Genomic DNA, 1,153,433 nt, shown 5'->3' with positions numbered 1-1,153,433 from the left:
AATGAAAAGTTATGTATGAAAAATTAAAAATAATCGAAAAATGTATACATTTCTGGTTAATTAAGGATTTGTTGGGTAGTTATAGTCTTATAAAAACATTTTATGTTATGTTTTAGTTGTGCACAATTTGGTCCTTTTTGGCATGGAATGGCCGTTTTGCTATGCAACTTGCATGAGCTGTATTGTAAGGCAAAATATCCATCTCTCAAGGTAGGGTTTTTAAAGTTTTGTACGTTGCATCCTAAATGGTGCGTTTTAGCTGGAAGTTCTGGAACCCATTCAGTCTGATGTGTGCACTATACACCAAAATGTTTAATTACTTCTTCACTGTCTTGGTGTAGGTGAAAAGTTTTGTTCACTTATTTTGTATCTTGTATTAGACATTTTAAATCCTGCCTGTATGCTAAGACAATGTGAGCAATCTCCTTCTCCAGATACTCTAAAGCAGCATCTATATCATACTTTAGACTGTGATCCAGATGATGTGAATGATCAACAGTGGGTCAGTACAGACCGAACACAATTACAAGCCCTTACCTCAAGTGTAGAAGACTTTATGGAAATTTTAGTATAAAAAATGGAACTCCTCATACCCTATTCCTATACAACAAAGAAACAATCGGACTACCTCAAGCATCTGAAAGAGAAAATAAGTGAAAGAGAAGTTATAGCTTTATTAGATTTCAGTGAAAAATTTTCCTTCGTTATCCAAAATGAAGCACAAGGATACCATTGGACCAATTGTCAATGAACAGTTTATCCAGTAGTCATTTACTACAAAAATTCAGACAATGCTAATTTGAAAACAAGCAGTCATTGTTTTTTGTCAAATGATTTGGATCATGATGTTTCCATGGTGTATAAAACACAGTCAGAAATAGTCACATATGTTAAAAGACACCTGCCTCATGTAAAACACATACATTATTTCAGTGATGGTTGCCCTGCTCTGTACAAGAACTGCAAGAATATCCTCAATTTGTGCCACCACACACAAGATTTTCAGCTCACAGCTTCTTGGTCATTCTTTGCCACAAGCCATGGCAAATCATCTTGCGATGGAATTGGGGGAACTGTTAAGCGACTGACATCAAAAGCTAGTCTTCAACGACCATTCCAAGACCAAATTACATCAGTGTCTAAGATGTTTACCTACTGCAATGAACACATAACAGGTATTATCTTTCATTACATTGACAAGAATGATGTGGATGACGTTCGTTCGACTCTACAACAACGGTATACTATGGCAAAGACAATCCCAGGCACAAGAGGGTTTCACAATGCTTCACCAATATCCCAGTATGAAATAGGAATGAAGAAAACAAGTCAGGATAATGCATATTCCTTAGTTTTTAATTTCGCTACAGCAGCTAGCAAAGACCCTGGTGGTACAATATCAAAACTGTATACTGGTTGCTATGTGTCTTGTGTGTATGACAAAAAATGGTTCGTTGGTGTTGTAAACAACATTGATAGGTCAGAAGAAGGTGCTCAAGTATATATATATATATACATATATGTATATATATATATGCACATATACATATATGTATATATGTATATATATATACATATATATGTATATATATGTGTATATATATGTATATATGTGTGTGTGTGCGCGCGCACGTGTGTGTGTGTGTGTGTGTGTGCCCATTAAGTGTTATTTTGAAATTTAATCTTAAACAGGAAAAGAAAATTCTAAGTTATAAACCAAGATGCCTATAGACAGGTTTGTAGTCTCTCTTTAAGAAATTACGATCCTCCGTCCTTCTCCTGTTTTAAGGGAAAAATCTAAATTAATTTGTCTGGCCTCTCGTTGCTCTCTGATGGTATATTTACTTAGTTTTTTTTTGTTCACACACTTCTAGTTCTTAATCAGCTACTTGGGCAATTATATTTTATATTGTAGCATGAGAGTCGGTTACAATATTTTATTCCTTTAAGAATGGGGATGTAACAGTTTGCAAGGAAATGTTCCTGCAAACCCTCAGCATAGACAGAGCTTCTGTTCATCGGGCGTTGCAGAAAATGGCAAGTGGTATCATTCTTGATAAAAGAGGACGTCACACTCCAAGTAACAAACTTTCTGCAGACCGCATCAAGCATGTTGAAGACCACATTTCCTCTTTTCCAGCATATTCTAGTCACTATTTTCGTCAAGATAATCCTAATAAAAAAATTATTGAACCACAACCTAAATTTAAGTATTATGTATTGCTCTACAAAGAAAAAATGCAACAGATTGACGAGAGCAACCAAAATGTTGATAGTATTGTCAGTCAATCAATGTACGAAAAGATTTTTTATTCAAAGTTTAATCTAGGATTTAAGCCACCCCATAAAGATACTTGTAAGCTGTGTGGCACCCTGGCAGTAAAAATCAGAGCTACTGAAGCAGAACCAGACAGCGAAACGAAAGTTGCTTTCCTGTCTTCCCTGAAATCTGACACTGAACTGCACCACAGGAGGGTGGAGATAGCACATGCAACAATGGTAAATGACAAGAAGGCTGCATTAGAAGGTAAATGTTGTGTGTTAACATTTGATTTGCAGAAGACTATAATGTTACCAAAGGTTCCAACAGGGGTAATGTATTACAAACGTCAATTGTCTTGTTATAATTTAGGAATACATAACTGTGCGACATCTAAAGGGACAATGCATCTGTGGCATGAGGGTGTTGCTGGTCGAGATTTAGATGAAATTGGATCTTGTTTGCTCAAATATCTGAGTAAATTACCTTCAATGGAAAGGCTTGTATTTTGGTCAGACTCGTGCGGAGGACAAAATCGAAACATTAAATTAGTAGTCATTTTGAGGCGCTTAGTGTCTGACCCCTCATGTCCAATTAAGGAAGTTACTCAGAATTTTGCCATCCCAGGACACAGCTATTTACCCAACGATAGTGATTTTGGTCACATCGAGAAGAAAATGATGAAGCAGCAACATATCTTCACTCTTGATGAGGTAAAGAATATCATTGAAACCTGCAGAGTCAAAAAGAAAGCATTTGATGTGATGATGATGAAAACCTCTAATTTTTCAGTTCGGACAAAATAACACGCGAGATAATGAATCGTAAACAACATGATGGTAAAAAAGTCTCATGGTTGAACATACGAGTTTTGCGTGTTTCAAGAGAGAAACCTTTCGTCATGGAGTATAAATACAGCCACAATGAGGATATCGAGTTTGAAGAAGTCAGTTTTGCTAAACATTCGAAAGGCATTCAAACACCATTGCACAAATTGGTACTCAAACAGATGCAGCCAAAGCATATCAAATATGTGAAAAAGAAGGACAAGAGTCCATGCTGCCATTTGTTCCCCCAGTCTACCGCACATTTTACCATGGCATCTTAGTGCCTACTACTACACAGACAGCTTCACCAGTGATTACTACCACACAGTACGCCACTAGAGAAATATCAACTCAAGAGAAGGAACCAAACGAGCCTAACACGATAAACTCTTAACAAAGCTGCGCTGAAGACCTCAGCATTCCCACAGAGAGAGAAGACAGTGAAGAGTACTGGGATAGTGAACAGTTTGAAGAAAATGCAGATGATGATCCCACATGGGAGAAAATCTAATTGTTTTATCCGAGCAATATATTTTTAGTCTTTTTTTCTAAATTTTTGAAGGTCTTTTTATGGTAGTATTATATTTTACTACAGACTTATCTGAGTACAGAATTCTCACACAGAGAGAAGAGACACTTCAGTGATTATTTGGGAAGTGAGGAATGTAAAGAAAACACGTAAGGTGATCCCATTTTACAGAAAAACTAGCCATTATCTTTTACATATTGTAGAATATTTTTGTGCTTATGATTTTAAATCCAACAGCTGTCTGTGTCATTGTATTGAACTAATATTAATACAATCTAGTCAGCTGAACCAAGTTTTTGAAACAACTTCAATCTAGTTTAGTTTGCTTCGTATGCCATATGGAACTAAGTTATTTATTTTGTACCATTGTATTTGATAAAAAAAAAGTTATGTAAACAAATTCTAAAATGCAGGGTTTGTGTCTAAATTAAAACATAATTTTCCCAACATTTAAGAATTTATACTTGGTTCACTATGGCATCAGACCCTTCCAAATATCATCAAATACTTGGGGTCTTTGAGGATGAAATCATCAGCAGATTACGTAGCTTCTTACGTAATTAAGTTCAAGTTTTAAAAGTTATTATGGGTATGGCTATCAAATTAGGTTACAGATTATTTAGTTTCGTCTTCAACTGTTAATGGAAATTGAAGAATTCGACGAACAATTGAGGAGAATGACCAAACTCAGTAATATGTGGCACCAGGGTATAATAACGTTGAAGGCCTCCTCGAATGGACTCTTGGTCTGCGTAGGTCAGAAATTACGACTGCTAACAGTTGGAACGTCTTTCCTTCAGGACTTGCAGTTTCTGGGTCGACTCACGTTGGTGCGATAGGACCTGATGTTCTCTGCGTCAGCAATATTATCGATTCCAGCTACTTCGTAGAAGTCTGACAGTTGAAGGACATACTTCCTTCGAGTAGGCAGACTAGCATAGAATCTTCTGAGTTTCTTGTGTCAATAAGCTATTCGCTGCTGTACAGAAACTAATAGCTTTGGTAATTTCTATTGAAGTTGGCGACTACCTCTTCTCATAACGTAGTAGTACACTTATAGACAGCCATTCCGTTGAGTTAGGAATGTGTCAGTAATTCTTCTTAACAAATGTAACTTGCAGAAATAATAATATCTGTCAATACAGATATTTGTCCAATATTAATAATGAGGCTTCCACCACTTTCTAATATTCTTCATATGTAATTAATGGCTTGTCCAGCACATTCACATCATTCCTGAGTAATACTATTTCAAACCTATAGACCAGGGTCGATAATTTTTGAAACCAAAAAAAAATAATAGTAGGATGAAATCCATTGGAAAAGGAAGAGAATATGACAAAAATGAAAGGAAAAATAATTTACGGGCGATCTGAGGTCGGGAAGTGGTTAAAACTGTTTATCTCAATTTCAGGCAAAACTACAAGTCCTATGGAAAAAAGTTTAACGGCAAAATTGTACGTAACAAAAAGATCTAAAACTTTTGTATTTACAGTTTTTTCACATAACCTCAAAATTAATGTGAAAAATTCAAATAACCAAGTTTTTGGTTTTTTTTATTTTTATCTTTTACAAAAAAAAAATTTTCACAAAATTTGGGAAACCATACCTTTTTATGTCCCAAACACACTGTAATTTTATTGATTTAAAATATTTATCTTTTCACCTTATTCTGACTTAATATCGAAAAAGCACCTTAATTTTGGTTATTTTCAATTAAAAATTCTTCCCTAGAATTATTAGCTTTTTAAAAAACTCGGGGGGGGGGGGGGGGTTGTTTGTTGAAATCTCTATTTTCTGATGGTCTAAAAATATACATATTACTATGGTAAATGTTCTCAGAAAATGCAAAGAAACAAAAAAAAAACTCGAATCTGAAAAAAAATTTTTTAATCATTATGTATAATTTTTAGCTATTTATTAAAATTTACACTTTAAATACTCGAAAAACGTAATATTCTATGTTACATTGATAAACAAAAAAATTGCATCGACAATAATTTGAGAAAGTTGTAGAATCTTCTTTAAATTAGGTAGATGCGTATATGCCTTTGTATTGCTATTTTAAGATAACTTATATACCTGGGTGACCTACAGAAAATTTTAGCCCATCAAAACGGTATTTCCTAAAGAAGTGGGGAAGGGACTAGGAGGGTCTGGGCCTTACTACCTGTTATTTCGTAGCAGCTGTAAAAACCGTTAGCCAGTATTTGAGATACAGAGCAGTGAACAACATCGTTCATAAAAATACACGTGCAGGCTGAGTTATTTTAAGAGAATTGTGACAAATTTACTTTAAAAGAAACTTTTGGAATCTACATAGCAAGGTAAATATATCTGTATTTTTTATCTCTTTCAATCAGCTCTAAAATAAAAATAGTAATATTTTCTTTCATAAATTGTATGTTTAACGTAACATAACCTAAAAAATCTAAATCAAATAATATTTTAGTACAAGATTAAAAAATAATAATTTCATTTATTTTGCACAAACAAATTTAGTTATACTCATGATAAAACTTTAAAGGCATTATTAATTTGATTTTATCTTTTCAGATTATCAGTATGGATGAATCTGTTTGTATAATCTGCAATAAGGCATATGATAAGCAAGTGTATGAAATAAAAAAAGCAGCTTTGAATCGTTTAGTGGGGTCTAGCAAGAAAAGAATCGACAATAAATACAAAAAATTTGAGACTTTGACATCAGCATTTATTCATCGAACTTGTCAAAGTCAATATAATGATGTGACTGCAATAGCTACATTCTGTAGTTCAAGACATAGAAAATCAAAGGAAGTAAAAGAAATGAATAAAGATGCTCTTAGATTTAATTTTCAATCTCATTGCTTTCTCAGTGGTGGGTTTTTCGGTAATATTTCAAAAGAAAAAATTTCATCTGTTCAAAGTAATGATACAAGAGATAATATATTACATACAGAATATTCAAAAACAAAACACATTAAATGATTTCGATAAAAACATTTCAGCTCATTTGCGAAATTTTCTGATTTAGTCGCAGTAAAAGCGCATTATCACGCTGCTTGTATGTCTACTTTTTATAACAAAAGAACTGAAAGAAAAAGGGGTTGCTCAGCATTTGAAAACACTAAGAATTTTATTAATTAGCTTATTAATTATACCCAGACTACTCAACTATTAAGAAAAAATTGAAAGAGCATTTTCAGAATGATATCGGGTGTCATTTAATTAAAAGAGACATGATAATTTTATACAAAAATGGTACTGCAAGTAAGAAACTCCCAAAGACTGGTTTAGTTTCTTTGCATTTACTGAGAACATTTACCATAGTAATGTATATTTTTTTACACCATCAAAAAGTAGAGATTTCGACAAACAAAAATCCCACCGACGTTTTTAAAAAAGCTGATATTTTGACGGGACGATTTTTGATTTAAAATTAGGGTGCTTTTTCGATATTAAGTCAAAATAAGGTGAAAAAATAAATATTTTAAATCAAAAAAATTACAGTGTGTTTGGGACATAAAAAGGTATGTTTTCACCAAATTTCATGAAAAAAATTTTTGTTTGTAAAAGATAAAAATAAAAAACCAAAAACTTAGTTATTTCAATTTTTCACATAAATTTTGAGGTTATGTGAAAAATGTGTAAATACAAAAGTTTTAGATCTTTTTATTACCCACAACTTTGCCATTTTACCTTTTTTTTTCCATAGGACTTGTAGTTTTACCAGAAATCGAGATAAACCGTTTTTTACCCTTTAAAACTCACCCCCTTCCACTTCCCGACCTCAGATCGCCAATAAATTATTTTTCCTTTCATTTTTGTTATATTCTCTTCCTTTTCCAATGGGTTTCATCCTAGCATATTTTTTTTTCACTTTTTACCATTTTCAAAGGTTTCAGCCCTGGTCTACTAATTTGATATTTGTTCTTTCTTTTTTTTTTTAACAATCAATAATCCAGGGCAAAGACAAGAGAAAATAACTATAGCATATTACATTAACCGAATCATAGAGAAAAACATGTCAAATTGAATGTAAGGCAAGGAAAGGCAAAGAATAAATAAAATAATAAGAGTTAAATTGTAACATTGATACTTCTATGAAAGAGCAAATATTTTCCTTTATAGTAAGAAGAAAAAATTTACCTAATAAAATTCAAAGGTTATAAGAGTTGACTTTTTTAATTGACTTCTTTTCCTCTAATATTTTTCTTCTAAACTTTTCCTTTGAAAATTGAATCCTTCAAGTACTACGAATTTCATGTTACTTGAGGATTTGAGGATTTCATTTGCACATCCCTGCTTAAAACCAATTCTAATTTTTAATAATGTACAAAAAGAATTTGCAAAAGCCCATCCTGGACCATAGGCGTGAAAATTTTTACACCCCCATTCAAATATAAATTTATGAGCCACCATCCAAAAATTAATGTGTCGACTCCCAAGCTATGACTAAAACATTAATTCAACCAATAAAAAGACACTTATAAATAGTGAAAACGGACCATGATCCTTTGCGACTTCCATACAATACTACCTTTTCAAAGAGGCACATCATGAGTCCTTGTTCCCATGCTATTCCATTACTACTATGCTGCTGTAATTTAAATAAACATTGCATCAGATGGCTTCCAGAAAAATAATATGATAAAATACAGGAATACACATTATAACTAAAAACAAGCAAAGAATACGTAAAAAGAAGCTTTATACCAAATTAAATGAAGTAAATTTTCAGAAATTCTTAAAAACATGAAATAATGTAAAATATAACCATTAAAACACCTTTCTAAACAGCCAATCTTTCTTAAGTGTTATTATAACAATAAACCTAACCACTTATTTAGTTCAATCATAAAGGATATGTTTATATGTTAGGATGATAAGGCCTGTGGTGCTACAAACTTGTCACCCAAAACCAGTCACTGCCCTCTGTCTCAGATTTTTGTCCAATATCTATTCGTCCAGTTCTGTCCAAGGTGCAGGTGCACATGGTACTTAAGTCAAATGACAGCTTATCTAATTGGAAATCACCTGTTGGACAAATACAAGTGCGGGTTTAGAAATCTTCATAGTACAAATACTTGTTATGTAAATAGTGTAATGGGGGAGGTAGAAGTCTTTTAAAAGAAATAACAAACATTGAAAAGTAGAGGACAGAATTTGTTCAACTTTTAATTCAGTGTTTGAAAGTCAGCAGCTAACAACTCCACTTTATTACTGGATGAGTAAAGCATAAATCAATTACAACTATCACAAATTTGTACCTGTATCAATAGAGCATTTCTTGGCCTAACTAGTGAGAGAAATGCATTTAACTAAACTTCAATGACAATAAGTTTCTTCAAACTTTACAGGATGCTTCTGGTGGGAGAAGAACCAACCTAAAGGCTAAAAACACTTCTTAATACCTTAACACTAAAGTCTATAAAAATAAACTCATGTCATTATTTTAAAAATCATTTAATTTACCAGAATTGAGTCTTCCCTTTACAACTTCTTCCCTTACCATCCAGTCTAAATCTTTAAGAGTAATTCACAAATAAAGCTTGTAACTTATTAGAGAGTTACAATCTTATTCATTAGACATTAGTACTAGTACATTAATTATCACTCAACAGACAAACTTCTCTTCCCATGAGGTAAGTTTAACTTACTCTTTTTCTGATGCTCGACTCTGAAGATGGACGGCAAACGACCAAGCCCCAAGAGAGCCACTTACAATTACATCTCGCGACTTCTTCTCCCAATTTCCGAAACGTTACCTCAGGTGCCACTGCCCGCCAAATTAACCTTATTAACTTAAACTTTACCTCTTAAACTTTAACTTATTCAACAACGAAGCTTTAACTTTAACTATTACCAAACTTTTAATACAGCTTCAGCACAAAAATTTGACATCTCCCTCAGTAGGGACTGACTCGTTGCCATTGGGGGCCACGACCGCTCTAGTGAACCTCCAACAATGGCAAACCGCCACTTAAAAACCCTCTGCCAAACTTTCCAGAATGTTTCAGCCCCGCCTTACCCAACTTTTCAAACCAGGGCTAGCTAAGCAGACCCCGTTTCGCCAGCGATGCGAAGGAGCAGTGCTCCCTGGTTTTGCCACAGATGTTATCCAACCATATGTTGGCGAAAATTAGATTCGTTCTCTAGATCCTCTTCAAGATGTAAACCCTCTAAGGGTATACTTGAAGAAATTAATTCTTGTAGATTCTTTAATTCAGAAAGTATTATGTTCTTCCTTTATCCTAATAAGTGTTGGGTTTTTCTTGGGTTTTAACTTTTTCTTCTATTCTAATAATATATATACGGTATAAATAAATAATAATAATTTTAATGAATTCTTTATTTTTCTTCTTAGGAGTGAAATATAGGACTCCTCAATTCATAACATAACATAAAATAAAATAAAATATATATTTGTTTATATAGTTATAGATATGAATATGAATATGATTAAATAATTATGATTATACATAATAATAATAATAATCTTAATAACTTCGAAAACTCCAAAGTTCCTCTTCTAAATTCCTCTTATTCTTAATCCTCTTCAGATTCATCTTCGCAATCATCTTCGATTTCATGTCCTTCTTGTAGTTCAAGGTTTCGAAAGTTCAAGATTCCTCTTCTAAATTTCTCTTCTTCTAAATCCTCTTCGGATTCATCTTCGCTATCTTCTTCGGTTACGTATCCATCTTGTAGGGCACAATCGTCACTTTGATTTTGTTGTTCTTCTTGAGAATTTCTCGTGGCAATCCAACTATCAAAAGTTTCTAATCGTTGTCCAATCATTTTTATATATTTCTTCCAAATTTGGAACACTTCTTTATCTTTAACTATGGTTCCAAGATCGCTATAGTTACTTCTTTGTGGCTTACTTCTTGTTGAAATTGCTCTCTTAAATCTTCTATTTTGCCACATTCGCGTAGTACATGTTCTGGAGTATCTTCTGTTCCACAGGTTACACAAAAGGGAGAGTCCACAAGATGGAATTGATGTAATTTGGCTTTAAAGTTTCCGTGACCGGTTAAGTATTGTGAACTGTAGTAATCTGTAGAGATCCATTTATATTTCATTCTTTCTCTGACTGATGCTAAAATATTATAAGTATATCTTCCTTTATCGCTGCGGTCCCATCTATCTTGCCATTTCACTAATTGTTCTTCATGAATTTGCTTCTTTTTATTAGGTGATAGTTCATTATTTCTTCGTGCCAGAGCTGAGCTAGCTCTTTCAATAATCTGCAGATCTATTGGTAGAACACCTGCTGTAATCTGAAGCGCATCTAAAGACGTTGTTCTATATGATCTTGTTACTGTCAATAACACTGTGCGTTGGGATGAGTTTAAGTACCATTGAACAATAGATAACTGTACAAGTTCAAACCATGTACTGGCAGCAAAAGTAACAATGTTGACATACACTCCTTTATAAATAATAAGGAGAGTTCTTGCATTTAGTCCCCAATTAGCAGGTGCCATGCTGCGTAATTTATGAAACAGTGAAGCTGCTTTGATGGATGTTCTTTTAACATGTTCTTGATATGAGTTTCTTGTAGAAATCTATACACCCAAATATTTGAGTGTAGATACTGTTTTAACCGGTCTGCCACAGAATCTTATGGTGGGGGATCGATTTATACTCAAGTGTCCTTTGAGGATAATAGCTTCCATCTTTTCTACAGAGATTTCTAATTTTGCAGTGTCAGCCCATTTCTTTATTTGTCTTAATGCTTGTTCAGTTTTATTTTGTAATTCGTACCTGGAGGGTGCAGGAACTAAAAGAAATCCATCGTCTGCATATCCAAAAATTTTACTATTTTCTGGTAAGTCAAGTCTGAGCATGTCATCAAATATTACATTCCATAGAACTGGGCCCAAAACATAACCTTGCGGACATCCAAGAGTGAGTGTCTTTTGTTGTTTAATATGGCCAGTATAGCATACGCACGTTCTGTTCTCAAAGTAGTTTAGTATAACTTGGTAAATATTGATTGATACTTGTAGTGTTTTCAAACGCCATAATATTTGGGGCCACCAGGCGTGATCAAAGGCTCCAGATATATCTATAGTTACCCCAATTACATATTCTTCTTCATAGCTTCCCACTTGAGACTTCATATCACATATTGCTAGTTAAGTGCTGTATCCTTTTCGGAAAGCATATAGTTTATGATGAATGCCATTAACCTTCTCCAAGTGAGCAATGAGTCTCCTGTTAAGCAGTCTTTCAAACACCTTTCTTAATATAGGTAAAATAGTAAGTGGTCTATATGAGGCTGTTTTTCCAGGATCCTTCCCTTTTCCTTTATATAGAATTTTTAGAAGTCCATGTTTCCAGATATCAGGGAATTTGCCTTTTTTCAAACAGGAGTTGTATATACCCAGAAGAATGTATTTCATTCTGGGATAGACTCTCCATAAAATTTCCACAGTTATATCATCTATACCAGGTGCTTTTTTGGGTTTTAGGTTTTTAACAGTATTGTCCAGTTCCTTTATATTAAATTCGTCTTCTGTATCTGAATCTGGTGGTTCATTCATAACTGATCTCTTGAGTCTGTGTAAAGGTGTATCTATCTCTTGGTCTTCATCTGGAAGTAAGCCGTTCAGTAAAGTTTTTAAATTTTCTTCAATTGAATTAGCTGGTTTACCATCAATAGTTAGACCAGGTGTTTCAATTGGAGATTTCAGCTTATTCACACAAATTTTATTAACTAATCCCCATGGATCTTGGTTTCCTTTATTAGAGACAAATTTCTTCCATGATGTTTTCTTCTTATGTTTTATCATCATTTTGTAGTTTCTTCTTTTAGCTCTGAATTGATTTAGCAAAATTATTTTGTGGAAGGGAGAGTTGCTGTTCTTTAACATATTTTTAGTTTTCTTGATTTCTTTTCGACACTTCTCCAGATCCTGATCCCACCAGGAAAAGCCTTTTAACATTTCTTGTTTGCTTTTCCATGTGCTTTTCACATAAATTCTTGATTATGTTGGTGACACTTACGGCTTGAATGTTTACATCTTCTGGTACATTTTCATTAAATTTGTCACATACCTTCTTTAAGTAATCATCAAATCTGCTCCAATTCGTATTTTTGTGCAGATACCTTGTACGAATAGGGACTAGTTGTATCTGGCTTTTGCCATGACATAACTGGAAAATGTTCAAATGATGATCGCTAATGCTCTCATCGAGTACCTTCCAATTTTCAAGTACCTCAATTAGACGCCGATCAGATAGAGTAATGTCAATATTAGATTCTGTATTTGTGGCTGGTGATAGGTATGTACCCATTTCACCAGCAGTATTTATTACTGCTAAATCATTTTCAATTATGAATGCATTGACTATTTCACCTTTATTGTCATTTTCAGTACTGTGCCACAGGGTAGATTTGGCATTGACGTCGGCACAAATTATTTTCCGTTGATTGCCAATAATATCAGTTATTGATGTTATTTTGTTTACATGTTCTTGAACATCATCAGAGAATTGAAAATATGAAGAAATTAAATATATCTTGTAAATTCCAATGTCAATCAAGACACACACGTGGTGTTCACTTGAAAGATCAGGTAAGAACATACTAGTATATCTTTCGTTTCTCTTCCATATAGCTGCTTTGGGTTTGTCACCTTTATAGTAAAGTTGTCCTTGAATGCCAATAATTTCTCCTCTTAAAGAGTATGGCTCTTGAATTAGAACGATGTCTAAATCATATTTTGTGGCTAATTCCGTAATTTCACTTGTTGCAGCTGCCGATCCTTGTAGGTTAATCTGACCAAATTTGATCTTATTTTCAATATCCATAATCCGTTCTATTAATTACTCTTCCCAGAGCTTTCTTATAGCAGGGACAATCTATACTATCCACTCTCTGATCAATATTCAGCTTTTCTCTTTTGCAGTTCAAACATTAATTCCCATGCATTGCCTGCTGACATTCCGTGTACTTATGGCCCTCTTGGGCGCAAATAGAGTAGGCAAGCTTTCCATTACACTTAATTGCTATGTGGCCATACATTTGGCATTTATAACACCTAGTTACAGAGAAATAGTCTTTTACTCTTGATGACGAAAATCCAATGAACAATGATTGTCTTCTTATTATTAAATTCCTCATTTTGGGTGTACATTCTATAACAAGATGAACAGTGTACTTATTTTCCTTTTTACCTATTCTGGTGCGTAACTTCACTGCTTCAATAAATTCCTCTTTGGATACATCATCCACAAAATTCTGCATATATATATTCTCGATTATGTCTTCATTATCATATTCTCGAGGAACGTCATAAACTATTAATTTAGGTCCTCTTTTAACTGGTTTTTCAAATCTTAGATCCATTCCTTGTAGTTGTTCATTTTCAGTTATCTTTTTAATGGTATCCACATCATCTGATTCAATTACCAGACCACCTTTTGAAATTTTCTTGACACTTTTCATGTGCAATTTTGATTGGACAGGGTCTAGTTTGTTGAATAGTTTGTTGGTTTTGCCACAGTGAGACCCATGAAAGTCCACAGACGGCCACACCAGGGGTGGAGCTATGGATGTGTTGTTTGCACAGCAAGTGCCCACGCTCATCGCCGTGACCCCATTACCGAGTTGCGCTACGTGAGGCTGCAGCACCCACACAGTCAAACCATGGAATAACTCAAGTTTAAATTACGCAATACTGAAAATGATGAAACATGATATCATAATTGATAATGTTCAATGAGAAATTGAAAAACATGTTAAACTGCTCATGTTACTAGATTTAAAAAATCTTTTGACAATATTGGTTACAATATTTTCGGTACCAAACTAAAATATAGTTTAAATTTCTCCCAGAAACCTGTCCAACACGTATCGGTGTGTTACCTGGCATTTCATTGTAAGCCTTGTAAGCTCAGGTGTTCCACAGGGTTCTGTACTGGCCCCCTTGTGTTTTCCTTACACATTAATGATCTTCCTTTATCCAGCCAAAACGGTGAACACCACTTACATGCCGATGGGCGATGATACATGTTTGCATGTTCTTTCCACCTCCTCATTCAATTAATGGTATATGTAAGTTGAAAATGGATATTAATGTTATCCTTTATCCTACAGATATGGTATAGTATCCTATGGTATCCTACAGGTCATATGTCACAGGCAAACGTTATGCTGTCAGTTATAAATTTGCTTAGCATTTGTGATAAAATCTTAGATAAACAAAACTTCTATATTTTTTCAACTGTTAAAAAATTAGGTCTTAGACTTACTGATTCAATAAACTGGTCTCAGCAAAAAATATTTATCAGGAGAAAGGCATCTAGAACGTTGCATAACCTAAAACGTCTGAAAACGCGAATGCAGATCCGTGTTAAAAATATTTAGTTCAATCTCTTGTAAACACAATTTTTTATTTCTGTGATCCAGTTTAATGTGATTTAACTGAGGAGCAATGGTCATGTCCCACCATATTAGTATAGTTTTTCTTGGCTAAAACTTTACAAATGAAAACAATTTCAGAACATTTTATTGCTTCAGAAAATGTTAAGGACACAGTCCCCAACCCATCTTGCGGACAAGTTTCAATACCTCAGTTCTCAACATAGTATACACACACATTCTAAGAAAAATTGTTGTTACTTCTTTGTTTTGATATGGTATGAGAATTTGCCTACTCGAGTTAGTGCAATTAACTGGCACCATCATATTTAAGGAACATTGACCCTGCAGAGACTCTGTACTCAGGGCGTGACCTTTTCCATGTGGAGGCATGACACATATCCCCATAATGCAATTACCTTGGTGTACCAGAACCTGCCCCAATCTCAGTGTCTCACATGCCAGTCTCACAGTAAGAAATTAACAAGTAAACAAATGCAGAAAAAAGCACATGATATTCGGTACTGAAATTTACTACAAGCCAATGCATCACATGGCTCTCATAGAATTTAATATAAAAAAGTAAAGTTTTTAAAAGCCTAACGGCACAAACTGGTTTACGTGATGTTCAGAGCCACCTCGTGGATGGATACAATCTTTGTGTTAGTGACCGAACTACAGCTAGCGAGTTTACTATTTAAATTAAATAAGCAGTTGAGCCCCTGAGTTAAGCTACAAGGATAGATAAAAAAAATTTTAGGATAAATAAAACAATTGGGATGATGAAGATCACTGGACAGCACGTCCAACGCCAAGTTAAACTGACCGTAAGGTCACTGAGATTCGTGCCATTAACATATAATGATAAAAACACACTTGTACTCCTAATATTATTACATTGTTATTTAAGCCTAGGAAACATGTACTGAATTTGTATATTAATATTACTGTTCAAAAATTATTCATTACTTGTGCAGCCTTCCACAATTTCAGGTCCATTTCTGTAGTGAACAAAATTTAAATCAAATAAACATGTAGAATGTTTACGAGATATTGGAATACAATACTACGTAATTAATGTTAACAAAGGAAACAAGAATATAATTCTACTGTGCCCTCTTGCGGTAGTTAATGGGATTAGTGGCGCACTATTCAAAATACACTTCACATGCAAATTGATGACGGAAGTTTTGAATGATGGGGGTTGGCGAGTGGAGAGACATAACACAGAAGCAGATGCAAAAGTTTTTTCTGTGGCTACTTAACATACATGGAAGCCAAACTGGCTTCTTAATTCTTATTCAATATTTAAGAAAATATTATTTAGGTAATAACTAAACTCCCATATGCTCAAGTGTAGCTGTATTATCAGTGATGTTCGGGTTATTATGCGTGAATATTGACGTCGGCCGGGGCTTCGCCCCGAGCCTGGACAGGCTCCGCTCCCTTCCTCACTTTTCCCTCCCGGCATTTCACCGCGAACGTGTGTTTGTTTTGAATTGCGCGCCAGGACCTCCCTCCTGAGGGCGCTGTAGAAGCAGTGCGACGGCCCCTAATTATGTACCTAATTAATTATTGTAACCTTTTATTTTCTAGTCCCAGTGTTTTTATGTTCAAGCCAACGTGCTCTTTTACTTAATTTAATAATATACAGTGAAACCTCGTTAATAAAATACCGGTTATTTCAAAGTTCGCGTTTATTCGAACACTTTTAATTCCCCTTCAGACTGGGATAGCATATTTAATGTCAATCAATACGGTTAATACGAAATATTCGTTATTATGTATTACGAAGTAATCTCACGTCCGCTCACGTAGTGTACTATTGTTTTATTATCGGATAAACCGAATGAAATTTTAGAACAAGAATCGCACACTTTAATCACGTGCACGCAGCTTCACTATAATTCTGTTAACGGCAAATAATTTGTACGATAAATGGTCTACAGTCAAACCTCCATCTATCGAACTCGCATGTATTGATTGTCCGTGTTTATCGTATACTTTCTACGGTCCCGGCAAAATTACCATACAACTAAGGTTAAAAAAGTCCGCTTGTACCGATGTTCGACTTATCGTTTTGTCCGCATTGATCGTACAAAATATGTGGTCCCGTCACTATAAATTATAATAGATGATCGTTTAACCATAAAGATTTTGCAGAAATAACCATTTCTTAGAAAGAAACCGTCATAAAAACAGTAACGATAGTATACAGTAGTAAAAATAAACTTAAATCTGCAGCCAAGTAATGGAGCACGTAAATATGAAGAAAAGACAAATGAACAACAACTTACGAAGAAATTGGATGATGTACCATAACTACAGTACAATCCCAATTGTTATCCTAAGATAATTACCATAAAAAGAACTAAAGATTCTTTGTCGATACCATAATTACTACAGAAGCACGATAGCTACCACATTTCCACTACAGTTACCGTAACAACCGAGATGTATATTTACAGTGACGGTAATGTATTTATTTATGACATATTAAAAATAAAGAACATTATTGAAAAATAGGATGTTAAATTTTTATATGTACGTTTGGCACATGTTGCGAAGAAATAATGCGTTCTGAAAAAATGCAGTACTACTACGAAAAGCGAAAAGGGTAATCGTGGATTTTTAGGTTATGGCAGTCTCTCTCGTTTTTCAGTAATATCGGCCGAAAATTAACAAGCGTATCGGAAGTCGGCAGAAATGCCGATTCAACTAAATATTGGCAAAATCGGCTTCTTCAGTACAGCTATACATTTGATGACATGAGTAAACATATTTCAGACTTCAGGATATTGAAAAAGACTTTAATTTCCATGTAGATTTATTGTGCGTATGTTTTTTTTTTGCAAGTGTAAATTGAATTCAGTCAAATACTTCCATTTTTATTTATTTTTCAACTGATTTAACTTTAATGACAAGTAACTGATATATTTCTGACACTAAATTTAAGGTTGAAATATTTTTTAAAAATTCTTAGAGTGAAGTCCACTTCAGCATTAATTGTCTTGGAAAATGTTCTGGCTGCTAGTGATGTAGACACTGATGTCTTGTCTTCCTTTGACAAACTTTGCAGTGCAGTAAATGACATTTATACAACTAAAAAACTGCAGAAAAAAATCAATGAATTTTTCAAGCCTCTTTAATTCTCTATTTGACTAATTTTCGATTAAAAAATCAATACTTGATTTTGTTGATTATTATTAATGTGAGCATATGCACCTGTTAATACAAACCTCGTTAATACAAAAAGGCCAAATTTTAGGTCCCTTCAGGTTTGTTTTAAAGAGGTTTCACTGTATTCTAGTTTTACAGACGTTGCACGGACCGGAACTTGACCTCAGTTGTGAGTCTTTTAAGTCTCACGTTAAATAATTACAGAAGTGTTAATGGTTTTTAATTAAGAGTATTGTGTTTTGAAATTAAATTATGTGTCTTGTAATTATCTTCACTTTCGCTGGGGCACGAGATCATTAATTAACGTAACGGTTTTTGTACGGCGGAAGTGCGCCATTGCGAGGATAGCGTCGCCAGTTCTTCTTCAACAGCCATCGAGAGTAGACGCGTCAGCACCCCGGGGGCCGCAATCTTTGTGCATCTGATCAAGTATTTCTGTTTTATAATTTATTCCTAAATTATTTCAATCTCTAGCCCTCGGGGCCGCTCTCGGTCGGTGGGACGTTTAATTAAATATTTATATAACTCATTACGAGCTTCTTTGTCGCAGTCCACAGGAGACTCAGAGCGCATGGCCACATGGTTGACCCATGCTTTACCTAAGCTGATCCGTGCCCAGGCCTTTTACTGTTTTAATGGAGAACGTGTAGGGAGGCGTGAGTTATGTTATTAAACCTAAATTTTAACTGAGTCGTAAGTTATATTTTACGTAATGAGAATCCAACCTTTGTACGAGTGTGGCGTGCCCAACGCCTAGAGCGGGCCAGGTTTGGTGTAGATCGACATAAGCGAATCAATAGGACTGGTAACTCGTCCCACATGGGTCACGTCACGCCCTGAGAGAGAGGATCAGCCGGGGTGCACGTGCCCTTCCACGTGGTGGCGCCCATATAAACATCTTTCCCCGTGAAGCAGTGGAGAAGATAGCCCTCAATTGGCTCCCAAGAGCGTGGGGCGAGTTACATCTTCCGCGAACGTGTGAGTTAGGCGGTTGTGCAGCAGGAACTGCGCCATCAGTAAACAACGTGACCGGCCGACCACGTGCGCATCTGGGAAGCCCGACTCGAGCGATCACGTGGCCACATACCAGACAGTGGACAGTGCGGGTTGTTTATATATATATATTTTTTATTTTTTTTTGTGCGAAGCCGTGTTTGTGTGTGGGTCACCATCCGCAACGCGTAACAAGAGGAAGAGGCAGTTCATCAGCCTCAACCACGCGCACCTCATGACGGGAAAATCCGGCTTGGACACTTATCCGGGCGCGATACAAGCAGGTACGTTGTTAGAGTTAAACACCATGTACTGTATTTAGTGTTCTCGACCACGCCAGACTGGCGGGACGGCAGGAGCCTCGTGGGTGGACATGTGCGTGTGCTTGGGGCAGTACGAGGGGTCATGTGATCAGGAACAGGCAGTGAGGGAGGAGTACTACAGTCCGGAACAAGAGAAGTACACGGCAGCGGGATGTAACGGGAAATCGCGGGCAGGCGGCTGGTGTCAGAACTGTAGAGCGTTCAAGCATGCAACTTGCTTAGATAAGGTCGAGGTGATGTCATTACGGGACGGGTGGTACACGTGCCAGTGGTGCCACCACGTGAGACAGACGGCGCAGCACATCGGCGGGCCGACGGGTCGCACTTTTGACCTGCCACGAGCGAAGCTAACACCCGTGGGACATGTAGAACTTCCTGAGTTTGCCGGGGGAACTAGCGACGACCCGCTGTTATTTCTAAGCACGTGTCAGGGACGACTGGACCAGTACGGGGTACAAGAAGACGAGTGGGCAGACGGCGCGGGCAACGTGCTCAAGGGGGACGCGAGGACGTGGTGGTAGATCGTGCACGAGTATGACATGTCGTGGACGGAGTTTTCGAGGCGATTCGAGGCGCGGTTTGCAGACGTGAAGGCCGAGATGAGGGTGCGAGCTGAACTCTGCTGCCTCGCACACGGCCCGATGGAAACTGCGGAGGCGTTCGTGGTGAAGATGGTGCGCCTGTACAAGCGGCTGTTTCCTGGGGGCGAGCCTGCGGAAATGTTGGGGCACATTGTCGAGCTGATGCGCCCAGTGATCCGCCCACACCTACGAGCGATGACGTGGCAGCCTGCGGAAGGATTTATACAGCACGCACGTGCGGTGGAAATAGATCTGCGAGCCGTGGGAACGACCAGAACCAACCAGTCGTCACCTACCACCCCAAGGACCACTACATCAGCAGACGCCAGGGCGTTGATGCCCTACGTCACGCCCAATCGTGACGACAACACGGGACGCAACGGGGTCGGCCAGGGCGGCCACCCTCCACCAACGCGTCGGACACGCGCCATCGGTGACGGACGGCCACCTCAGTGCCACACGTGCCCGTCAGGCACGCTCCACTGGCACGAGGACTGCCCAGTACGAAACAGATACCGGCCCGACTTCACAGGACAACAGCAGTCGGGAAACGGGCGGCAGGGGGTGGCGAGCGGAGACAGCTTCCCTCCCCCGCACCACAGACAAAACACAGATTGATGACAACTGGGCCACTCCTGGGCCACATGGGCGCGGCGGAAGCAGACCTACTACGGATTCCGGTGGTCGCCAGCGGGCACGCGGTCCACGCGCTTGTTGACACCGCCGCCAGCTACAACTGCGTCACAGCACGAGTGGTCGACCACTCCAGGTTCGAGCCCCGACCGGGCCGACTGTAGCTGGCTACTTCCGGAGACGCTTGCCACACCCAGGGCGTCGCGACGCTGGACGTGTACGTGCAGGACCAGCTGTCAACCACAACTGCCGTGGTGGTGGAGCATCTGCGGGACGACGTCATCTTGGGTCTCCCGTGGCTTGCCGAGCAGCACGCCTTCATCGACGTCCGAGCCGGGTGCGTGCACGTTGGCACCCAGGGACGCCGGACGTGCTACGGACTGGGGCAGCCTATACCACCCGATGTAAACAAGGTCAGTCTCGACGAGTTTCAGCACGGAGTTCCCCCGGAGTTCCGTGCCTCCATCCAGTAGGCCATTGATCAACAGTGCAGTGTGTTTTCATCCGCGGATCCGTTAAAACGTACCACCATAACTGAGCATGCCATTCTTACCTATCCTCACGAGCCAATGTTTATCCCGCCCGGTAGCTACGGCCACACAGGTAGACAAACAATCCTAGATCAGGTCTAGGACATGCTTCAAGATGGGATAAGAGAGCCAAGCGAAAGCCCCTATAATTTTAAAGTTGTGCTAGCGGAAAAAAATGACGGGAAATTACGTTTTTGCGTAAATTTCAAACCCATCAACAAAGTCACTGTCAATGCCCCGCCCCCACTACTGAACATAGCGGATACTCTCGCAAGGCTGGGTAACGCCAAAATTTTCTCATCCCTTGATCTTACAGCCGGATATTGGCAGGAGGCAATCAAGCCAGGAGACAGATCGAAAACCGCATTCACTGCTCTAGACGGACGCAGGTTCCAATTTTGTGCTATGCCCTTCGGCTTGCAGGACGCACCCGCAACTTTCCAGGGAATGATGACGCGAGTCTTAGACAATTACTCCGGTAAATTTGCAGCAGGCTACTTGGACGACATAATCGTGTGGTCACAGACGTGGGAGTAGCACGCACACCATCTTGCGTTAGTTCTAGAGCGCCTAGCGAGTCACGGCCTCACGTGCAACAGGGAGAAATGCCATCTAGGGACTACGGAGATAGATTTTCTAGGCTTAGTCATCAACGCGGAGGAGAACAGGCCGACGGAGAAACAGCTGAGCGTCATTGTAAACCAAGAGCCGCCGCGCACACGTAAACAGCTACAGAAATTCCTCGGCCTAGCCAACTGGCTCAGAGCATTTATCCCGGAGTTTTCCATTGTTGCTGCCCCACTGACAGAACAGCTGTCCCCTAAGCGACCGTTCAGGTGGACCACCGAGACCCAAGGGGCCTTTGACGAGTTGAAACGCCGGTTCCAGGACTGCCATCTACTGGCGCGCCTAGACCCACACAAACCTCTCATCGTGCAGACAGACGCCAGCCAGGAGGGGATAGGCGCGATCTTACTACAACTCAGGGAGGAGGGTGAGACGCGAGTCATTGAGTACGCGAGCGCTAAGTTTGGGGACGTAGAACCGCGATACAGCGTTAACGAACGGGAGTGTCTGGGTGTCGTCTGGGCCCTTAGACGCTACCGTCCGCACTTAGAAGGCCAGCGGTTCGTGCTACGAACAGACAGTCAGTGTTTGAAGTGGCTAGCCACAATGCAGGGACGTAGATCGAAGTTGACGCGTTGGGCCATGCTGTTACAAGCTTTAGACTTTACAGTTGAACACGTGCCTGGTAAACAGAACGAGCTGGCGGACGAGTTGTCCCGCAATCCGGACGACACCGTCACGGCACGCGATGACGCGGAGTGGGAGGAGCTGCTACCGCCATCTAGCGCCTGCCCGACTAACCACGCACGGACGCCCACGTTACACGCGGCCGTCTGCGCTATCGGCCAGGACACAGCACCCACACTACCGCCGGGCGCGGAGTTGGACGACCTTGACGCCTATGTGCGAGCAGTGCAGATCACAGATGCCGCGACACAGGCACTTGTATGTCGTTGCGGGGAGTCTAACTGCGAGGGGTACCGGACGGTAGACGGACAGCTACAAGCATGACCTAAGGGAACGGAAGGCCCGTGGCGGACGTTTGCACCAACCACCACACGCCGAGAAGTGTTCGAGATGATGCACGTCAACAGACTCGCCGGTCATCCGGGCGCACACCAAACACGACACGACATCCGGGAACTGTTTTACTGGCCAGGGGTCAACCAGTTCGTGCGGGAAAACGTGCGGAGATGCAGGCACTGCCAGCGACGCAAGTTGCGCCGTACGAACGGGACAGCACAACAAATACCCAGACAGCCGACGGAGCCCTCTCACACAGTAGTGCTCGACTTGATGAGACCGTATCCACAATCACCGCGAGGGAAAAAATTCTTACTGGTCGTAACGGATTGTTTCACTCGCTGGGTAGAGGTGTACCCCCTCTCGAACGCCCGTGCCGGCACTATTGCGCGGATCTTGGAGGCGGAGTTTTTCCCTAGGTGGGGATACCCCCGGGTAATCCTGACGGATAACGCTTCACAATTCGTCGGACGTCAGTGGACAGAGCTGGGCAGGAAATGGCGGACAATACTACACACTAAACCCGTGAACCACCCCCGCGCCAATCCAACGGAGCAAAGAAATCAGGAGATTAAGGTGCAGCTACGCCTCCGTCTCTCTGACGACCACTCTCAGTGGGACACTCACATCCCCGACATCTTGTACTGCATCAGACGACGGGTGAACGCAACGACGGGCGAGACACCAGCCACTATGTTGCAAGGGCGGAATCTCACCCTCCCAGGGGAGTATCACGTGCGGAAAGAGCAAGGGACGGGACACGAAGAAGCGGAAACATCCGAGCGCAGGATGAGACGACTGGCTGAGACGCGTGACGCAACGCGGCGCAATCAGGCGGTGTATCAGGCACAGCGCACACCAGAGACCACGCGCCCGCCACCGGACTTGAACCCAGGACAGCTAGTCTATGCGCAACTACACCCACTCTCCGCGGGACAAAGTAATTACTGTGCAGGACTCGCGCCGAGATGGATCGGCCCCGTGCCTGTCCTCAGAACGGGCCCTACAAGCATTGCCATACGGTTGCCCTTGGGACGAGCCGCCAGATACCACCGCGACGACATCAGAATAGCGCACGAGGCGGGAGAGGGAGAGGCGGAGTCGCTGATGAGTGAGCCAGTCCCTTTCACTCCACCCCAGGGGGGAGGGGCGAGAGGGCCGGTCACGTCAACACCGGCGGAGACGGACGCGCAGGAACCAGCAGAATCCAGGAGCCCAGAAACGGTACTGCATGTGCAATCAAGACGGCTGTTCGAGGATTCGACAGATGCAGATGCACCTTTCCACGGATTCGACGCAGATTCGGCGAAGTACGCAGACGAACCCGGACCACTCACATGGGAACCAGGAGACGTTGAGGAGAGATCCCGATCACCGGAAGAGCCTCTATGGCCCCTTCACTATTCCCTGGAGGAATCCACGTTTACCATGACGGTGGACGAACCGGCGGAAGACGAACCAGAGCGAACGGAACAGACAGCCATAGCAATGAAAATACCCACGCCAGCGCCGCGCTACGGACTCTGACCCCGCCAGCCCGCCAAGCAGGCCAGCTGTTGTGTGATAGAGTTGCAGAACAGGGGTGACCAAAGCCACTGCGCGCGGAAGGAAGCGTCGCCATGCCAGGCTAATTAAAGGGGGAGGGGGGCAATTGACGTCGGCCGGGGCTTCGCCCTTAGCCTGGACAGGCTCCGCTCCCTTCCTCACTTTTCCCCCCCGGCATTTCACCGCGAACGTGTGTTTGTTTTGAATTGCGCGCCAGGACCTCCCTCCTGAGGGCGCTGTAGAAGCAGTGCGACGGCCCCTAATTATGTACCTAATTAATTATTGTAACCTTTTATTTTTAGCCCCAGTGTTTTTATGTTCAAGCCAACATGCTCTTTTACTTAATTTAATAATATATTCTAGTTTTACAGACGTTGCACGGACCGGAACTTGACCTCAGTTGTGATTCTTTTAAGTCTCACGTTAAATAATTACAGAAGTGTTAATGGTTTTAACTAAGAGTATTGTGTTTTGTAATTAAATGATGTGTTTTGTAATTATCTTCACTTTCGCTGGGGCACGAGATCATTAATTAACGTAACGGTTTTTGTACGGCGGAAGTGCGCCATTGCGAGGGTAGCGTCGCCAGTTCCTCTTGAACAGCCATTGAGAGTAGACGCGTCAGCACCCCGGGGGCCGCAATCTTTGTGCATCTGATCAAGTATTTCTGTTTTATAATTTATTCCTAAATTATTTCAATCTCTAGCCCTCGGGGCCGCTCTCGGTCGGTGGGACGTTTAATTAAATATTTATATAACTCATTACGAGCTTCTTTGTCGCAGTCCACAGGAGACTCAGAGCGCATGGCCACATGGTTGGCCCATGCTTTACCTAAGCTGATCCGTGCCCAGGCCTTTTACTGTTTTAATGGAGAACGTGTAGGGAGGCGTGTTATGTTATTAAACCTAAATTTTAACTGAGTCGTAAGTTATATTTTACGTAATGAGAATCCAACCTTTGTACGAGTGTGGCGTGCCCGACGTCTAGAGCGGGCCAGGTTTGGTGTAGATCGACATAAGCGAATCAATAGGACTGGTAACTCGTCCCACATGGGTCACGTCACGCCCTGAGAGAGAGGATCAGCCGGGGTCCACGTGCACTTCCACGTGGTGGCGCCCATATAAACATCTTTCCCCGTGAAGCAGTGGAGAAGATAGCCCTCAATATGTGTAAACTATTATTAGATATTTATTTTTTTTTTAGGATAATAACCCAAACATTTTATAGAATGTTCTAAAGATAACATGTTGTTAATAGCGAATAAATGTTTATTTATATTATATTCTTTATATATCAATTTTTTCTCTTCATGTATCTAGTCTCTAAAAATGTAAATTTTTAAAAAAAAAATTTTTAAACTTATATGTAAAATCATGTTTAGTATTTTATATGTATAATTTTTTTTCTATTTCCATACTTGCTAGTAGTTTGTTTATTACATTGTATTATATTGTACTGTATTGTACTTGTGCATGTCATAATTTTCTTTGCTACAGATTTTATTAACATTAACTTTGTTGACTATATTTTGTTTTATTATCACTTTACATGTAGTTTGTAAAAAATTTATGCATTTAAGTTAAACACAAAAATATGTAAGCTGTCACATAAAATAAGTAAATTCAATAAAATACTACCAAATAGCTAGCCAGCTCTTAAATACATTAGGGTTTGTGGTCTGTTAACAATTTAATGTGTTCTTCCAATAACTAATCTCTGAATTTCTGCAACGACCACACATTTGCAAGTGCTTCTCGCTCATTCACAGTATTTTCTTCACCAGTCTCGACGCACTGGGCTAATCTATACCCCAAAGCTTACTTTTATGCATCAGTGTATAAAAGGATTTCTTTTCCCTGAACATGTTCATTTAAAAACAAGCTCTTGAGTGCCTGAAACATAATTTCATGGTCTTCTACCCATATCCATTTTTGATTCTTCTTTAACAAATGGAATAATGGTAGAGCGATTTGAGTCACCTTATTACAATAATACCTGTAAAACCCAACGATGCCAGAAAACTTGTAAACGTTTAACATTCTTAGGACATCATAAATTTTGTATGACCTTCAGTTTGTCAGGGGAGCTCTTTATTCCATAAGGAGTCCATATGTGTCCTAATCAAGGTAGTTCTTCCAAACAGAAAATAGATTTTCTTAACTTTACCTTCATTCCTGCCTGATATAACGTACTCAGTACTATATGAATATGCATGAGGTGTTCTTCATAGCTATTTGAGGTTATAGGGATGTCGTTGACATACACTCTTGCAAAATTTCGGCATTTGGGCCCTAGTGTCACGATTATTGATACTTAGTGTTACTTACGTACACATAGCTTGTACTGGCGGTAATAAATCAACCGTGGTTTCTTCGTACAAAAATTCCCTTTTGCTATTTTTAATCATTAAAATACATAAAAAAAATTTATAGCTCACGCAGCTATAAGCCGGAACAATAAGATCAGTTTCTGTTCTCTGAACTGACCCCTTTTCTGGATAAAGGCGGGCTAAAGTCCGGTGTGATGAGACTGTAACCCCATATAGTTTGACTTTGAGTTATTTTCGGGTACTATAAATTCCTAGGACAGGGTATTAACCCATACACCATATTACCGACCACATGATTAATAATGTAAATAATTTGTATTAATCTCATTGATTGTTTCTTCTGGATTGTTAACAGTAATAAGCTGATGGCAAGAGCAGCTCTGGTACTTGAAGAATTATTCAAGCTATTCATAAGGACAAGAGAACATGCGGAATGATATCGGTTCTTTAGTGGGCCATTTACATTACACACTTCAGTGAAAAAAATTGCTTGCTTCCTTAAAACTCATTCTAAGTATAAAAACTACCTTCTTTTTAGTCCTCAGGGGGGCAACAGCAACATAATATCTCTCGACTCCCAATTAATTTAAACTTCATTCAGAAATTTAAGAAATGGTTACTATGATTTAGACAAATAAAACAATTATTGTCTCCTTCACGTTGCCTTCTGCAGTATGGAACAAATAGTAATTATGTATTTGGAATTTATGATAACTTTGGAAATAATAAAGTTCATGGTTGTAGCACGGGAGCTCCTACAACATGAATTTTCAGGCTATGCCCTTCCTTAACTACACCTCTTTCTTCTAGCAATATGATAGAGCTATTAGTATTGTTACGAATGCGAGAGAACAGACCGTGGTGCACACCAGGTTCGGAGCTGGTTGGCGGCCCTGCCAGGCTACAGGCGTCATGCGCATATCACGTGGCCAGCACTGACGTAAGACATGCCACGCGTGCCTGGCCAGATTACAAGGGTCACCGCTACCCCCTCCCCCCTCCGAACCCCCCGCATCGTCCTGCCTCGGTGTCGTTAGCTATAGCTGAGCGACCTTGGGAATTCCACGGGCCATCCTGTGAGCTAATGACGCCCTTCTCGACTGTTTGGGTGTCGGGTCAGCCCAGAATGATGCGGCTCGTCATCGGCCCCTCTCGTCACTTCGAGAAGGACGCCCCTAGGTACTTAAGCCACGACGCCGGCTTCCGCGACAGTTCCGAGCGGATTCCGAGCGAAGGGAAGTGCGACAGTGCCGAAGAGGGTAAGAGACCCACCCTCCCCCCGAGAGTGACGCGACGCAGAGTTTGACTGGGCAATGAAGTTTGGCGTCAGAGTTTGGCGACAGGTGCCGCGCGAGTCCTGCAAAGAGTCCCACGACTGTGAGTGCCGCAAGTGCGGTGAGAGTTTGGCGACGGAGTTTTGGTGACTAAGTCCCGCGACAGTGAGTGCCGTGAGGAGTGCGAACTGCGGAACTTGCAAACATTGAGTGACTTGATAAACATTTATAAGTGTTAGTGATTTGTGTTTAGTGTAAATATTAGTAATCAATAAAACTGTAAGAAATCTTAATTTGGCTATCCATTACGAACCCAGTTCTCCCCACATTAATAAATTGTAACAGTATGTAGACTATCTTCAGCTCTTAACTGGAAATGAAAATTCTGCAGTATTTTTATTGGGTATACAACTATTTTGCCCAATAATTTTAAGTATGGTTACGGCATCGCATCATTGAGTATATATATAGCAACTTCTGGTATGTTAACACGTCTGAAATATAAGTAAAGAAGCGTATTGTATAAAAAACATTGGAGACACGTAATATTTCCTGGTAAATATTATTATTAACGAATATTGTTTCCAACCTCTTGGCTTTCAGCTGGCAGTAGGCAGTAGAGCATTACCAACCATGTCTTCAACCATACATAGGATGCAAAAACATTCTAACAAAAACATAATTTTAAGCTGGTTTGTTCTAAGTTTAATTAACAAAAGCAAGATAAATGAAAAGGTACAGGAATCCTTTTGCAGATACATGTTTAGTTTTAAAATTATATTTTAATTTAATAACTAATTAAAATTCTGGCTTGGCTAAATTTAATTACAAGGTATGCAACAAGAAAAATGATTTTATTACAGTTAGGTTCACTAAAAGCGTGAAGAACCATAAATAAATTATTATTTGACAGCAATCAAATACACCTAACATATTTTGTTTGATTTAAACTTTTTTAATAGTTTCTTCAATGCATAAAACACACTAGCAATCCAAAATAGATTAAAAGTCTTAAATACAGGATAATTATAAAGTACGTGAAACATTTCAAAAATCGGTACAGTGAAATGGATAAGAATTATGTAACAAACTATATACCACGTGAAAGAAAAACTCTCAAATTTTTTTTTCATTAGTTATAAATGTTCTATGTGTCCACCTTACGTTACACGACACACATCTAATCGATAGACCAATTCTGCCCATACCCGACTCAGAATATCAGGAGTGATGGTAAGAGCAGCTGATACGATGCGGTGTCTCAATTCATCACGGTTCTGTGGTAGAGGTGGAACATAAACACTATCCTTGATGTATACCCAGAAGAAAAAAAAGCAAGGTGTCAAGTCCGGTGATCGTGGTGGCCACAGGAGTAGCACTTGGTTGGTGGCCGCCCCACTGCCCATCCAGCTATGTGGCAACGTCTCATTCAGATAATCTCGTACCACATTGTGGTAATGAGGATGAGCACCATCTTGTTGGAAGATGAAGTCCCTGCTATCAGCTTCAAGTTGTGGCATAAGCCACAATTGCAGCATGTCGAGGTAGGTGATACCAGTGACAGTTCTCTCAGCAGCGAAGAAGAAGGGGCCATAAACTGTCTTGTTCGACATGGCACAGAACACGTTAACTTTTGGCGAATCTCGGACGTGTTCGAGAGTTGCATGTGGATTCTCTGTCCCCCATATGCGTGTGTTGTGTCGGTTGACTCTTCCTGAGAGCTGAAAAGTGGCTTCGTCACTGAAGATTAATTTGCATGCAAAGTCATCGTTTTCAAGACGGTTCTGCACGGCAATGCAGAACTGCAGTCGGAGAAATTTGTCATCGAGGCTGATGGCTTGCTGAAGCTGCAATTTGTACGGCTTCACTCTTAATCGCTTACGAAGAATTTTCCACACTGTTGGCAGAGGGATGTTCAATTATGCACTAGCCCGATAAGTTGACTTCTAGGGACTCCGCACCATCACGTCCTGTACACAATCCAATGTCTGTTGTGATACGCCTGGCCGACCCGATCGTTTTGCGTCGCACAAACAGCCGTCTTCCTCGAATTTATTGTACCACTTCATTATGATATTGTAAACCGGTTGTGTTTTGTTAAACTTGCCACGGAAAGCTCTTTGGACACTCGCTACCGATTCGCTACGGGTGTATTCAAGCACACAAAAGGATTTCTCTGCCTTGTTCGCAGCCATTTTCAGCAACTACATGCACTAGCGCCCCTATCGGTTGTTTTTTAAAATAGCTTTTTGGCGCTACATTCAAAAAAACTTTGAGAATTGTTCTTTCACGCGGTATATAATTTGTTACGTTATTCTTTTCCATTTCACTGTACCGATTTTATGAAATTTATCACGGACTTTATAATTATCCTGTATAGAATTCCACAGTTGGGCATATACTGTAATCCCACACCCATTGAGCGGTTCGTGTACAGATTTTTCTGTGTGTCTTCCGGCTATCTTGGCTACCAAGATGAATTACTATACTGCCAGCGTTTTTAGTTCAGAGTTTATCAATAGTCGGTTTTAATTTTAGTACAGTATTTGCTGTTTTCTGGCAGGTTACATTTCACATGTCGTGTTCCCATTTAAACTATATTGACATTCTAAAATCTGGCAAAACTGCTAATCCGGCATGGCTGTGGTCCTGTCCATGCCGCATTGAAGAGTTTTCTCTGTATTATAAAGTGAAATATACCACGTTCCAATAACAACATATACACACATATCACTACCGTGTTGCCATTTTCTCACATTTCAAGAATTGCTAATCTTGTTGGGACACGCTCGCTACAGGTAAAAATTGTAACTATATGCATTCAGCAATGTGCCAATCTTAGTGTTGATAGATTCTTGGAAAATGTGACACATAAGTTTGGTGAAAAAAAATCCCAGAATGTTTTTTAACAGATATTTAATATTTACATAAACAAGCATCAGGCCAAGGAAGAGCTCTTAGGAGAAAATATTCCTTTCCCTTTTCCCCCCCACCAATGCCTTCATTTTGTCCATCCCTGATCCACAGCACTTATACAACCATAGAATTACCTTATTTCATTATAAAGAAATTTGTGTAAAAAATTATAACAATGCAAATTAAAATTGATAGTACATACATTTACTAGCTAATAATGACTACATGTAAGGGTTGTATTATAACTAATCCGAATTGATAAAACTCAGTGTTTTCATAAAATTTGAAAAAAATTGCAATAAAGTTGCTATCATCGCTGGTAATACTACACATGCTGCAGCGTGATAGGTTTATTTACACTACACTAATTTTTTTTTCATTTTGCTAGTAGAGATAACCTGGCTGTGGCAGTGATGCAAAGGTTTCTCTCAAGATCTATCAATCCCCACACAAAGACAATACCAACTGCAGATAATCATGTGCAGCATGTTCAAAATGCATAGCCGCATAAACACTAAATAAGTCAAGCACGGCTCTGCTTTCTGCGTTAGCAACATCTACCTACAAATATTTACATCTAAATTAATTTTTTTTTAATACCTTTACGAGGGCTATGAAAAATAACTTTGTGCATACCTCGAAAAATATATTTTGCTTCAATCGATGATGAAAACGAGATTTGTTTAAGATAGATACATTGAATATGACAGTGTGCTGCGAAAATTTTCTTAAAACACATGTCACTAACGAATTTATTTTACGTTTAATAAAAAAATTTCCTACTTTCTTCCAACAAGCCAATGAAAATGGACTTTACGTACGTAGCTTGCTAAAAAGTAGGCGTAATTCCTTGTTTGTGTTATCATTTGGCCATAATAAGAAGTTATATATGCCCTACTATGGTATTATTTTGTTCAAGAGTTATCTAGTTAATGAAATAACTTCATATTTTATTAATAAAAAATATTAATTTGCCATAAGAGGCATTTTTAAAAGTTATACCACGCAATTATAGCAAAAATACCTTAATGCAAGTTTAAATGCTTTATTAGACCTACATACTACATGTATAGTGGAGTATTCATGAGTTTGGATTATTCGCTGCATAGCTTCCCTCAAATCAATAAGTGCAGATAATCAAGTGTTTATTGCAGTCTTTTATTTAAAATTAGCTAATATTGTCACGGTCTGAAAATTTCTTTACTTTTTTTTTTAATTTATTTTACTTTTGTATCTCGTCTGGTTAACGTGTTGGTGTACGTGCGCATTTCCAGGCTCGGCCGGTTGATTTCGACACACGGGTAGCGGAATATAGGTTGCTGCGATGGTAGTTTGCAGGCACCGCGGGCTTTTGCGAGGCTGCGTGGTTTGCTAATTCTCGCGGGTCGCTGGCCAGGGCCCGCCGAGAGGTTGCAACACGCCGTTCCAGAAAAACCTGCTGTGTAGCGTCGGTTTTGTTTTCGTCTGTCATTTTCGGCTTCGTGTACTCGTTTCGAGGACTCTGTCCTGATTAGTGTTGCCATCTCGCGTCCGAGTTTGGAAACGTGGGCAGAAACAAGCGAGCAGCACGAGAGAGTAAAGGGGGGGGGGGGGGGGGAAATCTCCGTGCCTGCGCAGTAGGAATTGTCTACCTCACGTTTATTGTTTTCCTTGCAGGAGGGGGGACAGCCATTTTTCCCGTGGCTAAGTTTTTCCCGGCGTTCATGTTTTCGGTGTGACCTCGTTCGGGAGGTAAAACTCTCGTCCAGGGAGGGACCGGGGCTTTTTTCGCCTGCGGGACCTCTCTGGACGGGTGATCCACGTTGGTACGGAGCCGTATCACTGCGACGAAGAGAGGGTAAGTGATTGGCAATGATGGATCGTGAGACGGAACTTCAGGCTGGGCGATCTCCGTCCAGCACTTAATAATTTAAAATGTAGTTTGAACGGTATTTTCTATAACTAGGTAATTAGAGAATCGATGTCTTGTTGAAGGCACATATGTATTGGTTCGGGCGTAGTTAATTCCTCAGCGAAGCCGCGGCAAAGGGAGAGCGGTCATGTTGTATTTATGTTGTTTTCCGGCTGACATCACGTTAATGTTTATTTAATGTATTTATTTATTTATTTGTATTTGTAACATTAATTTTTGTTAAATAATAAATCTGTGTCTGGATTGTTTAATTATGTCTTCTTTCAGTTCGTGAGACTTTCCCTACACTACCTGTATAGGTAGCAGACTAGGTCTCGGGTACCTCATGCTAGTGCTCTACCATTTCTTGTTTTTCTACCCCCTTAGTCATAATCATGTTTTTAGGTGGTAATTTACTGGAGGCCCGGCTGAGCTATGCCACAATATTTTAAATTGCTATATATGTAGAAATGTTTTTCATTTCAGGTCACATAAAATTCAAAGCCACCTTAAATTCAAGATAATATAACATTCAAGGTCTTCCATCCTGTTATCTGTTTGGGATTAATAAACATCAATATAGCCCATTTGAATGGAAGTAGTTTTTAATTGCGGGAAGGGAAGTGCAGCTAAAGCTAAACTAACCTTCTCGGAGGCATCGCGGACAGTGAGCACGAAGGTGGAGAAGACCGGCCGCGGCTGCTTGGCGCAAGAAGGCCAGCTTTCCACTGTGGCTCCCATGGGCAGGCAGAACAGAGGCACGGGCGGTGGGAAGGGGAAGTCTGCATGGTCGTGGTGGGGGTAGCGTGCCAGGATTCCTGCGCACACCATGCCATGTCACGAGGCAGAGGCCTGAATCAACACCTGCCTGGCATCAATATCAATACAACTAAATACTATTTTTTAATTATTTATAAATTGACAAAGATAGATTTAGTAAAATAGTGATAGTGAAAGAAACAATTACACATTTCAGGGGACACAAAGACAAAAAAAAACAATTTAGGAGAGAAATAATTACAGGGAAACTTTAAATTTATTTAATTCACTTCATTTTTGTGTTTATTTTTTTACTCCAAATAAAACACTTTTTTAGAGCAAAAATTTTATTTTATGATGGGAAGATACTATAATCATTGAAGTAGTGCCTGGATAACATCAAATAACTTATTTACAAAACACCAATTTTGCTTCACATGCAAGTAGCTTGCTTAGGAACAATGCAAATGTCATTTACACTTAGGGATCTTATGCATATTTTTTTTCTTATATTACGTAAACATTTTGCTAGTATAACAATGAAGATAAAACCACTCGCCAAAAATAAAAACTTTTTTTGGGGAGTAGCCAGGAATCATTTCATGAGACCTGCATGCTTCCAATGTTCCAACATTTATTTCCAATCTTACTTTTGAAGTCAAATACAATGTGATTGCTGCTTAAAATTATCAATCCCATCATTCAAGAAAAGTCATACTTACATCCCAGGTTCAATGCAATAACATGTGCTCCTTCGTCTCTGCTGACTGACAACTGAGCAGCATATGTCTCCATAAAGCACATAAGAAGACTGATTCTTTCCATACTTATATTTCTCTGCACATGGCCTACACTGTGACTGGGACCGAGGGAGAACATCTGTAGGAGTCACAGGAGAGGGGGCAAGCAGGGAGAGGTAAAAGCACAGTCAATGGCTCACAGGTTTTCCACTTCAGGTTAATCAACACAAGAAATTCTCACTAGCCAAGCTATCATGTATACAAGAAAAATTTTTAAATCTTTACAATATTCAAAACAATTTCCTTAAAACATGGATTTGAAATTATTATTAAGTTTGTCATCACCTTTCCACAATAACGACTGCTTTCACAGTAAGGGTTCGACCCAGCCCCCTAACCACCCAGGATGTACGCACATAAATAGGACCACAGGAACAGAATGGTGAGATCACTTTCCAACCCCCTAGCAATCCCAGGATACATGCACATGATAGAGAAAACATGACCTGAGTGGTTAGATCACTTTCCGACCCCCTGGCCTCCCGAAAATATGCGCACATGATCAGTACGTACAGAAAGTGAGTGGTGACTTCATTTTCTGAACCCTGGCCTCCCTGGGTCATTCGCCCATATTTGGGACCACAAAACAGATTGGTGAGATCACTAGCCGAGCCCCTGGTCTCCCAGGTATCTATGCCAATGATAGGGACCACAGAAACGGAATAGTGTAGGGAAATATTCTCAAAGATTTTGTGATACAAGTAATTTAATTTTGTAATAACATGTTAATCAACAAATGTCTTAGTCTATGCCTATATGATTTTCTCTTAGCCACATTAACATTTTATGTTTGTAATTGCCAGTTATTATTTGCATTTGGAATTTTTTGTTTCTATATTTCCACCAGCTAAATTCTATTTGTCAAACAAATGTTTATCAAGTGTACGAAATGAACTTGGTTCTTTAAGAACGTTTTAGTATGTATTCGACCACCATCTAGGATAGATGTGCGTGGGGATAGTCTGGAGTTGACCCAGAACTAAAGTCATTTGTATTCATGTATTGAAAGAAGAATTATTATTCAAATTGCCAAATTGAAGATTGGCTTACATTGATGATGTGATCTGATGCGTAATAATGACTACGCCTAAACATTGATATAGATGGTATGTACAGAATTAAGTGGTTTTTGTAAAAAATTTTATTAATTAGTTTGAATATAGTAGTATCCAATTTTCAGCATGCCTTTGTAAGCTAAATAATATTTCTAGATTCAATGATTTCTATCTAAAACTTTTTTGTTGCTATTACCTCATTCAATAAGTTTATGTTACTATTTTAGAAATAAACCTAGCGCATACAAATTAAGATAATGTCATACAGATTGCTTTTCAATTTTTACTAGCTGAGGTAACATTAACTTTATTAAATCACAAATTCAATTTGTTAAAATATTGTGCTATAATTGTTATACAAATATCTACATCATGATTACGTTAGCCAGTTTTAAAGAAATTTGATAGTAGTATTCAGGTTGCGAGAAACTCAAATGTCATTGATGACATTGATAGTATAATCGATTTCCTAGTTTGTTGAATTTAATTACAGGAAATAAACGAAATTATAGATGATACTAACTTCCATAGCAGTTTATTTAAAACATAACTTTTAGTATAACTTTAACTGTAAATTGTGTTGATGTCATACTTAAATTATAGCACTTGTGCTTATTGATAATATAAAGAAACAGAACACGTCTTATTGAGATAGTAATTAAAGTTAACATATAAAAATTAAATAACCATACAGGAGAAATGATTGCCTCATATGTGGGACAATAAAATTGTAAAAATAATAAACTTTCCATTATTATGAAATCACTTTTTGAAACCCTGGCCTCCCCGTAAACTACGCTATAGGATGAGACCAGATAAACTGAACAGTGAGATCACTTTCCGGACCATGGCTTTCCTGGGATATACGCCTATTATCAAGACCATAAAAACTAAGTGGTGTGATCACTTATTGACCATTCTGGTAACCCTGGGATATCTGCCCATGATAGGGATCATAGGAACTAAGTAGTATAATCGCTCTCCGATCCACTGGCCACTCCGGGATATTATACGCTCAATATAGGCACACACAAAACAGAGTGGTGAGATCACTTTTCTATCCACCGGCCACCCCAGGATCTACGCTCATGATAGGAACCACAGGAACTGAGTGGTGTGATCACATTTCCGTTCCCCCCGACCACCCTGGGATCTACACTCTTGATAGGGACCACAGGAACTGAGTGGTGATAAATCTCCAGTTAAGTGAATTTTTATGTTAGGTTTGTAATGTGCTTTGTTTTGTCATTTGTTCTTAAAGTACTGTGCCGAAAGGATGCCAGAGGTGACGGTTTTTAAAAAAACCTATTATGTGTTTGTAAGCGCAGATTCATTTGACATATAGGTGTCAGGCCCATGCTTTTATTAGTTTTAACCGGTTTTTATAGTTTTTCTTTCAGACTTTTAACTAGAATTTGTTGGCCTTACACATGCGATGTAGACCCAGATGGTTGATGGGTCCACTGGGAATTATTTCCCGTGTATCTTCGTACCAAGACAATGGAGTCGCTAGACATTATTTTGTGAAGGCACAGAACTGTTAGTATCAATTAGCAAAAGTGAGTGTTTTTTGTCGGACCTATTGTGTAAAGATCATGTCATATGTTTGTCACCAAGAGAAGAAAAAAAATCAAAATTAATTTCAGAAATTTTTATTAGATTGTTATCGTTAACAGTTTCAAGTCATTTAAGAGCTAAACAGAATTTTACACCCTACGACCTGCAACATTTGTCGAGAGGTTCTTCAATTGTTTAGCCAGGCACGACTATGATTTGTTACAACTTCCAATCTCAAATCAGGCTTCAGAGTGCTTACGTGTTCAGTCTGGTCTAGCTTTTATCACTCAAATGCAAAATAAAAATGTCATAAAGAACTGTGAATGTGAGTTTAAAAAAAAAAAATTTACTAAATGAAAAAAGAGAAAAAATTTAAATATACAATACAAAAAATAAATAATAATAAGTATAAAAAAAGCAAATGTTTAAGTAGCACTGAAACCTTGAGACACTGACCTTAGGTTGTTGTTTCACAGCACCAGTTGGTGGCATAACTGACATCAGTGTTCAGTGATCAACACAATCATGGCACAACACTGAATTGTCAGAGGCCAACGAGCAAGTGCCGGAACTTGCAGGATTTGTAAGATATATCTAATTGAAATTATTTCTTTGTTGAACATGACCCATCTATGTGTAAAATCTTAAATAACTTTTATCTCTATCAAAAATCTGTTATATATAATTGCTGTGACTGATTGAAAATAAAAACTTGCTAGAAAATAAAAACATGACTACTGAACCAAAGTTTACAAAAAGTAAAAGCTTGATTTATTAGCTAATTTAAAAAGTCATAGCTGGGCTAGATTTAGTTTTTTAACTTTGATCCATTTAAAATTATATAAGAACCATTTGGTATCATACAGAAGTTAAGTAAAATCAGTGAATGTGAAAAGAAATTATACTGAACAACAATAAATTAATGCACAGAATTTGTAAAACTAACAACAGCTGGGTTAATTTTTACTTATAAAAATGTAATCATAATACTGGCTTTGCCTCAGCCATTGAATCAACGTCGCGTAGCCTTGAGGACCTGTCAAGCCCCCAGACACTTGCTACAGAATCAAGTCCTGCAGTTCTGTGGGAGGGCGAGGAAATACTGATCACTATAACGTAACAGTTATCTCAATGCATTAATAGAACCACACTTGCATTCAAGAGAAAATTAACATTTTAACCTGCAAAGTTATACACACAAAAACTTAAAATGTCTGAAAGTTGTACAGTTTTGGCAAGCTGGGCGTGTTTGTGGCCAACTTGGCCTCAACCAGGAAAAACAAGCATGCAATTACAGTAAGCCACAGTAATATTTAACAAATCCTCTGGATTTTTTATTTACCTGGCTTGTAAGAAATTAAATTGGCTCGGTTCATGGATTTCTTGTAACAAATGAAAACATCGGATCCAACCTGAAAATAAAATAAAACATGTACTTTTTTATATTGTCACACATTTCATTTAAATTTAATTTCCATTAAAGTACAAAGAGAGTAAATCCCCTCAACTGTCTGAAAACAGCAATGTAATGTATAACACAATAAACTTTTTTTAAGTGCTAAAGCAATTGGCTGTTGTAAAAAAAAATAGGTACATGTAATTTAACTTTTTGTTTCAGTCACTCTCAGTGAAGATAGTGAAAAATTTAACATTAAAATGGTTAAAGAGGTTTTTTGTGTCAGGTTTTGGTGTTGTGCCGTAAATCTTAAATAATTGGCACAAATTTATTTTTCACCTAAAGTCCCTAACATAAACTTTGTTAGCCCATTGTTCATCCTGATCAAATCTTTCCTACTAGAGTCCCTCTACGTTTTCCCAGCTCCGCAACCGAGAGCCTGGTGTGGTTTCACCAGCAAAGTATAAGACATCGTTTTTCTTCCTGCCTCAGGCCATGAACGTGACAAGTAACAGTGTCCGGCTTCGTGACAGAGAGTGCTTTTCTCAGCGTCCTTCCAGGGCAACCCTCTTCTCAGAGCTCAGCTTAGGTTAGCAGCTCCAGACATGCCCCATTCTAATGTTCCAGGGCTGCCGTGCACATATCGGCACCCGCCCTACATCATTTCTCACGAGCTAGCAAATCTCCCAGGAACTTCACTGAGAGCTTTGACAGGGCTTTAACCTCGGCTCTCGGCGAGCCAAAATCAAGAACATCTCACTTGTTGCCGAAAGGTCCACCTTCGCCATCTCGTGGCAAAGATGCCAACTACTTTACTTTAGTTCAGCGAGAAGCGAAGCCCCTAGCAGCCGCCACCACACCTTTCTCCATTTTCCTTTTAACCCGACAGAGCACAAACCAGTTAATCCCATAAGGGCCAGGCTTACACTAGTCCCTCTTGCGGGAATTTTGTGAACTAACCCTGAGTCTTTCACCTGTGCCTCGATGGAGCGCGCTGCTTTCAGTGCGCTACAAGTTACCTTCGATGTGCCTTAAGTAAGGCTACTGGCCACCTTTGTTATTTATTTATTTCGGTCGGCAGAGCGATCTCTTGACCGCCACCTCCAGCCAATCAGAGGCCAGTTCCCCCACTTCCTCGGCCTCCGGGCCCCTAGCACGAGTTATAATTATATGCAGCCCAAAGGGACGAATGATTCATCCTTCTGCCGTCACCATGGTTGTTTCTTTCCGGTGCTTCTCACCCACAACCCCTTTCGCGCAGCAGTCTCGCAGCGACCTACTTAAGGGATGTAGTCCCAGGGAGTCCGGGAGTGATCCCTAGATTATTTATTTTCTAGATTGATATTCGCATTGGTTCTGATTACTCATGCGTGGCTCCCGCCAACGCTAGTGCATTGCCAGAGGGAGTGATTTTCATCATTCTACCCCCAGAATGGTAAATGGGAAATTCTACTCCTCTTTGCCTATAGCTGACTTTCTACTTAACTTTTGCCCTGATTTCATGATACCTGTTTCTTGTCACCTTTATTTATATTCTCGACTACTGGACCTCCTTTTTCATTTGGTTCCAGTGGAGTCCAAAATATGGTCCAAGAGATTGTCCGAGAGATTGTCCGAGATATGGTCCAAGAGTTCGGGTTTTTCTCTGTCCAAATCCATCACCAAATTCAGCTAAATTTACATGCTTCCTTCTTGAATGGACATGAATTCCATGCGTCTCTCCAGCCGGCTAACCTTTGAGCCATCACCTCTTCTCCTTGCTTCTAGTCACTGCCAGTGAACAGTCAACGATATCAGATACTCTTAAATCTGACATAGTTACCTAAATTATACATAGTCCCAGACTGGTTGGGCTAACAAATGTTTAACCATAAACTTTCCTAGTTAAATTATTTATGTTAGTTTTTTTGTGAAAACTTGATTATGACATGTCTTGTTTGGTCAAAGGAAAATGTTAAATTTGTATTTCAGGTACAATTAATAATATATTTGTAATCGATAAGTTTTGACAGCCGGGGCCCCAGTAACTCCTCTCTGTGTAATTTTGTGTTTCTTCAAACAATCAAAAGAAAATAATAAAAACTATAATTAACAATATAAAGTGTAAGCTTTAAGCAAACCTCTTCATTTTTAATTTCTTCAAATATAATCCATTTTCTACTTAATCTTGTGAGAAGTAAGTTTCCATTTTTTAATGTTTTTTCCCTTGTGTACCTCTGAGTATACTGTAGTGTCTTTCGCCCACTCAAAGCAGCTTACAGGGCTTTTATAACCAAATTAAGATAAAGCTCTCTTTAACTACACAAGGGCAGTAGGTAACAGTGAGAATAATTTCATTTTTTATGAATACTAAACCATTATTAGAATGCAAAAAAATTACCCTTAAAATATTTGTTGTAAGAATGTACGTAATTACTTAATCAAGGAATAAAAACTTAATCAAAATATTTTGCTTCATCACTTCACTTCATGTAACTATGTAATTATATTTTGTTGATGAAAGTTTGTACTAAGTACATTTAAGTTAGTAAAATTATAACAAAAATAAAGTGAAATTTTTAGTTTCATACAAAAAATACATTAAATGGAGGAGTAATGCCCATTTTGAAACTTTTTTACATGGAAGTAAGGTACTGAATTAATTCAAAACTGATTCAAATTAATTGGTACACAACATTGTTACCAAAACTAGGTAGAGAAAAAGCAACTATAGTTTCACGTAATTTACAGCTTTGCACTAATAAAGTTCAGTGACAAATTTTTATTTATATAATATACTAGCTGCCCGACCCGGCTTCGCACGGCTATACTAATGGAAAAAAATTAAGCCAAATCTCCCATTTACAGTAATGGTAAATAACAAAAAAATTCAGTGAAAATTTATTACAATGCTGTATAATGTACCGGCGAGAAAATGAATAGCACCGATGGTTTCCCGACTCGTGCACGCAACGTACAACTGATGTAACCGTACTTCGCTACGGCAGTCTACAGGCAGATCACTCTTGCACCGCTCATTATTCATGCCCCTCCTTGTGAGTACGCCACTGCCGCGCAATGCCCGTTGCCATGGAGACGCGTCTACATCACAAAATGAGTAACTATGCTAAATTTAAAGTCAATCGGATGTATAGTTTTATAGATCTCGTGATGAGTGAGTCAGTGAGTGGTATTTCGCTTAATAAACTTCTAGTGCCTGCGGCATTGTCAACACACACTTCGTACGTGTACTGCATGTTGTATCTAACCCCCTCCAAAGCATTTGATTCTAAATTGGACTTTTAGTAAGGATCCCTAATGTTATTGATAATACAAAATAGCCTATAGCCTTCCTCGATAAATGTACTATCCAACACTGAAAGAATTTTTCAAATCGGACCAGTGGTTCCTGAGATTAGCGCGTTCAAACAAACAAATAAACAAACAAACTCTTCAGCTTTATAATATTAGTATAGATAGTAAGAGGAAAATGTTGTTACATTGATTTATGTTTTCAGCTTGCCATACTGCTGAAACAACACTGTAATGCCACAGAAAAGTTCGCGAACTCTGTTGGTTGAACTGCCAATTCCAGGAAGTTGCATTTCTTGTAGTCATGGTGTTTGAGGAGTAGAGCACTAACATCCCATCAAGTCAAACCAGGTTCGAGTCCCGGTGGGTTAACAAGTGAAATGTGGCAGACGGTGTATCGGTGGATATCCTGTGAATGCTCCTGTTTCCCAGCCATGCATTCTGTTAATGCTCCATGCTCACCTCACTATTCCTCATTGCCTCTAAGACTGATGTAAATAACACCATCACTTTATAGTGTAATGTCACAGAATCTCACTTCCAAAACTTTATAAGCATATTTGGACAAAAAGATGCGGAACTATAACATTTTCCTTAATTCACAAATGGTAAATGTAGTATAGATGGATTAGCGAGTGGGTTTTCCGAGGTTGGCGAGACTGAGTCTGAGAAGATGGTGGACAAGCGCAGTACATGACATTGGTGACGAGGTGGTTTTTTTAATAAGTTCATGGTTTCTCGGAAGAATGGCATCGTTTATACGTATGGACGAGTTCGAGGAACGTTCAGATACTATAGGGACGTATTTGAAGAGGTTACGGCACTACTTTGACGCAAATTCGGTGCCAGAGAGGAAACAGGTGGCGGTGTTGTTGTCTGTGATCGGGAAGACGACGTTCGGGGTTTTGTGTGATTTCGTGTCTCCAAGTGAACCGGGAGATAAGTCGTTCGTACAGCTGGAAGAAATATTGAAAACTCATTATAGCCCAAAGACGCTCGTGATTGCAGAACGGTTCAAATTCCATGGGCATATTCAAAAAGGAAATGAATCGATATCCGAGTTATCAGTAGCCATTAAGCCCTTAGCACAAATATGCAATTTTGGCACGTTTTTGCCGGAGGCTTTGCGGCACCAATTTTTTAGCGGCCTGCGCAGTTCAAATATCCAACAAAAGTTAATTGAAGCGGAATACACGTTGGACCAGGCCTATGCATTGGCAACGACACTAGAGCAAGCGGAAAAACAACAGCAACCGTTCCAGCTCCCTCAAAGTCACAATAACAATTCCGGGCCTCAGGCATAGTTGGAAGGAGTATATATTTTTATGTATAAAGTGCGGGTGCAACAAAAACATCAGCTGGGGACGGGAGCATTTGGAGCTAGTGTTGGTCAACGGAAATGCTATCGGTGTGGTAGTAGGGAGCATATAGCGGTAGCATGCCCATACTCAAAATACAAGTGCCACACCTGTTCAAAGGTAGGACATTTGGCTAAGAAATGTCGCAAGCAGAAGGTGGCAGCAGTGTGGGGGGTGGCAAAACAAGACTCAAGGGTACCCGTTGAAGGGAACAGAGGGGGTGATGGCCATAGCAATTAAGTGGTGGAGTTGTTTAACGTACAGCACCCTGAGGGGGTGGCTTCAGTGGGGTACCAGGTACTGGTTAGGGTGGAGGGTAAACCACTGGTGATGCAAGTGGATACCGGATCGGCAGTAACATTGGTGTCAAATGAAACGTACTTAACAAACTGGCAAAACTTGCAGTTAAGTAAATCAAAGGTCAAGCTGCGGACATATTTTGGGAATGACCTACCAGTGAAAGGGGGGGGGGGCTAAAGTGGAAGTTGAATATAAGGAACAGTGGAGCCGACTTCAGCTATTAGTGGTGGACTCAGGTCAGCAGCGGCTTCCATCACTATTGGGAAGGGATTGGCTCGGTCATATTCAGTTGGATGGAACGGTATTTGTGCAGTGAGTGTTAGCCAGAGACATCTGGGGCGGGTACAGGAGGAAGTGCTGAGGGGGCTGCTGGATAATTATGCGGGAATATTTAGTGGGGCGTTTGGAGAAATTAAAAATTTTGTGGCTAATTTTACACTCAAAGAGGGGACCTCACCAGTTTTCCTCAAGGCAAGGACTGTACCATTTGCACTTCGAGACAAGGTGCACAAGGAGCTGCAGAATTTGGAGAAACAGCACATATTGGACAAAGTGGAATACAGCAGCTGGGCAAGCCCACTGGTCATTGTCCCAAAGGCGAACGGCGAGTTAAGAGTTTGTGCAGATTTTAAGGGGACGGTGAACTCTAGAATTGAACTAACACGCCAGCCACTCCCAGGCATTGATGATGTGTTTGCATCCGTAGCTGATGGTAGGGTGTTTAGTGTACTGGATCTATCTAATGCAACCAGCAGTTGGTCGTGGGGAAGGAATCAAAGGAATTGGTTAGGCCTGTGCGAATATTCGAATTTTCGAATATCAAAACGAATAGTTTATTATTCATATTCAATTAGATTTCAAATACTAACACTTCAAAAAAACGAATATCCAGTCATTTACGAAAAAGGCTCAGCAGGATAACTGAAACCGGGAAACATTTCGGGATCACAGAGGTTTCTCTCGTTGGGCGGGGGCAAAAGTTCCGCGGGATTTTCGTAATGTTTTAGAGTTATGTTTGTGGAGTTATTCCACTACATCTGGCCACGTAAAGCCTGTTTGAACACAGTAATTCGGAGCGATAACTAACATATTTTATGTAGAAGAATGTCGTCAGGTCATTTAAAATAGATTTGAACTGTCAGCAAACTGATAAAGATAAATACGTGTCTGTAAAATTCATACAACCGGGGTGTTATAGGTGACAGTTTTCAGATTAGAGGGTGAAACATGGTTTGTCGGCACTGTAATTTCGTTCCCAACCTGACGGCGAAGAGAAAGAAAATTGTACAGACCATGTGGAAAACATCTGGCTGCATACTCACAGCAAAGACTCCAAAAACCTAGCATGCTACGTCAATGTTTTTCAATAGGATAATAAACAGTAAACGACCGGATGCAGGCGGCCACCCCCCCCCCCCCTTCAAACCCTTCCCACACTTCCCAAATTCCTCGCGTAGTGACAGCTAAGGCAATTATCCTGTCCCGCCAAGTTACACTAGGAGGTTGTTTATTAAAGTTCATTTTTTTTTTTCAGATCCTTTTTTACTCCCATGAGAATGAATTAATTCCCAGCCCGAATTACAGGAAATGAAATTCCATTCCCACACAGCATATTTATGAAGTGTAGTTGCTGTACACATACAGTACCTTGTGAGTGTGTCTTATAGTAACATTGACTATTGAGATTTTATCATTTGTGCAATAGTAAGGTGGCATACATAGCCATTACTTATAAGTACTTGCGCAGTGAACATCAGAATGGCTGATGTTCCAACAGTGGGACGATCTGTGATTTGAAAATTTTTTGACAAGTCGCAAACAAGTAAACAAGAAACAATTTGCAAACGATGCAAGAAACGTTTCAAAACTCCAAAGGGTATGTATTAAATAGTTATATCATAGTCATTAACGTGAAACATCCATCACCTTTGCATGAAATTACCTAGATGATTTTTTTTAACAGTCCTTGAATATGATAAAGGATTACATTGCTATCACATGGATAGGTTAGCACATCTGTGATTGGAAAGTGTAGATTTTAAGTATTGTTTTTTTGTGCTAAAGTGTGCTTATGTAGATAATAACAGAACTGCACCCTTTCTTAACCTAATAAAAATCTCACACCTTATTTCAGTCTGCAACTTTTAATATTTTTAAAATTAAGCACCACAATTTTAAACACACTCAAGACACTTATAATGATGTAAATGGATATTTCATGAAAATGGCAGATGTCTAGATTCATAGCATTAAAAAAATTTTAAACATTCAAGAATTCAAAACTTTTTTTTTTGCTTGAAAAAAATTATAGATCTGATCTTGATATGCTTAAGTGAAATAAATTTTTAAAAAAATTGGATTTATGACGATTGCAATATTTATCTTAGTTAAAATAATGCAGTTTTTTTTTTTAATTTTAATTTCTATGTAATAAAATTTTAAAAAAATTCTAATAAGTATTTTTATACTGTATAAATACATTTTCCACTTTTTCAGGGACAACTACTACCATGATTAACTAGTTGCAGCTACATTATGATGAATATTCGGATTATCAATCACAAGTCAAGAAACCTAAGGTTACAAGGACACAGATGGAGACTTCTGCAGGTTCATCACACACACAGTCAACAATTTCCAGCTTCATTCAGCCAACCAAGTGGGAGCCTTCAAACCCTAATACAAAAAAACTAACTGACAGGGTAGCACATTTCATTCTAAAAGGTATGCATCCCTTTGCCATTGTAGATGAACCAGGATTTAGGGCAATGATGGAGGAAGCACAACCCAAATACACTGTTCCAAGCCGTACAACCTTCTCACGCAGTATTGTTCCAAATTTGTACCAAAAATGCAAATGTAAAATGCAGGAAACATTGGCTAATGATATATCCAAGATATTCAGTCAATGTCATTCACAACAGATTCTTGGACATCAAGAGCCTCAGATTCTTATCTGTCTCTCACTTGCCATTATGCAGACACACATTTTAATTACAGGTCTCACTGCCTAAAAGTCAGTAAACTGAGTGGTGCTCATACAGCACTTTCCATAAAAGCTTCTATTGTTGAAATTCTGGAGAAATGGGACATATTAAGTGAAGGAAACACTATCCCACTGTTTATTGTCTCAGACAATGCTCGTAACTTTAGAGCTGCACTTGAAGCAATAAATTGCAAATCATTAACGAGTTTTGCACATACTTTGCAGCTGGCAATTGGAGATGCCAAGAAGGAAACAGAAGGACTTCAAAATATGTGCCAGAAAGCAAGGTCCATAGTGGGGTACTTCTCACGAAGCACTTCAGCAAGAGATAGGCTTCATGAAAAGCAAAAGAGATTAGGGGAACCTGTTCTTGAATTAATTCAAGATATTGAAACACGGTGGAATTCGGAACGTGACATGCTGGCCAGACTTATTTTGGTTAAAGAATCAGTTGGGGCAGCTCTACAAGGAACTAATTTGGACTCATTCACTCAGAATGAATGGAATCTCTGCAAGGCTGTTGTTGATGTTTTGGAACCTCTTGCAGAAGCTACTAAAGAGGTCAGTTCAAATAGTTTCCCTACTAGTTCGCTAATTTTTCCCATTCTCTTCTGTATGGAGAAGATGCTAGCAAATTATACTTCTGATGAAGAGCAAGCAGTAACTCATGCCAAGAACTTACTTAAAAGCTTGCGATCACGTTTCATGGTGTACCAAGATTGTGAAGTAAATGTGTTTTCTATGATGGTAGATCCACGGTTCAAAGATTCACTAATTGAGGATGAAAAAAAAAATATGGGTTGAAAATTTGTGCAGGGAGGTATGTAAGCTGTGTAAGCTGAACACAGTAGCTGAAACTATAACTGAGACAAGTGAGGCTACAAGTGAAATGCCTATTAAGAAGTCATCTCTGTGGGCCTACGTGAAACCTTCAACAGCAGCTCAGTCTACTCTTGCAACCTACGAAGAAACTATCCAAGGAGAAGTAAACGAATATCTGGCAGCACCCTTAATCCCAAAGAATGAAAATCCGAAACATAGCTGTGGTAGCAAGAAAGTACTTGCCTATACCTGCCAAACAAGTGTGCAGTGAGTGACTTTTCTCAACAGATGGCAACATTGTGACGTGTAGAAGAGAGAGTCTACTCCCTGAAAATGTAGAGCAGCTTGTGTTTCTCCACAAAAATTTTAATTAGCTAATATGTAGTGATGTGACAAGACTTTTTTTAATACGAACTAATTATAAAATTGGAGAACCTTAAAATTTTAAGTACTATCAGTTTTTGATTCTACATACATTGTATCAGTAAATACAGTCAAACCTTTCCGAAACGACCCCTCACGGTTTCCAGGAATAGGGTCATAATAGAGGGGGGGGGGGGGGGGTCTTAATAGATGTTTTCCCAAATTTTCAGTAGATTTCAACCCCCCCCCCCCCCCCCCTCTACCAAACCGCTACTCGCTACGAAACCAGATGTACAATGGCAGGATGCTGTCACTCACAATGCTAGATGGCTTTGCTTTAAACCCACTTCAACCTTCATGACAAATCCGTCTCCCCACAGGCCACCTCTAAAGAAAATATGTCAAAGACAGTTTATTTTTACTGGTTAGTTTACATGTACGTTTTCTGCTTGCCGTAGTTAAATACACTAGAACCCCGGATTTAACGAAGCAGTGATTTTACGAATAAATTCTCGGGAAACGTCAAAAAATTTGACATGACCAAAATGTGAAAATCAGAAAAAAACTAAAAAAAAAAAAAAAAAAAAAAAATGAAATGAAAGAACATTAAAATCTGTTAATTTTAACAGACAGCGTATTTTTGTGTCGGCTTTAATACTTCCAATAATGTTCATGTAAGAATTACAAAAAAATAATGGGAGGACATTTCCTTTAAAAATATGGCAGCGGTAGTTTCCGCAACGCGAGTGGACGCACACTAAGCTCGCCCGGCTGGCTGGCGGCAGCGGCTTCATGACGCATGAGCTCACCCCTCCCTCCCCTCGGTAACATTCTTTAATGCTAGCTCATCCCTCCCAGACACACAAACCATCTAGTGTCCTCCCTTATAACACCCCAACTTTGCTCTCCTTTGAAAAACCTTCAGTGAGAAAATGCTCTTTTCACCCTCCCTTCTCCCGTAAAATTTGGCTATTATGAATGGGATACTAAAGCGGTGAGGGAGGGGTAAGATCGTTGTAAATATTTTCGGATCCCTCCCTCCCCACCAAACACGCCCAAAAAAAAGTATGTCAAAATATGTCACTTTTCACACCAAATTCGCATTCAGTCATCTCTGGCAAGAAATTTACAAGCTTTCAAACTTAAATATAAATGTATTTTAATAGCAAGGGTCCTATGAAAAGGAATATACCGAATAAAATCAAGCTACTGTCACCAAACAAAGCATAAAACGGCCCAATGCGTGGTCACTTCGTTATTGCTCGCGCAAGAGGCAAGACGTGGAATGTTAGAAGAAAAATAAATGCGGGGGAGACAGACGGCAGCCAGTGTTTTTCCTGCTTGGGGAAGAAGTGGCGTAGCCTTTTTTTTTTTTTTTTATGCTGGGTGAAGCGACCTTTTTCTGTCAACCCACGGGAAAAGATAATTGCTTGAGCTGTCAAAATAAACATCGCTGCGGCAGTTAAAACAACTCGAGGCGGGCGTGCATCCAGTCGGTCGCTGTGTATATCTACTCGAAAAACATAACATCTCAATTCATAGCACGATTCCTTATAACCTACACGTATTGCTGGATGTTTTCAGCCTGATACAAGTTCTTTAGCCACGTTTTGAATGAAAACAACTGGCAGGCCAGTGTTGTGCCCTGTTTTGCGGACACATAAAGCTTTTATCAATTTGCTGACAGTTTTAATAAATTTTTACTCTCCTCGTAAAAATGAAGCAGATAACGTGATTGTTAACAAGTACAAGCAGCGTCCGAGATCAGCCGCAGCGCACGGTACGGGGAGAGGGTGAGCAAGGGCGAGCGAGCGGCCGACTACCATGTTCACACGCTGTGGCCGGAGGGTTTTTCCTGCGTTGTATTAGTTCACAAATTCAAGCCAGAAAATATACCAAATCGGTCTTCAAAAACTAAGCAAACATTGTCAACCGATAGTAATCAAAATCAAGAGAAATCCAGCTGGTAGCTTTGCCTTAACTGCGTAACACACTAGACACTCGCAAAAAGCTAAACGTAAAAATGTTACCACAAAAACCTTTATCTGCACCCTGCCGGCAAAGGGACATGGAATGGGGGTTTCAAGGGCTGACAGCGGTCAACAGGAAGTGGTATCTATTTTTAGATATGCGCTGCCTTCGGCAGTACAGCACTGGGCAAGAGAAACGCAGTAACACGCTACTCACCACAAGAAACTTATTTTCTGTCCGATTTTCTTCGAATTTTCAGCAATTTTTTCACGGTTCCTCGAAATCGGGTTGTAATAGAGAGGTGGTCGCAATAAATGGGGTCGCAACAAAAAGGTTTTACTGTATGTACCTGTTATCATATAGTAATGTGATGTGATATAACATGTTTTATGGGATTTAAATTCTCATTCCAATTTTTCGAACTCAATATTCGTATTCGAGAATAATTTGGTATTCGTATTCAAATTCGATTCGAACTAAAAAACTGATATTCGCACAGGCTTAGAATTGGTGACAGTGAACACCCATAGGGGCCTGTATAGATATCGTAGGATGCCATTCGGCTTGTCGAGTGCTCCTGGTATATTTCAAGCGGTGATAGAGCATATGTTACAGGGTATTCCAGGAGTGGTGGCGTATCTCGATGACATTCTGATTACGGGGGGTTCAGTGGAGGAGGGGTTGGAGCGACTAGAAGCAGTGTTGGCGAGGTTGCAAGAACAGGTTGTACAGGTTAAGAAACAAAAATGCCATTTCTTGAAGGAAGAAGTTCAATTTTTGGGGTATGTTATAAGTAGGGAAGGTATTTGGCCGGCGGATGATCTACAAGAGGCAATTCAAAAGGCACTGGTACCTACCACGGTGACACAGTTGAAGGCATATTTAGGCTTAATCAATTTCTATGCCAAATTTGTCCAGGGAATGTCAGGCAAGCTGAAACCGCTGTACAATTTATTGGCAGAAGGAGCAGCATGAACATGGGATGCCAACTGTCAACAAATTTTTGAGGAAAGTAAGGAATGGATACTTCAGGCTCCAGTGTTAGTGCCCTTTGACCCACAGAAACCACTAATTGTAGCTAGTGATGCCTCACAACATGGAGTTGGTGCAGTATTGTCGCACAGGATGCCAGATGGCACAGAACGGCCCATTTGCTTTGCGTCATAAACCCTGTCCAAGGCGGAGCAGGGTTATTGCCAATTGCAGAAGGAGGCTTTGAGCATCATCTTTGCAGAACAGAAGTTCCACAAATACTTATATGGTCACAATTTCACGCTGTATACAGATCATCGCCCGTTGACTAAGATTTTTGGACCAAAGTAGGCAGTTTCATCTTTGGCCGCAGCCCGGTTACAGAGGTGGGCTCTTCTCCTGACGACCTATAACTATTCAATAGAATACAAAAAAGGAGAAGACATGGGTAATGCCGACGCTTTGTCAAGATTACCACTGGCCTACGAGCAGTCAGTGGAACAAACAGTTTTCCTGGTGCAACGGGACATCCCAATCAAAGCGGAGGAGATCGCGAAGGAAACGGAAAAGGATGAAGTCTTGAAAAGGGTAAAATCTATACCATGTATGGATGGCCACAGCATACGGGGGAGGCAAGTATGAAACCTTAAGTCACCAGAAGGGAAGAGTTAGCGATAGAAGATAATTGTATTATGTGGGCGGATAGGGTTGTGGTTCCACAATGTGCCAGAAACTAGGAATTTCGACACTTTTTTTTAAATTTGTTATTATAATTTTAAATTATTTTGGAAATTTTATTTTTATTATAATTTGGTTACTAAAGGGGTGATTTACACTTTGTTAGGCTGGTGTACGCCACGTAGTTAAACTTTGCGGCAGTGGACCGAAGCACCTTTCTCAGGGACCTATCTGATATTTTGCTAGTCTAATGAGGACGTTTGCAGCCCGGTTGAAATTTCTCTCGCCTGCAGTCACGTTCCAGGTTTGTAACATTACTTCCCTTCATGACTAAAATCGCATAGAGCAGCTTCTGGCCTGCAAGCTGCTACTTCTCAAAGACCCACTGAGAGAAGCGAGTCTCGGCACGTACGAGTCTCCCGTGGACCTCCGTTCCCAGCCATCTCTGCGCTTTTCTGTCCACCCTCCCCTCTCTCTCTACCCCCCTGGTTCGCAGAACTTAACGCAAGATCATTGCCCTGTGGTGAACCCCGCCAAGGCGGTGGCCTACTCCAAGGACATTCTCCCTTGTCCTACAGGAACACCCACGATATCTAGCGGCAGAAACTGTAATGTCTTCTCTTGGCGCCAGCTCGTGGAGCTGACGCCCGCGATACCTGGGGGCGATCTTGCTAACTCTCCCCTTTATGTCCCTTTTAGGCCACCAGAGTGGACCACCAGCTACACCATTAGGCCCTATGCTTCCTCCTCGCGGCCTGTAATAGTCGATTGTATGTTGTTCTCTGTGCCTGCCGGTAGAGACCACAGCAGTCGCTCTTCGGCGCGAACAACTGAAGCCGTGCTTACGACCATTTCGGGCACCTCCGGATATGTTCGGTCCAAAGCCAAATCTTCCCCCTCCTTTTCCCTTAGGGCCGAATGCCCGTTTTAATTAGGAGCTGTGTCCGCCATCGCCGGCACTTAGTACTCTGACCTCTGCTACTTACCACGTCTTCTCGGCGTCTTCTGCGCTAAGAGGCTTTTCGGCAACGACGTACTCGTTCAAATCAAGAATGCAGTCATCTGTCTTAAGGGATGTGATCACAGCTAAAAATTTCAGTAGCCAGTCAGCAGGAACATTTAGAACTAGTCTTATTAATTTTTTTTATTTCACTTATCAATGATTTTGGTCGCGTCATCCGCGCTCTTCTCGGTCCACGCCATTTGGATGTCGGCGCGAGACATCTCCTGAGCCCTGGAGCTACACCCTGTTTGGTGAGTGACTTTGATCTTTTTCCTCCCCGAATTCCCATTTGTTGGCCTTCGCGCCGACTGTGTTTGACTGTCTGGAAGCAGGTCTAATTCGTTTGGAATTTGGCTTGTGTTTCAGACAGGGTCCAACAGTTGGGTGCCGAAATTACTCCCATCATGTTGTGCAGGACCTCCAGCTGCTTTTCCCCCTAAGAAGAGCTTTCCTCCCGGCCCGACGTCATCCTTTGAAGACCCGGGTGATATTAAAAATATATTTTCCCCTTATATATAATTAACTAAATTAATTAAATGCATACCAGCGAACAGTGCCTTAAGAACTTAATCGACGAGAATATGTAAAATCAATGAGACTGTTATTTATGTAATTGTCGCAAGAATCTAATAGGTGGAATATTTCAATTTTTTTGTTCTGTGATGATGTTTAATTAATATAAATTGTTTTAAATATTTTCGGGGCGGCCCCTTATTTTTCTTACTTGTTAATATCTTATTGCAATGCCAAAACAAAACCTATTTAAATAAACCAGGGAACCTATAGACCAAGCTACTTATGAAGTGTTTATTTATTTTTCATATTCCTTAATCCATTTAAACGATCCACTAGCTCCCAAGTTGCTTGTGTGTGTAGGGAGTATAAATTTGTCTTGTTCACCACCTCATGCCCCCTCTGGTAACACTTGTATTTTTTTTCTCTATAATTTTGCCCAGCTGTTTCCTAGGTTTTTATTAGTAAATTAAAATGATATAATATTGAGGCACCAGGGGCGTTTCAACAAGTATTGAGAGAAACAGTGTTGCAGATGTTGCACGAGGGTCATCCGGGAGTAGTGCGGATGAAGATGCTGGCTAGGAGTTATGTTTGGTGGCCAGGTATGGATAACGAGATTGAGGATACAGTAAAGAAATGCACAGCCTGCCAACTAACTAGGCATAGCATACCACAGAAGTCTTGCGTGCCGTGGCCGGAAACTTGTAGAGTGGGGGAACGAGTGCATGTGGACTTTGCTGAAAGGGAGGGAAAAAGGTTGTTGATCTTGGTTGATGCCTATTCTAAGTGGGTGGAAGTATGGCCAATGCAGAGCACGGTGGCAGAAAAAAACGATTGAAAAGTTGCGAAAGGCTTTTGCAGCATATGGCTTGCTGGAAAGCCTGGTGGCGGATAATGGGCCTCAGTTTCGCTCGGAGGAATTTCAGCAGTTTTGCAAGGCAAATGCCATCAACCTGCAGTTGACACCACCGTTCCACCCCCAATCCAATGCAGCAGCGGAGAGAACAGTGCAGTCAGTAAAAACAGCCCTTCTGAAGCAAGCAGTGGAGAATGGTCTAACGGGAGGGACACACTCCCTGCAAAATACATTGGATAAGTGGTTGTTTGCATATCGCAACACACCCCACACCACAACGGGGAAGACCCCAGCGGAAATGTTCTTAAAAAGGAAGCCTCATACACAATTGTTGTTGGTGAAACCAAACTTGCCGGAATATCATAAAAAGCCAAGAAGTCCGAGAGGAGGGCCAGGACTCAGGTTTAGTGTACACGATCAGGTGTGGGTAAAGTGCGTCAGAGGAGAACAGACTCGGTGGATACTGGGAAGGATTGTAGAGGTGGTGAGCATGGTTACATATAGAGTCAAAGTAGGGGAAATAATAAGATTTTGCCATCAGGATCACTTAAGGAGGAGTCACTTGCAAGAGTAGATACAATTCCGAAGCCGGAAGGGGGCAGCAGGGGCAGTGAGTGGTACTGGACCGAGGAAAATCCAGGGGGAGGAGACATCGGAAGTGGGGGCAGCATCTCCGCCAGGGGGACCAACAACAACGAAAGCAGCAGCAGCAGAAGGAGAAGTGGAGAACCGGATAGAAGATGGACCAAGCGAAGCTCCGAGCATAGTAGAAGATAGTGAAGGGGAAGAGTTTAGGGGCTTCTGTGAGAAATGGCAGTTTTACCCACCCTGAAATTATTGGCACAAAGGTGCAGTGGGAGGGTGAGGCGCCCCCCTAAACAGTGGCAACAATGGTAGGGGAGGTGCTGAAGTGAGCAGAAGTGATAAACAGAGTGGTTGTGGGGAGGGGGGGAGAACTAATTTAGTAGGGAGGAGTGTAGTATAGATGGATTAGCGAGTGGGTTTTCCGAGGTTGTTGTAAATGTGAAAAAAAATATATTACAAAAGGATAAATTAGTTTACACGGGTACAAAAAAAAATTTCATATTTGGGCATCTCTCTCCAGGGTTAGGGATTGGGGGTGGGAGGGGTTTCCATTTTCTTCACTTCTTGCTTCATCCTCTCTCTGCCACAAGGCTTACACAACAATCAGTACAACGTGCATGATTTATGGAGCTATTTACAATGTATCTTGCACCAAATCCAGTCTGCTTTGTCTTTGGTCTGAAGTCATTTTCCCAGCATTAGCTGCAATCATTGCTATCGATATCAATTTCACTTGGGTGTTTAATGTTTTTAGGATTATCCAGATCACTTGTCCTCCACCAATTAATATTCCTTTGATTGACTTTTCTTTTGACACTTTCTGATGTTGAGTTTTCTTCCAGTTTTATTTTATTTTATTTTATTTTTAATGTTCTGCACATAGAATGTGTTCTGATGAAGCCAAAACAGTTCCTCTTGTTATGTGAAAATGTAACAGTTGGTACTGGGCTAACATCATGTAGATATTTTATAGCAGTATGGCTTGAGTTATTTCCAGGAATTGAAGAAAATGATATTGGTGCTCTGGTATTACATGTGGATGCAATGGTAAGAGAGTGGGTTGAAGAATGGAGTGTGGCTACTGAAAAAAAAATTGTCAGTTGAAAGTGGTATAATAGTTGCTGATGGAAAATCAGATGCATCAGATGTTGCATAAAAATGTTCTGGAATGATATCTGGATTGAGAGGCAATATTCCTGTTGCCTTAAATCCTGCAACTGCATTACCAACTGACACTGCCTTCTCCCAGGCTTGCCAATGAGATGTCCATCCTGACTGATATCTGGTAGTATTTCTGGCCTTGTGATGCTGCATCAAGAATTCAGCCTCGCTGTTGTAACACTTTCATTGGAGCAAACAATACACAATTCAATGACTTAGGAGCCTGTGTATTGTGTCTGGACAAATAAATTATTATCACACGATTCTTCTCAACAGTTCTAACATCTCGAATGCACTGTAATGTGAAGTGTGGCCATCCAGGATTTAAATATTCTTACCAACAGATTGTGATGGTAGAAAATGTGCCTCAAACCATTTGAGAAACAGATTTACTTTGATGTAAGATGACTTGGGATTCATGTAAACCTCTGATCTATTAAGGAGTCCAACTGTGGTCATTCTTCTTTTTGACCCCTTGGTGGTAAAAATACTCCTTCAGCATTACAGCAAGGGACTACAGTGATGTTTTCCTCTCTCACTAGGAATTACCACAAGAATATCTTTAATACCTTTCTATGTCAAAATTTTTCCTAGTTTGTTAGTCAACAGGATACCACCTTCATCCATGTTTAAATTAGATGTTTTGTGGTTTGTCCATTCTATTTTCTTCCTTCAGTACTTCTTTCAGAAGCTTAAAAAATGCTTCTGCTTTTTGATAATCATTCCTTGCACCTTGGCTACAGACAGTCCTGCTTTTCGAATAGATATCTCGAGATGTATGAAAACAGATGTGGCATATTTCTCATTAGCAACGTGTGACATGTATCCCGAAGACTACGAACAACTGCCACTGAAATTGTTTCTAGTATTTTCAACTATGGATTTTCTCTAAAATTAGAGTCAAAACACAATCTTTGAAAGAACCAAAACAATTGTTACTTCAAAATTACATTCACCTCTCTCACTTATGGTGTGTAATTTATGGAGACTTAAAGAATTTATACAGAGTGCCAGAAATACTTAAATTCCACTTACATAAATCCATTTTAATATATATTGTTGTGTGTAATAATAGTTATAATAACTAAAGTTAGTAATTTATCTAATTATAATATTAGACTCATTGATTACGCTTACATAGTACAAACTCCGGAATTGCCAACACATTTTCCATATAGAGGCGGCCCTGGTGACTTATGAGACATACTCAAAACCAATGACGTGAGACACTCTCTGGACCTCACGTCGCACGGTGAACTAGATAGTGACCACAATCCGGGTTTGTGAGAACTGATTCTCCATACCCACCCCAGACACAGACACTCCCGATGCTACATTAAAACCACCGACTGGAAGAGTACAAACTTCTACTGGAAGACATCACCTTCCTCATCGTAGACCTACTGACCCCAGACGATGTCAACGAAACCGTGGGATGCTTCCCGACTACTATACTTGACGCAGCCCGGAGTGCAACCACTGACGCCGCCCCCAAGGATCGCCTCGGAGCTGACCACCCGGAGGTGCCCTTACTCATAGCCCATAAGAATGCCACACGCCATGTATATCAGAACACATGCGCAACAGACACAAAACAGTTATATAATAATTTGAAGTCTCTGCTGTGCCAGCTCACCCAATGAATCCGAATACGAGAATGGGAAAACCATATCAAACACGCCGGCCATACGAGCGAAAGCGTCTGGCTGGTACACATCGTTTGTCCTAAAATCGTATGTCCTAAACATTTATCCTAATTTGTTTGTCCTAAAAATTAGGACAAACGACATTAGGACAAATGACATTAGGACAAACAACTTTAGGACAAACACCTTTTAGGACAAACGACGGTTCCAGTATCGATAAATCCTTACTCTGAGTTTAAGGACAAACGACTTTAGGACAAACGACATTAGGACAAACTACATTAGGACAAACGACATTAGGACAAACGATATTAGGACAAACAACATTAGGATAAACGACTTTAGGACAAATGACAAGAAACCACTTTAGGACAAATGACATTAGGACAAACGACTTTAGGAATAACGACTTTAGGACAAACGACTTTTAGGACAAATCATTTTAGGACAAACAACATTATGAAAAACCAAGTTAGGACAAATGACTTTAGGACAAAAAACTTTGAGTCAAACTATTTTATTTGAAAACCACAGAGCATATGAGAACTTACAGTAAAAAAAAAGTTTGAAAAAATAATGTTATATACTGAGGAAATACTTTACATTCTATGTAAAAAAAATTCAGCGTTTACGATTGTTACACTTTTTAGACATCTAGGAATGGACGACTACGGTTTCAACGACCTAAATCTGTTTTTGTTTTTTTTTTCCCTTTTGCTATAAGGTGAATTACCTTACATCGTTTGATTCAAATCCGCTACGCATCGTGTCTGAACGTAAATTTGTACGAAAATAACCAATTTAGATTTGTAGCTTTTAGAAAGGCAATATTGTCTTTGAGACAAAGATGCATGCCATTAAATATTAAAATGTATTTTAAAGTAAAAATATAGGATATTATTTTTTTTTTAAATCTTACTGTGAGTGTGGCACTTGAGGTTCATTTTTTATCACAGTAGCAACCGTCATTAAGTGTACTCTTATTCTATAAACCACGCGAACGTTACATACTCGCTTCTATCTCATGCACTTGTTCACTTGTCTAGTTTCAGTTCATTTATGAAGTTGCAATGAAAGAAAATCTGTCAGAATAAAAACCGTCATAGATATTCATGTTTTGTGCTATGTCACTATTAAATAATCAACGAAACACATTAACTTGGATAGCTGAAAGTGGCTTGCAAAGTACTGTAACATGAAAATTATAGTTATAACTAGAGACCGGAAAAATTCGCGAATTCATTTCACGATAGTCTAAAATACAAATAGTTATACCTCAGTGCCGCCTCTGCTATTGGCTCACAACTCACCTGGATGACTTTGGGCCAATGAGAAACACCCGACCAAAGCTTTATTGAATCACAGGCTGCTACAATGGGACGTCTCACAAGACAGCAGCCAATCCTAGAGGTCATTGAACCCGCAAATGTTTCCGGTCCCTAGTTATAACACATTTAATATTTTCTTTAGTAATTTTTTTGTGTTTCGTGTTGAACAAATATTAAAATTTGCAATAGCAAATTTTTGTATACGTCTATTCTTAGGAGCGTACGTAACAATATTTCCGGGGGAAATGTGTATGCCCTCGGCAAAAGTCACTTTTAATTTTTTTTCCAGACTAAATTAAATACTTTATTCACAAATATTTTTAAATTGAAATCATTATGAAAATATATTTTAATATCAAGCCGTGAAATTATTTACCAGGCAATATAATAAATAACTTTTATACAGGTATACTACTGAAGTATACAAATTAAACAACATTTTCTAAAGCTCTATCATGTTTTGATAATGTCTTCATTAATGAAACTTTATTAGTTAATACCGTCACTAAAAAACAATTGTTTGCAATATCACGGTAGTATTTTATTTTTAAAGGTATGATTTGATTTATTTAGGTAGGCTACCTGAATTTAATTATAAATTAAAAATCTCATTTTAAGGAATTTAAATACTAAAGAATATTATTAATCAGTTTAAATAATATCATTTTATTCATAAGTATGTAACTTATTTTAAGGTTTAAAATAAAGCTACAGTTTTAGTTTGAAAATTCTTTATCAGCAATTGTCATAGAATAATTATAGGTTTGGAGACCAGGCGTTACAAAAGACTCACTTAAAATGTGCGCCTCACCACGCGATTCGTTATCTTTCGACATCTTCTAAGTTTCAGGGCTGCCAGCCACCAGGTAGGTAAAAATTAGGGTGTTTTAGGGCCCTCAGACATAAAATTAGGGAACTTTTAGGGACTACTGAATTGAAATTACAGACTTTCGAAAACAAATGGTTCACAGAGAAAATTTTCTAGATAGGCTATATATTGCTAATTACTTTGTAAAATGGTCACCCTTCTCCCCAGTAAACAAGAATACTGTGTAAATTAATAAAAATAAGTTTCCACAATTTAATATGGAGGTTGATTTAACTTTCTGATATTGAAAATAAATAATGCATGTCACTAAAAACTAAGGACATTAAAAAATTAAATTTTTGGTTTACGTAATATTTTTGCTTACACCATTCCCTTTTCCACCAATGTATTTTCAATGATAGTTTTTTTTACATTTTGTTTTAATATTTTTTATCTTACAGAAATAGCTCACAAATAAATGTCAAATGAAGATGAATAAAATTTGATTAAGGTCCTTTAAAAACAAGGAAATTGGAGTTTCCCGATTTCATAAACGAGTGGAATTCAAGATCAGATGTTCCCCATTAATGTTACCACAGACAATGGTGAAAGAGTGAAATGGTCACAGCTGTGTGGTCTTAAGGTCACCAAAGGAACACAGGAAATTGAGATTTGGTCATCTAGTGTGCATAAAGAACCGACGACTTAAATTATAACAATTCTGAAACGAAGGAAAATCATGCCTGAAGTTGGACGGGCTTACCATTATCAGATGCCAATTACAAAGATTTGCAAACTTTATGCAGGAAAATGATAATTCCACCAGAATTCCACCAAGAATACCTACAAATGCAGCATGATTCAAATGCACAAGACTGTCTTCCTGAGACTGACACAGAAGATGAAGTTGACTAATTTTGCCAGTTTTTTATTGTACTCTTTGGTGTTAATTTTTGTTAATTTGATGATTTAAAATACTGATAAATTAAACTCCACAGAACACAATAATATAATCTCTTGGATTAGTTGATGATAAAAACATTAAAAACCAATGGACATATTAAGATGGTCCCAACAAACCTACTCGTGTGATTTGTAATAAGGACCCATGTGACATATTTTTATGAAACTTTTGGTGTAACTCAATTCATATAATTTTCATTAGAAAGATGTCTCTGTTACATCTATATGCCCAATTTACATATTATTGCCATAAATAATTAAAATACAGTGATACATTACAGTGTGCTCATTTTGTTTTTCTGCTCGCCTGAAAATTTTATGATTTGTAGGTTAGCCCCTTCTTACAAATGACTGATGATATTGACATTAAAAAGAAAAACATTGAAGCTTTATCTAATATTAAATTCTCACAAATAAATAATTGTGAAACAAAGATGAAATACATTTTAACAATACAATATTTGGATTGAAAAAAAAAAAACATTTGAATGTGAACCAAATGCTGCACATTTTCCGATCTTTATTTAAATTAACCCAAATTCAGTTCTCTGCCAACTTTTAATCTTTTAAGTTAGAACAAACAATTTTTTTTTTACAAACAATGTGATTGAAAAATTAGATGATAGTTCTTGATTACAATTGTCATTTTTCCTCGTTCTACTTCTTCTGAAAAAAGTCTGTCATTAAAATACTTTTAGTTTTCTTCTGCAAACTATTTTGTAAATCATCAGCTTTTCTTTTGTGTGCAGATGCTTCCTTCTCCACCTTTGCAAGGTGGGCAGAAAAGTACCCACCTATCTGCTCATTAAAGAATCCCATGTGTAAGAGACTTTAGTAAAAGATGTGTGGCAGTTTAGATAGTAGATAGTCAACATTTATTGCAGTACATACATATTTCATTAATGGCATCCTCCTCCCCTTCAGCCATCCTTACCTCGCCACATGTTTTATTATACATTTTTGTTTCAAAAACTTCAATTAAAAAGCGACTTTTAGGGACTTGAATAAAATTAGAGGACTTTTAGGGACAAGCAGAAAAAAAGGGACTTTTAGGGAATTCTAGGGACCGCTGGCAGCCCTGAAGTTTATACTGAAACAGATAATTTAACTATTTTCACATGTGTCGCTGTGTGTAAGACAGGGGCAAACTTGGCGAGCATGAGTTGGTAAAGCGTAAAGGTTGATTGTACCTTTGCTAGACGTTTTTTCTGGAAACATAACGAAGTAGTTTTTGAGTCTTAGTTATTGAGGTTGAAATCATAATATAAGTACCTTTCTATTCACTCCCTTTCCTTCCTCTATCAAAACAGTCCTCACATGAGTAACAAGTAATACCCTTCTCTCAGTGAACATGCATGTTGTCACAAATAATCACTCTTGTGGGGTTAGTTTATTATAGAAAAATTGTTTTCTTATTACATTTAAGAATGATTATTTAACATCATTCAGATTTAATTACATATATGAAATATGTTTTTATTATGATACAGAAAAACTCTATTGTTCGTAATAAAAGATTTTTTCATAAAAAAATTATGCTTCGTCGTAAACAAAGTAAGAATTTTTATTTATATTTTCCCGAAAAAGCAGCAATTGAACAAATATAAACGAGCGAGAACGAACACACACACACACACTCTCTCTCTCTCACTATGTATATATATGAATGTATAGTATGTGTGTATATTGACACATACACATATAAGTACCTATATAGCGAGAACGGGGCAAACAGCTCAGAACGACAAAATGAAAACGGCGACTGAACACAATATCGAAGAACATGAGGACAGCTTAACGAATACAACAAACGTAATTCATAATAGGCTTTTTTCGCTGAAATTTCACAAATGTATGTTGAGTACAATACATTCGCCAAATTTTTAGCGTTTAAGGTTAATATCCTTAGTTTTGCAGCGACCAGGAAAATTATTTCTCTTATTAATAGGATTATAAGTAAAAAAAAGTTATGTACATAATATTGTATATAAATATTTAAATTTTGAAAAAAAATTATAATATCTTTTTTTTTTGAAAAAATTTTTTATAGTAAATTCTTACTTAAAAAATTTTAAAACTAAATATATGGTATTTATTAGCACTGTACAAGGCTATTACTTCGCACACAATGTAAATTAAGTATCCTGAATAATTCTATGTGACTTCAATGTTTACATAAAGTAAATAATTTAAATAATGTGAGTTTTAAAATCTTGAATAAACGAATGTCCTATGAGTTTAGCATTTCGCAGAAAGATGACAGCCACACATTTCTACTGTAAGTTTAGAGTTCAATACTAGATGCCACAACTATCGCAGAGGAATTCTGGCAAGTAGTATACAAATGGGCATCCAGAGACAGGCTTCAGGCTGTGGTACCTGGTGCCGACTGCCATCTTGGATTGTGAAGTCACGGCGGCCATCTTGGATGGTCGTGACCTTGACCTTTGACCTTGACCTTGGAAGCCATATTGTATTCGCCATCTTTGATCCGCCATCTTTAAATCGAGCGCCCCACTCATTATGATGAAATTATCGTCATGACCACCATTATGATCTTTCTGTTCTTCTGGAGGCCGCCATCTTGGATACCGTTGACTTTGTTTCTGCTGTTTGTTCATAGACAGCGCCAGCGTCACTCTGAATCATCACATAAGGTCGATGTTCCATTACCTACCATAGCTATTATGGTCCTTATCGACATATTAAATTTAAATTTTTATACAAAATACATTGGAAGCACTGTGATTCAAACCATTGCAGCTCTGATCTCTAGGTTGGAAAACATACGCCTTTAACCGCACGGCCATCGAGTCATTTACCAGACCGAGAATTAAGGTATATATAAAAATAAAATGCATATTCAGACTTGTAATTTTTTTTTAAATTGAAGTAATAATAGCACCACCTGTTCGAGACAGAACCACCATCATGCATTAAGATGTAACTGTTGCAATTATCGTTATGGTCACCATCTTGAAAATACGTAATTTTTATGTTAGAAAAACGTGAAAAATTTTAAAAATCATTAAAAAATTAATCAATCAAATTAAATAATAAAAATCTTAAAAAACACAGTTGCACTTTTCGCTGCGGTCGCCATCTTGAAAATCCGTAATTTTAATTCTAGAGATTTGAGAAAAATTCCAAAATTCATTAAAAAATTTACTTAGTAGAATACTGATTGATTAGTTCGATTCCTGTCCTTAGTTCGAAACTGGTAAGAGCAAAAAAACAAATCCTTCCTCCACAAAAGCCACCTACAGACTGATCTACCGCCACTAATACAAAGGTATATATATCGTCAGCTGGTATGACATGTCTGCCATCTTTTCTTCATCCGCTGGAGACCACCATCTAATTTTTCATCTGCTAGAGTGTGCTGATACAATTTTAGTATAATTTTCTGTTCACAATACCTTTGTCCTCAACTGTTCGCATTGAACTTTGACCTTTCCCTTGAACTTTGAACTTTAACTTTGACCTTGACCTTGAAATTTGACCTTGACCTTGAAATTTGACTTTTACCTTGATGACCATCATGGATCCGGCATTTTGCGTTCAGTACATGCTACCAGGAGCTACCACCTGCTTGACGTCATTGCCACCATCTTGTTTTTGTCTGCTGTAGGACGCCATCTTGTGCGTGTACTCGTCTTATAGAGTACATTACCATCATACTTGTCTAAGTTTTACCCGCTAGAGTGCAGTTATCATTTATTATTACTGAGGTGCCTGCCATCTGATCTTGAAATTTGGGCGCCATCTTGGAATCGTGTAAATATTTAGCTAGAAATTCGGGAGAAAATACAAAATTCATCAAAAAATTCACTCATTAAAGTAATAATTGATTATATCAATTCCTGTTCTTGGAGCGATCCTTGGATGATGCAAAAAAATTAATTTTATGTAAAAAATAATTATTATAATAAATTATGATCAAAGTCCTAAAATAGACTTAAAATCATCTAATACCATCATCCTTTAAAACATTACGATTGCCATCTTAGATATTTGTATTTATTGACTTATTAGTTTAGGAAAAATTCCAAAATTCACCGAAAAAAACACACATTATTTTACATATTAAATCGAAACTTGCTTCGATCTATGGACGAAGCTGTAAATAAAATTAATTTAAATACCAGAAAAGTGTCAGGTTCGAGGAATAAAACCCCGCAAGTTATTTTACAAACACAATATTTATTACATAATTTCTACCTACTACAGGATCACTTGCGAAAGCCAGCAATCTTATAAACATTTAGCCCTGCATAGATGTGAAACGACTAATTCTTTGCTCCAACAGCTCTAACAGCTCCAACAGCTCCAACAGCTCCAACTGCTCCAAATGCTCCAAATTCTCCAACAGCTCCAACAGCTTCAAAGGCTCCAAATGCTCCAAATGCTCCAAATGCTCCAAATGCTCCAAATGCTCCAAATGCTCCAACAGCTCCAAATGCTTCAAATGCTCCAACAGCTCAAAATGCTCCAACATCAAATGCTCCAAAAGCTCCATCAGCTCCAAAGGGTCCAAATGCTCCAACAGCTCCAAATGCTCCAAATGCTCCAACAGCTCCAACAGCTCCAAATACACCAACAGCTCCAAATGCTCCAAATGCTCCAACTGATTTCAATTACTTTTTTTATCGAACTTGACATGATTACATGCATGACTTTATTAGTATACATTTTGGATGTCAGTGGTGACTTTTTTACACCTTTAAGTTATAAGTTTTATTTAGAAATGAGCTTCGAATAAATGATAAAATACATTTTGAAAAAAATATTAATTTTTCTTTAAGTTTATACACATGCATTTAATTGAAACCATTATTTTATGTAGCCAGCTTCCCTCAGTTCTTCAAGTATGAAGGATATTTCTTTGATGCTCGAATAGTTTCCTGCACAAAGCGAACCATGTAGAAGTCTTAGCCTGTCAAACAATATGTTAGGATCTTCCTATGAGGTATAATCAATCTCTTCTGCTACATTCATCTTCCTTGTATGTTTATAATAAATATTATTATCCCTGGTGTCATCTGTTTCAACACCAACCACAAGGTCACTTTTGTCATCGAACCAGTGATTATCACAAGCTTGATTAGGATAATTTATTTTATTACGTCGTTTCCATTGTTTTTATCTCAAGCCACCATCACTGTCTTCGCTCTTGACCGCTTTAGGTGCTTCAGCACAGTACTCAATCATGTCAATATCACAAGCTTGATCAGGATAATTTATTTTATTATGACGTTTCCACCGTTTTGGTCTCAGGCCACCATCACAGTCTTCGATCTTGACCGCTTTAGGTGCGTCAGCACAGTACTCGATCATTACAGCCTTAGATATGTCAGCACAGTCATCGATCATGTCAGCCTCATATGTGTCACCACAATCTTCAATCATGTCGGCTTCAGATGTTTCATCACAGTCTTCGGTCTTGTCAGCTTCATATTTCAAATTTTATGGAGACGACTAGATATTGGTGAAAATATCTTTTCATTTCTAATGAGGTTGCTACTTTCTTCGTTTGTTTTTAATTTTAAATTATTGTCTTGTTCTCTATCAGTGTTTTTAGCATTAGCTTTTTTACATTCTTCATAATCATTATTGTCGTCTAATATTCTTCCTTCGTTCCTCTTCCATCCACGATGTTGGACCACAGTCTTCGTTATCTTTATTCATCTTAGTTGTACAGTTCTTGCAATGTCTATCCAAGTTATATCTTCTACCAAAGGCTTTATGACATTGACTGCAATTAAATGGTTTTTGACAAGGAACCAAACTACACTCGCTTCTCTCATGTCGTTTAGTATTCTTTCTCAATGTAAACACCTTGCTGCAGTATCTACAGTGATGTCGGTTTGATACAGCTACAGGCAACGAACCAGGGTACATGTTAGCTTCTGCGACTACTGGCAGATGCAAACTTAGAGTTCTAAATTAAAACCATTACTTAAATAGAATTTTTTAAATATTTCGTCAGCGAGAGTTAAGTTATCTCATGCAAAAGAAATGGTTGTAAGTAGTTATGCTTTTCAACAATAGATGACGCCACGTATTGCTTGCAGGTAAATAATATTTATTTATTTTATGCGGGATGCAGGATGCTCACTGACAATCGCAAAAGAAGGATGGCTTCGCTAGACTCCAAGGAGAAGGAAGTTTGTTCATTCATTTAGTGTTTCTCAGATTTATCAGTTCATATTATCATTTGACTGATTAATGATTTTTTTTAATTTCAACCTGATAAAAATATTGCAAGTGGTGATTTAGTAGCAGAAATTCACTAATTAAATTTAACCTTGAATAAAATGACATGTCTCATTAAGAGTAAAGCTCCTTCATGGAGAGATCGGTTTCTCAAAAATAACCAGAAGCACTTGGAGAAACCACATGAATGATCGCAAGCACACGGAAAAAACCATTAAAATATTGACAAGAATAATCAGGAGCACACGGAAAAAACCATTGTAATTTTGACATGGATAATCGGGAGCACACGGAGAAAACCAACACACATTTTCTTTGATAAATTACAAAACAAAGTAAAAAAATTAAACACAAATTACAAAGCAAACAAAAACTGATTCTGCTAGCTTGTGAACTTCTCATTGTTGAGCAAAGATAGAGTTCTAGTCCAAGCCAGAATCAGTTTTTGTATGTTTTGTAATTATTGTTTAATTTTTTTATTTTTTTTTTTGTAATTTATCAAAGAAAATGTGTGGTGGTTTTCTCCTTGTGCTCCCGATTATCCATGTCAATATTATGATGGTTTTCTCCGTGTGCTCCTAATTATTCTTGTCAATATTTTGATGGTTTTTTCCGTGTGCTTGCGATCATTCATGTGGTTTCTCCAAGTGCTTCTGGTTATTTTTGAGAAACCGATCTCTCCATGAAGGAGTTTTACTCTTAATGAGACATGTCATTTTATTCAAAGTTAAATTTAGTTAGTAAATTTCTGCTACTAAATCACCACTTGCAAAAATTTTTATCAGGTGGAATTTAAAAAAATCATTATTCAGTCAAATAATAATATGCCCTGAGAAATCTGAGAAACACTAACTGGATGAACAAACTTCCTTCTCCTTGGAGTCTAGCGAAGCCATCCTTCTTTTGCGATCGTTAGTGAGCATCCTGCATCCCGCATAAAAGAAATAAATATTATTTACCTGCAAGCAACATGTGGTGTCATCTGTTGTTGAAAAGCATAACTACTTACAACCAGTACTTGTGCATAAGATAACTTAACTCTAGCTGACGAAATATTTAAAAAATTCTATTTAAGTAATGGTTTTAATTTAAAACTCTTAGTTTGCATCTGCCATTAGTCGCAGAAGCTAACATATACCCTGGTTCGTTGCCTGTAGCTGTATCAAACCGACATCACTGCAGATACTGCAGCAAGGTGTTTACATTGAGAAAGAATGCTAAACGACATGAGAGAAGCGAGTGTAGTTTGGTTCCTTGTCAAAAACCATTTAATTGCAGTCAGTGTCATAAATCCTTTGGTAGAAGATATAACTTGGATAGACATTGCAAGAACTGTACAACTAAGATGAATAAAGATAACAAAGACTGTGGTCCAACATCGTGGATGGAAGAGGAACGAAGGCAGAATATTAGACGACAATAATGATTATGAAGAATGTAAAAAAGCTAATGCTAAAAACACTGATAGAGATCAAGACAATAATTTAAAATTAAAAACAAACAAAGTAAGTAGCAACCTCATTAGAAATGAAAATATATTTACACCAATATCTAATCGTCTCCATGAAAATGTGAAAGATGGAGAACCACCTGAAGCTGACAAGACTGAAGACTGTGATGAAATATCTGAAGCTGACATGATTGAAGATTGTGGTGACACATCTGAGGCTGACATGATCGATGACTGTGCTGACATATCTAAGGCTGACATGATTGAGTACTGTGCTGAAGCACCTAAAGCGGTCAAGATCGAAGACTGTGATGGTGGCTTGAGACCAAAACAATGGAAACGACGTAATAAAATAAATTATCCTGATCAACCTTTGTGATGCTGACATGATTGAGTACGGATAAAAGAATCGGATACCATATGGCCGCCGGGGTCAAGGTCAAGGACAAAGATCAAGGTCACGACCATCCAAGATGGCCGCCGTGACTTCACAATCCAAGATGGCGGTCGGCACCAGGCACCATGGCCTGAAGCCTGTCCCTGGATGCCCATTTGTATACTACTTGCCAGAATTCCTCTGCGAAGGTTGTGTCATCTAGTATTGAACTCTAAACTCACCGTAGAAATTTGTGCCTGTCATCTATCGGCGAAATGATAAACTCATAGCACATTCGTTTATTCAAGATTTTAAAAATCACATTATTTAAATTATTTACTTTATGTAAACATTGAAGTCACATAGAATTATTAAGGATAGTTAATTTACGTTGTGTGCGAAGTAATAGCCTTGTACAGTGATACTAAATACCCAATATTTAGTTTTAAAATTTTTTAAGTAAGAATTTATATAAAATAATTTTTCAAAAAAAAAATATATAATTTTTTCAAAATTCAAAGCTTTATTAACAATATTATGTACATAACATTTTTTACTTATAATACTATTAATAAAAGAAATAATTTTCCTGGTCGCTGCAAAACTAAGGATATTAGCCTTAATCGCTAAAAATTTGGCAAATGTATAACTCAACATACATTTGTGAAATTTCAGCGAAAAAAGCCTACACTATTATGAATTGCGGTTGTTGTATTCGTTAAGCTGTCCTCATGTTTTTCGATATTGTGTTCAGTCGCCGTTTTCATTTCGTCATTCTGAGCTGTTTGCCCCGTTCTCGCTACATAGGTAGTTATGTGTGTATATGTCAATATACACACATACCTATACATTCATATATATACATAGTGAGAGAGAGAGTGTGTGTGTGTGTGTGTTCGTTCTCGCTCGTTTATATTTGTTCAATTGCTGCTTTTTCGGGAAAATATAAATAAAAATTCTTACTTTGTTTACGACGAAGCATAATTTTTTTATGAAAAAATCTTTTATTACGAACAATAGAGTTTTTCTGTATCATAATAAAAACATATTTCATATATGTAATTAAATCTGAATGATGTTAAATAATCATTCTTAAATGTAATAAGAAAACAATTTTTCTATAATAAACTAACCCCACAAGAGTGATTATTTGTGACAACATGCATGTTCACTGAGAGAAGGGTATTACTTGTTACTCATGTGAGGACTGTTTTGATAGAGGAAGGAAAGGGAGTGAATAGAAAGGTTCTTATATTATGATTTCAACCTCAATAACTAAGACTCAAACACTACTTCGTTATGTTTCCAGAAAAAACGTCTAGCAAGAGGTACAATCAACCTTTACGCTTTACCAACTCATGCTCGCCAAGTTTGCCCCTGTCTTACACACAGCGACGCATGTGAAAATAGTTAAATTATCTGTTTCAGTATAAACTTAGAAGATGTCGAAAGATTACGAATCGCGTGTTGAGGCGCACGTTTTAAGTGAGTCTTTTGTAATGCCTGGTCTCCAAACCTATAATTATTCTATGATAATTGCTGATAAAGAATTTTCAAACTAAAACTGTAGCTTTATTTTAAACCTTAAAATAAGTTACATACTTATGAATAAAATGATATTATTTAAACTGATTAATAATATTCTTTAGTATTTAAATTTCTTAAAAATGAGATTTTTAATTTATTATTAAATTCAGGTAGCCTACCTAAATAAATCAAATCATACATTTAAAAATAAAATACTACCGTGATATTGCAAACAATTTTTTTTAGAGATGGTATTAACTAATAAAGTTTCATTAATGAAGGCATTATCAAAACAAGATAGAGCTTTCGAAAATGTTGTTTAATTTGTATACTTCAGTAGTATACCCGTATAAAAGTTATTTATTATATTGCCTAGTAAATAATATCACGGCTTGATATTAAAATATATTTTCATAATGATTTCAATTTAAAAATATTTGTGAATAAAGTATTTAATTTAGTCTGGAAAAAAAACTAAAAGGACTTTTGCGGAGGGCATACACAGGTGAGGATTTGAGATGATAATCCCCCTTCCCCTGGAAATATTGTTATTTACGCTCCTAAGAATAGACGTATACAAAAATTTGTTATTGCAAATTTTAATATTGGTTCAACCCGGAACATAAAAAAATTACTATAGAAAATATTAAATGTGTTACAACTAGGGACCGGAAAAATTCGCGGGTTCAATGACCTCTAGGATTGGCTGCTGTCTTGTGAGACATCCCATTGTAGCAGCCTGTGATTCGATAAAGCTTTGGTCGGGTGTTTCTCATTGGCCCAGAGTCATCCAGGTGAGTTGTGAGCCAATAGCAGAGACGGCACTGATGTATAACCATTTGTATTTTAGACTATCGCGAAATGAATTCGCGAATTTTTCCGGTCTCTAGTTATAACTATAATTTTCATGTTACAGTACTTTGCAAGCCACTTTCAGCTATCCAAGTTGATGTGTTTCGTTGATTAGTTAATAGTGACATAGCACAGAACATGAATATCTATGACGGTTTTTATTCTGACAAATTTCTTTCATTGCAACTTCATAAGTGAACTGAAACTAGACAAGTGAACAAGGGCATGAGATAGAAGCGAGTATGTAACGTTCGCGTGGTTTATAGAAAAAGAGTACACTTAATGAAGGTTGCTACTGTGATAAAAAATGAACCTCAAGTGCCACACTCACAGTAAGATTTAAAAAAAAATAATATCCTATATTTTTACTTTAAAATACATTTAAACATTTAATGGCATGCATCTTTGTCTCAAAGACAATATTGCCTTTCTAAAAGCTACAAATCTAAATTGGTTATTTTCGTACAAATTTACGTTCAGACACGATGTGTAGCGGATTTTAATCAAACCATGTAAGGAAATTCACCTTATAGCAAAAGGGAAAAAAAACAAAAACAGATTTAGGTCTTTGAAACCGTAGTCGCCCATTTCTAGATGTCTAAAAATTGTAACGATCGTAAACGCTGAATTTCTTTACTTAGAATGTAAAGTATTTCCCCAGTATATAACATTATTTTTTCAAACGTTTTTTTTTTTACTGTAAGTTCTCACATGCTCTGTGGTTTTCAAATAAAATCGTTTGACTCAAAGTTTTTTGTCCTAAAGTCATTTGTCCTAACTTGGTTTTTCATAATGTCGTTTGTCCTAAAATCATTTGTCCTAAAAGTTGTTTGTCCTAAAGTCGTTATTCCTAAAGTTGTTTGTCCTAAAGTCGTTATTCCTAAAGTCGTTTGTCCTAATGTCGTTTGTCCTAAAGTCATTTGTCCTAATGTCGTTTGTCTTAATGTCGTTTGTCCTAAAGTCGTTTGTCCTAAAACTCAGAGTAAAAATATTTTGAAGCTATTCCTTCGTTTGTCCTAAAATTTGTTTGTCCTAAAGTCATTTGTCTTAACGTCGTTTGTCCTAAAGTCGTTTATCCTAATTTTTAGAACAAACAAAATTAGGATCAACGCTTTAGGACAAACGATTTTAGGACAAATGCCGCACCCCCAGTCTGGCAACTGGCCCATACTTTGAACGAAGACACCTCCTCCCGCAAACTTACACCAGCCATCCAAGGACTCTGGGGCATGGCTTAATCCCCAGAGGACAAGGCAGAAGCCATAGTTGAGACTTTTAACCACAGTTCTCACCAAATGACAGGCCACAAGACGACAACTTTACCGATGACACGGACAGCTGGTGAGAGTGCGTTCGCACCCTGGTCATGCCCCCCCTCCATTCCAAGAACAGGTCACCACAGCCGAGGTGCAACACACTCTTCGCAAACTTCCAGCACACAAAGCCCCAGAAAAAGATAGCATATTTAAGTGCTCTCCAACTATGACATTGTCTTCGGCGAAGACTTACATTTTCATCTTTGACTTTGATTTCAACTGAAATATGGTCTTTGCACCCCCCCTATTGAACATTGTATCTAGCTATATGTTTCCCTGCTCTATAAAGTATCCTAAATTAGTTTTGAAATTTTAAAATAAATGATACCAAATATGTACGTACTTTCAAAAAATATCTTCCTATAACTAACTACTTCTTAGCATTTGGGTGGAGACTTGGTCCAAGATATGATGCTTAGTCTGACATTTCTGCATGCCTGGTGCAGCCAACTTAAAGGGCAATAAACAATTGAAGACCTGATTTTCTGCCACTGTATTCATGTATGGCCATTCACAGCTGAGCTGTGATTGGTCCCTGTGGGTGGCTGTGATTGGAGGATGGTCTGGCCAATCAGAATGACTGTGTCTACTTCTTGGATTATGACCGTACATGATTATAGCGAAACAAATAATACCAGTTATTAATTTACCTGTACTCAAATTCTCTGTTAATGTTTTGGTTTTTTTTATTTATATGGCTTCTCTTTAATTAGTGGCTGCAGTTGTAAGTATTCACAATGTTTTGGGCTTAGTCAAAAGTGAGGAAAATAAGCACTGCGATAAAGCGAAAAATATTAGTGAGTGCCGAGGATTACAAACAGTGATACTAAATCTGGAGATTATATAATTTTAAGAAACCTAAAAAATCATTTCCAATGTTGCACTAGCTGAAATAAAAATCTTATGATACTTACTCACTATTTTGTCTATGGAAGTTGGTAGTGTATATAGAACGATGTAGAAATTTAAAGCCTCGCATTACATGGTTTGCCAAGCCAGAAAGCTTCTAAAAGAAAAGGAAATTTTATCAACTTCAGTTCAAAGGTCTGGCAAAAGCCTCTCAACTGAGACAGTAAAAACTGTAAGGGGCTTTTATGAAGGGGATGAAGTCAGCAGGGCTATGCCTGGAATGAAAGACTGTATTTATTGAAAGATTGTAATGAACAAAAGATTCACTGCCCAGATGCTTGATACTCTGTAATCTAAAGGATGCATACTATCTATTCAAAGAAAAATTCCCAGACCTTAAAGTTGGCCTTTCAAAATTTGCAGAGTTATGGCAAACAACTGCACCATAGCTGGTCAGAATGGTACACATTCTGTATGTATGTGTACCACATCATAACCTAACACTGATGATTGAAAACTCCAGAAACCTTCACTTATAAATGGAGAAATAAAAACCTACAAGCACTGTCTGACAAAGGTGATGTGCAGTCCAGGAACTATTGACTGTTATTTGGGTGAATGTGCATGCTACCCTGGAACTGCAGTTCTCAAACAGTGACTGGAAAATCATTTGAGTAGAACATAACTGAAACAGTCACTTATTGACAATGGATTTCTGTAGATATGTGCAACTTGGAAACTATACAAAATAACTGCCTCAGAGTTTGTTGATTCATTTCGTGATATGTTTCAGTTTCACTACATCATGATTTCATTGCAAAGCAACAAAATTGATTCATGAATTACATAAAGAATTTTTCAGATTCAGTTTTCATTGTGATTTGCGACTTCTCACAGCATTACTTATTTGTGGTCCAGGATGAAGCCCGGGATATAGATGGACAAATGACAGAGAACTGTAAATCCATTTGTGAGGTGGAATCAACCACCTGAGCTTTGTCATGATTTCTGACTGTCTGGAACATAACACAGTTGCTGTCTACCTGTTTCAGAAGAAACTATTAAACATCTTGAAGCAGAGTTTAAAGAGAACTCACACAAAGATATTCTATTTTTCAGATGGGTTTGGTGCACAATATAAAAACAAGAACCACTTTCTGAACTTGTACCATCAGCAACAGCACATGGGAAAGGGCTATGTGATGGGATTAGAGGCACTGTCAAGAGATTGGCAGCACATGCAAGTCTTCAAAAGCCATACGAAGACCAAATAACAACCCCAAGAAAAGTGTTTGATTGGGCAAAGGAAAACAATTTGGGTATTAAACTTTTCTACAAAAGAAAAATACATTGCAACAGAAAAATTTTTGACAAATAGGTTCAGCTTTCAGTATCATTCCTGGTACCATGAAACTAAATAATTTCATACCAGTAGAGAGTAATATGTAAGTTTTAGGAAAATCTTTTTCTTTTACTGAAACCTGGGTTCTGTGGCATCTAAAGACGTACTGGTTCTAAGTGAGATATATGGTTACGTATTAGCAGTTTACAGCGACAGATGGTGGCTGGCTTATATTTTGGCAAAAGACAAAAAGGCAGATGAAGTCAAAATGACATGTTTACACCCTGCAGGACCACCTCCATCTTTGTTTTATCACACAGCCTCTGATATTCTCTGGATTTCATCAGCAGACATCCTTTGCAAGGTTCACCCAGTCACTCCAACAGGCCGAACATACAATCTTTCTGACAATGAAGCACAGATATCTACTCAAAATTTTATCAATTCAAGGTGCAATGAAGGCACTTCAATATAGAATTCCAGGTTGGCGTACTTTAAAAATTTATGGAAGTGCTACACATTAGAATTGGTTAGCAGCCTAATATATAGTATAAGTATAAACTCTTATAAATGTACATGGTGGCCACTCACAGTCACCAAAAATAATCCCTGATTTTTCCCTGATTTCCCTGATTAAAAATTCAAAATTTCCCTGATATTTACAATTATAAAAAAAAACATACTTTTGATGAAATAATATATTATAGAAAGAGATTACTCACATTTTAGCACCCTGCTGTATTTTCTTCATTATATACATACGGAAGTTCCTTAAATAACATAATACATTTTAAATATGTCACTTTACATTATAGCATCCCTTTCAATGACCTGCAGTCTCTGCTTTGTTTTATGTCTCTTCACAAATAACAAATAAAAATTAATTAAATACACACTAGCATATCTTGTTACAAATTGCAGCAATTTCAAATGCACACTACCGTTTTAATTTATGATAATGATAAATGATAATGATAATGATAAAGCAAACAAGCAAATTGTCAATAAACCAAAATGTTTTCTCCGCAATACATGTATCACAGGAGCATCCTGTTGGAGAAATGAATTTACTTGGTTGAAAACAGGAAGTGAACTGCTAAGAAAATAATAAAGTTTCGTAAGTGGATCCTGCATTAGAGATTTTACATTTTCATACTGTGAAGTTGAAGACTCTTTTCAGGATCACTACAAAATAATATATTTTGTGCTTCCCATTGTTCCAGCACTCTGTCAACTGAATCTAGGAGAGAGAGCCAACGAGTGCTAACATATTTCAAGATTTTGTCTGACTTTGCCCCACATACCACTTGATACACTTTGAGATGATTCTGGCATTTTGAACTTTTTTCCAAGTAATAGAAAATATTAACCAAAAATGTCTCAATACTAATTGTTAGCTGTGCACTGGCTTTTTTTAGCAGCTAGATAAATGAGGTGACATGAGCAGCCTTGCACAACAATAGCAGGATGTTTTTCTTTAAAAAATGCTACCACACCTTTGTTTGTGCCAGTCATAGTATTGGCATTGTCACATGCAAACGCTACACAATTTTTCCAAGAAATTCCAAAACGTTCAAATTCCTTATTCAGCACAGAGAAAATACCATATCATGTGTTGTCTGTACTCTCAACAAGGGATAACAGTACCGTGCAAATTTTACCTTGTGTTTGATTTAAAAATGAAACAACTAATGGATAAATCTTCACTGCATTACTTTCAGTACTCCCATCAGTAGCTAAAGCAAATGGTCCACTTACTAAAGATTCAACAATTTCACTTTTAGTTTCACCAGCCATATACTCCACTAAGGCAGTTGTTTTTGTTCTCGCACAGCTGTATTTCTGTGCAATTTTTGAGTCCGGAAACATAGCTCTATACAAATTACACTAATGATCGGCTACTGCTATAGGTAAATTGTGTTCTACCAGAAAACTTGTAAACAATAACTCTGCGTTTGTTACTTTCGTTTCTTCAGATGTAGCGAAAAATGACAATATAGATTTATTGCTCGTCACGGCTTTAAAATGTTCTGCATGTTTCTTTGATTCAATATGCCGTCTACAGTCATCCCTTCCAACATGTGCAATCGAAAAGTCACACGTGCATACATTACAAAACGTGTGGTGTTCTGATACATTTTAAAATGACAAGCATGGCCATTCTTTTGAATAGTTTGGTCAAAAGTTCTGAAGAATATCGTTCTCTTTGTTTGCCCCAGATACACATTGTTCTGTCACACGCTTCATTTCTACAACCGGTACTAAAGAACACAACACTATTAAACAATATAAAAAGGTTTCACGTCTGTAGACACGACAAAAACACATTGATGAAAAAAATGGCTTTCAAGAAAGTAATTAAAACAACACAGGTTAGCCAAAGTACCGTACAAAAATTATCGTGATGTAAGTAGCTAACAAACGATAAGTCCGAGAATATGTACTAGTTGCATCGATAATTTCCGTTCAACGTGATTTCCCTGATAAATCCCGGTTTCCCGGTTTTCCCGGTGAGTGGCCACCCTGATGTATTTGTATGTAATTACTTGAAACATCAATATATGTACTTAAAAGTAGGGATGGGACGATTCCAATATATCAATTCTCGATACCCAATTCTCGATTCTCTATCGATTCTCGATTCCCTATCGATTCTCGATTCCTATATCGAGCAACTGATAGGAGATTTTTTTTAACATACAGAGAATTTCACTTGAATTCTGAATTAAAGAGGTTTATTTAAAGCCACACACATTTAGCAAATACTTGGAAGTTAAACAGCTTTCAGAAAAAATTCAACACTTATACAAATTGTAGAAACTGTTTTAAACTTTTAATTTATGTACATATAAAAGAAAGATATTGTAGTTCACTTTTTAACAATTAGACATCACTAGTTTTAGATCATACAAAAATTAACCCAGAGGATGAAAATTAATGTATTAAAAAAACATAAGGCCTACTCAAAACTCAACACAATGTCACTTCTGTGAACAAAACAATTTACAAGTTTTTGTTTAGAAAAACAAGCCTTCGCACAGTTTCAGGGTCTAATCGATGACGCTTTTGGTCAACTATCAGGCCAGCAGTACTGAAAAGTCTCTCAGAATACACTGTGGATGGTGGTATGCTAAGGTACTTTTTTGCCAGTTTTTTAATGTTAGGGAATTTGTAATTTTCCTTCCAGTACTTGAAAATGTCTGCAGTGGGAGGAAGAATTGGTTCCTGAAGGTAAGTGTTTATTTCATCCTTCACAGAGGTTTCCTTTGATTCACACTTGGCATCATTCATGATGTTGTTGTAAAATGCCCACATTCCATGACTCGCTGCTGGTGCTGCTGTTTGCTTTGTTTGGACATTGGGTAACTCAGGCTCTGAGCAGTTGGTTTTTGTTGCTTCTTCAATTAAGTAATTTTGTGCCACTTCAACACACTTTTGGTTAACAAACACATGGCATTTTAGTCGAGGATCAAGAAGTGTTGCTGCTGCAAACAAAATTTCTTGCTCCACTTCTGCATACCTTAAGTTCAATGAAGAAATTAGATCATTTTTCATACCCAGAATTCCTGAGCCATTGGGTGCTGGCTTTTGTAGCTCTCTACGTGTGCTGTTAACAATCGGTATTACCTCTGATGCAGTCACAGTTGCAGAACTAACAGCAAGTGTAGCATGGTTGAAAATGCTCAGTAAGTCAGACACATGGGCAAGTAAATTCCATTCTGCAGTCGAAAGTTCTGCAGGCAAATTGAGCTTCGTTGCAGCTAGGGTGACTGCCTGCTTTTGCTCAAGTAGACGTTGCAGCATGTGTAATGTAGAATTCCATCGGGTGGGTTCGTCTTGGATGACTTTATGCTGTTTTACACTCAGAACAGACTGAGCATTTTTCAGTTCCTTGCATGCTTTACTTGAGTGTTTAAAATGACCAACAATGCGGCAGCATTTTGCTGTCAAACTAGTTACATTCTTGTTGTTAAGTAACCCATCTTTAACAACAAGCTGAAATGTATGCGCTAAGCAAGAGAGATGTTGAAACTGTGATGTCTCTAGGGCACTTACGATGTTCCTACCATTGTCTCTCACAATGCAAACAACCTTTTCACTCAGATTCCACTCTTGAAGAGTTTCTGTGATAAAAGTGCAAATGTTCGACCCTGTGTGTGAGAATTCAATAAATGGAATTACCTCGATACAAAGATGTTGCAGAACAAAATTTCTGTCGACAAAGTGCACCGTCAGACTCATATAATCGTCGTTATTAGTTGAAGTCCACATGTCTGTTGTAAGGCTCACATACTCTGCATCTGCCAGCTGTAGTTTAACACTTTCTGTGCACTCATTGTACATCTCTGGTATCACTTTCTTCGAAAAATGTTTCCTACTGGGCATTGCATACCTTGGCTCCATGAATTTCACAAATTAAGTAAACCCTCTGTCCTCGACAATACTAAAAGGCTGCTTATCTAGGCACATCATTCTTCCAATATGTCTAGTTATTGATTTAGCTTTTGAGTCACCTGGTTTGAAAGGTGAGGTTTGAGTTATAAATTCTTTGAGTGTTGGTTGGACAAGGGATTTCTTGGCTATTGGTTTTGGTTTCGGTTTCAGCATTTGGCACTGTTTGAAACTGCTTAGAATGTCTGTGGGATTAGGTGAGCTAGGATCATCAGGTTCAAGTATTGTACAAGCAGATGACTGGGGTATTGACAAAGTAGTGCTGCTGCTTTTGCTAGGAGATGAACAAGGCTGATGACTGACTGGAATCAAAGGTGATGAAAACAATGAACCACTGTTGCAGGGCAAGGAAGTTGATTTCTCTGCATGAGCTGGTAAGTCCAAGCCCCTATTTGCTGAATCAAGTTTTCTCTTCTTGGTATTTTCAATAAACGCGGTATGTTTCCCAAGATGTTTTTTCATGTTTGTTGTTGTTTTTGAAGAACCACCTCGCGAAATTTTCGTACTACAAATTTGGCAAATTGCATAATTGTTGTCGTTTGGATCAATAAAAAAATGCTCCCAGACTTCACTTGACATGATCGTAATTAAAAAAACGTAGTAAACACTCGGAAGTATACAATGTTTTTAAAGCATTTTAAAAGCACAGTACAAATACTTCCAGATATACAACAATTTCGAAGTGAAGTCGCTGCAATCAATATAACTTACTTACCTAGTAGGCACGTGTTTACGTTTTGCCGATGCTGCTTTCCTTAGTTGATTCGGCGGCCACGTGCTAGCTATCTAATCTTACTGATTCGGTAAAACTGAACGCGCCAGCGACCATTTGTGATAAAATGAAAGCGCCCGTTTTTTTTTTCTCGTAGCAAATTGTTATATCGTGCCATACAGCACGGCAGCAAGCTGTAGCAGTGTATTTAATCCATGGATATATACTCTATGGCTACTACATCTATGGTATCTCGTGATGTTATGTTGCTATCCTAAGCCACGCCTAATATATATTTAAAGCCGGCAGTAATAAGTGTAACTATTAACAGTCGGGGCAATTATAAGTATATAATCATTTAAAATGTTTAAAGGTATGGTACATTTGTACGTTACGTTACGCAGTTGTATTATGTTATTGGTGCGAGTCCTCGGCGTTTATATTTTCGTTGCGGCGAGGATACAATAAATTTTTATATTCCTTTTTATTACCATTAATTACCGTGGAATAAAAAAAAAAGAGGTTACTGTATGTAAATCAAAACAATATGTAGTTAAAATTACGGGTATATATTTGTTAGTAAACAGACGTGTATAGCTGATTTATGAACAGTAGTAATGGGCAAAAATCTTCACTAAACTTCCGAATGTTTAAAATTTTCAGGGAAAATTATTTTAGAAAGCATATTATGCTGGTTTTGGCATTTTTATTCCAGTACCACATATGTTTTGTATGTTTGTAGTTAAATTTGGACGCAAAGATTAGGTTAGGTAATCGAAAATGCAAATAATCAACGTTTTTCCCCGATTCTCGATTCTCGATTAATTTCACAGAATCGATGGGTATCGGGGTATCGAAGAATCGAATTTCCCATCCCTACTTAAAAGTGATCAAAAGTAAATAATTGAACACAAATTGGTACTTTAAATACCTGCTCTTAACGTATACCAAAGATTGATTTTTCATATATTTTGAAACAATAATGATCCCAAAATGATTTTTAAAAGGTAAAATAAGAAAGGCACAACCAATATATTAAGAATATTTTAAAAAAAATTTAAATTGTCACTTTTTGAAAAAACCAAATTTGGAATTTTCCATCACATTTTGAATTTTTTAATGAAGTAACCCCTATCAATTTTTATGTCATATGAAAGCACATTAAAAGAGCTTAAAAATAGGACCAATTTGAGCTTTCTAATATGAACTGTTTCCGAATGAAAAATATTTTAGTAGATCAGAAACATATACAATTAGGGTATTATTGTATATATAGTAAAAAAATAAAAAAAAATAAAAAAAACACTCGATCAAAAATCTAAAAAAAAAAAAATAATAATAATAATTTACTTCATGTATGTAAGCTATAAACCAAAAATATTTCAAATATAAGAGGGTCAGGTAGAATGTGTGTGCTGATTTAACATGGAAATTACTCTATATTTTTATTTTTTACTTCATTGTATTTAAGATAATATTTTTTTTTATATTATTTCCTCATTGGGAAAAAATTGCAAGAAGGACAACATAAAGTATAAATTGAACAAAGTTCTCCATGTTAGATAAATTATAGTTATATTTTCCTGATACTGATGTTAATCAGCATTTAAATCCGAGCACCTTGGATTTTTGTATCAGAACGAAGCCTTTATATATGACGTCGTCCGGGCCTGCGGCCCCTTTGAGCCCGATACGACACCGCCCAACCACCATCTCTATTCAAACCTCCCGCTCGTGCGTGCGTGTGTGCGTGTGTGTCTAGCCCGGCAAGAGGGCGCTTAGAAGCAGTGCGGCGACCCCCTAAATTGCTACATTTAATATTAATTGTAAACCTTTTTGTTTGTTTTCATTCGCCTTTGCCCCAGTGCTGTGCAATCTATTTGTGTTTCTTTAATTTAAATATGTTACTTGAAATAACCACAGACGTTGCCCGGGCGGACCCGAACAGGCACGGACTTGGACGAGGGTAGGAATGTTTTTATATAAATTATCATTAAATAAGTAACTATTAACAAACTTTAAACTATCAGTAATTTTTATATATTTTTTAATGTTGATCTGTAATTTGCTTAACTTTCGCCGGGGCACGGAATCGTAGGATATAGTAACGGTAATTGTGTTGGCGCGAAGGGCGCCATGTTGCCACCTGCGAGCGAGGAGCTCAGCCCAGTCCATCTTCATCACTGACCGAGAGCAGACGCGCCAGCACCCCGGGGACCTCAACCTTTGTTCATCACTGACCAAGTAATTTCTGTATCGTTAATTCTTTTTAAATCGCTTTCGTTCGTCATCCTCGGGGCAGCTCTCGGTCAGCGGGCTGTTTAATTAATTAATTGTCTCAGTCGAGTTTTCAGCAATCGTGTAATAAGTAAATTTTGTAGCATGGCCACGTGTGTGGACCATGCCTTCACCTAAGTCGATTCGTGCCTCAGGCTTTTTCTACCGTGAAACGTGTAACGGACGTGGAGGTAACGTGTTAGTGAAATTAAATCTGGGAATGAATATAAATTGAGTATTTTTATTTAACCACGTGGTGAGTGACTTAGCCTAGGAGTGTGGCGTGCCCGACGCCTAGAGCGGGCCAGGTCTGGATAGGTAGGGTAGAAAGGGCTGGTAACTCGTCCCCACTTGGGCCACGTAACGCCCTGAGAGAGAGACTCCGCCGGGTCCACGTGCCCTTCCACGTGGTGGCGCCCATACTTAACATCTTAAAATCACCGGGAACGTGCGCGCAGCCCTCATATATATATATATATATATATATATATATATATATATATATATATATATATATATATATATATATATATATATATATATATATATATATTTAAATTTGATTATTAAAATAATCATATTTGCTTGTAAATAATAAATATTACCTTACATTGTATGCAAACACTTATGTACCTACACATTAACACAAGCATAAGCCTGATTGATATTTTGGAAATTAACTAAATAAAACTTGCACCTGAAGATTTTATTTATCATTTAAACTAGAATATCCCAGCCTGTTGAAACATTAACACTGTCTTGTTAAGAGTGGCATGTTTGGCTTATTTGCAATGATGCAACTGATTTTTAAGTAAATTATTTCATGTATCTGGCCTACTGAGCTATTATTCTAACTTAGCCAAGTAACATATAGGATTTACAGTCATTTTGACAGACTCAATGGCAGTATTCACAAAGCCCTTTGTCAATCATTAACAATCCCAACATATTATCACAAGACAGTTTCATTTCTATAGTAAAAGGCTCATTACTTTTCATTAAAAGATGTATGTAATACAAACTGTCTTTAAGAAATGTTTTCATCAGGTGGCTACAAATGGTTCAAATGTGGCACGCATGAACTGCGTTACACATCACCCGCATAGGGTACGCTGCACTCACCATGCCCTTGTTTAGGTTCTTGTTGATCATGCAGAAAGCGTGTGGTGGCATCTCGCCCTTGTTGGTGAGGATGACACAGATGTCTGTCACCACCAGCTCGTTGCACGGCATGCTGAGGCTAGCACGGCGATATGTCACAAATATCTTGGCAGCAGAGTTGTTGATGTTGGCGACCCTGCCTTCCGGAGTGGTGTGCACACACTCTGCATCTGCCATGATGCGCTCCTTGCCTTCGTACATGACTCTGCAAATGCATCACACACCATCACACATGCCCAGCAGTGTTATTAGATCTTCTAAGATTCACCAACTGTTTTCAAATAGAAAAACCAAACCAAATACTTTGGCTGGAAAAAACAGCCACGAAAAGATATCAATTCATAAAAACCCTATACAGCGAACCACTTTATTACAGAAAACTTAAGAAAATGTTTGCTAATTCTCTGTCCAAAATGTATTGAACACAAGGCATTTTCACCTCTATAATTCAACCAATCAGGAGTCAAAGTCTGACTCTCTTTTCTTACTTTTGCAACTCATACACAGAGATTTTCTTTCAGTGAGCTACTTTTCTATATTTAAATTACATTATAACAATAACAATAATAGAAGACCGTAATTGATATGACTATTGAAGAACTGCACTGTTTTTTCAGACCACCATGTAACTAACACCATCTATATCTTAATCTTGAGTTTGGTGTTTAGTATAAGTTGTTTGATTAGTTAAAAAACAGATGGTTGGGCATTGTTGATGTGTTCATGTTTTAAATTCTTTTTTGTATAGTTTTTAACAGATGTCAATATTTTAAGTAAAAATCTCATTAATTATGATTATTTTATCAATGCAATAGAACAGACTATGATCTTCAACAGTTTTTAACTCCACATAAAGTGAACTTTAATTTTTTATAATGGATATAGAGTATGTAGGTAAGTATGTAGATAAATACATGGGCTACTTTGCTAAATGAAACTTTAATATGTTTTAAAAATTAAATGTGAAAATATTATTTTCTTACTTTCTTTAAGTAATTGGCATTATTCTGTTTATATAAATATTGTCAAAATTAATACATATATACACATACACACACACATGCACTCACACACACACGTGCACACACACACACATTATATATATATATATATATATATATATATATATATAGAGAGAGAGAGAGAGAGAGAGAGAGAATTTATACACAATCCTTTATGTTTCAAGTATGTGTATAACCACAATCATGTTGGAATCTCAATGGGATTCTATGTTTTACAATGACATTAAATTATTGGAGCATAGGACATATATTTACAGTATATTATAAAAAAAACTAAACATTTTTTTGACACCTTGTTGTCTTTAATCATGCATTTGTTCCAACTTTATTAAAAATTTAATGAATTTTTTTAATCAAGTTGGGGAAAGGATTAGGGATGTCCTATTTTCTATTAGTAAGACTCTCTGTTCAATAATTCAATAAAAACCCTTTGCTAATATTTTTGTGTAGACTGATGTCAACTTTTATCATGTGTAATTGGAGGTCTGACAGTCTACGTCACCACAGATGTGAAAGGACTATGTCTAGTGCATGAGTGTACCTCCAGTCTGACATGGTGGGTGGGACAGGCTTCCGACTGCTTCAGACTGCTTCAGACTGCTTCAGCTAGTTGCAGGCAGCTGCAGGGGCAAGCTTTTCTACAATTTAGTTCAAATAAGACTGACCTTTTTTCCAGTTATGTGACTGTTTACCTGATACTGTCACAGCTGTTTTCCATTCTTAAACGGTGTTCTTGGGATGTGGGAAGATTCATACATGATAGGTGGCCAAGATGAGGTATGCAGTAATGTAATTAGTATTTTAAGAGTGTATGGAAGTGTTAATATGTTCCTATTTTATTCTCTTATGTCATTATTAAGTATTTTCCATTATAAGTTATTATAGAAATACTTAGGTAATAATATGGCTGGCTTAAAATAAAAAGATCACTACCTGCGAAGAGGGCTCTTTGGAATTGTGAAAGCGAACTCTATAGACTATGGCCTCTTTGGCGTGTGAGGTCAGAGAGAAGGGAAGCAAATTAGCAGATGGCAGGAAAGGGAGGAGTGTGTTGACGGGACCGCGAGAAGTAAGAACTTCAGGAGACAGTATGGGTGACGATGTGGGTAGCAGTAAGACTATGGTGAGTTCAGCTCTTGGGAGAAGATATACATGGGTGTGTTGCATAACTGCAAAACTAAAAGGGGTATAGTGACATATCCAGAATTGTTGTGGGTGCAGCTCCGAATGACTGAGCCAAAGTCCTTCGGGTGAGGTAGCGAATAAGCACTGCCTTGTTGGGAACACAACTGTAACCTAACTCGCAGCCCGTATTCCAGAACGTGTACAAAACGAATCCCAGCAAAGAAACAAATCGGCCACCGTTTTAATAACTGTGTCCTGCGCGAGACTATAAATTGGTTTCAATGCATTCTAGCGGACGTTTCACAACCATCTATGCAATTTTTACAGGCAAAAATACTAGAGATGGCAACACCATTGCACAAAAGAAAATAATCACATTTATAGTTTTCTCAAGTACTTTCAAATGTGAATTTATTTCTTGTAATTACCATTAAAGTGTACAGAATGTATTCCAGGATAGTTTCTCTATCATAAAATTTCCTTTGGCACACCTACACGCTTGGTTCGTCCCCCAATGATCACAAAAAAGACTCTATACTAGTTAATAGCTCCAGACGCGTGTCTGTCATTAATGAAAAAAAAGTGAGGTCTGCACATGCATGGAATTTGGGCAACAGATCGGCGACAGATAGAACACCAAAATAAGTTCCCTAAAAATATGGTACTGGCTGGGTCCTATCGTGGAGTACTGAGTAACATAGCACTGCGCAGGTTCATGAAGTGTAACAATCGCCATTCCCAAGAATCGAGTGACCAGCCATTATCCTACAAGGACTTCCAGGCTGTGATGGCAGCTTTCAAGGCCTGGTAATATGACCATTGCCCCGAACCAGGTAAGTGTGCAACAAACTTAACTGGTGAGGAATTGTAGAGCTAGTTATGACCCCCTCAAAAAACTAGTGCTGATGATAGCAAACTACTCTCTTAAACCGGTGGCAGAGACCAGTAAATTGAAGCCAAGAGAATATGTATAAATTACGAGTGAAAGAAGTACCAAAATGAGTTAGACACTCATATTTTCCAGCACGAGGACTTTAAATTAAGAATTAGCCCTAGCTAGCCATAAACTATACAATCTGTACTCTATAAGAGATTTAATAATTGTGTTGGTTAAGATTGTTCATTTATGAAATACTGTTTCCTACCTGTTTTTAATTTAAAATAAAAGTATTCAGATATTTCTTTGTGTTTTGTTAATGACTAATGTGTTCACCCTCGATAATCCCAAAGAAAAGCAATTTTAAGATATTTGTTTGATAACGCTAGTATGGGATCGTCCATTAATCACGTGAGGCTCGAAAGGATGGAGGGGGGAGGGGGGAGGGAAAATTCACAAAATATCACGTGGGGGAGGGGGGGTGTAGAGAGATATCACATGTATTTATTTTTTTGCCCGATTTCTACTAAACCGAAAAGCGACGTGTGACCTTGACTCGCAGTAGCCAGGCAACAATATCCCCGCCCGCCGCAACATGAACCACCAGGCTCGGCTTGCCAGTCGCCAGTAAGACTGTGATTTTGGCGCCAAATACATGCGTAAATCACATATAAGCCTTTCCTTTATTACTTTTATGCCAGTGAGAATAAACCTGCAACCTTAATGTGTGTCTGGACATTTTTATCACTGTGCTTAATTTTCCAGTATTAAATGAGATTATATCTATATTTAAAGATAATATTCTGAAATTTTTAAAAATATTTTGTACCAAAAAAATACACGTGATTTATTGGGGGGGTGGGGGGGGGGGGGTAGTCTAAAACCTCACCACAAATCACTAGGGGGGAGGGGGGGTTAAAAGTTTGCTAAAAAAACATCACGTGATTAATGGACGACCCCTATGTGGTTGTTCTGGAATAGGAACGCCCATATTAGAGGGGTGGACAGTTTACTATTTAAAGGGCTTCCAATACTATTTGAAAATAATAAATGGTTACCAACATGTGTAAATAAGCCAAACTCATACAATTGCCTCCAGCACCCTGATTCCTGATGGGAATGATATTGCCAAGTCATCAGAGAAGCTGTAAATTAAACACTATAGCTCAAAATGATAAATTTTAGTAAAACAATGCCAAAATCTTTCAGTATTGCGGAACATGTAATTTCAATACAATATTAATTGTGGAAAATCAATGAAAATAAGTAATAAGAAACTATTCAAATTAAATTATATTCATTCATGTAATCTATAAACTAAGTGAATAAAAGAGCAGGAAATTAGGTGTTGCAGAACCAACCATTTTTATTTGGACTATTAAATAAACATATACAAACTTACTGCTATCAAAGAATAATTTAAAAAAAGTTAATATGGAAGTACTTCATAAATTTAACTTTTTTAAATTCACTTTAGACAACTAAATAACCCAGAAGGAGGGTACTTGCTCTAACCCATCACCCATCAACCTATCTGAACTTACTGGGGCAACAGAATAAAGTGAAATCAAACCTTTAAAGTTACTTTCAAATTGTATCAAAAATAGAATTTACTACGAGAAACTGTATATTACGAACTTATTGAAACTATCATATTCTAATGCTGGCAGAGAGAGAAAAAAATGCAGTGGCTGTTACAAACTATGTAACATCTTAAAAAAAATTTCACATCTCCAGACACTCATCCAAAAATAAAAACTATTTTGTAAGTACAGGACTCTATGACGTGTTGATGGTCCTCTGCACCCTATCAGACTACAACATAAACATTCCTCTCTCTCAACATCCAACAATCTATTCCAACGACCTACCCCTTTAACTACTAACAAAGGATTTTACTTAACTCTCCATCGGCTAGATGGGCAAAATTACGCAGAGTACTCTTGAACACTTCACTCAGTGTTCACACCATTAACCAGACAGCAAGTTCCTGATCCTGCACGAATACTGCAAATGTGCACATGACCCGGGGCCCACCAGCCAAGCACTGCCCAGATCGCCAGCGAGTCCAATAGCTCGCTCCCCGCATCCCACTCATCGCCCAGATGCCCTAGAGAGGACTGCCTACTCAGAGCCAAGCGCACAGACAGCTACCAGATAGAAACCACCCTCCTGGCCACAACGATTTCTCGAGCGAGCGGAAGTCAGAAAATTCTATTCCGCCATCTGTCACATGTCACAGCTGTTCATTCCAGCTGCCCGTGATTAAAATCAAGCCGGTAAAAACAAGACAATATCTCCCGCACCTAACTTATTCATTATAAGAAAAAAGCTAAGACAAAAAGTAAATTTCAAACTACAAATACAAACGTAAATAAAATCATAAGCATCTTAAGAAATAACCACACCTTAAAATGTTGTACCGAGACATCATTTACATTATTTCGTGTATTCACTAATTTTGTACTAAAGTGAATCCTCTTTATAAAGTACTTGAAGGAACAAAAAAAATGAACATTCCCTATAATGTGGTACAATATGGAGAGGTTTATTCAAATTGTTGATTTGTTATAAATGATCAGTTTATATAGATTTCAAACATGCAAAATGCTAAAAACATTTAGTATTTTGCTAAGAAAATAAAATAAACTAGGACAGTAATATATAAATGAGTAGCCAATCATATTAAAAAACACCAACATGTTTAGAAGATTCAGTACAATAAAAATATGAGAGATAACAACCTATAAATTATAATACGGTGTGATATTTGAAAATATTGCATTGTATTATGCGGACAAACATAAAATTAAAAAAAAACTTTTGCAACATACACAAGCATTAATTTCTTCAAGTACACAAAGCAGAATTCTAATAGCATCAACTACAATCACAAAACATTACCTAAAATACCCCACAAGAGGTCTCATCAGCTGCTAGAAGCAGGGCATTATGTCTCATCAGCTGCTAGAAGCAGGGCATTATGTCTCACAGAGGTCTCATCAGTTGCAAGGAGCAGGTCTTTTTTGCCTTCTCAGGTGTAGAGAGAGAGTTGCCTTAGAATGTGGCTTTTGGTTTTGTAACTTCTGATTGTAAGTAGTTATTAGAAGTTTTGACAACTTAGGCTTCACCACAGAGTAACATGTGCATAAGTCTAGATCTTTCTGGAACCTCGATACAACATGGGAACATAAACGGAAAAAGAACGCCAATACAAGTGGGCATTATAATATTTTCCCTTTCAAAATGATTTCCAAACCTATCTTCTAAAAGACAAAAACCTTTTGGTTACTTATTTGGAACCATCTGTTCAAGAACAAGAAATTACTGACCATACCTCTAATGAACTAACTCAATTTATGTCAAGTCAAAGAGACTACACTCAGAACCAAATTAATTTTATATGCCTGTTTCAGGTTTCTGTTCTGGAATAATACTATAACAGAATTAATAATTATATATATATATATATATATAAATATAATATGCTTATTACTGACTAAGAGTGACTCTATAATGCTATATGAATTAAGTTTTTATGCACTAACACTTAAGATTTTCATTGCTCTTTACTAACCAGTTCCTCCTAGTATTGCTGCTGAATCTGTGGTGCTAAAATAATATGCATAGGGCATAGCGTCATATTTTGACAAGGCCGATATTTTGAGGTGGGTCTGCTCCAACATTTCCTTGATTTTTATTTAATAGTTTATTTGTTTGCTGCTTATTAATTTTGGCAATATTATTTTTAATTATTTTTCACGCCCTTCAGACTTCTTGTACCTGGACAATTGGTGCGTACCATAATTACAGTAGAACGTTGTGTTTTGGTTGCCGGCCGCAATGAGGCGCTGTCGTTGACCTGGTGTTGTGCTGCACCAGCCACCTCATTTACGGGTATGATTACCAAATGTTTGATGAATACTAAAATTGTTTTGACCACAACCACCCATTTTGTGTCCATCCATCAACGATGTTATGTGCATTTACGACACACCAATGTGTATGGTCAATTTTGGCAATAAATAAACCTTGTTCAGTGGTTAAGACATTTTTTGGGTGTAGCTATACACCACTGACCCATGAAACTGTGTCTATTAGACTCGCATGTGAAGTGGAGTAAGTTTGAACAGGGACTAAATGTACCGGACTTTTGTTAAAATTTATAGGTCAGGCACATTTCTCAAGTGTTGGAAGTTTTAACAAGCACTTCAAACTCCTGTTAACAACTTTAAATTTCAAGGAAGTTAAGTCAACACTTACATTATTTTGAACCATGCTACTAGTAGTCATCAGGCTGGTAATTTTTAATTAACTGAATTTTGCACCTGTGATCTAGCAATCTGATGATGACCTATAGTTTACTTCTGCTGGAGGTTTTTTCAAGCAGGCATCCACCTCCACGATTGGCAGTAATTCACAATAGAATTCAGTGTATTTTTTCACGAAAACACAAGCTGCATGAATTTTATTGAGAACTCATTTAAGTTAAACTTTTAACTATATTTTTTTAAATTATATTGCTTGGACATAAACTTGCTTGTTGAGAAGAACCTTGTTCTATTTTGCGCAGTTATGCAATTTAGTGTAATAAATAGGCCTGTGCGAATATTCGAATTTTCGAATATCAAAACGAATAGTTTATTATTCGTATTCGATTCGATTTCGAATACTAACACTACAAAAAACCAAATATTCAGTCATTTACGAAAAAGGCTCAGCGAGATCACTACATCTGGCCACGTAAAGCCCGTTTGAACACAGTAATTCGGAGCGATAACTAACGTATTATATGTAGAAGAATGTCGTCAGGTCGTTTAAAATAGATTTGAACTGTCAGCATACTGATAAAGATAAATACGTGTCTGTAAAATCCATACAACCGGGACGTTATAGGTGACAGTTTTCAGATTAGAGGGTGAAACATGGTTTGTCGGCACTGTAATTTCGTTCCGAACGTGACGGCGAAGAGAAAGAAAATTGTACAGACCATGTGGAAAACATCTGGCCGCATACTCACAGCAAAGACTCCAAAAGCCTAACCTGCTACTTAAATGTTTTTCAATAGGATAATACACAGTAAACGACCGGATGCAGGCGACAAACACCCCCCCCCCCCCCCCATCCCCCACCCATTCATACCCTTCCCTCCCTTCCCAAATTCCTCGCGTAGTGACAGCTAGGGAATTATCCTTTTCCGTGCGTCAAAAAAAAAAAAACTCTTGCCAAGAACTTACTTAAAAGCTTGCGATCACGTTACATGGTGTACCAAGATTGTGAAGTAAATGTGTTTTCTATGATGGTAGATCCACGGTGCAAAGATTCACTAATTGAGGATGAAAATTTTAAAAAAATATGGGTAGAAAATTTGTGCAGGGAGGTATGTAAGCTGTGTAAGCTGCACACAGTAGCTGAAACTATAACTGAGACAAGTGAGGCTACAAGTGAAATGCCTATTAAGAAGTCATCTCTGTGGACCTACGTGAAACCTTCAACAGCAGCTCAGTCTACTCTTGCAAGCTACGAAGAAACTATCCAAGGAGAAGTAAACGAATATCTGGCAGCACCCTTAATCCCAAAGAATGAAAATCCGAAACATAGCTGTGGTAGCAAGAAAGTACTTGCCTATACCTGCCACACAAGTGTGCAGTGAGAGACTTTTCTCAACAGCTGGCAACATTGTGACGTGTAAAAAAGAGAGTCTACTCCCCGAAAATGTAGAGGAGCTTGTGTTTCTCCACAAAAATTTAAATTAGCTAATATGTAGTGATGTGACAAGACTCTTTTTAATACGAACTAATTATAAAATTGGAGAACCTTAAAATTTTAAGTACTGTCAGTTTTTTGATTCTACATACATTGTATCAGTAAATATGTACCTGTTATCATATTGTAATGTGATGTGATATAACATGTTTTATGGGATTTCAATTCTCATTCCAATTATTCGAACTCAATATTCGTATTCGAGAATAATTTAGTATTCGTATTCAAATTTGATTCGAACTAAAAAACTGATATTCGCACAGGCTTAATAATAAACTATCTTTTTGCAGACTTTAAATGATAATCATTATTTAAATATACATATTGTTACGAACATTAGCAAGGCTGCGTCACCGCAGGTGCACGCCGTAACAATAATTATATTTGCGTATAGCATTTGGCATATTGTAATACCCAATTATGTATTCAAATTTTGTTGCTACATTTACTGGTAGTGTGGTGCACCACAGAATTTAAGACTAACTATAAATTTGCTATTTTAAGCACGTGTAAAGGCATAATTGTGAATCTAATATCCCTTTTAAAGCTTTTAGTGAATAATCATTTTTATTCACTTGAGCTGCTTTTACTTCAACATCCTGCCATCTTACAAGTTTGTTGCTCTGTGTCTGTCATGTTTAACTGAAGCACTGCATCTGATATTATTTAAAATACTAGCTGACCCGGCGAACTTCGTACCGCCTTAGCGTAGCAATGATGCACTACTTTATTTTGTATAGCTGACCTATCTTAGGTATGAGTACCTATTCAATTTGAATCACTATAATTGAAAAGGACCTTACTAATTTAATTAAATAAAAAACAAAATATATATTGTCAAAATAGTGTTTATTCCATAGGATTCAATAATTCCACTAATGTTTTTACAAATTGCTATTGAACAACTTGGCATTTTTAAGTAAACAATGAGCTCAATACCACGCGCGCTCTATAAATCAACTAATAGTCTCTGTACCCCTCACTGCTTCTCTCTACTCTAATGCTTTTTGATAAACTATATTTTTAGTTTTATGTTCTGGCGCGTAAATAAATAATGTTGATGGTTTTCCGACACGGGAACAGGCGACATATAATTGGCCATGTGAAAAACATGGATTTTCTAGGTTGATGCCACATACACTTAGCGACTGCCCTTGCGATTTATTTATTGACATTGCAAATGCAAGCCGCACTGGAAACTGTAAACGCTTAAAGCTGAATGTCATAAGGTTACTTTAAAAATATTTATATTGTACAAAGTGTTGGGTTAGTTTGGAAATAATTTTATATATGGTGGTTCAGTATTCTTAAATTTTCTAATTTTCCGTTAAATTTTATCTTTCATAAGAACCTTCTCGTGACAATAACAAACACAACAAAAAAAAATTAGTGAAATCGGTTCAGTCATTTACACGTGATGGCGTGACCAAGGGAAATAGGAATTCATTATTCTTAAATTTTCTAATTTTCCGCACAATTTTCTTAATTTTTTCTTTCATAAGAACCTTCTCCTGACCATAGGAAACACAACAAAAAAAAATTAGTGAAATCGGTCCAGCCGTTCACGCGTGATGCCGTGACCAAGGAAAACGGGTTTCATTTTTATATATATAGATTTAAGGACATCTCAAGTTTTAGTTTTTTTTAGTGATAAAGAAAAAAATTTAATTTTTAAAAATAGTTTGTATATTAAATTAAAGAATTTGTTATATTCATAATTTTTCAACGTGTGTCTTAACTGCCATAAAAATAACGTATGCTATTACAATAAACAAGGCGCAAAGCCAGTCATTCATATTATGTTGGCATCATATCTTCACACGGCCAACTGTATGTGGCTTTGTCAAGATCAAGAACTGCAAGTCAAGTGAAGGTGTATATTAAATTGAATCCACAGCGAAGAAAATTATTAAATGACCAGAGACAATTAACATGCAATGTAGTTTTTCAAGAGGTTCTTTAATAAAAACAATTTTTTGTCAAATATTTTTTTCTCATTTCATATATATATATATATATATATATATATATATATATATATATATATATATATATATATATATATATATATGAAATAATTTTCATTTGTACGATATTAAAAGAAGTTGAATTTTGGATAAATATTTTGTGTACATTTACCCTTTAACTGCTATGTACTTGGCTGATACAGCAAACTCCTCAGTGCTGGCATATTTTAAACAAATTCTGAAAATAACAAAAGATTCCAAATACATCAGAATTACACTAAATTTTGGTTTTGGTTGTTTGTATTCTCTTCTTGACGTGTTTACACTTCATTTATACTTCACTGTAATTTTTTTTTTACAGATCAATAGTTTTGCAGTGTGTGGTAGTCACTGAAACATGGCACAACACAAAATGCATCCTCGCACAAATCACACATGTAACGAGATTCTCATCTCTTATTGCCTGTTCTTTTGGTGTTGCTGCAGTCATGGCAGTGCCTCTCTGTAGCTGGAACGAGGGATGGAAATTGTCTCTGTGTGAGTCACAATGGTGTGTCAGAGTTGGAAGTTATTCCGTGGCTCTGTGGAGAGGTTTTCATTTCTTGATATTTATTCAGCAATTTCTGTACCACGTGCAACTGAAAATAAGCTAAATGAACATGTTTTCCAGTTTTAGTCATACACAAAGCATGTGCATTCAGGAGAATCATGTCAACTATATGAAATAATTTTTGTACCACTTTACAGTTTTTTTGACATGACGTCTAATAAATCGATGAATGCCGGCTGCACGCACAAAAAAGGGTCCTGTAATGCACATTGTCCCACTACGATGTGTCCCATGACGCTTATTGCATACTTGCGCCGCAACTATCTATCTTCCACTCGATTGGAACAACCATTGATCTGTCTTTTCAATCATTTTTTCGTCATTTCAATCATTAATATTTGTAATTTAACGATCGTCCACCGATTTTCAGCACAATCGGTACGGTTATTTAAAAGTAATGTTGAATTTTCAGATACGTTTTTGACGTGACGTCTAATAAATCGATGAACGCCGACTGCACGCACGAAAAAGTGTCCCGTTGCGCACATTGTCCCATTACGCTCATTGTACGCTTGCACCACATCTATCTCTCTTCCACTCGATTGGAACAACCATCGATTTGACTTTTTCGAGGCACATTAAACTTGAAACACTCCCATTCGGTTCCTACTTTTCCTATCATCGTCCTATCCGTAACATATTAACACAGATTGGAAGAAGATAAATAGCAAACATGTATAAAAGTTATAGTTAAAATAATCTCTTCGTTTAAGTAATAAACATATTTGAATTAATGAGTGCAAATAAAAGTAAATTTATCAATTAAATTTCATTTCACTCCTTCTTTGTATGCATACAAAATAGTGATAATTCAATAAAAATGATTCTAATTTATTCATAAAAATATGCAATCATTTCATCAATGTTTTGTTATGACGTTGTCACGTTAAACTATCATCCGTAAACCGACTTTACAGACAACCAATTGTTTTTGTACGAATAATGGTGTTTTACAGTTACACATAATAATTCAAATTACACCCGGGATCTTTTGCACAATATTTTAAAAAATAATGTAACACATTATAAATAATTTTGGTGTATTTGGGATGCGTATTTGCTATAAAATCGTATTATAAAAACGAAATAATATTATTCCCCTATGGTGCTGTCATCTATGGTGACGGACGCGAACCAAACGAATCACGCTATCCATCCGCTTCCGTGGCAACCAGGCACTCGTTAATACATATTTTCCTTTGTTTATTGCGAGGGGCATTATTATTAATGAATTATAAATAAAATTTCGTGCCCGGGGCCAAAATTGCATATCATTTTGAGCACTGGAAGACATAAAAACGTAAAATATTCTCAACGAATTTTAATCTCGGGTCCAGCGCACCACGAGCTTCTGGGTTGGAGATTAAAATCGAAATTCTTTCTTAAACTTACTAATACTTATTTTATTAACTGCAAGGGCATTTTTATTAAATTCTATGTTTAATTTCACGACTAACAAACTTCTTCGTTAAATGTGTAATTGCGAAAAGGCGTAAAACATTCTCGACGATCTTGAAGTTAAATAGCAAACATGTATAAAAGTTAAAACTAAAATAATCTGTTCGTTAAAGTAATAAAAATATTTGAATTAATGAGTGCAAATAAAAGTAAATTTATCAATTAAATTGTAGATTTCATTTCACTTCTTCTTTGTATCCATACAAAATAGTGATAATTCAATAAAAATGATTCAATTTTATTCATAAAAGTATGCAATCATTTCATCAATGTTTTGTTATGATGTTGTCACGTTAAACTATCGTCCGTAAACCGACTTTACAGACAACCAATTTTTTTTTTTCACATGCTAATAACTGAGTAACATGTACGTTTTATCCACTGCTCCCAAATTCACATTGTAATCATTCACACAAGAAAGCTTTACAACTTGTTTGGCTGTTTTGTGGTGAGTTTTTCCATTTTCTGTCATACTGTCATCATGCATTGTTATAAGCATGTAGACATCACGCCTTTCATGTCACTTCAGTGCTGTCACTGTGTCTGCTGTGTGTTTAGCTAAATTTCCCCCTTGGTCAGTTTTTTTTAAAGATTTGCATTCCTTTTCTTATTATTTTGTACAGTGCCGCATGCATTTGTTTCATTTTCATGCAAAAAAAAACAATAATAAAGGACTTGTGTACCAATTCTCAACAAAGAGAGAGCCTTTGGTGAGATATGGTGACATGTGATGCCAGCAGTACTACATCAAAATCATGAACAAAATGTTTGCACCACCTTGATGCCACACATACAAAGTTTTGATTTTCTTAACACATTAATTTACATTTTATACACTTTCATCATCACTATTTCTTTTTTCACCTTCCGAATCGCTTTCTTCACTTTCTAAACTTGAAATATTCTGTCCTAACTCATTGAAGCAATTTATAACTCTATTAGGCTGCAAAATATCCGCATGTATTTTTGTTACCAATCTGTATTGTCACCACTACAGTCTATCATTCACTCCTAGTCAAAATAATTTTTCCACTCAGCGGGCACAATGTCAACAAAAGTTACTCATGGTGCTCTTCATTGGTGAAAAAGTGAACAAACAAAATATTGCAAAGAGAAGAGTATAGATAGCACTAATGTATACAATTTAAAGTTTACTAGACAGCCGCAGGAGAAAATATTTTAGCAAGCAGGCTAGCTGTGTGCACATTGTCAACAAAAAAAAAAAGCTTTTTTAGGGATATATTTTAAGAAAGTGAATTAACAGAATGTTGTGAAAGAGAAATTTAGTTAGCTTTAGCATTTAGCTTTACCTCTCTGGCACCTGGGGTGAAAGAAACGAATTCAAGTTAAATTTACAGCCGCAGCAGCGTCACAATGACTGAGTTCGAGGTATCTCGACCATCACAATGTGTGCATGTAAAGTTAACTCGATCATAGCAGTTAAAGGGTTGAAAATTAAAGTGTTTGTTATATTAATTAGACCTATACATGCCAGTGCGTTTGCATCTACTTCATCCCAGATGCCTGGAGAAGCATCATTACCGTCTTCCCATACATTCAATTCCCAAGGAGTGGATAGATTCATATTAAAATGATAGAGAATTGAGAACAGAAAAAATTTTTTTTTTTTTAAATCTTTACCAACTCCCACTATAATGTAATTTACCTCACGGAAACTTGGTTCAACCATTCCAGTATAAATTTTCATTATTTGATAGACCAATGTCTCATATTCAGAAATGACAGGAATGCTCTACTTGCAATGAAGAAAAGAGGGTGGAGTTTTGACAGCTGTTTTAATGAAGATAAATCTACATCGTTCAAGCAATATATATGACTACCCTGGTATCAAAGCTGTATGGCTAAGAATTAAAACTTCAACTATTAATTTTCCAACTCTCAGTAATATCTAATGCATACTTTGGTTATTTTGAGACTTTAGAAGACAATCATGTCACCTGTCAAGAAGACTTGGTGATTTAAACATTCCAGATTGGTTTTATAATCAAAAGCAAGGCTCAACATCTACTCAATTTTACATTTAGGATATATACACACACACATATACAAATACATATATGCATATATATATATACACACACACACACATACACAAATGCGTGCATGCATACAAACACACGTGCACGCAGTCACTAACGCTGTCCTGCTATTTCAATCCATCCAAGGCCTTTGATACTGTTAATCATTCTTTACTACTTGAAAAGTTATCTAGTTTTGGTTTAAGTGACAATTACATTGATTGGTTCTCCAGCAATCTTAAAACTACATGTTTTTAGTAATTCACAAATAACGTAACCCTCTTTATTTAGTTCTGGTGTTCCGCAGGGAGGTACATTGTCACCTCTACTCTTCAATATCTTTATCAACAATATCACTCATGTCCTTAATCAGTACTCTTTGCTGACAATATTAAAATTTATAAGAAAGTTACCCCACCTGACTGCTTAATAATCCAAAATGACATTAATAAATCAGTAATTGGTGAAAATAAATTTGGCTACACTTAATAATAAAAAAAAACTAAGATAATATGTTTTACTAGGAAATACGTACTGCTCAGTTGAATCCTTACTAATATTATAAATGCGAAAGTAACTCTGTCTGTCTGTCTGTCTGTTTGTCTGTTTGTTTGTTACCTTTTCCCGGCTGAACGGCTGAACGGATCGTATTGAAATTTGGCAAGGAGATAGATTATATCCTGGGGATGGACATAGGCTATCTTTTGTCTAAAAAAATAAATTTTAAACGGGTTAAAAAAATATATCTTAATTTTATGTAATGTGTGTCATAGATATACAAACTGTTAGTGTCATTCCTCTATGTCTGCCGAGCAATAGCTTTCAAGCCATTACGTTACGTTTTGCTATTGTAAGGAACTAAGTAGAGAGTAAGAAAAAAATAAAGATCTTGACAGTTTGTAGTCTCGCCATATTTGTTTCAATTTTCAATACCGTTTTTGTATATTACAATTTAAATTGCAGAAAAAAATCATGTTTCATATACACATAAATAGTGAGTGTGTGTCATTTCTCTATGTCCACGAGGTCTCGCCGCGTCAATTTTGGCTTGATTAAATAAACAGCTTTTATCGTTGAATGATTTCATGATTTATTCCATGAAAATCTGCTCTCATAAAAAAGTTAGTTTTATAGACATTCAATAGGTGTCTCTCTCTCTCTGAAGATCAATCTATGAATCGTTACAAATTTATTTCCTTTATTTTTTAGTTTGATTTGATACAATATGATTTCACTAAAAATCAATTTCTACCCCTTCCTATTTTCATTTCCACATTACGAAGTTTCACTTCTTCCACGTGGAGGAACTCCACGCAATATTTTTGCATGCAATTAAAAACTATTTTTTAATGATGCCAAAGAAGTATAACTTCTCATGCGCGTACCTAAGTACACGCACCCATTTTTTTTATTTAATTTATTCTATATATATTTTTTCTCCCTACCTAGGGCACTCATAATTCTTTTAAATTTCACATGTATGTTTTCAATGTCATTCGAGTGGTACAATTTTTTTTTTGTCAAACTGGTCATTATTTATACTTTGTTTCATTTTGGAAACATACGTATTTTAAGTATTATGACAAATAAAAAAAATTGTTTCACTAACATTCTTAGGTTTTTATTGTGTGGATATTTTAAAGTTTAATATTATGTAGGTACATAAATTCTTAAACTTATAAATAATTTCTTCAAAATTTATTCATAGGATGGTAGGGCCTACTAATATTTTCTATTTGTCAATATTGTAATTTTTTTACAGTACCTACTTATTTGCAAGGAGTTTGGTTTAGTGTTTATAATTTATCTGCTGAGCGTCAAGAGTCTTAGGGCTGCTGAGACCGAAGACCAGAAATATTTATCAATTATGTAATATACTGTTGAAAATTTTGAATTTTACTATTTCAGGAAAGTTTATATTTTTATTAATTAGAATAGTTACGTGTAATTGCAATCTTCCTTTATTTCATATTAAACATTATGTTTGGTTGAGTGTGAGATAATTTTATTTATGTAAGTTTTAATTTCATTTAATTTTTTATATATATATTCTTACCTACCTACTTCTATTAAATTTCAGGCGGATGTTAACATTGTCATTCCAGTTGTATAATATTTTGTCAAATTAGTTGTTATTTATACTTTTTGTTGCATTTTGGACTATGTTTTTTTTTTTACTTAATTCAAAGATTTGTGGTGTGTACAGGGAGTGATATCTCTATTAATTTCTATACTCCTTTGGATAAGCGGAATATTGCCACCACAGTTTTACATATAAACAAATCCTACAAATGTTTTAAACATTATAATAAATAAAAAATAGTTTCACAAACATCCTTAGTTCTTTTTTTTTTTTTTTTGGTGTGTATAGTTTGAAGTTTAATATTATGTATGTACGTAAATTCTTAAACATAGATTTATTTATTAATTTATTTAGATAATTATTTATAGGTAGGTAATAAGCTTTCTATTTGTCAATATTGTTATTATGGTAGATAGGAGTACAGTAAATGCCTATATTCTTATATTCGTTTATATCTCTTTCGATTTGGAGTGTTTCCGTGCCATTCGGGGTCCTCAACATCAACCCCCCCCCCCCCCCCCCCCAGGTGGTTAAAGCCACAAAATTTCGAAAGTTTAAAAAATTTAAAAAAATCTATCTCTTTCGATTTTAAGTGCTTTCGAGCCATTCAGGGTCCTCGAACCCCCCCCCCCCCCCTTCAGGGAACAAAGCACCAAAATTTCGACAATTTCAGGAATTTCAAATATCTATTCTTTCGAGATGGAGTGTTCCAAACCATTCGAGGTCCTGAACATCCACTTTCCGCAAAAGTGAAAGCCCCAAAATTTCGAAATATAAGAATATATATAATTGGATGTTGGCATGTATGACGTCGATAAACTCTTACACCGTTTGACCGATCGCCATGAAAGTTGGCACATCGAAGTGTTTTTATCATGAAGAAGGTTTTTATGCTATCCATTATTTTTGTAACTCGCCGCTAGATGGCGCTGTAGCGCATCAACTTCTAAACCTTTCAACCGATCGCCATGGGTAAACAGAAAATCATAGGTCACAGTTTGCTGTAACTCGCGGACAATATATCACCCGGTGTTCAGCCCGGACAAAGCCGGGTACTGCAGCTAGTATGACTATAAATTGGAAAACACTTTAAACTTCAAAAACTCCTTTATAAATTATCTTGGTATCATCTTAGATGCTTAATTATATTTTCATAAGAATGTAGATTATTTTACTCCAGTTCCCCGAAGAACCCTTGCCTTAATCAAATACATCAGCTTTAAAGCAACTAATTCAGATTACATTCTTTCTCTCTATTTGGCAATAATCAGAACTAAATTAGAATACTGCTCAAATATTTGCAAAAACATCAAGATATCTGATGGTAAAAAAATAGAAAGCACTCAAAATTAGGGTTTGGCTGATACCACTTTTCACCGATTCCACCGATAGCAATTCTTATGGGCCGATACTGCCGATACTCGATGCTGATACTAACCAAAGAAATGTTTGTGTTATGAAAGGATATTTTACTTATAAAGTATTTTTCAATTTTATATGGCCACCATCTAGAATTCTAATAACATGTGAGCCATGTTGGATTTGAGTTCACAGTTATTTTTATTCTGATATCATGTCCGCCATTTTGTTTCAATATGCTGGAAGCCGCTATCTTGTATGATGACACATCCACAAACTTGTTTCTTTTTCTGTTTCTATGGAGGCCGCCATCTTTGATACCGACATCATTTTTTCATATTTGAAAATCCGTAATAGTAATGCTAGAGATTCGGGAAAAATCTCAAAATTCATTAAATAAATAACTTACTAATATACTGATCGATTATATCGATTCCTGTCCTTCGTTCGAATCCCTGGTTGATGCAAAACATTTAACTTTATATAAAAAATAATAATTTCAAAAATCAGGATCAAAATCCTAAAAGAGGCTTAAAATCAACTACTACCGTCATTCTATAAGCCATTACGACTACCATCTTGGATATTTGTATTTAATGACCCTTAAATTTATAAAAAAATCAATCAGTAATCTAACTATAAAATCGATACTTGGTTCAATCCCTGGGTGATACAAAACATTTTTATTTTTAAAAAATTACCACAAAAGTGACAGGTTTGAGGAAATAAAAACACAGCACGCTCATTTAAAAAACAAATAATTTTATTACATAAATTCTACACTACAACAAGTACAAATTAAAACACAGACAAATTACTAAAGTCTTGCTCAACCTAAACAGACTCTGTACGAGATTTATTTCCGCATTTAATCTTGTGCTGTTCAAGACACTGTATAGCTGTGAATCCTGTTTTACGCGGTCGATTAGCGAAATACTTAAAACACATCATACACACACAAATCCTATGTTGATGTTTTGTAACCTGAGGTCTCACAAGTCGGGAGAAGTTTTTGATGTATCACTAGCGTGCAGCACATCTTCCATTTGTCACAAGCTACAAATCGAAATGATTTTTTTCTTTCTTGTTTGGTTACCCGAATCGGACACACTTTACTATCCGCATTTAGCCCATACACATTAACTGAAACTTCAGGGTTATTTTTCCCAAAAAATTTTATCCAATTTAATGGTGGCGGATAGTACAGACCATCAAAGTTGTACTTATTCTCCAAAGCATAACATCTCTTATCAACACGGTTTTGATGACTTCCCTCGAGAAATCTTGCCAAAATACTCCATTTAAAACAAAACTGATCCTTCAAGTTTTGGCAATTGACTACTGCCCTTTTGATGACTATTGTCTGAGGTAAAGCAATAAATGAGGATGTCTGATGGTATGGAAGCATACTAGCACTTGATTCTTTTCCTAAGCAAATAATCTTGTGACTATCCAGACTGTTACAACATGAAAAAAACCTTATCGCATTTGTCGCACTTATATGTCTCTCGAGAGATTGTCAGAGACCTACTGCAGGTTATTGATGTGCCACAGTATTTGCACTGACGCGATGATCGCTCTTCATTAAATGAAGTATTCAATGTTGCTAGCGAAACTTCAGCTGATGATGGAACAGCACGTATCGTTGTCTCCTCTGCAGTCGGTATCGGGATCTCCACAGCTGTTGGCACCACAGCCGTTGAGCTCTCTGCTGTCGTGGTCTCCTCTGCAGCCGGTATCGGGATCTCCATCATCATCGTTGCTGCCATCGAGGTCCCCGCTGCTGACGGTAAACAGTCTATCCCGGTCGACATTGGAGCAGTAACTAAATCTCGCGAAACTTACTGAAGAGAGCTGGTCTGTACTGCACAGCGGCCAGAGGTGGACTGAGGGTCCAGTCGTCTGAACCTCGCTTATATACCCGCGGTCTACTGGAATACTACATTAGTCAAACAAATTGTCTGTATTTAAAATTAATTTTTTTTATTAGGTACCTAAAAATTATAGAAATAAAAACACACAAGTTCAAGTTTTACACATTTATTTATAAAAATTACACAAATACAAATAAGGTTAAGGAATCAAGCATTTTCGCAAGCAAAGTCATTAATGATGCATGAACTGCCTCGTCGACTCCGGTTCCAACTGGTTCGCAGGTCACGGGATCAGGAACAGGTTTCCAGCTGGTCATCTTTTGCGACGTCGTCACCTCCGGAGACAAGAATCGAACTCGCATGTTCCGACCTCCGTATCCTTGGAAACTACTAGACGAAAAAAGTAAACAGTCTAATTAATGGTTATGTAAATATTATCACGGACTAGAGTGGGACAAAGGAAAAATTCCGTACCAACAAGTGAAAAACACTATTGAAGATTCATTATTTCAAAACGAAATAATTTACGTTGCTGGACCTGAACAGAAGAAATGGCTGAGCAAGATGTGTGATGCGTCAGTTGAAATTGCAGACCTACAGACCGACTACAGGTGTCCTTCCCTGCGCAAGCTTAGTGCAAATATGAAGTGCAGCCACGCGACAAGTTTGAACTAAGGGTGTGCGGGATCCCGACGCTTCAGGAAAAAATTCGGGAAAATAGGCTTCCCGAAATGCCGGGCGGTAATCTTATTACTCCCGAATTTTTCGGGATATTGTTTAAAAATTTACAAATGTTTACTAATCATGTGAAAATGTTTTCTATCAATTCAAACTGTTTTTACAACAATATTTTTTATTGATTCGTACATTTTTGAAGGGTTTCCGTACTATTTAAACGCAAAACATCTTTTAAACGTATGCCGATCGTAGCGACAGCTGTGGTGTGCAGTGAATTATGATAATCGTTTACACATATCTAATTGGAATATAAAAAACGTACATGGAGTACCATAAATATTGTATGCGTTCATAAATATATTTCTTCAAGGGTACGAATTTGCAAGATACGTGAATAATCAGTTATATAACGTTATTGCCATCACCATCGAATATTTAACCTAAAACCTCTGTGTGTCCTTAGACACAAACAAAACACATGCGCAATCCAACCTTTTCGCCAAAGATATAAGAAATACTAGACTTGCATTTGTAGCATTGCAAAATGGGTCATAAGAATATTAAGAATAAATTTGAGGTGAAGGATATTTTTTTTTTGTTGATATAGAAAACAGTTCAGATATGTTAAGAATTGTTATTAATTACTTTGGTTAAATTTCATGGAAAGCCTTAAAATACTTATTTCCTTGAGATACTTAATTATTAATTTGAGGGTTAACTCTAGTTCATAATAATTAATGTTGACATTTGATAATTAATGTCAGTAATTAAAGCAATATAGATTATAATTTTACAGGACATCATTTTTAAACGAAAGTTTTTATATGAATTTCAACTTTGTTTACTAAATTTTTAACATTGTATTTGAATTTTTTGGGTAATTTTATATTCTATTGGATATTGCTAGTGTAATATTTTGAGAATGGTCTGGAAGGTACAGAAGGAAGAGCGGACAGGCGCGACACTCTGGCGCCAGAAAGCTATTTTTCACTTTGTAAATGCGTGTTTGGGATTTACGCGTCACGTTGTACGCACAGCTGTAGCGACCGTCTGGAAGGGTCTCTGGAGGCTACCACTAGCCAGCCAATCAGGGCAAGCCCTGGCGTCAAGTGATGTGCCCGCACGAATTTCCTTATATGGTCATGTTTTGGAATTATGTACGCTGATTGGTCAGGTGGCCCACGGGGTTGCCTCCCTTGTTTTCACCTTTACAAGGGAAGGTAATCTCGTCGACCAAGTCACTTGTTGCTCGATCGTCGCCGAACTCGGTCGCGTCGTAGGTAAGTCACGAAACAAATGAAAAATTATTAAGGGACAATTTAACGCCTAGGGGCTGGGGCCAGGCCGTAATTTTTTAAACTAAGTTCATTTTTTTCGGACAAATGTATTAGAAATTTAGGCCCTAGGCGTCGGCATCGGCCCGACTTCGTGTGATTTCGGTCCGCGATCAACGGTACCTTGAGTTAGGTAATTAACCAAGGGACATTACTAAGTTTTCTTTTTTTCTTCTTTGGCGAGTGACAAGACTCCTCGACCATCAACGGCAAGATGTATGGTGCTGTGGTATGTATTTGGACCTCATCCTATCTAAATTCAAAGACGTCGTTAAAATTTGTATAAGAAAAGACAAAAAATGTGCAAGTAACGAAGTTTTTCTAACTAAATTCTTTTGTAAAATTGTGTATTGAGGCCAAGTAACAATGAGAAAAAACATTTTTTTTTAAGAAATAAACAAAGATAATTTAACAAACTCTTTTATTTCCAAATAAAGCAGAACCATAGTAATGAAAACTTCCTCAAGAACATTGTTTGTTTTGTATTGTTACGTTTCTATGTGTGGTTAGCCGGGCAAAAACATACAACGTAACACATTTCATAACAAAGCGTAACCGTTCTCATTACTTTATAGCAGTGGCGATGTAGAGAACTGTATTGGCACTTTGAAAAATATGAAATCACGTAGTTTTACACCACTGCTCACGAGTATCTAAACATCTATGATTTTGCTTTGGGAGAAAAAAATAGTTGTTTACCGTTTAGTTTGGCGGGCTTTGTCGGCTGACGTTACGTTATTAAGGCTTGTGCAAAGTATCTGTTCCTATTTTCGAAGCCGTTGTATATTAAAACAAACTAGCAGCCTACAAATAATGGAGGTCGCAACCGATCAGCTTGTTACTTGTAAACCTAAAAGTGTTTGGAAGTATTTTGAACGTCTGACAGACAGTAAGGCCGGGTTTATAGAAAACGCAAGAACGCAGGACACGACAACCGTAAGAAATTCACAGTCGTTTATAAAAAACGCAAGGACGCCGGCCATCGCCAACATCAAAAAATAAAATTTCAGGAATAAGTCATGATTATTTTTAAAATCTTTGTTGTACTTATCGTACAGGCAGGGAAAATTATGGATAAGCTAAACAAGAAATTCATCAGCTTCCTCCATTGAGCTGTATTCACTAGAAGAATGCCAGCCCAAAACATAAACAAACACAAGCGTAACGATTAATTACAATCGCAGAGCCTTCTATATGCATTATTTACATGACAGTTTCAGTTTCCACATACTAAACAACCAGTATAGAAGGCCGAAACGCAAGGAGAAAACGCAAGAAGTAGAAAGTTGAACAACTTCTGCATTGCGTTCTTGCGTTATTGCGTATCTTGCGTTTTTTATAAACGTGCTGGTAGAAGAGTTAAGGTTGAACTTTTACCGTAGTTGCGTTTCTTGCGTTTCTGCGTTCTTGCGTTTTCTATAAACCCGGCCTAAATCCCTGGCAAAGTGTCTCTTGTGTGAAAATTTTTTGAGATGCGAGCATGGTAGCACGTCTGGATTACTAAGACATCTCAATAAACATCCCTCTATAAAAAAATTGAGGATGCTAAAAAATATGAAGTCGCCGCTGAAAAAAGGGCAAGTGAAGCAGACAAAAGAAATAGCAAGCAATTGCAAGAAATTTAGGCCCTAGGCGTCGGCATCGTGTGATTTCGGTCCGCGATCAACGGTACCTTGAGTTAGGTAATTAACCAAGGGATATTACTAAGTTTTCTTTTTTTCTTCTTTGGCGAGTGACAAGACTCCTCGACCATCAACGGCAAGATGTATGGTGCTGTGGTATGTATTTGGACCTCATCCTATCTAAATTCAAAGACGTCGTTAAAATTTGTATAAGAAAAGACAAAAAATGTGCAAGTAACGAAGTTTTTCTAACTAAATTCTTTTGTAAAATTGTGTATTGAGGCCATGTAACAATGAGAAAAAACAATTTTTTTTAAGAAATAAACAAAGATAATTTAACAAACTCTTTTATTTCCAAATAAATTAGAACCATAGTAATGAAAAATTCCTCAAGAACATTGTTTGTTTTGTATTGTTACGTTTCTATGTGTGGTTAGCCGGGCAAAAACATACAACGTAACAACATGGCTGCCCAGCCGTGGGGCACGAATTTAGACACTGCCTGATGATAAAATAAACATTCGGAAAAACAGTAAAAACTTATCAAGTAAAAGCCAATCATGGCTAAATTAACTGTGGTAATACCTTTTGGAACATCGGCAAAATTATAACTTGTGAACGAGTGATTCGAGAGTGGATCGTGTGATCTTCGCGTCGTACTTGTAAACATCAACAAACGAAAACGAGCGTGAGAAGCCAGCATTCACCATATAAGAACATCGCGGGACATCGTGGGAAAGGAATGCGACGAGAACTACATTTTAGGACATCATAGAACAGCGCTTCACAGAACATCGTGGGACACGAGTCCAGCAACATAGATCATCTCGGTACTTCGCGGGACAACGAGGGATGAATCGCCGGAAACAGCAAGTCTAAATTGGACAGAAACTTACATTCTTATGGTCTAAATTTTGTATTCGTGGTTATCATTGTTTAAAGTTTTTTTTTTAAATGTGTTTTTAAAGGGTTGTTTACGTTTTCTGGTAATTTATAATAGTAAAAACAAAAGAAAAATGAGTACAGACAGTCAGGATGACCTTGCGGGTTTTCCTGAAACTTCAGGAATGTCCGATCCTAATTTGAATATAGAGTTAGTGCTGGAGCAGTCGGAAAACATGGAACAGCCTGCAAATGGTAGTCCAGTAGAGGTTATGGGGGGGTCAGGTATGTCTAATCAAATGTTAGAAAAATTAATGATAATGATGGATAACATGTCACAAGGGATGCATAACATGTCACAAGGTCAGACTGAATTCAGACATATAATGGAACAAAAATTAGATGCCATTACACAGAAAATTGTACAAGTAAGACAAGAAATAACCAATACATTTGAGAACCGATTTGATGCACTTAGGAATGACCTTAATGAACAGATCTCATCTTGTATCGGCAAAGTAAACAATTGTGAAGTGCAGATGGAGGAGGCACAGTCTAGGTTAAACACATGTGAAAAAACAGTGAATCAAGTTCAGGAAAATTTGATGCAAACAGGTAAAACAGTTCAGGAGCATAGTAAAAAATTTTCTGAGTTGGTACAACATGGTGAGGGTGTACAAAACAGAATTGTCGAAAATCAAGATGGTGTCACAGATTCACAGTTGAAAGTGGTTCAGGAAGTTAAGAGGAATTTTGAAGCTAATGTTGAAGGGACGTTTACAGAAAGTTCAAAGGAGGGTGGCCAGTTGGAGAATTTTAGGTATGATGTGGGTAGAGAATGTTTACAGGAAATCGAGGAAGGGCTGAGTAAGATTAGAGCGGATGGACAGGATAGCATTGGAGGTTCAGTTTTGACTGTAAATGAAGTGAACACTTTTGGAGGGACAGTGCCTAAATTGTTTGGTGATGACCGAGGGGTCACTCCGATACAATTTGTAACCAAATGTGAGAAAATAGTTAGCTATTTTAGTGGCTCAGATAAGCAACAGGTAGAATTGTTTATCACTAAATTGGATGTGGATGGTGTTGTATTGCAATGGACAATACATAAGAAGAATGAATGGAAAACATTTAAAAAAAAAAATTTTTTTTATATATTTGCCAGTTGTGTATGTATTTTTTTTAGAATAATTCAATGAAACATTATTATGAACAATCAGCTGTGCAATGTTTAAAGTATGTTTATGTTGATTTTGTAAACAAATTAAGGTCATCAAGAATTTTATCATGTTGGAATAGTGAACTATAATGAACATTTTGCATATTTTTGAAAGATTAGTAGAGGAAAAGCTGAGTAATATTAGAGGGAATGGACAGGGTAACATTAGAAGTTGTTTCTTTGGGATGAAATATAGGAAAATTTTGTGTCAACAGTTTTGAAGTGATAGTGTTGTCAAGTTTTTATTAGTGCAAATATGAAGAGTGGAGATATTGGTGGATTTGTGGGTCAAAGTAGTTGTTCCAGGGGATTTGAGGAGTTTTTCCATAAGCAGCAGAGAATTATGGTAACTGGTTTTTAAAGGATTTTAAAGGAAATAATTTGTTTGGAGGTTATTTGTCGTCGTCGTTGAGGTTGGAAGTTTTTATCGTCGTTAAGGTGGTCATGGAGACGTAATTCCTGGAGTTGAAGATTTGTTGTCGTCGTCGAGGTTTCTGCCGAGGTGTAAGTTTTTGAAGATGTTAAAGTTTTTGTGTTTATTAATCGTCGTTGAGGTAGTCATGGAGACGTAATTCCTGGAGTTTAAGTAAGTTATTCAGAGTTTTTTGCTGTTATTGAGGATTCTTCGTTGACCAGGGGGTGTCTGCTTGAAGCTTGTAGAGAAACCAGTTTCAAAGTTATTTGTATTTTGCACTGATGAGAGGGAGATAACCGTTTGTGAAGAGTTGTTGACACTTTGTAGTAAGAGAGATGTTTTCAAATTTTTGGCTTTTTGACAAGGAATTAATATTGCAATATTTAAGAAACAGTTTTTTGAATTTATATATAAACAAGTGTTTTATATTACTTATGATGCATCAGGTGAGGCAGTTGGTGCTATGCTCTTCCAAACGAGTTTCAAGGAAGGGGATGAAGTCTTAATTGCTTCACACAAGTTGTCATCCCTTATAGATGGTAAGATATCCAAGTTTTTCAAATTGTATGATGGGCCATATGAAATAAAGGCTGTGGTAGGCCACAATGTTTACAGAGTAAATGATGCTAATTGGCACGTCTCTTTACTCAGACCGTGGAAAATTAATTAAGTGTAAAATAAAAAGGGTAAATTTTAAGCAAGTTGAGTATGTACTTTTTTAGTGTGAGTCAATGAAACAATGTGGACAAACAGATGTACAAGGTTTGATTATTGTGTAAAGTATGTTTATGTTGATATTGTAAACAAATTAATGTCATCAAGAATTTTATCATGTTGGACTAAAGTGAACTATAGTGAACATTTTGCATATTTTTTAAATGACAAATGAACATGAAATTCCAATGAAATGTTTTGTTTGTTTAATGTTGTCTCATGGGAAGACGTTAACTGAAATTTATTATGAGTTATGTTTTCGGAAAATGATAAAAGTTTGAAAATGTTTGATATTTTAAATTAAAATGCTACACATATTGGTAATGCTAAATATTTGTTTTGAATTAAATAACAGGGTGTCAATATCCTATATTAAAGGTATGAAATGTAATACTAAAAGTTAATGCATAACAGTCGTCGAGTTTTGAAGCTGCAGAAGCAGTTGTGTGTTCATGATGGCCGGAGTTTAGGTGAATTTTTTTGTATTGCCCCTGAATAATCAGCAGATATTTTTTTTGTGTAGTGTGGTTTGTGAGGCAGTTGGGGGGCCAGGAGGTTAATTTTAAATATGTTTCCGGCATGGAGTCCGATGTTTTTTTTTTGCAAGGGTGAGTCCCTTCTCCTTGGTCGCTCCCACCCCTCATCAATGTTAATATATGTGCTGCTGTTGCTGAAAGGGGAGGTATGATTTGAAACCTGAGGAAGGACATTAGTTCATGTAATTGGTTTTTCAAGAATATAAACATACGACTGTGTCATAATGAATTGTTTGTCATGCCATGAATGTAGAATTGTCAACTTGTTGTTTGTGGAAATTTAAGTGAGGAATGCAACACTTACAGTTTGATGCTCTATAATCAAGTGTTGTGTTTTTTTGTTAAAGATTGATGTGCCACTTTAATTTGGTATGGAGAATTTAAATAATTTTTTGTAAGTAATTTTTCAATGTTTGGGTTATAATTTTGTAAATTTGTTTTAAGGATTTATAATATGAAAAGTCATGGTTTGCTATTATTGTGTCAAGATTTGCATTTCTAATGTTGATGTTAATTTGTTACATTTGTTTACACTTTTGTTATGGTATGTTATTTCTTTTGTTTCAACAATTTACACTTTTGTACTTTTTGACTTAATTTTGCAAATTCAATCAAAAAGTAGGGGGGTTATGTAGCATTGCAAAATGGGTCATAAGAATATTAAGAATAAATTTGAGGTTGAAGCGCCCGCCGCGCTTCTGTGACGTCATCTCCGTGCCGCAGCCTTCCTTTCCTTCTCCCCTCTTAACCCCTCTCCGCCTCAAGGTGCCAATTTCCCCTTCCCTTTCTTTCCCCCTAGCCTCTCCTCAATTGTAGCGACTGCAACGCCATCTAGCGAATAGTATAAATGAGCGCGTATAACTTTTAATTGTCTATTTCGTGGGTCTCTCTTGGTGGAAGCAGGTCGTATCTGGCCCGGTCGAGGGGCAGCTCGTCTAGGTAAAATTCTTCAGGAGACGGAGTTAGTGTGTGCACACGATGGCCGTGCGAGTAACGTAAATATTAAATATGCTTGCCAGCCTTGATTTTCATGTAGCCATCCCTTTTGACTTTGACCTTCATTTAATTTATTTTTCTTTGTGCTGGAAGCATTTGCTTACTCCCTCCTGCATGTGGTTTTGATTTTAGTTGCTGCGCGACTTGCATTGTCGGCAGTGGACTCTTAACTTGTTTCAACGGCATCCAGACCACGCTTTGATTGCTTTTGGTTTAGAAGTAAGCACGTTAAGTGCCCGATGCCGCCCTTGTATTTGTTTTTTCATAAGAGCTTTCAGCTCCGTATGACGTAATTTTACGCATCGTTTTGCCTCGATTTTGCCCTCTTTCTTTTCCTCCCAGCTGTACCCCCGACCGGAGCCATTTGGTTAAGGCATACCCCCCGTGATCTAGCATATTTTTTGTTTGAGCACTTCTCTGTATTACGCTTACCTAGCCTTGGCAGTGAATGTCATCATGACGAGACCCACTGAAAATTGTAGCTGTAACAAACCATGTAACCGATCCCTCGCTTCACTCTTGGGCTTGCATTTCTGTCCGCGGGACTACGCTCTCTATGAGTAATAGATATTTAATATGTTTTTTTTTGAGGAGTGCACAATTAACGTTATATTAGGTGTTGGTTTATTTTGTAGTACATAATTCCTTGCCCCTACACGTGTTTGGACCGCTCGTATAGTCTGTATGTATATTGAGTCAGTTCCTAAAGTTGTTAACAGCAACGTACGTCTTGTGAATCACGTGTGTAATGACATAATGTTCACTATGATTTTGGTCTTCGCTCGCCTCCGGGCCGTAACGTAATGCGTACGCACGTATACTTGAATATTGGTTTCTCTCCTCTCTTATAGTGTGTGGTAACTGAGTCATAATTTCGCACAGAACATGAGAAAATGTCTATCCCCATTGTCAGAGGCGACTGTTTTATACTGCATGATCCAGGGCATGCCTAGGAAATTCAACTTGTAACGGAGAGAGAGAAAGAATATTAACTTGTTGCTTGTTGCTTGTTGTTTCGTACGACTGTAAGAGATACGCAGTAGTAGTTTGTTTGTTGAATCAGAGTACATTGGGCACAAGGTTCAGCCTAGTTTTTTCCATAAGTAAGGACTCAGTAAAGACATAAGGAGTGAAAATCATTGTGAAGGGAATAAACTATGCTAATTGTATTTGCTACGCACATGCCTCTAGCTGGCATCGAATCCGTTGACAGTGTATGTATATGTGTTAAGTTTGCGAAATTATAACGTTGTTGAGTGCGACTCATGTTCTTTATTTGTATTTATGATTTATCACTTTCTGCTTAACTGTCTTTTCTAGCAAAGACCCCACACACGATTTTCTTGTGCCCCCATACACTTCGCTTGCATGAGTAGGATAATCAGTAGGAGTGTTTGGTGGCGCATGGATGCACCCTGGTGGTATGCTTAACTGGATACCCCCACGCTGCAAGGTGAAAGATATTTTTTTTTGTTGATATAGAAAACAGTTCAGATATGTTAAGAATTGTTATTAATTACTTTGGTTAAATTTCATGGAAAGCCTTAAAATACTTATTTCCTTGAGATACTTAATTATTAATTTGAGGGTTAACTCTAGTTCATAATAATTAATGTTGACATTTGATAATTAATGTCAGTAATTAAAGCAATATAGATTATAATTTTACAGGACATCATTTTTAAACGAAAGTTTTTATATGAATTTCAACTTTGTTTACTAAATTTTTAACATTGTATTTGAATTTTTTGGGTAATTTTATATTCTATTGGATATTGCTAGTGTAATATTTTGAGAATGGTCTGGAAGGTACAGAAGGAAGAGCGGACAGGCGCGACACTCTGGCGCCAGAAAGCTATTTTTCACTTTGTAAATGCGTGTTTGGGATTTACGCGTCAAGTTGTACGCACAGCTGTAGCGACCATCTGGAAGGGTCTCTGGAGGCTACCACTAGCCAGCCAATCAGGGCAAGCCCTGGCGTCAAGTGATGTGCCCGCACGAATTTCCTTATATGGTCATGTTTTGGAATTATGTACGCTGATTGGTCAGGTGGCCCACGGGGTTGCCTCCCTTGTTTTCACCTTTACAAGGGAAGGTAATCTCGTCGACCAAGTCACTTGTTGCTCGATCGTCGCCGAACTCGGTCGCGTCGTCGGCAAGTCACGAAACAAATGAAAAATTATTAAGGGACAATTTAACGTCTAGGGGCTGGGGCCAGGCCGTAATTTTTTAAACTAAGTTCATTTTTTTCGGACAAATGTATTAGAAATTTAGGCCCTAGGCGTTGGCATCGGCCCGACTTCGTGTGATTTCGGTCCGCGATCAACGGTACCTTGAGTTAGGTAATTAACCAAGGGATATTACTAAGTTTTCTTTTTTTCTTCTTTGGCGAGTGACAAGACTCCTCGACCATCAACGGCAAGATGTATGGTGCTGTGATATGTATTTGGACCTCATCCTATCTAAATTCAAAGACGTCGTTAAAATTTGTATAAGAAAAGACAAAAAATGTGCAAGTAACGAAGTTTTTCTAACTAAATTCTTTTGTAAAATTGTGTATTGAGGCCATGTAACAATGAGAAAAAACATTTTTTTTTAAGAAATAAACAAAGATACTTTAACAAACTCTTTTATTTCCAAATAAAGCAGAACCATAGTAATGAAAACTTCCTCCAGAACATTGTTTGTTTTGTATTGTTACGTTTCTATGTGTGGTTAGCCGAGCAAAAACATACAACGTAACACATTTCATAACAAAGCGTAACCGTTCTCATTACTTGATAGCAGTGGCGATGTAGAGAACTGTATTGGCACTTTGAAAAATATGAAATCACGTAGTTTTACACCACTGCTCACGAGTATCTAAACATCTATGATTTTGCTTTGGGAGAAAAAAATAGTTGTTTACCGTTTAGTTTGGCGGGCTTTGTCGGCTGACGTTACGTTATTAAGGCTTGTGCAAAGTATCTGTTCCTATTTTCGAAGCCGTTGTATATTAAAACAAACTAGCAGCCTACAAATAATGGAGGTCGCAACCGATCAGCTTGTTACTTGTAAACCTAAAAGTGTTTGGAAGTATTTTGAACGTCTGACAGACAGTAAGGCCGGGTTTATAGAAAACGCAAGAACGCAGGACACGACAACCGTAAGAAATTCACAGTCGTTTATAAAAAACGCAAGGACGCCGGCCATCGCCAACATCAAAAAATAAAATTTCAGGAATAAGTCATGATTATTTTTAAAATCTTTGTTGTACTTATCGTACAGGCAGGGAAAATTATGGATAAGCTAAACAAGAAATTCATCAGCTTCCTCCATTGAGCTGTATTCACTAGAAGAATGCCAGCCCAAAACATAAACAAACACAAGCGTAACGATTAATTACAATCGCAGAGCCTTCTATATGCATTATTTACATGACAGTTTCAGTTTCCACATACTAAACAACCAGTATAGAAGGCCGAAACGCAAGGAGAAAACGCAAGAAGTAGAAAGTTGAACAACTTCTGCATTGCGTTCTTGCGTTATTGCGTGTCTTGCGTTTTTTATAAACGTGCTGGTAGAAGAGTTAAGGTTGAACTTTTACCGTAGTTGCGTTTCTTGCGTTTCTGCGTTCTTGCGTTTTCTATAAACCCGGCCTAAATCCCTGGCAAAGTTTCTCTTGTGTGAAAATTTTTTGAGATGCGAGCATGGTAGCACGTCTGGATTACTAAGACATCTCAATAAACATCCCTCTATAAAAAAAATTGAGGATGCTAAAAAATTTGAAGTCGCCGCTGAAAAAAGGGCAAGTGAAGCAGACAAAAGAAATAGCAAGCAATTGCAAGAAATTTAGGCCCTAGGCGTCGGCATCGTGTGATTTCGGTCCGCGATCAACGGTACCTTGAGTTAGGTAATTAACCAAGGGATATTACTAAGTTTTCTTTTTTTCTTCTTTGGCGAGTGACAAGACTCCTCGACCATCAACGGCAAGATGTATGGTGCTGTGGTATGTATTTGGACCTCATCCTATCTAAATTCAAAGACGTCGTTAAAATTTGTATAAGAAAAGACAAAAAATGTGCAAGTAACGAAGTTTTTCTAACTAAATTCTTTTGTAAAATTGTGTATTGAGGCCATGTAACAATGAGAAAAAACAATTTTTTTTAAGAAATAAACAAAGATAATTTAACAAACTCTTTTATTTCCAAATAAAGCAGAACCATAGTAATGAAAAATTCCTCAAAAACATTGTTTGTTTTGTATTGTTACGTTTCTATGTGTGGTTAGCCGGGCAAAAACATACAACGTAACAACATGGCTGCCCAGCCGTGGGGCACGAATTTAGACACTGCCTGATGATAAAATAAACATTCGGAAAAACAGTAAAAACTTATCAAGTAAAAGCCAATCATGGCTAAATTAACTGTGGTAATACCTTTTGGAACATCGGCAAAATTATAACTTGTGAACGAGTGATTCGAGAGTGGATCGTGTGATCTTCGCGTCGTACTTGTAAACATCAACAAACGAAAACGAGCGTGAGAAGCCAGCATTCACCATATAAGAACATCGCGGGACATCGTGGGAAAGGAATGCGACGAGAACTACATTTTAGGACATCATAGAACAGCGCTTCACAGAACATCGTGGGACACGAGTCCAGCAACATAGATCATCTCGGTACTTCGCGGGACAACGAGGGATGAATCGCCGGAAACAGCAAGTCTAAATTGGACAGAAACTTACATTCTTATGGTCTAAATTTTGTATTCGTGGTTATCATTGTTTAAAGTTTTTTTTTTAAATGTGTTTTTAAAGGGTTGTTTACGTTTTCTGGTAATTTATAATAGTAAAAACAAAAGAAAAATGAGTACAGACAGTCAGGATGACCTTGCGGGTTTTCCTGAAACTTCAGGAATGTCCGATCCTAATTTGAATATAGAGTTAGTGCTGGAGCAGTCGGAAAACATGGAACAGCCTGCAAATGGTAGTCCAGTAGAGGTTATGGGGGGGTCAGGTATGTCTAATCAAATGTTAGAAAAATTAATGATAATGATGGATAACATGTCACAAGGGATGCATAACATGTCACAAGGTCAGACTGAATTCAGACATATAATGGAACAAAAATTAGATGCCATTACACAGAAAATTGTACAAGTAAGACAAGAAATAACCAATACATTTGAGAACCGATTTGATGCACTTAGGAATGACCTTAATGAACAGATCTCATCTTGTATCGGCAAAGTAAACAATTGTGAAGTGCAGATGGAGGAGGCACAGTCTAGGTTAAACACATGTGAAAAAACAGTGAATCAAGTTCAGGAAAATTTGATGCAAACAGGTAAAACAGTTCAGGAGCATAGTAAAAAATTTTCTGAGTTGGTACAACATGGTGAGGGTGTACAAAACAGAATTGTCGAAAATCAAGATGGTGTCACAGATTCACAGTTGAAAGTGGTTCAGGAAGTTAAGAGGAATTTTGAAGCTAATGTTGAAGGGACGTTTACAGAAAGTTCAAAGGAGGGTGGCCAGTTGGAGAATTTTAGGTATGATGTGGGTAGAGAATGTTTACAGGAAATCGAGGAAGGGCTGAGTAAGATTAGAGCGGATGGACAGGATAGCATTGGAGGTTCAGTTTTGACTGTAAATGAAGTGAACACTTTTGGAGGGACAGTGCCTAAATTGTTTGGTGATGACCGAGGGGTCACTCCGATACAATTTGTAACCAAATGTGAGAAAATAGTTAGCTATTTTAGTGGCTCAGATAAGCAACAGGTAGAATTGTTTATCACTAAATTGGATGTGGATGGTGTTGTATTGCAATGGACAATACATAAGAAGAATGAATGGAAAACATTTAAAAAAAAAATTTTTTTTATATATTTGCCAGTTGTGTATGTATTTTTTTTAGAATAATTCAATGAAACATTATTATGAACAATCAGCTGTGCAATGTTTAAAGTATGTTTATGTTGATTTTGTAAACAAATTAAGGTCATCAAGAATTTTATCATGTTGGAATAGTGAACTATAATGAACATTTTGCATATTTTTGAAAGATTAGTAGAGGAAAAGCTGAGTAATATTAGAGGGAATGGACAGGGTAACATTAGAAGTTGTTTCTTTGGGATGAAATATAGGAAAATTTTGTGTCAACAGTTTTGAAGTGATAGTGTTGTCAAGTTTTTATTAGTGCAAATATGAAGAGTGGAGATATTGGTGGATTTGTGGGTCAAAGTAGTTGTTCCAGGGGATTTGAGGAGTTTTTCCATAAGCAGCAGAGAATTATGGTAACTGGTTTTTAAAGGATTTTAAAGGAAATAATTTGTTTGGAGGTTATTTGTCGTCGTCGTTGAGGTTGGAAGTTTTTATCGTCGTTAAGGTGGTCATGGAGACGTAATTCCTGGAGTTGAAGATTTGTTGTCGTCGTCGAGGTTTCTGCCGAGGTGTAAGTTTTTGAAGATGTTAAAGTTTTTGTGTTTATTAATCGTCGTTGAGGTAGTCATGGAGACGTAATTCCTGGAGTTTAAGTAAGTTATTCAGAGTTTTTTGCTGTTATTGAGGATTCTTCGTTGACCAGGGGGTGTCTGCTTGAAGCTTGTAGAGGAACCAGTTTCAAAGTTATTTGTATTTTGCACTGATGAGAGGGAGATAACCGTTTGTGAAGAGTTGTTGACACTTTGTAGTAAGAGAGATGTTTTCAAATTTTTGGCTTTTTGACAAGGAATTAATATTGCAATATTTAAGAAACAGTTTTTTGAATTTATATATAAACAAGTGTTTTATATTACTTATGATGCATCAGGTGAGGCAGTTGGTGCTATGCTCTTCCAAACGAGTTTCAAGGAAGGGGATGAAGTCTTAATTGCTTCACACAAGTTGTCATCCCTTATAGATGGTAAGATATCCAAGTTTTTCAAATTGTATGATGGGCCATATGAAATAAAGGCTGTGGTAGGCCACAATGTTTACAGAGTAAATGATGCTAATTGGCACGTCTCTTTACTCAGACCGTGGAAAATTAATTAAGTGTAAAATAAAAAGGGTAAATTTTAAGCAAGTTGAGTATGTACTTTTTTAGTGTGAGTCAATGAAACAATGTGGACAAACAGATGTACAAGGTTTGATTATTGTGTAAAGTATGTTTATGTTGATATTGTAAACAAATTAATGTCATCAAGAATTTTATCATGTTGGACTAAAGTGAACTATAGTGAACATTTTGCATATTTTTTAAATGACAAATGAACATGAAATTCCAATGAAATGTTTTGTTTGTTTAATGTTGTCTCATGGGAAGACGTTAACTGAAATTTATTATGAGTTATGTTTTCGGAAAATGATAAAAGTTTGAAAATGTTTGATATTTTAAATTAAAATGCTACACATATTGGTAATGCTAAATATTTGTTTTGAATTAAATAACAGGGTGTCAATATCCTATATTAAAGGTATGAAATGTAATACTAAAAGTTAATGCATAACAGTCGTCGAGTTTTGAAGCTGCAGAAGCAGTTGTGTGTTCATGATGGCCAGAGTTTAGGTGAATTTTTTTGTATTGCCCCTGAATAATCAGCAGATATTTTTTTTGTGTAGTGTGGTTTGTGAGGCAGTTGGGGGGCCAGGAGGTTAATTTTAAATATGTTTCCGGCATGGAGTCCGATGTTTTTTTTTTGCAAGGGTGAGTCCCTTCTCCTTGGTCGCTCCCACCCCTCATCAATGTTAATATATGTGCTGCTGTTGCTGAAAGGGGAGGTATGATTTGAAACCTGAGGAAGGACATTAGTTCATGTAATTGGTTTTTCAAGAATATAAACATACGACTGTGTCATAATGAATTGTTTGTCATGCCATGAATGTAGAATTGTCAACTTGTTGTTTGTGGAAATTTAAGTGAGGAATGCAACACTTACAGTTTGATGCTCTATAATCAAGTGTTGTGTTTTTTTGTTAAAGATTGATGTGCCACTTTAATTTGGTATGGAGAATTTAAATAATTTTTTGTAAGTAATTTTTCAATGTTTGGGTTATAATTTTGTAAATTTGTTTTAAGGATTTATAATATGAAAAGTCATGGTTTGCTATTATTGTGTCAAGATTTGCATTTCTAATGTTGATGTTAATTTGTTACATTTGTTTACACTTTTGTTATGGTATGTTATTTCTTTTGTTTCAACAATTTACACTTTTGTACTTTTTGACTTAATTTTGCAAATTCAATCAAAAAGTAGGGGGGGTTATGTAGCATTGCAAAATGGGTCATAAGAATATTAAGAATAAATTTGAGGTGAAAGATATTTTTTTTTGTTGATATAGAAAACAGTTCAGATATGTTAAGAATTGTTATTAATTACTTTGGTTAAATTTCATGGAAAGCCTTAAAATACTTATTTCCTTGAGATACTTAATTATTAATTTGAGGGTTAACTCTAGTTCATAATAATTAATGTTGACATTTGATAATTAATGTCAGTAATTAAAGCAATATAGATTATAATTTTACAGGACATCATTTTTAAACGAAAGTTTTTATATGAATTTCAACTTTGTTTACTAAATTTTTAACATTGTATTTGAATTTTTTGGGTAATTTTATATTCTATTGGATATTGCTAGTGTAATATTTTGAGAATGGTCTGGAAGGTACAGAAGGAAGAGCGGACAGGCGCGACACTCTGGCGCCAGAAAGCTATTTTTCACTTTGTAAATGCGTGTTTGGGATTTACGCGTCACGTTGTACGCACAGCTGTAGCGACCGTCTGGAAGGGTCTCTGGAGGCTACCACTAGCCAGCCAATCAGGGCAAGCCCTGGCGTCAAGTGATGTGCCCGCACGAATTTCCTTATATGGTCATGTTTTGGAATTATGTACGCTGATTGGTCAGGTGGCCCACGGGGTTGCCTCCCTTGTTTTCACCTTTACAAGGGAAGGTAATCTCGTCGACCAAGTCACTTGTTGCTCGATCGTCGCCGAACTCGGTCGCGTCGTCGGCAAGTCACGAAACAAATGAAAAATTATTAAGGGACAATTTAACGTCTAGGGGCTGGGGCCAGGCCGTAATTTTTTAAACTAAGTTCATTTTTTTCGGACAAATGTATTAGAAATTTAGGCCCTAGGCGTCGGCATCGGCCCGACTTCGTGTGATTTCGGTCCGCGATCAACGGTACCTTGAGTTAGGTAATTAACCAAGGGACATTACTAAGTTTTCTTTTTTTCTTCTTTGGCGAGTGACAAGACTCCTCGACCATCAACGGCAAGATGTATGGTGCTGTGATATGTATTTGGACCTCATCCTATCTAAATTCAAAGACGTCGTTAAAATTTGTATAAGAAAAGACAAAAAATGTGCAAGTAACGAAGTTTTTCTAACTAAATTCTTTTGTAAAATTGTGTATTGAGGCCATGTAACAATGAGAAAAAACATTTTTTTTAAGAAATAAACAAAGATAATTTAACAAACTCTTTTATTTCCAAATAAAGCAGAACCATAGTAATGAAAACTTCCTCAAGAACATTGTTTGTTTTGTATTGTTACGTTTCTATGTGTGGTTAGCCGGGCAAAAACATACAACGTAACACATTTCATAACAAAGCGTAACCGTTCTCATTACTTGATAGCAGTGGCGATGTAGAGAACTGTATTGGCACTTTGAAAAATATGAAATCACGTAGTTTTACACCACTGCTCACGAGTATCTAAACATCTATGATTTTGCTTTGGGAGAAAAAAATAGTTGTTTACCGTTTAGTTTGGCGGGCTTTGTCGGCTGACGTTACGTTATTAAGGCTTGTGCAAAGTATCTGTTCCTATTTTCGAAGCCGTTGTATATTAAAACAAACTAGCAGCCTACAAATAATGGAGGTCGCAACCGATCAGCTTGTTACTTGTAAACCTAAAAGTGTTTGGAAGTATTTTGAACGTCTGACAGACAGTAAGGCCGGGTTTATAGAAAACGCAAGAACGCAGGACACGACAACCGTAAGAAATTCACAGTCGTTTATAAAAAACGCAAGGACGCCGGCCATCGCCAACATCAAAAAATAAAATTTCAGGAATAAGTCATGATTATTTTTAAAATCTTTGTTGTACTTATCGTACAGGCAGGGAAAATTATGGATAAGCTAAACAAGAAATTCATCAGCTTCCTCCATTGAGCTGTATTCACTAGAAGAATGCCAGCCCAAAACATAAACAAACACAAGCGTAACGATTAATTACAATCGCAGAGCCTTCTATATGCATTATTTACATGACAGTTTCAGTTTCCACATACTAAACAACCAGTATAGAAGGCCGAAACGCAAGGAGAAAACGCAAGAAGTAGAAAGTTGAACAACTTCTGCATTGCGTTCTTGCGTTATTGCGTGTCTTGCGTTTTTTATAAACGTGCTGGTAGAAGAGTTAAGGTTGAACTTTTACCGTAGTTGCGTTTCTTGCGTTTCTGCGTTCTTGCGTTTTCTATAAACCCGGCCTAAATCCCTGGCAAAGTTTCTCTTGTGTGAAAATTTTTTGAGATGCGAGCATGGTAGCACGTCTGGATTACTAAGACATCTCAATAAACATCCCTCTATAAAAAAATTGAGGATGCTAAAAAATATGAAGTCGCCGCTGAAAAAAGGGCAAGTAAAGCAGACAAAAGAAATAGCAAGCAATTGCAAGAAATGTTTAAATGGCCATCTCATATAAGAATTAAAAATTTGCTTTTTTTTTATTTTCCCGATCCCGTCCCGTTTCCCGTGGGAATAATTTATTTTTCCCGAAAATTTCCCGCAGTACAAAAACCTTTTCCCGCACACCCTAGTTTGAACGTGTCTGTGCCTGTACAAACTCGCAGTTAATGCAGAAATGGCACAAATAGTGTTAGTAGGAGCCTGCATATATAAATGGCGTGCATCCGTACGTGCCTTCAGTTGACGTTCGACCTGCAAGATGATGTTTACTTTTCATCCTGCTAACGTGTACGTGAGCATACGACCTAGCTTCACCAGTGTCGAGTACAGCTACTGGGATGCCGGGTATCTACGTACATATACAGAAACCTGTAATGGCGGCGCTCAGCATTGGCGGTTTGCGCACTTTCCTGTGTCCTACGAACTGACTCAGCAGCTATTAGATTGTTGCGAACCTGGAAACTGTGCCGTCTATCACATGAGACCGCACACAACCCTTCCTGCTAGCATCGCTGAAGTAGTCGCCTCGTCTGCACGTGCAACACTAAACATGAGCGTATTGCAACCTGTTGCGACCTGTGATGCTTCTACGCCGACGTCCAAACGGCGTGCGTCTCGTCGTCGAAGTTCAGGCAGTGAATCTGTCCCAACTAGCACTGCAGTAAAGCCAAGACGCAGACGTGGTCACAGACGTCACAGACGTCACCGACCATGTCTTGTCGGAGTTGTCGACGTCGCAGAAAATGACCAGCTGGAAACCTATGTTCCTGATCCCGTGGCCTGCGAACCAGTTGGAACCGGAGTCAACGAACCAGTTGGAACCGGAGTCGACGAGGCAATTCGTGCATCATTAAAGACTTTGCTTGCGAAAATGCTTGATTCCTTAACCTAATTTGTATTTGTGTAATTTTTATAAATAAATGTGTAAAACTTGAACTTGTGTGTTTTTATTTCTATAATTTTTAGGTACCTAATAAAAAAAATTCATTTTAAATACAGACAATTTGTTTGACTAATGTAGTATTCCAGTAGACCGCGGGTATATAAGCGAGGTTCAGACGACTGGACCCTCAGTTCACCTCTGGCCGCTGTGCAGTACGGACCGACTCTCTTCAGTAAGTTTCGCGAGATTTAGTTACTGCTCCAATGTCGACCGGGATAGACTGTTTACCGTCAGCAGCGGGGACCTCGATGGCAGCAACGATGATGATGGAGATCCCGATACCGGCTGCAGAGGAGACCACGACAGCAGAGAGCTCAACGGCTGCGGTGTCAACAGCTGTGGAGATCCCGATACCAACTGCAGAGGAGACAACGATACGTGCTGTTCCATCGTCAGCTGAAGTTTCGCTAGCAACATTGAATACTTCAATTAATGAAGAGCGATCATCGCGTCAGTGCAAATACTGTGGCACATCAATAACCTGCAGTAGGTCTCTGACAATCTCTCGAGAGACATATAAGTGCGACAAATGCGATAAGGTTTTTTCATGTTGTAACAGTCTGGATAGTCACAAGATTATGTGCTTAGGAAAAGAATCAAGTGCTAGTATGCTTCCATACCATCAGACATCCTCATTTATTGCTTTACCTGAGACAATAGTCAACAAAAGGGCAGTAGTCAATTGCCAAAACTTGAAGGATCAGTTTTGTTTTAAATGGAGTATTTTGGCAAGATTTCTCGAGGGAAGTCATCAAAACCGTGTTGATAAGAGATGTTATGCTTTGGAGAATAAGTACAACTTTGATGGTCTGTACTATCCGCCACCATTAAATCGGATAAAATGTTTTGAGAAAAATAACCCTGAAGTTTCAGTTAATGTGTATGGGCTAAATGTGGATAGTAAAGTGTGTTCGATTCGGGTAACCAAACAAGAAAGAAAAAATCATTTCAATTTGTTGCTAGTGCCAAATGAAAGCGGTGCTGCACACTACTGCTACATCAAAAACTTCTCCCGACTTGTGAGACCTCAGGTTACAAAACATCAACATTGGATTTATGTGTGTATGATGTGTTTTAAGTATTTCGCTAATCGACCGCGTAAACAGGACTCACAGCTATACAGTGTCTTGAACAGCACAAGATTAAATGCGGAAATAAATCTCGTACAGAGTCTGTTTAGGTTCAGCAAGACTTTAGTAATTTGTCTGCGTTTTATTTTGTACTTGTTGTAGTGTAGAATTTATGTAATAAAATTATTTGTTTTTTAAATGAGCGTGCTGTGTTTTTATTTCCTCAAACCTGTCACTTTTGTGGTAATTTTTTAAAAATAAGATGTTTTATTAATCACCCAGGGATTGAACCAAGTATCGATTCTATAGTTAGATTACTGATTGATTTTTTTATAAATTTAAGGGTCATTAAATACAAATATCCAAGATGGTAGTCGTAATGGCTTATAGAATGACGGTAGTAGTTGATTTTAAGCCTCTTTTAGGATTTTGATCCTGATTTTTTAAATTATTATTTTTTATATAAAGTTAAATGTTTTGCATCAACCAGGGATTCGAACGGACAGGAATCGATATAATCGATCAGTATATTAGTAAGTTATTTATTTAATGAATTTTGAGATTTTTCCCGAATCTCTAGCATTAAAATTACGTATTTTCAAATTGGCGGACATGACGTCATACTAGGTGACGATATATACTTTGACATAAGTGGTGGGGGTCAGTCTGCCAGCAGCCACAGTGAGGAAAGGATCGGACGCCATTTTAATTTTTTTGCCCTCACCGGGTTCGAACCGAGGACTCCGAGCTCAATGCCTTTTTTTTTTTAATTTTTTATTAATATTTCTTAATTGAATTTTATTTTAATTTTAGAATTGTTTTCATTAAAATCGGATAATAAATAAATATTTTCAAGATGGCGGGCGTAACGGAAATTGCAATGGTGAAGTCATGATTATAAATGGCTGCCATGGCATCCTACTTTTTTAGGTCATGACCTCGGCGGCTTAAAGCGGCTAGCTCTTAGGACTTTTAAGCCGCTTTTAGGAATTTGGGTTCTTTCTAAGGCAAAATGACTTTTGAGGATTTTCAAAATCCTAATTTTTGAATTGTGGAATTTTTTGAGATTTTTTAGCTGGATTTTTTCCCAAAAAAAAAAATTTGGCAATTTTTGAGGGTTTTTGGGCAAATTTTAGCAAATTTTGACAAGTTTTGAAGGTCAAATACAAGGCAAGGTCAAATGTCAAGGTCACACACATCCAAGATGTCCGCCGTGACGTCACAATCCAATATGGCGGTCGGCACCACAGCCTGAATCCTGTGCCCGGATGCCCATTCCTATACTACTGGCAATGAATATTTTTATATTTATTTATTTAGTTTTTGTTCAGTGGATCCCATATGGAGTTAAGGGCTCCAGGATATAGAACAAGTCAAGTCAATTTTATACAGATAGAACATATATACATACTGCATAAGTACAATTATTAAACATTATACAGTACATTGGTACATAAGAAATGGTATAAATTCAAGATTTGAACATTTATACATTTATAGTATGCACGTCTCTATGGTTCTCGGGCTCCATTGTATTTTTAAAACAATCACGACTGGTTTTCTTTAAAACAGTAGCGCTGTGGGAAGGAAACTTAGGGTAATAGTGCATAAATTACAAAATTAGGCAATTATTTTAAAAATTTGTTTTCACTTACAAAAAAAAAACAGTTGCGTGAAATACTATTCCTTAGTGATTTTTTTCTAACAAAAACAATATAACACAGTTTAAGAATTTGGACCGAGCTATCGGCACGAATTATTGGCCAATATTTTACAGATGCTGCCAATGCCGATACTCTGAATATCGGCCGATACTTAAGAATCGGAATCTGCATCGGCCCAGCCCTACTCAAAATAAAATAATCTAACTAATTAACCTAAAGAAATTTCCTCAGCCTTACTTGAAATCCCCTTTCAGACCGCAAAGTTTAACAACACTTACTCTTTGTTTATAATTGCTATATCATTGATATTACTGGTCTGAGGGTTCCTCAATTTAATAGTAGTCTACTTTCAACCTTATCTACAGTCCACAACAACAATGACCTTATTTACAAACTAATCTTGAACTACAATAAAATTAATATGAATTTTACTAATTAAGAAATTTAAGAATTTGACGACAGCTGACAGTCCATCCTGGTCCTAGGCCCGCTGTTGCCCAAAGCTGTCTGGTCCTGGCATGAGTGTAACAAAGTGCTTTGAGTGGTGCTTCGAGCGGTAAGCGCACCTAACGCGGCGGCTGGTGTGACGAATGACCCGGACCGCGTACTGTACTGTCTCCCACGCATCTCGTGCGTCCCCCTCCCCTGCTTCTCGTGCGTCCCCCTCCCCTGCTTCTCGCACGCCGTGTGCCGGTGCGTGGGAGTCAGTCGTAGCTCGCCTGTCATCCGCGCTGCTCCGCGCTTCGCCGCTAGCGACTTGTGAGTGGTTCGCCGTTTAGCAGCCAGTGCCTTAACGACGTAGACAGAACTACGGACATACACAGACCGAATTAAGTGGTGTCTCGAGCGGCCGACAGCTCAAGGGGTCGCTGTTGTCCTGGCACCCTGTTGTAAGCCACAAGGTGAGAACCCGTTCACTCCCTGAGTTTTAGGCTGGCCGGTGGTCTCGTCACGACAGGGAATCACTAGCAACAGGGGTCAGAGAGCCAGGTGTCGTCAACTTTTTTAAATTTAACCATTTATATTTAGCTAATTATTACCCATAGATTAATGTTAGGTGATAAATCATCTTAAAACCTTTGTAACAGTTCGTTACTTACAAAAATAAAAAGATTTAAAGCGTTGATTGTAGTTTTTGTTTTATTCTTTCAAACTAGGATGCACAGACGAATCCAAACACTTTCAATCCTTCGCTCACTCATTCCCGTCGTACATTCGCCTGTCGAGAAATGTTCGCAGCCCGGGCGATGAAAATTAATAAACAAAAATAACTTTGATTAAGTCTTTCAACAACCTTTTGCAGGAAATATCCTAAATATGTGCGGCCTCAAACACGGCCGCACCTAGCGAAAAACCGCGAACCGCCGAAACGCGGCCTCGCCTGGCAGCGATCGCCCGACAACTACTGATGAACTCATGACACGTCTCCTCCACGCAGGGAGTAGACGTCACATGACCTCACCGACCAATCACACGCACTCTTCATTCACGCTTACAGATACAAGTCAATCAGAGTACAAATTACAATACATGAAAAAACCTTGTACCCACAGAACTCAGGGCTTCCCTTGATCTGTCTCTTTTCAATTTCACATCAAAATCGGGGACTCCCATTCTCGTTCTCTCTCCCACACCGTGAGACAGCAGTTATCACTCAGTTCCCACGCAGTGGGGAATTACCGTCTTTATCTCGGTTGGCGGGGAAGCACTGTTTCTTTCTCACTTGCACTTATAGGCCTCTTATGCCTCTCTCTTTCTACACATCACCCCAGACACCATCCCTTTTTCTAGACATAATGTAAAATCGGCATTCTAATAAAACGTAATATACAATTATAATACCATATTCCAATTTAAATCAATAGAGAAAACTCATTACACATAACATTAAGTAAATCTAAATAGCAAAATACAGTTAAAAGGATGACAGAAGAAACATTATTATTAAATAATTATAAATTCAGAATAAAAAATAATGGCAACCTAACCCATCTTTAGTAACAATATTATTAATTGAAAAGGCATGTATACTGCAATGCTACACCTTTATAATAATTTCACTCACTATGTACTATCCTTTGTTTCCTAAATGTAAACTATAGGTTCAAAAATTATGTAAGTAATAACAAAAATTTTTACTTGTCCTTTGTATTTTCTGTCATTATATTTACATAATATGTTATTTTCAAAACATACATTTAACTACATTATATTCAATGTAAATTTTATGTTATTTCAAGTTGTTATTAATGTTTTATTGAAATTGTGATTGCTTATGTATCCTACTTTTTTTGTTTTTAGTGTTTGCTTGTGTCTACTGTAGTCACTGCAAGTATGTGGTATGCTTGCCTTGTGTGTGTTGGCCAACTGTAGAAGCACCCACATGTAGCAATACTTTTCTTCAGGTTGAGCTTGTCTGCTCTTGGTGCCAAAGGAGTGAAGTGTCCAAATAATTTAGCAACTGCATTGTCTTGTGTCTGTATGTGTCATGCCCACCACAAAAGTCTATCAACTGTTGGTGGGCAGGTGACAAGTATAAATAAATAAAATTAATTAATTGTCTGCACGCAATGTTGTACTATTTTGTACTTTCAACATGAATAAAATTTATAACTTTCTGCCTTCAGCCACCAAACATACTTGTGTTGTAGAGTCAGTCAACATACATACTTATAGTTTAAATAAAATACTTAAAGAGTAACAAAATAAATCATTCAATTTGAAATAATTTTGAAGATAAAATAATTAATACTGTTGTGGTGGGACATTTATGATAGAGGGGGGGCAAATTAATTGACTAGAGTTTATTAATTACTCATGTTCACAATATTTTGAAGGGTAAAAGACCTCTGTCACGAAACTATTATTTATGGTACCAATTTAATAAGTTTAATTGTACTTTGGAGCATTTAATTAAGTTTTAACTTTTTTTGTTGTTTATGCTCCATACAATATTTCACTTTATATTAATGTCATGTAAATTCGTGGTGTGTTAAAATTGTGCTGTTATACTAGCCAACCAATAGGAAGTCTTGTTTATTTTAAGCAGAAAATGAGAAAAAATAATTTTAAGCTATTATGTATATGAATTATTTTGGGCAGTGAACATTAAAAATTGTATCATTCAGAGTATAGTACAAGTTGTTATTGTCAAGGTACATGAAAATAAAAGGAATTGGATTCTTATATGCATTCCGTTTTCAAAGAGGAAAAAAAAGCCCTTTGTCATGGAAAGACAATAGCTGGACTTTGGTTTGGAGCTTTCAGTTAGAACAGAACACGAAGACGTACAAAGTTTTGACGAGCATTAAGTATAATTAAATATTTCCTGGAGAATAGCTAGCTGACTCAAGATTAATACTTTATTTATAATTAGAAGTACCAGGAATATTGAAAGACATTAAATTAAGAAAGAAGCCAGATATAATACAACAAATTATAATCTGCAAATGAACATCACGGTGTTCTTATACTACAGAATTTAGTTGTTATAGAAGATTAACTGGTAATACTATTTTGATACCAGTGACTGAAGGAAGAATACATCAGAGACATCTAAGAATTGACACTGTAGTATTACTATCCCAAAACAACTTGAAAGAAATGTCTTAAATATATAAAATGTGATTTCTTATTTATGTATCATTGACGAATGTGCCTTCCATTCAATGGGTCATCAACAAATTACCAATATAATAATAAACAAATTTACATTTCAACTGGATGGAGTTCACCTTAGGATTATAATGATACTAACTGTTGCCCGATTCAATCAATAAAATATTATTCATATGTTAATCTCAAATATTTACTTAGTAAAAAAATTAAATTCAATAGTAAATATATGTGTATGCTCAGGCTTAACTCAATGCTTGAAAAGCGGGACCTCTGAGTTTAAAGTACTTAAGTTAAAGAATACATATAAATTAAACAGTGTGCGAAGCAAAATGTAAAACGCTAATCTCATCAAGTTAAATAGTTAATTATATCACTTGGCCACAATTAGTATTAAAATGATTGTGTTCAAACAAGATGTAAAAAAAAATACGATGGCATGGGTTTAACTAACATGGCATTATCTTAGGTTCACATCCGGACAATAGTGCAATATGATGTTTGCAAAAAAAAAAAAGACAGTACCTTTTAAAAGATTGTGATATTTACCAAAAATACTTGATGTTCCTTATCGAAGACTCGACTTATCGGACAGATACGCGCAGAAATTAAAACACGTTACGAGCCACGATCATACTCTTGGTCCTGGGGTTCAGATGGTAGCTCAGTGAAATGTTCCAACGATGGATTCAACTGCAGGTAAATTTCAGGAATAATCAGGCGAAGTCGCTTCCTTTCTTCCTTCCTTCTTTACTTCAGTACATGGAGTGGACTCGTTCTTAAATGATGTACTGGACGTCTTGAAGTTAAAGATCTATTTATAAGTCACATAGCTAATCTTGGCTGTATAGCTGTGTCTCATTTAATGCACAAGTAGAATAGTCTTTTATCTCAATATTTACCATAAACCACAGTATTGAAGTAAATGTCAGGCTTCTTTTGCATAATCACATGTCAATTCACGTTTTATTAGGATTATTACAATCCATGAATAAGTATGTTAAAATTACTTATTGATTATCATAGATTTATTCAGTAAAGTTTCATAGAATGTACATCAAATTGTTCAGTCATCTTTTGATTATTTTTATTACAATATTCACCACCATCTAATTATAGTTCAGATCTCAAGGATGGATTCTTACTGAAACCTTTTTCTTGTTTATTCCACACCAAACATAAGTAATCAAAATTATAGTTCTTGTACTGCCGGGGGTTATCAGAGTGTTAGAGAGACGTTAAATAAGAAGGGTGCCACCATGTCTAGGGGTCACTGACATGGATGAGACTCTTAACTCTGGGCGTGACGTCGCCCATGTGGGGACATGACTCGACCCCCGTGCACTGCCTACAGAATAATTGACCTGGGCCCGCTCTCAGCGACGGGCATGCTATGTAGTAATGTTGTGGGCTCTTATGGCGTCCCACACGCCAACCTGGAGTGCACACGTGGTTAAACGAAAAGAGACAAGTTCGATAACGCTGTGATTTATTGCAGACTACACGGAACAATTCTCATTTGAGCGCGTTACAGAAAGAACTTAGAATATGGTAACACTGTTTAAAGCCATGCGGCGCAATCGGTTTACGGGCTGTCCGGCCACCACGTGGTCGGACGTTACGTTCGTGGTGATTTCTGAATTCCTTACGGATTACAAGGTAGTTAATGAAACAGCCGACCCCCAAGGTAGGCTCCGAGGATAGCGAAGACGATTAAGAAGAATTACAAAGAACAGAATTACCGGGTCAGTATAGTGAAGTTCAAGTCCTCGGAGTGCAGAGCGCGTCCTACCTCGGGTGGTGATGCGAAGGGACTGGGGCGAGCGATGGCCTGCGGGGTGGCAGGACAATGGCGTTGAGCGCCAAGATGGATAGTATCGTTATTCTGAATCGTATTGCGCCGTGGCATATTTAATAAAACCAATTAAGTCACAAACACCCTTTTACATTTTACCCTGGCGGTTCATGAACAGCAACCATGTAATAATTAAGTTAAACAAGAAAGAATTAAATAAAGTTACAGTAACTGGATGGCCTTCTGCAAGTCTGAGCCTGTAACGCCCCTTTAGCATTTCTGCCGAAAGGAAAACAAATGAAATAAAGTATTATGCCCTGAAACTTACATACACAACACTAGGGATAATTAAATAAATACAATAATAGTAATAATTAAATATAAATTAGGAGGGAACGAGGCACTGGCTCAACTCTGCCTCTTGCCGGGCGTTCACACACGCACACAAGCACACACGCATACGTCGGCCGCCGGAGATTCAAATGGACGGGACGGAAGAAAGAGGGGTAGGAGGATGGTAACATATCGGGCTCTAGGGGGCGTAGCCCCGGTCGACATCAGTTCCTACCATTAACTGTTTTCTTTGCATTGAATAGATAACTATCCCTAATTTCATGCTATAGTCTTGAATCAGATATATAACACAATTTTCATTTTTCATAGAGAACACATTCATATATAGTCTTTACTAACAAGCATGATTGTTTTTTAAATTTTGCTGTTAAAATATTTAACATCTATTGGAAACTATGAATATTCGTCGAAGGATCGTCATCGCATAGAGGTGCCACCCAAGGTTTCTGGAACGTGTGATGCAGTGTGACGTGTGACGTGTGAGGCACCAGGTGCGAGTGACAAGAGTGCAGGCAGAATCCCGGAGCTTCCATCACCGACTCGAGTAGAGGTCGACCGCACTACAATGCATCTGCGAGGGCACCGGTCCGAGTAATAGTATCAGCATGGATGTAGAGTGTGTGAATTTTATGTTGAACTACCACACGACCACTTCATCCTCCATATAACCCATAAACAATTAGCATCAAAGAGAATATTACCTGAAACATCATAACTTGTAATTACTTGACAGAAATAATTGTTTAGGAGAGAAATCTTGTTTTACCTACACACACTATTAAGGATTCAAATGGTTGCACTAGAAAATAACATATGTAACGTTGCAAGACCCCTGCCCTCCTAGCTAAATATTTATTCTTTTTTAAACTATTTTTATGCATGTAAATATTTCTTTAAAAGTCTTTCTAATGATATTTTACCGTTTTTATGTGTTTAAGGGTTGATATTTCACTTGCTATGTATTTTAAGAAGGTATTTTGTATTTTAATAGACATTTTAAAGCATAACTATTTTTTATGTAATTATTCACAAAGAAGTCGCTGTACTAGATTTTTGCCTGTTTAGGCCTACATTTTCAGGTTTTTCACAATAAGTTGAATTTTGTCAATTAATTTGTATTATGATTGCTGTTCTTAATTTTAATTAACGTGTTGCAATATAATTATAGATCACGGGACTGTCTGGGCTGGGGTGATGTGTAGAAAGAGAGGCATAAGAGACATGTAAGTGTGAATGAGAAAGAAACAGTGCTTCCCCGCCAACAGAGATAAAAGCTGGGATTCCCCACTGCGTGGGAACTGAGTGATAACTGCTGTCTCACGGTGTGGGAGAGCGAACGAGAATGGGAATCCCCAATTTTGATGCGAAATTGAAAAGAGACAGATCAAGGGAAGCCCCGAAGTTATGTGTGTACAGGGTTTTTTCATGTATTGTAATTTGTACTCCTATTGGCTTGTATCTGTAAGTGTGAATGAAGCGTGCGTGTGATTGGTCGGTGAGGTCATGTGACTTTTCCTCCCTGCGTAGAGGAGACAGTGGCAAGACTTCACCAGTCGTCTGCCGATTGCTGCACCAGTAGGTCGCGTTCGGTGGCTTCTCGCCAAATTATGGAGAAGTTATTGAAGAGATAATTTAACGTTGGTGGTCAGAGCCATGCCGAGTATTAAGCTAACCTAATTTTTTTTTATATTTCATTCGGACATAAATTAGAAATTGCGGCCACCTTCGTCGGCGTTTTGGCTCGTGGCGAAATTCGTTATCGCTGGGTGCGGTCATGTTTAAGGCCGCACTAATTTCATGTGCTTGCAGTAAAATGTTACTGAAGGACGTTAGTTTTCTCTAATTCACATCGCGCAAGCTGCGAGCATTTTTCGACAGGCCGATGTACGTCTGGAATGAGTGAGCAAATTAGTTTGGATTTGTCTGTGCAATATTCTATTTGAAAAATAAAAACAACAAAAATTACAATCGGCGTTGAACATCTTTTTATTTTTGTATATAACGAACCGTTATACATAATACCGTATTTACTCGTGTATAGCGCGCCCTCGTGTATAGCGCGCACCACGATTTTTGCAACAAATTCCAAAGAAAAAAAAAATTGAAATTTTTTTTCCCATAAATAAATTTTACTAACATTTTGTGGTACCTGATTATTTAAATTGATGTGTGGTGATGCGTCAGGAAAATACTTAAACTCTGCTGTGTAGACGGAAGATAATGAAGCGCTGTATCGTCACAACTGGTACGTGGGCGGGAGGAAGGGAGGCAGGCAGGAATGTGACACGGACTAGATGACTCACCGGTAGCAGCTGCGACGAAGCGAAGGAAGTGGTAGGGGGGGACTGGTGTCAACATTTTCTCTCTCTCTCTCTCTCTCTCTCTCTCTCTCTTTTATTTTACTAGCTGTAGAGGGGGAGGTCTAAAAATAAACAAGAGACCTGCGTGCTTGCGCGCGCACGTGTGTGTGTGTGTGTATGTGTGTGTGAGAGAGAGAGAGAGACCAGGTTGTGTGCGTGCGTGTGTGTGTGAAAGAGAGGCCTTGTTGCTTGTGCGTATGTGTGGGGGCTGGCCAGAAACGTCACCCGTCACCCGGCAGTTAACGACTTCCATTCCTCCCTCTTTCCCCCCCCCCCCAAATTTTTTTTTTCCGTGTATAGCGCGCATCCTTATTTTTTTCCTTTACTTGAGGGGAAAAAAGGGCGCGCTATACACGAGTATATGAGCTATAATATGTGCAGTATCTTTTCATATTGGTCTGATTCTTATCCTTTGTCATAACCTTGTTTAATTGTTCATGTATATCACCCAGTGGTCCAGCTCTACCCAATTCTGAGACCTGTTTGGACATTCACAGTAATTATCATTAAATCAAATAAACTATTACGTTCAGTTACACAAACTTCATTTGAAACTCACTGGATGAGTTGCAGTAAGTACCAATATCAGTTTAAGCTGCTTGATAGTGAACAACCTTTCAGAACCAAAGTAGTAAATTCACACTATTATATTGATACTGTAATTGTAAAAACAAATCAGATAAATATATTATTTGATATTTTGTAACACACTGCTTTAAAACACTATGTTAGCAGATATTTTCCCAGTACACATTAAAAGAGGTTCAGCTTATTTGGTATTTAACTTTAAAACAAACAAGGTTTCTGTCAACCACAAATGAATAAATGTAGCAAAATTTTAGTGCACAACTTTCATGGAACTATTAAAGTTAGTAACACATGCATATGTGAGTACAGCACACCAAATTATTAGTTAAATTGCAAAAATTTAAATGACTGTCAATAAAACTGGCAGCAGTTTAATAAGTCCACTATTTACTGAACACAATGATGCTCGGCTCGACAATGGCTCTCTCTACTGCTCCTCTCCTACCACGCACCTGTCCCAGCACACTACTTCGCACTACTCACTTGTCCGCTGTGCCATAACACTGTCCCCGATGCTCAGATCTTCAGACACTATACCTGTCACTTGTCATTTGCTATCGCTCCCAAAGGGGTCACTTACACTCTGATTCGCAAGTGTCGCCACAGGTATCTCTGTCAACAATGGCCCAGCCCAATATATGCCTGCCAGTGTTACCCATTGAAAGGTATTGTAGCCTTCACAAGTGTTATAGCTGCAAGCACAAAAGTGTCTTAGTTATGCCACTTAACAAGAAAAGTGCTCTCAGAACTCTCTGAATGCTCCAGAAAATGAGGCGGCTCACATCCGTGGGTCAAGCTCTCCACACAGTAAGGCGACCCGGACTCTGCGGGTAAGAACTCTCCAGACCATAAGGCAGCCTGGACTCTGCAGATCAAAACGCTCCCCACAGCAAGGCAACCCAGACTCTGCAGGTAATAGCTCTCCAGACAGTAAGGCGGGCCGGAAGGCCACAAGTCAGAACGCTCCAGGGAGTAAGGCAGCCCAAACTCCGCGGGTAAGAACACTCCAGACAATAAGGGGACCCGTACTCAGCGGGTCAGAACACTCCCTCTACTAAGGCAGCCCGGACTCCACGGGTAAGATAGAGGCCCACTAAAAGGGAGTCCACGTAGCATATAAGAGGAGGGGTGAAGACAGGATGGGCACTACGTGCTTCGTTCCCACTCCAGGAGGCGGGGCGCTTCCTATGAGTCCTGCATGCTGGCGCGACTGGCTGGCAGGCCGGTCTCGTCTCCAGCAGCCTTCAACAATACTAAATTTATAGTATAGTAATATCTCTCAAGAGAAGTTTTTTTTAATATTTAATACATTTTTTATAATATTAAGACCACTGATAATGTTTGTTGATACTGCTTATTATTAAATGGCTATAAAGAATTTTTCCCACAGTTTTCAACTCTTGATATACAATTAATATTAAGTGCTGCTAGAAAGAATTTTATAATTAAATGGTTAGTGATGTAGTTACTGTATTAACCAAAATATGTTAACTCCTAAGATAAAACAAAACAGTTGCAAGCATTCACAGTGCTGATGATGTCTGTTACCCGATATCCACAAGTGGTGGCTTGTCTCTGCCACGCCTGTAGCAAATGTACACGTCGGGACTACGCAGGCTGCCATGGTTCAAGTCGGCGAGGAACCCTGTAACCAAGCACCACCATCAGCACTGTAGTACGAGCCACTGTACTGGCCACACTGCACACAGCAACTGACTCACTCACAAGTCATTAGTTTCAGACACAGCACAACCATTAGCATTAACTTGTCATAGACCATCAATGCTACTCTATATAAGAATGCTTAACGGGATACAAGAGCCAGTCCTGTCAGTCGTTATCCGGTAGAGCGCGCGGGTGGCGCGAATATGCAGCGCTCGGCTGCGGCGAGGCTTACTCCGCGCGCGGGGTTGCCAAGTCGTCAGTCGCGCGCTGGCCGCTGTCTCAGTGCCTTGGTTATCTGCCTCCCTGCCACCCGATATGTTTCCTCGCGACCAGACACCAGCTCCGCCGGGATCCACGGCCTTCACATGCTGTGCGCGTGCTATTTTACATACCTTTTCAATTAAACAGTTGTCAACTACAATTTCTTCGCTGAAACAATTTATTTATTTGGGATTTATTTACTATTTGAAGAGTGGCTTATAGCGAGAGATTCTGATGTATAATCTCGGCCCGGGTATGATTTTATGGTCTAATTTCGAGCATAAACCGAAAACAATAAAAAAATAATTCCCAGTCTTATAACTCTAATCAATTAAAAAACCTTTCACTCGATAAGAAATAACTTTTTTTTTTAATTGTACTAAATACTTTAATAATGTAATGTCTTAAATACTTCCTGAAATGTACAGGAACAAACATTATACAAAATTTAATGCTGTATTAAACAATGCTACTCTGGCCAGAGTTTTTTTGTGTAATTTTACAGAGAGTTCACAAAGATAGTTTTTATGTATGTACATTAATGATACCGTTGAAAGACACCATTAAAAAATTTATACAATATGTGTACTATTTAAATAAATATATTAATTACATATAATTTAGCATAACATTAAAGATTGAAATGAACATGTTGACATACGTTTTTAAACAGAGAAATTATAGTCTTTCAAGCACTTTCACTGCTACGATACACATAATATTACTTTAGTAAAAGAGGTGTCTATATAAATTTATAATAAGTTCGAATTTAATCTACAAATAAACATAAAATATGTGTTTGATTACCCAAATTTAAAAAAAAAAATTGTATTGCTTTTACAATCAAAATATTGTCATAATATTATATACACTGTTATATTAGGACTATGTCAAAAACAGAAGAAAACATGCATAACATTTAAAAAACCAAAACTGAAGTAATCTGTTTTATGTTTTTCTTTAGTGATTTTTGAGCTTCTTTTACAAAGTCAGGCTCTCGCTCATTTAGTCGTCGGGTATTTAATGGATCTGCTATCTCTGGAAGTAAGCAATCCGCAAAAAACTGTTGTAGCTTTGACAGCATGAGTTTTTCCCAAATTTCTTTGTCGAACAAAATTCTTTCAACATGGAAATCATTTTTCGTATGAACTACAAAGTCGTAATAATTTCTACTGCAGACGCCAAGTTGACCTTGAATCTGGTAAAAAAAAAAAAAATGTGGGTTTTCCTTAGACGCAAATCTCCAAGTTTTTCTTCGATAAACATTTTTTTTTTTTAATATCGTCCCCAGCTGAAAATAAGCATTTAACTTCCAGCAAACCATCGTCTGCCAATAGTACATCTGGAGATATTCCGAGAAATGAAAAGCTTGGGTGTACAAAAAAAAAGCCACAATCTTCGACTTCGACATTTTTTAGTTTGGAATACATATTCTTAGCCACATTTTCGTTAACTCGTCCAAACTGAACGGCTTTGGAATTTATCTCCCTGTGATACAAAATTTATTTTACTAGACAGTGACAGGATGTATGTGTTCTTTTTACCACAAAACCAAAACTATATGCTGTAAGTCTGTTCATAGAAGCATCCCTCCATTTAGTGTTCTCGTGTTGACCAACAGTACTTCCTTCTTTCCAACTCATGAATATTTTTTAATGTTGTTGCATCCCGATTCAGGTTTTCGAGGATAAACTTCATCTTTGTATCAAGTTCTTCAGAACTCAACACGTCTTCAGGACACAAAATGTCTTCAGCACTTGGACCATAATCCAAATCAGGACCAGGAGTGTTGTTTGGTCGTCTCTTTTTATTTGGAGGGCCATGTTCATACTGGACACAGCTAATTTTTAAATCTGTTTGGAAGTATTTTCCTGGGCTTCGACCAAATTTGTTTTTCCATGGGATGAAGTGCCACCTAGGACCTCTGACATGGGCCAGTCCAGCTCCCATACAACGAGCGCGATAAGAGCCTCTTTTAGCAAAGTTTACCCGTTTCCCATCTGAAAACTTAGCTAACATACTCATATATCGCTCAACCTGATTTTTAGTTTTGTTAAGTACGAGTATATCAGATTCCATTACCATAGGATCAAGAGCCTTTTCAATAGCTTCCATAATCCCCGACTCTTTCACAAATGTCACAAAATTTTCATTGGTATTTTTTTCTTTTTCAGTATTCTACACGGCAGTTTTCGTGACAACCGAATACATGGTGAGGACCATTTTTTATGTCAAGTTTCAATCGAACGATAGATGTACCAACAAGAGTTGTTCCAGCAATTTCGATTGCTTTTCTAGCGCCGCGCCGGATTTTAATCTTACTATTCTTGATTCAAGCAAACGACGCGCAGATGGTTGAAATGACATATTTCTGGAAAATTTGTGAAAATGTTTTTTTACAATGTGGTTTGCACACTCAATTTTTATGACTTCCCTTCCGTAAGGAACTCGCTGCTTTATTCTAGAGTAAACACTGAATCTCCGTCACCAAAGTAAGTATTTTTACAAGTGCTGCTCAACACTCCCGTAGAACCCTTCTACTATTATAGTTTGTTCCATTACAGTGCTTCAACCACTATATTTTTTAAAGAAAAGATGTTCATTCACCTTTTTGTCTTTGAGTCTTGCAAATTCGCATGCGAAGCAATACTTCCTTTTCACTCCCAGGTACAAGAGTTGGTTTGTTTCGGCTCTGATAATGCAATTCGTCAAAAGAAAAAAAAAGTTAATATGCACATTTTGACTGGATGTTATAAGTACTGAAATATTTTATTTTATGAAAACAAGACTATAGAGTAAGCATTGGTGTAAACAGGAAGATAACACACCACTCCACTTAAATTGAAACTATGTCAGTTAGTCCTCTTATTCCAGCCGCCGTCCCCTACGACACTAATATGTGGTGTATCATTTTCTACGTTCCCTATGGCAATAGCTAGTTTTTTATTCCATTCTCTATCATTTTCTTGGAAAGTTTTCTTTGCCGAAACTAAATTTTAAAAAAACCATCGTAGTAGTAGCGTTAAGAAAACTTATGCAAATCACATGTACACATATTTCACTACACAAATCTTATCACATTATAGGGTTGTGCGAATAGTGTATTTTGGTGGTCGAAAATTTTGAATCGAACAGGAATTTTTTTTAATTTATTGCGAATAATTTCAAGGTTGAAAAATTATCTTACATGTTCACTTAGATAGATACATAACAATACAGAACACATGTAGTGAAAATAGTAATACTATATTAACTTTTGCAGACAAAGTGAAAATTGTACCATGTTTATTAACCTATTGAAGCAATGTAAACATCATTAATATGCACATTTCTCAGATATAAATATTAAAAAGTGCAGTGTTGTACTTTTTAAAATTAAAATTAAAATCCAAATTCCATGCCCGCAATGAATAACGGAGGGGTGGGGGGTTGGGGGGGGGGGGGGGGTTGAGAATTTGAAAAATTTGAAGGAAGTAGGCTGGAAAATAACTTGTTGCACTCATGGGTGCCGCGTGTTGAGATCCTCTTCAAGAGAACTATACTACCAGCCAGCTTGTGTTAGCTACCCAAGGTCGACGGCCCACTGTTGAGATTCAGCGCTTCGTTTCGTGTTGTCACTGGGCGTCCTCACACGTACATACCCACACCACTTGAGGCAGACATTCCTCCAGCTGCCCGAAAGTAGCGGCAATCTCCTGATAGTTCTGTAGATCTCTTTCCAGGAGTGTCAAGTGAAGACTGACATTTCACGAATGTGGTAGCACGGTCGTGGGTGGCAAGTGCTAAGAGATGGTGTTATCATCTTGTAACGCGTATATTTATAAATGTGTTTGTATGTAAATCTGTTTAGCTTCGCTATTTAAAACGTGTTTATCTTAAAACGTTCATTGGTTACCAAAAAGTAATCAGTAAGTAGAAACCAGAGTCTAACTGTAACTGCCATTTTTACTTCCACGTATTATTATCATAACAAAAAATGCAACCGTTTTTGCGGAGCGTCACAATACGACTGGGCACATAGCGGCGGTGAGGACTGTCATACACACAGTGTGTGAGGTAACATTGCGTGAAATATACCCTGCATTATTTGAATGCTGATATTGTTCCCGTAGATGCTAGCTGCCAGACGAACGGTAACGTGTCACGGCTTGTTTTGGTATCAATTCAGGTCCTACATGTACTTGTAGGTTATCAGTGTTTTTTCATAAGACAGCCATCTATTAAGGGAAATAAATAGTTAGATATAATAGTGTATTATTTTCGTGCTAGAGAAGGTTGAATACGGATTCAAGAAAAAAAAATGTTTTTATTAGGTTAGATCGGGGATGGTCAAAACTAGTCCAAATGACAATAACGATGCTTTTACCTGGAATCGTGAAGTGTCGTATGATTAAGAGTCTACTGTATATCGGCAAATAAGCAATGATGACTATAATATCTTATGAAAAAAGAGAAGTTTGGCTTCACCTGAGTAACAACCATCAACTACAGTTGTGCCTGTAAATATTAGCAATTTTAATCTTTGATATTCGACTTCCGAATGTGAATAGTTCATAAATAACTGCGCAACTATTCGTGTTTACGAATATCCGCACACCCCAATACATTTTCCATTTTTTTGTGACTAATATTGGTATACTAAAATTAAATTAAATACTCATTTTTAGGCAACTAATAAGATTTTCAAACTGTTGTCTCATTGCTATGTGGATTCATTCAATGTAGCTTCCTAAGTAAAAACAAAATAATGCCTGATAAAGGGATTTATCTTTAAGTTACATTCAGAAAGTCGTCTAAAAATTTACAATTATTCTTTCTCCTCCGAAGAACAGAACAACTTAAAATGTTATGTAATAATACAATGGTAATGTACCTACCGGCTGCTTAATCTACTGAGCCTTTTATTTAATGTAAACCTTAGCATGCAAGTATGAAATCTATTATGAAACTTTTCGCACAGCGAATCTAAGTTGTTCCAAAATATGTAAAATATATTTAACCTATCGAAGGTACAAGTTTCAAGTTTCCACTTTTGGTTCACATTGTCTTGAACTCCAACAAAAAAGGAGGGGGGGGGGGGGGGAAGAGAGAAACTATCTCCAAATTTTTGCTATCTCAGAGCTAGTGCACTGAGATTCTCAGGGTAGACGAATTAAGTAAAAATTATTTACGGAGTAACGAATGGTGCTAAGAAATTAAGTTTGCCGCTGAATAGGGGTTGAATTCCCCAACGTAGCCATGTTAATTTTTTAAGTCTTACACATAGGAACTGAAATAATATATATTGAATTGTAAGGCACAATATTTTTTATAAGCAGCAATTAATTTAAAAGTTGGCTAATTGTAACTAACAATTTGGCTTGGACAGTATAATACTCACGTGAATGAAAACAATACAACGGAATTGAGAACCTCCTTTTTTTAAGTCGGTTGAAAATTAACTTGTTTTCATGCTTACCAAATCTAGTTTTCTACGTAGAATTGTTTGTTTACTCTTACTTTTAAGCTGAGGATTTTTTGCCTAACTTATATTTACATAAAAATAAACGCATTTCTTGAATCAGGATAGTTTAGTTTGCAAAGCGTCACTTGATTACATTTCAAATTGAAAAAATTGGAAGTTTTTGTAAAGCACATAATGGCACAAAATAGTTTTTGCCCAAACAAACTTTACAGTAAATGGAAGAAATAATTAAAACTATAAAAAATTTGGGTGCACCTTCTCTTCAAACCTTTCGCTCGTCGCAGCACATCCATGCATCTCTCAATTGATAGCACTGTTCTTAGCTTTCTTCTCGTCGTTGACACAGTACTCCGCACCATTCAGATTATTTACTGGCACGGAGGAGGTGGGGTCAGATTCCGTTAGCCGAGGATGGGTCCGAAGTAATGGCAACAGGGCAGCCGGCTGCACGCTCCCGCGCGCAAGACAGGCGCAAGTGAACCTACTCGCGGCCAGAAAAAATAGCTGAAAATGCAAAATACGAAATATTTTTTGTTCTAATAAAGTTAGCAGTATGCCACCGCTTACTTTTTTTATCTTTACTTTAAAAGGAAAAATTCTGCAGACTCTAAATATTTGTATATCTTACAGCCTGTTTTTTTGACCACTTTTTCGGTTTTCCTTAATTTTAAAAACGTAAAATAAAATACTTATCAATATTTTTTCTACAATATTAATCTGACAGATGATTTATGTTGTAAAACTGCAGCAAACAAGCCAAGTACGAAATTTTTATTTGAAAATTGTAGAAGATGTAGAAAACACTTTTTAACCTACAATTCCTTATCAAGTCGCTGGACCAGGGACGGCCTTAATCATCTGAAGCCTATGGCAGATTTGTAGAAAAAAATCATAATTTTTTACTAACACATTACTATAAGTAAGTTTAATTCTGATTATGATTAGGATGGAAACAACAAAATAGTATGACATATGGGGGAGTTTAACAAACAATAAATTTCTGCTACTAAATGTGCTGGTTTTCACTCTGTCTGACATGTTTGCTGTGCCTAAATAGGAGAACCGTTATTCATGGTGATTACCTGCTCCAGGCAATATGTTTTCATTTCTAACATAGTCTACGCATATTAGCTCAATAAAATGCTTGAGCTTGCAAAAGGTCCGGTAGTTCTGATTTTTTATATGTGGTTACACCCAACTCCCTTATATGAAAGAAAAGTTTTTGACGTCAACACACCAGTGCTTTCACCGCCATATTGACAAAACCAGTAAAAATTGGATGAAACTACAGAAATGTTCATTCTTTCCATTATGTACAGGATTAAATTATCTATTATATGAATCCTTACAACACTTTTTAGCTCAAATTACTGTGGAGTTAAAAAGTCAGGAATGATGGGTAAGTTTTATAAACATGATGGTTTATCACAAATCGAGTGAAACAACACTATTTATTGAAGTTTATTTTTATACTTACTACATAAAATTAGAGGGATTACAAATGATGGATGTCATTGAAGGGTTTTAAAAACATTTTAACTTTCCTTTACTGAAGACTGCCGATGTGGTATCACAGCTAACAGCATTAAGGAATAGGACGTGTTCAACAACTGTGAGTATAAAGCTTTTGTTCTAACACAAAACTTCAGGTGATCTACTGCTCCCACTTTTTATAGAACAGACACTGTGTGGAGCTGTGGCTGTCAGAACCACCAACGTATTAATGTCTTCTTCAATAATAATATTCACAATTAGGAAGTCTGCATCTTCAGAAGCCTGCTTTGTTACCATTTATGACCTTTCGAAATCTACCATCAGCATGAAATGAAAGGAAACTTGTTCCTTTCATTTCCCAACATTGGCACTGATGGAGTCATTTTTCATCAAAAATTATATCAGCAAAGGTATTAGTTTCCACACACTTAGCTCTTTATATACTTTATGTGCCTCTTTGGTGAACAAGGGGATAACTGTCAAACATGCGTATGGCTTGTATGAACTCCCATGATGTTTTTGCACATACTGGACATACTTTTTGAAAATGATTGAAGAAGAGTCCCAAATATCCCACTGAACTGCTACCTGAACTAGTTGATGTCCAGCTGAAAGCGAACTTGAAGAATGGAGTAGAAGAAAGATTTCATACCTTTCTGCACATCACCTTTATACAACAGTGATAGTGGAAATAGAGCAAGTTCGTACTCTCAGTATTTTTGAATCTTTGCACCTGATGGCATAGTTATAACCATTCTGTGTAATAACAGAAGATGATCAATAGCCTCTTCACCTTCAATTATTTTTATACAGTTAGTCATAACAACATCCTTACGTTTCAAATGGACATTTTCGAAATCTTCACCACTTATCCTTGAAATTCCTTTACTTCCTATTTGAAAGGTTATATTGCAATTAACTGGTTCATTCCCAATCATTCCACTGGTTGACATGATATTGGTAATGTTCGGAAAGGGATAATGCAAAGAAAACAAGTCAATGAGGTTTTGGGCATCTTGGTTGTGTCTGTTGATGCTGCGGAGGTTCTCATTCCATGTGTTCTGATGTTGCTGACATACTTCCAAAGTATTTTTCAATCTCTTCACAAAAAATTCTGTAAAAAACCAAAACCAAGCATCCAGGATTCCATGTTGTCGAGCCAAGCCTGGTGGAGGAGAAGCTCATGCACCACAGCACACACTGTGATTTTTACCTTTTCTACACCCTCTCTATTGTATTTTACATGTTTAAGCATAAAATTTACAAACCATATACAGATAAATAAAGATAATTTAATCTTCTACAAAAAGGAAAGTGCAAAAATTTCTGTAGTTTCAATAGATAATAAAATATTTGAGGAAAACTAAAAATCTCCCAATTTTCGAAGGTTTTGTCAAAATGGTAGCAAATGCACATGCGCACTAAGGTCGAAAACTTGGCTATAATATAATAGAATTAGATAAAACAACACACACAAAAAATAAGAGCTACAGGACCGTTTGCTGCTATGCCTTAATTATCAAGTATGTGTTATAATCTACTGTCAATTGATTTTCATGCAACTGGTACTGAAATAAAAAAAAATAATTAATTAACAAATAAACAAATAAAGTAGTGGTGTGGTCGTCATCCGTAATGAGCTATTCCATGTGATAAAAATTGTCACTTTATGCTCTAAATCTACCAATTGCATGACCAGGTTAGGGTCCTAAATAGTTTTGAGATTCTCAGTTATAATGTATGCATTTATGCATTTATGAATTCACATGCAGCCCTGTTACATTACCATAAATTCACACTCTAAAAAAACCAAAATCTAAATCCTTAAGGCCATGTCTCAAAGGCAATGTGGATTTTTTGTAGTTTTCTTATCATTACCGGTACTATTGTTTGGTAGATTTGAAGTTTATTTAGTTTTGAAGTTATTATGTTTCAGACCTGAAATCTGATGCATGAGCTGCGGACATCACCCTTTCGTGCACACAACAACCAGTTGTAACTGAGGATCTAGACCCTTCCTGTTGCACCCACGTGTTCTTTACATTGTTATTCTGTGTTCAAATACCTGATAATGTTTTCAGTGGCAGCATGCTAATTAAGATAAACAAGTGCTGCATATATTATCTGCTGCTTTCAAGATTAAGGTAAGTACACCAGTAGTCATCAATTCATTATTCTAAAAAGCATTTAAAAAAAAAATAATGTGCTTAACTAAACTTGTTAGTGTATTACGGCTTCTTATATGATTGTATTTAAACTCAAACTTTCCACAACAATGATAACAAACACTTTTAAATAAAGACAAATTATTTTAACAGAGCTCTAATTTTGAAAAAGTGTTATTTTCAGCCAATAATTATCCTGCCAATTTTTGTATTTCCCAGTGGTTACCACATCTTTGTGCCATTAAGTCGTTATGCGCGATTTCAGGACCTACAGATTGCTATCATGGATTTGTAGTTATAATTTAGTACCATTTCAGTTTGAAACTGTATTTGAAATAATAACTAAAATTTTAAAGGGTTATTTCACTAACAAATTTATTTAATATAAATATATAAAACATAAAAAAAATTATTTACATTTATACTACACTAGCTGACCCGACCGACATTGTTCTGTTCAAACGTTGTAAATTCGAAAATTTACAGGAAATTTCCCTGAATCTAATTGCAGCACCATCTGCCGGGCCGAACTAAAATAAAAATAAATTATTTTTGAATGTTCGATAACGCGATCACAGCGCTTCCTACCGGATCCAAAGTAAAACATTCAAAGTTCAACAACATTAATTAAATAAATAAATAAAAAAATTATTTATCGGATTGAATTGTGATTCTAAACCATTCTTGAATCCACCTGAACACACACTTTAAAGCGGACCCAACCGACGTCCTGTTTAAACTTTGTAAATCCAAAAATTATAATTTTTTTAAACAAACTATAAACTAAAAATTTAAAATTCAATTTTAAATATACTTTAAACTATAAATTTTATGTTATAATTTATTTTATAAACTTATATTTTTATTTTCAAAGAGGCTTTCAATACGTCATAAGTTGCATAGAATAAAATGAGAACTGACAATTTAAAATTGTAGGTTAAGTTGATTAGTATTGAAAAATCATGTAAAATACTCACTTTAATACTGCACCTCACAAATTTGCACAATGTATATTTTTAATTACACTTTAAAATGTTATTTCAATAAATAATAATATAATATTCTCAATAATCAATTATATTTTAATTTTAATGTATTAACAAAACTAAGCTACGACGCAAGTAACCGAGATGCGAAAAAGCAACAAAATGAAAAAAATCATAGAATCCATCCAAAGATTAACAACAACACATAGATAAATACACCACACACATATATATACTGTGAACCTAAACCATCCAAAGATCAACAAAAATTTATAAAAAATGGGTGCGCGTACTTATGTATGCACGTGAGAAGGTATACTTCTTTGGTATCATTAAAAAATAGTTTTTAACTGCATGCAAATAATTAATTACAATAAAATAATTAAGGGCTGGAAAAAGATAGTCAACACAGTCAATAAAGTTCCGTTTAAATTAGAAAAATTAAAAAAATAAAATTTAGAGAATTAATATATAACATATTTTGTACTAAATATTATAAGATTCTTAATTTTAAATATTTATTATTGATTATTTAATATTTTAAAAGAAAATAAATAAATTTAATAATAAATTCAAAAATTGAATTTCAGTTTATTCATTTTTTAAATATTTATTATTTTCTTAATTTAATATTCACTTTACATTTTTATCAAAAAGTTTTCATTAAATTTGTTCATTTATTTTTATAAATATTTATTATTTAAATTGTTTAATAATAAATATAAAAAATTAATATTTTAATTTGATGTTTGATTTTAATTTTTATCACAAATTTTTTTATTAAATGTTGTATTAAATTTATTTCTTTATTTTGTAAATATTAAATAACCAATAATAAATATTTAACAATAATAATTTAATAATATTTAGTGTTAATTATAATATTTTAATTTATATCAATAAATAATACTTACGGATAGCTAACCTTAATTATATTGGAGCACTTGAAAAAGTATATAAACACAATTTTTTTACTAATATTTACAAATAGTAAATAATATTAATCAAAATATTCAATTTAAATCACTACTGATACTGAATATAATTTATTAGCACATTTATAATTCGCACTTGTATGAAACTAAAACACGTGTTGTGAATGTAGAAACTATAAACATGTGGATAAATATTATAAATATGAAAACAGTGATCAGAGGCGACGAGAGTGCCAACATGCACAACTAATAGAGGTTGTATTTCTATTTTGTTGGTAGCTTTTTTTCGAGACTTAATGAGAGGTTTAGCAGGCAGCTTCAACCTGTTAATTTTGTGTTACATTGATGCGCGCACATCTTAAAATTTCACTCTCATCATTTTTTTCATAATGTGCCTAAAGAAGTATAACTTCGAAAAAAGTAAAAAAAAAATACCTACCGCCGAGTTTTGAACCATAGCCCTTCAGCATATTGACCACGCAGTATAACCACTGCTCTGACAGAAGGTTATGAGGAAAATGTGTATTATATTTGATGTAATACCAAAATAATGTGGTTTTTTTTAAACCTTGGAATTTACTCTTTACTAAGTATGACTATTTTAGTTTACCGAAATAAATTCCATGGTAATTTCACTATCATAAAGATTCATTTGGCACACCAATACGTGAGGTATGTCCCTGTCCCCTAATGTGGGTTTATGTTCATACACGTGGGTCCGCCATCTTCCTTTGAAAATGCCGTTACATGGTGCACGCACAGCTTCAACTTGTTAATTTTGTGTTACAGTGATGGGGGCGCATCTTAAAATTTCACTCTCATAATTTTTTCATAACGCGCCTAAAGAAGTATAACTTCAATAAAAAATTAACTAAATAAACATTTTCCAACGGACTGAATTGTGAATCTAAACAATTCTCGAATCCACTGGAACACACACAAAAAATTTCATCAAAATCGGTCCAGCTGTTTAGGAGTCAGTCACATACACACGGACAGAAGAATTATATACATATATAAAGATATGCACAACTTACCTATACACTGATACAGTCACAATAAATAAAGCTGAAACAAACATACATTGTGCCAACTCTTGCATACGAAGGGCCAACCAAAAAAACTGGATTTTTGTCATAAAAAATTTATTTATTCTCTTTTTTTTTTTTACAAAATTCCTTCAGTAACCTTTAAAGTATTCTCCATTAAATGCAATGCACTTGTTAAGTCTTTTTTCCCACTGTTTGAAGCACCTCTGGAACTCTTCAACTTTGATATCCTCCAGTGCCCTATGCAAAGCTGTTCTTACCGCCTCCATATAATTAAAAACGCTTCCCTGTTTGATTTTTCTTCATTCTCGGGAACAGGAAAAAGTCGCACGGGGCTATGTCTAATGAATACGGAGGTTGGGGAACGACAGGCCACCCCTGAGAGACCAAATAGCGGTTCACTCAAGGCTGCGTGTGCTGGGGCATTGTCCTGATGAAGGAACCAGTCACCTGATCGCCAAAGTTCCGGGCATTTCCTCCGCACATCCTCTCGCAAACTTCTTAAAACTTCCAGAGGGAACAAATTCCCGGTGCACAATTCCACGAACATCAAAAAAGACAATGATATTGTCTTTATATTCAACATCACTTGTCTTGCTTTTTTTTGTCTGAGGAAGTTGGGAGTCTTCCACTAGCTTGACGCTTGCTTGATTTTTCGGCCATACCCGTAACACCAACTCTCATAACCGGTAATGACTTTGGTCAAAAAATTTGGTTCATTTTCAACATCATTTTTCCAGTCCTAACTCAAATTCAATCAAATATATTTTTTTTCTTTTTGAGAAGGTGAGGAACAAATTTAGCAGCAACACGTTTCTTTTGCAAATCCTGTCAAAATCGGCTGGCACGAGCTCCAACTCACTCTGTCTCTTGCGAAATTTCGTCGATTGTAAAATGACGATCCTCCATTTTTTTGGTGGATTTTTTCAACGTTTTCATCATTTCGAGATGTTGAAGAGCGCCCAGAATGAGCATGGTCTTCAACACTCATCTCACCACGTTTAAAGTGCCCAAACCACTTGAAAACTTGTGTGCGCCTCATAGCATCCTCCTTGAAAGCCTGTTGAAGCATTTGGTAAGCTTCTGTTGCCAATTTTTCAAGCAGGAAACCAAATTTCAACACACTCTTTATTCTTTTAAATCAGCCGTAATGACTTCGCAAACGGAACACGAGAACAGTAAGCAAAAAACAATACTACAATAAAATGTTAACCTAAAAACTGATGCTGTCTGAGCAGCTGTTAAGTGAAGGTATCTAGTAACCCCATCTAGCAGGAGAACTCTCTACTACATCAAAGAATGGCAGCGTGCTCTCAGTCCAATTTTCTTTGGGTCCCCCCTTCTATGCCATTGGAAAATAAATGTTAACACTGCAATATTAAGGAGATTATTACATAACATATGTGAAACACTAGAAAAACATTAAACAACTATTTTACAATACATCAACATTCCTGAAAGTGTGACAATTTGTACTTATTAATGATTGTGTAATATACAGCAGAAAATAAAATCCAAACTATTTAAAAACTATTCTTAATGAATATACAATGAAACAAGGAAATGTACAACTTAAGTTCTTATTCTTAAAAATTAGGTAACAACTATTTAAAAAAAATTATTAAGCTGTGTAAGTTATCATAACTAGTTTACTGAACTTAACACCAACAGGTCCATTAAAACTGTAGTTGATCATGGCACCTAGCTAGTTCATACTTCGATGAGGAAGAAATCCATTGATCTGTGACCAAGTTACCTTTATCTTATCAAGTTATCTTTAGTCAAAAATACATTTTTTCTCTCGTCATAAGCTTGCATGCCCATTATTTTGACTTAATTACCTTTGTTAAGTTCTCTTGCAATATGTTTTTACTTGCGGGTCCGACATCACACCATGTTATTGCTGGCCCGCACGCTGCTGTGTTGCCAGATGTACGTCTGCCTTGCACACCGCATTGATGCCAGTTGTAGGTGTGGCCATAACACCCCTCCCCACTAGAATGTAACTTAACTTCCACTGATCACTGGTACCAGAGCGGACGTCGAGATATACGCCCACAACTGGTAACTGTAGATCTTGTAGACTGCATGGGCTGTGGTTGGTGGGGAACTTGGTCAGGTGAACCACCTCTCCGGAGAGGTAAAGCTGCTGGGCACGACGCTTCCGGAAAGCCCAGAAATGGAGAGTCTGGTGCTGAGCAGGCCGTACGGGTAGCAGCATCATGAAGGGGAGGTGAAGCTGCTGGTGATGAGCTAGCCACTCTTGCAGATGTAGCACAGTCATTTTCTTGGTTGGATGGTACAGGTGACAGTGTTGACGTTGTAGCACCAGTTTCTTCCTGTGTATCAGGTGAATGTGTCTGATGCCTGTTTTGATGTATGTTACCCAAGGGATAAGCCGGATAAGTCACCCCCAACGTTGATGCAGCATGACTATGTCCTGACATGTGAGCACTACATCCCTCAGAACTTCTCTGGAATAATGGTAATACAGATGGAGGTGCACCTGTATCGACCATCCTCGTGGAAAGGTCATCAACGTCATCTCCAGGTTCTTCAGCAAATCGTCGACGTACATAGTCAGCGGAAACGTTCATGGCCAGCAACCCAGAGTCTAGTCGAATGTCATAGGCTCGAGCTCCAGAATGACCATGTACTATACCTGGTACCCAACTAGATTTGCTTGAACTATGCTTCATCATCCATACCAGTTCCCCGACTTGGAGTGAGGGCAATGTCACCGGTGTTGGTGCGTCAAACTCGGATGCAGGGTGTAGTTGAGTAAGATGCGTACGAAATGCTCTACCCATGGCTTCCGCAGGGGTTCTACCCGTGGACGATGAGGGGCGTGTTCGCATAGCCCATACAGCGCGAGCCACTCGTGCATGGATATCTACATCCTCAAACTTCAGCAGTAACTTCTTGACTGTTTGTACTGTGCGTTCCGCTAGCCCATTTGAAGAAGGGTGCCACGGCAGGGTACACAGGTGGCGTATGCTATTTCTGCGAAGGAAGTCATTGAAGGCATCGGATGTAAACTGCCGTCCATTATCCGTTACGATGACCACTGGTTTGCCAAAATCAGCCAGAATGTAGCGTGTGTTTGTAATAAGAACCGAAGCAGTCAAACTTGACACCACTTTGACTATTGGCCATTTCGAAAATGCATCAATTGCAATGAGCAGGTAATGTCCCAGGAATGGTCCTGCATAGTCAAAATGCACTCGTTCCCAAGCGAATGTTGCACGGGGCCATGGAGATACAACTGATCTTGGAGGTGCATTAGCTACTGATTGACAGGCTTGGCAAAGTTTCACCTTGTACTGAATGTCTGTGTCGATATTGTGCCACCAGACAATACTTTGGGCAATGGCCTTGCTGCAGTTTTCGCCCGGGTGTGTGGAATGAATCAATTTCAATACTGTCTCTTGCAGTGCCGATGGAATCACGACCCTGTCATGCCATAAGATGCAATTAGATTGTAGCGATAGCGCTGACTTTTTGACGAAATATGGGCGCAAGCTGTCTTGTACCTTGTCTGGCCAACCGTGATGCATGTATCGTTTGACATGCCGTAGAATATCATAATTCTCTGTAGCTTTTGCGATATCTCGTGGAGATAAGAGATGTAGGTCCCTAGCCTCCAGGAGGTGCACGCCAACTGGTTCAGGGCACAAATCATCTGCAGATGTAGGCTGAGGCCAAGGTTATTAGAGAGAGGTTGCCTCGATCGCTTGCGCATCGTTCTGCGCATCGCATCACTTGCAGCCCCGGCTCGGCTTGCCAGCCCGTCCGCTCCTATCAGTTACTTAGATTACAAGCACATCTGCTCGTAATAATGTGTCAAACTACAGCGTAATTCAGGGGGAGTTATTGTTGTGAGGAGTTTAATTGAGAGTGCGTGTGTTATAAAATGTTGGTGTTGCTTATATCATAAGTGCACGGGTGCTTCGTTAATTATAACTAGCAGGCAAAACGTTAAGAACACGAATTTAAAGTGAATTTTTTTTATTAGGCTAAACGCTGTTAACAAGTTGTATTTAAACATAAAATGCCAGGTACGCGGTGTACAGTGGCTGTGTGTACAAATAGTTTGTAAAAACAAAATCTTTACCTGAAACAAATCATATAAAATATCATCGATTCCCATGTGATGATCATCTGTTGAAAGTGTGGGTTCAGAAATGCCGACGTGATGGTGAGTGGAATCCAAAAACAACTTACATATGTTCAGATCACTTTACAGATGATGATTACGAGCGCGACTTGAAAGCTGAGTTGTTAAATGCATGCGCTAAAAGACGTCTTAAACAAAATGCTCTACCTTCATTAAAACTTGGAATTACAACACCTGTAGAAACATTGGAAAGTCGTGTGCGCCGAGAAGACCGAGTTAAATGCAGGGAAAACAAAAAAAAAAAAATTGTTTTGTAAATTAATCGTAGATTCAAATGAAAATGTAAGTGAGGAATAAACCTGTTCTTGTAGTCAGTTAAAGCATTCAAAGTCTTGTTCTAACAATGACTCGGTTGAAATGCTTAGGAAGTAAATCCAAATTCTTAAAGAAAATTTGTTTCTTGCCGAAAGAAAGTCAGTTTTAAATTTGGAAGTCATGAAAAAACTCAAAAAAGAAAACGTAAATCATAAAAACAAACAAAAAAACGTTCTTCGTTAGAGTTCCGCATGCGGAATATTCTTTCAAGTGTTTTTTTTTTTTTTTTTTTTTTTTTTTTCAAAAAATCAAAGTGACATTACTTTTGTTGAAAAAAAGAGTAAACTGGACCAATGAGGAAATAGCTCTCGCTTTCACTTTGCGTAATTTCAGTAAGCGATGTTATTTATTTTTAAAACAGAAACTTAACTTCCCATTACCTGGACTTTCAACTCTTCAACGATGGGCATCTTCATTTGACATGAGAAAAGGTATCCTAGTAAACATGTTTGAATTTTTGAATGTAGCACGTTCTTCGTTGCTAGACTTCGAACGCATTGTTGTTCTTTCATTTGACGAAGTAAAAGTGAAGAAAACGCTCCAGTATGATGCAAAACAGGATGAAACGATTACACGAAAAACTGCTCTATTCATGTTAGAAATTTATTTTTAAATCTAACTTCAGTTTATTTATATTGTAAACATTCCCAAAACGTTTTAATGAGCTATGGCTACTTTTATTAAACACTAAGAAATTGATATGCAATTATTTTAAACATTATAATCTTGCTGAGAAATAAATACAAATAAACCATTTTGTTTACTAGTTACATGTTAATTATATTAATTTTTAAAAATTCATGGATTCATCATTGATATTTTGAAAAGTTTTACTGTCACTTAAAAATATGTTGAAATAATAATTCATCCTTGTTTTCAGTCACAGCATTTTGTCATTTGAAAAGCATATCAAAACGATTATAATTAACAGTAATCAACAAAGCATAAATGAAATACTATAAGTATTGCGTATCAGACATGTGAAACGAGCCGAGCTGATAAGAGAAAGCCGTCAGTCAGCGGGTGCAGTATTACGGCTGGGAACGGCGGGGCTGCAGATGACGTCAGAGCGGAGTGTCGAGCTGTCTACATTGTTCTTATGGGATCGAGACAACCTCTCTCTACTAACCTTGGGCTGAGGCAACCTACTCAAGCAGTCAGCATGACCAACAGATTTTCCAGGTTGGTGGCGTAGCTGATAATCGAATGAACTTAAGATCAGAGTCCATCGTAACATTCTCGGCGACAAATGCAAGGGGGTTGGTTTGTCTGGAGAAAATATGCCAAGCAGAGGCTTGTGATCAGTTACGATCGTAAACGGTCGAAAGGCCAAATACGGAGTAAATTTCTTAACAGCAAAAATAATGGCAAGACTCTCGCGATCAAGTTGTGAATAAGCTCGCTCTGTGACTGATAGGGTTCGCGATGCGTAGGCAATAGGTACTTCTGTAACTTTACCTAGCAGATCATCGCTTTGTATGATGTGTGCAAGAACCGCACCAACCCCTACAGGTGAAGCATCAGCTGTAACGACCAAAGGTAAATTAGGATTGTAATGGCACAATACCTCAGGACTGATTAACATGTCTTTCACAGTTTGAAGTGCAGTTTGGTGCTTTGCAGTCCATACCCATGTAGCCTTTGAATCGAGCAAGCGGTGTAATGGTTCCAAAATTGTGGCCTTGTCTCTGAAGAATCTGCCGTAGAATGAAATCAGTCCCAGTAGGGATTGAAGTTCTTGTTTTGTGCGTGGTACAGGGGCATTTGTAATAGCATCCGTCTTTTCAGCCGTAGGATAAATTCCCTCTGCATTAACCCTGAACCCAAGGACTTCAATCAATGAAGCTTGCCATACACATTTCTCAGCATTGACTTTTAACCCAGCGTCACCCAGAATTTGCAGAACGTGGATGAGCCGGAGGCGGTATTCCGCTAGTGTCGCTCCTTTCACATATATGTTATCCTGGTATGCAATAACTCCTTTGACAGGTCCCAGTAAGCCGTCAACAACTCTTTGGAACGCGGCTGAAGCCACCTTGATACCAAAAGGTAAGCATGTCACCCTGTGCAGGCCCCGAACCGTATTGACGATCAATGCGTGTGATGTCTCTTCAGTCACTGGAATCTGGGTGTAAGCTTCTTCTAAATCAATAGTGCCATAGAGTACACCACCTGACAACTCCGACAACACTTGATCCACTGTGGGGGAGCGATAGGTATCAGCAGACAGAGCACGATTAACAGTGCCTTTGTAATCCGCGCATAGTCGTAGCGAACCATTGCGCTTTAAGACTGGCACAATAGCAGTTGCCCAGGATCCAGCGTGTGTTATGGGAATCCATATCCCCCTCCTAACGTTCGCCTCAATGCTGTCTTCCATCCTAGTTGAGAGTGAGAAGACGACGGAACGAGCGCGCTGATAAACAGGAGGAACAGTAGGGTCTAAATCTAGATGCAGTGGTGGCCCTTTATAGCAACCTGTCCCAATACCTGACACAGCAGGAAGCTTCATGACTGTTTGCAAAAACGTCTCATCTGACATAGTGGAATAGGGTGTATCTAGAGACAGAAAATGTACACCCTGAATGGAAATACCTAGGGCATCAAACCAGTTACGACCCAGAAGATTCGTTCCAACACCATCAACAACCAGCACAGGCAGCATTACTGTAATATCCTTGTGCCGAACTTGTGCTTGGAACACACCAACCAGAGTCAGGGATTGAGATGCTCATGTGTGCAACTCAATTGGTGCCTGATGCAAAACAGGTTGGTCGACCTGATTGGCACAGTATGTATTAAAGGTAGACACATTCATGAGTGTTCGTGAACACCCTGAATCAACCTCAAAGTGCACCATGAAGTTATCAATCAGTATCTGCATGACGTAAGGTTTCTTTTTTAGAGCTGGGGATGAATCAGCCAACAAAAACAAGCCCTCAGATTGCGGCAATGACCCGCCTGCAGTAAAATGGCGTGGTAAACCCGCCTGTGGTAGGGCGTCTGCTGCAGTGTGACTGCGTGGAGTGTGCTACCAACTGTAATAAAATTTGTGTGGTCTTCCTCCACCATATGTGACACAGCTTTCTCCTTTTGCTTGCAAGCTGTTGCAACATGCCCAACCTTATTACATTTCTGACATTTCAATTTGTCTCTGGGAAGCGAGCAAGTTCTAGCAGTATGTCCCTTTTCTGCACATCGGAAACAAGTTACATTCTTGCTAGGCGTAAAACTAACAGAAGGGGAACCAAATTTGAAATGATTGGTTCCAGTGGTATTAAGTTTGTGAACCTCGTCCATGCCGGAGTTCCTAACCTCTAAAACATTGGCTTCGGAACGTTCTACCATTTGCACTATTTCTAAAGCCTTAATGCTAGTTAGCTCTGTCTCGGAGAACAACTTTGCCTGTACGTCGGCATTGCGCAGGCCACAAACAAATTGGTACAACACCATGGTCGTAGCATTGCCGGTGAAATTACAGGGCGATGCTAGACGCTTTAATTCGGACATGTACACGACGGCTGTCTCACCTGGCATCTGACGTCTGTTGACAAATTTGTTGTAACACACCATCGGGTTTACCTTAGGCCTAATGTTACAGCTCAAAATCTCGATGAGCTCGACAAATGTACAGCCACGCAGAGTTTTCGGCGCCGCCCAGTCCTTTAAGTCGCGAATGGTGTGATCGTCCAGCATCTCAATTAGCAATCCTCATTTTTGGTCATCAGTCACTTGCCCTTTGGAATCCAGCCAAAACTGAAAACGCTCTAGATGCTCAGCCCAGGCTTCTGGGCAAGCATGGTTGTACTTGGTAAATGATGACGCCATGTTGAACGCGATAGCACTTTCACTGAATGTAAATTAAGCACTTGTAGAAAAACACGTTTCCAGCACACGAATCTTTACTTCACGCATCCTCGTCGCCATTGTTAAATTCTCTTGCAATATGTTTTTACTCGCGGGACCGACATCACACCATGTTGTTACTGGCCAGGCCGCTGCTGTGTTGCCAGATGTACGTCTGCCTTGCACACCGCATTGATGCCAGTTGTAGGTGTGGCCATAACAACCTTCAATGTCTTGGAAGATGCATACTAATCTGTTTTTTGTTGCGCTCCTTTTCCCAACAATAAATATCACAAATACAAAAGATCCTTGTCGCAAATTCTCATCAGTTACCTCCTCCTACTCCAAACAATCTTCTTTTCATGTTCCTCACTCATCACTGGAAGATTTCATAGGAACAATTTTGTCCTCCGATGATGATGATGATAATGCTGAAGCTGAAGAATTTTCACCCACCTTCCTCTTTTTGGCATTCTGTTTTTTTTTTTTGTCCTCCATCCTCTTTCTCAGTCTTTCTGCTGCCCATTCTTCATTTTGCTAGTAAAAGTCAATTTTTGCCTTCTCTTTCTTGGTACAATTATCTTGCCAAGCACTCGAACAAGCAACAGAGGGAATTTTCCCTTTCTGTGCACGTTTCTTTAACTTGGGCTTCTGAGAAGGCCAAAACCATGCTCTCTTGAAAGAAGAGAAAATGGACTTTCTGTGGGCAAAGCATTAAGACCGTTCGATGTTGATGGAATGGGATCAGGATAAATTGATAAAAAGTATCCTTAATGACTGTGTGCACTTCTTAAACAGCAGTTGGAGTAGATTATTTTTCAGATACTTTTTTGAATTTGTATGGAGTGTGGTTCCTCACATTGGGCAGTTGACCTGATTTCGACCTTGTCAAAGATTTCATGTCTCCAATATTTAAACATTGTCATGTCCTTGTCATCTCCCTGCCATAGATCTCCTGATTCTTTGAAAAGCTTCAATTTCTCATTCCCACAAATTTTTTCCAAATGCCCAACAATCTCAGAACTACAAACATTACTCTCTGAGTCTTGGGTGAAGATAAGGAGAGTGCTGTTTTGGTGTGCAAGGGGTACTGGAGGGCCAGAAATGAACTTGTTCCTATACACGGCTGAAGGATTCCATAGGAAAATTACACTGTTTATACAATGATGATGCAAAAATTTTAGGGATACAACTTTCTTGATTGCAGTTTCCAGCAATTTGGCAAAATCATTCTTCTTCTTTAGTGTTTGCTACATGCTGCAATCCCCACTCATGAACAGCATTTTTCCATCCTCTTTTAAGTAGCTTGAAAACTCCAACGAACATTGGTTGTGGTATGTGGGTGGAATTTGATAATAATGCCACTAAAACTATCCCATGTTATTTGCAGAATGTGCTGCTGTTCAATGTGAGATGTCACGAATGGCCATTGATGAAGAGTATTGAGTCATGTTCGTCAAAAACTCATAAAAAACTTCACTGGTCATCCAACAAATTGGTAACTTGCCAGCTAACTCCCCACTCGGAAGGTATTCTTGCCTCAATATCTTGTGGAAGTCTTTCATATTTTAAGCACAACAGTTCACCAACTGCAGTTCCAGTCAATAAGACAGTAACACATTCCTTCTCATCAGAGTTAATTTGCTGGAAAATGTTTTCGTCTCATTTTTTTGCCAGAACTTTGTTGCCCTTAGGGCTGAAGAAAAAAGCAAACTCATTTACATTAAAAATTCTTTTTTGGATCAGACAGAACATGTCCAGATTGTTTTCCTCCAAATACTTGTACACTTATCCAAACCATGCTGAGATCCGTCCCTGCGAGACAGCAACACAACTGGAGTCAAATTCTGTGCAGTTATCAATTTTAAAGCTGGATTCCTTTTAAGGAAAGATGTGCACCATTTCCTACCTGGTCGCCCATCTTTAAAAGGAAAAGGCCTCTCCAACTACTACTCTGCAAATCATCCATAGTAACCAGGAGTCCTGCTTCTTGAGCCAAGATTGGGTCCCATTTTTTTTCTGACAGGTGTCATCCCTTTTACTTTATCAGAAAGGGTGTTCCTCGGAACACAATGTCTTTTTAAAGCTTCTTCCATCTGGTGGGGCTCAAATTTCAATATGCCTCCTCTAAGTATGGCACTGCCACACCAAGTGTTAAGTATTAACAGATTTGAGGCGGCGGTCGTGTCGTCCGGCTGTCAGACGAATTGCGCGCGTTGCACCATAGAGCTTCACTCATTCAGATAAGTGCTTCCCTTTTCCCCCTCCTTTCCTGGCTTCATCTCTGAATAGCTCCCCTCCCCTTCCATGCCTGCGGACCGAATTACAATAGTCGTGTTCAGGAATTGTGGCCAGCACCGGATCTCTTCTTTTCAGGTCACTGAAGGTGCAACATGCTACCAGCTAGTACCGGGCTTAGGTTTTTAGTAGCAGGGCAAGGGCGGCACGTCTATGTAAGTACATCAGCGGATATAATGTGTTTGGCTTGTGTTAAAATTATACCTTTCAGCATCGCCCTTGAAAATTTTTCTGGCAATCAGGGTTTTAGATATCATGTTTACTTTCCGTTTTAAATCAGACTTATCTAGATTTGTATAACGTCGTCTTGATATTTTGCATTTGCTTTAGAATTGGTAAGATTTGATGGTGCTTTAGTTAGGTATGTGTCAGACCACGGTTTGGCAAAGTGTTACACCTTCAGGTGGTATAAGACACACTTTGTTGACTTTAATTTGGTAGGTGCATCAGGATTTATGACTTTGCACGTAACTGAATTCTGCGTGCTGTAGCATTTTAGATGGTGACACCACTTGCACCATTTTACTTTAAGAATTGGGTTTGCGGGATCAATGGAGTCCATGCCACACGAGACGGGTGCATGCCACTTATAATTAGGCTTGCCATAACTTCTCCGAGCCAAACCGGGACAGCGGATTGACCCGGGGGGGGGGGGGGGGGGGGGGGGGGTACAGCCCCTGGGAAAAATAATGTTACAAATTAAACCTTGAAATTCCCATAAAGATAAACACATTTTTCGGACAAATTTTTTGTATTATGTTTCACATTAAAATTATTGACATTAAATTAGTATTCATACGTTAATAAAACAAAAAAAAAAGTTATTTCCCCATTCCAAACAGTTCAGACAGACTTGAAAGTAATTCTTTTAACATGCACTTTTTACTTCTAAATAGTTCATAAAAGTCTGAGCAATAGGGATGCAAATTTACTTTGCGTGTCAAAAAAAAAATCCCTGTCGTCTCCCCAAAGCGTTGTTCACTAATGAAAATTTTTCTTTCTACAATAATTGCTGATGTACCTGGCAAACAAAACATATATTCTAAAACCCTGCCAAGATTTGGAAAGTTGACCCCTTGAACAGAGAAGTGATTAAAGAGCTGCGTATATTGGCTGGTAGTTCTGTTCAACCTGTTTCCATTTTTTTAATACAATTTTTTTGTTGTTACTTACCGCTGACCGGGACACGGACAAAACCGGCCTGGACACCGGGACAACAGCTTCAAACCGGGACTGTCCCGGTCAAACCGGGACGTATGGCAAGCCTACTTATAATCATAGAGAAGGGTCATTTTGTCCCTGTTATGTACTTTCTACAGAGAAGTTTGTTTTTGTCGTAACAAAGCGGTTTGTACGTGGAGCATGAGCATGTTCAGGCATTCTAGATTATTGTGTGAAAACCCTTCATGTTGTTTATGCTTGTCATTGGTTTAGTGGACACTGTTACTTACCACTCTGAAAAGCGTGAGTCTTGTTTTTTTAAATATTTCTGGTCTTTACTAAATTTTTGTGGATAGTAGACCGCTTACAAATATTGCTTCGAGGCACTAGCTGTCTCAGTAATGTTTATTCATATTGGGCCAGATGAGCTAAAGGACATAATCTTGCACGTAGCACTTTTTTAAAGTTTGCACAATATCATTTTTGTATGTGCTTGTAATTTAGAATAAATGTCTGTATTCTTTTTTCTGCATTGGTTAAAGGCATAATTAAAACCATATAATGAGGCCGCTATGTTTTGTGTGATGCTACTTAATCTTGAATGTTTTGTAATCAGGAATTTTGCATGTAAACTGGCTACCAGTCTGAAGTCATGATAATGTACGTAGTAGACATGACAAGGTGTCTAGTTTAATTGTAATCTAGCTTATAATCAAGCTTATAATCAAGGGTAAAGCACTGTTATTTGTCTGTCATAACAAAACAGTCCATTCTGTGTATGAAAGATTGATAGTTGAATCCTATGATGAAATGAGAAAAAAAAAATTGGTTGTCTGTAAAGTCGGTTTACGGACTATAGTTTAACGTGACGTCATAACAAAACATTGATGAAATTATTGATCCAGAAGAAAAGGAAATATCATATTCGGCCTGAGACTGAGCCGTAATAGGTTTTTGCAACCAAACCATTTAGGCATTAAAAATATTATATTCTTTGAGGAAGAATTTTTTTTTTAATTTTTCTATCTTTTGTATGATAAAATCTACCTCTGCATACTTTTATGAATAAAATTGAATCAATTTTATTGAATTATCACTATTTTGTATGAATACAAAGAAGGAGTGAAATGAAATGTACGTACATTTTAATTAATAAATTTATTTTTATTTGCATTCATCAATTCAAAATTACTTTTGAAGTGTCGGGCGCGTCGTATTTATTTTTACAAGTACAAAAAAAAATTTTACTTCGGCCGGGATTCAAACCGATAACCTTTGGATTGGATGTCAGCCATGCTAACCGCACGGCCACGAGGCCATATTGAAAATAGTTGTTTCAGATGTTATAAATTAATATTATTCCACGCACAATATTTGTTTAAATTTCTTTTAACTAGCATATTCTCTGTTGGACTCGAAATATTTAGACGCTCGTAGGCTCATAACTATAATACGGTGTGTGATTTAGTTGATCAAATAATAACTCATGACAAATAATTACCAATGTCAAACTAAAGCGTGAAAAGTAGCATACAAGCAATAAATATTTAGTTACACAGCTAAAACAATACTCATACAACACTGTTTAAATATACTGATTTACACTAGTAATTAAAATAATAGTACTTGTAAGAACACCATTTCCTTGCGAATATACTCCCGTGGCACGGTGCACAACAATAACCTCGAACCAGTATGCCACCACGTGCTCGCCGAGTTCTCTGTACCGTCCGCAACATACCAGAGAGATGCCACGCATGCGTAAATACATCCATAGTGGGACATCCGTAGTGGGACATCCATAGTGGGACAATTTTTCGTGCGTGCAGCCAGCGTTCATTGATTTATTAGACGTCACGTCAAAAAGAAAGCCCCTATTTACGATTTTCATTTTGAAACGCTTTGTAATCCTTAGAGTTGACAGGTCCGACTTCTAGGAACCGAAAGTTGTGTTTGAAATACAGAGCATGAACGGGACACATGGATTTAGGCCGAGGCCTACCTCTGATGTGTTTTGCAGGTCACAAGGAGCATGGGCTTGCTAATTTTGAAACGTCAGGTGTGAGTGCATTGTAGGCACGCTCTAAAATGCTGCCTCAGATTTGATATCAATTTAAAAAATGCTTAAATACTTTGACACCATACTAAGTTTATATTTAAAAATAGTAATATTTTTTGTAAAATAAAAATAGTCCAACAATAATACTTAACCATAATTATATACAGGGTGTATAAAAATTCATGTTACAATGCTTGAGGGTAGAAAGCTCTTATTATTTGCAACCATTTTTGACAATAAACATGTTGCCGGAAACGCGTAGTTAAGCCCCTGTAGCCCCAGAAAGAGTCAGCGTAGGCAACCCGTTGGGCTTTGTGCGAGACAGACGATGCTGTGGTGAATTACGTGTTTACGATGCCAGCAGCGCTCGAGAGGACTGTACGATGTCGAATGCTGACCCCTGCCCGTTTTTACTTCCGTTCGTGGCGCCCTCACCTCTTTTCTTTCGTTTGTGCCGTGCCATAGCACTGCGCAGCGTGACATCGCAGTGTCGCAGTGTGTTTTGATACAAGCAAACTCGTGGTGTCATTTCTTTCGCTGTGGTTCTGAAAAGGGCGACGTTTTAGTGGAACTCAATGGAGTACACGTTTAGTGAGTACACGGACATGCTGCTTGTTTACAGGGAAGCTAGACAAAATGGACGAGCAGCCTATCGTCTGTACGAAGAACGATATCCGGGTCGTAGGATTCCAGCTCACACCATGTTTGCAAGACTTACTCAGCGAATGCGTGATACTGGTACATGTGCCGTCACAAGACCAAATGCTGGTGCTCCACGCAGGGTTCGTACTCCCAGTTTTGAAGATGTACTTCAGAGATTTGAGGAGAGTCCGGATACAAGCACAAGGGCAGAAGGTTCCGATATGGACGCTGACAAAATGGCTGTTTGGCGAGTTCTTCATGAGCAACTCTTGTACCTGTACCACCTTCAAAAAGTGCAACACATGGGTCCAGCGGACTATCCTCTTCGCATGACCTTTTCTCCTTCGTACATTCGAAGAGAATTGAGGAACCCCGAGTTAGCGGTTTTATTCAGCGATGAAGCCAAGTTCACTCAAGACGCTATCCTCAATTCGCACAACAGTCATGTTTGGAATGATGTCAATCCGCATGCAACGTGTGTTACAGCTCGCCTGGAATGTTTTTCAGTTAATGTGTGGGCCGGTATTGTTGACGGCGTACTCATCGGGCCTTTTTTTTCCTTCCGCCACGACTTACCGGCGCCGGATACCTCCACTTCCTTCAGAACAAACTACCAGTTCTTCTTGAAGAGGTTCCATTGCATGTCCGACGTGTGATGTGGTACCAACATGACGGGGCACCACCTCATTTTTTCCTGCAAGTGCGAGACTTTTTAAACCAAACATTTTCAAACCGATGGATTGGACGAGCAGGCCCTGTCGCATGGCCGCCAAGGTCACCGGACCTAATCCCGTTAGATTTCTTTCTATGGGGTTATGTAAAAAGGCTTATCTACGCTACGCCAGTAGAAACGGTAGAAGCGCTTACACAGCGAATCATTGAAGCGTTCGAAATCATAAGGTCGACTCCACACATGCTCCAGCGTATCCGTGAAAACATGATTCGCCGTTGCCACCTCTGTGTCGCTCAAGGTGGGCGTGTTTTTGAGCCGTTGCTTTAGGCTGTCACGTTGTTAAAACGTATGCAACAATTTCAATGTTGTGAAACAAAGCCAAAGCTGTGATTGATTTCAAAGTGAAATTAAAATCTGTGCCACGATTAAAAAGGTTATATCTCTACTCGAACGCCCACACATCCACAACATAACACTCTACAATGGGTTGCCTACGCTGACTCTTTCTGGGGCTACAGGGGCTTAACTACAAGTTTCCGGCAACATGTTTATTGGCAAAAATGGTTGCAAATAATAAGAGCTTTCTACCCTCAAGCGTTGTAACATGAATTTTGATACATCCTGTATAATAACATCAGGGAAGAAAAATAGGCTAATGATTTTAAGTTTTCAAGCAGTGCTAATACAATTAATGATTGATAAGATTATATTGTAACGGCCGAAAATACTGTAGGATACCAGGGAAAGCTTTTTTTGTTTTTTAATAGCTAGCCAGACGATCAGCAGACCTGCCAACATTCAAATTTAAAAAATCATGAGGTCCTCGATAAAAATTTTCAGGCCCATAAATACAGATTAGATATAAAAAACAACAAATGGGAATCTTTAAATTTAAGTGACATACCTGTACATATGTTACATGGTCTCTGCTTCAAAATTTATTTAAACAAATTATAGGTTGCAGATTTAATTTAGTTGAACATAATTTAACGCTGTTGTGTAGTGATCATGCAGGGCCGCAACTATAAAAGATGTAAAATAACATTCTGCTCGTGTAACACTATTATCACTGTTCACAGCCAAATTATTTTTTTTATTGGAAGCAATACACTTCATGTGTTAGTTGTGTTTTTTTGTAGCGACATGTTTCACAATGTCTCCTCTTCAACTATGCGAGATAGAAAAATCAGCACGGCACACGCTACAAAACGCAAAATTGCTTTCTTTACGTGACTCGAGTAATGATGGAAACTCGTTACTGTAAGCTTTCGTAAAACTTGTTTTGTAACTTTTACAAACAAAATCTTGGGGCCCCGAAAAATCATGAGGAAACACTATTTTGGCGTGAGGGCGTGAGATGGACCTTAAAATCGTGAGCCTCACACCAAAATCGTGAGAGTTGGCAGGTCTGGATCAGGAACAACGGGACACGATGAGGAAATGACAAACGCAGCAGGAAACATTGAAGGACAGGTGAAGCGGGAGTTGGGGGAGTGTTTGCTAACGCAAGCATAACACAGCCGCGGAAACAAACAGGGGGATTGCCGCGCGCTCAGCGGGCGCGACCTTGATCACAGCGCAGCGAAACTCGGTCATAGGCACAGGGAAGGAGGGGGAGTGTGTAATGACGTCAGAAGCGGCGCCGAAGCGGAACTGTTTATGTTTTGAAAAACACACGCAAACAGGGTCATGTCAGGCTTCTTAAACGGGGAGATTTTATTCGAGAAGTCAGAGTCACAGAGTCAGTTGGAAGCCACGCTACTCCGCCTCCGAGACGACGATTGGTGAGTGATCAGCCACAATGCGACGATGGTTGAACACTAGACAGCAGCACACGGCCGTATGCCCATGTAGCTGGTAATATTCGATATCTCTCTCTCTCATTTCAAAAACTAAGAATATGCATTTCAACAATAACTCGGTAGAAATTATGAATAATAAATTAATTTAAACCGTCACGTAACTTGGGAGAAATTAGTCTGCAACAGTTGGTAACTGCACAAACCAGTAAGAGACAAATGAGGTCAAGAATAAGCTCTAGGAAATGGCCGACAGCACGGTTTATTTATTAACGACAGTATCCCTGATAGGCACGACTATAGTTCAGTAATTATGTGTAATTTATGTGTGATAAATAGAATGTTATAAATTGTAATTATAAAGACACAGAAAGTGTGTGTATATGTGTTGAATAACTTGTTAGTTAAAACTGCGGAAATAAACCTGTTCTTGTGGAAACGTTCACCCTTAACCTCTTTATTTAAAATGTTTTGCAAATAGGGACTCGTCACCCTACCTTAAGGATAATTAAGGAAAAACACGAGTGGTGGAACCGCCCCCAGAACCTGATACTCATGACAGGGCCGTCACGATTTCAGGAACACAGACGATCCCGGTAGATTCACTTCCATTCCCTTTCCCCATCATCCTTCACGATTCATTTCATTATCATCATTTCACGTACATATTCCCTTCATTTCCATCTTTACGGTCGACACAGATAAGTGTGAGTCGACGGCCGTAACAATATAGTACATGTTAAATCAAATGTTCCAGCATTCATGGTTCTGTACCAGTGGTCATCACCTGTGAAGACTACTGGTCCTGATGACTGGTTGGAAGTTTTACAAACATAGTTAACACATCATAGTGTAATATACCTTTTAGCAATTGCTGATTTCCCATTTCAAAAATAACTGACATGTATCAGTGTTTGTCAGGCATGATGAAAATTGGTGATTTATAGTATTAAGTGATCCAGTACTCATCAAACACATTTTTTTGTAACGTTGCACTTCATCATTAAACTTAATGTTCTAGATATTATGTTAAACACCTTGCAAAATCATATGAACACAAACATTGCCCTGAAAGAAACATGAACACAATTAATTTAAAAAAAAGGATTTCTTATCTTCTAAACAAAAACCAGCAGAAGTATATTTTTCACTTCTTAGAATATGGTACATGACTTCTTAGATGCAGGAATTCCCCGTTTGTAATCTGGTGGGTTCCCATAACCTTAATGTCGACAAAACCAAATCACTTTTGCTATAAACTTTAATATGTTTGACTCACGAGAATTTGCTTGAAATTTATATAAAATTTTATTTTATAATAGCCAATGTGCAGAATGTGTTGCAATGTCTATTTATATATATATTTTTTTGTTATTTGAATTGTACACCTACAGGCATACAATATAAAATTCTATTTATTTATGCTGTTTAAGAACATTAATGATAATTTATATATCTTAATTCAAATGTTGTTAATAAATTATGTTACTCTGTGAAAGATACCTCTTTCCAAAGTTATGTCTTGTCCATGGACATGAAAATTTATGATTTGTTTGGATTTAATGCAGATAGGAGTAACTAAGGTTGATATTGTCAACTTAAAATGTTCTAAAAATATAGTTTTTGTAAAAAAAAATGAAGTATTGAAAAGTTTGAGAATATTACTGATACGACTGATGTTTAACAGTCATCTAACCAAAATAATATGTATAATTATTTAAATGTTAAAGCAATATTGATTTAACATTACAGTTTTATGTAATTGTGATAAACTGACGAGAGATTCTGTGAGTTACTCTGTTAATTTGAATTCCTTCACCTACAATTCATTGATATAAAATTAAGTAGTGAACAGATAGAAATGTCAAACTATTTGATACACAAATTTAAATTTAGTTCTACATCCTGTTTGATGAGATTGTCATGATTAGTCCAAAATTATAACTAAATATTTATATTCATTAAATTCTACCAAAACTCAGTAGTCTCAAGTGCAGACTGAGTGAGATGTAGCCAGGTATACAAAATAACAATTGATATACATATCTCTGGATCATATTTACGGTTGAATAAGATTTCCTGGAAACAAATTAAAAGTTTGATTAAGAATGACAGCACGACTTACACCAATCCCTCACTTAGCACCACTAATGCGTTCCTAAAAAGTTTGTGTTATCCAAAATCGTGTTTTCCGAAGCATTAGTTTCCATAAATAGATAGGTTAATTTACTTAATGTGCTCGAAAATGTGTAGACAAATATTCTTTACATAATATAAATGTATAGAATAACACTCAATGATAAAAATGTCATATCATTTATATTTATAAGCCTACCATTGAATCGTTTGTATGACAAAAACACCGTGTTACAGAAGATAGTTATCGTCAGTCGGTTGACTTGCTGGCCCGGGCGTAACCTTCAACTCTCATTTTGCATACCTTTCCGAGAACTTTCCAAACCATCCTTTACTGGCAGTGAAATCAATATTATTGTCCAAATATTTACATTTTAATTTTTCAAAAATTAAAGTGCTTATTTGTGTATCTTCACTTGGTTCACATCAATCCTGTCAGACTTGTGATTTTTTTTTTCATTGCATCATTTATTTAACATTTTCTATGTGAATCATCTGTTCATTTTTGTTATGTTATCTAATGTCAAATATATTCCCGCTAGTACAACCAACAGCATGAGTCTTATACAAACGTTCCTTATATTGTACGATTGTGTGCACAGTTGACTTGCTTAAAACAAAAGTGCAAACAACATAAGTGTGGCCTTCATTACATTCTGCACGCCATAATACTTCTAGTTTTGCCTCAAATACTTGAACATGATGCATTATGCTCTCACTTGGAAGCCGTGATTCCACTATGATTCCAACTGCAGGTGCTTTCGCACATAGTTACGATCAGACGAATGGGCAGATGATGCTTTGTGTTGTTTGCATGTGAGTTCCCTGCCACTGGCTAGACTGAAGTTCATCACAGCCTGCTCTGTAGCCGGACCACAACGGTATGGCACGGCGGCATACAAGTGGGAGTAAAAACATTTGATTTTTACACTCCATAGCCGCAACTTAACTTGCCATAGTTGATGTTTGTACAACAGCCCATAGTGTAGTCAAACCTGTGCATGCATCTCTTGTATAGCTAACTGTATGCCATGGAACATTTGTTTTTTACCGAGTTGAAGCAGACTTTGCGGCATCATGCCTGAGTTTTTTTGGCCTGTGGCAATTTTGTGCTCACTGAAATTTACAGACGTGCTATTCAAGACTGGGGCAATAAAATTAACATCATGCTAATTGAATTCACTCAATCTGAAGACGTGCTAAGTGAGGGACTGGTGTACTTGAATTATCGTAGATATTGATGTCAAGTGCATGTGTCTCCTGAACCATTTAAGTATTTACCAGTATTTGTTCTAGTTAGGGCCGGTTTTATGACCCCCGGCTAAATCTTCAGGTTAGATAGCCCTCAGGTTAGGCTAGCCTCCGGTTAACGAACGAGGGGTGTATTATGACCCATACTTAGCCTGTGGTTGGCTAACCGGAACCTGACGAAGCGTGTGGTATAATAATGGGTGTGTTGGTAATGAAATAAACCAGTATTTGGTAACTTTTGTTGCGAGACAGTTTTTTTTCTGGTAGAATGTTAGTCAGCTGTTTGCTTGTTTTGTGAATCGTAATGTTTACAGCTGCAGTAAAGAAATATGCCGCAAACTTTATCTTGCAACAGATGTAATTAAATTAACCAAAAACTACTTCGATGTCAAACCTGCTTTGTATTAAACCATAAAATTACAATTTAAGATTCAAAACCGAGTGTTTTAAACTTTACTCTTGTATTTAAACTCATGATTTTGTTAGGTTATATATTAAGCCAAAACTAACGAAGTAATTCTATACAAACAAATAAATAGGGATAAGGCATTTTTGCTATAGAACACTTATTTCTTTCATACATTTATTTCATAATCATATAATATAGACCCTGTTTCGGGAAAATACTTGTAGATTTTCATTTCACTGGTATAGGTTTCATTTTTGTACTAATAGTTTCTTATCACGTATCCAAATTAATCCGATCCTGATGGAATTAGTTTGTGGTGTAGGATGCTTGCTGTTTTAATTTAGTAGGTCGAGAGATCCTAGACACTGGTGAAATAATTATGATTGTAAAATGTATACGAAAGAAATACATTTTTACAAGACCTGACATAATTTGTTTGCATCGTGATATGTTAGGTATATTGTGTTATGTACAGGATTTTTCAACATTCTAAATTAAAACAGTAAGTATAATGTAAAACAAGACCAACATATAAAGGGTCATGCCTATAGGATCAAGGGACAAACTTGGATACGGGAAACTGAATAATTCCAGTGCTGTTTTCGTTTTGCACTTGCGTGGCAGGTAGATAATAAGTACCTAAAGGTTTGTAAGATAGGGAAGGGATAATTGGGTAACATTTATTTTCACATTCAATTGTATTCATTGAATTAAAACCACGTCTGAAGTCTTATGAAGTGCATTTCATTCCCGGCATATGTCCACTGTATTACGAATAAAAATTCACAGATACAACTTCCACGAAAACACACATTTTATAGGTAATAATAACCCTCGTTTTGCAATTTTAAAATGCACTTATTTACACATATTCATAAGCAGGAACATTTAAGTTTATATACATTGCATACGTTTATGTACTTCGTGATCAATTAAAGTCAAATAATATACAACTCGACGAGAATCGAAAAGCGTGACTACACTTATATGTAATTTTTAATAAAACTTTGACGAATACGGCGAAGCATTTTATATTTAGTAATAAATTATTCCATCACATCCTGCAAATATTCAATAGAATTCCTCAAATAGTCATCATCACTATCAACAACTAACCTCGCCTGATACATCGCCATTTTATTTTCTGTCGCTTAGCCTCCGGTTAAGCAGCTAGCGGCCGGTTCATCCACCCGCTAGGTTAGCCGGTACTTTAACTGGAAGGTAGACGTTAAATGGGAGTCATAAAACCGAAATAAGAGCTAGCCTGCGGTTAAATTTTAGCCGGAAGTTTAGTCGGGGGTCATAAAACCGGCCCTTAATAGTGTATTGGGTACATTTTATGAGTGTTATTGTTCTATATTAGGGTTGATAATATGTAATTCTGATTATCCCCATAGTGTAACTGACGAAATATCTTGGTAAATAAGAGTATTTTAAACCATTAACATTACATTGTTCTATTTCCTTGAGTGTTAACAGAGTAATTCAAAGATTTATCTTATAAGTTATTATCTAGTTTTTGCTAGTGCTAATCTAAATCCGGAAATATCAACGTATTCATTTAAATTGATTTGTGGAGATATGAATATCTTAGTGTAGTATTACTACGTATGCAAATTCAACATTGCAGAGTTTTTTAATACCAAGGTGAGTCGATATGCGTACAATGCACTGTAGTTTTAAGTAGGTACACACATATGAAGCATTTCTCTATTCTCCTCTCCAATTCATTATGTCCCATCTATCACTTTTATATATATATATATATATATATATATATATATATATATATATATATATATATATATATATATATATATCATCTATCTCTCTGTCTCATTCTCTACTAGCTGCAGTACCCAGCGTTGCCCGGGCTGAACACAGGGTGAAGGGGAACTGTTTAGAGATCAGATGTAGTTAGTAATTGTCTTCTTAATTTGAATGTCAAGTGTGCAAAATAATTTATATCACTTTCAGATCCCGACAGACATTGTTCTGCCAGTGTATAGTTATTTGCCTGGTCTGTGTGTAATCTAGACTCTATAAAGCAATATAGAAAAAAAAAACTGACAAATAAAGGATTTCTAATATTGAAAAGATTCCATTATCTAGCTAATGATCGGCATGCATTGCAATGCCTCATTCAGTTTTTTTTTTGAAATATGTTTGAAGTAGTTACACATATACAAATAATCTATCCATATCTCTAAATATATATTTAACTCTATCTACATCTATAGTCCTTTATATATATGTATGATGTATCTCTCTATCTGTATTTATCTCTTTATATCTACATATATACCTCACACTATCTCTATGTATTCTATATGAGGGTACTGATTGCTTCGTTGTTAATATCACACGGGTGTTTTTTACTTGTATGGGAAAATTAAGAATGATAAGGCATCTAGTGCGTGGCAACTTCTAGCACCTGCGGCATCGTCAACACACACTTCGTACGTGTACTGCATGTTCTATCTAACCCCCTCCAACACATTTGATTCTAAATTGGACTTTTAGTAAGGATCCCTAATGTTATTGATAATATAATATAGCCTATAGCCTTCCTCTATAAATGTACTATCCAACATTGAAAGAATTTTTCTAATCGGACCAGTGGTTCCTGAGATTAGCGTGTTCAAACAAACAAACTCTTCAGGTTTATAATATTAGTATAGATATGTTTCTCTATCTCCATCTATCTCTGTGTCTTTCTATCTTTGTCTTTTTCTATTTTTCTGTCTCTGTCTATTTCCATTTATTTTTATCTCTCTTCATCTCTCTGCATCACTCAATATGTCTAGCTCTCTTTTATATATTTAATTCAATTCAATTGTCATGTGTGCTCACTCATACAAGAAAACACACGAACTGCCGCTAAACTGTATGAAATAAAAACACATGCTGAAACAACTTGCGTGCCACCTATTGTGTGTATCACACATGCACTGAAATGTCGCTGTTTGTATTTGAATCATTTCAATTCTGTGAATTGTTGCTGTTTCTACTTGATTCATTTCAATTTTATAATGTGTGCACACTCATACACTGAAAACACATGAACTGCCGCTACTCTATATGAAATACACACTTTGTTTAAATGATTCGCACACCTCAAATAGTAAAATTTTTGTACTAACTCAGAAACCTTTGCAGATATGCGCATAACAACTCACCAAAGTTTAATTGGAATCGGATAAATGGTATAGGAACGCATACGGGAGAAACAACCTTTAATTTATGTGTGTATATATATGTGTGTATGCATATATTTGTTCTTAAAACATCTACAATTTTTTTTTGCTACCTAATTGCTAACCAGTTGACTTCAACTTCAGAACGACACCCACTCCATAGACAAATACCTCCATGGATACGACCCGCGTGCCATTATTATTATTCGGGCTATAGAACAGAGGAACTGTCATAAAATGATTCCTGGTAATTATCCGATATGACTCGCACTCCACTATTTTATGTTATCTCACCTAAACAATAACCTTTCTCATGTTTTAAAGGTCAAGTGTGCAAAATTTCATTGAGATTGGATGACCGATGCATTAAGAATGAAATGGCAAATTATAATCAAAATATTTTTTTGTTTCAAAGGTCAAGTGTGCAAGTTTCATCACAATCGGATGAATAGTTTAGAAAGGGACAAACAAACACTCAATTTATATATATATATATATACATATACATATATGGTTTTGAAGACTGCTGGTGCGATGATGACTACCGGTATACTTACCTTATATGTACCAGAAATTTTCATGTATAAATATGACTGTGATAAAAGATATATTTTAGACACAAAATGTAGAAACATAGTAGCTTTTTTAAACAGACACCACTCAAAACTACTAAGCTGTTTTAAATTGTATAAAGGCTAGTAAAGCTCCGTCGATGTTTGGTGTTTGCGGAGCTCCGCCAAGAACAGCTGCCTTGGCTAATATTCATCGACAGGGTGTCCACCAATATTTACAAAATATTTTCCAGTACATAACAAAAAATTCCAGTACATTTTCCAGTACATTCAAAAATATCAAATTAATTTCTAGTTACTTCTCAATTTTGAAAATAGCATAAATATAGATGCCTCAATTTAATTTTCTTAAAACCACGAAGAACGTAGACTTGATTCATAGTTTAATTACACATAATAAAAATAACATACAAAATATAGTCCATTTAATGTATATAAATGGAATACTTTTAAAAATACTGCAGAGCAAACTTACCCTTTAGAGTAGTAGCAAGTTAAACTGTTTCAGTACAAGTGTCTATGTATTTCTCTTGAAAACCTTGCTAATACTGAGTACACTATGTATCACTTATAAACAATGTCCTCAATGACACCCACGCCATTCAACATTCTGGAAATTACAACTATGCCACAAGCAATTGTTCAATAAAAGTTAACCAATGTACGTTCTTGATTATTGTAATCAGTAAACCAATTTTGGGATTTGTGTTTCAAAATTTGTTTAGTGAATTAAAATATGCCTACGCCTATAATACATAATTTAAGCAAGTATTATTGCAAACCAAATTCAGATTCTATAAATTTATTTTACAAGAACACTGCATTGCATCACTTATTAATCCAAATCGATTTCTAACTGCTGCTTAAATTTTTCAACATATTTATTTTTGCTGAAATTTCATTAAGTGCCTTTTCCTTCTCTTCAATTAGTTTTCTTTTCTTTATTTCCAGTTGTCTTATTTCCAAAGCCATTCATTTTCTTTTATCTTGCTTTTGCTCTTCTGAGTCTTTCTCCTGTCGCTGTTTTTCCAGGGCTTCTTTGTATTTACCATTGGCATTTCTCATTGCAAACACAACAGACTTTGTTATTTCAATATTGTCCAAGCCTCCCTTCACAGTTACAGAATCATGAATCATTCGCTGTGCCACCAGTGACTGTTCCTTTAAGTTTTCCACCAAACATTCCCTGTTAACTGAAAAACCCCTTTCTAGATTTGAGTTGCCATGTGACATGATGAGAATGAGTTTAACAAAGTTTTCCAGATTTCTGTATTCTACCTTGTGCTCAAGGACTTCCATCCAAAATTTATCTAAACGTATATCACTTCTTGAGTAGTGAATCATTTGATATTTGACGCTTTCTCTAGAGCACAAGTCAGTATACTCACGTTGTATTTTATCTGCTACATTGCCTTCCATTACATTCCTTGAAACAAGGGTTTCAAGAGTTTGTCGTAGCCTTGTATTTCCTTTATCTGAAGCAGAAATATGCGGACTAAGGCAAGAAACAGATTCTGTAAAAGAATACTTTAATGGTGACCTCTCCATACATTTCTGGATAAATAACTTCAGGAATGTTCTGCAGTCACTTTTGAAGACAAGAATATCTTTTTCAGTAGCACCCTTACATTTCTTTAGAGCTGACCTCGTCGCAAAACCAACATCAATGTCTTTAGAAAGCATTAGAGTTTCCTTTTTTCCAATGTCAATCTTCAGAAAATTTGAGCTCATTACTTCAGCTCTGACTATTCTTGTCATGATATTCCGTACAAGATCAGACAGTGTTTCAAACAAGAATGGCACCATTGGACTGTCCGTCTGAAACTCTCTCAAGAAGGGCTCGACCTCTTTGGACAGACTGAAAAAAAGTCAGTTTGGCCAATAATAACCTATCTTTGAGACTACTAACAACAGTTTTGAAACTATTGCATTTGGGTTCCATTGGAGTGCCTTCAACTGTTTTTACATATTTTTCTATGCAAGGAAGAACCTGCAAGGCTCTTGATACAACAATGTCATTTTCAAGCCACCTTACATTGCAGAACTTCAATGGGAAAACAGAGCTTCCTGTAACCTGAATGTAATCTCCTTGCCTAGCAGGGGAATCTTTGAACAAATAATACAAAGCTCTAAGAAATTCATTTAGATTCCATTCAGTTCCCTTGAGCCCTACCTTAAATGCATTGTGCAACGTGTGCAACCCACACGATCCAATATCAAGCAACTTGGGTCCATCAACCTCACAGGACGAGAGTTCACTGTTCAATATTTTTTGAAGTTTCAAATTAACATTCGGTCCATCCATAGACAACTGCATAATTTTATTCAGTGGTATGCCTATCAGTGCCTCTTTAATGCCTTGAAGGAGACATTCAGATGTAGAATGCTTCAAAAAAACAGATGTCAAGTACCTGGTACATACAGTATTGGTGTTACAATCCCAAAACCGTACAGCTACATCCATCTGCTGGCTCTGTGCTACTTTGTTTAGGGATTCATCAAAACCTAAAGTAATCTTACTACATGTTTTCAACAGACCTTCTAGCTCATTCTTGAAGTATGGTGCTAGGCCATAAACAATTGAATATGCCATTTTAGTCCGGTGGAGTTGTATGCTATTGGCAATTTCACATGTTGGGAACATTTTCTTAAAGAGGCTGCAATTTCTTTCTGCTGAGCGTAAGGATGAGTGGTTTAGCACCGTGGATAAACACCAATAAGCCTCTGCCTTTGTAACACTGTCTTTAGTTAGCATTCTTTTCAGACCACTACCTTCAACTGTGTGTAAATGTGATTGTTATATGTCAGGTGATTGGAATGGTGACGATTCAGATTTTTTGTTTACTGGCATGCTTAGTATGCTCACTGACTCACCAACTGACGTTTCTTGTCCAATGCTTATTTTACACGTATCTTGACTGGATGCATATGTAGACACAACTGATGAATCAAGTGCAAATGACATAGAGGCATGTATAGCAGACGTAGAAGCGGTTGAAACAGATGTTGAAGCAGTAGATGCAGAAGCAGGTAAAGCAGATGTTGAAGCAGCAGATGTGAAATCAGGTACAACAGATGTTGATGCAAATGAATACATCAATGGTGGCGTTGAGTTCTGAACTTTATTCTTGACAAATGGTCCTTTCCTTTGCTATGAGAAATCACCGCACTCCTACCCATACTGTCTATAGCAAAATGTTTGTTGCATACTTTGCATTTAGCTCTATACAAGTCGGTTGTAACAAGGGTTAGCCAAGTGAATTCTTGCTCCCACTTACTATTATATTTTATTTTGCCTCGTTGCGAACGCATTATGATTTATAGGAATTACAGACACTGGCGTCTATGTTGAAATGACACTAGTAAACTTGGCCTACATGACCAATACTAGACAAAAGTATCGAACATAACACAATGTGAACATCACTTACGCAGCATACGAGAAGCGTCACATAAAAATAAATAAATATTACATTAATCACAACAAAGAAAATCACACTTTTTGTGGACTACACGTCTCTTTTGCAAATCTGTAATTCTAGTTAATTACCGCGCTGCGAAAAATACTGTCATAACCCATCTCTCAGGGCGCACTTAGTAGTATCAACACCTTTGTCTAGAGAATGTTAACAAAGAGTCCGAGGTTATCCCACGAAGAGTAACATTTCAACTGAAACAATTTAAACAGTGATCCGAGAGAAATATTGTGTTCTCTTTGAAAAATGTCCGTAAAACAGTAACACTACGACCTATCCACCAAATCAACTTGCCAACGAACTGCGGTAACTTTTACCGCCTTTTGTTTCTCGCACCAAGAAACGACAATTCTCGTACTACACGCCATAAAATTCGTTCCCGTACAGATTACCACCCAAAGCTACCGGTTTAGAAGTGCCACTATTCTCTTACGTCCTAAAATATTGGTACAACACAGTAGCATCTAGCATTCCACCGAGCCGAGACATAACGAGCGTTTCCGAACATGGGCTTGGCTATCACAACGACGTTATCGTCTATCGTTTCGAATTCCCGGATGGAAACTTTCATTTCCCGCACATTCCCGTATATTCCAGTATGATAAAAAATCCCCGTACATTTCCCGTACTTTCCCGTCTAGGGACATTCCATGTCAGATCAACACACTTTGAATTAAAATTTTACCTCACCATTTTAGAACTTCTTCAAATTTTGTATAGTGGTAGTATGTACTAAGAATAAGAAAAATATTAAATTTTAATTTTTTATCTCTAACGGTTTCCAAAATACAGCTATGTAAAGTTTTCAAAAAAGCGCTCAAAAACGCTGGACGAGCGTTTTTGAAATTGCTCTAGAAGCTGTTCTAATTAAGCTAGAAAGGTGGGAGTGGTGTCATTTTACTCCATTTTTAATGGGCTTTCTTATGAAATATAACACACCATAGGTTGTCATAAAAAAAATTTTCTAAACTTAAAATCAAAATTTTGATTTTGAATAAAACAAAAAGTGCATCCCAAAAAATTTTGAAAAAATTCTTAAAAGTAGGTTGTAATTATGGGAAGCATGTGTCAAAATTTCAAAATGGGCATGCAATGGGTTCAATAGGTAAAAAATATTTGAAATGAGAGTTGATTTCTAAAATCAGTACGGTTTATGTAGTGTATGGTAGTATTAATTGTTTGTACATGAACAAATACGCATTCCATTTACTTACTGAGTACAAATTCACTTGTTACTTGACATTGCCTGAGTTATTTTTAGTGTCTCTTCAGCTGTAAGTGTATAAATCCTTCCAGTAGGAGTTGTAGGATCAACTTTGCAGAGGACGTCCGTTACTGATATCCACAACACATCAGGCTTCCTTGGATATGAAAATGAAGCTGCCGGTCCAGGAGGGTGTAAAAATGTTACTTTTAATTCATCATCTTCTTCCTTCTTCTCCAAAACATAAGCAACCCACCACTTTTCATCATACACTGCCGTTATGTAGCCATTTACATCACTTATTTGCAATTTATCTGGTGATTTTTGAACAGCTACAGTGTCTTCAGTTTGACTTTCCGAAAAAACTTTAACTCTTAGTTTTGAGAGACTCAATGGTTCAGGTATAAAACAGTGGAATTTTTGAGTACCCTTAATAGTAATAGCCTGGTTGAAACGCTCCTCGAGAAACTTTTCAGATTCAATATGATCTTCTTGGGTTGAAAAGGTAAAATGTATTCCATTGATATTTTGTTTTGCCCATTCATAAAGTTGAATGGCTGTCAGGATTTGACTGTCATATGGCCGCTGTAGACTAGCTTTAGCGGCTAGTCTCTTGACCGTGCCACCAATCCCATCACAAGGGCCCTTTCCATGAGCCGTAGCTGAGAAATGCCATTCAGCTTCAACATCAAAATCCTCTTTATGGTAGCACAAGTTTATGAAGTTTTTTTTGTTTTTATATTGCCCAGCACACCCGTCAGAGTAATAGAAAATCTTCTTTGGTAATGCCTGGAAATGTTTTGTCAAGAATTCAATAAGTTTCTTTTGAAACGTATAAACAGACACGGTATTGTGCTCCAAGCAATCTGATACCACAACAAAACTGACATGTTTGAGTTTGTCTTCACTTTTGTAATAAATTACAAAAGGGTGAAGAGTTACATGTTCATTAGCCCAGTGGTAGCTCTGAGCCTCGTCTTGTACCACAATTGTGTAGTTTTCGGAAAAGTCTAGGTTTATCACAAACTCTGATTCATTTAAATTTTCTTTTTTATCATTGATGAAAGCAGACTGCATTTTAGCAATAAAATCATGTTTTATTAGAGATGAAAGTTTTTCCAAAAAGAAAGTGATAAAGTCTTCTGAAGATTTGTTTAAAGTCTCAAGAGTGCAACGATCTACAGACACCCATTGACGAAAGGTGACATTTTCTATCAAATTTTCTTCAAAGGCATCTTCAAGAATTGTTTGTATAGGTGTAACCCCAGGACAATCGGCACATTCACCCATGACACATGTTATTGCTGGTGGATTGCATTGCATTTTGACCATACACTGCTTGTACGACTTCAATTCACCATTAGAGTTCCTAATCGGGCATTTTCTATAATCAACTTCACATTTTGGTGGATAGTACATACGCACACTGCATGCGTGCCACTTTTGCCTGCTAAAATACATTGTTTTGGTCTTAGTTCAGCAAATTTAGAGAATCCTACTTTAATGTGGGGGGATTTCTCCTTGAACAGAGTATAAGCTTCCTTCAGATTACACAAGATAAGACGTTTTGATATTTTGGTTTTATTTCCATTTGCCTCAACAACTGATACACAATCTTTTATGCCGGGCATTGCTCTGCTGATTTCATCATTTAGATAAAAGGAATGAATAGTATTTACAACATCTTCTGAGAGCGTCTTACCAGGCTTGGGATTGGGAGTCTCTAATATACCTTTCTCTTTTAAAATTTTTTTTGCTTGTCTTACCATATAGTTTGGCGCATTAAATTCCCTCATAATCTTCCTTATCCCCCAACCCTCTGGGAGGCAAGTAAGTATCATTAATTTCTTAACACGATTGTTTGAAACGGAAAATTGATCTTTGAGGTTTTGTAAAACTGATTGGTCAAGATCGTCCTCTTGACTGGACGATGATGGATCTGCTGCTACAAAAAGTTTTTGTTTCATTGCAGAGTGAATTTTTCTTGCTTTGGTTGTTGCATACTGCTTGGATTGGATTTTCCTTTTGTCAATAGGAGACTCTTCTAGCTCCAAAAGAGAAGTATTCATTTGATCTACTATTATTTTCGAAATAGAAAAGTTAGGGTCCCTGTCTGAATCCGAACTGGACATTTCATCATTCAATGCCACTAAGCAAGGCTTAGCTGAAGGGCCAGGTTGATTGGCATTTAAGTTTGTCTTCAAAGCTGTAATTTCTTTCCTACATTTATTGCAAATTTTAGCTTCCTTTGGAATTTCAGGATATAAACTGCACATCCATGATGTGACATTTCTTACTGTCTTTTTATCCCTGACTGTATGATTTTCTTTTTTTAAGGGATTAAAACATTGTAATCTAATAAACACAACTTTTTTCTCCATTTTTTAAAGTCTAAAATTTAAAATTGATTAAAACCGTTTTGCAATTTACAAGTTTCAACAAAAAATTGTCTTTAAATAATAATTAATTGAATAAAAATATTGACATGTATAATGTACATTACATAACTGTATTATCATTAGTACTCACTACTGTCACACATTACTAGTAGTTACACTCACTAATACTTTATCACATCACTGTTCTCAGCATAACTACTGATTCTACTGACAAGAGCACCAGACTCAGACGAACTGCTATGTGAGCTATTCTTGTGAGGTGCAGGTCTCAACTTGTCAGCAAAGCTTGCCCCCTCCCCCCTCAGGCCCCCTCCTTCCTGCCTGCTGGAGCAGATTGATTACAGTCTGAATGTTAGTCTTAAAACTTTCTAGCTTATTCTTTACTGTTTTTTAAAAATTACTTGAATGATACCTACATATTTTAAAATCCACTTATATAAAGACATTAACTAATAAACAGTCACCTCAATAATAAATTAATATCAATACGAACTTTCCCGAAGGTACACGATGTTGTTGTCGGGATAAATACGACCATACTGGACCATACCATCATGGCGACCCTCGATTATCGCTACATTGCAGCGTAAACAAAGTTTATTAATTTTTAAACTAATTCTAGTTTCCAGTTTACAGTTTTCATGTAGTTATTTTTCAAGAAGAGACTCTGCAAACTGTGCGAAGTGAAAGAAAACTTCTGAAACGTTTTATTATAATCATAACCATAGCCATAACTACCAACACCTATGTTTGTGTGTTTGTGTAGATTTATTATAGATAGTAAAATTATTAGCATTACTGATGTTGGTAAAATAGAACATAGTAAAATATCTTTACCAAATTAAAATTCCCAAAATCTCACCTTTTTGCAGATAATATTTAACCATGAAGCCATAATCTGCCCATTTTGAAATTTTAACTTATGCTTACCATTAATATAGCCTACTTGTAGGAATTTTTTCAAAATTTTTTGGGACGCACTTTTTGATATATTCAAAATCAAAATTTTGATTTTGAGTTTAGAAAAAAAACTTTATTACAACCTATGGTGTGTTATATGTCAAAAGAAAGCCCATAAAAAATGGAGTAAAATGACACCACTCCCACCTTTCTAGCTTAATTAGAACAGGTTCTAGAGCAATTTGAAAAACGCTCATCCAGCGTTTTTGGGCGCTTTTTTGAAAACTTTAAATAGCTGTATTTTGGAAACCGTTTGAGATAAAAAATTAAAATTAAATATTTTTCTTATTTTTAGTACCTACTACCACTATACAAAATTTGAGGAGATTCCAAAGTGGTCATGTAAAATGGGTGTGTTGATTTGACATGGAATGACCCTCTGGTGGACACCCTGATCGATTATCCTGCACGATGTCTGGACTGACTCAAACCACACTACCAGAGGCACGTATGACAAGTGGTTGAGATACCATTACGTACCTGTGGGGGTGGACTCTATGATGGTATAGCCGGGTGGAGGCTCCTCCCCCAGACCTCGGAAGATGACGGTGACGTCCGTGATGGGGGCCTGGTTGTGCGAGATCTTTAGATGGACTCCATCACGGGTGAAGTCGTCCAGTAGCTCCGCTTGTTCCGGCAGGCCGGCCACCACGAAGTAGTCGGCCACTCGTCGCTCGTCCATCTTCTTCACATTACCTGCCAATTGACCATAACCACCGAGCTCGACACCCACACTTCACTGCAACCTCTCGTCGTTCAATTCCAAGTGGAATAACAAACTATATTGCATTGATATTCATACTTGTACCACGTACCTTGTTCAATACCAGGTACACGGCATCACTTTATGGAGTAATATTTACAAATTAAAAAATATAGGGTAATTATAAAGTCAGTGATACATTTCATAAAATCGGTACAGCGAAATGAAAAAGAATAACGTAACAAATTATATACCGCGTGAAAGAACAACTCTCAAAGTTTTTTTGAATGTAGCGCCAAAAAGATATTTTAAAAAACAACCGACAGGGGCGCTAGTGCATGTAGTTGCTGAAAATGGCTGTGAACCAGGCAGAGAAAGCCTTTTGTGTGCTTGAATACGCCCATAGCGAATCGGTAGTGTGTGTCCAAAGAGCTTTCCGTGGCAAGTTTAACAAAACACCACCAGTTTACAATAGCATAATGAAGTGGTACCTACAAGAAATACGAGGAAGACGGCTGTTTGTGCGACGCAAAACGGTCGGGTCGGCCAGGCGTGTCACAACAGACAGTGGATTGTGTACGGGACATGATGGTGCGGAGTCCCAAGAAGTCAACTTAACGGGCTAGTGCAGAATTGAACATCCCTCAGCCAACAGTGTGGAAAATTCTTCGTAAGCGATTAAGAGTGAAGCCGTACAAATTGCAGCTTCTGCAAGCCATCAGTCACGATGAAAAATTGCTCCGACTGCAGTTCTGCATTGCCATGCAGAACCGTCTTGAAGACGATGACTTTGCAAGCAAATTAATCTTCAGTGAAGAAGCCACTTTTCATCTCTCAGGATGAGTCAACCGACACAACACACGCATATGGGGGACAGAGAATCCACATTCAACTCTCGAACACGTCCGAAATTCGCCAAAAGTTAACGTGTTCTGTGCCATGTCGAACAAGACAGTTTATGGCCCCTTCTTCTTCGCTGCTGAGAGAACTGTCACTGGTATCACCTACCTCGACATGCTGCAATTTTGGCTTATGCCACAACTTGAAGCTGATAGCAGGGACTTCATCTTCCAACAAGATGGTGCTCATCCTCATTACCACAATGTGGTACGAGATTATCTGAATAAGACGTTGCCACATAGCTGGATGGGCAGTGGGGCGGCCACCAACCAAGTGCTACTCCTGTGGCCACCACGATCACCGGACTTGACACCTTGCGATTTTTTCTTGTGGGGATACATCAAGGATAGTGTTTATGTTCCACCTCTACCACAGAACCTTGACGAATTGAGACACCGCATCATAGCAGCTGCTCTTACCATCACTCCTAATATTCTGGGTCGGGTATGGGCAGCATTGGACTATTGATTAGATATGTGTCGTGTGACGCAAAGTGGACACATGGAACATTTATAACTAGTGAAAAAAAAACTTTGAGAGTTTTTTTTCATTTGGTATATAATTTGTTACATAATTCTTAGCCATTTCACTGTACCGATCTTTTGAAATGTTTCATGGACTTTATTATTACACTGTACTTACTCTACATACAGTGAAATCCATTTATAATGACATTGAAGGGAATTGACAAACACGTCATAATAAGCGGACGTTATACAAAGCGTTTTGTGAATAAAAAAACATTTTTTAGGTGAATACTTATGTATTTTAATAGAGAAACTTAGCATATAAACACGTGTACAAACATGATACATATATGTAAATATTTTTCATTTTTAAATTAAGAAATCTGTAATTTTTGCCTGCTTTTGTTTTTTTTGTTTTTTTTTTTTTATTGTAATAACAGTCTCTAATACTATTGTGTATAGAAGACATCACCAAGGTCAAATTTCTATCATTTTGAATATTGCTATGAACAAATCGTGATAATAATTCTGCAGCCTTAAATGCCTCTTCTGCGGTAGGTAATGGTGCTTCCTCGACTTCCTCTTCCCTTTCCCCATCACTTTCCAGGTGTTCCCTAGCATTAGTGTTCTGTACGATATTTTCATCGGTGGGTTCTTCGGATATGAGAAGAGCACTATCGACGTCAACATAATCTTCCCACATTTCCGGTGCTGCGAAAGAATCTGAATTTAGGTTTCGTGGCAACAAAGATAAAGGGACGTCGTCTTCTTCATCAAATTCATGTTTTGTTGTTTAAACAGGTAAACCGTCGTGGTTTCCAATGAATCCAGCATGTTTGAAACAGTTGTGAATGGTACTTTGTGACATTTTATTCCAGGCATCATTAATCATCAGAATTGCATCTAGCACCGTTATTTTCGTAGAAGAATTGTTTTCATTAGCATCAAGACAATTAATCATTTTGAGCAGCAGGTTTTTTCTAAAATTAGTTTCGAGTGATCATATTATTCCCTGATCCATTGGCTGTAGTACTGATGTTGTATTCGGCGGAAGGAAAGCAAGTGTTATAGACTTTAAATCAGTAACTTTTGGATAAGCCGGGCAATTATCAAACAGCAATAAAATCTTTTTCTTCTTCTTCATCAAATCACGATCCCAATTTCGAAGCCATTTTTCAAAAAGCTCTGACGTCATCCAAGCTCTAAGATTGTTAGCATAATCGACAGGTAACGATTTGACACTGCTAAAACATCTTGGTTTTTGTGACTTTCCAATAACGAGCAATTTCTTTTTATCTGTGCCACTCATATTTGCTGCTACCATGACAGTTATTCTGTCTTTCGACAACTTGCCTCCACTACAATTCTCACCTTTAAATTTCAAAGTTTTGTCCGGTATTAATTTGTAAAACAGTCCAGTTTCATCAGCATTAAAAAACTCATCATCAGAAAATTGTCTTTGTAGATTCGGCCTCACAGACGTCAACCAGTTTGTTGTTGAATTTTGATCAACGGACGAAGATTCACAGACAATTTTTCCCGCCACAATGATATGTCAAACTTTAAAACGAATGATCCAGCTTGCAGAACAATTGAAGTCGAGAATACCAAAACGCGTGGCAAAAATATTTGCCTTTACCTGTAGCATAGGGCCGCTGACAGGTATTCCCTTGTTTCTCGTGATTTTAAACCACTGAATTAATGCTTGATCAACATTTTCTTGTCGTGATTTTTGAAGCCTCTTAGGTTTCAAAACATTTATTTGAACAATTGCTTAATCCGGTTCTTGTTTTTGAAAATCATTGAGATTGTCGAATGACCCACGCCAAATTCCTTTGCGAGAGAAGTGTTTGATACTCCATTTTTTAATCTGCATATAATTGCACCTTTCTCCTCAATCGTAAATGCTTTACGGCGTTGAGATGACATTTTTTCCACAGGCTATCACAAACAACAATGCGTGAACTTCAACTGTCAATTACTCACTGAGGTTCAAAACAAAAACGAGCCACGTGTCACGTCATCGGGAATTAACGAACATTGCCAAAGGTGTAAGGAATCATGTCGGTCATTATAACCGGACATAATTTATTATTAATGGGTCATAATAAGCGACATGTCACTGTAAGCAAAGTCATTATATCCAACTTATTTACAAAGAATTTTATATGAAAACCAAATTTTGTTGTGTTATTACGTCATAATAGGCGGTTCGTCAATATATGCGGAGTCATAATAAACGGATTCTACTGTATATACACTTAACTGCCCTTAAACAAATGTTCAAAAAAAATTTTTAACTGATTTTCACTTTGCAGTCATAAGGTTTTAAAAACCAAAACATTAATAAAATATGTAGTGTTTTTAAAAAATTCATCCATTTTAATTTATTTACCATGAAGTACATAAAGGTAAAAAAAGAAGTGAACGAGTCTTCCAGTACTTGCCAGTGATATGCAAAAAAAATAACCTCAGTAATGAGGAAATTCATGTTTTCATGCTGCTAATAAAGTTATAATATGAAACTGGGGTACCAAATTAAAAGTATAATTCTTAGAAATAATGCTGAGCGTGATCAATTATACAAAAAATATTAATTTTAGGAAGAAACATGAACAATGTTTCCCCTTTTAAAACCTATCTATAACTCTGTCTAACAGGATGGTTCTATTGATTTATCAGGACTAGTTGAACAACACAAACGCATCGCATATAAATGCCACAATGCTGAACATGTGATATTTTCACCTAGACCGGAATTATCATCGCCGCATTGTTGAGGTTATATTTCTTAAGGCACATTGAGAGTGAAATTTTAGTATGCACCAGAAATGCAATTAGATAAGCATTACACGCTAAAAATTTTACAAGTTGAAAGTCCAATGTGCATGCATGCAGAAACTGCTATAGCCATGAGTCGAAGTCATAAAGATGGTGGACCCACGTGTGGCAACAGGCATCCATGCATTTTTCACGAATATTGGGGATGTACTAAATTCATTGGTGTGCCAAAGTAAACTAAATGGTAGTAAACTATCCTGGAATACATTTTATGAACTTGAATAGTCATAAAAAAAATACCAACAATTTATTAGCCAGGATAAATGTGTTGGGACGAAAATGGTGTCAAAACAATTTTAATTTTGTTTGCTCGCATTATGAACGTGGTGCGATCTTTTAGGATTTTTCAAACTAAAAGTTGCAGTCCTATCAATCCCGGCTTTGGACTTGAATTTCGACAAGGAATTTTATAATACTGCCAAGTTTGTTAAAATTCATTAAACCATTAATACTTTTAAATTTCTTCAGACGTTAGAAGTTATATTTATATGGCATTACTAACATATTAACCTGAAACATTTCTAAACGCATATTTTAACACTAAGTATATGTTAGTAATTTTTTTTTGCTCTACCGACTGAAATTAGTCTGTAAACACTTTCTACAAACAAACCTTAACCCTATTGAGCTGAATTGACATTATTTTTATATCACTAGTTAGGTTTAGGCACCTAAGGCTTTAATTTAATATACACAAAATATTCAATAAAAAGTCAATTTTTTTTTAATATTGTGCAAATTTAAATTACTTCTGATATATACACACACACAAAATGATATAAAAATATTTGACAAAAAAAAGTGTTTTTAATGAAGAACATCTTGAAAAACTATATTCCATGTGAATTCTCTATTTATCATATACTTACAATAGGTAACACACAAACTTTTTCCCACTTAGCATACTTTTGTACTATTTTGAATTGTTCTGAAGTTTTAAATTATTTCAAATATTTTTATTACACTTAAAACTTTTAATTTAATACTTTCCCATTCTTTCCCGTGAGTTTCCATAATTTTTCGTTCATGCTTTATCATACTTTTTCATATATTCCAATAGTTTTATATATAAGTTCCATACTTATTCATACTTTTTTTCTTCACTGGTAAAAATAGTTGTGCATGCAAATCCATTGTTCCAGCTGTTTTACATCTGGTTGTGTTACATTTCCTCCATGCCTAATTGATAAGCAGACATCTTGGTATGGAGAAAACATTCCAGAAGATTGCCTCTCATTGGGCTTGGCTGACCCTGCAGGAAGCCATACTTAATTCTAGTTCAAGCCAGCATTGCCAAATTTCTAAGCCTCCACAGTGTGCTAAAATAGGCAAGTATGGCACAGATCTGCCTGCTGCCCCCTGGCATGTTCTCCACATTAACATTTTCGGTCCCTTGAATGCATTATAGTGGTAGTAGACATATTCACTAAATTTGTAATTTTTTTGCCACTTTGCGACATGAAAGCCCTTACTATTACTAGTCTTACTAGAGCGTTGCGAGAACAGGTAATCAGTCTGAGCGAGTGAATAAGGTAATTAAGAGAATTCCGATCTCTTTGTACCATTCGGATCAGTCACTCTGGGATGGTGAGCTTGAGTTCATCAATATTGTGCTTAACCTCACCGTGCAATCCACGATGGGTTTACCTCCATCTGTCCCCTTCCTGGGTCAAGAACTCACCCACCACCTGTTGAATATGTGGGGCCTGCCTCCCTTAGATTTGTCACTTGGTGAAGACTTTCTGGACTGCAAGGATGTGATGGAGCTACAACGCACCCATGAGAGACCATGAGTTCGCCATCGATCAAGTTGTTCTTTGCAGGAACTACATTCATTCCACCTTCTTTGAATGAGAATGTTAACTCAAAGTTTATCTTCCCGTATTGTGTCACCTTTAATATATTTTTTTTAAGTTTTTAGGGTCCAACACGATCCTCTTAAATAATTCTGAGTACCGCTGTAAATTTTAAAAGACAATCTGTCGTAAATGAAAAAAATTATTTTGTCAGTGTAAGTACCTAATGTGTTTTAGTCGAGCTGTTTGTTTGATGCTTGCCCCCTGATTTTTTTCAGTTGTTTGTGTTTCTACTACCTTCCCCCTCCGACATGAAGCATCCGAGGACTGAAGGGCTCCAGTCATCTTTGCTGAGCACTGTTTGTATAGCCACCTGCAGATCTACTGCTGTTCAAGCGACGCTAGCCGGCACCATGGACAGGACCTGGCCTCAGAGCCGCTTTGTTGTCGCTCCTGTCTGCTGCTAGGGCTGCCAGTGTTCTTCTGGCAAGAGACCGCTACGCCAGCACAGGTTGCTTCCGACGAACAGACATTCCACCTGGACATTGTTTGCTTCGTCATCAAGCTAGTCCAGTTCCAAGTCCACTTCCCATTGCCAACCTTTTTTGCTGTTGGCTCTGAGGAGACGCCGTCAGCCGTGAGACGTCTTTCCTTCCATCCTGGTTGAAGAAGAGTGCTACCGTACAGCAGTTCTTACGGATTTGCAGATAGCCCGGTTGTCCGGTTGAAACAAGGCCTCGCATCTGTAACTAAACCACCAGCTACACCAACCAGGTTGCAGTGTGAGTAGGAGCGCCTCACAGACGCGTGATTTGCTGATGTTCCTGACAAGCGGAGATGATGTTCGGTTTGTTACTGCTGGAATATTTTTGGAAGCTATTTGCTCAATTGTCGCTGCCTGTAGTGACTTTGCCCACGAGAACTACTAATGTGCCTGTCAGAGATTTTACCTCCTCATGAACTGTTTTTGGTATAAATTTCTCCGATATTCAGCATTAAAGCAAATTTGACTAAGGTGTGTTTTAGTTATCATCTCCAGTATAAATTCTTTTTCTCAACCTATCTCTTTGGACTGGCTGAGTAGAACTGTGTTGTCGACATCTCTGTGTCTTTATTGAAGAGAGAGTCTAGGGCACAGGAGTTGCAACAGGCGTCAAAGAACAGAAGACATCAAGAAGTATCCTCGGTGGCGCATTGTTTTCTTTTATTTCCCCTTCTCCCACTCATCTCCACACATCACTCGTTCCCGCTCTGACTTGTACCCTCTGGTTTTCTGAGGCTTTGCATGTGTGCAACTGGTGATCTTAAATTGCTTACACGAGGCTGAAATCCCAGACTCTGTCTTTATATAGACAGACCCCAATCAGTAATAACTAGTTTGGTGCCGCACCGGACATGTCCCAGCTAAGTCATGACAAAATGTTAATTTGTTCTAGCAAGTTCATGTCAGGTATATGGTAGTAATATCAAGTAATGTAACTTGTGACGTTGTTTACGTCTAGGCCAATTTCATGTTTCAACTCACCATCTTCAAAATATTAGTTCTTATTAGCTGTTTTTTTTTTTGCCCTTTTAACCAGCAATTTGTGTAGTTTGTGTTTTATGTGATTTTCCATCATAACCTCAACGCGCCACCTGACATGCAGTGGCGTAGCGTGGGTGGGGCGGAGGGGGCGCCCCGCCCCGGGCGGCAGCCCGCGGGGGCGGGTCGCCGGTGAAGCGGGTTGAGATCTGATCTATGATTCATTCATTACATGTGTCAGACACACTATAATGTTCCATTTTTAACTAAAATTTTGCGCACCAACTATTTTTTAATATTTATTTAAAAGAAAAACTGCAAAATCACTGACAGAGCTCTTTATAACGTTTGTTTGTTTACATACGAACGGCAACATCGCATCACGCCGCGCCGCCCGGCGCGCGCGAGCCGAGTTGAGCGGCACTCCTTATTATGTTAATTACTCATACAAAATCTTCTGTTTCACGCGTCGGCCCGTGTCAATGCCTCTATTTCGCACTCATTTAATTTAGTACTACGCATTGTACTGTAAAGTTTGACCTTAACCCAGGGAAAACCAAACAACTTCCGCAAACCGGGACACAGTAAAACTCCTATATTGCCCCGTACCGCGAGCGCAGGTAAACCCAAAAATATATTAAAACCCAAACTAATAGCAGGCTTAAAAAATACTAATAAGGTTGCGAACAGTGAGAGGAGGCAGCAAGTTAAAAATACGCAAAATTTTATATGACAACATTTAATAAATAAATATATATATATATATATATATATATATATATATATATATATATATATACATATATATTATATATATATATATCATAAAATCGTTTCAACACAAATCGGCGCATCCATCATAAAATACATACCCTATTACTACTTATAAAAAAATAGTTATATAATAATACTAAAAAAATACTTTAACAATGCCCCCAAAAAATTATAATTTGATCATATACTTCAGAGCTCCGAAAATTAAATATAATTACCAAAAAGGCAATAAAAATATATAAGAACATATTAATACAAGTACAAATATAGATACGCACCGGGCGTATCACCGCTGTAAACACCAATTAACATAGGCGAAATCTAGCAAAAAATTGACACACCTTAACATGCAAATAAATATACCAAACATTTAGCAAATTACAAATTATGGGTTTACAAGCCCTTCTCAGTTAAGTCATTTTCTAACGGTCGACGCCTTTTTTCTTCTAGGTCTGGCAGGGATTGGGTGAAACACGCTGAACGTAAAATCCGAGTTTCAGTTTTATTAGTCCGTTAATTTAAATCCCAAAAATCCACAAATTATAGTTTCGCACCAGGGGTCAAAGGGGTCAACGGGGCAGTGGCACGGCTGGCACTTACTTGCTTTTTGACGTCGTGATGTCCGGTCACTAAATACACTCGTTTGCTCACGAGTGTTTTTAATGGCAAACCCTTGCCATTATACGTTACCGTAGCTGCAGGTAATTGTACGGATCTGACGAATCCTTCGCCATACCGTCTTGGAGTTTATTTCGGCGCACATAATTCATCCTTGGAAAATCCTCGCGATATTCACACACGCCTCACCAACCACTCGCGTTCATCGTAACAAAGCGTTCTAAATTATATAAATGAACCCCGTTCATATTCAAAAAGGAACACTCGTATACAGTTACTTCGATGTGGAACCATCACCATGGCCAACCCGCGTTTTACTTCACGTGCGCGCCCGCCTGGGCCTACCAGGCGACTCCGCTCGCCCGTCTCACCTGACGTCACACAATCAGCTGTTCTGCTCGCGCGCCGTCTAGCACAGCGATTACCAACATATTCGGTAGTGTCCTCGAACTTTCCAGACCAATTTAATAACTTAAAATCTTAAACTTAAAAATAATAAGACTAAACAAGAATTACAAATTTCTTTTTTAAAACAACATATAACAAACTTAAATCCAAAATAACTCGTATTACCAGGGCATCCGAAAGATTAATAAAATACATTAACCATTTCTGCCAACATAAACATTATCAAAGGTAGCAGCTGTAGCACAAATGCTACAGTACTGATCTTTGTTTGTTTTAGTGCATCGTGAAGTACCGTTACGCAATCACGCTTTACTCGTATGTTTGTTTCGCGAGAGTTTCGGATACGGAATGAAAGTCATTTTGATTGTGTTTCGATCTTTTAAATACTGTTGAATCTTCCAAAACTAAACATTTAGAACTTTATCCAATCTTTGAACTAGTGTTTTAAAATGAATAGAGTCAAAGAAAGCGGTGCGGAATTCAGCAAAAAAAAAAAAGGCTAGGAAAGAAGCAGATGCGAAGAAGTCTCAAGGTGCATTACTGAAATATTTTAGTTCCAGTTCTGGTTCGAAAGCCACGTTAACGTCTTCGGTGGCATCCTGCAGCAGCGGAAGTGATTCCAGTGTAAGTAGGTATATGATTCCTCCATCTATAATCATGCATGGCCTAGAATTACTACAGTTATTTATTATTATTTATTTATTTATTTATTGTTTACAAAAGTTACAATATTTCTTACATTAGTCTCGCAAAACCTATTCACCTAGGTTTATCTGCGAGTACGGAGTCACACTCGTTCATTAAATCTTATTTTATAATACACTTAAAATTGCTCTAATAGCTGTTTGAACATTGATTATTGTTTAAAAAGTATGGAGTATATTAACATAAATTACATTGAGTTAAGGTACATCTTTTTAAGTATACGACTGATTCTGTCCTGCTACTTGAATTTAAAACTTCAATAGGGGATGTTTTGTAAATCTAGTAGTAGTCTAGGAATATTTTTTGTTTTGTTTTTGGATAACTTGATTATTTGTGGTACCTGTCATACAAAGAAAACATAATTTTTCATTTAGCTCAAAAATGGCGCCAACGATTTTTCTCAAATTTCTCGTCATTTTATCTTTTAATAACATCTATAACATGGCTTACTCAGTCAATTTTTACCGGGAAAATCTAAAAAAGGTAGCTACAATACAAAATCAATTTTGTTTGTAAATTTTCCTATAAGCCCGGCAAACCGCGCCGTCACCAAAACCACTTTTGTTTTGTGATAGATAAAATACTTATTTGAAATTCGAACGTGTCCTCCGGCCAATATTCATGGGAATACATAACTTATTTTACAGGTACAAGAAGAAGACGTACCTGCCGTCGCAGTTGGAAGTAGTTCTGGTCCCACCACAGAGCAGGGTCAAGACGAAGTCGACTCATCAAAAGTACCTCAAGCATCTAGTCATAAGCCTGCAGAAAAAGTGAATGTTGCCAAAGAAGACATAATTGAAATCGTGCCTTCTGCTCCTGGCGAAATCAAAAATGTGAATCTCGACGATGTAGGTTGCTGGCCTTCTCCTATGACCAAGGAAGTAAGAACGCTTCTAGTACGTTGCGGATCTGACTCAGTACAGCACATCGATTCCAAATTTGCCGATGTTGTTCGCTCAGGGACTTCAACGAAAGGCGGTACCCGAAAACTAACCAAAGAGTGGTTCTACAAACCATTATATAACGGCGAAAAGGTTCTCCGAACATGGATGGTGTACTCGCCTTTGAAGAAATCCTTGTATTGTTTTTCTTGCAAGCTGTTTGGCAATTCCGGCTCTAACTTCGCATCTGAAGAAGGATTCAACAAATGGTGGAAGCTAAATCCAAGAATAGGAGACCATGAAAATAGCCTGGGCCATGGACAGATCTTCTTGAAATGGAAGGAGTTGGAAGTTCGCCTGAACTGTAAAGCAACCATCGATCAGAAACAACAAGAAGTTTTCGAAAGTGAGAAGAAGAAGTGGAGGGATGTACTGTACATATTGCTGAATATTATCCAGTTCTTAGCCAAACAGAATCTGGCCTTCAGAGGACATCGAGAAGACATTCGAGGAGATGATAGTGGCAATCGCGGGAACTTTCTGGAGTTAGTGCACCTCCTAGCTAAATACGACCCTCTTCTAATGGAACACCTGACAAAGATAAAGAAAGCTGGGAGCAAGAGTCTCAGTTTCGTATCTATCTCCAGAAACCCAGAATGAATTTATAAACTTACTGGGACAGCAAGTTCGATCCACCATCATCTGTCGTATTCAAGAAGCTAAATATTATTGCGTAATCTTCAACAGTACACCAGACATCTCCCACAATGACCAAATGAGCCAAGTTCTGCGATACGTACATATCGAAGGAGAAAAAGTCGCCGTGGTAGAATCTTTCATTGACTTCTTCGAACCAAAAGGAAAAAAAATGCAGAAGATCTCAGCAACGATATAATCGCGAAGATAACATCAGACGGACTGGACATACAGAATCTGAGAGGACAGGCTTATGACAATGCTGCAACAATGTCAGGGATCCACAATGGAGTTCAAGCCCGGATTAAAGCACTGAATCCAAAAGGTATATTCGTTGCATGCACAAACCACTCACTAAACTTGGCTGGGGTACACGCTGCTTCTGAATCAGTGGATTCCGTGACGTTTTTTGGAACTCTGGAGAAGCTGTTTGCCTTCTTTTCCGCATCAACTGTTCGATGGAACGCTTTGGTTGCCGTCACAGGTCAAGCAGTAAAACGAGTCACTGAAACGCGCTGGAGTGCTAGACATGTAGCTGTCAAGATGCTTAAAAATAAGTTTGAGGTAGTTCTTGAGGTACTGGAACAATTAACAGATTCATCTCAAACTTCCGAAACAAGATCGGGAGCCAGTCTTCTCCTGACAGCCATGCAGTCATTTAACTTCCTAACTTTTCTTGGCTTTTGGGCTGCAGTGCTACCTGAAGTAGATGACGCACAGATTTACCTGCAGCAACGAGGACTAAGTGTGGATAAGTGTGCTCAGAAACTCTGCGCTTTGAAAACCCTCTTAGTGGAAAGTAGAGACCGTTTCGTGCAAGAAGCAATTGACTTTGCTAAGACTCTCTGCCAAAAACTCTGAATCGAACTCAAAACGAGAAGAATTCGCAGGAAAAAACGCATGCATGGCGATGAATCTTCTGAAGATGCAGCTTTGTCTCACGAACAGGAAATCCGTCGAGAGATTATCGCATCATTCGACAAGATCATTCAAGAAATGACGACTCGATTCCAGCAAACTCAAGAAATATCGGACAAGTTCGGATTTTTGATGCCAGCGAAACTTTTGGACAGCAAGTTCGAGTGTGATATTTCCCATGTATTAGAAGACATCGACAAGGACGAGTTTCAGATGGAGCGGAAGCGTCTTCAGCAGTTTGTTGTTGTTGCCTGTTCTGAATCAGAGGAAGATATAAGTGGTAAATGACCACTGGAGCTCCTCCAGTTCATTAAAAAACTGAATCTCGGAATTTCGGTTCCAAATATAGTCATCTTGATTCGTATATATTTGACTTTGGCGATTAGTGTTGCAAGTTGTGAGAGAAGTTTTTCGAAGTTGAAGCTAATAAAAAATTACCTCAGATTTACTATGAGCTTCGCTAGACTATCAAACCTGGCTATATTGTCGATTGAACAAGAATTGGCTGCTAATATTGATTTTGACAAAGTTATTTCTGACTTCGCTGCTCATAAGGCCCGTAGAATCCGCTAGTAAAACCGCTCATCCTATTTTAACTTCAATAAAAGGTACCTCATTGCATGTGAAATTTAATTTTAATTAAGCACCTATAGAATGGGGGCGGCAAAATGCGTCTCCCGCCCCAGGCGCCGAGATGGCACGCTACGCCACTGCTGACATGACACCTCATTCATTCGTAAAGGGTTTTTCCCAGTAAGGATATCACTCCCTTTGTGCCTTGACAATCTTAAAGTAATTGTTTGAGGTCACATTTTGTTTTCTTGAACTTGTCGCGGTGGAGCTCATTGAAAATGCAGCCAAGTGTTATCAATCCCTTGAGCCGCAAGCGTGCCACCATATATTTTTTGTAATGTATTAACGTTTTTTATTCGGAGTTAAACATAAATTTGTAACCCCTTTTTTGAATTTGGTCATCAACCACTTTTGTGTACCTGATCAACTTTCAGTAATGTAATTTATATTTTGGTAAAGGTTTTTAACACACTTAATGCTAAGTTGTGACATTTTTTACAATGTTTGTTACATGCGAGGTCATATATTTATATTAAATTTATATTTTGATGTTTTCGCAAACAACCTTGACACACATGTTTTTCTGCACTGGTCACACTTTCCCTGCTTCTCTGTATAAGTACAGGGTTACCTGTTATTTTTTCCCTCGTGCTTTTCTGCTGTGTTTTTTACAGAGTTTGAAGCAGGCAGTTCACAATATGATTCAAATTATCAATTATTCATGTGCAGTTGAAATAATGAGGAGAGTGTGGGTGTGAAATGAAGTACATAGATTAATTCATTTTTTGACATATTCGTACTGATTGTGCAATGAGCTCAGATTGTACTTGAAAGTCGCAGTGATCCACAATACTTTAAAAACATATGCTGCAATCAACATGTTTGCAAAAACAAATAACAAACTAACTAGACTATGTTACATATATCTTCGACAGGAAAACTCTACTTTTAACTGGAAGGCCTATTTGCAAACATGTGGTTACTACATAAATCCAAGCTACTACATAGTTTGCATTCTTGTAGGCTTTAAAACGATACAGATAGGCTAGTTCTGACAGTCATGGAAACAAACATATTGGATTTGATCAGACTGAAATTACTATCATTCTATTATTTCACCGAACACACTACAACCACTGTTTTAGGATCACATTAACAAGTAGGTATTGTTTGTAGCTAAGGCAAAAACAAAACCATCTCTCAAGGAAGACTCATTAAAGGCCTGCCACAATTGCGCAGTCGAGTCTGTCTGGTGCATCGGAGCTGATACTGCAGATGACATTTTATTGGATCACGTGACCTATGATGTATGGTACAATCGCATCGTGGAGCCGATCTGTCTGACCAGAGCTGGCAAACTAGAACTTCTAACTTCCGAAAGCTCTAACAGCCCAATTTTCATTTGATGTCATGAACAATACTGGCCAATGAGAAGCATAATGAGTACAACAGAAAAATTGCACCAAAATAATTATAGGCTATGTTAGGAAATAATATAAGTTTTTAATATTTCTTCCTGCGCACCATATTTATGTATTTTTTTTTTAACTTTCCATTAGGTTGGTTTTAAATGGAAAACTTAGTAGGTACTCAAAAATACAAATTAAAAAAAGTATTGGTTTGAAAATAATATTTGCATATTGTCAACATTCAATTTTTAATGAATGTATTGAATTTCCATTAATATACATTTACATTTAATTCTATCTTTTATAAAGCTTTCAAATACAGCCTAGATGACTATCAATAGCAATCTACTATGCTGCCCTCTATGTATGAACATGTGAACCAGATGCATCAGACAAGTGTATCAGAGAGCATGGTCAGACATCATCAGGCAGATGAAGCAGATATGTTTACGCGAATGTGGCAAGGCTCTAATGCTTGCTCCGATAATGTGCTAAGGGAATGCACTTCTCTACAATGACAGCCACCGACAAAGTCTTAAGTAGTAACAAGTGCTGCAGGGTGATTCGCAAATATTTTAGAATGCTAGCAGTGAATCTTTGATAGAAGGTAATTCTGAAGGAAAGCCAATTTTCTAAAAAAATTATAATACAAATTCCAAAATCATTTATTTTACTTCTTGATGTGTTTTTCAATTATATCATGTGTAGATGGCTGCTTAGCTACCGTACCTACATTTAAAAAAAAAAAAGCCTACTACAAAATAGTAAGGAAGGTGAAAGTTCCTAATCAAATATCCCTTTCATGATGGCATGATCATATATGCATTTCTCCTGCAGTACATGATGCTTGCAGTTTTAATTAATGTAAAAAGATACTAGCCAAACAAAATCTGCAATATTACAATACACACAAATTTTCAGATCTTGTGGAAATATTTTATTTTGTTTTCAACGTACAATCATAATTAATTGTTATATATAAAGTTTGTATTATGTCTAGGATCTTTCGATGTACTCAATTAAAACAGAGCGCATTATGTACCTACCACACGATCAATGTATACAGGATCATGCCATCAGGATCAAGTGATAAAGTTGAATATATAATCCTCGTTAAAATTGTAAATAACTGGTAAACTACACTAAGTACCACAATCTCCTCTTAGAGGATGGCAGTAAAGCATGTCATCAAAAAAGAAAAAAGCATTTTGTAATTTGTTTTTCCGAGAAAAGTGGCTCTCCTTCAGATAACCGGACAGAGGTCATGTATTGCTGCACTTGCTAAAACTATCCAATCATAAATGAAAACACTACAAGAATAAAACAATACACAAACACAAAGTTGTTATCCATAGGTACAGAACTTATAAATTTAAAACACTTAAGTATTTCATGTATTTCATGTCTATAAAAATCAACACCAACTACTCTACTTTTAAGACCCTCGAATATTTGGTAAACAAAGCTCAATAATAAATGTAAGCCTATAACCTCTAACAAAGGGCTAAACCACTTACCTCCAACAAATAACAACACACAAAGTCAAAAAATTAATTTTGTGATAAAACTTCGCTAAATTTCATAATTTAAAAATATATGCTACAAGCTGAAGTTCGTGCAACTTCTTTTAAGCTTCAACTCTTCGTGTCAGCACACGCATCGAGAATGTGGGACCTCAAAAGTAACTATAAAAAAATTAATCCAAAATAGAAATCAATAACCGTCTGTAAGCCTACACTGCTAATAATTACAGGTTATGTCGATGTAGATTAAATTAAATAAACAAATCCAAATGTCATGATACTGAACTACAAACCACACCTCATTTGCTCCCTTATTTGTTTTTGTAAACATTGTAACCTGCGTTTTTTTTTTCTTCTTCTTCTTCTATAAGATATGTCAAAATTACGGGGAAAAGAATAATTTTATATTAAGTACTGAAGGAGATAAAGTAAATAAAGTCAATCTACAAATATGAAATAGTTTATAAGAATTTTTATGCGCAGATCTTATTGTAAACTATTACAGATTTTGGTGAATTACTGAGATCGGTATAGGCCCCTTTCCGTTACTTACAAACTATCCTGGCCAAATCAATTAAGAATACCAGTATTTTTTTTTTTTTTTTCAGTTTCACAATCTGGCCACAAGGTTTATCGGTAACATTTTTTCTTGAAAGGTTGCTGCATGGGGATGGTGTTCTCTATTTTCGCCAGCCGCGTGCAACCTTGGGAATCCTTCAAGGCACAAACACTTCTCAACACGCCAAAAAAATTTCCTTCGTGTAAGGCTGGGTTCACAATTGAAAAAATAACAGTAACAGTATGTCGGGTGCATAGGATATGAACGCCATGTTTCCTAACCTAACGATTCACAATAGCAGAATGTTGGTCCTGTGAATGGGAGCGAGGTCGTGCGCATAGGAGTGAAATGAATATATTTTATTTCGGTCGCGAACGCATGGCACAACAGCCAATGAGAGAAGAGCAGGGTTTTTTTTGGCGGGACTAGAAATAAGTTTATATTTATTAACCATATTGTGGTAAGAAAATGCCGAGATAATAAAAGCATTATCGTTATTTTGAAAGTTAATATGTTTATTTACTAACACTTGTAACGTGCTGCTGCGCTCAATATGAAATCTCGTCTAAAGAACAAATATAGATTGGCCGTGGAAGCGCCAGGAAGAAACAGTACTAAACACATTACCCATAGGGGCACAGCGCACTCACAACCAAATTTATGATTAACCTCCTTAAAACTTGGTAAGGTTAATGTGGATCGTGATCAAGGATAAGAAAATAATAAGATCTGGTTTGGTTTACATTGGCATTTACTTAATGATTTCGTTGCTGTTAATTCTACTTTACAAACCTTATTCCACTGAAGATGACCCATGGCATTACAGCCGAAACAAAATACCAAGAAAATAGTTGACCTTATTTGCTATACTTAATACATTAAATCTTGTTAAACAATAAACCAAATGGGAGGCCCCGGGGCGAGATATTATAATAAGTAACCATGGTTATATTCGACTGAATTTAAGGTCATTTGGTTTCTTAACTTTACAGGCCATTGAATATTGAGCGCGCAGGCTCTTCATAAGACAAATTATAAAAAAAATTACATTTACTCGTTAAATGAATAAAAGTGTCCTGAAACTGGTTGTTCAGAATTATAAATTATTTTAGGGTTTTTTTCCACTCAGGGAAAAATATGTTGAAAGCTGGAACTCTTGAGAAATTCTCCGATTGCAGGAGGCGATGAATTTCGGTGAACTAACTCATGAACTGCATGGGAGTTGAATTTGGAGCGGAATCTCTCATCCTAGTTCTTGATCCCCGCCTGCAACCAGTATTCCCATCAAATTAGGTTGGTTAACAGGCGGCTGATGTTGGGCGAAGTTAAGCCCGCGAGAAACGGAAAAGAAAAAGTGTGTGTGGGGCGACGAAATAACTTACCTAAGCTGCGGGGTGGAGTAGATCAGGTCGGTCCCTGGAGATGGCCAGGTGATGCGCGACGCGGAAGATTGCTGTCGCCATGAAGAATAATAAGTAAAGACAAAAAAAAAACTATTTCAAAAAATAAACTATTTCGGGCAGCAAAAAAAATTAAAATTGAGTGCTAAGGCACATGGCCTTGTCGATAACCAACTTCATGCTTTAGAGAAAGCCGTTCACGACTTTTCAGAAGCGCGTTGTCTCGGGCTGCGAAGAGAGATACGCCCTTACCGCGTGCTGCCTGCCGAATCTTTTTGAAATGGCGTCGGGGCGCCTAATTAAAGTAAGCAACTGCCCCCAGCCAAAGGGGGTGGTGGTGATTGCCCGAAGGTGTCCGGAGATGCCCGAAGGGGCGAAGCAGACTGCAACCTGTTCGCTGCGCTCTCACGCGAGTCGTAGGCGAACTAAAATCGCAATCGCACTGCGACTGCTGCCAAGGTCGATTGTGACAAGCTGTCTCTTATGGGAGGGATGAGTATTGCACTCTGGTGGCCAAGACGAGAACCTGTCTGGAGGGTCACAGAAACGTCCGCTAGAGTGCAGTGGGCGCGCTCGCGACCAGTGCTCAGAGCAAGGTTAGGGATTTTTCCCGCCGCTAGACTTCGCTGAGGGCTCCGTTTGACAAGTGGGAATATCCTTGGGGAGAGAAGGTCTCCGCCCGGAGTTCACTGGGGGTCGTTGCTCCGGGTTGTACTTCCCGTGAAGCCACCGGTGGGTGATGAGGGAAGGGGGGTTTAAATTTGCTAAGTCGCCTGGGAAAGGCGTCATGTGGACTGTCTCGAGGCGTCGCCGCTGGCTGTAACTTGGTCCAGAGGCGTGCTTGCAAAACCCTTACGTATGCTTGCCTCCGAGAAATGAAAGTTGCTAGCAGTGGGGTTGGGGTAGCGTTCGCTGACGCGAAAGTCGTTCCGTTACATAGGGAAGGCGTGACGCTAACCGCGGCCGGGATGCTGTGATCGCAAAACGTCAGCAAACAGTATCTGTTTGAAGCCTGCGAACAAGCGCAGGTGCACTGGGTTGCACAAGATTACTTCGGAGTGTACAGTAATGGAAACAAAATTTAATAAAATAAAAATTACAAATTTATTATTTGGTTTTCTTCTTTAAAAATTAAAAATTAAATTTAAATTCGTACATTTGTGCCTGAAAGTGGCACTGAAACGGCACACACTGCTAACATATGTCGCATAGTTAGCGAAATTTCATTGGCTGAAATTTAACAGTAAGAATTCAATTGTGAACCGATTTCGCAGTTCGCACAGGTCGTGGCTTGCTATGCACTCGCTTAATTTTTTTAATTGTGAACCCAGCCTTACTTGGGTGCCCAAACAGGTTCAAAGATTACGATATCAAAATTTGCAAAAAGAAAACGCAATGGTGTGCTTTCAGGATCTTAAAGAATATTGTGATCAGTTTGATTTAGTATACTCGACTTCGTTAAACACAGTTCACTGAGTATAAACTATTATTAAATCATATTTTTTTACTTTAATTTTTTTAATTTCAAAAAAAAAATTGAGGATCCATTTTTAAAAAATGGGTGATATACTTATGCATGAGCGTTAGAATTTGACGCGTAACAGCGCTGCCCATCTTATTTTTGAGACTGATATGGAATGTAGCCACTCAGCCCAAACACATGTATTGTATGTAGTGTATTTATTTTTTATTTTTATTTTATTACATCTCTCTGTTGATCCTTATACATGTATATCAAAGAAATTGGGGTATAGAGAACGTCAATAATTGCACATATAAATTATAACAGAGATTACAAATAGATAAAAACAAATACGACATATTAACAAATCATAATCTTGATACAAACATGATACAAAAAACATCATACCACACCATATTGAACAACAAATACTTATATAAATTATAAATGAGTTTTAAAAGAATTACATGAGTTAAAATATTCGTTGATATTATAAAAAAAAATATTATGTTGACGTCGACCCAAGTGTCGACCCAGCTCTCACAGCCCGTTATGCCACGCCAACCCCTTATCCTGCCTGTGTCATGTGTGTGCCGAATTGTACAGGGCGGCTAGGACAGGTTGGGGGCAAGAAAGATTCGCGCACGCCAGGGGAATCAACGGTAAAATACGTAAAGACTGGACGCTGTGTTACAGCAAGACAAATCATTGTAAATATTTATTAACATTATTTTTATTGTAAATATATAATTCTCTCATTTGAAGTGCTTATGTTTTATTCTTATCATGTTCACTGGGCGACTATGTCACACCCGTCTGCGACACGTCAGGGGCGGCGCGTGATGCGGGGGAGGGGAAGGGATGAGCAATCGCATGCCACGCCGCAGTGCGGAGGGGAAGTCAGTCGTTCCCAGGCAGGTGCGAGGAGCTGTCGCATCACGAGAGGAGTCGTGCCTCGAGAAGGTCGCTGAGCTGTAAGCCAACCAGGAGTAAGTGCATCGCGACGTAGGCATAGGGGCAGCTAGGCGTCAGCTTCCTAATCATAGATTGTTCATTTATGTGGCAAGGAGTTGTGGCCTCTATGGCGCATATATTTTCTGGCGGGGCATTTAGGTCTACAGACAGTAGCCCATGGCATAGTGTGTGAGTGTCACGCCACCTTTCTGGGTGCCTCTGAACTACCGGACTTAGTACGGTGCAGGTTAGCCAGAGCATAACATGGAGTATCAAGCCAGGGGATAAACCCTCGAGTCGCCGCGCGCCAACCAGACTGTCGCAGGCGGGGTTGGTACAGCCCCATGTACAGGGCATTGTATCAATAAATCGGGTGTTCGTCGCGGACTGGTGGATATTAATTCTACGTATTAGCTTGTCCCTCCCTGGCCACACTGGCCGAACCCCACTCTACCTAGTACAACTGAGCAACCGGGCGTCGAGCGACGAGGGAGGGCAAGAGGAGCGATGACAAGTGTCGCCCAACTTGGTGGCCTATCACAATTTTCAAACATTAAAATTTTTCAAAGGTTCAAATTTTTTCAAATTGGGGAAAAGTCCGGCAAAAACAGGGAAAGGGCAAGTCACGTACGCCACAGGACAGGAATAAAGGCACGCAGGTGCAGCGGAAGTCGGCGCGACGGAGCGGCGTGGAGCACAAGATAACGAGTTGGCTTGTATTACGGTGCATCTCACGGCAGGATCAGTTGAGCGGAGCGATAAGGCGGCGGAGCTATCGCATAACTTCAGCCGGGCAGGAAAGTGTCGGGCGAGCATGGAACATGGAGATAACAACCGCGAAAAGGAGAATATGTTGTCGGCGACAGGAAAGACGGGATAGAAATGTGTGTGGTGTGATTTACAGTATCCATTGATGAGTGAAGACAAAGAGAATGCAAAGGAGACGTGTCTATGTCCGTGGGACACAGCAGTGAAGGGAGAGGGTCTCGAGGAGAGTCACGGACATTTCGCAGGCAGTGTAAGGGAAAGTGGGACACGTCCGGACAATTACAGACAACTGCCAGTTGCCATGTGCCTTGTCCAGGACCCCACGCCATTACCAGAGTTCACCAGAGAACCGCACAAGAATCCTAGGTCATCCGTTAGGGTGTGCAAAGCCAGGCTACGGTACATGTCGAAGGACAACTGGGGGGACAAAGTGTGTGGACAGCTATGAGGCGGGGCGCGGACATGGTGGATAGACACGGGGAGCTACTTGAGAGAGTGGCAGAATTTCATACCTTTTTTGGAAAGACGTTTTGACGGGCTATCAGCACGAGTCAGTTGTCAGCAAATGATGTAGTGAGAGGCAGGCTGAGGGCGAGGGTGTCGAAGCTTTCATTCATAAGAAGGTGCGACTGTACCACCACCTGGATCCAGAGGGCTCTACAAATGCAATTATGCCAGTGATATGTGAACTCTTATTGGCGGACTTGAGGCCATTATTGCGAGGTGCCACAGGACTCGAATTATCAGAATTTGTGGAAAGGGCATGTGAAGTACAAGCAGTACAGGGGAGTATACTCAGAAGTAGATACCAGAGGACCCACTGCGAACTGCGAGTGACCGACGTAGTAGCACCAGAGGACTCTAGGGCGTTAGTCCCATACCAGACACCACCCTCACAGACCAAGACTATCCTATGGATGTCCGTAGGATATCCTACATGGATATTCTGAATATCCATAGGATATCCTGAGATCTCCAAGGGATATTTGTGGGATGTCCTCTGGTAGTCCAAATGTCCACTTTGTGGATATCCCCCCGACATCCATGTCGGACATCCCCCGGACATCCGTGTCGGTAATCCCCCGACATCCGTGTCGGACATCCCCCCGACAACCATGTCGGACATCCCCCCGACATCCATGTAGGACATAGACGTCCGTGGCAAACATCCTCCGGACGCTCGTGATGTATATCCCACAAACATCTGGGATTGACATTCCCAAACATCTGTGGAGAACATTTGTCAGTTGTCTGCATGGCAGAAATTTTTTGGTTATCCGCAAATGGTATCTTATCATTGGACATTGATGTCTCTCGGCCTGTGGTCGCTAAGTCCCTCCTGCGAATTGTCCTGAGACTCGCCCTGATTTGCCCGTATAGCTCCAGTCAGAGAGCGAGTGGAGTTCAGGCCAACGTGGCCGGGACTGTGGAACATGGGACCAGGAGGGAAATTTACATAGGTAGAAGGAATGATAGATGGCAACAAGGAGAAGATGTTGCTGTCCGTTTTCACGAGCTCCTTTATTCCGTGGAAAAAGCCCTATCGCAGCCTGGCCATCACATTGCGGAACGAGCGTCCTCCCTTGCCGCGACCCGGATTCCCCGAAAATACACTCTTGACAACATAACGCGGCTCGGTGTGACCGTGGATGTAGTCCCGTGACGAATCGTACTGGTTATGAAAGTTCAGCAGTGCCAAATAGCGCATATGCAGCCTGTTACGTCTGCGAAGATAGTTCTGTGAAGAAATGTACTGGCTAAGAAGGTTCAGCAGCTAAAAGTAGTGCATACGCGGCCTGTTACATCTGCAGAGATAATTCTGTGACGAAACGTACTGACTAAGAAAGTTCAGTAGTGCAACGAATTCTTACACGGCTCGACACGACTGCGGTGGCAGTCCCGTAACGAATTATACTGATAGTAAACAATGATGCCGTGCTACACGCGTCTTGAGCGGAGTGAAGCGAGCGCACAGCAGCTCGTCTCCGAGTCTGGCTAGCCACTGCCCTCCTCCGCCCATCCGCACGCCGGAGCTCGCGGGCCGCGGAGGAGGGGAACGGGAAATAGGCCAGTGTGGGAGAGACTCGACTCGCGGCGGGCCAGGTTGCGGTTTACATTACTAAGCATAGCACTCGAAAGAAGTTACATAATTCTTTAAGAAACGACATTACAAGTAGTTGAATGGTAAATGATAAAACATAAACACAAATTAATTAATTTGTTAATAATTATATTACAAATTAAGTGTTCTTTCAATCTTAGACACGTTTAGGACTTGAGAGTTCTGTTAAGTTACAAATTATATACAATCGTGGATGCTCGTGATTAATTAACATGTACATGATGACACTACAATTACCAGATAAAAAGTATAAATATTTACAAACACATGATTGTCTCGGACGTGCTAGAGTGCACGCGGGTGCGTCCCTGATCGTAAACACTTCACTGACGGTGCACTAGGGGAACATACCTCCCTTAGGCCCCCGACGTCGGCCTAGACCGGTAGCTGCGGTCGTGCCCGGCTACGTGTCTGGTCGTCGCAGTCAGTTACGTCACTTAGCACAGGTCGGGCGAACCGGGGCAGGAGCTGCATAACGCTGCAGCGCAGCCCCCCGGCGGCCGTCTGCCGTACGTCTCGGGGCTTCTACTGACCCCCCCACTCAGAGTCCCGAAGGTAGTGAGGGGCAGTCGTCTCACGCGTGGACCGGCGCAATGCTGGCCCGCTCCCCGCGTGAGTGGTTGTCATCGGCTCCTCGGAGGGAAAGTCCAGGACCACCTGCTGGGCCCTGTCGAAGTCACCCTCCGCAATGAGGAGACGGACCGTCACCCCGTCAGTCATGTCTCCGTCGTCGTCCATTCTCGTCACCCACCGTTCCCAGGGGTGGGTGTGTTTCTGCTTACGCCCCTGGTCAGGCTCCGGTAGCGTCACCACGGGGTCACTGAGGTCGACCAGATCACCCAGGATGGTGTCGTCATTGGTCACGTCCTCAACGAGTGGCCTGCCGTCGACGTCTGCCCCGTCCACCAATCTGATGTCGGCGCGACGGACGAGGTATGTAGTGGTCCCCATTGTGTCAATCACCTCCTGCGAGCCTGTCCACTTGGGGGCTAGATGACAGGTGGTGACACCTGAAAAAAACTTGCTGGCTAGGCTCCAGTTGCCCTGGGAGATGGTGCGTCTGCGGCGTGCGTCAGACCAGGTAACGTTCCTGGCATCGTCGGGCGTCTTCGCGTAGATCATCCACGGTCGTGTTGTGTGAGACGGAGAGTGAGCGCGCTTCCCCGGGCAGGGCGAGATTTCGGCCCAGCACCTGTTCGGCAGGGCAATGGCCCGTGACAACGTTTGTCCGACGGCGCAGGCAATACAGCAGCTACGGCAGGTGCAGGTCCCACTTCGTGTGGTCCTCATCCAACCGGATACGCAACTGAGTCTTAATGTCCTGATTCCGCTTTTCGGTCGGATTCGCGCACGGATGGATGGTGGGCGTCGTATGATGCTCCACCCCCAACCCGCGCAGGATATTCGCCAGTTTCTCCCCGTGAACTGCACCCCGTTGTCCGTCAGGAGGACCGCGGGTACCCGTATCGCGGGAAGAACTCAAGCTCAAGCAGGACAATCATGGTGCCGGCCTTCGTGTTTGGCACTGTGAACGCCTCCACCCAGTGGGTGAAGATGTCCGTGACCACAACGATAAAACACTGGCCGTGGGACGTGCGAGGATACGGCACCATGATATCCACTGCCACAGTGTGGAAGGGATCTCGGGGCCATTGCGGGACCTGTTGCTCCTTACCGTCAGGTCGTCTGGACTTCCGCTTCTGGCAACGCTGGCAGGCCTGCACGTAGCGTCTCACCTCTGCCGCGTCGCCAGGCCAGAGGAACTTCCATCTGACCTCACGCAGCATCTGCTCCGCACCCCAGGGTGTCCTGCCAGGGGGTGGTCATGCAGGTAGCCTATGACCCAGCGCCTAGCCTCGGGCGGCACGTGAGTCTGCCACCTGCTTGTCCTTTAAGCCCCCCTGGTCTGGAACACCCCGTTCAGTTTCCGGCAGCCCTGTACCACCCCTCCCTCGCACTCCGTCAGTCGAGTCTGGATATCAGGGTCCCGGAGCTGCGCAGCATGGACCCACGAAAGCAGTTCGGTCATAGTTTCTGGTCGAGCATCAGGCGCAGGGGCAGTGGAGCTGGACAGCGCATACAACGCACACGGCCACGGCACCGAGTCCTCGACCCTGTGTTCGCGCTCAGGGAGGAGCACCTTCTCCCAGCCCTGGTCGTCGCGGAACTCGCTCTCAGGATCCGGATTCCGGGACAGCTTATCGGCCAGCTGATTCTCTCGTCCGTGTTCTACCGTGACCGAGAATTCCTGAATCAGCATGGCCCACCGAGTGAACTTAGACTTCCGGCCCTAAGCGGAGTCTAGCCAGCGGAGGCATTGGCTGTCGGTTCTCAGCGTGAATGAGCGCCCCTCGAAGTGGTGACGATAGCGCTGCAGGGCCCAGACCACTGCAAGACACTCCTGCTCATTCACATGATACCTCTGTTCAGCCTGCCCAAACTTGGCGCTGCTGTACTCGATCACATGCCTCACCCCGTTGTCATCCACTTGGTAAAGCACCGCACCCATTCCCTCCTGACTCGCATCTGTCTGGATGAAGATGGGGTGGCTGGGAACCAGATGTGAGAGCGTGTGACAGTTCCTGATCTGGTGCTTATTCTCCTGCAAGGCCTCGTCCGCGGCGGGGGTCCACCAGAACTTAGTCTTTGGCGACAAAGGACCACAACCAGTTGAGCAGCCCCAGCAGCTTCTGGAGCTGCTTCCTGGTCCTCGGTGCCCCCTTCCCCTCGATCAGCTCCAACTGCTCGGGTCTGGGGCGGCAACCTTCCGCCGTCACTATGTGTCCCAGGAACTCGATCTCAGTGGCCCCAATGTGACATTTCTTTGGGGCATAAGTCAGTCTGTGTCTGGCCATGCGTTCCAGCACCAGTGCCAGGTGGTGCGCGTGTTCCTCCCACGTTCTGGACCAGATGATGACGTCATCCAGATAGGCACTGGCGAATTCAACAATGTACCCATCCAGAACACATACCATCAGGGCCTGGAACATGGCAGGGGCATCCATGAGACCAAAAGGCAAAGCGAAGAATTGATATTGCCGGCCGTCTGGTGCTGTGAATGCTGTTTTCGGGCGGTCTTCAGGGCATACTTGCACCTGCCAGTAGCCTGATTTCAAGTCAAGAGTCGTGAAGATGGTCGCGTCTCCCAGTCCGGCTAGAGCGTCCGTGATGTTGATTTTTGGGAGCGGGGCAGGAATAGTCAGTTTGTTCACTGCCTTGAAGTTCACGCAAAAGCGTAAACTTCCATCCTTTTTGGTGGCCAGCACCACCCGCGAGTTGTACGGGGAAGTGCTGGGCTCAATCACCACGTCACGTAACATTTCGTCAATTTGTGTCTGGATGGCCTCCCGCTCTCGGGGACCAAACCCGTATACCTTCTCAAAAGGAGGGCGGTGCAGTATCATTGGTATTTGGTGCTCCGTCACAGTCGTACGTCGTAGCCTACCGCGGCTGCAAATACCTGTGATTGGGAGGCGAAGACACTGTTGATGGCGTTGACGTGCTCCGCAATGACGCCGTGCTGAAGGTCCTCTAGGCGGATGACTGACCTAGGGGGACTGAGGGGAGCCTGGTGTACGCCGTACACTGTACAGCGCCCCCGGGTGCCGAAGTGCATCCGCCCAGCTCGTACCTCCACAGTTGCGTCGACCTCGTACAGCCATGGGACTTCCAGGATCAGCCCCTCGCGGAGCTCGGGGACCACCCAGGGCTCGATGTGGCTAATGTGACCAACGATGCTCAATGTTACCTGAGTGGTGCCCCCTGCTGCGACAACGGCGTCACTGGTGGCCAGCTGCACCAGCTCCTTCCTGGAGGTCACCGCCTCCGCCGTCACCAGGTGGGCCACGATGTAGTATAGGCTGGCGGCGGTGTCCACCAGGGCCAGCATCTCCCGTCCGTTAGCGTGGACAGGTACTCACAGCAGCTCCTGCTCCTCAAGGGACCCGTCCCAGCTGTGCAGTCGTCTGTTCCCCATCGCCCCCGGCCTCCGGGCCATCCGGGCATGGGGAACTCGAGGTGATGTCGCCGGCTCGCCCTGTAGTTGATGTGTCAATGCTCTGGTCGCTCACCTCACCAGCGGCAGGCCGACGAGATGGCTGGTCCGGCCCCGGGAAAACCTCCGCCGGGGCCGCGGTGGTCGTGGTGGCACTCTGTGGTCCCTGTGGTTGCTCCTGCGTGGAAACAGCTGGCAGGGAGCATTTACGTATCCCGTAATCCGCGACGGTGGACATTATGTCGGTGTTCTTGGTACGGGCGTTGTTTGAAGAGTCCTTCTGGTTACTGGGTCTGCTGGTGGTTGGCGGGTCGGGGAGCGGCGCCCAGTTGTCCCTCCGCCCCCGTCCCCATCTTTCCCGTCTGCGATGTGCTGCCTTCGCGCAGTTCTTCCCACGCGGCTCTGGTGGGGCACAGGCGATTCCAATGGTATGCCTCCGGGCAAAACCGGCACCGCGGCGGGCGCTCGTCCTTCTCCTGCGTTCCTGATGGCCTGGTTTCTGCCCTTCCGTGACGTGCCCCTTCTACTGCAAATGGCTCTGTACGTCCCCTGGCACCGCCTCGGTTGATCGCCTTCTGAGGTCCCACACCGGCGGCGCACCTCACCACGGCCATGTCATTGTCCATGACTTCCGTGACAGACACCCCCCTCGATCCTGAGTGGGCTTGGGAAACTCGCGTGCCCCTGAGTGCCATTCTCCACTGCAACATGTCGCGCTCAATTACGCGAGTGAGGGCCACGAACTCCTCTGTGCCTCATCTAGCAGCTGTCCTCTTGAAGGGGCGGAACTCCAGTAACAACTGTTCGACTATGGTCGGTAATGCCGCACTCACGTCCCCACTTGTTCCCAACTGTCGGATCATACGCAGCTTCTCGTAGATAAACTGTTCCGCGCTCTTGTCCTTGTCCTGTTTCCGGCAATAGAAAGTCCGTAGACACATCGCACGTGCCTGGTCGTTGTCGAATCTCGCCTCGACTTGACGTACAAAATGTCCCCAATCAGTATCAAAACTCCCAGCCATTGACCACCAGTTCCTCGCCTCACCACGGAGCTGTCCCATCACTCGCGATGCCCACTCTGCTTGTCGCACTTCGTACAACTTTAGAAGGTGCTCACACTCCCGCAGAAACTCCCGCGGGTCCTCATTGTCACTCCCTGAGAACACTGGAAACTTGAACTGCGCATTCATGTATCGCAATACCGGTCCCTTAACATCCGCGGGCCCGCCGTTCTGTTCCAGATTCCCGCTGTTGTCTGTGCTGTCCATGCCGTCTGCGATCCCGGCTGCGCCACTGATCCCGCACACTACGTTTTTAACGTAAACTTTCCCAGAGTCCTCTCCTGAATACATCTCTGTCTCGAAGCTGATCAGATTGTCTGTGTCCTGTTCTGTCTGTTTCCCCGCCATCCTACATGCCAGCACTACTGATTCGGGACTTAATCGTAATCTCCCCCGGTAATACAGTCCACGCCTTCCCATCGCGTAATCTTTCGTCGATGATCCCGCTGCGTCGCTGTCTTGGATTCCCATCGCTCCCACATCGCGTTATCTCTCGCCGGCGTCTCGGGTTCGCGTGCCGCGATTATCTTTTGCCTACGTCTCGGGTTCAGGCCTTCCCGCGCCGACGTCTCGGGTTCGCGTCGCTCTCATGCCGCGCCTTCGCACCTGCTTCCGTCCTGTCTGCGTGACTTTACATGCGTTCGCATGCGTTTACGTGCGTTTATCTTCTGGCCACACTAGTTGGGCGCCATTTGACGTCCCTCGGCCTGTGGTCCCAAAGTCCCTGCTGCGAATTGTCTGGAGACTCGCCCTGATTTACCAGTGTAGCTCCAGTCGGAGAGAGAGTGGAGTTTAGGCCAACGTGGCCGGGACCGTGGAACATGGGACCATGAGGGAAATTTACGTAGGGAAGGAATGGTAGATGGCAGCAAGGAGATGATGTTGCTGTCCGTTTTCACAAGCTCCTTTATTCCGTGGAAAAAGCCCTATCGCAGCCTGGCCGGCACGTTGCGGAACGAGTGTCCTCCCTCGCCGCGACCCGGACTCCCGGAAATACACTCTTGACAACAAAACGCGGCTCGGTGTACCCGTGGATGCAGTCCCGTGACGAATCGTACCAGTTACGAAAGTACAGCAGTGCCAAGTAGCGCATAAGCGGCCTGTTACGTCTGCGAAGATAGTTCTGTGACGAAACGTACTGGCTAAGAAGGTTCAGCAGCTAAAAGTAGTGCATTCGCGGTCTGTTACATCTGCGGAGATAGTTCTGTGACGAAATGTACTGACTAAGAAAGTTCAGTAGTGCAACGAATTCTTACACGGCTCGACACGACTGCGGTGGCAGTCCCGTAACAAATTATACTGATAGCAAACAATGATGCCGTGCTACACGCATCCCGGGCGGAGCGGAGCGAGCGCACGTCTGCTCGTCTCCGAGTCTGGCTAGCCACTGCCCTCCTCCGCCCGTCCGCACGCCGGAGCTGACGGGCCGCGGAGGAGGGGAAGGGGAAATAAGCCAGCGTGGGAGAGACTCGACTCGCGGTGGGCCAGGTTGCGGTTTACTTTACTAAGCATAGCACTCGAAAGAAATTACATAATTATTTAAGAAACGACATTACAAGTAGTTGAACGGTAAATGATTTAACGTAAACACAAATTAATTAATTTCTTAAGAATTAAATGACAAGTAAAGTGTTCTTTCAATCGTAGACACGTTTAGGATTTAAGAGTTCTGTTAAGTTACAAATTATATACAATCGTGGATGCTCGTGATTAATTAACATGTACATGATGACACTACAATTACCAGATAAAAAGTATAAATATTTACAAACACATGATTGTCTCGGACGTGCTAGGGCGCACGCGGGTGCGTCCCTGATCGTAAACACTTCACTGACGGTGCACTAGGGGAACATACCTCCCTTAGGGCCACATCGGTGGACAGGTATGGCCTCTACATCTAGGAGGGCACGACGACTGTCGTCAACGTCACTTACATTACCTGAAAATCATGGGTGTTATCTTACAGGTTCCTCTAGATACAGAACTGTAAATTTCCTAGATGTTTATGGTAAATTAGTTTTCTTGACTATACTTGTGTTGCTGTCTAAATATGTACCCTACATTAATTTACTTCTAGTATTATATAATATCATAGTTATAAGGAAATTGTTTTACTTTAACAGTTCTTATTTTGCTTTACATGCATACACACAGGTTTACAATTTTAGTAGAAATTGCATGCCTCAAGATGACACACCTTATATTGGTATAATCGAAATCTTCCATCATCCGTTTTAATAAAAGAAGTGTCTTACTTGTTTTGATGTTGCGATTAGGATCTACTTTCACTCATCATTTTATATATGCATCAGCTATACATAGTAAAATAATTAAAAAGAACTCTAGGTTAGTCATTAGCAACACTTTTTTCCTAAATAAAGCTATAGGCTTACAACTAGTCCTCAAAGAATGTCCAACATTTCATTGTAGACATTGCATGTCTACATTTCAAGTGATTATCACCTGAAACTTGTAGCATTAAGCTTATCAATCATTAATATATCTGTCAAAGGAAGGAAAATTCTCATAACCAACATATACATTTCTTTGACAAAAATTTGTTTAATAATCATTTACCACATCTATTATGTGTCACTGGCCTAACCCTGTCTAACTTGGATTATGAACAAAACGTAGATACCTATAACTTATTTATAATGAAACAATTTATACTTTAACCTAATTAGTTATTGCTTATTAATAGAAAATTTTTGTGAAAAACATTTGTTTTAACTATTTATTAAATATTTGTGTTATCTGAATGGTTGTTACTTGTTAAAAGCAATTGAGGATGGTTTACATGGTGTTTGAAATGCATGTTTTATTTTTGAAATGGCCAAATGTATTTGTAAATGTAGTATGTAAAAGGCACACAATTAATTAGATTCACCACCAAGGAACAGCATTCTACTAATTCCAGGCCACAAAAAATGTTAGAATCATACAAACACTTAAGTAGACTGGTCACAATAAAAAAAACTGGTTAGGAAATCTTATTTTTATCAAGAAATAAAACTTTAGATACAGTATTTGTATGGAAAAGTATTTATTAGTGAAAAAATAATATAAAATTCAAGGAAATGCTGGTGCTGCAGCAACTTGTAACATCTGGATTCCCCTGGAACACAAAATAATACCAAATGTACAACACTTTTAAATCCAGTGCTTTTTAACTGAAAAACCCCATACACCTCTACAAATTGTATGCAAAAAAAAAATAACCTCAAGTTCTACGTAGATATTGCATGCTAGCATTTGCAAATATTCTATTTGTACACCAAATTATAAAAGTCAAAATCTGAAATCTATAACCTCTTTTCAAGAAAACACTTTTATACATAATTATATATACACATACAGGATGTAACTCAATTATGTCTAAAACAATTTTTCGTGTTGGAGATGTTGAGACCAGTAAAATGATGCGGCATACTTTGGGTCGCAACAGGTGGGGAATAAATGATGATCACCACAAGTTGTGTGCCCTGATGTTCACAACCTTAGTTGAAGTGGTGACAACTGGCGCTGTATCAGCATTTTGAATGGGGTGAGTCATTGGGATCCGGTGAACTTTCAAATTAATAAGAAAATGGGCTACTTAGAGCTGTAAAATCTTTACGTTCAGTTGTTCATGGTCTACTGATTCTGCTAGATCAGCTTAAATTAGGGATCATCAAGAAATGTGACTTACTGCCCCTGCTCTACTTAAAAGCAAAACATTCATTGACGTCGTACCGACGGTACCTTCAGCCGGTTCTCACCCGATCAGTGACCCTCCCGTTCAGAGCGCACCCCAGCCACATCCGGAACGAGTCAAGTGAGGGATTCGCCACCTGACCTACGTAACAATTAAAACATAAGATTCTAATTACAAGGATATTTGTCAGTGCCATTAAATGAAATCCAGGATCTCATCAGTGTTAATGCTTGTAAACAACAGTCTTCCATGTGACTATATTTTCAAACAGTTATTATTAGTGATAGAAATAATAAGCCCTCAGCAAACAGTTTCCAGGTACTAATTTTTAATTAAGTACCTGGAAGTATGTATTATATAAAATTATAACTTTAAAATAAAATAAAGGTGTTGGCGCGCTGCACGGGGGGGGGGGGAGGTACGAGTCCTCCCGCTCCCGCGTGGCGGTCATCTTACGTGTGTTCCGTGAGTAGCTTACATTTTAAGTGCACCGATAAGTCTTTATGTTCAGTAATTAAATATATCACAACCTCGCTTTATCGCTGCTCACGTGTCCCCGTACCATTTTCGGCAGAGCCGGGCCTATCCCGACCGCCTTAACAAACACCCCGCGCAACCGCGTCACGGGTTAACTCATGGTACTGGCCGCCTCCGGTAACCATACCGACCCGCGAGACTGCCGCGGAGATTAGGGTAGTTTGAGTAACGTAATCATGTAGTGCTATGTAGTGATATGTCATAAACGTGTACCAGTGCTGTGTGTCAATCGTGCATAATGGCGCATTATTAAAATAATTCAGTCCAACTCGTGTGTAATTTCAGTGTCACATGTATAGGTATGCAGTCTCCTACACTGCCTAGGGCGCATCCTGTATCCACTCAGTAAGCCAATCACCACCGTAAGCCGACGTACCTAGCGGGGCACGCTGGGGCAGCGAACCCACGAACCTCCTCACGGTCTAGTTCTTCCAAGCTAGCCTGGCGCCCACCGGACAACGAATCTAAAGCTACGCCCTTAGCCCGCTAGGCATTCCCCGTAACTATTCCATAGGGACGGGTGGCGGCATCATCAATTACACTCCTCTTTCGAAATATGCTTGATGTAATAATTATACTGATGGAACTCAACACCCTTATTAGCATAAACATGAAATGACCCACATCACAATAAACAGCCATATCTGTATGCAGATCAAAAGAGCATTTAATAAGTGACATATCTAGTGAAAGCTAAACTCCAACTTAAACTGTTTAACAGCCTTAAAGCATACATCTTTGAACTGTAAGATAATATCACTCATAGTGACATTTAACATTAAGTGATTTGCAAAATGTCTCTGAAGGCAGTTTTTTTATTTATTTTTAGGCAACCTTCTCAATCTTATTTATTTGCCAGGTGTGTGTATTCAAACATTGCTCACAGCTTGCAAAGAGAAAAAACAAAAATTCCTGGTTAACATGACTTACCGGACACTATGTCGTGCCACCACACGAGCGAGTCTGCCTGCCCAATTAACGTGGCTGGAAGCAATTTGATTTTGATCTTGGTTGAATAGCCACGTTGTCGTTGCCCATTGTGTTACATATTTTTGTATATATGTCTATGACTGTTGTGTATTCTTGCTGTGCAATCGTTTGTTACTTTGATATAAAACATATTAAAGTAGATTTTCCCAGTTTTATTCACAAAGAAACCCTAACTTTAATACAACCTTTGCAACTACATCCTATCGTCTGAAGGCTTAGCAGCAAAGAACTTTGTTGGCGCTCGACTTGCATTCGAAAGAGAAAGGAGGAAAACACCGTGACATAGCCGCCATGTGACCACAGTCCGTACCAAGCTTGACACTCGATGATATATAATCAATATATTGTTTGCTGTCTAATTGTACTGGCAGGTGGCAATAATTCCAATAAACAGCGAGGGGGCCTCTAAGAAATACTCAGAATGGGCTGATCATGTTCAGTATGCAAAAAAAAACTTCTAAAAAATATGTATGTAATCATATTGACAACATGGCTTGTCACAACGGCAAGGTTAGGTAAACCTACACCACATTGCAAACAACTGAAAACCAATATTAAGCTGCAAATAACATTGCCAATCCTGCATTAAACCACTGATGGCACATTAAAAAAGATTTGATTCTCACATTTTAGTATGTATTGACGCCTTCTGCCTTCTGCCAGGGTGATGTTGAGGGTGTGGAGTTGCTTCTGGGCGCCAACTAGCAATAATAGCTACGTGCTAGTGCGTAGCCGAGACTCTTGACTCAGGGCGTGACGTCGCCACGTAGCCGGCAGGCAGTAAGGGTCGTTCCGACAGAGTTACCCCCGGCTGTTTTAACCACCAGGGACGCTATACTACGGGCGTTGTAACAAATACGCGGGAGCTAAATAAAAAGTGATTTATTGTCAGGCACGCTATACATGCGCTGCGTCGTGCATGACCCGCTTACTGGGAGCCGCGCTCTACAGGACACGTTTCTGATGGGCTGAAAACTCACGCAATTCCGGTAGAAACGGCAAGGGCGGAGGTCGAGAGGCTCCGTGGGCGACTCGCGTCTCGTCTCCTTGGAGGGCGGTGATTAACTGGCGAGGGCTGTGACGTCCGCACGACTCCCCAGCCTCACTCCCGCGAAAACGTGTCGTGTGCAAAAGTAATCCCGGGCCATGCACGCCGTCTGATCGCGCTAAAGTCCAGAATTACAATTAATATTTAAACATAGTCATTACTTAATTAATATTGTTTTTTAGAGTGCTGAATGTTAATTTCAAAGTCCAGGTAATCAGGTCACCTAACGGTACCCCTGTGGTCGACTTTCGTGCGGGCGACAGTCGATTAGGCAGGGCAGCTTACGTTCGGGGCGTTGCACCACCCTGCACCCAGGTGCATTCACGTCGCACACGCTCGGGGCGAGGCGGCGATGCGCCATAGCGGTCTGTGCGGATTCGAGGAGCACTAATGGTTGGCGTCAAATGCCCCCCTTTTCCTGAGGCCGCTATGGTCATCGACGCCCCGATCACACGCATTGCCTCGTTGCACTGAGGCCACCACTGCCTTGGGGGATTGGTCCCAGGGCTGCTGGTTTTTGGGCGAACGGGGGAAGCAGAGACATGACACTGAGGCGGGGTACGTCGGGGTGTGGTTTCCAGTCTACTGGTGGTCGTAGTGGGCGCCAAATGAACTCCCTGAGGTGCCCCGGAGTTTGGCGGACTCGGGTGGACTGTCGTGGTCCCTCGGCACACGTCCTGCATGTCGGCGGGTGAGGTGGTGGGTGGTGGTGTGGCTGGTGGCATGGCTGGTGGCGTAGGATGGGGAGCTGGTGATGGGGGTGGTGATGTCGGTGATGTGGTGTCCATGGTGGTGGGTTGGTGGTAGGGTGATTGGCCGACTGGTGACGTGGCACGTGAGGCTGGTGCGCTTGGGGTGGGGGCCCTTGGGCACTCCCTACCCTCAGAGGTATCCTCGGCGGTGGAAACGAGGCGCAGGTCGTCCCTGTGGATTTTTGTGGCCCTACCATTTGGGAGTCTGATGAGGTATGTGGTGGGGCCTAGACGTCGCAAGACCTCCCGGGGGGCTGCCCACTTGGGGCTCAGCCCCGCGCAGTAGTTCTTCCTGCCGGACGACAGGTGGTGACACCGGGCATAGACCATCTGCCCTGGCTCCAGTGGTGTTGGGAGAGTGGCTGACTGCGGGGTTCGGGTGGCCAGGAACTGGGCTTGGTGCCGTCGTGCCTCTTCCCTTAGGTCAATGGCTTGTGGGCGGGTGACTGCCCCTGCTGCCTCGGCCACCCGCAGCTCGCCCGGTAGGGCGAGGTTCTGACCGTGGAGCAGTTCCGCGGGGGAATGGCCGGTAACGGCATTGACTCGCCGGCGCAGGCAGTAGAGCAACTTGGGCAGGTGTACATCCCATTTCGAGTGATCATCCCCCAGGCGGAGGGGCAACTGAACTTTGATGTCCTGGTTGCGTCGCTCCGTCGGGTTCGCCCTCGGGTGATACGTCGGGGTAGTGTGATGCTCAACTCCCCAGCGTCGGCAGTCTGCCGCCCAACGTCTCCCTGTGAACTGGGTACCGTTGTCTGTTAGTAGCGTCTTTGGGTACCCGTAGCGAGGGAACACCTCGCTGTCCAGGAGGGCCACTATCGTCCCTGCCCGTGCGTTGGACACGGCGAACGCCACTGACCATCGCGTGAACACGTCGGTGGTCACAACGAGGAAACACTTTCCCCGGGTCGTGCGGGGGTAGGGCCCCATGACGTCGAGGGCCACAGTATGGAAGGGCTCTTCCGGTCGTCGGGGGCACTGCTGTTCTACCCCGTCCGCACGGCGTGCCTTGCGTTGCTGACACTGTTGGCAGCTGCGCACATGCACGCGGACATCCCGCGCTACCCCTGACCAGTGGAACAGCTTTCGGAGTGCATGTTGGGTCTGTTCAGCCCCTGGGTGACCGGCCAGATTTTGGTCGTGAAAAAATTAAAAGACCTCTTGCCTTGCCGCAGGGGGCACATGGATCTGCCAGCTGTCCATATCACCTGGGGCCCGATTCTGCAAAACCCCGTCCAGACTACGCTGATGGGGCTGAACCCCTTCCCCACACGCGGCCAGGTCGCGCTGCGTGTCGGGGTCTTCGACCTGGGCCTGCCTCACATGCTCCATTAGGGCGAGTAGGGTGGCTGGTGTGTCTGCCTGGGTGGTAGGGTTCGCCCGCTGGATGGCGTAGAGGGCCGCTGGTGCGGGCGCCGTGGTGCCGCTGGCTGGTGGGTGAGGTGGTGGCAGGAGTTCCTCCCAGCCCTGGGGGTCCTGGAAGACACTAGTGGGGTCAGGGTGACGGGACAGCTCGTCTGCCAGCTGGTTCTCCCGCCCAGGGACGTGTTCTACGCGGAATGCGAAGCCCTGGAGCATGAGCGCCCAGCGGGTAAATTTGGACTTCCCCCCCTGGACGGAGTTCAACCACCGCAGACACTGGCTATCAGTGCGCAGGGTGAATGGCCTCCCCTCGAGGTGGTGCCGATAGCGCCCTAGGGCCCACACCACCGCAAGGCACTCCTGCTCGTTTGCATGATAGTGGCGTTCTGCGGGGCCGAACTTGGCGCTGGCATACTCGGCCAATCGCCGCTCCCCGTCTCCCCCTTCCTGGTAGAGCACCGCCCCCATGCCCTCTTGGCTGGCGTCCGTCTGGACGAAGATGGGTTCGTCTGGGTCCAGGCGCGATAGGGTGTGGCACTCTCTGAATCGCTGCTTCACCGCGGTCAGGGCCTGCTCGGCGGCGGTCGTCCACCGGAACTTTGATTTGGGTAATAGGACGTCGGTCATGGGTGCGGTGATAGTGGCGAAATGGGGTATGAACGACCGCAACCAGTTGAGCAGCCCCATCAGTTTCTGGAGCTGCTTCCTGGTGCGGGGTGCCTGTTTGCTGTCGATGAGGTCGAGCTGGGCGGGAATGGGCCGGCATCCCTCGGCGCTGACAATATGCCCCAAGAATTCCAGCTCAGCGGCACCGATGTGACACTTGGGCGGCGAGCACGTGAGTCCGTGTGTGGCGAGCCGTTCGAGGACCAGCGCGAGATGGTGGGCATGGTCCTCCCACGTCCGTGACCAGATGATCACGTCGTCCAGGTACGCGGTGGCAAACTCGCCGATGTACCCGTCCAGGACGCGGACCATCATGGTCTGGAACATCGCGAGGGCGTCCATCAGCCCGAACGACATCGCACAGAACTGGAAGCGCCGCCCATCGGGGGCCGTGAACGCTGTCTTGGGGTGGTCCTCGGGACGTACTGGGACTTGCCAGTACCCCGACTTGAGGTCGAGAGACGAAAATATGCGGGCGTCCCCCAGCCCGGTGAGTGCCTCAGTGATGTTAATGAGGGGTGGTGGTGCAGGTATGGTGACTGCGTTAATTGGCTTGAAGGTGACACAAAAGCACATTGAGCCATCCTTCTTACTGGCCATCACAACACAATTGTAAAGGGACTCACTTGGCTCAATGACGCCATCGCGCAACATCTCAGCGATCTGTGTCTGGATGACCTCGTTATCCTTGGGCCCGAACCCGAACGGTTTGACGAACCGGGGTTCATGTGGCCTGGTCGGAATGGCGTGCTCAGCGACCGTGGTGCATCGTAGCATATCAGTAGCAGCAAACACTTGCGTTTGTTGTGCCAATACCCGGTTAATTAGGTCTATCTGCTCGGGTGGTACGCCATTTTGCAATTCATCTAGGGTGATGGGGTTCTCTCACCGAGGTGGTAGCCGCCGACCCAGGCCGTATACGGTACGCCTCTCCTGCTTGCCGACGTGCACCCTCCCCGCCCGCACTTCTACTGTAGCATCCTCCTGGGCTAACCATGGCAACCCTAAAATCAACTGGTCCCTGAGCCCATCCATCACGAGGGCAGTGGTTTGACTGGTGTGATCTCTAATGGCAAGGGTGATTTGGGTGCGGCCGACCGTAAGTGCCTTCGCCCCCTCGGTGGCTAATTGTACCTTCTCACGCTCCGGGATCAGGTCCCCCTCGGGTATGAGTTGAGCTGACACGTAGGAATGACTGGCAGCCGTGTCCACTAATGCATGCACAGGTTGCCCATTCATGGCCACCGGTATCCTAAGTAGGTACCCAGCCTCAGGTCCCAACTGTCCCAGGTGGGGCGACTCACCCGACTGCTCCAAGGGCGCTGCCGACGTCGTCAAAGGCACCCAGTGGCTGGTGTATCTCGCCGGCGACCTGGTGCGTGCCGCTGACGGGTGGCGCTGGTCATCCCCGTCCGTCCTGGCGGGGTACGCCGGTGCATTAGGAGGCACCGCAGGTGCTGCCGTGGTCGCCGGGGGCACCCAGTGGCTGGTGTAGCTCGCCAGCGACCTGGTGGCGGGCCGCTGACGGGTGGCGTTGGTCATCCCCGTCCGTCCTGACGGGTAACACCGGTGCATCACGAGTCACCGCAGGTGCTGTCGGGGTCGCCGGGGGCACCCGGTAGCTGGTGTAGCTCGCCGGCTACCTGGAGGGGGGCGCGAACATCGCGACCAGGTGAGGCGGGCCGCCCCCACCCACGCCAGGTGGATGAGACGGCAGCTGGGTGGCCCCCGCAGCGGCGTGCGGGGGCGGCGCCGACGCCAGGTGGACGGCGTCGCTCGCCGGCGACCTGGGGCAGGTCGCGAACGGGTGAGGCGGGCCGTCCCCACCCGCGCCAGGTGGATGGGACGGCAGCTGGGTGGCCCCCGCAGCAGCGTGCGGGGGCGGCGCCGACGTCAGGTGGACGGCGTCGCTCGCCGGCGACCTGGGGCGGGACGTGAACATCGCGACCAGGTGAGGCGGGCCGCCCCCACCCGCGCCAGGTGGATGGGACGGCAGCTGAGTGGCCCCCGCAGCAGCGTGCGGGGGCGGCGCCGACGCCAGGTGGATGGCGTCGCTCGCCGGCGACCTGGGGCAGGCCGCAAACGGGTGAGGCTTGCCGCCCCCACCCGCGTTAGGTGGATGGGACGGCAGCTGGGTGGCCCCCGCAGCAGCGTGCGGGGGCGGCGCCGACGCCAGGTGAACGGCGTCGCTCGCCGGCGACCTGGGGCGGGACGTGAACATCGCGACCAGGTGAGGCGGGCCACCCCGACCCGCGCCAGGTGGATGGGACGGCAGCTGGGTGGCCCACGCAGCAGCGTGTGGGGGCGGCGCCGACGCCAGGTGGATGGCGTCGCTCGCCGGCGACCTAGGGCAGGCCGCGAATGGGTGAGGTGGGCCGTCCCCACCCACGCCAGATGGATGGGACGGCAGCTGGGTGGCCCCCGCAGCAGCGTGCGGGGGCGGCGCCGACGTCAGGTGGACGGCGTCGCTCGCCGGCGACCTGAGGCGGGACGTGAACATCGCGACCAGGTGAGGCGGGCCGCCCCCACCCGCGCCAGGTGGATGGGACGGCAGCTGAGTGGCCCCCGCAGCAGCGTATGGGGGCGGCGCCGACATCAGGTGGACGGCGTCGCTCGCAGGCGACCTGGGGCGGGACGCGAACATCGCGACCAGGTGAGGCGGACCCTCTCCATCTGTAATAGGTGGGCGGGTTGGCGGCTGGGTGGTTTCGCGGCGCCGGGGTGCGTCTCTCCGCGGAGCTGGGCTGTTAATTGGGGGGTGGTGGCCAGCTGTGTCACCGCTCCCTAGATGGAGTTTCCTGGGAGCTTCACCTCGCCCCCTCTCGTTCGCCAGACTGCCTCGCGGGTCGGGCACAGCGTGTGCCAGTGGTACTGCTCTGTCGCGCAGTAGCGGCAGCGGGGTGGCCGGCTGTCCTGGGCGCCCTGTGTTCCCCCGCGGTGGTCGTCGCGACGGGTCTGTACCGCGCCATGGTGAGGAGGGCCCGGTAGGGGCATCCCCTCCCCCATCGTGGACAGGTCGGTGGGCCGGTAGTTGCCCCTCGGCGGCGGCGGGCCCGTGTACGGCACTACGGAACATTCGTCCTCTGCGCGCGCCGCCCCCTTGGTGGACGGGGCTGACCGGGGCTTCGCGACGCCCTTGGCGCTGCGAGCTGATTGGAGGTCATGCTCTACGGCTCGTGCTGGTGCGAGAAAAACCTCCAGCCCGCGAGTCACTGCTTCGCGCAAGAATGGGCGAAGTTCGGGGGACACTAGCTCCACTATGAAGGGCAGTATGTCGCTAGTTTGACCCCCCGGTGTTAGGCGGCGGTATAGTCTGATCTTGTTATAAAAAAACGTCTCCACTGCCTCCCCGTCCCCTTGGCAACGGCTGAACATCTCACTCCGACATGTGTTCAGGGCTCGTGTGTCATTGAAGCGCGCCTCCAGCTGGCGGGCGAAGTCTTCCCAGTCTGCATCGTAGCTGCCCGCCTGGGTCCACCACTCGCGCGCCTCCTTGCGCAGCTGCGCACTCACGCGTTCCGCCCGCTCTTCCCGCGGTATCTGGTGCCGCACGAGCCTCGCCTCGCATGCTCGCAAAAACACGCGCGGATCCTCGTGGTTGAGGCCCGCGAACTCCGGGAGGATAATAGGCCCGGTGAGGGGGCGGGACATGGTAGCTAGCTGACCCCCTGGGTGCCCTCGTGCGCGTCGCTCGCACCCCCCACACAGAAAAAGTCCGTCCCGGAAATTTACGAATTCCAGCGCGTCTGCGCATGCGTGGTGTTTAATTGCTCCGCACTGCTGGCATCTCGCTATCTCGCCTCGGTAACCGGGATAGTGGACAGCGGCGCACTGGGGACCCGCTTGGGTTCTGGGCTGCCCCTCCGTCTTGACGCGTACCGTTTCGCATGTGCAGTACAGGTAGGGGTACTCACCGGTGCTGTGGCTGGTGGTGTGCGGCTTGCCGCACCCGGCGCAATAGCTCTCCATGGTGATGGCTATGTCCGGCCTCTTGTCCATGCGCGATCCGCGGCTGTCCGACCCGAGCGTCGGGATGAAGCGTCGGTGGCGGGTGCGGGCGGATCCGGGGGTGCGCCCCCTTGCGCTTACGACGGAGCGGTCTTGCCCGCACGCACGCGCCTCGCGGTTGTTTACGCGGCCGCGGCTGGTGACGTACTCTGGCGTCTCGGTGATCTTCGGGCGCGCTCGTTTGTCCTCGGCGCGCGATCGGTCGGGGCAGTCCACTCGCTCGCGAGGGGTTTGGCGGGAGGGGGTGAGCGAACGATCTTAGGGAGGGAGGGGGGTGGTGTGGCCTGATTACCCCGGCGCGTCCCGTTCCGCGGCGCCTGCACGTCTACGTGCGCTTTCGCTCCGCTTTGTGCTGTCCCTACGCGTAACTCTGCCGGATTTTCTGCGATTCGGATGGCATTTGCGGCGTTATGTTGCCACACTAGGTGGGCGCCATTTGACGCCTTCTGCCTTCTGCCAGGGTGATGTTGAGGGTGTGGAGTTGCTTCTGGGCGCCAACTAGCAATAATAGCTACGTGCTAGTGCTTAGCCGAGACTCTTGACTCAGGGAATGACGTCGCCACGTAGCCGGCAGGCAGTAAGGGTCGTTCCGACAGAGTTACCCCCGGCTGTTTTAGCCACCAGGGACGCTATACTACGGGCGTTGTAACAAATACGCGGGAGCTAAATAAAAAGTGATTTATTGTCAGGCACGCTATACATGCGCTGCGTCGTGCATGACCCGCTTACTGGGAGCCCGCTCTACAGTATACGTTTCTGATGGGCTGAAAACTCACGCAATTCCGGTAGAAACGGCAAGGGCGGAGGTCGAGAGGCTCCGTGGGCGACTCGCGTCTCGTCTCCTTGGAGGGCGGTGATTAACTGGCGAGGGCTGTGACGTCCGCACGACTCCCCAGCCTCACTCCCGCGAAAACGTGTCGTGTGCAAAAGTAATCCCGGGCCATGCACGCCGTCTGATCGCGCTAAAGTCCAGAATTACAATTAATATTTAAACATAGTCATTACTTAATTAATATTGTTTTTTAGAGTGCTGAATGTTAATTTCAAAGTCCAGGTAATCAGGTCACCTAACGGTACCCCCGTGGTCGACTTTCGCGCGGGCGACAGTCGATTAGGAAGGGCAGCTTACGTTCGAGGCGTTGCACCACCCTGCACCCAGGTGCGTTCACGTCGCACACGCTCGGGGCAAGGCGGCGATGCGCCATAGCGGTCTGTGCGGATTCGAGGAGCACTAATGGTTGGCGTCAGTATTTAGTATAATTATGTAATTTGTAAGTTTTAAATTGTTTATTAATTAATCATCAGAATGTTGGAAAAGAAAATTTATAATCAATTTGGTTCTTAATGAACAGTGCCAGAAGGATTTTTGAGCTATTATTTTCCTTTAATCAAGTGTCTACGTATTTTGTATGTGGATAAATTGCAGTGAATTGCATTTAAAAGGCGGCTCTACTAAAATTAATACACAATTTAGTTATACCACTTACATCTTATGTCATTTGCTCCCACAAGGAGTGTAACTTTGGACATAAAAGTTTAATAGGGCGATGTTTACAACTCTTCGTTAAAGCCCTTGTAATTTAATCAATAGTTATAGCTAACCCTTTCTTAAAGCCACAACCACATTTTACAACCTGTTTTCGTAATGATAGTAAAATTACAGATAGATATGTTTTCAATTTTACTTGTAACGGCATCTAGTCAGTAATAAAAATCCGCCTGAAATGTATAGTTTACCATTTCCCAAAAGGTACAATGCTGTTCATGAAAAATCGTCTATTAAATAAAAAAAATAAAATAAAAATATCGAAACATTAGGTTCAATCATCAATTCTGGTTTCAGGGTGAAATATTTTCATAATTACAACCCTACACAAGTAAATTCACTACTAAAATCCAAGATATTATGTTTCTTAAAGTTTCCCATAAAAGTAAATATTAAAATATTTGAGTTGGAATTCTTATGAAATATTTTAGTTTGCTTAAACAACTTTCCAGTATAACTGAATGTCATGCAGGTCATGCAGCAGCCTTGGTCCATTACATGCAGGATGATGGAGTTTAGTAGGGGCTTGTATTAATTTTGTGTAATCAATTTATGTTTATCACATATGGTGTTGACAAAAATTGCAATAAAGCCACAGAATTAGTCGCTAATCTGATAACCATGATAAACATTAAAAATCTAAGAAAGATGCTCAGCTGCATGACGTGGATCCTGGGGTGCCCGGGCTCCCCTGGAATTAAGAAGCCCCTCACAAGGGGAGCCTGCCTGCACTTGCAAATGAGTAAATTGGAAACGAGTTTGATGTCCACAACTATATTTGATAAAAAACTTTCTGTACATTTTTAAGTTTGTTGCTTATTGCATGCATGTAGGCCAAACTATGGGCAGTATACAATATACAAGCACCGTATCCAGAGATGATGTGTCGATTAATTAATCCCACGCGAAAAACTCTTGGGCTGCATGGGACCCCCCTGAAAATTTCTGAGGCCCCCCTCTGCAAATCCTACAAATTTGCACCCATGCTCAGCTGTAACAATAAGTAGATGTTCACGTCTGAAAAAGTAGTAAAGCGACTTACCACTACACCTCCAAGTAAGAAAGAGAGAGAGAGAGAGAGAGAGAGAGAGAGAGAGAGAGAGAGAGAGAACGGGTCTAACATTTAAAATTAAATTTGCAAGAGTACTTTTACCGCGCATACACATGCTTTCCATGCAATTATTGTGGGAAATTTACTTAATTAAAAAACAAAAAAGTTTTTAGTACTAACACTTGTTCATTCTTCATTCGCTCCTTTGCATGTCGCAGCCAGGCTTTGATTATGGCAGCTATGTTGTCATTTGTTCCATCTTTTATGTGGATCCTAGTTATATCTAAAGCATTAAAAACATAGACATATAGCATAATATCTACACACGTTACAACATTAATGATAACATTTCTCACAGTGGTATTATAACTAACAATAAGCCACTAAAGTGCATGTGCTACAATTACATTCTTCAGCAATAGCCTACTCGCTGGGCACATTTGGAAAAACTGGAAACATACTTATAAAGCATTATTCGATAGCTTGTAAGAGACTGACTTATAATGCTCAAACAATTTGAAAAATATAGTTGGTTAGCAGTTAAATGAACATTGTTTTTCTTATCTGGTACTTCCACACTCCATAATATATTCTCCGACATACAAGTCAGGCTTCATACATGCCTAATATCAAGGAAACTAAAAACTATACCATAGACCTATTCCCATCATTAATGCCCCAATTAGGTATTTTGATTAATTTATACTGTTTGGATATCAACAACAAAAACATTCTAGAGGATAGCAATGTAAAAATGAAGACTTTCTTAACTTGAACTTTTTTACCTCATTTGCTGTCAACTTGGGGTTTGCTAGTATGCGATTACATTATAATATATGGGAGATAGAGCCAGGGTGTTTTTTCAACAGATGATTTGCTAAGTATTCGGATAACAGTGAATTGCTTTAATTACTACTCCCAAAGCAACTACACTTTTATTGGTTTTACCAGTACTATGATTTCTGATTTTACAAGTGCCTGCAAGGTCTATGTTAATAGCATGAGATTGTATGTGTTGCAATTTAATAGCATTGTGTTACTGACAAAAACCACTGTCTTCTAATCTAATGAACATTACCGTATTGTATTTAGGTACCTACTTTTTCCACTGCACTGTAGACTAGGTGACCTAAATACATGGACTGTTTTATGGAGCTGATTGAGAAAAGTGGAAAACTAGAGAGTACATTTAATATTTCATCCATTCAAACAAAATTAATCAATAAAAAATATTTAGGACACTATGCATAACTCACTTAGGAGACATTCTTAGACAATAACCTTACTGACAAATTACATGAAATGACAACCCGATTACAGGGAAGTGATGGACTGCAAGAAAAGTATAGGAGAAATAAGTGGTGGAGATGGAATGTACATTAGGAGAATACTGAAAAAACTTGCTAATGTTTGGCAACATCTACCTTAGTACACACTTGTACTAAAAACATTAACATGGGTACATGCATTAATTTTTCTGGTAGAAAAAATAAAAAAGGTGAAAGAATTTGTAAATAAATTACAAGTCTGCCTGTCAAACTTGTAAACTTAAATTTTACATTTACCTACGGTAAGTCATGTTTTGATAACATTATATAAGAATTATTACACAAAGCGACATAAACTTTGACAGTACTGTAATTTTTCAGAAATTAAACAACTGATACTGTTATGTAATAATTTTTTGGAATATCAATTATTTGTTGTTATTGAACAATTATTTGTCGAGATACTTTACCTTGGATAATTTTACACAGTAACAATGCAGAAAAAACTCTCTTCTTTTTTCCACCCACATAGCTAAATTTCTCTGCTACATAGTGTGTTGGTAAAAATTATCTCCAGTAATTTTTTGACAACTGACTTCAGGTCTCCTCCTCCATTCTTGGACAGCTCAATCACCTGTAATATAATACCTCATGGTTAGTATACCGTATTACAGGTTTAACTTACGACAGAACAAAAAAACCAAGAATCATGACCTTACCAGACATCTTTTATAATCTTCACTGTTTAGTTTTTCTTCCACTACTAACAATTGTTCTTCATTAGTCAAAGGGAAGTCACTTAATATTTGTTCATATCCAGAGCTCTCAATTGTTTCGGGTAGACTGATCTTTACACTGTCCAATTTCTCCAATTTCTGGAGGATTTCTCTCTGGGTCACCATCACCGCACCCAATTTATTCTTTAAGTCAGTAATCATTCTGATGATCATTTCTTGAAATGGTGTACCTAAAAATATAAAGACATACATATTCTAAACTATTACATAGCAAAACATTCAAAACTATAACACGAAATACTGAGTTAACATACTTTGCAGTTCATTCACCATAGTTCGGCTGGTATGGTCACCAGAATTAAGAATTGTAGATGATGAAGGCATATTTCTTTCATGAACAAGAGGTTTTGGTTTTGGTATAGGTGCTTTAGGGAAAACTGGCAATCTTGTTTCTTTGGTCACATATTCATCCTCAGAACTCGAAAAATTATGCCTTTGGGCATGTTCATGTCTACGTCTTTTTGCAGTTTCAGCATCATCTTCTGAATTTGTCTGAGAAAACTTCAGCTTCTCTTAGTTTTCTTTTCCCCTTCTCAAAAGTATCTGCTAACAAATAAAATGTTTTGGTAGTAGGCCAAGGTATACTATTAAAAAACCTGTCATTGTTTATGAGAGAGGTTTTAGTAAAAACTGGAGTTAAAAATTAAGTTAAAACTGTTTTAGAATCTACATACTGTCAATGTGCATTTTTTCATTGTTCAAAGCGCACTGTCCTCAAGTGACTAGAAGTAATTTTTTTTTTCACAGTGAAGCTAATATTGCAAATGTACATGATGAATATTTTCTATAAATATGTAAATATGTTAGCTATTGCTAGAGACACATTTATCGTGTAGTAGGTTTACATGTAATTAGTTAATGATGTTATAACGTGTGTACTTGCATACACAGGCAAATAATAGTACCCCTGACTTTTCACTGCATACCACCCGCGCAACAGTGAGCTGGGCAGGCTTCCCTCGAATAGACGAGACTATTCTTCTTCCAGCTCGTCAGGGAAGCCAACGCGTATAAAAAGGCATTCGCCAAGTCAATCGAGGAGCAGAACAACTGGGACTTCACCGAGGCAGGCCGCCGCGCTGCCCGGACACCGAGCGCCACCTTCGTGAACGTCGTAGCATAGTTAGGGAACATGTGCGTATAGCTGTAGTAAGGTGTCGCCGGGCGCAAACTCCAATCGCCGTCCCCGTCGAGCTCTCGTCGTCTCCGCTGGGTGGCAGCTTCGGCCGCGCGCCGTGCTGCCGCCTATCGTGCTGCTGCTCAACTACTTCACCCTCGCTGGCATCCTGGATCTACGACTGCTGTCTTGCTGTTCCTATGCTGATCGTCTCTGCTTCTCGCTGTTTTCGCTGTTTGTCTGTGTGGTGTGCCAGTCCTTTTGCTGTTTGCGATGTCACTTGCTCTTCGTCTTTTCGTTTTTGTTGGTTTTCCGCTTTGACTCCGATTTTTCGTCGCTGATGTTATTCTCCTCCTGCTGCTACTTCTACATGCGAGTTAGTGTGTTATGTATGTTACTATCTAGGTGCTGCTTGCTTTCGCCTCACTTGTACAGTCCCTTGTGGCTTAGCGCCGTATGGTTTCTTTTCTTTTGCTGTGCATTGTGTTGCCTGTGCTTTTCTTATGTTGCGAGTTTGTATAATTTTTCTGTTCTGCTGTTCGCTGCTTTTGTTTCGTGCTCCTGTTTTTGCTGTCTGTTCTGCGCTGGTTCCTGTTGTGGTCTCTTGTTGTTTTTTGCTCTATTGTGTCTGTTGCTGATTGTGTTTTCTGTCGCCTGCTGTGTGTGCCACCTATTGCTGTTCGCTATTTTCTGCTGTGTTTTGTACTTAAACTATGGCTGATCGCCCATTCCGGAGGCAACCGCATGCTGCTCATCCGGCCGAGTCCATCCCGGACTCTGCGCCATCCTTTTTGCTGCCGACAAGCAATCAATTTGCGGCGCTTGCTGACGATGCTGCCAGTCAAGGCTGCGATGCTGGGTCTGCGATGCTGGGTCTGCGAAGTCCGCCGCTGCGCGCCCTCCACCTCCGACCAGTTCGATGCGGCTGGCTGTGGCCGCGTCCCCACTCGCCCGATATCGCTGCAGCCGCCGTCGCGGTCTCACTCCAGCCGCACGTCGTGCAGCTCGCCCGAATTTTCCCATGCAGCTTCCTCGTCGTCCCTGGATGAATCGGATGGTGCTGCCCTTTCCCAGGGGACGAAGAGTGCTGCCCTTGGCCCGCATCACGTCTCTGTGTTGCCATCTTCTGCAGCGGGGTACCTGCCAGTGCCGGCCTCGTCGCCCACGACTACACTGACAACGAGCACTTACACGACCACTGTCTGCTCCACGCGCATGTCTGCTGCTGCGTCTCTCTCTCAGCCGTCCACCAGGTCCTCTACTGTTTCCGATCAGTCTCCTTTCCTGTCGCAAACGTTTGTGTCGCTCTCGGTGGCTGCTCCGCACCCTTCTGCCGAGTCGCACGACCTCCCTGACCCGTCTCTCTTACCCATGCCAGTCGGCCACCCCTTTCCTTCTGCCCTCGTCACCATTAGAGGATTTTGTCTCTGCCTTGCCTGCTGGTCTTGCTGTTCCGGCTGCTGCGCCGCTTGGTGTTGTGCTGCCCCGACCTGAGGCAGCTTCGACTATGATGTCTTCGCTGCCTGACCTCTCCTCTGCTGCGGCACTCTCTCCATTGCCACTGCCACCTTCGCAACAGGCTGGCGCTGTTATGGGCCCACCCGCGCCACCTGCTTACCGCTACACCAAATCATTGGTCCAGCTGCCTGATCCTAACCACATGGATGTGGCCGAAGGGCGGCTTGGCAAACGCCCAGGCCCGACAGCTTGGTGTGACGACTCCGACGACTGGACTGCCTCTCAACCCAAGCACCAACGTGCCAAGTCTTCCCGCGCAGCTCGGGCATCTGCTCGTTCGTCTGCTGGGGCCCCTGAGGCCGGAAGCCGTGACGTCACGCCGATGCGTTCCGAATCTCCTGCTTCTCGCCGACCGTCGGCCAGTCCTGCTGGGGCCCGTTCCACGTCTGCCTGTGCTCCCGACCCGCACGCAAGGGGTCGTGCTGTCTATCCTTCTGCCCCTGTTGGCTCGCGCCCTTCTCCCTCTGGTACTCTTCCTGGACTTTCTCCCGCCGTTCATGCGTCCGGTCCGTCCTCTTCTGACTCCCTTCAGGTCGCTCCATCTCAACAGCCGCGCGCCCCACCCAAGAACGAACGCTTGACGCGGTTGCGCCGGCCGCCTCTTATTGTCTGTCGTAGTGGCTTACCACCAACTGCCATCAAGGAAATTTCTGCCTTGCGCGCCGAGTTTGGTGCCGATTTCGTTGCTGCGCACTACAACGATTCCTCTACCTTCCAGATGGCCAACAAAGCCGACCATGTCAAGATGACGGACCTCCTCCGGCAGCGCGGCATTCCTTATCATACGTGGACTTGCCCCGAAGATAGGAATGCATGTGTGGTCATTCGGAAGCTACATATTGAGACGCCGACGGATGATATCTCGGACAGTCTCCGTGAGGCAGGCATTCGGCACTCCCGAGTTCTGCGCCTTGAGAAGTTGGGGTCGTATCGCGAACCATATCCGCTGTTCCTGGTCATCTTGGAAGGCACCGACCAACTTCAGGAAGTGCTGAAATTGTCTCACCTCGGCCACGTGGCGGTGAAGATAGAGCTGTTTCGGGGTGGTGGCCGGCTGGTCCAATGTTACCGTTGCTAGTCCTTGGGACATATGTCCCACAACTGTAACGAGTCTGTTCAGTGTGTGCGTTGTGCGGGAGGCCACACGGCGAAGGAATGCCCTCGGCCACAGACTGAGAAGCCCACCTGTTGTCTCTGCGGTGGTTACCACCCGGCCAATTATGCCGGCTGCCCCAAGCGTCATAAATTGACTCAGCGGAAGGCCCGCCGTCAGCGGGCCCAGGCAGTACAGGCTCCTGCGCAGATTTCTGCTCCTGCTTGGCGTGACCCAACACGCTCCTTTGCTGCGGCCACTGCTGGTCTCCCCCGGTCTTCCGGACTCCGGGGTCCTGCCACATCTGCCTCGACCGAAGACGTGCCGATTATGGAATCGCTACGGGAGCTCTTTGCCTTCTTCCATCAGCTGGACCTTTGTGCATGGCTCGGTCGTCTCCGACATCTGCTGGCTTCTTTTCGAGCGGCGCGCTCTCTGGCGGACAAATGCGAAATGGTCCTCATGGCCCTGTCCTCGCTGTTCGATGGGTGCGGCGATGCTCCTCCATCATCCGACGATGTTGCCACTCGCTATGCCTGACAACCTCCTGTTGTGGAATGCCCGTTCGCTGGCCTGTCGCCGCGAAGAATTCTCACTTTTGCTGGACACCTATCGCCCTCTGGTCACTGGCATCACCGAGACCTGGTTCACACCCCGTATCTCCTTCTCCCCGGCTGGCTATGTCATACACCGTGCTGACCACTTGGATGCGATGCGCGGCGGGGTCGCGCTTTTCGTTCGCCGGGATGTGTTCCATTATCGACGTGTACTGCCTCAAGTCTTGCCTTTTGAGGCCGTTGCTGTTCGCATCACTGGCACTGCACGTCCTTTCACATTTGTGGTGGCCTACCTCCCGCCTCATAGGCCGTTTCCTTCTGCAGGCATCTCGCTGCTGGCTCAATTGGATGCAGCTGTCATTATCGCTGGTGATTTCAACAGCCGACATACCCGCTGGCACTGTGCCACCACGGACTATCGGGGTCGAGGCCTACTCAGTGTCGCTACGGCTGATGGCCTCCGCATACTCGCTCCGCCATCTGCCACTTATGTGCCCGCGCGTCGTGACCAGCGGCCTTCCACGCTGGACTTGTTCTTGACCACGCCTGGCGTTGCCCTATATGCCGTTCGAACTCATTTCGGCCTTGCCTCTGACCACCTGCCTGTAGTGGCCGAGCTTCAGGCTACGCTTGATCTCTCGGATGCCACTCTCCATTGGGACTTCCACCGTGCCGACTGGCCTTCGTACAGGCGTTCTTTGGACGGGCAGCTCAATCTTGCCACTTCGCCTCGCTCGCCGGCCGCTATCGATGCCGCTGTCCAGGTGCTCTCAGCTGCCATCTTCCGTGCTGCCGACCTGGCCATTCCTAAATGCCAGCCACGGAACGCTGGGATGCCTTTCCCGCGCGCCATCAAAGACCTGATTCGCCACCGGGATCGTGCTCGCTCCCGCTGGCAGTTGCAGAGGCCGGACTGGATGATTACCGCAGGGGCCGCCGTGCTACCAACTGGGCGGTCTCTCAATGGCAGGCGGCTGTCCAACTTGCATGCCTCCGCTCGCTGTCCATCTCGTCGGGCTCAGTGTGGCGCCACGTCCGCAGCATGCGAGCCCGCCCTTGGGGCATTCCCTCCCTGCACGATGCCACGGTGGTCCTTGAGGATCCCCAAGACAAGGCCGAAGCTCTCGCCATGCGGTTTGAAGCTACATTCCACTCTGTCATCTCTCCTGTTGGTGCTGTGGGGGCCGAGCTAGGTACCACGCATTTTTCGCCGGAAGCTGACTCGGACCTACCGTACAGCTATCTGACCACCTAGGGAAGTGGCCCGTGCGATTGACCAGCTATCCATCCACAAGTCACCTGGTGTGGACCGGATTCCGGCACGCCTCATTCGCTCTTTTACGCGCAAGGCTGTGATTTTCCTGACGAACATAATTAATGGCATGCTCCTCCAGTCGTACTTCCCGTCGGCCTGGAAGTTGGCCATCGTGGTGCCAGTGCCCAAGCCAGGCGGCCCGCCGCATTTGTTGACTTCCTACTGGCCCATCTACTTGATCAACATCTTGGCCAAAGTGTCGGAACGTATCATCTTGGGTCGCCTCGTCCTTGCTGCTGATGTCTTGGAACTCCTGCCAGACCACCAGTTCGGTTTTCACCGTCGCCACTCTGCCATTCATGCCGTCGTGGCCCTTATTGACAAAGTGACGGAGGGGTTTTGCTTGCACCAGCACTCCTCGCTCATTTCACTCGATTTGTTCCGGGCATTCGATTCTGTACATCATGATGGTCTTCTCTGCAAGCTTCGGTCGCGCCAATTTCCCGAACGCCTCTTGTCGCTGCTATGTAGTTTCCTTCGCGGATGCCGATTCCAGGTTCGAGTGGCCGACGCCCTCTCCTGGCCGCTGTCTGTTGCCGCTGGCGTGCCACAGGGCTCACTCCTTAGCCCGTTGCTGTTTACCCTCTACATGGCCGATCTCCCACGTCTGCCGAGCGCCACGGTGTACCAGTATGCTGACGACACAGCTGTCCACCTGGTCGGCGAGAATGCTCTGGAGCTTCAGGCCCGTACGCAGTGCTGCCTTCGTTCTCTGAGCACATTACTTTCAGCGGTGGGGCGTATTGCCCAACGCAGCAAAGACCTCCGTCATGTTCCTGACCAAACGTCGCCGGCGTCCCCCTGCACCGCCGACTCTGCTCGGCCACCCACTGGCATGGCAGCCGCGTATCAAGTACCTGGGAGTCCACTTGGACTCCACGCTGTTGTGGACCCATCATCTTGCCACCATGGCCTCCAAGGCCCGTTCTGCTCTCCGTTCGGTGCGCCCTCTCCTTGTGCCCGCTTGCCCTCTGGACCAAGATACCCGTCTCTGGCTGTGGGCATCGCTCATCCTGCCCATCTTGATGTACGGCGCCGTTGTCAGGGCGTACGTGCCGGAGTACTGTAAGCGGCCCTTTTACTCCGGCTACAACCAAAGAACTCCGCACCGTCCTCGGCTGGCCGCTACGTACTGCAGTCCGCCTTCTCTACCGACTGGGGAATGTGCCCTCCCCGCAGGAGCGGGTTAGACTGATTGCTGCCTCTTTCTTCCGGAAGATCCGCCGGCATACCAACCCGGTGATTGCGGCAATCGGCGATTATGACGTCGCGGCACCACGTGGTCATCGCCGCATTCGTGATTTTCTGCTGCAAGATCCCCCTTGACCTTAGTGAAGAACCATGGCCTGTACTCCCCACATTGGCATGACTTTGCCTGCTCCCTTCTAACGTGAAGATTCTTTTCCATCGTGGCTTCTTGCTGACCGCCCTACCTGTTCATCAGCATCGGTTTTTCTTTTGCCCCGTGCCACTTTCTTTCTTTTGTTAGCGAAATGTCATTTTGTTTACTTTTGCTGCCCCTCCACAATGGCTGCGGGCTGGGTTTTCCAATTTTTCCCAGCATCTTTGACGCCACTCCCGCTGCCTGTTTAAGTTTTTTAATTAAATATTAGCGTTGTAAAAGATCTCAGGAGTTTTAACGGGCGTTCGGCCTCGTGGCTGCAGGCAGGAGCACGTCTCAGTTCGGAATTTACCTGGGCTGTTCAGGCCACCCAGGACGCCTTGTAAATGAATGGTAAACGAGTTACAGGACACTGCACTTTATTCAGTATTGATACACTTATTCGTCCCGATACTGGCCGCGTCCGTTGTCGGATCACTGTGACACGCGTATCCCTGAACGTAACGGCACGCGCGACCAAGATAGATTGCAAAGTAATATCGACAAGCTGAAACGGTGGATTCTCGTCCCTATGAAAGGTTTGGCAGATAGTCACGGAACTGGCGTTGCCACAACTTAGGTTGACATGTAAATACGTAGAGAAGTTCCTATATTCAGGATTGTTTGCAGTCTAGCCTGCGACGAAACATTAACATCTCTAAAACTACGTGGACACGCCAGCTGGAGATGTACACGTAGAAGTCTCTTGGAAATGAAAGTTATTTAGTTAAAATACACGTTACAAATTTCACGTTTAGAATGATGATAATTAAAAAGCGAAAGTTAGTCAGTCGCATACAACACTCGTTACAAAAGGCCTACGGCAATAACGATTAACTGGCTATGAAGCCGAATACTGCGTAACATTATGCGCTGTCCTTAAACTGGACATGATATTACGTAGAACATGAGAAATTTCCCTGTCGGGATAAAATTTGATAAGTTACGAGTCGCACGAAATATCGTGCGACTGTGGTGGGGTCGGCGCTGAGCAAGTTAAAGGATTTTAAAAGACTTACATTATTGCTGATATGGAGATGAAGCGCGAAATTTGATGGCCCGACGTTCGCGGAGCGCCTGACCCCTTCGAGCTTCTGACGGTAACTGGGCGCGAGACCACCCTGCGGCCTCGCGCCTAACCACGTGGAACGCGGGAAAACCGACCCGGCCAGTTTTGGACTTAAAGACAATTTACACAATATATGCTTATAAACAATTAGACATAATTTCCCTTACATGAATCCTCTTTTAAATTGTTATTAATTCAGTTGTTTTAATTTGACAAAATAATTATACAATTAATTAGGTGCATTGCCACACCCGGCCGGGCGCTGATGTCGTTTTGGTGTTCGTCGTGGCGCACTTTCACACACTCGGCGGACATCACGCTCGGGCGTGTTCTTCGCACTTAAGAGTAAATGTTGTTGTGACATAACGGCCTGTGCGAACCAGAGGGAGCACCGGCGGTCGGCGTCAAATGCCCCCCCTCCAACGAGGCCGTTATGCTCAACAACACTACTCCTCACTCGCGTGGAAGTGGTACACTGGTTGGCGGACTAAGCACTAACCTGGTGTGTCCGGCGGCGTCGTGGTGTGCGCGTGGGTTGCTCCTGTGGCCGAAGTGGGCGGCGTCGTGGTGCCTTTGTGGGCCGCACCTGTCGCCATGGGGGCGGCCGAGGTGGGCGGCGGCGGCGTCGTGGTGCCTTTGTGGGCCGTACCTGTCGCCATAGGGGTGGCCGTGGTGGGCGGCGGCGGCAGCGTCGCGGCGCATTCAGCAGCAGGCAGCGCGCCCAAAGTGGCACGCGTGGCGTGCGGAGTTGGTGTGGCGCCTTCAGCGGCACGTGTGGCGGGCGGCAGTGGCGCACCCTCAGTGGCGGGCGCGGCGGCGAAAGTGGCACGCCCCCGGTGACGTGCACGGCGGGCGGAAAGGGCACGCCCCCTATGACGTGCGCGGTGGGCGAAAGTGACACGCCCCCTGTCATGTGCGCGGCTGGCGTGAGTGGCATGCCCTTGGTGAAGTGCGCGGCTGGCGTGAGTGGCACGCCCCTGGTGATGTGCGCGGCTGGCGTGAGTGGCACGCCCTTGGTGACGTGCGTGGCTGGCGTGAATGGCACGCCCTTGGTGACGTGCGCGGCAGGCGTGAGTGGCACGCCCTTGGTGATGTGCGTGGCTGGTGTGAGTGGCACACCCTTGGTGACGTGCGTGGCTGGAGTGAGTGGCACGCCCTTGGTGACGTGCGCGGTTGGCGTGAGTGGCACGCCCTTGGTGACGTGCGCGGCTGGCGTGAGTGGCACGCCCTTGGTGATGTGCGAGGCTGGCGTGAGTGGCACGCCCTTGGTGAAGAGCGCGGCTGGCGTGAGTGGCACACCCCTGGTGACGTGCGCGGCTGGCATGAGTGGCTCGCCCTTGGTGATGTGCGCGGCTGGCGTGAGTGGCACGCCCTTGGTGACGTGCGCGGCAGGCGTGAGTGGCACGCCCTTGGTGATGTGCGCGGCTGGTGTTAGTGGCACACCCTTGGTGACGTGCGTGGCTGGAGTGAGTGGCATGCCCTTGGTGACGTGCGCGGCTGGCGTGAGTGGCACGCCCTTGGTGACGTGCGCGGCTGGCGTGAGTGGCACGCCCTTGGTGACGTGCGCGGCTGGCGTGAGTGGCACGCCCTTGGTGACGTGCGCGGCTGGATGTGAGTGGCACGCCTTTGGTGACGTGCGCGGCTGGCGTGAGTGGCAGACCCTTGGTGACGTGCAGGCTGGCGTGAGTGGCACGCCCTTGGTGACGTGCGTGGCTGGCGTGAGTGGCACGCCCTTGGTGACGTGCGTGGCGGGTGTGATTGGCACGCCCTTGGTGACGTGCGTGGCTGGCGTGAGTGGGACGCCCTTAGTGATGTGCGTGACGTGCGGTGGCGGCACGCTCTTGTTGATGTGCGTGACGTGCGGTGGCGGCACGCTCTGGTTGACATGCGTGACGTGCGGTGGTGGCACGCTCTGGTTGACGTGCGTGACGTGCGGTGGCGGCACGCTCTTGTTGACGTGCGTGATGTGCGGTGGCGGCACACTCTTGTTGACGTGCGTGACGTGCGGTGGCGGCACGCCCTTGTTGATGTAGGTAAGGTGGTGTCGTGCCGACTGTGAATGGCTCGGCAGGTGGCTGATCCCCCGGAGAGTGCCGCAAAAACGTCGTTTGCGCCACCGCCCTGTGCAAGCCACTTTCTCAGCGACCGTGGGCGGCGCCATCGGAGTGGTTCTTCCGTGTGATCCTCTGTCGTTGTCACCTCAGTTGTCGTTGTCGCCTCAGTGTTCGTTTTGTCCTCTGGCGGATGTGTCATCACGGCCGGTTTGCACCGCGTCAATTCCCCGGGAGCCTTCACGGCAGTTGGGGGCGGCGGCGTCGGGGGCGGCGTGATGGTCATAGCATGGTGCCTTACTGCTTCGTCGGACTGTTGGCTGGCTGGGAAGTGCGGCGATGTTGCCAGGTTGAGACGCAGCGCCGCACCAGTAGCGTTCTCGGCAGGCGGTGGCGGCGGCGTCGGGGGCGGCGTGATGGTCATAGCATGGTGCCTTACTGCTTCATCGGCCTGTTGGCCAGCTGGGAAGTGCGGCAATGTTGCCAAGTTGAGACGCAGCGCCGCACCAGTATCTTTCTCGGCAGGCGGTGGCGGCGGCGTCGGGGGCGGCGTAATGGTCATAGCATGGTGCCTTACTGCTTCGTCGGCCTGTTGGCCAGATGGGAAGTGCGGCGATGTTGCTAAGTTGAGACGCAGCGCCGCACCAGTAGCGTTCTCGGCAGGCGGTGGCGGCGGCGTCGGGGGCGGCATGATGGTCATAGCACTGTGCGTATCTGCTTCGGCAGCCTGTTGGCCAGCTGGGAAGTGCGGCGATGTTGCCAGGTTGGGACGCAGCGCCGCACCAGTAGCGTTCTCGGCAGGTGGCGGCGGCGGCGTCGGTTGGAGTGGCATCGGGAGTATTCTCGTCTCAGGCAGAGACATTGTGAGAAGCGTGTCGGCGTCCGCACAGTGTGACCACTCGTCTTTCGTGGTTGTCTGGCCCCCAGGAGTTGTGGATGTGTGAACTTCCGGGGCCTGCGTCGTGGCGATTGCGGCCCCGCCTGTACACTGCTTCTTTCGGCAATGTTCACACCTCAATCCAAACATCTCCGCCTCTTCTCGAGCGATCGGATGTACACACTCATTGTGCCATAAACTCCCGCACGTCCAGCAGAACCACCCGTCAGATGTCCCGCCAGGGCATGATGGCATACAGCACATCGTCATGCCATACGTCCGGTACTCGTAACAAAATCCGCATTTATAATTTGAGTAGTGATAGCAACTCTCGCCTGGCTCTGGGAAGTCCACTTCGGCCCAGGACTCATATGCCTCCTGGAAGTCGTTCATGTTGATAACGACGTGCGGCCTCTGTCACACGGTCGCGGCAGACTGTCCGGTCGACGGATCAGGACGTCGATGACAGGGCGCGAGCAGGTAGGGAGGACCGCCTCCCCTCACCTCCGAGTCGGTGTCCCGTGTTCGCACGCCTCCTGTCCCGCGGTTGCGGCGCGCCGTTCCCGCGGTACCGAGTCGTAACCGATCGCGGTGAGATGCCGTGTAACCGATCCCGGCTGTATCTCGCGGTGCCGACATTATCGCGTCGCGGCGAAACCGATCCTCTTGTCTCCCATTGCTATCTCGCCGCGCCGTCTCCCGTCGCTATCTCGCGGCGCCGTATCCCGTGACCTGGCGCGCCGGCTTCCGCTGCCGCCTTGGCGTGAGACTGTCGCGTCGGTGTTATGAAAATAAAATTAAAATTTTAAAAATACAAATGTTCCTTATTGAATAGTCCCGAAATGATAAAAAAAAAGTCACAAAAACTAAATGTCACTTGCCGGCATTAGAATTCACTCGTGCTAAATTAATTTTGATGTACTTTAAAGTTTGAAAAACGTTCAAAAGTTCGTTTTTCGAAAGCCACACTAGTTGCGCGCCAAATGACGCCACTCCCACTGCCTGTTTAAGTTTTTAAATTAAATATTAGCGTTGTAAAAGATCTCAGGGGTTTTAACGGGGGTTCGGCCTCGTGGCTGCAGGCAGGAGCGCGTCTCGGTTCGGAAATTACCTGGGCTGTTCAGGCCACCCAGGACGCCTTGTAAATGAATGGTAAACGAGTTACAGGACACTGCACTTTATTCAGTATTGATACACTTATTCGTCCCGATACTGGCCGCGTCTGTTGTCGGACCGCTGTGACACGCGTATCCCTGAACGTAACGGCGCGCGCGACCAAGATAGATTGCAAAGTAATATCGACAAGCTGAAACGGTGGATTCTCGTCCCTATGAAAGGTTTGGCAGATAGTCACGGAACTGGCGTTGCCACAACTTAGGTTGACATGTAAATACGTAGAGAAGTTCCTATATTCAGGATTGTTTGCAGTCTAGCCTGCGACGAAACATTAACGTCTCTAAAACTACGTGGACACGCCAGCTGGAGATGTACACGTAGAAGTCTCTTGGAAATGAAAGTTATTTAGTTAAAATACACGTTACAAATTACACGTTTAGAATGATGATAATTAAAAAGCGAAAGTTAGTCAGTCGCATACAACACTCGTTACAAAAGGCCTACGGCAATAACGATTAACTGGCTATGAAGCCGAAAACTGCGTAACACTATACGCTGTCCTTAAACTGGACATGATATTACGTAGAACATGAGAAAATTCCCTGTCGGGATAAAATTTGATAAGTTACGAATCGCACGAAATATCGTGCGACTGAGGTGGGGTCGGCGCCGAGCAAGTTAAAGGATTTTAAAAGACTTACACTATTGCTGATATGGAGATGAAGCGCGAAAGTTGATGGCCCGACGTTCGCGGAGCGCCCGACCCCTTCGAGCTCCTGACGGTAACTGGGCGCGAGACCGCCCTGCGGCCTCGCGCCTAACCACGTGGAACGCGGGAAAACCGACCCGGCCAGTTTTGGACTTAAAGACAATTTACACAATATATGCTTATAAAACAATTAGACATAATTTCCCTTACATGAATCCTCTTTTAAATTGTTATTAATTCAGTTGTTTTAATTTGACAAAATAATTATACAATTAATTAGGCGCATTGCCACACCCGGCCGGGCGCTGACGTCGTTTTGGTGTTCGTCGCGGCGCACTTTCACACACTCGGCGGACATCACGCTCGGGCGTGTTCGGCGCACTTAAGAGTAAGTGTTGTTGTGACATAACGGCCTGTGCGAACCAGAGGGAGCACTGGCGGTCGGCGTCATCTTATACCTTTGCTGGTAATACCTTATTATTTTCATTCTTTGCTTTATTTACCCCGCTCGTAGCAATGTTCACGAAAGAGCTCCAAGAGCTGGAGCGTTTGAACCCAACTGTTGGTGGTGGGATCGTGTAATTTACACGAGTGAGTACCTTGCTCAATAGGTGATACTTGACTTGTCAAACCTTTAAAAAAAAAAAAAAAACCGACACCGCTCGCCGGCCTACACCGTCATCAACCGCGGAGTTGCTGCCGCCCGAGGACCGAGAAGACTTCGACTGGGTGAGACCTCTCCGAGTTGTAACCCAGGATATGGACAGTTCATGTGGAAGCATCGCTGGATTAGGCATAAAATCTTTCGGAACTGACATTAACTAAAAACGAAGGTCCAGCCACAAGGGCAAGAGGGCGTGCGTTAGCATCTTCTGTGAGGGCCGAGTGTCTTGGCACAATCCCGACACTATCACGACACAATCACCACCAGATTACAACACAGTACGGACTTTAACTCTACCGCCGGTAACGAAGAATTGTAGACACCAGAAACAGCGAGTGGGATAAGAACTTGTGCGTTACTGCGGCGATGTGTAGCGAGCTTCACTTGGTAGTGGCAGAAGAGTAACAGAAAAACAAACCGGATAAACAGAGACTACGTTAAACGAATGGTTGTGTGTAAATAATTGTAACCACTTGTATGAATGATCTGTTACGAGTAATATTGAGTAATATTAAGATTTTGAATGTTCAGTGTGACTTTGTATGTTTTCTAGTCTTAGTAGTTTAGCTTGACGGCGTATCGGTCGTAGGCGGTGACGAGCTCACGGCTCCCCAGAATTAAGGGTATTGTTTTTTTTTATAATTGTTCTGCAATCCATCACAGAAAGTTAATTCATATGTCTTGTGTTATAGGTGGAACTTGCATCAGGAGTTCGACTCCACAAGTACCCGACTTATTTACTTATTATGTCAGTTTGAGAATCAATGAATTACTTGTTTGTGTTATTGAGTTTGTCAATAAATTGTTATTGGAATGAACTTAACTTAGCAACTAATTTCAGAACCACCCGCAAACGTTATTTGTCCTCCTTGTTAGGGTTTTCCTATGTCCTTAGTAAAACCCGTGACAATGTCATAAATTAGATATAGCTATTTGCATCATAATTTGTGTAAAATTAACATTACACAAACAAATGTATAATTACTTCTCTGTTGCAGTAAATATTCTTCTTCGTCAAGTGTGTGTGTAGTATAGGCCTCCTATCTTTCCTTTGCCGACTACTTCACCTACCTGTAATATATTAAATTCCTCGCTCATGTTTATTTATCGGGGACGCGGCAGTAGACCGAAAATTACTAGACCGAAAGGCACAAGACCGAAAGTCACTAGACCGAAAGGCACAAGACCGAAAGGCACAAGACCGAAAGGCACAAGACCGAAAGGCACAAGACCGAAAGGCACTAGACCGAAATATTAAATATTTCTCTCGCTAGGAATATGTCTTAACTCTGGCGTCAGGCACAAGACCGAAAGTCACAAGACCGAAAGGCATAAGACCGAAAGGCACAAGACCGAAAAATGGAATATTTCTCTAGCTAGGAATATATCTTAACTCTGGCGTCAGGCACAAGACCGAAAGGCACTAGACCGAAAGTCACAAGACCGAAAGGCACAAGACCGAAAGGCACAAGACCGAAAGGCACAAGACCGAAAAATGGAATATTTCTCTAGCTAGGAATATATCTTAACTCTGGCGTCAGGCACTACACCGAAAGGCACTAGACCGAAAGGCACAAGACCGAAAGTCACAAGACCGAAAGGCACAAGACCGAAAGGCACAAGACCGAAAGGCACAAGACCGAAAAATGGAATATTTCTCTAGCTAGGAATATATCTTAACTCTGGCGTCAGGCACTACACCGAAAGGCACTAGACCGAAAGGCACAAGACCGAAAGTCACAAGACCGAAAGGCACAAGACCGAAAGGCACAAGACCGAAAGGCACAAGACCGAAAAATGGAATATTTCTCTAGCTAGGAATATATCTTAACTCTGGCGTCAGGCACTACACCGAAAGGCACTAGACCGAAAGGCACAAGACCGAAAGTCACAAGACCGAAAGGCACAAGACCGAAAGGCACAAGACCGAAAGGCACAAGACCGAAAAATGGAATATTTCTCTAGCTAGGAATATATCTTAACTCTGGCGTCAGGCACTACACCGAAAGGCACTAGACCGAAAGGCACAAGACCGAAAGTCACAAGACCGAAAGGCACAAGACCGAAAGGCACAAGACCGAAAGGCACAAGACCGAAAAATGGAATATTTCTCTAGCTAGGAATATATCTTAACTCTGGCGTCAGGCACTACACCGAAAGGCACTAGACCGAAAGGCACAAGACCGAAAGTCACAAGACCGAAAGGCACAAGACCGAAAGGCACAAGACCGAAAGGCACAAGACCGAAAAATGGAATATTACTCTAGCTAGGAATATATCTTAACTCTGGCGTCAGGCACTACACCGAAAGGCACTAGACCGAAAGGCACAAGACCGAAAGTCACAAGACCGAAAGGCACAAGACCGAAAGGCACAAGACCGAAAGGCACAAGACCGAAAAATGGAATATTTCTCTAGCTAGGAATATATCTTAACTCTGGCGTCAGGCACTACACCGAAAGGCACTAGACCGAAAGGCACAAGACCGAAAGTCACAAGACCGAAAGGCACAAGACCGAAAGGCACAAGACCGAAAGGCACAAGACCGAAAAATGGAATATTTCTCTAGCTAGGAATATATCTTAACTCTGGCGTCAGGCACAACACCGAAAGGCACAAGACCGAAAGGCACAAGACCGAAAGGCACAAGACCGAAAGGCACAAGACCGAAAGGCACAAGACCGAAAGGCACTAGACCGAAAAATTATCTCGAATGGAATATCTCCTCTCTCTGGAAACAGGCAGTCGACTGAAAAATCGATATTGAGAATTGTTAATTTTATTTACCGAGAGATGGCAGCCGTGTTTTCTCGAGCTACTATAACCAAGTCAATAACATTGTGCAGTTTATTTCTTGTTATAAGTGATGAATGATTTCTCAAGGTTCAGTTTGACACCGCAATTTTTATAAAACATATTTGAAAATATTGGTATCTCTTTAGAAAACGTTTATGCATTTATGTCACTATGATAAAAATATTTATACTTACACTTTTAAGTTACAAAGTTTTGTGTATATTTTGCATGTCTTAGTTATTAACTTTTAGAGAATGATCAATTGAAAATGATTGGAAAAAAGTCATTATCCTGAAAAGGATCGTCAAGAATAATGATTTTATACATGCTTTTTATATTATTATAAGCTTCACCTGTATGCTTTTTTACACGCTTGAGACCGGACAAAGTGGCAGTCATGTTGAGATTCTCGCAGAGATAAGACGTACCGTGGCTGCTAGGCAGCGATAAGTGTGTAGTGGAAAGATTATTCCATTTTTCAATTTTCGAAATGAAATTTATTATTTTATATAAATTTCATCTATAGTCGATAAGGCAGGAATCGATTCTAATAATAATTTCTAATCATTGTCTTAAACCTGTTTATCTTATATTAACAAATTTTTCAATACCAAGAGCATTTTAAATCAACATAACATGCAATAATTAAAAAAAAATGCTTTTAAAGAAAACCAAACTAAAAAATAGAAAAAAATAATAAATTTGAATTAAGAATTGTGTAAAAATTTTAATAAATATAAATTAACAATAGTGTAAATATATTAAAAAAAATTTAATTAAAAAAGGGTGGGTTGCTTTTTTTTACACGCTTTTTATTAGCTTCACCTGTCTGTTTGTTTGTTTGTTTGTATGTTTGTATGTTTGTAACCGACTCCTTTGAGCGCGATTTTGAACCACTTTAAACGGCCAGATTTTGTTCAAACTTTGTAGATTGATCGAGGACTGATGACAATACACTAATTTGATAATATTATCTCTTTTTCCAAATTATGATCGTCAGGATTAATGATTTTCTCACAAATCCTTGGACTAGATATTAACTCACTTCAAACGGTCAGATTTAATTTAAACTTAGTAAACTTATCGAGGACCGTTGCCAATACAATATTTTAATAAGATAATCTCATTATCCTAATAAGGATCGTCAGGATTAATGATTTTCTCACAGATACTTGGACTTGATTTTGACCCACTTCAAACGGTCAGATTTCACTTTAACTTTTTAGACTTGTGGAGGACCGATGACAATTAAAATAATTTGATAAGATCATCTCATTATCTTAATTAGGATCGTCAGAATTAATGATTTTCTTACATATCCTTTTCATTCACTTTAAAACGTCGGATTAATTAGAAATTTTGTAGACTTATCAATAACCGATGACAATGCAATAATTTCATAAATCCGTGCAGGATACTGGTCAGGATCGGCAGGATAGCAAAACATGAAGACTGGTAATATATATTACGAATGTATCGACTTTTTTTAGTCCCGAGTATAGAGACTATACACTCCATGGTCTCAAAAGTCCGGAGAGAGAGCCTAAGAAACCTTTAACAAATAAATCATAGTATAATAAATAATAATTTAAAATAAATAAAAAGACGCATTTGTAGCTAGCCGAACTAAAAAATAGAAAATAAATAATAGTTTAAAAAACTTAAAAGCACGCTTTTTATAGAAAACCGAAATAAAAATAGAAAGTAAATTTCCATAAATTTAAATTAAGAATAGTGTTAAAATTTTTGATAAATATGAATTAAAATAGTGTAATTAAGAAAAAATATATCTTATTTAAAAAAGTGTGGGGTGCTTTTTAAGATATTATCCAAATGATAATCCTACTCATATCTGTCAATAAAATATTTTTCTCCCCTCCGGGCGTAAAGCGTCAACTTTATCCCCGCTGCGCTAAACGATGTTGCCGCTTTCCGTCTCCGTCGAGGAGAAAAATAGTATACCCACCATGGGCAGCAAATAAGAAAGCCACAGATCACATGTTTGTTGACCTCGGTTTCACCTCGGCCAACAATTACCTGTGATTTGAGACATTTCTTACTTTACTGTCCTAGGTGTGTAATGTATATAACTATGGAAACCATGCACCCCGCGCTTTTTTAAAAATAAAATAGATATATTTTCTTATTTACGTTATTATTAATTTATATTTATCAAAATTTTAAACCTTATTCTGAATTTAAATTTATTAAATTTATTTTCTTTTTTAGTTCGGATTTCTATAAAAAGCGTGTTTTTAATTTTTTTAAACTGTTGTTTATTTGCATAGCCGTGACAGGGGACTGTTGTATCCATCCAACGGAATGTTTTATGTACAAAAACAATTAGTACTTTTAAGTACTTAAGTATTTAATTTTAATTATTTAATTTTAAATATTTAATGTATTTTAAGTATCTAATTTTCTTTACCATTCTTAAAATATTTAACTTTTTGAAACAAATCAACAGTATTAAAACAAATTTAGCTTATTATAGTGACTTTTCTTATGCCTAATAACAGTTTCATTGAACTTAACAAAATCAATTTCTTAGTTTAACAGTATTTTTAAGACTAAATTGTATGACACTAAAGTCAGTCTTTATAATAATGAAAATATAGTGTCCTGCGAACAGAAAAAAACATTACTACTGCTAATTAATTATCAAAACCGATATTTTATGTTGACATAATAATTTGAAACATTTGTACTTTTGAAGTAACTAAGATTCTTAACATTCCTTGTACAGCCCCTTACAAACAAATCAGTCTTAACGTTGTACTTTAGTGAAAAATATCTAAATCTACTTATTTTTCTCTAAGACTGGTACAGATACAGGAAAATAATAAAATAATGTTCTCCCTTTCAGACGTAGATCTAGATCTGGTAACTTCTGAAAAATTTGGTCAAAACTGACATCAGAAATATCATTTTCGTCCATTCTTAACTTGCGACCCTTATTATCACAAATTTTCATAAAAGATAATGTAAGTTCGCCTTCCTCATTATGAACTTGAGTGATAACAGCAGCACAACAATATTCTGTGTTTCTAACGTTAAACTTGACTAGAACGTAATCACAACTGTTGTACTGCTGTTGGTTGATTGTACTGGGCCCTGCACTATTCTCAAAATCAGTATTTATATTGTCACAGGGTCGTGAAATTTCAGTTTCTGTAATAATGTTACTATCCGGCGGGTTATGGGCTAGCCTGGTTTCGCTTTCGGATTGTGAGTCTGTATAAACGTCCTTAAGTGAAGTTTCGTCACTTGGTAGTTCATAACCCCTAGATTAAAATGTGACACCTTTCTTCACAAGAGCAGCTTAAACTTTTTATTATAAGCTTCTCAGCACCTGTCGGTAATCCCAAAGGGCCTATAATCTGATGTATTTTGAGGGTACCATTGAAACTTTTCAAATTATTAGCGTCTTTCTGAATACCGTTAGACATATTATTATTTGCATCATCGTCAGTCGCAAACATTGTAATTGCAGGACATATTTGTTGCACAGATTCAATAAAAGATTCCAAACTGTCAATGTCACCTCCTGCAGCAACGATGGCATCTGCGGTCCTCTTGCACGTAGCTCCAACACCATCTGCGGCAACCTTGCCATGGCCACTCTCAGAAAAGTTCAGGAAATCCTTTATATATTTGGAACCTCTCTATGAAGCCTTGTAGCCAATATATGGAACATGGTTTTGTTCCGATACTGTTTACGGGTCCGTCGCTTATAAAATGGATGCAGGTAATATGCGTCGATAAAGTTTTGAAAATTGGCTTCCAATTGTTCCCATTTAGAACCTGGTGAAAGTGCGGTGTTTTGCGAAACAGTACAATAGGATTTCGTGTGAACTACTACACTGTAAAGACTGAGCTGAAGCCTAGACACTCCAAAATGACATGCCTGTATTTCTTCATTATACTTGGTACAGTAATTCTCTGAAAAGTTCATAAGTATTGCAGTGTCGTTATTAAGATTTTCTTTTAACTCCCTAAAGGCTTTGTACTGATGCAATAGGTTTCTTTCGTGATTATAATACGCATCCAATTCCTTGTGCAGTTCTTGTATCTCAAACGCTCAGCTATACGTTTTTGTTCTAGTATTTCTTCTTTTGTTTTGGTGGCTTCTTTTTCGGTGGCATTTTGAGATAATACCTGCGAAGGAGACGATACTTTTAATAGTCAAAACCTAAGAAAACAGTCCCCTGTGCTATGAACAGTCCCCTATGCTATTAAATGACCGGGGACTGTTGGCCAGGTGACTGTCATATTTACATGAATACTTAATAAAACAATATCATTTAAAAACATTCAGATAAACGAAACAGATGTGGCTACAAACTAGATGATCAATTATTTTAAACAAATTGTCGTTATTAAAACTCTTAAAATAGTAAAACAAAAATTGCTTACCAGTGGACTTTTTTCAATAACGGCCGAGACGCGTGGTTCACCAGTTGACGCAGTAGTAGCAATAAACAAAATGGCGGTTGCCCGCTTAGCTACACAACCAAACGAACTTCACACCGATTGCGTTCCGTTTCACGATCTAAATGCTTCGCGCCAAAATTAAATTTGACTTCAGCGCCGTTTTAAAATGTTAACAGGGGACTGTTTTAATAATTTGAGGACAGTATTTACACATATACCTATATATATATATATATATATATATATATATATATATATATATATATATATATTGATTAAAATTCTATTGTAAAAATGTAACTGTGATGTATACAGATGCGTATCGTTTTGGTTAATGTATTTGGACATTTTTTATTCAATTATCAACGGCAAAAAAAATATTTTTAACAAAATGGGTAATTCTGGAAAAGGGACGTACCAGCGGATTGTGTTTTAAGACGTTTGAGGTTCATTTATTCGAATATTACATTATTAAATTACTGTATAAGCTGTTACATGCCAAGAATACCTAATACTATGTCGGTATCGATACAAAAAATTGAGAAATTTTAAGATTTTTTACATAAAATTAGCTTGGGATAGCGATTTTCCATTTAGTGGAGAAATGCCCATACATAAGATATATACATGTTTTAGGTTATAATTCATCACCAATGTGTTCCACTATTACTTGGATAATTTGTTTAACAAGGCTGTTGGCTGAGCTTTCATTATTACGGTTTCACTGGATTATGTAGTAAGTAAAAGTGATAACAAAGCAAAATTTATGAATTACAAAAACAAACTACAACCTCTTACGATAAGGAGCGGTGTAAGTCAACGTGCCATTTCTATTTATGTACTAGATGACCCGGTGAACTTCATAACACATAAAATTGATTTTATTGTTACTCTCCATAAGCAATTATCTACCCTTAACAACCTTATAACCCCAATTCATTAAAATCTATTATATTCACAGCATCGGGTACGGTCTGAGTTTTAGTGAGTTATTAGATTAAACTCGTTTGTAATTGAAATTAATTCAAAGTCTTTTATTTACATGAAAGATAAATGCAGTAAAAATTCAGTGCAATGCTTTCTGGTAAACTATGTTTTTAGTTTTATTTCCGGCGCGTAAATATACAAAGATGATGGCCCTTCTGATACGCGAACACTCGACATACATTTGTCCATGTGCGAAACACGGCAACTTCAATTCACTTTTACAAACTTCCAATGACTGGCCTTGTGATTTGTTGGTAGTCATCGCGAAGACCAGACGCACGGGGAATTGCAGGGTTTTAAAATCAAATGGCAAGTTTGTTGGAATCATCGGTATGCGTGGAATCAAAACATCCTATCCTGTGTACTTTACCTAGATCATCACCACCTGAATGACGTTGTTCATAATCTTTTTCATTACCAGTCTCGTTCCAGTGCAAATTTTGAGGTGGTAATCCAGCCAATTTCAGCGAATTAAAAAATCCTGTGAGATAGTTGACTACCTTATCCTAGTTGATAACTGTGTCCATTGAGTTTAAGGAAAACAACCTTCCCGGAATGAAATTTTGAATGGAACATTGGGATTATCGACATCTTTGCTTCTCACCACCAATATGACAATGTTATGAATAAGTATGGATGACCATATAGTCTAACTTACAACATCGCATCTAGCATGCACTCGTGCATGTAACACAGGCATCGAATGTAAATGGCCGACAAAATTGTCCCACGTTGTTTGCAGAGTGGTATATAGGGAAGCGGCTACTCAGAATCCGGCGCGAGCAGCACAAAATACTTCAAGCTTGGGCGGAGTTTAGCCTTGGAGGAGTGGCCTACTAGGAGCGCGTCCTGGCGAAATGATGTCGGTGGAGGGGATAGACTCGGTTTACCCTCCCTCACTCCATGGTCATTCCCTCCTCATGACGGCGCGGTACGGGTCGGGATGTCTCGACAGCATTGCTACCTGCCTGCCTGCCTGCCTTCCCCGTACGAGCGGAGCGCCGCGCGAGCTAACAGTGGCTACACACAACGTTTCATTCAACTCAAATGTCAAATAACGCGAAAAGTATGTTTATCGTAATGGTAGCATTTTTTTACGCGTGTGTAGTAGTTCATAAGTAAAAAAAAGATAAATGTATTACTATGTTTTTGCTAAAAACACAAACTTTTACATGAAATGGGAAAAGTGACATTACATCATAATTTTCGAAGTCATGTGGATATTAAACGTTACATTTTCTCCAAGGAACATGAAATTACCTTATTCTGAAAACAAATCTTGCCGAAGTTAAATATATTTTCCGAATCGATGTTATGTATTTTATATAACTTGCATCTGTAAATGATAATTGTAAAAGCGTTTCGAAATACATAAATATTATGTTTTAAAAAAAAGTGTTCGCGTTTTTATAAGATGGAATAATTTCCTTTGTAATTGTTTAACTTGTGTCATGGCAATGAGTTATCATGCAAGTAGCATATATTTTATTTGGACGTGGTAGAAAAATGTACTGTACAAAAAATCGTTACATAATTCCACATTAAAAACATGTATTTATTTCACATGTAGTTCATACATTTTGTTTCACACCAATAGACAATGTTCATTACTTTATAAAAGACAAAGAATTTTAAAAATAGCACTATAAATTAAACCAACGTGCGCACGAGTTACTTCCAAGAAAGACAAATTAAAAAAAAAAAAAAAAACTGTACGGTATAATAGACATTTCAAACATAAATATTTTTACATAACAAAATCCTTTTTCAAAACAGTTTGCTGAAAAGTCCAACAATCTTAAAAGTATGTAGATGGCCTTTAGAGAGTTATTTAAGAGAAACAAATGCTTTAATAGAAATAGTTTTACAAATCCGATACAGGAAAAGACAACAGATTATTTAAACAAGTTTAGTAGAATAACACTCAAATTGGTTTTACCTGTGACGCACAAAAAATGTACATAAGCTTTATATTTTTAACTAGACAGGCATGTATACTATTTGATTTAATGCACACACAATTTCAAAACAACAAAGCACTGAATTTAGTTCAGCTTACCACTGAAGCAAAATATTTTTATGGTCGCTATTATACATTATTTAACGAAATTTATTTCGTTCCTTTTTGTTAGGACATACAAGACAAGAAGTTTATGCACACCGAACACTCTTTTTAGGAAATTCTCTTTTTTCTCATTTACAAATTTTACAAAATTTCTCAATTGGCTGCCAAATGAATTAATTTCTTTCAAACTAAGTAACAGTTAAGACCACCTCAGTATTTATTCACCTAAACAAGCAATTACTTCTATAATTTTAAAGCACCATTGCTCACTTTAGCATTGAACCATTCTGGAAAGGTTAACTCAGCTTTAAAATTTACATTATAGGTAAGACATATTTTTTTTTTTACATATCCAAAATAATTACGGTAATGATTCTCTAGGTACCTAGGCACTGAACGTGACCACACGGGCTATACTTTCTTATGTACATGTAGGTGCTGGCATACTTAAAATGAAGGTTCATGAAAATGCTTGTCATGGTTAAACGTTCTGGAAACAATGAGCAAGAATAATTTCCAGTATGAAAGGTGATAGTCTATGAAGCTAAGTGAGCAGGCGACGTAGACTGATAAATCACAGGTCACTATAAAAATTTGTTTGAATGATTATCCAAGACCAACATTTTCTTTAAATTTCTGCAAAAGCTTGAAAAATGTTCACGTTTAATGTAATCAGGATGTAATATTCGGTTTTGTTTTGGACGATCTTCGTTTTCCCATGCATTTTATCTTATGGCTTCTGATAGCCTCTGTTATGTGCGATGGATCCCGAATTTCCATATTTCTTGTATGTCTAGGATCAACTAATTCAGGAAGAACGCATTTTGTGTAAAATGAAACGAGTTTTGGCTTCATTTTTTCTTTCCAGAATGTGTCGTCTCTGAAAATTTCCAATACCGTACTTTTACTTTCTTTTGGATCGAAGTCCAGATGCCAAACAAGCAAATATCTCTTCTGGTTATGTGAAGCTGACCCTGGACTTGGTAGAAATATTCATGATCTTTTTTTTAACGAAATGACAGTAGGACTTTCTTCAGAATATTTCAAATACTTTATTTTGCCTTCTCGCATGGCTTCATTTATGTCCATTCCATATGCCGAAGCAGGACACTTTATTTCTACGAAAAGGTCTTCGCCAACAAGGCCATCGGATGTTGCGGCAAGAAATGGGTGATTTTGGTCAATAAAAAGACCAGCTTTACTTAAATTAATTTTTTCCTGGTCTTCTAGCTGTTTGATGGCTATTTCTTCGGACTGCCTGCCATGTTGTACTGCTGGAACATTAAGTATGTCATGAGAGTATATTATGGCTCTTACTAGGTTCTTGCAGCTTGTTGTTGGCTTCATACATATCACCCTCCCGAATTTTGAAGCTGTCAATAGTTTCCGTCTCATTTCCAGCCATTCTCCACTTCCTGCTTGTAGTATCTTTTCTCTTTCTATTTGACGGCGTTCTTCATCAGTTTTCTGGATGGACTGTAATATTCTGGTTTCCTCTTGTTGGTATACATCCACTGGCATGTCTGGTTTCTGGCACTGAGGCCCATAATCTTTGTCACTGATTGCTTGGGCTAGAGATTTCCTAAAATCGATTCTTCTGCACTTTTTATTATTTCGTATTTTCTTAATTCTAGCTTTGCGCTTAAGTTACAATTTTTTTGCAACTTTGTTAGGGCTGATGCCATCCTGCATTGTCTTGTGAAGAATGTAATGTGGCATTCTCGTATTGTGTGCTACCACAGCAGCAGCACATCTTCCCTGGTATGACCTTCTGGTGGTATAGTTTATACGCTTACCACCAGAAAACTTAGCAATGACCGAATTGAAGTGTTCTGCAGCATTATTATCAACATCAAATATCAAGCTACGTGCCTGTGTAGACAAGTAGACAGCAGCATTTTTGATTTGAGAATACAGACCACTTTTTGAAAGTTCTGGGACATAATTAATTTCACCTTCCTTTTTCGCACTCAATATTTATTATAAGGAATCATGGACAAACACCCAATGACGCACTTGAATATTACAACATACAGCAGTAAGGATTCCTGGCGTTTTTCCAGCCAAGCGGCTACCACAAGTAACACAATAATTTGTTGATAGTCGAACGCATTTGTAAACTAAGACACGCTCAAACAAGGGAAATGAGGTGGGGGATGAAGAAACTGTATTTTGGAACAGAACACAGTGAGTCATCACTAGCTTGCCTTCCATTCTCGCAATTATTCCCCCACCCTCATAACTTCGCCCATACTGATTTATTTAACTATCTTTTGGCTTGTTTTATAATAACACTAGTATTTTTCACATCACATGGACTCTTCTAGGACTAATTTAATGTGCTATTAGTTCACTTTTTAAAATTACTAATTGAAATTGATAATCGATGACGTATGTATGGTCTTCAAGCCATAATAACTTCCTATGACTTACATACAACAGTAATAACGAGTATCTAACTTTTCTTTAATCTGTCCGTAACACTAAATATATTTTTCCAAGAACAAACCCATAGAAGTTCAATTACTGGACTGAAAATTATTTATATGAAAATTTTAAGCCTTTCATTAGACTCCGAACGTAATAAAATGCTAATTCTAAATGTTATCGTTAAATACAGTTCGCAGTTTGTGTAATATAAAGCACTGGCTACTTACTCATCAGGATTCAGAACCATATTTTCATTCCCTGCGTTGCTTGATCCTGGTAAAGAAAAATGAGCTGTCAAGTTAGCCGTTTGGGGATCAGTTACTGTGCTGTTGACTTCCTCTTGAACTGCACCATATTCTTCAACTCTTCGGATTTTTCTAAAAAATTAAATGCATTGTACAAACTAAGTTGTAAATATGTTTCTTAAAATAGTTTTTAGCCGGGTTTGGAATTCTCCGGTGTTCTTTTACATTAATAAAAGAAAAATTAATATCGGTATCGCTATATCTTACCTTGGTTTCTGGTACTCAATCAGAGCCGTTGCACTTCTTTTCTTCCGTTTCGCACTTAAATAAAGTCGCCATAACTTACCGATTCGTTTGTCTTGCTTTTTTTTTTACATGCGTACCGACTAACAGACAATTGCGTCTTTTTTATATTATGCGAAAGCTCACAAACAGCATTAACGAACCATTCAACGAACTTAAAAATCTTGTACAATGTAGGTTGCTACCGAGTGAAGATTCTTTTCATAGTCCAGGAAAGATATGAAAAAAACATGGAAAAATTGCAAGAAAAAGTTTTTTTTACATCAAAATTAGCAGAAAAATTCGTACAATACATATCCAAAATCCATCGAAATCCACTTTCTTTTGGTAACTTTTTTCCGGGTTTTGACCCGAAAAAATGCGAGAAAAAATACCTCAAAAACGGTGCATCTGACGACAAAACCTGTAGAGACCAAAATTAAAGAACATTAACTTTTCCATAACATATTCAAAGTTCAAGAAAATCCGCTTATAACTTCTGCTTCTCTTCTGGGATTAGTCCCGGAAAATATTTAAAATGAAATAAATGGAAAATTATGCACTTTACAGCAGAATGGTTTAGGAAAAATATAAAGTAAACAATGTTTTTCATAATATATTTGAATTTCACACAAATCAACTTATATATTTTTTTTGTTTTCCAGGAAATGTCCCGGAAAAAATTATAAATAAAGGAAACTGTGCACCGTACTTCAAAATCAATCGTGAATTAAATTAAGGGCAAAAACCTTTTTCATTATATAATTGACCTTTATCAAAATTTGCTTAAAATTTATGTACTATTGTCCTGGTATAGTTACTATTAAAACGATTGAATTCCCATTCCCTTGTACTGAGTGATTTTATGTATCCATGTGTTATAACTCTGCAAGCTCGGTGATGAAATTTGTAGTAATATGCTTTTCTGCCATGCATTCATGGGATGTGACACAACATCACACATCTATGGTATAGGATAGGGGGGAGTATTTGATCTGATCCAGAATGACTGTGCCTTCAGGCAACTTGCGAAAGTTTTTTCAGATAGTATTCCCAGTGTGTCAAAATAAGACATTGTAAAATCGGGAGAACAGCTGCTAGTACGCCTGTACAGTGGGTCGAGAAGTGACACACTTGATACTTTTAGTTTTAAAGTGTTTAGTGAGAAAGCAGCTACTAGTTTCAAATGTGTACAACCAGAACAGTTACCTCCAACTAGTGCTTCAGCTCGTTTCCATTTCTTAAGGGTTTCCTATCAGATACAAGAATGGAAGGGAATTAAGATGAATCCATAAGAATGGGGATGGAGAAAATGTGGCCACCTTCTCTTGGCAATTTCGACAGACAAACCAACAGCTCCGGAATGCCTTTTGAAGGTAATCAGGTGCACTTGCAAGGAAGATGGTTGCGGTGCATCCAACTGCAGTTGTAGGAAACATGGCATCTCATGTTCTTCAGCTTGTGGAAACTGTCATGGATCAACCTGTAAAACCGGCGTGAATTACCTCCCGACGACTGCAATTACTGTCATGGCTTTTAAGGTAGGGTGTTCCTACATATCCATGCATGTTTATTCAGTATTGTTTGTTGCAGAGTGCATCCCAATATGTGTATATTTTTCTATTTCTTCTCGAAACAGGTCACTGGAAATCTTGTGTAAATTTAATTGTATGTAGGTATGTTTTGTGAGAATGGACGTGTCGAATTTTTCTTTCAAACGATAAGCAGTTGAAATGAGTGATTTTTTTTTCTGGAAAATAATTTTGGTAAATTTCAAAAACGTTTTAACACGTCACTAACTGAAAAATGAATATAAGTTAAGTTACTTTAAAATATATGATGGAAAATGAATATAGCTCGGATCTGACATAATTTGACATGGGATAAAATGCTTTCTGTTATTTATTCTACATATTCAATACTTTTTCCGTGGCCGATCACAAAATAAAATCTATTGACCAGATTTCAGTGAATTTAGGATCTACTATAATAAATCTTGCGTGCTTCTGTTTGTCCCACCGAAACTTTTTCAATACGATGTTCCGTTTTCGTTTTATTGAATTTTTAAAGATTTTCCAGTACGAGTCACAAAAAAAACTATATACATATGTATATATATATATATATATATATATATATATGAGCAGATTTTGGTGAATTGAAATTATATTTAATACAAAAAAGTCATTAATTTAAGTCACGACTTTCTTTGACGTACGATACAACGTTTTCGTTTTGTCTTTTTTTTTTCAGGAAATTTTCTGAAAAACCAAAAACCTATTTAGTGTTGATTTTTGTGAATTTGTAATATATTATGAAAATCGTGGTGTACTTTAACTTTGCCCTGAAACATTTTGCTATAAAATGCGCCATTTTCAATTTATTTCATTATTTTAGGTTTTTCCGGGACGAATTCCAAAAAACAAAATAGTAGTTATTGGTGGATTTTTGTACATTTTTGATATGTTATGGTAAATTTGGCTCTCTTTAATTTTAGTGCATATACCTTTCTTCGTAGAAAGCACCGTTTTTCAGTTATTAATTTATTCCGCATTTTTCCGGGAAAATTCCCGGAATAAAACGTTGCCAAAATAAAGTGGATTTCGGTGGATTTTGGATATGTTATTCTACGGATGTTTCTGCAAATTTTGATATAATAAAACCTTTTCTTGCAATTTGTCCATAAATCGACCCCTTTTTCTCATAAAATGCCTGGACTATCAAGCTACTCGCCAAGGAAATCGTCTGTCCCATGAATCCTTCAGAGAAACGGTGTTGCTGTGTTGTGGGAGGAGGGTTGTGGGAGGAGGGAGGAGGGAGGTTTATCACCGTTACAGATCAGCACTTCCCCTACAGCGGGCGACGTTGAGGCATGTCACTGCTATCCCCACCCTGCTCGTCTTCCCGGAGCTTGGCGTCAACTTTCACGTCGAGCAGCATAAGGCAGACACTAAAAATATGCCAAATTAGCCAGTTATTCTAACCAAATACACTGATATTTAATGCTGTGACCTTATACTTTTAATATACCACTTTGTTCAGAAAAATATAATCTTTACCAATATAGATTCAAATTTTCATTTTTCTCATCGAATAACTAGAAATTCGTCAACGAATTGCTTGTTTTCACCATTTTTTAAAATATATTTTGCGTCACGATTTCCAAAATATAAAACTATATTGGAAAAACTGCATTACTTTTCTCGTCAGATTAATAATCTGGAAGCTGTAGCCATCATAATTCTCGAGAAAATAGGCTAGTAGTGGACGCATGTATAACTGGTTTTACAAAGGGGTATATACCACTCTTAACAAAATCGCGTAAAGGAATTTATTTTTCAGATCGGAGCTACTTTTGGGTCAAACAATATATGTCAATCGCTCAGTCTCAATGTTGGCATCCATGTCAACCACGAACTAATGGAAAAGAGAGCGATACTTCTTGATCGTAAGTTTTCATAAATAAAAATTAATAGCACTTACTTTATTATTGGTTTTATCACATTTTGACTAACCATTTTGATGTTGAAATGGTATCCGTCCTCGTACTGCCAAAATATCAATGGATATTGTAGCGCATCGTAGCTCCTGTGCATTTCGGGCCTGGGTAAGTTCATTGTTCCAACGATGAAGCGCAATACCTGAAGACTGCAAATTTTCTCTGATAATAAAAACAGCCACTTCGTCGATTATCGGCAAATTTAACCTTTTTGCATCCTTACCAGCAGGAGTTTGGTTAGCTCTGGTGACGATATAATGAATGTCGGATGGCATCCGATCAAAGCAATTTTGAACAGTTTAATTCATTGTTCTGATGAAGAACAGTTTGCAATTATCTGATAATGGATAGCTTCGTTATCGCATTGTGAGCCCAATGGTGATTAACTTCCGTATCCGAATTGTCTATTCAAATAAATTTGTAAGAATTGATGGTTCGCATCCAGTGGTGGTAACAGCGCCCCTACTAAATAACATACTTGCCCTTAAATTCTAAAGTGGGCATGAATTTGTCCCGTACAGTATAGGTTTTGCCAAACAACGTCATTTCGAAATAACTGTTGTATTTTTGGATGTTGGCCAGGAAATGAGTTTAATCATTTCCAGTTCCAGAAACTAAGTTTAATAGCTCTGGTGGCGGAACAAATCCTGGCAATTTCGCTTTAACACCCACACAACACAATCCAGGAGGTTCACCGCTGAATTTAAACGCCTTACAAAACGGACAAACGACTGAAATGTCTACAATCGTAACTGATCTGTCCGCACTGTAATTGAGTTCCGGATAGTAACGGAATTCCGATTGTTTCAGGTTCACAGGAGCACCACGTCGGCGCAATTGGCCATGTTCATTGTGTCGTGCTTGCTGGCGTTGTGTTTGATGAGCAAGAGCTCGTTGCATTCTGAATATATTTTTTGTCGTACATTTTGAGTCACTCCCGAACTTAATTTGGACAATCCAGTACGACTATTTTCAGTATCCTTCGATCGCTGATCATATGTACGATTTGCACGTGAAGTAGCTCGTCGTGCATTTGACTGACTTCGATGACCATGTCAGCTCATCTCCTCCTTGACGCTGTAATGAACACTGTAAAATTACATGGAACTGTTTTCACATTAATCCATATCTAACAAACTTACCTTGAGAGATTTACAGTACTGAATTACTCAAACTAATTCCTCGAGTCTCACTAAAACACATTTGATTGAATTTTTGGTAAAGTCTAAACCTGCAAAGTTAATACACTTTATTTAATTATGGTTAATCGCCTTTTCGGAGCTTAGTATAGAAATCAATGATATATAATTCAAGGCAAATGTTTGTAATCAAATAATTTTCATAACTAATTGCGTTGTTGGCACTCAAATGTTTATTGTCTGTTTTTCTACAGCTGGGTAACACACATTACATTATTAAACTAATTTTTATAAACATATGTATTACATTGTTAAGGAGCTAAAGTACCAACATTTCTTTCTGGTGGACGAAGTACAGGCATTACAGTAGAGAATGGTTGTAGGGGATCAAAATTTGGTTTTGCATCCCTATTGCTGTTTTCAGTCAGTAAAATAAAGTGTTATCATAGTTCCCAGTGAAATGATGTTGCCTAATAATTTACTAACAAACTATTTCCACAGCGTTCCAAACTTTAGCTTGGCACTTTTAAAGTGGTACAAAATGTAACATTTGTATCAAGTACTAAAAATATCACACACACATTTTCTTGCGATATTTCTGAATGCAGTCGGATATTTACAATGGGTTTATCTTTGTTATGACCTAGTAAACGATGGCACGTAAGTTTGGTTAACATAGGTTATTATTAGTGTAATTATAAAAAACGTTTGAATAAAATGATTCGTAAGTTTTCATCACCAACGAACCAACTCTTCAAAATAAATGCTGGTGATTTATTACGACAAAAATTACAAATTCACACCCAAGCCTTACTCGGGACTCGAAACCAGACCTGCTCACTCTGAAAACTGCCTTGATTCCAACGGCATTTCATTTAGTCACCATGGCGCTTTTGGTTTGATATGCTCTTTGATTGGATTGTCTTAAGTAGCGTTCCTTGGAACTGTCTTTCTGGTTGTGTCTGTTTCGCCCATGGAACCATGGCTGAAGACAAACACCTAGAATAGGCACCTAAGCTTCATTAAGCGTGTATGTGTCTTTCTCCCAATTAACTTATCTTCCGTTTTTTGTAGTCTAGTGGAAATTTATAACAAGACGTTTTAAGTTTTCACATTTGTCTTTTGTATATTTGGTTGAAGGTAGTTTACAAACACTATCCACACGTCGTCCACTTAGCCCATTAAATAAAAAAACCGCAATAACTTGCAAGCTATAGATCTCTCACTAAAAAAATATGTATTTATAAAAAGAAAATATTCTAAATTGGAGTTTATTTCTAAATATCATTATATGTTAATTAAAATTTTAACACTGTAATAATTTTACTATACAAAATGTTATTCTACAACTATCCAGTTGACCAATTAAACTAGACTGACAGCGTTAGATAAAGTAAATTAAACGTTTTATAAAGATTATGTTTTAATTTGACTCCCAAACCTTGGCTGCCAGTTTACAACCAAGAAATAATTGAAAATATTCATATGACTAATTGTCAAAGTGCTGTGCAAATGTTTTGAAGTTGGAACTGAAACACTGTACATGTATTCAAGTTGAATAAACCTATATAAAAAATTAAATACTACGCCACAATTACAACTAATATATGAATATATTCATATCAGTGGAAAATCCTCAATTGATAAGGAAAAAATACAATGTTGAATACATTTTTGAAATTTCGAATAAACCAAACCTTTGTACAAATGATTTTTAGAAAAATAATAATTAGTAAAAAATAGTATAAAAGTAATGTTCTTTCTACTACTTTGGTCCCATACTAATTAAACACAACTGCCACATAAAAGTCAGGGGTTTTATATCTTTACTAATATATAAACGCGAAGGTTTTTGAGGATGGATGGATGGATGGATGTATGTATGGATGTTTGTTACTCTTTCCAGAAAAAACTACCAAACGGATTTGAATAAAATTTGGCCCACAGATATATTATAACCAAGAATCAAGTAAGGAAGACATGATTTTATAAAATTCTATCAAAAAAAGGGGTTAAAAGGGGGTAAGTATGTTTAAAGACAAATAATTAATTATATCTCCGAATTAAATAAAGTGTTTTGAATGATTTGGGGGAACAATGTCTAACATATTAAATCTAACAACAATTTTTATTTTATTTTTTGCGAATTTCATCCCCTAAGGGTTGTTAACATGAATAATTATATCTATGAATTTTAACAAGCGCAGTGAACGAATGGTAGTACCAATAATAAACTTATGTATACGAACAACAAAAATTAATTATTTTTGAGAAGATCAACCCCCTAAGGTGTGAAAAGGGGGTAAGTATGTTTTAAAGACAAATAATTATATCTCTGAATTAAATAAAGTGTTTTGAATAATTTTGGGAAACAATGTTGAACATATTAAATCGAACAACAATTTTTATTTTTTTGCAAATTTCATCCCCTAAGGGGTGTTAAAGGTATAAGTATGTACTAAATTTTAATAATTATATATCTTTTTTTTTTTTTACTGAGTGCAGTAAACGAATTTTGGTACCAATAATAATCATATGTATACCAACAACAAATTTTTTAATTTTTTTCTTGAAGTTCAATCCCTGAGACGCGAAAAAGGGGTAAAATGGAGTTAAAATGATAATTTTTCTCAAACTTATCAAGAATTGTAAAATATATCAAGTAGCAATAGTAAAAATATTAAAACTAGCAATCACAAATTTTATATTTTGCGAAGTTCAACCCATTATAGGTGGAAATTGGGTAAGTATGATATAAAAAAAATATTATGACTCCGAATATATTAAATATTTTGAATTAATTTTTGTAACAATAATTTATATTATAAAGCAAACAACAGTTATAATATTTTTGCGAGTTTTATCCCCTAAGGGGTGGGAAAGAGGTTACTTATGTTTTAAGTATTAATATTTATATTCCTAAATTGTATGAAGCGAAATTAATGAATTTTGGTACAAATAATAAACATATGGATACCAATAAACTCCTTTTTTTTGTTGCGATTTTAAAACTTTAAGGGATGAAAAGGGGTAAGTATGTTTTAAAGCAAAAAAAAATATACCTTTATAATGTTCCACCCCTAAGGAGTGAAGAAAGAGGTATATGGTTTTAAGATAATTATATCTCTGAAACCAATTAAGTATAGGAAAATATATTAAGTAGCTATAAAAACATACCAAAATTATGAACCGCAGTTTTTATATTTTGCAAAGTTAAAACGCTAAGGGGTGAAAAGAGTATAAGAATGATTAAAAAAAATATTATATCCGAATTAATTTCAATGTTTTGATTGATTTTTGTAACAATAATGCAACTATTAAATCTATGAACAAAAATATTTATTTTTTGCGAATTGCATCTCCTAATGGGTGAAAAAGGGGCAAGTTAGTTATAAATATTCATAATTATATGTATGGATTAAATGCAGAGCAAAAAATGAATTCGGTTAACAATAATAATCATATGGAAAGAACATCAATAATTTTAATGTTTTGCGAAATTCAACACATAAATGGAAAAGAGGTTGTGTTGTTTAAAGACATATCAAATTATGCTGTTTGAATAATTATATCTTCAAATAAAATTAAGAGTTTTGAATGATTTTTTGGTATCAACAATAAACATACAAAATCTTAATTCATCAATTATTATTTTGTTGTGAAACTTTACCTCTATGATTAAAACTGTTTTGTTTGTTTTAAATATTAGTATAGATAATATATGTGAATTTAATTAAACAGTATGACAGTTGTTTGAAGCTATAAAAAAATACAAAATTATCGACAAAAATTTTATATTATGTAAAGATCAAATACAAAGGGCGAAAAGTAAGATAATTGTGGTTTAAATGTTTTTAGTTGCATTTCAGAAAGAAACCCAACATTTTAAAATATTATTGGAGAAAAAAATAGACACACATATACTACCAACTTTGATTGCATTATTTCGTGATATTTCAGACCAAAGGCGTGAATAACTGTTGAACCAAGTTTAAAAATAAATATTTTTAATTTCGAATTGTTACAATTCCAAATTAATTTGAACTAGAAGAAAGATAATAAAAAACTTGCATTTAAATTTAGATTAAGCTTATTTTAGATATTTTAAAATTATCCTTTTAATTGGTTTCAAATGGGGCAGTTAATGCTTTTATTTTTTAAAAAATTAATCTCTGAAACGACCTAAATAAGATTTAAATTTATAGAAATAATAAACTAATTTTTTTTATTTCAGTTTATTTTAAGATTCATCCCTAAAAAATATTTGACCTAAGGTTTAGTGTAAAAATATGTATAATTTATAATCTTCTGGATTTAAGAAAAAAAGTTAAGAATGAAAACAAGCACATAGAATTACAAAATTTATTTAATTTATTTTATGGTTCGTCTTTTAAGCGTTAGAAAAAAAAAGTTGTTTTTCATCATAAAACGTTATATCTCTATAGCAAATAATGTTAGATGTAAGTTTTTTAAAGGCAAGATTTTATTAATAGTCAGAAAATGCGCGAGCGAAGTCACGGGTTATTAGCTAGTTATTAATAGATGTGTCTATTATATTTATTTAAACACAGTTAAACTGTAACTAACTACTGAAAATCACCAGCAACAAATAAAAATAAATAAATATTATAGTATTACATTATAACAATAATTACTTAAATATTAAATTATTTCTAAGGACTTATTTTGAAGTGATCTCAATAAGCAATGTTTTCTGAACAAGTATTATATCACCTAAAAGCTTCACGAGCACCATCTGTGTGTGAAAAAACGAACAAGGCAACCAAACTCGATTGCCTGTGTTTAAATTCCAAGCACCCAACAGGAATTATATCGAACACTTGTAAAATATCTCGTTGAAAAAATGTCTTAACTCTGGCGACAAGCACTAGACCGAAAGGCACAAGACCGAAAGGCACAAGACCGAAAGGCACAAGACCGAAAGGCACAAGACCGAAAGGCACAAGACCGAAAGGCACAAGACCGAAAGGCACAAGACCGAAAGGCACAAGACCGAAAGGCACAAGACCGAAAGGCACAAGACCGAAACGCACAAGACCGAAAGGCACTAGACCGAAAGGCACAAGACCGAAAGGCACAAGACCGAAAGGCACAAGACCGAAAGGCACAAGACCGAAAGGCACAAGACCGAAAAATAGAATATTTCTCTCGCTAGGAATATGTCTTAACTCTGGCGTTAGGCACTAGACCGAAATGCACTAGACCGAAAGGCACAAGACCGAAAAATAGAATATTTCTCTCGCTAAGAATATGTCTTAAATCTGGCGTCAGGCACAAGACCGAAAGGCACAAGACCGAAAGGCACAAGACCGAAAGGCACAAGACCGAAAGGCACAAGACCGAAAGGCACTAGACCGAAAGGCACAAGACCGAAAGGCACAAGACCGAAAGGCACAAGACCGAAAGGCACAAGACCGAAAGGCACAAGACCGAAAGGCACAAGACCGAAAGGCACAAGACCGAAAGGCACAAGACCGAAAGGCACAAGACCGAAAAATAGAATATTTCTCTCGCTAGGAATATGTCTTAACTCTGGCGTTAGGCACTAGACCGAAATGCACTAGACCGAAAGGCACAAGACCGAAAAATAGAATATTTCTCTCGCTAGGAATATGTCTTAACTCTGGCGTTAGGCACTAGACCGAAATGCACTAGACCGAAAGGCACAAGACCGAAAGGCACAAGACCGAAAGGCATAAGACCGAAATTTCGGTCTTATGACTTTCGGTCTTGTGACTGGTACCCTATTTATCAACTAAGTATTTGTTTTTCTCTGAAAACTGTGTGTTCCAATATCAACAACACACCAAGTGCAGAATCGATCACACTTAGTTCGTGCAATGACATCACAGTTGCATTTTTTCAGTGTACGGAGTACACTCAGTGTAGTTCAGTGTCAAGTAATTGGATGACGCCATTAGACATTTAACTTATTTCTTCTTCGTGTAAACCAAAATTTTGCTTACATGGCTTCTATGAAACCCCTCCAGGTTAGTTTTTAACATTAAATATTAATATTACTTCCTCCAAAATCAAGATCATGAAGCATTTAGGTCCTTTCACAAAAAACTTTTCATGTCTCTTTATGTGTTTTTGTATTGCTTATTTCCTGTAGCTATTTGTCATTTCCTACATAGTAATGCTCTTTTGTTCATCATACAAATTTCCTTCATAATTATTTTACGTAATTCATTTCATTTTATCGTTAAAAACATTTCATTTAGCCTCCGTTTTTGTCTTATTTTCATAGACCACATCACAATGGCATATCTTGGCGTCTTATATGTTTACAAAAAACCCACTTTACACAATCATACTCACTACTTTATTTTATTCTAAAAACATCTCTATTCTGAATTTTTGCCAATCGTTTTGCCAAAATCTGCACTCCAGAACAGTTACCAAACATTTTAATTTTTTCATACTATTTGAAATTAATTATAAAAATCAATTTTGGTAGTATTTTTCTCACATGCTGTGCCCATTATTCGTAGAAGAGGCAGTGGCGTAGCCAGGATTTGTGTATGAAGGGTGTTAAGAAGCATGCCCCCCCCCCCCCCCGTATTAAAGCGGGGGTCCGGGGGTCCGGGGGTCCTCCCCCGGAAATATTTGGATTTTAAGGTGTAAAATAGTGCTATTTTAGCAGTTTTCGGTACTTAAATATAAATATTGTAATGGTAAAAATTGTATTAATTTTAATATGAAATTTGTTTTAGTGATGAATAAGAAATTAATTAAAGATTTGGTGCTAAGGGGGGGGGGGGGGGTTGAACCCCTAAAACCCCCCTCTGTCTACGCCCCTGAGAAGAGGGAACTGTTTCCATGAATCTTCATAAGGTTCCAGTCTTTCCACAGCTGTATCATATCGCTTGTTAGAGGTAAATGCAGGCCAATACGCATGGCTCTTCTTCGGAGTTATCCACTTGGAAGGTAAAATTTGCAGACCATCAGAAAATTTAACAATTGAATATGGCTCCATACCTGTTCTGAAATACACAAAAATCATGAGGTAAATGACTAAGGTAAATGACCTTAAATTTGACAGGAGTCTAAATTTCGACCATTCAGTTTATTTGGGTGTATGAAATTGTAACTGTCACCATGCACGTTTACCAGTAATAGTTCACATTCCTGGTGATAAGTTTGTCACTGATAAAAAAAAATATTTCATTGTGCCATTTGTGATTTTCATGGGAAAACACCATTTGTTAGGGAAATATCGTGAGCATGTTTAGCAATTAAGGTCTCCATTGCACAATTTCACATTTTTTTATATTTTGTTTGGTTCATTACCACAAGGAAATGTTGCTTGACAATTTGGACATAAATTTTGGTATATATTTTCATAAAGTGTTTTTATAATGTGGTCAAAAATCAGAACACAAAAAATGGCAGCTGTACCAAAATTCGAGCAATACCAGGAAAAAAAATAGATATTGAATGTGTCTGTTTCCACTTTTGTAATAATAAAATAAAAGATTATTTTCACTAAATATTAATTTATTTTAATAAACTATAGCAAAACCTAACATGTAACAATATCTGAGTATCGATTTAGCCTATTTTAGCACAAAAAAACGCACTACTGGTCGTCATTGACATAGAAATGTGTGAGATTTCGCCGTTTCCAATATATTGATGAGAAAATAAAAGGTTCTTTTTACGAAATATAAATTCATTTCAATAGACTGATGTGTCCCAAATTAAGTTAAGTTATAGCATAGTCCACAGTTACTGCAACACAAATATTGTGTTTTACCATATTTTATGTGTTGATGTTTATGAAGTGCAGTAAATTTTTGTCATTTGTGTTTCTTGTGGATTTCATATTGTAAGTTAAACATAATTTCTTAATTTGTTTGGGGCATTAAATTCATTACTTAAATTTAGATATGCAGTTACAAATTTGAATTGAAATATATTGAGTATGTGGCAATAAAAGAGATGCAGCCCCCAAAATGTTTTAGTAAAGATTGGAAAGAGTTTGGAAAGTACCTAAGTTATATGGAAATTGTCCATATTGGAAAAAGTTATTTATTACAACAATCACAATAACTTTTCTTTCAATAGTCATTCCAAAACAAAAACAATATTTTACAATGAGGAAACTGGTGTTTGATAAGATAAAATTCTACTTTGTAACCCTTTTTTTTTACAATAAAATGATATGATGTAGAACTACAATCTGCACCAAATGTATGTATGTAGGTGGAGGTTTAAACAAATGAATAACCCTATTTGTAATCAACAACTTATATAGGTAAACATATATTGATTAAAAGAATAGCTGTTGCAACACTGAGCAAAGTGCTTAACCTATATGTGGCTTAAGAGCTTATAATGTTGAAATCTGAGCAAAGTAATTATTTGTGGACAGGCACTTTTGTACTATAGTTTAATTTTTATGTAATATGTCTATGAAATTCATATCTTACCTAGCATATCAACAGTACTGAAATAAAATGAAAAGCACTATCAAGAATTTTTCTTTTTAGAAGTACCAAAAATAAAATTTCATTATTCATTGAGCAGAGTTCAGCATCCCATTCCCAATATAAAATTTTATGTATGAACCTGACTATAACTTAACTACACAAATTCTGATTGCTGCTCAATACAAAAATATAGGTAGGCCTACTAATCATAATAAATATTTATTATAATATTCCAAAATAAAACTGTAATCAAAATTCAAACTTACTATATGTACTTAATTTTCAGTACTTATAGCACCCTATTTTTCCTGATGAAGCAGTGGTACTACTGCAAACTTCTGTTTGTGAGGTATCATGTAAAATTTTTTGCACACCAATGATGCTAGCCAACATCTTCTGAGTGATAATGAATCAAATAAATATATTCCCAAATCTGATGACTTGCATGGAATTGAGTATAAATCATCTTTCACTAAAAATTCCTTCCCAATTATAACTATGTCATTATTAAAAACTGAATGACATATATTTTCAATAAGTATGATAGTGCCATCTTCTAAACCACAACATTTGTCTGCTTCTTTATAAGTGAAAAATTCAAACTTTTGGTATTTAATATTTTTATACTGAGGTCCAACACAATGCTGTGTAAGTGGGCCATCCAAATGTGTAGTTTTTTCATTCACTTTCATACATGTAGGCCTAGGCCTCTCTGTTTCAATAGAAGATGACTTCATTTTTATTTCGCTATAACGACATATTAACTGCTGGAGTGGCTTTTCTGATTTCCTGATAAGTTTTTTCAATACTTGCAAATAATTTTCAAATTTGAAAGCACTGAATTTATCAAGAGGACCAAGATTTTTGACATCATCAGTCAAATGAAGAATTCCATGAACATTATGTGACATATGTTCTGTACCATATAAAATTCCAAAAGATGTTACAAAATGTTCAAGTAGTAATCGCACATATTCAAGAAGCTCAACCGAAATCTGGTCAGTACAAAGATATCTGATCGCAATATGTAGTCCAAGAAAGTTAAGATACACATCATTTTCCAAAACCGACTGAGTTGCAACTGGACCTGTGTACAGCAGAAACTGGCGGAATTCAGTCGCTTTCCACAAATTCATAAATGTCAAAGATCAGGTTTCCTTGCAAATTCGGATGGAGTGTAACCCTGTATCGACTCTAAACAATCTGATATGACTGCAACATTTGAACTCCGCAATCTTACACATGCGTTGTCTTTCAACCATAAATGTATCATTTTTATTGTCACATCTAGGCATGCAAGATGCATATAATCCAGTGGAACATTTGAAATAGGGCCAAAATTATGAATCTGAACCAAAATACTGATGCCAAGGTGGTAATCTTCATCCTGTAAATGTAAGAAAGCATCATCGGTCCTCTTGTTTGCCTCATTTACAGGAAAACAAATTCAACGCTCTCTGTAATCACCCTGAACACAGCACTTTGTGCAACTTGAGTAACCTGAATGACCTTTAACATTCAGGACAAATGACTTTGCTGGTGCATCACATATTAATTGTCCAATTAAAACTGAGAAATTTTTACCATTAATACACAGCCCCTCCTTACATAAAAAAAAGCTTCTTCAACAAAATCATGTAAAAAATCATTGGCACTTTTTGGTTTTTCATAACCATGAAAAATTCCTATAATTAATATATGTTTATAAGGGACCACTGAAGCAAGTATAGGCCAGAAACAATTACTTGATGATCTGGATAATGGCAATCCATCCACAAATATTGAAAGTTCTAAAACTGGTTTATCATATGAAAAAATTTCTACAAAATGCTCCAATTCTTTTTATAGTTCAAAATGAAAGTAGCATCCTGGACTGATTTGTTTAATTTTATTATGCCTAGGTGTTCCCAAAAAGCTTCGCGCATCTGATGGCAATTCAGCATGACATGGATGAATTTTCAAAATTTTTAGCAAAGCCGATAATGCAACATGGCTTATATTATATTCAAGTGCCCAGTTAGCAATGTTGTGGTTTAATTCAGTAATTTCAGAGCCCAAGTTAGGGGTTAATACCTACCGGATTAATTTTTGGAAGCAAAATATTCAAATCTGGTGGATCGTTGAATATATTATGACTATCCAAAGAATCGGTATTTAGTGTACTGTCTGAATCATTGTTAAAAAGATGTGGTGTACTAATTTTGTCAGAAATACTAACTGTTTCAGATCCCTTTTCAGAATGTGTTAAATATGATGTACTTCCTGAACATGAAGAGCTTCCTGAATTTAAAAGTGTATTGATTTCTGAACCGGTAACATGTGAAACATTTTCAACTGTCTGCAAATATGTCAAGCGTGAACATGTCTCTTCTGTTGTCATCCGAAGCAAGTGACGAGCAGATAATTTCTCTTTCACCTTAGGCATTTCATTATTTTCCTGTTGCTTTCCTGTGAACATACAAACCCATGGTAAATATCTGACAGAGGCGCTCCCGATGAAGAAAAAAATCGGTAACTATGTTTTTTACCTTTAAATGCGCGTTTCTTAATTCCTAAGAGTTTGAGAGAAATCACAATTAATATGTTCCAGTACAATACCTGACACAACAGCCGCCATTAATTGTTTACCCATACGTTTTTCATATATACTACATGTATTACGCGATTTACCCTGAAAGTATTGATAGATAACTCCTATTCTTTTTTCAGATATAACATTTTTTAGATAACAGCACAATACATAGGTACCAGCGTATTCACACTTCTGCCGCCATTCTTTGATTACCGATTACCGTGTAGATTTATTTAATTTTTGTAAAAGAATCACAACCAGAGAAAACAAAAGAACGGCGTGATCTGAGCCACATCTGAGCCATAGAATATCCTCCATGGATATATGTGGGATATCCCTTATGGACAAACACTAGGAACAATATATAACATTTCAAAAATAAAAAATTACAGCAATAATGTAATTTTACATATGAAATACTTATATAAATAATTTCATTTAAAATAAGAACAAGAAACATTTACCCTCGAAAATAATAGCTAATGAATATCATAACAGATTTGTTATGGATATCCATACAATATTCGCAGGCTATCTCGAATGTCCGGGACATACTGTGGACATTTCGGACATTATACGGATATCCGTAGGGTATCCTGTGCTGTGTGGGGTATGTGCGCTAGGCAAGTTTTACCATGACTGCTGTCGGGCAGGTGCGCATTGCGAAGGTCGTTTTACTTCCGAGATGGGTTGCGAGGGGGTAGTGAAGTGTGTTGACTATGAGGGAGTGAAAGCTATTTTTAAGTAGAGCAGCCCGAAATATATTCGCCTAGCAACACAGTGACGTCATCCTGTCTGCATTCCAACCACCCGCATCTCTCTTTGTCACTATTGCCCTCTTCTCTATCAAGTATTACGAGAGTTAACAATGGCGAGAGAAATCCTTGTAACTACGAGTACTCGTATAACCGAATATAGAAAATTTAAGTCTAAGTTAGATTCCTGAACTTTCCAAAAATGTTTCAATTTCACACCATATCTCTAAAATGGTGCACTTGAGTAAAACATCGGATAGAATGAAAGTTGTAGCAAATGAAATTACGAATAGAAAAGGTCTGCATTAAATTTTTTGTATCTACGACGGTTTTTGTTTTATTCACGAATGAAATGGTTCGACGTAATGGCAGCGCTCCGAGACGCAGCTAAAATAATCACCGTGCCCTACACGAACAAGGAGAGGAGGTGGATGGGAGAAAAATGGGCGGGGAAAGAAGGAGGGGAGGAGGGAAGGATGTCTACTATCCACTACCCTCGCTGCGTAAGCTGAAGCTGTTTCTGAAAGGAAATACCAGCGTGTGTAGTGAATGTCGTAGTATGGCACAGCTCAGACGCTGTTGCGATAAGAATAGAAATTTTCCACAATTCAAGGATGGATTGCTACAATACATGCACAAATTGCTGAAAAATGGTTGCAGTGTCATGCATGAAATATTGTCATTCAAAGCGTGAGATAACGCACGGGAAAACAATTTTGTTGATGCAGGTAGTAGGCCTAAGTGGAATATAAGCTTCATGCGTCAGGAAAACCTGTCACGATGGACAAGAAAATTGCTTATGTCAGAGGGGGAGATATGGTCACGACAGCTCACACGTTTATTTTTAGATTTACCCCTCTACCGAAAGCTAGAAAGAAATTGGCCAGGGGGGGGGGCGTAAAGCGAAGGGGAAAGGAAACTTGTCGCCTTCAAGTGATAACGCTAAACAGAGAGAGAGCATGTTGTTTGTCACCATCCTCTCCCCCCCCCCCCCCCCCGCACAACCTTCTCAAACCCACCCTCAACAACTTGCTAGAGTCCCAGTCCGCCGACGCGAGGACCGACAAAGAAGCACTCCTAATTACCAGTATGATTTACGTAGTCAAAACTGACAGTGCATTACAAAACTGTCGTAACTTCGAAGATCTCGTAGTAGAGAGGTTCCACAGTAGATAATCCCGTTTTTCCACACAGTTTGCATTGTGTTTTTATCATCCTGTTGCATTTGCCATCAAATACCACGGTTTGTAATTAAGTGTATGTTTAAAACTGTTTTATTAACAACTAGCTGCTCGACCCGGCTTCGCATGGCTATACTAATGGAAAAAAAATAAGTCACATCTCCCATTTACAGTAATGGTAAATAAAAGAAAAATCAGTGAAAATTTATTACAATGCTGTATAATGTACCGGAGAGAAAATGAATAGCACCGATGGTTTCCCGACTCGTGCACGCAACGTACAACTGATGTAGGTACTCGTACTTCGCTACGGCAGTCTACAGGCAGATCACTCTTGCGCCGCTCATTATACATGCCCCTCCTTGTGGTTACGCCACCGCCGCACGATGCCCATTGCCATGGAGACACAGAAGGCATGAACAATGCAAAATCCTGTTCTCATGCAAAGTACCCATTGTTGCCTCGTTTTAACCACCCATGGGATCTAATTTTCGGAAAATGTCATCCTGCATAACATAAGGAACATTACTGTGAAGTTTCAAGTCTGTAAAATATATATACTTGAAAAAAGGGCAATAAAAAAACAAATTAAACACAGAGAGAGGGAAAAAAAACAATAGTTTAGGTTTGCGATTTAAAGTGATAAAAAGTATTTAAATACTAATTGAACTCTTATGAGGGTACTGATTGCTTCGCTGTTAATATCACACGGGTATTTTTTACTTGTATGGGAAAATTAAGAATGATAAGGCATCTAGTGCGTGGCAACAATGTTAATAGGCAATAGGAAATAAACTTCTAGCGCCTGCGGTATTGTCAACACACACTTCGTACGTGTACCTACTGCATGTTGTATCTAACCCCCTCCAATGCATTTGATTCTAAATTGGACTTTTAGTAAGGATCCCTAATGTTATTGATAATATAATATAGCCTATAGCCTTCCTCGATAAATGTACTATCCAACACTGAAAGAATTTTTCAAATCGGACCAGTGGTTTCTGAGATTAGCGCGTTCAAACAAACAAACTCTTCAGCTTTGTAATATTAGTATAGATAATGTGCAAGTTTTGCTATTTTTCGTGACTATGCTATGTTTCGCATTTTGCCTCAGAATTCGCGCGAATTTGCGAACTATAAACTAAAACTATAAATGTAATTAACATCAGTATCGCTTCTAATTATTATCGTTACAATTTTTTCTGCAAAATTAAGCAAGGCCTTACAATATTACGTTTGCTTTTAACAGAAATTAATTATGTACATACATAGTGTTTTTTGTCAATTTAAATTAAGGCTCTTGATTGGCACCACAGCTAAGGGACCATTAAAAATTCCCTTCACTACTGATAGGGCATTTCAAGGTGTTCAGCCCAAGTTATGGCTCGGATATCCCAGATGCCCGAGGTATTTATTACTCCTCGGGTTGGTATATCGAATGTTAGCTGTGTTAATTACTGTCAGTATAGTCATGCATCGTGAGATTATGCTCAAACTCAGGTCTAATTTTCTAAACGCCTGTGTTTTCAGTGTAAACAACCGAAACATGTCATGGAGAAATCTCCAGGAAACAATCCTGCTCTGTTCACTTGAGTTGTATAGATGGGTTCAGAAAACAGAATAATAATTCGCCTTGTTCATGTCAGGTCCCAGTTCAGATGTACGGTAAGCAGGTTTTGGCTCTGGTTGATACTGGATCTACATCGCATAGGCGTGCGCAGGACTTCAGTATTGGTGGTGCCAGATTACACAACAGCCCTGTCATTCACGGACCCCGAGCCTAAAGCGGGGGGTCCGGGGGTCCTCCTCCGGGAAAAATTTGATTTTAAAGCGTAAAATGGTGCTATTTAAGGTGTTTCCGAACAAAAACATTAAATACACAGATGTAAAAATTTTAACATTTTTTATGACAAATTATGGCTTTGAACGTTATATACGCCAAGAAAACTACTAAAATATTTACAGTTTTAAGCTTTGTTGAGCCATAAAGTAAATTGCACAAAATTGTTTCCCTTACATGTTTTCTGAAGACACCAAATAAATGCTAGAAAAAACATTCTTAAATGTTAAGTTTTAAAATCAAAAAATCAAGGGAGTTTTTGTAACATACCTTAAATATGTAAAATATTAAAATAATAAAAATACACAAATAAGAGTGGGCAAAAGTTTTAGTTTTTGGAATACAACAAAAATGTTTTGTCCGCGACTGCATATAAGTCATCGAGTAAGCCTATCCTTTTAACTAACTAAACTCTCTCTCTTTTTTCAAATAAACCCTGGCGGACGGCGGCTATTATTCCGTGCGCCTGCCGAGTGGAGTGAACAGTGGACACCGAGCGCGCATTCTGTGTAATTCGAGGAGAACTAGGAGAAGTATTTACATTTCAGAAGTTTCGTAGCCGCGGCCCGCGTGTACAACACAAGTAATTGCACCTGGCTTGTTTCCGTGTGTATAGTTGGTTTGATTGATAATTGATATACTGATAGTGTTATGAGCACATATCTGTAACTCGACACGATTGGAAAACATATTTTTTTTGGTAATAATACGGATTTTTGTAAGTATGTATTATTTGTGCTTGTAAGAAACAAAATAACGTTAACCCTAATGGTGGTGCCAAGGCACCTGTGGCACCTACCGTGCGCACGCCTATGTCTACATGGTTATTATGAATTTTTTTGAAAGTCTGTTAAGTTAGTGTCTTCATCTATGCAGGGGATGTTCAGTAAACAAGCAATTGCGAGTTTGTGTAGCTAATGGGGGAAGTGATGGAGTTTTGTTTTTTGGTGATTCCTCGGATCACTGTTGATACTACTTTAGGTTTGGAATTTTAGGGAATGCCCAGTGTACCATTGATACCAGAAAGTAATGTTTGCATTTTGCCTTTGCATCGGGTGTTTCAGGCTGTTGGTCAATGAGGATGGTTGTCCTGTGGTGTCTTCTTCGCAGGTATCAGTCTCGGATGAAGTGGATGACCAGATAAAGCAGATAGATGGTTTGTTGAAATAATATTATGATGTGATCACAAACAAATTGGGAAGGTGTGATGAGTTTCCCTATCGTTTTCGAGTTAAGGAGGAAGTTAGAGGGAGTGTCCACACTCCCTATCTCCTTCTAAAATGCAGATTATGCGTTCTCTAATTGATAAACTGCTATGTGCTGATGTCATTTTGCTGTCAGTTACCGAAAACTGTACTTCTAACTTTTTATTCGCCAAAAAGGAGCCTGGAGAGTTTATACTAGTGCATTAATTCAAACAAGTGAATTACCAAATTATTTTTTATCCTTCTCACATGCCGATTGTGGAAAGTGCCCTACAGCATCTGGGACGTGCTAAGTATTTCACTATTGTCGATTTGAATTTAAGTTTTCACCAGGTACTGATACATTCTGAATATAGGAAATTTGTGGCATTCTCCATGCCTTGGGGTAATTTTGAATGTGAAAGGATTCCTCTGTGTTCATCCTTTGGATCAAGGTGCTTTGTCATGGGTGCTGGAACGTATATTGTGCGACAACAAATTTCAGTTATTTTAAACTACATAAATGATATTATTATCTAAAGTGATTCATGGTAAGATCACGTGGATCATGTTCACCAGGTATAAGAGAGACTGCTATCGGGCTATTAACCCAAGCTTGTGAACTTCTCCTTTGTTGAGCAAGGATAGAGTTCTAGTACAAGCCAGAATTTTTTTGTAATATTTTTCTTTTTTATTATTATTTTTAAAATATTTTTTGTATTTTTTTTTGTGATTTTTATTTGTTAAGGAATACTTTATTTAGTTTTCTCAGTGTGCTCCTAATTATTTCTGCCAATATATTGTTGGTTTTCTCCGAGTGCTCGTGATTATTCCTGACTAGACATCTGTTGATGATCTCCGAGTGCTTCTGGTTATTTGTGAGAAATCGATCTCTGCACGTAATATTTTTTAGTTAATGATTTATGCAATTTTATTCAGAGTTACATTTAATTTGTGAATTTCTGCTACTAAATCAGCACTTACAATATATTTTATTAGGTGAAATTCAAACAAAAATATCATTACTCAGTCCAATAATATGTGATAAGACGGTTGATAAACACTATAATGTAAGACGGACCAACTTCCTTCTCCTTGATGTCTAGCGAAGCTCTCCTCTTGCGATCGCGAGAGAGCATCCCACATCCCACATAAGAAAATATTAATATTTGCCACTACGCAACACGTAGCGTCATCTGTTGTTGAAAAGCAGAACTACTTGCGACAAGTTTCTTGTATTAGATAAATAAATCTCAATGATGAAATATTTAAAAAAAATCTATTTAAGTAATTGTTCCAATTGAAAACTCTCAATTTACATTTAACATTAGTCACAGAAGCTACCTTGGAACCTGTTTTGTTGTCTGTTGCTGAATCGGAAAGACGCCGCTGTAGATACTGCAGCAGAATTTTGACCTGAGAAGGAATGCTAGACGTCACGAGATGAATGATTGTGTTAAAAACCCACTACGCAAATTTTTAAGCTGTAATCGATGTAGCAGGTTGTTCATGCTAATTGACAGCTTAAAAGACACGGTATAACATGTAAAGCCAAGCCTACTTACTGGATAGAGAACATTGATAAAGACTCTACAGTAAGGAAAACTGATTGATGTTAGTAGCTCTGCCGATCGCGACAAAGAACTTAGACTGAAGGATGCTTATGGTTTAAGGAAGACTGAAACTAACGGAAATATCATCATCATGAAAAGTGAGAATACAATCAAGCCCATATTCAGTAGACCCTCCATACTTTGGAATAATTATGGACACTTAAAAAGGAAGATTTTAGCCGATAAAGAAGCCTTTACGTGAACTATCTCGAGTTCTTACAGTAATCTGGGTGAAGACGTTGACTTCTACGGAAATGTCGACAGTGACTCTGAAGGTGGTGACGCAATCTAAGACTGTGCTGAAACACCAGAAGCATGCAAGATCGAAGACTGTGATGAAGCCGTGAGACCAAAACTATGGAAACGATGTAATAAAATAAATTATTCTGATAAAGCTTGTGATGATCGCTGAGACAAATTGATATTAAGAGTATTTATAATATTATAATAACCATGCATGGAAGATGGCAGCAAAAGAGATTAACTACTCAACAAGGGAAGATCTTAACATATTGATTGACAGGTTAAGACTTCTACATGCTTCACTTTGTGCAGGAAACTATTCGCACATCAAAGTAGTTGCCCTAAGTAGTGTATAATAGTTCCTCCTGAAACTGGCGTCTGGCTGTGGTGCCGGGTGCCGAGCCAACACCTTGGATTGTGACATCACGGCGGCCATCTTGGATGTGTGTGACTTTGACCTTTGACATTGACCTTGAAATTTGGTTTATTTTCATGTTCAGATATAACAATCGGTTGCTGCACATCTGTTTTTTTGCTTGTACACTCACAAGTCACCAATCTAAACCGAGGAGTCGAACTTTCTACAGGTAGTTCAGCAGTAGGCGCACAGACTTCACCTTTACATTTTATTGCATGATGCCGCAAACTGTCAATTCGAGTAAACCATTTATGATACTCGTCACATCGAAACTTTATGCGAGAAGGATTCTTCTTGCATTTGCTCCGCTCATGTATTTGTGCATCATGGGAAAATGCGAACGACGTATCACAGTAGCTGCAAGGATACCGTAGTAACGAAGACGAGCCTTTCAGACCTGAGCCAGATACTGTCGTTGCTACAGTTGTACCATCTCCAGGCATACTCTTATGAACATCAATGCATCGTTGTTGTATAGAAACCTTTACTTTCTGCCACACAGCAGGACCTTTACATGTCTTCATGTGCGTTTTCATATTATCTTTTATGGAAAACTACTTTTGACATTTCTCACAACCAAACATGTTGCGAGGTGGATTCTTAGAACATTCTCTCTTATGCCGTCGAGCAATGCTGCTATTTGAGAAAATCTTTTCGCAGTAACAGCACCGATGTTCGTTATTTGTTGATAATTCTCCATCCATTGAAGTCTCTATCGAGGACAAAACAGCGTTCGACGTGGTTTCCTGTACAGCCAACACTACCGGCATTAAAGTCTCTTCTGCTGGTGGTATCGTGATTGTTGAAGTCTCTTCCAGTGTTGACGTCAACGTTGCCAACGGGATCTGCTCCTTCTCCATCGTAGCTGTCGTCAAGGTTCCCGTAGACGATGGTACAACGTCCATCGAGTTCATCGTTAAAGTCGGTAAAGATGCGATCGAGTTCGCAAGAACAAGTAATTACGCGACTTATGCGCCAGGCGAAACAAAGTAGGTAATCCTTACACCGTCGACGACAGTAACAAACTGAGCGGCCTGCTGTCTAGGACTCGCTTATATACATGCACCGGATGGAATAATACGATAGTCGAATCAAGAACCATTTACTACAATGCACAGGTCAAAACGACATTTAAAATGGAAGTAACATCAACGAAAAGGCAGCACCGTCAACGAAAAGGCAGCACATTTGGAAGCACCATCAACGAAAAGGCTGCACATTTGGAAGCACCGTCAACAAAAAGAAGCACATTTTGAAAGCACCGTCAACAAAAAGGAAGCACCATCAACGAAAAGGCAGCATATTTGGAAGCACCGGCAACGAAAAGGCAGCACCATCAACGAAAAGGCAGCACATTAAGAAGCACATTAAAAAAAAGAAGGAAGCACCGCCAACGAAAAGTCAGCACATTTGGAAGCACCGTCAATAAAAACGAAGCACATTTTGGAAGCACCGTCAACGAAAAGGAAGCACATTTGGAAGCACCACCAATGAAAAGGCAGCACCATCAACGAAAAGGCAGCACATTTGGAAGCACCAGCAACGAAAAGGCAGCACCATCAACGAAAAGGAAGCACATTTGGAAGCACAAGTTACGAGAACTAAGTCTTAGTTAGAAATCAGAATACAAGAAATAAAATCATTAAATTTTATTTCTTTACATTATACAAATGCAAGTAAAACAAGCCATTATTGTATGTAGCCAGCTTTCCTCAGTTCTTTGAGTATGAAGGATATTTCTTTGATGCACGAATAGTTTCCTGCACAAAGCGAGCCATGTAGAAATCTTAGCCGGTCATACAATATGTTTGGATCTTTCCATGATGTGTAATCAATCTCTTCTACCACCATCTTACTTGCTTGTTTATTATAAAAATTATGATCTCTGGTGTCTTCCGTTTTAACACCAACCTCAGGGTAACTTTCATTATCGAGACAGTGATCATCACAAGCTTGATCAGATTTATTTAATATATCACGACTTTTCCATCGTTTCGGTCTCAGGACACCGCCAAATTCTTCTATCTTGTTAGCTTTAGGTGCTTCATCACAGTCTATGCCTTTGTCAACAGCCACAGAGTCACTGTAACAATCACTGTAGAAGACATCCTCTTCACCCAGATTACCGTATGAATTCGATTTCGATGATGTCGATGTGTCGTTATCGTCTTCATGCTTCCTTTTTAGGAGTCCATCATTTTTACAAAGTAGAAAAGATATACTTGAATTCGGCTGGAATGTTTTCTCACTTTTCACGTTAAGGATTTTTCCATTGTCTTCATTCTCCCATAAATCATCGTCCTTCAATTTAAGTTCTTCGTCGAGATCGGAAGATCCACGAATATAATCTCTCCCAAGACAAGGAAAATTATTGTCGTAATGCAGATCACTCTTCCTTAGTCTAGTAGATCCATCGTTGTCCTCTAGCTTGTACGCAGGCTTGGCGTTACAAGTTCTGTCATGTCTTTTTAAGCTCTCTCTCCGCGTAAACGACTTGCCACATCGAACACAACTTATCATATTGCGTAGTGGGATTTTTAACACAGTCATTCTTCTCATGTTGTCTTCCATTCTTTCTCAAGATAAATTCTTTGCTGCAAAACTTACACCTGTGTCCTTTCGATACAATGACAGTCGCCGTCTCAGGATTCATATTAGTTACTGTGACTAATGTTAGATACAAACTGACAGTTTTCCAATTGGATCCATTACTTAAATGTAATTTTTTAAATATTTCGTCAGCGAGAGTTAAGTTATCTCACGCAAAGGTACTTGTAAGCAGTGGCGGATCCAGGATTTTGGTTTGGGAGGGGCTTGACCCAGCTAAGGCTAGGCTTTATCAAGGCAAACACTAAAACAATAGTGGACCCAGATGCTTTTGGAGGGGGCTTGAGCCCCTTAGCCCCCCCCCCTCTGGATCCGTTACTGCTTTTAAGTAGTGCTGCTTTTCAACAACAGATGACACCATGTGTTGCTTGCAGGTAAATATTATTTATTTCATGCGGGATGCAGGATGCTCACTAACGATCGCAATATATGGACGACTTTGCTAGACTCCAAGGAGAAGGAAGTTTTTTCTTCCAGTTAGTGCTTCTCAGATTTCTCAGAGCATATTACTAAACTGAGTTTTTTATTTCCACCTGATAAAAATATTGCAAGTGTCGATTTAGTAGCATTAAATCACTAATTTAATGTAACTTTGAATAAAATGTCATGTCTCATTAAGAGTAAAACTCCTTCATGGAGAGTTGGTTTCTCAGAAATAACCAGAAGCACTTGGAGAAACCACAGGAATGATCACAAGCACACGAATAAAACTATCATAATATTGACAAGAATAATCAGGAGCACACGGAGAAAAACCATCATAATATTGACAAGAATAATTCTTGCCAATATTATGTCGGTTTTCTCCGTGTGTGTTGTGTCTGATGTTGAGGGCTTTATAAATGAACCACACACATCTGTAGATCCAGCCATCTTTATTGTGTACCGGAAATCGACCACTGTGTCTTCCATAGACATGATATCAAAGACATACATAACATACATAACATCTCCCCTTTTTTTTGTGATTAACAATTGAAAATACATTCATCATTTCTTACAGACGAAGACATTATAGCCACTGCAATCACACAAGCAGGGCACCACATTTCAATTGATTCATAACATACATAACATATCCCCCCCCCCTTTTTTTGATAAAAGAACTAAAAAAAAATACACATCCTTATCTTATCCTTTACATACATGTTTTTTTTACACATAATTCTTTAGATAGCCAGGCCTTGTAACAACTCTGCCTGACCTCGTATGAACTATTGGAGCTTCACTAGTCGACAATTGGTTTTCACTTCATACGTTATGTTGGACCTCTGTTTCGGTGTCCATGGGGGTCACCGTAAACCCTTATCCCCCCCCCCTTTTTTTGATAAAAGAACTAAAAAAAAATACACATCCTTATCTTATCCTTTACATACATGTTTTTTTTACACATAATTCTTTAGATAGCCAGGCCTTGTAACAACTCTGCCTGACCTCGTATGAACTATTGGAGCTTCACTAGTCGACAATTGGTTTTCACTTCATACGTTATGTTGGACCTCTGTTTCGGTGTCCATGGGGGTCACCGTAAACCCTTATCCCCCCCCCCCTTTTTTTGATAAAAGAACTAAAAAAAAATACACATCCTTATCTTATCCTTTACATACATGTTTTTTTTACACATAATTCTTTAGATAGCCAGGCCTTGTAACAACTCTGCCTGACCTCGTATGAACTATTGGAGCTTCACTAGTCGACAATTGGTTTTCACTTCATACGTTATGTTGGACCTCTGTTTCGGTGTCCATGGGGGTCACCGTAAACCCTTTTGTTACAGGCATACTTTGATCTCTGTCACAAAATCCCCGAAATTCACTTTGGTAACTTTCTCTTCTCTGCCCCTACCCCTCTATCTTGTTCCCCTTCTACTTGATTCATATTACTTTCCTCATATCCCCACCTCACCAACGGAGTCTTGTTACTATCCAGAATAAGGTGTTTCCTATTCCGTTCTATATCATAGCCATAATCCATCCTTACTCTGTATGAACGTGGTCTATCCAATATTTTGGATATTTGGCCCCTCTGCCAACCATCCCCTTTCCTTGCCTGCACTGTATCCCCTACCTGGAGTTGCCTCAGTTCTCTAGTATTTTTGTTGTAACTTGTTTGTTGTTTCACCTGCCTATCCATTAATTCAGGAAATATGCTTTGTTGTATCTCTGGGTGAAACATTTGTTGCTGGCAGGGCAACAAAACTCTCAAATGTCTACTGAAAAGCAGCTGTGCTGGTGTTGGTATATGTGTACCAATCGGGGTATTACGATATTCCAGTTGTGTTAACATTAAGTCCTTACCTTCCTCTCCTATTGTTCTTTTCAACATTTTCTTTATTGTTTGGATGTGACGTTCAATCAACCCATTAGACTGCGCATATATGGGGCTGGAAGTTTTATGTTGTAAGTTCCACGCCGTGACAAACTGTGTGAACTCAGCTGACCGGAATTGTGGACCATTGTCAGTATACAATACCTCTGGAATGCCATGTCTGGAAAAAATGGACTTCAACTATGTAACGGTGTGGGCACTACTGAGGTCTTTCAATTGTACTAGCTCTGGGTATTTAGAATACGAATCTACTACCAGGAGATAGTCAGCGCCACCATAATGCATTATATCGGCTCCTAGAATCTGCCATGGCCTCTGTGGAATTTCTTTATTCATATGACTTTCTTTACTGTTCATATTTTGTGTTGCTCTACAGGCACTACAGTTACTCACTAAATCAGTTAATTCCTTCATTATAAAAGGCCAGAACACACATTCTCTAGCGCGAAGCTTACACTTTTGAATTCCCATGTTGTTATAATGAATACGCTGCAGAATATCTTTCCTCATTAGTGTAGGGATGACTACTTGTTTGTTTTTGAAAACTAAGCTACCTTGTACTACAAGCTCGTCCCTATATGCCCAAAATGGCTTGACTGACTGAGGTAATTTTTCTTTAGAAGGTGGCCACCCCTTTAAAACTATTTCTTTTACCTGACTGAGCGTTTCATCCTGCTGGGTATACAATTGTATTTTGTTCATAGTGTCCTGTGTTGCCTGTATGTGATGTACTACCAAACCCTCCTGAGCAGCTATTTCCTGTTCCATGATATTACATTTTCTATCCTGCAAACTAGCTCGGGACAGAGCATCGGCAACAATTAGCTCTTTGCCAGGTACATACTTAAGTGTAATCTCATAATTTTGTAGCTTGATTCGCATTCGCTGAAGACGCAGGGGGCATTTGTCTAAGGGTTTATTGAATATCGCCTGGAGTGGTTTATGATCAGTTTCTACAACTACGGGATTGCCATAGATGTAAAGGTGAAATCTCTCGCAACCATACAATACTGCTAGTAACTCCTTCTCGATTTGAGCATAATTTTGTTGTGTTGTACTAAGTGTTTTTGATGCATAGGCTACTGGTCCCTTTGGTTGTAGTAATACTGCTCCTAACCCCTTACTGGATGCATCGACCGACAGCGTAAGTGGTTCCTTGGGGTTGTAATATTGCAAAATGGGAGTCTGTGTTAGCATCAACTTTAGGTCTTGAAAGGCTAGCTGATGCTTTTGTGTCCAATTCCACTGGGTCTCTAGTTTGCATATAATTCTCTCAGGTCAGCACTGTGCTGAGCTAGCCTAGGAACAAATTTCCCTATATAGGTTAACATTCCTAAAAACCTATTCAACTCTTTCTTATTAGTTGGCTCTGGGAATTCCTGTACAGCCGTCACTTTCTCCTTATCAACTTTAATACCATCCCTACCTACGACATGACCAATGTACTTGACTTCACTTACCCCAAACTGACATGTGCCTCTATTAAATGTTACGTTATTCTCCCTTGCCCTAGTGAAGACTCGTTGTAGGGTCTCATCGTGCTCTTGCAAAGTCGTACCATGCACAATGATATCATCAATGTAAATTTCTACTCCAGGGATGTCACTGAACAGATCACTAAATATTTTGTGAAAAATTTCTGGCGCGCATGAGAGACCATATGGCAATCGAGTAAATCTCATCCTACCATATGCAGGTGTGTCAAAAGTAGTCAACTTTGAACTCTCCTTTGACAGTTGTATTTGCCAGAAACCCCTATTAGCATCTAGTGTGCTAAAATATTTAGCGTTCAGCAATTCTACTGACACTTCCTCAAAAGTGGGTAATCTCTGATATTCCCTTTGAATAGCCCTGTTCAGTGGTTGAGGATCTAGGCACAACCGTATGTCTCCATTGGGCTTTCTAACAAGCACTATGGGGTTGAGCCATTCCGTGGGTTCGTTGACTATCTTTAACACTCCCATTTCAAGCATCCTATCTAGTTCCTCTTTTAGCTTTGCATGCAATGAGAAGGGAATTCCTCTAAACCTACATGCTTGTGTCTGACACTCAGGCTTTATCTTTAGTTCACAAGACTTCACCTTAATATTTCCAAGTCCCTCAAATACATCGGCAAACTTCTGAACTACAGTCTGTGTAGTTGTTGGAGTTTTGTCCAACCTAACCTCATCGACCCTATTCAGTATTCCTAACTGTTGAATTGCTACTAACCCAATAATAGGTGGAGAATTATTTACATTAGTAACATGAAATTCCAAGACTTTTGGAGCACTGTTTTCTGTTTTACAATACAAATAACATTTACCCAAAACTGTTAGGTCTGTCCCCGAATATGTTTTCAGTTTAGTGTTTTTTGCATGCAACGCATCTTTCCGTAAGTGTAACTTCCTATATATACACTCAGGAATTACATTCACCTGCGCTCCTGTGTCAATTTTAAATTTAATATAGCCATCCGGCTCTTTTACTTTAAGTTTACAAAACCATTCCGTATCCCAGAACCCTCTATCACTAGTTTCATTATTTTTTTTACATAGTGTACTGACTTCAGTTTCAGCTGTTTCACTAAGAACATTTGCAACACATTTGCATTCACAGTTTACATTATTGCAGGAGCATTTGCCATTAAGGACATCACAATTGATTGGGTTAACCGCTTGGGGTTTGTTTACTATGGGACGGTCCATGATGCTAGTTTCCTCTTCTGTAATACAACCCAACACTAGGTCTTGTGACCCAGTAACACTTGTTTCATTATGTGACTCTCCTACTTTTGAGACTAGTTGTACATTCTGTCTAGACTTACACATTCAAGCATAATGGTTTAATTTGTGACACTTGTGACACTCTACTTTGTAGGCAGGACACTTAAATTTATCATGGGTTAATCCACATATACCACATGTATGTTCTGGAACTCGGCGTTGAAACTTAGTCTGATTATTAGAATGTTGACCCATACCTTGCGTTTGGTGACTATTTTGATACCTATAATCCATTTTACCCTCGAACTGTTTTCTGCCTGGAGTCTGCTGCTGTGGCACTTGAAGTGCCGGTCCTGGTTCCGTAGTGTAGGTCTGCTTCGGTTTACGGTAATCACTTCTTTCTTGACGCCACCCAAGCCTATCACTTGTTTCTTGCCGTGAAGCACTGCCTCTTGTTACCGCACCACCAGGTCTGTTCGAAGTGCAGTGCATTTCATGTACGACGTGTTCCCCTTCGATGGACTTGAGTAGCTGATGTGTTTGTTCCGCCACCTTGCATACTTGAATAGCTTTGGTTAGTGTGAGATCTGTCTCTCGCAACAACCTGTCTTTTAGCCTAGGATCCTTGATGCCACAGACTATTCTATCCTTAATCAGGTCATCACGCAATGTATGAAACCCACAATTAGAGCTGAGACGCCTCAATGCAGTAACAAACGAATCCACACTTTCATACTCTTCTTGTATTCTGGTGTTGAATTTATGACATTCAACACTTTGATTCGTCTTCGGTAAAAAATAATCTTCGAGGTGCTGTAGTACACGATCAAATTTAGTAGCATCACTAGTAGGCACATCCAGCGTGGTGTACAAGTCTTGAGCCTCTTCACCTGTAGCCAATTTCTGCAAGCCCCGGCGGCCCGCCAATACTTTCCCCGCCCTCCCCTTCTTAAACTTGTCCGCCCCACCTCTAGTCCAGCCATGCCGCCCCTCCTTCCCCTTTTTTCTCCTCCTTTCCCCTGTGTACCGCGATTTTAGCGCCTCTATCGGCTTAGTTTTTGCTGGTATATAAGCCCCTGGCCTGAGGCTATTCCTCGCAGTCCTCGCTCCCTCTGAGCAAGGCTGTCCACCGACATGTGCACTACGAGCTCGTTCTGACACCGTTACTATGCCCGTCGGCTCCTTGATCGCCCTTATGGCAGTGGTTGTAGGCCGTTACTATGTTTGAACATAGAGCCGCGTCTTTATTAGCTGCGCTTTTTTAGCTGCGCCTTTTTCCTTTTGTATACACAGCAAGTGGTCTGTGTTCGGGATTTGCGGATTTCTTCGGGTGCGTTTTCATTAGGTGTTTTTTTTTAGTTTGAGGTTGTCCTTGGACTTTCCGTTTTTCGGTGTCTGTCTTTGACGGTCCTTGTGCTACACATGTCCGGTGTTTCTATTGTAATTTCGGGTATAGTACCTCCTTACGTTCTTAAATTTGCTAGGGGCTGTTAGGCTCATCTAACTTTAGTAGGAGATGCATTCTGTTTTATTCGTGTTGTGTATTAAGAGTTCTTAATTACAGATATTTATACGGGTATATTTATATTTGTCCATGATAATTTACTTAGCTACCAAACACTTGAATGGCGTACCTAAGTATGCGTTTAAGGCATGTACTGTTTGTACAAGTGCGTTGATTTGTATATGCGCTCTAACTTATCGTATTACTAACGTTATTAAGGCTACGGTCTGGAGGAAGTAAGGCAGATTTTGCAGCCATATATGTGTGTTGCATTTGTAATTCGTATGTGACTGTGCGCCCGTAAATGTAGCGCAATTCATATAGACATGGGCGTTAACATAAATTTGTTTTATATGAATGTATCTATTTCCACTATATAAATATCTTATACATTTGTTATTTGTGATGATATTGTTCTGAATTGTTATAAAATAAAATATATATTTTGGTACCTCTTGTATTAAGTCTGTTCGTTAGGGTCAGCCCCATTACGTCTTTAACTCACACTTACAGTGCTTGCCGAACTAGTGTTTCACTTGTGAAGTGTATAAGGGTGATATGTCCGCTTAGTGGTTGTAGCCGACCTGGTGTGTCCGGATCGGTTACAATTACTGCGCTACTCTGCTAGGGCAGCTCTTACAGTGTGTGTTCTGTTTTTTGTTCCATGGCAACTTCCGGGCGTGGCGAGGGTACTGGATGGGTCTATCGTTTGCATAAACCAGACCTAATCCAGTATCTAGAAGAAAATGGGCTGCCTACAGACCCCGCCGAAACCGTGGCCGACTTACGTTCACGTTTGATTACGTATATCCGAGATTCCCTGGCGGATACTCCTGGCATCCAAGTCGGAAATCCCAGACCTACTGATATTGAAGTAAGTGTCACTTCAGACCCTTTTTCACACAAGTTATTCCTGTCCGTTCTTAAGAATGTGCCCACATTAGAGTCCAGTGACCCTAAACAAGTTTTAGACTTTTTCTTACAAGCGGATAGGTTACATAAGTTACAGCTTATTCCGCATGACTCATTTCTTAAGGCCCTATTGTCGAAATGCACTGGTGTTTACGTCAGTGCGTTAACAGATACAATTGTTAAGAAGGAATCGTATGCAGCTTTTAAAGCCGCTGTTCTTTAATTTGTGTGTCCACCCCTGGTAGTTGAACATTGTAAGCGAGATTACGTCTTGCGCCTTCAACTGTCCAACGAGACAGTTTCACAATACGTTGACAGTGTACTATCGTACGCACAGGTGTTAAATTTAAGATACGACGAAAAAGAACTCGTCGAACTTATATTGGGGAATGTGTGGCCTGAAGCCATTAGCTTGGCAAGTATGTTACCTCTGCCGATTACGTATGAAACTTTACGTAAGTGGGCAAACGACGTGGACACACGGATTAATGCTCGGCAAAGGTTTTACCAGTCTGCCTCAATCGGCGGGAACGCCCAGCTTATCAATAGTGACCGTAAAGCCAAGGCTGCGGCTACGTCTCTGTACCACGATAAAACCCTGCGGCATACTGGAACTCCGACCCCGGAGCGGTGTGTCATGAGCGATCATCGCGAGCCGCGCGCCGCGGCTAGGGTAAGGGCTCCCGAAGCTGACTCCGGCGCGCGCTGCGTCACTGCTGGGGTGGCGCGGCAGGACGGGCAACCCGACCTAGAGTTTGTACACCGTAGATGTGCCAACTGCACGCAGTTTGGTCATGCAGTTGTTAACTGTTCGGCTCCCAGGGTAGAAGTAAACAACTGTACGTGTTTTAAATGTAAACAACCAGGACACTACAGGGCTTTGTGTCCGGAAAACCGGCCTTGACGGGGCGCAAAAGAGGTCACCGCCGTCGTTTTCTCCGCAAAGCCTCTTTTCAAAATAAAATCTATTTACATTTCCTTCAAGTCCAAATTCAGAATAAGTATTTTCCGGCCCTGGTTGACACTGGTGCCACGTGCTCCGCCATAAGTTTAAATTTTTTGAATAGTCTAAAGGCTTTTTTTCCAAAATTAATAAACTCCACGTCATTTGTGCGACAACCTACAACCATATGCGTTGCTAATGGTAATTGTATATCCTCGGAAGAGTCCGTAATTTTGCACTTTAAAATCAAACACTTTTCGTGGTCGTGGTGTTATGCTGTGGTCCCCGGAATAAATCCCGACTTCATTTTAGGCTTGGATTTCTTAAGTCATACGAGAGCCGTATTGGATATAAACAAACATGAAATTTTTTTTTATTTTGCTCAAAATTGTAAAATTCCCTTACAATTTAAACAGGATTGCGAAACTATATTTGTTTGCCCAGAGGTACACAATCTTGTACCCGCTTGTTCTCTCGAAGAAGTGGTTTCGCGTTATCCTGACGTCATTACTAAGAATATAGGCAAATGTGACGTGTTACCGTATCGATTCTACCTTATGGATGAAGTCCCGGTGCGCAGTAAGGCATACCAGGCCTCACCCCCAAAACTCCAGGCTATGCGTGAGATTATTGAAAACCTCCTTAAGGCTAAAGTAATTACAGCATCAAATTCAGATTTCAGCTCGCCCACATTTTTAGTGCGTAAAAAAGACGGGATTAGTTGGCGTTTGGCTCACAATTATATCCCATTAAACAAAAAAATTATTTACAACGACGTATATCCCCTTCCGACAGTAGAATGTGCTCTGCAACATTTGGGTAAAGCCAAAATATTTTCCATCATTGACCTTAATAATAGTTTTCATCAGCTTCTGTTAGACCCGGCTTGTAGAAAGTATACAGCGTTCTCGACCCCCTTTGGACATTATGAGTTCAATAGGATACCCATGGGGGTAACATTTGGGTCTCAGGCCATGAGTAGAGTCTTAGATCATATATTAGCCGATATCAAGTATAAATTTGTGTTTAACTACATTGATGATATAATAATATATAGCAATTCGATGCAGGAACACATTGCTCACGTGACCGAGGTCCTAGATCGTTTGCGGAGAGCTAAGTTGACCATTAATCCCAAGAAGGTGGAGTGGGGTAAGACGTCAGTCACCTTTTTAGGGTACGTTATTCATCAAGGACAATTGCTTATGAACCCAGAAAAGATTGCCCCAATAACACAATTTCATAGGCCTATAAATGTTAAGGGGATTCAACGCTTCCTAGGCTTGATAGGATATTTCGCTCGGTTCATTCCTAACTATGCCACCATTTCCGCTCCCTTAAACGAGTTACGTAAGAAAAAGGTAACGTTTAAGTGGGAACAGGCACAAGAAGAAGCCTTTAATAAACTAAAAAAGGCCATCAGCTCTCCTCCAGTCTTGATCCTTCCAGATTTTGACAAGAGATTTGCCGTACATGTGGATGCCTCAAGTATAGCTATGGGCGCTGTATTAGGACACTTGGAAGGGAATAAAATGCGACCTATTTGCTATGCGAGTAAGACCCTATCAGAATCAGAGCGCCGTTTAGGGGTATATGAGAAAGAAGCCTTAGCGTGCCTATTCGTCTTGGAAAAATTCGAGTCATACCTGGATAACCGGGAGTTCGATTTATTCACGGATAATCAGGCCCTAAGCTGGTTATTTAACCATCCGCAGCAGTTAGGCAAGTTAGGTAGATGGATTCTGAGGTTATCACGATTTAGGTTTGTAATACATCACCTGCCCGGTAATCAGAATATTGTTGCAGACACCCTTTCTCGTATGTTCAACCCTGACGAGTTCAATATAAATACAATCTCAGAAACTGATAATGTGAATAGCATTAACGCTTTTAGACTTTTTCCAGAATCCTATATAAATATCCGCCAGTATCAACAAGATGACTTATTTTGTAAGGAATTAATTGATATTAAGGCTAAGAAAACTAATGAATTTATAGTTGAAAATGGATTGACATATCATACAGGTAAAAATGGTAGGGCACGAAGGGCGGTGGTACCTAAGGTCCTGCGCCCTATGATCCTGCAGTATTTTCACACTTCTCTTATAGGTTGTCACCTAGGGATTGATAAAACACTTCAACGTATTTCTTCTCATTTTTTTTGGCCCGAGATGCGCCAGGATACACGAGAGTTTGTGAAAACCTGTATCGATTGTCAACTCTCTAAGCCCCCCCACAATACTAAGAAGGGTTTGTATGCGGCTGACCCACCTAAGGCACCATGGCATTGCATTCATGTCGATATCTTTGGGCCACTGACACTGTCAAAGAAGGGCAATGTGTGCCTTTTAGTAGTTATTGATATCTTTACCAAATTTGTTATCCTGCTACCTATGCGTAACATGAAGGCTGAAACCATAGTAAGATCTTTAGCAGATTAAGTTTTTAAATTTTTTGGACCTCCAAACTTGATAGTTTCAGACAACGCGCCTTACTTTCAGTCCGCTATTTATAAAGACTTTGTTTTCCAGTGGGCCATTAAACCTATTTATAGCTCTCCATACTTCCCGCAAGGGAATATGGTTGAACGGGTAAACAAGGTGATCAAAAGTATTCTTATTTCTTTTTATCGACATGATCAAACCTTGTGGGACACCGACATCCCATTCCTTAATATAGGGCTCAATTCCACTCCTCATTCTGCTACTGGGTTCCCTCCCTGCGTTCCATTCCTGGGCAGGGAGGTGTCCCACCCTCTCCTTAACCAATGGGGTCTTCCTCCCATAGATTCAAACTTGGATGCCAGGGAGCTGGAAGACATTTTAGATTCTGTTTCTTGCAACCTTAGCAAGGCGCGCCTAGATGTTGCCCAGGCTTATAATAAGAATAGGAGTGACCATGCTTACCAAGTAGGTGATCTTGTTTTAGTTAGGAGTTTCAAACTGCCTAGTTTAGCTTCGCAGCTCAATGTTAAACTTATGCCCCCTTATGCAGGTCCTTTTGTTATAGATCGTTTTCTTGGTAAGAACACTGTTCTGCTCAATGATTGTAAAAATCCTAGAAAATCTCGCAAGGCCCATGTGGAGCAGATAAAGCCCTTCTATGGCAATAAAGCAGTTTAGGAGCCCCTTTTTTTTGTAATGTAGGTATAAGAGTGTTCTCTCCATGTTGTTCGGTGCTGTGCGGCTCCCCCCCACCTCTGTTACCTGTTTTAGCCTGGTCGCGACCGCCCTTGTTTTCTTCTCCGTCCTTTCCTGGCGCAGTCACGCCGGGGCTAATCTTCGTGGGATCGCCTCGTCGGGACAGTGACAGAGACGTCTGCTTGGTCCCGTTCTTCTCCCTCCTGCCAGAGTGTACCTCGCCTGCGGGATGGACTTCTCGTCGAGATCAACACATCGGTCCACCCCGGAATGGGTGGCGTGAGTGGATGCAAGATTAACTAGATTCTGGCTTTCTGCGTTTCTCCGACTTCCCGAGTTTGGTGGATGTCTGGAGGCGTTTGATTCGGGTCAGCGATCGTTTTCTATGCCTTTTCTTGCAGGCCTCAAGAGGGGTACCGGTGGGATGGTTAGCCGCTCCTTGGCGCCCCCATTAGATGATTTTGGTACCTGTGCCTGATATGTGTTATGACTGACCCTGCTACTGTGAACGTTTATCCATGCTGAAATGGGTCAAGCTCAATACAACTTCAAACCTAGATGATGTGAGAAAATTCGACGTAGTCTTGCCAGTCACGTTTCAAGATTAATGATTGCACAGAGACTGGACCTTGCCGAATCTGTTTGCACTGACGTTCCCCGCAGGCTTGAGGAGCTTAAGGAGGGGGGAGTTGTAGCCAATTTCTGCAAGCCCCGGCGGCCCGCCAATACTTTCCCCGCCCTCCCCTTCTTAAACTTGTCCGCCCCACCTCTAGTCCAGCCATGCCGCCCCTCCTTCCCCTTTTTTCTCCTCCTTTCCCCTGTGTACCGCGATTTTAGCGCCTCTATCGGCTTAGTTTTTGCTGGTATATAAGCCCCTGGCCTGAGGCTATTCCTCGCAGTCCTCGCTCCCTCTGAGCAAGGCTGTCCACCGACATGTGCACTACGAGCTCGTTCTGACACCGTTACTATGCCCGTCGGCTCCTTGATCGCCCTTATGGCAGTGGTTGTAGGCCGTTACTATGTTTGAACATAGAGCCGCGTCTTTATTAGCTGCGCTTTTTTAGCTGCGCCTTTTTCCTTTTGTATACACAGCAAGTGGTCTGTGTTCGGGATTTGCGGATTTCTTCGGGTGCGTTTTCATTAGGTGTTTTTTTTTAGTTTGAGGTTGTCCTTGGACTTTCCGTTTTTCGGTGTCTGTCTTTGACGGTCCTTGTGCTACACATGTCCGGTGTTTCTATTGTAATTTCGGGTATAGTACCTCCTTACGTTCTTAAATTTGCTAGGGGCTGTTAGGCTCATCTAACTTTAGTAGGAGATGCATTCTGTTTTATTCGTGTTGTGTATTAAGAGTTCTTAATTACAGATATTTATACGGGTATATTTATATTTGTCCATGATAATTTACTTAGCTACCAAACACTTGAATGGCGTACCTAAGTATGCGTTTAAGGCATGTACTGTTTGTACAAGTGCGTTGATTTGTATATGCGCTCTAACTTATCGTATTACTAACGTTATTAAGGCTACGGTCTGGAGGAAGTAAGGCAGATTTTGCAGCCATATATGTGTGTTGCATTTGTAATTCGTATGTGACTGTGCGCCCGTAAATGTAGCGCAATTCATATAGACATGGGCGTTAACATAAATTTGTTTTATATGAAGGTATCTATTTCCACTATATAAATATCTTATACATTTGTTATTTGTGATGATATTGTTCTGAATTGTTATAAAATAAAATATATATTTTGGTACCTCTTGTATTAAGTCTGTTCGTTAGGGTCAGCCCCATTACGTCTTTAACTCACACTTACAGTGCTTGCCGAACTAGTGTTTCACTTGTGAAGTGTATAAGGGTGATATGTCCGCTTAGTGGTTGTAGCCGACCTGGTGTGTCCGGATCGGTTACACACCCATAACGTGCAACAAAATGGCAATCTTCACGTCATCGTCTTTATTCGTCGCACCGGACGCTTTAAGATACACACAAAATAACTGCTTCCATCGTTTCCAGTTATTACCTAAGTCTCCTTCCAAACTTAATGGTTTTGGCGGTTTCAGGGATTGCATCATGTACCGCTCGTGAATGGACCAAATCCATGCGACACTTCGATTTGCGTTTAAATTATCACTACGGTTAATACCGTCTGCACACAATCACTGTTCTGTTACTGCCCCGTGTTAGATCACACTGTACCATAATTCGTCAGTCCGCAGCGCCATGTTGTGTCTGATGTTGAGGGCTTGATAAAATAACCACACACACCTTTAGATCCAGCCATCTTTATTGTGTACCGGAAATCGACCACCACTGTGTCTTCCATAGACATGATATCAAAAACATACATAATATACATAACAGTGTGCTCCCGATTATCCATGTCAATATTATGATGGTTTTCTCCGTGTGCTCCTAATTATTCTTTTAAATATTTTGATGTTTTTTTTTCGTGTGCTTGCGATCATTCAAGTGGTTTCTCACAGTGCTTCTGGTTATTTTTGAGAAACCGATCTCTCCATGAAGGAGTTTTACTCTTAATGAGACATGTCATTTTATTCAAGGTTAAATTTAATTAGTGAATTTCTGCTACTAAATCGACACTTGCAATATTTTTATCAGGTGGAAATAAAAAAAAATATTATTACTCAGTTTAGTAATATGCTCTGAGAAATCTGAGAAGCACTAACTGGAAGAAAAAACTTCCTTCTCCTTGGAGTCTAGCAAAGTCGTCCATATATTGCGATCGTTAGTGAGCATCCTGCATCCCGCATGAAATAAATAATATTTACCTGCAAGCAACACATGGTGTCATCTGTTGTTGAAAAGCAGCACTACTTACAAGCAGTAACGGATCCAGAGGGGGGGGGGCTAAGGGGCTCAAGCCCCCTCCAAAAGCATCTGGGTCCACTATTGTTTTAGTGTTTGCCTTGATAAAGCCTAGCCTTAGCTGGGTCAAGCCCCTCCCAAACCAAAATCCTGGATCCGCCACTGCTTACAAGTACCTTTGCGTGAGATAACTTAACTCTCGCTGACGAAATATTTAAAAAATTACATTTAAGTAATGGATCCAATTGGAAAACTGTCAGTTTGTATCTAACATTAGTCACAGTAACTAATATGAATCCTGAGACGGCGACTGTCATTGTATCGAAAGGACACAGGTGTAAGTTTTGCAGCAAAGAATTTATCTTGAGAAAGAATGGAAGACAACATGAGAAGAATGACTGTGTTAAAAATCCCACTACGCAATATGATAAGTTGTGTTCGATGTGGCAAGTCGTTTACGCGGAGAGAGAGCTTAAAAAGACATGACAGAACTTGTAACGCCAAGCCTGCGTACAAGCTAGAGGACAACGATGGATCTACTAGACTAAGGAAGAGTGATCTGCATTACGACAATAATTTTCCTTGTCTTGGGAGAGATTATATTCGTGGATCTTCCGATCTCGACGAAGAACTTAAATTGAAGGACGATGATTTATGGGAGAATGAAGACAATGGAAAAATCCTTAACGTGAAAAGTGAGAAAACATTCCAGCCGAATTCAAGTATATCTTTTCTACTTTGTAAAAATGATGGACTCCTAAAAAGGAAGCATGAAGACGATAAAGACACATCGACATCATCGAAATCGAATTCATACGGTAATCTGGGTGAAGAGGATGTCTTCTACAGTGATTGTTACAGTGACTCTGTGGCTGTTGACAAAGGCATAGACTGTGATGAAGCACCTAAAGCTAACAAGATAGAAGAATTTGGCGGTGTCCTGAGACCGAAACGATGGAAAAGTCGTGATATATTAAATAAATCTGATCAAGCTTGTGATGATCACTGTCTCGATAATGAAAGTTACCCTGAGGTTGGTGTTAAAACGGAAGACACCAGAGATCATAATTTTTATAATAAACAAGCAAGTAAGATGGTGGTAGAAGAGATTGATTACACATCATGGAAAGATCCAAACATATTGTATGACCGGCTAAGATTTCTACATGGCTCGCTTTGTGCAGGAAACTATTCGTGCATCAAAGAAATATCCTTCATACTCAAAGAACTGAGGAAAGCTGGCTACATACAATAATGGCTTGTTTTACTTGCATTTGTATAATGTAAAGAAATAAAATTTAATGATTTTATTTCTTGTATTCTGATTTCTAACTAAGACTTAGTTCTCGTAACTTGTGCTTTCAAATGTGCTTCCTTTTCGTTGATGGTGCTGCCTTTTCGTTGCTGGTGCTTCCAAATGTGCTGCCTTTTCGTTGATGGTGCTGCCTTTTCGTTGGTGGTGCTTCCAAATGTGCTTCCTTTTCGTTGACGGTGCTTCCAAAATGTGCTTCGTTTTTATTGACGGTGCTTCCAAATGTGCTGCCTTTTCGTTGACGGTGCTTTATTCTTTTTTTGACTGTGCTTCAAAATGTGCTGCCTTTTCGTTGATGGTTCTGCCTTTTCTTTGCCGGTGCTTCCAAATGTGCTGCCTTTTCGTTGATGGTGCTTCCTTATTGTTGACGGTGCTTCCAAATGTGCTGCCTTTTCGTTGACAGTGCTTTCTTTTTGTTGACGGTGCTTCCAAAATGTGCTTCTTTTTTTGACGGTGCTTCCAAATGTGCAGCCTTTTCGTTGATGGTGCTTCCAAATGTGCTGCCTTTTTGTTGACGGTGCTTCCTTTTTGTTGATGGTGCTTCCAAATGTGCTGCTTTTTCGTTGATGGTGCGTCTATTTTAAATGTCGTTTTTACTCATGCATTGTAGTAAATGGTTCTTGATTTGACTATAGTATTATTCCATCCAGTGCATGTATATAAGCGAGTCCTAGACAGCAGGTCACTCAGTTTGTTACTGTCGTCGACGGTGTAAGGTTCACCTACTTTGTTTCGCCTGGCGCATAAGTCGCGTAATTACTTGTTCTTGGGAACTCGATGGCATATTTACCGACTTTAATGGTGAACTCTATGGACGTTGTACCATCGTCTACGGGAACCTTGACGACAGTTACGATGGAGAAGGAGCAGATCCCGTTGGCAACGTCGACGTCAACACTGGAAGAGACTTCAACAATCACGATACCACCAGCAGAAGAGACTTTAATGCCGGTAGTGTTGGCTGTACAGGAAACCATGACGAACGCTGTTTTGTCCTCGATGGAGACTTCAATGGATGGAGAATTGTCAACAAATAACGAACATCGGTGCTGTTACTGCGACAAGATTTTCTCAAATAGCAGCAATGCTCGACGGCATAAGAGAGAATGTTCTAAGATCCCACCTCGCAACATGTTTGGTTGTGAGAAATGTCAAAAGTAGTTTTCCATAAAAGATAATATGAAAACGCACATGACGACATGTAAAGGTCCTGCTGTGTGGCAGAAAGTAAAGTTTTCTATACAACAACGATGCATTGATGTTCATAAGAGTATGCCTGGAGATGGTACAACTGTAGCAACGACAGTATCTGGCTCAGGTCTGAAAGGCTCGTCTTCGTTACTACGGTATCCTTGCAGCTACTGTGATACGTCGTTCGCATTTTCCCATGATGCACAAATACATGAGCGGAGCAAATGCAAGAAGAATCCTTCTCGCATAAAGTTTCGATGTGACGAGTATCATAAATGGTTTACTCGAATTGGCAGTTTGCGGCATCATGCAATAAAATGTAAAGGTGAAGTCTGTGCGCCTACTGCTGAACTACCTGTAGAAAGTTCGACTCCTCTGTTTAGATTGGTGACTTGTGAGCGTACAAGCAAAAAAACAGATGTGCAGCAACCGATTGTTATGACATCTGAACATGAAAATAAACCTGAGACTGTGTTCGGTGCATTACCTACAAGTAAACGATAATGGCTTCTACTTGGCATAGTCTGCATTTCATGGAGCGTTGAAAGACTACTATTATCCAAGTACGATAAGTGAGTCTTGATGATATCAGACAGGACATAATCAGTCAGCTTACAGATGACGTAGCAACAAACTGACCTTTGAATTATAACTTGTGGTTGGACTGTATATATGGAAAGCCGTATCCGTTCGATGACAAAGTGAAGAAGTGTGCATTCAAGACATCGGCTGCAGTAATTTACAGTTCTAACGATGTGAAGCAAACTGTTAAAAACTGTATCCAGAAACTCTGTCAAGAAGAGGAGGACTATGTCTGTAAAGGTTCTGGCTGGACTCTGTCTAGTATAAACCGATTGGAGCTAAGAATAAGTCATTTCGCGCCTATGCAAACCTAAATGTTTATAAGATGGCTGGCTTTTAAAGTGTTCGTGTAGTAAAATATATATTATGTAAAAAATATAGTGTCTGTGAAAGAACTTGTGGTGTTTTATTTACGAACCTGTCATTTTTGAGGTATTTTTACATAAAAAATATTATTTTTTGTGTCGTCCAGGGATCGAACCAAGTTTCGAATCAATCATTTCCTTAATGAGTGAATTTTTGGATGGATTTTGGGATTTTTCCCGAATTTATAGCATTTAAATTACAGATTTTCAAGATGGCAGTCGAAACGAAAAGTGAAACGGTGTATTTTTTAAAGATTTTTATAATTTAATTAGATTGATTAATTTTTTTAATGATTTTTATAAATTTTCCCGATTTTCTATCATAAATATTACGGATTTTCAAGATGGCGGACCTGATGTCATACTACTTGATGATATATATGCTATTAACAAAGTGGTGGGGGTCAGTCTGCCAGCAATCACCACGGGGTAGAAGGATCGGTCATCATTGTTATTTTTTGCCCTCACCGGGTTCTAACCGAGGACTCCGAGCTCCGTGCCGTAAAATATGTGTTTTTTTAATAATTTTTTATTAAAATTTTATTAATTGAATTTTTTTATAAATTTTAAAATTTTTTCATTACAATCCGATAATAAATAAAGATTTTAAGATGGCGGCCATAACGGAAATTGCAACGGTGACGTCATAATCCAATATGGCGGTCATGGTATCCTTATTCCTAGAAATGGCTTACCGGAGGCTTTAGACATGGATGCTTAAGCCGTTTTTAGGAATTTGGGTTCTTTCTAGGGCAAAACGACTTTTGAGGATTTTCGAAATCCTAATTTTTGAATTGTGGAATTTTTTGAGAATTTTTGGCGGAATTTGTTCCAAAAAATGAAAATTTAGGCGAATTTTGAGGAATTTAGGGTAAATTTAGTCAATTTTTGGCATTTTTTGGCAATTTTTGAGGGTCAAATTTCAAGGTCAAGGTCGAAGGTCAAGGTTACACACATTTAAGATGGCCTCCGTTACGTCACAATCCAAGATGTTGGCTCGGTACCCGGCACCACAGCCAGACGCCAGTTTCAGGTGGAACTATTATATACTACTGCCCTAGTACTCAAAGAACTGAGGAAAGCTGGCTACATATTGTCATGACTTGTTTTACCTGCATTTGTATAAATAAAAGCAATAACATATATTGAAGATATTAAAAGTGATTGATATTATTTCACGAATTATGTTTTCTAGGCCTGAGTTCATGCTACTGCATGTTCAATGTCTATTTCCTGTGTGTCCTGAGTGTTCATTCCGTTTCCTATGTGAACTGTGTTCATTCCATTTCCTGTGTGTACTCTGTGTTCATTCCATTTCCTGTGTGTACTATGTGTTCATTCTATTTACTTTGTGTACTCTGTGTTCATTCTGTTTCCTGTTTGTACTATGTGCTCATTCCGTTTACGTTGTGTACTGTGTGTTCATTCCGTTTCCTGTTTGTTCATTCATTTCCTGGGTGTACTGTGTGTTCATTCCGTTTCCTGTGTGTACTGTGTGTTCATTCCGTTTCCTGTGTGCAGTGTGTTTTTTTTCTTATGTTGAATGTGTGATTTCTCGTTAAATGCGCGTAGTCAAATCTGTAGTAGCTCTTAATCTTTATTAGTGCAAAACCTAGTGTCTTAAAACTATTTTTAAGGAATTCTTGTTCCTCTTATAAGCTTAAAACATGTTCTGATGGTCTAAATGCTTGTAACTGATTTTATCGATACTTTAGGCCTGACAGTTCAAAGACTTTGTCATTACTGGCTGAAATATGGTATATTAGCTATCGACGAAGAAAGGGTTGTGGTTTGGAAATGTTTGTTCTATACAATTGACATTGATCATGATCTGGTCTCGTGGTCCAAAGACACTTCACCTTTATGTATAGAATTTTACATGAACTGTTCGGAATGTATTCTAAGTATCGAAAAATTATACTTCCGTGTTAGGCATAGCGACAACGTATTTAATTAGTTGGACAGGTATTTTGTCTGGTGAGGATTTTCTTGGAGTGAATGATTAATTAACTGCATGATAGGTAATAGGAAACAGAATATAACATGTATTTTAAGCTTTAGTTATCATCACTGGCCGAGAATCAAACCAAGGACGGAAATCTATCGCGCCAATCAGTACATTAATTGCAGATTTTTTAAATAGTTTTTTGAATTTTTCCCGAATTTCTAGCTAAATAATAACGAATTTCCAAGATGGCGGACATAAAGCCTTACCAAAGGCTGGTTTATGTGGAACTTAGGCTATGCTTTGGATTATGATCATGATTTATTAAATAAGTATTTTTAAATAAAACTAAAATTTTGTCATCGATAAAGCATTGAACCAAGGACAGGAATCGATCGAATCAATCAGTAAATTAACGATTTTTGTAATTTTTCCTGAATTTCTAGATCAATAAATACACAAATCCAAGATGGCATCCAAATTTCAAGATGGCGACGCCACAGTAATAATAAATTATTACTGCACTCTAGTGGGCAATAATTAAACTAACATGATGGTAGTGCTATCTAGTAGACGAAAACAAGATGGTGGACTCCAGCAGACGAAAACAAGATGGCGGACATTACATAATATAGGCTGACGTAATATATACATTGACATTAGTGGTGGGAGGTCAGTCTGCCGGTGGCTTCTGTGGAGAAAGGTTCTGTCTACATTTTTTTCTCTCTCACCAGGTTCGAACTGAGGACTCTGAGATGCATGACATAAGTGTGTTTTAAAATATTTTTTATTAAAATTTAAATAATTAAATTTTTATAATTTTTTAAATAAAATCTGATAATAAATAAAGATTTTCAAGATAGTGGCCATAACATAAATTGCAGCGGTGACATCATCATTCAAAATGGCGGAAATTTCGAGAAAACAAAATGGCGAATCCAAGATGACGGGCGTAACAAATCAAGCAATGTTTCTAGAATCCAAGATGGCGGCTGTAACAAAAAGTGCAACTGTTTTTTAAGTATAATTTTATTAAAATCTTATTTAAATTATTTTATGAATATTAGAATTTTTTATAAAAATTGGATAGTAAATAAATATTTTTAAGTTGGCGCCCGTAACGAGAAATGCAACAGCAACGTCATAATCCTAGATGACTTCAGAGGCTTATCGAAGGCTGTATACATGGATGTTAATCCGCAATAAGGAATTTAAGCCACTTTTAGGAATTTCAAAGCCGATGGAATTTTTGAGGACTAAAAAAGGGAAGTTTTCCCTCAAAACGGGAATTTTCCCGCGAAAACGGAAACATTTGAAGGAATTTTGAGTCATTTTGTGTCCAAAATGGCCGCCGTGACGCCAGAGAGGTCGGTCATTGACCCCATCCTCAATCCTCAGCCGGCAATCCTACACTACTCCGGAGCATTTTTTATAATGTCGATGTAAGCTACCGAGACGTAAAATTAGTTTATTGCGCTTGTTGCATTGAAAAAGTGTTCTTTGTTCATTGTTTGAACATCGACTTATTTCATGTCTGAGCGCACTTGAAGTGGTAGTGAATGATGCACCACAGTATTTGCACTGAAGTAATGAACGTTCGTAATTTTTTGCAGTCTGCAATGTTGATGTCGAAACTTCAACCGATGGAACAGCACAAGCCGATGTCGGTATCTCAGATTGCATCGAAATTTCTGCAGATGATAATACCGATGACGTTGGGATTTCCACGGCTGCCATTGATCTCTCCGCTGACGTAGACGTCATTGTAGTCGTCGCCGATGCCATCATGGTTCCCGTAGTCGATGTTAGATGGTCAATCGAGTTCACAAGAACAGGTAATAACACGACTTATGCATCAGATGTAGCAAACTAGGTGATCCTTACACCCCTGCAGCCAGTATCAAACTGAAAGTCCTTTCGTCTGGGACTCGCTTATATACACGCAACCGGGCGAATAATATGCTAGTCAAAACACGGTTCATTTACAATAATATACTAGCCAAAACAACATTTAAAAAAAAGCACACTAAAAAAAAGTAACACATTTGCATGCAAATTCGACAAACGAAATAATCACAAAATACACTCACTGAACACGCACTGGACACACAGTACACACGCACGCGGGACACACTGGACGCACAGTACACGCACTGAACACACAGTACACACAATAGTACACCAGTACACAAACAGTACACAAAGTACACACACTGAACACACAGTACACACGGACGCACAGTACACACACATTACACACACTGAACACACAGTACACACACTGGATGCACATTACTCACACACTGGACACACATTACACACATATTAAAAAACAGTACACACAGTGCACACACTGGACACACACAGAAGTACACACAGTACACACAGTAGTACACACAGCACAAACAGCACACACACTGGACACACAGTACACACTGGACACACACTACACACAGTAGTGCACACAGTACACACACTGAACACACAGTACACACACTGGACGCTGGACGCAATGTATGCACTGTATACATAAGAACAACGCAATGTACACGCAATGACTACGCACTGTACACGCAATGATCACGCAATGTACGCACTGAACACGCAATGTACACGAAATAACCACGCAATGTACGAACTGAACCCGAAATGTGCACACAATGTTCACGCAATACACTCAATGGACACGCAATGTACGCACTGGACACGCAATGTTCACACAATGACCACGCAATGCACACACCGAACACGGAGTGTATACACAGGACACGCATTAAACGAAAAGGACCCACATTTTCAAACGGAAGCACATTTAACAAAAAAAGGACGTGCATTTGGACGAAAATTAACTGGGCCTTTTTTTTTTACTATTTAAATTTAGTCATGAAAAACAGTTTATATTGGTATTAGAAATTTAGATGTATTTTTATGCAAAAACAAGGAACGAAGCTACGACACTGCAGGATTACAAGACTACTAGGCTACAAGTATACAAGTCTACGTAGCTACGAGACTACTTGGCTCTAACTATCTTGGACTCTATTCAGCTGCGAGAGTTAATTTATCTCATGCAAAAGGAAATTTTTGTAAGTAGTCCCGATTCTTGCCGTCAGCTGTCGTCACGTGTTGAATAAAGGTAATTTTTTTTTATGTGGGATCCGGATGCTCACTAAAGAAGGAAGACTTTGCTAGACACCAAGGAGAAGGAAGTTCGTATTGCATATAAGTGCTTCTCAGCTGCCTCAAAGCATATTATTTGATTAAGTAATGTATGTTTTTTTTGTTTTAATTCCACCTGATAATAATATTTTTTAGTGATAATTTGGTAGCAGAAATTCATAATTTAAATTTAACACAAAATAAAATTGCGTGACTCATTAAGTAAAAAAATTTCATGCAGAAATCGATTTCTCAGAAGTAACCAGAAGCACTTGGAGAAACCACAGGAATGACCAGAAGCACTTGGATAAACCACAGGAATAACCAGGAGCTCATGGAGATAAAGATGGCTGCCTCCAGCAGATAAAAACAAGATGATAGCTATGATGTTATAATCCAAGATAGCGGCCACCAACAGACGAAAAGAAGATGGCGGCTGTAATGTCAAAATCAAAGATATGTTACACTCCTTAGTCACAACAGAGTAAACCCAAGTTATGTTATTACTTTGTTACACTTCACTCTCTCTTGATGACTGGGGGTAACTAGTGGATCTTTTAGTTCCGGAAGGCAAAATAATTATTTCGTCTAGATATAAGTACCTCTCTTTTTATTTTACATTTAATGATTTTCAAAGTTAGACGTTTTATAAATTGATTAACAAATATATATAACATGAATTTAAAATTACATTATTAAAAGAATGGGCCTGCCCTTATTAGACAATTTCATTGATCATTAACACAATTTAAATAAAATACGCACAATAAACAGATTCTGTTCCTTTTACAATATCGTGGCCGAATGTTATTCTGAAGATCTAAAAACTGAAGAACTGGAAGTTTGACGATGGCTGGCCAAAGTTATGCTGCTAACGAGGCGTCCGGGCGCCTTAGTCGTCCCCATTGATGGAGTGGTAGGCAGTTCAGCATCTGGTCCTTGGAAACTTGTCCGTTCTGTGGAAACTGTCCGGTACTTGGAAACTGTCCGGTACTTGGAATCTGTCCGGTTCTGGGACCCTGTCTGTGAACAGATCCGAAACACATATGTTCAGGACTGATTGACAGACAGTTGGCAAAATAGGCAGAAAATGCCTTCTTATCACGATGATTGTCGGGGAGTAAAGGTTGTAAAAACTCACCATAAAGGGTGATGTCTTCCAGGATCAGCCCGAGTGCTAGGCTCGCGGACTCGCAGTGTCGCGGACGTTTCCATGATTAAAAAAAATATATAATAATAAATTATGATGAATAAAACATGAATACTCCTACGAGGTTGACCTAAACGGACTGACTAAATGTTAATCACTAAAGTTGTGGGAATCATATCCCTTGTCTAGCTGATAACATCTTAAAAGATAAACAGAGACACGTCCTGATGACGGAGATACGAAGCCGCGACGCGCAGTAAATTTGGGGCGGCAGCGACTCGTAATTAAAAGGCGAAGTTAAATAAAAGTAAGGGGTAAGGCTTCGGCTTCCGGACCGAAAGGTTCCGAAGATTACCGAGGGGCTTGTCGAGAAATTCTGACTTCGATATCTCGAAGTTGGTGGTACTGGCCGATGTTAGCGCGACCTCCTGAGGTGTGTCTGAACCAAATAGAGGTCGACTCACACGAGGCGACTGCTAGCAGCATGGGGCTTATGGAGCAGACTAGGCCAGCGCTCTGGTGGTTTGAGAAGGAACTACGGGGTACTGGTTGCTGCGGGAGATGCCAGAGGGCAGGCGTTTAGCGGGCGTTCAAACACCCAGGGGAAATAAATCGCAACACTACCGCTAGGGTCCATGAGCATGTGCTTTTTGGGAATGGAGTCGTGGCCTTGGGACAGGCCGACCCTGGCCGGGGTTAGTGGCCGGACAATGCTCTGGCCAGTGTTCCCAGGAAAGGCTGGACTGGGGGTGGGGTGTGGAAATAGCGATGACAGTGGGAACGAGGCTCTACTGAGCCCGGAGGCGTGACTGTACGTTGGTGAAAATGACTCGAGATCATGCCCCTGAAGTGCTCACATCAGGGGAGGTCTTAGAAACAGCCTGCCCTGAGAGCTTGCAGGACATAGCAGTTCTCGTCACGGCTCGGAGGCGAATTACAGGTGACGTTCGTGCGCCAAGGCGGGAATAAAAGGATACACAGTCTGACTCGCAAAAGGCTCGGCAAAATCGGATCTAGGGCTGGGAATAATTGGGGAGGCAGGTTTGACAAAAATTAAACTTGAGTGTACAGTAGGAGGAACAAGTTTAAGTTCTTACAGCAAGCAAATAAAATGATTGGTGACAGAAATTAAAAAAAAATAAAACAAAATTGTCCCATAAATTCTAGTTGGAGGAACAGATGGTGGCCTCCAGCAGACGAAAACAAAATGGCGGACATGTCATACTAGCTTCCATGATATATACATTGGTATTAGTGGTGGGAGGTCAGTATGTCGGTGGCCTCCGTGGATGAAGGATCCATCGCCATTTTGATTTTGTTATAACCGGATTCTAACCAAGGACTCCGAGCTCCAACATGCAATTGCATTCTTATTAAAAAAAATATTAAAATTATTTTTCAATAATTTGTTTATAAAATTAAAAATATTACTCGATTTTTTTGTTAATAATTACGGATTTTAAGATAGTGGACATGATATAATAATTTCAAAATGGCGGTATTTTTTATTAAAATTTTTTACTATACCATTTTTATTTGTTTTCATTTTTGTGATAATAATTACGAATTTTCAAGATGGCGGCAATAACGATCGTAACAACTATGCCGCCACAATTCTAAATGGTGGCCTCAAAAAAACAAGATGGTGGACATGACCTCGGTGGTTTAGTGCGGCTAGTCAACGAGTAATTTAAGCCGCTTTGGGGAATTTTCGTTTTTATAAAGACAAACTTATTTTGAGGTTTTTCGAATTCCAAAATTTTCAGTTTTTTTTTTTTTACTGTTTTTTTATCCCTAAAAAGGAATATATATATATATATATATATATTTATTTATTTATTTAAATTTTTTGGTGGAATTGTTTTTTTAGCGACGTTTTGGCAAATTTGTGCAATTTTTGGGTCTTTTTGGCCAAGTTTGAAGGGCAAGGTCAAAGATCACGGTCGAGGTCATCCAAGATGGTTACCGTGAAGTCAACCAAGATGTAGGTTCCAAGGCAGCAGATACCGCCACCACAACGACATTCCGACTCCGGCCGCAGGACGATTTAATGATGGAACGTAATTTGAACACACAGTTGTAGACAATAGTGGTGTAGCAGGAGCTGCAACTCTGGCTCACACAGCTCCTGCAGGGTTGGCGGCAGGGAGAGGGGGAGGTCAATGCACCATGCACTGTCTGGCTGACCTGCGTGTGGCCTCTCGCCCGAGTAGGCCGGGCTCCGGGCAGATCAATACAGCCGTACAGAGCTGGCGAGACTTCTTAGGTCGGATTCCTTTGATGCGACCAGCGACCTGCGCCTGGCATTGGTTCCTCAGGCATGACTGACAACCGTCAGTCGTTGGCTCTTCTAGAGTGCTCCGTTTTTGATAGCATTAGCATCACTTAATAAAAGAAACTGACTTCTTCTAACAAACTTATTTTTTTGTGATATTGCTGATATTGCAACATTTTAAGAAATGTATCTGAATGTTTCTAAACCTTTTTACAAAGAAATACATCTGGGGTGACTTATTACCATAAAATAATGATTATTATTCGTTCCATATGTACGTAACAAAGTTTAATATCATTTTAAACTCATGTTTTCCTTGAAGTTTTATATGCTTTAACTAAATAACTTCATAAATAGTTTAGCAAAAGCAAATTATCATACAATTTTATACACAAACTGGTACAAAGTTACACTGTCATTCGTGTATCTTTGTACCAGTCTGCTAAAACACGTATTTATTTATTATTTAGATTCTTTAAATATATTTTGGATCATTGATAACTCAAACTGATATCTATATTGGAAACACATAATCCATATGCATAATTTTTAAAATTTATTTACAGCAATGCACATCGAGTTGAAGTACTAACTAGTGGTCAAGGTCAATAAAGTGAAAAAAGAAACGCAAGTAGAATTTCTTTGAGCGAATTTGAATTTGGTAATATGCTATTATACCATCCATTAGGTCCACACCTCCCATGAATTTATTGTATGTGGTAACTGCTCTAGGACATGCAACTTCAGTTGAAGCCTTCTGTTTGCTGTCATATCTTTTCACATTGCTAACAGGATATGTAGATTCGAAAGTTGGGCAAACTACTACACAACGATTATCGCACCATTTTACTGATCTGATATCAATCATCAATGTTTGTTTCTTTCTCTTCAATGCAACCTCTTCCTTTCTTTTTCATTTCCTTTTCACTGAAAAAAGATAGACCAGAGTATCTGTTTAGCCTCACAGTACTGAGAGATCTAATTCCAAGCTTTCCGAGTGTTACAAGTAAGCCCGGTGATGAAAACCAATTGTCAAAATACAACAAATAGTTTTGGTTCTGTGGAACAATCTGAGCTAATCTTAGAACTACATTTGAGCTTGCTCCCAAATTAGGTAAATTGGCAACAGTTTCTGTTTGTCCAGAATATATTTCCATGTTTTTGATGAGGCCCTTGGAATCAGCCAGCACAAAGATTTTGTATACCCATTTGCTAGGCTTTTTAGGGTTGTATTGTTTCAAAGAACTTTGGCCCTTGAATGGCACTATCTGTTCGTCTACACAAAGCATTTGTTCATCCATTGGCAATTTTTTGAAATTGCAACAAAGTGCTTCGTAAAGTGGACGGATTTTGAAAAGTTTGTCCTTGTTACCTTCATTCCCTGCTGGTTATTTTGAGTTGTCATTGAAGTGCAAATTTGCTTTGAGTTCTTCCCACCACCCGCGAGACATGATGTCGGCAACTTTTTCAACACGAGTGTAGCTAGACTGCGACTGCGAGGAAGACCATTTATAGACATATAAATACATATGCCCATAAACTGCTCTATTTCTTTTCTGTTGGTGTTCAAAGGCTTATTAGGATTCTTCTGCACACTATAATTATACTCTTGAACTATGTTGTCTATTATTTGTTCATTAAAAAAGAACGAAAATAGTCTACAGGAAACTGCAATAAATTTGGTTCACTAATATTACCTGTCCAAGAAGGATGTGGTTTTTCACTCAGGTTATTTGGTACATACCACCAGTGTTGTTTATGCTTAGGAGATTTTCCTGAAGAACATTAAGGTAGTGGCAGTTCTTCCTCGCTTGCATAACCGTTGTCATCATTACTACTAACATCAGAGCCTGTAAAAAATAAACATAAACACATTTATTACCAAATGAATATTTTGAAAGCAAAAAAAAATTTCACAGACATTTAGGCCTCATGAAGACAAAACAGTATATAGAATCAAATAAAAGAGGGGATGTGATAATACACAAGCACCACTTTATAATTGTACACTCCAATTACTGCTCTTTAGTGCACTGCAGTTGCGCTGCCCGAGTGCCCTGTACTTCAATTACTAGAACTCGGACTTGTATTCCAGTGTTAGTGTTGTGAGTGCATAAAAAATGTGTCCTAGCTTAGGACAATCATGTGCCACTTGCACTGTAAATGGTAAAGCCAATTAAAAAAAGAAGTCATCACATGCCAGTTGTCAAAAAGTCATAAAATCAATACTTTGAGAATAAATAAACAAACTGACATCTGATGCCAGAAAAGCAAAAGCAATCAACAAGGCGTATAAAGTACTAGCTTCCCGACCCGGCTTCGCACGGCTATTCTAATAGAAAAAATTAAGCCACATCTCACATTTACAATAATGGTAAATAAAAGAAAAATCAGTGAAAATTTATTACAATGCTGTATAATGTACCGGAGAGAAAATGAATAGCACCGATGGTTTCCCGACTCGTGCACGCAACGTACAACTGATGTAGGTACTCGTACTTCGCTACGGCAGTCTACAGGCAGATCACTCTTGCGCCGCTCATTATACATGCCCCTCCTTGTGGGTACGCCACTGCCGCGTGATGCCCGTTGCCATGGAGACGCAGAAGGCATGAACAATGCAAAATCCTGTTCTCATGCAGACAAAGTACCCACTGTTGCCTGGTTTTAACCATCCATGGAATCTAATTTTCGGAAAATGTCATCCTGCGTAACATAAGGAACATTACTGTGAAGTTTCAAGTCTGAAAAAAAATATATATATATATTTGAAAAAAAAAAGCAATTTTTGATATTTAAAGTCCCCGCAAAATTTCAACGGTGATGAGGACTGCAGTAACAATGAAATAGTCGTTGCCATAGAGACGAATGAAGCATCAACAAAGCAACAGCCGTTACCATGGTGATTTCCTACCAAAAACTGGAAATTTGAATAATTACGCCCCCGAAACTCCCCTTGGGATCGGATTTCAGCAGAATCCGTTCTTAGTGAGCGTCTACATCACAAAATGAGTAGCTATGCTAAATTTCAAGTCAATCGGGTGTATAGTTTTAGAGATCTCGTGATGAGTGAGTCAGTGAGTGGTATTTCGCTTTTATATATATATATATATATATTTATTTATTTATTTATTTATTTATATACACACAAGTCCTTGTCAGAATTGTAACGTGAGAGGAAAATTATTGATGGTCCGAAAAATGAAAATTAATTAAAATAATAAATATAATTCTAGTAAAAGAAAAAAAACAAATTAAACACAGAGAGAGGGAAAAAAACAATAGTTTAGGTTTGCGATTTAAAGTGACAAAAATTATTTAAATACTAACTGAACTCTTATGAGGGTACTGATTGCTTCGTTGTTAATATCACACGGGTGTTTTTTTACTTGTAAGGGAAAATTAAGAATGATAAGGCATCTAGTGCGTGGCAACAATGTTAATAGGCAGTAGGAAATAAAATTCTAGCATTGCGGCATTGTCAACACACACTTCGTACGTGTACTGCATGTTGTATCTAACCCCCTCCCACGTATTTGATTCTAAATTGGACTTTTAGTAAGGATCCCTAATGTTATTGATAGTATAATATAGCCTATAGCCTTCCTCGATAAATTTACTATCCAACACTGAAAGAATTTTTCAAATCGGACCAGTGGTTCCTGAGATTAGCGCGTTCAAACAAACAAACTCTTCAGCTTTATAATATTAGTATAGATTTGAATGGCTACAAGATAAAACTATTTTCCTAAAAAAAAAAACAAAAAATACATTATATTTAATATAATTACCTGTAAAACGTTCACTGGCACTTGTATGTGTTGGAATTGATTAGTTTCTGCCATATCATAGATTAATTGTTGTTTGGTTGCAAATAGGCAGCACATTATTTGTTCCTGCATACTGTCATGCATATTATATTCTCTATGGAAGTTGTTACCTTTTTGCTAGATTGTTGTATCAAGAGAATATAATAAATGACCACGCAAATTACCTAAATGGATTATATATTATTTATAACACATTTCAGAACCACCGGTAAGTTATAACAACAGGTTATGGGCCCAGGTGGATGGCTGTAAGTGTTGAAATATAGGGTTAAATAATATTGCTGTAAAGTTGTATGTGAAACCAAGTTTCAAGATTGGCCAGCCAGCGTGCGAAAGTGCAATTGTCTTGAAAAATGGAGAGTGTTCATGAAGCAACTAGAGTAATAAAATTGCGTGGATTAGAAAATTGGGCGTTATGGAAGTTTCATGTAAGAATTGCCCTCATGGCTAAAGACGTTTGGAGAGTAACAGTTGATGATCATCAGAAGCCACAGGAACCAAACAAAACTGCAGACGCTCAATTGACATCAGATAAACTGGAAAATTACAAGCTTCAGTTAAAACAGTGGGAGCAGCATGAAGCGACAGCTCAGTTTCTGATTACATCGAGTCTAACAGAAGAGGTCATGCTGCATATAATCAACTGTGAAAATGCCAAGCAGATGTGGGATCGCCTTCATGAAGTCTTCGACAGCAAGACAGAGACAGGGATTCACATGCTAAACCAACAGTGGTACACAATGAAGGACAGTGCTGACAACATTACGACACATGTATCCAAGGTGCAAGACCTTGCACATAGACTGAGAGCACTGGGTGAGAATGTTTCAGACAATCAGGTAATCACTAAAATTCTTTTAACGCTACCGTCAAATTTCAGTCACTTCGTCACAGCTTGGGAGTCGACAGCGAAAGTTGACCGGACTTTGCCAAATCTGGTAGCAAGATTGGTCATGGAAGAGACACGAATGGGTATCCACGAGGCAGCTGACTTAGGAGAAGCATTGGCCGCTAAAGAGCAGCGTAAGAAACACAAGTATCCGGTACGTAAAGGATGTTGTAATTACTGTGGAATAGGTCACTGGGAACGTGATTGTCGAATTAAGAAGAGAGACTCTGTCCAGAACGCGAATTCTAAATCATCAACGAATGAAATGGCCGGAGGAGCCCTCATCGACGTCATGTTATTGTCAGAATCAAATTCAAATATCATGACAGAAAGCTGGTGTCTTGACTCAGGAGCCACAAGTCATATGAGTGGAAACAAAGAATTGTTCACAGAACTGGTATGGCTAAACAACAAAATACCTATTAAGCTAGGAGACGGGAAAACGATTGATGCAGTTGCGAGAGGGTTCATCAACATTCAAGCATATAATGGATCACATTGGGTGGATAAGCACTTAGAGCAGGTACTGTATGTTCCAAAATTAAAATTCAATCTGCTTTCCTTGAGTGCAGTTTTAGATAAGGGTTATGACATGGCTACAGACAAAAACAGTTGTAAATTTATGCATAATGGTAGTACTGTGGCAGTGGGAGAACGAGTAGATCAGCTGTATATAATGAAATTCAAGCCAGTTATCCAGAGAAACCAGAAAGCATTCCCAGTAGTGGGAGCAAGCAAATCAACAAGTATACAGCAGTGGCATGAAAGGCTAGTGCATCAAAGCTATGATCATTTTTAAAATATACTCAAGATAAAGGACATTCCAATATCAGGAGTAAGAGAGCCCTGTGAAGCATGTGTACTTGGGAAAATGCATCGTCAACCATACAGAAGGAGTTTAAACCGTGCTACTGAAATTGGAGAAGTTTTTCATGCAGATGTATGTGGGTTTATGGAAACAGAATCACTAGGAGGCGCTAAGTATTTTTTATTAATTAAAGATGATTTCTCTAATTACCGCCAAGTATACTTTCTTAAAACCAAGAGTGAGGTACCAGGATGCATTAAAAATTACCTGATGAGAATAGAAAAGGAAACTGGTAAAAAAGTAAATGTCCTAAGAACGGATAATGGATTGGAGTTTGTGAATAGCCAACTGAAAGAAGTTTTGTTCAAGGAGGTGTACTATTACATGGTAATAGCACAGACATCTTCGTGTTTATTAAGATATCTGCTATGAATGTTTAGTAAATATTTCGCCTTATGACAACCATAAACTTTTCATCTGTGGAACTTTAATAATATTAATATTTTTTTCTTTCATCTGCATTGTTGTAATTTTCGTTAATTTTTTTACCGTTTATTTTTTATTCTGACCATCTGTTTAATTTGTAAATTCAATTAATTTTATTCTAGTTCCTTACCGTATTGTTGTAACCAAAGGCCATGAAAGGATGTTATGAACCATATATATTGGGTATACACGTATCTCAGCCACACAGGAACAGGAAGTAACTTAAAAAAGTGCGATTTTTGGCGTTACTACGTGTAGGCTAAGGCCTGACGCCTGAACAATTAAAATTATTAAAAATATGAGTTTAGGGTATCGTCGGTTGTGTACATTAATGAAATTGTTACAACTAAATATCTTAACGAACTGTAAGTAATATTTACTTGGATTTAAAGCAGTTATGCCAAGTATAAGCCAATTTAAGAATTGCTTAGCTAGGGACGCCATAATTAAGCAGTGTCGCCATTGTTCAAGGCTTAAGCGGCCAGTATAAATTTGCTTACATGCTTATAAATACGTGAGATTTCTAGCCAAACAAACTATATTGTTGCAAAAGTTGATAAAACTGAACTTCAATTAGATTGTATATATAACATAATATAAAGAGAAGTAATTCTACTTAGACACCCAGAAGTCCTACTTTTAAGATAATCGTACTCCCGCTGAACTAAAGCCGTGTAATTCTATTTAAAATAGAATTTAACTTGATATTAAACTCTCTAATTTTTAACTCACTTTGAAATCATTTGATTTATGAACGATATAAATTTTGAAACAACTACTGGACTTAATTAAATCACTTTTGAACTTTTGGGTGTGATCTGTGCCAACATACATCCTAAGACATTTGAACTGCAAATAATCTCCAGGAAAGATTTGTCACAATATAAATTAAGTATTTTTAAGTAAATTCATATTTTATTGTTGAGTATTAAAATTGTTATAACTCCACCAACCTTAAATTCTTATACACACTTGGAAAGGATGAATATATACATTTCTTATAATATTTTCAAACTTACAAAAGATTCCTAATTATATCGTTGAATAATATTGTTAATTTTCATATGTATCAAGAGTCAGGTTCAGGTTATGTATGTCAGTGTATGTTTGTTATTGAAAGTGTTGCTGTGTTATGTTTACTATCTATGGTTCAAACTATTAAACTTCAGATTTTTCACCACTCTTTAAATAATCAATTTCCTATCCACATAATATACAAATTTCTTACTCCATAATTAAAATACTATATATTTCCATAGTAAACTACAGATTGGATTCGTCAGTTGTTACCGTCTACTATTGTTTATTTGTTAGAGCATTGTTTCTAAGGTTTTTATGCAATGTTATATTATTAAGTTTACGAAGGTATCAACAACACAGTACCTACACTTTTTTCCTCCACCCTGTACTGCCTTCTCTCCCTACTTCAACAATAAATTAAAGAAAGAGAGAGATAGAATTATTAGTGTAACAAAGGGAGGTGCAGAACAGAGGAAGTGGCGCCGCAACGTGTGGGGCTCGAAGAGAATCCCTAAGTAGACTACCTCTCCAAGGTGAAAACACAAGATGTCTGTTAATAAGACCTATGAATTGAGGAGTCGGTCAGAGCTCAGCAACAACCTGGAAGATCTCTCAGAACACGACAGTATACAGGAAGGATATGAGCCTGTATATCAACTGGTAATGGAGGTACAGCCTGAACCCAGCACACCAGAAAGAAATGAATGTCACAGAGAGAGTGGGACAGCTACAGCCACACCTACAGCTGCAGCTGAAGATGAGCAAGCAGCGAACATGACTCACACCACCACACCGACCGAGAACCTGCAGTCAACTGAGTGGTCTAGCATTATGTTGTTATTACAGAACGTGGCAACTATAACAAACCGGTTGGACGACAACGTGGCAGCTATCACCACCCGTTTGGACGCCAACGCTCTGGACAACGCACAGAACATGGCAGCTATCACCAACCGTTTGGATAACAACGCACAGAACGTGACGCAGCTTACTGAGAAGATTGACGGAGTCAGAGGTCAGCTGGACGCAAACCTTTGCGAGTTGAAGAGTGAACTCAACACCAGAATAGAGGTTCTAGATCATCAGCTGCAAACAGGCCTCAGTGACCTGGAGGGACGTTTGGATGCCAGATTACAGGAACAATGTCAGTCGGTGGGACAGCTGGCCAACCAGGTACTGACACAACAAGAAAGAGTTGAGAACTTGGAGTCACACACTACCTCCATGATTCGATCAATGGAACTGGTAAGAATAGAGGGGCGAGACCAGTCACAGCTACTCCAGCAGAGACTCGCACATATAGAGGAGACAGCAGTCACTCTGCAGTCACGAATGGAAACAGTAGAGTCAGGGGCAAGATCAGCCGCTGAACAAGCTGCTCAAGCATGCACCAGCTCACTACAAGAACAGAGGCAACTGAGAGGGGAGGAATTACATAATCGGATGACAACTGCCAACTCCTCCAGGACAGAGCTACCCAACCTACAGCCTACCGTGACTGCCAGTTACCCTTCACCACCAGCCCCAGTGGTTACCTCAAACGCCACACCACCTCATCAGACCCCATCTTGCAGTACTTCACATCTTGATCAGGTGGCTCTGATACATCACCCAGCCAAACATTGGGCTGAGGCTATGCCTACGTTCTCTGGCAAATCCTTAGAAAATCCAGTTAGGTTCCTCAACAAATTTGAGGAATATGCCCGAACCTTTGTACTAAGTGACAATGATAAATTGAAGTGTTTGAACGTAGCCCTTAAAAGTACTGCCTTTTTCTGGTGGGAGTTGCAAAGCCTGCACATCAAATCCTACGAACAATTCAAAGAAAAATTTAGATCCCAGTTTTGGAATCTAAAGGTACAAGGGAATTTGAGGGCCCAGCTACACTCCGACAGATTCGACAGTAGGGAAGGGAGCAGTCTGGAGGCGCACCTTTCATCAATGTATGAGCGCACCAGATATTTAGACATTACCATGTCAGACGATGAATTCATCGCAACCATGCTGACACAACTCCCTATCGCCTACCAAATACAAATGTCGGGACATACCTACAAAGATGTTACTGAGTTTAGGGACCATGTTCTGGCTGTAGACAAACTACAGAGATTACAGCGAGGTCAAGGTGCTAGAGAGGAATCTGAAAGAACACCTCACCAACCACCCAGTAAGAATGTGCCAGTGCACAATTACTGGCAGAACAGGACCAAACAGGACCAGCAGGCAAACGTGCACACCTTGACGTGGGAGAGTACAGTCAAGAGTGATGAGGACCACAACCAAGGGCATCTCGCTAAGAAACAAAAGGGCAAGTATACCCATAAGAATAGGCATAACAAGCCCTACAACAAGACTATCTGGTGGTCGAACAAACATGCCTGTAGTGATGGTGAGGATGGCCACCACGGCCAGCGCTTGGGTAAAACATCTGTTGAACGGCCCCCCAGGAAGGTCACGTACCCCCATCGTTATGCAGATTCAGATGGTGAGGCTGACTACCGTCACCAGAGTCAACGCCAATTTTACGCTGACTATACTAGGGGTAAACATGACTTCCGCCAGCCACATCTCAAGAACCCCGCCAGCCCAGACAGAAGCGGCAGACCACCGAGTCATCACAGCTCGTCTGGCGGCATACAAACTCATTTTGCATATCCACCACCCTCATTCTCATCACAAGAACAGTTCCAGCCACAACAAGGCTATTTTCAACGTAACGCACCAGTGAATCCTGTTGCTGCAGAGTTTCAGGCAGCAGTAAACAGGGCTGCTAATGGTCCAAGTAATTGGACAGGGCCTAACCCAGCAGGTTCAGCTGCCCAGCAGTGCAGCCAGAACAACCAGGATAGAGTGTTAAACTAGAACGGGTCAGGTTTGCATCGCCCCGAACTCATACCCGCTATCCAGAGCCTACATGTCACCCCTTATGAAGCTCTGTATCTGGATAGATCGGTGGCGATCGACCCGCTCTATATGCCCAAATTTGACAAAGAAACCGATTACGAAGAACTACCCACAGGCAGTGAGGTAGAACATCTGATCAACAGTCGCCTACAGTCTGAGGCACAAGCAAGGCAAAGAAGGAAGAAGGCTTCGAAAGTCAAGCAATTTAACATAGGAGAGCTCGTATTATGCAGGAGTGCAAGTGTGAGCAAGAAATGGGACAAAGTCACCAAGAAGTTGTTCTTGCTGTTCAAGGGACCCTATGTGGTCACAGACAGGATACATAACAACTGCTATGAGTTGGCAGACCCTGCCACCAACCACAGCATAGGCAGGTATAACCTAACCCAGCTAAGGGCCTACCACAAGCCTATGGTCCCACAGTAACAAGTGTTATTTGCTTGTGTCAGCTACTACAATAGTGTTTAATGGTTTTTTTTTCTTGGGGAATTAAGTAACAATATAAGTGCACATGTTACCTACACTGCGCAGTCCTATGTAATCAAGGAATTGCACATCAAGCACTGTAAGTGTGTGAAGCTAAATGTTTTGTGTCCAAGTCAGGACCTGTGCTAGCCAAGGTTGTACGGTATGCTGTATTTGTTAGTGTAAGGAAATGCACTAGTCTGGTTGCCTGATGAGCTTAAAACCAGTGTGTTGTCTCGTGACGGTCTAAGACTAAGGCTCTGCCGCACTGGGATTTGTTGTACAGCACTAACCTAGGGTTATTATGGTACCGTAATGTATGGCTATGGCATAACCTAAATGGGTATGAAGCTTCGGTGACACATGTGAGCAGGACTAGATGTCTACTAACAGTGTAATCATGTTGTTTACTCTGAAGAAAAAAAAAAAAAACCTACTGATCCACTATAGTGTGAGCTAACCAACCTAACAAGAGTGACTACTATGTGTTAATTTTTTTTTCGCCGACCAGCTGTGTGACTCCTAAGCAGTACATGCACATTGCGTACTACAAGCACAAGAACACTTGCAACTACTAAGCCATGCACACTCTAACTGCTAGTTACCTGCAGATATGATACTCCTTCTCGTAGCACTCTGAGCCTTAGCTTGTTGTTGGATCACCCACAAAGCTATCTTATTTAAAAAAAAAAAAAAAAATATTTAATAATATTTTGCAATTTAAAAAAAAAAAAAATTATGGAAGCTTGATATGAAGAAATTTGTGTGATTTATTTTGCTCTATCAGAATGAAGAGAAAAAAAAAACTGCACTGGAACTAATTTATTTTGGAATTTGATTTTATAAATTATGGGCACAAATTAATTTTATGAACTCCGAATATTATTTTGATGTGTAACACATAATTCGAAGCACTGTCATCTTGAGGATCACACTGTCACGCGAGTGACGTCACTGTTGTTCAGCAGCACATGATGATGTGATTGTCTTCTGAGTTGTTATCCACAGTAGCAAGGAACACTGGTGTTGCGAGAGAAAGTCCGCTCTTATGCTGCCCAGTTGTTGGAGGAAGTCACTGTAACAGAATTGTGACAAATGTATAAAAGTGCAAGAAATTTTTATATGTCACGGTAAATAGGTGTAACACCTGACTGGAAGATCATGAACATTCTTGAAATGATATGAGATTCCGCATCAGCCAGTAGCTGACAGCCTACCTAACAAGACAACAGCATTCTGCAAGTAATCTACTGTGCAGCTGTGTCCAGAGTAAGATAGTGAGAGACTGTAAACCACCAGCTGAAAACCTCACCATACTCAAGAAAAAACACTGAAATTGTCCAAGACTGCATCTGAATTATTATTCATCTGTAGAACACTATGTAATAATTTTAGGCTTGGATAATAATAATATCTGTCAAGATATCATAAGAACTGATAAGGTTATGAAATATGTGTAACAAACTGTAAAATAATAATGACTGTTGCATCATAAGAAATGATGATATTCAATTATGTATAACTTTAATTATGTATATAATTTTTCAACTGGTTAATCTTGTGTGTAAATATTTTTCTTGTGTTATGTTATTTAATAATCTCTTAATATGTTGTAAGAAATTGTAATAATACTGATAATTGCATTAGTAGTCAACTAATTTACTCAGTAAATCACAGGTTAAATGCTGTGTTGAAACCATTGTAAATATGAATAATATTTTTTTTTGTGGAATAAAATTCCAATCATAATACTGTTATGTAGCAGTAAAATAGGCTGAATAGCAATTGTATGCTACATTATCATGATATCTAATGAGGATAATTACAAAAAAAAAAAAAAAATGGTGTAAATCAACACTGATAATTATTGATATGGTAATTACAAGTTGTAAACAAAACCAGAAAACTAATATAAGGTTATACCACTGACAGACTAGTCAACCAATAAGTAAACTAGCAGTACAATTGTGTAAATATTGTGTTCCTATGATAATCCACAATTATAGCATTACTTTGATGTTGAATAATTAATAAGATTTTATCTTATTGTTGCAATGTATAGTATATTATTAATACGTCAATAATGACAACTAGAATTTATTTTCTTTAAACAATTTCCTATTTCTCGTAACGAATATAATTTTTTTTTGATTAAGTAATTAATTTTCGTAAAAGTGATTAAATCTTTCCTGGTTATTTACACCAATCCTACTGTGAGAGCGACTTCAAGCAGCAACCAGTCAGCACAGAACATTGTTATGTTTACTGTTAAAGTGAGTTATGGAAACGCGATATACTAGATACACACCTGTCGTGTGCATAGTGCGGAAATAACCACGAGTGTAGAACACGGAAATATACTTAGCGGTGCGATGACGGAGCTGGCCTTGCTCCTACTAGACATTAGGTTGACGCCACGTATGCTGACACAGCGGCGTCAGCATGAGACCTCCGTCTATTCCCCGTTGATACCATCCCTGGTCAAGGGCTGGGACAGCCCACGGGCCACCTGGAGAGCCGAGCCCGGCACTGTAGCGGACATCGTCAGGACCCGCCACTGTCAGCCACTAGTTCTCACGAGCGCAGGTCACCCGACACGGTACATCCTGTTGCCGTGATCAGTAGCCGACACCCCCCTGCGGTGGCGTGGAGGTATCGTTATCGCCTGCCCAGTTGTGTGGCAGCACACCACGACGCTGTGGTGAATCCTGGAGAACCACTGAGTGTTATTATTGGTGCACCTGACACTACCTAGCCGAGCACTACACTCAACTGTAAGTAAACCTACCAGTGCTATGTTCCTGCTTGATGTTCTTCACCATCCCAACACCCTATCAACAGCACGACTACGAGACGACGGAGTTTTCGCGCCATTTCCGGAGCGCGAAGCAGCGAGGTGTCTACTGCGAGACGGCTGACACGAGACTGAACAGTCACGCCACGCCTCGGCCGCCGGTTGATCGCTGATTAGCGCGCCACCCAACCCCCACCTCCTTGCCAATTCTCAACCGTCGCTTCGAGTAACGGTCGCACCTGCTGTGTGTGAGAGAGACAGATGGGTTAATAATAAACCGGCGATCTTATGCTTTGTGCTCGCTTCGTTTTATGATTATCCCATGGGACAGCATCTGTACTATTACATGGTAATAGCACAGACATCTTCGTGTTTATTAAGATATCTGCTATGAATGTTTAGTAAATATTTCGCCTTATGACAACCATAAACTTTTCATCTGTGGAACTTTAATAATATTAATATTTTTTTCTTTCATCTGCATTGTTGTAATTTTCGTTAATTTTTTTACCGTTTATTTTTTATTCTGACCATCTGTTTAATTTGTAAATTCAATTAATTTTATTCTAGTTCCTTACCGTATTGTTGTAACCAAAGGCCATGAAAGGATGTTATGAACCATATATATTGGGTATACACGTATCTCAGCCACACAGGAACAGGAAGTAACTTAAAAAAGTGCGATTTTTGGCGTTACTACGTGTAGGCTAAGGCCTGACGCCTGAACAATTAAAATTATTAAAAATATGAGTTTAGGGTATCGTCGGTTGTGTACATTAATGAAATTGTTACAACTAAATATCTTAACGAACTGTAAGTAATATTTACTTGGATTTAAAGCAGTTATGCCAAGTATAAGCCAATTTAAGAATTGCTTAGCTAGGGACGCCATAATTAAGCAGTGTCGCCATTGTTCAAGGCTTAAGCGGCCAGTATAAATTTGCTTACATGCTTATAAATACGTGAGATTTCTAGCCAAACAAACTATATTGTTGCAAAAGTTGATAAAACTGAACTTCAATTAGATTGTATATATAACATAATATAAAGAGAAGTAATTCTACTTAGACACCCAGAAGTCCTACTTTTAAGATAATCGTACTCCCGCTGAACTAAAGCCGTGTAATTCTATTTAAAATAGAATTTAACTTGATATTAAACTCTCTAATTTTTAACTCACTTTGAAATCATTTGATTTATGAACGATATAAATTTTGAAACAACTACTGGACTTAATTAAATCACTTTTGAACTTTTGGGTGTGATCTGTGCCAACATACATCCTAAGACATTTGAACTGCAAATAATCTCCAGGAAAGATTTGTCACAATATAAATTAAGTATTTTTAAGTAAATTCATATTTTATTGTTGAGTATTAAAATTGTTATAACTCCACCAACCTTAAATTCTTATACACACTTGGAAAGGATGAATATATACATTTCTTATAATATTTTCAAACTTACAAAAGATTCCTAATTATATCGTTGAATAATATTGTTAATTTTCATATGTATCAAGAGTCAGGTTCAGGTTATGTATGTCAGTGTATGTTTGTTATTGAAAGTGTTGCTGTGTTATGTTTACTATCTATGGTTCAAACTATTAAACTTCAGATTTTTCACCACTCTTTAAATAATCAATTTCCTATCCACATAATATACAAATTTCTTACTCCATAATTAAAATACTATATATTTCCATAGTAAACTACAGATTGGATTCGTCAGTTGTTACCGTCTACTATTGTTTATTTGTTAGAGCATTGTTTCTAAGGTTTTTATGCAATGTTATATTATTAAGTTTACGAAGGTATCAACAACACAGTACCTACACTTTTTTCCTCCACCCTGTACTGCCTTCTCTCCCTACTTCAACAATAAATTAAAGAAAGAGAGAGATAGAATTATTAGTGTAACAAAGGGAGGTGCAGAACAGAGGGTATCAAACACCAGAAGACAGTACCATACACCCCAGAGCAGAATGGTAGAGCTGAAAGAGAGAACAGAACAATTGTAGAAGCAGCTAGAACATTGATTTATAGTGCGGATTTACCAAAGTTATTGTGGGCTGAAGCAGTCAATACGGCTGTCTATGTGTTAAATCACACAGGAGCGAGTTCAACTGACAGTAAGACTCCATACGAAGTTTGGTCTCGAAAAAGCACAAATATGAATCGGTTTAGAGTGTTTGGTTCAAAAGTAATGGTACACATACCTCAGCAAAAAAGAAAGAAATGGGACAAGAAAGCTGAAGAAGGTATCATGGTTGGATACAGCGATACAACCAAAGGTTACAGAGTTTGGTTTCCGGGAAGAAACAAAGTTGAGATACATTGCGAAATAATATTTAATGAAGGAGAATTGTACAACACATCATCGATGCATGTGGTCCAGGAAGAATTTGAGAAGATCCAGGAGTTTATCGAGAAGAACGAAGCAGAAGATATTGGACACTTGGAAGGTGAAAACGGATTTGACTCGACTAATGAAGAGAACACGATTAGAGCTGATGGAGCAGATGGAGCTTTCAGTGAGTCAGATTTGGAGACAGATGAAGGTGATGAGTGTAGCAGACCAGATTGTACACGACCACAAGATGAAGTTATTGATTGGGTTCAATGTGATAATTGCAAAAAATGGTATCACATGCAATGTGTCAGTTTAGACACAAATAATTTCAACAAAAATATTGATTACGAGTGCATCGAATGCACGAAACCAGAGCAAAATCTTCTATTAAGCCAGGAACCTATATGCTTTCAAGAAGCAATACAACACAAGGACCAAGTAAACTGGAGGAAAGCTATGGAAGAGGAAATGGAAGCTCTTAGAAAGAATAATACATGGACCTTAGTTGATCGACCTAAGGAAGCTAACATTTTAAATAATAGATGGGTTTACAGGTTGAAGCATAAACCAGACGGTCAAGTTTTGCGGTACAAGGCGAGATTAGTGATATGGGGAACCAAGAAGCAGAGATCTGTTGCGCTGTCTACAGCAGAAGCAGAATTTTTAGCAGCCTGTCATGCTACCACGAATTTAGTTTGGTTAAATAAACTAGTAACACAACTAGTTGGACATAGAATTGAAAGTCCAACTTTAAATGTGGACAATCAGAGTGCAATTGCCTGGATCAAGAATGGCAATTTTGAAGCAAGGTCAAAACACATTGACATTAAGTACAAGTTCATACTGGAGAAGTTCAAAAACAAGGAACTAGACCTGAAGTATGTACATTCAGAAGATCAGGAAGCAGATGTATTCACAAAACCACTACCGAAGAGGAGGTTCGAGAAGTTGAGAGAAGCTATTACCGTTGTCCAGAATGTTGCGAAAATTGTTTGAATATGTTTATTCAAAGTAATATTGTTAAAGGCAGAACCTAAAGTGGGAGTGTTGGAATTGATTAGTTTCTGCCATATCATAGATTAATTGTTGTTTGGTTGCAAATAGGCAGCACATTATTTGTTCCTGCATACTGTCATGCATATTATATTCTCTATGGAAGTTGTTACCTTTTTGCTAGATTGTTGTATCAAGAGAATATAATAAATGACCACGCAAATTACCTAAATGGATTATATATTATTTCTAACACATTTCAGAACCACCGGTAAGTTATAACAACAGTATGGTTAGGAATCCAGTCTCTGCCATCACTATCGTCAAAATTATCGTCTTCTGAACTATCAGGCGGAACTGCCACTTTCTTTATCTTCCCTGGCACACTAGTAATCTGTAAATAAACATGTTAATAACATAAGCAAATGAAAATATATGTATCTGTTTCAAGGATCTTATCAGTAGGTAATAAATATAGTTTTCAGTTATTGAGCCAAAATAGAGTACACTTTACATTAAAATATCAACCAATACATTGAAATTATTTAATAGTTAATGCAAAATCAATCTAACACCTTATATCTTGAACATTTCATTATTTTAGATCTTAAATATTTACATAACCTAAAATTGGACATTTTCCATTGGTGCCCAATGTAACTAATTTGTTACATAAACATTTTTGTTATTTCAGAACATAAAAATGCATCAAATTATAAACTTCTTGGTATACACAGTTAGCTAAAAGTATAAGCTATAAGATGATATTTTTTATGTAGGAGAAATATTATAATTAACTTTGTTTGGCGAACATCAACTTAGTCAATTTGAGAGTATTCTCCAAAAGTTGGCTGCTATAAAAAAAAACAGAGCCATAGATTACACTAACAACAGTATGGCAAATTTTGTGGCAAAAAAATATCACTAAAATGTTTCTTGACACATTGCCAAAGAGATATAATGAATATTTAGGCAAAAAATAATATTTTTAAGGTTAAACAAATTATGTCAAATTATGTTACGGTAGACCATAAGGGGTTTTAATAATAAAAATTTAATAAAAACATATTTTTAAAAAAAATTATAAAAAATGTAGATATGCTTATACCATGGAGCTTGGAGTCCTCGGTTTGAACCCGACGAGGTCAAAAATAAAAAAAATGACGTCAAGTCCTTCCGCCACAGAGGCCACCGGCAGACTGACCTTCCACCACTTATGTCAAGGTACATATATCGTCATATAGTATGACGTCATGTCCGCCATCTTGAAAATACATCATTCTTATGTTATAAAACCAGGAAAAATGATAAAAAATATATTAATTAAAATTTAATAAAATATTACTTAAAAACAACTGTTACACATATCGTTACGGTCGCCATATTGGATAAAATAAATTTTTAATGTTTCGTTACGCCCGCCATCTTGGTTGAGTACGATGTCATCATTACACTTTTCGTTACGACCACCATCTTGGTTGAGTACGATGTCATCGTTACACTTTTCATTACAACCGCCATATTGGATTCTATTAATGTTGCATGTTTTGTTATGGCCACCATCTTTAAAATCAGTAATTTTAATGCTAGAAATTCCGAAAAAATTCCAAAACATATTTTAAAAATTGCCTACTTCAAATGTTTAGTTACGTAATCGATTTGCTCTTCAATTCGAGTTCCGGCGAGAGTAAACCAGTAATTTATTAATATATTAAAAAAATTCTCAATAAAATGTAATCAAAATGTCTTACGACACACATGACATTTTGAATCATGTAACAACTTGTATCAATTATCGTTAAAGGAACCATCTTGAAAATATTTATTTATTATCCGATTTTAAAGAAAAAATTTCAAAATTCACCAAAAAATAACTTATTAATTTACTGATTGATTAGAATGATACCCGTCCTTGATTCAAAACTGGTAAGAGCAAAAAAATAAAAAATAAACGACTAATACTACCACCACGTAAGTCGCCTAGACTGACCTCTCACCACCAATAACAAGGAATATTTCGTCAGCTGGTATGATGTCATGTCCGCCATCTTGCCCACGTCTGCTGGAGACCACCATCTTGTTTTCGTCTGCTAAAGTGTGCAGATGCCATGTTAGTATGATTTTCTGTTCACCATAACTTTACCTCGACTGTTTGCATAGAACTTTGACTTGATCTTGAACTTTGACCTTGACCTTGATCCTGACTTGACTTTAAATTTAACCTTGTAATTTCTCCTTGAATTTGACCTTGACTTTGAAATTTGACCTTGACCTTGAAATTTGACCTTGACCTTGAAATTTGTCATTGACTCAGGAATTTGACTGTGACCTTGACGACCATCATGGATCCGACATTTTGTGTTCAGTACAGCTACCTGCTAGAGGACATTGCCACCATCTTGTTTTCGTCTGCTGGAGGACACCTTCTTGTGTGTGTACTCGTCTTATAGAGTATATTCCTATCATGCTAGTTTTATTCTAACCCGCTAGAGTGCAGTAATAATTTATTATTACTGAGGTGCCCACCATCTGGAAAATGGGCACCATCTTGGAATCGTGTAATTATTTAGCTAGAGAATCGGGAAAAAAATTCAAAATTCATCAAAAAATTCACTCATTAAAGTAATTATTGATTCGAAACTTGGTTCGATCCCTGGATGATATAAAATTAATGTAATATATCATAAATTTAGCTTAATATTGGCAGGTTCGAGAAATAAAACACAACAATTTCTTCTTTTACAAACATAATATTTATTACTTAATTTATATTCTACTATAGGATCACCCTGAGAAGATTAGCAATCTTATAAACATTTAGGTCTACATACCCGTGAAATGACTAATTTTTAGCTCCAATCGGTTTATACTAGACAGAGACCAGCCAGAATGTTTACTGACATAGTCCTCCTCTTCTTGACAGACTTTCTGGACACCATGTTTAACAGTCTGCTTCACAACGTCAGAACTGTAAATTACTGCAGCCGATGACTTGAATGCACACTTCTTCACTTTGTCATCGAACTTATATGACTTTCCATATATATAGAGTCCAGCCACATGATATACTTTAAAGGAACGTTTGTTGCTACATCATCAGTACGCCAATTTATAATATTCTGCCTGATACCGCCAAGGAAAATAAAAATGGCTTGACTCCAAATGCTTAAAAAGCTTCAAAGCTCCAAAGCTACAAAGCACCAACAGCTCCAACAGCTCCAAAGCTCCAACAGCTCCATTGCTCCAACAGCTCCAAAGTTCCAAAAGATCCAAAGCTCCTTTAGCTATAAAGTTCAACAGCTCCAAAGCTCCAACAGCTCCTATGTTCCAACAGCTATAAAGCTCCAACAGCTCCAAAGCTCCAACAGCTCCAAAGCAACAAATCTCCAACAGCTCCAACAGCTCCAAAGCTCCAACAGCTCCAAAGCTCCAAAGCTCCAACAGCTCCATCGCTCCAAAGATCCATCAGCTCCAAAGCTCCAAATCTCCAACAGCTCCAAAGCTCCAAATACTCCAACAGCTCCAAAGCTCCAAATGCTCCAAATGCTCCAACAGCTCCAAAGCTTCATCAGCTCCAAAGCTCCAAATTCTCCAACAGCTCCAAAGCTTAACAGCTATAAAGCTCAAAAGTGCCTACAGCTCCAAAGCTCCAAAGCTCCAACAAATAATATTGTCACGTGGCTCAAAATTATCATTAATTTATTTAATTATTTTATTTGTTGGAAATACAATTTTAAATTCTTTTCTCTAGTTCGGGACTTGGTTTCCCTCACGCTCAGATGGTGTAACTTTTTGTTTGATTTGGGTCTCCGCGGGACTGGAAGAGTGCGAGTCTTGCACGTATTTGTCTGCGGATGCCGGCGTGACCGCGTTTCAGCCAGGCCAGCTGACGCGTTGTTTGCTGCTGTTCTAGAGAAACACGGCGCAGACTTGTTTATCGTTTCTTTTGAGGCCAGCTGAAAACGAGGTTGTGCGCACGCGCCATGCGCAGGCGAGTGTCACAATCTGGTGGCCGGTTTTCTGACTATGTGGACATCCCGGCATAGGCAGCGCGCGGCCGGCTTGTAAAAACTTTACGTGTTTGGAAAACACAGGAAAACTTCCTGTCGGGATGTTTTCCCCCTAGGGGTTTTGCGGCCAAGCAAATGGTTTAAAAGAGATGTTAAATGTTTTCGCGGGGCTGTAATCCTGTGGAAGGCTGTTATGCTGCCCGGCCATGCGGCGACGTGGTAATGGTTAGGTGAGTGAAATCGAAATGGCGTCTGAGTGATGCCTGAGTCTTAGCCTTCCGATACTTCATGTTTTTTCGTAGTTAACTTTAAAATTCTCGTTTGCTGTAGTAGTTGCTCTCTTAAGTAATTTGTTTTAAAAACTTTGTTTTATTAACGTGTAAGGAGCTAAGAACTAAAGTTTTCTTTTTATTTTCAAGTATAAACTCGGTAATTTGTTGGTATCGCGATCCTTGTCTTTTCATTTTTATGATGACGTTATAGACTTAAACTAAATAATTTCTAAAGTCCATTTCGAGGTAGTGAATGTTCTTGATAATTTTTATAATGAAGTTGCGGAATTTACTAATGACGTTTAGCATCACTAGGTGGCCTGGGGGAAATTATAAGAATAAATAATGTTAATGTGTTAGTTCTAATAATGGAATCATAATCTGAATGTTAGTTAGTAAGTTATTTCTTTATTGGCATTTAAGGATTGTAGAGGACGTGGAAGGTGCTACATCAGTAGGGGCAGTAATCCGGTTCTGGACCAATGTAAACATTGAAATGTAAACATTGTGCCAAAACCATCCAGGGGGCCGCCATATTGTTTCATGGAGTCCGCCATTGTTGTTGACATTGGTTACAAAGGCGCGCCACCATCGCAGCCACTGGGGGCCACCATCTTGTTTATGTCTGCTGGAGGCCGCCATCTTAGTTCAGCCTTTGGTTACCGGAGTGCGCCACCATCGCTCCGAAGGCGGGAATTGTATACAAAAATCCTGGGTCGCGTGGGGATTCGATCCGTGGGACGCAGCAACGTCGAGGTTACAAGGTAGACACCTTAACCACTAGACCACGAGATCAGGTGGGAGGTGTAGAATTAAATAAGGAACATATGTTTATATTTCCAACCGCCATGTCTTTAAATTTAGAAAAAATAATATGTCTATAAACCCCCACCACTCCACAACTGCCACCATGTTTTAATTTCCAACCACCATGATTAAATTTCCAAAAATCATTTACCACTATGCTTAAACCATCATATTGTATGCTTAAAACACCCACCCCCACCCCAAGTATGCCTAAAAGAAACCACTGCCATAATAGCTATGCCTAAATAAAATGCTGCTATTCTTAAAATCCTTGCCATACTAGCTATGCTTAAAACACAAACTCCTAGTATGCTTAAAACACCCACCCCAAGTATGCCTAAAAGAATCTCCTGCCATACTAGCTATGCCTTAATAAAATACCACCATAATTTTTAAATTTCGAAAAGAAATAAATTACCTCCATGTTAATTTCCAAAAATAAATGCTGCCACCCCTACTCCCAATATGCTTAAAACACCCCCTTTCCCCCCAAGTATGCCAAAAATAAACCCCCGCCATACTAGCTATGTCTAAAACATTTGCCGCTATGGTTAAATAATGCCGCCATACTAGCTATGACTAAATACAAATACCTGAGAGCAACATAACCTCAAAAAGGCATCATACTAGCTATATCTACCCCACCCCCACCACCAGTATGCTTAAAAAATAATGCCACCATACTAGCTATGACTAAATGGACCGCAACATAACCTCAAAACCCCGCGCACAGAGAGCGAGGTGTGGTCCGTTGCAGCGTCACTCATAAACTGCGCAATTATAATCCCAACATCATAATACTTTAGTGGTACAAGCATAGTTAAAAAAAATGTAGGACCCCTATTGTGGTAGATCACGTTCAAATAGTAAAAAGCATAGTTAAAATTTATAATATTGTAAAGATAGTTAAGTATTAAGCATAGTTAGGACAAAGAATATTATTTTACGTAAAGTACAAACGCCGTGCTGAGAGCCTCGCTCATGCGCTGGCGAGCAGGAATGTATTAAGCATAGTTAGGACCCCTACAGTTAACACGTAGCGTTAAGTTAATTTAAAATTGTAGGGAACGCTCGACCGCGGCACGATCGCTAGAAATAAACCAAATAGTGTGAAGCAACATGTACCAATAAGCATACAAAAAAAAACTCACCGGAATGCACCCCACCCTCCCCGGCGACGTGTAACAAAACAAATATAAAATAAATGTTGTGTAGGAAGCTGAAAGCATGTTCTCGCACCGGTAGCCGCGATGCGTCTGGATGACTTGTTGACTAATGCTAGTGAAAGTGTTGATGCGACGCGGGGCCGGAGGGGGGGGGGGGGGAGGAGAAACCTGTTATTCAGGCACTCCCGGACATCGACGACGCGCTCGCGAATGCCCGAGGGGAATGACGGGAAACTTGTTATTCACTCCCGGATACTGACGGGCGAGCCACATCCTAGCGTCGAATATCACGGGCATTAATCCAGGTCTTTACGGAAACAGGAAACCCCTTCCACGACACTAGGATACGTTCACCACACTTTTTTTAAATTTTGCTCACTAAATAAGTGTCGGGGTACGCAGTTACTTGAATCTTAGGACCATAAAAGCCGCCTTTAATTTCATTACCGTCCAAATCACTCAATAGAAACACACATGGAAAATTATTCGTAACTTTGACTACTCTGAAAACCTCGTGCGACCACCTCGGTTTGAATCCCTTCTCAAACATTGTCTTGTGTTTTGATATACGTACGTACAAACCCACGCGAGCCTTTAACAGTCTAGAATCTATTTTCTTAACATATCTGTAAACTGTTTGTAGCAAAGAGTTATCCCTCACAGCATTCGGAGCCATGCCTATAGTGCGGTGGAACCTATTATTGTAGACAGAAAGTAATTTTGGTAAAAGTGTAAGCCACTTATAATTTCCTTGTGCCGAGAACTCACGGTAAAGCATATCCTTTAATGTTCTATTAAAAAGTTCTACAACAGACGCCTTGACTTCGCTATAACTAGAGTAATGATTAATTGCATACTTTTGCATTAAGGCTTGAAAATTTTAATTGTAAAATTCCGCTCCAGCGTCGCTTTGAATATTCTTAAAACTTCCTGCCTCATTTAAAATACACTTCATGGCAGCGGTGACTAATATTCCAGTCTTTCGTTTAACTGGAACCGCATAAGCACATTTGCTATAAACATCTATAGCAGTAAGGATGTACTTGAAAACGCTATTTATCATGCTGTACAAAATCATCTCCCCAAATCAACCTGTAATAAATCGCGAAGCCCATAGGTCAACACAGGTCTGCGAGGAAAAATTCTGCGAACTCCGCGATACAGTTCATTAGAAATCCCACGTTGTGCGACACTCATTTCGCTATATATCCAGCTTCCTTCAACTCTTCAAGAATAGATATCACCTCGTTGCTATGTCCGGTATGGCCAGCAGCTTGCGAGGCCATTAGTAATCTGAGGCGAGTAATAAGCTGGTTTGGGTTTTCCCAATAGATAAATTGCTTTGTGCATTGCAAATCCAATGTTTTTTGTAACAAACCACTTCCTCGCTGAGATGAGTCAATATTCGGAAACAATCCCCTAATGATATCAAACTTTGCATGTGTTTCGCTTTTATAACATTTTGTCATAGGATCATTTATTTTATAATAAGCATTTGTAATATCTAGTAAATGTCCGTATTGTTTTAAGGCAGACTCGAAGTAGGTGTGCGGCACTCGGCAGAACAATTATTCGAATAAGCCGGGAGCAGGCTGTATCAATTCTTCGTTGACGCGAATTAAATTATTATCGTGAAAAAATACTTCTGTATCCCCTAAGAACCAGTGGTTGTTGCGTTTATAGAGACTGTAGGTCCCATCACCCGAGCGAAGGTTGTAGCTCCGTAAGACTGTAATTCACCCAATGAATCATTCATAACATTGCGATGTATACTAGTGTCAGAATCATAACCATCACTCATTACCGGATCTGGCTTCACCTCCAAAGACTCTTGTTTCGGAACAATATGATGTTGCGGGATAGACTGCACGAACGACTGTCCAAGCTTATCCAAACGCGAATTAACAGACTTGAACATTTCCTGATTAATCGCATCCCTCTCCATTCGTGCTCGATTAGCCAAAATATATTTGGCACGGATGTTCTGTATGACATGATCTAAAGTGTTTGCCTCGGCAGACATGACTGAAGATAACCATACGGCATAAAGCGTTTTTATATACAAAATGTCTAAGTTTTAGGAGGCGGTCTCTGAGGTGTGGGCACCTTAGAAACAGTCCTCGCAGTCGATGCAGAAACCAGTCCATCAACACCATTCTTAACAACACCAATAGTACGAGCCAATTGAGAAACCCATTGCGAAATGTCAGCACCACTAGCGGTAAGTTTCAATACCAATTCCGACAAGATATTGATTACCTTTTCTATAATTGTATTCTCAAATAGATCGAGTTTAATCGCCAACAAATTAACATACATGTCACCCAACTTTGTTGGCAGTACCGACAGACAATAATTGATTTGATCCACAGACCGCTGCTCCTTCGCCTCCATATTACGTAAAAACTCGATAATACCAACCTGCACATCCCGTACATTGATTATCGATGAATTGAGCTCCGTAATCCGACTCAACAGCTCTTCTTTCACCGTGCGAGTGAATACACTCGCGACCGAGTCGATATAATGTTTATTCGCGCCATCCCCAGCATCCTTAGGCATACCCACACACTATAAAAGTTTTCCGCCCAAATTGCAATTCCCATAAAGATCGCGAGATATACACGAGTCAAGCTGACGTTTCAGAGGACCACCTCCAAACTTTTATACGCTGTAGGACATCATTCAATGACTCGCAACAATAAAATGATCAAAATCACAACCATACCTGCCATTAAGTAAAGGATAATCCTTTAAGATAACAAGAAAACCATGTTCATTTTTCCAACACAAGAAGCACATATCCTTAAATGTGCGAAACTCCATATCACTGTTTACATGATCATCGTAGGCATGTCGCAAATTAAGCATATCCAAGCAGAAAAGCACGATAACATTCGCATTATCCCGAAGCAAATGTTTAGGTATTCTGCCATAAGTTTGACCTAGGTAAAAACAATCAACATGTGTGTGTCGACCCATAGAAAAATACTGCTGTATGATTCCTTGTTTCTTAAACATTATATTGTCAAACACAAACACTGAATTGGCCCTGGCCTCGCTAGGAGGTATCACATCAGCATTTTCCGTATATGGGAAAAATCCCAAACCTTCCACCGCTCTAAGAACCATAGCCAACCGTTTATACTTTGGTTAGTGCAGCGATTTTTAATATAGATACACATTTTCGAACCGAAGACCGTTCGGTTCCTCGAGTAAACTAAGTAGTAAACATGTTTTTCTGTATTCGGACGGACCGACAATCAAACATCTTATTGTCTAAAGTAATAAAGAACCATGCCGCGACTCGCGATCACTGGTTTCATCAGCATGTGTAATCCGCACAGGCAGCGACTCGCGCTGTGGCACTACTTCCATTACGCAACTAAACAGAAAACTATAGAAACAGCATACTTATACCAACTCGAATCACTATAGTGTTATGCATTGTGCACGAAAGAAGGTACAAAGAGGTGGAGGAATAATAAACTCTTTTATTAACAAGCTGCCAGTAGAAGTACATCTGCCAGGATATAATTTCTGCGGTCCGGGTACGAAACTCGCCATGAGGCTAGCACGCGGAGATACAGTTGTCAATTCCCTTGACGAGGCGTGTCGTCTCCACGATATTAGCTATTCTAGAAGTAATAACCTAAGTGACAGACATATAGCCGACAGTATATTAGCGAACCAAGCCGCACAAATAACAAAGAATCCCGCAACGAAATTCGGTGAAAAGATTGCAGCGTGGGGAGTCAATAAGATAATGAGAGTAAAACGTAAGATTGGCGGCGGTGTTTCAACAAAGAAAAACCGCGCGAAAAAAGGCGGGCTACTACCTTTCATTTTCCCAGCGCTGGCAGCGCTAGGCAGTCTGATTGGCGGAGCGGCGGGTATAGCCATGACCATGAACAACGCACAGCACAATAGTAAAATGCGGGCGCTTGCAAAAAACGGTTCGGGCCTATACCTGCGTCCCTACCCAAAGTCAGGGGGAGGGGTCAAGCGGAGAAGAAGGAAGAGGGGCGGGAAAAGGAAATGAGGATACTAAGTAACCTGCCAAAGCGAGCTCTTACCACCACAGACATAAAGACAGCAATTAGTAAATTAAAAATTCCACATTTTAGAAATGTGTTTATGAAGGATAAATTACCCACAAAACCATATCACAACGAGAGCGGTATTATTAATTTAGATACGAGTAAGGGGCCCGGAACGCATTGGGTAGCGTATGCCAAGGCCGGTCGTACGGCTCGGTATTACGATAGTTTTGGAAACCTGCCGCCTCCTTTAGAAATGCAGCGATACCTGAGAGGCTGCAAAATAACATATAATTACGATATACAGCAAAAGTTAAACTCATTCAACTGCGGTCACTTATGCATAAATTTTCTCATATTGATATATAAGAGAACCTGCTTCGAAATAACATGTCCATCATGCTAATACTAAGTGGAAACACATCGGAACTGTGTTCAACACACTTCCCACCGATCGACGTAAGTGACGGGTTATGGCAGCTCGCTCTCGTGGATTTTACCGTATACAATTCTATCCCGAACGTGGACGAAAACAACCGGATATTCAGGTACAAGCTGAAGAACGAAGAGATTACGCGAGAGATTAAATTACCTATAGGTTCCTACGAAGTGTTAGACATTGAAAAGTATATTAAACAACACCTACCCACAGACGTAATGTTTTCGTTGAAAGGTAATCCAAACACTCTACAATGCGTTTTGCTCAGCAATGCACAAATCGACTGCACTGGTGACTACTCCCTAGCCCCAATGCTTGGATTCGAACCGGAAGTCTACGAGGCGAATAAAATTCACGAGTCGACCCAGCCCGTAAACGTGATGCCGGTAAATGTGATTAGAACCAAGGCGAATATTATTGGCCACAGCTTACTTAAAGGAAAACCAAACAGTACGATACACGAATTTTCCCCAAATGTTCCTCCAGGATATAAGCTCAGTGATACGCCTCAAACACTCATTTACAGTCCGGTTACCGTGCAACAAATACAAGAGTTAGTAATTAGAGTGGTAGACCAGAACTGTAAATTAATCAACTTTAGAAACGAGGTGATTACACTACGCTTACATTTGAAAAAAGTATGGGGTTAAGATACTTTGGTTTGCATAAAGGGGCGGGGGTGAGCAAGCATAGAGCCAGTACGAAAGCAAACATCAAGCGGTTAACACCTGCCAAGGTGAGGTTCCTAGAAAAATTAGGTTTCAAAGTATTTCCAAATGGAATATAGTATACTCGATGTGCAACAATTACCACAGTTTGACGATGCAGTCTCAAAATGTGAAATGCACACGTACAAACCATACATTGCGGGACCGTACAAGCCAAGTTCCGAGATAGTTATAGCAATACAAAACTCTGACGTGTATACGCACATTGCTAAATTGTTTCTGCAAATTCACGGTGCATTCACGAAACCAAACGGGCAGAAACCAGACAATGCAAAAATCGTAAACAATGGTATACTACATATGATAAATCGAATATCATTCGAACTTAACAGTGTGACAATCGACGAGGTACGCGAAGTTGAAATTGTGACAACGGTGAAAAACTATTTATCGCGCAGGCTTGATGAAAAATCCGTAAGTAAGATGGTGTGATGGTGTCAGGACGACGATTACAGTTTACCACTTACAGCGCAAGGCGAGTTTGAAATATGCGTTCCGTTGAACCAGTTGCTAGGCTTTGCAGAAGACTACAAACAAATATTAATGAATTGAAAACAAATGCTTGTTATAATCACAGCAAACAGTTATATTAACGCTATAATGGACACAAGCGATCAGCCACAGCAAGTGGCATTAAGTTTGCAATCTATCGACTGGCTTGTTCCGCATGTAACGGTAAGCCCCGCCCAGCGCACACAACTGTTGAAAATGATTGAAAAAGGCCGCGACATATATATGGCTTTCAGATCGTGTGGAGTAGGAGTTTAATACTATCACAGAGTGTCAGTTGGGCTGTAAAATCTAGTTTCTCCAGTGAACGCCCTTGTTATATAATAGTGGTATTTCAAACCGGCAGGCATAATGTTCTAGCCGCAAACAAATCTAAATTCGATCATTGTAATTTACAAAATATCAATGTCTATCTTAATTCCGAGGCGTATCCATATTCGGACCTAGCAATAAACTTTACGAATTGTTACTACCTACTTGCATATAATATGTACTCGGACTTTCAAGCGAGCTACTAAGGTAGACTAAATACGCCTCTACTTAACCCGGAGGGATTAAAAGATAAAGCCCCTCTCTTTGTATTCGATGTGTCACATCAAAACGAAAAACTAACCTCAACCGTCCTAGATTGTAAAATAGACATTACCGCAGCAAACAATATACTGCCGCTAACACAGGCATACGCAATTATCCTACACGATAGATTAGTATTGTACAACCTGATGAATCAAAGTATTAAAATTATGAGCTAAACGCGATGTATGTTCAGTCGTGTCTATGCTGCCATGGCGAAGTGTGTTAACCTTCAAGGATTCTTCTCGCAGCACGGGTTTATCGTTAAGGAAGTTAGCATTGCAGACTCTGAAGGGAACGTGATTACGCGCTCGTTTCAACCACCATTTGCATGGGAACATTTAATTAGAAAGCATCAACAAACAAATACATGGCTCACCTACAACTTCCACAATCTGAAATGGGAAGACGGAATATTTCCCTACACAAGTCTGCCAAACATATTGGCGGCGCACCTGAGTGGAACTATAATGGTCGCCGGGGCCGAACAGAAACGTTGGCAAGCTAAACATTGTCGCAAACATGTTCGCATAGTGGACATTCAAAGTGAATATGGCTGCCCATCATTAAAGATATTAGATCAAACGTACAGCAACTATCGCAGAGGTACAAGACCGGTATCGTCGCGCCACAATGCAGCGCTGCTCAGAGCATGGATGAATGAAAACATTGCCGGGAACAATGAGAAAACGGAAATGTCAGAGGAGGAGGGGTAGGCTCCAAGGTCGCAGCAAGCGGCGAGAGCATAAAAAACAAAGACGAGATGGTATAAATATAGCTCGGTGGTCCAGAGTAAACAACGACTCAATGCCTTCGTATCTAAATTCCCAAGTAACAGGTCGTGCACCGAAACGTTGCCGTTCACAGTGCTGCGATTGCATAATACATTTAATTATTCATCTGATAAATACTGTTTTAAATAGACACGCAGGTCCGTGCATGGACATTCATGCAGAAACATTGACGGTGTAAAGATGGCTAGCTTTAATCCCCGGAACACGTATCCAGATGTAACTCCAGGCGTAGGTCTGTGTAGAGTATAGCGAGTGGAGTCAGGGCGCGTTGAGACATGTTACGGAAGAATGTGACTCTACCGTCCACTCGAAACATATTCACAACCTAAGACCGGAAGACCTGCCTCTAGAAGTGATTCCTTGCCCCGGCTTCGGCGAGTGCTGCGTTAGTATGCTAGGCAACAATACAACTCTACCCGCAACAAGTGAAGAGGTCTATGCACACGCCTTCGAGACGCAGCCGCCATTGCCCGCCTGCAGCCAGACTTCACCACCGCCGCCGTCGGTATAGCCGAGACGCCGACGCCGCCCTTCCTCCCACAGAGCGCGGGGCCATGATGAGGGCGACCTGGGTCCAGCTGTGAGCAATAACCAATACCAAGCATTGGACGAAAGAGTGTTAGACATTGCCAGAACCGCACTGCACAAATTGTTCACAGACCTTATAAAAAAAATATAATGTAACTTTTATTTTATACATAAAAAATATTTTTTCCATGTAATGTAATTTTATTTTATACATAAAAAATATTTTTTCCATGTAATGTAATTTTATTTTATACATAAAAATCATTTATATATGTAAATTGATTTCAATCTAATGTAACTTTTATTCGTAAAAATTGTTTTCAGTGTAATGTAACTTTTTTTTATTAATTTTAATGTAATGTAACCTATATTTTATACGTAAATTGATTTCAGTGCAAATTTTATTTTATTGATTTCAATGTAATATCTTTATACGTAAAAATTGTTTTCAATGTAATGTAACATTTTTATTTCAGTGTAATATCATTTATACATAAATATTGTTTTCAATGTAATGTAACATAATAAGTTTTTAAAAAAATACAATACTTGGTTTGTAACTCTATTCCAATGGGTGTGGGCTAATAAAAAAAATGTCTCGATGTATTTTTCTTTCTACTTGACCCTGACAACCACATAAATATTTTTTATAAGGTGTTCACACATGACCTTGCAAACCACATAAATATTTTTTTATAATGTGTTCACACATAAGACGGAAAACATCTGTGTGACGCACATGTTTATGGACGTGTGGTGAAAGTGTGTCCAACCCGGACTGACCTAGCTGGGCATGCATAAATACCGCCGGCGGGAGGTGAATGCTTCCATTTGATGTCCACGCATGCTACGAGAGGTAAGTCTCATCCGCTTGATTCTACTTCTGTTAATTGTATTACATGTCTATACGTCTCTACGCGGGGCATAACCCCCTCTCCGACTGCTGGCTGGGAACTTTAATGGCAGGCTCCCCTCCCTGACTGCGGGGCGGGCTCCCCTCCCCGACTGTGGGGGCGGGGTAAGGCTCGTTGTCATGACAACACGGAGCGGAGGGGAGTGCGCACAGTCGCGTTTACGACGCGCGCATAGTAACATGTTCACATAGATTGGGCTTCACACAGTCACGCTTACAACGTTACATGTACACATAGCTTGGGCTTCACTCAGTATACACAAGACCGTTTCCTTTAATATTTACGAATGATGTTTATTTTATGTTTCCAGAACGTTATTTGTACCGCTGAACGTAACTTCCAGTCTATCCCCTCCTCTACATTTCTACTCCCCCCGAGGCGAAGCGACCCCGTCCCAGTGAGGCTTCCACGTCGGACACTCGCGACAGCGCGCGGGCATCCGGGGTGGAGTCGCGTGAAGCTGGCGACCTGCCTCCCCTGGAGAGTGTTATCTTGGACTCTGCTTTTGCTAACCGGATAGTGGACTTTCGGATCGGAAATGATGTTGAGTCTATTGATCCTGATTTGGACCGGTTTCTACAGAGATGCAGGGTTCCCTTTCTGGCCTTCACTTCCGTCTTGGTACGGCCCTTTAAAGTTTACATTTCACTCTCGGCTTCATTTGTTAAGGAATCTGTGGAGGGAGGCGAGATTGAGACATTTCATTTTACAACCCACTCAGCCGCGGTAATGCTCTCTGATGAGGTAGGAGAAATCTATGATTCATTATTCATTCCGGAAATCAATAGGAACGTTAGCGATTTCGATACTTGTGGCAGTGGGTGGGCTCTACAGCGATTGATTAACGTGAATGTACATGTTTCAAGCTATAGGGCTTTCACTGTTGGCGTGCCACACACGAAATTACCGACGTTTTTGTCCAATAGGAAAGCTTGTGTCAATATTGTTTGTCCCGAGCAGCAGTGCTATCTGTATGCTGTTATGGCAGGTGTGTGCCGGCGGAAGGCAATGTTAGCCGAGCCAGTTCATATCCGGATCCACTTGTGGCTTTCAATACGTCTGGTTTGAGCTTCCCGTCTACTCTCCATCAGATTAAAACATTCGAGAGGAACAATAATATTTCCGTTAACGTTTATGCATGCGTAGACAATAAGGGGAATATTGTTGATGAATGTTTTAGTGGCAAATCTGAATCCTCTATCCAGCCTCTTCGCGTATCCTCTGAGCGAAGAGCGAGACATGTAAATGTTTTAGCGATTCATTCTAGTGGCGCGGCAGAGCACCTACACTTTGTAACAATTAAGAGTCTGTCCAGATTATTGTATTCCTAACTGTCAAAGGCTACTCGTAAGAAATGGATTTGCGAGCGCTGTCTTCAATACTTTACAAGTGAGGCCAGGTTAACTTCACACACTGTTCTCTGCAGCCAGCATCAAGCAGTACGTTCCTGTTTCCCTACAGAGGAGAACAAATATTTAAAATTTACAAATATTTCAAAACAGGATCGCCTCGGACACCGAGGCATACCTTAAGCCGATATCCACCTGTTTACTCGGTGATGAGACATATAATACCACACGGGTAAACGAACATGTACCATACGCATGCAGCATTATGTTAGTGTGTGGATACGATAGCTCTTTGACCAGGTATGTGCAATTCGAGGGTGATAATTGTATTGCTGAAATGGTCGCAGAATTAGTTTCAATGACAAAGTGGGTATGTGATATTTATTCAAAGACCATTCCTGATAAGACGCCGACTCCAGCCATCTCTGCAATGCTTACGAGTCAAACACATTGCCATATCTGTAAGAATGTATTGGCTGGGCAGAAGGTGCTCGATCACTGCCATTTGACTGGTGAAATACATGGTTATGCCCATTCGAAATGCAACCTGGCTTTCAAGATGCAAAAGAAACCGCTTGTCGCAGTATTTCATAATTTGTAAAATTATGATGCCCACTTTTTAATGAAACATTTAGTTTCGCAGCGGATTGCACAGCCGGGCAGCTCCTTTGTTGTGGAGAAACCCGGCGAGGTCAAAGTATTAGGCGTAACTCTAGAGAGTTACAGATGTATTACTAAATAGATACAAGTCTCAGGTAATGCGCAAGGAGGCGTGCACACTGTGCATCTTCTATTTATTGATTCACTTAACTTTTTTAATTCATCTCTGGAAACTCTCGCTGGCAATCTCATGCCGGATCAGTTGAAACTCACCCGTTCAATGTTTCCGGATGACGCACAGTTTCAGTAAGCTACGCGTAAAGGTGTGTTTCCCTATGACTTTGTTAAGTCTAGTGAACAATTGCAGACTGCCTCGCTACCATCAAAGGAAGTGTTTCATAACGTATTGAGTGGCACGGACGTGAGTTATCTAGACTATACTCACGCTCAAAGGGCTTGGGACGTCTTCCATCGTGCCACATTGAAAGAGTACGCACTTAATTACCTTAAGGTGCATACTTGTTTGCTGGCCGATATATTCGAATCTTTTGATTTCGTTTGCCTACAGCATTATTCGCTTGATCCCGCTCATTACATTACCGCTCCCTCGCTCGCAAGGGATGCACTTTTAATTAAAACCGGTGTGCGTCTTGAGCTTGTGTCCGACCCGGACATATACCTCTTCCTAGAGTCTGCCATTCGTGGAGGTATTACAAATGTAAGTCGACGTCACGCGAAAGCTAATAATGTGTATATGTCCAGTCACGACCCGAGCCTTCCATCTTCATACATCTGTTAGTTCGATGTTAACACACTGTATGCTCACACAATGTTGGATAAGCTTCCTGTGGGTAATTTCCAATGGGTTCCCAGGGATGAGTATACGAGTTGGGATTTCAACTCCATTGACATCAATGGTGATACATCATTTTTCGCGTAAGTAGATTTGACCTTTCCTGATGATTGTCACGATCGCCTATCAGATCTGCCTCTGGCCCGTGTGAATGGTGTACCGCCAAACGGGCGTATGAGTAAATAACTGTTAACTCTCGCGCCGCACACTAAATATGTTGTCCATGCCAAGTCACTGCGGCACTACGTTCAGTATGGGGCGGTCATCGGTCAGGTTCACCGCATGCTGCGGTTTGCGCAGGCGGCCTGGATGAGGGATTACATAGCATTTAATGCTTAGCGTCGTGCCCAGACTGCGAACCCCTTCGAGAAATCGTTTTTTAAATTACTGTCGAATTCGGTCTACGGGAAGAGCTTGGAAAATACGCAAAAGCATAAGGATATATGCATCGCTTCACGATACGATTCCATTTATGGGGCGACTGAGCTGATTGGTCGTCCGACATTCAAGGCTTGGCGAATCATCGATGAGAGTTTAGTCCTGATAGAGTTGCAGAAATGTATGATTACCTTTGATAGACCGTTGTACACAGGTGTCGCCATTTTAGATTTATCAAAATTGGTTCTCTATGATTTCCATTATAATTACATGCAAAAAAAATTCCCTCCACAGTCTCTGCATCTCCTGTACACGGATATGGATTCGTTAATTTACCACGTTGTGTGTGACAACATTTACGATTCGATTCGCCCCGATTTAGCTTCCCGTTTCGACACTTCAAATTATGCGCCAGGTAATGAGCAACGCTTCCCCTTGGTTAATAAGGGTGTAACGGGTGTGATGAAGGATGAGGCCGCTGGCAATATCATCATGGAGTTTGTTGGTCTTCGCCCGAAGCTTTACGCGTTTTAAGATGGAGGACGGTCCTTCGACGCGTAAGGCCAAGGGAATCAAGGCCAGCGCACTGCATTCACTCCTGTTTCCTCAATACCTGGATTGCTTGCTTCGAAATTCATGGGTTCTCGCGACCCAACATCATTTCCGATCGCGAGGCCACACTGTGTTTACGGAGCGTGTGACCAAGGTAGCATTGTCTTCAGGAGATGATAAGCGTTGGCTTTCTGAAGACGGTGTCAGCACTCTACCTTGGGGACATAAGGACCTACGCCTTTCCCCGGACAACGATTAGCCCTTTCCCTTGTTACGTTCAGCTATGCTGTCGTCCCCGAGGGATGGGGTGGCCTAGCGCTCCGATCCTCCCACCCCCTCGAACCACACACTATTGCACGTGGAGAATAACCTATTGGTATGTCACAGTACACAAGTAATTTAATTTTCACTTTTTACAAGGGCTAATGTAATTTAATTTCTTTTAAACGTGTAATTTAATTTTACATATGTTTCTTTAAAAAGAAATGTTAACATAATTTATATAATTGTTTACGTGTTTAAATTATCTTTCAAAGCAAGAATGATTTTAACGTAATTTATACAAATGTTTACGTATTTTCTACACGTTTATAAAATTATTTAAATTTAAAGTTATTAACAGAATTATTTTCTCTTTTACACACATAATTTATTTTACATATATTTCTTTTAAAAAATAAATGTTAACATAATTTATCTAATTGTTTACGTGTTTAAATTATCTTTTAAAGCTAGAATGATTTTAACGTAATATTCATACTTTTACATATATTAAATTTCTTTTACAGAAGTAATTATTTTCTAAACATGTGAACGTACGTAATTTGTTTTATTTTACACAAGTAATTATTTTCTTTTACACACGTAATTTATTTTACCCATATTTATTTTCTCTTTACAAATCTTAACGTAATTTCTTTTAAACATGTTATTTATTTTACCCATATTTATTTTCTCTTTAAAGAAATCTTAATGTTATTTCTTTTAAACATGAAATTTATTTTATTTCACATTTATTTTATTTTACACAAGTAATTGTTTTCTCTTGTACACACGTAATTATTTTACACACTTGGGTTATGCTGTAGCTACGGCGTATGTATTGTTCTGCAGATCTCCCCAACACAAGATGGATGTATTCACACATGATGATTTGGCAAACCACATACCGAGAGAGATAGCCAAGCTATTTTTTATGGAGGAGGTGGTGGAGGGTGAACCACATCCACCGCGGGAGCTTCGGGAACGTGAGCCTGAAGTTGGCCGCAGCGATGGCTCGACCGCGCGTTCGCTGCGGCCGAGGGGGTTAAAGAGTTGGCAGGGCCTTCGGGGACGTGTCCCTGGGGTCGTCCGCCACACATGATTGGTCGACGTGGATATTATTTATACCCTAATTAAATAAAACCAACATTCTTTTTTTACCAGTGTGTTGTCTACATTATTTCTTTTTCCACCTCTGTATGTTCCTTGTGCTTGCTCCTTTCCTGTACGCAGCGATGACCTGACCTTGTTTCTCTGTGGTAAAAACCCTTTCACTGTGACCCAGCAGGTAAACACATTCCTGCTCGCCGGCGCACGAGCGAGGCTTCCAGCTCTCAGCACGACGTTTGTACGGGGGGGCTGAAATGTATCCCATCGGAATGGTTACCATTCCGTAAATTATACATCCTCATGTGCCCAGAGCAATCCGGAATGGTTACCATTCAGTATTTACTGGCAAATATCGTATAAATGCAAATCCTGAAAAGTATCCACTGTATGAAAGATTACCATTCCAGCTTTTGCTGCAAATGTGCTGCTAGAAAAAATCCGGAAAAGTGTCCGCAGTGTGAATGGTTACCATTCCGGATTGGATAGTTTTCCGTGTTCGTCTGCAAAATACGGAAAGTATCCGCTGTCGGAATGGTAACCATTCCAGTTTTGTGTGCGCAGATATAAAAGGGGGCGACTGAAAAGTATCCAATTGGAATGGTTACCATTCCGTAAATTATACATCCTCATGTGCCCAGAGCAATCCGGAATGGTTACCATTCAGGATTTAGTGGCAAATATTGAATAATTGCAAATCCTGAAAAGTATCCACTGTATGAATGGTTTCCATTCCGGCTTTTACTGCAAATGTAGTGCTAGAAAAAATCCGGAAAAGTGTCCGCAGTGTGAATGGTTACCATTCCGGATTGGATAGTTTTCCGTGTTCGTCTGCAAAATACGGAAAAGTATCCGCTGTCGGAATGGTAACCATTCCAGTTTTGTGTGCGCAGATATAAAAGTAGTTCCAAAAATTCTGAATGGTTACCATTCCGGTTTTCCTTGCCAGTGCACTTAATTTAAAAATACGGAAAAGTTCCCGCAGTGTGAATGGTTACCATTCCGGATTTATTTGATAATGCACTTACTTTAAAAATCCTGAAAAATGCCCGCAGCCTGAATGGTTACCATTCCCGTTTTCGCCGCTGTTGCACATCTCATAATAATCCTGAAAACTATCCATTCGGAAAAGTATCCGCTAAGGGCGTGTAGTTGACTCATTTACCCGTTGCTAGATGGCAGCAGTGTTATCTGTACACGAGAGATGGCGTGCACAAAACATTTGTATATGAATTTATGATCAATTATAATTTTTTTTTCATTTAGAAAGATTTACTTCCCATATCTGTGTTGCGAATAACTGGTTAATGTCAACTGAAACGAAATATTTAGTGTGAACAATATGTTTTGTTAAATATCTCTAAAAATGTATTTTGTTTTACGGAACTGGACTTGTCTTTATCCTAAAAACACGCATTCAAAAACATTGTACGTATTTTAAATTTAATTTTTTATATTTCAGAAATAATATGCCTACTGCCAAATTATACTTGAGTGTTCATGAATACAAAAATATCTACACTAATGGAGTTCTTAAAATCAATTTTGTTTGCGCAAAGGCAGAAAGTTAGTGATAATATTTCGGTCATCAATCAAGGTCTATATAACCAGGTCATTTCATCCCGTTTTTTTGTGTTTATTGGTCAATCGCGTATGACGTACATGCCAGACCACATTACCGCGGGAATTCAAAATTTACACGTGACTAAAAGGCCCGTGCTCAAATTTTCGTACTTCTTGTGTAATGTTGGCAAACATGATGTATGTGCGGCCTGCTGTTCTTGTAATACGTTCAACAGCACTGTGTAATTTAATGCTAATCTGTTAATTTTTTGTAATTGCCTTCGAAATAAATAATTACCATTGCTGAAAAATCATATTCAGTGTTATATTTTTACCACAAGATGCTACAGTGTCAATAAGCAATACCCATTTGCAGTAGTAAACAAAGCTGCTCTGTGTATCAATTAGATTTTTTTAGCATAGCAGTTTGTATGATAGCAATTATTCTTGAAGATTAGTTGAGCGATAATTGGCTCTGTAAATCTTAAATATCATCTTTCTGTGCGGCAAAATTATCACACTTTTGGCTGGACTTCAGTATAAGCATTAGCTTTTGTTCAAATATGCACATTTCCTTTAGCCGAGTACTTTGTTGATTGCGTTTTTAAAGTGAAAATGTAATTTGATATATCTAATAACCTAGTAATTATGTATGAATTAAATGATTAAATATATGCTCTAATTCTGCAGTGTGGCGACTTCTAAAAAATTGGTTGTCTGTAAAGTCGGTTTACGGACGATAGTTTAACGTGACGTCATAACAAAACATTGATGAAAAATGATTGCATACTTTTATGAATAAAATTGAATCATTATTATTTTGATAATTAAAGAATAAATACTTGAAATTATACTAGTAATCAGATATTTAAATGCAAGAATAATTAAACATTATTGCCGAAATTGTTGTTGTAATAAGCAATGAAAACCACATTAACTTTTCGCTTCACTTTATAAACAGTCAACGAAACAGTTCACGTGTACATGACTTGTAATTAATTTTTTAAATTGGCATTCAGCTATAAAGTTTAAATATAATTATGAACAAGTTTTCATATAAATAAACTAAAATGAAATATCTATCATAAATTATATGAATCACCATAATTCTTTAGTCAATTGTAACATAACCTATTATTACTGCACTCGCCGACATATGCTACTATTTTTAATAATAAAAAATAAATACTTGAAATTATACTAGTAATCAGAATTTAAAATGCAGGAATAATTAACCTTTATTGCCGAAATTGTTGTTGAAATAAGCAATGAAAACCATATTAACTTTTCGTTTAAATATAATTATGAACAATTTTCATATAAATAAACTGTAATCAAATATCTAACATAACCTATTATTACTGCATTAATAATAAAAGAATAAATACTTGAAATTATACTAGCAATAAGATTTTTAAAATACAAAAATAATTTACCTCTATTGCCGAAATTGTTGTTGTAATAAGCAATGAAAACCAGAGATTAAAATCCGTCGAGAATATTTTTGTTTTTATTTCTTCCAGTGCTCAAAATGATATTGGAATTGTGGCCCCGGTCACGAAATTTTATGTATAATTCATTAATAATAACGCCCATCGCGATAAACAAAGGAAAGTATGTATTAAGGGGCCTCCCTAGTAGCATCAGAAGTTAGCGGAACACTATGTTTTTAAAATAATGATGGGACTTTATTAATCGACACTACGAATCTGAAAATTTTTCACCCACGAGAAGATACTACACGAATTGTCTGTATACTTTTACATTTTTATTTTTTTCTATCAAAATATGAAATAAAAAATCATCAACTTGTCCAACTTTGGGGCCATTTTATACTGCTTAGGAGAATGACAAAAAAAAAGTACAAGTCTAGAAAAAAAGATAATTTTTTTCTGAAGAAATTCATGTATTTAAAACATATTGAATTCCGAGATATCTTTTCCGCAATCTCTGCAAATCCTGAAAGTTTTCCACCGTCTCGTGCTGCCGCTCGGCGAAGCCAGCTCGCAGCCACAGCTCAGGTAGCGTGGTGGTGGACCCTGGCCCAGAGGGGAGGCAGCTACCTGTGTGTGCGTGCGTTCGTGAGAGGGAGACAACCCACAACCGGCACCGGTAAAAGATAATCCCGTGACCGAAAGAAATTCTCAGAATTGCTTTTAGTGTGCCTCGCCAGAGTACTATGTGCTCGACTTACTCTGTGGCTATATTCGTGTATCTCTAAAACATTGCTTTTGTTTAAACTACAAATATCCTAAAGCTTACCATACTAGATCATGTATTACGAAATAAAGTATTGAAACTAATCAATCAACACATTGAAAGTTGTCGTACAAACTATTTATTGGTGGCTTTACAGTCTCGCTAGCTAATTCGACAAAATTTATATTTAATTTTTAACATGAAAATACACTTTATTGTTTTTCCTTCTGTTTTTAATAAAAATTCAAGAAACAATTATTATACTACCCAATATTTTTTTTAATTATTTTAGTTTTCCAAAATGAGTTTACACATCTTACAACGCCGGGGAAAAATTGTATACTGGTATTAACCAAATTGTTAACTATTTACAAAAATTTTGATACTTAAAAATGTAGGTTTATATAAAATGTATTTTAAATTAAAAGAAAAATCGTATTTTGAAAACTAAATGTCATTTTGCTATGCTTTTTGGTTAGATAGATATCTGATTGTCTGCACTGTTTTAAAAATGTTCATGGAATGATAAATAAAAAATAAAAACTAGGGAAGTTCTATATTAAATAAGCTAGTCAGAATTACGTAAATGTTCCTCCTGGCGCAGGAATCACGAGGAGGATTGAAGATGAGGTCAGTGACCGATCGCTCACATATGTAGTTATGGATGGTACGTTATTAATTACAAAATTCAAAAACCATTTTGATGTTAAAAAAGTATAATTAGTGGCAATGTTTAATAAAGATGACGCAAATTTTCAGATAAACTTATTTCTACAGCTCGATTAATTAATAAGGGCAGGACATAAATTTTTTACAGCAATTATACAAAATTATTAAAATTTTACTAACCACAATTAATTTATCCAAAAACCAAAATTAAGTAAATATTGCCCACACATTACAACATCCACGAAAGAACCTTGCAAATTATTTTTGTTAGATGCATTATTTTGCATTCAAGTTCTTTATTTTTTAATACTTCACCTACTTATAATTGTTACATATTCGGCACATAGTCCGTCACGCCCAATTAAAGGGCCTGAATAAGTAGAACGCGTTTCTGATCAAATTGCACGCCTGTTACTTTACCTGCAACCCGGAGCGGTGTGAAATAAATTATTGTACATTCGTGACGTTGGCAATCAACTTAAATATTTATGAGTTAAAACAAAACATAACTATAACGGATAATCAAAGAAATTATGAAATTTTGAAAGCTTGTTCTGTTTTTATATAGTACACAAAGCAGTTAAACCATAAATTATTTGTTGTTGAAAAAAAATAATCCTTAATCTTTCATGCTTTTTTTCATTTATTTTTATTACCAGATATTTCCGCTGAAGTAATACTTATATATATATATATATATATATATATATATATATATATATATATATATATATATATAGCAATCTAGAAAAAAAAATTTAGGTAGCCTTATTCCAAATATGTTATGATAGACGTTAGTTAACTAAGAAAATAAATTCGCTTTACAACCACAGCTTGTACACAAGTCGTAAAAAAAACATGAGTTCTACTTACAGGCCGTATTGAACGTAGGGTAGGTTTATGAAAATACAACAGCAATAAACATATGGCTGAGTCTGCTTTCATGTACACTTTTTTTTTTAAGTTTTCACTTTTAAAGCGGGTAAAGTGTACCTATCAAGTAGCTTAGCATTACCCAAAGTGAATGTCGTGCTCCAGAAAATGTTCGAACTATGTAATATTCGTATCACTGTTGCGTTACAGACCTGCAACTTTTTTCAGTGCGCGATGTCACTCTTATGTAAAAATATGTCGTGTTTAGCGCAAACGTGTTCGAATGAATCCACATCGAGCTGCCAAAGAATACCTATCGATGTCGGCAACATACATAAGTATACAAACCAACGTTTACAAGTGTATTCATACAAGTATAAAACTGGCGGCGGGCCATGATGCAGTTGGTTCTTCGCGTACAGTCCACTGGCGGGATAAGAAGCGTCAAAGATCTTATATGGCTATTCTGTAAACTTGTATGTCATTTCACTGCCTGCTTTAGACAAACAACATCCATTACTTTTAGCTTTGGCTTGAAAAGAATTACTCCGGCCGGCTTTCTTATATGACTTATTTCACCTCCTCGTGCGACCAGTGTGTATAATTAGTCCGCGGCCTTATCTTTGGGTGAAAGTTATTTGGAAGGGAAGTTGTATCAGTAATGTTCATCATGTATTACATAACAATTCGACTTAGATACGCACATGTGTTTTTAAAATATATGTTTAATAACTTGCAATACAAAGTATGTGTTGAATTTCATGTATTTAATTTTTTTTTTACATTATGTACGAACATAATAATCACAATATTTCATGAGAAAATTTTAAAACATTTTACAAAGCAATCTCTAAATTTCTTCCACACATCATGGTTAACCTTACTATTTTATTTCATGTTTCAGTTGATTTAAACTGTTTGGAATCATAATATGACGGACAATGAAGAATATTAGTTTCAGTAAATTTTATGAGAGGATTTACTTATTACATTAAATATACCTCAATTTTTACCTCAAAGGAAAAAAGTTGCATATCATTAAATGATAAATATTTGTTTCCCATTAATATAGTTTATGAACATAACTTATTGTGATAATACCTACATTATTTAAATTGTGTTTTTGTAATGCTCTCCTATTGCAGTAAAACCTTTGGGCAAATTGAATAGCATATAGTCGATCTTTAACATAAGCTTTTGGAATACATAAATGTAATAAATAATGTTCTCGTGATTTCAACAATTAAATATTTCTTCGCATGAAAAAACTAACTAACTAAAAAAATATTTCAGTAAATTTATACTCAAGGACTAAAAAATTTTATTTTTATTTTAAATAATATTGTATGTATGTATACTTTTCTGAAAAAAAGTAGATTCAAGAAAACAAATTTTTTTTTTTTTGTTCTTGAAATTACTTGACAAGCGATATTGAACTTCAACTTTATACTTTCTGTATAGCACTTTTCGATTTATTTTCTCCAAACGGGAATTAAAAGTTATGAATAAATAACATTTTCCTCTATAATTATTGCAGCCGTATACTGAAAAGTTTAACTTTCCTTTATTTGCATGACGCGGAGCTCCTAACTACACAAAATTTTTGTTATTTATTTTGAACGTTATATTTATGTTTCCTTACAAACTTAAATAAACCTCTTAACTTTTAATTTTATCAAAAGTTATACAATATAAGTATCAAGTTAAAATATTTTTATGTGAAGTTGTGGCTATTTTGTTGTTAAAAATGACACTGTTAAGTTTGAATGAAAGTGAGATATGATAAAATTATATTTGTAGTTAAAAACAGATAATTCATTACAAATTCAATCTTTTGTTACATGCATATTGCCAAATAAATTTTACAATATATTAAATTCTATGCATTTGAATCTAGTCGTATATTCTGCAGCATTAATTCCTATAAGCAAATACTTATTACGTACAATGTACTTTTAATCCTGTCGTATAATTATGCAAAAAATTGTATCAAAAGTATTGTTTCTTCTATGCGGTTATGGTTGAAAAAGAAAAAACGTAATTTATATTATTTTTAAATTCGGTTGACAGTAAGAACGCTTATTTAGTGTAATACGACATATATTATTCTGTTTATTAAAACACTAGCTGCCCGACCCGGCTTCGCACGGCTATACTAATGGAAAAAAAAATTAAGCCACATCTCCCATTTACAGTAATGGTAAATAAAAAAAAATTCAGTGAAAATTTATTACAATGCTGTATAATGTACCGGAGAGAAAATGAATAGCACCGATGGTTTCCCGACTCGTGCACGCAACGTACAACTAATGTACCCGTACTTCGCTACGGCAGTCTACAGGCAGATCACTCTTGCGCCGCTCATTATACATGCCCCTCCTTGTGGGTACGCCACTGCCGCGCGATGCCCGTTGCCATGGAGATTCAGAAGGCATGAACAATGCAAAATCCTGTTCTCATGCAGACAAAGTACCCACTGTTGCCTGGTTTTAACCACCCATGGGATCTAATTTTCGGATAATGTCATCCTGCGTAACATAAGGTACATTACCATGAAGTTTCAAGTCTGTAAAATATATATACTTGAAAAAAGGGCAATTTTTGAAAATTTTAAGTACCCGCCAAAATTTCAACGGTGATGAGGACTGCACTAACAATGAAATAGTCGTTGCCATAGAGACTAATGAAGCATCAACAAAGCAACAGCCGTAGCCATGGTGATTTCCTACCAAAAACTGGAAATTTTGATATATTACGCCCCCGAAACTCCCCTTGGGATCGGATTTCCGCTGACTCCGTTCTTAGTGAGCGTCTACATCACAAAATGAGTAACTATGCTAAATTTCAAGTCAATCGGGTGTATAGTTTTAGAGATCTCGTGATGAGTGAGTCAGTGAGTGGTATTTTATCCCCTTGGGAGTAGAATTAAAATCCTTTCTTAGCGGATGCCTACGTCATAATATCTACCTGCATGCCAAATTCCATCCCGATCCGTCTAGTGGTTTGGGCTGTGCGTTGATAGATCACTATGTCAGTCAGTCAGTCACCTTCGAGTTATATATATATATATATATATATATAGATTAGTATCGATAACTCTATTTTATATTTATCTGTCTATGTTATATTTCAAATTGATTCTTTTTCTTCGGCTTATGACAGCAGCAAATTTTGTTTTATCGCATATGTAATGTTTTTATGTTTTGCATATTATAATAATTAATCAGTTAGTATTGTTGGCGGGTGAGGCTTTTTCACAAATGGACACGTTCTTGGCGGCTAGCAGGTAGGACGCGTGTATTACGCAGGCTGGATAGGGAAGTACGACTGCGGGCGAGCTCCAACATGATAGAAGCAACGGGAGTAGTATCACTCGGCTATTTGTATAGGTGGGATAGCTGTGCGAATGGTAGAACAGACCACGGGTCTATGGTGAGGAAAAAGGTCCCAAGCTCGACATCCCGACAATGAGACCGTTTACGATCTGTCGATGGATCATCAGGAAAGTCAACAACTTCTTCAGAAACTTGAGTCCCTCTTCCAAAATTCAGTTTAATACCTGGAGATGACTATATTCGGTGTTCTACCAAGCGAAGCATACGCTTAATTCATTACTAGTTGATGTTTAATATTTTGACGCAAAATAAAATTGTGAATTAGCTTACTTTGCTCATGCCAGGTTTTACAAGTTTTGTCAAAGTTAATTAAATGAATAAAAATTGTGTCCCTTTGCTGCTGGCTACCCGCAAGAAATTATAATGGTGAATAATAATAATTTTAAGTCGACATGTAATATTATATGATTTTTATGGGATTGTGTTTTGGTAATGGTGTGTGTAACTGTCTTGTGTATTTTATTACATTCACTTCACGTAACGAATTGTCTGAACGTAATGTTATTGTTTGTTTGTTTTAATATTTCGTTTTATTGAACAAAGATACATAGTTTGCCGCTTCGAGCGACTACAGAAATGACAATACAATTAGTTTACAGTATTCCAAACATTTTAGTTTCCTCTGTACATGGGGCGAATATTTTTTATGTTATGTTTACTGAAACCATTATACGCGCTAGTGAGATGTTGCGATTGAGTAGAAGGGAAAATATGTCTTAAAACCCTGCGTAATGTTATGAATTCCATTCATTCGTTTACTCTGTGATCCGGAGGGTCTGTTGTTATGACTGAATACATGTGCACTTACTCTATGTAGAGTGGCTTCATTGAGATGAAAGTAAAGCTCACGTTGATGAAATACTTACTAATTAAAAAATAAAAATGTTATTTTATGCTTCAATTTCTGTTAGTGTCGTACACAGATTAAAAATGGAATGCAGTTCCTCAGTTTTATGTATTTTGAAATTTGCTCATGTGTAGAGTAGTTGTTAAAAGCATAAAAAACATATATGACGAATTGTTGTGTATTATTTCCATTAGGCGTGACCATGAAAATAGATAAGATTTTATCATTATGTGAAATCTACATTTGAAATGTTGGCGTTTAAATAATTTTAAGAAAGCGTGTGATCTTAAAGCACTATTTATCTATTTAGGAAGTAGGTAGTTTCTTTGATTTTAGAAGGTTTTTTTTAAACAAACAACTAAATTAATTCAAAAATTTGAACTACTGCAAGCAAAAAATACTTTATTCCTTTTTTATTTAAAAATTAGCCATTGTATTCTACCTTGCTTACACTCTATTATCGAAAAAGATTTTTTTTGACAGTGATTAATACCGTAAATTAATACACAATACATACATGTTTTCGTATGATACAATAACAGCTAGTGACAGTGACGAAACCAAAATTATTTTGATAGTTTGTATAGAAAATCCCCAACAGTAGTGGTGGTATATTTAGGGATTTCTTTGTAGATGGGTAGACTACTATTTCACAATAAAAAGGAGTTATCGTCAATTATCAAAGCAGCCATATTTCGTATCTTCTTTGACAGCCTAAATACAGCACCAAATGACGTACTTGGCTAAAAATTAATTCCAGCTGCATGCGTAGATTCCGGGAGGAGGGGAGAATCTCAGGGTGGCCCAAACCTCCCTGAAATAAAAAAGTCCGTCTGAGGGGGCCCGCTTGCATTTGCAAAATCTTCACGTTATCCCGCGGGAATCATGGGAATCCTACAGATTTTCGCCTGTGATTCCAGCTATACATTTCACTGACACCTTGAGCACAACAGTCAGTGCACACTGAGTTCTTCCATACCACCCGCACTTGTCTTCGATAAAATCTGAACTCAGGTGGATTCAGCGTGACTGACTAAGCCTGCAGTCTGAATCCACCTGTAGGCCGCTGTTGCAACAGCTAAGAAATTTACACTGCTCGTAGTGAACAGTCTGTATGTAACTCGGAACGGGATTCCAGTTCATTCGTGTATACTTATTCATCATATTATGCAACGTTAAAGTCATTAAAAATATGCAAAAATAAAATGCTAAACATGTCATAAGTGCCAGAAAATAATAATATGCAGTAATATTTAGTGTAACTAAATACGACGTGAACCCTAGAATACAAAGTTGACGATGTGACGTTGGTGGGAACACTTGTTTGTTCCTGAAATTTTTTTTTCTTTACAGAATTTTAAAGTGAGTTTGACATGCACTTTTTCTTCAGGAAGTAAGTTAAAAATTTATTTGTCGTTATTGCGATTTATAAAGTTGATTTGTGTCTAAGAGTAAAAATATTTAATATTATTTTCATCATTTTATTCCCAGTTTTATTACTCAATCTATTAGTAGGACTTGATTTCTCGTCGCAGTGCAGAAGACTTTTATGAATGAAAGCGTAACAGTTCGTGCAAAACCATTCATCACACAAATGTCAGTTAGAAATATAATGTTGGAAATTTTTTTAATTATATAATTTTTACAAATTTTTTTCTGAAAACACAAGCTAACACATCGATTGTTGGTGACAGCATTTTTTGTAATGTATGTAAATCTCTTAATTATGTAGAACGTTAATTAAAAAATAAAAATACATGTTTTAAACAGAATTGACGATTGTTTGCTTTTCATAGATATGGACTGGATCGCTACACTAATTTAATGTTTCAAGATGATAAACACTGTCAGGAAGCAAGCAAGGCAATGCGAGAACATTATCCTTTTGGTTGAATGTAGCGAAAGGGAAAAACAGTCACCTTTCTTGCCACGATCTTGTTCGCAGATAACGCAGGTATAAGTAGTAAATGGACTCCACACAATGACAACCCTCCCATTATTCCGCCCCCCTCGCTGAATCGCCCTCTCCCCCCTCCCCCGCGGCGCAGGCGACAGGCTCAGGTATATCGCCCCGCCCAACCACTGGCAGTAGCAGGTGGCCAGTGGCCCCACGCGCTAAACATTTTTACTAGGGAGGCCCCTTAAGGAGTGCCTGGTTCCCGCCATAGCGGATAGATATCGCGATTCATTCGGTTCGCGTCCGTCACCGTAGATGACAGCACGGTAGAGGAATGATATTATTTCGTTTTTATAGCACGATTTTATAACAAATACGCATCCCAAATAAGTACACCAAACTTATTTATAATGTGTTACAATATTTTTTTAAAACATTGTGCAAAAGATCCCGGATGTAATTTGAATTATTATGTGTAACTGTAAAACACCATTGTTCGTTAAAAACGTATTTGAATATTCAACATTGCTTTTAAATAACCGTACCGATTGTGCTGAAAATCGGTGGACGATCGTTAAATTACATGATATTAATAATAAATTCAAACGACGAAAACTTGATTGAAAAGTCAAATCAATGGTTGTTCCAATCGAGTGGAAGAGTGATGCCATGCATGCGTACAATGAGCGTAACAGGACACATCCGTAGTGGGACATCCGTAGTGGGACAATGTGCGTTACGGGACACTTTTTCGTGCGTGCAGTTGGTGTTCATCGATTTATAAGACGTCACGTCAAAAATCGTGATTAAATGACGCCACTTGTGTTTCAAGATAATTCCCGCTGGGAATATAATAGTTTTCGGACTATTATTAAGTGATTTTACTACGAATTATACGTTTTTCCGAAGGGAAAAACGTGAGTTACCACAACTATTGAAGGCAAGTTGCAGGACGCATTTTACCGTGAGTTACGACGGTAATATAACTGGCAACTTTCTACTATAAACCAGGTATGGCTGTCGTGGTTAATCACTAGGGACGCCAACGTATTTTTGCAGTAATCGTAACGCCGAGACAGTAAACTTTGACTATCCGACGGTAAATAAGTGACGTGCATTGAGTTAACATTAACTTTAATAATTTTTTTTTCTACAACACAAACAGTCTTATTCACACAGGTCCAGAGGTCCTGAGTGCTAGGATCTCATGCTTGAGCTAACCGGAACATTTATTATTAACAATTAGACTCTGACATATTTAAATAAATTAAATAATTAATTTAGTTTTGTTTTTGTTTTCTGAAATATCTGGACTTTCTACAAATTGTTCTATAGATTGTGATCAACATTAGTTAGTTAATATTTGAGCTTAATTTATTCCTATTTATTAACTGGAGACTGATTGTACTTTTGATTTGTTTAATCAATAAAATAAATCTTTCAAATTTATTAGGCTAGTGAATTAACATTTGTTGTATGTCATTTATAAGGTTTTCCCAGCTCAGTATTATAGTTGAACAAGCGCCCAGGGTATTAAATTACTTATTTATGTTCAGCCCTTTTAATTTTCTTTTTTTAAGTACGTTTGTGTACAGAAATGTGTACGAAATACACGTTTTCTTTACGAGACCATTCTACCTATTATCAACAACTTGTGTACTTCAGACGCGAACGAATATGTAGACCTACTTTCAAGACATCACGCGTATTATAAATAAAGTTTCGGAGTCCTCAAACAGTCAAAAACTGTGTTTTCAGACAGCCCTATTTCAAAATATAACAATAAGATATACATTAAACTACTTAATTGTCTTGCATTGAACTTTTATACATATTAAGATATGCCTTAACATCGCCATTCCAAAGACAAATAAATAAATATTTTATTATTTGGTTGCAACTGAAAGTCACATATTAGGCAAGAACAACACATCGAAAAAACACTAAGTTCAGAGCCTTGCGTGTAAAGGCGAAGGTACACTTGGTGCGTATAACCGTGTCGCCTTATCGCTCCCTCGTCCCAATACCTCGCACGCAAAAAATAACCCCATTAACCTCAATTGTGCAGTTTTTTCTCAAATTAAATAATTTACATTCAGCATTTCTTACACATTACTATCATTAACAGTGGGTCGATAATAATGATACTATAATTAGGCGCTTAGAATTACTTAACTTTGAAACACAAACGGTCATACCGTTCACTTTATTGCAAAAAAAAACTGGAGTGCGATTAACTTTTGGGTCACTCCCGACTTTTCTTTTTAGCAATAGTAGTATAGGTTGCTGTTAACTAGTGAATAAATTCGGTTATTCCATTCCGCCATCCCTTCATTACTACATCAGGTGTCACGATACTGATGTGGCCGTAAATGCCTCGTAGATGAGCATACATGTTATAATACGAAACACGTGGCGTAGCCCGACTCGTTCTTAGGCGTGTTCTACAATGACACAGACACGTAAAAGCTCCGACACGGAACATGTAAGCGGAGCAAACTAGACGGCTGGGACAAAAATTGGTTTTCTACAACACAAAAGTAATGAATGACAACCTTTGAAAAACCAAAGATAATTGTTTTGAAAACAACCAAAATCCTACGTTTTATAAAATATTCAACGTGCTTCTGACATGTGTTTATTGTTTTATAATTATAAATAATATTTAATTAATATGTTAACGCTTTTACGATTACAAAATACATCAAAAACCATGCATATTACTTTATGTTTTTTAATGTGTATATCAAATACTATAACTCTTTGTTTACCTTATTAATATTTAAAAAAAAAGATAAAGTGCCGAAAACTTATTCAACACAGACTACTTTACGTTTCGGCTTACGTGATCCGTGTTCCGCATCCGTGGAATTGTAGAACGGGCCTTGCTGAGACCGAGATAGATAACGGCAGCCATAACAAAGAAGTCACCCTAACAGATTATTTAAAATGTATAATAAACCATTATATTATTAACTTAGCCATTTCTAAGCTATAGGCTAATAATTTTAAATCGATATAATAATACTATTACATACACAGTTACTTCACGTGTTCAGTAATTCACATTGTGATTTATTGAAGTTTTATGTTATTGTGATGTTGGTATACGAGAATGTGTTAATGCTAAATAATAACATTGTAGATTGAGTCTTAGCTGGTCTGCAAACACTAAACAGTCATTTTGTGCTAGCCAGCAAGTTCACTCCACCTTGTTTTCACTCCCCCATCCCAATCCCCTTATTCGCGAACACTTTAAACACGAGGCTGGCAGCGAATTAGTGCAACAATTACGTGACTCATCCCCATCCAGGTATCTCCAAAATGCAAACAATGTGCGTGTGAAATCACAGGTCTGTGTGAGATGCTGACTTCTTGTTTATTTAAGACCCATTGGGGAGGGGGGTGGAGGTAGGGAGAGAAAAAGTCATGCAACTGTTTTGATACTTCAATGGATTATGGATTTCTAAAAGCAAATAAATTACATTTGATTATAAATTTACATGCAACTGACTTGTGCGAGCGATCTCTCGTGTACAGTTAACACTGCTGCCATCTAGCGACGGGTAAATGAGTCAACTGCACGCCATCACAGAATAGTTTTCAGGATTATTAAGAGATGTGCACCAGCGGCGAAAACGGGAATTTGTTCACCCCACATAAATTTAAAAAAAAAAAAAGGGCTTGTTGTATCGTCAAAGAACTTATATGGATAAAACAACAGCAAGCCCCTAACAAGGCGCAACAGCTTAATCTGAACATTAAATGTAATCTTTAATTCCATTGATCGGAATAAGTGAGAAACCGATGATATTTCGGCATTTTGCAAGTGGAAATGCCAATGAATAAGAAGAGTTGGTTGGTGGTTGAGGTTGTTGCTGAGGGTGCGACTGGCCTTCGGTTGGCTGCTACAAATAACTGAGGCGTGATTTAAATTCGTATGATCGAACGTCGCTGGCAACTCCTTCCAACAGCCGGAAATGACAATTCGCAAGGTGGGATCCAGGCAACTAGTCGCACTGTAGAAACTGGTAATATAGTAAGGATGGTAGAGGTAACTAAAAGCGACGTTGCCATAATCCCTGGGTGGACGTATTGACGAAAGGAAACATTTCTAATCTAACCACAAGTTTCAGATTTATTTCAGGTCATTTTAAATTTCCAAATGTTTTTAAGGGAACGACACCAACGAACTGTCTATATTAATTTACCATACGCCTAAAATATTATGAACTAGCGGAAGTTTAGCCAGTTTTCAAAACGCGTTCATATTTTTATCGTTTTCGTGGCATTATTATATTGAACTTTCGTGAAAGAATTTTAACTATTCCGTTGTGTGCCACAAACTTTGAACTCTTTTCAGTAACTTACCGGTAAACAAAAAAAAATCAAGCAAGTTGATTGATTGTGAAAACACGCTGAAATATAGTAGATAATAACGAAATTAGACGATTCGCGCCAAAGGTTTGAGAATATTTTATTAAACGTTAAGAAATTAATGTTATAAGATAAAACAAAGATTAAAAAACCCACTGATATTAATCTATATTGTTTATTTTCACATTACTTCTTGAAAATGAAATTTAGACAAAGATCTAATTACAATATTAAACTGTTCATTATGTTTATTATGACATGTAAACAACCCATGTATCCCCACAATCACCTATTAAGGCGATTGGTGCATGGAAAATATTACGACAAAACTAATTTAACTGTACATATTTATTTTTGATGCTTCTTTTTAAGACATAATATACCTAGGATATTTCTAATAAACTTTTTTTTACTGAGTTATGTCATTTTAAATGCATTTATTTTTATTCCAAGCCAGAATTATTTAGAAAACACATAATTATGTTAAACTTAAGTATAGTTCAAGAAACGAGTGTCCGAATAGGTTTCTGCACCTATAAAAGTAAGAAAAAATTTTCATCATCAAAATTACAGTTTAATATTGAAAATTTCCATTGATCACTGCTGGACTACTTCAGGAGCGATTTAAAGAATAACTTTAAATGAAAATGAAAACATAATTGGCAGAACACTATTGAGTTATGTATATATTTTCATATCCTTTTGTTTTTGATACGATCCGACTCAAAACACGCCCTCTGGAGTGACAGTTCTAGTGCTGCGTATAAAACTCTCGCCGCCGGGAAGAATGTCCCCGCGACGTGGCGCTGAGGGCGGCGCTTGTCGGAACCAGGTAGTCCGACGGAGCTCGGGCCGGCTGGCCGCAGCCTGTGGGAGGGGAGGGGGAAGAATGGGGTGTAGAGGAATGACGAGAGAGCAGGCCGAAGAAACGAAGGGTCTGTCAAGGTCGCGCTCATGGAGCTAATATACAGTAATACATCTGGAGAGGACAAGGGAAGGCCAGCAGAGGATGCGAGGTGAAGCCGGGTATCGGCTTTTGTTCCCTGCTTCCTACGCTGGAAGAAAACGAAAAAGAACCAAAATTGCCTTGCGCGGCCGAAAAAACCTCCAAACTAAACTCGCAACAGCTCCGAAACTATTAAAACAATAAAATTGAAAATTTTACTGGAGTATCTGTAAACATTTTTCCCCACATCGCTTTAATATTTTTTTCGAAACATGAATGCTTTCATTTTTAAAAATTAAATACATATTTACTGCCAAAAAATTTTGTGAATACGCAGAGTAAATTATAACATCGAGGAAAAAATTTTGTTTGCAATTATAAGTGGGGGGACACCAGCATATGAAATAAGGAAGAAGCCTCAAATTTTATATATATACCCCTTTTGATGCATTCAACCCCATACTTTTATTTTTACAGAGAGTTGATGTGGGAATAATGTTTCAGTGGGTAACACTACCGACATATGTCTTCGGAACGCACTTCTTTTTGTTATTATACGTCTAAAAATTTATAATTTCATACGCAACGTTTATAAAAACGAATTCTTACTTACCTCATTTAATCTATTACAAACCTCTTGTAATATACGTGTATTAGTAGAAGAACCAACGTAACATGCAAACCTTAGGTAAACACTGGTAGAGAATTGTTTGGAATAACTGTAATGCTATGCATATACTGACAATGTAAGAAACTTTCAATTTTATTAATTGTTTGCATAAGAATTAATAATTTAAAAAAATCATAGAATAGGCCTTTATAGACTGAAAACCTTTCACGTAGTTTCAAGTCGCGTACATAAAAGTTTTTTAATATATATAATTACCAATTATTGTTGAATATATTTAACATTTTTATACATGTTACAACACACATATAATAACAAACCTATATAGTATATTAAAAGACAAACGCCAAATTTTAGCATTTTGTATTTCTTTTCCCTGTGTGAATAAAATAACAGTTCTTAACGTAGTTGCTAATAATGTACTATATTTTTAAAAAAAATTACGAAAACCCCTGACATCGTCACCATTACAATGATAAATTTGCAAAATAATTAAGGCACATCTTTTAATGCTACGAAGCACACTCTTAAGAGAAATGTTTTAAACTTATGTTGGGATGTAACTAATATCTTAAAAGCATTGTGAAACCGTTACTTTGAGGGAAACCTTAATATACCGAACACCATACCATCCTTTAATCGAGTACAATTTTCGCTTCTTAAGACCCATTTGTCTTCGAAATGCACTGTACTGTGTAAGTAATAAATCAGTCTTAAAATCAGTTAATTATTTTGTCTTCCTATTTCGTATTCTAATTGAGATAAATATCAGATAAGCATGTGTTACTTGTATCACGACATCAAGGTATTATTTATGAGTAATTAATATTTCATTTTATTTTTTTGTTAACTAATGTGCATAGGGCAGTGCACTAGACATCACTACCTGTGTGTAGTGTTGCGTTACACTTTTTAACGCATTAGAGTTTACATAAAATGATAAATCCAAAATTTCGTTTAAAAGTATAAATATCAGCGATCAATTTAATTAATGTCCAGTATAACTTAGTCAGTAAAACATTCGGAAATATGTATAGGACCTGTTAACCTAAATATTTGTTAACAGTTAAACTGAACTAAGATGTGTTAGAGTGGTTTTTTCTCTCTCCGTATATTAGAGGTATGGGACATCAAAATACGCATCTGTCGCCCATTGACTTTAGATACAGAATTATAAACTACATATTGTAAAAACATTCTGCAGCAGTTTTTGCTGAACGGAAAAACACGGATGAGAAGACAGACGAAATGTGTTTGGTAAGTGATTTTTCGTCAAATAAAATGGAACAGGACAGTGCTTATCAGAATGAAATTACAGAACTACTTTTGTGCAAGGAAATGTATTTTACAAAGACATTTCAAGAGAAATCACCTTTAAATGAAATAGATCTTGCTGACATGGAAGAAATAGACTTAGATTTAGAGGCCAGGTCCCTTTAAAGTGACGAAATTTCTCTTGAAGGGCTGAAATATGTTTCTGGCTATATAGCTCATTGTTTCAGAAATAAATATCCTGACCTTGGCACTACGGATTTCAATTCGGAGGACGATAGCTGGATACATGTACAATCAAAGGGTAACTTAAAATGTCCCACTAATGAATTTTTGGAATTAATCAAGATCGCTGAAATGTGTTTTGATAATGTTCATGGCAACAATTTGTGCAAAAAAGAGCGGATTTTTGAATCACTGACTAAAATTATTTGCGGAACTACTGAAAATAAATATCCAGAAGAAGTTATATACTGTTTTGTCAGGACAAGAACGTATATGCGTATCAAGTATTTGAACATGAAATATTTTAACGAACAAGACCAAAAACGCAAAGAAAGAAATAAGATGAGGAAAACTACCCTCTAAGATTTTTCAGTGTGATAGTGTCCACTTTCCTTCACCATAATATGTATGTTCATAATTTATTTACGATGTTTTTTAATTACTATATTTAAGAAAAGCATTTATTGTGAATATCGCAGTAATTATGTAGGGCTTAAGGTATTTATTGTATTCCAAATATTGAGTATGCCATTTTTATTGCCTTTATTAAAAATAATATATATATTAACAATGTAACAAAATTGCGATATTTTTGTATTGCTATTGCAATTTCGTTTCTTGTAAACATTATTGTAGACTTTTTCATATTGAAATTAAATTTGCTATAGGGTTGTTTGTATTTTAATTTTACATTTATAAGATTTTTTATATGTTGTTTACTGTTTACAAACATTTGAAAAATATTTCCTTAACCATATTTCCATTTCCATGGCAATAGTCTTGTTAGCTTTTCGGGTAACTCTTCTACATGGATGATAAGATGGTGCGACATCTAAAACATATCACACCACCTTTACATAACTATAAAACTAAGAGGTGTTTTCTTTACATAATATTAAAGCACAATGTTTCCTTGTGGCGTAAGTGATTTAGAATTTCCATTTATCTAGAAAAATGGGCTTTCAGAATGTTTTTTATCACACAGTGTTTCGGAAGGTTTTTGAAGAAATAATTGACTACCCGTTTTATTTTTTTGCAGCTGAATTCGGGTACGTGCATGAAATATAATTAATCTGTAGGAAGCGCAATGGTTTAAAGTATTGATGTTGAAGATTTGAAAAGATTTATTGAAATAGTGTGAGAGAACGAGTGAGTTGAGTGAGAAGATGTGCGCTCTCAGCCACATGACATGCGCAGTTGCGAACAAATAAATAATCCATTCCGCCTCCCCATGGCGAAGGATGAGTGAAAGAGAAAACCTGCTAAACCTTCCCCTCCTCCGGGCACGATAGAACCGTATCGGCTGTGTGTTAGAGGGAGAGGGAGATAAAACCTTCGAGGTTCTGTTAATTCCTCCTAGATGGCAGGCCGCAGAGCGACCACCAGCAACACCCTTCCCGTATGAAGGCCATCTCGCCACTGACGAGCTGGAACTAAGCTCCTGACCTCCCTACATAGAAACAGTCACCCACATAGGCATCTAGACACTTTAATGATCATATGATACAAAATTCATTGCTTTCGGGCCTGTGACCGTTTTTTACCGTGCACCAATCGCCTTAAAGCAAACATAAGTTAAATGAAACGTCAGTTAAGTTACCAATTTCGTTGTGATCATTTGTAGAAGTATTTAATTTTTTTAAATTTTAATGAAATAAGTAATTGATCATACTAATAAGATGGTACATTTTAAAAGTTTTCAAAGGAATACATACACAAGAAGGATAAAAAAAAGTAATATTATATTGTTGTAGTTTTCCGAAAACATATTTACGAAAATAAACACCAGAGGAGGTGAAAGTTGGGCGCGGGTGTATCGAAAATTTAATAAAAAATAATTATTTTTTTAACTAATCCTGAAGACTTGTTTGACCTACCAATATCAGGCAATAAGTATTAGTAATCAAGGCTACTTTCCAAGATTTTACACACAGAAATCTGATGACAATTAATATGGAAGCAGTGCTAACGTCAAAAGCACATTAAAATATGTCGTGCCATTGAATTTTTTTTCATTACGCAATGTGATAATATAAACTAAAAAAAATAACTACGTCCAGCGATATATTTGTTAGATTTGCTATTAAAGTTCTTTTTTTTTTCAAACTATAATTTATTTCTTGATGACAGGTATCCTATGTCATTTTCTGCACCTCTGACATCGTGTAAGAAAAATTGATGTTTATCGTTTGAGTAGTTAAGGCGTAAAAGCATAACAAACAAACAAACTCACATTTGCATTTATAGTATTAGTGGGCTAGTAGGATTCTCAGTGTTAATGGCAAGCTTTAAACCCAGATTCCACAGCACAGGCAACCTTGGTGACAAGACTGCCGATTAACTCATTCCAGACCCAGGTTCAGACCGGTTCCAAGTGTTACATTGTAGGAAGTAATGGTTTTAACGGAAAAAAATTGGTTGTCCATATAGTCGATATACGGACGATAGTTTTTAACGTGACAACGTCATAACAAAACATTAATGAAATGATTGCATACTTTTATGAATAAAATGGAATCATTTTTATTTAATTATCACTATTTTGTATGGATACAAAGAAGGAGTGAAATGAAATCTACAATTTAATTGATAAATTTACTTTTATGTGCACTCATTATTTTTAATATGTTTATTACTTTAACGAACAGATTATTTTAACTATGACTTTTATACATATTTGCTATTCAACTTCTTCCAATATGTGTTATTCTGTTAAGGATAGGACGATGATACGAATAGTAGGAAACAAATGGGAGTGTTTCAAGTTTAATGTGCCTCGAAAAAGTTAAATCGATGGTTGTTCCAATCGAGTGGAAGAGAGATAGATGCGGCGCGGCGCAAGCGTACAATGAGCGTAACGGGACAATGAGCGTAACGGGACAATGAGCGTAACGGGACAATGAGCGTAACGGGCCAATGAGTCATACTTTTTCGTACGTGCAGCCGGCGTTCATTTATTTATAAGACGTTGTCACGTCAAAAATATATTTGTGTTGATGAGCAAGTTGTTATTGAATTCTTTCTGTTACCTAGCCTTCAAATGAAATTTTAAAAAATTCGTTGTTAAGTAAACAATAGTTTACAAGCTCAGATTTGTGTGTGCTAGAACTATTATTACATTGATGACCGAAATATTGGCTGTATCCGAATACCTAGGGATGCGTCCATTAAGTTCACGTCCCTACATCCCTAAACAAATGCACCCACAATTTAAAGGTACATTCTAAATTATGTACGATATCCGAATAGTTATACAGCTAGCACTGCCTGTTGGTTTGTCATTGTACTAATGTGGATTGGCCTTTTATATTCATGACATCTAAAAGTGGGCAAGTTAAACGTAGATGAACATTCAAATTTCTAAACAATTTCAGATGATTTAAATTATTGTTGGGATTTAAAATATATAAGAAAATTTCTATCGGGCATTTGTTGTTCCTACAAATAAAATTAATTTACTTTATGTGAATTATGTAACATATACTTATAGTATAAGTATATATAAGTACCATAGTTACATTTTACGTGATTATCTTCAAGTTCAAAATCCATTTTTATTAACTATCTCGTATCACACTCTCGTTTTCAAAGGGTTATGGTCACAATAACAAAGCTAAGGGATGTATGGACATATCAGTGGATGTGAGAGTTGCGTCCCTTAAAATCTCGAACTAGTGAATGCATGAGAGGATGCATCGACATCCCTTGTGAGAATTCGGATACAACTCAAAGATGGTCGCGTCCATTACGATGCACTATCTATGGATCCCTTAGCTAAGGGATCAATTAGGCCACTATTCGGATACATCTATTATCACTTATGTACTTTCTGCCTTTGCCCAAACAAAATTGATTTTAAGAACGCCATTAGTGTATATATCTTTGTATTCATGAACATTCAAGTATAATTTGGCAGTAGGAGAATATTTCTGAAATATAAAAAATTAAATTTAAAATACGTACAATGTTTTTAATTGCGTGTTTTTAGGTAAAGACAAGTCCAGTTCCTTAAATAAAAAGACATTTTTAGAGATATTTACAAAACATTTTGTTCACGCTAAATATTTCGTTTCAGTTGACATTAACCAGTATTTCGCAACACAGATATGGGAAGTAAATCTTTCTAAATGAAAAAAAAATTATAATTGATCATAAATTCATATACAAATGTTTTGTGCACGCCATCTCTCGTGTACAGATAACACTGCTGCCATCTAGCAACGGGTAAATGAGTCAACTACACGCCCTTAGCGGATACTTTTCCGAATGGATAGTTTTCAGGATTATTATGAGATGTGCAACAGCGGTGAAAACGGGAATGGTAACCATTCAGGCTGCGGGCATTTTTCAGGATTTTTAAAGTAAGTGCATTATCAAATAAACCCGGAATGGTAACCATTCACACTGCGGGAACTTTTCCGTATTTTTAAATTAAGTGCACTGGCAAGGAAAACCGGAATGGTAACCATTCAGGATTTTTGGAACTACTTTTATATCTGCGCACACAAAACTGGAATGGTTACCATTCCGACAGCGGATACTTTTCCGTATTTTGCAGACGAACACGGAAAACTATCCAATCCGGAATGGTAACCATTCACACTGCGGACACTTTTCCGGATTTTTTCTAGCACTACATTTGCAGTAAAAGCCGGAATGGAAACCATTCATACAGTGGATACTTTTCAGGATTTGCAATTATTCAATATTTGCCACTAAATCCTGAATGGTAACCATTCCGGATTGCTCTGGGCACATGAGGATGTATAATTTACGGAATGGTAACCATTCCAATTGGATACTTTTCAGTCGCCCCCTTTTATATCTGCGCACACAAAACTGGAATGGTTACCATTCCGACAGCGGATACTTTCCGTATTTTGTAGACGAACACGGAAAACTATCCAATCCGGAATGGTAACCATTCACACTGCGGACACTTTTCCGGATTTTTTCTAGCAGCACATTTGCAGCAAAAGCCGGAATGGTAATCTTTCATACAGTGGATACTTTTCAGGATTTGCATTTATACAATATTTGCCAGTAAATACTGAATGGTAACCATTCCGGATTGCTCTGGGCACATGAGGATGTATAATTTACGGAATGGTAACCATTCCGATGGGATACATTTCAGCCCCCCCGTACAAACGTCGTGCTGAGAGCTGGAAGCCTCGCTCGTGCGCCGGCGAGCAGGAATGTGTTTACCTGCTGGGTCACAGTGAAAGGGTTTTTACCACAGAGAAACAAGGTCAGGTCATCGCTGCGTACAGGAAAGGAGCAAGCACAAGGAACATACAGAGGTGGAAAAAGAAATAATGTAGACAACACACTGGTAAAAAAAGAATGTTGGTTTTATTTAATTTGGGTATAAATAATATCCACGACGAACACGGAAAACTATCCAATCCGGAATGGTAACCATTCACACTGCGGACACTTTTCCGTATTTTTTAGCAGCACATTTGCAGCAAAAGTCGGAATGGTAACCATTCATACAGTGGATACTTTTCAGGATTTGCATTTATACGATATTTTCCAGTAAATCCTGAATGATAACCATTCCGGATTGCTCTGGGCACATGAGGATGTATAATTTACAGAATGGTAACCATTCAGATTGGATACTTTTCAGTCGCCCCGTTTGTACTCGACGTAAAGTAATAGTCTTTGTCCTAACTATGCTTAATACTTAACTATCTTTACAATATTATAAATTTTAACTATGCTTATTTTCTATCTTTACAATATTATAAATTTTAACTATGCTTATTACTATTTGAATGTGATCTACTACAATAGAGGTCCTACATTTTTTTAGTATGCTTATTTTGACTATGCTTATTACTTAAAGTATTTCCACACAGTGTTGTTTTTAAAGACATTATTATGCCTATAATATGATGTGGGGATTATAATTGCGCAGTTTATGAGTGACGCTCCAGCGGACATCTCGCTCTCTCTGCGCAGGATTTTTTGAGGTTATGTTACTCCCAGGTATTTAGTAATAGCTAGTATGGCGGGTCTTTTAAGCATAGCGGTTGGAAATTAATCATAGCAGTATTTGCTTTTTGGAATTTAACCTTGGCAGTTTAAGCATACTTTTCCAAATTTATATATGGCTGTTTATGCATACTGGTGGGAGTTTGCTTTAGGCATACATCATAGCGGTATTTCTTTTTTCGAAATTTAAAAATATGATGGTTTAAGCATAGCAATATTTTATTTCTTTTCGAAATTTAAATATGGCGGGTTATGCATAGCGGTTGAAAATTTAAGCATAGCGTTATTTTATTTCTTTTTTTTTTGGAAATTTTAAACATGGCGGTTAAGCATAATGGTGGGGGTTTCTTTTAGGTATACTTGGGGTGGGTGCTTTAAGCATACTACATGACGGTTTAAGCACACAACATGGCGGTTTAGACATAGCTAGTATGGTGGGGCTTTTAAGCATATTTTTTGAAATTTAAACATGGCGGTTTAAGCATACAACATGGCGGCGGTTGTGGAGTGGTGGGGTTTTTTAGACATCTTTTTAAAAACATGGCGGTTGCTTCTTTTAAGCATAGCTTCTTTAAAGCATATGTTCCTTATTTAATTCTACACCTCCCACCTGATCTCGTGGTCTAGTGGTTAAGGTGTTTGCCTTGTAACCTCGACGTTGCTGCGTCCCACGGATCGAATCCCCACGCCGCCCAGGATTTTTTGTATACAATTCCCGCCTTCGGAGCGACGGTGGCGCACTCCGGTAACTAAAGGCTGAACTAAGATGGCGGCCTCCACATAACAATATGGCGGCCCCCAGTGGCTGCGACGGTGGCGCGCCCTGGTAACCAATGTCAACAACAATGGCGGCCCCCATAAGACAAGATGGCGGCCCCCAGGGGGGTTCTGGCGCAATGTTTATATTTCAATGTTTACATCGTCCCAGAACCTCCTTGGTGCCCCTACTCTTGTGCTAGAACAGAATTCTTGATGAAAAAAGGAAAAGTTCACAAGCTAGCACAAACTATGTTTGTATTTTATTAATATTTTTTTGTTATTCACTTATCTTGATTTAGGAAAACCTGCTTTGGTTTTCCATGTGTGCTCCTGATTACTCCTGTAAACATTTTATTTTCTCTGTGTGCTTCTTATTATTCCTGCCAATATTTTGTTGGTTTTCTCCATGAATTTGTGATTCTTCCTGTCAATATTTTGTTGGCTTCTACAAGTGCATCTGGTCATTCATGGCGGCGCTTCTGTTGGTATTCTCCATGTGTTCCTGGCTGGCGAGACTTGTGCTGATGTTTTCCAAGTGCTTCTAGGTATTTATGAGCAATTAATCTCTGCATTAAATTTTTTTACATGATGAGGCATGCAATTTTATTCAGAGCAATATTTAATTAGTGAATTTCTGTTACTAAAACAGTACTAACAATAATTTTATCAGGTGGAATTCAAACAAAAATTATCATTACTCGGTCAAACAATATGTATGAAGATGGCTGAGAATCACTATCATGCAATACGAAATTCATTCTCCTTTGTGTCTAGAGAAGCCCTCCTTCTCTTGCGATCGTTAGTGAGCATTTCATTTATCATTTAAAAAATAATAATTTTCACCTCAATACAACACGTCATGCTATTTGTTGGCAGGAATAGGAACTAGTTACAAGTTTCTTGCATGAAATAAATTTGCTCACACTGACGAAATATTAAAAAAAATTCTATTTTAATAACGGTTCTGGTTTAATACTCTCAGTAAACATCTGCGATTAATCTCAGTAACTGATATGGATATATGTTCGATGTCTTCAGCTGTATCGAAAGGACACAAGTATAAGTTTTGCAGCAAAGTATTTTCCTTGAGAAAGAATGGTAGACAACATGAGAAGAATGACTGTGTTAAAAATCCATTACGCAAAATGACAAGTTGTTATTGTTCTAGCATGTCGTTTACGCTAAGAGAGAGCTTAAAAAGACACGACAGAATGTGTAGTGCCAAGCCTGCTTACAAGCTAGAGGATAACTATGAAGCTACTTTTATAAAGAAGAGTGTTCTGCATTAGTTCAATAATTTTCCTTGTTTTGAACGAAATTACTTTCATAGCTCTTCCGATCTCGACAAAAAAGTAAATCGAAGGACTTTATTTATAGAAGAATGAAGACAATGAAAGTATCCTTAACATGAATAGTGTAAATACATTCAAGCCGAATTCAGGAAGATCCTCCGTACTTTGTAAAACTGATGTACTCTTAAAAAGAAAGCTTGAAGACGATGAAGAAGCCTCGATGTCAAATATTTCAACTCTTACAGTAATCTGGATGAAGATGCTGACTTCTACGATGATGGGGACATTGACTCTGAGGCTGGTGACAAACCAAAGACTGTGATGAGGCACCTAAAGCTGGCCAGATTGAAAGCTGTGTGAAGCCCTTAGTACTAAACAATGAAAACAGTGTGATAAAATAAATAATTCTGATCAAGTTTATATTAAACACTATGAAGATAGTATTCTTAAAAATATTAACAACAGACATTTCAGGAAGATGAAGATAGCAGAAGAGATTATTATATGTCTTGGGTAGGCCCTAACATATTAATTGATTACCTGAGACTGTTGGTGGCATCGGTTCGTAGAGAAAACTACTCGCACATCTACGAGGTAGCCCCCATACTTAAAGAACTAAGAGAATTTGGCTAAATACAATAATGACTTGTTTTACATATATTTGTATGAAATAAAAAATATTTAAATTATATTTTGGATTTTAAAAGTGGTTGTTTTATTTCACGAAATCTGATTTCTATGACAGTTATCGCGACTGCGTGTCAATTGCGTGTCCAGTGTGTAAATTGCATGTTCGGTGTGTATATTGTGTGTCCATTGCGTGTTCATTGCGTGTTCGGTATGTCCATTGCATGTTCATTACATGTTTGGTATGTACATTGCATGGCCATTGCACGATCGGTGTGCATATTGCATTTTAATTAGGTGTTCGATGTGTACATTATGTGTTAATTATGTGTTCGTTATGTACATTGTGTGTCCATTGCGTGTTCGGTGTGTCCATTGTGTGTTAATTATGTGTTTGGTGTGTACATTGCGTGTCCATTGTGTGTCCAGTGTTTACATTGTGTGTTCGTTACATGTTTGGTGTGTACCTACATTGCATGTTCATTGTGTGTTCGGTATGTACATTGCTTGTCCATAGCATGTTCATTGCATGTTCATTGCTTTTCATTATGTGTTCGGTGTGTGCATTGCATGTTCATTGAACATTGAGTGTGTATATTGCGTGTTCTTTGTGTGTTCGATGTGTACATTGCATGTTCATTGTATGTATTGTGTGTTATTTTATTTTGTTGGATGTGTGTCATTTCGTTAAAAAATATGTGTAGTCAAAACTGCAGTCAGGTCATGATTGGCCTTGTGGTTCAAAGATGCTTGGTTTTTTATTATTGATATTGAACATGATCTCTTAAATATGTTTATGAGTATCGTCGAAAAAAATACCTCTTGGTTAGGAGACGCTAAACTTGTATAAGGATTTGTTGTTTCTTATTATTTGTGACGATTTCTTTTTTGTGGCATTTCTTCTGGGTTCGACTCTGGTCATCGCACTACAAAATCTTTCGTGGCGCAAATGTATCATTGGTAGGCTCGTTCCGATTTTCGTACTTTGAGGCGATTCAAAAAAGTACTTTTCATGTACCAGGTTATGATTTCAGCGACGTTTAATATGTAATAGTGACACGGCCAGGGAGCGAGGCCTGTGCGCCGCGTGTTGAGGCCAGGTGATCGGTCACCTGACACCTCTGCAAGCTTGCGAATCTCTCCCCACGCGCTGGAAGGCGGGGCTCTCGCTCGGCTTCGTCTAACCTCTGCCTCTAAGCTTGAGAATGTTTTTAACACTTAGTTGTTAACGATCTTGAATTAGGTACTTTGACTTGTCGTACATGAATACTTTTACCTTCACATGTATTGGAATTTATTTTTCTACGTTAGGCAAGAGAAAATAATACAATGTTGGTTGTGGGTATCGATCGCATGGTCCATACCACTTGAGTGACTGCCTCTTGTGGTGTGTGCTAACTCCTTATTGGTCCTGCTGTTTTATGTGATAATTGTTTTTTAGTTATAGTATCCTGGATCATAAACTGTTTAATATATAATTAATCAAAGTAATTAATGCTGTACTGCCTGGTATCAACCCGTGGGCATGAATTGGTCGAACCAATCATTTAAACAATAGATTTTGTTTTATGAATTTTGGAATTATTTCCGAATTATAGCAAAAAAATGGCATAATTTCAAGATGGCAGCCAAATGCCAAGATGGCGGGCGCCCTGGAAATAAATAAATTCTGCAATTTAGTGGGCAAAAATTAAACTCATGTGGTGGCAGCGCACTCTAGCAGACGAAAACAATATGTTGGCAGCAATCTCCAGCAGACGAAAACAAGATGACCGCCATTATATACTGGCTAACAGAATATCTGCTTTGGAATTACTGCTGAGATGTCAGTTTGCCGTGGCTTCTTTGGAGGAATGATCCGTCATAATTTTTAATCGAATGCTCACGTCGGGTTCGAACTGATTACCTTTTCATAATTTTTTACTAAAATTTTTTTTATTAATTTTTTTATTTTTAAATTTTTTCATTAAAATTGTGTTCCTGATTTTTTTTCTGATGACAGAAAAGTATTTTCAAAATGGTGGACAGTTGCCCAAATGGCGGAACTTTTTAAAAATTGTTTAATTTTTTATAAATTTAATTTTTTCCCCAATTTTTTGATGAAAAATACGGATTTTAAATATGGCTGCAGTAAAGAAAATTGCATCGCTAGGGAGAGGGGCATTCGATTCCAAGATGTCGGTAAGTTATAGAATTCAAAATATCGGGGAAAAACAAAGTGGCGAAATCCAAAATGGCGGATCCAATATTGCAAAAAATAAAATGGAATATCCAAGATGGCAGAAAATAAAATGGCAGATCCAAGATGGTTAAAACCATAATGGCGGATCCAAGGTGTACACCAGGGTCAAGGTCAAAGGTCAAGGTTATCCAATATGGCCGCCATGTCATCGGATATGTAGGTTCCAAAGCAGCAGAAGCCACCACATCGACACCACACCCTGAACCCTGTTTCAGGAGGAACCAACATATACTACTTTCCGACTTCGGTAAATGTGTTCATTTACTGTTTTATTGTGTTTTTAGTTGTGCACAACAAGATTTGGGTACAATGTAACTTTCCCAGTTACAGTGTTGAAATATAAATGTAGAGCTGTTCTTATGGAATGGAGGAAGACAGCGGAATGAAAAAAGAAAATTTGTCTTCCAAACCCACAAAGATCTAGAGCCTGGGAAAGTTACAGTGCACGCAACGTCGGTTGAATATAACTAAAAATACTATAAAACAATAAATGAACGAATGTTCTGAAGTCGAAAAAAAGTACCTAGAGTAAATGTAAAAATGTGGGTTTGAAAGATTCTTTTTTTCATTCCACTGTCTTCCAGCATTCCAAAATAACAGCTCTACATTTATATTTCAAAGAAGAAAAATAAGCCACCTCAAAGGTTTGAAGGAGGCGGTGAGTGGCATTCGGTGGCAGACATATAAATCTGGTGTTTTCTTCTCACAGTGACATAACTTTAACTAAAATGTGAGAAGAAGAGTTGTCACCTATTTTTATATTTTTCCCTTCCTTCCTTAAAGAAAATGAAACTCAAACAAACCATCAAATAATGATAGCTCCATCCAGCAACTGTCTATTTTTTGAATTTAGTTCTAGGATGGGCATGATAATACAAATCGGTCAATTTCTGTTTCCATTTAAAGATTATGAATGGATGCAAAAATTCACCCAAGGCATTCTGCAGATCATGGGTGTGTAAAATGATTTAGAGATGTTCATATTTATTTTTTCTGTATGTGACATGTTCGGTGAAATCGGACTGTTGCTTTTGATGGGATTTCATGAAATCCAGTCTCATCGTAATTAAAGACGTATTCGGGTGAAACAATACCTTGACTTACATTTTCAGTGCTCAAAAAACTCTTTTGTTAGCCCCTTGTTCATCAGAGCTCTTTTTCGGTTAGCGTTTGTGGAAAAATATGCGGAAGTTCTGTTTATGTGTCTAAAAATGCTTTTTCCCCACCCCCATACTGTAATATAATCTATAGACAATAAACATTAATTTTCGAAGAGTCTAGGAATGCTTTCACAATTCACCATTAAGTCAAAAACCGATAGTAGTAGCCTATATGAATGTATTTTCTTACCCTGGCTTCTGGCTGAGGAATGAAGATTGTCATAGTTCCTAAGTAGGTGTATTTGGTTCATCCTGGGACAGGGGCTGGGGGCTGGGGAGCCGGTGAGCCACGGCCACCATCTTGGAACACATCACTTCCGGTGGCCATCTTGGATTACGTCACTTCCGGCGGCCATCTTGGATTATATATTGACCTTTGACCCCGGCGACCATTTTGTTTTTATCCACCATATTAATTGGTAAACTTATAAATTCCAAATCAAATGGAAAACGAAATTCATTATTTACATTTTTAAATAAAACAGGGAACCTATAGACCAAGCTACTTGTGTAGTGTTAATTTATTTATGATATACCTTCTTCCCTTAAACGATCCACCAGCTCCCCGGTTGCTTGTGTCAGGGAGTTCAAAATTGTCTTGTTCTCCACCTCGTGCCACCTCTGGTCAATAAACTTATTTTTCTTATTATTCTTACCCAGCAAGTTTCCAATGCTCTTTTTAATTAATTTAAAATAATTTAATTTTGAGGCACGAGAGGCGTTACAATTGGTAGCAGAGCGTGGTTTGGTCTATAGGCATACCTTAATAAAGTAGGCTTACCTAAAATAAAATTAAAAAAATGAAAAAAAAAGTTTTATTAATTTTTTGTGAAACCAATTTTGTATTTTTAACATTGTAAACTGATCGCTGGTACACCCGGTAGTTACATTGCTTTTCTATTTTAAAGTTATGATTGAGTTTTAAAGTCCCATGCGGACTTAGTCTGCGCGCAGTGCAAGAAGTCGCGGCGTCCGGTCCGCTAGCAGGCCGGCAGCGAGACTTGTCTTATCTCTCGCCTCAGCTAGCGTCCCCCCCCCCCCCCAGCCCCCCACTCAAGCCAGCAACACGACGGTAATCTGAGGGCGACGACACAGCCCTGTTCCTCCACCGCCACCCCTCTCCCTTGTCCGTCGTGGCAGACGACCTTGCGAGCGGCAGGTCAGTCCCCCTGGTGAGGTATACAGGTTGGCAAGCCAAACTGACAGGGGAAGTTCGCGCAGTTGTCAGAGCAGTACGGCAACTTTATACGCAAATAAGTTTGGGCACGTACCCCCCCCCCCCCCCCACTTTGAAAGTGTGACTTACTCCCCGCGCATTGGGGCTAGTTGGTATTTGATATTAATATAGGAAGCCTTATGAGGTATTTAAAATTAAGATAGTTGTTAAGAGAGGAGTATTTATGGTGTACGTTTGAATCGTACATGTGTGTTAAATTTTTGTTTTAATTAGCAGTAATTTACGTCCGAGCAGTATGTTTAAGCCGGAGTTATTGCTGTCAGATGAGCTGACCTATGAGTTACAGCTACGCAATTTGCCCTCCAGTGGCAATGTCCAAGTCCTCAGGAAGAGGCTCAGGGCCGCCCTTCATGATGGCGTGCCCACTAGTGAATCGAATTTGGATTTAGATGTAACTGAAGAATTCAACCTTGCTTGCGCCAAGTTTTATGATATATCGGCTTTCGTAAGCTATCTAGATGTGGAGGAAAATTTACCCAATGTCGAGCGACATATAGTCAGGCTAAAACATGTTACCCGACGTTTGCAAAACCTGAAACAGCTTTCGGCAGACCTTCTCCATGGAATTTATATAAAAGAGATAGAACGATGTTTGCAACAGACGGCAGGTTTCCACATAAAATTGGCGACGAGAGCAGCCTTTTTGGAAGACACACGACGCAGTCAGCATTATGTGGCTGAGGCACAGGCTTTAGGCATCGATTGTCCCGCCTTCCCGGAAGGGCACTCTACTAACTTGTCCCTGGGGGTAGAGCAACCCGACACGCGACCATCAGGCGTACGGGCGAAGGTAAACAGACAGGAGAGGGAAACAAGCCGATCGCCAGACACAGCCCCTGACTCACAGCCACTAACGTCGCTTCCAAACCAACCGATACCCGTATCTACCACTCATTCTGAGCCGCTTGTGCAGTTGACGACAGCGGCGACAAACATTACAACGGGTCACGTGACAACCCACCCCGTCACTAGCGTGACATTTTCACAGGGATTACCAACCTTGGCACACCACATGACGCAACCATACCCACCAAACATGTTTGTCCCGTATCCGACCGCTCAGGGCTATTTTAACCCTTATGCGCAATTTCAGCCACAGTTTCCTCCATGGCAAACCACCCAACTTCCGAGTGCTAGTATTCTGCAGCCGCCACTCACAACGCCCCTGCTCACTCCACCACAAATCAGCCCCTCGGGTGCGACTCGGGAACAGACTCAGTCGCACCCAGTGTCACACCAGCCTTCACCTCAGCTGGCAGGAGCCGCGGCTCAGCCCCATGACTCAGTATTGAGGAGCACGACAGCCCCAGAAACTGGCTACAGTTTCTACGGAAAAATCACCCATCCTGTAGAAAGGCTACTCAAGGAATTGCCAGAGGCGTCGGGTCTGGACGCACACAAACTGATTGATTTCCTTCGAGTCTTGTTAAAGCTACGGCAAAAGGGAGGGATTCCCGACAAACAAATTGTTGAAATTGTTTACCCATACACCCAAGCTCCCTTAAGTGAGAGGATCATGGCAGCCATTGAGAATGACCTCACTTTCGACGAGTTTCATGAAGACGTGTTAAATTTTTGTATACCGAGTAGGCTACTCACAAACATCCGGTTGGAGTGGTTTAACTGCTTGCAGCAGCGTAATGAAGCCTTGCCGAATTATGTTGCTGACATACGGGAAGCCAACCAGGTACTCAGGCTAAAGGTTTCAGAGAGAGAGGTCGTGAGTACGATCCTAGATGGTTTGAACCCAGCGGAGCACTCGCGCTCAGTGTTCCAGGCACGCCCCCAAAATTATGCTGAGCTAGATAAACTTTGCGTACATGCCACAAACATAGAATACGCTGATTTTCAGCGAAATAAACAAGCCACATTCGCTAGTCAACAAGGTAGCAGCGCGGGAACGGAGCGCAGTAATTCGCAACATAAGAATGCAGCACAGAAACATCAGGGCAATACATTTTTCTCTTCAAGGCCACAAGGGAGATATCAACAAAATGCACATTGTAATTTCTGTAAAAGAGACGGACATTCCCTGTCCCAGTGTTACCACAAAAACAACAAACAAAATGGCGACACTCTAAAAAACGCATAACGCGGTGGCCCGAACAACCTTATTTAGGGTCACCGAAAAATTCTAGTGTTAAAAATTTTTCTTATAATTGGGAAGTTCAACTTGCGCCAAGTAATGGCAGTACACAAGAAACACCATTACACAAAAACAATAATCCTAACAACAAGGAGTCCAGGAATAAAAGTAACAAGCGAGGTCACAAACATAAACAAAGAAAGCACAATAGCAGGAGAAATAACCAAAATAAGGGAAATGGTAATTCAACACACACGTACTCATGTAAAACGTGTGTTGATCCTACAAATAAGGGCAAGAGAAAATGCCACCAAATTATTGGCAATATTCCTACAGTAATTCCGTATGCAGTAACAACGATTGGCGAACACACTGTACCGGGACTAATTGATACGGGATCAGCGCGCAGCCTAATTTCTGGGCAGTTGTTTAACAAGTTAAAACAGAGCAAATTAATTCTAAGGACTGAGACCACTAAGTTACAATGTTTCACAGCTTCAGAGCAGCCATTAAATATTACGTTAGCAGTTGTGATCAAGGTGAAGATTGATTTATATTCATGGAATTTCCCATTTTTGGTGTCTGATCAACTTGCCACAGACCTAATCTACGGGTCTGATTTCATTGCCAAGACAGGTCTAATCATTCATCTTCAGGCGAAGAATTTCGTTTTAAAATTCAACATGGGTAATCCTATTCCTTGTGGGACCCCTGAACAAATAGTTTCAGTTCCGGCCGAGCCAACGGCAGCCATCTTGGATCAGGGTAACACCACTTCACACGAGCACCTTAATACACAGCAGCGGGCCGCCATTGATAAATTATGCAGCAGTTTTCCAGATGTCTTGAGTAGTAAACTAGGTCGCACAAATTTAGTCGAGTACCAAATTGAGTTAGCAGATAAAATACCAGTGAGATCTCACCCTTATCAATTTTTAGGCCCTAAGATGCAGACGATGCGCAATCATGTTCAGGAGCTTTTGGAAAAAGGGATAATCGAACCCTCGACCTCCGCCTACAGTTCCCCAGCTTTTCTGGTGCCTAAGGGCAAGTACCAACAACGATGTGTAATTGATTACAGAAAAGTTAATGAGAAAATAGTGATACAAAACATACCTTTGCCAGACCTAAACACTGCTTTTCATTGGTTCAGTAAGGCCAAATATTTTAGTGTGTTTGATCTAAATTCTGCTTACCACCAAATTCCCCTTACTGCGGATTGAAAACCCATCACAGCCTTCTGTGTCGCTTGGAACTTGTATCAATACACAGTAGTACCTTTCGGACTTGCCACGGGAGCCCAAGTACTAACTCGACTCCTGGATCAGATACTAGGAGATCTAAAATTCAAAACAGTGTACAACTATCTAGACGATGTCGTCGTATATTCAGAAACATTCGAAGAACACATCAAACATTTAGAGGAAGTCCTAAGAAGATTTCATAAAGCAGGGTTAACTGTCAACACAAAAAAGGTTAAGTTTGCAGTCCAAGAACTGTCTTTTCTAGGACACCTGGTTTCTAGCAAGGAAGTCACCATTGATCCTTCACGTACACAAGCTATTCGTGATTTTCCGCCTCCCACAAACCCTAAGGGTATTTCATGTTTTATTGGTATGGCAAATTTTTACTCAAAATATATTCCTAATTTCGCTGAGCACGCAGCACCACTAAATACGTTGCGTAAGAAAAACACACCTTTCACATGGGGTCCGGAACAAGAAAAAGCTTTTAATTTCCTGAAACGGGCGATTTCTTCCCCGCCTGTACTCCGCATGGCAGACTTCCCCAAACCTTTCATTTTACAGACTGATGCGTCCAGTGTGGCTATTGGCGCAGTACTGTCACAGGAAGTCGAAGGCTGCAGACAGCCTATTGCGTTTGCATCGCGGACACTTACCCACGTCGAAAGGAAAGCCTCCTCGATCTACGAATTAGAATGCCTCGCCGTGGTATTTGGCATCGACAAATTCCGACAATTTATAGAACACAGGGAATTCCTGTTGGAGACAGATAATCAGGCATTAGCCTGGCTTTTGGCACACCCGAAACAATTTGGGAAACTCGGACGATGGATTGCAAAAATTTCCTCTTTGAAGTTCAAAATCCAACACATTCGTGGCACACAGAATATAGTAGCGGACACACTGTCTCGCATGTTCGAAAACCCAACTCAGACTCCGCCCGAAGGAACACCACTCTTATGTCAAGCCCTATTGACAGAGTTTCCGTTGGCATTTCAGGATTTACAGAGCCAGCAGGAAGCTGATCCCCACATTTCCAGAATTATTAAACTTTTTAGTTCAGGAACTGCGCCAAAATACTTTAGGATGTCTAAGGGGCTGTTACAAAAACGCACCCCCCAATCAAAAACATACAAAATTGTGCTCCCACAAAATCTGCGTAATATGATTTTCCATTATTATCACACCTCGCCGGTGGGCGCACACCTCGGTATATATAAGACCATTCAGGCTATCCGACGTCATTTCGTGTGGGACGGCATGCACAAGGACATCACCGAGCAGGTGAAACTATGCAAAATCTGTGCGCTGAGTAAGCCAGCGCAGAACACTCGTTTCGGTTATTTAACTTCAGATGTGGCCGAGCGCCCCATGCAAAAGATGTTTATCGACTTTGTCGGGCCTTTTCCGCGCTCAAAGACAGGAAACACTATGCTGCTGGTGTGTATCGACGCCTTCACAAAATTCGTCTGGCTCATCCCCATGCGAAAAGCCACCGCAGAAAACGCTGTATCTGCGCTACGTAATCAGATCTTCAAGACGTCGGGAGTCCCGTCTATAGTAGTTTCAGACAATGCAACCCAGTTCACAGCTAGGATTTTTAAGAACATGTGCTTCTCACATGGCATTCTGCACGTCACAACCTCGCCTTATTATCCACAGCCCTCGCATGCTGAGAGATTCAACCGCAATCTCCGGTCTGCTCTAATAGCTTACCATGTGCAGGAGCAGGATAAATGGGATTCGAATTTGGTGTGGCTGCAAATGACCTTTAATTATGCACATCACGAAGGACACAAAAGTACCCCTTTCAAACTCATGTTCACTTACCGACCTAATACCCCTCTTTCAAATCTTTGGTCTTTGAATGACCTATTGCCCGATGATCCGAGAGACATCAGGGAAATTTGGAGAAGAGCTCGTAAAAATCTCAATCTGGCTCATGAGAGCAGAAAAAAGAAATACAACGAAAACCGATCTCCTAACCCTTACAGGGTAGGCGATTTTGTGCTTTGTAAGGCACACCCACTCAGCAAGGCAGTGGATAAGTTTTCTGCCAAGCTGGCGTACCGCTGGAGAGGTCCCTTTCAAATACAGCGATTTTTAACGCCAGTTACGGTTAGCCTAGCTGACCCCAGTTCAGGAGAATTCGTGACCAGAGCGCACATCTCCCATCTAAAGAAAACACAGGCTGACTTAAAGTAGATGTGTTTAATTTCTTTCCCCTAACATAGGGGACTCTCTAATATTAGGCATGCCAGAAATCCTCGAGGTCTTAAAAATCCATGGTACTAGAAATAAGAATGCTAGCTTTACGTTGTATTAGTTTTAAGTGGCCACTTAGTTAATAAGCTCTTAGTTAATAAGTTTGTTTAAGGGTTATCGATATGTTGTGCCTGAGAGGCGGACGCGTCTTAAAAGGTGTTAGAATATAAGTAGTAGGATACAGGCGAACCTGGTACTAGTTTTACTGAGCAGTGTAAGTGTTGTTTTTTTATTTTCCCTATATGCTCCGCATTCAAGCGGGGGAGTATGTGCCGGAAATTAGGCATTTCGTCACCTTTTTTAATTTTTTCTATAATTTTAAAATTTTTTGGGGTTTCTTATTTTTTAAATTTATCTGGTTGTTAATGGGGGTGTTTACTTTTTGTTAGGCCGGTGTATGCCACGGATTTAAACTTTGTGCCAGTGGACCGAAGCCCCTTCCCAGGGGGCCAATCTGATATTTTGCTGTCTAATGTGGACATGGTCAGCCCGGTTGAAATTTCCCTCGCCTGCAGTCACGTCCCGAGTTTGTAATTTTAATTCCCTGCATGACCAAAACTTCATAGAGCATCTCCTGGGCTGCAAGCTGCTACCTTGTAGAGACCTGCTGAGAATAGCATGTCTCGTCACGTATGGGGATCCAGTGGTGCTGTGTTCCCAGCGGAGTGGCGTTTTGTGTACACCCCTCCCCCCCCCTCTCTCGCTCTCCACATCACTTTAGTTCTGAGAAATCAAGCTAGGAGCAGTGACCGGACGGGACGATGGCCTATTCAAAAACCTTGTCCCTGGTCCGACAGACACATCCCCGACATCTAGCGGAGGAAAAAGTAACCGCGGGCCTGGTCGCCAGCGTGCAGAGCTCACCCTCATGACACCTGGTGGCAAGTCAGCTCACAGCCTCAAGTAGTTCCCCCTTACGCCGCTAGAAAGCAGCGTCGCGGTGCCATAAGGCACTATGCTTTCTTCTCGCGGCCTGTAGAAGTCGATTGTTCGTTGCCTTTCGTTTCTGTCCGGTAGAGAGCGCGCATGTCGTGTTCTTGTCTCGCGCGCCTCGGACTCCTTCAGAAATTTTCGGCTTAGAACCGAACCTTCCCCCCGCCTCCCTAGGGCTTTAGCGCCTGTTTTAATTAGAAGCCTCGTCCACCCTCGTGCACTCAGTCCTTTGATCGCGACTACTGACCACGTCTTCTCGACGTCCTCTGCGCTAGGAGGTTTTTCGCGGTAATTGCGAATTCGGGTGCAGAAGAGATGTAGTCAGTTGCTCTAAGGGATGTGATCCCATTTGTTCAGTAGTCGGTCAGTAGTAGTAATTAGTTGAAGTCATGTCTAATTTTTAAGTTTTAGTGTTTTTTTATTTTTTTTTCCTAAATTTTCGGCTTAGTTCGCGCATCCGCGTCTTCTCGGTCCACGGCATCCTGATGTCGGCGCGAGACACCTAGTGAGCTCCGAACTCTACACCCTGTTTGACAGGGTCGAAGTGCTGGAGAGACAAATTGCTCCCAGCTCGTGGTTCTGCACCTCCACTGCGGGTCACGTTAGAAGAGATGTTTCCGCGACCCGACGTTATCTTTTGAAGACCCGGGTGGTAATGTAAAATCAACATCCCCCCCCAACTTTCTAGCTACGAACTACATTAATCGAATGAATAGCCTACCAGCGAACAGTGCTTTCCTCAAGAATATGTAGAATAAATAAAACTAATCATCGATGTAATAATTGGACAAATCAAATTTTGGTGTGATGCTTATAAATTTTTGTTTATGTAATTGTTTGTTGTTAAAGTTGAGTATGTGTTGTTATAATAATATAGGGCCGGCCCTTTCTCGATAAACTAAAGTATATTGTTAATATCATTAATTGGGAAACTTATAAATTCCAAATCAAATGGAAAACGAAATTCATTATTTACATTTTTAAATAAAACAGGGAACCTATAGACCAAGCTACTTGTGTAGTGTTAATTTATTTATGATATACCTTCTTCCCTTAAATGATCCACCAGCTCCCCAGTTGCTTGTGTCAGGGAGTTACAAATTGTCTTGTTCTCTACCTCATGCCACCTCTGGTCAAAAAAAAACTTATTTTTCTTATTATTCTTACCCAGCAAGTTTCCAAGGCTCTTTTTAATTAATTTAAAATAATTTAATTTTGAGGCACGAGAGGCGTTACAATATATATATATAAATTTTTGGCATATCAGTCAGACCCGATAGTTGGTGCTGCGATCGAATTCTAGTTTTTTTTTTTATTTTGTTGCATTATGGTATGTCAGTTACTTGCGTTGTAGCAGTATTGTTTTTAAATTTAATTGAAAATATAATTGCGCACTTATTGAGAATATTATATTATTGCTGTTTGAAATAACGTTTTAAAGTGAATTTTAAAATATACATGGTGCAAATTTGTGAGGTGCAGTATTGAAGTGAGTATTTTACAATATTTTTCATGACTTTCAATGATGTATACACGTGCTTAAAGAACATTCCACCATCTTGAAATCGAGCACCCCACTCTCTAAAGTTTGAGTTTTCCGTACGATCTCCATCTTGGATTCTAGAAACGTTACAATAATTGTTATGGTCGACATCTTGGCAATCTGTAAATATTATGCAATTTTAAAGGAGAAAAATTTTAAATTTATAAAAAATTAAATTATTAAATTCTAATAAAAATGTCCAAAATTTTGAAAATTTCCCATCTTGAAAATTTGTAAAAAATTATATGCTAAAAATTCGGGAAAATTATAAAATTCTTAAAAAATATTATATAATTGGATTTTCATTTTAAAAAATAAGGAGTCCCCGGCTTGACCCCGGCGAGGGCCATCGATTAAAATGGCGATGGATCCTACCTCCACAGAAGCCACTGGCAGTCTGACCTCCCACCACTAATGCGAAGGCAGAAATTAACTCAGCCATTACATCATAGTGGCCATCTGGTTTTCGTAAGCTGGAGGCTGCCATTTTGGATCCGTCATATTGTCGGATTATTATTATCCAACATCTTGTCGGATATAGTCGGATATTTCGTCTGTTAGAGGTCGCTTCCGCCGTATTAGTTCAAAATTTTACCTTCTAGAGTGCAGTAAAAAGGTTATTGCCAGAGCACCCCGACATCTTAAAATTTGTCTACCATCTTGAAATTCTGTAATTATTAAGCTATAATATCGAAAAAAAAATCCCAAAAAATCATTCAAAAAGTATATTTTGTTAAAATAATGCTTAATTCGATCACCTTAGTTCGATCCTTCATCAAATCGAAGTTTTTATTTTTTAAGTAAATAACAATAATTTAATTAATTTTTTTTAAAAGAAAACTGATAATGTTCTAGAAATAAAACAACAAAATTTTAATTAAAAGGTTTACTATGTAATTTCTACAAGAACAAAAAACAATCAAATTACTAGCATTTTTCAATTTCTACAGTCTTCTTAGAGTACAAAGCAGGTCCTTTACATGTATTGACATGTCTTTTCAGAGCAGTTCCACAGACAGTTGATTACCACATTTTTTCACAGATCACAGAGTTCGCAAATTCGTTAAAGGTTCAGTGCTAACTTCATGATGCCTTGCATGTTTTATGCATATAAATGTCTTGTTGCAGAATATTGTCATGAAGTTAAAATATTTTGAGTTAGTTATTCTAATTTTTTCCCGTTACTATTGAAAGTTAATCTTTCCTCTTGCCGATGGCGCGGTTTCCCTCAAGCGCAGGTTATGTAACATCAGTGAGGGTAATGTGGGTCTCCGCTGGGCTGGAAGGAATGCGAGCCTTGCGCGTGTTTGTCTTGGCGCGGGACATGACCGCATTTCAGCCCGGCCAGCTGACGCGCTGTGTGCTACCGGCCTGGGGATATCCGGCACAAGCATTGTTTGCCTTTCTTTCGAGGCCATCTGAAAACACATTTTCTGCGCACCCGTTTTGCGCAGACGAGAGTCGCAATCTGGCGGACGGGTTTGTCACTACATGTGCATCCCGGGTGCGGCTGCACCGCTGCCACGCGGCTGTATTGTTTTGATAGACTTTTCGTGTTTGAAATCTTCACGTAAAACTTCACGTCAGGATGTTTTCCGTATTGGTTTTGATGACAAGGAATTAGTTTATAAGGGGCTCGAAATGTAACCTCGGGGCCGTAATCCCGAGACAGACCTAGATGCTGCCCGGCCGCGCGGTGAAATGGCGTCCTGATGACGTCCTACGACTTAGTTTTCCGCACATGGCTTCCGTAAATGTTAAATTCAATTTTGGTTTTGAATTTTCCCTTTCATAGTGAGTGATGTTAACGAAACTTTTAAAAATGTCACCTTTAAAACATTTGAGTTTTAGTTAGTACTTAACTGTAATCGACCTCTATAAGTCTTGATGTTGTGAACCCTATCCAGATGTTTAGTCTCTCCATGATGTTTCAGTAAAATCTTAATAATTAAAGTTTGACTTTAAACTACCAAATATGTTGCATACTTTTGTATTCCTTTAACGAGAATAACTGTTCAGAATAATTTCACTGTAAAATTGCGAAATAACTAACGACTTTACAGAGTCAAGATGGCGCAAAAACAACTGAAGTAGTAAACTAAAATTGTAACTTAATAATAAAGAATTTTAACTCGCTATATTTTCGGTATTGAAAAATTTCGTTTTGGTCGAAGGAAAACCATGGATAAAAGTAAAGATTTCTTAGAATGTTGGTTAACTTGCTCAAGAAGGTCTTATGTAGTTTCCTTGATATGAATTTAGTTAGTGATGTGTGATAGTAATGTTAAGAACGTAAGCAGGGCTGCGGCCATGGAGTAAGGAAGGGGAGGTGAAACCGTGCGCAGGTTTTCCCCTTCCACGCGCTCCCTCGCTACGTCACCTTGGTTGTAGCCAGCGCTCTTCTTCCAGGCGCTTCCCATCCATTTCATCTTCGTCTCGTGCGAACCTTTGTTATTGTTGGTGCTTACATAATCCTGAGTGTTTTTATGTAGTTGAAATGCCAAATTGTGCAGTGTTCGGATGTCACAATCATTTCAAAAAGACTCGAGATTCTGGCATAAAATATTTTTTTTTCGTAAAATATTAAGAACTTTGCAATAAGTGGGTGAACGTATGCAAAAGGAAGGACAAATTCTGTGTTAGCAGAGGTCAGTTTAAATAAACGTGATTTTAAATATAAATTTTACTTGTTTTGTAATTCGAGTATTTATTTTTAATTTTTTTGTATGATTAACTGTAGGTTAATATTAGGTCAAGGAATATATTTCGAGCAAAATACGAGTTATTATCTATAATAATAAAGTATTTCACTGTAAAAACGTTATTTATTGAATGCATTTATTAAAAAAGATATTTAAATGTATATATACACATTAATAAAAACTCAAATCAATGTTTTTTTTTAATGTTTGTGTGTTCGGGCATCAGCGAGAACTACAAGATTTATTTCAATTTAACTTTTTTTTCTTGTTTGTTATAGAAATAGCCTAAACACTAGGTTGTGTAGCATTAATAAAGGGGAGGAAATATTTCATCAATGCATGTAAACAAATCGAATGAATGTAGGAATATGAACCCCCTATCCATCATAAAGAAACATGCACATTTTTTCTATTGTTCAAAACGTTATCTTAAATGGAGTGGGGAGGACGTATGATATCATTACGTTTAAATATATTTAAGTATACACGCAAAACCGTGAGATAAGAATTATAAAATATACAAAAAATAAACAGGCTTACATGCAACCGATTTTGAAATTCGAGGCCTAATATGTTTGTTTTAAATGAATTCGTATAGGCTTTGGAATAAATGAATTGTTTTTTTCATTATGATATGTAGGCCTATTTAACTTAATAACGTTACTGCTAAATACCGCTCAAAATGCGGTGCATGCAAGTGAATTACTTTTGTAGTTACATGTGATGATACTGATTTTAGTAATATGTTAGTTACCTAAAAATATTTTTTAAGATTTCAGCATTACAATCTGCTTGTGTTGTGTTATGTTGTTAGTTTACACACAATAATGAAAATTAACGTAAATGAATTCATTGTTATCTACTTTTCACTTTGCCAATTTTTTTCCATTCAAGCGTTTAGATAACGGTACAATTTTGTTTATGTTTTACGCCTTAAATAGCATTTAACGCGTTAAAAAAAACTGACGTTTTAAATACTTGAAAATAAAGTTTGCATGGACCATCGCTCAGTACATTCTCAGCGTAATGACTGCAAGCTGTTTTTTGCTGAATATTGTAGAGCTATTTGGTTTTAATAATATGTTTTAAATATACTTTTTTTAATATATTTTCTATCATTATTTATCCTTTTGTTTATTATTTGTAACGAAATAAATTTAAAATTAGTAAATAAATCAAAGCGCTTATGTTTATGTAAATTACTAATACGTATTTATAGAAACTTTGTTTTGTGTCAGATTTTTTGTTGTTGTAATATGTGTATTATTCTTTGTCGCCTGCATCCTGGATGTTTATTATCTCTATTTTATTAATATTCATAATAAATATTTTCGGAAGTATATTCATTCCAATTCCCATTACCATTCTGTGTCGTTTTATGTTTTATATATATATATATATATATATATATATATATATATATATATACATATATTCGACAGTGCTGAAATTTATGGCCAATGTGGTATCTAGATAAATATAAGACCCAGTCAACATATAGAAGTTATGAAACAGCGGAAAAATATTTCTTCGTTAATTTTATTATTTACTTAATATAAACCCCGTGTTTTCATACTAATATATTTATTTAAACTGAATGTTCTAAATGCATGCCATACAATGCACATAACAAAGTATGTTTATGCTTCCTGGTAACTCTCACTATTCAAACGATTGTAAATGAACTGTCTCTGTGTCGTATTCCCGTAAGCGCGCTGCGTGTAGACCGGGCGGTGCGACCAAGGTGACGTAGTGCGCAGTGGAGGGCGAGTTTGGGCGACAGGACGGTTTCACCTCCCTTTATTTACACCATGGCCGCTACAGTCGCAGGTTCGGAGCTGGTTGGCGGCCCCGCACGGCCACTGACGTCACGTGGCCGCTGCTGACGTGATACATGCTTCGCGCGCCTGGCGGATTACAAGGGTCGTCGCTTCCCCCCTCCCCCCTTCCACTCCCCGCGCGGTGCCCAACCTCGACGCCGCTACCTGGCACCTGGCAGCAATTGGCAATCCCGCGCGAGCTGCCGATGCTTTTCTCAGGGCCGGTTTTATGACCCCTGGCTAAAGTTCCGGCTAAAATTTAAACGCAGGCTAGCTCTTATTTCGGTTTTATGACTCCCTGTTAACGTCTACCTTCCAGTTAAAGTTCCGGCTAACCTAGCGGGTGGATGAACCGGCCGCTAGCTGCTTAACCTGAGGCTAAGCAACAGAAACTAAAATGGCGATGTATCAGGCGAGGTTAGTTGTTGATAGTGATGATGACTATTTGAGGAATTCTATTGAATATTTGCAGGATGCGATGGGATAATTTATTACTAAATATAAAATGCTTCGCCGTATTCGTCAAAGTTTTATTAAAAATTACATGGCATGAAAGTGTAGTCACGCTTTTCTATTCTCGTCGAGTCGTGTATTATTATTTGACTTTAATTGATCACGAAGTACATAAACGTATGCAATGTATATAAACTTAAATGTTCCTGCTTAAGAGTATGTGTAAATAAGTGCATTTTAAAATGCAAAACGAGGGTTATTATTACCTATAAAATGAGTGTTTTCGTGGAAGTTGTATCTGTGAAATTTTATTCGTAATACAGTGGACATATGCCGGAAATGAAATGCACTTCATACGACTTCAGACGTGGTTCTAATTCAATGAATACAATTGAATGTGAAAATAAATGTTACCCAATTATCCCTTCCCTATCTTACAAACCTTTAGGTACTTATTATCTACCTGCTACGCAAGTGCAAAACGAAAACAGCACTGTAATTATTCTGTTTCCCGTATCCAAGTTTATCCCTTGATCCTATCGGCATGACGCTTTATATGTTGCTCTTGTTTTACATTAGACTTGCTGTTTTAATTTAGAATGTTGAAAAATCCTGTACATAACTCAAAATACCTAAAATATCACGATGCAAACAAATTATGTCAGGTCTTGTAAAAATATATTTCTTTCGTATACATTTTACAGTCATAATTATTTCACCAGTGTCTAGGATCTCTCGACCTACTAAATTAAAACAGCAAGCATCCTACACCACAAACTAATTCCATCAGGATCGGATTAATTTGGATACGTGATACGAAACTATTAGTACAAAAATGAAACCTACACCAGTGAAATGAAAATCTACAAGTATTTTCCCGAAACAGGGTCTATATTATATGATTATGAAATAAATGTATGAAAGAAATAAGTGTTCTATAGCAAAAGTGCCTTATCCCTATTTATTTGTTTGTATAGAATTACTTCGTTAGTTTTGGCTTAATATATAACCTAACAAAAACATGAGTTTCAATACAAGAGTAAAGTTGAAAACACACGGTTTTGAATCTTAAATTGTAATTTTATGGTTTAATACAAAGCAGGTTTGACGTCGAAGTAGTTTTTGGTTAATTTAATTATATCTGTTGCAAGATAAAGTTCGCGGCATATTTCTTTACTGCAGCTGTAAACATTCCGAATCACAATACAAACAAACAGCTGACTAACATTCTACCAGAAAAAAAAAACTGTCTTGCAACAAAAGTTACCAAATTCTGTTTTATTTCATTACCAACACACCCATTATTACACCACACGCTTCGTCAGGTTCCGGTTAGCCAACCGCAGGCTAAGTATGGGTCATAATACACCCCTCGTTCGTTAACCGGAGGCTAGCCTTACCTGGAGGCTAGCTAACCTGAAGAATTAGCCGGAGGTCATAATACCGGCCCTCAATGCTTCAGATGTCGGGTCGGCGTGGGATGACGCGACTGGCCCCAGCCGCGCTCGTGACTTCTGGAAGGGCGCGAGGCTCTATATAAACCCGGGACACCGGCCTCCGTGACAGTTTTGGGATATAGTCTGGGCGATAGTGCCGCGGGAGCGGCGAAGAGTGGCTTGGTGAGTAGAGTCTGAGTGCCTCGGTGAAGAGAAGTGCGACGGTGGCGACGAAGTGCGACAACGGAGTCCCGCGACGGAGGTCCACGAGGGGTGCTGCGGTGAGAGTTGCGCCAGAGGTGCGGCCCAGCGAGGTGTGCGGTGTGTAAAAAAAAAAAACCTAGTGATTGGGGAATAAACATTTTTTTTAAGTGTAATTGATTATTAGGCATTTTAAGGAATATTATTTGTTAGTGATGTAAATATTGGTAATCAATAAAACCGTGTAGTAATAAAAACTTTAATTGGGCTATCCATTTACGAACCAACTAGTTCTCCCCACGATTGTTTTAAAATCGTAACAGTAATTTCTGCACCCAGTGGTGACATTTTTTGTTTTGCTTGTATGTGCTGGTTATAATGTTGATTTAAGATAAGTATTAGTTGATTTGTTGTGACGAGGCCCTTTTTATTTGTTTAGTTATTTATTTACTTATTTATGAGTTAGTTTTGAAGGTTGTATTATTTTAGTGGCATGGTTGTTTGTGGATTGTAACTTATTTTAATGTTATAATATAATATATATGTTAATGTTTCAAGTGACATGTTCCTTTACACTATCCTGGTCATCAATCCCTGTACAGGGGTCACCCTACTTCAGAGTTCTAGTACAGATATGCTCGACTGTTCTGAAATTATTTTTTTTTTTTTAGTCTGAGCTACAAAAAGGATCGTCTATCCTAAACCATCCCCCTTTTTTTCCTGTTATTTTAGTGAGATGTGACAATATACAGAGAGTGAACAAGAAAGAGAATCGCTTTAAAACATGTTTTTCCACTACTCTCCCTCTGTGAATAATCTGAGGCATAACCATTCCTCTCTTATGCGGAAATTATTTTTTCATCTTCCAAGCATGAGTCACTGATGGTATAATTGGTCTAGAGGGCACAGGTTTCAACCCTTCCTCAGGCTAATGATTTGGGAGCATTAGAATTCAAAGTGTATCTGAGCATAAATAATTATATTCCTTGTTTATTGGTGGTTTTTTAATTAAAAACAGGCTGTTATTTTTAATTATGTAAAATATAAAATTGATGTCTTTTATTGCTGTTAGAAATTTTTATAAGTGGGAAACATTGGTTTTCGTTGGTTTTCTCGGGTTTCTCCTGGTTTCTGAAGAGTCACTGACTACACCATCTTGGCTCGCACTCGGGATGTGCGGGTCAGGTCTCGCTCCATCTGCAGACAGCTTATTCACGGCTCCCTAAACGAAGATGTAAATTTTAATATTCCAAATTATAATATCCATTCTTATTGTTCTTATTAAATGGTCCATTGGTGCAACTGTTTTAATTGTGCTTCTTTTATATCGAAGGAGATTGTAAAGTGCTTGCGGGATATCACACTTTTATTTTATAACTAGGGGAACATGGCCGACATCGTCATGTGTTCACGAGTCCTTTATTTTCAGTCAACACTTTTTTCTCCACAGGTAGGGGTGGGGGCATAGAAGGCGCATGTATTGTGTACATTTCAGTAAGGTACTCACTTAAGGTGAAGAAATGTATCCGTCCTAGTGTCCCAAAATGTTGTGATTCCCAAAGCTTTTTTCCATCAATTGGGGAGCCTCTGACATTAAGTGGCAAGCTAATATTTTATAGAATAGGTGAGTGTGGGTTAAATTCTTCATGAAGTGTGTTTGAATGTATATCTCATATGGTTCGGATGAGAGGTCAACTAACCACAAGAGGAGGTTTGGACTCATGAATTCTGTAACTGTCATGCAAGGAAGGGGTATGGGATCGAGAGTTGTATATCAGGAGCATACCACGGATGTCTAGTTGAGACTCGTTAGACTGCGGGACTTGAAGTCGATTGCTATCCAGGGTAAATCGAAGTGATATTTACCTCCCAATAAATGTGAATGAGGATCTGATAACTTCCCTGCAACATGCAAACGTCACTACAAGTTGGGAGTGCCCTGAGGTATTCTCAGATGTAAAGGCTCCTTGCTGAGGTGTTTTGATTGAAGGTGTTGGGTTGGTATCATGGTGTCAGTGGTTAACCCCAGAATCTAGGTTAGGCCCTGGAGGTTAGTTCCCCTTTCAATAAAGGGCTAATGCAAAGGCACGGACATATTTCGCTGTAACTTTCCGAAGAAAAAAAAAATTGTCAGGAGTGGAGTTAGTTATCCAAACAGGTTAGGTACTGACTGATTTGGGGGTTCCAATGTCGGTAGATGCACTGCGCGCAACAGAGTGACTGATCGGGCCTTTATGCAGTCCATGTTGTTAGCGATTTTTCTCTTGGCTGGGCAGGCCATCTGCAGTCTCCACGCCTAGCGGGAGGTAACATCAGATGTGTAAATAACGGTCTCCAGGTACTCGCGCATAATAAGTATTTGTGTAGCCAGGTCGCTGCATTTTTGTCGCATTTCAATGCGATTAGTGTTTGAGTAGACATATCACTCGCCTCCTATCAAAGATGGTTCATATTTCGATTCCCAGCAAATTCACAACCGGATAATTCACAAGTAGTGAAAGTGATAGAAATTGACATAAGTGTGATCTTTTCAAAGTACTCCTGACACCTAGAAAGGCTCACGGATCGCGCCCCACCTGTATCTTATGTTTACGCCTCTCTCACACTTGTAACTCCGTCTCTTCAATAGAACTTCTGTCCCGGGCACTTAGACAGGTTTACGATTTCGCGCTCACTTCAACAACATTCGGAAAGTAACTTCCCAATTATTTTTCTCTCGCTCTGGGGCAATGATGGTTTATGGGAAAGAGGGTAGAGGGTTAAGGACATGGTATTCTCTAAACCTAGTCTTTACTCCATTCAACCCTGGTCCGCGTTCGATTACCGACGAGTTCACACTTGGATTTTTCACATGTCGGAAAAGTGATGGACATTGACATGAGCCTGTGGCTTTATCAGTGCACTTCTGCCGAATCTGACGAGTTGTAGTCCACTTGACTCTTGTGTGCGCCTCTCTTACACTGGGGCACAATATCTTAACATGTGTGTTCCAGGCGGTTAGATGGTTGGTTTAACGATTTTATGGTAAATATAATAACTCTACAACTTTTCTCTGGATATGGGAGAAGTATTGGGTTGTGGGATGGGGAAGGGGGTTAAGGAAATGCTCTCTGTATGATTTGGTTCTTCATTAGAATACTCGTTTGAACGCTTATGTTGAAGCACATACAGAATTTTTTTCTGAATTTATTCTACCTATGTATCCTCCTTGCTTCAGATGACCTTTTAATTATTCAGCAGGAAAATGCATTTGAAATGTAATTTTTGGCTACTGTACATTAGCTCGTTGCTTTATTTGATGTTTTTTTTTTTAATTAAAACAAATGTCGTGCGATGTAGATGGTCTGTTCGTTCGCTAGCTGCGACTGAATTTTGTGGTTTCTTGGCTTCATTCGGGAGTCAAGCGTAAGCCATGCTCGATTAGAGAGGTGTTTATTATTCAAACACAACTTGGGGTATATATCTAGTGTTACAGTTGGAAAGAATCAAGGATTTTATTGTGTACAAGCAACAGAAACAAAGTCGTCGGTGTCCAAGATGGCGGCTTCCAGCAGAACACAAAAAATCAATATGGCTGCCGTGACATCATCACAGTTGGCGGCCTCCGTCAGACGAAAACAAAATAGTAGGGATGATGTCAGAATCGAAAAAAGTGGCTTTAAAATCAGATCCAAGTTGGCGGACATGTTATTAGAATTCAAGATGGCGACCAAACAATAATTGCAACGTTATGTAATCCAAGATGGCGAGCATAATGAAAAGTGCAACGATGATATCATTCACATCCAATATGACGACCGTAACGAAATTTGCAGCATTAGTGAGTGGAACCCTCGATTTTAAGATGGCGGATCCCAGATGGCCACCAAGGTCAAAGGTCAAGGTGAAGGTAATCCAAGATGGCAGCCTTGACGACACACTCCAAGAATAGGTTTGGCTCATTGGCTCCGGACCCTGGACTATTGTTCGCTACTAATTTTAATTTTTCGTTTGAAAACCATAATTACCCTTTTTACCTCCGTTAAGATTTCAATCTCTTAACATGGTAACAATTTTGGTTGTAGTTTTATTTTATTATTGGTGACTAGTGAATAATATTAATCTTGATTATAGGTATACGGATATACCTATATTTATATATATTAAAATTATATTCACAAAACCATCTTAAAGGGTTAATTTTTGCCAAATGGTAAATTTTTTGTTGGTATTATTTGTATAAATATTATTGGTACTCAATATGTTTTCGTATGCATGATTTTAAAACATTATTCCTCCATTTTTTACCACTTGGTGTTGAATTTCGTAAAAAGGTAAATTTGTTTTGGTGGGAGATTTCGTATGTTTAATATTGGTCCAAATTACCTTATATTCGGTTTTATTATATTCGGAGTTGTAATAATTTATCTTAAAACTATATTTTTTACTTTAAGTGGTTGTATGTCACAAAATAGTAAAAATTAAGGTTAGTAGTTTTTTTATGCGCATCATTAAACCCAAATATTATATGATGCTTAATTAAATCCAGAGATATAATTTTTAAACAAAAAACATTTTTTACCCCTTTTTCACACCTTAGGAGTTGAATTTCGCCAAATGGTAAAATTTTTGTTGCTAGTATTTGTATGTTTATTATAGTTTGCTAATATATTCTCTTATGCTTGATATTAGATTAGGAGATAAAATTATTTATTTCAAAAATTAAATTAAATTTTTTTTACCTTTTAAAGGTGGAATTTAAAAGATGGTAAAATGTTTTATGGTAGTATAACTATGTTTATTATTGATTAAGAATGATAAGCCATCTAGGGCGTGGCAACAATGTTAATAGACAATAGGAAATAAAATTCTAGCGCCTGCGGCATTGTCAACACACACTTCGTACGTGTACTGCATGTTGTATCTAACCCCCTCCAACGCATTTGATTCTAAATTGGACTTTTAGTAAGGATCCCTAATGTTATTGATACCTTCCTCGATAAATGTACTATCCAACACTAAAAGAATTTTTCAAATCGGACCAGTGGTTCCTGAGATTAGCGCGTTCAAACAAACAAACAAACAAACAAACAAATTCTTCAGCTTTATAATATTAGTATAGATTTTGTGTCTATGTTAATAATTATTTTGGTGAAATGTTTTTGCATTTTGTATTTATTGGCTCTTATGTCGCCAGTCTGTGGTCATTAACATGAATAACTTGTAAATATTATTGCATTTGGGAAGATCGTTTCTAAAAGGGTTTGTGATAAAGGTTGGTACCTTTTAGTCAAATCGGTTGTACTGTATATGCAGGCTGGCGAAGAGTCTCTTGTTTTCACATGAGCGATTTCGATATCGCTCACTGGGGTTTCGAACCCTGATTGTCTGGTTTCCGTGTACTATCGACAATGCGCGGCACAGTCGACAGTAGTATGTAAATGTATGCCCGGGAAATGGGTCCTGGGTGTGGTGCTGTGGTGCCGGTCTGCCATATTGGATTGTGATGTCACAGTGGCCATCTTGGATGACTTTGAAATTGACCTTTGACCTTGAATTTGGCGGCCATCTTGGATCCCTAATTTGGTTTTCCGCCATTTTGAATTATGACATCGCTGTACATTTATCGTTAAGGCTGCCATCTTGGAAATCTGTAATTTTTATGCTAGAAATATGGAACAATTTTCAAAATTTCATAAAACAATAATTATTTTAAATCATTTAATAAAAAACCAAAATACACCATGGAACTTGGAGTCCTCGGTTCAAACCTGGAGAGGGCAAAAAAATAGCGATCCTATCCTTCCTCCATGGAAGCCACTGGCAGACTGACATCCCAAAACTTATGCCAAGATATATATCGCCAACTAGTATGATGTAATGTCCACCATCTTGAAAATCTGTAATGATTATCCGATTTTTATGAACAAATTCTAAAATTTATAAAAAATTAAGAAATCAAAATTTAATAAAATATTAGGTTTAAAAACACTGTTTCACATTTCGTTATGGTCCATATCTTATATTCTATAAATATTGAAAATTTCGTTACGTCCACCATCTTGAATGTTTATGACATCGTCGTTGCACTTTCGCTACGCCTGCCATCTTGGATTTAAAAATTGCAATTATTGTTATGGCTGTAATCTAGAAAATCCATAATTTTTATGCTAGAAAATAGGGGAAAAAATTTTTTAAAAATATATAATCAAATTTTAATAATATATTATTGAAACACACACGTCCATGCTTCGAACCCGGTGAGGTCAAAAATAAAAGATGACGGTAGGTTCTTCCTCCATAGAAGTGACATGCAGACTGACCTCCCACAACTTACGCCAAGGTATATATATATATATATATATATATATATATATATCGCCAGCTAGTATGACGTCATGTTTTCGTCTGCTGGAGGCCACCATCTTGTTTCCGTTTACTAGAGTGCACTACCAACATGCTAATAAGTTTTTTTATGTCTGCTAGAGTCCAATATATATTTATTATTACTGAGATTCCCGCCATCTTAAAATTTAAGCACCATATTGGATATATGTAATTATTGAGCTAGAAATTCGGGAAATATTCCAAAATTCAGTAAATAAATCACTCGTTAATTTACTGATTGATTCGATCAGTTACTTCCCTTGGTTCAATCCCTGGATAATGCATTGATTTTAATTTTATGTAAAAAATAATAATTTCAATAAATATTGTTGAAAGCCTAAACGCAGCACATGCTCTTTGTGTGCCATCCTTCAGTAAGTAGTTATGTCAGCCATCTTGAAAATTCGTAATAATTAACATAGAAATTCAACAAAATATCACTCATTTTTTTCCGATTGAATTGATGGCTTCCTGTCCTTGCTTCAATCCTTGGTCAATGCAAAAAAGTTCAGTTAAAAGCATACTAATTTATTTAAATTTATCATAAAGGTTACAGGTTCGAGAAATAAAACAACACAAATTCAAATAAAAAATTATTACATAAATTCAACAAATACAAACAAGTAAATTACTAGTATTTCTCGATTACTACAGTCTTCTTAGAAGGCAAAGCGAGTCCTTCTCATGCCTTGTCATGCGTTTTGGAGTCAGTTATAAATAAAAGTTTATTATCCCACCATGTATATTCAGTAGCCAGGCACACAATATGTGTCCAGGCACATCCGTTCTTGGCCAGGCAAGTATATTCAGTAGCCAGAAAATCACATTCAGTATGTGACAAGCCGTATCCAGTTGGTAGTTAAGCCTTTCTAGATAGTAGCCAGGCACATAATCGGCGTCCAGAAGCATTCATTTGAAGTTCAGATACGTCCAGTAGGAGACAATACGCGTCCAGTCGGTAGCCGGAAATGTCTATTCAGCGTTCAGGTACCAACGACCATTAGGTGGCAACTCATATCTAGTTGGTAGCCAAGCGCATCCTCTAGGGGGCCAAACACACATCCAAGCAGCAGTCAAGAGGTATTTTTTCGCTGATACTAAACGAATATTTTAACAGTTCATGTACAAAATCATATGCATAGGCCAAGTGTCTCCGGACCTTGAGGTTTTATTCACAGATATTCGACCAACATTTTAAACAGTTCATGTTCAATGTCACAATATACCAGTCGTCTCCGAACCATGATGCCAATCATGTCCAGAGTACAGATTTAACGATAACTAATCAAAAATGGAATTTAATTGGAAGTATAATCAAAGAAAAGGAACTACTATCGTAACCACGTTAAAGGAAAAGGAAGCACTTTTGGAAGCACAATCAAAGAAAAAACAGCACATTTGGAAGCACAATCAACGAAAAGGAAGCACAATCGTAAGCACAATTGACAAAGAGTAAGCATATTAGGAAGCTCAATCAACAAAAGGAAGCACATTTGGATGCACAACCACAAAAAAAAAAAAAAAAGGAACCACATTTGGAAGCATATTCAACGAAAAGGAAGCACATTTGGAAGCACAATGAAAAAAAAGTAAGCTGTATTACGAGAACTAAGTCTTAGAAATCAGAATTCAAAAATAAATCATTAATTTTTTAATTTAATTTTTTTTCTTAAAAATTTTACATATCAAGTTAAACAAGTGATTATTGTATGTAGCCAGTTTTATCTCAGTTCTTTAAGTATGGAGGCTACTTCATTGATCTGCGAGTAGTTTCTTCTACGAACCGATGCCACCAAGAGCCTCAGGCGACCAACAAATATGTTTGGATCTTCCAACGACATATAATCAATTTCTTCTGCTATCTTTATATTCCTGGAATGTATGTTATTAAAAATTTTAAGATCACTTTGAACCCAGTGTTCATCATAAGCCTGATTAGAATTATTTATTTCAACACGACGTTTCAATTGTTTCTGTGTCAGGGCTTCATTTCAGCTTTCGATCTTGCCAGCATTAGGTGCTTCATCACAGTCCTTGCTTTCGTCACCAGCCTCAGAGTCACTGTCGCCATCATCATAGAAGTCATACTCTTCATCCAGATTACTGTTAGAATTCGAAATCGGTGATACCTCCAATCGCTCCAATTGATAAAATGCTCCAATTGCTCCAAAGTTCCAAAAGCTCCAATCGCTCCAACTTCTTTAATGGGCTCCAACTGCAATTGGAGCACTTGGAGCATTGGAGCATTTGAAGCCCATTAGAGCAGTTGGAGCCCATTAGAGCAGTTGGAGCTTTGGAACACTTGGAGCATTGAAGCACTTGAAGACGCAATTGGAGCACTTGGATCATTGAAGCACTTGAAGAAGCAATTGGAGCACTTGGATTTGATGTAGCAATTGGTGCATTAGAGTAGTTTGAGCTGTTGGCCAGTTGGAACAATTGGAGCATTGGAGCTCTTGGAGCAATTGAAGCATTGGAGCGTTAACCTTTGGAGTCAATGCCTGTTGTAGCCAAAGACAGTTGGAGCTTAAGACTGATGGATCCAAAAGACATTTGTACTTTTCTTGACGATATCCTACAGAAAATTATCAATCAGCTTACTGATGAAGTAGCTACATACGGGACTTTGAAATATAACTTGTGGTTGGACTGTGTATAGCTTTTCAAGACATCGGCTGCTCTAATTTACAGTTACGACGATGTGAAGTAGTCTGCTAAACGTAGTATCGAGGAACTCTGTCAAGAAGAGGAAAACTATGCCATTAAAGGATCTGGTTGGTCTCTCTCATAAGTAAACCAATTGGAGCTAATAATTAGTCAGTTCAAGCCAATGCAGATCTAAATGTTTATAAGACTGCTAACCTTAGTAAGTGTTCCACTAGTAGAATATAAATTATGTAATAGAATTTATTTTGTAAAAGGACTTGCGACATTTTATTTTCGAAACTGTCACTTTTATGATATTTTTAATTAAATCACCTTTTTCTTTGCATTGACTAAGTATCGATCCAAGAACATGAACTGATCGATTCAATCAGTAAATTAATGAATGATTTTTTCAATGAATTTTGGAATTGTTCCCAAACTAGGTAAATAATTACGAATTTCCAAGATGATGCCGAAATTTCAAGATGGCGGGTGCCACAATAAAAAAAATATTACTGCACTCTAGCAGGTAAAAATTAAACTAACATGGTGGTATCGCACACTAGCAGACGGAAACAAGATGGCGGACATGATGTCATACTAGCTGGCGATATATATATATATATATATATATATGTATATATATATATATATACTAGCGGACCCAACCGACGTTGTTCTGTTCAAACGTTTTAAATTCGAAAATTTACAGGAAATTTCCCTGAATCTAATCGCAGCGCCATCTGCCGGGTAGAACTGAAATAAAAATAAAATATTTTTGAATATATGATAACCCGACCACAGCGCTTCCTACCGGATCCAATGTAAAACATCCAAAGTTCAACAACAACATTAGTTAAATTAATTAATTTAAAAAAACATTATTTATCGGATTGAATTGTGAGTCTAAACATTCATTAATCCACCTGAACACACACTTCCAAGCGGACCCGACAGGCGTTGTCCTGTTCAATCGTTGTAAATCCAAAAATTATATTTTTTTTACATAAACTATAAATTAGAAACATAAAACTTCAATTTTAAATATGCTTTACACTATAAATGTTATAGTGTTATAATTTATTTTACAAACTCATATTTTTATTTTCAAAGAGGCGTTCAATACGTCATAAGTTGCATAGAATAAAATGAGAACTGACAATTTAAAATTGTAGGTTAAGTTGATTGTTATTGAATTCACGTGTATAGTGTATACATCATTAAAATTCACGAAAAATCATGTTAAATACTCACTTCAATACTGCACCTCATAGATTTGCACAATTTATATTTTGTTTACACTTTAAAATGTTATTTCAATAAATAATAATATAATATTCTCAATAAGCAATTCTATATTAACTTTATTGTAATAACAACACTAAGCTACGACGCAAGTAACCGATAGGCGAAAATGCAACAAAATAAAAAAAACATAGAATCCATCCAAAGATTACCAACAACACATAAATAAAAACACAAACAAAGATTAACCATCCAAAGATAAACAACAATTTATAAATAAAAAATTAATTAAATAAACATTTTCCAGTGGACTGAAGTGTGAATCTAAACCATTCTCGAATCCACCTGAAGACACACAAAAAATTTCATTAAAATCTGTACAGCCGTTTAGGAGGAGTTCAGTGACATACACACGCACAGAAGAATTGTAAGTCCTCTATTTACGTCATACTGATTTACGTCGTTTCGGATTAACGTCGCTAATGTTTGAGTACTCATGTTTCAATTTAAGTTGTCGCCGATTCACAATAACGTCGTTTACAATGACCGTAAATCTTTATTTTAACCAAAACACCGTATATAATTCGTTTATAATTCTTTGTTTCCTTCGGTAGTTAATTTATGCTATGTAGCGTAAGCTACACGTTCACCGCCTTATCTTATCATGCATCATGAGGGACGCTTCCTGCTCTGACGTACAGTATGTACTATATATCTGTTTTTATATTTCAATCAATAAAGGCAATAAATCAGCTGGTTAAATAACCATTCTATAAAGCTGAGAAGTACTAGTTGGACTTGTTTCCCACGGTGTCGGTTGTCATTTGCTGATAAAATTGCCCGTTGTCACGTCTGTATGCCAGCGCTTCCGGCCGACCTTGGGCCGTGGCCGGCCGGTGGCATGAAACCTGGCTCATTTTGCGTCGTTTCTATTTACGTCGCGGTTTTCAGGAACGTAACCCCGACGTAAACCGAAGACTTACTGTATATATAAAGATATATACACACATATATATATCTTATATATAAAATTCTCGTGTCACAGTTTTCGTTGCCATACTCCTCCGAAACGGCTTAACCGATTTTGATGAAATTTTTTGTGCTTATCCGGTATCTATGAGAATCGGCCAACATCTATTTTTCATCCCCCTAAATGTTAGGGGTAGTCCACCCCTAAATTTTTCTTTTATTTCCAGTTTTTGGTAGGAAATCACCATGGCAACGGCTGTTGCTTTGTTGATGCTTCATTCGTCTCTATGGCAACGGCTATTTCATTGTTAGTGCAGTCCTCATCACCGTTGAAATTTTGCAAGTGGTAGTGGGAGGGGGAGGTGTGGTGGTAGTGGGAGGGGGAGGTGTGGTGGTAGTGGGAGGGGGAGGTGTGGTGGTAGTGGGGGGTGGAGGGGGAGGTGTGGTGGTATTGCGAAGGGAAGGTGTGGCGGGAGTGGGAGGGGGAGGTGTGGCGGTAGTGGGCAGGGGTAGGGGGAGGGTGGGAGAGGGACCGCCGACGCCGAGCAGATTTTTTCGCGAAATATGCCTGCCCCTAATGTTCCTTATGTTACGCAGGATGACATTTTCCGAAAATTAGATCTAATGGGTGGTTAAAACCAGGCAACAGTGGGTACTTTGTCTGCATGAGAACAGTATTTTGCATTGTTCATGCCTTCTGCGTCTCCATGGCAACGGGCATCGCGCGGCAGTGGCGTACCCACAACGAGGGGCATGTATAATGAGCGGCGCAAGAGTGATCTGCCTGTAGACTGCCGTAGCGAAGTACGGGTACATCAGTTGTACGTTGCGTGCACGAGTCGGGTAACCATCGGTGCTATTCATTTTCTCTCCGGTACATTATACAGCATTGTAATAAATTTTCACTGATTTTTTTTTTTATTTACCATTACTATAAATGGGAGATGTGGCTTAATATTTTTTCTATTAGTACCTATAGCCGTGCGAAGCCGGGTCGGGCAGCTAGTATATATATATATATATATATATATATATACATACACGATAGCATTAGCAGTGGGAGGAATGTCAGTCAGTGGCTTCCGTGGAGGTAGGATATGTTGTCTTTTTTAATTTTTGTCCTCACCGGGTACGAACCAGGAACATATGTGTTTTTTTTAAATAATTTTTAAATAATTTTTTTAATTAAATTTCTTTATATTATTTTTTTTTCCGATTCTCTAGCATAAAAACTACGGATTTTCAAGATGGTGGAGCATTACGATAAATGCAAAAATCTAGATTCCTAAATGGTGTCCTTAACGATATGTACAACGATTATGTCATACATGTCTTAGATGGTGAGCATAACGATATTTGCAACATTTCTATAATCCAAGATGGTAAACATAACGAAAATTGCAACAGTGTTATAAAATAATATTTGATTAAATTTTGATTTATTTAAAAAAAATTAGAATTTTTTTCTCATTTAAATAGGATAATAATTATCTACAGATTTTCAAGATGGTGGACATGACGTCATACTAGCTGTTGATATATATACTTTGGTATTTGTGGTGGGAGGTCAGTCTGCCGGCGAATTCCATGGAGGAAGAATCGGTTGCCATTTTTTATTTTGCACGCACCGGGTTCGAACAGAGGACTCCATGACTTAAACGGGTTTTAAAAATAATTTTTTAATAAAAATTAATTAATTATTCATGATTTTTTTTTAATTTTATAACATAAAAATTACATATTTTCATAATGACAACCGTAACGAAAATTGCAATGGTTATTGGTTATGTAATAATTCTAAATGGCGGAAATTTCTATAAAACAAAATGTCGGAATTAAAAATGGCGGAAAGTTCGAGAAAACAAAATGGCAGATCCAAGATGGCCGCCGGGGTCAAGGTCAAAGTAATCCAAAATGGCTGCCGTGACGTCACAATCCAAGATGACCGCCATTACGTCAGAGAGGTCGGTCAGCTCCACCTCCACAGACTAAGCTTTCTATACTACTTATGGGTGTCGTCAACTTTGCAATAAATCTTGCTGCATATTGGGAGTCTATAAAACTTTTTGTTAACATGGCAATAATGATTTCATGTTGATAAAATAAGCACTAATTCAGCACTTATCATTTCCATTTTTTTAAATTACAATTTATGAGTTTCTTACATTAAGCTTGTTAGAAGCTTATAAAATGCTATAAGATTTTTGGTACAATTAGCACGAATTACAATTTTTTAGCTGTGAGCAGCAGTAATTGAGCACTCATTCATAACGTGGAAACGAGTCCCAAAAATTGATGTCTTGTATGGGTGATCGCCAACTTAGACGTCAAGTTGGCGACCACCAACTTGATATATGCTATATCATTTAATGTTACGTAGCACAAATTCTGTTTCATACTGCACAAAGTAGCACGTCAAATTGTTACAAAAATATCAGCGGCTATACTTGTTTGTATAATTAGCACACATTTTAAAGTCTGGCTGTGCTCTTTGAGCACTAATTTGTGACATTGAATTTATCCAAAAAATTGATATTTTCAATTGGTGGTCGTTTGACGTCAAGTTGGCGACCAACTTACTATAAGGTTTACACAGATTCTGTTTCCTACGACACAAATTAGTACAAAATAAGCACTAATGTGTCACGGCAATGCATGGTCACCACTTGACACGCGTGCTCCACTGCTTGTCTCCTGTTGTCTGGTGGTCCGGTGCATGGTGTGGGCGCGGCGCCTGCTCACACAGCAGGTGAGGCTGGACTCCTGGGAAGTGGCGCGCGCATGCGCCAGCCCGTGCCGCGGGGAGGGGGCAGGGACGTGGTGACGTGGCGAGGCTTACACGGCCAGTGCCTCGCTGGCAGCGCAGGTGTGCGGGTGCGTGTGCAGACGTGTGCTGGCGTGTGTGGGACGCAGGGACCCCGGAGCTCGACGGTGATTGGTCGAGACTTGCTCATGACCTGTCGAAGGGGAAGAGCGGCACAACACAACCTGTCTATACTTACAATATTGTCACAGGTGAGTCCGCGCAGCTGTCTCCAAACACCTGCGAATGACGTCACTTTCTCCCTTTTTTGTCGTACTGTGCTTAATATAAACTATACACATTTGTGTTACTTGGGAAAATGTGATATATATGTCCGATTGATATTATATGTCTGTTTACCGTTTTGTGTACAGGCCATATGTTAAGATACGCCCTCGGTTCATCCGACTCTCTGTTCTGATAACATTGACCTTCAACAACAACGCGCTCGCGGCTAATTCCCGCTGTGCGTCGCTAATTGCGCCTGTGTGTGCCATATGGCTTATGTAACTTTCGTGTGTAGGTGTGTGTGTGTGTGTGTGTGTAGCCATGTTTGGAACACGCCAGTCCTTGCAATACGAGCATGCACCAGAACAGTTATGTTAAAACCACACTAACAGTCATACCCTTAAGCATTGTCAACAACAGTGGCAATTTCCCTCTTCCCCCCTTTGCTGTTTTTCCTATCTCTACAAGAACCAAAATAATAAACTTAAGTAATAATAATCTACTCCAGACCGCACCTGATTTTTGAAATCGTTTTACTTTTTTGAATTAATGTGATATTTTACATTTACTTAGTGCTTATTAATTGCACTTCTGTTGACGTGACGTCGGACTTTTTTAAAAAAATGCGTAATTTCGTTAGTCACCGCCCTCGGCCTTGTCGCCGCTGTCAACTGTCGAGTTTATCCCCGTGACTCCTGTGCTTGTTTCTGCTTGGAAATATTTCTCCTAAAAGTTTTAAAATAATTTATCTTATGTTGGAAGCCACAAAAAAAAAAAAGCTAACTCCCGAAACGAATGCATTTATTTTCTTATTTTATTTCTAATGATTATAGCAAGATTGTCAAGAACTGCGCATGTAACTTTGCCTGTGCGGCAACACTTACGCCTCCTGGCTTCAGTCCAAGTAAACATTCAATTATATTTTCGGGTTAAGGGATGGTACATAATTATTTTGAATATCGCCAGTAATGTAAATATACCGACGTAAATTTTTGTCGTGCTTTAATAGCGTAGCCAACCTACTGTTTACTTGATACTAGCTGCAACATGATCCTGTAGTTCTCCAGCTTGCCCGATGCTGTTTTCGGTAAATATGTACAGTCGCGGTAGATGCCAAAAAAAAATGCTAAAAATCTGAAAATACTTTTATTCTGTGCCCTTTCACTTCCTCTTTTCAAATCAACCGGCGGAGGTAAGAAATTCCAAATACTTTAGGAGATATCGAATTTTTAAATTTCATCATATGTAGAGTCGCGGTAGATGCCAAAAAAAATGCTAAAAATCTGAAAATACTTTTATTCTGTGCTCTTTCACTTCCTCTTTTCAAATCAACCGGCGGAGGTAAGAAATTCCAAATACTTTAGGAGATATTGAATTTTTTAATTTTCATCACAATACCTGCGTAGTATGCGGCGATGACCATTGTTTCTTGTCATAGATAATAAGGTTTCTTGTTTACGAGTATCATGTTTCTTATTGGACAATTTTGTCACGTGACTGTTCTGCGATTGGCCAGTATTCAAATTAACCAATAGGTGATTATTTATTCCGTGATTGTTCAGTATTCAAATGAACCAATACGTGATTATTTATTCATTTATTGTTCAATACGATGTTTAATTAATCGGTCAACTTCTGCCGTGAACGACTACATCATTTCCTTATAGTGGCAAAGGAAATGTACCCGCCTCCAACTAGGTGAGTTTTTAACGTTTCTAATTTTAAAGTATTATTTTTTTATTTGGATATTGTTGCGCAAGTAATAAGTAAAAAAAATTACGTGAGTTGTTAATGTTCATCATTTGTCCGGGTTTTGTTAGGTCAGGTCAGTTACATTATAAATAATTTAAAACTAAAGAACCATTAAATTAAATTCACATTATTTTTAATGTCCGCTTAGTTTGAAAGTATTTATAATGTAACTGACCTGACCTAATCGACCATTTTATTTATTACGCATTCACTAACACACGTCAAAATAAAAAATGGCGACGTTCGAAGGGTTAAACGGGCGTTGTATTGTTAAATTAAAAAATTCGATATCTCATAAAGTATTTGGAATTTCTTATCTCCGCCGGTTGATTTGAAAAGAGGAAGTGAAAGAACATAGAATAAAAGTATTTTCGGATTGTTAGCATTTTTTTCCGCATGAATACGCAGGTATTGTGATGAAAATTAAAAAATTCGATATCTCCGAAAGTAGTTGGAATTTCTTATCTCCGCCGGTTGATTTGAAAAGAGGAAGTGAAAGAGCACAGAATAAAAGTGTTTTCGGATTTTTAGCATTTTTTTTGGCATCTACCGCGACTGTACATATTTACCCTGTTTTCAACTAAATATATCTGTTCATGTTGTCACCAATGTACTGTTTATTTTCTAGTATCTGCATCTTGATACTGTGGTTCTCCAGAGATCCCTAGAATACAGCGTAGCTGAGATTGTTTTCAAAAAGTAAGGGATGTTAATGTCAGCATATTATGCCCGGGGCTATGACTTTTCCACCCCAATTGGTTTTACACTCTAATTAGATACAATCAGGGTGGAAAACCAATTAGGGCGGAAACAATCTTTGCCCGGCCGAAACGTACCGACATTAAACATCCCTGTCTTTTTGAAAACACTCTCTGCTTCGCTGTAATGTCAAGTATCTCTTGAGAACCGCAGGATCAAGCTGTATACTTAGCCGAAGTTGGCTTTATTTCAGAATTATTTTTCTTCCCCTCATTTCTCCCACCCAGCATTGTGGGCGGAGTCAAAGCGTACATAATAATCCATAAAAAATGGCACAGCCAAAATGTACAGCACTGGCCGTTAAAAAAGGAACAAGCTGAACTCGGGTCATAAAATAGTACAGATGGCCATAAAAAAATTACACAATTCAATGGTACAGCACAGGCCATAAATATTGGCACAAACAAATAAAGGTAATACTTTCCAAATGTTAAAAAGTGTACAGCACTAACCATAAAAATAGTAAAAAAATGTACTATTAGCAAACACAAGATTGCGCACTAATGGAATATACAACTATTCAAAGGTAAAAAGAGGCTCTGTACGTATAGAGCTGGTATGCCCGCAAAGTGTCTGCTACACTCTGAATTTTAAGTATTCTTGTTACGTGGCGTAGAGCACTAGCCAAAGGTTCGGAGCCTTTAGCCAGGGCTGTACGCTACGTACTAAGCATATATAAATTTCAGTTTATAGCAGCATTTCGCACAACAGAGGGGCATATCATTTCTATATGTGCACAGCTTCTTTTACATAATTTTTTTTTAAATTCACAACTGCGTAATATAATGTTTATTTATGGCCAGGGCCATGTGCCTCCCTACCATGATTTTTATTGACAGTGTTTTATTTTTACAATATTGCACATATAATGGCTAGATATATGCTTCCTACCATTTTTATGTCCAGTGCTGTATACATTTTACTATAAAAATTCTAATATCTCATAGTTTACTCTTCCTACCATGCAAATGTATGGCCATTGCTTACTTTTTTTTACATTTTTTATGGTTATTACTGTACATTTTGCACCATTTTTTTAAAATTATTTTCATTTAATTGCTTATGCCAATTTTATGGCCTGTGCTGTACCATTTATATAAGTAATTTTTCATAACAATTTGTGTAATTTTTTCATGGCTAGTCCTGTACCATTTTATGGCCGAGCTTTACTTGTCTGCTTGTTCCTTTTTTATGGCCAGTGCTGTACCTTTTGGCTTTCGTCTTTATTTATGGCCAGTCTGTACCTTTTGGCTTGTGCCCTTTTTTATGGATAGTGATGTAAGGTTTGGTCGTGGGAAGAATGAGAAGAAAAATAAGTCTGAAATAAAGCCAACCTCAGCCAAGTTGCTGTATCTAGTATCAAGTAAACAATAGGGCGGCGATAACATTATCAGTGATATCTCTCGTTGAAAAAGGTATCGGCTACGCTATTACGACACAAAACAAATTTTCGCCACTATATTTACATTACAGGTAACTATAACATTAATTTTACACCAACCTTTAACCGGAAAATACCACTTTCCGCATGTGACTGGAATAGTAGGTACCTAGTAGCAAAGCTAGTAGTAAAGGTTTACCGGGACACAGCATGGCGGTGGCCTAGTCACCGTACAGGCTGACGTAATATGGTTAGTTACATGTGGATTAGCGATTGAAATTGTGTTTTCAAACTATGTAAAGTGTATTTATACAAGTGGGGTTATGTTCCCGTATGTATAATTTATTTGCATTATAAATTATAACATTTTTTTAAAAATAAATAATGAAAATCATTAAATAAGATTAAATATTTAGCATATTTATTGAATTAACATTAAATTATCTAGATTATTTTAATAAATTAAATATTAATATTATAACATAATAATATTAATATTGATTACTGAGTATGTATTTACATTTTACAACTTGATTGAACTTATACTTTATTAACTATAATAATATCGCTCGAGTCCCTTTATTATTTTATTTCTTTTATGTACGTGTTTTTTTCTACCCCAATTAAGTATAACTTCCTAAACGCTTACATAATTAAACGCTACCCAATTTTTTTTTGTTAGACCTGGGGTGTGTTTTCACTGAAATTTACCATTTCTGTGCCATAACTAAGTACACGAATGAACCAATATTTGACGTCTCTTCGAAATCGGGTAATTTAGATATAAGATCCAGGTGGAGACTTGAAGGGACGAATGGATGGGAGAAACGGGTGTACCGTGATATAACCTACTGGCTCACGCGTCACGTTTCCCTCTTGTGAAATAGGAGTTTGACCCACCTGGGAAACGAAGCTGAATCTTTTGGCGGGAGCCGATAGCCTGACCTCTCTTCACCGCGTCCCCGAAGGTAAAAAGTTGGCGGGATCATAAGTTATAGAAACGTTACTGTTACTAAAAGGACGGCTTTGATTTCCTTCTATTTTCTTTAATAAATTTGCTAACAGGCACGCTACGAAGATCAAGTAATTTCTATTAAAAGATCTAAGTAATTTAAAATACGCAAGACAAACAAGGACGTGAAAACGCAACACGTGACTGACGTAATAAAACTCTTCATTTTATAAACTATTCAAGTCTTAAAAATCACCAACCCAAAAACATGAAATTGTAACGGCTGATCTTCGCTGCCGTTGACGGGTCCTGGTCACCGTGCCTCGGCACAGTGCTACCGCCCCTTGTGTACCGCCCGCCCCCAACGGACAATGGGGGGGGGGGGGGGGGTGCCGTTTATCGGGAATTACCGAAGACGAGTTAATAATAATGCACATAACGTGCTTTTGAACCCTTTATTAGGATTACTCCTACACATGAACACCGCGTGTCGTGCGACTGTGGGTCCACCCGCGAAAAAGTGAATCAGTGTAATAATGAACTCGAACACCATTTACAATAATACATTTGAGCTACTAATGTGTTCGAATCCGTAAACAGGTTATTTATTACCTACTTAAAATGTGCGTATTCGTATTTCACGTAAGCAGCACTATATGTTGTTTCTGTTTAGCCTAAGCCTTGAATGGCTTAATAGTACCGCAACCTTGCCCAGTTGGGTGGATAACAAGTGTTAAGTGCTAACCGATGAGTCGCATCTTAATTGCAGAAGCCATTCACTCCGGAATGGCTCATGCAACCAAGATTCTGCGAGTTAGGCGTAGTCACACTAAATATCGCTAAGACGCACACTGTTAGAACCTTGTAAGAAAGTACCTACTATGTTCAGCAGTCACCAGTGCGTGTCAGTACGCATTACTTTGAAGAAGAAGCGTGACAAGGCAGGTCACCACATCACCGAGACATGCATATCCTATACGGCCGCAGTCGCACGTCACAAAGCAGAGACATCCCCGGTATGTCCAGCCAGCTCCTATACGGAACAGCACACGTGCATTCTGGTCCAGCAGGTAGCGGTCTTCAGAGAGGGCGTTCGCAAAATGACATTCAAACAAAAACTTTGGGATCTTAGTCCAAAACTTTTGCCCTGATTGTTAAGTTGCTATGAACTGTGTGTTTAATTAGTATATGGGGTTAATTTGGGGAATAAAGCGAATTAACACTAATGTGAATGTTTGGTTAGGTTAACACAGCTAAAATAATAAAACTTAAATTAAAATTTTAACGAAAAATTTTACGTACTGTTAATTTTACTGCTCTAAACTTACACAAAATTTTTTCCAACAGCGACTCTACACATTTACACTGTTGCACACCCAACAAAAAAAACTTTATTATAAAGGCTTTGTGTAGTGAGGCACTAGTCGTGGAAGGATTTCTAAATTACTTAATTCGACTTTAAAACAACCAGGTACATAAAAATACCTTTTTAGTAGTTAATTGTGCTGTACAGATTCTTTGCGTTCTATTTATACACAATGTTCAATTCGTACATGTACCAAGTTGATCACATTACAATAATTCTTATAGAGAATAATAGTGGATATCAGTTGATAGTCCAACAGCGACTATCGTCAAAGGGCACCTGAAAGGACGCAAGCGACTTGACCTTTCACGTAAAACTTCACAGGCGATTCTACAAAAATTTTACAAACATTCGGAAGGTAAAAAAAAAAAAAAACTGACTTGTCTCACTGCAAACATTTTTTTTTATTCGGAAACAACACAAACCTTTTGTGTATTTTTACAAGTTTCTTATGCTAATTACTACTACATCAAAAGTAGCTTGGTATTATAAAAACTCAAAATTTTGTAAAAAAAAAAAAGTACCCATGTGCCGTGTACATTAAAGATTCTTTTTTAAAATTATACACCTACACAGGAAAATAATTTCCTAAATTTCCATATACAAAAGTTTGGTTATTTTACATTTTTGTAGTGTAATTTTTAAAAAAAACAAGTACAGTTTGTGTAATTGTACAATTGTTTCTAGAAAGCCAAATATGGTAAATGCTTCGGTATAAATACACAATATTAAATATTTTATTTCAATACCTTGTGTATTAAATAAAACATTTGGATGTAGCCTATATGTATAATTACATAGGTATACAAGTGTTCCATTAACCAATGCCCTATTTTTGTCTGCACATTGTGATTGTATTTACACACTTACGTCATTGTAAAAGTGCACACAATTTGTTACAGTAAATTTACAACGACCAATAACTACAAAAATACAATTTATTATACTATTCATACTTACGAAAACATATTTAATTTACATTAGATTACGAAAGTCATGTTCCCATTTCTTTGTGATTTTTGTTGTGCATTATGGTTGTGAGTTACAGTGACTGATGACTGATTAATCAGAAGGTAGTGGGTTCGATCGCACGCAATGTCACTGAGATTATAGGGAGTAGATTGATACTTTTAATGGTGATAAAATTAAATATAAACTACACATACTTTAATAACAGCTATATTTTCCAAAAAGTAAAATGTTTTTGAAGTAGTTTAAGTTAACATGTTCAGTGTTAAAATCTAATTTAGTAAATATATTATAATTAACTGACAGTTGTGGTAAATTTACAAATAAATGCATACCACAGGTAAAATAAAGCAACAGCTATGGCATATTAATATGGCATGTAGCATGTTGATTTATTTAAACTTTTTGTGACAGCAGAGTATCAACTGATGTTAGTGTAATTTTACACCTACACATGTTGATGTATTTGTAATCTTGTTTGTTAAGTAAAAATACACAAACCAGTGTGCGTGTAAAATGACACCAACATCGGCGGTGTGAAATTACAAAAAAAAAAAAAAAAAAAAAAACAGTGTTCTACATCTCTTATATTCCTCATTACATACACAAAACACGTAGGTACCTCTTGTGTTAAAGTAGGAGGCAGTAAGAACCAGTTGAATCCTTCGTTCGCTGCAAGAGGCGTGGCTTTGAATTTTAGCCTCGCACGGGAAATACAGTAGTGAGAATCTCTTGATATAGCAAGAGTGTGTGGCAAGAATCACGGTTCTTAAAGAGAACATTAATTTCATAGCGTGATTCCAGCGTGAGGTTAGATTGCACGGAAAACCATAACTATATCGTGTTAGCCATTTGTGGGAAATTCAAATGAAAAATAAATCTGTTTAGCAGAATAAAGTTACAAGTAATCCACAGCGTTTAGCAGTTTGGAACAATGAAAACGTAATAATTATTGTTTTGGCATTAATATAATAATGCTCTCACCAATGACATATATATTAGGTACAGAAGTTATTTAGTGCGTGAACACCCAATTTTTGAAAATAATGTTTTGTTCGCGTTCGTATATTTGCGATTTCTGAAGCCAAATTTGTTCCAACTTAACAACTCATATTTTGAATATTTAATCTACGAATTTAAGTTGCGCTCATGGTAACATTTATGCTCCCAGCTATTGTGTGCACATTTTAAAGGCTTTTAGTGCATGCCCATGAAAGTTTGACGTCATTTTGATGGAAGTTTGTGTGGGATTGAGGACATAGTGCCAAGTGTGGTCACCTGTGAGAATTCTTGAATCTTCGGGAGTGAGGACAAACATGGCCGAAGTCACAACGAAGCGCTCCTTTGCCGGTGAAACTTGTTGCTATCGAGTCTATGAATGGCAAAACCTTTCAACACATTGATACATCGTTTTTCGACATATAGCTTGAATTATATCGATATAGATAAAATATCGGCCTTTTCTACATATCGGTCTATTAAAATAAGTATACCTACTTATATCCATGTTTTACTTATTATAAAATTAGTATTTAAGTATATGTAATATTTGTATCTTGATACATCTAAGCTAATATAATGTAATTACCAAATACAAGTTAAGCTCTTTCTACAAAAAGTGAATATACGAATATAAAATCAGTTACTAGACATACTTTTGCGTAGTATCTTCTTCCACGTCACCGGCCACTGCCCTTGTTCAACAGTCAACCTGTTAATTCATTGCATTGCTTTAACTTATCAACTTTTGTTGAAATTCCCTACTGTGAACCCTTAAATGATAATTTGTTCTTTCAAAAACCTTTGGTCCACAATTGTATTATTTTTATGTCAAATTTATTTACAGATAATTTTAATAATATTTTTTTTTACTTGAAAAAATATTATTTTATCCCAATTCGATATTATCGGAACAAATCTATATCAAAAAATATCAACACTAAAATATCTTTACCAATTCATCTATATTTTGACCCTGATATATCGATATTTCTATAAATCGTGGCCATCCCTAGTCGAGACTATTACAGTAATTTGCCTTTATCTTTGGGTATGAATATTGTGTACGAACCAACAGAAATAGGCGAACATACGAAAGTTAAAAATAACATAACGAATTTCATACTATGCTGACTAAGGGAGTTATGAATAGTTTTTTTTACTTCAAACACTATATTTCACCCCTTGCAGTAATATATATTTATGTAAAAACATGTTTTGGACCAAGGTGTATTATATTTAGAAGTCCTAACAAAACGTTTGAACGAATTTGGTAGTTTACATAGTAAGGTAGTTATGAATATTTTTAAAACCTTGCAGTAATGATTTGTCTTATCACAAATTGTTTCAGTCTAAAGTTTTAGATAATGCTTGAAATGATTACAGTAAGTTTTAAATGATTTGGTAGTGTATTTACTAGTCCAACTCCTGTTTTTCCACTCCTCGCGGCAGTGGTTGGTTTGTATAAAAAAAATGGTCTCGGACAAAAGATTTTGGTAGGCTTATTACTCTTACGAGATATAATAACTTCACACATATGCAATATTTGTAATATTGATGGGATGATGGTGATTTTCCTGTTTTTGGAATACCTTCCCCATTTTTTACCCTATTGGTCCGATTTAGCCCATTATAAATTTGACCGAGATTTTATAAATATATTGTATGTATAATTTTGGTTACTCCTGTCCATAAAAGTGATAATGTGCAGCGTTTCTGAATTGGACCGACTAACTTCGTCTCCAGGTTGATCATGACCAAATATAACTACGACTTATGGACTAAAATGATTCCCAAGTGAATGCTTCTCAAGTGTTGTATAAGTAATTGCAATTGGGGCTAACAACTGTTTATTGTAAATAATAAAGTATTTAAGTAAGAACACTGAGGATCAGGGTTATGATTTAATTGAATGGATTTCTACAACCACCTCGAATTTTGTTGGTGTGCAAAATTATTCCTTTAAATAATTGGGGGAGTAACACGCCACAAAAATATGTGGAAAATAAAGATATCAACCCCAATTTGTTTGTCGGTCGAATTTAGACTCATTCTATACATACACAAACACACTAATATATTTTTTTAGTTTCATTGCCTATAGACCCCATAACCAATTATCCTGTAAATGTACTTATTTAATAAAATATTTACGTTCTTTATTGCGTATTTCAGTAAAACATTATTATATTAATTTACACCCACAATGGTATATTTACATTAATACAATACAATACGAAAAATTCTCAGAAAAAAAATTTACTTAGTTCTTCGTTTCTGCTCAGTAAATAAATAAAATACGAAAAGACTCGGCGAGAAACTTCTGGCGTATGAAGTATTCATGTTTGAGCGGATTGTATGCCATTTGAAAATGCTTTTTAAAATTAAAATGTATGCAAACTGTTTGTAGAGAAAGATTTTGCTCATCACGGAACGATTGCTTTAATTTACTCGTCTGGAGTGTTTTTTGTATATCTTAACTGTCTTTGTGCATGGTAGCGAATATCATGCTATATCATGCTTCCATACTCTAAAGATTTCAACTTAACCCAAATAGGTACTCCGTATAGCGTGTATACCCAAACACAGTCGTGTTTGCGATATCGACTAGTTGTTTACAGCTTTTCCTTGAGTCAGGATAGCCAATAGTTTGCTGCAGTTGGGGTCAGCTGGCTTAAATGTAATTTCTGTTCACGCTGTTAAATAATTGTTCTTGTTTCATGGGTTAGCCTAATTATATTTCATAGCAGCTGCCTAATTTTTTTCGGTAAGAATATATATATATATATATATATATATGTGTGTGTGTGTGTGTGTGTGTGTGTGTGTGTGTGTGTGTCTTGCAGTTCAATTCACGAGTCTTTATTGGTTAGAGTAAAAATTCGCTTCTACTAAATTAAGTTAACCTATAAATATGTCAATGAATTTTTGTACAGTGCTTCTTTGGGTTTTTTGCATTCTCTACCTAAAAACAATGAAGATATTAAAAAACGGTGTGTTAAAGAAAAATGTTAAAAATTATACAAATATCTAATTAATCATTCATAAGAAGGTGCGCCTGTACCGCCGCCTGGATCCAGAGGGCTCTACTAGTGTAATTATGCCAGTGATTTGCGAACTCTTATTGGCGGACTTGAGGCCATTTATGCGAGGTGCCACGGGACTGGACTTGTCGGAATTCGTGGAAAGGGCGCGTGAGGTGGAATCAGATGTACAGGCGAGTAGACTCGGAAGTGGACATCAGAGGACCCGCCGCGAACCACGAGCGGCGAACGTAGTAACACCGGAGGACGCTTTGGCAGTGGTCCCGTACCAGACACCGACCAGCAGCCGCGGTGCGCGGACGCCGACGGCACCTAGACCAGGGACAGCAGCCCGGTGGGACGAACCACGGGCGAACAGGGAACAACGAGGAGGCCGACCACCTCGCTGCCAGTACTGCCGCAGCACAGAATACCATTGGCATGGGGAGTGCCCCACTCGTGCAGCCGTGTGGGCCAAGATGGAGCAGGAGGGACGCAGTCCGGGAAACTCCCAGTGACACAGCCGGCCACTGTCCCCGGGACTCCCGCCCGGCGGATCAACAGAGAGACAACACGGCGCCGACCGGATGTGATCGGGGCCTGGGCGACCCGCCCCTAACACGCCCCAGGTCCCCGACGAGGAGCGGCGTGCAAACAACAGTACCACTGGCCAAGACACTACCGACAGCACCAATGTCCCCGCCAACCAACTTGGCGCGGTTGGCTGTGGCAGACACCCCGCGCAGCAGCAGCAACGCAGCAAGGGCCACTGCCCCCCACGACACGTCACCTGGCGACGTCCAGGCCCTATCAGGGGCGGCAGCAGCGCCAGCGGCGCGCGAGGCAGAGCCAGCCAGCCTGGGCAGGCTGGACAGCGACGGGGCTGCACTTCTGCGAGTGCCTGTCCGCCTGAATGGGCGACCCATCCACGCCTTGGTGGACACGGCAGCTACCCATTCCTACGTCGCAGCTCACCTGGTGGAGGAGGGGAGCTGTCAGCCGGAGCGGGAGGAAGTCCTGCTAGCAACGGAGGGAGTCAGCGCGCCCACGTCTGGGCGCGCCCAGGTAAACATCGAGATACGTGACCAGTGCAGTCGGACCACCTGTCTAGTGATGCGGAACTTACGGGAGGACCTGATCTTAGGCCTCCCGTGGCTGATCCAGGAGGAGGCAAGCATCGACGTCAGTGAGGGAAAGCTACATGTGGGAAAGCAGGGCCGCAGAATGGTGTACTGCGTCGGCCGCCCACAAACCCCAGTTCCCCACACACCTATCAGACTCGCGGAAATCCGCAATGAGGTTTCACAGGAGTACCAGGAGCTGTTCGAGGACGTGCTAGCCCAGCAGCCGGGGGTATTCGCCACCACTGATTTGCTGAGGCGGACCACGGTAACGGAACATAGTATTCCAACCAAACCACACACCCCGATTTTTGTCAAACCTCACGGCTTTGGAACCAAGGAACGACAGGTCATTCAGGAGCATATTGATGAAATGCTCCAGAACGGCATTATCGAGCCTAGCGAGGGGCCCTATAACAGCCGGGTCGTCATGGCACGGAAAAAGGATGGGACATTGAGGTTTTGTGTTAATTTTAAAGCCATAAATTCTGTCACCATTCCGGCCCCACCTCCATTAATAAATATCACAGACGCTCTGGCGGGTCTTGGCGATGCCACCATCTTTTCATCCCTCGATTTGAAGTCGGGATATTGGCAAGTGCCTTTCCGCCCAGCAGACCGCCCAAAGACAGCCTTCACTGCTCCTGACGGCCGCAGGTTCCAGTTCTGCGTCATGCCGTTCGGGTTGATGGATGCCCCCGCGACGTTCCAGGCCATGATGGTCCGCGTCCTAGACGGGTTCGTTGGCAAGTTTGTCACGGCCTACCTGGACGACGTGATCATCTGGTCACGAACGTGGGAGGACCATGCACATCATTTGGCCATGGTCCTCGAGCGGCTGGCGAGGCATGGGCATCACACAACTTGCTCAGCCATTTCTTCTGTTCAGGTCCGGCAACGTAGATTATTTCGTTTTGAACTAGTAAATCTTCAATAGTGTTTTTCACTTGGTGGTACGGAATTTTTCCTTCGTCCCACTCTAGTCTGTGATAATATTTACATAGCCATTCATTCGACCGTTTGCTTTTTTCGTCTAGTAGTTTCCACGGATACGGAGGTCGGAAAGTGCGTGTTCGAGTCTTGTCTCCGGAGGTGACGCTAATTTCGTTGAGCACGAACCCATTTTGACTCTGGAAACCTTGCAGGTTGCAGTACATCTTGTAGCTAGCAATGCTCGGTCGTAACTAAATTATTATCGCAAACGAAACAGTATTTATGACAGAATTTTCACGAGACCTGTAAACGAGTTGTAACTTATGACTCGATCGTGGAGTATCAGGCAGTATGCCATCGTGTTTGGCGGTACATTAACTTTTGTGGTAATTTCCAGCCTACAGTTGATCATGGAATTACGTATGGATTCGTCCTGTCTGCTCAGGTCAAACACGAGCAACAGAGCTATTGATTTATACATTTCTGGACTCAGGACCGGATACGGCTCACGTCCATAGTACGATGATTGGAACTGCGAGTACATGTGAAAAGGAAAAGAAATGCCGCAGTTATCAAAATCCATGTTCATGTCATCGTACGGATAACTTTCGCTGTTCAAAAACACTTTTACGTTTTCCTGGAAACAGTGGTCGAAAACCGATGTGTCAGTCTTGGGGTTCATTTGTCGGTCTGTCTGTAATGACAAAATTATGTATCTCGGTTTTTCCATACTGGAGGACGTTTTTACAACCCAATGATTCTGACGATTTTGGGCTAATACAGGGCACGTCACAAGATTCCAAGTGCGGAATGCAATGTCTACCGGTTTTTCCTTCTTGACAAAATTCAGCAGTCGTACTCTTTCCTTCATACTGACGGTTATGTGCGGTACGAACCATTCTATGCTCGTAACGGTGACTACCATGGGCTGAGGGTCATTTCCCGGTGCTCCGATGATTGCGTTAAGGTGTGAAGTCGCGAGAATGAGCACGAGTTCTTGACGGGCTTGAATTAATATTTTCTTGTAATCTTCCACAAATCCGAGAAGCAAGGACAGCGGTACGCTAACTTCGAATTTGCCTTCTACGTAAACAGGGACCTTGAAATCGGTTTCCATACCAAAACCCGCAATTTTTTCCGCGCTTAAGTTATTTGGTGTTAGGGAAACGTAATTCTTTATAGTTGCTGTAACACCGGGGTCTCTCGTTTCATCGATAGAAATACCGTTAAGCTCGAACGTGACTCGATCGAATAAATGCAATATTCTGTTTCGGCCGAAATACGCAGTTGTAGGATGCGTTCCGTCTGGCTTTGTCAACGTGCCTCTAATACGTAGAAATGACTGCGATGGTAGTGTGTAAGCATCTTCTCTCATTAGAGGAATTCTTATTTCTCTTCCGAGCGAATATGGTCCTTGGAGGTAGGGAGCGTAGCAGTGATACTCGACCTTATTGATCGAGTCGCTAAACCTGGCCTTTTCGCCTATGCTGAGAATGTCCGCCATACTTGTTTACTGTGTAGCCTAAACTGCGGAGATACTTAACGCTAAGAGGTGTTAACGCACCGCGGCCACGCAACAGACTGGTCCTGGGTTTGTGTTGTTTCTTTGCTTTATAAGTCTCGAAAATCAGGCTTATCGCTTCAAGTGTAGACACAATGATGTTTGTTCTTCGCGGAAATTTACAAGTTTATCACTCTCATCGACTATGGAGACGACTACTTCGTGTACTGTCTTGATGATTACGGATCAGTAAATGATGCTTTGCGGTACTTGTATGAGCTTATATCCCGGTGGTTCGGTGGTGGAAAACTTGTAGATGCAACTACTTTTTTTACCATTTATGTAAACACCGTCTGCCAAATTACAGTTTATTCGTATGACATTTGTCGACATGATATTTACAGGTTGCGTTGAGACGTGTAAATTGTTGGCCGCATATATTTTCGGTTCGAATCCGAGCATGGTACCTATGGTTCCGGATTTCGTAAAGTCAATTTGTTCGCTACACATTATTTCACACTGTAATGTATTGGAATTGTCACGTAATTCAAACATGATGTTTGGTGACAGGGCTTGTTTGATGTAATTTGCGATGTCGCACAGGTAACCGTATTTCGTGGACGGTCCCGTCGCTTTTCAGGAAGCAGATCTTGCAGTTTTCGTTGTCGATATTCGGTATGGCATTATACGTTTGAAAATCTACGAGTCCTATGCACCATTCTTCTTCCAACTCCAGGGGCGGGAAATGGACCGCGCGCAGCTCCGAACTGTGACCCGTCAGGATAAGTGTTGTCGACATGACTAATATATTATCATCACTGCACAACCTTTAAGTAGCAATTGTTTTGGCGGTTAAATTTTTTTTAGTTAAAAAGCGAAGACACAAGTGTCCGCAGTTTGTTTGATTAGGTGACTGTTCGGTCTCGTAATTGTAGAACAATGTAGTGGTTCGGCCCAGGTACAACCTAAGTTCTGGAGGAGGTCGTAAATTTCCAAAACTATCGTAGTACTCGACCATTTTTCCAGACTTAATGTACGCCACCCAGTGCGTGCCGCGACCTGCCGACGTGCCTAAATTAATTATGGTGCGCTCACGTGTCTTTGGCTTGCTGGGTAAAGTGTCTCGCATAAACACGCCGCGGAAATTTGGCATTTTCAGTTTTCGAGCGTACTTGATTAAATCTATATTGGTGAGCGGACGTTTCGGCAAAGAACTTAGTATTTTTTCATTCGTTTTTTTCTCATGCCCCGTCCTGCTTTGCGGGTGCGAAGGTAGAGTCCTGCGCCGTTTTTTTGTTTACCCATGGCAATAGCTTCCATGTTGGCGTTGTGCCGTTGTGCTTCCTTTAATTGATTTTTCTGGTTCTTGCTAGTGTTGACTGCTCTGGCTAGATTTGCTGCGGCTGCAGCGATTCCGCCGAGAGTTCCGAGGGCGGGTAGCAGCAGAGGTAGAAAACCACCCTTCTTCTTGTTCTTTCGTGTCTTGCGCTTGCGAGACCTGGTCCGGCGACGAGCACCCATTCCTAGTTTGGTCTTTGCCTTCATGATTTTGGAAACTCCCCAGGTCGCGATTTTCTCTCCTAGTCCCGCGTTCGACGATTTACTTATATCTTCGGCTTCCTGTGCCAATATCTCGTCGGCCCAGTGCCTGGATTCCAGATCCTTGCTGAGCGAGTATGCGATATCGTGCTGCTTGCACTTTTCGTCGAGAAAATTAATGCCCACATCACCACGAGCTTACCTTTTCGCTAGTTTAGTGCCGGGGCCGCAGAATCTGTAGCCGGGAATGTGTAGCTCGAATGGCAGATTGTTTATCAGCGAGTTTACGAGTCCTGCACCGATGTGTTTTTTGTTCTTACCTCTTCGAGGCATTACACACAACTGACCAGAAAGTATAAATACGCTTCATTTATACAATTTTTTGGCAGTACAATGCAAGTCGTCAAGCAAGAAGTGTGTTTGCCCATGCGCATTACGCAAGACAATGTATTTAGTGCACGTGAATCACGACATGGCTTACTGTTGCCTTCTGCCATACGATGCATAATGGCAGGTCCGTCCAACTGCGGTAAAACGTGCGTTCTACTGAGTTAATTAGAGGAGCCAAACGGTCTTAGGTTCGAAAATGTTTACCTATATTCCAAATCGTTGCAACAACCAAAGTACCAGCGACTAGCTACGGTTCTACAATCTGTGGATGGTCTGGAGTATTTCCCGTTTAATGATAATGCGGATGTGGTACCTCCTAGCGAAGCCAGAGTCAATTCCGTGTTTGTTTTCGACGATGTAATGTGTGAGAAGCAAGGCATAATACAAGAGTACTTTTTCATGGGCAGACACGCCAAGGTAGACTGCGTTTACCTGTGTCAGACGTACAGTTGTATTCCAAAACATCTCCTACGAGACAACGCGAATGTCATAGTGCTTTTCGCATGGACGAACTTAATTTACGTCACGCTTATGACGATCACGTCAACACTGACATGACATTCCAGGAATTTAAAGACATGTGCTCCTTGTGTTGGAAAGACGAACACGGATTCCTAGTTATAGTCAAAGACTGGCCTCTATATAAGGGCAGGTACAGACGAGGTTTCGATCAGTTTATCGTCAAACATGAGTCATAGCATTTCAAAATTCGGTCGTAGCAGCAGACATACTGTACGTCACGACTCCGATATCCACAAATACATTATAATACTGGCTGAAAAGGTTGAAAGTGTGAAAGAGCAATTACTAGAGTATCTCATTGCCATCGACCAGCGCGTGGAAGCTTCGGATTTTCGAATTCGCGACATGATCGAAGTCTCGAATGCGCAAAGGCGTGACGACCTAAAGTCGCTCTTTTCAAAACTTAATTCACGCCTGGTGTCTAAAGGTGCTTCGAAATAAAAAACAAAATTATGGATGAAAAAACCGATTTGGCTAAGCAACTACACGAGGTGATCGAGGCCATACGAACAAAGTACTTGCTCGCAAAGCAACATAGATTAGCCGACGAGGTTCGTAAGGAAGAGGAATTGAAGCCTCTAAGTACACGACTTGATATTTTGATATCTAGGTGAGGGGGCGTCGAAAACGAGAAGACAACTAAAATTGAAATAAAAGAAGAGGTGCAAACTACATCCACGGGCAAACGAAAGCGAAGTCCACAATTAACAGACGATTCCAACGTATCTACTAGCGAAGACGAAGTTCGTGTCGGTCGAACTCTTAGGAAGAAACCTCGAAATAAAAAAAGTTTCGATGTCGGACCACTCGCTAGCGAGTACCTGGCCTCATCTGTGCCTCGAAACAGCGACGTGACGTATGGGGTGCACAAGCGAGGCCGTAAATGGGTCCTTGGTTCGAAAGAAGTTCATTTTGTGTCCGACGATAATATTGAATGTGGAAAAGAGGTCATAAAACTTACTCGTGGATTATGCAAACTTTTGTTTCGTAAAAACCCGCGACGATATTCAGAGGTGGATTTGCGTAAATATAGAAGATTGTTGGATGCTTCCAACACTGTTTATGCAAAAAATGACCCGAAAACAGGTCGATTCAAAGATTATGAACATGAGAAATATCCAATTATAGCTAGTCTTTTCTTAGACATCAAAGGGGCCGGACCTTATAAACTCGACACTGGTAGAAAATTGGACTATGTATATTATGACGAACCGAACGAGTTGGTTACGAGACTTAGACTTTTGATGGCTTCGCTAAACGCGGGAAAATATTCACACACAAATGAAATCGCTTCCATACTTGAAGAATTACGGGAAGCGGGATATATTGAATAGTGATCATGTCAAAGTTTGCAATTGCGAGCGAGTTGCATAAACCCGCAAGACGTAATTATCCACGACGAAAAATCAAAATCAAAGGATTGGACGACAATTGGCAGTCTGATCTGCTCGAAATGTGCGAATATTCGCGTGTGAACAAGGGCTACAGGTACATTCTCATAGTTATAGACACTTATTCAAAGTTCCTGTGGGCTAGACCCTTAAAACGGAAAACCGCTGTGGAAGTTACGAGTGCCATGGCGAATATTTTGAAACAAAAACGAAGACCTTCATTACTGCAGACGGACGACGGGAAAGAATTCTACAATGCATCATTCAAGGCATTGATGAAAAAGTACATCATCAATCACTACTCTACGTTTAGCGGTGTCAAAGCATCAATAGCAGAACGTGTAATTCGTACGATGAAGAATAAACTGTATACTCGGTTCACTGCCAATGGTTATTACAAGTGGCCGAGTTTACTTCCTAAACTAGTACGAGAATACAATTCTACTGTGCATTCTACAACGAAACTCAAGCCGAAGGATGTAAAGGACAATCGACTGCTTCGAACTGTGTACTCCAAGACGAATATACTAGATTCACGAAAGAAAAAAGCGAATATCGGCGACATTGTGCGGATTTCGAAAAATCGCGGAATTTTTCACAGGCCTTGCAAGGGGAATTGGACTGGAGAATTATTTCGTGTATGTAGAATAAAAAATACGTATCCACGTACTTATTTTCTCGAGGATCTGAAAGGAAAACGTATAACAGGGGCATTTTATGGAGAAGAGATTATGAAAACTAAATTTCCAGATACTTTTCTCGTTGAAAAAGTGTTACGGCGTAAGAAGGGTAAGGCATTAATACGATGGTTGCATCATGGACCAGAGTTTGACTCGTGGATTGATGAAAAGGATATTTTAAAACAATGAGTTTGTGTAAAAAATTTTTAAAAACTTGTGTGTGTAATGCTTATTTTGTATAAATAAATCTTTGTATGTAATAAATTGTATTTTTTAATTTCTGTACGTGTATACATGCATCATGCGTGGAGCATGTAGGTCGTGTTGCCGCTCCGCTCTGCGGTCGACGGGACAATGAGGCGGCTTTTACCCCCTCCACAGCGCCCGTGGCGGTGGTGGGGGCCTCGCGTCCCCTGGCCGTAGCGGTGGTGGTGGGGTGAGGTGGTGGAGATCTTACTTTGCAGAAATATGCTCCCGCCTTTCCCCTGCTCCATGCAGGTGCATCTTCCCCCTCCATGTCGCTCGCCGGACCGTGGGACAGTGCGCTGAGGGCACAGACCTGATGTCCCTTCAAGGACATGTGTGCTGGTCGCCACGTGCTAACAATATATTTCAAAATTATTTTATAAAGAATAACTTTTAATATTTATTCCAAGTATAAAGTTATAACGAATTAATTTTTTTTACAAGTATAAAGGTGAACTGTTATAAATTTTTTTCCCAAGTATAAAGATGAAAAGAATTAGTTTATTTTCAAAGTTAAAGATGTACTGTTATAAATTTTTTTTCCAAGTATAAAGGTGAACTGCTATAATTTTTTTTTCAAGTATAATGATGAACTGATATTTTTTTCCCAAGTATATACATGAAGAGATATAAATAATATATATTTTTAAAATTTTTTTTAAAAACATTGTGTATAGTGACTTGGGGATTTATTATTATGATAAAACACAAACATTAAAATTTTTTTTCCATTTTATTTTTTCTACATAATTATACATATATATACATCACTCATACATTAATTTTTGCCCCAATTCCCCCTCCCCCCCTACCGAGTACCTTCTCCGTGACGAGTAGACGTAAATTTGTTTTTTTATATTCATTTTTTAAATACATACTTTAACATCAAAAACATTATAAGAATTTTAATTTAGTTTTGTAGATATACTTTGAAAAATTTCTTGATTGCAAAGTTTTTTTTACAAAGATACAAAAAACAAAATTATAATTATAAAGAATATGGCTATTTTTTTTTTTCGTTCACGTTTTTGATTAAAACGATACACTGCATCAACTATACAACATCAAAATAATATTTATAAAGTATATGATGGTTAATTTTTGCATTGCCTATGAATATGCATTGCCGCGTTAAAGTTAGCGTCACACAATAGTTTTGATCTGGCCACGGGACACAGTTCACGACAGCAAGGTGTCTCAAACTTTGAACAATAACCTAAATCATCGTGGTACATGTACCTACAATGTTTTAGTCCACCGCACTGTTCACTGTAGCGATATTTACAATTACCGATTTTCGATGTCTTTAGTTCATCAAACGAACACGGAAAATACGCGTGCGAATGGCATAGTTTAATTACACAATTTTGGTTTGTACAGTCATATGCGATTATAGGTTTCACGGTACCGAAGGGATCCTTGGAATCCCATTTAAGCCTAAAGTGCATGTTGTCACGACACGATTCAAAATACGTAATGTCCGTGGTGAACACGTCGGTCGCGGAACCGTAATAAAACACTTGATATTGAACACACTGCTGTCCTGATCGTACGAAAGAATAGTTTTCTAGGCCGATGTCGAACAGGGCGCACTTTTCAGTCTCGTGAGGGCGTGGGTCCGGACAGAGGTCCCAGCACCACGTGGTGACATCTTCGTCATCGTATTCGTCGTCGTCGTTGTCGACGTGGTCGACAAAGTCTGGGTACCTGATAGAAGATGTCCTCTGGGCGAACCACGTTGACGATCTCCGGGGCAGCTGTCGCGTCACGACGGCTGAGACGTCCTCGTTTGGGACGTGCAGCTGCCACGGCCCCTCTGCGAAAGATGTCCAAAACGTGTCGGACGATGGCGACATCGATGGGCTCCGACGACCCTCGTCGACGTGGTCACCCGCCGCCGCCTCCGTCGTTGACATGTTGATGTTGCTGGATTTGTTACGAGGATGCCGCGACGATGGTGCCTCACTCTTCGATGCCGGAGTCTTGTGCATCTTGCTGCTGCTGCTGCTGCTGCTGCTGCTGCTGCTGCTGCTGCTGGAGCTCTATAGCCGCCTCCAACGTACACAGGATGCGGTGGTGTAGATACAGAATAAATTCCTCGCTTACGGGAAATGCTTCAAGAGTACTTAAGATGGTTGCAGTTAGCGATTGACGAATTTGATCGAACGACATCCCTTCATATCCCGTAATTATTTCAGCAATGAATTCGTGCATTTCGGCAAGCGAAACCATGATTATAATTATTACGTAAGAAAACAAAAATCCGTCTCCGCGGCACGATGTAAGTACTCGGCGTCGACGGACGTCTCCGCGGCACGAAGTAAGTACTCGGCGTCAGCGGAGGAGGAGGAACTGAGGCAAAAACTGAAGGCTCCCGGGTCCTGCAGCCGGTATTTATACTTTAAAAGGTAGAATAGGGGTGAAGGGGGTAGGGGTGGGAATGAGGGAGGGGAAAAAACTAGAGTAGTGGTGGAGGGTGGTTATTACGATACTTAAAAAAAAATAATAAAATAAAAAGGGGGGTGGGGGAGAGGTGGATCGTCATGTGCGAGAAATAATTTTTTTAGGAGAGGGGTGGAGGGTGGGTGTAAGTTCGTATATGTACATGCAGGGTGTCTACTGACCCTGGAAAACCTGGAAAACCTGGAAATATCAGGGAATTTTGTAATCAGGGAATAATCAGGGAAAAATCAGGGAATTATTTTAAAAATCAGGGAATTTATATTTGGTAGGTTTTAGTTGGCAATATGTTTTTTGTTTATTGATCAGCTTGCATTGACGTGGCATCATGTGTATCCCCTCGCATTTTTATTTATGAATGGCAAATAATGAACAGTTCCCATGTCCATTTTCTTTTATTTACCATCGGATTCGGAAGTGGCATCAAATCACGTGATACAAACTGGTTCAAGATGGTCTGTTATCCTGCTGACGTGACGTGCTGCAGCATGTGCTTCCCACGTTCAGATTATACCGACAGGTGCATTTAATTTTAAGTATCTATATATGCCCTCAACGTAAACTGGACATTTTTGTTAGCTTTGAAAATACATATCACAGACACTTTTGGTGAAGATTCGCTATCGTTGCTAGAAATTGGTAGCTGTGGGCTTCATACGGTCCATGGTTCTTTCAAAACTGGAATTTCTGTTACACAACGGGACGTTTTTAGTTTTTTGAGGCACAGTTACTATTTGTTTAAGCACATATCTGCAAGGAGGGCAGATTACATTAGAATAACTGGATCAGAGCTTTTTCCCAAGAAATTTTGTGCAATCAAATGGAATACTGCAGTTGCTGAACGTGCCATGAAAACGTTACCCCATCTAAAGAAATTTGTTAGTGAATTTTCTATTTCATCTCTCTCTTTCAGTGTAGTGAAAAGTGCTCTTTAAGATAATCTTCTAAAAGTAAAATTGACATTCTTCCATTTTTTGGCATCAGAGCTGGAATTGTCTCTCACAATGTTCCTAAGTGAAGCACCCATGGCACCTTTTCTCTATGATTCACTGGTAGACATTTTATTAGCTTTGGCAGGAAATTTTTTAAACCAGAAGTACTGAAGAGCTTTAGGGAGAAACGCAATGTATCTCGATTGGATGTAGATAACCAGGAAAATCTATTGACTGCTAACAATATCAAGTTGGGTTATGCAGTACGCCATGCCATCAAGAAAGAGAAAGTACCAGAAAAGTCCGTCCTGTTACAGAAAAATGATAGGACTTGTCTAAAGGTTATGGTAAAAAAACAAGACAAAAGTCCCCTGAAGTACAATCTTACCAAGGGAATTTTCTGCTTATGTCCGTCTGTGGCTTTAAATTCGGGTGTGAGGAAAGAGCGTGTGAAGTACAGTTTAGAACGTTGTCTTCAAAACAGGTGGCTATCAGGACAAGAAGCTGATAACATTGAGTGATCATATCAGTTGGTATGTTCCTCGCAAGATTCTGCAGCACTGTTCTCGTCTTTTTCTCGAGAATACGGGCGCCTTGATCACTTGTGGATGCTCATTCTTAAGGCACATACAGTAGCTTCCAAAACAGGCCTTCTAAAGTTTGTGAGGATGGTGTTGGTACTTTCCCATGGAAATGCATTATTGGAAAGAGGATTTTCAGTGAATTCTAATCAGCTGACTGAAAACTTGCAGTAAGAAATACTGATCGCACAAAGACAGATGTATGTCTTTGTTCAACGTTCTGGAGGTGTAGAGCATGTTGATATCACCAAGTCCATGTTACAGTATGTAAGAAATGCTAGTTGTAGGCGTAAGGAAGCCCTGCAAACAAAACAAAAAGAAAAGGAAGCTACAGACAAGAAGAAGGCAGAAAAAAGAAGAGTTGAAGAGGAGATCAAGGCATTACAGTTGAAGAAGGCTCGAATGTTGGAATTGGCTCGTTCTGAAGTAAGTGCAATAGACGCAAAAGTTGAGTCACTGCGAAATTGATGGGAGCTTTCTTTTACTAAGGTTTTTTTTGCAAAAGTAAGTGTGTGAAATATTTGTAGCAGCATGTATTATTTGTCATCAATTGAGTCACTTTGGCCACGTTTGGAAGAAGGTAATTTTTTTACTAATTTAAGTAAGTTGAAATACTTTGAAACCCGTCAATGTAATATTATGGAGTTTTTTTTCAGTTTCTTGGAATGTCGTATTTGTGTTAAAGAAAACCTGGAAAAATTCAGTTTTAGACCTGGAAAACCTGGAAAAATCAGGGAATTTAATTTACTAGATCTGGTAGACACCCTGTACATGGTAAAAAGTGGTGGAGGTCAGTCTGCCAGCACCCACCGCGGGGGAAGGATCGGTCGCCATTTTTATTTTTTTGCCCTCACCGGGTTCGAACCGAGGACTCCGAACTCCGTGTCGTAAAAGTAAATTTTTTTATAAATAATTTATTAAAATTTATTAAGTGAATTTTTTTATAAATTTTAAATTTGTTTAATTAAAATCGGATAATAAATAAAAAAGTTAAAGATGGCGACCGTAACAAAATATGCAACGGTGACGTCATCATCCAATATGGAGGAAAACACAACGCCGGAATTTTCGAGAAAACAAAATTACGTAATCCAAAATGGCGGATCCAAGATGGCGGATCCAAAATGACCGTCGGGGTCAAGGTCAAGGTCACAACCATCCAAGACGGCCGCCATGACGTCACAATCCTATATGGCGGTCGGCACCTCGGCACCTCACCCTGAACCCTGGCGCAGGACCGTCATTTACATACTACTATTGGCATAAAGAGGATACTTCTGAAAATCAAAGAAAAAAAGTAAATTACATTAATACCACAAAAATATATAAAGACCTGCTAGCTTCTAACATATAAAAATGAAGAAAATTTTAAAATCACATAAATTCAACAAAAACTAATAAACAAAAAATAAAAATTACAAAAATTCTGGCTTGTGGTAGAACTCTATCCTTGCTGAACAAAGGAGAAGTTCGCAAGCTGGTAGAAATTGTGTAATTTTTATTTTCTGTTTATTAGTTTTTGTGGAATTTATGTGATGTTTAAAAATTTTTCTTGATTTTTATGTATCTACTTATTAGAAGCTAGCAGAACTTTTTTTATTTTTGTGTAAAATTTATGTAAATTGTTTTCTTTTTACCTTGATTATCAGAAGTATCCACTTGATGCCAATAACTTCAAAGTCTCGATGCTTCGTAGTCTTGTAGCTTTGTAGCCAAGTATCCATGTAACCAAGTTGCCTTTTAAACCAAGTAGCCCTGTATCCCGTTGGAGCGTGTTAACCTAACGTACCGACAGGCTGTGTGTACCTGGCTGACCGACTATGCGTTACTTACCATCAACTGTGTGTGATATCCTGACCAACTAACTGGACGTGTGTGCTTTATCACCTACTGGACATGGCTGGCTGTTTCCTGGACGAGATACCATGACCAACCGTTGGATAAACAAGGCTGTCCAACATCTCTGACAAAACCAAGTAGATATGCCTGACCGCCTACTGGACATGACTGGCTGCATTCTGGACGATTATAGTCACTGCTTGGACGATATGTGTGTCCTTTTTTGTTCTATGCATGGCTACCGACTGAATGTGTTAGCCTGACGAACCAACAAGCTGTGTGTGCCTGGCGTTAATTAGCACCAACTATGTGTGTTAGCCTGGCCAACTGACTGGACGTGTGTGCTTGACCACCTACTGGAACTGACAGGCCGCTGTCTGGAGTATCGTAGTTTCGTAATCCTTAGTCTCGTAGTTACGTATTTTCGTTAACCTTAGTCTCGTAGTTGTGTAGCTTGGTAGCCAAGTATCCATGTAGCATAGTAGCTTCGTAGCAGAGTATGCACGTAATCAAGTAGCATTGTGTCTTTGTTGCCAAGTATCCAGTTGGAGCCTTGTAGAATCGAAGTATTGCAACTTCGAAGTCCTATAGTCTCTTTGGTTCGTGATCATTAAATCTCGTATTCGTGTAGTTTCCCGATTCAATGTTTCATAATCACGTAGTTTCGCGATCCTGATGTCTTGTTGTCGTGTAGTTTCGCGACTATACGCCTCAAAATCACATAGTTATATGAACCTATGTCTCTTAGTGTCGCGAAGTTATGTAATCCTATGTTTCGTAACCGCAAAGCTTCGTGAACCTAAGTCTTGTAGTCACGTAAGATCGTGAACCTAAGTATCGTAGTCGCTTAGCTTCGTTATCCTTAGTCTTATAATCACGTAGCTAGGTAGCCAAGTAACCACGTAGCCAAGAAATTTCGTAGCCATGTATCCACCTAATCATGTAGCCTTGTGTCCCTGTAGACCTTGCTCCAGTCGGAGCCTTGCAGACTCGTAGTCTTGCAGCGTCGAAGTTTCGTGGACATACAGTTTCTAAATTTCGTAGCCAGGTAGCAGCGAGATCCTATACATCTCATAGTCGCGTAGCTTCGTGATCGTAAATCTCGTTGCACGGCGTTACGTGGAAATAAGCCTCGAAGTCGCGTATCTTCGTGGCACTGTCTCGAAGTTGCATAATTTGGTAGTCAAATTATGTCGTAGCAGTTAGAGCACTTGGGCAGTTGGAGTACTTGGGCAGTTAGACCTATTCAAACTATTGGATATTATGAAGCTGCGTGTCCTTTGTGTGTACCTGTGCGTCCTTTGAGTGTACTTTGAGTGTTCCTGAGCATCCGTAAAGTGTGCTTGCAGTGTAGGAACCTGAGCGTCCGTTGAGTGTGCTTGGAATGTACCTGAGCATCTTTTAAGCATACTTTGAGCGTTTCTGAGCACTCATTGAGTGTGCTTGGAGTGAACGTGAACGTCCTTTCAGCGTACTTTGAGTGTTCCTGAGCGCCAGTTGAAGATGCTTGGAGTGTACCTGTGCATCCTTTAAGCGTACTTTGAGTACTCTTGAACATCCATTGAGTGTCCTCTGACCGTACTTTGAGTGTACCTGAGCGTCCTTTGAGTGTGCTCTGAGTGAACTTTGAACATCCATTGAGAGTGCTAGGAGTGTACCTGAACGTCCATTGATCATCCTTGGGGACCTTGGGGTGTTCCTGAGCGTTCGTTGAGTGTGCTCTGAGCATACTTTAAGTGAACTGAGCGTCCTTTAGTGTGCTCGGAGTGAACATTCAGCGTCCGTTGAGTGTGCTAGTAGTGTACATGAGCGTCCTTTGAGCGTAATTTGAGTGTACCTGAGCGTCCTTTGAGTGTTCTTGAGCGTCGGTTTAGTGTACTTTGAGTGTACCTGAGCATTATATGTACGTATTTTAAGTGTTCCTGAGCATACTTTGAGTGTTCCTGAGGGTCATTAGAGTGTACCTGAACATCATTTCAGTGTACTTTGAGTGTTCTTGAGCGTCCGTTGAGTGTGCTTGGAATGTACCTGAGCGTCCTTTGAGCGTAATTGAGTGTTCCTGAGCAACAGTTGAGCGCACTTTGAGTGTTCCTGAGCATCCGTTGAGTTTGCCTGGAGTGTACCTGAGCTTTCTTTGTGCTGCCTGTGCTGCCGGTTGTGCTGTGTGTGCAGCCGTTTGTGCTGCAGTTTATTCTACCTGTGCTGCCTTTTGTGCTGCCTGTGCTATCTTTTATACTGTCTGTTCTGCCTGTGCTGGCTTTTATACTGCCTGTGCTACCTTTTGCATGTACTGTGTGTACTGTGTGCAATTTGAGTGTACTGTGTGTCATTTGTATTTACTGTTTGTTTTATGTTAACAGTTTGTCCTGTGTGTTCTGTGTGTGTTTGTGTGGACTATTTGTAGTGAGCTGTCTGTGTGTAATGTGTGTTGTTGTGTATACTGTGTGTCTGTTTTGTAATTGTGGTGTTTTATTTTTTCGAACCTGTCATTTTTTATTAAAATATACGAATTATTTGATTAATTTTGGCCCTTTTCCCGAATTTCCAGCTTAATATTTACAAATTTTCCAATATGATTTACGAAAATCAGATGCCGAATGGATTTCATGCTAGTATTTTATTAATTTAAATATTTTTGTAATTTTAAAATTTTTGCCGGCTCTCTAGCACTAAAATTAAGGATTTTCAAGTATTTGACCAAGTAACAAGGTGGCGGCCAAGTTACAAAATGGCGGACGTCCAGGAAATTAATTAATACTGTACTCTAGCGGGAAAAAATTAAAATAACCTGAATTCATCCAATAAGGCGTCCTCTAGCCGAAAAAATGCAAGATGGCTACCATGATATCATACCGGCTAACGTAATATATAGGTACGTTAGCATTAGTGGTGGGTGGTCAGTCTGCTGGAAGCCTCCGTGGAGGAAGTTCCTGTCGCCATCTTTACTTTACGTCACCGGGTTCGTACCGAGGACTTTTTGTCGTAGGTCCGTTATTTATTTTAGTATATTTTTAATAAAATTTTCTTAGTAAATATTCTTAAATTAAATCATTTTTATTAAATTTTCTTACATTATATAATATGCATTATTTTTTTGATTAAAAAACCTAAGTTGGTGGAGGGCGTTACGAAAAGTGCAACGGACGTGACGTCATACCTGAAGATAGCGGCTACATTTTAATTAAATATCAGTTTCAATAATTTTAATTTTTTTCATAAAAATCGGATAATAAATAAAAGTATCCATGATGGCGGGCGTAACGAAAAGTGCAACATTTCGAAATGGCGGGCGAAGTCAAACTCATATTTGGTAAAGAGTATTGGGAGGCTAGCTTCATGGATAAGCCTCTTCCTGGACTTTAGTGGCTTCTGATATTTTTGTGGACTAAAACGGAAAATTTTCTCTCGAAAAGGAATTTTTCCCTCGATAATGGAAAATTTTAGAAATTTTGAGGAATTATGAGGTAATTTGACACCGCTGTAGATCCTGCAGCAAGAATTTTACCTTGAGAAAAAATGCTGAAAATTATGAGAATAGCGAGTGTATTTTTGATCCTTACAAAAAAAAAAACGTTTAGTTGCAGTCAGTGTCAGAAATCCTTCGTCAGAGTTATTTCTTGGATAAACCTCGTAAGATTTGTATTACTCAGCCGACTAGCGATATAGTGGATACAACATTGAGGAAGATGAATGATTGCGAGTAATGTGAAAATACCCATGTTAGCACTAAAATCTCACATCTCTCATATGATTTAAAATTGAAAACTTAGATGAAAGTAACATTCTCATGGGAAATGAAAAGATGATTACCTACTCCAAATTCAAGTTCGTTTTCACGAAATAATGAAGAACAGAGAACGAGATGAAGTTGGCAAGATCGAAGACTGTAATGAAGCATCTGAGGCTGACGTGATAGAATACTGTCACATCACTGAGGCTGACATGATCGAAAATAATATAATTATTTAACTTAATCTAATTTTTTTCATTTCCCGAATCTGCTTCCTTGTGTTTACGTGCTTCCATGTGCTCCCTGTGCTTCCTGTGCTTCCTTGTGCTGCCTAGTGTGCTTTCTTGTGCTGTCTAGTGCTGCCAAATTGCTGCTAGTACTGCCAAAATGTGCTGCCAGTGCTGCCTGATGTGCTGCCAGTGCTGCCAAAATGTGCTGTCAGTGCTGCCTGATGTGCTGTCGGTGCTTCATGATGTGCTGTCAGTGCTGCCTGATGTGCTGCCGGTGCTGCCAAATGTGCTGTCAGTGCTGCCAAATGTGCTGCTAGTGCTGCCTGAAGTGCTGCCAAATGTGCTGCCTGATGTGCTGCTAAATATACTGCCGGTGCTGCCTTGTGCTGCCTAGTGTGCTTCCTGTGCTTCCTGTGCTTCCTGTGCTTCTGGATCTTTCATTATGTGGTCGGTTGACTGTTAGTTATTATCAGTTTGTTTCATGGCTTGGCGTGTACATTAGTTCTTTACGCCTACATGAATCGATTTTTTTTTTGATAAATATGAATTGCCTACATCGTGGTCGGTTGGTAGACGATGGACTTTGGCTGGTTGGATAGTTTATTAAAAAAAAAGTATTTTTGCGTGGTCAAGGAATCATCGGAGACGTTCGTGTCGGTCGTTAAATAAAAGAACGAATTTTTTGACGAATTTTGGAATTTTTTCCGAATTTCTAGCTTAAAAATTACGGATTTACCAGATAGCAACAGTTTAACAAGATGGCGAACGGTTAACGAGATGGTGGATTGTATGTGACTAATTAAATAAACTGCACTCTAGCGGTAAGATATTAAACTAACAAGGTAACGGTCTCCAGCAGGCGAAAACAAATGACTGCTGTAAACAATATGGCCTCCTCCAGTGAAACATTAAAAAAAACCAAGATGGCGGCGATGACGTCATGTCGGATGACGTAATATATGCCTTGATCCTAGTCAGTGGTGGGAGGTCAGTCAGCCGGTGACTTCTGTGGAGGAAGGATCTATAGCCATTTTTTATTTTGGTCTCATCGGGTTCGAACCCAGGACTATAAGACGCAAGTATGATTTTTTATTTAAATTAAATTATAATTTTTTATAGTTTTTTAATATTTTTAAAAATATTATTACTTAATTTTTTAAAATTTATTTCATTAAAATCGGATAATAAAAACATACAATATGGTGGTCGTAACGAAAAGTGCAGCGCTATGGAGTGGGGCGTGTGATGTCAAGATGGCGGCCCTATTTGATTAAATTTATTAAATTATTTTTAATTTTAAATTTTTTCTGCGACTTTTCTAAGTTAAAAATTACGTAATTACAAGATGGCGGCCTAAATTCAATATGGTGGAACGATTTTTATTAAAATTTTATTAATTGATTTTTTTATAATTTTTAAGACTTTTTTCCGTTGAAATCCGATAAAAATTACAGATTTTCGAATTTTTGGGCGTAACGAAAAGTGCAACGGTAAATATCGAAGTCAAGGTCTAATTCCTGAAAGTGGCTTACGAGTGGCTTGTCTTTAGGACTCTTAAGCCGCTTTTAGGAAGAGTCGAATTTTTGAATTTTTAAAAATTAAATCGGGAAATTTTCTCTTGAAAATGGGAAATTGCCCCTCAAAAACGGGAATTTTTCCCTCAAAACGGGACATTTTGAGGCTTTTTGAGGCTTTTTTGTGGAAATTTGACACCAAAATGGCGTCAGAGCTGTCGGTCGGTGACCCCATCCTCAATCCTCGCCTCCACTCCTGCGCTCGGAGCCCCATTTATATACTACTCATTTCTTTTATTTAATTAGTTTGTTTTACTATGTTACCTTGTTCTCCCCCCTCCCCCAATCGATATGGTCATATGTTATCAAAATATTGTGTTGTCTGTGATTATTTATGTGTACACAAAATTTCAAAACATTCTGATGGCAAAAATTAGAAAACATTTGAATGGAAAGATTTTATTACGTTGTCCACACGTATATAACTAGTCCTACATAATTCAGATCAAGCTAATAAACTACCATATAAATAAAAATATATACACTTTTCTGAAATTTTTGAATTTTAAGGGCATTACACCCTAACATGGATTCAGTTTTAGGTATTTTATAATAGCAATTTAATTTATATATTTTGAATTATAATTGGGAAAAAAGATGAACCCCAGCCACATGTTCAACCATAACAGCACGACCTCAGAAACACTCTAAATCGGAAAGAATATATTTTTAAATGTTCACAATATAGAGGCGTTACACTCCCTTCATTACCTGAGCAGATTTTCCACCTAAACCTTACCATTTGGATCAAAACATACAAAATATAAAAGTCACTATGTTTTAAAATTTTCAGAACTTTGTGCCTTTAACCCGACATCACAGTCGACCCTGGGGAAAATTCCAACCATGCTCCGGACCTCATGAATAGAAAAAAAACCTGGTAGATATGGTTGTCTGTAAAGTTGGTTTACAGACGATAATTTTAATTCATAACGTCGTAAGAAAACATTCATGAAGAAGAACAAATATATGAGATTATATCGCTAATCAAATGCGTAAAATGCAAGAATTAATTACTTTTTTTTCGCAATTGTTGTTGTAATAAACAATGGAAACTACATAAACTTTTCACTTCACTTTATAAACAGTTGACAAAACAGTTCGCATGTAGGTGGTACGCTGCTACTGTCTCTCTTCTACTCGGACGCATCGGCCGATGGAGTGGAAGAGAGATTTATGCGTCACAAGCCGCGCTCTCACTTGCACTCTCGGCTCAGGTGGAACGTGACACTTTTTCGTGCGTGCAGCTGGCGTTCATATATTTATAAGATGTTATCACGTCACAAACGGTTTATTACCTGTAACTTCAAAATGGTGTTTTTTTTCTTTCCCATAAACCCAACCCCTACTTCTTATTTCTAAGGTCTTAAGTCATGAAAATATTGAATTGTCAACGGTAGCTACTTAAAACTTGTGAAAATTTTAATTTCTGTCAGAGACATACAGTTAGCGAAATTCGTGGTGGATTATTCCATTACATTGATACATAAAGGTAAAGCCAATAAAAGTGTGTTAAGAAGAATACATTTACAAAAATTGTTATATTTAGAGGATTTTACCAACCACCCCCCCCCCCCCCCCCCCTTTCTAGATGAAGAAAACTGATCACCGTGCACATTTTCCACCATAACCTCAACTCGTAAATAGCCTAGGGGGAGGTAAGAAGGGTGGTCAGCAGTTCAAACCACAATTCACCGATTTTCACCATGATAATCATTGCGGTGTGAGATGGTGCGTTGTCTCGGTGAAAAAAATTTGTTTGCAGCAAACATTGTTGTTTTCTGCAATTTCCGCCTTCAGCTTAACAAGTTATTTTGTGCAGTACCTATGCTCCTGTCACGGTTTATATTTTTACAATATAATCTATTAAATAGCTTTATGAATATCCTAGAAAGTATTCACAGTCACTTTCCCACCCAAAAGAACAGCATTTGCCTTTTTTGGAGCTGATTCCGATTTGCAATCAACTATTTGGTGTTAATCTAGTTTCACCCCTCTACCGTAAAAAAATAAATCCGAAACTTTTTTTATTTAGTGCTACAAACATTCCTCTATTTATAGTAAAAGGCGTACATAAGAAATTCCAACCAGTATGGAAAAATTACCGTTGATATGAAAGTTTCAGTAGCTACCTGTTCGGTAAGGCGCCAGCGGACAATAATTGCTATTGTTTCTAAATCCGTGAGTGTGATTTTGAGTACTTTTCAATTAAGTATCTGACGTTCCATATTTTTTTACAACTTACATGAGTTGCAACATTTTTTCTTCCTAAAATACGTAACGAATCTTAGACACTAACATCTGTGTATTTTCATAGGTATAGCATTTATGTTGCCATTTATTTTTATTGGAGAATTCAAACGTTGTACTATTTTGTAGTGTGGGAGGTAATCTTTCAAATGGATCCATACACTGTTAATTTTCATTGTTCAAAACTATTGTTTACTTCTTGCATGAATTGTTTCAGTCGTTCAAGTCAATTCGTCGATCAATGCCGCGATAAATTGTGTCTTGAATATGGCTGGTTCTTCGAGGACTTTTGGTTGGAAACTATGCGACGAATTCCGCACGTCGTCGGGTAATTTGTGGAATGTATGTTCTGTCGGAGGTATCCCGACGAACGTGAACGATTTCGCAAAGAAACTGTACCCGCCTCCAACATAGGTGAGTTTAGAACGTTTCACATTTAATTTTGAATCCACTCCATTCATCCTAATGGCATGATCTTGCACACCTGATCCTGTGGTACATGATACTTATTTATTTTTTAGCAGTGGTGAGGCGCATAGCGCCAACGCTCTTTGCGTGATAGCGGCGAAACTGACGTAAAAATATAAAAATTACGTAATAATAATAAATTACGTAGAAAATAATAAATTACGTAAAATATGAACTATAAAAAATATAAATTAGGTACAAAATAAATTACTTTCTACGTGCCTCCTCAAAGTAAAAAAAAAAAAAATCATGTACCACAGGATCAAATGCACAGGATCAAGTGCACAGGACCATGTTATGAGCTTTAAAATGATAAAAAAAAACGGACAATGCGATACAAATAAACGTAAACAAATAACATTGCGGCTACAGCAACAATACTCAGGCTTTATAGTGTAAACAATAAACGGTTATTTATATGAAACGAGTAGGAATTTCGTATGTCCGCTTGTTGCTTTAAATAGAGAAATATTTGTAGCACCAAGTAAAATTGTTTTGGGATTTTTATTTTAGTATACAATTTTTTTTTTTAAGGAAGAGAGACCAAATTAGAAAAATTTCCACTGTTTTGAATGTGCTTTTGTTTCCGTATTGTAATGGTGAATTCAAGTTTCATCCAAGGCGATTAATCTGCGCAAAAACTATGCTTTATTGTGCCTCAACTGTGCCAGGTTATTACCCATAGCTCTTAATAAATAGTTTTTAACCCTATGACCCCCTCCACCTTTTAATTTTAAGGTTTTTAGTTATCAAAATCTCATATTGTCGCCAGCCCTTGACAAGTGTGCAAATTTTAAGTTAATAAAATGTCTTTAATTTAATGAAAATTACATCGAAATTATCTTATCCGTTACATTGATAGATACATACAGGTGAAGCTAATAAAAGCATGTGTAGAGTAAGCTCAATGATCTCCGTAAGGTAGTTGAACGGCTCTTTGTGCGAAGGGTATAGGAGACCGAGACAAGGATTAGGTTGGAGTATAAATTTGTATTTGTTTTATTTAGTCACAACTCTATCGTTAAACCAATCAAAATTCATGTTATAATTGAATTACAACTTTGTATATGTGTCATTAAACATTTAAACATTAAATATATATTTTTAAATCTCACTTCAAAATCATGTCTTGAAACAGGACTGAGTTTTTCATCTCTGGGCGTCTAGGGCCGTGCCTGCCCGACATAGTTGCTTTATGCACGTAATTGTAAGAGTGGTTTAGGTTTCAGTAGCTCCCTCGCAGTGTGAGGACTGACGTTGCCGATTGGCGGCTTATCTGCCGTGCTGGGATTAGGTGTCGCGAGGAGGCAGGGCGGAGCAAGATTGCGCGGGTGGGAGACGCCACCCACCCCTCAAAACTTGGAGAGATGGTCGGTTGGACAAGTGGTCACTTGGACAAATGGTCCTTCGAACAATTGGAGCTTGGAGAAGTGGTTAGTTGGACAAGTGGACAGTTGGACAAATGGTGGGCCCCCACATGGAACCTTTACTGAATTACTTAAGTTAAACTTTTATATAAAATACGTTGTTGTATTAGTAAAATTATAAATTATGTGTTCGGGGACTTAACATAACACAGGTGCACTCACCTGAATAATTCAGCTATCTGTGCCAAAATGTAAGTAGTATGTAAATGACGGAACTGGCGCAGGGTCCAGGGTGTGGAGCTGTGTGTCCTTTCCGCCATCTTGGATTTGTGACGTCACGACGGCAAAAATTCCTCAAAATTCCTCAAAAATGCCTTAAAATGACTCAAAATTTCCCGTTTTAAGAAAAAAATTCCCGTTTTCGAGGGAAAAATTCCCGTTTCGAGGGAAAATTTCCCGTTTTATTCCTCAAAAATCCCAGCGGCTAGAAATGTCCTGATAGAGGCTTAAGCATCCTTAACACAAGCCTCAGTTAAGCCTCTATCAGGATGTGACCTTGACCTTTGACCTTGACGGCCATCTTGGATCCACCATCTTGGATTACGTCATTTCGTTTTCTCGAACATTCCGGCATTGTGTTATCGGCCATTTTGAATTATGATGTCACCGTTGCAATTTCCGTTACGGTCGCCATCTTTAAATTTATTATCCAATTTTAATGAAAAAAAATTTAAAAATTATAAAAAAATTAAATAAAAAATTTTTTAATAAAATATTTTAAAAACAAACATTTACGACACGGAGCTCGGAGTCCTCGGTTCAAACCCGACGAGTGCAAACAAAATAAAAATGGCGACCGATCCTTCCCCCGCGGTGGCTGCAGGCATACTGACTCCCACCACTTTTTTTCAAAGCATATATATCGTCAGGTAGTATGACGTCATGTCCGCCATCTTGTCCTCGTCTGCTGGAAGCCATATCAGTGTATCGTCGACGAGAGTGCGCTGACGCCATGTTAGTTTAATTCTTATCCGCTAGAGTGCAGTAATCATTTATTATTGCTGTGACACCCGACATCTTGTCATTTGGCCGCCATCTTGAAAATCCGTAATTATTTAGCTAGAAATTCGGGAAAAATTCCAAAATTCATTAAATAAATTTGTAATCTATATACTGATTGATTAGGTCGACTAAGGTCCTTGGTACAATCTAGGACGATGCAAAAAAAAGTAAATATAACATCAATTTAACATAATAGTAACAGGTTCGAGGAATTAAACACCACAAGTTCTTTTACAAACATAATATTTATTTCATAATTTCTATTCTACTACAGGATCATTTGCGAAAGCCAGCAATCTTATAATCATTTAGTTCCGCAGCGGTGTGAAATGACTAATTCTTAGCTCCAATCGGTTTATACTAGACAGAGTCCAGCCAGAACCTTTACAGACATAGTCCACCTCTTCTTGACAGAGTTTCTGAATACCGTTTTTAACAGTTTGCTTCACATCGTTAGAACTGTAAATTACTGCAGCCGATGTCTTGAATGCACACTTCTTCACTTTGTCATCGAACGGATATGGCTTTCCATATATACAGTCCAACCACAAGTTATATTTCTAAGGTCCGTTTGTTGCTACAACATCAGTGTTACGCCCCTCGTGCCTCAAAGTTGAATTATTTTAAATTAATTAAAAAAAGAGCCGTGGAAACTGCTGGGTAAGAAAAATGAGACAATTAAGTTATTGACCAGAGGTGGCACGAGGTGGAGAACAAGATAATTTGGAACTCCCTGACACAAGCAACTGGGGAGCTGGTGGATCTTTTAAGGGAACAAGGTATATCATAAATAAATTAACACTACACAAGTAGCTTGGTCTATAGGTTCCCTGTTTTATTATTAAGGAATTTTGTGTTCGTATTATTCAAACCTGACAATAAAATTCTTAGTAAATAACAAAGTTAAAAGGGGGCGCCCCAGGAGTAATTAAAACAGTACATGTTACACCTTAGCAAAAATTATTACATAATTAAAATTTAAAAATTGCACCAAATTTGAATGTCCCAACAATTACATCGCTGATTAGTTTTGTTGATTCTACATATTCTTGAGGAAAGCACTGTTCGCTGGTAGGCTATTCATTTGATTTATGTAGTTCGTAGCTAGAAAGTGGGGGGGGGGGGATGTTGATTTCACATTACCACCCGGGTCTTCAAAAAATAACGTCGGGTCGCGGAAACCTCTCTTCTAACGTGACCCGCAGTGGAGGTGCAGGACCACGAGCTGGGAGCGATTTCTCTCTCCAGCACTTCGACCCTGTCAACCAGGGTGTAGAGTTCGGAGCTCACTAGGTGTCTCGCGCCATCAGGATGCCGCGGACCGAGAAATCAGGATGCGCGGACGAAACCGGAATTTTTAGAATTAAATAAGAAGAAATAAAAATTTAACTACGCATGACTTTTCTAAAAACTACCTCTGCCTGGCTACTGTACAAACGGGATCACATCCCTTAAGCAAACTGACTACATTCTCGTGCACGCGAAAATCACCGTTCCCGCAAAAAGCCTCTTAGCCCAGAGGACGTAGGTGAGACGAGGTCAGTAGCCGAGGTCAGAGGGCTGAGTGCCCCGCAATCGGCCAAAACCCCTAATTAAATCGGGCGGTAAGGCCCCGGGTCAAAGGAGGGGGTAGGTTCGGTTCTAAGCCGAAAATTTCCGAAGGAGTCTGAGGCGGTCGTGGCAACAACACGACATGCGCGCTCTCTACCGGACCGAAACGAAAACAAAGAACAATCGACTTCTCCGGGCCGCGAGAGGAAAGCATAGTGCCTTATGGCACCGCGACGCTGCCTTCTAGCGGCGTAAGGGGGAACTACTTGAGGTGGTGAGCAGACTTGCCACCAGGTGTCATGAGGGTAAGCTCTGCACGCTGGCGACCAGGCCCGCGGTTACTTTTTTTGCCGCTAGATGTCAGGGATGTGTCTGTCGGACCCGGGAGAAGGTTTTTGCATCAGGTCATCGTCCCGTCCGGTCACTGCTCTTAGCTTAATTTCTCAGAACTAAAGTGAGGAGGAGAGAGAGGAAGGGGGGGCAGAAATAGCCACTAAGGTGGGAACGCAGCTCCACTGGAGACTGCTTCGTGACGAGACATGCTTTTCTCAGCAGGCCTCTACAAGGTAGCAGCTTGCAGCCCAGGAGCTGCTCAAAGCAGTTTTGGTCATGCAGGGAATTAAAATTACAAACTCGGGGCGTGACTGCAGGCGAGAGAAATTTCAACCGGGCTGACCATGTCCACATTAGACAGCAAAATATCAGATTGGCCCCCTGGGAAGGGGCTTCGGTCCACTGGCACCAAGTTTAAATCGGTGGCGTACACCGGCCTAACAAAAAGTAAATCACCCCCATTAACCACCAGACAAATTAAAAAAATGGAAACCCCAAAAAAAATTTAAAATTATAGAATAAATTAAAAAAGTGACGAAATGCCTAATTTCCGGCACATCAGTAAGCTGATTGATTATGTTCTCTCTGATATCATCAAGAAAATTACAAATGTCTTTCGACTCACCTAACGTATTTAAATAATAGTAGTCCTTCAATGTTCCACGAAATGCAGAATGCGCCAATTAGAAGCCATTATCGTTCACTTGTAATGCGCCGAACACAGTCTTAGGTTTATTTTCCTGTTCACACGTCATACCAATCGGTTGCTGCACATCGGTTTTCTTGCTTGTACGCTCACGAGCCTTCAACCTAAACCGAGGAGTCGAAATTTCTGCAGGTAGTTCAGCAGTAGGCACACGGACTTCACCTTTACAGTTTTTCGCATGTCGTCGCAAATTATCAATTCGAGTAAACCATTCATGACACTCATCACATCGAAACTTCATGCGAGATGGATTCTTCGTGCATTTGCTCCGCTCATGTCTTCGTGCATCATGAGCAAATGCGAACGACGTATCACAGTAGCTGCAAGGATACCGTGGTGATGAAGACGAACCTTTCAGACCCGATCCAGATACTGACGTTGCCGCAGTTGCACCATCTCCAGGCATACTCTTATGAACATCAATGCATCGTTGTTGCGCCGAAACCTTTACTTTCTGCCGAACAGCAGGACCTTTGCATGCCTTCATGTGCGTTTTCATATTATCTTTTCTGGCAAACTGCTTATGACATTTCTCACAAACAAACATTTTACGATATAGGTTCTTGGCACATTCTCTATTCTCATGTCGTCGAGCATTGCTGTTGTTTGAGAAAATCTTGTCGCAGTAACAGCACCGATGTTCGTTAGTTGTTGTCGATTCGGCATCCATTGAAGTCTCCATTGATGGCGAACCAGCGTTCGCCGAGTTTCCCTGTGCAGCCAGCACTAGCGGCATTAAAGTCTCTTCTGCTGGCGGTACCACGTCTGTTGAAGTCTCCTCCAATGTTGACGCCATCGTTGCCAACGGGATCTGCACCTTCTCCATCGTAGCTGTCGTCAAAGTTCCCGTAGACGATGGTACAACCTCCGAGTTCGACGTTAAAGACGGTAAAGATGCCATCGAGGTCTCAAGAACAGCTAATTGACACGACTTATGCACCAGAAGAAACAAACTAGGTGATCCTTACACCGCCGACGTCAGTAACAAACTGAGCATCCTGCTGTCTAGGACTCGCTTATATACATGCACCGTATGGAATAATACGCTAGTCAAATCAAGAACCATTTACAATAATACTAGAGTCAAATCTACAAATTAAAAAAGAGGATCATTTGATCGAAAAAAATATATATCTCTCCAATATACGCCAGGTTCCAAGAGCTTCAATTCACGTCATCAGATCCATCTACATTTTGCTCCTATGCTTCAATTGACCATTAGCTGCAAGTGCTCCAACAGCTCCATCAGCTTCAACACGTAATGTACGCAATGTACGCGCAATACATGCAATTTACACGCAATAAATGTAATGATTACACAGTACACACAGGAAACGGAACGTACACACACAGTACACACAGGAAACGTAACGTACACACAGTACACACAGGAAACGGAATGTACACACAGTACACACAGGAAACTAAACGGACACACAGTACACACAGGAAACGGAATGTACACACAGTACACACAGGAAACGGAACGTACACACAGTACACACAGGAAACTGAACGTACACACAGTACACACAGGAAACTGAACGTACACACAGTACACACAGGAAATGGAACGTACACACAGTACACACAGGAAACTAAACGTACACACAGTACACACACAGGAAACGGAACGTACACACAGTACACACAGGAAACGGAAAGTACACACAGAAAAGGGAACGTACACACAGTGCACACAGAAAACGGAACGTACACACAGTGCACACAGGAAACTGAACGTACACACAGTACACACAGGAAACTGAACGTACACACAGTACACACAGGAAACGTAATGATCACACATACAGTAGCGGAAACACACACACACAGGCTTAGTTGGAAATCAGAATACAAGAAATAAAAAACATTAAATTTTTACTTTCAATATTTTATTACTTCTCAACATTACACAAATACAAGTAAAAGAAGCCATTATTGTATGTAGCCAGCTTTCCTCAGTTCTTTGAGTATGAAGGATATTTCTTTGATGCACGAATAGTTTCCTGCACAAAGCGAGCCATGTAGAAGTCTTAGCCGGTCAACCAATATGTTTGGATCTTTCCATGATGTGTAATCAATCTCTTCTACCACCATCTTACTTGCTTGTTTATTATAAATACTTTTAATATCACAATCATCCCAGTGATCATGATAAGCATTATCAGATTTATTTATTATAACACGATGTTTCCATCGTTTCGGTCTCAGGACATCGCCACATTCTTCGATCTTGTCAGCTCTAGGTGCTTCATCACAGTCTATGCCTTTGTCAACAGCCTCAGAGTCACTGTAACAATCACTGTAGAAGACATCCTCTTCACCCAGATTACCGTATGAATTCGCTATCGATGATGTCGAAGTGTCTTCATCGTCTTCATGCTTCCTTTTTAGGAGTCCATCATTTTTACAAAGAATGGAGGATCTACTGAATATAGGCTTGAATGTATTCTCACTTTTCACGGTGTTGATACTTCCATTAGTTTCAGTCTTCCCGAAGCCATTAGCATCCTTCAATTTATGTTCTTCCTCACGATCGGGTGAGCTAATATCATCACGCTCAGGACAAGGAAAATTATTGTCATAATGCAGATCACTCTTTAGTCTAGTGGATCCATCGGTGTCCTCTATGCCGTAAGCATTCTTGACTTTACATGTTCTACCATGTCTTTTTAAGCTGTCAATTCGTGTTAACAACCTGCTACAACGATTACAGCTTAACATGTTGCGTAGTGGGTTTCTAGCACAATCATTCTTCTCATGACGTCTAGCATTCCTTCTCATGACAAAATCCTTGCCACAGTATCTACAGCGGCTTCCTTCCGATTCAGCTATAGATAACAAACCACGATCCATGGTAGCTTCTGTGACTAATGTTAGATACAAACTGTTAGTTTTCTCCAATTGGAACCATTTCTTAAATAGAGTTTTTGAAATATTTCATCAGCGAGAGTTAAGTTATCTAATGCAAAGCAAATTGATGCAAGTAGTTCCGGCTGTCGTCAACAGATGGCGCCACATGTTGCTTGCAGGTAAATAATATATATTTCATTAATGTGGGATGCGGAACGCTCACTATCGATCGCAAAGGGAGGTTGGCTTCGATAGTATCCAAGGAGAAAAAAGTTCGTCCTTCCTGCTAGTGCTTCTCAGATTTCTCACGGTCCACAATCTTGGATTACGACGTCACAGCGGCCATATTGGATGGGTGTGACCTTGACCTTTGACCGAAACCGCAGGAATGATCGCAAGCACACGGATTAACCATCAAAATATAGATAAGAATAATCAGGAGCACACAGAGAAAACCATCATAATATTGGCAAGAATAATCAGGAGCACACGGAGAAAACCGCCACAAGTTTTCTTTGATATCATTAAAATACAAAAAAAAAATTAATAAAAAATAAAAACGAAAAAAAAATGCAAACATTCTGGCTTGTACTAGAACTCTATCTTTGCTCAACAATGAGAAGTTCACAAGCTAGCAGAATGTTTGCATTTTTTTTCCGTTTTTATTTTTTATTAATTTTTTTTTGTATTTTAATGATATCAAAGAAAACTTGTGGCGGTTTTCTCCGTGTGCTCCTGATTATTCTTGCCAATATTATGATGGTTTTCTCTGTGTGCTCCTGATTATTCTTATCTATATTTTGATGGTTAATCCGTGTGCTTGCGATCATTCCTGCGGTTTCGGTCAAAGGTCAAGGTCACACCCATCCAATATGGCCGCTGTGACGTCGTAATCCAAGATTGTGGACCGTGAGAAATCTGAGAAGCACTAGCAGGAAGGACGAACTTTTTTCTCCTTGGATACTATCGAAGCCAACCTCCCTTTGCGATCGATAGTGAGCGTTCCGCATCCCACATTAATGAAATATATATTATTTACCTGCAAGCAACATGTGGCGCCATCTGTTGACGACAGCCGGAACTACTTGCATCAATTTGCTTTGCATTAGATAACTTAACTCTCGCTGATGAAATATTTCAAAAACTCTATTTAAGAAATGGTTCCAATTGGAGAAAACTAACAGTTTGTATCTAACATTAGTCACAGAAGCTACCATGGATCGTGGTTTGTTATCTATAGCTGAATCGGAAGGAAGCCGCTGTAGATACTGTGGCAAGGATTTTGTCATGAGAAGGAATGCTAGACGTCATGAGAAGAATGATTGTGCTAGAAACCCACTACGCAACATGTTAAGCTGTAATCGTTGTAGCAGGTTGTTAACACGAATTGACAGCTTAAAAAGACATGGTAGAACATGTAAAGTCAAGAATGCTTACGGCATAGAGGACACCGATGGATCCACTAGACTAAAGAGTGATCTGCATTATGACAATAATTTTCCTTGTCCTGAGCGTGATGATATTAGCTCACCCGATCGTGAGGAAGAACATAAATTGAAGGATGCTAATGGCTTCGGGAAGACTGAAACTAATGGAAGTATCAACACCGTGAAAAGTGAGAATACATTCAAGCCTATATTCAGTAGATCCTCCATTCTTTGTAAAAATGATGGACTCCTAAAAAGGAAGCATGAAGACGATGAAGACACTTCGACATCATCGATAGCGAATTCATACGGTAATCTGGGTGAAGAGGATGTCTTCTACAGTGATTGTTACAGTGACTCTGAGGCTGTTGACAAAGGCATAGACTGTGATGAAGCACCTAGAGCTGACAAGATCGAAGAATGTGGCGATGTCCTGAGACCGAAACGATGGAAACATCGTGTTATAATAAATAAATCTGATAATGCTTATCATGATCACTGGGATGATTGTGATATTAAAAGTATTTATAATAAACAAGCAAGTAAGATGGTGGTAGAAGAGATTGATTACACATCATGGAAAGATCCAAACATATTGGTTGACCGGCTAAGACTTCTACATGGCTCGCTTTGTGCAGGAAACTATTCGTGCATCAAAGAAATATCCTTCATACTCAAAGAACTGAGGAAAGCTGGCTACATACAATAATGGCTTCTTTTACTTGTATTTGTGTAATGTTGAGAAGTAATAAAATATTGAAAGTAAAAATTTAATGTTTTTTATTTCTTGTATTCTGATTTCCAACTAAGCCTGTGTGTGTGTGTTTCCGCTACTGTATGTGTGATCATTACGTTTCCTGTGTGTACTGTGTGTACGTTCCGTTTCCTGTGTGTACTGTGTGTACGTTCAGTTTCCTGTGTGCACTGTGTGTACGTTCCGTTTTCTGTGTGCACTGTGTGTACGTTCCATTTTCTGTGTGTACTTTCCGTTTCCTGTGTGTACTGTGTGTACGTTCCGTTTCCTGTGTGTGTACTGTGTGTACATTTAGTTTCCTGTGTGTACTGTGTGTACGTTCCATTTCCTGTGTGTACTGTGTGTACGTTCAGTTTCCTGTGTGTACTGTGTGTACGTTCAGTTTCCTGTGTGTACTGTGTGTACGTTCCGTTTCCTGTGTGTACTGTGTGTACATTCCGTTTCCTGTGTGTACTGTGTGTCCGTTTAGTTTCCTGTGTGTACTGTGTGTACATTCCGTTTCCTGTGTGTACTGTGTGTACGTTACGTTTTCTGTGTGTACTGTGTGTGTACGTTCCGTTTCCTGTGTGTACTGTGTAATCATTACATTTATTGCGTGTAAATTGCATGTATTGCGCGTACATTGCGTACATTACGTGTTGAAGCTGATGGAGCTGTTGGAGCACTTGCAGCTAATGGTCAATTGAAGCATAGGAGCAAAATGTAGATGGATCTGATGACGTGAATTGAAGCTCTTGGAACCTGGCGTATATTGGAGATATATATATATTTTTTTCGATCAAATGATCCTCTTTTTTAATTTGTAGATTTGACTCTAGTATTATTGTAAATGGTTCTTGATTTGACTAGCGTATTATTCCATACGGTGCATGTATATAAGCGAGTCCTAGACAGCAGGATGCTCAGTTTGTTACTGACGTCGGCGGTGTAAGGATCACCTAGTTTGTTTCTTCTGGTGCATAAGTCGTGTCAATTAGCTGTTCTTGAGACCTCGATGGCATCTTTACCGTCTTTAACGTCGAACTCGGAGGTTGTACCATCGTCTACGGGAACTTTGACGACAGCTACGATGGAGAAGGTGCAGATCCCGTTGGCAACGATGGCGTCAACATTGGAGGAGACTTCAACAGACGTGGTACCGCCAGCAGAAGAGACTTTAATGCCGCTAGTGCTGGCTGCACAGGGAAACTCGGCGAACGCTGGTTCGCCATCAATGGAGACTTCAATGGATGCCGAATCGACAACAACTAACGAACATCGGTGCTGTTACTGCGACAAGATTTTCTCAAACAACAGCAATGCTCGACGACATGAGAATAGAGAATGTGCCAAGAACCTATATCGTAAAATGTTTGTTTGTGAGAAATGTCATAAGCAGTTTGCCAGAAAAGATAATATGAAAACGCACATGAAGGCATGCAAAGGTCCTGCTGTTCGGCAGAAAGTAAAGGTTTCGGCGCAACAACGATGCATTGATGTTCATAAGAGTATGCCTGGAGATGGTGCAACTGCGGCAACGTCAGTATCTGGATCGGGTCTGAAAGGTTCGTCTTCATCACCACGGTATCCTTGCAGCTACTGTGATACGTCGTTCGCATTTGCTCATGATGCACGAAGACATGAGCGGAGCAAATGCACGAAGAATCCATCTCGCATGAAGTTTCTATGTGATGAGTGTCATGAATGGTTTACTCGAATTGATAATTTGCGACGACATGCGAAAAACTGTAAAGGTGAAGTCCGTGTGCCTACTGCTGAACTACCTGCAGAAATTTCGACTCCTCGGTTTAGGTTGAAGGCTCGTGAGCGTACAAGCAAGAAAACCGATGTGCAGCAACCGATTGGTATGACGTGTGAACAGGAAAATAAACCTAAGACTGTGTTCGGCGCATTACAAGTGAACGATAATGGCTTCTAATTGGCGCAGTCTGCATTTCGTGGAACATTGAAGGACTACTATTATTTAAATACGTTAGGTGAGTCGAAAGACATTTGTAATTTTCTTGATGATATCAGAGAGGACATAATCAATCAGCTTACTGATGTTGTAGCAACAAACGGACCTTTGAAATATAACTTGTGGTTGGACTGTATATATGGAAAGCCATATCCGTTCGATGACAAAGTGAAGAAGTGTGCATTCAAGACATCGGCTGCAGTAATTTACAGTTCTAACGATGTGAAGCAAACTGTTAAAAACGGTATTCAGAAACTCTGTCAAGAAGAGGTGGACTATGTCTGTAAAGGTTCTGGCTGGACTCTGTCTAGTATAAACCGATTGGAGCTAAGAATTAGTCATTTCACACCGCTGCGGAACTAAATGATTATAAGATTGCTGGCTTTCGCAAATGATCCTGTAGTAGAATAGAAATTATGTAATAAATATTATGTTTGTAAAAGAACTTGTGGTGTTTAATTCCTCGAACCTGTTACTATTATGTTAAATTGATGTTATATTTACTTTTTTTGCATCGTCCTAGATCGTACCAAGGACCTTAGTCGACCTAATCAATCAGTATATAGATTACAAATTTATTTAATGAATTTTGGAATTTTTCCCGAATTTCTAGCTAAATAATTACGGATTTTCAAGATGGCGGCCAAATGACAAGATGTCGGGTGTCACAGCAATAATAAATGATTACTGCACTCTAGCGGATAAGAATTAAACTAACATGGCGTCAGCGCACTCTCGTCGACGATACACTGATGATGGCTTCCAGCAGACTAGGACAAGATGGCGGACATGACGTCATACTACCTGACGATATATATGCTTTAAAAAAAAGTGGTGGGAGTCAGTATGCCTGCAGCCACCGCGGGGGAAGGATCGGTCGCCATTTTTATTTTTTTTGCACTCGTCGGGTTTGAACCGAGGACTCCGAGCTCCGTGTCGTAAATGTTTGTTTTTTAAATATTTAATTAAAAATTTTATTATTTAATTTTTTTATAATTTTTAATTTTTTTTTCATTAAAATCGGATAATAAATTTAAAGATGGCGACCGTAATGGAAATTGCAACGGTGACGTCATAATTCAAAATGGCCGATAACACAATGCCGGAATGTTCGAGAAAACGAAATGACGTCATCCAAGATGGTGGATCCAAGATGGCCGTCAAGGTCAAAGGTCAAGGTCACATCCTGATAGAGGCTTAACTGAGGCTTGTGTTAAGGATGCTTGAGCCTCTATCAGGACATTTCTAGCCGCTGGGATTTTTGAGGAATAAAACGGGAAATTTTCCCTCGAAACGGGAATTTTTCCCTCGAAAACGGGAAATTTTTTTTTAAAACGGGAAATTTTGAGTCATTTTAAGGCATTTTTGAGGAATTTTGAGGAATTTTTGCCGTCGTGACGTCACAAATCCAAGATGGCGGAAAGGACACACAGCTCCACACCCTGGACCCTGCGCCAGTTCCGTCATTTACATACTACTAACGTACTTTAAATTTTATCTCTTTAAATATAAAATAGAAATGTTATTTTTAAAAAAATTGTAATTTCTGCAAAAAAAAAATTAAATTAAATTAATGCGGGAACAATAAACGGCACAAACTTGACCAGAAATACCATACTTCATTACCATGAAGTTGCTTCAAGTAATAATAACAACTAAATCTTCCCACAATTTACGAATATTCTAATACAATGGATAGAATTAAAATATTCTGCTTACCCAACTGTTGTTTGTTGTTTATTATCTATTCGTGGTGAACTTAAAAAAAAATCTAAGATGCACGACTCCACCCGAACAGAATGTCGTCCCGTGTCAGTGAATGTTAGGTTACCCTTAGACCACGGGGCCTTAGGTGTATTTATGACGAGGGAAGGGAACTTGTTTACATGTCGTTGTTGACTGCAGGAACCGGAGCTGCCAACCATTACGGATTTTCCGTAATTATTACGAATTTAACATCGAATAACGGAATTACGGAATATCGCCTGTTTATTACGGAAACGAGGCTTTGTGCTGCATGGTAACGGAAAAAATTCCGTTCCTGCTGTGCTGTTGCGTGAACGCAGATCGAATACATCTCGTGGTTACGCAAATAACGGAACTAGTATGTGTGCGCATCCGCATGTACTGTCGAAATAAGTAGATAATTCTCGTGTTTGAAATAATAATGGGATGGTATTACGTCGGTTGTACGACACAACTAGTACATATTCTGGGACTTTTCGTTTGTTGGCTACTTACATCACGATAATTTTTGTACTCTATTTTGGCTAACCTGTGTTGTTTTAATTTATTTCTGGAAAGCCATTTTTTTCTTCATAGTGTTTTTGTCGTGTCTACAGACGTGAATTTTTTTTATATTTTTCAATAGTGTTGTGTTCTTCAGTGCCGGTTTTAGAAGTAAAGCGTGTGACAGAACAAAATTGTTTCTTGGGGGGGGGGGGGGGGGACGCAATTCTTCAGAACTTTTGACCTAAACTATTAATAAGAATGACCATGCTTGTCGTCTTCAAATGTTTTGGAACACCACGCGTTTTGTAATGTATGCACGTATGACTTTTTGATTGCACATGGTGGAAGGGATGACTGTAGACGGCATATTGAATCAAAGAAACATGCGGAACATTTTATAGCCGTGATGAGCAATAAGTCTATATCGTCGATTTTCGCTACATCTGAAGAAACTAAGGTAACGAACGAACGCAGAGTTATTGTTTACAAGTTCTTTGGTTTGTCTTCTGTTGTTTGTTTACAAGATAGTTCTTATCCAACCAGGATAAAAGAAGCAAATAAAAAGACATTTGTTCAAAAGTTTAACTTTGAATACTTTGAATTGAAGGTTCAAATTTTCCAGTAAAATTATTGGCATTTCTTACATATTCAGATGATTGTATTGTTAAAATAGTTTTTTTTTCGATTCATTAATTTGCATTGTATGCATATACATAGGCCTATTTTTCATTTTTTTGCATATTATTGTCCTTGTTTTATCTTGCGTGTGCCATAATTTCCCAGGAAAAATTATCGTGCATGATTTACGCGTACTTTTTTCATATAATTGCCATTACTGATGGGTGTGATTTGAGGTTGGTAGCTCTGCGAAGTGATTTAGTGTAAGAGAAGGTAAATTCCCTTACTTCGTTATAAAGTAATTAATAAATAATCGTTCTTTTATTCACCCTACTATATTTCTAAATAGAATATCCTTATAAAGAAACCAACAAACTTTGTGGTAACGTGTTATTTTCAGGATGGAAAAAACAAGTGGGGGAGGGATTAAAATGAGCTTGAGAAACTACAAAACTGTAAAAGTATTGCAGACAAAATTTTATCTCCATGCTTCAAGATGCCAAGAAACCGTATCCGTTCATTAAATGAGTTATCCTTTTAGAATCCAGGAGTATTCATTCTCTTCATAACCCAGTTACAAAGAGGTCGCCACGATAAGACACACCCAGGCGTGCTGTTTGTAATCAATCCACACACACAACCCGCTCAGCACAACCGCTCAGTGTTACAAATATTGTTCCAGGTGTCCCTGGGGCTTTGCCGCCCTCATGTGCTAGGGTGTCACCAGTCACTCCGTGCAGTCAGTGCCGCGCGGTTCTATCAGCTTTTCAAGTTCTCATATGCGCCACATTTAATATCGTGATCACATTGTGTGTGTGTGCAAAGAGAGGTTCAGCCTGCTGTGTACTTGAAGAGGGAGCGACCTGGCAAGTGAGTTACGGCACTGATGCCGCAGGTCTCGCGAGGCTAACGGAAAAGCTTGGTGGGAACAGTCAGTGATGTAGGGAAGCATGTTCCCAAAGTCTCTGGTCGCGGGCACGTGTTTGTGCACCCCTGCGGTATCCGGGGTCCCCGCGCACTCCCCTCCACAACGCCACTCCGCATTGTTGCCGGCTTCCCGCAGGTAGTTGCACTCACCTGTAGCTCTCCCTCGTCCCTCTACTGCAGACGGCCCCACTCCGACCACCAGTCACCAGTGTCTCTGTGGGCGTAGTTTTGGTTGAGGCAGGGCCTGACACTAGATAAGCAGCAGTGGCGTCTTTTATTCTAAACTATTCCATTACACCAACGCCAGTGTTTCACCGACATTATTATTTTCAAACTTTCAGTTTTGTAATCACCCAAAAATTGTATTTCATAATTCCTATAAATTTTACTAGCACAACGTTTTAGCATCAAGGAAATAATGTTATAAATAAAGATACGAATTATCGAATCATACACCATCATATTGGTTTATTTGTTCATTAAAATCTAGGTTGTCAAAGATAGTTGGACGTTTAGCGTCTAAAATGCGAAGATATCGGAAGCACTCGGTAAACTTTTTGTTTGAATACGAACTATTTTTGTATTTGTACATATGTCTTTGTATGTGTGTTTTAATGAAACTAGTTAAAAAAAAAGTGTACAGACGTTTGAGGTATGCATAGTCACTGCTTTAAAAAATAATATAACAATACAAATGCATTCCTTAGAATTTAATAAAACCCCAAGAGAATACTTTTTTGTTCCATATACACAATATTTTAAGAAAAGCATGAGTTTGATATGGAGGCAGTGGTCCAGTCTACCTAAACTCTGGCCGTGTCTAGGCGGGGTCAGCTATTTCTACCAGCCGGGGCGGGTGCCAACACGGCTGTAGCGCATGTGCCTCCTAGCACCACTTGCTGGTTACAGCCGGTCTAGTCTGGGTGAGGCGGGTGTGTAGTGCGGTGTCGCCTCTAAGCGCAAGGCTGTGAACTGGCGCGCAGTCTTCTCGTCGTCCATAGGACAACTGTGAAATTTGAGTGGTGACCGTATTAAATAAATAAAGGTTAATGTGTAATGCAAGTCCCTTAAGTGCGTTCAAGAATCTGTATCGGTTGTTTTATGCCTAAAAATTACTCTGAAAACACGCCTTTTAGCGATTTAACTCTTCTGATTTCGGAGTAAGTTTTTAAACTGTAATTTTAGAAGTAACTTTTGGCCCTTAGCGAATTCTTAAATGCTTTTCGTAAACAGATCCCACTTGGATATCTCGAGTAGTTTTGAAATTGCGTTGTTTTTGTGCCCGGGCAGACAGCGCGCCGCCGTCCAGTACGAGCTGTGGTGGTCTTGTTTCGGCATACAGGACATAACAAAGTTGAACAGTTTTTTTTTAGTTGAGGAATTTTGGCTGTAAGCTGTGAATATGTAAATGTATATTTAAATTGAGCCATAGTTATTATTTATTTTGTAAATATCCATTTGCAGTTGGAGTAATAATTTTGATTAATGATATAATTAGAAAGATTAAAATTACTTTTTTTAACCTAATTAATAATCCGTAAGACTTTTTTAATAACGTGAGAAAGATAGCCCTATTATTTACAATTTTATTTATTTCCTAATATTCATATTATTAATTAAATTACTGCACCTAACACACTCCCTACACACACACTCGTCCTCCACACACACAACACAGTCCCGGATGCTTTGGTCCCTGATTCACCAGTTTTCACACACGAAGCCCGTCTTCCATCGTCCACCTTCGCTCACCAAGGGGTCACTCGCTCTCTTCACTTCATTGTGTTCGCAGGTCAACCTCGCCGTATATATTCCTCTCAGCTTCTGTTCTGGAAAGGTCTCGCAGCCATTCGAAGTGTCGACTCGACACCCGAAGCAACGAGAACACTGGCGCCCTAGCTATGCCACTTCACGCAGACGGGATTTTGGGAAAGGACTGAACCCTCGAGGGGGAAGAGATGCGCACGCTATTCCGATTACCAGGAGTTGGGGTGACGGGCGCTACCTTCCGGGAGGTGGGGCCGCGCTGGCCGGCGCACTTGGCTGGCCTGCCTCGTTGCCTCGCCTCTAGATTCCTCGTAACAATAATATTTAAAACTGCCTTGCAATCCACGCAATGTAGGCCTACTTCCGCCATCCGTAACGAACTAATGGCTGCGTGTTTGTAAAGAGCGCCGCGGCGCGGAACAGCGCCTGCTTGTCGCACCCGAGAACTGGGTCGCTATCGCCTGGCGGGCGTGCCGACCGCTCGCCGCCCACCAGCACGACTCGCGCTCCGTGGCGCCGACTGCGGCGTTTACCGCCACCGTCCAGCCTAGCGGCGCCGTCCTGCGCGTGTACATATTGTATGTTAGAATATTTGGGTGGCTTTACTGAGCGGTGTCAGTTACCACTATGGTGGTTCAACTATTGAAAGTAGTACTCTTATTTCGGTAATGGAATCACAGTTTGGCATTACTCTTTAATATTTCATATTCTTCCTGGGGTATATTTAGTATTAAACCATTGAAGTTTTAATGAACAAACAAAAAAATGTAACATGTAATACAAATATTACTGTATTGTCATTCTGAACCTGACTGACCTCCATCCAGTTAAGACTATGACTAATTCATAATGTAACCAAAAATGACAATTAATTGATACAATGATTTTTTTATGTCTTTAAAATCTTGGTTGACACATGTTTGTTTAATTATGGACAATAGGACAAACTTATTTCAGTAATTCACAACGCATAATTTAATTCAAAGTATTGCGACATGTGTGCATTACATCTTAATGTACACTCGGTAATGTACTGAATTCCTTAGAAATATTTGTGTACAGAATTACATTAGAATGGAATTTTTTAATAAAATAAAATTTGATGTAATTCGGCTTAGCTTTTCGAGTATTTTTGAAGTTAAAATTCTTTGCTGAGGGGGTTACAATTTTCGAGCCTTGCGAAAATTCCAATCGCATGAGGTGAATAATTAGGCACATGGTGGGGGACCGGTGTCAGCGGCGACGCCACTCCAACGCATGCACTAGCGGTGAATGGGAAGATGGCAAAGGCAAGGGAGATGTAAAAAATTACCCAGCAATGATGCTACGGAATTATCGTAATGCTGCTTGTGTTTGTCTCAGTTTTCGTAATGATAACATTTGACGCTACCATATTTCTTTCATTTTATTTAAAGTATCTACAATTTATTTATTTGTGTGGAAAAGAGTTATTGAAATTTGCAATTAACTTTATAAGTACAATTCATTTTTCGGTAAATAGTGTGATTGAAAATTTAAAGACGTTTCGACTTAATAGGTTAGTTTTATAAATGAAATTTATTTTTGGTATGTGAACACTATGATTTGAAACGTCAAGAGGACTTATAGACTTGTGAGATGTACGTTATAAGTGTAATTTAAGTTAGATTGGAGTGTTTTTTTGTTCTTTCATTTTATTCAGCTGGAGATCTTGATTTAACACAATGCATAAAAATAATAAACAAGATAAAAGATAAGTATTATCAAAAGAGGCGCCAAAAATTCCCGTGGGTGGATGGGGGAGTTCTAAGCGCGGAAAAAAGGCAATTTTTTTTTCCATTTGAGATAATTCCCGCATTCTTACTATTCGAAATTATTATCTTTTGTTAAGTAAAACAATACTAATAATACTATACATAATAAGCAAGACTCCACGTTCACCTTTTTTGTGCACGAAGAATTTTATTTTGGAACACGACTCGAAACTAATTATAGGGTTTGGTTATAAATAAACTTTGAACTAGGTCCTGAATTTTTTCTAATTTTTTTTAAAAATATACTCTTAGATTTTAAATGTTTATGTTTACTTAATATATCCTTGAAAATGTCCACAAATGTTACTTGTTAATATTGTAAATGTATTTAATAATGTTAATTTTCTATAACCATTATGGTTGCTTTAAATTTAAAAATTACACAATTCACCGAATATAAGACTATTCACACAAAATAGTCAGAATCGTGAGATTATGACTATGAAACTAATGCATCACAATATTCTGGCAGCTCGTGAAACTGGTATGAATAAGCTGGCTTAAATAATTGATCAAATAATTAATACAAAACCAATTCTCGTGTCAGAATTTGACAGCCATAATACTCTTAAATCGAACAATAATTTTTAATCGCTTATATTTTCTGTAAAAAAAAATTCAAAATTCAAAAATTATCAAAAAGCAATTCCACAGAGATTCCTTACTATATACTCTCTCTCTCTCTCTCTCTCTCTCTCTCTCTCTCTCTATATATATATATATATATATATATATATATATATATATATAAATATATAAATATAAATGTTCATGGTGATTATGAGTAGGGCCTAATTTGTAGGCGAAAAATATTTTCATACAAAATATCAATAATCTTTTCATAAAACATCCAATTAAAATAGTGTTGATTCTGTACGCAATATGAGCTCATTACGGTTGATATTTAATATGTTACGTCAAGTGTACTCCTTTTAGATAGTCCTATAGGATTAAACCTTTTGTCCAATGATGTGACGCATGTCACTGGCCCAAGTGTGTTTTCCTGTAATTAAGAACAAGTTTATAGACGACTATAGGCAGTTCTAGTGTCTACGGAATTCACATTTGAAAGCTACTCAAACAAACTATATCCTAAATGACACAATCAGGAAGTTAGATAGGAAGTGTGATTTGGGTGGCATCAAAGATGTAAATAACAAAATGAAGCCAGAAACACTTAGTGGAAGCGGAGACAGTTTGAGATACAAACGCTTACTTTTACTGACGGACACCAGTCGCTGACCCCAGACCCAGAGACGTGTACAGAAGTATGCCCGGTAACAGGCTAAAAGGAAGTGGGCAGCGGGTCAATATTGGCCGGAGCCCGGGCTACTTCAGTATCTGGAGGGGGGAGGGGGTCACGAAGAGTTATGTCGTCTGCAGTAGGCGGCCATCCTGGATGACGACACTGTTAGTTCCGAGGAATGCAGATAGGTGTCGGCCATTGTCACCTCTTAATATTTAATTTGTACAAAAATTCTGAATACGTTGGCTTGTGATCGTATAATCATCTTATAGATCCGTTTCGAGGTTAGAAAGCAGAGAGACCTTAACCATTAGGCTAAGATGTTAGTTCTAAATCATGAAATAAATGAGTTTGTTTTCAAATTCCAATATTAGGTACCTGAGTATCTACAGTACTAGTGTTTTCTGCCATTTTAATGTCTAAAAGTAATCGGTAGAGAGCGCCATTGTAAACCATATTAGATGCAATTATCGTCAGATAGCGCTAATGTCACTCCACCACACCTGACATATTGGGTTTAGGAAATAGAACGATGTTTTTAACAGCTCTAAAAATCAAGCATTCCTTCATGTGCATTATATGCACACACGAGATGCATAAATATATCTTTACTATTATTATAAATGCAAAAGTGTTTTTGTTGTTTCACGTAGTAAAGGAAAAACATATCGACATGATTTTTACATAGGGATAATTTATAGGCCGTAGAAAGACATAAGCTACTTTTTATCCCGGAAAAATATACGGTTCCCTTGGATAGTTGTGGATCGTATCCATGGTTACAGGCTTTTGCATTGTTAATACCTTCTGCGTGTCCATGGCAACGACCATTGCGTAGTTTTCTTGCAGTTCGGGTTTGGATTTGTCGATTAGTTAATATTTGTACTCAGGTTTGACTTCCTTTTGTTTTGTTACTGTGTTTTTTAAGTGTTTTAATTCCTCGTAAACGTAAATAAAGTCTTTCAGGCGTCTATAATTGCAAACGCGGTAATTCAAGTGAAAAATGGACAACATTTTTAAAGAGACTATTTATTAAAATTTAATGACGCGGCATTTAATTACGATCCTTTGGTTCATTACTAAAAATCATAGGCTTATTAGTTCGTTTGAATACGAGGAATTTCTTAAAAACCACCTCTTAAAGGAGAATTATGATATTACTCGTTGAAAATTCGCCATTGCTTCATTTTTTTCCATTCGATGCTCGGCAGCTATGATGAGGAGCGTGTGTAATGAGCTTTGTGTGTTCTGCCTGTAGACTGCCGTAGCAAAGCACGGGTACTTTAGCTAGTAAGGTATATTTCTGTTTAATTATACGAATAATAAAAAAATAAAGATATTTATAGTGAAGCATATAGGACTTCTTGTACGGATATTGGTCGTTCTCTTTTCCCATCATTTTCAATTAGGCATTCTTTGTTTATTAAATAGCAAAAAAAAAAATCTTTGATATACATTTTGATGAGAGATTTCGAGTATATGTATTTCTCTCATCTCAACAAGCAAAGTCATTTAAATTATGCACTCTCCTTGTGTTATATTGGTATTGCATTGAAATATAATTTTAAATGTATGTTAGTTTACTGTATATAAATATTTTATAGTGAAGACTTACTTCTCTTCTCATTCTCGCGGAGTGGTAGAAGACATTCGAAAGAAATATATGAATTATGTTTAGTGGTAAATAAAATAAATTTATGAATACATTTTATTGGTAAATTAAAAGTATAGTTTGTCTGTTAAATAATAATTTATTACTTGTAAATTATTTAGATATATAATTATTCTCATAAAATGACATTGATTACAATTTTTACAAAATAAATTATAAATGAGTTTCTATAAAATTAAAAGCACCAATTCAATTCAATACTATATATTTTTTAACATAAAACTTTGAATATTTAATATTTCTCTCTAGTTTATACACTGAGCTGTGGACGGAAGCAGTCCTTTTACGAACATGTTCGCTCCTGACACCCTGTCGGGCACCTATACAGCAATTCACTCGGAAACATAAACTACTGTATATGTTGCCATCTGCGTTATCACGGGCTTGGGACCGTCAGTGGAAAATGAGAAGTTGTACGTATTAATATTGTGCATGGAGCGAAAACAGCACTTTACTGTAGTATTACCGGCTGCTTTATAAAGATAAAACACAAACATTTTATTTTATATATTTATATATGAGATATTGATCCTAATTAACACATATAGTGTTGGGATTACTACTAAGCTTGAAAATAGACAGGGGTACAAAACATTTAAGGCACCTTCATATTTAAACATTTTTATACGTACCAAACTATTTTTAATTACATTCCTAAAATTACTATTATGCCGATACCCGTTGTAGAAGACTGCTACTTCCTTAAACAGCAGTCGGCAGCAATATTACATATACTGCACCAAGGTTTAGCGACTACAAACTAAAAATAACCTATGTAACATCATTTAACCTTGATGTTGAATACTGAAAAAAAAACTGTATTTTAATACTGAACCTCGAGTGTACGAAACTCGTTCGACTTTAAACCATAAAATGAATTGAACCACCTTTTAAAGCATAGTGATAAATTGCCCTTAATATTCTGAAGTTCACGAGAAAACTCTGAACTCCTAATTATTATTACTCTTCATAATTTACTGACTCTTGGAAAAGCAACTAGTTTGCAAAATACAAGTTTCAACTCTGGTGGACGACTATTTAAAATACTTAAGTCTTGTACAATCCGTCTCAACTACTGCTGGAACTCGCCTCGTTTCTTCCAGTAAGCAGCTAGTCTCTCACTCACTCCGTCACGCCACGAACATCAACACAATCTGCTGCTTAGGCAACGCCCAGCAATGCACAGGGGGAAAAACAGAGATTATAGGACGAAATATTTTCCTGGAAAGTGATAACATACAATTATTTTTTTTTAGTTTAACCACTAGGATTATTCCACCCATAAATAAAACACTATTAGACAATATTTAAAAGAAATTACTTTCCAACTGCAGCAACTCAGTAATAATAACCAATATGCAGGCTTTCTCAATCCATTCTGTCTAAAAAATAACTTTGAAAAAATATATCTAATAGAATACAATCATAAAATAAACCAGCATTTAAATATAAGAACCACCAAACTCTAAAGTAAGTATATGCACTGCACTGGTTGACATGCCTCTAGAAAAGAATAGAAGAAACATCACAACTTAATATACCCCTCGAGAAATGCAATATCCCAACGAGAATAATCAGAAGAGAGCTAGACTGCAAGTCTGTAGTTCGTGACACAAAACATAGTCGTTGTATTAGGCAGCCTTGCTGAGAGCTGTATCTTATTCCTCAAGTGAGTTGTTGCACGAAGTAAACCTGTTCGAATATGCTATAGCCACAAAGCTAAACCATAAAGCAACAAAGGTAAAATGCTCCCAACATGGTCAAAGGACATTCGTTTCCTCAGCTAAAGATTCGCGAAATGATCTCCACGCACAAGGAAATATTTCTGTATTCTTTGCAAGTGACAAATCAACATACACTAATATTCAAATAAAACACGTTCTTTAGTAATAACATTTCATTGGAAAACCAGTATATTTTTATGTTTTCCAAAGCTTATAAATGTACACTCAATCCAAGACATGCTACATCACAGTAAGACACTATATTATTTAGAATTTTAAAACTCAAAATTAATAGTGAAGTGTACATTGAGGATAGAAAACTCACGTTACAAGAATAAATGTAAATACTTTAATATTATACATTTTCATTTAAATTATAATGTTACTCTCTTTAAAGAATGAATAGGTATGTCCACATATATTTTTACTGGCATAAATAGTTGCAGCGGATTTTCACGCAGTGTCAAATGCGCGCATTCAAGTCGGTTAAGAACTGTAACGGCTATTTATTTATAAAGAGCTTGGAAGTTTTGGCAGTCTTTTTTACGTATTAAAAGTAGTTACTGAATATTAAAAAAAAAATCCAGCACAAAGTATTTATTTAACTTTATTATGAGTCCGGGCTGTAAAGTATTTCATTGTAGGTTAAAGATTTGTAAGTTTGAATTGTAATTATTTTTAATTTTTGTAATTGTATTTTTGTAATTTGTATTTTTAAGTATGTGCCTAAATGATATAGTTAATTCATTGCAATTTAGAGTTTTTCTCGTGAAATCCAACTCATACCCATCCATGTAAATTGTACTCTGTATATGCATGATTTTGTTGGTTCTATTTTCGAGTAAATTTAAGCAACTTAATTTTTTATATTATTGCTTTCCACCATTAACTGCGCCCTTAAAATTTTCTGGTTTAATATTTTCAGGATTAAAGTTGTTTACTTTGAATTTACCTGTACTCTTTTTGGTGCGAGAGCAAGTCAGAAAATTCATACGAATATTTAACATTTTTATTAATGTTTGTGCCGAAAATGTTAGACGTATCTCGCAGTAGAGGGCTGGGGTTGTCATCACTCACCCTGGATAGGGGAAACTACTCAAAGATTTCGAAAACGAAACTATAAACCCTAGAGTAGTATTTACGAAGACTAGAAACCGTATCTCAGACAGGATGAAAATGATGTCGGTGGAAAACATTATGATCTTTAAATAAGTAATAAATATTCATGTATAATCACATATTAATCAATTTTTCTCAATATATAAAATTAATAAAATTATAAATATTTCTTTCACTTTTATGCCTATATATTCCACATGTATATTTATTGTATTTATATTTATTATATATTTCCACATTCATAAATTCCATATTTAAAGCTTTTAGTATGGAGACTACTATCTAATTAATGCGAGATTAGTTTCCAACAAAGCTATCTTAGACACGGAATATAAGTAATAGTAACTAATATATAATGTATCACGAATATAGCACGAATACATTCATAAAAATTTATAGCAAACAACTAATAATAAATGACAAATGCCTCCCAAGAATGCTATATGCTCGAAATGTATGCATATATGTATAATACAAAGTTTGAAATGAATCCTGGGGGCAAAAAATTTTTTTTATCAAAATATAAATGCTATACAAAATCATGATCCAACAGGCTGTAGGCCTATATATAATATAGCGAATTCGCTCTAAAGGTCTACCCAGTGATGACACCAAATGACAGGTGTCCACATATATCTATAACCAATTATACAACTAATGTATAGCATATAAGCCGCACCAACTAGCTCATCTAGTATATTCCATGTTTCTTTGATGAGCATAATTATTAATAATTATCAAAGTTAGTAAAACCTTAAGCATCACCACCACTTTCATCACATTCATTATCAAAGTTACATTCCTCTTCCTAACCAATTTGTTTTATTTGTTTCATCGCGATGTTTCCCCCTTTTCGATCTGAAAGTCTCATGACGATCGTCGACCTTGTAAGTTTCAGATGCTTCTATATTGTTCCCATGTTCGCAGAGACGATGAGAAGTTGATGTAATAATATTGTTACGATTTATTAAAAATAAATCGTCGTGGGAAAACTACTACTGGGTTCGTAAAGGATAGGCCAATAAATGATTTTACTTAACAGTTTTATTTATTGCCAATATTTATATCACTAGCAAATAATCTTCTAAAATGCCTAATAAGTAATTACACTTAAAAATGTTGCTACCCCAGTGACACGGTTCTTTCACGCCGCACACCTCGCTGGGCCGCACCTCTGGCGAAACTCTCGCCGCAGTACCCCTCGTGGACCTCCGTCGCGGTACTCCGTCGCCGCACTCCACCGCCGCCGTCGCACTACCCTTCGCCGAGGATCCACTTGACGCTTCGCTCGGGACTCCGCCGCGCCCGCGACACTATCTCCCGGAACTGAACTCCTCGCCCTGGAACCTTCGTCCAGGGACTTCGCCGCTCTATCGCCCGGAAGCTTCGCCGCGGGAAAACTCCCAGCTCCCAGCTGAACTGACTCAGAGGCCAGCATCCTGGGCTTATATATCGGCCCAGGCGCCCTTCTAGAATTCACGAGCGCGGCTGGGGCCAGTCGCGTCATTTCGCGCCGACCTGACGCAAGAAATGTCTAGACACGCGTTGGCAGCTGGCGGGACTCCCCAGCTGTCAGGTGTCAAATGTCGCTGAGATAAAGCATCGCGCGGGGAGTGGAGGGTATGAGGGGGGAAGTGACAATCCTTGTAATCTTCCAGACGCGCGCGGAACATCCTCACGTTGCGGCGGCCATGTGATGTCAACCAGCTCTGCATCTGGGCGCCGCAGCCCTGCTTACATTTCGTAACAATATATTTTGACCGTGGAGGTGCGAACTCCTTCGTTCGTATTCCGATTATCGTCGTCAGCTCTCAGTTACATGTCACCGTCGAGATCCAATGAAACGTTGCTAGCTTCAGGTTTGACTACCCCCTTCAAGATTATAGTATTCGTATAATATTTCTCCTTTATTCTATTTGTCCGAAGTTTTAGACACATTCTCAATACCATCAGTTAAATTACCTGAACAGGTCTACGATGCTAATAAAATATATTTCTTGGACTAAATGATTTCTGACACCGTCCGCAAGTGAATGACTTTCGGTGTGAACCCAACACACACTCAATCCCCTCATGACGCTTAGCATTCATCCTCAAGGTAAATTCCTTGCAATGACTGCATTGATGAACTGTCGATAACGATACAGGTAGTCAATCGGGAATCCATATTAGCGTCTGCCAGGAATATCAGGTGCACACCAATAGTTTATATCGTAATAAAATACTTATATATTAATTTAAAATTTAAAATCTTTTAGTGAGAGTTAATTTTCTGATTTGTTTATTTAAATCACCACACAGTGATGCATGCAGACCATAGTGTATCGAAGGCTCCGGAAGTGGAGCAACTCCTTGCCTGCTCGACACAGAGGAACTCGAAGCTTCAACCCAGCACCAGTTGAGACTGTCTATATTCGTCAATATTATTTTTAAACAAAAAAAATTGAAGTCGTGACTAATATACAGTACTATTTTTCTTAAAAAACACAAAAATTTAGTGTATAAATTAGTCAGAATCGAACTGCAAGCCTTACTTACAAATCTAGATATTATCCAGATTTTTTTTATAAGAGTAACAAATAAAATTATGAATTTAAGTAAAATGTTACAGATGATTTACCTTTCTTTGAACTAATTTAAAAAAGAACTTGTTTCACCTGTTGACATTTCATTCAACATCGTCAGGCCTGCACACTATCTTCAAGAAAACAAAAATTGTTTCAACCAGGAGAGAGATCGCTTGCAGGAAAGACCATGCTCCAAAAACTGAACCCCTACTATAAACACTAGAAGCATTAAAAGAAAACCGTAGCACATTGACACATACATGCATATATACATGACAACTTCATAAATAACAGATATATAAATATTTATAACACCGGTACTACAATCTTGGCCTGTGGGGTATCGTGAAACTGAAGACTAGCTCCGTCACCCTCGCACGAGAATCCCTGCAAGGAACATGGAAAACACCCACCACAGTTCCCCATTTGTAACAGTCCAGGTGCAATATCATAGAGTATAGAACCGGATAAATCTGAGTGAAAAACGAGCTATCCACCGCAGATTGATTCAAATACAAGTCAGAAATAAAAACACATTGAAATTATGAAGAAACTAGAGTAACCAGAGGAATTCTGCTGAACTTCGGAAATGTCCGCGACATCTCACCCTCTCGAAATCAAAACTCATTTTTTTTATATTCTCTTATTTTACACGACTATTTCCGAAGAATTCATGCATGGGGAGCATGCAATCAAGTCAAGAAGATACATTCACAATTACAATTATAAACAAAGATATACAAATACAATAATAATAATAATAATAATAATAACAATAATAATTTATATTTAAACTTTCCACAATAAAAGGAAAATAATATTAAAAAAACAAAACAATAGCTTATTCATATTGAGGATCAACTAAAACATTTGACCACAATAACCAAAATATATTTAAAACTCCAAATTAATAATTATCGGACATTAAACAGATATTCTTTCAATAAGAAAAAATAAATACTTTTACATATCTTTTAAATATCTAAATCCAAGTAATTGTTTAAACTCCACACTAGATCCGAACAACACATGTTCCCCTATTATTAAAAAAAACCTCAGTTTACGCCATTTCCAAATATCGAAACAAAGTATTCTGTCTGAAAGGCTTCATATTCACTGCAAATAAATACAAATAAAACACAGATTTTAAAAAATTGGTAATAATATTAACAAAAAATATAAAAATACTAAAAAGAAAAACTTTTCAAATATTAAAATGTAAGGAATTCCAAAAATAACATGATAAAAAACCAAACTCAAAACAAGTGTAAGCCAAGGGGATCTGCAAGGATATGGAAATGTATGCCACACATCGAAAGTGTTACTCATTAACACACAAGAGGGCATTACAGATTATTAATATAACCAATCTGCTACAAATGTAGCCAATCGGCTTTGGGCAAGAGGATAATGCATTCTGTTACAAGTATAGGAGACTTCTCTTGGTATGAAAGAGGGACAACCAGTGAGTGTAGACAAGCGCTTTAGGCAGGAGGAAGACACGGCCAGTATGAGTGTAGGAGAATACTTTAGGCAGGAGGAATCTCCGGTCTTCACAAGAGTAGTAGAGCACTATAGACAGGACGAAGACGAAGCCTATAAGTGTAAGAAAGTTTTCAGTGCAGGAGGATTAGGTGGACTGTTATAATTTAGGAGAGCACTCTGGGTAAGATTACTCGGTATGTTAGAGTGTAGGAGAGTGCACTGGGTAGGAGCGAAACAACCAGTGAATGTGAGAGAGCACTCTAGGCAGGAGGAAGACATGGTCTGTACGATTGTAGAAGAGCACCCTATTCAGAAAGTAATTGCAGTTAATAATGACAGGAGAATGCTCTGGGCAACCTATAAGAAAATGAAACGGTGCTCTGGGCAGAAGGAATATGGAGCCTGGGAGTAAAGGAGCGGGTATTGCGCAGGAGAAAAAGACAGCCAGTGAGTGTAGGATGGCACCCTAGTCAGGAGAAAGATGCAGCTTGTGAGTGTAGGAGAGTGCTCTGGGCAGGAGGAGGACATTACTGTAAGAGTGTAGGAGAGAATTCTGGGATAAAGGATGAAGTGGCCTGTAAGGGTGACGGGGAATGCACTGGGCACAAGTATGACATGGGCTGTAAGAGTGTAGAATAGTGCTCTGGAGAAGAGGATGACATGGCCTGTAAGAAAGTAGGGGAGCACTCTTTGCTGGAGGATGACACGACATATATATAGTAGACATATATATATAGTATAGCTCTCAGGCAGAAGGAAATTGCAGCCAGTGAAGGTAAGGTAACACTCTGGGCAATGTGAAGACACGGCCTGCAAGCGTCTAGGAGAACACTGTGGGTAGGAAGATGACACGGCCTGTAAGAGTGTAGTAGAGCACTCTGGGCGGGAGAATAACATAGCCTGTAAGATTGTAGTAGAGAGTAGTATGGGCAGGTGGATCCATGGCCTGTGGGCACTTTGGCTAAAACAGTTGCAGCCTGGAGTGTATTTGTGTATAGAAGTGCCCTGGGTAGGATATAGGTGCAGCTAGTGTGTGTAGGTAAGCGCTCTGGGCAGAAGTAAGATGCGGCCTGTATAAGTAAAGAAGATTAATCGGAGGAAGAGGTTAACACTGCCTTTAAGAGTGATGGAGAATACTTGGGCTGGATTTTGACACAGCCTGTAAGTTTGTATCGGAGAATTCGGGGCAGGAGAATGACATGGCATGTAAGTGTGTAGGGGAGCACTCAGAGAAGGAGGATAACATGCCCTGCAAGAGCATAGGAGAGTGTTCTTGGCATTAAAATGACACGCCCTATAAAATTTTAGGAGTGCACTCATGGTAGGAGGATAAGACTGACTGAAAATGTGTAAGAGAGCGCTCTGGGCAGGCGAATGAGACAGTCTGTGAGATTTTAGGTTTGTGCTTTATGCAGGAGGATGACATGGCAATAAGAGTTCGGATAGAGATCTTGGCAAGAGGATTTCATGGCCTGCAAGAGTGTAGGAAAGCAATCTTGAGATGGAGGATTTAGCGGCTTGTAAGAGTAGGCATCCTGGTAAAAGGATGAAGCGTCATATAAGTTTTTAGGAGAGTACTCGGGGCAAGAGGATTATGAGGCCTGTAAGAGTGAAGGAGAGAACCCTGGGCAGGAGGACAACCGACCTGTAAGAGTGTAGGCGAGCACTCTGGTCAAGAGGAAAGTTTTGAGTGTATGAGAGTAGAAGTGTTATCTTGGTATGAGGCAAATTCGGCAAGTGAGTGTAGGAGAGTGCCTGGGCTGGAGGATAAAACGGCCTGTATAAGTGTAGGAGAGCACTTGCATAGGAAGAAGACAAAGCCTATTACTGTAGGAAAACCATTAATCAGGAGGATTAAGCAGGAGGATAATATTTCATTTTGGATTGTAAGATAGCATTCTGGGCAGGAGAGAGACAAAAGCCTATTTTTGGAGGAGTGTGCTTAAGCAGGAGGATGATGCCACATGTATGAGTGTAAGTAGTGTTCTGGGCACGAGGAAGTCAAAATCCTATTTTTTTGGGATTGCGCTTAAGCAGGAAGATGCGACATGAAATAGTATATGTAAGCTCTCTGGGCAAGAGGAAGACAGAAGCTTATTATTGTAGTAGAGTTTTTAAACAAGGAGAATGGCACTGCCTGATATTGATAGAACTGCATTCTGAGTATGCGAATGAAAAGCCTATTTGTATAGGAGAGCAGATTTCGTTGAATTTAAGAGTGTAAGAGAGCACTTTGTGCAGTAGGAAAATGAAGTCTGTTAGTGTCGTGTAATGTTCAGGGCAGGAAGAAGATCCAGCTTGTTAGAGTGTGTAAGAACACTCTCTGCAGGAGGATAATGTGCCCTTTAAGAGTGTTGGATTGTTCTCTGGGCAGGAGAAAGAATAAGCCAATTAGGAGAGAGCTTAAGAATGGGGATGATGTGGCCAATTAGTGTAAAAGAGCAAGTAAGCCTGAGGAAAACCTGGACCATTAGTGTAGAGGTGCATGTAAGAGAGTAGGAGAAAACTGTAGGCAGGAGGGAGATGCAGATCTTAGTGTGTAGGAGAGTACTCTGAACATTAGAATAAAATGGCTAAGAGTTTAGAACACTCTTTACAGGAGGTTTACATGGCCTGTAAATGTGTAGAAGAGCACTCTGGGCAAGAAGCCTGTAAGAGCACTGTGGACTGCAGAATGACACTGTCTTTAAGAGTGTAAAAGCACCCTTTGGTCAGGATGATGCCACGGCCTGTAAGAGTGTAGGGGGTCATTCTGGGCAGGAGAAGGACATGGCCTGTTATAGTTTAGAAGTGCTCTCTGGACAGGAGGGTGACACAGCATGTAAAAATGTAAGAGAGCGCTCTTGGCAAGAGGTTGATGCGGCCTGTAAGAGTGTCGGAAAGTCATCTGGGTAAGAGGATAACTCGGCCTTTAAGAATGTAGTGGAACACCTTGGTCAGGAGGTACATGCATGTTTTGCATGCATGAGTGTAGAAGAGTGCTATGGATGGAGAGTGATTCATGTATTAATTGTAGGAGATCATTCTGGGCAGGAGGGTTACACAGCCTGTAAGAGTTTAGGAGAGCTGTCTGGGCAGGTGGATGTCATGGCTTGTAAGATTTTAGTGGAGTAAACTGAGGGAGAGAAGTAGCAGCCTGTGAGTGATTAGTGTAGAGAAGTTCTCTGAGTATGATAGTGATGCAGCCAGTTAGTGTTGGTAAGTTCTCTGGGCAGAAGGATTACACGACCAACACGAGTATAAAGAGAGATCTGAGGAAGAGGATGAAGTGGCCTGTAAGATTGTAGGGAAGCTCCCTATGCTTGAGGAAGATACACCATGTTTTGTGTATAAGTGTAGTAGGTTGCTCTGGGTAGGAGATGGATGCAGACAGTGGTGTAGGAGAGCTATCTTGGAAGGAGGATGATACATCCTTGCAAGAGTGTATGGGTGCATTCTGGGCAGGAGGATAACATGGTTTGCAAGAGTTTAGGTGAGCGCTCTGGGCATGAGGATGGCATGGCCTCTAAGAATTAAGGGAACACTCTGGGAAGGTGGATATCATGGCCTGTAAGAGTATACGAGAGCTTTCTGGACTGGAGAATGAAGCGGCCTGTAAGTGTAGGTGAGCACTCTGGGCAGGAGGATGACGGGGCATGTAAGAATGTGAGCGTTCTGGGCCGGAGGATGACATGTCATGTTAAAGTGTAAGTAAGCACCCTGGGCAGGAGAAAGAGAAGAGCCAATTTTTGTAGGAGAGCGCTTAAACTAGAGGATAGCGTGGCCTGTCAGAGTGTAGTAAGAGAATTCTGGGAAGGATAAAGAAATGCCTATTAGTATAGGATAGCGCTTAAGAAGGATGTCTTGCCATGTAAGAGTGTAAGAGAGCACTCGGAGCAGTAGGAAGATGCATCCTGTTAGTTTAGTATAAAGCTCTGGGCAGGAGAAAGATTCAGCCTGTAAGAGTGTAGAAAGAAACTCTGGGCAGGAGGATAATGCGACCTTTAAGTGTTTAGGAGTGCACTGTGGGCAAGAGGTTATTCACACAGTGTTTGTAGGAGAGCCTTAAACTGAATTGTGGTGCTGGCCTTAAGATTGTAGGAGCGTTTTTTGGGCAAGAGGAAGACTAAGCCTAATAGGAGACGGTTAAGCAAGAGTAGGTGGCAAATTAGTGTAAAAGAGCACGTAGAGGAGCATGTAAGCATGAGAATGAAGCAGCCTGTAAGAGTTTAGGAGAGCACTCTGGGCAGGAGTGTGATGCAGCCATGCGATGTAGAACAGTTCTCTGGGCAAAAGGATGATGCAGCCTATTAGTATAGAAGCGACATATGCATGCAAATGACATGGTCTATTCGTGTAAAAAATGTATGTAAGCATGAGGATGATGTGACATGTAAGAGTATAGGAGAGCGCTCTGGGCTGGAAAAATGTGGCTTATTAGTGTAGAAGAGGACCTAAGCATGAGGTGTAGGAGAATTTATGAGCCGGAGGATGGCACAGCCTGAAGAGTATAGGAGAGCGCACTGGGCAGGAGGAAGATATAGCCAGTGAGTGTAGGTGAGTGCACGAAGCAGGAGGTATATCCAGCCTTAGTGAGTGTAGGAGAGCGCTCTGGGCAGGAGGAAGACTCAGTCTGTAAGAGAGTTGGAGAGTGCTCGTGGCAGGAGGATAAGACAGCGTGTTAGGCACGTGCGGCAGGAGGCGTGACAATCAGGGCAAATAGCGAAAAAAAAAAAAAAAAAAGACGAGAGAAAGCGAGGGAAAGTGGTTGGCGCGTGCGAAATGGAACAGCAGTGATGCACGCGAGCGTATTGTTCCAGAGAGCACCTAGATTATCTTTTTGTATAGTACCTACTGGGGTTCTGTGGGTTTTCTCTAATATTGCCATGCGCATATGAAAGTTGTTTTGGTGTGGCGATAAATATTTAAAAATTAATTGTTTGTGAATAACCTTTACATGCGAATTAAAAATATGTTTAAAACGTATCCTTGTAACACTTGCCTACAGTTTGAAGAAAAACTCCCGCAGATAGAACCGTCACTGGATGGACCATTTTTGCACAATAAATGTTCTCATTGCGTTCAGTGCGTTTACAGTGACATTTTGAGGGAAATTCTCAGGTTTCATTACTTACATATGAGTGTGTTTCTGACAGTCTGACGTGAATTGGTATTGGAACAGGACCAGTCATGGCCTGTAATAACAACTAAACATCCCAGTTTTTTTCCTGGAGGCCTATTTTAAGTATATCGTTACATCCATTGAGTCATGTCGAGTTCCCTTGATAGGGTTTTAACGACAGAAAATATCGAGAGCATGTAGGTAATCGTTAAGACGATACATTTGTTCGGGTAAGTTCGGGTATTTCGATTTCCTCTCCTACCCTGAAATATGAGAGTGGGAATGACGTCACAGCGGCAACCTAACGAATGAAAAACAACAATAAGTATTATGAATAATAGTAATGTTTCTGAAATGCAAATGTGTGTATTGGTTGGTAGAACAAAGATAAACTGAATTATTAACTATGCATGTCACACATTGCTATGATTAAAATTTTTAGTTAACGACGGTGGTGATACTGCGAAAGTTTGTATAGCAAGAGAAATGCAAAAAAAAAAAAAAGTTCTTCGCACATATGATACCTAAAGTACTAACAGAAAAATAGCCAATGCAGTTGCTGACCAAAGAAACTGTTTATAAATGTTAAAATAAACATGTTAATGTCAAATAACCCTAACTAAAAAAATATATATCTGAAAATTTCAGCCGTTTAATCTAAAATTATGTAACTAGTGAATGGATTTTTGATACTTTATAATCTATACTTTACTTTCAAGAACATACAAATGATTTTAATTAGAAGGCATTTAAAAAATCCTAAGCAATTTTCGACGAGATGAAATTTTGTTTGTTATGCAAGTTTGGAAACGTAGTGATATTATATAAACAGGTTATAAAGGAATTGATGTCCTGCTTTGATGTTCGTGGATTATTAATAATATAATCTTATAATTATATTGTTAAGATTTAATGTGGAGGAGAACTGGGTGCGTAAGTGATAGCCCCATTAAGTTTTATTAGTGTTTTTAATTACTAATATTTACAGTACTAGTAAATAATTGTACTTGAAAATGTCCGATCACCAATCACTGACACTTAAAAATGTTTATTCGCAATTCACTCTGTCAAATTCCACAGTTCGCACTCCTCACTGGAGCTAGGCTGTACATGATTGGCCCCTTACCTCGCGCCTGTCCTCACACACAGTCTCGCGCCACTCTGTCGCCCTCTCACAGTCCCGTCGCTCCTCGTCGCGCCACTCTCGAGGTGGTCTCACCCTCTTCGCCGATGTCGCACTTCTCTTCACTCGCGGAACTCGCGGAACTCTCGGAACTCGTCGCGGGACTGCCGCGGAGGCCGGAATCGCTGCTCAAGTACTGTGGCGCCCTTCTGGACGGCGCGTGACGCCAGTGGCCGTGCAGGGCCGCAGCCAGCTCCGAGCATGGCACCGCGGTCTGGTCTCTCGCGTTCATAACAATATGTAGTCAGTCAAGTCATGGAGATAATTAGCCGAAATAATAATGCTCATTTATTCTAAAGAGTTCAAGATGTCACCGAGCCATTATTTTTATATGTTCTTTGAGAAACTGTAAATAACAAGCGAGACAGATCAACAAGCTTGGATGCTAAATTGTGATCTAAACGGGAGCAGAGATGCGCAAGTAGAAAATAAGCATTAAAACTGCCAAGTACACGGGCATCATGTGGGGCTTTTGATAGCCTGTGCCCTCTCATTACGAAACTATATTTTGTAATGATTTTATACATCGAGAAAAAACTTAGAATATGAAACTGTTGCGAACGAACGTTAATCGATAGGCAACGACCAATTTTATCGAAGCGATAAACTTAGAAAAAGTATGTTTATTTTATTAATAATCTGTGTATTACTTTACTGAAGAATTGTCAATTTTACTGACTCCGTCGATGTAAATTAATCTTTATGTTCTGGATTTTTAAACTTATTTATGTAGTTTTGGTTTTGATGTATTTTCTAACTTAATGTAGTATTACTCCAACACCTACAATGTAAAATAAGATTCAATTTGTGTGTTTCAACTCGTATTGAGTATGAAATTACATTGCAAGAGTAATTTGGCTTATTATATGGTCTTCTTGCGTTTTATCTTTGCAAAATCTTTACCTAATCGTTATTGTAGGACAGGTCGTAAAGAAGCGGAGAAACTGGCGTTATGTCACGAAAGTAATGCCAGGGTCGACTGTCAGCGGCCATATTTGGATTTGGAAGAAGTTACATGGTCTGTAATGTGTACCAGGGATTTTTTCCCCTAGTGTACTTACATTTATGATGCCAATAAATCTAACCCATGTGGTTTAAATGAGTTTGATGATTGATATCGTTCACACATAATAGTTGTCTGTTGTACAGCCCATTACAGTACGAGTAGGACTAAGAAAATATCTTTCGGCAGAGCCTACAGGCGCAGGTAGATTTCGGTACAACTATTTATTCTGAAACTTTCAAAAAACTTGTAGAACCTTTTTACAACTTGATGTAGGGGAGGGTGTTGTACCTTGGACCATTTATCATAAAAATCGGAATTCTCGAGTTATAAATACGGCATTTGCTGTTTTCTTGGACGCAATCAACTCGTCAATGTGTTTTCGTTGTATCTGCATCGGTATAAACCCAAGATCTATGCACAAAATATTTCCAGAAACAAAACAATATTATGTTGCATAGTGGACCATGGGTACACGATGCTGATGTACCTTGGTACTACCATCCTGTACCTTGGGCCACATTAATAAAGTAATAAATAGCCGAGCCTATATATTGCAATATATTATAACTATAATTATAAACATTATTTCATATACTGTAGCAAAAAATAATGCAAAAAACACAAATAAAACATTTTAAAAACATAGTGTACCTTAAAAGTAAAACAAAATGCATTCAAAACAATGTATTGCTTTCACTGTTAGTTAATTCAAAGGCACACATCCATAGAAGTAATGTAAATAATGTCACAAAATATACAATTAAAAATTCGGACAAGTATCCTTTAAGTTACCTTAAACAATTGTAAAAAAAAAAAAGCTTTAAAAATTTGTTTTGAATAACTCTTATTTATATGACTAGGCCCTCCTGTTAATCAAACAATGATAGACCTACAAGAAATAGCGTATTAATAGTTATTTAGGTTTTAACATGAAACACAATAATCATAACTGTATGTTTTCCAGTCGTTGCCTTCTACCCCAGCGCACAGAAAATGAGTCCAGCGACCACATTTAATGCATCTGCACCACTTTTCGCCACTAAAGTCAGCCTTTTTTGAATTTCTGCAATAAAGACATTATTCGTCAGCACTGTTCACAGTTGCTTTACCGGTAGATACGTGAAGCACAGTGTCTTCATATTCACTTTAAGATGACAATGGATCCAGTAGTTTCAGCTTCTTCGCCCATGTTTGTAGGTATCGATATCTTCTCAAAATTTTCGCTTTTAATGGCTGGCTTTGATTTAAGCACTTCACTTAAATCCTTTGCAACTTATAAAGAACTTTCTCTGTTTTTCCTTTGAAGTTTGTTTTTTTCCCTTGCTGTTTACCTTTGTTGTTTTATAGCTTGTTTTTCTGGAGTGTCCGTAGCTATCATCGTCTTTCTAGATCTTCTTCCTTTGTTTGAGATTTTCCTTGGTGCAGCCTTCGGATATGGCTGGATGTCTTCAGGGGTGACCATTTTCTTTTCTTCTCTTTTCGTGTCAAGTGTAACACAGTGAACAGCATTATTATGAGAGCCACATGATCTGCTGGGCGTTGGTTCATTGAAAGGTGTAGAGGTTGATGCTTCCTGTCCCCCTGATTCCGTAATTTGGTTCTCTGATTCAGTTGCAAGCTTTTCTGATGACGGGTTTTCTATGGTCCGATTAGTAACGTATGTACTCAAAAAGTCGTAATAGGAGAAGATTCCAGAGTTTAATGGAGATATGCGTGGTTTTCTAAACCCAGACAAAATGTTATTTGGTGTAAATGCTCTTGGATAAGCCAACCCCAAGTCCTCTGCTACTGTATAAATGTCAAATGTTTTTCCTTTGTTGTTGTAGATCCATTCACTGACAGCCTGATTATAATAGGTCTTCAGTGGGACATATACAGATATGTCCAATGGCTGGAGCTTGTGAGATATGTGCGGGGGAAATGTTACCATTGTTGGGATGCTGCAACCCCACACGCGAGCATTTCTTCGCCATTGATGGTAATCTCTTGTACCATGGACCACTGGTCCAAGGTACAAGATGCATTTGTGGCCCAAGGTACATGATGATGTATTTTTTTTTTTAACACAAATGGCTACTGGCAGTCTAAAACACGACAGAAAAATAAATTATAATTTTTCACTCACCAAATAAACGAGCTATCCAGTAGTGGTACACCACACAATGTTTATACAGGTAGTTTAATAAAAAAACGCATTCAACGGAAAACGAAAAAATTACTTCACACAGCTTAAAACTGTTTATTGCAGTACGCGCGATTTTTATGCTAGCGCATCTGTACTCAACCTGGCGGGTGAAATCGTCACTAAGAACGACAAATTTCATCCAGACATCGTTAGGTCACAGCACAAGCACAATAATTAAACTGGCCCAAGGTACACCATGGTCAAGGTACAACACACTCCCCTGCATAAAATTATACAAATTATTTAATATCCAAAATGACCTATTGAAATATATATTTTTCATATTTCACAAGGAAAAATGTTTCATATGATAATAATTGAATCCATCAACCATTGAAAAAATTGAAACTAATTTTATACTATGTGTACCTACTAAGATAGTTTTAATTTTTTGACCTTAGAAAAACACTATATTTTATTCCTTACATTAATAAGTGATCGTAATAAAATTTATTTTGACCATATTTTAAGATAATATTTAGGTTTACTGTAAGATGAAAAAAAAAGGATTATTTAATTTTTTTCTTTCAACTCCTGGTTATTTAACTCCTTTCATTAGTAGTTTGTCTTGTCACAAAATATTCAGCCAGAGTTGTAGATAATGTTTAGGGTTTTTACAGTAAATTATAATAGACTGGATAGTTTACATACTAAGGAGTTATGAAATTTTTTTATGTGCTTCAATCCTTGTCATTTCCATCCTTGCAGGAATGGTTAGTCGTATAAAAAATTTCATTCGGGAAAAGTTTTAGATAATATTTAGAAAGTTTGAAATAAAGTATTCGATAGTGTACATGGTGCGAAAATCTGTTTGCATTAGAACAGCAGCCTACAGCTTGTAAGTCGTCATATCATGCCAGTCTCTCATTAGGCGGTGCTTGTTTACAGCGCAGATAAATATTTACTGACAGTGAATGCACGGTCGTTCAGTGTTTGAACGCAAAATTCATCACTGAAAACTAAAGTTAAACCAAAATGTATTTCCTCGAGTAATACTAGCTGCCCTTTGAAAGCTCTAATAAATTAGAGGCATTGATTCAGCGCTTTACTCGAATGGCATAATGGATTTGCCATTGTGTGGATGTATGATATAGCATGTCTAGAGTATTGTGTGACAGGTGAGTTTGTGATCAAACCACTCGCCACCACCTAAGTTGCCGTCGTGTGGGGGTATGACTTGGTACATCTACAGTATTATGGGCTTTGTGAGTGACGAAGGCGATTTAGGTGCAACTCCTGGTGAAGAGTGTCTAGAATATTTGCTAGTGCCATGGTCTGAGAGTTTTACCAGAGTAAAACTGCCCCCGTTAATCCATTCTGCCAATTCTTCATTAGCATCTTAATAACAGTAGATAGTCTCCAATGTCTTATAGGTTGTCTGGGTGTTAAGAGTAATTAATTACATTCATTTTTACACTTACGGAGGTGGCAGCTATATCTTAAGCCCTTACAATGTTAACGAAAATAAATTAATTCCTGGTTGATAGACAAAGATTCAATCAGACTATCAAACTATATTGCATTACATGGGGCAATAAAAGAATATGAAATAATTTCAAGAGGGTCCCAGAATTATTGACAAATGATTACAATGTTATATGGAGGTTTTAATTAACGATTATTTTGCCTTGTATACCGAAATTATATCCCAAAAAAGTAGTTCTTCGTAGTTATATACCTGTACTTGTTATTCGGATCTGATCTTCGACACAAAGACTTCTTCCAGGCACCAGAACATGTGGCACATTACAGCAATTCCTTTTTTCCCGACGACGTCACCACAGCCTGGCGAACCCCATCGGACTGTCCTTTCAGCTCTGTGCGGACACTGCTTTAACACGACATTCCTCATGACTCTCGGACCGTCCTTTCAGCTCTGTGTGGACATTGCTTTAACACGACATTCCTCATGACTCTCGGATCGTCCTTTCAGCTCTGTGCGAACACTGCTTTAACACGACATTCCTCATGACTCTCGGACCGTCCTTTCAGCTCTGTACGGACACTGCTTTAACACGACATTCCTCATGAGACTCGGACCGTCCTTTCAGCTCTGTGCGGACACTGCTTTAACACGACATTCCTCATGACTCTCGGACCGTCCTTTCAGCTCTGTGCGGACACTGCTTTAACACAACATTCCTCATGACTCTCGGACCGTCCTTTCAGCTCTGTGCGGACACTGCTTTAACACGACATTCCTCATGACTCTCGGACCGTCCTTTAAGCTCTGTGCGGACACTGCTTTAACACGACATTCCTCATGACTCTCGGACCGTCCTTTCAGCTCTGTACGGACACTGCTTTAACACGACATTCCTCATGACTCTCGGACCGTCCTTTCAGCTCTGTGCGGCACTGCTTTAACACGACATTCCTCATGACTTTCGGACCATCCTTTCAGCTCTATGCAGACACTGTTGCAACACGACCCTCCTCGGGACTCTCGGAAGCCGGCTCCCTCGTAATGTTACCCGTCAATCCCGGCTGAATCCCGGATCCGACAACGTCACACACTGGAGACCTCGCAATACCGGTGTATCCTGGACGAGCTCCGTAGACTTCTCTTGAGACTGTCCCTCCAACTCGTTGTCTTCCTGAACTCCACACTTGCTGTAAGTCTGCTAGTAGCCAAGACCTACCAACACATCCCGTCAGCGATCACAGTACGACCAAATATTGTATTAGGACAATATAGGAAACTCAGGCCTTTTAGCAGGGTGAAACCTGGAGACACTCGACTACAGCGTTCTTAGGCTCAGCCTGTGGAACTCCTGTGAAATTCAAATTCCCATGTATTACAATGGTGATCTCGGCACATGTTTTCTCTCATCTTTTGAATACTTCTTGTAAAGTAATGAATTTACACTTCATACATTTGTATGAAAACAGTGTATACATAATCGAAACAAGTTTTCGCAATCTACAAAATAATATTTATTTTATAGATAATGAAAAAGTCGTAACTTTAAACATGATAGCAAAATGACATTCCACTAATATTATAAATGTGAAAGTTTGGATGGATGGATGGATGGATGGATGTTTGTTACTCAATCACGCCAGAACGGCTGAACGGATCTGGATGAAATTTGGCCTACAGCGAGCTCATAACCTGGATTAACACATAGACCACACATTAATATGAAATTACATCCCTAAGGGAGTGAGAAAGTAATAATTTCATTTTATAGCAGAAGAAAATAGGTCATAGACATGCAAATAGTGAGTGAGTGTCATTTCTCAATGTCTGCCACACGATCATGCACATAGTAAGGTCTGGCAAATTCATATTTTTCTCCTTGTAGAGACCAACCCGCTTAGTGGAGCTCACAGCGGCTAGCAAAATAAAGGCGCTAATAATATTTTGTTTTTAACTTCGTCAATAGATAAGAGTTGCCTTGAATTTTAAACGCACCATCGTTTGATGAGTTTGTCATGTCTTTAATTTTCGTTTGCTTGTGCCATATGCGTTCCTATACCATTCATCCGATAGCGATGAAATTTTGGTGAGTTGTTATGCGCATGCTCGTGAAGGTTTCCGAGACGGTATAACTACTTTGCAATAGTTGGAGCACGAAATGTTTCAAAAAATGTGTTTATTTCATATTATATAGCAGCACTTCGTCTGTTTTTGTTGTATAAGTGCGCACGCATGACGCAATTTATTTAAATATAAAAGAGAGACAGAGATAGTGATATATATATTATTACTATTTACCGCGGGTTCGTAAAGGATAGCCCAATTAGAGATTTGATTACACTACACTGTTTTATTTATTTCCACTACTTATGTCACTTACAAAAATCTTATAAAATGGCAAATAATTAATTACACTTAAAGAAAGGTCTATTCCCCAGTCACTCGTTCCACACGCCTCGCTGGGCCGCACCTCTGGCGCAACTCTCACCGCAGCATCCCTCGTGGGTCTCCGCTGCGGGACTCCGTCGTTTCACTCCGCCGCCGCAGACGCACTTCCCCTTCGCCGAGGATCCGCTCGACTCCTCGCTCGCGACTTCGCTCGGGACTCCGCCGCGCCCGCGACTCTATCGCCCGGAAACTCCGCCGCGGGAAAACTCCCGACTCCACTGAACTCACTCACTCCCTGCCCTGGAACCTTCGTCCAAGGACTTCGCCACCCTGCCGCACCCGCGGCACTATCGCCCGGAAACTCCGCCGCGGGAGAACTCCCGACTGAACACTCCGAACTGACTCAGACTGACGTCCTCGGGCAGCGCGATTCTAGAACTCACGAGAGCGGCCGGGGCCTGTCGCGTCATCGCGAGCCATCCCGACGGCAGAAATATCTCGAAAACACGTGTCGGCGGCTCGCGCAACTCCCAGCTGTCCGGTGTCAGTTACGTGTCAAAGGCAGGGCGCCGCGCGGGGAGTGCTGAGGGTTGGAGGGAGATAAAGCGGCGACCCAGGTGCGCACGGCACATCTCATGTTAGGGCGTGCACCTGCGCGTGACGCGGCCTTGCTAACGTTCGTAACAATATATATATAATATATATATATGTATGTATGTATATATATGTATATGTATATATAGTGAGATAGAGAGAGACAGAGAGATAAGTTGAGATAGAGCGAGGTATAGAGAATGAAATTGGTTAGATAAAGAGATATAAAGATGTATAGAGCTATATATAAATTTATATATAGAAGAGATAGAGATAGTGGGAGTTAAATATGTTTATATGTAGATATAAAGATATATATATGTATGTATATGTATATATATGTAGATAGAGATAAATATATATTTAGATAGATGGATAGATTATTTGTATATGTGTAACTACTTCAAACATATTATAAAACAAAACTGAATGCGGCATTGCAATGCATGCCGAGCATTAGCTAAATAATGGAATCTTTTCAACATTAGTAATCTCTTATTTTTAAGCTTTTTTCTATAGTGCTTTTATAGAGTCTATATTACATACAGACCACAAATTTTTAGATATATACAGGTAAAAAACTATACACTGGCAGAACAACGTCTGTCGGGATCTGAAAGTGATATAAATTATTTTGCACACTTGACATTCAAATTAAGAAGACAATTACTAACTACATCGGATTTCGAAAAAGGTCCTCTTCACCCTGTGTTCAGCCCGGGTAACGCCGGGTACTGCAGCTAGTAGATCATAAAACCTTTAACAAAGAAACATACTTAACTTTTAACCTGAATTTTGTAAAGATTTTATTTCGTAAATAATTCTGTGAAACACCATAACATAGATAATTTTCTAAAATAGGCACGCATCTGAAAAAAAAGTAAACCCCGAAAATGGTATTTTTGAATACTGCTCTCCCGAAAAACACCGTTAAGTAGTATTAATGTCTCTACGTAAACTAAGCGACCATTGGCAACAATATGCGGCATTTTTAATGTAGCTAACCTAACTGTATCATTCAACTGTTCCAAACCGTGAACTATTGGTAAACTACTTAAAATGTCGCAATTCAGTTTAACAGTCATAAAATAGAAGAGGAACTCAAAAATAAAACATTCAGAATTTAATTATTTAGAAGAGCACATACTCTATAAAATTAACATTTAATATTAAAAAAAGAAGCTTTTAAAAAAGTTATACATAAAAATTAATATAAAGAAACATTAAATGTTACTTTATACTCGGTAATCGCATTTATATTTGTTTCCATAGAGGCTGCGACACAATTTCTTCACAATTAGATGGCGACAGTATGTTCATCTTATTTTAAAAATGGTTGTTCAGAATTTCACCTAGAAGTACCAAAATTCCGTGGTAAGGGACGGGTAAGGGTAATGGGGGTAAGTTTTAGGAAACGTATGTAGACAGTGATATTCTTCTTGTTTTGAAGATCATGTGTGAAAAATTTCATCACGCTTGGAATAAATCTTTAAATTTGTATAAAAAACATACAAACCTAAACAATCATTTCGATTATGTTTAAATAATATTAATTTTTACTATAATTTAAAATGAATGATACAATCCTACCTAATGTAAAATAACCAAGCTAACGGACTGAGCTGTGTATTTAAAGTTATTAATATAATACTTGCTTATACAAATAAATAACAAGTAATACCATGACTTTATTTAACTATTGTGCAATAATGTGCAATAATGAGTCATAAGAAAAAGTAAAACAAGTTACATAGGCCGGGGTTTGTTCCCACGCTATAAATCATCAATAACGCATATAACACCAACCGAATGTCTGTGTAAATGGGTTATCAATGTTATAATCTCAAAATTATAATGTATTTTTGAAGTTGAAATTATTTATTTGTGCGATTATTAAAATTTATAAAATGGTATTCCAGACTATTTTTGCTATCACCGAGATTTATTTGGGTTATCGATTGGCTTAATATGTCCTTCGGTGTTAATATAAAGGTGTTTGTTTATATATATGCGTGTTGTATATATATATATATATATATATATATATATATGTTGTGTGTGTGTGTGTTAATACCGCCACACGCAGACGACTTCGGCACTAACGCACGCAAATGGTTTAGCTTCAAAACAGGACCATAGCAATTATTGCAGCCAAACATTACACGAACTTTACTACCCATAATATATAATCACAATTGCAGAAAACGTGTTAAAAAGTACATTCTAAATGGCGAACATACCCTTATCACAAATGCGCAAACGCCGTACATTCAGGCCCTGCCGGAATAATGCGCTGCATAACGTGTTTCCCCTTTTTTGACGATGTTCCTATATTGTCCTACTACAATAATTGGTACGACTGCCTTCCTTTTATAGGCGCACTGGTCAGCACATACCCACCGCGTTAGTGCGCATGCGCCGAGACCCGCTTCGTGTGACGTCACACCCAGGTGCGGGTAGTTTGGAACTGTGTGTCCGGTTTAGTCTCCCTCGATGTAAGCGTAATTTATACCTCTGAATGTGATAGTGTTATTTAAGCCACACATTTTTGTGTAAAGAACACAGTTCTTTAGTTAAATAATACCAACAAATTAAGTCTAAAATCACCCCTCTCTGACAGGTAATATAACTATGTAGAATTAAAAAATCAAATGTACACTGTAAACGCTATTTCACATAAGTTTAATGAGTAATGCTACTAATTTAAATAAAAATACACATAAGACTACTTAATTATGTAGTGTATATATATTTGTAACATGCTTGTTAGTTTAAAATGACACCTATATCTCTCTTATATATATATATATACATCTTTCATACTCTATGCGTCTCCATTTATTTATATTTATATATATATATATCTTCATCTATCTATATCTCTCTATATATCTCTTCATCTGTCGATACTCTATATTTCTATCTTATATATAAAATTCTCGTGTCACAGTTTTCGTTGCCATACTCCTCCGAAACGGCTTGACCGATTTTGATGAAATTTTTTGTGCTTATCCGGTATCTATGAGAATCGGCCAACATCTATTTTTCATCCCCCTAAATGTTAGGGGTAGTCCACCCCTAATTTTTTTATTTTTTATTTCCAGTTTTTGGTAGGAAATCACCATGGCAACGGCTGTTGCTTTGTTGATGCTTCATTCGTCTCTATGGCAACGGCTATTTCATTGTTAGTGCAGTCCTCATCACCGTTGAAATTTTGCAAGTGGTAGTGGGAGGGGGAGGTGTGGTGGTGGTGGGGGGTGGAGGGGGAGGTGTGGTGGTAGTGGGAGGGGGAGGTGTGGTGGTAGTGGGGGTGGAGGGGGAGGTGTGGTGGTAGTGGGAAGGGGAGGTGTGGCGGGAGTGGGAGGGGGAGGTGTGGCGGTAGTGGGCAGGGGTAGGGGGAGGGTGGGCAGGGGTAGGGGGAGGGTGGGAGAGGGACCGCCGACGCCGAGCAGATTTTTTCGCGAAATATGCCTGCCCCTAATGTTCCTTATGTTACGCAGGATGACATTTTCCGAAAATTAGATCTCATGGGTGGTTAAGGGGCCTCCCTAGTAAAAATGTTTAGCGCGGTGGGCCACTGGCCACGTGCTACTGCCAGTGGTTGGGCGGGGCGATATACCTGAGCCTGTCGCCTGCGCCATGGTGGAGGGGGGAGAGGGCGTTTCAGCGAGGGGGGCGGAAAAATGGGAGGGTTGTCATTGTGTGGAGTCCATTTACTACTTATACCTGCGCTATCTGCGAACAAGATCGTGGCAAGAAAGGTGACTGTTTTTCCCTTTCGCTACATTCAATCAAAAGGATAATGTTCTCGCATTGCCTTGCTTGCTTCCTGACAGTGTTTATTAACTTGAAACATTAAATTAGTGTTGCGATCCAGTCCATATCCATGAAATGCAAACAATCGTCAATTCTGTTTAAAACATGTATTTTTATTTTTTAATTAACGTTCTACAAAATTAAGAGATTTACATATATTACAAAAAATGCTGTCACCAACAATCGATGTGTTAGCTTGTGTTTTCAGGGGGGGGGGGGGGGGGAATGCAAAAATTATATCATTAAAAAAATTTCCAACATTATACTTTCGAACTGACATTTGTGTGATGAATGGTTTTGCACGAACAGTTATGCTTTCATTCATAAAAGTATTCCGCACCGCGACGAGAAATCACGTCCTACTAATAATTGAGTAATAAAACTGGGAATAAAATGATGAAAATAATATTAATTATTTTTACTCTTAGACACAAATCAACTTTTTAAATCGCAATAACCACAAATAAATTTTTAACTTACTTCCTGAATAAAAAGTGCATGTCAAACTTACTTTTAAATTCTGTAAAGAAAAAAAATGTCAGGAACAAACAAGTGTTCCCACCAACGACACATCGTCAACTTTGTATTCTAGGGTTCACGTCGTATTTAGTTACACTAAATATTACTGCATATTATTATTTTCTGGCTCTTATTACATGTTTAGCATTTTATTTTATTTTTGCATATTTTTTTAATGACTTTAACGTTGCATAATATGATGAATAAGTATACACGAATGAACTGGAATCCCGTTTCGAGTTACATACAGACTGTTCACTACGAGCAGTGTAAATTTCTTAGCTGTTGCAACAGCGGCCTACAGGTGGATTCAGACTGCAGGCTTAGTCAGTCACGCTGAATCCACCTGAGTTCAGATTTTATCGAAGACAAGTGCGGGTGGTATGGAAGAACTCAGTGTGCACTGACTGTTGTGCTCAAGGTGTCAGTGAAATGTATAGCTGGAATCACGGGCGAAAATTTGTAGGATTCCCATGAGGCCCACGGGATAACGTGAAGATTTTGCAAATGCAAGCGGGCCCCCTCAGACGGACTTTTTTATTTCAGGGAGGTTCGGGCCACCCTGAGATTCTCCCCTCCTCCCGGAATCTACGCATGCAGCTGGAAATAATTTTTAGCCAAGTACGTCATTTGGTGCTGTATTTAGGCTGTCAAAGAAGATACGAAATATGGCTGCTTTGATAATTGACGATAACTCCTTTTTATTGTGGAATAGTACCCATCTACAAATAAATCCCTAAATATACCACCACTACTGTTGGGGATTTTCTATACAAACTATCAAAATAATTTTGGTTTCGTCACTGTCACTAGCTATTATTGTATCATACGAAAACATGTATGTTTTGTGTATTAATTTACGGTATTCATATCTCTGTCAAAAAAAAAATATTTTTCGATAATATAGTGTAAGCAAGGTAGAATACAATGGCTAATTTTAAAATAAAAATGGAATAAAGTATTTTTTGCTTGCAGTAGTTCAAATTTTTGAATTAATTTAGTTGTTTGTTTAAAAAACCCTTCTAAAATCAAAGAAACTACCTACTTCCTAAATAGATAAATAGTGCTTTAAGATCACAGGCTTTCATAAATATTTAAACGCCAACATTTAAAATGTATATTTCACATAATGATAAAATCTTATCTATTTTCATGGTCACGCCTAATGGAAATAATACACAACAATTCGTCATATATGTTTTTTATGCTTTTAATAACTACTCTACACATGAGCAAATTTCAATATACATAAAACTGAGGAACTCTGCATTACATTTTTAATCTGTGTACGACACTAACAGAAATTGAAGCATAAAACAACATTTTAATTTTTTAATTAATAAGTATTTCATCAACGTGAGCTTTGCTTTCATCTCAATGAAGCCACTCTACATAGAGGAAGTGCACATGTATTCAGTCTTAACATTAGACCCTCCGGATCACAGAGTAAACGAATGAATGGAATTCATAACATTACGCAGGGTTTTAAGACATATTTTCCCTTCTACTCAATCGCAACATCTCACTTAGCGCGTAAAATGGTTTCAGTAAACATAACATAAAAAATATTCCCCCCATGTACAGTAGAGGAAACTAAAATGTTTGGAACACTGTAAACTAATTGTATTGTCATTTCTGTAGTCGCTCGAAGTGGCAAACTATGTATCTTTGTTCAATAAAACGAAATATTAAAACAAACAAACAATAACATTACGTTCAGACAATTCGTTACGTGAAGTGAATGTAATCAAATACACAAGACAGTTACACACACCATTACCAAAACACAATCCCATAAAAATCATAATATTACATGTCGACTTAAAATTATTATTATTCACCATGATAATTTCTTGCGGGTAGCCAGCAACAAAGGGACACAATTTTTATTCATTTAATTAACTTTGACAAAACTTGTAAAACCTGGCATGAGCAAAGTAAGCTGATTCACAATTTTATTTTGCGTCAAAATATTAAACATCAACTAGTAATGATTTAAGAGTATGCTTCACTTGGTAGAACACCGAATATAGTCATCTCCAGGTATTAAACTGAATTTTGAAAGAGGGACTCAAGTTTCTGAAGAAGTTGTTAACTTTCCTGATGATCCATCGACAGTTCGTAAACGGTCTCATCGTCGCGATGTCGAGCTTGGGACCTTTTTCCTCACCATAGTCCCGTGGTCTGTTCTACCATTCGCACAGCTATCCCAACCTATACAAATAGCCGAGTGATACTACTCCCGTTGCTTCTATCATGGAGCTCGCCCGCAGTCGTACTTCCGTACTTCCCTATCCAGCCTGCGTAATACACGCGTCCTACCTGCTAGCCGCCAAGAACGCGTCCATTTGTGAAAAAGCCTCACCCGCCAACAATACTAACTCATTAATTATAATATGCAAAACATAAAAACATTACATATGCGATAAAACAAAATTTGCTGCTGTCATAAGCCGAAGAAAAAGAATCAATTTGAAATATAACATAGACAGATAAATCTAAAATAGAGTTATCGATAGTAATGTTTTAATAAACAGAAAAATATATGTCGTATTACACTAAATACGTGTTCTTACTGACAACCGAATATAAAAATAAATTAAATTACTTTTTTTTCTTTTTAAACCATAACCGCATAGAAGAAACAATACTTTTGATACAATTTTTTGCATAACTATACGACAGGACTAAAAGTACATTGTACGTAATAAGTATTTGCTTATAGGAATTAATGCTGCAGAATATACGAATAGATTCAAATGCATAGAATTTAATATATTGTCAAATTTATTTGGAAATATGCATGTAACAAAAGATTGAATTTGAAATGAATTATCTGTTTTTAACTAAAAATATAATTTTATCATATCTCACTTTCATTCAAACTTAAGAGTGTCATTTTCAACAACAAAATAGCCACAACTACACTTAAAAATATTTTAACTTGATACTTATATTGTATAACTTTTGATGAAATTAAATGTTAAGAGGTTCATTTAAGTTTGTAAGGAAACATAAATACAACGTTCAAAATAAATAACAACAATTTTGTGTAGTTAGGAGCTCCGCGTCATGCAAATAAAGGAAAGTTAAACTTTTCAGTATACGGCTGCAATAATTATAGAGGAAAATGTTATTTATTCTTTACTTTTAATTCCCGTTTGGAGAAAATAAATCGAAAAGTGCTATACCGAAAGTATAAAGTTGAAGTTCAATAACGCTTGTCAAGTAAGTTCAAGAACAAAATTAAAAAAAAGAAAATTTGTTTTCTTGAATCTACTTTTTTCAGAAAAGTATACATACATACAATATTATTATATTATAAAAATAAAATTTTTTAGTCCTTAAGTATAAATTACTGAAATATTTTTTAGTTAATTAATTTTTTCATGCTAAGAAATATTTAATTGTTAAAATCACGAGAACATAATTTATTATATTTATGTACTCCAAAAGCTTATGATAAAGATCGACTATATGCTAATCAATTTGCCCAAAAATTTTACTGAAATAGGAGAGCATTACAAAAACACAATTCAACTAATGTAGGTATTATAACAATAAGTTATGTTCATAAACTATATTAATGGGAAACAAATATTTATCATTTAATAATATGCAACTATTTTCCTTTGAGGTAAAAATTGAGGTATATTTAATGTAATAAGTAAATCCTCTCATAAAATTTACTGAAACTAATATTCTTCATTGTCCGTCATATTATGATTCCAAACAGTTTAAATCAACTGAAACATGAAATAAAATAGTAAGGTTAACCATGAGGTGTGGAAGAAATTAGAGATTGCTTTGTAAAATGTTTTAAAAATTTCTCATGAAATATTGTGATTATAATGTTCGTACATAATGTAAAAAAAATTTCAATACATGAAATTCAACACATACTTTGTATTGCAAGTTATTAAACATATATTTTAAAAACACATGTGCGTATCTAAGTCGAATTGTTATGTAATACATGATGAACATTACCGATACAACTTCCCTTACAAATAACTTTCACCCAAAGATAAGGCCGCGGACAAATTATACACACTGGTCTCACGAGGAGCTGAAATAAGTCATATAAGAAAGCCGGCCGGAGTAATTCTTTTCAAGCCAAAGCTAAAAGTAATGGATGTTGTTTGTCTAAAGCAGGCAGTGAAATGACATACAAGTTTACAGAATAGCCATATAAGATCTTTGACGCTTCTTATCCCGTCAGTGGACTGTACGCGAAGAACCAACTGCATCATGGCCCGCCGCCAGTTTTATACTTACGTATGAATACACTTGTAAACGTTGGTTTGTATACTTATGTATGTTGCCGACATCGATAGGTATTCTTTGGCAGCTCGATGTGGATTCATTCGAACACGTTTGCGCTAAACACGACATATTTTTACATGAGAGTGACATCGCGCACTGAAAAACGTTGCAGGTCTGTAACGCAACAGTGATACAAATATTACATAGTTCGAACATTTTCTGGAGCACGACATTCACTTTGGGTAATGCTAAGCTACTTGATAGGTACCCTTTACCCGCTTTAAAAGTGATAACTTAAAAAAAAAGTGTTCATGAAAGCAGACTCAGCCATATGTTTATTGCTGTTGTATTTGTCATAAACCTACCCTACGTTCAATACGGCCTGTAAGTAGAACCATGTTTTTTTTACTTGTGTACAAGCTGTGGTTGTAAAGCGAATTTATATTCTTAGTTAACTAACGTCTATCATAACATATTTGGAATAAGGCTACCTTAATTTTTTTTCTAGATTGCTATATTGTTATGTATAAGTATTACTTAAACGGTAATATCTGGTAATAAAAATAAATGAAAAAAAGCATGAAAGGTTAAGGATTATTTTTTTTCAACAACAAATAATTTATGGTTTAACTGCTTTGTGTACTATATAAAAACAGAACAAGCTTTAAAAATTTCAAAATTTCTTTTATTATCCATTATAGTTATGTTTCGTTTTAACTCATAAATATTTAAGTTGATTGCCAACGTCACGAATGTACAGTAATTTATTTCATACCGCTCCGGGTTGCAGGTAAAGTAACAGGCGTGCAATTTGATCAGAAACGCGTTCTACTTATTCAGGCCCTTTAATTGGGCGTGACGGACCATGTGCCAAATATGTAACAATTATAAGTAGGTGAAGTATAAAAAAATAAGGAACTTGAATGCAAAATAATGCATCTAACAAAATTAATTTGCAAGGTTCTTTCGTGGATGTTGTAATGTGTGGGCAATATTTACTTAATTTTGTTTTTTGGATAAATTGTGGTTTAAATTTTTTTAATAATTTTGTATAATTGCTGTAAAAAATTTATTTCCTGCCCTTATTAATTAATTGAGCTATAGAAATAAGTTTATCTGAAAATTTACGTCATCTTTATTAAACATTGCCACTAATTATACTTTTTAACTTCAAAATGGTTTTTGAATTTTGTAATTAATAACGTACCATCCATAACTACATATGTGAGCGATCGGTCACTGACCTCATCTTCAATCCTCCTCGTGATTCCTGCGCCAGGAGGAACATTTACATAATTCTGACTAGCTTATTTAATATAGAACTTCCCTAGTTTTTAATTTTTATTTATCATTCCATGAACATTTTTAAAACAGTGCAGACAATCAGATACCTATCTAACCAAAAAGCATAGCAAAAAGACATTTAGTTTTCAAAATACGAAGTTTTCTTTTAATTTAAGATACATTTTATATAAAACCTACATTTTTAAGTATCAAAACTTTTGTAAATAGTTAACCATTTGGTTAATACCAGTATAAAATTTTTCCCCGGCGTTGTAAGATGTGTAAAATCATTTTGGAAAACTAAAATAATTTTTAAAAATTTTGGGTAGTATAATAATTGTTTCTTGAATTTTTATTAAAAATAAAAGGAAAAACAATGAAGTGTATTTTCATGTTAAAAATTAAATATAAATTTTGTCGAATTAGCTAGCGAGACTGTAAAACCACCAATAAATAGTTTGTAGGACAACTTTCAATGTGTTGATTGATTAGTTTCAATACTTTATTTCGTAATACATGATCTAGTATGGTAAGCTTTAGGATATTTGTAGTTTAAACAAAAGCAATGTTTTAGAGATACACGAATATAGTCACAGAGTAAGTCGAGCACATGGTACTGTGGCGAGGCACACTAAAAGCAATTCTGAGAATTTCTTTCGGTCACGGGATTATCTTTTACCGGTGCCGGTTGTGGGTTGTCTCCCTCTCACGCACGCACGCACACACAGGTAGCCTGACTCCCCTCCGGGCCCTGGTTCCCTCCCCACGCTACCTGAGTTGTGGCCTGCGAGCTGGCTTCGCCGAGCGGCAGCACGAGACGGTGGAAAACTTTCAGGATTTGCAGAAATTGTGGAAAAGATATCTCGGAATTCAAAGCGATGACTATATGTTTTAAATACATGAATTTCTTCAGAAAAAAATTATCTTTTTTTCTAGACTTGTACTTTTTTTCTGTCATTCTCCTAAGCAGTATAAAATGGCCCCAAAGTTGGACAAGTTGGTGATTTTTTATTTCATATTTTGATAGAAAAAAACAAAAATGTAAAAGTATACAGACAATTCGTGTATTATCTTCTCGTGGGTGAAAAATTTTCAGATTCGTAGTGTCGATTAATAAAGTCCCATCATTATTTTAAAAACATAGTGTTCCGCTAACTTCTGATGCTACTAGGGAGGCCCCTTAAAACCAGGCAACAGTGGGTACTTTGTCTGCATGAGAACAGGATTTTGCATTGTTCATGCCTTCTGCGTCTCCATGGCAACGGGCATCGCGCGGCAGTGGCGTACCCACAACGAGGGGCATGTATAATGAGCGGCGCAAGAGTGATCTGCCTGTAGACTGCCGTAGCGAAGTACGGGTACATCAGTTCTACGTTGCGTGCACGAGTCGGGAAACCATCGGTGCTATTCATTTTCTCTCCGGTACATTATACAGCATTGTAATAAATTTTCACTGAATTTTTTTTTTATTTACCATTACTGTAAATGGGAGATGTGGCTTATTTTTTTCCCATTAGTATAGCCGTGCGAAGCCGGGTCGGGCAGCTAGTATTTTATATATTTTCAATTCAATTCTGTCATGCGTGCGCACTCATACACCGAAAACACGAACTGTCGCTAAATTATATGGAAAACACACATTTGTTGAAACGATTCGCATGCCACGTATTGTAAAATGGCTGTACTAATCAGAAACCTTCGCGGGCATGCGCATTACAACTCGCCAAAGTTTCATCGCAATCGGATGACTGGTATTAGGAACGTAAACGGGACAAACATTCATTTTTATTTGTATAGATTAGCCTTAATACAGCTACGATTTGTTTTGCTATCCCATTGTTAACCAGTTGACTTAAACTTCAAAACATACACCCTCTCCATAGACATTGTTATATAGATAGATCTGGCAACTTCCTATAGTTTGCCTTGGCGTGTCTCGTCCTCTTGAGTGTAGCTCGCGGCGGCCTGCGAACTAACGGCGCTAGTAGCAGTGGACCCCTGCAGTAACAGTGTGTTAAATGGGAGTTTCGTATAAAAATATAATAGAATTTTAATTCCGTTTCGATTTAATTTTTTTTAAAAATTAGCTTTTTAAAATTAATTTGGGTGGTTGGTAAGTACCTAATCTGTACTAATGCTCTAAAACATTTCGCATTTGAAGTGGTGAGAGAGAATGCCTCTCTCTTTTATTTCCCCGGCTGTAATGACGATTAAGACATAAACCGTCATGATTTTGTCGTTTTTCTAACTTACTAATGACTTAGCTAATATATATATATATATATATATATATATATATATATGGCAAACTGCAATACCAGGAAAATTGAGAGGGAAGGGTCTCAGTCGAGCTCGCCGATTGGCTTGAACTGTGTGAGTGGAAGCAGGCAGGAGTTCCTTTAACGTCCTAAAGTGTCTCGCCTGAATGGACCTAGAAGCGAGAAGAAGCTCGTTTTTAAAGTACATTTTATACAATATTTTTTTTCACAACCTGCAAAGTGAGCGGCTTGGCGCAGTGATCGGACGCATGGCCTAGCAAGTTGCCGGCTAGGGTTTGATGCCCACTGGTACCTTTTTTTCTATTTCTCGTAAAAAGAAACTATTAATTACAGATAGTAAACATATATAAACAGTTAGATGCATTTATTTGAAATGAATATAGTATTCAATTTAGCAAAGTTTACTGTAATTGGGTTAATTAATATATTTAAACAGGAATTATTTTAAATGATAAAGTTTTAAATTATATTTACTGTTAAGCGTGGTTTCTGATTTTATTCAAAATCTCACACAATTATGTAATTTTACAGTTTAGACACATTTAAATTCTGTGATTAATAGTTTAATAATTTAATATTGTGAGAAATAAAACAAATTAAAATGTAAAAATGACAGTACCAGTGGGTATCGAACACGAGCCTGCAGACTGCCAGGCATGCGTTTGACCACTGCGCCACACCCCTGACTTGACGGTCCCTTAAAACATATTCCTGAAACATAAATTCAACTTTACTCACATATTCGAAAAGAAGTTAAGGCATTGGCACAGATTAGGCATTTCCCAATCACGCAAACGAATTAAAAAGTAAAAATAGTCTGGGAAAAAATAAGTATAAAAAATTCAGACTGAATTAAAATTTTTATTTTATATATTAGGGTAGACTGGGTACAGTTGTGACAGTTTTGGTATGTTCGCCAATATTTCTGTTAATTTATCAGTTATCTGGAAAAAAAGTAACTCGAATTGTAATTTGTGTATTTGTCTACGTAAAAATAATAATATATTGTCCTTTATACACTGTATTAGTCATTGGAAGAAATTTAAAAAAAGGAAAGTGTCACAACCGACCACACCCCAAGGACGGTTGTGACAGTTGCTGGGGTCGGTAGTGACAGGCATAAACATACAGCAAAATGGTTTATAGTTACTTTTATTGTTAGAGATATGTACCATAACAAACAAACTTCTTCTAAACAAAGTTAACATTCATATAGCAAGTGAACTAAAATCTGACATCACTTGTGTTCTTATAATTAATAAGGCACTGTAACAACTAATATTATAAGTCTTATTAGAATCAGTAGGAACGTTAACTAAACTTAAATTTACTAAAGGTGACTAAAAAGTTCTACTATAATTTAAATTATAATAACAGTTTAAAATAATAATAAAATAAAATAATAAAAGTTTCTAAACTGAGATCTTATCAGATTAATCATCAAAGTTGCGACCAGAGTCCACATGTTCCTTGGCACTTGATCCATTTTTCGCCAGCCCTACTTTCAGGGAGCTTCGCTAAGCCGATGGAGAATGAAGTTATATTGCCAAACCTATCTATATGACCATGATCAAGAATAATTAAATACTTCTTTAAGGGTTGGATTTATCGAAAATTTACCTAGATGGTGATCTTCCTCGTTTTTCAAAGGTAAAGTGTGCAAAGTTTCATAGCAATCAGATGAGTAGTTTAGGAACGTATAAGGAACAAACAAACAAAATATATTTTTATTTAAATAGACAAATCTCGACATGCAGAAAATAAAAGTTAAATGATATAACATTAATTTATCTTTATATTTTATGCAAATTATTTTTAAGAAATAAGACATCCTTCCTCTAAAGATCAGAAAAAAAAAACACACGTACTAACGCTCTACCAACTAATCAGTAGGGGCATGTAAAATAGTAATTGCAGACCTGGTGAAACTTATAACAACAGTAAGTGATAAAATATTTTAGTAATCTTGTACATGTATGACACAAATTTTACTTGTAGGCCTATATTAAAAAAAACCTTAAGTTTGTAGTTGTTCCAGTACACGTGGCCGCTATGGGCAGTAGTGAACAGTGAGCTGCTCGGCACCCGCGGGGCCGGCGTGTCGCACGCGGAGTTGTGCTTGCGCCAGATGTCGCAGAGCTCTTGTCTAGGGAATGACTCATGGCAGCAGCGTGGCCTTGCGAGTGTGTGGATAGCTGCTCCCACTGTCTCCCGCAGCTTCTCTGGGTGTTGAACCAGAGATCAAACACGGGTCGTGTTGTAGCTAGAAGTGACACAATGGCGCAGCAAGCGGGTGGCGGGGATGGCCCCCTCCAGGGGCGCCGCAGCAGGAGGGGGCGCCGCCGCGACAGTTTCGCGTTACTGTATACCCCTCTTTTAGCCCAAGAGGGGGCGCCATTTTCAATTATGGCCAGGGGTGCCAGTCACCTTAGCTACACCACTGAAGTGACAGCCTGTTTACTAGTTTATTTATTATTCTTTAACATATTATTCTAATATAAAAATAAATATATAAAGAGAACACACGATGCAACCTCTCGAAATGGCTAATACCCAGCATGATAAGCGCAAAGGCTTCGGCCAGAAACGCACCTAGTCTTCGCTAACCCAGACATCCCCCCCCCCCTCAAACAAATATAGGGTGGCTTGGGGTAATTTGGGTACAATAATCACACAATTTTAAGTTTAGACCCTCTAATTTTTTTCACAATGATACGATATTCTTGTCAGTTTTTAATAGGTTAGCAATGTGATCTTCTAGAATTAATTAATTGGGCTTTCAAATTTTTTTGAGCCATTCTTGGTATCCTAATAATTTTAAGTATATCCATACACAATTTACCCCATGGATGGAGGAATTTGGGTATAATGCTTATTCTATTAGCTAATAATGCATTTAAGGCCGTTTATTCTCAAATAACCACAACAGCTAGTTAATTTATGAAATCAAAGTCAATGTATAGGTTAAACAGGTATACAAAAAATAAATTTTAAATAAGTTGATTAAAAAAATAGCATTTGCAAATGTACTAATTAAAGAAACACTGCAGAACCAAAGGCTTACTTGTTTACCTATTTTGTAAATTTAAAATATCTCCTATTGAAATCAGTACTGAAAACACTTCCGATATTTGTGGTACACACTCAATATCATCAACCTCTAGAAAAATATAATGGTGACCATCCCCTTTTCATTGAATTAAAAACTTGACAAGTAGGGGGAGAATAAGGATACTGTGACCAATGTAAACAATGAAATGTAAACAATGGCCCCAGTACCCCCTGGGGGCCGCCATCTTGTTTCATGGAGGCCGCCATTGTTGTTGACATTGGCTACCATGGCGCGCCACCGTCGCAGCCACTGGGGGCCGCCATGTTGTTTACGTCTGCTGGAGGCCGCCATCTTAGTTCAGCCTTTAGTTACCGGAGCGCGCCACCATCGCTCCGAAGGTGGGAATTGTATACAAAAAATCCTGGGCGGCAGGTGGATTCGATCCCTGGGACGCACCAACGTCGTGGTTAGGAGGCGGACATCTTGACCACTAGACCACGGGACCAGATGAAGTATGGGGAATTAAATAACGAAGATATGCTTTAAAGAAGCTATGCTTAAAAGAAGCTATGTCTTTAAAATTTATAAAAGCAATACTAGCTATGCTTAAGTTTCAAAAAAATATAAATGTCTATAAACCCCCACCATTATGCTTACCGTTAAATTTCAAAAAAAAAATTATGCTTAAAAGAAGCTATGTTTAAATTTCTAAAAGCAATGCCTCCATACTAGCTATGTCTAAACCGTTAAATTTCGAAAAAAAAAAATTCTATAAACCCACCCCCACCCCCTAAGAGAAGCAACCGCCATATTTAAATTTGGAAAAGAAAATACCGCCATGTCTTTAAAAAAAGAATATGCTTTAAAGGCCCCACCATATAGCTATGCCTAAATTTCGAAAAGCAAACCCCCACCACTCCACAACCGCCATGTCTTTAAATTTAAAAAAATATATATGCTTAAAAGAAGCAATGTTTAAATTTCGAGGAAAAAATATGTCTATAAACCCCCCACCCCAAGTATGCCTAAAACCCCCTCCATTATGCTTAACCGCCATGTCTTTAAATTAAAAAAAAACCGTCCTACTAGCTAGCTATGCTTAAATTTTGAAAAAAAAAATGCTAAAATCAATTACTGCCATATTAGCTATGACTAAACCCTTTCCACTCCGAGTATGCTTAACCGCAATGTGTAATTCCCAACCATCAAATTTCGAAAAAAATTCTTACACCCCACCCGCCATATTAGCTATGACTAAATAAACATAACCTCAAAATCCCGCGCAGAGAGAGCGAGATGTTGTCCACTGGAGCGTCACTCATAAACTGCGCAATTATAATCCCCACATCATATTATAAGCATAATAATGTCTTTAAAAAATGTTTAAAGTAATAACCATAGTTAAAAAATATGTAGGATCTCTATTGTGGTAACCCACGTTCAAATAGTATTAAGCATAGTTAAATTTATAATATTGTGCAAACAATGTGTTAAGCATAGTTACTATTACTTTACATCGAGTAAAATTTATAATATTATAAATATAGAAAATAAGCAAAGTTAAATTTTATAATAAATGTACAAACACTGTGTAGTAATTGGCTCCCGGCCAATGTGTTAGGCATAGTGACTATTACTTTACGTCGAGTTACAAACGCCGTGCTGGAAGCCTCGCTCGTGCGCCGGTGACCAGGAATGTGTTTACCTGCTGGGTGACAGTGAAAGTGTTTACCACAGAGAAACAAGGTCAAGCCATCGCTGCGTACAGGAAAGGAGCAAGTACAAGGAATATACAGAGGTGGAAAAATAAATAATGTAGACAACACATGGGTAAAAAAGAATGTTGGTTTTATTTAATATTAGGTATAAAACATGTGTGGCGGACGACCCCAGGGACACGTCCCCGAAGTCCCCGCCAACTCTTCAACTCCCTCGGCCGCAGCGAACGCGTGGTCGAGCCATCGCTGCGGCCAACTTCAGGCTCACGTTCCTCCTCCATAAAGAACAGCTCGGCTATCTCTTTCGGTATAATGGCTGACATATCATCACACGTTGATACAGCCAACTCGTGTTGGGGAGATCTGCAGAACAATACATACGCAGTAGCTACAGCATAACCCAAGTGTGTAAAACAATTACGTTAAGATTTGTAAATAGAAAATACGTGAACGTTTGTATAAAATATGTTAACATTGCTTTTTTTTTAAATAAATTAGTTGTGTAAAAGAAATTACGTTAAGATATGTAAATAGAAAATAAGTTAACATTTGTATAAAGTACGTTAAAGACATTCTACTTAAAAAAATTCGTTAACATATCTTTTTGTAAAATAAATTACTTGTGTAAAAGAAATTACGTTTAGATATTTTAAAGAGAAAATAAATATGTGTAAAAGAAATTACGTTAATACTTGTAAAGAAAAAAATAAATTACATTAGCCTTTGTAAAAGAGGAAAATTAAACTATATAAACATGTGTAGATAATAAATTTCATGTTTAAAATAAATTATGTTAAAATCACAAACTTTAAATTTAAAAAAACTATATAAACGTGTATAAATTACGTTAAAATCATTCTAGCTCTAAATTATGTTAACATTTCTTTTTGTAAATTAAATTACTTGTGTACTGTGACATTCCAATAGGTTATTCTCCACGTGCAATGGTGCGTGGTTCGAGGGGGTGGGAGGATTGGAGCGCTAGGCCACCCCTCACTCGGGGACGACAGCATAGCTGAACGTAACAATAGGAAAGGGCTAATCATGGTCCGGGGAAAGGCGTAGGTCCTTATGTCCCCAAGGTAGAGTGCTGACACGTCTTCAGAAAGCCAACGCTTATCATCTCCTGAAGACAATGCTACCTTGGTCACACACTCCGTAAACACAGTGTGGCCTCGCGATCGGAAATGGTGTTGGGTCGCGAGAACCTGTGAATTTTGAAGCAAGCACTCCAGGTATTGACGAAACAGGAGTGAACGCAGTGCGCTGGCCTTGATTCCCTTGGCCTTATGCGTAGAAGACCGCCCTCCATCTTAAACCCGTAAAGCTTCGGGCGAAGACCAACAAACTCCGTGATGATATTGCCAGCGGCCTCATCATTCATCACCCCCGTTACACCCTTATTAACCAAGGGAAAGCATTGCTCATTACCTGGTGCATAATTGGAAGTATCGAAACGGGAAGCTAAATCGGGGCGAATCGAATCGTAAATGTTGTCACACACATGGTAAATTTACGAATCCGTATCCGTGTACAGGAGATGCAGAGACTGTGGAGGGAATTTCTTTTGCATGTAATTATAGTGAAAATCGTAGAGGACTAATTTTGATAAATCTAAAATGGCGACACCTATGTACAATGGTCTATCAAAGGTAATCGTCCCTTTTTGCATCTCTATGAGGACTAGATTCTCATCGATGATTCGCCGAGCCTTGAATGTCGGACGACCAATCAGCTCAGCACCCCATAAATGGAATCGTATCGTGAAGCAATGCGTATATCCTTATGCTTTCGCGTATTTTCCAAACTTTTTCCGTAAACCGAGTTCGACATTAATTTAAAAAACGATTTCTCAAAGGGGTTCGCAGCCTGGGCACAACTCTCAGCATTGAAGGCTATATAGTCCCTCATCCAGGCCGCCTGCGCAAACCGCAGCACGCGGTGAACCTGGCCGATGACCGCCCCATACTGAACATAGTGCCGCAGTGACTTGGCATGGACAACATATTTAGTATGCGGCACGAGAGTTAACAGTAATTTACTCATACACCCGTTTGGCGGTACGCCAAACACAGGGGCCAAAGGCAGATCTGATAGGTGATCGTGACAATCATCGGGAAAGGTCAAATCTACTTCCGCGAAAAATGATGTATCACCATCGATGTCAATGGTGTTGAAATCCCAACTCGTATACTCATCCTTGGGAACCCATTGGAAATTACCCACAGGAAGCTTATCCAACATTGTGTGAGCATACAGTGGTTAACATCGAAATAACAGATGTATGAAAACGGAAGGCTCGGGTCGTGACTGGAGATGTACACATTGTTAGCTTTCGCGTGACGTCGACTTACGTTTGTAATACCTCCACGAAAGGCAGACTCTAGGAAGAGGTATATGACCGGGTCGGTCACAAGTTCTAGACGCACACCGGTTTTAATTAATAGTGCATCCCATGCGAGCGAGGGAGCGGTAATGTTATGTGCGGGATCAAGCGAATAATGCTGTAGGCAAACGAAACGAAAAGACTCGAATATATTGGCCAGCAAACAAGTATGCACCTTAACGTAACTAAATGCGTACTCTTTCAATGTGGCACAATGGAAGATGTCCCAAACCTTTTGAGCGTGAGTATAGTCCAGATCACTCACGTCCGTGCCACTCATTACGTTATGGAACACATCCTTTGGTGGTAGCGAGGCAGTCTGCAAATGCTCACTAGACTTAACAAAGTCATAGGGAAACACACCTTTACGCGTAGCTAACTGAAACTGTGCATCATTCGGAAACATTGAACGGGTGAGTTTCAACTGATCCGGCGTGAGATTGCCAGCGAGAGTTTCCAGAGATGAATTAAAAAAGTTAAGTGAATCAATAAATAGAAGATGCACAGTGTGCACGCCTCCTTGCGCATTACCTGAGACTGGTATCTATTTAGTAATACATCTGTAACTCTCTAGAGTTACACCTAACACTTTGACCTCGCAGGGATACTCCACAACAAAGGAGCCGTCCGGCTGTGCAATCCGCCGTGAAACTAAATGCTTCATTAAAAAGTGGGCATCATAATTTTGCAAATTGTGGAATACCGCGACAAGCTGTTTCTTTTGCATCCTGAAAGCCAGGTTGCATTTCGAATGGGCATAACCACGTATTTCACCAGTCAAATGGCAGTGATCGAGCACATTCTGCCCAGCTAATACCTTCTTACAGATATGGCAATGTGTTTGACTCGCAAGCATTGCAGAGACGGCTGGAGTGGGCGTCTTAATAGGAATGGTCTTTGAATAAATATCACATACACACTTTGTCATTGAAACTAATTCGGCGACCATTTCAGCAATACAATTATCACCCTCGAATTGCACATACCTGGTCAAAGAGTTATCGTATCCACACACTAACAAAATGCTGCATGCATATGGTACATGTTCGTTTACCCGTGTGGTATTAGATGTCTCATCACCGGGTATACAAGTGGATATCGGCTTAAGGTATGACTCGGTGTCACAGTACGCAATAAAGCCGAGGCGATCCAGTTTTGCAATATTTGTAAACTGTATTACTTATTCTCCTCTGTAGGAAAACAGGAACGCACCGCTTGATGCTGGCTGCAGAGAAGAGTGTGTGAAGTTAACCTGTCTTCACTTGTAAAGTATTGAAGACAGCGCTCGCAAATCCATTTCTTACTATTACATCAGGACAGATGGGAATTTAATAATCTGGACAGACTCTTAATTGTTACAAAGTGTAAGTTCTCTGTCGAGTCACTAGAACGAATCGCTAAAACATTTGCATGTCTCTCTGTTCGCTCAGAGGATACACGAAGAGGCTGGATAGAGGATTCAGATTTGCCACTAAAACATTCATCAACAATACTCCCCTTGCTGTCTACGCAAGCATAAACGTTAACAGAAATATTATTGTTCCTCTCCAATGTCTTAATCTGATGGAGAGTGGACGGGAAACTCAAACCAGACGTATTGAAAGCCACAAGTGGATCCGGATACGACCTGGCTCGTTTAACATTGCCTTCCGCCGGCATCACACCTGCAATAACGGCATACAGAAAGCAATGCTGCTCGGGACATTCAATATTGACACAAGCTTTCATATTGGATAAAAACGTCGGTAATTTCGTGTGCGGCACGCCAACATTGAAAGCCCTAAAGCTTGTAAAATGTACATCCATATTAATCAATCTCTGTAGAGCCCACCCACTGCCACGAGCAGCGAAATCGCTAACGTTCCTATTGACTTCCGGAATGAATACTGAATCATAGATTTCCCCTACCTCATCAGAGAGCAGTACCGCAGCTGAGTGGGTTGTAAAATGAATTGTCTCACTCTCGCCTCCCTCCACAGATTCCTTAACATATGAAGCCGAGCGTGAAATGTAGACTTTAAAAGGGTGTACCAAGACGGAAGTTAAGGCCAGAAAGGGAACCCTACATCTCTGTAGAAATCGGTCTAAATCGGGATCAATAGACTCAACATCATTTCCGATCCGAAAGTTCACTATCCGGTTAGCAAAAGCAGAGTCCAAGATAACACTCTCCAGGGGAGGCAAGTCGCCAGCTTCACGCGGCTCCACCCCGGACGCCCGCGCGTTGTCGCGAATGTCCGATGTGGAAGCCTCACTGGGACAGGGTCGCTTCGTCTCGGGGGGAGTAGACATGGCGAGGAGGGGATAGACGGGAAGTTACGTTCAGCGGTACAAATAATGTTCTGGAAACATAAACATCATTTGTTGATATTAAAGGAAACGGTCTTGTGTATACAGAGTGAAGCCCAAGCTACTTAAGCGTGACTGAGCGCAAACTATGTGTTGCTGTAAGCATGACTGAGCGCAAGCTATGTGTACATGTTACATTGCGCGCACCGTAAACGCGACTGAGCGCACTCCCCTCCGCTCCGTGTTGTCATGGCAACGATCCTTTCCCCGCCCCGCAGTTGGGGAGGGGAGCCCGCCCCGCAGTCGGGGAGGGAGTCCGGCCAGCCAGCGGGAGAGGGTTACGCCCCGCGTAGAGTCGTGATTAATAGAAGATGTGTAATACAATTAACACTAGCGGATGAGTCTTACCTCACGTAGCATGCGCCGACATCAAATGCAAGCAATCACCTCCCGCCGGCGGTATTTATGCATGCCCAGCTAGGTCAGTCTGGGTCGGACACACTTTCACCACACGTCCGTAAACATGTACGTCACACAGACGTTTTCCGTCTGAACACATTTAAAAAAATTATTTATGTGGTTTGAAAGGTCAAGTGTGAACACATTAAAAAAAATATTTATGTGGTTTGCAAGGTCAAGTGTGAACACATTTAAAAAAAAATATTTATGTGGTTTGCAAGGTTAAGAGTGAACACATTTAAAAAAAAAATATTTATGTGGTTTGCAAGGTTAAGAGTGAACACATTAGTTATTTATGTGGTTGTCAGGGTCAAGTAGAAAGAAAAATACATAGAGACATTTTTTTCTGTTTTTAGTAGCCCACACCTGTTGGAATAGAGTTACAAACCAAATATTTTTTTACAAACGTATTACATTACTTTACATATAAAAGTTACATTGAAATTAATAGTTACATATAAACAATTTTTCGTATAAATGATATTACATTGAAATCAATAATACGTATAAACAATTTACTTTTTAAATGTTATTACATTGAAAACAATTTACGTATAAAAGTTACATTGACATTGAAACTAAAAGTTACAATATATAACGTATAAACAATTTTTATGTATAAAGATATTACATTGAAATTAAGTTTAAATGATATTACATTGTAATTAATATTTACATATTAAATAAAAAAAATTTTCTTTAAAAGGTCTGTAAGCAATTTGCGCAGTGCGGTTCTGGCAATGTCTAACACTCTTTCGTCCAATGCTTGGTCATTGCTCACCGATGGACCCAGGTCGCCCTCATCAAGGCCCCGCACTCTGCTGGAGGAAGGGTGGCATCGGCGTCTCGTCTCTACCGACGGTGGCGGTGGTGAAGTCTGGCTGCAGGCGGGCAATGGCGGATGCGTCTCGAAGGCGTGTGCGTAGACCTCTTCACTTGTTGCGGGTAGAGTTGTATCGTTGCGTAGCATACTAACGCAGCACTCGCCGAAGCCGGGGCAGGGAATCACTTCTAGAGGCAGGTCTTCCGGTCTTGGGTTGTGAATATGTTTCGAGTGCACGGTAGAGTCACATTCTTCCGTAACATGTCTCAATGCGCCCTGGCTCCACTCGCTATACTCTACACTGCCTACGCTTGGAGTTACATCTGGATATGTGTTCCGAGGATTAAAGCTAGCTATCTTTACACCGTCACTGTTTCCGCACGACTGTTCACGCACGGATCTGCGTGTCTATTTAAAACAATATTTACCAGATGAATAATTAAATGTATTATGCAATCACAGCACTCTGAACAGTTAATTGCATGAGGAGGAGTGGCATCAAACGGCAACATTTCGGTGCACGACCTGTTACTTGGGTATTTAGTTACGAAGGCACTGAGAAGTTGTTTTATTTTAATATGTAGGTTCGCCCCACTGGACACAAATGGTGACTAGAAGGCGTGTTATGCATTTGTATCCATCCTGTTGGTAATTGCATGTCATAGCGAGAATGTGATGATCCGGCACACGTCTCGACGTAACCGGATTCTTCAGCAGGTATTCTGGATGTTTCGAGGTCGTGACACGTGCATGGGAAGCGTGCATGCGGATGGCTCAAATGGACAATACAGTCTTTATCCTCACACTGAAACACGCTCACACTTCGCACAGTATTATATGGCCGTTTCGGTTCCCACCTCAATCGGAAATGCGTGTTGTCTCTGCAGTACTCGAGGTATGTGAAGGCTTTGATAATGTTTGGATTGTTTGTATCAAAAAAGCATATTCAGTATTCTATACTATGCAAACCCGCATGGGTAAGCATGTATCTTTTTTCGGTAGGGTCAAACATAGTGCATGCCTGCCTTTCACACTGTGTTGGGTCCGGCGGTAGATTCCACAGCGGGTAGAATACAGGATCATCGTGTATGTCTATAGCGTCAGGTAAATAGTCTTCATCCCAGCGCCCAACATTATGTCTTACTGCAATCGCTTCGTTCAGAGTCCTTGGTTTGCGGTTACATAACATTGTTACACGAGGGGTTTGAAGCGGATGAGTCTACACTGTAGGAAGCTGCACGATGTGTACCATCTACGATTACCATATATGGTATAGTGAATAAATCCACCGCACTTCTCTACCCAACGAACAATAGTCTCTGGCTTCGTGATGCGTGTCAGTTCACAAGTTACGGAGGAATAATCGGGGACTGAACTTATATTTTCAGTGTCGGCTGCTGCATTAAGTTCTTCTAGCGTTGTGGGGAAAGTAGTTTCTGGCCGTATATGGTGTACGACACAGTCTGACAGCTTGCAGGGTGTCTCGAGGATGTCTGGGTTCTCCTCGTCGCAGTCACTAACCCAATGATGATCAAAGTTGCATACGTGTAGCTGAAACTGACCGTCCGGGGTGATACATTGCACACGGCGGAAGCCCGGCGTTACCTCCAGGTAGTGTGCTGTTGGGTCGAACGTCATTCCCAACGGGTGTGGGCTACCGTTTACTGTTTAGCTCTGGACCACCGAGCTATGTTTATACCGACATCTCGTTTTGGTTTTTTACGTTCTCGCCGCTTGCTGCGACCTTGGAGCCTACCCCTCCTCTGACATTTCCGCTTTCTCATTGCTCTCGGCAATGTTTTCAATAATCCATGCTTTGAGGCGCCCTGTGTTGTGGCGCGACGATACCGTTCTTGTACCTCTGCGGTTGTTGCTGTATGTTTTATCTAATATCTATAATGATGGGCAGCCATATTCACTTTGAACATCCACTATGCGCACATGTTTGCGACAATGTTTAGCTAGCCAACGTATCTGTTCGGCCCCGGCGACCATTATAGTTCCAATTAGGTGTGCCGCCAAAATGTTTGGCAGACTTGTGTAGGGAAATATTACGTCTTCCCATTTCCGATTGTGGAAGTTGTTGGTGAGCCACGTGTTTGTTTGTTGATGTTTTCTAATTAAATGTTCCCACGCAAATGGTGGTTGAAACGAGCGCGTAATCACATTCCCTTCAGAGTCTGCGATACTAACTTCCTTAACGATAAACCCGTGCTGCGAGAAGAAGCCTTAGAGGTTAACACACTTCGCCATGGCAGCTGAGACACGACTGAACATACATCGCGTTTAGCTCATTATTTTAATACTTTGATCCCTTGGGTTGTACGATACTAATCTATCGTGTAGAATAATTGCGTATGCCTGTGTTAGCGGCGGTATATTGTTTGCTGCGGTAATGTCTATTTTACAATCTATAACAGTTGAGGTTAGTTTTTCGTTTTGACATGACACGTCGAATACAAAGAGAGGGGCGTTATCTTTAAATCCCTCCGGGTCAAGTAGAGGCGTATTTAGTCTACCGTAAAAGCTCGCTTGAAAGTCCGAGTACATATTATATGCAAGTAGGTAGTATCCATTCGTAAAGTTTATTGCTAGGTCCGAATATGGATACGACTCAGAATAAAGATAGACCTTGATATTTTGTAAATTACAATGATCGAATTTAGATTTGTTTGCGGCTAGAATATTATGCCTGCTGGTTTGAAATCCACTATTATATAACGGGGGTGTTCGCTGGAGAAGCTAGATTTTACAGCCCAACTGACGCTCTGTGATGGTGGTAAACTCGGGTAAACTTCTACCCCCCACGATATGAAAGCCATATCTATGTCACGGCCTTTTTCAACCATTTTCAACAGCCGTGTGCGCTGGGCGGGGCTTACCGTTACAAGCGGAACAAGCCAGTCGATAGATTGCAAACTTAATGTCACTTGCTGTGGCTGATCGCTTGTGTCCATTCGAGCGTCAATATAACTGTTTGCGGTGATTATAACGAGTGTTTGTTTACAATTTATTAATATTTGTTTATAGTCTTCTGCAAAGCCTAGAAACTGGTTCAACGGAACGCATATTTCAAACTCGCCTTGCGCTGTAAATGGTAATCTGTAATAGCCATCCGGACACCATCCCACCCTATTTCTTACGGATTTTTCATCACGCATGCGCGATAAATAGTTATTCACAGTTGTCACAATTCCAACTTCGTGTACCTCGTCGATTGTCATGCCGTTAAGTTCGAATGATATTCGATTTATCATATGTAGTATACCATTGTTAACGATTTTTGCATTGTCTGGTTTCTGCCCGTTTGGTTTCGTGAATGCACTGCGAATTCGCAGAAACGATTTAGCAATGTGCGTATTTACGTCAGAGTTTTGTATTGCTATAACTATCTCGGAGCTTGGCTCGTACGGTCCCGCAATGTATGGTTTGTATGTGTGCATTTCACATTTTGAGACTGCATCGTAAAACTGCGGTGATTGTTTCACATCGAGTATACTATATTCCATTTGGAAATTCTTTGAAACCTAATTTTTCTAGGAACCTCACGTTGGCAGGTGTTAACCGCTTGATGTTTGCTTTCGTACTGGCTCTATGCTTGCTCACCCCTGCCCCTTTATGCAAACCAAAGTATCTTACCCCAATATTTTTTTCAAATGTAAGCGTTGTGTAATCACCTCGTTTATAAAGTTGATAAATTTACCGTTCTGGTCTACCACTCTAATAACCAACTCTCGTATTTGTTGCACGGTAACCGGACTGTAAATGAGTGTTTGAGGCGTATCACTGAGCTTATATCCTGGAGGAACGTTCGGGGAAAATTCGTGTATCGTACTGTTTGGTTTTCCATTAAGGAATCTGTGGCCAATAATATTCGCCGTGATTCTAATCACATTTACCGGCATCACGTTTACGGGCTGGGTCGACTCGTGAATTTTATTCGCCTCGTAGACTTCCGGTTCGCATCCAAGCATCGGGGCTAGGGATTAGTTGCCGGTGCAGTCGATTTGTGCATTGCTGAGCAAAACGCATTGTAAAGTGTTTGGATTACCTTTCAACGAAAACATTATGTCTGTGGGTAGGTGTTGTTTAATATACGTTTCAATGTCTAAGACTTCGTAGGAACCTATTGGTAATTTAATTTCTCGCGTCATCTCTTCGTTCTTCAGCTTGTACCTAAACATCCGGTTGTTTTCGTCCACGTTCGGGATGGAATTGTATACGGTAAAATCCACGAGAGCGAGCTGCCATAACCCGTCACTTACGTCGATCGGTGGGAAGTGTGTTGAACACAGTTCCAACGTGTTTCCACTTAGTATTAGCATGATGGACATGTTCTTACGAAGCCGGTTCTCTTATATACCGAGATGAGAAACTTTATGCACAAGTGTCCGCAGTTGAATTAGTTTAACTTTTGCTGTCTATCGTAATTATATGTTATTTTGCAGTCTCTCAGGTATCGCTGCATTTCTAAAGGGGGCGGCAGGTCTACAACACTATCGTAGTACCGAGCCGTACGACCGGCCTTGGCATATGCTACCCAATGCGTTCCGGGCCCCTTACTCTTATCTAAATTAATAATACCGCTCTCGTTGTGATATGGTTTTGTGGGTAATTTATCCTTCATAAACACATTTCTAAAATGTGGAATTTTTAATTTCCTAATTGCTGTCTTTAAGTCTGTTGTGGTAAGGGCTTGCTTTGGCAGGTTACTCAGTATCCTCATTCCTTTTCCCGCCCCTCTTCCTTCTTCTCCGCTTAACCCCTCCCCCTGACTTTGGGTAGGGACGCAGGTATAGGCCCGAACCGTTTTTTGCAAGCGCCCGCATTTTACTATTGTGCTCTGCTTTGTTCACGGTCTTGGCTATACCTGCCGCTCCGCCAATCAGGCTGCCTAGCGCTGCCAGCGATGGGAAAATGAAAGGTAGTAGCCCGCCTTTTTTCGCGCGGTTTTTCTTTGTTGAGACGCCTCCGACAATCTTACGTTTTACCCTTATTATCTTATTGACTCCCCACGCTGCTATCTTTTCACCGAATTTTGTTGCGGGATTCTTTGCTATTTGTGCGGCTTGGTTCGCTAATATACCGTCGGCTATATGTCTGTCACTTAGGTTATTACTTTTAGAATAGCTAATATCGTGGAGACGACACGCCTCGTCAAGGGAATTGACTCCTGTATCGCCGCGTGCTATCCTCTTGGCGAGTGTTGTTCCCGGATGGCAGAAATTATATCCTGGCAGATTTACTTCTACTGGCAGCTTGTTAATAACAGAGTTTATTATTCCTCCACCTCTTTGTACCTTCTTTCGTGTACAACGCATAACACTATACTGATTCGAGTTGGTATAAGTACGCTGTTTTTATAGTTTTCTGTTTAGTTGCGAAATGGAAGTAGTGCCACAGCGCGAGTATCTACCTGTGCGGATTACACAGGCTGATGAAGCTAGTGCTCGTAAGTCGCGGCATGGTTCTTTATTTCCTTCGACAATAAGATGTTTGATTGTCGGTCCGTCTGAATGCAGATAAACGTGTGTCCTACTAAGTTTACTTTAGGAACCGAATGGTCTTCGGTTCGAGAATGTGTATCTATATTTAAAATCGCTGCACCAACCAACATATAAACGGCTGGCTACGGTTTTTAGAGAGGTGGAAGGTTTAGGATTTTTCCCGTATACTGAAAATGCGGATGTGGTACCTCCTAGCGAGGCCAGGGCCAATTCAGTGTTTGTGTTTGACGATATAATGTGTGAGAAACAAGGAATCATACAACAGTATTTTTCTTTGGGTCGACACGCACATGTTGATTGTTTTTACCTAGGCCACCTTATGGCAGAATACCTAAATATTTGCTTCGTGATAATGCGAATGTTATCGTGCTTTTCCGCATAGATATGCTTAATTTGCGATATGCCTACGATGATCATGTAATCAGTGATATGGAGTTTCGCACCTTTAAGGATATGTGCTTCTTGTGTTGGAAAAATGAACATGGTTTTCTTGTTATCTTAAAGGATTATCCTTTACTTAATGGCAGGTATGGTTGTGGTTTTGATCATTTTATTGTTGCGAGTCATTGAAGGATGTCCTACAGCGTATCAAAGTTTGGAGGTGGTCCTCTGAAACTTCAGCTTGACTCGTGTATATCTCGCGATCTTGATGGGAATTGTGATTTTGGCGGAAAACTTTTAAAGCGTGTGGGTATGCCAAAGGATGCTGGAAATGGCGCGAGTAAACATTATATCGACTCGGTCGCGAGTGTAATCACTTGCACGGTGACGGAGGAGCTGTTGCGTCCGTTTACGAAGCTCAATTCATAGTTAGTCAATGTACGGGATGTGCAGGTTGGTATTATCGAGTTTTTAAGTAATATGGAGGTGAAGGAGCAGCGGTCTGTAGACCAAATCACTTCTCGTCTGTCGGTACTGCCAACAAAGTTGGGTGATATGTATGTTACTTTGTTGGAGAACAAACTCTATCTTTTTGAGAATACGGTTATAGAAAAGGTAAACGGTATCTTGATGGAACTGGTATTGAAACTTTCCGCTAGTGGTGCTGACATTTCGCAACGTGTTTCTCAATTGGCTCGTACTATTGGTGTTGTTAAGAATGGTGTTGATGGACTGGTTTCTGCATCGACTGCGAGGACTGTTTCTAAGTGGCCCACACCTCAGAGACCGCCTCCTAAAACTTAGACATTTTGTATCTAAAAAGGCTTTATGCGTATGGTTAACTTCAATCATGTCTGCCGAGGCAAACGCTTTAGATCATGTCATACGGAACATACGTGCCAAATATATTTTGGCTAAGCGAGCGCGATTGGAGAGGGATGCGATTAATCAGGAAATGTTCAAATCTGTTAATTCGCGTTTGGATAAGCTTGGACAGTCGTTTGTGCAGTCTATCCCGCAATGTGATATTGTTCCGAAACAAGAGTCTTCGGAGGTGAAGCCAGAACCGGTAATGAGTGATGGTTATGATTCTGACACTAGTATACATCACAATGTTATGAATGATTCATTGGGTGAATTACAGTCTTACTTACGGAGCTACAACCTTCGCTCGGGTGATGGGACCTACGGTCTCTATAAACGCAACAACCATTGGTTCTTAGGGGATACAGAAGTATTTTTTCACGATAATAATTTAATTCGCGTCAACGAAGAATTGATACAGCCTGCTCCAGGCTTATTCGAATTATTGTTTCGCTGAGTCTGCGATAAAAAACAATACGGACATTTACTAGATATTACAAATGCTTATTATAAAAGAAATGATCCTACGATGTAACGTTATTAAAGCTAAATGCATGCAAAGTTTGATATCATTAAAGGATTGTTTCCGAATATTGACTCATCTCAGCGAGGAAGTGGTTTGTTACAAAAAACATTGGATTTGCAACACACAAAGCAATTTATCTATTGGGACAACCCGAACCAGCTTATTGCTTGCCTCAGATTACTAATGGCCTCGCAAGCCGCTGGCCATACCGGACATAGCAACGAGGTGATATCTATTCTTGAAGAGTTGAAGGAAGCTGGATATATCGCGAAATGAGTATCGCACAACGTGGGATTTCTAATGATTTGCATCGCGGAGTTCGCAGAATTTTTCCTCGTAGACCTGTGTTGACCTATGGGCTTCGCGATTTATTACAGGTTAATTTGGGGAGATGATTCCGTACAGCATGATAAATAGCCGTTTTTAAGTACATCCTTACTGCTATAGATGTTTATAGCAAACGTGCTTATGCGGTTCCAGTTAAACGAAAGACTGGAATATTAGTCACCGCTGCCATGAAGAGTATTTTAAATGAGGCGGGAAGTTTTAAGAATATTCAAAGCGATGCTGGAGCGGAATTTTACAATAAACATTTTCAAGCATTAATGCAAAAGTATGCAATTAATCATTACTCTAGTTATAGCGAAGTCAATGCGTCTGTTGTAGAACGTTTTAATAGGACTTTAAAGGATATGCTTTACCGTGAGTTCTCGGCACAAGGAAATTATAAATGGCTTACACTTTTACCGAAATTACTTTCTGTCTACAATAATAGGTTCCACCGCACTATAGGCATGGCTCCGAATGCTGTGAGGGATAACTCTTTGCTACAAACAGTTTACAGATATGTTAAGAAAATAGATTCTAGACGGTTAAAGGCTCGCGTGGGTTTGTACGTACGTATATCAAAACACAAGACGATGTTTGAGAAGGGATTAAAACCGAGGTGGTCGCACGAAGTTTTCAGAGTGGTCAAAGTTATGAATAATTTTCCACGTGTGTTTCATTTGAGTGATTTGGACGGTAATGAAATTAGAGGCGGTTTTTATGGTCCTGAGATTCAAGTACCTGCTTATCCCGATACTTATTTAGTGAATAAAATTCATAAAAAGTGTGACGAACGTTTCCTAGTGTCGTGGAAAGGTTTTCCCGTTTCCGTAAAGACTTGGATTACTTACCGTGACGTTCGCCAGTAGGTTTGTGGGTCGCCCGTCATTTCCCCTCCGGCTTTGTTTTTCGACCTTGCCGCCTGTGTTCGGCATAACAACTTTCCCCCTCCGGCGTTCGCGGACGAGTCCGGGTGTTGAGCTTTCACCTTCCCCCTCCAGTCACGCGCCGCATCGGTAAACACTTTCACTAGCATCAGGCATTTTGTCAACAGGTCCCCGCAAACGCAGCGCGGCCACCGGTGTGAGACCATGCTTCCCTACACAACATTTAATTTATATTTATTAGTTACATGTCGCCGGGGTGGGTGGGGTGCATTCCGGTGAGTTTTTATTTTATGTATGCTTATTTGCTTTGTGTTGCATCTACATTTTATTTTTAATTACTGAACGCTTCGTGTTAACTGTATGGGGTCCCTTAATACATTCCCTGTCGCACGAGCGAGGCTTCCAGCACGGCGTTTGTAACTCGACATAAAGTAATAGTCACTATGCCTAACACATTGGCCGGGAGCCAATTACTACACAGTGTTTGTACATTTATTATAAAATTTAACTTTGCTTATTTTCTATATTTATAATATTATAAATTTTACTCGATGTAAAGTAATAGTAACTATGCTTAACACATTGTTTGCACAATATTATAAATTTAACTATGCTTAATACTATTTGAGCGTGGGCTACCACAATAGAGATCCTACATTTTTTTTATCTATGCTTATTACTTAAAACATTTTTTTAAAGACATTATTATGCTTATAATATGGTGTGGGGATTATAATTGCGCAGTTTATGAGTGACGCTCCAGCAGACATCTCACTCTCTTTGCGCGGGATTTTGAGGTTATGTTTATTTAGTCATAGCTAATATGGCGGGTGGGGTTTTAAGAATTTTTTTTTTCGAAATTTGATGGTTGGGAATTACACATTGCGGTTAAGCATACTCGGAGTGGAGAGGGTTTAGTCATAGCTAATATGGCAGTAATTGATTTTAGAATAATTTTTTTTCTAAATTTAAGCATAACTAGTATGGCATTTTTTTTTAATTTAAAGACATGGCGGTTAAGCATAATGGTGGGGGTTTTAGGCATACTTGGGGTGGGGGTTTATAGACATATTTTTTTTCCTCGAAATTTAAACATAGCTTCTTTTAAGCATATATATTTTTTTAATTTAAAGACATGGCGGTTGTGGAGTGGTGGGGGTTTGCTTTTTAGAAATTTAGGTGTAGCTAGTATGGCAGGGTCTTTAAGCATATTTTTTTTAAAGACATGGCGGTATTTTCTTTTCCAAATTTAAATATGGCGGTTGCTTCTTTTGGGGGTGGGGGTGGGTTTATAGACATATTTTTTTTTCTCGAAATTTAAGGGTTTAGACATAGCTAGTATGGAGGAATTGCTTTTAGAAATTTAAACATAGCTTCTTTTAAGCATAATTTTTTTTTTGGAAATTTAACGGTAAGCATAATGGTGGGGGTTTATAGACATAAATATTTTTTTGAAATTTAAGCATAGCTAGTATTACTTTTCGAAATTTTAAAGTCATAGCTTCTTTTAAGCATAGCTTCTTTAAAGCATATCTTCGTTATTTAATTCCCCATACTTCATCTGGTTCCGTGGTCTAGTGGTCAAGGCGTCCGCCTCCTAACTACGACGTTGGTGCATCCCAGGGATCGAATCCACCTGCCGCCCGGGATTTTTTGTATACAATTCCCACCTTCGGAGCGATGGTGGCGCGCTCCGGTAACTAAAGGCTGAACTAAGATGGCGGCCTCCAGCAGACGTAAACAACATGGCGGCTTCCAGTGGCTGCGACAGTGGCGCGCCCTGGTAGCCAATGTCAACAACAATGACAGCCTCCATGAAACAAGATGGCGGCCCCCAGGGGGAACTGGGGCCATTGTTTACATTTCAATGTTTACATTGGTCACAGTATTTTTACTCCCCCTACTTTGACATTATATTGTTTTTTATTGTGTGCATCTTGTTATTCACCTTTTACTTGGCCCCTGTACTCCTTCACTGTCTTGCCACATTCACTTTGTTAGTTAACCGAGACCCACGATCCTGTAATTATTTCAGAACTTGAACTAGTTGCAGGGCCGGTGCAAGGTAAATTGGCGCCCTAGGCGAAAAACCTTAACCCCCCCCCTCCCCTCGCTGGACACCCGAAAAAAAAATTTCCTTGCCTCAAAATACATAACGTTAGCCTAAGATTTTGTCAACAATCAAATGTAAGCAGGCTTGTGTTGTTTTTTTTTTTTACTTTTTTACCTATTACAAATCATAAACAGGTCCCCGTGGACTTTAAATAATTATTTATATCAATATGAACATTCCAAACTGTTACAAAAATCCATTTTCATCTAGTTTCAATAATCGCGAAACATATTATATCAGCTGTTATGTGTCATGCTGCGCAGCCCCCAGCTACTTGGTGCCCTAGGCGGTTGCCTAGTTCGCCTATATGGACGCGCCGGCGCTGTCTAGTTGTTGCAATAGGTCCACGACTTCCTTCTTCACTTTCATCACTTTCAAAAACAAGTTTTTCAACCACTTTGCTAAGCCTACCGTTTCCTTCTTCTTTCTTGCTTTTAGTCAATATGCCTAGTTCTTTCTCAGCTTTACGTCGAGGCCTACTGTTTTTCATTTTTTTGTTTTCTTCTTCTTTTAGTCTTTCTTGAACTTCTTCAGATGTAAGCACTTTTCCAACACTGTTTTGTACTCTTCGTCGTTTCCGCTTTGAATTTGCCTATGCTGCCTTCACCTCTGCTGACTGTACAGGTGATAATGTTTGAATGATTGCTTCTCTTAATTTCTTCATTGGTGATGAATAGGGTTCATTAGTAGGACTATGCGTAGTCATTGATGATGATCCCAGTAAGTTGTTTGCTTTGGAGTTGCTTCTTGATGGGCCTGGCAAATTTAAGTCATCATTTGGGTTGTTAGGCCTGTTTGATGAGGTATTTTCAGGCACAGGCATCACCACTAATTCTACAGATACAGTTTTACTTATAAGGGCATCTTTATTAACTGGGTAGAGTCCAGAACCCTTAAAGCCACCAAACAAATGTTCAGCTTTGAAAGAAACTGCCATAAGTTTCTTTAGAAGACTGGGAAATAAAGCTTTATCTTTTTTTTTTCAAGCGGGACTCACGGTACCAGGTTCGCAGGATGTCACTCCAAGTGTTCTTCATGGGAGCAAACACACCTACATCTAATGGCTGAAGGGCATGAGATGTATTTGGATGAAGGCAGAGAAGAATAAAGTTGTGTTCTCTGGCTGTATATGTAACATTGTAGGTCAAATGACTGCCATGACCATCAAAGATGACCAGTATTGGCTTTTAAATGTGTTTTACTTTATTGACAAATGCATTGAGCCACTTTTAAAATATGTAGTCTTGCATCCAACCAGATTCTGTGACACCATATAGCGCACCAGTGGGTCCATTTTGAACCCAAGTACTTTGCAAGGCTCCAGTCCCTTTGAAAATGACACAAGGTGTATAATGTTCACCATCCGCATTTGCCACAAAAAGAACACTCCTCCTGACCGAGAATAGGCCACTCTAGCACTCTTTGGTAGAAAAACTTTACCTTTTGTTATAAATAAGAAGTTCACTGCAGTTTTATCATCTTGAGTCTTTAATTGCACATCTGTACAAGCTTACACTTTTACATTGTTCCAGCCACACAACATGGCCGCCCGGCTGTTGGTTAACATGTGGCCAACATGACATCTTACATCTCCTTTACTATATATGGATTGACACTAATGGCTGTTTACATACAAAATTTACACCCAATAAACTACAATCAGTTCACATAGTTACATGGCTCAACAACAGTATCTGTTTACATTTCAAGTTTACATACAAAACACTACAATTAGCTCACATGCAACTGTGACTGTTTACATTTCCATATGTCTACAACTAATTTACATAATCCTCTAAATAGCGAGGCCTTCTAATAGCCCTTCCTGGCCTAAGGGTTGGCAATGAATCGAGCATTGTTTATTCACTACCACTGATGGAATCAGAACCCAGATCAATAATAGAAGTAGCACTTTCACAGTCTCTTGGCAAGTCAGAATCACAACCTGAAGGCACATTATTTATTTATTTTCTTTTTCTCCAGTAGACAGTGCCATCTAATGTCTTAAGCAAATAAGAGCGAGGTGTATCATATTTACTAACAATAGTGGCTGGGTTCCACATATTACCTTGTTGAACTCTAATAAACTGATTTGGATGCAATTCAGGGAGGGCTTTCGTACCCCTATCAAAGTAAAACTTCTGATTTTCCTGACGTGCCTGTAATACATCAGGAACATCAGCATGAATGTGTGGTTTAAGAAGATCTGAGTGAGTGGGAATTTTGGACTTCAATCGACGGTGCAACAGCATTTGAGCTGGGGACAGTTGAATACCAGGAATAGGAGTATTTCTGTATTCAAGTTGTGCTAGAGATAAGGGGATTTTACACCCTGATACCTTCTGTAACATACGCTTTGCAATATCCACTGCTTTTTCAGCAAGCCCATTAGACTGAGGGTAGTGTGAACTAGTGGTTTTAACTTTAAAATTCCAACATTCAGCAAACTTCTTAAATTCATAGCTGTTAAAAGGCACATTATCAGAGACAATTAAATCTGGACTACCTAAACTAGCAAAAACATGTTCCAACTGTTTGATTGCTTCAGTTGATGATTTATCTGTAAGAAGTTTCACTTTTAACCATTTATAGTAGTAATTGATGACAACTAAGAAATTCTTCTCTGCGGACTGTAAGATATCCATTCCCAAATGAGCCCAAGTCCGGTCAGGTATTGGATGTGGCATCAATGGCTCCTTAGTGTTGCATCTTTGATAGGTTTGACAAACTTCACATCTACCAACAAGTATTTCAATGTTCGGGGACATATTAGGCCAGTAAAGTGCCTCTCTGGCTCTGGCTTTACATTTACTGATCCCAAAGTGAGTTTCATGGATTAAAGATAGCATGGCTGGTCTCAGAGATGCAGGCACAAATATTTTTAACCCAACAAAAATCAAGCCATTTACTACTTCCAACAAATGCTTTAACCTCCAAAACATTTTATAGGAATCAGGTAACAACTATTTTGAAACAGGCCAGCCATCAGAAATAACCTTCATGAGGGCCGAGAGTTGGGGTTCCTGTGTTGTAGCTTCTCAAACTGCTCTTTTTTTCTTCAGACATGGGTAGATTGGGCACCAATGAATGAACTGAAAACTGCAAGTCATCATGGGAGTTATCATCACTTCTTATAAATGCCCGAGACAAAGCATCTGCAACATACATTTCAGACCCTGGTTTGTGGACAACTGTTACTGAATATTGCAGCAATTTAAGCCTCTTATTCTGAATGCGAGGTGTCAACACATTTAAGTCCTTATTCATGATGCCTACATGTGGTTTATGATAACTGTGAACTGTTACTGGCCTCCCATACGTAAATTCATGAAACCTTTCACAAGCAAATTTTACAGCCAAAAATTACAATTCAACTGGTGCCCACTTCTGTTCAGAGCTAGTTAGACTCCTTGATGCAAATGCAATCAGCTTGTCATTCTGTAAGGCACAGCAGCCTATTCCCAGAGAGGATGCATCAGTTTGGATTATGAGTTCCAGGCTTGGGTCATAGACCCAGGGCCGGCACATCCATATAGGCGAACTAGGCAACTGCCTAGGGCGCCAAGTAGCTGGGGGTGGCGCAGCACGACACATAACAGCTGATATAATATGTTTAACGATTATTGAAACTAGATCAAAATGGATTTTTGTAACAGTTTGGAATGTTTATATTGATATAAGTAATTATTTAAAGTCCACGGTGACCTGTTTATGATTTGTAATAAGTAAAAAAAGTAATAATAAAACAAAGCCTGCTTACATTTGATTGTTGACAAAATCTTAGGCTTATGTGATATATTTTGAGGCAAGGAAAATTTTTTTTGGGGTGTCTGGCCGTGGGGGGGGGGGTGGTGGGGGGGGACATTAAGGTTTTTCGCGTAGGGCGCCAATTTACCTTGCACCGGCTCTGCATAGACCCCTAAAACAGGTACAGAAGAAGTGAGATTTTTCAACAATTCAAATGCCGAATCTTGTTCACCTGACCACTGCCAAGGTTATCGCTGTGAGTAAAGAGTCTCAAAGGAGCAGAGACTTTTGCTAGATTAGAAATGAATCTTCCTACATACTTTACTAAGCCAAGAAAACGTAACAACTCTGTCTTATTACAGGGCACTGGCATGGACACAATAGCTTTAACATGTTTTGTTTCTGGCTCAATACCTTGTGCAGAGATTACATTTCCAACATAGCTTACACGAGATGCTTGATACTGAAACTTAGATTTATTATGCTTGACATTACATTCTCTAGCTCTGCACAACACCTTATGAACTATTGACTCTAAATCAGACTGAGTGTTTGCTCTCATAATAATGTCATCAAAGTATATTTCAACTCTATGAATATCACCAAATATCTCAGGTGTTTTCCTCTGAAATATCTCAGGAGCAAAAATAATTCCAAAAGGGAGGTGATTAAATTTAAACCTCCCAAATGGTGTTACAAAACAACACAGCTCTGAGCTTGCCTTATCAAGAGTAACCTGTAAAAAACCATTAGACAAATCACATGTTGCATAGTACTTGAACCCTGCCAGCCTTGAGGCGAGGTCTTCTGGAGAGGGAATAGGATGCATTTCCTGCTGAATGGCTTTATTAAGGCTATTGGGATCAAGACATATTCTCAGGTCCCCATTTGGTTTTTCAACTATCACCAGGTTGTTTACCCATGCCGTCGGACTTGTTACTTTGGAGATGACACCCGCCTTCTCAAGTTCTGTCAAAGCTATCTTCAGTCTATCAAATAAACTACGTGGAACTCTCCGACAAGGGTTAGAAACTGGAGATGCATTAGGATCAACATGAATAGTAAGTGGCTTACCAGGAAACTTTCCTAATCCTGTAAATACATCTTGGAACTCATGTTGTAAGTCCTCCTTAGATGATCCAAAATGTTGATTGATAGCACTGACACGCTGGACCAGGTGCAGTTTCTGGCAGGCTTCCAAACCCAGAAGAGGAACAGCTTTATGAATGTCCACAACTTCAAACTGTAGGTAATGTAGATTATTGCGCACAACACATGGCAGTGTGATAGACCCTAAGTGAGGTATTTCAAACTCCCCATACGCTCGCAAAACGGTGCCGTTCTTTTGAATGTGATTATCACCTACACCGAGTTTACCGAGCAGAACAAGCGGCAATGCGTTGACTTGCGCAGCCGTGTCAAGCTTGAATTGTACAACTGTGGATACAAAAGTGATTGGTTCCCACCACGACTGATTATCACGAGGAGTGGGTACACCAACTTCAGATATGTATAGGTACTGATTAGGATTATAGACAGTTTCATCTTGATGTGACAGTGATTCTACATCCACAGAGACAGCATTCGCTTGACATAGGTTAGGCTGCCTATTGTGTTTACTATGATCTGTAGATTGTTCACGGGCCGATGGATTCTTACACACTGCTGAGAAATGATTTTTCTGGTGACATTTAGAACATGTTTTATTAAAAGCCGAGCACTGCTTCTCACGTCCATGATTGTATCCACAATAACCACAATTACGACCGGGCAGTTGCCTAACATAACCTGATTTTCCCCGACTTTGAGGTGACTGAACTGACAATACATCCTTAGATGAACTTGCATTTGGATTCCCTGTGGTGCCTTGCATGGCTTTGAGCTGAATACGACTTGCTTCAGCAGACCGGCACACATTTACATCTTTGTCAAGAGTCAAGTCGTCTCCACCTTGAAGCAGCTTCTTTTGCATAACAGAGTCGTTAATTCCCGCCACTAATATGTCCCAGCACAAAAAACTTTCTTGCTGGTCGAACTCACACACACACACGTGAAATATTTTTAAGATCAGTAACAAACTGTTCTATTGCCATACCTTCTGGCATCCTCGAAGTCAAGAACTGGAACCGATGATACAGTAAATTTTTCCGTGGCGAACAATACTTATCAAATCGTGCAATCACTGTTTCAAACTTCTCCCGTTCGGTTTCAACGAGGTTGAATGAGTTGTAAATCTCAATCCCTTTATCTCCGATAGCATTAAGCAAGAGTGCAACTCGTAGAATCTCGGCAAAATCGTTATCTTTAAAACTTACAGATACATGTTGAATTTTTGCTTCCAAAAGGTCCAGTTTTGTCTAGGTTACCCTCGACACAAAGGTGATCGGGTGGTTTCGCAAACTTGTCCATTTTGGTCTTGATGGCGAGCCGAACGAACTTTCTACATTCGCAACACGAACACAAATAACCCTACACCTGACACCATGTTATAAATTAATAAATAAGTTCACTACAGTTTTATCATCTTGAGTCTTTAATAGCATGTCTGTACAAGCTTACACTTTTATTTTGTTTCAGCCACACAACATGGCCGCTCGGATGTTGGTTAACATGTGGCCAACATAACATCTTACACCTTTTGTAGGATCAGTTGCGAGACCTGTCTCATCAAGGTTAAAAATCCGTTTTGGGTGTACATTCAGATTATTGTTGTCAAGAACCTGCTGATAAAGTGTAAAAAACTCTCTGACAACCAACTGAGAAAGACCTTCTGCTCGTGATTTTGTTAAAAGCTCAGGTTTTCGCCTAACAAGATCATCTTTCCACCTTTTTTCAAATGCAACAATGAAATCATATCCTGGCATGTCGTCTTTGAAAGGTGTCTTTCTGTCAACAGATTTCACGTAACTGTTCACCATGTATTTTACATCTTGTCTGTCCAGGGGATATCCACATTTTTCAGTGTACACTAAAGCACCAATAATGTATTGCTCTTCTTCTTTCGATAGGACTGTACCCCTGCCAGCACCCTGATAAAAAGGTGGACATTCATGCCACCGCCTCAATGTTTCATATGGAATGTTGAATTTTTTTGCTGCTGCATACACTGAGGAGCCCCTTTTCACTTCTTCGTTGGCATTTTCAAGATCACTGGACCCATATGTAGGTGTTCGTTTCTTAACATACGTACGAGGCATGATCTGAAACAAAAATAGAAATATTGTCAGACATGCCCTAGTCAATCTATAAACAATAAGTATACCCAAATTACCCTATGTTTATAAATGGTAATTTGCAAAAAGAACTATTGATGCCATAGAATGTGCACTAAACATGTAGGCTATAATTTATACACACCAGAATTCTATCAATGTTATCTATCATAACTGGTTTCTCAATAATATTGCACTGATGTGATGAGTAGGCCTAGGTACCTAACTTCAGACCCTTGTAAACAATAAAAAACAAAATTTCTTTCAACAAGCACCACTGTGACCGAAACAACCTTCTCACATTTTCCCATAGATAGGCCTACACATGAAACAAATACATATATTTTTTACATGTCGGTAATAAGACTGTGTTAGGTTTTATTTAATAATTTCTGAGTTATACTCAAATTACCCCGCACTATAACCAAATTACCCCGTCCCACCCTACCCAAATTACCCCATGTTTATAAATGGTAATTTGCAAAAAAACTATTCATGTCATATTATCTAATTTAATATACAGTGCACCAAACATATATAATGTATACATACCTGAATTTTATCAATGTTTCATAACTGGTTTCTGAATAATTTTGCACTGATGTGATGAGTAGGCCTACCTAACTTCAGACACTTGTAAACAAAAACAAAACAAAATTTCTTTCAGAAAGTACCACTGTGACCAACACAACCTTCTCACATTTTCCCATAGATAGGGTTACACATGAAACAAATAACATGTATTTTATTCATGTCAGTAAGAAGACTGTTAAGTTTTATTTAATAATTTTTGAGTTATACTCAAATTACCCTACTATAACCAAATTACCCCGACCCAATCTACTTATTTTTGTTAGGTTAGGGAAAATATTATACAATATACTTCCGTGTATTGTTAAAAGTTTATATTTCTGGATTTTATTTTAAATAACTTAGCTTTACCTTATCTAAAGATCACAGCTGCGGACTGTGGGAGGCACAGCGCGGAGTATGGCTGAAGGCTGGTGTATGCTCGCAGGGCCGGACAGTATGATGCCGCAGCTGGCAGGGGCAGCTCCGCACTTCGTGGTGACCGCTTCGCCGCCAGACAGCCTGCAGCTGGGGGATGATGGCGACTCTGCTCTGGGCGGCAGCGCGTCGCCCGACCCGCTCGCCAAGAGGTCAGCAACACTTACATCTTAACTAATGAATTATATCTTGCCAATAGTTAATCTATAATAGTTATAAATGAATGATATTGTTTCAAAAACTACCTCTAATTGTTAAAGCCTTATAAAATAAAATAAAAACATGTTTAATCGAAAACTTCAGTTTTTTATTTTATTGAAATAATATTTACTTCCTAATGTATTTCATACAGCATAACTATTTATTATTGATACAATTATTTTTGTCACTTATATTTCAACACATTTATTGAATTTTTTCTTTGAAACTTTAGTGAATTTGGGGTAAGTAACTTAGAGCGATTATTGTTGCATGCCATTGTGGGGCATTTTTCTGTTTCAGGAAACAATGAATGATAAAGAATGTATGTGAATATTCACAAAACATAGAATATCCACTCAAAGTAGTTTTTGTTGTAGTTAATAAATACATGGGTACCTCCACAAAAAATGAGCCAAAAACATTACCCCCACGGACTAATTAAACGTGTCATGAAATAAACGTAAACAAGGATATATTTAGTGATGGCTTGTAAAAATTTGTACCAACGTATGTTAAAATTAAAATTACTGTTTTTCAAATACAGCCCCTTGCAATCAGAGTATGTATGGAATAACTTTAACTTTAGCTTAAGAATAAAATTGTCGTGAAAAGTACTTATTATTTAGATTAATATCTCATGTGTTACTGAATCTTCTGGTTTATTTCAATCGCATTGAACTTTTTTGTGGTATTGATGCTAAATAAAAAGAAACTTGAGCACTGTAACTGTGGATCTAAGAAAGGATGGCGAAACTATTGGAACCTGCTTGGTTATGCTTTAGTTAACTCTGCTGTTTACTACGCACACTGTCGCGTGTTTTGTGATGTCATTAGCATCAGGACATTATTACCTGTATGTATTGTAAGCATGAAAGGTTGTCACAAACACGGTCTTTACATCAGCAGTAGTGTGGTTCATCGACGTCGCATTGGGGTTATAAAACATTTAGTTAAATTTCACCACATATTTTGTATTGCCTCTCACAGCGTCATTTTACCGCTGCCCTATTCACTATAAGGCAGAGATTATTTTCATATTTTGCATTCTGGTTTTGATGAAGTACACGAGGTTACGACAGTATTGTCTTACCCGTTAGTTATATTTCACTGTCAAGTTTGTGGACTTTATTGTACAATGTGAAATGTTTCCTTTAATGTGAGGGAAAATAGGTACCCTACGCATGATTCGTGAACATATACTTTCGCTTGTAAAGAAAATTTCACCATTTTTTATGCTGAACAGTTATTACTGGAGGTAAAAGTTTAGAAGCCTCTTCAGAAATCTTGCGAAGCTAGTTCATTTCATGTCAAAAATGCGGGTAAAAACACGTAAGAAGAACATTATTTAAACTGATGTTCGAAATAACGGTGCTGAATTCCCCAAATATGGCATGACCTAAAGTTCTGGGGCCCTTCCGTGAAATGTACCCATCTTGTCAAATGTAGCACAAGAATGTAGTTTACCGTAATAGTGGCAATAATGTAGGCCAGTAACATTTCTAGCGTCATTGCGCTAGTCAATTAGACACCGGGGGAAGCCAAGAAGTTGATGTCGCACACTCACTAAGCCAGTTAGTTAAAATGAAAGTTCTTGGAAACGGACCATCACTCACTGCGATACATCTATGGTGTGCATGTTGTAGTTAAAAAAATAAAAAATCAATTATTGTGAATTGAATGAATAATTATTTAAATAAATTAATAGCAGGGAATAAGGTTGGCGTCGCTACTGATTTTCAAAGGGATGGATCAGTATTATAGTCCGGCAGAAATTGGCCGTTTTTTGCATGAAGTGAAATTTGGAGTCTATAGTTTTGTTTTAGGTGTCAAATGAAAGATACAAGTGTCTTGTAACAGAAAATGCTGGGTGACATCCGCTATCTGTTGAGCATTTTAAGATATTCAAAATGGTGGCCAATAGGGTGTAATATGTTCAGAACTTGTAATCAAATTATGTGTATATCACATTTGGTATCAAAATATATGTTTTAGGGGCACTGAATCGAAATACTAGCCTATACACTGTGTAAAAATAAAAAAACTAGCAGAAAAGCAACATATTTGCGAAAATAAATGTGTACAATTTCGTAATTCCTCAATTTATATTTGTGTTGTTAATTTTTTTTGTATAAATACACATGTTTAGTGGCTCCATACTTGAAACTTCGCTGTACATCATATTTCAGGCGTATGTCAGAAAGGGGAAGAAACTTTAAAAAGTGTGATTCATAAATTCTAAAGCTCAAAAAAATAAACATTAGTGATATACTTAATAATATTCTTACAAACATGCTATGTCTTTCAGATATTACATTAATGAATAGGATAATGAATTATTGAACAAGATTTAAATAACTTAGATATATCATCGGTCATATACCTAAAAGTATTCTCACAACAAAGAAATTAACAAATACATATTAACAGTATAAGACCATTAAAACATATATATACTACGCAAGTATATTCTTACGATAACTTAAGATAAGTTATTGCATTCCAAATCTCTGCAGGCACAGAATAATGTGCAAGTAAGTCTTGAAGAATAGCAACTACACTTTGAAGATTTGCAAGGAGTCAGTTTTGTACAGCCACATTTCACCAACTTCAAAATAGATTCAGGGGCGTAAGCAATCCCGTCTGGAACTGCAACAGGAACGAGTGATTTGTTCGCCACAACCTTTGACTAGCCATATTCTACTGGATCTAAGGTTGTAAGTTCAGGTTTGTTTGCTGATCGCCAGATACAATCTTTAAAAATGTGCGCGTTTTACGTTTTCAAGAAATGATGCAGCAGTTGGGGGAAGTGTACGAAGGTTTGGAGCAGTGACAGATCCTGTACTAGCTTTGCTCACCCAAACTTTTACACGGGTTTCTGACATTGTTTTACATCTACTTTGACTATAGCACGCCGATATGAAGCTTGTTGCCTGATCTGTAACATCATTCATTCCTGCTCTCTCATCTCCAAGCAAGGAGAGCGATAACCCTGATCGAAGCACCTTTACAACTTTGCCTTTACCTATCCCAAAGTCGTACGCCACAGTGACATATCCCGAAAGTGTATGAACAACTAAAAGTTCTGAAATGATTGAAGAATGTTTTTTTACGGTTTCTCCAATATCCACAACAGTCCTTTCTTGTACTGGTGATTCCATTAACACGCAAGCGGAGACAGTGTACTGTTGATAGTAATGCAATAGAAGAACAAATACATCAGTGTCATCTGATACAATGGATATGACTTTAAGGTTCTCTCTTGAAACTACTATCATTTGCTGAATGATAATTGTCTCAGCTTCTTCGTGTGCTGTGTACAAATCCTCTCGATTCTGGATGACACGACCAGGAGATATTTGATAAGGTGTTTTGTCCAATGTGAAATGATTTGTCTTTACCGAGATCTTCACAAATCAGTCCAACCAACTGCTTTTTGTTTTCAGTAACTGTTAGAACAACTTTTTGGGTTGGAAGTGGTGTATTTTCTGTGAGTTTATACACTCGACTAGCAGATGATCTTGACCCCTTAGTTGCGGATTTTATACTGTAGTCATAGTACCGATCGAAGATTAGGTACACCTCACTTCTATCCAATTTTAATTTAAGTAGATGCTTGAGATTTGAGATAAGTGTTGTGACTGTCCCTTGGTTTGGCCAGTGAACAGTCCACAAAAGAGCCATTCCATATATAACGATTATATTCCATTTGGGTATCGTTCTAGTAGACACACACACTTGTAGCACTTTTTTAAGCATTGATTTTGCTTACCTATGCGCATTTCTCCTTCCTCGGTAAACATTGATGTTGGAACATGTGAAAGCTCATGATCAAGTGTTTTGCCAATATCTAATTCACGAGAACTTGCCTGTATTACAATAATCCTTGAATAGATAACATTAGGATCTGGTATGCCTTTTGAATTTTTCACAACACATTTTTTTATCAGCCATGGAAACCACTTTCTTTGCAATTGTTATGTGAAAATTTTCAGGTAAACCTTTTTCGAACTCTTTCATCTGTGCAAGTCCAATTTCTAGAGAATAATCTACATTCACCTCTGCTCAAGCAACTTTTCCACTCACTATATTTAACTTTCCATCCGCATGTTGTGTTACATTAAGAGGATTGATGCACAACTCTAGTTTCTGTCGAATACCTTCTCGATCTGTTTTATCACTCAACACTCTGCTCTTTCCTTCCTCTTTGTGCGACACTTGAATTACATCCTTAGTACCTTCAACCATATCAAATAAGGAATTTTCTAACTGACATGATATATGTAGACTTAAAGCCCAGGTTTTTAGAGTTACTGGCTTTAAGGAAATCCCAATGATTCTTCCTTTACTATGCCCATACTTCATAAAAGTAGTCTCTATATACATGTCACTCCAAATACCGTTCCATACACCCGGGTTGTGTCTTATTACATGCTGGCCTTCCATAAAGTATTGACGAACTTTTGCAGGCAGTGCAATCATTGACCGAAGGTAATATGTATTGCATAGTGTACATGGCCAGGAGAATAAAAGTAGCATTTCTCTTAATGCTTCAAGATGCAACATCCACTCCTTCTCTTTCAGCTCTTACAAACTTCATCATAATGAACACTGGTTTGATTAGCATATCAACCCATAGTTTACACGTTCTGCTTTTTTGATGCCAGTTCACTGAGAAGATTAAAGAGCTGATTTTTGCTTGTGACATTATTCACTATAACTGTATGTCTTAAAATCTCTTCAGCTAGTAGGCGAAGAGCTCGGACATTCTGTGGGAACTTTTTCCCCAACATCATATTTGGTACACCAGCGAAAACATCACTTAAAATTTCTACAAGCCCACTTCCTTCCATCAAAGTACCTATTGAGCCACCAAAGGTCATCAAAGTGTGCATACCACCAAGTCGAAGAATTAAATTCTGAAAGTGCTCTGGTAATGCCCACTTTGTATGTACCGCAACACGATACAGCTGTAAGTCAAATGTACAAACTACAAACTTCTGACCAGTTTGATGCACAAGCTCTTGGCATCGATTCAAAGCAGTGAAGATGGTATCCGGATCGATATGTATCATGTCAATAAGGGGGAGATATACTCGTCTAGTAATATTTTTAACTTTCTGACCTTGTTTCCAGCATAAAGATGTGTTGTATCCATTGAATTCAGGACACTGTGGGTTAGTAGTTACATCTTTCATAAACTGAAAATCAAGTGCTCCAGCTCTTATACTGGCTATTGTCTTGTGACAAAGAAGTTTTAAAAATAACACTGATGGCTGTGCTTCCTTCTGAGGCATGATTGTTTTTTGGGGCTATTAAATCGGTAAATTGGAACATCGTACTTTACATTTTTTACTATATAAATTTTCGATATGCGCTTAAAAGTCTCTGTAGAATTCTTATTATAAGATTCCGCTGATTCTTCCTGGGCTAGAAGTACTGCGAGTGAGTGAGTAGTACTTTTACCATTTTGTGATGAAATTTCAGCATCAAAATTACCTGCGACAACATGCACCATGCCATCTACTGCATCAAAAAGTCCAGACTTCTTAGCATCTTCTACAACTGCTGTGGCTGCTGATTTCTTGAACCTCAACACTTCATCATAAGAACATGTGATTCCAAACTTGTGCATCAGCTGTAAAAGAGACTTCGTGTCACAAAGGACTGTGCCTAAGGCTATTTGCAGATTAGTTTTGAAGTTTTATTTTCGTACTTGTAACAATATTACCAATCAAAACTGAAAGCAGTGAATTGTTCAGTTTTTCATAAATACTACATAGCAACTTCATTAGAGTGTTACTGACTTGCTCTGAAGCAATGTCTATATTGATGGTACTTCTGTAATTCGTGCTTTTCTTTGGAAGTGATTGTATTTCTGTTGTTATTGTTTTGCTTACCATTGAAATGGTATTTTCAATATCATCTTCTTCGCTGTCTACAAATTTTAGAACTTGTCTTGCTGTACTTTTAAAAATAATATTGTTGGCAACACCCGGAGAACTGAGGACAACAATATCACTTCCAACTTTCGCTGATAATGCTTTGATTATATGTTTTCTTGAGAGTTCATTCCCTCCATTTTTCTGGTATATTTCATACAGTTCTACCGATGTCCACATTGTTGATCTGTTACTAGTCACTTCATTGATGACAAAATCTAATGCCGCATCATTTTCACCTTCACTGTTTTCTGTCCTTGTAGCCAATTTAATAGATTTTGGTGACATAAAGTTTGATCTACAGTTAACATGGTATCTTGCATCTGCAGCATTAAGGTCACTCAGTGATCCCAAAACACGTATGCGTACATTATACGCCCATTCATCTTTTCGTATTTCACACACTTGAAGAATAGAATCTTTGAATGACATTTTTAAGCCACACACATTAGCCTCTTTACAGGTATAGGCTGGTCTCCAACGTGATGGATTTTTTTCATCCTTGCCGACTTTGCATTTTTTTTTGCGCTGAAGAATGCAATGTTCTTTAAATGAGAATAGAGTGTTTTCATTTTTCCTTGTTCTTTTTGGAGATCTCAAGGACACTTCTTCTTGGCGCTTCCTCTTGCAATGTCGTTCCAGCTGTGTCTGAGCAGTATGTTGATACACAACTCTTGTGGCACTTCACAGTCAATTCGCTTGTTACAGCTATTTTTTCTTCTAGCACATTGTAGAGATCATCGTTGTATACTTTACTGCATTTTATAATAGTCTGAATTATTTTATCACCACTTTCAATAAGTCTTTCATTGTAGTTGTCACAATTAAATTTCCAGTCAAACAGGCATTTTTCTGCCATTTTCTCCTCTAATTTACTTCACATTACACTTGCAACAATAAAAAAGTATTTGCCAATTCCTTCCATCATGCATGATCCACAAAAAAACAATGTTAATGCCACAGCAACTGGAAGAGTTACATTTTATACTAATATTCATATGTCATTAGGAATAAATTTAAAAAAAATCCGGCATACATATTGAATATGAAATTAAATAAAATTTTACACGATATCTTAACACATATTTAGATTCAGCACCATTGAAAACTTGTATTTTGTTTCCAAAAATTACTATAATATGTTTGTATTGCAATTTTTGAAAATATAACACCATATTGGCCGCCATCTTGAATATCTTAAAATTCTCAACATGTAGCCGATGTCACCTGGCATTTCCTGTTACTAGACATAATAATCTTTCATTTAAGACCAAAAACAGAACTATAGACCACTTTTCCAACCCATACTTAAGTTCTGCCGGACTATTAAAACTGTTAGTTTAATTCTAACGCAAAAGTTTTTAAATGCGTGTTTAGAGTAGGAAATTTGTTAACAGGATGGGTCTGCGGCTGCAGGTTCGTCGGTCTGAAGTGCTACCCAAGCTGGAGCTTAAAATTTTTTAAATTGAAAAAATCGAAATAATATTAAAGTTAGAACCTTAAGCGTTTAGATAATGTGATATTGAATAAAACTCTACAACCACAGCAAATCTTTTTGCTGTCGTAAAATAATTTCATTGAAATAATGATGATAACACTTTTATTTTCTACAAATTTTGGCGACTTATTACCCCCAATTTATTTCAGTGAAATCATTAATGAAAGCGAAAAAATTCGCGGTATTTGTATAATGTTATCTTTAAAAGATTTGTGCAATGGGAGTGCATGACTTGATGTAAGTTTTTGGACATACGCCATTGCTAAGAACTTTTTCTGTTGAAGAAAAACTAATAAATAAAATAAATAAATAAAAATAAAATAAAAATACTCAAAAAAAGATACAAAAAACACACAAAATTAAGCAAACAATTGCTGTTGTCAACAAGGATATGAACACCACAAAATATTCCGAAACAGGAATATGGTCAGCAAACAAAGAAAAAACAAAGAAAAATGTACTAAGAGAACGAAAAAATCCCCACAAATGATGACAAGTACATTTTTCTTTGTTTTTTCTTTGTTTGCTGACCATATTCCTGTTTCGGAATATTTTGTGGTGTTCATATCCTTGTTGACAACAGCAATTGTTTGCTTAATTTTGTGTGTTTTTTGTATCTTTTTTTGAGTATTTTTATTTTATTTTTATTTATTTATTTTATTTATTAGTTTTTCTTCAACAGAAAAAGTTCTTAGCAATGGCGTATGTCCAAAAACTTACATCAAGTCGGTATTTGTATAACTTCATCCAAATAAACATAACCATGACGGTTGAAGTTCCATCTTAATACTTTCTCTTTAATTTACAGTCAATTTTTTTTCAGGCGTAGCTTCTAAGACGTATACCAGTTTGGGAAAAATTTCATACCATAAGTCGTTTTGATTTGAACTTATTTAGTCGCGAACCTGCAGCCGAAGTCTGTCGGTAAAATTCAGACTCGCCCTGTATAGTAAAGGTTCCACTCCTGACTATGCCACCTCGCTGGAGCTTGCTTGGGCCACTGCTAGGACGATGCTTGCCCGCAAGAGGCAGTCTCGTTGTGGCTTACTTGACTGTGAGACCACTCTTCATTTTATTGCAATAACCAAACCTGATCTTAACAATAGAATAACTTTCTACGCTGAACAATTTTTCAATAACTTTCAAGAAATTTTTTCTCGCAAGATGGGTGTTTTTATTGAAAAATATTTTAGATTTAACGTTTTACTTTAGTTATTATAAAGATTGAAACAGCTAATTTAAAAATAATAATTTACAGCATTTAATAAATACTACATAAAAATAATATATTTAAACAGAATGCATTTTTGACAACTTCTTAGTTATTTTATGGCATGTACAGTATTCACTGATTCACGCCAAAAAAAAATCGTCGTAATGTTTTATGCTGTTTCCAATATTTTTACACACTTTCAATAACTTAAGAGCATTTACATTCGATAAAACAAACCTTCACCAAAACACTACAGTATATATATTTTATGATACTTGACCAAAGTAAGCGAATTATTTTTGATTGTTTCAATCGAATAAATACCTTTTATTAGAAACACTTTTTTTTGTTATTCGACAAAAGTATTATTTCTTTATAAAACTTGGCTTTAAGAGGATGTACGAAAATAAAAGCAGTTTATATATTCAATCGAAACTGTATTGATATGAAGAACCACTGTCTCTAGACCTCGATCCAGGTAGCTAGCTTTCTGGGTAGATCAGGTTTTCCCAATCTTTTTAAGTCGGCGGCGCACATACATGTTTACTATTTTGTCTCAGCGCCCTAACCTATTTGGCTCGTCGAAATAGATAGGAAAAATGATACTAGCACAAAAATTAAAATATCCACATTATGAATCTGAACTGTATATTTATATTTATATTTATAAAAATGTAAAATTAACACAAACATTCAATAGAGACTTTAGAAAAACAAAAATAAAATACAATAGCTACCTAGCTAGTCAATGTGATGGGTGAGCTTGGTGATCTTGACACATTTTTTCAAAACGTGGAATAAGGTTTGACACTGCTACTCGCATTTCTTGCTCCACATTGATCTTTGAGCGATATTTGCTCTTGATTACAGCTACAGCTGAAAATCCTGCTTCGCACAAATAAGATGTTGCAAAAGGAATGAAAATTCTTATAGCTTTTGAAGCTAAAATGTGATATACATTTTGAACCGATATCCAAAACTCCACCAAATCGGAACATGTGAATCTAGTTCTAAGGCCTCTTTTACACGTTCCGGTTTCTACCCGGCCGGTAGATTACCGTCCGGGAGCAAGCAACTATTCACAGGTCCGGTTGCACTCCGATTTCCACCGGACGGGCCAAAGATGAAATTTCGGACGGGCAAAAGATGAAGGGCGAGTCTAGTTTGTGACCATGGATCGCAATGGTATCATAGCAATGCTGTACTTTCTTCGCCGTCGCAGAAACAAACGTCAACGATTGCATTGGATTCACCCAATACTGCAAAAAAGAGAAGAACTTGGCGCATTTTATATTCTGTTTGAAGAACTAAGAGGGGATGAAAATAAGTTTTTTTAATTATTTTCGTATGTCTGTTTCATCCTTTGATTATTTGCATGGCAAATTGAAACAAAGCCTGCAGCGCCAGAACACCAAATGAGGAACTGCATCCAACCAGTAGAAATGTTGGCTATTTCCATAAGGTAGGAGGACACGTGAAATACATTAATTAACATACAGGAAATGCATAAGTTGAAATAACTAAGCAAAACGTGCTGTATTTACACAGCCTAAATTGTTATTATATACATGAAATATTTTAATTACAAAATGAGTTGGTAGCTACATAATATTAATAAAGAATAGTAAAACAAACTGTATAATTCGTAATTACAGAATAATAAGAACATGGATTACAATTTTGCAATAACTGGTCGTTATTTATTGTTACATTATCATTACATTAATTTAATATTGCTGAATTTTTTATTAAATATATGCTGTACAGCCTATTGCATATTATTGATTTATTTTGTTCATCATCAGATGGAATAAACACAAATTGTAATATGTCTCAATTTATGAAACTATTATATTCTGCTAAAATCGATGTCAGTTTCGTCACTAAATGCCGAACATATCGAATTTTAAGAGAGTGCTGGTGACTGTCTGTCTGATTGAACATATGCTTTAGCTGTCTGCTGCTGTTTATTGTAGTAGTGTTGTGTTCCATATTGGCTAGATGCTGTTTGTTGAGTAGGGGTGTACGGAATTGGTGCTTGTCCTTCACTGACAAATGGCGAAGCTGGCACATCCGAGACGCGCTGTTGGTGAGGTTACGGTGGGGAGTTAAGGTTGGCAATCTGTGGTACAGTGACACATGGAAAGTTGGTTTGTGAAAGATAATTGCCGGAGAAGTTTGCTGTACGTGCGCGTCGTTTAATATTCTTAATTAATTGTAGGACACCCATTTGAAATTCAATGGTTTGGTCATCGGTTAAAGTATTTAGTGATGGAATGACACCTTTGAAGAAGGAAAGGTGTCGATTTTGTTCTGTTCCTGCTTCCAGAGCCTTGATCATTCTCAACTCCAAGTCATCTGGCTTACGTTTACGGGATGTTTTTTGTCGCTGTTGGTCTTGTTTACTTGTCTCTGCTGCAACTGCCTGAGAAGAATCGCCCGCGTCATTGTCTTCAATTTCTCTCTCACATATGGTTTCTTGTGTTTCTTGCGACTGTCCTAAAGCATTGTGATCTAAACTGTTTGCAGTTGGCCTTTGTGTGTTTAGTTTTGCTAAGAATTTTAATAGGTCGTGGTAGATATACGTATTTCTTGTGTTTAGAAGCCCCTGCTCCTGAAATTTTCTCTTCTTTTAGCTTCTTCGTGGATTTCATCTTGGATATTTCCCCATTTTCTGATCATTTCTTTTCCTGAAAATGCAATAATATACGTAATATTACTTGTAAGCATAGTACACGAGCTTCAATGAAATTACTACACAACTTTGTAATAATGAGTATATTCACTATAAAGTTCATTACCTCCTGTCTGCATTTTCTCATTTGGTGAAGAAATAAATTGGATGTTCAATGTAATGTTTTCATAAAATAGAGAATCCCAGAATTCCACTAAAAATGTATGTAATGTATTACATTAATTTACACTGTGACATCTCTTCATAAGGTTATAACACTAAATTAATAATTATATGCGATTCATTTTTCCCAGGTACCTAGCAAGTGGATGCACCTTTACTGATCTGCATTATAGTTATCGAATCGGGATATGTACAGCCAGTAATATAGTGCGACGCGTCTGCACTACCATTTGGCGAGTAATGCTTCAAGAGTGCATTCCTACGCCTACACAAGAACAATGGGAGTCGATTGCTTTGCAGTTTGAAAGAAGATGCAATTTTCCACACTGTCTCTCGGCTGTTGACGGGAAACATATACGCATATTCAAGCCTCTTCATAGCGGTTCAATGTTCTACAACTACAAAGAATATTTTTCGCTAGTTTTGATGGCAATGGCAGATGCTAACTACCGTTTTTTTATGTAGATATTGGCACCTACGGTAAATATTGTGATTCCGCAGTTTTGAAACGCTCTGTATTGTGGGAGTCTTTGGAAGGCGGTAGACTTGAATTGCCGACACCAAAACCATTACCAGGTACAGATGGGCCAGATGTCCCATACTTCTTTTTAGGAGATGAAGGGTTTGCTCTCCACAAACATTTATTACGGCCCTTTTCTGGATCACATCTCACAGTGTCAAAAAGAGTATACAACTACCGTCTATGCAGAGCCAGAAGATACGTGGAATGTACATTTGGCATACTAAGCAATAGGTGGAGAATTTTCCATCGACCACTCAATGTAAATACAGACTTTGCTGTTGACATAGTTAAAGCTTGTGTCGTTCTCCACAATTTTGTTCGTGACAGGGATGGCTATAGCGTTGAGGACACCATGACTGTTACAGGCTTGGAAGATCTGCCACATGAACCATCTGTATGCGGGGGGCTTACAGCAAACAATGTGAGGAATATTGTAGCTGATTATTTCATGACAACGTAGGTGCTGTATCTTGGCAAATGTCTAGAATATAAACTGTTGCAAAAGCGTGTGTACATTATGGATTTTGGTGTCAATGTTTAGGTCTTCAAGTATTTTAGTTGATTTGTTGAATATCACAAGAACAAGGACACATGAAGATTATTACATAATGACACTGCATAAAAATGTTCATTTACATTGAAGCATCTTAACATGTTATTATTGTTATATAGTTTCAGACATTAATAATTGTAAAAATTAACGTTGGATATTTTTAAAAAAAACATGTATGAATTTTGATGCTTACTGTATTTCTAAGTTGTCTATCATATATAATTACATTTATAAATTATGTATTGCAGTTATGTATGCACACTGTTCAGAATAACAATAAAATTCCATTTTTGAAAATTTGTATGTCCCTACCAACAATATTGATAGTTCAAACTTGCCAGACATCGCGATCGGTCGGTGGTTTTCCTCGGGGAACTCCCATTTAAATATAACTACATCGCTCTTTTGCGCCGAGGACTTTGCTGTCGGTTAAACACCTTCCAAATATTTTAATTGCTATAAAATACTCTTTTGAAACAACTCTCTCTCTCTCTCTCTCTCTCTCTCTCTCTATATATATATATATATATATATATATATATATATGTGTGTGTGTGTGTGTGTGTAGGTGTGTGTAGGTGTGTGTATGTAAATTGAGAGTTCCTGCCCAGTTTTTACTCCAACAATGCAGCTGGGGTTGCGAAAGCTGGTTACCACAGGATTGGAAGTGGAGGAGGTCCACATACATTCTTTAAGAGTCATTGTTATACGTACGACAAACAATATGTATTTACATCCTCATTTGCGTTTATGTCTATATGTCTATATAAAATATACACGGAAATCACATGTTAATTTATTTTCTACTTTCAAACTTAACATTTGTGTTCCGAAAATACGCATAATCATAACATTACTCACCAAATGCATTCTTCTCAGCATCACTTAAAGATTCAAAATCTTCTCTCATCTGCGTACAAACTTCTGTCCAAGCGTTTTTGGTTTTGTTTCTGTCTTTATACTCGTCTAGCGTCTTGTCCCAGAGCACGGGCCTGGCCTCAACGAGCGAGATCAGGAGTTCTGTATCAAATTCGTCACTCATGTTCCGCACTTGTAGACAACCGGAAGAGTTATAACCGGTGCGTGTTAATACCGCCTATCATAACAACACAACGCTGCTCCCCAGCGCTCGGCCGGCGACCGGATGAAGCCGAGGCTAGATCCGGGCGCTGCCCGGCTACCGGCCGGTTATTTACCGGCCGATCTTAAAACCAGACCATGTAAAATTACACATTTAGCTGTTACTTTTTTCAGAATGCACAGTAATGATTTATTTTAATGATATCATTATTTATAAAACTTATTATTTTGATTGTTATTATTATTATGAAATTGTATTATTTAATTTGTATATTGTTCGCCCGCAAAATTTATTTAAATATATTTTTATTAATTATGTATATCTACGAGAGCTATGCTCTATGACCTGAAATGGACTTATATGGACAGTCAATTGAGTATACCCCTCTAAGGACTAATAAACTTAACGAATGAACTATGATTTTATTCGGGGTATTACTTTAAGAAATTTTCATTGTTGGAAATTTTCATTTTAAATTTACCGCATTTCTGTGTTTTCAATTGTATTAATAAGTGTTATTTACGGTATTTATATTGTAAATTACGCTAACCGATTTTGGTTTCGGCCAATGAGAGGCCGTGTTTTAAAGGTGAGGCGTCTAGAACGTCTTAATTAATAAGAAAGAATGGTTGTATGAAGGCGTCTGATGCCGACGCAAAGGCGCGAGGCCTATTTTAAATTTGAAAGATAGCTAGCTAAATTATGCCATCCGACACTCAGGATGAGCTTAATCGACGTATAAATAAATAATGTGTAAGATTATAAGGGCATATTCTGACGGATATGTTATTAGGAGTGAAAATCTGTAAGTAAAGATCTTGCATTTCGTATCGCCCATAGACATACCCAGCTGTATGTAATTTCGTGGTAAATCACTCCGATTTCACTACAAACTGATTAGTTTTCACGTAAAAGTTGTCAATTATCATGAACTACGTCATGAATTGTTATTTCCAAGATTTAAATTATTATTTTATTTTGTGATACCCAGAGGTGAAACGGGAGTACTAGTTTCGTGTCTCTACCATATAAACTGAGTTAAGCCAAGGTAAATACGACCCAAATATAAACGTTACAAGTAATCATACTAACTAATAAATTGTGCTAAGATTTCAAACATCTTTCTTTTATGTAAGAATGCGTCAGTAAAAACATTATTTGATTGATTTTCTGAACTTACACTAACGAACTTTTGTGAACGATTCATGTGTGCTACGTATAATCCTGATGTTTAATTTACATAAGCGCATATCCACGAGTCATGTTCAGTATCGTTAGGATTGTTCTTCTGTGATTTTTATCTAATTATATTAATATTGATTCTATCTCTACACATATGTTAGTTGTCCCTGATGAATAGCCATTTTATTCTTAATAATAAAAACCTGAAATCTATCCCTATGTGTTGATATATGTTACCTAGCTACCTGTGTCCAAGAGTGTGTTTTTTATGATAAATAACGTTTTATGCATGTTTCTAAGGGTCACAGTACAAGAGCATAACAGTACCATTGACACATGTAAGTAGGAGTGACAAAGGGGTTCTGGGACCGATGTAAACATAGAAATGTAAACACCGGCCCCAGTACCCCCATGGGCGCCGCCATCTTGTTTCATGGGGGCCGCCATCTTGTCACGTGGGGGCCGCCATTGTTGTTGACATTGGCTACCAGGGCGCGCCACCGTCTGCTGGAGGCCGCCATCTTAGTTCAGCCTTTAGTTACCGGAGCGCGCCACCGTCGCTCCGAAGTCGGGAATTGTATACAAAAAAACCTGGGCGGTGGGTGGATTCGATCCCGGGGACGCACCAACGTCGTGGTTACGACGCGGACGCCTTGACCACTAGACCACTGGGACCAGATGAAGAATGGGGAATTAAATAATGAACATATGCTTTAAAGAAGCTATGCTTAAAAGAAGCTATGTCTTTAAAAATTCGAAAAGCAAACCCCCCACCCCAAGTATGCCTAAAAGAAACCCCCGTCATAATAGCTATGCCTATAGACCCCACCACTCCACAAGCGCGGCCATGTTTAAATATCGAAAAATAAAATATCGCTATGCCAATACACCCCCGCCACCCCACAACCGCCGCCATGTTGTATGCTTAAAACAATTGACGCCATGAAGTATGCTTAAAGCAAACACCCCACCATTATGCTTAACCGCCATGTCTTTAAATTAAAAAAAAATATGTCTATAAACCCACCACTCCACAACCGTCATATCTTTCAAAAATATGCTTAAAAGAAGCAACCGCCATGTTGTATTCGAAAATAAACGTCTCCAACCCCACTACAAGTATGCTTAATCGCCATATTTAAATTTCGAAAAGAAATAAAATACTGCTATATTTAAATTTAACAAAAATACCGCCATATTAGCTATGACTAAAACAAACATAACCTCAAAATCCTGTGCAGAGAGAGCGAGATGTTGCCCGCTGGAGCGTCACTCGTAAACTGCGCAATTATAATCCCCACATCATATTATAAGCATAATAATGTCTTTTAAAAAAATGCTTTAAGTAATAAGCATAAAAATGTGTTAAGCATTACTTTACGTCGAGTAAAATAAATAAAGAAAATAAGCATAGTTAAATCTTTATAATAATAATACTAAGCATATTTAAATTTAATAATAATTTTACAGGCCAATGTAGTAAGCATTAAAAACGCCGTGCTGAGAGCCTCGCTTGTGCGCCTTAGCGTTAAGTAATAAACATATTTAAAATAAAATAAAAACCGCACGGATTGGGCGAAGACCCAGAAAAAACAAGAACACCGACCCGCTCAGCTGCGGCACGAAGCATATAAGCATACATAAAATAAAAACTCACCGGAACGCACCCCCACCCACCCCGGCGACATGTAACAAAATAAAAGTTGTGTAGGGAGCTGCAAGCATGTTCTCACACCGGTGGCCGCGATGCGTCTGCAGATGACCTGTTGACAGAGTCTGGCGCAAGTGAAAGTGTTTACCGATGCGGCGCGTGGCCGGAGGGGGAAAGTGAAAGCGCCACTCCCGGACTCGTCCGCGAACGCCCCAGGGGGCAAGTTGTTATGCCGGACACAGGCGGCGAGTCCGAAAAACAAAGCCGGAGGGGGAAAGACCCACAAACCTACCGGCTAACATCACGGTAATTAATCCAAGTCTTTACGGAAACGGGAAAACCTTTCCACGACACTAGGAAACGTTGGCCACACTTTGTATGAATTTTATTCACTAAATAAGTATCGGGGTACGCAGTTACCTGAATCTCAGGACCATAAAATCCGCCTTTAATTTCATTACCGTCCAAATCACTCAAATGAAACACACGTGGAAAATTATTCATAACTCTGACCACTCTGAAAACTTTGTGCGAACACCTCGGTTTGAATGCCTTCTCAAACACTGTCTTGAGTTGTGATATACGTACGAACCCACGCGAGCCTTTAACCGTCTAGAATCTATTTTCTTAACATATCTGTAAACTGTTTGTAGCAAAGAGTTATCCCTCACAGCATTCGGAGCCATGCCTATAGTGCGGTGGAACCTATTATTGTAGACAGAAAGTAATTTCGGTAAAAGTGTAAGCCACTTATAATTTCCTTGTGCCGAGAACTCACGGTAAAGCATATCCTTTAAAGTCCTATTAAAACGTTCTACAACAGACGCCTTGACTTCGCTATAACTAGAGTAATGATTAATTGCGTACTTTTTCATTAAGGCTTGAAAATGTTTATTGTAAAATTCCGCTCCAGCGTCGCTTTGAATATTCTTAAAACTTCCCGCCTCATGTAAAATACTCTTCATGGCCGCGGTGACTAAAATTCCAGTCTTTCGTTTAATTGGAACCGCATAAGCACGTTTGCTATAAACATCTATAGCAGTAAGGATGTACTTGAAACCGCTATTTATCCTGCTGTACGGAATCATCTCCACCAAATCAATCTGTAATAAATCGCGAAGCCCATATGTCAACACACGTCTACGAGGAAAATTTCTGCGAACTCCGCGATGCAGTTCATTAGAAATCCCACGCTGTGCGACATTCATTTCGCGATATATCCAGCCTCCTTCAACTCTTCAAGAATAGATATCACCTCGTTGCTATGTCCGGTATGGCCAGCAGCTTGCGAGGCCATTAGTAATCTGAGGCGAGCAATAAGTTGGTTCGGGTTGTCCCAATAGATAAATTGCTTTGTGCGTTGCAAATCCAATTGTTTTTTGTAACAAGCCACTTCCTCGCTGAGATGAGTCAATATTCGGAAACAATCCTTTAATGATATCAAACTTTGCATGCGTTTCGCTTTTATATCGTTCTGTCATAGGATCATTTCTTTTATAATATGCATTTGTAATATCTAGTAAATGTCCGTATTGTTTTAAGGCAGAATCGGAGTAGGTGTGCGGCACTCGGCGGAACAATAATTCGAATAAGCCGGGAGAAGGCTGTATCAATTCTTCGTTGACGCGAATTAAATTATTATCGTGAAAAAATACTGCCGTATCCCCTAATAAACCAATGGTTGTTGCGTTTATAGAGACCATAGGTCCCATCACCCGAGCGAAGGTTGTAGCTCCGTAAGTAAGACTGTAATTCACCCAATGTATCATTCATAACATTGCGATGTATACTAGTGTCAGAATCATAACCATCACTCATTACCGGTTCCGGCTTCACCTCTGAAGACTCTTGTTTCGGAACAATATCACATTGCGGGATAGACTGCACAAACGACTGTACAAAACTATCCAAACGCGAATTAACAGAATTGAACATTTCCTGATTAATCGCATCCCTCTCCATTCGCGCTCGCTTAGCCAAAATGTATTTGGCACGTATGTTCCGTATGACATGATCTAAAGCGTTTGCCTCGGCAGACATTACTGAAGATAACCATACGGCATAAAGCCTTTTTATATACAAAATGTCTAAGTTTTAGGAGGCGGTCTCGGAGGTGTGGGCCGCCTAGCAACAGTCCTCGCAGTCGATGCAAAAACCAATCCATCAACACCATTCTTAACAACACCAATAGTACGAGCCAATTGAGAAACACGTTGCGACATATCAGCGCCACTAGCGGTAAGTTTCAATATCAGTTCCGCCAAGATACCGTTTACCTTTTCTATAATCGTATTCTCAAATAGATCGAGTTTATTCTCCAACAAAGTAACATACATATCACCCAACTTTGTTGGCAGTACCGACATACGAGAATTGATTTGGTCCACAGACCGCTGCTCCTTCACCTCCATATTACATAAAAACTCGATAATACCAACCTGCACATCCCGTACATTGACTAACGACAAATTGAGCTCCGTAAACCGACGCAACATCTCCTCCGTCACCGTGCGAGTGATTACACTCGCGACCGAGTCGATATAATGTTTACTCGCGCCATCCCCAGCATCCTTTGGCATACCCACACGCTTTAAAGGTTTTCCGCCCAAATCGCAATTCCCATCAAGATCGCGAGATATACACGAGTCAAGCTGAAGTTTCAGAGGACCACCTCCAAACTTTGATACGCTGTAGGACATCCTTCAATGACTCGCAACAATAAAATGATCAAAACCACAACGATACCTGCCATTAAGTAAAGGATAATCCTTTACGATAACAAGAAAACCATGTTCATTTTTCCAACACAAGAATCACATATCCTTAAACGTGCGAAACTCCATATCACTGATTACATGATCATCGTAGGCATGTCGCAAATTAAGCATATCCATGCGGAAAAGCACGATAACATTCGCATTATCACGAAGCAAATGTTTAGGTATTCTGCCATAAGTCTGACCTAGGTAAAAACAATCAACATGTGTGTGTCGACCCATAGAAAAATACTGTTGTATGATTCCTTGTTTCTCACACATTATATCGTCAAACACAAACACTGAATTGGCCCTGGCCTCGCTAGGAGGTATCACATCAGCATTTTCCGTACACGGGAAAAATCCTAAACCTTCCACTGCTCTAAGAACCGTAGCCAGCCGTTTATACTTTGGTTGGTGCAGCGATTTTGAATATAGATACACATTCTCGAACCGAAGAACGTTCGGTTCCTCGAGTAAACTAAGTAGGACACACGTTTTTCCGCATTCGGACGGACCGACAATCAAACACCTTATTGTCGAAGGTAATAAAGAACCATGCCGCGACTCGCGAGCACTGGCTTCATCAGCCTGTGTAATCCGCACAGGCAGCGACTCGCGCTGTGGCACTACTTCCATTACGCAACTAAACAGAAAACTATAAAAACAGCATTCTTATACCAACTCGAATCAGTATAGTGTTATGCGTTGTACACGAAAGAAGGTACAAAGAGGTGGAGGAATAATAAACTCTGTTATTAACAAGATGCCAGTAGAAGTACATCTGCCAGGATATAATTTCTGCGGTCCGGGAACGAAACTCGCCAAGAGGCTAGCACGCGGAGATACAGGAGTCAACTCCCTTGACGAGGCGTGTCGTCTCCACGATATTAGCTATTCTAAAGTAATAACCTAAGTGACAGACATATAGCCGACGGTATATTAGCGAACCAAGCCGCACAAATAGCAAAGAATCCCGCAACGAAATTCGGTGAAAAGATAGCAGCGTGGGGAGTAAATAAGATATTGAGAGTAAAACGTAAGATTGGCGGCGGTGTTTCAACAAAGAAAAACCGCGCGAAAAATGGCGGGCTACTACCTTTCATTTTCCCAGCGCTGGCAGCGCTAGGCAGTCTGATTGGCGGAGCGGCGGGTATAGCAAAGACTGTGAACAACGCACAGCACAATAGTAAAATGCGGGCGCTTGCAAAAAACGGTTCGGGCCTATACCTGCGTCCCTACCCAAAGTCAGGGGGAGGGGTCAAGCGGAGAAGAAGGAAGAGGGGCGGGAAAAGGAAATGAGGATACTGAGTAACCTGCCAAAGCGAGCCCTTACCACCACAGACATAAAGACAGCAATTAGGAAATTAAAAATTCCACATTTTAGAAATGTGTTTATGAAGGATAAATTACCCACAAAACCATATCACAACGAGAGCGGTATTATTAATTTAGATAAGAGTAAGGGGCCCGGAACGCATTGGGTAGCATATGCCAAGGCCAGTCATACGGCCCGATATTACGATAGTTTTGGAGACCTGCCGCCCCCTTTAGAAATGCAGCGATACCTGAGAGGCTGCAAAATAACATATAATTACGATAGACAGCAAAAGTTAAACTCATTCAACTGCGGATACTTGTGCATAAAGTTTCTCATCTCGGTATATAAGAGAACCGGCTTCGAAAGAACATGTCCATCACGCTAATACTAAGTGGAAACACATCGGAACTGTGTTCAACACACTTCCCACCGATCGACGTAAGTGACGGGTCATGGCAGCTCGCTCTAGTGGATTTTACCGTATACAATTCCATCCCGAACGTGGACGAAAACAACCGGATGTTTAGGTACAAGCTGAAGAACGAAGAGATGACGCGAGAAATTAAATTACCTATGGGTTCCTACGAAGTCTTAGACATTGAAATGTATATTAAACAACACCTACCCACAGACGTAATGTTTTCGTTGAAAGGTAATCCAAACACTCTACAATGCGTATTGCACAGCAATGCACAAATCGACTGCACCGGCGACTGTTCCCTAGCCCCGATGCTTGGATTCGAACCGGAAGTCTACGAGGCGAATAAAATTCACGAGTCGACCCAGCCCGTAAACGTGATGCCGGTAAATGTGATTAGAATCACGGCGAATATTATTGGCCACAGCTTCCTTAATGGAAAACCAAACAGTACGATACACGAATTTTCCCCGAATGTTCCTCCAGGATATAAGCTCAGTGATACGCCTCAAACACTCATTTACAGTCCGGTTACCGTGCAACAAATACGAGAGTTGGTTATTAGAGTGGTAGACCAGAACGGTAAATTAATCAACTTTAGAAACGAGGTGACTACACTACGCTTACATTTGAAAAAAGTATGGGGGTACGATACTTTGGTTTGCATAAAGGGGCGGGGGTGAGCAAGCATAGAGCCAGTACGAAAGCAAACAGCAAGCGGTTAACACCTGCCAACGTGAGGTTCCTAGAAAAATTAGGTTTCAAAGTATTTCCAAATGGAATATAGTATACTCGATGTGCAACAATCACCGCAGTTTGACGATGCAGTCTCAAAATGTGAAATGCACACGTACAAACCATACATTTCGGGACCGTACGAGCCAAGCTCCGAGATAGTTATAGCAATACAAAACTCTGACGTGTATACGCACATTGCTAAATCGTTTCTGCGAATTCGCGGTGAATTCAAACAACCAAACGGGCAGAAACCAGACAATGCAAAAATCGTTAACAATGGTATACTACATATGATAAATCGAATATCATTCGAACTTAACGGCATGACAATCGACGAGGTATGTGAAGTTGGAATTGTGACAACTGTGAAAAACTATTTATCGCGCACGCGTGACGAATAATCCGTAAATAAGATGGCGGGATGGTGTCCGGACGGCGACTACAGTTTACCACTTACAGCGCAAGGCGAGTTTGAAATATGCGTTCCGTTGAACCAGTTGCTAGGCTTTGCAGAAGACTATAAACAAATATTAATAAATTGTAAACAAACGCTCGTTATAATCACCGCAAACAGTTATATTAATGCTATAATGGACACAAGCGATCAGCCACAGCAAGTGACATTAAGTTTGCAATTTATCGACTGGCTTGTTCCGCATGTAACTGTAAGCCCCACCCAACGCACACGGCTGTTGAAAATGATTGAAAAAGGCCGCGACATAGATATCGCTTTCAGATCGTGGGGAGTAGAAGTTTACCCGAGTTTACCACCATCACCGAGCGTCAGTTGGGCTGTAAAATCTAGTTTCTCCAGCGAACGCCCTCGTTATATAATAGTGGCATTTCAAACCGGCAGGCATAATGTTCTAGCCGCAAACAAATCTAAATTCGACCATTGTAATTTACAAAATATCAAGGTCTATCTTAATTCCGAGGCGTATCCATATTCGGACCTAGCAATAAACTTTACGAATGGATACTACCTACTTGCATATAATATGTACTTGGACTTTCAAGCGAGCTACTACGGTAGACTAAATACACCTCTACTTGACCCGGAGGGATTTAAAGATAAGGCCCCTCTCTTTGTATTCGACATGTCACGTCAAAACGAATAACTGACCTCAACCGTCATAGATTGTAAAATAGACATTACCGCAGCAAACAATATACCGCCGCTAACACAGGCATACACAATTATTCTACACGATAGATTAGTATCGTACAACCCGAGGGATCAAAGTATTAAAATAATGAGCTAAACGCGATGTATGTTCAGTCGTGTCTCAGCTGCCATGGCGAAGTGTGTTAACCTCCAAGGCTTCTTCTCACAGCACGGGTTTATCGTTAAGGAAGTTAGCATCGCAGACGCGGAAGGGAACGTGATTACGCGCTCGTTTCAACCACCATTTGCGTGGGAACATTTAATTAGAAAACATCAACAAACAAACACATGGCTCACCAACACCTTCCACAATCTGAAATGGGAAGACGGAATATTTCCCTACACAAGTCTGCCAAACATATTAACGGCGCACCTGAGTGGAACTATAATGGTCGCCGGAGCCGAACAGAAACGTTGGCTAGCTAAGCATTTTCGCAAACATGTGTGCATAGTGGACGTTCAAAGTGAATATGGCTGCCCATCATTAAAGTTATTAGATAAAACGTACAGCAACAACTGCAGAGGCACAAGACCGGTCTCATTGCGCCACAACGCAGCGCTGCTCAGAGATGGATGATTGAAAACATTGCCGAGAGCAATGAGAAGGCGGAAATGTCAGATGAGGAGGAGGAGGGGTAGACCTCAAGGTCGCAGCAAGCGGCGAGATGTATGTATAAATATAGCTCGGTGGTCCAGAGTAAACAACGTCTCAATGTCTTCGTATCTAAATACCCAAGTAACAGATCATGCAATGAACTGTTCCGAATGCCGTGATTGCATAATACATTTAATTATTCATCTGGTAAATATTGTTTTAAATAGACACGCAGGTCCGTGCGTGAACAGTCGTGCAGAAACAGTGACGGTGTAAAGATGTCTAGCTTTAATCCCCGGAACACGTATCCAGATGTAACTCCAAACGTAGGCAGTGTTGAGTATAGCGAGTGGAGCCAGGGCGCGTTGAGTCATGTTACGGAAGAATGTGACTCTACAGTGCACTCGAAACATATTCACAACCCAAGACCGGAAGACCTGCCTCTAGAAGTGATTCCCTGCCCCGGCTTCGGCGAGTGCTGCGTTAGTATGCTACGCAATGATACAACTCTACCCGCAACAAGTGCAGATATCTACGCACACTCCTTTGAGACGCAGCCGCCATTGCCCGCCTGCAGCCAGACTTCACCGCTGCCGGTAGAGCCGAGACGCCAACGCCGCCCTTCCGCCCGCAGAGCGCGGGGCCTCGATGAGGGCGACCTGGGTCCAGCGGTGAGCAGTGACCAAGCATTGGACGAAAGAGTGTTAGACATTGCCAGAACTGCACTGCGCAAAGTACTTACAGACCTTTTAAAGAAAATATAATTTATGTTATACGTAATATCATTTATGCATAATATCTTTATACGTAAATTGATTTCAATGTAACTTTTAATTAATACGTAAATTGATTTCAGTGTATTTTTTTAATTTCCGTGTAATATCATTTAAACGTAAACACGTCTTCCGTGTAATATCTTAATACGTATTATTGTCTTTAGTGTAATATCATTTATGCGTAAAACATAAATTGTAACTTTTAAAATTCAATTTAATATCTTTATACGTAACTTGTTTTCACGTTTTGTATTATTTTATACGTATTATTGTTTTCAATGTAACTTTTATTTTAAATGTAAATTGTTTATACGTAAAATTTGTAACTTTTATTTTATACATAAAAATTGTTTATATATGTATTATTGATTTCAATGTAACTTATATTTTAAACGTAAATTGTTTATACGTAAATTGTTTTCAGTGTAACATCATTTATATGTAAAATTAATTTCAATGTCAATGTAACTTTTATACGTAAAGTAATGTAACTCTATTCCAACGGTTGTGGGCTATTAAATACATTAAAAAAATGTCTCGATGTATTTTTCTTTCTACTTGACCCTGACAACAACACTAATGTGTTCACTCTTGACCTTGCAAACCACACTAATGTGTTCACACTTGACCTTGCAAACCACATAAATAACTAATGTCTTCACACTTGACCTTGCAAACCACACTAATGTGTTCACTCGTGACCTTGCAAACCACATAAATAACTAATGTGTTCACACTTGACCTTGCAAACCACATAAATAACTAATGTGTTCACACTAACTTTTGTCTTAAGACGGAAAACGTCCATGCGACGTAAATGTTTACGGACGTGTGGTGAAAGTGTGTCCAACCCGGACTGACCTAGCTGGGCATGTATAAATACCGCCGGCGGGAGGTGATTGCTTGCATTTGATGTCGGCGCATGCTACGTGAGGTAAGTCTCATCCGCTAGTGTTAATTGGATTACACATTTTCTATTAACCACGTGTCTACGTCTCTACACGGTCCCCGACTGCTGGCTGGGAACTTTAATGGCAAGCTCCCCTCCCCGACCGCGGGGCGGGCTCCCCTCCCCAACTGCGGGGCGGGGAAAGGCTCGTTGTCATGACAACACGGAATGGAGGGGAGTACGCTCAGTCACGTTTATGGCGCGTGCAGAGTAACATGTTTATGTAGCTCGGGCTCAGTCATGTTTACGGCGACACATAGTTTGCGCTCAGTCACGCTTAAGGGCTTCACTCAGTATACACAAGACCCTTTCCTTTAATATTAACAAATGTTGTTTATGTTTCCAGAACTTTATTTGTACCGCTGAACGTAACTTCCCGTCTATCCCCTCCTCACCATGTCTACTCCCCCCGAGGCGAAGCGACCCCGTCCCAGGGAGGCTTCCACGTCGGACACTCGCGACAGCGCGCGGGCGTCCGGGGTGGAGCCGCGTGAAGCTGGCGACTTGCCTCCCCTGGTGAGTGTTATCTTGGACTCTGCTTTTGCTAACCGGATAGTGGACTTTCGGATCGGAAATGATGTTGAGCCTATTGATCCCGATTTGGACCGGTTTCTACAGAGATGTAGGGTTCCCTTTCTGGCCTTAACTTCCGTCTTGGTACGCCCCTTTAAAGTCTACATTTCACTCTCGGCTTCGTTTGTTAAGGAATCTGTGGAGGGAGGCGAGAGTGAGACATTTCATTTTACAACCCACTCAGCCGCGGTACTGCACTCTGATAAGGTAGGGGAAATCTACGATTCAGTATTCATTCCGGAAGTCAATAGGAACGTTAGCGAATTCGCTGCTCGTGGCAGTGGGTGGGCTCTACAGCGATTGATTAACATGGATGTACATGTTTCAAGCTATAGGGCTTTCACCGTTGGTGCGCCGCACACGAAATTACCGACGATTTTATCCAGTAGGAAAGTTTGTGTCAATATTGAATGTCCCGAGCAGCAGTGCTTTCTGTATGCCGTTATGGCAGTTGTGATGCCGGCGGAAGGCAATGTTAGCCGAGCCAGTTCGTATCCGGATCCACTTGTGGCTTTCAATACGTCTGGTTTGAGTTTCCCATCCACTCTCCATCAGATTAAGACATTCGAGAGGAACAATAATATTTCCGTTAACGTTTATGCTTGCGTAGACAGTAAGGGGAGTATTGTTGATGAATGTTTTAGTGGCAAGTCTGTATCCTCTATCCAGCCTCTTCGCGTATCCTCTGAGCGAAGAGAGAGACATGTAAATATTTTAGCGATTCGTTCTAGTGGCGTGGCAGAGCACCTACACTTTGAAACAATTAAGAGTCTGTCCAGATTATTGTATTCACAACTGTCCCGAGGTAATTGTAAGAAATGGATTTGCGAGCGCTGTCTTCAATACTTTACAAGTGAAGACAGGTTAACTTCACACACTATTCTATGCAGCCAGCATCAAGCAGTGCGTTCCTGTTTCCCTACAGAGGAGAACAAATATTTACAGTTTACAAATATTGCAAACAGGATCGCCTCGGCTTTATTGCGTACTGTGATACCGAGTCATACCTTAAGCCGATATCCACCTGTTTACCCGGTGATGAGACATCTAATACCACACGGGTAAACGAACATGTACCATACGTATGCAGCATTTTGTTAGTGTGTGGATACGATAGCTCTTTGACCAGGTATGTGCAATTCGAGGGTGATAATTGTATTGCTGAAATGGTCGCCGAATTAGTTTCAATGACAAAGTGGGTATGTGATATATATTCAAAGACCGTTCATATTAAGACGCCGACTCCAGCCGTCTCTGCAAGGCTTGCGAGTCAAACACATTGCCATATCTGTAAGAAGGTATTGGCTGGGCAGAATGTGCTCGATCACTGCCATTTGACTGGTGAAATACGTGGTTATGCCCATTCGAAATGCAACCTGGCTTTCAGGATGCAAAAGAAACATCTTGTCGCGGTATTCCATAATTTGCAAAATTATGATGCCCACTTTTAAATGAAGCATTTAGTTTCGTGGCGGATAGCACAGCCGGACGGCTCCTTTGTTGTGGAGAATCCCGGCGAGGTCAAAGTATTAGGTGTAACTCTAGAGAGTTACAAATGTATTACTAAATACATACCTGTCTCAGATAATGCGCAAGGAGGCGTGCGCGCTGTGCGTCTTAGATTTATTGATTCACTTAACTTTTTAAATTCATCTCTGGAAACCCTCGCTGGCAATCTCACGCCGGATCAGTTGAAACTCACCCGTTCAATGTTTCCAGATGATGCACAGTTTCAGTTAGCTACGCGTAAAGGTGTGTTTCCCTATGACTTTGTTAAGTCTAGTGAGCATTTGCAGACTGCCTCGCTACCACCAAAGGATGCGTTCCATAACGTAATGAGTGGCACGGATGTGAGTGATCTGGACTATACTCACGCTCAAAGGGCTTGGGACGTATTCCATTGTGCCACATTGAAAGAGTACGCACTTAGTTACCTTAAGGTGGATACTTGTTTGCTGGCCGATATATTCGAATCATTTCGTTTCGTTTGCCTACAGCATTACATTACCGCTCCCTCGCTCGCATGGGATGCACTTTTAATTAAAACCGGTGTGCGTCTTGAACTTGTGACCGACCCGGACATATACCTCTTCCTAGAGTCTGCCGTTCGTGGAGGTATTACAAACGTAAGTCGACGTCACGCGAAAGCTAACAATGTGTACATCTCCAGTCACGACCCGAGCCTTACGTCTTCATACATTTGTTATTTCGATGTTAACGCACTGTATGCTCACACAATGTTGGATAAGCTTCCTGTGGGTAATTTCCAATGGGTTCCCAGGGATGAGTATACGAGTTGGGATTTCAACACCATTGACATCGATGGTGATACATCATTTTTCGCGGAAGTAGATTTGACCTTTCCCGATGAATGTCACGATCGCCTATCAGATCTGCCTCTGGACCCTGTGAATGGCGTACCGCCAAACGGGCCTATGAGTAAATTACTGTTAACTCTCGCGCCGCGTACTAAATATATTGTTCATGCCAAAACACTGCGGCACTACCTTCAGTATGGGGCGGTCATCGGCCAGGTTCACCGCGTGCTGCGGTTTGCGCAGGCGGCTTGGATGAGGGACTATATAGCCTTTAATGCTGAGCGTCGTGCCCAGGCTGCGAACCCCTTTGAGAAATCGTTTTTTAAATTACTGTCGAACTCAGTTTACGGAAAAAGTTTGGAAAATACGCGAAAGCATAAGGATATACGCATTGTTTCACGATACGATTCCATTTATGGGGCGGCTGAGCTGATTGGTCGTCCGACATTCAAGGCTCGGCGAATCATCAATGAGAGTTTAGTCCTCATAGAGATGCTTAAAGGGACGATTACCTTTGATAGACCATTGTACACAGGTGTCGCCATTTTAGATTTATCAAAATTAGTCCTCTATGATTTCCACTATAATTACATGCAAATGAAATTCCCTCCACAGTCTCTGCATCTCCTGTACACGGACACGGATTCTTTAATTTACCACGTTGTGTGTGACGACATTTACGATTCGATTCGCCCCGATTTAGCTTCCCGTTTCGATACATCAAATTATGCTCCAGGTAATGAGCAACGCTTCCCCTTGGTTAATAAGGGTGTAACGGGGGTGATGAAGGATGAGGCTGCTGGCAATGTCATCACGGAGTTTGTTGGTCTTCGCCCGAAGCTTTACGCGTTTAAGATGGAGGACGGTTCTTCTACGCGTAAGGCCAAGGGAATCAAGGCCAGCGCACTGCGTTCACTCCTGTTTCCTCAATACCTGGAATGCTTGCTTCAAAATTCACAGGTTCTGGCGACCCAACACCATTTCCGATCGCCAGGCCACACTGTGTTTACGGAGCGTGTGACCAAGGTAGCATTGTCTTCAGGAGATGATAAGCGTTGGCTTTCTGAAGACGGTGTCAGCACTCTACCTTGGGAACATAAGGACCTACGCCTTTCCCCGGACCATGATTAGCCCTTTCCTATTGTTACGTTCAGCTATGCTGTCGTCTCCGAGTGATGGGGTGGCCTAGCGCTCCGATCCTCCCACCCTTGCACGTGGAGAATAACCTATTGGTATGTCACAATACACAAGTAATTTAGTTTTCTCTTTAAAAAAAAGTTATCTCTTTTACACAAGTAATTTATTTAAAAAAAAGAAATGTTAACGACTTTTTAAAGCTAGAATGATTTTAACGTATTTTATACACGTTTAAAGTTAGAGTGATTATATCGTAATTTATATAATATTTTTTAAAGTTAGATTGGTCTTAACGTATTTTGTTTTAAACATGTAATTTAATGTTCCTCTTTTACAAATGTTGATGCGATTTATTTTCTTTACAAGTCTTAACCTAATTTTTTATCTACACAAGTAATTATTTTCTCTTTAAATTATCTTAACGTAATTTATTTTCATGCATTTTACATGTATTTCTTTTACACAAGTAATTTATTTAAAAAAAGAAATGTTAACGTAAATGTTTTACACACTTGGGGTATGCTGTAGCTACTGCGTATGTATTGTTCTGCAGATCTCCCCAACACGAGATGGCTGTATCAACACGTGATGATATGTCAGCCCTTATACCGAGAGAGATAGCTGAGCTGTTCTTTATGGTGGAGGGTGAGCCACAGCCACCGCGGGAACGTGAAGGCCGCAGCGATGGCTCGACCGCGCGCCGAGGGCGTTGAAGAGTTGGCGGGGCCTTCGGGGTTGGAGTTGTCCGCCACACATGTTTTAGACCAAAAGTAAAATAAAACCAACATTCTTTTTTACCCGTGTGTTGTCTACATTATTTCTATTTTCCACCTCTGTATATTCCTTGTGCTTGCTCCTTTCCAGTACGCAGCGATGGCCTGACCTTGTTTCTCTGTGGTAAAACACTTTCACTCTCACCCAGCAGGTAAACACATTCCTGGTCGCACGAGCGAGGTTTCCAGCACGGCGTTTGTAACTCGACGTAAAGTACTGCTTAATACATTGGCCGAGAGCCAATTACTACAAAGTGTACAATATTATTAAATTTAAATATGCTTAACACATTGTTTGCGCAATATTATATCTTTTTACTATGCTTATTTATAATATTTATTTTACTCGACGTAATAGTAATGCTTAACACATGTCTATGCTTATTACTTAAAGCATTTTTTTAAAAGACATTATTATGCTTATAATATGATGTGGGGATTATAATTGCGCAGTTTACGAGTGACGCTCCAGCGGGCAACATCTCGCTCTCTCTGCACAGGATTTTGAGGTTATGTTTGTTTTAGTCATAGCTAATATGGTGGTATTTTTGTTAAATTTAAATATAGCAGTATTTTATTTCTTTTCGAAATTTAAATATGGCGATTAAGCATACTTGTAGTGGGGTTGGAGATGTTTATTTTCGAATACAACATGGCGGTTGCTTATTTTAAGCATATTTTTGAAAGATATGACGGTTGTGGAGTGGTGGGTTTATAGACATATTTTTTTTTTAATTTAAAGACATGGCGGTTAAGCATAATGGTGGGGTGTTTGCTTTAAGCATACATCATGGCATCAATTGTTTTAAGCATACAACATGGCGGCGGTTGTGGGGTGGCGGGGGTTTATAGGCATAGCGATATTTTATTTTTCGATATTTAAACATGGCCGCGCTTGTGGAGTGGTGGGGTCTATAGGCATAGCTATTATGACGGGGGTTTCTTTTAGGCATACTTGGGGTGGGGGGTTGGCTTTTCGAATTTTTAAAGACATAGCTTCTTTTAAGCATAGCTTCTTTAAAGCATATGTTCATTATTTAATTCCCCATTCTTCATCTGGTCCCAGTGGTCTAGTGGTCAAGGCGTCTGCGTCGTAACCACGACGTTGGTACGTCCCCGGGATCGAATCCACCCACCGCCCAGGTTTTTTTGTATACAATTCCCGACTTCGGAGCGACGGTGGCGCGCTCTGGTAACTAAAGGCTGAACTAAGATGGCGGCCTCCAGCAGACGGTGGCGCGCCCTGGTAGCCAATGTCAACAACAATGGCGGCCCCCACGTGACAAGATGGCGGCCCCCATGAAACAAGATGGCGGCGCCCATGGGGGTACTGGGGCCGGTGTTTACATTTCTATGTTTACATCGGTCCCAGAACCCCTTCGTCACTCCTACTCATGTATATATGTATATATATATATTTTTTTGAAAAATAGTGACAGCCAGTGTATATCGTCCCGATAACACACACACACACAACAAAAGGGTCTATTTATAAATCAACGAGTATTATTAATGGTTCTGGCGCCAGCAGTAAGCATACACCAACAAGAGTAGCAGTAAGCAGCAGTAGAACATGCTGTCTAGTGTTTCACTGCTCATCCGGCCGATACCTGCCGGTACCTGCCGGGTAGAAACAGGAACGTGTAAAAGAGCTCTAAGGCTGCTGTCTCAAGAGAGTTCAATGAGACTTTCTTCTTCTTCCGATGTAAATTCTGGCGGAGCTTGTGCATGGAATGGGTCTTGGATCCACGCATATTTATCGACATCGTCTTCGGCAAAGTATTTTGAAAACCATTCAATGAGCTTCGAAAGGTGTTCCGTGAAAAGGGTCATCAGGTCTTGTGAGACAACAAACTTATTTGATGTCGCATATTCATACAACTGCGGGAAACAATCTTGACCGCGATTTTCATTTTTTTTAAATCCAAAACTGCAGTTTTTTCTTAAACGCAGCGATCTTCTCCAGTAGTTTCAGAATGTGCATGTTGTTGCCTTGCAAAGACAGATTCAGTTTGTTAAGTTTTTCAAATATGTCGCACAAATATGCTAGTTTTAGCAAAAAATCTGGTTCAGCAAAATATCTGGAATTTGCATGATGCTCTTGTTGTAAAAAACTGTGAATTTCTTCTAGGCCAGTGAAGAGGCAAAGTAAGCACATTTTACCAGCAGACCTGAAAACTTGATAAAAGGGTAATTCGGTGACGCTGAATCGATTGGTGCAAATTTTTTTGCAATCGGACGTGACGTTTTTGGAGAAAAGGGTTAAAAATATTTTGAATCAGTTTTTCTCAGAATTTAAGCGTTTAATCGAAAAATGTTTCAAACAAAAGTTGCTGAGAATTCTATTCTCGGGCCTCTCCGTCATGACTAGGGAGTGCGAGTGAGAGACGGAATCATTTGACCTCTCTTTTCATTACCTCACGCATTAGCGAGTATTTTTCGTCTTTGGCCGTCGATCGTCAAGCGTTTTATCCTTACTAATATTATAAATGCGAATGTGAGTTTGATTGTTTGTTTGTTACGCTTTCACGCGGAAACTACTCAACCGATCATCATGAAATTTTGTGAGCATATTTTCAAGGGTATAGTAAAGGACATGGGACACTTTAATAAAAAATAAAAATATTTATTCCGAAGGAAAAAAAAATTATATTGGTATGCATGATCGTCCGACTGACAGTTTGAGTAATTATAATGAAATTTAACGCCACCTGGCGTTTCAATAAGTAAATTAAGTAATTCGCCAATGTAATACAATAATATCGGTGGTCAATTCACTATTCAATTTTATTCTTCTGTCACCGCCAAGCAATACTTAAACGTTTTTAATTTTTGAGGTTATGTATCTGTTTATTTTCTTCGGTGATGGTTGTTTGGAGGTTGATGCTGAAGGTTATATTTTACTTTCAAGAGAATTTTGTAATTTAGTAGATAATAATGTGGATCTTATTACTCATGTTTTCCCGGACTTGCAACAAAAAATTGAATCGTGATCAGTGTTTGTGCGCAAGAGCAATATTGACGCCAAAAATTATATCGTTAATAAAACCAACACTTATATTTTAAAAGAGATGCAGGGGGAAATGAAAGAGTATTTATCAATAAATACTATCATGGATACAGTACAAAGCACTTCATATCTTGCAGAGTTTTAAAATTAACTTGAACTTTCGGGTGTACCTTCATGTAAATTTCAAATGAAACTAAATGTTAAAGTTATGCTTATGCAAAATCTATATGCTCCTCGACTATGTAATGGAACGAGGCTTCGAATCACACAATTGGGGCAGAATAACTTAGTGTCACTATTTTAACAGGTGTCGGTAAAGGGGAAAGTGTTATCATACCTCGAATTCCAGTTATCCCCACCGATCTACCGTTCCAATTAAAAAGATTTTCAGTTTCCCGTCAGGCTTTGTTTTGATGTTACCATCAACAAAGCGCAAGGGGAAACATTGCAGGAAGCAGGGGTGCATTTTGAAAAGCCATGCTTTTCCCCATGGCTAACTATATGTAGCCTGTTCGCGTGTGTCCAATGCCCGAAATCTACACATATTTGCACCGGACATAAAAACATATAACATAATAACAGAAGATTCATCATAGAATAATACTCTGATTTAAGCTATTTTAAAGGTAGATTAATTTATTATACGTTAATACTTTGAACTTATTAAAATGTTAGTATTAAATTTTTTTTTGTAATATTGAAACATATTTCAATAAGGCATGTTTTCAGTTTTTTAAAATAAATTGTACGTTTGAATTTTTAAATACTGATTATCCCATTCACTCAATAAAAAAATTAACCCTATTATTTTATTTTCTTTGCAATGATCTTTGATAAGGACATCAACGCGACCAAAGTCTCAGGTAAAAGATAGTATATCTATATAAACATCACACAATTGAATTTGTATTGAGCCCACACAAAATATTTATTGCCAATTTTCTTTATGTGCATAATTCAAATATTTTAATTCAAATTAGGTACATTTTTATAATTTCAGTTGTAAGGAATGAATTTTTCATTACAAAATCTGCGCGAAGTTGAACCTTCTATGAGCTATTTTTTTGTTATTATTTCGGGAACATGGATACATTTTGCTCCGTTTATATTTTACAAGTGGTTGACACGTGGTTCTCAAAACAATTGCTGTACGCACATGTTTTTATATTGTATGCAGGACTTTTGTATATTCTCTTATGTCTAGAATATTCTAGCCTTGACATTGTATTATTCCTTTTTTTTTATTTTATTTTAGAAATCGTTAAGTTTCCAAAAAAATATTTTAACGTTATGTTGAAATGTTTGGGTAAATGTTTATTTAGTGTATAAGCATACGAATTAAGCGGACATTTGGATACAGTTGCGCTTATCCAAACCAGTATACATAGTTTGAATTACCTAAAATATTACGTCTAAATTATTTTCTACGTAAATAGTAATAGAAAATACATTAAATATAATAATTAAAAATGTATTAAGGAAAGCCTTGCCCAAATATTAGTAAACGCTTCCAACAAAATGATAGCATAACGTTAATTATTTGAACGCTAAGATAACTGTAAACGAACTCTAATGAGTTATAATTAAAAAATGTAAGTAACAGTTGATGACTGACTACCAATTTTCAAATAATAAAATATGAGTTATTTAAATTTATAATAAATGAGAATAAAATATTTAACAATAATTAATCAATAATAAATTTATTAACAAATATTAAATAATAATGTTTAGTATTTAAATTTAAAAACTGGCAACAGTTTGTCAAAAAATAATTATTAATCAAAAATAAAAGATTGACAATTATTAAGATTTTATAGATTAATTACTTGAATTTATTAACCAATATTAAATAAATAATAATTTAAACCGAATTACTAATAAATAATTAACTATTAAACAATAATTGTTTAATCAATAGTTAATTGTTAACAATTATTGAAAAATTAAAAAAAGGTAAGTTACTTGGATGTTCATTAAAGTATTATTATTATTAACAAATAATAATAATAACAATAGTGGCTCTCTCAAAAATAGTGAAGAATCTAAATTCACACACGTGATCTTTTAACTCCAAGAGTCGAGTGCCTGCTGCGAAATATTCGACGGACAAGAAAACTAGTGAATTTTGAAGTGTACAGCTTGAACTAATTAAATAGTGTTTTTAAATTACAGAATTGAAATATGCAAATATGCAAAAGTGCCGCTTACCTTTAATATTGAAAGAGCATTCCTACTGCTTTTTAGAACACTACAATGTATGCGCACATCAAATATTCACTCATGAAGACATGTATAACGTGTTGAATGTTAACAATAGTACATTGATTTTTTTCTATCCTTTCAGTAAGCTGTGTTCATGGATCCGGGCACTGTATGCAACATACGCGATGAAGCACTGGAGTGTGCTACGTTGCAAGTCGACAACGTTGGAGAAAGGGGTCTGAAGTCATTAATTACGAAAAGCAAAGCAGTTGGCGATGGAAAATGGGAGGTTTGGAGCAGTAGTACCTCGGTTCTCGTGCATAACGCGTGCCGCAAGTGGTACTTAACAGCAACAGTCACAAGGGCGGCTGGAAAAGCACCAAAAATGAAAACTTCGACATCTTCTGGTGCAATACCTGGTACGTTAGCGAGATTGTCCAAGTCAGCGCCCACGGAAAATGAATTTAATTTTCGTGACTTGTGCTTCATATGCGCAAAGCCATGGGATCGTATTCGCAAACAAGGCTTCGTGATACAGCACGACTACGTAAAGGACAAGATCCTTGATTTAGCTGAACATCGATAGGATGCAACAAGCATCGATTTGATACATTGATTGAAAGATATCGAATCTCTAGTTGCTGTGGGTGCACGATATCACAAAAAATGTATAGATGTGTTTTGGAATACCCCAGCCGACGAGTCGGATACTCCTTCAAAAGTAGCAGAAATAGACTCGGCCTTTCAACTCATTGCGGAGCACATAAAAGATTCGCAAAAAGGAAAATTCACAGCGACTGAAATACTTCATCTGGCAGGCAGCAGATGTTTCACAAGAAAAGTTTTGTATCGAAAGTTGATGGAATGTTTCGGAGAAGATATCCACATTTTGCAGCAGCGAGGCCGTGAAACTTTGATCTTATATAAATGCTTCAGCATGAACAAGTAATGTGGAGACTGGTGTCGTGATCAGGATTCCCTCAATGAAATGCAGCAAAAAGCAGTAGTTAACTGTGCAGCAGAGATGGTCCGAAAAGATATCGAGAATCACAATTATGAAAATGATTCTTACAAACCAGCTGGTAAATTTCTCCATTCAGTTCAACGAGACATTCCTCCACTTCTTCGTGCACTTATTGATAAACTTGTTGCACCAAATTCACTGGAAAAAGTAGACGACGATGAAGAACGATATTTCGTGCAACGAAGTGCAATAGCCCATTCTATTGTAGCTCTCAACCGACATTCCGGATTTACATCGCATCTGCAGCTGGCACTCGGAATTTACTTTCACCGCAAATGTGGATCGAACTGGACCCCTAAGATTTTGATTACGAGGAAGTTGACGAAAATGAGCAAGATGACGGAGAAATCAAATACCCTTTTGAAGCGATGTAGATAAATAAATAGATTTAGTATTTCATAAAAACTTAGTCTCGTATTTTTTTCCCGCTAAGTGTTAGATTCACCCTTCAGTGAATCATAATTTTCATTTTAAAAAAATCACCTAGTACTCTTGGAAAAATGAAACCATTTAATTTCTTTACAATGTCAGAAATACCAAAATTCATTTTGCCATTTACACCGTTCGCGACTAACTTTGCCTTCATTATTTTCAACAAAAAAGAAAATAATAATAATTGTAACAATAACAAGAGTAATAAAAATGTATACACGAAACGAACAAAATATGATACACGACATAGTACTATCATTTTTATTTTAAAATTTATAATATTTTCAATAATTTTTATTCTCAAATTAACTGTAATGTGGAATTAAGAATATGTATATAATATTATAATAATTAAAATTGTGTACATAATTTTAATTTTTGAACTAAATTCTGTTCAATTTTAATAATGTACTTAATTTGAATATAAATATTCGAACTAGGCACATAATCAAAATTGGCAATGAATATTTTTTTTGTGGGCAAAATACAAATTCCGTGCAATTTAAAATTTATTTCAAGTAATTGAATTATTATAACTGTGGTATTGCAATTTAAATTTGAAATAGCACGCAGTCGTACTATAATTTTAATTCATCGAATTTAAATTCCAATTATTTTGTGGTCCATTCAATTTTTTTCCTGCAATGAAAAAAATGCATTAAAGTTTTCTTATATCATATTAAAAACAATTAAAAATATATCGAGACTAAAAATCGATTCCACCTTTTTAGTATGCTTTCCTGTGTATTTTTAATTAATTTTATGTATGGACATAAAATACTTCTTTTTCAAATATGTATTCAGTTTGATATACAAATAAATTTTTATTAGGCAAAATTTCTGTAATTTAAATTTTATGAAATACACCATTTAATAAGAATAAAATTTAATTTTTAATTTTTATCTTAAAAAGAATATGTTTTCAATTTTATATACAAATAAATTTGGTGAGGCAAAAAATTTAAATCAAATTATTATATCAATTAATTTTATGAACAGACACAAAATTAATTCATTATTTTAACTCTTACTATTTTGACAATAAATAAGAAAACGGCGTGCCATAAGACTCACGATTCGATTTAAAAACTGCGCGCTTGTACGCCGACATTTTATATATATATATATATATATATATATATATATATATATATATATATATATACTAGCTGCCAGACCCGGCTTCGCACGGCTATACTAATGGAAAAAAATTAAGCCACATCTCCCATTTAAAGTAATGGTAAATAAAAAAAATTCAGTGAAAATTTATTACAATGCTGTATAATGTACCGGAGAGAAAATGAATAGCACCGATGGTTTCCCGACTCGTGCACGCAACGTACAACTGATGTACCCGTACTTCGCTACGGCAGTCTACAGGCAGATCACTCTTGCGCCGCTCATTATACATGCCCCTCCTTGTCGGTACACCACTGCCGCGCGAGATGCCCGTTGCCATGGAGACGCAGAAGGCATGAACAATGCAAAATCCTGTTCTCATGCAGACATAGTACCCACTGTTGCCTGGTTTTAACCATCCATGGGATCTAATTTTCGGAAAATGCCATCCTGCGTAACATAAGGAACATTACTGTGAAGTTTCAAGTCTGAAAAAAAAAAAAATATATATATATATAGGTACTTGAAAAAAAGGCAATTTTTGATATTTAAAGTCCCCGCAAAATTTCAACGGTGATGAGCACTGCACTAACAATGAAATAGTCGTTGCCATAGAGACGAATGAAGCATCAACAAAGCAACAGCCGTTGCCATGGTGATTTCCTACTAAAAACTGGAAATTTGGATATATTACGCACCCAAAACTCCCCTTGGGATCGGATTTTGGCCGAATCCGTTCTTAGTGAGCGTCTACATCACAAAATGAGTAACTATGCTAAATTTCAAGTCAATCGGGTGTATAGTTTTAGAGATCTCGTGATGAGTGAGTCAGTGAGTGGTATTTCGCTTATATACCTATATTATATATAATATACATATATATATACATACACACACACATATATATATACACACACACATATATATATATATTTATATATATATATATATGTATATATATATATATATATAACGCTCGACAATGAACGGCCAAAGAGGAAAAATACTCGCTAACGCGTGAGACAATAGAAAGAGAGAACAAACGGTTTATTCTCTCACTCGATTTTTTTTCCCTAACCTAACTAAAACTAAGTGTATTTTGGAGGGGTCCGGGTTAGTAGGGACCTAGGTGCGTCTTAGGCCGAAGCCTATACGTCTAGTCATGCTGGGATTAGCCATGCAGGGAGAGGGTCGCATGCATCATGTGCTAGTAGGGAATTGGCCAGCCATGGCAGCGATTGGCGCCATGACTAACTCCCCTCACTCTTAAATCTAGACTATAACTAGAGATAGGTTAGGCCCAGGTAAAACCTGCATAGACACAGGGAAAACCCTGGGCACATTCATGCGGGATGCAAATTGGCATGCATTACGTGTAGGAATTTACAGGAGACAGAGGATGGTCTGGATTAAGTGTTGGACAGAGTAGAAAAGAGTCTACCATGCGAGGGTTGGGCACTTGGACTCGTGGTCCGCTTTGCTAATTGTCCAGTACTGGATTTAGTGACCAGGGACGCAAGCGCCCCTGGTGGTGAGTGGTTGCACTGACCACTCACTCCGCCGCCAGTCAGCACCTAAAAAACTAAGAAACTAAGACAGAAACAGATAAATGACTTACAAACTAGGCATTTCGTTACGAAATATGCAAATACCCAACTCAGGGATGGACGTGCAGTGCTTAAGATAAAACTAAAATAATAACTATAATTGTTATTTTTTTATTATTTTATTTTTAGTTTTTATATTATTATTTTAGAAATATATATTTTTGATGACTATTACTTAGTATCTAGGACTTATTAATAATTTACAAATCTCTAATATCTACTACTATTACTACTATACTACTACTTAAATATAGAGGAAATGTCGGTGAATAAAGTTACAGGTGAATTAAGTCAAGACCTATTCGCATTTTGGTATTTGTTGCATGCTTGCAATTCAAAATCCCATGTCTTTCAGAAACACAACCGGCACTGGAGGTGAAGCCTGCCAGGCGGGCCATGCCCATCGGACATAGGGAGTCAGCACTAACACAACAGGCAGTGAACTTCCGGGAGCCGAACCTACACCTGCGTGCTTCGGACCATTTTGAATAGTAAATTATTTCATTAATGTCTATAATTTAAGTTTCGCGGGAGACTGATTGGCCGATCGCTCAGCCAGCCACAGCACACTACGGAGGTCTGTGAGCCAAGATTGAATTTGGCATTTTATATTTTCCATGCATCTCTGGATCTTGTTCGCCCAGTGATGAAATAAGTATATGGGTTTCTGCTTATGGCACATTTATCATAGAATTTTTGCGCAGTTTGGAAATAATAATGTTTTAAAAGTTCGAGTTTGAGCTCTCTGTGATAGCCCTTACGGGGCAATACACAGGCGCATCTATCGCAATACGAATACTCTTATTCTGAATTCTCTGTAGCTTGATTAAGTGAGATTCCGCTGCTGTTGCCCACACCGGCGCTGCATACGTGATTATTGGTTTTATTAGTGCGTTATAAATTATTATTCTGTTATAAATTACTATTCTGTTTTTAACAGAGCTACCTAAACGTCTGCTCATGACGGGGTAGAGGGCCATGAGCCTAGTGAAAGCTGTTTTTCTTTTCGCCTCTATGTGATCGTGTCATAGTAGTTTCCTCTCCATGTGCACGCCTATATATTTAACAACATTTTTGTGAGGAATTTGCTCATTGAAAAGTGTTAGTCGTGGTCTATCTTCGAGTGGCGGGAAGTAGGGGGTATAGGCTGTTACTGGACCAATGTAAACATAGAAATGTAAACATTGCCCCAATACCAGCCTGGGGGCCGCCATCTTGTCACGTGGGGGCCGCCATTGTTGTTGACATTGGTTACCAGGGCGCGCCACCATCTGCTGGAGGCCGCCATCTTAGTTCAGCCTTTAGTTACCGGAGCGCGCCACCGTCGCTCCGAAGGCAGGAATTGTATACAAAAAAACCTGGGCACTGGGTGGATTCGATCCCGGGGACGCACCAACGTCGTGGTTAGGAGACGGACGCCTTGACCACTAGACCACAGGACCAGATGAAGTATGGGGAATTAAATAACGAACATATGCTTTAAAGAAGCTATGCCTAAAAGAAGCTATGTCTTTAAAATATCGAAAAGCACCCACCATGTCTTTAAAAAAAAATACTAGCTATGCCTATAGACCCCACCACTCCACAATCGCCGCCATGTTTAAATTTCGAAAAATAAATAATAGCTATGCTTAAATTCGAAAAATAAAATATCGCTATGCCTATAGACCCCCACCACTCCACAACCGCCATATTGTTTAAAAAAATATGCTTAAAAGAAGCTATGCTTAAATTTCGAAAATAAATAAAATAACGCTATGCTTAAATAATACAGTCATACTAGCTATGCCTAAACACCCATATTTAACATTCGAAAAAAAAAAATATCGCTATGCTTAAATTTGGAAAAGTATGCTTAAGCCGCCAAGGTTAAACTTCGAAAAGCAAACCGCTATATTTAAATTTCCAACAGTCATATTTAAATTCGAAAAACAACCCGCCATATTAGCTATGACTAAAGAAACATAACCTCAAAATCCCGCGCAGAGAGAGCGAGATGTTGCCCGCTGGAGCGTCACTCGTAAACTGCGCAATTATAATCCCCACATCATATTATAAACATAATAATATCTTTTAAAAAAATGCTTTAAGTAATAAGCAAAGAAATGTGTTAAGCATTTTTAAATTTAATAATATTTTTACAGGCCAATGTGTTAAGCATTTTTAAAATTCAAAATATTGTGTAATCATATTTAAAATTAATAATATTAAGCATATTTAAAAACACTTTGTAGTAACTGGCTCTCGGCCAATGTGTTAAGCAGTACAAACGCCGTGCTGGAAGCCCCGCTCGTGCGCTGGCGACCAGGAATGTGTTGACCTGCTGGGTGAGAGTGAAAGTGTTTACCACAGAGGAGCAAGGTCAGGCCATCGCTGCGTACAGGAAAGGAGCAAGCACAAGGAATATACAGAGGTGGAAAAAGAAATAATGTAGACAACACACGGGTAAAAAAGAATGCTGGTTTTATTTAACTTTAATTCCAAATCACGTGTGGCGGACGACCCCAGGGACACGTCCCCGAAGCCCCCGCCAACTCTTCAACTCCCTCGGCCGCAGCGAACGCGTGGTCGAGCCATCGCTGCGGTCTTCAGGTTCACGTTCCCGCGGTGGCTGTGGCCCACCCTCCAACACTTCCTCCGTAAAAAACATCTCGGCGATTTCTTTGGGTATAAGGGCCGACATATCAGCGCAAGTTGTTACAGCCATCTCGTGTTGGGGAGATCTGCAGAATAATACATACGCAGTACCTACAGCATACCCCAAGCGTGTAAAACATTTACGTTAAGATGTAAAGAGAAAATAAATATGGGGAAAATAAATTACGTCAAGATTTGTAAATAGAAAATACGTTAACATTACTTTTTTTAAAATAAATTAGATGAGTAAAAGAAATTATGTTAAGATATGTAAATAGCAAATACGTTAACGTTTGTATAAATTACGTTAAGACCATTCTAAGTTTAAATGTAAAAAAAATTCGTTAACATTTCTTTTTTGTAAAATAAATTACGTTAAGATATTTTAAAGAGAAAATAAATCCAAAGAGATTACGGTAAGACTTATAAAAAAATTAGCCTTTGTAAAAGAGGAAAATTAAACTATATAAACATGTTTAGAATAAACTACGTTAAGACTTGTAAAAAATAATTACATAAATTATATTAACATTTCTTTTTGTTAAATAAATTACTTGTGTAAAAGAGATTACGTTAAGACCATTCTAGCTTTAAATTAAAATAAAGTACGTGTGTATAAATTACGTTAAAGACATTCTAACTTTAAAATGGAAAAGTAAAGTACATGTAGAAAATAAATTACGTTAAAGACATTCTAACATTAAATTAAATTACTTGTGTAAAATGCATGAAAATAAATTACGGTAAGACTTGTAAAGAAGAAAATAATTACTTGTGTAAATTAAATTATATAAACATGTGTAAAATTAAATTACATGTTTGAAACAAAATACGTTAAGATCATTCTAACTTTAAATTAAAAATTTACGTGTGTATAAATTATGTTAAAATCACTCTAACTTTAAATGTGTATAAAATAATTACTTGTGTAAATTAAAATATATAAACAAGTGTAGATAAAAAAATTACGTTAAGTCCATTCTAGCTTTAAAAAAAACACGTAAATTATTTTAAAATTTTTGTAAATTTAATTACTTGTGTACTGTGACATACCAATAGGTTATTCTCCACGTGCAATGGTGTGAGGATCAGGGCGCTAGGCCACCCCATCACTCGGAGACGACAGCTAAGCTGAACGTAACCGTGGGAAAGGGCTAATCATGGTCCGGGGAAAGGCGTAGGTCCTTATGTCCCCAAGGTAGAGTGCTGACACTGTCTTAAGAAAGCCAACGCTTATCATCTCCTGAAGACAATGCTACCTTGGTCACACGCTCCGTAAACACAGTGTGGCCTCGCGATCGGAAATGGTGTTGGGTCGCGAGAACCCGTGAATTTTGAAGCAAGCATTCCAGGTATTGAGGAAACAGGAGTGAACACAGTGCGCTGGCCTTGATTCCCTTCGCCTTACGCGTAGAAGAACCGTCCTGCATCCTAAACGCGTAAAGCTTCGGGCGAAGACCAACAAACTCCGTGATGACATTGCCAGCGGCCTCATCCTTCATCACCCCCATTACACCCTTATTAACCAAGGGGAAGCGTTGCTCATTACCTGGAGCATAATTTGAAGTATCGAAACGTGAAGCTAAATCGGGGCGAATCGAATCGTAAATGTCGTCACACACAACATGGTAAATTAAAGAATCCGTATCCGTGTACAGGAGATGCAGAGACTGTGGAGGGAATTTCATTTGCATGTAATTATAGTGAAAATCTAAGAAAACTAATTTTGATAAATCTAAAATGGCGACACCTGTGTACAATGGTCTATCAAAGGTAATCGTCCCTTTCTGCAACTCTATGAGGACTAGATTCTCATCGATGATTTGCCGAGCCTTGAATGTTGGACGACCAATCAGCTCAGCCGCCCCATAAATGGAATCGTATCGGGAAGCGATGCGTATATCCTTATGCTTTCGCGTATTTTCCAAACTTTTTCCGTAAACCGAGTTCGACAGTAATTTAAAAAACGATTTCTCAAAGGGGTTCACAGCCTGGGCACGACGCTCAGCATTAATGGCTATATAGTCCCTCATCCAGGCCGCCTGCGCAAACCGCAGCACGCGGTGAACCTGGCCGATGACCGCCCCATACTGAACGTAGTGCCGCAGTGTTTTGGCATGAACAACATATTTAGTACGCGGCGCGAGAGTTAACAGTAATTCTCATACGCCCGTTTGGCGGTACGCCATTCACAGGGGCCAGAGGCAGATCTGTTAGGCGATCGTGACAATCATCGGGAAAGGTCAAATCTACTTCCGCGAAAAATGATGTATCACCATCGATGTCAATGGTGTTGAAATCCCAACTCGTATACTCATCCCTGGGAACCCATTGGAAATTACCCACAGGAAGCTTATCCAACATTGTGTGAGCATACAGTGCGTTAACATCGAAATAACAAATGTACGAAGACGGAAGGCTCGGGTCGTGACTAGACATGTACACATTGTTAGCTTTCGCGTGACGTCGACTTACGTTTGTAATACCTCCACGAACGGCAGACTCTAGGAAGAGGTATATGTCCGGGTCGGTCACAAGTTCAAGACTCTCACCGGTTTTAATTAATAATGCATCCCATGCGAGCGAGGGAGCGGTAATGTAATGAGCGGGATCAAGCGATTAATGCTGTAGGCAAACGAAACGAAAAGATTCGAATATATCGGCCAGCAAACAAGTATCCACCTTAAGGTAACTAAGTGCGTACTCTTTCAATGTGGCGCAATGGAATACGTCCCAAGCCGTTTGAGCGTAAGTATAGTCCAGATCACTCACGTCCGTGCCACTCATTACGTTATGGAATGCATCCTTTGGTGGTAGCGAGGCAGTCTGCAAATGTTCACTAGACTTAACAAAGTCATAGGGAAACACACCTTTACGCGTAGCTAACTGAAACTGTGTGTCATCTGGAAACATTGAACGGGTGAGTTTCAACTGATCCGGCGTGAGATTGCCAGCGAGAGTTTCCAGAGATGAATTTAAAAAGTTAAGTGAATCAATAAATCGAAGACGCACAGCGCGCACGCCTCCTTGCGCATTATCTGAGACAGGTATGTATTTAGTAATACATTTGTAACTCTCTAGAATTACGCCTAATACTTTGACCTCGCCGGGATTCTCCACAACAAAGGAGCCGTCCGGCTGTGCAATCCGCCGCGAAACTAAATGCTTCATTAAAAAGTGGGCATCATAATTTTGCAAATTATGGAATACCGCGACAAGCTGTTTCTTTTGCATCCTGAAAGCCAGGTTGCATTTCGAATGGGCATAACCACGTATTTCACCAGTCAAATGGCAGTGATCGAGCACCTTCTGCCCAACCAATACCTTCTTACAGATATGGCAATGTGTTTGACTCGCAAGCCTTGCAGAGACGGCTGGAGTCGGCGTCTTAATAGGAACGGTCTTTGAATATATATCACATACCCACTTTGTCATTGAAACTAATTCGGCGACCATTTAAGCAATACAATTATCACCCTCGAATTGCACATACCTGGTCAAAGAGCTATCGTATCCACACACTAACAAAATGCTGCATGCATATGGTACATGTTCGTTTACCCGTGTGGTATTAGATGTCGCATCACCGGGTAAACAGGTGGATATCGGCTTAAGGTATGACTCGGTGTCACAGTACGCAATAAAGCCGAGGCGATCCTGTTTGCAATATTTGTAAACTGTAAATATTTATTCTCCTCTGAAGGGAAACAGGAACGCACCGCTTGATGCTGGCTGCAGAGAACAGTGTGTGAAGTTAACCTGTCTTCACTTGTAAAGTATTGAAGACAGCGCTCGCAAATCCATTTCTTACGATTAGACCTTGACAGTTGGGAAATTAATAATCTGGACAGACTTAATTGTTACAAAGTGTAGGTGCTCTGCCGCGCCACTAGAACGAATCGCTAAAATATTTACATGTCTCTCTCTTCGCTCAGAGGATACGCGAAGAGGCTGGATAGAGGATACAGACTTGCCACTAAAACATTCATCAACAATATTCCCCTTACTGTCTACGCAAGCATAAACGTTAACGGAAATATTATTGTTCCTCTCGAATGTCTTAATCTGATGGAGAGTGGATGGGAAACTCAAACCAGACGTATTGAAAGCCAAAAGTGGATCCGGATACGATCTGGCTCGGTTAACATGGGCATCCGCCGGCATCACACCTGCCATAACGGCATACAGAAAGCAATGCTGCTCGAGACATTCAATATTGACACAAGCTTTCCTATTAGATAAAAATGTCGGTAATTTCGTGTGCGGCGCGCCAACGGTGAAAGCCCTATAGCTTGAAACATGTACATCCATGTTAATCAATCGCTGTAGAGCCCACCCACTGCCACGAGCAGCGAATTCGCTAACGTTCCTATTGACTTCCGGAATGAATACTGAATCATAGATTTCCCCTACCTCATCAGAGAGCATTACCGCGGCTGAGTGGGTTGTAAAATGAAATGTCTCACTCTCGCCTCCTTCCACAGATTGCATAATTAATGAAGCCGAAAGTGAAATGTAGACTTTAAAAGGGCGTACCAAGACGGAAGTTAAGGCCAGAAAGGGAACCCTACATCTCTGTAGAAACCGGTCCAAATCAGGATCAATAGGCTCAACATCATTACCGATCCGAAAGTCCACTATCCGGTTAGCAAAAGCAGAGTCCAAGCTAACACTCTCCAGGGGAGGCAAGTCGCCAGCTTCACGCGGCTCCACCCCGGACGCCCGCGCGCTGTCGCGAGTGCCCGACGTGGAAGCCTCACTGGGACGGGGTCACTTCGCCTCGGGGGGAGTAGACATGGCGAGGAGGGGATAGACGGGAAGTTACGTTCAGCGGTACAAATAATGTTCTGGAAACATAAAATAAACATTTGATAATATTAAAGGAAAGGGTCTTGAGTGAAGCCCAAGCTACTTGAGCGCAAACTATGTGTCGCCGTAAACATGACTGAGCGACTGTGAACTTGTTACTCTGCACGCGCCGTAAACGCGACTGAGCGCACACCCCTCCGCTCCGTGTTGTCATGACAACGAGCCTTTCCCCGCCCCGCAGTTGGGGAGGGGAGCCCGGCCCCGCGGTCGGGGAGGGGAGCCTGCCCAGCCCAGCCAGCGGGAGGGGTTACGCCATGCGTAGAGACGTAGAGACGTGATTAATAGAAAATGTGTAATACAATTAACACTAGCGGATGAGACTTACCTCACGTAGCATGCGCCGACATTAAATGCAAGCATTACCTCCCGACGGTGGTATTTATGCATGCCTAGCTAGGTCAGTCCGGGTCGGACACACTTTCACCACACGTCCGTAAACATGTACGTCACACGGACGTTTTCCGTCTTAAGACAAAATTTAGCGTGAACACATTTAAAAAAACATATTTATGTGTTTTGCAAGGTCAAGAGTGAACACTATAAAAATATTTATGTGGTTTGCAAGGTCACGAGTGAACACATTAGTGTGGTTTGCAAGGTCAAGTGTGAAGACATTTTCAAAAAATATTTATGTGGTTTGCAAGGTTAAGTGTGAACACATTAGTTATTTATTTGGTTTGCAAGGTCAAGAGTGAACACATTAGTGTTATTGTCAGGGTCAAGTAGAAAGAAAAATACATCGAGACATTTTTTAAATTTTTTTTAATAGCCCACACCCGTTGGAATAGAGTTACAAACTTGTTACGTATAAAAGTTACATTACATTGAAATTAAAAAGTTACATTACATTGAAATTAAAAGTTACATTACATTGAAATTAAAAGTTACATTACATTGAAATTAAAAGTTACACTGAAAACAATTTACGTATAAACAATTTTTATATATACAAGTTACACTGAAGACAATGTTGACATATAAAATAAAAGTTACATTGAAAACAATTTACGTAGAGAAGTTATATTGAGATTTAAAAGTTACACTGAATTTGTGTTTTAAGTATAAACAATATTTACGAATAAAAGTTACATTGAAAACAATACTACGTATAAAGATATTACATTGAAATCAATTTACGTATAAAGATATAACATTGAAATTATGTTTATATGATATTACGCATAAATGATATTACGTATAAAATAAAAGTTATGTATAAAATAAATTATATTTTCTTTAAAAGGTCTGTAAGTACTTTGCGCAGTGCGGTTCTGGCAATGTCTAACACTCTCTCGTCCATTGCTTGGTCACTGCTCACCGGTGGACCCAGGTCGCCCTCATCGAGGCCCCGCGCTCTGCGGGCGGAAGGGCAGCGTCGGCGTCTCGACTCTACCGACGGCGGTGAGGTCTGGCTGCAGGCGGGCAATGGCGGCTGCGTCTCGAAGGCGTGTGCGTAGACCTCTGCACTTGTTGCGGGTAGAGTTGTATCGGTGCGTAGCATACTAACGCAGCACTCGCCGAAGCCGGGGCAGGGAATCACTTCTAGAGGCAGGTCTTCCGGTCTTGGGTTGTGTATATGTTTCGAGTGCACGGTAGAGTCACAGTCTTCCGTAACATGTCTCAACGCGCCCTGACTCCACTCGCTATACTCTACACTGCCTATCCTTGGAGTTACATCTGGATACGTGTTCCGGGGATTAAAGCTAGCCATCTTTACACCGTCACTGTTTCCGCACGACTGTTCACGCATGGACCTGCGTGTCTATTTAAAACAATATTTACCAGATGTATAATTAAACGTATTATGCAATCACGGCATTCTGAACAGTTCATTGCAGGAGGAGGAGTGGCATCAAACGGCAACGTTTCGGTGCACGACCTGTTACTTGGGTATTTAGATACGAAGGCACTGAGAAGTTGTTTAACTTTAATATGTAGGCTCGCCCCAACGGACACAAATGGTGACTACAAGGCGTGTCATGCGTTTGTACCCATCCTGTTGGTAATTGCATGTCATAGCGAGAATGTGATGATCCGGCACACGTCTCGGCGTAAACGGATTCTTCAGCAGGTATTCTGGATGTTTCGAGGTCGTGACGCGTGCATGGGAAGCGTGACTGCGGATGGCTCAAATGGACAATACAGTCTTTACCCTCACACTGAAACACGCTCACACGTTGCACAGTATTATATGGCCGTTTCGGTTCCCACCTCAATCGGAAATGCGTGTTGTCTCTGCAGTACTCGAGGTATGTGAAGGCTTTGATAATGTTTGAATTGTTTTTATCAAAGAAACGTATTCGGTATTCTATACTATGCAAACCCGCATGGGTAAGGATGTATCTTTTTTCGGTAGGGTCAAACATAGTGCATGCCTGCCTTTCACACTGTGTTGGGTCCGGCGGTAGATGCCACAGCGGGTAGAATACAGGATCATCAAGTATGTCTATAGCGTCAGGTATATAGTCTTCATCCCAGCGCCCAACATTATGTCTTATTGTGATCGCTTCGTTCAGAGTCCTTGGTTTGCGGTTACGTAACATTGTTACACGAGGGGTTTGAAGCGGAAGAGTCTACACTGTAGGAAGCTGCACGATGTGTACCATCTACGATTACCATATATGGTATAGTGAATAAGTCCACCGCACCTCTCTACCCAACGGACAATAGTCTCTGGCTTCGTGATGCGTGTCAGTTCACACGTTACGGAGGAATAATCGGGGACTGAACTTATAGTTTCAGTGTCGGCTGCTGCCTTAAGTTCTTCTAGCGTTGTGGGGAAAGTAGTATCTGGCCGTATATGGTGTACGACACAGTCTGACAGCTTGCAGGGCGTCTCGAGGATGTCTGGGTTCTCCTCGTCGCAGTCACTCACCCAATGATGATCAAAGTTGCATACGTGTACGTCCGGGGTGACACACTGCACGCGGCGGAAGCCCGGCGTTACCTCCAGGTAGTGTGCTGTTGGGTCGAACGTCATTCCAACGGGTGTGGGCTACCGTTTACTGGACCACCGAGCTATATTTATACCGACATCTTGTTTTTGTTTTTTACGTTCTCGCCGCTTGCTGCGACCTTGCAGCCTACCCCTCCTCCTCTGACATTTCTGCCTTATCATTGCTCTCGGCAATGTTTTTAACCATCCATGCTCTGAGCAGCGCTGCGTTGTGGCGCGACGATACCGGTCTTGTGCCTCTGCGGTTGTTGCTGTACGTTTTATCTAATATCTTTAATGATGGGCAGCCATATTCACTTTGAACGTTCACTATGCGCACATGTTTGCGACAATGTTTAGCTAGCCAATGTTTCTGTTCGGCTCCGGCGACCATTATAGTTCCACTCAGGTGTGCCGTCAGTATGTTTGGCAGGCTTGTGTAGGGAAATATTCAGTCTTCCCATTTCAGATTGTGGAAGGTGTTGGTGAGCCATGTGTTTGTTTGTTGATGTTTTCTAATTAAATGTTCCCACGCAAATGGTGGTTGAAACGAGCGCGTAATCACGTTCCCTTCCGCGTCTGCGATGCTAACTTCCTTAACGATAAACCCGTGCTGTGAGAAGAAGCCTTGGAGGTTAACACACTTCGCCACGGCGGCTGAGACACGACTGAACATACATCGCGTTTAGCTCATTATTTTAATACTTTGATCCCTCGGGTTGTACGATACTAATCTATCGTGTAGAATAATTGCGTATGCCTGTGTTAGCGGCGGTATATTGTTTGCTGCGGTAATGTCTATTTTACAATCTATGACGGTTGAGGTCAGTTTTTCGTTTTGACGTGACACGTCGAATACAAAGAGAGGGGCCTTATCTTTAAATCCCTCCGGGTCAAGTAGAGGCGTATTTAGTCTACCGTAGTAGCTCGCTTGAAAGTCCGAGTACATATTATATGCAAGTAGGTAGTATCCATTCGTAAAGTTTATTGCTAGGTCCGAATATGGATACGCCTCGGAATTAAGATAGACCTTGATATTTTGTAAATTACAATGGTCGAAGTTAGATTTGTTTGCGGCTAGAACATTATGCCTGCCAGTTTGAAATGCCACTATTATATAACGAGGGCGTTCGCTGGAGAAACTAGATTTTACAGCCCAACTGACGCTCTGTGATGGTGGTAAACTCGGGTAAACTTCTACTCCCCACGATCTGAAAGCCATATCTATGTCGCGGCCTTTTTCAATCATTTTCAACAGCCGTGTGCGCTGGGCGGGGCTTACCGTTACATGCGGAACAAGCCAGTCGATAGATTGCAAACTTAATGTCACTTGCTGTGGCTGATCGATTGTGTCCATTATAGCGTTAATATAACTGTTTGCGGTGATTATAACGAGCGTTTGTTTACAATTTATTAATATTTGTTTATAGTCTTCTGCAAAGCCTAGCAACTGGTTCAACGGAACGCATATTTCAAACTCGCCTTGCGCTGTAAGAGGTAAACTGTAGTCGCCGTCCGGACACCATCCCGCCATCTTATTTACGGATTTTTTATCACGCGTGCTCGATAAATAGTTTTTCACAGTTGTCACAATTCCAACTTCACGTACCTCGTCGATTGTCACGCCGTTAAGTTCGAATGATATTCGATTTATCATATGCAGTATACCGTTGTTTACGATTTTTGCATTGTCTGGTTTCTGCCCGTTTGGTTTCGTGATCGCACCGCGAATTCGCAGAAACGATTTAGCAATGTGCGTATACACGTCAGAGTTTTGTATTGCTATAACTATCTCGGAGCTTGGCTCGTACGGTCCCGCAATGTATGGTTTGTACGTGTGCATTTCACATTTTGAGACTGCATCGTCAAACTGCGGTGATTGTTGCACATCGAGTATACTATATTCCATTTGGAAATACTTTGAAACCTAATTTTTCTAGGAACCTCACGTTGGCAGGTGTTAACCGCTTGATGTTTGCTTTCGTACTGGCTCTATGCTTGCTCACCCCCGACCCTTTAGGCAAACCAAAGTATCTTACGCCCATACTTTTTTCAAATGTAAGCGTAGTGTAATCACCTCGTTTCTAAAGTTGATTAATTTACCGTTCTGGTCTACCACTCTAATAACCAACTCTCGTATTTGTTGCACGGTAACCGGACTGTAAATGAGTGTTTGAGGCGTATCACTGAGCTTATATCCTGGAGGAACATTCGGGGAAAATTCGTGTATCGTACTGTTTGGTTTTCCATTAAGGAAGCTGTGGCCAATAATATTCGCCGTGATTCTAATCACGGTTACCGCCATCACGTTTACGGGCTGGGTCGACTCGTGAATTTTATTCGCCTCGTAGACTTCCGGTTCGAATCCAAGCATCGGGGCTAGGGAACAGTCACCGGTGCAGTCGATTTGTGCATTGCTGTGCAATACGCATTGTAGAGTGTTTGGATTACCTTTCAACGAAAACATTACGTCTGTGGGTAGGTGTTGTTTAATATACGTTTCAATGTCTAAGACTTCGTAGGAACCTATTGGTAATTTAATTTCTCGCGTCATCTCTTCGTTCTTCAGCTTGTACCTAAACATCCGGTTGTTTTCGTCCACGTTCGGGATGGAATTGTATACGGTAAAATCCACGAGAGCGAGCTGCCATAACCCATCACTTACGTCGATCGGTGGGAAGTGTGTTGAACACAGTTCCGATGTGTTTCCACTTAGTATTAGCATGATGGACATGTTCTTTCGAAGCCGGTTCTCTTATATACCGAGATGAGAAACTTTATGCACAAGTGTCCGCAGTTGAATGAGTTTAACTATTGCTGTCTATCGTAATTATATGTTATTTTGCAGCCTCTCAGGTATCGCTGCATTTCTAAAGGGGGCGGAAGGTCTCCAAAACTATCGTAATACCGAGCCATACGACCGGCCTTGGCATACGCTACCCAATGCGTTCCGGGCCCCTTACTCGTATCTAAATTAATAATACCGCTCTCGTTGTGATATGGTTTTGTGGGTAATTTATCCTTCATAAATACGTTTCTAAAATGTGGAATTTTTAATTTCCTAATTGCTGTCTTTATGTCTGCGGTGGTAAGGGCTCGCTTTGGCAGGTTACTCAGTATCCTCATTTCCTTTTCCCGCCCCTCTTCCTTCTTCTTCTCCGCTTGACCCCTCCCCCTGACTTTGGGTAGGGACGCAGGTATAGGCCTGAACCGTTTTTTGCAAGCGCCCACATTTTACTATTGTGCTGTGCGTTGTTTACGGTCTTGGCTATACCCGCCGCTCCGCCAATCAGACTGCCTAGCGCTGCCAGCGCTGGGAAAATGAAAGGTAGTAGCCTGCCTTTTTTCGTGCGGTTTTTCTTTGTTGAGACACCGCCGCCAATCTTACGTTTTACTCTCATTATCTTATTGACTCCCCACGCTGCTATCTTTTCACCGAATTTCGTTGCGGGATTCTTTGCTATTTGTGCGGCTTGGTTCGCTAATATACCGTCGGCTATATGTCTGTCACTTTGGTTATTACTTTTAGAATAGCTAATATCGTGGAGACGACATGCCTCGTCAAGGGAGTTGACTCCTGTATCTCCGCGTGCTAGCCTCTTGGCGAGTTTCGTTCCCGGACCGCAGAAATTATATCCTGACAGATGTACTTCTACTGGCAGCTTGTTAATAACAGAGTTTATTATTCCTCCACCTCTTTGTACCTTCTTTCGTGTACAACGCATAACACTTTACTGATTCGAGTTGGTATAAGTACGCTGTTTTTATAGTTTTCTATTTAGTTGCGTAATGGAAGTAGTGCCACAGCGCGAGTCGCTGCCTGTGCGGATTACACAGGCTGATGAAGCCAGTGCTCGCGAGTCGCGGCATGGTTCTTTATTACCTTCGACAATAAGGTGTTTGATTGTCGGTCCGTCCGAATGCGGAAAAACGTGTGTCCTACTTAGTTTACTCGAGGAACCGAACGGTCTTCGGTTCGAGAATGTGTATCTATATTCAAAATCGCTGCACCAACCAAAGTATAAACGGCTGGCTACGGTTCTTAGAGCGGTGGAAGGTTTGGGATTTTTCCCGTATACAGAAAATGCTGATGTGGTACCTCCTAGCGAGGCCAGGGCCAATTCAGTGTTTGTGTTTGACGATATAATGTGTGAGAAACAAGGAATCATACAGCTGTATTTTTCTATGGGTCGACACGCACATGTTGATTGTTTTTACCTAGGTCAAACTTATGGCAGAATACCTAAACATTTGCTTCGTGATAATGCGAATGTTATCGTGCTTTTCCGCATGGATATGCTTAATTTGCGACATGCCTACGATGATCATGTAAACAGTGATATGGAGTTTCGCGCGTTTAAGGATATGTGCTTCTTGTGTTGGAAAAATGAACATGGTTTTCTTGTTATCGTAAAGGATTATCCTTTACTTAATGGCAGGTATCGTTGTGGTTTTGATCATTTTATTGTTGCGAGTCATTGAAGGATGTCCTACAGCGTATCAAAGTTTGGAGGTGGTCCTCTGAAACATCAGCTTGACTCGTGTATATCTCGCGATCTTGATGGGAATTGCGATTTGGGCGGAAAACTTTTAAAGCGTGTGGGTATGCCAAAGGATGCTGGGGATGGCGTGAGTAAACATTATATCGACTCGGTCGCGAGTGTAATCACTCGCACGGTGACGGAGGAGCGGTTGCGTCGGTTTACGGAGCTCAATTTGTCGTTAGTCAATGTACGGGATGTGCAGGTTGGTATTATCGAGTTTTTACGTAATATGGAGGTGAAGGAGCAGCGGTCTGTGGACCAAATCAATTCTCGTCTGTCGGTACTGCCAACAAAGTTGGGTGATATGTATGTTACTTTGTTGGAGAATAAACTCGATCTATTTGAGAATGCGATTATAGAAAAGGTAAACGGTATCTTGGCGGAACTGATATTGAAACTTACCGCTAGTGGCGCTGACATTTCGCAACGTGTTTCTCAATTGGCTCGTACTATTGGTGTTGTTAAGAATGGTGTTGATGGATTGGTTTCTGCATCGACTGTGAGGACTGTTGCTAAGCGGCCCACACCTCAGAGACCGCCTCCTAAAACTTAGACATTTTGTATATAAAAAGGCTTTATGCTGTATGGTTATCTTCAGTCATGTCTGCCGAGGCAAACGCTTTAGATCATGTCATATGGAACATACGTGCCAAATACATTTTGGCTAAGCGAGCGCGAATGGAGAGGGATGCGCTTAATCAGGAAATGTTCAAGTCTGTCAATTCGCGTTTGGATAGTCTTGGACAGTCGTTTGTGCAGTCTATCCCGCAACGTGATATTGTTCCGAAACAAGAGTCTTCGGAGGTGAAGCCGGAACCGGTAATGAGTGATGGTTATGATTCTGACACTAGTATACGTCGCAATGTTATGAATGATTCATTGGGTGAATTACAGTCTTACGTACGGAGCTACAACCTTCGCTCGGGTGATGGGACCTACGGTCTCTATAAACGCAACAACCATTGGTTCTTAGGAAATAGGGAAGTATTTTTTCACTATAATAATTTAATTCGCGTCAACGAAGAATTGATACAGCCTGCTCCCGGCTTATTCGAATTATTGTTCCGCCGAGTGCCGCACACCTACTCCGATTCTCCCTTAAAACAATACGGACATTTACTAGATATTACAAATGCCTATTATAAAAGAAATGATCCTGCGACGAAACGATATAAAAGTGAAACGCATGCAAAGTTTGATATCATTAAAGGATTGTTTCCGAATATTGACTCATCTCAGCGAGGAAGTGGCTTGTTACAAAAAACATTGGATTTGCAACGCACAAAGCAATTTATCTATTGGGACAACCCGAACCAACTTATTGCTCGCCTCAGATTACTAATGGCCTCGCAAGCTGCTGGCCATACCGGACATAGCAACGAGGTGATATCTATTCTTGAAGAGTTGAAGGAAGCTGGATATATCGTAAAATGAGTGTCGCACAACGTGGGATTTCTAGTGAACTGCATCGCGGAGTTCGCAGAAATTTTCCTCGTAGACGTGTGTTGACATATGGGCTTCGCGATTTATTACAGATTGATTTGGTGGAGATGATTCCGTACAGCAGGATAAATAGCGGTAGCAAGTACATCCTTACTGCTATAGATGTTTATAGCAAACGTGCTTATGCGGTTCCAGTTAAACGAAAGACGGGAATATTAGTCACCGCGGCCATGAAGAGTATTTTAAATGAGGCGGGAAGTTTTAAGAATATTCAAAGCGACGCTGGAGCGGAATTTTACAATAAACATTTTCAAGCCTTAATGAAAAAGTACGCAATTAATCACTACTCTAGTTATAGCGAAGTCAAGGCGTCTGTTGTAGAACGTTTTAATAGGACTTTAAAGGATATGCTTTACCGTGAGTTCTCGGCACAAGGAAATTATAAGTGGCTTACACTTTTACCGAAATTACTTTCTGTCTACAATAATAGGTTCCACCGCACTATAGGCATGGCTCCGAATGCTGTGAGGGATAACTCTTTGCTACAAACAGTTTACAGATATGTTAAGAAAATAGATTCTAGACGGTTAAAGGCTCGCGTGGGTTCATACGTACGTATATCAAAACACAAGACAGTGTTTGAGAAGGCATTCAAACCGAGGTGGTCGCACGAAGTTTTCAGAGTGGTCAGAGTTATGAATAATTTTCCACGTGTGTTTCATTTGAGTGATTTGGACGGTAATGAAATTAAAGGCGGATTTTATGGTCCTGAGATTCAAGTAACTGCGTACCCCGATACTTATTTAGTGAATAAAATTCATAAAAAGTGTGGCGAACGTTTCCTAGTGTCGTGGAAAGGTTTTCCCGTTTCCGTAAAGACTTGGGTTAATTACCGTGATGTTAGCCGGTAGGTTTGTGGGTCTTTCCCCCTCCGGCTTTGTTTTTCGGCCTCGCCGCCTGTGTCCGACATAACAACTTGCCCCCTGGGGCGTTCGCGGGCGAGACCGGGAGTGGGGTTTTCACTTTCCCCCCTCCGGCCATGCGCCGCATCGGTAAACACTTTCACTTGCGCCAGACTCTGTCAACAGGTCCCCTCAGACGCATCGCGGCCACCCGTGTGAGAACATGCTTGCGGCTCCCTACACGACATTTAATTTGTTACATTTAGCCGGGGTGGGTGGGGGTGCGTTCCGGTGAGTTTTTATTTTATGTATGCTTATTGGTATGTTTCAGAGCGCTATTTGGAGGGATAGAACTGTTTTTATTTTAACTTTGCGTACTTTTTTAACTATGCCTATATAGTTTATTTCTGGCATTCGTGCCACAGCTAATTACTTAACGCTTCGTGTTACCTGTAGGGGTCCCTTAATACATTCCTGGTCGCACGAGCGGGGCTTCCAGCACGGCGTTTGTTAAGCTTAACACATTGGCCGAGAGTCAATTACTACACAATGTTTTTAAATATTCTTATTATTATTAATTTTAAATATGCTTATTATTTATTTTACTCGGCGTAACGTAATGCTTAACACATTGGCCTGTAAAAATATTATTAAATTTAAAAATGCTTAACACATTTCTTTGCTTATTACTTAAAGCATTTTTTTAAAAGATATTATTATGTTTATAATATGATGTGGGGATTATAATTGCGCAGTTTACGAGTGACGCTCCAGCAGGCAACATCTCGCTCTCTCTGCGCGGGATTTTGAGGTTATGTTTCTTTAGTCATAGCTAATATGGCGGGTTGTTTTTCGAATTTAAATATGACTGTTGGAAATTTAAATATAGCGGTTTGCTTTTCGAAGTTTAACCTTGGCGGCTTAAGCATACTTTTCCAAATTTAAGCATAGCGATATTTTTTTTTTTCGAATGTTAAATATGGGTGTTTAGGCATAGCTAGTATGACTGTATTATTTAAGCATAGCATTATTTTATTTATTTTCGAAATTTAAGCATAGCTTCTTTTAAGCATATTTTTTTAAACAATATGGCGGTTGTGGAGTGGTGGGGGTCTATAGGCATAGCAATATTTTATTTTTCGAATTTAAGCATAGCTATTATTTCTTTTTCGAAATTTAAACATGGCGGCGATTGTAGAGTGGTGGGGTCTATAGGCATAGCTAGTATTTTTTTTTAAAGACATGGTGGGTGCTTTTCGATATTTTAAAGACATAGCTTCTTTTAGGCATAGCTTCTTTAAAGCATATGTTCGTTATTTAATTCCCCATACTACATCTGGTCCTGTGGTCTAGTGGTCAAGGCGTCCGTCTCCTAACCACGACGTTGGTGCGTCCCCGGGATCGAATCCACCCAGTGCCCAGGTTTTTTTGTATACAATTCCCGCCTTCGGAGCGACGGTGGCGCGCTCCGGTAACTAAAGGCTGAACTAAGATGGCGGCCTCCAGCAGACGGTGGCGCGCCCTGGTAACCAATGTCAACAACAATGGCGGCCCCCACGTGACAAGATGGCGGCCCCCAGGCTGGTATTGGGGCAATGTTTACATTTCTATGTTTACATTGGTCCAGTAACATCCTATACCCCCTACTGCGCGAGATGTTTACGCGTAAAAACTATAGCTTCTGATTTAGTAGGGTTTACCTTAATTCGCCATTTTGTGCACCACTGTTCTATTGAATTTAACGCGGTTTGCAATATGTCTGCTGCGAGTTCTAGAATACTATATCTGCTAAATAATACCGTATCGTCCGCGTAGCAGCCAAACTGAACTGATCGGTGTGCGGGCTTAGGCATATCATGGATATAAATATTGAATAAAATCGGCCCTAAAATGCTGCCTTGTGGGACTCCTGCTTTAATTTTTTTTTAATCGGACTGTGCTCCTTCTGTCGTGACTCTAAACGATCGATTTTCCAAATACGAGGCCAGTAATTTAATATAACAATCGGGGAAGCCAGTTTTATATAATTTATAAATTAAGCCTTCATGAAGTACTCTATCAAAGGCTTTTTCTATGTCCAAAAACGCTGCGAGATTATAGATATTCTGATTGAACGCAGTTATTATTTGTTCTGTTAGTTGATGCGTTGTTGAATGCGCGCTGCAAAAACCAAATTGTTCGTCCGGCAGTACGTTATTTTCTTTAATGTGAGCATTTAGTCGCTGCAGAATTATGCATTCAGCTACTTTTGACAATGTACTCAGCAGACTAATGGGCCTATAATTTTGGGGCAGTGTCTTATCTTTTCCGGATTTATGAAAAACTATCACATTCGCTTCTTTCCACTGCGATGGAAAATACTGTAGTTTAGTATTCCATTTATTAATTGAGCTAGGTATTCCAAAATTTCGTCGGGCAGTTTCTTAACGACTACTGCCTGAATTCTCTCACTCGCACTCCCTAGTCATGACGGAGAGGCCCGATAATAGCCGAAGACCCTTCGTTTGTGTTTAGTTCATACGTACGCTCGCACGCACACTAGCCCCACTTTTACGTACAATTACGCTTTACTGCTTTATTTCCAATATTTCTATCTCATATTTGGAAATACGAAGATGGACCTGAGAACCTTAAAAATGTATTTTTTAATTCTCAGCAACTTTTGTTTGAAACATTTTTCGATTAAACTCCTAAATTCTGAAAAAAACTGATTCAAAATATTTTTAACCCTTTTCTCCAAAAACGTCACGTCCGATTGCAAAAAATTTTGCACCAATCGATTCAGCGTCCTCGAATTACCCTTATATCAAGTTTTCAGGTCTGCTGGTAAAATGTGCTTACTTTGCCTCTTGTTGACTGGCCTATTCATGTAATTCGAACACACGAATTAAGACATTTCCACGGGAAAGCCATCGTGAATTGCAGCAATATATCAGTGCCGTATGTTCAGCTCCCATATATATGCATAGTTTTTTGAAAAGTCTGGCTTTTAGTGGTCTAGTTTTAATGTAGTTTACAGTGCCAATGACATGTTCTAATACTTGGTTTAATTCAGAATTCATCGACTTTGACGCAAGCACTTCTCTATGGATGATGCAATGGGTCCACACAGCATGCGAGGCTTTTTTTTTTTTTTTTTTTACAAATAAGCGCTTGTAATCGTCCATACCTGCCAGACATTGATCGAGCACCATCTGTACATACACCATTACATTTTTCCCATTCAAACCATTTTCTGTAACAATCTTGTCAAGAATTTCAAACAATTCATGAGCCTTTGCACTTTCGGTAATGTTTTTGCAGAATAAGAGTTCTTCGACAATAATATTGTCAGCCACAAAGCGTACGTAACAAACCAGACGTGCATAATTATTTCTGTCAGTAGCCTCGTCAAGTTGCAGACCAAATTATTTGCCTTTCATTTTTTCTATTAATTGGCGATTTAGATCCTCAGCTATGTCATGGATTATTTGACTGATAGTGTTGTTAGATAAGGGTACCTTAGAAATTTATTTTCCCGCCAATTCTCCCATCATAATTTTCACAATGTCAAGAGCAGCCGATAGAACGAGCTCTTCTGCAATAGTATGAGGATTTTTGCATTTCGCCAACCTGTATGCTACCTTGAAAGATGCTAACAGCGCCTTCTTAGGTACTTTCCATGTCTGATGGGAAGATCCCTGGAAGGAATGCGGTTGCCGAGGCTAGTTCTGACGTCTCAAGGTCAGACAGACAAAGGTATATGCGCTACTAAGGAGAGCGAAAACATTTACTCGCCTCGTACACAACGTAAAATTTTCCAGTTACACGAAACACGAATGTTATAGAAGAAAACCTGAACAATTATTTACTACCAACGTTACAAACCGTTATTTTTTGCTAAAAGATTAAAAAGAGCGCCGACAAAACCACGGAGCGCTGCTATTTTCATGCTATTGAAACCAATTTCGTCAAAAAATCGTCATATTGTCTAAAAACTGAGCGCGTTCCGAAGAAGCTGTTATTTTTATACGTATGTATAATTTTTCTCTTTTTCCCGGTAGAAGCCATTGCTAAAATGAGGTTTATTATTACTATTTTAATTTATCTATAGTTACGTAAATGGTAGAGTTTAATAATTACTAATTAAATAACTACCTATAAATTTCAAATATATACATTTAGTAAAAATACTAGCGGACCACGCGTTGCGCCTCAACTTGAAAACAAGAAACGATGTTTGCGCGCAGAACTGTACACTGCTCAGGCGACAAGCGATAACTGGCGCCCACCCCCCTTGTTTACGGGTAGGGACCGGTTCCCCCCCAACTCCACCACACCCGTTTCTAGGAATCTTTCCGTAAGTCACGTACAGTACTGAGGCTAATTGAGAAAATACATTTTGTGTGTTTTTTTTTTTTTAAATTTTGTAATTTCCTATTAAAAAAATCACGCGATTTTTCAACCATAGCCGGGCGAATGGTTTCGAGATGTCACTTTGACTTACTTGGAAGCATACTTTCGGTTGATAATATTTTCAAACAGAGCACACACTGCGGTCTTTCTTCATTGTTTACTTCAATTGACGTAAAGCCGAAGTTCAAAAAGCTATCATCGTATTTGCGATATTTCCATTTTTTTTACTTCCCCGCCACTGGTAGACGCAATATCAGTGTCCCTTGTACTACCGACTTGTTTATTTAATAAAAATCTATCCATTTTGACAAAATCAAAGACACGACGAAAACAAAACGAAACGACACAATCAAAACAAAACGGGAGACGACGACGTCATCTCGTCTCGCTGCTCGCTTGTAACTGAACAAATGACCATCGCGGGCGGATGGCGGGGGAGGAGAGTAGCAACTGTGGTCCTGTGGAGGGGAATTACGGGAGCGCCAGTGTCGTCGTGAGAGAGGGGTGGTGAATGAGGAGGTTTTTTTTTTCCTAACCTAAGTTAAAACTAAGTGTGTAAGGGAGGGGTCTAGGTAGGGAAGACTCTAAGTGCGTCTCAGGGCAAGCCCTATACGCTCTAAACATGCGGGTTTTTAACCATGCAGAAAAGGTCACGTGCATCATGTGCTAGGAGGGGATTGGCCAGCCATGGCAGACGTTTTCGCCATGACTAACTCCCCTCACTCTTAATTCTAGACTAAAACTAGATAAGTTGGGCCCAGGTAAAACCTCCATAGACAGAGGGAAAACCCTGGGCACATACATGCGGGATGCAAAGGTCATGCATTATTACAAGCAGGTGGATTACAGGAATAGAACGATGGTCCTGGAAGAAGAGTGGGGCGTGGTAGAAGTTCTACTATGCAAGGGGTGGGGCACTTGGACTTTTAGTCCGCATTGGTTTGGTCAGGTCTTGTCATTTGGGGGCGGCTTATGCCGTTTCCCGTCGTGCTGCCAGTTAGCACTTATTGTGGCTGCGTGATATGATTGTGTAAGTGGGGCGGTCGCGAACTGTGGCGTCGGACTAGACTCCAGAGTGGTGACAGAGCTTCAGGTCAACCTGTCGCCAGTAAAAGGCTGTCGGTCAGTTAGAGAAATTGCCACCATCATTCACTGAAAAGTCCTAGCTGCAGTACTACGCTGTGTGAGCTGCGGTCGCGAGCAGGGCATCGAGCCAGACTCCAGAATGGTGACATAGCTTCAGGTCGACCTGTTGCCAGCAAAAGGCAGTCGGTCAGTTAGAGAAATTGCCACCCTCTGTCATTGAAAGACTCTAGCCTAGCATCTACGCTGTTAATCTTCGAAAGATAATTTATTTATTCCATTAGGGCCCCGCTGGGCAAAAGCACGACTTTTTGAATCGCCTGATAGTTTGTGTTGTGCAGTGTGTATTGGGATGATGTGTGCTTATATATAATTGGGGCCTAATATTAACTTAATATTAACTTAATGTACGTGAGCTGCCAGCTTGTGTGCGTGCGCTCCGCGCGCGTGTTCTCGCGTTCGGAGCAGGGGGAGGGGGCGCGCTCTGATTGGTCCGCGGGCTGCCGGCCAATCAGAGAGCAGTCCCGCCACGTCCGCGTCTACGGCGGGCGGTGTGACAGGATAGATTTTGGGCGTTTATATTTCTCATTAATGTCTGGGTCATAATTTCCTAATGTAGAAATATGTGGATTTAAACTATTTGCGCATTTATCGTAAAAAGTTTGTGTAGTTCTGATGTAGAAGTCTTGTAAGGTTTCCGACTTCGTTTCACGATGCAAGGCTGCTACAGCACAATACACTGGGGCGTCTGTAACTGCCCGAATACATTTGTTTTGTTCTCGTTGTAGCTTTATTAAGTGTGATTTCGCAGCAGTTGCCCATACTGGGGCTGCGTACGTAATTATGGGGCGAATGAGTGCTTTGTAGAGCAGCAGACCATTTTTTACTGTGCCTCCACATCGCCTACTCATGACTGGATATAGTGAGCTCATTCTAGCATGGGCTTGGCGTCAATATGATGGCGCCAGAGCAGTTTCCTGTCCATGTGTACGCCTAGGTATTTTACTACGTCCTTGTGAGGGATTTGTTCGTTGAACAAATGTATTGATGTCCTGCGTTCTACAGGCGGAAGGTTTTTGCGGGTAAACACAATAGCCTCTGACTTAGCTGTGTTTACTTTTATTCGCCAGGATGTGCACCGTTGCTGGTACACAGCTAATGCCTCCTGGAGTCTGGTCGTGGCTAGCTGGAGGTTATGTGATCTACTGTAGAGTATAGTATCATCTGCATAGCAACCTATCTTTACTAGGCGGTGTTCAGGGCGTGGTAAGTCGTATGTATATATGTTGAATAGGACAGGGCCAAGAATGCTGCCTTGTGGTACGCCAGCTCTTATTTGTTTAATATCAGACAGAGCTCCTTCAGTTGACACTCTGAAGGTTCTGTCTGCGAGGTAGGACGCGACTAGCTTAATATAGCAGTCGGGGAAATTATCTGAAATAATTTGTAGATCAGCCCCGCATGAAATACCCTGTCGAAGGCTTTTTCTACGTCTAAAAACGTCGCAACTACATAATCTTGAGCGTTAAATGCGCTAGTGATCTCTTCTGTGAGACGAACTAATTGATGTACTGTCGAGTGGGTACTTCGGAAACCGAATTGCTCGTTCGGCAGTAAGTTGTGATCGTGTATGTGTTTGTTAAGCCTGGATAATAGGATTTTTTCCCGCGACTTTCGACACAGTGCTTAGTAGGCTTATTGGCCTGTAATTCTGAGGCAGGGTTTTGTCTTTCCCTGGCTTGTGGAAAACTATTACTTGTGCTTGTTTCCACTGGGTAGGGAAAATATGTAGTCTGAGCATTACGTTTATGCATTCAGCTAAATATTCTAGTGCTTCGTCGGGGAGCTGTTTTAGGACAACTGCCTGGATGCGGTCGTTGCCTGGTGCTTTACGCGGCTTCATTTGCTTGTTAGCTCGCTTAATTTCCTGGGCCTGTGTTAATAGGGGTTCGGAGACTGTGGGCTGGTGCAGTTTAGCGCGTAGTTAGCGGTAAATCTGCGCTGTGAACGGCCTATCGCAGGGCTCCATGTTGGGCTGGAAGGCGTTTTCTAAGATATTAGCGAAAGCTTGTGCCTTGTCTTGGGGCTGAAAAACTATGCCGTTGTTTGTTTGAAGGGGAGGGATTTTATCAGTTTTATTTAAGAGTCGCTTCTTCATGGCCCAGGCACTCCCGTCCTGGATCTTGAGTTGCGAGATCTTTGTTTCCCATTGGCTGCTGCGCCAGAGGGATATTTTGTCGGAAATGACTGTTTGGATTTCATTTATCCGGCGTTTTGTGGCTTGTGTGCGCCGCCGAGTGTATTCACGGCGTAATCTGTTTTTTTGCGATATAAGATCGCTGATGTAAGCTGGCAGCTCGTCATGTGCTAACTTAACTTCCTTTTCTGGGATGCACGCGTCTATACCGGCCTGGATTTTCACTGTGAACTCAGTTATCGCAGTTTCAAGATTAATGCTATTTTCTATAGTGAGTTCGGCCACATCCTGAAGGTTTGTGGTCAAGTAATTTTTAAACCCGCGCCAATCCGCGTTTTTATAATCTCTATACTTCCGTGGCGGGTTTGAGTCTGTGTTAGCGTCATCGAAAATTAGGTGAACAGGGAAATGATCTGAGGAAAGGGCGCGGACAACCTCGAGTTCGAATCCCGTGTTGACACGCTTGTTTATGGCGATATCTAGAATATCTGGCAAGCAATTAATGCTATTTGGGTCGTGAGTGGGCTCTGAGGGAGCATGCACATGGTAGTTTTTATTCTGTTGGTCGGCAAACAGTAGCCTACCATTTGCTGTGGTGCGTCTGCAGTTCCACTGTGTATGTTTGACATTTATATCGCCTACCGCCAAGAAGCTCGGGGCTGCTCCGTACTGGGCGTTGAGATCGTCCTGGCAGAGGGACCTACCGGGTGGGGCGTACATAGAAATGATTTTAAGTTGTTGTTGGTTTATTGAGATATTAATTCCAACAGCTTCAAGGTTATGAAAGTCGGGGAGTTGGCATACTGAGTGCTTAATACTGTTATGAACAGCTAGGGCTACCCCGCCGCCTCTGTTGTTTCTATCGCGCCTATATATTACATAATTTAGTACCGTTAGGCGATCTATCGGTTGTAAGTGTGTCTCGTTTATAGCCGCGATTTTAATTTTGTATTTTTCCAGGTGGTTTATAAACTCCGGTAATTTATTTTTAATTCCGCGTGCATTCCAGAAAAGAAGGGAGTGGACCTTAATACTATTGGTTGAGGTTGTTAAGCAACTCGGGACTGGATTAGTTGCTACCATTGAGTATGGTATTCAATCCCTGAACAAATCCCAGAGTAGCTTGGACTTTTTTGGGTAGGTCAAAGCTAGGGTTGCACCATATCGCGAGGAGTTCGCATAGAGGGCCGATGGATGCTGCCAATTTCGGGTCTGTCATGAGTGTGTGGTTGCTTTCCAGGATTTTCTGGAAAACAGCCGGCTCTGCGGGGCTTTGTGCTGTGGGTGCGGGCGAGGCAGTTGGCGGCATCGGCGTTGCATCAACTACCATCGTCTCCACGACTGGAGCCGCAGTTACCTGGCGCGGCGCTACAATAGGCGCTGGTGTTGTGGCAGCCTTGCTTGCCAGCAGCTTGCCCTGGGCTGGCTGCTGGGGTTTGCCCTGGCCATTTTTGTGGCCAGTCCAATTCTTTTTCGGCTGCCTCTGGTTGCGGGGGCGCGGGTTGTTAGCCAGCACCGGGAAATTCATATCATCCCGGTAGCTGGGTTCGCAGTGTTGTTGGAGGGGCGCATACCGGTTGTGGAACGCCTGAGGCATGTACTGGCCCAGGTTGTTCTGGTGTGCCCGCTGGTCCCAGTGGTCGGGCCTAGGCGGGCCCTGGTGGCCTGAAGGGCCGGCCTGCTGGGGCGCGGGCTGCTCAGCTGCGCGCTGATTGGCGCGCATGTCGCGGCGAGATTGTTGCTCGCGTTCCTTGCGAGCCTGGGGCGGTGAATGAGGAGGGGAATACCGTTTGCTGCGGAAGCAAGGGGTATACACGTGCGTTCACGAGTGTACGCAACATGTAAGCAAGAGTATATGGATGAAAGGAAGACCATGTAGCGCAGTCGTGCAGTACGTAAGAAATGTTGTGATAAACTGAAGGTATATTTGTATGAAACAGCGAAACAAGGTGTCTATGAAGATATGTCAGAACGTGTACCAAACAGTCGTCACAGCATCACACTGTACCGTTTGCATTTTAATAATTATTTCGCTCAGCACCAAAGAACGTACATGTCGGTATGCATTCGCCTATAATCAAAGAATTTTTTTTGCGATTAATTGATGTAGCATATGCAAGAAACGTTTCAACACAGTTTTTTGCTAAGTGCATGTAACAAACTCCCACTCAGCCACTTAGTTCTTTAACTCCTTACATGTTACAATTGCTAATCACTTCCCTGCACTGGCTCTATATAGTTTTGTGATTTGTTGAACTGCCCGATGCCATTTGTCAATACATGTTATATTACAGTCACGTACGCTTCGAAACCTTGCTCCGCTTTCAAAGGATCCGTGAAATACTTGAACACCGATACGCGCGTGTCCGCGCACTGTGTCGTGACTTATGGTAACAGCTGTACTTGCCGTCCCACCCGCGACATGCGTTCCGACCATGGAGAGGAAACTGGAATAGGAAATTGTTGCACAGGCTTTTTTTTATGATGGACCATTTTTTTTTGTTAGTTCGTCATTCGCCGTGTTACAGGTGACCGCGCTAAAAGCAATATCACACAATCACACTAAAAACTTCAATAAGTATAGCATAGCTACTTGTACTTGTAACGAAGTTTCTACATCAATTTTTAAAATTATTCAGTATTATAATAATTATAATTTGCTTTGAAAATACTCCGCTAAAATAAGTAGGATATTTATTTGACTCCCATGGTTGGACTTGCTGGCGCCATGTTGTGTTTAGTGGTAAACAATTTGCAGCTGGTAAATTAGAAATCATTTAAAAATATTTGGTTAGCAAGAAAACGTGAAAAGATGAAAATGTCTGGACGATATGCCTATGAGCGAAAATGTGCAGTAAGATGCTGTCGTTCAAAACCAGAAGAGCAACGATTTTTTCTAATGAGTTTAGTGAATATTTTTATAAAATAGTGCATGACCAACTCCGTGTTCATCAGATTGTTAATAATAATGTGTACAATACAGCCTCCATTTCTGGCACAACCTATACATAATCTTCTATTTTCATATTTCCTGTAACTAAAATGGAGTTATTGTCAGTAGTTCATAAATCAAAAAGTAAACGTTCATCAGGTTTAGATGCTGTACCTGATTTTATTATTAAGACTTGTATTGATTATATAGTTAACCCATTGTTATATCTTTATAATGAATCTTTTATGCAAGGTTATTTTCCTACCTTATGGAAGTGTTCGAAAGTTATTCCCTTGCATAAAAAAGGTCCTCGTGACGCCTGTCAGAATTATAGGGCAGTATCTCTTCTGTCCTCATTCTCAAAAATATTAGAATTATTAATGTCTTTTTTTTGACAAAAATAAAATTTTAGTGGACAGTCAACATGGATTCAGGCGTTGTAAATCGACGATAACTGCACTTCATGAATTTATCAGCATTATAACTATGGACCTACACAGAAGGAATCATCCTGTTGGGCTATTTTGTGACCTAAGTAAGGCTTTTGATAGTGTTAACCATAAAATATGAATTAAAAAGTTAAGCACATATGGTGTAAGAAATACAGTGCTTAATTGGTTAACATCTTGTCTCAGCGTTCAGAAGTAGTCGTAGTAAAACAAATAGATCCCTTAACCAACATAAAATATAATGTTCATTCAGATAGGCAAAACATATCTGTTGGTGTTCCTCAGAGTTCTGTACTAGGACCTTTGCTTTTTCTTATATACGTTAACGATTTGCCTAAAAATGTTAAAGAGTGGGAAAATTGTATTATATGCTGACGACACTAATATATATACATGGAGATAACCCTTTAAGTTTAATTGCAAAAATTAAAATTTTAACTAGGGACATCATAGATTGGTTTAAGGCTAATGAATTAATTCTTAATAACACAAAAACAACGTGGTTGCATTTTAAACTTAATAACTTATACAATTTGCAAGACCCAACTGTATCGATTAATGGTGATAATTATCTCAATCAAATTCAACCAAAATACTAGGTATATATATTGACAAGAACCTTAATTGGCAATCTCATATTGCTCATTTAACTAAAAAAATGAGCTCAATATTATTTGCTATGAGAACATTTTCAAAACTGACTAATCTAAATGCTATAAAAATTATTTACTTTGGTTATGTTGAACCTCACTTACGATATGGAATAATATTTTGGGGTAATTCCACGGACTCATCTAAAATTTTTCAAATACAGAAAAGATTTGTACGTATAATAATGCATGTAAATTATCGTACCTCATGCAGACAACTTTTCAAAAGCTTAGGTGTCTTAACATTACCATCGTTATACATTTATGAATTACTTATATTTGCTCATTCACAATTGAATGAACTGCAGAATTTCAATTTACATAATTATTCGACTAGAACAAAAAATAATTTTCATATATTACAACATCGTACAAAATGTTTTGCAAATATTCCGAGATACTCTGCTATATGTTTTTATAATAAACTTCCACCACATTTTAAATCAGAAAACCAACTTTGTGTATTTAAAAAAAACTGAAATATTTGCTGTTGGAATTCAGTTTTTATTCTATTAATGATTTTATGGAAGCAAAACTATGCTAAAAATGTATTATTATTATTATATAATGTACATTATTTGTTTTTTACTATTATTTACGTTTATGTGTATATGATTGTACTTAAATGTGTGTTCATAATGTTTAATATTCTTGACGAGTCCTATACTACATGTACAATATAATTGTATATTTTTGTAGTCAACTTGGACATTTTAAAAAATTAATTAATTAAATAAAACTTTTCTTCTTCTCGCCGCTGAAGAGTGTAAACATTTCTTCATATATCAGTTGATTTTTTTGCTCATCATGATATTTAATTTATAAAATTCACTTGTCCAATATATTTGTAAACAATTGTACTCTGAAATGATCTGGCGGATGTAATAAACTAATTAGTAGAGTAAATTATGTTGTTTGACTCAGGTAAACTAGTAATACTTATAAATAGCCTATTCAGGTTACCTTTGAATGAAATATATTCTGCATTGGAAAATAATCTGGCCCAAGTAGGTCATACCCAGACTGGAGCTTTCAGTATACCCTGTGACAGTTATGACACTACAGCACCACAAAAATGAGTGGGTGAAACCCTAACAACTGGAAAAATTACCTTGGTACATATTTACACTATTATACAGCATGAGTTTGTTGTAACAGTGTTGTTTTTGATTGTTGAAATATAATTTTTAAATTAATTTTGTAAATATAGGAAAACAAGACAACTATATTTGCAAATTTTATTGGTACCAGTAAACATGGGTTTAGGTTTTGTGTCTTGTGAACAGTGAACCTTTTAATTTGTGATCTTGAATGAAATTTAAATATATTGGTGTAACATGTCTGAAGATACATTTTTTATTTACAGCAAATTCAATTTCCCCTTTCCTTTTTTTTCAGAAAGTATGGCACATAAATGAGACATTCATTAATTCGTTCTTTGAAATAGGTTTCATATCAAACATCTGAGTGATCATGGTTAACTGTTTTTGCCAACTTTTGGACAGTTTTGACAGCTTGATCTACTAGGGCTCCCAGAAGCCAGATTTTTGCAAAACAGAGTACACAGAATTATTGATCCGTCTGGCTTAATGTATGCTCATGACTTAGGAAGAAAACTGCTATATTTAATTATTCTGCTTTAGTTTTCTATATTCTGATTAAAAACCTAATAGTTCAACAAATATTAACAGTGTTGATCTGTTGATTATGTGTCACTGTTAGCCTACATTATATACCAACCTTCAACATGCTTCTTATTCTGCAAAAACAAATTCTGAAAAGTGGCGACTGGCAATGCAGTGCAACAGCGCAATTTCACTGAGTAGTTTGTAAAGTATAAACATGTTCTCGCTTCTCAATATGTTAATGTACCTATAGTCTGTATGGCTACACTGCTTCTCCGCCTGAAATATAGTTTACCTACCTAGCTACTGCTGCCTTGTGAGGACCTGCCAAGCAGGGGTTTGGTCGAGCTTGCAGTGTGCAGAAAGATATCATGGTCTGTAGGAACGCCACATAGTTTGTGGTGAAACTCTCCCTCCCACCTCCTTGCGAAGCCAGCTGTATGCGCTGGCCAAAATATAAGGCCCATTCTACAAGTGAAAATCTATTACAAAATGCAATTTTGGCCTATTTGTGTACCATGTAATTCAGCATTTTGAGGTGATATGTTATTAATGTTTAACTGTGTATAAAACTACTGAAGGGGGGGGGGGGGGGTTGAAACTGTAAACCCAGTCGCACAGTGGGGCCAAATCGCAAAAAGCTGGCCAAAACCTCAGATTAACTTGTATTCAAACAGAAATTGGTATACAAGGGTTTTCAAGGCCGCTGATTACAATTAACAAAAAATAATTACTGTAAACAAAATAGCGGGTCCAATATGGCGGACAAAAGTGGAAAAATATCGAAATTAGATAGCAAAATGTTGGTTAGGGGGAGAATTTAGATGTGGTTTGAAAATTCGAATGGCTTATGATTAGTATGAAACTCAACATTTCAAATACTATATATATACAAATCATAAAAAATAATCTTCATAAAAAACATATTTTTTTTGGATCTTTGGTTTAGTTTGTCACTTCAAATGTTGTATTAAACTATCTATATTAATATTCTTAATTAAATAGAATAAAATGTATTTTTTAAAAAAAAAAAAAAACTTTTCTGATTGAAATCTTCACCAGAGTCAACAACCGAGTCGGGATACAAGGTAGGGCCAATTTCAGTTTTATTGTCAGTGATTAATGCAGGAGAGAGTAGTAAGTTTATAGCTTCCTGGCATACACTCTTTAATTTCTTTTGTGGTAATTTTCTGATACTGGAAATGTAGGTATCAAAAGTAATCATGAGTCTACTAAAAATATTTCCCATGGTTTTTGTTCTGGAACACTTTCGTGAAAAGTCTTCAAGATATCTTTTAATATCTTTGTTACGTGCTTCTTGAGCATCTTCAGATAACTGGCCAATTGGCAACAATGCGTGAGCGATTATAATTGGACCATGAATTAATACTTTATGCACCGAAGTTGGCATATAATACCAAGAGTATAGTTCAACAAATTTTCTTGCTGTTTCCAATGCATATACTTGAAACTTATCACAGTCTATATCACAGCCACTCAAAATAACTGTCAGAATCACATGAAAACGTTTAAGATTTCGTTCAACCCTGTTATCGAAGCAGACACAGCCGAGTTTTCAAAAAAAACGCCGCGCTGTATTCCCATCATCTGTACTTCCGTATCCTGGCTTTGGACGATCAACTGTTAATCCTAACCTTACACGAAATTCTTTTTGAAGGACTCTCTTGCAGTTTTCAGTCATCTGCTTCTCTTCCACACTGCGAATTTGCCACTTTTTAATGTCAAGTCTGTAGGACAAATGCAAGCAGCATTCAAAGAAACGTATCCAAGCATGTAATGTCAACAATCCAAACTTTATGTTGGCTTCATCAACCTTCTTTTTTAGAATAGAATCAATATCATTAAATTTTTTGCTTGTAGCTCCACACAGATAGCTACGTTGCGCAGATTTCGTAGATGTCACTGCGTTGCACACTTTAGTATCGATCATTATGAATGCCATATTGTACATAATCGTAATTTCTTTTTCATCGATTACAGTTTCTAAAGGCACAAGTTTCTTTATCTGTTCTTCGAAGTGTTGCACTTCATCCACTAGCGTCTCTCTGTCTTCGTGCAAAAACTGAAGTCTTAGTGGTCTACAGAATCGTGTAGACGAAGACCTAGGATTCTTCCAAACTACTATTTTTGACTTAGATTTAGAATCAACAGAAATATGTTGTAATGGCACAACTGAAGTAAATAACACATTTTAATCTGGTTTGCTGCCATCCACAAATGTCTGCTTATATTCACTTTGTCCAGAACTCCATCGCAACCCCACCACATTAAGTTCATACTGCTTACATTTTCTTGAGACAAACTTCTAATTATGTCACTTTGGAGAAATAAAATTCGCTCAACAGTATGGTCCAATAATGCTTGAAAATTTACTTCTGCACTACTTTCTGTAATAACAATAGCCGTTGGAAGTGGAAAACACCTCTTTTTTGCTTCCACTACTTTCTTATAGGGAGGATACAGATTATAGTATAGGATCCCGATATAAAACGACCTTCACCGAGATGTTTATTCCATGAAACGTATTTTATATTTAATTTAATATGTCAATAAATATATTGCATATGGGTTGCCTAACATATTTAATCCAGGGTATTTTTAATTAATAATTAAAAAAAATATTTTTTTTGAAACATTCCACCGGTATGATTATTAGATAAACTGTATACCAATCGATAGTATGAAGCCCATAGAATATGCAAACGTGAGGTTGCCTATTTTTTTCCGGTCACAACAATCTGGTAGCCAGGTATAAACAGGTAAATCTATACTAGCATTTTGCAACAGTCTGCTTATTGAATTGAATTTAAATATAATTAAAGATTATTTAATTATGAACACGGTGGTATAGGGTTGCCTGCGAAAAATCAGTCCCTAATTCCGGTTGTCGAATTTTAAAAAGTAAAATATCGCTGCGAGTGAATGTATGCGACTGAGAGGTCCCAACCAACCATCCCATGCGATAGAAGAGGACACAGCATAGCAGCTGTTTAAGGTCCGCCCATTTAAAGAAAAAGAGTGCGCATGCTATTTGTGCTTGAAAATGAAAAGGATAGCTATAGACGCGTATATGCTGTGCATCATTTTGGAGTAGTTTATTATTAAAATAGAGAAATAGTCATTTAAATTTTTATTTTTCAATCAATTAATTATTTATGTGTGTTATTTTTTATGTGATACTAAAGTATATACAAATCTTTAGTGAAGAAGAAGGTTATAGAAATACATATATATTACTAATCTTGCAAATTTTATCTTTATTATTAGAAGACAAAATAAAAAACAACAATTAAAAAATACTTCTATTTATTGTAAAAAAATATAAAAAAATATATATATATTTTTTTTAAATTATTCAGGTTCCGAGTCATCGGACATATAACTGTGACCTCCAACTTCTGAATCTTCTTCGTCATCACTCTCCGTTTCAGTTCTTTCGACAATGTCTTCTATCTTTAAAGGTGTTTGATCCCCAATGAATCCTACGGGTTTTAAATATTCATCTAAGAACCAACCGCAGTTCTCAGGCTGAAGCTTCACGCATATTGGATCCGTTGCATTAAGCCACATGGAATTTACGAAAATAGTTCGTAAAATTTTCTGAATTAATGATATCCAGCATGGTGGTATGGAATTGGAGTCGAAGCCTTTTATTTTTTTAAAAAAGTGCTCGCCGTCTTCTTTTGCAGAGTAATTTTTCATAAAAATGCGATGTCTCGCATCATTCACACTGGTGCAGTTCCTGATACCATACATACTAGCCGTAAATTCTTGAACGGCCTTCATTTTTTCATCAATAAAAATATCAGCAGCATCTGTTAATGATGCAAAAACTGTTTGATATTTTTCATTTTTCGAAAATAGCTGAAAAGGTTTTATTTTCCCTTTATTGTAAAATACAGCCGTGTAATCGCAACCAGTAAATGCATGGAAGGCTGGAAGACTTTGGCATAATTTAATTCCTAACTTCAAAGCTAAATCGGTGCAATTAATGCAATCAACAGTTTGATTATTACTCGTTTTAGTAGCTGAACTGGCAAGCTATGCTGTGTCCTCTTCTATCGCATGGGATGGTTGGTTGGGACCTCTCAGTCGCACACATTCACTCGCAGCGATATTTTACTTTTTAAAATTCAACAACCGGAATTAGGGACTGATTTTTCGCAGGCAACCCTATACCACTGTGTTCATAATTAAATAATCTTTAATTATATTTAAGTTCAATTCAATAAGCAGACCGTTGCAAAATGCTAGTATAGATTTACCTGTTTATACCTGGCTACCCGATAGTTGTGACCGGAAAAAAATAGGCAACCTAACGTTTGCATATTCTATGGGCTTCATACTTTCGATTGGTATAGAGTTTATCTAATAATCACACCGGTGGAATGTTTCAAAAAAATTTTTTTTAAATTATTAATTATAAATACCCTGGACTAAAATTTGTTAGGCAACCCATATGCAATACATTATTGACATATTAAATTAAATATAAAATACGTTTCATGGAATAAACATCTCGGTGAAGGTCGTTTTATATCGGGATCTTAGACTATTACAATGATTGACTATGCTCACATATCGTATTCCTTGATATTGTCCTTTGGATAATTTATATTCAACCAAAAGGGAAAGTGCAGCATCATCAGATAAAGTATTTTCAGTTTTTGATAGATAAGATTCTCGATACTTGGAAGCTTTCGATGGAGTTGACAATGCTATATCTTTCAAAACTTTAGAAGCTTCTAATTGTCCTGTAGAACGTAAGCTCATTTGAGCAGCATACGACAACTCGTTCGAGCTTAACTTTGCACGAATTTATTCGGTCTTCCTTCGCTTTGATCTTTCACTGCATAAGATAAAGTCAGTAGAAGGACGATCGCCGATATTGGTAGTTGAACTCTGAGAAATACCAGGCAAAATAAAGAATACAGGCGCATCAAGCCATTCCTTGTTTTTCTGAAAAAAATATCTCCTTGGTTCTACTGGCCTTTTGCCACATTTCCCTCATTTTATGAAACAGCGCTGAAAATTATTCTTTCTCAAATTTCAGAAATTTTTTCTTTCAAATAATCTATTATTTCAGTTAATCCATCTTTTAAATGCTTTTCAACTATTACAAAAACTTATTTCCTCGTTAATTGTATTTTAATGTCTTCAGATCCTGTAACAGAATAAAAATAAATATATTCTGTAAAGATTTGCAAGCCCTTTTCTCGTAAACTAGGTTGTACTATAATCACAAGCAAAAATTGTTAAACATGTTCTGGTGTATTTTTCAAAACACTTAAGTAAAGAAATGAATAAAATAAGTCTTTTTAAAGAATTTTATCAAAAATTAAATGGCATAAAATGACAAATGTTGCTTATTCAGTTGAAAAATGGACAAGCTCATTAAATATTAACTTGTTAAGAAATACGTTTTTTTTTAATGAAAAATTCATAATTTCCAAGACTTTGGATTATTCATATTACTATAAATTATAACTAGTAATTAAAATAATGAATACATTAAGATGAGTTAGGTATAGCTGTAACCCTGCATTGTTGGAAACATAGGTTATGTCTGTAACCTTACATTGTTCGAAACAAGATAAGAAAGTATTATTTATATAGTTTTCAATATAATCTGTCATAAATAATTATTAATTAACAAATAAGCCCCGAAAAAAGCCTCTCTCTCTTCCATAACAAAGCCAAACGCATGACTAATCGGAAAATTTTGGAGGTTATGTAAATTTGTGATACTAATCTAAAAACTCGCACATGTGAAGGATAATACATAACATTTAAATAGGCAGCTAAAGGCAGCTAATTGTTGTGAATTTTGTAAGATGATAGATTGATCTTAAGGCATGAACTTATATCTTCGTGTTATATTTTGTTATATGAAACTTTTTATCTAATAGAAACTATAAATAACTAAAATATCATAGTTTTGCTAAGGGCTTTGAGTTAAAAGTTCTTTAAGGAAGAATAAATTTTAATTTTGTAATGCCATAATAAAAAAATAATCTACGCACCTCCAGGAATGTCTTCCATGTCACAGAATAAAAATTGATCTCTTCACTTTCACGTGATTGAATTTCTGAGAAACGGTATTTTTTGTTGCAGTAATGCTCACTCGATACATTTTCCACGATGGCTGACTTTGAACTGAAAAATCAAAGATAAATGGAAAGCCAAGAACTTCCACTTTCGCAGATAGACACCCAAGATATTCCACTACCAACTCTACCAGTCAAAATTACTCTAGCGTAGATTTACAATTTTGAGGTTTTGGCCACCTTTTCGGGGTTTGGCCCCACTGTGAGTCGTGATGAAATTGGTTTAAATGGTAACAAAGTAGGATTTAGAGAGAGAAAAACTTTAGTAACGAACATGATAACTTGATTCATTTCATAACAGAACCTTCCTGACCTATGTGTCAAACGTGTAATTAAATGTATTCACACCTGGGTTAGAGGCCTGTATGTTTTTAAAATATAGGTACATTTTATACATGCACATGGTAACTTAAACCAAACAAAATGCTCACGAAAGTGATTCCATTCTGGCAATATATTTATTATGGTTAACATGACAGATGTCGGGGTTTCATATGGTACAAACCAGATAATATCAGGCACCTTAACATGAATATTAGCCTTTCTTTGCAATTGGAAGCTTAAAGAAGGTTAAGTATTTAACGAGTGTAACTTTTATAAATAAATATGCAGATATGCAATAGGTCCGAGTTACGCCTGTTTAGATTTAGTACATAATTATTTGCCGAGAAAATTAATTACAAGTGTTTTATACGGCAATATCAAAGTAATTGGCCAATATAGTTTCGAAAATAATAAGTAACATCCTTTGTGAATGAAGTATTGCTTCTCTGCATCTTTGTTTACAAACAAATCGTTAATTTTCTGTATGGCGGGAAAAACAAGCACGTGGCAGCTAAAACAAAAAGGGCTCTTTCCGTAGGAGTAATGCTCATCGGTTCCGACCCTCGAGGCGGACTAGGTTAAGGGAGGGGACAGTGTTGCGGAGGGAGGGGTCCGTCTGACCTTGGGTAGTTCACATTTTTACCGGGACCACAGTTGTCTCGGAGCGAAGCACTACGCGAGCGCTAGAAATGAAATTGTTTATTCTGTACCCGCGAACACTTATGTTGAGGTTTCGGAGAATGGTAAAGAGAATCGCTTCACGGCGCACACTTTTGGAACCCCTGGGGTAGATAATATTTAGCCATTCCTCCCCTTATTTCCGTTTCCATTTCCCACCACAGTTTGTAAAATTTTACCAATTCTAGCTTATTAATATAAGTTTTAAAACAGAATTTTATGCAACTAAATACTAAGGGTTTGCAAAGACACGGGCTATTTGTCTTTTTTCTTATTAAAATTTAATAAGTGGTAGTTGCAGTTTTATACGACTGTTGTACACCAAAATAAAGAATGAGTTATAGTAGGGGATACCGGAGCAGGTTGGCACACTATTAGTTAATTTATTTTTAAAATAGATTATATGACTGATTTAAGTTTCATAGCGTTAATAAAAATAATATACCTTAAAGCACATATTGGAATTACTATATTGAAGTAAATTTCAATATGAAGTTTTCAAAACAAATTTAATTTAAGTAAAGACAAGCGTGCCAACCTGCTCCGCTATTGGGGAAAGTTGGCACAACACACAAATATCAAAAGCTTGTAAGAAATAATATAAAAATATAAAATAACCCATAACAATACATCTATATAAAATAAAAACAAAAATAAAAGTTAACTAAATTGTTTCTTTGAACAATATACGTTCGTAAACAAGATCACGTTCATAAGCTTTTCTCACATCTGAAACACACATAAAATAGAGTGTCAGCGGAAATGCAGTCTTCATGTGCCCATTTATGTCACTTAGTACACTGCACCCATTCTTGACCGCATTCTGAATTGCTAAATGCACCTAAGCAGCAAATACAAAGGCAGTCCTCATCTTCACCATCACTTTCCAAAGGTGAAGAGTTTTTTGGATTTCAAATTTTCTTTGAAGTGCGATCTAAAGGAAAAAGCTTCTTTGACGGTTTATCGTTTCTTAAACGGCCTTCTTCCTTTTTCTTTTAAGATTACTGTTCCTCTGCCAAATCCCTCTTTATTGGAGTGTCTGTCAAAATTGCTGACCTCATTTTCTTTCGGCTTTTGCTAGTTTCTTTTCTTGGTCCTGCTTTGGTGAATGGTCTTACCAACTCTGGGGAAGGATACGAAGTCTGGGCAGTAGGTAATGGGGACGAATCAATATGAGTAGATGTCGATGGAAGAGACAGGATGGATACAGATGAAGTAGATGTACTATAATTATTGGTGGCAGTAGGGTCAGGTCTGTCTATGAAATAAGATGGCATGTAATCAGAATCGGTGAATATGTCTGAATTCAAAGGGAAAATCCCGGTGACTCTAAAACCACAAATAATGTTGCAAGTTGTTGTGGCTTATGAAAGGCTAGAAGCTACAATAGCGGGAATATCGTAAATCGTCATTGGACGTTTATTAGTGGACATCCATGCGTCACAAGCTGTGTTGACATACTTTTTCAAAGGGCTATAAACAGTTCTATCAAGGGGTTGTATTTTGTGGCTGCAATGGGGAGGGAATGACAAAACAGTTACACCATTATATTTAAAATAGTCTAGAACGTCTGCTGAGAGATGAGATTCATGATTATCGAGTAGAAGCAGACAGGGGCGTTCAGCAGACCACTGCACTTGGGCAGCAAAATGTCTCGCATACTTACTGAAACTGCCCTGTGTCATCCACCCCGAAGGGTTAGCATCGCCATCGCTACCTACAGGACCATCGCAAACGAAGTGAGGCTGATATTTAACTCTAGGGAAAAAAAAATAAAAAAAGGTGGAATGCAGTTTCCCACAGCATTAACTGCTACAGCTAAAGTAACCATTTGTCCTCTTTCTCCTGACTTCATCTTTCCTACGTGCCTGATGACTCGATGTCCTACAATTCTGTCTGGTTTTGAAACGTAGTAATGCCTGTTTCATCGACATTATATACATCAGAAGGACCAACATTCAATAGTTTGTAAACCGTTGTAAGGTTGTCAAAAAAAAGAGAAACTTTAGTACAATTAAAACTTGTTGCACGAGCAACACTTGTTCTTTGGGGTGACCTAATAGAGAGACATGTGTGACTTTTCAAAATAGATGTAAACCAATCAGGGCCTGCAATTTCACGCGCGTTCCAAGAGTCTGGAACCTTACAATTACATCTAACAGTATAGGTATAGGCGAATTCTTGTCATCTCTAGGTGTCAAACCTAAATAAATACCTGAAGCCTTCACCAGATGATATTCCATTAGCAGCTTCTCTTGTTCAGGTTCAAAAACCTGCAAAAAATTGCCCATTAAAATTAATTTACTGTTCTGAAAAGGCATATAAAGGGATGTCAAGAAATATTAAATAAATTAAAACAAACTTTTGTAGGCTTATTTTCCATGGTTTAGCATAGCTAAATTGCACCCAGGGCAAATATAAAGGAACATGCGTCAGATGTTATAATGGTGGTGATGCAAGAGGCTGTGGTGGTTCTGCCATAACTGTAGTGGTGCTGCCACAGGCTGTGTTGGTTCTGCCATAGAAAGTGGTGCTTCTGTCATAGGCTGTGGTGGTTCTGCCATAGGCTGTGGTGGTGCTGCCACAGGGTGTGGTGGTTCTTCCATAGGCTGTGGTGGTTCTGCCATAGGCTGTGGTGGTACTGCCATAGGCAGTGGTGGTTCTTCCATAGCCTGTGGTGGTTCTGCCATACATAGCCTGTGGTGGTTCTGCCATACATAGCCTGTGGTGGTGCTGCCATAGGTTGTGGTGGTGCTGCCATAGGTTGTGGTGGTGCTGCCATAGGCTGTGGTGGTTCTGCCATAGGCTGTGGTGGTTCTGCCATAGGCTGTGGTGGGTCTGCCATAGACTGTGGTGGTTCTTCCATAGGCAGTGGTGGTTCTGCCATACATAGCCTGTGGTGGTTCTGCCATACATAGCCTGTAGTGGTTTTGCCATACATAGCCTGTGGTGGTTCTGCCATACATAGCCTGTGGTGGTGCTGCCATACATAGCCTGTGGTGGTGCTGCCATAGGCTGTGGTGGTGCTGCCATAGGCTGTGGTGGTTCTTCCATAGCCTGTGGTGGTTCTGCCATACATAGCCTGTGGTGGTTCTGCCATACATAGCCTGTGGTGGTGCTGCCATACATAGCCTGTGGTGGTGCTGCCATTAGCTGTGGTGGTTCTGCCATAGGCAGTGGTGGTTCTTCCATAGCCTGTAGTGGTTCTGCCATACATAGCCTGTAGTGGTTCTGCCATACATAGCCTGTGGTGGTTCTGCCATACATAGCCTGTGGTGGTTCTGCCATACATAGCCTGTGGTGGTTCTGCCATACATAGCCTGTGGTGGTTCTGCCATACATAGCCTGTGGTGGTGCTGCCATAGGTTGTGGTGGTGCTGCCACAGGGTGTGGTGGTTCTTCCATAGGCTGTGGTGGTTCTGCCATAGGCTGTGGTGGGTCTGCCATAGACTGTGGTGGTTCTTCCATAGGCAGTGGTGGTTCTGCCATACATAGCCTGTGGTGGTTCTGCCATACATAGCCTGTAGTGGTTTTGCCATACATAGCCTGTGGTGGTTCTGCCATACATAGCCTGTGGTGGTGCTGCCATACATAGCCTGTGGTGGTGCTGCCATAGGCTGTGGTGGTGCTGCCATAGGCTGTGGTGGTTCTTCCATAGCCTGTGGTGGTTCTGCCATACATAGCCTGTGGTGGTTCTGCCATACATAGCCTGTGGTGGTGCTGCCATACATAGCCTGTGGTGGTGCTGCCATTAGCTGTGGTGGTTCTGCCATAGGCAGTGGTGGTTCTTCCATAGCCTGTGGTGGTTCTGCCATACATAGCCTGTAGTGGTTCTGCCATACATAGCCTGTGGTGGTTCTGCCATACATAGCCTGTGGTGGTTCTGCCATACATAGCCTGTGGTGGTTCTGCCATACATAGCCTGTGGTGGTTCTGCCATACATAGCCTGTGGTGGTTCTGCCATACATAGCCTGTGGTGGTTCTGCCATACATAGCCTGTGGTGGTTCTGCCATACATAGCCTGTGGTGGTTCTGCCATACATAGCCTGTGGTGGTGCTGCCATAGGTTGTGGGGGTGCTGCAATACATAGTCTGTGGTGGTGGTGCTGCCATAGGTTGTGGTGGTTCTGCCATACATAGCCTGTGGTGGTTCTGCCATACATAGCCTGTGGTGGTTCTGCCATACATAGCCTGTGGTGGTTCTGCCATACATAGCCTGTGGTGGTTCTGCCATACATAGCCTGTGGTGGTTCTGCCATACATAGCCTGTGGTGGTGCTGCCATAGGTTGTGGGGGTGCTGCCATAGGTTGTGGGGGTGCTGCAATACATAGTCTGTGGTGGTGGTGCTGCCATATGCTGTGGTGGTTCTTCCATAGTCTGTGATAGTGCTGCCATAGGCTGTGGTGGTTCTTCCATAGCCTGTGGTGGTTCTGCCATACATAGCCTGTGGTGGTTCTGCCATACATAGCCTGTGGTGGTTCTGCCATACATAGCCTGTGGTGGTGCTGCCATACATAGTCTGTGGTGGTGCTGCCATAGGCTGTGGTGGTGCTGCCATAGGCAGTGGTGGTTCTTTCATAGCCTGTGGTGATTCTGCCATACATAGCCTGTGGTGGTGCTGCCATACATAGTCTGTGGTGGTGCTGCCATAGGCTGTGGTGGTGCTGCCATAGGCTGTGGTGGTGCTGCCATAGGCTGTGGTGGTTCTGCCATAGGCAGTGGTGGTTCTGCCATACATAGGCAGTGGTGGTTCTGCCATACATAGCCTGTGGTGGTTCTGCCATACATAGCCTGTGGTGGTTCTGCCATACATAGCCTGTGGTGGTTCTGCCATACATAGCCTGTGGTGGTGCTGCCATACATAGCCTGTGGTGGTTCTGCCATACATAGCCTGTGGTGGTGCTGCCATAGGCTGTGGTGGTGCTGCCATAGGCTGTGGTGGTTCTTCCATAGCCTGTGGTGGTTCTGCCATACATAGCCTGTGGTGGTGCTGCCATACATAGCCTGTGGTGGTGCTGCCATAGGCTGTGGTGGTTCTGCCATAGGCTGTGGTGGTTCTGCCATAGGCAGTGGTGGTTCTTCCATAGCCTGTGGTGGTTCTGCCATACATAGCCTGTGTTGGTTCTGCCATATATAGCCTGTGGTGGTTCTGCCATACATAGCCTGTGGTGGTTCTGCCATACATAGCCTGTGGTGGTTCTGCCATACATAGCCTGTGGTGGTGCTGCCATAGGTTGTGGGGGTGCTGCAATACATAGTCTGTGATGGTGGTGCTGCCATAGGTTGTGGTGGTGCTGCCATAGGCTGTGGTGGTTCTGCCATAGTCTGTGATGGTGCTGCCATAGGCTGTGGTTGTTCTTCCATAGACTGTGGTGGTTCTGCCATACATAGCCTGTGGTGGTTCTGCCATACCTTGCCTGTGGTGGTGCTGCCATACATAGTCTGTGGTGGTGCTGCCATAGGCTGTGGTGGTTCTGCCATAGGCAGTGGTGGTGCTGCCATAGGTTGTGGTGGTGCTGCCATAAGTTGTGGTGGTGCTGCCATAAGTTGTGGTGGTGCTGCCATAGGCTGTGGCGGTTCTGCCATAGGCTGTGGCGTATCTGCCATAGGCTGTGGTGGTTCTGCCATAGTCTGTGATGGTGCTGCCATAGGCTGTGGTTGTTCTTCCATAGACTGTGGTGGTTCTGCCATACATAGCCTGTGGTGGTTCTGCCATACCTTGCCTGTGGTGGTGCTGCCATACATAGTCTGTGGTGGTGCTGCCATAGGCAGTGGTGGTGCTGCCATAGGTTGTGGTGGTGCTGCCATAAGTTGTGGTGGTGCTGCCATAGGCTGTGGCGGTTCTGCCATAGGCTGTGGCGTATCTGCCATAGGCTGTGGTGGTTCTGCCATAGGCTGTGGTGGTGCTACCATAGGCTGTGGTGGTTCTGCCATAGGTAGTGGTGGTTCTGCCATAGGCTGTGGTGGTGCTGCCATAGGCTGTGGTGGTTCTGCCATAGGCAGTGGTGGTTCTGCCATAGGTTGTGGTGGTGCTGCAATTCATAGTCTGTGGTGGTGCTGCCATAGGTTGTGGGGATGTAAGAGGATGTGGTGTTACTGGTTCAGATAGTGTTTTTTTTTATAATTATCATAATATCTAGCCAGTGTCCTATATGGTATGCCGAAATCTTGAACTGATTCCCTAATTGAAAGGTTCGTTCTTTTTAGAGCAAGTACAGCTGCTTCCATTGTTTCAGCTGACTTGGCCCCTGGTAGTCTTCTTCTTGTATTTGGGCACCATTGTGAAATCTTAGGAACAATCGAACAGTTATGTATTTTTAGTATTCATCCTCGGTTTTTGCAAGCAATATTGAATAGACTAGTTGTAAAATATAGCAAATATTTTATAAATAATAAAAACGTATTTATTATTTTTGCTAAATTATCAATATTGCACAAACATTCTCGGGTTATAAAAGTCTGCTGTTAATAAATTTTGAGTTATGGGGCACATTGGCACAGTGTGCCAACCTACCCCATATTCATTTTGCCAATGTGCCCCATTCCTTGGTTACTTCTTTCCATTACTCTCAATAAATCAACAGAACAAAATTAGCTCTTCTTAATAGCTACAAGCAAACCTTAAACAGCTGTCTTTTAGATGTATATACATATATATACAAAAAATTACGTTTTATATAGAATGTTATTTAGGATTTTAAGTTAAAATGAAATTTTACTTACATGTTCAATAAACACAACAAGTTCTCTCTTCCGCTGAAACTGTCAACATTTTCAGTACCGTCAACGGAGGGACAAGACACTCGACTGACGCACCTCACGTGGTACTGGATGCCGCTATCCTGCATCTGTTTAGAGACCTACAGCGACTGTGCCAACGTGCCCCTGATGCCAACCTGCCCCGGTCTCCCCTATACCTTGCATTGTTAAACGAGTTTTAAATCTATTTCTAAAGTATTTGGTTTAAGGCTTAATATTTTAAAGCGCATTAAAATAGTTAGTATAAAATAAAATTTCTCCTTGACATATATTTTTGAAAATCTAATGATAACCGTAGGATAAAAAACTTATTTTCCCCATCCCTCAAATTTTTTTGGACTTTTATGTTTTTCGCACCTCAAATTCTCCCGCTCCTCAAAAACTGGCGCGCTGGGCAAATGCCCCGTTGGCCCACATCTCAAGATACCAATGCCCTATGCGAGCCCCGTCAGAACAGCCGGCCGTGTGCAAGATAACAGTCCCGCCCTGTCACTTACCAGTCACGTCGCCCACAGCCAATTTTTTTAAATTTTCCTAATTTTACTACAATCATCGTACTGGATTGGGAGGGTTATGTGCCAAGAAAGACTCTTGAGTGCATCTCAGCCCGAGGCCTGTACGACTAGTCATGCTGGGTTTCATCCATGCACGAGTGGTGCATGCATTATGTGATTTGTATGGGGATTGACTAGCCATGGCAGTAATTGATGCCATGAAGAACTCCCCTATCTTAGATCTAGTCTATAACTAGTTAAGTTGGGCCCAGGTAAAACCTGCATAGACAAAGGGAAAACTGTAGGCCATTCATGCGGAGTTAAATTATTGCAAGCATTAAGCAGGTAGTTCAAGAAGGATGGTCTGGAAGAACCGTTAGTCGGGACAATAAAGTTTCCACCATGCTGGGGTCGGGAGCTTGCACCTTGCGGTCCGCATTCTTTGTTGTGCGCGTATAGATTGGTACCCCTGGCGGCGACAGGCTGCCAGTCAGCACGTGTATTTAGTCGATTGAAAGCATTGAATATATATATTCAATGATTGAAAGTAAGATGGTGTTGAGCGCATATTAATAAAAACACTTATTGTAACACTCAACAATCGCGAGCTGGTGCATCGGGTCACGCTAAGAAAACAACAGAGCTGCAGATTGACCTGTCGCAGGTAGGCAATTCATTGGTTAGATCGGCGAAGTCTTATCCCTGTGGCGAGATCGCATCACACCATGTAGAATTTCCGTCCAAATGTGCTTCCATTTTGTCAAATGCGTGTCAAGTGTACGCATTGTGTGTTCATTGTGTCTCCTGGATGTGTATTGCGTGTTCGTTGCAAGTCCTTTTCTTTTGTTGAATGCGTGTCATTTCATTTATATGTGTGACTTTAGTCAGGACATGATCGGTCTCGTGGTTCGGAGATGCGTGGTCTAAATGCGTGAAATTGGACATGGCCTGTTTAAATGTTCGTCGAGTATCGTCGAAAAATACCTTTTGGTTCGGAGACGCTTGGTCAGTTTGAAGCTTTGTAGTTTATTTTTATTCGTGGTGATGTCATGGTTCGACTCTGGTCAATGCATTACAAATGTTGCATTTGTGGGCTAGTTTTCTACTCTTGTTCCGTTTTTCGTACTTTGAAAAGCCATTCCAAGAAGTACTTTACATGTACCTGATTATGGTTTCAACCTTGTTTATACGTATGGCCGAGATGGCTGGGAAGCGACACCTCGAGCGAACGGCCAGGCGGACCGCCACCCGACACTTCTGCGAGCGCTCGGCACCCGGTGACAGATGGGCCTCTGCCTCTAGCTTGGAGAATTTTTAAAATCTTTGTGGTTAACGAGCTTCAATTTTGGTACTTCGACTAGTCGTACGTGAACACATTTGACTTCGCATTATGGGAAGTTATTTTCTTCGCAAGGCAAAAATAAATTACTAAGTTGGCGGGTGGGTAACGTTCACATGGTCCTTACCACATGGTGACTGGCACTTGGTGTGTGCTAACTCCTTCCTCCTCTGGCCTGTTGTTTCATGTGATGTTGATTTTTTAAGTTATTGTATCCCGGACCTTAGACTGTTTAATATATCATTAATCAATTTAATTAACTCTGTACTTCCTGGTATCAAACCGCGGATAGGAATCGATCGAATCATTCATTATTTTAATAATGAATTTAGGATATTGTCCCTTATTTATGGGTTAATAATTACAAATTTCCAAGACAGTGGCCAAATCTATCTACGGGAGGCTGGCAAATGATTAATTGAAGCTGTTTTTTTAGGATTTCGAACATGATTTATTAAATAATTGTTTTTACCTAGAATTAAAATTTTTGCAACATTCAAGGATCGAGCCAAGTACTGTAGGCGATCGAGTCAATCATTTTAGGATTTTTGTTATGAATTTTAATTTTTTTTCCCGAATTTATAGCTTAAAAATTAAAGATTTTCAAGATGACGGACAAATTTGCATGCTTCCTGCACTCTATCGATTAAAAATTAAACTAATATGGTGGTGATGCCCTCTAACAGACGAAAACAACACTGCCGCCATAACATAATTCTGGTCTATGTAATAATGTATGCCTTGGCATTAGTTGTAGTATGTCAGTCAACCGGTGGCTTTTGGGAGAAAGTAACCGCGGCCATTTACAATCGAATGACCTCACCTGGTTTCATCAAAGAATCCATGTCACACATACTATTTTTTATCAAAATTGTAATTTTAATATAATTTGAAATTTTTTTAGCATTTTCCCAATTTTTTTTAAGATGGCGAACGTGACGTCACTATTCTAAATGACGGAAGGGTCCAGAATAAAATATAGTGGGTATTATTTAAGCAAGATTTCTTGTTAAAATTTGATTTAAATTGTTATTTAGATTTGTTAAATATATTGTTTAATGTTTCACCAGAAATGGAACCGTGAACTGTATTAGATTAAGTAACTAAACAGTACAGTAATTTTTTTAAATATTTTTTTTTGGAATTTTTTGGTCGATAATTAAAGAATTTGAAATTTACAGTCAATGTCAAGGTCGTGACCTCAGCAGTTTATAACCGCTTGCTTTAATGTTTTAAACAGATTTTAGTACATTTGGTTCTTTCAAACAAAAAACGGGAATTTTTCCTTCGAAAAAGGAAAATTTCTAGGAATTTTGAGTTAGTTTGAATATTTTTTAAGGTCAAGGTCATCCATGATGGCCGCCTTGATTTAAAATCCAAGATGGCGGACTTAGTCCTTTCACTGGCACCAGCGCCAGTAAATACTTTATTTACTACTGCCGTGTCCGAGTGTATATATTAAATAGTATAGCTACTTTAGTTTTAAAACCATTTAGGAAGTATAATGGAGCTTTGTCTGTAGCCTAAGTCCAGAATTATGTTTCTTATACCATACATTCAGTAGCAAATATTCGTCGCTGCTTTTAGATGCAGCCTTGCATGAATGTTTTCAAGTAAATTGTAAGGGTTGTAGTTTTCAGTGGGTGCATGTTAAACCTTATCCAGTCGTGAAGTATTCGGTTGAAAAAGAGCTTTATTTATTTATTTCATTATGCTCTGGGTGAGCTCACGTTGCTAATAAATATCCAACATTACAATCTTAATTATGTGGTCTAGCTTATCTGTCTCGAGCGATATAACTGATGACTGGCAGGGTAATATAAGTCTTTTGTAGAAGATGTAAACTTAAGCTGTTAAGGTTAGGTCCATCACAGTTAAGGACCCGGCTTTACATCCCGATGTGTATAAGGCTTGCTAGGCTTAGAATGTTGTTTAGGAGCAGTAGCAGCAGTCTTCGAACATGCATGGCTGGTTATTGAGGTCATTATTCATGCTATCGCAAGTGCGAGCCGTTTGTGTAAACCGGTGAGTGATGTCTGTGACTAATATTTATCTCTTTAACCTCGCGCTGCAATCGATCCACGCAGCTTACCCTCAAATGTATAAAGCTTATATTCCAACAGCGAAGTAAACATGTCACTTCATTTCCGAGGCATTTCGAATAGGCGACTATTCAGATTGCTCCGTATTCTATTCCGTACTATGCAAGAAGTCGATAATACCTAATTGCACATCTCTCATATTAGTTAGCGAGGTATTAAGCTCTGTAAACTGTCGTGTCAGCTCATCCGACATCACACACATGGCTTAAGTGACCATTCCATAAATACCATCGATGTAGTGTTTATTGACAGCATCACCAGGATATTTAGAGTGGACATGCATTTCAAATGTTTACCATCTGCACTGAACTAGCTACAATCTGTATAAATCAAACACAACTTATATTGATTTTAAGACAACCACCACCAAACTTGGATATGCTATAGTTCATCTTTCAGTGATGCACGATTAGGAAGTGGTCGAAACTGCGACGATACCTACAATTTTGTAAGGAAATCCTTTACGAGTACTATATATATATATATATATATATATATATATATATATATATATATATTCATATATATATATTCATATATTCATAGCATGATGAGCACATACCTTCAAAAATCTTAAATGTCATATCAGTGTTCACATGATGATTATAGATTGGTGAAAATTAAGTTCATCCATGCGAAACAACACGACGAAATTTGCATTGTCATGCAACAAATGTTTAGGTATTCTGCTTTGTGTTTGACATAGGTAAATATTGTCAACTTTTGCATGTCTATCCATTGAAAGGTACCCATGAATTAACCCTTGTTTCTTACAAGTGATACCGCGAAAACTATCACAGAATTTCCCTACAAACAACTAAGAGGTTCATCAGCATTTTCGGTAAATGGAAAATACACTAAACCTTCCACAGCATGCAGAACTGTAGCCAAGCATTAATACTAATGCTGTCGCAATGATTTTTAATATATGTACATATTCTCAAAGCGAAAACAGTGGTTCCTCCAGTAAACTGAGCAACAAAAATGTTTTTCCACAATTGGACAGTCAATGGTAATAAAGACCAATGTTGTGAATCGTGAGCACCATCTTCACCATCGGGCGTGATGCGTACATGTAGTGACTCGCTCTGAGGTACAATCTCCATGACACTTAAGCATTGGCCGCGCTAGGTAGTTAAATTGGTGGAGCTGCCGGCATAGCAAAGTCTATTACTGTGCCTAAAAACTCGGTTAAATTGTTAAGCGAAATTGCTCAGCATAATGGTAAAATACAAGCTCTAGTACCCATGTCAAAAATGTGTCTTAACTCTTTTTGTAACATTTCCAATTCTCAGGAAAAGAGAGGGGGGAAGTGGCAACGAAGAAGCAAGAAGAAAAGGGGAAACAAGAGATGATAATTAATTTACCAAAGCAACTTCTCACCAATGTAGATTTAAAGACAGCAGTAAGAATGTTAAAAATTCCCGACTTTAGAAATGTGTTCATAGGAACCATATGCCTAGAAAACCATGGTAGAATGAATGTGCTATACTTAAAGGACCAGGTAGCCTTTTTGGTTTCTTTTAGGATGAAGGGACATAATGTTACTTATTGTGGTAGTTTTGGAGATATGCCTTCACTGCTGGAATACAACTATATTTGAAACAATCTAAAATAATCTAAAATTATGCTAAACAGCATATAATAATAATCTTGCGGAATTGTGGACATTTATGCATAAACTTTTTACTCTCTGTATATTAGAAACACAAGTGTTAGTTTAGGCTTCACCATTGAAACACGAACGAAAGATGCACTACATAGAAATGTTGTCAACTCTCCTAAATTCGAAAGTGTGTTGGAAAATAAGCTAATATATTTGAAATATCAATCACTTTAACACTTACGGAGAACAGTTCTGAACTATGTTCCACATTTTTTCCTCCTCAGAAACTTAGAGGTTGAGAGTCAGAAATGGCTCTAGTCGACTTCCACAGCTATAATAGCTTTCTTAATATGCATGAAGCACTTCATATGTTTCAATATATATTAAAAGTTTGAAGAGTCAATATATATTAAAGGTTGAAGTGCAACCCCATGAACTGATTCTACCCACCAGCAGTTATGAATTTGCAGACACTGAGTTGTATGTAAAACAAAAGCTACCTGCGGACATCCCCTTCACATTAAGACGCAACCCCAACACACTGCGGTTTGCAATGTATAGTGAAGTGGCCATCGAGTTCTGTGCTAACAATACTCTACACAGCATGCTTGGCTTTAAAGCTGGAATTTACGAGGAAGGAATAGTTCATAAATCTGCACTGGCTATAAACATACTTCCAGTGAGGGTCATTACATGGAAAATCACCCAAGGGTGGTTGCTGACACATTTTGAAAAAAATTTGAAATTTCGTCACATAAAAAGTTCATATTCCTACAGTGCAAACCTGAAGGTACTGATTTTTATATGTCACCATTTTGATTTTACAGACCAAAGTGGCCCCTGATGTGTACCAAAATTTACATTTTAAAGCCTTTATGTTTTGTTTAATATCTTAATATCTATAAAATATACAAAATCATGTGTGATGTCATTGACAAGAGGAGACTTAACGCTAATTATAATGCCTCTAAAGGTAAAAAGAATGTTCTTTTCATCTATTCATTTATAGACATGAAAGTTGACTTTGAAATTGACTTTTTGTTAATTTTCCACTACTCATACTTTCTTTAAAAATTAAAAAAAAAAAACACAATGAAACCTTGAATCAAGTAAGTCTAAATGAAGTACTTGGCAATTATATATTGTTTAAAGAATGTACTCAATTCCTTCTTGGTGAAAAAAAAATTCTAAAGTTTGTGTTTTTGAAAAACGAAATCAATTTTTTGAGGAGCTGTAAAAAAAAAGGACAAGTGCAAACTTCTGAAAATTTGGCAAAACATGGCCATGATGACTCTTAACATGCCACTAAAATATATTTTTTAAATTGGTTTATTCTCTGTAGCAGACTAAAAATGCAAAAAAAAAAAAATAATAGTATTCAAGTTAAATTAACTGTTATTATTATTGTTATTATACTACCTAGTAATATATTTTATCACTTATTTGGCATAAATGTGCCTCTAATTGCCAACACACATTATATTTCTATACTTGTCGAAGGCATTCTTAGATAACTTTGTGTACTCAAATTATGAGCATGCTTGTATGCTGGTCTGAGCAGGTTAGAACAGGAACTGACTGGCGAGCCAGTGTCAGTCTGGAAGTAGACCTGTGTCTATGCAGATGTGGCTGAGGCATGCACAAATGAAAAACGTGCTGAGTCAAATATCATATCAGTTGAATGGTTTACAGATCGTCTAGATGTGGTGACTGTATCTATTGTGATAATCAACTTATCACACACATTATGAAAATGGACTTAATAGAATGTCAGGGTGGAGTGTCGATGGGAACTACAGCCTACCTGTTACTGCAGCCAGATAGTTCGAGATTTGTGTACTACTTACTAAACATCTGCTCGGATTTGCGGAAGAATCTGAAATATTGTCATAAATGCAAAGCAAGAGCTAGTGATAGTATTGACAATTTACATCCACTAATGCCATTGTAGATGCAAGTACCCAACCACACGAAATGTCACGGACTCTAAATAGCTTCGAATGGTCCATTCTATAGATAACAGTTTCACCATTTGATCATGGAGCATATAAATATATCCAGATTTACCACAATCCCAATTTATTGGAATGTAAAATAGTGTTTTTCCATGATGAAGCCGCGCTGTATAATAATGGCATTTGAAACTGCTAGACATAAATACGATGATCACATCGTGGATAAATCGAGATTTGACCACTGCGATGTAAAGAATTTCCAAATTTACCTCAACTCTGAAAGGTATCTCTACATTGATTTAGAAGAAAATTTCACTAATGGATACTACCTAATGGCACATAACATGTGTGCAGACATCCGGTCGAGTTTCTATGGTATGACAGTGTGCACTGCTGTTGACTACGGAAAATTTCAAACATAGAGCTACTCTGTTTCAAGTTTGACTTGTCTCATCAGAATGAAAGGATCACTGGCATTAGTTGTGATAGACTGAGGAATAGAGGTTAAACTTCAAGGAACATAGCCGCGTTAATTCAAATTTTTGTAATAATTTAGACATTACACTTACTAATGTATATTCTATATGCAGAAGTGATTATGCATACCTCTATAAAACATACCCATGAGTATTAAATTTTGACTTTTTTTTCCTTTCGTAATCTCTGACTTATTGTTGGGCATGCGTTTTATTTCTCTTACTGTGTGAATTTATAGTTACTGTTGCTAAGGAAGTGGAACTAACAGATAATATCAGTTGCTAATATAGATAATGTTACTAGTGTTGACAATATTGTAGCTAGTGATGATTAACAATAATAATTAAGCATGATAGTCTGTATTATGTTTTATGTATCCAGTACGTGGGTTCTTCCCACTTTACGAGCGAGAATCCACAAACTCAACAGTCGGCTGTTATTAAACAAGTGATGTTTAAGAAAATTAAAAATTACTTGAAAAAATATTCATCTAAAATTACCAACCCTAACCCTAGGTGTTAAGAAATTTCTAGAAAAAAATCAGAGTTAAATTGAAAATTCAGGATAAGTGGGCTACAAGTAAAATTAAAAATCAAAACATGTAACACAGCTTCAATTTCATTACTTTCAAAGAATTCGTAGACTCTGTAGGGAATCTCTAGTGACAGTGAGCGAGCAATGTTGTTAGGCCCATACATCTGATAGGCCTACTGATTATGCAAAACATATTATATACTACAAAGCTACACAGTAAAATACTAGCAAAATTTAGAGTATAAATTACATTTGACTATAAAGATTAAGCCTTGAAGCAATAATACTGGTGCAAGTGAAAAACCACTCGAACAATACAGAACTGTTAAAATTTCTTTAAACTCCGGTTAGAATTTTATTCTCTGCTGGATTAACTACTCGGAAGTCAGAACGGTATGCTCAAATTAATAGTACGTAAGTTCATTTGGGGGCGTGTGTATACTTCATAACGGTCGAATTTTTAAAAGTTCACTAAAATAATTCAATTCACTGGGAACTTTTACCTTACTACAACTGTTGTTGTGTGTTATGTAATTTAGGTCTTTTCGTGCACCACGTAGCATTAAATTTGGGTGCAGCGCTAATATCCATTTAAATATCTGGAGCGTAAACTTGCAAACAATTGCGAAGAAAACATTTTTTGGTTGAACACAAACAAAATCTTCACACCCGCGGGGCATTTGCGGGTCAAACATGGAGGATTGTTGTATCTGAGTTGCATCAATAACGGCACCGCTCCATTCTCAAGCGGCCTAAAAACATTTAGGTCAAATAACACTTATGTAAAAGTCGAAGCCTTCATGCCTCATTTCAGTTGTTGGACGGTAAGGCACAGTGTCGCAGAGCTAAGGAGCTCCAGACGATCGCCCACGCACGCGCACACCAAACTGCCATGTCTTCTCGCGTCGCGCTGCGAGGCCGGCAGTGGCAGCTGCCAGCTGTCGTGTGTGACGTTACAGACACGCATGCGTGCCGCAGTACATTCATAAGGGAAGCATTAAACCGACTTCCTAACGCGACGCCGCGGTAACTAGTTAGTTCTTAAAGTAACTGTAAACTTTGGCCTTTAATTACTTAATAACTAAATCCTTTTTAATACTGGTGAGAAACTACGGGTAAATAAACAAATAAGAATAATAAAAGCAAGTTAAAACTTGTAAAAATTTTTTAACCAATAACTATTTTTAAATTATAAAAGTCTACTTATAAACAAAATTTTTCAAAATAAAAAACAAAGAATTTAAATTATACCAAAACAAGGAGTTACAGTACACGCTGGCCACAAAATTTTTCAAGAATGTGAAAAGGTGCATAAATAAAATGCCATTTCAGCATTACATATTTGAATTCACAGGATAAATAAAATGGGCAGTATCTATTGAATGTAGGTTTGCCAAAGTTATCTTTTTACCAGAGTATGTTGTTGAATGGATGAGATTATGCCAAACAGATTACTCAAAAGAAATGTACATAGCATAACATTATCTTTGAGGTAGGCCATGAAAGTCAGTTACGTTCATACAGCGAGTGTTGTAAGCAGTGCGATGTGTAGCGGGTGCAGGCAGTGACGGGTGTGTGTTGTGTGCGCAGCCGGTGCCCCAGCATGTCTGTTGGCGAAAACCAAGAGTTCCTTGGCGAGGAAATGAAGTTGGAGGGAGCTAGACCCTGCACACTGAGTTGCCGGCGATCGGTCGCTCACGAGTTGCCAAGACCTGGCAACTGCAGTTACCACGCAGGAAACCTTTCAGCGATAGTTGCCCAATTACTGAGGAGATCCCAGTCATTATTACCAAATGTTCAACTGTTCGCTGAAGTGAGTGCCACGCTCTTGTGCCATGGGCGTTAAATCCATTTTAATTGCATTGATAATGGGCGAATGTGTCAATAGGAAGAAAAAAAAAGGGGAGCGGATTCTTTGGATACTGCCAGAGATGTGTAACACCTAACCCCTGTAAAAAGTAAATTCATGTGTTCTGATGTTGTAAAAACACTCTTATAAAAACGAAACTCGGATACAAAATTTAACGTAAAATTCTTTAAAATAATGTCGAGCGTGATAAATAAACGAAAATAGTGTTTTAAATACATTTCTCGACGCGAATCACACGTAGTTTCCGCACCCGCCGCTAGTATTTGGTGCCGGAGCAGCTACGTCGACTATCGAATAAATCGATTTGCAAGGTGAAATGTAAACCTATATAATGAAACGACTCCGAATAAAGCGAAAAAAAAAATATATATATATATATATATATACATATACATACCTGATTTTCGACTAGGAATTTTATAAAATACTGCCTATATTGTTAACATGCAGTAAAAAGTTAATAGTTAAAAGTTTCCCTTTGTCTCCGCCACAGATGGCAGCACCGTGGGTACACATTCATGTTCCATGCGACGTCCGTTACATCACGAAATTAATCTTATATCAAATGCCATATACCGATAGCTAAGATGTTACACATCAAAAAGTAATCAAGAAAAAATAATTTATGGACTGAATGAAGGAGCCTTCTCTTTCATATAACCTCCATTTTTACTGAATTTTTGAATCAATTTTTATAACTAACTTCAAAAGGTATGTCCATAAAGTAATGACACTGGCCGCTCCACGGAGTTCCAGTCACACATTTTCTTTGATATCATAAAATTACAAAAAAATATATATATAAATAATGGGAAAATTACAAAAATAAATTGAATCACAGTTAACAAAAACAGCTTCTGCCAGCTTGTGAACTTCTCATTTGTCGAGGAAGGATAGAGTTATAGTAGAAGGCAGAATTTTTTGTTAATTTTTATTCATTTTTTTTTGTAATTTTCCCATTATTTATATCTTTTAAGTAATTTTATGATACAAAAGAAAATGTGTGACTGTTTTCTCCGTATTCTCCCGATTATTCTTGTCAATATTTTGACGGTTTTCTTCGTGTGCTCCTGTTTATTTCTGAGATACCGATCTCTGCATGAAGGCTTGTTTACTTACAGAGTCATGTCATTTTATTCAAGGTCACATTTAATTAGTGAATTTATGCTATTAAATCAGCACTTGTAATATTTTTATCAGATGGAATTGAAACAAAATATCGTTACACAGTCAAATAATAATAAAACTCAGACATCTGAGAAACACTAACAGGAAGGACGAACTTCCTTCTCCTTGGAGTCTAGCGAAGCCATACTTCTTTTGTGATCGTTAATGAGCATCCCGCATCCCACGTAAAATAAATAAATTTTTACTCAACACAACACGTGACATCATCTCATGCCAATAATCGGGACTACATGCAACAAGTTCTTTTGCATGAGATATATTAACTCACCTCTGAAAGGAGCTATTGTAGCCAGTTGGAGCCATGTATTCTCGAAGCCTATCATTATCGTAGCCACGTAGCCTTGTGTCCTGGAAGCTTCGTAGTCCGGTAGCCTCGCAATCACGTAACTTTGTGCTCTGGAAGCTTCGTAGTCCTGTAGCCTTGCATTTTCGTAACCTTGTAGACTCGTAGTCGTGTAGTCTTGTAACTTTGTGGACTCGTAGTGGCGTAGTCATGATGCCTTGGAACCTCGTAGACTTGAAGCTACGTAACCAAGTAGCCTTGGAATCTTATAACATAATGTTGCTGGAGCAGTTGGAGCCAAAGAGAAATTCAGCTGTAGAAAGATGCCACAATTTGAGACAGATGCCGCAATTTGAGCCTTGTAGACTTGTAGCATTATAGTCTCGTAGTCTCGTAGCCTTCTAGTCTCGTAACTAAATAGCAGCTATGCCTAAGACTTTTGGGAGCCAAAAAAACTTTTGGAACATATTAGGCTACATATGGAGCTAATGACTGTCGGCGCCTAAAGACTGATGGAGTCAATGACTGTTGGAGCCTAAAGACTGTTGGAGCCAATGACTGATGGAGCCAATGAATTTTGGAGGCATGGACTGTTGGAACCAATGACCGTTGACTGTTGGAGCCAATGACTGTTGGAGCCAATGACTGTTGGGGCCAATGACTGTTGGAGCCAATGACTGTTGGAGCCAATGTTCGTTGGAGTCAATGACTATTGGAGACATTATATTACATATAAAAATTGACGAATGCATTCTACTCAGTTTAATGATCATGTGATAATGTACGTATTTTACATTAAATGTGTATAGACAAGACTGCAGTATCATATCCGACTGATAGGAGAGTCATTCTCATGAGATCGTATTTTACCAAGTTGAATTTTGGTCCAAATGTACGTCCTTTTCATTAAATGTACTTCTTTTGTTTACTGTGCTTCCAAATGCGCTTCCTTTTTTTTCGAATATGCTTCTGTCTAAGTTCGATCAAAAATGCAATTTCAATCATTTGGAGTGGAATGTAGATGGAGCAGTCGGAGCACTTAGAGCAATTGGAACACTCGGATTAATTGGAACAGATGGAGTTCTTGGAGCACTTGTAGCTGATAGGCAATTGGAGCTGATGCAGAAATTAGAGCAATTGTTGCATTGGAGGTCTTGGTGCAAATGTAACTTTGGAACTTATGGAGTATATATGTAGTTGTTGTAGCTTTATAGATTTTGGAGCTGTTGGAGCTTTGGAGCTGTTGGAGCTTTAGAGCTGTTGGAGCTTTGGAGCTGTTGGAGCTTTGGAGGTGTTGGAGATTTGGAGCTGTTGGAGCTTTGGAGGTGTTGGAGATTTGGAGCTTTGGAGGTGTTGGAGCTTTGGAGGTGTTGGAGCTTTGGAGGTGTTGGAGCTTTGGAGCTGTTGGAGCTTTGGAGGTGTTGGAGCTTTGGAGGTGTTGGAACTTTGGAGCTGTTGGAGATTTGGAGCTGATGGAGCTTTGGAGGTGTTGGAGCTTTGGAGGTGTTGGAGCTTTGGAGCTGTTGGAGCTTTGGAGGTGTTGGAGCTTTGGAGCTTTTGGAGCTTTGGAGCTGTTGGATATTTGGAGGTGTTGGAGCTTTGGAGCTGTTGGAGCTTTGGAGCTGTTGGAGCTTTGGAGCTGTTGGAGCTTTGGAGCTGTTGGAGCTTTGGAGCCGTTGGAGCTTTGGAGCTTTGGAGCCGTTGGAGCTTTGGAGTTGTTGGAGCCTTGGAGTTGTTGGAGCCTTGGAGCTGTTGGATCTGTTGGAGCTTTAGAGCCGATTGAGCATTTGGAGGCAAAGACATTTTTATTTTCCTTGCTGGTATCAGGCAGAATATTATAAATCATCTTACTGATGATGTAGCAACATATGTTCCTTTAAAATATGACGTGTGACTGGACTTTATACATGGAAAGTCATATATGTTCGATGACAAAGTGAATAAGTGTGTATTCAAGACATCGGCTGCAATAATTTACAGTTCTGACGACGTGAAGCAGACAGTTAAACATGGTGTCCAGAAACTCTGTCAAGAAGAGGAGGACTCTGTCGGTAAAGTTTCTGGCTGGTCTCTGTCTAGTATAAACCGTTTGGAGCTAAGAATTAGTCATTTCACACCTAGGTAGACCTAAATGTTAATAAGATTGCTAACCTTCGCAGGGTGATCCTATAGTAGAATATAAATTAAGTAATACATATTATGTTTGTGAAAGAAATTGCGGTGTTTTACTTCTCGAACCTGTCACTATTATGCTAAATTTATGTTATATTAATTTAATTTTATATCGTCCAGGGATCGAACCAAATTTCTAATCAAGAATTACTTTAATGAGTGAATGTTTTGATGAATTTTGGAAATTTTTCCCGAATCTCTAGCTAAATAATTACACGATTTCAAGATGGCGTCCAAATTTCAAGATGGCGCGCACCTCAGTAATAATAAATGATTACTGCACTCTAGTGGGTTAGAATAAAACTAGTGTGATGGTAATGCACTCTATAAGACGAGTACACACACAAGATGGTGACCTCCAGCGGACGAAGACAATGGTGGACATGTCGTCGTACCTGCTGACGATATATATATCTTGGTAGTAGTGGTGGGAGGTCAGTCTGCCAGCGGCTTCCGTGGAGGAAGGATCGGTCACCATTTTTATTATTTTTGCCCTCACTGGGTTGGAACCGAGGACTCAAGTTCCTATCGTAAGTGTACATTTTTTATAAATCCTTTTTTATAAATTTTTTATTTAATGTTTAGTATTAATTTGATTGATTAAATTTTTATATGATTTGCAAAAATTTTCCCGATTTTCTAACACAAAAATTACGAATTTTCAAGATGGCGGCCGTAACGGAAATTGCAACGATGACGTCATAATCATATAAGAAGGCAGAGGCTTATTGGAGGCTGTTGACATGGATGTTTAAGCCTATTTTAAGAATTTGTGTTCTTTCTAAGGCAAAATGACTTGAGGTTTTTAGAAATCCTAATTTTAGAATTGTGGAATTTTTTTAGGATTTTTTGGTGGAAATTTTTTCCAAAAAAAATATGAATATATTGGCTAATTTAGGCGAACTTTGGGTAAATTTTGGCAAATTTGGACAAATTTTGGCTAATTTTGAAGTTCAAAGGTCAAAGTTTAAGGTAAAGGTCAACCAAGATGGCCACCGTGATGCTTAAATCCAAGATGGTGGTCGGCACCAGGCACCATGAGCCAGCGCCATGTCCCAGGGACCTCATTTGTATACTACTATGGTTAACAAAGACATAAAAGACAAATATCGAGCACTTAAATGTTCTTGTGTACATGTTCTTTGTTTATTGACTTGCTCAAGGACGTGCACAGTATGTGCCTACCAACAAAAACATTTTGATTATTACTAACAAGTCGTACATCAACTTTAACATGTAGTGAAATATTATTATTCTAGAAAGAAATTAAGTGAATAATTATGTTTAAAATAATTATTGCCTCCAATATTTACAATAGCAAGACTGGAATAAATAGAAAACTCGTATACATTAAATGAGACACAGCCAAGCGAGTAATATTTTAAGAATAAAATATCGGTGGCAAACAAATGTTAAAATAACTTGAGGGCAAAATGACATTTAACTGAACCAACTATTTACAACATTACAACTATCCTCAAACATTTAGATTGCGTATACAATCCCTGAAACTTTAATATTTTACCCACATATTCTTTACTAACTTTAAAAGAAACTGCTCGAGTCTGTGGGTTAAAACTGGCCGGACTCTCGCCTTAAAGTTCGTAGGGCGTCCTGTCCCGGGCTCGCTCGTCGAGTCGTCTCTACCACCAACACGCCTGCCGACTAGCACTCTCCTGCCCCAACAGCACTCGAGCCGGACTTCGATGGCACGCTTCCAAATAGCAACAACGAGTTGCCCCGACGTGCAGAACAGGCCACTGCCCTCTTCGTCCATGTCCAGCATGTCCGCCCCTGTCACACTCAAACCAGGGGGCTTGAAAAAATAAATTGCTGTTGCACATCCTTAACATTTGTACACAAAGTCAATAATAGTTGCCACGGGGTTAGAAGTCACTGTCGTGAAGAAAGTCAAAGTCGGGTATATCATTACTCTGCCATAACATGCCAACCACAAACCAACCACCGCTGTCACACACATAAGCCACGGGTATTTCCTTCAGAGTTTCTGCTAAGTCGCTATCCACAGCACTGTTTTCGGGTCCTTCCTCGACAACTGGGCTAAGTCCGATTTCCAAAGTAACATGTAAGTCGAGCTTACCAGTCCCAGAGACTAAGTCCACTTTCGAAGTTCGATGCGTGCTCGGGCATAGTGATGATCCTGGTGGTCTGGCTGGGCGGCGGCAGGACGAGGATCGTGGAGGTGTGCTTCGTGCTCCTTCCTCCCGTACTCTCTGTGCACTGTGCACTGTGATTTTTTTTCCTAACCTAACTTAAAGCTATGAGTGTGTGGGAAAGTTCTGGGTAGGGAAGACTCTTAAGTGCGTCTCAAGCCGAAGCCTATACGCTCTAATCATGCAGGTTGTTAACCATGCAGGAGAGGGAGCATGCATCATGTGCTAGGAGGGGGATTGGCCAGCCATGGCAGCGATTCGCACCATGACTAACTCGCCTCACTGACTATTCTAGACTAAATCTAGATAAGTTGGGCCTAGGTAAAACTTGCATAGACACAGGGAAATTCCTCTTTCATGTGGGGTTAAAAAATCATGCATTATGCGTGAAGGTTGGTTACGGGAAACAGAAGGATGGATCTGGAAGAAGATTTGGACAGAGTAGAAAAGAGTCAAACATGCGGCAGTTGGGCACTTGGACATTGCTGTCCGCATTGGTTTGGTTAGTACTGGTTGGTTTGGGGGCGACTTTCGTCGTTTCTCGCCAGGCTGCCAGCCGGCCTAAATTAAAGTTAAGAAAGGGAAGTTAGGTGTACGCTTGTTAATTTAAATTTGTAAACAAACATTAAAATATGTTTTATTCGGTAACTTTTATTAATTTAGTACTTTTATTACGAGCTGGTGCATCGGGCCTACACTCAGGAGTGGATAGAGCTTCAGGTTGACCGAGGTCGGTTAGAGAAATTATCCAGTCCTTCATCGCGAGGCCCTGGCCCCAACTTCTACGCATTTGTAGGCTACGGAGTGTGTATAAGTGCACTGTGACGAGCTGGTGCATGTGCTCGGGCGCGCTTTCCCTTCTTCCTCGAATCGCCTAGAAGGTCCGAGTTACTCCTACTTCGGCGGAGACGAAATTAGAGGCGGTAGTCACGTGAGCGATTAAGTGGTCAACCCCACCACTCCAGTGCTTCAGCCGAGGTACGCAAAACCAGTGGCGATAACTTTCCTGGAAGATTGGCCACCCGCAGCACACGGGTGTTCGACGGGAGTAGAACCATTCAGGAATATAAGTCCAAACCAGGAAAAACAAGTTGTAGGCAGCAATATGCAAGCACAACAGGGTGACGACAAACAGTTTTTACCTTTTTCATTAGCCAACTCTTAAATAATTTGATAAAAACGACAAGCTTCTAATAAGGGCAGAAATAATTAATGCAATTAGAAGAGTTCAAAATGATATCCTCTACAGGGAACGTCAAAATCTTCTTGAGACTATTCCAGAACAAGCATGTCCTTCCCTGCAGCAGCCGAGAAAGAACAGAGAGAACATGTCGCAACAAGTGCAGCCAACATGCTCTCGCTGGTCTTTCTGACGCGGCTCAGCTTCCTGCATTGGCAGCGAAAGTACGGACATTTTGGATTTAAATTTTGGATACAGAAACAAGTTGTTTTTCATCATCAGTGTAACTAATAAGTAATAAGAAATTATTTTAAATTTTATTTCATAAACCTAATAATTGCTAATTTGCATTAAGTAATGTGAGTAGCCTATATTATATTATATTTATATGATGCAACGAATAAATATTACTTAAACGGGCGATGTCAATTATTTCTATGGTGTATTTCAAAGGACACTTTAAGAATGTTTTTCCTTTGCCACCGTGTAAACATTAGGTACTGGCACAAGATCAGGCAATTCTAACTTTACTAGTATTTACATAACTAATCAAACCTTTTACTAAAGAATATTACATAATACAGGTAGGTGTTTATTTCAATATCCATATTAAAAATTACTGAAATATATTATTCTGTGATTTATTTGTTGAATGTAACATAACTACAGTAAGTAACCTGAGACTTCAATAAGGCTAATTTTGAGTAAATATGACGGTAAAATTTCTTGCCTAATCGTGACAGCCAAGTGTTCGTTGGGACAAACAGTTTTACTCATGTTGATCACTTACACAAGAAGTTCATCAAAATAATTCAGACATCCTAAAGTAGTTAAAGAACTTTGAAGTATTAAAACTTAGATTTTGATACATCTTGTGAAAATGTCCTTTAATAATTCGCTGACTTGCAAGCGGATTCACCCATTACTGTCTTCTTTTTTCGTTTAGCCTTGTGTAGAATGCTAACTCTGTGAAATCCATCTTGAGACTGCGACTAAAGTGACGCCCGTGTGCAAGGTCAAGCGACTGTCGCTCAGTGCCCCTAGTCTCCGAGGCAGTCCTAGGAGCGCGGGGTTGCAAGCAATGCGAAGTGTGGTGGTGGGACGCGCGTGTTGCGTGTACCGCCAGTTCTCCAGCACGCGTGATGGCCACAATTAATCACCAGATTCAGAGTCGTCTTTTCGACGCCTCTCCATTCACGTAAGAGCTTTTTAATAGAAACTGCTCGGCAGAGACATGTTTCAATGGTTGGTTGACTGCTGGATGAGGAAAGCCAATCGCTTGAAAGTTAATGTTATCAGCAACTCATTCGAATGTTTGTTCGGTGGAAAGTCGACGAGACATTTGACGTTTTTAATACATAATTTTTCACCAAAGCGTTTCCACATGTGTAGATGATCTGTACAAAACATGTTTTAAGCATGACAGAATCGCAATGTGAATTTCTCTGAATTCTGTTTTGAAATAAAACTGGTAGTAATAAAAATTATTTCACCAATAAGGATTGCATAGGCACTATTGTTGTGTAATGAAGGAAGTAGATTTGGAGGAATTAAATTTAAAATTTTATTGAATTAGGTTTGTGAATCCTTCTGAAGTCTGGTAATACATGCATTATATTTTGATACGTGGGCGACCACAGTTCGAAAAACACACTGGCCAGCCAATCGCGACAAAAAAACGCCTCTGAAAATTTAAGCAAAAAATATGTACCTACTATTTAAATTTCACTCTGTTTAACTGCATAGTGGCCTGAATGCTATTGTACTTGCTTGCCGTTCATATGCTCGGGTTTCGATTCTCACTGATGCTCACTTTTTTAATAATTTTACTTTTTAATATATTACATATAAATTGATATTTAAATTACAGTAGTATGTCAACATTCAAATATAAAGTTATATTAGTTAGGTATAAATATAATAGTTATAAATAAAAATTATAATAACTCTTGTCATAAAGTTTTATAATATTCCATTTAAATATTTACAAACATTTCTGTTGAAACCAGTTTTGACCTGACCTGAGCAGTTGCGTTTATATCAGTTTCGATGGTTTATATTGACTACCCAATTTTGTATATAGTATTTTTTACAGTTCTATCTTTTTTTCTCTTCAAACTCTGGAAAAACGAGCAAGTTTATTGTTTAATGAATGAAATATGTTTATAAACATATATACTTTAACATTGTTCGTGTAAACAATCATATTTTATTATTTTTTGTTTGTAATTCCTTTATAATTATCTACCATATTCTTGTTTGTAAACCAAGATATATGATTAAAACTTATCAATAAAAATTCAAATTTTTTATTAATATAAGAACTATTTAAAATTACAACTATACCCATGATTATTTTATATTTGAGAACTTGAATTGTTATTGTAATTTTAATATCAAGTAATATCTAATACATAAATTCATACAATAGTTCATATTTAATTTATTAATATTTGTAAACAGTAGATTTATTAAAAAAATAAATGATAAAAAAGTGACTCGACGATAATCGAAGCCCGAGCGTCTGGCGGCAGGCTTGTACGCTACCACCCAGGCTGCTGCACAGGTTGCCATAGTGAACCTTAACTGGCATATAAACTTTGCTTACATTTTTAAAGGCTTTTTTTTTTTTTTTTTTTTTTCACTGAATTGGCTGGCCAGATGCTTTATTAAATATTAAGAGGCCACTCCAGTGTTTCAGGAGCACTACGCAACCCGCGTTAACCTCATAAGATTCAATGCTATTTTCATTTTCCTTATAACTAATTAACTAATATAGATTTCGAAATGATGCTTGCTTGATATTTAAGACAACGATGCTCTTATCAAAGCCCCTTTCTTCAAAAACGTGCATAAATTATGGTTTTATACTAATCTTTACTAATATGCATAAGTGTATGGTCTAGGTTTGAAATCTGGCAGGGTTTAAAGACATGCCAAATATTTTGGTAAAAAAGGTAAACTGGCCGGGAATCCAAAGTTAATAATCTTTAAATCTAAATGTTTACGATGTGTGTGTATATTATAGAATGGTCGCGAAAGAAAAAATAATGCAAAAATTTATAAGTCTATATACAGTATCTTGGATATAAGTCACTTTCGTTCTAATACGAGTAGCGAAAAATTCAGGTAGGGGTTCGTAATGGTCCCAGCGGAATACCGGCGCCAGCGGTCAGCGGTCAGCGGCCAGTGGGCCAGGCCAGGGTGGGCGAGCAGCATTTGTCAACAAACAAATATTTGTAAACGAAGTGCAGGAGAAGGCATATCGCCAAAAGAGACGTGCTTTTCACGATGTACAGTATATCTGGCCACTGGAATTCTAAGTGCGTGTGACATGGTGTTCTTCAGTAAAACGGCGATAGGCGATAGGCGTTCGTCGCGCAAAGGGAAGTTGGGGGAAAAAAATTAATTGTATGCTCTAAAATATGTTACATGTTACATTATAAGCCCAACACTTAGCTGAGGCAGTAACTAAACATTAATTATTTAGGTTTCAAACAAATAAACCGCTTTATATTAAACTAGTTAACATGTAAAATACATAAACTTATCCTGTATCTTTACGGGTAGTACCTATTTGTTTTAAGCTTATTATCAAAAAGCCCACCAAACGAATATTCTTCTTTTTTTGTATTGTCTTAGGCAGATAATTTTTTTTTAACTCACAACTACAGCTTGTTAGAACTTGTCATCCATTAAATTATTAACGCATACAATTCATAAACTGAAAAAAATATTCTCACCTAGTCCAACCATAACCAAGCGTAGTCGCATTGGGAAAGTTTATAAAAACAGTGTACTGCCACTTCCAACTCAAAAAAAGATGTGCTCATTACATTCTACACAAGAGAAAGTTGCAAATAATATAATGAATGAAAAGATTCCTACAGCTAATAATTATTGTTATTATGCTCTGAATAAATATCGCCATGGATAAGCATCTTTCTTTTTTGCTATTACATAATATCCATTTAATTATAACTTAATTTTTTCTTAATATTTTTATGCTGTACGACTTTATATTCAGTCACATCTGTATAGTGTAACATGTAATGAAAGTGGGGTTGTGTGTGGTGACAAAATGTTTATCATTGAATTCAAAATTTTTGCTCTTGCTACAAATTCATTAAAAAAATAACATTTATAATATTGAAACACATGAAAACCAAATATCTGTAAATATGCTGAATTGTTACAACACCTATTCAATTTATTTGTTTTATGTTGAATAAATAAGATTGTAAGAGTTTCAGTGTATCCCATGCGTTAACTGTATTTATGGATAATACAGATTTTTTAAAACTAAACCATGATGTGCCTAAACTATTATATATTTATCTCATAAATGTATTTTATGTTGAAGAAAAAAATATTTTAAAGAGAAGAAATAAACAGGAATCCAGGTTTTTCACAAAAAAATACTATTACTTTAAATATATATATATATATATATATATATATATATTTATATTGCAACACTAGGTAAAGGACAATGTGTACGGAGTTAGGGAAAACATTTTGTTTCTTACCCCATTTCAACGATAAAGGGGAATTATATTTCCATTTTAATGTACGTAAGACATTATATCGCTTATTCATTGTTCAGTGTTTCGTTACATAATATTGTATACTTGTTAGTTAATATCATGGTAATCATTTTGACAATAGTTTTAAATTGAAAACACATTTTCAACGTAATTTTTTATGACCTGCCACCACAAAACTATGTACAGAATGTTTGTTGGGGGAGGAGGTGACTAGTGAGCGTATTTATTTTAAGGGATTGTAGATAGGGTCATTCCTATTATGGTAACTTTTACTGTTGTACTAAGCTAATGGTTCACACTTTTCTACCATTTGGTCGGTTGTGTAACATTGCATAACAGTCTATACCGGTCGACGATAGCACACATGAAATGTAATTATGAATCTCTCTTGTGTATTATTTACTTGATCTTGTCCGACCCCACTTTGACGCAAACAAACGACAAGGTGGTAATAACGTTTGAACCAAGTATCGAATACAGCATGCAACAACTTGTGTTATAACAAAACTTTGAATTATATTTAAAAATAAATATTTGTGGGGTTTCTCCCTGAATTGTTATGTTTCTTACTTATGCATTTCAATTGCGTAAAATGTTCCAAATATCGACATTTAAATGTAAATATTACACCTGTGCCTGAGAATTGATTTATCATAGAATGTAGTAAATCGTATAAAATTATTGATTTTCACATCATCATATATATTTACACGTATGTATATACACATTTTGTATGAATATAAGTATGTATATATTTTAATGTAACTTAGTTATTATTTTTGCTTATTTTTTCTGGATATTATAAATGAAAGCCTCGTGTATGTTGAACTGTAGATGATGTATGTACTATTTGAATAAAATTAGGCTGTTTTGAATGGGCAGGTCGTCATTTTACCTATTATAAAAACATATATTTTATTGAGACGTATTTACTATTTCACTTACTGATTTATATATATCTTTATATGAAATATTACGGTTTGTTAAAATTGCGAAACATTTTTATATGTTGTGTAAAATACAGTTTCGGGGAACGAACAATTGAGGTTTTTGCATAGTGTATAACTATTTTCTATTTTCATGTAGCCAAGACGTGCGCCAATTCCTGTAATATAACATACAGTTTAATTTAATTAAATAACAAGTTATGTAAAATAAGCCCCACGCTTGGAAGTCAAATTCGATAATGTTAATCTTCTTAAGGTAATTATGTAATAGGGGAAGGTCGGGCAGTACCGGACACCTTAGGTTTTCTTTTAATAAAAATATAACTTACTGCAAAAAATGAAATGTACATATGTCTCTGGAATTGTACTTTAATTATTTATAATGCCTAATAAAGAAAATGGGCCAAAACATTTAGAAATATTAGTATTTTACATTTGAACAAACAGTGGTATTTGGAAGTTTCAGTAAACTGGAGGGTTATATCGGACAGTCATTTCCCCTTCAGATTTTTACAAAATACCGCCTGTAAATAACATTTAGGTTTTCTTACAAACATCACACTTATAAAATACAGCATCCCCTTCAAGGTCAGCACAGTTTTCATGTGCCCATCCTTTACATATGGTACATTGTATCCAATCCTCACTGAAATTTTCACCGCAAATGATACAGTCAGTAGTCTCTTCGTTTGTTGCACATGGAACTTTTGGTTGGGGTGTTCTATGCATTGATGTTTTTCTGAGATGTTTCCCTTTTAGTTTCTTAGTGGTTTGCGACTTTTGATTCACATTCAACTTGCATCTTTTTGCTTCAAGCTCATTTTTGTATGGGCTAGATGTTAGAACTTCACTTCTGTCTCCCCGTCGTTTTCGTGAGGCCAACTTGGCAACTGCACTGCTAGGAAGTGGAGAAATTTGTTCTACTACATTGAAGGCTGAAGTGTGCAGTACAGTGCTTTCAGAACCTTCCATTCTGGAGCATGATGGAGTTGACATTTGCTGTGTTGTTAGACCTACTGCTTGATCTGAAGTTGAAGGCTCTGGTGAACTCTGTCTTCGAACACACGGTGGAGATTCTTCTTGAACAGTGATTGGTAAGTCATTCAAACTAGTATGGAAATCCAAGTCTGTGAATATGCTACGGTTGAGTGGGTAAATTCCAGTGCACATGAATGCTGATTGAGCGAGTTCCATTCTGCAGACTTTTGCTAATGCATAGTTAACCAGTCCAGCTATGTCCTTGAGAGCAATTTTCAGCTTTGGATATTTTCGCATCCACAAAGAACATGCTTCATTGAAAGCATTCTTAAATGGCTTCATAACTACTCTGTCCAGTGGTTGCATTTTGTGAGTTGTATGAGGTGGTAAACTCAGGATATGGACGTGGTGGGAACGAGCAAACAGAATCACTTCTAAGTCCTTGTGACTTGAATGACCATCAACAATTAACAGTGTAGGGTTCTTTTCACTTGGCACAACTCGTTCAACAAATAATTTGAACCATTTTAGGAATCCATCTTTGGTTATCCAACCACTTTGTTGTCCGTCAAACACACTTCCAACAGGAGCATCTTTAGTGAGATCCTTATCGATGCGAACTCTGGGGAAAACAAAGAGTGGGGGAACAAACATGTCTCCAGAAGCATTGATGCATAAGAGAACAGTTACATTTCTTCCTCTTTCGCCTGATGTTAATTTCCCCACTTGTTTCTTTCCCTTTATTGTCATGACTTTCAGTTGATTGTTGTGAACACAGGATACCCCAGTTTCATCTGCATTAAAGATCCGCGATGGACTAAATGAATATTTGTCCATTAATTCAGTCAGCTTTTCATAAAACCGATCAACTTGTTCTTTATTAAACCCTGCAGCTCGCTGCAAACTTGTGGATTCTGCAGACCTTAGGCTCAAATCGGGGTGCCTCTTCATGAACTCATAATAGAAGTCTTTCCCAGCCCTCTCTTTTTGCTTATTGAAGCGATGATCAATATTTAGGTGTTCTGCCAAGTCAAAAGATAATTTAAGAAATTCATCTCGAGTTAATGGCATGAGTTGTCTATCTAAAGCTTTAACATGGTTGTATAACTGCTCCTCGTGTGCATCACTGAATGTATTACTGAAAGTACCCATGTGTGGTTTCATAATTGCCTCATTTCCCGAACCAAGTTTAATGAGTCGATCACCTAGTGTACTCTTCGGAACAGAAAATTGTTCACTTGCTTCTCTAATGCTCATTTCTTTATTTATAACATGCTCTACTGCTAATTTCATATCTTCTTCTTTCCACCTTCCCCTTCTTTTCTCCATTTTCTGCAAATAGAAAGAATACTTGAATCAGAATAGACGGGAAATTACTCTACCATTGTGTCCGATACCACCCGCAACCGTCCGATATAACCCTCCAGCAGGTTGTCCGATATTACCCGACGGACATGCCATCGAAATTACGTCATAAAATATTTAGTATTTGTCGCACACAGATGTTACACTGTATGGTAATATATAAATGGTTAGTACACAAGTTACTATACTTAAACTTATAAATATCTTACTTGTTATGTTGTAACAACCCGGCAAAGTTATCTTCGTGCAGAAGATCTTGGCCTAAAATCAATAAAACGTAGCACTACTCAACAAGCAGACAACGCACGAACTCATAATGGCGACACTGCGTGTCCTTCACAGAGACCTACGAGACAAACGACCGACTGGTGCTGCCCCTAGCGCGCACCTCTGGAAACTGGTACTGTCCGGTATCACCCGCTGTCCGGTATTACCCGACCTTCCCCTATGACCATTCAACAATATGAAAAAGTACTTACTCCACGAATGAGAGACATTTCAATGATAAGGTGGTTTAAAATTATTACGGATTTTATTAAATAATATATTTAATAATTGAAGAATGAAGTTAGAATGAGTGCGAAAATATATTACCATTTGCAACGAACTATCTTCAACTTCAATGTGAAATACCGTCCATTACGTTATTAAGTCCTATCAGAATACAATATGATTTGATTCGTAAATTATATTAAATTTAATAGTTTCAAACTAGCTCAGTTCTTTACCTAAAAAATTTCAGGGGTACCTACTCTTTGGGAAATCTTTAACAAAATAAACATTTTAAAACTTGTACACCAAGTTTTACGTACCTCGTTATATAACTTTATACTAATACCAATATACCTTTTGATTGCTCTAATTGCAGTGAAGTTCATGCATCCGATATGTGTCCCACTTGATCAACCTTGGCAAAATCAATCTATCGGAATTTACTTGAAAGATGATTTCTTCATATTTTCTTGCTCACGACGATTTTGACTGTCGATCTGCGATGAATGAATATTCACGGGAATCGAATCACAGTATCACTGGAGTAGTTCAGTTTTCTGCTTCGTCCGTTCGCTTTTGAAGGTATCTTCTTGTCCTCAGGAAATGATATCTTCTGTCATGGTCAATCAAGGAATGATATTTCGTTAGTTAATTAGCTGAACAGACTTTAGTTACTGTAGTATATATATTTCTCGTAAACTTTTGATGTTCATTCAAATTCTTTCTTCTGGCGATGTGTAGAGTAACGTCATTCTATTTACCCTGAATTCTCCAAAGGCCTATTGAAGTCAAAACGATCAACTTTCTATAGGCCCTACTCGTAGTGGACGATTTTTAACCAGTTATCTTTTACAAATATATATTCAACGTTCTGGGAACTCAATGCGAACTTCTTAATTACTATAATCGTTCACGAATAATCAAATCTGTTCTTCATGTAGACTCGCTCATTCGCAATTAGCTGATTTACGTCCCAATTATACACAAATATTCAGTTTGAAACGTTCAGTTTGTGGGACATTTCTAAAACACATCTGTCCTTGAGCATGTCTTGGTACAGAATGTTCTAAAATTTGCTCCAAACGAAACGTAGTTATGCCCTAACTTATTTTCCCTACTTTTGTTTCTCTACAAGTGAGTATCTATACTTACCATTTACCCTCACCTCAAACGTAGATAACTTAATATGTTTTAATTGATACCCACATAGGGCTTGATAATTTAAAAAAAATTACATTTACCTAGTTTAGTCATACAATATTAAATTAAATTAAAATTAGCACTCACTCTGTTTACTTATTCTGCAATAACATTCACAAAGTAAAATAACATTAATTTCGGCCACATGTTAATTGCTATACACAAATATGACATGTTACAGCTGTACATACATGTTTCTTTATACCGAAATAAGTTTACCAAACAATTTTAGTTTGCCTTCGTACTTCACACACAGAACCTCTGCCGTTTTTCCCCATTACAATAATTTGTTTTGTCCGCACAATGTCAATAATGCGGCGCATTCAATTTCTAAATTATTTCGTCTTTATTTGGCGCAATTAAGGCGTGTACGCCATTTCTTTCAAATACTTGAAATTAGTAATAATCCAACCCCATGATATGCAAGTTTTATTACTGCCATATTGCGTATTGTTATACGGAAAAAGCCTGTGTGCCCAAGAGCACATTTTTTTGTCTCATAAAAGTGAACATTTTATAACATTAAATTATCCGGCGCAAAATTCGACATTCATCCGTGAGTCACATTGGAAATATGCGAAATAATTACTTAAAAAAAAAACACGAGAGACTTTATCCGGCAGATTTTGCTTGAATCATTGAGCCGGCAGCAGGGTGCTGTGTATATGTTTTAGCAAGGACACAGATACGTATTTAGGTAGTGCCGCATTTGTAGTCATTTTAATAATTTACGTGTAGGTGTATCGGCGGGGGAGCTGGAGTGTTGTCGTGTCGTGATGTCTGTCTAAGGCCCAGTGCACACGGAGCAACTGTTTGAGACGAAGGTTGCATCGCAACTGCGACCCGGGATCCACGGTTGCATGCAACTGGTTTGAGACTGGTCTCAAACCGATCGCCTCGTGTGCGGTTCCGCACCCCCGTGCAATGTCAAGGTCACAAAACCGTTGTGAGCTCAACCTTTTTGCGACTTTTGTCACAATACAGTTGCTCCGTGTGCGCTGAGCCTAAGATGTGGAAGAAGGATGGGTTGGGTGTGAGGGTTCCCTTCCTATACTAATCCGAGGAACTCGAGCTTAATGCTATAAGGAACTAAACGCCAGGCCACTACCTGCTTCTTTTTCAGATGCCAACTTGAAATGCCTCCTGGACTGGAGTGGCCTCTTAAGGGAGTAAATAAACTAAAGGTATACTACTGATACTCTGAGTCTCAGCCGTCATTAAATTTATCATGTCGTCCCTTCCCCTTGTAAGCAGTTCATCCGAGATAATGTTCTGCAATGTTTCCATATCTCTTCTGAAAGTGGGGGAGAATCGGCTCCCAGCTGGCAGTCGCTCGAAAGGGTTTATGAAGTACCATAGGTGGAGAGGTTCCAGGCGAATGAAAGTAGACTGCGCTTTCGAAAGACGATTTTGAATTGGGCCCTGTCGAGGGAATGGATTTAGAAGTAGACCATGTGTCCCAGGAAACAAGGTGTGTTCGTTGTGTTGTAAGCAATGTGATGTGTAGCGGGTGCAGGCAGTGACGGGTGTGTGTTGTCTGTGCAGCCAATGCTCCAGCATGTCTGACGGCGAGAACTACGAATGTTACGGCGAGGGAGTGGAGTTGGAGCTCGACCGAGATTCCGCGAGGAAGCCCCAGGAGGGCGGGTGAGTGCCGACCAGGCCAGTCTGCTGTTGCCCTCTCGCTCCACAGCACTCCTAGCAGTTACAGCAGAGACTTAGTACACACACTAGCGCTTTGTTCGCTGCAAATGTTATAGATTATCACTTACTCCTTTTTCCTGCTTCAGTTAGATTATTAAACTGAATGTCGTTCTTACGAAGTGTGCCGAGTTTTCGTAAACTATACATTGTCTGTCATAGGCATATAATACTTTCCTTATAATTTTTTATATTCACCATGTTAAAAAACACGCAAACATTTCACCGAGCTGTTGTACAAACAACATAGACACGATTTCTATTTAATCTACTTAATAAAACTCTATCACTGGCGGATAACGCACAGCCTAAACCAGTGGACCTAGACATGTGGAATTTTGATGAAATATTTCTGAGTACCCTATGGGTGAAATACTAAGGGATTTTTTGAAATGCCATCCCAGAAGGGGTGTAAAGGGGTGGTAAAGATTGTCTGAAGCGAAATACCCCTCACTGACTCACTCATCACGAATTCTCAGGAACTATAAGACATACAGACTTCAAATTTGGCACGTATGTTCCTTTTGCTACGTAGACATCCTCTAATATAGGATTTTACGAAAACCAGCTTTCAAGGAGGGTTGTAGGGGCGTTAAAGATAAAAAATTTCATCTTTCTTGTAAATGTCCTACATACTTGAAACCAAACTCGGCAGGGATGTTCTTTATATTACATACACATTAACTGAGCACGGGGTTTTCCTAAAATCAGCCTCCAAGGCGGGTTCCGGGGGCGTTTAATATAAAAATTTCCGGTCTTTCAAGTATATGTCCTACAGTTTGACGTGACGTGTAAAGCCCGGGCAGAGCTGTGTATTGAAGCTAGTTATAAATAATCTTTGAATTTCTCATTGTTAGAAAGATACATAGAGCTAGGTGTAATTAAAAGAAACACAAACTACTGTATATATGCGCCATGGTGTTGTAATTGGCAAGTGTTATTTAGAATATAAATTTAATTGAATTGTGTTTTAATAAAGTTTAACTGATAGTTTATTAACACAGAAGATGTGAATGAATGCTATTAAATTGTTTCACGAAAAAAAAAGGTTTAACATGTCATATGTGTTGCTGTACCTACTTAAGAATCCAAGTTGACAGGAAAATTACGATGTTTGGTAGTTCGCTGTGTAAGGCTTTCTTGAGGACCTAGAATTTTTATAACCATGGATTCCATATTATGGATTCCATATTATATCACATTCCATATTATATCACATTTCTTCTGTAATAATTTTTTTCCGGGTTTAATATAATTTACTAATTTTACTTTTCTTAAAATCACTTGGAATTTTTTTTAAAAGTTGTTTCCTTAGTTTTACATATCAAACATATTTTGTATTGTCAATTCTCAAATTTTATTAAATTTATTCCCCTTAAACCCAAGTGTTTTCCATTTGATTAAATAATAGACACACTTTATTTTTCAAGAATATTACAATTCAGTACTACTATTTATATTCAAGAATGTTACAGTTATAGTAGCATCAGGTAGAATTATATTGTAATATTTTTTTCTAAACAGTACAATCCATCAAAAATGTAAAGAACGATTAATTATTATTTGAAAATGTTATTATTCCACTTTGCAGGTAAATAATTTTTTAAGTAAATAAGTGTATCCCCATAAATCTAAACTGATTGGTAAATGCGTATAATTAATCTACTATTTCTTTATCAAAATACTTTTATTAACTGCATTTTTTCATATATTGGGTCATATTAATGATTATTCTGCAATTTTTAAGAGAAAAATTGGAATCTTTCCGAGCAATTCGGGAGTCCTCAAACCCCCAACCCCCACCCCAAATCCCCCCGGCCTTCAGGGGAGAGGTCATTTGCTTCCGATTGTTTGAAATTCGGGACATTTAAAGTACGTTATTATTACTTGCTTCCAGGGCTTTCGGGCACCATCGGATCTCCTTGGGGAAGGGGGGGGGGGGGGGTCAATTGCCCCCGAAATTTTCTGGACTTTGAAAATTGAATTTTTAGTGTCTTTCGAGAAATGTATAAAAAAATTTATTCAATTTGAACTAAAAATTTAAAGAAATCATATAAAACACTTCAATTTATATACGTACTAAATATATTTTTTTTAAAATTTAAGTAATTTGTTCAACAGCGACAGAATTAATTATAATTCTGTATAACGAAATTTTTAATATGCTAAATTAATTATCAAGAAATGAACAAAACAATTAAATTTAATGAAAAAAGCGTCGGATGCTTAAGGCGATTGGTGCATGGAAAATATTATGACAAAACTAATTTAACTGTACATATTTATTTTTGATGCTTCTTTTTAAGACATAATATACCTAGGATCTTTTCTAATAAACTTTTTTTACTGAGTTATGTCATTTTAAATGCATTTATTTTTATTACAAGCCAGAATTATTTAGAAAACACATAATTATGTTAAACTTAAGTATAGTTCAAAAAACGAGTGTACGAATAGGTTTCTGCACCTATAAAAGCAAGAAAAAAATTTCCATCATCAAAATTACAGTTTAATATTGAAAATTTCCATTGATCATTGCTGGACTACTTCAGGAGCGATTTAAAGAATAAATTTAAATGAAAATGAAAACATTATTGGCAGAACACTATTGAGTTATGTATATATTTTCATATCCTTTTATTTTGATACGATCCGACTCAAAACACGCCCTCTGGAGTGGCAGTTCTAGTGCTGTGTGTAAAACTATCGCCGCCGGGAAGAATGTCCCCACGACGTGGCGCTGAGGGCGGCGCTTGTCGGAACCAGGTGGTCCGGCGGAGCTCCAGCCGGCTGGCCCTGCCTGCGGGAGGGGAGGGGGAAGAATGGGGTGTAGAGGGAGGACGAGAGAGGAGGCCAAAGAAACGAAGGGTCTGTCAAGGTCGCGCTTCATAGTGGAGTATCTTCGCTCAAGCAAGGAAATTGTCTCTGTACAGAAAAATTCGTACAGTGAAATTCTTTTTAGCGGTTATGTTTTGACTTGAAGTTGAATACTGACAGGGTGATTATTCTTTTTGGTGGTTGTTTACACATATGAATAAATTTTTACCCTCCAGATTAATATGTTTTGACAGCACAGAACATCAGTTGTGTATTCCGGTTAGTTAGGGTATGCTATATGCACACTGGAATGACAGATCTAAATTTAACCAAAAAAATAGATTTTATATTTATTAAAATTTATTTAGAACATCAAATCAACACTAGGCTATTCTCGTTATATAAAATTAAAAAAAATTAAAATGTTAGCTAGCGATGCCAGAATGCCGGGCACACTAATTACAAATATCATTTTGTAATATTACATTGCACAGAACACTGAAACCTTAATACTTCAAATGTTTGTTTACAGTTTTATTATTCTGTGCTACGTTATTAAAATTTATATGTTTAATTTATTTTTGGTTTTGAACTATATTTCTGACATTGTTACAGACGTTTGGGCTTTTCTGTATGTAATTATGAAGTAATTGCGGCTTTTGGAATTACGTTTTTCACGGCCAGAAATTGCCCGAGGTTTCGGCGGAACTTTCAAAAAGTGCCTCGAGCCTATTGTTGTAAAAGTTGCTACTAAAAAGAAGCTTGGTTTTGGCCGTTTTGGTGCTTGCAGCTCCGCGTCAGGACGTTCCTAACGCGGGCCTACCATAAGTTATGTTACGTGTGCGGTAAAAATAGTATGTATAAAAAGGTTATCATCAGACTGCTGATTGTATGTTAAGTTGCGAACGGGAATACGCGATTTTAAAGGTATTAACGTCAGAAGATATCATTACTCTAGGTATGGCCATTATGTTATTACTCTATCACTAACGCTGTACTGACGCCCTGCAACTTTTTAACATTGCCGATTGATATTATGACTTTGTTGATGTTGCTGGGATAAACTAAAACCAGGCGCTATTAAATATTATATTTACAAAATTAATTAGCCTCTCAGTATTATTAATGGCACGATCATATGAACATACAATGCACAACTATCTTAGTGGTCTTGAGTCTATAGGTCTTATGTTTTATCGGACAATTGATTTAATTTATGAGTTAGTGAATTTTTTGAACCGTAAATCCATTTTTGAACTCTACGTGAAACATTGACATTTGCGAAGTCGTGCCCATGTACCTGGCAACGATAATTAAAAAAAAAACGGAGTGATATTTTGGTCAAAAGGAATTACTGTATTGAGGGATACGTGGTATTTGTTTATTCGTGTGTAAGTAATAAATCAATCTTAAAATCAGTTAATTATTTTGTCTTCCTCTTTCGTATTCTAATTGAGATAAATATCAGATAAGCATGTGTTACTTGTATCACGACTTCTAGGTATTGTTTATCAGTAATTAATATTTTATTTTATTTTTTTGTTAACTAATGTGCATAGGGCAGTGCACTAGACATCACTACCTGTGTGTAGTGTTGCGTTATACTTTTTAACGTATTAGAGTTCACATAAAATGATAAATCTAAAATTTAGTTTAAAAGTATAAATATCAGCGATCAATTAAATTAATGTCTTGTATAACTCAGTGAGTGAAACACTCGAAAATATGTATAAGACCAGTTAACCTAAATATTTGTTAACAGTTAAACTGAACCAAGATGTGTTAGTGTTTTTTTTTTCTTCTGTATATTAAAGGTATGGGACATCAAAATACGCATCTGTCGCCCATTGACTTTAAATACAGATTTATAAACGACATATTGTGAAAACATTCTGCAACAGTTTTTGCTGAACGGAAAAACACGGATGAGAAGACAGACGAAATGTGTTTTGTAAGTGATTTTTCGTCAAATGAAATGGAACAGGGCAGTCCTTATCAGAATGAAAGTACAGAACTACTTTTGTGCAAGAAAATGCATTTTACAAAGACATTTCAAGAGAAATCACCTTTAAATGAAATAGATCTTGCTGACTTGGAAGAAATATACTTAGATTTAGCGGCCAGGCCCCTTTCAAGTGACGAAATTTCTTTTGAAGGTCTGAAATATGTTTCTGGCTATATAGCTCACTGTTTCAGAAATAAATATCCCGACCTTGGCACTACGGATTTCAATTCGGAGGACGATAGCTGGATACATGTACAATCAAAGGGTAATTTAAAATGTCCCACTAATGAATTTTTTGAATTAATAAAGATCGCTGAAATGTGTTTTGATAATATTCATGGCAACAATTTGTGCAAAAAAAAGCGGATTTTTGAATCACTGACTAAAATTATTTGCGGAACTACTGAAAATAAATTTCCAGAAGAAGACTTCTTTAAGTTATATACTGTTTTGTCAGGACAAGAACGTATATGCGTATCAAGTATTTGAACATGAAATATTTTAACGAACAAGACCAAAAACGCAAAGAAAGAAATAAGATGAGGAAAACTACCCTCTAAGATTTTTCAGTGTGATAGTGTCCATTTTCCTTCACCATAATATGTATGTTCATAATTTATTTACGATGTTTTTTAATTACCATATTTAAGAAAATCATTTATTGTGAATATCGCAGAAATTATGTAGGGCTTAAGCTATTTTTTGTATTCCAAATATTGAGTATGCCATTTTTATTGCCTTTATTAAAAATAATATATATGTTAACAATGTAACAAAATTGCGATATTTTTGTATTGCTATTGCAATTTCGTTTCTTGTAAACATTATTGTAGACTTTTTCATATTGAAATTAAATTTGCTATAGGGTTGTTTGTATTTTAATTTTACAGTTATAAGATTTTTTATACGTTGTGTACTGTTTACAAACATTTGAAAAATATTTCCTTAACCATATTTTCATTTCCATGGCAATAGTTTTGTTAGCTTTTCGGGTAAATCTTCTACATGGATGATAAGATGGTGCGACATCTAAAACATATCACACCACCTATACATATCTATAAAACTAAGAGGTGTTTTCTTTACATAATATTAAAGCACAATGTTTCCTTGTGGCATAGGTGAATTATAATTTCCAATTATCTAGAAAAATGGGCTTTCAGAATGTTTTTTAACACACAGTGTTTTGGAAGGATTTGAAGAAAAAAATTGACTACCCGTTTTATTTTTTTGCAGCTGAATTCGGGCACGTGCATGAAATATAATTAGTCCGTAGGAATCGCAATTGTTTAAAGTATTGATCTTGAAGATTTGAAAAGATTTATTGAAATAGTGTGAGAGAACGAGCGAGTTGAGTGAGAAGATGTGCGGGAGAGGTTAGCTCTCAGCCACATGACGTGCGCAGTTGCGAACAAAAAAAAAATCCATTCCGCCTCCCCATGGCGAAGGATGAGTGAAAGAGAAACCTGCTAAACCTTCCCCTCCTCCGGGCACGATAGAACCGTATCGGCTGTGTGTTAGAGGGAGAACGAGATACAATCTTCGAGGTTTTGTTAGTTACCGCTAGATGGCAGGCCGCAGAGCGACCGCCAGCGACACCGTTTCCGTCTGAAGGCCATCTCGCCACTGACGAGCTGGAACTAAGCTCCTGACCTCCCTACATAGTAACGGTCACCCACATAGGCATCTAAACTCTTTTATGATCATATGATACTAAATTCATTGTTTTCGGGCCTGTGGCCTTTTTTTACCGTGCACCAATCGCCTTAATATCATCCGTCTTAAATTTTTTGCCATTATTGGTTATGTAATACACAATTGTAATAATAACTCAGAACGCATTAACTATCAGTGCAGCATTTGTTGTATCATGTTCGTAAACGATGGCAATGTGAAAAGGCAGATGAGGTTTTACAAAGCACTGCTTAAACATTTGTCAAAATCAAAGTGTTTATTCTGTTGCAAAAATTAGCAAATATTCTATTGCAAAAGTCATGAAATATACCACTGCCCTTTTAATGAAATGGAAATTTTTTCTTTGTGTCAAAAATTTGGTGTACGAATTAGTCAACCTTATGATCTGAAGATACATGTCAAGACATGCAAATAACTCGCTTCACACTCCAGGAGTACTGAAGAAATCTAGAAACACTAAAGACTGTAGTAATTTGTTTGTACTGATAGAGTAGAATTTATATAATTAATTTGAATTATTTAAAACTTGTATTGGTTTATTTCTTTAATCTGTCCCTTTTATGTTAAATTGAGGTGACATTTAACTAAATATTTTAAACTTAAAATTATATATTTTGCATGGACTAGGAAGGATTGAAATCGATCGAATCATTCATTATAAACATATTTTCACATAATTTCTTGTTTATAATTACATTTTTTCAAGATTGTGTTTGCCACAAAAGTCTGGTAATAAATTTTATGGTAAAATATTTAATTCATGTCATCAAAGGATCGAACTGAGAACTGTAATCGAATCAGTCAATATATTGAGTAATTTTTGTAATGATCCCATATTTCTGAGTTAATAATTTTAACATTTCAAGATTACCGACAAGATTGTGGACATAACTATAGTTGACATTATGGTAATATATACTACTCTACTAGCATATAAAAATTAAACTATTATGGAGGCAGCGAACTCTGGCAGACGAAAACAAAATTGTGGCACAAAATGGCTGCCATGACATCAAACTGTTGGCATAATTAATATCTTCCTTGATATAATTGGTGGGAGGTAAGTCTGCTGGTAGATTCAGCGGAAGAATGATACATCACCTTCTTTTTTCATTATCGCTGTGTTTGAAGCAAGGACTCTGATCTCCTTGACATGTGTTTGTTATTAAATTAATTCAAAATTTGTAATATAATTTTTTTATATATTTTAAAATATTTTGTAATTTTTTACAGATAATAGTATGGAAGTTTAAAATGGCGAGCATGAAGTCATAATGCAAAATTTTGCTCATGGCATTTTCAAAATGGTGGTCATGTCATAATTCAAAATGATGGAAAACAAAATGGTAGTATTTATAAGGATCTAAGATGTCATAAAGGTCATAATTTAAAAATGGCAGAATTTGAAATGGCAGATAGACCTAGAATATAAGATGGCAGTCATAACTTAATAATTTCAAAATAATGGAATTTAAAATGGTTTAAAATATAGAATCTAAATTGGCGGACATAATGTAAGAATGTTAAAATGGTGGTATAATCTAAACCAAATGCCAGACATAATTTAAAGATGGCAGGATTAAAAATGGTAGAATGCTCTAGAATCCAAAATGGTGTATGACTTAATAGTTTTTAATTGGAGGAAATAAAATGGCATTAAGTTCTAGAATCCAAGGTGGGGGAATCCAATATGGCCAAATGTTATATAATCCAAGATGGCAGAATCCAATGTGGAGAAAAGTTGTGGAATCAAATATGGTGGACAGGATGTCATAATTTAAAATGGCGGAAAACAATATGGCATAAAGTTGTAGAATTCAAGATCTGGAATCCATAATAGTGGGAAATTCTAGAATCCAGGATGGATCATATGACATAATTCAAAATGGCGGAAAAGATGCATTCAATATGTCCACTGAGGTCACCGACAATGGTCAAGGTCATCCAAGATGGTCACTGACATCACAATCCAAGATGGCATTCAGTCATTGACCCCATCCACGATCCACACACTGAACCCTGCACTCGGAGCTCTCACTACTTACTACTCATAACCATTGTACTTTTACACTTTCGATAGGTTTTTTTCTTGTACACAAGAAAAAAAATACATTTTAACACATTTAGTTGTAAAAGTACATCAGCCTCACCGTAACACACGCTCTGTCGCTAGAGACCTTGCCGCTACAAAAAAAAATTTTATATGTACACTTTTTTAAACATTGGAATCAAATTTTCTGATCGTAGCTCAATGGCAGATTTTGGAATTACGGAATTGCATGGAAGTCCTTTCTGAATTTTTCTTTAAATGTTGCGTGCTTACTATTTCCCAATCCTCAAAATAATGGGCGCTGTTCCTGCTCGGATATTCGTTTATTAAGGCTGTTCAAGTGGTCCAAAAAATTTTCTCACTTCAGAAAGACTTCAGTCTAATAGATCCACACATTATAGCATAAAATATGGTCGTTGAACGCTCCAAGATCATTGTACAAGACTCAGAGTCGCGCCACTGGGAAGGAACATTTAGGTCTGCATAGGCGTGGAATGACTTATTCTTAGCTCCAATCGGTTTATACTAGACAGAGACCAGCCAGAACCTTTACTGACATAGACCTCCTCTTCTTGACAGAGTTTCTGGATACCATGTTTAACAGTTTGCTTCACATCGTTAGAACTGTAAATTACTGCAGCCGATGTCTTGAATGCACACTTCATCACTTTCTCATCGAACGGATATGGTTTGCCATATACACAGTCCAGCTACAAGTTATATTTTAAAGGACCATTTCATGCTACATCATCAGTAAGCTGATTGATTATGTTCTGCCTGATATCGTCAAAAAAATTACAAATGTCTTTCGACTCACCTAACGTATTTAGAAAATAGTAGTCTTTCAGTGTTCCACGAAATGCAGACTGTGCAAAGTAGAAGCCATTATCATTCACCTGTAATGCACCGAACACGGTCTTAGGTTTAGTTCCATGTCCAGATGCCATAGCATTCGGTTGCTGCGCATCTTTTTTTTTTTGCTTGTACGCTTTCGAGTCTCCAATCTAAAGCGAGGAGTCAAAATTTCTGCAGGTAGTTCAGCAGTTGGCGCACGGACTTCACCTTTACAGTGTTTCGCATGTCGGCGCAAATTATCAATTCGAGTAAACCATTCATGACACACATCGCAGCGAAACTTCATGCGAGAAGGATTCTTCGTACATTTACTCCTCTCATGTCTTCGTACATCATGGGAAAATGCGAACGACATATCACAGTAGCGGCAAGGATACTGCGGTGATGAAGACGAGCCTTTCATACCCGATCCAGATACTGACGTTGCCGCGGTTGTACCATTTCCAGGCATACTCTTATGAACCTTTACTTTCTGCCGCACAGCAGGACCTTTGCATATCTTCATGTGTGTTTTCATATAATCATTTTTTGGTAATTGCTTGCGACATTTCTCACAGCCAAACATGTTACGAGGAGGATTCTTACATTCTCTCTTCTCATGTAGACGAGCATTGCTGATGTTTATGAAAATCTTGTCACAGTAACGGCACCATTGTTCGTTAGTTGTTGATGAATTACCAGCCATTGAAGTCTCCATCGATGGTGGACCAGCGTTCACCGAGTTTTCCTGTGCAGCCAGCACTACGGCATTAAAGTCTCCTCTGCTGGTGGTACCGCGACTGTTGAAGTCTCCTCCAATGTTGACGTCATCGTTGCCAACGGGATCTGCTCCTTCTTCGTCGCCGCTGATGTCAGGGTTCCCGTAGACGATGGTACAACGTCTATCAAGTTCGCCGTTAAAGACGGTAAAGATACCATCGAGTTCACAAGAACAGGTAATTACGCGACTTATGCACCAGAAGAAACAAACTAGGTGATCCTTACACCGTCGACGACAGTAACAAAATGAGTGGTCTGCTGTCGAGGTCTCGCTTATATACATGCACCCGATGGAATAATACGCTAGTCAAATCATGAATAATTTAATATAATACACAAGTCAAAACGACATTTATAAAAAAAAGAACATATGATCGAACAAATTTGATGCGGTGTGATACGTTCTAGTCTCATGAATTCGATCTCACCAATATATGCTAGGCTCCAACAGCTCCAAAAATCCAAAGCTACAATGCTGCAACAGCTCTAAAGCTCCAAAGCTCCAATGCGTCAAATGCTTCAACAACTCCAAAGCTCCAGCAGCTCCAAATGCTCCAATGCTCCAATGTTACAAAGCTCCAACAGCTCCAAATCCCCAACAACTCCAAAGCTCCAAAGCTCCAAAGCTCCAAAGCTTCAAAGCTTCAAAGCTTCAAAGCTTCAAAGCTTCAAAGCTTCAAAGCTTCAAAGCTTCAAAGCTTCAAAGCTTCAAAGCTTCAAAGCTCCAAATGCTGAATCAGCTCCAAATGCTCCAACAGCTCCAAAGCTCCAACAGTTCCAACAGCTTTAAAGCTCCAACAGCTCCAAAGCTCTAAGGTTCCATCAGCTACAAATGCTCCAACTGTCTATGGCTCCAACAATCAATGATGTCAAAAGTATTTGACTCCAAATAATATTAGGCCTTGCGCTATTTGACTACAAGAGCAAGATGCTACGAAGCTACGATACTGCAGAACTGCATGTATACATGAGTACTTGACTACAAAGCTACACATCTACAAGGCTCCAATTGGCGCATCTGTCTTCGACGGCATTTTCTCTTTGGCTCCAACTGCTCCAACAGCATTATGTTATAAGATTGCAAGGCTACTTGGTTACGAAGCTACAAGTCTACGAGACTCCAAGGCATCATGACTACGCGACTACGAGCCATGAGGTTACGAGACTACGCGACTACGAGTCTACAAGGTTACGAGAGTGCGAGGCTACATGACTACGAAGCTTCCAGAACACAAGGTTACGTGATTGTGAGGCTACGTGGCTACGAGACTTCTTGGCTCTAACGGACTACAATAGCTCCAGTCAGCGGTAAGAGTAAAGTTACCTCATGCTAAATAACTTGTTAGTAGTAGTCGTCTCGATTATCGGCATGAGATATCGTCACGTGTTGTGTTGAGTCATAATTTATTTATTTTATGTGGGATGCAGAATGCTCACTAACGATCACAAAAGAAGGATGGCTTCGCAGACCTGAAGGAGAAGGAAGTTCGACCTACCTTTAAGTGTTTCTGAGATGTCTCAGAGCATCTTATTATTTGACTGAGTAATGTTGTTTTTTTAGTTCTACCTGATAAAAAATATTACAATACCTTAATATCAGAAAAATCACAGACAAAATTTAAAATTAAATCAAATAAAACAAAAATATAAAAAAATAATAAAAAATTACAAAAATTCTGGCTTGTGCTAGAACTTGTTCAACAAATTAGGAGTTAACAAGCTGACAGAAGTATGTAAAAGTTCTGGCTGGTCTCTGTCTAATATAAACCGATTGGAGCTAAGAATTAGTCATTTCGCGCCTATGCAGGGCTAAATGTTTATAAGATTGCTGGCTTCCGCAAGTGTTCCTGTAGTAGAATAGCAATTATGTAATAAATATTATGTTTGTAAAAGAACTTGCAGTGTTTTTATTTCTCGAACCTGACACTTTTCTGGTATTTAAATCATATTTATTTTTAGCTTCTTCCATAGATCGAACCAAGTATCGATTCAATATGTAAAGTAATGTGTGATTTTTCGGTGAATTTTTTAAATCTTTCCCGAATTTCTAGGTCAATAAATACAAATATCCAGGATGGCGGTCGTAATAGCTTATATGATGATGGTTGACTTAGAAAGTATGCTTCTTTAGGACTTTGATCATTATTGATTGAAATTGATATTGTTTACATAAAATTAAGATTTATGCATCGCCCAGGGATCGAACCAAGGGCGGGAATCGATCGAATCAATCAGTATATTTATTGCCAATTTATTTGATGAATTTTTGTATTTTTTCCCGAATCTCTAGCTAAATAATTACACATATTCAAGATGGTGTCCAAATTTTAAGATGGCAGGCGCCTCAGTAATAATAATTGATTACTGTACTCTAGCGGGTAAAAATGACACTAACATGTCATCAGCGGATTCTAGGAGGCAAAAACAAGATGGAGCCTCCAGCAGACGAGAACAATATGGTGGACATGACATCGTACCATCTGACTGTATATATATATATATATATATATATATATATATATATATATATATATATATATATATATACTTTGACGTAAGTGGTGGGAGGTCAGTCTGCAGGTGGCTGCCGTGGAAGAAGGATCTATCGACATTAATTTTTATTTTTGTTCTTACCGGGTCAGTACCGAGGACTTGAAGGTGTAAGTGCCTTTTTAAATTTTATTTTATTATATTTTAATTAATAATTTTTTTAATTTTTTCCCAATTTATAGAATAAAAGTTACGGTTTTTCAAGATGGCAGCTGTAACGGTATGTGCAACGGTGTTTTTTAAGTAATATTTTAATTAAAATTGAATTAATTTTTTATGAATTTTAAAATCTTTCCCAAATTTGTAGCATTAAAACTACGGATTTTCACGATGGCGGACATAACATAATACTATCTGACGATATATATATATATATATATACACATACATACATACATACATACCTTGATGTAAGTGGTGGGGGTTTGTATTCCAGCAATCAGCATGAGGGAAGGATCGGTCGCAATTTTTTTTACCCTCACTGGGTTCGAACCGAGGACTCCGAGCTCCATGTCGTAAGTGTATGTTTATTAAATATTTTTATTAAATTTTATTAATATAACTTTTTTATAAATTTTAAATTATTTTCATTAAAATCGTATAATAAATAAATTTTATCAAGATGGCGGCCATAAAGGCAATTGCAACGGTGACATATTCCATGATGACATATTCCATGATGATGTCAGAGGCTTATCGGAGGCTGTAGACATGGATGCTTAAGCCTCAATATTGACATTTATAGCAGCTGGGATTTTTAAGGACTATAAACGGTAAATTTTCCCTCGAAACGGAAATTTTTCCCTCGAAAAGAGAAATTTTTAATTTTTCAAAATGTTTGACATTTTTTAGCGGAATTTTTTTCCAAAAAACTAGAAATTTTGGCGAATTTTGGGCAAATTTTGAAATCCAAGGTCAAGGCCATTTAATATTGCTGCTGTTACGTCACGGTCCAAGATGGCGGAAAAAACCACAACACCACAACCTGAAGCCTGGCGCTGGAGGGACCAAAACGTACTACTAATACTGTTACGATGTATGTGGGGAGAACTACTGGGTTCGTAAGAGATATCCCCAATTAATTAGTACAATTGTATTTATTACTAATGCCTACACTATAAATTTAATAACTGCACTCAAGATTTCTGTCCACAACAATTAGTCTTGCACTGATCATTGAAAATTTAAGTCTTTCCACAGGAGCGTTGCTCGACAATGACTCGCACTTCTGTCCGCCTCTGTCCACCTCTGTCCGCTTCCTTCGCACACTCACCCACACCGCGCCACAGCACAGTCTTCAACTATCGCTCTTCTCACCTGACTGGCTCGCCAGGCCTTCACTCGCAGTTATCGTCTCACGATTGGTCCAGTTCGCTCAGAAAGGGTTACTTGTCCTCTTCACCACTGAATGATTGCACAGATATCGCCAGTATCACACCCCGAGAGAAAGACACTCTTCCCTACTCTCAGAACTCTCCAAACCCTCGGAACTCCCGCGGAGGCCGGCATCGTCGCTTATATACCCGTGGCGTCTTTGAAGGAACGAGTGCGGCTGTGACTGTCGCATAATCCCAGGCCAACCTGACGCCCGAAACACCCAGAACAGCGACGTTATTCACGTCGGTCTCTGTAAGCCCCGAATACCCAGGCCACTAAAAGTGCGCTGGGAGCGAATGGGGGTGGGTAGCGAGGACCCTTGTAATCCGGCCAGGTACGCGTGGCATGCCTTACGTCAGTGGCCGTTCATGGCTGCCAGCCTGCTCCGAACCTGGTGCGCAACGCAGTCTTGTTTTTCGCGTTCGTAACAATACCGAAAAAAAAACACAAAATGATTATACGGACTTAAAATACCAGAGCAAAAACAGTTTACAAAGACATAAAATCTGACTGGATAACAGGCAGTGCAAGCCTCGCGAGGAAGAACATGGCTAATGATACAGTCGAATGGGAACCTTGTCACGCATCATACAAAAATGACTAAAATTATGAAGCTAATTTCTCTCTCAGAGAAACAAGGGCAAACAACCAGAAGCAAGGAAATATATTGCTACAATTTGAAATTAATACCAAGACACAGCAAAATCGTGAAAGACAATCATACCTGCTGTTGTGACCCACCTCGACGGAACATGGAACACTACACAAGAAAATATTATGTAGCAGCACAGCAACATATTATGCAAGTAGGAGCAGTAGGCTGGTTCTGTGACCGATGTAAACATTGAAAGATGTAAACATTGCCTTGTTTCGTGCAGGCAGCCATTGTTGTTGACAAGTTCTACCTATGGTTACCAGAGCGCACCACCATCGCCGCCACTGTGGGCCGCCATATTGTTTTCATCTGCAGGAGGCAGCCATCTTAGTTCAACCTTTGGTTACCGGCCACCGTCGCTCCAAAGGCAGGAGTTGTATACAAAAAAAAAAGCTGGGCGGTGTGGGGATTCGATCCGTGGACCCAACAACGTCGAGGTTCGAAGGCAGACACCTTAACCACTAGACCACGAGATCAGTTGGGAAGTGTAGAATTAAATAAGTAATATATGCTTAAAAGGCACCATACTAGCTATGTTTAAATTTCGAAAAGTATGCCTAAATAATGCAGCCATACTAGCTATGTTTATAAATCCCACCCCCCACCCCAAGTATGTTTAAAACAAATGATGCAATGTTTAATTTCCAAAATGCTTAAATAAAATTCCGCCGTGTTGTATGCTTAAAACAAATGCTGCCAACCCCCACTCCGAGTATTCTTAAATAAAATGCAGACATGTTGTATGCTGAAATAAAATGCCGCCAAAATATAAAGTATGCTTAAATAAAATGCTGCCATGTTTAATTTTAACAAAAGTATGTTTCAAAAACAAACACTGCCATACTAGCTATGACTAAATGGAGCGCCACATACTCACACCACCATCTTTAATGCCACAGAGGAGAGCGTGGTGTTGCTCGCTGGGACTTCATGCATAAAATGCGCAATTATAATTTCCACATCATATTATATATATTTAAAATATAACTTTTACCAACGCCATTGGGGGAACAGAACCCCGCTCGTGTAACGTAAAATATGTTTTAGTGGTAGCACAAGAAAAAATAGCACTGGCTCTCTGCCAGGGTGTTAAGTAATAAGCATAGAAATGTATTAAGCATAGTTAGGACAAAGACTATTAAATATTTCTCTTCCACTACATCAAGTAAAATAAATGGTGTACAAATGCCGTGTAGGGAGCTGGACGATCGCTCGCGTGCCGGCGACCAGGAATGTGTTTACCTGCTGGGTGACAGTGAATGTGTTTACCACAGCGAACGCAAGGTCAGACCATCGCTGCATACAGTAAAGGAGCAAGCATAGGGAACATACAGAGGTGGAAAAAAAGAAATAATGTAGACAACACAAGGGTAAAAAAGAATGTTGGTTTTATTTACTTTGGTATATAATATCCACGTCGCTCATCCATGGTTGGCGGACGACCCCACGGACACGCCCCCGAAGGCCCCGCCCCCGAAGGCCCCGCCCCCGAAGGCCCCGCCAACACCACAGCTCCGTTAAGAAGTCCCGCAGAGGATGGTGTGTGTGGGTCTCCCTCAACCACCTCCTTCGTGAAAAATAGTTCCGCTAACTCTGGTACGTTAACAATTTTTTTAAAAATGAAAATAAAAACATGTAAAAACGCACAGAAAATAAAATTACGTTAGCCTTTGTAAAAGAGAATATAAATTACGTTAAGACCATTCTAGCTTTAAAAAGATAATTTAAATTACGTAAATGTTTTTAAAAAATAAAAAATAAATTACGTTAACGTTTGTAAAAGAGAAATGAAATTACGCAAACATTTGTTAAAAGAGAAAAGAAATATGTGTAAAATGTATGAAAATAACCATCGCTGTGGACAACCCCAGGGACACGTACCCGAAGGCCCCGCGGTGGATGTGGCTCCCTCAACCACATCCTTTGTGAAAAATAGTTCCGCTATCTCTGGTGGTATATGTCTCTCCAAATCCTCGAACGTGGACATCTCCATCATGTTGGGGAGACCTGCCGAACAATACATAGTTCAAACATACGCAGTCGCTACAGCATAAAACAGATAACCTGAAATTAAATTACATTCACATTTGTAAAAGAGAAATTAAATTACGTTAATGTTTGTAAAAGAGAAAATAAACATATGTAAAATGTATGAAATTTTAATTATGTTCACGTGTGTAAAAGAAAATAAATTTATGTAAAATGCATGAAAACTAAATTATGTAAAATGCATGAAGATTAAATTCTGTAAACGTTTGTCAAAGAGAAATTAAAGTATGTTAACATTTTTGTAAATGCAATCCACCCTGAAGTGAAATACCAATTGGTTATTCTCCATGTGCAATGGTGTGGGTTGGAACTCGGTCGATGGTGTGGGAGAATCAGAGCACGCTAGGCAACCACCACTCGGGGACGACAGCACACAGAAGCATAGCTGAATGTAACATACAGGGAATGGCTAATTGTGATACGGGGAAAGGCGTAGGTCCTTATGTCCCCAAGGTACAGTCCTGACACCGTCTTCAGAAAGCCAACGCTTATCTCCTGAAGACAATGCTACCTTGGTCACATGCTCCGTAAACACAGTGTGCTGGCCTTGATTCCCTTGGCCTTACGCGTAGAAGAGCCATCCTCCATCTTAAATGCGTAAAGCTGCGGGCGAAGACCATCAAACTCCGTGATGATATTGCCAGCGGCCTCATCCTTCATCACCCCTGTTACACCCTTATTGACCAAGGGGAAGAGTGGCTCATTACCTGGCACATAATTTGAAGTGTCAAAACATGAAGCTACATCTGGGCGAATAGAATCATAAATATTATCACACACAACGTGGTAAATTAAAGAGTCCGTATCCGTGTACAAGAGATGCAGAGACTGTGGAGGGAATTTCTTTTGCATGTAATTATAATGAAAATTGTATAGAACCAATTTTCATAAATCTAAAATGGCGAAACCTGTGTACAATGGTCTATCAAGGGTAATCGTCCCTTCTGCAACTCTATGAAAACTAAATTCTCATCGATGATTTGCCGAGCCTAGCATTGAGGCTAGGGAGCAGTCGCCAGTGCAGTCGATTTGTGCATTGCTTTGCACTCCGCATTGTAGAGTGTTTGGATTACCTTTCAACAAAAACATTACATCTGTGGGTAGGTGTTGTTTAATATACGTTTCAATGTCTAAGACTTCGTAGGAACCTATAGGTAATTTAATCTCTCTCGCCATCTCTTATTTTCTTCAGCTTGTACCTGAATATCCGGTTGCTTTCGTCCACGTTCGGGATAGAATTGTATACGGTAAAATCCATGAGAGCGAGCTGCCATAACCTATCACTTACGTTGATCGGAGGGAAGTGTGTTGAACACAGTTCCGATATGTTTCCACTTAGTATTAGCGTGATGGACATGTTCTTTTGAAGCACTGTAGAGGTTTGACTGTGTGTGCTATGTTTGATGCTTCTTTTATACAGAGATGAGAAACTTTATGAATAAGTGGCCGCAGTTGAATGAATTAACTTTTGTCGTCTATTGTAATTATATGTTATTTTGCAGCCTCTCAGGTATCGCTGTATTTCTAAAGGGGGTGGTAGGTCTCCAAAACTATCGTAATACTGAGCCGTACGACCGGTCTTGGCATACGCTACCCAATGCATTCCGGGTCCCTTACTCGTATCTAAATTAATAATACTGCTCTCATTGTGATATGGTTTTGTGGGTAGTTTATCCTTCATAAACACATTTCTAAAATGTGGAATTTTTAATTTCCTAATTGCTGTATTTAGATCTGTGGTGGTAAGGGCTCGCTTTGGCAGGATACTCAGTATCCTCATTTCCTTTTCCCGCCCCTCTTCCTTCTCCGCTTGACCCCTCCCCCTGACTTGGGGTAGTGATGCAGGTATAGACGCGAACTGTTTTTTGCAAGCGCCCGCAATTTACTATTGTGCTGTGCGTTCTGGCTTAACATTCTAGCCTGATGTTTAGCTGTGTTCACGGTCTTGGCTTTACCCGCCGCTCCACCTATCAAACTGCCTAGCGCTGCCAGCGCTGGGAAGATGAAAGGTAATAGTCCACCTTTTTTCGCGCGGTTTTTCTTTGTTGAGACACCGCCGCCAATCTTACGTTTTACTCTCATTATCTTATTGACTCCCCACGCTGCAATCTTTTCACCGAATTTCTTTGCAGGGTTCTTTGCTATTTGTGCGGCTTGGTTCGCTAATATACCGTCGGCTATGTGTCTGTCTCTTAGGTTATTACTTTTAGAATAGTTAATATCGTGGAGACGACACGCCTCATCAAGGGAGTTGACATTTGTATCACTGTGTGCTAGCCTCTTGGCGAGTTTCGTTCCCGGACCACAGAAATTATATTCTGGCAGATGTACTTCTACTGGCAGCTTGTTAATAACAGAGTTTATTATTCCTCCACCTCTTTGTACCTTCTTTCGTGTACACCGCATAACACTATACTGATTTTAGTTGATAGAAGTATGCTGTTTTTATAGTTTTCTGTTTAGTTGTGTGATGGAAGTAGTGCCACAGCGCGAGTCGCTGCCTGTGCGGATTACACAGGCTGATGAAGCCAGTGCTCGCGAGTCGCGGCATGGGTATTTATTACCTTCGACAATAAGATGTTTGATTGTCGGTCCGTCTGAATGTGGAAAAACGTGTGTCCTACTTAGTTTACTTGACGAACCGAACAGTCTTCGGTTCGAGAATGTGTATCTATATTCAAAATCGCTGCAACATCCAAAGTATCAACATTTGGTTACGATTCTTAGAGCTGTGGAAGATTTGGGATTTTTCCCGTGTACGAAAAATGCTGATGTGATACCTCCTAGCGATGCTAGGGCCAATTCAGTGTTTGTATTTGACGATATAATGTGTAAGAAACAAGGAATTATACAGCAGTATTTTTCTATGGGTAGACACGCACATGTTGATTGTTTTTACCTAGGTAAAACTTATGGCAGAATACCTAAAAATTTGCTTCGGGATAATGCGAATGTTATCATGCTTTTCTGCATGGATTTGCTTAATTTGCGACATGCCTACAATGATCATGTAAACAGTGATATGGAATTTCGCACATTTATGGATATGTGCTTCTTGTGTTGGAAAAATGAACATGGTTTTCTTGTTATCGTAAAGGATTATCCTTTACTTAATGGCAGGTATCGTTGTGGTTTTGATCATTTTAATGTAGCGAATCATTGAAGGATGTCCTACAGCGTATCCAAGTTTAGAGGTGGTCCTCTGAAACATCAGCTTGACTCGTGTATATCCCACGATCTTGATGGGAATTGCGATTTAGGCAGAAAACTTTTAAAGCATGTGGGTATGCCTGAGGATGCTGGGGATGGCGCGAGTAAACATTATATTGACTCGGTCGCGGGTGTAATCACTCGCATGGTGACAGAGGAGCTGTCGCGTCGGTTTACGGAGCTCAGTGCATCGTTAATTTATGTACGGGATGTGCAGGTGGGTATTATCGAGATTTTACGGAATATGGAGGTGAAGGAACAGCGATCTGTGGATCAAATCAATTCTCGTCTGTCGGTACTGCCAACAAAGTTGGGTGATATGTATGTAAATTTGTTGGAGAATTAACTCGACCTATCTGAGAATACGATTATGGTGGAGATGATTCCGTACAGCAGGGTAAATAGCGGTTTCAAGTACATCCTTACTGCTATAGATGTTTATAGCAAATGTGCTTATGCGGTTCCAGTTAAACAAAAGACATGAATATTGATCACTGCGGCCATGAAAAGTATTTTAAAAGAAGTGGGATGTTTTAAGAATATTCAAAGCGATGCTGGAGCGGAATTTTACAATAAACATTTTTAATCCTTAATGCAAAAGTATGTAATTAATCTTTACTGTAGTTATAGCGAAGTCAAGGCATCTGTTGTAGAACGTTTTAATAGAACATTAAGGATATGCTTTACCGTGAGTTCTTGGCAGAAGGAAACTATAAGTGGCTTACACTTTTGCCGAAATTACTTTCTGTCTACAATAAAAGATTCCACCGCACTATAGGCATGGCTACGAATGCTGTGAGGGATAACTCTTTGCTACAAATAGTTTACAGATATGTTAAGAAAATAGATCCTAGACGGTCAAAGGCTCGCGTGGGTTCCTATGTACGTATCTCAAAACACAAGATGCTGTTTGAGAAGGGATTCAAACCGAGGTGGACACATGAGGTTTTTAGAGTAGTCAAAGTTATCCATAGTTTTCCACGTGTGTATAATTTGAGTGATTTGGACGGTAATGAAATTAAAGGCGGCTTTTATGGTCCTGAGATTCAAGTAACTGCGTACACTGGCACTTAATTAGTGAATACAATTCACAAAAAGTGTGGCGAACGTTTCCTATTGTCATGGAAGGGGTTTCCTGTGTCCGTAAAGACGTGGATTAATGCCGGTGATATTAAGGCGATTGGTGCACGGTAAAAAATGGTCACAGGCCCGAAAACAATGAATTTTGTATCATATGACCACTAATGAGTCTATATGCCTATGTGGGTGACTGTTACTATGAAGGGAGGTCAGGAGCTTAGTTCCAGCTCGTCAGTGGCGAGATGTCCTTCATACGGGAAGGGTGTTGCTGGTGGTTGCTCTGTGGCCTGCCATCTAGCGGTAACTAACAAAACCTCGAAATTGTATATCGCTCTCCCTCTAACACACAGCCTATACGGTTCTATCATGCCCGGAGGAGGGGAAGGTTTAGCAGGTTTCTCTTTCACTCATCCTTCGCCGTGGGGAGGCAGAATGGATTATTTTTTTGTCCGTAACTGCGCACATGTGGTTGAGAGCTAACCTCTGCCCCTCCCGCACATCTTCTCACTCAACTCGCTCGTTCTCTCACACTATTTCAATAAATCTTTTCAAATCTTCAAGATCAATACTTTAAACCATTGCGCTTCCCACGGATTAATTATATTTAATGCATGTACCCAAATTCAGCTGCAAAAAAATAAAACGGGTAGTCAATTTTTTTCTTCAAAAACCTTCCGAAACACTGTGTGTTAAAAAACATTCTGAAAGCGCATTTTTCTAGATAAATGGAAATTCTAAATCACCTACGCCACAAGGAAACATTGTGCTTTAATATTATGTAAAGAAAACACCTCTTAATTTAATAGTTTTGTAAAGGTGGTGTGATATGTTTTAGATGTCGCACCATCTTATCATCCATGTAGAAGAGTTACCTGAAAAGCTAACAAGACTATTGCCAAGGAAATAGAAATATGGTTAAGGAAATATTTTTCAAATGTTTGTAAACAGTAAACAACATATAAAAAATCTTATAACTGTAAAATTAAAATACAAACAACCCTATAGCAAATTTAATTTCAATATGAAAAAGTCTGCAATAATGTTTACAAGAAACGAAATTGCAATAGCAATACAAAAATATCGCAATTTTGTTACATAGTTAACGTATATATTATTTTTAATAAAGGCAATAAAAATGACATACTCAATATTTGGAATACAATAAATAGCTATAGCCCTACATAATTTCTGCGATATTCACAATAAATGATTTTCTTAAATATAGTAATTAAAAAACATCGTAAATAAATTATGAACATACATATTATGGTGAAGGAAAATGGACACTATCACACTGAAAAATCTTAGAGGGTAGTTTTCCTCATCTTATTTCTTTCTTTGCGTTTTTGGTCTTGTTCGTTAAAATATTACATGTTCAAATACTTGATACGCATATACGTTCTTGTCCTGACAAAACAGTATATAACTTAAAGAAGTCTTCTTCTGGAAATTTATTTTCAGTAGTTCCGCAAATAATTTTAGTCAGTGATTCAAAAATCCGCTTTTTTTTGCACAAATTGTTGCCATGAACATTATTAAAACACATTTCAGCGATCTTTATTAATTCAAAAAATTCATTAGTGGGACATTTTAAGTTACCCTTTGATTGTACATGTATCCAGCTATCGTCCTCCGAATTGAAATCCGTATTGCCAAGGTCGGGATATTTATTTCTGAAACAGTGAGCTATATAGCCAGAAACATATTTCAGCCCTTCAAAAGAAATTTCGTCACTTGAAAGGGGCCTGGCCGCTAAATCTAAGTCTATTTCTTCCATGTCAGCAAGATCTATTTCATTTAAAGGTGTTTTTTCTTGAAATGTCTTGGTAAAATACATTTCCTTGCACAAAAGTAGTTCTGTACTTTCATTCTTATAAGCACTGCCCTGTTCCATTTCATTTGACGAAAAATCACTTACCAAACACATTTCGTCTGTCTTCTCATCCGTGTTTTTTCGTTCAGCAAAAACTGCTGCAGAATGTTTTCACAATATGTAGTTTATAATTCTGTATTTAAAGTAAATGGGCGACAGATGCGTATTTTGATGTCCCATACCTCTAATATACGGAGAGAGAAAAAACCACTCTAACACATCTTAGTTCAGTTTAACTGTTAAAAAATATTTAGGTTAACAGGTCCTATACATATTTCCGAATGTTTTACTGACTGAGTTATACTGGACATTAAATTAAATTGATCGCTGATATTTATACTTTTAAACGAAATTTTGGATTTATCATTTTATGTGAACTCTAATACGTTAAAAATTATAACGCAACACTACACACAGGTAGTGATGTCTAATGCACTGACCTATGCACATTAGTTAACAAAAAAAATAAAATAAAATATTAATTACTGATAAATAATACCTTGATGTCCTGATACAAGTAACACATGCTTATCTGATATTTATCTCAATTAGAATACGAAATAGGAAGACAAAATAATTAACAGATTTTAAGACTGATTTATTACTTACACACGAATAAACAAATACCACGTATCCCTCAATACAGTAATTCCATTTGACTAAAATATCACTCCGATTTTTTTTAATTATCGTTGCCAGGTACATGGGCACGACTTCGCAAATGTCAATGTTTCACGTAGAGTTCAAAAATGGATTTACGGTTCAAAAAATTCACTAACTCATAAATTAAATCAATTGTCCGATAAAACATAAGACCTATAGACTAAAGACCACTAAGATAGTTGTGCATTGTATGTTCATATGATCGTGCCATTAATAATACTGAGAGGCTAATTAATTTTGTAAATATAATACTTAATAGCGCCTGGTTTTAGTTTATCCCAGCAACATCAACAAAGTCATAATATCAATAGGCAATGTTAAAAAGTTGCAGGGCGTCAGTACAGCGTTAGTGATAGAGTAATAACATAATGGCCATACCTAGAGTAATGATATCTTCTGACGTTAATAACTTTAAAATCGCGTATTCCCGTTCGCAACTTAACATACAATCAGCAGTCTGATGATAACCTTTTTATACATACTATTTTTACCGCACACGTAACATAACTTATGGTAGGCCCTGACGCGGTGCTGCACGCACCAAAACGGCCAAACCAAGCTTCTTTTTAGTAGCGTAACTTTTACAATAGGTTCGAGGTACTTTTTGAAAGTTCCGCCGAAACCTCGGGCAATTTCTGGCCGTGAAAAACGTAATTCCAAAAGCCGCAATTACTTAATAATTACATAGAGAAAAGCCCAAACGTCTGTAACAATGTCAGAAATATAGTTCAAAACCAAAAATAAATTAAACATATAAATTTTAATAACGTAGCACAGAATAATAAAACTGTAAACAAACACTTGAAGTATTAGGGCTTCAGTGTTCTGTGCAATGTAATATTACAAAAGGACATTTGTAATTATTGTGCCCGACATTCTGGCATCGCTAGCTAACATTTCCAATTTTTTTAAATTTCATATAACTGGAATAGCCTAGTGTTGATTTGATGTTCTAAATAAATTTTAATAAATATAAAATCTATTTTTTTGGTTAAATTTAGATCTGTCATTCTAGCCGCCGCCGATCCATCATATTGCCATCAGGGGCAGTTAGTGTGTGCGAGACCAAAAACCGAAGTTTCTATAACTCGCTTAGTGCATTGTAAATCAGGTGCACCCCACAGTTTTGTAAAATCACTTGGATCAACGGGCGGGGCGCGTGTCTTATTGGATAAGTTTGGCACACGGGCCTGTGTGTGCGCTGGTAGGTTGTGTAATGCTATATAAATTACGTGTACCTAATTCGGCGGGGGAGAGAAGCTCCCCACCAGCTAGATCGGCTAGCTGGCGTGATGTAGTGTCGTGTTGGTGTGCATTAGAGGCTTGATAGTGTGCTGTAATTTCAAGTGACCTAGTTAAATTCGGGTGTGGCGTGTAGTGTAAAGCTGTGCAAGCCGCTCCTACGAACCCCTGGGAACACAGAAACATGCTAGGGTAGTTAGCCCATTATTGCATGTAACAGGTAGTTCAGGCCGTCACTCGCACAGGCATATCATCGTGTGGTCGTGTTGGTGATACGGTAAAAGAAATTACATAGATTAGTAAACCACTGGCCGCCTTAAGGACCGAACTATGGCGTTCCAATATAGTTCGGTCAAAGTTAGGCTAAACCAGTATTGCTGTAGCTAGCCCCCAGGCTGTTGTCTTCTTAACCTGAAAAATAGAAAGTGAAATTAATAAATGAAGGTCGTCCTATTCTATTATTGTTCGAGCATAGAGATGCCCTCGTACATTATTTTTTGTTATTTATTTATTTAATTTTTTTTTGTTTTTAATTTATATATATATATATATATTTTATTATTTTATAATTTTTTTATTATTTTAATTCTTTTTTTTTAATCTAGACTTAAAGCTACATGCCCCCAGAGCCCTGCCCTGACAGGCATGCATGCCTCTCGGCCCGGATCCCCAGCGAGGGCTGGGGCAGCTCCCTCTACCAGTTCACCTGCATGATTCTGCCTTGACAAGGTGCTACGACGTGTATGTGGATTGTCGCGCGTGTTGTAGTGGTGTGGCTGTAAAAATTTACGTACCCCGGGGAAGGGAAAGTTATTTATTAGGAGATGATAAGTTGATGGAATTTTGCTTCTTTATTCAAAATCCCATGCCTTCCGAAACGCGGCCGGCACTGGAGGTGAAGCCTGCCAGGCGGGTCTCGCCCTTCAGACATAGGGAGTCAGCCCTAACAGCATAGGCAGTGTAACTCCCGGGAGCCAAAACCTACACCCGCGTGCTTCGGACCATTTTGAATGGTATAGGCAGTGTAAATTTTAACTGTAAACTGTAGACTCCGCGCGGTGTGAACACGTCCGGAGCTGGAGTGTGACTGCGTCCTGGGGACAGACGGATTTTTTTTTTTTTTTTTTTTAATAGTTTTGTTTGGCTACCCTCGGCGGCTCGACCAATCAGCGCGCTCCAAGGCCCGTGATTGGTCGGTCCCCCGCAGGCCGCCGCACGAGGTGTTCGGGATGCTATTTTATGTAATTTTAAAGTTATTGAAGACTTTTGAAAACTGAATCCATGTCGCTTTCGTTTTTAATATTTATCGTTTTAATTTAAATGAGGTTTTTTATGTTTACGTTGCTCGTACGGGTCGTAAATCGCTATTGAATTTATCAGTGCGTTTTCGTGTTGTGTTAAATATAGGTACATTTTATTATTATTCTTTGATATTATTTCGCGGATGTACGGAATTTTAAGTGCGTTGTGAATAGTTTCGTTACTCGTAAATCTATTGCAATCTAAAATGGCCCTTAGGAAATTATTCTGTTTAACTTGTAGCCGATTTATATGGTGATTTACAGCATAGCCCCAGACCTCGCATCCATATAGTAACTGCGGGCCTACAATTTGAGTGTAAAGTTGGAGTTTCCTGCGTGGTAAATTAGGTGCTTTTAACATTGGGTACAGGCTTCTTAAGGATCATGTTGCAATGTTTGTTGCTCGAGCGATGTGTTTTCCCCATAGTAGTGTTCTGTCTAGCGTGAGTCCTAGATATTTTGCCTGTGTAACATTAGGAATGGGTTGATGAAAAATTTCTAGCTCCCTGTCTGGTCTGCCTCTACGTTTTGATATTACAAGCGTGGTTGATTTTGCTGCATTTATTTTTATTCGCCACCGAGTGTAGAATTGCTCAAGTGCTGTCAGCTGTCGTTGGACGCAAACCATGGAATATTTTAAGTTTCCTGATTGTTTAATTATGGCTGTATCGTCCGCATACATCTGTACGTAGGCGTTTTCGTGCGGTATGTCGGCTGTGTAAATATTATAGAAGAAAGGAGAGAGAGGGGCACCCCAGCTGTAAGTTCGCGAGTAGTCGATTTAGCCCCGTCCAGAGCAACATAAAAATTACGACGCCATAAATAGTGGGCCACCAGGTAAATATATGTGTCTGGGAAATTAAAGTTTATGAATTTTTGAATAAGGCCCGGAATCCAGACTTTGTCGAAAGCTTTTTCTGCGTTGAGCATTGTCATCACAGTGTAAGCTTTAGATGAGTTATTAAAATTCGTCGGTAGCAGCTTCTACGATTTTTTACTAAGGGGTGGATTGTTGAATGACCTTTCCTGAAACCAAACTGAATGTCTGGAATCACGTTGTGTTCCTCTGCGTGTGCTTGAAGGCGCGAGAGTAATGCTTTTTCAAAAATTTTACTCATGCTGTTTAAAAGGCTTATGGGTCGCCTGTTTTCTGGAATGGCTGGGTTTTTCCCTGGTTTAGGTATTGTGCTAGTTTCCAGGAGTAGGGGTAAGTTTTATGTGTTAGTATAGCGTTGAATATCGCCAGTAAATATTCAAGTGCCTCTAGAGGGAGTTTTTTTTTAAGTGTTTCGTAGTTTATTGCGTCCGTGCCGCCTGATTTGTTGTTCGGACTGGCTTTAATTAGCTTTAAAAGTTCCCTTATTGTTATTGGTTCAGGGACAGATTGCGTGCCTGTTTGTAGAAAGTTATTTACCGCCTGTGTTGTTGTTAAAGTGAAATTTCTTTCATTTACGTCTGTGTTCGGGGAGAATTGTTTTTCTAGAAGGTCTGCAACTGCGTTGGCCTTGTCCTCTGCGATGTATTTAGCCCCGGTGGCTGTTATAATAGCTGGAGTTGAAATAAATTTTTTGTTACTGCGGAGCCTGTGAGATAGTTTCCACATTTCCTGCGGTTTTGTGGCTACTTCGTTTATTAAGTTTCCGAATTGATTTATTTTTTCCTGTTTTAATTTGCGCTGTACGAGATTATTCAGTCTGTTGTATTCGTTTCTGGCTTCTGGTGTGCGGAGTCTTTGTGCTCTGTTTCTGGCTTGCCGCCTAAGAGAAATGTAATAATCCAGATCGGGGTAGTGTGTTCGAGTGAACTGCCTTTTTGTTTCAAAGCGAGAGTGTTTTTTAATGGAATTTTTTACTGTGTCTGTGAAAGATTTTACGTGTGGATTTATTTCCTCAGGTGAATTTATTTCGGGGGGCTGATTTAGGGTGTCTATAAGTTCTTCCTTAAACCCGTCCCAATCTGTGATTTTTAGGTTATTATTAAAGAGTTGTATGTTGGATGTAGCATTAAAAGTTATTTGTGTTAGCACCGGTAAGTGATCGGAGTTTAGTTCATCTAATGTTTCTGTATTTAGCTGAGCGTTTGGTATGTTTGTTAGGGCTATAACTAAAATTTCTGGAGTGCCACCTTACTGGATAGCATGTCGGGGAGTCATGCGCAAGAAAGATGTAGTTTCCCGCTGCCGCGTGGCCGTGTAGAATGTTCCCGTTGGCGTTTGTTTGTGTGCAGCCCCAGTCAGTGTGATTGCTGTTTAAGTCCCCTGCTATAAAAAATTGATCCTCGACTTCCATTAATTTATTGAGGTCCTGTGGTGTGAGTGGGTCTTGTGGCGTCTTGTATACCGCAGACATGCAAACATGTGAATTATTATTACGTACGTTTATGCTGGTGGCCTCAATGTGTTGTAGTCCATTTATAGTTATCGGGTGGTGGTGAATTCCGTGTTTAATTAGTATGGCTGTACCGCCGCCGCGGAGTGCGGGGCGGTCTGTTCTGTATATTGTGTAACCGCATATGTACGCTCGCATATGTGGTTTTAGAAACGTTTCAGAGATTAAAGCGACATCGATTCCGTAGACAAAAAGTAACTGTTCCAGTTCATATATTTTATTTTGGAGGCCGTGTGCATTGAATATTAGGACCTGTAAAGACCTCCCCGGGTTCTGTGCCATTTTAAGGTGTAGCGAGATTCAGGATTGCGGATAGTAAAATCATCTGTCGCTTCGATACGTCTGTTTCAGCTCGGATGGCGGCGAAGTGTGGCGAGATTGTAGCAATGAGCTGTGAGAAATTGCAGAGTTTCAGAACCTCTGCCAGCTCGAACAGATCACCGACGGTGTTACCCTCTATTCTGTTCTGCGCTGGAGTGTGTGCGGTGCGTGGTTCCTTCACGGCTTGCGAATATTTACGCTCCGATCGTGTCAGCTTGGTGGTTGTTGTTTGCGGTTGTCTGTGTCATTCTAGTGTGCATATAGCATACCCTAACTAACCGGAATACACAACTGATGTTCTATGCTGTCAAAACATATTAATCTGGAGGGTAAAAATTTATTCATATGTGTAAACAACCACCACAAAGAATAATCACCGTGTCAATATTCAACTTCAAGTCAAAACATAACCGCTAAAAAGAATTTCGCTGTACGAATTTTTCTGTACAAAGACAATTTCCTTGCTTGAGTGAAGATAGACTCCACTATGAAGCGCGACCAAGGAGCATGTAAGAAGATCTGGAGTGGACATGTGTAGGGCGAGAGCGAAGCCAGCCCATTGCGAAGAAGGGATGAAAAGAAAGAGGAAGAGAGCGTATTTCTACTGCAAACACAGCCCTAGCCCACTTGTCCTTGAGGTTTGAGTGGCGCTGGTGTGCGGCTACGATGGTGATTTCCTGTAGCGCATATGGCTGTACAAATCGATGGAATTCCAAGCCGGATGGCGTTGCTTTTCGTAAGTAATAACGATTTTTTTTATTTGTTAACTAAATTAATTCCCATAACTTTTGAAGCATCAGAAAAAAGTGGCAAATGTTTTAAACTGAAGTAACTAATCTTCGAACTTTTCGACGAACCTAAGAAAACTAATTAACAAAGAGAAGTTGTTTCAGTTGTAAGTACAATTCTTTACTTTTTTCATATATTTCCAAAACGTGACGATCAACGACAGCTCTGGGAAAAAGCGACAAAGCTGAAAAATTGGACTGCGTCTCCGAACCATGCATTGTGTACAGTGCATTTTGAAGACAAATGGGTCTTAAGAAGCGAAAATCGTACTCGATTAAAGGATGGTATGGTGTTCGGTATATTAAGGTTTCCCTCAAAGTAACGGTTTCACAATGCTTTTAAGATATTAGTTACATCCCAACATAAGTTTTAAACATTTCTCTTAAGAGTGTGCTTTGTAGCATTAAAAGATGTGCCTTAATTATTTTGCAAATTTATCATTGTTATGGTGATGATGTCAGGGGTTTTCGTACTTTTTTTTAGAAATATAGTACAGTATTAGCAACTACGTTAAGAACTGTAATTTTATTCACACAGAGAAAAGAAATACAAAATGCTAAAATTTGGCGTTTGTCTTTTTATATACTATATAGGTTTGTTATTATATGTGTGTTGTAACATGTATAACAATGTTAAATATATTCAACAATATTTGGTAATTATATATATTAAAAAACTTTTATGTACGCGACTTGAAACTATGTGAAAGGTTTTCAGTCTATAATGGCCTATTCTATGATTTTTTTTAAATTATAAATTCTTATGCAAACAATTAATAAAATTGAAAGTTTTTTACATTGTCAGTATATGCATAGCATTACAGTTATTCCAAACAATTCTCTACCAGTGTTTACCTAAGGTTTGCATGTTACGTTGGTTGAGTAAGTAGACTGGAACATGAACATGTTATTGAAAAGACTTCTAACTTCTACTTATACATGTATATTACAAGAGGTTTGTAATAGATTAAATGAGGTAAGTAATAATTCGTTTTTATAAATGTTGTGTATGAAATAATAAATTTTGAGACATATAATAACAAAAAGAAGTGCATTCCGAAGACATATGTCGGTAGTGTTACCCACTGAAACATTATTCCCACTTCAACTCTCTGTAAAAATAAAAGTATGGGGTTGAATGCGTCAAAAGGGGTATATAAATAAAATTTGAGGCTTCTTTCTTATTTCATACGCTGGTGTCTCCCACTTATTATTGTAAACAAAAATTTTTCTTCGATGTTGTAATTTACTCTGCGTATTCACAATAATTTTTGTCAGTAAATAGGTATTTAATTTTTAAAAATGAAAGCATTCATGTTTCGAAAAAAATATTAAAGCGGTGTGGGGAAACATGTTAACAGATACTCCAGTAAAATTTTCAGTTTGATTGTTTTGATAGTTTCGGAGCTGTTGCGAGTTTAGTTTGGAGGATTTTTCGGCCGCGCGAGGCAAGTTTGGCTCGATTTCGTTTTCTTCCAGCGTAGGAAGCAGGGAACAAACGCCGATACCCGGCTTCAACTCGCATCCTCTGCTGGCTTCCCTTGTCCTCTCCAGATGTATTACTGTATATTAGCTCCATGAGTGCGACCTTGACAGACCCTTCGTTTCTTCGGCCTCCTCTCTTGTCCTCTCTACACCCCATTCTTCCCCCTCCCCACCCGCAGGCTGCGGCCAGCCGGCCGGAGCTCCGCCGGACTACCTGGTTCCGAGAATCGCCGCCCTCAGCGCCACGCCGCGGGGACATTCTTCCCGGCGGCGAGAGTTTTACACGCAGCACTAGAACTGTCACTCCAGAGGGCGTGTTTTGAGTCGGATCGTATCAAAAACAAAAGGATATGAAAATATATACATAACTCAATAGTGTTCTGCCAATTATGTTTTCATTTTCATTTAAATTTATTCTTTAAATCACTCCTGAAGTAGTCCAGCAGTGATCAATGGAAATTGTCAATATTAAACTGTAATTTTGACGATTAATTTTTTTTCTTACTTTTATAGGTGCAGAAACCTATTCGTACACTCGTTTCTTGAACTATACTTAAGTTTAACATAATTATGTGTTTTCTAAATAATTCTGGCTTGGAATAAAAATAAATGCATTTAAAATGACAACTCAGTAAAAAAAGTTTATTAAAATATCCTAGGTATATTATGTCTTAAAAAGAAGCATCAAAAATAAATATGTACAGTTAAATTAGTTTTGTCGTAATATTTTCCATGCACCAATCGCCTTAAACGGTAGGATGTGTCTCTTGGCCATCGGAGTCGGTATCCGGGACTGGACTTGTGACAAAAACAACTTTCTCCTCCTTCCCCCTCGGGCATTGTTCCGGCCTTGCGCGCGCATCGGAAAATACTTTCACTGATGTCAGGTGGTTGTCAACAAGTCCCTCGCAGACGTGTTCGCGCGAGCGATCGTCCAACACTCTTTCCTACACGGTGTTTGTTCAACATTTATTTAAATTTATATTTATGTCCATTTTTTAAAATTGATTATCATTACACGTCACCTGGTTGGGCGGAGTGCGTTCTGGTGAGTTTTTTTTCTTTTATTTTATGTATGCTTATTTGCACATGTCGCTGAGTGCCTTTTACTGCCCTTCACGCTATTTGGACGGCTAGTACTGTTTTTTTATTATTTTTTAACTATGCCTATGTGCATAAATTTTTACCCAGGTAACTTATGTCGATCGTGCCGCAGCTGAGTGTTCCTACAATTTATTTTAAATATGTTTATTACTTAATGCTATGTGTTACACACTGTACTGTAGGGGTTCTATGTTTTAATTTTGCTTTTAGAGCTTCGCATAACTGCTAACATTACTCGCTGCATGTTAGGGGTCCTAACTATGCTTAATACATTTCTATGCTTATTACTTAACACCCTGGCAGAGAGCCAGTGCTATTTGTTATTGTGCTACCACTAAAGCATATTTTACATTACACGAGCGGGCTTCTGTTCCCTACACGGCATTGGTAAAATTTATATTTTAAATATATATAATATGATGTGGAAATTATAATTGCGCATTTTATGCGTGGAGTCCCAGCGGGCAACACCACGCTCTCCTCTGTGGCATTAAATATGGTGGCGTGAGTATGCGGCGCTCCATTAAGTCATAGATAGTATGGCAGTGTGTGTTTTAAACATACTTTTGTTAAAATTAAACATGACAGCATTTTATTTAAGCATACTTTATATTTTGGTGGCATTTCATTTAAGCATGCATTTCAAAATTTAAAAATGGCGGCATTTTATTTAAGCATACAACATGGCAACTTAAGCATACAACATGGCGACATTTTATTTAAGAATACTCGGATTTGGGGTTGGCGGCATTTGTTTTAAGGGGATTGGTGCAGGACAAAAAACAGACATTCGTCAGAATTTGTTGGAAATGAGCTTAAGTGTTTTATAAATGCTTGTTTATTACTACTGTACGGCCAGCCAGCACGTATATAAGCTAGCGGGTGATATTTGGCAAGTTAGTGGCGAGAGAGCTTCCGTGAGGGGAGGTTGTCGAATATTGCAGCTCTGAGGCCTGCCATCTAGCGGGAATCTTTCGAAGGTCTTCCACAATATCGCCTTTCTCTCTCTCTCGCTCTCTCTCCAACACGGACACCCAACCAGCTCTTATCTTCGCTTCCCATCTCACCCTATCCTTCATTCTCGGATCAGGTAGCCGCCCTTCCCCGCGTAGACTTTCGTGTTACTGAAAAATTTGTCCAAGCTGAATTTTTGTACTGTGGTAGAGTTGACTATGCTTAATAACATACCGAAAGTTTACCGCTGTAGACCTTGTGCGTTATCACCGAAAATTTGCATTTAAGTCCTAGGTGACAGCAACTTGCATCAGTCCATTAAAATGCTACCCATTTATACAGTTTTTAATTTTGACTGTCCGTAAACTTAGCAAAATAATCTAGAAACTGTAATACACCCATTAATGTTAGAAAAAATTTAAATTTTTAATATTTAAGATATGATATAAAGCGATTAATTCACGACATATATATTTTTTTTATCTTTGCCACCCCGATAAAATTTACACCGATTTGAAGAGCCCAATGCGAAAAAATGTATAAATAAATGTTTTTAATTATACTTTTAGCTTTAAGATAGTATATTTATAAAGAGTCTAGCATAATTAGTTGCCTCATTAAAGCTGCCCGAGCGTTGCAGTGTACTGCAGCCGTACTGATCTTTCACGGCTGGCGGGCTTTGAAACACGCTGCGTACTGCGACACTCAATAAACTTGGTCTTATTTAGGGATTACTTAAAATATATTTAATGCATATGATAGGGTGTATTCATGTTACATCTATTGAGATATACATATCCTTTTTTCTTATATGAATGATTTTTGATACAATAAAATCAACAATAAACAATTTCTGCTGGGAACTTGTAAATCAAAATTCTAGAGGACCTCTGGTTTTATATATGTGTTCGTATTTTGTTACAAAAATTTTATTATTAAAAATTATTTTAATACCAAAAAATATAATAATTTTTTATTTCTAATACATTAAGTATATTATTTTACATCAGAACTGTGCAAAATTTAATGTAGCCTATATTATAAAATATATATATTTAATTGTATGAAATTAGTTTACTACATAACAATTGAAGAAAACGATACACCGTAAATGTGCTTATTGAGTTTTGTCACTTTTATAACATAATTCGTATGATAATATTATATTTTTCCAGAAAATAAATAAAACATAAGTTGTGTTGTAAAATGTATTGATAGAATTACATATTTAGTATTTTTTTTCTAAGTTAATTCATTGGAGTGCTGCGCCTAGCTTACTTCGTTGAATTGCTAGTGGCAAAGAGCGGTGGTGGATGTTTGTTCAAGAGTTTGACCGTATTTTATGACCCCAGCTGTGAGAGGGTGTTCGTCCCAGAAATCCTAACGGTCAAGGAAAATAGTCTTTCTCTGTAGTCACGTACGGGTCTGCTACTCGCTTAATATCGTCAGTTTATCACAACTTTCCGGGAAGTTCTATTGTTGTTATTTATTTATAATTTAGAAATTAAAGAGTCGATCATACTAATATTTTTACCTAAGCAAATCGCATCCTGGAAGATTTTTATCTACGTTTGCAGCAAAAATCACTTGCAGTTAGAAAACGTTTATTCTTTCAGAGTAAAATTCAGTCTGGAATTACCATACATTAAAAACATTAGTTTTCTGGAGCAAAAAACGTCCCAGCACGAGCGACTTTAACACTGCTGCACACACACTACGCAGCTTGAAATACATCAGTGGTCAGACTATTGTACCAGACACTCAAAATATACACATTTAAACCTTACAAAAAAAACACAGACAATATTTATGAAGTGATTTTTACTCTACGCTCAACATATTTATGTAACATGTAGTCAAATTTCTATAAAAAAAAATATATTTCTTACCTTTTATGATTAAAATTACCAATTTAATAATAGGACGTTTAAACTTTGAGGTGTTTATCACAGTTACCATGTAGGACATTCTTTTATATTACTTTGGTGCCATAATGAGAACCGGCTTAAAAAAGTATTAAAGTTATTAAATTTACGAAACATTTTTGTGGATCATTGTAGAAATTATCATTAAGGACTCAACTGCTCATTATTGATGTGATCACAAGGTTTCATCGGTAAACTTTTGACGTGTTACTAAGAAATGTTCATTCTACTACTGTACAAAATTTTTGCTTTGGGATAATTTTCCATGTCTTAAAAATTTTTGTTTCTTAACAGCGAAATTCGTTCCGACCCGAGCCTACTTCGACAACCTCGCAGTAGTATACACTACGCGGCTCGGATCGCTTTAGTGGTCAGACTAATTGTATGAGACACTTAAAAATATACCAATTTAAAGATGAATAAATATGCAACAACGTTTACTCTAAGCGATTTCCACGTTGGGCTCTTTAATTTTATGTAAGATGTATTTATATTTCCTTAAAATTGAATGAAAGTGAATTCGTTAACTTTAATGATTTGAAAGGTCTATTTTATAGAAACATGTTTAAACTTTGTGCTTTTTATCAGTATCCTCAGATGGGGCAATGTTTCTATATTATTTTGGGTTCCATACTGACGGTCTACTCCATAAACTGCATTTGCAATATCCATTATTGAGGATCGTTGCAAAAAATTGTCATTTTGGACTTAACTGCTCGTTTTTGGTGTGACGCACAAGGTTTGCGGCAGTACTTAAACTTTTGTCGTGTTACTAAGAAATGTTAATTCTACTACTGTACAAATTTTCGGCTTTGGGATAATTTTCCATGTATTAAAAACCTTTGTTTCTTCACAGCGAAATTCGTCCCTACCCGAGCCTACATCGGCAACCTCGCAGTAGTATACACTACGCGGCTCGGATCACTTTAGTGGTCAGACACATTGTACCAGGCTCTCAACAAATAAACTAATTTAAAATTTAAGAACTAAATCGTGATCGTAAAATGGCCGCCATGGTGATTTGCGAATTTATGAAGAAATAAAAGCAGTTAAAATTTTATGTAGTTTCCAAGAGACATTATTACATCACCAATCATCTAAAATAACAGGTTTACAAAATTTCAACATATTCAATAACTAGTCAGTTTTTTCAAATGTGTTAGTATTAACAATCTGGACCATATCTAGTCGGTGAGGTCTGTATTGTTACAGACTATCTGTATTCTGGTATTTGGATTTTGAAGCTACTTAATGATTCGCTTTCAATGTCTATTAAAATATACCTAATGCTAATTGCAGGAATATTTCTACTCGATTTCAAAATTATAATTCCTGAAAATTTGTAGCGGACACATTTCAATGTAACACTTATTGATTTTCGAGTTATGTTGAAGTTTCACATGTCACTTCGTGTACACGAGATGGCCCCTGCTCTGTTAGCAATGAGTCATCACAACCGGTGCCGTCTGTACGAGCGTCTTCACAAGTTATCCTGAAATATGTTCTTAAATAATAATTCAAGTGAATTCTTAAAATCCTACACACCTTATCTTAAGTGTCGTAAATAAATCGTTATATTTTGTAAATCCATATAATATAGGAGCCAACATGGCGCGAAGCGATGGACGCGATACGAATAATATTTTTTTTTACCAACCACTACATCAGTAAATATTTGTGGTTTCCATTCGCTATGAATTCAAGCATGTAACATGTGTACTGCTTCTTCAATTCGGCCACAGTTAAATGGGAGGCTCTGAATCACTGAAAACTCCTCAACCAAATCAACGATGAATCACAGGCATTACAACAAACAGTTGTCACAAGTCAAGTAGCCAATGAGCAGGTGACATTTTTCGAGTCCGTAGAGGATTGTTGAGACTATCCTACAGGTCAATGGCAACGCGCCCTTACGCGCATAGTTAATACCCCGCATGAGTAGAGTGTAAAGGCGTAAGCCTGAGACACATCTAGGTCCTCATCTAACCGCGCACACTTAGATTTAACTCAGGATAGGGTGAAAAATATTTACTAATTTTGCAGCCCTAACAGTCACCAACGAATAGCCAGCAAAATACATAAATAAGCTCACGAATATTGTTCGTGAATGAAGGTGATGCTGATACTTTGGAAACGTTACCAGCAGATATTAAATAATGTTTAACTATTATTTACGTTGCTTACTTCTTAAAACTGCATTCATGTAAACTGATTTTATGTGAGACTATGTTGAGTGTTTTCTGCTACACTTAGTTTTCTGAAAAAAGTATATTGTGGCTTAATAAACTTGTTAACATTGATGCCTGTCATAAAAAAAAAATCAAACGTAATTATACGGATACATGCTGAGTATAGTTTATGAATGGTTCACGCATTGCTGAAAAAAAAACATGTTTACAATTTTACACATCTTTTTGTTGTCGCATCTTGTCCATCGCGTTGTACATACGCAACTCTGAAAAATAAATATATGGTAAAAAAAAGCTATAATAAAATAATCTCTTATTTTTTTTTATTCTTTTTTCGAAGTGCTCTAATGGCTTTCGATAGTTTTGTTATTTTGTGTACTCTGCTTGGTGGAGGTTACTTCTGCATTTTATTCCTGAATAAATCTTACGCTTGCAACAAAAAACATCTAGCTAAATCTCTGTGCTAAATAATAACAGAGAATAACCATTCAATTATACGCCGAGCTAAACCAAACTCGTTCTCTTATCTACTGAAAATGAGTATGTTGACCTTCATATCAGTTTCCCGCGAAATCCCGTCTCCCCTTCGTAAACAGCAGACAGCTGTGGCAGAGTGGGAACGAGCTGCAAAAAGTTTGGAAAACTGTCGCAAGGTGTCACTACTGTCCAGCGCGCTCCATAATTCCTCGTATCCGAGCTTGCATGCGGCTCAAATTTCTACAGCTACGTTTTTACTTTAGGTCCGACTGCAATAAGCTAAAGACTAAAATAAAGTCAATCATTCAGCCGACATATATGTAGGCGTTTGAATTACAAATGAAAACGCGAATGTTATTAAATTCGCAAATGAATATCACGCAATTTCGTAGCAGCTCAGTTATTAAAATTCAAATTGTAATTACGTTAAATTAATAATGATTACAGATAAAATAATGTCACAGTCATATCTCCCGTGTCTGAAAATTTATCTGCGATAGTTTTACCACTGAAATCTTTATAGTTTTTTTAATAAAGCTTGAATTAAAAAAATTCCCGAAAATCAGCAATAACTTAATTAAAATAAAAAAAATAAAAAAATAAATTTTACACCAGAATGGTTCAAATCTTCTCTAGCAGCTGAATCATTAACAAATATATTGTTTTTTTTAATACGATGCTGGTGCACCAATCCCCTTAAGCATACAACATGGCGGTATTTTATTAAATCATTTTGGAAATTAAACATGGCATCATATGTTTTAAACATACTTGGGGGGGGGATTTATTAACATAGCTTTTAACACAGCTAGTATGGTGCCTTTTAAGCATATATTCCTTATTTAATTCTACACTTCCCAACTGATCTCGTGGTCTAGTGGTTAAGGTGTCTGCCTTCTAACCTCGATGTTGTTGCATCCCACGTATCAAATCCCCACACTGCCCAGATTTTTTTGTATACAACTCCTGTCTTCGGAGCGTTGGTGGCGCGCTCCGGTAACCAAAGGTTGAACTAAGATGGCGGCCTCCAGCAGACGAAAACAATATGGCGGCCCACAGTGGCGGCGACAGTGGTGTGCTCTGGTAACAATAGGTAAAACTTGTCAACAACAATGGCGGCCGGCACGAAACAAGATGGCGGCCCCCAGGGCAATGTTTACATCTTTCAACGTTTACATCGGTCACAGAACCAGCCTACTGCTCCTACTTATGCACCATACATTTTTTTATCCAAGATATGAATTAAAATGGTGTTTAAAATAAGGGAAAATAATTGACCATTTACATTATGTTACTAGACAGAGCCACCATCTGTCGCCAAATCAACTCGCAGAAATTCCAACTAAAGTGTCCTGTCTCACCGGGTCGTCAAGTCACATCAGTATTAAATCTAAGTACGTAAATCAACATTATGATTCGAAACAATACCCTAACTCATTCACTGAACCAAATAAAATTACCTGAAGAAGGAGGCAGATCTCCCCGAGGCATAAGTACAAGATCCTAGAGCGCGTAGCGCATGTGCAAGAACCCTGGAAGGTGTTCAAGAGCAGGAATGGGGAAGGGATGATGATAAGAGTAGAAAAGGTGGTGTTAGGAGGAGGAAGGTAACATTCGCTGCGGCGTCTGAAGCGAAGTCTGTGAATTTAGTTCAGAGTTGTACAAATCTGAACATTGTCTGTAGAATGCCGCTTGTACAAAGTTGGTGACAAACTTGAAGGAATCCCAGTCTGGTGCTGTTGAGGATACAGTTATTAAGAAGACTAATATTATAAGGAGCAATGTTCGCAAAGAGCAAAAAATTCCGACACATCAAATAAGTCTGTACTAGCTGTAGTACTACAATTTGTTTGGTTTTCTGGGGGTTCAAGATACTACAAGTACATCAGTTACAAACTTGCCTGATGAGGAAAGAAGCGGGGGTGAAGGCATAAGTACTCATAAAACGTTGATTTATTGTATGTTTATTTTAACTAGCATTATGTAAAATGTTGCGGTAGTTAATATTAACAATAAAATTGGTGATAAGTAATTAAATGCATGTGTCAAAAAATTTGTTACTTGAACTTCGAATTTTAAGAATATGTTCACTTGCCATTGCATGTAACCATTATTCATAAAATATTTCATGAAATTGTACCTAACATTTTTAGCACTGTGAATTATATTTTCCTTGTTTTGGTGATTCAGGACTATCATGTTAGATCGAGAAGTTTCGTAACCTGTGCAAACAATAGTCCCGTTTTCAATATTTTTCTGATACGGATTGCTTGAAGGTGCGTAATTAGTGGGCGTGTTCCATCAAAAAATTATATGACACATGTAGCTATCACTTTTTTATGTGGTTTTGAATTAATTTGTGTATGGTATATAAGAAAGCGGGAAGCAAGTATTCGAAAACCATTTTCCACAATTCGTCTTGCTATAGACAATCGATGAGTAAAAATCTTTTTTTCAGGTGATTATGATTGAGCTTGTCGAAATGTCTTTAATATATTTATTTTGTTCTAAGAGAGAATGCATTGTCAGCAACAATCACATATGGACACTTTGGAAATTATCTGAAACATAACTGGGTTCTGTAATGTTTTATGCATTACTCTGTAGTTTTGCAAAAAAAAAATAGTTTTCAGAACATTTGCATATGAAATTCTACCATTAATTCCAACTACTACTAACAGGAACTACAATTACTACTAACACGAATCGATATCTTGCATCAACGATCGCTATAAGTTCCATGCTATATCTGCCTTTGTAATTGTAATAAAAAGATTCGGACGCTGCTGGAGGGACTATGTCTATTTGTGTTTCCCGTTTATTGCGCCAAAGCATTGTGTGAAATTCCATCCTTTATAAAACAATTTAGCACAGTCTTCCCATTGTTGTGCAGAATCAGGAAAAATAAAACAAAAACATTAATAGGCTGGTTGTATTAGTAAAGAATGCTACATAATTTCAAAACTTCTAACCAGACACACATATCCTTTTCTTGAGAAACCCTCTTTTCATGAGATTTGTGGTACAATAAAACAAATATTTTTGTTTAAGACAACATACAAACCTTTTTTTTGATATTAACAATAATTTTCATACTTTTAGGATAACGATCTGGATGCTTCAGAATCACTACTACATTCTGAAAACGAGAATGAAGTGGCAGACAACAACGATGAAGCTTCAACAACATCAACCCCAATAAGTACAAACAACCGCGCACACCCTAATTCAAGTCCTAACAATAACAGTAGTTAGATTATGGGGCTTCGGGAAAAGAGGATTGAGGATAAGGAGCTCCGAGCAGTGACCTTTGACCCCTGACGTCACTGTTATGACCTTTGACCCCTGACGTCACTGTTATGACCTTTGACCGATGACATCATCACCGATTTCCTGGAAATTTCCCGATTTCCCCCAAAATTTCCTCAAAATTTCCCGTTTTCCCCTATAAATTTCCCTTTATCCCTATAAATTTCCCATTTTCCTACAAAATTTCCCTACAAAAATTCCCCATTCCCGAAATTTTCTAACAATTCCCCCATCTCCGCAAAGCGGGTAAGCAATTTTCAAAGTATCCGCAAATCTCCCCATAGTGGGTAAGCAATTTTCTAACAATCTCCCCATCTCCCCATCGAGGCTTGGAATCCCCCTTACCTAGCCACCCAAATATGACATCATCACACCCCCATCTTGGATTATGTCATATCCAGTCACCATCATTTCCGACCGCCATTTTGGATTCAATTTTCGCATGCTCTATCATTCCATTATTATTATGCAATCATATAGTATTACATCATATCTGACCGGCATCTTGGAGGACCTGGACGCCATCTTGGATTATGTCATTTCCAGCCACCATTTTGAATTGTAGAACTTTCTACCATTTTGTATGCAGTATTTAATATTATGAAGTCATAGCCGCCATTTTTAATCACACCTGTTACAATTTTCGTTACGATTTCCATCTTTGTTTGTGACATCACAACAGTCATTTTTTTTTGTCTGCTGGAGGCCGCCATCTTGGATGTTGTAACTATCGCCATCTTGATTTTTTCATCTGTGCTGGGGGCCACCATCTTTATTTCACATTATGTTCCGCCATCTTGGATTTCCCCATCTTTGTTTCTGATGTTTGTTCCTAGAGAGCATCACCATCGCTCTATTCATACACACAAGGTAGATATTTCATTACATACCAATGTAATTATGGTCATCAATATATTAAAACATTGTTTTTATACAAAAAAACATTCGGAACTGCTGAGATTTGAACCATCAAACAGCTCTGACCTTTAGGTTGGAAAACATACGCCTTTAACCGCTCGGCCATCAAGACAATATTACCGATCTAAGAAAATAATAAGGTATATATATAAAACATTAACACACACATATTCGGACTAGTAATATTTTTTTATTATTATTGTTTCAATACTCGCTACCAGGAGCACTAGTGTCTAGCAGAGTGCAGCCGCCATATGCTTTTCTGTATTCGCTACCAGGAGCGCCAGTCTAGCAGAGTGTGCAGCGGCCATCTGGTTTTCAAAATTCGCTATCAGAAGCGCTAGTGTATAGCCGAGTACTGCAACAATCTTCTTTTCAAAATTCGCTACCAAGAGCGCTAATGTCTAGCCAAGTGAAGCCGCCATCTTGTTTTTAATATTCACTACTAGGAGCGCTAGTATCACTTAGTACACACAATCTGCCAAAGGGTGTTATATATTAGTTTAATTCTGCCCTGCTGGAGTGTAGTACTGTCTTGACGTATAACATCTTAAATATGTCCCTCACATTGAATTTTCCACTATATTGGATTATAGCATTTATGTTCGCCATCTTGTCGCCAACACTATCTTGGCATCATCACATTTTACATTACTGTCGACACCCTGAACTTCCAGCCATCTTGGACTTTATCATCTCATTTTACTTATAACATATCCGCACAGCCGCCAACTTAGATTTTGTTATCACCCACTTTAATCTTATCTCATGTATGCACCCACCATACTTGATTATATAATAATACTAACTTTCATCCTCTGCTAGAGAATGTAGATTGATTATTCGTAATGAGCATCACCTGGTCCTCCCAAATACTAACATAAAATAAAATATTCCTAGTATTAAACTTATCACGGTCCTTATACCAAAGTCATACTGCAGACTTGTGCACTGTAGCACTTTACTCAAACTGACTTACATAGCTTATGTTTCCTTTACATGCTTTCATTTGCGCTTACAATTTCTTTGAGGGCTTTCATTTGCGCTTACATTTTCTTTGAGGACGTTCATTTACGCTTACATTTTCTTAACATGCTTTTATTTGTGACTACAATTTCTTTGAGGGCATTCCTTTACACTTATGTTTTCTTTGAGTGTTTTAAGGTTCGCTTATGTTTTCTTTACATGCATTCCTTTGCGATTATATTTTATTTATATTGTAACTCAGTATCTCATGTAAACAATACTTAAGTAATAATTTATATATCATTAATCATAATAACATATTTTTTTTTTAGAAATTATTTCATTACATTTATAATTTTCACCATAAAGTAAGCAGGATAAGTTAAGGGAATAACAAAACATAGTATACATGACACATTTATTTTATTTACAATGTTTATTATATACACAGTCTTTTACACAAAAATAATATATACATCTATTTATCTAGTGGGTCGAAATGGCTAATTCTCAGCTCCAGGCGGTTCACCGAATTCAGCGACCAACCAGATCCTTTACCCATATATTCTTCTTATTCCTTGCAGAGTTTTTCAATACTCTGTTTAACTGACTGCTTCACGTCGTTTGAAGTATAAATGGCAGCAGCCGATGTCTTGAAAGCACGCTTGCTCACTCGATTCTCGTGCGGCTCCGGTTTACCATATAGACAATCCAACCATAAGTAATATTTTAAAGGCCCATGCGATGCTGTATCGTCCATAAGCTGTTGTATTATATTCTGCTCAATATCACTCAGAAAGGTGCAAATATCTTTTGCCTCACTAAAAGTATTTAGATAGTAATAGTCTTTCAGAACTCTTTCAAATGCAGATTGTGCCAAGTAAAATCCATTATCATTTGTCTGTAACTGACCAAGCACAGTGTTAGATTTATGTCCAGATGACGATGCGGGTGGTTGTTGCTGCTGATCTGCCTTAATGCTGGAGCCTGTGCGCATGGGTACCTCTAGTTTAAATTGAGGAGTCGTGACGTTCACATGCTGTTCTACAGGCAAGCGAACTGCACCTTTACAAATCTTCAAGTGTCTTTTCAATTTATCGTTGCAAGTTAACTTCTTCCAACATTCATCACATCTAATCATAGTGCGAGACGGATTCTTCGCACAATTACTCTCTTCATGACGTCTCATGTTGGAGCTCGTTGAAAACATCATATTACAGTGCGGACACCGATGCTTCAATGGAGATTCTTGCTTCATACTGGATTTCGAAGAACTAGGGGTAGGATCCATACTCTCCCCAGATGCCTTTGTTGTTAAACAAGAAAAAGAGCTCCCAAGCGATGTTCACTCTTCGGAGTCAGGATGACAACTAAGCTACTAATTCCGTCCACATCCCTACATATAATGCCAACCCTTACCCCCACTATGGCACTCTTCACATCATCAACATGTTTACTTAGGACTCAGCTTACATAGGGTCTCTCTCTCTTTTACTCCAAATCATTCAACTATCCTAGAATTCTTGAAACTATCTAGATGATGCAGATTCATAACCTGACCAATGTAATCACGAGATCATTCTTTATATGGTAAACACAAATAAAATTTACATCTTCTCCAACTGTCATGACCTATTATTAATAAAATGCCTCATATCCTCTTAAGGCGATTGGTGCAGGGTGAAAAACAGTCATGCGTCAGAATAAGCTGAAAATTGGCTTATTTGCTTCATAAACGCTTGCTTATCAATATTATATAGTCAGCCGGATCGTATATAAGCTAGCGGGTGAGATATCACAATTTAGTGGCGAGACAGCTCTCGTGGGTGAGGGGTGTCGAAGTTGCTCCGCGGCCTGCGATCTAGCGGACATCGCTGGAACGTCTTGCAAAACTATCGTAGTCTCTCTCTCTCCCTCCCCACATTTTTTCGCGGAGCGGACAGAGGGAAACAAGCCACGAAGGGCCTTCTCCCCCATCCCCTGTCAGAATCCTCGCAGCGCACAGCCGTGATGCGATAACCGGTTTTAGCCAGCCTTACTTTCGTTCGACCCTCAATGGCAAACGAAGACATAAACACAACCATTGTAAAATTCTGAACATATGAAATTTTGACTTATTTAGAGTCGACTATGCTTGTGTTACAATATAAATACCTATCTATTTTTAATATAAAATGTATATATAGTATATTATAATATATGCCTATGTTTACTGCTGTAGACATTGTGCGTATCACCAAAAACGCGCAGTAAAGTCATCAGGCACAAACAGACTGATAATGGGAATAGATCAGTGGCGTAGCATTTGTGTGGGGGGGGGGAGGGGGGGCGGAGAGGGCGGCACTTTGGCCGGGGCGGCATTTCACAGGTGGCGGTAACATAAAGTTAATGTTTTTCAAGGTTTTTCCCCGTAAATTTTTTCTTGTTATTCCCATATATCCATGTACAATATTCAATGCATGGATATTGCAAGGTTTCTCAATAACTAATACTTAGGAAACTTATTTGGTTTCAATTTTAATTCAAACGAACATCTCTCCTTGCCAATTCTTTGTACTTCGCCGTAATGACTGAGCGTATCTCTTTATTTTATTCAATCGTGTTTCAATTTGATACGTCTTACAAGGTATCGATGACTTTGAGAAAAAAGCGAAAAACGAACACAAACTATTTCGCGGCCTTCATATGAAACTATACGTAGCGTACATATTGAATTTCTGCGTATCTAGTTTGCAGAGCTGTTCGTTTTATGTAGGCGATTTCTCTTTCTCCTATCGTTATTGCATTACGTTTTCTCTGTAATTTTTTTAATAGGTATTCTGCCATCTCTGTCATGTTTGTTTACCTGTAGAATAAAATGCAATATTATAAATTAATTTTTTTACAAACATGTTGTTCATATGTCAAAAAATGTCATTTTCAAATTTAAGGTTACTGTTATTCAATAATTACCATGCCCCAATTTTTTATAATCAATTAGAAAAATAAGAGGACGGCAAATCTGGGATCCGCGCCGGGTGCTAGTGACCTGTGCTACGCCTCTGGAACATAGGCCAGTTCCCGAAACGTCGCAACAGTTTTGTCATTGGAATCCTACCGTGTTAGTCGGTGTTGTCGTTATGTTGTCCATATTACCTTTTTTTTCCATCGTTGTTCGTATGTTTTGATTATATTTAGAATATTAAAACAAACATTTAAATGGCTCTAACTGTATGTACTAAGGGCGTAAAGGTGTTGTTTCGCGTGCGTATTATGGTCACCCATAGCAGTAAGGGTTCAATAATTGTTTCAGACAATATTTTTGTATAATATTTAGAACGTTTAAAAACTTTGGATGGATTTGCTGAACTATACCTGCTAAGAGGGTTAGAATTTATCAATCCCTCAAAACTTATTTTTTCATTATGTACAGCTAAAATGCGCGTATCGAAAATTGGTTTAGAAAATTTTTCGTTTTAATATTTTAAATGATTAAAAATTTTAATTGATTTGATACTGTGTCTAATAGTGGAGTTACGTTTTTTCCTCCACCCTCTCTGTTTTCTATCCGTACAGTAATAGTTAGTCGTACACAAACATTTTTTGGAAGACATATGTGGATAATATTTAAAAGGTCTGCATGAATTTTCAAAGCAACTGTTACTGTGGCTACTACGGTAATAATATTTTTTATCGTTTTCCTTTCGTCCATAATTTTTTGTCTTCCCGCTGTTATTGTTGTTCGTTTAATAATTGTTTCAGACCAATTTTTTTCATAATAATAGCCAGTTTACAATATTTGACACCAATTGCAAAAGTCTACATTTAAATGAAATTAATTTAGAAATATAAAAACTGTATGCAACTATTGTTATAAAGCTATTAGTATCGAATTCAAGAAATATGGGTGAGAGCTAAGAAATTCGATATCGTAAATGAGCTCAAATATTGTTACCAATTCCTCTTTAAAGACTTTATATTTATATAATATATAACACTTGAAGACTAAATATCGAAAATAAAGGATGTTTTTTCTTTCTCACTATTTTTCTATTCACTTAACTCTTTTTATGCATAGACATAAAATGATTAGTCATAGTGGTTAAAGTTAATCCTTTGCGTGAATATTCACTTGCACCTAACTCGCTGAGCGTCGGCAAGTGTAAAATAAGTACATATTTCACTAGAATTTGATTTACTCATAATAAAAATTCATAACTACACTCTTAACCTAAAAAATTGTTTCTGTTATTGATCCATCATTAAATTACCAAACTGCGGAGGATACACAATCACTATGTTGGGTTGGAAGGTTGTTAGCGTAAAGCTTTTTAATTTACTATTTTCTTTTATTGCTAACAACATTGGCATTCACAGGTTACAATAAATAATTAATATTGCACGACAGGTACAAAACTTGTACATAGGTATATATGCCATACACTGCCACGCATTACTAACAATTAAAAATTAAAGGACATACATTATATGAACATGAACATAAATTGAATATATGCAAGCACTCATTTTCTTTAGCCCATAGAAATATATTTTCCATGATCAATTTGTAATTTATGAAGTACTTATTTGACATTGTTGAAAGTTAGATTTATTAATTAATATTGAAGGTATGCACAATTTGCATAGTAAAATAGATATTAATTATTGTATTTAAAGGCACACACGTACTTTGACATGTATAGGAATCTTAGCTTACCACAAAAAGTCGAAAATGTCATTCGCAGCATACCGCAGAGAAAAAAGTGTGAACCTCTATTAATTTATCAAGCCTTCCAAAAAATACAGTGCAGTGGTTACATAATGACATTACAATAAACAGTAAAATAAAGACTCATGTGTACTTAAATTAAGAACAGTTTTATTTCTAATTTTGTTAAAGCATTTTAATATAGTGTGCAGCACTACATGTACATCCCAAGACTGATAACACACCACTTCCAAATGTTTGTTTCTGTTTCTCCACCTTCTAGAAATTTTACATAGAATGAACTTACTTTCAGACTGTTATTTTTAACTGTAGTCTGGAGATTACACCACAAGTCCATGGAAATCATAACGTATTTAAAAGAGAAATATGTATTATTAGTCTGGATTGCTTTCTCTAAATTACTGATTAAATTTTCAAATACAACAAATTATATACTAACAATAATAAAACTAATTAGATTCAAGAACAAAAAGTGTCACATAACTAATAAATTTTAAAATGTCTTCACTTCTTTAAGTTTCTTTGACTTTGCTTCTTCTATGTATTCAGGATCTCTGCATTTCAGTCCACGAACATTCCTCGGGTCAACAATCTCAGGAAGAACACAGTTAAAGTAAAACCGTTCTAACTTCGGAAGCATGTCTTTTTTCCAAAAGGTCTCGTCGCACTGAACGTGTACGAATTCGGTATCAAAGTCACAAAATAAAATCAGCACATACTGCTTCCTTTTCGAAATATTCAATTGTCCTTGAATTTGGTAGAAAAAAGGATGTGTTCTTTTCAGTTCCAACATGTCTTCACTGTTAGTGTGAACACCTATGTTTTTTACTTTGGAAGCCTCTCGTATAGATTTTACAGGAGAATTGTTAACTTTAAGGTTGTTGATGGAAGGGAAACATTTAACTTCAATGATAGTGTCGTTCTCAACTGTTCCATCCGGACTTGCTCCAAGATAAGGGTACGATGGGTGAACAAAAAGTCCACAAGGGGACACTTTTTTTTGGAACTTATTTTCGTAAGCTTTAATTGCGGTACTTTCATGCATACGTCCGTACCGTATTGCGCCTGTGTTGATATCCTTGGGGTTCACTATTGAAACCACCATATTGTGGCAAGATGTGTCACATCTAATTTTGCAAACTTTAGAGAATGACGATGCAGTCAGTCTGTTTAGTCTTGCTTCCCTCCAAGCAACATTACAATGTTGGCCGACCGTATTTCTCTCCAGTTCATGACACAGATGTTCGGAAGAAACTGAACTTTCGAGCCGCTTCAAGACCTTCGTTTTCTTTCTCTCCATTTCCTCTGTAGAAATATCGGGTTGGGCAGCTTCGGGTCCATAGTCACAATCTGGCTGAGAAAATACACATTATCTTTTGGCAGATATACGACTGTCAGATAACCTTCTTTTGCGATTCCTTTCAACAGCTGTCGCGCGTGCATTTAAAACTCGCTTTGTCACTGAACCTGGGCTACGACCTAATAGAGTTTTTACTGGTGAAAGGTGCCAGTTCGGACCTTTGATGTGTGACAGACTAGCACCCAAGCAGCACCTTTTGTACCGACCACTTTTTGAGACATCTGTCCGTTTGCCACCGGAAAATTTTGAAATCAAACTCATGAAGCGTTCTGCTTGGTTAGTTGTTTTATTACCTAACAACTTGTCAGCCTTGGTAATGAGTGGGTCTAGTGCTTTCATTATAGCTGGCCATATAGTTGTTGCAGACATAATTGGAACATTGTTTAGCTCGCCCGTACCTTTCCTGACACAAAATGTGTCTCGGCAATTCTCGTGATCGCCAAATACGTGGTAAGGACCATTCTTCAAATCTTTTTGCAGCATAGTACTATTGCACTCTTTATTTGCAGAAGCAATAGCTGCTCGTGCCCCTCTCTTCAATCGAGGAATTAACTGGGACAATTGACGCCTTGCAGTGATGACGTGAGTGGTATCCTTGGTAATGGCATGTAGTTTGCTAGTGTAGTTTCTTATCATATGGTTGGCACATTCCAATTTCACTACATGTCTACCATATGAAACACCTCGCTGAATCTTCAGATACGAACTTGAATCACCGTCACTGATAATGTACAAATAACGTACCCCATGCATCGATTCGCTTTCTTTAAAACCTTGTACAATAATTTCTTGTTCCATTCCTGTTGAAGTTCCTTTATAATTTTTGTAGCATTTATGTGGCCTGGATTTGCTGCCTGGTTTTTCTTGGTTGTTACATATATAACAATACTTGTTGCGTATTCCAACGTACAGCAAACCATTAGTTTCGGCTCCAATTATGCAAGCCTGCAAAAAAATGAAATATAAATAGGAAATATATAAAAAATACAAACATTGTCATTAAACTCTTTGTTTGGAATAAACAAACAGAGGCGAAAGTTGTGTAAAAATTCATTATTGCGGCTTGTGGTACTAAGAAAAACAGATGTTTCTGTATGTACATGTGATAAAGTTTCAATTGCATAGTTCAATTAAATAACAATGCAGTTCTTAAGATTAAGTGTATTTATTGGTGTTATACAATTAATGTAAGATTAAGTGGTTACCGACTCCGTCCTCAGTAACTTTTTGAGTCATGGCTCTAACATTGAGGCCGTGACTCTATTCATATTTGTGTGAAGCTCTGGAGCCGTCGCTCTGGCCCACTTGCGAATGATTTGCGACGCCCGCCGACAGCTCTCTACCTGTGACACACTCAATGGAAACGCATTATGTTGGGAAAATGGAAAAAAAAAAGGTTGAAAACAGTTTTTGTGTACCTTATGTGCGTAATTTTATTGTTAGAATGCAGGAATATAGTTATATATATATATATCCAAGTCGCAATTTGATTTAATTATTAAGAAGTGATATAATGATAAATTATAACGATGTAAAAGTTATAAATCTACGGAATGTCTAGCATAGAGCTTTCATATGACACGAATTTCCCTTAACATTAAACGTATTTATTAAATTAAATATTTGGTTCGAAAAAAAATTAATAGGAAACCTTTATCACATAATAGGCTATAGTCGTGCAATGAGTGTACTGTAAAGTGTCTGCTAGTGTGGAGTTTGAGATGGAGGGAAAGAGTTTTCACGAGTTTAAACACGGCTACCACCACCATTGGTCTTCACGCCGCATATGTTTAGCTATCAGACACGCCTACATTTAACACTCAGTGACCCTTCCTTACTCCGTATGTAAAAAATATAGTTTACCTTGTTTTAAAATAACATATACGATTAAAACCAGAAATAATAATGCTAGTATTATTTTGAGCTGACCTGATTCTTGACAGTAACAGCAGGAAAATTCACAGGATAGCAACAAATTTTAATTGTGTACAGAAATTTTTTAGCTTATTGCATTTGCAAAAAAAATGTATTTATTGCATTACAAAAAAATGTGTACAAAACAGGCGTATAAATGGGTATTTGAAATTGTTTTATTGTTTTAAAGTATGTGGATTCGAGTTCTGGGTAGTAAACACATTGAAATTAGTTAGATTTATTTTCTACGAAACTTTACTTGCATAATTTTGGCAGAAACATTTTAAGCCATTACAAATAAACACTAACAATATATATAAAAATTCTAACAAATACTTACAACTCCTGATTTTGCAGTAAAACCATGGCCGTATGATCTTGTACACCAACCGCCATCTTGATAGACTGTAATGTAAGGGATTCCATCTTCATCTATGTTGCCCTTCTTTAGAGCGATTTCACGTTCTTGGACTCCATTAGCAAGCATGTATTTTTCCAGTTTGTCTTCCCATGCCTAAAAATATAAATAACAGGTTAGTTGTTGCTGTTACCTTTATTTTGATTCATTACAGCCAATGACAAAAAATATTTATTTCTGCAGAAAAATCATCTAATATGTACTATTAAATGAGCAATTATTGTGTGTGTATGTGTATATGTAGGCCCTATATATAGACACACATATGGGCAACTCCGAATCGGCTCTAACTATTTGATGAAAATTTATATTTAGTAAACGTGTTGCCTTTAAAGTTTATCTTAATAGGTATCTTCCCTGAATAAAAGCGATTTTAAAGCAAAAAATATAAGACGCGAACGATGCTCGGTCGCCCAGGTACCAATATTTATATTATGCAAAATAAAAAACAAACCATAGTGCTTTTTCCTACCTTTTCAACTCGCTGTTCATGTCTCGTCCATTTCCGTTTACTCATTACAGGGACTTCCATTACTGCCATCATTTCTTCTACTTGTTGGTGTCCAATCCCAACTGATAATGATCCCCACACAAATAAATCATTTAATTCCTCTTCTTCTTTTTCCGTTGAAATTATCCTTGTTTTTTCACACATCATGCATTTATAAGTGAAGTAGCTGACAATGCCAATTCTTTTTTCGGACTGAAATTCAAAGCGACCTGTTGTGCACTGTAGCACATGAGTAGCTAAAGAGGTGAGTTGGTTTAACATGTGACTCATATTTACAAAACGACGTCCTTGAACGATTTTTTCTTTCATTGTCACAGTTTCAGCAGTTTCATTTGGAAGAATTTCAACATTCGATACTTCTTCACTTGGCAAGAATGAGCAATCCAATCCAGAAATATCCTCGCTGAAAAAAAAATCAGTTTAATCACACGTCTGTCATTTGAAACTTTTATTTATCACAGTGAACTGTTACGACAACATACAATTTAAAACGAATTTTACTTAGTCTGTGTCACTCCACGTTTTAACACTATGTTTATTTTAATACGCCTTGCGAGATACAGTTGTCACAACATCCGATTTCCATGTGCCTGCTTCTCTAAGTACAGTGAACTTTTTTGCTGCAGCTTAATTACTTATTTATTCGTTGAAAAAAAATGCTAATAACCAAAAAACAACTCTTCTTATGCGTAACCGACTCGCAATTCATTGCTGTCTAAAAATTGGTTTTATTGTGTTGGCGAGGGTGGCGGACGACTGTGCTAGCTTGGTGTCATCAATGAGTGAACGGCTGTTGTTATTACATTCTTACCCAGCTTCCCACCAAAGCTTTGCATGATTTCAGATGGTTACTTTGAATATTTTAAGTGTAGTGGAATACCAGGTGATTTAGAGAGTTGGTGCTTTAGAATACTGATAATGAATTTTATAATGCTACTGTATGTGATCACTAGGAACACGATAAACTGTGAAAAAGTTGTGTAAATTTACACAATAGTCTGCGGCAGCAGAGATTCCACCGATGTTAGTGTCCTTTTGCACCTACAAAGTTCGTGAATTCTTTCACTCTATGCAGAAGTAAAAGTTCCATCAAAAGTGTTAAATTTCTATGAATGGGTAATTTTACCAGACTATTTTTATATTAACGAGTATATGTTGATACATATTTAATGCAGGGGTGAATTTCATTTTCGGCTAGTAGTTAACTTACATGAAGTGCATTTATACAGACAGTGTATGCTATTTTTTTAAACCGAGAATAAATCACTGTCAATGTATGACAGTCAACCATGATTATGAGGTTCTCTAACATTTTGTCACCGGATTATTTCATAGTTATATAACGCGATAGGAGGTTTGGAACCCACAACCACTCAATAAGTTACCTAAGAAGCATTCTGACAAATCGACCAATCTATTTACATATAAATTGAATTGCAAAATAGGGAATTAAAACATGTACAACAAAACACTTTTTTCTTTATAAATAAGTCTATGCATGAACAAGTTTGAACGAAAGACATTTAGATTTTCTTGATACACAAGGAATTTTTGAGTAAAATTACACAACCTGCAGCATTTTTTTTGCATCCGCTTCAAATATTTTTTTTGCTTGTTAACTTCTAATTTATAATGCTGATAAACTAATTGTAAGATGACTTACACACTACACACTGACTTTATCTGAGGGAGCCTCAAAATCCTCAGTCAGAGTGGTACTCGAACCCATCATCTGTGCCTTACATAACACTAACAGCACGATCCTCGCATCATGCTTAGGTAACAAGCACTATACGAAATTATGTAATTAAATTACTTACTCGGTTATATTTTGGACGTTACCGCTGGTGGTGTCGTGATCGCCCTGGCATACAGGTGGTACGTAGGCAGACGTTTCCATCTGTGTAGCAGCAGCAGGAGCATAATCTGTTAAACTGGAAGATGTCCTGTGGAATTAATTAATAATATTAGGACTTTTGCACAGCTAAAAATGTGATTTTATAATACATACATGTTGTGCTGGCAGAATTTTAGTGAAGATGAACACACTCAAAAGTTTGCAATCTTACCTTTCCACAGAGTTGAAACCAGCATTAACAAATTCTTTGTATTTTTCCTTCAGTCTTCTTATGCACTTCGACCGTTTAGTTCTTTTACGGATCTTTCTGAATGGTGTCTTTTTCGGCATCGTGTTGGTATTTAACTTCTATCAAAAATGTAACAATTAAAAATAATTTTGCTACACGAATTTTTCTCCACGATAACCTATTCCTTGCTTGAGCGACGATAGCCTCCATCCACTACAGAGCGTAGCCTTGTCTGACAGTGAGACGCGGTGTCATCGCCCGCCTCAGCCTGCCTCCCTCTACCCCCGTTATTCTGTCCCTTTTACACTCCATTCTTCTCCCTCCCCCCTCCCTCATTACAGCGGCTGCCGGCCGGATCTCCGCCTACGTGGTTCCAAGGAGCGCCACCAGTTTGCGCCACGCCGCAGGGACATTCTTCCCGGCAAATGAAGTTTTCACGCGCAGTGCTAGGAATATCACTCCAGCGTATGTGTTTTGAGTCAGGTCATCTCAAAACCAAAAGGATACGAGAATACATGCGTGACTCAATGGTGTGTCAGATAGTATCTTTTAAACTTCATTGCAATTCTTTCGTAAAATATATTTTAAAATAGACCGGCAAAGAGCCATGGAAATTTTCAAAACTCAAATGCAAATTTAACAATTAAAAAAAGAATATTCTGTATTTCTTGGTCCGACAAATTATTTGTACAATCGTTACTTGAACTATACTTAAGATAATCATTCTTTAAGTTTTCTCTTTTTTTTGGTGGTTCGGCAAGAAAAAAAATATGTTTACAAGAACATAACTTAGTAAAAAAAATTATTACAAAAATAGGTAATTTTCATTTTAACTTAAAAAGAAGATTAAAAAGTAAATATGTACTGTTCAATATGTTTTGTCGTAATATTTTCCATGCACCAATCGCCTTAAATATAACCATCCATATTGGACTTTGCACACCTCATTTATTTCAAAACTCCCAGCCACTATATCTACGCGGAACCATAAATCATTAATACTATCCCAAATCACAGTCTTAAGCAAGCATATTTTTGTAATATTATCCAGTAAATTTGCCATTCTAACATAACCTACTGACATAATGTTATGTAGCATTCCGTCCCATTATATCAGTTAAGTCGTAATCGTGCATAACTATACTCTAGCCATTATTCCAAAGCAACAAGAATATAATATCAGTCCACCATCATCATCAAACTACTTAATAGATATAATTCCATAAATATTTACCATATGCAAACATTAACTACATCATAGTAAATATACAACATAGGTCCACCCAACAATCCAACATGAACATCAGTCAAAAGACAGTTTTTAAATCTACAAACCATAACATTCACTCCTATTGCTCAGCCCGCAGTACCCAACATTCATCAGCTTACAAACTCTTTAAATTAAACATTTAAATATGTATTTTCTTTCACGCTTGGAATGTTTCTTGCAGTAAATAATTTCGAGTCAAATACCATTTACAGACATAACCAGTCACATCATGCCATACAAAAATCACAGCATATACCGACTTAACCACAGTATAAACCAATATAGCATCTTCAACTAAATAGATAATACTTAAGATAAGAACAAAATACGATCTGACATTCTGGTCGAGTCATTGCATATGAATACAAATATGAGGGCACACACACACACAAGCTAAGTCATTATATACGAATATGAGGAGGAAGGACCATAGCATATGGATACAAATATGAGGAGGAGGTATCGTAGCATATATGTATACAAATATGAGGAGGGATCGTAGCATACATAAATCACACACCAAACTTTACTCAAATACCAACTATATCAACCAGAAAAGTAGATATAATAGTTATGTTTCCAATTTAAATTACTTTCCGATCGATCATTCAGAAACCCAGGCATAAAACACATAAATATCGTCTAAGATCAAAAGAACTGCAGTCAACATATAATACTGATCTAAGTATACTGGTCTAAGCCATAAGATCTATGTCCATCGCATTTATATCAACCTTTTCCCTTATCCACCTAAAGTGTATGAAATGTAAGGCCAGCAAAAAGAAATACTCGATACATATCGCCCATTTTAATTGTCCTTTTCACGATGTAAATACTTGTAATGACTATGCTGTAGAGATTCCGAATCAAATTTCTTACTTAAATAATAACTACTATGCCACCAATTCATATTATAAGTACTGATAATAACTATCCTTACCCACATAATATGTATGTAAAGACAAAAAAAATTACTCAACATGTTAGTAGATCTACACAACAACAATATAAAAAGTCATATGTATAAGTATTTACAAAAAATGCAAGAATCGAGAAGTTAAACCATACAGGCTAAACAGTACTTTAAACATTTTATATGCAGATCATAAATGTATTATGTCCCGAAGGATAGAACATATATTTAGCTTCTGCATTTCCGTTAAGCTACACACATACAAGTTAATGACATTAGCACTCATTCGATTAGTGAGTAACAATATTTAAGCAACATCTATAATGTAATGTCAGAAAAAGGAGAAGTAAATGAAATGAGAAGGATCTAGAATTAACAACAAATGCTGGAATTTCGCACACAGCTATATTTTACTATATATCACTAAAAAAGCTAGGTACATTATACCAGGAACAAGTTCTTACACTTTCAATTACGTCCAACAATATTCGATGATTCTGGGTTCAGCTGCGAAAACATATCATGAAAGAAAATGTTCTTTATCAGGTTTTTGCAATTAGACATTACCTCATGTGGTATATCCTCAAGTTAAATCTCTTTAGGTGAATATCTATTACACACAGTTAATGAACAATCATTTCCAAATGCTTCACTTATAAATCACATCATCATCATCAGGAAGCCGGCGAGATCTTGTAAACTGGAGACCAGTAGTTTGTGCTGGGCTGGATGCTTTCATAAGAATGAAATTATATGTTGCAGCGACTCATGTGCACATTCAAACTATCACTTCGTGAAAAGAACTTTGCACATCTATCACACTGATACGACTTAGAGGTAGGATTCGCAAGACAATGATGTTCTTCATGTCGCCGAGCAAAACTGCTGCTTGCAAACTTCTGCTTACAATATCTACACAAAATTTCGGATTTGCATTTAGTTTTCCCGTTACACTTCACAATATGGAAGTAAAAAAAATCGCGCCCCGCCGAAAACTTTCCACAATTGTCACACAGAAGTATTATATCGGGGAAGTCTTCATACACTCATATTTTCCAGCACGTGATGATTCTGGTGACATTATAGGTGATGTAGGCGTTGGTGATGAAGGGTGCGATGACTTCGACTTCATTTCCTGTGTAGTAGAATGATTCACCGCTGGTGATCTACCACTAAATGTTTGACCCATTGCAGGAGAAAAAATAACCTGGGAAGGCTATCCCAATGAGTCTCCGCTATTTAAAGCCCAGATACAAACTGATGGATTGCTATTTACATCACGCCTTATATATACTCTCGAAACCATGATCATATCATACTAACCAATTAAAAGAAGCCAAGTTCTCTTACATACATAAAAATGTATTCACATGGACATGCACTGCACTCACTGAATACACACAGTGGCCACACATGTGACTAAAACTAGCTCCAACTGGATTCAAATACATTCAGTAGCTATAATAGATCCAACTCTTGGTAACATCATTTACTGGAGTTAGTTGAAAACACATTTGGAAGCACATTTTAAAGCACCATCATCAAAAAGGCAGCACATTTTGGAAGCACAATCAAAAAGGCAGCACAGTTTAGAAGCACAATCAACAAAAAGGAAGCACATTTGGAAGCACCATCATCAAAAAGGCAGCACATTTTTGAAGCACAATCAAAAAGGCAGCACATTTTTGAAGCACAATCAAAAAGGCAGCACATTTTGGAAGCACAATCAAAAAGGCAGCACATTTTAGAAGCACAATCAAAAAGGCAGCACATTTTAGAAGCATAATCAACAAAAAGGAAGCACATTTTGGAAGCATAATCAACAAAAAGGAAGCACATTTGGAAGCACCATCAACAAAAAGGCAGCACATTTGGAAGCACAAGTTACGAGAACTAAGTCTTAGTTAGAAATCAGAATACAAGAAATAAAAACATTAAATTTTTATTTTCAATATTTCATTTATTTCTCCACATTATACAAATGCAAGTAAAACAAGTCATTATTGTATGTAGCCAGCATTCCTCAGCTCTTTGAGTATGAAGGATATTTCTTTGATGCACGAATATTTTCCTGCACAAAGCGAGCCATGTAGAAGTCTTAGCCGGTCAACCAATATGTTTGGATCTTTCCATGATGTGTAATAAATCTCTTTTACCACCATCTTACTTGCTTGTTTATTATAAATACTTTTAATTTCACAATCGCCCGAGTGATCATAATAAGCTTTATTTTATTTATTTATTATAACACGTCTTTTCCATCGTTTCGGTCTGAGGACACCGCCACATTCTTCGATCTTGTCAGCTTTAGGTGCTTCATCACAGTATATGCCTTTGTCAACAGCCTCAGAGTCACTGTAGCAATCACCATAGAAGGCATCGTCTTCACACAGATTACAGTAAGAATTCGATATCGATGGTGTCGAAGTGTCTTCATCACCATCTTCATGCTTCCTTTTTAGGAGTCCATAATTTTTACAACGTAGGAAAGATCTACTTGAATTCGGCTGGAATGTATTCTCACTTTTCACTTTAAGGATTCTTCCATAAATCATCAACGTCCTTCAATTTAAGTTCTTTGTCGAGATCGGAAGAGCCATGAACATAATCTCTCCCAAGACAAGGAAAATTATTGTCGTAATGCAGATCACCCTTCGTTAGTCTAGTAGAACCATCGTTGTCCTCTAGCTTGTACGCAGGCTTGGCGGTACAAGTTCTGTCATGTCTTTTTAAGCTCTCTCTCCGCGTAAATGACTTGCTACATCGAACAAAACTTATCATATTGCGTAGTGGATTTTTTTAACACAGTCATTCTTCTCGTGTTGTCTTCCATTCTTTCTCAAGATAAATTCTTTGCTGCAAAACTTACACCTGTGTCCTTTCGACACGTCAGACACCGAATCAGGATTCATATTAGTTACTGAGACAATGCCAGATGCAAACTGAGTGTTTTAAATTAGATCCATTACTTATATAGAATTTTTTTCATATTTCATCACCGAGAATTAAGTTACCTCATAGAAAAGAACTTGTTACAAATAGTCCCGATTATTAGCATGAGATGTCGCCAGTGTTGTATTGAGTCATAATTTATTTAGTTCTTTTATGATTTGGGATGCGGTATGCTCAATAACTATCGCAAAAGAGTGGCTTCGCTAGACCTCTAGGGGGGAAGAATTCTGTATCAAGGAAAATATCAGGTAACATACCGATACTGATGCTGGTAGCGATAAATAATCCATGCTAGCTTCTACAACCAATACAACTTATATGTTATTTAAATAGTAGACTTATAAAATTCCAACACCAAGAATAAATGTTACTACTTAGATAAAAAAAAATCATAATATGGAGAAGGAAATGTATAAATGTATTTGAATATTAGAATATGTCGTTCGTTGCGGATGAATGTGTGTTGACAGCTTTAAAATTTTTTATTTTCTTTTAACAACTGCCTGCAGTCAGCTAAAGAAAAATCAAGCTATAATAAATTAAATTATTTCCCACGATGGTCAATTTCTTTCCTGATCTAGGTGGGCAACACACACACACACACACATATATATATATATATATATATATATATATATATATATATATACTAGCTGCCCGACCCGGCTTCGCACGGTTGTATTTATGGGGGGGAAAATGAGACCAAATCTCCTATTTACAGTTATAATAAATGAAATAAAATGAAAATTAATTAATTTTGACAAAAACTTAATACAATGCTTTGTAATGTACCGAAGAAAAAACGAATAGCACCGATGGTTTCCCGACTCTCAAGCACGCAACGTTGTCATGGAAACGAAGTACCCACTGTTTCCCGGGCTTAAACACCAATCAACATTGATAATCAGTTTATTATTAATTATAAATTATTAAGACTATTAATCGAAATAAAAACTACCCTATCTCTCAAGTTGGAAACAATTACACATAAATGCCAATTTTCATCGAAATCGGTTGACTTGGTAAAGAGTTCACTGGACCTTTTTAGAAATCAGATGTAGTTAGTAATTGTCTTCTTAATTTGAATAATTTATATCACTTTCAAATCCCAACCGACTTTGTTCTACCAGTGTATAGTTATTTACCTGTATATATCTAAAAATTGGTGGTCTGTATTTAATGAGTGATGAGGACTACACTAACAATGAAATAGTCGTTGCCATGGAGACGAATGAAGCATCAACAATGCTACAGCCGTTGCCGTGGTGATTTTCTGCCAACTCATACATACATCACATTAGAAAACTCTAAAATTATCAGATTAAGACCATTAATCGAAATAAAAACTATCCTATCTCTCAAGTTGGAAAAAATTACACATAAATGCCAATTTTCATCGAAATCTGTTAAGTGGTTTAGGAGTCCATTGAGGACAAACATTGTGACACGAGATTTATATATATTAAGATATATATATATAGTAAATTACTTATGCTAAATCATATAATATGCTTAAGCATAAATAAATTTCTTTTTGGATATGTTAACATATATATATTTATATGCTTCAGCATATGTTTATAATATATATAATGCAAATATGCAAGCATAAAAGATATGGTGCCCACCTACATCAGAAAAGAAATTGGCCATCGTGGGAGATAATTTAATTTATTATAGCTTGATTTTTCTTTAGCTGACTGCAGGCAGTTGTTAAAAAAAAATTAAAAATGTTAAAAGCTGTCAACACACATTCATCCGCAACGACATATTCTAATATTCAAATACATTGATACATTTCCTTCTCCATATTATGATTTTTTTTTATCTAAGTAGTAACATTTATTCATGGTGTTGAAATTTTATAAGTCTACTATTTAAATAACATATAAGTTGTATTGGTTGTAGAAGCTAGCATGGATTATTTATCGCTACCAGCATCAGTATCGGTATGTTACCTGATCTTTTCCTTGATAAAGAATTCTTCCCCCCTAGAGGTCTAGCGAAGCTACGCTTTTGCGATAGTTATTGAGCATCCCATATCCCACATCATAAAAGAACTAAATAAATTATGACTCAACACAACACTGGCGACATCTCATGCTAATAATCGGGACTATTTGTAACAAGTTCTTTTCTATGAGGTAACTTAATTCTCGCTGATGAAATATGGAAAAAATTCTATATAAGTAATGGATCTAATTTAAAACACTCAGTTTGCATCTGGCATTAGTCTCAGTAACTAATATGAATCCTGATTCGGTGTCTGACGTGTCGAAAGGACACAGGTGTAAGTTTTGCAGCAAAGAATTTATCTTGAGAAAGAATGGAAGACAACACGAGAAGAATGACTGTGTTAAAAAAATCCACTACGCAATATGATAAGTTTTGTTCGATGTAGCAAGTCATTTACGCGGAGAGAGAGCTTAAAAAGACATGACAGAACTTGTAACGCCAAGCCTGCGTACAAGCTAGAGGACAACGATGGTTCTACTAGACTAACGAAGGGTGATCTGCATTACGACAATAATTTTCCTTGTCTTGGGAGAGATTATGTTCGTGGCTCTTCCGATCTCGACAAAGAACTTAAATTGAAGGACGATGATGATTTATGGAAGAATGATGACAATGGAAGAATCCTTAAAGTGAAATGTGAGAATACATTCCAGCCGAATTCAAGTAGATCTTTCCTACTTTGTAAAAATTATGGACTCCTAAAAAGGAAGCATGAAGATGGTGATGAAGACACTTCGACACCATCGATATCGAATTCTTACTGTAATCTGTGTGAAGACGATGCCTTCTACGGTGATTGCTACAGTGACTCTGAGGCTGTTGACAAAGGCATATACTGTGATGAAGCACCTAAAGCTGACAAGATCGAAGAATGTGGCGGTGTCCTCAGACCGAAACGATGGAAAAGACGTGTTATAATAAATAAATAAGATAAAGCTTATTATGATCACTCGGGCGATTGTGAAATTAAAAGTATTTATAATAAACAAGCAAGTAAGATGGTGGTAAAAGAGATTTATTACACATCATGGAAAGATCCAAACATATTGGTTGACCGGCTAAGACTTCTACATGGCTCGCTTTGTGCAGGAAAATATTCGTGCATCAAAGAAATATCCTTCATACTCAAAGAGCTGAGGAAAGCTGGCTACATACAATAATGACTTGTTTTACTTGCATTTGTATAATGTGGAGAAATAAATGAAATATTGAAAATAAAAATTTAATGTTTTTATTTCTTGTATTCTGATTTCTAACTAAGACTTAGTTCTCGTAACTTGTGCTTCCAAATGTGCTGCCTTTTTGTTGATGGTGCTTCCAAATGTGCTGCCTTTTTGTTGATGGTGCTTCCAAATGTGCTTCCTTTTTGTTGATTATGCTTCCAAAATGTGCTTCCTTTTTTTTGATTATGCTTCTAAAATGTGCTGCCTTTTTGATTGTGCTTCTAAAATGTGCTGCCTTTTTGATTGTGCTTCAAAAATGTGCTGCCTTTTTGATTGTGCTTCAAAAATGTGCTGCCTTTTTGATGATGGTGCTTCCAAATGTGCTTCCTTTTTGTTGATTGTGCTTCTAAAATGTGCTACCTTTTTTAATTGTGCTTCCAAAATGTGCTGCCTTTTTTAATTGTGGTTCCAAATGTGTTTTCAACTAACTCCAGTAAATGATGTTACCAAGAGTTGGAGCTATTATAGCTACTGAATATATTTTAATCCAGTTGGAGCTAGTTTTAGTCACATGTGTGGCCACTGTGTGTATTCAGTGAGTGCAGTGCATGTCCATGTGAATACATTTTTATGTATGTAAGAGAACTTGGCTTCTTTTAATTGGTAATATGATATGATCATGGTTTCGAAAGTATATATAAGGCGTGATGTAAATAGCAATCCATCAGTTTGTTTCTGGGCTTTAAATAGCGGAGACTCATTGGGATAGCCTTCCCAGGTTATTTTTTCTCCTGCAATGGGTCAAACATTTAGTGGTAGATCACCAGCGGTGAATCATTCTACTACACAGGAAATGAAGTCGAAGTCATCGCACCCGTCATCACCAACACCTACATCACCTATAATGTCACCAGAATCATCACGTGCTGGAAAATATGAGTGTATGAAGACTTCCCCGATATAATACTTCTGTGTGACAAATGTGGAAAGTTTTTGGCGGAGCGCGAAAATTTTAACTTCCATATTGTGAAGTGTAACGGGAAAACTAAATGCAAATCCGAAATTTTGTGTAGATATTGTAAGCAGAAGTTTGCAAGCAGCAGTAGTGCTCGGCGACATGAAGAACATCATTGTCTTGCGAATCCTACCTCCAAGTCGTATCAGTGTGATAGATGTGCAAAGTTCTTTTCACGAAGTGATAGTTTGAATGTGCACATGAGTCGCTGCAACATATAATTTCATTCTTATGAAAGCATTCAGCCCAGCACAAACTACTGGTCTCCAGTTTACAAGATCTCGCCGGCTTCCTGATGATGATGATGTGATTTATAAGTGAAGCATTTGGAAATGATTGTTCATTAACTGTGTGTAATAGATATTCACCTAAAGAGATTTAACTTGAGGATATACCACATGAAGTAATGTCTGATTCCAAAAACCTGATAAAGAACATTTGAAGGGTGCAGGGGAAAAACCAACAGGGTCCATAAAACTAAATTGTGCAGAAGAGAGAAAAGAAAGTTTGAAACGTTATAAGTGATATAATGTAGTGTCCATGTTTGTATCAATTATTTAAAAAATTAGTTTAGACCTCGTTGTGTTCCCCTTGAAAATACAGCAACATTCTGTTTTCATTTTATTGCACAATTAATTATTTACTGAAACAGTGACTGGACTCTGTTGGTTATTCCCCTGGATTTTGTAATAGGCTCAATATATTTCTGGAAATATTGTTTATTATTGAATGTTTTATTAGACTATTAAGTCTGTAAACAACAAGAAACAATCTACAGAGTATATACCTTCGTTAAATTATTTGAGGTCAATGGTTTCTTTTTATGTTCAACTAACATTAAACAATATAAGATATATAAAATTCTGATAGCAAAAAAAAAAGATGCTTTTCTATTTAATTGTGTGACAGTATCTTTCCACAGATATCTTTATAATATTGAAATTATCAGCACACATCTAGATATCACTTTCCTCATCAGGGATGTCATTATCATGGCTGTGCTGATGAATAGCAAGAAGTTGTCTGTAGTATTCCTTGGATCCCTCATCTTCACAGAACTTTGACAGGATTTCCAGGTCTCGACACTTCTCATTGGGCAGAGGAATAGGTGCAAGATAGAGCTGGGCAGGTTCTTGAAGATTTTACAGTGTGGATTTTTTCTGCCGCTTCTTCAATTGATCCTTTACAAGTGCAGAGAAGAACACTCCATTGTACATTTCTCTGTGATCTACGGTTTTTGGATCTGATTGAACGAATCTTAGCGGTTTTACTGGCCTTATAGCAAAAGGAAGCTTCTTCTTATACAATTTTGAAGAAAGAAATCCACCCCAGGCTTTGAACATTGGTTGGCCACATGATACAACAACAAACGGATTCGGCTTGGCTCTGGCCTCTTCGATAACTTCTCTCCAGGCATTAGGAGTTTCAGCCTTTGCATGCTTAGGGATTAAACCCATATTTTTATCAGGTTCCATGAAAGAATGGCCACGCACCGGGTATGTAACAGTAACCATCTCAAAACGCCTTAATTCTGTAGTTACATAGTGCAGGAACTGAATGATATTATGATTTTTGTTTTGTCCTGCACATGAGTCGGCGAAGATATGAAGCTTTTGAATGCCAGTGTCCAGATAGGTGTAGAAAAAATGATACAGCATTGAGCAAACATCATCTGACCCCTTTTTTGCCACTGTCTGGTCATAGGTATACATGATTGAGGAGCCACTTGATAAAACATGTACATTGAAGATGTAAAACGCAAGCTGTCTTCTAAAGTACACCTCACTTGAGGTTATGTTTGACGTAGGAAGATTTGCCCCGAAATCAATAGCAATGGCCTCAACAGTTGGAGACTGCATAGCTTCCTTTTTGGCACTTCTTTTCTTTTTGTAGAACCAGTCAGCTTTCTTGAGGTGAAGTGTTCTCTCATCTTCTAGCCTCCTATGATCCTCCTGCAACTTCACTAGATCCTCATTACTTGTAGCACTGGCAATTTTTCTAGCGGTATCGGTGAGTTTGGCTTTATGTTCATCACACCAACAGCATGTTTCGGTTCGAGGATAGCCGAAAGCAATGTTGAACTCAGACACGAAAATTTTTCGGAATGTTTCATAAGAGATCTCAATATTGAGATGTTTAGTCAAAAATAGCCCAAGAAGTTTTTTGACATTCAATTCCTCTGGAAGATACACTTTTTGAGAGTCTTTCAAGCTGTAGTGTGCTTTACATCCCTTTAAACTACCAAAAAACTGCATCACAGCTTCACGGGTCTGTTCAGTGAGCTTATGAGGGCGTTTAGCGTGTTTGCCTCGTCCATCAATAGGTGACGTGCCTGTTGTTCTCAAAGATGTTTTCATTGTGTGTAACCGGGAGGGTTTAATTCCAAACAGTGACTGGAACCCTTTAAAGCATACTTGTACTTCTACTGTACAGCCACTCCTTACCACACGAACTTTGTAGCTATAGGAACTATCATTTAACCTAGCATCTTCTACATTCTTCCTTGGTCTTCGCCGTGCCACAGGATGTGTTGAAATAAGGCCTGAGCGATAACTGTTCTGTGCATTAGTACCACCTTCATGTCCAATGTTGTTGAATGTTCTTATTAATTCATTTCGTTCAGCCAAACAAATATTCTGAAAACATTCAAACCGTTTACACTGACAGTCAACTCCAGTTTCAAATGTCGTTGCCCGCAGCTGCTTGGTAACATCTTTGAGGCGACCAAATTTCTTGCGTTTTTTCGTTGTTGTTTCATCACGTGCATGTACATTTTCATCACTCACTTCACTTTCAAGTAATTGAAATTCGTCGTCAATCATTGTTTGCACACAAGTTACTACAGAAATTGAAGAATTATTTCATTCACCATGAAACATTGATTGTAAGAATCTTTTATAACTGGTATAACACAATACAATCTGCATCAATAAACACAAACACACAAACAACATAAGACAATAAAAACCGTCTGGGCCAAAGATAATATAACACACAGCAGTGCAATACCCTACAAGAATAACATAAGTCAGAACTAGGACTGTGTTGGTTATTCCCCTGTTTCAGATGGACTCTGTTGGTTTTTCCCCTGCACTATAAAAATAAAAGCTGCAATACCTTTGGACTGCATCGTTTTTTCCATTTTATCAACTTGCAATGTTACAATAAAGCATGACAGCACTGCATTAAAATCATAACCTCAATTTTAACTTTTTTGGACTCTGTTGGATTTTCCCCTGCACCCTTCATTTTCTTTCATGATATGTTTTCGCAGCTGAACCCAGAATCATCGAATATTGTTGGACGTAATTGAAAGTGTAAGAACTTGTTCCTGGTATAATGTACCTAGCTGTTTTAGTGATATATAGTAAAATATAGCTGTGTGCGAAATTCCAGCATTTGTTGTTAATTCTAGATCCTTCTCATTTCATTTACTTCTCCTTTTTCTGACATTACATTATAGATGTTGCTTAAATATTGTTACTCACTAATCGAATGAGTGCTAATGTCATTAACTTGTATGTGTGTAGCTTAACGGAAATGCAGAAGCTAAATTTATGTTCTATCCTTCGGGAAATAATACATTTATGATCTGCATATAAAATGTTAAAAGTACTGTTTAGCCTGTATGGTTTAACTTCTCGATTCGTGCAAGTTTTGTAAATACTTATACATATGACTTTACATATTGTTGTTGTGTAGATCTACTAATATGTTGAGTTATTTTTTTTGTCTTTACATACATATTATGTGGGTAAGGATAGTTATTATCAGTACTTATAATATGAATTGGTGGCATAGTAGTTATTATTTAAGTAAGAAATTTAATTCGGAATCTCTACAGCATAGTCATTATAAGTATTTACATCGTGAAAAGGACAATTAAAATGGGCGATATGTATCGAGTATTTCTTTTTGCTGGCCTTACATTTCATACACTTTAGGTGGATAAGGGAAAAGGTTGATATAAATGCGATGGACAGAGATTTTATGGCTTAGACCAGTATACTTAGATCAGTTTTATATGTTGACTGCAGTTCTTTTGATCTTAGACGATATTTATGTGTTTTATGCCTGGGTTTCTGAATGATCGATCGGATAGTAAATTAAATTGGAAACATAACTCTTATAATTTACTTTTCTGGTTAATATAGTTGGTATTTGTGTAAAGTTTGGTGTGTGATGTATGTATGCTACGATCCCTCCTCATATTTGTATACATATATGCTACGAAAACCTTCTCCTCATATTTGTATCCATATGCTATGGTCCCTCCTCCTCATATTCGTATATAATGACTTAGCTTGTGTGTGTGTGCCCTCATATTTGTATTCATATGCAATGAATCGACAAGAATGTCATATCGCACTTTGTTCATATCTTAAGTATTATCTATTTAGTTGAAGATGCTATATTGGTTTATACTGTGGTTAAGTCGGTATATGCTGTGATTTTTGTATGGCATGATGTGACTGGTTATGTCTGTAAATGGTATTTGACTCGAAATTATTTACTGCAAGAAACATTCAAAGCATAAAAGAAAATACGTATTTAAATGTTTAATTTAAAGAGTTTGTAAGCTGATGAATGTTGGGTACTGCGGGCTGAGGAATTGGAGTGTATGTTATGGTTTGTAGATTTAAAAACTGTCTTTTGACTGATGTTCATGTTGGATTGTTGGGTGGACCTATGTTGTATATTTACTATGATGTAGTTAATGTTTGCATATGGTAAATATTTATGGAATTATATCTATTAAGTAGTTTGATGATGATGGTGGACTGGTATTAAATTCTTGTTGCTTTGTAATAATGTCTAGAGTATATTTATGCACGATTACGACTTAACTGATATAATGGGACGGAATGCTACATAACATTATGTCAGTAGGTTATGTTAGAATGGCAACTGTACTGGATAATATTACACAAATATGCTTGCTTAAGACTGTGATTTGGGATAGTATTAATGATTTATGGTTCCGCGTAGATATAGTGGCTGGGAGTTTTGAAATTAAATGAGGTGTGCAAAGTCCAATATGGATGTTAATATTTAAGAGGATATGATGCATTTTATTAATAATAGGTCATGACAGTTGGAGAAGATGTAAATTTTATTTGTGTTTACCATATAAAGAATGATCTCGTGATTACATTGGTCAGGTTATGAATCTGCATCATCTAGATAGTTTCAAGAATTCTAGGATAGTTGAATGATTTGGAGTAAAAGAGAGAGAGACCCTATGTAAGCTGAGTCCTAAGTAAACATGTTGATGATGTGAAGAGTGCCATAGTGGGGGTAGGGGTTGGCATTATATGTAGGGATGTGGACGGAATTAGTAGCTTAGTTGTCATCCTGACTCCGAAGAGTGAACATCGCTTGGGAGCTCTTTTTCTTGTTTAACAACAAAGGCATCTGGGGAGAGTATGGATCCTACCCCTAGTTCTTCGAAATCCAGTATGAAGCAAGAATCTCCATTGAAGCATCGGTGTCCGCACTGTAATATGATGTTTTCAACGAGCTCCAACATGAGACGTCATGAAGAGAGTAATTGTGCAAAGAATCCGTCTCGCACTATGATTAGATGTGATGAATGTTGGAAGAAGTTAACTTGCAACGATAAATTGAAAAGACACTTGAAGATTTGTAAAGGTGCAGTTCGCTTGCCTGTAGAACAGCATGTGAACGTCACGACTCCTCAATTTAAACTAGAGGTACCCATGCGCACAGGCTCCATCATTAAGGCAGATCAGCAGCAACAACCACCCGCATCGTCATCTGGACATAAATCTAACACTGTGCTTGGTCAGTTACAGACAAATGATAATGGATTTTACTTGGCACAATCTGCATTTGGAGGAGTTCTGAAAGGCTATTACTATCTAAATACTTTTAGTGAGGCAAAAGATATTTGCACCTTTCTGAGTGATATTGAGCAGAATATAATACAACAGCTTATGGACGATACAGCATCGCATGGGCCTTTAAAATATTACTTATGGTTGGATTGTCTATATGGTAAACCGGAGCCGCACGAAAATCGAGTGAGCAAGCGTGCTTTCAAGACATCGGCTTCTGCCATTTATACTTCAAACGACGTGAAGAAGTCAGTTAAACAGAGTATTGAAAAACTCTGCAAGGAATAAGAAGAATATATGGGTAAAGGATCTGGTTGGTCGCTGAATTCGGTGAACCGCCTGGAGCTGAGAATTAGCCATTTCGACCCACTAGATAAATAGATGTATATATATTTTTGTGTAAAAGACTGTGTATATAATAAACATTGTAAATAAAATAAATGTGTCATGTATACTATGTTTTGTTATTCCCTTAATTTATCCTGCTTACTTTATGGTGAAAATTATAAATGTAATGAAATAATTATTAAAAAAAAATGTTATTATGATTAATGATATATATATATTGATACTTAAATATTGTTTACATGAGATACTGAGTTAGAATATAAATAAAATATAATCGCAAAGGAATGCATGTAAAGAAAACAGAAGCGAACCTTAAAACACTCAAAGAAAACATAAGTGTAAAGGAAAGCCCTCAAAGAAATTGTAGTCGCAAATGAAAGCATGTTAAGAAAATGTAAGCGTAAATGAACGCCCTCAAAGAAAATGTAAGCGCAAATGAAAGCCCTCAAAGAAATAGTAAGCGCAAATGAAAGCATGTAAATAAAACATAAGCTATGTAAGTCAGTTTGAGTAAAGTGCTACAATGCACAAGTCTGCAGTATGACTTTGGTATAAGAACCGTGATATGTTTAATACTAGGAATATTTAATTTTATCTTAGTATTTGGGAGGACCAGGTGATGCTCATTACGAATAATCAATCTACATTCTCTAGCAGAGGATGAAAGATAGTATTATTATATAATCAAGTATGGTGGGTGCATACGTGAGATAAGATTAAATTGGGTGATAACAAAATCTAAGTTGGCGGCTGTGAGGATATGTTATAAGTAAAATGAGATGATAAAGTCCAAGATGGCTGGAAGTTCAGGGTGTCGACAGTAATGTAAAATGTGATGATGCCAAGATAGTGTTGGCGACAATATAGCGAACATAAATGCTATAATCCAATATAGTGGAAAATTCAAGGTGAGGAGCATATTTAAGATGATATACGTCAAGACAGTACTACACTCCAGCAGGGCAGAATTAAACTAATATTTAACACCCTCTGGCAGATTATGTGTGTACTAAGTGATACTAGCGCTCCTAGTAGTGAATATTGAAAACAAGATGGCGGCTGCACTTGGCTAAACATTAGCGCTCTTGGTAGCGAATATTGAAAACATTGTTGCAGTACTCGGCTATACACTAGCGCTCCTGGTAGCGAATTTTGAAAACAAGATGGCCACTGCACACTATGCTAGACTAGCGCTCCTGGTAGCGAATACAGAAAACAATATGGCGGCTGCACTCTGCTAGACACTAGTGCTCCTGGTAGCGAGTATTGAAACAATAATAATAAAAAAATATTACAAGTCCGAATATGTGTGTGTTAATGTTTTATATATATACCTTATTTAATTCTTAGATCGGTAATATTGTCTTGATGGCCGAGCGGTTAAAGGTGTATGTTTTCCAACCTAAAGGTCAGAGCTGTTTGATGGTTCGAATCTCAGCAGTTCCGAATGTATTTTGTATAAAAACAATGTTTTAATATATTGATGACCATAATTACATTGGTATGTAATGAAATATCTACCTTGTGTGTATGAATAGAGCGATGGTGATGCTCTCTAGGAACAAACATCAGAAACAAAGATGGGGAAATCCAAGATGGCGGAACATAATGTGAAATCAAGATGGCGGCCCCCAGCACAGAAGAAAAAATCAAGATGGCGATAGTTACAACATTCAAGATGGCGGCCTCCAGCAGACAAAAAAAATGACTGTTGTGATGTCACAAACAAAGATGGAAATCGTAACGAAAATTGTAACAGGTGTGATTAAAAATGGCGGCTATGATTTCATAATATTAAATACTGGAAAACAAAATGGTAGAAAGTTCTACAATTCAAAATGGCGGCTGGAAATTACGTTTTCCAAGATGGCGGTCAGATATGATGTAATACTATATGATTGCATAATAATAATGGAATGATAAGAGCATGCGAAAATTGAATCCAAAATGGCGGTCGGAAATGATGGTGACTGGATATGACAGGAAATGATGGTGACTGGATATGACATAATCCAAGATGGGGGTGTGGTGATGTCATATTTGGGTGGCTACATAAGGGGGATTCCAAGCCTCTATGGGGAGATGGGGAGATTGTTAGAAAATTGCTTACCCACTATGGGGAGATTTGCGGATACTTTGAAAATTGCTTACCAGCTTTGCGGAGTTGGGGGGATTGTTAGAAAATTTCGGGAGGGGGAATTTTTGTAGGGAAATTTATAGGGGAAAACGGGAAATTTTGAGGAAATTTGGGGGGAAATCGGGAAATTTCCCGAAAATCGGTGATGATGTCATCGGTCAAAGGTCATAACAGTGACGTCAGGGGTCAAAGGTCACTGCTCGGAGCTCCTTATCCTCAATCCTGTCCCCGGAGCCCCATAATCTAACTACTAATAACAAGGTAAATAATAGTACAAATTTGACGATGGAAGTGATTTACTAAGTTCTAAAGCATTTCAAAAAATACAATGCTATGGACTCTTGGGAAAACTGTAGCCGTGAAGGTGAGAAACCTGCAAAAACGTCAGCATTTAATTTTTGAACAAATTATTAATGACATATTTTCTGAGGCAAAGATGAACTCTCTTACCACGCCGATGAGGCATAATGTTTGTCATTGTATGGATAATTAACCTTGGTCTTCATATAGCAATAGTTCAGGATCTCCTAGCCCTACATCTACATACATGTATATATGTACCGAGTGCAAGTCCATCGTCCGTAAGATGTTTTCAAGCAGTTTTTAATAGCAGAGAACATCCACAACCTCATGGAGCACAACTAATAGGTGATTTACTTGAAGTGCAATTTCACAAAACATGGCTGAATCATTTTCCAGTGCCTTCACTGAACATATTCTGCAAAGTAATAATATGTTTCAGTTTAAATTGTATATTGAATGTTAAATTTATGATGCCAGAAGTTTTATTATGTATTCATGCTTTATTGTATCAATTTACAATTTAAGATATTCCTATAATAAATGCAGAATAATTTTAATGTCAATTTTCATTGTACATGCCTGAAGATAATTTTTTTCGCAGAACTTTACATGGCATCACATGTTCTAGAATTATGCGACCAAGAGATTGAGGTGATTTTAGAGCTGAACATTTGAAGCATTCGTGTTACCACACTGTAGCAAGGAATCTTAAGATAGCTGTTAGCCTTTCGTGCGGAGGATTTGCAGTTCTCATAATTGTATCGTTCGATCTTTTGGATTGAAAATGACGCCAATGAAAGCAATTCTTGGTACACTGTTTCATTCATCCTCAAGTAATTACAGCAGTCTCCTTCACTCGATTCTTGTAATTGACGTAAGTGTAGGGATTTTTTTTCTCAACAACCAGCCTTTGTGCCTTGCTTACGGGGTTTCCTTTTTTAAACTAGTTGCTAAGAATAAACCGGCCCCTGCGATCGCGTCATCTCGTGTGAGTGCCACGAGGTCAACTGAATGTCAAACCATAGTGTGTGTGTGTGGCTCCACGCCTGTACAGGTTTACTTGTACATGCAAACTACACGGATAAACAGTTGCAGACAAAACACTATGTGTATGGCCGGCCTGAGACTGGTATGCTGGCAGACAGAAGGACAAGGAGAGTGTACTCTTGTCTTAGGGGCGGCGCAGGACCCAGGAGCCGCAGTCCCTCCAACATGGGCCTGACTCGCCACACCTGGCTGCGCACCAGTCTACGGCGCACCTCGCCCAAGTGAGTACTGCCGACTGCCCTGTACCCGCAGTCAGGGCAACATACACTCGTGTATCCTCGGCCCAGGAGCAGTGGCCTCAATTACACTCGTAATTTACGCGAGTTTCCTCTTATAGCGGTACTAACACATACCTCTTCAGTTTCTCAGTGTGTATTAGTACTCTTACATTATGGTTTGAATAAGCCACGTTGTTTGTAAGTGTTATTTATTTAAAATACTAGCAGCTAAGTATATTTATCTGTTCATTATCAATAAAGTTCATTATAGGTTCAATATACTGCCATACATTGTCTGTCATGTGGAATATTTAGTTCGAGTGTGTGCTGCTAGTAATTTCTGATGGCTATTATGGATAAATAATTCTGAATCTCTTCAAAGTCTGCTAGAATCATCATCGTTCTGCAAAAAATATAAAAGCCCATAGCAAATATAGGAAGCAAATATGTGATTACATTTTTTAAGAATATTATATGTTCCTTACAGATTTGTTTGAATATAGGTATATTATCTTTGATACAACATTTTATAATCGTACTTAATAATTTCAATTTTATTTAATACTTGACGTTGTCCTGCCTGAGTACAATAATGCATAAAAATGAAAGGTTTGTATTTTACCTATAATATATAATGCATTATAAAAAAATAGAAAAAAAATGAAAGCTAGCTTATAGTGATATTATTTCATTATATTTTTTGTATTAATTATAAACGTTTAAACAAAATCCACTTGAATTCACAATATTTTTAGACTGTTCTATTTGTTATGTATTTTAAATAATTAAAAATAATTTAAACTAATACTAACATCTAGCATAACGCAAGTTGATAAACAATATATTTGGTTTTTTGATTTGCTGTATGGATGTATGGAGGTTTTGGAGTTCCTACTTTGGGGCAAGCACCATATAGTTGACCATGCTAAAAACATGGATTTGTTAAAATTAATCCGGCAATGCGCAGTGACTGCCCTTGAGCTTTTTTTATTGTTAGTGTGTATGCAAGACGCACAGAAAATTGCAGACGTTTTAACGTAAAGGGCAAATCAGTGGGAATAATGGGAATGCGCGGAATCATTACATCCTCTCCTTTACATTTGCCGTTAATTATTGTTGTTTCAATCACATTTTCTTCTTCCATAACTGTGCCATTGGATTTGTACTCTTTAACTGTGCCATAAATTTTCAATTGAATCTTAATATTGAATCGATTAACGTCATTATTATTTGGAGCTAGGATAGCATGCTTGCAAACCCAATGATGATTCCTGAAGTTGTTGGTGATGTTCGGGAAAACTTTATATTCAAAATATACAATTGATAACTGAAGCTGACAGAAATTTAGTTTAGCTTGATAGAAAAATATTTCATATTTATTGAGAGATAATATGTTCGAAGATCGTTTAGTAACGTGTGATTCATTGTCATTTGCCAACAAATAAAATTAAAATATTTATTTATAGCTGCAGTACACGGCATTAACTGGGCTGAATACAGGGTGATAGCGCTATATGACAGTGTGTTGGACATAGAGAAATGACACACAATTACTGTATATATGTCTAACTACAGAGGGCTAAGGGAGCATCCAACTTGCTGGTGAGCTGAGTGGAGTAGTGGGCCGGAGGTGGTACATAAGCTGGGATGGGTAGCCTCAGCCTCTTGTGTATAGCCAAAAGCTCTAACGCCCTTCCCGGTTGCGTATGCGGTGTATCCGCATCCATGCCCATGGGGGCCCCAGCCTGGAAGTCCTTATAAGATATGAAGGCTGGGTTGTCAAAAAGGAGGAGAGATCCTCATAACTTGTATGTATGTCTGTGACCTTTGGTTTTCTGTGCATTAAAAACTGATGTCATCCATGAGTGGGACATCAAAATGGTCAAAATTATATCAGCTTCTTCATAGATTAATTTCGTAAAGAGCTTAAAGTAGGCCTACTTCAGGTATGTACAACATCGACACCGGTGTTGTACAAATATGAAATATATTAATGAGCACAGCTTCCAGGCCTAACTTTTGACCACTGTAATGCTGTAATTTGATTTAATTTATATAAACTTATGTGCTGTATGTATGTACATTCAACAATTCAATCCACCCAAACATTTCTTTAGGTGGGGTGAGGGTGTAAAAAATTTTGTTCTCTTTCTAATGGTACCAAGCCTGAGATTGTAAAGATTAATAGAAAAAAAATTATAGAATTACTGAACTAATGTATACAGTTTTTGGTAATTAATTTTTGCCACTTCTAACATAAATTACTTCTGAGCATTTAAATACATTTTTACGAGTAATATTTCAAATATATGTAAAATTCTGAATACGTATGATAAATTTCACGTTATTACAAATATAAGTTGAAGCAAGATGTGTCATTTAACTTTGGTTGCGGATTAAAAAAAATCACCAAACAGAATGAAACTTTGAAGGGCTTTAAATTCCAAACAAGAGCCAATATTCCAAAAATGAAAAATAAGGGTCATTATATTGGTCTGAAGATACCATGTATTAAATTTCATCCAAATCTGAGATGGTGGGGTAGACAATGTGTATCTTGGTTGGATGATTTGGCATGGAATGACCGTGGGTGAGCTGGGCGAAGGAACTTATGTGTGTGCTCTAGGATAAGGAAATACTGTGGGTGAGCTGAGAGACACAGGTACTGTGTGTGAACTCGGTGAGGTAGGTAATGTGGTGACCTGGGCAAAGAAAGTGTGTAGGTCCTACTGTGGGTGGGCTGTTTGAGGCGAGAACTGTGTGTAACCTGGGCGAGGAAGCTTTTGTGGGTGTGCTGGGAAGACAGGTTACTGAGATTGAGCTACATGAGGAAGCTACTTACTGTGTGTGACCTGCGCGAGAAAGATATTGTGGATGATCTAGGAAAATGAACTAGTTTGAGCTAGGCGAGGCCGGTACTGTGGTTCATCTGGGTGAGAAGCTAATGTGTGAGCAATATGAGGCAGGTAATTGTTTGTAAAGTACTGTGAGTTGAGCAAAGCAAATAATGTGGATTTTATGAGCGAGAAGGAACTGCGTGTGAGCTGAGCGACGGAGTTACATAGAGTGAGGTGGAAGAGGCAGGTACTGTGTGTGTGACCTGGGTAACTATTCACACCTATTGTGAGTGAGCTAGGCGAGGAAGGTACTGTGGGTGAGCAGGAAGAGGCAGCTACTGTAGGTGAACTGACGAAAGAAGATACTATGGAGAATGTTGAGAATAAGCTACTGATGGTGAGCAGAGCGAGGGAGCTACTGTGGGTGAGCTGTGTGGGTTAGGAACTGTTAGTGAGCTGTGCAAGGTAGGTAATGTGGGTGACCTTGGCGAAGATGCTAATGTGAGTTAATTTGGGGCATGAAAACTACAATGGGTGAACTGAGTAAGTCATGTTTTGTGGGTAAGATTGGTGTGTGTCCTGGGTAGATAATTTACTGTGGGTGAGCCCCCCCATCCCCCCCCCCCCCGAAGCAGGTAATGTGTGTGAGTTGGGCAAGTAAGGTATTTTGGGTGTTCTGGGTGATGCAGATGCTTTGTGTGTGTGCTGGGAGAGGCAGGTGCTGCGGGTGAGCTGGCGGCAGTTATCGCGGTTGAGCTTGGTTGGTAGGTGCCTTAAGTGTGTGCTGCTGGTGAGCCAGTAGTTAGGTGCCACGGGTGAGCTGGGATTGGCAGGTAGTGTGGGTGAGCTGGGTGGTTTTATGTGCTGTTGCTTTGTGCTGGGAGAGGCCTGTGTCGCGGGTAATTGGGAGATAAAGGTGCCGCCGGTGAGCTGGGATAGGCTGGTACCGCGGGTGAGATGAGTGTGGGTGATTGGGCCGAAGCAGGTGCTCTGGTTGTCAGTTCGGATAGGTCTGTGCTGCGAGTAAGTGGGAGAGGCAGGTACCGCGAATGAACTAGGTAGCAGGTGCCACAGTTGAACTGAGAGAGGAGATGGTGTGGGTGAATTGGCAGGGTCAGAGTGATTGAGATGGACCTGGCAGGGTCGGTGTGATTACGCTGAACCTGGCACGGTCGGAGTGATTGAGCTGGACCTGGCAGGCTCGGAGTGATTGAGCTGGACCGGGCAGGGTCGGAGTGATTGAGATGGATCTGGCAGGGTCGGTGTGATTCAATTGGACCTGGCAGGGTCGGTGTGATTCAATTGGACCTGGCAGGGTCGGTGTGATTCAATTGGACCTGGCAGGGTCGGTGTGATTCAATTGGACCTGGTAGGGTCGGAGTAATTGATCTGGACCTGGCAGGGTCGGAGTGAGTGAGCTGGACCTGGCAGGGTCGGAGTGAGTGAGCTTGGCCTGGCAGGGTCGGAGTGATTGAGCTTGGCCTGGCAGGGTCGGAGTGATTGAGCTTGGCCTGGCAGGGTCGGAGTGATTGAGCTGGACCGGGCAGGGTCGGAGTGATTGAGATGGACCTGGCAGGGCCGGAGTGATTGAGCTGGACCTGGCAGGGTCGGAATGAGTGAGCTTGGCCTGGCATGGTCGTAGTGAGTGAGCTTGGCCTGGCAGGGTCGTAGTGAGTGAGCTTGGCCTGGCAGGGTCGGAGTGAGTGAGCTTGGCCTGGCAGGGTCGGAGTGAGTGAGCTTGGCCTGGCAGGGTCGGAGTGATTGAGCTTGGCCTGGCAGGGTCGTAGTGAGTGAGCTTGGCCTGGCAGGGTCGTAGTGAGTGAGCTTGGCCTGGCAGGGTCGGAGTGAGTGAGCTTGGCCTGGCAGGGTCGGAGTGAGTGAGCTTGGCCTGGCAGGGCCGGAGTGATTGAGCTTGGCCTGGCAGGGTCGGAGTGATTGAGCTTGGCCTGGCAGGGTCGGAGTGAGTGAGCTTGGCCTGGCAGGGCCGGAGTGATTGAGCTTGGCCTGGCAGGGTCGTAGTGAGTGAGCTTGGCCTGGCAGGGTCGTAGTGAGTGAGCTTGGCCTGGCAGGGTCGGAGTGATTGAGCTTGGCCTGGCAGGGTCGTAGTGAGTGAGCTTGGCCTGGCAGGGTCGGAGTGAGTGAGCTTGGCCTGGCAGGGCCGGAGTGATTGAGCTTGGCCTGGCAGGGTCGTAGTGAGTGAGCTTGGCCTGGCAGGGCCGGAGTGATTGAGCTTGGCCTGGCAGGGTCGGAGTGATTGAGCTTGGCCTGGCAGGGTCGTAGTGAGTGAGCTTGGCCTGGCAGGGTCGTAGTGAGTGAGCTTGGCCTGGCAGGGTCGGAGTGAGTGAGCTTGGCCTGGCAGGGTCGGAGTGAGTGAGCTTGGCCTGGCAGGGCCGGAGTGATAGAGCTTGGCCTGGCAGGGTCGGAGTGAGTGAGCTTGGCCTGGCAGGGTCGGAGTGAGTGAGCTTGGCCTGGCAGGGTCGGAGTGAGTGAGCTTGGCCTGGCAGGGCCGGAGTGATTGAGCTTGGCCTGGCAGGGTCGGAGTGAGTGAGCTTGGCCTGGCAGGGTCGGAGTGAGTGAGCTTGGCCTGGCAGGGTCGGAGTGAGTGAGCTTGGCCTGGCAGGGTCGGAGTGAGTGAGCTTGGCCTGGCAGGGTCGGAGTGAGTGAGCTTGGCCTGGCAGGGTCGGAGTGAGTGAGCTTGGCCTGGCAGGGTCGGAGTGAGTGAGCTTGGCCTGGCAGGGTCGTAGTGAGTGAGCTTGGCCTGGCAGGGTCGGAGTGAGTGAGTTTGGCCTGGCAGGGTCGGAGTGAGTGAGCTTGGCCTGGCAGGGTCGGAGTGATTGAGCTTGGCCTGGCAGGGTCGGAGTGAGTGAGCTTGGCCTGGCAGGGTCGGAGTGAGTGAGCTTGGCCTGGCAGGGTCGGAGTGAGTGAGCTTGGCCTGGCAGGGCGGAGTGAGTGAGCTTGGCCTGGCAGGGTCGGAGTGAGTGAGCTTGGCCTGGCAGGGTCGGAGTGAGTGAGCTTGGCCTGGCAGGGCCGGAGTGATTGAGCTTGGCCTGGCAGGGTCGGAGTGAGTGAGCTTGGCCTGGCAGGGCCGGAGTGAGTGAGCTTGGCCTGGCAGGGCCGGAGTGATTGAGCTTGGCCTGGCAGGGTCGGAGTGAGTGAGCTTGGCCTGGCAGGGTCGGAGTGAGTGAGCTTGGCCTGGCAGGGTCGGAGTGAGTGAGCTTGGCCTGGCAGGGTCGGAGTGAGTGAGCTTGGCCTGGCAGGGCCGGAGTGATTGAGCTTGGCCTGGCAGGGTCGGAGTGAGTGAGCTTGGCCTGGCAGGGTCGGAGTGAGTGAGCTTGGCCTGGCAGGGCCGGAGTGATTGAGCTTGGCCTGGCAGGGTCGGAGTGAGTGAGCTTGGCCTGGCAGGGCCGGAGTGAGTGAGCTTGGCCTGGCAGGGCCGGAGTGATTGAGCTTGGCCTGGCAGGGTCGGAGTGAGTGAGCTTGGCCTGGCAGGGTCGGAGTGAGTGAGCTTGGCCTGGCAGGGCCGGAGTGATTGAGCTTGCCCTGGCAGGGTCGGAGTGAGTGAGCTTGGCCTGGCAGGGTCGGAGTGAGTGAGCTTGGCCTGGCAGGGTCGGAGTGAGTGAGCTTGGCCTGGCAGGGCCGGAGTGATTGAGCTTGGCCTGGCAGGGTCGGAGTGAGTGAGCTTGGCCTGGCAGGGTCGGAGTGAGTGAGCTTGGCCTGGCAGGGCCGGAGTGATTGAGCTTGGCCTGGCAGGGTCGGAGTGAGTGAGCTTGGCCTGGCAGGGTCGGAGTGAGTGAGCTTGGCCTGGCAGGGTCGGAGTGAGTGAGCTTGGCCTGGCAGGGTCGGAGTGAGTGAGCTTGGCCTGGCAGGGTCGGAGTGATTGAGCTTGGCCTGGCAGGGTCGGAGTGAGTGAGCTTGGCCTGGCAGGGTCGGAGTGAGTGAGCTTGGCCTGGCAGGGTCGGAGTGAGTGAGCTTGGCCTGGCAGGGTCGGAGTGAGTGAGCTTGGCCTGGCAGGGTCGGAGTGAGTGAGCTTGGCCTGGCAGGGTCGGAGTGAGTGAGCTTGGCCTGGCAGGGTCGGAGTGAGTGAGCTTGGCCTGGCAGGGCCGGAGTGAGTGAGCTTGGCCTGGCAGGGTCGGAGTGAGTGAGCTTGGCCTGGCAGGGTCGGAGTGAGTGAGCTTGGCCTGGCAGGGTCGGAGTGAGTGAGCTTGGCCTGGCAGGGTCGGAGTGAGTGAGCTTGGCCTGGCAGGGCCGGAGTGATTGAGCTTGGCCTGGCAGGGTCGGAGTGAGTGAGCTTGGCCTGGCAGGGTCGGAGTGAGTGAGCTTGGCCTGGCAGGGTCGGAGTGAGTGAGCTTGGCCTGGCAGGGTCGGAGTGATTGAGCTTGGCCTGGCAGGGTCGGAGTGATTGAGCTTGGCCTGGCAGGGTCGTAGTGAGTGAGCTTGGCCTGGCAGGGTCGTAGTGAGTGAGCTTGGCCTGGCAGGGTTGGAGTGAGTGAGCTTGGCCTGGCAGGGTCGGAGTGAGTGAGCTTGGCCTGGCAGGGTCGTAGTGAGTGAGCTTGGCCTGGCAGGGTCGGAGTGAGTGAGCTTGGCCTGGCAGGGTCGTAGTTAGTGAGCTTGGCCTGGCAGGGTCGTAGTGAGTGAGCTTGGCCTGGCAGGGTCGGAGTGAGTGAGCTTGGCCTGGCAGGGTCGGAGTGAGTGAGCTTGGCCTGGCAGGGTCGGAGTGATTGAGCTTGGCCTGGCAGGGTCGTAGTGAGTGAGCTTGGCCTGGCAGGGTCGTAGTGAGTGAGCTTGGCCTGGCAGGGTCGGAGTGAGTGAGCTTGGCCTGGCAGGGTCGGAGTGAGTGAGTTTGGCCTGGCAGGGTCGGAGTGAGTGAGCTTGGCCTGGCAGGGTCGGAGTGAGTGAGCTTGGCCTGGCAGGGTCGGAGTGATTGAGCTTGGCCTGGCAGGGTCGGAGTGATTGAGCTTGGCCTGGCAGGGTCGGAGTGATTGTGCTTGGTCTGGCAGGGTCGGAGTGATTGTGCTTGGTCTGGCAGGGTCGGAGTGATTGTGCTTGGTCTGGCAGGGTCGGAGTGATTGTGCTTGGTCTGGCAGGGTCGGAGTGATTGTGCTTGGTCTGGCAGGGTCAGAGTGATTGTGCTTGGACGGGGTGGGACGCCATAGCATGGCAAGTATTGCGAACGGGTATTTGTAACACAACAAGTTTGAAACAACAATAAAGTTTTAATAAAACTTAACAAAAATAAATAACAAGGTGATCATTACGTAACAAGAGTTTAACACACACAGCAAAAGTGAACGAGCCATTATCAAGGCTACAAAAGGTGAGATTTTACGCCGGCGCATCGTGGTACAAAACATGCGCGGTAGACGCATTGAAACTGCCAAATTACAAGATTGTCAAAACGCAGGGAAAACCCACTGTCTTATGCGGATTACGTGCGTTACAAAAAGTAAGTTACATTATCTTAAAATGAACAATTACGTTACGTTTTACGTACGTCGACGACTCAGGGGAGAACAGTTACAAACAAGTGGTTAAATTAAATTAATTCAAGTTACATGAAAACCAAAAGTAATTTTCCAGGTGGCGATCGAAAAGGAATTTAGACAAAACACACAAAATTCAATAAATGTTTACATTATGGCAAGGGCCACCGCCTTACTTCAACTTACATTTTCTTTCCCCCGAGGTCGCGCACGTCGTACAAGGTTAAAGTCTGACTGACTGACTACATGCTGGCTAACAATTACTCGAGCTCTCACAAGAGACTAAAATAGGTCTGACGAGCTAGTTGATACTAGAAGAACAAGAACAAGACCGAATAAATTGAAAACGTCTGCTTTTATAACATATGTGCCGCGCAGCGTGCATGCGCCGAACGGAGGAGGAGAGGGGAGGCGAGAAGCAAACAGGCATACACTAGGAGGGGGAAGGAAGAAGGGGACGACGAGCCGCCGCCCGCGCAGACGCGCGGTGTTTGAAAGAAGCGGCGATCCTAACGCTTCAATTGAGCTTGGCCTGGCAGGGTGTGAGTGATTACGCTTGGTCTGGCAGGGTCGGTGTGATTGTGCTTGGCCTGGCAGGGTCGGTGTGATTGTGCTTGGCCTGGCAGGGTCGGTGTGATTTAGCTGTTTAAGGCTGTGTCGGTCTGTGTTTGCGTAGGCGAGCCTGGGTCGGTGTGGTTGAATTGGGTGAGGCATGGTTAGTGTGTGTGTGCTGGGTGGGGCGAGGGGGGTTAGTTGAGTTGGGTGAGGCTGAGTCGGTGTGAATGAGCTGGGTGTGGCTGGGTCTGTGTGATTGAACTGTTTGACTCTGGGTCAGTCTGGGTGTGCATGGGCGAGGTAGGGTTGGCGATAGTAAGCTGTGCGATGCAGGGATGGTGTAGTTTAATTAGGTGAGGTAAGGTTAGCATTTGTGAGCTGGGTGAGTCAGGGTCGGTATGGGTAAGCTGGTAGAGGCAAGGTGGGTGTGGGTAAGCTAGGCAAGGCATGGTCGGTGTGGTTAAGCTGGGTGAGGCAGGGTTTGAATTATTGAATTGGACACAAGAGCTGTGATGGTGATTTTAGAGTCTGGGATGGTGATGGTGAGCTGTGCGAAGCAGGGATGGTTTGGTTGAACAGCGTGAGGCAAGGTTGGTGTGGTTTTGCTGGGGGAGGCAATGTTGGCCTGATTTAGTTGGGCGAGGCTGGGTTGGTGTTATTTAGCTGGGCGAGGCTGGGTCTTTGTGAGTTTGATATGGAGGCACGGTGTGATTGAGCTGTATAACGCAGGGGTGGTGAGGGTGAGCTGGACGTGGCTGGAACAGATGGGGTCAGTTGGGCGAGGAAGTGGCGTTTTTGTTGATCTGGTGAGATGGAGATGGTGTGTGTGGACTGGGCGAGATCGTTACTATGGAGGCGAACTGGAAGAGGCAGGAATGCTTGTAGTTTAGTTAGGCAAGGCAGGGACTTTATCAGTTAGTACTTTAGGCAGGGATGGTGTTGGTGAGCTGTGCGAGGCAGGGATGGTTTACATTAGATAGCAAGGAAGAGATGGCGTGTGTGTGAGCTGAGCGAGGTAAGGACGTTGTGGGTGACCTGGGTGAGGCAGGGACAGTGTGGTTGAGTTGGGTCAGGCAGTGTCTGTGTGGTTGAGCTTGGTGATGTAGGGATGGTAGAGTGAGGTGTGAGAGATAGAGGGAGGGAGGTTGTGGGTGAACTGGTAGAGGTAAGGATGTTGTGGGAGAGCTGGACGAACCAGTGTCGTTGTGAGTGAGCTGGGTGATCAGGCTCTGTGTGGTTGAGCATGGCGAGTCAGATTCGGTGTCGGTTAGCTTGCCTTGGAGGGATGATGTAGGGGTGGTGTGGATTAGCTGGGCGTGGCAGGGACAGTCTGTGTGATCTGGGCGTGGCAGGGACGGTGTGGGTAGCTGAGTGAAGTGGATTCGGTGTGGGTGTGTTGGGCGAGATAAGGCATTGTGGTAGACCTGTGCGAGGCGGTTCGGTGTGGTCTAGCAGGGCGTGGAAGGGTCGGTTTTGGTGGGGTAACTGGTGCGCAGGGAGCTTTATTGTCCTGTTGGATTGAAGATATTACGTTGGAGGTAAACCAGCGTCTCAGGGCGAATATATTAAGTTTATTAAATGACCGAACTCTCTTTTGGTCATAAATATATATATATATATATATATAAACTCTACTAAATCATTCTTCCATAGCTATAAAACCTTGTTTAAAATTAAATATATTTTCAATATATGTTTTAGGTTACATATTCATAATTTATTTACATTAGGTGTTGTAGTAGTTTTTTATTTTTATTATTTCTTATTTCAATTATTATATCTCGAATCATTCCTCAGTATAATTTAACGTGTTGTGTTTATATCTTAATATATTTTAGTTTGTAGTGAATAGATTTAAATAACCTTTTCCGTTATTTTCATGTGACTAATATGGTTTCTCTTATTTTCGGTTGCTTGCCCCGAGGGAAGCTAAGGTAAATAACTGTTACTTTCTTACTTGCTTTTTTTAAAGTGAGCGGTGCAGCTGTTTCGCTTGAGTGCTCTCCTAACGACGTGACCGCTCTCTTGTTTCAGCCACCAGGACAACCTGCCTAACCGGAAGTGGGGTTCTTTCAGGCAGTAAGTACTCGCTTAATCATTGTCTAACCGCGCAGCTGTTTCAAGTAATTTTATGCAGTGTTACAGAAATACTACGCTCGCGTGCAAGCACGGATGCTGTTAAGTTTGTGTCGTGGAGTTGTTAAATGGAGGAGCGTCGTGGTTGAACTTACTGGAATTTGGGAGCAAGAAAGCAATAAGGGTGACCCCGACTTTCGATATAAGCGCCACAGCTACAGGCAATGCAGCGTAACCCATAGCACGCAGCTATTAATCTTAGGGCGGTTAAGATAACTTGTAGTTCTTTTACGTAACTGGAATAATTTAATAATCTGGAATATGATTTTTTTCCTATAAACTGCCACGAAAATATTGGCTTAGGACAATTTAAAATGTCTGAAATGGCCAAAACATTACTTGTAGACAATAGAGACTACGTGAAAATTATGTCAATTTAGTTATTATTGTGGGTCACGACATTCTCGTGGTATAATATGCACGGACACTTCTGTCATCGCAATCAAGAAACTTTACACCACTAAAGTTAATTGATCATAATAGACTATTGTTTGCACTGTTTGTTTCAAAATTCTAAAACGCACACTTGATTGGAGGTTAACCGATTATATAAATTAGTGAATCAGATATATGATAATATTCTTGAATTGTATAACAGTGTTGAGGACTATTGCAACGAACCATATATATGTTTTCTGCAGAACTGAATATGATTTGCGAATATATTTACATGCAACAACACAGACGTTCCCACAAGCAATTTATTTACACTATGCTTGAGCTACTGAATACAAATTGTGAGATTTCATTAATAATAGCTGAATACTCGTGTGTTCTGGACCTCATAATGTCGTCTACGTGACCTTTGTCGACCAACTGTGAATACAGACAATTATGATATGAAATTTGATATGCCTTTAAAGTACTACCGCACCCACTCAATGCCAATTTATAAAACATTTGACTGTAGGGCTTTAAATTCTAAGTAGGAATTTACTTAAATGCACACGTTACTATAAGTTATAGTCGTGTGTTACCAGGGACAGTTAAATAATTAGTGACGACCATGAAATAACTCTCAATTTAAAAGTATAAAAATGACTTTACAACTGCTCTTTGGACACAGCTAGAAAGATTCTCAACACAGCTTGTTTTTACATTATTGTGCACTGACTCTAGCCCTTAACTTGCGCGATGGTGTGAACACCGCCGCAGTACCAGGTAACTATCGCCGTCGGCACTCGCCTTGCTCGGAGCTCACTCGCCAACTTCAGCTGGCCTCACTCCGGGACATGTGGGCTCACCTGGAGCCGTAGACTCCGGGAAGCGATGAAGTGCCGGACCTCACGTGTCGTCAGCTCACCAGCCCGCCGCGCCGGGACTCTAACCAGCTCCGCGTCGTCACCTCGTAGTCGCCGACGTCTCGCAATTCGCCTGCTTATTAGCCGAGCGAGTAGCGCTCGCTATTGACGGACTGTAACATCCTATCTATCGGGCGGTCTTTGACTCATCTACTCGCTCCTCCGGGGACTCGAATCAGTCACGCATGTCCTCTTGTCTTCCCCCTAGAACGCTATTCGACTTCTTTACTCGGTGCTACTCTTCGGATTACTCGCACACGCCGGGCGAATGCTGCTCGCTCGTTCGGGCCTGTATGTCCTCATGCCTCCCCTAGCCACTGCTTTACTCTCACTCGATATTTACACGTTTGTTTAAATTAAAGCGAGTTTGACTCGTCGACACTTGACTCGAACGCAAGACCCTCGTCATTGGTGACGTCATGCCAACACTTCGTCTGTCGTTACTGGTGACAGGGCTGGGCTTACCCTAGTGGTGACGTCATCTGTCGCTCGGCGGGACGTCGTGTCTGAGGCAGGGCTTCGCTGGTTTCCTTTCGTAGAAGCGATGTCGTCTCTTGACGCGTCAGAAGCCGTCTCTCTTGTTTCTGCCAAAATTATGTTATGTGTACCCTCCCCGGGACAATGGTCACTATTAACCGGAATATGCTTTACTCTGCCGCTGAAGTTGTGCAGAAAACAAAAGCAGCGGGTGATTCTTCAGGCCCCGCATCACAGTAAAATGAACGAGAATATTCCTCCTTCACCTCGCGTAAGCTTTGCGGGTTGTCGAACCAGCAGGCAAAGCTGAGCTGCCTTCGCAGTTTGGACCACCGCGGGCTGCGTCAAATCAAGGCTGCGATGTTACTCTTCTCGTACGTCGCTATGCAACAGGTAACAGGTGGAAGATAAAACCCGTTATATGCATATATAAACTGATATACAATGTTTGTAATTTCAAATTTACTGAAATAAACACAAAATAAAGTATCTTGTTAAATATATAAATTGGTACGGCGAGCCAAAAGTATTTATGAATGTTGGATTGTGAGCTTTAATATATCGCAAAGGAGAATTATTCGTGCCAGCTTGAGTTTTAAAACATTTTTGCTGCAGGTTTCTGTTCAGTTTTGTATTATGCACGAAATTGTTTGGAATCAATATTCGTTGAAGTAGGTATGTTATGGTTTCACAGGGCCTCTTGGGAGTAATAATCTATTTACATCAGGCAGTTAACACGCTAATACGCCGTCACGAATTGCAGCTGTTACGCCACACTAGTAGTCTGGATAAACTATTAAGTAATGAAGCCTTGCGACAGCGCGTGGGAGGCGCACGAGCCTTCAAGCGAGCCACAGCCTCACTGGGAGCTTCAGAAGCAGGGCGGGTGAGCAGTCTGGCCTGTGGCCTTTGGCCTGTGGCCTGTGGCTGTGCGGACCGAGCAGTGGAGCCGCGCGTGGCCGGGCTGTGGTCAGTGCACACGGGCGAGGGACAGACTTCCCCGTATCGCGCGCGACGCGGATCTACAAAGAGACGATAACGTTTCGGACCTAAGAATACTAATTAACTGAAAAAGCTTGTTAACTAAACAATCACATTTATAATTTACCTTCTCCAGATATCTCGGTAAAAGCCGCGTGCATCCGTGTTTTTGTGGTGCAAAAACAAAACTATTTTGATTATTTATTTTTGATCTTCCCGATTGTGGAAACGATACGAGCGGAGTTTTTTTTTTTTTTTTTAAATACTCGGCCATGTTTTTGCATCAAATGTTTTAAAATGTTATGAAATTTGCCCAATACACACTACCTGTGAAGCATGGTTTTGTGTTTTGTGATCTGCTAGGCATGGCAAATTTGGCTGAGGTTTCTTCCATGTTCCTCTTGCCAATAATTCTGTTACTTCTATGTTTATTCCCTTTTCATTCTTCATTTCCGGCAAAGAAAGAAGACAGGGTAATTCTTAGAGTAGAGCATCACTAAGAATCAGCAAACACCCATAAGCTGGCGATTGTGATTAAAAATACCTTTTTACCTCTTAAAAATCAGATCGTTCCGGCTAAGGATACGATCCAATAGAAATAGTTTAAATAAAACACTTGGAACAAAATTGGCTGATATATACGAAAGGACTTGTGTGGTTCAGTCCCTTAATTTGAATTTATGAACAATTTTATCTTTCAAAGGAAATATTTATGAAAGTAAAAATGGAAACCTTACTCTTGTCAAAACGTTTGTACGTTTCTATTACCTGGACAATGGTATAAGGAACTGAAAGACAATCTGGGCTGCGACCGCCCACCTTCAATACCAAATACCACAAACCCAACAAAATACTTGCTACTCTACTCCACTTGTTTCCACCCATAAAGAAAGAACGTTCAACAGCATTTTCATTAGCAGCCATTTTGTTTTCATCATTAGAGGAATTTTACCTTCCTTAATAATTCCTGACTTGCCATCCACAAAGAGGTACCTCTGTAGTACTGGAATGTGGCTAACACTAGTGAAAAAAAAATACATTTCTGATAATTATATTCTCAAGTGGAATATAAGTTTAATATAAGTGCGCATCTCGATGTTCCCCTTGATAATATTCGTAGTCAGTCCTTCCTTTTAATTAAGCAACAGCTGAACCGCAGCAGGTGGAAGATTTTTCTGAAATTACATTCATGTTTGAGTTTCAACACATACAACCTAGTTCATTCTTCTATTGCATAGATGCAAACAGTAAATATGGAACAAAAATGTTTACATGAGGAACCAAACTTTCAATAAGCAGTGAACAATATTATAGAAAACTACCTAACTTTTCCCCTACGCCCAGTGTTTTCAGTTTTCACACCAGAAATAATTTTACATGACATTACAGTTCAAATCAGAGCAGATAGGTGGGTGCAGAATAAGTAAAGGGGTATCCAAAAAGATAAAAGAATAGTATTTCAATAACCTACCAGAATTAAGTAAAATACTGGGTTAGGAGAATATCAGCCAGACGGCAGATAGGCAAGTTAGAATGTATCAGATATTAAGTGAGGTGGTGGGGAATTTTGGGACATGGGGCTGAGATAAATCTTAGAAGCAGGAGGGAGAACTTCCAGAAAAGGTCTCAGAAATAGGAGGAGAACTAAAACTGCTACAACACGCTGGTTATGAGAACGGCGTGGGAATTGAATAGTTTGGATAAGGGGAGATGTTAGCAAGGGATGTGGTTAGAGGAAAGTAGGGTCGACTGCTTGCCACCTAGCTTGTACAAAAAAACACCAGGATTCATAAACAGTAAAGTGACAATGAAAATTGTTCAAAGCAACAATGATAACGTTTGACGCTTGTCTGTAACTGTCACATGGGCTGCAAATAAGAGTAGGCTGATTTGTTAATGAATGATTTGTTTTCGCTAAACATAAATAGTAAGTTAGCCGTGACTCATGGGCGTGATTCCCCCCCCCCTCCCCCTCACAACCCGGAAATCAGAAAGCCCTTCTCTGAGGGGGCTCGCTTGCACTTGCAAAATCTAACTGCTAAATGACTCCCACCCCCTGGGAATCCTACAGACCTTTCGATAAATATGTGAAGGGAAAAATGTGCAAAGATGGGGTATTTTCAGGTTTTTAAAAGTCTAAGTTGCTATTCTAGGCTACTATCCAATATATTACTTCAAGTGTATCAGCAACATTTTTGTTAATTATTCATTCTTGCTGTAAATGGTTCACCGATGCTTTTGCAGTTGTCAGTCTATGTACTGTTCGGCGTAATCGTTGCCTCGATTATCCTAGTTTTCCAAACGAGTGATTTTGTTCTGTTTTCCAGTTTGTCTGAAGGACAAAGATTTTTAGGTGATTTCACAATTTCTTCATTGAAACCACCCACATAGATTTTTCTAAACTGCCGTGATTGTGAATCAATTTTAAAAAATTAAGTAATAATGACTAATAGAATGGATATACAAAAGTAAAAGTATTTTTTGAATTACAAACATGTTATTAAACCTTTAATATATGTATGTATATAAATTTATTTAGAGTAGCGGTATCTGAAAAAATAGGCGAATAATAATTGAGGTGAAAGGCTGTTTAGGGTAGGTCAGCTACATTAATAAAACCTTATATATATTCAATACGTGGTTATTAATATAGATTACTCAAATAGGCAACATTTTACCTAAGTTTTTTTTTTAATTTTTCTTTCCAAATGCTACTATTATGTAGTTGCAAATTAGGTAAGTTTAAAATACAAAAATTGGGGACAGTTGGTTAGGTTAGGTACTTTTAAAATACTTAATGCTTTTTGTGAGACATTTAAGGAACATTATCTCAATAATGTCATTTTTGGATTTTTTTTTTTTAATTAGCAGTAACACTGAGGCATTTACCAATCTAACCAAACCAAAATTTCATAGGATTTTGGAGTATTTTAAATATAGCCAAACAAACCCAAAATAGTAAAATACTTTTAAACTACTTTACAATGTAATGCATATTAACAAAATCAAGTGCAGTAGTATAATGAGGAACCAACAAATACCCCTTTCAGAATGTTATAATTTTTATTATAAGCTTCTACCCTAAGGTATAAATCAATATGTATATTAAATACAGTGGTTTAATTTATATCTATATCTATATAAAAGAAAGTCGTGTTAGTTACACTATTTATAACTCAATAACGGCTGAACCGATTTGGCTGAAAATTGGTAGGGAGGTAGCTTAGAACAAGGAGAAACTAAAAAAAAACACGCTTTATATAGAAAACCAAACTAAAAAAAAATTGGTTGTCTGTAAAGTCGGTTTACGGACGATAGTTTAACGTGACGTCATAACAAAACATTGATGAAATGATTGATCCAGAAGAAAAGGAAATATATTCGGCCTGAGACTGAGCCGTAATAGGTTTTTGCAACCAAACCATTTAGGCATTAAAAATATTATATTCTTTGAGGAAGAATTTTTTTTTTTTTTATCTTTTGCATGATAAAATCTACCTCTGCATACTTTTATGAATAAAATTGAATCATTTTTAGTGAATTATCACTATTTTGTATGGATACAAAGGAGTGAAATGAAATGTACAATAAAATTAATAAATTTACTTTTATTTGCATTCATTAATTCAAATATATTTATTACTTTTGAAATGTTGCGTGTGCCGTATTTATTTTTACAACTACAATAAAAACTTCGCTGCTGCTGGGTTTCGAACAGACAACCTTCAGTTCAAGAGTAAGGTACGCTAACCACACGCCCACGAGGCTATACTAAAGTATTGTAGTTTCAGATGATATATATATTTATAAAAATTTTGTTCACGGTAGGGGAATAATATGAACACGATTTTATAACAAATACGCATTCCAAATACACCAAACTTATTTATAATGTGTTACAATATTTTTTAAAACATTGTGCAAAAGATCCCGGGTGTAATTTGAATTATTATTATGTGTATCTGTAAAACACAATTGTTGGTTCAAAACGTATTTGAATTTTCAACATTACTTTTAATAACTGTACAGATTGTGCTGAAAATCGGTGGACGATCGTTAAATTACATAATATTAATAATTCAAACGACGAAAATATGATTGAAAAGTCAAATCGATGGTTGTTCCAATCGAGTGGAAGAGAGATGCCACGCATGCGTACAATGAGCATGAAGAGAGGTGCCACGCATGCGTACAATGAGAAAAAAGGACACATCCGTAGTGGGACATCCGTAGTGGGACACTTTTTCGTGCGTGCAGCCGGCGTTCATCGATTTATTAGACGTTGTCACGTCAAAAAAGAAAATCAAGAAAGTATATTGTTCACAATAATCATAACCCACTCTCACTTTTCATTTAATTAAATGTCACAATATTTAGTAGACTTTGTTTATATCGCGCCAAAGACAAACTGAAATAAAAGAGTTCGCACATGAGCGAAATTGTTTTCTTTACAATGTGCGAACTCTTTTCTTTCAGTTTGTCTTTGGCGCGTTATAAACAAAGCCTACTAAATATTGTGAAATTATATAAATTGACGAAAATCTTATTTTGCAAATTTAATGATGGAATAATCTTATCAAATTAGTGTATGGTCATCGTTCCTCGATAAATCTACAAAGTTTGAATGAAATCTGGCCGTATAAAGTGGGTCAAAATCGCACCCAAAGGAGTCGGTTACAAACAAACAAACAAACAAACATACAGGTGAAGCTAATATAAAGCGTGTAAAAAAAGTGGCATAACAAAACGCAACTGAAAGCAAAATGAAAAATTTATCAGTCAAAACATGTCTAGCCGTACATTTGTTAAAAATGGTATAGCAAAACGCAACTGACATGGAATAACAAAACACAACTGACAGGTAAACGTAATGTTGTCTATGTTTAAGTATGGTTGAAAATTTGACAATTAACAAAACACAGCTGACAGCTCAACGTAATGTTGTCTATGGTTAAGTATGGATGAAAATGTCACAATGTAAAATTTTGAAGTTGACTGGTTGATGTGTTGTTTTCGAGTTTCTATTGGCTTATCGTGCCCATATTATCATTAACAATACCATGCCGCGACCAAGACGATCAAATCTTTCCCGACAAGGCCGTAATGCAACTAGGATTCGAAACATTGCGAATGAAAGGACTGAGGAAGAACAAGAAATTGCACGTGGAGAGCGCCGCGTTAGTATGGCTCGACTTCGTGCTTCTCAATCACAAGAGCAAAGCGAGGCAGCCCGTGAAACGGCTCGGTTGGCAATGCGAAATCGTCGAGCAAACCTCAGAGATCAATAACTAGATAATTTTCGACGCACAAGAATAAATTTATCAAGTACTGATTTTAATCGAGCAGCGTTTCGATACGATTGCAGAACTGATTACTGCTTGCATACTAGCGTTCGCATTGGGCCAATGGACGTTGTTTGCGAGTTTTGTGGCGCATTGAAGTTTTCCGGAGAAACGCCAGAATTGTGCTGCCTTAGTGGGAAAGTGAAATTACCATTATTGACTCCGCCACCTGAGCCGTTGCATTCATTGCTTCGTGGCGAAACACCCGAATCACGACATTTTCTAGCAAACACTCAAAAATACAATAGTTGTTTCCAAATGACCTAATTTGGGGCAGACATTATCGAAGAACGAGGATTTAATCCGACATTCAAGGTATTTATTTATTTTTGTACTTAAATACAATACAGTAGAAGAATAATATACTATACTTATTCTTATGTATTACTAGCTTTTACCCGCGTCTTCGCTCGCGTTATGCCCTTAAGTATCAAAGATCATTTCAAATAAAATAAAATATGGTAATTTTTTTTTTTTTATTTCGTGACTGGAATCATCAGTATTTAAAAATTCTAACATCCGATTTAGCTTAAAAAACTGAAAACATACTTTATTGAAATATGTTTCACTATTACAAAAAAAAATAATCCTAACATTTTAAAAAGTTCAGAAAAGTTGAGTAATTAGATCCACATAATTTTCACCAAATTACAAAATTCTCTTGAAAGTAAAATATAACCTTCAGCATCAATGTCCAAACAACAATCACCGAAGAAAATGGACACCTAACCTCAAAAATTTAAAAAGTTTAAGTATTGCTTGGCGGTGACAGAAAAATAAAATTGAATAGTAAATTGACTGCCGGTATTATATTAAATTAGCAAATTATTTAATTTATTTATTGAAACACCAGATGGCGTTAAATGTCATTCAAATTACTCAAACTCTCAGTCAGACGATCATACATACAAATATATTTTTTTTTGGGAAAAAAAATATTGTTTTTTTTTTTTTCAATAAAAATATTCTATGTTACTTCTAATACCTCCAAGAAAATGTGTACAAAGTTTCATGATGATCGGTTAAGTAGTTTTCGCGTGAAAGCGTAACAAACAAACTTACATTCACATTTATAATATTAGTAGGGATGTATGCTAATTCTAAACAAAGTGTTTATAAATCAGTAATACTGACTTTGCTTTTGATTTTGTAGATACAAGGACAGATTCACCATCGAATTGGATCATTGCAACCTCTCGAAGATGCACAGCATAAATTTTTACAAATATACTTCATGGGCAACATGGAGGAACAACTTGATCGACGTCAAGAGATCAATGCAGCAATGAAAAGAGCAATTCTTCAAGATCTGCAGCAACTACTTCATGAACATCACGCGGTGGTCAGGCTGTTTAAGAGTGCTTTGGAGCGCATGCCAAATGATGACTACAAAGTCGTGATCAGAGCGGATAAACGACCATCTGGAACACACGAACGCACATTTAACGCTCCAACAATAGATGAAGTCGCCATCCTGATTGTAGGTGAAAACTTGGAAAGATGCGATATTGTGCTTACACGTCGCGATACTGGGAAACTGCAACACATATCTGAAACAAATCGTTCATATGACACGTTGCAATACCCGCTCATGTTTTGGCAAGGAGAAGATGGATATTATTTTAATATCAAAATGAAAAATCCGTTGAATGGTGAGTATCAATATCATAGTTTTGATCTCAACATGACATACATTTTACAGTGTTTGGTTTTGGTTTCCAATAAAAGACCAAATACACTGCTTATTACCAGGAAATAGAAAGTCGTAAGAACAGACTTAAAGATTAGGGGCTGTTTGTTTAGAGAAAATTGGACAAATCATTTATTTTCACTCCTTTATAATTATGCTAAAAAAATGAATGGTAGTTTTATATACAAAATACTAATTCTACTGTTTTAATTTCAGGTGAAGAAACTGCCAAGAAGGTTAGCTCGATTAATTATTACGCATATCGTTTTATGATTCGTCAAAATGCTGACAACTATTTGCTGCGGTTTCTCGATTGCCTCAGCAGTATTGCGTCGACATGTACGTCAAAATAGAAACGTAGCGCTTAACTTGCATTCGGTCGAACCAAACAAAACTGCGTTCTGAGGAGTATATCCATTTACGTGATGCAATTAGTACTGAAGGAAATGTAGCTAATATTGGTCGATTAACTATTCTTCCGGCGACATACATAGGTAGTCCGCGTCATATGCATGAATATGTGCAAGATGCAATGACATATGTTCGTCATTACGGTCGGCCAGATCTCTATTACTTTTACCTGTAATCTAAAATGGATAGAAATTGTTCAATTGCTGCTTCCCGGACAAACATCAAGTGATCGTCACGACATCACAGCAGGTGTATTCAGGCAAAAAATACGGTCCCTGATGAACTACATTGTTAAACAACGCGTCTTTGGAGATACTCGATGCTGGATGTATTCAATCGAATGGCAAAAACGAGGCCTGCCGCACGCACACATTCTTATTTGGTTAGTGGAAAGAATTCAAAAAGAACAAATAGATGATATCATATGTGCCGAGATTCCCGATCACGAAGCCGATCCAGACCAACATGATGAAATTGCAAATATGATTCATGGACCGTGTGGCGCCATCAATCCCCAATCACCTTGCATGGTCGACGGCAAGTGTTCCAAACGATATCCACGGAAATCAAGGCTAAGATCCTTAGTTTTGCAGCCTCCAAGAAAATTATTTCTCCCATGAATATCGTAGTAGATAAAAAAATACATACTAGACAGAATTGTAAATAAAACTTTGAATTTTGTAAATATGACAATAAAATTTTTTTCAAAAAATGCTTTCTTATTTAATTTTAATTTTGAAATTTTCAAAACTAAATATTAGGTATATATTTTAACGGTACACGGCTGTTACTTTGCACACAACTTAAATGAGGTACAATGAACAATTCTGTCTAGTAATTTTTTTAATACAACGTACAGAATTTAAATAATCTGAGTATTAAATACTGTGATTTAACTGTCACTTGCCGCTGATGAAAGGAACGAGTTCAACAGTTTGCCGCTAGAGCTCCGATTAGTTCCGAGTTTACTCACTAGATGGCTCTAATATCGCAGGAGTTCAGGCGGGAATATTATCGCTTCGAAACGGTCAAAACACAACACTAGTATCAGCAATAGTAATCAATGAATTGAAAACCGTCTCACATTGTCGACAATTTCTATAGATATATTTGTCAGCTTTTCAGTGATGTTTATTATTATTAATATGCTTCACTTGTCGTGACAAATTTATTCATAGAATATTTTTTATTTAAAATCATCTAACTACAATTACTGAATTGTTTTAGTAGATAGAGATTTATTATAATAGTTGGGCGTCTTAAAAAAAAACTTATTTTGGAAATACTAAAGTGCTAAATATGATTATAATATCTAACCTGTTTCGTTTACGGGCATCTACGTGAACGTTGCACATTACATTTTATTACAACATTATTTCACATATTATCTTAGTGACTTCATTATGTATTTTGATATGACTCTTTACCTTAACACCGGAATGAATCCTGCAATCACGGTGTATTACAATAATAGCAAAATGGTTTCATATAATATAACTTCCAAAATCAATTTAAATTATTAAATTATTATTTATACTTCTATTCAAGAATCGTACATTCAAGACAAATAAATAATGTTTAAGATTTTATTAGAATATTTCAATTATTGTAAAAAAAAATTTATTTGCAAAATGACAATGATTTTCTATAAATTTATTTAATTATATTTCTTTAGTTATATTTATTTAATTGTGTTTCTTTAATTATATTTGTACCTCGACTTAAGCTCTGGTAGAATGGGCTATACCTCTGGGTGTAATGTGTTACATAAATGAGTTATGATCAAAATATTAATAGTTACTATTGCAACTCTATAGAGATGTTTTAAAAAAATATAGTAACTGAAGGACCAGCCGCCTATGGCAACTTCCTCCCGTAATGATTTAGTTATGTATATAACGATACAAAAATAACGGCCAATCTCTCGATGCTGTCGTTGAACAATGGTTAACTAAAAGTCGTTTAAAATTACCTTTGGTTTTTAACAATAGATTTTTCACTACCCAAGAATTTATTGTATCACTAACCTTGAGCAGTTAAACATTTTCGTTAGTTACACAAGTTCGTTAGAAACACAATTACAAAGCAGTGGCGATTCTTTTTTTTAATTTTTCTTCTGGGGTCATGTAAAATTATGTTTGTAAACAAATATTGGCCAGAAAGAATTATGTATTTTTCAATTTAACTTCCGCTACATTATTTGCAACTATAAATGATCAAAGAAACATAAGTTCCAAGTGCGCGCATTCACGCACGCATATGTATACATGTAAATACTTTTGAACAAGTGAAATGAGGAGTTTTAGCAAATAAACATTCAGGTAATTTTCCAAAATACAATTTTAAAGACCTTTATATTGTGTTCTTACATTTTCAGTTGATTTATTTAAATTATTTGGCAAATATTACAATCTAAAAACTTTTGTAAGTATGTCCAGTAATTTTTTTAGGTAATTTTATTTGTGTTACAAGAAACCGAAGACCTTGCTGAAGTAAAATTATTATGTATATAAAATGTGTTTAAATGGGTGTGTTATACTTAGATGAAATTGATCTAGAATTATATGAAATAAAATTCTATTGTTTTACCAGCCTTTGAGCTTTCTAGCTTACGTGAAATTGTTATAATTAAACTTTATTGCCTAAGTTTTGAATTGCTCGAATATGCAAAAAGTAATTCACTCGCTCACACACTGGCCTATAAAAATTCCAACCCACTACAGAGAACCACCAAATATATTGCGTAAGTGTTTCTGAAATGGAGTTAAACTTTAAAATTGCCTTTATTATTTCAAAAAAATAATTGAAAACTCCAAGCAAATGTAAGAACACGTCTTCTAGATATAATGGAAGATTATAATGCCGTGTCAGAATTCGCCTGAAGAATATACTTGTAGATACTTTGGAAGTGACTTCGCAAGGCTGTCAGAAATGGACGTGAAGTATGCTATGCAATACGCAAGTAAATGAATTTGTGTAATTCTCGCGTACTTCCAGCTGAAAATACGTCTTCATTTGAAAAAAATTTGGTCATATTTTATATATCATTTAAATAATTTAAGAGGTCGTAAAATAAATATCATTTATTTTGTATTTTACTGGTATCAATAAATAAATTGACAAAATTAATTTATGGATAAAACGAAGTTTCAACAAACACATGTATATATTTAGCCTACCGATCGTTACTACAAAACAAAAGTACAATAATAATGTAAGATGCCTTAAATTCACGTGACAGCGATGAAGTGTTAAAAGGAAGGACTAATTTCACATGTGTTTAAAAATAAAATCCAAACATCCTTTTCGGCTGGCTAAACATTGAACATATCCGGATTCGTCAAAGGCAAGTGAAGTACGCAAGGTTGTAAACATGTAACTGCATTACTTTCTGATTAATTTTAATAAAATTATGCATACCTCCAAAAAAATGTTCAGTTAAAATTAGTATTGTATTGGTGTTTGTATTAAAATATAATGTATACCGGGCATATTTTTATTGTGTTTTAAGGTTTGTTTACTTTTGTACCTCATGTACTTTTGGTGAAAAGTGAAAATGTAATTATGTAGGTATTATTTATTATCAGGGCCCAACGCATAACTTTATGTTCGTTGGCCGAAAATGAATTGAAGTTATACTTGTATATCTAAGAAAAATATTTGTATTTTGTATTAATGTAAGTATTTTATTATGTAAATTTTTATTACTTACAAATATTTTGTACTCATAATATCTAGTTTCTATTTGTCTTAAGACATAATCAAATTATACACTCAGCAAAAAATATTTATTGGTTCGCAATTTTTCATTGTTACAATATTTTAAAATGTAAATTTGCTATTCAGCAATATCAAATTCTAAAACGTGAGTAAAAATTATCATTAAATTATATCAATGGCATATTTATTGGATTAGTATTCCTTGCTCCTAATCACTTACTCTGGTTGATTACCTTCTGTATAACCTCAGTCAGTGATCGTAATTTATGTACACCTTTTCCCCACTAAGACGATTCAGGTGCAGATTCTGGAGCAGTGTTTTTTTATGTACGGATGTGTCAATAAATCCGTCAGTTTGTGGGTGGTGTTGGGGGGGGGGGGGGAATTACTACTCTTAAAATATCACTTTATCTGTATGCTTGATAAAATATCCTTTGGTTAGCTCCCTCCGAAATATTCTTATACAACCTATGACGTGTAGCCTACTCCTTAGATATTTTACTTCCAACACGTTTGATTGCGTAGAGAAGGCGATTCTTCGAGTATGTGGCCCTTTCAGAATTAAATTATTATTATTATATACAACTGATGTTTATTTCGAGCCTCTTTGACTTCCAGTTCATACATAAAAGACAAACTACCAGTGATGCTTGACATCACCAGTAGGGATAGCATGAAGGAGCTCCTCATTTCGCCAGACGCGACTGGCATACACACGTATTTATATTGCAATAATAAATTACTAAATGATAGCTTATTTTTCGAAAATATGATTATGTTTTTTTACAAGAAGTACGAATGCCAGGACATTTACAAATAACATCGTTTTTAAACATCACATATAAAAAAAGGAAGTGTAATCAAAAGCCATAAGCTGCAGGTCAGCTAAAAACGGAAACCAAACATTTTTCTAGCTCTAGCCTCATGTATACATGCTTAAAAACATAATACATTTAAAACACTAAAATTAATGCAATAACCTGCAATATTTTGAAGACAGATATTCAGCTACAAAATATTCTCCGATAGTATAAAAAGTTCACCTGTATATATAGTTGCAAAGAAAAATACAGTCCTAATGAGATATCAAATATAGCATATAATACCGCTTTGCAACATAACGTCATGCTATTAGATGGTCAACGTTCAACTGTTTGTGTAATACACATACGCACACACCTGTGACAAAATGTGTAAAGAAATAAAATTTGTAGGAGCGCAAAACCTTTGTAGTACACAGTTAAAAATTATTATTATATTTTTTACGGGAGCAGGAAAACTGCATTACTGGCCAACTTATTTGAATGTAGCGGTTAGCTGTGAACGAGCGTTCTTGGAAAAGAGAACAAATCTTGATAGTTTTGGCCACATAATCACCGCAGTAAAACATACAATTTGTATATCGTATATGTGTAGTGCACCAAATTAATATTTATTATAATTACCTTGGGTTGCACTCGGTTACGTACGGGTTTCTAACTGAAATGTACCTAAAATAGTAATATTTATTCTGTATTCTCTTGCGCTTTGTTGAGGATCGAGTAGTCTTGGATGGGTGTATCGGAAAGGGACAGAGAGGCAAAGGGATTGGAAATCTAATGCTCGCCGAGGAAGAGTGCACCCTTCCCCCACCCCCCCTCTACCTACCCGGTCGTAAACAGGACACCCTGCTGGGCGATAAGAATTCTGAGAACAGCGTCCTCTTTCCCACCCCCCTCCTTTTTCCGCGCGTCGCTACATCGTTCAACAGTACTGCTAATGCGCTCTGTTGAGGACAAAGATAACTACGCGTGTCTTTGCCCGCTCGCGAGAAACTCAGGATCTTAGCCTTAACGGCCTCTGGAAACATGTGTCGGCGGCTCGCGTAACTCCGCAGCTGTCAGGTTTCGGATTTCAAGCTAACAGCACCGTGCGGGGAGCTGATGGCTGGAGAGCGGGGAAGCGGCGACCCAGGTGCGCGCGGCACGTCTCATGTTGCGGCGGCCACCTCCGCAGCCCTGCTTACGTTCGTAACAGTATGCAGAACCTCAACACATTTATGTTATACATGGAGTCAAAATTATAATTATTAAAAAAAACTTAACAAAACTCCCAGTGAAGTAATTTAGAGTTGAGGAAAATACAATTATCAACATGTTTTTAAAAAGTCTCATGATAAAAAATTGCACAAACGATGAAAAAATTGCATTTAACATTATAAAAATAGAGATAAATGATTGGATCACATTTTGGCCTATTTTTGGGAACAAGTAGATACATTAATATCGTGAAAGTGGATAGTTGGGTTATGTTAGCTACATTTAAAATACTGGTAAATTTGAATGGTTGGTTAGTAATTACCAATTTTAAGTGTAGCTACTTTAACCTACTTAACCTTCCCTAATATATTATTGTATTTTCAATGTAGCTAACTGTAAATAACCAACTGTTCACACAATTCCACAATATTATTTTTAATATCTAATCTTACCTAATCAACCAGTTCTCACGATTTTACACTCTTTTTTAACGTACCTTAACTCAACCATTCTTTTAAAATTAAACTTTTCGCAAACTACTTAAATTATCACAACGGCCATTTAGAGAATGGTTCGATAATTTACAGGAAGTAAAAATAACCCTTTTTGATTTTTTATAATAATTGGAAAAAGAGGTTCTCCTTCAATATTACCTCAAGTATATTTCACACAAAACTTAAGATCCAAAAAGCCTTTGCACAATGTGACAATAATAATTAAAGTTTATCGTCAATACCTATAAATAATGGTTTGACTATAATTTATCATTCCCGATGTTTATTTTATTGTCTCATTCACCATTAAAATACTCGAAAAAAACACCAATAGCTACTATATTTTGGGTATCTCAATAACTGGTTTTAGCTACAGTTTATGATGGGTATAATTTTGTTGGGATAATAAACTGTTAAGCATCACCACGTGGTAGACAGTTCATAACATTGTGTCAAGTCACTGACCAAATATTTTTATACATTTACCTGTGCAATTAAACACTGCTCTTTTTTTTTGTTCAAATATTTGTGTACATACATACTCAGCGTAAGGTTTAATCCATTCGAAACAAATACATTTCAAGTTGGCTACATATCCATATATACATATCAATTTAAGGACTTTAATAAAGTAACTTACAGATGCTTTATATACATTTTATCAAAATTTTACATCAGCGATTGTTAATTTATGTAATTTATGTAAGCAAGGTCTACAATATTCAGTGAATACTACAAACACAAGGTATGAAGCACATAGGCAACCGCTCCATTGATTCTTATGGCAAACCTAACCTAGGTGCTTCACACCATCTGTTCGAGATCCTGTTCTGTGTGCTCGATGCCTGGCGGTGCGTGTTGTGGTATCGTTGGCGGGGACGGGGCGACACGTGACTCCCTCCCTTCATCCACAAGGCGGTGGTCGATAGCTATCGATACCCAGCTCGGCTCGCTGGTCGTCGCGCAGTGTTGCTGCGGCTCGGATCGTGCGCGGGTCTGTGTCGCGTGGCTCGTGACGCAGTCACAGCTTGTGCCTGCGGCTGTCTGCACTGTCGGAGTGCGCAGTTTCGACATGCATACCGCGTTACAAAGATCCAGTGTTCAATGATAGCAATAATCATTTCCTACATTGTGTATTTATCTGTACTGACAAAATACATGTACATGCATAATTTAAAGCTGCGGAGTAAGTATAGTAGACTGGGTAGGAAATAGGGTCGATGTGAAATTTGATGAAGCTTGTTGTAATCGCACATGTTGGCTAGGAAACCAGTGATGTTGATAGGTACTAAATAAGCACCTGTACGGAGCACGCGAGTTTGTGTGAGTGCGTCACTGGCCAGTGACCATGTAGCGCTGAGGCTGGGCGCAACAGTGATCTATCGTCGACTCGCTGTAGGACTTCAACCGAGACTTCACACAAGTATAGTTGTTAAGTGTGCCTAGAGCGAGCGCAGATGGCAGTCAGGTATAACTATCAGTTCTAGTGTGTGTCGGTTCGCTGCATGTGTGCAGTTCGTGTCCCTAAACCAAGCTTCATACCCTGTCCACAATACTTTGCCACTCAGCATGAACGTAAACACATCTAGCCCCTATGGTTTAAAAAAAATAATAAAAAAAAACCTTTTTCAACATAATTAAAATTTTTCTAGCAGTTAAAATTTACTTGAACCGCTTTTATTTCTCTCATTTAAGAAACTTGAGTAAATTTCTGTGGCGGTGAGTAAACAGTAGATAAAATGCCTATCTCTTCTTTCGTCTCATGAAGTGTAATGAACTTTTAGTTGAATATTGTTTCACAATTTGGCGAATGATGTACCACCCTTAGGTAGCGCAGTAGACTATTTTGTGTGTTAATTAGTCCAACTGTTATTTTTGTTATATGCAGTTATGTTTCTGATAATTTTATTTTACTCATGTTTCGAATCGAGTTTTGAGAAGCTAAGACAAGCATTTCACAGGTTGTTGACAAGATTTTGAATAGGTATAAAATAATTTTGAGGTGTAAAATATTTGGAACCAGGTACTTGTAATACTATCCCCATGTTACTGCGAAAGGTGTCCCTGCAGGTTCCACGCAGCTCGAGTGACAACTATACTGTTTCCTCGGTGGACTCGACGTGGCTAACAACTTCACTGCTTCCTCAGTGCACTCGACTTGACTAAAAACTACACTGCTTCCTCAGTGCACTCGACGTGGCTAACAACTACATCGCTTCCCCAGTGCACTCGACTTGGCTAACAAATACACTGCTTCCCCAGTGCACTCGACGTGGCTAACAACTACATCGCTTCCCCAGTGCACTCGACTTGGCTAACAAATACACTGCTTCCCCAGTGCACCCGACTTGGCTATCAAGTTCACTGCTTCCCCAGTGCACTCGACTTGGCTAACCACTACACTGCTCCCCCAGTGCACTCGACTTGGCTAACAACTACACTGCTTCCTCAGTGCACTCGACTTAGCTAACAACTACACTGCTTCCCCAGTGCACTCGACTTGGCTAACAACTACACTGCTTCCCCAGTGCACTCGACTTGGCTAACTACTACACTGCTTCCCCAGTGCACTCGACTTGGCTAACCACTACACTGCTCCCCCAGTGCACTCGACTTGGCTAACAACTACACTGCTTTCTCAGTGCACTCGACTTAGCTAACAACTACACTGCTTCCCCAGTGCACTCGACTTGGCTAACTACTACACTGCTTCCCCAGTGCACTCGACTTGGCTAACCACTACACTGCTCCCCCAGTGCACTCGACTTGGCTAACAACTTCACTGCTTCCTCAGTGCACTCGACTTGGCTAACAACTACACTGCTTCCCCAGTGCACTCGACTTGGCTAACTACTACACTGCTTCCCCAGTGCACTCGACTTAAGCTAACAACTACACTGCTTCCCCAGTGCACTCGACTTGGCCAACAACTTCACTGCTTCCCCAGTGCACTCGCCTTGGCCAACAACTTAACTGCTTCCCCAGTGCACTCGACTTGGCCAACAACTTCACTGCTTCCCCAGTGCACTCGACTTGGCTAACAACTTCACTGCTTCCCCAGTGCACTAGACTTGGCACTAGACTTGGCACTAGACTTGGCTAACACCTTCACTGCTTCCTCAGTGCACTCGACTTGGCTAACAACTACACTGCTTCCTCAGTGCACTCGACTTGGCTAAAAACTACACTGCTTCCTCAGTGCACTCGACTTGGCTAACAACTACACTTTCCTCAGTGCACTCGACTTGGCTAAAAACTACACTGCTTCCTCAGTGCACTCGACTTGGCTAACAACTACACTGCTTCCTCAGTGCACTAGACTTGGCTAACAACTACACTGCTTCCTCAGTGCACTAGACTTGGCTAACAACTACACTGCTTCCTCAGTGCACTCGACTTGGCTAAAAACTACACTGCTTCCTCAGTACACTCGACTTGGCTAACTATTGCACTGCTTCCCCAGTGCACTCGACTTGGCTAAAAACTTCACTGCTTCCCCAGTGCACTCGACGTGGCTAACAACTACACTGCTTCCCAAGTGCACTCGACTTGGCTAACAACTACACTGCTTCCCCAGTTCACTAGACTTGGCTAACAACTTCACTGCTTCCTCAGTGCACTCGACTTGGCTAACAACTACACTGCTTCCTCAGTGCACTCGACTTGGCTAAAAACTACACTGCTTCCTCAGTGCACTCGACTTGGCTAAAAACTACACTGCTTCCTCAGTGCACTCGACTTGGCTAAAAACTACACTGCTTCCTCAGTGCACTCGACTTGGCTAAAAACTGCACTGCTTCCTCAGTGCACTCGACTTGGCTAACAACTACACTGCTTCCTCAGTGCACTCGACTTGGCTAACAACTACACTGCTTCCTCAGTGCACTCGACTTGGCTAAAAACTACACTGCTTCCTCAGTGCACTCGACTTGGCTAAAAACTACACTGCTTCCTCAGTGCACTCGACTTGGCTAACAACTACACTGCTTCCTCAGTGCACTCGACTTGGCTAACAACTACACTGCTTCCTCAGTGCACTCGACTTGGCTAACAACTACACTGCTTCCCCAGTGCACTCGACTTGGCTAACTACTACACTGCTTCCCCAGTGCACTCGACTTGGCTAACAACTACACTGATTCCCCAGTGCACTCGACTTGGCTAACTACTACACTGCTTCCCCAGTGCACTCGACTTGGCCAACAACTTCACTGCTTCCCCAGTGCACTCGCCTTGGCCAACAACTTAACTGCTTCCCCAGTGCACTCGACTTGGCCAACAACTTCACTGCTTCCCCAGTGCACTCGACTTGGCTAACAACTTCACTGCTTCCCCAGTGCACTAGACTTGGCACTAGACTTGGCACTAGACTTGGCTAACACCTTCACTGCTTCCTCAGTGCACTCGACTTGGCTAACAACTACACTGCTTCCTCAGTGCACTCGACTTGGCTAAAAACTACACTGCTTCCTCAGTGCACTCGACTTGGCTAACAACTACACTTTCCTCAGTGCACTCGACTTGGCTAAAAACTACACTGCTTCCTCAGTGCACTCGACTTGGCTAAAAACTACACTGCTTCCTCAGGGCACTCGACTTGGCTAACAACTACACTGCTTCCTCAGTGCACTAGACTTGGCTAACAACTACACTGCTTCCTCAGTGCACTAGACTTGGCTAACAACTACACTGCTTCCTCAGTGCACTCGACTTGGCTAAAAACTACACTGCTTCCTCAGTACACTCGACTTGGCTAACTATTGCACTGCTTCCCCAGTGCACTCGACTTGGCTAAAAACGTCACTGCTTCCCCAGTGCACTCGACGTGGCTAACAACTACACTGCTTCCCAAGTGCACTCGACTTGGCTAACAACTACACTGCTTCCTCAGTTCACTAGACTTGGCTAACAACTTCACTGCTTCCTCAGTGCACTCGACTTGGCTAACAACTACACTGCTTCCTCAGTGCACTCGACTTGGCTAAAAACTACACTGCTTCCTCAGTGCACTCGAATTGGCTTAAAAACTACACTGCTTCCTCAGTGCACTCGACTTGGCTAACAACTACACTTTCCTCAGTGCACTCGACTTGGCTAAAAACTGCACTGCTTCCTCAGTGCACTCGACTTGGCTAACAACTACACTGCTTCCTCAGTGCACTCGACTTGGCTAACAACTACACTGCTTCCTCAGTGCACTCGACTTGGCTAAAAACTACACTGCTTCCTCAGTGCACTCGACTTGGCAAAAAACTACACTGCTTCCTCAGTGCACTCGACTTGGCTAACAACTACACTTTCCTCAGTGCACTCGACTTGGCTAAAAACTACACTGCTTCCTCAGTGCACTCGACTTGGCTAACAACTACACTGCTTCCTCAGTGCACTCGACTTGGCTAACAACTACACTGCTTCCTCAGTGCACTCGACTTGGCTAACAACTACACTGCTTCCTCAGTGCACTCGACTTGGCTAACAACTACACTGTTTCCTCAGTGCACTCGACTTGGCTAAAAACTACACTGCTTCCTCAGTGCACTCGACTTGGCTAACAACTACACTTTCCCCAGTGCACTCGACTTGGCTAAAAACTACACTGCTTCCTCAGTGCACTTGACTTGGCTAACAACCACACTGCTTCCCCAGTGCACTCGACTTGGCTTCAGGCTCTAAGTCATTGTTTTAGAACCTTTACATACACCTGCTCTAAGGAACTGTTTACTACGAAAAGTTGTGTGTAAAGTAATTTGTCTTTTAAACGATTACATAGGTTAAAAGAGAAAATATTAAACATGCTAAGTAAAAACCACTGCACAATTACGTTGCCTACATTTAATAGAACCCGAATCTTCATGGGCTGAAAATAAGCTTTAATTAAACATGTACAGTTTGATTTATAAGTGTTAAAAATATTAGCGATACCATAAATAATTTTCAAAAGCATATGACAATTGATTTGGTTTTCTGGGTCACTAACAATTCCAGTGACCATTCTATGATCTAGGTGGCGGTATTTTACTGTATGTTGTCGTACGCATGACTAAAATATAAAATCGATTTTCAGCCAGTACCAAGAATATTACTGTAAAACATCTTTCCTATAGAAAGTTCACTATGTTATTGTATTTAGTGATTTTCTTCTATTTTTTTAAAGTAAAATTTGAAGTTTCACATTGTAATGAATGCCTTTCTACAGGTAATAATTATGCCAGATTGAAAAATGTTGAAATTTTGTGATGCTGTCAAAAACAAATATGCAATTCACTGTTAGATTAACTTTAAAGATATTAACAAAAATAATAAAAATAAATTACCAATCACTGACTATGTTGTTAATTACAAATATTAGAATAACCAAACTTAAGTGTAAGTTGATCGAAGCAAGAAATGTTATATTAATTCATTTTGTACATTAATAGTATGATTCCATTATTTAATAGAAATTACATTATAAAGGACAATGAATATTCTAGTGAAACTTGTATCAAGAGAACCTTGTTAATAATTTTACTTTTAGACCTTTATAAGAGTCTCAGTTAATATAATTTATGGTAGAAATTCTTGTTTCACTCGCTAGCTCTTATATATGCGGTGAGTTTGAGACACTACACCCATAACCACTGAGTATTCCTAACTGATTTTACAGTTCATTCACAAGACAAATGGATATCTTCAAATTGTGCAGTTGCCGTCATATACCAGGGAATTGTCTTCTTATATTGAAGGGACTCAGTTGTGTGTGGATAGCTCACCGTTGTTGACTGAATATTGCAGAATCCCGTACAATACTACCTTTAAATAGTACGATGACTAAATTGTGTTGTTGACGGGGATATTGTAGACAACGTCGATACCAACACACATCGGGATGCAGTATCCTCTGGAATCCACGTTGGTACGGACACAAGAACTTCCGTCGTATTTTTCCAGCTCCCCGATGATTTACACACGTGAATTTTTAATAAACTTCTTGATTACATAATGCAATGAGCCCCTAAACTGAAGAAACTCGTTTTCTTCTAAAGAAAACTAAATCATGTAGCAATTCAGCTTACTTCACAAAGTCATTCTGGTATAGACAAAAACTTAATAGCTGTACTTTTCCTTCGAAAAAAAAAAATCCTTTCTTTTTCCTTTTTTTTAAAACTTCCGCTGACCAAAGAGAAATATGACTCGAATAATTCTATTGAATAAAAAAAAAAAATTCGACGAAATCAAAGAAGAAAAATATCCTATTTCCAAAGATAAATAAGTGAAATTATTCTAAATAAATATTGGTTCTTTTAGTATAAGCTCCACCGGACATATAATCAACATGAACAAATTTATATTAAACAAACATTTAAAAATAAATATTTAACTAATTTAAATTCTATAAACCATATGAATATATGTAGGTTTATATTAGTTAACTTCGTTACTGAAGTACTATTTTAAGTACCATTAGAGTCATCTGTATTAACACACTGCCTCTACCAGATATTTAAAAATGGGGAGAATTCTCACCAAAGTGTAACAAGGAAATAAGCCAAAAGGGAGTTATTTAACTCTAGTATAGAAACCGTGTGTGTTCAACTGGTCCGTAGACAGGCCTTAAGCCCACAGTGGTTGATGGCCGTCAGCGAGCCCCCTTCTGTGGGCCGTGTGTTTGAGCTCTGCTCGGGAATTAGTTAGTTTGCAGCCTTCCTTGAGGGTGAGTTTACATTCGTACTCGAGGTGCAGTTCGCTAGAACCTGCGCACACGAACAACAAAAAATAGCTAATGTACCGGTTACAAATTATACGTTAATAAATGACTGTTACGAATATCTAATTCTTAATCAACGTAATTAAATCATTGGCAACTTTTCACGCGCTATTCCCATTCGAAATAAATAACTTGAATAATAACAAACGGTTTTATCGCGCTATACTAATAACTCTATTTAATTAAATATTACTTCACTTTACATTTAAATGCTAATCAGAGTTAACACAAAAATTATAAAATGACAAAACGTAATAATATTGTAATTAAATTAGTCAAAACATTTATCTTCAGCTCTATATTCTAACATTTATTTTAGATATATATTTTTTTTAATCATAAATATTTACAATTTTTAATGTAACTAAAAAGCCGTTCTAGAATATTATGTACCTATCGTAAAACCTTATTCTTTTACACATGAATACCCATGTAGTGCTACTTACATCGGTTGTTAGTTACATAAACGAGCATCAGATTGTGCAACTTAAAATTTATTACTAGTAGATAGCTCGTGTACGAACATTATTATTTAAGTCGATTATTTACGAATGCTAGATAGGTTTTTCCAGCAAATACTCTTTGGATGGAGCATAGGTACTAACTTAAGGCAGAAGGTTATATATCTTCTAAAAATACAACACATTTATGTATCTGCAATACTTTCCTCACCTACCTACCGGTCTTTTGGTCTTGAAGTTTGTCGTAGTACTCGTCTATAGGTAAATATAAAATATTGGTGATGTTGACATCATATATCTATCTCATGTTCATTAGCTCAGATTTTTCTTGGTGCACTACGCCTAACACTAGTCGAGCAGCCAGCAACTCGACAAGATAAGTGCAAAGATTTGCGGCTTGTTTAAAGTGCTGTGTTTCACTTGATCGTCCAATGTAGTTGAACATAAGACGAAAATTCGTTATGGTATAGTATAATTTCGAACGTTTACTTGGCTGTCTCTTACATGCTTACTGGAGAGGAGGAGTGCAAAAAAGATCTTTCAAGCATATATTTTTGATAATATTTGTTTTCATGAAGCCAACCACGAATAGTTTTTATACGTTTAAGTAGGTTTCAATATGCACTCACAACTTTTATGTGTGTTGCAAAGTGTTAACATGTAAAGTTAATCTGGGTACTAAATTGTAGCACTTCAAATTAGTGTAAATGTCGTTCGCTGATTTAAAAATTGTTAATTTCTCAGAGAGAAAAAAAAAATATTTTTTTAAGTTTCTTGCGGTTTTGAACCAAAAGGAAAATCATGCATGATATAACTTTACGAATTTTCATGGTATTTTATATTCCAAACAAGTGCTCTTTACATAGACTTTGACAATATTTTACTTTTTTTGTTTGTTTTTGATTCGTAAATCTTATTGCATATTAAGATACAAAAGTAATTGGTATTTACGTATGAATCGAGAACCAAAATGTGTTGAATAACTGTATTAAACTGTATTAAAAAAACTGCGTTGAGCAGAAATGTATACTAATGACCTGGTTTGTTTTGTAGCCATGTCGTGCAGTTGTTGTTCCAGATTTTTTAAATTTAAACTTTTATTCTCGCAGCACTAAAATAACTACGAAAAAATGTTTAGATTAAATTTCCTACCATAAGATCTTAACTGCGTCCCAACAACCTCTCTACCCCCCTTCCACCTTCTACACACATAGCTCAGGAAGACCATGCAGGACGTCACGAAACAGGGACTCCCACGCTCGATAGACCCGTTCTTCTACCTCCCTTTTACTACCTCTTCTATCCAGTACTCCTGTCTACCGTGCCCCTCCCACCTAACCACTCCCACCCCTGCTAACCCACGTACCCCTCCTACCCCTCGTACCCCTCGTACCCCTTGTTCCCCTCGTACCCATTGTACCCCTCGTACCCCGCGTAACTCACCACCCCCTCCCCGTCAGGGTTTCCGCGTTGCGTGGGATTGTGAAACGGGGCGACTCGCCTGCGCGCAGCCGAAGGGAGCGGTTGTGCCAAGGAGCAGCCCAGCCGGATTAGGAGAGCCCTGACCTGCGCGAAGCTGCCGTGAAGAGAGGAAAGAGGACGCCAAGCCTGTGCTAGCACTTCTCAGTGCTACACAGCCCGACGACACAACTGCGGAGGGAGAAGCTGGAGTGACATACGGACAAAAACTACAGCGCCCAACAAGCACTGTCGACACCCAGGGTGCAGCACCCTTTGGCCTAGCCGCGACCCTGGCTAACTAGCCCCAGGGAAGCGGTCAGTAGGTGCTTCAGTGCATATAGGCTGTGACGCGACACACAAACGACTAGCGATGGACAGTGAGGCTGCGATGAGCGAGCCCCTTCCGGGCTTCGAGAACGACGCAAATTTTGAGGCTCCATCAGAGCCGACCACTTCAAGCGCCCCGTTTGAGCTCGTCACAAATAGGCGAGCGAAACGCCTGCATCGGGGTGCAGACAGCGACAGCGACCGCGAGGAATGGGCTGCCCCCCCTCCCGCCCGGACACCGGCCCAGGCGACCGCGCCAGGTACAGCAGCGCCCACAACACCCGCCCCACGCATCAAGCCTTTGTTCGTCTTCCTGGACAAGGGCCAACAATACCCGCAGGTATACAGCGTCCTAAAGGCAGCTCTGGCAGAGACGTTTACCTGCCAGAACCGCGGCCGCGACCAAATACAGGTAAACCCGGCATCGATAACGGACTACGTCCGCGCGACCAAGGCCCTTCAGGCAATAGGGGCCCAACACTCCGTCCTCCTTCAGAAGGACGAAGTGCCGAACAAATTTGTACTCCGGGGAGTTCATCACGAAATTCCCAACGACTTCATCGTTGCGGAATTCGCAGCGCAAAACCTGCCAGTGCAGAACCACTGGTTTCTCTGCAGCCGACAGCGCAACACAAAGTGCGACGCCTTCGTCATCGAGGTGCCACAGGCCTTCGACAAGGCACGCATATACGGACTGACGGAGATCGCCAGCCTACATATCAGGGTAGACGACTTCAAGCGCCCTTCAGGCCCAAGCCAGTGCAGCAAATGCCAGCGCTTCGGACATTCTGGCAGAGGCTGCCACGCCAACGTAGTGTGTAGGTGGTGCAGCGGCGACCACAGCGCAATTAACTGCCCCCATGCCGGTAAAGACACCGGCGAGAAGAAGTGCGCACACTGCGGTGAGCCCCACTGCGCGAATTACCGCGGCTGCCGCGAATACAAGCGCGAGACCCGCCGTCACTTACCGCCCCAGGCTCGCAAGGAACGCGAGCAACAATCTCGCCGCGACATGCGCGCCAATCAGCGCGCAGCTGAGCAGCCCGCGCCCCAGCAGGCCGGCCCTTCAGGCCACCAGGGCCCGCCTAGGCCCAACCACTGGGACCAGCGGGCACACCAGAACAACCTGGGCCAGTACATGCCTCAGGCGTTCCAAATCCGCTACCCGCCCCTCCAACAACACTGCGAACCCAGCTACCGGGATGATTTGAATTTCCCGGTGCTGGCTAACAACCCGCGCCCCCGCAACCAGAGGCAGCCGAAAAAGAATTGGACTGGCCACAAAAATGGCCAGGGCAAACCCCAGCAGCACTCCCAGCAGCCAGCCCAGGACAAGCTGCTGGCAAGCAAGGCTGCCACAACACCAGCTGCCCGCATGCCAGCGCCTATTGTAGCACCGCGCCAGGAAACTGCGGCTCCAGTCGTGGAGACGATGGTAGTTGATGCAACACCGATGCCACCAACTGCCCCACCCGCACCCACAGCACAAAGCCCCGCAGAGCCGGCTGTTTTCCAGAAAATCCTGGAAATCAACCACACACTCATGACCGACCCGAAATTGGCAGCATCCATCGGCCCTCTATGCGAACTCCTCGCGATATGGTGCGACCCTAGATTTGACCTACCCAAAAAAGTCCAAGCTATGCTGGGCTTTGTTCAGGGATTGAATACCATACTCAATGATAGCAACTAATCCAGTCCCGAGTTGCTTAACAACCTCGACCAATAGTATTAAGGTCCACTCCCTTCTTTTATGGAATGCACGCGGAATTAAAAATAAATTACCGGAGTTCATAAACCACCTGGAAAAATACAAAATTAATATCGCGACTATTAACGAGACACACTTACAACCGATATATCGCCAAACGATACTAAATTACGTAATATATAGGTGCGATAGAAACAACAGAGGCGGCGGGGTAGCCCTAGCTGTTCATAACAGTATTAAGCACTCAGTATGCCAACTCCCCGACTTTCATAACCTTGAAGCTGTTGGAATTAATATCTCACTAAACCAACAACAACTTAAAATCATTTCTATGTACGCCCCACCCGGTAGGTCCCTCTGCCAGGAAGATCTCAACGCCCTGTACGGAGCAGCCCCGAGCTTATTAGCAGTAGGCGATATAAATGCCAAACATACAAAGTGGAACTGCAGACGCACCACAGCAAATGGTAGGCTACTGTTTGCCGACCAACAGAATAAAAACTACCATGTGCATGCTCCCTCAGAGCCCACTCACGACCCAAATAGCATTAATTGCTTGCCAGATATTCTAGATATCGCCATAAACAAGCGTGTCAACACGGGATTCGAACTCGAGGTTGTCCGCGCCCTTTCCTCAGATCATTTCCCTGTTCACCTAATTTTCGATGACGCGAACACAGACTCAAACTCGCCATGGAAGTATAGAGATTATAAAAACGCGGATAGGCGCGGGTTTAAAAATTACCTGACCACAAACCTTCAGGATGTGGCCGAACTCACTATAGAAAATAGCATTAATCTTGAAACTGCGATAACTGAGTTCACAGTGAAAATCCAGGCCGGTATAGACGCGTGCATCCCAGAAAAGGAAGTTAAGTTAGCACATGACGAGCTGCCAGCTTACATCAGCGATCTTATATCGCAAAAAAACATATTACACCGAGAATACACTCGGCGGCGCACACAAGCCACAAAACGCCGGATAAATGAAATCCAAACAGTCATTTCCGACGAAATTTCCCTCTGGCGCAGCAGCCAATGGGAAACAAAGATCTCGCAACTCAAGATCCAGGACGGGAGTGCCTGGGCCATGACGAAGCGACTCTTAAATAAAACGGATTAAATCCCTCCCCTTCAAACAAACAACGGCATAGTTTTTCAGCCCCAAGACAAGGCACAAGCTTTCGCTAATGTCTTAGAAAACGCCTTCCAGCCCAACATGGAGCCCTGCGATCGGCCGTTCACAGCGCAGATTTACTGCGAACTACACGCTAAACTGCACCAGCCCACAGTCTCCGAGCCCCTATTAACACAGGCCCAGGAAATTAAGCGAGCTATCAAGCAAATGAAGCCGCGTAAAGCACCAGGCAACGACCGCATCCAGGCAGTTGTCCTAAAACAGGTCCCTGACGAAGCACTAAAATATTTAGCTGAATGCATAAACGCAATGCTCAGACTACATATTTTCCCTACCCAGTGGAAACAAGCACAAGTAATTGTTTTCCACAAGCCAGGGAAAGACAAAACGCTGCCTCAGAATTACAGGCCAATAAGCCTACTAAGCACTGTGTCGAAAGTCGCGGAAAAAATCCTATCCAGGCTTAACAAACACATACACGATCACAACTTACTGCCGGACGAGCAATTCGATTTCCGAAGTACCCACTCGACAGTACATCAATTAGTTCGTCTCACAGATGAGATCACTAGCGCATTTAACGCTCAAGATTATGTAGTTATGACGTTTTAAGACGTAGAAAAAGCCTTCGACAGGGTATTTCATGCGGGGCTGATCTACAAATTATTTCAAACTAATTTCCCCGACTGCTATATTAAGCTAGTCGCGTCCTACCTCGCAGACAGAACCTTCAGATTGTCAACTGAAGGAGCTCTGTCTGATATTAAACAAATACGAGCTGGCATACCACAAGGCAGCATTCTTGACCCTGTCCTATTCAACATATATACATACGACTTACCACGCCCTGAACACCGCCTAGTAAATATAGGTTGCTATGCAGATGATACTATACTCTACAGTAGATCACATAACCTCCAGCTGGCCACGACCAGACTCCAGGATGCATTAGCTGTGTACCAGCAATGGTGCACATCCTGGCGAATAAAAGTAAACACAGCTAAGTCAGAGGCTATTGTGTTTACCCGCAAAAACCTTCCGCCTGTAGAATGCAGGCCACCAATACATTTGTTCAACGAACAAATCCCTCACAAGGACGTAGTAAAATACCTAGGCATACACATGGACAGGAAACTGCTCTGGCGCCATCATATTGACGCCAAGCGGGCTCAAGCCCATGCTAGAATGAGCTCACTATATCCAGTCATGAGTAGGCGATGTGGAGGCACAGTAAAAAATGGTCTGCTGCTCTACAAAGCACTCATTCGCCCCATAATTACGTATGCAGCCCCAATATGGGCAACTGCTGCGAAATCACACTTAATAAAGCTACAACGAGTTCAAAACAAATGTATTCGGGCAGTTACAGACGCCCCAGTGTATTGTGCTGTAGTAGCCTTGCATCGTGAAACGAAGTCGGAAACCTTACAAGACTTATACATTAGGAAATTATGATCCAGACATAAATGAGAAATATAAACGCCCAAAATCTATCCTGTCACACCGCCCGCCGTAGACGTGGACGTGGCGGAACTGCTCTGATTGGCCGGCAGCCCGCGGACCAATCAGCGCGCCCCCTCCCCCTGCACCGAGCGCGAGAACACGCGCGCCGATGCACGCACACAAGCTGGCAGCTCATGTACATTAAGTTAATATTAAGTTAAGTTAATTTTAGGCCCCAATTATATATAAGCACACATCATCCCACTACACACTGCACAACACAAACTATCAGGCGAATCAAATAGTCGTGCTTTGGCCCAACGGGGCCCTAATTGAATAAATAAATTATCTTTCGAAGATTAACAGCATAGATGCTAGGCTAGAGTCTTTCAATGACAGAAGGTGGCAATTTCTCTAACTGACCGACTGCCTTTTGCTGGCAACAGGTCGACCTGAAGCTATGTCACCATTCTGGAGTCCGGCTCGATGCCCTGCTCGCGACCGCAGCTCACACAGCGTAGTACTGCAGCTAGGACTTTTCAATGACAGATGGTGGCAATTTCTCTACATGACCGACAGCCTTTTACTGGCGACAGGTCGACCTGAAGCTCTGTCACCACTCTGGAGTCTAGTCCGACGCCACAGTTCGCGACCGCTCCACTTACTCGATCATATTACACAGCCACAATGAGTGCTAACTGGCAGCACGATGGGAAACGGCATAAGCCTCCCCCAAAAGACCAGACCTGCCCAAACCAATGCGGACTAAAAGTCCAAGTGCCTCACCCCTTGCATAGTAGAACTTCTACCACGCCCTACTCTTCTTCCAGGACCATCCTTCTATTCCTGTAATCCACCTGCTTGTAATAATGCATGACCTTTGCATCCCACATGTATGTGCCCAGGGTTTTCCCTCTGTCTATGGAGGTTTTACCTGGGCCCAACTTATCTAGTTTTAGTCTAGAATTAAGAGTGAGGGGAGTTAGTCATGGCGAAAACGTCTGCCATGGCTGGCCAATCCCCTCCTAGCACATGATGCACGTGACCTTTTCTGCATGGTTAAAAACCCGCATGTTTAGAGCGTATAGGGATTGCCCTGAGACGCACTTAGTCTTCCCTACCTAGACCCCTCCCTTACACACTTAGTTTTTACTTAGTTTAGGAAAAAAAGAAAGAAATTAAAAAACGTGAAACGGGGCAGGAGGAGGGGGAGAGAGAGTGACAAGCGCGCGCATGCGCAGACGTGCCTTGGCTGGTAGTACGGCGCTAGTCTGTGTAAAGTTGCGCGCCCACAGACGCGCGCTAAGAGAAGTAGCCCAGGAATTTAAGGTTTTTACCTCGAAAAAAATAATGTAAATCTGAAAATTTGGACATTGATTCTAAACACCTTGCTGAACAACATACTGAAATTCCCCTATTTTCCCATGTCGGCGTCATAATTTTTTTCGTGCAATGTCGTAAGTGCCCCTAAATGACACAAGGACGCATATGTACATCCGAAAACTATTTGCATCAACTGACATCCACAGGGATCGATTCAAATTAACCAATGGACCACACTAATGTTATATATAAGCAGACACAGTAAAACATATACTTTAAGTAAAAATATTATAGATCGAACATTGACAATTCTCTGAAAATCATGGAATTTATGAAAAAAACTATCCATAGGTTAAAAAGTACCGCAAATAACAAAAACTAAGTTGCACAAAATCAATTCCTTAAGATTTGAGCTTTTCAACGGTGTATCTCACACTGCTCTGTGACAAACAGTTACCGAGATACGGTGGCCGAAGTGCCATCGTGCGCCATAAGATATGACTCGGACGAAAGGCGGGATGACATTTTCACCCGTCAATATTCTTCTTTTGGTGCTTCTAACGAGCCATTTCTCTAGTAATATATAAACAGCTTTGTTATACTGTGTAAGTAATTTTACATATTATTTAATTATTTACTACATTTATGATATTAAAATTATGGTCCTGCTTCTCAAAAAAACACCTCGTACGATGTTATACTCTGTGCAGTCATTTTTAATTCAGGTTTTTCTTTGTAATGTCATGCACGATAACAAATTCTTTATTGACATCAAAGAAATCTCAAATAACGAGACACAATAACACAGAAACATAGTTTTTATTCACATACCTCAGCTAACTACATATGATCTGTGTCGTCATTGATGTCTTCAGCTACATTCCTATAACTTCTACCTCTACAGCATGTGCAAATCATAGAGCATGGAAGGCCAGCAATGCGGCAGGCGCACATTGATTCACACTCAGATCTACATCCACATGAGATGTATAAGTTCATCGGGAGCTGGTGGCAAGTCACTGGTAATAGGAAGAAGTGTTTGTTGAACCTCACGCCAGCCCCATTTGATTGGTGTTAAAGTATTACCCAGCCAATCCTGGACCTATAATGCAGGGTCAAAATATGATCAGTTGTTAAGGATTACCAATAAAAATTACTGTACACACAGGTCCTTATAACGTGAGTTGTCGTACCTGCAAGTAAGTCCTGCGCGAGTGTTGTAAGGCTGCGGACCTTGTTGGAGGAAGGTTCGCCAGCTCGAAGGTAACAGTCACAGCTTTTCGGGCCACATTTCGAGCATACAGATGTCCACGAAGTTCATTCAGGGTGGAGAATTTCTCTGTAGTGTACATGTGGATAATGAATTCCTCGCCAGCAGCAGTGATTTCTTCTGCAGTATCCAATGTGTTGCTAAATATAGAAGCAAACTTCTGGAGATGTGGATTTTGTTTCAAAAGCTTCCAAGCATTCTTCTTACCTTTACGGAAAATGGCGTAAGTGGTGTCGCAGCCAGTGACTGCATGAGCAAACAATAAACAATTCTTGCAGTCTCCGAGTTGTTTTTGAATTTCACAAATGTTGAACAATTTTGCTGTTCCAGTATTATTTCCAAGGCTGTGAACACTGATGAAAGTGTTTTTTTTAGCTCTTACAATCAGCATAACGATGATATCAATATCATTTGCTATGACAACTGGTGTTTCACTGACGTCGTTTCCCATGGCAGTTTACAATCAGTGTGTCTGTGTCTGCCTGTGCCTGAAGAACAGTGAGTACTGCTTGTTCAAATCTCTTCGAGAGCAATTTGATGAGTTGTGATTTGTTGTGTGTGTTATTGAGGAAATCCTTTTGTGAAGCAGTGACAGCTGTATTCTTAACGAATTCAAAGTTTCTTGAGCACCTACCTGATGCACGGCGCTTCCTTTATTCTCCTTTGGTTGTAAGAATTTCTCCATACCCATCGAACACAACAATGGCTCTGGACGAATAATGTTTCACAACATACTGTAGGTAAGAATGAACAACTTCACCATATGTTAGTGGGTGGTCCCAGACAAATTCATGTAGAAGAAAACCACCATCAACGATTATTGTGGCTACTTCATTTATTCTGTCTATGCACTGGTGGGAAGTTAAGATCTGCAGCAGCGAAGACTTGGGTGTCTTTCGCATTGATACCTCATCAAACAAATAGGGTGGCCTTGGTGCAAGTTCATACTTCAGATACTCCATCAAAAAACCACCTTGGTGGTGGATGGCCCATCCAGTGCGCATAAACAACTGTTGGGGACAGACGGGAACAATTTCATCCCGTATGGTAATACTTCGGCTCATAGCTGCTAACGGATTCACCCTACTCTTTCTTGACAACTTGACATTGCCGAATTTCTTACCTAACATACTCTTCATAGCTGCAACACCAACAGACACAGAACAGTCACAGTTGATGTCATCCCCAACAACACCAGAGTCAATGGAACGGAGACAGCCAATTTCGCACCAAGGAGAATGTGTGTCCAGCCATAAGCGAAATGCTAATGCTTGGAAGCTTTTGAAACAAAATCCACATCTCCAGAACATTGCTTCTATATTTAGCAACACATTGGCTACTGCAGAAGAAATCACTGATGATGGCGAGGAATTCATTATCTACATGTACACTACAGAGAAATTCTCCACCCTGAATGAACTTCGTGGACATCTGTATGCTCGAACTGTGGCCCGAAAAGCTGTGACTGTTACCTTCGAGCTGGCTAACCTTCCTCCAACAAGGTCCGCAGCATTACAACACTCGCGCAGGACTTACTTGCAGGTACGACAACTCGCGTTATTAGGATCTGTGTGTACAGCAAATTTTATTGGTAATCCTTAACAACTGATCATATTTTGACCCTGCATTATAGGTCCAGGATTGGCTGGGTAATACTTTAACACCAATCAAATGGGGCTGGCGTGAGGTTCAACAAACACTTCTTCCTATTACCAGTGACTAGCGACCAGCCCCCGATGAACTTCTACATCTCATGTGGATGTAGATCTGAGTGTGAATCAATGTGCTCCTGCCGCATTGCTGGCCTTCCGTGCTCTATGATTTGCACATGCTGTAGAGGTAGAAGTTATAGGAATGTAGCTGAAGACATCAATGACGACCCAGATCATATGTAAGTAAGCTGATGTATGTGAACAAAAACTATGTTTCTGTGTTTTTGTTTCTCGTTATTTGAGATTTCTTATGATGCCAATAAAGAATTTGTTATTGTGCATGACATTACAAAGATAAACCTGAATTAAAAATGACTTCACAGAGTATAACATCGTACGAGATGTTTTTTGAGAAGCAGGAGCATAATTTTAATATAAAAAATGTAGTAAATAATTAAATAATATGTAAAATTACTTACACAGTATAACAAAGCTGTTTATATCTTACTAGAGAAATGGCTCGTTAGAAGTACCAAAAGAAGAATATTGACGGGTGAAAATGTCATCCCACCTTTCGTCCGAGTCATATCTTATGGCGCACGCTGGTACTTGAGCCACCGTATCTCGGTATCTGTTTGTCACAGAGCAGTGTGAGATACACCGTTGAAAAGCTCAAATCTTAAGGAATTGATTTTGTGCAACTTAGTTTTTGTTATTTGCGGTATTTTTTAACCTATGGATAGTTTTTTTTCATCAATTCCTTGATTTTCGGAGAATTGTCAAATTTCGATCTATAATATTTTTACTTCAGTATATTTTATTACTGTGTCTGCTTATATATAACTTTGGTGTGGTCCATTGGTTAATTTGAATCGATCCCTGTGGATGTCAGTTGATGCAAATAGTTTTCGGATGTACATTTGCGTCCTTGTCATTTAGGGGCACTTACGACATTATTGCACGAAAAAAATTATGACGCCGACATGGGAAAATAGGGGAATATCAGTATGTTGTTCAGCAAAGTATCAATGACCAAATTTTCAGATTTACCTTATTTTTTTCGAACTTTCTTTAAATATTAACCTAAAACTCCTGGGCTAAAGCGGAGTACCACGCGCGGGTGGTCGTTGGAAGCTGCTGCATAGGGGAACGTGAATATGGCACAGCTTACAATAAAAGCCTAAAATTTGGTTAAATAATGAGGTATTGATACGCAATTGGAGATGTGCATACTCCACCTTATTAATACTATTTATATATAACAATTATACGCATTTCACCTTTAGTGATGCAGTGGATGTACAAAAACTAGACTTACCACAATGCGCCATTTTACTCGTAACTGTGGGCAGTATGACGGACTACAGAAAATTGGGAAGAAGCCTTTAAAATAAGACAACTTTACGGACTGAAATAATATTGTATGACAGTAAAAATCAAAATAATTAGTAAAGTTGTGATCATTTAATATTATAAATAAATGATACTCAACAATAAAACAAAATATCAAGTGCACTGTTGCATCATAAAATAATAATTGACAGGCAGGATCAAATTATTTGATAGCTATTGCACACTAAAACATATAATCATTAAATTACGCTGGAACTATTCTGGGACAGAATATTTTAATGTATTATAAAATAAAGATACCTGCAGTTTAATTACAGCTAACTGGTTAAAATACATTTTGAATACTAAACTTAAGTCGATTGCCAAAAAGCCTTTTAATTTAAATATTTCATTTTTCTTTACAATTGGCTTTAGATGTTGGATTAGGGTTTTAATAAATAGCAAGTACTAGCTGCAGTATCCGGCGTTGCCCGGGCTAAACTCACGGCGATAAATTGTCCGCGAGTTAAAGCAAAATTAAAAGCGCAATATGAAAGTGTGGTGGACATAGAGAAACGACACAATATTTCTGTTTGTATGTCTATGACGTTTGATTTTCTGTTTACCGATGGCAATTGGTTTGAACGGTTTAGAAGTTAATGCGCTGCAGCGCCATCTATGGACGAGTTATAACAAAATTTATATCGCGAAAATATTTTCCGTATTTAAGTATCTATGTGTATCAGTTTTCACGGAGATCGGTTGAACGGTATAGAAATTGATACACTTCAATGCCATCTAGTGGCGAGTTATAGCAAAGCGTATTGGGCGCAAATATTCTCCGTATTCAAATATCTATGTGTATGCCTATCAGTTTTCATGGATATCGGTTGAACGGTTTAGAAATAGATGCGCAGCAGCGCCATCTAGCGGTGAGTTAAAAAAAATGGATAGCATAAAACCCTTCTCTATGAAAAAAACACTTCGACGTGCCATGTTTCATGGCGATCGGTCTAACGGTGTCGGAGTTTATCAACGTCATACATAAATACATACATGCATAAATATTGTTACGTACGAGAGAGACCAGACCACGATGCCAGGTTCGGAGCTGGCTGGCGGCCCTGCACATCCACTGGTAACCTTGCAGGTCCACTGGCGCCACGCGCCGTGTCGCATCCCGTACACTGACATAAGGTATGCCACGCTTGCCTGGCCCGATTACAAGGGCCGTCGCTGTCGCCATTCCCACCACCCTCCACTCCCCGCGTTGTTACTTATCTATCGCTGAGTGGCCTTGGGAATTCCGCAGGCCGCCGCGTAGTGGCATGACTGGACACCACCCTTCTGTACTGTTCGGGTGTCGGTTCGGCCCGGGAAGACGCGACTCGTCACTGCCTCTCTCATCGGTTTTGGAAAGACGACCCAGTATTACACCGGCCTCCGCAGGAGTTCGGAGTGAGTCTCGCTACAGTTCCGGGAAGTGCGACATCGACAAAGAGGATGAGAGACCCACCTGAGAGTGGCGCGACGCGGAGTTTGACTGGATTGTGAGAGTGCAGAGACTGTGTGTGTGGACCGACGCGAGGTAAAGGGCGAACCACTGTTGAGCCTAGTTCCAGTGGGGAGTGCGAACTGTTTAACTTGATAGACATTGAATCACTTGAGAAGAAACATTTTTAAGTGCCAGTTTTTTTTTTTTTGTGATCGGTTAATTTTAAGTACAATTATTTATTATTAATGTAAATATTAGTAATTAATAAAACTTCATTGGACTTTACCTTACGAACCCAGTTCTTCCCATATAAGTCGTAACATGTTGGTGTTAGAAGTTGGATAACCCTAATTAATAGATTTGTTATACAGTTTTTTAACTAAAATTGAAAAAATTAAAATTTAGTTATTCGAGAATTGAGTTAGTTTAGGAACTGCAGTTATTTTTGATTGTAGTAGTAATTAAGTTAGTGTTAGTTTTCAGTAGAAGTTTCGGTTAACCTGTAGGTCAAATTACACCGTAGATCGTAGGACAGTAGTGATAGTGAGAAAGAAACTGGTAGTGTATGTGGACAAGAAAGATGGCTGCTGACGAACTTAAAAACATAATGGCTTTCTTGGCCGAAATGAATAATAAAATTGAGAGGGGCGAGGAGGAAATGACAAAGGTAGCTACGAGAAGAAATAAAAAGGGACACGAGGAAATGAAGAATGGCCAAGAAGAGATGAAGAATAAAATTGATAATAGCAAGAAGAGATGAAGAATGTATTAAAGAACTGCTAAGAAGATATGAAGAATGAAATGAACCACCAAGAAGAGATGAATGAAATGAATAACAGCCAAGAGGATATGAAGAATGCTCTGAAGACTGAGATTGAAAACATGAAGAACCAAGAATAAATGAAGAAGAGAATCGACGAAACCGGAATTAAGTTCGAGAGTAAAGGCAGGTGTGAGGAACAGAATTTCGCACAACAGGGAAACCAGACAATTCAGCTCGAACATGACACTGTACGGCGTGGCGGTCTGGTCTCTCGCGTTCGTAACAATATGTTATTTAGTAGTTACGGCACGATGAACCCTTTGATAAAACATACAAAAATACTACACTGACAGTTTACAAATGTATATTGTGGCGGAGGCCCTCGGACTCCGTCAAGCTCTGCAAAATATCACTGAAAATAAAAATAATAAATTAACATCTTAAGATTTCAAAAACAGTGGAGGGGGGGGGGGCGGTGTAGTGTTAGATCTGGTACATGGACGTCTAACCTCTTTAGGACAGGGGGTGAGGGGTGTATTGACTGAAAAAAAAGTATTATTAATCCCACATCGTTTCAGGTTTATTTCATAAAAACTATGGCTGACACAATAAAAAAAAGATGTCAAACTGACATTTTCACAATAAATAAACAAATACTCCTTGTAATTAAATAAACAATAATTTGACCCTATTGTTTGTATGAGTTATTAACTTTCAGAATAAAAATGATTAGTGGTTACAAACACCTCGACCCATCCGCCAGCTAAATTAACTAAAGGAATTATAACTTTTCTGGATACCAAACTGTCTGCCCTCCTGGAAACTAACCAAAAGTTAAGCCATCCTAACACGATTTGAAATACGCCCACATGCTTTATGTTACTTGAGCAGAGGCACAAGGTTAAAAATCAATTACGAGTTCGCCATTACTTACAACACCATCTTCAAACGGCAGCACGCCGCAGCCCACCAGGGATGCTCCGACTGTCCCCAAACACCTCACGGAGAAGAGCCACACCGGGCCCACCCTGGGTGGCCCATTTATTAATTCTCACTCACATCGAGAGCGATCTACGTGGATGCGTAACGTGGTCAAACGACGCTCTCCACTCTCCATCGCCCATGCCAGACTGGCATTCCTTCCGCCAGATTGCGACGCAGACACCAGCGCGACAGGCGAGCGCGCCTGCGCGAAACAGCAACGCAGCGAAAACAAACGAGGCCGGCCAACGCTCCCGGAGATTCCCGGCCGGGGTGTCGCAACCAACCGCTCCCAGCTGGCCAGGCATCGAGCTGCAATCACGCCATCCGTCCCAGAAAACTCGAATGTTCGCAATCTACCGCGCCGCGAAGAAAAATCGAGTGTCGCAAGCAATCATCAGGCACTTAAGCGGGCTCACAAAGCACCACTGCGCAAAACCAAATTAAATAACCTTTCACGTAAAATTTTACAGCAGGACAATATTGTAGTTTCAGATTATGACAATGTTAACGGCCACAAACGAATGCTGTATAGAAAATAATACATTGTTAAAATGAAATAGGCTGCCAATAAAATATTACGATTGGAACAAGCATGGCGATGAACTTGAAAAGAGTCTAAAAGTTTTTTATACTCGAAGACTAGCACAAAATATGCATTGACTGTAGATTTCCACCTAGTATTTTCTATTTTAAAACTCTTTCCCTCTATTTTCACTTCCTTTTTTATGAATTTTCAAAATTATATCTAGACTGTGTTAATCCAGTATGAGGGCTAGTTGATTTTAAAACCTCATCTTAATCCGTTCAGTATTAAATATGTGTTTGAGCGATCTGCCGTTAATTTTAGTCTTGGCTCGGTTTACTAAACCTCACCAAGGTAAAACACGACGGAAGACTCCGCGACCTTAGGTTCAATGGCGCTGCAAATTGTCGTGTTCAAATAAATAAAGAGTAGAGTAGAAATATGCCGACTGGGAAAACTACAGAACAAAAGTTGATAACCTGTTAAGTAATTATATTAAAAATAAATTAAATAAAAGGTTAGGAAACTGTAACATAAAAAACACACGGATTTCGATTCAGCCATAACAGAACATATTGTCGCAATCGCCCTCGGTCTCCGTCAAGATCTACAAGATGTCACTCAAAAATAAAAAAATATAAGATAACACTCAAGTTTTCAAAATAAACATTAAGGAGGGGGGGGGGGTGGTAGCAGTAGAGCTGGTACAGGGATTGTCTAACCTCCTTAGGACAGGGGGTGTAGGGTGTTGACTGAAAGAAAATAAAGTATTATTTATCCCACATCGATTCAGGTTTTATTTCTGGTAAACTGTGACCAACACAAAAGTAAATAAATAACTAATTAAATAATTAAATAAAGTCAATCATGTCAAAATATCTCTGGTAACAAACAACAAAAAAAAATATTAAATACTCTTTTGAAATAAGTAAAAGAGAACGATTATTACTTTTTTTTTTTTAAATAACATGATTCTTAACACACACCTCGACCCATCCTTAAGCTAAAATTAACGAAAGAAATTTTACATTACTGGATACCACACACTGCCTGCACTCCTGGAAAGAATCAAAACGTTAAGTCATCCTAACCCAATTTTAAAATACGCCCACAGATGTTACAAGAGGTGAAGGAAAATTACGAGTTCGCCATTACTTACAACACCGAACGGCAGCACGCAGCTACCCGCCAGGCCGGGGCTCCGACAGACCTCCAGCACCTCACCGAGAAGAACCACCCCGGCGCACCCAGGGTGGCCCCTTTTATTAAAACCACTTCACCACGTCAAAAACACTCCATGCGAAAACAAAAATCCCGGCCGCGATTCCACAAACCAACCGCCATTCCGCCAACCGACGCTATCCCCCCCTCCACCGGTCATGCCAGACTCGCACGTCTGCCACCTGGTGGCGACACAAACACCAACACAGCGAAACCAACCAGGGCTGCCAACACTCCCGGAGATTCCAGGACAAGATGACGCAACCGCCCGCGCAGCTGGCCAGGCTCTCGGGCGGCGAATCACGTCACCGCCCCAGAAAAACAGAGAGCGTTAGCAATCTACCGCGCCAGGAAAACAACCGTCAAAGCCCGAGTGTCGCAAACAAGTGTCAGGAACTCACGCGGGCTCACAAAGCACTACAAGCACAAAGCCAAATTAAAAAAAACTCTACACGTAAAATTTTACCGCGTGACATCACTCCGGACGACGAGGGCTTGTGCCCCACAAGCCATGAACCACAACTTTAAATTTACAAACAAAGGATTGAAAGAAAATTTTACAATGTTAACTATTAAGATTACAAAAGAAGCCTGAGAGGCACGAGCCAATTCCTAAAAGTCATAGCAAGACCGGCCAGAGGAGAATCGATGACATAACAAACAGAGCTAGACTTAAAGACGGGTTCGAGGTATCCAAAAATTGATCCGATTGCTTACATCATAAAATTACAATTTCATATCTCCAATTATGAGTGTACATAGTTGTATTGAGCTAAATAAAGTAATCTTGAGGTACAAGCACATTTAAGCCTAACTTGACTGGCCTACAGCCGAGAGAGGCGGAGTATGGTGACAGAACAGCTCAAAGGGGTGGCGGAAGCCATGATCCCGGTGGACGATCTGCAGCTCGTCCCCAAGTCCAGGGCTCCACCTTTTGGAGTAGCACCCCTCAGCTCCAGCCATCTCTGCTGCATGTTGCCATCAGTGCCATCCGTCAATACTGTGAAACTTTCATACCCAGCATCAGATTCATCAACAAAAACAACAACAACAACAAAATAATTTTACAAACTTACATAGGGGTAGCAACATACTTCAACAATAGAAAATGACATACTCATAAATTTAACCTTTCATTAATGTTATTTAACAACAGTATCTCACATAGGCAAATCTCAAACAAGGTAGGTATGGGAATCTAAAAACGCCTAACCATTGATGAATCTAGGTGCCTGTTTACCCCGCAGATTCAATAATTAGTATACAAAGCTTATAACCTACAAATAAAGGTTAACCCGAGCAAAACAAGAAATTTGCAACAAAATATCCTTCCCCTTTTAAGAGGACCGAGGGCACAAGAGGATACGCTTCTAGGTAGGAACCAGAAGGTAGTTCAAAAGTTTCAAAAGTTAGTTGAAGTCCAAAATCTTCACAGAGTCGTAATGGCAGCAACCAGCTGCGGGATAGAACGTTCATCAAACTCATTAGTACAGAAATGTAGCACTGGCTTCTCAACGTAGCAACGCCATGATAGCGGCGAACCCCACTGCGACCAAGCAGTCTCGTCTCTTCTCTTCTAGAAACTGAGAGTCCACACATACATGTCGCAATCAACTGGGGTCATCCGACGAATGCACTTCCACAGGAGTCACACACACAGCCCACAACAATTCCTGGATGGGATAACAGTTACTTTTTCCCACCACCAGGTACAGGCTGTATAGTCCCAGATCCTCGGTAATGAGGATGGACACGATGATTGATGCTATAACAGTTCATCTTCTACACTAGCACCACATGTCGAGATTAAAGTTGGTCCTGGCTCTCCGAGTCCATGGAAATCTGGTTCAAACGCACAGTACATGACACTGGAAGGAGTATGGAAGGGAGGTAAAGGAGATAAGGAACTCTTTCTTGGCTTAACTCCCATTCCAGCATAACCTATCAAAATAGCAGACACCTAGGGTCATCTCTGGTTAACAAACAAAATCTAAATCTTTATAAACAATACACCAATGTGCCCAAATAATTAGTCGTAACTTACTTTGTTTTAAAAAAAACATAGCTAATTCTTCATTAAACAACAAATACCATTTTGAAATAATTACAAACCGCGATAACAGTAAACAATTAGGATGAGTCCATCAATCAAAGAAAATTTACCTCATGGTTCGATAAGTGTGATGTTTACAAGAAATTCATCACCAGTGTTACTGGACAATTTGGCCTTTATTACATTTTCATTACGTAATCGTTCTCGTAAGTCCATAGCCTCTCCACTCGTGGAGGCCTCAACAGGCGTGACTGGGGACGATATCTTCAAATTTTTCTGTGCACTTCGTTTAAGTTGAATACACTTCCAGATAAGAAAAGCCAACATACCAATTATAATTCCCAATATAAAAACCATAACAGTAAGTTCAGCATTTAACATAGCGGTCTCATCCAGTGCAGCTACACGTGGGAATGTTCCAATACCCACAAGGTATGGATTTCTAATAATAATCAAAAATAGGGTACCCCCTATCACAAATAATGCAATACTTTGAACATGTCTGACCATGAAACTCAATACTTCAACCGGTTTATTCAAAGAAATGGGGTCCAATCTAGTGAACCGAGAAACCGTGAAATTCAGATGAGGAATGGCAGAGGGCCAGTCCTCATCTAAACAATCCTCCAACGAGGGGAAAACTGTGTGGCTGGAAGCAGTCCGTGGAAAAATCTTTAATTTCTTTAACCTGGTCCAGGCTGCTGGGATCACATGAAGTAGTTGAAACTTAGACTTAGCTCTATAGTCACAAGGGTACAATTCATTAATTTTCAATTCACTATTCAAATACAATCGACAGTCACATGGAACTTCTATGTCCACAGCACCTGGTCGTTCTTCATCATCTATAATCAAAGTTTGGTTAGGATTCTTGGCACACTGTAACTCCCCCTTGCCCCTAAGGTGAGTCAAAAAATAGCGTTCCGGCCCAGCCTGCGTGATCATGAGGTGAGTTCCGGAACGGCATTGAAAAGTACAAAGTTCTGCAAGTCTTTCGATTGTAACCCCCTGAAACAAAGCGTTGGGGCACAATGCACTTCCCATGGTGTCTCCTGAAAATCTAGGCACAAAACACAAATTCTCCTCCAAAGGCCGGCAGTCCAACAAGTTACGTCCTTGGATCGTCACTAGGTGGTTACCATCCACCGCTAAAAAGTTTGGTTCATGTTCTAGGTGACATGTATTATTCTTCCAATGAAAAGGTATACCAACAAACTGAAACAACTTCCAATTAGAGCTATACCGTACAATAGGGATTTTGACTGACACATACAGACTTTCTTTAAACGCATTACATCTACAAATAGGCAAATGGAAATAAGCCTGAACTTGGGTACTACTAATTGCTAATTTATAACCATCTTTAACAAGGATAGTGTCCAAATCCTGCAATTTTTCCAGCAAAAGTGCCGGCGTAATCAAAACAGAAGGAATCTTATGTGAGCGGCATTGATCCAAAACTTCAATACGAGTTAGAGTGTGAGCTTGCTTAGCTAACTGAGCCGCTAATAATAATTGTAACTGAAAAGAGTGACCTATTTCTTTTACCATCCCGGAAAAACGAACTGTCATTGCTTCTCTAAAAGTTCTCAGGTAATCAGTAAGGTTAGTGAATTTCGTTTGAACTCTTTTCAAAACACTCGTCATGGCTTCATTAACAACACTAATAGAATTACTCAAATTGGCAAGCGCCACATGGTCATCTATGATTTGTGCTTCCATCTGATCAATATGCAGAGCAATCTGTTGCTGATTTAGAAATAAACTTTCTACTTGACTGGTCACCGCCACATCACAACACCATCTTACAAAATCGCCAATAAAAGATAAGCCTCGCTTTTCTCTATTAACCACACTGTCATACTCCAAATTCTCACCAGCTGCATCATTTAGTTTATTCAACAGCATATCAGAATAAAACATAACCTGTTTTAATTCCCGGAAAACTGAACACCAGTCAGAGGATGCATTAGAGGGGCAAGAACTCAAAAGGGTTATCCCTTCATGAATTTCTGTTAATTGTAATGGCCAGGGGACCTTAAAATTTAAAGGTACCGATGAGGTATACAACATCACCTTTGGTAGAGGTTCGAAATGGGCACCAGCAATGACCCCCACTGTCTCAGGTTGGAACGGCGAATGAGGCGTGTCATCCCCTCGAGACAGCACCAGCATACCCATCAGTAGCCACCAGCAAGTTGTCTTCATTATGAGGGCCCGAGTGGCTTTGAGGGTACCTGAAACACTCTTACGAGCGACTTAAAAAAAAACAAATCTTAAATTGACAAGTCACTATTAAACAAAATTACCCAGGACCGAAATGAAATGTATCACAGGTTACAATACACAACAAACGAACACCAATAAACAAATACTTGATGGCCTTACAAAGAATCTAGACACAATACAAACAGGGCTCACAATTGACATCACCATAAAAAAAATAAATAAATAAATAAAACTCAGACAGCAAAGAATGGTTTCATTCTTTCCACATTAGTTACCTCATAGCTAACTTTACCACGTTGACACTTTTTTAACCGATACAGATTATCAGATATTTTTTTCTCAACAACAAAAGGACCAAACCAGCGATGCAACAACTTCTCCGAAAGCCCCTTTTTCCGGATCGGAGTAAACACTAACACTTCCTGCCCCACCTTATAACTCACCGCTCGTCTTCGTTTGTCGTACCTGCATTGGTCTATTCTATCTGACTTGGGATTATTATAGCAAAACACATCATCATGCAAAGGAACATTTTTGGTTCGTCTACGTAATTTTGTCTTAGGTCCTGAAGGCATTAACCTGGGGTCAGACTGTTGCTTCTTAGTCAAATCAATATCTTGCACAACAAAAACAGGTAATTGTAACGTTTTCTCTTTGCCCCTTAGGGTTCTACTACTAACTTCCTCTGCTAAATCATTACCTGCAAAACACACTGGAATTCGTTGATGCATCCTAGCCTCGTTGTGTGAATGCTCTTTTATCCTGACACAACCTAACCTCAAAGTAGGTTCTGATTCAATTTTGTTTACTTTAGGAGGATCATCTGGGGTTCCTGACTTCTGAACTTGGTTATCACCAGGGGGTGCATTAATTTTATCATGTTTTATGTGTCTGTCCTTAGCCTCCCTCACCTCTGCTCCTGGTACTGGAATGCCTGCAGTGGGATGGTTTATTGTAAATAAAGTATTTCTGTTTCCCTTACATGAAATTACTGCCTCAAACTTAGTAAGAAAATCACATCCTAAAATAAGACCACGGATTGGTGTGTCTACCAGTCCTACTGGGTGATGATAAAAAAATTGGCCTAATTTAAAACCCAGCATAACCATGTGATTCAAGTGGTGGGTTTGTGCAGACACCCCTGCTACAACTCTGTGTTCTGCTGGTTTCCAAAAACGTTTAGGAATTAACCTACTATCCACTAAAGATACAGCAGCGCCGCTGTCTATAAAAACGGGGATCTCTGTCCCAAAAATCTTAGTTTTTAGACTGAACACCCCATCGCACTTAAAAAGGGACATTGTGTTTTTACAGAATGCATTCTTAGTCTGTGCATAACTTTTCCTGCCTAGTTTCCCTGTTTTCTGCATATTTGGCTGTGAGCGACAGTTCCACTGAATGTGTCCCGGCTTGTTACATTTAAAACAGATGGGTCTCCCATCAAAGGTCCTCTGGGGTCTAGCAAAGGTTCTAGAACCGGGATCTTGGGTTGTGTCTCTAGGTGTACTGTTGTGTTTCTGTTGGTTAGGTTGTTGGAAGTGTTTATTAAACTTATTTCTATTTTCTCCACTAGGTCTGAAGTTTTGTAAGTGTATGGGCTGAACTCTTAAAATTTCCATTTCTTCACGCAGTTGCTTTAACTGTTTCCCCAACTCCATTAGTCTATTTTCTATTTTTGAATCCATTGTGTCTGCCTCCCTGATATTTCGAACAGGAACTTGTTCTGGTTTTACAGCCCCACTTCCCTTTAATCTATCATGACTCTTCGCATAGTATAGACCTGCCTCAATGTTTCTTAAATTTCCTAGCAACTGGTCTACTGTGTTGTTAGGAAACAGCATAACTTTCTCCACAATATCCGGTCGTAAGCCTCTTAATAAATATCTCACTTTATTGGCTTCTGGCATTTTGGGGTCAAGCCGATTACAAAGGTGGAGAACGTCGTAAATAAAAGATTCAAATGGTTCCTCCCCACCCTGTACTCTTGATTGAAGTCTTATTTCCAGGTCTTCTACCTGACCTACACGAACAAAAGCAGCCTTTAAAGCAGTGGCTAATTCATCAAACGTTTTCACATTTTCCAATGTTGACTCATAACTGTCATACCAGCGGCTAGCTGGTCCCCTGAGAAATGTGGGTAAATACGCAATACATTTTTGGTCATTCCAGCCATTGACCTTGGCTGCTCTCCTAAACTGTTTTATAAACTCATCGACATCTTCTATTTGTCTCCCCCAAAAATAGCTAGGTTCCACAAAAAATTTTCCTGCCTCCATTGTGTCGTGGTGGTCTTCTCTAGGTGCTGAATTTAACAAATGCAACTTTTCTTGTATCTTTACCAGGGGCTCCTCATCTGAACTACTATTTCCACAAATATCAGGTATCCCTGTCTTGTCGTCAGTACATAGGCTAAGAGTGTATTGATAAGACATGCCCAAACATAAAAAAAATAAACAGAAAACTCAGTGTGTGGACATACTTAAACTAAAAAAAAATAATCATGCTCCTGATAAACATTCAGCCTCCTACCTAACCTGGCTTAAAAAAAAAATCTTAAATCAACTGCTTATAATTACACACACACAATATCAAAAAAAAAAAACCAATTGAAATACTAAAGTGCAATTTTAAAAAAAAAAATTACTTAACTTAATGAAAATTTAAAATACTTAACTCTATAACAAGACCATTTCATTTTTACACTTATTCTGAGAACATGTAAGTAGGCATTCTGTCTCCACTCCTCTAATTAAAACCTGAAAATGGAAGGTATGCAAATTAAAACTCCTGAATATGTTGTTCCTTGCTGATAAACATAAACACTTATCTCAAACACTGGCTGAAAAAAAAAAGAAAATGATTACCATTACAGAATAGGCCAAATTTAAAAAAAAAATTAATAATACTTTCTCATGCTTAAAACATTTATAAATAACCTGGCTGTACCTCGTGACCCCTGAAACAGATATGGTTAAAACCAAACATCACCATTACACCAAACAAATTTTAAAAAAAATAACACACACCCTACAATTAGACATACCCGGCGCCTCCACCATTTTGTCGCAATCGCCCTCGGTCTCCGTCAAGATCTACAAGATGTCACTCAAAAATAAAAAAATATAAGATAACACTCAAGTTTTCAAAATAAACATTAAGAAGGGGGGGGGGGGGTGGGTACAGGGATTTTCTAACCTCCTTAGGACAGGGGGTGTAGGGTGTTGACTGAAAGAAAATAAAGTATTATTTATCCCACATCGATTCAGGTTTTATTTCTGGTAAACTGTGACCAACACAAAAGTAAATAAATAACTAATTAAATAATTAAATAAAGTCAATCATGTCAAAATATCTCTGGTAACAAACAACAAAAAAAATATTAAATACTCTTTTGAAATAAGTAAAAGAGAACGATTATTACTTTTTTTTTTTAAATAACATGATTCTTAACACACACCTCGACCCATCCTTAAGCTAAAATTAACGAAAGAAATTTTACATTACTGGATACCACACACTGCCTGCACTCCTGGAAAGAATCAAAACGTTAAGTCATCCTAAACCAATTTTAAAATACGCCCACAGATGTTACAAGAGGTGAAGGAAAATTACGAGTTCGCCATTACTTACAACACCGAACGGCAGCACGCAGCTACCCGCCAGGCCGGGGCTCCGACAGACCTCCAGCACCTCACCGAGAAGAACCACCCCGGCGCACCCAGGGTGGCCCCTTTTATTAAAACCACTTCACCACGTCAAAAACACTCCACGCGAAAACAAAAATCCCGGCCGCGATTCCACAAACCAACCGCCATTCCGCCAACCGACGCTATCCCCCCCTCCACCGGTCATGCCAGACTCGCACGTCTGCCACCTGGTGGCGACACAAACACCAACACAGCGAAACCAACCAGGGCTGCCAACACTCCTGGAGATTCCAGGACAAGATGACGCAACCGCCCGCGCAGCTGGCCAGGCTCTCGGGCGGCGAATCACGTCACCGCCCCAGAAAAACAGAGAGCGTTAGCAATCTACCGCGCCAGGAAAACAACCGTCAAAGCCCGAGTGTCGCAAACAAGTGTCAGGAACTCACGCGGGCTCACAAAGCACTACAAGCACAAAGCCAAATTAAAAAAAACTCTACACGTAAAATTTTACCGCGTGACAATATTTATTATAACAAGAAAATAAGAGTATTCGTTGAGTATTCGTACAGTCAACACAAAAAGGGGGCCCCTTACAAAAAAAATATAACATATTATATTTTCAATTACTAAAGGAAATTCAGCAAAAATACAGTAAGTATTAAAAAAATATTATACTTTAATTAAATGTTGATTTAGATGCCAATGGGGTAGTTCGATGAAATTGTATGGAGATACGCGTGGCCGAAACAGGTTAACTACCCATGCTGCATGCTTAGAAGGATTAGTTGTCGAAAACTTTCCTGGGATTTTCGTTGGTGGCTCCCATCGCCGTAGAACCACGGGACAAGCCCTGGAGTGCCCAGATGTTATGCGCCAAGCTTATGGATCACGCCTCATGCATGGGGGCAGCGAGAGGTCACCAACACCGGGACCGCTAAACAAGTTTATAACGACAACAAAAATAAAACTATCCCATAAATAATTATAAAACCACGATTCCCGGGGAAAATGCAGTAAAACTCACCTAAAGCGGTAATAAACACACAACTTTCGATATTGATGTCGAAGGATACTTGTAGAGCACAAAATTTAGTAGTTTACATCATGGCTGACAAAGGTAGAAAGGAAAGTACTACCTTGTATTTTATAAGAGGAAGATGACCATAAATATGACAATACGTAGAGATGAGAATCTTAACATTGGTTACACTTTCCTGCACTTAAGTGCGATAGCTCAATAATTAAATTTTAACCACAATATTTATATAAACAAAAAAGGAAAAATTAATTTATGATGTTTAAAGTCTTTTCAAGTCCATATTTTTTTCATTTAAATACACAAAGCTTAACAAAGACATAAATATATAAAAAAAAAAAGATTTTTATACAAAAAACAATTCCTTACATATTGATACTTCAAAGTAATAATAATTTCGTTATACTTTAAATAATCAAAAAGTTAAAAACAATTAGGTTTTGAAAAGCAATATAATAAAAAATTTAGCCTCCCAGTTTGCATTTAAATTAAACAAAATATATAAGCAACAATGGGTGCATGCCTACACAACAAGTGCACAATGGCACAGCGACAAACATCAAAACTTACAATTAGTATTTAATAGTACCCTCTAGTGCTGGTGCTGGTGCTGGTGATAGTATTAAGGATGGGATAAATGTACATTCGCCCTGATGTCACGGCGGCCATCTGGGATGACCTTGATCTTCAATATTCCTCAAAAAGACTCAAAATTCCTGGAAATTTCCCTATTTAGAAGGAAAAATACCCGTTTTTAGGGAAAGTTTCCCTTTATATTGACCTTGACCCTTTAACTTGAAATTGATTTTGACCTTAACCTTGAAATTTTACCTTTGGCTTGACCTTGACCTCCTTGAACTTTGACCTCAATCGCCATATTGATTTCCGACATCTTGACATCGAGTGCCTCAATCCCCGCTTGTTGCAATTTTCATTACGGTTTCCATTTTGAATTCTAATAACCTGTCCGCCATTTTGGATCTGATGTCACAGCCACATTTTAGTTTCAAACGACACAGCTGCCATCTTGGAATCGAACTTCCCTTTCCATATTTAAAATGTATAATTACTACCGTACCCAATGTTAATGGGAAAAATTGTAAAATTATTTTAAAAAAATAATTAATAAAATTTAATTTAAAGCATGCTCTACATCATGGAGTTAAGTATCGTTTGTTCGAATTCGACGAGGTCATTCAATTAAACATCGCAACGGATCCTTCCTATGAAAGCCACCAGCAGACTGATCTCTCAACACTAGTGTCAAGGCAGATATTATGCCAGACAGTATGACGTCATTACCAACATCTTGGGACCGCCATATTGTTGTCTGGTGGAGGTCGCCATCTCATTTTCGTCTGCTAGAGGGTGCTATCGCCATATTAGTCTAATTTTTCCCAATAGAGCGCATTTGTATTTATTACCTATGCGTCCGCCATCTTGTTAGCCAACTTGGCTCCATATTGAAAATCTGTAAATCTTAAGCTAGAAAATCGGGAAAAATCATCAAAAGAATCACTTGTTAAAATAATGTTTGATTCGATCGATATCCGTCGTTGGTTTGATCCTTGCTGGATGCAGTAAAAGATAATTTGATTAAAATTATGAAAAAAGTTGGTAGGTTCGAGAAAAAACAACAAAATTAGAATTAAAAATACTACAGAAATTCTACAAGTACAAAAAAAGAGCAAGCAAATTACAGGTGTTTCTCGATGTCTAAAGTCTGTAGAAGTGAAGCGAGTCCTTTGCATGCCTTGACATGTATTTTCAGGGCATCTCCACATGACAGTCGATTAACCAGCCACATTAGTTAAGTGACCAGGAACGCACATTCTGTAGGTGGCAAGGCACATTCAATTGGTGGTCAACAATTCAATTCAGTGGCCAGGGATTTAATCGGTGACCAGCCATGTCTTGATGTAAGCTATGCCTGTCTGTCAGTAGCCAGTCAGATATATTAAGTGGCCAGAAATGCATGTCCAGTAGGTAGCCAGCCACATTCAGTTGGTAGCCAGACGCATCCAGTAGGTGGCCAAACACATCCAATCAGTAGTCTGAAGGTATTTTTCGACGATACTCGACCAACATTTTAATCAGGCCATGTTCAAAGTCAGGCATTAAAACCAGGCATCTCCGAACCACTAGGTACGTCATGGCCCGACTACATACATACCGATGCACATTAAAAAAATATAAAGTATATTTAAATCGGAAGCACAGTCAACGAAAAGGAAGCACAATCAACGAAAAAGAAGCACAAATGTAAGCACATGCGACAAAAGAAAGGACACAAAATACATACACAGGACACGCAATGAATACACAGTACACACACAGGACATGCAATACACACACTGGACACACAATACAAACATTGGACACACAGGACACCCAGTAGACACAGGACACCCAGTAGACACAGGACACCCAGTAGACACAGGACACCCAGTAGACACAGGACACCCAGTAGACACAAGACACCCAATGGACACACAGGACATGCAATGAACATACTGTACACACACAGGACACGCAATGGACACAGTACACACACAGGTAATGCAATGGACACACAGTTCACACACATGACATGATGGACACACAATACAAACACAGGACATGCAATGGACACACAGTACACACAGTACACACACAGGACATGCTATGGACACGCGGTACACACAATGGACACACTATACAAACTGAACACACAACGAACATGCATTACACACACAGGACACACAGTGAATGCTCACTACACACACTGGACATGCATTTGACAAAAAAGAAGCAAATTGGACGACAATTCAACTCAGTGTTATACGATCTCGCCACAGGGATACGATCAGTCACAGGACACAATTGGATACAGTTCCAACAGCTCCAGCGACATGTGACTACAAGACTAAGAGGCAACAAGTCTGTGAGGCTAAACGACTACGAGTCTACAAGTTTCCAACTGGCTAAAAAAAACTACGAGGCTACAGGACCACGGGGCTAGAGGACCACGAGGCTAGAGGACCACGAGGCTAGAGGACCACGAGGCTAGAGGACCACGAGGCTAGAGGACCACGAGGCTAGAGGACCACGAGGCTAGAGGACCACGAGGCTAGAGGACCACGAGGCTAGAGGACCACGAGGCTAGAGGACCACGAGGCTAGAGGACCACGAGGCTACAGGACCTGAGACAACAAGTCTACGAAGCTCCAACTAGTAACGAGACTATTAAGCTAAGAGGCTACATGGCAACATGCCACGAAACTACAGGGCTACAGGCTTCTTAGCTACGAAGCTACAATTCTATGAGACTACAAGGCTGCAAGGCTACGAGGCTACATAGCAACAAAGGCTACGAGGATACGAGTCTACGAGGCTTCAATTGGCTACAATAGCTCCATTCAGCAGCGATAATTAATTTATCTCATGCAAGTAACTTGTTGCAAGTAGTCCCTATTCGTGCAACAGTTGGTGCCACATGCTGTGTCGTACAGGCAGTTACTGTTTTATATGGGTTGCAGGATGCTTATTCACAATCGCAAGAGGAGGGCTTCGCTTGACACCAAGGAGAAGGAAGTTCGTCTTGCATGATAGTGATTCTCAGCAGTCTTAAGGCATATTTTTTGACTGAGTAATGAATTTTTTTTAGTTCCACCTGATAATATAATTGTTAGAGCTGATTTATTAACAGAAATTTACTAATTAAATGTAACTGAATAAAATTCCATGTCTCATTAAGTAAAAAAATTTTCATGCAGAGATTAATTTCTTAGAAATAACCAGTAACACTCGAAGAGTCTAGTCGCGAATAACCTGGAGCACACGGAAAAAGCCAACAGAAGTGTCGCCATGAATGACCAGAAGAACTTGAAGAAACCAACAAACCATTGACAGTTATAATCAGAAGCACACGGAGAAAACTAACGCACCTTTTCGTAAATCAAGATCAGTGTATACAAAATAATAATAATAACAATTAGAAGTTTCCAAAAACAAAATCTGCTAGCTTGCGAACTTCTCCTTTGTTCAGCAAGGATAATTCTAGCACAAGCCAGAGTAATTCTGTAACTGTTTTTTTTATTTTTATCATCATCCAATTTATAATATATTTCATTCATGTATTTAAACAAGTTTAAAGCTTATTTTGGAAATTTATGTAGTTTTTTCTTTTGTAATTTTCGTTTACAAGAGAAAACAGTATCAGAACTCAACATAAAGTGGTTTATAATATCTGTATTAGTTTTCTCTCGGCTGATATTTCTAGCGTAGTGTTCTCTGTAGGTATTTAAGCCCTTATAACCCCTTTTTCACTTCCTCAGTTAACTATCTTATTGGTAACAACGCAGATGATTCAATTCCAGTCTCGTGAATGAGGTATTTATTAATGCAATGTAGTCGGCATATTGTACCATGGGTACTTGTCAACAAAGTATCTTGCTCTATCATGGGCGAACACCCGAAATTTTTCTACGTTAATTTCATGTCCACTGGATACCACTATCATTAATACATGTATTTTTGTTATGAGTTCCTTATCTATTTTTGTTATATCAGCAGAAATTTCTGCAGTTTTAAAGAAGCGTCTTGTTGTGTTTCCATGATTCGTATTTTCGAATCCTGGTGTAGGAGTTTTCACAATTTATTTCTCTTATAATCATTTCCTCGAAATTATTAAACTGTTTCAAGGTTGCGCCAAATATGTAGAATTTCTGCGTAGAAGTGGTTTTTGTAAGTGCATTAGGGCCTACACACTTTTCCATCGATCATGGCCAATATTAACTTATGACTCACTTATACTGGATTTCTTTTTATTAGTAATTTGCGGTTTTAACGAATTTTTTATTTCTTTGTCTAACCTGTTTTTTCTGTGTAATCTATACTCCTGTAGATTCCTTTATAAATTCTATTTTTTAAGGTCTACAAAATATTGTGGATGCAGGACGTGGATTTTTCTAGATAATTTGTTTATTACAAACTAGGAGAAGAGGAACTATTTATGTCATGAAGACAGCTGAATCACTGGCTTCAAAACCATTAAACGCTTGTTTTTATGAACTATCTCCTGAGAAGCCATCAAATCCCCATTTGGACATTAATTGCAGCTGGCATATGCCTTCAATATGAAGGGTCTCAAAGGCAGGCTTCACCGCTGAAATAAAGCGCTCCACTATGTGGTTCGGCAAAGATTGCAAAGAAATTGGAGCACATGTGTGTGTCACTTTTATAACTGTGGGATAGCATAGATTCTTAGCTGCTTGAATCATTTTATATGAGCGAAATTTTTGAGATGTCCTCCTTATGACGTCATATTGATGCTTAGATAATTTTGCTTCCACCAAAACAACTAGAGCGTCTTCACCTGACTTTAGCTATTGCGGTTTCAATCGTTTCTTGTAAGCTATTCTGTGTTTCTTCGCGCGCTTCGGACTGTCCAACGTTTCTTTAAGGAGTTCCGAGATCTGTGGCTATCCTTCGGCTCGTAAGCTCATTTGGGTGGCATAAGTTAAAACTGAAACAGCAATAGAATCCCTCAAGTCTTTTGTTTTTTGTCGTTTTTTTCGTTCAGAGCTCGATTCGAACGAAATTTCTGGGCGATCACTTTTCTTCTCCGAATACCGGTTGAATGAAATTGAAATATCTAGCCATACTATACTACTTTATTGGAATATTTATTTATTCTGCATCCCGTCATCCAACGAGATTTATATTGTGACTTAAAGTACGACTATTTATTTCTTCAAATCACTAAAATGCTCTTCATCACACACTGTTCACTTCTTCGTTTCTTCCATAAACAATCTAAATTGTTCTTCTATTTCACCGCTCCCAAAACCACTCATGATACCCACAAGTTCTTTACTATTGATATTCACAATATTTAAACACGTAACTGAAATAAACCAAAAACATTTAGGGCTCATAACATTCACATTTTTTCTAGTTATAATTGAAAGTCATTTTACAAAAGGAAGTAACAAAAAGTAGCAGGAAACTTAAGCTGTTCTATCATTTGTAACTCAAAACAATTTAGTAAACCAAAAATCAGAGCTTGGACTCACTTGGAACATAACTAACCAGTCCTATATGTTTCAAAATATCTTTTTCGCTGCTTGCCTATATGAATACATTTTAATAAAGTTGTATTTGAATTATTCAAAATTTATAACAGAAACACATCATAAGCTTGAGGTCCACGTGTAGGTCTGGCTAGGTACCTTCAACTGTGGGCTCTGATCGGGAGTGGGACAGATCGGGCGTTGTGACAAGCTATGACGGCTATTATTTTACTGTTTATGGTATGTAAATGTGAAATATTGTCTATTTCCAGGCGTCTTATCACTACCGCCTTAGCAGTTGGCTCATGACGGGTTGTGTGTGCTTTAGGCCATAGATCTCAAAAACATTGAAAGGAAAAAATGTTGTATGCAATAATAGATACTCACTCCAAATTCTTCTGATGAAGAAAAAATTTAAAAGTAAATAATGGTAAGGAACTCTGAACACATAATACATACCATAAACAGTAAAATAATTTCAAATAACTTTGCATATTTCGCAAAAATATCACTTGTGAAACTGATTTTAAAGGATGATTTTTAAAGAAATGTAGTTATGTGGCTAAACTACCAACAACTTATTATAACTGAATTTCGATAAAACAAATTGCTCCCGAGTAGTATACTTTGGGGGCGCCGAGATCTGGCTTCTGGCTGTGGATTGAAGATTGTCGACCGCCATCTTGGATTGTGACGTCACGGCGGCCATATTGAATGGTTGTGACCTTGACCTTTGACCTTGACCTTGAATTTGATCCTCAAAAATCGCCAAAATCCGCCAAAATTGGGCAAATTTTGCCCAAAATTCCTCAAAAATCGCCAAAATTTCCATTTCTGTGGAAAAAAGTTCCGCCAAAAAATCTCAAAAAATTCCACAAACTAAAAATTTCTCATTTCGAGGGAAAAATTTCCCGTTTCGAGGGAAAAATTCCCGTTTTTAGTCCTTAAAAATCCCAGCGGCTGAAAATTCCTAAAACTGGCTTAAGCATCCTTAACTCAAGCCTCAGTTAAGCCATTTCTAGGAATAAGGATACCATGACCGCCATCTTGAATTATGACGTCATCGTTGCAATTTCCGTTACGGCCGCCATCTTTAAATTTATTATCCGATTTTAATGAAAAAAAATTTAAAATTCATAAAACAAATTAAATAATAAAATTTTTAATAAAATATTTAAAAAACAAACATTTACGACACGGAGCTCGGAGTCCTCGGTTCGAACCCGACGAGTGCAAAAAAAAAAAAAATGGCGACCGATCCTTCCCCCGAGGTGGCTGCAGGCATACTGACTCCCACCACTTTTTATCATCATCTAGTATGACGTCATGACCGCCATCTTGTCTTCGATGCTGGAAGCCATCATCATTGTATCGTCGGCTAGAGTGCGCCGATGACATGTTAGTTTAATTCGTATCCGCTAGAGTGCAGTAATCATTTATTACTGTGACATCCGCCATCTTGTCATTTGGCCGCCATCTTGAAAATCCGTAATTATTTAGCTAGAAATTCGGGAAAAGTTCCAAAATTCATTAAATAAATCACTCATTAATTTACATATTGATTCGATCGATTCCCGTCCTCGGTTCGATACCCGATCGTTGCAATAATGTTTAATCTTATGTAAAAATAATAATTTAAATAAACCATGTTCAACATTCTTAAAGAGACTTTAAATCCTCTACTACCACCATCCTATCAGACATCAAGACCACCATATTGGAAATGTGTAATTTTAATGCTAGAGATCCGGGAAAAAGTTCAGAAATTATTAAATAAATTTCCGATCAATATACTGATTAATTAGATCGACTAAGGTCCTTGGTACGATCTAGGATGATGCAAAAAAATTAAATATATCATCAATTTAACATAATAGTAACAGGTTCGAGGAATTAAACACCGCAAGTTCTTTTACAAACATAATATTTATTACATAATTTCTATTCTACTACAGGATCACTTACGAAAGCCAACAATCTTATAATCATTTAGTTCCGCAGCGGTGTGAAATGACTAATTCTTAGCTCCAATCGGTTTATACTAGACAGAGTCCAGCCAGAACCTTTACAGACATAGTCCACCTCTTCTTGACAGAGTTTCTGGATACCGTTTTTAACAGTTTGCTTCACATCGTCAGAACTGTAAATTACTGCAGCAGATGTCTTGAATGCACACTTCTTCACTTCGTCATCGAACGGATATGGCTTTCCATATATACAGTCCAACCACAAGTTATATTTGAAAGGTCCGTTTGTTGCTACATCATCAGTAAGCTGATTGATTATCTTCTGTCTGATATCGTCAAGAAAATTACAAATGTCCTTCGACTCACCGAACGTATTTAGATAATAGTAGTCTTTCAACGTTCCACGAAATGCAGACTGCGCCAAGTAGAAGCCATTATCGTTCACTTGTAATGCTACGAACACAGTCTTAGGTTTAGTTCCATGTTCAGACGTCATAACGATCGGTTGCTGGGCATCTGTTTTTTTGGTTGTACGCTTTCGTGTCTCCAATCTAAAGCGAGGAGTCGAAATGTCGGCAGGTAGTTCAGCAGTAGGAGCACAGACTCCACCTTTACATTTTTTCGCATGATGTCGCAAACTGTCAATTCGAGTAAACCATTTAAGGCACTCATCACATCGAAACTTCATGCGAGAAGGATTCTTCGCGCATTTGCTCCGCTCATGTCTTCGTGCATCATGGGAAAATGCGAACGACGTATCACAGTAGCTGCAAGGATACCGTGGTGATGAAGACGATCCTTTCAGACCCGATCCAGATACAGGCGTTGCAACAGTAGTACCATTTCCAGGCATTCTCTTATGCACATCGATGCATCGTTGTTGCGCCGAAACCTTTACTTTCTGCCGCACAGCAGGACCTTTGCATGCCTTCATGTGCGTTTTCATATTATCTTTTCTTGCAAACTGCTTATGACATTTCTCACAAACAAACATTTTACGATATAGGTTCTTGGCACATTCGCTCCTCTCGTGTCGCCGAGCATTGCTGTTGTTTGAGAAAATCTTGTCACAGTAACAGCACCGATGTTCGCTAGTTGTCAAATCAGCATCCATTGAAGTCTCCATCGAGGTCGTATCGTCGATCGTCGTGGTTTCCTGCACATCCAGCTCAGTAGTCATTAAGCTATCTTCTGCTGGTGGTATCACATCTGTTGAAATCTCCTCCAATGTTGACATCGTCGTCGTTGCCAACGGGATCTGCTCCACCATTGTCGTCGCTGTCGTCAAGGTTCCCGTAGACGATGATACAACGTCCATCAAGTTCGGCGTTAAAGTCGGTAAATATGCCATCGAGTTCTCAAGAACAGGTAATTACGCGACTTATTCACCAGATGAAATAATCTAGGTGATCCTTACACCGTCGACGACAGTAAAAAACTGAGCGACCTGCTGTCTAGGACTCGCTTATATACATGCACCGGATGGAATAATACGCAAGTCAAATCAAGATCCACTTACTATAATACCAGAGTCAAAACAACATTAAAAATAGAAGGACTATCAACGAAAAGGCAGCACATTTGGAAGCACCGACAACGAAAAGGCAGCACCGACAACGAAAAGGCAGCACATTTGGAAGCACCGACAACGAAAAGGCAGCACCGACAACGAAAAGGCAGCACCGACAACGAAAAGGCAGCACATTTGGAAGCACCGACAACGAAAAGGCAGCAGCGACAACGAAAAGGCAGCACATTTGGAAGCACCGACAACGAAAAGACAGCACCGTCAACGAAAAGGCAGCACATTTGGAAGCACCGACAACGAAAAGGCAGCACCGACAACGAAAAGGCAGCACATTTGGAAGCACCGACAAAGAAAAGGCAGCACCGCCAACGAAAAGGAAGCACATTTGGAAGCACCGACAAAGAAAAGGCAGCACCGCCAACGAAAAGGAAGCACATTTGGAAGCACCGACAACGAAAAGGCAGCACCGCCAAAGAAAAGACAGCACATTTGGAAGCACCGACAACGAAAAGGAAGCACCATCAACGAAAAGGCCGCACCGCCAACGAAAAGGAAGCACATTTGGAAGCACCGGCAAAGAAAAGGCAGCACCGCCCACGAAAAGGAAGCACATTTGGAAGCACCGACAAAGAAAAGGCAGCACCGCCCACGAAAAGGAAGCACATTTGGAAGCACCGACAAAGAAAAGGCAGCACAATCGACGAAAAGGAAGCACATTAATTTGTCATTGACTGCAATATTCATTGGTTCCAATATTCATTGGCTCCAATATTCATTGGCTCCAATATTCAATGGCTCCAATATTCATTGACTCCAATATTCATTGGCTCCATCAGTCATTGACACCTACAGTCTTTTGGTTCCAAAAGTCTTTTGGCCCCAAAAATATTAGGCTAGAATTCTTCGAGTCTAAGAGACTATGAGACCACATGGCTACGAGTCTAAAATGATCTAGCTGGTTACGAGTTATACATGGCTTGCGAGGCTACAGAGCTACGAAGTTTCTAGTACACAGGTTTACATGACTGCGAAGATACAGGACTACAAGTCTGCAAGAGTACTTGACTACGAAGGTACTCGTTTACATGACTCCAGTTACCGCATCTGTCTTCGACAGAATTTTCTCTTTTGCTCCAACTGCTCCATCAGCATTATGTTATAAGATTACAAGGCCTCTTGCTTACGTAGCTTCAAGTCTACGAGCCTCCAATGCATCATGACTACGAGACTACGAGCCATGAGGTTACGAGTCTATGCGATTGCGAGTCTTCTAGGTTACGTGATCGCGAGGCTATAGGACTACGAAGCTTCCAGAACGCATGGTTACGAGACTGCGAGGCTACAATTCTACGAGGTCCCAAGACATCCTGGCTACGCGACTACGAGCCATGAGGTTACGAGACTACGTGACTACGAATCTTCAAGTTTACGAGACTGCGAGGCTACAGAGCTACGAAGCCTCTAGTACACAGGTTTACGTGACTGTGAGGATACAGGACTACCAGTCTGCATGAGTACTTGACTACGAAGCTACTCGTCTACAAGGCTACAATTACAGCATCTGTTTTCGTCAGAATTTTCTCTTTTGCTCCAACTGCACCACCAGCATTATGTTATAAGATTACAAGGCCGCTTGCTTATGTAGCTTCAAGTCTACGAGGATACTTGGATACGTAGCTTCAATTCTACGAGGTCCTAAGACTTCATGACTACGCGACTTCGAGCCATGAGGTTACGAGATTACGTGACTACGAATCTTCATGTTTACGAGACTGTGAGGCTACAGAGCTACGAAGCCTCTAGAAAACCAGTTTACGTGACTGCGTGGATACAGGAATACAAGTTTGCATGAGTTCTTGACTACGAAGCTACTCGTCTACAAGGCTCCAATTGACACATCTGTCTTCGATGGAATTTTCTCTTTTGCTACATCTACGCCATCAGCATTATGTTATAAGATTACAAAGCTACTTGCTTACGTAGCTTCAAGTCTACGAGGCTCCAATACATCATGACTAAGAGACTACGAGCCATGAGGTTACGAGACTATGCGATTGCAAGTCTTCAAGGTTACGTCATCGCGAGGCTATAGGACTACGAAGCTTCCAGAACGCATGGTTACGAGAATGCATGACTAATTGGCCGCATGGCTACGAAACTTTATGTCTCTAACTGACTACAATAGCACTATTCAGTGGTGAGAGTTAATTTATTTCATGCAAAGGTACTTGCTGCAAGCAGTTCCGCTTTTCAACATCAGATGACGTCACGTTTTGCTTGCAGGTAAAATAATATTTATTTATTTTATGCGGGATGCGGGTTGTTCACTATCGATCGCATAAGAAGAATGGCATCGATAGTCTTCAAGGAGAAGGAAGTTCGTCCTTCCTGCTAGTGCTTCTCAGATTTCTCACGGTCCGCCATATTGGATTGCGACGTCACGGCTGCCATCTTGGATGGGTGTGACTTTGACCTTTGACCGAAACCGCAGGAATGATCGCAAGCACTCGGATTAATCATCAAAATATTGATAAGAATAATCAGGAGTACACGGAGAAAACCATCATAATATTGGCAAGAATAATCAGGAGCACACAGAGAAAAACGACACACGTTTTCTTTGATATCATAAAATTACAGAAAAAAATATTTAAAAATAAAAATAAATTAATAAAAAATTTAAAATAAAAACAAAAAATACATAAAATTCTGGCTTGTACTAGAACTCTATCTTTGCTCAACAATGATAAGTTTACAAGCTTGCAGAATCTGTTTATGTATTTTTTGTTTTTATTTTAAATTTTTTATTAATTTATTTTTATTTTTAAATATTTTTTTCTGTAATTTTATGATATCAAAGAAAACGTGTGTCGTTTTTCTCTGTGTGCTCCTGATTATTCTTGCCAATATTATGATGGTTTTCTCCGTGTACTCCTGATTATTCTTATCAATATTTTGATGATTAATCCGAGTGCTTGCGATCATTCCTGCGGTTTCGGTCAAAGGTCAAAGTCACACCCATCCAAGATGGCAGCCGTGACGTCGCAATCCAATATGGCGGACCGTGAGAAATCTGAGAAGCACTAGCAGGAAGGACGAACTTCCTTCTCCTTGAAGACTATCGATGCCATTCTTCTTATGCGATCGATAGTGAACAACCCGCATCCCGCATAAAATAAATAAATATTATTTTACCTGCAAGCAAAACGTGACGTCATCTGATGTTGAAAAGCAGAACTGCTTGCAGCAAGTACCTTTGCATGAAATAAATTAACTCTCACCACTGAATAGTGCTATTGTAGTCAGTTAGAGACATAAAGTTTCGTAGCCATGCGGCCAATTAGTCATGCATTCTCGTAACCATGCGTTCTGGAAGCTTCGTAGTCCTATAGCCTCGCGATGACGTAACCTTGAAGACTTGCAATCGCATAGTCTCGTAACCTCATGGCTCGTAGTCTCTTAGTCATGATGTATTGGAGCCTCGTAGACTTGAAGCTACGTAAGCAAGTAGCTTTGTAATCTTATAACATAATGCTGATGGCGTAGATGTAGCAAAAGAGAAAATTCCATCGAAGACAGATGTGTCAATTGGAGCCTTGTAGACGAGTAGCTTCGTAGTCAAGAACTCATGCAAACTTGTATTCCTGTATCCACGCAGTCACGTAAACTGGTTTTCTAGAGGCTTCGTAGCTCTGTAGCCTCACAGTCTCGTAAACATGAAGATTCGTAGTCACGTAATCTCGTAACCTCATGGCTCGAAGTCGCGTAGTCATGAAGTCTTAGGACCTCGTAGAATTGAAGCTACGTATCCAAGTATCCTCGTAGACTTGAAGCTACATAAGCAAGCGGCCTTGTAATCTTATAACATAATGCTGGTGGTGCAGTTGGAGCAAAAGAGAAAATTCTGACGAAAACAGATGCTGTAATTGTAGCCTTGTAGACGAGTAGCTTCGTAGTCAAGTACTCATGCAAACTTGTATTCCTGTATCCACGCAGTCACGTAAACTGGTTTTCTAGAGGCTTCGTAGCTCTGTAGCCTCACAGTCTCGTAAACATGAAGATTCGTAGTCACGTAATCTCGTAACCTCATGGCTCGTAGTCGCGTAGCCAGGATGTCTTGGGACCTCGTAGAATTGTAGCCTCGCAGTCTCGTAACCATGCGTTCTGGAAGCTTCGTAGTCCTATAGCCTCGCGATCACGTAACCTAGAAGACTCGCAATCGCATAGACTCGTAACCTCATGGCTCGTAGTCTCGTAGTCATGATGCATTGGAGGCTCGTAGACTTGAAGCTACGTAAGCAAGAGGCCTTGTAATCTTATAACATAATGCTGATGGAGCAGTTGGAGCAAAAGAGAAAATTCTGTCGAAGACAGATGCGGTAACTGGAGTCATGTAGACGAGTACCTTCGTAGTCAAGTACTCTTGCAGACTTGTAGTCCTGTATCCTCGCAGTCATGTAAACCTGTGTACTAGAAACTTCGTAGCTCTGTAGCCTCGCAAGCCATGTATAACTCGTAACCAGCTAGATCATTTTAGACTCGTAGCCATGTGGTCTCATAGTCTCTTAGACTCGAAGAATTCTAGCCTAATATTTTTGGGGCCAAAAGACTTTTGGAACCAAAAGACTGTAGGTGTCAATGACTGATGGAGCCAATGAATATTGGAGTCAATGAATATTGGAGCCATTGAATATTGGAGCCAATGAATATTGGAGCCAATGAATATTGGAACCAATGAATATTGCAGTCAATGACAAATTAATGTGCTTCCTTTTCGTCGATTGTGCTGCCTTTTCTTTGTCGGTGCTTCCAAATGTGCTTCCTTTTCGTGGGCGGTGCTGCCTTTTCTTTGTCGGTGCTTCCAAATGTGCTTCCTTTTCGTGGGCGGTGCTGCCTTTTCTTTGCCGGTGCTTCCAAATGTGCTTCCTTTTCGTTGGTGGTGCGGCCTTTTCGTTGATGGTGCTTCCTTTTCGTTGTCGGTGCTTCCAAATGTGCTGTCTTTTCTTTGGCGGTGCTGCCTTTTCGTTGTCGGTGCTTCCAAATGTGCTTCCTTTTCGTTGGCGGTGCTGCCTTTTCTTTGTCGGTGCTTCCAAATGTGCTTCCTTTTCGTTGGCGGTGCTGCCTTTTCTTTGTCGGTGCTTCCAAATGTGCTGCCTTTTCGTTGTCGGTGCTGCCTTTTCGTTGTCGGTGCTTCCAAATGTGCTGCCTTTTCGTTGACGGTGCTGTCTTTTCGTTGTCGGTGCTTCCAAATGTGCTGCCTTTTCGTTGTCGCTGCTGCCTTTTCGTTGTCGGTGCTTCCAAATGTGCTGCCTTTTCGTTGTCGGTGCTGCTTTTTCGTTGTCGGTGCTGCCTTTTCGTTGTCGGTGCTTCCAAATGTGCTGCCTTTTCGTTGTCGGTGCTGCCTTTTCGTTGTCGGTGCTTCCAAATGTGCTGCCTTTTCGTTGATGGTCCTTCTATTTTTAATGTTGTTTTGACTCTGGTATTATAGTAAGTGGATCTTGATTTGACTTGCGTATTATTCCATCCGGTGCATGTATATAAGCGAGTCCTAGACAGCAGGTCGCTCAGTTTTTTACTGTCGTCGACGGTGTAAGGATCACCTAGATTATTTCATCTGGTGAATAAGTCGCGTAATTACCTGTTCTTGAGAACTCGATGGCATATTTACCGACTTTAACGCCGAACTTGATGGACGTTGTATCATCGTCTACGGGAACCTTGACGACAGCGACGACAATGGTGGAGCAGATCCCGTTGGCAACGACGACGATGTCAACATTGGAGGAGATTTCAACAGATGTGATACCACCAGCAGAAGATAGCTTAATGACTACTGAGCTGGATGTGCAGGAAACCACGACGATCGACGATACGACCTCGATGGAGACTTCAATGGATGCTGATTTGACAACTAGCGAACATCGGTGCTGTTACTGTGACAAGATTTTCTCAAACAACAGCAATGCTCGGCGACACGAGAGGAGCGAATGTGCCAAGAACCTATATCGTAAAATGTTTGTTTGTGAGAAATGTCATAAGCAGTTTGCAAGAAAAGATAATATGAAAACGCACATGAAGGCATGCAAAGGTCCTGCTGTGCGGCAGAAAGTAAAGGTTTCGGCGCAACAACGATGCATCGATGTGCATAAGAGAATGCCTGGAAATGGTACTACTGTTGCAACGCCTGTATCTGGATCGGGTCTGAAAGGATCGTCTTCATCACCACGGTATCCTTGCAGCTACTGTGATACGTCGTTCGCATTTTCCCATGATGCACGAAGACATGAGCGGAGCAAATGCGCGAAGAATCCTTCTCGCATGAAGTTTCGATGTGATGAGTGCCTTAAATGGTTTACTCGAATTGACAGTTTGCGACATCATGCGAAAAAATGTAAAGGTGGAGTCTGTGCTCCTACTGCTGAACTACCTGCCGACATTTCGACTCCTCGCTTTAGATTGGAGACACGAAAGCGTACAACCAAAAAAACAGATGCCCAGCAACCGATTGTTATGACGTCTGAACATGGAACTAAACCTAAGACTGTGTTCGTAGCATTACAAGTGAACGATAATGGCTTCTACTTGGCGCAGTCTGCATTTCGTGGAACGTTGAAAGACTACTATTATCTAAATACGTTCGGTGAGTCGAAGGACATTTGTAATTTTCTTGACGATATCAGACAGAAGATAATCAATCAGCTTACTGATGATGTAGCAACAAACGGACCTTTCAAATATAACTTGTGGTTGGACTGTATATATGGAAAGCCATATCCGTTCGATGACGAAGTGAAGAAGTGTGCATTCAAGACATCTGCTGCAGTAATTTACAGTTCTGACGATGTGAAGCAAACTGTTAAAAACGGTATCCAGAAACTCTGTCAAGAAGAGGTGGACTATGTCTGTAAAGGTTCTGGCTGGACTCTGTCTAGTATAAACCGATTGGAGCTAAGAATTAGTCATTTCACACCGCTGCGGAACTAAATGATTATAAGATTGTTGGCTTTCGTAAGTGATCCTGTAGTAGAATAGAAATTATGTAATAAATATTATGTTTGTAAAAGAACTTGCGGTGTTTAATTCCTCGAACCTGTTACTATTATGTTAAATTGATGATATATTTAATTTTTTTTGCATCATCCTAGATCGTACCAAGGACCTTAGTCGATCTAATTAATCAGTATATTGATCGGAAATTTATTTAATGATTTCTGAACTTTTTCCCGGATCTCTAGCATTAAAATTACACATTTCCAATATGGTGGTCTTGATGTCTGATAGGATGGTGGTAGTAGAGGATTTAAAGTCTCTTTAAGAATGTTGAACATGGTTTATTTAAATTATTTTTTTTACATAAGATTAAACATTATTGCAACGATCGGGTATCGAACCGAGGACGGGAATCGATCGAATCAATATGTAAATTAATGAGTGATTTATTTAATGAATTTTGGAACTTTTCCCGAATTTCTAGCTAAATAATTACGGTTTTTCAAGATGGCGGCTAAATGACAAGATGGCGGATGTCACAGTAATAAATGATTACTGCACTCTAGCGGATACGAATTAAACTAACATGTCATCGGCGCACTCTAGCCGACGATACAATGATGATGGCTTCCAGCATCGAAGACAAGATGGCGGTCATGACGTCATACTAGATGATGATAAAAAGTGGTGGGAGTCAGTATGCCTGCAGCCACCTCGGGGGAAGGATCGGTCGCCATTTTTATTTTTTTTTGCACTCGTCGGGTTCGAACCGAGGACTCCGAGCTCCGTGTCGTAAATGTTTGTTTTTTAAATATTTTATTAAAAATTTTATTATTTAATTTGTTTTATGAATTTTAAATTTTTTTTCATTAAAATCGGATAATAAATTTAAAGATGGCGGCCGTAACGGAAATTGCAACGATGACGTCATAATTCAAGATGGCGGTCATGGTATCCTTATTCCTAGAAATGGCTTAACTGAGGCTTGAGTTAAGGATGCTTAAGCCAGTTTTAGGAATTTTCAGCCGCTGGGATTTTTAAGGACTAAAAACGGGAATTTTTCCCTCGAAACGGGAAATTTTTCCCTCGAAATGAGAAATTTTTAGTTTGTGGAATTTTTTGAGATTTTTTGGCGGAACTTTTTTCCACAGAAATGGAAATTTTGGCGATTTTTGAGGAATTTTGGTTAAATTTTGCCCAATTTTGGCGGATTTTGGCGATTTTTGAGGATCAAATTCAAGGTCAAGGTCACAACCATTCAAGATGGCCGCCGTGACGTCACAATCCAAGATGGCGGTCGACAATCTTCAATCCACAGCCAGAAGCCAGATCTCGGCGCCCCCAAAGTATACTACTCTCCCGCAATTTTTCTGGTAGGTTTACAAACATATTTGTATACATATATGCTGACATGTATACCGACAAATTAAATAGACTACTTACAGACAAACTAGTTGTAACCAAGCCAGTTTAAAGCAAGTTGTATAGCTCTTTGGAGTGTATAATGGTTTGCTGTAGGCAATAATGAAAACCACGTTGGTGAACACTCTGAGTTATTACTTAATACTCCTCTTTGAACAAATATGAATAGTTCTATGTACTGCTGTGTTATGAGTAGGTGTTTGCATAGATCTACTCCTTAGTATGGTCCCACTGTCCAGTAGAGACTCTTTGATTTTTAGAATTGTTTCTGGGCGCCACCCTTATGAAGACCTTAATTTCTTTACAAAAATAGAACAACTGTAGTGGAATACATAAGAGAAAAAAAACATAACACTTCAGATCTAATATTTGTACAAGAGTGAAAACATGTAGGAAACAAATAATCTTTAATTAAATAAATATATATATTATTGGCTTGGCCAGTGGTATACTCTTATGTTTCTCAAACAAACAGGAGATATGCTGCACACATGACAAATACAACAAAAGTTCATCAATTCAAACTACTATGTCCGTTGCTCTCACTCTTAAACCGAAGATAGTGTATCAAAATATTGTTTATTATCGTTGACATTTAATTTAAAATAGTGTACCTCGGCTGAATTCAGTGTGTAGGGATGGTAGAACATCATGAGAACTCCGTCTCATTTCACCTCTGGGTTAGAACTAGGAATGTGTAAAACAGAATAGTAATCGGCTTAAGAATGTTTGTCTCTGCAGGGCTTTAATTAGTTCGACACAAAAATCAATGTTTATGTACGTGTTGGGCAGGATCAAATTACGTTTTAGGCAGAAAACGGTATTTTCAATGTAGCATAATGAGTCGGTTTTACTCACGTTAATATCACACTTAAATACACATCATGTAGGATGTGCCCTATCTAAATCACATGTATTGATCTTTTCACGACGATTTAAAACATCCTTTCAACTGGATGACCTATTTAGCTGGTTGAATTATCGGATTTTCAAGGGGATTGCAACCAGGCTGTCTAGCCAATGCCGTAGCCATTCCAAACTTTTTTTCTTAACTTTCTTAGAGACGCTTAACTTAAGCAACTCGGCCTCTCATTGGCCGAAACACAAAGATCGTTGACGTAATTAACACATCAAAACAAAATACAGACATTCAACAATACATCTTAAAATACTAAAATGTCTCAAATTTAAAACGTTAATTTTCAACAATGAAAATTCTTTTATACAAATTACGTGCAAAAAGTTCAATTTGCCGTTAATGTCATTAGTTCCCTAGAGGGGTCTTGTCAATTGAGGCTTCAATGTCACTCGGGCTACGCCATAGAGTGTAGCACTCGTAGATACGTCCAATAACCAACAATAGAGTATAAACATGAGAATGTAAACAAATAATAATAATCATATAAAATGTTATTTAAAATAAAAACAATACACTTTCTGTGCACGGGATGGTCATGTAACAGCACAAAGTTGTGAAAATATCCTACTGGCGCAGGCTATCGAACTCACGGGCTTTCATTATCCTGTCGAAATATATAGTAATTTAGTATCTCGTGGGTACTGTGAGTTAGGTTTTCTGTTGAGTCGAATGTATTGTTTCTGTCAGGTTAAAACTTTACACGAACATACCAATTATAATGGTTAATGTAAAGTTAAGCAGCTCAGCTACAGATATACTGTGTTATATACTAGTTTATTTGACATGTGCTATGAGTTATAACTTCAGTGTCTCTGTGTTGCAGTTCCGGTGGAAAGCGACTGGGCTCCAACGCCTTGGCCAGGTGAGTTCGATATTCTCTGCACTCAGATTATAAAAAGTAGGTGTCAGACACACGAAAGTTTACAATTCTACATGGTGTTCTCGTGGTCTCCCATCAACAATAATTTTTTCATCTCTGTAGTCTCTCTAGTAGTCTATTCAGTATACTTTCTGGAAGGAAATCCAGTAGTCTCTCTTGTATATTCGCCATTAATACCTCCAGCAATCTCACAGGTAGTCTCTCCAGAAGTCCCTACAGTTTTCTCTCAACTATACTCTCCAATTGTCTCTAGTAGTTACTCCAGTATACTATACACAGTCTAAACAGTAGTCTCTCCAGGATATTATCCAGTATTTCTACAATAATCTCTATTGGCTTTACAGTAGACCATCGAATATTCTAACCAGAATTCTCTCCAATATACACTCAAATCTAACCAGCAGTGTCTCCCAATATAATCTCCAGTAGTCTGAACTCTACATAATACACACAAGTAGACTGCTCACCAGAAGTCTCTGTAGCAGTCTCTTCCTGGCAGTCTCTCGGCATCCATTTTGCTCCGGCAGTCTCTCTCCAGCATTCTCTCCCCGGCATTCTCTACCTGGCACTATCTCCCCAGCAGTCTCTCTTGGTCAGTCTCTCCCCCGGCATTCTCTCCCATGGCAGTCCCTCCCCGGCAGTCTCTCTTTGACAGACTCTCTCCGGTAGTGTTACTTCGGTAGTCTCTCATGCAGTCTTTCGTTTGCAGCTTCTCTCCGGTAGACTCTTCTTGGCAGTAAATCTTCAGCAGATACTTTTTGGCAGTCCCTTTCGTACAGTATCGTTAAGGCGGTCTCGTTCCTGCAATCTCAATCCGACAGTCTCTTTTTGGCAGTCTTATGCTGCCAGTATCTTTCTTGCAGTTTCTTTCCGGGATGGTTTCTCCGCGAGCCATTCCGTTACTTTCTATGGCAGTCTCACCGGCAGTCTTTTCGGCAGATTCTCCAGTAGTCTCTCCTGTAGTATTTTCGGCAGTCACTCTAAGGCAGTCACTCTTAGGCAACCACTCTTAGGCAACCACTCTCAGGCAACCACTCTCAGGCAACCACTCTCAGGCAACCACTCTCAGGCAACAACTTTCATTAAGCCACTCTCATGTAGAATCTCGTGCAGCTTCTCTTGTGCAGCTAATCTCGTGAAGCCTCTCATGCAGCCACTCATTCAGCCTCTCTCCTAGAGTCTGTCACCGGCTGGCCTCTACGTTCAAGACCAGGGCTGACAACCGTGAACATGCTCGCCAAAGAGGGCCAAATATAATTTTATATCAAAAACATCAAAACATGTACTGTCAGTAAACCAACCCCCCTCTTTACCAGTGGTGCGTGCTGAAGGCAAAAGAAAATTAGCAGAGCAAAAATAATAGAGTAGAAACGGAAACATACTGTCTTATTTATTGTGCAAAATAGTTATAATATGGATCATGGCTCATTCCAGCTAAATAACTAACTACCAAAAGCTGATATTGTAAATACAAAAAAATATTACCGTACAATAAATGCATATACAAAAGCTAGCCTATATAAATATATAGATTCCTTTAAAGTTCGTAAATAGGTAAAGGGGTCCCCATAAAATAGTACATAAAAATCAATCGTTCGAGTGCTGGCAATCAGTTCTCACTTCACAAGTCCGAAAAGGGCGTAAACGTCTCCAACAAGGTAAGTTCCAAAGAGTAGTTACTCAAAAAAAATAGTACAAGTTCTGTGCACAAAAACCACTTCAGGAAATCCTTTAAATATTAGTTTTAGTGTTGCACAACGTATTATTTATACTCACATGCCTCTTCATTTAACTATGTGTGGGGCTACATACACAAACTCAATTAGCTTACACGACAGTCTATTCAGTTCTGTACTTTCATCCAAAAAGTACTAAAAATTCTTCGGCCTCTAGGCCCCAAATAATAATATGGGAAGGATACTCCTTACTTTGAGACATTCGGTGAGGGGGCCCCCATCGCCAACGTCAAGGCCCGTGACGGCGGCTGGTGTTTGTAGTTCCATGTTGGCCCGTCGGCAGTCAGAACAGCAGTCCCCTCGCGGCGGCAGCCGCGGCACCCACACTCTAGCGCGATTGTCAGCTGTTTTGATTCGGCCGGTCGGCCCACACATTGCCCAGTCCGGAAACACCCGAGCCAGCACCAACAGCACGTAAAAGAACGGATTAAAAAAACCATCCTAAAAAACTTATAAAATTATTAATCCTAAACATAAAGAAATAATCCAAACGAAATAGCAATAAATAAAAAAATCAAAGGAAAATAATTACTAACTTAACAAAATAAACCCTAACTAAAGCGAGACAGTTACCGATTCGCGCCACGTTCGCGTGAAACGGTAACAAGTCTTTCTAAGGATAACTTTTTAAGAATTTTTATAATAGGCAGTCTCATTCTGGTAGTATAATCTTGGCAAACTCATTCCAGCAGAATCATTCCGGCAGAGTCATCCCGGAAAAGTCATCCCGGCAGAGTCATCCCGGCAGAGTCATCCCGGCAGAGTCATCCCGGCAGAGTCATCCCGGCAGAGTCATCCCGGCAGAGTCATCCCGGCAGAGTCATCCCGGCAGAGTCATCCCGGCAGAGTCATCCCGGCAGAGTCATCCCGGCAGAGTCATCCCGGCAGAGTCATCCCGGCAGAGTCATCCCGGCAGAGTCATCCCGGCAGAGTCATCCCGGCAGAGTCATCCCGGCAGAGTCATCCCGGCAGAGTCATCCCGGCAGAGTCATCCCGGCAGAGTCATCCCGGCAGAGTCATCCCGGCAGAGTCATCCCGGCAGAGTCATCCCGGCAGAGTCATCCCGGCAGAGTCATCCCGGCAGAGTCATCCCGGCAGAGTCATCCCGGCAGAGATGACTAATTCGGGCATACTCATTCGGGCCGACTCATTCGGGCCGACTCATTCGGGCCGACTCATTCGGGCCGACTCATTCGGGCCGACTCATTCGGGCCGACTCATTCGGGCCGACTCATTCGGGCAGACTCATTCGGGCAGACTCATTCGGGCAGACTCATTCGGGCAGACTCATTCGGGCAGACTCATTCGGGCAGACTCATTCGGGCAGACTCATTCGGGCAGACTCATTCGGGCAGACTCATTCGGGCAGACTCATTCGGGCAGACTCATTCGGGCAGACTCATTCGGGCAGACTCATTCGGGCAGACTCATTCGGGCAGACTCATTCGGGCAGACTCATTCGGGCAGACTCATTCGGGCAGACTCATTCGGGCAGACTCATTCGGGCAGACTCATTCGGGCAGACTCATTCGGGCAGACTCATTCGGGCAGACTCATTCGGGCAGACTCATTCGGGCAGACTCATTCGGGCAGACTCATTCGGGCAGACTCATTCGGGCAGACTCATTCGGGCAGACTCATTCGGGCAGACTCATTCGGGCAGACTCATTCGGGCAGACTCATTCGGGCAGACTCATTCGGGCAGACTCATTCGGGCAGACTCATTCGGGCAGACTCATTCGGGCAGACTCATTCGGGCAGACTCATTCGGGCAGACTCATTCGGGCAGACTCATTCGGGCAGACTCATTCGGGCAGACTCATTCGGGCAGACTCACACTGGCAATCTTTTTAGGCAGTTTATTCTTGGAGTCTATTTCTCAGTGTTTTTTTCTGAGGCTCTCTTCGCAGCCTCTCCAGCAGACTCACCCTGGGAGCATTTCTTTGACAGTCGTTCCAGCTATCTCTCTCCTGGAGTTTCACCCCGGCAGTCTTTCTCCGACAGCCTCGCTCCGGCAGTCTCTGCCCAACAGTTTTTACTCAGCATAGACTCCGGAAGTCTCACCGGAAGTCTTTTTCCAGAAAACTCTCTTCAGCAGCCTTTCTTCGGCAGACTCTCTCCTGCAGCCTCTCGCCTACAGACACATCCCCACAGTCCATCTCTGGCAGTTTCTTTCGGGCTGTCTCTTTCCAGCGGCGGGAGTGGGCCTGATGCTGCGGGGAAGGTGATTGCCGTTTGAGGTGTTGCCAGCTCTAGTATGCGAGATATAAACCAACTGGTTCAGGGAATGGGTGCAATCCTCTGCCTCCATGTGGGCACTGCTTTTGGGGTTGATGGTCGTCTCTCCAGCTAACTCTCCCCTTTCGTTCTCTCTCCGGCCAACTCTCCCCTTTCGTTCTCTCTCCGGCCAACTCTCCCCTTTCGTTCTCTCTCCGGCCAACTCTCCCCTTTCGATCTCTCTCCGGCCAACTCTCCCCTTTTGTTCTCTCTCCGGCCAACTCTCCCCTTTCGTTCTCTCTCCGGCCAACTCTCCCCTTTCGTTCTCTCTCCGGCCAACTCTCCCCTTTCGTTCTCTCTCCGGCCAACTCTCCCCTTTCGTTCTCTCTCCGGCCAACTCTCCCCTTTCGTTCTCTCTCCGGCCAACTCTCCCCTTTCGTTCTCTCTCCGGCCAACTCTCCCCTTTCGTTCTCTCTCCGGCCAACTCTCCCCTTTCGTTCTCTCTCCGTCCAACTCTCCCCTTTCGTTCTCTCTCCGGCCAACTCTCCCCTTTCGTTCTCTCTCCGGCCAACTCTCCCCTTTCGTTCTCTCTCCGGCAAACTCTCCCCTTTCGTTCTCTCTCCGGCCAACTCTCCCCTTTCGTTCTCTCTCCGGCCAACTCTCCCCTTTTGTTCTCTCTCCGGCCAACTCTCCCCTTTTGTTCTCTCTCCGGCCAACTCTCCCCTTTCGTTCTCTCTCCGGCCAACTCTCCCCTTTCGTTCTCTCTCCGGCCAACTCTCCCCTTTCGTTCTCTCTCCGGCCAACTCTCCCCTTTCGTTCTCTCTCCGGCCAACTCTCCCCTTTCGTTCTCTCTCCGGCCAACTCTCCCCTTTCGTTCTCTCTCCGGCCAACTCTCCCCTTTTGTTCTCTCTCCGGCCAACTCTCCCCTTTTGTTCTCTCTCCGGCCAACTCTCCCCTTTCGTTCTCTCTCCGGCCAACTTTCCCCTTTCGTTCTCTCTCCGGCCAACTCTCCCCTTTCGTTCTCTCTCCGGCCAACTCTCCCCTTTCGTTCTCTCTCCGGCCAACTCTCCCCTTTCGTTCTCTCTCCGGCCAACTCTCCCCTTTTGTTCTCTCTCCGGCCAACTCTCCCCTTTCGTTCTCTCTCCGGCCAACTCTCCCCTTTTGTTCTCTCTCCGGCCAACTCTCCCCTTTCGTTCTCTCTCCGGCCAACTCTTCCCTTTCGTTCTCTCTCCGGCAAACTCTCCCCTTTCGTTCTCTCTCCGGCCAACTCTCCCCTTTCGTTCTCTCTCCGGCCAACTCTCCCCTTTCGTTCTCTCTCCGGCCAACTCTTCCCTTTTGTTCTCTCTCCGGCCAACTCTCCCCTTTCGTTCTCTCTCCGGCCAAATCTCCCCTTTCGTTCTCTCTCCGGCCAACTCTCCCCTTTCGTTCTCTCTCCGGCCAACTCTTCCCTTTCGTTCTCTCTCCGGCCAACTGTCCCCTTTCGTTCTCTCTCTGGCCAACTCTCCCCTTTCGTTCTCTCTCCGGCCTACTCTCCTTTTTTTTGTTCTCTCTCCAGCCAACTCTCCCCTTTCGTTCTCTCTCCGGCCAACTCTTCCCTTTCGTTCTCTCGCCGGCAAACTCTCCCCTTTCGTTCTCTCTCCGGCCAACTCTCCCCTTTCGTTCTCTCTCCGGCCAACTCTCCCCTTTCGTTCTCTCTCCGGCCAACTCTCCCCTTTCGTTCTCTCTCCGGCCTACTCTTCCTTTTTGTTCTCTCTCCAGCCTACTCTTCCCTTTTCTTTCTCTCTCCATCCTACTCTCCCCTTTCGTTCTGTCGCCGGCCAACTGTTTCCTTTCATTCTTTCTCCAGCAGAAATTTCTGACAGTGTCTCCGTTTAAGTTGTTGATCTAAACTTAAGATGGGTACAGCTATGCCTAAAATGACAAATGGAATGCTTGAACTGGCGGAGACTACTCTAAAGATATCGACCCTATGTTTAACTTGGCGACTCCTTAGATTTCACGAAAAAGATACTGAAGCTTGTCAAACAAACTTCACTAGCCTTGAAAGGTCAACATTTGTAGACCAATATAAATGTGTGCATTAATGCTGGTGACAGTGCTAATTACTCATGTGATGTTTTTGAAGACAGCTGTACCACAGCCTGAACTTTAACTCGTCTGGCCGCATCTTACAAAGACTGCGACACGGCGCCGGACATGCACTCATGTGATGTCGTTTATGATGTTGCGGCCAGCTGTACCGCAGCTCGTGCTTCAGCTCGTCTGGTCGCAGTTCCGACTGTGACACGGCCTAGGACATATATTTTGATGCCATGGACTTGTATTGTTGTTCTGGTTCTTGTTGTTGTCGGTGGTGGTGGTGTTGTTGTTGGTGGTGGTGGTGGTTGTAATTGCAGCCAGCTACACCACAGCTAGAGCGTTAAATCTTTTGGTCGTAGCTCTATCTGCGACACGGTAAAAAAAACTTCTACTCTGGTTGTTGATGTAGCCAGCTGTAATGCAGCTCGAGCTTCAACTCACTTGACCGCTGTTCCAAATGTGAAACGGCAGAGGAAATATTTTCCAGCCGCATGTTTTTGTGTGTTGTTGTTGCAGCCATATGTACGTACCGAAGCTCGAACTTCAACGCACTTGGACGCAGCTCCAACTACGACACGGCTATGGACAATTACTCTGACTATGAACTAATGGGTTATTGTTGTTCTTGTTGCATTCAGATATACCGCAACTGAGGCTTCAACTAGTCTGGCCGCAGCTCCAACTGCGACACTTTGGTGTAAATGTACTGTTACGGCATGGGCTCATGTGGTGTTGTTGCAACCAGGTTTATCGCTGCAATAGCTGCAACTCGACTAGTTGCATCTCTAGCTCGACACGGTGGAGGACGTATGCTCTGAAAACTTTGATATGTTTGTTCTGTATCGAGCTCTAGATTCAATTCTTATGGTTGCAACTCCAACTGTGACACAACGGATGTCAACATGTACTTTGACGCAAAGTAACTCGTGTGTTTATGTTGTTTGTGGTAGTTGTTGTTGATGTTAGCTGGTCCACATTACAAGCTTCAACTCACGTGTTTACAGCGTCAACTGTGACACAGCGGACATTTACTTGGATGATTTAGTTCTATGTGTTGTTGTAGCCTGCTGTATTGCAACCTGAGCCCCAACTCGTCCTGTCGCAACTCCAACTGCGACACAGAGGAGGACCATGTTTCCACGCAATGGATACATTGTCGTTGTTGTTTCAGCTAGCTGGATTGCAGCTCGGAGTGTATGGAATGTCTAGGTACCTGGGAGAACGAACTCCTTGAGTTGCAGCTCGAGCTTCAACCTGTATGGCTGCAGCTCTAAATGCGACTCGGCGGAGGTCATGTACTATGATGGTATAGACTCACTTGTTGTCATTTCAGCCAGCTGTATCACGGCTTTAGTTTAATCTCGTCTAAACGCAATTCGAACTGCGACACGGCGGAGGACATGTACTCTGGCGTAATGGACTCATGAGTTGTTGTTGTTGCAGCCAGCTATATCGCAGCTCGAGCTTCAACTCGTCTGGTCGTAGCTCCAACTGCGACACAGCGGAGGACATGTACTCCGATGCTTCGCTCGAGGAGGATGTATTGGACCTTAACCACAAGGTCAGTCGCTCTTCTGTCGTATTGCTTGGCTTTTTCCGTATTGTTGTTTACTTTCTAGCTGTTACTGGGCATGTTGTGAACAATTGTTTGTTTTTTATTATGTGGACGTCAGTAAATTTAATTAGTCTAGTGTTGTGTGTATTGTTTTAGAATTATAAAACAATCGATTCCATCTATTTAAATGCTCTGATTATCGATTCTTCTCCTAAAGCGTCCTGATTTAGTGGGCATAATATAATTTAATTGTGGTTTTACTCTCGTTTAAGATTTTCGCCCGATATATAGGAGGTTTTCGATTTTTAAACTGATAATTTTCGTACGACTAATAGATATTTCCGCTTCTAATTCAGGCAATTTTACTGTACAAGTTTTTTTAATTAATACATTTTTAATATAATATTTATTTTAATTAATCGTGGTCATTGACTTGGTTAGTTAGTAAATATATTTCATTAAAAACGTTAAAATATAGAATTTAATTTATTTTACTGGTAGCTATGGTTTGTTAATTTTTTTTTAATATTTAAAGAAATTTTATATTTCTACTTATGACAATGAGGCAGCATTAATTTACTAAGAGTTTTTTTTTTTAGCAAAGGTTCATTGCAGTTTAAATTAAATCATTAAACTTTTTTTTGCTATAAAATATGCATTGTTTATGCAGCATAATTTGTTTCTTTAAATTATTGATAAAAATATTTTTTTCTAAAACACAGTAGTTTTGGTTTTATCGTCTAACAAAAATATCTCTAGCCTACACACTAATTTTTGTTTTTGGCTCTCATATCATTAAAATTACACTTTACGTTTTTTAATAAGCTTCTACAGTTTGTATTGTAAGTATATAATCATAATTTGAATTAAAATATGTAAAATAACAGTGTTTTTATACGAGTATAAAATTCAGAAGTTTTATACGCATTGTCTTAAAGATTATGGAATTAAATAGTATCGAAATCGAAAAATACATTCCCAAACATGGAATTCGATTCTGGAATCATAATCGGCATATGTTTGGAACATAGCTTAAAAAATAACAATGATATTTGACTTTTGAAAGTATGCAAAACCTTCCAAGCCACATGGGGAGGAAACAGTCCCACTCCAGCTGCCGTAGTGTCGGCAGACCAGGTGTGTGGCTAAACAATAAACGCCTGTTTGCGTCAGTTTCCGTGATATAAGCTCTGGGCGCAAGGAGGCCGCTGTCTGGTGTTGGTGTTTGTGTGAGGCGCTACACCACCCCTGAGGAAGCTGCGGTGGTTGTAGAGCAGCGCTCCGGGAGCATCCCTCAGTTGGCTTCGTGAAGATCTGCGGTGTAGTGTGTCGACAGCATATACAATATATCATTTAAAAAAGGAAGAACTACGAATGTTCGTGAAATAAATTTGACTGGCCATAAAGTAGGTGAATATTCTAATTTGTTACCTCAACTCAGAGCTGACTACAAAACCATTTTTCAAATCTTTCCGAATGAATAAAATACTTCGAATACCGGATAAAAAAAAATTTATATTGTAACTTTTACCAACAAAAACATTCTTCCTGAAGAACATCTAATAGTTAATTATGAGGTAGGTGCCTAAATCGTTTCGAATGTTTAGTTTTGGATGTATTATAAACATAAAACAAAACAAAATGAGATGTTGCGCTAATTTCGAACAGGGGCTTAAAATTAGTTAAGACAATTTTATTTCAACAAATTCATTGCGGAAGCATTAAAATACAATTTAAAAATAATGTTATTATACAATGAATTTAAAACATAGTACAGTAAATAAATGAAATAAAATAAATAATAGTTTAAAAAAACTAAAAAAAACACGCGTTTATAGAAAATCCAACTAAAAAATAGAAAATAAAATTTAATAAATTTGAATTAAAAATAGCGTAAAATAAAAAAAAATATGTTATTTAAAAAAGCGTGGGCTGCATGGTGTCAATAGTTATAATTATTTTATTGACAGATATGAGTAGAAGTATTATCATTTTGATAATATCTTAAAAAGCATCCCACGCTTTTTTTGAATAACATACATTTTTTTTATTTTACGCTATTTTTAGTTAAAATTTATTAAAATTTATTTTCTATTTTTTAGTTGGATTTTCTGTAAAAGCGTGTTTTTTTATATATTTTTAAACTATTATTTATTTTCTACTTTTTAGTTTTACTTTTTATTATTTATAAAAGGGTGCTTTTTAATTTTTTTAAACTGTTATTTGTTCTAATATACTATTAATTCTGTGAAAACTATAAGTAACTGTAATTATTTTCCAAATTATTAATGTATACAGCTGTATTGACAGTCAGTGAAGAGTTCCACATTTACGTAACAGGAATTTTGTGAAGGATAAGGATTGAGAAAGGATGAGGAATGGACCTTCTCAATGAGAGTGTATAGAATATGTGAGAAAATTTCGGATAGCCCGGACTGGGATTCGAACCCAGAGCCTTCCAATGACATGTCGGCTGCTCTACCATCGGGCGCTCGATATACAATAAATATGGAACAAAGCGCCCCACTTTTTTTTTCACAATAATACTAGTATTTTTCATTCATAATTGTTTTAAGCGTATTTTAAAAATTATTTTTCACTTTTAAGTTTGATGTGCTTTAAAAGCGTGTATTTTAGTGTTTTTAAAATATATTTATTTTTCACTTTTTATTTTGAATAGAAGGATTGGCGAAGTCCCAGACGAATTACAGTTGGATTTACGGCACCAATCCCAAAATTTGTTGAAAAGAAAACAAAAAAAAAAAATTCAGCCTTGGACAGGATTAGAACCCACGACCGGTGAATCCGAAGGTTGACGTCATCGAAGACCCGCGCCTTAATCCGCTCGGCCAACAAACCAACTATTAAGGACATATTGTAATAATACTAATACCCCGATTGCTCGAGCTGGAAAATAGGTAGACGGTACGCATGCGCCGAGTGCATGGTTGTCTCACTTGCTCTCACACAGAGGCTGGGTGAGGAAATTATTTAATCCTGTCGATCCTAATCAGGATAATGAGATAAACTTATTAAATTAGTGTATTGTCAACGGTCCTCGATAAGTGTACGAAGTTTAGATAAAATTCTGTCCGTTTTAAGTGGGTCAAAATAGAGTGCAAAGGAGTCGGTTACAAACATACAAACAAACATACAGGTGAAGCTAATATAAAGCGTATAAAAACTCCCGCGCCTTCGTCGACGAGGCAAAGTTTGGCACGCTGTTGTTTCAATCACCGCCAAATTGGAAAAAAAATCTAAAAACAATATAGGTATGTAAACATTTTACACACGTTAAAGTGTGTTATTTTTAAAAAATGTGTTTTATGCAATTCTGATAGATTCCCAAGCTTAGTTAAAATAATCATAACCCACTCTCACTTTTCATTTAATTAAATGTCACAATATTTAGTAGGCTTTGTTTATATCGCGCCAAAGACAAACTGAAAGAAAAGAGTTCGCACATGAGCGAAATAGTTTTCTTTACAATGTGCGAACTATTTTCTTCCAGTTTGTCTTTGGTGCAATATAAACAAAGCCTACTAAATATTGTGAAATTATGTAAATTTACAAAAATCTTATTTTGCAAATTGAATAATGGAATAATCTTATCAAATTAGTGTATTGTCATCGGTCCTCGATAAATCTACAAAGTTTGAATGAAATCTCGCCGTTTAAAGTGGGTCAAAATCGCACCCAAAGGAGTCGGTTACAAACATACAAGCATACAAACATACATACAAACAAACAAACAAACATACAGGTGAAGCTAATATAAAGCGTGTAAAAATATAATTAAACAAAGTCGCTGTCTGTTTCTCCGCTTACTTCTTCTAAACCACGCAACTGATTTTGATACGGTTTCCACTATTGGAAAGAGCGTTAAACGAGGAAGGTTTTTATATATAATTTGTAGATAATTTGTACAAAATTTACGAACTGGGACGGTGTTTTGTGAATAAAGCAGTGCTTCGCCCTATAGCAACGAACGACTAATAAAAATAACTCGATTTATTAGTTTGTATATTTATTTACTCTATAACTAGTATAAAAAAGTCGCTGTATATTAATTTTTTCTGTTGTACATAATCCGAATACAGGCTCTTTTTTAGTACATACGTTGTTAAGTGGATTTTAATGGTTTTTTTGTTTCTTTATTTACGTAGTGAATGTTGATTATTTGTGGACTTGTGTTCTTTTTATTTCTGGGTTAAAACTTCATTTATTCTAATGTTAAGGTTATTATTTTTTCCAATGTAATTATGCCACGAAGTAGTCCAAATATATTTCGTAGTACCAAAGATGCAAGCAGAAAACGTTTTCTTCTTAATGATGAAACCGAAGAAGTAAAGGAAATCAGGTTGTCTAATAGAAAAGAAAGTAATTCTGTGAGAAGATATAGAGAAACGTCTGTTGAACGTGAGTTACGTTTTATTCTTGACCGAAATAGACGTAGGTCACAGAGAGCCAGAGAATCCTCTATCGAACGTGAAGTTCGTCGTAGTCGTGACATGAATGGATATAGATCTCAAAGGGCGATTAATTTGTTGACAAATAAATTGAATTCTGCAATGAATTACGATTCTCATATTGAACACAAGAATGATCCTGTCGTTTCAATAGGTACAATTTCTGTTGTCTGTGAATATTGGTCTGATTTTAAATGGAAGGATGAATCAAAAGGCCTGTGTTGCGTACAAGGAAAAATAAAATTAGAGAAAATTCTTCCTCCACCCGAACCACTACATTCTTTTCTTAATGGTGATCATTCGAAATAAAAATCATTAATTCACAATATATGCCGATATGATATTTCTTTTCAAATGATCTCTTTTATGAGTACGCGAGTTTTTCAGCGAGGTTTTATGCCTACATTCATATTTCAGGTTCAATTTATCATTTAGCAGGCAGTTTTCAACCATATCGGCCTAATAATCATACATTTTTGCAGAGCTATTTTATTTCATCACCAACGCAATGCAATAGTGTCGTACAATCAATTGATAATATTTTGGTAAGATCTCTACAATATATGTTACATTCACATAACAACTACATTGAGTCTTTCAAATCTGCTATTGACAGCGTTCCACCGGGCATACCCAACTTCAACGTCGTAATCCATGCAAATAAAGTGCTGCTGGGGAACACAGCGGCGGTTATAATGCCGCATCCACGAGTGAAGTTGCAGTTGTGACAGGTGTTCAACATTTTGTTGCGCAACCGTGACAACTTGCAGAAAAATCAGAATTGCACGATCTTATGACAGCTTTGATGCTGTGTCGGGGAGAAGATGGATATGCTATCAACATTCTCAAATTGATCTGGTTAGTGGAGCTACTCTACCGAAAACTGTTTCATGCATTAAATATTATTGCTACCACATAATGACAAGGTATGACAATTTTAACACCCTTCTTAGGTATGGAATGTTAACAAATCAATACTTAGTCGATCACTATGCAAAAATAGATTTCGGAACAATAAAAAATATTGATAGTAGAAAATTATGTATAGCATCAGGATGATATACACTGAATGAACACAGCCATGACATTGGACAATCTCTAAATAGTATAAAAGAAAGTTGCTGTCTGTTTCTCCGCTTACTACTTCTAAACCACGCAATGGGTTCGATATGGTTTTAAATTTATACGTATTGTGTAACGAGAAGTCAGCTGTTAATATTGCAAATAAAGACATTCTACAACAACTGGCAGTAACTATAAAATATATTCTGGTTTAGAAGACGTAAGAAGAGAAACAGAAAGAAACAGCGACATTGTTTTATACTCTCTAGAGCAGTGGTTCCCAACCTTTTTTTGATCAGGGACCACTTAAATTTCATTATTATTAGCAGGGACCACAAGGTTAAAAAATAATCTGTATGAATCTAAAAATAAACTTTAAGCATAATCGTTCAATGTTAATAGAAACGTTTAACATAAGAAATCTAAAAAACCAAAATAAACATTAATTAACAGTGTTATGATTGAAAACATATATTTATGGAACACAATTCAGTTTGCATCAATGAGATTTTTGAGCTTGCATCTTCTGTACAAGATCTTGAATTCTTGGGGTAATATTTTTGCTCAAAGCTACACGCATGTCATCACTTACTTTCAGTCGATTCCTGGATTTGTTTTTAATGATCAGTAATGCAGAAAATCCTTGTTCGCATAAATAAGTTGTTGAGAAAAGCATAAGATAGCGCAAAGCGATTTCTCGAATTTTAGTATATGAAATTGCTTTCTTACACCAAAACGTCTCCAAAGAATCAGATTCAAAAGCGTCCTTACAGTTCCTGTCATTTTGTAATTCAATAAGTTCTTCTTGGATTTCTTCTGCAACTTCTCTAGCGTTAGTGCCAAAAGGGTTGCGTATCAGTTTTTGGTCCACATTAGCTTCTGTATTGTTAGATTCTGGGAAGTAACGGTTGAATTCATCAACCAACATTTGCAAATGACATTTGCTGTTTTTTTGTATGCTTTCCCTAAACATGACATACTCTTTGTCGTCAAGGAGTGCCTTCAATGTTGCAAACGCACTAAAATTGCCCTCGCCAACTTGACTAATCCATAACTTAAGTTTGCAAATAAAAGCACGAAGTTTATCTTCAAAATAAAAAATATTTGCAACGCCTTCTAATTGTCTGTTTCCTGAACCTTGCATTTGCAAGTTCAACTTATTTAAGTGTGTAAAAATATCCACAAGATATGCCAAATGCATCTGGGATGTCAAATCAGAAAACTGTACTAGTAAGTCTTCCATTTTTTTCTCACCTAGAAACAACTCAATCTCTCCTCTCAGCTCGTATAATCTTTCCAGCATATTGCCTTTCGACAACCAACGAACCTCTGTGTGAAAGAGGAGATTCTCATGGTTGGAGTCCATTTCAGTGCACAGTTTTTTAAAAAGGCGTGAATTTAAGGCACTGCTTTTAATGACATTTACTACTTTTATGGCCAATTTCATTGTATCATTAAGGCATTTAGGAAGAGTCTTGGAAGCTAACGCCTGGCGATGAAGGATACAATGCGATGTTAATGTTGACGGATTCCTCTGTTTGATTAACGTTGCTAGCCCGGAATGTGATCCTAACATCGCAGGAGCACCATCCGTACAGAAACCGACTAGCTTTTCCCACATAATGCCATATTTCTGGAAATATCCAATTATTATATTCATGACGTCGATACCTCTTGATGTCATTTCCAGTTCTTGAGAAAACAACAGTTCTTCTTTGATTATGTTGTCGTCGTCTAAAAAGCGGACAAAAACGAGTAACTGAGCACAATTAGAAATGTCAGTGGATTCATCGCACTGCAAAGCTAAGAATGGCGACATTTTAATTCTTGAAACAAGTTGCTCCTCGATATCATTTGACATGAGTTCAATTCTAGCTTTCACCGTGTTGTTCGACAAAGGTATATCTTGTATTCTTTTTTTTTGCTTCTAACCCTAAAACTTCTTCGACGGCTTTGATCAAACAAGGTTTCACAATAGTTTCTCCTATTGTGTGAGGCTTTTTTGATTGTGCTATTAATTTCGATATCTCAAACGATGCTACTAATGTTTTTTCAGATGATGCATATCTTGTACCACTAGGCCCGAGTTTCATTTTTTTTAAATTCTCCAATTTTCCTTGAAAGAACTCTGGTGGTCGGTCAGAAAAATTTGGATGAATCGTTTCTAGGTGACGTTTTAATTTCGCTGGCTTCAAGGCTTCGTTTGCGAGAACAGTTGCGCATATAACACATTGTGGTTTTATTTCTCCATTACTTTCTATCGAAGTAAATCCAAATTTAATGTAACTATTATCATATTTTCTCTTAGGCGGCATTTTCTGAAAACAAAACCAAAATGCAATAGAATGTACACTGTTATGCTTATATATTATGTTTTATGCCAAGTAAAATAATAAAAATAATATAGCTAAATTTTTTTCATAATTCATAAAATAAATCATTAAATAAATAAATATAAACTTGGTTCCAAAAAATTCTAACCTCGCTATTATTTTTTTTACAAACTTAAATCTTTACTACACAATTTAAAAAATAATGTTGTCTAATCGTTAAAAACAAGGGACTTGGTAGGTACCTTAAATTTCCCTTAACCCTCTTAGTGTCAGCCTCAAATTGTCTAATTCTATGATGGTTATACTAAAAGTGCCAAGTCATTTTTTAATGAATTACATATCTTGAGTTAAATATTAATAACTTTTTTACCTTTAATAACTTTTACCTTTAATTACTTTTTTATCTTTAATAACTTTTTTACCTTTAAGTATGGACGTATAATTTATTTTATATCTTATAAATAAATTATTATTTGTAATTTTTTAAGATTGAATAAAAACATATAATGCATTTTTTATTAATTTTATTTTAAAGTTCTCCTGAAAAAGTTATATTATTTTTAATGGATTGGCGTGCAAATAGGGCATGGTTTTCAAAGTAATATTCTTGGCACTAAGAATTTAGTGGGAACATATAATCACTACAACTATTACAAAAATGATTTTCAACGCACAATGAACAACAATAAATAACAACAGGTAATTTATAATATCCACGAAACTGCTTATTATTTTTTGATAAAGCAACTTAATAATTTGTTTGCCAGAAATATATAATTTTTGTAAATATTTGCCAAATAAATTTTTAAAGCAGGAACACATACTTATGTAGAAAATAATTAACACTTATAATTTACAAAAGAATCAAAAGATATATTTTTTTAAATAAAAGTTGAATTTCTCACAACGGAAAGTTAAATTCAAAACGAAGAAATGCGCACAAACGCAGTACCAATATGTTTCACATGCTGTTCGAAAACAGCTAAACAGCATGAGAACCCTGCTCTCTATCAGGGAAGGAAGATAGAAGCATGACAGTTCTGCTATCTATTTTGAGAAAAAGCAACTCAATAGTAGGGCGAGTCAAACCGACAACGGTAGAGTGCGCTGCAAGTGTCGTAAATGCGTCTTTGAAAGAAAAAAATATTCAGGCCGATTTCTCAATCCTCCAATTTTTCGTACGACACAGACACACAGAAAAGGCGATTTAGCCGACTTTGGCATTGAAAGAGTTAACGGTGTTTTTATTTCGTTATGAAAAATCTAAAACAGCATAATAACATTTCAACAATTTTATGATAGCATATTTTAAATAATTTTTGTGGCTGGATCCACTTTTTAATTTGGGAGACCAGTGTTCTTTAACTATCTTAATTTTTAATTTCTTATCGCTTTATTTTATATATAATTAGGTTTTCAACTAACTGAACCTAACTGTTGTGAACATTTGTAATACACAAACACAAGAATCATACGTAAACTAACGTCCACATTATGTTTTGTAATTGCATGTTTTTATTAAAAAAGTTTAAGAGAAAAATGCGTAGCCTACTTACCCTGTTCATATTTTATCAAAATATCCATAAGAATATCGAGGAGTTACAGATGTTGACCCACTAAACAGCTGAACAGAATCACTAACACAACACTGCTGAGCAAAACAAAAGAAAACATACGATTGACTGACCGGCTTGCGTCATAATGTTTAGTCAGTTGCTTGCCCTTCCCCCGGTCGCCTGCGCGCCACGCTCGCTTTTGTTCACCGACGCGCGTTCATTCAAAGTTCGATATCTTTCACGGACCATATTTTAGCTCTCGCGGACCACTGATGGTCCGCGGACCACTGGTTGGGAACCACTGCTCTAGAGACTAGAGATTAGAGAAGAGAAAATTTTCATTTGTAACATCCTTGTTACCATTTAAATTAAAAAATAATAAAAAATTATACTTATTTTTTTCTAAATATTTGTCTCATTTTCTTTATTAGTATATTGCACCCATGCGAAGCCGGAGTGGGTCGCTTGTATGTATGTGTGTGAATGTGTATATAAAATGATTGGGTAAAACAGGTTGTGACGCGAACGTCCGCACAGTTGGTGTGACAGTTCTTCTGTCGCGCATACGTGTGTCTGTCTATGACTAGCTATTACAACTGCGTTTGACACAGCTAACACGTCACAGTTACTTATATTTGAGTAATTACAGATGATATTACGGTGTAGTGTATGTTAAGGGTAATGTATATTAAATGGCTGGCAAAGTATGGTGGTTGGCTGTACTCGTGTATGGTTAATCCCAAAACTAATAACATTTAATAATTAAAGCAATATCAAATTATTAATGTATATTATTGACATTACAATTTAAACACATAGATATGTACAACACTTGAACTGAAAACTCATGATCTGAATAAGTTTGATTAGAAAGATTAGGTTCAGATTATCCTAACGTTGTACCAGCTTTTAAATAACCTACCAAATACAGATAGCCAGAAATGAAAGAATTCAGGTCCAGTTTTGATACTACACCGTCATTACTGAATTCTCAAGGTTTGAAACCACCGGTACTAGCTCAATTTGTGGTAGGGCAGGTTCTTCGGCCATTCAGGACTTCTGGGTGGATCGGTGGATGGTCGCAGGAACGTGTAGAAAGGGACGCTGCAATAGAGTTTTAATCCACTACGACTGCCGTAGGCTACGACTCGTTGACTGGATCGGCGACACCAAAATGGTACTGAAAAACGTGGTACAAGGAAAGTTCTCACCACGAGATGACAGGAATCAGTTGTAGGAGTCGCGATGCTGGAAGCACTCGCGAAACGCCTCGTATGTCGTGTTAAGGCGTATACCCTGTATTCTGAGGTAGATGAACTCAGAATTCTCCTATCTGAATACTATGTTAGCACCGTAGCATCTAACTATCGTAGTTGACACGATCTTCTTGTTTCCTTTGCGGGCACCAGGTTTCTGGCAACACATCGCAAGGGAAACGTCTTCTCTCGAACATGGCGTCTTAGAATCCTCCTCTATTTCTCCCTTTTCAACCTCAACTCCCCGGATTGTTGTAGCAACCAGCGAGCTCGCAACTAGCAGGAAGAATACTAAGCAGTTGTAGTGAAATCCAATGTACTGTAATTAAACCTGTGTTTAACTCATGTAAAGCTTGCAGAAAAAGGAACAGGCGTCCAAAGAATAATAAATGAAGACAATAAATTATTAAACTGCTGCAATTTCCAAAGACTAAACATACTGGCTGGCCTTAGCTATCCCTATTAGTGTGATTGCTGGTACAACTTATAATACAAATGCATATTTAAATATAATAATTAATTTACAATAAACATGAGATAATGAAATCAACCTGTAAACAGGTGACTGTATACAAGGTTAGAAAAGGCTTTCCTAATTAATTAAATGCAGTTATATTTATTATCTAATATTAACACAATTAACTTGTATATACACAAATTTATCGCTCTTTTATAAGGTCCACAATTTACTCTCCCAACTGGAACTCGGCTCGAAGTGGCTCTCTCTACTGCTCGTCTCTTACCGCGCACCTCTGGCCCAACTCACTGCCTCGCACTGCTCACTCGTCCATTGCACACAACACAGTCCCGTTGCATCAGTCTCCGCACGAAGCTGTCGCTCACCAGGGGGTCTTCGCCTTCTTCACTTCACTGCCTCGTTGGCTGGCGTCGTCGTTTTCGCACTCCTTTGAAGCGCGACATGACACCCGAAGCTTCCAGAACAATGTTGACTTCACGAAGGCGGGTCTCTGGAAATATGCCGAACTGCAGAGTATCTTAGAGGTCTCGGGTCTTAATAAGAAAGTGGTGAAAAGGGGTAAGCTGGACGGGGTGGGGGTAGCGATGTGCCGTTGCTAATCGGATTAGGCTTGTAGTGTTAACGGACCGTGCCCAAACCTCGGGAAAGGGAAAGTGTGTGAGCTGGTTGGCGAGCTTCTCGCTAGAGGCATATATATAGAGGTATATATATATATATATATATATATATATAACTTTTATAAATGTAACTGGGCCTCAGAGAGTATGGAATGTCTTTGGTACTTGAGAGAACGAACTACTCAACTTCTTCCTATGATTCAAGTGGTAGCGGCCACGCCCACTCATCACAACGCACCTGGCATCTGCAGTACACAAGATGACGCACCACCGCACAACTGACGAGCCCTTTGCGGACTCTCCCAGATAAGATACATAGCGAACATTGCCTGTGGGTTTTAGAGGAAAATGCTTGCTTCGTGTCTGCTTTACTGCATGTTGGTAAGTCGTAATTAACCGAACATAGTTTACCATAACTCTCCCAGAGTCAGTATACGAATAAAAATATGCCAGGTTCGAAGTACCATAATATTAGTGTTTCTACAACACATGGAACAATGATTTATAGTGTATTGTATAGATACAATCCTGTCGTACTGAGGTTATGTTGTATCTTCATTATAAACATGTTACACAATAGTTCAGCTGTCAAACCATTCATCACAGAAAAAAATTACTTTTGTAAAGTTTTTTTTTCGATGTAACTTTATTGTGTATTTTAAAAGCCAATATGAAATATGATTAAACTTAAGTTAAAGTACATGATCAATAAATCCTTCATGCATATCTAAAATATTAATTTCATTAGGTGAAGCCATAGTGCCGAGCCAGCAAACGTTACAGAACAAAAATTATTTTGCTTCTGCACAGTAATATTTTGCTAAATAAGCGATAAGCTGTTAAAAGAGGAAACAATGAACAGTCATTTATTCCGGTTAAAGCAAGTGGCAGCTTAATGAGACGGTTAAAACAGGTAAGCAGGTTCATTGCAACCAAAACCAAAAACTGGGTGCTGGAGTGACACGAGACCTGACAGATCTGTCTTTCGGGGTGGTACGAGGTGACATGGCTGTCAATCATGGTGGCAGGAGGCCTGACATGGCTGTACTCCGGGTCACATATGGTGGGAAGGTGCACAGTGACTATACCCTAAGCCTGAGTACTTGAGTACCACGAGATCTGACAGACCTGTCCTCCAGGGTGGCACAAGGCCTGACACGGCAGTACTTCTGGCCACAGCAGGGGGGAAGGTGCACTGCAACCATAATCTACGACTGGATGCTTGGGTGCCACGAGATCGGGCAGATCTGACAGATCTGACCTCCGATACATGTCAGGTAGGCAGGTTCAATGTGAGAATTTACTAAGCCTTGGTTTCACGAGGTCAGACAGGTCTGTGTTTCGGTTATCGGGAGGCAGGCACTTGCACTGTGACCATACACTAAGCCTGGGTGCCAGAGTGCCTGTTTTTGATGCTTCATGTAAAAATAAAAGATCACTGTCATTTAATGACTGTTTAGCCAGGGGCCTAAATTTGTTTTAACTGATACCTACTGTGCTGTTAAATTTTCGATAGAAAGAAATTGGAATTATAGCTGACCCTGAGTATTATTGTGGTGGACAGACGGTGATGTCAATGAAATGAAAGTTTTCCGACATTGTCGTGTTGTATTTGGAGTGGACTTTACCCCATTTATTCTTGGTGCAGTTATCAACAATCACTTTGATAAATTTCCATCTCATCTTAAACCAATAGCAGAGAAGCTCAAGTGATAATTTTATGTGGCCAATTGTGTGTCAGCAGTTTAAAATGAAGAAGAACTAAATGATTTTGTTAATGCTGCTACTCAGTTGATGTTTTCTGCCATGTTTGAATTGAGAAGGTGGGAGATAACACAATGATACAACTAGAAGAAGTGGTTAACAAGAAATCAAAAGTACTTGCTTTGGAATGGGACAAGAAAAATTTTATTCTTATTTGTCTTATTAATGAAATAGAACTGCCTGAAGTTCATATAACTAAGAAAATTATTTTTTCAGGGACGAAAAGGGTGTTCGAACACATTGGCTTCTCATGACCAGCTACTCTTGTCACCAATACTTTTGTTGCGAGACAGCTCGAAAAACAAGATGAGTTTGGATACCGAACTGTCAGAAGATGTCAAATTCAAATTTCTCAAATGGGTTCAAGAATTGCCAGTGTTATTGAATTTGAAGATACCAAGATTCATTTCGTTGCCCGGTAGTCATGTGAAACGAAGTCTTCGTGTATTTTGTGATAACTTATCAGTCCTCATATGCTGCTATGGTGTTCATCAGAAGTGAACAATGTATTGACAATCAACTTTCATTCAACTGGTTCAAGCAAAGTCAAGGGGCGCCCTGCTGTATAAAATGACAGTTCCAAGATATGAACTCATAGCAAGTTGCATTGGGTCACGGCTTGCAAAAATGAGGGAATGTTTGAATTTATGGGATGTAGGCCCTACCAATATATTTTTGGACTGATTCAACTACAGTTGTTTAATGGATCAAGAGAGTCTAATCACGGGAAACATCGGTCAATAACAGAGTTAAAGAAATACGATTAATATCCAACACCGAGGACAGACGTCATGTTCTTGGTTATTTTAACCCAGCTGATCTTCCCTTCCGGGGATGTTCGGTTAAGAAACGTTTGGAATCAAGGTGGTAGGAGGGACCAGACTGGCTGAAACAGAAAAGTTGCCAAAGTCTGAACACACTCCCATTACAGAAAGCATTTTTCAGGAAAAGAATAGCCAGAATTTGAAATGTTTTATTGCAGCACTTCAGTAAGAGGCGTTTACTTAAACTATCTCTGTAGTTACAAAAGAGTGTTAATATTGAATGCATGGATTTTGAGTTTCAGTAATAATTCAAAGTGAAGCTTGAAAAACAACAGAAAGGAGTTTTGTCAAATAATGATCTCTCTTGGTGGCAGGAAATATTCTTGTGAGGATTGTTCAAAATGGATCATTCCGATTGAAAAAATCGAATGATTTGAAAACATAGTGCACTTTTGAAGAATACAATGAAAACCTTTTGAGAGTCAGATCTAAAATAACTTCTCGGAAGGATTTTGAGGATTTTCGATGTACAATGTTACTTCCTAGTAACTACAAAGTAACAAGATTATTGTTTCTTGAGGAGCATCACCGGAACACCCATACTGAAACTCACATCCTCCTGTCGAGATTTTGTGATCAATTCTGGATACTGAAAGGAATAAAAACGTTAGAGAAATTTTCTCCAGGTATGTCAAATGTAGAAGGTATGAAGCAAAGGGAATTTGTGCTTCCCCTGTGCCTTTACCAAAAGATAGGGTCAAAAACGCTTCTGTGATTTAAATCATTGGGGTTGATCTCGCAGGACCGCTGATCCTCAAGTGAAGAGCGTAAGCTTGAATTGTTCTATTCACATGTACTGTGTGCAGAGCTAATCATTTGGAAATAGTTTCTTCTCTCAGTACGAATTCTTTTCTTCGTAGTTTTCGAAGATTTATCTCATGGTGTGGCCGGCCGAAGATTATTTAAAGTAATAATTGAACAAACATCACAGGTGAAGTTAATTTGTTCAAAACTCATTAAGTTCTTTATTGAAATATAGCCTTGTTATGAACATTTCTGGAAAGGGCTAATCTAAAGCAGCAAATGGTTGCGCTCTCATTGCAATCTAAATATAACTTTATACATTCTTTGTTTTTTATCTTGCATTACATATATTTAACGCAATTGTTCTATATAATTCCTTACTGCACTAAAATATGTTTTGCCTGTAGTTATTTCTCTAAGCGTAGGGCTTGTTTAAATATTCACATTTTGTTTAAACCCGCCAATGTTAATTTACGATTTCATGCTTATACTGTGTTATAAGAGGTTTAGTTTACAAGGTTGATCGCTATTGGCAGTTAGACCCTTCACTCTGATTATATATTAGTAGTATATAATAGTATGTCCGGCGCCTGGCGCCGGCGCGTGGATTGTGATTGTCGGTCCGGCGCCTGGCTTCTGGCTGTGGTGCTTGGTGCTAGTCAGCCATATTGGATTGTGACGTCACGACGGCCATCTTGGATGAGCGTAACGGGACACAGCGAAACGGGACAAGTAGTACCGTGACCATGACCTTGACCTCGGCGGCCATATTGGATCCGCCATCTTTAAATCGAGCGCCCCACTCATTATGATGAAATTTTCGTCTCTGTCGCCATATTGATTTTTTTCTGTTCCACTGGAGGCCGCCATTTTGGATACCGTCGGCTTTGTTTCAGCTGTTTGTTCCTAGATAGCGCCAGCATCGCTCTTGACTTTTTTCTGTTCCACTGGAGGCCGCCATCTTGGATACCGTCGACTTTGTTTCTGTTGTTTGTTCCTAGATAGTGCCAGTGGCGCTCATGTTTTTTTCTGTTCCGCTGCAGGCCGCCATCTTGGATACCGTCGACTTTGTTTCTGTCGTTTGTTCCTAGAGAGCGCCAGCGTCGCTCTGTCTCATCACATAAGGTCGATGTTCCATTACCTACCATAGCTATTATGAACCTTATCGACATTTTAAATTTAATTTTTTATGAAAAATATATTGGAAATGCTGTGATTCGAACCATCGCAGCTCTGATCTCTAGATTGGAAAACATACGCCTTTAACCGCTCGGCCGTCGAGACATTTACCAGACTGAAAATTAAATAAGGTATATATAAAAATAACATGCATATTTGAACTTGTAATTTTTTTTAATTTAAAGTAATAATAGCACCACCTGTTCGAGACAGAACCACCATCTTGTATTAAGATGTAACTGTTGCAATTATCGTTATGGTCGCCATCTTGAAAATCCATAATTTATATGCTAGAGATGCGGGAAAAAGTTCAAAATTCATTAAATAAATTGACAATAAATATATTGATTGATCATATCGATTCCCGTCCTTGGTTCGAAACCGGTGAGGGCAAAAAATAAAAAAAATACATCAGTCCTTCTTCCACAGAAGCCACCTACAGACTGATCTACCGTCACCAATACCAAGGTTCATATATCGTCAGATGATATGACATCATGACCGTCATCTTGTCTTCATACGCTGGAGACCACCATCTTGTTTTCGTCTGCTAGAGTGTGCTAATACCATGTTAGTATAATTATCTGGTCACCACACCTTTGACCTTGACCTTGAAATATGACCTTGACCTTGAACTTTGACCTTGACCTTGAAATTTGACCTTGAACTTGAAATTTGACCTTGTCCTTGAAATTTGACCTTGACCTTAAACTTTGACCTTGAACTTTGATTTTGACCTTGAAATTTGCCCTTGACATTGAAATTGGACCTAGTCCTTGAAATTTGACCTTGACCTTGTCGACCATCATGGATCCGACATTATATGTTCAGTACATGCTACCAGGAGCTACCACCTGCTGGAGTACACCATCTTGTGTGTGTACTCGTATTATAGAGTACATTTCTATCTGGATAATTTTATTCTAACCCGCTACAGTGCAGTAATCATTTATTACCGAGGAGCCCCCCGCCATCTTGAAATTCGGCCGCCATCTTGAAATCATGTAATAATGTAGCTAGAAAAGTGGGAAAAAATCCAAAATCCATAAAAAAAATCACACTTACATATCTATTCGATCCGCTCCAGTCCTTGGTCCGATACTCGATCAATGCAATAATGTTTAATTTTATGAAAAAATTATAATTTCAATAAACCACGTTCAACATTCTTAAAGAGACTTTAAATCCTCTACTACCAACATCCTATCAGACATCAAGACCACCATATTGGAAATTCGTAATTGTAATGCTAGAGATTCGGGAAAAGTTCAAAATTCATTAAATAAATTTGTAATCTATATACTGATTGATTAGATCGACTAAGGTTCTTGGTTCGATCCCTGGCCGATACAAAACAACTTTAATTTTAAAAAAGTACCAGAAAAGTGTAAGGTTCGAGAAATAAAACACCACAAAGTCTTTTACTCAATTTCTATCCTACTACAGAATCACTTGCGAAAGCCAGCAATCTCATAAACATTTAGCCCTGCATAGACGTGCAACGACTACTTCTTAGCTCCAACAGCTCCAAATGGCTTTAAATGCTCCAAATGTCTCCAAATGCTCCAAATGCTCCAAATGCTTCAAAAGGCCCCAATTGCTCCAACAGCTCCATCTTCAATTGGTTCCAACTGATTCCAATTACTTTTCTTATCGAACTTGGCATATTACTAACATGTCTTTATCAGTATACATTTTGACCGGCAGTGGTAACGTATTTTGCACCTTTAAGTTATAGGTTTTATTTAGAAATCAGATTTCGATAAATGGTAGATACCATTTGGAAAGAAAATATATTAATTTATCTTCAAGTTTATACACATACATTTAATTTAAGCCATTATTGTATGTAGCCAGCTTCCCTCAGTTCTTTGAGTATGAAGGGTATTTCTTTAATGTTCGAATAGTTTCCTCTACGAACAGATGCCACCAACAGTCTTAGCCGGTCAACCAATATGTTTGGATCTTTCAACGATGTGTAATCAATCTCTTCTGCCACCATCTTCCTTGCACGTTTATTATAAGTATTATGATTTCTGCTGTCCTCCGTTTTAACACCAACCACAAGGTCACATTCGTCATCGAGCCAGTGATCATCACAAGCTTGATCAGATTTATTTAATATATCACGACGTTTCCATCGTTTTGATCTCAGGACACCGCCACAGCCTTCGGTCTTGTCCGCTTTAACTGCCTCAGCACAGTCTTCGATCACGTCGCCAGCTTCAGAGTCACTGTAGCAATCACCGTAGAAGGCATCGTCTTCACCCAGATTACCGTAAGAACTCGTTATCCTTGATGGCGAAGTGTCTGCATCGCCTTCATGCTTCCTTTTTTAGGAGTCCATTATTTTTACAAAGTATGGACGATCTACTGAATATAGGCTTGAGTGTATTCTCACTTTTCACGGTGTTGATACTTTCATTAGTTTCAGTCTTCCCGAAATCATCAGAATCCTTCAATATTTGTTTCTCGTCACGATCGGCATGCTACGGCTTCCATCTTTTCTATATTAATAATATTATTTGTCTTAAAATCTCTGCATCCGTGTCACTATCACAGATTCAAATCATCATCATCGTAGCTGTCATCAATATTGTCATGAGCTGCATCAATATAACTCATTTTATGATATCGTTTCTACATTTCAGTTGTCAGAGATTAACCACAATCTATGATCTTGTGAGCTCCATTCTCATTTTCTGTAAAAGCCTATGAGTCCAGTTTTATTATTTAATCTGTCAACCCATCATCACAAACTCAATTAAATTATTTAATTATATAGAAAAAAAATCATCAAAGTTCCTTTCATTTAATCATAGGAACCGCTTCATCCTTTACACCTTTAGTATAGTTTCTTGAGCCCAAGAGTCTTTCATTATATAACATGCAGTGTTCTTCAAGAGATGTGGTATACCACCAGTTCTACATACAAATCCATCTTATCAATAATTTGTTTACACATAAAAAAACCTTCACGTTATTTTTATGTGTTTTACTAAATTATCTCTTCGACTAAAATAATGTCCACCCATAGTAATTTATACAAAGGACTCTATGCCCAACACATTTTAACCATCATCTCTCTGAAAACAACCGTGTCCCATCTATATCAAAAAGTAAACGAGGGTTAGAGGAAATGGGTCAAACGTCAAGTGTTAGTCACTCATACTGTAAGGAACATGTGTTCGATACCTATCTCGGACATTGTAGCATCTATGTATTATTCTTAACTCATGTAGAAAAATATCTTCCAATGCATACGAATTTAAACTTATTCACGTGCGACTAGTAAAAGTACCTAAATTGAAGCACGTCAACCGCAAAAAAAAAATTCTCAAGGATAGAGGCAGAGACTACACGATCGAGACACGCCTACCGTCACCAGAAAATGAACATTGACCCCTCGCGCAGGAGTTGCAAGCTACCAGAATGCTGTGACAGTCATATGTTTGCTCGAGTCATACACACATCACGTCGCTAGCCTACCAACTAATTTCACGTAAAACTCCAGTGAAATCGTAATCCAGCATACGTAAAGTACTTGCTGGAACCACTTCAAAGTATGCATCACTGAACCAGAGCAGAAAATCAGCCTACGTATGTATAATTTGCTACCTACAAAAATAAATGTGTAGCACATATACGAGAGGAGTCGAACCCTACATACCATACTGTGAAAGCCGATACTCTGATAATTATAAGCAGCAAAATATTTCAAATCAAGACCATGGCAAGTATACATTCATTTTTCCATGTTGTAAAAACTTATGTTGGCAATCCGCAACGAAGGAGTGAGTAACTGGGACGAAGAACCGCTTACCACGTATCCAGAATCTTACTGATACAGCCCATCCAGTGCACCAGCTTACTCCGAAGTGTAATCAATTGATTAACATCATATAATTTTTTAATATCACTTCCGTAGTGTACACCAATATATAACAAGTCACGATTTAAGACCATAAATTTCCCACAAGTCTGTTAGTTTTATTTCGGGAAGTAATAAATTATTTCTCAGAAATAATAAATCAAGTTCCATTCAGATTTGCTCTAATGTTACGGTATAACATATACCAGCACGTTACCAAAACATCTCCCATAAAAAATCCTAAGAATGCAGATAACATACTCGGATAAATAATTTTAGCAAAATAAACTGTCTTGAACATTATTGGTAAAAAATTAATACACACAAACAAGTCAAAACGTGCATTACAACTCCGACCAAAATTACGCGTCACATGAAGTTTATTGCATTAAGATAAACGATGTAGGTTAGAGAAGAATGAATAAAAAATTCTTTAATACTATAACTTATTTAAAATTTAACATTTATATACCAAGAAATTTGGCACTAAATATATATATATATATCGTATACATTTCTTAGTTCATGTGACTTTCAATTTTATTAAAATAAAGTATTATATTTCGTTTTTAGAGTGACAAAATATAAATAATTCATACAGATCACGATACATCAGTTCAGGAGTGTAGCACCTTAGAGAACTAGAGATGTTGATGTAAGAAACCTTCCTTTACAAAATTTATAATGTTTTTTCAAGTAAAATCTTCGTGTAACCTGTACACCGCACTTCTCACACAGAAATTTTACACGGTCAAGATTTCTTCTGCAGCCATTCCTTTCATGGATACGTGTACTTCGTAGTCGTTCAAAACGTTTACCACAGTAGCGGCACTGATACAGATATTCATCGCAATTACCATCGCTTCCGAAATGTACAACTTGCAAATGAACTTTGCTTTTACAATGCCTAGTCAAATTACTTTTGTTTGTGAAATGTACACCGCATGGCTCATTTGGAAATGTCACACGATTAGCGTTTCTTCTACAGACATGATTTTCATGTCTTCTTGCATTTCGACGGTATTTAAAACTTTTGTCACAGTACGTACACAGATGTCTCGTCGTCACACCTTGAGTCACCGACGGCTCGGAAAGTATCTTACTTTCAATATACACTGCTGTTGTAGGCGACGAAGTCCCGTATGTTGCATGAGCTGGAGATTTCCCAGTCGACATTGACAGATCATCTGTACTGGATGCCAAAGAATCTGATGTATACACGACTGATGCAGAAGCTGGGAATTGCTCAAAAAATGTTGTATTTACCAAATGCGGTGTAGTTGCAGGTATCGGAGTCTCCTCTGCGTTCGATAATGCGCACATTGAAGTCTCTTGGAGTGAAGAGACAGTAGATACAGCCATCATCGGGATCTCTGGAGATGGTAGCCTCGTTACCATCGGAATCTCTGGAGCTGTCCTCATCGTTGTCATCGGGATCTTATTCGTCATCATCGCCTCCGTCGTCAGGGGCCCCGGTGAAGACGCGAGACCCTCCGACAAGATCTCTGCAGCCGTTGACCCCGCCACCATTGGGATTTGTACCGATGTCATCGTTGCTACCATTGAGTTCGGATACACATGAATATTCATGTATCGGACTTATATGCAGACAAGTCAATCCATCAGATCTTCACTGCACCACTACAAGAGGTGGACTGAGGAACCTGCTAAGACTCGCTTAAATATCAGCGTCCGCTTGTATAATACGCAAGTCAATACATCATCCATTGTTATTACTTAAAAATAATTAGGAATTTAAAAAAATACAAGTTTAAATTATATATTCAAAGAACTAATCACACATCCTACATACACGGTTAATTTAGACTTACTAGAAGGACCAAGAGTCTCTGAACAATGGAACTTTCAGAACTCAAACATAATTTAAATTTTACTATGTACAGCTACACATAACCTCCAACAGACTCCAAATGTCTACAACACATGACTAAATTATTTTATCCGTTACCAGGCTAGGTCCAAAGTCAATTATTTTTTGTACCTCTCATCTACAATTCAGATGAGCTTCAGTGTTGATATGGCTACAGCCAAGACATGCCCAGTACCATACATCTTCAAAGCCTTCAGAGTCGATCCTTCCTAAGCCTTACGACAAAAGTCTCCGAAACAAGAGACCTACTCTATAAGTTTACTAGACATTTATATGATTGTCATAGCACACATCCAAAAATATCTTCGTAAATAACCCAAAATATTATCAGACCACCAGCATTCGATTTATACACCAACATATCCATCAACACAAGTCCATTCTACATTAAGCTCCTCACTTACTTCCACCAGTCTACTCAGCTACACTCAGTACACAAAAACTAAGAGAAGTCAATTAAAAACCTAGTATTTATGTACATTCGGTCATTTAACATGAGGTGCCCCATATAGAAATTAGAGCACCATCATAGATATTTGTATTTATTGACTTATTAGTTCGGGAAAAATTCCAAAATTCACCGAAAAAGTCACACATTATTTTACATATTGAATCGAAACTTGCTTCGATCTATGGACGAACCTGAAAATAAATTTAATTTAAATACCAGAAAAGTGTAATGTTCGAGAAATAAAACACCACAAGTTCTTTAATAAAAAAAATTTTATTACCTAAATTCTATCCTACTACAGGATCACTTGCGAAAGCCGGCAATCTTATAAACATTTAGCCCTGCATGGACGTGAAACGACTAATTCTTAGCTCCATCAGCTCCAACTGCTCCTAATGCTCCAACAGCTACAACAGCTCCAACAGCTACAACAGCTACAACAGTTACAACAGCTCCAACAGCTCCAAATGCTCCAAATGCTCCAATTTCTCCAAATGCTTCAAATGCTCCAATTGCTCCAAATGGTCCAATCGCCCCAAATGCTCCAAATGCTCCAACAGCTCCAAATGCTCCAAATACTTAAATGCTTCAATTGCTCCAAATGTTCAAATCGCTCCAAACGCTCCAACTGATTTAAATTACTCTTTTTTTTATCGAACTTGAAATGTTTACATGCATTACTTTATTAGTATACATTTTTGGATGTCAGTGGTGACTTTTTTACACCTTTACGTTATAAGTTTTATTTAGAAATGAGCTTTCGAGAAAAGTTAAAATCCATTTTGAAAAAAATATTAATTATTCTTCAAGTTTATACACATGCATTTAATTGAAACCATTATTTTATGTAGCCGGCTTCCTTCAGTTCTTTAAGTATGAAGGATATTTCTTTGATGTTCGAATAGTTTCCTGCATAAAGCGAACCATGTAGAAGTCTTAGCCTGTCAACCAATATGTTGGGATCTTTCCATGAGCTACAATCAATCTCTTCTGCTACGTTCATCTTCCTATTATGTTTATAATAAATATTACTATCCCTGGTGTCTTCTGTTTCAACACCAACTAAAAGGTCACCTTCGACATCAAGCCAGTGGATATCACAAGCTTGATTAGGATAATTTATTTTATTACGTCGTTTCCATCGTTGTGATATCAGGCCACCATCACTGTATTTGCTCTTGACCGCTTTAGGTGCTTCATCACAGTACTCAATCATGTCAGCATCACAAGCTTGATCAGAATAATTCATTTTATTACATCGTTTCCATCGTTTTGGTCTCAAGACACCATCACAGTCTTCGCTCTTGTATGATTTAGATGCTTCAGCACAGTACTCATTCATGTCAGCCTCACATGATTGATCAAGATAATTTATTTTATTACGACGTTTCCACCGTTTTGGTCTTAGGCCGCCATCACAGTCTTTGATCTTGACCGCTTTAGGTGCTTCAGCACAGTACTCAATCATGTCAGTCTTAGTTGTGACAGCACAGTCATCGATCATGTCAACCTCAGATGTGTCACCACAATTTTCAATCATGTCAGCTTCAGATGTTTCATCACAGTCTTCGGTCTTGTCAGCTTCAGGTGGTTCTCCATCTTTCACATTTTCATGGAGACGACTAGATATTGATGTAAATATCTTTTCATTTCTAATGAGGTTGCTACTTTCATCGTTTGTTTTTAATTTTAAATTATTGTTTTGATCTATATCAATATTTTTAGCATTAGCTTTTTTATATTTTTCATAATTATTATTGTCGTCTAATATTCTACCTTCGTTCCTCTTCCACGATGTTGGAACACAGTCTTCGTTATATTTATTCATCTTAGTTGTACAGTTCTTGCAATGTCTATCCAAGTAATATCTTCTACCAAAGGATTTATGGCACTGACTGCAATTAAATGGTTTTTGACAAGGACCCAAACTACACTCGCTTCTCTCATGACGTTTAGCATTCTTTCTCAAGGTAAACACCTTGCTGCAGTATCTACAGTGATGTCGGTTTGATACAGCTACAGGCAACGAATCAGGGTACATGTTAGCTTCTGCGACTAATGGCAGATGAAAACTAAGAGTTGTAAATTAAACCATTACTTAAATAGAATTTTTTTAATTATTTCGTCAGCGAGAGTTAAGTTATCTCATACAAAAGTACTGGTTGTAAGTAGTTCTACTCTTCATCAACAGATGACGCCACGTGTTGCTAGCTGGTAAATAATATTTATTTCTTTTATGCGGGATGCGAGATGCTCACTAACGATCTGTTGAAAAAGGTGTGCTTCCCTAGATCTCAAGAGGAAGAACATCCACCTTATTTAAAAATTAGTGAATAACATCATGGCCTAGCGAGAATCACAAGATAACCTATTCACATATTAGCAACCATCATGTATCAGTTGTCTGTATAAGCAGTCTCTGTTGTCTGTATAAGCAGTCATTGTTTTGTGTGGGATGCGGGATGCTCCCTAACGATCGCAACAGAAGGAGGGCTTCGCTACAACTCAAGGGGAAGGGAAATCTTCGTGTATGATAGCGTTTCTGAGTTGTTTCAAGACATAGTAATAGTCTGATTAATGATCTTTCGTTTTCGTCTGATTTCCACCTGATAAAAAAAAATTAAGTTGATTTGATAATATGATTTCGGTAATTTGTAGGAAACTCTGAATTAAATTACCTGTCTTAGACACCAAGAACAATGCAGTTTGTCTTACATGTTAATGCTTCTTAGCTGCATTAAAGCATATTATTTTGTCTGAATAAGGTTATTATTTTTTAAATCCACCTGATAAAAATATTTGTAAGTGCTATTTTTATTAGCTGAATTTCACTAATTAATTGTAACTCTGAATATAAATGACATGACTCATTAAGTAAAAAATCCTTCATGCAGAGATAGATTTCTTACAAATAATCAGGAGCACTCGGAGAAAACCATCATATGTCTAGCCAGAAATAATCAGGAGCACTCGGAGAAAACCATCAGATGTCTAGCCAGGAATAATCATAAGCATTTGGAGTAAACCATCAAAATATTAACTAGAATAATTGGGAGCACACGGAGAAAACCAACATAATATTGACAAGGATAATCAGAAGCACGCGGGTAAAACCACCATAATATTGACAAGAATAATCAGAAGCACGCGGAGAAAACCACCACAAGTTTTCTTTGATATCATAAAATTACAGGAAAAAAAATTTAAATAAAAAAAAATAATAAAAATTACATAAATAGATTCTGCTAGCTTATGAACTTCTCATTGTTGAGCAAAGATAGAGTTCTAGTACAAGCCAGAATTTTATGTAATTTTTATTATATTTTTTATTTAAATTTTTTTCCTGTAATTTTATGATATCAAAGAAAACTTGTGGTGGTTTTCTGCGCGTGCTTCTGATTATTCTTGTCAATATTATGGTGGTTTTCCCCGCGTGCTTCTGATTATCCTTGTCAATATTATGTTGGTTTTCTCCGTGTGCTCCCGATTATTCTAGTTAATATTTTGATGGTTTTCTCCAAATGCTTATGATTATTCCTGGCTAGACATCTGATGGTTTTCTCCGAGTGCTCCTGATTATTTCTGGCTAGACATATGATGGTTTTCTCCGAGTGCTCCTGATTATTTGTAAGAAATCTATCTCTGCGTGAAGGATTTTTTACTTAATGAGTCATGTCATTTCTATTCAGAGTTACATTTAATTAGTGAAATTCAGCTAATAAATCAGCACTTACAAATATTTTTATCAGGTGGATTTAAAAAATAATAACCTTACTCAGACAAAATAATATGCTTTAATGCAGCTAAGAAGCATTAACATGTAAGACAAACTGCATTGTTCTTGGTGTCTAAGACAGGTAATTTTATTCAGAGTTTCCTACAAATTACCGAAATCATATTATCAAATGAACTTAAATTTTTTTTATCAGGTGGAAATCAGACGAAAACGAAAGATCATTAATCAGACTATTACTATGTCTTGAAACAACTCAGAAACGCTATCATACACGAAGATTTCCCTTCCCCTTGAGTTATAGCGAAGCCCTCCTTCTGTTGCGATCGTTAGGGAGCATCCCGCATCCCACACAAAACAATGACTGCTTATACAGACAACAGAGACTGCTTATACAGACAACTGATACATAATGGTTGCTAATATGTGAATAGGTTATCTTGTGATTCTCTCTAGGCCATGATGTTATTCACTAATTTTTAAATAAGGTGGATGTTCTTCCTCTTGAGATCTAGGGAAGCACACCTTTTTCAACAGATCGTTAGTGAGCATCTCGCATCCCGCATAAAAGAAATAAATATTATTTACCAGCTAGCAACATGTGGCGTCATCTGTTGATGAAGAGTAGAACTACTTACAACCAGTACTTTTGTATGAGATAACTTAACTCTCGCTGACGAAATAATTAAAAAAATTCTATTTAAGTAATGGTTTAATTTACAACTCTTAGTTTTCATCTGCCATTAGTCGCAGAAGCTAACATGTACCCTGATTCGTTGCCTGTAGCTGTATCAAACCGACATCACTGTAGATACTGCAGCAAGGTGTTTACCTTGAGAAAGAATGCTAAACGTCATGAGAGAAGCGAGTGTAGTTTGGGTCCTTGTCAAAAACCATTTAATTGCAGTCAGTGTCATAAATCCTTTGGTAGAAGATATTACTTGGATAGACATTGCAAGAACTGTACAACTAAGATGAATAAATATAACGAAGACTGTGTTCCAACATCGTGGAAGAGGAACGAAGGTAGAATATTAGACGACAATAATAATTATGAAAAATATAAAAAAGCTAATGCTAAAAATATTGATATAGATCAAAACAATAATTTAAAATTAAAAACAAACGATGAAAGTAGCAACCTCATTAGAAATGAAAAGATCTTTACATCAATATCTAGTCGTCTCCATGAAAATGTGAAAGATGGAGAACCACCTGAAGCTGACAAGACCGAAGACTGTGATGAAACATCTGAAGCTGACATGATTGAAAATTGTGGTGACACATCTGAGGTTGACATGATCGATGACTGTGCTGTCACAACTAAGACTGACATGATTGAGTACTGTGCTGAAGCACCTAAAGCGGTCAAGAGCAAATACAGTGATGGTGGCCTGATATCACAACGATGGAAACGTCGTAATAAAATAAATTATCTTGATCAATCATGTGAGGCTGACATGAATGAGTACTGTGCTGAAGCATCTAAATCATACAAGAGCGAAGACTGTGATGGTGTCTTGAGACCAAAACGATGGAAACGATGTAATAAAATGAATTATTCTGATCAAGCTTGTGATGCTGACATGATTGAGTACTGTGATGAAGCACCTAAAGCGGTCAAGAGCAAATACAGTGATGGTGGCCTGATATCACAACGATGGAAACGACGTAATAAAATAAATTATCCTAATCAAGCTTGTGATATCCACTGGCTTGATGTCGAAGGTGACCTTTTAGTTGGTGTTGAAACAGAAGACACCAGGGATAGTAATATTTATTATAAACATAATAGGAAGATGAACGTAGCAGAAGAGATTGATTGTAGCTCATGGAAAGATCCCAACATATTGGTTGACAGGCTAAGACTTCTACATGGTTCGCTTTATGCAGGAAACTATTCGAACATCAAAGAAATATCCTTCATACTTAAAGAACTGAAGGAAGCCGGCTACATAAAATAATGGTTTCAATTAAATGCATGTGTATAAACTTGAAGAATAATTAATATTTTTTTCAAAATTGGATTTTAACATTTCTCGAAAGCTCATTTCTAAATAAAACTTATAACGTAAAGGTGTAAAAAAGTCACCACTGACATCCAAAAATGTATACTAATAAAGTAATGCATGTAAACATTTCAAGTTCGATAAAAAAAAGAGTAATTTAAATCAGTTGGAGCGTTTGGAGCGATTTGAACATTTGGAGCAATTGAAGTATTTGAGTATTTGGAGCATTTGGAGCTGTTGGAGCATTTGAAGCATTGGAGCATTTGGAGCGTTTGGACCATTTGGAGCGTTTGGACCATTTGGAGCAATTGGAGCATTTGAAGCATTTGGAGAAATTGGAGCATTTGAAGCATTTGGAGCATTTGGAGCTGTTGGAGCTGTTGGAGCTGTTGGAGCTGTTGTAGCTGTTGTAGCTGTTGTAGCTGTTGTAGCTGTTGGAGCATTAGGAGCAGTTGGAGCTGTTGAAGCTAAGAATTAGTCGTTTCACGTCCATGCAGGGCTAAATGTTTATAAGATTACCGGCTTTCGCAAGTGACCCTGTAGTAGGATAGAATTTAGGTAATAAAATTTTTTTTGTGAAAGAACTTGTGGTGTTTTATTTCTCGAACATTGCACTTTTCTTGTATTTAAATTAAATTTATTTTCAGGTTCGTCCATAGATCGAAGCAAGTTTCGATTCAATATGTAAAATAATGTGTGACTTTTTTGGTGAATTTTGGAATTTTTCCCGAACTAATAAGTCAATAAATACAAATATCTAAGATGGTGCCCTAATTTCAATATGGCGGGCACCTCATGTTAAATGACCGAATGTACATAAATACTAGGTTTTTAATTGACTTCTCTTAGTTTTTGTGTATTTAGTGTAGCTGAGTAGACTGGTGGAAGTAAGTGAGGAGCTTAATGTAGAATGGACTTGTGTTGATGGTTATGTTGGTGTATAAATCGAATGCTGGTGGTCTGATAATATTTTGGGTTATTTACTAAGATATTTTTGGATGTGTGCTATGACAAGCATATAAATGTCTAGTAAACTTATAGAGTAGGTCTCTTGTTTCGGAGACTTTTGAGGTAAGGCTTAGGAAGGATCGACTCTGAAGGCTTTGAAGATGTATGGTACTGGGCATGTCTTGGCTGTAGCTATATCAACACTGAAGCTCATCTGAATTGTAGATGATGGGTACAAAAAATAATTGACTTTGGACCTAGCCTGGTAACGGATAAAATAATTTAGTCATGTGTTGTAGACATTTGGAGTCTGTTGGAGGTTATGTGTAGCTGTACATAGTAAAATTTAAATTATGTTTGAGTTCTGAAAGTTCCATTGTTCAGAGACTCTTGGTCCTTCTAGTAAGTCTAAATTAACCGTGTATGTAGGATGTGTGATTAGTTCTTTGAATATATAATTTAAACTTGTATTTTTTTAAATTCCTAATTTTTTTTAAGTAATAACAATGGATGATGTATTGACTTGCGTATTATACAAGCGGACGCTGATATTTAAGCGAGTCTTAGCAGGTTCCTCAGTCCACCTCTTGTAGTGGTGCAGTGAAGATCTGATGGATTGACTTGTCTGCATATAAGTCCGATACATGAATATTCTTGTGTATCCGAACTCAATGGTAGCAACGATGACATCGGTACAAATCCCAATGGTGGCGGGGTCAACGGCTGCAGAGATCTTGTCGGAGGGTCTCGCGTCTACACCGGGGTCCCTGACGACGGAGGCGATGATGACGAAGCAGATCCCGATGACAACGATGAGGGCAGCTCCAGAGATTCCGATGGTAACGAGACTACCATCTCCTGAGATCCCGATGATGGCTGTATCTGCTGTCTCTTCACTCCAAGAGACTTCAATGTGTGCATTATCGAACGCAGAGGAGACTCCGATACCTGCAACTTCACCGCATTTGGTAAATACAACATTTTTTGAGCAATTCCCAGCTTCTGCATCAGTCGTGTATACATCAGATTCTTTGGCATCTAGTACAGATGATCTGTCAATGTCGACTGGGAAATCTCCAGCTCATGCAACATACGGGACTTCGTCGCCTACAACAGCAGTGTATATTGAAAGTAAGATACTTTCCAAGCCGTCGGTGACTCAAGGTGTGACGACGAGACATCTGTGTACGTACTGTGACAAAAGTTTTAAATACCGTCGACATGCAAGAAGACATGAAAATCATGTCTGTAGAAGAAACGCTAATCGTGTGACATTTCCATATGAGCCATGTGGTGTACATTTCACAAACAAAAGTAATTTGACTAGGCATTGTAAAAGCAAAGTTCATTTGCAAGTTGTACATCGGGGAAGCGATGGTAATTGCGATGAATATCTGTATCAGTGCCGCTACTGTGGTAAACGTTTTGAACTACTACGAAGTACATGTATCCATGAAAGGCATGGCTGCAGAAGAAATCTTGACCGTGTAAAATTTCTGTGTGAGAAGTGCGGTGTACAGGTTACACGAAGATTTTACTTGAAAAAACATTATAAATTTTGTAAAGGAAGGTTTCTCTCATCATCATCTCTGGTCCACTAAGGTGCTACACTCCTGAACTGATGTATCGTGATCTGTATGAATTATTTGTATTTTGTCACTCTAAAAACGAAATATAATACTTTATTTTAATAAAATTGAATGTCACATGAACTGAGAAATGTATACGATATATATATATACAGTGTCAAATTTCTTGGTATATAAATGTTAAATTTTAAATAAGTTATAGTATTAAAGAATTTTTTATTCATTCTTCTCTTACCTACATCGTTTATCTTAATGCAATAAACTACATGTGACGCGTAATTTTGGTCGGAGTTGTAATGCACGTTTTGACTTGTTTGTGTGATTATTAATTTTTTACCAATAATGTTCAAGACAGTTTATTTTGCTAAAATTATTTATCCGAGTATGTTATCTGCATTCTTAGGATTTTTTATGGGAGATGTTTTGGTAAAGTGCTGGTATATGTTATACCGTAACATTAGAGCAAATCTGAATGGAACTTGATTTATTATTTCTGAGAAATAATTTATTACTTCCCGAAATAAAACTAACAGACTTGTGGGAAATTTATGGTCTTAAATCGTGACTTGTTATATATTGGTGTACACTACGGAGGTGATATTAAAAAATTATATGATGTTAATCAATTGATTACACTTCGGAGTAAGCTGGTGCACTGGATGGGCTGTATCAGTATGATTCTGGATACGTGGTAAGCGGTTCTTCGTCCCAGTTACTCACTCCTTCGTTGCGGATTGCTAACATGAATTTTTACAATATGAAAAAATTAATGTATACTGGTCAAGGTCTTGATTTGAAATATTTTGCTGCTTATAATTATCAGAGTATCGGCTTTCACAGTATGGTATGTAGGGTTCGACTCCTCTCGTATATGTGCTACACATTTATTTTTGTAGGTAGCAAATTATACATACGTAGGCTGATTTTCTGCTCTGGTTCAGTGATGCATACTTTGAAGTGGTTCCAGCAAGTACTTTACGTATGCTGGATTACGATTTTACTGGAGTTTTACGTGAAATGAGTTGGTAGGCTAGCGACGTGATGTGTGTATGACTCGAGCAAACATATGACTGTCACAGCATTCTGCTAGCTTGCAACTCCTGCGCGAGTGGTCAATGTTCATTTTCTGGTGACGGTAGGCGTGTCTCGATCGTGTAGTCTCTGCCTCTATCCTTGAGAATTTTTTTTTTTGCGGTTGACGTGCTTGAACTTAGGTACTTTTGACTAGTCGCACGTGAATAAGTTTAAATTCGTATGCATTGGAAGATATTTTTCTACATGAGTTAAGAATAATACATAGATGCTACAATGTCCGAGATAGGTATCGAACACATGTTCCTTACCCTATGAGTGACTAACACTTGACGTTTGACCCATTTCCTCTAACCCTCGTTTACTTTTTGATATAGATGGGGCACGGTTGTTTTCAGAGAGATGATGGTTAAAATGTCTTGGGCATAGAGTCCTTTGTAGAAATTACTATGAGTGGTAATTATTTTAGTCGAAGAGATAATTTATTAAAACACATAAAAATAACGTGAAGGTTTTTTTATGTGTAAACAAATTATTGATAAGATGGATTTGTATGTAGAACTGGTGGTATACCACATCTCTTGAAGAACACTGCATGTTATATAATGAAAGACTCTTGGGCTCAAGAAACTATACTAAAGGTGTAAAGGATGAAGCGGTTCCTATGATTAAAAGAAAGAAACTTTGATGATTTTTTTTCTATATAAATAAATAATTTAATTGAGTTTGTGATAATGGGTTGACAGATTAAATAATAAAACTGGACTCATAGGCTTTTACAGAAAATGAGAATGGAGCTCACAAGATCATAGATTGTGGTTAATCTCTGACAACTGAAATGTAGAAACGATATCATAAAATGAGTTATATTGATGCAGCTCATGACAATATTGATGACAGCTACGATGATGATGATTTGAATCTGTGATAGTGACACGGATGCGGAGATTTTAAGACAAATAATATTATTAATATAGAAAAGATGGAAGCCGTAGCATGCCGATCGTGACGAGAAACAAATATTGAAGGATTCTGATGATTTCGGGAAGACTGAAACTAATGAAAGTATCAACACCGTGAAAAGTGAGAATACACTCAAGCCTATATTCAGTAGATCGTCCATACTTTGTAAAAATAATGGACTCCTAAAAAAGGAAGCATGAAGGCGATGCAGACACTTCGCCATCAAGGATAACGAGTTCTTACGGTAATCTGGGTGAAGACGATGCCTCCTACGGTGATTGCTACAGTGACTCTGAAGCTGGCGACGTGATCGAAGACTGTGCTGAGGCAGCTAAAGCGGACAAGACCGAAGGCTGTGGCGGTCTCCTGAGATCAAAACGATGGAAACGTCGTGATATATTAAATAAATCTGATCAAGCTTGTGATGATCACTGGCTCGATGACGAATGTGACCTTGTGGTTGGTGTTAAAACGGAGGACAGCAGAAATCATAATACTTATAATAAACGTGCAAGGAAGATGGTGGCAGAAGAGATTGATTACACATCGTTGAAAGATCCAAACATATTGGTTGACCGGCTAAGACTGTTGGTGGCATCTGTTCGTAGAGGAAACTATTCGAACATTAAAGAAATACCCTTCATACTCAAAGAACTGAGGGAAGCTGGCTACATACAATAATGACTTAAATTAAATGTATGTGTATAAACTTGAAGATAAATTAATATATTTTCTTTCCAAATGGTATCTACCATTTATCGAAATCTGATTTCTAAATAAAACTTATAACTTAAAGGTGCAAAATAAGTTACCACTGCCGGTCAAAATGTATACTGATAAAGACATGTTAGTAATATGCCAAGTTCGATAAGAAAAGTAATTGGAATCAGTTGGAACCAATTGAAGAAGGAGCTGTTGAAGAAATTGGGGCCTTTTGAAGCATTTGGAGCATTTGGAGCCATTTGGAGCATTTGGAGCCATTTGGAGGCCGTTTGGAGCATTTGGAGCCATTTGGTGCTGTTGGAGCATTTGGAGCTGTTGGAGCTAAGAAGTAGTCGTTGCACGTCTATGCAGGGCTAAATGTTTATGAGATTGCTGGCTTTCGCAAGTGATTCTGTAGTAGGATAGAAATTGAGTAAAAGACTTTGTGGTGTTTTATTTCTCGAACCTTACACTTTTCTGGTACTTTTTTAAAATTAAAGTTGTGTTGTATCGGCCAGGGATCGAACCAAGAACCTTAGTCGATCTAATCAATCAGTATATAGATTACAAATTTATTTAATGAATTTTGAACTTTTTCCCGAATCTCTAGCATTACAATTACGAATTTCCAATAGGGTGGTCTTGATGTCTGATAGGATGTTGGTAGCAGAGGATTTAAAGTCTCTTTAAGAATGTTGAACGTGGTATATTGAAATTATTATTTTTTCATTAAATTAAATGTTATTGCATCGATCGAGTATCGGACCAAGGACTGGAGAGGATCGAATCGATATGTAAGTTAATGAGTAATTTTGGATTTTTTTTCGCTTTTCTAGCTACATTATTACATTATATCAAGATGGCGGCCGAATTTCAAGATGGCGGGGGGCTCCTCGGTAATAAATGATTACTGCACTGTAGCGGGTTAGAATAAAATTATCCAGATGGAAATGTACTCTATAATACGAGTACACACACAAGATGGTGTACTCCAGCAGGTGGTAGCTCCTGGTATCATGTACTGAACATATAATGTCGGATCCATGATGGTCGACAAGGTCAAGGTCAAATTTCAAGGTCACGGTCAAATTTCAAGGACACGGTCAAATTTCAAGGACACGGTCAAATTTCAAGGACACGTTCAAGGTCAAATTTAAAGGTCAAGGTCAAATTTAAAGGTCAAGGTCAACTTTTAAGATCAGATGTCAAGGTCTAGTTTCAAGGTCAATGTCAAGGTCAAGTTTCAAGGTCAAATGTCAAGGTCAAGTTTCAAGGTCAATGTCAAAGTTCATGGTCAAATTTCAAGTTCAAGGTCAAAGTTCAAGGTCAGGGTCAAAGGTGTGGTGACCAGATAATTATACTAACATGGTATCAGCACACTCTAGCAGACGAAAACAAGATGGTGGTCTCCAGCGTATGAAGACAAGATGACGGTCTTGACGTCATATCATCTGACGATATATGAACCTTGGTATTGGTGACGGTAGATCAGTCTGTAGGTGGCTTCTGTGGAGGAAGGACTGATGTTTATTTTTTATTTTTTGCCCTCACCGGTTTCGAACCAAGGCCGGGAATCGATATAATCAATCAATATATTTATTGTCAATTTATTTAATTGATTTTGAACTTTTTCCCGCATCTCTAGCATATAAATTATGGATTTTCAAGATGGCGACCATAACGATAATTGCAACAGTTACATCTTAATACAAGATGGTGGTTCTGTCTCGAACAGGTGGTGCTATTATTACTTTAAATTAAAAAAAATTACAAGTTTAAATATGCATGTTATTTTTATATATACCTTATTTAATTTTCAGTCTGGTAAATGTCTCGATGGCCGAGCGGTTAAAGGCGTATGTTTTCCAATCTAGAGATCAGAGCTGCGATGGTTCGAATCACAGCGTTTCCAATATATTTTTCATAAAAAATTAAATTTAAAATGTCGATAAGGTTCATAATAGCTATGGTAGGTAATGGAACATCGACCTTATGTGATGAGACAGAGCGACGCTGGCGCTCTCTAGGAACAAACGACAGAAACAAAGTCGACGGTATCCAAGATGGCGGCCTGCAGCGGAACAGAAAAAAACATGAGCGCCACTGGCGCTATCTAGGAACAAACAGCTGAAACAAAGCCGACGGTATCCAAAATGGCGGCCTCCAGTGGAACAGGAAAAAATCAATATGGCGACAGAGACGAAAATTTCATCATAATGAGTGGGGATCGATTTAAAGATGGCGGATCCAATATGGCGGTCAAGGTCATGGTCACGGTACTACTTGTCCCGTTTCGCTGTGTCCCGTTACGCTCATCCAAGATGGCCGTCGTGACGTCACAATCCAATATGGCTGACAAGCACCAAGCACCACAGCCAGAAGCCAGGCGCCGGACCGACAATCACAATCCACGCGCCGGCGCCAGGTGCCGGACATACTATTTGTTATATACTACTTATATTTTATTTTCTCAGTGTTGTTTTCATTTTCACACCATATCTGTAAGAATCGTGGACAGGAATTTAAAAAAAAAGTTTCCATTTTGGAAAACGGAAGTAATCGTTCCATAGCCGTACAGAAAGGATATATTAAAATTAGCTCCTGCATGAAAGACTTCTGATTAAGTTCAAGATACTTATTATAAGCAGTGGAAGTCTTTCTTATATTAATTGACGAATATCTGGCATATAGATATTTATAATTCTCTATCATTACAACAAATAAAAATAAGTTGAAAGAAGTGCTGTTCAGCGTAAGATCTACGTTGTTATAAGAAGAGTTAAACATCATTGAAAAATAATTACAAATTTCCTAGGAAAGGAGTAAATCGTCTTACGGTATTACAATGTCAAACGAAGAGGCAGTTACCAGCATCAAGAGAAAGTTCTAGAGTTGTCTGTCAAATATACATCCACGACTATTACTACAAAGTCGTTTGATTAAAGAAACTACTAAATATCTACGTCAGTCCAGCATCCCGAAGAAGGGATGTTGTTCTGTTGGTGGAGGACCACGGAATAGCAGGCCTCGACGATAGCATTGCCGAGTTGAACTTCAATTCCTGCTGTATCAACAATATTCGATCCAGAACTGCCAAACCCGAAGGATGTACTTTTCCTTCATCCGCAGTCACAGTTCAACATCGCAGAATGGAAGCCTAATCCAAGAGGGTCATCGACGTCACCATATTCGGTATACGTCTGAGGTGGGTCGTTGTCCCCCAAGTAAACGCTGAGACACTGGCAGCGACACAGTGCTCTGTGTGGGTGGTCACCAAGCGAGACGCGACTCCTAGCGACAAATAGTAGCGCGATCGTCTCTGTTCAGGAGATGGTCTCGTTGTTGCCCATCAAATATGGGTGTAAAATGTTGAGTGCTGTTTATGCTTATGAGACAATATGTTAATGTGATCGTAATAAGAGGGATAAGAAAACGATAAATCAAAATCTACCCACGTTTTCACCCCATTAAAAATTAATTTAGATAAATTGAAAAAAATAGAATATAAAACTCCTCATGCACGTTGTTCTTTATTTTCTCGCCTCTATTATCACAATGTTCGAAAGCAATAATTTTTCTTTTTAAAATCATACCTACCCCTAGACACACCTTAGGGGTTGAATTTCACAAAATGGTAAAATTGCGGTTGGTAGTTTTGATATGTTTATTATCGATACCCAATATATTTTCTGATGCTTGATTAGCTTCGTAGATATAACCAAATATCTTAAAATATTTACACTTTTAAACCTGTAGGTATGGTAATTTAATTATTAATTTAACCTAGTGTTAAATTTATCTAGAGACCTTACGAAAATAAAACTTCACCAAAATACATCAAGTGTTTGGTTGATGCCAGAAAAAACAGGCAAAAAAAAAAAACAACTATATATTCGTGTTGTTAATATTATTAATAGCCATTTACAATAGTATTTTATGACTTCAATAAATATACAGACTTTTTACCTCGAACAGTTTTATTCTTATTATAGAGAGATAAAAGGTTCAAATGCTGCACAAATGTAATCGAAATCAAAGAAGGCATTTTAAAAATACTCTTTGAATTTTCTCTGAATCGTGGATACACAAGGGAAATTCGCCATGTCTTCATCGCTGCTTATTAATATCTGTAATCCACATCCGATTTCTTTACTGTCTATGAGAGCATTTTCGATTAATATATGAGAATCTGTTAGGATCAACTTTCTCTTCAACATATTCAGCGCGTGTTTCGTACGATACTGCGACAGATTGGTGTGGCCAGGCTGTTGGGGACAGGCTCGTCGAATTCAGTGTGTCCTAGCAGTGCTTCCACCCAACCCCGGTGACGTCAAACACTGACAACTGTAGCCGCGCCGCCTGGTTGTGGCCGGGCGGGGCCGGGTGGGGCCGTGTGCGGCCGGGGAGGGGCCGGGTGTGGTTGCGAGAGAGGGGAGGTGGCCCCCCACTCCTCGTCGTCGCTACTCCGCCTCAGTGAGTGCCGGGTGGCGGCAGAGTGCGTGGACTAGTGCCGTGGTGCGACTTGCGGGGGTCATGTAGGCAGTGCAGTGTGATGTGTTTGTCTGCGGCTCGTTGACGGTTCAGGTATCCACAGTCGTCTCTTATAGTTTATTTCTTCCCCGTGAAGTGCTGAGCTACCTACTCGTGCGGCCTGTGGCAGCCCTACTCCCCCGCCACTGCGCCCCTTCTCGCACGTCTCTCACGCAGGTGCTGCTGCAGCGCGATGCACTATGGATGTTCAACTGACTGTTAGTTGCTGCGATCGTAGCCCAGACCTCTGGCGCCATTCCGGGTCGGGAGCTGGACAGTTAGTAACTAGCCAGTTGACTTCATACTGCGTGCGTCAGTGAACGACACTTCGCTAAGCAGGCCCACCTTGCAAGGGCGACTTTTAGAAGTATTTACTCTGTATTTTTCTAGTTTCCATGAAAAGTCCTTCATGTAGGTTGTATTGAACGAAGTGGTTGTACTTGGAAAATCGAAAGTCATTCAAAATGCAGACTCGCAACTATTCAATTAAAATGTGGGTTAAACCCACAAATTAGAATACACAAACTGACCACCTGACCTACGGCGCAGTGAATATCTAACCTTAACATTCCGAAGAGTGGCGGATCCTTGATATAATCATGTACCTAGGGATACTGGGACGATTCAGTCCTGTGACTGGGTAGACTGTTCCGTCTCATTTAGCGACATAGTGTGTTTAAACATTTCCAAAGAAGGTTTATGTACTTATGTACGCACTTGTTAAGTTACACTTCTTTTTTATTTGAGATACTAGGTAAATTGTTTTAATATTTATTGTAACAAAAATTAAATAAATTCTCATTATACAATAATAATATAAATTACTTCATTTAATAAAGTAATATAGATAAATTTTCATTAACAATTAAAATCGATAAATATGTTAAATATTTATTTTAAATAATTTTAATTATTAATTAACAATGAAATAATTTATAATGCAAATTAATTATACATACAGGTACGTAATCTCACTTATATAAATGCACTTTAAAAATACACTGGAAATGGTTTTAAAACACAATAAATAATTTTTTTAAATTATATAGACCAATATTCAATATCAGCTTCAAAATTTCAGAACGTGACACACGTAGTTCCACTCTATTTAATGAAACGTAACTGATAAAAAAAACTTGGAAAAATTACTAAACCTAGGCTTTGACTTAATTTTTGATAAGTTATTTTATTAAAATACTGCCCACCTTGTCAAAATTCATTAAAAAGTTAATACTATATAGTTTCATCACACATCAGATGACTATAAATTATTCATTATTAAATTATAGTTGTGCTGTTAGAAAGATTTATTTTTATTACCTATGCGAATCCATGGAAATGTATTTACTTACAAATGTAATTCATATTACGTTAAGTGAAAATAATATGAATTCAATCTAATGGACTGAGCTATGTATTTAATAATAATATAGCAATGCTTTAGACAAATAAAATGTAATCATATACCTATAATTGCTTAAAGCAAAATTTGAGAAATTGAGTAATCAGTGATTTACAAAAAAATATACTGCAGAGTTTTGAATTACGTACCTGTAGCTTATTAACTGCGCACTGTATAACCACTGCGCTAAGTCTGACAGAATATTGTAGGAGAATACATATTATAATTGTTATAATACTAATATACTTAGTTACTTTAAGACATGGATTCACTGTCGTAAAGTTATATTTGGCACATTAGTACGTTTAATTTACCCCCTAATTTTTATGGAAGTGGCTATATATGTGATATGTTCATACACGTGGCTATACAAATTCTTGTGAAAATTTTGTTGCATACGTGTGCATCGTAAGAATAACGCATTTAAATAATTATAGCTTCAATAGAAAGTTAAAACATGAAAACTATTTGCCAAAAATGCGTAGAACATAAGTTACAGAATCGCATTAGTGGCGTATATCAACAGTTTTTAATCCCGCTAGAATCAGTAGCCTACTGATATGGCAGTATTGCAAGGGAAAAAAATTCCTTTTGGGTGTATGTTTTCATGAATTTTTCTAACCTAATATTCTCAGTTTCTTGTGAGCTCGAACTTATTTTGTCAGTATCGATGTGTTTCATCGGATGGTTTTCCACCTTAGTTGAGCAACTGTTGGGCGTGTGGTGCAGCCGGGAACAGGCACTGCAGGGCCGTCGTAAGGAACGGCTGACTGTATTTTTATGTGCGGGCCAAGCACAACATTTTACACAGCAGACCTGGGCCGTCGGTAAAAATTTTAGGTTCTTCCACTGCGAGGGTTACTCTGAAGCGGCACTGACAAGGCACAGCAGTTTTCCTAGCAGACTAATTCATCAGGTACGAATGACAACCTCTGCTACTGTGTGAGGGCCTCTCTAAAGTTGTGCAGACCAGACCATGCCGACCAGGGCGGTCGGGAAGGAATGTCATGCTCTTCTGTGGGAGGGCTTCTCTAGAGTTGTGCGGGCAAGAATATAAGGTATTTCATTCAGTACCCGGCTGTCGGTAAGAAATATCTGATTGTTTTACTTTGAGAGGTTGTTGAGAACTGCCCTGAGTAGTACAACAAGGGCCATGGGTAGCAGGACAGATGGTATCGACAAACTCCACTACAAAACTCCAAAACACATTATTATCTCCCGTATAAAGATGTTCAATTTGCAACTTAATCTTTTTTTCCACATAGTGCACAGTGGCTTGGCGCGAACTCGCCCTCCCCCCCCCCCCCCCCAGCAACACCCCCGGCAACACCCCTGGCAGCGCCACTCGTGCAGCGGCTCTCGATGTGGCCTGGCACTCGCTCGCCTGCCTGGACTCGGAGACACTCTACCGACGACAGACAGCTGTGCACATGGCGCCGAGCGAGTGGACCTCCCACTCGTCGGTGAAGTCGTCTGGTTCTTCCGCTGCCGGTTGTATGGGACGTAAACGTCTGGGCTGTCAGCTCTTCACCCGATGTCGATCTCGCCTGGCAAGCGAGTGGCTCGGACGAGTCCACCACGACTCTCTCTCTCTCTCGCTCGCCTATTTCACCGACGGCCCGTCCACGGCTCCCACAGCCGCAGACCAGAGTACGACGTTGATAAGTTACGAGTGGACGTAACGCAACTTCCGGTCGAGTGACGTCAGACAGATGACGTCTCTGTGCTGCTGAACGTAGGTGGGTCACGGACCGCATGTTGCGTACCCGCGCTCTCTGTTGGTCGCCGTGCGTAGGCCCCAGTTTATATATGTAGCTGCTCGGCGAGCTGTTCTATTTATGGTCGATTAATAATGAAGTTTGTTTACTAGCCTGGTGAAAGGTCACACTCACGTACCCCCACTCGGGCTGGGGCTCTGTGAACTCCGGCCGCACAGTATGAGTGACGCCAAATTACCCTATTACAAGGTATATTAAGAATTATGCAGGCCAGGCACTGAAGTCTTCTAATCAGACAAGTTCCGTCTGTAAGGAGTGCCAGGCTCTCCCACTTGGTGAATGTTTCTCTAGAGCTTATGGGGTTAGGAACTGTGACACCTGGTTATTTAGTAAAGATATGATAAAGTCTAACACAATGGTCATGTGACAGCAAAGCATCATTCTGGCTGTCACAGCTGCTCGGTGGATCAACACACTGGTTTTCCTGGACCCATTCATGGTTAGGGCGGCACTGCTGTGATGATTTTAACTTAGAATAACATTATATATATGCTAAGTTAATTACCTCTTGACTATCACACTTAGTTATAAACTTCGCACGCAGCCTTGGTGGTGAGGCGCGTGGTGTTATGGGTGCGAAGTTGGCTTGGTGGAGGCTTGGCCATGTACGACTGAGCTTGCTGTGTTCTCCTTGGCTGGTGTGCAGGGCTGCGAAGTGATGCGAAGAAATGAAATAACTTTTTATTATTTGTGTCGTCGGTATTTGTGCTGATTATTGTTGTCAAATGTAAAGTTTGCGAATAATTGCGGATTTTGGGCTTCCACACACACACACACACACACACACAAACACAAACACAAACACACACACACCCACACCCACACACCCCCACCTCCTTTTCTGTTTTCGAAGAGAAATATCAATTGTATCTAGTAATGTAACACACGAAGTTAGTGATCGCCCACACGCTGCTACTAAAGTGCCCAATGTTAATAACATGCACCTTCCCTATTTTTTGATCTGTGGCCAGGTTTCAAGCCAGTGTCTACAAGCGAATAACCCTCCAAATTACTTAGTTTCCTTCCCACAACCATATTAAAAACCAACTATTTTTGTGTTTGGTTATATCGTGAACAATTTGACGTACCTTAGTGGTATTGTTAAATATTTATTTAATTATTGTTATCCTGTTTGTTTACAAACAATAATATTTTTTGAAAGTGGTTTTCCAAAAAATATTTTATTGAATTAGTACAGACATATTTAATTTTTAACAATTAGTATGTTGATCCAGTGGTACAGGACCACTACTACTATCCGGGGCGAAACACTGTCAGACAGGACCACTACTTCTGTTGCGAGACGAGACACTGTGAAAATAATCAGTACTTTTGTTAAAAAGGCGATACACTGAGTGACCGAAACTCTCCTGCTGTTACGAGGCGAGACACTTTGAGACATGAGAAATACTACTGTACCGAGGCAACACACTGTGATACAGGACCATTAGTTTTTTTGCAGGGTGAAACTGTGTGCCTGTTTGCCTACTTACAACCTGAAACATTAAATTTGTGGCAAAGTCGTATTCACTGTTGTTCAGGGTCGGTATGGAATTGCTTTGGTACAGTAGTGTTTCTCATGTCTCAAAATGTGTCGCTACGTGGCAGCATGAGAGTTCTGGTCTTTTAGTGTATCGCCTTTTTAGCAGTAATAGTGATTTTTTATCACAGTGTTTCGCCTCACAACAGCAGTAGTGATCCTGTCTCAGTGTCACATTGTTGATAGTAATAATGGTCCTACCTTACAGTGTCTTGCCCAGGACAGCAGTAGTGGTACTGTACCACTGTATTACCATATTAATTGCTGAAATTATAATACTGTACTTGCTCTCATTCAATAAAATGTTTTTTTGGTACCACTTTAAAAAATATAATGTTTAGTTGAAAACATGAAGACAATTCTTAAATAAATATTTCTAATGAACTGCAGAGTGGTGTGCAGGTGACAGCAGGGATGGGCCAGCCAGGGCTGGAGCCCGCAAGCAGTCCTGACCAGGGCCGGTGGTCTGTGCAGCGCGCCATTCCTAACTACATTCTACAACTAAACAACTGGCATTCAAACAACGCCTCCAAATATATGACAATTATATTGACGCAAAAAATTATATTTAAACATAACCCAAAACATCAATAATAAACTAAGTAGAATGTAAATATATGTATAAATTTGTTTGAAATGTATGTACTCATGTATTACAAATAAGTATATTCAATTTGTTTTGTATAAAATTTTAATACCATATCACTGAAACATAAACCTAAGTCGAAGTAGGAATAGCCTTTTAAAAATATGTAACTATATCGTAAGTAATCTTTTTAGGCGCGATTACATACTGTATTTAAATGATTTATGCAATGGGGAATTTTGATTTAATTCAATTACTTGGATATATGTCATTGCAGTTTTGCACCTTTTGTTATGGTACAAATTCATAAATTCGAAATAAATAAAATTTACAAAAAAAAATTGGTTGTCTGTAAAGTCGGTTTGCGGACGATAGTTTAACGTGATAACGTCATAACAAAACATTGATGAAATGATTGCATACTTATATGAATAAAATTGAATCATTTTTTATTGAATTATCAATATTTTGTATGGATACAAAGAAGGAGTGAAATGAAATCTACAATTTAATTGATAAATTTACTTTTATTTGCACTCATTAATTCAAATATGTTTATTACCTTAACGAACAGATTATTTTAACTATAATTTTTATACATGTTTGCTATTTAACTTCTTCCAATCTGTGTTATTCTGTTAAGGATAGGACGATGATAGGAAAAGTAGGAAACGAATGGGAGTGTTTCAAGTTTAATGTGCCTCGAAAAAGTCAAATCGATGATTGTTCCAATCGAGTGGAAGAGAGATAGATACGGCGCAAGCGTACAATGAGCGTAACGGGGCAATGAGTCATCCTTTTTCGTGCGTGCAGCCGGCTTTCATCGATTTATTAGACGTTGTCACGTCAAAAACAGAAAAACAAGCCTAAAGCAGCTGACGTCAAACAATAGACCTGACAACGAACCTAAAATTGTATTATGAACACAACGACAAAACAGTTGCGACGTTTCGGGAATTGGCATCTGTTCCCATCATTTTCAACGTTGTGTTCGTACATATGCTGCCTTGCCCAGGTTTTGTTGTCTGTCTGCATTTACTGTTATTTTTGAAACGGCCTCTTCGTTGTTAGCCCACTTTGTTCGTCTGTGCTGTTATTATTTTATCAGGACTAAATCCCTTCCACGGAATTCTTGTGCTGTCGGTGCAAAACTGTAATGGCATATATCCAAGAAATTGTATTAAATTAAAGCTCTCTATTGTATTAATCTTTTAAAGAACGTATGTGATTGCGTCTAATAAGTTAACTTATAATATAGTTACATATTTTTAAAAGGCTATTCGTATTTCGACTTAGGTTTATTTTTCATTGATATGGTATAAAAGTTTTGTAAGACTCGTACAAAACAAATTAAATATACTTATTTGTAATACATGAGTACATACATTTAAACTAATATTTACATTTATACTTGGTTTATTATTAATGTTTTGGGTTATGTTTAAATATAATTTTTTGCGTCAATATAATTGTCATATATTTGGAGGCGTTGTTTGAATGCCAGTTGTTTAGTTATAGAATGTAGTTAGGAATGGCGCGCCGCACGGACCACCGGCCCTGGTCAGGACTGCTTGCGGGCTCCAGCCCTGGCTGGCCCATCCCTGCTGTCACCTGCACACCACTCTGCAAACACTTGTCAGCCAAATAAACCAAATCAGAACTCAACAGTGACAGAAATGCCGTAGCAATTTGAAATGCCGACACGGAGGCACACGTGTGCTAGACTATACTTATGTGTGCACTACAGTTATTAGCATTCAGCTGACACTACACGCCTCCAAACAGGGCGCGTGCCATGAGTGAGGAAGACTGAGTCACCCCTGCCCACGTGACCTTCACGCCTAGTCTGGCGTGTCTGTCTTCACAATGACTGGCTTGTATGCCTGCGTCAGGGGCTCGATTCTGAAATGCACTAGCCTCGTCTTGTCGTGGTTCCCGCTCACGACAATCCGTCTTCCGCCAGCATCAGTATTCTCAGATGCCAAAAACACGGGTCGGCGACATCAGGACTCCCGCCTACTTGTCGTACGTAGCCTACGAACACTGCGGACTACTAGGCGGTACCTCTAGTGTTGAATGCTGGGAAATAGCGTTATGATTTCCTCATACCCACGAGACGAAGCTGTCAAGATGGCGGACTCGCGCGTGTGTCAGCACGCACCCGCATATGTTCGCATTTCTGAACAACGAGAAACGCTTAAAAAATATTGGTGGGTCAAATGAAACTTTGTTATAGTGAAAATACACTGGAATTAATTTTGAAGGCTTAAATAAATTTAATATGAAATAATCATAACTTTAATAATTCTTGAATAATTAGCTTTATTATATTTATGAGGTAACGTCTCAAGGTTGTAGAATGTGTTTTTGTACAACGGTTAAGTACCAATGAACGAAATGTAAGGTCAACAGGACATGTTTCAGACCCTGCCATTGAAATTTATATTTGTAATTTTATATACTTTATTATTGCATTATATATATTTTACCTTATGAAGAAATATTTTTTGACGTCACAACGTTTAATAAATCGATGAACGCCGGCTGCACGCACGAAAAAATGTCCCGTTACGCAAATTGTTTCGTTACGCTGTGTCCCGTTACGCTCATTGTTCCGTTACGCTGTCGGCGAGTGCAGTAATAATAGGTTATGTTACAATTGACTAAAAAATTATGGTGATTCATATAATTGATGATTGATATTTGATTACAGTTTATTTATATGAAAACTTGTTCATAATTATATTTAAACTTTATAGATAACGCCAGTTTTTAAAATTAATTACACGTCATCTACACGTGAACTGTTTCGTCGACTGTTTATAAAGTGAAGTGAAAAGTTAATGTGGTTTTCATTGCTTATTACAACAACAATTTCGGAAATAAAGGTTAATTATTCTTGCATTTTAAAAATCTGATTACTAGTATATTTTCAAGTATTTATTCTTTTATTATTAAAATAAAAATGATTCAATTTTATTCATAAAAGTATTCAATCATTTCATCAATGTTTTGTTATGACGTTGTCACGTTAAACTATCGTCCGTAAACCGACTTTACAGACAACCAATTTTTTTTTTTCATTATATGGTTAAATTGAGATCAACATGTTTATTTTTCCCCAAACGTTTACCTGCAATACAACTTTAAATTTATCAAGGGAAACAATATATATATAAACACTAGCTGAAGTACCCGGAGTTGCCCGGACTGAACACACAGTGAAGGGGATATTTATTTTTCTAAATCAGATGTAGAAAATAATTTTCTTCTTAATTTGAATGACAAGTTTGCAGAATTGTATCAAGAAACCAAAGTTCTGTTATAAGTGGTGGGAAATAAAATGAAAATAGTAATTTACCTCTAATTTTTGGATGCCAAGTGTGCAGAATTTGGCAAAGTAATACCCAAGTGTTTAGCAAAGGGATATATGAATTTTTAAATCTTCTAGGGTAGCTATTTGTTTTTAGATTAGATATAAACATTATTTTCCTTCCATTTTAAATGCTAAGACTGTATAATTTTGCAAAATATACCAAAATTCTGCCTTAACTGGTGTGAAAGGGGAATAGGGGTAGTTTACTTGAAATCAGGTGTATACAATTATTTGTGCATTATTTAAAACGTCAAGTGTGCAAAATTTTATCACGCAATAACCAAATTATGCTTTATGAGATGTAAAAGGATAGGGTTTTTTTTAAAAAATATACATTAAAATCAGATGCAAAGAGTATTTTTATTTTAAATATCAAGAGTGCAATTTTTCATGAAAAAGTTATACTTGAAGGGGAAGGAAAGTGTTTTGGTGGTTGTTTGGAAATATTATGTGGAGAAGAAGGTGGAGGTTCTGATAGTATAATTTATCTTAATTTTAACGCCAAGTATATAAAACACTTGATAAAGAAATACTAATATTCTCTTTCAAAGGGTGGTAAAAGGGGACGAGGTGCTTTTTGAAACTTCGTGTCTACAGGAAAACGGGGGTGGCTATTTTGAAATCAAATAAAGCAGTTTTTAACATTAATATTTAGGAATGGTAAAGGAAGATGGATGGTATGGTTTTTTAAAAAGCTCCTAGCTAGGCAGTGGCATTACACTTATTTTCTAAATTATATGTTGAACAGTAATTTTTTTTCTCTTATTTTGAATGCCATGTGTGCATATTTGTATCAATAACAACTTAACACATGCATTTAAGGGGTATTAATAGATGTATGAGTGGTTTTGCGAAGTTTTGTGTAGACAGCGATACTCCCCCTTTTCCTAAATCAGCTGTACACATTAATTTCCCCCTATGTTTGAACGCAAAATGTGCAAACTATCGTAAAAAAGTACAATTATGTTTTAGAGGGTGCGAAAGGTGGATGGGGAGATGATTTTTTATGGCAACTTATTTACTAACAAACGTAGATGTTCAACTATAGAGTTGATTATTTCTGTTCAAAGTTATTGTGCTCATTATATTTATTTTTACAATAAGTAACAACAAAGGTTACATTGTACGAAATAACTAAACCACCAGACAGAGCTATGTAATAAAAGTTATTAAAATAATTAGATACACAAAAAAATAGTAAAGCTTTTTTTAATAAAGTACAATTTTTATACAACAGTATTCATTTATATAAAAAAATGAATTTAGTTGTGATTGATGGGATTTTAAACAAATAAAAAAAATATATATATTTTTTAATTTCTGTACACGCTTTCTCATTCTACCACTCAAGCACAATACGAATTGAATGTCATTGTGTGAAATCAATACAATAATTCTAGAATGTTAATATATTTTTATAGTTATGATTACTCCTTGCTATGACTGTTTAAGTTTACAATTTGTATTCGAAAATAGTTATGCTACTAAAATTTTTTATTTGGCACGCCAATACAATTGGGTCGTCTCCCAATGTTTACGAATTAGGATATATATATATATATATATATAATATGTTTATGCTGCAAAGAGTGGGTCCGCCATTTTGACGACTTCTGTTCTGCGGTAGCGATGATGGGTTCTCCCGCTGGGCCGATTGTGGTATTCTCAAATACATACTAACAACAAGTCACAGGCGAAAGTTCGACCGCATCTCGTTACTCATGACAACATATCGTCAATTTACCAATTCCTGTGTACGAGGCTACAATCATTGGCCACATGAATGAGCCTCGCATGTAGGGAGCTTATGAAATGACTAGTATTAAATAATAGAACAAATGGACATGTATTCAAATTTAGATTAAGGAATGCAAATACAAGATTTTAACCACGTCTTAGGTAGGCGTACGTATTTCGTACATTGAGACTATGCACTTTATCATTGTGCTATAGACACACATAACCTAAAACCTTGAAACATTACTTAATAGATGCAATAAAGCTAGTTTAATCACGAAAAATTAAAGTAGTGATGATTTCATATTAAAATTATTAGTGTTTAATAAATATATTCCAGGGTTGTTTCATCATGAGAGAGTTTATTTTGACACACCAATATATTAGGTACATTTCCCGATGTCCACATACGGGAATATAATAGTGCATGCTGACACACCCGCGAGTCGGCCATCTCGACAGCTTCGGTTTGTGGGTGTAGCAGAAAAGAAGAATGCTATTTCCCAGCATGCAACTGTAGTCGTACCACCTAGTAATCGGCAGTGCTCGAAGGCTACGCCTACCCGTGTTTTTGGCATTTTATAATACGGATACTGGCAGAAGTCGGGTAGTCTGAGCGGGAGTTAGACAAGGTGAGGTTAGCACAGTTGGAACAACGAGTAGGCGGGAATCTTTGTCGCCCTACCAGTGTTTGTTTACACGCTATGTATTTTTTCTTTGGTGTTGTAGATTACATTTTTGTTTTGTTTTTAATTTTTTTGTTTTATTTCTCGAACCTGTCATTTTTTGGTAAATTATTTTTTTACACCAATCTTAGGACCTTATTAAGGACAGGTATCAATCGAATCAATCATTATTTTAACAGGCGATTTTTTTAATGAATTTTTGGAAATTTTTCCCGTATTTCTAGCGAAATAATAACGAATTTCCAAGATGGCTGCCCAGATGGCATCGGCAGATTACTGTAGGTTGGCAGACTAGGAATCTAAGCCACTTTTAAGATTTTTCACCATGTTAAATTGAATAAATATTTTTTACCGGAAGTTAATTTTTTCTATCAATCAAGTATTGAAACAAGGACTGGGATCTAGCGAATCAATTAGAGGCTGGTAAATGAGAATTTATACCTCTTTCAGGATTTATTTGATCATATTTTATTAGATAATATCTTTTTATCTGGAATTAAAATTTTTGCATCGAGCAAGGATCGAACCATGGATTATCGATATAATCATTATTTTAACAAGTTTTTTTAATTTTTCTCGAATTTCTAACTTAATAGTTGCGAATTATCAAAAAAATATATATTCCAAATGGCGGATGTGGCGTCATCTAAAATGGTGGATGAGGTCCTGATCATAAACCACGAGCGGAAAACATGGCCGACCATGGCCGAGTCATCACGATTGATAAGCCACAACTGAGTTAGCCACTAAGCCACAGGCCCATAAGAAATACATTGCTCCAGAATTCTCCAAATCATACTAATAATAGCGTTAGGTGGTATTAAATTGTGTACTTAAATTATTCAATAATTGGTCTAACAGTACTGAAAATTACTTATATTTTAACACTTTTTTGATTTTTTAAGTTTTTTTTATAGTATTACACTGCTGTGTTAATTCACGCTTGTGTAGTAAAACGGCATTTATATATAACGTGCATGTCTTGTTTCCTGGTCCGGTTAAGTGTCCTATGCACTGTGCACCTCATCTCATCGCGTACGTTAGTAACGTATAACATATCTCCATGTGACTCATCTAGATAGATAAATGTAATCTTCCATGTGACCAATAAACAGGCTTACGTCGGACGTGTCTCGTGGGAGCCACTCGGCCTTGTTGCGGCAGGTGTGCACGTACAGAGCAGCCACACGACAGTGCGGCCAGAGATTAGGAAAGGATACAGATGGAGGAGCATTAGCCGTCAGACGTGAAGCCTTTTTTATTCTTTTCTGGTTTTCACATACAAATATGGCGGACTTTTGTTTATATTTGTGTCAGGTGTTATAGTCTGCTTTTATAAACAACTAAAGCTATAGTAGAGCTTTTTGGAAGAAAATTAGAATAAAATATTACTGGTTAAATGTTAATAGACCAAAACGAATCTTCATAATACAAATGTAATAATTGAGTTGACTATTTCCTCCAATTTAACCTCCAATACAGGTACAGCAATACATTTATTAACAAAATCACACTGAAACACTGAAATCCCCCTCCCCTTTTTATTTTACCCCCAATGTCAAGTCTCCATCTCTATATTTCCCTAAATCTGGCAGCGCCTTCCAGTGCGCGCCGCCCAAGCCTACCACCTCACCACTTGCAGCACTACTGCCAGCCTTGCCATGTTGCGAGACATAGCACTAGCACAGGACCTGACTCCTGCAGGTTCCCATTAGGGTAAGGTAGAAGTCCTGCATAAAATAGTCATCTAAATGTCACTTAAAAAGTCCTACCGCTAGTCCTGCAGAACACAGTTCTTCACGTCCTGGTGCTAGTGTGCCCCTTGTGTAGTTAAAGAAACTTTATCCAAGGTTATGAAAATTCTGGAAGCGGCATCAAGTGGGTGAAACAGTAACTACTGTATACTCAGAGAACACAAGGGAGCGACAAAAAATGTTAATTAGTTCTCACAATGGGAACTAGGTAGGAGGATCGTATTTGAAGTGAAAAACAAATATGTTTGCTTAAAGTTCACCCTTTTTATTGTTAATTAAAATTTGCATTATCTTATTTTGATCTTTGAAATTACAAAATTACAATTATTGGAATTAATGATTAATTATTTTAAAGGGGGCCCGGGCCATTTGAAGTCATTAGTTACAGTTTTATTATACATTTCATAAACGAGACTATGAATCAACCATAATAGTTTTAACATTAATAAATTTAATTGTTATAAAAAAACAATAATTGCTCTGATTGGTGCTGGAGTACATTTTCAAAATGTTGCATAGCGGACTGTTCACTGGCGGAGTATAATTAGGAGGTTCTGGGCTTCAATCTCCGAAGGATCGGCGTAAATTTGGTAGACTAAGTCTTGAAAGGAAACTTCCCACCCGAGTCTTGAAACATTTCTTGAACCAAATCTTGAACCCCACGATCTGGGGTTGGAGTGAAGTAAAGTGAAGTCAATCCCCGAGGGGAGGTGGCGCTGGTGGTCGCGGTGAACCGTCGCGAAACATTATGCGAAATTACTACTTGGCTAAACTAATGGCAAATAGCCAACCAGAACAATAAAAAAAAATAAACGTTAGGGAACACTCCCGAACTTGAGAGATCACATCTCTTAACTAGGTTGCAGCGGCTGAATATGTTAAAGGCGCGGCCGATGCAGCTCCGGCACGAGATGCTATCGTGGTGACCGCCGAATGAAGAATCTCTCGCTCTTCCAGGTGACATGAAGTTAAGTTCGAGCGAGAGGCCCGGAGTCATAGGGAGTGGGAGAAATGGCCTCTGATTGGCTAGAATAAGCCCGGCGGAGTAGGTACTTGCTCCGCCCTCCAAAAAAAAAAAAATAGATACGAAGAGGGCTAATTGCCTAACTGAAAGGGGCCTCAGAGGTGCAAGTCAGAGCGCTCTGTTGGGGACAACAGGAACTGACTCTGTGTTGGTACGCAAGAGTCCTGGGGGGGGGGGGGGGGGGGGGTAGGAGTAGTAAGGCGGTTCTGGCTCAATGTAAACATAGAAATGTAAACACAGTGCCAGAACCACCCTGGGCGCTGCCATCTTGTTTCATGGGCGCCGCCATCTTGTCACGTGGGGACCGCCATTGTTGTTGACAATGGTTACCAGGGCGCGCCGGTAGGCCGCCATCTTAGTTCAGCCTTTAGTTACCGGAGCGCGCCACCGTCGCTCCGAATGTGGGAATTGTATACAAAAAAACCTGGGCACTGTGTGGATTCGATCCCGGGGACGCACCAACATCGTGGTCAGGAGGCGTGCGCCTTGACCACTAGACCACGAGACCATATGAAGTATGGGGAATTAAATAACGAACATATGCTTAAAAGAAGCTATGCTTAAAAGAAGCTATGTCTTTAAATTCCGAAAAAAATGCTTAAATTACGAAAAAAATATGTCTATAAACCCCCACCCCAAGTATGCCTAACCGCCATATTGTCACGTGGGCGCCGCCATTGTTGTTGACATTGGCTACCAGGGCGCGCCACCATCGCCGCCATTGTTGTTGACATTGGCTACCAGGGCGCGCCGGTAGGCCGCCATCTTAGTTCAGCCTTTAGTTACCGGAGCGCGCCACCGTCGCTCCGAAGGCGGGAATTGTATACAAAAAAATCCTGGGCACTGGGTGGATTCGATCCCGGGGACGCACCAACGTCGTGGTTACGAGGCGTGCGCCTTGACCACTAGACCACGGGACCAGATGAAGTATGGAGAATTAAATAACGAACATATGTCTTAAAGAAGCTATGCCTAAAAGAAGCTATATCGTTAAAAGCAATACTAGCTATGCTTAAAATGCGAAAAGCACCCGCCATGTCTTAAAAAAAACACTAGCTATGCCTATAGACCCCACCACTCCACAATCGCCGCCATGTTTAAATTTCGAAAAGCAACCCCCACCACTCCACAACCGCCATGTCTTTAAATATGCTTAACCCGCCATATTGTATTCGAAAATAAATAAAATATCGCTATGCTTAAATTACGAAAAAAAAACGTTTAAATAATACAGTCATTCTAGCTATGCCTATAAAACCCCCACCCCTGTAGTAGCTACGACTAAAACCCTCCACTCCGAGTATGCTTAATCGCCATATTTAAATTTCGAAAAGAAATAAAATACTGCTATATGTAAATGTAAAAAAATACCGTCATACTAGCTATGCCTAAACAGTTAACGTTCGAAAACAACCCGCCATGTTTCAGTATGCTTAAAAAACACCGCCATATTAGCTATGACTAAAACAAACATAACCTCAAAAATCCCGCGCAGAGAAACCGAGATGTTGTCCGCTGGAGCGTCACTCGTAAACTGCGCAATTATAACCCCACATCATATTATAAGCATAATAAAGGCGCAATGTTGTATGCTTAAAACCCCCGCCATACCTATGCCGCCATAATGTAAGCTTAAAACACACACCCCAAGTATGCCTAAAAGAAACCCCTGCCATAATAGCTATGCCTAAACCGCGAAATCTAAATTACCAATAGTCATATTTAAAGTTGGAAAATAACCCGCCATGTTTAAATATCGAAAAGCAAATACTGCAACCCCACCACCCAGCGTATGTTTAAAACAAACACCACCATAATAGCTATGACGAAATACCTGAGAGAAACATAACCTCAAAAAAGCGCCATACTAGCTATGTCTACCCCACCCCCACCACCACCAGTATGCTTAAAACAAACACTACCATACTAGCTATGACTAAATACCCGGAGAAACATAACCTCAAAAAAGGCACCATACTAACTATGTCTACCCCACTCCCACCACCAGTATGCGTAAAAGCCCCGCCATACCAGCTATGACTAAAGAAACATAACCTCAAAAATCCCGCGCAGAGAGAGCGAGATGTTGTCCGCTGGAGCGTCACTCTTACACTGCGCAATTATAACCCCACACATCATATTATAAGCATAATAATGTCTTTAAAAAAATGCTTTAAGTAATAAGCATAATTAAATTATATAATATTAGGATAGCATAGTTAGGACCCCTGCAGTTAACACGTAGCGTTAAGTAATTAGCTGTGGCACGATTGACATAAGTTACCGAGGTAATAAAAAAAATAGCAAATAAGCATACATAAAATAAAAACTCACCGGAACGCATCCCGCCCACCCCGGCGATATGTAACAAATAAAAACGCAGACGAAAAGATATACTAAAAAATAGTAACACCTATGTACACCGTGTGGACAACCGACAGCATTTAACGATAAGTAAACTTATAAAATATATTACAAAGCGGGAGCGGCCCGCTCACGAATATGTTTTAGTGTTATAAGCATAGGTAAAACTTAAAAGTATGTAAAGAAAGTTAAGTAATAAGCATAGTTACTATTATTGTACGTCAAGTAAGAAATAAATATTATACAAACAATGTGTAGTAATCGGCTCTCGGCCAATGTGTTAAGCATTAAAAACGCCGTGCTGAGAGCCCCGCTCGTGCGACCAGGAATGTATTAAGGGACCCCTGCAGTTAACACGTAGCGTTCAGTAATGAAAAAATAAAATGTAGCTGCGGCAATATCGTCAGAAACAAATTACGTATGTAACCGAGGTAATAAAAAAAAAATAAACTATAGGTGCCACCCCCACTCCTAGTATGCTTAAAACACCCACCCCCACAAGTATGCCTAAAAGAAACCCCAACCATACTAGCTATGCCTAAATCATTTGCAGCCATGCTTAAAAACCCCCGCCATACTGGCTAAGACTAAATGGAGTGCCACATATACACACCGACACCTTTAATGTCACAGAGGAGAGCGAGAAACGTAACGTAAAATATGCTTGAAGTAATAAGCATAGTTAAAATTTATAATATTGTAAATACATAAAAATAAGCATAGTTAAAAAAACCGTAGATCACCATTTAATAGTACTGGACCAGATAACATATGCCATAGCGATAGCATGAATAAGCATAGTTAGGACCCCTACAGTCAACACGTAGCGTTCAGTAATTAGCTGCGGCACGATCGTCAGAAACAAATTACGTATGTTACCGAGGTAATAAAAAAATAGCAAATAAGCACACATAAAAAAACTCACCGGAACGCATCCCGCCCACCCCGGCGACTTGTAACAAATAAATATAAATAAACGTTGAACAAACGACCGTGTAGGGGAGCTGTAAGCCTGTTCGCGCACCGCAAATAAGCATACATAAAGGAAAAACTCACCGGAATGCACCCACTCCAACACGGCGACGTGTAATTAAAAATAAAAACGCAGACGAAAAGAGATAATAAAAATAGTAACACCTATGTACGCCGTGTAGACAACCGACAGCGAATAACGATAAGTAAATTTATAAAATATATTACAAAGCGGGAGCGCACGTCTGTAGTCCGTAGACGCACTCCTCAAACTGTTTTCAAATTCCCGGTGCGACGAAAAGAAAGCTGTTTGTCGACCCTGGCCCGCCGCGTGCTATAGTAGTTTGCAGCAGATTTCACGGAACACAATAAAAAACGTACAGCCCAGTGATACATGAAACCGCCGAATGCATGTGAAAAAAAAACTACCATAAATAACAAAAAAAAAATTAAAACATAACAAAAACAATCAAAATGCACTCACAAATGCAATACAGCGCAATGCAGTGTAAACTCCCATGAAATAATAAAATCGCTTATTGAGACACCATGATCCAAAGAGTAAAAAGACATCTCTATACGTAAATAGGAAAAATAAAAACGCGGAACCGCGAGAAAAACAATTTAAAACAATCGACAGCAAAAGCAAGAAAGGTAATAAAAATACTAATTCAGTTACACATTGAGGAAATAAATAAGGACGGACCCCCAAATACCACTAGGCTAAACACAACCCATAATTAAATCACAATAAACCAAACCCAGTCTTTAAATAAATCTATCTACGAGAACAATATCATAAAAAATACCACACTCTCCAACACACCAAATGACACGGCCCGATAAATGACAACACAAATAAATATCAATAACCATAAATACCTACATAATCAAAATATGTTATTAAGCAACCGAAAAATACACTACAACCCACATAAGACCTCGCGAACGAACGGCACAACACCAGAGACAAAACATGCTATTCCCATTTGTTAAAAAGACGCAAATACGAGTCTGTAGTGCTAGCCCAGCTAGTATACATTCATTAATAAATAAAATCGGTTATAGTATTTGTGTAGTCATTAAATAGGAAGTACAAAGTGATATAGCCACAATACGTTATTAAAAATATAGTAATAAAGTGTATGTATAGCTATTAAATAATAATATATGTAAGTAAAACGTGTTATACCCTAAACTAAATACCTGCAGGTTTATACAGTCAAACTTTGTAGGAATATAAACATAAGTCGTTTGAACGGTCTGTGTAATACAAATGCTTATCATCAGCTCTGAGTAATTTGTCCTTCATATAAGAAAACATAGCATGTTATTCTAATAAACTATGTATCATTATAAAATAGTTATACCATCGTTAATAAATAATCATACAAACAAACATTAACAGCTATCCATCCTTCCCTTTCACTCATGACATAGTGAGTGGTGTTCTAAATAAGGAGTGAAAGAATATTATATGAGTCATGTTGTAAATGCTTATAAGATTATTGTTAACTTTCCATCAAGGCTAGATAAAAAACAATCTCTATATATGGTAGATGAATAAACAGAGACCAACTATAGACTTCATACTAGTAAATAATAATTAAGGACATATCGGGGTAAATAAAACAAAATAACCTATATAAATACACCCAATAAGCATAGGAAGCTCTGGCGTTAATAACAAAACGTAAAATAAAAGGTTACTGGTTCAGGTAAGAATATATATTCTACTACTATGCATTCCATTAAGCATAAGAAGCACTATAATCCCATTCCGACTAAACCAGAATAGAACACACCAGTAATGTTCGTGAAAGAACACACGATGATATTCATATTAATAACCACTTAGCCAAAATCGTTTGCAGAATAACAGACATAGCAATTCCATGTCTCAAACACCACATCGCTTCGGCGATAGTCCAGAAAACACAAAAATTATATCTGCCTTCCCCAAGAGACCGCCACAGTCGCCTCGGCGAACCTCGTGAGGTCACCAGTAAGTAACTTTCACTTGCCGGAGGGGCAGACGGTAATAACACACACGCAGCCGCCCCCGAAAAAAAGCCTCCAACAAGAAAAAAACAATATATCAAAATATCTAAAACAACAAGGATGCCTTGCAAACTATTAATTACACCACCCCATGCCTTTAAACTAAGTAACGTGAACGACGAAGCCCGACAACGACTTTCAAGTGACAAGGAGTAAAGAAGGAAATAATAATTACATGAAAGTAAACATGTGGTGTACGAATACTCATTGCCCACCAACTATGTACTACCTACTAGTGCTAATCCATGTATTGCCAGACATAAAATAACCAATTCTCTTCTATATAAAATATCTTTACATTAAAATAAACATAGTGTCAGGATAATACTAATAATAAGTATAGAAGTAACTGAAGCGTGTACACAAACAAAACTGTATAATTCTCATCATAAACGTTCCTTGAAATTCTACCATCACATATATAATCCTTTAATATTATCATAATATAGTTACCAAAAATAACGTCGTTATTTTAATGTTTTATCTCACATTATTTCACTACCATCGACCGACAAATACTACGTTTTTTTGTTTTCATCGTTTACTTTGAGATATTTTTCCTTTAGGGTTCTTTATAAAAGATGTTGTAAAATATTGCCGCCGCTACGTAATGATTTTCCAGAGTTGACACACACAGAATTGAAGAGCGTATTGTTTTCCATTACTCTAAAAAGTTTTCAACCAATGTGTTTGCTCGCGTTAGCACTATCGTTCTATATTTAGATCACTTGTTATTGTGTTTAAGCGGAGGTATTTGCCTTTTTCTCGGGGTTCGTATCCCATCCGGTGGGTACGAGTGGTTAGTTCTGTGTGTAAATGTGGCGGACGTTGCTGTGAGCCTGCGAGTGTTCTCGAGTTGCTCTAGTTTCCCTCTCAAAAGCGGAATGTAGTTGACGTTACAATGCATCGGTGTGGGGGTTATCTCTAAGTTAATTGTATCAATCGTGGAATTTCGCAACCAGTATATAGAGCGAATAAGAGAGATAAAGAGTGAGAGAGAAAGAGAGAGAGATATGAAGAGAGAGGTTTTGTAGGTTTTTCATTAATGGTTTTAAAATTGTGAGGTAGCGCACATACTTTTTAATAGTTTTAATTAGATTTATTTTTTAAATACATTGTAATTTTATCCTCCTAATTTTGCTTCACAACGATTATACACTAAAAGATTCCTGTGAGGTTAATAAAAGTATATATATATATATATATATATATATATATATATATATATATTTCTTAATGCATGTGGCTGTAGAGATGAAATTGATGGTACTTACTATCTTCTTTCCACCCAATGGTGCTATGATGAATATTTGTCTGTGTGTTCGCTAGCTTTTTTTTATATTTATTTTTTCTAGTTCAATTGTGATATGTGCTTACTTTCATATACAATGCTTGGGATGTAATGGAATTTTCTGCTTCATTGGGTTAGTATTGAAAGGGTACTTTGATAAATATGTTTTTAACTTTGTGTCTTGTATAGTATTTATCTATCATTCATGCATATATTCGTGTGTCATTGTATCTCGGTGAACTTATGTTTTGTGGAATATGAGTGTTAAGTTGGCTAGTGCGATTTCTTACATTGTATGTATTTAAGGTTTAGGAATAGCTAATATTATGTTACCTTGTTGTCTTCCGGCCTGTTTTCACTTAAACTATGAGATTGCTAGCCTGGTTTAACGTACATGTTTGATTTTTTTAGATGCGTCTTTTACAATAATTACATATTGGTTGCGCAATGGCAACCCCTTCTGTCTGTGAAGGACACGTCTGGCAACTCGTGCTGGGCTGCGGTGGCCGGCAGAGTTTAAGGTCTTTATATGGGTTTGTGAAAGTGATGGAGAATATTCTATTAAGTGTGTTGTGTTTAGCTACTATCGGTGCTGTTGTTTATATATTACAGTTCTCGTTGTTAATCAATGTAAATTTAGATTTAAAATAAGTATAAAGGTTCCAAACATGATGGTGGAAACATCCTGGAAGTCGTGTGTGTGTGTGTGTTACGATCTAACCTTGTGTTTCGATACATATGTGGGACAATGTGTGCTACTGCAATGATTATCATCCTTCATCCGCGAGGGAATTGGTCTTTGAAGCTTCATCTTACTGATGCGTTTTTTTCACCTTTCTGTGTTTGTAATGTCTGAACTTTGTTTACTTTTTGAAGTGATTCCATATTATTGGTAATTTGGTTTGCTTTTTAATTGTATATTTATATCTATATGCTTCTGGATAACCTAAGTCATTGTTAAGTGCATATTTTTGTAATATTTATGTTTGTAACCACTGGATGTTTTATTATTATTACTTCATTATGTGTACAGGCAACTAGTGGTGACAGTATGGTTCTAGATATACGACATACCCGAGGTTTTTTTTTATATGTTTCGTATTTAAATTGTTATAATTGTATGGTTGGTATCTAAATATACATAATTCCGTATTTATCGTTTCTTGTCACTACATAGCACTTGAGCAAACATCAAATTTCTTACACTAATCCATTTTTTCTCAACTTGTGTGCGAACATACATAATTAAAATGATTTGTGCGAACAAGAGTTCGCAATTCCTTTCAATATACTTAATTATAATGCGGAATCTCTCTTCCATATGGGTTTTTAAACTTAGATTTCGGTTAGGTGAACAAAAAAATAACCTTTTTCTTTTAAAAAATGAATTTAATTTATTTGGGATGTGACATTTAGTATAGGAAACGTGTTTTGTCGCACGCTTCATTATATTCATTTAGCTTAGTCCTTTAACTTTTACACGTCTTTAACGAGTGATTCTCTTTTTAAAGTCTGTGTCTTTAACTCTTTCTATTTCACATGTATGTTATTAGGGATTGTGACTATTACCATCGAACATTTTGTGTTGGGGAAGCGATGTCTGATCTTTCTGAATGCGTTTTTTTTTTACGCTAGGTATTTTAAATTTTTAAATATATATTTATACTTAATTGTACTCTCATGTGTTTACGTCGATATTTACCTAATTTTCTGTTCAGTTTAGACTTTTGAAATTTCTCTTTTGGTTCATTCTCCTGTCTTATGTTTTTTTGAGGCTGTGATATTTATTGTATTGTTTCTTTTATATAATACTTTCAGTTATGGCGGTTACACCTGTTCTTATTGGCATACATGTGTCTTTTTAGTACAGCATCTGTAGTATATGAAATGTTATTTCTCCTGACCATCTCTGTGGGTTTATGAAGTGTCTGGGTTTGAGTCTTATGATCGTTTCGATGTAGGTTGCAATATGCCTGTAGGCGTTGTTTTGGTTTTTTCGAGTTGACTTGTTATTTCTGGTAACTATATTATGATAATATTAAAGGATTATATATGTGATGGTAGAATTTCAAGGAACGTTTATGATGAGAATTATACAGTTTTGTTTGTGTACACACTTCAGTTACTTCTATACTTATTATTAGTATTATCCTGACACTATGTTTATTTTAATGTAAATATATTTTATATAGAAGAGAATTGGTTATTTTATGTCTGGCAATACATGGATTAGCACTAGTAGGTAGTACATAGTTGGTGGGCAATGAGTATTCGTACACCACATGTTTACTTTCATGTAATTATTATTTCCTTCTTTACTCCTTGTCACTTGAAAGTCGTTGTCGGGCTTCGTCGTTCACGTTACTTAGTTTAAAGGCATGGGGTGGTGTAATTAATAGTTTGCAAGGCATCCTTGTTGTTTTAGATATTTTGATATATTGTTTTTTTCTTGTTGGAGGCTTTTTTTCGGGGGCGGCTGCGTGTGTGTTATTACCGTCTGCCCCTCCGGCAAGTGAAAGTTACTTACTGGTGACCTCGCGAGGTTCGCCGAGGCGACTGTGGCGGTCTCTTGGGGAAGGCAGATATAATTTTTGTGTTTTCTGGACTATCGCCGAAGCGATGTGGTGTTTGAGACATGGAATTGCTATGTCTGTTATTCTGCAAACGATTTTGGCTAAGTGGTTATTAATATGAACATCATCGTGTGTTCTTTCACGAACATTACTGGTGTGTTCTATTCTGGTTTCGTCGGAATGGGATTATAGTGCTTCTTATGCTTAATGGAATGCATAGTAGTAGAATATATATTCTTACCTGAACCAGTAACCTTTTATTTTACGTTTTGTTATTAACGCCAGAGCTTCCTATGCTTATTGGGTGTATTTATATAGGTTATTTTGTTTTATTTACCCCGATATGTCCTTAATTATTATTTACTAGTATGAAGTCTATAGTTGGTCTCTGTTTATTCATCTACCATATATAGAGATTGTTTTTTATCTAGCCTTGATGGAAAGTTAACAATAATCTTATAAGCATTTACAACATGACTCATATAATATTCTTTCACTCCTTATTTAGAACACCACTCACTATGTCATGAGTGAAAGGGAAGGATGGATAGCTGTTAATGTTTGTTTGTATGATTATTTATTAACGATGGTATAACTATTTTATAATGATACATAGTTTATTAGAATAACATGCTATGTTTTCTTATATGAAGGACAAATTACTCAGAGCTGATGATAAGCATTTGTATTACACAGACCGTTCAAACGACTTATGTTTATATTCCTACAAAGTTTGACTGTATAAACCTGCAGGTATTTAGTTTAGGGTATAACACGTTTTACTTACATATATTATTATTTAATAGCTATACATACACTTTATTACTATATTTTTAATAACGTATTGTGGCTATATCACTTTGTACTTCCTATTTAATGACTACACAAATACTATAACCGATTTTATTTATTAATGAATGTATACTAGCTGGGCTAGCACTACAGACTCGTATTTGCGTCTTTTTAACAAATGGGAATAGCATGTTTTGTCTCTGGTGTTGTGCCGTTCGTTCGCGAGGTCTTATGTGGGTTGTAGTGTATTTTTCGGTTGCTTAATAACATATTTTGATTATGTAGGTATTTATGGTTATTGATATTTATTTGTGTTGTCATTTATCGGGCCGTGTCATTTGGTGTGTTGGAGAGTGTGGTATTTTTTATGATATTGTTCTCGTAGATAGATTTATTTAAAGACTGGGTTTGGTTTATTGTGATTTAATTATGGGTTGTGTTTAGCCTAGTGGTATTTGGGGGTCCGTCCTTATTTATTTCCTCAATGTGTAACTGAATTAGTATTTTTATTACCTTTCTTGCTTTTGCTGTCGATTGTTTTAAATTGTTTTTCTCGCGGTTCCGCGTTATTATTTTTCCTATTTACGTATAGAGATGTCTTTTTACTCTTTGGATCATGGTGTCTCAATAAGCGATTTTATTATTTCATGGGAGTTTACACTGCATTGCGCTGTATTGCGTTTGTGAGTGCATTTTGATTGTTTTTGTTATGTTTTAATTTTTTTTTTGTTATTTATGGTAGTTTTTTTTTCACATGCATTCGGCGGTTTCATGTATCACTGGGCTGTACGTTTTTTATTGTGTTCCGTGAAATCTGCTGCAAACTACTATAGCACGCGGCGGGCCAGGGTCGACAAACAGCTTTCTTTTCGTCGCACCGGGAATTTGAAAACAGTTTGAGGAGTGCGTCTACGGACTACAGACGTGCGCTCCCGCTTTGTAATATATTTTATAAATTTACTTATCGTTATTCGCTGTCGGTTGTCTACACGGCGTACATAGGTGTTACTATTTTTATTATCTCTTTTCGTCTGCGTTTTTATTTTTAATTACACGTCGCCGTGTTGGAGTGGGTGCATTCCGGTGAGTTTTTCCTTTATGTATGCTTATTTGCGGTGCGCGAACAGGCTTACAGCTCCCCTACACGGTCGTTTGTTCAACGTTTATTTATATTTATTTGTTACAAGTCGCCGGGGTGGGCGGGATGCGTTCCGGTGAGTTTTTTTATGTGTGCTTATTTGCTATTTTTTTATTACCTCGGTAACATACGTAATTTGTTTCTGACGATCGTGCCGCAGCTAATTACTGAACGCTACGTGTTGACTGTAGGGGTCCTAACTATGCTTATTCATGCTATCGCTATGGCATATGTTATCTGGTCCAGTACTATTAAATGGTGATCTACGGTTTTTTTAACTATGCTTATTTTTATGTATTTACAATATTATAAATTTTAACTATGCTTATTACTTCAAGCATATTTTACGTTACGTTTCTCGCTCTCCTCTGTGACATTAAAGGTGTCGGTGTGTATATGTGGCACTCCATTTAGTCTTAGCCAGTATGGCGGGGGTTTTTAAGCATGGCTGCAAATGATTTAGGCATAGCTAGTATGGTTGGGGTTTCTTTTAGGCATACTTGTGGGGGTGGGTGTTTTAAGCATACTAGGAGTGGGGGTGGCACCTATAGTTTATTTTTTTTTATTACCTCGGTTACATACGTAATTTGTTTCTGACGATATTGCCGCAGCTACATTTTATTTTTTCATTACTGAACGCTACGTGTTAACTGCAGGGGTCCCTTAATACATTCCTGGTCGCACGAGCGGGGCTCTCAGCACGGCGTTTTTAATGCTTAACACATTGGCCGAGAGCCGATTACTACACATTGTTTGTATAATATTTATTTCTTACTTGACGTACAATAATAGTAACTATGCTTATTACTTAACTTTCTTTACATACTTTTAAGTTTTACCTATGCTTATAACACTAAAACATATTCGTGAGCGGGCCGCTCCCGCTTTGTAATATATTTTATAAGTTTACATATCGTTAAATGCTGTCGGTTGTCCACACGGCGTACATAGGTGTTACTATTTTTTAGTATATCTTTTCGTCTGCGTTTTTATTTGTTACATATCGCCGGGGTGGGCGGGATGCGTTCCGGTGAGTTTTTATTTTATGTATGCTTATTTGCTATTTTTTTTATTACCTCGGTAACTTATGTCAATCGTGCCGCAGCTAATTACTTAACGCTACGTGTTAACTGCAGGGGTCCTAACTATGCTATCCTAATATTATATAATTTAATTATGCTTATTACTTAAAGCATTTTTTTAAAGACATTATTATGCTTATAATATGATGTGTGGGGTTATAATTGCGCAGTGTAAGAGTGACGCTCCAGCGGACAACATCTCGCTCTCTCTGCGCGGGATTTTTGAGGTTATGTTTCTTTAGTCATAGCTGGTATGGCGGGGCTTTTACGCATACTGGTGGTGGGAGTGGGGTAGACATAGTTAGTATGGTGCCTTTTTTGAGGTTATGTTTCTCCGGGTATTTAGTCATAGCTAGTATGGTGGTGTTTGTTTTAAGCATACTGGTGGTGGTGGGGGTGGGGTAGACATAGCTAGTATGGCGCTTTTTTGAGGTTATGTTTCTCTCAGGTATTTCGTCATAGCTATTATGGTGGTGTTTGTTTTAAACATACGCTGGGTGGTGGGGTTGCAGTATTTGCTTTTCGATATTTAAACATGGCGGGTTATTTTCCAACTTTAAATATGACTATTGGTAATTTAGATTTCGCGGTTTAGGCATAGCTATTATGGCAGGGGTTTCTTTTAGGCATACTTGGGGTGTGTGTTTTAAGCTTACATTATGGCGGCATAGGTATGGCGGGGGTTTTAAGCATACAACATTGCGCCTTTATTATGCTTATAATATGATGTGGGGTTATAATTGCGCAGTTTACGAGTGACGCTCCAGCGGACAACATCTCGGTTTCTCTGCGCGGGATTTTTGAGGTTATGTTTGTTTTAGTCATAGCTAATATGGCGGTGTTTTTTAAGCATACTGAAACATGGCGGGTTGTTTTCGAACGTTAACTGTTTAGGCATAGCTAGTATGACGGTATTTTTTTACATTTACATATAGCAGTATTTTATTTCTTTTCGAAATTTAAATATGGCGATTAAGCATACTCGGAGTGGAGGGTTTTAGTCGTAGCTACTACAGGGGTGGGGGTTTTATAGGCATAGCTAGAATGACTGTATTATTTAAACGTTTTTTTTTCGTAATTTAAGCATAGCGATATTTTATTTATTTTCGAATACAATATGGCGGGTTAAGCATATTTAAAGACATGGCGGTTGTGGAGTGGTGGGGGTTGCTTTTCGAAATTTAAACATGGCGGCGATTGTGGAGTGGTGGGGTCTATAGGCATAGCTAGTGTTTTTTTTAAGACATGGCGGGTGCTTTTCGCATTTTAAGCATAGCTAGTATTGCTTTTAACGATATAGCTTCTTTTAGGCATAGCTTCTTTAAGACATATGTTCGTTATTTAATTCTCCATACTTCATCTGGTCCCGTGGTCTAGTGGTCAAGGCGCACGCCTCGTAACCACGACGTTGGTGCGTCCCCGGGATCGAATCCACCCAGTGCCCAGGATTTTTTTGTATACAATTCCCGCCTTCGGAGCGACGGTGGCGCGCTCCGGTAACTAAATGCTGAACTAAGATGGCGGCCTACCGGCGCGCCCTGGTAGCCAATGTCAACAACAATGGCGGCGATGGTGGCGCGCCCTGGTAGCCAATGTCAACAACAATGGCGGCGCCCACGTGACAATATGGCGGTTAGGCATACTTGGGGTGGGGGTTTATAGACATATTTTTTTCGTAATTTAAGCATTTTTTTCGGAATTTAAAGACATAGCTTCTTTTAAGCATAGCTTCTTTTAAGCATATGTTCGTTATTTAATTCCCCATACTTCATATGGTCTCGTGGTCTAGTGGTCAAGGCGCACGCCTCCTGACCACGATGTTGGTGCGTCCCCGGGATCGAATCCACACAGTGCCCAGGTTTTTTTGTATACAATTCCCACATTCGGAGCGACGGTGGCGCGCTCCGGTAACTAAAGGCTGAACTAAGATGGCGGCCTACCGGCGCGCCCTGGTAACCATTGTCAACAACAATGGCGGTCCCCACGTGACAAGATGGCGGCGCCCATGAAACAAGATGGCGGCGCCCAGGGTGGTTCTGGCACTGTGTTTACATTTCTATGTTTACATTGAGCCAGAACCGCCTTACTACTCCTACTGGGGGGGGGTTAGGGGACTAGCGAAAGCTTGTACCCTATGGAGCCCTCTTTTTGCGAGCTCTGTCGGGGAGGCAAGGAACTTAGATTAAGTAGTGTCGCGGCCGCCAGAGCGCTCGCTCCGACGCCTTAGAGAAGGTAATTTAGTTCGCCGTGCCACTCGGATATGGCGCAAGCTGTCCGTTCGCCGGCCTGGGGTCTGCTATAGAGACCGGGAGGGAGTTTATCCAGATGAAAGAATCTGGAATGGTTAGAGGGGAAAAGAGAATTGGGGGGGGGGGGGTAGTGCTGTGTAGTGGGAAAGGCTGCCTACAAGACTCCCGAGGCATGTCGGGACCGACCGTAACCTGTGCCGGCGAACCTTACCAAAGTTGCTTCGGTCAACTGTAGCTTGAGCTACGAGTGTGCCTAAGAGGGCTGACCGAAGCTAAGGTAGCGTGTGACAGGACGTTTACAGAGCACTGAAAGGGTGCGAAATTTCACTCGCGTACGTGCAGAGGAGCGGGGAGACACGAGACGCCTGTTTAATCAGGACTTGAGTGATGTGGGAGTCCGTGGATGAAACGGCCGGAGACAAAATTAAGTAGGAGAGTACAATACTGGGATACAATTTTGATAGGCTGTAACAGGCTACAGAAAAAATACTTAAAATATTTATTTAAATTATGTAAGTCTAAGGGTGAGCCAGGAGAATATGAAAATATATGGCTCACTAGACTGCTGAATAGTGTAGCTGCTTCGGGGCATTGTCTTATCACTGGTTCCTGTCAGTAATCAAATGACCGCATCCCGGGGCCTCCGCCCTCTGACGTCATATGCTTTATCTGCTCAATGCTGGGGCCGCGGCCATGGTTTAAACAATCGTGTATCTGTGTCGAATACTACAGGTACAGTCACATCTGTGTTCATTGGCGCTGAGTTAGGGGAGGTATTTGAGTGGACATGTTTGTGAGTGGCTTGGGGTAAGGCGGTGTGTGTCATGTAGTGATGTGTCGATTCCTTCAAAACGACCGAATCTTTAAACAAACGAAATCTTATGATTCGTTCGCGATGTAAATAATCGGTTCTTTGAGAGTCGATTCCTTGAAATCTGAACATGAGTCAGAAGAAAGAAACGCCTAGAGAACAAGTCGAGAACCGACCACGCTGCCAGCCTTATTCGTTCCTTGGAGTCGTTCGTGAAATGAATCATGACGTCGGGAGTCAGAGTAATCAGTAATCACTGCGAATACGTGCGTATACACAAAGAGAAAACGATACTTCACATATAAAAATATAGTTTAAAAAACTAAAGAAACATGCTTTTAAAGATTATCAAACTAAAAAGTAAAAAATAATTTTAAAATTAAATTTATGACAATAGTATATAAGCAATACTAGTATAAATGAGAAAAAAGCTTGAGGCGCTTTGTGCCATATTTTTTGAATATTAAGCGCCCCATGCTTTTTTCTCATTTATACTAGTATTGCTTATATACTATTGTCATAAATTTAATTTTAAAATTATTTTTTACTTTTTAGTTTGATAATCTTTAAAAGCATGTTTCTTTAGTTTTTTAAACTATATTTATTTTTAACTTTTTAGTTTGATATTCTTTAAAAGCATGTTTTTTAGTTTTTTAAACTATATTTATGTATAATTATCATAGGGAAATGAGATACCGACACTACCTATTACCATCTGAGATAACTATTTGGAGTTGCAACGTCACAAAGAAATGGTAAAGTCTCTACGAATCATTTGCAGTTAGATGTATGGATATAATATTAGAATTTACCGGGGGAAAAAAAACATTTTTTTTTTCGGCGTGGCCGGGAGTAGAACCCACGATCGCTGAATCCGAAAGCTGACGTCACAGAAGTCGCGCGCCTTAGACCGCTCGGCTAACGAACGTAATGAAATGGGTGGGACATTTTACAGTGATGAGTCACTCACTCTTAGTCGAAAGAGTTACAGACGGACAGACAGAGTTACAGACGGACAGACAAACATACAGGTGAAGCTAATATAAATCATGTAAAAATAGGGTAACACCTAACAATGACAACTGTTAAGTAGGAATTTTAAATTTGTGTTTTACACAAACTTTGTAAATTAAAAAAAAAAACAACAAACTGTACGAAATAATAAAAACAGGTAAAGCAGCTACAGAAAAATATATCACACTTATCATATTTGGGTTAGTTAATTCACATTGCTTGTATGGATTTTTAAAGCGGTACTTAAACCAGCTTGTTTAGTTGTTGCTTATATCTAATAAATACTCTATAGTAGTATGTAAATGACGGTCCTGAAACAGGCGCCAGGCGGTGGTGTGTGATTGTCGGTCCGCCATCTTGGATTGTGATGCCACGGCGGCCATCTTGGATGACCGTTACCTTGACCTTTGACCTTCAAAATTTGCTAACATTTTCCAAAATTTACCCAAAATTAGCCAAAATTAGACAACAATTCGCCAAATTGTGCTTCCAAATTGTGCTGCCTTTTTGATTGTGCTTTCAAAATGTGCTTCCTTTTTTGATTGTGCTTCCAAATGTGGTAACTTATGGTTGATGTTGCTTCCTTTTGTTTTTGGTGTTTCCAAATATGATTTTTTTAAATGGGATTCTTGATCCTCTTGTACGCGTAAAAAACATGTAATGTTGGTTTAATTTAATATAATTAGCTGTTGATGAAGAAGGTTGTAAGGTTCGGAAATAACTGGTCTAAATGTCTGATATTGTTTATGACTCGGTCTTGCGGTCCGAAGACGTTTGGTCTATATGTATGTGTGGTTATGTACATGAATGGAGTAGAGGTTATTCTAAGTAACAAAAAACTATACTTTCATGTTAGGCTTAACGGCAACGTATTTAATTCTTCGAACATTTTCGTACATTGTCTCGAGTTTTATTTTTGAAGAGAGAATGATTTATAAACTCCGTGAAAGGTAATAAAAAACAAAATATTAAATTTATTATAATATTTAGTTACACTTGTCACTGTTCAAGTATAGAACCAAGGACAGGAACTGATCGTTTCAATATGTAAATTAATAAATGATTTTTTTCGGAGAATTTTAAACTTTTTTCATTAAAATAGGATAATAAATAAAGATTTTCAAGATGGCGTCCGCAACGATAATTGATACAGTGATGGCATAATTCCGAACGACTGGTGTGGCATAATACATTTTTTTTTTACTTTTTATTGAGAAATTTTAAATACATTAATAAATTACTGGTTTAGTTTCGCCGGAAATCTAACCAAGGACCGAAATCGTTTAAATATCTATACATTTCAAGTAGGCAATTTTTAGATAATTTTTTGGAATTTTTTCAGAATTTCTAGTATTGAAATTACGGATTTTCAAGATGGCGGTCGTAACGCAAATTGCAACATTAAAATGATCCAATATGGCGGTCGTAACGTAAAGTGTGACGATGACATCGTACTTTACCATGATGGTGTGCGTAACGAAAAGTGCAACATTTATATAATCCTATATGGCGACCGTAACGATATGTTCAATGGTGGTTGTTAAGTAATACTTTATTAAATTTTTATTGTTCAATTCGATTGATTAATTTTTTTAATGATTTAAAAAAAATTCCCCAACCTATAGCATTAAAATTACGGATTTTCAAGATGATGGACATGACATCATACTACCTGTTGTTATATGCTATGAAAAAAGTGATGGGTTTGGTCTGCCAGCAGCCACTGTTAGGGAAGGATCTTTCGCCAATTTTTTTTTGGCCTTCACCAGGTTCGAACCGAGGACTCTGAGCTCCATGTCGTAAATGTATGTTTTTTTTAATATTTTTATTAAAATTTTATAATTGAATTTTTTTATAAATGTTAAATTTTTTTCAAAAATCGGATAATATATAAAGATTTTCAAGATGGCGGGTGTAACAGAAATTGCAACGGTGATGTCATAATCCTAGATGACGTCAGCGGCTTAGAGTTGCTAGCTCTTAGGACTTTTAAGCCGCTTTTAGGATTTTGAGTTCTTTCTAAGGCGAAAGTATTTTGAGGTTTTTCGAAATCCTAATTTTCTAATTAACAAATTTTTTGATATTTTTTGGCGGAATTTGTTTCCAAAAAATTGTAATTTTGGCGAATTTTCTAATTTTGAGGAATTTTGGGTTAATTTTGGAAAATGTTGGCAAATTTTGAAGGTCTAAGTTCAAGGTCAAGGTCAAGTTCAAGGTCTCGGTCATCCAAGATTGCCGCCGTGATGTCACTATCCAAAATGGCGGTCCGACAATCTCACTCCACTGCCTGGTGCCGGTTTCAGGACTGTCATTTACATACTACTCCCTATAAAGAAAAATAACACATTGAAAACATTTTAACAGTCGTTTTTATTTTAAACAAAACTATCCTATTAAATTGTCATCCACTGTCGAACTGATTTGAATATTGATGTAATCTTGCAAACAATCACTAATATGTCTTTATCTAATGTAAATATGTCCGACATGTTTAACTCAGCATGTGGAGCTCCTGGACGGAGAACCTATGGTACGAATTTTGATACTCGGCCGATTCGGGAATTTTTCACTCTAGAAAAATTGCCCCCTCAGGTCCATGACTGAAAGGTTTCGATTTCATTTCACGGAAAGCAATGGTAAACCATCGCACAATCCACCTGCCACGAAAAACGCAGGTACACCGCGGTTTTCCACTGCGACGTTACCTGAGGTAGTCGTGCACGAGTATAAAGGAATCATCATCAATGCGATTATGTACGCAAATACTCCTGATTTGTAAACAGAAAGCATTTGCAGTGATCAACAGTCAATATTTTTGTAACAGTCAGTATAGAGCTAGACTTCTGGAATTTCATCTATCTGAACTGAGCAGATTACGATAACCAGCCAGGCGCAAAGACGTAACGAATACTCCAAAGGGTAAACGTGTTATTCTTTATAAGAGCACATCCCGTAGAAGAACGAAAAGAGCGAATCTTTTGAATGAATCATTACATGGAACTTATTCAATTGAATATATTCTGTAAAAGGAATCGTTCTTTCCATGACTAGTGTATTAGTGTAGTGATGTAATGGCGAGTGTGCGAGCGACTGTCGGGAATATACGTGGCTGTCTCGAGCCGCTGCTGCCTCTGCCTGCTGTTATTTTAAAATTGCCAACGCAACCACAGAGAATTATCTACATATATTTTATTTTAAGGAGCTTATTGATGAATCCGACGTAAAGTTTGTTGAGTACAGCATCAACTCACGAAACAACCTGACCAGTGCGCCGCTGCGTTGACAGGTCCTACTGTTGTGCACTTGCGTGGTTGACATCGCCCTCCTGCACCAGCGGGACGCGTTATCACTCCGACTCAAGAGTGGTTCACCATCGCCAAGCGTGCGTCCAGGAGAATGAAAGTGAGCGTGTTGTGTTAATTGGCGCTTGTGCCAGCGTGCTAATAGTGTGCGCCCTCTCACCGGCTCAGCGAGCCGGCCGCTGTCTCGTCTCGTCTCGTCTCGCCGCTATGCTGCCTCACTGCCTCGTCTCTCTGCCCCGTGTCTCTGCCCCGTCTCTCTGCCCCGTTGTCTCACTGCTTCGCTAGCGAGATGTATCGTTGTTTAGCTGCCTAGTCTTGCTATTTCGCTGTTTCGCTGCCTCATTGTCTTGCTGCATCTTTGTCTCGTCTCGTCTCGCTGCCTATTCCGACTGTCTCGTTCCATCATGTCTCGTTGTCTAGCTTCCTCGTCCTGCTGCTTCGCTGCCTCATTTTCAGGCTACCTCGTCTTGGAGTTAAACTGTAAATCAAATCGTGCAAGGGAACAAGTTTTGTACGTCTTTCAGCTGCAAACCACATTCCTCAAACGCCACCCTTCATGATCGTGGCAATGGCGGTGACCGCCGAAACCTCTGTCTTTCAGACTGTGTGGCGAGCGAGTGTAAAACTAATACACACAAAACCTATTGACCCGAACCTTCGTGGCGAGGTCACATCTACTGTGCCGAATCACTCCAAGAGTAACGAATAATCAAATTGTCGAGGCGCTGTCTCGGTGGCTGTCACAGCGACCTCGACCGAGATTCATCGCAGTTGGCCTTCCCGGCCTGTTACTGTGTCAGAATTGAGCTTCTCGCACTCTCTGTCCTCTCGGCCAATCGGAAACAACAGCTCGACATCCTCAGATGGTCCTTACTGCAGGGGTGCCCACAAGGGGGGTAACGACGCAGACTGCGTCATTAAAATTTCAGGGGGGGTGGTGGTTAAAAGACGAGAAAAATGTATATATTATTTACATAATTATAGCTTCTAATGTGAAAATACGTTTCTGGTGCTTTGATAATTGAAAGGGATCTTATAAATCAAATTGGCAACCCCGCACTTTCCTCAACAAAAGCAGTAATCTGTCGGTTCAGGATATGACCAAAATTATTATTAGAAAATCAGTTTAAATTAATGCAAAATGTGATAAAATATAATACTAAAAAAGTTTAATATTATAAAATAATTGAGTAAATCATTGAGAAAAAAGCATAAAAAATTTCGGGGTGGGGGCCTATCATTTGCTTGGGGGGGGGGGGGGCACCTCTGCTTACTGTGGTGTATTTGTTATATAATATGTACAGGTCTAACTTTATGTATGTTAAATTACATTTTTAAAAATTTTATTTCTAATATAACTTTAAAATATTGTTAATCTATTTGTAATGTCCACGCCATTTATATATTGAATTAGTTAGACCCCGCCACTTTCCTTTTGATCTGGCGACAGATGGGCTCAAGGGGCAAGACTCTGAGAAAGGACTGTCATACGGCCCCTCAGTACGCCCCAGTATCTGTGTGTTTCCCCTTGGAGTGGACTTCTGCCAGACTAGCACCGCGAGGGCCGGCTCTGGTGACGGGTCACTGTCGGACATGTTGCAATGGTGCTGTGGGATCGCTGTGCCCAGCTGTCCGGCAGTGACGTCGCCATCTAAATTAAGACGCCCGGCGTCTTGGCAGTGTGTTCGTAGTGTCCCAGCGTACGGCTGCCCGTTATAGGCGTTGTGTTCACTTACAGACAATTAAATAGAAATACTAAACTATATATAAATACTTATGGGAAACATAGTTCCTAGTTTCAAATAAAAGTAGTTTAGTTGAATAACTTGTTTTTACATATCGCCAATACGTTTTGCAATGTAATGTGGTATAACATAGTAATATATTATTTTCACTTTTTATAATTAAATGCATATTTATATATAATTTAAAGATTTTTTCAGTTAGTGCTTCAGTACCTAATTTGAAAGAGCGACTAAACATATATTAATGAACTATGGTGATCGATTTTCGTTTTATAAGGTAGAATGATATGATAACTGTTCCGTTTGGATATTGGTTTAACCTTATTACATTAAACTCAAATTAAAATATAAAATTTTCCATAGCAATTGACCAGAGATATCAAACTGAAAAATGAAGATCAGGGCCCGCTAGCATAGATACCACTTAGGAGAGATAAGGGTGAAAAGTGCTTCAGGCACAGGGCAAGCCTCTGACATGCCTGGCAGGGGTGGGCCATGAAAGAGGAGGTCCTGGCTGATAGACTTCAAAGCAAATGGGTAAAAGGCCTAGCAGGGAAAGGGCCTAAAAGAAGAGGGACGGGGGCTGGCAATGTTTGGGCAGTGCAGAAAGGACAAAAGAAAATGCCTACAAAAGGAGGACCTGGCAGAAGGCCAAAATAAGAGAAAGATTTAGCAGGTAGAGTACAATGCTGGGAATGATAGGGCAAGGCAGGGGAAATATCTGGCAGGTATATTAAAATGCAGGGAGGGGGTGGTCATAGCAGGAGAGGGTACAAGATAAAGATGCCCCTGGCAGGAAGATAAGACAGTAGGAGGATATGGCAGGTAAATTAAAAAGCAGGGAGTTGTTCTAGCAAAAAAAAAAGGAGCCTGGCTGGAGGTGGTTGTTGCAGAAGGATAATGCATGGAAATAATCTGGCAGATGAAGTACAAGGCATGGTTGGTCCTAGCAGGAGAAGGTCCTGGAAGTAAGTGCCCCTGGCAGAAGTAATATTCAGTTGGAGGATTTGGCAGGGTATGGTCTTCGTAGTCGTGGGCATGTCACTAGGCTGTTTTGGCAGAAGATCAAGGCAGGGGGAGGATATGACAGTTACAGTTCAAAGCAGGGGATTGTTCTAGCAGGAGAGATAATGGTAAGAGGTGGTCGTGGCCAGAGGACAAGGCAAGGCGAGGACCTGGAAGGTCGAGTACAAGGGAGGGGGTGGTTCTAGCACGATCGGGCATGGTATGAGATAACATGGCTTGGGGGAATCATGCAGGTAGAGTGCCAGGCAGGGGGTGGCCCTAGCAGGAGAGGACAAGGTAGGAAGACAAGGCATGGAGAGAATCTGGCAGGTAGTATACAAGGCAGGGAGTGGTCATAGCAGGAAAAGTGCCTGTCAGAAGGTAGACCTGAAAGGACAAGGAATGGGGATAATCTGCAAAGTAAAATGCAAAGAATTCATAGCAGTAAGAATGCCAGCTAGATATAATACTGGCATAATGACAAGTTATGGGGGAATGGGGCCGGTAGAATATGTCAGGGGTGGTTCTACCAGGAGAGAGCATGGCAGGAGGCGATCGAGGTAAAGGAACAAGAAAGAAGGAGAATATGGCAGGTAGACTACAAGGTAGGCAGTTATTTTAACACAATAGGGCATGGCATCAGATGTACCTGGCAGAAGGACAAGCTATGGGGTAATAAGGCAGGTATAGTACAAGGCAGGGGGTGGTATTGGCAGGAGAGGGCATGGCAGGAGTTCAAGGCATGGAGATAATCGGGCAGCTAGAGTACAAAAAAAGGGGGTTGGTCCTAGCATGAGAGGGCTTTAAAGAGTTGGCCCTGTCAAAAGGACAGGGCATGGGGAGAATCTGGCAAGGAGTGATTCTAGCAGGAGATTGGCCTAGCAGATGGTCTTGTCAGAAGGATGAGGCATGGATGAATTTGACAGATTACAAGGCAGGGGGTGGTCCTAGCAGGAGAGTGTCTGCCAGAAGGTGGTTCCGGCAGAAGTACAACCCCAGGGGAGAATTTCAGATAGGTAGAGTATAATGCATGAGGTGATCCTAGCAGGACAAGGTATTGGAAGTATATTATCCTCCATAAGGACAATGCATGGAGAGAATCTAGCAGGTACAGTACAGGCAGGTTGTAGCAAGCAAAAGATGGTATGGCAGGATGTGGTCCTGGCAGAAATTCAAGGCATGGGGATAACCTACCAGATTGTAAGGCAGGGGGGATCTTACAGGTAGAGTAGAAGGTAGGAGATTGTCTTAGTAGGAGAAGATCCTGGAAGTAGAAGACTATGGCAGGAGTACAATGCAGAGCGAAGATTTGGCAGGTAGAGTACAAAGCTGGGCATAGTTTTATCAGGAATGGGCTTCCAAGGTGATGGTCCTGACATTCCAAGGGGAGAATTTTCTAGGTATATTACAAGGCAGGAGGTAAATCTAGAAGGGGAAGGTCCTGGAGGTTTGTGATCCTGGAAGTACAAGGCATGGGGAGAATCATTCAGGTAAAATACAAGGCAGGGGTTGATCCTAGGAAGAGAGGGCTTGGGTTGATCTTGGCATGAGGAAAAAGAGGGGGAGAATTTGGTAAAGTTAAAGTTAAAAGGGGTGGTCCTATCAGGTGAAGGTCCTGGAAGTAGATGGTACTGACAGGACAAATCAGGGGTAGAATCAAAAATGGAGAGGTCAAGGCTGGGAGTGGTCCTAGCTGGAGAAGGACCTGGCTTGAGGTGATCTTGGCAAGAAAATAATGTGTGGGGGGAATCTAAAATGTCGAGTAGAACAAGGGGTATAGTAATAGCAGGAGAAGGCACTGGCATTAGGTCCTAGCAGATGGAAGGTAGAGGGAGAATCTAGTAGGTAGAGTATAGGTCAGGTAGTGGTCCTAGCAGAAGAAGGGCCTGGCAGTGGATGTTATTATCATGAGAATGGGCTGGTATAAAAATAAGATGAGGGTGTGTCTTGTCATGTGGAGTACAAGGCAAAAGGGGGTGGGGTCCTTGCAGGAGAGACAGTGGTGTGTCTGGAGGGTGGAATACAAGGCAGGAGGTGGTATTAAGAAGAGGCTGGCAGTAGTATAAGTCAGCAGGTATATCTGGCAGGTGGATTATAAGGCAGGGTGAGCTCTTACTTGGAGATGAGCCAGGCAGGAGAGGCAAAGGTAGTATCTGGCAGAGCACAAGTCAGGGGTAGATATTCGCAAAAGATCTTGATAGAAGGACAAGGCATCAGAAGCATCTGGCAGGTGGAAATAAAACAGGGGGGTTCCCTTACAGAAGATGGGCCTGGCTAGAGGACAAGGTAGCAGGAGTTATTGGCAGGTGTAGTTTAAGGCGGTAGGTGGTCCAGGCATTAGAAAGGCCTGGCAGCAAGTAGATCTGGCAGGTGGTGTACAAGGCAGGGAAGGACAAGGTATGGGAGAATCAGACAGGTAGCATTGAGGCAGGGAGGGCTACTTGCAGGAGAAGAGCTGGGCAAAAGGTGGTATGGGCAGAAGGACAATGCATTGGAAGAATCTGGTGGATATGATATAGTACAAGGTAGGGAGTTGTCCTTGCATGAGAATGGCTTGAATGGAGGTTGTCAGGGAAGGTCAAGTCATAAGAAGAATTTGGGTGGTAGAATACAAGGCAGGGAGTAGTTTGACAAAAGAATGGCTTTGCAGGAGGTAGTATGGCAGAAGGGCAAGGCATAGGGAAAATCTGTCAGATAAGAGTACAAGGTAGGGAGTGGTCTTCTCAGGAGAATTGCTTGGCAGGAGGTTGTACTGGCTGGAGGACAATGCAGTATGACAATCTGAGAGGTAGTTTAAAATTAGGTGGTTGTCTAAGCAGTATAAGGGCTTTGTGGGAGGTAGTACTGACAGAATTCAAGGCATGAGGAGAATCAGGCAGGCAGAGTACAAAGAAGGGGGGGTTGTAGCAGGATATGTGCCTGCAATGTGGTGGTATTGGCAGAAGAACATGAATGGGGTATAATCTGAATATTAGAGTTCAAGTCAAGGGGTGATACTAGCAGAAGGGCCTGACAGGAGGTAGTACTGGCAGAAGGACAAGCAATGGGGAGAATCGGGACGGTAGAGTTCAGGGTAGGGAGTATTTTTGGAGAAGGGAATGGAAAGAGGTGATCGTGGCATGAGGACAAGTCTGGGGGAGTAACTTTTAATTTATAGTTCAAGGCAGGGTCTGGTCATATCAGTAGAGGGCTTGGCAAGAGTTGGTCGTGGCAAGAGGACAAGGCAAGGGAAGAAACTTTCAGATGTATTACAAGACAGGCGGTAGTCCTAGCAGGAGGTGGTCGTGGCAAGAGAACAGGCAGGGTGAGATTCTGAATGGAGGATTGGTCAAGGAAGAAGAAAGAACTTTATTGGGTGGATTTTGGCATAAGGACAATAAGGGGGAAAATTTTGTACATAGAGTACAATGGTGTGGTCCTGAAAGTAGATGGTACTGACAGGACAAAGCAGGGGTAGAATCTGGAATAGAGATTACAAGGCTGGGAGTGGTCCCAGCAAGAGAAAGTGCCGGGCTTTAGGCGATCGTGTGAAGAAAATAATGTGTGGGGAGAATCTGTTAAGTCGAGTAGAAGTATGGTATGGTACTAACAGGAGAAGGGACTGGCAGTATATGGTCCAGACAGGAGGATAATGCAGGGGGAGAATACTGGCAAGTAAAGTACAATGCAGGGAGTAGACCTAGCATTAGAAAGTTAGAGAATTAGTTGATCATCGCAGATTGACAATGTAGGGGGATAATCTATTATATAGATAAGGTAGTATAGATAAGGTATTGGTCCTAGCAGGTGAAGGGTTTGGCAGTGGGTGTTCTTGACATGAGAAGGACCTGGTATAAAGATAAGGTAAGGGTGGGACTGGCATGCAGAGTACAAGGTGTTAAAAAGGGGGTTGGGTCCTTGCAGGAGGAGAGATAGTGGAGTATCTGGCAGTTGGATTATAGGTCAGGGTTAGGTCTTAGCATAAGAAGAGCTGGGCAGTATTGGCAACAGTAGTGTCTGTTAGATGGAGAACGAGGCAAGGATTGGGTCTAGCAAGAGAAAGGCCTTGCTGGAGAATAAGGCAGATGGAGTATTTGGCAGGTGGATAACAATACAGTGTGTTGTCCTAGCAGAAGGATCTGACAAGATTTTAAAGCAGCGGGAGTATTTGGAAGGTGGATTACAACGCAGGTTGATGTCTGAGCAAGACAGTAGAACAGTCTCGCAGGAGAACAAGTTAGCTGGAGTATCTGGCCAGTTTTCCTCCTCTCAAGTGGAATTTCATCAATCCAAGTGCAGTACCTGATTCTTATGGGCATAATTCATGTGATATACATTACATGGCTAACCATCCCATACTGTAATGCCATGGGTCCCCAATGAGCCTGGAAACTGTTACACTGTGTCACCATGGCACAGGGCCAACTGTCCAGCTATGCCGAGAGTTTGAGGAACACATCCCAGCAACGATGCCACAAGTTAGCCGACCATCTACTGAAACCCATCCAAAGACATCCAATGTCAGCGCTCATTAGAGTTCTGACTAGTTCAGGAACATGCCTATCACATTCATCTGGGACCCCTCGGTCATCCAGAGACCTGTTATCCAGCCGAGGGATATCCACACTCTACTAGCATTGTGGGCTAGTACCCGAGCATTACATCGCTCATTATGGCCATTCGTCATAGGAGCAGGTACCCCTGATAAGTGTGCTCCAAGAATAGGAGTTCCATTACCAACCTCAAGACTTTTACCAATTCTGATTCAGGGCCACTAAACAAAATCTCAGTGGTATCTGTCACATCATGGATAAGGATATGTGCTATATATCAGGATATGTGCTTTCCAGGACTTATGTCAGCTACCCCTACGATGGTTTTGCATGGGGTCAAAGATATGATTGGTTACTCATCTCAGAATTTCCCCTGCAAGACATGTTACAGCCACTTAAAGTCCGGGCTGACCCAGCATAAGGCTGTGCCAAGGCAACCAGCTGCCATCACTATTACCATATGCATGCTGAGTTCATCACACAGAGCCCAATGCTTTGTGTCACCCCTTGATAGTTTAGAGGTCCAAACGCTCCTGGTTTAGCCTCAGGTTACAAACCAACTACCCCACTGGATACCTGTTACGACTGTACCGAGGAAGTCGGAGGAGTGGGAATCACGAGCAGAGCCCAATTTGTTTAAACATTGGTGTCTTGTGAATGCTATGGGTTGCAGTAAGCAGTAGAGGTAATGTTTTCGCTTCACGCACCCATGACAGTGCATCTCTCAAATATTAAAGCCAGATACAGCTCCGAAATCCCCCGGTCAGCTCTCGCTCTCAAAGGAGCCATGAACCTTAACCATAGGAGTATCTGGCAGGTGGAGTAGAAGGAAAAGGGTGGTCCTAACAGGAGAAGGCATGGCAAGAGGATGCGATGTTGCCTTCCCTTTTTCAGGGCCTCGCTGACACCGAAAACCATGCCTTCGATTGGGTATTAAGGGCAAAAGTAACTTACTGTGTTATAACTAAAGCAAATTCTGCCAAACACCGTTAATATCTGCTGTCTATTTTTATCGAAGTTGAATATACCATAGAACAAAGGGAAAAGTAATGTTTTTTGAGTTGTTTTTAAAATAAAAACCTGTTGACCTAAATAATAATCTTATTTTTTCGAAATTGATATAAACACCACTTACATTAAATTCCACCAAAAGGCTGCATCACCAGCACTTGTACCTTTAAAACTACAACCCACCTTAACTTAAAGGGCCGGTCTTATTTAAAGCCCAGCTGAGTTCAAAAATTAATAATGTCCATATTAACACTATGTAATACCTACATTACATAATGGATTACTTAACATTAAATAATTTAAAAGTGTACATGCCCTTAAACAATAATAACACAATATTTAGTCAGTTACAAAATAGTTCTTGATCTAACCAAGTCTCAATAGATTTTTATGTTTTTCAAGCTCATTTAATGATCTTTGCAAGACGACCAAAAGGAATGTCACAGTCCTCGCTTATTAGTTTTACACAGAAAAACTTTAGTCGCCATCAATATATCTCTCCAGTCGATCACATCAAGTAGCGCACGACTCCCGAGGGATCAGTTAGTTTCGACGAAACAGTCTTGTTGTATAGTTGAGCGCTACAAATTACCACTCCAGCTTATATGTTGCTCAAGATATCTTCGCTGCCAAAAACTGAAACGGCACCCAAGCAACATTATTTGAACAATGCGATTATGTAAAGATTCAAGACACACTAGCAGGACTAAACAGTATCCCTCCCAGTGTAAGCGCACCGTTCATTTTCACCTGAATGTGGAACTGCCACATTGTCACTTAGGCCGGGTCAGGCTACCACATCGTAGCTACTTCGTGATAATCCACGTTACTCAGTGGGAATCACTATCACATTGTACCACACTCAGTTTACCAGTCATTTTCCAGAGGAGTCAAGTACAGTTAGTACATATTTTTGGGTCATGATTACCCATAGGAGCTGGATCAATTAACTTACAACTTGTTGCACCGCGATTGTTGACAGCTTACCATAGCCATGCTATCGCAGTGCCAGATAGCTGACCCAATACTCGTTCGCCTTGCTTCGTCATTCCCGACCGCGCCATGGTGCTCTCTCGTGCCAGCTCCACTACTTATTTCGTCGCCTGCCCATAGCTGAGTCTCTCCTTCTTCCGTAGTTGTAGTTCCTCGCCGCGGTGCTCCAGCACTGCTATCGACCACCTCGCGCAACGCCAAACAGGACCATAATCAGTCTGTGCGCCAATATTTCACGTTCACAGTACACACCTGACATCCCTATTTTACTGTGGACCGAGCTTGCAAGTCAAAACTTACTTCTAAGTGAATTAGAAATAAGTTTAATGTATTTAGAATTACAAATGTGACCCATTAAATGAAAAATAAAATATTAAAATAGAGCAAACATTTATGCATAGCTAGTACCAAATTTAAATTTAAAGCACAAAAAGCTCTAGATTGTGAAGTACTAAGTACCTCAAAGAAAAGGCGGTGGGAGAATCTAGCAGGTAGAGTACAAGCCAAAGGGTGGTCCTAGCAGGAGAAGGGCCTGGCAGGAGGACTTGGCAGGGAGAGGATCCGGGATGAAGATGGCAAGGAAAGGGGTGGGTCACGAAGGGAGAAGTCATTGTAGTTTGATGGCCTGGGACTGGAATGGGCTAGCACAGCACTTAACATTAACTAGCCTGCCAGGCACTGTGGACCCACCCAGGAGGTGGTGGTAGATTCGGGGCCACTGCAAGGAGTGAGGGCTCTCATAGTAACATTAGTTACATCTTCAGTTAACTTTCAGACATGAGCTTATGCAGACACAAGTGCGGGCTCGTTTGGGTGCTACTGCAGAGTAACATTGGGGTGATTAGGATTGTCTATGGTGCTGCATGGACCGAACACAGCAAGTTGTGATTCAGCAGGATAATGCATTTATCATTTGGAAACATTGCACCTAAAAGAAATTGAAGGGACATGGTGATTGAATACAAAGACTATACAGATGTTGCGTCAAGGTTGAAGCCGAGACTGTGAGACGTTTGTGACTACCCGGAGGTAGTAAGTGGTGGGATAGTCACGTTGGCGGCAGTGCTGGTCTCGAGCGGCCATGACGGCCGCCTGCGCGCAATGAGCTTAGACGACGAGGAAGACGATGATCTGGAGCTAGACCTGTGGCAAGGCCAGTTCGAGATCCAGGGTGGTTTCGCCAGTCTGCCCCTGCACGCCAACGGCGTCAAGAAGACTGCGGCGCAGGCGTGGTGCGAGGGCCTCACCGAGCAAGTGAGTTCATCTTTCCTGCCTCCCAGCTTCCTTGCTTGTCAGCTTCATGCTTCCCAGCTTTTCAGTCTCCCTGTTTCTTTTTCGTGCTTTAGCACCTCTGCCTACCGGGATTTTAGCCCCCACCCCTTTCAAAACCAATTCAATCGTTAAATACGCTCATTTATTTGTAATTTTTATGTATGACTCCTTCCACCCCACCCTTTCGAATTTCCGCACGTTTCGTACATGGTGGGTAAGATTCCCCTGCTATGCCCAGATAGATCAGTTAGCTTTGTCCCACACATGCTGCATACAGTTCGCTGCTGTGCATAGTACTCTATGTTGTGTTTGTCCCTGCTTTTCCATGTGTTTGCATGGAATGAATAGCTGTAATTTAATATGCAGTTTTTTTAACTAGATCTATTATGTTAAATTACATTTTGGAATTCCAAAATCTTAGAAGAAAGCTTCCAGCTACAAATAATGGAGAGTATCAAATGTGTGTATAATTTTCCTACAAAGTTTGGGTGGTTCGGGGTTAGGGATTGGCGCGTGTGTTCTTTTTTTTGTGGGGGGGGGGGGGGGAGGGGGATGTCGTGGTCAGGGAGTTGTACAGCTTCAGTAATTATAGCTGTAAAGGCTGTGTCATTGTGACACAGCGTTGCAAACGTTATGCACAACTAGTATAGTTCTCGACAGACTTTTTTTTAATAGAGAAATAATAACTACTAAAACAACTTATATGCTTAACTTATTATGTGTTTTGCATACTCTCATTTATTTTTGTTTTAGTACCTAATTAGAATTTATTGGCCAGTCCAGTTACTGGAGTCGAAGTGAGGAGCTGTACGCCATCTTGGATTGTGACATCACGGCGGTTAATGTGGATGACGACCTTTACCTTTGACCTTAAACCCGGTGGCCGTTTTAATTCTACCATTTTTGATTCTATAATTTTCTGTCATTTTTTTCTTCAAATTGAACACCCCACTTCCTAAACGTTGCAGTTTTCGTTACAACCGGCATTTTTAAAATTCATAACTTTTTGCTAGAGATTCAGAAAAAATTTAAAATTTATAAAAAATATAATAAATAAAATTTTAATACTAAAACATGATTCCGCCATTTTAAAAAAATTATGACCCTACAGTTGCAGTTTTTGTTACGGCCGCCGTCTTGAAAATATGTACTTATTGTCCTATTTTAATGGAAATAATTTTAAATGTATAAAAACTTTATAATAAAATTTTAATCTAAAAATCACGTTTTGAATATTTCACCGTTACATTTTTCGTTATGACCCATCTTAAAAATCCGTAATTTTTGTACTAGAAAATCGGGAAAATGTTTGAATTTCATAAAAAAAATGCTTTGTAAAATTTTGGTAAAAAACTTATTTTCATCATGGCGTCTTTGGTTCGAACCCGGCGAGGGCATCTCTCCCTTTGTGGTGGCAGCAGGTAGACTGACCTAAACCACTTTTCCAGATGTATACATTGTGTTTTTCACAGCCGTCTCCCTACCGTCATATTATTGGCTGACACCCCTGCCCTTTCGCCCATAGTTTATACTATAAATACCGTCTCGCTAGCCTGCATCATTACCTCCCTTCCCACCAGTCATGTACTTCGGGAGACTTCGTGGTTGACAGTGACCTTAACATTTGTCCTTGACCTTGGACTTAGACTTTGTCATTGAAATTTGACCTTTAACTTTGACCTGTAACTTTAACCTTACATTTGACCTCTACCTTTGACCCATAGACCTTGACCTTTGACCTTGACTCTGAACTGTAGTAGACTGATAAATGTATGTTCAGAGCTGAGTGTAGAATGGACATGAGTGTATATATAATATATATATATATATAAATATATATATATATAAATATATATATATTGATGGCCTACTTTATCTGCATAAACGAAAGCTAGTGACTTGATAGTATTTTGGGTTATTTACGAAATATTTGTCAATGTGATGTATGTCAAGCAGAAACACACATCGTATGGATGCAGAGTAAGTGTCTTGGTTAGGAGGCATTTGTCATAAATCATAGCAAGGCTCAGCACTGAGGACCTCGGGTTTTGATAATGCTGGTTACATATCATCGAAATAGGACATGTATTGACTGTAGATATATCAACACTTAAAACCCCTTGAACTGGCAATGACAGGCACAATATCTGTATTTGGTCCTAGCATGGAATAGGGTAAAATATTGGAGTCATGTGTTGTCTTTTAGGCGAGTCAAAAAGAAGCAAAGTAAGCACTTTTTACCAGCAGACTTGAAAACTTGATATGAGGGCAATTCGAGGATGCTGAATTGAATGGTGCAAATTTTTTTGAAATTGAATGTGAAGTTTTTCTCAGAATCTAGGCGTTTAAGCGAAAAAATTTTCAAACAACAATTGTGGACAATTAAAAAATGCATTAAAAAGGTTCTCATGTCCATTTTCGTATTTGCAAACATGAGAGAGAAATATTGGAAAGAAAGTAGTAAAGCGTAATTGTAAAAGTGGGGCTAGTGTGCGTGCGAGCGTACGTGTGAACTAAACACACACGAAGGGTCTTCGGCTATTCTCGAGTCTCTCCGTCAGGACTAGAGAGTACGAGTGAGAGACGGAACCATTTGACCTCTCTATTTTCTCACGCGTTAGCGAGTATTTTTCGTCTTTAGCCGTCGATTATCGAGCGTTCTATATATCTGTATACATCGGCGTATAAGCGCGCCGTTTTTTAAATCGAATAGTAATGTTTATGGCACGCCGTTTTCTTATTTATTGTCAAAAATAGTGAACCTAAAATAAATAAAAAACAATATTTCATTTTAACAGAAACTAATAGTTTCCGAAACCATTTATCTTCTGTCAAGATTAAAAATAATGAACTAATATTGTGTCTGGACATAAAATTAATTGATTGTACTAATTGATATAAATTTTTTGCATCACAAAAATTTGTTTCTACATAAAATTGAATACGTATACTTTTTAAGATGAAATTTAAAATTTAAATATTATTCATATTAAATTATGCATTTTATAAAATTTTAAATTACAGATTTTTTGCCTCATTAAATATTTATTTGTTTATCAAATTGAATACATATTTGCAAAAGAAGAATATTACGCTTGTACATAAAATTAATTCAAAATATACAGGAAAGAATACTGAAAACCTGGAATTGATTTTTTGTGTAGGTATAATTTTAGTTCATTTTTGCTATGGTATATTTCAGCTTCAAAGCCGTTAAAATTGAAGGAAAAAAATTAAGGGTGACACAATTATTGAATTTTAAATTCGGTGAATTAAAGTTATACTACGACAGCGTGCTATTTCAATTTTAAATGTAAATACCACAATTATAATAATTCAATTATTTGAACAAAATTTTATATCGCACGGAATTTGTATTATGGCCACACAAAATATTCGTTGCCAATTATCATTATGTGCATAATTCTAATATTTAAACTCACATTAAGTAAAATATTTTAATTCCACGAAATTTTGTTCATAAAATTGAATTATGTACATAATTTTAATTCTAATAAAATTATAAACATACTTTCAATTCTCACATTACAATTCGGGCCATTCAATTGTGAACATAATTTTAATTTTAAAAATAAAATATTGAAAATTTTATAAATAAAATCAACTTGATAGTCCTATGAGCAAGGTGACCGATCAAAAAACGGGGTGCTCCGGATTAGTGTATCGTATTCTGTTCGTTTCGTGTATAAATTATTTAGTAATGTTGTAATTGTTGCAATTATTTTTTTCCTAAAATTGTGTATTGAACGGTAGGGCGCTACGGAGCCGAAAATACATTTCGACGTAATATATCTCGGTTTGCAAAATTCTTGTTCTGTGTGAGTTTTGTATGCTGCATCTACCCACTTCGAACGTTTTTTTTTTCTTCTTTTTTTTTTGTCTAGGTAAGTTCAATATTCACATATATTATTTTCATATACAATTATAATTGTAATCAAGGAATTTGGACATATTAGTCTCGTTTAGAATTTCTATAAATTTTCGATTATATATTAATTAATTATTCTTTAATAATTTATTATTAATCTTTTTTAATAATTATGTTTTAACTAGTATTTATTTATTACTGGTTAATAAATTCAAGTAAGTTATCTATAATTTTTCAATAATTGTTAATGAATTGACTATTGATGATAATTATTGTTTAGTAATCTGTTGTCATTTTTTAAATTTAAGTACTAAACATATTTATTTAATAATGGTTGAAAAATTTGCTATTTATTAATTACTTACTTTTATAATTTTTATTTATTAATAATTTGAAATAACCCATCTTTTACTATTTAAAAATTTGAATTGTCATCAACTGTTACTAAATTATTTTTAAAATTATTACTCATTAGGTTTCGTTTATAGTTATCTTAGCATTAAAATAATTAACGTTATTCTTTTATTTTTTGAAAGCGTTTACTAATATTTGGGCAAGCCGTTCCTTAATATATTTTAAATTGTTATTTTTAATGCGTTTTCTATTACTATCTATACTAATATTATAAAGCTGAAGAGTTTGTTTGTTTGTTTGAACGCGCTAATATCAGGAACCACTGGTCCTACTTGAAAAATTCTTTCAGTGTTGGATAGTACATTTATCGAGGAAGGCTATAGGCTATATTATATTATCAATAACATTATGGATCCTTAGTAAAAGTCCAATTTAGAATCAAATGCGTGGGAGGGGGTTGGATACAACATGCAGTACACGTACGAAGTGTGTGTTGACAATGCCGCAGGCGCTAGAAGTTTATTTCCTATTGCCTATTAACATTGTTTCCACGCACTAGATGTCTTATCATTCTTAATTTTCCCATACAAGTAAAAAAAAACCGTGTGATATTAACAACGAAGCAATCAGTACCCTCATAAGAGTTCAATTAGTATATAATACTTTTAATCTCTTTGAATCGCAAACATTAACTATTGTTTTTTTTTCTCTCTCTGTGTTTAATTTGTTTTTTTCTTTTACTAGAATTATTTTTAATTAATTTTCATTTTTCGGACCATCAATAATTTTCCTCTCCCGTTACAATTCTGACAAGGACTTGTATATGTGTGTGTGTGTGTGTGTGTGTGTGTATATATATATATATATATATATATATATATATATAAAGCGAAATACCACTCACTGACTCACTCATCACGAGATCTCTAAAACTATACACCCGATTGACTTGAAATTTAGCATAGTTACTCATTTTGTGATGTAGACGCTCAATAAGAACAGATTCTGCGGAAATCCGATCCCAAGGGGAGTTTCGGGGGCGTAATATATCAAAATTTACAGTTTCTGGTAGGAAATCATCATGGCAACGGCTGTTGCTTTGTTGATGCTTCATTCGTCTCTATGGCAACGACTATTTCATTGTTAGTGCAGTCCTCATCACCGTTGAAATTTTGCGGGGACTTTAAAAATCAAAAAATTGCCCTTTTTTTCAAGTATATATATTTTACAGACTTGAAACTTCACAGTAATGTTCCTTATGTTACGCAGGATGACATTTTCCGAAAATTAGATCCCATGGGTGGTTAAAACCAGGCAACAGTGTGTACTTTGTCTGCATGGGAACAGGATTTTGCATTTTTCATGCCTTCTGCGTCTCCATGGCAACGGGCATCGCGCGGCAGTGGCGTACCCACAAGGAGGGGCATGTATAATGAGCGGCGCAAGAGTGATCTGCCTGTAGACTGCCATAGCGAAGTACGGGTACATCAGTTGTACGTTGCGTGCACGAGTCGGGAAACCATCGGTGCTATTCATTTTCTCTCCGGTCATTATACAGCATTGTAATAAATTTTCACTGAATTTTTTTTTATTTACCATTACTTTAAATGGGAGATGTGGCTTAATATGCGAAGCCGGGTCGGGCAGCTAGTAATATATATATATATATATATATATATATATATATATATATATATATATATTCCTGCGGCCATTTTGTAGCTGATAATAATTGTTCAAGAAAAATAAAATTAACGTGTCGCAGAGGATAATTTTCCTAAAAAAAGATACAAATAAATAAAACCAATTTTTAAAAAAAATTCTGGTTTGCTTCATTTTCGCTTGGATATTTACAAAGTACCACTAAATCTGAATTTCAGACTTTAATTTCAGACAAGTAATATTTTATCACTTTGAATTTCATTCCATCATCTACAAAGCGCTAGGGCTATCAGTTATCAGCCCTTTACTCTGAACGCAACACATAACTTAGCAGTGACAAGTAACTGATAGTGAAATTAATTTTAAAAAATTCATAACTCCTTTATTTGGTCACGTGAATAAAATATCTAGATGCACATATGAACGGTTTAGTGTGTACCCGCAATATAAAAGTGAAATGATATTACTGTATTTAATCAAGTAAAGTTTGCTTATCCCTTCATTATGTATTGTGATACTATTATGTTTTAGATAGTCTTGCTATTTGCAAATGTAAATAAATATGCGACAAACTTAAGCTGTTGGGACCAAAGTAACTACTTATCTTTAAAAGAGCACTGTGTCATAATTCCATGAAATAACTTTTGTAAATTATGTACATTAACTATGCATATTAAGTTTAATGAGTTCACCACAATGCTACCTTTCAATGCTTATAATTTTACCATTTAAATGCAATCAGCTATAATGTATAGTGAAACGTACGTGGAGTGAAATTACGGTTTTTTTTCTTTTACTTCAGAAACTCATTTTATTGTCGTTTTCAGCTAAGCATGAAACAACCTGAATTGCATACTCTGTTGCATACGATTTCCATTATAATAATAATAATTGCATACTGCATAAGTCACAATTGTTAACTTCTCATACAAACGAAACTCGACAACTCTGCGGGCTTGGCTTACGACATTAAAACCCTAACATTTGTTTTGCCATCTTGAAACTAATCTTTTGTTGGTACAAGCCATTCTCTTAACGCGAAAGGGTAAAGAAGCGGTGAAAAAAATCCTTTCTTTCAAGCTTTTCTGAAAATAAAAGTTTTATGATAATTATTGGAAAATACATAAAATAGAGGCTATTTATACCTATTTGAAACCATATCTCGAGTAATAATTACTTCAAAACTTGGTACACGAGTGTCATAGCTTTAATTTGATTAGGTATATCTTAAATTGGCATTCATCTACTCAAATTATAGTATAATTAACTTATTGTTAGGCCTACGCGGTTCGTAACAGTTTCATTCACGATTTTAGTCGTATTAACTTAGAAGATAGTTTTTGAGATTTCTGGGCTAAACACAGTAATTCTTGTGCATATTTGAAAAGTCGAAAACCCCTGAATGTACGAGCCTTTACTTATATTTATCGTGTAAGCGTTAGCTTTTCGAGAAAGTGTAGCATAAATATTTGTTTGCCTATTTTCCTTTCAGTTAAGATAGTTATAAAATGGGGGCTCGTCGGTTTTGGTACTGCGTACCCCCGTTTCAACTATTGAAATATCATACACATATTTTTGACAAAATTTCATTGCGGAAAGTAGCTATGTGGAACTGAAGGAAATGACACCGATACGACATATTTGGAGTACTACGGCCAACCAACCGATAAGTTGATGACCTGTTGAAAATGACACAAAATGTAGTATAAAATTTAAATGCACGAACAAAAAAATAAGTTCACTCAGAACTCGGAAAAAAAAATATACCGCCATTAATGGAAAATTTTCATATTTTGTTGCATTTGCATTGAGGTAGGGTAAAAGCTCCAAATATGAGACACTTTTTTTAAAAAAAATATAAATATATATATTTCTTACATAATAATATTTTTAACAAAAAATACAGATATTCTGTAAGCCCTTTAATAACACGCTGTGCACTTAAAAATTAAATCATTGACATATTTCAATGTTTTTTTTTTTTTTTTTTTTTTTTTTTTTTTTTTTTTTTTTTTTTTTTTTTTTAGAATTATGACATTTTCAACTAAATTTTAATAGGTTCCTAATAAGAGACCCTCCATTTTTTACATGCTTTATATTAGCTTCACCTGTATGTTTGTCCGCCGTCTGTAACTCTGTCTGTCCGTCTGTAACTCTTTCGACTAAGAGTGAGTGACTCATCACTGTAAAATGTCCCACCCATTTCATTACGTTCGTTAGCCGAGCGGTCTAAGGCGCGCGAATTCTGTGACGTCAGCTTTCGGATTCAGCGATTGTGGGTTCTACTCCCGGCCACGCCGAAGAAAAAAAATGTTTTTTTTCCCCCGGTAAATTCTAATATTATATCCATACATCTAACTGCAAATGATTCGTAGAGACTTTACCATTTCTTTGTGACGTTGCAACTCCAAATAGTTATCTCAGATGGTAATAGGTAGTGTCGGTAACTCATTTCCCTATGATAATTATACATAAATATAGTTTAAAAAACTAAAAAAACATGCTTTTAAAGAATATCAAACTAAAAAGTTAAAAATAAATATAGTTTAAAAAACTAAAAAAACATGCTTTTAAAGAATATCAAACTAAAAAGTAAAAAATAATTTTAAAATTAAATTTATGACAATAGTATATAAGCAATACTAGTATAAATGAGAAAAAAGCATGGGGCGCTTAATATTCAAAAAATATGGCACAAAGCACCTCAAGCTTTTTTCTCATTTATACTAGTATTGCTTATATACTATTGTCATAAATTTAATTTTAAAATTATTTTTTACCTTTTAGTTTGATATTCTTTAAAAGCATGTTTTTTAGTTTTTTAAACTATATTTATTGCTTTACATAAACCATTTTTACTTCACAATTCAACAGTGTTTACCTGCATTCCCGTCAAAAATACACACTTCGTGTTTAAACATATTTGGAAACTTATTTAAGGCAGTTGGGGCATATGAATTGGTCATCAGCACCACAGTTATGATGAGCCCACATACAGCACTTTCTACACTGACGCCATTCTTCAACACTTTGTCCTCCGACCACATCATTGTCATCGATATCATCCATCCCATCGGAGCTGTCTTCCAACGAAAAAGAATCGGATAAATCATCCGATTCTGATGACTCCAGCTGTGTGGTCTTCCTTTTCTTAGGCCTCGTTTTGTTGACAGACTTAGGCCTAAGTAGTATATATTAGTTCCTCCGAGCACAGGGTTCAGGGTGTGGATTGAAGATTGTTTACATTGAGACGTCACGGCGGCCATCTTAGGTTGTGACGTCACGGCAGCCATCTTTGATGGGCGTGACCTTGACCTTGACCCCGGCGGCTATATTGAATCCGCCATCTTGGATCCGCCATCTTTAAATCGAGCGCCCCACTCACTCTTGGTGAAATTTTCGTCTGGCCACCATATTAATTTTTTTTCTGTTCCACTGGAGGCCGCCATCTTGGATACCATCGACTTTGTTTCTGCTGTTTGTTCCTAGAGAGCGCCAGCATCGCTCTGTGTCATCACATAAGGTCGATCCTTATCGACATGTTAAATTTAATTTTTTATACAAAATACATTGGAAACACTGTGATTCGAACCATAGCCGCTCTGATCTCTAGGTTGGAAAACATACGCCTTTAACCGCACGGCCATCGATACATTTAACAGACTTAGAATTAAACAAGGTAGGTATATATAAAAAAATAAGATGCATATTCGGACTTGAAATTTTTTTTTTAATTTTAAGTAATAATAGCACCTTATGTTTGAGACAGAACCACCATATTGTATTAAGACGTAACTGTTGCAATTATCGTTACGGTCGCCATCTTGAAAATATGTAATTTTTATGCTAGAAATTCCGAAAAAATTCCAAAAAAATAATTTAAAAATTGCCTTCAAATTTTTAGTTATTTAAACGATTTAGGTCCTCGGTTCGATTTACGGCGAGAGAAAACCAGTAATTTATTAATAGTAGTGTGTAATAGTATGTCCGGCACCTGGCTTCTGGCTGTGGATTGTGATTGTCCGTCCACCATATTGGATTGTGATGTCACGGTGGCCATCTTGGATGGGTGTGACCTTGACCTTTGACCTTGACCCCGCCGGCCATTTTAGATCCGCTATTTTTTATCCGCCATTTTGGATGACGTCATTTTGTTTTCTCGAATTTCCCGCAATTTTGTTTTCCGCCATTTTGAAATATGACGTCACCGTTGCAATTTCCGTTACGCCCGCCATCTTAACTTTTTTACTATCCGATTTTAATGAAAAATTTTTTAAAATTTATAATAAAATTAAATTATTAAAATTTTAATGAAAAAAATTTATAAAATAAACATTTACGACACGGAGCTCGGAGTCCTCGTTTCGAACCCGGTGAGGGCAAAAAAAAATAACAATGGCGGCCGATCCTTCCATCACAGAGGCTGCAGGCATACGGACCCCCACCACTTTTTACCATGCTTATATATCATCAGGTAGTATGACGTCATGTCCGCCATATTGAAAATCCGTAATTTTTATGTTAGAAAATCGGGAAAAAATTTAAAAATCATTAAAAAAATTATTCATCCGAATTAAATAATAAAAATCTTTAAAACCACCGTTGCACTTTTCGTTATGGCAGCCATCTTGAAAATTAGTAATTTTTATGCTAGAGATTCGAGAAAAATTCCAAAATTCATCAAAAAATTCACTCATTAAGGAAATTATTGATTCGAAACTTGGTTCGATCCCTAGGCGATACAAAACAACTTTAATTTTAAAAAATACCACAAAAGTGACAGGTTTGAGAAAATAAAAAACACCGCAAGTACTTTTAAAAATTTTTATTACATACATTCTAACCTACGACAAGTACAAAAAAACCACAGAAAAGTACTAAAGTCTTCTGTATTTCTCGATTCAAAAAGTCTTCTTATTGTACGGACTAAGCCCTTTACATGACTTTAAATGTCTATTCAGTCTATCAGGTTGACATATTGGTACACCACAATTTTCACACAAAGCCGAATTATCGACTTCAATAAAAGGATAGTGATATATTTCATGTTGTTTTGCACTTCGAATAGTTGCTAATGTTTTGTTACAAAATATACAGCTTGTTTCTGATGAATGTACACCCAGTCTATCACAATTCCTGAGGTGACGTTTTAATCTTCCATAGTGTATAAACTTGCTTAAACACCTGTTGCACTGATATTTAATGCGTTCAGAGTTATTACTACAATTGTGTATTACATAATCACGTAATTTCAAGTTTTTGATCTTCTCACAGTACGTACAGTTGGGTGATGGAACACTGTTGGTTTCTCCTTCCTTCATCAATGACACTGGAACTGTTGACAACCATTTTAACACTGCTGACATGTTAACTTCGGAAGCCTTTGAGGTCTGCTCTGTGGAAGATGTTGCACACGTCTAAATCTCCTGCTGTGCTGAGAGAGTAGGTGTAGCTGTAGACGTCGTTGTCATCGGGCTCTGCCCTGATGATGGTAGACATTCGAACCAGGTCGGTGTTGATACTGGTAATGATGCCCGAGTTCTCAATAATAGCTAGATACTGGTCTATTATTCATGTCTGACTATCCGATCCGTTCATCACCGCAGCCAGAGATGGACTGAAGTTCATATAAACAGGGTCTCACTTATATATTCTCATTAGCTGGTTCAAAACATGAGTCAAAACAATAACCATGTTCATTATACTTGCACTTAACTGTCTCGGAGCATATTTTATAATGACGATGTAAGTTATCGAGATGTGAAATTAGTTTACCGCACTTATTGCACTGAAATTGTATTATTTTCAGTAAATTATTCGGACAACTGCTTCTTTCATGTCTGCGCGCGCTTGAAGTGATAGTAAATGATGCGCCACAGTATTTGCACTGATGCGATATACGCTCTTCATTAATTGAAGTCTCCTCTGCAGTCGGTATCGGGATCTCCGCAGCTGTTGACACCGCAGCCATTGAGCTCTCCGCTTTCGTGGTCTCCTCTGCAGCCGGTATCGGAATCTCCGACTCCATCATCGTTGCTGTCATCGAGGTCCCCACCGCTGACGGCAAACAGTCTATCCCAGTCGACATTGGAGCAGTTACTAAATCTCGTGAAACTTACTGAAGAGAGCCGGTCCGTACTGCACCGCGGCCAGAGGTGGACTGAGGGTCCTGTCGTCTGAACCTCGCTTATATACCTGCGGTCTACTGGAATACTACATGAGTCAAAATATTGTCTGTATTTAAAGTTAATTTTTTATTAGGTACCTAAAAATTATAGAAATAAAAACACACGAGCTCAAGTTTTACACATTTATTTATAAAAATTACACAAATGCATGTTAGGTTAAGGAATTAAGCATTTTCGCAAGCAAAGTCTTTAATGCCGTACGAACTGCCTCTTCGACTCCGGTTCCAACTCGTTCGCAGATCACGGGATCAGGAACACAGGTTTCCAGCTGGTCATCTTCTACGATGTCGTCATCTCTAGCGAGACATGGTCGATGGCGTCTGTGACCACATCTGTGCCTTGGCTTTACTGCAGTGCTAGTTGGGACAGATTCACTGCCTGAACTTCGACGACGAGATGAACGTCGTTTGGACGTCTGCGTAGAAGCATCACAGGTCGAAACAGTTTGAAACACGCTCATGTTTAGTGTTGCACGTGCAGACGAGACGACTACTTCAGCGATGCTAGCAGGAAGGAATGTGTGTGGTCTCATGTGATAGACGGCACAGTTTCCAGGTTCGCAACAATCTAATAGCTGCTGAGTCGGTTCGTAGAACACAGGAAAGTGCGCAAACCGCCAATGCTGAGCGCCTCCATCACAGGTTTCTGTATATGTACGTAGATACCCGGCATCCCAGTAGCTGTACTCGACACTGCTGAAGCTAGGTCGTAAACTCACGTACACGTTAGCAGGATGAAATGTAAACATCTTCTTGCAGGTTGAACGACAACTGAAGGCACGAACGGATGTACGACATTTATATATGCAGGCTCCTACTAACACTGTGTGTGCCATTTCTGCATGATCTGCGAGTTTGTACAGGCACAGACACATTCAAAATTGTCACATGGCTGCATGTCGTATAATGCACTAAGTTTGCGCAGGGAAGGACAGCCATATTTGGTCTGCAGGTCTACAATTTCAACAGGAGCTTTACACAGATCTCGTAGACATTTATTCTGTTCAGGTCCGGCAACGTATATTGTTTCGTTTTCAACTAGTAAATCTTGCAGTGTGTTTTTCACTTGGTGGTATGGGATTTTACCTTCGTCCCGCTCTATTCCTTGATAATATTTACATAACCATTCATTCGTACGTTTACGTTTTTCGTCTAGTAGTTTCCAAGGATACGGAGGTCGGAAGCTGCGAGTTCGAGTCTTGTCTCCGGAGGTGACGCTAATTTCCTTGATCACGAAGCCGTTTTGGCTCTAGAAACCTTGCAGGTTGCAGTACATCTTGTCGCTAGCAATGCTCGGTCGTAAATAAATTATCATAAAAAACGAAACACTATTTATGTCAGAATTTTCACAAGTTTGTCTCGACAATTGTACGATGCAAGCCGATCGTGAAGTATCAGACAAAAAGCATAGGTGTTTGGTGGAATATTTCCGCTAGTCGTTATCTCGATCCTACAGTCGATAATGTTTGAATTTATTTGATCATCCTGTTTGGAAACGTCAAACACCATTAACGGAGCCTTGTTCTTGAAACTGTCGGGACTCAGTATCGGTGACTGTCTCCGCCCATAATATGCTTGCTGAAACTTGGCGTACATTTGATATGCGAGAAGAAATCTTCCACTTTCAATGTCCATGTTCATATCAACATAGGGATAGCTTTCGCTGTTTAAAAATATTTTTACATTTCCTAATTGACAGTTATCGAATAAGGAGCGACTTACTCCTGAATTGAGCTGTCTTCCGGTCTGAAGCCCGACGATGATGTATCTTGGTTTTTCCTTAGCGAAGCTGGACTTTACTATACAATTGATATGCTGACTATGAGGCAAGCCAGGATACGTTTCCAGGCTCCAGGATCGGAATGGCACATCGAAGTTCTTGCCATTTTCTATGTTCTTCAACATCTTGACTCGTTCAATGGTGCTCACTTGGATGTGGGGCAGCATCCACTCGATAGACTGTAGTGTTAGCGAGACATCTTGAGGGTTTTCAGCAGCGGCGACAATTGCATTAATGTGCGTGTTGGCTAGAAGCAATACGAGCTCTTTGTTTCGAATTAATGATTATATGCTTGTAGTCCTCAGCGAATCCAAGAAGCATGGACAGAGGAACACAAACCTCGAACTTCCTTTCGGCATAAACCGGAAGCTTATATTCATCTTTGGGAGCCCAACCGGCCATATTTGCAGCAGACAGTTCATTTGGCATGAGCGAAAGGTAATTTTTCATAGCAAATGTTATGCCTACATCTCTCGTCTGGTCTACCTCGACGCCATTGAGTACATATGTAATGCGCTCGATTAGATGAAGAATACCATTGCAGGATATTGACGTTGATGTCGGATGCGTACCATCTGCTTTTGTCAGCGTACCTCTTATACGTAGAAATGACTGCGAAGGTAAAGTACAAATATCTTGGTGCTGTACGGCAATGCGTACTTCTGATGGCAGTGCGTACGGTCCGACCAGGAAAGGCTGGTACTCGTGCTATTCCATTTTCGTAATGCTGTCATCAAAAATTACCGGATCTTCCACGTTGAGGATTTCGTCTTCCATATTTATTCGGCACTTGTCCAATACTAAGAAGATACTTTATGCTGTCAGGTGTTAATGCACCGATGTCTGGCAGAGAACTGTTCTTATTCACGTCAATGCGATTTATTTTATAACTGTTCGGTTTTACGAATTTTATGCCCATCGCTTCAAGTGCAGACGTAATGTAATTTCTTAATCTTGAAAATTCACCAATAGTCCTCGCTGGTCAACGATTCTGACGGCGAGTTCGTGTAAGCACTTTACGACGACTAGAACGTAAATGATAGTTTGCGGTACTTCGAACAGTTTATATCCTGGCGGGACCATCGGCGAAAACGCGTGCAGCATTTTGTTTAGTCTTCCGTTGAGATACGTTCCACTTGCCAAATTACAGTTTATTCTTATGACATTCACAGGCAAAATGTTTACTGTGCATGTAGATTCGTACGTTCTGCCTGTATCATACACCTTTGATTCGAATTCGATCATCGAACCTATGGTCCCAAGTTTTGTAAAGTCGACAATTTCACTGCATGTTAGAATGCTTTTTTGAGTGTTTGGATTTCCACGCAGTTGAAAGTCTACATCCTGTGGTAACATATCCCTGATGTAATTTTCAATGTCGTCAATTTCGTAAGAGCCAACAGGTAACTGTATTTCATGAGCGGTCCCATCGCTTTTCAGGAAGCGGATCTTGCAATTTTCTTCGTCGATATTTGGTATGGCATTATACGTTTGAAAATCTAAGAGTCCGATACACAATTCTCCGTCTAAATCCAGAGGCGGAAAATGAACTGCCCGAATCTCAGATGCGTGACCTGTCAAGGTAAGTGTTATCGACATGACTAATTTATTTTCGCTACTGGTCTTTTATTTCATAATATATATATATATATATATATATATATATATATATATATATATATATATATATATATATATATATTGTACTTAGCAATCTCAAGCACAAGTGACCGCAGTTTGTTTGATTAGGCTTCTGTTCCGTTTCGTAATTGTAGAACAATGAAGTGGTCCCGCCCAGGTACTGACGCAGTTCAGGCGGAGGCCGTAAATTTCCGAAACTGTCGTAATACTCGGCCATTTTTCCAGTCTTTACATAAGCCACCCAGTGCGTGCCACGACCTGCCGACGTATCTAAATTAATTATGGCGCGTTCGTTGGTTTTGGGTTTGCTTGGCAAAGTGTCTCGCATAAACACGTCACGGAAATTTGGTATTTTCAGTTTGCGTGCGTACTTTATTAAATCTACGTTGGTGAGCGGACGTTTCGGCAGAGAACTTATTATTTTTTCATTCGTTTCTTTCTCATGCCTCAACCTGCCTTGTAAGGATGTAAGTACATTCCTGCGCCGTTTTTTTTACCCATGACAATGGCTTCCATGCTTGCATTATGTCGCTGTGCTTATTTTAACTGCTTGCGCTCATTCTTTGAAGTGTTGACTGCCCGCACTATACCGCTCGTTGCACCGATGAGGCCGCCGAGAGCACCCAATGCAGGCAAAAGCAAAGGAAGAAATCCTCCTATAATCTTCTTGTCGAGAGTCTGTAATTTTTGCTTGGCGTTTTGTACGCCTGCTCCAGTCTTGCGTTTGGTCTCGCGTGAGTTAGTCTTTGACTTGATGGAGCTGGTTCGACGAGCACCCATTCCTAATTTGGTCTTTGCCTTCGTGCCTTCCTGTATCCAGGAATGTGTAGCTCGAATGGCAGATTGTTTATCAGCGAGTTTACGAGTCCTGCACCGCTGTGTTTTTTGTTCTTACCTCTTCGAGTCATTGCGCGCAACTGACCAGAAAGTATAAATACGCTTCTTTTATACAATTTTTTGTCAGTACAATGCAAGTCGTCAAGCAAGATGTTTGTTTGCCTGTGCGCATTACGCAGGACGTTGAAACTAGCGGTCGTGAATCACGACATGGCTTACTGTTGCCTTCTGCCGTACGATGCATAATGGTGGGTCCGCCCAACTGCGGTAAAACGTGCGTTCTACTGAGTTTATTAGAGGAGCCAAATGGTCTTCGGTTCGAGAACGTTTACTTGTATTCCAAGTCGTTGCAGCAGCCAAAATATAAGCGCTTGGCCACTGTTCTACGCTCGGTGGATGGTCTCGAATATTTTCCATTTAATGATAATACTGATGTGGTACCTCCAAGCGAAACAAAGCCTAATTCAGTGTTTGTTTTCGACGATGTAATGTGCGAGAAGCAAGGCATAATATAAGAGTACTTTTCCATGGGCAGACACGCCAAGGTAGACTGTGTTTACCTGTGTCAGACGTACAGTCGTACTCCAAAACATCTCCTACTAGGTAATGCAAATGTTATAGTTTTGTTTCGCATGGACGAACTTAATTTACGACACGCCTACTACGATCACGTAAACACCGACATGATGTTTCAGGAATTCAGAGACATGTGCTCCTTGTGTTGGAAAGACGAGCACGGATTCATAGTCATCGTAAAGGACTGGCCTGTATATAATGGCAGGTACAGACGAGGTTTCGATCAGTTTATCGTCAAACATGAATCATAGCATTTCTAAATTTGGTCGTAGCAGTCGAGCTCCAAGTACCCAGCTATGCGCCGTAAACCACGATGCTGAAATACGTAAATACATTTCGCTACTCGGCCAAGAAATAAAACGCGCAAAAGACGAAATAATAGAATATCTCGTTGCCATCGACCAGCACGTGGAAGCCTCGGATTCACGAATTCTCGACATGGTCGAAGTATCGAATGCACAAAGACGTGACGATTTGAGGACTTTCAAAGTAGTGTGAAAGCATCACTATCTCACTTGTCAACAAATTCAGTTTTTGCCACACACAAGAAAGAAGTTTCTGCGAACGAATAAAAAAGTATAAAAGGAGGTCCTGCAATATGTTTTCAGCCAGTACAATGTCGGACCTGGCCAGTGACCTTCATCGAGCTATACAGTCTGTTCGTGAAAAATATCTACTTGCTAGACGAGCCAGACTTGCACGTGAGATGGAAAATGAAGAGATTTTTAAGCCAATCACTAGTCGACTAGACGAGCTTAAAAATAAGGAAGAACCAGCCATCATCATGAAGACAGGAGTTGAAGATGAAATGCCAACTGTAAAGAAGAGAAAGTATGAACCAGATCGAGAAGAAGAGGACTTAACGAGTACAGAGTCCATGCACAAGAAAAAATACCGAAAAAGGGACACCAAGTTAATTCAATGGTCCGGCCATACCTGATATCGTTTACGAGTCGGAATAATGACACGACCTACAGAGTGTACAGAAAACATAATAAGTAGTTCCTCAGTGCTAAAGAAATATACTTTCTACCAGGAAATATTGTTCGCGTAGAAGAGTTCAAAACGCGTGGGACTCCGGGTCTGTACGAATTGCTGTTTCGCAGGGAGCCTAAAGGATATTCTCACATAGACTTACAAGAGTACAAAAAACTGCTAGAGCTAACCAATGCACATTTTCGTGATAACGATCCAGATAGTGGTGTATATAAAGACGAAGATCATGAAAAAATCGACATTCTCGCTAATCTTTTCATTGAACTAACAATACATGGTGAAGGTTTAAAAAAGCTAGAAAGTGGTCAGATATTTGACTATGTATATTGGGACGACCCCAATGAATTAGTTGATCGCCTTAGAATTCTACATGTTTCGCTTAGTGTAGGAAACTATTCGCACATCAACGAAATAGTCTCCATACTTTAAGAACTGAGGGAAGCTGGCTACATACAATGAGTCCCACCGGAATCGCTCACGAACTTCATGCTCCTGCTAGACGAAAATACCTTCGTCGCAAGATTAAAGTTAATGGAATTGATGATTTATTCCAGGCGGACCTTGTTGAGATTAACCGTATTCCCGATTGAATAAATGTTTCAAGTACATGTTGACAGTCATCGATGTTTATAGCAAGTTCGCTTGGGCTAGACCTGTAAAATCAAAGACTGCAACTGAAGTAGCCAATGCCATGGGCAGTATTTTGCATGATGTTCGTGTACCGTCGCACCTGCAAACGGACCTCGGGAAAGAATTCTACAATGCAACCTTCAAGGCCATGATGAAGAAGTATGGCATCAAACACTATTCTACATTTAGTAACATCAAAGCCTCCGTTGTCGAAAGGTTTAACAGAACTTTGCGTTCCAATATGTGGCGACAGTTCACGGCTAACGGAAATTATAAGTGGTTTGACATATTGCCGAATCTAATAAGCGAGTATAATTCCATGGTACATTCGACCACGAAAATGAAGCCAAAGGATGTAAAGGACAATCGTCTGCTTCAAACAGTGTTTACCAACACAAAGAAGAAAGATCCACGAAAGCTTTTAATGCTATTGTCGGTACCATTGTGCGAATCTCCAAGCAGAAAGGTATTTTCGAGAAAGGTTTCATTGCGAACTGGAGTCCCGTACTTTACCGTGTGACACATGTTCGTGAATCAGAGCCTAGGACCTACTACCTCGAAGATTTGGACCACAAACCTATCCGTGGCGGCTTCTATGCCGAAGAGATTCAGCCTACGTTGTATCCCGATACGTACTTGGTGTAGAATATTATAAAACGAAGAAATGGATGGTCCTATGTCAAGTGGTGGGGCTTTCCACCCCGCTTTAATTCGTGGGTGGCAGATGCAGAAATCGAGAAATACACAAGACTTTAGTACTTTGTGTTTTTTTTGTACTTGTCGTAGGTTAGAATTTATGTAATAAAATTTTTTAAAAGTACTTGCAGTGTTTTTTATTTTTTCAAACCGGTCACTTTTGTGGTATTTTTTTAAAATTAATGTTGTTTTGTATCGCCTATGGATCGAACCAAGTTTCGGATCAATAATTTCCTTAATGAGTGAATTTTTTGATGAATTTTGGAATTTTTCTAGAATCTCTAGCATTAAATTTACGAATTTTCAAGATGGCTGCCGTAATGAAAAGTGCAATGGTGGTTTTAAAGATTTTTAATATTTAATTCGGTGGAATAATAATTTTTTAATGATTTTTAAATTTTTCCCGATTTTCTAACATAAAAATTACGGATTTTCAATATGGCCGACATGACGTCATACAACCTGATGATATATAAGCATGGTAAAAAGTGTTGGGGGTCAGTCTGCCTGCAGCCAATGTGAGGGAAGGATCAGCCACCATTTTTTTTTTGCCCTCACCTGGTTAGAACCGAGGACTCCGAGCTCCATGTCGTAAATGTTTATTTATTTAAATTTTGTTATTAAAATTTTATTAATTATTTTTTTAAAAATTTTAAATTTTTTTCATTAAAATCGGATAATAAATCAAAAAAGTTAAAGATGGTGGGTGTAACGGAAATTGCAACGGTAATGTCATATTTAAAAATGGCGGAAAGTTCGAGAAAACAAAATGATGTCATCAAAAATGGTGGATCCAAGATGGCGGATTCAAAATGGCCACCGGGGTCAAGGTCAAATATCAAGGTGACACCCATCCCAGATGACCACCGTGACATCACAATCCAATATGGCGGACCGACAATTACAATCCGCAGCCAGAAGCCAGGTGCCGGACATACTATTACACACTACTATTAATATATTTAAAAAATTCACAATAAAAAGTAATAAAAACATCTTACTTCACACCCATCATTTTGAATTATGTCACCACTGTATTAATTATCATTATGGACGCCATCTTGAAGAACGTTATATATTATTTGATTTGAATAAAAAAAATTCCATAATTCAATAAATAAATTAGTAATCTATATACTGATTGATTCGATCTATTCCCGCCATTCGTTCGAAACCGGCAAGAGCAAAAAATAAATTTAAAAAAAACATCTTTCCTCCACAGAAGCCACCTACAGACTAAACTCACACCACCAATACCTATATATAAATATATATATATATATATATATCGTCAACTGATATGACACCATGTCCGCTGGAGGCCACCATCTATTTTTCGTCTGCTGGAGGACACCATCGTGTGTGTGTACACGTCTTACTATCATTACCATCATGCTAGTTTTATTCTAACCCGCTAGAGTGCAGTAATCCTTTATTACTATTGAGGTGTCCACCATATTGAAATTTGGTCACCATCTTGGATTCGTGAAATTATTTAGCTAGAAATTCGGGAAAAATACAAAATTAATTAAATAAATCACTCATTAAATTACATATTGAATCGATGGATTCCTGTCCTCGGTTCGTTTCTTGACCAGTGACAGGTGTAACTAAATATTAAGTATATTTAATATTTTATTTTCCATTACCTTTAGTGGAATTTATTAATCATTCATTCAACGAAAAACAACTTAATACAATTATCCTGACCAACGAATTAAATACAGTACCGCTATGCTTTACATGAAAGTATAATTTTTTGATAATCTGAATAACCTATAAAACGTTCATGTACAAAGCCACACATACAGGCCAAGTGTCTCCGGACCATGAGACCGAGTCATGACAATATCAGACGTATAGGCTAGTCATTACAGGACAGTGTGACCTTCTTCGTCTCTAGCTAATTACAGTCAATTAGACCATTGTGAAATTTTTATACATTCTAAAGGACCAAGTGACCTTGAAAAATATTTTAGTAACACCAAGAGGTTTTGAACTAGTAAATATTCAGTCACTACAGATTTTACTACGCGCAATCAACAAAAAGGAAGCACCGTAAACAAAAAGGCAGCACATTTGGAAGCACCATCAACAAAAGGCAGCAGAATTGGAAGCACCATCAACAAAAAGGCAGCACATTTGGAAGCACCATCAACAAAAAGGCAGCACATTTGGAAGCACAATCAATAAAGGCAGCACAATTGGAAGCACCACCAACAAAAAGGCAGCACATTTGAAAGCACAATCAAAGAAGGCAGCACATTTTTGAAGCACCATCAACAAAAAGGCAGCACATTTGGAAGCACCATCAACAAAAGGGCAGTACATTTGGAAGCACCATCAACAAAAGGGCAGTACATTTGGAAGCACCATCAACAAAAGGGCAGTACATTTGGAAGCACCATCAACAAAAGGGCAGTACATTTGGAAGCACCATCAACAAAAGGGCAGTACATTTGGAAGCACCATCAACAAAAGGGCAGTACATTTGGAAGCACCATCAACAAAAAGGCAGTACATTTGGAAGCACCATCAACAAAAAAGGCAGCACATTTGGAAGCACCAACTACAAAAAGGCAGCACATTTGGAAGCACCTTCAAAAAGGCCGCACATTTGGAAGCACCATCAAAAAAGGCAGAAAATTTGGAAGCACCATCAACAAAATGGCCGCATATTTGCAAGCACAAGTTACGAGAACTAAGTTGTAGTTGAAAATCAGAATAAAAGAAATATAAACATTAAACTTTTACTTTCAATATTTAATTTATTTCTTAACATTATACAATTGCAAGTAAAACAAGCCATTATTGTATGTAGCCAGCTTTCGTTAGTTCTTTGAGTATGAAGGATATTTCTTTGATGCACGAATAGTTTCCTGCACAAGGGAACAATGTAGAAGTCTTAGCCGGTCAACCAATATGTTTGGATCTTTCCATGAGGTGTAATCAATCTCTTCTACCACCATCTAACTTGCTTGTTTATTATAAATACTTTTAATATCACAAACGTCCCAGTGATCAGAATAAGTTTTATGTGATTTATTTATTATAACACGTCGTTTCCATCGTTTTGGTCTCAGGACACCACCACATTCTTCGATCTTGTCAGCTTTAGGTGCTTCATCACATTCTATGCCTTTGTCATCAGCCTCAGAGTCACTTTAGCTATCACCGTAGAAGGCATCATCTTCACCCAGATTACCGTAAGAATTCGATATCGATGATGTCGAAGTGTCTTCATCGTCTTCATGCTTCCTTTTTAGGAGTCCATCATTTTTACAAAGTAGGAAAGATCTGCTGGAATTCGGCTTGAATGTATTCTCACTTTTCACGTTAAGGATTCTTCCATTGTCTTCATTCTTCCATAAATCATCAACGTCCTTCAATTGAAGTTCTTTGTCGAGATCGGAAGAGCCACGAACATAATATCTTCCAAGACAAGGAAAATTATTAGCGTAATGCAGATCACTCTTCCTTAGTCTAGTAGATCCATCGTTGTCCTGTAGATTGTACCCAGGCTTGGCATTACAAGTTCTGCCATGTCTCTTTAAGCTATCTCTCTGTGTAAACGACTTGCTACATCGAACACAACTTATCTTATTGTGTAGTGGATTTTTAACATAGTCATTCTTCTCGTGATGTCTTCCATTCTTTCTCAAGATAAATTATTTGCGTACAAGCTAGAGGACAGCGATGGATCTACTAGACTAAGGAAGAGTGATCTGCATTACGACAATAATTTTCCTTGTCTTGGGAGAGATTATGTTCGTGGCTCTTCCGATTCCGACAAAGAACTTAAATTGAAGGACGTTGATGATTTATGGAAGAATGAAGACAATGGATTTATCGTTAACGTGAAAAGTGAGAATACATTCCAGCCGAATTCAAGTAGATCTTTCCTACTTTTTAAAAATGATGGACTCCTAAAAAGGAAGCATGAAGACGATGGAAACACTTCGACATCATCGATATCGAATTCTTACGCTAATCTGGATGAAGACGATGCCTTCTACGGTGATAGCTACAGTGACTCTGAGACTGATAACAAAGGCATAGACTGTGATGAAGCACCTAAAGCTGACAAGATCGAAGAATGTGGCGGTGTCCTGATACCGAAACGATGGAAACACGTGTTATAATAAATAAATCACATAAAGCTTATTCTAATCACAGGGACGTTTGTGATATTAAAAGTATTTATAATAAACAAGCAAGTAAGATGGTGGTAGAAGAGATTGATTACACCTCATGGAAAGATCCAAACATATTGGTTGACCATCTAAGACTTCTACATGGTTCGCTTTGTGCAGGAAACTATTCGTGCATCAAAGAAATATCCTTCATATTAAAAGTACTGTGGGAAGCTGGCTACATACAATCATGGCTTGTTTTACTTGCATTTGTATAATGTTGAGAAATAAATTAAATATTGAAAGTGAAAATTTAATTTTTTTATTTCATATATTCAGATTTCTAACTACGACTTAGTTCTCGTAACTTGTGTATGCAAATGTGCGGTCGTTTTTTTTATTGTGCTTCCAAATGTGCTGCTTTTTTTTGATAGTGCTTCCAAATGTGCTGCCTTTTTGTTGATGGTGCTTCCAAAATGTGCTGCCTTTTTGATTGTGCTTTCAAATGTGCTGCCTTTTTGTTGATAATGCTTCCAATTGTGCTGCCTTTTTTGATTATGCTTCCAAATGTGCTGCCTTTTTGTTGATGGTGCTTCCAAATGTGCTGCCTTTTTGTTGATGGTGCTTCCTTTTTGTTTATTGCGCGTATTAAAATCTGTAGTGACTGAATATTTACTAGTTCAAAACCTCTTGGTGTTACTAAAATATTTTTCAAGGTCACTTGGTCCTTTAGAATGTATAAAAATTTCACATTGGTCTAATTGTCTGTAATTAGCTAATGACGAAGAAGGTCACGCGGTCCTGTAATGACTAGCCTATACGTCTGATATTGTCATGACTCGGTCTCATGGTCCGGAGACACTTGGCCTGTATGTGTGGCTTTGTACATGAACGATTTATAGGTTATTCAGATTATCGAAAAATTAGACTTTCATGTAAGGCATAGCGGTACTGTATTTAATTCGTTGGTCAGGTATATTGTTTTGAGATGTTTTTCGTTGAATGATTGATTAATAAATTCCACGAAAGGTAATGGAAAATAAAATATTAAATATACTTAATATTTAGTTACACCTGTCACTGGTCAAGAATCGAACCGAGGACAGGAATCCATCGTTTAAATATGTAAATTAATGAGTGATTTATTTAATTAATTTTGTATTTTTTTCCGAATTTCTAGCTAAATAATTACACGAATCCCAGATGGTGACCAAATTTCAAGATGGTGGGCACCTCAGTAGTAATAAATGATTACTGCACTCTAGCAGGTTAGAATAAAACTAGCATGATGGTAATGATAGTAATACGAGTACACGCACAATATGGTGTCCTCCAGCAGACGAAAACAAGATGGTGGCCTCCAGCGGACGAAGAAAATGTGTTGAACATGGTGTCATATCAGTTGACGATATATATATATATACATACCTTGGTATTGGTGGTGTGCGGTCATTCTGTAGGTGGCTTCTGTGGAGGAAGGATCTTTTTTTTTTTTTTTTTTTTTGCTCTTACCGGTTTTGAACCAATGACGGGAATCGATCGAATCAATCAGTATATAGATTACAAATTTATTTAATGATTTTTGGAATTTTTTCATTAAAATTGGATAGTAAATAAAGATTTTTAAGATGGCGTCCGTAACGATAATTGATGTATTGGTGACATAATTCAAAATTACGGGTGTGACGTAAGATGTTTTTAATACTTTTTACTGTGAATTTTTTTAATGTATTAATAAATTACTGGTTAACTCTCGCTGGAAATCGTACCGAGGACCTAAATAGTTTAAATAACTAAACATTTTTAAAAGGCAACTTTTAAATTATTTTTTGGGAGTTTCTAGCATAAAAATTACAGATTTTCAAGATGGAGACCATAACGATCATTGCAACAGTTATTTCTTAATACAATATGGTGGTTCAGTCTCGAACAGGTGGTGCTAATATTACTTAAAATTAAAAAAATATTACAAGTCCGAATATACATCTTATTTTTTATATATATACCTTGTTTAATTCTCAGTCTGGTAAATGTCTCGATAGCCGTGCGGTTAAAGGCGTATGTTTTTCAACCTAGAAATCAGGGTTGCGATGGTTCGAATCACTGCGCTTCCAATGTATTTTGTATAAATAATTAAATATAATATGTCGATAAGGACCATAATAGCTATGGTAGGTAATGGAACATCGACCTTATGTGATGAGACAGAGCGACGCTGGTGCTATCTAGGAACAAACAGCAGAAACAAAGTCGATGGTATCCAAGATGGCGGCCTCCAGTGGAATAGAAAAAAAAATCAAGAGCATTGCTGGTGCTCTTTAGGAACAAACAATAGAAACTAAGTCGATGGCATCCAAGATGGTGGCCTCCAGCCGAACAGAAAAAAAAATCAATATGGCGGCCAGACGAAAATTTCATCAAGAGTGAGTGGGGCGCTCGATTTAAAGATGGCGGTTCCAATATGGCGAATCAAATATGGCGAATCCAATATGGCGGATCCAATATGGCCTCCAGGGTCAAGGTCAATGTCAAAGGTCAAGGTCACGTCCATCCAGATGGCTGCTGTGACGTCACAATCCAAGATGGCCGCCGTGACGTCTCAATGTAAACAATCTTCAATTCACACCCTGAACCCTGTGCCTGGAGGAACCAATACTTATATTCTACTGGCCTATCCTGGCATCTTTTAGTGGTCTTTACTGTTGAGGTGAAAAGTTCCTTAGCGACAACATTCTTGTTTTTTTTCTTCCTTTTCCTTTACTTCTATCTCTAGGAATACTTTCATTTAGTTTGTTTTTGTAAGGTGTTAATGTGATGACTTTTGCTTTGCCTCTTCTACTTGAAATTGGCTCCTCTGTAGGAAAATATGGCAAAGGAATAATGTCCCCCGGAGACACCATTTTTTTGCTATGCAACGGCTTGTCCTCTCGATTGGTTATGGCAGAATATTTATTCTGATGTGCTGAACTTGTTGATGGAGTTGCCTGTAACATAGAACTTGTTGAAGCAATAGTAGGCCTATTTGGCACTGAGTTTGTAGGAATACCAGTATGTTGTGTTGACATTGCAGTTGGATAAGGCTGTGGTGTTGACCCGTTCGGACTAGGTTGTTCTGCATTTGGGTTTCGATGACATGAGTGCAAAGAAAACTGGAAATCTCTATAAAAGTTTTAAATGTAATTATAGACACAGAAAATTAAGGGGGAAAAATAAACAAGAAACCGCTTTATCTTCCATGCTATTATCAGAACATTAACTGTGTAGCTAAAGGTTATGTTATAATTATTGAAAAGTCTGGTTTGTTCATTGTACTAATTATGTTATCTTTCACCTCATTTAATATGTAATGTTGCTTTTTTAATGGAAATATCTGTATATTACGTCAAATCTTATTTTGATAAGTATAAAATAAAAATTCACTTAGACCTACTAACATTCCCAATTAATTTGTAATAAATATTATTGTTTTACTTATTTACAATCACTATTACCATATATCCTCTGGTTTGTGTTTACATAAATATTTGTAAAATTTCTACAAGGCACTTCGTAATAGATTGTTATGAGAAATGCTCAATTAAGTGCGAACCTGGGAGAATACTGTCGAGTATTTTAGCATACATATGTTCTAGTAATATGTTGAGAAATTACTGTAGTACTTACAACGTTATGCGAGAAGGCAACAATAGTTAACAGTTGTGTGAAGCCAGCAGTTTGCTGCGGTACCTACAACTTTAAACGTTGCATCAATGGCTATATCAGTCATCTCCCTGTAATTTTCTGAAAGATCCTGCAGAAAAGCTGTGTTGCAGATGACGACAGACTGAGTTCGCCCGTTTACATCCAGAACTGCATCACGCCACAGTCCATCATGGTTGTCTAAATTATGTAACTGTTCCCAATTTGTTTCTTAAAGTTTAGACGAAGGCGTCAATACTTTCAGGGACACATGGCTGTAAAGATTTACGCCCGCGTTGCATTGTGCCTTTAACGAAGCAGAATGGATTTTGTATTGCTCCTTCCGGGATTCTGAAAAAATTAGGAAGAACACATGTGCTAAATTTTGCCTTATTGTTGTTGGACTCACTTCCATTGTCACTGTATAATATTAATGGTTTCAATGGTTTAATACATATCACCAATTATAATGATTTCGAACCTACATGATTCTTCCTGGTAAATCCTTCTCAAGTCAGTCGCCTCATTACAGGAACGAACTCGTAGCTGTTCACGGAATACATAAGAATGTCTCAGATTGAGTTCCGGGGCATGAGAATGCATGGGACTGCCAACAGTAGCATTTATTTGAGCACCTGCTTCCAGCTTCATTGTTGCCCGCGCACGACATCCATCCTGATTCCGTGTAGCTGCCTGAAAAAAATTATGCCGGTAAAAACCATAGGCAAATTGTGATGTAGCCTAGTCTGTTAACTGTAAACATTATTTATAGCATCATGGCTGCATTTTAGTAGCCAAATTCTTTTGTTGCCAGTAATGTAATACAGTAGTTTAATATAACACCACAATTTCAGAAATATTAAAATTCCTCCCAAAGACAAAATAAAATATTTTTAAAATGTTGAGCATATTGAATGAAGTTATAACATTCTTTTTATAGACAAGTATTATAATGGGAGTACGTCCTAATCGATATATTACGTTTAAATGAACCTTTTTGAAAATTGTATTGTTATATATATATATATATATGTGTGTGTGTGTGTGTGTGTTAAACTAAATGACGCTAAAGTTTTATTACTTCACAGTTAATGAACCAGAACACTTAACTTATTCTCAGATACTACTAGACCTTTCATTACTAGCAACAGGCATGGTATAACGTCAAACTCAACTGTGTAATAGTTGCTCACATATTCATCACTTAGCAAAACAGACATTTATCCGTGTTATGTGGCATATTACGCCTATACCTATACCTGATGACGATAGTAAGTTCGAATCTGTATAAAGACACGATCAGTTGTCTCAGGTATTAAGTCTTTGACTCTCTTACGGTGGTAATGTTTTGCAATAACACATTTACTTTTCTTAGTATTATTAACTGGTAATTATTTCCTATAGAAAATGGTTAATTTTGATATTTACTCATTGAAAGAATGTAAACACTTTTCATCTAGTCAGAATTTTTAAGTACGTTGTCTAAATTTTTAGATCTGAAAACTGTGTCTCAAATCAGGCATTTATTATAAGCACTGTTTCAAGCACGGGATTAAGCTAGAAGTTCTGGAAATAAGTTATGCGCCTACGTTCCTTTTAGACATGAATACAAAACCTCTTCGCTGCACCTTTTGATTAAGTAAAGTAACTTTTACGAGGTACATTGTTGTGTTTTACATCTCATGTGATCTCAGAACTACGTTCCATAACACTGAAGTTGCGTTTTTATCTGAAGTGACACCCGTTTCCAATGGAATTTTTTTCCATAGAAGCATATGCATGGTATGCACTATTGCTAGACTGTAAATCACGTAAACGTATCAGAGAAACTGCTCACTGTGTGGTCGCTTCATACCTGTTGTACATACATTTGTATTGTATCACACTCTATAGTAGTTTTTTAATTGCCTTTGTAAACTGACCAACAAAATGATTGACTCTCATATTTCTACAAAAATCCTCACATAATTTGGCTCAATGAAAATACAAGTCTCGCCATAATATACACACAGGCGTCCCTGGTGGGGACCCGGGGGGGGAAGGGGGGGCGTGGGGAACACGCCCCCCTCCCCCCAATATTTTCAAGTACATCCAGTTGTTTTATTTATACTATTTTCATGTTTATAAAATACATGTGTTTGCAGTGAGGACATATAGTAGTAGATCAGGTGTCAAATAAAAATTACATACAAAGCATTGTTTAAAAATAAGCAGAAATTTTATACTTAACTCACAAAGGTACTAGCATTTAAATTAATAAATTTTATGTCCCTCCCCCCAAAAAAGGAAAGAAAAACATGAATCTATGCCGCTGACTGAATCACGTAATACATGCTGTGTTAAATAAGTTAAATGAAAAGATACGCGACGCTGTTTGCAATACTTAAATAATTTCGTTGTTTGTTACAAAATGTTATGTAGGCTATCTAATAACACCTTAGATCATTAAATTACTGCTATGTAGTTAACACTTCCCATATAAATTTAAAATTATTGTTTAATTTTAATTGTTTCATTTTGTCAAATTTACTGCTAAAACGCATTTATGATCAAATATCTTATTTACTTTCAACATATATTGAAGTTAATTATTTACTAATATTAACATACAGTATTTGGTTGTTAAGGCGAATTAAAAGTGGTTTCTTACACAATTTGGTCTGCTAAATGACCAATTGTATAAATTCAAATACGGGTAAAGTATGCACCTGCGCAATACAGTTAAGTAATTTGATTGTTTTTATGTTGATGATGTGTGCAGCCATTACGTTATATTTAAAGCAAAATCTTCAATAATATTTCGTGAAATACCATCTGTAACGCATGAATGTAGATGGTATTAGTCGCCTGATGTTTGTATTATCGTGTTGGTTTTGGAATACGAACGCAATATTTACAGTAATAACAAATGTATTCGAAACATATGAAACTAACGTTACTACTCCATTGAGAACTTTAATAATTATTATGAAAAAAGACGCAATCTGAAATATCTTTAAAAATATATTTATGGAATGTAAGTATCTTATTTATAGCTTAATAGCAAGCACACTTTAACAAGTTTACAAAAAAAACTAAATTAAGTCAATGACTATCTACAAAAAAAGCAACCTTACATTGTGTATTTTTTTTGCCTTTCACTGTAGAAAAAATATCCTCTTCCATCATGGTATATAGTAGAACCCTTGGAGCTGCCGAGTAGGATTTTTTGAATGATGTGTTTCATCTGTTGCCGCATGACTAGTGGCTGTTGAAGTTCATCAGTCTCTTCGTTAGCAGCAATAACGTTCTGATGTATGATGGGCTCGAATTCTACTTGAGGTTCTTCGCGGTGTAAACCGTGCTCGTGACCATTCATGCTGACACTAAGCGATCTGCGACGCTACTTGGTTTTAATGATGAGAGTAGAGTACAGTTTTAATCCCGTACTATGTGTCAACGCATTTTAACGGCGCAGGGTCCACTCCATTGTTGGTCTGCGCTAGTGGTACTGTTCAGGTAAGAAAGGTCACTCGTATTTCTGTCTCTCTCCCGCGTTGTACCTCTCTTTCTATTAGTCGTGGGTATTCCCACGTAGAGCCCGCCGCACACGGTACAATATTCCTTATAATATTGTAAGCTAGGAGTCGTACTGGCTCTACTAATAGTTTCTTCACTCGAATTCAAACTGGATACTAGTAGCTGTACGAGTTGGGCTACTGGTTTTGCGTAATGGACTGCGTCCTATTTTCGTTGCTTGGTGTGTTCCAAAATTTAAGGAGTGGCCAATCAGAACTCACGAAAACAGCATGAGGGGTTGTTTACACTTTTAAGCGAGCATGTCGTGATAAACATGGACGGGAAGAAGTGGAATAGTGACCAACTCCTCGTTTTAATATATGCATACAAAGAAGAGCCTTGTTTTTATGCAGTAAAAAATGTGAATTATCATAATAAAAAATTTTTGTGGAGAATATTCTCTTAACAAAACTAGTAAGGCAACTAGAACCGTGTGCAGCAGAAACTTGTAGCGCACCTAGTGTTTCAGCTTGTAGCCTACACAGTACATAAACCAGTAAGCATTCTAGTAAGCAAACTAGTAGAAAATATTGTACCGTGTACGGTGGGCTTAAGATAATCTCCAAAGTCTCGTGACAGGATGTAGGTTGGGCTGCCATGTTGCCAAACGTAAGCTATCAGGTAGAGCTATTCCTGGAAGCGAGGTCATTTATCCCTGGTTTTCTGTTGCTTTAAGACATCAGCTGTCTGTGTTACTCTTCGGTGCTAGACGAGTCATACGCTGGCTTTCAGTGTAAAGTGCAACAGCTTTTGGAAGCTGGTAAACATGTAAGCAATAAGAAAATGATTGTACTCTCCAATATAACTTTTTTACGAAAGGCGCAACGTTTAAACGAATTTAATTAGGGACTAATCGCCCAAGAATCAAATATCATGGCAAAGACTCATTAATTGAATAAATGGCTTTCGGCGAGGAATTTTATTTTACTATGATTCAAGCGGAACTTTATAGTGAATGAATATTATCTAACATAATACTTTAGCCACGCAATTAGTATTTCGATTAAACAATTAAAAAAGAAGTATTATCGTGGTATCAAGTTATTTGTAAGGGCTTGAGTAAGATTTTTTTAATAAAGTTCACTACAGAACTTTAATTTCTGTTCATAATTGTCAAGCTGAAAATGGTGATATGCTTTGATTTGTATCTAAGCCTATCAATAAATCATACACACATGCTAAACAAATAGTTTTAAAATCAGTTCTAAAAAAAATAGTCACAGAGAAGTAATTTTGTTTTTGTGAATATATTCCGTCAATTTAATCTTAATTGAACACTTTTGAAATCATTTCTTGAAAATTTATCTGCCCATTACTGTATATAGTGTAAAATTGTCCAGTAAACTCCTAGCCAAGTTGGCAACGCCAGCGCAAAAGTATAGTTTAATGCATTAACAACTTATAAAAGGTGTAGCCTAATATTTTAATTGCCTGCTACTGTAATTGGTTTGTGTTTGCTTTATGTCAAAATTTAGTAATGAAATTAGTAAGTTGGCAGTCTTAAAGTTTGTAATGTTTTTACTTTTGTCATGATAGATGTTTGAAAACAAGTCGCTACTTCAATTACAAAGTCGCTATTGAGAAGAATGATACAAAACAAGACAAATAAGATAGCAAGCAAGACTTTCAAAGGGTTCATATTAATCTTTACAATTTTAAACTTATTACTTAGTAACATTACAAAATACACAAAATGGCACACTAAGAAAATATAGCGTGTTCTCAATATAACTCATGCCACATTGCGTGTTTTTAAACCCAAGTAAAGTTATGGATATTCCACATTTGCATACGTACTTTGTAAGAAATAAACTAGTTTCAAAGAATTTTATATCCATTGCCAAATACCCAAAACTAATGTAAGTACAAGCTATAGGTATTTATTATTTGAAACAACTCGAGATAGGTAAATTTCATCTCATATTTGACTACCAGGAATATTTCTGTACTGAATAATTTTGTTAGTAATTATGTTAGATGATGTAACGAAAAGTACAATACAAAGGATTGAAAAAGGTGGAAAGTTATAGAAAACAAAATGGTGGACGTGATGTCATAATTTAAAAAAAGTGTTAAGTTCTGGGAAACAAAATGGAATCCAAGATGGCTCCAGAAGTACTTAATCTTAGATTACCTTCTCCAGGAGAAGAAAACAAGATGGCTGCCTCCAGCAGATGGCACCAGTATAATATAATTAATTTATTATTATTTATTTTCGTAACAAATATATTTTGAAGCTGGTGGACATAAAATGTGTAACGCATATGAGTGGGGTTTTCGATGAAGTCTTAACGAAAAGTGCAACGCACAGGAGTGAGGCATTCGATTGAGAAAGGAAGGAACTTTCTAGAAAACTAAATTGTGGATGTGGCATCAGAATTCATATAGGGGAATGTTTATGCATATTAAGGCCTTTTGAGGTGTTTTTGCCGCCGGAAGTGATGTAATTCACAATGGCCGCCGGAATTGACATAATTCAAGATGGCCGTCATGACTCCCTAAATCCGAGCATGAATCAATAGGATAAATGACAGGTATAGGGATTTACAGGTTGAACTAGCACTATACAAAAAAAGGAAAATAGGCCCTCTTTGGGGAGCTTGTGACCCCCCCCCCCCTCCCTGGGGAGCTCGGAGACCCCCTCCCCGGGGTAACTTGCACCTTCGGACAGTTTTCAGGGAAAAAAATGGAAATATTCTCTCGAAAAGGGAAAGTTTCCCTCGAAAAAGGGAAACAATGGTACATGATGAGTTATTTAGAGGTGTTTTTGCCGCCGGAAGTGACGTAATCCACAATAGCCGAAGGAAGTGACGTAAACCAAGATGGCTGCCGCGGGTCCCTGGATCCCGCACCTACCACCAGTTCCCCCATACATACTGCACTTACCTACTATCGTATCCTTTCGTATCCTAATGTATTATGTCGATCGTGTCCTATCGAGCTGAATGTTTGATAAAATGGGTCTCATTTTCTTTAAATGTGTGTAGTCAAGTCTTTAGTTTTGACTGAAGATTTAATTTTTCAAAACCTCTCGTTATTGGTACAATATTTCTCAGGGATTCTTGTTCCACAATTAAGTGAAAGACATTCTTAGTTTGTTGGTGTATATTCCTTGAATTGTTTATATCCATACTATAGGTATGGTAGTTCGGATACTCTTGTCTTGTTTGCTTGAAATAGGTTATATTTGTTTTGAAAGATAAGACAGGTGTCGACGAAGGCCGCATGGTTTTGATAAACTTGGGTTTATGTATATGCATCGCGTTGCTCATGGCTTTTTGGAAAGGAATGTCAACTATCGAGATTGAAAGTCTCGTGGTTCACAATGCTTGGTCTATATGTCTGACATACGACTTGGTTCAAAGGAACTACAAGTTTCAAACAAACAGGACCTGTGGGGGTTTGGATTCGCTTGATCTGTATGCTTGTATTTGAATGTCTTATAGCCATAAGGTGCATCGAATACAGCCTCCATGGTAGACATACTGAGTAACATTTTTGTTAGAACCTTTTTTTCTAGTACAGAGCTTTGTTTGCAGTGAGGATTATTGATGAAATGAATATTTTTTATGATAAAATACTTTTTTTTAGCAACGATTAAGGTTCGAAACAAGGACGAAAATCTATCGAATCAATATATTAATGGATGTATTTGTGATTTATGGTATTTTTCCGAGTTTCTAACTTAATTACGGAATTTAAAGTTGGTGGCCAAAGTGACTGACAAATTTGCGGATGCCATGGAAATTAATAGGTACTATTGCACTCTAGCGGGTAAAATGAAATAAGTATGTTGGCGGCGCACTCTAGCAGACAATGTGTGCATAGGCGTGCGCAGGACTTCAGTAGTGGTGGTGCCAGATTACACAACAGCCCTGTCATTCACAGACCCCGAGCCTAAAGCGGGGGGTCCGGGGGTCCTCCCCCGGAAAAATTTGGATTTGAAAGCGCATAATGGTGCTATTTAAGGTGTTTCCGAACAAAAACTTTAAATACACAGATGTAAAAATTTTAACATTTTTTATGACAAATTATGGCTTTGAACGTTATAATCACCAGGAAAACTACTAAACTATTTACAGTTTTAAGCTTTGTTGAGCCATAAAGTAAATTGCACAAATTGTTTGCACGGAATTCATGCTGGTGGCTTTGAAAAACCGTACTTATATGTTTTCTGAAGACGCCAAATAAATGCTAGAAAAAACATTCTCAAATGTTAAGTTTTAAAATCAACAAATGAAAGGAGTTTTTGTAACATACCTAAAATATTAAAAATACACAAATAAGAGTGGGCAAAAGTTTTAACTTTTAAAATACAACAAAAATGTTTTATCGGCAACTGCATATAAGTCATCGAGTAAGCATATCTTTTTAACTAACTAAACTCTCTCTCTTTTTTTTTAAAAATAAACCCTGGTGGACGGCGGCTATTATTCCGTGCGCCTGCCGAGTGGAGTGAACAGTGGACACCGAGCGCGCATTCTATGTAATTCGAGGAGAACTAGAAGTATTATTTACATTTTAGAAGTTTCGTAGCCGCGACCCGCGTGTACAACACAAGTAATTGCACCTGGCTTGTTTCCGTGTGTATAGTTGGTTCGATTGATAATTGATATACTGATAGTGTTATGAGCACATATCTGTAACTCGACACGATTGGAAAACGTATTTTTTTTTGGAAATAATACGGTTTTTTGTAAGTATGTATTATTTGTGCTTGTAAAAAACAAATAACTTTAACCCTAATGGTGGTGCCAAGGCACCTGTGGCACCTACCGTGCGCACGCCTATGAATGTGTGCACTAACACTCCTTTTATCTGGTACTGAAATCAAATGTGGTGGACATTATTACTAAATTCAAGATGGGGACCTCAAGCAATGAAAGCAATTAGGGGACTATGTTAGAATAAAAAAAAATGTTACTGTGGTGTTGAAATATAATATGGATGGCTCCAGCATACGAAAACAAGTTGATGGCTGTGACATCAGAATCCTAGATGATAGACTAAAACAAAATAGCTGAAATGACATAATTCAGAATGTCGAAATTCAAGATGTTGGAATGTTTTACCATAACGAAAGGTGCAACATCAAAGCGTTGGGCTCTTGATGTGTATGTCAACATAACGAAAAATACAATGTCAAGAAGTGGCACAGATTATGGCCATGTTATCATAATGAAAAGTACATTAGAGTGTGCGACACTCAATGTCGTCATGGCAGAATTCAATATGGTGAATTGCATGATTGTAATTGAGTTAAAATGTCAAGGTCAAAGTTCAGTGTCAAGTTCAATGGGTCAAAGTCAAAGGTCGAGGTCAAATATCAAGGTTAAAGTTCAAGGTCACTGTCAACCACTTTGCCTCCCCAGGTATATGGCTGGTGTGAGGCGAGGTACCGATGAAAACTGAAGGGGTCCCAGGCTAGCGAGTCGGTATTAATAGTTTAAACTATGGGTGAGGGAGTAGGGGGATCAGCCAATAATATAGTGGTAGAGAGACAGCTGCGAGAAAATAAACAGGGAGGGGCAAATATAAATATAAAAACTTTGAGAAAATAAAGTCTGCCAGCTGCCACCACACGGGGAGGAATGCCCACGCCGGGTCGAACCAAAGACTCCATGACGCAAGTACATTTTTTTATTAAAATTTTACCAAATTTTTTTTTTATTATGAATTTTAAACATTTCTCTGAATTTCTAGTTAAATTTTTCTGATTTTTAAGATGGTGGCTGTAACGAAAATTGCAATGGTAATGTAATTTTTTTCAAAATGGTGTGATCATTTTTATATTTTTTTTTATTTTATATATTAAAATAAATTTCTATTAAAATCCGATAATAACGGATATTTAAGATGGTGGCCGTAATGTCAAGTGCAACGGTGACTTCATAATTTTCAAAATTGCAGATCTTGTTTTTTTTTATATTAAAATTTTATTATATCAGTTATACATTTTATAATTTTTCCCGAATTTCTACATACAAATTATGGATTTTAAAGATGGTAAGTTTAGCGAAAATGTCATTGTTTAGGAAGTGGGGCGTTCGATTCCAAGAGAAAACACAGTGGCGGAAAACAAAAGGCGGAAAATGTTAGAATCCAAAATGGCTGATCAAAAATGGCCACTGGGGTCATGGTCAAAGGTCAGTGTCATTTAAGATGGCTGCAGTAACGTTACAATCCAAGATGGCGGACATCGGATTCAGCACCTCACTCACTCCAAAACATACTCCGACCAGCCAATACATACTACATAACGTAGTGTTTCTTTAAACTCAACACTCGCTTTGTTAATGCTCACATAATCGATGTTATCATAATGTTTTTTTTTACTAACGCACACGCACACCGACTTTCGGAATTCCAATTTGTCTTTCCGACTTCATTTCTAAGAACACCCAGTCAGTTCTCACGCTGGGATGGTGACCAGGTAACAAACCTCCACACCCACACCATCACCCTATAAGAATATAGGGGACACTGTTGTTAAGTATGTTCCCTCTGTATCCCCCCGGTAACCCTGCTAGTCCTCACTTGCCGATACCGCTAGCTACTTGCAGTGTAGTGAGTGCCAGTCGCGTAGAGATGTAGAGCGTGGTGGGTGGCCCGCCACTTGCGCCCATTGCCGAGGTCAGGGGTCAGATGTCGGAGGCTGCCATCGCCCGCGATCAGCCCGAGTCGAGGTGCTTGGGGCCTCGGCAGGTAGTCTTATGAGTGTCACCCTGGAGTTAGTGTGTTTAGCTGTTATCAAGTTGTTACATCTGTAACCGTCATTGAAGGTAGTTCGATATGCGCTCTCTTATCTCTTGCAAGATAAGGGTTCTACCTAATTCATACCGAACCAGAAGATTTATTGAATCTGTTTCCTTTATCTTAATAATATATGTTATATTAAAACAAAAGAATGTAAAGGAAATTTTCACTTAAAGTGGTGTTGAAATTGATTACTGTCGCAATCCGTTACTAATGTTTTACTCACACTAGAACTGGAATTAGCGTAGTTTATTCGACACATATATACTTCACTTGACCTCAGGCATTCGTATTTTTAAATTTGTGGCAGAGGCTACACGATGGACAGAGAGCAGGCGATAGGCGGGGTTTCAGACGCATGCAGTTGACTGGATGCACTATAAAGCACTATTTTGTACTATTATGCAACATGATCAACTATAAAACTCATGTCTGAAGAATCAATGTTATTTCTCTTGTTGTTTGTTGTATGTCGTCACACTACGTGACACTACCACTGGCGTGGTCTAGCTTCTAGTAGTTGTGCTCTATCACGAGGAAGTGTCCAAGCGTATCAAACAGAAAAGGTCACTCAACTAAATGGTGCAGCAGCAAAAATGTGGTGGGCTACAGCAGTAAAAATATGGTGGGTAGCAGCACCAAGAATATGTTGGGTGGCAGCACCAAGAATATGGTGAAAGAAAACAAAATGTTGGTGTATGTTTGTGCACACTGACGGTTTAGGGATGTTCTGGACACAGCTTCAACATTTACAAACAATTTAACGTGACCAAATATGAGGGTATATGCGATTTTAATGTGCCCTGCTTAAACAGACTCTTCATAATGCACATTCCATTGCCTTAAGATGGCTTATAGGTGAGTTCTGTAAGAGGAATGGCAATATTGCTGTGGGAAATTTCATGCTTCCAAATAGACACACAGATATATGTATATTTATTAATTTATATATATAGATATTTGTGTGTCTGATTTGTAAAATGTTCAGTAGCATTGACAACTTGTTTTTGCGTACCTATACTGTATGTAAGCTTTATTTTCCAATATGTTCTGGTAGCCGAGTGGTTAGTGGCTTTGCTTCAAATTCCCTTGAGCCCCTACTGTAAAGTATTGCAGTTTTTTAAGAACGTTTCGGACAGAAGATGTTTGTAATATTTAGAATTTACTATTTCGAACGGTTTCGATATGGTTTCTACTAAGAGTGTAGCGAATATTTTTGTTCAATTGCCTAATTTTGGTCACCATTTGCAGTAAGAGTTGATCGTACAAAATAAAGGGCAAACGTTTTCTTAATGTGTAAAATGTTTGCATTGTCATTGAACGAATTTAATACTGCGCCAAATAAAGGAGTTCCCTCTTGGTCCGAATTTTCCTATAAGTAAACTAGACCAAGATGTTAAAACTCTTATTTTTTTTATCATGATTAAAGTATCACTCTGGAAACAATATGTGCAAAACCGCGCCAGTTATGATGTCACTAAAAAGTTACATTTCTGTGTGTGTTTAGGTGTATGTGTTTAAATGTGTATAGGTGTGTATATGTGTGTGTTTTTGTTGGTGATGTTTTTGGGGCCTAGGGACTATCAAACAAAAAACTAAGGGGAAATATTCTAGAAGTTGCACCATTAAAACTATTGCAAATGGTAATTTATTTTCGAAATCTACCTGTATGGTGGTCGCAAAAGGTTACATATCAGCACTTTTTATCAGGATGGGAATTAAAGCTGGCAAGTGGACGAATGTAAGAAATGTGGCAGACGACACTAGTGCAATCTGGCAGACATGAGAAGAAAAAGGCTGGTATGCTCTAGAGGGAAAAATTATAATAAATATTATCAATTGTAGCGCACTCTGCTAGGAAAGTTTATAATTACGCATGGCAGTCGAACATAATTATTTGGACGACACATGACCAATTTGGCAGATGGTGTGAAGTAATTAAATATATAGTAATGATATATACTATGACTTTAAATTCAAAAATGGCTGTATATAATCTAAGATGGCAATAATTAAAAAAATTTGGCGGGTGAGATGTAATTCACAATGTATGTGATTTAATACAAGAAGGTGATAGTAACATGATGCAAGATGGTAGCAATGATTTAATTCAAGACGACAGCAATGATGTAATTCAAGATGTTAGTAATGATGTTATTCACGATGGTAACGATGATTTAATTCAAGATGGCGACGGTGATGTTATCCAAAATGATGGCGACATGCATCATAAGGAAGAGGTGAGAAGTCCAAACAAATGCCATGCTCGATGTCGTAGTTCCCTACCTAATGACAGAAAGTCGTGTTGTGCGAAGTCATGCAGCGACGAGTGATAGTCGCTTCTCAGGGCCGAGTGACACCAGCTCCATGCCAAGGCGGTGGCGACGCCTAGGAAGCTCATGTTTTATCACCATGTATCGCCCAGGGGACTTATGTAAATAATTTTGATACAGACAGCGGGAAAAATGGTTCTGTGCTTCTCTGCCCCCTTCCCCCTCTTTTACTAACCCTTGTGGAATTGAATTGTGCATTGTTACACTCCTCAGTCATAACAGAGTAAACCCAAGTTATGTTTTAACTTTGTTACAATTCACTCTCCTGATGACTGGGGGTAACTAGTGGATATTTTGGTTTCAGAAGGCAAAATACTGATTTTGTCTAGATATTAGTACCGCTGTTTTTATTTTAATTTTGATTATTTTCACATGAATTTTATAAGTTGATTAACAAAAAAATTAATACAACGTGGATTTATAATTACATTATTAAAAGAATGGGCCGGCCATTATTAGACAATTAAATTGATCAACACAATATAAATAAAATTCGTAACAATAAACTGAGTCGCAGTACCAGAATCCGGTGGATATTTTAAGTCCTAGTGAGACATTTATGGCTGTCTGATATGTTCAACGTCGTGGTTGAACGCTAGTCCGAAAAGGTTAACAAAACTGAAGGGCTGGAGATTTGACGATTGCTGGACGAAATGGAACAGCTGACTGGACGTCAAGAGGGCCTTAGTCGTCCGGCCCTTGCAAACTGATCTGGTCCTTGGAATGTGTCCGGTTCTTGTAAACTGTCCGGTACTTGGACCCTGTCTGTGAACAGATCTGAAACACATATCTTCAGGACTGATTCACAGACAGTTGGTGAAAGAGGCGGAAAATGCCTTCTAATCACGATGATGGTCGGGGGGTAAAAGTTTTCAAAACTCACCAAACATGGAGATGGCTTCCAGGATCAGACCGGAGTCGCGGTTTTCGCGGACGTTTCCATGATTTAAAAAAATTAATCAATTAATCAATTATGCAGAATAACACATTACTACTTCTACGAGGTAGAGCTACATGGACTGACTAAAGGCTAATCACTACAGTTGTGGGAATCATCCCTTGTCTAGCTGATTACATCTTCAAAGTAAAATGGAGAGGCGTCCTGATGACGAAGATACGAAGCGGTCAGTCCATAATCGCGGCGCGCAGTAAGTTTGAGGAGGCAGCGACTCGTAATTAAAAGGCGAAGTAAGGAAAAGAAAGGGACGAGGCTTCGGCTTTCGGACCGAAAGGTTCCGAAGATTACCGAGAGGCTTGTCGAGAAATACTGACTTCGATATCTCGAAGTTGGTGGTACTGGCCGATGTCAGCGCGACCTACTGAGGTTTGTCTGAACCAAGTAGAGGTCAACTCACACGAGGCGACTGCTAGCAGCATGTGGCTTATGGAGTGGACTAGGCCAGCGCTTTGGTGGCCTGGGAAGGAACTACGGGGTACTGGTTACTGCGGGAGACGCCAGAGGGCAGGCGTTTAGCGGACGTTCAAACACCCATGGGAAGTGATTCGCAAAACTGCCACCAGGTGGCATAAGCAGTACTTTTTGGGACTGGAGTCGTGGCCTTGGGGACAGGCCGACCCTGGCCGGGGTTAGTGGCTGGTCAAAACTCTGGGCCGTGTTCACAGGAAAACTTGGAGAAGGGGGAGGGTTTAAAACTGCGATGCCCGTGTGAAAGGGGCTCTACTGAGCCCGGAGGCGTGACTGTACGTTGGTGAAAATGTTTCACGTCAGGCGAGGTCTTAGAAACAGTCTGCCCTGAGAGCTTGCAGGACATAGCAGTTTTCGTCACGGGTCGGTGGTGAATTACAGGCGACGTTCGTGCGCCAAGGCGGAAATAAACAGATACCCAGACTGACTGGCAAAAGACTCGGCAAAAATCGGATCTAGGGCTGGGAAAAATTGGGGAGACAGTTCTGACAAAGATTGAATGGGAGTGTACAGGAGGAGGAACAAGTTTAAGTTCTTACAGCAAACAAATAAAATTACTGGTGACATTATTTTTTTTTAAATTCAAATTTAAAATTCTGCCAAAATACTAGTTGGCGGCACAGCATTCGCTCCTGATTAGTACATATATCTTGTGGAAAAGTCTTTTTACGCAAGGTAGTTGTTCGCATGTCTAAATCGTAACAAAAATTAAAGGTGAGCGACATTTAAAATACAGATGGTGCTCTCTGGCGCTGTCGACGTAGCTCTGCTTCCAGAGAGTGAGTAGAAACTAGTCACTCGTCTGCCACTCGCTCTGCTCAATAAAACCTGCCTACTCGCTCGGCAGATATTTGCATTGAATCGTGTTATTGTGCTTGAATTTCGTTACGTTAAATGCTTTATTCAATTTATAATTACTATCTTTTTGCTTTTTAACCTTTTATTGAAAAAATTTCAAGAACCAATTTTTTTTTTTGGAAGAGTTATATATTTTCGTCGCCAGAGATGAAATTAGAGACCAAAAATTCACAACACATCCATGACAGCGGAGAAAGGATGAACCAATACCTAACCAAGGGAGCATCCCAGCATTGGCCCGAGTTTTAATCGACGTCCTCCCGAACTATAGTGCTTGGCGTTGCGTCATTGTGCAGGTTCACGCGGCGATTTAACTAGCTGTGCATTATTCTTCGTCTTCGTTCTCCTCTGTAAATTGGGAGAGAATAATTAGTTATTTTTACTTTAGTTTCAATTTATTATTTATCTGCGATCTTTTCTTCCAGAAGGTCCGAATTTTAAGACAATTTGTTTGTCAATATTTTGAGTTCTGTACACGAAGTATTTGGTTTGATCCTTCCGGTAGTCCATCCGACTCATATGAACTGGAAATTTGTCGTTATTCTACCGTTACATCGCTACAACTAAGCTATTCTTCTGAAGAAGTTTATTGGCTTTATGCTAGATGTCTATACTGTCAATTATTTTTATATTTATTAATAACTAACTAATGCCCGGCTTGCGTTGCAAGTGCAAATTTTTGCAAGGTCAATTTTTTTGTAATTAGTTTTAAGTAGTACACATATACAAAGCATCACTATATCCCTATACCTCCCCATATCTCTCCCTATCCCTATGCCTCCCCATATCTCTCCCTATATCCCTCTAAGTCTCCTTATACATATATATATGTATATCCGTATCTCTAACAATGCCTCTATCTTTATCGCTCTATATCTATTTATATCTATATATCCAAATCGCAATATAACTCATTCTTTCTCTTTCTCTATGCTATCCCTCCACATATCTCTATATCTCTCTATGTCGCTCTATCTCTCAGTTTTTCTATCTCACTATATGTCTCTCAATCTCTTTCAATTTCTCTCTCTCTCCATCTCTCTATCTCTCTTTATATCTATCTCTCCATCTATCTTTGTCCCTCTCTCTATTCCTCTACATTTCTGTCAGTTTTGATCTCCCTTCCTCTACACATGTGTATATTTATCTCTTTCTCTCTCTGTCCCTCTATTTCTAGCTTTTCATTTTCTCTGTATCTCTTTATCTCTATCTCTCGACTCGCGTGCTACCATTATTATTAGGATACTCACGCGCCATATTAAACTGCCATGGATACGCAGAAGGCTTCAGCAATGCAAAAGCCCGTTGCCATGGAGACGAATAAAGCGTCACCAATAAAATGGCGAAACATCTTCAAAAATTAAATTCTGCTTCAAGGGGTGGTTTTCTTGAAATATCACCTAGATAGTGACCTTCCTCGTTTTTTCGAAGTTAAGTGAGAAAAATGTCAACTCGATCGGATTAACTATGCGTGGACGCATAAAATACGAACAAACAAACATTGATATGTATGTATATATATAAGATAATTTATTAGTTTTCCTAGAAAATGAAAAGTATCAATTTCAACTTTATTATAAATTTATTCAAATGCACATTAGGTTTTCAAAGTCTAACAAATATTTACATTTAAAATAGGCAATATAACTAATTAATTGAAGACAATAATTATCGTTATAATTTACAACATTATTTGTACATGGACTTACTTTATTACAGTTATTTGTTTTGTAGAGTTTGTAATGATGCTTGTTCCTACCACGTCTTCCAGTGAAAAATTTATAACTAAAATTGTATACATAATATAATGATATTAACAAGCTCTAGTTAGCAGTTCCTCCAGGGACAGGATCCAAAGCGAGGAGCGGGGCAACGACCGGCCGCCATCTGGGATTTTTAGGGAAAATTCCACAAATTTCCCGTTTTGTTCCATAAAAACAAAGCAGGAGAAACTATTTTTCGCGAGCAAAGCATAGGCGAAGTGCTCACTGCTCGTCCTACAAGCCTCCATGACCGGTGCTACTTGAAGGTGGACTCCCAGTACGGTAACGCCGAGCCGCGAAGGGGAAGTAAGGGAACACACTCCAGGGATGGAGTCCACAGTCTCGTCCTGGCCAGCGCGCGCAGTCTCACGTGACCGAGTCAGCCCCTCTGTCACACCTCAGAATGAAATAAAAACTTCATGACTAAATAAATGTAACTCATCCATACTAGGTAAATACATACCACAGTTGTAGATGATTTGTCTTCTTCGAAGAACTTTCAACTTTTATCACCTACTGTGTTTTATTAGTATTTTGATTACATGTTGGATAGTGAAAAATAATTTATTTCTTGTCAACTGAGTTCCCGACTTCTGATTACTTGCTAACTTACTACCAGATTAATGGTATATAGTTAATGCAAGCACTTTGTGACTGAATCGTCGAGGGAACACATTTCCAGTAGCCTGCGATACACATTTAAGTGATAAATGTAAATTTTTTATAATTTACTACTGAATCACTTGGTTTTTTTTTAAATTACTGCTAATAAATAAATGTATTGGATTTTCTGAAAATTCTCTATGCAACTAGGTACGATCCAATTAAATGCAGGTAAATAGCAACTATATTGTACTGAGGTGAGGGTTTGAGGTGGCATGTCGAATAGTGTGGTTTTGCGACGAGTTTGAATGACGTTTGAAGTGATTAAATAAATGTGGTAGATTGAGTTATCTAGCCATTGTGAGGTGTATTGCAGTGAGACCAATGTGGTGGATTGTGTGTGTATGTGTGTGTGGTGGATGAAGTAAATATGAGTGTTAGATGGAGTGATCTTGTACGTGTGGTGGATAAAGTGAGGCAGTGCATGTAGTGAATTGAGTAATCTACTGCGTGTGGTGATGTGAGTGGAGAATGAAGAGATGCAGTGCACTAGTTGTGACGTGTTGCAGGTGCAGATGCTGCAGCAGCAGGTGAGTGCGCTGGCCGACAACCAGAGCAGCACTGACGACCGCTACACTCGCGCCAAGCAGGACAGCGCCGCGCTGCAGGCCAGGTGAGACTGCTGCGCGCCACGGCCAGGGACGCGATAAAGTGGGAAGTCCCAGGTGGACAGGAGACATGTGCACGCACTCCGAGGACACTTGCTGGGTTTGGAGGCTTGGCGTGTCTCACACCTGCTCAGCTCCTCTCATTCAGCCAATCAGCGCTTGTACATCGCTTGGACTGGCGAGGAAGGCGGGGCCTTCAGTTGCAGCTCGGAGCTCTCCTGTGACGTGCGGCATGTTTATGTAGTTTCTTGGTGATTCAAAGAGCACCTTTTAAGGTGCACGCCCACTGGAGCGAAGTGAAGAGGCGCGAGGCGCGAGGCAATACAGCAGGGACCTCGTTTCGCACTACTGCGTAGGGGAAACTGAGGAAACAGGGAGCATCTTAAAATAAAATACTACAATTTTGTTGGATAACGACATATTGAATTGCAGCTGTACACACTGCACTTTATTAATATTATTATTGTATGTACAACTTGAACGGATTTTATCATTAGTACTGCAGTGGATGTACAAAAACTAGACTTACCACAATGCATCTTTTTATCCGAAAGTTTAGGTGTAATGACGCATTTCGGGCAATACGACTCACTATAAAAAATTGTGAGAAAGACTTTAAATTAAATTAAGGAAACATTATATTTAACATGATCAACAGTTAGTTCATTTACGAATGTTTAGTAATGAAAAAGTACTTAAATGTAGCATGCAAGTTTTTTTTCAATTTAAATGTAATTCTTGGCATTGTTTAAAAAATTAAGGGTCATAAATAAATTCTTCTCATACTTAGCAAATGTACATCAAACTGCTGAAATTACCAATAAAAACAAATATTATTCAAGAATAAAACTTAATATCAACTTGCATCATTAAAACATAATTTATATGCAAGGACAAATTATTTGATAGCTTTACACAAGTAGGCTACTATGTAAATGGGGCTCCAAGGACAGGCTTCTGCAAGAGGTGCCGACCGCCATCTTGGATTGTGACGTCTCGACGGCCATTTTAGGTGTCATATTTCCCTAAAATGCCTCAAAATTCCTAAGAATTTCTCAATTTCGAGGGAAAAATTCCCGTTTTGAGGGAAAATTTTCCGTTTTAGTCCTGAAAAATACCAATGGCTTAAAAATTCCTAATAACTGCTCTAATTCTTTAGCGAAAAGTCGCTCTAAGCCGCACATTCAGAATTAGGATGTCATGTCAGCCATTTTTAATTATGATGTAACTGTTGCAATTATCATTACGGCCGCCATCTTGAAAATTTGTAATTATTATGTTATAAAAACGGGAAATATTTTAAAATTTACAAAAAATATAATTAATCAAATTTTAATAAATATTATTTTAAAACACAGTCGCACATTTAGTTACGTTCGCCATATTAGATTCTAGAAACTTTGTACATTTCGTTACGCTCGCCAACTTGGACATTTACGTCGTCATCGTTGCGCGTTTAGTTACGGCTGCCATTTTGAATTTACGTAATTTTTATGCTAGAAATTAGAAAAAAAATAAATTTATAAAATAATTAATCATATTTTAATGAAATATTATTTTAAAAACTTACGTCATAGAGCTCGGAGTCCTTGGCTCAAACCCGGTGAGGGCAAAAATAAAAAATTACGGCAGATCATACCTCTACAGAAGTCGCCGGCAGACTGACCTTCTGCCTCTAATGGCAAGGTTTATATCGACAGCTAGTATCTCACGTCTGCCATCTTGTTTATGTCTGCTGGAGGTCACCATTTTGTTTTCGTCTGCTAGAGTGTGCTATTTGTCCACTAGTCATTTGACCTTGACCTTTAGCCTTGACCCTAGTGACCATCTTGGATCCACCATCTGGTTTTCAGTACTCGCTACCAGGAGCGCTAGTTAACACACATCGCCTGCTAGAGGACGTCGTCGCCATCTTGTTTTCAATACTTGTTACTAGGAGCTCTAGTGATAGGCCTATGTAGTACACATGTCATCTGCTTGTGTGTGTTGCCGTAATGCTAGTTTAATTCTTAGCCACTAGAGTGCAGTATTTTTTTATTAACAGACAGTTCTCTCTCACGGTATCCGCCATCTTTAAATTTGGACGACATCTGGGAAATTCGTAATTATTGACATAGAAATTCTGGAAAAAAATTCCCAAAATTCATTAAAAAAATACTTATATAAATAATGCTTGACGCGGTAGATTTCCGTCTTTGGTTAGATTCTCGGCCAGTGATAAGGGTAACTAAAGCTTAAAAATTTTTTTTAAATCTGTTTCATTGTAGTTTCATAATCATTCACTCTTAAGAAAAAAACTACATGAGACAACATACCTGTCCAACGAAATAATAAGGGGAATGCTGTAAAATCAGTCATCAATTGTATATTTACTATTATTTTTGTACACTTTATGCGGCTATATATCTTTGGTTCATGCTTAATTAAAATATCAAAATAAATATAAATGTTTTTTTAAAATCTTGGATGAAAACCATTTTGTCCTCCCTAGGCGGGTAAAATGACATACGTGGAGCGGGCAAAATAGCATACCATATTGGTACTGTAAATCAGTCTGGAATTATATCGATATGCAGAGTTCACAAATAAATCTATTCGTCGGTTTTGGCACATCTGCACACGCTGCATGAGCCCATTTTGTGCAGCTCATGCACCTTAACTAGACTTTTGTTGGCCTTGACCTAGAAAAGAGATCATTGCAATAAATGCAAGGATAATCATCCTCCTCTTGGGCAAGATGAGAAGGGCTCGTGAGAGAAGAGAAATCCTCTTCACTGTCCAAACTAAATTCTAAGACTTTTGTAACCTTTCTCGTTTTTTTTCTTCTTTGGAACAGGTGGAGGAGCGGATTTTGCTTTAGCCTCTTCTATATTTGGCGTTGAAGTTAGCAACAATTATGTTGGTTTGTTCCGTGGCTTAATTTTTACCTTGTCCATCTACATACGTTCCTTGCGGCACTGGAGATTGCACGCTGACTGGCACATCGATATTCAGGTCTTAAGGTATCGACCTAGATGACGAGGATGTCGTAGGTATTGCAGCAGCTGTATCTCCAAAAGAGGTCATTGCAGTAAATGCAAGGATAATCATCCTCCTCTTGGGCAAGGTGAGTAGGAGGATTAGGTATGTTCCTCTTAAACATTTCCGAAATATCTTCTTGTTTACTGCTGTCTTTTAGACATAATATATCTTCTGTGTGCACAATTTTGGATGATGATGCCATTGTAGGCCTACATTCAGACGATGTTGCGGCAGTTTCAACAAACGATGTCGCAGCAGTTTCAGACGATGACGGCGATGCAGACACTTGCGGAACATCTAACTGTAGTCAATTATTATTTACAGATGGATACGATCTTACCATGTGACGCTTCAAATTAGTAGTAGTGTAAGATCGTGTGTCCTTTCCACCACGAGAAACAAGGTTGAGACAAATATTGCACGAAGCCTTTTGGTCATTGCTTTTTCTAACGGAAAAGAAACTCCATACGTCACTCTTGCGATTAATTTCTGCAATATTATATTTTGATGAAGAAAGCAGCACCATGTATAATACAAATAAACGGGAAAGAAAATAATGCTGTTTGACGAAATAAGGGAAATAGTAAACATACAAAGGTATCGCTGAAAGCAATCGTGACGTAGTATCGTTCTTGCTTAGAGACAATCGAAAACGTCACTCTCGCATGCGAAATGACGACTGCGCAGCCATCGATAGTTGTTGTTACTTACGTGCGTCGTGCGATATAGCTGACCAAGTGACGGTTTTGTGTGTTAGAAAATACTAGGCGGCACTTTATGTTAAAAAACATGGTTTTCTGTGAATAAAATCTATTGGTTTAATTTCTGCGCGGTTTTTAATGGACAGCCGATTGTGTTGACATTTTAATAAACGTTTATCTATAATTAAGAGCACAATATCGTAAGGTATGTCATTTATAGTTATTTTACGAAAGTATTAAGAAAAGTTTTTTTTTTCACAATGGGTGAATCGGCGCCTTGTATCTGCAAAAAAAAAGTTTCGGTCCGGACGATTCCGATAAGTTAATATCGGCCGATATTTAGTATCAGTTATCGCTGTCGGCTCAGCACTAATGTATATGTATATGTATATGTTTTATTTGCTTTCGGATTAGGGTTTTAATATTTAGCGAGTATTCTTTTGGGCTTAGATATTTAAGAAGTAAAAGATTTTCATATGGGGAATCAATTTGTATTACAATTTTCGTACACTCATCATTTAGTTCTTTTTTATTTTTAATGTTATTTCTGGCTTAGATTGAGCCCATTGCTGTCTTTCTTCGCTTTAAGTGTTGCTATTAGAACTTGAGTTTATATTTGCTTCTTTTAGAATCTTTTGTAGTACAAATTTCGTATTTTATTCTTGTTTGGTATATTATTGATTTTTATGAAAATTTTAGAAGATGGAGTTTGAAAAAAATTGCGTGACCTTGCATTTTTCTAGAGAGATTCGGAAGTATTGGTGCTACTGAACTGCTACTGTATTCGACAAAAAGCTTTACTTATTGAGGACGGCTGAAAAAATGTCTTGAAGCATCAAAATGGTTCCCTGTTAAAATATTTCCACTAGTCTAAATCAAAACTTCACTTGATTACTTCGCGAAATTCATGGTTTGTCCACAAATATGTACTATCCTCGCTTTGTTTTACCGTTTAAATTTTTATCCTGGTGGTAGCTTCTGAAACACAGTGTTTTTATGCACAATGTATAAATTTTTAATGACATATACTAAAATATTCCATACGATCATAGAAGATGTGGGGTGCAATGTCGCTGAAGCGGCCGACGGGAACCCAGGAGGCCGCGTGGCGCCTCGCCGCTCGCTTGCCTCCAGACTGTTCGCGAGGCGCGCGCCTCTCTCCTCTCCTCTCCTCTCCTCTCCTCTCTCCTCTCTCATCACTCATCTCATCTCCTCTCTCATCACTCATCTCATCTCCTCTCTCATCTCTCATCTCATCTCCTCTCCTCTCTCCTGCAGTGGGCGTACACGCATTTGACAACATGGAACTAATCCCCGCGGGAAAATCGCGCCTCTTCTCCTCGCCTCGCTTCGTGGCAGTGAGCGCGCACCTTTATTGCCTTGGATTTTCTTTCTAAATGTAATGTACTTTTTCCTTACATAAATAATAAAGGGGTTTTATAATCATTGACGTGCATGTTGTAGTAACGTGAAGCATGTGGAAACAGGCGAACTTTCTTTCAGGACTATTAAAAAAAAGTTTCAAATATCTTTAGAGTATAAAAAGGTGATATATATTTTAAGCGTTCCAGCCGTTACGAAATATTTATCAATATACTTTAAATAAGGGTATGCTCTAATATAATTGTATTTGACAAACTCTTGTTAGTTAATTGTTGTGTGGACGGAGAGATGGGACGGCGCTTTGAGTGTTTTGCTCTTGGTTTAAGAAAGATGCATGCGCCTTGGTTAACATAGTGACCTAAGTTTCTGAATAGTACCGCCTTTTTTTGGGGGGACATGGGAATACTACACCGTTCTACTGGTGTAAGATTGTAACTGCTGCCTGTGCTGGGACTGTTGGGACTGTTGGGGGCTGCACAGGGTGCTAATGCTGGAAGAGCAGCTGCGAGAGGCCGAGTTGCGAGCAGCGGACCGCCTGGAAGACGAACAGAAGCGACATCGCGAGCTGCTGGCACGCGTCGAGAGAGAGAAGCAGCTGCAGATTGAGAACTGCACCATCAGGTAGAGAGAGTTGCTGCCTTTTACCGGTCCTGCACTGTTGCATCTGCGAGGCTGCGGCTTTGCTGGCATTTACATTTGCATGCCGTTGTCACACCAATCTGCGGGAATGTAGTCATGCCTCTCTAAATAAGTTGTAATGGTAGACAATGTTTCCTGATTTGTAGCCATATATTTATAGAATGGAGCATGCATTGTCTTTTTATCCAGTTTTCAAATAGGTAGGTGACCCAATGGTGGCCATACCTAAGCTTTCATCAGTAATTTTATTAATTTTTATTTAGTGTTTAAAAACTTTTAAATATATTTATTAATGATTGTGATTCATTCTTTACAGTACACAAAAATTACAGCCATGCATTAGTCACCACAACCGAGTAAAAATTCAAAATATAAGAACCAGCAAATGGGCCACCTTTGGAACACGGGTACCAAAGGTGGCCCACCATGAGTTACCTAAGGTGGTCCATACTGGATTTAGACATTTAAACCTAAAACTAAAGTGATTTGACAACAAAATACCTAACAAATGGATATTCATTCATATCACATATGATCGACAGGCATAAAAATGTATTAATCATTACTAAAAACGTTATTTATCAATAACAACAGTTATTACATTAATTGCCTGTGGGTGTAACACAAAAATATGCATTATTAATAAGTGATACATTTTTACACAATCAATTTTCAGTCTGAATCTCGACAAAACATACAACGGAAATTTGGTATTACATCGTTACGAGCAATACCTTCACATGCTTCGTGCACATAACGCAAACAGAGATAGCAAAGTCTGATATCTTCAACTCTGTCAGTCTTGCATAGGTGGCAAAACCAGGAATCATTGGGCTGGTTTTTCTTCTGAGAAGATGTGCTGGGCAGTTCATAGTGTGTCACTGATATCTTTCTCATTTTTGTTTCTTTCAGATCAATTTTCTCTTTAACCTCGGTCTTGTTACTTTTCGCTTCAGAATTTATCCGTTCGACTTAGAATGTTTTTCTTCGGTTGTAGAAATAATCTCGTTGGTCTTAGTATTCATCTCTTTGTTTTCAGATTTGTTTTCATTTCTTTTCGAAATTGTTTTTCTTTTAGCCACATTCTTCTTGTCCGTAATTTGATTGCTGTTATTTTTGGATGCAGTCGTGGCATTTTGGAAAATACTAGCTATAACCTTTTGACCTCTGCAGTTTATTGATTTGCATCTTTATTTAATTTTGGGGATACCTTTATTCTTGAAATTGGGTGTTCTCAAAATTTCTGTTATCTTAGGTGAAAACTGACACTGTTCAGACTCTGAATGGTCGGTAACACCAAGATTTTCAGAGCTTGAACCATGCTCAGAGTAATCTGAATCTGAGAAAGAGCTTACGCCTTTATATTCTTGGGTGTTTTGACATGACTTTTGTTTTGTCTTCAAGTATGTTGTACTCCAACTGCAAGATGGTTCCACTGATAAAGCCATTTCTTCTTCGGTACTATTTTCATGTGTGAAGAAAGCATCATTTTCTGGTGGTTGAATGGAAATAATGTCTTCTACGAGTCTGAGTGGTTGGAAAGTGGGTTCACTTGGTGCAAATGCCTCATCAGGGATGGCACTGGGATCAAAGGGATGTATTCCAGTTGCTCTAAAGCCACTGCAGATATTGGATGGGGTGACAGACTTAGCCCAGGCCCTGAAAAAAAAACTTTCAAATTGATATCTCTTGATAACTCGACCAGCAGTAACAACTTCTGTGTTAGTATTATTTCCATGCCCTCTTTGTGTCCAAAAAAGTGTAACCTCATTGTCCCATTAACTTCATATGACTTGAACACACTTTTGTCTAATGGTTGAAGCTCATGTGTTGTGTTGCTAGGCAGACAATATAAGGTTATCTCAAGTGCTTCTGCAGCAACAACTATGTTTGCATCAAGGTGTGAGGATGCCCCATCAAAAATTAAGAGGACAGGGCCAGGAGTCTTGTATTTTGCAAAGTGTTCAAGCCACTTAACGAAAGTCAGTGAATTCATCGACCCTTTTGGAGTCATAAATACCTGACTCCCTGTAGGTAAATTTTCATTCCACTCTGGTTTCAAACAATTTCATTTGTACAGGATGACAGGAGGCACTCCATGACCTAACACATTTACACAAGCTACTATTGTACAGTTTTCGCCATGTTCACTAGCCACATAATGTACATGTCTAGCTCCTTTTTTCGCTAAAACAGTTTGTGCTTTATGAAGACAGTCTGTTTCCCTTTTCATCTATGTTATAAATTGACTGTGGCTTATCTATCACTCCAAGCTCTAGCATAACATTTTTCAATTTGTCAAAATGATCATTAACAATAAATCTGTTTATTTTTTGTGCTCTTGCAGGGTTAAGATTTTGTAACTTCCTTTTGGATACAGTTGGGTGCCTTTGCAAAAACAATCTAAGCCATTTTTTTTTCCAGTCGATGCTGTGTTGAGATTGAATGGATGTTTTATTTCACTAAGCTGACAAAAATTGAACACAGTTCTTTTCAAGACATTTGGAGTGAGTGGCATTACTACATCAGCTACCTAATCTGAGGATCCGCTTGCACAACTCTAACTCCTGGTCTATAGAAAGAGCAGGTTTCCTACCTGTAATTTTCTGACGACTATCTGACAACAGATGATTTCGCAGAGTTCTCCTGGGAATGGCATGTGTGATGGCAGCGCTTCTTACCGACACTTTGTGTTTTAAAACACTGTCCATAGCCTTCGTGAGATTCTCTTGCGTCCATGATATTCCCAGCTTTCTTTTTATGATGGCCTAAAATAGAAACCCAAAATATTACAACAATGGCTACTAGCACAGGATTCTAACATTTAAAAAATAACAATTTTGACAACTGGTAAAAGCTATAAGCTTGAAATTACTGTTTATTACATTGATAACTTTTAACCTCTAAATATTTATTGATCTAGAGGAATGGAGAATAAAGTACCTCGTTAAGAATTAAATTAAATTCATATTTGCTATATACAACTATCTATATTTATATTATTCTAATTATAAAACAAATTTCAAACAAGGTCCCAAGGTAGCCCACTATGGCCACCTTAGGAACCTATCCCACGACAACGTTTTCAACAGTATTTTGGTATCGTAGAGAAAAAATAAAACTTACATGTTATATATGCTTACATATTCATAACACCCATGAAAATATCTTTCCGAAACTATATAACAACAATGAAATGTCTCAACATTAACTAGTTTTATTTAAGTTTCAAACTCACCTTGAAAATAACAAGCGTGGCCTGCGTGAACAGCGCAACTCTAATGATGGCTCACAACATGGCGGCCGTTCTACCGAGAGGCTTAGTTCTTCGTTTCTCTACCTAGATCGCGACTCCATCCAACAAGATATTCTCATATTGCGGCTAGTGGCAGTGCCAACATGAAAAACAAACTGCGGGCCACCTTGAGAACCTGGGCCACCTTGAGAACCTGGGCCACCTTGAGAACCTGGGCCACCATTGGTTCACCTACCTTATTCAGTTGATGATTGTCAAAGTGTAGGTAATTTTTTTTTCTGGAGGATGGTTAAATTCATCTGATTTTTTTTCGAAACATTATTGATTTGGACTGTAAATAACCATAAGAACATGTTAATTGAGTTACAGATATGCTAAAATGTTTATGAAAATCTTGTGTTTAAATAGTAGACATCACTACATTTTAAGGGGTGTCATTTTTCTCCTTCATTTTGGTAATATTGTCTTTGAATCATCAAACGTTTTCTGAACCTCTAATAATAAAACACAATAAAATTACTTTCCAAACTTCTTGAGATGATACTTAATCAGTATTGATATACTTTTAATACATTTAATTTATGTAAAAGTATAGTTCTTCAATTTTATGCACTTACTCTCCATTTATTATGCCATTTGATTCTTACAATTGAAGTGGTGGTGATCTGTAGGTTTGCACTGTTGTAACATACAGTACAATTCTGTTTAAAAAATATCTAATAGGACTAAAAAGAAGGACCTATTAACTATAAAACTGCTTCAAAATACCTAGGATGACCACCAAATTATTTAAACTAGTATAGACATAACAAATTCTTGGTTGGGCAAATCTTAGCAGGGTGTTTTGTACTTATTAATGTGTTACATGTAATGTATAAGTACATAGTAAATTGGTTATGTTTACTGATACAATCTTGGAGTATAGTGACTTATGTAGCTAAAGTTCAGTATTAAGGTGGCTCTAACTTTACTACAAATCAAAAAAAGAGGCGAATCAGTTAAAGCATATGTATAAAAATAACATGTAGAGTCAAAATTGTTGAGACTAATAACTCATATAAAAACGTTTGGTGTTAATTGTAAGTATTTCAGAAAAAGATCATACCGCTGCCATGCTGACAAAATGCCAGGGTACCTAGTTAATGTATGTTAATAGTGTTAGCGCACAAAGCTATGTCTTCAATGGACATACATTATCAAACACAACAATGTGCTTTGAATTGTCTAGTTTTAAAGAGTACCACTTTAATTTAAAAGTCTGATAATAATATTTTTGGAATCATTAAATAAAATTTAAGGAATGACATAAGCAGTGAAAAATACATAAATGTGAACCAGGAAGTTCATGCACACACTAAAAAAAATTTTCAATTTATTTTCTAAATAAACTTTTGTTAAATGCCACAATGAAATAGGGCACCAGCCCACTTGGGATCCACAGGTCTGGTTAGAGAGGAAAGGCCCGCACGCCTGGTTAGAGAGGCAGGGCCCGCACTCCTGGTTAGAAAGGGAGGGCCCGCACACCTGGTTAGAGAGGGAGGGCCCGCACACCTGGTTAGAGAGGGAGGGCCCGCACGCCTGGCTAGAGAGGGAGGGCCCGCACACCTGGCTAGAGAGGGAGGGCCCGCACATCTGGTTAGAGAGGGAGGGCCCGCACGCCTGGTTAGAGAGGGAGGGCCCGCACACCTGGTTAGAGAGGGAGTGCCCGCACACCTGGCTAGAGAGGTAGGGCCCGCAAACCTGGCTAGAGAGGGAGGGCCCGCACACCTGGCTAGAGAGGGAGGGCCCGCACACCTGGCTAGAGAGGGAGGGCCCGCACACCTGGCTAGAGAGGGAGGGCCCGCACGCCTGGCTTGATAGGGAGGGCCCGCACACCTGGCTAGAGAGTGCCCGAACGCCTGGTTAGAGAGGGAGGGCCCTCACACCTGGCTAGAGAGGGAGGGCCCGCACACCTGGCTAGAGAGGGAGGGCCCGCACACCTGTGGCTAGAGAGGGAGGGCCCGCACGCCTGGCTTGATAAGGAGGGCACGCACACCTGGTTAGAGAGGGAGGGCCCGCACACCTGGTTAGAGAGGGAGGGCCCGCACATCTGGTTATTTAGGGAGGGCCCGCACGCCTGGCTAGAGAGGGAGGGCCCGCACACCTGGCTAGAGAGGGAGGGCCCGCACACCTGGCTAGAGAGGGAGGGCCCGCACACCTGTGGCTAGAGAGGGAGGGCCCGCACACCTGTGGCTAGAGAGGGAGGGCCCGCACGCCTGGCTTGATAGGGAGGGCCCGCACACCTGGTTAGAGAGGGAGGGCCCGCACACCTGGTTAGCGAGGGAGGGCCCGCACATCTGGTTATTTAGGGAGGGCCCGCACGCCTGGCTAGAGAGGGAGGGCCCGCACGCCTGGCTAGAGAGGGAGGGCCCGCACGCCTGGCTAGAGAGGGAGGGCCCGCACGCCTGGCTTGATAGGGAGGGCCCGCACACCTGGTTAGAGAGGGACGGCCCGCACATCTGGTTAGAGAGGGAGGGCCCGCACACCTGGCTAGAGAGGGCCCGCACACCTGGTTAGAGAGGGAGGGCCCGCACGCCTGGCTAGAGAGGGAGGGCCCGCACGCCTGGCTTGATAGGGAGGGCCCGCACGCCTGGCTTGATAGGGAGGGCCCGCACGCCTGTCTAGAGAGGGAGGGCCCGCACACCTGGTTAGAGATGGAGGGCCCGCACACCTGGTTAGAGAGGGAGGGCCCTCACACCTGGTTAGAGAGGGAGAGCCCGCACACCTGGTTAGAGAGGGAGGGCCCGCACACCTGGCTAGAGAGGGAGGTCCCGCACACCTGGTTAGAGAGGGAGGGCCCGCACACCTGGTTAGAGAGGGAGGGCCCGCACACCTGGTTAGAGAGGGAGGGCCCGCACATCTGGTTAGAGAGGGAGGGCCCTTACACCTGGTTAGAGAGGGAGGGCCCGCACACCTGGCTAGAGATAGGAGGGTTCGCACACCTGGCTAGAGAGGGAGGGCCCGCACGCCTGGTTAGAGAGGGAGGGCCCGCACACCTGGTGAGAGAGGGAGGGCCCGCACGCCAGGCTAGAGAGGGAGGGCCCGCACGCCTGGCTTGATAGGGAGGGCCCGCACGCCTGTCTAGAGAGGGAGGGCCCGCACACCTGGTTAGAGATGGAGGGCCCGCACACCTGGTTAGAGAGGGAGGGCCCTCACACCTGGTTAGAGAGGGAGGGCCCGCACACCTGGTTAGAGAGGGAGGGCCCGCACACCTGGCTAGAGAGGGAGGTCCCGCACACCTGGTTAGAGAGGGAGGGCCCGCACACCTGGTTAGAGAGGGAGGGCCCGCACATCTGGTTAGAGAGGGAGGGCCCGCACACCTGGTTAGAGAGGGAGGGCCCGCACACCTGGCTAGAGATAGGAGGGCTCGCACACCTGGCTAGAGAGGGAGGGCCCGCACGCCTGGTTAGAGAGGGAGGGCCCGCACACCTGGTTAGAGAGGGAGGGCCCGCACACCTGGCTAGAGAGGGAGGGCCCGCACGCCTGGCTAGAGAGGGAGGGCCCGCACGCCTGGCTTGATAGGGAGGGCCCGCACACCTGGCTAGAGAGGGCCCGAACGCCTGGTTAGAGAGGGAGGGCCCGCACACCTGGTTAGAGAGGGAGGGCCCGCACACCTGGCTAGAGAGGGAGGGCCCTAACATCCTGGCTAGAGAGGGAGGGCCCGCACGCCTGACTAGAGAGGGAGGGCCCGCACGCCTGGCTTGATAGGGTGGGCCGTACGCCTGGCTTGATAGGGTGGGCCCGCACGCCTGGCTTGATAGGGAGGGCCCGCACACCTGGTTAGAGAAGGAGGGCCCGCACACCTGGTTAGAGAGGGAGGGCCCGCACATCTGGTTAGAGAGGGAGGGCCCGCACGCCTGGTTAGAGAGGGAGGGCCCGCACGCCTGGTTAGAGAGGGAGGGCCTGCACGCCTGGCTTGATAGGGAGGGCCCGCACACCTGGCTAGAGAGGGAGGGCCCGCACACCTGGCTAGAGAGGGAGGGCCCGCACGCCTGGCTTGATAGGGAGGGCCCGCACGCCTGGCTTGATAGGGAGGGCCCGCACGCCTGGCTTGATAGGGAGGGCCCGCACGCCTGGCTTGATAGGGAGGGCCCGCACGCCTGGTTAGAGAGGGAGGGCCCGCACGCCTGGTTAGAGAGGGAGGGCCCGCACACCTGGTTAGAGAGGGAGGGCCCTCACACCTGGCTAGAGAGGGAGGGCCCGCACACCTGGCTAGAGAGGGAGGGCCCGCACACCTGTGGCTAGAGAGGGAGGGCCCGCACGCCTGGCTTGATAAGGAGGGCACGCACACCTGGTTAGAGAGGGAGGGCCCGCACACCTGGTTAGAGAGGGAGGGCCCGCACATCTGGTTATTTAGGGAGGGCCCGCACGCCTGGCTAGAGAGGGAGGGCCCGCACACCTGGCTAGAGAGGGAGGGCCCGCACACCTGGCTAGAGAGGGAGGGCCCGCACACCTGTGGCTAGAGAGGGACGGCCCGCACGCCTGGCTTGATAGGGAGGGCCCGCACACCTGGTTAGAGAGGGAGGGCCCGCACACCTGGTTAGCGAGGGAGGGCCCGCACATCTGGTTATTTAGGGAGGGCCCGCACGCCTGGCTAGAGAGGGAGGGCCCGCACGCCTGGCTAGAGAGGGAGGGCCCGCACGCCTGGCTAGAGAGGGAGGGCCCGCACGCCTGGCTTGATAGGGAGGGCCCGCACACCTGGTTAGAGAGGGACGGCCCGCACATCTGGTTAGAGAGGGAGGGCCCGCACACCTGGCTAGAGAGGGCCCGCACACCTGGTTAGAGAGGGAGGGCCCGCACGCCTGGCTAGAGAGGGAGGGCCCGCACGCCTGGCTAGAGAGGGAGGGCCTGCACGCCTGGCTTGATAGGGAGGGCCCGCACGCCTGGCTTGATAGGGAGGGCCCGCACGCCTGTCTAGAGAGGGAGGGCTCGCACACCTGGTTAGAGATGGAGGGCCCGCACACCTGGTTAGAGAGGGAGGGCCCTCACACCTGGTTAGAGAGGGAGGGCCCGCACACCTGGTTAGAGAGGGAGGGCCCGCACACCTGGCTAGAGAGGGAGGTCCCGCACACCTGGTTAGAGAGGGAGGGCCCGCACACCTGTTTAGAGAGGGAGGGCCCGCACATCTGGTTAGAGAGGGAGGGCCCGCACATCTGGTTAGAGAGGGAGGGCCCGCACACCTGGTTAGAGAGGGAGGGCCCGCACACCTGGCTAGAGATAGGAGGGCTCGCACACCTGGCTAGAGAGGGAGGGCCCGCACGCCTGGTTAGAGAGGGAGGGCCCGCACACCTGGTTAGAGAGGGAGGGCCCGCACACCTGGCTAGAGAGGGAGGGCCCGCACGCCTGGCTAGAGAGGGAGGGCCCGCACGCCTGGCTTGATAGGGAGGGCCCGCACACCTGGCTAGAGAGGGCCCGAACGCCTGGTTAGAGAGGGAGGGCCCGCACACCTGGTTAGAGAGGGAGGGCCCGCACACCTGGCTAGAGAGGGAGGGCCCGCACACCTGGCTAGAGAGGGAAAGCCCGCACGCCTGACTAGAGAGGGAGGGCCCGCACGCCTGGCTTGATAGGGTGGGCCGTACGCCTGGCTTGATAGGGTGGGCCCGCACGCCTGGCTTGATAGGGAGGGCCCGCACACCTGGTTAGAGAAGGAGGGCCCGCACACCTGGTTAGAGAGGGAGGGCCCGCACATCTGGTTAGAGAGGGAGGGCCCGCACGCCTGGTTAGAGAGGGAGGGCCCGCACGCCTGGTTAGAGAGGGAGGGCCCGCACGCCTGGCTTGATAGGGAGGGCCCGCACACCTGGCTAGAGAGGGAGGGCCCGCACACCTGGCTAGAGAGGGAGGGCCCGCACGCCTGGCTTGATAGGGAGGGCCCGCACGCCTGGCTTGATAGGGAGGGCCCGCACGCCTGGCTTGATAGGGAGGGCCCGCACGCCTGGCTTGATAGGGAGGGCCCGCACGCCTGGTTAGAGAGGGAGGGCCCGCACGCCTGGTTAGAGAGGGAGGGCCCGCACACCTGGTTAGAGAGGGAGGGCTCTCACACCTGGCTAGAGAGGGAGGGCCCGCACACCTGGCTAGAGAGGGAGGGCCCGCACACCTGTGGCTAGAGAGGGAGGGCCCGCACGCCTGGCTTGATAGGGAGGGCCCGCACACCTGGTTAGAGAGGGAGGGCCCGCACACCTGGTTAGAGAGGGAGGGCCCGCACATCTGGTTATTTAGGGAGGGCCCGCACGCCTGGCTAGAGAGGGAGGGCCCGCACACCTGGCTAGAGAGGGAGGGCCCGCACACCTGGCTAGAGAGGGAAGGGCCCGCACACCTGTGGCTAGAGAGGGAGGGCCTGCACGCCTGGCCCGCACACCTGGTTAGAGAGGGAGGGCCCTCACACCTGGTTAGAGAGGGAGGGCCCGCACACGTGGTTAGAGAGGGAGGGCCCGCACACCTGGCTAGAGAGGGAGGTCCCGCACACCTGGTTAGAGAGGGAGGGCCCGCACACCTGGTTAGAGAGGGAGGGCCCGCACATCTGGTTAGAGAGGGAGGGCCCGCACATCTGGTTAGAGAGGGAGGGCCCGCACACCTGGTTAGAGAGGGAGGGCCCGCACACCTGGCTAGAGATAGGAGGGCTCGCACACCTGGCTAGAGAGGGAGGGCCCGCACGCCTGGTTAGAGAGGGAGGGCCCGCACACCTGGTTAGAGAGGGAGGGCCCGCACACCTGGCTAGAGAGGGAGGGCCCGCACGCCTGGTTAGAGAGGGAGGGCCCGCACACCTGGTTAGAGAGGGAGGGCCCGCACACCTGGCTAGAGAGGGAGGGCCCGCACGCCTGGCTAGAGAGGGAGGGCCCGCACGCCTGGCTTGATAGGGAGGGCCCGCACACCTGGCTAGAGAGGGCCCGAACGCCTGGTTAGAGAGGGAGGGCCCGCACACCTGGTTAGAGAGGGAGGGCCCGCACACCTGGCTAGAGAGGGAGGGCCCGCACACCTGGCTAGAGAGGGAGGGCCCGCACGCCTGACTAGAGAGGGAGGGCCCGCACGCCTGGCCCGCACACCTGGTTAGAGAGGGAGGGCCCTCACACCTGGTTAGAGAGGGAGGGCCCGCACACGTGGTTAGAGGGAGGGCCCGCACACCTGGCTAGAGAGGGAGGTCCCGCACACCTGGTTAGAGAGGGAGGGCCCGCACACCTGGTTAGAGAGGGAGGGCCCGCACATCTGGTTAGAGAGGGAGGGCCCGCACATCTGGTTAGAGAGGGAGGGCCCGCACACCTGGTTAGAGAGGGAGGGCCCGCACACCTGGCTAGAGATAGGAGGGCTCGCACACCTGGCTAGAGAGGGAGGGCCCGCACGCCTGGTTAGAGAGGGAGGGCCCGCACACCTGGTTAGAGAGGGAGGGCCCGCACACCTGGCTAGAGAGGGAGGGCCCGCACGCCTGGCTAGAGAGGGAGGGCCCGCACGCCTGGCTTGATAGGGAGGGCCCGCACACCTGGCTAGAGAGGGCCCGAACGCCTGGTTAGAGAGGGAGGGCCCGCACACCTGGTTAGAGAGGGAGGGCCCGCACACCTGGCTAGAGAGGGAGGGCCCGCACACCTGGCTAGAGAGGGAGGGCCCGCACGCCTGACTAGAGAGGGAGGGCCCGCACGCCTGGCTTGATAGGGTGGGCCCGCACGCCTGGCTTGATAGGGAGGGCCCGCACACCTGGTTAGAGAAGGAGGGCCCGCACACCTGGTTAGAGAGGGAGGGCCCGCACATCTGGTTAGAGAGGGAGGGCCCGCACGCCTGGTTAGAGAGGGAGGGCCCGCACGCCTGGTTAGAGAGGGAGGGCCCGCACGCCTGGCTTGATAGGGAGGGCCCGCACGCCTGGCTTGATAGGGAGGGCCCGCACGCCTGGCTTGATAGGGAGGGCCCGCACGCCTGGCTTGATAGGGAGGGCCCGCACGCCTGGTTAGAGAGGGAGGGCCCGCACGCCTGGTTAGAGAGGGAGGGCCCGCACACCTGGTTAGAGAGGGAGGGCCCGCACATCTGGTTAGAGAGGGAGGGCCCGCACGTGTGGTTAGAGAGGGAGGGCCCGCACGCCTGGTTAGAGAGGGAGGGCCCGCACACCTGGTTAGAGAGGGAGGGCCCGCACATCTGGTTAGAGAGGTAGGGCCCGCACGCCTGGTTAGAGAGGGAGGGCCCGCACACCTGGTTAGAGAGGGAGGGCCCGCACGCCTGGTTAGAGAGGGAGGGCCCGCACGCCTGGCTATAGAGGGAGGGCCCGCACGCCTGGCTTGATAGGGAGGGCCCGCACGCCTGGCTTGATAGGGAGGGCCCGCACACCTGGTTAGAGAGGGAGGGCCCGCACACCTGGCTAGAGAGGGAGGGCCCGCACACCTGACTAGAGAGGGAGGGCCCGCACGCCTGGCTAGAGAGGGAGGGCCCGCACGCCTGGCTTGATAGGGAGGGCCCGAACGCCTGGCTTGATAGGGAGGGCCCGCACGCCTGGCTTGATAGGGAGGGCCCGCACGCCTGTCTAGAGAGGGAGGGCCCGCACGCCTGTCTAGAGAGGGAGGGCCCGCACATCTGGTTAGAGATGGAGGGCCCGCACACCTGGTTAGAGAGGGAGGGCCCGCACACCTGGTTAGAGAGGGAGGGCACGCACCCCTGGTTAGAGAGGGAGGGCTCACACACCTGGTTAGAGAGGGAGGGCCCGCACACCTGGTTAGAAAGGGAGGGCCCGCACACCTGGTTAGAGAGGGAGGGCCCGCACACCTGGTTAGAGAGGGAGGGCCCGCACACCTGGCTAGAGATAGGAGGGCTCGCACACCTGGCTAGAGAGGGAGGGCCCGCACGCCTGGTTAGAGAGTGAGGGCCCGCACACCTGGTTAGAGAGGGAGGGCCCGCACGCCTGGCTAGAGAGGGAGGGCCCGCACGCCTGGCTTGATAGGGAGGGCCCGCACGCCTGTCTAGAGAGGGAGGGCCCGCACACCTGGTTAGAGATGGAGGGCCCGCACACCTGGTTAGAGAGGGAGGGCCCGCACATCTGGTTATTTAGGGAGGGCCCGCACGCCTGGCTAGAGAGGGAGGGCCCGCACACCTGGCTAGAGAGGGAGGGCCCTCACACCTGGCTAGAGAGGGAGGGCCCGCACACCTGTGGCTAGAGAGGGAGGGCCCGCACGCCTGGCTTGATAGGGAGGGCCCGCACACCTGGTTAGAGAGGGAGGGCCCGCACACCTGGTTAGCGAGGGAGGGCCCGCACATCTGGTTATTTAGGGAGGGCCCGCACGCCTGGCTAGAGAGGGAGGGCCCGCACGCCTGGCTAGAGAGGGCGGGCCCGCACGCCTGGCTAGAGAGGGAGGGCCCGCACGCCTGGCTTGATAGGGAGGGCCCGCACACCTGGTTAGAGAGGGACGGCCCGCACATCTGGTTAGAGAGGGAGGGCCCGCACACCTGGCTAGAGAGGGCCCGCACACCTGGTTAGAGAGGGAGGGCCCGCACGCCTGGCTAGAGAGGGAGGGCCTGCACGCCTGGCTTGATAGGGAGGGCCCGCACGCCTGGCTTGATAGGGAGGGCCCGCACGCCTGTCTAGAGAGGGAGGGCCCGCACACCTGGTTAAAGATGGAGGGCCCGCACACCTGGTTAGAGAGGGAGGGCCCTCACACCTGGTTAGAGAGGGAGGGCCCGCACACCTGGTTAGAGAGGGAGGGCCCGCACACCTGGTTAGAGAGGGAGGGCCCGCACATCTGGTTAGAGAGGGAGGGCCCGCACATCTGGTTAGAGAGGGAGGGCCCGCACACCTGGTTAGAGAGGGAGGGCCCGCACACCTGGCTAGAGATAGGAGGGCTCGCACGCCTGGCTAGAGAGGGAGGGCCCGCACGCCTGGTTAGAGAGGGAGGGCCCGCACACCTGGTTAGAGAGGGAGGGCCCGCACACCTGGCTAGAGAGGGAGGGCCCGCACGCCTGGCTAGAGAGGGAGGGCCCGCACGCCTGGCTTGATAGGGAGGGCCCGCACACCTGGCTAGAGAGGGCCCGAACGCCTGGTTAGAGAGGGAGGGCCCGCACACCTGGTTAGAGAGGGAGGGCCCGCACACCTGGCTAGAGAGGGAGGGCCCGCACACCTGGCTAGAGAGGGAGGGCCCGCACGCCTGACTAGAGAGGGAGGGCCCGCACGCCTGGCTTGATAGGGTGGGCCGTACGCCTGGCTTGATAGGGTGGGCCCGCACGCCTGGCTTGATAGGGAGGGCCCACACACCTGGTTAGAGAAGGAGGGCCCGCACACCTGGTTAGAGAGGGAGGGCCCGCACATCTGGTTAGAGAGGGAGGGCCCGCACGCCTGGTTAGAGAGGGAGGGCCCGCACGCCTGGTTAGAGAGGGAGGGCCCGCACGCCTGGCTTGATAGGGAGGGCCCGCACACCTGGCTAGAGAGGGAGGGCCCGCACACCTGGCTAGAGAGGGAGGGCCCGCACGCCTGGCTTGATAGGGAGGGCCCGCACGCCTGGCTTGATAGGGAGGGCCCGCACGCCTGGCTTGATAGGGAGGGCCCGCACGCCTGGTTAGAGAGGGAGGGCCCGCACGCCTGGTTAGAGAGGGAGGGCCCGCACACCTGGTTAGAGAGGGAGGGCCCTCACATTTGGCTAGAGAGGGAGGGCCCGCACACCTGGCTAGAGAGGGAGGGCCCGCACACCTGTGGCTAGAGAGGGAGGGCCCGCACGCCTGGCTTGATAGGGAGGGCCCGCACACCTGGTTAGAGAGGGAGGGCCCGCACACCTGGTTAGAGAGGGAGGGCCCGCACATCTGGTTATTTAGGGAGGGCCCGCACGCCTGGTTAGAGAGGGAGGGCCCGCACACCTGGCTAGAGAGGGAGGGCCCGCACACCTGGCTAGAGAGGGAAGGGCCCGCACACCTGTGGCTAGAGAGGGAGGGCCCGCACGCCTGGCCCGCACACCTGGTTAGAGAGGGAGGGCCCTCACACCTGGTTAGAGAGGGAGGGCCCGCACACGTGGTTAGAGAGGGAGGGCCCGCACACCTGGCTAGAGAGGGAGGTCCCGCACACCTGGTTAGAGAGGGAGGGCCCGCACACCTGGTTAGAGAGGGAGGGCCCGCACATCTGGTTAGAGAGGGAGGGCCCGCACACCTGGTTAGAGAGGGAGGGCCCGCACACCTGGCTAGAGATAGGAGGGCTCGCACACCTGGCTAGAGAGGGAGGGCCCGCACGCCTGGTTAGAGAGGGAGGGCCCGCACACCTGGTTAGAGAGGGAGGGCCCGCACACCTGGCTAGAGAGGGAGGGCCCGCACGCCTGGCTAGAGAGGGAGGGCCCGCACGCCTGGCTTGATAGGGAGGGCCCGCACACCTGGCTAGAGAGGGCCCGAACGCCTGGTTAGAGAGGGAGGGCCCGCACACCTGGTTAGAGAGGGAGGGCCCGCACACCTGGCTAGAGAGGGAGGGCCCGCACACCTGGCTAGAGAGGGAGGGCCCGCACGCCTGACTAGAGAGGGAGGGCCCGCACGCCTGGCTTGATAGGGTGGGCCCGCACGCCTGGCTTGATAGGGAGGGCCCGCACACCTGGTTAGAGAAGGAGGGCCCGCACACCTGGTTAGAGAGGGAGGGCCCGCACATCTGGTTAGAGAGGGAGGGCCCGCACGCCTGGTTAGAGAGGGAGGGCCCGCACGCCTGGTTAGAGAGGGAGGGCCCGCACGCCTGGCTTGATAGGGAGGGCCTGCACGCCTGGCTTGATAGGGAGGGCCCGCACGCCTGGTTAGAGAGGGAGGGCCCGCACGCCTGGTTAGAGAGGGAGGGCCCGCACGCCTGGTTAGAGAGGGAGGGCCCGCACATCTGGTTAGAGAGGGAGGGCCCGCACGTGTGGTTAGAGAGGGAGGGCTCGCATGCCTGGTTAGAGAGGGAGGGCCCGCACACCTGGTTAGAGAGGGAGGGCCCGCACATCTGGTTAGAGAGGGAGGGCCCGCACGCCTGGTTAGAGAGGGAGGGCCCGCACGCCTGGTTAGAGAGGGAGGGCCCGCACACCTGGTTAGAGAGGGAGGGCCCGCACGCCTGGCTAGAGAGGGAGGGCCCGCACGCCTGGCTTGATAGGGAGGGCCCGCACGCCTGGTTAGAGAGGGAGGGCCCGCACACCTGGCTAGAGAGGGAGGGCCCGCACACCTGGCTAGAGAGGGAGGGCCCGCACACCTGGCTAGAGAGGGAGGGCCCGTACGCCTGGCTTGATAGGGAGGGCCCGCACGCCTGGCTTGATAGGGAGGGCCCGCACGCCTGGCTTGATAGGGAGGGCCCGCACGCCTGGCTTGATAGGGAGGGCCCGCACGCCTGGCTTGATAGGGAGGGCCCGCACGCCTGGCTTGATAGGGAGGGCCCGCACGCCTGTCTAGAGAGGGAGGGCCCGCACACCTGGTTAAAGATGGAGGGCCCGCACACCTGGTTAGAGAGGGAGGGCCCTCACACCTGGTTAGAGAGGGAGGGCCCGCACACCTGGTTAGAGAGGGAGGGCCCGCACACCTGGCTTGATAGGGAGGGCCCGCACACCTGGTTAGAGAGGGACGGCCCGCACATCTGGTTAGAGAGGGAGGGCCCGCACACCTGGCTAGAGAGGGCCCGCACACCTGGTTAGAGAGGGAGGGCCCGCACGCCTGGCTAGAGAGGGAGGGCCCGCACGCCTGGCTTGATAGGGAGGGCCCGCACGCCTGGTTAAAGATGGAGGGCCCGCACACCTGGTTAGAGAGGGAGGGCCCTCACACCTGGTTAGAGAGGGAGGGCCCGCACACCTGGTTAGAGAGGGAGGGCCCGCACACCTGGCTAGAGAGGGAGGTCCCGCACACCTGGTTAGAGAGGGAGGGCCCGCACACCTGGTTAGAGAGGGAGGGCCCGCACATCTGGTTAGAGAGGGAGGGCCCGCACATCTGGTTAGAGAGGGAGGGCCCGCACACCTGGTTAGAGAGGGAGGGCCCGCACACCTGGCTAGAGATAGGAGGGCTCGCACGCCTGGCTAGAGAGGGAGGGCCCGCACGCCTGGTTAGAGAGGGAGGGCCCGCACACCTGGTTAGAGAGGGAGGGCCCGCACACCTGGCTAGAGAGGGAGGGCCCGCACACCTGGCTAGAGAGGGAGGGCCCGCACGCCTGGCTAGAGAGGGAGGGCCCGCACGCCTGGCTTGATAGGGAGGGCCCGCACACCTGGCTAGAGAGGGCCCGAACGCCTGGTTAGAGAGGGAGGGCCCGCACACCTGGTTAGAGAGGGAGGGCCCGCACACCTGGCTAGAGAGGGAGGGCCCGCACACCTGGCTAGAGAGGGAGGGCCCGCACGCCTGACTAGAGAGGGAGGGCCCGCACGCCTGGCTTGATAGGGTGGGCCGTACGCCTGGCTTGATAGGGTGGGCCCGCACGCCTGGCTTGATAGGGAGGGCCCACACACCTGGTTAGAGAAGGAGGGCCCGCACACCTGGTTAGAGAGGGAGGGCCCGCACATCTGGTTAGAGAGGGAGGGCCCGCACGCCTGGTTAGAGAGGGAGGGCCCGCACGCCTGGTTAGAGAGGGAGGGCCCGCACGCCTGGCTTGATAGGGAGGGCCCGCACACCTGGCTAGAGAGGGAGGGCCCGCACACCTGGCTAGAGAGGGAGGGCCCGCACGCCTGGCTTGATAGGGAGGGCCCGCACGCCTGGCTTGATAGGGAGGGCCCGCACGCCTGGCTTGATAGGGAGGGCCCGCACGCCTGGTTAGAGAGGGAGGGCCCGCACGCCTGGTTAGAGAGGGAGGGCCCGCACACCTGGTTAGAGAGGGAGGGCCCTCACATTTGGCTAGAGAGGGAGGGCCCGCACACCTGGCTAGAGAGGGAGGGCCCGCACACCTGTGGCTAGAGAGGGAGGGCCCGCACGCCTGGCTTGATAGGGAGGGCCCGCACACCTGGTTAGAGAGGGAGGGCCCGCACACCTGGTTAGAGAGGGAGGGCCCGCACATCTGGTTATTTAGGGAGGGCCCGCACGCCTGGTTAGAGAGGGAGGGCCCGCACACCTGGCTAGAGAGGGAGGGCCCGCACACCTGGCTAGAGAGGGAAGGGCCCGCACACCTGTGGCTAGAGAGGGAGGGCCCGCACGCCTGGCCCGCACACCTGGTTAGAGAGGGAGGGCCCTCACACCTGGTTAGAGAGGGAGGGCCCGCACACGTGGTTAGAGAGGGAGGGCCCGCACACCTGGCTAGAGAGGGAGGTCCCGCACACCTGGTTAGAGAGGGAGGGCCCGCACACCTGGTTAGAGAGGGAGGGCCCGCACATCTGGTTAGAGAGGGAGGGCCCGCACACCTGGTTAGAGAGGGAGGGCCCGCACACCTGGCTAGAGATAGGAGGGCTCGCACACCTGGCTAGAGAGGGAGGGCCCGCACGCCTGGTTAGAGAGGGAGGGCCCGCACACCTGGTTAGAGAGGGAGGGCCCGCACACCTGGCTAGAGAGGGAGGGCCCGCACGCCTGGCTAGAGAGGGAGGGCCCGCACGCCTGGCTTGATAGGGAGGGCCCGCACACCTGGCTAGAGAGGGCCCGAACGCCTGGTTAGAGAGGGAGGGCCCGCACACCTGGTTAGAGAGGGAGGGCCCGCACACCTGGCTAGAGAGGGAGGGCCCGCACACCTGGCTAGAGAGGGAGGGCCCGCACGCCTGACTAGAGAGGGAGGGCCCGCACGCCTGGCTTGATAGGGTGGGCCCGCACGCCTGGCTTGATAGGGAGGGCCCGCACACCTGGTTAGAGAAGGAGGGCCCGCACACCTGGTTAGAGAGGGAGGGCCCGCACATCTGGTTAGAGAGGGAGGGCCCGCACGCCTGGTTAGAGAGGGAGGGCCCGCACGCCTGGTTAGAGAGGGAGGGCCCGCACGCCTGGCTTGATAGGGAGGGCCTGCACGCCTGGCTTGATAGGGAGGGCCCGCACGCCTGGTTAGAGAGGGAGGGCCCGCACGCCTGGTTAGAGAGGGAGGGCCCGCACACCTGGTTAGAGAGGGAGGGCCCGCACATCTGGTTAGAGAGGGAGGGCCCGCACGTGTGGTTAGAGAGGGAGGGCTCGCATGCCTGGTTAGAGAGGGAGGGCCCGCACACCTGGTTAGAGAGGGAGGGCCCGCACATCTGGTTAGAGAGGGAGGGCCCGCACGCCTGGTTAGAGAGGGAGGGCCCGCACGCCTGGTTAGAGAGGGAGGGCCCGCACACCTGGTTAGAGAGGGAGGGCCCGCACGCCTGGCTAGAGAGGGAGGGCCCGCACGCCTGGCTTGATAGGGAGGGCCCGCACGCCTGGCTTGATAGGGAGGGCCCGCACGCCTGGTTAGAGAGGGAGGGCCCGCACACCTGGCTAGAGAGGGAGGGCCCGCACACCTGGCTAGAGAGGGAGGGCCCGCACACCTGGCTAGAGAGGGAGGGCCCGTACGCCTGGCTTGATAGGGAGGGCCCGCACGCCTGGCTTGATAGGGAGGGCCCGCACGCCTGGCTTGATAGGGAGGGCCCGCACGCCTGGCTTGATAGGGAGGGCCCGCACGCCTGGCTTGATAGGGAGGGCCCGCACGCCTGGCTTGATAGGGAGGGCCCGCACGCCTGTCTAGAGAGGGAGGGCCCGCACATCTGGTTAGAGATGTAGGGCCCGCACACCTGTTTAGAGAGGGAGGGCCCGCACACCTGGTTAGAGAGGGAGGGCACGCACACCTGGTTAGAGAGGGAGGGCTCACACACCTGGTTAGAGAGGGAGGGCCCGCACACCTGGTTAGAGAGGGAGGGCCCGCACACCTGGTTAGAGAGGGAGGGCCCGCACACCTGGTTAGAGAGGGAGGGCCCGCACACCTGGCTAGAGAGGGAGGGCCCGCACGCCTGGTTAGAGAGGGAGGGCCCGCACGCCTGGTTAGAGAGGGAGGGCCCGCACGCCTGGTTAGAGAGGGAGGGCCCGCACGCCTGGTTAGAGAGGGAGGGCCCGCACGCCTGGCTAGAGAGGGAGGGCCCGCACGCCTGGCTAGAGAGGGAGGGCCCACACGCCTGGCTAGAGAGGGAGGGCCCACACGCCTGGCTAGAGAGGGAGGGCCCACACGCCTGGTTAGAGAGGGAGGGCCCGCACACCTGGTTAGAGAGGGAGAGCGATTGTGCCTGGTTAGAGAGGAAGGGCCCCTCTCGCTTTGTTAGAGAGGGAAGCCTCGCATGCCTGGTTAGAGACTTATGGTTCTTGCGCCTGGTTAAAGTGGGAGGCCCCTTACGCCTGGTTAGAGAGGGAGTGCCCTTGTGCCTGGTTAGAAAGGGAGGGCCCTTGTGCCTGGTTAGAAAGGGAGAGCCCTTGTGCCTGGTTAGAAAGGGAGGGCCCTTGTGCCTGGTTAGAAAGGGAGGGCCCTTGTGCCTGGTTAGAAAGGGAGGGCCATTGTGCCTGGTAGAGAGGGTGGGCCCGCACACCTGGTTAGAGAGGGAGGGCCTTTGAGCTTGGTTAGAAAGGTTGGGCCTGTGCGCTTGGTTAAAGAGTTATGGCCCTTGAGCCTGGATAGAGAGGGAGGGCCCGCGTGCCTAATTGCAGAGGGGTGCCTTCGTGCATCTAATTTAGAGTGTTGGTATGTATTGCAGGGTAGAGAGGGGCTCCGATGCCTGGGTAGTAAGGGGTGTCCGCATGCCCGTGTATAGAGATAGATATTGGGCCCGCGTTTCTTGGAAGAGAGTGGGATTCTCACATGCTTGGGAAAGGAAGGAGGCCCTGAGCGCAGCTGAGTAGGGAGGGACTACCCACAAGTGCCTGTGGACACAGCAGGGTATCGCGCAAGCCTGGGAGTAAAAGAGGATTACCTGCGCGCTTTAATAGAGACGGGGGGCCTCGGTACACCTGGATAGATACAGGGGCCCTCAGTGAACCTGGATAGAAATGAGGGACCTCGGTGCACTATGTGCACAAATGTGATCGACGCGGAAGTGTTTTACAAAGACGTCGTAAGTAACTCCTTATTTCTGACGTACGTCAAAAAATATTATTTCAAGACTTTCAGAAGATGGATCTCTATCTAATTAAATCGCAGGTAGCACGCATATTCGGCCATTCGAGCGGGCAACCAAGTAACTGGCAAGCCCTACCCCGAGCATTGTCTTAACCCAACAATCCCGAAGGCTTCTCTCCTATTTCTTCCTTCTAAAAAAAAAAAAATTTGGTGTTGAATTTGGTTGCTCACATCAAACAAGGATCTGTAAGGTTTTCTCAGTCATTCCTCAATTGAGAGGTAGTTGAAAAGTTTAAAAAGAAACTAATAAAATAATAATGTGAGTGTGCAAAGCTATGGCAAAATTAATAAAACTCCAAAGAATAATAATAATTCAGAAGACCCTGAAACTAAATAGGTATGATTAGCTGCAGTGTTGTGTTATATAACTGTCAAATGGTGGTCCTCCTAACATAACAAAAATCATTACATTAAATATGATCTATTACAAAACGATGCAAATAAATTTAGAACAATAATTAAGATAATAAAATAAAAACTGTAAACAGTCTTATTGATTAAACCTCAAATTATTTTAAAACCCAAAACTTGAATTTTAACTACCAACAAAAAGAACAGTCACTGAGACATAAACTTAAATATTTACTTATTCATTGATAGCAAAGTAGGATTGAATCAGGCTCAATAACGAGCTTGTTCAGGTTAACTATTTGCACATAAAAAACTTGCAGCAAGCCTGCCACGACAGGCTTGCAGAAAGCTTGCCGTGGCAAGCATTCAAGATTGTGGCAATGGTTCATGATTCAAAGAAGACTAATTCAAGCCATATGACAAGCTTACATGCTATGTGCAGATGACCGTATGCACAGTGACAATCACTTGTACATGCTCTGTATGGTCGTGCAGAGTGTTAGGGTGTAGTGCGAGGGTGTGACTGATGAGTGTGGCGAATTGTGGCAGGATGCAGGCTCTGGAGCTGGAGGGTGCCAGTCTGCGCGAGGAGACTGCACGGTTGCGACTGCAGATGGACCGTCTGCGCTGCGACAAGCTGCTGGCAGAGGAGAAGCTGGTGGAAGCAGATGCCAAGCTGGCACAGCTGCACGACGAGGCTCGTGAGTTGCGTGAAGCGGAGCGACATGCCCGGGAAGACGCTGCTCGTCACAGGAAGGCAGATCTGCAGGCGAGTCCACTTTCCGCTCCACTAATGCTCTCTTCTCTACAAAGAAGCTTGATGAACATTTATCATCCTACTATAGCATCAACAAAAAACTTGTTTCTTCTTCCTGAATTGCAGGCAACATTTGGAACCTTGTTACCCAACTGGGAGTATCGTAAACACCACATATAATTCACGTGAAATTATATTTAAAATCTTGCATACAGATTTCATGCATATCGGTAAACCCCCATATCGACATGACAAGATGGAAGGGTTGTTCTTAAATTCAAAGGTTTATGAAAATAAAATACGTAAAAAAAATAGTTTCCTAAAAATACAAAGTTTCCTTTTTACAATGAAATTTGGTACAGTGAGCACAGCACATACAAACTCCATGCAAATATTTTGTGCATTTTTCTTATTATAAATACTAAGTGCATTGATACATTAGATTAATTTACATCAATAACTTCATGTAATGACCGGGGTTTATAAAATAAATCAAAAACTAACCGCAATAAGACCTTTCATAAGCACTCGATGCTTACATAAATAAGACCTTTCATAAGCACTCAATGCTTACATAAATCTTTTTCATAAATACATATTTCCCAAAAAACTAACTTTATTCTTCAACCCAAACTCGTATTATCAACCATTTACTCATGAGGCCTAAACTCCTATATAACCTTGCAAAATATTTCAATAAAAATATCTTGTTCCTGAAGGTTCAAATTTGTGCCTCAAGTATTTCACTGATTGCGATTGGTATCGGAGTATTGCGCTGATACATAATGTAACATGTTAGAAATGAGTGGCTGGCATATATCTTGCATGCGTAAACTACATCTTCGTGGCACTACTGTCCGGCAAGTAAGAGCCCAAAATATAAACAGATCATAAAATTAAAATAGAAATAAAAAGGTCAAAACAAAACTTTTTTGTGCAGGCAGCAGTTTCACCAAGTTATTTTTCTACTAAATCATGCACGCATATTATGTCAGGAAGTTGCCTTTTTTTTATTATTATTATTATTATTGAATTTGTTTCCAGTCAAATATAATGCATAACCACAAATATGTCACAGGCGCTGCAACCCGGGAGGGACAATGTCCAACTCCCCAACAGTTATAGTAGGGGGAGCACCAGAATATTGGGGCCAAACGTAAACAAAGCAACAGTGCTTCAGGGCTTCAAAGGTGGGCGTGCCCGTGTGTCTAGTGGCGGGGGGGGGGGGGGGGGGGGAGCGTGGCGGCTCCTCAGGTGGATGTGTCACGTAGCATGGAGCTGCATGCTGCTGACGTCACGGCCATCGTTATTTTTTAGAATAAAAATCTGTATTGCGGCAGGCATGCGACGGACCTGGGGATGCGAAACGGTAGGCCGCAATGCTAGCCACCAGACCAGAGTGACTGTTAGGAGAGAGAGAGAATTAAATAAGGAAATATTATGGTTGGAGACCCAAATTAAAAAAAAATTCAGTAAATTCAGTCATCTGTTAGGGCTCACCATATTGTGTACTGACGCCAAGTTTAAAAAACATCGAAATATTTTCTTTGATACTGACGGCGCCTAATTTAAAAAAATTCTAAAATACCGTCATCTGCTGTAGGCTGCCATCTTGTGCAGCAGCGGCAAATGCAAACACCAGAGGTCGCCATCTTTTTTTATAGTGCTGCCAAATTTAAAAAAAAAATGTTTAAAAACTTGAGGCATCATCTTTGTTTGATATAGTATTTATGTAAGCTACCACCATTACAAACCTATAGGCATTAATCTAGTGATATTTTATAAGTATGCTTATTTTATTTTAGTGCTAGCGTACTGCCATATTTGTTTGCTGTTTAGTATTCAGTTACTTTCTTTTTCAGCATTCCTCCTCTTACTAAAAAAAATAATTGTGTTAGTATTACAAAATAGCGAAGGCACTATGTGTTTATAGTTAAGTAGTGATATAATCGTTACAAGCATACTGGTAATGTTAAATAGTTTTCGAAATGTGTGCGAGTATCGGCGCGGCGTGGAGACTGTCGTGTCGGGGCCTCTGCGTGCCCACGTGCGAGGAAAACTTACAGATACCGAGACGCGGCGCGCAGCCCGCGAGCCACAGTTTACGTCTAGCCGCAAATTTTCGTCTAAGCTAGTTAATAGCATACGTAGCAAGATGTTTTACCTCTAAGAATTTATTAACAGAGGAGTGGCTTCCTCGGGCCTGCGTCGATGAGGAAACCACGCAGTATTTAAATTACTTGTACCTAGCAATTGTTGTTACCAGGTAAAAGTAACACATACAGCAGAGTGGGCTTATTGAAATAATGTAGGCGACAACAAGCATACTGAATTTAAAAAATATAATATTTATTAATTTTTTACTTTCAAATTGTTTTTTTCCATTGCCAACAAGATGGCCACCACTTGATGTGTGCGTAGTAAGCTCCCCCTTTCCCCCTATGTATTTCATAAATAGGATCGTTTGATCATCATTTTGATCACATTTAATCACATTATATTTTCATTTGATCAAATTCATTTATTTAATTACAGCACGTCCAAAACTAGTGCGAAGTTAGCCCCCCCATATTTAAAAATTATAGATTTTTATATTGGTTGTGAAAAAACATCATTTCATCTAGTTTGATCAACAAAAAGTACTATTTGATCGATATTAGTTTCAAAAATATATCGGTTTAAAAAATGAAAATGCAATGTTAGAACCCTTCCCCCCCCCCCCCCCCCCACATAAGTATATAAATGACAAATGTCAATATTGGATATGATAGAGTATCACTTGATTAAGTTTGATCATAAATAAGTCATATTTGATCAACATAAGTCATATTTGATCAATCATAGTTTCAAAAATATATCGGTTTAAAAAATATAAATGCGAAGTTAGCCCCCCACCCCCTTCATAAGTATATAAATGACAAATGTTAATATTGAATATGATAGATTATCATTTGATCAAGTTTGATCAACCAAAAGTATTATTTTATCAATCAAGTTTCAAAAATATATCTATTTAAAAAAATGAAAATGGTAAGTTAGCTCCCTCTCCACATATGTATATAAAAGACAAATGATAATATTGGATACGATAGAATATCCTTTGATTAAGTTTGATCAACCAAAAGTACTATTTGATAATCATAGTTTCAAAAATATATTGATTTTAAAATATGAAAATGCAAAGTTTTCCCCCGCCCCCACACACATGTATATAAATGACAAATGTTTAAATTGGATATGATAGAATATCATTTAATCAAGTTTGATCAACCAAAAGTACTATTTGATCAATCATAGTATAAGGTAAAACCTTATTAAAAATTCTTATTAATTTGTTTTCTATTTTCGATGGTAATTACGTATTACTCTTTGACTTTATGCTATGCCTTTGATTATTTCATTAGCGCTCAGAAACTTTTGTAATCCATGGGCAGTTCACAGCAATATAATTTAAAACATTTTATTTTCGCTTGTGCAATGTAAATAAGTTGGAGAGTTACATTTTTTGTTTGTACATAGTTACGATTAAAAACGTTCTAGAAGGGGGAATCTTGGAATTATTCTGAGGTGACAGACACAAAATTCATAGTCTTGTGTAACTTTGGTTGTTTTACACCGCTAATTGATTGAAATGATTCGCTGCTATGAGTTATATAGCAAGCTGAACTCGTGATGTTATGGTTGTTCGGATATTTTTTTAATATCGCACCATTTCAAGACGTCTCAACATGGACTTTACTTTCGTCCCAGTAATTAGCTGGAGGAAGTTGATATAAACTGTATATTGTTTGTACGCACTCATATTTCTACGAAATATGCAACATTTAAAAGTTATTGTACATTGGAGTGCTAATATTTCATGAACTGTGTTACAAGTGCAAAGTTAAATGAAGAGGTGCTATTTGCTTGAACTGATATGTGCTAAGTGTATGAAATTGGTGGAAGTACAATTATTTAGCGCCTAGCTATAAGAAGAGCCGCTCTTATTCGTCTGGGAATAGAATACGTCGCAAATGTTCCTGATTGCATGACCCTGATCTACGCCCGAACCAAGACACGAAGGATCAGCATCCCGAGAACTTTCGAGGACCAAAAACGCGTTGGAATATATTGAAGTTTCCCTACGGAGGTGTTTAGATTGACTGCCTCTGTATCTAATATTGCAAGAATTATTTGATTGGCATCATTGTATGTTTCAAGGGTTTTTATGTTCTTACAGTGTTTAACTCAAGGTATTGTGACTTAGGATTTAAGTAAGTGTTCCATGTGTAGTACTTAGTTTAGTAGTTTTAGTGTTGGTAGCTAAGGCATTCAAGATATATGTAGCAGCATAACTGAGCATGCTAACAATTCTGAAATCACACTTGTTTTGCCTGCACTCATTAACCTTACAGACCATTGTTAAAGATAATTTTTGCTTTGTCCTACGAAACGCTCAGTGGTTCCTGTAGAATTTTAATAGAATCTCTTATTTATGATGTTATCTGCCAGAGCTAGAACCGAGTGCAACCAAGTTGGCTATAAAGTTTAGAGTCATTTGTTTTGCTCTAGTCAACTTATATTTTAATTGTATTTAACGTAGAGTCATACACGAGACTGCGAAGCAGTACTCAAACATACATTTTGAATGCCCTCAATAATGAGTTCTGTTTGTTTAATGTGTTACTGGTTCCTAAAGAAGTTGAGACCAACATAATTAATGTAGCTACTACGATTCTGTTCAGGAAGTTGTCACGTTGTAGTGTTTTGTTTTGGTTTTTCAACAAAATATAAATGTATACAATAATCTCTAAAATGACAATGATTTTGGGGTTATAGACCATGAAACGAAAAACTATGAAAAAAAATTTCTGGAAGTCGCACTATGGTTATGGCTTATAGGTACTTTTTCTTCAAAATATACATTAAATAAGTCACTACCTGAAAACTGCAAAACAACTTGAAATTTATATGAAATTATTTTATGAGAGAACCTAGTACCTACATACTAACGTTGGGATGAATGCGACTTTTTATAAATTTCATTTTATATTTGACATGTTGTTTTATTGACATAACTGTATTCTAGAAGAAAACTTTTTTTTTTAATTTTACGTGTCTTCTATTAATCATTTCAACATTTATTTTGCACATTACAAGAAATATAACTTAGTACGTTAATAATGATGCTTATTGCAATAATATGACAGTTAAAACAAATCACTAATATTCAAAAAATTTGAAAGCTTTTTCATAATCTATGAAAACATAAAAGCATTAATTTATAAAATAAAGGTATTATACACAAAATATATGTAGCTGTGAACTGTACAATTCTTATATTATTTTACCAATGAACAATAATTGGAATAAACATATCACGTGGTTACAGCTCTTGGACACTTTCTGTGTATGTTACTAATACAAACCTGTAACTTTTACTGTTCTTCTTTTTAATCATTTTAACAGTTATTTGCTATTGCATGTGACAATAATCAAACATATTACATTAATACTGACATATATATCAATTATTTGATTGTTCTATTTGAATTAATCACTATTATTTATACATATACAAACATTTTTTATCTAATCTATGAGAACACTAAATAATTTACATAATAAAAACAATATATCACACAGAAAAGAATTGAAAGAGTGAGTTGTTAAATTGTTAACTGAATTTAAATAATCAACAACTGTTGGTATAAGAATTTCATGCGGTGATGTTTTTGGTCATTTTCTGTGTGCCTTTCTAAAACTATCTGAATAGTTGAAGTCTGGACACCCTCTGTTTCCTTTTCGTCACTAATAATTCCGTAAACAGCAGCGGCACTAGTAACTAAGTTGCAGTTTCGTACTATTTTCTTTCAGTAGAGTTGGAATTTAAGCCTTTAAATAGAAACAAAACAATATAATACCTATATAAAATATAACAATAGAAGTGCCTGAGATATGAGTAAAAGCTGTACATAACAAAGGTAATTAAATGATATTATTAACACAAAATATGATATTCATTTGTGTGTGCTATCATGTATTAAAATTAAGCATAATTATTTGAATGTACATAATGCTTACTTTTTATTACTTTTTCATGAGTTGTCATTTTCTCCAAATATTTAGTTTTATACTTTATGACTTTATGAGGTTATAGAGTTATGAAATTTATACCTACTATGTATTATGGTTTGAAAATAATTTGTTTGCACTAATGAATTTTAATTATTTCAAGATTTTATTTCTATTACAACACAAAAACTTCTTTACTGTCTTGACATTAAATTTTGCCAAGATATAAAGTAAACTTATCCGTACGCCTTTTAGGAAAAAAAATTATGGTCCGTTCAGTTCAGCCTTTAAAAAATGCTATTGACGGAGGCGACTACATAACTCAGTCATTTGTCTTCCTGTAAATTTTAAATTTCGAAAAAGTATTGACTGCATCAAATATGTTCGATCGATTCATCTGTAACATTCCAGAAAACATATGGGGTGCTTTGTACATAAATGTTTCAGAACATGGGTATATAAACCTGCATTTGCGTGGGCAGTACATAAATATACCTTAGAGCTCTTTACTAAGTTTACAATTAGTTGATAAAATATTTAAAATAATGTCATTACAGAGAGTGAAGTAGGTTAAGTGCTGACTCCGAAGTTTAAATATGTTTTAGCGCATGTTTTGGCCTCAATAGACCAATTTGTTTTTAATTTTAAAAAGGGAATAATTTACGCTAATGTACTTTCTAATTTTTTTTAATATTTCTACACAATAAATACATAAAAAGTGATATTCATAAATTTAAAAAATAACTGTTACTTCAAATATACTGTATGTTGTTTTAAGACTCCAAATTCTTCAGTTATTTAGTGACACGTATAAACATTTTTTTTTTAAATCTGAAAACAAAATTACAGTTTATAAAATATTAAGACTGATGTACTTAATTAGTTATAATTTTTTTGCAACTACTGCACAATAATTTTTAAACGAGCGTTGTTAGTTTGATATACATAGTTTTAATTTAATTTAAATGTATCATCAAGAAATTGTTCCAGTTTGAACATTTAAAATTGCATTTTAAATATTTTTCCTTCAAAATCTATACAATCAAAAATAATTTCAAAAAAACGATGTACTGACTTGTGACTGAAATTACGTCTTTATTTTAGAAGTGACTTTGATAACTTTTTTAGTTATTTTTAAGGTTTGGTTCGTTGGTAATAAATTATTAACCTCCATAAATGATTTACTTTTGCTTAGATGACTTTTTATTTGATATAGTCTCTGTGATTTTTGAGTTATTTTAGCTGATATACACATGTAGGATGGCATTCATGCCTTGGCGGGGGCTCGAACCCAAGGTCTCTAGCACGCTTATAACTGTCGCTATTATGGGAGAAATTTTTTACAAGAACCGAGGCCATACATACCAGCTACATGCCGCCCGACCCTGCACTCTTCACTCCACAAGTAAGTCTTTGTTGTGTTGACCCCCTTTAGCACCTTTCCCCAAGTTTACCAAGTTTTTTTTTCTATGAAGTCAACTCACCACAACGAAATTTTGGAACTACAGTTATTCTAATTTATGCTCTGCTTGCAAAATAACTGAGCAGAAAATTGTAGTCTAATAATATATTTTTTTTTTGCCGTCAGTTACTAATGACTATAACAACTGTCACGATTGATTAGCTATGTCTTAATGTATTCTTCAGAAATGCCCTTTCATGAACGTATTTTTTATCAAACTTTTTTATTGTTTCTTTATTTATGAATTATAGACCTAGCTAAGCCAATAACACGAAATAGTGTGATTTGGATCGCTGCTATTACGACGTATATTTATCATCAAATAGCGTTTAAAAATGTTGGTTGCGTGCGTGAACTCGCTAGTGATGAGCGCGCGACACAGTGAGGAGTCCGGCGGCAGTTTTAATCTTTTCCTGCCCCAACTACATTCCTAAGTACCTTTGTTACAGTATGTTTGAATAATAATTTTAAGTAATCATGTTACTTTTTTTCTACACCAGCAAACTGCTCAAGAGTAAAGATTTCTTTTAAAGCCTTTAAGCGGTACGGTGTAAAGCTTTATTGACCATGTAAATAACAACTGGGTCCGAAACGAGGCACATATGCGCTTTTCAGCCTAGTATTGTGCCACCATGATTTGCCTCTCCCCCCCCCCTCTATGTCTGAAATAGGATTCCACACTCTAGGTAAGAGCACCACCTTGGCCAACATTAACTTTAATCCTCCATTGTTTCTCATGATCTTAGAATAGTTTCAGGTCGTAAAACTATGAATAAATGTTCCTTTTGAAACCCATTAATGGAAAAAATATGAATGAGGATGAACTGTAACATTTTAATTGGATAAACACTGGCCTATTCCCATTGTAACACCACAAGCAGGTGTTAGTGTTCAAAACTCTGCTGATAAATGAAAGCTTTGGTTTAATTTATTAACATCGGTTATGAATGTTATGATACTTTAGATAGCACTCTGGTATTTGAGAACAGTTAAGAGGAGAATCGTTGGGTGAAATGCCTTGTAGAAATAAGTAAATAAATAAATTAAAGGTTAAAATACGAGCTGCCACAACTTTACAATAATTCAAATCAGCCTAACCTTTACTTTCATTCAAAATTATCACAATATTCATCTTCTATTTTAAAACATAGAATAGTACTTCTAGTTGAAACTCACTGCTGTCCCGAACGTTTTTAATTTGTTGGGTCAGATCGTCGTACAGCTCCCAAGAGTTGTCCCAGCAGTAAGATACAAAGTGATTCCCTCCCACTAGGGCAATAGCAGCTCCTAGTACATAACTTTTGCCTTGAATAGCTAGAGAAGTAGGAACTTCAGACAACCTAATGCCAGTATCAGTTGTTCCTACACAGGGTTCTAACATTACATGACCAATTGTTTTTTTTGTCACTTTCAAGTTACGTGAAGTGTTACATAATTTATTTGTATAAACCATCGTTTTGGTCACCGAAACATCAAGATTATGGATTCCACTAGCAACGTCGTTGTAGTTTATGTTAAAAAACATATCCCTTCTTACCTGACTATTGCTGAACATCCTTCTTCGCAGCAGCAACAATAAGTATCAACACTTTCCAGGGAATTCAGTGCTTTGGCGATAAATGCATCAACTGAATCTTCGGTATCAACTACGTTCGTCGCTTTACAAAGACGAGATGGCGATGAGGAGTATAGAGAGAGAAGTTCTCCTTGTTTCTGGTATTTGCTTGAATTTGCTCCATTTATCAGGAAACACTTGATGAATTCTCCGAATGCATGCCAGATTTTCTTAAGAATTCTCGATACCCACCGTGATCCGGAGACATGCAGGCCATCAAGTGGGAAACGGAATCGAATGGGCAAGTGTTATTAAATTGGTAGAAGGAACTTTTTATCTTTATAGGTCGTAAACAGTTGGCATTCTGTAGAATACCCACAGAGACCTTGCTCATCAGTGGATCATCTAATTGAAGCAGGATGTTAGGTTCTACTTGAAGATACATTCTTCGCTTCTTTAGTATGTTCTAGATCTGCAGGCACTGTATTACCTAAAAAAAAATATATACATAATATAATAGACAAATTGTGTGTCATATCTTTTATTATTGTAATATAGCTTAATGTTAAATTATGGTGAACGTACTAGTTGCATAATAAAGTACATTCAGATTACTGCTAGGCATTTTATGAAGTAAAAACACTTATATTTATTTTCTCCTTATCCTGAATGTGAAATAAACAAAATGAGATTCACCGATAACTTTACAATTTGTAAATTCAAATTTATTAAAATCATACAAAATTAATACAAATTAGTAAATCCAGTAGTTCATGTTCTCCATGATCATGCCTTAACAGATGAATGGATTCGAATGATATTTCAACAAACTTTATATTGGCAAGCATTTATTTATACAATTTTTATGTATATATTAACTTCCCAGATATTTAAAACTATTCAACATTTGATTTCTCTTACGAACTCTTTGAATTTTTAAATAAATTATAAACTTTCATTTAATATCTTAAATTTTTTTAAAGTGGATTATGTTTGTTTGACACCATTTCTTCAATACCTTATTTTCAGCTATCCATACATAACCATCCAGAAAAATCCTCAATATTTATTTGTACTTTAATAATTATTTCAGGAGCTCAATCATCAATCTTGTAATATGTACGAAACTAAACGATAAATATTTGACACCCCTTATAACCATTTTCAAAATTGTTTGAAGAGGTAATTTAACCTTTTTCTCCGGTCACTTTTTTTATTTAATGTCTCATATGTTTTATGATTTTATTTTTGGAACCTATGAATTTTTGTGATAATATCTTCAACATCAAATTCTTAACGACTTAACCATGTGAAAACATATTTTATTGCCGAAAAAAGGTACTTACACAACTAATGTAACTGCATTCAAAAGTAAAATCATTAAAATTAAAAATGGACATTAGTTCATGAATTACTTAGGTACTCATTTTGGGTGAGTTTGTTTCGGAATTGGTTTTACCTCTCCATTTCTCTACGTACATTAACTCCGGACTTGAAATGTTGTGGAACTCTTTAGTGTCTTTCTGCTTGGACCTGCTTTCAAAAGATTTTATTTGCTCAGCATGAGCTATTTTCGTGCTACCACTCAGAGCTTGAATATGCTTTGCAATGAACTTAGGTATGGAAAGAGGTGGGGGATTTGTGCATCAAGATTGCCTTTTTTAGCAACGAAAAATCCCCTTCAACTGGTGCTGATGTGGCAACTCTGTTGGGTGACCGAAATGCTTGTGACAAAACATTAGTCCATAGTGGGAAATATTTTAGCAATCAAGCTAAGTTATCCGCAAATAGTGGACAATAGTATGGATTGGGGTCCAGCCCAGCATTTTGTGAGCTCTCTTTAACTTGAGTTTTTATGGTTTCCACCCACTGTGTAATGTTACTTTTCCCCATTGCATCAGGTTCTTCACACAGTTTTTCATCAGGACTAATTAAGTTTTCCAGCGATTCGTCTGAAGAATCTACAATCACTATGATTTCTTCTAGCTTTGGTGTTGATAGCAAAGAACCAAGAAACTTCTTTGCTCCTTCACTGTTTGATATTTCGTTTTCTCCTGACACAGAAATGCCACAAGTTTCTGAAGATGACAAAGTCATTTTCGCCAAAGAAATATTGTGGAGTTCTTCAAATGTACTGGCTTTGAGCATGAAAGCTACACATCGAATGTAAAATTTCCTTACCAGTCTTCCATTTGTTGGGTAACATTTCCACCTGCATACGGTTTTAATGAGGTGAGCAACATCAACACGAATAAAACATCTTGGTAAAACATTATTTCTGTGCATTACAATATTGAAACACTCTTCCAGATATCTACTTAGACTCATGTCACTAAACGATCTTGCTACAGCACCTAACAATGCAAATGAAAAGTCCATTACACACTCATTTGGAGGAGTTTGAACTTCTTTGAACGACTTATTTAGCCAAAAGCTAATTGTTACTATATCTTGCATTCCACTAAGCATTTGAGATACCTACACTTATCACAGTGTTTCTGAAATGTATCACCACTTCGTTAAGGAATATATGACGTGAAACCACATCATGTTCATCCCTGCTAATTTTCTTACAAGGCTTCCTGTTGCATCAATACTTACAGACGGGAACTTCTCTGTTTTCAAAAATGTTTTGTACACAAAAGTTTGTTCTTTTGTCCAATAAAGTACAAAAAATTTGTCATAACTTATTACGTGAATCTTCCCGAAATATTTTGGTGATTTCTTCATTCTATGGAGGGCCAAAATGGGATCACTTATTTGTGGTGTCGGGCATTCACGTTCTTTTGCTTCTTCTCGTGCCTTTCGGCATGTACTGAGAGATGGTAAGTGAGGGGGTTCTGGATATCCAAATTCCATCAGTTCGTCTGCTTTTTCGCGTCGCCAGTTACACGCTCTTGTATGTAACATTTTGTTACCATATTTGAGTCGCTGCTGTTACGGTTAGAATTAATGGGCGATTTATGATGGGTTCATCATCTGCAATGATATTCATTACCATAGCACATTCGGACACGGAGCATCTTGCATGTGCTGTAATGAAAGGCCCCACACCACCATCATTCACTCGAACTTTGCACCTTTTAAAACTTATTGCGCATGGAATGTCACATTGTTCATAAATGTGTGCTGCCACAGCTCCAGCCCATTTCTGACCCTTAAGAACCCTCCTTTTTAATTTGTTGCCCTCTGCATATTGCACTTCTTCAGGTCTGAATGAATAGTAATCTTCATAAGGAATCCTAACAACGTACTTATGTAATTTTTTGCTTTCAAAATCGGATGATGCATCAGAACTTCCTTCTTCTCCATCTTCATCGGCTTCAGAGTCATCCAAGATATTTTCTTTGCCAAGTTTTTCATACCTAAGGTCAAGCAAGTTACGTCTGTTCTGCTGCACATAGTCGTGAAGTTGTTTAGGTTTGTAGATGGGTTTGTTGTTTATTCGTAGAAGACTGTCTTGGCATACATATTTCCAAATTTGAGACGAAGCGGTCCTTAAATACCCATTTTCCGATAAATAATCATATTCCAGAACTGCTTCCAAAAGAACTTCTTTCCATATAACTGCTGGCCTTGGCATTGCGTTGACTACTGCGTAAGAGAAACAATACAAAATTAAAAAAATAACTGTAACTAACAAAACACACTAATATTATAACCAATAAAAGTATTTGGTCAAGCCTTACAGCATAACACTGTTTCAAAACAAACATATTATGTCTTATTGAACAATGCCCTTCAACTGTAAAGAAAATAACATATAACCATCCACCTTGGTATCTTTTAAAGATTATGTTTTACGGAATATGATGTAAAGCCAGTGTATTTATATAACCGGTGAAATGTTTGTACTATGTAACACCATATTTGTACTTCAATATTCCAAAACTGTCCATTAAATATTTTTCCATATTCCATGCAGCGAAAAAAATCCGAATGTTTTTTTTTAAGTCAATGCATCCAACATTTCATATAGTAGGTATGTAAGATAATATTTAGGTGGTTAATAATAAATGGAACGAATTTGATAGTAAGAGAGGTTTGATATTTTGAACCCCTGTTTTTACGATAGTAGTTCCGAGTCAAAATTATTTCCACCCTTTAAGAGTAATTGTTGGCTACGTAAAAAATTTTCCTAAGACAAAACATTTTAGACAATGATTTGGAAGTTTAAAATAAATAAGAACGTATTTGATAGTGTTTTAGATCATTTTTAGACTTGTTAAAATCAATTGTTATAGAGATTATAGTTTATCTAATAAGGGAGATATTTTTTTTTTGTCCTTTAACTCTTGTTTATTCCACCCTTAGCACCAATGGTTGTATATATTAAAAATTATATCTGAAAAAATTTTGAAATAATATTTATAAGATTTACTTAAAATTTGAATGGATTTGATAGTGTACCGTACTAAGACTTTTTTTAAAAGTGAAAACTTATTTAGCCACGTTAAACGATTTTCGGTAGGGGCAAAACTTACGGGTTCGCGTCACCGACATGCTAGTGACATGTTGCGCCAGACTGGCGATGCGCAGCGGCCTGTGTACATGTATACGCATATATACACTAATACATTGTGTATACTCGACTGTATCATGTGCGTGTTGGACTTTTTTTGGATGGGTAAAATCTTGTGAGTTCGCGTCACTGACATGCTGTAGTAGCAGTAAGTGAAGTTAAATTGACCACGTGAAAAGTTTAATTTGTTTATATTGTGTTTATATTGATTGTTTAAACAGTGTTTTATATCATCATTATTTTAATTGTTTAATTGATGAATCACTCTGCAGTAGAGAAGCGAGTACTTAATATGCTTATATTTTTATGTAGAAAACACAGTTATTCCAAACTTTTAAGTTTTAACTTCTGTCGGCAGTCCCCATGACTGCTTTTCTTAAAAAAATATATTTTAAACCTCTGTTATTTTCCACCCCTTTCAGCAATGTTTGGTTGCATGAAAAAAAATTCTGACAAAAGCTGTACATAATGTTACGAACGTGAGCAGGGCCGCGGCTCGCACATGTTCGGAGCTGGCTGGCGGCCCAGCACAGCCACTGAACTCATGTGGCCGCCACAACATGAGATGTGCCGCGCGCGCCTGGTAGATAACAAGGGTCATCGCTTGCCCCCTCCTTCCCCCCACTCCCCACGCGGCGCTGTTAACCTGACACCTGGCAGCTGTGGGAATTCCGCCTGCGGTTGCGCGAGATCCCGGCGCCTTTCTCGATAAATCTGGCGTCGGGTCGGCGCAAGATGACGTGACTGGCCCAAGCCGCGCTCGTAACTTCTAGAAGTGGCGCCTGGGCCTATATAAGCCCGGGATGCTGGCCTCCGAGAGGGAGTTTTTCGGGCAATAGTGCCGCGGGTGCGGCGGAGTTCCGGGGCGAGAGAGTCTGCGCGTTAGTGTCGCGGGTGCGGCGGAGTTTCTCGGCGATAGTTGGTTGGCGAGAGTGCCGCGGGTGCGGTGAGAGTCCCGAGCGAAGTCCCGAGCGAAGTCCCGAGCGAAGTCCCGAGCGAAGTCCCGAGCGAAGTCCCGAGCGAAGTCCCGAGCGAAGTTCCGAGCGAAGCGTCGAGCGGACCCTCGTTGAAGGGAAGTGCGACAGCCGCGGAGTGCGGCGACGGAGTCCCGCGACGGAGGTCCACGAGGGGTGCTGCGGCGAGAGTTGCGCCAGATGCGCGGCTCAGCGAGGTGTTTGGTGTGTAAAAACCGAGTGACTGGGGAATAAACATTTTTAAGTGTAATTTATTATCATTATCAGTAGGACCTAGAATTTTACGCGATCGCGAATTTGGCTAAAATTCACATGAAAACGTGAAAAATAAGTACATTCGCGAAAACCACAACATTTCTATATTACACTACGAATATATCCCCGAAAAGTACCATTACAGTAGAATCCCGCCGATGCGACCTCCCTCTGATGCGTCCATTCCGTTTATACGACCGTTTTTTGAGAAACCGTAAAACATTTTAGCAGAGAAAGTCGAAAATTTGAGTAAAATCGGCTGAAAAACAAGTCTGTTACACTTTGTTGGGCGCTATGTGTTCACGTTTATCTTGGCGAGAGCTGTACTGTAAGCAGGCAGGCATACAAAAGACGGCTAGAAATAGATACCACCCCTCTAGACTGTCCACGCGGCAGTGTCTAGCCGAGCTCGGTGCGTCCACTATCCCACGAAAAGCCGTCTCAGCTGTCATGTTATCTTACCCGCCCGCACGAAAAGCCGCTGTGGTAGCTTCTGCGAGAGCGTAAGAAACTCGTCCGGCCAGGCTGGCGGTAGCGGCAGCTTGACGTCATAGGTGACGTGACATGACGCGACGCTTACATCTCCCATCCCCCTGCTAATTCTTCAAGGCTCATCCCTCCCAGAGCCACAAACCAAGTAAACCCCCCCTCCTTTTACATCTAACATTTCAACACATTCCCTCCCTTATTTCAACCTTTGCGTGAGAAACTGTCAGCATCCTCCTCCCCTCCCACACCGCGTGCGACAAAAGCCAGGTTGTATAGTCCTTTCTCGGTAAAATAAATATTTTTATGGGCTTATACGACTGTCCTTCGCCGTTAATAAATACTTTATAAGTTTAAGTTATTATGATACAATTTGTTTATTAGTCACACAGCAGTTTCTGCTGAAAAATCACTAATACCTCGAATTTTATTGAATAGAAAAATTTAGCAGGGCCGTAATTTTTTTTATTTTACTGCATAGTTACTTTTCCATCTGCATTCCGTGTTTTTTTCTTTCTTTTTTTAACGCTGTGAAGGGACGTGGAAAAGATAATTGCTTGAGCTGTCAAAATAAACATCGCTGACCCGGCAAGGGCGGGAGCGCATCCTGTCGGTCTGTCGCTGTGATTATCTACTCCAAAAACATGTCACAGCATTTCAGGATAGCATTGGTTGGTAACAGAAGCGACAAAATGTGATTTTATCCTTGGTTAGTGCGTACCAGCAATCTGATGCTCTCGGGGCGTACACGAATGTAAATAAACAATGTTTTCCCATTGAAAGTAAGGGGCGTATGATTTAATAAACAGTTTGTGTGGTAGTAAATACAATAATTCGTCGTAATTTCACAAATATGTTTGAATTCATAGTATTTAGAGTATTCATGCGTGATTCCAATCAACATTATTCTTTTGTATTGGAATAAATAAGCTAGTTCGTGCGCATTCTAGCCTTGTGTTCCGTGATTCAGGGAATTGTGCAGTAAATGTCGAACATATTTATTTCAGAAAGAATGCATAATTTTTGGTGTAACTCGTCGACATGTTATTAAATAATGATTGAAAGCCAGTAGGCGTCTTCTTGTCCATCTCGTTTGCTGGAAAGAATGCGTGATATTTGTGTAACTCTGTGCTTACTGCCATGCAACGTGTCTCGATGCCTTTATTTATTTATTTTTTGCCACAATGCACCTAAACCAACAGCAATCAAATTGTAGTGTGATTTTTGTCTATAATTTAATATGCCATTTATATTACCTATGCCACACTTAACATACGTTATTTTCCTGTAGGCCTAATGTAATATTGTTGAGAGTGAATTTCTTTAAGTCGTTGCTTTTAATTGGCCCCTACGTTATGTAGTGAACATGTATAAAATATGTATCTATATACTTATAATAAACTTTGTAAATGCACATCATATCTAGGTATTTCTAATGTAGGCCTAAATAGCTACCTACTTTTTTTGGCTTGTTAAATAAGTAGAATCTCATAACACAAATTAATTTAACATTTAAGTTTACTTAACCATTTTCTTATTGACACTAACTGAAGAAACTTTCTTGTCTGTAAATTTTAGCTCTTAATGGGAGGACAACATATCATTATGTCATTTTGTTTAGCTTATTTTGTTCATATTGTCAGATCTTCTGTGTGTACACGTTTGTACAAAGATAGACGTCAATACAAAACAAACAAAAAAAACCTTGCATAATGTTAATCGATGTACGCAAATGTGAAGCCTACATAATTAAATCATTTACAATCCCAGAATTCACTTGCAATCACTAACTAATACAGTACTTAATTCAAATCCGACTAAACTGCTATCGTGCTATCCCAGCATTGGCTAGACGCGCCCCGAAAAGATGGCGACCGAAAAGTAAACAAACAATGAGCGAGTACGCGGGTAAACCCACTTTGTCGCGTCTGTTACCAATTGTTTATTCTGTGGTGGCATTCCACTGCTGATATTTATTCACGCGCCAAGTTTAGTTGATTGTTTTCGTAAGAGCCTGTATGTAGTATGTTGCAACATATTTCTGTCTAGAGTTTGAAAATGCCGAATAATACTTTGAGTGCTCGAGACCGAGCATATCAGTATCAGAAACATGGGTTTTATTGTACTGACAATAGCACAGTAATGTGCAAATTTTGCAACTGTAAAGTTTCATTGGAAAGAAAAGATTCCATTGACAAACACCTAAAGTCGGCTAAGTATGTGGCATCGGCAGCCGAAAAAAAAAAAAAGAAAATTTGTAGTTGCAAATATCTATAGCAACGTGTCTGTTTTGTGCACCTAACTGTTTTGGATTTAGTTGGCTGTTATTATACATATTAGTCAATTCCTAGTATACATGGATTGTTTATTAAATATGTAAACTATTATATTCAATAACTGCACAATTTAGTCAACATTTAAAATACTGGTAAAATTTCCATTGCATAACGAAAATACCGACTTTAAACCACCGTTTTTCTAATTTGAAAGTACCGCTTTTTGCATACTGAAAACACCGAAATTTTCCAGGCCCTAATTATCAGGCATTATTTGTTAGTGATGTAAATATTGGTAATCAATAAAACTGTGTAGTAAAATCTTTAATTGGGCTATCCATTTATGAACCTGGTAGTTTTCCCACAATGATTATTAATTTGTTTTAATAATTTGTGACAATATGTTATGTAAACCATGATTTTTATTTTAAAGTGCACCCCTGTTTTCCTCAACCCCTTGCAGCAATGTTTCGTCTTTTCAAAAATTGTGTCTGAATAAAGATTTAGATAATATTCATAAGGTTTACAAACAACCTGAACAGATTCGATTGTGTGCCTTTAAGGGAGTTGTGAAATTTTTTGTCCTGCAAACCATGTATCATCCACCCCTTTCAGTTATGGTTGTTTGTATCAAAAAATTATTTTTAGAAATGTTTTGGTGTTCCTCCTAGGACACTTAATTCGTTCAAACAAATGTGATATTCTTCATACTATGGGAGTGTATACATATATACTTATAAGAAGACTGTACCAACATAAGTAGAGAATTTTTCCATTGTTAAATGTATAGACTCTAGGTAACTTAGATTATTTTCAACAAATAGTAGGTCTATATCTTACATATGGTACAGACAGATTCGGCTAAAATACTTTAGTTTTAAACCAGATATTTATGTAAAGTGTGCATTTGCAACTCCAGTTTTTTTTACATACAGAACCAATGCGTCTTAAACTTAAAAACTTAACACATTAAAATATATTTAGAACTATTGACTTAGACCTGAATATGTTGATAATAATTTATTGACTAATTCATTTATGTCACCCATGACACATTATAGATTATTTGTGTGAAATTTTTAATGCAATGACTATAATTTTTTTTAAATATTGAGGCATTTCATTTTTTTTCTGATATCTTTGAAATAATTATTTTCCAGAAATAAAATTTCAGGGCCGTGTAACAATTTAAAACTAAAATTTAAAAAAAAAAGTGTTCCTCTACACGTTTTCACATAAAAATAGTTAAAAGTAATTTCCCTTCAAAATTAAGCCAACAGACTTAGACTGAGCTATTTATTTTGAACTAGCTGATGTATCCGTGCTTCGCTACGGCTATCTGCAGGCAGAACAGTCTCGTACCGCTCATTATACATGCCCCTCCTCTTGGGTACGCTACTGCTGCGGCTCGAATGAAAAAAAAATCCAGCAATGCAATGCCTGTTGCCATGGAGTCGGAGAAGACATCAAAATTGCAAAAGCCTGTTGGCATGGAGACAAAAAAATCATCAACAATGCGATGGCGAAATTTAATCAATAAAAATTGAATTCGGCTGTAAGGGTTGGTTTTATTGAAATTTTACCCAGACAGTGACCATCTTCGTATCAAAAAATCATTAAGATTGGTTCAGTCGTTTAGCCGTGAACATGTAGCAAACAGACAGAGACAAAGCTACTTTTGAATTTATATTAGTATGGATTATTACTATAGAGTAACTAATTGTGCGTTTTAAATTTGAAAACCGTTTTCATACACTTAAAACGTAAACAGTACGAAACAAAGTTCAATATTTCACTAATTAGGTGAAATGTTTGGGAAAGCATAAGACAGTTATAAAATAAAATATTAAAAGAAAAAAAATCATCTTTAAACATTAGCATAGGGATGACATTAGTGAACTTGATCACTTAGGACTCACTTGACGTATTATTTTTAATCGTTAACATTGTTGGCAATACTTACTTGTTCGTGAACTTACAGAAGCCGGTGTTATTGCGTTGCTTTAAAATCTTCTCAATTGTACTTCTATCAAAAAAATTGTAAACCGACCCAACTTACACGTGTTTAAAGTGGTTAGAATCTAAAAGAGCATAAAAGATACAAACTTAAATAAAACAGTTGCCAGGTAAAATTATTTCCTAAACATATTAGTTAAATATAATTTCTAAATACCTTGCATTATTTGTTAATACGATCTACGAACAGTTTTAAATATCATGTTTGTTACGCTTCGTCACAAAGTCAGCAGAGAACTTCAGTTTCACTCAGTAACGTCCTTAATTTGAATTCAACAGTTGTCAACTGAGCGGCGGTGGCAACACTAGCGCTCCTAGACAGGATCGTAACATGAGCCAGCCCTCGTGGTTTTAACCGGTTGTGGGGGGAGGGGGGTGTTGATGGGAAGACCTAAGGTTCTGAGGGGATGGGGTGGAGGCCACGAGAGCACGTATCCTAATTGGAAAGGGGAAAAAAAAGTTGGTGTTGAGTGGCATGTTGTAGATCACGTTTGAACAGGAATATGTGAGTTACGTGTTCGTTTTTATTTATAATATTTATTGGTGTTGTAAATTCACGAAATACGGTTTGTTTTTAAATGTTGTTGACACATAGAAAACAATGACATAATATTGCGAAAAAAAAAATTGTTTCTTAATGTTGTTGTCATTTAGAAAAACATAGTTGATTTTTTGGGGGTTTTCTGTGAATAAACATTCCCGAAACATGTTTTCATGTTCTGGCCGTAATAGACAATTTGAAGTTAACATTAGTTTACGCATACTGGGTCAAAATGTAATTTTACAATTAATTCCGTTCCAAGACAAAGAAAACCTTGATGTGAAGGGTCACATGAGTGTGAACTATGTGAAAAGAAATTTGTAAATCTTTCAACACTTTGAAGGCATCAGTGCGAGAATCATCCTTGTCACGTGGATGCGCAAACAATAAGTATATTTTATTTTTTTTCAAATCGATATATCTATGAAACTATGATCGATGAAAAGGTACTTTTGTTTGATTAAACATGATTAAATGATATTCTATCATATGCAATATTAACATTTGTCATTTATATACATATGTGGTGGGTGGGGAGGGGGGGGGGCAAACTTAGTTTTTATTATAAACCAATATATTTTTGAAAATATGATTGATCAAATAGTACTTATGGTTGATCAAACTTAATCAAATGATACTCTATCATATCCAATATTAACATTTGTTATTTATATACTTATGGTGTTGGGGGGGGGGGGAGGAATTTGTATTTTCATTTTTTAAACCGATATATTATTGAAACTATGATTGATCAAATATGAATTATGGATGATCAAACTTAATCAAATGATAATCTATCATATACAATATTAATATTTGTCATTTAACTTATGTGGGGGGAGGGGGGTACATAACTTAGCATTTTCATTTTTTAAACAGAAATATTTTTTGAAACTATGATTGATCAAATGACTTATGGATGATAAAACTTGATCAAAAGATAATCTATCATATCCAATATTAACATTGTCATTTATATACTTATGTGGGGGGAGGGGTTCTATCTTCACATTTTCATTTTTTAAACAGAAATTATTTTGAAATTGATAAAATAGTACTTTTGGTTGATCATACTTGATCAAATGATAATATATAATATCCAATATTAACATTTATAATTTATACTTATGTTGGGGGGGGGGGGGCTAACTTTATATTTCATTTTTTTATATTTTTGTAACTATGATTGATCAAATATGACTTATGGATGATCAAAAATAATTAAATGATAATCTATCATATCCAATATTAACATTTGTCATTTATATACATATGTGGTGGTGGGAGGGGGGGGGGGAAAACTTAGTTTTTATTATAAACTAATATATTTTTGAAAATATGATTGATCAAATAGTACTTATGGTTGATCAAACTTAATCAAATGATAATCTATCATATACAATATTAATATTTGTCATTTAACTTATGTGGGGGGGTACATAACTTAGCATTTTCATTTTTTAAACAGAAATATTTTTTGAAACTATGATTGATCAAATGACTTATGGATGATCAAACTTGATCAAAAGATAATCTATCATATCCAATATTAACATTGTCATTTATATACTTATGTGGGGGGAGGGGTTCTAACTTCACATTTTCATTTTTTAAACCGAATTATTTTGAAATTAATAAAATAGTACTTTTGGTTGATCATACTTGATCAAATGATAATATATCATATCCAATATTAACATTTATAATTTATACTTAAGTTGGGGGGGGGGGGCTAACTTTATATTTCATTTTTTTATATTTTTGTAACTATGATTGATCAAATATGACTTATGGATGATCAAAAATAATTAAATGATAATCTGTCATATCCAATATTAACATTTGTCATTTATATACATATGTGGCGGTGGGAGGAGGGGGGGGGGGGCAAACTTAGTTTTTATTATAAACCAATATATTTTTGAAAATATGATTGATCAAATAGTACTTATGGTTGATCAAACTTAATCAAATGATACTCTATCATATCCAATATTAACATTTGTCATTTAACTTATGTGGAGGGGGGGAGCTAATTGCGCATTTTCATTTTTTAAACTGATATATTTTTATAACTTATGATTGATCAAATATGACTTATGGATGATCAAAAATAATTAAATGATAATCTATCATATCCAATATTAACATTTGTCATTTATATACTTTTTTTGGGGGGGGGGGGGGATAACTTCGTTTTCTTTTTTTAAACCGATATATCAAATAGAACTTTTGGTTGATCAAACTTAATCTAATGATGTTCTTTCACAATAAATATAAATATCTATAATTTTTAAATAGGGGGGGGGGGGGGGGGCTAACTTCGCACTATTTTTGGAAGTGCTGTAAATAAATAAACTAATTTGTTCAAATGAAAATATAATGTGATCAAATGTGATCAAATGATGATCAAACGATCCTATTTATGAAATACATAATTTTCAAACTTGAGGGGTGGGAGACTAACTACGCTCACGTCACCACTTGGGCGGTGGGCAGAGTAGGTATGTGTGTGTGTGTCATGGTGGTATGGTGATAGCCTTGTTGCTCCTCTGGGGTGAAGGGTCGCCCGCAGCGCCCCCCGCCTCTAGCTTATCGTACTGCTGGACGGCGACCGATGTGGAGGCGGCCTCTCACGTCTTCCGTGAAGAAGACCTTCTTCCTCAGCTCTTCTGGCACCGACTGCATGTTGTAGGGACCTGTAGAACGTCACGTAGGTCAAGCATTGCAAGTGTTACATTCAATCACAATAGCGCTTAAAACAAATAGCTGTCAATTTGAATTTAAAATTAGGATAGCATTTCACTTGTTACTTGGAAAAGCAAGCTGTCCTATAAATAAAGTGTACATTTAAAAAAAATTAGGATAGCATTTAATTTTTTTTAAAAAAAGCAAATTGGTATTTAAAACAAGCCAACAGTGAATTTTACTTTACTTTAAAACAAGCTAGCCTGTAAATTTTCTACGTTACTTTAAACTCAGACTAGCGTTTGAACAAGCTTTCTTAAATTGTACGCTACTTTAAAGCAAGCTATCCTGTTGTAAATTTTACTTTACTTTAAAATAAGCTAGCCTGTACATTTTTACGTTACTTTAAAATTGTTATAGCATTTAAAACAAGCTATCGTGTAAAGTTTAACTTGTTGCAGCAAGTAAAATGTCTACACACGTTAGACATACCGACAGTTCATTCTCCACGCGTGTAATGGAGGGATCTGCTGGCGCAAGCTGGCTCGACCGAGGGGTGGGAGGATTGGAGAGTGCCGAGGTTTTCCCACAACCACCCTCGGGAGTCAGCTGGAGAGGCAAGAAAAGCACTGGTGTGTGCCTTCTTCTCATTTAGCCCTCCGAGCAGTTGTGTTCCTACAACTACTGCTCGGAGGAAACATCAGCAGTGTTCTGTCTGCTAAACTCAAAACAGGAAAAATTTGGGAACAAAATAGAATTTAGTTGGGATGAGGCAAGTCACGAGCTGGGGAAGGGTGTAGATTTTTATGCCCCCAAGGTAATGTGCTGACACCATCTTCAGAAAGTCTATGCTTATCGTCTCCTGAAGACAGTGTTGTTCACTCTCTCTGTAAACATGGTGTGGCCTTGCGAACGGAAATGGTACTGGCTGCCAAGTATCCGGGAATTTGAAGGAGGCAATCCAGGTACTGAGGAAACAGGAGTGATTGCAGTGCGTGGCCTTATGCGTACAAGAACCACCCAAACAAATACCAGAAAAAAAAGATTCTATAGTTTAAATAAACTGATACCACAGAATGGCAAGTTCATATTGTTGCCAAAAAGTATAAACACTGAATGACGTGAAATTTGCACATGCAGTTATTCTTATTCTTAAGCAGCTTCTTACAGATATGTTAATATATCTTTTTTTTGGAGCTATTAATTTATAATAGTAGAAAAAGTATATTGAATAAAATATTATCATGTAATTAGAATTAATGTTAGTTTTTTGTGGCTTGAAGAAACATAAATTAAGAATTGCCTAACTTCAGCAAGCTGCTAGGGTGAGGTCCATTTCAAAGACTATGTTACGGACTTGCAACAACATGAGAAGTTTTACTGTTCGAAATTAAATAACTTCATTTCAAATGATTGCGAACAAAAAGTTACTACACTGTTTTATAACCACTATTGTTTGCCAAAATAAAACAACAGCACCGAGTGACACATAACATTTAACAAAATGTGCGCACAGAAATTATTCATAATCGAAGGTGTATGAGGAAGTGAAAATTATTTTTAATGTGATGGAAATTAATTTTTAAATTTGGAATTTGGAAATTAACTCTAAGCATTGTTTTGCGTGTAATATATTGTGGCAAATAAAATGAGTGAGAAATGGGCAGGATGTGCATCTCGCACTGTTATAATCTGACGAAAGGTTGTGCATTTTTCTACATTGTTAGTGAATCAAAATATACTTGCAGAATCTTTTAAAAAAATTTCTTGACGTGTGTGTGTAAATGGTGTAGGCTATATGTCCTAGTTTAGAATTTTTGGAATAATTTATATTAATGATGTTGCATTACATGCTACTTTTGTTACTTTAGGCACTTACTCGGTTGTTTTTCTATTTAGGTAAATAAGGGAAAGCATGTCGGTCATATTCAATGCCTATTAGTCACATAAAGGCATGGTACTCTCATGCCATGTTGGTCATTGCCTTTACTTTCATTTGCCAACATTCCTGTTCATTTGTAGAGATAGTGTTCTTCCATTGTTATGTTGCAAAGATTGTCAGCAGGTTTTTTTCTGAACATTGTGTGCGAGCTGCAAAATATCTAGCAAGTTAACAAAACTTAAGAACACTTGCATGACTTTATACCGCTTATTTAACACTAAGTAAGTATCTAGTGAAGCATTTGAAACCAAAATTACTGCCGTTTCAGTGCTACTTTCAGGCACAAATGTACGATTTTAAATTTAATATTTAATTTTTATAGAAGGGTACCACAAAAATAAGGTTGCATTTTTAATTTAATTTAATTTTGTTTCCATTACTGTACACTCCGACGTAATCTTGTGCAACCCAGTGCACCTGCGCTTGTTCGCAGGCCCAATCAGATACCTTTGCTGACATTTGGTGATCGCAGCATCTCGGCAGCGGTTTGCATCACGTTTTCTCCCTGTAACAGTATGACTTTCCGTGCTAGCGAACGCTAACCCAAGCCCACCGCTAGCAACTTTCATTTCTCGGAGGCAAGCATGGGTAAGCTGTTTGCCAGCACGTCCAGGAACATATTACAGTCCTCGGCGACGCCTCGGGACGGTCCACACGACGCCTTTCCCAGGCGACTTAGCAAGTTTAGACCCCCCTTCCCTCATCTCTCACCTGTGGCTTCACGAGAACTTCAACCCGGAGCATCGACCCCAGTGAACCCGCTCAGGGTACATGGTCTCTTCAAGGACATTCGCCCTTGTCAAACAGAGCCCTCAGCGAAGCCTGGCGGCGGGAAAAACCCCTAACCTTGCTCTGTCCGCCGGTGGCGAGTGTGCCCAGAGCATTCCAGCGGATGTTACTGTGACCCTCCAGGCAGGTTCTCATCTTGGCCGCCCGAGCGCACTACTTATCCCTCCCATAAGAGACAGCTTGTCACAATCGACCTTGGCAGCAGTTGCAGTGCGATTGCGATCTTAGTTCGCCTGAGACTCGCGTGAGAGCGCAGCAAGCGTTTTGCAGTCTGCTTCGCCCCTTCAGGCATCTCCGGACACCTTCGGGCAATCACCACCCCCCCCCCCCCTTCTTTGGATGGGGGCAGTTACTTCCTTTAATTAGGCGCCCCGACGCCATTTTTCGAAGATTCGGCGGGCAGCATCTGGTCTGTACGGACCACACGTCGCGATTCGCGAGAGTCCATCTCAGTTGTTCTTCCAAGACTCGACACTACGTCATGTAGTCGCCAACGTCAAGGCATAGAGGCCTCAATCTTATTTTTAAATTTGGCTGCCCGTAATAGTTTTTTTTAAATATAAATTATTTCTTCTTCTCTCGTCATGACTACCGCGAACTTCCGAGCCGGGAGCTGACTTCACCCCGCTGTTTTGGGTAAGTGGCTTTTCCCTGGGCGTAGATTCGCCCAGACTTAGCCGCCTGTTAACTAGTCTAAGCAATTTGGGACTTTGGTTACAGGCGGGTGCAAGATTAGGTGCAAGAATAATGTGCAAGATTAGCTGCAAGATTAGCTTCAAGACCCCAAATTAGAATGGAACTTCACTGCCAAATTAGCAGTCCGTGATTGAGCTCATGCAGTCAGAAGTTTTCTCCCCTCTCCGGTCGACATACAAGTTTCTACATAAAATGATTTCTTCTGGACTTTAATCTACCGAAACCTCCAGTACCAGGACAAAGGATTTAATTAAACCAGGGTCAAGTTCTACAGATATGATTTTTTTACTTTTATATGTATTTTGTTGCCCCGTATTTTGTATTTTGTTATTAATATGTTTTAATACATGTGTACTTAAAAGTTTAAGATAAAAGAAAAAAACTAAGTAAATTATTTTTTAAAAGGGCAGTTATATAAATCAAACCACCAGTCTTGTTATTTCATTATTATTCATCCTCGATCCACATAGCCTCCTAAGAGTTCCTAGTAGGTTATAAATAAATTTCTTTGTATGACGTCTGGGCACCTCTGTGATTATGGTTGTTGTTGTTTTGTTTTCTGGTCTGATGCTTCCAAGGCCTTAATTTTTACTTATTAATTTATTGAGTGTTTACCTGCAGCCCAGCGTACGTTACATTACAATACAGGAGAGCTATTGTGATAAAATTTTCAGGAATATCTCATATAATAAAAACAAACAATCACTACAATAATTTCTCAGAAATGGGAAGTGCAGCAGATGTTGCCACTAGCTACATTCTAGCGCTCCTTTTTGATGCTCTACACTCACCCTCACAGTGCTCTTTTCAAGACCAGTGTATGGTGTATAGTCATTTTATGCCAGACCTCACTCATCTCTAGGTGTCCAGGTGCCTGGCATAGTTGCATTAGCATTGCATTAGCTGCACTATAATTGTATTAGCATTGTATTGGCATTGTATCAATATGAAAAATACTTATTTAGCCCTAATACTTTTTATTTACAGTTCTACTTTTGAATTTGGCTAGATTAAAAAATAATATATTTTTTTATAAATGTATTGTCATGCAAGTGAATTTTAAATGATGTATTAAAATCAGAAATAAGTGTTGTTAAAAGGAAGGGAAAGTCTGTGACCTGTGTAGCAAGAAGCGCTCAGCACTGTGCAGTGGGAGAAGGCCGCGAGGGCTAGCAGTGGTGGTTGGTGGTGCTGCAGCTGGTGGAGGAGATGAGCCGTGAGCTGGCACACCTGAAGGAGATTCAGCATGTCGTTGCGTTGCCGGATGACGCGGGGCTGCAGGCGCTGCAGCTGCAGCTGGATGTGCTGCGCCAAGAGAACACTGGCTTGCGAGATGCCAACGAGGAGCTGCAGGCGCAGATGCTGACACATGGTCTCGAGCAGGGACGCACATTGCTCACGCACAGCCTGGCCGCAGAGTTCGAAGAGATGTCCCAGTCCGAGGTGAGTCGCTCGCGTCTGCTCGTAGCTTCGTGCTTGTCGCCCAGAGCTCTCCTTGGGATGAGGCTTGTTTTGTTTGTTTTTTTCTCTCTTGCTGCTATACTTCTCTATTTATACTTGTTTACCAGTTTCTTTTCGCTACCCTTCAGAAGCTGTAATATTTTTGTATAGCTGTAAGTGTTATGAAAAACAGTTTTTAAATTTTTGTAAATTAGCATACTGCCAAGGAATTTTTCGCTCACATTAATCTATCCCAGATTTTTTGAACAAATATCATTGCTAGTCATTAATCACTTCTCTACGTGTTAACAGAAATATTTGTACAATTACGTAAGAATGTTTTGTTTATCTCTTTATCTTGTTTCAATGATTTTCTTAAACTCTTTTATTACAGCATTATCGTTATTCTAATGTTTACATTGCACATACATAACTCCACATTTACATCAACCAATATCCATCTTACTACCCTCTCCACTGTAAACTGTATCTCGTTATCAACCAACGTCACAACATGCACAACACCTTCTCTTAAATGATATCTAATTGGTTTACAAATTCTGCGACCTACTCTGGTAACATACTCATTCAGAGGAGTGGTATAAACATCCAATTCATATTTTTTGATGTTTGGTACATTTCCTGATATTAAACTGTTATCCAAGCCTTTGAAGTCTGGAGAGCTAATTTGTCCTTTATCCTTTTGCACTTCTTCAGCACCCTCATTTTGGTCAGCATTATTATTCACACAAGTCACTGTAGTCTTCCACACATTCACTGCTTCTACAATTTGCATTTTCATCACCCTTACTGAAATTGTCATCACTTGTATCAGCGCACATACTATCTGGTAGTATTTTTTGACAGGATGGCCTGAGATACTTTTTCTACGCAGCAGTTTGCCTGACTTATCGCTTATTATGTACGACTTAGATGTTTTCTGTTTTTCAAGATGGTGGCTGGCTCCCACACTTTATTTTTCTGAACAACTACAGGTTGACTACTGACATATTCTAGGGTCTCTCTCTGTGCCATTTTGCCTAATACTGCTTAACATGCAACTGTTTGGAAAGTAACTTTGTCTTTGCATTTAGAACTATGTTGTTGGTTGCTACAGATATTTGTGTTCTAACAAGATGACTTATTAGAACATGAGAAGGTGCATACTCCAGACCAGCGAGAGGAGTGTTATGATATTCCATTAGAGCCAGCAAGTATTCATTTCCTGCTTCTTTGCTTTTGTGTAATATGTTTGTTGCAATTCCAACCTCTTTTTCTACCATGCCATTTGACTGATGGTAATGGGGACTGGATGTACTAAACTCAAACTCGTACTCATGAGCAAAGCATTTACTTTCATAAGATTGAAAAGGTATGTTGTTACAACTATAATTGTAGGTATTCCATTAAACCAAAAGATACCTTTCAGAGCACTTATTACATTACGTGATTCCTTACTGGGTAATAGCATAGTTTCCAACTATTGAGAGAAATGATCATAAACAACAAGGTCACTCGTGTCTTCTAAATAAAGAATATCAACTCCTGCCTTTTCAAATGGTAATGTAGGGACTGTGTGTGGGGCAAGTGATTCTTTTCTGTTAGAAATCCTTATCACAGACTTTGCACTCAGTCACAAATCTTTCTATATCCACACTCATACCAGATCAATAGACCAGAGTGTGCTCTGGATTGGTTTTACCTACTCCAAAGTGACCGTCATGAAGCACATGCAACCTTTTTCTTCGTAATTTTACAGGCACAACAATTTGATCCTCATAGAACAAGAGTTCATCTCCTATAAATGTCATTCTGAATCGGCCAAAATGGATGACAACTTACCGAAGCATGCATTTACTAGTTTTTATTGGTTTGACTAAATCCTTTATAGTCCAGTCATCTTAGTCAAAATTAGGTAAGTATCTCGGAATTTGAGATACCCAGCTATAAACTCGTATAAACTTGTATTTTGACATCTTAAAAGTTTTCTCAAAACCTACATATGGTAGGGTGTACGCGACTATTAAAATCTAAGGTCAAAGGTCACAAAAATCAATTTTTTGCAAATATCTCGTTTCCTATGGGTTTTTCGCTATTTTTATTTATTTGTCAATATTCCCTACAACTTTTGTTTCAAAAAATATTTTATACGTTGAATCGTTTTCGAGATAGAGGACGGAGAGCACGCGGTTAGAGCATCATTTAAGATCAACCGATAGTTCCGGTCAAAAACACGCCATATAAAGTTTATTAATTATTGATAAATACATAATTATTAATAATTTTCATTTCTTACTAAGTATTACATTATATTTAATAATTTTTTCATTTATTTAATATCTATATATTCAATAACACTTATAACATATTCCTAAAATTAAAAATTAATTGCTCAACACAATATTCTGCAACTGCAAGAGTGGTTGTGGTTCGCGATGTGGATGCAGGAAATCAGGGTTGCAGTGTTCTTTAGCTTGTGGCCAGTGTAATGGGCAAGCTTGACTCAATGCTTTACCATATCAGAGCGATGTCAATGAAGACAGAACTTTTTACCCCGAAAGCATGGAAGACCTGGAGACAAATGTCATTGAAGATGATAAAGAAGAAGACTTTGAAATACTATAGCTGTCAAAAGACGATGATGAAGAAGAAGAAGATAATTAAAATTATAAATTGTAGTTGTAATTTTTATTAAATTTTTTTAATTTCCACAATCGTATATATGGAATGATATTTTTTAATAAAAAATTAAGAATTTATTTATTTATTCAAGAAGTTATTAATATAAATTACATTAGAATTTAAATATAATTTAAGTATTTTCCTTAACAATTCTATAACTACACGGGCAGGTAAGTGTTATTAAATAAATTGATGCTGAATTAAAAATAGATACGTAAGTAAAATTCTTATTAAATATAATGTAATAGTTAATGAGAAATAAAAATTATTAATAATTATGTATTCATCAATAATTAATAAACTTTATATGGCGTGTATTTGACCGGGACTACCGGTTGACCTTAAATGATGCTCTATCCGCGCGCTCTCCGCCCTCTATCTTCAAAACAATTCAACTTATAAAAGAAATTTTAAAACAAACGTTATAGGGAATTTAAACCTCTGCAAAATTGATAACTAAATACAAATAGCGAAGAACCCATAGGAAACGAGATATTTGCAAAAAATGTGCAAAAAAATTGATTTTTGTGACCTTTGACCTTAGATTTTAATATTTGCGTACACCCTACCATATGTAGGTTTTGAGACAACTTTTAGGATGTCAAAATACAAGTTTATACGAGTTTATAGCTGGGTATCTCGAATTTCGAGGTGAACTTACTAAGATGATTGGACTATTATCACAGGCTCTTCTGCTAGTTTGCATTGGATTTCAGTTTTTTGTGCCTCATTCATTGGTATATGTTTGCTGACACTATCTACTACTTCATGTCTTCATCCTCTTCTACTGCATCCTTGATGTATACTAGTATAGTATATTTCCTGGTGAATAGTGTATATCCACGTGGTAGTTAAGCAATTTGAGCTTGCCGTTGGGAGTCTAGAAACCATGATTATAGCCACAGGTTTTTTTTCAATATAGGCACAAGTGGCTTGTGATCCATCAGAATTTCTACAGTTTGGCTATATGTAAAGTAATGAAACTTCATTGTAGCATACACAATTTCCAATAACTCTCAATTTGAGCCAAATTTTTCTCTGACTCAGTTAGGCTTCGTGAACCATATGAAATAGGCTGTCCATTATGAAGTAAGCAGCACCCAAGGCCATTCTGTGATACATCACACTGTATTGTGAGAGGCTTCTCTGGATCAAAGAATCCTAGGGCTGGAGCACTACTTACAGCAGATTTGATGGTTACACAGTCAGAGTGGCATTGAAATCACTACCAGGTGACAACATTTTTAACAGTTTCCTCAGAGGTTCAGTTAGTGTTGCTATATTTGAAATAAAGGGCCTCAAGTAATAAACCATTTGGAGAAACTTCAGTAGATACTTTCAATTTTGTGGATCTGGTAGGTGTTGAATAGCTGCAACTCTATTACTGTTGAAGATCTTAACAGGTATTAAGTGATCATTGGTATTATTGGCATTACTCTGATGTACTTATTACATTACTTTGTTTACACAACTCTCGTCTTTATTCCACATTCTCAAAAACAACACCGACTGGCTAGCCTCTCACGTCCGCCAACCGTCTCTACCAACATTCCCACTCAGTCATTACCAACTCCTACAACACCATACCCTTTTCACATTGTTTCAATGAAGCGTGTTGGTTGTCTGCTTACTCTCCCACTGCGCATCACTTGCACTGTTTCCTGCCTCCTCTTGCCCTCATCACCCCCTGTCTGGACCTCTGGAAATCCCCTGAATTCCTCTTCTTCACCATCGTCCCGATGCTCGTCATCTCTTGATGGGCTCTTACGTGTCGTTCTTGCAGCCTCCGTCTGGTCTTCATTCCCCCTGTTCATTTTGTTCCAGTCCTAACTTGGTGGTCTGGTGTGAGGTACAGTGTGGCACTTTCGAATGTGTCTTGTTGTACGCCGCAGAACCGTCCCGCCGTCTGTTTTCGCCCAATATGACCTTGGTGCCTCGTGTTTCGTCACTATGCTGCCTCTCCAGGGATCCCCTCTTCCTGTGCTGATTAGCACCGTCTCACCAGGTTTTAAGTTTTCCACGCCCTGTTTAGCATTTCTTTTGTACCAGGATTCTGTTTTCATTTGGTGGTCCTTGGCCTTAGTGTTGACATTTGTCTGCACCCTAGGTGTAAGATTCTGTGTGGTCATTGGCAATTCTGACCTCAGTGCCCTACTCATGAGAAGTTGTGCTGGTGACGCTTTTAGTGGCACTATGGGCGTGTTCCTATATTCTCTCAACAGATCCCTCCAATCTGTACCTGTGGATTCTGCTATCCTTAAGATTGCTTTAGCAATACCCACTGCCTTCTCTGCGTGCCCGTTGCTCTCTGGGTACCTAGGACTTGAGGTCACTAGTTTGCTGTGCAATTCAGTGACATATTGGTGGAACAGAAACGAATTAAAAGGTACATTATCAGAATAAATTATTTTGGGGTGACCATTAGTGCTAGTTACTGTTTTAAAGGCCTCAATAATAGAGGGAGCTGTCTTATCTTGAAGTGGGATAATCTCCAACCAGTGAGAGTAGTGGTCTACCATGACAAGATAGTTTCTCCTCCCATGATCGAATATGTCTGTGGACACTTGCTCGCATGGCAAGTGGACACCGGGTCTACTACAGAGTGTTTCTTTCAGCTTAGCTGGTTGTTCTGCTTCACAAACCCTACACAGTCTGACGTATTCCTTGATGTGCTTATTCATGGCCGGCCAATACACTGCTTGACTGGCTTTTGCTTGACATTTGTCTCTTGTGCCATGTTGAAGATCTTAACAGGTATTAAGTGATCATTGGTAGGGGAAAGTTGCATAAATCACACCCCTTAAGGAGATATGTTGTTTGCTTTTTAACGTTTTAACCTTTTTGAATATCTGAATACAGTTTTTGTGAATGCAGTTAGTAGAGATACACTGAAGAATGTCACATAACATAGGTTTTCAATAATATAGCTTTTATTGGCAGAAAATCAAGAGTCTACAATAAGTGCGATTTAGGAACCAGTGTCCTAGATCGCACCATGGCGGATCTTAAATCGCACTCTCACTTAACAGGCTTAAAATTATGACTACTTTATTTGTACATTTCTAAACACCATATTAATTGTATGTAATACAAACTTTGACAATTATGTAAAAAAATATTGCAACATTGAAAATACGAATAAATAAATTGAAATTATTAAATAGGTTCTACATTGGCTAGTATTGGCATAAGCTTGAAAAATTGGAAATTTATTACACTGTAAGGAAAAGCAGTTTATTTTATACATAAATCAAATATATACTCGACACAATCAGGACCGTATCCAGCACATGACTCATGTGCCCAGTTCAAACACTTCACACATTGCACCATGTCTTCCACTACTGCTTCTTCACATAGCGCGCAAAGCCATTAATTGGTATTAACTATTTCCACTACAACTTGTTGGGATGAACCAGTCATTGTAGATTTTCCATTCTTTGCCCTTTTTTTCTGTCTTTTCTGTCCTTTTACCCGTTTTGCTCTGCTGGTTATCAGATAATTTTTATGCGGACTCTCGGTAAGGAGTACATATTTTTGGATCTCACGTTTCCTTCGAATTTGTGAGGTTGAAGAGGTCGGTGTTGGTATGGGCGATATAGTTTCTATTGGCACTCTCGTCTGAACTGGGGATCTCGAGCTTCCTGCTGTTGTTGGGACACCAGAGGTTGACATGTGAAAGTCATCGTTTGTGGAACACATGTTGGCTGTTTGCTTTGTATCAGGTATTGTGAAAGTATGTCTCCAACTAATATTTTCAGATGCTATGAAATCACTATCTGAAAACACACTGCGGTCTACAGGCCATATCCCTGTGCTCTGAACCCAGCAGCAGCATTAGATATTGTGCATGCCTTGCTGTAAGCTTTTCCTAGTAAAGCTGAAACTTGGTATGTATTGAGTGATGCATTGCCCAGGATTGCTACAAAGCCATTTGTTCACTGCCTGCTCATAATAGGTTTCAAATCGTTTGAACAGAGCAACATCTAAGGGTTGCAGACGGTGGGTAGTATGTCCTGGTAGCTGTAGCATGATAACACCACTCTTTCTAGCAAGTTCTATCGCTTCAAGATTTTTTGAATGTGTGCTGTGGCCATCCATCACAAGTACAACTTTGTTCTCAAGAGAAGGTTTAATGTGTTGGACAAAATGTTCCAGCCACTTAACGAATAGTTCTGAATTGATGTAACCACTTTCAGAAACTTCAACTAGACTTCCAGGAGGAGCACCAGATGGCAGCAATGGACTGTTGCGCTGTCGTTTGAAAATGATCATCGGTAGAACAAATATTCCAGAGGCGCTTGTGAAACATACAATAGTGGTATTCACCCCTATTTCACCGCTAGACACAGCACCAATCTGGTGTTTTCTCTTCCTACCTATAACTTTTCCTGCCCGTTTTTGGACGGTGGAAAATCCAGATTCATCAACATTGAACATTCTTAATGCATCAATTTCTTTACTGTCTACTACCTTTTCCAACAGATCAAAAAATTCATTCACATTCTCTTTGTTGAATCCCTTTACTCGGGCCATTGAAGTGCACTCAGGCTGTCGCAGACTGAGACGTGGATGCCTCTTCATGAACTGGTAAAACCATTTTTTACCTGCCATTTCTTTTCCCTTATTAAAACGGTGAGGTAAGCAATATTTTTCTGCAATTTGAAAAGCAAGTTTCCTAACATCAGTTATACATAGCCCAAACATATGTTCTTCCAGTTTCAAAATGTGTTGCTCTAATTCTGTCTCAACATCTGGTGGGAGGTCAGTATATTGGCCATTTATCGGTTGGGTACGATTACATAGGCCTACACCTCTTTTAACTTCACCCCTGACATGTCTTAAAAGTGTGCGCTTTGGCACATTGTACTGTCTAGCACATGCATTCAAACCTAATTTACCCTCCTTGTAATCTTCTACAGCTTGTGCCATGTCTTCTGCCCTCCATCTTCCGTATTCATGCTTAGACATTCCTATATCTGAAATGAACAAATATCCCAATAGTGGAATTAACATAAAATTATTCTTAGTGTCCTAAATCGCACCAGGTGCGATTTAAGGCATGTTTACGTGGTGCGATTTATGCAACTTTCCCTGCTACAACAAACAGCAGTTCTAACCTCAACTAAAATAAGATATTCACACTGTAACAATACAACTGAATAACTGACATTGCAAGGAATCCGAACAGTATTAAATTATTCTATAAACATACATTGTTAATGTCTAAACAGACTATTGTCTTTCGTCAGAATAGTATACCACAACACACGAGAAAATGATTTCGCTTGCCATGGACGACTGAAACTTCTGGTGGGTTCTATATTACTGTGCACACATCGATTATGCTCCTAGGTACTACAGCTGCCACCAGATGTCACTTCGAGTCATCCATTTACTTTAAACTAGCAGTGGTGCGATTTACGCACCAGTGCGATTTATGCAACTTTCCCCTATTATTGGCATTACTCTGATGTACTTATTACATTACTTTGTTTACACAACTCTCGTCTTTATTCCACATTCTCAAATACAACAACACCGACTGGCTATCCTCTCACGTCCGCCAACCGTCTCTACCAACATTCCCACTCAGTCATTACCAACTCCTACAACAATTACATTCAGGTTTAATCCCATTTGCTGAAAACACATGTCACGGAAAACTTGCTTCTGGTATCTTATATTGAAGATTCTTAGGATTTCTCTTGCTCTTATTTATAAGTTGCATCACAATTTTGTCATGTTCTTTTTCAGTTTCTGCTGCAACAAGAATATCATCAAAGTAAACAACAATGCCTTTAATGTCTTCAAAAGCACAATGTCCCAAATGGGAAACGAAAAAATCTTGTAGCATTTCCAAGGGTTGAGAAAGTGCACAGATCACTAGAAGTACTGTCTAATGGTTACAGAAACCATCTTTAAAATCAAAGGTTGAAAATAACTTTTTTCCTGAAAGTTTTTCTGTTAATTGCTCGTGTTGGCATTTAGTAATACTCTCTCTTTATTTCTAAGTTAAGGTCTTAGGAATCAAGGCACACTTAACGTTCCATCAGATTCTTCAACTACGACAAGATTGCTGACCAATGAAATTGGCTCGGTCACTTTCTGTATGATGCCTTTCTTCTCCAATGCTGCAAGTGTCTCCTTCAGCTTAACTGCCATGGTTTGAGGAGGGCATCGTGGTGGGTACATTTTTGGCTATGCATTGGCTGGAACATTTATATTGCAGACATTATTTTTCAATAAAGTTTACTTACTTTGTACTTCTTTCCAGGTGTGTAGGAAGCAAAAATTTAATGGGGGGCAAAGGAGAGTATCATTATAAGTGGTGGATTTAACAAAGGGGGTGTCCGGGGGCTCTCCCCCGGTAGAAAAAAAAATTGTATTCTAAGGAGCAAAATGGTGCTATTTTAGCATCTTTCGTACATAAAAATAGAATGTACTACTAACAGAAATTTTAACTTTTTTTATAACAAATTTACTTAAGGCTCGGCATCACAAAACAGTGTTCACTTTTCAGTTTTCGTAGAATTCATTTTAAAGGCAATTTGTTGAATTTTTCCACTGCACAGAGTACATAAATTACAAGCACCTTCAAATTTAGTCCCCAGATATCATCAAGTTATCTAGAGCTGTAGAAAAGGCAAAGATGTGGGTATTTATAATTAAAAATATGTTTGACTAATTTCATCATAAATACATGACGGTGGTTGAAAATGAATATTTGTAGCGTGAGATAATATATTTTGCCAACTATCTGTAGCTATAGTTACATTTTCTTAATATGTTCTAACAAACAACTGCAATAATCAAAACAAGCAATATCAAATATTTAAGTGAGGCTGAGCCTTGAGTAAACAATTTAACAAAGACGTCATTATCCCACTCATTGCCCACTATTAAGTAAATTCATTTGAATATCAGGACAGGAGAACTCTTAATGTTACACACCTTTAGTTAAATATTCTTAGATGATGCCAATATTCAGAATGTATTGACACAAGCATATGGTGTACCTAGTGTCCACTGAATATTACTTTAAAACGTGACAGAAAAACTGCTTTGCCATTAATAAATCTGAAAATCTAAATATCTTATGATAAGTTATATGCCGTTCGACTTATTACTATCATAGCATTTTTATGCTCCTCATAATTTATTTTACAATAAATAAAAACATTCTCAAAATTCTCAGAATGGAAAAAAACTTTTTTCAATAACAATCATATAATTTTATTCAGGAAAGTCTTAAGTTTATTTTGACATTAAAAATGAACAAAAAACTATTTATTATTTTTTTATTTTTACTGTCAGACTTCATAAATCAAGGTCAATACAGGAAAGGTCTATACATCAACCAAATCTGAATGAATTAAGGCTCCAAAATTTTTAATATTTACTATTCGTTATATTTTTTATTGAAAGGAGTACTAGAAAGTATTTACATTGTATTCAGAAAGGTCAAAATATTTTTTTTAGCATTTAAAATTATAATAGTCACAAAAATTAATTTTTCAAAAAATGCAGTAGAACTTTAAAAAAAATAAAAAATTAAAGATGGATAAAAGCTTTCCGCGATAACACTCATATAATTTTATTCAGGAAAGTTAAAATTTTATTTTGGTACTAAAAATTAAAAAAGTCAATATTTTAATTTTTTTACTGTCATAAGTTTAAAATGCGAACCCCACAGAATAGGCGAGTGAAGATGCTTAAAAATAACTGCAAATCTGCTTGATAAATTCTTGTTCAATGATTTGTAGATTCAAAGAATAATTTTTATTACTCGATGGAATAATCACGAGCGACGAGTGGAAAAAAATAATGTACCGACATACTAAACTTTAATGTTAAATATTATATATGGTTTTCGGGATCATGTAAAAATATGTCTCAGTCTAAACTGCTCAAAAGTAATACCTGAGTTAAAGGAATCCAGCTCTTCTTTAGGATCTTTGTCTTCACAGGCATTACAGCCTAATGTGTACTGCTTTTTAGGCGGTGGTTGTGATGAACTGCAGGACTGTGCACAACGGTTGTTGAAGAAAAAGTTGATGCTTTTCTGAGTCATTGTACGCCGCAAAAATTCAAATACTGTTATAAATTTTCTCAAACCCTAAATGTTTTTCATCACTGCCATTCCGCACTGCTCACTCACGATACTACAGATAAATAAGTTTATTTTTTAAACAGTTCTGTAGTACGGCTCACAAAGTTTCTTGGACTTAAAAGCAAGACGTACAGCTGTTGAATGATGACTGATGTGGAAAGCGCTCTGCACGTCAGGTTGTTACCGTTAGGTAGAAACGAGGCGGGGAGAATGCAAGGGTCTGAAGGTCAGGTAGACAAGGGCGGACAAAAACGGATTGTAAGCTACTGCAACGAGCGGAAACATTTACTGGTCTTATATCCCATAATAATATTTCCGCTATCAGCACTGTGAAACGTGAATATTTAGAAGAAAACAAGAAAAGTTGCTGTATTTATTGTACCTGTTACCTGTACACTTATCGAAAAGTCTTAATTTATTTTAAGAATAAAGTAACACACAGACAAGAAAATCCCACAAAACCACTTAGCATTGCAATGAAGACAATGCCTCTTGTTCATCTGATGCAATGGCCGGGCAAACCATCACTTTGCCCGGCCATGAAATGTTATGGCCGGGCAGTCTCCTGGGTCGTCCCCCCAGTTCCTACGCGCCTGCTTCTTTCTCAGTTAACTTCAAACTTCTCTTGGTGGGCAGTGGTCAGGAAGGGGAGGGATCTCAATGAGGAAGAGAGTCGATCTTGGAGAGGAGTGTGGGGGGATAGAGGAAGAGAGATTCTGCCATTGGGAAAGTTATGGGGAGTAGGGAACAGGTGGGAAGTCGTAGGTGTATTGGGGGCTGTAGATGAAACTATCCTCCACCAGGTCTACTGGTACATCAGATGGTTTATCAATGAATGATCTTCTCTATTATGTGAACCCTTTTAAATAGGTTGAGTCAAGCGCATGCCTCTAACCCTAATATAGGCATTCTGTCTGCATCAGTTATTCTGAAATCCAGATATTGCATTGCATGTTTCTTTCACATCATATGTTAACAACACCTATAAATTTGACTTTAAACCCCCATAGCACTAAAGAAGTTCATTTGTATTTCTTATCTTAAATTGTTTATTGATTTTTCTGAAAAGTTTTGAATTATGTTCACCTCAGAACCAAAAACCCCTCAATAATTAAAAGAAATACCCCCTAACACTTATCCTATATTAATTACTTAAATGTGACATTCGTTTCTTCTAGTAGAACAATTTCATGCCACATCGCTGTCCCTTTTTTACCTACGTCTGCATTCTTCATTTTCTTCTTCAGTCACCCGGTCTTGATGTAGTTTACACCACTATTTCTGCACATGTTGGCAAAATAATTTGATTTGCCGCATTTAAAACACAGTTTGCTGTAAGCAAAGCGTTTAATTTTTTCATAAAGAAAGTTGCACTGTTTGCATTTCCAGGTGCTCCGGTGCGGTGTTGTTTACCAGACTGTGGGGAATATTGTGGTGACTCTTTGTTCCACTTAGCCTTAGCTGCATGTATTAACTGCTACAGCCGCAGCCGCACCCCACCCAGGCGCCGAAGATGACTTCTGTGTGTCTGTAGACTGAAGATACTGAAGTTGCTGATTGCTTATTGCTGCTAGATTAGCTATTTCGCATGCCTTTTCTTGGGGTAAATCTTTAGTTCACATTTCCTTCTGCAGAGTCTTTTCCCGCACACCCATGAAAACACAGTCTCAAATGATTTCATCTGTTGGGGAACCAAACTTATAGCCATTCCAACTTATTCAGGTCTGTTATGAAATACTGGAATGGCTCACCTTCCTGTGGTTTTTGTGGATACAGCTCAAATCACTCTTTTCTCACTAGCATATGTTTCAAATACTGCTATCACTGCCTCAAACTGTTTTCAATTGTCATTACTTAAGTTAAAAGTATTGAAAACCTTCACCATGTCTTCACCTATAAGATTAAGAAAAATTGCAGCTTTTACTTCCAAAATTTTGTCCGATTTACCCGACGCCAACATATATGTATCAAAGTTCTGCTTGAACTTCCATCAGAATTTACACACATTGTCTGATAAATACAATGGACTGGGCTTATTTGTGCCTGCCACTGTTCACTGGAATGCTATATAAACAAATAACGTCACATTCCTTAATGATTAGGCTGGAAGTGTAGGTCCGGGTCACAAAACTCGCCACAGTTTTGATTATCTCTTTATCTTGTTTCAGTGTATTTTTTAAACACAAAAAAGAGTAACTTTACATCATGTCTGCCCAGAGAAGAAGGTAAGAGTAACCTTCACCAGATGTAGGTGATCATGGATCATAGAAGTGCATACTGGTAGAAAATATTTCGCCCATCGGTGCGAAACATTACTTAAAGCTGATTATGACTGGCCACAGTAAATATCTCAATGAATAATTTTGTTACTAAAGTCTTATAGTTTAGAAATACTTGAGTCTCTTCATTATATTGTCCCAATTCGTTGCACAGATTTTGGCATAAGAAAATTAAAACTGAGTATTTAATATTATACGATTGAAATATTATTAAAGAATTTAAAAATAATTAACTTTTCTTGTACAATAAATAAGAACAATGTAACTATTGTGCCGGAAATTAGGCATTTCGTCACTTTTTTTAATTTATTCTATAATTTTAAAATTTTTTGGAGTTTCCATTTTTTTAAATTTATCTGGTGGTTAATGGGGGTGATTTACTTTTTGTTAGGCCGGTGTACGCCACCGATTTAAACTTGGTGCCAGTGGACCGAAGCCCCTTCCCAGGGGGCCAATCTGATATTTTGCTGTCTAATGTGGACATGGTCAGCCCGGTTGAAATTTCTCTCGCCTGCAGTCACGTCCCGAGTTTGTAATTTTAATTCCCTGCATGACCAAAACTGCTTTGAGCAGCTCCTGGGCTGCAAGCTGCTACCTTGTAGAGGCCTGCTGAGAAAAGCATGTCTCGTCACGAAGCAGTCTCCAGTGGAGCTGCGTTCCCACCTTAGTGGCTATTTCTGCCCCCCCTTCCTCTCTCTCCTCCTCACTTTAGTTCTGAGAAATTAAGCTAAGAGCAGTGACCGGACGGGACGATGACCTGATGCAAAAACCTTCTCCCGGGTCCGACAGACACATCCCTGACATCTAGCGGCAAAAAAAGTAACCGCGGGCCTGGTCGCCAGCGTGCAGAGCTTACCCTCATGACCCCTGGTGGCAAGTCTGCTCACCACCTCAAGTAGTTCCCCCTTACGCCGCTAGAAGGCAGCGTCGCGGTGCCATAAGGCACTATGCTTTCCTCTCGCGGCCCGGAGAAGTCGATTGTTCTTTGTTTTCGTTTCGGTCCGGTAGAGAGCGCGCATGTCGTGTTGTTGCCACGACCGCCTCGGACTCCTTCGGAAATTTTCGGCTTAGAACCGAACCTACCCCCTCCTTTGACCCGGGGCCTTACCGCCCGATTTAATTAGGGGTTTTGGCCGATTGCGGGGCACTCAGCCCTCTGACCTCGGCTACTGACCTCGTCTCACCTACGTCCTCTGCGCTAAGAGGCTTTTTGCGGGAACGGTGATTTTCGCGTGCACGAGAATGTAGTCAGTTTGCTTAAGGGATGTGATCCCGTTTGTACAGTAGCCAGGCAGAGGTAGTTTTTAGAAAAGTCATGCGTAGTTAAATTTTTATTTCTTCTTATTTAATTCTAAAAATTCCGGTTTCGTCCGCGCATCCTGATTTCTCGGTCCGCGGCATCCTGATGTCGGCGCGAGACACCTAGTGAGCTCCGAACTCTACACCCTGGTTGGTGAGTAATTTTTTTCTTTTCCCCCCCCCCCCCTTTCCCGTTTGTTGGCCTTTTGCGCCGACGGTATAGGACTGTCTGGAAGCAAGTATAATTCGTTTTGAATTTGATTTGGGTTTCAGACAGGGTCGAAGTGCTGGAGAGAGAAATCGCTCCCAGCTCGTGGTCCTGCACCTCCACTGCGGGTCACGTTAGAAGAGAGGTTTCCGCGACCCGACGTTATTTGTTGAAGACCCGGGTGGTAATGTGAAATCAACATCCCCCCCCCCCACTTTCTAGCTACGAACTACATAAATCGAATGAATAGCCTACCAGCGAACAGTGCTTTCCTCAAGAATATGTAGAATCAATAAAACTAATCAGCGATGTAATTGTTGGGACATTCAAATTTGGTGCAATTTTTAAATTTTAATTATGTAATAATTTTTGCTAAGGTGTAACATGTACTGTTTTAATTACTCCTGGGGCGCCCCCTTTAACTTTGTTATTTACTAAGATTTTTATTGTCAGGTTTGAATAATACGAACACAAAATTCCTTAATAATAAATCAGGGAACCTATAGACCAAGCTACTTGTGTAGTGTTAATTTATTTATGATATACCTTCTTCCCTTAAAAGATCCATACTCCTCCCAAGTTGCTTGTGTCAGGGAGATCCAAATTATCTTGTTCTCCACCTCGTGCCACCTCTGGTCAATTACTTAATTTTCTTATTTTTCTTACCCAGCAAGTTTCCAAGGCTCTTTTTAATTAATTTAAAATAATTCAACTTTGAGGCACGAGGGGCGTTACAATTGGTAGCAGAGCATGGTTTGGTCTATAGGCATACCCAAATCGAGTAGGCATACCTAAAAAAAAATATATATATATATATATATAAAAAAATTAATTAAATTTTGTGATAGCAAGTTTGTAATAATAACATTGTGAACTGATCGCTGGTACACCCGGTAGTTATATTGCTTTTCTATTTTAAAGTTATGATTGAATTTTAAAGGCCCGTGTGGACTTAGTCTGCGCGCGGCGCAAGAAGTCGCGGCGTGCGGTCCGCTAGCAGGCTGGCAGCGAGACGTGTCTTATCTCTCGCCTCAGCTGGCGTCCCCCCCCCCCCCCCCCCCCCCATCATCCCGCTTGAGCCAGCGACACGCCCGTTATCTGAGGGCGACGACGCGGCCCTGTTCCTCCCGCACACCCCTCTCCCTTGTCCGTCGTGGCAGACGACCTTGCGAGCGGCAGGTCAGTCCCCCTGTTGAGTATACAGGTTGGCAAGTCAAACTGACAGGGGAAGCTCGCGCAGTTGTCTGAGTAGTACGGCGACTCTTTACGCAATAAGTTTGGGCACATACCCCCCCACCTTGAAAGTGTGACTTACTCCCCGCGCATTGGGGTTAGTTGGTAGTTTATATTAATATAGGAAGCCTTAGGAGGTATTTAAAATTAAGATAGTTGTTAAGAGAGGAGTATTTATAATGTACGTTTGAATCGTACATGTGTGTTAAATTTTTGTTTTAATTAGCAGTAATTTACGTCCGAGCAGTATGTTTAAGCCGGAGGTATTGCTGTCAGATGAGCTGACCTATGAGTTACAGCTACGCAATTTGCCCTCCAGTGGCAATGTGCAAGTCCTCAGGAAGAGGCTCAGGGCCGCCCTTCATGATGGCGTGCCCACTAGTGTATCGAATTTGGATTTAGATGTAACTGAAGAATTCAACCTGGCTTGCGCCAAGTTTTATGATATATCGGCTTTCGTAAGTTATCTAGATGTGGAGGAAAATTTACCCAATGTCGAGCGACATATAGTCAGGCTAAAACATGTTACCCGACGTTTGCAAAACCTGAAACAGCTTTCGGCAGACCTTCCCCATGGAATTTATATAAAAGAGGTAGAACGATGTTTGCAACAGACGGCAGGTTTCCATTCAAAATTGGCGGCGAGAGCAGCCGTTTTGGAAGACACACGACGCAGTCAGCATTATGTGGCTGGGGCACAGGCTTTAGGCATCGATTGTCCCGCCTTCCCGGAAGGGGACGCTCCTAGCTTGCCCTTGGGAGTAGAGCAACCCGACACGCGACAATCAGAAGTACGGGCGACGGTAAACAGACAGAAGACGGAAACGAGCAGATTACCAGACGCAGCCCCTGACTCACAGCCACTAACGTCGCTTCCAAACCAACCGATACACGTATCTACCACTCATTCAGAGCCGCTTGTGCAGTCGACGACAGCGGCGACAAACATTACAACGAGTCATGTGACAACCCACCCCGTCACTAGCGTGACATTTTCACAGGGATTACCAACCTTGGCACACCAAATGACGCAACCATACCCACCAAACATGTTTTTCCCGTATCCGATCGCTCAGGGCTATTTTAACCCTTATGCTCAATTTCAGCCACAGTTTCCTTCATGGCAAACCACCCCACTTCCGAGTGCTGGTATTCTGCAGCCGCCACTCACAACGCCCCAGCTCACTCCACCACAAATCAGCCCCTTGGGTGCGACTCGGGAACAGACTCAGTCGCACCCGGTGTCACACCAGCCTTCACCTCAGCCGGCAGGAGCCGCGGCTCAGCCCCACGACTCAGTATTGAGGAGCACGACAGCCCCAGAAACTGGCTACAGTTTATACGGAAAAATCACCCATCCTGTAGAAAGGTTACTCAAGGATTTGCCAGAGGCGTCGGGTCTGGACGCACACAAACTAATTGATTTCCTTCGAGTCTTATTAAAGCTGCGACAAAAGGGAGGGATTCCCGACAAACGAATTTTTGAAATTGTTTACCCATACACCCAAGCTCCCTTAAGTGAGCGGATCATGGCTGCCATTGAGAATGACCTCACTTTCGACGAGTTTCATGAAGACGTGTTAAATTTTTGTATACCGAGTAGGCTACTCACAAACATCCGGTTGGAGTGGTTTAACCGACTGCAGCAGCGTAATGAAGCCTTGCCAAATTACGTGGCTGACATACGCGAAGCCAACCAGGTACTCAGGCTAAAGGTTTCCGAGAGAGAGGTCGTGAGTACGATTCTAGACGGTTTGAACCCAGCGGAGCGCTCGCGCTCAGTGTTCCAGGCACGCCCCCAAAATTATGCTGAGCTTGACAAACTTTGCGTACACGCCACAAACATAGAATACGCTGATTTTCAGCGAAATAAACAAGCCACATTCGCTAGTCAACAAGGTAGCAGCGCGGGAACGGAGCGCAGTAATTCGCAACATAAGAATGCAGCACAGAAACATCAGGGCAATACATTTTTCTCTTCAAGGCCACAAGGGAGATATCAACAAAATGCACATTGTACTTTCTGTAAAAGAGACGGGCATTCCCTGGCCCAGTGTTACCACAAAAACAACAAACAAAATGGCGACACTCCAAAAAACGCATAACGCGGTGGCCTGAACAACCTTATTCAGGGCCACCGAAAAATTCAAGTGTTAAAAATTTTTCTTATAAGTGGGAAGTTCAACTTGCGCCAAGTAATGGCCGTACACAAGAAACACCATTACACAAAAACAATAATCCTAACAACAAGGAGTCCAGGAATAAAAGTAACAAGCGAGGTCACAAACATAAACAAAGAAAGCACAATAGCAGGAGAAATAACAAAAATAAGGGAAATGGTAATTCAACGCACACGTACTCATGTAAAACGTGTGTTGATCCTACAAATAAGGGCAAGAGAAAGTGCCACCAAATTTTTGGCAATATTCCTACAGTAATTCCGTATGCAGTAACAACGATTGGCGAACACACTGTATCGGGACTAATTGATACAGGATCAGCGCGCAGCCTGATTTCTGGGCAGTTATTTAACAAGTTAAAACAGAGCAAATTAATTCTAAAGACTGAGACCACTAAGTTACAATGTTTCACAGCTTCAGAGCAGCCATTAAATATTACGTTAGCAGTTGTGATCAAGGTGAAGATTGATTTATATTCATGGAATTTCCCATTTTTGGTGTCTGATCAACTTGCCACAGACCTAATCTACGGGTCTGATTTCATCGCCAAGACAGGTCTAATCATTAATCTTCAGGCGAAGAATTTCGTGTTCAAATTCAACATGGGTAATCCTATTCCTTGTGGGACCCCTGAACAAATAGTTTCAGTTCCGGCCGAGCCAACGGCAGCCATCTTGGATCAGGGTAACACCACTTCACACGAGCACCTTAATACACAGCAGCGGGCCGCCATTGATAAATTATGCAGTAGTTTTCCAGATGTCTTGAGTAGTAAACTAGGTCGCACAAATTTAGTCGAGTACCAAATTGAGTTAGCGGATAAAATACCAGTGAGATCTCACCCTTATCAATTTTTAGGCCCTAAGATGCAGACGATGCGCAATCATGTTCAGGAGCTTTTAGAAAAAGGGGTAATCGAACCCTCGACCTCCGCCTACAGTTCCCCAGCTTTCCTGGTGCCTAAGGGCAAGGATCAACAACGATGTGTAATTGATTACAGAAAAGTTAATGAGAAAATAGTCATACAAAACATACCTTTGCCAGACCTAAACACTGCTTTTCATTGGTTCAGTAAGGCCAAATATTTTAGTGTGTTTGATCTAAATTCTGCCTACCACCAAATTCCCCTTACTGCGGATTCAAAACCCATCACAGCCTTCTGTGTCCCTTGGAACTTGTACCAATACACAGTAGTACCTTTCGGACTTGCCACGGGAGCCCAAGTACTAACCCGACTCCTGGATCAGATACTAGGAGATCTAAAATTCAAAACAGTGTACAACTACCTAGACGATGTCGTCGTATATTCAGAAACATTCGAAGAACACATCAAACATTTAGAGGAAGTCCTAAGTAGATTTCGTAAAGCAGGGTTAACTGTCAACACAAAAAAGGTTAAGTTTGCAGTTCAAGAACTGTCTTTTCTAGGACACCTGGTTTCTAGCAAGGGAGTCACCATTGATCCTTCACGTACTCAAGCTATTCGTGATTTTCCGCCTCCCACAAACCCTAAGGGTATTTCACGTTTTATCGGTATGGCAAATTTTTACTCAAAATATATTCCTAATTTCGCTGAGCACGCAGCACCACTAAATACGTTGCGTAAGAAAAACACACCTTTCACATGGGGTCCGGAACAAGAAAAAGCTTTTAATTTCCTGAAACAGGCGATTTCTTCCCCGCCTGTACTCCGCATGGCAGACTTCACCAAACCTTTCATTTTACAGACTGATGCGTCCAGTGTGGCTATAGGCGCAGTACTGTCACAGGAAGTCGAAGGCTGCAGACAGCCCATTGCGTTTGCGTCGCGGACACTTACCCACGCCGAGAGGAAAGCCTCCTCGATCTACGAATTAGAATGCCTCGCCGTGGTATTTGGCATCGACAAATTCCGCCAATTTATAGAACACAGGGAATTCCTGTTAGAGACAGATAATCAGGCATTAGCCTGGCTTTTGGCACACCCGAAACAATTAGGGAAACTCGCGCGATGGATTGCAAAAATTTCCTCTTTAAAGTTCAAAATCCAACACATTCGTGGCACACAGAACATAGTAGCGGACACACTGTCGCGCATGTTCGAAAGTCCAACTCAGGCTCCGCCCGAAGGAACACCAATCTTATGTCAAGCCCTATTGACAGAGTTTCCGTTGGCATTTCAGGATTTACAGAGCCAGCAGGAAGCTGATCCCCACATTTCCAGTATTATTAAACTTTTTAATTTAGGAACGGCGCCAAAATACTTTAGGATGTCTAAGGGGCTGTTGCAAAAACGCACCCCCCAATCAAAAACATACAAAATTTTGCTCCCACAAAATCTGCGTAATATGATTTTCCATTATTATCACACCTCGCCGGTGGGCGCACACCTCGGTATATATAAGACCATTCAGGCTATCCGACGTCATTTCGTGTGGGACGGCATGCACAAGGACATCACCGAGCAGGTGAAACTATGCAAAATCTGTGCGCTGAGTAAGCCAGCGCAGAATACTCGTTTCGGTTATTTAACTTCAGATGTGGCCGAGCGCCCCATGCAAAAGATGTTTATAGACTTTGTCGGACCTTTCCCGCGCTCAAAGACAGGAAACACTATGCTGCTGGTGTGTATTGACGCCTTCACAAAATTTGTCTGGCTCATCCCCATGCGAAAAGCCACCGCAGAAAACACTGTATCTGCGCTACGTAATCAGATCTTCAAGACGTCGGGAGTCCCGTCTATAGTAGTGTCAGATAATGCAACCCAGTTCACGGCTAGGATTTTTAAGAACATGTGCTTCTCACATGGCATTCTGCACGTCACAACCTCGCCTTATTATCCACAGCCCTCGCATGCTGAGAGATTCAACCGCAATCTCCGGTCTGCTCTAATAGCTTACCATGCGCAGGAGCAGGATAAATGGGATTCGAATTTGGTGTGGCTGCAAATGGCCTTTAATTATGCACATCATGAAGGACACAAAAGTACTCCTTTCGAACTCATGTTCACTTACCGACCTAATACCCCTCTTTCAAATCTTTGGTCTTTGAATGACCTATTGCCCGATGATCCGAGAGACATCAGGGAGATTTGGAGACGAGCTCGTAAAAATCTCAACCTGGCTCATGAGAGCAGAAAAAAGAAATACAACGAAAACCGATCTCCTAACCCTTACAGGGTAGGCGATTTTGTGCTTTGTAAGGCACACCCACTCAGCAAGGCAGTGGATAAGTTTTCCGCCAAGCTGGCGTACCGCTGGAGAGGTCCTTTTCAAATACAGCGATTTTTAACGCCAGTGACGGTTAGCCTAGCTGACCCCAGTTCAGGAGAATTCGTGACCAGAGCGCACATCTCCCATCTAAAGAAAACACAGGCTGACTTAAAGTAGATGTGTTTAATTTCTTTCCCCTAACACAGGGGACTCTCTAATATTACGCATGCCAGAAATCCTCGAGGTCTTAAAAATCCATGGTACTAGAAATAAGAATGCTAGCTTTACGTTGTATTAGTTTTAAGTGGCCACTTAGTTAATAAGCTCTTAGTTAATAATATTGTTTAAGGGTTATCGATATGTTGTGCCTGAGAGGCGGACGCGTCTCAAAGGTGTTAGAATATAAGTAGTAGGATACAGGCGAACCTGGTACTAGTTTTAATGAGCAGTGTAAGTGTTTGTTTTATTTTCCCTATATGCTCCGCATTCAAGCGGGGGAGTATGTGCCGGAAATTAGGCATTTCGTCACTTTTTTTAATTTATTCTATAATTTTAAAATTTTTTGGGGTTTCCATTTTTTTAAATTTATCTGGTGGTTAATGGGGGTGATTTACTTTTTGTTAGGCCGGTGTACGCCACCGATTTAAACTTGGTGCCAGTGGACCGAAGCCCCTTCCCAGGGGGCCAATCTGATATTTTGCTGTCTAATGTGGACATGGTCAGCCCGGTTGAAATTTCTCTCGCCTGCAGTCACGTCCCGAGTTTGTAATTTTAATTCCCTGCATGACCAAAACTGCTTTGAGCAGCTCCTGGGCTGCAAGCTGCTACCTTGTAGAGGCCTGCTGAGAAAAGCATGTCTCGTCACGAAGCAGTCTCCAGTGGAGCTGCGTTCCCACCTTAGTGGCTATTTCTGCCCCCCCTTCCTCTCTCTCCTCCTCACTTTAGTTCTGAGAAATTAAGCTAAGAGCAGTGACCGGACGGGACGATGACCTGATGCAAAAACCTTCTCCCGGGTCCGACAGACACATCCCTGACATCTAGCGGCAAAAAAAGTAACCGCGGGCCTGGTCGCCAGCGTGCAGAGCTTACCCTCATGACACCTGGTGGCAAGTCTGCTCACCACCTCAAGTAGTTCCCCCTTACGCCGCTAGAAGGCAGCGTCGCGGTGCCATAAGGCACTATGCTTTCCTCTCGCGGCCCGGAGAAGTCGATTGTTCTTTGTTTTCGTTTCGGTCCGGTAGAGAGCGCGCATGTCGTGTTGTTGCCACGACCGCCTCGGACTCCTTCGGAAATTTTCGGCTTAGAACCGAACCTACCCCCTCCTTTGACCCGGGGCCTTACCGCCCGATTTAATTAGGGGTTTTGGCCGATTGCGGGGCACTCAGCCCTCTGACCTCGGCTACTGACCTCGTCTCACCTACGTCCTCTGCGCTAAGAGGCTTTTTGCGGGAACGGTGATTTTCGCGTGCACGAGAATGTAGTCAGTTTGCTTAAGGGATGTGATCCCGTTTGTACAGTAGCCAGGCAGAGGTAGTTTTTAGAAAAGTCATGCGTAGTTAAATTTTTATTTCTTCTTATTTAATTCTAAAAATTCCGGTTTCGTCCGCGCATCCTGATTTCTCGGTCCGCGGCATCCTGATGTCGGCGCGAGACACCTAGTGAGCTCCGAACTCTACACCCTGGTTGGTGAGTAATTTTTTTCTTTTCCCCCCCCCCTTTCCCGTTTGTTGGCCTTTTGCGCCGACGGTATAGGACTGTCTGGAAGCAAGTATAATTCGTTTTGAATTTGATTTGGGTTTCAGACAGGGTCGAAGTGCTGGAGAGAGAAATCGCTCCCAGCTCGTGGTCCTGCACCTCCACTGCGGGTCACGTTAGAAGAGAGGTTTCCGCGACCCGACGTTATTTGTTGAAGACCCGGGTGGTAATGTTAAATCAACATCCCCCCCCCCCCCACTTTCTAGCTACGAACTACATAAATCGAATGAATAGCCTACCAGCGAACAGTGCTTTCCTCAAGAATATGTAGAATCAATAAAACTAATCAGCGATGTAATTGTTGGGACATTCAAATTTGGTGCAATTTTTAAATTTTAATTATGTAATAATTTTTGCTAAGGTGTAACATGTACTGTTTTAATTACTCCTGGGGCGCCCCCTTTAACTTTGTTATTTACTAAGATTTTTATTGTCAGGTTTGAATAATACGAACACAAAATTCCTTAATAATAAATCAGGGAACCTATAGACCAAGCTACTTGTGTAGTGTTAATTTATTTATGATATACCTTCTTCCCTTAAAAGATCCATACTCCTCCCAAGTTGCTTGTGTCAGGGAGATCCAAATTATCTTGTTCTCCACCTCGTGCCACCTCTGGTCAATTACTTAATTTTCTTATTTTTCTTACCCAGCAAGTTTCCAAGGCTCTTTTTAATTAATTTAAAATAATTCAACTTTGAGGCACGAGGGGCGTTACACTATCTACAAAAACATAGATCACCCGGAACACAATATAGTGTCCAGTTTGCCCAAAAAAATAAATTAAACAAAAAATACTAATCAAAATTGAGCATGTGTCCAGTAACAGCTGTCCATTGACACACTTATAGCTGCCCCTTGGAGACCTAATTTCAGGACCCTCCTGCTGAATTTCAGCATACTCTCCAGCTAGTTATTATGCTACTAATTATTCTCGTTTATTGATTATGCCAGCTTGCCACCATTACAAGATCACTTAAACTTAGCAGAGCCTGTAACACTTGCACTCCAAGTCTCTTACAGAACACTATCTCTCCCCACTATTTTAACTCTTCTAAGTGTTTCACCTTATGTCTTTTATTGTACCTGTTTCCTTTGTTAGTAGCCTTTGTAAATTCCTTTTGTTGTAACACCATAAGATCAACAATCAGAAACAGTTTGGAGGGCAACATTGGGAGGTTTGATCATGAGCAACAATTCATGAGTAGTTCGCCAGGGCTGAACCCATTGCCTAGCGGTGTAGTATAATATGCTAGTAATACAGGTGAGATATCTGCATTATTTTTTACGAGCTGCTTTGCGACCTTTACTGCAATTTCAACTCCCCCATTTACTGGTGATAATACAAGGAAGAAGTAATTACAACAAAATTATACACAGATGCAAATTCTATAAATCGACCAAACAAAAGCTGGGTGCATTTATCTGCTGTTACTACCTCTGTGATGCAAAACCTAGTAAAAACATTTTTGAGGTGTTTGATGAGAGTTTCATCACCTAATGAAGACATTAGTTATGACTTTGAAAATCCTTGAATCACATCATGCACCTCTTATCATGTTTAAACAAGTACATGCCTACTTTTTGCCACAGCTGAACTGGAAATAGTTCATGCAGATAAGGCACATTAAGAGGCCATGTCACAAATTTGCGCTCCTATTTATATCAATGTTATTTTAAAAGGCAGTTTTTCTCAAAGTCTATAAGAGGTAGGGGCCGGAAATTTTGCCTACTGAAAGTATACAATACATTTAACATAACCGCTTTTTTCAAATTTAGTTATCATATCATATATTATTTCTGTGATGAAAATAATATTATCAATATTTTGATTTGTCCAGATAAAGTGAAATTTTGCTTATATTTATAATTATTTAGCAAAAACTGAAAAGGCCATTGAAATGTATTGCACATTACCTTCCGATCAGTGTCTTCATGATCATGATGGGTTTAAAAACCTGGGTGTAATCAAGTCTTTAACTATTGCATGACAACATTTATACTTAATAATTTGGAGTAGGCCTTTTCTATCCTCAGCCCCTGAGCTTTTACTGTCTGGTCTGGCGACCGACCTGACACTCTTCAACCACCCCAGGGGTCTCCAATTGCACATCCCATAAAAAAAAAAAAAGCGGTTCGTTCATTTGTTTTTGTGTTCGAGCGAAGGTTTACTTCTCCACAAGTGCCACAGACTTCACACATTTATGCCAAGGGAATATTCCACTGATGTGACGCCATACGAATGTATTATTCGCGACCATAAAAATTTTTTGTTTGTCATCGGGAAGAAATGTTCATTTTGAATTGAGCATTTTTTAATGTCAGTGTAGAATATGCTTATCAGCCCATTTTGTTTCTTTCCATAATAATGAGTAAAGTTAACATTGTCATAGACATTTTATTATATTCGTTTGCCGTCCAAGTAAAAATGTCACACTATATCGCACGTAATTATATATTTTACTAATTTGTTAGTTGTCATTTTAGTAAGTTACAAATAACAGTTATAAAAATTATTACTTAATAGTCCAGAAAAGAGATTGAGTTATTATTCATTTAATAGGGGTTTAAAATATGGTACTACATCCTTACTAATATTATAAATGCGAAAGTAACTCTGTCTGTCTGTCTGTTTGTCTGTTTGTTTGTTTGTTTGTTTGTTTGTTTGTTACCTTTTCCCGGCTGAACGGCTGAACTGATCGTAATGAAATTTGGCAAGGAGATGGATTATATCCTTGGGATGGACATAGGCTATCTTTTGTCTAAAAAAATAAATTTTAAACGGGTTAAAAAAAATATCTTAATTTTATGTAATGTGTGTCATAGATATACAAACTGTTAGTGTCATTCCTCTATGTCAGCCGAGCAATAGCTTTCAAGCCATTACGTTACGTTTTGTATTGTAAGGAACTAAGTAGAGAGTAAGAAAAAAATAAAGATCTTGACAGTTTGTAGTGTCGCCATGTTTGTTTAAATTTTCAATACCGTTTTTGTATACTACAATTTAAATTGCAGAAAAAAATCATGTTTCATAGACACACAAATAGTGAGTGTGTGTCATTTCTCTATGTCCACGAGGTCTCACCGCGTCAATTTTCTCCTTGGGGCGAACCCGTCCGCTTACTTAAATAAATAGCTTTTATCGTTGAATGATTTCATGATTTATTTCATGAAAATCTGCTCTCATAAAAAAGTTAGTTTTATAGACATTTAATAGGTGTCTCTCTCTCTGAAGATCAATCTATGAATCGTTACAAATTTATTTCCTTAATTTTTTTAGTTTGATTTGATAAAATATGATTTCACTAAAAAATCAATTTCTACACCTTCCTATTTTCATTTCCACATTACGAAGTTTCACTTCTTCCGCGCGGAGGGACTCCACGCAATATTTTTGCATGCAATTAAAAACTATTTTTTAATGATGCCAAAGAAGTATAACTTCTCATGCGCGTACCTAAGTACACGCACCCATTTTTTAAATTTAATTTCTTCTATATATTTTTTTTCTCCCTACCTAAGGCACTCACAATTCTTTTAAATTTCACGTGTATGTTTTCAATGTCATTTCAGTTGTGCATTTTTTTGTCAAATTGGTCATTATTTATACTTTGTTTCATTTTGGAAACATACATATGTTTAGGTTATGACAAATAAAAAAAATTAGTTACACTAACATTCTTAGGTTTTTATTGTGTGGATAGTTTCAAGTTTCATATTATATAGGTATATAAATTCTTAAACTGATAAATTTCTTCGAAATTTATTCATAGGTTAGTAGGGCCTACTATTTTTTTCTATTTGTCAATATTGTTATTTTTTTTACAGTACCGTCAGTTGGGGTAACATTGGCCCTTTGAGGGTAACTTTGGCCTAAGACAAAAAAAAAATGTTAAACCATGTTACAACTCTTCAAAATATTTATTAGATGTGATGATACAAATGTTACATATGTATCATCTTTAAAAGATTTGTGCAATGGGAGTGCTTGACTTGATGTAAGTTTTTGGACATACGCCATTGCAATAGCCAATACTCAACCCACCATAACCAATCCGCTTTAACTACATGGTGCACAGCCAATGGGGAGACAGCTCGTCTGTCATTGGCTGAGCAAGATGTAGCCCTTTCTCTGATAAATACCCTCATTTTCCAGCCCCTTCTCAGTCGCACCTGTGTTTCCGTACCATGTGCGTCTCTGCCTGAGGACGGGAGCAGATAGCAGTTCCCGAAACGTCGCTTGTTTCTGTTTAGGTAAAACTATTGTATTTGTTTGTTTTTTCGTTTTGTCATGTTTTTTGTCTCGCTTCAACTGTTGTGCTGAATTATTTTGGGTTTCAATATTTTTGTGTTGTCATCATTTGTGGGGATTTTTTCGTTCTCTTAGTACATTTTTCTTTGTTTTTTCTTTGTTTGCTGACCATATTCCTGTTTCGGAATATTTTGTGGTGTTCATATCCTTGTTGACAACAGCAATTGTTTGCTTAATTTTGTGTGTTTTTTGTATCTTTTTTTTTTGAGTATTTTTATTTTTATTTTTATTTATTTATTTTATTTATTAGTTTTTCTTCAACAGAAAAAGTTCTTAGCAATGGCGTATGTCCAAAAACTTACATCAAATCTATTCTTTCGAGATGGAGTGTTCCGAAACATTCGAGGACCTGAACCTCCACCCCTCCCCCCCCCCCTCACCTTTTTCACAAAAGTGAAAGCCACAAAATTTCGAAAAAATTGGAGGAAATTGTATTAAAATTAAGTCATTACGAACTAAAGTGTCCGGGGCATGGTGGAACTTTTACCCAAAGTCGACTTCGCACCCAATTTTGTGGGAGGGGGGGGGGGGTGTAAAACCCAAAAATTACGAAAAATTTCTTAAATTTAAGTATACTTTTTTACTATTTGGAGTGTTTCCGAGCCATTCGGGGTCCTCAAACTACCCTACCCCCACAAGGAGTCAAAGACCCAATAATAAAAAAGTTTCCCAAACTTTCGAAAACCTATTATCTTTCGGTTTGGAGTGTTTACGAGCCATTCGGGGTCCTCAAATCACCCCCCCCCCCCCTTTCTTAACGGGTCAAAGCCCCAAAATTTAGAAAATTTCAAAAATCATTCTCTTTCAATTTTTAGTGTTTCCCTGCCATTCAGGGTCCTCAAAATCACCCCTCCCCCTCTGGGGACAAAGCCCCAAAATCTCAAAAATTTCAGGAATTTCAAATATCATTTCTTTCGAGATGGAGTGTTCCGAACCATTCTAGGTCCTGAACCTCCACCCCCCTCCCTTTTCTCAAAAGTGAAAACCACAAAATTTCAAAAAAATGGAGGAAATATTAAATTAAGTCATTACTAACTAAAGTGTCCGGGGGATGGCGGAACGTTTACCCAAAGACGTGTTCTCCAACAAATTTGTGGTAAGGGGATTGGGGGAATTCAAAAACCCAAAATTTCGAAAAATTTCTTAAATTTAAAATACTTTTTTACTATTTGGAGTGTTTACGAGCCATTCGGGGTCCTCAAACTACCCTCCCCCCACAAGGAGTCAAAAACCCAATAATTAAAACATTTCCCAAAATTTCCAAAAACCTATTCTTTTTCGATTTGGAGTGTTTACGAGCCATTCGGGGTCCTCAACATCACACCCCCCCCCCCCCTCAGGGGTCAAAACCCCAAAAATTAAAAAAATTTCAAATATCATTCTTTCGATTTTTATTGTTTCCCAGCCATTCGGGGTCCTCAAAATCACCCCTCCCCCTCTGGGGACAAAGCCCCAAATTTAGAAAATTTCAGGAATTTCCAATATCATTTCTTTTGAGATGGAGTGTTCCAAACCATTCGAGGTCCTGAACATCCACTTTCAGCAAAAGTTAAAGCCCCAAAATTTCGAAATATAAGAATATATATATAATTGGATTTTGGTATGTATGACGTTGATAAACTCTTACACCGTTTGACCCATCGCCATGAAAGTTGGCACATCGAAGTGTTTTTATCATGAAGAAGGTTTTTATGCTATCCATTTTTTTTGTAACTCGCCGCTAGATGGTGCTGTAGCGCATCAACTTCTAAATCTTTCAACCGATCGCCATGGGTAAACAGAAAATCATAAGTCACAGATACACAAACAGTAATTATGTGTCATTTCTTAATTTCCAACACACTGGACATATCGCTATCCATTTTGCTGTAACTCGCGGACTATAGATCACCCGGTGTTCAGCCCGGGCAAAGCCGGGTACTGCAGCTAGTACATTATATTATCTTGTTGTCTTCTTTGTAACTTTACTGAAAGAATGGCATTTGGTATATATGTTAACTCACAATAATAATACTTCAGAAGTACTCAATTAACAGTGAACAACCTAGGCCCTATACTAATTTCATTATGTTCATAGAAATATAATTGAAATTACTAATAATGAACTGTATGTGTTTAACGTAGAGATATCGTACGAACTGTATGTGGTACAGACCAACATTTGCTAAGACTCTGTAAATAATTAATTTCAGTTAATGTGTAGAGAATATTAAAAGTTAGAAATAATGATATATAAAACAATGCAAAGTTATCAGCATAAAAATAGAAGTTATTTTTACGTAGCGCCTACTGGAATGAGTATTTTGTGTTGAATTATGTGTCATGATTAATATTCTCTTATGGTATGTGTGTTTGTTAAAATCTTATAAAACATAACTTACTGTTGAAGAATTTTCATTTTTTTGTGATCCTACTTAAACAAGTTTTAATTATATTACACATGTCTATTTTAAAATCATTTTAATGTATACTTATAGAATTGTAATAGGCTCTATACGGACTCTCAAAATGCATGTGAGCATCTATAATTATCTACATCATCATTATGGCCGTTTCACAAGATCAAATATTTATTGAATTCAATCAGTTGCATTCATTGTACATGATTTTCGATATGTACATTGAATTCAATACAAATTGAAGATGTTACTCAACTAAGCTTATTCTTATTAACTTATGAGTATTTTGTTTGTTCAGTACATAAAAGTAAAAGATTCTTTATTATTTAAATAATGAGCATCTATAAGCAATAACGTTTTCTAAATATTTACATAAACATAATTAAATATATTTTTTCAATACTTTATATCTACGATCACATCAACGGCATATTATGTAATCAATGAGGTAGTGAAATATCTTTAAAGGATATTTTCTCCTCTGTAAAGTAAATTTGTAATGCAGCCCTCTTAATGTTAGTCTTGTGAGTTATTTCGTCTTCTAATATGCTACAGCAATATATAAAATTAAGTTTTGTTATTGTTTTAGTCTTGTGTAATGTTAAAGTATAATGTAATCAATTCAATATTTTTTTTTGTAAATTCGTATTCATAAGGATACATATCGTAATAAGATAAATAGTAATATTTGTAAATTTAAATTCTTTGAAACAACGTCGATAAGGGGTTCTCCTACCTCTGTTAAACTGTATGATGGTGCATTGTAAAAAATTAGGTAGTCTGACTTAAGTGAGATTGTATTTAGATTGTGCGTAATGCTTATGCAATATCTAAGCATATGAATTTATGTTATTATCCTTTTAAAACGTTACATGATGAATTTCGCATAGATACTTTTTAATGTCAACTAACATTATTTTTGACGGAATATTACATCCAGTTAAAGAATAATTACCACATGTTTGAAGATTAATTGTATTCCGATACGTTTAAAGTATTAACATTTTTAGATACGACTGATACTACAGTTGTAAATGTGAGGTTTCTTGATTCTGAATGCCTGCATCCGCAATTTCCTTGTGAGCCGCCGGTCAGATTGTCATCCTCTCAGATTGTCGAGGAACCAGATACATTTTTCGTAGCTTTATCACGCGCTGCGGCTACAGTTACTTCGGTTGAATAAGCCACTAAATCTCACTGTTAAAAGAGAGAACTTCTAGAGCAGAATATTGGAAATAAACATTTACTGACACGGCCTCTTAAGGGTGACTGTGTGCTCCACTCACTGTGGGCAGTTGTGTATCAAGTTCTCTAAATGTGTTGAAAACCCAGTCCACTAAACAGATAACTTTTCTCTATCTGAACATTTGGTGATGTCTTGGTGTCTTGCTGTCTTGCTTGAATGAACTGCTAACATTTATGCTGCAGGAAGGGTTAATAATCAGACCAGTACCTTTCAATAGAGACTTATCATCAATGGTGATCTCATGATCGAACTTATAATACAAGTATATACAAACTTCTTCTGGAAGTTTAGTCCTCTCAAGCCAACTTTTTTTCACGTACAGTTGCAGCTTATTGCAAACTGGATCCCTTTGTTCTTTCACAAATTGGCTAGAAACTGGTCTATGATAGAGTAAGTATATTTGACCTGATTCACTAATGTCTCTATTTCCTGTGTTGGTTCTTTTTCCTGTTTGTCTGCAGAAACCATGAGGTTACGTGACAGGGCATCTGCTACAACCAACACTTTCCCTGGCACACAATGAATAAATTAGTCATCCTTCAGTAATCCAATATGGAATTGTTGCAACTCGTGTTAACTCATTGAGGGGTTTAGTATGGAAGATTTGTAACAAAGGTTTATGGTCTGTCTCTAGAATGATAGTTGTACCCATTAAATACTGTTGAAACTTTTCTGCTCCCCATACAAGAGCCAATTTCTCTTTTTCTATTTGTGGGTAATGTTTTCCAACCACTGAAAGTGTACCGGACTGCTGCATGATGCAGCAGCCTAGCCCAAAGGAACTTGCATCAGCACTCAGAATTACCGGTTGACTTGGATCAGGAGTAGGTTCTTCCGAGAGCAACCTCTTTATTTTGTCAAAAGCCATACTCTGGGCACCCCCCCCCCCCTCCCAGGCAAACTGAGCATCTTTTTGAGAAGTGAAGACAGTGGCTCTAATATTTATGACTTTCCTGGAAGAAACTGCGACATTTATTTTTAAACTTTGCAGCTGCCTTGCATTAAAAAAATTAGTTACAACCGACCATCACCAACCTGGGTTTCCGTTGCACAGCAAAGTTATGAAGAGCCTTGATCACTAACAAAGTTCCGAACAAGACAGAATAGATATTGACAAGAGAAGATATCTGGACTAATTTTGCAACCTTATTGAGGAACAAGGATCACGAGTTTTAAAAGTATTACAACACCCTCGCGCGCATGCCTAAGTGCTAGGGAGCAGAGGGGAAGTATCGCAAGGGTGGCGGTAGTAACAGGGAAGGGGGTATTCCGAGAGAGTAAGGGCGGCTGGCGTGCGCTAATTGAACTGTGGTGGTGTAACCACTGCAAAGCTGTGGTCGTTAAACAATCAGTTACTAACCAAAGATGTGGTAGCTTCTCGTGACAGCGCCGGGCAAGCAAGGACTCTGGGATGTCACTTCCGTGCGCAAGGAGCAGTAAAAAAAGTGGCTGCAAGTCTGTTTATGTATATGCTGAAAAGAAACACAAAATTTACCCTGTGATGAGTTGAGGTTTCGTCACATTGATTGTAACTTGGTTGTACCTTGTTTGGTGCGTGCGAGTCTTGTTTAGAATCGTGACTCCGTGCGGCTTGTTTAGTTGTGTTAGGTTTTGTTGGATAGTGCTGCTTGCGCGTGGGTACAAAGAGTGTAGTTTTATTACTGGGCGCTAGAGTTCTCTATGAGTTAGGTGCAGGCAAGTCGCAGTGTCTGTTCGAGATGTGAACTAGGCGCGCCACTTGACGGAGGCTTGTCGTGTTGGCTGTGGTTGAGAGAGTAGCGAGAGTGTTGGTTGTGAACTACTGGAACAGAGGCATGTTGATCCTGAATGAAACTCTGTTTGGGAATGTGTTGATATGAGTTGTCATGGAATTGTGCGTTCTGTTACGGCTTTCATTCAGTCTGTGATAATTTTCTGTAATATTCTATTTGCGTGTCGCGCACAATTCAGTTTTGAGATGTCATGTCTGAGTAAGCTGGGTAACAGATTGTTATATCAAATTGTTTCGTTGAAAGATTAATTCAATTTTTTTGATAGCAGATTCATATGAGAAATGAATCAAACTTTCACAGCCCTTGTAGTCGCTAGAGAATAAATGAAAACCAGTTATGAGCAGCATGCAGTTTGTTCAGTGTGAGTGGGCCTGTTAATGTCTGGTCAAATACGCATCAGTACACTTTAATTCTCGTTCCCCCATGGTCCAAGATAATCTTGTTCTGCGTAAAAGATGGTTTTAGTCATGGTCAGTGCACGTCAATGTGATTGTTCCCTGTTGTCAACTTCAAGCATAATTACATTTGTGTTGCTATTGTGCTATTGTAAGTCCTTGTTTTCACGGAGTTACACAAGCAGCACAGTGACAAACCTCCTTGATAATTAAACCAAGAATATCCATGTGCATAAATATTCATTGCATGTTTATTTTTTAAAGTAATAAATTTTGTAATAAATATGAATATTTAAATATCAATAGTATATAATAATACTGAATGGTTTAAGAGAGATACAAAGTAGTGAGCAAGGTTACCTCAGCCATTCTGATAGCATGTTTATTGCAGTCCCTATTATGAGGGAAAATTTTAATGTGTGTCATGTAGTTAACATGGGTGAGTGATTTTGTAAGTTTATGTAATAAATGGGAACGTTTTAAGTTAATCCTTCAAGTGTTTATATCTGCATAAACAATAGGGTTTTGGTAAACAATTTTATATTGTATGCAGATTTTTAATTGATCTGGCTAGGTGATAGTTTTGAAAGTTATGTTAAATGTTTGTGTCCCCTTTTTTATAATTTTTCTTTATGTCACATACACATTTAATATAAATTTTGAATCTACAGTACGTATTTTGCTTAATATATCATTTTAATAAATTTCTGTGGTAATACTCGTATACAAGCTTTTCACATAGGTTAGTGCAAACTTAGTGCTAGAGCCTAGAATGGTAAAACCCTTAAGAAAGCACTCTGCCCTTCGGACTTATTTAAGATCTTAAGGGGGATTGGGCCTTGTCATCTTACAATTTCAAATATTTTCACACAGGTTGCTGTGTGTGTGTGTGTGTGTGTGTGCATGCGCATGCGCGTGTGTGTTTTTTTTTTGACATGGTATAGGTATTAAACTTAATTTTAACTACTTTTTGAAATCAACACTTGTGAACTTGTGGTGTGGTTATCATGATAGTTGTAGTCGCCCACAAGTAATAATAAGTTATTTCCTTACAGCGCTTACAGACTAGACTAGACTGTCTGTTAATAAATACGTGATTGCAACAACCCTGGCTGTCGTTGAACCTGGTAGCTGAATAACTTGTCAAACACACTGGTGCATACACATCTTCTTTAACTCTAAGTGAAATGACATTAATATTTCCATTCAATTGAAATTTAATTTCTTTGCCTCAATTTACATTTGATACAAAAATTTGTACGTGCTGTCCCAGAAACTTTGTTTACCCAAAAATAGGTGAATGTGGGAAGTAATGGTGTTCAAATGCCAGTTTGCTATTTGTTTTATTTATTGTAACTTTGTACATTTTATATAACTCTGTAATTTTGTCACCTTTACAAAGAACGCAAGCATTGTCTTTTACTGAAACACACAAAAGCACATTGAGGTTCTTACTCTTCTTTGCCTTGTATTCATTGAATAAAAGTTTACCACTTACCAGTAATAATTCATAATATAATACCTGGTTAGTGCTAGAGCTAAACTAATGCACTTTGGTCTTATAATTTTTTGTGTGTTCAACAAATTCATTTAATTTTTACAACCTTGTTAGAGCTTCATTCAACCATTTGGTATTCAGAACTACAGCAACAGATCCTAGATGTATTTGCCAACAAGTGTGATGTGGAGGTGTTAACATGGTGTACCTGAATGTACAGAGTGCAAGTTAGTTTCAGCAAACATCTAGGATAAGTTATGTGCTAGTTAAGTTAATATTGTGTTTTTTTAGCAGAATTGCTGTCAAAAGCAAAGCTCATAATGAATGGTAGGCTTTTCACAACCTAAGTAAAATGTTGGAACATTTCACTTTGATTTTGCTCACATAACCAGAGTTATTGATTTGTAGATGCCAAATGGTTTAAGTCTCTGTTGTATGTGTGAAATTAAATAAAAATATATATGGAGTTGTTTTTAAATATACTTTTATGTTTTGCTTGTATGTAATGCATCCAACCCATCAGAAACTATACTTGTGTTTTATTTTCATGTAAGATGTGATTTTGTTTTTGTTGAAGTTTGCTGTCAATTTGTATCTTATTGCATTGTAAAGGTAGTTAAATTGTATGCTTATGATCAGAATGTAATATTTATTAATAGCCTTTTTAAACCCCTTATCAGCATTTCCCTAGCCATCTCGTACGTATTTGTCAGTGCTGTATGGTGGTTTGGTTAGCCAATGGTGGATGGCGGTATTAAAGCTTGCTGTATGTGGCTGTTTGGTAGATTTGAACATTGTGTTGTTAATTTTTGGTTTTCGCAGCAGAAAAACTCGGCGGAGCAGGGGGTAATAGTTGAGGTAGGTTTCACTAAATGTTGCTTTATACTCTTTCGATGATGTTACCTTTTTGGTTTATTTCTTGTAGCATACCTGCTAAGCTTCAATTTTTGTGTTAAAACAGCATGATCTTAATTATTGTAAGAGTATCTTTTTATAGCTCATTTGTGGTAGGTATGCATGTTTACTAAACCTCTTTGCTGAATGTTATTTTCTATTGGTGTAATCAATGCTTGCATCAACAAATGTATCATGTCACCAAAATTTTGCAAGTCAAATGAAAATTGAGCAAACAATGTGAGGTCTTAAAACCATAATTAAGTACATAAATATTTCTGTACTGCACATAAGTGTCTCCCTTCGATACGAAGATCACATGCCCTAGTTGACTCCAAAAATCTCTGCTGGCTAGACTGTGCTCCTCACACGAGTTAAGCCTAGCGACAGATGTTCAGACCACTGCAGCGCTCTTGGGCCAAATGCCTTGACCAGAAATACCTCCCCAACAATAATAAATAACTACATGCTAGGGGAATTCCGCATGCTAGAACATTTTATGGGGCATTTGAAAGTAAAGTCGTGAGATGTAGACTACTGTTACCTGAGCAACTAACCACTGAAGCATTGTTCATTCACAGAGTCTTGATAATGGCATGATTAAAACCCAACACTGGCTATCCAAAAATTTGTAATAGAAGTTAGTATGCTAAAACACCTATTTTAACATTACCTGACCTAGTGTGTGTGTGTTTTTTTTTCATTGCCTAATGTTTAAACAAGAATTAATTTTAAGGCTTGTTCTCGTACACCATGTAGATTTTTTCCTCTTTCTCATAATTACTGTTATTAAAGCTATATATTCTGACATTTTAGCACAATACCTCCTTTGCGTTTGGTGTTCTGCAACTTATTTTCAAAAGATATTCATTAGTTATAATATAATGGGTGTAATAAGACATTCAAGGGATTATAATTAACACACACTTGGGGTGATTATTTTATATTACACTTGGTGAATATCTGTTGAAATAAATGTGAAGTAGCAACATGGTTGTTGAGACAAGAGTACTCAAGTGCAAGTGTTAACTTATAAGTTATAAGAACACTTGGATAATTATACACACTTAAGGTTATTAACAAAACACTATATATATATATATATATATATATATATATATTTGAACATTCATTGACTTCGTTTTCAAGCTTTTCAAATCTGATAAAAACTCAAATTTGGAATCCACTTATTTTTTGTTTAAATTAATCGTGCCTAACTTCATCATGCCTAAATTCGTCATGCCTACATTGTTTGTTCCTCACTTCATTTTGACCTATGTTATTTTCCTTTACATCATTTTGCTTCACTTCATTTTGCCTCCATTATGCTTCACTCCATTTTGCTTCATTTCCTTTTGCTTTATTTCATTTTGCTTCATTTAATTTTTCTTTAATTCTTTTTACGAATTCATTTTGCTCACTTAATAATGCCTTACTTCATTTTCCATAACATAGATTTTTAATATTGAATTTTCTTTTATTGTTATTACTTCATTATATCTGTGATACTCCTAACATGTTTTTCTAATAAAAATAACATGTGGTGTAGAATTCAAATGTGCAGTGCACTGACAGGTAAGCATGAGGTAAAATTGTGACTTACACGAGGGTAGCTGTGGTGTAGAGTATGTGTGTGATCCTACAATTAGTGATGACCTGGGATTTACTACAGATACATGGTGCACTGACAGATAAGCATTAGGTGAAAGTGTGACTTGGATGAGTGTAGGTGTGGAGCAAAGTGAATCATGTATGAGCAGTAATGACATGAGGTTTACAGATATGCTGTTACTGAGAGATACGCATGAGGTGAAGGTCTGACTTGCAAGAGAGTAGCTATGGAGCAGAGTAAATGTGTAATGTTTGATGTGCGAACAGAGATGACCTGGTGTTGACATCAGATATGTGGTGCACTGAGAGAAAACCATGAGGTGAATGTGTAACTTGCATGAGGGTAGCTGTGGGGCAGAGTAAGTGTGTGATTTACAAGCAGTGATGTTTTGGTGTTGAATAAGATGGGCAGAGCAGTGATATACAACTATGAGGTTAAGGTGTGACTTGCATTAGTGTAGCTTTGGAGAAGAGTATGTGTGTGATATACAAGCAGTGTTGACCTGAGATTGAAATAAGATGCATGGTGCAGTGAAAAATAACCATGAGGTGAATATGTGTAGCTGTAGAGCAGAGTAAGTGTTTGATGTAGAAGCAGTGATGTTTTGGTTTTGACTCCAGATGCGCGGAGTGCATGATGTACGAACAGTGACGACCAGGTGTTGACTGTTCATGTATGTTGCTCAGAGAGAGAAGCATGATGTTAATGTGCGACTTGCACGAGGGTAGTTGTGGAAAAGAGTAAGTGCGTAATTTACAAACAATGATGACCTTAGGTTGACTCCTGTCATGATACTGAGGGCGTACGGTGTTGTGGTGAAATTATCGGAGCAAATTTGTGGGCGCCACCACGTGAGTGGGCACGTGGACCCGGCTGGAGACCCTAACTCAGGGCGTTACGTGGCCCGTGTGCGGCGAGATATTGGCCCTCTAGATATTATACGCGCAGCTCTCGACCCTACCTAAGCCCGCTCTCAGCGTCGGGCACGCTACTAATACGCAGTGGGTTCTCAGGGCGTCCCACACGCCGCCGGCCAGGTTGGGATCCCACGTGGCCCCCCCAAACACAAAAACACGTAACACAGTTAATTGGTTTATTCTACTCACGATTTATATCCGTACACGCTCCTTCGCTGATACAACTGAGAAAAACGCCCGAGGCACGAATCGGCTTAGGTGAGGAGGCGAGCCACGCACGTGGTCGCCTCAAGGCAGCGACACGACCGCCCTCGGCCGGCGGAAGAGAGAGACTGTGATGAGATCATGGTTTGCAGGTGGCACATGGCGCCCTTCGCGCCAAACACAATTACCGTTACAACATTCTGCGATTCCGTGCCCCGGCGAAAGTTAAGTAAATAATAGATTACATTAATAAATATATAAAAATTACTGGCAATTTAAAATACATTAATGTTTACGTAGTTATTGAGAATTATTATAAAACATTTCTACCCTCGTCCAAGTCCGTGCCTATTCGGGTCCGCCCGGGCAACGTCTATAGTTTTATAATTAATGTAATATTTAAATTGAAGAAACACATGATTAAACTGCAACAAGACACTGGGGCAAAAGAATGAAAGAAAAAGGGTTACAATATTAATTAGCATACTTAGGGGTGCGGCGCACTGCATCTAAGCGCCCTCTTGCCGGGCTGGAAACACACGCACACACGCACGCACGAGCGGGAGGTTTGAACTGAGACGGTGGTTGGGCGGTGTCATATCGGGCTCAAAGGGGCCGCAGGCCCTGACGACGTCAATACTAATGTGCTTTATCCAAGTTCCACAAATGGGAACTAATGATAAATACTGGTAATGACTTGTATTGAAACTAGTTGGAATCTAGTTAGTGATTATCATTTAATGTATGACCATAACTGATTCTGCAAAATGAATGCACCCAACTCTCTAACATACATATTTAAACATACCTAATTTAGCCATGACAATTAAAACTGATTAAAATAAAATAATAATAATGTAGCATTTAACTTAAAAGGAAATATTATTAGGTATGACTCAATGGTTACTTTACATACATTTACAATTAATTTACCATTTATTGAATTTTCCTATATGAAAACCATTATTAATTAATAAGTTTAATATTAATTGCACATTATCACTTAACGTAGTAACTCAGATGTAGAGAGTGATATACTAGTGAATTAGTTTGTGGAGAAATTTAGTAATACGTACGATGGAATGAATGTCCAACAATGTGGCACAACACTAGATTACACAATAAACCTGTATATTAGCTTCTCAGCAATGTTGTAGAGATGGAAGTTGGTGATATGCAGACCTCTGGGACATCTAGGCACAGTTTGGGATAGCGAGGCTGTGTGGAACAAGAGGCTACAACTACAGTGACTTGCAGGAAGCAGGAACTTGATGTCTGCAAATCCTTCAGCTGGCTAAGGAATATGAGTTAAGGGCAGAACTCACCAAAGACAGCGGACAGAAGCAGCGAAGGCAGGGTGGCCTCAGCGATCACCAAATTCTCCGTCCACAAGTAGACGACGCCAGATGCGGGAAAAAGTTACACCCTACGTCTGCAATTAAACATGACGGATGTCCTGTGAAGAATACAGTATAGCTAATGCAGCTAAGATCGTAGTTGGTGTGAAATCTTCTAGTCACCAGTGTGGGGTCTCGTAGAAATCTGTATCACCTCACACATGGAAGACGTCTTGCCTAATGCCTGATTCGAACTCGGCTCCCCTTTATATTATTGTGAAAATGCTCTTTGGATTTGACTAGACCATCGAGGAGTAACGAAGCTAAGAGAAAGACTTGATGACACTATTGCTACCTAGAAAGCTTTGTGAAGGTGCAAATTATCTATGAATGTGTTTAATGCAAATGTATATTCAATAAGGAATAATCAACCATAAAAAAATGGAATTGAAGACAATTTCATAGTAAAGTAAATTTAAAACTTTGATAAAATAATACCGTGTTTTCTCGTATAATCGTCGCACATTTTATTCTAAAATTAAGTTTGAAAAGTAGGGGTGCGACGATTATGCGTAAAAAAAAATTTTGTTGGGTAAAGTTATTCATAAAAACAAAACCCGTTCATGTAAAGTACGTTTATTTAAAAAAAGGTGGAGTATACAATAGCACGCCAAACAATCTATATTAATAATTCCTTAAACAAAAACCTTTCTTCAACTTTAAATATAAAAACCAAAACTCTAACACGAACGCAAGCACTTGAATCTGATGTGAACTAACGTGTCGTAGTACACATTTGCCACGAAAGAATGCGGGCTATCAAATGTAGTTAACTCGGCACCAGACAGAGAGCGCGCGTTGCATCCAATCGGCGAGATATCGATATTCGACTACGTGCGCGCGCTCTATACAGGAAGCAACATAAACAAACATGAATTATGGGCTGGCTACATTTTTATAAGCAGTATGCCGCGGTAACGCAGACAATCAGATAAAGGAAATACCGTTTAAAAACGTCTTTAAAAGAAAATTTACACTTCAGACAACTTTGTATTTCCGTTAATTAAATAAATAAGTGGTAATGACTTGAAATTAAATTTTAGATTATACCTACACCGCAGCGACGCAGACGATCAGATAAAGGAAATAATGTTTAAAAAGTCTTTATAAGAAAATTTACACGTCAAATAACGTCGTATTTTTCTGTTAATTTATTAAGTAAGTGGTAATGACCGAAATAATATTAGATTTGTACTTTAAAATACATCGTTTTATACGGAAAAGATACCTACACAAAGCGCTCGGCTTATACTAGCGGGACAAAAAACATCATGCGACGTTTACGCGAGAAGTTATTTTATCCCAATTTTGACAGCCTAAAATATGATTGCGACGATTATGCGATAAAACACGATAGTCCTAAAAAATAAGTATTCAATTTTGTTTGATTAAATATTAGGTGTACATCACCTCAAAATAGTAATAACATATTGGAAGCATTCTCAATGCTTACACTCCAGATGCATGGTTCACTGAACGAAAAGAAGATGTGATGTGACATGGATGATGGTATCTGTGGAGCAGAGTATGTGCATGATGTACGAGCATTGATATCCTTGTGTTTGTACAAATGCGTGGTGCACTGAGCCCAGCAGAAGGTGAATGTGTGAATTGCATGAGGATACCTGTGGAGCAGAGTATGTGCATGATTTACAAGCAGTGATATCCTTGTGTTTGTACAAATGTGTGGTGCACTGAGCCCAGCAGAAGGTGAAAGTGTGAATTGCATGAGAATACCTGTGGAGCAGAGTATGTGCATGATGTACAAGCAGTGATATCCTTGTGTTTGTACAAATGTGTGGTGCACTGAGCCCAGCAGAAGGTGAATGTGTGAATTGCATGAGAATACCTGTGGAGCAGAGTATGTGCATGATGTACGAGTAGTGATATCCTTGTGTTTGTACAAATGCGTGGTGCACTGAGCCCAGCAGAAGGTGAATGTGTGAATTGCATGAGGATACCTGTGGAGCAGAGTATGTGCATGATGTACGAGCAGTGATATCCTTGTGTTTGTACAAATGTGTGGTGCACTGAGCCCAGCAGAAGGTGAATGTGTGAATTGCATGTGGATACCTGTGGAGCAGAGTATGCGTGATGTACGAGCAGTGATGACCTGGTGTTGACTACAGATGCGTGGCGCACTGAGAGAGCAACAGGAGGTAAACTCCCAACTGCGTGCATACATCGACGGCATCCTCCTCAACATCGTGGAGAACTACCCTCAGCTCCTGGAAGTGAAGAACCCTGCGAGGCCGGACTCCTAGGATGCACTGTGCTGCCCCTGTGCATGGTTTCTGAACACTGCTGTCAGTTTGTGGGAGGCTTCTTAAACCCTCATCATTTCTTTGTTGTGGAGAAACTGAAAGTTATTATGGAAATAATGTTATGTATTGTCTGATCTAGGACATATTTTGGTCTTGGACAGAATTTTTGTGTGTTATATTATTTTTGATTTGATTGCACAAATTATTTATATTTTGAAAATGCAAGTGCATAATTGTCTTATTTTTGAAAAAATTATAATTTTTTTTATGGTGTATGTGCTCTTTTTGCTTTATTTTTTAGTGTGAGGTTTGTTGCTCCTTTATGGAATCTCTTTATTGAAATTTTAAAACTATGCTTTGGGAAGCATAAGGCTTGAATATGTGTATTATGAATTTTTACAGCATTACCCGTTAGAGTACAGATTATCCTATTTTGCTTGGTTTTTGTGTGCCAAGGATAATTTATGTTAAATATTAAGAAGTGGTGAAATAATTTGATATATTTTAACTTATGTATTCCTTTTTTTTCATATTTAAACTAAGTAAAAACTGGTAATTTTTTCTTGGCTAGGCCTAACGTAATAAAGAAACACAATGATAAATGTGAATCTGTTTTAAATTTTTTTGTGGATATGCAATTAAAAGAAGCTTAACTGTATGATTTGTTATAAATTTTTCTTAGTACATAGTAATAATTCTAATGTTTGTAAATAAGTGAAATTTATCTGTTAAATACATAATAAATTTTTGTATATAAACTTTAGTAAGTATTAAAAGTAAAACTATTTTTATACACAAGTATTTTATCCGTTAGCCAAATATAGTTATTTATATTATTTTTTTTTAAGATCTACTGTTTAAATTTTTGTTTGTAGAATATTTAACTTGTCTTAGATAAATTTATTATTAAAATTTATGCCTAATGAATGTTTATTATGCAGTATTAAGAGATTATATTGAGAAATTTGTGTAGAGTGGGTCAGTGGCGAAGCCAGGGGGGGGGGGAGGGTTTAGGGGTTCAAACCCCCCCCTTCCCCCCCCCTTAGCACCAAATATTTAATTAAATTTCTTATCGCTCAAAAAAATTCATATTAAAAATTAATAAAATTTTTACTATTACAATATTTAAATTTAAGTACCGAAAACTGCAAAAATAGCACTATTTTACACCTTAAAATCCAAATTTTCCCGGGGGAGGACCCCCGGACCCCCGCTTTAAGACGGGGGAGGGGGGGGCATGCTTCTTAACACCCCCCATACACAAATACTGACTACGCCACTGGAGTGGGTAGGTATTTCTGCAAGATTTTGTATTTGTAATCTTAAATGTTCTCAGTTCAGAGTTTTAAGATATATTGTTTTTCATTGCAGAATTATCTCTCTACTCTCTAGTTACATATTTCTAGTTTTTTTTTTCTACTTTAAATGTAGGCCTAAATAAAATTGTATCTGCAGAAGTCTACAAGTTCAATTTTTTTTTCATATACAAAATAATGATTTGATAGTAATAATAGGGTACGTAGTTTGAAACACAAGAAGTATGTTACGAAACAGTTATTCACATTGTTAAAATTTGTCCGTCCAAAGTTGCCATTTCTTGTTTTAAAGGCTGTGATATCATGTTAGATTGGATTAGAATAATTCTGGAAGATAGAGCTGGCTTGATATTATCTGTTTGTAATTGATAGTACTTTTCGTAAAACAAAATATATATATTTTATTTTACTTGCTACCTCAAATATTAAGCTCACAAACAAGACCTGCTTACCATAGAGGGATGGAACCTATAGGAGTATAGGCACTTAATTAAAGATGTCATGATCATAAATATTGTACCACCATTATATTTATGAATTTTTGTTTTGTAAAAGTAAATGTTCTTGATCTGTGGTATAGTCTTCTATCATGCTTAGATTGCAGTACACAGCAAATGGCATCCACTGTTTCCAGATTGATAACACCCAGCTTGTTAATATTAAAATTAATATTTTGTATACTATAAATACAAATTATATTAATTTTATTACATTTTTTTTTCTATTTTTTATTTTTCTAAGGCCAAAAGTAGGGTCTTTTGATAATATTATTGCATTAGTAAACAATCTGACAGTTAAAATTATCAGTTCTAATATTAATTAAATATCAATATCATACAGTAGAAACTATTTGTACCATTCTGTCTCTATTAATGACAAGGCGTTCCATTTATTATGTCATGTGTTCAAAAAGAGCTGAAATTTATAATATTTAAAGATATAAAAATAATTTTGATGACAAAATAGTTGAAACCAATATACATAGCATCTTTCAGTTTAATTTTTTAAAAAGATACGTAACATTATCAGATGATGCTCTTGAATAAATACAAGAAGAAAGAAAATTTCTGAAATTCTCATTAGCAATTTACCTTTTAAAAATAATATTTTTTTTTAAGTTGATTTAAAAATGTTTTAATACAATATGAAGTTAAGTCTAAACCTTTTATATTCTTTGGGTATATCTCGGTAACAGATCACACCAAAACAAGGACAGCGCTAGCAGATATTGTTTTGTATCACGTATCCTTCAACCTGATGGTATGTTCCTGTATGAAGACAGATCCAACTTTGAATTTTGGGAGGGGCTATTTGCGTGGTCAAAAAAGGAAAGGGTTGAAGGGGAGCCGATGACCAGAGGGTTTTGGGGGGTAGGTTTCAAAATACCTCCCAGTTAAATGGAAAGTAAGAAATTAGAAATTTAGAAAAGTAATAGTCCCTTATTTTAACAAATTTCTGACTTATTTAAAAAAAAATTATATTTTTAGTTATTTTAAGTAACAGAGCAGTTGGAGGAGGGAGAAATCAACCCCCTCGTTCCTCCCATTGGACCACTACTGTACTATATACCTATATTGATTGTGTGGTACGTGATGCTTGTTGTTTTAATTTAGTGCATCGAAAGTTCCTGGCCAAACAAAAACTCAAATATCACAATATAAAACAAATTATGTCAGGTCTTATGAAGATTTTTCATTTGTATTCAATGTATGATCATAATTAATTGTTAGATCACAAGTTTATGTTGTGTCCAGGATCTTTCGTCGTACAAACTTAAAACATCAAGCATTATGTATTACAAAGTCAATGTATATTGGATCACTCCATCGAAATCAAGGGATAAAACTTTGATACAAGATACAGAACTTTTACCAAGAGAGAGATGGAATGCCCATTAAAGTGCACACTCCAATCTAAGGATGAGACATTCTATAAATATGAGTTTTTTTATTCTTGAATGAATAGAGATATTGGAAATAAGAGTTCATGCATGGTTTAAAATGATTTGGATTTATTTTTAAATCACTTTCTTGGTATTCATTTTTTTTATTTTAATCGAGATCATTTTATTTATGATATAGTTACAGTCTAAAAACTATCTCTAAATAAAATTTACAATAAAGTGTTTTTATATGTCTGTTTTGCATCATATTGTGTTTAAATGTGGATGCGCATAGGAATGTATATTTGCAACTGTGCTTAAAAAATTATAAGTTTCCTTGGCAGTGTGTTTGACAGTCATTAAATAGGTACCAATTCATGGAAAAATTTCAAGCAGTTGTGAATTCATGCATTCCTGCATTTTTCACCTGGAACCTATGTACTTTCTCTCTCCTTTTAATTTAACAGTCCTATAGTGTCATAAAACCTTATTGAACTTGGTAAAGCAAACATTTGAGTGATGTCTCTCATTCCTAATCTTCTTGTTCTTATAATGAGTTATGTTGCTATTAACTTGTATGTACATTTCTTAAATAAAAATAAATTTTTTTTGGCATCCCCTAAGCAACTTGAATTTATAATGTAGTATACTCAGTATAATCAAACAAAAGTGAAACATTTTTGAAATCAAGTGATTATTCATCATAAACTTTTACTTCATGAACCTTTGTAAAAAAAAAAATATTACAGTACGTTTCATCTAAACTATTAAAATTCTTGTCAAGTCAGCTATTTCAGGTCTGCAGAGCAGGCTATATGAAAGTTGCTTTGAAAAACAGAGTTCAAAATGTTCAGTTTAGCTGAAAGCACTAAAGTTCAGCTACTTCATAAATATAGAAATTTTGGTTTTCTTTTTCTTCAAATATTGTCTAGTAAACTAATCATTTAACTTGGTTATTATTTAGTTTTATCACTCTGAAAAATGTGACTGTGAAAACTACAGCTTCTTCTGATGATCTGCCATCTTGCTATGCAGCAGTTAACATATACCAGCCAGGAGAAGTTACGTCATCTCGCCCAATGGCGGCTGGTCTACATTTCGACTCTGCTGGTGTCGCGCTATGTTCGGACAAGCAGTGAGCCAGTTTGACTTCACTACCTGGTTCTCTGCCTATGGGATTCTTAAACCATTATGAACATTATCACTGATTAGGTAATGTTTTTATTGCACTAAAAGAGGAACAGATTATTGGACTAACAGTGCTGTAAAGACATAACCAGTGAGTTGGATTACTCACGTGAATTGAGCATTGAAATGATGGCTATACCGACATAGCGACTGTGTTCCTCCAGTCGCTGAAGATATGAAAATTGAATCGCTTTCAAGGTGTAATGATAAGGATAACAATCAAAAAACTGTTTCAGTGCTGACATATTTCAATAGTTACGTTTATATCATAAAGATGTGGTTACATTTTTATTAAGGTAATTATTAACATTTAGACTGTTATAAACCTAGTTAACTTAGTTTTTATTTAAACAAAATTTTTCAGCATTGATAAATTTGAAAGATTCTGTACTGATTCTGATGTGTTGATAATTGTTGTGATTGGGGAAGTCATTTGGTGGACAATTTGCCACTGAAAAGCATTTGTACAGACCATGAACGCCTCAACAACAAATGCTTGCAAAAAAAAACTGTAAAAAATTTTGGAATTGCATTTTGCTCTTTGATTTTAGGCAGCTCTAGTGCTTACATCTCAAACTAATATGTGTGAGTGTTATAATGGCTGCAAGACAGTGTCAACACAGCCACTCTAGGGTAAGAAATATTTTATTTTGCTTGTTTCTTGTTATAATTATTTTATTTTTATTTTACAGAACATGTATAGAAGTTACATAAAATACATCAAAGCTTTAAACAAGATGATATGTTCATTAATGTTTGCATTATGGCTTTTGAAAAATCATGTGTCATGTATGACACATTGCTAAATATGTACATACCATTGATCTATATAGCCATGTGTCACTAATGAGACACTATCAAATCTCTAGCAATGCATACCCTCATCTGTTTGTGTCGCTCGTGACACATTGTCAAAATTATAAAGTTAAATATATTTTTTGTTTTACAACAATATCAATAGTTTTATTACAACATTGTTTCTATGCAATTGGTGTATTTTGTGGTTTTGTTTTTGGTTTTGTGTCTTTTGTTGATATATACACTACAGTTCTCGAATTTATAACAATGCCGACACATAATGTTTGTACGATTATGTTTTCAACAAGAGTTTAATTTTTCACTCCTCATTATAACCTTACCTGTTATCTTGCGGGTTAGGCAAATGTAACTCGTCTTTTTTAATTTTTATTTTCCTTTATTTTTTTGGTTAGAAATGGTAGTTTATAATTCCCTTATTACTTTTATAAACTCTAATTGTTAATGCCCGAAAATCATAGCCATTTTTGACAGTCCTTAGGAACAGTAAGATAATTAATTTTGTTACAGCATTGTTAGGTGCACTTAGCAATATCAAATTTTTTTCTTCCCCCATAATTATTAGTAGGGACACCTGTTTGTGGTGAAAATTCTTGGTTGATTTCATCAATTTTTTTTGCTGATTTCGGTGTTTTTTCTGTCAATTTTTATCCCATTTCGTCACAAATTTCGCTAAATTTTAGGTCGAGGAAAAAATTGTTAGCGAGAGTACTAACATAACAAGGCTTTTTTAATATAATAATACACATGCTGTACAATTTTCTCATCGATAAAACCATAAATGATGCAACAAAAAAACTAAACACCAGTTTCTTAGTCAGAAAATGCTAACGTCATTATTAATTCCATGTTACAGGGCTTTAGGTTTACTCTCTTGTCACTCATTATGTTCCCATACATTGAGAAACTCCTTTCAGTATCTACGTTACTGATAGGAACCCACATTGATTTTAACTTAGTGCAGCATTAACAAAGTCAGGAAAATGACACTTGAGTGAAAGCAACATTTTAACTATATCAACATCTACATCATCTGTTTGGCATGCATTTACAACAGAATCCCTAAACTGTAAGTACGGCAGTAAACACTCAGTTGGTGGAAGTTCACACAAGATGGGTATATTTTTCGTGGCTTCGTGAATTTCATGATTTTTCAAAGCCAATTTCAAAATATTTCTGGGATCAAAAAGTTTACCAAGACATGAAACAAACTCCTTGGCACTATCAGACGCAATCAAATGATTCAATTTTTTAAGACACTTTTCTCCTACTAACTTTAATTGAGATGTCAGTTGAGACTGGCTGTGTTTGGATAACTTTATAAGTAAATCTGATGTTTTTACGAAAAAGAACCCATCTTTCAGTAACTGAAACATTTTTCTGAGGTCACAATAATGAGAGGAAAGGGTTGGTGCCATCGGAACACTAGAACTCTCGAGATACTCAAGTAACTTGCAACTTTTACGGCAATGTTCGACAAGAGCAACTGCTTGACAATGTATCGTTCCAACTTCACGTGCAGTCAGATTTTTGAAGTACAGAACATTAGCACTTTCTTCTTCCAGTGATTGCAAAAACTCTACCAGATCATGCAGATAATCACTTAGATACTCCACACTCGGAAACCAGGAATTCCACCGCGTAATCACAGGGATAGGAAAAAGTTTGGCTTTCTGTGGCTGATCTTCATACTTATTTCTTAAAAACTCCAAGTAGGCATGCTTCCTTTTACGTGTGTTCAGAAAGGCATGCTTTGCTTGACAGACACAGGTATTCAACTCAACCAGTACCACAGACCAAATATTCCCCACCAAATTCAGTTTATGTGCCCAGCACTGTGTGTGCACCAGCTTCTCAGAAACCAGAATTCTGATTGCCCCAATACACTTGGTCATGTAGCGTGCCGAATCTGATGTTATTGAAACGATGTTGCAATACCTGATTTCCAGTTTCTGCACAACATCAACAATGGCTTGTGAACATTCAGTAGCATTAGCATTATTTAAAATTATCACTCCCTCTACATAAAGTTTTTGAGCTGAAGCATCTCCACACCCTAACACTTTAATAAGCACCATGAAAACACACTGCCCTTTCTTGTCTGTGGTTTCATCACACAGAATGGAAACCCTCTGGTCTTTCACAGCTGCCTTGATTCGATCTTCTTCTTCTTTTATTATTTCGGGGACATAGCCCTCTCTGTCGCGTTGCTGTTGGTAGATCTGCGGCACCTACATCATATTTTAAAATATTGTACATATTGTGCAACTTTTTTTTAGTGACTTGCATAAACGAAATAACTAGAAGCCCAACCACTATAGTACCTACAAATGTCGGAATGAGCAATACAATTGTAGGGCAAAATCTCAACTTTAAAAGGTTATACACTTTTGTTTAGAAGTAAATATCCCTACTGCAAATAGCTACTGGTATAAATTTGAGGCAATAATGTTGCACAATATAATTTTCTTAACTCTTTGATCAGCTTTTTACAGATGCTCCACAAGTTACTGCCAAACATAAAAAAGTTATTTAAACATATCTTTAAAAATCACGTCGACTTACCTTCAATGTACTTATTCATCCACTCTCTGAGACTAGGATGATCAATTTTTTCGAGCGGAATATTAGCCTCCAGGAATGCTTGCGTCATAGATAAAACAAATTCACGTTTATCGTGTTTTGCCTTTTTAATACCAACTACCTGTGCTAATGAAACTTGTCGTTTGATGCCAGTAGATGACGATGCGGTTAACCTATCCTTATTTTTTTTGTGTGCGACACTATTCTTAATGTGTTTGAGACACGTGTCTTTTCTTTCCCACTCGATTCGTACATTACAGTATTTGCATATCAGTATTTTATTTGCCTTATCAAAAATGTAAAAGCCGTCATCTGCAAATTCTCTTTCACGGTCATATATCGTTACAACCATTTTCAACGAACCTCGGCAAATACGTATCTGACTTCAGTATATCGCCGTTTGTTGACTAACAATCATTGATAAGGGAGGGAGCCTAACAATCCCGCGGAAAAAATAAGTGTATTGAAGTCTTTTGTCGCTTTAGCAAACTTGACGAAATTAAAAAGTCGTGCGTAATATCGCATGTGATAATTTTAAATTGTTGAGTTATTTGCGTTAACGTATCGGACTAATCGGACTACACTGGGTATGCGCTCGGTACAGCGCCAAAAATTGTTTTACCATCGAATTTCATGGTCGCGCAGCCGAACAAAAGAGCACTCGCCGAGCGCCGATTTATCGAGTACGCACCGGTTTTGACTTTCAGGATCGATACATCAAAATAACGACGTAAATAAAAGAATGAGTCCAGAAAAATGTTATTTTTTCGCGTATTTCGCAAGATCTTTTGTTGTTTCGTGAAGTTTATCATTTTTCATGAGAAAAAGTGAATTTCGTAATTATTTCGCGATTTCACGCCTCGCAAAAAACAGGTGTCCCTAATTATTAGTTATGTAAATCTTCAAAATGGGTCCAACATGTGATATGAATGTGTAGTTATATACTTACCATTAACTATCCCAAGAATTTTATAAGCAGCTCTTGCATTCCTTCTATCTGTTTTAGGTTCAAAACATACCATGTTCCAGTAGGACAGCAAAAATTATTGCCCATGTTGTAATGTTACTTGACTCTTTATTACTGACTATTTATTTGAAAAATGGTAAGTTAAATACTAATTCGTGAGCATTTATCTCTTGCTAATAATCTGGAATTTAGGCTGGGGCTTATAGAAAATTATCAAGTGTCCTTTTACATTAAAAGTCTTCAGTTCTAATTATTGTACATTTAAATGTTTGCATTAATTCACAGAGAGTTCCTAAGTACAATAAATACGAAACTGCATATATATATATGTATGTATGTGGCTAGCGTTATCAGTCGGAGTTCAAAAAAAGAATCTACACTGCTACCTCTGAGTTTACGGTGTCTTTTATTATAATTGAGGTTATCCTGGTATGAAATTTATTTTACTATTGAAATAATTTTAATTTCATACGGAACTAATTATTCTCATAACCCGATTTGGACCTATTCGATGCACTGTCCGTAATTCATTGTCCAGCAGAATAAACAATAATTTATATATTATATTCGTAGATTTTGTAAGAATCCAATGAATATAAAATACATGTAAGCATTACTTACTCAGACATATTGTTTTTTTAATCATTTTCTTCCAGTGAACAAACATATTTCATATTCATCAAACTTCACATATTACATTGTTTCCTTTTCTCCAAAGACAAAATATCATAGTCTTCGACTATAGTAGACAGTATGTTAGTATTGAAAAAAAATAAACATAGATAAATATCAACAGTAATTACTAAAATAATGTCACAAATTAAAATATCATGTCTGTACGGAAAAGTGTCAGTACAGAATAGCCGCTTCAGGCGATTTGGATGTGGGATGCATGTCCAGTGGCTTGCTAACACAATCAAATCGTCTTACACAAAACCTTCTTTTACCATTCACATGGCCGGAGAAGTGTTAAAAGTAAATCGTTGCTCGGTAAAAAAATAAAAAAAAAAATAGCACAACACGACGTGGATGGGATACATGAGTTGAGTATGACGACGAAAATTTTATACCACGTTGCACACGTTCTGCATGTATTCACCGACCAGGACGGAGTGCAGCTGTTGGGGTACCACTGGGTAAGATGTCACCTCGGCACCCCGACACACCTGTCGCTCACCATCCGGGCGTTTCCATACGGCATCATCGCACGGCTACGTGACATCACGGTCCCTCGGCACCTGCCGCGACATGACGTCAATACAGGCAGTCGACGCCGCTGGTCGGGAGCGCGCGAGGTTATCTTGACGACTGAGGCAGTAGGCTTGCTTGTGGCCACCCTGCACCTCTTGTCGGCCAGCTCCACAACACTCGCCACAGGTGGGTCGGACCTTATCGTTCGTCACTGCTTATATTCTCCTGATCTCACTCGTGTTTATGTATCACACAGTCTAATACAGCCCTTACTACACGATTGTGTGTAGCGTTACTGGTCCATATCTTCTTTTCTTAACGTTTGCTCACGAATTAGTATCAGCTTCAGATCAATATTAGATTATACGAAAATTGTTTCATCAACAAAAAAAATTTTTACTAATTGTCATTAAAAATAGTTCTCATTAGTTTATTATAGATAATTAAATTAACAATAGCAATAACGGTTAATAGGCTAAAATTGTTTACATAACGGTTTACATTCATTATACAAGTTACAATAGGCTTTGCTGCATTGGCCATATGACAAAAGAGTTTTTTTTTTTTAAAGCTTGTCCTGTACATTCCAACCCATAGGCATACTCGTCAGTTTTTGCAATCTTCATAACAGGTAGTGTTAGCATATGTTCTTCCAGCTTTTCCAAATCATAAACAATAACATAGTACCATGTAAAATACAGCTTGATGTGTATGATAGTGATGTTGTTGCCACACAGTAGAGTCGTTGATCTGCAGTATACCATGTACAATCACACATTCGGTGTGACCAAACAACATGTACAGTGTTACACATAAACATTGGTATAGACACCTACTGAACTCTGTCAGTATACACTGTTGCAATATTCCCTTCAGTGCGGGCTAGGCTTCTACCTTTCGCCTCGACACAGGGAAATGATAGGTATTACACTTCCATCATAAATTGGTACAGGTATCTGCCTTCACACACTTCCCATGCGTGTGATGGCAATTCATCATCACATAAGTACACACTTGGTGTATTACCACATAATTTCAATACACACGTATTTATAATCAACAAATAAATATTCAGCTGTCAGTATTTCTGCTTCACCCCATATCATTTTGAATACTTGACTGTTGACTGAGGCCAAATTCAGTTCCTGATCTCAGGTTGTTTGTATGGACGTAGCTGGGTAATATTATTCCGTCCTATTGACTGACCAGTGGTAGGATCAGCTAAAGCATAGCAGTTCTCATGTACTTTCCCTGTGACTTGGTAGGGACCTTCGAATAGCAAAAACAACTTCTTAGTCATGCCAATCCACTTGCGGCTGACAGGCATGGTCTTTCGTAACACAAGTTCACCAATTTCAAATCCTTGTTTTCTCGAAACAGGCTTGCGCTTGGCTCTCGCTGCTGCTTCAGAGGTTAGTTTCCTGTTAATGAAGCTTTTTACCTCTTCCCCTGTAGGTAGTTCTTCTAGATCTGTGTCGTTGTCACATCTGGGTATGTAATCAGGTCGTATCGCCACCGACCTATCCAAGCTTAAGGCTTCCGCAGGAGTTACTCCGGTTGTACAATGTACAGTGTGGTTTAATATGCACTCGATGTAGGGTAATTTGTCACGCCATGATTTCTGGGCATTGTGACAAAATGATCTCCACAGACAACCTACCGATCTCATTTGTCTTTCGACCGGATTGGATTGAGGATGTCTCACTGATATCATAGTGGGTATACATCCCAATTTTCTTACACCCTCCTGCCAGACTATGCTAGTAAATTGTGTACCATGGTCGGATAAGATTGTAGTAGGTTTTCCAATGTTGTCGATAAATAACTTCAGTTTAGCCAACACAACTTTGGCTGTCGGATTTACTATAGCAAATAATTTAGTATATTTGGTATATATGTCTTGTATCACAAAAATATACTGTACCCCTCCTTTCGATTTGGGCAATGGACCAAACAAATCTAACGCTACCAATTCCATTGGAGCACTTGGTATGATGGCTTGCAAAGTACCATGGAGTTTTTCCCCAGAGGGTTTCGCCTTCTGACACTCATCACAGGTGCTGGTGACTTGCAACACCTGGCGTTTTAGGTTAGGCCAGTACAACTGTCTCTTTAGGGCTTCGCTCAGCTTTTTGCTGCCCACATGGCCAAGTGCAGTATGCACTTCCCATGATATTTCCTTCCGCAGACTAGCGGGTATAACCGGCTTCCAGTTGCTTTCGTACAAAGTTCTTTTTTTTGGATGAGCAAACAACACTCCTTCTACTGATACGCAGAAATGTCTGTGTATTGGATGTGTAGGTGGTTTGCTATTCAACTGTTGTTTTATCTTGCTACAGTACTCATCTTCCTTTTGTTTAGTTGGCAACTCTATTAATAGCTGCTTTAGCTTGATGTTTTCCTGTATTATGGCTGATGAATTCAATGCTATTAGAAATTCTCTAGGTTTGTTCGCCGACCCAGTTTCCGAATTATCACTTTCTTGGAGTCTGCTTAAGTAGTCTGCAGCTGTGTTTGCAAATCCTTTAATATGTTCGATCTGAATATCATACTCTTGTAGTAGGAGAAACCAACGTGTGATGCGGCTTCCAAACAGCTTGCCTGACCTCAGACACGTTAGGGCTTGATGGTCGGTTAGCAATTTAATTGTTTCTCCTAACAGCAGGTCCCGGAACTTCTGTAGTGACCATACTATAGCAAGTGCTTCACGCTCAGTTACAGTATAATTTTTCTCTGCTGCATTCAGTGTTCTGCTCGCCATGGCTACCGTTTTCTCTTCACCACTGGCATCACACTGGGCGAGTTTACACCCTAATGTCGTATCTGAAGCATCTGTGTATAGGAGGAAAGGTTTACCTTGCACTGGGTGTAAAAGGACATGTTCCTGTATGAATAAAGTTTTCAAGTTTTCGAAGGCGGCTTGCTGCTCTGCCTCCCAACTCCAAGTTCTGTTTTTCTTCAAGAGATCAAACAAAGGCACTGCCATATGTGCCACCTTGTTAGAGTAATTTCTGTAAAATCCCACTATACCTAGAAATGCTCTCAACTGTTTCACATTTCTAGGCACAGGGAACTCTTGAATGATTTGCAGTTTTTCAGGAGATGTTTTTATCCCTTCTGGGGTCAGTATATGTCCTAGGAAAGGAAGTTCCTCCCTGCAAAATACTGATTTCTTCAATTTTACCGTCATACCAGCATCCTGCAATTTCTGTAAAACAGTGTGGATGTGCTGCAGATGCTGCTCATATGTTGATGACGCGATCAATATATCATCAACATATGCCCTGGCAAATTCCTGGCATTCATGTCCTAGTGTAGTGCTAAGACAACGAGTAAAGTCTGCTACCGCATTACACAGTCCAAATGGTAGTACTAAGAAGATATACTGTTGTCCTCTGAAGAGAAATGCTGTATACTGTTGGGACTCAGGTGCAAGGGGTATTTGCCAGTATCCTGACGAGAGATCTAGGGTTGTCAGGAAATGCACACCTTGATATAATCTCAATATATCAGACGTCTGCACAGGTGATTCTCGGTCTTTTATAGTTATGTCATTCAGTGATCTAGCATCCAAACATAATCGTACAGATCCATCCTTCTTGCTGACGCATACCATCGGATTTACATATGGGCTGGCTTCTCTCTTGATTATCTTCCAATCCAACATCAGTTGTAGGTAAGCTGTAGCTTCCTGCAGGAACTTGTGAGGGATTGGGTATGATTTTCGGTGGAAAATCCGGTCCTCGTATACCTTAATCTTGGCTTGGTAGAACCTGTTTAAGCCTGGTTTGTCCGAAAATACATTTTGAAATTTAGCCAATATGTAGAATAACTGGTTGACTTGCCGTGGCATTACCAGTTTCACCTCCCTTAAGGCATTATGCAAGTCTTCAAGTGATGCCACAAGCTCAGTACTAAGTGGTACTGTGTATACCTGCTTATGCATTGGCTGGTTGCATAGTACACCTATCTGGCTGTTTCTAACATGCCAATTAGGGTTCAAAGTTACTGGAGTGTTACAATCACTGGCCGATATCGTACACAGTTGGAAATTTATGATTATGCCAAATTTATACAGGAAATCAGCTCCTATAATAAGTGGTTTGGCCAATCCTTTCACCATTAGTACCAACAAGTTTTTGGGTGACCCTAGTCCATATATTCTAAGCAATATTTGCCGGTTGACTATAGGGCTTGCTCGAGAAGTCACCCCCAATATCTTCATTGCAGGAACAGGTATCTTGGGCAACTTCTGACCTTGTTGCTCCAGTGCGGTTACCAATTCTTCACTGATGCAAGATACCTCTGCTCCGCTGTCGATGAGTGCATTTACATCCTTACCACACACTTGAACATTTATCCCTGGGCACATCCTGGCAAGTTGTGGTAGCAAGTCATCATCGGATTCATGATATAGGAATTCTCTTTCATTCTCTCTTAACAACACTGTACATATTAGTTTCTCATGTGTCACAAAGCTGTATACCGGGCTGCTGTTAGACTGTCTGTGCACCCCTGAGCCTGGAAAAGGGACCTCGATCCGGGGCGATACCATCGGGACCCTTTTTAGTTTAACATACTGGGATCCGCACGTCCATCCGATGTGGATGGATAGACATCTTTCCTCGGTGTCCAGGTGCTTTCCTGTGCTGCGCTGTTTACTGCAGTCTTGAATTCTGCAGCGACAGGATTCATGTTGCATTGGTTTGGAAATTCGGATATGTAGTTGGATGGAGGATGTTGCATGAAAGAAGGCGGGTAAGTGGTGAATTGTAATGTGTTCATCGGTTTACCACCGACGGATTGGTTAAATCCTGTTGCATGTGTGCGTGATGGGGATTTGTTCCATGACAGAGTGTCCTCACGACTGTGACCACGTGAATGGCGGTCGTCAGTCCTCCTCTGCTTACATGATGACTCTCTCTCGTCATCCGACTGATACTGCCTCCTGTCATAGTATTCCCTGGGTGACTGTGGATTGGGTGCCCACGACTCACGCCTATTCGGTTTACCCTTTTGGACATCAGACTGGTATGCATTCTCGTCGTCACTGTTGCATTTCCTCCCTCTCGACCACCAAGTCCTCTTCTTGTGGGATCCGCCTTTCTTGTACTTGCCAGGCGGAGTCTAAGAGTCCTGGGATTCTTGGTCGATTCTCCACCAACTCATAGTATTAACCGCTGGCTGGCGATCCTCCCGTCGCGGTCCACGATCTTTGTTTTTCCAATAAGTATTCATTGGCGTTGGCTTGTTGTATGCCGGCGGGCGGCTGGTTTCTTCTCGGACATTCTGAAACTTGTTGAGCCTCTCCAACTTATCGTAGTTGATGAGCACATCCCTAAACTCAGTAAGGTTCTGGAAATGCCTTCCAGTCAGCTGTTGTTGGTACTTCACAGGCATTTGTCCCAGAATGGCTGTGACAAATTCTTCGTGAGTCATTGGAGAATCCAAATATCTGGTCTTGTCGAAGACATTGGCTATGTGTGTCTCCAATGACACGCCCTTCTTGTGGTCGTATTTATCAGTGTGAGCCTGTGCTCTAATGCTACTCTGCACCTTGACATTCCAGAATTGTGTTTTAAATGCTTCTATGAACTGTCCAAAGGTCTGTATTTGGGGCGATGTCATTTCCCACCAGTAGTACACTTGATTTTTTAAAGCATTGTTCAAGCATTTGAGTTTCTCATTCTCTTGTAAGTCGAATGTCTTGGCGTAATCTTCGAACCTTTTCAGGAAACGCATGGGGTTTTCGGTCACCCTGCCTGCAAATGTAGGCATGGCTTCTGCCCAGTGTTTCGCGGGGTGATGGTACATAGTGACAGGATTTACCAGCATAATCGTAGTATGCTGGACTGCCGTTGTGTCTTTATCTGACTTTTCCACTGTTGTATCTAACTGTGTAGTTGCAGGCATGGTTTCTCGTGTAGCCCCCTGCATGTGCGTGAACTGGGGTGTGTTACCTGTGTTTGATGAGACTGTAGCTGATGAGTACTCTTGCACCTGACTATCAGTAGGTATCAGTGGATCAGCCATGGGCGGTTGCACAAAACTGGATGGCGTAGTAACAAGTGCTGGTGTTGATGCCAGCTCATCAATCTTGGATCGTAGAACTGCAGTCACCACTTCCACTTGTTCCAGTCGGGTATTCAGCACATCGGTTGCTAACTGCATCTCCTCTCGTTCTCGTGTAGCAGTAGCTAGAAGACTTGATGCTCGTTGTTCTGTCTGTTCCACTTGATCATTGTGCTGGGCCAAATGATTTTCTAACCGTGATACAAGCGCGTTCAAGCTTGACTGCATATCAGTTCTTAGCTGCGTAATTTTTATTCCTGTGTCTACCTTGTCTTGTTCCAGTCTGCGGTGTAGCTCTATTTGCAATAGCTCGAATTTTGCAGTTATTTCTGAGCTAACCTGTTCGAAACAAGCTTGAGCTTGCTCCACTCTGCCTACCACTTCCGCCTGAGATTGTCTGATTTCAGCTTGATTCTGGTCCAATTTCTTAGCCACGTCTGTGTGTAGGTTGGATAGCATGGCCATGATCTGGGACATACCACCAGCCTCCATAACATTAGCAATTACAGGTATCGTAGTCTCTGCGGCTACTGCAGACCTTGCATCTACAGGTTCTATTGCTATTTCATGGATTTGCTGACACGCTGATGTAGATAAAACAGCGGTTTCTACCTGCCGCTCCAATCCCGACTGTAGGTTTTCCAGTTCACATTCCGCTCTATTTACTACTGATCTGACAGTGGACAGTACGTCGTACGGAACAGAAGTGGTATTACTGTCAGAGTTTTCCACAAGATTGTCCTCGCTGATGAATTCTGTGCGACTCCTCAATGCATATGAATATTGTCCCGATCGAGACATGACTAATACTGATCAACAAATCTTTAAATGATCAATATAATATTCCCTTAGATTGGATAATACCATTACTTATATTTATATACACCGCTATAACGACGGCCACCACGTTTGGCGCCAGAAAAATTTTACTTCTCTGTAATGTTACTTGACTCTTTATTACTGACTATTTATTTGAAAAATGGTAAGTTAAATACTAATTCGTGAGCATTTATCTCTTGCTAATAATCTGGAATTTAGGCTGGGGCTTATAGAAAATTATCAAGTGTCCTTTTACATTAAAAGTCTTCAGTTCTAATTATTGTACATTTAAATGTTTGCATTAATTCACAGAGAGTTCCTAAGTACGATAAATACGAAACTGCATATATATATGTATGTATGTGGCTAGCGTTATCAGTCGGAGTTCAAAAAAGAATCTACACTGCTACCTCTGAGTTTACGGTGGCTTTTATTATAATTGAGGTTATCCTGGTATGAAATTTATTTTACTATTGAAATAATTTTAATTTCATACGGAACTAATTATTCTCATAACCCGATTTGGACCTATTCGATGCACTGTCCGTAATTCATTTTCCAGCAGAATAAACAATAATTTATATATTATATTCGTAGATTTTGTAAGAATCCAATGAATATAAAATACATGTAAGCATTACTTACTCAGACATATTGTTTTTTTAATCATTTTCTTCCAGTGAACAAACATATTTCATATTCATCAAACTTCACATATTACATTGTTTCCTTTTCACCAAAGACAAAATATCATAGTCTTCGACTATAGTAGACAGTATGTTAGTATTGAAAAAAAATTAACATAGATAAATATCAACAGTAATTACTAAAATAATGTCACAAATTAAAATATCATGTCTGTACGGAAAAGTGTCAGTACAGATGTGCCAAATTTTGGTAACGATTCAGACATATCAGATTCAGATGATGAACCTGAAAACAACCTCCCCAAGGAAATCCCAGATGAAGATGAGGATGACGTCAGCTCTACACCTCCTCCTTCATTGCCGGCAATTCTAGAAGAGTTACTGGAAAATGAAGATCTCACCAACATTGACTTCTTATCTGAGAGCACAACTTTGGAAGAAAATATTGGAGAACCGTTGAAACCTATTGCTGAAATGGAAATAGAAACTTTACCAACCCAACTTTTGATGCAACAATCCCAGATAGAGAATAATACACAAGCTCCAGTTGTAGGTTTTATTGGCAATGATGACAATATGGTGACACAACCTTCATCAAGTTATGCTATTACTATAGAAAATCAGACAACAAATTCAAAATCATCTTTGAAAATAGATGAATTGCATAACATCAGTTCACTATCTGAAGTTGTTGGCATTGGTACTGAGACAAACGCCCATTTACAAGCTACTGATATTCAAGAAGAGTTCAGCCATGATGTATCGATGCCACATGTTTCTTATAGAACACCGCTTACTCGTTCTAAGAAACAACATTCTTCTCCCATTTCTGAAGCTGTAAGGAATGTCAAGAAAATTGTGAAGGGAAGGAAAAAAAGCAAACTAAAAACCAAGACCATCACTTGGAAGAAAACATCCTTTCAAGATAGAGTGACACTGCAAGATCGAGAACTTAAAACTCCTAACAAAATAAAAACACCAATGGACTATTTCAAAACATTTTTCCCTGATGAAGTTTTGGACTTGATTGTCTTCAACACAAACTTGTATTCCTGCCAGATACTGCAAAACTCTATAAACATAACAACAACAGGGTGGCTACAGATACTCTGCCGAAAAATTCCCTGACATTTCCCCGAAATTTCCAACTGTTAAAATACTTTGTTGTGACGTAACATTTCCCCTAGAATTTCTTTCAATGCAAATTGTATCCAAACATTTAATTACCAACCTCATTTATTATATTGCACTTTAAATTAAATGAAAACATTACTCAACAAAAGATCCTTTCTGATGTTATCAACCACTACATCATAGGTACAAAATTTGGTGCTCTACTTGAGTTAACGAATATCACTTTCATGAAACACATCAAATTTTGAAATGAAGTTCACACAGTCGCACATATTATTCAAAAATATGTAATGAAAGCTATGATGGTTATATCAGTCATGTCACCAGTGTACAATTTGAAGACACATTTCAGTTTTTAGACGAGGTTCCTCAAACTTAGAAAATAAATTTACCAGTTCATTTTAAACTAAAAAACCAACACAATATCACTTTTACTTTGTTAGGGCTTTGATTTCTTCTTCGATCAAAAAAGCTTGCTTTCGTGCTTCCTCCAACAACTTCTGTTTCTTAAACTCCAACTGTTTTTCAATGGATGCAGCTCGTTTTTTTTTCCACTTTAATTCTCTCTTCCTCATCTGCTTCTCTGGACTGCCTTTTCAGTGCTTCAGAATAATGGGCTCTTGCATTTCTGGCAAAACGAAGTAACTTCTTGGTTATCTGTAGCTTTTCAATTCCACCTTCAGCTAGCACAGCATCATATACTTGTCTTTGTGCTACAAGAGACATTTCCTTCTGATTTTCAACTATACATTCTCGATTTACCGAAAATCCTCTCCAAGCTACTGTTTCCATGAGACAAAATAAATACCATTTTTAAGACAGAAGTCAAATCATGGTAATCACCAGTCTCGGGAATCATTTCAAGCCACAATCTGTCTAGCCTATGATCTTTCACACAAAATGCCAACATTTTTTCCCTGAAATTGGGCAGACTGAAAATACTCTTGAACTGACGATCTATGCGATCTGAGGTCATGCCAGATATCCAGTCGTTTGCTACTAATATCTCCAAGAAACACCTCATTCCTTCATCACGCACTGCCTGTAGAACAGAAACTACTGGATCTAAAAATGATATGGCTTTGGTCAACTTGAACCTCAGAAGTGAACAATCCAATAACTTACTGCAGATCTTTTGCAAACATATTTGACAATCTCGTTTGAACAATAGGATGTCTTTCTCAACCACATCATTTGATTCGCGAAGAGCTTTTCTTGTATCATACCCAATATCCAAATTACATAAATGTCACACAACACTGACTTTTCAGCTATAACATCTGCTTTTACAAATCTTGACATTAAAGAATGCAAAACACTATTTAAAGACCCATAAAGCAGTGGTGCTAGAGGCACATCATCCTAAAACTTGCGAAGGAAAGGTTCAATTTCACTTGCTATAGAAACAAAGAAAGCAAGTTTAGCTGTCAACATTTTATCTCTAACAGATGATGCAACAGTCTGAAAGCTTTGGCAACTTGGTACTTTCTTTAACTTTGTGGCTTCTGTCACATACTTCTGCACATTGGGAAGAATTTCTGCTGCTCTCTCTGCAACCTGGACATTTTCAAGCCACCGAACCAAACAGAATTTCTTGGGGAATACCGAAGAATCAGTGAAATGAATGTAATCAGCTCTACATGCTGGGACATTCTTAAACAAATAATAAAGAGCTCTCAAAAATTCAATAATCTTCCATTCGGACACATTTACAGCAGCTTTAAAGGCACATTGAAGAGTGAGCAAGCAACAACTTCCAATGTCAAGCATCATAACATCTTTCAAATTAACATTTGCACTTTTGAGTTTGCCCAAAAAATTTTTGTTTACATTTGGTCCATCCATTGACACTTGTAATATGTTAATCTGTTTTAACTCTGAGAGAGCACTACTGAACGCTGTCAACAAATCAATTGATTTAGCATGACCTAAGAATGCAGAGTTCAAATACCGAGTCGATACTCCATTTAGCTTATTGTTCCAAAACCGTACCGAAACATCCATCTGTCCCTTTTGAGCAACCTTGTTTAAGGACTTATCAAATCCTACAACTATCTGTGGACACTGCAAGCACAACTCTACAAGTTCATCGTGAAAGTATGGAGCGATTCCATGCAAAATAGTGTACCCAATTTTTGCTCTTCCTAACTGCATCTTCTGGGCAATGTCACTATCAGGAAACATTAATTTAAAGAGATCCACACATTTTCCAGAAGCACGCATGGAAGTGTGCGTTATTACAGTCTGAAAACACCAATATACTGTCCGGACCAAACGTTGTGATAGCTGTCAGCGCGGGGGTGAAGGGGCAAGGCGGCGGAGGGGCAGGCGATGCGCGCGCAGGTCGGTACGTGTAGCGTTCAGCATGAAAACATTGCTACGTGACCAACTCGCAGCGCGTGTTACGAGACGTACGGAAATGGATGGACGTGGACGCTGCCGACGGCCTCATAAAGTTATTCATAGTCGAGAAAGAGACATTATTGCTGAAGTAGTGAGTTGTTGTGATAGTGAATCAGAAAATTAATTTCTCGCAGCACCAATTCTGAAGGCAACAGAAAGAGCAGCGATATATACCGGTGTGAGTGAGTCCAGCATAATGAGGATAAGGAAATGGAGCAGACAACATCCAAATTACCCTCGGAGAACTCCAGGGAAAAAACAGTGAGCAATGTTGTTTACTCCATTTGGTGACAAAGTGATATGTTTTAAAATCGAATGTTTCCGGGTTGAATTATAAAATGAAAGGGAGCTGGTATCGTCAAACCTAGTAATAGATTGTTTATTGAATATCGTATGTACAATGTACCCGACTTGTTTTCAAAGCAAAACATTTTAAATAATTGTATTTTTCGCCTAAATTATATAAAATTATAATGTGAAATTCCAGTGTTCATGGTATAAACGATGTTCAACGTTTCTATTATCCGGTTTTACGATATCCGCGTCCGTACTAGAATGTAAAAGTACAAATCGCAAAAGCAGCATAGATAGAAATGCAATGGCCGTAAAGGCATAGTTGAGTGAAAGTTGTGCAATCACTAAGTAATTTAAAGCTTGTTTTGAAATCTCAGTTTTATGTTTGTTTCGTGTTGTTAAGTATTTATTGTTAGGGTAAAAGCACCAACTATCAGCCCCACACCCCATATTGGTGTTTTGAAATACAACACAAATAATTTTCTTAACACTGCGGACTAATTCATGCAGGCACGTTAGATATTCTGTTTTGGCATAAAATACAGCGGCCGTATCGACCGTTGTATGACGAATTTGTGGGAATGTAATTTATGCCAGTGAGAAAGTAATATTATTTAAGTAGATAAACACTTGTGTTTGCATTTTCATGTAAATTAAGTCTACCTTAGGAATGCTCATACAAATGACCTTAACAATCGCACAAATATTCTTTATTGCTTAATGAAATGGTAGTTCAACCTAACGGTTTCTTTTTTCAATTCTATGCTACGCCTTTTTGTCTAAAGAGAAATACTATACTGAAAAGTGAAATATACCCCTTTACTTTTTGCAGGCTGAAGAAAATTTGTAAGATCGTCGTCGACAGTTTTGACAGACGAGTCATACGAGATATCATACACAAGTTCTACACTGTGAAGCATGTTATACCTTCAGTTCTTAAGTTATTGCCTATATGGGCCTCAGGTGTCATGATAAGGACAAGTGAAACCCAAAGCGTTGTGGCCTGGGGAGCGATACACGCATATGTTTTTGTAACAGAGACTACACGTCCGACCGTGCCGAATGTGTGCCGCGTATGACCGGGCCATGCCGACATTACACGCCTACAGCACTAGGGAGTCCAGCTACCACAACGTTTGGTCCGGATAGTACTTCAGACTTTGTGACATTCTCCTGAAGAATGAAACTGTTCAATGGGGAAACCTTTTCTTTATGCAAATTTGAACTCAAAACCTGAAACAAAACCAGTTGTAACTTACTTACTGTCTTAATATATTATTATGATGCATTCCTGAAATTTAGTGCACAATAAGAATCCTCTAGATCATATTGAAATTGATTTTTTAAATAAGTTATTTTTAAAAGTTGCATAATTGTAATAACTATAATAAGACAAATGCTGCAACTAGCTTAATATTAATTAATTTAGGTATTACAAAGTGTGGACTTTACTGTCACAACAACACATTAAAAAGTATAATGGCAAACGTGTGAGACGACACTTCCTTCATCAGATGAAGTGCCTGGGACAGGCTGACATGAAAATTGACATGTATCTGAAGTTGCTGAAGATGAATTCTGTTTTAAATATACTGAAAGTGAATAAGTCTTTCTTTTGCTTTCTACAGCTGCTTGGTTTTTCTTGCTGGTGATATGACTTCTTACGGCTCGTTTACCCATGTTCATGGTGGCCACTCACAGTCACCAAAAATATTCCCTGATTTTTCCCTGATTTCCCTGATCAAAAATTCAAAATTTCCCTGATATTTACAATTACAAAAAAAACATACTTTTGATGAAAAAATATAATATTATAGAAAGAGATTACTCACATTTTATCACCCTGCTGTATTTTCTTCATTATATACATACGGAAGTTCGTTAAATAACATAATTTTAAATATGTCACTTTACAATATAGCGTCCCTTTCAATGACCTGCAGTCTGTGTTTTGTTTTATGTGTAGAGACCGGAAAAATTTGCGAATTCATTTCGCGATAGGCTAAAATACAAATAGTTATACCTCAGTGCTGCCTCTGCTATTGGCTCACTACTCACCTGGATGACTCTGGGCCAATGAGAAACACCCGACCAAAGCTTTATCGAATCTCAGGCTGCTACGTTGGGACGTCTCACAAGACAGCAGCCAATGAGTGAGTGGCATTTGACCGAGAGTACGCAGAACTATGGAGTTTATCCTACAGGTCATTGAACCCGCAAATTTTTCCTGACCCTAGTAATAGGGTATTTCAGTGGCGAGCGCTCAAACATTTTTTCACACAACTTTTGATAACTGTTCTTACATTCATTTTTGAAATGTAACATTTCTAGTTGTGAAATATTCTTAGTCTTAGTACTCTCAACAAGGGATAACAGTACAGTGCAAATTTTACCTTGTGTTTGATTTAAAAATGAAACAACTAATGGATATCTCTTCACTGCATTACAATCAGTACTCCCATCTGTAGCTAAAGCAAATGGTCCACTTGTAAGATTCAACAGTTTCAATTTAGTTTCACCAGCCATATACTCCACTAAGGCAGATGTTTTTGTTCTCGCACAGCTGTATTTCTGTGCAATTTTTAAGTCCGGAAACATAGCTCTATACAAATTACCCGAATGATCGGCTACTGCTATCGGTAAAATGTGTTCTACCAAAAAAATTGTAAACAATAACTCTGCGTTTGTTACTTTCGTTTCTTCAGATGTAGCGGAAAACGACGATATAGATTTATTGCTCATCACGGCTTTAAAATGTTCTGATTGTGTCTTTGATTCAATATGCCATCTACAGTCATCCCTTCCACCATGTGCAATCGAAAAGTTACACGTGCATTAATTACAAAACGCGTGGCGTTCCAAAACATTTGAAGATGACAAGCATGGCCATTCTTTTGAATAGTTTGGTCGAAATTTCTGAAGAATAACGTTCTTTTTTTTTTTGTCCCAGATACACATTGATCTGTCACACGCTTCATTTCTACAACCGGCACTGAAGATCACAACACTATCGAACAACATAAAAAGGTTTCACGTCTGTAGACACGACAAAAACACTTTGATGAAAAAAATGGCTTTCAAGAAAGTAATTAACACAACACAGGTTAGCCAAAGTACCGTATAAAAAATTATTGTGATGTAAGTAGCTAACAAACGAAAAGTCCGAGAATATGTACTAGTTGTATCGTACAACGGACGTAATACCGTACCATTTCTATTGCAAAACACAAGAATTAATCTACTTATTTTGACAGTACATGCGCACATTTATTAGTACCGTTATCTGCGCAACCACGTGATGTATTCGAACTGCGTTCACGAAAAACGCACACCAGAAATGGAATTTTTTTCCGTTACCCAGCAGCACAAAGCCTCGTTTCTGTAATAAACAAGCAATGTTCCGTAATTCCGTAATTCTGTGTTAAATCCGTAATAATTACGAAAAATCCGTAATGGTTGGCAGCTCTGCGGAAATATACACGACACAAAAAATTCCCGGTTATTAAAAAAATTCCCTGTTATTTCCCTGATAAATCCCGGTTTTCCCGGTGAGTGGCCACCCTGATGTTACTTAGACTGAATTTTGTATGGCAAAAAGTACACATAGCAAAGTATTGATCCCCGGGCGATTCTCTTAGCCAGTTATTGAAGTCTGGATCTAAAAGCCATGATTCGTTAAATACTGTTTTTCTGACTTGATGTAGGCTTTTGGACATACGATTGCTTAGCACATGTATGTCTGCAGAAGAAAACTACAAAAAAACACAAGTCGCACCTGTGTTTCCGTACCATGTGCGTCTCTGCCTGAGGACGGGAGCAGATAGCAGTTCCCGAAACGTCGCTTGTTTCTGTTTTAGAAAACTGTTGTGTTTGTTTCGTCTTTTCGTTTGGTCGTGTTTTTGTCTCGTTTTGACTGTTGTGCTGAATTTTTTGGGTTCAATATTTTTTGTGCTGTTAAATTTGTGTTTTTTTTTTTTTTTTTTTTTTTCGTCTTTTCGTTTTGCTGTGTTTTTTGTCTGGTTTCAACTGTTGTGTTGAATTTTTTTGGGTTCGGAATTTTTGTGCTGTCATCATTTGTGGGGGTTTTTTCGTTCTGTTAGTCCATTTTTCTTTGTTTTTTCCTTGTTTGTTGACCATATTCCTGTTGTGGAATATTGTGTGGCGTTATTTCCTGACAACAGAAATTTTTGCTTAATTTGTGTTTTTTGTCATTTGTGTTTTTTTGTAGTTTTCCTCTGCAGACATACATGTGCTAAGCAATGGCGTATGTCCAAAAGCCTACATCAAGTCATGCACTCCCATTGCACAAATCTTTCAAAGATAACTGTTTTTCTGAATTTCGACATGGCAACTAAGTGGTGGTTAAGTTTGAAAAATTAAAAATATTAAACCATAACTCAAATGCCTGAAGTTTTTTAAAAACTTATATTAGATTTTACGTGTTTCAAATAGTCTTCTACTGAATTAACATTAATGCATTACTACTGTCGATGCTCATAACACAGCACTCTTGATGATGAGAAATCGCAGTTATCACTCGCAAAGGCATGTCGAATGGCAACCTTGCATGATGGCACTTCAAAACAGCTAATAAATAAATAAAACCAGTTGTTTATGTTCACACTACAGACAAAAATTCCACGATGTTATTTACGGAAAACTACATCCATCTAGTCAACATGCACGCACGCAAGGCACACGCGTGCAGTGGCTATCTAAGACAATTGTTTTCGAACAATCGAACTGTCCGTCCACCATTACGTTGATGTGTTCGGCACTCGCTGGACGCAGCTCGACGGGAAAACTAAGATGTAGGTACATCAAGTTCTGTCCCTGCCGGAACACGCCCTAATATTCACCTTTGGGCAACCTCGGGTTTATTTATATATATTTATATTCCTCTGTTTATTTTAATGTAGCTATACTAACCTAACTAACAGTCCATAGTGTTTTAAAGTGTTTTGATGTAGCTAACCTAACCGACCACTTTTAATATTTGAATTCATTTTTCCTGCGCAAAAATAAAACAAATCCCGAAGTTGGCCGAAGGTGAATATTCGGGCGTGTTCGGGCAGGGACAGAACTTGATGTACATCTAGGCTTCTCCAGCTCGACACGGTCCGGCGCGGCGCAGTCAAGAAGCTTGAGGATGTCTGCATGGTCCGGTGGGCCAGCATCAAATGCAAGCTCGCATCCTGAATTTTCGTGATTTTGTTTTTAAGGGGGAAAAAAATGTGGGAGTAAAATGGGTGGATACAATTTTAATGTAGTTGAAATAAAATAAAATGCATTAAAATATTGTGTAAAAATGAGAAATCGCAAAAAATACTTTACAACAAAAAATTTCCTGCATCTTGGCCAGAATTCCCTGACATACTAAATTTCCCTGACTTTTTCCGGTTTTCCCGGTCTGTAACCACCCTGAAAAAGAGGTTTGCGATTTCATTGCTATAGAAATCATGATGGGTAAAGTAGACATGCCCAGCTACCTGGATTACTGGTCTAATGAACTTAGGTATGAAAAGATTTCAAGCCTAATGACACTCAAGAGATATCAACAAACATGAATGTATATGCACTTTGTAAATAATGAGGACATAAATGATGACCGATTCTTCAAGATCAGACCTCTATTGGACATAATCAGGGATTGCTGTTTGAAAATCGAAAATGTAAGTCGTTTTTCCATGGATGAGATGATGGTACCTTTCAAAGGTAGGAAAGCTGGTAACAGAAAGCAGTATATGCCTGGAAAACCAAAGAAATAGGGTTTCAAAATTTTTGTAAGGGCTGGCGTATCTGGACTTATTTATGACTTCATGGTGTATGGCGGAGAAGACACCTTCCGTAATCACACTTTCACTTAAGAAGAATCATCATTTGGACTTGGAGAGAAACTTGTAATAGCCCTATGCAAATCAATTCCTAAGCCAGCAACATCTGTAGTCTATTTCGACAATTTCTTCTCTTTATTTGGTTCATTATCTACGGAGTGAACTTGGCATTTTCAGCCTTGGAACAATACGGACAAATCGAGTCAAAGGTTGTGAAGAAACGTTGCAGTCAGAAATGGCACTGAAAAAAAACTGGGCGAGGTAGTTTCTCCCAGGTAGTTTCAGATGAGTACCAGGTTTGTGTTGTAAAATGGTTTGACAACAAACCTGTAACTCTTGTCAGCTCATACACAGATTCGTACCCATTGCAGGAAGTCAAACGGTATGATAAAGAGAGAAAAGAATATGTTTCTGTTCCTTGCTTCCAAGTGATAAAAGATTATAATAAGCACATGGGCGGTGTAGATCTAGCTGATATGCTAGTTGCACTTTACAGAATTAAGCTGAAAACAAGACGATGGTATCTTTCTATATTTGCCCAAATTATTAACATTTGCATCAACAATGCTTGGCTTCTTTATAAGCGTGAAATTGGTTTGAAATCTGTACCTCATCCAAGACTGTCACTCAAAGAATTTCGCATCCTTATCTTTGAAGGTCTTACACTGAAGAACAAAATACGAAGGAGACCATCAAGTGTTACCACACCACCAAACAAGAAAAAGAAACATAGTCAGCCCAGACAGGCAGCTGAAGTAAGAAAAGACATGTATGGCCATTTTCCAGAGTTCGTCAAAAGAGGCAGATGTAAATATTGTGTGAAAGATCAGTCATTCGTTCAATGTACGAAGTGCAAAGTCAGGTTATGCTTGAAAGAAATTCGTAACTGTTTAGTTGCATTTCACTTTTAATTCTTGAAGAGTAAATTGATTCAAAAACCGTGTTCAACAAAGAATGAAAATAGTTGTGCAAGAATATGACATTAATGGCCGGTTTCACCAATGTCCCCTAACTTTTAAGGGCTGCTTAAGGCATGTGCAAGGGCTGCCTAGCACATTGAATCGTTTCACCAACAGTTAAGGAACTCTTAAGTAATCTTAAGCATCCCTTAGTTTAAGTGGTGGAAATCGGGCCCCTAACTATTTAAGCGGCACTTACTGTCACAAAACAAGAAAAATAAAATGGATGCCGTGGAGGAATACGAACTAGCCGAAGATGTACATTTTATTTTTGATATAAATGTTATTGCTGAAGTTGTGGAACATTTTAAAGGTGAACTTAATGTGAAATCCTTTATTATAAATACATTCGAGAATGTTCGCATACTCCACTTTTATTTAAGAACTCATTTAATAAGGAAGTAATTAAAGGTTTTTCTTTTGAAAAGTCTTAAAAGAACATTTATTGCAAGGAATTTTGTATGTCCTAAAGGAAATAAACTGATATTTTTTTTTTATTTTCATCTGCTTTTTAAACTTAGTTTAAACTTAGACAAAATTACAATAGCGAATAAATTCTCCCATGCTGCGTCCTTTTCTTTGCTCGAAACAGCATCCGTCCTCTTATTTTCTATTATATTTTTATGCCTCTCAACTAGGCTCAACACCTTCATTTTCTCATCAGAAGAAAAGTTTTGCGTTTTCATTCTCTTTGTTTCAAACATTTTCACACTACTTTGCAACGACCATATAGCTACTACTTTCCGTGAAAATACACTAACATCGTAACATCCAATTACTGCGAAATTAATAAACATTCAGATATTTGTTTACTGTTTAGTAAAAATATTTGATTGGCTTAAGGCCCTGTCACACTGTCAAATTTTAGCTTCCAACACCTTCCAATATGTTGGATACAATATCTTTGAGGGTTGTGACGTCACGTTAAACGTCACTATCGCAGCCATGTTTATTTGAGAGATTGAATGTCTAGAGTTTCCTTCAAATATTTTACGTATAGGACTGGTTCTAAAATATGTTGGATGTTGGATGGGATCAGCCAATCAGAGTATTCTAAAATAAAGCGGCCGCTTTTGTTTCCGTTTCCGAAGTGTAATAGTTTAAATATCAGCAATGGCGAATGGGAAATAAATGCAGTAATTGAATTAATACTATTTTATTTCCTGCTGGAATATGTAATTGTTATTGTATATTTTCCTCCAATTGAATCTGTATCTACGGAAGTGCAGGTTAATATATTTGACTAAAAGAAGTTACTGTAGTTTTGGAATATTATGGTCCTTAAACCAGAAAACATCTATTCAACTTACGATCATTATTTGACTGCTATACCAGTTTTGCTTATGTTCAGGTATTGTTGATACACTAAATTAAAACAGCAAGCATTGCGTACAAAATGTGCCATCAGGAATGAGGTATCAAAACTAGGATATGCATTTCGGAACTTTTACCTACAAATCCAAATTAATAACACCTAAAATAAATTTTAAAATATCTCAATTCAGAGACTTAATGTACCTAACTAAAATTATTGTGGCTTACCCAATCAATCTTTCTTATAAGTCATTGTTCTCCTTATTTCACAATAGCTGCTACTCTGTAAGTATTGTCAGGAATTTTCTGGAATATAGACTCATAATTTCCTGACAATAGATGGTACTGACTTATGTTAAAGCAGCATCTCTGAGTAAGCAAGTAGCTCTGGTGATTTGCAAGAAAGGCCTAGAAATATTAAAATTCTGCCTACGTGTCCAATTATTATTATTTAAGTTTTGAAAGTAATACCATTTTTCGTGAATGTAAATATTTGTGTAGCAGATCCTTGTCAGTAAGCCTATACTTCCCAGGCTGTACGAAACAAGCATACCTGGTCTAATATCTCGTTAAAAAATTATTTTAAAAAGATAATGTGACTGAGGTGAAGTTAGCTTAAAGGCTCATCAGGTTGAGGTTTGTAACAGTAAATACACTTAATTCAAAATAAAACAAAATTGCCAATTTCTAAACACAGCAAAAATTAACACATTCACTTTAAAGTATAGGAACAATTTTGATGAAATACAAGTGAAAGTGTCCATACAACAGCAGCTAGTTGGGTGAGAAAATAAGCGGGAATGAGAAGGGATATGCCTACTTGCAGATTTACATTTAATTATATGTTTTATCCTTACAAAACATACCTTTAAATATAGTTTTTGAAGAGCACTATAAATTGCACTACAAATTTCAGGTAAAAATTTTGAGATGGTGTTGTGTGGAATACTTGTAGAGAACTTAAATGATTCCCCTGTCGCCAAAAATCTTAATGAACTGCCAGCCTCTGCTTTGCTGGTATAGACTGGCACAAATGAGTATCCTTCTTTGCAATGCGAGACTCCACAATTGAATGAAGAAGATCAAAACTTTCAGAATCCATTATTACATAGTTCGGAAATGAATCGGCATCTTCGTATCGAAGTTCATGACAAAAAGGGGTAAAACACCATTTGTTTGCCGGGAAAGTATCCACTGTCTCGTCCACCATCTGCGTTTCCTTTTCTTAGATTTCTCTTCTAGTTTACTGAGACTTGCTACAAATGCAATTACAGCTACAGCTTTTGAAACACTTTGATGCTCTTAATGCAGGCATTGCAAACAACTGGAAAACATAAATTTTAAACTGTGTATGATCACAATATACCTAAATTGGAATATAACCTACTTAAAAAAGCCAGTGTTCCTTGACCCAAAATTTGTTTTTGATTCTAAATACTGTCATTTACAGTTCTCTACAGAATGTTTGGTAAAACGAGCTCACTCAAAGAAAATTGATAGTGTGAAATGACTTCAAATATATTTTACATTGCTCGTCAAATAATATTGAATACAATATATTTGAAGACGTATTTCATCCATTATCACCCTTCAAATTTTGTTGTCCAATTTATTGGATACAATATATTTGACAGTGTGACAGGGCCTTTATGTATGTCACGTGACAACAAGTTCGAAGTACCAACCTGAAAACTATTAGTACTTATATCTGTACGAACCCTCGCTCTATGGCAAGCAAGTCCCTAACTAAGCAACCCCTACATAAGTGAATGTTACGATGGTGAAAACCAATTTCGTGAGAATTGACTTTAAGGAACGCCTAAACTTAAGCAGTCCTTTGCTGAGGGTGTGTTTAGGAGGCGTTGGTGAAAACGGCCCTAAGATTTTTAATAAATGCTTGTGAAGGTAAAAAAATATGTTAGAGCATTATCACTCATAATGTTAAAAGTAACTTTTTGAGAAAATGTGGAATATTTTTATATTTCTTTGCATTTTAAGGTTGAGTTGTGAAGTGTTATTTAGCACTTTCATTGTAAATACTGATAATTATTATTATTATTATAACTATAATTTGGCTGTGTGTCATGTGACACATGATAAAAAACAAAAAGAAAATAAGTAATTGTTGTAAATAATATTTTTTATGTTTATCTTAAAGTAATATGGTTTTAAAAAATGTGTTTATAAATTTTTCCTTTACAATTTTTTTCCCCTGCCAAATGAAGGGTTAAGATGTGCGGATATATAGGCCCACACTGTACCAGGCAACAGTGGAATAAATAGCAATGTCACTCTACCCCATTAGGATGTCTAAACTTATAGTGTTGACAATTTGGACGGTTGGGCACATGGTCACGGACGTCCGGCCAGTGGAACGTCGGTCTTCCCGGGGTGACCTGCAAGACCGGCGTTGAGCACAACACCATGTTGCCTGGTACCCTGCTCTACAGCACATCGTCCAGTACAACAAGCTCTGCTTGTAATGCTGTGCACTGCTGCAACCAGGGTGGCTAACGTGATGGAGCATCCTCCTGGTTGCTGGGTGGGGTGGCCCGGATAGCATCACACATGGGTGGGCGGTCCAGTGTCATCCCATGCCTGATCATCACAGAACTCGGCCGTGGGGTCTGTGCTGGGCAACAGCTAGTCTGCCTGTTGGTTTTCACAACTTAGCAGATGCTCTACATCAGGAACAGTTTGGACAGTGGTGCAGGAAGGAGAGTGTGGAAGAGTGTAATCACTGAGAAGGTGACAAAATGACAATAATATTAACAAAAATTATGATCACAATATTTCTTCAAATGATATTATTCAGAACTTGTTTATTAAATAACTTTAACAATTCTCTAGAGAATTGTCTTCTTTAAAAAATTTTGGAGTTTATTTTGTTAAATACGTATTAACTTTCTGATTCTGTACCGAATATGATTTTAGCCTTTAAATTTCTTGTTAATTTTATGTGCTTCAAATCAATAGCATCATACAAGAGAGATTTTTTAATACTAAAATAATCAAGAGATATCGTAGGTCCACTATGACTCATGCTTGGTTCTCTGATTTAGCCATCTTGTTAATTGAAAACAAAGTAATAAAAGGAATCTATTGTGATGTGATTTCCCAATTCCCAGAGAATAAATTAAGAGAGAAAAGGTTTTAAGCATCTTCCAAAGTTAAATAATTTGGCGCCCAACTAGTGTGGCTATAACATCACCAAACTCTTTCGACAAACAAGCCAAGAAAACGAGACGGAAAAATTAGCAGACAAAGGGCTCGAGTAAGGATAGGGCAACAGCGCGCAGCATGGCAACACTGCGCGACGGAGCGGTGCCGCGCCGGCCGGACAACCTCCCCTCCTCCGCTATCCATCCCGCGCAACACCCCTCCCCTCCTCCGCTCGGTACCACCCCTCAACCCGCACGTCACTCCGCTCACCACCCCTTCCCACCACACTCCACCCCTAGGCCAGCTGTGAGGGGTGACGTCACACGGCCGCGCCACCACGGAGTCGGGACAGTTACGTCACGACCCGCCACCCGGGCCGTCCTGCCGCGGCGCGATGCAGACTGACGTCACGATTGACACGGGGGAGTGGTGGAATACGGACTTCTTGACAGGCAGGGCGGAAGGAACCATGAGGACAGAAGCGCAGACCACAAGGGAAGGCGGCGCGCGGGAAGCAATGGCCCAGGTCAAAAGGGAGGTCAGGTTCGCGTCGGCGCGACGCTGCCACGCCGTGGGGTGCCACCGCCAGCTCGACGAGATAGCCTACTGCCACCAGTGCGGCACCACTAGACACCGCACGTGCACGGAAGCTAGGGAATTCCTGAACTTTCGCGATGGCCTATTCATGTGCACGACTTGCGAGGGCAAAGTGAACTCGCCCGCACCCGTGACCGTCGTGAGCGAAACCCGACGGGACAACATCCGGGTCAAGCTGCCAGAATTCTCCGGGCACCCATACGAAGACCCGGAGAAATTCACACGGGTGTGCCAGGACCGCCTGGCCAGGTACGGCTTATCTAAGGAAGAGTGAACGGAACGCATCACGGAGCAGCTTAGGGGGCCAGCAATGGACTGGTAGTCCATGACGGGCGAATACGGCGTGGAATGGGAGGACTTTGCGCCACGCCTGGAAGCCCGGTTCAATGCCGCCCGCGCACGCGCCCAGTGCCAGCGCGCTCTGTTCTGCGAACCGCAAAGAGCAGACGAGGACGTGGAAACCTTCATCCGGTCCAAGGTGAGGCTACACCGACGTCTAGACGCCGGCGGGCCGGTCAACGCGGCGCTTGACGTGACGGTAGAGCTAATGAAGAGGGAGTTGCGCCTGCACCTGCGGGGGGCCATGGACAGGGAGCTCGAGGACTTCGTCCAGCTGGCGAAAGAAATCGAGTGGGACCTACGCCTGTCACCGCGCCCGCGGGACACCGCAGCTCGCCGCCGAGGGGCGTCCCCGTCACCCATGACAGCCCCGGAAGATGCGTGGGCGGTAGTACCGTACGTGAACCACCCTTCCCCTTCCGGCACCACCTGCCGGGGGGGCGAGGTGAGGGAGAGAGGGGCCGCGACGCAACCCGCCACACTCTCGCGGCCAACACCACCACACCGGGGGCCGCGCGCGCTAACCCGCGGGCCAATGGACAGCGAGACCGGCCCCCACGGTGCCGCTACTGCAGGGAGGAGGCCTACCACTGGCACGAGGTGTGCCCCACCCGGGCCGCGCTTTGGCAGGACCGCCGGCCCGGCGTAACGCAGTCGGGAAACGCCCGCTAGGGAACAGGATACCGGCGGGCTACTGTTCCTGGATAACGGTCAGCGCATCAACCACGAGGCCAGCCCGCACAGCAACATCGCCACCCGTCAGACCAGGCGGTGGTGTCCCCCAGCGCCTGTCAACGTCCCGCACCAGGTCGTCGGCGAGCGGCGCCATGTCACTGGCGCCCCCGATGCACCCAGCACCACCGGCGGGGCCTGACCGGGCACCATCGCCACCCGTCAGACCAGGCGGTGGTGTCCCCCAGCACCCGTCAGCGCCCCGCACCAGGTCGTCGGCGAGCGGCGCCGCATCACTGGTGCCCCCGACGCACCCAGCACCACCTGCGGGGCCTGACCGGGCACCATCGCCGCCCGTCAGACCAGGCGGTGGTGTCCCCCAGCACCCGTCAACGTCCCGCACCAGGTCGTCGGCGAGCGGCGCCGCGTCACTGGCGCCCCCGACGCACCCGGCACCACCTGCGGGGCCTGACCGGGCACCATCGCCGCGGCTGGGGCGAGCGGGAAACACCACGGACAAGCTGATGTGGGTGCCCGTCCAGCTGAATGGTCAGCCCATCCACGCCCTGGTGGATACCGCGGCGAGCTACACCTACGTCGCGGCCCACCTGGTGCCCGAGGCGGACCTGGAGCAGCAGGAGGGAGGCGTCCAGCTGGCCACCTGGGGAGCTAGCGCGCTCACGACGGGGCGCGCCGAGGTAAGGATCGCCGTCAGGGATATGTGTAGTCGGACAACAGCCCTGGTGGTGCCGGAGCTGAGGGACGACCTGATCCTGGGACTACCGTGGCTCATACAGGAGGACGCCGCCATCGACGTAGGTGAGGGTAGAATACACGTCGGGCATCAGGGGCGGAGGACGCTCTACAGCGTCAACCAGAGGGGGACAGCCCTGCCGACCCCCGCCATCACCCTAGCGGACCTGCAGAATGAGGTGCCCCCTGAGTACAGGAACATGTTCAACGAGGTACTGGCCCAACAAGCGCAGGTGTTCGCCGCCGCGGACATGCTGCGGCGGACCACAGTCACCCAACACACCATCCCGACACGACCCCACGAGCCCCGCTTTGTCAAGTCATTCGGTTTCGGACCAAGGCAGAGAGGCGATTCAAACCCAGATCGCGGAGATGTTGCGGGACGGGGTAATAGAACCGAGTGAGTCGCCGTACAATTGCTTGGTAGTGATGGCCAAGAAGAAGGACGGCTCACTCCGGTTCTGCGTAAACTTCAAGCCCATTAACGCAGTCACCATCCCCGCCCCTCCACCGATCATCAACATCACAGATGCCCTAGCCGGGTTGGGGGAGGCTGGCATATTCACCTCACTGGACCTCAAGTCAGGGTACTGGCAGGTACCCTTCCGCCCCGAGGATTGGCCAAAGACGGCCTTCACTGTGCCCGACGGTCGCAGGTTCCAGTTCTGCGCCATGCCGTTCGGGCTGATGGACACCCCAGCGACCTTTCAGACCATGATGGTGCGCGTCCTAGACGGGTTCGTGGGCAAGTTTGCCGCGGCCTACTTGGATGACATCATCATCTAGTCGCGAACGTGGGAGGACCATGTGCACCACCTCGCCATGGTCCTCGAACGGCTGGCCAACCACGGCCTGACCTGCGCGCCCCACAAGTGCCATGTCGGCGCGGTGGAGCTAGCCTACCTGGGGCACATGGTGAGCGTGGACGGGTGCCAGCATCTGCCAGCCCATCTCGATCTGATTGAGTCCAAGCCTCCCCCACGTACCCGGAAGCAGTTGCAACAGCTGGTGGGGCTGCTCAACTGGCTCAGGAGCTTCATACCCAACTTCGCCGTCGTCACTGCCCCCTGACCGACCTTCTGTCGCCAAAGTACCGGTTCCCGTGGACGCCGGAGGCCGACCACGCCCTGAACACCATCAAACGCCTGTTCCGGGAATGTCACACCCTTGCTTGTCTACAACCCGCAGAGCACATATACCTGCAGACCGACGCCAGCCAGGAGGGCATGGGCGCGGTCCTGTATCAGCTGGGTCCCGACGGGGAGCGGCGCGTCGTAGAATACGCCAGTGCCAAGTTTGGGCCGGCGGCGCGCCGCTACCACGTGAACGAGCAGGAGTGTCTGGCGGTCGTGTGGGCCGTGGGACGCTACCGGCACCATCTCGAGTGTCGGCCCTTTACACTCCGGACCGACAGCCAGTGCCTGAAGTGGCTGGATTCGGTACAGGGGCGGAAATCCAAATTCACCCGGTGGGCGCTCACCTTACAGACCTTTGACTTCCACGTAGAGCACGTGCCGGGTCGGGAGAATCAACTGGCCGACGAGTTGTCACGCCACCCCGACCCGGGCACAGAGTTCGAGGATGAGGGGACGTGGGATGAGTTGTTGCCGCCACCAGGAACTTCCCATGACCAGCCCGAGGGGGAGGAAACAGCCACCCTGTACGCCACCCAAAACCCCGCAACCCCGGAAACACCCCGGCCCGACAATCTGGCCAGCCTCGTCCAGGTTGTGCGTCACGCACAACAGACGGATGCGACGGCTATCGCCAATGTGGCCGCGTGCGCGGCCGGGCACCGCTCCTTTCAGCGGTGTCTGGACGGCGAGCTATAGACACGTGCCCCCGGCAATATGGAGAGCTGGCACGCACACGTGCCCGCCGCCGCCCGTCCGGCGGTAATGCACTTCTATCACGACCACGACTTGGCGGGGCACCCAGGGGTGGAACAAACACAGGAGGCGCTGCGGCACACCTTTCACTGGCCAGGGGTAGCGCGGGACGTACGAGAGTACGTCAGAGGCTGTCAGCCGTGCCAACAACGCAAGGCCCGGAGGGCCGACGGGGTCGAACAGCAACAGCCCCGCAGGCCGCAGGCACCCTTCCACACTCTGGTGTTAGACGTCATGGGCCCTTACCCGAGGACACTTACGGGGAAACGCTTCCTCGTGGTCGTCACCGACCTCTTCACGCGATGGGTGGAGGCATTTCCGGTGTCTAACGTCCGGGCTCGGACGATCACCAACCTGTTGGAGGGAGAGGTCTACTCCCGTTACGGCTTCCCGAAGGTCCTCCTGACGGACAATGGAAGTCAGTTCATGGGCAAACAATGGCGGGCGGACTGTCGTCGTTGGGGAATCGCCCACCAAACTACATCCACGTACCATCCCCGCGCCAACCCTACAGAGAGGAGGAATCAGGACATCAAGGCCCAGCTCCGGCTACGCCTGGGGGATGACCACACAAAATGGGACGTTCACTTACCAAAGATTTTGTATTGCCTGAGGCGGCGCGTCAATGCCGTTACCGGCCACTCTCCCGCGGAGCTCGTGCAGGGGCAAAACCTTGCACTCCCGGGGGAGTGCCGAGTAGCCAACACAGCCACCGAGGACTGGTGGGGGGAGGAGTTGCGGCCCCAAATCGAGGCCATGCGAGAGAGCAGGCGAGGGAGAGACAGGCCCAGTTCCTCGCCCACAAATCGCCCACCACCACACACGCCCCTGTCCCCCTCACACCCGGACAGTGGGTCTACGTCTGCCAACACCACCTCTCGGCGGGGGCAAAGAACTTCTGCGCCGGGCTGGCCCCTAAGTGGTCCCCGCCGCGTCAGATACTGTGGAAGATGGGGCCGTCCACCTACGCCGTGCGCACCCCGAGCGGGCGCCCGGCCAAGATACATCGGGACGATTTAAGGCTAGTAACTACCCTCCCAGACGCACCAAACACCAAGGACCCCGGATTAAGCGAGGGCACGACCCGGGGCGCGGGGAACTCGTCGCGAGGCGACGACGCAACATCAGGACCGGGGCCAACCCCCGACACACCAATCGGTGGGACAAGGGAAAGACGCACGAGGGACTCCGACTCTCCTGAACCCACCGACGTCACCCTCCCGACGGGTCCAGACACCGAACCCACTGACGTTACCCTCCCGATGGGTCCAGACACCGAACCCACTGACGTCACCCTCCCGACGGGTACAGACACCGAACTCTTTGATGTCACCCTCCCGACGGGTCCAGACACCGCACCCACTGACTTCAACCTCCCGACGAGTCCAGGCACCGCCCCCACTGATGACCAACCTGACGAAGCAGGGGCAACGACGCCCTCCCGTAGCCATCCCGCTACTATCCCTCCCGACACGGGCGAGACCACACCCATCATTAGTCACCCGGACGACGAGACATACGTGCCGGAGGCGGACGAGGAGGACAAGCCGTGGTGGCCACTAGACCTTAATCTGAGCATGTCAACGTTCCGAGTAGTTATTGAGGAACCGGCGGCCGAATCAGGGGGCGAGGAGATAGCGGATAGGAGGTATCCACGCTGGAGGCGGCGTCTAGTACGACCCACATGCTGTACGGGAGAGCCGTCGCCAGTGGGGAGAAGAGACGGGGCAGCTGGCCCACTAGCTAGGGCAGTCAGGAGCACGGGGAACCTAGACAAGCAGGCCGACACAGGGACGGTCTGACCCCAGAGGGACCGGCGGGCCCCTTCGCACCTGAATGACTACATCACCAGCAACCAGGCCGACAGGGAGGCAAATAGCAACAGGGAGGCCGGGGTCCCCACTCGTGCCCACCTGCCCGAAACTGAGCCCCCAGGTCCCCGCGGCCGTCTAGGCCGCACTCGCCATGCCCCAACCCACCTCCGGGACTACTTTTTGGGGACAATCACGTCACTCACCGGGGGCACACAGCCAGGAGCTCCCAGCATCCACAAGGGGGGGGGGGACCGCCCGAGGGACCCAACACCGCCCGGGACACGGTACAGCCCACCACAAGGGGGGCCCCTATTCACCTGGAGGGACCACAACTCACCCCAGTACAATACTCACCGCTTAATCAGACCCGTGTGCGAACCAGTGCAACGTCAGAGTGCTGCGATCCACCGTGTGTAGAGGTGTTGAGGCACAGAACGGCCTCGTCGAGGGGGGGGAATTTGACGCCGCCGTCAGTGCTCCCTCTGAGAGCACAGGCCGTTATGTGTCCTCAACACCTGATCAGTGCCGCGCCTCGAACGCGCCCGTGCGTGCAACGTAGTGCAGTGACCCGAACGGCGTGACGTCAGTCACGGCGCCCTACGTGTGCAAAGCGCCAGGCCGGGTGTGGCACTGCGCAACTAAATAATTTGTTCATGCATTTGATAAAACAAACAAAAACAAATACTTGTAAAATAACTAATAATTAATGTTAATTCAATAATCATTTTGTAAACTGGGATCATTCACAAAACTGGCCGAAATCATCTTCCTGCGCTCTGCTGTTTCCCGCGGAATTTCCCCCTTCCCTGGCCCTGGTGGCCAGGGAGGCTAGTCAGTCGTCATCGGTGACTTGCTAGGGCCGGCAGCCTCGCGCACGGGAAGCACTCGCCTCTCGCGCCAATTCATCATTAACTGCAATAGGTTATTATAGTCAAACCGTTTCAACAGCTTCCCGGTCGGCCCTAACCGGCCGTATGAGATTTCGTACGGTCTTTAAATATAATGTGTGGCTCGCCACCGAGCCTTTCTTGTGATATGTAAGTTAAATAGGCGACCCGCCGTGGCGCCTGCGCCTCACGCTATCAAAGCCCCGACGGGGAATTAGTTATTCGCCTACGCGGGGCGGCACTGAGCCAAACGCGAGAATAAGTTTACGGACGAGTCATCAACTGGGACATGCGACGGTCACGGACGTGATATCCCGCCGGATTCCGCCGTGCCCGCGCCCAGCATAACGTGGCCCTCGCCACCACGCGGAGTAGCCGCCATTGTGTAACCACCTGTGTGGGACACCCGGACTTGGTCCGAACCCGGGACTAGCCCTCGTGACTTTAGTGTATTGTTTCTGTGTTAGTGACTTTGTGTAACCCGCCGTAAGCGTACTTCATATCACGCCCCGCCCAGACTCTCGGGTGCAGAACCAGGCTTGCCGCTCACCTGTGCATTCATCTCACCTCTCGCCGGGTAACTGCCCCTCTTAATGTACTTGCCGCCGGGCCACTGAGCGGCCGTAACGAGAACCGCCAAGAGAGGGTGGTGTAGGTGGAGCATAGTTCGACGATGAAGCGGCCAGTCACGTGAGCGTGTCAAGTGTAATGTGTGCGACGGAATAAACCAGTTAAAATTACGTGTGTGTTTTTACTAATACGGCGTCCTGGGAGGCCATAACAGCCCGGGGAGCCCTTTGCCGACGCGTCCCTGCCTGCAGCCACGAGGCCAGGAACCCCGCCCTTGAGATCAAAATTAATCAAAACATTTCTAATTCACGTAAATTGCAATCAGGCAGCGGGGACGGCATCAAATTAAACCAGAAAATAACATTTGAAACTATACTTATCTTATTTTTACATATTTTAATAATGTAATTTTCGTGAAAAGGGGTGAGTGGTGATGAGAATTTTTCAGCACCGGATATCCCCTGACCTCGCTATGCCACCAAGTTAGACCTTGAGTCACTAGGTGGAATCAGGCACATTGTTTATCCACAACTTGAAGCACCGCCTCATGAGGTGATAGTGCTACCACTTGAGTACCCACACCACTGCAAAGCACCTCTTCTTGTTAAGGTAAGAGCATTGTTTCAATGCTTCTCTTCACTGTCCCCTGACTGGTAGAGCTCAAAATGCATTCTATTCTGGCTAGCGTTGGTCTGCACGTAGATGTGATCGTCAGATCATAGTCGTGAAAGTGTGTAGCACTGACGTAACTGGCACTTGATGTTGAGAGCCTGTTGAGTGGCTTCCACCCTCTGGAACTTTATTCGGATGACAACAGCTGGGTCATGGAGGCTGCGATGGTATTGAAGTCAGGAATGAAGGACCTGAGCCAGTTGAGCAGGCCCATTAGTATCCGCAGTTGCTTCTGTGTACTTGGGGTCTGTTTCTCTTCTATGATTATAGCTGCTCTCGGTGTTCACAATATGGCCCAGGTTTAAGTTCCTCCACCCTGATGTGGTAATTGCGCTAAATGCATGTGAGATCATATGTGGTTGAGGACAAAAGCAAGATGGTGTGCACGGGCCTTCTACATCTGTACCAAATTATACCGTCCCGATAGGCCTTGAAAATTTACAGACTTGCCAATTTACTCATCCAGGGCCTGTGGCAGTCATGGTATTGTTACGAATGCGAGAGACCAGACCACGATTCCAGGTTCGGAGCTGGCTGGTGGTCCTGCACGACCACTGGCATCACACATATTTTTACTGTATTAACTCCTATTCTGTTTAAGGAGTGAACTCCACATGGAGAATAAAATGTCACTTCATTTTTCTCTAACAGTCTTGATTTCACTCATTTGACTTTTCCACACATGTTTGATCCTCCATCGTACCCTTGAGTCCTGCAGTCCTCAACAGGGATATTATATTCTGCTAAGAAAGTTAAAGAATTTCACAAACCTTTCTTTTATTTCATATTGCTTAGATTTTTTATTTTGAATGACATAAATACATCAGGCATTGCATCAACAATTAGCCCATAATAAATTGCTCTTGCCTGTCTTCAAGTAAAACTTTTAAACCTTTTTACTGCAAAGTGAAATTAACTCATTCTGACTCATTCCAGACAAGTAGTGGTCTTGCCCTCTCATGTTTTTTCCTTGCAATTGCAGATTTTAAACCTTAGCCATGTGTTCCCTTGTGATTTCATCGTATTTTACTATTGACGACAAAGTTGCAAGAAAGTTTTCCATTATTTGCATCACCAATTCATACATTATCCCCTTGGAATAGCAATGCCCATCATGCTAGAAAGAGTATAATGTCTAAAATTCGTTGTAAAATTGCTTTCCACTTTTGTGCTTCGTTCAAAATTTGTTTTTGAAGACCACTGCCAGTACCTTTTGAATTAATTGATTGTTGGAGGGATTTTCATTGACATTGACTTACGATGGTCATTGATGTTTTCATGCTCTGGAAGTTTATTATACAACATTTTCCATGTAAATTGAGCCGGAGAAAATTTTATGATTGCAAATTTGCTTCTTTTTGGACAATTAGCAAAATGATTACAGGAAATGCATGCAATGAAATATATGTTTTGAAGAGCTCCAAATTAACCATTCTCTGGGGTACTTTTCTTGATTGTTTGCAGATTTAGAATAGAGAAGAAAGCTAGAAAACATTTTTCCTGTTTTGTCTTTATGGAATGTTTTAGCCTGACTACATAATTGTTCAAATTTGATATTATTTTGAAAGACAATATTCTGGCGATTAGTATCATTAATTATTTCTGGCCATGTGCCTGGGTCAGTAAAATGAAAAATTGATTTATAGTTGAAATGTTGTTTTTGTAATTACTACCCTTATTGATATAATCTACAACATGTAATTTTTCTGCCTGCACCTCAGAGGAAGTCTTGTCTGTATTGTCATCAGTTTCAACCTGGACACCATCTCAGTATCATCAGTAGTATTACAAGTAAGTAAACTGTCACTTTTAACACTCCCATCATCATCAGCACAAAGATAATGGTTATAGCTGCCATCATTCTTTTTAAAAAGAACTTTGTAATATTCTGCCAGCCTACAGCCCCTTTTGCATCTTTAATGTCTTTTAACTTTCATTTTTGCACCCCAGATTTGTGCTTGAAATTACTCGTAGACATAATGACATGGTAAAGCCACCATTAACTGTTTAAAAACAATTACATGCACAAACTGTCATACGGCAACACACTACTCGGTACCAAGCACCTGCGAGGGATGTTGATTCACTGACGGGACACGGGATATATTGGTAGAGAGGAGCAAACGTGGGGGTGAAGCGCACCCGGACAGCCGCACAAAGAGGAGCGTGAAGGATTATGGAGGGGAGCGGCACGGGCGAGGATGCTCGTTGCATGGAGAGGAGGAGGGGTGGCGCGGACTGTGACGCGCTCTCCCGGGTGGTTCCTTTGTCGCTGCTCCTTTGTGCGCCGACTTTCACCGCGCGCGTCCAAAATGGCCGTCTTCTGTCCCCTTTGTCCGATCTTGGTGCGTTTTTCGTAATTTTTGGCTGTAGTTATGCCCAACGCAAGGGCGCCATTTGCCGTCACCCGACCTCTGTGAAAGTCCCAGGGGGTACCTGACGGGCGCTACGGGCGTCGAGATGCTGTTGTTGTCCGGAGGGGCGCCAGGCTAGCGGACTGCTAGGCCGTTGATGTCGGGTCGTGGGTACTCTGCCCCCGCATGCCCCGCCAGGTACACGGCTTGGAATCTAACCTGAATGGTTTTCTCTTGGCTGTGAAGGCCGCTCGGCCGTGTGGAGGACGGAAGACTACGGAAATGATTGTACACAAGTCTGTGAGAATTATGTTTAATTTAAGAGCTTCATTTGGGGTCCGCGGGGGTACACAGTACGCTCTACACGTTCGCTCTGTGGTTCAGTTCCGCTACAAAAATTACCACCAACATTTGGCAGCGTCTAGCGGTTACACAATTACAGTCACAAAATGATCAAAAACAAAAAAAACACAACACTACGCGACACTGAAATGACTATCGCGGCAGTCTCGCGGGACGTGGGTCGATGCTCGCTGGAGACGGCCAGCACCGTAAGTTCCGTGATCCGATACGCAGCACGGCATCACAATGAAGATGGTCGGGATAGGCCCGGTTCCGCAAAATACGTGCCGAGTCGACGTGGGCAGCGATGAATTATTAAAAGGATTTTGTTATGAAGGTATTGTGCAGAATAAAAATGAATCAGTGAAACTAACTTGAATGCTGCCCACGGACACACGTCTGTTCCCAGTGCGGAGTGGTTGGAGACTGCCGAAAGATGGCCGTTTATGATAACTTAATTTGTTATATGATGAGAAAAAAACATACTCCAGGTGCTTGATTAAAACTTTGCACCTGGCAAATAGTTGCCTAAGCCTTAACAGTTGTTTTAATTGATTTACTAATTTAAAAAGCGGCACCAAGTTGGCGACTGTAAATTGAACTTTAAATTGTCTCAACGTGCACTGTTTGGTTTTGAATTCCCTTAGTTTGGCTAGACCACTATCACAGGCCAATTAATCAAGGCCAGTAGCCGCTGTGGCTAGTAACGAGGTTTGCTTTCTGTTCTGTGTGTGCCGCGCAAGCACGGAGCCTCTACGACGCACTTGCTCACTGCTTGTGATTAATTAACTTTGTCTTAATGCCTTGTTTGGGAATTGTTTTCCGTAGTCGATGTTAGATTTATTATATTCATTGTCGGATACAAAGAATTTCCACATACACTTCCAAACAAAACACACCAGCATAACCAACTGTTCCATAAAAAAAACGTCAACAGTATATACAACTTTACCAAAAATAATTCCACATCTTAACACTCCCTCTCAATTACAAGTCTTATCTATTCAGTAATGAATGACTATAAAACAGACTTGTAATTGGATTATGTATTATTTATCTTCAAGCACAGTTTGTTCCTAACCGCACAGAACTTGGTTGGTCTCAGTGGCTTGGTAAACATATCTGCAATATTTGAATTTGAATCTACATACACAACATTCAAAACCTTCTTAGCAACAATGTCCTTAATGAAATGAAATTTGATGTCAATATGTTTTGACCTTTTAGTGTTTTCATAGTTTCGCATCATATGTATTGCCCCTTGGTTATCTACAAGCAAATGACCTTTTATGTCGTTTTCATGACCGACAAACTCGGACAAGAGTCCCTTTAAGTAGAGGAGTTCAGCAGCTGCTGTACTTCCTGCTGCATATTCTGCTTCAGCCGAGCTCAACGCTACTGCCTGCTGTTTTTTTGCACTCCAGGACACTAGATTTCCGCAGTGAAACGAAGCCATCCCACTCATGCTCTTTCGATCCATCCTGTCACCTCCCCAATCTGCATCTGCATAGACTATAACCTTGTTATGCTCTTCTGGATGTTTTCCGTACACCAAGCTGATATCCATTGATCCTTTTAAGTAGCGAAGCACCCTCTTTGCAGCATTCCATACAGGTCTTGTTGGACAGTCCACAAACCGGCTTAGATATGATGTTGCGAATGTTATGTCTGGTCTGGTGGTTTGGGAGAGGTATGTTAAGCTACCTACCAGTTCTCTGAATGGAACATTTACAACTACAGTTGTGTCTCTGACTTCAATTCTTTCTTCTATTGGCGTAGGACAGGTCTTGCATTCTTCAATATTAAATCTCTCTAGCATCTTCTTGATAAGTTTACGCTGACACAATTCAACTCTGGTACCGACCCACTTTAATTCTGTTCCTACAAAACATTGCATACTCCCCACGTCTTTTGCACCAAACTCGTCTATGAGCCGTTTTGCCAGTCCTTCTGTTGTTGATCCCTCACCTATGAGTAGAATGTCGTCTACCCATATTACCAACCATACACTCTTTCCAATATATAAACACACATCTACTTTGGATCTCCTTAAACTATTCTCTTCTGTAAACTGATTAAATCTCTGGTTCCAACAACGCAGTGCTTCTTTAAGTCCGTATAGGGCACGTTGGAGTTTCAGTACCTTACTTTCTCCTTCTACTCCCTCTGGTTGTACGATACACACATCTTCATCGAGCGTACCATTTAGGAATGCAGTTGGTATATCCATTTGTTTAACTGTCCAATTCTTCTGTAGAGCGTACGAAATTGCAAGTCTAATTGTAGGCATTTTTGCAACTGGTGCATACAAAAGTCCTTTGCTGTCTCCCTCTCAGTCCCTTTGGAAACCTTTTGCCACTAGTCTAGCCTTCTTTGTTCCGTCTGGTTTTGTAGTGAAAACCCATCTTGTCTCGATTGGATTAACGTTTACTGGTAGCTCTGCTTCGACCCAAGTCTGGAACTTTTTATGTACATCCAATTCTTTCTCTATTGCCTTTCTCCACTCATCACTCCTGTGCACTGCTTCATCATAACTCTGAGGATCACTGTCTGACATCAAGCAGTATGCCACATATAGTTCATAGTTTTCTAGATGTTTAGGTTTCCTCACTTTCCTCTTCAATTCCAATGTTGGTTCTTCTTTCTCTTCAAACCCTCGGAACATTTCGTTTTCTACTTCATCTGATGTTGTCTCTTGGTTACTGCACATATTCTTCTTTTTTACGTTCTCTTCATCTAACTCAAATGTTGGGTATCTGATTTTTGCTCATCTTTGAATACTATGTCGGTTTCATCAAAGGTCACATCTCTTGATATGTGTATCTTATTTACTTCCTGGTCCCACACTCTGTACCCATTAGGCGCATATCCTACCATTCTGCTTGGAGTAGCCTTGGTATCCAATTTATCTATTTTTGGCAGTTTGATCATCCAGGCTTTGGCTCCGAAGACCTTCAGTTTTGACAGATCATTTTTACCCAAGTATATGTCTGCTGGAATATTTCCTCCTAGAGCAGCTGTGGGTGACCGATTCAGCTGATACGCAGCTGTGCGAATCGCTTCACCCCACAAGAGCTTTGGCAATCCTGTTTCAGCAAACATAATCCTAACCTTATCCATCAAGGTCCTGTTCATTCTTTCACTAGTGCCGTTCATCTGTGGTGAGTACGGTGCGGTATATTCTAATGTAACACCCTTCTCAGCACAGAATGCCTTCAGTTTCCCAGACATAAATTCTCCTCCATTGTCACATCTCACTCTAGCAGTGCAGTTTGTTCCAAAGCGAGATTCTAGGTGTCTAACGTAACTTATCACATTTTCTGCAGCTTCTGCCTTTGTCTTGAGTAAATAAACTACACAAAAATGTGAGAAATCGTCAGTTATGGTCTGATAATACTGTTCACCGTTTATAGTTTGTGTGGACATTGGCCCTCCAATATCTGTGTGCAGAAGCTCTCCAATGTGGGAGGATTTTGGTGAAAAGCTCTTATGGAAAGGTTGTCTATTAGCTTTTCCTTGCCTACATGCATCACAAACCTTACTTGATGTGGGTAATCCCATTTGTTTCAAACCCTTATGGTTTAAATGTCCAAGTCTCTTATGCCACAAATCACCTTCCTCTGCTACTGAGCACACACCCTCTATGGGCCTACACGGTGAGAACTTAGCAACATATAGTTTTCCAAGTGTACCACACTCCAATATCAGCCCATTGTTGTCCATTATCTCTGCCCTATTAGCCTTGAAAATTACTTGCTTACCAGAACATACCAACTTCTTGACAGACAATAGATTTAGCTTAAGGTTGGGTACAATGAGTGCTTCTAATTTTATTTTCTGTTCATCATTCTGGAGCCTAACTATCCCTTTCTGTTTTGCTATTAACTCTTCACCATTTGCCACCCTTATTCTGACAGGTATCTCCAGGTCTTCCACATCTGTCATAAAGTATTTTATATCACAAGTGACCAAATGGTCTGTGCACCCAGAGTCAAGAACAAACCTTATCTCTTGTAGCTCACCTCCTTGACCAACACACACTGACTCTTCTGTTCCTGCAGTTGCGATAAATGTAACCTCACTTTGGTCATTGCAGGTGTAACTTGAGTTATATCCATATCCAGAAGCACGAAAGTTTTTTTTTGCCTTGCCCTCTCGAGCTCCTGCCAGACCAGTCATTGTTCCCTTCTCTACCTGAGCGATTATTTCTTACCTTAGGACAGTCTGCAATCAGATGCCTAGGGTCACCACACCCATAACATTTTCTTGTTGGTCTGTTTCCTGCAACAAATGAAGTGTTTTCCACACACTCCACATCTGTTTGTATGTGATTTTGTTTCAATTCTGCATCCAAAAGTCTTGACTTGACAAAGTCCAAGGTTAGATCTGTGTCTAATGTTTCTAACACTGTGATTATGTTGTCATAGCGTTCAGGTAGGGTTAGGAGCAAATGGTAAACTTTATCATCCTGTTCCATTTTCGATCCCATTGCCTCGAGATCGTATACCAGGTCATCAAATTTATTGAAGTGTTCCTGTAAAGTTGTTGTGCACTTCAGAATCAGTAGTTTCTTTCGCACTAGTAACTTCGAAATCGCACTCTTCCTTTCAAAAACACTGCTCAAAGCTTTGAGCATATCCCTAGCCGACACTGCTTCCCGCACATATTCTATGTGGCGATCTGTAATACAATTGATAATAATGTTTCTTGCTTTCCTATCTTCTAATTTCGCCTTTTTCAACTCTTCTCCTGTCAAATCTTCTAGCTTCTCTCTTCCATCCACGACCCGTCGAACCTCTTTTTCGTCTAGTAGCAGCAACACACGAAATTTCCAATTTTTAAAGTTTGTATCTGATAATTGTGGATACTGTGTCGACAAACTCGTAGCCATGATTGCACAAATCAAACTTGCCAAGATTATCTTGCTACCATGGTACACTATTTCATTCCTGTATGTTACTATCTCGTTATTTCACTGTACACATATTTGCCTGAACACAGTGGCACTTCTTCTGGGCCCATAACCTGTTAGATGTATTATATTCATTGTCGGATACAAAGAATTTCCACATACACTTCCAAACACAACACACCAGCATAACCAACTGTTCCATAAAAAAAACATCAACAGTATATACAACTTTACCAAAGATAATTCCACATCTTAACAGTCGAGCCCCCGGGGTTTCGTGTCCTGATGTTTAATTCAGTTAATTGAGGTCATGCCCGGGGCGCTCGCTTGACTCATTCTGGCTGGGCTAGGGGTGCGCTCTGAAAACGGGATACGGTACTGGCGGTGCGGAGCACGGGCTTAACGGCCATGGTCGGTACGACGTCAGATTATGTAACAGACTTTATGAAATTTCTGTTGACATACAAAAAAAAGCCAGGACCATCTGGAGTTATTTTTCAGTGCAGTAAGGAGTCATGGGGGCCATAACAACAATCCAACTGCGAAACAGTTTCAAGCAGCTTTCAAGCGCATGCTAGTGCACAAATAGGTACCACCACATCTTCCAAATGCCAAGCTATTGATTCTACCACTATTTTGAATGCAAGCAGTGGGAAAAGGAATATTAGTGATCCCTTTCTCAACATAACACTGTAGTGTTACTGTTGCTGTGGAAAGTGTTGAACATGACCACAGCTACAATGCACCAGTGAGTTCTATCAGACTGAGTGAATATGTAGATGATGTAGTGGGGTACATTGCTGACTTTGTTGTCAGGAAGTTGTAGAAAGAGATTAATTTTGACAATTGTTGTAGTGCACTAGTTTCAGAGGAAACGGGTTTAGGCTTCTGAACAGGAAGAATATTGGTCAATCGGTGAAACCTGCTGAAGATGTAAAGTTATGCAGTTTGGCTGAAAAGTACTGTAGGATTGAGCTCTCAAATTTGGCTTTGCATAAAGTTTGTTTGAACACTGTCTTGTGTAAAATAATGAGAGGCCTCGATCCATCTCTGTTCCCTGTGCTAGATGAACATATACTGTATCAGCAACCCTTACATAACCATAAGATACTTCTTTTAAAGTCCATACTTACCAGATACATAAAAATTAGATTGTATCACACAGGAAAACAATATTCAGATCACTTGCACCAGGAGAGAGTTAAGAGTGTGTGCACCAAGTTAGTGCTGTTTAAAAATCAGTAAACCTGTGTGGGTAAGCATTTATTTGGTGCATATTCAGAACCATAATGAAAGTAATGCATCAAGGGATGCAGTGGTAATTTTAATTATGTGAAACCCCGAAGTCATGCATTTTGTAGCACTAACACTAAATAGTTAATGCTACTGAGAAATGCTTTGAACATTCACAAAAAATTTTCCGTGCAATATATGGTTTTAGATTGAGTACCTATTATACAGCCCAGATCTCAGTGTCATATTATAACCTAACGAAATACCTATATATTTTTAGAGACATTTCATAAAAGTACAATTAGTTACCTAGTTAATATTCTTTAATTTTAGCAACATTTTTGTATATATCATCCCACCTCAACATGCCGAACGAGACGCTATCGTAAAATTATTGTAATTTTAAAACTTCATTATGCCAAAACTGAGTTAACATTTTAGGTTTTCAAGTTTCTAATTATTCTAGAATTGAACAAAACACGCAATACAATAGTATTAAAGTAATTAAAAAAAACACATTCTAAAAAAATGTATGCTGTGAGAAGGACGAATACTAACACTTCGCATTATGCTCCAAAATACGCCGTACATCAGTAAAATTATATAAATAAACCACAGGAATATTTAAAGCACCTTTATTGACGTGTAAGTCATTTAATTATCATCATACCTTACAGCAAATACACGCATATGTATTCTAATTAATTCAGAAACATGTTTCGTATCATGAATTGCCATTATGCTGTAAACAATAACAAACCCGAGTAGCCCACAATCAGCTGTTTAATGTTGACCTCAAGGCGGTTGTGTGGAAGTGGAGGGAATAGATGAAGCAGGGTCTATGATATTTATATGTCGTTGGTTTTCCCATAAGAGATAGACCGCCATGAGTAGCACTAAAAAAAATGGCCTGCTTAGGGCCGGTTTTATGACCCCCGACTAAATCCTAAGGTTAGCTAGCACTCAGGTTAGGCTAGCCTCCGGTTAACGAACGAGGGGTGTATTATGACCCATACTTAGCCTGCGGTTGGCTAACCGGAACCTGACGAAGCGTGTGGTGTAATAATGGGTGTGTTGTAGTGATGGGTCGTTCGTGAACGATTCATTCAAAAAGAACGAATCTTTGAGAGAACGAAATCTTGCGATTCGTTAGCGATGTAAAGAACCGGCTCTTTGAGAGCCTGTACCTTGAAAGATTCGGAAGAACGAAAACGCGGAGAGAACGAGAGAACGAGATGAGAGAACCGGCCATGCGCCCGGTCTGATTCGTTCGTGAAATGATTCATGACGTCAGGAGTCTGAAGAATTAGTAATCACAGCGTGCGCATGTTCACAAGAGCAAACGATAACTAATCAAATAAAATAGTGTAACATGAAAAGTATCTATACCTGAAAATGTCAACTGTTAAGTAGTGGTTTAAAATTGCTTTTTCACATTCACATACACAAATTTGGAAAAAAAAACGTATGAATTAAAAATAACAGGGAAAGTAACTACAAATGTTCACACTTACCATTTTTGGGTTAATTAATGTACTTCATTTGTTTCTCTTCATACTGAATCGCAGTAGTAGTATTAAATTTTTGTCTTTTTTTCTCTAAATGTGTTGGTCTACATGTAAACACTTTACTGTCACTAGAGTGTAAATAGCCTATATATTAATATTTGTAACTTAAAAAGTAATAAAATATTAATAATCTTGTTTCATATACGCAACTGTGATTCATTGGCTACGGAAAGAAATGTTCAAATTCAAATACAAAAACACGTACCTAATACTCTAAAGGATGAACGAGTTACGACACCTGATAAAAGAGCCAGATCCCATACACAGAAAAGAACGAATTGACCGAGATGAACGAATAGTTCTGAACGAATCATTTCACGGAACTGATCCAAAAGAACCGATTCGGTCAAAAGAACCGTTCTGCCCATCACTAGTGTGTTGGTAATTAAATAAACCAGAATTTGGTAACTTTGTTGCAAGACAGTTTTTTTTTCTGGTAGAATATTAGTCAGCTGTTTGTTTGTATTATGAATCGTAATGTGTACAGCTGCAGAAAAGAAATATGCCGCGATCTTTATCTTGTAACGTATATTTAATTCAATTAAACAAAAATAACTTTGATGTTAAACTTTCTTTGAATTAAAAAATAAAATAACAATTTAAGATTCAAAACCGTGTGTTTTTATCTTTACTCTTGTATTTAAACTCATTATTTTGTTAGGTTATATATTAAGCCAAAACTAACAAAGTAATTCTATACAAACAAATAAATAGGGATAAGACATTTTTGCTAGAGAACGCTTATTTCATTCATAAATTTATTTCATAATCAAATAATATAGACCCTGTTTCGGGAAAATACTTGTCGATTTTCATTTCATTGGTGTAGGTTTCATTTTTGTACTAATAGTTTCGTATCACATATCAAGATTAATCCGATCCTGATGGAATTAGTTTGTGGTATAGGATGCTTCCTGTTTTAATTTAGTAGGTCGAGAGATCCTAGACATATTCACTGGGGAAATAATTATGATTGTAAAATGTATACGAAAGAAATACATTTTTACAAGACCTGACATAATTTGTTTGCATCGTGATATGTTAGGTATGTTGTGTTATGTACAGGATTTTTTAACATTCTAAATTAAAACAGCAAGTATAATGTAAAACAAGACCAACATATAATTGGTCATGCCGATAGGATCAAGGGATGAACTTGGATATGGGAAACAGAATAATTCCAGTGCTGTTTTCATTTTGCACTTGTGTGGCAGGTAGATAATAAGTACCTAAAGATTTGTAAGATAGGGAAGGAATAATTGGGTAACATTTATTTTCACATTCAATTGTATTCATTGAATTAGAACCACGTCTGAAGTCGTATGAAGTGCTGACGCCGACCGCCGGTGCTCCCTCTGGTTCACACAGGCCGTTATGTCACAACAACACCTCGTAAGTGCATCGAACACGCCCGAGCGTGATGTCCGCCGAGTGTGTAAGTGCGCCGCGATGAACACCAAAGCGACGACAGCGCCCGGCCGGGTGTGGAAATGCGCCTAATTAAATATGTAATTATTCTGTTCAAATCAAAAACAACCAATTTAATAACAATTTAAAAGATAATTAATTCAAGGGAAATCATGTCTAATTTTTTTATAATCATATATTGTGTAACATGTCTTTTAAGCCCAAAACTGGCCGGATCTGTTTTCCCGCGCTCCACGCGTTTAGGCACGAGGCCGCAGGGCGGTCTCGAGTTCAGTTACCGTCGGGAGCTCGCAGGGGTCGGACGCTCCGCGAATGCAGAGCCATCAACTTTGCGCTACATCCACATATCAGCAATAGTGTAAGTTTTAAAATCCTTTTACCAGTTCTGCGCCGACCCCACCCAGTCGCACGATATTTCGTGCGACTCGTAACTAATTAATTTTATCCCAACAGGGAACTTTGCATTTTCTACTTAATTTCGTGTCCAGAGATTAAGGACAGCGTAATTGAGTTACGCAGTTTCGGCTTCACAGCCACTTAATTGTTATCATCGAAGACTCTTAGCAACGTGTGTCGAGTTCTTACTCGCTAACTTTCGCCTTCTAACTTTCATCGTCTTGTAATGTGCAATCTAACCGATTAATTTCCAATTAGAAAGTGACTGTAACGTGTATGATTCCAGCGTACCGGGTTATGTACTTTTCGGGACCTCAATTTTTTCGCCACAGGTTAGATTGCAAATAACTTTGGAACGTCCATTTGCATGTGCTGTTTTCCATGTTAACGTAACTGCCTGTAGAAGCTCTTGCAGCACAGGAGATCTGTGGCTATCCGCCGCACCTTTCACATTTATAATCGGCCACTCTTTAAGTCTGTGTACATCACTTTGCAACCTATCCTGGTCGCGCGTACCGTTTACGTAGAGAGATACGTGTGTCGCAGCGGTCAGACAACAGAAGCGGCCAGTACCTGGACCAATAAGTGTATCGGTTCTGAATAAAGTGCAGTGTCGTGTCAAATCGTTTACCAGTTATTTATAAGGCGTCCTGGGTGGCCTGAACAGCCCGGGTAGGTTTCGAACCGCGACGTGCTTCTGCCTGCAGCCACGAGGCCGAACCCCCGTTAAAACCCCTGAGATCTTTTCCAACCTTAATAATTTTTTAAAAATCTTAGACAGGCAGCGGGAGTGGCGTCAGTGCATTTCATTCTTGGCATATTTCCACTGTATTACGAATAAAAATTCGCAGATACAACTTCCACGAAAACACACATTTTATAGGTAGTAATAATAACCCTCATTTTGCAATATTAAAATGCACTAATTTACACATATTCTTAAGCAGGAACATTTAAGTTTATATACATTGCATACGTTTATGTACTTCGTGATCAATTAAAGTCAAATAATAATATACGACTCGACGAGAATCGAAAAGCGTGACTACACTTTTATGTAATTTTTAATAAAACTTTGACGAATACGGCGAAGCATTTTATATTTAGTAATAAATTATTCCATCGCATCCTGCAAATATTCAATAGAATTCCTCAAATAGTCATCGTCACTATCAACTAACCCCGCCTGATACATCGCCATTTTATTTTCTGTCGCTTAGCTCCAAGGTTAAGCAGCTAGCGGCTGGTTCATCCACTCGCTAGGTAGCCGGGACTTTAATTGGAAGTTAGCCGTTAACTGGGAGTCATAAAACCGAAATAAGAGCTAGCCTGCGGTTAACTTTTAGCCGGAGGTTTAGCCGGGGGTCATAAAACTGGCCCTTAGGGACGGTTTTATTACCTCCGGCTAAATCTTAAGGTTAGCTAGCACTCAGGTTAGGCTATCGTCCGGTTAACGAACGAGGGGTGTATTATGACTCATACTTAGCCTGCAGTTGGCTAACCGGAACCTGACGAAGCGTGTGGTGTAATAATGGGTGTGTTGGTAATGAAATAAAAACCAGAATGTAACTTTTGTTGCAAAACAGTTTTTTTTCCTGGTAGAATGTTAGTCAGCTGTTTGTTTGTATTGTGAATCGTAATGTTTACAGCTGCAGAAAAGCAATATGCCGCGAACTTTATCTTGTAAGAGTTATGTAATTAAATTAAACACAAAATACTTCGACGTTAAACTTGCTTTGAATTAAATCATAAAATTACAATTTAAGATCAAAACAGTGTTTTTTCATCTTTACTCTTGTATTTAAACTCATGATTTTGTTAGGTTATATATTAAGGCAAAACTAACGAAATAATTCTATACAAAAAAATAAATAGGGATAAGACATTTTTGCTAGAGAACACATTTCTTTCATAAATTTATTTTATAATCAAATAATATAGATCCTGTTTCGGGAAAATACTTGTCGATTTTCATTTTTGTACTAATAGTTTCGTATCACGTTTCCAAATTAATCCGATCCTGATGGAATGAGTTGTGGTATAGGGTGCTTGCTGTTTTAATTTAGTAGGTCGAGAGATCCTAGACATATTCACTGGTGAAATAATTATGATTGTAAAATGTATACGAAAGAAAAACATTTTTTCAAGACCTGACATAATTTGTTTGTATCGTGATATGTTAGGTATTTTGTGTTATGTACAGGATCAGTAAGTATAATGTAAAACAAGACCAACATATAAAGGGTCATGCCTATAGGATCAAGAGATAAACTTGGATACGGGAAACAGAATAATTCCAGTGCTGTTTTCGTTTTGCACTTGCGTGGCAGGTAGATAATAAGTAGGCCTACCTAAAGGTTTGTAAAATAGGGAAGGGATAATTGGGTAACATTTATTTTCACATTCAATTGTATTCATTGAATTATAACCACGTCTTAAGTCGTATGAAGTGCATTTCATTCCCGGCATATGTCCACTGTATTACGAATAAAAATTCACTAGTACAACTTCTACGAAAACACGCATTTTATAGGTAATAATAACACTCGTTTTGCAATTTGAAAATTCACTTATTTACACATATTCTTAAGCATGAACATTTAAGTTTATATACATGGCATACGTTTATATACTTCGTGATCAATTAAAGTAAATAATAATATACGACTCGACGAGAATCGAAAAGCGTGACTACACTTTCGTGTAATTTTTAATAAAACTTTGACGAATACGGCAAAGCATTTTATATTTAGTAATAAATTATTCCATCGCATCCTGCAAATATTCAATAGAATTCCTCAAATAATCATCGTCACTAACAACAATTTACCTCGCCTGATACATCGACCATGGTCAAGTTCCATATGTATATTACCCATAGAGTAAATAAAGTACTAGTACAGAGTGGACACTCAATGCTATTGCAGTTCTACGTTTTTTTTTATTCAGAAATGCGCTAGTTGCTATACAAAAACGCAAACTTGACAAACATTAAAACGAAGTTGCAATGGCTTAAAACCGAGATAAAGTACCTTTTGGAGTAAGACTTACGTTTCAAATTATAAGTAAATTTTAATTTAAATACAACATTGATCCTAGAAAGTACAATTTGCAGTTAATATGCTTAAAACACTAATTTGAATAGTAGGGAAATTTGCAGCTTCAACTGAATGTTGGCAAGCTTGTGACTTGTTTCGTGCATGCATTAATATTTATAAAAATATTGATTTTATTTTTTTTCCCCTTATAAGCAAATCATTTAACTAAATATCGGTAAACGTAACATATAATGATTTAGGAGAGCAATATTTTTAAAACAATAAGTAAATTTCTTATCTTCGGGACAGTGTTTGACTTAACCTCATTTCGGTTAAAAATGTTTTCTTTACGTAGCATAACATTTGTTAAAATGCATAACATGTAACATATTTTCGGATTATAATAAATCGCTGCCTTTTTTTATGTCCAAGAAATAATTTCTGTTCTAGTAGAATCACGTTGATTGAAGTTAAGGTTAGGATTTTCGTAGGTACCTACCAAATTGCATTACAAATCGCAAACAAAATGCATAAAAAAACGTGCAGAAGTATATAATCATTAACACAGGCAATGTGTATTTCTGGCAAATTTAACTGCCAATTATGTACAATTTTTCCACAAAAACTGAAATGAAGCTGTTACCAATGGCATCTAATTCTTTATGGATTAGGTGAAAGTACAAATCTTTATCGTATCTTCACTTCTTGAAGACACGTGTGTAGCAATAAATTAAGGAAAAAAAAAACCTTAATTTCAACATAAAAATTTAAGACACTTAATTTTTTCGCAACCCTCACCTCGCTAATTGTTCCATATCACGTATCCAAGTTTATCCCTTGATCCTGTTGGCATGATCATGTATGATTTATCCGGTGGCACATGATGCTTGCTGTTTTAATTAATGTTAAAACAGCAAGCATCATTACCACAGGATCAATGTATTCAGGATCATGCCATTTATTAGTATCAAGGGATAGACTTGGATACGCATTACGAAATTTTTACCCACACCTCCCTCTCGACCTAAAAATAAAATTCATACAAAACATTTAGACTAATTAAAGTACATAAGCAGCAAGTTTAAGCAGAATTTGAGACTCAGTGATATTTAGAACAGTACCTAAGTATTTATGTATTGTGTGCAAGTCCTCAATGTGCGACTACACACTACCTAAAAAGAGGAAATTCTGTAGGGGATGAAAACAAAATGCTCATCACTATTTTAATTACACAAAACTTTTATTTTGTTTCGTTTTAATAATTTACACATACCTAGTTTCGTCAAGCGGAAACTTAAAGTAAAGTTAATTATTATTATCTCTTCTCTTGTTGTAGCAGTAGTTAACACAACACGTAGCTGAATCAGGTATGTTTCATAACAGTGATTTATAAAGCAGTTCATGAAATCATTGATATTATTTTACGAGATTACTATTTCAACATGATTGAAACAAAATTTCCTTAGAAATTTTTTATTAACCTAATATCACTTAATTCAACGCCGACGACATTAATTATGGTGTTGATGGATAAACAAGTGGTTCAACGTGCCAACGAAAACTCGTTTATTTTCTTTTACGTAAATATATTATTTTCATTTCAACAATATCAATTTATGCCATAAATTTGATAAAATGTTAAAACAAATGTAATAATTATTTAATCAACGTGGCATTTTGATTATAATTTTTGTGCTCAGATGTTGGATAAAGCTGTATAGCAACTAGAAAAATGCGTTTGCTATACCCTATGAAGTGTCCCCCCCCCCCCCTGATATTACCAACACCAACAAAAAAAATATATATATACTGTAGGAATCCATGATGTTTTTACACTAAAAACCTCTATTTAAAAACATCAACCCAAGATAATAGACACAATTTTTTATATAAAAAAAGTCAGAAATGAATAAAAATAACTTTAATTTGTAAAAAATAATGTTCAAAAATTTGTTTAACGAGAAAATAATTTTGTTTTAAATAAACGTACTTAAAAAAAAAACTAAATATTAACCTCACCAAACCAATAAGTATTTATTAATTTATGGGGGGATCAAAACAAGGATCATCCGAAATTAAAAAATTATTCCAGCGTTAACTTATTGTTTTATTTACAATTTGTAAAATCCACAATTTTTAGCTAGGCCGTAATATATTCTGTATATACTTTTACCAACAAAAAAGTGCGCCGAAAGACTGAAGAAGTAGCTGACGCAATATGTGCTTGAATTGAATAATTTTTTCTTCATTCTCAATCAAGAAAAAAATTGTTTTACAATAAGCATACAAAAGTGAAAGTTCTATTCAGCAATAAACCAGAAAATATTTAAGTTTTACAAATAAGTACCTACTTTAAAAAAAATACTAACTAAATAGGACCATTGCAGCCAGATTTTTATTATAAATTTTTATTTCATAGGGGTCAAACTAAGGATTTTCCACACATTATTTATTATTCCAGCGTTAGCCCAAGGCTTTCTTTACAATTTGTACCATCCACAATTTTAAGCTGGGCCGTGAGATCTTCTGTATATACTTTTACCAACAAAAAAGTGTGCGGAATGACTGAAGTAGCCTGCGCACAATGTGCTTGAATATTATAATTTTTTCCGTCATGCTCAATCGCAAAAAAAAAAAAAATTTTACAATAAGTATACAAACGTGAAGGTTCTACTCAGCAACAAACAAAAAATATTAAAGTTTGATAAATAAATACTTAAAAAAACACTAACTAAACATGGACCACTGCAGCCAGATTTTTATTATAAATTTTAATTCATAGGGATAAAACTAAGGATTGTCCATACATAACTTATTATTCCAGCGTTAGCCCAAGGCTTTCTTTACAATTTGTACCATCCACAATTTTAAGCTGGGCCGTGAGATCTTCTGTATATAATTTTACCAACAAAAATGTGCGCGGAATGACTGAAGTAGCCTGTGCGAAATGTGCTTGAATTGAATAATTTTTTCCGTCATGCTCAATTGAAAAAAAATTATTTTACAATAAGCATACAAAAGTAAAGGTTCTACTCAGCTATAAACCAGAAAATATTATATTTGAAAATGTTATGTATTGACATAGTGGCAACACCGTGTTTATGTAGCACACTGTGGCAACACTGCAGCCAGTTGGTGTCTTGTGTTATGTGCGCAACTGTTATTACGTAATAGCCGCCTACTAGGGTTCACCTAAGAACAAAGTGTATCACGATTAGCTGGAGCAATGTTATGAATAGGACATTACATTGGCGACGAGGATAAAACAAGTTGGTACAAACGGCCGCGGACATGGCGGGTTTTATTGGTTCGGTGGGTGAGTTCGTTCCTGGAAAAGAGTCGTGGAAGACATACCGCGAATGGTTGCAATTTTATTTTGTCGCAAATAAACTTACGGATGACGAGACTAAACGGGCCGTGTTTTTTACTGTGTGCGGGGCAGAACTGTACAATCTGGTTACGTCGCTGTTATCTCCACAATCCACAGATGCTGTGTCGCTCGGCGATGTGTTTACGAAGCTAACCGATCATTTTGAACCGAAGCCAAGCGAAATAGTGGAAACCTTCAAGTTCCTCCACAGAGACCAACATGAGGGAGAGACAATCGCCGTTTATGTGGCAGAGTTGAGGCGGTTGAGCACGCACTGCAATTTCCCTAACTTGGAGCGCATGTTGCGGGATCGGCTCGTGTGTGGAGTGAGGGACAGAGTGGTTCATCAGGTTCTCCTCGCGAAAGACAAGCTCACATTTAAAGATGCAGTGGAAATCGCACTTGCGGCAGAGGCGACTGGGAAGAACATGGGGGAATTAAGAAGTGCTACGACCGAAACTCGGAGTGAAGAGGTGAATATAATTCACACAGGACGAAGCTGCGACAGTAAAGAATTACCTACGGGAGCCAGAAGGAGGCGAACTGAAGAATTAGCCACCAAACGGGACACGGAGGCCAGTACTACCCAGCAGTGTTGGCGATGCAATGGAAACCATCTGGCCGACAAGTGCTATCATGTCAAGACAGTTTGCCGGTTTTGCAAGAACCGGGGACATATTGAGCGTGCGTGCATCACGAAAAATAAAAACCAACCTGCTACGGATGCAACCGGTAAAGACTGGACACACAGAAAATTCCGTGAAGTGCAGCATTTGCAAATAGACACACCAGCAGAGGACATTGCATATACCTTGTACAGTATGCAAGACACCAATCGACGAAACCTTTGTGCATGGAAGTGTCCCTAAATGGGAGTCTTCTAACCATGGAAGTCGATACTGGGGCAGGCCATTCCATCATTAGTTGGCGAACATTCCAATTACTGTGGCCCCAGGAGCCCCCCTTAAAAAAGGCAAGGATTGTGTTGCGTACATGGTCTCAGGAGCATTTGGAAGTATTAGGTATAATGGAAGTAGAAGTGAAAACAAAAACCGGGAAGATGGCAACACTGGAGCTTTTGGTGGTGCAAGGGAATGGGCCCAGCTTGATGGGTCGTGATTGGTTAGAGCCACTGGGAATGGAACTGGTTGGCGAGATGAGTTGTCGGTGCACAAGAGTTGTTTGTTGTGGGGAACTAGGGTTATAATTCCAACCTCCCTACGATTAGTAATGATGAAGATGCTCCACGCAAACCATGATGGCATGGTCCGTATGAAAGCAGTTGCCAGAGCTGGATGCAGGAATTGAGGAAGTGGTAAGGGAATGTGTTAGGTGCCAAAGTTGTCACAACAATCCACCAAATTAAAGATGGTATCATGGCCAGCACCAGAGAAGCCATGGTCACGACTGCATATGGACTTTGCTGGACCGTTCCAAGGGATGATCTTTTTGATTGTTATTGATGCATACTCAAAGTGGCCAGAAGTTAAGCGGGTCAATAGTATGTCAGCTGCATGAGTTGTGCATGAATTATGGGACATATTCAGTTGCCATGGGCTGCCTGATGTGGTAGTAGCAGACAATGGCACAGCCTTCAGATCACAGGAAGTTGCATTATTCATGAAGAAAAATGGAATCCGGATGATGTTTTCACCTCCATATCATCCTTCAAGCAATGGCCAGGCTGAACGCAGTGTACAAACGGTGAAGCAGAAACTGAGGAAGTTAGTACAGGGTGATTGGAGAGTATGCTTGGCACGTATGTTGTTTTCATTACGCACAACCCCTTGTTTGGACAACTTAAAGACTCTAGCAGAGATGCTGATGAACCGGTGCCTGAAGACCATCTTGACAAAAATTCATCCGAGTGCACAAGAAGAAACTCAGGGAATCTCACGGGCCCACGAGACCAACACCTACCAGGCCCAGCAGTTTGTCTCTGGAGAGGCAATCTGGCTACGTAATTATTTGCAGGAGCCAAAGTGGGTTGCAGGATGCGTGATTGCAAGCGAAGGGCAGCTGATGTACAGAGTGCAGGACAAGCACGGCCATGAACATCGACGTCATGTTGACCAACTACGGCACCGTCTGGGCCATAAAACAGGGGGACATTCAAATTTATGTCCGAGCGAAAGGACACGGCATGCCTCACGGCAACCACTAGGGTCACAGGAGACTGGTTTATTCATGATGGGTGGTGTCCATGCCAGAGCACAGTTGCCTTCTGGGTTCCCACCACAGAGGGATGCAGAGGTGGTTGGAAATGAGTCTACAACTGTATCAAACCAGTAAGCAGTGGGAGGAAGTGCTCCATGTTCAAGGGACTCTTCTCCATTCCGAGGATTTGATTGCCATGAAGAATCTTCTGCCCCTCCACGATGTTCCTCACGACAACGTCGACCCCCTGCGAAGCTTCGTGATTTTATGACATCTTAAGAGGGGAGAGAATCTGTTATGTATTGACATAGTGGCAACACCGTGTTTATGTAGCACACTGTGGCAACACTGCAGCCAGTTGGTGTCTTGTGTTATGTGCGCAACTGTTATTACGTAATGGCCGCCTACTAGGGTTCACCTAAGAACAAAGTGTATCACGATTAGCTGGAACAATGTTATGAATAGGACATTACAGAAAAATAAGTACTGAAAAAACACTAACTAAACATGGACCACTGCAGCCAGATTTTTATTATAAATTTTAATTCTTAGGGATTAAATTTAAGGAGTTTCCACACATTACTTATTATTCCAGCGTTTCCCCAAGGCTTTCATTGCAATTTGTATCATCCACAATTTTAAGCTGGGCCGTGAGATCTTCTGTATATACTTTTACCAACAAAAATGTGCGCGGAATGACTGAAGTAGCCTGCGCAAAATATGCTTGAATTGAATAATTTTTTTCTTCATTCTCGATCAAAAAAGAAATGTGTTACAATAAGCATACAAAATTGAAGGTTCTACTCAGCTATAAACCAGAAAATATTATTTTTTTTAAATAAGTACTAAAAAAAACACTAACTAAACATGGACCACTACAGCCAGATTATTATTATAAATTTTAATTGATAGGTATCAATCTAAGGATCGTCCACACATAACTTATTATTCCAGCGTTAGCCCAAGGCTTTCTTTATAATTTGTACCATCCACAATTTTTAGCTAGGCCGTGAGATCTTCTGTATATACTTTTACCAACGAAAAAGTGCACGGAATGACTGAAGTAGCTGACGCGAAAAGTGCTTCAATTGAATAATTTTTTCTTCATTCTCAATCGAGAAAAAAATTATTTTACAATAAGGTTACAAAAGTGAATGTTCTACTCAGCAATAAACCAGAAAATATTTGGATTTCAAAGATAAGTACAAAAAATAAACGCTATCTTAACATGGACCTCTGCAGCCAGATTTGTATTATAAATTTTAATTCATATGGATCAAACTAAGTATTTTCCACACATAACTTTTTATTCCAGCGTTAGCCCAAGGATTTCTTTACAATTTGTACCATCAACAATTTTTAGCTAGGCCGTGAGATCTTCTGTATATACTTTTACCAACAAAACTGTGCGCGGAATGACTGAAGTAGCCTGCGCGAAATGTGCTTGAATTGAATATTTTTTTCTATCATGATCAATAAAAAAAAATTATTTTACAATAAGCATACAAAAGTGAAGGTTCTACTCAGCAATAAACCAGAATATATTTAAGTTTGAAAAATAAGTACTAAAAAAAAAAACTAACTAAACATGGACCACCGCAGCCAGATTTTTATTATAAATTGAAATTCATAGGGATCAAATTAAGTAGTGTCCACACATAACTTAAATTTACAGCGTTAGCCCAAGGCATTATTTACAATTTGTACCATCCACAATTTTAAGCTGGGCCGTGTGATCTGTATATACTTTTACCAACAAAAAAGTGCGCCGAATGATTGAAGTAGCCTGCACAAAATAAGCTTGAATAGAATAATTTTTTTTCTTCATTGTCAATCAAGAAAATAAATTTTTAACATCAAGCATACAAAAGTGAATGTTCTACTCAGCAGTTAACCAGAAAATATTTGGGTTTCAAAGATAAGTACAAAAAATAAACACTATCTTAACATGGACCTCTGCAGCCAGATTTTTATTATAAATTTTAATTCATATGAATCAAATTAAGTATTTTCCACACATAACTTTTTATTCTATTACTAGCCCAAGGCTTTCTTTACAATTTGTACCATCCACAATTTTATCTAGGCCGTGAGATCTTCTGTATATACTTTTACCAACAAAAAAGTGCGCCGAATGACTGAAGTAGCCTGCGCATAAATTCTTGAATTGGATAAATGTTTTTCTTCATTGTCGGTCAAGAAAATTTTTTTTTTACTATAAGCATACAAAAGTGAATGTTCTACTCTGCAATAAACCGGAAAATATTTAAGTTAAAGGTCCGTTTGTTGCTACATCATCAGTAAGCTGATTGATTATGTTCTGTCTGATATCATCAATCTCAAAATAGAAGCAATATCATAATATACATAACTAATCGACTGATTAATATCAGTTGCTTTGGTATGAAGATAAATCTGAACATTCGAACATCATCTGTGTACATGTGATATTGGTAAGTTATGAGGCATTTAGGTAAGTCATTAATAAAAATTGCAAATAAAAGTGGACCAAGAATCGAACCCTGAGGAACTCCCGCTTTTACAAGGAGCCAACAGGACAATTCACTATCAAGGACGACACATCGGCAACGAACGCTAAGATAGGATTCGAACCAAGCCAAACTCTATGAGAGAAGTTGTAGAGAACTGAAATTTTACTTAGTAATAGGGCATGGTCTACCGAATCAAAAGCTTTACTGAGGTCAAGCAGCGTTAAAGTCGTTAGTACCCGCATATCAATAACACAACGTATATTATCCATAACATTAATTAGGGCAGTAGTGGTACTGTGACCAGGTCTGAAACCTGACTGGAAAGTATCTAAAAGATTTCCTTTTCATAGGTATGTACATATTTGCTGATGCACCAGGTGTTCAATAGCTTTGGAAACAGCAGGTAGGATGCTTATAGGGTGGAAGTCTTGGATTATTCTGGAGACTTAATTTTTGGAATTGGTTTAATAAACGAGTACTTCCATATAGTCGGATAATGACCTGTAGTAAGTTTTGCATTAAAAATGTGCTCCAACACAGGTACAACAAATGGTGGCATTATATCCAGCATTTTAATGGATATTTTGTCATTACAAACCGCATCACTTTTAATGCGATCCAGGGCCTTCGCAACATCTAAGCACGACATAACCGCACGTTTTCTGTGTGATGCACAAGGTTTGCAGAAGAAAACTTTTGATATGTTACTAAAAAATGTTGTTTCTACGACTGTTGAAAAATACAGCATTTATATTTTTTTTTCTTACATTAAAAACCTTAGTTTCCTAAGACCGAAATTTGCCCCAACCCGAGCAACTTTAGGCTCCCGCAGTACAATACACACTACGCCGCTCGGAACCTTTCACCAGTCAGATCAATTGAGTCAGAGCAATATACCATTTTAATGCTTAAGAATCATGCAACAATCTTTTCTAACGTCTTTTAAGTCGGTCCATTCAGGTTTATGTTATCTGTATTTTAATTCATTTGATAATTATACATATTTTTTCATAATATGAAACATTTTTCAATTATATCACGTTGAATAATATATTTAGATAAATTTTGTTTGGTTCACTACAGTAATAACGTTTACGGAATGCAATATTGTGGAGCACTCAAGAAGCTATTATTCAAAGTTTCACTTTACGTTATTGGTGTAGAGCACAAGGTTTGCGGAGGTTAATTTCACATGTAACTAGAAAATGATGATATTACAACTGTACCAAATCTCAGTTTGGGGTGAATATTTCATAGGTTACAAAACTTCGATTTCATGGGAGCGTAAGTCACCCCAGCCTTTGCAGCTGTAGCACTGTCGCAATACGTACACAACACTGCTACACTCGGATCGCTCTGGCGATTTAATCAATTACTCAAGCCTCTTCAAATATATATCACATTTTAGCTTACGAAATATGCACAAACTTTTTTCAAGGTAATTATTACATCGGACCCTTTATTTTAATGTGATTCATATTTTTATGTCATTGACTGAGATAAAGAAAAAACCCTTTTTTTTATTACTTCATCGATTTCTATCATACCTTTTATACTAATATTTGGCACATGTTTTAACATAAATGTGTGAAATAGTGTTTCTAGAATATTTTGATTCATTTATGGAGAGGCTATGTTAAAAACTGCGTAAATGAGAAGCATTTTAATGGACTGTTGTGAGTCGCTGTCATCTAGGATGTAACTGCACATTTTCGGTGATACGCACAATGGCTACAGCGGTAAACATTCGGTATATATTTAGCATAGTTGACTCTACCACTGTGCAAAAATTCATCTTTGGGCAAAGTTTTCACAAACTTTTGTTTCCTGGGATATAGCTTTCCTGTAGCCTAGTCTGAACCCAGTTAACTAGCCCCGGGGGAAGGTCAGTGGGTGGCCCTGAGTGAATAGGCGACCGCCGCACGAACAATGAGTGACGTGACTACAATGACGGACTGCGAGGCCCCTTCAGGGCCGAGCACGAGCGATCGGGAGGTCTCTATGACCGACAGCCCCCCTCCCTCCCTAGTGACGAGGGGCAGTACCCGCGGGTATTTCATGCGCTCAAAGGAGCACACGTGCCAAAACCGCGGCCGTAACGGCTCCATCGCTGAGTATCACCGCGCGGTCAAGGCACCCAACACTCGGGCCCCCTTCAGAGGGACGAGATCCCACGCAGATTCGTGCTACGCGGCGTGAATAGACACACCCCGACCGACTTCTTCCAGGAGGAATTCTTAGCCCTACGACTGTCTGTCTATAACTTGTGGTTTCTGGAAAACCACGGGACCAGGCAGAAGAGCGATGGCGCCTCAGACCTGCGATCCTGAGCGCATCCACGCCCTACGCAAGCTCGCAGGCGTCCGGCGCCACACGCAGTGCAGCAGGTGCCATCGCTTCGGCCACTGACAACAGAATGGACTCGAGCTAGTTATTATTTCAACCATGACAATACAAACAATTTAAACATAATTTCCAACATGTCCTGCATTCCCTTTCTCTCGTGTTTGCTGGCGACTCGTTGGCCACTACTCTGGTAACAAAATAAACTCAGTTCAGGCACAAATCTCTCTCATACCTTGGCCATAAGATAAAAACAAAAGGTCTTAAAGAACAATCATCCTCGGTGAGCTGTTAATTAAACCTAACGTGTAGCTAGTATTAAAATACATAAAACACATGAAAATTACATTTATAACTAATATATTATTACGATAGGCTGCCCTCTGAACACTAACAGTCCTAATAATACAGGCAGCCTCAGTCCTGTTTAAGTTCGCTAGTTCACGAAGAGACTAGTCAGTCGACGCCAATATAGGTACTCGGGTGGGCAATGGGTAGTTTGCTCGTCTCAGTACTACTGCCTCTCGGTCCGCGGCTCAGCGATATGGCCGCATCTCCAGGCGATGGCTCAGGAATGCCTGAGCTTGTGCCTGGTCCTCTCTCCAACTCTGGGTCCTGGGCGCAACCCCAGGATCAGCCACGATCAGCAGCCTGGACTGCGACTCGCTCGCGGCTCTGCTACTCGCTCGTGACCCGGTACCAATCCCAAACCTCTCCCTGGACTCCGGGTGTAGGGTACCCACTTCTGATCAGCAAACGACTCTTTAAGTTGTGGTACTCGCCCTGGTCCTCAGGCGAGTAGGGACTCACTAGGCAGGTGGATAGTTGGCAGACTTGGTTCCAATCTCCAACACTCGCTCAGTCTTCTTGGTCGCTATATCACGGCTGTTAGGTGTCACATGAAACCAAGCCTCACATAGCCAGACCCACCGACGCTCGCGCAATGTAACAGCCTCACACTAGAAACTCAGTGAATCACTCCGACGGCAAGTAACTGTCCAGGGTAATGATGTGACTGTAGTTCACATCTTACAAGTCTATAGGAAGACATAAGTTATAAAAAAAAATATTTAATAGCACAATAATTGGTTAAATTCACTGTTTATTTTACAGTTTATTTTCAGTGGTTGTGCACAATAGTGTTCTCTAAAAACCGCTCGCTTGAAAACAGAGTTTTTTTGAAAGCAATTATTTATTTAGAATAGTTAACTTGTTTTAATGACTTCGGTTGTTTCCTAAAAATAGTAACATGTTAGTCTAACACTATAATGATTTTCAATATTATACTTTGTGTCTTACAAATGTCGTTGCTTACATGGGCGTAGAAACCGGGGGGGACGAGGGAGACACGACGATCTCACGGATCTCACGGCCCAGCTTAAAATGTGGATGGTACAAATTGTAAAGAAAGCCTTGGGCTAATGCTGGAATAAATAGCTATGTGTGGACAATCCTTAGTTTGATCCCTATGAATTAAAATGTATCATAAAAATTTGGCTGCAGTGGTCCATGTTAGGCTAGTGGTTTTTTAAGTACTTATTTTTCAAACTTAAATATTTTCTGGTTTATTGCTGAGTAGAACCTTCACTTTCGTATGCTTATTTGTAACAATTTTTTTTGTTTCAATTGAGAATGAAGGAAAAAATTATCCAATTCAAGCATATTTCGCGCAGGCTACTTCAGGTCGCTTAGCCTCCGGTTAAGCAGCTAGCCGTCGGTTCATCCACCTGCTAGGTTAGCCGGCACTTTAATTGGAAGGTAGACATTAACAGGGAGTCATAAAATTGAAATAAGAGCTAGCCTGCGGTTAAAATATAGCTGAATGTTTAGCCGGGGGTCATAAAACCGGCCCTTAGGGCCGGTATTATCACCTCCGGCTAAGGGCCGATATTATGACCTCCGGCTAAATCCACAGGTTAGCAGGCCTTCAGGTTAGGCTAGCCAACGGTTAACGAACGAGCGGTGTATTTTGACCCATACTTAGCCTGCAGTTGGCTAACCGGAACCTGACGAAGCGTGTGGTGTAATAATGGGTGTGTTGGTAATGAAATAAACCAGAATTTGGTAACTTTTGTTGCAAGACAGTTTTTTTTCTGGTAGAATGTTAGTCAGCTGTTTTTTTGTATTGTGATTCGGAATGTTTACAGCTGCAGTAAAGAAATATGCCGCGAACTTTATCTTGCAACAGATATAATAAATTAACCAAAAACTACTTCGATGTCAAACCTGCTTTGTATTAAACCATTAAATTACAATTTACGATTCAAAACTGTTTGTTTTTAACTTTACTCTTGTATTGAAACTCATGATTTTGTTAGGTTATATATTAAGCCAAAACTAACGAAGTAATTCTATAGATACAAACAAATAAATAGGGATGACATTTTTGCTAGAGAACCCTTATTTCTTTCATAAATTTCATAATCAAATATTATAGACCCTGTTTCGGGAAAATACTTGTCGATTTTCATTTCACTGGTGTAGGTTTCATTTTTGTACTAATAGTTTCGTATCACGTATCCAAATTAATCCGATCCTGATGGAATTAGTTTGTGGTATAGGATGCTTGCTGTTTTAATTTAGCAGTAGGTCGAGAGATCCTAGACATATTCACTGGGGAAATAATTATGATTGTAAAATGTATACGAAAGAAAACATTTTTACAAGACCTGACATAATTTGTTTGTATCGTGATATGTTAGGTATTTTGTGTTATGTACAGGATTTTTCAATATTCTAAATTAAAACAGCAAGTATAATGTAAAACAAGACCAACATATAAAGGGTCATGCCGATAGGATCAAGGGATAAACTTGGATACGGGAAACAGAATAATTCCAGTGCTGTTTTCGTTTTGCACTTGCGTGGCAGGTAGATAATAAGTAGGCCTACCTAAAGGTTTGTAAAATAGGGAAGGGATAATTGGGTAACATTTATTTTCACATTCAATTGTATTCATTGAATTATAACCACGTCTGAAGTCGTATGAAGTGCATTTCATTCCCGGCATATGTCCACTGTATTACGAATAAAAATTCACAAGTACAACTTCTACGAAAACACGCATTTTATAGGTAATAATAACACTCGTTTTGCAATTTGAAAATTCACTTATTTACACATATTCTTAAGCATGAACATTTAAGTTTATATACATGGCATACGTTTATGTACTTCGTGATCAATTAAAGTAAATAATAATACACGACTCGACGAGAATAGAAAAGCGTGCCTACACTTTCATGTCATGTAATTTTTAAAAAACTTTGAAGAATACGGCGAAGCATTTTATATTTGGTAATAAATTATTCCATCACATCCTGCAAATATTCAATAGAATTCCTCAAATAGTCATCATCACTATCAACAACTAACCTCGCCTGATACATCGCCATTTTATTTTCTGTTGCTTAGACTCCGGTTAAGCAGCTAGCGGCCGGTTCATCCACCCGCTAGGTTAGCCGGGACTTTAACTGGTAGGTAGATGTTAACAGGGAGTCATAAAACCGAAATAAGAGCTAGCCTGCAGTTAAATTTTAGCCGGAACTTTAGCCGGGGGTCATAAAACCGGCCCTTAGTTACAAAACCGAACGAACTTCACACCGACTGCATTCCGTTTCACGATCTAAATGCTTCGTGCCAAAACTAAATTTGACTTCGGCACCATTTTAAAATTTTAATAGGGGACTGTTTTAATAATTTGAGGACAGCATTCGCACATAGATATCTTGATTAAAATTCTATTGTAAAAATATAATTGTGATGTATACAGATGCTTACCATTTATGTTAATATATTTGGATATTTTTATTTAATTATCAATGGCAAAAAAATAAATATTTGTAACAAGATTTGTAATTCTGGAAAAGGGACGTACCAGGTAACTGTATTTTGAGACGTTTGAGGTTCATTTATTCGAATATTCCATTATTAAATTACAAAATAAGCTGTGGCGTGCCAAGAATACCTATTACTTTGTCGGTATTGATACAAAAAAACTGAGAAATTTTAAGATTTATTACATAAAATTAGTTTGGGACAGCGATCTTCCATTTAGTGGAGAAATGCCCATATAACTTTGCACTTGCCTGGAAACCACCAATAAATAATATTAATATCTCAAATATTTTTTATTTGTTGCTCATAATGCAGTCTATAATTATTTATATCCAAATTCAAAGTTGAATTTAATTTTCATTACTGAAAAAAATTATGAAAAAACAATGTAATGGGCCCAGTTACCCCTAGAAATTGTGGCAACTGTACCACAAGTGTCTGGGTTTAATACAAACTAATGTTACCTATATGAATTGGGGTAAGTAGGCTAGTCCTGTAGGCAAACATGTAAACTCTAATAAAAAATTGATATCAAATTATTTGAAACACACCTCAGTTGTTATCAACAATGTAAGAGAACTCCTACAGAATCATTGGTCTGAAATTGTCAAATTTTGGAATAACACAAAGTACTAATACATTTTAAACTATATATAAGTAGTTAACCAAATCTTAATAAATATTTGATAAGTCACTCAAGTCATCAGTAAAACTAATCATATCTCTAAATATAGCAGGGTTGCTTAAGGGGCTTTGATAACTTTCTAACTACAACTCTTTTTGGAACATATGATTCTTCATATGTTTCAATAAACTTCTTTGTTGTAAAATTATGTTTGAAATACAAGACCTTATATCCAGCTTCCAAATGGTTTATCACTTTTGCTATGTATAACCGAGCATTTTCTTTAAATTTCTCATAAAATTTAACAACGCAATATTCCCCCACTTGCATTGTGTTCTCGTTGTGTCTATCTAGATCTTCATCAGAATAACTCATAGAATCCCAATTGTCATCACTGTCACTTATAGATAAGTGATGATTTTCTTCACTAGTCTCATCATCAGTAAGTATTATTATGTTCCTTCTTTTTAATTTTATTTCTGACATCGGGGTAACAAATACTTCCAGTGGCATTGTCGCTTCAGGGGTAGCAACTACTTCCAATGGCACAGTGTCTGAAGTTTTAGTAGCTGTTTCTGAAGGCACTGTGTCTGTTTGGTGAGAGTTTACTTTTTCTGGCACTGTGGCTACTTCTCGCGAAACAACATTAGGGTTTGGGCAATTGTTTTACCTCTTCAGGTCTTTTGTCTTGAATACTGAAGTTGGAATTGATCCTTCGTTAACCCCCTGCATTTCCAAATCATATATTCCTAAAGTCTTAATCCATTGATAACATCTTGAACCAATTTGGTTAGAAGTGCCCAAAACAAATTCATGTTTAGGGATTTTTTTGCTTGGATTTGCTCTTTGCCACCCACACAATTCACTGCCCCACTTGGTCTTCAGGCTTTTGAATACCGCCAGATCCAGGGGTTGTAATAGGTATGTGGTATGGGGAGGTAGCTTCATGATTATGACTTTATTTTACTGAGCTAGCCTAATCCATTGAGTTGAAATATGGGTAGTATGACCATAATAGATTAACAGTACTGGCCTCTCTTCACCTATATTTGGTAAAAACACATTACGAAACCAATTGAAAAATAATGTGGTTTCCATCAATCCCCGTGAACTTGCTGAAACTGCAGTTTGCGATGAAACATCTAGATCAATCCAATTCTCCATGACATATTTTCCTTTAAATACACACAGTAGTGGAAGCATTTGTCCTGCCGCAGAACAGCATAACAGTACCGATGTGTTTTCACGTCCAGATGAACTTGTTTTGCGTAAAATTGCCCCAAGAACTCTGGTTTTTGACAGATCATGACAGAATGAGGTCTCGTCACAATTGAAGATTCTCTCTGGTTTTCCATTAAAATTCAGCTCCTTTAAAGTTTTTGCTAGAACTTAAGAGAAGTTGTACACTACCCACAGGTTGATTTGGTCGCACTTAACATGTTCAATGCTTTGTGCTTTCTTGATTGACAAGCGATGCCTATGTCTAAAAGCAATAAATCAGTCTACACCTGGCCTATGGTCTTTGAATCTACATTGGATGTTGTTTTGTCTGATGTAAAGATCCAAAACTTCGGGCTGAGATATGCCAAACCCATTTTTGTCGATTACTTACAGTTCACTATCTCTTCTTCTTCGGCAGAAGACAAGAAAGATTCAACACCACTACCTTTACCAATTCTGGAAGTGAATCCTTTACCACATGTGCCCAGAATACAGTGTTTTAGTGTAGAACTTGGACTATTGTAGAATATAGCTGCTCCCCTGATGGTCTTATTGCCATTCTAACTGCAATTCTTAACATTATCAATGACATGTTTAAAATCCTCTTCTGAGTAACGTACGCCAGCATCTCTCTGGGTTTTTCTTAGGTACTATGTTATTACCATTGTCTGGGAAAAATATATAATTTAGCATAGTTATTCACAAGGAAAACATAAACAAAATAACATCAGTAATGAATAAAAAATACTTAACAATAATGATGGTAATTAATGTTCTTGGGGTAACTGTTACATGTTGGGGTCACTGGGTCCAAGGTGGGCCCAAGTACCCCAAATACCTGGCCCATTTACCCCAATTTATAAATTATTTGTGGGGTAACTGGACCACCCACTCGAGCTTATAACCCAAAAGAGAACACATGCTAGCAGTAACATTAAATGGTTATATTGTGCTTCTAAATCATGCTTAACTAACTATAATGTTGATAGGTAATACTTACAGTGAACCTGCAGATATTTCATCAACTCAAAATGACACCACGTTGTTGTGGAAACTATTCCCTACAAAATTCAAAAAATCCTAACTCGAAAGCCACAACACTGAGAGACATGAGGCAGGTTGTTTAAGGGAGATGCAATTAACCTTCAGTGCTTCCAACTGCTTGAAGTGAAATTCCCCTCTAATTTTTTTTTTAGAAAAAACCCATGGCCCAGTTACGCCCCGTAACAGGCTCTGTTGGGTTTTCCGGTTTTTTGTTGTAAAACAGTGACGTCGACCAGGGCTACGCCCTCCCTAAGCCCGATATGCCTCACACCGCTTCCGACCCCCTCTTGTGTGTGCGTGTGTGTGTTCGGTCGCCCTGTGCGAACTCTTTCGGCGCCCACCCTAACTTGAGCACTGGAGACTTTATCTTTTTAAATAATGAAGTTAATAATTAAATAACTGTAATATGTAAAACTTAAGTCTAAATAAATGTGTAATTTTTAAAGGGATTCAATACGTTATGATGACCTAATTGTTCTGTTATCTACATCAATCTACTAACTGTAAATTCCGCACTTCCTGCAGACATAACACCCATGGCCCAGACAGTCACGTCCATTCGCAGTGCGGGGTAGGACGCATCTCAGTACCTCATCGACTTAAACTATTGCTCTCAACTGATTATTTTAAACTTTTTTTTTTAACCTTCGAGGCCTACCCCCGGCAGCATACTGTGTAACTCAACTAATTAAAGCTCCCCGGAAAGTTTTGTATTATTCAGTGAACTTGCACTTACGGGGCCAGTCCACGCAGTGTCCTGGTCAGTATGAAAACTGGACTACTTGCTGTTTTTTGTACACATTTGTTGGATATGAACACTGTATTGCTGAACGTTTTTGTATTGGACACAACTTTGAATTAAGGAGTTGAATGTTTTCTGTTTTAGTAATATATCAACCACTTAAGATGGTGTCTATGTTTGTTAGAAGTGTGATCATTGTAACAAAAAAAGGAGATGTGTAATGTAATCGCAAGTAAATGCAGTGTAACGATCGGGATCGTAATGTTTTATTTATTGCATGTGTTTTGCGGTTAATTGTTATAGAGGGAGGACACATTGACGGGTAGTTAATGTGTGGACCCAACATAAAGTGGTGACCCCGAAGTGATGTGCGCTGTATTTTGTTAATGAAAGTTTAGTGCGTACATCTCAATGAAAACGAAAATGGAAGGTCTCGTGAAACAACGTAAGCCAGTCAGAATATCTTTCACGAAGACGTTTAATTCGTTATGTGAACAGTTAAGTGAACATGAACACAATGAAGAAAAAGTCAAGTTTATGTTCGGAAAGTTAGAACGATTATCACAAGAGATGAGCGCATTAGATGAACGAGTGCTTGATGTAATATTGCAGGAAGATGATGATTAAGGCAGCATTTTACATATCTGCCAACTTGTACGATTTTCCCGTAATTTGTACGGAAAATAATTCATATTACGATTGTACGGAAATTCGGAACATCTTACGATTTTTGTCTGTTCAAAAATGCAGTATAATATTTTAGTGCCCATATAAATGTACCGTTTGAGCAGCATTTGTTATTGTTTAACAACATGGCGTCCGCGATAATATGAGAATAATGGAGTCGGAGAAAAATCGTTCCGAAAAGAAATTAATTTTTGTAAGTTTCGTTGGTACACAGCAGGCTGGATGGCAACTGATCTTGCTAATCTTTTGTGCGGAAGAGTCATAAAATTAATATTTATGAGTTTTGTTGGTACACAGCAGGTTGGCTGGAGACGAGTAATAACGACTTAACCGTTTATGTACGAGTGCGGTAAATATTTTATACGTTAGCGCTTGTACGAAACGTAAGATAATATGATTTCATAATGGCTACGAGTAGTAAAAAAACAATATGGACAGGTGTTTCGGTCATCTTACTCAGAATTATTTCCTTTCATTACTAAGAGTGAAAAGGGCTCTAATTTTGCGTTTTGTAGTGTTTGTCGTTGCGACATTAATGTTTCCCATGGCGGCAAGCACATTTCCTATCACGTCAAGAGCTTGAAACATGCAAATAACGCGAAGATTGCAGAAGAAAACAAAAAATCAGTAGTTTCTTTTTCGTAAACCGTAACAGTGACAGTGATGTGATTAGGGCGGAATGTTATTTTACAAGCTTTTTAGTGGAACATAACCTTCCATTCAGCGTCGCCGACCACGCCGGGCATTTGTTTCGAAATTGTTACCAGAGTCTGATATCGCAAAAATGTGCAGCTGTGGGTGCACTAAAACTGCAGCAATTGTAAAAGAAATGGCTTCCAATACTACTACTTCAGTAGTAAAGTGCTTGCAAAGTGGCCCATATACACTAGCTACTGATGGAAGCAATGACACAAGTAATAAGTTATATCCTCTCGTGGTAACTTATTACAACCCTGACTGCAGGTTAGTAACTAGTTGTGTTTTGGCCATACCTTCTTTGGAAGGTGCTTCTACTGGTAAAAATATTGGGCAGTTATTGCTATCAGAACTTGAAAGTATGAATGTGCCAATTCATAATTGTATAGGTTTTGGCTGTGATAATGCAGCAGTTATGGTTGGAGTTCAAAATGGTGTTATTTCTGTATTAAAAGAAAAACAGCCAAATTTAGTAGTCATAGGTTGTCTGTGCCACTTAATTAATTTGGCTGCAGAAAAGGCTTCTGCAAGTTTGCCAGTGAGGGTGGAAGAAATACTTGTAGACATTTATTACTTTTTGGAAAAAAGCTCCCAAAGAAAGGAAAGGCTGCGTGACTTTCAAGGTCTCCATGATAATGAAGTTTTAATAAATCACAGTAACTTTTTATTTAACTTTCGTATTTTGGGTAGAGACGTGGTGTTATCAATGCAAAATAAACACGTGTTTTCCGGATCACTTATTTTAAACATCGCGCCTGATTTACGCTATAGATTTGTTAATTTGGAAATCTTACTGCTTGCACTCCTAACAAGTTGGCAGGTATGCATTTATGAAGCTGAGTACACAACTATCGAAGAGTATAAGGACAAGAAAAACATGGCCAGGTTGAAAGTAGAAGCATTCTACAGTGAAAAGGTAGAGAAATCTGCTTGCAGTAAAAATGGTGCTGCATCAACGTGTTCGTCTCCAACCTCTCGCAGAAAGCAATTGGTTACCAAAAATCGAATTAAAGAAATTCGGTGGGGATATAAAAGATTGGTTGGGTTTTTGGAGTCAATTCAAAAGAATACATGAAGATGACGAAATAGAATCTGAAGATAAGTTTCGATGTTTAATTCAGGCTACGATCGCTCGCTCCAGAGCCCGTGAGATTGTCGACAGTTTTTCTGCAACAGAAGAGAACTATCAAAAGGCAATTAATAGTCTGCATGTGAGATTCGGAAGAGAAGAGTTACTTATCGAGTTTTATGTCAGGGGTTGTTAGGACTTGTGATAAAAAATGTGACAAGTGCTAAAGCCAAATTGGACATGTCTCAGTTATATGACAGACTGGAATCACATCTGAGGACATTGGAATCAATAGGAATGACTCAAGATAAGTATGCAGCTATGTTGTTCCCTCTTGTAGAGTTGTGTGTACCAGAGGAAATTTTAAGAGTGTGGCTGAGATGTCCTTCAAGTCAACATGCTCGTAATGCAGTAAATGGTGCTCCACACACCTACAGTAATAAGCTTCAACAGTTGCTAACATTTCTGAGGAGCGAAGTTGAGGGAGAGGAAAGGATTTCTCTTGCTAAAGCTGGTTTCAGGGTGTTGGAAAATCAAGAGAGCAAGGTCAAATCTAGATGGCCTCAAGAACGAGTACCTACGGATAACAATTTGTTTGCAGGAGAAATAAATAGCAAGAAACGGGATGGCTGCATATTCTGTGAAAAACAACATGAAAGCAAAGAGTGTTTTCAAGCTCAAAGAATGCCCCTTGGCGAGAAGAGAGAAGCAATAAGGTTACATAAAGCATGTTTTATATGTTTAAAAATTGGTCACAGGTCAAAGGACTGCAAAACAAGTATGAGATGTGTCGTCTGTGGTAAGCGTCACCATGCAGTAATATGTACAGACTTGCCAATTAATAAGGAAGACACTGAAGTGAAACAGCATAAACAAAATGAGGAAGAAGAGAATGCCAGTGCTTTGTCCAATCAGTGCTGCTCTGAGGAAGTGTTGTTGCAGACTTTGCTCGGGAAATTAGAAGCGAATGGAAAGAGTAGAACAGTATGTGCTCTTATAGATAGTGGGTCTCAACGTTCTTATATTTTGAAAAGCACTGCGGATGTAATGGGTTGCGTGCCTGTTAGCTCTTAAACTTTGGTACAAGTGCTATTTGGTGGTGCAAAGTCAAAGAAAGAAGTACATCACTGTTATAAGTTGACACTCGCTAGCCAAAAGGGGAATAAGTCATGCAATATTCAAGTATTGGATCAGACAAGCATTTGTGGATCAATTCCTAGAATTAATAATATGGGCATATTCTTAGCGAAATTAGAAATAAGGGAATGTGGCTATGTGACTTTGGTGAAGGACATTGTGATATTGAGTTGTTGATTGGTGCAGATTATGCGGGACTACTGTTCACAGGAAATAACTGCCAACTGAAAAGTGGACTCACTGCAATGGAATCACTATTTGGATGGGTGATCATGGGGAGAATGCCTGATCAGAAAGTAAGTGCTAACTATGCTAACATGGAAGGGGCGTAGCCAGGGGGTGTTAGGGGTTCAAACCCCCCCCCCCTCCTTTAGCAAAAAACCTTAATTTAATTTCTTATTTATCACTCAAACAAATTTCATATTAAAATTAATAAAAATTTTACCATTACAATATTTAAATTTAAGTACCGAAAACTACTAAAATAGCATTATTTTACACCTTAAAATCCAAATTTTCCCGGGGGAGGACCCCAGGACCCCCCGCTTTAATACGGGGGGGGGGGGGGGGGAGAGAGCCATGCTTCTTAACACCCCCCATACACAAATCCTGGCTACGCCACTGGAACTACTCTATTTATCAACAGCCAGAACTTACCTGATTTGTGGAGTCTTGAAGCCATAGGTATAAAGGATCCTTGTGAGGTGAAAACAGAAGAAGAAATATATTCTGCTGTGTTGGATCATTTCAAGAGACTGTAAGCATTAACTGTGAGGGCAGGTATGAAGTAGCCCTTCCATGGTTGCAAGATCGGAATGACCTTAATGAGAACAAAGAAGTTGCAGAGAAAAGGTTGACACGCATGACTTCTAAGCTTATATCTGATGGCAAGTTTCGTTATGAAGTTTTCAAAACTTGGGTGAAGAAAAGTGTCATCGAGGAAGTTCCGAAGGATGATCCTGAACAACATGGGCATTATTTGCCTCACAGAGGTGTGTTCAAGGGCAGTTCCACAACAAAGGTCAGGCCTGTGTTTGATGCTTCATGTAAAATCAAAAGATCGACACTCAATGACTGCTTAGCTAAGGGACAAAATTTGTTAGAATTGATACCTTCTGTGTTGATGAAGTTTCGAGAGAATGAAATTGGAGTTATCGCTGACATCAAAAGGGCTTTCTTGCAAGTTTCTGTTTGTAAAAGTGACCGTGACTATTTGAAATTTTTGTGGTGGGCAGACAGTGATGTCAATGAGATGAAAATTTTCCGACATTGTCGTGTAGTGTTTGGAGTGAACTGTAGCCCATTTATTCTTGGTGCAGTTATTAACAATCACTTGAAAAAATTTTCACCTGAGCTTAGGCCAGCAAGAGAGAAACTCAAGATATAATTCTATGTGGACAATTGTGTGACATCAGTTAGCAATGAAAATGAACTAAATGATTTTATTTATGTTGCTTCTCAGTTAATGTCTATGGCCATGTTTGAATTGAGAGGGCGGGAGCACACAGTGATACAACAGAAAGAAGTGGTCAATGAGCCATCAAAGTACATTGTTTGTCATGATACGAGGGTTATTTTTTTTCAACCTCCGATCGGCTGTAATAAAAAAACGGGAATGAATTGTGAAATTATTTTAATGTCAAAAGAGACGTACATCTTTACTCTATTTTTCCACATAATCACCGTGCAGACTGAGGCATTTGTCGTACCGATGCACCAGCTTTCCAATACCCTCTGCATAAAATGATGCCTCCTGCCTATTCAGCCACGTTTTAACAGTGCCCTGCAGTGTGATTACAGTTTCATTTCTCCATGGCATGCCCATTAATCGATACCCTAATCGCTCGTACACGAATCGACACATCTCGTAGTGTTTACCCCCTTCCACCAACCATGTGGAGCGGCAAACTCACACCTCAGTTGTGTTTGATCACCCTCCTTACAGTCCGGATTTGGCACCGAGTGACTATCACCTTTTCCCCATGTTGAAAAAGTGGCTTGGAGGACGACGCTTCAACACCAATGATGAACTGCAGAGCACTGTTAAAACGTGGCTGAATAGGCAGGAGGCATCATTTTATGCAGGGGGTATTGGAAAGCTGTTGCATCGGTACGACAAATGCCTCAATCTGCACGGTGATTATGTGGAAAAATAGAGTAAAGATGTACGTTTCTTTTGACATTAAAATAATTTCCCAATTCATTCTTGTTTTTTTATTACAGCCGATCGGAGGTTCAAAAAATAATAACCCTCGTACAAACAAAAGGATTTACTTTATTGATGTGTCAGTGAAATAAAACTGCCTGAAGGTCCCATTACTAGGAGAATTATCTTGTCAGTGGCACAAAGGGTGTTGATCCCATTGGTTTCTCGTGTCCAGCTACTCTGTCACCTAAACTGTTGTTGTAAGATAGCTGGAAAAGCAAGGTGAGGTGGGATGCAGAAGTGTCAGAAGATGGTGGGAGGGACGAGACTGGCTTAAACAGAGAGAAGAAGATTGGCCAAAGTCTGAACTCACTCCTCATACAGAAAGCATTGGTCACGAAAATGATAACAAGAATGTGACATGTTTTGTTGCAGAATGTCAGGAAGAGGCATGGTACTTAAGGTACTTCTCTAGTTACAAACGAGTGTTAAGAATGATAGCATGGATTTCGAGATTCAGAGATAATGCACAAGCGAAGCCTGAGAAACGACAGTAAGGGGAGTTGTCAAATAAGGAACTTTAAATGGCAGAGAAGCTTCTCGTAAGAATTGTCCAAAATGAATCATTCCGGTTGAACAAATTGAATGATCTGAAAACATTGTGTACTTTTGAAGGCAGTGAAAAAATTTTGAGAGTCAGAACTAAAATATCTTCTCGAAAGGATGCTGAGGATTTTCGATGTCCAATGGTACTTCCCAATAACCACGAATTAACCAGATTGTTGGTTCTTGAGGAGCACTACAGGAATGCCCATGCTGAAACTCATATCCTCCTGTAAAAACTGCGAGAGCGATTCTGGTTTCTAAAAGGGAGACGCACTGTTCGAAAAGTTCTCGTCAAGTGTGTTAATTGTAGGAGGTATGAAGCAAAGAGTATTTGTTCTTCTCATATGCCTTTACCTGAAGATATAGAGTCAAAGATGCTTCTGCATTTGAAATCATTGGGGTAGATCTCGCAGGACCATTGACCCTCAGAGATGGAAGTAAAGCTTGGATCGTTCGCTTCACTTGTGCCGTGTACAGAGCTGTGCATTTGGAAATTGTTTCTTCCCTCAGTACAAATAGCTTTCTTCTTAGTTTTCGGCGATTTATCTCTCACTGTGGCAGGCCAAAGATTGTTTACAGTGATAATGGAACAAATTTCACAGGAGCAGTAAATTTGTTCAAAACTCTTGATTGGAAAACAATTGAGACTGAAGCTGCTGTGCTACAGATTCAGTGGAAGTTTATTCCACCCACCGCAGCATGGTGGGGTGGCTGGTGGGAACGTTTAGTGCAGGTTGTGAGAAGATTGTTACGGCGTACTTTAGATAAAGCATCATTGAACTTTGAGGAAGTTCTGAGCCTGCTGTGTGATTGCGAGGCAAAAATAAACTCGAGGCCACTAACCTACCTGTCAGATGATCCTCAAGACCTTCTACCATTAACACCGGCAATGTTCATACAAGACCAGCAAATGATGGGAGTTGCCGATCTTGATCATTTAGATTAAATCAACTTGTCAAACAGATTTAAATATCTGCAGCGACTTCGCAGTGACTTAAGAGAGAGGTTTCGAGCAGAGTACTTAAGTCAACTTGTGCAACGCCCAGGAAAAAGAGATTGCATAAGAGGCATTAAAGAAGGTGACGTGGTTCTAAGTGGCAGTGATGGTAAAAGAAGAATAGACTGGCCCATGGTTAAGGTGATAAAGGTGTTCCCTGGAAAAGATGAAGAAGTCAGAGTGGTACATTTGAAGACTATGAATGGCGAGATGATGCGACCTGTGCAACATCCGTATCCTTTAGAAGTCTAGCCCAACAGACCTTTTCATAGAAAAAGAAAAGTCTGGGACTCTCCATATTAATAAGGTTATATTAACTAGGAGTGGCAGGGTTGTAAAACTTCCATCTAGATTTGTTGAAGAATAAAAAAGAAAAAAAACATGGTGATATAACGATTTAATTTTGATTTGTGTTTTGATTGGTTTGTCCTGTAATCAAAAGGTGGGAGTATGTTGGATATTAACACTGTATTGCTGAATGTTTTTGTATTGGACACAACTTTGAATTAAGGAGTTAAATGTTTTCCGTTTTAGTAATATATCAGCCACTCAAGATGGTGTCTATGTTTGTTAAAAGTGTGATCATTGTAACAAAAAAAAAAGGAGATGTTTAATGTAATCGCAAGTATGCAATGTAACGATCGGGATCGTAATGTTTAATTTATTGCATGTTTAATTATGTGTTTTGCGGTTAAATGTTATAGAGGGATGACACATGGATGCATAGTTAATATGTGGACCCAACTGATTGCACTCAATTCTCGGCAACGAGCTTTCCGGTACAGAGACCCCACAAACAGTCATATTCGCCGCTAACATAGCGTGCCCACCACTGATAGCAAGCCGATGAGTTATAGTGTAACCACGCAGGGGAAAGTCGAGCCTAACTCCACATGGGTCACATCATGATCCTGGGAAAGAGTCTGTAGCTGGGTCCACACATGCCCACCCACATGGTGGTGCCCAAGGTCTACACATTAGACGATCCGAAACACCCCCCCCCCCCCTAAAAATTGTCGCCCAAGAGCGTGAGGCTGGGCAATGCACACTAGGCCACGAGAAATGGAATGTTTCAGTTGTGTGATTGTGCGTCAGAACGAGGGGACGAACAACACCGACTGATCACGTGGCTATGGCGCCTACGGATTTTCCAAGAACTCCGCAGCTAGCTGCAAAATGGATACTATGCTGCGTATACAAGTGAGCAAATATATCTGAGTTCAAGGGATTTAGGTTCGACTCAAGTACCTCTCAGGAGCTGAGTGGGATGTATTATGCAAAGTGTTGTTACACATAGTAATAACAGAGTAAACAGTAAACCTAAGCTCTACTATCATTTTGTCACACTTCACTCTCTCTTGATGACTTGTGTAACTTGTGGATCTTTTAAATTCAAAAGGCAAAATAATGATTTCGTCTAGATATAAGTACATCTATGTTTATTTAACTTTTGATACTATCACATAAAATAATAAACTTGATGATGGATTGATTGACAAATATATTCAATTTATTAAATTATATTAAAATGGATTTAAAATTACATTATCTAAAGAATGGGCAGAGACAAGATGGCAGGAAATACTGCAGATGCAGCGCGCAATCATGTCAGCCGACGCAACTGTCCATGTGCCATACAATATCACCATGGAACAGCAGCCGGAACGTAAGCAATCGCACCTCAATCACATAAAGAGGGCGCGCCATCGGCGATGGGTCACCACCTCAGTGCCAGACCTATCAGTTCGGTGTGTGCCACTGGCACCAGGATTGCCTGGTCCGAAATGCACCCTGGGTAGGGAGCAACAGACACCAGCCAGCGGGAATCGGCCCGCAGGGGCCCCTTCCGCTGGCACAGTATCCCACAGTCGAGACCAGCCGCATGACCACCGACAGACCCAGCTTGGGGCACATAGGTGCGGCCGAAGCAGTCTGCTCCGAGTCCCTATCGTGGCGAATGGCCGCGTGGTCAAGCCCTTGTTGACACCGCAGCGAGCTCTAACTGCATTGCTGCCCACCTCATCGAGCGTTCAAAGTTCGAACGTCGACCTGGCCGACTCCAGCTCACCACTGTCGGTCATGCCTGCCCAATGCAGGGCGTCTCGATGCTCCACGTCTGTGTCAGAGATAAACACTCTGTCACGACCGCCTTGGTGGCCAACGGACACCGGGACGACGTCATCCTTGGGTAGCCCTGGTTGTGTGACCGGGATGCCAACATCGAGGTGCGGTCGAGGCGTCTACATGTGAGCATTCAGGGGCGACACCTCCTCCATGGCATCGGACACCCACTGACACCTCCATATCACAAGGTCAGTCTCGATGAGTTCCCCCAAAATGTGGGTAAACAGACTATCCTCACCCAAGTGCACAAGATGTTGTAGGACTGCATTATCGAGCAGAGTGAAAGTCCGTATAACTCGTAAATAGTCTTGGCAGTGAAAAGGACAGCATGTTGCAGTTCTATTTTATCTTTAAACCACTGAACAAGGTTACCATTAACACCCCACCACCACTGTTTAACATTGCCAACACGATAGCTGGACTGGGAGATGCTACAATATTTTCGACATTGAACTAAAAATCAGGCTACTAGCAAGTGGCAATCAGACCCACAGACTGACTGAAAACTGCCTTCACCATTCTGGACTGGTGGCACTTTCAATTCTGCACTATGCCTTTTAGCTTGTAAGATGCGCCCACCACGTTTCAAACCATGATGACCAGTGTGCTCAATAATTGTGCAAGAAAATTTTCAGCTGCATTTAGATGACATAAAATTATCTGGTCCTATACCTGGGAAAAGCATGCCCATCACCTGGTGCTTGCATTAGGGTGACTTGCCATCCACAGGCTCATGTGCGACACAGCCAAATATCACCTAGGCAACACCGATCTAGACTCTCTAGGGCTCGTAGTCAATGCAGAGGGGAACTGCCCGACGGAAAACAGTTGGAAGTGATTGTAAACAAACCTCCGACCCGCACCCGCAAAGAGTTGTAGTGCTTCCTGGGGCTGGCTAACTGGCTCAAAGTGTTTATACCTGGATTTTCGCTCGTGGCCGCGCCCCTTGGCCTCGAGGTAGTTTGGGCGCTACGATGCTACAGGCTGCACCTGTAGGGTAAACACTTCCTTTATGCACCAATATTCAGTGCCTTAAGTGGCTGGTGACAATGCAGGGCTGCCGCTCTAAGTTGACTTGTCGGGCCATGCTATTGCTGTCCCTAGACTTTACGGTAGAGCATTTGCTCAGAAAGAGTAACGAACTCATGGAAGAGCTATCCTGCAACCCAGACGACACAGTCGAAGCCCACGATGATGCCTTCTGGGATGAACTGTTACCACCCACCAGCGGACAGCTATAGATGAGCCTGGTGCACACGGTCACTGTGCTACCATCCTGCCAGTGGCAGAAATCGACGATATTGATGAGTTCGTGCGCGCAGTACAAAGAACAGATGACTATTTCTAGGCCCTGATACGTAGATGCTCGAAGGGCCCGCACAAGGGTTACCGAAACATGGACAGACATTTGCAGGCACACCCTGCTGGAAGCGAACACCCGTGGGAGACGTCCGCACTGCATGAGACTCGAGGCCAGGTGTTCCGCATGCTGCACGTAAATTGGCTTGCCAGACACCAGGCCAAGGAAAATACCATGAGAGTCATTTGTAAATCATTCTACTGGCCACGGCTTAAACACCGTGCGCTGCTGCCATCACTGCCAACAACACAAAACACAACACCCCAACGGGAATGAACAGCAGCTGCCACGACAACCCCTGGAATCGTTTCACACAGTAGCATTGGACTTGATGGGGCCATACCACCTTACCCCAAGGGGAAAGAGATTTCTACTGGTAGTGACGGATGGTTTTACACAGTGAGTTTTGGACTACCCCCTTTCCAACACCTGAGTGGGAACAATCACACATGCACTCGAGACAGAGTTTTTCCCACAATGGGGCTAACCCCAGGTACTATTGTCAGATAATGCTGCGCAGTTTTTGGGCTAGCGATGGGCGCAACTCTGCGGGAAGTGACGCATGATTGCACACACGCTACCAGCATATCACCCAAGGGCAAATCTGACTGAGCGGCGCAACTAAGAGATTAAAGCCTACCTCCGACTCTGCCTATCAAAGGACCACTCCCAGTGGGTCACCCACATACCCGACATCTGTATATGCCGCTGGGTCAATGCGGCCACAGGAAAACCCTTGCCAGGCTAGTGCAAGGGCACAATCTTCCACTGCCGGGCCAGAACCCCGAAGAGCGCTTTCGAGAGCTGACGGAAACCCACGAAGCCACCCAGCAACACCAAACCACATATCAGGCTCAGATCACCCCAATCACAATGATGCCTCCACCTCCTCGGACACCCGGCCAGCTGGTCTACAGATGCATGCACCCATTGTCGGCGTGAAACTAGTAATACTGCGCCGAACTAGCGCCTAAATGGATTGGGCCGATGCCAGTGATCAGGACCATAGGCACCACAGTTGTAGTAGTGAAGCTCCTGTCAATATGAGCCACAAGGTATCACCCAAATGCCATCTGGGTAGCAGATGAGGAACCAGATGAGGCAGCTGACGAACCCAGCATGTCAACACACCAGCAATCCAGGCAAACTGCACAGCCAGCTACTTCGACTCCAACAAAAGACGCAGAAGGGGAATTTAGGGAGTTTCCGGAACTAGAGGAGAGGCGCCCTGTACCGAACACTCACAGCACTCTTCCCCTACAGCTGTTTTCAGAGGGGTAGGTCTAAATTATGCCTTTCCACAGGTTTGACGAGGCTGTCGAGGGGAAACACTGGCACACACCGTATCTCCCACCCCGATAAAAGGGGAACCAGATGACTTGCCATCATGTCCAGAGACACCCGATGAAAACGAATCCAGGTGGCCCCTACACCTGTCACTGACAGATGCCACTCTTCTCATGACCGTCGAAGAGCCATCAGTGCCCACCACAGACGATATGGAAGCTTCGCGAGGGGTGGCGGAGGACGAGGCACAACCCCGCACCACACTACAACTTCTGGCCACACCAGTTGGCAGCACCGCCCTGGTGTTGCACAATACAGGAGATGAGCTGATAGCAGCATGAGGTCTCCGATAGCGACGAGAAAGAAGGTGTATCAGATTCATATCGGACTCCATCAGAAGGAGGGGGGGGGGAATTGACGTCGACAGGACTGTGTTCTCCCTAAGCCCAATGTGGTCTCAAGCAGCTGCCGACCCCCTCCCCACCCAACGACACCCTCTATTTCAGACCACCCACCAACAATTGTATGTGTGTGCAATTGTTCGGTCGCAGCACCCACCCAAACTTGAGCAGTGGAGACTTAATGTTTTTAAATAATTCAGTTAATAATTAAATAACTGTTATACATAATACTTAAGTCTAAATAATGGTGTAATTTATAAACGGTTTAAATGTTATCTTTAAATTTTCTGTCATATCTACTACATGCTTGTTTCCGTTTTGGAAAACTATTGTGTTTGTTTCGTCTTTTCGTTTTGTGTTCTTGTCTCGTTTCAACTGTTGTGCTAGCTTGTTTCTGTTTTGGAAAACTATTGTGTTTGTTTCGTCTTTTAGTTTTGTTGTGTTTTTGTCTCTTTTCAACTGTTGTGCTGAATTTTTTTGGGGTTCAATTCATCATGTGTTGTTTTTTTTTCGTTCTCTTAGTCCATTTTTCTTTGTTTTTCTTTGTTTGTTGACCATATTCCTGTTATGGAATATTATGTGGTGTATATATTATGTTGACAACAGCCATTTTTGCTTAATTTGTGTTTTTTTGTCTTTTGGTTTTTTGTAGTTTTCTTCTACAGACATACATGTGCTTAGCCATGGTGTATGTCCAGAAGCTTACATTAAGTCAACTATTTTGTAGCAACTCTTTTCTAAAGGAATCTTTAGTTAAAGTACAGAATTTGTTTTCAATTTACACAATGTTGTACAGTTACAGAGGTAATATTTAACACTTATTAACTTCAATAAAACTGATATACTCTTACTAGCTAAGTAAGCATTAAGTTAAGGGCCGGTTTTATGACCTCTGGCTAAAGTTCCGGCTAAAATTTAACTGCAGGCTAGCTCTTATTTCGGTTTTATGACTCCCTGTTAACGTCTACCTTCCAGTTAAAGTTCCGGCTAACCTAGCGGGTGGATGAACCGGCCGCTAGCTGCTTAACCGGAGGCTAAGCAACAGAAAATAAAATGGCGATGTATCAGGCGAGGTTAGTTGTTGATAGTGATGATGACTATTTGAGGAATTCTATTGAATATTTGCAGGATGCGATGGCATAATTTATTACTAAATGTAAAATGCTTCGCCGTATTCGTCAAAGTTTTATTAAAAATTACATGGCATGAAACTGTAGTCACGCTTTTCTATTCTCGTCGAGTCGTGTATTATTATTTGACTTTAATTGATCACGAAGTACATAAACGTATGCTATGTATATAAACTTAAATGTTCCTGCTTAAGAATATGTGTAAATAAGTGAATTTTAAAATTGCAAAACGAGGGTTATTATTACCTATAAAATGCGTGTTTTCGTGGAAGTTGTATCTGTGAATTTTTATTCGTAATACAGTGGACATATGCCGGGAATGAAATGCACTTCATACGACTTCAGACGTGGTTATAATTCAATGAATACAATTGAATGTGAAAATAAATGTTACCCAATTATCCCTTCCCTATCTTACAAACCTTTAGGTACTTATTATCTACCTGCCACGCAAGTGCAAAACGAAAACAGCACTGGAATTAATCTGTTTCGCGTATCCAAGTTCATCCCTTGATCCTATCGGCATAACCCTTTATATGTTGGTCTTGTTTTACATTAGACTTGCTGTTTTAATTTAGAATGTTGAAAAATCCTGTACATAACTCAAAATACCTAACATATCACGATACAAACAAATTATGTCAGGTCTTGTAAAAATGTATTTCTTTCGTAGGTATACATTTTACAATCATAATTATTTCCCCAGTGAATATACCTAGGATCTCTCGACCTACTAAATTAAAACAGCAAGCATCCTATACCACACACTAATTCCATCAGATTCGGATTAATTTGGATACGTGATACGAAACTATTAGTACAAAAATGAAACCTACATCAGTGAAATGAAAATCGACAAGTATTTTCCCGAAACAGAGTCTATATTATTTGATTATGAAATAAATTTATGAAAGAAATAAGTATTCTCTAGCAAAAATGTGATCCCTATTAATTTGTTTGTATAGAATTACTTCGTTAGTTTTGGCTTTATATAACCTAACAAAATCATGAGTTTCAATACAAGAGTAAAGTTGAAAACACACGGTTTTGAACCGTAACTTGTAATTTTATGGTTTAATACAAAGCAGGTTAGACGTCAAAGTAATTTTTGGTTAATTTAATTATATCTGTTGCAAGATAAAGTTCGCGGCATATTTCTTTACAGCTGTAAACATTCCAAATCACAATACAAACAAACAGCTGACAAACATTCTACCAGAAAAAATAACTGTCTTGCAACAAAAGTTACCAAATTCTGTTTTATTTCATTACCAACACAACCATTATTACACCACACGCTTCGTCAGGTTCCGGTTAGCCAACCGCAGGCTAAGTATGGGTCATAATACACCCCTCTTTCGTTAACCGGAGGCTAGCCTTACCCGGAGGCTAGCTAACCTGAGGATTTAGCCGGAGGTCATAATATCGGCCCTAAATGGTGTGTGATATTCATTCGTGCTTCTCTTGTCAGCTGTGAACAGAAAAGGCGAAAGAACATGCGGTAACAGCACAGTGTCATCAGCTACCTGCCAGGCCATCCTTTGGTCAAAAACACTCATGGTGTATTCTAGTGGGTGAAAACAGAACCTGTGTTTACATTGTGGCATGCCGAAACAGTTTATTTATTATACAGTGAAGAAAAGCATTTAAGTAATCCTTAAAAACATTTTGACCTCACAGCATACAATATTTGTGTTATTTCAAATTCTTTGCATTTATAAAAATGTCGAACTTATCAAAATGTTTTCACTATAATAAAGACAATAATAATTTTCTTAATAATGCAACACTTTGAACCCAATCGTAACTATGTAAGCCTTTAGAAAATGTACTTGAGAATGCAAATGCAATTAACTTTTTTGATTATCACGCAAAATAAAAATTTATAAACGGAATAATGTCACTGTCTGATAGCACTTTCGGTTCATATTAGATTTCCTTTCTCAGTGATCCCAACTTGGAGATTTTCCCCCAAAATGCGGGGAAAAGTTTTTTTAAAAGGTGATTTTATTGAGGGAAATATTCTGTATGGTATTTTATAGGGAGAAAATGATTAAATTTTTGTTTCTGGATCTTTTTTCCATCTAACTAATGTAAAATCAAGACTTCTCTGGATGTCTCTGTCCCCCATGGTCTCCAACTTAACGTGCTATACAGTAGCATTACAAGAAAAATAAATATCACAAAAAGTAGCATGTGGCCCTCTATGATTTGATTGTTGAACTCACTAGTGTCATTTCAATAATGTCAAAATAAAAACAAAAAAAAAGTCTTTTTTAGCAATTTTATGTAACATCAATGCTTCATACTCTTTTTCTAAAATAAAATTTATTTTTCATTACTTTTTTTATAAATCTTATTGAAGCTGTACCTCCTGCAGGAGCAAAGCCTGGTCCCCACCCGATCAGCACCAGATCCTGCTGGCGGAACGCACCATTCGCGCGGCATGCTCGAAGGAAATTAGCGATGCTGCCACCAGGCAGTAGACAACAAAACGTGGCCTAGGGTGGACAATCCATCCCATGAACAAAAAAAAAAAACAGTGTGTCCTGATTAGGATGATGACTTCATTTGCGATTGTGCTCCACAGTGCATGTTAATGGCGACAAACATTAATAGTTTGGATGGTGAAGATCTATGTGGAGTGATGGCATCCACCCCAGTGTTCCAGCAAAACGTAATTATATGGGAGAAGAATTATGCTTACTGTGTAAGAACAGTTCACGTGAACAGGCTCTATTTGGGTGCTCTTGTAAGCCTGTAAAATTGTTTCGCTGCCCAAAGTTAATAAATTAATAATCGCAGCGAGTCCAGTGATCCACGCTGGGGTCGATGATCCATGCAACCACAATGGCTAGCTTGGCGCCCTCTCATAAGGAAATCCACTAAATAATCCCTGCCAGCAATCACTGGGCTCAGACCGGGTCCCGGACCTGAGACCTCGGTTAACGGAATTAATTATGTACTATCTTTAATATAATCTTTTTATACAAAACAGTTTTATTAAAAAACTATGTGTGTAATTTAATTAAATAGATTAAAAAATTGGAAATATATATGAATATTTTTTTATTTACTTAATCGATTATGCTAAGCAACAAAATATTACAAAATAAAATTCTTTAAATTATTTTTAAAAAGTATCATGTAAGAAGTTAGGTATTTTAGTCTGAAGTTATTGAATTTTAAAATAGGCTTGGGGAAAAAAAATTTGGCTAGTTGACATCACTGCCATTTATCACATTAATGTCATCTTTAACTGCAAGAGACCCGACCTCCGTAGCGTAGTAGGATGCACACTGGCTTACGGTGCGAGGGGCTCTTGGTTCGAGTTCCGGGCCTGATTTAAGTTTTGAATAAATATTAAATTGAAATTGATCTGAGGGGGCAAAAAATGGGTTCGACCTCGTGGCTGCAGGCCGGAGTGCGTCGTGATTTTAAACTACCTGGGCTGATCAGGCCACCCAGGACGCCTTGAAATAAAAGGGAAAATGACTGAAAAGATACTGCACTTTATTAAGACTGATACACTTGCTTGTCCAATGCCTGACCGAGTCTGTTGTCAGACTGTCGCTTCACGATTGGTTCAACACATTGACATTGCGCGTGAACAGGATAGCCTTCAAACTCGTGTATAATGTTCTATCCTGTGACTGTTACTAACACGAAGGCTGTGAAAAATTATTGTAGAGCTGATAGATTGCACTGTTTATATGGTAAATGAAGTTAAACATATAATGACAGCAGTATATTATCAAACGTTCTTAAAGTTGATTGTAATCTAACCCAATGTAATGCGAATGTTTCGAATTGTGCGTAAGCCTGGCTAGATGAAACACATACAAGAGTCACAGTAGCTTCTTAAAGGTTGACAAAGTTTTTAGGTACTTGGTTAGTTTGCAAATACATATATTACACAGTCGAAATCAGCTAAATCGAATACACGTATATTAACGAGTTAGTACACCATGTCACTCAAGACTTGCTAGAAGCCCTTGACAAATAACGATTCTCTGGCATCGAAGCGTGGAAAATGGGTATGGCTCAAGTTCGCTGTCCGAATGCTTTGAACGTGAAATTTACATAATATGCCGAAATATCCCTGTTGGGATTTTAAATGATTATGCGAAGAGCAGCACGTAAGAACGTACGGCTAAGTGGGGTCGGGTGCAGAGCTGATTGAAAAGACTTGGTAAACTTACGACTATGACGATGAACTGGAAGTGGCGCAAAAACTGTAGGCTCTGCGTTCGCAGAGTGAGCGACCCCTGTGAGCTCCCAGTGGCAACTGGCGCTAGAGCACCGCACGACCTCGCACCAAGATGCGTGTAGCGCGGGAAAATAGCTCCGACCAGTTTTGGACTTAAATGTTAAATTTGATATGAAATGATTATTTTACAATTGCACATAATTCTCATATTATTTCATTATCTTTTAGTTGTTATTGTTTTGGTTTTAAAAGAAGAATTACTTATTTATTTACACACTAGCGCATTTCCACACTCAGCCGGGCGCTGTTGTCGCCTTGCTGTTCGTCGCAGTGTACTTTAACTGACACGGTGGATATCACGCTCAGGCATGTTCGTTGCACTTACAAGTAAGTGTTGTTGGGACATAACGGCCTGTGCGACCCAGAGGGAGCACCGGCGGTTGGCATCAAATGTCCCCCCCTCCAACGAGGCCGTTATGCCCAACAACACTACACTTCATATGCATGGAAGTGGTGCACTGGGCCGTCGCACTAAGGGAGTTAGAGTGGAGTGGGGCCCCTGGGCGTGGCATACCTAGTGAGCGTGTCTTCACAATTGAATTAATGGTGGTTCTGGCACGACCCTTCCCTGTTTGTAGGGCAAAAGTAGGGAGTTTTGTATAGTCTCCGTCGTTCTCAACTGCGAGCCTACCAGTGAATTTAATAGTGGATGCAAGCTCTTCTTTGACAGAGTTGATAGCAGCTCCGTTGTCCCTTGGTACTCCGCCGCCATGATTTGACCCAGAAATTAGTCCCTTAAATGTGCTGATACTCGTGGAACATGGTGTGATACTCTTTTTGGAGGTTGTGTGGGTTCTGTCTGATCATGTCGCCTCCCCTGGCGTTCATCGGTCTGCTCCTGTATGCTCGAATCCCCTTGAAACAGTGATATTTCTGTGACGTAGTCCCGCAGATGAACCGGGAGGCGCCGTACCCGCCTGGAAGAGGTTGTGTTAGCATTAAATGTGGTGTCACTAAGATTCATATTTAGAATTGTTTGACTACTCCTCCTACCATTGTCCCTGGCGTTATCGACCGTGCGCCCTTCCCCAGGGCCTGTCGAGACGTTCGCTAGCGGCTGTTGCAGCGAGCAACATGAGCGAGTCATCATCCGCTGCCTTCTCTGTGAATACCGCTTCTGCGGTACCTCTTCCTCTCCCTCGAGGCTCCTCGACGGACATTATGAATGTGGACTCGCTTAGGCTGATGTCCAGTGGCCACCAGGGTTTGTCGAAATCATCAGATTCACTTTCTGCATCACCGTCGTCTGGTTGCCAGACAATGGGAACCGCCACCTTCTCGACCTGAGAAATCGGTGATATGTCGGGAATAGGCAAGCTCGTGTTTCCCGCGAGTGGAAGGGTACTGGGCGAGATGATGTTGGGAATTGGGGAGTCAATGACATTTGTGTCCTCTGGGTGAATCCCCGAGATGGCAAAAACTGCATCTGAAGTAAGGGTAGGCGATGTGACAGTGGCGTTGTCGTTTCTGTCCATTAGGGTCAGCAGTGTCCGGTTCGGACATGCCCGGATCTGGGCTCGGAGTCGTATCTGGTTGCCTATCATCCTGTTGTCCCATCCGTACTGGGGCCAAGTCGGTGACTACGAGGCGTAAGTCGTCTCGGTGTACCTTAGCCGGCCGTCCGCTGGGAGTGCGAACTGTGTAGGTGGATGGACTGGTTCGCCACAGAATCTGGCGAGGTTCCGACCACTTGGGAGCCAGCCCCGCGCAGAAATTACATTTCCCGGAAGATATGTGGTGTTGCTGCACATACACCCACTGGTCGTGTTCAAGTTGTGTGGGTGGGCGGGTGGACTGTGGTGTTTTCTGTACCAGGAATTGCTCTTGTTGTATGCGCGCCTGCTGCCTCATGGCAGCGATCGCCCCCTCCCCCCAATAGGTCCTCGGTAGCTGCCGCGACTACCCGACATTCTCCAGGAAGAGCCAGGTTCTGCCCCAGGAGCAGCTTGGCCGGAGAGTGACCCGTGACTGCATTTTGCGTCGGCGCAGACAGTATAATAGTTTGGGTAGGTGAATGTCCCACTTCGAATGATCATCCCCGAGACGGAAATGGAGCTGAACCTTTATCTCCTGGTTCCTCCATTCCATGGGATTCGCCCGGGGATGGTATGTGGGTGTGGTGTGATGTGAAATCCCCCACCGGCAGCATCCAGCATGCCAGCACCTCCCTTTAAACTGGCATCCATTGTCCATCAACAGTACCTTCGGTAAGCTGAACTGCGGGTAGATGTATGTTTCCAGTAGTGATAAAATGGTGCCCGCCCTGATGTTCGATACTGAGAAAGCCTCAACCCAGCGGGTAAAAAGGTCGGTTATCACAACCAAAAACCTTATTATTTCAGTGTCTTTTAATTGTTATTATTTTTGGTTTTAAAAAGAAGAATTACTTTTTTGTTTACACACTAGCGCATTGCCACACTCGGCCGAGCGCTGTAGCCGCCTTGCTGTTCGTCGCGGCGCACTTTACTATGCCCGGCAGTTATCTTGGCGTCTGAGCTCCCTAGTCCTGTCTGGGGGGGAGGGGAGGGCGAAGAGGAAGCGATACCCTATTGTCAAAGTCAGCGGCCAGGTTGTACTAGCAGAACAGAAAACATTCGGCGCGTGACTTCCTACACTACATAAGTCTGTATCCACGTCCGTGGGGGCCCCAGGGCGGTAAGGCCTTTTGGCTAAGAGCGCTGGGTTACCAAACCAAAAGTGAGAAATCCTATGAATTGTACTTGTATTACATAAGTGTAACATTGTGTAAATTGCAGTGGTTGTGCTCGAATATTTGTACTCATCTGTCAGAAAAAGTAACAAACTATTATCTAAACCTGTAACGTTTTACTTTGTCCCATTAAATATACTTACGGTGTCTACTAATCATTATGCTAACCAAAATTAATTGAAATGTTAACTCAGTAACTAGCGAAAACCAGACACGATTTATTTTGGAAAACTAGGTCACTTAGTATTTAAAATAAATTTAAAACTATGCTTCTCAATTCATTGTGTTCTCAAAGTTAATTAATACAAAAGTCTTACAAGAAAAAGGAAACGACCAAAACATTACGCAATTGTAGCTCTCCGCGCGAAAGCTATCTCACAGTTGATGACGCAGGAGCCAGTCTAGCCCTTATCGTTCTCCGGTTTCCGTACCTAAAACATTCCATTTAGCGCTGGATGTACATTTAAGTAAACATGGAGCTAGTTTTGTTATATATTTGCTGCTTTAACTTCATGTCAGTCGTTTAGGAAACACCTGACTACCAACGTTAATGGCATTTAAAAAATGCTTGTGTATGTGTGGCTTTATATTTTAATGCACCTATAATCGATTATTTATTGTAAATGTAAATACAATTTGCATTGTACTTCCACTTTATAATGCATATTTTAACCTTCAAAACCTCATATATATTATATGATTTGTTTAATGTAAGTGTGAAGTTCTCTTTCCATGATAATTGAGTGTATTAGGTGACGAAAAACAAAATTAAGTTAAAAATTAATTACTAATATTACTATTCTTATTACTTTCTCTAGGTACTCCCGTTTTCCCCGTTCTGTCATTTTGTCAACGCTTCATACTTATCATTTCTCCACAATAGGCTATCAAGACCTTACTTGTTAATAGCCGCCCAACTCACAGACACCCTAACTGCCCAAATATTTTACTCCACTATACACTACGTAACAGTAACATAGTAAAGATATATTTCCATTGTTTATTAAATACTTAAAATATATGTTTTTTTCCTGGCGTAGTCTGTGGGTCATGTGGTTGTTCTTTGCTGACTTTACGAATCCTGACTATGGACCGTTCACTCACACCCGTGTACTTCGCTGCTCTTGCCGTCTGTCTCTGTAAAGGCTCGAGCAGACATTTATTTTTCGCTTCTTCATCAATAAACTGCATCACGGTTTTTATTATTTCCCGCTCTCCGCTATGTATCACTTTACAGCGCCTCTGCGAGCTGCCACCTTCGCCTTCCATTTTTGGGTATACACTGAAGGGCGATATTTTCCTAACAGCCACTACACGGCTCTCGGCTGCGTGTCGCCTGCTTACCCCCTCTTCTTTCTCCTGTCCCGCTGTCCCCGCACCCCCGCTTGAGACACGCCAAGATAACTGCCGGCCACAGTAACTGACACTGCGGACATCATGCTCGGGCGTGTTCGTTGCACTTACGAGTAAGTGTTGTTGGGACGTAACAGCCTGTGCGACCCAGAGGGAGCACCGGCGGTTGGCGTCAACATATGGCAATTTTATTGATGATATAATAAAAATAAATTGCCCAGTAGAGATAGCTCAAAAAATGGGGCTGGATTGAAAAAGTTGGAGCAATTGTTATTTTTTGGTGCATTGTATTAATTGACCCCCTCGTGAAAAATCTAAGTTTTTGACCTCCTACCACATTTTCATTTTCCACCGTCTTGAAAAACTGTTTTAAAAAAGGCCACTTATTTTCAGTTTTTCCTCAATAACTTGCTTCCAGTGCATTTTAGACAAAAAGGCATTGTTACTTTTTTTAAGATAATTAAATTTCCTGCAATATTCATGTTTAAAATATGGAATTTTTTTGAACAGGTACTGAGATATGAGGCCATGAAAACTTACAACATTTTAAAAAAATAATTAAGTAAAATTGTTAATTGTTTCACATGAAACACATTTTATCTGTGCGGATTAAGACCAAATATTGAACCATTTTTCATACACTTATTTGTAACTAATCGCCGAGAAATATTAAAATAACATTTTTACTAAAAGTGGGATGGAAACTGGAAGTATCAAAGTGCGTACAAATTTAAAGGAAATACTTTCCTGAATACATGTTTTTGGTATTAATGAATGTAATAAACTATGCTATCGTTCATTGTGCTCGTGATGTTAATACACTCGCGATGCTGTACTGTCTAGGTAAGCTGCACACGCAGTTTGGCAAAACCGACTGTTACCCCTCCATTCTACATAATGGGGCACACAGTAGCTCTGGGCTAGGATGTGTTTGTTATTTGTTGCGAGAACTCCACTAAGCTGAGATATTGCTTTCATTTATGGGGTACAAATGCATGAGGAGTTATGTTTACATGAATGGTCTTTTTCTCTCAATAATACAAAACTCTAACCCCAATCGTAACTATGTAAGCCTTTAGAAAATGTACTTGAGAATACAACTACATGTTTTACAGTAGTAGTCGATACACAGCTGCAGTAGTTCTCAATTTTAGTACACAAACTCTGTAATGCAGCTAACTCCATAGTCCAGTGAGTGAGAACCCTGTCTGTAATACTTGTTCCATGAATCAACCCACCAGAATTCTTCATTGTTTTCATGAGGGTTTTCTCAATAGTCATATCACTGTCACCTATCATTTGAGATTGGTTCTTGAGGAATGAGAGTTCTTTTGAACAGCAATTTTGAAAATGTACATTTCAGGTATAAAGATGCAGTGGTTTCTCTAACAACAGAGTTACTAATCACATCAACACGAGAAAAGGAAAAGTATCTCTGGATCTCCTCTTGATTTTCCATAGGATGATCAGCTATAAACAGTCTGATGATGGTCTAAAAAAAATACTTTGAGTATGAACTGGCCCCCTTTAAACTGTGACTTTTCTCAGACAAAGGTATTCGAAAAGGGACAAAGTTCACTCTGATTTCATGCCCTTGCCAAGTGACACAGAAATGGGAAAGTGCAAAATTGATGTAATTGATAGATGCTACCTCCAGCACAAAGTTCACTGGGATTAAATCGAATAATGTGCTGCTTTTTTTTTTTTTTTTTTTTTTAATATGTCACCTTTGTACAGCGACATTATGGTCAAAATGCTGTGGTTGTCTTCGATGGTTACTCCACTAAAGAAAATATAAGAAGCACAAAAAAACACCAAAATATATCGCCATTCCTGGCTACAATCTTGTGCCAAAATTCTCTTTGGTACACAATGTTTTCACAGATGCCAAAGGAGAAACTGATATTGAATGGAAAAATTCACACTTTGCCTCAAATCACTCATTGCTTCAGAATGAATTTCAGCAATCGTCACCAAACAGGCTGCAGTTAATGCAGATGTGTTTATTGTGAAAACTGCCATTTCGTTGTTTTCTGAACACGATTTCTGTTATTATAATTGGAGAAATTATTTAACTTTTAGTTGTGCGTGCAGCTTTAGCACCAGACAATCTGTTGTTTTGCAAATTTGGAAGGAGTGACATTGTAAATGCTTTGTACTCCCTTTTTTTTTTAATATAAAGATACTATGGAATTCATTCTTTTTATTCATGCGATAAGTGGCTGCGATGCAAGATCCGCTCTCTTTGGGTAGGGGAAAAAGAAGTTTTGTACCAAATTTGAGAGTGATGCATCACATAATAAAAGTGTTAAAATTTTCAAAGTTCCAGCTGCAGAAAAAAATAAGATTACAGAATAACTGCAACATATCTTCTGGCCCTTTATGGTGGTAACACAATCACCTCTATTGATGAGTTGCAGTATATTCACTTTGCAAAAGCTGCTACAAACACAAAATTCAATTTGGTACGACTACCTCCAAGTAAGGATGCAGTTCAATAACTTGCATATAGGAAATATCTGCTAGTTCAAACATGGATGTAGTATGAAAAAGACACCTTCAACTTGGGCTGTAAGTAGGATAATGGTGGTTTAACCCCAGTACTAATTAATAAAGAACCAGCTCCGCAGGCAATAATGGGCATGATTTTGTGCCAGTAAAAAACACTTGTGACAACAGATGCAGCTGCAAGAAAGCAGGACTTCAATTTTCCATAGTAATAGTATGTAATCATTGTGAATTGGAGACCTGCAGAAATACAACGGTGGTTGAATCCAACATGGAAAAAAAAGACGATTTAGACGATGTACTGCCTATTGTTTGAAGTGGTTAACTATATACATTAACAAAACCTGAGCCAAAACAACAAAACTGATGAATATTTAAGTGAAGATATTTTATAAACAATTGGAAGAAAATATCAACTTTTTTTTTAAAAATTTATAATGTTGAAATATAGGTTTTTTTAATGAATAAAACATATGTTTCACATTACAAAAAATCTTCAAATTTTGCACGAATCTAATGTATTACATGTAAATTAACATACTACCTACATGGACAACACACACACACATCACATACACACTTGGTTTAAGATATTATGTTCTTGCATACTAACTACGACACAGGGAGATATTTGTAGTTTCCAGTTCAATTTTTAACTAATGTTGAAGCCAGCTGATAGTGCGCCTCTTAGTCGCACAGGCCGCGATGCCTCACCGACGCCTCTCAAAGCCGTGTGCCACGAACACGCCCGCGTGTGCAACATGGTGAAAAGAGTGTGAGTGCACCGAACGACTCGCAGCTAGCACCACTACCGGCCACATCGGCGGAAGCACTCCACCGGGTGTGGCAATGTGCTTCCGCCGGACTATAGAATTCAAGGGCACATTTTTACTTCCACAGACATAAACTATGTAATATATAATTCTTCAAACTTTTTACTTATTAATGAAACTGTTCAACGTGCGAATATGTCCTAAACTTGGCCGCCTCTGTTTCCCGCCCGCTGCACTTTTGGCGCGCCTTAAGCAGGCCCGCTGTAGCGCCGCGCTACACGGAGTCGGCAGTATCCATCGGGAGCTCGGAGAGGCTGGTCGTCTTCGCGCAACGCTGAGAGGTCAACTTCGCGACCAAAGTTCGGACTAATTTTCCAAAATTAACGACATCAGAAATGGGAAAAATCTAGCAAAAATTCAGCTGCCGGAGACGCACAACGCAAACGGGCGGGGAAATGTGGGCGTGAACGGCATAACTCACAAAGAAAAAAGGACTTCGGGCGCGCGTCACTGGACAGGCTGTCGCGGGGTAACGGGACACGTCAGCTAAACCAGGTCAAGCCACCCCTCTCCTCCAGCAATGCACTTCGAGCAGCAGAGCGTGCACTGAACCCCCCCCCCCCCACAAGCTTCACCCACAACAACCGCGAGCTGAGCACGCCCAATAGCAGCTTCGGCCGAGTGTCACCACATGAGCCGAGCAGACATTAGCCGAAGCAAATTAGTGAGGCACACAGAGCGACCACGTGAACGCCAGGGAAAACCTGCACGGGGCCATCGGCTGTATCACCGCTTCAACCTGGCACACAGGCCGGACAGCCACGACCCGCGATCGCGATGCAAGCCAACACGGACGTATCCATTGACATGGGAGAGCTGTGCGACAAGTACTCACGACTGCGTACACTGGTCAACAACACGGGCACGTGCGCGATGTACATGTGCGGCATGGGCATAAAGACTGAACCAGGTAAAGGGAGGGGCACAACGGGAGCACATAAATGCAGCGCGATAAGATGCCACAGGCAACCGGACGAAGTTGCATACTGTCAGCAGTGCGGCGCAAAGAAACACCGCAGATGTACGGAAGCGCGGGAATTTCTTAACTTCAGAGATGGTCTGTTCATGTGTTCTGCATGCGAGAACATAGCAACGAGACCTCTGCAAGTACAGGCGGTGAGCATCACGAATAATATCGGAACCATGGCATTGCCAGAATTCGCAGGACAAGCGCACGAGGATCCCGGCAAGTTCACGCGGACTTGTCGCGATCGGGAGTGCCACCGACTCGCCCGCTTGCAGCCCGACTCCCTGCTGTACTTGTAGACAGATGCAAGTCAAGAGAGGTACACGAGTGCCAAGTTCGACCAGCACGAGCGACAGTACCATGTGAACAAACAGGAGTGCATGGCCGTCGTTTGGGCGATGCGGCAGTACTGACACCACCTGGAGGGCCGGTGTTTCACGTTGAAGACGGACAGTCAGTGTCTAAGCTGGCTGGATTATGCCCAAGGTCGCAAGTCAAAGTTCATGTGGTGGGCACCCATGCTCCAGAGCTTCGACTTCGTGGTCGAGCATGTGAAGGGGCAGGACAACCAACTTGCTGACGAGCTGTCACATCACCCCAACCCTAGGTCCACTTTCCAGGACGACCACAGCTGGGAGGGGCTGCTAACCCTACCAGGTACCGCCACCGGGGAAGAGGCACCAGTGGTGTTGTGCGCCATGACCACGCCCTTAGACATTGCCCCAATCCAGGTTGTCGAGACCCTCACCGTCCTAGTGGCGGCTGTGCAGCACTCCCAGCAGACGGACGAGGCCACTCAGACCGAAGTGCAGGCGGGTGGGGGAACAGTCCACCTCTACCACCGGGTAATAGACAGAGTGCTACAGACACAGGTGCCGGGTGACATGGAGGCATGGTGCCTCTACGTACCCAGAGGCGCACAAGCTGGTGTGCTACATTTTCACCACGACCATGACTTGACTGGCCACCCCAGGGCAGACCAGACACCGACAGACATTCGCAAAACATTTCATTGGCCAAGCATCACCCGCGATGTTAGGGGTTATGTGCGACAGTGTCAACACTGCCAACAGCGCAGCGGACGGACAGAGTGGAACAACTGCGGCCACGTCGCCCCCGTGACCTGTTCCACATGCTGGCACTCGACATCATGAGGCCGTATCCCCGGATCACTCGGGGCAATAGATTTTTAGTGGTCATCACGGATATCTTCATAAGCTGGGTTGAGGCCTTCCCAGTATTGAACGTGCGAGCTGGGACCATAGCGGCACTACTGGACCGGGAAATTTGCCTGTGCTATGGCTTCGCGAGGATACTACTGATGGACAATGGGTGCCAATTCAGTGGGAAGCGCTGGCGAGCTGACTGTCGTTGGTGGGGCTTAGACCGCCACACCACTCCCATTTATCACCTCCAGGCCAAACCGACCGAGCATCGGAACCAAGAAGTAAAAGAACAGTTAAGATTGTGCCTGGGGGACGACCATTCCAAGTGTGATGTACATATACCCAAGTTACTGTATTGTCTTAGGCGCCATACGAATGCCGTCGCAGGCCACAGCCCGGCAGAGCTGTTGTACGGACAGAACCTCGCCCTACCAGGGGAGTGTCAGGTGGCGGCTGCCTTCATGGACACTCTAATCCATCTGGAGATCGAGGAAGGGAGGGAATAGGCCAGGCAACAGAAAACCCAATTCCTATCGGAGCACACACCACAGACCAGTCACCCCCTACAACCTGGACAGTGGGTGTACATGAGGCAGCACCATCTGTCATCGGTAGCTCGCAATTTCTGTGCGGGGCTGGCTCCCAAGTGGTCGGAGCCAAGGGAAGTAATCTGGAAATCCGGACCCACGTCATACATGGTCCATACCCCCTGGAGATGGCTCGCCAAGGTCCACAGGGCCGACCTGCAGTTGGTTGCACCTGGGGTAATGGAAGGCGTGTCATCAGGGCTCAACCCGAGGGTGCCTCAATCAGAGGGCCAGCAGGTAACGAACCAGCAGGTTCTGCCAAAGGGCACCGCCCCACCATCTGACGTCAGAACGGGACTTGAGCCCATACATATTGCCCCTCCCCCCCCCCCGAACCGGAAATCCCAACCGCCAGTACAGTGAGCCCTCCAATCGACATCGTGGGCGGTGGTCGTCAGGACCCCCCGATATGGCAACAGAATGACAATGAGGAGACTGAGGAAGGGGATGAGCCATCATGGATGCTGAACGTGAGCTTGGCAGATACCAACCCCCAGATATCTGTTGACGAGTCAGGTGATGAGTCAGAAGAGGGGGAGGAAGGAACTGACATTGGGGGGAGGTACCCATCAAGCACATGGCGAGCTCCGGTCCGGATGTGCTGTCTAGACGAACACAAGTCCATGGATATCACGCCCCTGAATGGGCCCGAGAACGACCAAGTTAGCTATGCCTACACCCTGGCCGAGCCCGGGAAATACATAATTGAGTATATCACCCCCCAGATGAGCCTGAGAAGGACCAAGTTATCCTTGCCTACACCCTGGCCGAGCCCGGGAAATACATTATTGAGGATATCACTCCCCTGGACAAGCCTGAGGACAACCTCGGACAAGTTCTTGCCCCTGGAGGGGTGCCTCCCACTGGACATCACGCCCGAGCAAGTGGCGGCCCCCTCCCTCCACTGCGGTCACAGAGGACCCGCAGGACTCCGGTTCACCTGGCTGAGTATGAATGGACCAATCATCAGGGCCGGGCCAGGGACCCTACAGTGCCACCCCAGTGCAACTCAATGGAGCTAGGCCACATCACAACATCACTGCCCCTACTGAGGGAGAACGAACATAGTGAGGGAGGCACACAGTCATTTTATTGTTTGAAGAGGGATGCTCGCAGAAGTCAGGGCCTAGAATCTCACCCCAAGCATAGTACACTACCCCAGTGCAGTGCTTCGAGTGCATCACTCCCGTGCGATCATTGTGAGGCGTCGGTGCACATAGCAGCCTCAGACAGAGGGGGGCATTTGACGCCAGCCGATAGTGCGCCTCTTAGTCGCACATGCCGCAATTCCTCACTGACGCCTCTCAAAGCTGTGTGCCACGAACACGCCCGCGCGTGCAACATGGTGAAAAGAGTGTGAGTGCACTGAACGACCCACAGCTAGCACTACTACCGGCTACATCGGCGGAAGCACTCCGCCGGGTGTGGCAATGTGCTTACGCCGGACTAAAGCAATCAAGGGCTCGTGTTTCCTCCCACAGACATAAACTATGTAATATATAATTCTTCAAATGTTTTTACTAATTAATGAAATTGTTCAAAGTGCAAATATGTCCTAATCTTGCCCGTGTCTGTTCCCCGCCTGCTGCGCTTTTGGCGCGCAATTAGCAGGCTTGCTGTAGCGCGGTGCTACACGGAGTCGGCAGTATCCATCGGGAGCTCGGAGAGGCTGGTCATCTTCGCGCAATGTTGAGAAGTCAACTTCGTGCCAATTCCGTAGCCTCATCTAGGGTGTGATTTATGACCCCCACCGACCGTGCATCACCGCGCAGGTCTTAAAAGCCGTCGCGCGCCTAGCACTATCACAGCAGCAACATCCACCACGTATTGTTCTCCATCAAACTCCCCTTCGCACCATTATAAGTGGGGTCATCACTGAACAGCCGTGCACGCACAGAGCTCACCAACCTGGAACAAGCGTGGCCAGGGGATGGATAGCAAGTAATAAGTAATAAAAAACACACTTCATGTAGCGGATTGTATCATTTGTAGAGTAAGGCATCTTTTGTGGCCTAAACAGCCCAAGGATCACCTCTACGGACATGGCCCTGCCTCCCGCCACCTGGCCGAACCCAAACCCCGATACCCATTCCGCAAAAACTTGATAGATTTGACGGGGAGGCAGCCCGACCGGTGTCAATGTGGTTAGTTTAACATTTATTGTAATTTGCGGAGCTTAATTACAAATATATTGTATCAATTTTTTAGAAACCTTAATCGTCTACAAAATTTGTTATTATGCATTTTTCTCTTAAGTCCACAGAAAAACTGTTATTTAGATGAAAGTTAAGATATATTTGACATTTTGCAATTGCTTGACATTTTTGCCCTAGATTTCGGTTTTTATTTAACATGTTATGTATGGATATTACAGGAAATTTAATGTTATTAAAAATTAGTTGAAATGCTTTTTTTTTTTTTGCCTAAAATGGACCGGAAGCGAGTTATTTAGGAAAAACTAAAAATAAAAAAGAAGATGGCTTATTTTAAGCAGTTTTTGAAGATGGCGGAAAATGCAACATTGATGGAAGGTCTAAACCATCGGTTTTTCGAGAAGGGGTAATACATAAACATACGAAAAAATCAAATTTACTCAATTTTTTGCAATCCAAAACTATCTCTACTGGGCTATAAAGGCTTAGAATAAGAAAGAAAATGTCCCGATTGCCATTGGTGCACAACTATAGGCCACACAGTATATAAAAAAAATTAACTGCAAGAGCAAAGATTATACTTAAAAAGCCGACCTCCGTAGCGTAGTCGGATGCACACCGACTTACGGTGCGAGGGGTTCTGGGTTCGAGTCCCGGGTAAGGCATGGGTGTAAAATTTACATGATGATAATTGATTACCCATGATGATTGCACTACGATACAATGACCCTATTTACATACTGAGATTTGATTGACTGATAAGATATGACAACGATTCGAATACGGACACATTACCCTATGACTGCTGGCACATCCACTGAAGGCCACCTAAACAAACAAAAAAAAATTAAAATAACCAGCAATAGAAGATGTCACTTTCATAAATAGATTAATAGTGATCTAGTCAACGACAGAAAAGTTTCTAAAAGTAATCTGACCTGCACCCTTAAGTTTTTTAATCTTAAACTTACCTTAAAAAGAGAACAAGCTATTGTATGATCGTGGAGAATTTTTAGAATGTTACGTTTTATAACCTGAAGACGCGGTAAACTTCCTGATCATCACTTATTCGTCTATCTACATTGTGTGCGTTTTTGTTTGTTGCTTATACATTTTTTATATTTATATAATATATTGGTGAAAGAACTCAAATAACTATCAAAATGTCTTTTAAAGGGCCGCAGCAAAAAGTTCAAAAGGTGATGGTTCAACCCATCAACCTTATATTTCGGTTTCTTCAGACCCGTTCGAAAGTACAAGTGTGGTTGTACGAGAACGTGAATCTCCGCGTGGAGGGCCACATAGTTGGTTTTGACGAGTACATGAATCTAGTGTTAGACGATGCAGAGGAACATCACATTAAAACAGGTAATAGAAAGACTCTTGGACGTGTTATGCTGAAAGGAGACAACATCACGCTTATCCAGAATGTCGCGCAACCGGCGGCAGGGGCGTCCACTTCTTAAGTTCAACAAATCGTTTTTGAAGCTCAAGTACAAGTTCCACGAGGAAACATTGATTTGTTTTAAAGTTTGAGCAGTTTTTACATTTTAAAGACGAAGCGTATGTTTAACAATCTCCAGGTCTAATAATTTGTCAATTTTACTTAGACTTCTTTGCAATTTACCATATTTCGTCGAATGTGAAACAGTTGCGTGTGAGTGCAAACGATGCAGATGAACATTGTTAATTTTGTTTCTTTAATTTTCTTTCCATTATTACTAAAGTTAGAACTCTATTAATGTAGTACAGTATATTTATTGCAGTTAAGACTTAAATAGTAATGTATTAAAATCTGATGTAGGTATGTGTATAAGTATGCTGTACTGAAAAAAATATGGGTTAAGTATCAGTGTCTTGTTTCTTTTCAATTTTAATGTCTTTAGCAGTCTTGTTTTTGAGTCTATTAATTGAACCATTCATTTTTTTTTCATATAGTTCTATTTTATGTTTTATTTAGTTTTCAAACCAGATACATTATTTGAGTTATTAAGTTTTCAGTATTTGGAAATATTGAGAATATTTTCTTTGATTTCATTAATATGGTTTTTACTTTCTGTGCAGTCTGCAACAATAAACTTAATAAGTTGTAATATTGGTAGTACTGAGAAATGGTTTATTGTACTGACACCATTCTCTAGGACTATATCCTATGTATTTTCTAAATTTCTAAGGGTTTAAGTATGTCATAAATAAATTTGTTTACTTTATAAATCAACAATAATATACTTGTGCTAGAAAAATTAAGATAATTTGAGAGCACTAGACCTATGTAACACCTTCAATCCTCAGTTTAATTTCATACCTGGACTTCGGTACGTTAACATGTACCAGTAGCACCACAACATTTATTAACTGTGTGAAAATAATTTATTATCATGTTTGCACTATTTTGGAAAATTTTTCAGTAAAATTCTTGCGTTGCGGCTTTTCCGTGATTAAAATAATAAAATTCAGAATAAAATATTTTCAAACACTCAAAATGTTCCTCCATTTACTCTGAAGGTAAATATGTAGTTAGGCGGTATTTGCTATAAAAAAAATGTTAAAAATCCGAAAATACTTTTATTCTATGCTCTTTAACTTCCTCTTTTCATTAAAAGCGGCGGAGGTAAGAAATTCCAAATACTTTAGGAGATATCGAATTTTTAAATTTCATCACAATTATACCAGTGCATTCATGTGGAATTCACCATTGTTTATTGTTTATGAGTATCTATTTTTTTATTGGATAATGATGTCACGTGATCGTGATAGGCCAGAATTCTAGTTAACCAATACGTGATTATTTAGTTCATTTATTGTTTAAAACGGTGTTTAATTACCGCCTCCAACTTGGGCGAGTTTTTAACGTTTCTAATTTTAAAGTCTTATTAGTTATTGTTGCGCAAGTAATAAGTAACAAAAAAAAATTACGTGAGTTGTTGCTGTTCATCCTTTGTCCCGGTTTGTTAGGTCAGGTCAGTTACATTATAAATACTTTAAAACTAAAATCTATTGAAAATAATTCATATTATTTTTAATGTACGCTTAGTTTCAAAGTATTTATAATGTAACTGACCTAACCTAATTAACAATTTTCATTAATTATTAGGCATTCACAAACACACGGCAATAAAAAAAATTCAGCCGGTCGATTGATTACACAGGTCTTGTATAGCAAAATAAGAACGGCAATATTTCTTAAAGTATTTGAAATTTCTTATCTCCGCCGCTTTTAATGAAAAGAGGAAGTTGAAGAGCATCTAATAAAGGTATCTTCGGATTTTTAACATTTTTTTTCACAAATACAGCTTAACTACATATTTACCACTCTGAAAACAGAGTTTGAAAGTTCAACCTGGTTTCTGAGAAATCACAGCTTATCGGTTACATTACAATATCTATGCATTGACGTGGCCACAACTATTTTTGGCTTTCCAGTGTGGGTTCATATGTTTATATTTTGGAGAACTTAAGTCAAATATTGAGAATGGTCGATTAGGTTAGGTTAGCTATATTAAAAATACTTGAAAACATTGCTGTTTTGTTAGTATAGCTACATTAAAAATACTTTCAAATATTTTTAATAGTTGCTTAAGAATTTCCAATTTACGATGTAGCTATCCTGATCTAATCAACCGTTCACACAATTTCACAGTATATTTTTAATGGAACTAACCTAATCTAAATGACCATTCCATGATGTAACAAATTTGTAAGTTAAAAGTTCTGTATCACGTATCCAAGTAAATAAATCCCTCGATCCTGATGGATGATGCTGTCGTACATGATACTTCCTGTCATGGTCCCCACAAGGGTGGGGCTGGGTGGACCCATGGGTCCAGGGCCCGGGCCCATCCTACGCAATTTTTTTTAATTTTGAAGAGAAATTTCTTTGTTAAGGGGGCCACAATTTTTGAGTTATAAGATAATTATGATCCAATGAGGGGAATAGTTGGGTACGTGGTGGGGGAACCAGTAGAGGAGGCGAGGCCACTCCAGTGCATGCTCCCTGTGGTCATTGTTAAGTAAAATAATTTTATAAATAAAGGTTAATTTCAACTTACAAAATAGTTACTGTAATACCTGTATTTTCAGGTTAAATTACATTCTAAAAAGAAGTATGGGTAAGAAATAACCACGCAGTTGTAATGTAGCATGTGACTGTAAAATGTGGGGCCCGTGTCTGATCCTGGGTCCAGGGCCCGTAATAGAATGTGGTGGCTATACTTGCTGTTTTAATTTAGTATGTTGAAAGATCCTGAAGATCCTGGACATAATTAAAATATCTTAATACAACCAATGTTGGAAAGCAAAAAAAAAAATGTAATTTGGATTTTTATTCATTATTACATCACAATTTTTGTTATGCCCATGATCTTTCAACATACTAAATTAAAAAAGCAAGCATCATGTACCACAGTATCAATGTATACAGGATCATGCGATCAGGATCAGAGGATAAACGTGGATTCATGATATGGAAATTTTATCTATTTTTGAGAGTGAACTGGAGGGGGTGTAGAGAGCTTGTAGGTGGTTAAAGGGTAAGTGGAGAAGAATTGATAGTGATAAAAAGGGAGAGTTTAGTCCAACAGAGATGATGAAGGAAATGGGGTGGGAGAGCCTAAAGGCTAGAAGGCAGAGGGAGAGGCTAGTACCAAGTGTAGAGCGGGGTGGGAGGGTGGGGAGAGCTGGGGAAGTCTAGAAGTCGGAGGGAGAACACGAAGAAGGTCTTTAAGGAACAAAGAAATGCGGAAAGGGGTAAAAAATGCTATGGTTGTAAGAATGATAAGGGATTGGAATGTGTTAGATGAGGAGTGTGTATTGGCTAGCAGTGTGGCTCAGTTCAGGAGAAGAGTGAGAGGGAAGTAGAGGTAATGCTTGCCACCAAGTTTTTTACTCATTCACATCAATAATAACATGTTCAGGATCTGTTGATGTACCAAATTAAAACAGCACAGGATTAATTAGGCTATACAGGATGATGCCATCAGGATCAAGGGAATTTATGGGATATGTGATACAGAACAATTACCTTCTGTAATATTTATACCGCATATGCACATGTGCGGCCTCGGAATGGCCTGTTGTGAATATTAGGGTTGCTGATTGTGCAAGTCTCCTTGTATAAGAACGTAAAAACAAAATATAGTTACATCTGCATAAATTCATACGTATTATAGGCCTAATGCAAGATATAAACAATGATTTCTCTGAAACCAGTTGGAATATTAACATATATAGTTAAAAAAAAAATTCTGAATTTTGTTATTAATTTCTGAAAAAGCCATGATGTAAGAAAATTACCAATTTTTCGAGTAACCAATCTTGGAAAATAAGGTAAATGATAATTAAAGAAAACTTTTAAAATGGGAACATAAATTATACTTTCGAGCTATTAAAATTATAGAAAATTTTATTTATTTTATTATATATGTATTGTTATATATAAAATTTATTATTATTAGTGTAGTTCACATAACTTACATAATCTTTCATGTACTGTATTATTTTCCTTATTTCCCAGGAGTCACTTCTTTCATTTACCCAATTTTGTATGTATCTTCTTTGGGGACTGCATTTTAGCTTATTCAGTCAACATTATAATAGAGCTGTTAGTACAGCTTTTAAAAACAAAAAAATGCTTTTGGCAAATTTTTTTTAAAAAATGTACATGTTGATGAGGTTATTCTACATGAGGATACACATCCTCCCAGACAAAGGATATAGGAGAAAGAATGCCCCTGGCCTGTACGAGGCACCATCCCACCAACTTCTATTATAGGATGATCCAGGAAATACATGAAAAATTGAATGCAGGATAACCAGATCAGGATTCAAACACAGGTTCTATGGAATGAGAGTCAAGAGCTTCGCTCCATTTGCTGCAAATAAATAATTTGTCTGAGTCATTATTTATAAACTATACAGCTGTCTTAAGGGTGATTATGTCTTGCCATCTTGCAGTTTCAGTTATTTTGATACTGTTTGCAATAAAGCTTCCGTGCTAATTTTTTTTTGTTTGATAGGCATATAACTTAGCTTTAGCAACTTTTTGAAATCTTATCATGTTTACAGGTGTGATGATTATTATTTTTATTATTTTAACAGTTGTAGTCGCCTACATGAAATAATAAGTTATTTCCTTGCGGGGCTTACAGACTAGAGCTTATTTTAAGTGTTGCAACAATGCTTAGAAGTCCTGGGAGTAATGATTTATACATTTACATGCCAAAAATTGGGATAAATAGTTCTAAATTAGAATTGTAGCAAAAATATGGAAAAAACCAAAATGAGGGGATAGGTAATCCCCCTTAAGAAGGCCAGATACAAAATTCTCACGATACAGAATATCTGTTTGTAAACTATATTCAATGCAAAACATCAACAATAATTAATATATATTTTCAACTGTGTTGCAAGTCAGACTATGTTGGTAGTGAATGATTTCCAAAATGTGGTAATTGAGGAGTTTGTGAACTTTTTAAATCCTATTGAAAGAAAAAAAAGTTTCCTTATTAGTGTTTTTTTGTTTCTATTAAGTTTCTTTGGTTACTTTGCAAATACTTTTTTTTAAAGTGACTATTTGTTTTGTATTTTACTATCGCAAATCAGTAAAATATTTCCTCCCGAAGATGTGTAATGTGATCACAGAGGTCAACTGCTACCTGCAGTGTTTTATTCTTTTTTTTAAATTATTTATTTTGCACTAGAAAGAATTGAGGAATTATGTAATAAATAGCTACAATTTTCTGTTCATTTTTTTTTATTATTGACTTACTTTTTGAGAACTGTGCATGCCACAATGCCTGTTAGTAGAGCTATTAGTACAGATGCAGTTATGGCATTTGATTGATTCACATCCGTATCTGTCTGACAGGCGTTAGTAATTTTGATGTTAGGGCAGAACTGTGCCATCTTCATATCACATTGCCCTCTTAGAGAATGATTGGAAAATATGTTAGGAAGTAAATGAAATTACGTAATTTTTTCCAAAAAAAATTTTCTCCTTCAAAATTGCTACAAAATTATTACAAAGAAAAAGTAAATGTTAAAATAAAATGGTGATTAAAACAGCTGTAGTAAAAGAAGTACATAAAAAAAGGGTAACAAATTGAAAAGAATCTGGAAAAAAATTGGTTGTCTGTAAAGTCGGTTTACGGACGATAGTTAACGTGACGTCATAACAAAACATTGATGAAATGATTGCATACTTTTATGAATAAAATTGAAACATTTTTATTGAATTATCACTATTTTGAATGGATACAAAGATGGAGTGAAATGAAATCTACAATTTAATTGATAAATTTACTTTTATTTGCACTCATTATTTCAAACATGTTTATTACTTTAACGAAGAGATTATTTTAACTAGGTATAACTTTTATACATGTTTGCTATTTAACCAAGATTGTCGAGAATGTTTTGGGTCATTCTCACGAAAGTGGCATATTTGGTACATTGATTTTACTCAACTTAAAATAGCTCATAAAATTTAAAAAAAAAAAATTCAATTGTGTACATGGTCATGGTAGACTCATTCCAATTAGTAGCCAAAATCTAACTTCATATTTATTATATATAAAAATTATTTCTTAATTTATAGCTCCATGGTAATGTATCAGTTATCCATGCTAATGTTCAATAAAATTAAAAAAAAATACACTTAGTAAATGTTATAAGTTATTAAATATATAAATGCCACATGCGAACAATGTACAATGTGTATATATAGGTATAATAATAAAAATATTTTAGAAAAAAAACATTTAAGGTTACCATGGTACATATTACAAAATTTAATACATATTACTAAGCCTACCATTACAATCTCAGGCTACTCTTCGTGCTATATTGTACACACAAATGCACTGTATTTTAAAATAAATTAAAAATAACAAACATGGTCTATCTGAAGCCATAACATCTCTTAAATAACTACGTATTTCATAATTGCTAAATCAATATTGTGTAATATCTGATACTAAACAATGTTTCCATAGATTTTAAAAGTCAAATTTGAACTGGCTTCCACGGCTATCACATGGAAGAGGTGGACTGATTTTCCGTATAATATCAGAATATGGATAAGTATGAATGTCTTCATGGTGTGGCCATCTGAAATAGTTCTTGATGCCAGAAGGTTCCATGGCATTCACTTTCACAAAACTTGATACTTCATCCTTGATAATATCAACAACTTCTCCTGGGTATTGTTTGTTTTCATAATTGACGAGCACCCATTCCCCACAAATGATAGTTTCACCTAAAACATTGCAATAATACATTAAATAAATATTTTTAAGTTTGATCACAGTAGCAATAAACCTGGAGAAAAACAATTTAATGTATTTAGTGGCATTCATTATCTCATAGTGTAACGTTTTCCACCCCCGACTCACGTTTGTTCGGGCGCCATTGGTTGTTGCACAACTCCCCAACCAAAGGGATTTTCCAGCGGTTCAGTGGTTACCGAAAAATGGCTACAAAGAGTTTGTCGCATCACTTCCACTCAACCAACTCGCAACACGTTGATCCAGTCCTTTTTCAGTCTCGCTTCCTTACTCCTCCCCTGTGCACCTTACACCCACGTTTTCTCACAGCATCCCCTCCTCCATCTTGACCTTCTTCTTCCTCAGTCCTCTCTTCCGCTGGCAGTCCGTATCCCTCCGCCACACTCCAAATGAGGGAATTTGACTTCACCACTGTTTAGCAAGCTCACTTATTCTAACGAAGTCTAATTTCAGAAAATGTTTAACCACTATTATTGATGTCCTACAAGTTAGTTCACACACAAAAGTTTCAAGCTAAAAAATAAGTGGATCAGGGCGCAAGAAAGTAGTTCCTAGCCAATAACAGCCCCTTGGCTGTAGACAATACTGCTATCAAAGTTGGAAAAAAGTGGCTTAACTGCCATTTTATCAGGGCATGGGGGTAAGCTGCAGTCCACCTCACAACCCCCCAGATAAAGTCATCCTAATGGGTGACTCTCACAACATTCAGATGGCTTTCTCTCTCAGCAGGCTCACGTCAGTCACTGCACTAGTTGCATGATCAACACAAATAACATTCCTCATTCTCCTCTATATAATAACACCACTTATCTACATAGGCTCTTAGTTGTCATGGCTTCTAGTCTCCCACTAGGGTAACCCAACCATGTTGCCCCTACCACATGAGATCCAGTCATGGCCCCTTTCTTTAACACCCTCAAATCACATGTCACAAAAGTAAGGCTTCAGTAACCCTTGATTAAAGATACCCCGCACTTCATTATTTTTGACCCCCACCTGTTCCCAAACATTCGGGCCCACTGCCTTGCTTAGCCTGAAAGGTCCCTCATAGAGTAGGTGAAGTTTCTTGGTTTCCTTCTGCAAATAGTTACTTTTCTCACTAACTCAGTAGTACTAGGTCCCCTACCTGGAATCTCTGACATGGTTTACTTTGCTGCTGACCCCTCTTTAACGCTGCATGCTTCAAGCGAAGGCGTACTTCTTTCACCCTATCTTCCCTACTCAATTCATCGCCTGCAGGAAACACACATTGTCCTGCTAGCTCATCCCGTTGTCTTTCATCTGTCACAATCTCTTGAGGAGAGAACCCGGTCCCACTGTGTACCTGCTCATTAAGCACTCTGTTGATGAGCGGAACTGCATCAGCCCACTTACTATGGCTATCATGGCAGTAGGTCCGCAGCAATCTCCCTATTTCCCGCATGACTCTCTCACTAGGGTTGCTTTGGGGATGTCGGACAGAACTGTAAACTACTTCTGTTCCTGCCCAGGCGCACTCCCATCTCCACATGTCTGATGTAAATTGCGTCCCATGATCGCAAACACCCTCTTAGGTACCCCATACTCACTGAAATACTGATTGATCAGCTTGCTAACACAAGCAGCTGCGGTAGCTTTCTTTAATGGATAACAACAGACCAGCTTTGAGAACACATCCATCACTACGAACAGATACTGAACACCGCCCCGACCCTTTGGTAATGGTCCATACAAATCAACTGCGATCAGCTCCCCGGGCCCCTCAGGAATAATCGGCACCCAACTGCCCTCCCAGCTCCTATTCGGATACTTGGCCTTCTGGCATATGTCACAACTCCGTAATATCTTCCTAATACTTTTCTCCATGCTCACCCAGTAGTAGCTATTTGTTGCTAACCACAGAACTTTCTTGGCCCCAAAATGACCATTGCTGCGATGCTAATGCCAAACAAGCCTTTTCACCCAGCACTCAGGAACACATAACTTCCAGTCCACTGTGCCTGCCTTTTCCTTTCTAAAAAGTAACCCCCCAGATAAACAATACCACTGCTTTAAATTTTCTGCCCTTGCATTACTTCCCCCCTGACTGGTGGTTTCCAATGATTTGATTACATCACCCCACACATGATCCTCTCTCTGTTGTTCCCCTAGCTGACCAAACTCAGCCACCAAGATCTCGTCTCGCTCCAAGGTCATCCCCGCCATCACTGGTCCCGTGCGTGGTTTTTCCTCCAGCACTATCTCCTCCCCCTCTATCACGGTGCGGCTCAACAGATCAGCATCTTGGTTTTCACCCCCCTTCACATACACTATCTCTAGACGATATTCCTGCATTGCTAAACACCAGCGTGTTAGCCGGCTTCCCATTAACTTGCAAGACATAAGGAACAAAAGAGAATGGTGGTCTGATAATACCACAACTGAGCTACCTAACAACAGATTACGCAGCTTTCCCAAACCCCACACTACAGCCAGACACTCTCTCTCAGTGACTGTATACGCACGCTCCGCAGGGCTCAGCGTCCTACTCAGCAACCCTATAAGCTCCTCTTCCCCCTTCTCACCTCGTTGAAAGCACTTCACCCCTATTCCGTAACTGGATGCATCAGTGCACAAAAAAAAAGGTTTGCTCATGTTAGGATGCCTTACTATACAGTTGTCAATAAACAAGGCCTTTGCTCGTTCAAAACTGTCTTCACACTCCTGCTCCCACTGCCACTTACAACCTTTCTTTAATAACCTGAGTAATGGTTCCACAGTATCAGCAAATCTTTCGGCAAACCGCCGGTAAAAATTACACAACCCTAAAAATCCCTTCAGCTCCTTGACTGACTGTGGCCTAGGAAAATCTTTTATTAACTTTACTTTATCAGTGTCTGGTCTGATCCCCTCTGCACTGAGCTGAAACCCCAAAAACTTTACTTCTCTTCTCAGAAACTTTGACTTGGATAACCTCAGTGTCAGGTTCACCTCTCTAAGCCTACACAACAGTTTATCCCAAATCTGTACATGCTGTTCAAACGTCTCTGTGGCAATCAGAACATCATCTACATAAGTATGCACCACTGACTCTAGCTCGGGTCCCAACGAAGCATCCACCGCTCTGCAGAACTCCCCAACGCTATTTGGTAGGCCAAAAGGGAGCACTTTAAATTGATACGACCACCCTCTGTACAAAAAAGCTGTATACGGCCTATCTTCCTTCTTTAGTGGTACCTGCCAATACCCTTTTGTGAAGTCGGTCGTACTGATATATTTATTGCCGTAAAATTATTCAAACAGGGAATCAGGTTCGACCGGGCTTTGCCTGTCAGGCACAATATGATCTTTCACCCCCCGGGAATCAACACAAATTCGTTCACTCCCGTCGCTTTTCCTTACACACACAAGCGGATTGACAAATGGGCTGTTCCCCCGCTCTATGATACCCTTCTCCACCATTTCTTTGATCTGTCTTTCCACTTCCTCACTGCATGCTCTAGGTATTGGGTAACTTTTCCCTTTGAATGGGGTGGTTCTGGTCACCGGTATGGTTGCAGTATACTCGGTTGTCAGCCCTGGCTCGTCGCTGAACACATCGCTATAGCGACGCAGTACTTCCCGCAGCTGCTCTCTCTCCCCTTCACTCCCCTCCTCACAGGCCGCCAACACACTGTCCAACCTCTCCTCCCAGCCACTCAAGGACACATGGCTCCTGCTTATCTCTTCCCCTCCTACAGCAAGTGCTAGTTCTCTCTCCTCTCTCCCCTTCTCCCACTCCTCTACGTACTGCACTCGCAGCGACTCCCCACCCCGCTCGAACACCGTTGTGCCCTGCAGCATTCTGTATTCTTTAGTGCTTACGAAAATACTCCCTGTCACAAAGCTTACTACTACCTCGTGCGTTGCCATGAAATCAATGCCAATTATTATTTCCTTAGCTAACTGTGGGATGACCAAACAGTTTGCAAAATACTCATCTGGCCCTATCTTGAAATTCAGATATACCTGTTTATTTACTTTCTTGCTTTTTCCCCTTGTTGCTCCTATTATGGTTAACTGCGGCACTGGAAGTACCGGAAACTCATATCCTAACCTGTTTAAGTTCTCCAGAAACTGTTCGCACACACCAGACACTTCTGACCCGGAATCAAACAAGATTGCCACACCCTGGTCTCCTACTTTGCATGCCAGTTCCGGAATGACTCTGCCTTTCACTACAATTTCTGCCTCGTTTAATAAAAAAACTTCTATCGTCAGTGAAAATTACATCAATACTATCACGGGTTTCTGCCCGGTCAACAGACTGCCTCTTATCAGTGTGGATCTGCCTAACCTGGCAGCTTAGGCTAGGCGACCCTCTCCGTTTCCCGGAACAGCACCGTCCTTGTGTTCATTGTTTTGATTTCTGTCTGTCCTCTCTCCTGCTCCGCGCCCTTCACCGGCTGTCGCCCAGTCACCCTTCCTTCCACCCCTCCATCTGTCCCTCCCCAAATCCTTTTCATTCCCGTTACTCCGTTCTGCGTCACCCATCGCGCCCCCGCTACGAGTATCTACTGGGGCCATGACTGTCTCCTGTGTTTACAATACTTAAACCACTTGCACAAAGGTTATATAACTCCTAATTACGTAACTATGATACCCTGATCCACAAAACACTTGAAAGCAGGACAAGAATAACAGGCAGACAGCCATAGTTATAGAACACAAAGGACACCAACTATTGTTTCACAGGAGCTCGGCTCGACGGAAAACCACACCATGTGACGGTTACTTCTTTCCTCCGCAAAACACAACTCCCTCAAAAACCCGCGGAACACAGCTCATCCATCCAGTCTCGTATCGGCACTTCACTCATGTTTGTTATGGCAAATTACACTGACCTTAATCATCCTGCTTCAGGAATACCTTACACGCAGCTTCTCCTTTGTTTCTCTTCTCTCGCAGCCATATTTCTCCCTGAATACTTCTTTCTTCAGGTCCCTGTTCGGGCGCCAGCTCAGTTGTAACGTTTTCCACCCCCGACTCACGTTTGTTCGGGCGCCATTGGTTGTTGCACAACTCCCCAACCAAAGGGATTTTCCAGCGGTTCAGTGGTTACCGAAAAATGGCTACACAAGAGTTTGTCGCATCACTTCCACTCAACCAACTCGCAACACGTTGATCCAGTCCTTTTTCAGTCTCGCTTCCTTACTCCTCCCCTGTGCACCTTACACCCACGTTTTCTCACAGCGTCCCCTCCTCCATCTTGACCTTCTTCTTCCTCAGTCCTCTCTTCCGCCGGCAGTCCGTATCCCTCCGCCACACTCCAAATGAGGGAATTTGACTTCACCACTGTTTAGCAAGCTCACTTATTCTAACGAAGTCTAATTTCAGAAAATATTTAACCACTATTATTGACGTCCTACAAATTAGTTCACACACAAAAGTTTCAAGCTAAAAAATAAGTGGATCAGGGCGCAAGAAAGTAGTTCCTAGCCAATAACAGCCCCTTGGCTGTAGACAATACTGCTATCAAAGTTGGAAAAAAGTGGCTTAGCTGCCATTTTATCAGGGCGTGGGGGTAAGCTGCAGTCCACCTCACAATAGTGTTCTATATTTTACAATTTTAACAGATTTTATTCGACAGAACTTGTTCCTTTCCTCCAGGTGTATTCCTACTAATTAAAAATTACCATATAATAAACATTCACTTGATAAATTTCATATTTACCCATTTCAGCAGTTGTAGAAGCAGCCTTCACAACATTTCGTTTGCTTAGTTTACCGGTTTGGTTTGCCTTATTTTTTACAATACCTTCAACATTTTTTGAAATGTTCACATGGCCAAGGTTGTTATGATTACAGTCTCAGTTACATTCAAAACAACTTGAAAACTTGAGTTTCAGGACTCTAGGATAACTTGCAGTCCATCTAATTCGGTGTACTTTCATAGTACCTTTGAAGGTAGCCAATGTAGTCATACACTCATCATTTTCAGTTTTCATTTGCATAATTTCATGTTCACTTATGCTCCTTATGTATATCCCTGTAATGTTATCCTTCAAAGCTCCGGCAAAACTTTCAAACGATTCCATGTCTTTGTTCTGAGCTACCATTCGGTCTGCTATCCTCTTCAAAGTCACACCTACACCATTAGGTGCACCCTTGCCGTGCCCAGCTTCAGTGTAGTTCCAAGAAATGTTGATGACATTTGGAAAGTTTGGGGGAATTACAGTTCCGATAAGCTGAAAGGAAAACTTATTTCTGTATTGTGTTGCAGGACTGTCACTAATAAAGTGCAATTCACTTATTTAAACTGTCACAAATGTTTTCAAAATAGGTAGCAGATATGCCATTTTCACATATGGACCATGATTCAAAGATTTGGAAATTGTAACAAATGATGTTACAGTGCTAGTGTATATCACACTTGTATGTATAGTGATTTGTTCCCGGGATGCACCAAATGAACACCTTGAACATCATCGCTATATTTGCAGCAATAGTTTTCAGCGAAGTCAACATGACAAACCAGCTTATTTCCCACAATGCTTTTTTTAAGACTGTTCAGTGACTGAGTTTTGATGTTTAATGTTGTATACATGATGCATAAATTTAGGTAGAGAATCTTCAAATATATATATCAGTTCTGCAGTTGTTCTCAGGTTGATAGTTTCTTTGATTGTTCTTTGAACCAATATTTTCATTTTAGCTGTTGCATTTTCCCTTTCTTCTTTTCTGTTCATCCATTTTTTGTACGAAATTGGCTGTGCTAAGTCACAATCTGTGTAAGTTGGTACTTTTTCTTTGCAATTACTGCAGCTTTTCAAAAAAAAACATTCCTCTTTTGGTTCTGGACACATGATCTTCTGTATAACTTTATTATGGGTTTTTTACTGTCAGAATTTTGTAATGATGCAGCTTTTCAACGATGTACTTAAAATTCTCATGAACTATGCACATACAGGTACAGTAAGTCCTCGGTTTACGTCGGGGTTACGTTCCTGAAAACCGTGACGTAAATAGAAACTACGCAAAATGAGCCATGTTTCATGCCACCGGCCGGCCACGGCCCAAGGTCGGCCGGAAGGGGTAGGAGAAAATGCTGTGTCGTTGCGGGAAGTAGATAACACTTCTACGTGCGAGATACGTGGGTGGCCGAGCGGGCGGGCTGGTAGTATTGCATCACCGCGCGGAGAGCAGGAAGCGTCCCTCATGATGTATGATAAGATAAGGCGGTGAACGTGTAGCTTACGCTACATAGCATAAATTAACTACAGAAGGAAACAAAGAATTATAAACGAATTATATACGGTGTTTTGGTTAAAATAAAGATTTACGGTCATTGTAAACGACGTTATTGTGAATCGGCGACAACTTAAATTGAAACATGAGTACTCAAACATTAGCGACGTTAATCCGAAACGACGTAAATAGAGGACTTACTGTATCTCTACTTTGAGCTTTAGCTTCGACTATCCATTGTGGACGGTATCGACAAATGTTGAATAACTTATTTTCATGCCAGTGGTTTTGCAAAACTTTGTGTGGAGGTTTCTCAGACAGTCATTGAGATACCTTTGTGATTTTGTCTCTTTGCTTTATAAGACAATCACATCTTTTTTCCCTGGACAAACCCATGAATATTCATCATTTTTCATAAAATCTTGTAAATTCTTTTCCAAATTTAGAATACACGCATTCACTGCATGGGAATTTCTTTCGTAAGCAAGAGAACTATTTCCCATTTATTTCAGTCTTGACAATCTTTTGTTTGACAAAAATCGTTGAGCTTCATTTAGACATCTATATTTTTTTCAAAATCCGCCCAGAAATGATTTTCAATTGCTGTTCCAAAAAAAAGTGTTCTTTTCACTTCATGGGATACTACCCGTTTCTTTACGATTTCCTTCACTTTACTCTTTGGAGTTAGCTCTTTTGTTTTTTTAGATTCATCTACAGCTCTAGAATATCTTTTCTTATAACGTTCCACTCTTGTCTTCAATTTCTTAATTTCTTTCTCTGCTTTTGCCAGGCGGCGATATATCTTAGCCCTGTTCCGTTTGATACAGCAATATCCAGCCTCCTTTCGTGAACTTCCTCCAGATGAAAGCTTATTATCACAATTTTCCTTAACAGAAACATTCTGAGATCGCGTGTTTACTCCACTAGTAGTACTAGGTTGAGAGTGTGGACTAATATCATTTGGCCTAGTTTCTTCACGTGGTTCTACACTTGCGGGAGGTGTAGCAAGAGATTTCAAGGCTTTTAGTTTATTGCAACGGGTTTGATTGTTCATGCGCCATTTTTTCCTTTGGATTCTTTTTTCTGTCAAACTTCCTATAATTTTAATCTGGCCTGCTTTTTTTCTCTTTAAATACCTCTTTTTCTCTTTTTGCAAAGCTTCTTTGTATGCCTTTGGATAATTTTTTATCCTTTCTCTTCTTTTTCGTTCACACTCCTTTTTCAATCTTAATTTCTCTGCCTCTGTTATTTTGTTTTTATTTTTCTTCGCCATAGCAACTAAGTCCTATGAAAATAAAACTAAAACCATAAGGAAGAAGAACAGTGTTTATCTAAATATTACAAGCTAAGTAGCACACCTTCTGAATATTTCATATGCAAATGTACAGTAAACCATATTGTGCCCTTGAAATCATTTGTATGCGAATAGTTTAGTTAGGTACCTTTATCCTTGGTAGAATTTCTTTTATTTGGTCAAAATTAATTATATAACCTAATTCGAGTTTTAAACTTATCTACTTAATAATTATGAGCACTAGCATTTAGTAGCAGATGTAAGTATATACTTTTTTAAAACATCCATGGTAATGTATAATGTAAAAGGTACTCTGCTTACCTGCTTATTTCATGTTGAAAAATATGTACACACTAATTCATTGCACATTCCCAAAACCAACTCATTTCAATATGGCGGCTGTAGAGAATACAAACAGACCTTGTGGCCTTTGCAAACAGCATTACATAGTCAGATATTAATTTTTTTTTCTTCTGACCATAGTAATATAAATTATTTTGTGGACATTGTTTAAAGCATTGACATTTGCATGCTTATAATAAATGCTTTCTGAGACAATACATTTCAATTAATATGCTTTTCTAAAATAAATTAAATATAAAAAAAATTATATTACTTATAAAAATGGTTATGAAAACAATTAATTTACTTCTGGAACTGCAGTGAGGGACAGCCATGGTAATGTACTTTTTACATATTGAAATTTTTTAAATTATAGTTTAAAAATACTTTGCAGGATGAAAGTTACTGAAACACAAAACTTTTATCATATACAATTTAAAAATATAGGTAACAATACACTTAATCCATATGTAGAACATCACAATATCCACGGGACACTGTTTTAGACACTTTCGTGGGAATGAACCTTTTACGCTTTTTCGCAATTACACATGTAACGACGACGTTTGTTTGTCGTGAAATTAAACGTAGAATTTAATACAAATGCCCTTGCAGTTAATAAATTAGTATTAGTAAGTTTAAGAAAGAATTTCGGCTTTAATCTCAAACCCAGACGCTCGTGGTGCGCTGGGGCCGAGATTAAAGATTGTCGAGAATATTTTACGTTTTTATGTCTTCCAATGCTCAAAATTATATGCAATTGTGGCCCCGGGTACGAAATTTTTATTTATAATTCATTAATAATAATGCCCCTCGTGATAAACAAAGGAAAATATGTATTAACCAGTGCCTGGTTGTCACGGAAGCGGATAGATAGCGCGATTTGTTCGGTTCACATACGTCACCGTAGATGACAGCACCGTAGGGGAATAATATTATTTCGTTTTTATAATACGATTTGATAACAAATACGCATCCCAAATACACCAAACTTATTTATAATGTGTTACAATATTTTTTAAAACATTGTGCAAAAGATCCAGGGTGTAATTTGAATTATTATGTGTAACTGTAAAACACCATTGTTCGTACAAAACATATTTGAAAATTCAACATTACTTTTAAATAACCGTACCGATTGTGCTGAAAATTGGTGGACGATCGTTAAATTACATAATAATAATAATTCAAACGATGAAAACATGATTGAAAAGTCAAATCGATGGTTGTTCCAATCGAGTGGAAGAGAGATAGATGATGTGCAAGCGTACAATGAGCGTAACGGGACACAGCATAACGGGACAATGAGTCATCCTTTTTTGTGCGTGCAGCCGGCGTTCATCGATTTATTAGACATCACGTCAAAAAGAAGAGGGAATTTAACAATAAAAACAATGTTGTAGCACTTTTACTTCCATCCCTTTTGTTATTTTTTTGACGTGACGTCTAATAAATCGATGAACGCCTGCTGCACGCACAAAAAAGGATGACTCATTGTCCCATTACACACATTGTCCCATTACATTTTGTCCCATTGCGCTCATTGTACGCTTGCGCCGCATCTATCTCTCTTCCATTCAATTGGAACAACCATCAATATGACTTTTTCGAGGCACATTAGACTTGAAACACTCCCATTTGTTTCCTACATTTCCTATCATCGTCCTATCCTTAACAGAATAACACAGATTGGAAGAAGTTAAATAGCAAACATGTATAAAAGTTATAGTTAAAATAATCTCTTCGTTAAAGTAATAAACATATTTGAATTAGGGTCAATCCATATCAAATGTCCCAATTTTAATTTTTCAGTTTGCTTGACCTTCTTAGAAAAAAATAATTTTGTGTGTGTGGCCTCACTAGCATATAATAAGTTTAAAACCACAATAATATAATTTTACCATGCTTAGTTTATTATTGGTTGCTAGATTTACATGATCGGGTGCGGCAGTTTCGACGTTTGCAAGACTTTGGGGGAACTCCAATAAATTTTTACTGGCTGCTTCCGGAATTATGAATTAAATAGCACTGTACTGAGCATGCTTTGAAGTAACTTTATATTTAGTAAAATATATTTATTTTATTTTTTTATATACGAAAATGGGGTACAAATATAGTCAAAATTTGGGTCAAAAATAGCGAGATTCAGTGGTGTGTAGTGAAAGGAAGACTTCAAGTCTCAGAGTTGAAATTCACACAGGGAATTCCTTTCTACCAGTAGTCTTTGTATACCAAAAATGAAACCTGAGAAATATTTCCTTTCGTTTCTATGAGCTCGTCAACTTCCCACTTTTTGCATTTTTTACAAATTTTACACCTAAATATCTCTGGTGGGCAAACTGATAAAAATTTGGGATTATGCCAGAATGAACTCCTGTAAAAATTTGGACTTTGAGATTTATCTGTGAGTGCATAAAAAACAAGTTTGAAATGTGGCAACTATGCACATTAAACTATTATAACATTCATGCGTACAGATACACGATGTATAATATTACATATTTACAATACATGTACTTTACAATCTTAAGTGTTTAAAACTTAACCAAAAATCAGCAAGCAAAACTGTTAAGCAACACAGAAATTTCATCACAAAGAATGTTATAAATGTTGTGTGTACGTCCCGTGGATGTTGTAAGTTCCTGTGGTGTAAGTTTCCTCAGAATTCTGTTAAATGGCACCCAGGTAGAATCATTAACATGTTTCTTGAATGATGTACTGGGTCCTGATGGATGGTAAAATTTTACATGGATATCCATATTTTCATTGCTGATGCCATCAACTTCAGCCAACCACCATTGTCCATCGTAGATACATGCAACTATATCACTTATGTCCACATTCAAGGGAATTGTTTTGCTGACTTGAAAGTCTTCAAAATTTTCTGCATTTGAAGTAACATAACACCTTACAGTGCTCTCATTTACAGGCACAAACCTATGGTAGCTTCTTATTCCAGTAACTCGTTTGCAGTTTTCAAATCTTTGTTCCAGCATTGTGGCATGATTGTAGATCTCTGTGCTTGACACATATATGTAAGAAATACCAGTTATTTGAGTGCTGCAGTACTGAAACATTTCTTGAGGAGTAAGTATCTGATTATTTGCTGTTCTTTGAAGACTTGCTCGTGAAACTTGTCGTTTTGTAGTGCCACCAACTCCATCACAGGCATTCTTACCGTGTGAAGAACCAAAAAAGTTCCATTCACATTGCAGGTCAAAATCTTTTTTTATGATTGCAGACATTAATTAAATTCTTTCTGTTCTTGTATTGGCTGGAAGCCCCATCAGAAAAATACAGAATTTTTTTGATTGCAGGATTAGTTTCAGTAATATGTTTCAAAAGATGAACTTGAAATGTGTGAACTGCCAATGTGTTATGTTCCAAACTGTCACTGATAATGCAAACACTTTTGTGTTGAATATTTTCTCCGTTCATGTAGTAATAGACAAATGGATGTAGAGTGGCCTGTTTTTTTGCCCAATGAGCAGATTGTATTTCATCTTGAATTACAAATGTGTAATTTTCAGCAAAATCAGCTAGGACCAGGCACTCGTATTCAGTCAAATTCATCTTCCTTTCTTTCAAGAACTGAGATTGAGTTTTGCTAATATAATGATGTTTTTTCAAAGAAACTAACTTTCCTGCCAGATCTTCCATGAATTCATGTCTTGGCTTCACAATTGTGACCATTTCTGCTCTATCAACAGTAACCCACTGTTTGTAGACAATATTGTCAGGTAAAGAATCACTTTCTTCAAGCTCAGCAAACCACTCTAGGAAAACTTCTTTTCCTGGGCATTGTTGGCATTCACCCATCATACACGAGTAGTTGTTGGAATCACACACTATCATATTGAGCAATTCTTTGTAGTGTACATTCAGCCGGGCTCCATCAATCAATAATTTAGCATTCTGATGATAAAGACACACACATACTGTGTGTGTACCTGACGAACCTGCTAAAATGCACCACTCTCAGCTCACAAAATTTAGACCTACCTATCTTGAATGCTGGATATTCATTCTTAAACTGTAGATACAGTTCATTTAGGTTGTTCAAAATGAGTCTTTTTTGTTTGTGAACTTTTTCTCCATTAATTTGCGCAGCTACAAAGTCTTTTATTCCAGAACATATACAACTATTCTCATCATCTTCATAAAACCTCTCCACTTCTTTTGCAATGTCATCAATAATTCCAACACCTTTCTTTTTTCCTAGGTGAGGTAAAATTCCTTGTTCTTTAACTAGCTTCCTTGTTGTTTTCACAACACTCTCTGTAACTTGAAATTCGTTCATTATTTTCTCGCAAGACCAAGAGGTAGGGAGAAGACTGATGATTCTTACTGTGTCTTCTTTGTTAGCTGTAAGAGTTTTAGTTCTTAATTTATTGATTAACTCATTATATTCTGATGAAGATACTCCACAACTGTCCTTATCTTGAATAACTGAATCATTTTCTACAAAACACAATCTCAACTTCTTCTTTACTTCTTCTGATACTCTCTGTGCTTTTGAACTGATTGCTAGATTTCTTTTGTTAGAACTGAGTTTTCTGATCTTAGAAGTACTTGGCGAATGTTCCAAAATATTAAAAGCAGAGTCTAGTTTCTCTGCAACTTCTGTGATGTTAACAAATTCATCAACCTCTTCCTCATCATTTGCATTTTCTTTGGTAACAAATATCTTACTGTAGCATGTTGGGCAAAGAGATTTTCCAGGCACAAGACATAACCTCAAACTTACATCTTGAAAAGTATGCTTCAACTTAATTTCCCTGAGTCCTTTTGATATCACCTTCTTGTGAACTTGCATCGGGTCACAACAAACACGACCGAAAATATGATAATACTTGCATAGAAACTTGATCTCATGATATTTACAAACTGTCAAAATAGCCTTATTCACTCTCAACTGCAACGGATTTTTATCTTCCTCACTGAACTCAGTTATCAATTTCATTTTCATTGGCACATTACCATAAACATTCTTGTGACATTCTTCTGAAGTAAAACTTCCTATTGAACAGATATCCTCCATACTTATAACCTCTCTTTTCTATGCTTATAAGTAAACACCATAAATAAGACAAATTATCCAAAGATAACACAAATACTAATTAATGTGCAGTGCTCCTTGTAGTACAGATTAATAGTGCATTATAATACATATTGTAATATTCTAAATGTGATGATAATATGAATTTTAATTATTTATATGAAATTGGTTGATACAATTGATGTTTTTGTAATGGGTGGGTAAGTAACATAACCTTAGAGTATAAAGGCAAAATTCCACACATCAAAATTTTTTTTTCTGCATTCACAGTGCAATCTCAAAGTCCAAATTTTTACAGGAGTTTACCCTCATATAGAGCTTCATTCTGGCATAATCCCAAATTTTTATCAGTTTGCCCACCAGAGATATTTAGGTGTAAAATTTGTAAAAAATGCAAAAAGTGGGAAGTTGACGAGCTCATAGAAACGAAAGGAAATATTTCTCAGGTTTCATTTTTGGTATACAAAGACTACTGGTAGAAAGGAATTCCCTGTGTGAATTTCAACTCTGAGACTTGAAGTCTTCCTTTCACTACACACCACTAAATATCGCTATTTTTGACCCAAATTTTGACTATATTTGTACTCAATTTTCGTATATAAAAAAATAAAATAAATATATTTTACTAAATATATAGTTACTTCAAAGCATGCTCAGTACAGTGCTATTTAATTCATAATTCCGGAAGCAGCCAATAAAAATTTATTGGAGTTCCCCCAAAGTCTTGCAAACGTCAAAACTGCCGCACCCGATCAGGTAAATCTAGCAACTATTAATAAACCAAGCATGATAAAATTATATCAATGTGGTTTTGAACTTAATATATGCTAGTGAGGCCACACACCAAAAATTATTTTTTTCTAAAATGGTCAAGCAACTTGTGCTGGGATACTTGATATGGATTGACCCATTAATGAGTGCAAATAAAAGTAAATTTATCAATTAAATTGTAGATTTCATTTCACTCCTTCTTTGTATCCATACAAAATAGTGATAATTCAATAAAAATGATTCAATTTTATTCATAAAAGTATGCAATAATTTCATCAATGTTTTGTTATGACGTCACGTTAAACTATCGTCCGTAAACCGACTTTACAGACAACCAATTTTTTTTTTGTTTTAGCAAAACAGACAAATCAGAGATGGTACATAACATGTAGAGGGAACACTTCATGTATATGGGTGTGCCCTCTGTGTTTAATAGCGCAGTTTTGTGATAGCACAACAATATATTTATTTTTTTCTTTTAAATGCTTTCTAAAAATTAATTTCTACAGCAATTTAAAGAACTTTTCATAATTTTCTGCTGGTTTTTAATGTACCTATCCAAAAGCACAATTTTCATTTTTATATATCCTTTCCAGCTAACGAGTGTTGAGAATATTGTAGAAATTTAGAAGCACATGATTACATGACTTGTAAATATTTAGTAATGCTTATAATAATTTTTAGTTAAGCTGACTCAATGTAACCATTAATTTAGATTAAATAAGAATGCGGCACAACACAACCCTACCATTGTACACATATGCTTCCAGAAGAATCACGGCGTTAACAATGCAAAATGAAAACGTATAAAATTTAAAAACTTGCATGTTCATAAACTGCTCTATTTTTGAGGCTGTTAAACTAGCATCTGTCTGAAAATTTGGGACAAATTATGAATTTGGCAAAATGTTCAAATAATTGTGGACTGATTACAAAATTCATGCTGTAACAATTGTAAACATTATAAATCAGACCTGGTCAAAGTTACTCATTCCATTAATACATGCATTAATTTTACATTTGAAACACCAAACAGTTGACTAACTTTGCCAATCTGTTAGCATTGAAACCAGAAAATAAAAAAAGTATTTTTAAAACTCAATAAAAAAACTAAACAAAACAATACTCCGGATGCAGTTCTCTCAGTAATAAATAATGAACACTTCTTTTACATGAATTTTTAATTTGTAGGTGGTAGCAATGATACCACTATCACGGTTGCATTGCATAAATATGTATGGGCGTAAACATGGGGAAATGCTGTACAGGATGTCTATATTCTGGAAAGTCAGAGAAGCTGGAATTGGTCAGGGTATTTACTAGCTTCTTAGTTTAAATTGTGGTTTATTAGTGCACAGTTGTACACACTATAAAATGGCATATGCAAGGTTCTGTTTGAATTTTTGTAAGTATAAAAAAAATGGTAGTGAAGAGAGAGCTGGATCAGTGATGGAAATGGTGGCGGCTGATTTTATTTATTTCAAAAAAATTCCAAGTGATAAATAATTTACAAAAAATAAGTAATGGTAATTTAAAATTCTGGTCAGGGAAATTTTTGGTACAGATTTGTGTGGATGTCATGTATAAACACCACTTACCTGGAAATAGAAAAATTTACAGGGAAAATCTAATAGATAATCATAGTGCTTTGCAAGGAAACAGCCAATTATGAATATACATACCTTCTCAGAAAAACAATCTAGCTCCAAGCAATGAGATCCATTATTCAACGTGCCACTCTTGCTTTAATTTTGTTAGAGTATTCAGGAATAGGCATTAGTTAAATGGAAGTTCATCATATTGAAGTGAAAGCGTTACAAAAATTCTGATCACATGAGGGGAATATATATGCTAGTTGTAAAGACTGGATGGGGAGACTGCAGGGGAGAGGTAGAAATGACGCAGCAGTGATGCTATGAAATTCTTGTAACATTGCTTGTGTTTGTCTACTCCTCAGTTTTTGCAACGGCTAACAATTGATGATACCATATGTATTTCTTTTATTTGATTTAAAGTACAGTAGAGCACCCCTCAACCGGAATCATTGGGGGGAGGTCTATTCCGGTTATGGGAAAATTCCGGGTAAGGGGAGTTGCGGTAGGGCCGGCCTCCGGGCTGGTTGAATGACCTTCTTTCAAGCAAGCTGGCAGGCACGTGTTTCTTATCTCTGTGGGTGGGCCCGTGCGTGTGGAAAGAGGAAGAAACAGAGGGGTCAGGGGAGGTATTAGGACTACAGCTGCGGTGTTGTGTTACTTCGGTGTTGACGTGCTAGTGATTCACACTTCCGGAGTGTGTATAGTCACTGCCACGCACAGTTTACATTTCACATACACAAGAATAACACTTCAAGCATCTCGTTTAAAAACACAGAGATAGAGAAATACAGGTAAATGTAGACTGTTTAACCATATATTAATGTATAAATATGTACATAATACATATTTGTACACTAAATTATTGTCTACAAACTGAAAGCAACACACGGAAATAAATGTTACTTGCTATCACGTGTGTCAGCGTGTGTAGTGGGAGTCGGTGTACATACTCTCAGGCCGGCCGGAATTTTCCGTTTACTTGACGTAGTGAAACAATAAAACTACTTATAGCATAAACATATTTATAGTAATTCACGTCCAACGCGAAAACCAGCGGTGTATTTACACAATGCGCGGGAAAGATGGGCTATAATTAGCTCTCTGACAGACGGGCTATAATTAGCTCCCTGACAGACGTGCGCGCGCGCGCCTACAATATATGTACAGTCAGGCAAAAGCAAAAACGCCTCGTTCCAGTGCGGAAATGTTTTGGAGATGTTTTGTAATGTTTTAATATTTTTTGGAAAATTAGTTCCGGATATCGGGAGTTCCGTTTGTTGAAATTACGGTTGAAGGGTGCTCTACTGTATCTACAATTTATTTATTCATTTAGAAAAGATATATTGATTTGTGCAATTAACTTAATAAGTATCATTCATTTTTATGTGAATAGTGTGATTGAAAAAGTAAAAAAACATGTATTAAGCTTTATAAGTGTTATTTATTTGTAGTATTTGCGAACACTGATTTTAAATGTCAAAAGGACTTACAGACTTGTGAGTTTTATAAGTATAATTTATGTTCGATTGGAATATTTTTTTGTTCTTTCATTTTATTCAACTGGAGATTTTGATTTATTATCATGCCTGAAAGTAATTTTAAGGCAGGTATAGATAATAGGTATTATCAAAAGCAACGTGGGAATAAACCGCCAAAAGAGGCACAAAAATGTGACGACAGTTAACGGATGCAAGAGTACAGGTGCGGAAAAAGGCATTTTTTAATTTGTGATCATATCTACATTCTTACTATTCTCAATTTTTATCTCGTGGGCAATAAAAAATTCAAATAATTAAAAAATATATACCTAATAAGCAAGATGTTTTACTTCTGTTGTGTGTGGACTCCATGCACACATTTTTTTTTAAATACCCTTTCACTCTCTCTCATGTCTATCGACAGTACATACATAGTGGTTTGTTGATATTGTTGATGTTTATAAGTTACATAACAATATCCAATTATTGTGGCTGCTAACAGTTAATTAATCTGTTCAGGAATAAAATATCCTTATTTTAATACCATATGTTCTTGTAAACTTCTTCACAAATAATGATTCGGTACTCAAACCTTTGAGATGACTTGCTTAAGAAGACCAGCAATTTTTTTGTGATTTCAACAATACCTTACCTGTGTAATTCTGTCTCAGGTAGTATCAATTATCACTTTTTTTTTACTTATTTCTTTGCAGGGTGCAAACCTCTACAGCACTATGTTTTTGTTACTCCACAAAAACTAGTGTTGCTACAAAGCACAGCGATGAATATTAAACACGTATGTGATGTGCTGTAGTGTATTGCTGTGAACATGTGTACGTGGCATGCGAATGCTACATGTCGTTCTCTTGCAATGAACTAGGGCTCTTAAGAGTTTACCTGTTCACAGCAGGAGTGAATTGAATTAAGAACAGATGTGTTTCAGCTGCCACTGCTGAGAGCTATTACCGCCCAGGGGCAGTTGGAAGTTGCTGGTGTCATACTATTGCAATGACCATCTATAATTTTTTGATTGTAATAGTTTTAAAGTGATGTATTTGTGGGTGACATCATTTCAGTTTTTAAATAAAGAACTAATTCACTCCCATCTATTTTTGCATAATTGTTATGTGCTACTGTTACATATACTTTTGCATGTTTAGTTTTCTAAGTTGAATACATTTATTTCAAAACTAGCTGGTATATCTGTCGTGACTGGTTATAAATCTCGTAGGAAGCACTGTATCTATTGATAATTTCATATTTATCTGATGTTTTTGTATAAAAATACGTAGAAAACATGGCTGTCTAATAATTTTTATTTGCTGTTACTAATTAGGATAGGACCCTTATTATTAACCCTAGTGTGAAAATAAGAAGCATAATACCAAAATAAATTACAGGAATAAACAAATAAATGAGGGATGTCATTAAGAGACAGTGGATGTCAAGGGGAGAATGGAGCACTGACAATGTGGGCCTGACCCTGCCTATGGAGGCATCACATGTTGCCCCTGAACTACAGAGAACAGAGTATGTAGTTGCAATGCTTTGAAAACCAAATACAAAAGTGGTTAAGTATGGGAGTGATAGCAATAGTGGGAAATTAAGGTTGTTTATCTCTGCCACAGCCAACTTTACCATACCATAGCTTAAGCTAACAATGAGCAAAATGCATATTGATAAATTTGATTAAAATTGATACACACTTCAGATGCATGTATGTAAGTAAATTTGCATTTGTTTTGCATTGTAATCTGTTTTGATAAAGTTATTCATCTGCTGTCAGTTGACAATGAAACACTTAGTTGTCAACATTAAGCTATTAGAGTCTATTTATGTTATGATTTGCTGGAATTAATTATGTATTTTGAATATAGTTGTTTATTGGACCTGAAGTGAAAGGAATCAGAGAGATACCTTTTTTTTTACAAACTGGTAGGTGTGCATGACATAGGCAAGTAATGGTAATCTTCATGAAAGTGTGAAGTTTCACAACTTAACTATGCTGAAATTTGCCACAGTGCACTAGCATACCAGAACCATGCTGGTGATAGTTATAATGACTAACATCCTTCACCACCTCTGTAAGTAATTAAAGTAAATGTCAATTAGTAACTTTTGGTAATTTTTTATGTAGGTATCTTAAGTTGAATTAAGGTGTTTTCTTGTTGATTCATTGTTTGGTAGGCATTTGTACTGATCAGAAAACCCACCAGGCTGGTCGAAGTGCACTCGAGAGCCGGCTGCCCCGCCAGAGGGACAGCAGCTGGGGACCAAGTTAAACCAGCTGATTTTCACAACTTTGTAAATATGCGTGTGTGTGTCTTCTATTATGTCCTATTCTGGAGAAGCCGTAATTGGCTGTCAGTGCTTTGCTTGGAATGTGTACGTGCACAATCGTGACATTCCTGGATGATGCTGACCAGACCTCCAGTAGGTGGGAGAGACCGATGAGATGGTAGCAAGTGAGGACTGCGTCTCGCTGTTAGAGGGAGGGTGGTTGTAGCTCGGTTGCCGAAGCAGTACAGTGGTTAGTGGTATTTGAAGCATCGGAAGTTTGAAACATTGCTTAGTGTGAATTGTAGGTAATGCTGTAGCAGTTCACTTGCAACTAAACAAGCAATAAAGTATTAATTTTAGAATGAGTCCATTGCTGTACAACAAAGTTACTATTTTAATGTGATTTAATGGTAATTTTATAAGTTTGGTAAGAAATTACAGTTTTAGTTTGAAATTCTGCAGAATTTCACGGTGCTGAAACTAATAAATATTTTTTTGGTGATATCTGCCAAAAAGAGAATTTAAGTTGATGAGAAACACAAAAGTGATTTTGAGTGTAGTGGTCCATTGACATCAAATAAAGGTAAGTGCCAATTATTTATTAAAAATGCCTATGAATCATCTCTTTCACTTGAAAGTCTAATGTTAAAATTAAATCATTATTTATGTACTCATCCAAAAACAAATGGATCTTCACACAATGAATATTAAGTTGCATTTAATCATTCAACAAGGTTTATAAATATAATGTTCTGGTGATTGATTGAATATGCATTTCAATACAGTTTATATTTATCGATAATGTGGGTTTACACAAAAAGAGGTGTCAACTGAATTAATTTTTAATTTTGTTGAGTCATTAATTCAGTGGTTAACACAAGAGGAAATTTGTAACTGACATTGATATTAAATATGTATATACATCTTAGTTGAATTGTTACAATGACTATAGTTGCATGTATGTGTACAGCATAGAAACAAACAAAGCATCCATGAGAAACATTGAGACAATCTCCCTTGGTAGCAAT

At 39.5% G+C, this 1,153,433-nt stretch overlaps 4 protein-coding genes across 11 annotated transcripts in view; 1 reads left to right on the top strand and 3 right to left on the bottom strand.

The window, feature by feature from the left end:
• LOC134527290 (DENN domain-containing protein Crag) overlaps positions 1-198,148 on the bottom strand; it is a 771,918-nt gene extending 573,770 nt beyond the window's left edge. For 3 of the 5 annotated variants that reach the window (XM_063359835.1, XM_063359836.1, XM_063359843.1), the window contains exons 1-6: positions 197,643-198,148; positions 181,158-181,373; positions 135,633-135,729; positions 82,423-82,666; positions 38,271-38,340; positions 33,403-33,575 (exon numbers count right to left, since the gene is read on the bottom strand). In XM_063359835.1, coding sequence (XP_063215905.1) covers positions 33,403-33,575; positions 38,271-38,340; positions 82,423-82,666; positions 135,633-135,729; positions 181,158-181,373; positions 197,643-197,745 — 903 coding nt within the window. In that variant the 5' untranslated portion in view covers positions 197,746-198,148. Of the gene's footprint in view, positions 1-33,402; positions 33,576-38,270; positions 38,341-82,422; positions 82,667-135,632; positions 135,730-181,157; positions 181,374-191,247; positions 191,356-197,408 lie in introns of all 5 variants that reach the window. The other 2 variants (XM_063359838.1, XM_063359839.1) reach the window with 2 other exon arrangements.
• An 11,280-nt stretch (positions 198,149-209,428) lies between these two features.
• Positions 209,429-210,082, bottom strand: LOC134543971 (activity-regulated cytoskeleton-associated protein-like). The gene has a single exon (XM_063388440.1). The coding sequence runs from the start codon at positions 210,080-210,082 to the stop codon at positions 209,429-209,431; it is 654 nt and encodes a 217-aa protein (XP_063244510.1).
• A 193,315-nt stretch (positions 210,083-403,397) lies between these two features.
• On the top strand, positions 403,398-1,023,877 carry LOC134527286 (rab11 family-interacting protein 4A). Of its 3 annotated transcripts, none has more exons than XM_063359829.1 (13): positions 403,398-403,567; positions 521,688-521,829; positions 634,292-634,393; positions 707,600-707,692; positions 718,596-718,640; positions 788,650-788,688; positions 796,182-796,299; positions 923,310-923,413; positions 928,994-929,134; positions 950,302-950,521; positions 977,963-978,208; positions 1,013,591-1,013,626; positions 1,019,922-1,023,877. In XM_063359829.1, the coding sequence occupies exons 2-13, from the start codon at positions 521,699-521,701 to the stop codon at positions 1,020,054-1,020,056; spliced, it is 1,410 nt and encodes a 469-aa protein (XP_063215899.1). In that variant the 5' UTR covers positions 403,398-403,567; positions 521,688-521,698; the 3' UTR covers positions 1,020,057-1,023,877. The 3 variants fall into 3 exon arrangements, with proteins under 3 accessions (XP_063215899.1, XP_063215901.1, XP_063215900.1); XM_063359830.1 differs by having other exon boundaries at positions 403,404-403,567; positions 1,013,594-1,013,626; XM_063359831.1 differs by lacking the exon at positions 1,013,591-1,013,626 and having other exon boundaries at positions 403,403-403,567.
• Positions 683,334-689,137, bottom strand: LOC134527285 (uncharacterized). Of its 2 annotated transcripts, XM_063359827.1 has the most exons (5): positions 688,432-689,137; positions 688,183-688,308; positions 686,324-686,765; positions 685,774-685,947; positions 683,334-684,464 (listed from the first exon to the last, which is right to left on the bottom strand). In XM_063359827.1, the coding sequence occupies exons 1-5, from the start codon at positions 688,548-688,550 to the stop codon at positions 683,529-683,531; spliced, it is 1,797 nt and encodes a 598-aa protein (XP_063215897.1). In that variant the 5' UTR covers positions 688,551-689,137; the 3' UTR covers positions 683,334-683,528. The 2 variants fall into 2 exon arrangements, with proteins under 2 accessions (XP_063215897.1, XP_063215898.1); XM_063359828.1 differs by having other exon boundaries at positions 685,774-689,137.
• Positions 1,023,878-1,153,433: the final 129,556 nt, after the last annotated feature.

Source organism: Bacillus rossius, chromosome 1 (genome assembly GCF_032445375.1).
Source record: "Bacillus rossius redtenbacheri isolate Brsri chromosome 1, Brsri_v3, whole genome shotgun sequence".
NCBI classification, from domain to species: domain Eukaryota; kingdom Metazoa; phylum Arthropoda; class Insecta; order Phasmatodea; family Bacillidae; genus Bacillus; species Bacillus rossius.
Note: the sequence above shows the minus strand (reverse complement) of the source record. Positions and strands in the feature narration are given on the sequence as shown.

Bases quoted from the DNA above. Each gene is read 5' to 3' on its own strand.
- LOC134527285 (XM_063359827.1), bottom strand. From the start codon at position 688,550: ATGCCGAAAAAGACACCATTCAGAAAGATCCGTAAAAGAACTAAACGG. The intron at 685,948-686,323 runs GTAGGAAAAAGC...TTATATTTTTAG, and splicing joins ATGAACAGCGAGTTGAAAAG to GCATGGGAAGACAAACTGGA. The intron at 684,465-685,773 runs GTAAGTATTTGT...ATTTTTTTGCAG, and splicing joins TTACTGCAAAATCAGGAGTT to GCTTGCATAATTGGAGCCGA.
- LOC134543971 (XM_063388440.1), bottom strand. From the start codon at position 210,082: ATGGCGGGGAAACAGACAGAACAGGACACAGACAATCTGATCAGCTTC.
- LOC134527286 (XM_063359829.1), top strand. From the start codon at position 521,699: ATGATGCCGCAGCTGGCAGGGGCAGCTCCGCACTTCGTGGTGACCGCT. The intron at 718,641-788,649 runs GTAAGTACTCGC...TCTGTGTTGCAG, and splicing joins AAGTGGGGTTCTTTCAGGCA to TTCCGGTGGAAAGCGACTGG. The intron at 923,414-928,993 runs GTGAGACTGCTG...GGGGCTGCACAG, and splicing joins AGCGCCGCGCTGCAGGCCAG to GGTGCTAATGCTGGAAGAGC.